The 1,125,344-nt window shown below is 38.9% G+C and overlaps 4 protein-coding genes across 11 annotated transcripts; 3 read left to right on the top strand and 1 right to left on the bottom strand.

Annotated features, from left to right (window-relative positions):
• Nucleotides 1-47,017: 47,017 nt before the first annotated feature.
• On the top strand, nucleotides 47,018-93,597 carry CMC1 (C-X9-C motif containing 1). Its single transcript, XM_056483158.1, has 4 exons — nucleotides 47,018-47,160; nucleotides 59,207-59,299; nucleotides 86,548-86,638; nucleotides 87,909-93,597. Exons 1-4 carry the CDS (start codon nucleotides 47,136-47,138, stop codon nucleotides 88,021-88,023), a joined length of 324 nt encoding a protein of 107 aa, XP_056339133.1. The 5' UTR covers nucleotides 47,018-47,135; the 3' UTR covers nucleotides 88,024-93,597.
• Nucleotides 93,598-94,372: 775 nt separating this feature from the next.
• Nucleotides 94,373-116,737, bottom strand: AZI2 (5-azacytidine induced 2). The gene is made up of 8 exons (XM_056483157.1): nucleotides 116,541-116,737; nucleotides 108,058-108,287; nucleotides 105,443-105,568; nucleotides 105,022-105,121; nucleotides 103,215-103,363; nucleotides 100,721-100,782; nucleotides 97,829-97,944; nucleotides 94,373-95,076 (listed from the first exon to the last, which is right to left on the bottom strand). The coding sequence occupies exons 2-8, from the start codon at nucleotides 108,280-108,282 to the stop codon at nucleotides 94,688-94,690; spliced, it is 1,167 nt and encodes a 388-aa protein (XP_056339132.1). The 5' UTR covers nucleotides 108,283-108,287; nucleotides 116,541-116,737; the 3' UTR covers nucleotides 94,373-94,687.
• Nucleotides 116,738-181,620: 64,883 nt separating this feature from the next.
• RBMS3 (RNA binding motif single stranded interacting protein 3) lies at nucleotides 181,621-872,673 on the top strand. Of its 7 annotated transcripts, none has more exons than XM_056483532.1 (17): nucleotides 181,621-181,712; nucleotides 182,371-182,561; nucleotides 286,165-286,233; nucleotides 392,763-392,936; nucleotides 532,408-532,577; nucleotides 559,145-559,203; nucleotides 618,804-618,895; nucleotides 721,608-721,765; nucleotides 731,866-731,945; nucleotides 785,126-785,232; nucleotides 796,067-796,113; nucleotides 802,978-803,074; nucleotides 805,678-805,728; nucleotides 835,873-835,983; nucleotides 861,651-861,731; nucleotides 864,272-864,399; nucleotides 866,496-867,511. In XM_056483532.1, the coding sequence occupies exons 2-17, from the start codon at nucleotides 182,382-182,384 to the stop codon at nucleotides 866,539-866,541; spliced, it is 1,650 nt and encodes a 549-aa protein (XP_056339507.1). In that variant the 5' UTR covers nucleotides 181,621-181,712; nucleotides 182,371-182,381; the 3' UTR covers nucleotides 866,542-867,511. The 7 variants fall into 7 exon arrangements, with proteins under 7 accessions (XP_056339507.1, XP_056339508.1, XP_056339513.1 ...); XM_056483533.1 differs by lacking the exons at nucleotides 181,621-181,712; nucleotides 866,496-867,511 and adding exons at nucleotides 181,737-181,963; nucleotides 868,239-872,673; XM_056483538.1 differs by lacking the exons at nucleotides 181,621-181,712; nucleotides 182,371-182,561; nucleotides 286,165-286,233; nucleotides 392,763-392,936; nucleotides 866,496-867,511 and adding exons at nucleotides 439,919-440,494; nucleotides 868,239-872,673 and having other exon boundaries at nucleotides 532,411-532,577.
• A 189,329-nt stretch (nucleotides 872,674-1,062,002) lies between these two features.
• On the top strand, nucleotides 1,062,003-1,121,672 carry TGFBR2 (transforming growth factor beta receptor 2). Of its 2 annotated transcripts, XM_056484354.1 has the most exons (8): nucleotides 1,062,003-1,062,087; nucleotides 1,062,260-1,062,548; nucleotides 1,089,104-1,089,275; nucleotides 1,090,934-1,091,124; nucleotides 1,103,530-1,104,329; nucleotides 1,107,199-1,107,340; nucleotides 1,114,998-1,115,125; nucleotides 1,119,298-1,121,672. In XM_056484354.1, the coding sequence occupies exons 2-8, from the start codon at nucleotides 1,062,461-1,062,463 to the stop codon at nucleotides 1,119,475-1,119,477; spliced, it is 1,701 nt and encodes a 566-aa protein (XP_056340329.1). In that variant the 5' UTR covers nucleotides 1,062,003-1,062,087; nucleotides 1,062,260-1,062,460; the 3' UTR covers nucleotides 1,119,478-1,121,672. The 2 variants fall into 2 exon arrangements, with proteins under 2 accessions (XP_056340329.1, XP_056340328.1); XM_056484353.1 differs by lacking the exon at nucleotides 1,062,003-1,062,087 and having other exon boundaries at nucleotides 1,062,167-1,062,548.
• Nucleotides 1,121,673-1,125,344: the final 3,672 nt, after the last annotated feature.

The raw sequence follows: 1,125,344 nt of genomic DNA, 5'->3' as shown, positions 1-1,125,344 counted from the left end.
TGGGATGGATCTGTGTGGACTCACACAGTTAGTGTAAATTACAGCTGATCTGACCTGCAGTCACTTTCATGCCTGTCTCTGCTTTGTGGTACTGATAAGGAGCTGCTCAACTGTTGTAAGCCCTTGACCTTTCACTTGTCTGAAGTGGTAAGTGTGAAATTTATGACCAGCTGTACTTTGGTGCAATTTCAGAGCACATCAAGATGATGGCAGGAGATGGATGAATTGAACTGGATAGCATAAGAGCCAATATTACAGACCAAAATTTTGATATAAGATCCTTAGAGAGAGGTCCATCTTTATTTTAAGCAGCATCAATATTGTTCAATGCTTGTTATTGTAATAAAATTTTATCAATAATTAGGATTTCAATTTCAGATGTTTATATTTTACTCTAAAAGGAGACTTTAATATGAAGAAACTCACCAAATAAAACCAACTTATCTTTTCTATAACTTCCTCTGTGGTCAGCAAATTAAAGTGGGCAGGAACCTCTGAATGAGAGCTCAGCTCATATATTTGCAAAGGCGTAAATGTCTCTGACTTAAGGTCTCTCTATGACTTTACATTATGAAAACAAATTATCATCATCTCAAAGTAAGCCACTTCCTGTATAAATTCAAACCTCCATATCAATTTTCTGGTGGGATCACACTTGACTATTTTCCACTCCTTGCTACAGATGGATAGAAGGCCACAGGTCAAGAATATTTGAGGATGGTGCACCAGAGACTTTTCTTCTTTGATCTTGACTCATGGTGGAACCCAGCCATCACCTCTGTGCCTGCCCTGCTCTGCTGCCATGGGCAGTAGGACAGACCCTGCCTGACAAGGTCCTTGTTCTCCTGGCCCACAGTACCCTGGTCACTGCTGCACTCTGGAAGGTGGAATGTGGTGTCATTAAAATTTTAAGTCCATGATAAAATTAATGAATAATCAGTTAATAAGAAAATTTAATTTCTGATTCAGTGGACCAGTGGCAGTATTTATTGATAAATTATAAGAGAAAAAAGATCCAGTTCTGGGCTCTTCGGTACAAGAGGGACATGGAGTTCCTGGAATGAGTCTAGAGGAGGGTGACAAATTTGATTATGGGACTGGAACACCTCTCTTAGGAGGAAAGTCTGAGGGAGCTGGGCCTGTTCAGTCTCAAGAAGAGATGACAGAGAGGGGATCTCATCAATGTCTGCCAGTATCTAAAGGGAGAGTGCCAAGAGGATGGAGCCAGGCTTTTCTAGGTGGTGCCAAACAATAGCACCAGAAGTGATGAGCAGAAACTGATGCACAAGAAGCTCCTTCTGAACACGAGGAAGAACATCTTTACTATGCAAGTGACTGAGTACGGGAACAGATTACCCCGAGAGGGTGTGGAGTGTCCCTCCCTGGAGATATTCAAGAACCCTCTGGATACAGTCCTGTGCCATGTGCTCTGGGATGGCCCTGCTTGAGCAGAGAGTTTGGACCAGATGACCCACTATGGTCCCTTCCAACCCAACCCATTCCATGATTCTGTGAAAAAAGTAGCCACACAGCTAACAAAACAGCTTCTGTTCACACACTTTTAATTTGGAAAACAAAATTCATTAATGAGGCAATTCATGAGCTACCACAAAGAGGGATTTTATGCTGTAATATTAAACTACTCTTCTATACATTAGGCACTGAAAATTCACTACTTACATCCTTGCAAAAGATAGTAGGTTTGCTCATTCTAACTGGAGAGTGTACACAAATTCTGCTGTCATTGGTGGAAGTGTACCCAAGTCATACCCTTTTTCAGCAGTCTTTTGTTTCAAAGATGATAATTAGCACACTACTTATTGCTCCTAAAATCCTACTAATATGATATCTGAAAGATAATTAGAGGAAATCAGAAAACAAATTTTCAAATCAGTGCATAATATGCATACTGAAATTAGCCACACAAATAAAGGTCAAGTATGCCTCAAACTTAGCAATAGACATTGCTACTGTATTGATTTTATAATTGATTTTTTTATGGTTCTAAATGTGTATTTTTAATTCCAATATGAATACTGGAGTGACTGTCAGTCAGGAGGACATATATAGATCAGACTGACCCAAACAAACAGTCAGTGGCTTAGAATTGTGAATGTTCCTGAGTATCTTGGACTTATGCTATTGCTTGGACTAATTTACCCATTTATTCACTCTTATACATTATGTAAAAAGAATGCTTGGATATAAGCTCAGATAGAAGATGCTACTTGAAAATTCCCTTCCATATCAATGGAGTTTTTTATATACCAGAAAGACTGTAGAATATGAAAAGCTTTGTTTTGACAACCTGGAAAAAAACAAGGTTAAATGCAACCCCAAATATGGCTTAGCATGGAAGTTTACGACAATTGTAAAAAATATGCTTTTAAAAGGAAAAATACTGAATATTTAATACTGCAAGCCCATAGTATGTAGAATTATGCCTGAGGGCTTCTTTGCTATGTTGAGTGGATTTAATTTAATTTTAGAAGGGCTGAAAAAATAGTATACAGTACACACTTTTCCAATCTGCTAAGTTTTTGTTATTGTTGTAGAAAAGCAGAGAGGAGGTTGCAAAACTAATGAGAAAAAACTAAAAAATAATTTAAATAGGAGCACAGTAATACAATGTTCACTTTGCAAGCAGCATAGCAGAAAGAACTGCTACACTGACAATAGAAGGTATTTCATTCACACAAGTATTTTTACTTACACAAGAGAGAAAATCATTATCATCAAGCCTGTTCTTACTGAGGTACCTGTGAAACAAATATTAAATTAACTTTTAATTTAACAGTATAAATAAATTTTAAATACTTTGCTATATTGGAAATTGAAAAAAACCAACCCTCAAACCAAAAATACAAGAAAATCAACCAAAACAAAACCCCAAGACCCCTCAATGAAGAAGCTTTGCTTAAGTCCCATGCTTTGGTCAAAGTTTGTAATTTTTAATGGTCTAGTAATTCAACCTGCACCAATGACGTAATGTTATCTCCACGTGAGTTAAGTATTTAAAAAAATTTATAGCTATAGAAAGCTGGAAACAATTTAGTGAATACTTCCTGTAAGAATCAGCACCAAAAAAAAGTACCTTATTTATACTCTGTAGATTATTGCTTATACAATAATATCCTCTATAAGTATAAAATGTTATGCTTGTACAAACACAGGAGGTAGATCAAGTCACTTGTTTGGAATATTGAAAACGTAACACTTCTCAGAGTTATTGATTCTGTCATGCATGTCTGCAGCCAATCTTAGTAACCGAACTGCATTACCACTAATGCTTGGTTTCACTGATACTTACTCTAGGTAATTTATATGCTGCTGAATATGTTCAATAAGTATTGGCTAGTCACCCAGTTAAACTGCATTTTCTTTACTTGCTTTACTTTACTGGAATGACTGGACATACCCAAAATGATATTGTGCAGCATAAGATCTACAGTAGTTTGGAAATGCAGAAAACTTTGTACGTCCTCATAACAAAATTTGAGGGACTTCATAGAATACAAAGATTTACCAGTGTATTCAATCAACCTTTTGGAATATATGTAAATATTTACATATTATACTTGTTTCAACATGAAACCAGATAAAGAAGGATATTGCTTACCCTCTCTTTTTATCCTAGCATTCTTAACAAGTAATAGCACCATTTCACTTCAGCATGCTTCAAAATTCAATTATTTTGCCATTCAGAATTTTTAAATTTCCAGTTATGAAGGTATTAATTATTTCATTGCTTCATCAAATATAACTAGCTATTTGTACAAGCCTAGATAAACATCTAATTCTGTATTAATAAATAAAAGGATTATATATATGTCAGTGAAGTGCTGTATGTAACCCGCTATTGTGTCATGTAACCCTTGGGGCATTTTCCTTTACGTTCACAGTCAGATTTTGATGTAGAAGTGAACTGCATATATGATTCAAATGGGCTCCAGGCAGATGCTCAGATTTTTTCTGAAAACATATAAAGGCTTCAGGGAAACATCTTCCTTTGGTGATCATAAAAGCACTACTTGCATATTTCCATATGGAATATCCGTAGAACCTTGTTCACAAATATAGGGAGAACTGAGAAGCAAACCTGAGTGGTTCTGGAACCCTAAGGATTTTGGAGATAATAACTGTAAGGAGAAGGTTCTTGTGTACATAGCAATGTGCTACAAATAGTGGAAGATATCTTACTACTCTTAAATTTTTGGCAGTCCTCTGCTCAGGTGTGTTATAAAGCTAGATATTAATTTTGGACTTGATAGATCTTTCCATAATTGACAATCATCTGTAATTATAAGTTAGAAATACTTTGGTCTAAAGCATTTATTTAGATACAAAATAGTGCATATATATTTATAAAATAATAGTATTATAAGCAGTAAGGTAATGGATGATAACACTTATTAATTTGAAAGTTTTGGTGGTTTCATAGCTGCTTTATAAGAAAACTGCTGCCCTGTGCAAAATTATATTAGGAAGTTAATCTTATCATCACATCATAACCACCAAATAAAACCTAGTTATTTTCATCTAAATTTTCATTTCAGTGCTATAGGTGGGAGAAAGTCCTTTTAAGCCAGTTTCCAAAACCATTGGTAAACAGAGAATTCAAATATCTTTTTCCACCTGGATTCAGGGTCAGGAAAAATGTAAGTGTCACATTTCTTTGTTTGTATTGCTGAATTTATTTTTTTTTTTTTCAGTTTTCAGGGTCTCTGTCCTATATAATTTGTTATACACAGTTGTCTTTTTCTGTGCATCCCTGGCTTATTACTTCTGGGATTGTTCGCATTTCAGATTTTGTGATGGGATGTTGCTTTGTTTTCCTTCTGTTTCCTTTTTCTTCCTCCCTGCTATTCTCTTTAGAGACAGAGAATGCATCATACATTCATGTACTTCAGGTAAGGCATTTTCCTTGTCAGTAAATTTCATTTTAGTGGCCTAATTGAAGTCTTCCTTGGGCTTTGCATCATGTTGTACCCTATGCAGCAAGCAAGTTCAATGCATGTAAATACATTCTATTACCTGCATCACCACATGATGCTCAGGACAACCCTTCCCTTGGAACATTACTACTTTTAAAAACTGACTTTCTTTGTCAGACCTTTTATGTGTGATGTTGAATAATGACTTTTGTATGCCTCCTAACTGTATTGCAACACCAATTCTGTCTTCTGATCTTTTCTCTTAACCTTTTCTCTAGGTGTGCTACATATTTCAACCCTTAACATTATTTCCCCTTGTCTACCCATCTGCTTATTTTAGCTGCTTCTTCCTCTCTGCTGGATTCTGTACAGACTTCCCATCCCCCTTGTCCACTCCTTTAAACTCTCCCCCATAGCTCTGTCTATCCTCTCAGTTGGTGCATTTGTGACCCTTCTGTTCAGATGGAACCCATCCCACCTATATAGGCTCCATCTGTTCGAAAATGTCCCACAAACCTAAAAGGGGACAGAGGAAGTTCTCCTCTACAGAATTGACGTCACTAGGTGGAATTCTCCTGGGGTTCTGGCCCCTGAGCATCGGTAGCATCTACGAAAAATAAAAAGGCTTCTTGCTGAAAGGAATTCCTGGGAACAATGTTACATTAACCTACCTATTGCACATATACTTCTCAGGACCTGATCCAAAGTCTAAGTCACTGGGGATTTTCCACTGATCTCAGTAGATTTTGGATCAAGTCTTCGTTCCAGAAATACATGTGTTCAAAGGACGGGTTTAAAAAATAGCAACTTCTGCCAAGACAAGGGTGTTTAGCAACTCCAAAGCATTTCTCTTTACTCAAAAAAACTATGGCAACCAAAAAAATAAAGTATTAGAGTTCTTTTGGAAACCATTCTTACCAATATTTCTGTGTATATTGAGGTTTAGTGAAATTAAATCTAATAGACATTATGCAACCTTTAGTTGGTGAAGTGATTCTTTTGGTCATTCTCCAAATGTTGCTCAATATCTGCAGTATGTAAAGTATTAAAATCTCCTCGTGATCTGCTTCAAGGGACAAGAAAAACTGGAAACAGATAAAAGCATAAAACTCCCTAAAATGGAACCTGCTTTCAGCACTGATAAAATCTGTGATGATTGTTTTTCTTTATAGCCTAAGGAGAAAAGTTGTATAAGTCTATTGTGTGAAGCAAATATTTTGCTCTTCAAAATAAATAAAAACTGAAATCTGAAAGTTTAAACATGCCAATGAATAAAAGTAAAAACATGGAGGGAAGACTAAAATTAATTCTTGGCAATTATTACTCTACTCAGTTGCCGAGATGCATTTAAAAATGGTTAAAAGACAAGAGCCAGAACTGCTCTATACTTTATTTTTGAATAAGGTTCCTTGCAATGATGGTCTGTCTCAGCTTTTTGCAAGGTACAGTAGCTGCAGCTTTGTTTATCTGGCCCCTACACAATATTGTCAGGATGCATTTCCATTTTCCAAGTGACTGCTGCCACTGTGCCACAATCTGTGCTCATTTCTCGAGCAGCTAAACCCTTTGACACTGTGGTTTTTAATTAAAATTACATTAAACTTAATCAGCCAGAAAGAGGCTGCTGTAGAAGGCAGGTTTGATTGCAACCTGCAAAGGGCGCTGGGGCTGCCAACTCGCTAAAGATGTGCCGGCAGATGCCAAGCTGCTCGTGTGAGCCCCATGGTCACAAAAATGCTATGAGAGGTCAGTTTTGTCTTCACTTTTTTCTAGCACTGTCACCAAACTATAATGCGTGACAAGTCTTGATAAAGCTCAAGGAAGAGAAAGAAATACTTTGCTAATACAGAAAATGTACTCTATTCTTTTCTCAAAGAATTGAGGGTCACAGAAAAGACATATCTGAAAAATGTTATTTGGTAAATCCTGCAAATGATAGCCCTGTAGGTCTACTTGCACTTTTAAGAATCACAATATATGCAAGGGATTATAAGATTGGGCCTTGTGATATAAATAGTCCCTTATTCCCTTAAGATTTTTCTTAGAGTTTTTTTATTTTTTTTGTTCTTGTTTGGCTTTGAAGGGAGTAATACATGAAGGCCTAAGAGTGCTAAATGACAATTGATTTCTTTGTAGAACTAAGACCAATATCACTGCATAAATTAATAGTTTTTATCTGAAAATAAATTAAAGGTTAAGGTAGAGTTTTGGAATAGCATTCATAACAGTTTTGGATGTTGTTCAACAGCAGCCCAGAGCAACTGTAGAATTTCTTTTGTTGATCACTGAATGAGAGTTACATATAAAGATATTATTATTTATATTATTTCAATACATAACAATACAATACAATATAAAACTTAGAGCAGCTGTCTCTGTTGTCCCCTCCTCCCCTCTGCTTCTCCCTCCACATTGCTTACATCTGAACAAATGTACAATAGACAGGAAAAGTCCCAGTGACAGGATTAAAACTCTGAAACCAATTCCGATCTTCTTGAGTTATGGATTTTATACGCATAACCTAGAGGGTCGTGGTGGTTATAACAACCATATTTCAATGTCTGAAATTGTCCAATCTTCAAAAATTCTATGGCTTTGAAATTTTGTACAGGAAGAGTTAAAAAATGACCAGGAGCCTTTTGGCTTCTATTATATGGTATTAGACCCACTAACAAGGTTTCTAAAAGCTTCTAGACAAGATCTTAGTGTTTAGCTCTATTTTGTATTTCCTTATGCAGACTATTTCATTCTTCTACCTACAACTAGTCATTCAGGAATCTATTGATTTTTGCTGAGAGAATTTGATTCATTTTATGTGTTCAAGGGAACACATAACTACTGCAATCTCTATACAAACTAACCAGAATGTCATGTTTCACACAGTTTTCAACTGTGTTCGCCTAGAAATGTGTTTACAGAAACCTGGAAAATCAGGAGCAAACTGGTCAAATTAATGGGAGAAACAGGGAACAGCCAGATGAGAGACGTGATGAAATCTGAGTCTAACAGATTTAAAATTAGCAAGGGGAGACATCTGAAAAGAGAAAGAGAGAACAGGAAGAAAGGAAAAATTAAAAATTAGAGCAAAATTATTTTCTTAATTCATAATCAGACATGTTAAATACAGTGAATGGCAGTTACTGTGTTAAGATCCATAATAAATACCAGAAAGTAAATACATTAACACCCTTACAAATTAGGAATAACACTAATTAAGGCAACAAAATCAGACTATTCTAGGAGAAACAGGAATGTTTTTTTCCCAACTGTTCACTCAATGAGAAATAAAAAGAACCAAGCACTTAATACTTGCTAATTATAGTTGGTAGAGGTAGCAACAAAATATATCAGAAAAATTAAACAAACTCATCTTCTGTGACACAAAAGCATAAAACAGAAATTATGGAAGTAAGAAACAATTTTGAAAGTCTGGACATCTTTTTTTTATGGGTATAGGGATTTGTGGACAAGCAAAAAAATAAACTGTGCTGATTCTATCATATTATGTCTCAAGCAACTGGGAAACATTTTCTTCCCCCTTACTCTTGCAATCTCCACTGTAATTTCCTCAGGTTTTTTGCCACATTATGTATACAGTCTTTATAATTCTGAGTGTTGGTTTTGTGCCTTGGAACTATTCCTGTAACTGCAGCTTTTCTAATCATTTCCCATGACTAAGCTTTAGTCCCGAAATGAAGAAATGAAACATGGAAAGAAAACAGCAAACATCCCTCTTAATTGTTTGGGTTAAATAGGCATTAGCAGCAAACATGAACCAGTTTTACACCTTACTAAAAGGTGTTTATTTCATTGTCTTGGTAATGCATCAAGTGTGTCCAGTTTAGAGCAAGATGCATGGCAAGGAACACTGCTATCCTGCATGTGGAGCTTGGCCAGTTACTTAAAAGGATTACACAGTGGGATCTCCACTGTTAGCAGGGACTGGACCCAGTAGTCAAATATTTCCTCCTAGTACAATGTTCTTAACAAGCAAGGATTAAAAGGCAGATAAAATACTCTTTCACATTTTAAGTCATCTTTTAAGCTACTTTCTATGTAATGAAATCTGCAGTAAAGCTGAGGATAATACTCTTTACTGATCACTCACACAACTTTATTTGGAATAGTAAGATATATTATTTATAAAAAAAGAAGAAAGGGTAATTCCAGAAAAAGTAGAACCGATGCCTCCTGATTTGTCTTTGTATATTATCAGTAATTAAAGCTTCTTTTGTGACAGATCTTACTATATAATAATTTTTGTGAATTCTCTGGGATCTAATCTTAGTTGAATTTACACTGCAGTCTTTGTCTTGCAGATCATAGTCTATCACACCACACAGATGCCTTGTTTCAGGCAACTTGCTGAATTTATAGATTGTCTACCCACTTCTTGATGTGAGTTTCTGTTAATGAATTGCAAAGTAGTGCTGGATAAAGAGCTTTACAGTTAGTTCATAAGGCATAAATGCACATAAATTCTACAGGCCCATGGAATGGCACAAGCCACACTACCTCCAGGAGAAACGAGGGAGTCCAGAATGATATGTACTACATGATGGGATAAAGATGGCATACACAGCAAAGGGCAACTTGATATGGGGAATTTCTACCTCTTGTATAATTGGGGAAACCTTAGAGGTGTGATTGAATGAAGGCAAGGGTGATGGATACAAAAAATGATGGCTTCTTAAACTAATGTGTAGAGAACCCTGCCAGGAATGGTTCATGTCTAGACCTAGTTAACCAGTTATCAGGCAGTAGGAGCAAATTAGAATTGAGCCCCTGAGGGTCAAGTGACTACAATCTAATTAAATTTATTATAATGCAGAAACCAAACCAAATTAATAGAAATATAAAAAGTATGACTTCCGACTGGCCTGCTCTGATGCCTCACGAAGAGGATCTTGGTAGCACTTGTACACTGGAGAAGGCAGCTCTTGTGCAGCTCTGGAGCTCAGGTCATGGAAGACAAATTGGTTCTGTCTAAAGCTTGACATTCCAAAAGGAAAATAACCTTTTCCTCCTAGAAAATGCCCACCTACCAGTTGTACTAGTTACATTTGAAGTGATGATTCCTCCCTAATCAGAAAAAGTACATTAAAGACAGGATTAACATGAATATTATTAGCACTCCAGAGACAAGAAACACCTTTTTAAGAGGTTGCACTTTAAAGGGACATCACACATGGATATTAATATTACACCATCATTCATTGTGCATTATGAGCATGTCTACAATCCAGCCACTGCAAACAGCTGGATAGCAGGGAGCCACGTATCTCATGGACCTACACTTGTTAAGCAGGCTCTTCTAAGCAAAACAGACAGTGAAACACATGCACAATTATTTTCTTGAGGTGGGAGACCCAGTTTTTATTTGATACCAGAACAGCATTTTGTAAGGGATGGGCACACATCTATACAATGTGGCAACAGACCGGAAGCTGAAGTGGGGATTCCCAGCTGCCTCAGTTGTTACAGGCAGTATAAAACATCTTATGAGCATGTATATAAAGTTGCAACACACCAGAAAAGATCACAGGCAGAAAACTCGGCAGTGTAGCTCCCCCAAGCCCCCATGTCCAAACTTGTCCACTGTCCACACAGAAGAAAAATTCAGGCTCATGCTGTCTTTTAGCTTGAGTCCAACACATATAAGTCTGACATATATGCAGGTAACACATGTTCTCTCCTAGAACATCACCTGCCAGATGGGCAACTAGTCTTTGTAGGAAGGCTCAGCTCAGATTGCAGTCAGAGTGTGGATGCTGGAAGCAATGTGTGTGCACAGAGTCAGCCTGACAAACTGCCTCGTCCAAGCTCAGTTAATGTAGTGCCATATGATCAATAAAGGAATGACTGGTGCTTTGAAAGAAAGATTTTTAAAATGAAAGGTTAAAAAGCCTCCCATACTATAGAACTGCTGATGTGCACTGCTGTGTAATTCATAGCATGATATGTCTTACTCCACCCTACAATTTGCCTCTTTTAAAGGCAATGCCATATCCATTAATGTACCAGCTCATGATCAAAAGCAACACTCAAAACCTACAATGTCTCATAGTCATATCAAATGAGGACTTTTGCCTTCTAGCTCTGTTCTCTGGCCTGAAAAATCAGCACTTGGCTCTTTTAATAGTTCCAATGGGAAGTGTTACTTTTGATTAAGCCTGAGTAACACATTTAACATCCAAGAGTCAACAATACAGCTTATGAGTTACTGATTTCTGAGTTTATCAGACTTGATGCTAAACCGTGAAAAAAAAGGACACAAATTATGAAATGGCAAATGTAATTTTTCATTCATTAATGCAACAATGTGAGGTGCCTCAAGGCAATGGAGATGGTTTCTGGTGGCCAAATATACATAATTTGTAAGATACCCACAATAAACTAAAGAATTAGTCATCACATTGAAAAACATAGATAAATACCTCTGTGCCAGTAAAGACAAAACCTTTGTTAAATAACTACAACTTCCACATGGCTAAGTCTGTCATTGATATATCTTCTGACTCGTACCATATTACATGAGTAACCCCACTAATTTCAGTGAAATCAGGCAAGAGGTGAAGTCCTGCATAATCTAAGCACAAAGAAGATTTGAGTATTTAGTATATACTAAACTTCCATAATGGACATTTTCACTTTAAACATCTTTGAAGACAACAGAAGTGAAGTCCCACCTGTCGTTTTCTGTACACATAAATTGATACAGAACTTATTATCTTTTTGCTACAGAAAAACACTGATTTAGAAGACACTATCTTAACAACAGTATTCTGCCTGGAAATTAAATGAAAGATGCCACAGAAAAAGAAAATATAGAAAACATATCCTACAGAACTGGATATATAACACATCTTAGAACTGCCTTCTTTTATGAAGTATAACTTACTGTTCATAAATTCACTTGACATAATAGCTTTGATATTTCTCAGTGAAATTTATGTTCATGACCTGAGAATAAGTGCAAGAAGGAATTAAGCTGAAGATAACTAAGCACATTGACTCTTCAGAAACTATCTAGAGAAAGCAGTAAAAATACAATAAAACAAATTTTTAAAACCCAACCCAATTCCAAAGCAAAAAAATTACTTAGATTATGTGTTTCACTTTATATTGTTCAATTTTCATTCCTGACTGCTCTTTTGCTTTACAATTTTCATGTGTTTTTAAGCCACTGTAGCTGTGCACTTTAAATTTTGTGTTTAACCTTTTGCAAGTCTAGAGACATCTTTTCATCCAACAAAGGAACGCACATAAGACCCATCAGGACCTATGGCTCTACTTGATACATCACCACTGATTAGGACATCTAAGGGTCTATCACACCAGGAGCGTCCCTGGAAGCACTGGGTCATTGCACTCAAGGGGTTAACTGATGGCATTTAATATACTTATCTGGGGGCAGAGGTTCAAGGCTGGAAAATACTTCCCCTCGTATTACCATTTGGTCAATTAGCAACCTTTAGGCCAGAGCTATGTGTTCATATTCTCTTGTAATCCTGTCAGGACTCCTTATGCATTCACCAATAATGGAGTCCTGTGACTGAAACCTTTCCTGGCCAGGGTAGCTGAAAGACCAGCTTCTGATTCCTCACAGAAACTCTCCTATAGGCAATAAAACAGCAGTTATATCACAACTGCTCAAATGGCAAATGTGAAGTGACTGCTCCAGTATAAGATGCTGCCTGAAAAAAAGGAGATGGGGTAGCTCATTTGACAGAGCTGTTCACACTTTTTCTGCACAGCTGAGAGACATTAGCTTGATTTCCCAAGATCAGTGTGTTTTCCAGCGCGGCGAGTTAGAAAACCCAGCAGCCTCACAGACAAACTGGGTCTGATCATACATGTTTCAAAGCTCAGGCACCAAAACCCATCTCAACAAAAAAACAAAAAAACAAAAAAACAAAAAAAAACAAAAAAACAAAAAAACAAAAAAACAAAAAAACAAAAAAACAAAAAAACAAAAAAAAAACAAAAAAAACCAAAAAAAACACAAAACAAAACAAAACAAAAAAAAAACCACCAAAAAACAAAACCAAAAAGAAAGCCAAACCAAAAACCAAAAACAAAACTCACAGAAAGCTGAATGTTTTCACAAGGTCAATAGTTCAAATGAAGGAAAAAGAAAAAGAAAAAGAAAAAGAAAGAAAAAGAAAAAGAAAGAAAAAGAAAAAGAAAAAGAAAAAGAAAAAGAAAAAGAAAAAGAAAAAGAAAAAGAAAAAGAAAAAGAAAAAGAAAAAGAAAGAGAAAGAGAAAGAGAAAGAGAAAGAGAAAGAGAAAAAGAAAAAGAAAAAGAAAAAGAAAAAGAAAAAGAAAAAGAAAAAGAAAAAGAAAAAGAAAAAAGGCTTTAGTGACTTGTCTCTAGACCACCTTTCCCACAATGATACCCCATGTAGATCACAATTCCATAGGGGCTTTTTGTAGATCTTTGGGCAAATTTCACTTGTTTTAGCCAAAAAGAATAAATTGTCTATATTCACACAGACTGAAGATGACTGGTAACAACTACCCAGTTTGTTTTTTTTTTCAAGTTTTGATTGCTGTCTGAAGCTAAACACCTACATTTTATACTGAAAGACTCAGTCAGGAAGATTCATAATCAGCACTGCTGGTTACTCATTTACCTTGCCCAGAGCAATTATTACTTCTAAATTATCAAATAAACTTTTCAATGCCTAAGTAGAGATTCAAATTTTTATTCTGGGTAGCCATTTCCTTAAAGTTGAAGAAAAATATATTTTACCAACCTCATTCTATCACAGTCAATGATAATCAGCATTCCTGTAGAAAAAGATATAATAACATTATATGTTTTGGTAGTATCAGAAATATTTTAAAATGTGTGCTGTAATACAGTTACTCAGTGTATTTTATGGAATTAATAATAGCTCCCACCTCTGTCAAAGAGAGTAAAAGCAGCAGAGACTATTTGTCTAGAAAATACAGAAATCTGTTGAAATCAACAGATTTGGAATGTGAAAATTTGCAAACCTAATCTTTTGACTTAAGCAGTGAAAAGCCAATCTAAGTTATGCTTGTGTTGCCACTAAAATAAATGATAGTGGGACACTGCCATCATTAGAGCTTAATTATTGTATGGGTAAAAAATAGAGCAAAAACATAATAAATATAGTATTTTTACCCTCCCTAGGTAGCTTTGATATCAGTATATCCCAGTTACTGGATTTTTTTTTCAAACTAATATAAATAATTTCAATTCTGTTGATTACAGGGGATCTTGTAATCTCATCTCACAGCAGAAAAAGACTGGATAAAAGAGAAATGAAAGGAAACAGAATAAATTGGCAGCACCTTCTTATTGTGAACACCCCCCTTTAGCTCCATCAATGCCTCCAGTTTTATGTTGCTTTAACTACAGTAAGTGCCATCTAATTTTCTAATATTTAAACTTTACAGTAATATAAAGGTGTATTTGTTTTAAACTACTAGGAATACTTCTCATGTTAGTTATAATGACAAAACAGAAATTTTACAAGAAAATATCAATCAAGTTAATCCATGAGAGAGGTAGATCATAGCCATATAGATTTAGGTTTTAGCATGCTCAATAAAATGAAAGAGACTGTGCAGGTATAACATTCCTCTTTACTATAAGATAAAAGACAAAACAACCAGCAGAAAAGCTTTCTCCTATCTCCTAAAGTTGCAGACAATGTATTTTTCTGAAAAGCATTTCCCTTTTTTCTGCTGAGATACACTTGATTCCAAACCCTCAGTATATTTATAAAGTGATACTTTGCTGCCATCGAAATGCCAAGATCAGTCCATTCTAATTCAGGATGTCCCACTGTTTTACTCATATTTGTTTCAATCTCCATTAAACACAACTGATAATAATTGATCTCTGATTATTTCAATTCAGACTTTGAAAACCTGACTTTCTACTTAATTTGAAATACATTACCCATTATGTTCTATATTAGTTTACAAGCAAGATGTATTTTTGAGGTAAACTTTCCTCAGAAGTCCTCACCAAGTCTTCCAAACTTTTTCAAAGGAAAACAGAAGGTAATTAGATGCAAAAATTGGATTTCTTACTGGAGTGTTCTAAAAGATGGGTATGCAAGATGTGCAACAAACCTCCATAAAGACTCAATATAAGACTCATACTTTGATACATTTCAGGTGCCTGTTTAAAATTAGTGTTTGTCACAGTGAGAAATTCTGTGGTGAATGTTGAGACAAAAATCAGAATAACAGCGGTGATCACAGCTGGGAGTAAGTTTGAAAAAGAAGGAAAAATGAACAATCCACTCTCTAAATCGATACCACTGATAATGTAGACCTATACTTTTTTCATATTGACTGAAAGCTGGGAGTATGTTGACCTAGGTCTGAACCCACTGCCATGCCATCTATATGTATCATGTGCTCTGAAAACTAATTGGTTGATGGACTTGCGCATGGAGGCGTGAAAAACTTTATAATGCTCAGTCACAGCAGGATAAGACCAGAAGAAGACATTAACAGGGACTGAGGAGGATGACATGGTAACAAGAGTGAAGAAATGCATGTCCTTGTAGACAAAAAAGACTAGGGAGTTTAAGTTAGCAAGAACCATTTTTCCTTTTTCACTGTTAAGAAACAATCCTCACAGACATTTTGCTAACTTTTGTCAAAGCCAGGCTTTATTTTTTAAATTTATTACATATAATAGAGAACACAGTAATAGCTCCATATGATAGAGATTAATGCAATATAAATGCCTAAAATATAGTCACTTTCCCCCTCATACTGTGTTCAAATTTTCTTTTAAAACAGTAAAGGATCAAAGAGAGATTTTTGCTGTTTTTTCCAAGAACCAAGAGCATTTTTTAACAACTTTCACTTTTAACAGCAATAACTTTACTAAATTCCATTTGCTGTCAATTAGTTTCAGCACGTGCCCAAAGTCTCTCAAAAATATCTTTTTGTTAAGACTTTATAGCTATTGCACAGTTTGTTGCTCTTACTGCTACTTCTTCCATTACTAGAATTCCTCTCATTCAGTTGGGGCATTCAGTTAAAGACAAAGTGGAACACTTCTGTAGTTAATCCATTAAAGAATGAGAAGCATTTTATAAACATTTCTATCATAAGGAAACCACTCTCTGTACAACCACATAATTCATGACTTGCATTCTACAATTGACAGGCTTGGTATGTATCTTAGCAAGCTAATGCTAACTTTTTGCCTACCAGTCCTTTAAACATTATCTTCAGCTGGGTAGGTGACTTCTCCATCCTGCTGAAGCTCCTCAAAGCTGCATTAACCATGTAGTTGTTAGACTGTTCTAGCAATATTATAAACCATGTATGACATCAACAATACAAAATACTGCAGCATCTCTTCCCAGATACTATATACCAGGCACATAAACCTATTCTCCACTTCTTCTTCTGGTTTGCCACTGAATATCAAAAATGAGGGCATTCATTTGACCACACAAGGATTATTGATATGAAAGATGACCTAATGCCCATGCATGAAGATGACAATTGACAACAATTTTCTGCTTGGCTCAGTGGACCTTTTAACTATCAGGATTATTTTATCTGCACAGAAGATTATGAAGTGCTTCTTGATTTCACCACTTCTTAGGGAACTACAGACCATCACAAACCTCATGTCTGTCTATTCAAGCTAGAATAGATATTTCTGAGCTTCCTAATATAACCTTCTCAAAATAAATACCCTTTACTGAACACAATGCTGATTCTCGGGAGTCCAAGAACAAACACAACAGACAGTAGTCAGTTTAACATACTGATGGAAGGCACAGGGATAAAATGGTAAAACCTAAGGAGATGAGAAGAGAATACTTCATCACAGATATAAATGATTGGAAGAACATTAGCATAGCAAAATGTAAGAAGAGAAGAACTTCTGTTAAGTATGAAGTCCTACCTGTCATTGAAATTAAAAGCACTCATATCTGAATATTGAACCATGACTAATACACCAGTACAATATACTCTACTTCTGCAAAACAAAAGTGAAGTATTTTGGAAACAGGTAAAATGCTTAAAATTATTAAAAATTAATTTTTATTAAAAAACAAACGAGAACCATGAGCTAGAAGATGCTACAAAAATCTAAAAAATAGATCGATAAGAATGACATTTATTAGTGTTTTCTGATTAATTCTGAAGTGTCTTATAAGAATATGGATATGAAGCTATTGCAGTACTGAATATGGGCAGCACAAACCAGAGAACTCCAAACAGGGAAGCAGTCAAAAGAAAACACTAAGGCACACAGATGTTCAAGCCAATGCTTTCACATATTGTAGGAACTGCTATTCCCACCTTAAATTTTTGCTTGCTAAGATAAATGCCATTGCTTTTACATTTTGATAAACTGGAATATTGAGTCCATCAGATAATCATATGTACCTAACTGATTTAACCTTGATGTGGGTTGCAGGACTGCAAATCCTTAACTACAACGTGTACCAGCACAGATGAGAATGCTTACTCAGCCTTAGGATGGATCATCTGGCACTGTGCAGCAGTGGGTCCTGAGACTGAGAAATTCCCATCCAGATTCCCCTACAATGGCCAATGGTGATCACAGCAATACAATAAAGGATGTGTTCTTTTTATGTCCTTAAAAAATCAGACGTGCTAGGAAAAAATTTTCCTCAGATACTATTGGTAAATTTGCTGGTTAATACTCATGAACATCATATTTGAGGAGACAGCACCCAGGTGGGTAGGACAAGAGGAATGTCAAAAGATTTGTGACTGGTTCAACCATTTCCAGTTTGTAAAGTATTTTTTGGTTGGTTTTGTTGGTTTTCTTTTAACACCAGAATTCTGCTGGCAGCCATTTCAACAGCTTGTCTTCGGCTGTGAGACGGTTCCTCTTTCCATGGGATCAAAAGATATAAAAATAACAACCAAACATACTGTAAAAACACAGATAATACATTGTGTAACATCCAACATACTGTAAAATACAACATTATTAAATTAAAAAAACCAAACTAAACTGATCCCCAGAATGCTGGGGATCCTTCTCCTATGTGAAGGAGGAGTTCCTTTTGAATTTTTGAAGCTAAGATCACTACTAGAGAAAGACATCCTCCCAAAGAAGTGGAAAAACAAAGAAAATATTTACACACATCATATAATCCTCAATAAGTTTTTCCCTTATTTTCTTGAATGAGAAAGACATTGCTGAGCATTTTTTTTTTTTTTTTTTTTTGGGAGGGGGGCGGCTGAAATTCATTTCAGTACTTCTAATCATCTTTTTTATTAGCTCCAGAATAAGTTGCAAGAAGATATTTTATTTATTGTTTCTCTTTGCAGTGTTGCCACAAGATAGGAATTACATTTATTTCCACCCAACTACTGCAGTATTGTTGTTTTAAAAGAAATGTGGTACTGCCATCCAAACCCAGTGCACAGTACCTTAATTTCACAACATCAAACATAACTTTCCAAACTAGCAAATACCAATATCTGTGTAATTTGGTATGCTGACACCTTTTTCTGTCTCATTTAAGTAACTCATTGCATTAGGCTACAAACAACTCTCATTCCCTGAAATGTCATACATAATTAACACATGGTAAATTTCAAAAGAGGAAGTTCTTCAGACCCCTTTTACAGGGCATTTATTTCACTTTCTGCTCTACCATACCGGCTAATGTTGATGTAAATTATATTTTCAAAGTAACCATATTTGGATGGTCAGTGAAACTCTCTTACATCACAATATTCTCAAACCTTTGATTGAATACACATAAGCATAGATGCTTAGCTAAATGTGCTAGCCTGCCTAAGCTGTGATTCACTGACTGCAAGTGCAGCTTACATAGTATATAAATGCTTTTGGCCCTATAGTGCTTGTAAGCTTGTGCATAAACAAAAATTCTACTCCATATATTTTGTATACATATTTTGAGTACCTGTAGAGAAATACAGTACTTTGAAGATATATTTTCATTATTAAGTGCTGTACCTAAGAGTTGTGACTCCTGGAGTCTTCAAGCCAAATGCCATCCAGGAAACAGTTTCTGTCCCCCTGGTTCCTGGTTTCAGTTACTACAAGAGCTGTGTAATTATCCATATGATACCTCTGCTAGAACAGCATGCATACAGACACCTTTTGCTTCCACAAAATATGTTTGCTCACATAACTATTTGCAGATTTAGCTGCACAATCAATTAAAAAGAGTAAACCAGCCCTAGATCTGAATACCTCATCACAATCAACTTCTTTGAGATGCAGAGACTCAACCCCAACAACGACTGAAGCCTTGCAGTACAGATGGAAAGCCTTCCTCTTTGTTTCACTTTGCCACTTAGTCTTAGCCTTGTTCCCTCATTTTTGCTTTCCTATTGCTATTTTATCCATCAATCTTCATGCAGGTAGTATTTATTGCAGTCCTTTAACAGCAACTAAAATGTGAAACTTAGACCTAAAAATTCTATTTACATTATATTGTGCAATAAACCTGCAAGTCTCTTACCAGATAGATGCTAATAATATTATATAGGCCATACAATTCAGATCCTTTTAGTAAAAAAAACTAGAATGCAGCAGACTGATTTTTAAATGCAACTTTATGATTGTAACGCACAGTATACTTATATTTTCTTTATGCCTGGAGACAGTGAATCTGTTCCAGTGTAAATCTGTTGCACCACCAAGAAAGAGGTGGCTAATAATCTCACATCTTTTTGGAGCATTTTATGGGTGTGTCTATGTGCTCTTGGCTGCCAGGTTTCAGGTCCCAAAGACAGATGGGCTAAAGCCATTTGTGTCCCCACTGTCATCCCACATTCACTCACAATTGACACCCATTGCATTCAACTTACTTTAAGAGGTTTGTTGGGCTCATTTGCTTTTGCACTCAGCAATGAGATGCCTTTGGAGGATTAAACATGAAGCGATTCTTGTGCATTTCACACATCTTATCATCTCCCAGCACACTCTGAGAGAATCGCACTGGCTCAGTCAGGACAGAACTCCCTGCACAAGCAAACTGCATAAGCATTTTTGAGCTGATAAAGACTGAGATGCAAGTGGCTCCCCTGCCTTGAGGCCAAACCCCTGAAGTTAAAAGACACGGAATTTCTTTGCTCTTCACTCTCATCTTGATAGGCCTAAGTACAGTCCCAGCCAGTAGACTTCTATTTTTGTTTAGATCTAGACACACTCCTGAGACTTACATGATAGTCTTCAGAGTGCCTTTGACAGATTTACTGACCTGTCCTTTCAAGCCTTAAGAGAACCACAAAGGTCTGGGCAATTCTTCCATATTTTCTGCATTTCCAGCTGAAGCTTTCTTGTTGGGAACCAGTTCTTTTGCACCAAAGAGATTGAGAGCTAACAACGGGTACTTAGGGGCTCTGAAATGAAATATGTGAGCTTGCTATCTGAGTTACCATAAAGGCACAAAGTGCAGTCAGTACTAACCACAGTCTAGGCTTTTATTCTCAGAGAACTTCTGTTTGTTTCCACAACTATGTTCCATTAACCAGGCAGCCTACAGCTAAGAACTGAATCAAGCTTCCAGCAAGGCTACTTTTGTCACTCATTCATTTAACCCCATCACAGAATCACAGAACAGTCTGAGTTGGAAGGGACCCAGAAGGATCATTTTAATATCATATATCCTGCACATTTTCCACGTATTTTTTCAGAAGTGAAATATTTTGAAAAATTATTAATTTTCTGTGATCAATTTTTGCTCTGCAGATACATATCTGACGTTTTATTATGTTGTTAGAAGCTTGTTTCCAGTTACAGAACACCTTCACTGGCATTTTCATTAAACAGGAAAAGGTATTTTTCTGCATTGAACTTGCTAAACTTGCTCTGGTTTTGACCTGGGTAAGGACGACAATTTATAGACCAGCTCACTTATATAAAATATTAATACAAAGAGAATTTTTCCCTTCCTATAACAAAATGTTTACTAATAATTTATCTTCTGTCTAGATTGTCTAAAAACAGTTGGCATTTAGATACAGGGGAGAAGGGAGAACTCTATCACAAGTTTGAAATTTCTCAGTGTGAGAAGCATACAAATATATTATTCACTGACACCAATCCCATCAATGTATTTATTATTACATCTAGCCAGATAGTTGTTTCAAGATACTCAGTGTATCAAAGACACTATTTTAAATAGTTTATGAAGTCTGCAGTTTGTGGAAATTGTGGTTATTTAGCTAATTGAACTCAAAGACATGTGAGAAAACTGTGCAAAATGTCAAGAAGAGAGCATGTATATAAATTTTCTCTGCTACGATCAGTAATTATTTTTCTTAAAATGTGATAAAGAAAATTCAAGTGTCCTCTGAAGAGTTACAGCATTATTCAGAAACTGAACTCAGTCTTCAATGTGTGAAACAGAAGGATTATAATTTTGCTTTTAAAGCAAGTATAAATAGAATTTAATTATGGAATTATGTCTGATGCTTCCCTGATACTGAGTGTGCCTTGTAAAGCAAAATAAAAGACTGTCTCACAAGAAAACTACATTATTATCTCTCTAGCACAAAAAACCCTCTTACCATCTCCTCTGCAGCTGTAGCTGGTTTATTAACCATTATGCAGAAAATATCATAATATCTAGACTATAAAAAAATTGTAAAACATCAGTTTTTTGAGTGATGGTTCAGGAAAATCCCTGACCAAAAAAGAAAATCATTGATATAAGGAAAGCCACCCAACACATTAGTTCAGCTTCACTACTCAGTTAGTCAAATTGTGAACCATAATAAATAAAACTGGATAATTGCAGGACATTTACCAAACCATTTGGAAGTATCCTGCTATATTTGTCCATCATTCACACAGAATCTAGGGAAGGCTGCAGCAAGTGACCAATGCAAAAAGTGACCAATGGCTACCGGCCACACAGGTATCCTGCTGTGAAAAGTTACTGCCAAAAAATTACTCTCCTGTGTGTAGGACACCTGTGGGTGAATCCTCTATCACACCAAAAGCTGCTAGCTGGCAATCAAGTTCAAACACCTGATCACTAGATACATGTGTATTTACTTGGTCCATCTGTGGCACACTCTATGTGCCAGAAGTGTAAAAAAGGACCAGTATAGTGTACCACATGTTTAAGAAACACTTAATAAATCTGCACTAAATATTTTATTACTTTTAAAATTCACTCAAAATGCTCCAAAGAAAGTGTGAACATCAGATTTTTGGCCATGGGATTTATACAACAACAGGTTGTTGTTGTTGTTGTTGTTATATTTTGGGGACTACTACTGTTGTACTGTAAGGGCTTTTTTTGAAAGCCCTTAAAATTTCATATTAAGAGAAAGTTCTGAAAAAACATAGTTAAATAAAATAATTTCCCAACTGATTCCATTAGTTTGTCAGAACATATTCAAAATCAGATCACTGATACTAAATGCAAACTTTCTGGGGCATATGGGTGAAAGGAGGTCTGATGCATGATGGGATAAAGAACTGCCAGTCTTGTTAAAAACTGAGATTAATCTAAACCTCACTGAAGCTAATGGGACTTTCCATTAACTTCTACAGTCTTTGGATCAGGTCCTATAGTTTATTTTTCTCTGTCCTTTTATCTTCTCTCCCTTTCAGATTTGTTTTTCTCCTTTATGTGTTACAAGAGCAGCACTGAGAGCTGAAATGGACAATGCTTAGCTGGTAGTCATTCTCTGGTAATTAGAGCGAGCCTCAAACACCTGACCTGCACATCTACGGATATCAAGCACGTCTGAGTGCCCAATTACCCAGGAGTATTAAGAAATAGGTTTGGAGGATGGGCAAATGATTTGATTCTTAAACTCTTCTGTAGATGATGCTGTGCATGCTTCTTCTTCAGCACAGACTAGAAGACCCAATGAGAGACTGGAGGTCAAACCCTGTCTGAACCATGATATGCTGTGAACAATTTCTTCGTACCGTTTAGGATCTTTGACCTTTAGAAAATCTACAGCATTCATAATTATATCTAAAGCAGCTTTGATGGTGTCTTCCCCTATAATGGATTCACAGACTTGAATAATACTCCTTAATTTTCAAGTATATCTTTTTCAAATTAATATTTCAAAGAGAAAAACCCTTATCTTGTTAAGAAGAAGAGTTTTAGGGTAGTAGCTCTTGCATAGGATGATACAGTTTGGTGGCCTCTCTTGTTAAAAATGTTCTAGTACCCATCTAATGCCCACTTATTTATGGATTTTAGACTAAAAGCCCTTTTTTGCCAGTTTTCTTCACAAGCACTTATCTCAGCATCCTCATTAGATGGTTTTTCTCTTTTCTTTTTTTTCAAGGCCTATCCATGCCCTTGGTACTTTCTTTTGTTCCATTCTGCAAAAGGAATGGCTTTAAAGGATCTCTCTCTACCAGTTTCAACTTTTTTTCCTTTGTAATTAGCCTTATTTGAGGAGCAGAAAAGTAGAAGACCAGAGAGAAATAATAATAATAAAACCCCCTGGTGAACAAAGCAGATGATGTTCTTTACTTCAATCATATGCTGTATAGCCTGAGTCAAAGAACTTGCACATTTTTTTTTTTTTTTTTAAATCTGACTCATACAGTACATGCAAGCCAGCTGAGAGACAGTTTTGAAGCGAAAGAACAGGAATGCTTTATTTAGCTGGTTATTGTTACTACCAAGAGCTCATTTGAATGTTATAATTAAAGAAACCTTTTGCAGATAGAAATTTGAAAAGGAATGATATGTTTGCCATCATCTGCTGAGAAGGAATACATTGATAGTGTTAATACACAAGAATGTGAATAAGAAAGAATATATTTATTATATTAATTGGCAAGTATATGAATCTTTGAAAAACAAGCAGTGAAATAATATATTGGAACAAAAATGGAATCTGAATATGAACTAATGTATAATTAAATATAGAACTACTCATATCACAGCTAAATCTGGTGTCAGCATTTATTCAAATAATCAGGGAGGTAAATTTCTTTGCTAATTCTTTTCAAACTGAAAAATATACCGAATACATATTGGCAGTCCTGACAAATCTTTAAACTCTAGAAGGTATTTCAGCATACACATCTCTGTACCTACTCAGATATTTTCCTGGGGTCCCTGCTCATTTACAAGATTGTCTCAGATAATGCAAATACATTATGCAATCCACATTCACAACAGAACTATCAAATTTAGTTTATGGCCTGCATTGTTTAAAGAATTACATGTGTTTCTGTTAGTATGCTTAAGATACTCAGATATAGTCTATTTTATCAGATAAAGGACTTTCTTTTTTTGGAAAGGGAAGTTTACATCCTCTTTACATTTCATATTTTGTATACTTTCTTTTATATTTGAAGTTACAAGCTGATTTTTTAAATTGATCCCCTAGCAGAACCCAGCTATGGCCTCAATATGCACAGGAAAGGCAGATGAGCATCATAGACTTGGAAAAATCTATAAATGGGCAAACACCTGTGGTGTTTCACCTGCATGAAGTTTGGCACAGAAAACATCTGTGGGAAAATTAGAAACTGACTCTTGCTCAGGAATAGGGAAGGTGAAGAGATTTATAGAAAGGATTTGTATTTCCTTTTCTCCTTAATAATCCCAACCTAACATATTGAGAAAAATATAGAATGAATGAAGTCATTTTTACTGTATCATACTAGAATAAGCATAATTGTATGCAATAAATCTTTTCAAAATCTTTTTAGTTACATTGTACAATTAAATTCCATTTAGCAGGATGTTACATAGATTCATTACCTTGAATATGAAGGGTTTTTTTTTTTCCTTTTCATTTGTAGGAAACTTACCTACTTTTTAGTGGTAATTTACTTTATCTGGCAGTAGGCATTTTAAGAGAATACTTCATATAGGAAATTACTCCTCCCTATGTTTTAAAGAAATCAAACAGAAATGAAATGACTGTTTTCTCAATTTAAACTTGTACCTGTGCTCTCAATCTATTATTTGGCCAGCTTGTATTTGTGCTCAGGATTGCCCTGACCCAGGTGCAGGCCCTTGCACCAGACCTTGTTGAACTTCATGAGATCAGCAGAGGCCCACTTCTCAAGCCTGACAAAGTCCCTCAGTGTAGCATTCCTCCCCTCCAGTGTGTTGACTGCATCAACAGCTTGGTGTTGTCAGCAAACTTGCTGAGAGTGCACTCAATGCCACTGACAATGGTGCCAAAAAAGATGTTAGACAGTGCTGGTCCCAGTACAGACCCCTGAGGAACACCACTCATCCCTAGGCTCCACTTCAAGCCATAGCACTTCAAATATGACCATTCCACTAATTTCTTTATGGATGGACTGCATGGTGCATCCATCAAAACCATGTCTCTCCAGTTTAGTGACAAAGGATGTCACACAGGAAAGTATCAAACACTGGTCAAATGCATCCCACTTTGAGCAAGAGGCTGAAATAATTGACCTCAATAGGCTCCTTCCAAACAACTTTTCTACCATCCTGTGACTAAACTGAATGAATCAATGCTTTAATTAGACACAATCAACTTTTGACTTCATTACTCATTCACAAAAAGAGAGATGTTACTTAAACCTCCTATTTTTCATAGAATCATTCTTCAAATACTGAAAGCAGAAGCATCATTTGGTTCTGAATGCCTTTTATACAGAATGACTATCTTTGGTTTCATGGCCAAATACTCTTACAGACCCCCTTGATTGTGGATTTTCATACTCAGCAAAGAAAGAATTCTGCTCTATGCTAACAGTCGTGAGGACCATAGAATTAGTCCAATCCTTCTGTGCAGAACTTGTTCCTCTGTGAAAATGCATTTATATTCAGATCACAAATGTTGTGAGTTTATCATGTTGTCAGCTCAGTTAAAATGGTATCCTAAAGCAAAAGATTAGGAAGAAAACAGATGAGGAAGAATCAGAACTATAATGACATACAGATCTCAAAAGTATCTTTCTATGTTACTCATGACTGATGTCAGACTCCTGCTGCTAAAGGTAGCTGGGCCCTCTAATCCTGTTCATGAACAGATGAAATGTCCTCTTTAAATAAACCCCATTTGCTCTCTCTCCATCACTATTTTACACATTAGGGCTCATTCCTCTTAAACTTAAAAATGTTTTAATTTCCAATGAAATGCATGCTCAGATTAAATCTTGTTTCTTGTGCCAACTCAGATCATTTGCCATAAAGAGATCTACCTGCTACCAAGGGCTGAGCACTGGTAAGAAAATGATTGAAAATGAGAGCAAATTTACTTTTGTTTGCAAATAAACAAGAAGTGCTTTGCCACAAGTTCCAAAAGTCAAAACCAAATTCTTTGTGCTTTGTCCAGCACATCTTTTTCTTTAGATTTAGTAAGTAAAAAAAAACTCTGCAGAACCAGAGAGCAGCATGAAAGAAAGACAGAAACCTACTTCTGAGTTTTGGGTGGTTCAGCCTCAACAGGACTTGGCCTCAGCCATGCATATGAGCTCCCATATCCTCAACACTAATGCTGCAATGGCACTCTTAATGCCCCAAGTATTGCCAGTAGCCTGAAACCATACACAGCAAACCTTTCTCAGTACAGTCTCAGCTGAAGGCATCCACATCCAATCTGTTCTCAGCAGACTTTACAAATCTTGCAGGCACCTAAAAGGGTTATCTCAAGTCCTCCTCACAGTAAATAAAATATTCTTTAAAAGGCTTTTGGGGATCCTCAGGGCATTCCAGTATTGCCAGGAAGATGCTTTACCCTACCTAGTAGAGAAATACATAAAAATGTGCTTTAAAAATTAAAAATTTAAAAGAATCTGAATAATTGTTTCCTGTCAATTTTCTAGGTTGGCATCATGTAATTCAAGAGTGAACCATCTCAACAAATTCATTTGGAAATGTCTGTCTAGCCTGTGGAAAAGCTATGTAAAACAGTGTACAGAGCACAATACATAATGAAGTTTACACTTGCTCTGGGTTTGTCCTGAGGAATGTACAACAATTCTGACACAGTTTCTGTCCGTGTTACCAGCTACAACATGCAGCTCAGTAGCCAAGGAGTCTATTTCCTGTTCAAAGGGGAAAAACAAGGACTTAAATATTTACATGTTAATTGTCAAAATATTATCAGTTGGTTCTCCTTAAAAATGACTAAGTGCCTGTATTACCAGAATTAATGAAAAAGAATATTATTAAGAAGATGTTAAAACTGCAGGGCAAGACAAAAAAGTCCTAATGAAACCAGTGTTTTTCTATCTGCCTCTTTAGGTTTGCATAAGCTATAGTGTCAGACCAATCCCTTTTGACCTGACCATAAGAATGAATGAAAATTAAATTGATCAGGGTCTTGTACTCTTATTTGCTCAAATAATTGAATTTTTTTTCCCGATATGAACCAAAGGGAGCTGAGTGCACAATGGGGGGAGGACATATCCTACCAGCAGAAATACTATGGTTTATTTCAGTATTTTTCTGAATCTTGAAAATAGAAAAAGCGAAATGGTAAGACATATTTGATTACAGTACACATAAACCAACTAAAAGGCCATCAAACTTGAACAGATTTGTACATAGAAAAACCTCTGAAAATTGCAAGGAGCTGCTTGAAAACATTAAAGCAACAGAATTTCTCAGGAAAGCAGTAGTCAAGCAAACAAATACACAGTGAAAAAACCAAGTTTTTCAGTAGGATTCTGGGGGAGGTTTTTTCTCTTTGTTTGAGTCGGTTGGGGTTTGTTGTTGTTGTTATTAGTTTTGTAGTTATTTTTACTTTGGTTTTGTTTGTTTGTGCATTGGTGTTTCTATTTGCTTGTTTGTTTTTGTTTTCTTTCCCCAGAAAATGGATTGGTTTGCTTGTTTTGATTTGATTATTTTGCTGCTTTTAAAAATAATAAGTTAGACTAAAGCAGATTCCAACCATGAAGAATTTCAAACTGTATGGCTTCCTTTATCTCAAAGCTGAAGGCATATTCACACTGTAACCAGATCAGTGCACACAGAACAATGAAACTTCTGCTATGACTGTAAGATAAATAACTTTCATATTAAATTGGATGTATGTTAAAGACTAAAGAAATAATATTGTTCTTAAATGCAAGGTATAAAAGTAAAAAATTACAGATTTGAGGTAGGAGTAAAACCAGATATTCTCAGTAGTTAAGCCTTCTTGCAGATTTACTACTGCTGCCACCAGTGTTGCCAAGGTGTCTTGATTACCCTGGGCAATGAATCTATTACAGACTATACACCTATTCCACTACTTTCATGTATTTATATAAATACTTTGAAGGAATCATTCTGACTACTGTGGCTGACTTCCTGAGCAAAGAAGACTTCAGTTCAAAAAGATGACTAAAGTTCCCAATTGAGCTGCAGAACTACACAGAAAAAAAAACCACAATACACACACAAAAAAAACCCCAAACAAACAAACAAAAAATCCCAAAACAAAACAAAAACCCCACAAAAAAACAACTAACCAAAAACATTTTGGTTGGAAAAGTAGCTGATACTGAATCTGTTCTCTCACTTGTTAAAAATTGGACCATGCTGCTCATTTACATTTGTCTTGCTTTCATTTCTAGACTCAGAATTTCCCCACAGATATCTGTGCACAATCTGGCTATATTATTGTATGCCTCACACCAAAAGTAAAGCTCTTAGGCTGCAGTCTGCTTCTTAATATGCTTTGACCTGAAAATGCAGAAACAACACTTGTAAATCAGTATGAGTATTATGAAGAGTTTAAAATGTATTATAAAAATTCTTAAAATTGTAAGGGTAAAAAGTTTTGAATAAGTTGCATTTTTAAAGCAATATTCAATTCTTAACTTCGTTATTTTGGATACCATTATTTACATGATATGGATCAACCTCAGGAAAGAAAAATTCAAATGAAAAAGAAGAAAACAAAGAGGAAGAGAGAACTACACTTCACTGACCAAACTGACTGTCAGTAGCCCTCTTAGTTATCTCGAAAGCTGTTTGGTACCTGGTGAACTTAGAAGTCATTTATTGCTCTTCATTCCTTGAAGGACCAGCTTCCTCTGTTCTTCTCTTGTCCTCTAAACACACACTGACCAAACAATTTTCTCTTAATCTGCAGGAAAAGGGTAGTGAAGATTTGCCTTTAGGGGATCACAGAGGCAAAACATTGTTTTCACCTTTCCCCATTGCTCTCTCAGGGCATAACACTCCTGACTTCAAGGCAACATCAGCAGTATTCATTCACAAGCCTAGCAAGAACACCCATTAGTTATACTCAAGACAGTATTATTGAGCCCTTTCTCTAAGTTTTATGTACTAACTGAATATAAAGTCACAGTTCTGATTATTGATCAAAGAAAAAAATTCCACTTGAGCTGTCCTGACAAAAAGCCAGGAGATTTGCTGCAAAGCAGCACAGTTCTTCCATACATGTAGCCCATATACTGAGGTTTCCTCTGAAGTTTTATATACTGACAGCTCTGCCCCTGGAGTGCCTTGGGATATGCCTGAAATACTTCTTCACCCTCTCTCTGATCTTTATTGGCTCTCCACCCCAACAGGAGACATCAGCCTCACACTGATCCTGTTCAGCTTGCCAAAGAGCATTCCCCAGCTGCAAGGTGCCACAAACATGGCTTGGGATAATGGCCCCCATTTGCAGAAAATGCTTCAAAGGAATCATGGGTCCTAAATATATGATTTCCCCCTAATCTACATGAACCCAAACTTTAGCCAAGTTTAATGACAAGAATTCTCCCCCCAGAGTTATTAAGCAATATTAAACTTAGACTTAGTTCAATAACAGAAACCCTGAACTCTCACTTACACCCCAAACCTGGTTGCTCAGTCAGTAAGACTCTAAGCTTTATATCTGCAATGTCTATTTTTTTGTTATATTTTGCTGTTAGTTTTAGGACACAAAAGCCAATATCTGAAGTTCTCCAGCACAGTAAAGATAATTGTAAAAGTGGGAGTTACAAGCATACTTATTTAGTGAAGCCCATCTCTTACAAGGAGTGTTTTTTAAACTGGAGACTACATCCACCACCAACAATGCCAAAACCTGATGAACTGAAATAAAGGGGTAAATTTACACAAAATTTACTTTTGTGGAAATACAAAATGAAATAGGCTTAAGCATCCTCTTTGAATCACCTGAGACACACTTCTTTAATTTACTTGACATTTGGAAATGCATACAGAAAAGAAAAGGAATGAGGTTGTTCTTCTTCCCGAGTTAATATAACATAAAGTTGTTAATGTCTAATTTTGAACTCTACCTTTGTGCTTTAGCAGACCAGAAGACAGAGCTTGACAAACTGGAGTATTTATCCAGACAAAAATAGCCACTCAGCTGTGCTTTAGTGCCATTTTCTGTCACACCAGCATGACAGCACTAAGTGTTTAGTTCAAATAAGTGGTTCCACGTCCTCTGATAATACAACATGGTTCCAGCATTCTGTTCACTACAATTTCAGCTCCATCAGGGGTGGCACAAGACAGCTCAGTATTCCCAGAGATTTTCAAACTGTGGTGCATGTGTTCTATTATGCACTCAACCCGTCTGGTCCATTTGGACTGGATTCACCAGGGAATACAATTAGCTGGCCATTTTATTTACACAGCCCAGCCTGCCAATTTGTCTGGAGCTTCAGTTATTTTTAATTTTTCTATTTCTTGTAGTTTTGAATTATTTCTGGTGTGGCAACTATCTGTAGCACAGATTCTTCTTCCACTGGGCATTAGTGTGTAAGGCAACTAAGAGTTGGGGGACTCATATTGAAGCAGTCAGGATCCTCATATTTGAAGCAGTAGTTGTTTCCTCTACAAACTCAAGTACATTGTTCTTTCAAATGAGCCACTAAGTAAGATTTGTTTCTAATGTGCAGCCAAACAAATCATGGAGAATATGAAGGAACAGCAATGGCACACAAACAATGAATTAATTCTTGTCCCTATTGCACAACTAATCAGTGTTCCTGAAGCAGGAGACTATTGCTGCCCTGAAGACCAGAATTTGACACAGGCTTCTTAGTGTTTCAGGACAACATACAAATATTCAAAACAATGAGCCATGAAATTATCATATCCAAAGGACAGAGAACTTAAAGTATCTCGTCAAGCCTCACAGAACCACCATCATTGCTGTATTTGAGATATACTTTCCAAAGTTCAGTTAGCACATACAACAGAAATATTTAATGTCAAAAAATAAGACCAGACATAAAAAGAAACATAAAAAATCACACTCATTCACATGCAGACATTTGAAATGGTAAATATATGAAAATATTGCATGTTTTTTCAAACAAGAAGGTTCATATATTACTGATTTTATGATGCCAAATATTTTCTGCCAAAGTCTTTGCTTTTCTTTTCTTCCTTTGTCTCTGTCTCTCTCCTCCTGCATCAAAGAAAAATCTCTCAGCCTATATTTTTATCTCAAGGCAACACAGTCCCAAAATGTTTCATACAATTAAAAGGAAAACTTAGTAAAATTGAACCACCTTTTGTTAGATACAGATTTTTTTTTTCTCTGCTGCTACTCAAAACAAATTGCTTGTCTTTCAATTTGCCTAATAACTTTAATTATCTTTTTCCAAAAACATGCTACCTCTGGACTAGCCAATAAAGTATGTCCTAAGGTATTCTCTTGCCAAAAGCTTTTTCCATAAGCTTTTCCAGCCAGTTTCAAGAAATTTACTGGGGTTTTGTAATGATTTATAATTAAAATTTGATATGAAACTTTTGGCAATGATTCTATAAAGAATTCAAATTATTAAAAAATAAAGTTATAGTATACATTGCAAACACAAAATTACTGATGAGATTACATAACATCTCTCATAACTGTAAAAGTTTCCATTACTGTAAGTCTTTTTGTGAGCAATAATGAGTCAAACTGAAACTATCACCAAAAAAGGATTAAATGAGAAAACATTATCCATGCATTTATGGTGACAGCCACAAACTCGCTAGAGTGCATTAAATGTTCCCTCTGCTTACCAACACCACCAAGCACATTTGTATTTACATTAAGAGGCTTCAAAGCAAAATCCAGAACCTTTATGGGAGTACTTAGCTAGAGAGTCCCTTATTTCTCAGGCCAGTCCACTGTCTCCTGGAATGTTTTCCCAAAGCATTGTGTTACTAGCTCCCCTCTCAGGGAAGTAGAAAGTCCTAAAATCCCATCTCTCCATTCTGTAACTTCATATTGCATATTTGTTTGGTGGGCTGACATAGCAGTTAGAACAAATACTCCTGCTGGGTTGAGAGCATCTATGAAGCTACAGGAGGACAGGGGGACATTGTCAGGAAAAATGAAGCGGTTGCCTGGTCACTGTGGCATCACTGAGGTGCTGACCTGTGAAGGAAAGGTCTTAAAAGTACTGACAACATACCATAGTCAAGCAATGCATCACTTCATATCTAATTTTTGCACATTCATCAATACCATGGCAAAGACATGTTCTAGAGTTTTGATTAACTGCTGATGAATTTTACAGATTTAGGAAGACTAGATTTTGGAGTTCATAAGGTTTTTTGCAGGGCACACTAAACATATCATTGCTTTCATAAATTAGGATACCTCAGCAATAAATAGGAGTACTTCCAGAACACATTTACCTGGGTATGAAAACATCTGATTGCTAGTTTATGGATCAGGGCCATAATTGTCTTTGTTTTCCCCTCCAACTGAGAAAAAGTTCTAATACATAGCCTTGCTGGAGTAGGATTGGTGAAAGAATTTGTTCTCCCACACCAAAAGTCAGAGCTGTCTGGCCCCTGTAATTACTGCTGGTATATGAGATTAAGAGCTGTATGATATCTTGGTGGACTTGTAAGTCATTTAATGCTATTTGTTCCTTGCTTAACCTGCCTCCTTTGTTTCTCTCTTGTCTTCTACATACACAATATTAAGATTAGAGAATCCATATTCGTAGGGCCATTTTTATTTCCTGCTGAAGAAGGACAATCCCTTGGCAAATATGGAACAGTTACATCAGAAAGATGACATTAAAAAAGCCAGCTATTGTTAAAAGGTAATATAGTAAAAAAGCCAACCATGTTAAAAAGTGCCCAGAATGTTCAAATTCAGATTTTCAGAAAACTCTGAAATAATTATATCTGCCTTTAAGCCATTTGCCTGAGTAGTACTTCACACACTGAGTGTGTAAGGACACTTTTCAAAGCCTGTGACTGCTGGTCACAGCAAGGAGACAAACAAAGTTGACTTAAGAGGGAATGAAAGAACATAAAGACAGCTGCTAAAGGTAGGCAGAGTTTACCCTGTTGCTGGACTTTCTAAAGCAGTGATGCTGTCAGAGCTCCTTCCCAAGCAGTCCAGAAAGGTGCCTTAACACAATGAAAGAATCAATCCAACCACATAAAGATGGCTTAGGGAGTACCTGAATGGTAACTTTATCCCATTTCTATTGGAGAAAGTGAACTCTGGACCAAGGTAAACTGATAAGGAGCAATGCTCCTATAGTACAAAACAAGCCAAGTCAAAGCCAAGCTCAGAAAGTAAAAAAGAATGTGTCCATTTCTATCTCCATACCTGAATAGAATTGTTGAAGTCGTTTCTCTTCTGCATGAACTTCAGACTAGAAGTTCAACACACTGCACTTCATCTGCAAGCTTCATTCATTGACAGCTGAATGACCATTTCCTAGATTGCTTACAAGGATTTATTTTTAATTTATAAATACATGTTTGCTTTTCACTTTTGTAGTATACTATTTTATGCTTAGAGGAAATGGTACATATCTATGCCACCAAATCCATGTGCCCAATATTTGGGCTTGCTTAGTTTTGTATCTGTTTTTGAGAACAGCAGGTTAATTTAAGAACTTATTTGAAAGGCATCTGTCTGGTCATGTGGTTTCTGCTGCAGTCTCCAGACAGGAAAAGTGAGGAGAGGAAATAAAAAACAACAGTTGTCATTTATAAAGACACCCAATTTACTTAATGGTTTGTATTTCTGTGTTCTAGGTTTGAGCATGTACAAGAGATTTGAATCTTCTGAGAATTTCTCCTCAAAGAGATTGCCGTTTGTCTGCACTTCTGGATGTTGTAAAATATTCAGTGGTGCTTGAAAGGGAAAAGATAGTTTTCCCATTCAAAACAGAAATAGTTTTATAAGCTTTATCAAGAAATTTTCCAGGTAATATTAAAATAACAAACATTTTAGCATTTTAATGTGAAAAATACAGGAACTTTCCTTTCAAGTGAGGGTCAAAATTACTTTTAACATTTACAATAGGAGCCAGAGATTAAATTATAAATTTCTAGATAAACATTTAGCAATATTCTTTAAAGTGTTATGCATTTCAGGCAGATTATACAAATCTTAAACACCATTTAATTCTTACATACCTCAGTAGTTTTACATATTTCCCATAGACACTTTTGTCATCATTCATCCTTCATTACTCAATTGCATCATAACTCACTCCCTCTCAATCGAAAACTTTTTTCTGTAAAACCCATATTAACATTCTGGGAATGAGCCTAGTTCTTATGAAATAGTAATAGGATGAAAAAAATTAGTTTGTTAAGTTTTTGCTGGAAATACAAAAGGAAAAAACACACACAAAAACTCAGCACACAAAGAAATTCTACAAATCACCTTTCTAAATGTATTTGAACAATCTGGAGATTTGTTAGTTGAAAACAAGAGAGTATTTTTGGTCCCCTGGTAATTTTAATGACCTAGGTGTGCTCCAGTAAAACCCAAATACTGAATTCTTCATCACCATTGCCAACACAAGAGGAGACCTAAAACTTGACATTGACACATACAATATCTGGTAGTCCAGAAATCAATAAGAGCAGTGACCTGCTTTCAAATGAAAAGCAGGAAAAATCTCTCCCAAAGGCCCTAATGTCTATATGTCCTTCCAGCTAACCACCAATATACAAGAAAAATGTAGAAGCCTCAAACATGATGAAAAAATGGACAGAAGTGAAAAAACCACTTGTTTTAAACAAGTGTGATTCAGACTTATTTACACTACTAGTTGGGTTTTTTCATACTGCAGAAGTCAGAAGTGGTCTGGGGTAAATGACAGAGGAGAGAGAAACTGAATGAAAAGGTGTTAAGAAGAGGTTATGGCAAAACCACCTAGCCAGAACAGCACAGTACTTACAGCATTACAGTAGCTTTCTGACTAGAAGTGTGTGAAAAGCTAGGAGGGTATTTCTGACATACATCAAACATAGAAAAGCTGAAGTGAGACCTCAGAGCTCTCTTCATTTTCTGAAACAGGTTATGAATTTAATTATGCAGAAACAGAACTGGTATGTGCACATCTTCTTCTGAAGGTCTTGTAGATCCTTCCCAAAAAAATGATTCCTTTAGAGTAGCAAAGCCTCTAACTCCAAAGAGTTTTAAGTATGCTAGCCTAGTGCTTGCTGCTCTCCTTTCACTGCAGACTCCATGTCCTCCCTGAGTCAGAGTGAATGCACTTCTTCAAAAAAAAAACAACTATTCTGACAATATGTTCATCCCTTCCCAGGGTTTATTGCCAATTTCAAAAGCCTAAGTGCTGTTGTGAACTGTGAGGATATCCAAATTGAGTGGAATGAAAAATTACCTTTTTCTCTCCTCTATTCTCTCCCAAATTCAGATTTTCTCCCTTGCTAATGCAAGTATCTGTTGCAGAGGATTTTTCCTTTACAATAAAACCAAAAGTATCTCTTGATTTCCAACATGGTTGCTACAGATCAACACCAATTTTGACTTTGTATTTGACATTAGCATTGCTTTTTAAAACAAATTTGGTAGTTTCTCAGCAGTAACATCACGTTCCTTTAATGCTTATTGACAGGCAGGTCAGTAGCCAGTGACTTTTTTTTTTAATGACTGTATTCTTTTGTTCTCTCTGCAGTACCCACAAGGACTTGAATGACAGAAAGTTCATTTTTCTCCGAATGAACATCTGATTAGAGTAGCCCATGCTTTACCCCCCTTTGGGAGACATGCTGTCAGCCAGCAGAGCCATGGTGGTCGTGGTAGCTGTCACTGCATATCCAGCAGCTGCTCCGTTACACATTCCCTAACCTGGCAAGAGCCGCACCACGGAGATTCTGCTGCTTTTCCCCAGCCTGGCTCTGTGCTGCCCTGGCCCCATCCCTCCAGCAGGCAGGCTGGCCAGCAGCTCTGCCTGCAGCTGCTTCCCACCCTCCTAGTGCTGGTTCACCCCAGCAGGAGCTCTCCCAAAGGTGCTTTCTATGGCGTTGGCCCTGGAGAGTGAATGTCACCCTGCCAAGGAACCAGAACTCCTCGGCTGTAAGCTTGCAGCTCCCTAAGCTGCTTGGTACTCACAATGTGCAGATAGTGGCACACTTTGGGGTCTTTGCTGCACCAATGGAAGGAAATTGTGGAGGAAAAACTATTCTGAAGTGGACATTTTGAATTATTTATGTTCAAGGCATAACATGGCTAGATGAATAGAATGTCAATCAAATGGACTCTGTATGTTGCCCCAATATCAAAAGAATTGTGTCTGCGTTGTGTCAGTAGCCATGCTCTAGCTAAGTGTTAGCTCAGATCACGGGCTAAGACAGAGTTCAATGCAAATGGCATTCAATAGATGGATATCCTAAACATCACCAGCAAAGTCATTTCAGCTTAATGCTAAACAGTTCAAAATGTTATTTTAATTACACAAAACTAGGTATCATAATATTTTCTTTGGAACCATCTTTTACATTTCGATCTTTGTTGAAGATGTGATTAGAACATGAATAGAGCTTAAACCACCACCACAGCTGGTTACACCTTCCTAGAGGGACTTTGCACTAATGCCAGGTGTCCTGGTTAGGATTGTATTCTACATCTCTCACAATAAGTATCTCTGTGGTCCACAAAGAAATCCAGAACTGAAATCAATGTGAGACATTTTTAAACATCATACTGTTCTAGAAGCCTGAAGGTATAGCAAACTGCTTTAACTTTTTAAAAATTAACATATATTCCTGCTTGTGTAAACTATACAGAGGTTAAAAAAATTATATGCAAAATTTTCCCTAATTTTTTGGCTAACAAAATTTTGAGTCAATTCAAACAATATGAGAACTGAATTACAGTGGTACTTATTTCCATTAACATTAATATCTGCAATCCTCTTTGTTAAAGTACAAATATATTTGAATATTTCTAAAAAGCATCATCAATGCATGTACGGTATTTTTAATGACATTCCAGGTTCTGGATTCCTTTTTGTGACAAATTAGCATGTGAATGGCTAAGCAGTGAATATGAAGTGATTGTAAAAGCTGTATCTGCAGAAACTGGAGCTCAGCCACACACCTGATTAATATTGCACATCTGTCAAAGCTGGTACAAGATCAGATGTCACTCACCAACCAAACCTTTTTATATCAGAAAGTAAATCAAAACTTTCATGGGCAACAAAGGATAGGAAGAAAGGCAACTAGTAAGACAAATTTGGAGATGAATTGTGATGAAAACTAAATTATGTTAATGAACTGGAAGACAGTGGATGACAGTATAACCATGGCATACCAATGGGTTTGAAATTGAAACCCTAGCAAGAACAGCATTTGCCAGAGATGACAGGTAAAGTTTTCTACATACTGCTTCTTCTCCTGCTAAATTTGACCAAAAGTGATCCTTATGCATTGCAAAAGGCCAAGGCTATCATATTATAATAGAGAGCAAAAGAATAAAAAAAGTTTTTCTATGCATGATGTATCGATGGAAGAAAAGATGAAACATTAAGATACTGTACTTACAGTATATATTTCTCAAATGAAAACTCAAGAAGTATAATGAAAAGGTGGAAGAATAACATGTTAAGTACCCAATAAAAACATACTGAAAAAACCCTGTTATTCTCTAAAGGTGCTATGATTTTTCCATCTAACTTGGCTGTCTCCATTTTGTTAGGATTTCCTCCCTGAGGAAATCAATACCAAGCTATGCAAACTTCCACATCTTGAAACTTTCTTTTATAAGCAGTAAGAAATGACCCTCAAAACAAATAGAGCTTTGATTTCTATAGATGCCAGCACAGAATATATATAGTCAAGTGAAAAAGAGTTATTGTGACATTCCAAATGCAGTGTTTCTTTAGATCTCAGGGGTTAAAATCTTGCTGTTACTCCTAATCTGCTGTTCTGCACCAGAAAATCATGAAATTCAAACTTCAACTTCCCTTTCTACAGCTTATCCCAGCATGGGAATTGATTCATCACACACTGCAATCAACTTTTTGGTACTTAACTGAATACAAATTACAATACTGAGGGAGATTTACGTGTTTGTGTCATAGAACATAGTGCTCATGAAAAAAAAGTTGGTTATCCACTGCAGGGGTTCAGTTACATTTCCAAATACTCATTCAAAATACAGCACAGAAAGATTGAGGGGATGGGTGCTTCAATTGTTTTCTCTGCCTTTCCATTTCTCTATGTTTACTTATGTAACTGGTCATTTTTAAAAGGATTGTTTTCCATTTATCTCAATCCTTTGACTTACCAGAAATACCAAATGTGCTCTCCCATAATTTTGTTGTAGAAGTTCTGGGAAATCTCAGAGATGTTATGAATATTACTGAAAGTTTAGAGCACTGAATATTCTTTTCTCTAAAATGTGAATTAGTCACTGAAATTAAATAAAAGGTGTTATATAAAGTTGGGGGGGGGGGGGAATCCTCCAAGAAAGAATGAATTTCAAAAATACCTGACCAAAAATCCCTGCTTTTCTGAGTTAACACTTAGTCCCAGTTATGTAAAAACATGACAGAAAGCTAAATATTAAAGTTACACTTTCTTTTGACACATCCCCATCCAGTCATGTCTGATGCTATGCTTCTTTCTAATTCTGTACTATAAATCAGAAAGAGAATTAAATATCTGTATATGAAACTTTTACTACATTTCACATATATTACCAATGTATAATGGTAACAGATATGCAGTAGATGTCTTCCTGCTAAATATGACATTGATAATGTCTTCTTGCTCTCTTTGCCCTTACACAATTCTGCTTGTTAGGCCATTTGTTTATACCAGAAGATTTTTGGAACAGATATGGTAACAACCCCTGAAAAAACAGACTCAAATGCCTCATACTGATGTTAATAACACACAATGATCAGACTAAAGCTGAATTAATAGTAAATAATACAAATAGTAAATCCATAATCCAACATGGCATCTTATTAGGAAAAGTTGAGAAATATAGGATACACCTTAACTACCTATTTAATTGGAGGGCAAAGAGAGAACTGAAATCCTAAACCATAGTATCTGTATTCAGTTTCAGTTTGCCCTAAATTAATACTGTTACCATTGTCACTGAAGTTTCAGAACTGTCTTGCACTTCCTAGATCTTAAAAGATTTGTTCTACTAATTTTGCCAAGGGTTTCTATTGACTATCCATTTCTGTATCAAGCTTACATACACGTCCTCATATTTTTAGTTGTGAGTAAAGGATGAACATTGATGGTAAAGCAAAGGACATGGTTAATCAAATGCTTTGCAGCAAAGAACTTGAATGTAGAAGTTGTCAGGCTCTTATGGCCTCCTAAAAGCAACTGGAATCAATGGGATAAATCCCTCGAGTTTTCACTTGGATTCCTTGTATTACAACATGTCCCATTAACCAGTCCAAAACATATATCAAGATTCTTTAGATACACTGTGTGGTTTGACACATCATCAGCGATCAACCCTTGCTGCACCTCCACCAACTAGCCATCAGAACTGGTGTCACCCAAAGCCTGTATTACTATATTACCTGGGATGCAAATATCCCAGATAGGGAATTAGGTACACACCAGAATCAGATTGCAGGGAAATACACGTTGAGAGCTGAGTTTTCAAATGAGATCTCCCCTGCACTCAGCGCTCACGTAACACTGAACTGAATGTCAGTAGATGAAAGTACAGCAGCTATAAAACCACACTCAGCAACACAAAAAATGAGATGAGAAAGGGAGATGAGGGTAGAAATAACATTTGTTTGCAGGTACAATGAGAAATTTATCTCTGAGCTCGAAAATATGGGACATTATAATTTCACTGCCTTCACCAATAAGTCTCCTGTACTCACAGAGAGGCAAACACTTAACTGCAAGACATAGATAAGTTGATTTTCAAAGCAATGGATGAACACAAAGAAGCATGTAAGGCTTTTTTCCCCTTACTGAATTTCAGGTTACGGAGTTTTATGACTGCCAATTCTTCCTCTTGACAACATCCATACCGCAGTAACTAAAACCTCAGAATCAGTGCTGGTCAGTTGAGGTTCCTTAGCAGAGTAGTGTTAAGCTTAAAGTCACATTGAATTTTCCAGACTGGTGAATATAGAGAAGCTAAGTGTTCAGTGTTATTATTGTTGTGTCACTCTTATATACCTAAAAACAAAAGAGGAGGGAAAAGATTTTACAAGAACACATATTCTGACCCTATATGTCATGGTAGACAAGAATCTTCCTCTACTCACATTCTGTTTATCAGACTTTAAGTGACAAGTTTGAATTAGAAACAAATGCAGTACAGATATTTAATTGTAAATGTTAAGGAAAAAAATCCCCATATCTCCGACTGTATTTTTTATTCCATGGAGAAAAAGACAACCAACCAAAGACTTCTCAACAATATAAACTAAGTAGGTATGCAAATATAGCGTAATCAACAATTATGTAACACTATCCTGCTGTAAATCTGGTTGGATAGGTGTGACGATTTACTGTGAGTTAAATGCTGAGAGCTTGGTGCATGCAAAAAGAAGCCATCTGCAGACAGATTTTTTGAGATAGCATCAGGATCACATTCAGCAATGACATTCTTTCTCATTTCAGCATCCTTCTCTACACACATTAATAAGTAGCTTCTGTTTCATCATCTTTTTCTTCCGTCCCAATGACTCAGATCTTATAATTTCCAATTATGAAAAACCAAATGTAGAAGTATGGATAGTACATAGCCTTAATTTCCTGAATTATGAGTAGCATTACGATCTCAAGTAGTCTGAATGGACTATAAATTGAAGGGCTTGATCTTCGGATGTCTACTCTATCACTAGCATTCCTCCACAGTGCCAGGCAAACTGCTTAAGCTCTTTGTGATGGCTTTTTCCTATCTCTAAGGTTCTTTGTGGTTTAGAGATGAAAGAAGCAACTACTGCAGTTGAACTTCAAGGCATAATGGTGATCCTACATTACAGGGTGATGTGCCCTATGAGAAGCAAACATTTCCAGACCTAAAGAAACAGACAATGATTCTTTAGAGGCTCAACCAGCAGTTAAGAAAATTTGTATGTCTAAGCAGAGATTTACTAAACAAAATGAGTATGTATGAACAAGACTAACACTCAAACAGGACTGACTGTGTAGTGCATTTCAGTTATTAAAGGCTTACTCTTTCTTTTTCTGTTTGTAATAAAACTCCTGACACCAAGGGTGGAGCTGTAACCTCTGTCTGCATTAAAGAAAGGATTGGAAAGTACCTTAGAATTTCAGAGCTTGCCTCCACAGAGATGTTCTCTGTGGCACAAAAAAACCCCAAACAAATTAAAACCATATCAAGGAGTAATTAGGAAATATCCAGGCTAGTACTGTTGGAAAGACAGAAAGAGGGCTCTTGTGCCAGCTCACATATGTAGAGGACTGCACCACATAGTGGTTACTGTGGCCTAGAAGCCACATTGAACACTGAACCATTTATTTTAGAACATTTATCATCCAGGACTAGCCCTTCTCTCTGTGGCACATAAAAAAATGGGAAAGGATAAAGCAAGAGAATGGCTAAGTAGCTTTTCAAAGAATATCACAAAGAGAAATAAAACTTGAGACAGGATGCAGAGCTACAAGGAGGGAAAATGAAAATCCAAAGCTCCAGTAATGACTCAAACAGGTTTCTAAGCAAAACTTGCAATACAATTAAGAGTCACCCCATAGTTGTTGTGAATGTATTCCGACAGAAAAGCATTCTGACCACAGCCTGGAAAGCAACTGTTCTTGTAAGCAAAGTAAATCAAACTATAAAATCTTACAGTTTGCTTTGTTTTGGTTTCCCTTCCCTTTATACTACTTAACTAATAATACCTAAAAATCTTAATGATATTCAAGTGACCTACAGCTGCTACAGAGTTTGTAAATTTGGGATACATCTGAATCTATTGATATAAAAGAGGAATTTTTAGGAAACAAAAGCCAGTGAAAGAGTATGCTCTTGCATGCAGACTTCAGAAAAAGAACAGAACTGTTTTTCACTTTGCCAATCAGATCTAGTAGTGACTGGCAAAAAGAATTATTTGATGCAATTTTTCTACTTGAGCAGATGGTCTGCTCCCTATATACAATTTCAGTGACATCTTGCTAGAGACAGCAAGTTTTGGTAGATTAGATGGTCCCAACTGCCCTGAAACTTGAGTGGAAAGGTCAGGGCCACGAAGAGAAAGTTTCATTCTTGGTGAAGTGGTAAAAAACAGTCCACAGGACTCAAGATAGGCACTGCCATCACAGAGCTTGCTACCTAGCAACATGCCAGCTGTTCTTTGAGAGCAAGAGAGAGGCCAAGGCAATGCAGTGCCAGTGCCTGCACTGTGAAAATACTGCAGAAGTTTCATGTCACTTACATGAGGCTTGACAGGCTGCAGGTTCAGACGTCTGCAACATACTAGCATCCACTAATATCCAGAACAGGCAGAATAAGAGCTCATAAGACAGGGTAGAAATAGTTCAATATGCCTAATGTTTCTTCCTGCAGTAACAGATTCTGCTGTAAAGACCTCCTATCCTTAAACAGACATATGGATGGGTTTAATTCTGTGGGGGAATAAATACAAAATGCTGCAACTTGTATAACAGAAAGACACTAAAACTCCTCCTTCATGTTTTTCCCTCTTCTGGAAGATGCCTCAAGTCAGCAAAAATCTCAGCTGGCAATTGCAAATAAGACCCTCAACAACTTTGCAGCGACTTAAGTAAGATCACGTTCCCTCCAGAAAAGAAGAAAATGTTTCTTTGATTCTAAATATTCTCATTTAAAGTTCCTGCACATCTCACACCTATGAATGAATGTATTTCACATGGGTAAGCTTAGCAAAGAATCACAACCCTTTACTGGAAGCTACATTTCATGAAACAAGATCAAACACATCAACAGCGAACAAACATGTCAAAGAGGTGTCATTTGAAAATAAGCCTTTGAACTCATTTGACCAAGGCTATTGTTAAAAAAAAAAAAAAATCACACCTGTGTGCAGACAGATAGGCTCTCTTTATCTGGTAACAACAAGGTGTGGAGACGCACAGGATAGATAATTAATCTCTATTGCTATCTATAGTTTCTTTGTTAACACTGTCTTGGTCGAAGTGTGAAAATATGTTCACACTTTGAAAAATGGGCGATTAGCTAATCAAATGGCAATATGATTCTTAGAAACACAGAAATTACTGTAACCCAACACTACTTCTGACTACATAGGGATTTTTAAAATTTTATAAGAAAAACATTCTCTCAAGCATCCTTCAAGACTATAAAGGAAATGATCATATCTTCCCCACTGTAACAATCAGTGCAGGAATTGTGACTACCGTCACCAGTCTATTTCCACTTCTGCATCCAGTATTTTACCCCCAGGGAATTAATTGTAGGGAGTATTTTCCTTGTATAGACAAGTTACAAGAAACTGTGACAGAGAGATGACTTAAGCAGCACCGAATAACCAGGGGCACTAAGCAGCAGCCACTGTTCTGTTAGGGCGCTGTTAAGCAGCAGTTGTGTGTATTAAGTAGTTCTGGTCTTACACCAGTGCCCCAGGAGATGTCCCAATTAAGCAAGTTTACCGTATAAGTGTCTCAGTTAAATGAAGCATACGGTACAAACTTGTATCAAAGTGCTACATGGCAAATGCCCCACACATTTCAGCACAACTTCACAGGGCTGCCCAAGTTGTGCAAGATTCATACTAAAGAAGATCTGACTAAACACAAATTGCATACTCCAGATGTCATTTCAAAATTCTCTCTTGGGATAAGATACAAGTTAGACTTCATGTTTATAACCTTGGATGCTCCTTCAGGATGGAGTTCATTTTCACAGGCACTTCCACACTAATGAAGGAAGAAAATTTATCTTTTCTCCATAGTTGATGATCTTATTAACATCAAGACTGCATACAAAAGCACGAAGAACATGTATTTACAAAGTGTTTTGCTTTTTTATCTGTGCTACTAAAATTCTTGATATGGCACTTAACACTTCACATCTCTCACATAGTAACTTCCTCTTTTCTGGTTATGAAAACTGTTCTGCCTCTATTCATTCAAGCTGTTGTAAGAAAATAATTTTCCTGTGTCATTGAGTCAGCCATTGTGCCACTTCCACTGGCTCCCAAGTCAGACACAAGATATTTATCCTAATTTAAAGCTCTTTGTAGACAGTTTCTACCTTACTGTCTTTTGCAATTCCTGCTCTGCATGATGTCAGCCTCATTTGCTTATCTGTCAAGATAACACTTTCTCTGATACTTTCTCATTTCTGATAATTTCAACTAGCCCCAAACAGCATGAGACTATTATCAGACTCATAGCTACATATGCCCCACCTTAAAAACTATTTCTGACTCTCAAATTTCCAGAACAAAGTTGTTCTATCAACTTTTTTTCCTCTGTATTTGCTCTTATTTCTTCAAGCTGCATCCTACTCCCTTTTTGCACTTCCCCAAATTCATCATTCTTGTCTGCCAGACTTGGAAATAAAACTCCCAGAAAGTCCTCTTTCTGCTTTCCAGATCTGCTACTGGAACAAGCAGCAGCAGATGACAATTTCTCTAAGCTACAAAGCTATTGAACATTTATTTTTGCATGTACTGTTTCTGTGAAAGAAGCAGCAAAGTTCTGCCTGAAATTGATCAAATTAACACAACACACAGAGCTGACACGTAAGTTCAAAGCTCTTCATCAGTAAAAAACATCTTCAGGGTTCTAATTTTGCAGGACACATATAAACATCAGTAGCCAAGAGTTTAAGAGCACCAAAAATTACTAACTTTAATAATGCCTTTAAAAAAAACACCTCAACTTTGAAAGCATACATTCCCCTTCTTTGGCTCTCATGATGAAAGCTCCTCTTTGTATCATGTGTTTTCTTGTATTTTCTCTTTGCAGATTATATAAGAACTCTTTGTAGATTGGCTGGTATTTTTTTTTAAATCTCTCTTAAATTCATTGCAGAAGTGGCATAGCCAAAATCCCTTAATAAAACAAATACAAATAAATTGACGTGTTGCATTTGCAACAAGGCTTTGTTCAATTAAAATTCTCAAAACAGCTTATAAACATTAACTGAAGTGGTATAGTTTGATGTTACAGAAAACAATTGTAATATTCACATTTTACTCTAAGGAATGAGACCAAACTTGTGGTTAGAAAAAAAAAGCATAAAGGCACTTAATGGTATAAAGCAGAAATGCTCTAGATCAGTAAGGCCAAAAGCATTCGTGTGGAAGATTTTTCCTACATCACGCTCTACTAATTTCTGTGAATGTATCAACAGGAAGAACTTGGCTCTTATTGTGGCCTTAAGTTGAAACAATGTACTTCTGAATAAAGAGACTAAATTTTCATATGGGGAAAATAATGTTTATCTGGGGAAAAAACTGCACTTGAAAGTTTGATGGAAAACAACTTTAATAATAAATTACACGGCAATATCCACATTCCTCATACTGAATTTTCTAGACTGCTTATTATCTTTCAGAGGCATACAAGGCCTATCTGGTGTCTGGGGAAGGCTCCTGGGCTTCTCATTTCCCTGAGAATGTAATATTTAAAACTCACCTTTCCACTGAACAGAAAGTAACAATAACAGGTAACAGAGAAAATACTACATTTGGAAGAATTTTTGCAGCCTCCTGTAAGAAGCTACTGCATAAAATTATGGATTTTTCATATCACTTGTCAGTCTGAAATGTCAAAAATAGGAAAAGAGGGTAGGCTTTCTGAAAATTCTGGCTTGTATTTGTTAAAACAAGTCCTGAGTTTGATATGTCTCCTTGCTTCTCAGTTCTCTTGATTTCTAGGGAATCGTGTTCTTGAGTTTTAAAATGTATGACAATTTCTGGCAATTTATCACGTTTTAAATTTATTTTTTTACTTCATGCTTTGTGTCTCAAAGTGGTTATTCTTGCCTCATGCAAGTAATAACTAAGGGTTGGTCATTTAAATATACTGCAGACTCCTAAATAGGAGTTGCAGGTAGGACACTAGATTTCTTGATTCCTCTGTCAACTGCACTGCTGCCACAGGAACACGGTCCCAGTGACACTGAGGTATGAAAAAGGACCTCTTGCCTGCTGATTGGGGAGCCCTTTTTATGGTCAGAAACCAACTCATTGATAGAAACAGCACCAATGAAATTCTCATTTGCCATTTCAAGCCCTTGCTGTGGAAGCCTCAGGCACGCCAAGGGCTGGAGGATGTGACACCAGTCCCTGTCAAAGGCTGCACACACACAGACACACACAAACTTCCCGAGGCTCCCCAGGAACCTGGTGCACAGCACCCAGGCCTGTCAGGAGCTCAATTCTGGGCTCCTCAGACAAAGAGACATGGAGCTCCTGGGGTGGATCCAGAGAGGGCAATGAGGGTGAGTGAGGGACTGGAGCATCTCTTCTGAGAAAAGGCTGAAGGAGCTGGGCCTGTTCAGTCTCGAGAAGAAACATCTGACAGGGGACCGGATCAATGCATGTAAATACCGAAAGTGGGGGTGCAAAGAGGATGGAGCCAGGCTCTGCTCGGCGGTGCCAAAGAACTGGACAGGAGGCAACAGCCAGAAACTGATGCACAGAAGTTCCACCTGAACATGAGGTGCGGGTGACCACGCACTGGAAAGGACTGCCCAGAGAGGGCGTGGAGTGTCCCTCACTAGAGATACTCCAGAACGATCTGCACACAATCCTCTAGGATGACCTTGTTTGCGTAGGTAGGTTGAACCAGGCGACCCACTGCGGTCCCTTTTCACCGTTCTGAAGTCACCGTAATACCTCGGTGACTCACGGAGCATGAGCCCACCCACGGTCCCTCGGCGCGGTGGCGGCTCAGTCACGGCGCCTCAGGGCCGCCCCCGTCCCACACGCCCACACCGGCGGCACCTTCGCCCTCAGCGCTCCCGCCGCGGTCTCCGCCCGGTGCGGGGAGGAGCGCGAGCAGCGGCCGGGCCGTGCCGCGCCTGCGCCGCCGGGCCGGGCCCGTGACCCCGCGCCGTGTGCGCAGCTGCCGCCGCTGCGTGGGGCCGCAGATGGAGCCTCCCCCCGGCGCCGCAGGTAGGGGCTGCTGGCGGGCGGGCGAGCGAGCGAGCGGGAGCGGGGGAAAGGGGGAGGGAAGAAGGGAGGACGGCGGGGCGGCGGCGGAGCGTCCCCCGTACATACTCACTTCACCCCCGCCTTCCTCTCCCCCACCGCCGCCCGCCTCGCCGAGGTTTCCTGTGGGAAACCCCCGTCGCTTTCCGCTGGCCCCTCATACTCGCCGGAGAGGGCGGTGGCCTGGGCTGCGGCGCACCGCCGGTGGGTGCTGGCGAGGGCCACCCTGGACGGCTGCGGCCCGGCCTCCGCGAGGTTCCCGGCGGACTGGGACGTCCCCACCGCCCTCAGCGGGCTCCCGCCTTCCCTCCTTCCCTCCTTGCCACCGCCGTGAGCTCCAGCGGCAGGACGCGGGGCGAAGGCAGCTCCGGGGCGTCCAGGCACCCGCGGGTGCCTGCTGTAGCCTCTGGTTGTGTAACAAACGCAAAGGTGAAGCACCGAGGTTGTGTGGTCCTCGGCTTCGTACTACCGAGATCTTGCCCTAATGGTTATAAACACGTGTCCACAGGAGTGAATGGCCTTTATACCCGTGTAGTGTTCGCTCATTGTGCCCAGAGTTCCCGACTCGGGTACCTTCGGCTTGGTGTCTTAAAAGGCCATTACCTTCAGCTAATGCAAGGTGTTGAGTCTCCCGTAGGTGGTGGTGACCTGCAGTGGTCGTGGCTGTGCACCTCGGTCCCTGCCGCCTGTGGCTGCCTCACCAAAAGCCAAAGGACGCTATCCAACCCCAGGCTCTTGGTTTTTGATGGAAACCTGTTCTGGACCTGGGCCTCCAGGCCTTGCAGTCAAGGTGTTCATAGAGTAGTGAGGTTCTGGGGTTATTGATTGTATCCTCTAAGCATTGATCTTAATTAAAAAAATGTTATAAAACTTACCGTAGCATTTCAAGTGGTGGATGTTCATCTGCAGTGTAATTTCGCTTCTCAGTTGTCCTTTGGAAAAGGCCTAGTTATTACATTAGTTAATTCACAGATTCACAGAATATCTCAGTTGTAAGGGACCCACAAGGATCATTGAGTTTAACTCTTAAAGAAATGGTCCATTATGGGATCAAACTCACAACCTTGGTGTTATTAGCAGCATATTCTAACTGAGCTTATCCCAGCGGTTCAACCTGTTGTGATTTCAGTGCAAAACAAAAAGCATGGCACCAAACACTAAAGCCATCAGCATTCTGCTTTCCTGTTTATGTATATAATGACATTATCTGTCCTTCCCAAACCATACTGTGGTTGTATGTTAGCTGTGGTAGGACTGCTGAGGTTGTGCTTTGGGTACCTGCTATGTGACACCAATACTGAGATTCATCTCCTGAGCAGTGGCATTGCTTACTGACACCTCTCTAAATCTGCTACTTGTTATCCACTATCTTTTGCTTCCCTCCCCCCCCACCCCCCATCAGTTTCTGGTTTATACAGCTCTGTTGAAAACCAAAATGGACTAAAAGTGGAGATGTCTACGTGAGGAAGTAGAGAAACTGGAACAGTAGCTGCAAGAGGTGTGAGCTGCCCTGTTCATATTGCTAACAGGTAGCAGTAAGGTGTTAACCCAAATATCCTGGTGTGGTAGGTTTTAATGTCATCATTGTTAACTGCTTCTTGGCTCATATACAAGAAAAAACAGGAGGGATCACAGTTCTGTAAATTGTTACCGTGACCGATACTTTGTTTTATGGTCATAAAAGACACGACTATTCTCATGGCTTTGAAAAGCAGTAGGGAGTGAATATCAAGGAGTCCTCTGAAGCTCAGATTGTAGAACCTCTGCGTATGTCGGGATTTGTATGGGAGGAGTTTCTTGATAGCCATAGTTTGGGAAGAAACTGCAGTTGTATCATTAGGTGATTATATCCAATAAATAAATTGGTAGTAAACATTGTTCACAAGTTTTTATGTTCATAATATCACAGATTATCCTGAGTTATAATAGACCTACAAGGATCCTCAAGTCCAGTTCTTGGCCCTGCGCACGACTTCCCCAAGAATCACGCCATGTGCCTAAGTGTGTTGTCCAAATGCTTCTTGAACTCTGTCAGGCTTAGTGTTGTGAGAACTTCCCTGGAGAGCCTGTTCCAGTGCCCAGCCACCATCTGGGTGAAAAACCTTTCCTAATATTCTATTTTAAAAACCTCCCCTAACTCAGCTTAAAGCTTCTGCTTTTCCCCTTGTGAGAAAGCTGTAGACTGCAGTGAGGTCTCCCTTCAGTTTCCAGGCCAAACAAAAAAGTTACCTCAGCTTCTCCTTGAGTGGCTGTAAGCCCTTCCTCTCCTCTAGGCTGCTCACCAACTTTGTAGCTCTCCTTTTAATGCTTTCCTAAAGTTTTATATCCTTCTTGTATTGTGGTGCCCAAGATACCACTCAAGGTGAGGCTGCTCCAGTGCAGAGCAGGACAATCCCCTCCCTTGCCCAGCTCTGATGCTCTCCCTGATGCCCCCCAGGACAGGGCTGGCCCTCCTGGCTGCCAGGGCACTGCTGATTCACACTCAACTTGCCATCAACCAGGACCTCCAGGTCCCTTTCTGCAGCTTTACTCTCCAGCCTCTCGTTCCCCAGTCTGTCTGTACATCCAGAATTGCTCCATCCCAGGTGCTAAACTGTGTTAAACTTCACGTGGTTGGTGATTGTCCAGCCCTTAATTTGTCTAGGTCTTCCTGGAGGGTCTCTCTGCCATTGAGGGAGTCAACAGCTCTTCCCAGTTTAGGAAAATTTTACACTATTTTGTTTTATCCTTCTCCAAAATGGATGTGCTGCAGCCCAGCATTGAATTAGATTTTTGTATGCAGCACTTCCAAAGCTATGTAGGGTGCTGTTTTCAGTTGTAGAGGCCATGGGTTATGAGAAAGCTCATTTTCTTTTTAATGTGCACTTGGTTATAGCTGTCATTTTCAGGTGGTGATATTTGGATCCCTAGTTGAAGATTCACAGATGTGTAAAGTGGGATCATGGACAATGGCTGAGATAGACAATACAGGTTTTGGTACCTATTCTTGACACGGAGCTTAAAAGCAGAGGGTTTGTAGATTGATTTGATATTTTTCCTAAGCTACTTACCATGTCTATTTCTTCATGTCAGGTGGAAGTCTAGGTTATTAAATACAGTAGCAGTTTTATTAGTGGATGGAGAAAATCAGGCTTGCAGAATGGATGTGACTTATTTCAAGGTGGCAGGGGCAGTAAGACTAGAGCTAGAAGAATACACTGAAAAGAATGAAATTATAGCTTCAAAAGATAGAAAGGATAAAATAATGGAGGATAAAGCAATGTTGTATTTAAAGGGGAAAATATTATAGTAAAAGGAAAAGTTCCTTTTCAGCTGTTCTTTTTCAACTTTTAATTAAACTGCTTTTAGGTAATTTTTGTGATTAATAACATAAGTTGCCAGAATAACATCTGCAATCCTTGTGTTAATGTAACTGAAAGGCTTTTAGCCTTGTCATCTCATGCTCTGAAACTTAAGAGAACACTGGTGTGTTTTGATCATATCCCTGATGTTAGTTTCCAAGATGTTCATTCATTTATATTGTATGTACTGGTTGTTCATTTACTACACAGGCACAGAAGTCAAAAGGTAGGCATTGTTTTTTATTTGTCTCTTAATCCTTACTTCCAGTTAAAGAAATTTTTTTTAAAAATGTAGAAAGAATGGTATTGAGCCCTGTTATTCATTAGCCTTGCTCTTCATTTGTGTGATGTTCTTTCTTTGGAATGAAAGGTGTAAATTTTATCTTGAAAGGAGTGGCTAAAGAGCTAAATATTCAAGTTCTCAAGGAGTTTGGGCAGATTTGTTTCTATAATGAAACAAATCTGTAATTTATGTTGTTTTTCATTACCTTGTCACACGCTTCTGAAAATTAGTAAGAAGGGCTACGTAGTGCTGGAGCAGCTGATTAATGGTATTGGGCATGGTGGCAAATCTTAGGTGGTTAACATCTCTTCTTGTAGTAACTGGGGGATTTGTTGGTTGTTAGATTTTCCTGCGTCTCTTCCTCATCCCTGTTGGGTACTTTGCTTTTTCTGTGTTGGATTTACCTCTTACTCACCTCTTGTTTCTGGTGCAAATTATTACACAGTTTCTTATGCCACTGCTCTATTTTATGTGATCTGTTTGGTTTATACAATTCAGATAATTTGTGTTTTTTCAGGACCTTTCTCTGTTTCTTACTCCAAGGGAAGTAAGCATTAACCATTCACTGTTAGTATAGAAGGGGCACAGAAGAAATAGGGATTATACACTTGGGACTGATTTCAGACAAGGGGCGCTCAAATGTGTGGGCTTGACTTTTTCAAAAGCGTGCAGCCCTATCCTGTGTGTAGGAACTGAATTGTGTCTGTGCTGTTAGTATATTTTGGTGTCTCAGAAAAAGCCCTAGACTGTGTATTTGGTTGCTGAAATCCTGCTGCACGGTGTTTTGTTTAAGTGACAGAAAGTTGTGTTGAAGATTTTTGTATCAGTTACCAAGTGAAGAATACTCAGAAGCTTTACAGTGGTGGAATTAAGGCTGGCTCTGCTAGTTTAATCCTTGGTCAGTCCACAGCTCTAGTTACTCTGTGTTTTCTGCATTTTGCAGGAATTCTCATATGTTGGATGGGATTTGAGGTGGGCTGAGGTGTTCCCTTTATAGGTAGCTCACAACCTAAGTTTTTGTAACTGGCAGGTCTTTCATGCTTGAACAATGGTACAGGCTATGTACTTACGAAGCTGCATTATTTCCAGTAGTAAATATTAAGTCCTAATCTGTAATTAATTTTCAGGCCCTGTAACTGGATTTGCTGTGTGATCAGCAGTGTAAAAATATCTCCTTATGTCGGCTTGGCTTTAGTTATTACTCACTAGATGTATGAGCATTTTCAATCTGCATGTAATTAACAAGAAAGTGTGCTTTGTCAGGTCTGGTTTTCCTTTTCTTTCTAGGTATTACAGACTTGCTGTAATACAGCCATTGTTCACTTCTAGCCAACAGCATTCCCGTAATCCAGTACTGCTGTATTGCAGGAACATGAGCCCGAAAGCAAAATGTAAGATAACAAATTCAGCCAGTGAAAAAGGTGAAAATTGACTTTGAGGTGATGATAGAATGGTGAGAAGTTAAAGCTTTGGAAATTTTCCCTGGTGTTGTCATCCCTGTACTCCATCTTAATTTAAAATGATGTAAGTATTAGGAAGTTCTCAAAATCTGGAACTTTTTAAAATGCAAATAAATTTATTCATATACATTTAAAGAAAAAAGGATACTGCATAGAAAAGCAGCACTGATAAGTTTCTTTTGATTTTAAATCAGGATTTCAGGGTATCACAAATCTAGTTTCACTTGGATTATAAATGACTTCTGTCATTTCATATTGTCCTTCTATACTTTAAAACCTCAGTAGAAACTCACTACTTAAGGCTCTACTTTCTATGCAAACACCAGTGTGCAAATGAAATTACCAAAACTCAGTACCATTTCACATGTGTATAAGGGTGTTTGTTTGGTCCTGGTCCATCATCTATCAGTTCACACTGGATGTCTTTGACTGATAAAGTTCTTTACCTTTAACAAGATTCTGCACAGTTTTTTAGCACTGAAGTTTACAAAGTGGGATGCTGAATAATTGTGTAGCTTTGACCCCTTGTCAGTAAAGGCACAGAGACTCTCCCAAAGGCTACAGGAGTGAATACTTAAAGTACTAATTGAGACATCAAAGTATAGTTGTAGGAAAAGACCCAAAGATTTTAGAAAAATAAGTTTGTTTTTCTTTTTTTCTCCATGACTTTAATGGGTCTATCTCTAAATGAATTTGTTCCTATGTGTGACTTAGTCTTTTCAAATAGAGGTTGTGAGTATTTGATAATATATTCAATGATAGAGACTTTTTGGATAAGTTTTTATCGTGCGCATGTGCATAAACGATTCATATGAATTAACCTAAGAATGGTAATTTTTTTTTTTTTTTTTTTAATTAATACAAGGGAAATAAGCTAGGCAGAATAAAGGAGATGAAAATTTTGAGTTGAATGCATTCTTTTCCGAGAGGAGTAGGAAGCTCTAATTATATTTGCTTATTCAAAACACTGTTACAGGTACACTAAAATAGATCTTATTTCTTTGTTAAAAGAATTAATGTCTAGAGCCAATAATCTGGTTTGATTGATCTGGTAATGAAAGGAATGTTTGCCAATAAGCAGGCAGTGGACACTGCTGCACCTTCTGTTATTAAGAAAAGTTTACTTTTCCAGTGTATTTTTATAATTAGCTCACAGGCAAGTGTTTTAAAGCAAAACTTTGTAATGAAATGGAGTATTTACCTCACAGAAACAATTTTTACTATGTGACATGAAGAATAATTTAGTCCTCTAAATTAATGCGATTTTGCAACTCAGTTATAAACTTGTTATTCATTCTCCAAACCATCTCAAGTGTTGTGTATACTATAGGTCTGTATATGGAAAAAGTGACAGAATGGCTGTTAAATTCCAAGTTTTAGTAGTCTTGTCATAGATGAAAACATTTCCCTTCCAGGAACATAGCTTCTTTGCAATGGAGATTTTCTTTAAATGTGATGTAGGTTAAAGCATGGTAATTCTGCATGCATCTCCTTGGTTGTCTTCCCTTTTCACATTAGTAACTGCTATTTCGAGTGCTGGAGTTCTCATTGATACTTTTTCAAGTTTTATTTCTTAGCTTGAAAAAGAAAGGTATCTTCAAAATCTGTCTACTCACAACTACATCAAAACTTATGTTTGATGGCAACTGGTAGGAAAAAGATATTAACATGTAATAAAAAAGAAGGTCCCCTTTATGGCTTCACATTTCTCAACCAATCTCCCAAAATAATGAAAGTGATTGCTTTTAAAATTTATGTATTTTGTGGAGTGTTGTATTTTAGCTTGGATTCATGAACCTTGACTTTCTACAGCATTTTTGCTAGTAAGGAATGTAACTGATGTTTAAAAGTTCACAGAACTGGGATTTCAAGAAAAACATGAGGTAGTACAGTTGCTAATTAAAATGACATAAGGTTACTAAAACATTCTCTCTTCTTAATATATGCTGTGATTGTTTATGAAAAAGCAATAGTATTTGAGCATTTTTTAACGTGGATAAATAAAATCAAGAAAATCCAAATTATAGGTTGTATAACTAGAAATGCACATTTCAAAGACTGTTACTGGAATTGCTTGACTCAGTTCCCCTTGGATAGAGAAGTGTGAGGCTTCTTAAAGTATCTGGGTAGAGCAGATTTCAACCTTTCTGAGTAATCTGTGTACATGCTACCTGAAGTCATGAAAGAGGTGAGAGCAGAGCTGTTAACTTCCAGCAGGACCAGTAAAGGGTAAGCAAGTCAGTTACCATCTGTGTTAAATGAAGTGGGGAGATGATATGACTTCTCTCAGGACACTCTTCTAGGAAAGCTTTTGTCTTGGTATCCTCTTCTTGTAATAGTGCTCTAATTGATATGAGAAGCTGCTACAGTCCCTTTCGTTGTTAGGACTGTAAAGCAGCTTTGTATTTCATTCTCCTCCTCCCCTTAAAGGGCTGCTGCCTGCAGCACAGCTCTGCACTCTGCTCCTGTTGTTCTCAAGGTCATCCTGGATCCTTTTACAGAGGCTAGAAAGTCAGCAAAGTATTTGTCATCTGTTTTCCCACCTCTGTTACATAGTGAATTTGATGTGTTCTAGTGGTAGGGATGTTCTTGTTCCAATTAATGTATATTAGTTCGTTGAGAGTTTGGTAATTTTTACAAAAATAACAAAAATTGTTAAACTGACCAGCTGTGGTCCTTGGCCTTCCATGGCAATAAAGAGCTTTTCCACCTGAGGGTTTTGATCAACCACAGTCTATTATTACAACTGTAGTCTTGTGCCCTACATATTGTATGCAGCAAGAGAACCACAAGCACTGAGATTTGCCACAGATTTTGTTTGTTAAAAGAAACAAATCATACATTTTTCTTAGTGATTTGGTGAATAGGAATATCCCCCAGTTTAGTAATCTCTCTCTTTAATTCTTTATACTCAGCTGAGGTTTTATGGAAAATAATTTCTCTTTCACAAAAGTATTCCCTTTTTTTTTTTTTTCCTGCAAGCTTGTAACATCTCTAACTGTTCTTTATCTTCTCATCTGTTCCTTGTCCCCAAGAGGAGCATTTTGGAATCTACTGATCAGTCTTTAGGAAACGTTCAGTAGTTCTATCACACAGATTTCTTGCCTGTAGACTTCTATTTTCAAGGAGATAGTGATTTAGCTATAGCCCTGGAACCCTGTATTTGGTTTTAATTCTGGCTAACTTCTGTGTATGTTTTTACAAAATACTTAATTTTTAGTATTAATAGTATTTAGTGTGAACTTTCAAAAGGGGGAAAAAGGTTTTTATTCTGGGACCTGTAATATAGTTGAAAAAAACACAAAAGGAATTGATGGTTTTACATCATGGTGTTGTCATGTTTTTTGGTGAAGTTTGCTTCTGAGGTGGTGTTCTTTGAAAGTTCTTGCCATATATGTTACTGCAGAGATGAATAGCTTGATGATGATCTTGCAAGTGCTTGTACATCAGTATCAGAAATACAGGTACTTTGCATGTGAACAGATTTGCTTTAGCTGGTTGTCTGCTATTTTTAATATTTGCACCTTATTTTTCTTAAATATTTTTTATGAATGCTAGGGATACTGACTTCAGTAAAGTGTTTTAAGATTGTTGAAGGAAAATCACTGTAAGTGTAATGCAATGGATAGTTTAGAATCAATGAAGAATATTCAAATACTTAAAATGTTCCAGTTGAAACTCACGAGTAAATACAGTACTGCCCAAACTGAACATCTGCATTTGAGCTGTTTGGAGAAGTAGTTGCACCCAGAGCCTTAAACTTAGACAGTATAAGACAATTAAAATTGCTTGGGCTTTTCATAGTCTCACTTAGGCTAGATTTAACTCCATTGAGTCCAACCATTATTAAGCACTAAATATTTTCTACGTAAAAATACAAAAGCAAAATACGGTAAATACAAACGTTTGTAAAATTTAAAACAATTCTAAAACTGATACTTCACAAAAGAGATCCTTCTAAAAACTGTAGATGAGTTTATAAATAGTCTTTACTGTCATTTCCTGTATAATGTTGTATAATTACCTTTGAATTGCTGTTGTAGCTCTCTCCTCATTTTTCCTACTGGATGCTGCCCAGTGTCCTGGTGTGCCCTCTCCTTCCTGCATTTTCAGCATTTGTAGACTTGGCAACATGGAACTAAATAGAAGGAATTTGCCTGGAGCACAGTTCTGTCATGGTTCTGGTTGTGCTGGTGTTAACACCAGCAGAGCTACTCCTTGCTATCAGTCTTACGCCTCTTTTCTTTTGAATAATCAAACAGTAGATTGGGTGTTTAACCTAAGACAGAGCCCAACGGTCATTTTTGATTGTTCTGGGCTATCATGGAGGTCTTTTCTTTTTGGCTTTCTTTTTGTTTGCTTGCTTGCTTACTTGCTTGCTTGTTTTTTTCCCAGATGTCCCTGTGTCCTGTTTCCTTTCTAGCCTTTAGTTGCATTCCTACCCTCTTCTCCTCTTTGTCAGTAGTGGGATAGCTGATCCTTGCATTGGAGCCCTGTGCTTTGTGATTGTGAAAATCCTGCGTGATTCTGGCCAGCTTTGCCAGCAGGGGAAATCCAGCAGTTCTTCCCAGATCCTAAAGACTTCTCTCTGCTACATTTCTATGTATGCTGTGGTATAATAGTTGAACGTGTGCAGAGCCAAGGGTTGGACTTGATGATCCTTCTGGGTCCCTTCCAAATCAGGATATTCTGTAATGCTAATTATGGGAAGTAGATCTAATTACTCCAAAGTGTAAGTCAGCTGAGAAGCACTTTTTTACATGTATTTGAGTTAGTTTTCTGATTTGACCTGCTCGCTCACTGCGTGGTTAGGTGCATAATAGTGATGATGTGATGGGAATGAGTGAGGGCAATGCAGGACTGGTAAAACTTCCCTTTTGGTGACAAGTGTCAACCCACTTGCTTAACTGAACCTGCAATTGCACTCTATGTACTCCAAGCACCAGTATAGCCAAGTTGAGTTTAGAAAAAGAAAGTGTGGGGAGCAGAAATTTAGGCTATAATTTGAACCAGTGGTACTCATAATATTTCAGTCTTTCTTCTTGCCCTAGTCTCACTGAATTCCCTCATATGGGCAGCTTTGGAGTTATACAGTGAACTGGATCAGGGAATTTACCTCAATGAAAAATTGCCTAACAGGAAATTTTTTTACCTTTAAAGGAAATTAACTTTCCTTTTTATTCAGCACAGGGCTGCTGAGCCTGTCTGTGTGGGCAGAGAGAAAAGAACATCAGAGGATGTGGAGAGGGCAGGAAGGCTGCATTGCCAGCTTGCTTTGACTGGAATGAGTGGAGCTGAGAAACATAGCATGATGGTGCCAGTTCTTCGTATCATTCAGCTGAACTGATTTGTCCTGTTTACAAAATATGCTTGGAAGTTTTCTGACAGCTTTGTCTTGTCTGTAGCCTGTGTATTGTACCAAGTGTTTGGTACAGTAATCACATTGATACTCTGCAGAAAGTTAAAATGAAGGATATTTGCAATATTTTATATGTAAAATAATGCATTTGTAGAAATCTGGTATTTGAAATATTTTAATATGAAAATCAGAGCACAGAAGCAAATCAAAGTCGTGAGCTATTTGTTTTAGTGTTTTTGTTGTATGTACAGGACAGAGTTTTTTTCCCTGCTGTAGAAATGCTGAGAAGGATATGTCTGATGAGAAATGTCTTTAGTTCAGATTCTGTATATTGCTCATCATAATCTTCTGTTGTTGCCAGATGCCACTAGTAATATCGCATATGCAATACTGTGTAATCTCATAATGTAATCTCTTAGCATTAGTAAACTTTAAAAGATGACTACTTAAGAGTGACAAGTGTTGGTTTCAATTGGTTTTTTATGGAGAAGTAACCAAAAATGCTCTGAAAAATAGTATTTGGTCGTAGGTAACTTGAAATCTGCTTCTTTCATTAGTTCAATACATTGCACTTTTTTCTTCATTTCATCTCCTTTGCTTTTTAATAAGCAATTTTAAATTAAAATTATTGTCAATTATATTCTGATAGTAGAATATTCATAGTGTGAACATCCCAACTCATGGTATTCTGAAATGTGATATCAACTCCAAAGGATGAATAAATAGTGTGTTTGAAGATGAAAACTAGGTAAATTTGGTATAACTGCTTTGGATTATATGGAGTTCTGAGCGAATGTCCTTTAAAGGGTTTTAACTCAGAAACAGAAGTAAAAAACTGTTCTTGATAAATTCTCATCCCTTTGTTTTGAAGAAAGTGGATTTGGAAAAGCACTGTGTTTTTTTGTTAATGGTCTGTGTTGTTTATTCTAAATCACTAGCTGTACTCAAGAGAATTCTGGAGACAACTGAAAGCAAACTACAACTTTGCTTTTAAGTATAGAAATTAGGCCAGCAGCATTTCTTCTTTTTAAGTTGATTTCTCAGTGAAAAACTCCTAGATCCTCCATTGAAGAGATTTTGTTTTATTCTGAAGAACTGAAGTCTTTCACATAGCCATACAAATTCTAGGTTGTGTTCTAGTATGTGCCATTTTTCTCAGCTTTATGTCAGTGAATGAAAGAGTACATACAGATCATGTACATAGAAAAATATTAGTATCCAGAAATAAAAATATTTAACTGCTGTAGTGTCTTTATGCAGATTTTTTTATCTAGTAAGAAGAAATTCAAATGGGCTGCCAGAATTTGCTCCTTTATTTTTGTTTTATAGTGCACATTAAACAGAGTATAAATATTCAGGATAATGCTCATATTTGTATCTGAGCAAATTTTGGACCTTCCATCATTTTGATCTATGTGGTCCTTTCATGATACTTTATACTGCTGTTTGTTTTAGTGTACTGCTGTATGCAATATAAGCAATGCTGTGTTATTTCTTTAGATTTACTTTTTCTGATGTACAGATAACATTTTTTTTTTTCAAAATTATCTTTTTTTCACTCTTGCAGAAAATTCTAAGCTGAGACATGTAGAAAAAGACGTTTTGATTCCACAAATAATGAGGGATCGAGCCAAGGAGCTGTGTTCAGATAAGGTGCAAGGTAAGAGTCAAATATTCATTAGGAGATCAGATGTACTCACTTTTGTGCGCTGAGTATAATCCTTGTTTTTGAAATCATGTAGTCAGAGAATTAATATGTGTGATCCCCATCTTATCAGTTCACTGTGAAATAAATATTAAAGCATATAAATCTGCTGTGTTGGCTTTGAGTTCTTGGTGACATGGGCTATTTTCCAAAATGACTTGTTCTCAAGGGCTGTAGAATTTAGTAGGATTATTAGAAAACTTTTCACATCTCTCTCTGATGGCAGAACAGTGCAAGAGTTACTGTGTTTCTATATGAAGTATTTAATACTTATATAAATTAAATTGTCTCATGCAAACTTTCAGTTAAGGCATCTCTCATTATAATAAATTTGTTTAAATATTCCCAAATTACTGCATCCTTTCCTTGCTCAAGCATTGGAATGGTCCATGCATGTAAACACACGTTACTAGACAGATGTTGAAGTAGGGTGATGCAGTGCATTTCTGTTTTCATTTTCTTTTGAAGAGTACAGGACAATAACTCTTTAAAGTGGAGTCACCACCTCTGCTGAGAGCTACTTACACACAGGTTAGCCAAGAATGCTGCTAACAAGAGGGATGTAAGAATGGATGAAAAGCCATGGAGTTACTCTGTACAAGTGTTGGCTTTCAGTGGAGAGCATTTGCATCTGGTCATCCAGATCTGTACTCTTTAAACTTCTTTTGTTCATGCATCCCATCAGTAAAAATATTCTGATTGCACAATCCAAATATAGATATATTCATTTATATTCTATAAATTAAGAAAATGTATCACTGCACTTGTATGTTACGTACATAATAAAACATAAAAATGAAAGTTAAGAATGAGAAATAAGATGAAATAAAGAGTTCTTTAAAATATTTTTAAGCTATTTATCAGTCTAAAAAGATTACTCTTAATAACAGTACCTTTTATTGAGATCTCTACCACTAAACATGCATCATAGTTTTTAAAATGTTTAACACTGTGATATAGGAATTTGAGTATCTGGTTCTAAGTTTAGTTTATTTCAGCACTTGATCTTAATAGGCATCATTCCTGGAAAAGATACCTTACAGAGATGCATAGATCCTCATGGAAGAAGTACATAGTTGCTTGCACTTACTAAATTTTACTTAATTATACTATTTTTTCAGTTCTATCCACAAGCTTTGCAAATGTTTTGCTTGAAATTGGGTAATAAATGATCTTGTCTCCTGATGTCAATCAGTTTTTCTTCCAAACGAATGAGAAGTTGTTGCATGTCAGTGTTTTCAACCCCCTAAAACTCTCCTTGGAAGATTTTTAAGAGGTTAGAAAGTTCTGTTTATATCCTTTTAAAGTGTACAGATATGGGAGGTTTTTGTAGGTGACACATATTTACTTCATCAACAAAACCAAACCGAAAATTCCATAATTAGGTGAACACATCCAAACACCTATTTCAAAATGCTTCCTCCGAAATTTTCTTTTGCAAAGGAGCTGTTTCTTACTCATTGTTAAAATAACACCTTCACCTTGAAGGGACACTTGAGTGTTTAGTTTTTGGAAATTCCTGCTGGGTAGCAAACTACTCATAGCCACTTGCCACCACTGAAAAGGTCAGTGGATTTGGAGCACTTGTCAAACCTGACACATTTTTTTTTTAGAAAAGACAACTCTTTTAAGCACTTTGCCACAAGTTATCCAGAGAATCACTGTGTGGTGCCTGGGATTTTCGTGGCCCCTAGCCTTAGTCTGGAGTCCTGTTTTTATTCCAGTCAAAGCAGTCACTCCATCAGTGGCTACATTTGCACAGTTTTTCCATAATACATTGTTTTTTATTCATGAAGTTGCTTCCTGTTGAGAATAGATCTCCAATAGATCTTTCCTTCAGTAGCTCATTAAAAAAAAAAGATTTTTGTGCATTTCATTGTTGAGATGCAAAGATGCAAATACCACAAGGTGCAAGAAGTTCTTCTGTACTTTCACTCAACTATATAGCAAACCTCCCACACTGTGTAACTTGTTTTAACACTTGTTTCTTCAAATCTTTATCAGTGTCTTCTGTGCATCTTCCAACAGTATTTACTGACAAAGCAATGCATTTTAGTTTGTTGCCATATTGTTTTCCCTGAACTATTTCAGTGACTTTTACCACAGCAGGAAGAACAATTGTTTTCCCAATGGCATGTGGCTTTTTGTGTTTTGCTGTTATTTAAGAAGCTTCAAAGGAAGTTTCTGGAGTTTTATCGCTAGGGCAGTCTATGACTAGAGTCAAGTCTAGTCTAGATAAAGTGGACCAGTGTATTTTTAAGCAGCTGCTTTTAGAGGTTCTCCAAAAAATGTTAAAAAGTAGTGTTACAGTAATAGCTGCCAAAGGAGAGTGGCATCATGTAACAGGTGCCTTCCAGTCCTGCCAGAAGGACTTAACAGACCTTTTTTTTCATTTGAACAATAGTTGAATCATTTTTACTCTGAACTCTACCTGTTGGGGAAAAAAAGATGAAAAGCAGTAGCAGTAGTGTGGGTCATTTGAAAGATGTCGGGTAAAAGTATTTTGTGAACTTGCTATTTGTGTAATATTGTTTGAGGTAAACCAAAGGGACAGTATGTGTATGTTTTTCTCCTCTGAACTTTGTGTAACATGAGGACTTTGGTTTCTACATCTTCATTTTCTGTGGCAGCAACCAATATTGGAGGTTCTTGAGCTGTGAGCTGTGGGCCATTAACTTGCAGCTTCTCCATCTTTTTCCCTCCATAAATTTTAAAGCCAAATGATATAGTATTTCTCTTTCTGTGATGTTAGGCGAAGTTATAATTTCTTCCTTCTTTCTCCTGTTCACAGTTTAGTTTTGTATCTTTAGGAAAATAAGGTTTTTGGATGCATCCTCTCCCTCATTCCTCTGTCACCTGTAAGCCAGCTTTGATCAAATTGTGAAAGTTAGAAGTGGAAACTGAGTATTTCTGAAACATTTTTTTAATGAAAAAGGCAAGCAAAACTCCATATTAATACCTCTATTAAAATAAAAAGCTGGTAGCAAAGCATCAGTTATTTTTTGTGCACCTTTTCATCTGGGTGGAGGGGAGAGACCAAAACATGGGAAATGAAGCTTAAGCAGTTTTGTGATCAGTAGATTTACCATCTCATAAATCCATTGTGAGATTATTCCTGGAATAAATTTGTCTTGTTAGTACACAGGGGTAGGTGTTAATCAGAGTAAATAGGCTATGCTTTTTATGCTGTAAACAATTATAAGCTATGAACATAAGCTGTGTAATTAAGTAATCAAAGCTTTTGTGACTTGGTTTGTGTGCTGTGGAGTGTACACACATGCATGAAATGGAGTTGTTTACACTGAGGGCAGAGATACTCATTTAACTTGCTCTCTACGTAGGATTTTTCTGCTTTATGTTAAGTTAATGTTTCAGAAACTCCTTTTAGTAGACCTCTGTTTCTTTTTGTCTTTAGGAAATTGTGATAAATGCATCGGTAGTGTAGAAAATAAGGCTATTCCACAAGTATAGGCCCTTACAATTGGCTTGGTCAGGCTGGGTTCACATGTGTCCCTATGGGGAGCCCCTATACATTCAATAGTGCTCTGCATGAGCACAGGGGTCCATCTGTACCCAGCCCGGTACCTTAGCCTGCAGCTATACCACCTAGAGCTGTGTGCTTATCAGAGCTAATAATGCAAGTAATGACAGCCTGTCCAGCACGTGTTCCAGGGCCATCCAGGGAAAAGAAACCCCAAGGGTTACAAAAATAAATAAATAAAGGTTTTGTTAACTTGAGAAGTGATCCTGCTACTCTAGTGCACAGTTAAATGGGTGGCTCATTGCTGTGCTTAGTTGTCAGCCTACCAAAGTGGCTTAGGGAAGAATTAACTATGGAACGTATGTCTATGTGATAATTTTAAAGAACAATTAAATATTGTGTCTAGTCATATTTCATTTTACTTAGATTATTTAAATTTGCTTAGAACTTTTTTTTCAGATTGTTCCAGTGTAAGTTCTTCTGGGCTCTGCATGTTTCTTAAGAATTTTGTAGCTCTCAGTTTCAGAATGATTTTTGTGTGATTTAATATTTTCAAGCACTTTTCTCAGTGAAAATGGATATATTAGTAATTTTTTTAGCTTGGGCAGTAATTCTGTTAACATGCCTTCTGGGAAACACTAGTCAATTTTCTGTGACCATTATGTAAATATGCTTTATTGTTTTCATATCTATGCACTGTATATATGTATGCTGTGTGTCCATTTCACTGTACATGAAATGGTGGGCAAAAGTGTCATTAAACAACAAAAAAAAGCCCCAAAAACATTGTCATACAGCAACGTTCTACTGTATTTTTACAAACCGTAGCATAAGTTTGCCTGAAATAATATTAAATTACATATTTCTGTATCAGCATGTCCTTGCATTTCAAACCTAAGTAACTAAAAGGATCATTTATAAGCCATTGCCTCGCTTATTGCTTTTATGAAATAATTTCTTAAGCAAGCTGTTTTCCTGTTTTGCTTTAATTTTCAGTTATACAATTTAAATATGAATAGGCTTCTTCAAAGCAAAATCATAGCAAGTTTCAGGAACCCTGAGTTAGCATTTTTCATCAGGATGGTGACTTTTAGTACATCAAAAGTTAGGTAATTTCATCCAGCTGTGCTTTGCTTTCCATGACTCCGTGTTCTAAAACTAGGGACAGTCATGGAAAAAACTGCGAGAGCTGTGGTTGATTCTTGATCATTTCTACAGGAAAGTTTGTCTAATTTCTTGAGAACACTTACTCTGCTGTCCAAAGTTACAGATTCTGAAACTGAACTTAGAGGGGTTTTTTGATAACAGAAATATACAAACTTGGACTGTCAGCTTAATTTGGTTTAATTTTGGGTTAGTTTCTATTTTTGGATTGGAAAATAGAAACAGCTGACTGACTTTGAGATGTTGTGGGTTTAAACACTGAAGAAGTCTTGAATTGAGATCACAAAAAGAAATTACTGGGTCACAGAGTCAGTCATGAAATTAATTCTGTACTATATTTATTGTAGATGTTTTGTGTATTTGTTGTATTGTAAAGCATTTCTGCCCACCTTCCAAAACCTCACAACCTTTTCATCTTCTGGGAGAAGAACAACTCGCTCCAGAGACAAGAGGTTTAAGTTCTGAACTTCTTTCCTCTGAATTCTGTTGTCACATAGTCTGGATTTGGGCCTTTAAGGTCATGAAGAGGGACTTGCAGACATTTTCTGTAGCAGAGACTCCTTTGTAAGGTTGAAGGATTCATGCAGGAAATAGACCTACATGTTTTTCAGGGTGACTTCAGGGACAGATAGCTCAACTCAGCCTGGTTCTGCCATTAGAAAGTTGGTGAAGTAAATGCAGCTATCTCTTATTTTAAGCATATTGTGGGAGACATCTCTTTGATCAAGATGATAAGTTGTTCTGTCCTTTCAAAAAAATTATTAATATATTTAAAATTTTTAAAAGAGGGACACGAGGAAGATCTTTCTACTTGTGCCGAATTGAGGACCTTCACTGGAGAGCACTGTTGTGTTGGCTCTTTTTTCTGTAGGAGCTGTGTAATTAAAGCAACTGGAGTTACATTGCTGAAAAAAAATCTCATGATACTTGGCAGGGCTTTAAAAATGGTTTGGAAAGTGTGGCTGGAAAAGGACATTTCCAAGCAACCACCCTCCTCCCATTCTCCAGATTTCCCATTAGCCCTCTCCTCCTCAGGGCTCATGTTGATACTTAGTGAAGGTGATGGGATGCAACACTACTGCAGGCTTCTCCACAGTTGAGCATGACCAGTGTCATCCAGAGTTTTGATAATGTGCAGTTACTCAACAGTCCTGTCACTGACATTATCTCTGTCCCCGTAGGGGCCACCTGCTCTAGACCATGACCCTTACACCTGACATAGCAAGGTCCATAAATCCAAAGAAATTTCTGATTGAACTGCATGTGGTGCTGTACATTTAAATGCCCAAGCGCACTTTTAGATATTCCTTCTTAAAAAAAAAAATCTTTTTATATATACTTTGCTATCAGAAATGCAGATAATGAAATGTGTGAAATCCTTTGCAAATTTTGCTTGATATTGCTTACTTTCCTTGGTATTGCAGACTGAATTCTGTTAATTGTTGCCAACCCTTGTTGAATACTGCGGGAGGATTAACCTGTTGGTACCTACAGTTCTGACATCAGAAGATGCTAAGACTGAAAGTAGAGGGAAATTACGTGACAGCTCTACTTAAAAAATTTTGATGAGTGTTCTTGTCTTATAGCAAATTAAAACTAAAATCACTGTTTACAGCTGAACTTCACTCATCCACTTTGCATCATTGTGAAAATATAGTCCTTACAATTTTTTTTCAAGTTCACATCTCCTAGGAGTATCTGGGAACACAATGATCTTCTAATTGACTAAAGCAAAAAGATCAAGTGACTGATAAAAATCAATGAGTTAACATGACAGCTGTTGATACCTTTTTTTGAAATGACCTGCTGTGATCAGAAATTGCTTACATGTGCTTATGTCCATATTATTCAGAGTTTGGTGGAAAGTCTGAGAGGTTACAGTGGGAGAATTACAGTTTTTTTGTGACCACAATAGCCTTCTCTTAGGAGGATGGGAGAAAAAAAGCTGCATTATTATCTGCAATTCCATTTTTATGAGAGGAGGGTTAGTATAATTTGAGAACATAGTTTCAATTCAGCAACAAAACTGCAGGTGGAGACTGGAGGAAAACTGTTGTCCTCTGATGCTGTATTTATTGTCTGAATATTGAAGTATATTATAGTCATGTTGTGTGTGACCACATGACCCTATATGAAACTGTTGATAATACATTATGTTATATGTGTTGTCAGTTATTTAAATTATTTTAGATGTTTTGATAGTATACAGTTATATTTAGTACTGATAGTAAATTGCTGTGAGCTTTTTTTCTGGCTGCCATTCCTCGAGAGTAAGATGCTGAATTTTTATATGATGTTCTTGTTTGCACACAATAGCTTTTATTTTGGACAAAAATATTCAGTGCTATATATTTCCAATGAACATTTACTCTCATCACATTTAACTGTGTGAATTAATATAATCTCTAGAGGGATTATGGTATATTGAGCTTTGCTCCAACAAACTGGGCAGAGAGAACAGCTATATGTAAATTAGAATTTGAATAAATGAGATTCCAGATTTGCGTGGATTGGTTTGTTTGTTTGCTTGTTTGAGTGATAACAGCATTAGCTACCCTAAGTTTATTTATAGAAAAGAAATATAAAGGCATATTTTCTTGCTTGGTGATATAAATTTCAGTGTTCTAACTAGTTTTTAGGACTTCAAAGAAAATATTCAGGGAGGGAACTTGCCTGGTTTGATTATTTTTGTTCTTCCCCCCATCCATGTCATTTCAACCCAGCTGATGACAAGAAATGGGTCAGACTGCTAGCTTTACCACTGCAACTTAGTTGTGTGGGGTTTTTTTTATTATTTTTTTTTATTTATTAGGGAATGGAACAGCTTTTACAGGGACAAAGAGAAATGAAATCACTTTCAGTGAAAGAAAGAGGCCTCATTATAGCCACCAACAGCAGTTATTGACAGCTACACTTCCTATTAACAAGGAGCATTTAAGAGTTTGGCTGTTGGATCTTTGGACTTGATCTAATTTGCTAGCATTAATTAGTTTCTTTTGAGCACAGACACTTGGTGCTCACAGCTATAGATTTAGAGGACTAATTAGGACAGAAAATTGAACAGAATGGGGTAAGGCATTAACCTTCAACCATTACCAGCTGGGGCTCTGATAAAGACCACAGAGTCCAAATGCTCCTATTCATGCAAAGAGTACTCTAATGAATATCAATTTCAGCCAGGTTGCCATATCTTACAAGCCCTGTCTTGATTTCGATTCTCTTACCTGGTAGAGATTTTTATGTATAGATATTAAAGTGATATTGGTAGTTCAGAGCTCATAGATGAGAACCTCAGGCAGTTACCTGTGTTTTGTCCAGTCCTTCAATTTGCTTTTCTTAAATTACAGATTTTATTGGTTTCCAGCTAAGATCCTGAATTTCAAATTGATTTCCCTGTCTAGCTTAAATATATTAACATAGCCCAGATTAATTGCATGTTCTTAACAAATGCTGATTTAAGTATAGGATTTTTTTATAGATGAGTGTGGTTTTTTTGGATTATTGTAGTACATGGTAGTAATAGCCGTAACAAGAGCACTCACCAAGCTAACTGCTGAAAGTTGAACAGCAGGATTGCTTCTTTAGCAGCTCTTACAGTGAGATACAGTTATTGTATTATGGTGTTCAGTTGCTAATCCAGTTTTAGGAGGAAAATTATTTTTCCAGACTGGATTAATGTGTTTTAACATATGCAGAATGGGAATACCTTAACTGCATATAAGGAAAGAAAAAACTGGTTGCCTTTGTCCTTTTGTGTAATTTCTTGGATTGTTGGAAGAGTTGAACTTGAAATTAAGCATCAGGATCATCGGTTGTTTCTACCCTTTAGTCATATTACTATTCCCTGACAAACTCCCCATTAAAGCTGAATCATTGTAGCTGTCTTCATTTGACTTCTGTACGTGGAAGTTCTTTGCCCACTGATATGAGAAGCTTAAAAGTTGTTTTTCTATCCTAATTTCTCAAACTTGTTCTTTCAGGAGTGATGCTAGCATTGATGTATATGGCTTTTATGTGCTCTAATTATTTCCAGTTCTCTACTAGTACACTCAAAAGTGCTAGGTTGGATAGCTGGTTTCATGTCTTAGGGTCCTGGTAAGGTAGGATTGGCACAAACTGTAAAAATAGAGAAATACAATCTTGCCTATATGTACTGGTCTTGGGGTATGTCATGGTATTTAGATCAGTCTTTAGAGAACTGTGTGAGGTGAGTAGAGGAGACATGGTCAAGTTCTTCTCCCAATAAAAGGGTGGGGGTACTCTTCCAGCCACTGACTAATACCCTTTCCCAGATGTTATATACCATGTTTGCTGATCTCGGTTTTCTTTCCCAGTTGACGCATTTTGATTCTTCTGTGTCTGTCAATACCAGCAAGTGAGCACAAACTTGGGATTCTGTAAGCGGTTTTTTGCATCCATTGGATTGATGGTGGGGGTAACCTATGGGGGCAGTGTTAAGAGTGTTACAGTGAGGTGTTACTGTGGCATAGGTGGACAGAGCAAAGGCAGTTCATGTGACTCACAGTAGCTGTTATTTTAGCTGCCTCTCCTTAACAATGTATGAAGTAGTTGCTCTGCAGTTTTACATTATAAATCCCTCTTAGATACTGCATTCAACAGTTACACAGTTAGCACTTAGTGTAAATAAATCTTAATACTTTTAAGAGGTCATGCTATATTCCCATTGCCTGTGTATAAATATGTTGTATATGAATTATTAATATTACCCTGGGGTTAGTTTCACACAGAAAATTTTTCAACTATTGAAGTCAGAATGTGTTGTATAGGTGTGTTGAACCAATTAGGTTCAGCAATGGAAAAAAAAGTTGCTACTGTGTATTCGGAAATGCAATAAATAGTGGGCATTCAGGCAGCCTAAAAGCTGGCTGACCTTGTATTCAGCATAAGGTGGTAGGGGAAAGGTTCTGTCCATTCTTTAGAAAAATACGTGAAGTTGACAAGTGTATTTGCCAAAGAAAATTGCTTATCCAAATATCAGAAATTGAAATGAAGCTCAACAAGAATTAAAACTAAATGGAAGTCAGAATAGGATCTGTGGTTTTACTTAATGTGCTTTGGTTTAATGGGACGGTAGATTATGAGAGTTGTAATTTTGATTTCCTCCATGCTGGAGACCTATACCTGTTGTACACATCTTTGTGTGCAATGTTAAGACTCAGCAGGACCAGTCTGAAAAAAGGGGGAGGAATCACAGGTCTTATCAGGCAATAAGGGAAGACAGAGTTGAAATATAGTTTGGCAAATACACAGACATTCAACAAGATGTGGTGTTCTAAGTGTTCTTCATGCATTTTGGTCTAAGTGTTCTTCATTGTTTTCTGAAAACAATGAAATCTCAAATTTTCATCCTGTTTTGGGATGAAAACATTTTAAGCTTCTTTTTCCATGTAGAGCAGTAGTTCTAAAGATTGTTTAGCTCAAACTGAGTTGTCCCTCTAGCACTTATTCTTTGATGTAGTAGGTAATGGGTCCCATGGTGACAACACTGACAATGCAAAAGTGGTTTTTTTTATGGTAAAGACAATGTTGTCTGTTGCTGAGTAAAACTCTGTTCTTGTACATTATTTTTCAGGTCCTTTTAATAACAACCACAAAAAATAATCCCCTTCCTTCACACCCCCAAACTTAGTTTTGTCGCTGTTTTAATTGCTTTCCAGTAGTTGTCTCAGTGGTGCTGCATAGAAAAAGAGTAGGGAGATTTGTTCTCTGAGGAGTTTTTCTTAGAGGTCTGGTGCCTGAGAAGGGAATAAAGGCTACAGCATTGAAAGGTCATAAAGCACTTATGCTGTATTGTCATCCCTCTGAATTTTATTTTTAACAGTCCTGCAGAAAAGAGCACCTGGAACATTTGCTGCCTCGAATCAGGATGGATACCTCTACAGGAAGTGTAATCATGTAACAGAAGGCAAGAGGTGTTTTGGATAAGGAATCAAGAGCTGCAGAGCTGGTCAGAGGATAGGAAAGGTGATGATCAAGGAATACTAGAGCTTTGGAGGTATGGATGAGGCTTTACATTCATCATCAGGGAACAAGAAAAGCAGTTTAGCTGCTGTATCCTAGATTTGAGAGGGATGCTAGCAAAGGATTTGAAAGGAATCATGGAAAGGAGGGAAGGTAATCATTCTGATGGGAGAATGAATAGGAAAGGAACTTTTATGAGGAATTTTGAAGAATATAATGTGGAAGATCTGTGCATGAAGTTTTCCCTTGGATGGAATGAACAGATTATTCTCTTACTATTTATCCATTGTATTGGAAAGGAATTGAAATGATTGTAGGGAATTTGAGACTTGAATTATGGTATTAAAAGATCTGCCTTCTTACCCTTTTCCTAAAATGAGTTTAAAGAAACTTTAAGGAGAGAGTTGAAAGTAGGGCTTCTTGATGCAATCTAGACTGGTCTAACTATGCTTCAAAAGCATGAACTTCTGTTCTGTGAAATGCTTATCAAAGCTGAGTGCTCTTGGAGGGTACATTTCTCAGGCATGAAGGGGATGCAGGTCTGTAAAGGACTTAGGGAAGACATTTTGGGCCACCATCATCTTCTCTTGGGGCCATATCTAGTATTCCTGTGTTTGTCCTGTAATCTGGGTAATGTTTCAGCTACTACAGATGGCCGGTTTCAGTGCTTAATTTTATTTTACCATTCAAATAATGATTTTTGCTTTCTAAGTTTTTTTTTTTTATTTAATTCCTAAACTAACTTTCCTTTGTATATCAAGCAATTTATGGTCACTGGGCAGATTCCTCGCAGATTCCAGATCACTATCTGAATAAAAGCAGGACTTTAAACAGAAGCAGTAGTATGATCTGATTTATATTAGACAGGTAAAAGGGAAAAAGAAAAATAAAATACTTACTCAGTAACCATACAGGAAAATTATTTCTGTCAGTGTCCCCAAAATGGCTTAGGGAAGGTGTTTAATCCTGAGATTTCAGAGTTGTTTTCTGGAGCATGAAGAATTTTAAACAGAAGTCCCCAAAATCTTTAATGCTGTGATGTTAAAAATGACATTTAAATTCACAGGGAGAATTCGTGCTTTCAAGTTGAAGAAAATTATATTCAGTAAACAAGAGTGACCACAGTCTGCAGCTTCAAACTTTGTTGCTCATTACTTTTTTTCCTGCCTTTGGGGTGATAATTTTCTACAGTGACTCTGACAGCCCAGTCAAAATGATTCATAAGGCCAATGGTGAAAAGAACTCTTTAATTTTTCTCTGGTGTAAATAATCTTTGTCATTTTTGATCTGTCCTGATTTCCTCCTTGTACTTCTTTGCATGTCTTTTCTGAGTGGTTTGAGGGTTTTTTTTATGTTAAGTGTAGGCTTCAGGATATACCTAGTTAATGAACAGAAACTTACCATTGCTTTCCACAGAGTATGGCAAAGAGGAATATAAAACAATGTGTAGCATTTGGGGTTATATAACTTGAGATTTAATTAGTAATTAACTGATCTTTAACAGGGTGCTAGAAGAGCTCACAGCTTCTCTGGTGTCTTCAATGACTTACATAAGAAGTCCTATGTTTAAAATATTTTATATTACCTATGTGTAAAAATGCTTCATGACAGTTGAGTAATAAATAGTATTAATGGTTCTTTGGCCTTTTCTTTGTAATAAAGGTGTCCCCATACTTTCGAAAACTATTCCAAATTTAAGGAAATTAAAAATTATATTCATGTATGTATGAGTAATTTTTTTAATATTTCATTTTATACATTCCAAACAGCTTGAGGAGGTTTTGAGTCCTTTGTGGGGAGTGAGAATGGCATGGAAAAGATGCTTTTGCTACAGTGAGACTGTTGTGCAACTTCATTTTGATATGCTCCATCTGTTGAGTAACTAAAACTTCAGCAGTTTTAAACCAAAATACAGTTGAGGGAATCTGTCCTCTTCACTCTGCTGTCTAATTCATGTAAATGCTACTTACTGGCTGTGCACAAACCATTGAGAAGCAGTCATTATTGGGTAGAGAATACTTAGTAAATTACAACCCCAAAAATAATTTTTGCGCTTCTGTAGAAGGAAGATACTTAACAGAGTTGCAAACTTTTGCTTTGGCTACTTTCTCCCACCAGTAATTCAGATGAACAGTTCTGGTCTCATGGTTTTCTTTTCTGTGGTAGTTTCAGTGCTGTTTGTTCCAGACCTGACGTTACAGATCTCTGTGGCCCTAATGTTTGACTTGCAATGACTTTGACTTGCCTAAAAGCTAATTCAGCCACTCTAATAAAGAGAAATAATCGCCTCTGTGAAAGTGTTAAAAGTACTTAAAGGTAACAATGTTTGGGTTGTGGTGTTGTGGTATCAAGTTCAGCCAGATATGTTTCACATAAGAAGTAATTTGTAACAGTGATTATAATTATTTTCTGTGAAGTAGGTAGAATCCCCTTGTTTCTAATGCAATGTAGTCACTGTCTTAAGTTTGATTGTAAGGTTGATACACTGATGTCTGAGTTCTACTGTGTTGTGAAGAGATCCGGTACTTACAATCCTTTGTGTGTAGAGACCTGAACTGATTGGACAATAACATTTTATTTGGGAATTTTTGTCCTAATAGTTGTCAAGTCCTCAGGTCTTTAAGCCTTGGCTGAACTTGTGACAAAAAAGTCAGAACCTAAAGCTTGTTGTATTTCAAGCAATCAAAGGGGATGAATCTGAGTAAGAAAGAGTCTAGCCTTCCTCTTCTCCCTTTTGCAGTCTTTCAAAGCACAAGGGGGATAGAAGTTATTTCATCCTGTTCTGCAGTGTTCAGAAAGGACACTAAGTGGAACACCCTTGGAGACATATGTCAGCTCCTCAAACTCCTCCTTTGATTTTTGGTTAAGTCATGTAAGATGGGAGACATCTCATCTCAGTTGTAGTCTTCTCTTTCTCTCTTTTCCCCGTCCCCTTATCCCTCCATTGTCAAAGCTCAAGGCAGCAAGGACAAGAAGGTACTTCCAGAATCAGCTTTGGGTGGGACATGGAAATTTTGGGTGGCTAAAATAAGGTAAAGTGTATTCTACTTGTAGTCCTTCTTAGTCTCTGTTCAGACTTGTAAATGGAGATAAAACCATAAATGAAGAAGAGCTGTCATGATCAAAGCATACAGGACATTGCATTGATAAGCATAAAGCAAAGATGGCAGTGCTATCAATTTTTGTTTGGGTATTTGATCTCCTGCAAAAGCCATGTAGAAACCCCTGGACATTGAAAGCATTTCCTAAGGATTCCTTTGAGCTGTTTTTTTCCTGTCTGTCTCTGGTTGCTTCCATATCTTGGGAATCCCATTGGTTTGTTAGTGCCTTCTCTAACATTAGGCATCAATCAGGTGTGGACTGGCAGGATAGTGTCTTTCAGCTCACAACAAGATCTGGTGGGAGTAGGGGAAAAGCAGTTGGTGCCTGCTGGTTCATTGCAAACAAGGCTTAGCTGAACACTGGTTACCAATTTCAGAATTTGGGAAAGCACTTATAATTGAATGTAGGCTTTTTACTTTTATGGCTCTAATTACTTTCCTTTTTTTTTTTTTTTAATACTTTCACCACTGGCAGCAGTCCTGGACTCTAACTAAAGACCAAAATCTAAATGAAGCTAATAACTAATTTGACATCTTGCTTCCTATTTCATAATTTTTTTTTTTGTCACAAAATACATAAGGCTGAAATCTTGTTTGTAGAGGAAAACAGGCAAATAATCTCAACAGTGTAAACTTCGATTCATAAATTTGAGACTTGCAACCAGACTGCTGTACAAGAAAACAGATGCCATGCAATAAATTAATACTAAGCTGAATAATAAACAAGATGTATTGTTAAAGGTCTTTAATGCAAAGAAAGTGATTTCAGACTTTCATATGCTTGTTTTCTTTCTTTGTTTAAATGAAGCCTTTGCATGTGTTTTCTTTATTGTTCTCTTTTGCGCACATTTGAGCTTTGTTGGGTTGAGGACTCAGTCTCTGGTTGGGCAGTGGTGATTAACTTACACTAAATAGGCAGCAATAATGTGATTTGAGAATGAAAAGGATTCATTTCTTTTAAACGAGGAGGGAAAAAAAGACAAGGTTGAAGGAAATAGTTTACATAATCTGTAAACTAGTTAAGGAGCTGAATATTTATGCAGGTTGAAATTGAAGCTTAGTTGCCCTCTAGGGGTTTTACATTAATACAGCATATGCTAGCTTTTGGGTGGTTTTTTCTTCTTCCAGAATAAAGGTGAGACAAGTCTTTGGAAAAAACTTGCATGCTGACAAATCTGTGGTGATAGAGGCATGTGTACATCTGCATTCAGTAAGTAAAACTCATTTAGTTCAAAACCCAGAAAATGAAGGAGAGATTTTTAGCCACATTAGGTTCTTTTAAATTTCATTGTACCAGTGGAGAATGCACTCACAACCAACCAGTCATAGCATTGAAGTCTCAACCAGGAAAGGTCCTTACTTTCAGTTCTAAGTAAACAGAAGACAAAAAGTCACAGGAGGTTGTAATGGCAGCACCAGGACCCTCTGTCAGTTTCTGCTCATGTCCCAGCTGCTGAATGCTGCTTCAAAGTCTTGTCTCCTCAGTGGCCACTGACTAATGCGCAGGGGTCTTCTGTCACTTCTGGTATTACAGCAAGTTGAGCCCTGGATATTGGTCTGTGATTGAATGTGTTAGAAATAAACTTTGTCTCCTCCTTTAGAAAGCAATTGACAAAACCAGTAGTTCTTGATTGCTTGGATAGGTGTGTGATATTTCATTGGAAATATCCTCATGCCATAGGCAGAAGTGTGACAAATGGCTTCTAAACTGGAGCTACATATACATATCCCCTTGTGTTAACTTTTAGTATCTCTTTTGCCAATGGTTTTGTAGCAGAGGCATTGTTAACATACTTATTTGAACAACTGCTAAATAAATTCATAAGAGTTTGGTTGTTTTTCTAAAAGTGGAAACCACATTATGTGATTATTTTTGCTATTTCTTTCATAACACTGTTGATGCTGTGTTACTCTAAAATGTTTTTGCATCAGAAACAACATAATTGGAGCAGGCAGAAGAGATGCACTTAAACAACCCCTTCCTGCCATACTTGAGTCCCTCTGCATACAGCATGAGAAGCACAGTGTAATCAACTTCCAGAAGGTAGAGCAGTGTCCCTGAGGCTTCAGTGTACCAAACTACACCTGGATTTGTGCCAGTAAAGTGAATGGTTTTATACAGATCTTTATGCCATTTGCCTATTAAGCTCTATGCTGCAAAACAGTTTCTCTCTTTTGAGGGGTTTTCATACCTAGTTGCTGGTGCATTTTGTTTTGCTTTGTAGATTTATCAAAGACTTGTTTGTAAATCCCCTGCCTGCCAGAATTTTATTTTATTATCTTCAAAATTACAACTTTTGCTCTGAAGAAATGTACCTGGTTTTTTTATTTAAGATATTTTACAGAAGATGAAAGATAAAATCTTATATATTTACTACCATATTTCCAGATATTGCTGAATTTTGGTACTGTGCTTTCCTGCCACATGGTTTAAAGTCATCTCTTCAGAATCATGAAATGAATAGGGTAGTCTGAAATTCTAAATGTCTCCACAGTCAATTATGCAATTTTATTTGAAAAATTGAGTTTACATACTTTATCACACTGTGGCTAACAATTGCAAAGTGTTGAGTTACTCTTCACTGTTCACTTTAGAATATGGACACAGCAGATATTTTTTTTTCCTGGAAAATTTGCAGTTTGGTTTTGTCATCATTACTAGCACTGAGTAGTACCTCATTCAGCAGGAATTCTTCCGTGGTGAAGAATTCCTGCCTCCACACCAGCCTATGGCTAGTCACTTTTGAAAAAAAAAAGACTAAACATATACTGCAAAGTAGGTAAGAGCATGATAACTGTTTTGGAGATGTTGGAACAGTGGTTGGGGATGAATTGTGGCCTGTGAACGAAAGTAACTTTCTTTTTTAATAACTGTATATATCTTTTATATTCTGTATAATGGGAATATTCTATATTCTCAAAAGACCTGAGATTTTGATCCTATTCTGTGTGGCCCATCTCACCCTCACCCTTCAGCTAGAATCCTGGAACCAGTTTCACTTTTGCTTAGAAGATATTTTGTTTCATTCAGAGGAGTGAGAACTACTATTACTGCTACCACCAGCAACCTTCGGTATTGGAGCTCTGCGTTAAATAGCTGGTTTTGGAAGTCCATTAAATTGAACTGGGGCGGGGGGAAAGGAAGAATCCCTGACACAACACTGTGTTACTGAGAGGTGGTGTCATGGTGCAATAACTGAGCAAATGCCTCCTCAGGAGTTATATAAATGCCCTGCTCTACCCCCACCCTGTGGTAGAAGGACATTACTGTTACTTCTTCCACTCCGTGAAGCTGTTTTTGAGAAAGAGGTATCTTTTGCCTTTGGAGTTCAGCTAAAGAGTCAGTCTCTGTGGGACAGAGGGAGGGGATGTTGTTTCTTTAAATCATCTGTTTTGCGAACTTCTCAGCTGTCCCTGAGTGGCTCGGCAGCTCCCGAAGGAGGCGGGAGGGTAAGCAGTGCTGAGGCTGCGCTGCACAGCTCAAGTTGGATGCACTTGTTTATGTAAAAGCAGGCAGTGACAGACAGTAGCCATGGGGGAACTTGCATTTGTTCCAGTTCTGCCTCTTCCAGCGCCTGCTATGGTAACACTTGATGTCAGGGATACTTACTGCAGGGTGGGAGGAAAATTAGATCAAGTCAGTCTTAAAGGAAGCAATTGTTTAAAAGCAGTGCAGTTTAACCAGGTGGCTGTGCTTGCTGGCATGCTTTACCTGAAGCCTTATACAGAAGATAGTGCTTGTACTTGACAAGAGCATTCCTAAAACAGGTTTCTTTAGCGGACAAACCATGTTTCACCCCAATAAATTGCTTCACAGCGATTTGCTTACTTAGCTTAAAAGGGGATAGTTTTGTAATTTCACTAGGAAGAGAAGGAGGTCTGCTTCTCTGTAAAAATTTGCCTGCATAGCCCAGCAGATTGTCTTCTTTGAGCACTTAAATCTGCCTTGACTGACAAAGTAGTTGCTGTAAAGTAAATACTTAATAGTTATGCCCTTGCTATTTCTCCTGTGTCTTCTGAGGACATAACCCTCTTGTAGACTGCTGTGCTCTGCCTGTCTTGCTTAGTCAGAAGCAGGAGGACTTGGCTTGTAGCTCTTACAGAGCTGGGTTGCTGGAATTTACTTTAAAAATATGACAGTGTACATACATAATCTGTATGACAGATTTGTGTGTGTTTGGGGTAAAATGCACACACACATATGTATGTGTGTGTCTATGCATACGTATTTCATGCATACAGAAAATGCTGACAATTCTGTATATCCAGGATGGGAGATCAGATCCATGGCACCAAAACTAACAAGTAGACATTTCTCTGTATCATCTCTGCCAAAGCTCCTTTTGCTGTTGAAGTCCAAGTTCTGTTAAAATTCTGGTGACATATATTGCTAATAAATTCTGTCTTCTACAGTATTTAATCATTTAGCAATAGTCAGGAAAGCACTGCCTGACATTTTAAGGTGTATGTTCTTTTCTGACTCTGTGGCTCTTAGGAAAACACTTTTCCTAGCCAAGCTTCATGTGTGCATTCATATCAAACTGAAAACTAACTTTAGTCTTTCCAGTCCTTGTCCCCGAAATGGCATATGGTCAGATCTCATGTGTGCAGGGCATAGAATGAGCAGAGCTTACCTGTCCTTGTCCTAATGGCAGAACTAAATGCTCCTGAAAATATCTTGAGATTGCATGTGTATATTATTTTCAGAACTCTTTTTTTTAACTCTTAATTACTTTAATCTGGCATATTTTTGTTAACACTTTTAAGTGTTTGTCTGGGTTTTGTTAGTTGAACTGATTGGGTTGGCTTGAATTACTATGTTTGGCTGTGTTCCTCAGCTTGTTTTATGTGTTTTTCTTAAACAAAACAATTCTTCTCTTTCTTAAACTTTGCTTTTCAGTTCCATTCTCTTGTTTCTTGGTGCTTATTATAAAATAAATTATTGGAAAGAAAAGATCCAGCGATCTGCTGTGGATAGGGGTAGTTTATTTGGGGCAGATGGAAGCGCTTCTCTGCTGTTGCTTGAGGTTTCTGGTTATGCCTTTTAGAAACAACCACAATTCTTAGTCTGGATGGTAGCAAATTTTGAATTTCAGACCATGTGTAGTGAGTCTGGTGAGAGAGGTTGCCCCAGCACAAGCCTCCATATCGCATGGGAATGGGACTGTATCTTCATTGTTTGTGGCTTTCGTGATGTGCTCGTCATTTCTTAATGGTAGTTTCCTGAGATCCTCATTTTTTCCCCACAAATTCTGTCTTTAATGATTGTTGGGTTTTAAAACAAGAGAAACCCTGCCAATATTTCTGCAATAAAAAGATCAGCAGCTGAGCAATGACTCCTGATTTGAATTAACTGATGTTGGAGGATCCCTATGTGCCTTACATGAGTTTTCAGAACTACTGTGGTATTATGGTTTTAAAAAAATCCTATATATTTCTTTTATAATTTTTGAAACAGAATGTTTAAATAAGCCATTGGTTTTAAAATATTGATTTTAAAAGCCCACTGTAATCAGTTGACCTAACCTAGATCCTTGTAATATCAATGTATGTAGGACATGAAAACTTTGGAGACTCTTGTTCCTAAGGGTAGGTGGCATTTACAGAGTGAGTAACTGGATGTTCTGAAAAAAACTCCAACCAACTCTCAAACATTTTTGATCTGTGTGGAGTGTCGCTGCTGCCTACTGCTCTGACCTGTTTCTGTATCCAGCCGAGAGATACTTTGAGGCCAGTTAATTTTTGTGGCAGGATTTTGAAAACCTGCTAATGAAAAAAGCACGCATGGTATGAAACAAATAACTACAATTGCAGTAGTTGGGAGTTTAGCAGGACTTGAGTGGGCCAGGGCAGAATAATGTCCAAGGAATACCTGGCATATACCTTTCTGGTTTCAAGAGGTTTTTCCCCTCTTTCTTCCTCTTCTTTTGGATGCTTGTCCATTTAGACCCACCATGTAAGGCATCCTAAGGGTTTTGAAAGAGAGCTGAGAGAACTTCATGCACCAAGGTATAAGCCAAGTTTACAGGTTGGGATTAGGAAGAAGCTTCACTTGAGAAGATGTTTTTCCGTAATGTAGACTTTGACGCATCTTCTTAAAGCAGCTGTTACTGACTTCTGAGAAAGATGGTATGCAGGACAAATAGGCCCTTTGATTCAGTATTTTATTTTCTCATCTCTTAATGTCCCCTAAAGCAAAGTCTTCAGATTTGTTTTTAGGATATTGATGTGTTCTTATTCCCAAAGCATTGTGTTTAGACAAACAGATTCTAGGGTTTTTTTGGGAAGCATTCTTCCTCTGCAGATCACAGTTGTGTTGTTTGCCTTCCTGATGATTCTCTCCTGCTGTATGTTCACCTCAGTCACGAGATGAGGGAGGCTTCTGTATTTTATTCTGGAGTGCCAGAGATGCTGTGGTCTGCTGGGGGATCCTCTGTTTGCACTCTGTACTTTAAGATAAATCTGCTTTTCTGTGCTGAGAAAAGATTGGCCAGGAGGATGAATATCCCTTCCTTAAAATTGCTGATTTCTTAGGATTCACTGCTCCCCTGTCCTGTATTGTGTGCTAGTATGTATTGATCATCTCTCCTAGGACAGATGTCTCCAGCTACAAAAGCTGAAATGGAGCAGATTCTGGGGGGCTGGTGATGAGCAGGAAAATGGAAAGTATATGATTTTTATGTTATAGTAAATGAATGTTTGTGGAGACAAAGTATTTGATCTGATAACAGATGATCACTTGAAAGAATCAAGGTTATTTTATGTCAATTTTCTGTTTGCCCTATATAAGATGCATTTAATTATTTCATGCTATCTCCTTCTATTCAAATTAATCTGTCTTATATATATTGTTGCTCAAATTAGAATAATTCTTTAATCAGCTGTGTTATGCATGCCATAGTAGGCCAGAATAGGAAAGCTACTCCTAGCATACTGAGGATGCATGTATTTTATTTGTTGTTGTAATTTAAAAGTAAAATCAGAAATATTGATTTCTACTTGACTGGAGAGATGATTTAGTTTGAATATCAGACTGATCTTAATCAGGTGAGAATTAATTGAGTTGGAGGTATTAGATATTCAGTGATGTTAACTGAACCATGATCAATCTACAGAGAAGCTTTCTTTTGTACTGTGTTGGAAATATCAAATAGCTCGTACTCTACAATGTAAAACAATCTCTTCATGTTCATGCTGCTACTTCCTCTGACTCATTAAATGCACCAGTAATCTGTGCATACTGAGTAATCTTCAAAGTAACAAGGTAATGAATCATAATTTAATACAAAATTAAAAGCATAATAGCTACCCTTAAAAATGTTGCTGGTAATGTTTGGATAATTTAATGTTTTTAATACACATTTTACAAATGTAGGTTTTAAAATTTTGCCATTGTTTGCATTTTAAAGAGACCTGTTTCCTCCTCCTATCACCCCCAAATCCCCATTGTCATTTGGGCATCTTTTCTCCACTCAGTGGTACAGCCCAAAGAATGATCTCAAACAGTGGACAAAACGATATATTTTTAAATTTTTTAAAAATTTTTTTTTCTTTTTTGGTAGAGGGAGAAAACCTACCCCAGAATAAGCCTGGTCTGGATCATGATGCAAGCTGATTTGTTTTTTGGGTTTTTTTTTATTTTAAGAGTGTGATAGCAGTATCATAAGTGTTGAGAAAATATAAATGGTGAGATAACACCTCTGTAGGACTTTCTCTTAAGTAGTAAAATTGTAAAGCCTTTAAAAAAACGAGAGTCAGACCTGAGAGGATCAATTTATCTTGATAATGGGGAATATTTCATTTATTTTGTGTACAAGCACATCTGCAAAATGGATGCACACTTATAATTGATAAAACTACAATTCCAGTATTATGTGAAATGCACAACACTTCACAATATGAGGCAATACAAAAGTGCCAAGTATTTTTATAATCTGAATGTGCAAAAAATGAACTTTCAGAAATAGCCTTCACGCTACAAACAATTCATACATTGAAAATAATAAGGATGAATCTTTGGTGTTATATCAACACAGCTTCCATGCAGTTGCTTGTCTGGAGATACGTCCTGCTTTTTATTCTTCTCTTACTTTACACATGGAAAGACTTTGATATTTGCAGGAAGAAATAATTAACTATCTAATATTATTATATTTTTTAAAAAGTCCTTTAGAAGTCTGCTACAAATATAATCTGATGCTGGTTATTCATCTTTATTAAATTGCAAAATAACGCCCACAACTTTCAGTTTGTTTTTAAGCTTGGGGCAGGACATAACAGGTTTTTTTTCATGAAGTCTGTCCTTCACATACACATAACTGAAACTTCAGCAGTCCAGCACACCTATTTCACCATTTTATTTTGAATGCAGCACAGTGTTGGGTGTGGGATGGTATTGTAGGGTACATAAAGAACCCTTCCATCATAACTGTGATGCCTTGTTTTTGTTGTCCACTGGTTGTGGTCCTGCAGACATTGAGACTAACAGTGTTGAATTTAACCTTCTCTGTTTTAATGATATGGAAGAAAATTATCCTCTTTATTCTGCAGAGCTCTGCTTGTGTCTTATGCTAGATGTTGATTTGTCCCTTTGACTCAAAATCCTACAAGTTTTTTATTTTTGTTGTATGGAGCAAATATTTCTTGAACCTATGAATATGTTCTAAAGTTAAAATGGGCAGGACCTTGGCTTTTTATCTACTTTTTTAAATGTCCCAGGACATCTGTTGGTGGACCCCCACCAACTTTGTTGTAGCTTTCTGGTAATGTATCTGATCTTTTAAAATTAATACTTTAGTGTGTATTGTATAGGCCTGTCTGACTGCTTGAATAGACAGGGAAATAATATGTCCAGTCTTTATTCTGTGATAAGTGAACTGTTAACCAGTTTCACTTCAGTTTCCATCTGCTTCTCATATTATCTTGTCATAAAGTCATAAAACAGAGTTAGGGAAAAAGCAATTAGAAACACTAAGGAAAAACATTCTTCTTAGATACTGTTTCTTTTAAGCAAAGACTAGTGTTGACTGTAAAGATCTTTGTAAACAAAGTGATATTTACTGTGACAACCTTTCAGCTAATTATCAAAGAAACCTTAAAAAGAGTGCTCTGTAACTTAAAGAAGTTTTTAATCAACCATCAAATATTCTAAGTTGGGCATTGAAAACTAATTCTTCATACCTCCAACATAATTTGTATAATTCTCTATCTGAAGGAAATTACAGAAAGACTTGTAATATGATTTTTATTAAAAAAATGCATGTCTGCACAGCTTTATAGATAAATTAAGGCAGCTTTCAAAAGCTTTTTTTACTGTTCTGTGACTTTACATACATCAGAATCTAATTTCTCCTCATTCTTTGGGTTGTGCTTTCTCAGGTGGGTAACTTGGGATAGGAAGACCCAGTGAAATCCAGCTCTTGGATCCAGGGCAGATCTGGAGGTGCCAGAGACCAAACTCAGCAGCTTTCCTGAGCTGCTCAGGGCCAGAGATGCTCCCTGCTGAAGAGTCAGTCCTTGGAAGGACTCATTCTTCTCTGGCCTCAGCCAAAAAGCCCTCCTGTCTGTCCCTAAAAATGTGGTCTTCCCATCATAGGCAGATCCTCTGCACATGCCAGCATGCTGTAGTGAGCAGGTGAGAACTGGCAAAACTGAACTGCTCTGTATTCAGACATGGCTTTTCGGCTTTTGTTCAGTTGACAGCCAACCTCTTTCTTGGCAAGGATACATTTTGGCCTTGCATATTTGGTTGATTTAGAAAAGGTTCTAAAATGCAGGCTTGCTTTAGCAGTTAAAATCCCTTTATGTGTGGCTGTAATGGACAAAATGTAATGAGACTTAAATTCTCCAAACTGTGACCAAAACTCATTTTGGATTTGCCGTGCAACAAAAATGCAAAGCTTTCTTCACAAGAGATAAAGAAGAAATCCGGCCTCAGAAAGAAATCAGTGATGAGCTGTTCAGTGAAGTCTTCCTGAGCTGTAGCCTCAAGAAGAGATCTTTGCTCTGTGTGCATCCCCTTAGACAGAGCCTGTGGCACAGAGAGGAGCCTGTGGGGTAACCTATGTCAGATATGATGTCATGAACCATGACTGCTGCAGGTGAAAGGGGTCTGTAGCCAGTTTCCGTGGTAACTGGTAGGCACCTGCAGCTTGTTGACGCAGTAGTGGATCTGTCCTTGTCTGTGCACAGAGCATTCAGTGATGGACATATGTAGCTGTCCTAGAAAAGCCTTGGCAAAGGCTTGATTTGATGGAGGGCAAGCCTCCTTGCCCTTTCTACAAAGCATTTTTGCATCTGTTGTGTTGAGCTCTGATCCTCAGTTTGTTTGGCTTGTATTTGGAAATATTTGGGATAACTTCTATTGTTTGAAACATGACTTTCTTTTATGTTACAGTTCACAATGAATTTGCAGACTGGCCCAAAGTTACCTCTTGTATTGCTGCTGCTTAAGGTTTTGTTTTGGTAGCTTGCTGCTTGCAGCAAGAAAGAAGACATATCAGCCCATGAACTTCAAAAGTCATGGAAAGCCATTTCCTGAAGTTGTAAAGATAGTATCATACACAAGATTATGAAAAGCACAATTCTGTTTTTTCTATAATGTGCAGTTCATCAGGAAGAAGATTTGTTTGGATTCTTTAGTGTTCTGATTACCCCTCATAGCTGCTAAAATGTTAAATTACAATAAGTTTGTAATCATCTGCTCCTGTGGTGTCTTATGATGCATCCTGAAAATTCGGTCAACAATGCAGGTACTGCCCGAGTGAAGAATGAGTAAGGCTCGTCAGAATTAATTCTCCATGTCTGACATTAATTTAAGATATCTGGAACTACTGAGCACTATTTCTGACATTATTCTCCAAACCAGTAGTTTAAACACTGTTTGTGCTGCTCAACATTGACACATTTCATTTCACACAAGAGTCACAGAATCATAGAATAAACTAAGTTGGACCCATCAGGATCATCAAGTCCAACTCCTGGCCTATGCAGAACATGCCAGTCATACCATGTGCCAGAGACCATTGTTGAAATGTTTCCTGAACTCAGGCAGGTTTGGTGCTATGACCACTTCCCTGGGGAGCCTGTTCCAGTGTCCAGCCACCCTCTGGGTGGGTATCTTTTCCTGATCTGATAGGCAGCCTAAACCACCCCTGACCTAGCTTCATGCCGTTTCCTTGAGTCCTGTCACTGGTTAGGAGAGTGAAGAGATTGGTACTTGCGCCTCTGTGAGCAAGACAGAGCACAATTAAAAATAAAAAAAATATTCTCCAGACTCCTGGAAGGTTTCTGGTAAGTGTCTATAACTAAACCTGTCTTGCAGTCCTTACATCACTGCCCAACAGAAGAGATGGAAAATCAAGTTTTGTGTGTTTGTATAATGATGCCTAATAAACTTTAACCTTCTTTCTTCCTTTTTGTTGTTAAGCATCAGTAATGTTAAAGCTAAACAGCTGGAAGCAGTTTTATCACTTTGCAACAGTGCCTGGCCATGTACCACAGGCAGGGCTTTCTGAAGCCAGGGAATGCTGGCAATTGCAGTTCAGGCTTTTTTTGTTCACTGGGACATCACGCCTTTAACCAATCAAGACTGGTGAGCTAACAAGTGAGAGGGACCTCCTGTTGTCTTCAGTGGTTTTTTACTTCACAGCTTCCAGAAGAAATGATTACTGCTACAAAAAAAACGCCAACCCAAAACCTCAACACAGCACTTAAAGAAGTGCCTGTAGAGACTATAAATCAAACTGGTCACTAGGCAGACCATAAGCTTTCAAAAGCTTTGGATATTTTTCCCAGAAATAAACAAAGGTCATTTTCTCAGGAAAAAAAAAAAAAGTACTAATAGGTATGATTTTTCTGAGATGCTGATGTAGGAACAGTCAGTATAGGAAAGAACAGTCCAGGAAAGAACAGAAGAAATGTCAGATTCACCTTTGAAAACCATAGAAATATTCTGATAACCTAGTAATACATTTGCCTTGTTCTGAGTTTAAACTGCTTAGTAAACTTGAGCTGTCTAGGTTTTCCTCAAAGCTATGCTTGTGCATTTGGATGATTTTAAGTCTAAAGCACATAGATCTTAGAAACTGGGTGTGGTTGTTAATAGGTACAGTATCTTCCCAGCTGGTAATTAACTGGTTAATTTAAACCCATTTTCTGTAGACTTTCATCTGGTTTTCATGTCGGCTGGGGTGGAGTTGCCAGTGTGTAAGGCTGGGTGCTGTGTTGGAGGAGGTTTTTAGGTTCATCGATAAACAGTATGTTTGAAGTAGGTAAGAAGTCAGTTCTTCATAAAGTTTGGCAGTATAAGGACACTTAAATCTGTCATCAATACTTTCAGCAAACACTACCTTGTCTTGTAAATTATTTTAGTGAAAGCCTAATTAATAATATCTGTGGACAAGCAGATTAATCTCACCTAGGGATTGCTTGCAGCTGTTGGACCACTTTCTCAAAATCTTACTAGTAGTGTCCACTAGAAGGTGGATTTTGTTCCACTGAGGCCGACAATTGCTTAATGCCCATTTCAGCGGGCATCTGGGACAGGAGTGCTGCCTTTATAGGTGCAAATCTCTGCTTTCTTGTTTATTTAAGTCTTGATGTAACTATAAACTGAGCATAGGTGATTTACCTGTTGTATGCTGTAGTACCATTAAGTTTGGATGTTACTAGATCAGCTGCAAATTTTGCTAAGTATGTGCGAGAAAATAACAAGTTCTGTATGCCCTAAATTTGCTGGATATTAAATCACTATTAGGAAAACCTTAGAGGAGGAGAAATAGATGGAATTCTGGAAGGGGATGCAGTAGGGGGGAACTTTGTTCTTGTTCTGGCTCCTGGTTGATCTTGGACACATGGCTTTCTCTCTCTCTGTCTCTTTCTCTCTTTTCCATCTATCTACTAAATGTAGCCTACTACATCTTAGAACAGGACAGCCAATTCTTATCTAGAGTTATTATTCAGTGAAACATCTGTACAGGGTGCTGGTAACAATGAGGCACAATTTTAGTTACTCCCAGATAAATCCCATGTCCTTAGCCATGATTTTGCTATTCTGTTTAGTATCTCACTGGCTTGTTTTTAAGTCTTAAGGTCCTTAAAACAGACCAGGTACTTTAACTTCGTTGAGCAACTTCATTGTTCTTAACTGCCAGAGATGTAGGTGATAGTCCTGAGTAGAGCATGTGAAAAGCAGGCACATGAATCATGGATTGGCTGCAAGAATAACTTCAGAAATGGTATTAGCAACAGCACTATGTGTGTAAATGTGCTACATGATGAGGGGAGAATCCCAGTTAAAGTGTTGTTGCAGAACAAGTGACAAAGACCTTGCAAACAGTATATGAGAATCTAGGCCAACTATGGTTATATTAATAATAAATCAGATCTGGTCTGCTACCTTCTCCATATAGGGTTTTTTCACCTATTGTCATTTCTCTAACTTCAGTTTTGTTTGTCTTGGTTTTTCCCCCCAGCATTTACCAAATGCTGTCAAGAAACTGGTATTCTGATGGTGGTGAAGTGTCGGCAGGAGAACACAGCACTGAAGGACTGTCTGGTTGGCTAGTAAGTCCCTCATGAGTTCTAGCTGGGCTTTTGTGCATGGCCTGGACTAATCTAGAAATGTGAACTATTCTGGAAAGGGCTGTGCAGGGTTAGGGACTTGGATGTATTTTCTGAAAATGGTATCTTTGATTTATTAAAACCATGCTGGTCAGGGCTCTAACTGACAAGATTTTATTTACCATATGAATATATGGCTACAGAGATTCTCTTCTTGATTCATCTGCGGACAGATTTCAGCCCAGAGGATCTGCAGCCCTTTATTTGTTCTGGTGCATCACAGATGTGGGGATAGGGGCACACAGTGAAGCTTCTGTTAGACAGGATAAGTTGGTTTTCATTTTGCTTCTGTTTTTTAAGATTTAGTCTGTCTTGAAAGTGTCCTGCTATTGTGAACAGCAGGAGCAGTGGGAAATTGTTATATATGAGAGGTCAACTCAATGCCATGGTGGATTGAAACATCTTTTTTGGAAGTCCTAATTTAACCCCAGTGCCATTAGGCTGAAGTGTTAGATTCTTGAATTTCCCAGGGTGAGGGCTGCAAATTTTTTGAGTTTGACTGGGAGGAAAAAGGAGGTTGGTTTGATTTTTATTGTGTCCTGCTCTCTTAAACCAGCGATTTAGATTAAAAATAAATGCCTTTGAACTAGTGACAGTTATTCTCAACTATTTAGGAATTGATGAAAAAAACATGTGCAGCCAGGCAAGAATTTAGACCTAACTGCAGTTAACCCTCTGGAGTTACTCAGTTTTGTCTGTTCCTTCACCTTTAATTTTTTCTTAAACTAATTGCTTCTGACAAAAAAAAGGTTTATAGTGTTAATAGTTATACATCAAAAACTATGAGAGAAAGGAATTTAATGTAATGATCAAGGACCTCTGTATCTACTGTTAAACACATACACTTGAACCTATTCAATAGTTACTTGGATGCATTAAAAAAATAAGACAACTCCAGGAGCTTCCCATGCTGAGGAGGGTAACTGCAAATTAATTCTTACTCTGAACATAAATACCAAATGTCTTTCCCTTTCTCTGCCTTTACTCTTGGTGCCTTCACTGCAGAGGCTCGAAAAGGACTGTGCTTTAAAAGAGAACAGTATCATGACAGATACCTCTTTTCATAAAGTACCTAAGTGTTAAAGTTATTTTACTGTTACAGGCAGACAAGTTTTCTTTGGGCATGAAAGGAAGATGAGTTATGCGTAGTACTCGTGCAATATCTGTTCAGTATTCCAAGATGAATAACAATATGTATCTTTCTGTCTTGTAGCTATTCTGATCCATCATTCTATGAAGAATGCAAAGCAGAATATTTGAAGCAAAGAGAAGAATACAGAGCAACTGGAATTAAGAAAAAAAGACAGAAGTTTACTCCTCATGTGTGATTAAAACTTAAAATGAACTTTTTTTATATGCAATTTGGAATTAACTTGATTTAAACAGACTTAAATTGTCTGTTCCACTCTGTGTGGAGTTTAACTGAAATACACAAAATGAGATGAATGGAGAATAAAATAATGTCTGAAATAAAGAGTCAATTTTAAAATTTTTCATAATTAAAGATCTAGAGCATGCTGTCAGGGTTTGCAAGAGAGGCTGCAAAGGTATGTTCCTGTACCTGGACTTGAGATTTTGATACCAGTGTACAATTTGGAGTTTGCAATTCCAGAATGTCCATTTGGAATTTAAAGCCTGTATCTAGCTACATGAGCCAGGCTAGATAAAAACTTAAGTGTGAATAATTTAAATTGTATTAATTGATCACAGATTGGGTATACACTGAAGTTGGCCTATTAGTCATCACCTGAAGCTGACTGTGTATGGAGATGCACTTAACTTGAAGAAAAGGGTGGCAAATGCAGAAGAGCTACACAGACCAATGTGAATTACCCTTTTCATCAAAATGTTGTCAGATGAGAGCCTGGTAGTACTTGTGCCTGCACTGTAACTCATTTTTACATCTACAATGTGATCACTTTAAAGCCTATACTGTTGGAAGGGATGGATGACTTGTGCTTGTGCATGGCCCAGACTGGCCATTTAAACTCTAGAGGAGAAAGTAATCTCATCCAGCCCTTCCTTGAGAACAGGGAAGAAGCTGCCATGCTTTAGGACTGAATGAATGACCACACTTGCAAAATTATTTCAAGAAGGGGTGAGTAAACAACTAAACCACGCATGGAAGATGCAGATCCCCTGTTGCAGGAACTAAGCACATTCCTAATTTAAAAAGCACACAAATGATCTTTTGTGTATTGGTACTTAAAGCTGCTTAACTGTAGAATTCTCAAATGCTTAAATTGCTTCACTAAAGATACTAAAGTATATAAAGTATCATCCAAGCATTCTGAAATAAAACTAAATTCTTTAAAAGCAAGAAAAAGCTGTACTTAAACTTGGTAACCTTAATGCCCTGATTAAAGAAGAAAAAAAAATAATTTTCTGAGTAAGGAGTAGGATTTGATCCTTTCCATTAAAAGAGGCAACGTTTTAGTTGTTTATTTTAATACTGTTTCACCACAAACAGCATTCCACTATTCAAGGAGGAAACTGACGCGTGTATATGAAGGACTTAATGCTGCAGGTTAGTAATTGCCCTTTATTCTGTGCATTTTACTGGAATAATCATTAATAACGTTGCTTCAGCAGATTGGGTGGAGGACTGTACTTGTGAGTGACAAACTGAAAATATGTGTAGCATTCTGCCTTGTTAGGCAAACTTAAGCAGCACTCAGCTCTAAAGCTAACCATTTTGAAATAGCTTATGTGGAACAGGGTCCTACACATCGTCTCAGCTTCTTAGCATTTTGGAAAACAAAAATATTCCTTATTAACTGTTTTGCTGTATGTATTTTAAAAGGGAGGAAATTTAAGGTAGATAGTGACACGTTTTTAATGACAGTTATGGTTCTTTTGTCCCACTATGAAAATCTGCTATATTTTCAACCTCTAGAAAGCCAGCCTAGGTGTTTGAAAGTGTTGGCAAAAGCCCTTCCCCAGAGGTTTGGGGTGGGAGTGAGCATTCTCTTAGGGGCAGTGCTGGGTACTGCTGGTGGTGTGTGTCTGCCCTGAGGGCTCACCTAGGTCATACTCAGCTATGACTCAGACCTGAGTCAGACAACAGCACCAGCAATGGAGGTCTCCTTTCCTGGCTCAGCAGAAATTGTGTGCAGCAGGTGAGGGGAGCCCCCAGTGCAGTGACAAGGACTGCAGGGGGGGAATGGATGTGTGAAATGGAACAAGCTCAGGTGAACCTGCAGGTATCACTCCCCACCCTTTGATAGAGGCTGTATGTGAACAGCAGCCACAACTCACATCTGCACTGATGTCACACCTGAAATTCATGTACTGAATGGTGCTGTCAGCCATTTGTTTCTCTTCCTTCATCTAGATTGTTTGGGCTCCTCTGTTTACTCTGGTATGCACTTAGAGCAGGGATTGACCTTTGGATCATGCATCAGCTTCCTCTGTAATACAACTCTGTGTATTAATGTCATGTTCCCTAGCTTTGAATTCTTGGTTTCACACCTTTCATTTTCCTGTATCTTGTGCATATCCTATACTTGAATTGCATTTACATCTTTTATTTAAAGTTTAAATGAAAGATTGAGTACCATGACATGACAAACTCATACCACTGCATTACTTTCAGTTTTGGTTTTGTCTCAGCTATAAACTCTCCTTCCTACTCAGGTTACCTGGAGACAGCCCTGGATTCTAATCAGTGTAAGGCAACACAGCACAAGGGCCTATCTGTCCTCTTCAGAGTACTTGGCAGGCACCCAAGACACTCCCATTTTTCACTGGAAGCACTTTCTGGATGTATTAAAGGTCTCTTCAAACTCCTGAGGGGGGGCCCCTACAAATGGAACATCTGAGAGGAAAGAGGGAGAAGGTGTCATATACTTATTTAAAACTTTGCCTTCAGAGAGTAAAACTGAAACTTGGTGGGAAGATGAAGGGCAGTGTGTAATGCACAGGGTTTTCAAAGGGCAGTAGAACAGCCACTGCAGTCTGAGATATCACCTAGAAATAAGGCTGCAAGCCAGAAACCCATTCAGCTCTCCACATTTAGTACAGCCATACTCCACCTCAGATAATTTCTGCAAGTAATTCCGACATCCTTTTTACTCTGCTGATAAAAAAATGGTCAGATAAACTTGCAATGAAGGTTTCCACCTAGTTAAAAATTGGTTCAGTAACAGTAAGTACCTGGGTGCTTCTGGCATGCTTCCTCCCTTGATCAAACAGCCATACTCAAATATGATCATCTTACCACTTTAATTACTGTATCTTAATGTTTGACTTGCTCTCTTCTATCTTAAAATACAATTAAATTAATTGTGTTGGACAGTTACTGCATAGGATGAGGTTTTTTTAATGGTTCAACTGCAACTCAGTTAAAATTAGTATTTCTGCTTTACTGCTAGTCATAAAAAAAAAATCCTTTCATCAGCTGCCCTATGTTCATACAATTGCAACTAGTAACACTATTCTCCCTAAAGAAAGGATCAAAAAGCCTGACTACTCAAAATCTCAAAAAATAATTAAAAAAAATAAAATCAAGCCCTCATATGGCCTTTTTTATACTCAAACACAAAGTACATAGAGAACCTGTCTGGAGATCAGAACACAACAGGTGTCAATCAGGTACCAGAGCTCTTCACTCTTTACAGCATCATTGAAGCTACAGGTGTCTCAGCACAGGTATGTCAAAGTCTGAATTTTCTTCTAAAATGAACTTGCAGCAATCTGCTTTATCCCACCAGTATAGATCATGTGGTACTTACACGGGCCTGTGTTTCATTACTTGGAATGAGTATTGTTTTACTGTAAATCCACCATATGTCTTGTGCTGCTCTTGTCTTTTTCCAGCTGTAAAAATTGGACAGAGCATCACAGCTAATTTGGGGGTTTTCTTTCTTCAACATGGCTAGTTCACATGTGAGAAAAACTGATCAGCTGTACACTACAAAACTGACAGAGAAACTTAAAGCCATCAGATTTTAAAAATACTTAAAATTAACCAAACAGTGCAAAGTAGAAAGTTCATCCAACTCACCAAATACCCAAATGCATATTCATCAGGTTGCCATTTGCTCATTTAAATGTGCAAAGCAACAACCTCCTCCTGCCCCAAAAGCTGGCTTTCATTTCTGTTAAATTGAGTTAATACTTTCTTAAATTAAAAATTGTCAAATTGGTGGAGGTTTTTAAAATGTTCAAAGTTTACATTCAAGTTAAAATTTTCTTGGGGTCATTCAACAAAATTGTTTGAGATCTTTGGTCCTTACTATATGTAATTTTACAGTTTTATGTAATACATGCACACTAACACCAGGACCCCGTTACTACAACTACTTCTCCATGTAATTTGCTGTCACTGATGAAAAGATTTCACTTCTGAAAATGGAAAAAGCACTGTAAGCCACTAGTGGCATGGATTTAAAAGACTTTTCCATCTCCAGTCAAAATCTGATTGTTAGCTTTGGACCAACAGATGCTTCACAAGCCAGCGAGCTCCCAAGTGACTCCAAATCTGGGGACTTCCTTTTCAAATGTTACAGCTTGGACATGGCAATGAGTGATTGGATTGGAAATGCTGCCTGCAGCAAGGTCTCTGGCATCAGTCCCTCTTCTCCCCAGTCAGCAGCAGTGCTCCTGAAGTCCCTCTCAGCAAACATTGCTGCTCCCTTCTCCAGCAGGGGAAGGAGCACAGAATATAAACCAAGAGTCAAATGCAAAACGTGGAAATTCTCAGGCTCTGCACAGAAAATCTTAATTTCACGCAGGACAGAACAGGCTGACTGGGAACCTGTAGTCAAAGCACCATAGCTTTAAGGCAACTAAATCCTTCAGGTTTCAACTGAGGAGGATGCTTCTCCCAGAATATGCTACAGCAGATGGCTGGTGTTTTACCTTGAGTCAAAGTGATGAACCTCAAATCTAATTGTTTGTATTTGGAATAACATTTATACACAATAAAGGAATTAAAATGTCAGTAAAAAATTTTGTGCCAAATAAGAAAATGAGATTTGTTAGTGAAACAAATTTCAAACAAAAATAAATTTATTTAGTATCTTACACAGTCGAATTCCTTCATTGCACAAATCATGTAATGCCTGTTGAATGTTACATTCCTTAATAAAAAACCTCTGTAATGTTGAGGTGAGGTGCCCCAAAAGTAAGCTACATTAGAACTAGGTACCATATAGCTTATGCAGCCACATGAGAAATGTTTTCTTTGTTATTACATAGGTAGTTGGTTCTATCAGCTAAAGCCTAGTGACTTGGATTTGTTTTATGCATATTGGATTTTGTTCTATTACTTTCCAAGAGATTGTACTCCCCTGAGTAAGCTGTGTTCATTGGTCAGAATAAATTCCAGCATCTGACACCATTTCCATTAATCACAGACAAGCCAGTATACGTGAGCAAGATAATAGAAAGGTAAAAACAATATCTGGTGAATGGGAAACACTGTTTATGTATGCTGTTTGAACTACAGGAGAAGCTATCTGGAAGGCATTTTTTTGCCTTTGATAGACAAAGTGAAAGATGGGCTCTGTCTGAAGTACTTACTGTGCAGGGGAGAGTGTCTGGAGCCACACAGGTCACGTAGCACCCTCACAACATTTCTATAGCCCATCATTACTGTGGCTGTGCTACAGCCAGAGCTTCCCCATGTATTTGCAAGCAATCTAAAGATAATTTGCTACTAAACAGCTGTGAAATTAATTTTTATTAATTTGATGGATCTGTGAAGCTGAATACTTCATCCACCCACACATCTGTAAATAGCATATTCAATATTAAATATCTTTCTGCCCATTATAAATTAGGCATCATGACTCTAAAATACAATGCATTTTTCTTCAACTTTTTGAGCAGTCAAGACATTTCACTTAACCCTGTTGTATTAAGCCAGATATGACGCAGAGAAGTTTACAAACAAACAAACAAACGGCATAAATTATATTTGTCTAGAAACAGTTCGTGGCCTTAAGAGGGGAAAAAAAAAACCAAAAAAAAGAAAAAGTAGTGCCTAGACACCCATAATCTATAAAGCAGGTAGTTGGAATTCCAGTAGCTCTGGTTCTCAGTGGCATACTAAAGATACCACAAAAATACTTAGTTTTGTATATCAACAGTGCCACACCACTAAGTCTGATTAAATTAAGGCTTTGCTTCTTTAACAAAAGAAAAGTTAGTAGCCTTATTCACAGGAATAAAGAGTCAGAGTTGTGGTGCTGTGCAAAGGAGGCACAATATGGAAAACTGCACTGTGAGCATGCTGGGTCTGTAGCTGTGCAGTTACAGCAGCTTCCTTCAGCAGGAACTGAGGGAAACAGGCTGAACCTCCAGGATTCACAGTGGTCAGCAGCATTACTTACAGTCCTTCACAATTCACAATCCAGCCCTAAATGGGGCAATCAAAACTGGATAGCCTAGGGATGGTTTTTCGCTTGCCACTTTCTCATATAAATCAAGGTTGAAAAACACTTTTTTAAAAAATTTCACTTTTCTTGGTTAAAAATTACAGAAAAATACATTTACAAACCAGAGGAATCAAAGCTAATTGAAAGAAGGAAGGAAGAGACAATCTAATTCTTCGTGTGATGTCTTGTTCTGAAAAAGAACACTGTCAAATATAAGCTCAGAGCTGGTAAAAGTTCTAACACTGGATACCAAGTATTTTCTTGATAACATACAAATAGCAAACAAATACAGAACTGGATTATTTTGTTTTATTCCACAAACTCACTTTTCAGTGCAACCTTTAGCAAATGTATGTCATTTGCAGTACAAGACTATCTAGGCCCCATGCTAGATTTCTTTGTATTTACATTATACCAGCACAGCTTTAACATCAAGGAACTCACTCCTGATTTACAGCAGAGGAAGACTAGGCTTTCTGATTTGGAACTAGAATTAAAAATAAAGAAAGAACATTTCAAGCAATTTGTTTTCTCTCCTTAGAATTTCAAGCCTATTAAGGTGCCTATTCAGAATCACTCCAAAAATGCCTCAGTTCATTCTACAAATTGTTTAACTCTTGTGCAGACAGTTTTGATTACACTGATCTAGGTAATCTGCTGGACAGTTTAACAAAGTTGGATTATTTTTCATTTCCCAAAACATATTCTCACTGGGCTTTGGAGGACTTGGGAATACCCAGGAATTATCTTCCAGAGAGCTCTTTCCATAAGAATGGTGTTCCTGAAACGTTTTGCCATCAGCTGGAATTGGTCTCTCATCTGTCCAAGCTTGTAGGATCACCCTTTCTGATGGGACATGGGCATCTCTCAGCAGAGGGGGAGACACAGTGTTGCCGAGGGCTTTATTGTTTTGTGAGAGGTTTTTATAGGCTACCCCAGATGTCAAATTCAGCTTTGAAATGTTCAAGTCAACACACTGCACTGGTGCAGTACAGGCAGCTGAAGGAAGAAGATGAAAAAGATTTTAAAATTATCTAATGCATTTTTCACGTACTCCAAATGCACTACAGTCTAGCAGAGATGTTAAACAGAGTTTCTTCAAGCCACAAGTTTTCGGACCATATTCAGTGAAAAGCTACCATATTCACTTAAAAGTTACAAACAACATACTACCCTCACCAGTCTCAAGATGAACCCAAAATCCTGAAATCACAGTGTCTAAAACATATCCAAGGATATCTCCCAACTCCCATTTCAACACAGATAAACTGATAGATCTTTCTGACTAGACTGAAATGAATGCTGTAACAGAGACCATTTTCACATCCTTGGAGAAATCAGCCAGATGCAGAAGACTGAATGCTGCTTCCTATGGTGCTGATTCTTTTAATAAGTTGTATTCTCGTGCAGCCTGGAACCTGAATTCTCACTGCCCATGAAGCAGTAAGAGGGAAACACAGGTTCTCTTGTCTGACTTCCAAAAGTAAACTGACAGACTGCAATGTCCAGCCATGTGAAATTCCAGAGGAGTTTTAAACTGTTAGGAAGGGGAGGGGGGTTTGAATCAGAACAGCATCTACCTGAAATGGAAGAGCTGTATCTTCAACACACATCTGAACATATGACCAAATATAAGCACGTAATTTTGTTTTGTAATAATAATGTACATAACTGTGTAATCAGAGTAGATTAATGCTTCCTGCAGTTTAACTCACATCTTACATAGAGTTTTCCAGACTAGCTGTTAATCTTGAGCATGAATTGCAATTTTTAATTTTAGCTCTTAAGTGAAAGAAAAAGAAGCTGGTGTCTTGGAATTCAACTTCTGTTTGTCACAATAAATTAAAATTTGTGAATGTCAGCCCAAACCACATTCCAATAGCATGGGCATCATGTCTGAAAGACATGCTAAGGCACTGGATTTGGTACCTTTGTGCTGGCAGGTGTAAAACCCAATTTGAGGCCTATAGATCTTCACAAGTTCAAGAAAAATTGAATCCACTGAAAATGGATTGAAAATGTACAAAAAAAAAAAAAAAAGAAAAAAGAAAAGCACACCCAAAAAAACAGACTAAAAAACTAACCAGAAGAAATCAACAAGAAAAAAATTAAACAAAAAACCCCACAAACACATTTGTTGAAAATGTCTCCATACACAGCATCTAAGTAGAATCCACATATTAAGTGACATTGTGTATGTCCCAGTAAGAGTAATGAACCTGTATTCTGCAGAATTAATGCACCTCTGACAATGGCAGCTGGTTTGTAGATGCTAAAAGTACTGGAGGTACAGGAAGTGGAAGGCTTCCGTCAATTGTACTCATATTTTGCATAAGCCAAGATTTGTCTATAAATATAATCAAAGATATATCTGTATTGCATTCCTAAGTGTGGCTGATGACCAAGGTCAGACCCGTCCACTCTCAGATACTTCTGAAAAATTACTGAAAAAAGTCTACAGATGAAAAGGCAACAGTCCACTGTTTCCTGATCAATCAAGAATGCCTTCTATGGCTGTGGATGAACAACTGCATAAGAACTGCAGAAAATGAGACTCCTCACCTAGGGGAAGAGAAAAATCAGTAGTTGTGTAGTGGCAAGACAGGCAACTCCAAATTATAAATAAGGATATAAAGACAGTATATGATCACATCAAACCTTGAGAGATCTAAGATTAGACTCATTCAGTTCCATTTTCTCTGTTGGAACTTACTTGACAAACCTGTTTCAGAACTGTAGGAACACAGACTCACCTGGTAATAATATGGCCAAGTGTACAAAATGGGTTGACAGTTTGTATCAGCCAAGTACCAGAGACAAAGTGATCATTAGTCACTGCTGACCACAAAGGCAGGGACTGCTTGGAGGTGAATCCTGTCATTACCTCACTGAGCTGTTTAGAAACAAAATGTCTTGATCTGGTAATGGATAGGGACATCAGAGACTGTCACTAATACACTTAACTGTGGACACTTAATCACTGTCCTCCACCAGTATTCTGAGCACAGTAGAGACCACAATTGAAGTGAGCAGAAGACAAAGGAAATTAACTCTTTACCACGGTTTGTTTGACTGATACTCTAGCATTGGGCTTGAAAGAAATATATGGATGGAACAGAACTGTCCAATGAAGTGCTCACAGAAATTTTAAATACTTTATGTGAAAAATATTTAATCCTTAAAATTACTTAAAGCAGTTTTGCTTCTCCAGTCCCCTGACATTCAGAAAATGCCACACTGTGTAGCCTTTTGTTAGAAAAGACAAGTTTTCTGAATACACTGTAAATAAATATGGAACCAGAAGGGAATTTCAGTCTTTTAAAGTCTGATTTTCAAATACTGCCAATTTAATACTTCATATATTCTGTACTGGGAAAATAAGACTGCATTTGCAAAAATATTTTTTTCCCCCTAATATGAAGGGGTTGTGGTAAAAGGTCAAATACAAGTAAACTTAACACCTCAGCCTTGTGCACATAAGCAACACTTGACTGAGAAAAAAGCCACAAGGGGAACAGAATACAGTACTGAAGAAAAAACACATCAGCAACACCTTTATGTGTGAAGTTGACCAGTATGAGACAGAAGCAAAAGCAGAAAATGGGTAAGCTGGAACCATAAAACAATCTAGCTTATCAACTTCAATTGATAAGATTCTGATAAGATATGATAGCTAGTTTATTTTTAAAAAGCTACAGCTTGAATCAATAGTTAGTGTTTGTAAGGTCTGTTACTGCAAACACTGACTTGCCTTTCTTGGCTCCTGGTGGGCTCCTTTTCAGTTTTCGTAGGACCTCAGCTTGCTTGACAGTCACTACATACAAATTAGACATTTCTCTCTTCAGGTCCCAATATGCTTGTTGGAAACTTTCAAAATAAAAATTTATTACAAGTTAAATACTGCTGCCTCTAAAGCAGCCTATCAACAAGCCTGTCAAGTATTAACTGCTAATAAATTGCCCTTGCCTGACATACACTACAAATTTTATTAGAGTACCATAACTGTATAACTGGACTGAATAGTACTGAGAATTACCTTAAACAGATGGACCTTTTTATATTTTATTTGATTCTTGACTATTACAATATACAATGCATTATATATTGACATACTAGCTAATAATAGTTTCAACTCCCCAACAGAAAGAAATATGAAGCATACTTTTCAATTCAGTATCTGAAAGTAACCATCTTCTAATAAAATTGGTCATCTCAAAGGAATACTTTATTTAAAGTGACACCAGGTTATAAAAAAGGCAGAGTGTTAACTCTGAATGCCTTTCAATAAATGACCACATATCCCAGCACATATGATGAGGCTAGTAATATTGATTGATTGTCATTTCAAATAATCACAAACCAGTATTTGGGTCTTGCACTATGCACATTGCTACACTGAATTCAGACTAAATATTCAAGACCCAAACTGAGCATACACACAGAGTCCAAACTAAAACATAAACCATACTCTTTCACATTTAAGGCCTCCAATTCATCTGTCTTATCAGACAGTGTAAAAAATAGCATTCCTATTCATTCTCTAAGACAGCATAATACAAGAAACATATTTAGCAACAACAGCCCTGTTTCAACACTGGTATTATTAACTGGTAAGAAAATTAAGAACAGGGAAAAACAAAAAAAGGTAAGAAGTCAGCATTACCATATGTTTCTTGGTAAAGTTTCTAGCAAAGGCTCCTCACTGAATATCACATTTATGTTGATTAATAATTAACTCAGTGTTCAAAGACATAAGGATGTAGTTACTTGAACTTGAACATTAAATCAATGATTTAATGCTTTTTTAATGCTTAACATTCTACCAAAACACATTTATTGAAGACAAATATAATGGATGAGAGTTTCCAGCATTTTTTCTTCTTCAGTACATTCACCTAAAAAGCTTTTATTTGAAAACAGCTCAATATCTCAAGCTATTGAGATGAGTAAGAATTAATAAGCTTTATAACTGTATATAATGCTATCCTTCAAAAACAGCAATATAGGATCACTCCTGCATAAAATATCAAGCACGAATGTGCTCAAAATCACTCTGAGAAGTAGCCATTATGGATGTAAAAACTAAGAGAGCTCCCTTAAAACAAAAAAATATAACTTCTATCCACAGAAATACTTTCCCAGAATACAAATCCATGATCCAGATCCATGAAGTTCTGTTAAAGGACACAGAAAGCTGATATTTTAATAAATAATGTATTAAGCATGAGCCATTCTGACAGATAAAAGGTTGTATTTTCAGAATTGATATTTCAAGAAGTTCAGCTAAACATGTGGCCTTTCTACTGCAGATTCCTTTTGGCTCTTTGAACTCTTAAGATATGACAATTTTAAAGATGATGTAGCAACCACACTTCCTTAATTCTTGTGTTTTGGTCTAAAAAATAAGATCAAAAACTTCATTTATGTCAAACCAGAATTGTCCAGTATTTAACACAGAAGGACAACTCAGTGTCTACCACCAACCAGAAGGGAAGTGCTTGGATGGACTTTTTAAAGTGCATTTAGCACTTTTACAAACATCTTGCAAAGGGCTGCAGGTACCAGAATTCCACTTAAATCACATGCAACAGGTTTTAATTGCTTTTGTAGATTTTGACCTAGAATCCCATTGCAAAGCCTAATTTTCAAGGAATTTGTAACTGAAAACCAAGGATTCCTTGTGCCTGGAGGTTTATCCTATACTGTCTTCTAATATGTGATACAAACCTTCACTATGACAGCCTGTTTAAATCTACAGCTAATTAGATTTGCACATTGAGAATTTAAAGTCAGATTTGCAGGCTGCTCACAAATATGAAATAACTACTTTCCAAAAAGTTAACTAAGTGCAAATGCCTCCATTTCCTATAAAAAGCAGGATTGCTTGCTGCAACAAATATTTCTCATAGGAGGTTTTTCAAGTTTTCTCCACAGATTTTTGGATGGGCTTACATATTTATTAAACATTCACTATTTATATTACAATAATCACTATACTGTCCATGTGCTATTTTAGATGGCTGCCACCTGAGCACCACTTGGTGGAATAAATCTGCTCTGGTCAATAATTATTTGATCAAATGGTCAGTTTGATCAGAACAGTGATCAAAGACATAACTGCTGTGTCTTGAGAGAACATCTTTTATCAGGTGTGTGAGGCTGACTGCAAAGCTCCAGGAGGAACCACAGGAGTAAGCACCCAGTGAAGGTGAAAGGACAGAGTGTGATTTGTGTGTAGTGTGTGCATTATTATCATCACTGCACCAGAGAACATAAGATGGGAAGTGTCTGTATGCTCTCCTCCAGCAGCTGATCTCCCTTCCCATCTCTTCAACACCCAAGGAAGCACCAAGGCTCATTGCACTAGAGCCTGGCATTGTGAAGGGCTGCTCTTCCCTCTGGTGGAAAATGGTGTAAGTGCACCAACAGGCTTAACTATATAAATGTTCATCATCATCATCCCCAATTACAAACATAACAAAGAAAAAAAATATACAATAATCTTGCTAAATAACTACCTAGACTTTCAATTATGTAATTTGAAATTATGTAACTTGAAATAACACACCTAAAGAGTGTGCAAGAATCATTTTCTTGTTCAACTAGTTGTCCCTCAGTAAACTGAAAATAAAATATTTCATACCTCTGGATGTCTTGCCTTTGAAGGTGGTCTCCATGTAATGGATTTTTGTCTTGAGTCTGGTCCTGCATAACAGAGTGAAGGGAAGATAGAGAATGAATAACATGATTTCAGATCTTCTCTCTCAAAAAACAGTAGTGAAACTCCAAGTTCCCTAATACTGAAATTCACAAGTAAAGTAGTCTTCATTTGTGTTAGCTGCAGTGAGTTTCAAAAGGGAAATAAAGACTTCTACTAAGAATTTCCATAAAAAATTACTAAACTACCTAATTACACAAAGGCATGGCTCAGCCATCTCCATACTTTTTTTTTCAAAAAACAGCTGAACTCTCAGAATTGAGATTGATTACTTTTTTTAAATGGGTATCAAAAGTCTTTCTCAATTTTTGCTTTTTAGACAGTCTTTTTTTTTTGTTCTTTTCCCATCACAGTATATAAAGATCTTTAAATTAAAGCAAACTGTTTCAGTATAAATTTATTTCCACAAGTTACTCTTTTGACAGAACATAACTGATCCCTTTAGTCTGAAAGACTACTTCAAAATTGCACATATAGGCAGTCTCACTGAATTTACCAGGACTGTTTAACAAATCTAACATTGGGCTCACTTTGTTAGCTGTGTTTCTATTAGACCCTCACTTATGATGAGCTCCCTCCCTTTCATATCCCTTCTTTCCATGTTCCCTTCCTATCATTCCCTCTAGCCAAAGCTGTTATGGATTTGATACCTTTACAGTGGCTTTAAGACAGCCTGAACACATTTCAAACAATTTGTAAGTACAATGTACACACTACATAACTACAATGTAAAACTAGAGTAAGAATATCTAAACGTACAGAAGAATATCTAAAAGTTTCAGAAAAACAGAAAGTACACTTGCCTAAGGCAGAAAACATTTGAAAACATGTTTTCCTATTTTCACTTTCATTATTACTTACTTTCATTATATGTTAAACTAACTAATGTAATGAAACTAAGTAATAATGAAAATGCCAGATGAGTTGAAATAATACTGATTTGTCATTAACCATTGATCACACTTGACTGTATTTCACCTGACAGATTTTCTCCTCCTGAACATCTCCCAAAGATTCAAATTCATAGCTTAAAAAAAGTTGCACTGTATTTCCCCACATTTGAAAATGTGCACTTTTTTATTTCCAATATTAAGCAGTTACCAGAATAAAAAAAAAAAAAAGACAAATAAAAAAACAAGCACAAAAACAACCCCATAACAAAACCCCCCAAAACAAAACAAAAAGCTGTTCCCTATATTTGTTCTGTGCAACAAAAGCTGCTGGCATAAGCATCATTTGAACAGTGTCACATGTACTATTCCTTACAACTGCTATTCTAGTGTCTCTCTGACATCATTCACTCTCACAACACAATCTGCAGTTTTTTATGCAGCTGTTACTCTGTTGAAGACACCAGAACTGCATAGGAATTACAGCAAGCCTTCAGATTTTACGAGTTATTGAAAGCACCTGAAAGAGCTCCAGACACAAGTGAAACAATCAACAGTAAGGGAAGTTAACAAAACACCTCACGTGCTTTATCCCCACCTAGCGGAAAAAATGCAGACTCACTCAAGTGCTGTGTGATTCAAGATTACATAATCATCATTATTAATAACCATAAGCAATCTAAAACAGTCTGCCTCCTCAAACAATCATTTAAATGTTTTACATTCACTGTATAACTTCAATGTGACTGCAGAGTCCTAGAGACTGGCACTGTACCTGTCATCAAGGGTAAAATGGAAAGCAGAAAGAATGCACTAGACAGTAACTTACTGCTTTTTGCTACTGTTATTTTATTTTAGAGATCCTAACAACATCTAGGTTACAAAATGTGTCCCTCAAAACAGGTACTTGCCCAGAAATGGCAGGGATGGGTGCCAAAAGAGGCACTTTCCTGACAGTCTTCATGCCAACTACTCCAAAGAAAAGCACCAGACCTCCTTAGACAAAGTTCATGACATCTTTTAACATTAGCATCCCGTTTTCATTAAAAAAAAAAAAAAATAGAGACCAGCTTTTGCCCAAACTTTCTTAGTAGCCCAGCTTACACAGAACTTCAGTGGCTACTTTTAAAAAAATCATATAGCTTTATTTCCTGTTGTTACATGGGCAATGGCTGCGAAATCTCACCTGTATAGAACCACAGAATATCTCCAGTTAGAGGTGACCCCTAAGGATTTAGTTCAACTCCCTGCTCATTGCAGGACTACCTAAAACTAAACTTTATAATTAAGAGCATTATCCAGACACTTCTTAAATTTGAATAGGCTTGATACCAAGAACACTTCCCTGAGGAGCCTGTCCCTATTTCCAAGAAAAATGACAGTCTATGAAAATATGTAAGGTCAATTTTACCAAGATATTAATCTCTCCCTCAACTGTATACTTCATATTTTTGTTAACCCTTGATTTTTATTTACCATGAGATTTAAAATTAACTATTAATACAAAAATTCCTTAAAAATTAAGGTACCTTCTGTTTGGAATTTTGCAACTCCTTCCTGAGACTGTTGCACTCTTCCTTGAGTTTTTCTAGATCCTGTTCCAGACTATGCACTTTCAGGTCACTGTTCAGCTTCTCTAATTCCCAGTTAGCCTGAGTACAATTCAGACTTTTTATCACTGTAAAGAAACAAGCAAGACAATCAGATTCCAATCTCAGTCCAAGGAATGTAACACAACAGATGCTCCTCAACCAGCCCATGCCCTACAAAAACATCATATTCTGAGGAAACTGGAGTCTATGGCAACAGGGAAATATAACACTGGTAATGTTGTAGGCAGAGGTGGTCTATTTTCTGGGCTTAAAGCATGGAGCCCTACTTTCTAGGAATGCACTGGAGATTTGACACAAAGGAAGTACCAGCATAAAAAGGCACTGGAAATAGAAAAACTAATTTATGGCAAACACACATCATATATGCCAACTTGCATACTTCTTACATGAAATCTTTGAAAACTTTTCACCCTCAGATTTGTACTGTTATGTCACATACCATTAAGTTTTCTCCAAATTTAATATCAAGAAGTTCCAAACAAAACAACAAAAGATACAATCAAAACAAAAGGGGAAAGTATAAAAGTTACACAAATCTTGTTAGACTGAAGCAATTCACATGGTAAGAAGCAGCCTAAGCTGATGCTATCATCAGATCAGTAGCAGGGCATTAGTGAGACAGCAAGAACAGGAGGAACATGACACGAAGAAAACCCACAAGTCTTCAACTGCATGGTACATTTATTTCCACATTTAATAGTTTAAACAACCTTTAGTTACACTGTTTGGTTTTTTTTAACAATGTACTCAGAGTCCACTTAAAAGTAAAACTGAGTTACAAGTAAGGAATGAAATTATCATATTTTCAGAGCTCTCCTTACAAATTCTGCAAACTCAGCAACTCTTACCTCCTGAAACTATGATGTCTTCAATAGTGATACTATCACTACCAGCAGTTTGCTTTTCCAGGTTTAAACACTTGTGCAATTGAAATAGTGCATTACATGCTTAAGGGCCTCTTGGAGAGTAATCCAGTTCAAGCACAGCCATACTCTAAAGTGGTAGTACTCACCTTTCAAATGACTGCATTTGCACAGACTCTGAAGTCAGTCCACATCTCTAGCTTTATACAGATGGCATTTTCTTGTAACTAAATTAATCAAGGGGATTTTTTTTTTTCTTCCATGGTGTTTTGTTTTATGCATTTATCACATACAGAGTACTCTTTACAACTGCAGTAAGAGAAGCTGGATTTGGGTTTTTGGAATTGCCAGGATATACTGGTACCATGCTCTGTACAACCAACATCTTTCTATCTTCTCATTTCCCAGCCGTCTAAGTAACAGCTGGCGACTGCAGCTATTGCTATATAACACCTTCTTGTATTTGTTGTATTCCAACAGCAAGACAAAGCAATATATGGACCCTCTGCAGGTGCCAGAGGAAGTGGGATTGACTGAATGATCTTTATACTTGAACAGGCCTCTGCCCTGTTCTGAGGAAAAGGTGGTGGGGTCCAGGGCTGTACGTGACACAGTCTATAACCTGTCAGGTGGTGTCCATTTCCCAAATTTGTAAGTCATCCATGGCAGAAGAACATAACAGCCTCAGAATATATATGTCACCATTCACAAGAATGAAGACGAATTCAAAGTACCTCACTGCTGTTCATGCTTCTCTTACCTTGCCCCTACACAGGGTTAAACCTTTTCATGCCCAGAGATCACAATATAACCACTATGGCTCCCCAACCTACCTTAAGATGAAGTAAGCAAATGCATACCTTGCTGAGTTTCCACTTCAGTTCTTAGTTGTAACAGCTCTACTTCTTTAGATTGCAACTGTTCGTTCAAGTTTTTCAAGGATTCCGCACTTTCTTTCACCTATTTTCAGAGGGGGGGAAAAACCCCAACCCAAAATAATTTGTGAAGCAATTTTCTATCATGTCTGACAATTCAGTATTTTAGAACAAATACAACAACAAAAAATATTGCTTGGATTTTTTTAGCATTATTCTAGCCCAATAATAAAACTAAGGCACATTAAATCGTTATTCCTACAGAAACTATTGTCATCTACTTTAAAAGACTGATAAAACCAACACCACAGCTCTTAAGTACATGAAGTTCATTCTACAGTAAACATGCACTAACTATGCAGCAGTGATAAAGCATGCACTGAAGTAATTACTTAGAAAGGCACACCATTTTTTCCAGCTTGCTTTTCAAATGATCGCGCTCGATGCAGGCCTCTCGATAGGCTTGGTACGCCTTATTGACTTGTTCCCGCCCAACTGAGCTGCTCTCCTCTTCCAGCCGGGAGCCCAGCACCTGAACGTTTAACACACAGGACAAGTCAGGAGTTTTGTATGCTACGCTGAGAACTGCAAAACTTTTAAAAGACAATATTAATCTAACAGCTTTTCCTTTTTTTTCGGTTTAGATAATAAATTAATCAAACTGATACAGGCCAAAGTTTTTTACAGAAGTGCAATAAAGGCTGTCTACAGATTCTGAAATTGCTAACAATAGTTAATGCTCACTAATTTATAGAATCATAGAGTAGTTTGAGTTGGAAGAGAACATTTAAAAGCTCATCTAGTCCAATCCCCCTGCCATGGACAAGGACATTTTCCAGCAGACACCTACAAGTTCCCTCCTATGAGTACTTAAAAACCATTCGTAAGTCATGATTATTCACACTAACATTCCCTTGATCATATTTTTCCCAGGCTCTGAAAAAACCTAAATTGCTTTTTGGAAAAGGAGTTTTAAGCATATAAATACACAACACACAGAAAGTTCAAAGGAAATCAAAAGTAATTTCTTAAATGCCCCATAAGGTAAAGATTTTTTTTCAGTGTATTTATGTAAGAAAAGCCAAAGCAGAATTATTTTACAAATAACTATGAACTTTCAGATGATCACCATATCACTGCTACTATGGCAAAAGACAAGCAAGGCAGAATAAGCAATATCAACTGGATTGCTAGAAAAAAGGGAACAGAATTAAAGTATCTTCAATATATTTAATAAGACAGAAAGAAAAGAAGTCTTACATCAAATTACAACCATTCATACAAAAAGTTCTTGCTTTAATTAAGCACTGCATTTTCCTTTTTATTCCTTCTGTCCTGCACTTACTTTAAACACAGTGTTCCTCTTACAGATATTCACAACAGATTTGCACGTATTATCTTAAAAATTAAGAGTCACACACAAAAAGATTACTAAAACAAAGCAATGACACCCATGTATCTACCTTAAATATCTCCTCTTTTAAGTGTTTGCCGGAAACAAAGTATGCGAAAACAAGCCAAAAAGATAGGAAGCTCCTGGCCTTTGCCTCTTTTTTTTTTTTTTTTCTGGATGTGTATGACTCCTTTAAAGTTTTGTCCTTTTTTTCTCCCCCTGATAAAGCCACTCAAATAGAACACAAGCCTTAAAACGCTTTCTGGAAGTTTCCAGGCATGTTGAAATTGAAAACTCCAAACGGTTAACTTCCCATATATTTTTTAAGCATACAGGTATATTAGCTGTTGACAAAGACTGAAAGTCACTAACATTCTTGGCCTTCTCAATACCCTTCCCTCACAAAAACATTTTTATGGCGTTCACATATGTCTTGGGGTGACTAAAAAGTTTTCTCTACAGAAACAAAGTGTCATTTTCAAGAGAATTAAGCTGACCAAGGCCAAACCGAAAGATGCGAGGCAAAAGAAAGGTCAAATCCTCTTTATTGTGATTTTGAGTAACCACATAAAAGATGTTACACTCAGCATGGTTCAGAGGATATTAGGTTTGAAGCTCTATTCCTCTTCCTAACATCCCCCCAGACCTTATATAAAGGAAGTCCTGGCATAGTTCTGCTTTTTGAGAAAAAGTCAATCCTGTCTTCACCAAGAATTCCTGAGTGTTTCAATGCTGTGCCAAGTGCAACTCAAGTTCTTCATTCCAATGCCACAAAATAATACACAATTGGAAAGCTTGTAAGAGCCAGCAGTACACAGTTAGGAGTAATTCCTAAAAAATGTCTCAGCTCTAACACTAGGATCTATCTTTACATCTTATATAAGAAGGCAATCTGTCAAAGTCAAGGACTTCTGCAGTACAAAGAAACTCAGTACTGAAAAATGGATATATGTTTAACAACAGCACTCATTACGTGGAGAGAAAATCCTGCACTCTGGTCAATTTTTAGCTTTAAAGAACTTTACTACTTTATGGCCATGAGAAAGTGCCCATAAAATAAATTCCAAGATTTATTTACATTTTAGAATTACTGCATCAAAAGCCAGCCAGCCAACATCTATGTTAAGCATTGCAACTTTGTATTTCACGCTTGAGGCTGTGATTAGCTAGACCTAGCTGGATATTCTTAGCAACCAATTTTTCCTTATCATTTTGGTATGTTGAGCCCAAGAAAGTCTTTTGATAGACAATTCCTGGATTCTCTCAATTTACAAGCTTTGCACCTCACTGTTCAACAATACTGTGTCACATGTGCCCGAGCTAATAAACACCATAAACAGGCACCCAAACTACAGTGATAAATTCTACACAACTACACATCTGAATTAAAACCACTGTCTTTGCATTGCATCGTATACGTGCCCAGTGAGAATCAAAAATGCCAGTATGACACAACTACACTACCCGAGGAACAAACTGCATTTCATTTAAATAAATAAAACCATTTATAAAAACTTTTAAACATGGAAATTCTTTCAAATGTGTATTTCAACTCCTTAACCTTCTTCTCCAGCCAGGAGCAAAATAGAAGCTGCTACCAGAATCTGGTACATCAACTATTTTCTTACCTTCTCTTCTAAAATTCTCACTTTTTTTTTTAAGAAGGAGTTCTCCTTCTCTGTCTCCTTCAGTCGTTTCTTGATATCTTCATATGCAGTGACAAGTGCAAAGTGTGAGGCAACAGACTCATCTCCAGTATAGGATGGAACAGGAATATCACTGTCTCTCTTGTGAGCATTGTCTGCTTTTTCATGGTTCAAAATACAGATGTCATCCTCTACCAACTCCTCCATGACAGCTGTTAAAAAGACAGATATAAGTGCTAAGTTTTCACAAAGATGAATTCATCAAGAGTCTGAAAACCTTTCAAAATAATACTGCAGGGTGTTTCTGTCTAAGTATGACAAGATTGAATAATCAGGAAGTATCTTAATACTGCAGAAAAATGTTGAAATCCATTTTACATTGAAAATCCACTGTTTAGAAAAAACTCATTTCACTGTTACTTGATAAAAATATTTTAAGTACCTATCAGGTCCATGAATCCTCAAAATCCCTTTTATTAAGTCTTAACAACAATGTAGAATTTGGCTGGAATCAACTATCTGAACTCCAAAGGAATATTATATCAGAGCTTTTGCAAGCCAGCACTGAGCAGTAAAAGAGAGCACAGCTTCAAGAAATCAACTAACTCCTGTGGTTCCTGAGCAGAAGTGCCAAAGTTTCTTTATTTTTGAATGCAAATCCTTGTATTTTCCCAAACTTTAAAATGTAATCTTAAAGTACACTTGTATTTGTCCTTAAAGAGACTGCATGGGTAGCTATTCTTTCCTTGGTCACAGTAGAAAACCTCCTTCTGAACAGCAATTACAACAATTTTTGACTTAAAATGCAATGAGAATCACAACACACACAGTAACACAACCTGCCTCAATATGTGTGAAAAAAAACTGACAATAATCTGAACATTAGTAAAGTGTCACTCTAAAATACCAGGCAGACCCACCTGAATGATAAATGCAGTGTAGATGTTACACCAAGTTTTTGTTACAACCCACATCATTTAGGCACAGCAAAACATTCAATAAGAAAATACCACCTTAAAGAAACTCTATATATTTTCTTCAGCAAGAGGTCTCAAGGGAAAACACCCCAAAGCATTTTCCTTAAGAGTTACAAGTTATCTGGGACAAGTTTTGGGATTTTATTTAAAAACAAGCCAACCTCCAAACAAAAAGAGACACATCTCATTCAGTTATGAACATCAGGATTACTTGTATTCCTTTGTAATATTAAGAAACGCTACAAAGTGCCTGGTAATACCACTCTCCCTTTAAACAAACTAGTGATTTGACTTCTATGAAGAAAAGACTTTTATTTTTTCCTCTTCAACAAATCCTTAGGTTCCTGATGATTAGCTAATGAATTAACAGAAATGCTGGAATGAAAGAACTGAGCATAATGAAGACAGTTTTTTGTACTGCAGGAAAAACTTACTTCAACAGAAAACTGACTTCATCAGCAGAACTTTGCAGAAAAGGCAGGCAATAGTGCAAAGAAAACCCCATGGCCACAATCGCTGCTTCTACTGTGTATTTGCCATTTGAATTCAAACTAGACTTGCATTTGTTTATAGATTACAAGAAGTAAAGGCCTGGAGCTTGTCTATATGGTCAAATTTCTCTCACCATGCTGGAATGTTTTCAGAGTGAAGAGCTGTAGTACAGCTACTGCTGAACAATGGTGCTGTTATCACATTTGTCTCAATTTGCTCCAGGCCAGTTAGACAACATGATAAAAAACTGTGACAGCTCATTTCTACTAAATAAGACAGCAGTGGAGCTTTTCAACAGTGAAAAAAAGACAAAAACACTACAAACCAAAGCTGAACTCCTTTTAATTGTTATGTTCAGGAGGTAAATAGATGTCTTTACATTGTTTGATGCATTCTGACAAAAAAAAATAGCCTAAGCTTTCCTTGCTTGATCTGCCTTGAATATTCAGTGATTTCTGTGATACTGAAGTAGAAAAAAACACTGCAAAAAGGTTTGCTTCCTTTTCATTGTAAGAATAGTATCACTCTATGCACAAGGTGACCTTGACCAAAAGCACCACATCATTCAAACTGTATTAACTGACTGAAGGAATTGCTCATTTTGTCTTCCAAGATGAGCATAACATACCAGCTTATCCTACCCCATTTCACCAAAGGCCCTGCAAGTGTTGTCACCCATCTCATCAAATTCCCAAGAGCTTCCCCTCTCAAGGCAGCACCTATCCTTTTCTCTAAACACTTGACTCACATGTTGTTAAAGAAGTGTCACAGCTTATCATTATCTCTCGAAGAAAGCAGCAGATTTGTGACCTTGTACATAAAATAGATCTTTGTCCCTGTGATTTCCTAGAGCTCCTAAACTTGAGCATCATACATTCCCTTTCTTGCACATATCAGTTCTACCAGGAGATGGCAATATGGGAAAACAGGACCATATTTATTCTGCATTTTGTTAACTAAAAGTGCCTTTATGAGCTTCCAAGAGAGAAACACCTTCCAAATAAGACTCAACACACACAAATACTATTTTATAAATTCAAGTACACACCTAACCTGCATCTACTAGGAAGACCAATCACTCTAACATTTTTTTACTTGAAAGATCTCATTTAGTTTATAGGATTATTCGACTTGAGTTTTCTGATGCCGCTCTCTAAGCCAGAACTGGAGATTATTTAGTATATAATTCCACATAATTCAAAGAGACTTTGTATGTATGCTTTTCTAAATTTCTACACTCAAGATAAGAGTTCAAAAAAATCCAACACAGACATTTTTGACTAACAGTATTGCATGCTAAGTGATGACAAGCTGCCATTAAACAGTTCAAGATCAGCAGTACTATGAAAGGCCATGGTGAAATGCACAGCTTACCCAGTTTTTTTTGCTATCAGGATAGACAGAAACCCTAACTATAGAAAAATGGGCTACGTCTTTAAGAAATCCCCAACTACAGCTGTAGTCCTCAATTTCCCTCAAGGACAGGAATCAAAATTTAGCTTCTCCAGCACTATATTACCCCATTTTAAAAATATTAACTGACAGCAACAATCCAAGTAGTGTTTTGATTATTCCACAGGTTACAACTCCTCAAATCTGGAAAAAAGATGCCAGAAGGGCTTTCAGGATGGTTCACCAAGTGCAGCCACAGACTTCTGCCCTGTTTTAATCTGTTTGACTTCTCCTAATTCAAAGTCACGTTTGTGTGCAGTGCTGAAAATGGCCCAGAGCTTACACTCTGAAAAACCTGAGTGAACTTTGACCTCTCTAGAGCTGCAATTCATGAGAGAATCTGTCCTACAGTAACCAGTTCAAGTGAAAGATTTCTCACTAAAATATACTGACAAGGCTTCCTTAAGGCAAACTTCACAATCTCGTTTACCATACATCCCATTCCAAGAAAGGCCTCTCTAATACTTTTTATTCCCTTTACTTCAGCACAGTAGCTAAATATTTTGCCTGTGATAAATATATTGCATTTACACTTTAGAATGATCTGCACACAAAACAACCTACTTAAAAGGACTTTAATCTTTATGTCCATAAATACCAGTACTTTTGTTTGTATTAAATAACTAATGTTTAAAAGCCAAAAAATAAAAAATACAACCTGAATACACTATTGACAGGAAAATTTCTAGCAGGACTAATTATGTTCCCTGTTTATAAGCAAATTAGTTTGAAGAAGTGGCACTACTTAAGCTTTCTTTCACAGAATGTGAATAAAAGAAGAATTAACAGGAACCACTTCAGTTGCTCAACATAGGTTAAAGAACAGCTTTGATTCAATACAATAAATATATTGAGCAAAAGAATGTTTTCCCATATCTTACTAATGCTTGGCAGAAACATAGCTTTTGTCTTTAAAGAGCTTTATGAACACTAGTCATTAACACCATGGGAGGCAGTTAAATACAAAACACATTCTACATACAAGGAACATGGGATGCAGAGGCTCTAATAGCAAACAGACCACAACAGCACAAACAGAGCTCTCTAGTTTGAAATGCTAATCTTATTCTCGGATCAGAAGGAGAGACAGTAAAAGCGGGATTACATTAATTTTTTCCCAGTATGAAGCAGATTCTAATTTTGGCCTAATCGTTGATTTGAAAGAGAATAAAAGTTTCCAAAATATTTCCAAATATCAAATGCAAATAATTTCAAGATGGTTATTTTCCTGCTTGCCTTCCAGACTTGAAGGGTTTGACTTCGTAATGGTAGTATGAACAGTTTCCAGCTGTTGATAACAACAGCATAATTTTTGTACTGATTTATTTTGCCTTACAGAGAAGAGTATACATATATGCATGTAAACATAAAAAAACCCTTCAAATTCAAGAAATGCCTTTGAACCAAAGGAATCTTGAGTAAGAATGTTACAACCCTCACCTTAATTTCAGAAAAGCTGTACTGATTATTTTTTTTTCTCTTTTTTTTTAAAAGACACTTGAGTACAGCAAGGAATAATACAGAATTCCTGCAGCCAGCACCAAAAACTCCACACAGTACTTGGAGCATACAACACAAGATTTTAAAACAAGCAAGACTTCCAGTCTGTTTAAGCATGCATCACTTTGCATCTCTCTGTTTCAGAAATCCTAGGCTCTCTTTGATTCCAGTTGTGAACAGACTGTTCTACAGAAAGAGGCATCACTTTTTACACACACTTGCGCTGCTCTTATAAAGTAAACAAAATTCTCTCTCTCACACACACACAAAGCTGCTGCTTTGGCCACTGTTCCCACTGTTCATTCTTCCGTGTGGCCAAAGTCCACAGGCCCAATGCCCTCCCAGAGAGTCCCTGAGCACAGGGGCACAGCCCAGCTGTCTCAGTGTGCTCAGTGCTCCTTCAGAAACACGTCAGCAGGTCAGCTACATCAGACCTCTAGAGCACTTTCGTTTTATTGCCTCCAGGAAATGGAAACTCACTGTCTCTAAGCTCACACACCGGATCATTCTAGCTCTTCTATCCTGAACATCTGGGTAAGCTAAAAAAGCCAAGCAAAATCTCCTTAGTTACAACAGGCAATTTTTTTCAATCTCAAGGTTTTTAGAACAAATAATCTACTCTCAAAAGAACCAGAAAAGCAATAAAAAGCCCATTTTATGACAATAACACTTGATAAATTTTAGTTTCTCTGAACAGTATCAGACTCCAGTACCTCCATAGCTAATTTGCAAACCTTATGCATTCTCAGTGTAACATATTCAACCTGCCTTTCTGTGGATGCTGTCACAATAACCACTTTCCCTGACAACTACCTGAAAAGGGAGAAAATAAAAACCCAGAAGTAGGAGTCAATAAAATATTATCATTTCAGCATCATATAATCTTGTTTATTAAACTATTACATTTAATGTTGAAACTAATTAGAAGCAGTACTGTCAAAGAAACTTAAGTGGGAGCAAGATGGCTTTTGGCTGTTAAACATTTCTAGCACCAAATATGAGTATCTTAACAGGTTACTGAAAACCTTCCTTTGCTGTTCATTCATTCCCCTTCAAAAGGTTTATAAGAAATAGCTATTTCCAAAAGTTTCCAAAAAGAGGATTTGTGTTGGATTTTTTTTTTCATATCTTCTTTTGTAAACCAAACAGTAGGTCCTACCTCCCAATCACAAGTTTCCTTCTATTCAATTAAACTGCCAGATTAATTACCACTCAGTAAGTTCACAAGTTCAGTGACAAGCCTTATGTAATTGCATTAACTTTTAATTCAACTGGAAATGTGCCTCACCTGTTACAGCCACTGAAAGGAAAGTGAGTTTCAGGGATGGCCCTCGGTCATCCTGCAATTCACCAATGTAACATCTGTAGCTTTCCAAGACACAACTGGGCAGGATTCCAACAAATCTGATTCTGGCTCCCTTTTACAGGGGGACGAGATGATCTTCCAGTTCCTTTTCAACTTGGGCTATCTTCTAAAATTCTATATTCAGATTTATGTGACAATATTTCAGACAAATCTGGTAATTTGAACCCAAGTTCCCCTTAGCAGCTTCTAGGTGGATAACTTGGAATATTCAAGCCATTTATGCTTCACTTATTCTCTCAAACTTAATTTCTTCTCCCCAAAGGTCCTGTAGTTGCATCTACAATTTCATACACTAAGAACTCCACATAAAAACACTGTATAATAATGTAAATTAATTAATGCAATTATGAATAAGTATTTAGCAAAAACATAAACTGATTCCAAAGTGAACCATGGATAATGCACACAGGTATGAAGTCTCCTTCAGCAGAATTCCCCACTGACCCCTACCAAGCTGGTTCCTATCCTGAACCCCTTTGTTAAGCCTATCACTGCCATCTTAGCAAACTGGATCTCATTATCAATATGGACTATCAGACTTCCTCTGTCTAGAAAATCCCTCTGAAAGAATGAAAACACATATCAAACGCTAAACCCACACTTCATTTTATCATTTTATTTATATATATTTATGTTTCCTTCTACATGCTCTCTTTTTTTCTTCAAACTCTGTTCTAAAGAAACCAGATATGGATAGCATGTTCAGGGACAGGGGAGTTTCCCCTTTCCTAAGTAGGCAACCCACATTTAACATTTTATAGTGTATAATTTCCATTTCAATGCATCTATTGAAATAATATAAACAAATGTTACTGCATTTGCAATTCCATGCAAACGCTACAGTTTTCCAATGCTGTGAGATGAAATTATTCTATTTCTCTGCCCTGAGTACAATAAGTAGTTATATATATATATGTATATATATTTGACCAATAATTTTCACACTTTCCCCACCTTTTGAGTGTCACATAGAAAATAGAGATATACTGAAAACTAAAGCAGAATACTCAGTGAAATTTAGGCAATCTTAAAACCATCTCTAATTTATTACCCATTTTTGCCACACAAAGATGTCACTTTACCCTCTTTGCTCTTTTGAAAAACTTTTTACTATTTAATTTTCATTGTAAAACATAACCTAGCTAGTGCTTGGGCAATGGCCACCTCACACTTTTCTAAACTGCAAATGCAGCAAACAAGATTATGAAAAATTATCAATTTTAGCCAAAAAATACAGTTTTTGGGAGGGAGAAGGTGGCTAAATGCTTCTTTAGTCCAATCTAGAGTTCAGTCAACCACTGTTTTCTGCCTTCTGACTTCACTGAGAGTTTAGGTGAAAAAATTCTGCTTAAAATTTGAGGCAATAGCAATGTACCTAAGTTATAAGGCAATTATCTGATAAACACTTCTCAAAAAAGTCCTGTTATAACAGCAATTATTCAAATGCAAAAGACAAAAAGTCATAATCTTAAATTTCTTTTAGTTTCTACAGCAATTCTAGTAGAATTACTAAAATTCTAAAATAGATATGGGACCAGATAACTTGAATCATTAGCAGCAGTAGCACGTGATCGTACATCACCACCCAGGAAATGACATGTTCCCCATAGCCCATAACAACATTTCCAGAAAACTGTCTCGGAAGAGAAACTGACCTTTGGAGTCCAGAGTAGACTTAACCTCCTGGCAATAATTCTCTCCTAACTCCACTTTTTCCAGAGTCAGCTTCCAGCACACTGATTTCATTGCATACATACAGTGAAAGGCAGTGGGGATACGAAATGATTCCTTAAGAAACAAAAAGCTCCTAAAAGCATTCACTGGAACAGCTGACACTCACTTCTAAGTTCCTAGGGGACCAATTTATTTAAGGAGATAAAGGTATTTTCCCTACCAGGTTAAACAACTGATTTAAAGAAGCAAGTTCTTAAAAGCTGAAAGCACTACTAGCTCACAGAACTACCTCAATGCTCATCTGTACTCCCTTCTTCCAAACTAACAGGGCCTGCAGCACCTGCGCTACTGTCAGTTCCAATATTCCATCACGTTTCTGTTTTCACACCCGTAACCATACTTTGCTGATTTCCTTTGCCAGACTCCCCCTGCAGCTCCAAGACCCCGCTCAGTTTTCCAGCTTGACCAGAGGCAGTTTTGTAAGCAGCCTGACTGCGGCCCCAGGCCCAGCCCCAGCCGGGCAGCGGTACCTGTAAGCCTTGCTCACCGTCCCACCACGGGATGACCCCTAATTCCGCCAAGTGTGACTGGGCAGGGACACGGCACAAGACCGACAGCCGGCTCCTCCTGAAACTCAGGAAGTTCCACTTCAACACGAGGAAGAACTTTATAAGAGGGAGAAGAGCACAGGAACAGCTGACCAGGGAAGGCGTGGAGTGTCCCTCTCTGGAGTCATTCAAAATCCACCTACACGCGTTCCTGTGTCACCCGCAACCTGCTCGGGGTGACCCTGCTTTGGCAGGGGGATTGCACTGCTTGATCCCCCTTCCAACCCTAACGATTCTGGGCTTCGACGAGGACGCCTTATTTTAAGGAGAGAACCGAAAGACCAGCCTCTTTTTCCAGGGGGAGTCGCTCCTCTTCCACGGAGGCACGAAGCTCCCCAGCATCCCGGCAGTGCCCCGGCCGGAGCCGCCCCGCGTTCCCCCCGCGCCGGGACCAACCTGTCCGGGCCCCGCTGCGCCGGGCGGGTCAGCGGCGGGCGCTCAGCTCGGCGGCGAGGCAGCGCCGCCCCTCGCGGTCTCCGCTCGGGCCCCCTCGGGCGCCCATCGCCCCCAGCCCGCCGGCCCGGCCGCGCCTTCGGCTTCGGCCTCCGCCACCGCGGGGAGTTCCCGGGGCTGGGCGCCGCCCCCGCCGCCTTCCAGGAAGTCAACAAACGCAGCTGCCGGGCCCCGCCAACCGGCGCTCGCCGCTCCCGGAAGGAGAGAGGCGGCCCCGGCCTGACCGGGGAGGGAGGAGGGCGGGCGGACTACAAATCCCGGCGTGCAATTCCCCGCCACCGCCCAGCGCGGCCGAGGGCTGGCTCCGCCCGGCCCCGAGCGGCGTGGAAACTGCTGCGGGTCGGCGTTCCCACCTGGAATGAGCTGGAATTGTTAGAGATCATCCAAGCCAAGGCAGGGTCACCATGAACAGGTGCTACATTAACGCGTCTAGGTGGGTTCCTAAAGAGAGGGAGATTCCACCACCTCCCTCGTCAGCCTGTTCCAGTGCTCTGCCCCTCAGAGTAAAGAAGTTCGTCCCCGTGTTGAGGTGAAACTTCTTGTGTTTTAGTTGGTTCTCTGGGCACCACCGGAAAGGCTCTGGCACCAGCCTTTTGGCATCCTCATTTGAGATATTTATGTACACTAATGAGATCTCCTCTGAGTTGTCTCTTCGCTAGTCTAAACAGACCCAGCTCCCACAGTCTCTCCTTAAAAGAGAGACCGCTGATCATCTTTGTGGCCTCCACTGTCCCTCTCCAGTAGCTCCTTGTCTTTCTTGTGCTAAGGAACCCAGAACCGGGCGCAGCACTCTGCTCGTCTGGCAAGGTACAGATGTGCTCCCTACCAGTGCCCACTCTTCCAGCGCCACTGGGCATCGCCACAAGCAGGCAGCCGCTCTAAACCCACTTTTCTCCCTTTTCTGAGGCTCCCTGCCATCATTCAAAATAAGGCTGTAGCAAAGCAGCAAAGATAAGTGACTTAGTGGGAGCTGCCCCCAGCTTGCTCCAAGTACTCCTCAGCAAAGGAGCCCATCCAATTCACATTCTTCAAGCTCTTTCCAGTTTCTTGAGAAGTTCCACCTGCACACAGCTGAAGAGCTAGTGAGACATGGTGTAGCATTTTACATTCATTCTCTTTTTAAATTTGTTTTTTCTCCCAACGAGCCAGAGGCAGAGATGAAAGGCAGTGGATGCTCTGTTGCTACAGTGGGGTGAAAGATCAACCCATGTAACCTCATCTGCCAAAACCACTGCTTTTGTTCCTCCACCAAGGTCAAAACGAAGCAAGAATAAATCTAAATTGCAGATTAGGACCTCTGTTTCAGGGAATAAAAGCAAGCTGATTCAACAAGTCTAATGTAGATCTACAGGGGAGAGCAGCTGTGCTGTTCGAGACTAATTTAAAACTAACAGGAGTTTCCTTTGCGGCTAAAAAAACAAAGCAGTTTGCTTTGATGTTGTGAGAGTTCTTCAGCCAGGTCCCAAAGGACTTTTGGTAACTGTGCCACAAAGTCAGCTGGAACAAGGGAAGTGTACTAACATGCCAAATTGATCTATATGTAGAAAAATATTACAATACTGTGTACTCCTTTAATACCTAAAGACCAAATGGAAACAGGACCCCTGCTGTGGGCCAGGAATTGTTATTTGGACAAGAATCTAATATAAAAACCAAAACCACGAGTTCTCCATTAATCATGCTCACAGACCTCAAAACAACTTTTTAAAAAGTTTGCAGCTAGAAGTTTACATTACATGTAAACTACTTTTTATTTTATGAGCCAAAGTAGTACAATGCTGTTTTCCACTGTATTTCAAGAGCAGTGGCCTTCAGTTGAAGGGCAAAAAATATTATTTCCAAGTTAACACCTTTTTGTAACAATTTATATGACATGGATACAAACATGTTTGCATGTCATTAAGTTACAGAACAGGGTACTTACTACATAAATTAACGTGGATTTGAAATAGTGCCATTATGAAATCCAGAAGGAAAGCACATAAGGATTTGGGCTATCAAATAAGCCCACTATTTTTGTGGATAACATTCACAGACTAATTATCACATTTATTTTTAATCATGTATTTAATTTGTAATCTTTTTCCCATTAAAATACACAGTTGGCATCCTATCCACAGAACAGTTAAGCAAAAAATAGCCCCAAACAATGGCTGGTATTGTAAAACCTGATGTTACTTGTTTAAAATCAGCTTAAAGATAGTTATATTAAAATTAATGTTAGAAATTTCCAATAGTAGAGAGTCAGGTTTTGTTTGTTGTTTTTCTTTGAAATGTTGAATATTTAGGTGGAAAACAGTTCATCATATAATTTATCTTTTCTGAAAGAAATACACTTTGATTTCTGAAGAGATAAAAATGAATTTATTATCACCCCATTTGCACAGAAAGTACTAGAACAAGGTATGGATTAAAAAGCTAATTAGAAAGTGTAAAAATGTACATGATTCAGCTGCATATGGACATGCATTGCTCTGTAGAATAACTGCAAAATGAAAAAAAAAAAAAAAAAAAAAAAAAGAAGAAGAAAGAAAATGAAACATACTGTTAGATTGACAGATTTTTACTGTAATACCATCATGTTGCTGTTTGTAAGCCGTCCAGTCCGATCTTGGAAGCTACCAAGAATTATCTTCTAATTAGCAAGGCATTTCCCTGTACTTCAGTCTGATATCCTAATCCTAGCACATGTTAAGCACATACAAAGGAAATACATTGCCAGGCACAGGCATAAGGGCTGCAGAACCAGAATTCTGGACTTTTAAGACACAGTGAGAAAACCCCTGCAAAAGAAAATCCCAGCTCCTTTTAGACTTTAGCAAATAATTCAGCATAACAGATGGCCACAAGGATGTGTGCCAGAACATCCAAAGTCAAAAGGTGTGTCTTTAACTGAGACAAGTAACTTTCCAATGCTAAGTACATTCCAGCTTCATGACCCATCAGAAAGGTGTGTTAACTAACTCAATTGCTTGTTTCTCAGATTTATGGGAAGACTATGTTTTGCTACAAAAGAGAAAAGCTAAAAATTCTATCGTGAAAAACGCCCACTGATCAGCAATCAAATATAGTTGTTTGGTATAAGTAATTTTAAATTACACCACATGTTGCCTATGGGGTAAAGGCAAGTGCGACCTGGCTCAGAGTGAGACCACGACGGACTCTCAACTACCGTCGGACACACACGCGTCACACCAATATGATGAACGGTGAAGTGCGTTTATTTCCCGTGAGCACCCGCTTATATATCCACGGTGTGCCCACGTCACTATCTTAGGGGTTGGCAACTTGGAACGTCATGGAGAAGGAGGGACCCTAACTCCTCGTAACAGCGCGAGATCTTCCGGGCGGTTTTCTAGCTAACCACATTTCCCCCCTCTCCATGAACAATTAAACTTTACAACTGTATTAATCTTGTGTTAGTATCAACTTGTAGAACGTGTTAGTAACAAGGCCTGAACTATTTTAAACATTTAGGTGCAACCACAACTTGCTTTTATAACTTGTGAACTAGTAAACTGAAGGAGTGACTGAACTTGCTTAGGATAACTGTCTTTGTTCTAACAGCAAAACATCTATTTTACTAAGACGGTTTTTAACGAACTGGGCTATCTTATTGAGCAAACAGTTACTGTAGAACTCCGTAACAACATCCTAACAAACAAGGAACAATTAACAGTGTAACAACAGTAATGACAATTACAAAACTAGTGATTTGAACCAAACTTGTGACAACAAGCAGTTTCAATACGAAGGCTCTCGTTTTGAATGAAGTCCCTTCAATTAGTCTTTTGTTCCTTCTTCTTGTAGTCTGTATTTTCTTGTTCTGCTCTGCTACATACTCAGGAGCAGTTTGTCAGGGAATTCAGACCAAGAAACTCAGCACATTTGGGAAATGTGGCTCTGTTCTAATCTGGCTTGAGTTGCTGTCCCGCTTGTCTTTGCTGCTTTTTCTCTGCAATACAAAACTCAGATGTCCGGTTAGATTGTTTTGGAACTCACAAAAGATGCTGTATGGATAAATGAAAGGGATACACACACAAGAAATTTATTTTGACATATGTGAAGAATAAAAGGTGTACATAGAAAAGCGAATTTAATGTAATGACTAACATAGCACATAACTAAAACCTTCTCACTTCTTTGCTTTCAATTTAATACCTTTAATTTTTAGTAGACCACTCCTTTTCCTTTTTTCTCACGCTCTGTTTCCCTTTTCTTTTTCCTTCTCTTTCCTTTCCTTCTTGAAGTCTTTGAAGTACTCTACTCTATCACCCCTTGTCTTACCATTAACCAGCTTACACATATCTTCTCTTCACTTGCTTTTTCATCTTCATTGCAACTTCTGGCACTTTTCTACTAACAAAAATTGTAGTTTAACTCATCAAGTTCTGAAGTAAAACATACCAAAGTAAAACTCATCATCTGTAAAGTGCTTTTTAAACCGTGAAATAATACTGATCTTTGAACAGAAAACATGGTAAGAAGTATTTAGTAACTTTTAAGACTTATTACTATTAATTTACTCTTGTTTATTAATGAAGACTGGGGGCTGTAAACATTGTTGATTAGTACACTTGGCAGTTCCTGCTAAGATGATTGTCTTACAGAAGGAGTAGAGGTGCCCCTTAGTACTTACTGAGGTAGATGTTGCCAGCAGAATTACTTCACCCAGTGGGGCTGATGACTGTTAGCAGAAGCAGCATTATTGGCTGAAAATTTTATACTGAGCTTAAAATCAATTTCAGTTACAATTCAGTCTTGAATATAACTGAGGGAACAATGGAAAGAACTAGAAGTTAGAATTACTAAAACTTAGAAGATATTATAAAGATTATCTTAGGAGAACTTAAAATTTATACTGTTAACTTAATTGCCTTTTAAACTAAAATACAGAATAAAAATAGAACTAAATTTGACATATGTAAAATAATTTAGCTTCTTAATTTAATGCACTCTAATTTGAGACAATGAAAGCAATAAACATACCTTTAAGCTACATAAACTTTACCTAAACTTAACATTATCTAAATATGACAGAAAACCTATTTGGATTAGCACAGGAAACTTGCACCGTTATGTTAATTTGTTGTTCAGAGCAGGCTTGGTAATAGTAATAACAGTTTTTTCCTTTTTCTTCTCCATTGTTGATGCTTGGGAGCCTTGGCTTTCAAGCCTTCTTGAACCCAGCTTGCTGTAACACGCTTTTGCTTTTGGTAAGAACAGTATCGGTTAAAGTTTTGCTGAAAGTCCCTGTGGTTACAGCTGTGGGCAATGATCACTGGATTTTTGGGATCTACCGGGGAGTATGTGGGTAAATTGTTGTCAAGTCTCCGCACCGGGAAAATTCGCGCTGCTGTTTCGGGTAAATCAGCGAGCGCTGATTGGACTTTCTTCCAATCTGTCAAAGGCATAAATTTTGTGGAGCCCTTTTTGGTTGCATGCCATGGGGTTTGTTTCACAGATTGAGTAAAATTTGCCGGTACAAAATTTGCATCCGAGTCGGAGCCCGAATCGGAATCCGAATCGGAGCTGGGCTTAGCACAGGAAGGGCATTGTTGTTTGTATATAGACTGCCTGTGCCACCTGTCCCGCTAGGCCTCAGGCCTGCCTCGACCTCACTGTCCGAGGGAGAGGAAGTGAAATGATCGGGGCCTTCCGGCAGACTGTGCCTTTTTCTTGGACTCCGCCCCCTGGATTTTTGGCGGGTGGTGACCGTGCCCGCCATGCTCCGCCCCTTTTCTAGGGGTTTCTTAGCCTTAAAAGGAAAGTTTTCAGGGCCCGCTATCTGATTGGGCTCTGGTCCCCCCTCCCAGTTAGAAGCCACACCCCCCTCTGGGCTGCGCATGTCTGTGGCGGGAATCGGCCGTTGTTCCCACCCCTCCCGCTCCCCTTCGGCGCCATTTTGTGGGGCATAGGGTGGTGGTCTTATTTTTATTTCATTAGCGCCATCATCGGGGAATGGGGATCTATCGCGCTGGGGAAGTGGGTCTGGGTTAGTACTCGGTGCGGGGGTCGAGGTTGGAGAGAGGGATCGCGACGGCGGAAGGTTGTTAGTGTCCGACCGCGAATCCGCGATTGCGAAACTGTCAGCCGCAGCGGTTTGAGTCGCGGCTCCCACACCCAGCTTCGGAACGGCTCTTAAACATTGCTGGGCTGCTTTCCAAGTTTCCTGCTCTTCTAGAGCTTTCTGCAGAGCAGTTTTAACTTTGCCCCAGCTTTTGAGGCACTTGCTCGAGCCGGACGCAATAACGTCCTCGGCGAGAGCAGCCGTGCACCTGTCCCAACACTCTGAATGCAGAATGTCGACAGGGCGATCAATAACTTTTAACATTAACAACCGCCTAATAGCAGTAGTAAAGTCACATACTTTACAGGGAATTCCCCACTGTGCATAAACTTCTGAAATTACCTTCCCGAGACTCTCCATCCCGGTGGTACGGGAGCGTCCTCCCCACCGAAGTCAGACCCGCTGCTCCGGTCGTCTCCTCGTCCCAGCGTGATACCCGTCGCCCGCCGCTCAGACCCGTGTGCCGGGGAGCAGACCGGGTTTCGGCGCCACTATGTTGCCTATGGGGTAAAGGCAAGTGCGACCTGGCTCAGAGTGAGACCACGACGGACTCTCAACTACCGTCGGACACACACGCGTCACACCAATATGATGAACGGTGAAGTGCGTTTATTTCCCGTGAGCACCCGCTTATATATCCACGGTGTGCCCACGTCACTATCTTAGGGGTTGGCAACTTGGAACGTCATGGAGAAGGAGGGACCCTAACTCCTCGTAACAGCGCGAGATCTTCCGGGCGGTTTTCTAGCTAACCACAACCACATCAGATTTTCACCTAGAAAACTGTAAATAGAAGATAAAATATTCAGAAATGTTGAGGTCCCAGATGACAGTGTGAACTCTGGTAGTGTTCAAAGACAGGTTGGATAAAGCCTTGAGCAAGCCGGTCTAGCAGGAGCTGTCCCTGCACAAGGCACGGTGAGGTTGGGACTAGAGGATCTTTAAGGTCCATTCCAACCCCTTAACATCCCATGGTGATTCTATGGCAGTTTAATTACTCTGATGCATTAGAAGTGTGTGCCTAGAACAGCTTACTCCCTGTACTTTGTGTAATTCACTTTACTACTATTATGTGTGATTTAAATAAGTACAATTACAGTGATACAAAATTCTTATTGCATATAATCAGAACAGAATGAACTTGATATAAAAATCAGCGTTCTATGAACCACATTACATTAGATTTCACTTTGGCAGATGCAAAGGCTGTGTTAAACACATCTATTTATGCAGTGCAAGTCCTTGCAAATACAAAAATAAGTCAGAGCTGCTTTCTTCTGATCCCTTTCTGTGCTTGACATTGTACAGAAGCAACACAAAGATCACAAAACCTGTCCTGCTCAAACATAATCACTTAACAATCTTTATACTCTTTGCAATCCTGCACCAGTCAAAGTAGGACACAAAGATGCATTACAGTAAAAATGTACCAAATAATAATACAGGCAATTAAAATACTTGTTGTGTGTTTCTCTAGACTGCTGATAAAGCATAAATAGTATTTAAAATAAGTCTGCCCCAGCACAAACCAGCACAGTCTGTTCAAGATCAGTACTTAGCAGTAGAGGTAGAAAAAAAGTGAAAAGAACCCACAAACAAACCAAGCCCAAAATACAGCACTCTGTGATTTCTGAAGTTCGTTGTTTATATATTTATTACATATCAAGCCCTTTATTAGACATGAAAACAAAACAATAAAAAAAAAGTCCATGCAGTAACATGTGCTATGCAAGATCATGGGAACAATGCTAGCCTTGTCAAAATTACTAAACTTTGTAAGATGACTAGACTGGTATTTTTTTATCTGTCTATCTTGACAGATGCAGGCTACAGTGGAAGGTAAATCTTCATGTTTTTGGTGACTCTGGCAGGCAGCTGGAACTTGGTCTGTCCTGGCCTCTTTAGGAAGGTCTTTGAAAGGAAGGATTTTGTCAGGAGAATCCACAAATGCCAGAGGTTATGTCCAAAAAGGAGATAGAGGAGTCCTTCAACTTTATTTGAATAAAAGGATAGCGTCCACTGGGGCACACACCCGGTGGGTTTTCTCTCCTCTCGAGGTTCCAGAGGGCGCAGCCTCCTTTTATCCTGAACTCCTGGCTGCATGTCACCCTCTTGCTTTCCCCACTGCTGAGGTACAGGGAAGGTACAGCCTTCCCGAACTGCCTACCACATATTACCCCTAGAACCTACTATTTTCCCCCGAAGTTCAGAAATTCAGGCTTGAGCATACCCACTTGTTTGTTCCAGGAACCAAGCTGTCTGGGCTTGTCTGGTTTTGTCTGCCCAAAGTTAGTTAGAGACATTAAGAACTATTTCAAAGACTTGACACCCATACCTTCACCCAATAAATTGCTTGTAAAGGCATTAGCTTTCCTCTCAATTTGATAACACAAAAAGAAAAAAAAATATAGGTCTCTCTGGGGAAAATTATTTAGGATATATTTGTGCTTTTTTAACTTTTTTACTTTATTGGGATTTTTAAAAATAATTAAAATGCAGAAGCATAACTGAATAATTTTATGACTGGCAAAGAGCAAGTGAAGACTAAGGACAAAAGAAAAACAAAGCCCACCTTTAACTTCTTAACAAAGTTGGTACATTTTCCCTAATTAATTCTGAGGTATTTACAGTCCCCTAAAGGAACTGTGACTAAAGACGCCCATATAGTCCTGTATGAGGGACAGGTGTGGGTGACAATTCCAGTGAGCCAAATGCTTTATGGACACTGCCACGGAAAAACATCTTTCTTGTCAACCTTACAGCATAGAAATTATCCCTATTGCAATAGCAAATGGCCTTGCAGAGTAATTTCTAAAGATTTTGTTAAAAAGGATTTGAGAAAGAGCTGTAAAGCTGGTTTTCACCAGGCAGGGCTTGCTGACTTGGGTCCTGTGCTGGAAAAAGTTGTGAAGACAAGTTTCTGACTAAGAACTCTTACCCAGCTGCCATCAAAGATGAAGCTCCAAGTTAAAAACCCGACAAGCTCCGAAACTGCTGTCCGGGTCCGGTGCCCTCACACCCGGCGCTCCCGCAGGTTTTCCCTCACACCGCTCCGTGTCCCGGCCGCCGGGCTCAGCGGGCCCGTGAACAGCTGGGAGATGCCCGCAGGGTGCGGGGCAGCGGCTGGGGCCCCGAGTGGCGGCGGAGGCGCGGGGGCACAGAGGCGCTGCCCAGCCCCGTTGTCCCGGCCGCGGCTCCTGGCGGGAGGCGCCTTCGGGCGGGCGGGCAGCGCCGCTGCTGCGCCCCTTCCCCACAGCCCGGGTTGAGCCCCTTCCCCACAGCCCGGGTTGAGCCCCTTTCCCCTCAGCGCGGGGTTGAGCCCCTTCCCCACAGCCCGGGTTAAGCCCTTTCCCCTCAGCGCGGGTTAAGCCCTTTCCCTCAGCGCGGGTTAAGCCCTTTCCCTCAGCGCGGGGTTGAGCCCCTTTCCCCTCAGCGCGGGGTTGAGCCCCTTTCCTCTCAGCGCGGGGTTGAGCCCCTTCCTCACAGCCCGGGTTGAGCCCCTTTCCCCTCAGCGCGGGGTTGAGCCCCTTTCCCCTCAGCGCGGGGTTGAGCCCCTTTTCCTCAGCGCGGGGTTGAGCCCCTTCCCCTCAGCGCGGGGTTGAGCCCTGTCCCCTCAGCCCGGGGTTGAGCCCCTTCCCTTCAGCCCGGGTTGAGCCCCTTTCCCCTCAGCGCGGGCTGCGCTCGGTGGCAGCGGGCCTGGCTTGGCCCCAGGCTCCCTGTCCGGCGGAGCGGTCAGCAGGGCCGGTGATGCCGCTCGGTGATGCCCGGTTCGCCTCTCAGCAGGGCGGCCCGAGGGCTCCGGCGGCCGACAGGGCGGCTCCGCCTCTCCCCTCGCTTCAGGTGCCGCGGATGCTCGGGCGCGGCTTTCCGTGAGGCGATGGGCGCTGTAGGAGCACCGCAGGTCCCGCGCCCGCTCCGCGTCGCTCGGAAAGCGGCAGCTCTGGAAGCACAGCCCCAGCCGGAGCTGCTTCTACCTTTCTGCCGGGTCTGCAGAAAGGGCCGTCCCGGGAGCCCTCCTCTCCCTGAGGGCTCGTCGCAAAAATCTCCCCTCACCCAGAACCGTAACAGGTTGCAGGAAGAAGTGGTTGGGCATAGGAGCTTATTGGCTGAGGGTTTTTTTTTTTTTTCTTTTTCTTTCTTTTTTGGCTAACCGTTAGCAGGCTTCTCAGTAGACCTGAAGAATATTTTTAAATCACAATAGATCTTTGTATGTTTATATATTCCTTGAGTGGCTGCTTAATGGTGCTGCCTTGGTGAATTAGCTAAAATGGTGAATCCTTGCAAAGACCAGATGCTTTGGCAGATGAAAAATATTAAGTTCCTAATAAGGAAGAAAGTACTTTAAAGAGACTAAAAATATAAAATACTGAAGATACAGCTTTCATAATCATCTATAGCTTAAGGAGTAGGGGTGGTTTTTGATTGACAAAATCAGTGTGAAACCTTTTACTGTATTCAGCTGAGCTAAATTTCTCCTACTGTCCCCTTAATGATGTCCCCAGAATTCCCCAGATTTTGAAATGGTAAATTATTTTGTGCATTAAAATCGAACATCTCCCGGTTTTGCTTAAGCAAATACTATTTCTAGTTATTCCTACTTTGTCCCTTCTCTACTTTGAAGTTTAAAAACAAAATATTAGGTCCTTATTGCGTTCAGTAAGCTTGACTAACTTTTTTTTCTTTGTAGCTCAGACACATCAATTGGGTTTGTTCTGTGTATCAAATGAAATAACTATCTGTTTGAAGCTTTGCACAATTTTACAAATGTCTGGAGAACTCTTGGAAGTTCTATTTTGACTTTTGTGTGATGCTGCCAGAAGGTATATTTGTGTGTGAATGAAAAGAAAAGGAAACAGAAAGGTCTGTCCAGAACTAATTTGTTGATAAACATCATGCTTTGGAGTGGTCACTAGAATTTTTTTAAGGAAACTCTGTTCTGAAAGAAAATCTTGTCAACAAAATGCATAAACTCTGGAGCACTGCCATTGTCATTCCAAATATGGCAATTTGTTCCCATAAACCTTTTTCACAGTTTTTACAGAAAAAGGTTTTGGATTGGAAAGGAATCAGGGATGAGGGGAGGAATCTTAGCGTATGACCAGAGTTTTGCTCCTGGCTTAGAATGGCATCAAGCTTATTAAGCATATCTTTTTAAAATTGACATTTAGTTATTTGTACTTTTTTCTTATCTATTTCGTGCATTTAGTTTTATTCTGCAGTGCAACTAGGATGTGGCACAAATGGGCTAGGATGAAGCACACTCAGATAATTCCAGTATGTTAAAGAAAACATAAAACTATCATTAGTATGAAATTCATAATAATAAATAATACTTTTATTACTAAGCTAGTGGGTAGCTCTGGGTTGATTTGTCTGTTGAATGTCTCCTAAATTAGAGCTATGTCTGTCTACTCTTTCTTTCATGGATTATGGCAGAAGAAAGTGGTAAGAGCTAACAATACCCTCAGAACATTCTAGCATGCTGAGACAGCTTCCTGTAGCAAATTGGTTTTTGTCTGATTCCACAGTCAGAATTCTAACGAATATTTTCTTTCCTTGTGAAATGCTTTTACTGTTTTGTATAACTCTTGGTTTTAATTACCTTTAGGTTGATGACTTAGGGTTAAGTTGTTAGCATCTTCTGTCATCTTATTCATAACCCTTATTACAATAAGCTTTTACATTGTATGAGTGCTGTTGTCATTTCCAGTAACAGACTGTTAAAATGTCAAAATACATGGTAGAGAAATGGTCAGGACTTCAGCTCTCTGAAGACATTAAATTATCTGAATTTAAAAACTACCAAGTCCTGCCCCATAAGCTTTGCTTTCCCTTGTGGAAGGCACTGCAGTAGCTGGTACCTAATGTTTGTTACTGTCTAGCAGTTGTAACAGGGGTACCTGAGCCAGAGACATCTGTTGACTGTCAGGGCAGTTTGTTCTGGAAGCATTTCAGCTGGGCAAATGGAGCTGGTCTTGAGCACACTCAACTTGTTCTTGTTAGTTATAATGAATTTGAATTTTCATGTACCCATATGATAAAACCAGTTAACATTCCATTACCCTTTCCTGACTAAGCTTTTGAAATTTGTTTCAGTGTTAATCCCAAACTGCTCATCTCTCAGTTATGAGTATTTAGAATTGGAAATTTAACTACTTTTTTTAGCTAAATGTCTTCAGAACTTGCTCAAATGCAGGCTTCCCCACTGTAGAGCTGTTTCTTTACGGATTTCTTGTGCAAATCTTAGTGAAACACATTAAGTAAGCAAAGGGAAAGGAGAAGAATTTGTAGGGTTTATTTTGTGGTTTTATTTGATTTTCTTTTTGTTTTCTTTTTTCTTTTTTTTCTTTTGTAGGGGAGGAAGAGATGCGTTGTAGGGAAGTAGGCTGTAGGAAGGAAATGTTTGTATTCCTTGTTCACGGAAGTTGTTAAGGGGTACTGTGATAAATAGATTATTTGGTACTATAAAAAGAACGAGTAATTTTCTGCTGAGATAGTTACATTGATTAGAGACTGGCTTATTAAGCCTCCAGTTCAGTAATACACAGTGTAAATGCTTTATATTCTCTAGTTTTCCCTGACCAGCTGTCTTTTTCAACAGTTTCAATATTTCAATATTTTTATCTTAGCTGAGTTCAAGAAAATTCTCACAAACTGAAACTTATGGGGTCTTTGGATGATAACAAAAACATTGTCCTACTACAGAGGTGTAGATCTCTGTCATGAATAGGAAGGTCCTTTGGCATAATTTTCCATCTCTGCTTTCTACCAATTAAATACTGATGAGCCAGTTGAGTTTTAAAACTGCAGTTTCAAATCCATTAACTGGTAAGCATGAGGTGAAAAGAAATGCAGAGAGATGTTCCAGTCCAGTCTGCTCCTTGATAGGTCTGCAGTATATTCTAGAAGGCCAAGAAAGAGAATTATTTTTGTTAATTTTGGAGGAATAATCACAATTCAGGATAGACTAATGTACTTCCCAGAAAAGCATTTTCCTGGGGGCTTTTCCATCTTTTTTGAACCATGAGAAGAAGGAGAGCTGTAGATAGGCATGCTGTTCTGAAGGTAGGCTCCTTGTTCTTCCTCTTTTTTTTTTTTCTACTGGCCTCTTGTTTGAGAACGCATTTATGGATGTCTTTCCTGATCATCTGGAATGTATATGACAGAAAAAGGAAAGAGTAATAAAGATATCAAAATATATTGTTGATTTTTAAGTTATTTTTTATTTCTTTTTCTTGCATACATGTACCAACAACGTCATATTCTGCAGTTAAACCAATCTTGGATTCAAGTTGTGCCTACCGTGCTCCTTGATGACTGCACTGACCTTGTAATGTAGGCAAGGGTCATTGCTGTCATACTTGATTTCATTATCAAAGTAATTGATTTTTAAGAAGACTCTCTTCCTCCCTTTGTGCAATTTTCTGATTTGACAAAATTAAAATTTAAAAATCTTTTCGGGTACAGTCATCATTCTATGATAAAAGAAAACAGACCTGGTTTTGTGAACTAAAAAATGAGTGAAAATAGGAGGACATTTAATGATTTTGTTGTTGAAATGTCTTTAATGTTCATATAATTAATTACGCATTTTAAATATGTGATACTTGTTTGGATGTAAGAACTATGGAGAAATGGAGATCTCAAGGAACTGCATTGACATATATATGTTTTACATAATCCTACTTTTTCTCCACAAGACTTTCTTGCCTTTTTTTCCTTCTACGTTCTTCACATGGTAATAGAGAAGTCAGTAACTGGAGTAATCTGTTGCATATGCACTGACTGACAGTTTCCTGGTATCCTTGTGGTCTGTAAATGTAAAATGTTTTTGTTACAAGATGTTAATTTTAGATCATAAAAAGAACTAAAAATAACTTTACTGGTAAGTAAATCTTGCTTGAAAAAAAATCTGTTTCATTAGTTGTTATAACTCAGGGATTTTTAAAAAATTTAGAATAGATAGAGTTTGGCACTTTGTGATGAAGGATTTGCAAAACCTTTACTTTCCTATGGCTGAAAAAAATATCTATATAAAATGTATATCCATAATGAAAATGGAAAGTGTTTAAAGCAGGGACTGATGGTGCAAGTTTACATAGCTGACCCATGATATTGCAATAGGGACATTCCTCCATATTTTAGGTGTTGGATTTTTGACAAGTATCTTCCTGAAGAGACTGAGCCCCTGAAGAGTGGAAGTAATTATATCTGTCTGGAGCTTCCTCTAGGAAGCAGTTCTGAGAAAAATATGCAGATAGTCAAGGTAAGATTACAAGGGCTATAATCCCAATTTTTTTGTTGTCTTCTTTTTTGTCAAGGCATGCTTATACTTATTTTGTATTATATGCAGAAATATTTTAGGTGTGCTCTTTTTCTCAGGAGTATGAAAAATTAAAACTAGTTGTAGAAAACCACATGATACTATTTCAATCACTGCTGAATCTGTGCTCCACTACTGGGGGCAGGATGATTTATATAAAAAGTTTCAGCACCAGTGTATTTTTTAATTAGATTGTTCTTCATGTTGCCTCCATTGATACCTATTTAACCTTACTGACTTATGTTTTTAAGAAGTCTTCATTGTGGTTTCAAGCTTCTAATACCAGTTGCCTTTTAACAAAGCTGACTTTTCTGATGATCTAAGGCTTGGGTTAAGGTGTACAGAAACAAGAGGAACATGCAAACCAATCTCATATTTTCTACAGAGCAAAATCTTTCCTGACCTCCCTACCCCACCCCTGTATTTTCCAAAGCTTTTTATTAGTCGGGGCTTTCTATTAGTTTTACTCTCTTGGAAACCATACCACAATCTTGTCCAAAAATGAATATGCTGAACTCTTGCAAGCCTCTGTCTGATGCTCTCCAGCAGACAGCTGTTCTCTGCTTCTCTGCCCATTTCTCTGGAGAACCTCAGCCCCAGCACTCACCTCTCTCACACAGTGCCCACAGCACAGCTTTTTATAGAGCTTGCAGACACTGCCATGCCCTGGCCTGTGGTTCCCAAGCCTGTTGGCATTGATTCCAAACAGCTGCAGCACTTCTGGAGCAAAGGTTACCTCTTGCTTGCCAGCTGCAGCATTGACAGAACGCCTGGCCCTTTGGGGTGGAAAGAAAAGCTTTCTAAGTCCTTCTGTGAATTTTGCTTTTATAACAAAGTTAAGAACATAGAAAATACAAAACATTCATCTTGCATGTTACTCCAGTAGAAGTTTTTTCAATGAATGTTTTACAATCATTATTTATTTTGGGGCAGGATGATCCCCAATTGAGAAAAAGTGCACAACTGTGGTGTTTGTATCATAGTGCTTTTAGATTTTAGCATCAACAGGTACTTCAAATTCATTAAAAAATTTCTGAATGTCTGTAAAGACAATCACATTTGGAAAATTGATCAGCAAAGGATCTTTGAAGCTTTATATCTGTATTTTCTGTGCTTTTAAATTATAATAAGCAAATCCACAAAGTAAAAAATGAACAGCTAGTGTGTCCTGCTACTGCAGGAATATCAATGAAATGGAAAAAGTAAATTGGGAAAAAATAAATTTGTTGAATGTATCAGATTGGACTTTCTCTCTCTTGGTACAGAGGTTTATCACAAAATTCAGATGAAGTCATGTGGATTATAATTGTTCACCTGTGAGAGCTTTCGAAGTAAGATAAGGATTTTATTTCTTCCTCCTAATTCATTCCCTGCAGTAATTGATGGCAGCAGAGATATGGATACATCTCCCAAATAGACTTCCTGTGAGGGCATTTTTTCTTTTAGTTACTTTTTAGGCCACTCTGACAAACTTTGTTCCAATCCAGTTAACAGACTGGATGGTGTACAATTTGATGTCTTTGTTAAAACTATCATGCTGAATTCTTGATTGCTCTTTGTTCCAGAGCTTGGGTTGCACCAAAACACATTAACAGTTATTCCAAACTCCTTTAAAGTTGGGAAAATATCACATTATGCACACATGACTAATAGAATATTTTCAGATATGAGTTACTGTATAAAGCTATGCTTAAAGGTAGTTGGAAGCTGATTTTTCATATTATATGAGAATGTATTTTCATATTATATAGGAATGATACACTAATTATTCTGGGAATTTTGAGATTTTTCAACTGACAAAAGTTGAAAAGTAAAACCATGTTTTAGAAGAGGCTTAAAAATTTATTCAGAAGTAAAATTTAAGTACAAAGGAGATTGAAAAATGAAAGTTGCACTTATAGTCTATCTGAAACTACACATACATACAGTAGTGTAACTGAAGCTTTGGCAAAAAAGAAGGTACAGAAATATGACTGAACTTCCTGTGATCATGAAGGAATGGATGAAGAAGTGTGGAACCGCTGCTTGCCAAATCTCACAGCATTAAAATTAGATGGTAGTTGGAGGTGAATTTAAAACAGACAAGTGAAGTCCTGCTTTATGCAGTAGGCATTGAACTCTTGGAATTTACTGGAGATTGTGTAGTCAGGTAGTACAAGTGGGTTCAAAAAGAAATTGTTATTATAAAGTAGTTACTTAGTAAGAACAAAAGTAGGCAAGTGTGTGTTTCTAACATTCCTAACCCAACACCTGTAGGTGCTGTGGGAGTGTGCTGGGAGAAACTGGCTGGATGCGTGTTTGTGTGTTCTCCCTACACAGCATTTCCTTTTGCTACTCAAAGTGCTGTGCTATGTGGATCTTTTGTCTGACTTAGCAATACTTACTTATAAAACCTTCATTTTTTCTCACCAAAATATTTTTTTCCTGGTGCTTGCTGGCAATCTCATAGGAGCTTAAAACTGATATGAAATATAAAGTAATTCCTGAATTGCTTGCAATTTTTTGGGGGCATGTATTAATTTTTGCTTTTTATAGGCATTTGGAACATCAATATACATTTCTTGCCAGTGTATACTAATGAAAATGTCAGCTATTTACCATAAAATAAAACTATCTCATAACTATTGCTTTGACTGCTTTTGAGTGCTTGCCAGAGATTAGACTGGATATAATTTTGTTTTAATAACTTCATGTTGGGTAGCCCTGCACTCTAGTTTACCCAGATTTGTGCCAGAACAAATCAAATATGAAATCTCTGTCTTATTTATTTTGGAATTCTGAATGTAATATGGCTTATGGATATTTTAAGAGAGTATGTTCTGTGTGCTGCCATCAACTACAATCTATTCTTCCTTCTGTTCAGTGTATCAGCACTTGTTCCTTGGTGACATGTTTTTTCTGGAAGATGTTACTCCTTGCATCCCACTTAGAGGAATACAAATCAGAGAGCTCTAAAGTACAATCTTTTTTTGTTCAATATTATTTTAACCGTTTTTCAGATGACCTTAATTTTAAATAAATCAGTAATGCCTTTCGAGATAGTTGCTATGTTACCCACAGCCAGTGCTTGCTTGGTTTATACTGATAGAAACAGCAGAATGCCAATATATTCATACAGGAGCCTGTAAGTCTCAATATTCACTTATTTGGGCCTGAAACTGTTGAAGCACTGTCATTTTTGAAAGTTCAGGCACAGCACAGCTTTCTATCTGTGGATATATACCTGTGCATACATGCATACTAATAAATTTGAATTCTGAATGTTGAAACTAGAAAGAAATTTGTTTTAAATAAAAACAGTCCAGAGGGATTTAATTTTTTGTGCAGAAGGGAGTCCCAGTTCATTTTTAAAAACATTTTGTAATATTACCATGAACTTTTTTTATATATAAATAAGTTTAGTGGTCCAAGTGTGAATGTCCTTTTTTTATTGTTTTTATTTAGTTTTCAGACTACCATTATAAGAGGAAAAATCTAAAAAGGTACACTGAGTTTGTGTACCAGGGTCTCGGTAATGGGGAGTATACAGGGCTGGGTTCTGTGAGAAGCTGCTGGAAGCTTCCCTCAATTCCAACAGTCTTAGTGTCAGCCTGGCTCCAGGACAGACTTGCCACTGCTCAAGGCTGAACCCATCAGTGCTGGTGGGATCACCAGCCCATCAGTGCTGCCTCTAGGATGACAGATTTAAAAAGGGAAAAAAAAACCAAAAAACAAACAGGATAACAGCTTTAAGAAGAGGAAAAACTGCTGTGAAAAGGTAGGAGAGAGTAATGAGAATAAGTGAGACAAGCAAGCACAGATAGCAGGTTCACAGGAGAAAGAGTGGGAAGAGGTGTTCCAGGCACCACCACAAATGCCCCTGCAGCCCATGGTGAGGCAGCTGTGCCCCTACAGCCTGGGGAGGTTAATGCTGGAGCAGAGATCCACCTGCAGCCTCTGGAGGACCCCAGAGCAGGTGGATACCCTAAGGAGGCTGTGACCCTGTGGAGGCCTGTATTGGAGCAGGCTCCTGGTAGGACCCATGGACCCATGGAGAGAGGAGTCCATGCTGGAGAAGGTTTGTTGGCACGACTTGTTAACCCAAGGGGGGGACCAATGCTAGAGCAGCCTGTGCCTGAAGGGTTGCACTCTGTGAAAGGGACTCATGATGGGGCAGTTTGTGAAAAATTGCAACCTTTGGGAAGGACTCATGTTGGAAAAGTTTGTGCAGGACTGTCTCTTATGGACCCCATGCTGGAGCAGGGAAAGAGGATGAGCAGTCCTCTCCCTGAGGAAGGAGCACTGACAGAAATAGTGTGCGATTAATTGACCATAACACCCACTCTGTCACCCTACTCTGCTGGGAGGAGATAAGGAAAAATAGTATTTAAGCCTGGAAAGAAAAGTGGAGTAGGGGGAAGGTGTTTTAAGGTTTGGGTTTATTTGTCATTACTTTGATCTGATTTGTAATGAATTAAACTAAGTTCGCTGAATCAACTCTGTTTTGCCTGTGACAGTAATTGCTGAGTGACCTCCCTTGTCCTTATCTTGACCACAAGCCTTTTGTCATGTTTTTCTCCCCTTGTCCATCAGAGGAGGGGTGTGACAGAGCAGCCCCATGGGTACCTGGAAGCCAGCCAGGGTCAACCCACCACAAAAGGCAATCTGTCTTTTTATGTCTCTGATAACTGTTGGAGTGGTTTCTTTAGGATAGATAGCATGTTGTCACTGATCTTTAGAGCCTCCAGATTATTAAATGTATAGGTGTAAAGTGTGGACAGATAGGCCCCTAATCAGAGCTGACAATTTAAATATTTTCCAGTGTGTCTTAGATTGGCTGAAATTATTTTTTATGTGCTTGGAGATAAACCGAACCTTTGGCCTTTATGATGGACCAGAAGTATTTGTCAGGTGCCTGATACAACTTGTGCTTAACTCGCCCAGCTCATTGTGTATTTCTTAATATACTAATTTCTGGGGTTCTTTTTCTCAATAAAGATGTGTCCATTTTTGTAGAAAGGAGCAAAATTCTTAAAGGAATTACTGTGTTCTTGCCTTTGGCTGAAGCATATGTCACAGCTAAGATTGTGAGGGAGCTTGCCATGCCATTCTACTAGACAACCAAGATTACACCTGAGATTAGTAGACCTCTTGACTTCTTTCATAGAATTTTTGCTAATACCTATCTGAAAAGGTGATTACCTCCAGCACTAATTGGCAGCAAAATTAACTCTAAATGGGTACTATACATGAGGTCTGTGGAGTATTCCTCCAAAAGACCTCAGAACCATCTGCTTGTGAGAACTCCAAGATAACATGCTTCAGGACTTTATTTCAATTTTCACATCCATCTGTTCTGATCATTAGACACATCTGATGTCCCTGTTGGAGAGGCTGTCCCTGACCAAGAGGGGCGGGGTGCAAGAAGCTGCTTTATGTAAGTGTTCCAGAACTCTGACCCCTCTCCGTCTGTCCTACCCTCAAATCTGAGCAAGAGGTGCATCTTTCAGCAGCAGGCACAAATAAGAGTGTTTTAATGAACATAAAGGAGTTTATCTATTTTCATTCTGGTAGCACTTTGGGACTGGTTTACCTTCTCAAATACACCTGATGCCAGCTTTGTCAAAGGTGTGTAAAACCCTACCAGCAGGTCTCAACTGCAAGTTTTTCAGGATTCATAAGTGCTACTTAGACTGTGGTATTGCACTGAGCTTGCTATTCAGGAGGGGCCTTGATCTACCTGTAGACAAAAGATGAGCTAGTGGATAGGAAGTATTTGCATTTCTACTGTCAAATATAAGTGGATGGAAACTTTGTCATGAATAGTTCTGTGTTGGATTTACTTTTGTGAGTTTCTGTCGATTTCAGTGTTACTCAGACAGATACAGGGTGAATCACAATGTATCAAAATGGCTTCTTCTATACGAATCTGACAGTGGCAGCATTGACATTTTCACACTTCTCAGCAGTATCTCCTTTCCATATGGAGAAAAGGCTCTCTGGTCCTTATCTTTACATGATGGCTTAGTTCATGCAAGACCAAGGATCAATGACTTCATAAGTCAAGATACTCTCTGGAAATGTGTGTGTTTTACAACTTCATGTGTGGGACAAAACACTTATTTGTAGCAGAGCAACGTAGTCCCTCTCCTTCTGCATGTATACAGTCACATTATTTATTGTGTAGATATCTTTAGTTTCTCTGGCCTCTTCTTGGGATACTTCTGTCTTCCCTCTGAACTTATGCCTTGACTAAGGGTTTTATGAAAGGTCATAGTACTGCAATCCTTTTCACAGAAGTAACTCTGTTGCATGACTTCATCCTGAGAACTAGATTTTTCCTTCTGAAATGCTCAGAATGGGCTTTGTTTATGTTGCTGAAGAATTCCTTTTCCTAACTTTAAAAAATAGATAGAAATGGGAGATTTTAGTCCTCTCTTTGTTGTATTCCATATGAATGTATTTCATTCTTGCCTAGGAAAAGCATACTTGCAACTTAATAACAAGGGAGCATTACTTATGCTCATTTTATTTTGTTAATATTATATTCTTGGCAAGATTTTAATTTGCTTAAAAAGTTGGTGAATATTATCTGCAACACTACCAAGCTCTTGTCATATATAAACCTCTTTTAGGCTGTTAAACCAAATACTAATTGAGATTTCCAGAGGAAAAAAAAACCAGTTATATAAGGTTGTTTGGGACTTTCTAAAAAAGTGAACACTTTTGTGGTTATTGTAAGCAGATAAAATAGGAGGAATTCAATAAATCTAAATGACAGTAAATAGATAAAATAGTGTGGATTTTTAAAAACACCTTCTGTTACTTTATTCATATTTTATTCAAGAAATACTGTTTTTCTGATTTGAAATTTCTGATGAATAGAGAAATTTAGTTTTTTTATATTATAAATTTCACTAGAATAGGTATCTCAGTGACCATGTTATCCAATATATTTACACTTTATTGAAGTTCAACACTAACTTTTATAGAGTTGGGCACTGGATCAGGCTCTCCAGGGAAGTGGTCACAGCACCAGACTGACAGAGTTCAATAAGCATTTGGATGCTGCTCTTAGACACACGGTGTGACTCTAGGGGATTGCCCTGTGCAGGGCCAGGAGCTGTACTCAATGATCCTTTTGGGTCCCTTCCAACTGAGCATATTCTGTGATTCTGTGATTATGATTCACCTTTAAAACTAAATATTCAATCGCTTCACAAACCTAAAAGTCGGTAGGTGAAAGTATCTGTAAGACTTGAAATTTTGTACTATGGTTGTGAGAAATTCAATATACCTCATTCTTTTAAGGGTCTCAAAATAAAATTTCAGTATTGCTCTTGCTATGAGCTGAATTGCTCTTAAAGAGCCCAGAGCCAAAACAAGGGATAGGAGGAAATCACATTCTAGTAGGGTTTTCAGATAAAGAGTTATATTTTGTTTCTGAGGCAAGAGTCTTTAAGATTCCATGTCCTTGTGTCTGCTAGAACCATACAGTTTGCGTGTCATGAAACCCAAATCCAATTCCATTCACAGCTGAGGGAGCATTATTCAGGTGGTCTGTGATTTTTTTGGATTCAGATTAGGCTTAATATTTAGTCTGTTTTCCTCAATAACTGAAGTCACATTTGACAGCGTTAATGAAAGCATGTCTGTTTTAAGGTAGAACAACATTTCAGTAAACTTTTTCTTTCGTATATCACTAATAACCTCACTTCTGAAATTTTAGAAAAATATCCATTTCTATGTAGACAGCCTATAAGTAGTTTACACTTCCGATTTCATTCCGCCTGCCTCCCATCACAAATCACATCATCAGGGTCTCTGTTTTTAATACCGAAAACAAAACAAATGGTGCTCTGCAGCGCGGTGTTCTGGGCTGCATTTAAACCGTGTGACCACGAGATGTCACAGCCCAGCTGCGAGTGCAGAGCTCGGCTTCACCCCACCGACTGCTTTCCCTGCCCCTGTTCGCGAGGAGCATCACACATCACCCCTCCCAGTATTGTCTTCGGAAAAGTATTCATTTCCTAATGGCAAGTATTTCTATCTTCAACTGCCTTTATCATTTGCTCTCCATTTCCTAACTCGGTAGTCAAAATACTTTGTCTGTTCTGTGAGAAACATTCATTGGACTTCCTTCACAGCTGTACTGTTCTGCTCTTCTCCTTCAAGCAACTGCTTCCCCTATTGTTGTAAATCTGTGTTTTTGTGAGAACATAGTAAAATAGGAAATAATAAAAAACCTCTTCACTTTCTCTATGCCAGTCAAGACTTAGTATATCTCCATTTTATGATATTGTCAGTCACTCCTTTTTTAAGGTAAATAATTTTTATGTCATGGTACTGAAAGGTATTCTCTACCTTGATTTCTTGTTACCTCTCTTTTTGGTTCTGTTTTGTTCTTGTAGAACTAAAAAGCATGAAGCCTGTAATATTTGGGAGCTTTGTGAAATCATGTAGTGGCATGGTGATGTGTTCCCCATTAGTAATTCCAGATACTTGATTTCCTTTTTTGATTGCTCCTGAACAATGTATTCATAGAGTTGCCATAACTTCAAGATCATGTTTAAATGTCAATTTTTCAGCTTGTCGTGTTTCTAAGATAATCCCCCCCCTCCCATATTCATCACTTTTAAGTTTTAATTTACCCTGTATTTAATTTGCCATTTTGTTGACCAGTCAGGACTAGAAAGGTGTGTAAGGTTTTTTGCAATTTTTTGGTTGGTTTGTTGGTGGTGTTTTTCAGTTCCTTATTCCCATGCCTTTCCTCTTTCTAGAACAAGTTAGTATCAATATTGGAGCATACTTAGAGACTCCCCTCAGTATTTACTCACTTTTCCAGATAATTTGCGAGTGTGTTGCACAAAAAAAGGCCAAGCAGAGGCCATTTTTGGATTCCGTTAGTAAAAATTATTTCTCGTTACTGAGAAATAGACCAAATATGCTTTTACCCATTTTTCCTTCTTGTATTTTGTCATTTGCTTAGTCATCTGAGAATCCACAAACCATGACATTCTTACTTGTCTTAAGAGTCTATAGTGAGGAGCTAAGTGCCTTTCAGAAATTCAAGGTTGTAGTAACCTGATTTCTTTGTCGAGATACTTGTGGACTTCTTCAGGGTGTTTGAGTGGAAGTAATAATCTTTACATCCATACTCATTCTCTATGATAAGATGTGATTCAGTATGTCCATCATCTGAAGGATCTTTGAAAAGCAGTGTTTTTTCAAAGCACTGCTTTGATTCAGCAGCATTGCATAGATACATTTTCTCCATACTAGTATACTAGTACCATCATCCCAGCACTGCATCCTAAAACTCATCTGGTACAGCCTTTACACTCTCATTGTGGATGTTTCTTCAGCCATGGCATTATCTATCCCAGTTACACAAATTCAACATTCAGAAAAAGCAATGAAATGGGAAGATTATTTTTTGGTGCAAGTTATTTTGGAAAGAAAAATGGCAGTACTTTTCTGTGTGGTTTTTTGTTTTTTGTTTTTTGGTTTTTTCTTTTGGTCTGGTTGGTTGGTTGGTTGGTTGGTTGGTTTGGTTTTTTCTTTGGAATTGTGTTTGATCCCTGTGCTCTGAAAGAGGGATTTTTTCCCTGGGTTTTGAGTGAATAGTTCAACTTCTGAAATCTTGAAGACTTATTTAGCATCAACCTGTGGTTATAATTTCATTTTCCCAATGCTTTAAAAATATAAAACTTTAAAAAAAAATTTGTTACCACTGACAGAATTCTATCTGGATGGGGTGCTTATAGAATTGAAATATCAGTTTGACTTTCCTTAAAGGGACATGCTGGGCTCTCATAGAGCACCATTCTATCCTATTTTTCTGAAAAACTTGGTGAGTTATCCAAATACCTAGCTGGTGCATCTTCTCTGGTAAGTCTGATTGAAGTTACTGTCCTGTATTTGAATTATTCTACATACTAAAACCTTAACTGCAGAAACACAAATCAAAATTTATTGAGTATCCATCAGAGAGTTAATGTCTCTTCTTCAGCAGCCAGCACCTTAATCAGAAATTCTGCTTAAATACTATGCTTTGTCTTTTGTTTAATACATTTTTTCTGTGTTTAACTGGAGAACAGTTTATACCACCTTATGTTCTGTACAGGTTTCTGACTGTTACCATAACATCTACTGAGGTCTTTGAAGGAATGTAGTTTCCTTGTTAATAATGGTGATTCCCTAAGAATTATCACCATAAATTTTCTACCACTTCATCTTCTGCATCAAAGTTTACTTTGCTCAAGGTAATATCACAGTCAGAGTTTTAACTCAGTGTGTAGTCACTTCACTCTCAGACATTTGCAAGTTATTGTTTATGAATGCTCTAAAGAGCAATGTCACTGGAGGAGGAATTCCTGTCCTTCCTTTTGTGTTCTTGCTCTAAAATAAAAAGAAGACTGAAATTAAGCTGGCAAAAAGTGAATTACTGGTTGACTATGACCATTTACAGTATACTCATACTTGGAAATAGGATTTAAGACAAACCTTTAACTTTCAAATGTTCATTTCAGTGACTCTGAGATTTGTTAAAGATTTTGTAAGCTTATAATCAGAGGATGCTAATTCCACAAGCAATATACAGAAGTAACCCTTAATGGTGAATTTTCTTTAATAACATATGCTCAAGAATTTAATTCTCCCATTGACTGAATCTCTCAAGTTTCAAAACTACCTTAAGATGTTGATTTATTTCTCATAATTTGCTGGCAAGCTGTAGTTCATGAGGAACTCCATCCTAAAGAGTGGTATGGAGCAGAAGACAGATTTTGTTCAGGATTTTGAGGGGAAAGATTTTGGTCAACAGCAAACCATCATGATATTGCTACTCTCAGAAGGCTTTAATGGAACTTGCATTAGTGTCCAGCAGCTGTGTGTCTGGTCTAGTGTAATTGAACTATGTCCCAGTCAAGGTGAATGTTGTGTTGAATAGGAACCATCAACTTATAAAGCCATCCAAAAAATACAAAGTACAAGGGTCCATATTTTTGTAGTGGTCTTTCCTCTTCATTTGAGCAGTGCTGGCTATCTTCAAATGCAAATCCTGGTACCTGGGTATGGCAAAATCCAAGAGTGCTATGAATATGTTGAAGATTATCTCTGTTTTCAGACTGAAGATTTGTTTAAGTTTAGAAGCCAAAAACTTACAGGCATTCACTTTCTTTTCTTGTCAAAAAGTGAAAAGCATGGTCCCAGAAATATCTGATCCTTCATGGTAGATTTTTCAATCAAGTTACTAAGTTTCAGTTCAGTGCTCTTTTACCAATACAGAGAATTTCAGTTAGGCTTCTTTAAAGCTGTGAAACCAGAAATCTCAAAAGAACATAAGATTTGAACAGAAACCATAAAGTAGATATTGAATCTAGGAGTCTTTTATTTTTGTATACCAGTTACAAGTATAGATTTTATTATTGTATTATTAAAGTAATGTCTAATATTGAAAACTTTAGTCCTAATACTTGTTAGTATTGGGACTTGTATCAAATTTAGAAATAGTTACTAAAAAGGTTAATATTAAATTACATTCTTTTTTATGCTTATTTTTATCAGAATCACTAGTTTTCATAAGTAACATCTTATTATTTTAGAAACTGTAGGAAAATTATCCACATTTTAGCTTAGGAAATGCCACAGCACAAAAGTCACTCTGATGAAACTCTATCATTAGTCAGAGGTCTGATGCTCCCTGAATGACACATTCTGAGAGTTGAACAGTGTTCATAGTAGAAGAGAGAGATCTACACTAGATTTCCTACAGATGCCCAGAGAATCTTCATGTTTCAGTAAATATATAGAAAATTACTGCAGTGTTCAATTTGTTTTGATGCTGCTTTCAAGCAACAGCTCTAAAGATGCTCAATAGTTGTGAAAGTTCCATTTCTTGATTCATACTGTCAGCTTCCACACAATATCAAACAACTGTAGGTAGGTACTATAAATAGGCAATGGGGCTCACTGATAAACTAGACTAAAGGCAAGAAAAACAAGGTGAGCCAAAGCAGCAGTAATTAGGAGTAGCACAGAACATCTTAAAAAAAAAACAAAAAAGAAAACCAAAAACAAAAGAAACAAAAAAAGCCAAAATAGCAAAAGCACACTCAGGAATTAGACTTGGAGTGAAAAAAGCCACAGAATCAAATTATATACTAAACAGAAGGTAAAGGTGAGAGTTTATTTCAAGAATCCGGCAGGCGGACTGGTCAGGATTTGGAAGCAGAATGAAGCAGGTATTGAGTGGGTCAAACAAGGAAGCCACAAGAATGTAATTGCAACCAGTCACAAGTAACTGAGAGCTTACCTGGATGGCATCTCAGAGTTTGATGTAGCCAACAGTCAGACACACAACCCTGTACTCATACAAACAGACAACTGTTCAAATTGTTCAGATTTATTAGAATTTATTAGAATTCTTCTCCCTTCAGCAGAAATCCAGATTAACAGGCGCCACCAGCAGCATGATATCTTTGCTGCTGTTGTTTATTCTCCATCTGATTGCATTGCTCATACTTGCATCAGTGGTAGATCTTCCAATGAGTCTCTTCAAGAAGGCAAAAACCCCAAAATAAAACTGCTGCCCTCATTAGGTCAGATGGTTACCTCAGGTATGGCACACAAGGTATCCTGAGGGAACACTGGGTGCTCCACAATGCAGGGGGATTGACAGTTGTGCCATCACTTAGTTGTTTTCAGTGTATTGTCTGAATTCCCATTTCCATGTGCCTGCTTAACGGGATTTACAGGTTGTATTACCTAATTTTGATTACATTAACCCTCACAAAATGGACAAGCATCTTAAAAAGATTCCTGCAAAGAAATTGTCATTGAAGATAATACTAAACACAAGCATGGAACAAGAAAATGGCAGAGCTGACACTTCTATGGCAAGTGTGAATTCTTTTTCAGCCACACATCATCAAAACCAATGGTTATCTGATTGTATCTGCCAATAAGTTGATCAAATACATTAAAAATTATCAAGACTGAAATATACTGTGAGGAAAGGCTGAGAGAATTTGGTTTGTTCAGGATGGAAAAGAGAAGGTTTGAGGACAACATAATTGTGGCCTTCTAGTACCTGAAGGGAACCTCCAAGAAAAATGGAGAGGGGCTTTTTTTACATTTTACAAGAGAAATGGAGAGGGGACAAAGGGGATAAAGGGAAACAGCTTAAAACTTGAAGAAGGTGGGTTTAGATTAGGTCTTAGGAAAATTTTTTTCACTGTGAGGGTGGAAAAGCACTGAAACAAGCTGCCCAGAGAAGCTGTAGATATGTCATCCCTGGGAAGAGTTCAAGGCTATGTTGGATGGAGCTTGGAGCACCCTGATCTAGTGAAGTTGTCCTTGCCTATGGCAGGAACATTGGAACTACCATTCTGACTCTATGATTCTATGAATTGACATTCACTGTTGTTAATGAAGTTCACCAAAAGTGTATATTGTGTCTTGAGATATCAGCTAAAGGTGATATGAAGCCACTATGGTTAGCAAGATGCTTAGAAAGCTACACAGTCAGAACATGAAGACAGACCTTCACAAATATTTTTCAGTGATATCTTCAGTCATACTGCTCAATCCAGCACTTTGCAAAACATAATAATAAAAATCCAGAGGTTTCATAGATAATATCAAAAGACCACATGCCATTTAGGAAACAATTGTTATTCCCACGACAATAAAAATCACTGAAATAACACAGGTAAAACAATATAGCAGCAACCTAAAATGCACACTTTTCTCAGTAAATACTGTTGAAAGAGTCACAAAAGACACTGCTGAAGTTTGAAGAAACAAGCATTAGGACAATTATTGTTCTAAATGTACTGGAGACCATTTATTCTCAACAGGAAATGGTTTCCTTAATGAAACTGATGTTTTATGGAAAATCTGCAGATGTAGCTACTTATGAAATAGCTGCTATGACTGGAAGAAAAAAGGGACTCCAGACCAAGGCTATAGAGAGAGCATTGCTTATGAAACTCCTTTACTGCCTGACTCAGGGGTGAGCTATTCAGCAAAGTAGCTGGAGTCGGGAGTGCACAGTGTGCTACGGGATGACATCAATGTTATAACCTGACAAAAACGATCCCTTCAAGCAGCAGCATCTTTACCAGCCTTTGTAAGGAGATAGGGAAGGGCCACAAAAATCCCTGGCGCCACACAGTTGTTCTCTGGATATCTTGTGGCAAACTGCTTAAAAACGTTGTCAAACTTGATGCATTTTTATTTTACAAGAGGAGAAGTGCTCCAAAACCACTGACCTTTTAGGTGATGACAAGTGGCTGTGAGTAGTTTGCTACATAGCAGGAATTTCCAAAAAATAAACAGACTTAATGTGTCCCTTTGAGGGGAAGGTGATGTTTTAACAATGAATGAGGCATAAAACCATTTTTATTATATGTTATTTATTAATGGTATGATGTTTGCTATTCTTTAAGTATAATAACACCATGAGACCACTAAGAGACCATGGATGTTCTTATACTGTTTTTTAGCATGTCATAATAAATCAATTACAACAGCTGTATTGTTATTTCAAAGGTAAGGAGTACATATATCTTATGAATAACCAATGTAGTATAATTTATTTTGTTTGTCAGATGTATTTGTCTTCTGCCTGTATTGGTTTTGAAATGTTTTTTGGCAGTACTGCAGGTGGTAATGATGCCCAAGTGAAGAGTAAGATCTCTTATAACATTTGCTGTAAAATATAAATTTCTAACCTTCTGATTAAAAGAGATGATAAGCAAGGTATTAGGTTCATAGTTTTTTGGATCTCTTAGCGGTGTTTCATTTTACCTTGCACCAATTTTAGACTTATATCTCTTAAATTACTTTGAAGAAACAACTGGAACCCCTCCATCACAACAATTCTGATGTTCTGTAGGACAGAAAAAAATATAAAAAAAATTAAGCATATCTAGAAGGTTGTAATAATGTGTTTTAAAGTATTATAAAAGGAACTGTAATTGTAAATACTATTTGAGTTTTGAATTTCTTTCTTATTGCTTTTTTTTTTTTTCATATTTTTCATTTTTACATGCCCTTTTGTGTGTATAATTCTGTATTTTAAAAGTAGATATTTGAAATGTACCAGTGCAGAACTGTGAGGCACAAAGGGGACATGTTTTGAGGGGCAAGAAAGCAGGATCAGGTGTAAAATCTGGAAACTTTTTAAGGGGTTTTGATGTGTTTGAACATAGTTCAGACTTACGTGGTCACATACATACGTCATTTAACAAGTGGCATGTAAAATATTTGTTTTGTGTGATTATGTTGAATAGTGTAATTCAGATAACCTTTGAAATATGTCTCAATTTAATTGTGTTAGAATTTTTAAAAAATTGTTTCAAGGCATGTTTCTGGTATCTAATAGTCAGTCTCTATTAAGCTGTTGGAAAACTGAATCCCAAAGTCACTCTTTCAACACAAAAAATGTGAAAACGAACAAGCAAAGAAGGGCACATTCATTGCTCCCAGCAGAGACTCCCAAAGGAGCTGCCACAGTACAACTCATTGGTATGAAAAGTAAGAGCTGCCATGTATGTTTAAATATAATCCAATTTCTGAGGTTGATGTGCTTCAAGACCCCATGTTTTTCAAGTTTCTCATACTAAATTATCAGCTCTGTGTGCAAAACTGGCATCAAAGATTTTGAAAGATACCTCCTTTTTTCCCCCTCTGAGGTTAACTCCTACTTAACATCCATGAAGACAGGTTACCTACATTTTGGAGCTTTTTTTGATGATTAAAAAATATTTTGACTACATATATATTTTTTTGCATACTTCACCTTTTTATGGACAAATAATGGCTTTAGACACATAAACAGGTGGACAAGTTTCAAAAAATGCAAAATACTAAGTCCCAAACTGTTAAAAATCAGATCACAATATTGCAATTGTTCTCAGGATGTACAAGGCACGTCTGAAAGTCTCACACCATATATGGGAGGCAATTCTGTGAGAAAAACTGTTGAAGTAATTTTTGAACTTTAGAGAAATGACATCCTTCCTGAAGTTTCTTTTACCTTGTTAGTAGCATTTTCTGATGTTACAGTTTGTCCAGATGTAGAAGTGGTACTACTTTTTTATTTATTAATTTACTAATCTCTGACTTTCTGGAAATTAATTTTTAAAAATACTACATTTCAACACAATTAAATGCATATTTATCATCAAAAATATTGAACAGTTGTTAATTATGTGATTGAAAAAAACTTCTAAAGTTCTAGCTGTACTTAAAGTACAGCTGTACTGTAAGAACAGGATATGCCTTTGTCCCTGTAACTAGAACTACAACTGTACTTTTGTGACACCTAAAATTTCTGATTTCCAGTTTTAAATGTTTGTAACAGATGTACAACCATTTTCTCCAAGCTCGTATTGTCCTTATGTTTAAACATCTATGTTCTTTCTTGGTGTTTCCTTTCAACTTGTGTTTATTAGCAAACAATGATCTGCACTTGCATCATAAGTTGGCATTGTTACTCTTAGCTTCAGGCCTTATTTTCTATGTGCCAACATAGACTTACATCAGGAAACTGATGGTTGAAAGATTTTCCTTGATTATGAATTCCTTGACCGAGTTCACTGCATAGATACAGGAGCGTTTGGGCTGGTAGAATGGTGCAGCTGAGGCAGAAGCCAAAACTATGGTGGAATTGAAGGTAAGGAAAAAAGGTAGTGTGCTGTCATTTTCTTTAACTTTGATCTTACAAAACATGGAAATTTCCATTCTCTGATCACCCTAGTAACAGTTCTCCACATGTGTCCCATTTTTCTTTAATGTAAGTTGCCAGAATTCTGCATAGCAGTATACACAGGGGCTCATTAGTGCAATGTAAAATAGCATAAAGACTTCTCTTACTCTACTGAAATGATCATTTCTGATTTAAGGTCATGTTTGCCTTGTAGGGTTGCATCACATTGGTGGCTCAGTTGTCTTGAGATTGACGAATATGTTATGATCTTCATTTCCCTAATAGGTTTTTCAGTGTATTAGTTTCTGAGGAACTGTCACAGAACTAGATTTAGGCATAAGTAGTTTGTATGATGACAGACTGATGTGTCTGCAGAATCATCATGGTACAGAATTGCTCCCATATTTCACTCTCTCTTAGCAGCTCAGGGTGCCAAGATCACATGAACATTAATTTCATGTGACTGCTGCTATGCTGGCTGTGTACTCATCCCCTCCTGCTCGCACCTCTTCCCCAACACTGTCAACTTGGTGGTGAGCACAGACCAAACTGGGATCCTGGCTATCTGATGGTGGAACTGGAAATTCTTTTCACCAGGTATGCTCATGTTTCACTTCTCTGCCTCTGCCGGTAGCTTTGGGTTGCTCTCCTTGGACAAGGTGCATGGCCCCAGCCCTGAGACAGAGAGAGGCTTGTGCAGAAGGCAGTGGGACAATGGCAGTTTGTTATTGGTGATAGGGATGTGGCTTAGCTTAGCAACACAAACTTCTCAGGGAAGATGTTCCTGTCTCAGTTCCTCTGTCATCACCACAAAATATAGTTCTGAAGCCTGTTCATGTTGAGAAAATAAGTAATTTTATCCTCTCCTTGAGGGCATCAAAATCCAATTTAGTATACACTGCTAAGAAGCCTTGAGCACTGAGCCTGTGCCCCAACCTCATACTTCGTATTATTAAATGTCATGACACTTCTATTACTCCAGTCCCTGAGTCACCCAGTTTTTCCTTTATCCTAGTTCACTTCTCTGTATTGACACATGGTTAGGAGGCATTGACATCACTCCTATTTTTTATGCCAGGCAGTTTTAAAAATATTTAATAAGATTGTTCTCAAAGATTATCTTTGAGGAAGTCCACTAGTAACCACTCTAGGGCAGAGGTCGAACTCATAGGACTTGACATCTCCACAGCCAGTTCCTTACTTATTACAATTGCAGCAATAAACCAAATTTTATGTAAAACTTTTAATGTAGAGTGTTACAGACATCTAGACAAATACTATTCTGATTTTTATTTGTTCATAAAATTTGCTTCTTTTTTAAAGATATCCAATAATTCTAGCAGGATTGTTTTCTGGTCATGTAATTTTATCCCATTTTCCGTTTGCTCTCATATATTTAATGGTTCATTTTCTTCAGAAGTTTAGATATTTTGTACTCTCACATCAGAGTAAAGTGTTCAGGTGTGTAGATCACCTTTTCTTCTGTACTGTTTGCTGATATAAAATAGATATATGAGTAGAGAAAATGGACAACATTAACAAATAGCATAAGTTAGATTATTGCTGTAATACTATTTTCAGTTATGATTGTTATATTTCAAAAAAAGGAAAATTATTGAAAAAATATTCAGAAACAGCTATAAGAATGTTTGTGTGTTACTTGTAATGTGGGTGATAATGAGAGGCTTAGAAAGCTCAATCTGTTCAATATGTTTGAGTGAGGATTCAGATATAATTTGATCAGAGTCCACAAATAGGTGCATGAAAATAAGATTTCTAGTATTTAATGGCCTCAAACAGTATAGAATGTAATAAGATCCAGAAGTTTGAAACCGAATGTAGACAAATCCAGCCTAACAAAAAAGGTGCATATCTTAACAATGAGGGTAACTAACCTTTGGAACACATGATTTAGATAGTCATTACTTGGAATCTTTACAAAGACATTTAGTTTTGATGGAATAGCAGGAGATTCTTTGGCCTGCAGAGGAAGTGTGTTCATGCTAATTTAGTTATAGTCCCTTTTGGCCTTGATATTTTTCTGCTTCTTTTTTAAAATTCTGATACATAAAACAAGTCTCTCAAACATAAAAAGGAATGGAAATAACATTAACCTCCCCTCTCAGCTTGCCATGTACAATGCACTTATCTTCATTTTCTATACTTAGGAGGAAAAGACCTTACAAAATGAAATCTGCTTGCCTCCTGCCTTGATAATCTGTAAATGATGGCATTCTATAGCCATAAAGTGTTGGGAATGCTGTCTTATTTTTATAATACAACAGAGTTTGTTATTTATTCAAGATTATTTCAGCTTGAATTAATTCCTAGTCAGTCTGTTTTCAAATGAGCATTGCTTTCTTTGCACTTCAAGAACTAAGAATAAAAAAGCCCCATATGCTGAATATTGGTAGCCACTTAAAAACACAGAATTCTATTGTATGTGGGAAACCTGTTGTAGACAGGGAAGTGTTGGGGTTTTTTTTTGATCCAAGTTTTATGGGAAGAGACAAAAATTAATTAAGAAAGATGGGCAGACATAGAGAATAGCAATGGTGCTGATTTTATTAGTTATACAAAGCATAGGAGTAGATGGGCCAGTGCTTGAAGTGACTCTGGGGTTTTTAAACAAAAATTGTTTAAGGAAGATATTTCTATTAAACAGAGGAAATAGGAAATTAAAATTAATCAGCTTAAAAATATTGCATCTTAAAATATTTCAGTGTATCACTTTCTTCTTTTTTCCCATGTCATTTCACTTGTTTCTATGTTATTTGAACAATTCAAAAGTTAGCATGACTTGAAGAAAATTAAGCATGAATGGAGGAGATAAACATAGGTGGGGGTCTTGTTTGTTTATTTTAGTTTAGGAATATTTTCACTTCACAAGCACAGAACTACTGATTACTGTGGCAACATTCCTTGACATTGCACAGCAAGTAAAATTCAGAAGACTGAATTAACTGTGACCTTTAAGAGAAATCTTAACCTAGATGATCAAAGTACAAATGAATAAGCAGTCTTTGACAGATGGATTAATAGATTGTCATATTGTACACTTTCAGTATAAAATTAGTTTAATTACTGCACTATTTTGAGAAAAATATATTGGTAGTTTCCAGAAGAAAGTTGAAACTGATGATTTGTCATGAAACTTGAGGATCTAAGGACAGGAAATCAATGGGGTTTTACTGAATTTTATGAAGAGAATACAGTATTTTTAGGTGTTCAATAAAAATACAAATTTTTACGCTTAGCACCTGATTCAAGAACATTACAATATGGTATAGAATCTTACTGCAAAAGCCTGCCTTTGCCTTTTAAGTAATGAAAGTGTAAATGGGCACTATGATACTTAATCCATGCCAGGAAGTCTGTAATTTTTTTATCTGGAGAATTTTGGTCGGGAATAATTATGATCATTTATTTAAACATACAAAAGGTTTAGGAAGTATTTACTTGTTTGAAAAATGATGAGGTGAAACATGATAGTATGTCATTACATAATTTCTTTCTGTAAGGGCAAATTTGAAGTAAAAGTACAAAGTTCATCTGGATTTGTCTGTTAGAGCAGATGTCCAGGATGAATACTGAATTACTTCAGTCTTTAAACAGAGGATTTAGAAAGATTCATGTTTGACTATAAAAAAGTTATTTCAATGCTGAAGATATTAGACTTTTTCTGTATAATGTACATTATATAACTTTAAAATTGTAGTACTGTTGTTTTTCCATTTTCAGCAGCTTTTATGTGTCATGTTAAATCATGCCAGATTGGTGGGTTTTGCAGTGATCTAGTAGAGGTTACAGGAATATTACCTACTCCATTTTTAAATGTTGAACTTGCTAAATACTAACATATTGCTTCAGCAGATTTTCAGTGCACAATTTTGCCCTATAGAAAATGTTTAGGGGAAATGCACAGCAGCCAGCACTAAAGCATATTCATTTATCTGAAGTACATTCTCAGAACAGATGTTTTAAAAATAATTGACAAAATGGTATTATCTTTCTTAGATAACTTCTCGTTAAAAAATACACAATTTATTAGAACAAGCCTCAAGTCAAATCTGGAATTTACTGTAGCAGTTTCTGCTGCTCTTAAACATGCTTTTTCTCATATAGAATCATTTGATAAAAATGGCTTATTAAATGAGTGCAGGACTTTACCTACTATTGTATGGGACTCCTTTTTCACTTGAACTTGCAAAGAGTTCAAATATATTGTGAAAACAATGTTAAAAAGGCATAAAATTAGTATCACCTTAAAATATGTTAAACTTACATGTTGAAAATATTTAAAATTCTATTTCTTAAATTACATGTGAACACAAGAGCTGTGGTTTTTGAATACAATATTACTGATAAGTAAAAGGTTTGCATATTGCCTGTACTCACAATAGAACTTAATAGAACAATATTGTAAGACTGAGAGCATCAGATAAGTTACAATGAATATAAAGCAGACTCTTCAAAGCATATAATTGTTAGTACTGTAAGAAGGGAAAGTAATAATTATTGTTATAACCAGTAATATTGGAGTGACTGAAGGCTTGCAATAAATAGACCTGTAGAACAGTAATGCATTTTCATTAGATAGAATTTCTAAGCATAAACCTCAGGACTTCTTGTCCTTCTAGGCATTTGATAAACAAGTATGGGTAACTACTGAATTTCTCTTGTGAGTGTCTGCAAATGCTCAAACACGCTTCTGACAGGGTGGATAATATCTGAAATTAATGAGATTTAGGGAATGAGAGAGAAAAGCTTGAGAAAAGAAAAGAAACCTGGCTGGTTTATGTATAAGACAAGGTATAAGACACAATTAAGTTTTATTAAAACAGAGCCTGTCTGAGAACTTCATATATTTATGTAGGTACAGCTAAAAGTGAGAGAACATAGGTTTTTCTTTGTCTGCAGGGCTAATATCAAGGTTCTTAGGAACAGTTACAAGAAGAAATCTTAGCTGTGCAAAGAGGCTCAATATTTGATGTGGGCAGCAACTCCTCAAGCTGACTTTAATGCACAGGCTGAAAAATCAAGAAGTTGCTTTAGATTTTAAGTGTAAGCACATTTATTGTTTGGTTGATTTGTGCGTCTGGACTGAATGTGACCTGTTAGTATTTTTTTAATGATTACTTATCTACCATTCAATGGAAATATCATAACAAATTTACCTGGTTTTCCTTAGTGTGTACCAATTAGAGAATCTTAATAGATAATAGTAAACTTTTATTAATGTATTATGTGCATCCAAAGCCTGCTGCATGGCACACTGTAGAAATGCACTGAAACCTAACCCCTTACATATAACCCAAATATTTCACAACATTGTTGAGAGGAAGAAGGTCATTGTGATTGCAAGATCTCTATAATAAAGAATTTTGAAGAAGAAGACACAGATAAGGTAATAGTTTAAAATTGCAAGGATCTTCAGAGTAAATATAAAATTATTTTATTCAGAACTTAGAAACATTCTTAAGTAAGAATTGTTTCTTTTTATCCCCAAAATCACATCTGCTCTTAATTAAGTGACTTATTGCTATTTGTAATTAGTTAGATTTTTCATTGTGATTTTTACCAGGTTTTAATTTTTGATCCAAGCTATGTTAATGAAAACAACAGTAGATGAAATTCTTATTGGGTAATAGCACAGGCCATTTATTCCTTCAGTGTCTCATTTATCAGTGAAAGTAATTACTTAAGGTTCTGCATAACTTAGAGTAGTTGGTGAACTATTTAGGCAACAGAGTTCCCTAAAATAGAAAAGCTGCTTTTCAGAGTGTGGAACTGTGGAATTATTTCCCTGTTAAAAAACATAAGCAGAGCAAGCTAAGTACTATAATTATTGCTAAATTGTGAAATTATTCTTTCCCACAGTCAATTTCCAGCCACCAACTCTTTCATGAAATGATATGTCTGGAAATAATATTTAATTTTTTTGAAATGGTGAGTCTTATGGGTATTTAATGACATTTCACAAAACTATAAAATCTTTTTAAAGGAAAAATGTGCTCTCTTGAAACAGTTCATGTGGGGAGGTAAGACACACAGAAGTCCTTACTTATGAGGGCTGTCTCATCAGAAATTACTTATATACAAGTCATATAATACATGTGAACTGTTTAATACTTTCTCTGTGAGGAGCAAAGTTTCTATATAGCAATGTTTTGGCAGTCAAGTCAGTTGTATACTTCAGGTCCAGCTTTTCTGGTAGTGCTTTTTTTCCTCCCAGCTGTATTATTTTGCCTAAAAAAAGATTTTCTTCTTACAGTATTTGATTTGTTTGGTTTTATTATTTTTAATATACTCAAATTATTACAATTGCAATGATACTACTATAGTTACAATAAGTGGTGTAAGAAAAAAACAATTTCCAGGACATTTGTTATTGCCGTACCACATTTTACTTCTAACAGTTTCAAGATAATTTAAATTACAAAAGCAAGTAAAACCCTAATTTTCAGCAGCCACTTCCTTAGTCTAATAGTAATAGTTTTCTTTTGTGCACTGAATGGTTTGCTATCCTACTGGCATACCTTATTGTTTTATTAAGTAATGTGCAAGGAAAGATTACAATATTTACTTTGCCTCACATTTTTTAGTTGAGATAGTTCTGTTGGACTAGGTTTAGTTTAAAGCCAGGAGAACCAACGTATAAGTAAATGGTGTCATTTGAATGTTTCAAAAGATCCAAAAGGTGTCATTAGTATCCAAAAGAAAGGTGCTACTAGCTTGTCTAATGTGGTATTCTCATTCCACACATTGTTCTGTGCAGCATCTCAGATGATCAGTTAATTTAGTTAATTATTTTATAAACTGTGTGGTGTGAAAAAACTCCACCTGGAAAGAGCTATGAAATTTAAGAGTTTTTAATCTAGATCTGTTGGAAAAAAATGAGGATAAAGAAGCCATGCTACAGTTCCCAGCCAAATTCATCTCCACATAAACTGCAGAGCACTTGGAAAGTACAGGATGGGAAAGGAGGAGCAGGGCTGAGGGAAGAGAATCTGGACTTGCTTTGCTCTTACCTTGGCTGGATATATATTTCTCTATGTTTCACAAAGAAGTGAAACTTAGGAAAGATGAACCTCATCTATACTGTTAATTATAAAAGCATTTTTGAAATAACCAGAAATCACAGAAATAATATCAGTACCAGTATGAGGATTTATTTTCCCCAGTTTTACAAGAATAAGTATTCACAAGTTGTTTTGTCTTGCAGATTCAAAGTGGAGTTCCAGTTGTTTCTGTCTAAATTTTCTCAACTTCTTCTATGATTTTCTTTAGCCACTCCTGGTTTTGCTGGATATCCCTGTGCTTTCCAGGGAAATAGTTAACAGGAAAAACTCAGGAAAATAAGCACATATTTGACCAAATTCCATTCTCAACTGCACTAAAAAAATCCTTAAAAACATTAGATTTCACAACCAGTTTTCAGGTATGTGGTTTCAATAGATAAATTATAAAGTGACTCTGAGTTGCAGTACCTAAAAGTGTAAGAAAATAAAACTAAATTAAATAATTCTTCAGTGTAATATCAAAATTATACTAGAGGCAAAATGGCAACTATTTGTTTTATTTCCCTGTTTTCTTGTTTGGCATTCCCAACAAGTTAGCTGTGAGTTGATGTAAAAGTCCTTAAAAATACTGTATGGAATTTTGTGTAAGCACTTATATAGGTGGTCTTGATGAAGATAAGTACTATCAATCAGACAAAAAGAAAATGAAGTCAGGCTCCCCCAAAAGAAAGCAAAACCAAAGATCCTGAAATAATTAAAATAGAATTTTAAAAATCTGCTTTTGCTGTTTGGATTTCTTGCTGAGCATTCTTAGCAATGACATTGAAAGTGATTAATAGCATTAACTTTTAGGATGTAGAGTTATTGAGTACAACTGTGTTTCCTTAGCTACAGCTTTGAGGGACACATTTTCACAAATATTTTTAATACTCTAAAATAGACTACAATATGCAAAGAAAGCATTGAACTTTTGACATTTCATGTATTTTTAAAATATTTCTCCCTGTTTCTTTGTATGTGTGTTTTCTTCTAAAAGAGGAATTTTTATCAATAAGGAAGAAATAAATCATACATAAAATAACCATTTGGTATTCTGGTAGCTGATTTTCACATAAACAGCAAGAAGCTGCTGTAAATTAAATGTTTCCTGCTGATCCACTTCCTTTTAAAACACAGTAGGAGGGGCATTAGTTAACATTGAGGCAAACACAATTATCTGCTGACTACATTGTATTAAAAATAGCTATCAGCAATAATTCTTTGGCTTCTTCCATCTTTGCAGGTATGTTATAAAATTAGTTCATGAGAATATGCTGGAAAGCAGTAAAACACATTTTAATGATTTCCTGTATGGGACTTTGAGCCTTGGCTAGAGAAGTAAATTTTAGTTGTAAAGAAACATATTAACCATGTAAAGCATGACCAGTTTAAAATTATTTTATATTCAGTAGAAACAATGGAAAAGTATTTGCGGTAAACATTAAATAAACCAAATTTTTTTAACATATATACCAATATATAAATAATTTATTTCCCTCTTATATTTGCCTTATACCCATGTATGGAAATATGGAAGATGGCTCTGTATAGCCCTATGTCCCACAATGTCCCACAATCTTCTTTTCTCCGAGGAGATCTCCCAGGCTGTCCTAATTCTGTACCTGAGAGTTAGATGAGCTAAAACCAACCAAACAAAAAAAAAACCATAGCCCTTTCCAGGGAGTTCAGCCTCAGGAACTTTATTTTCTCTTGTGGTGTTCTGTAACAATTTTTCCAGAATGTTCTGCCCAGAAAGGTGAAGGTATCTATTTTGATTGCTGTGTATAAATAATGTGTTATTCTTAAGTATTCACTTTCAATAAGGCTTCTACTATTCTCAGTTATAATATCTATTAATTTCACATTCAAATGCAATTATTTGAGTATTATTCACTTATGTCAAATAAATAAAAACTCTGGGATAAATTATGTCCTAACCTAAAACAGAGTTAACCTTGCTCACTTTAGTATCAATGAGAGCTGATCTTTTTTTGTTCGCCGGTTTTAGTTCTATATGCTGTGCTAATGTAAAACCTTTTTTAATAGTTAAAATAATATTTTTTTCTTACAAACAATGTGCTTCTGAGATACTATTTCAAATGATCAAATAATAGAAATAATATTGCATAAAATATCTGGAACTAATTCTAGGGCGTGTTTCAAATGTTTAAAACAGCTTGTGAGTCAAGTAGAAAGAAAAAGGAGAGATACAAGGAAAAAGGTATCAATTATACTTATTTTTCCTGGTAACTCATGGCTAGAGTAATTCTTGCATTTTGCAAGTATATTCATGATTATAAAATGAAATTTTAAAGTTCCTTTTGAATTAATAAAATTATTTCTAAAAACAAATAATGTTGAGATCTCCAAGTATTTCTTACATGGTGAATAATTCCTCCTATGAGGAACTCTATAATTTGAAAACTAAAATTTGAATCCCTCCTTGTTGGCCTACAGAAATCCTAGGTCTGTTAAGGGGTGCAGTACTATTAACTCTAAAGTAACTTACTTGACCCATCTGTAAAAACAAAGATCACTCTTAGCCCAATTTAGTCCTCTAAATATGTACTATATTAGTCAGAACTGCTACCCTGTCCACATCTCTAGTTAAATATTTATATTTAATTGTGATGCACTTGATTGATTTGATCACTTTGACATGGATCAAGTCCAGAGTGTTGCAATTCAAAGGGCTGCATCCTATCATCCTGTCTGTATTCTTCTCTAAGGCAGACTTTTTACTTTCTCATTTTGCATCCAGTTTATCACAAAGAATCAGATATGGAAAGTAATTTTCACATTGTACTGACATTTCTGCTGCCTTTCTCAGAAGAGGTCGGATGCATGAGTTGGAATGCTGGTGGTTTGTTTTCTGTAAGCTTTCAAGTGGGCCATCATAGTTTTCATAAAGGTCTTGAGTGTATTTCTAAGGTCAGACCTTTATGGAAAAAAATCAGAGCTATTCCTTTCTGCCTCATTGTGTGCTAAAATATTACACCTGAGATCTGCCTTTCTAAGTCTCAACTGGTTCAATACAAGTTCTGTCTTGTGAATAGGAAATTAATTTCTAGAACTGCAGAGAATAATGATAAATTACATAGTCTTACTATGTCTGCTGGCTTATGGAAATGGTAAAGTGTAAGAATCAAGTGAGAATAACAGTCTCACAGCAAACTTTTTGATTACACAGAGTTGGTGTTTAATGGTAGTTACAAATACAACATTAAGTAGCACACCCTGGAATCTGAATACAAATACAGCATTTTAGGTGGAAAAGATTATATCAGAATAGATCCCCACTTTAAGTCTTTCATTGCCATCAAAATTTGTTATTCAGTGTTGAGAATTTGTAGGGATGTATAATCATCTGCCCTTTTTGATGCATTTTATTTCTAATTAATTTTGAAGATAGAAACTTCCATACCTGATAAAGATGTCTCAGCATATTGCAGCCTATTTTAAAAGACAGCATTATTAACTCAGCATTTGCTATTATTTGTTGCTCTATGCACTTTCTTTTATTTGAAAAAAAAAATACTTTGGATAATTTTCAAATGACAATTTTTTTTATTTTCAGAGAAATGAGGCTTGTCACTTGGGACAGTTTTTTAGGCTCTGTTACACTCTGTTCTTTTCACAGCCCTTGAAAACATTAGTGGTCTTCATTGTCTTTGGACATGAGAATACACTTCTTTTGCTGTTCCCTCCTGGGAGCATTATCCCAGGAAAGCCTTATGCTAGGCTGTTTGGTTCCCATTATACTATTTATTACAGGAAAGCCCTTTAGGAGTAATGCTTTTGACATACTTGAGCTCTCTCAGCTCTCATCCGTTTCTTGTCTTTATTTTCTCTTCATGACCCTTTAGGTCAGACACAGCAAGGCTATGTTTAAATAATCTACATGTTATTAGTGTTGAAATGCACCCTCATACACACTGCTTCTAGAGCCTCTTGGGCATGGTTTGGAAGTTCTTTGTTTTACCTGTGTTATAGGGCCTCATTTTGAGTCAAACTTGTGTAAAGGATAGAAACTTACCTCCCTGTTGCCCTATCCCCCAGAGTGGGGTCATGAATTCATGTGTGGGGTTTTTTTTTTCCTACAGTAAGACAGAATTTACATCTACTTTAAAAAGTGACTGGGAAGGGCTATACAGCATTTAAGTATTCTGCATGATCTGAAAGTTTTCTCTATTTTTTTCACAAGGTAATTTTGTGTTTACATGCAGATTGGGGTCAGATGGAAATTAGGATTACTTGAAAGGCAATGGGTCATAACTTTTGCTTTAAGAGAAACTTTAGACTTGTGCATTGTCTGCAAGTACAGTGTGCTTTGAGGACTGCCATACTGGCCTAAGGCATTTCTCCAACTGTAATTTATTATAAATCTTTTCCAAAATTTGCAAAACCCAAAGTTCTCCTTTAAGATATCAAATAGCATGTTTAAGTAAGTTGAATGTATGAAGCGTGTTTCCATGTAGTTGAAGTCAATTGTTCTGAAGGCATTTGATCCAAGACATCATTCAAAGGGATGGAACTCAGAAATTAAAGTCTAGAAGGCTTTGCCTACTCAGATGTTGGGACAGAGCTTATCTTAAAATTCTGAGTTTTTGACAGAGGAAACTTGTAACAGTGATTGACTTCTAATAAACTAAATAATGGTAACAGCATATCCTATGTTGGTAAGGAAGAAATTTTCTTGTTCCTTCATTATTTCTGAGTATAAGTAAACAATTTTCAAATGTTAAAAGCAAAATTGGATAAAATACAAACTCTGTTATTTACTATTTAAATTTATCTCCTGTAAAAAATGTTTGCATCTTCCATCATTTCCAAAAGCCTTCTAGCAATTAGAATGTTTTCATCAAATTACCTTTGTCTTTTGAATGACTTCTGTGGTGTTGCATTCTTTAAAACATTATCTCCTGATTATTTCCTCTATTTAAAAAAAATATTATGGCAAGATTATTTGTACTGTAACTTCTTATTGAAAGATTCATATATCAGACTTTGATCACATTTCTTAAAAGTGATCATGTATGTGCAAAAAATTAGGGATAAATGATCTAGAATTTGTTTAGAAAATTGGCCTCTTCCCACAAATGCTTTTAAAGAAAATAGGAGGAGCAGCAGTACCAGAAGAGACTGTAATCCTGCTATCCACTTGAAAACGAAAAATGTAATTATTCAGTGTAGTTTAGTGACTGCATTCACAGGGCCTTACCTTTCATATTTCTATGCAGTAGAAGTAGTATTTTTCAATCTCCCAGGTAGTAATATTTTATTTCAACATATTCTTACTGCACTTCTGCAGCATCAGATCTACAAATATTGTGAAATGCAAGCAAATCTGGACAAAAAAAATTGTGGTTTTTTACTTTTGATTGTTTTGTCTTTCCTGATACAAAATTACTCCATCATGAAAGGATTATACAGAAATACAAAATGGTGGAGATTGCAATAACCTCCTGGTGTTGTCTGGTCCAACCACCCTGTTCTACCTCCACAGTGGTTTGCTCAGGACCACGTTCTGGTGGCTTTTAAGTATCTCCAAGGACAGACTCCATGGCATTCCTGGGCAGCCTGTGCCCTTTCTCAGTCACCACCAGGGTGAAAAGGTGTTTCCTGATTTTCAGGGGGAGAGTCCAGTATTTCAATTTGTGCCCATTGGCTCTGGTCCTGTTGCTGGTCACCACTGGGAAGAACTTTTATCCTATCTGAATTGTCCCTTCAGTTATTTGTATGCACTGTTAAGAACACACTGAGCTTTCTCTTCTTCAGGCTGAACTGAATAGTGTTTCCTACCACAGACCTCTACAGAAGCACCTGCTGCCTAAGCAGCCACGTTTTCTACTCTTTTTTGTTGGAACCATCTTCAGAACCATGACACCTCACCTTTGAAGACTTTTTTGAAATCTGGTATCAGGAGGAATACTGTAGAGCCACCCAGTCACATGAGATAGAGCCAGGCTTAAAAATACAGTAATATTTCACAATCCAGAACAATATTGTAGCTCTTAATGAGATAATTTTCACAGCATTCTCGGCAAATGCTGGGGGGTTTTTTGCATATAATTTTTTGTGAGCTTAGATGGTACAGAAATAAGGACAGCATCTGAGAAATCAAGTTTATTTTTTCAGAGAAACACAGAATGCTTTGGGTTGAAAGTAACCTCTAAATATCACTGAATCCAAGTCCCCAGTCATGGGCAGAGACATCTTTCCCTAGATCAGGGTGCTCAAAATCAGACCTTTTGCATTTACTTTATAACATGGGATTCAGCCATGGAGAATCACTTGTGACTTGTGTCACCACACTGTCACTACTGCCCTGCTGAACTGGATTCACATATTGCCCACTTTCTCACAAATTCACTGGTTCTTCATGAAGCAGAATAGTTTGAATTATTAAAAGGAATAATTATTTTAAGTGATCATTACAAGACATGATGCAATTTCTAAAAATCTTGCTGTATTTTCTAGTTTAAGGTTGATAAGTGAAGTAGTATTTTTTTGCCACATAGAATATTTATATTTAGATTTTACAAATCTGCAGATAACTGAACTATGACTGTTTAGAGAGCTACTAAAATAAAACCAGTCAAGTTTCTCTAATTCTAAATCAATTTTCAATGCGTTATAGGAAAATGCTGGATATTTGTATGTTTGGAACTGATTTGCACATATCTTTCAGTGGTGAGAAACTGCATTTCAACTGTATAGTCTTGACACTCCTTTTTTCTAATATTAAACAACAATGGAGTTTAATTGTTCTTTGATCCTCATATATAATCCCTTTCGGTTAACATTAAATTCAGTACTGAAAAATTTAACTCTGAGTAGTCTCTAAGAGTCTTTTCACTTCAAAAATAGTATGTTTGTCCAGAGGATTATTAGCTGCTACACAGTTTTTAGTTATGGTAGGAAACATCCAAGGCATGCTCATTTCACTGTCCTACAACTAAAATTATACTTAAAAAAGAAAAACCTACAAAATGTAATAAAGATCAAAGCAAACCACTTTCCTCCCACCCTTAGGAGTAGGGAAGGAAAAGAGAAACAGAACAAAGTGGATAAAAATGGAATTAGGAAAGAGGCAGAAAGAGACAGATAAAATATTAATTTTAAATACAAAGGCCTTCTCTTTGCTATTTTATGGGATAAATGGTCACTACCCTCACATTAATTTTTCAGTGAAAGTCCTTTAAAATTATTTTGTGCAATTTTTGCAATAATTTAATTCCTTTTGAGACTTTTTATAAAGAATAAATTACTGAAATTATTCTCAAAACAATTTTATTTCTGACAGCTTTTGTTATTGAGATTTCTTAAAGTGTCACATAATTACATATTAATGTTAAGAAATATTTTAAGTAATAAATAACCTTGTTTATGCCAGTCATCTTTTAGTATTTTGTGGCCTCAAGCAAACATAACTTATCTTTGAAAATGCTTCTTCTTTGCTACATATTGTTTGTGACTAAAAGACAAAAAAACTCAGAGTAAAAGAGAAACATAAAATCTGGAAGTGAAGCTCTAAAATCTGTATGTCACTTAAAGCAAAAAAATGTGATGTTTGAAAAATGTCTAACATTGTTCCCATCTTTAAAAGGAGTCAAGAATGACTCCAGGTATCACAGGCTTGCAAACTTTTCTTCAATATTTTAAGAACTGATGCAGTATAATTAAGGAGAAAATAATGAAACGCTTGGATAAATATATGCTGATATGATCAAACCAGCCTAGCTGCCTCAAGGGTAAATTACACATTTTTGACCAGCTAAATTCTTTGAGTCAACAGCACAGTGTATAAAGGGCATTTTGAGGAAGTAATCTACTTGGATTTTTCAAAAGGATTTCTGACAAAATCTTTCAGAAGGAATTAGGAAGAAAAATAAAGCAGCCAAGAGGTAAGGCCAAAATTCTGAAAAGGCTTAAAACTAAGCAAGCAAGCCAAAATAAGTGAAGTTTTAATAAATAGTTTCTTCACAGACTAGGGAGGAATTCTTATCAAGCAATATGAAACATTTAAGGAAAAAGGTTATATACTTTTACTAACTGGCTTATAAATTACTTTGTTTCAATAATTATGCTGCCCAGATTGGTGTTTTCCAGAAAGTCTCTCATGACTGCCTTTTCATCACAGTTCACTAGGGCCACTGATGTATTTTAGGTACCATTTGATTTTAATCACGCTTTTCTAGCATCATAGCTTCAAAGCATAGAATTGACATTGGTGCAGTATAGTCCTTCTGACTTTGGTGCTTTGTTTTTTTCAGTGTCCCTAGATGCAGTGAAGTATTTGTCTGAGTATTTAGTAAATTAGATCAGAAAACCAATCTAGATCAAAATAATCCCATATCCCCTCCAGCAAGGAGTTAGAGATTGTCCAGGTTACTTTGTTTATCCAGTTCACTGTGTAGTCACATAAGTACATCTGGTGCTGTAAGAGAGGGAATAGAGCAAGGGCAGGAATAGTGGCTGCAGGAGATTCCCTCTTTTGATGACAATACCTTTTTATTCTTCCTTCATATTATTTTTGAAGCTGTGTCTAACAACTTCAGGTAGTGAAACAGGTAGCTTCAGGCAGAACAGGTAGTGAAGTCAATGATATTCAGTTCAAACTTGAACTTCAGTAGTTGCTAGCTCAGACAGAGATGCAAATGGTGAGAGACTTCTGATAAATGCAATGATGAGAGGTACCCTAAAAGGTCTGTAATAAGGCATGATACATCTTTAGGCTATATATTGATTTTCATCAGAGAGCTATGCTGGGATCCATTTCACTTTACTGAACCAACAGTCATACTGGTAATTACTAAGAAAAGATATTAAAATTCTTTTGAGCTGGAAAAGTCCTGTCTGTATTGTTATGAGAAATGCTTAAAAATATCCATGAACCTCACAGGATGCTTGGAGATTTACAAAAAAAAATATAAGCATGCATGATGTACTGTATTAAATATGCTTACTAATACAGCATTTCACATATATTAAACAAATTGATTTTTTGTATTTTTTTCAGATGCTTAGTAGGAATAGAGTCTGAAAAAGCTGATTAATTAGGTTAAATTCTGGTCTGAGAGTTTCCTGCCATACAGAAATCTTAACAAAGTAGTAAAATTTAACCATTAAAAAAAGACTGAATAAATACCTTTAAGTTTTACCAAAATTAATGTAGAGGTGAGAAAGATATAACAGAAAATTCCCTGGTTCCTTGGTATCTTGATTACCTGGACATTTTGATCAAAGATTGTTGGTAATGGATATCGGAGAGGAGTTATCTCTGAGTTTTTCACTGTTCAGGTACTTGTAGCAGATGACTGACAGCCAAAATATTACGAGCAGTATGGGCACAGTACCATTTCTGGCTACCTTGCAGGAAGATAAACAGCACATCAACTTGTTTCAGCTGCTGTACTTGGACAAGAATGGCATGCAAAGCAGGATTTCTGCATGCATGGAAGGAGCTGAAGTTAGAGTTAATAGATTGACATAGCTGGGTAGGACAGTTTCTTCAGAGCAGTGGATTTATAAAAAAATCTCTAGCTACATCTACAATCTGTGAATCTTCTACTTAAATTTAGTAAAACTTGAGTATGTGAACCCTCTGAGTGTAAGGTAGGAGTGGTTTTTGTTTAAAGATCAGAGAGGTGCCAGTTCCTCAGAACACAATATGCTCCCCAGCCAATGAGTCCTACCATTTATTCACATTGATCTTTGGGGAAACAGATTTCTTCAGGTTGCATACTGCAAAGAGTCATTGGGAAGAAAAGAAGCAGCACAATATCTGAAATATGTCTTATTTAACAGTATTATTAATAATCTGAAAGAGAGAAGTGTTAAAAATAAGATAACAAGTTTCATAGATGATGCTAAATTAGAAGGTGTTGCAAATATTGGTGAAAACAGAGATAAAAAGAGCAAAAGGAGGTTGCAAATACAGGAAGGAAATAAGTAAACCAAGGAAAGTTTGCTTAGAAAATTCAAAGTTAATTATATGGGGGAAAACAAAATTTAAAAAGTTCAGCATTAGAAATACGGAAAGTAGTAAAAATAAAGAATTTACAAGGGCAATAACTGAACAACAAATAGTATATGATTGTGAATTGGAACATGGAATAAAACCAAGAAATTTTATTTTGGAAGCAAACTCCCTTCTAAAGCTCTCTGATCTGCAGAGCATGTAAATAAACTGTATCATCTTTCAGAACAGTGCATCTTGTTCTCTCAAGTTTATCTTGCCAATTTTGTGAGCTGGTTGCAAGAGAGGGTGTATCACCACAATGAAGCATTTTTTATAATGCACAAAGTTAATGGATGATATGAGCTACATTGCTATAAGCAGAAGAACTATAATCCCTCACTATCTTTGTAGCCAGAGGTAGGTGCAGTACAGCTGTTAATGGCAGAGGGAAAGCCTGTGTCCCATTTCCATAGTTTCAGGTCATTCTCTGCAGGCTGGGTCATACGGTGGGGCATTCTGCCAACCGAAGAGCTGCAAAGCATATTTTTTGAACTCACATTTTCAGGTTCTGCACAGCACTGCAGTTTCTCTCCATCACTGGAGGAGCTGGAAGGAAACTGCAGTGCTTCGCTCAAGTCAGGACTGAACAAGTGGGTTGTTGGTGCAATGGTAGAGAACGAGAGAGCTGGTGGAACACTGTAATAATAATGCTGTCAAGTAATTGTTATAATTATTTGCTCTAAGTATCTCAGAGCTTTCTTTTCTCTGTAAGGCAGCATCAAAATCAAAACACTTTTTGATATTGGAAAGGTTGGCTTGTGGAAGAGGGTGGTTCAGTCTGTCTCCTTAGGTGCTGGGTGTCGTTCATACCTACTTCAGAATTGCACTTTACATTTCAGTATCCCAAACTTAGTATATATGATATGTCAAGTTGATTTCCACACTTGAGTTAGGCATCAGGAAGAGTTCAATGTTCCTGCCCCAAAGAGTGAAAAATATTTCAAAGGATTGAGTCTTAAAAAAATATTGAAAGCAGGAGACATGAGACAAAAGAAATAATTTAAAAAACAGTGCAATATGAATATTTTGGAAGACATACACATATGCAGTGCATTATTATTAAGCTTGGAAAAAGACTGCAGTCCTATGATAAAAAAAAGGATTCTAAAAGAGCAGGAAAGTGTCAACAGCTGGGTAGCTGTTAGGGAAAAACCTTATCCTAGTTCTAAAGAGTAAACTGCAAAGAAGCAAAGATTATGAAGTATCTTCAGCTGGGACACTGAGTATGGAATCAGTGGCAGTGAAATGTTTTCTTAGGACTGGGTCTTGCTTTGTCTCTGAGTCTTAACCTGAACCTTTGTTAGTACAAATATGGCAAGTAGATGCATCTATTTTTGTCTGTCTTTCTCCACAAGGGCTAAGTTAAACCTGAGACTAATTCACTTACTCTGAGATTAAGTCTATCAGAAGTGGAAAGTACCAGATCTCAGACTATTTCCATTGGCACTTGCTTTGGTATTTCTTACCTAGTTTAAAAGTCTTAAATTGTATAGCATGGTCTCTAATGTCAGGATTCATCTTCCTATACAGCATTAATGCCTACTAACATTTATACTAATAGCTAATGCCTAGCCTTAAAAATTAAGGTAGATTAAATTCTGGTAGATTAAAATCTACCAAAATTATTACATCTCCCTCCAGTCTTTCTTTTTATTTTTGTTCTTTGGAGTAGGAGTAATCTTTGTTCTTTCTCTTCTCTCTTTCTTTTCTTTATTTTATACAGCTCCTAGCACAATGGGACCCTGATGTGAGACTGATTTTCTTAAAGTTCTAGAGGAGATGTATTGGAAGTAAAAGTTTCAAAATAGATCTATGCCATCTGAACTTCTGTGCTTCACTGCATGATGCCCATTTTAAAGACAGGGTCAGATTCAGGAGCAAAATAGTCGGAAAGATAAAGTTGGGGCTCTGTAAGACTTAAGCCAAAAATAAGATCCTCCATACATAGTCCTGCAGTCTCTGAGACTGATCTGTAATGTTGTGATATTATGAACCTCATGCCAGCCTTCATTTGTGTATTGAGCAAATACCAGGACAGAAGGTTACAACTGCTTACAAAAGAAAATAAAAATTTTAATACTAAAAATATGGAAGCATCATGTGAGGTTTGGTAATTGTTTTATTAATTATTTGATTAACTGAGATTCTGTATGTTATACTCAATACCATTTTAATCAAAAAGAGTAAATTCCAAAAAATGTGAATCTTGTATTATTCATTCAGATAATATAAACTGAAAGAGTGACTATGTGAGACTGAGAAATAATTAACAAGAAATAGAGTTTACCATTATTAGCATAGCTCTTAAATTTAATTCTTCTTGATTGTAGAGGGAATTTTAAAGAAACCTCTACTACAGAACAGGGAAGTATTATGGAGTCACATAAAGAGTACTTGCTGATAAGCAATCCTCTGAATCCTTGAAAATCTCTTCTCTTTAATAATTATACCAACTGCCACTTCCAACCACAAAGCAAAGCTTAACTGGCACAGTGACTTGAGAAAGGCAGCAGTTGTCGAGGGAGGCTAAACAACATATTATCCTGCACTTATTTTAATAAAAAATATACATCCATATACAATTTGAAAATGCCTGTACTTTCATAAATATAAGCAATAAGAACAAAAATACCTCAGCAAACAATACTGTTGATGATTTATGATTCCATAATCCCCTTTATAGCCCCCTAATAGGCATTACATGTAGCAAAAACAAAAAAGGAAATTTTCTGTTTTAACCAGGTCTCTTAATCCTGAGAAGTACTTAATCTTTTGGAAATGTCTCAATGGCACATTGCTGATGGCATGCAATAAAGGTAGTTGACCTGTCCCCTGTGGAGCAGACCCAAGACAATCTGCCTAATCTCATCCTGGGAAACACTCCCAGTATCTCTGCATCTGATGAAATCACATGGGTATTTTTTCAGATTCCTTGCAAATGTATATACAGAAATTATTAAAACAAGCTTTGTTAGTTCACAATTCAGCCTTTTTGAAGCATCACCCATGCCCTTGAAGAACAAAGCTGACAGCTGTAGTTAAATTTTGTTTTTAAGATTATCTGCAAAATTACTCTCATCCCCTTGAGAGGAAATAACTCAATCCCCACAACGCTGGGTACAGTTAAAATCTAAAATAAACACATGAGAAATCCCCTTATTTAAGACATTGTATTTTCCCATTATTAAGTGTCTTCAGATAAAATGTAATTTTGCTAAATTTTAAATACTCAACTCGAAGTTTTCCGTGGCAGGTGTCTGCCTCAGGCTGAAATGAATGTATTACTATACTTGTTCTGGAAAGCTTAAGCAAGCAGGTCCATGCCTCACAATAGATTTCATAGGAAAATATTTTTGGTCCTAAGAGAAATGTTTACAATTACCAAGGAAACTGTATTATCTTTATGTTCTGGAGCAGTGGCCTAAAGCTTGGCATGAGCTACCCTGTGAAAATCTGCCTACATTTGGCTTGCATTCCTCCTGGAAGAAAAAGAGAGGAGAGGAAAAGAAAAGAAAAGGCCTCCATGTTTTTAGCCACTAGGATTTGGCAGTTACTTTCTCCGAGCTTCATCTTCACTGGATCTGCTCCTTGCCTGGACTGAAGGGGCCAAGTGGGGCTTTGTGCAATTCCTCCTCTCTTTGACTAGTATTGTGGTTTGGAGGACAGAGCTTGTAGCAGGAGATTATCTCTCTTTTAGTGTCAAAGAACCCCTGCTGATGCCACAGCAATAAAAGCAAAACTGCCTAAGTGGAGCATTAGGAGCTGGGCCTGAGTGTTACAAGGATGGGGAAAAAGATGGAGCACAGGCCAAGAGATAGTAACTGAAGTTACTAGGGAAAACAAATGAAGGCAGAGAAAAGTGGAGTTAAAATGCAAAGTTAATAGAAAGGAGTGGGGGCAGTCTGGATCTCAAAAAGAAATCATTGGACTGGGAAGGTCACCAAGGAATCTATAACTGTGGTATAGAAGTACAGGAAATAGCACCTCTGGAGGATTTTGGTTTAGAAAATGATAGATAGGTATTACCTTTGTCTGCCCCTAGAACTAGTGTTTTGCTTCTGCAATTCTTGTCATTGCAATTCTGTAGTAATTCTGTAGGCCAGGTGACATGCAAGTCTCACCTGCCTCTTGTGGCTGATTCATAGAAGAGGGACAGCTTTTCACAACTCAGGCACTTTTCTAGGTTACTTATCAGAGGTCTGTGCTGTGCCCACCATAACAAACAGGTTGAGAGTGTGGACATATGATGTAATGTCTGTTTAGAATTTTTGCTTTTAAAAGCTAGGCAGTTGCACTGAGCTTCCAAACACAGTCCTGTTGTTTGGGCTTTTATGAATGACATATAGTTATTCCCTCAAAAAATTTATAGTGGCAAGTTTTGTACTGAAACCTGACATGAATCAGATATTCTTAGAATACCTTCAAGAGTCTACATTGTACTATGTGTTTCTGTCACCACATGCCTCTGAGGAGGAAAAGTCTAGATCAGAATATCCTATAATGAAAGTATCTGACATATCTAAGCTCATGAAGTTAAAAACAAGGGTGTATGTATAAGCTCAAAATGCAGCTGCCTGGACAAGTTCAGAGAAATTTTCAAGGTTGAAGGACAAAAATCCAGTAAATTACTTTCTGGTCACTTCAGCTACATTGCCCAGTTTACTAGAGCTCTGGAGACAGGAACTGATCCATTCCCACACACTGTGTGGTGCTCTGTATTTAAAAACTGATTGTATTAATAAGCATTTAGGAGTTTCCTTTGCCTCTGTACAGTAGAACTAACTAGGTTATTATGCAACCTTTGTACTTTTTTCTTGCTATTTACCATTTCTTCCCTGCTGTCACTTTTAATAGCACTGATATTTGCTTCTACATCAAATTACAAATGAAGTTTTGTTATGAAACAGAAAAGAGTGTTTTGACTCTAATTCTGCAAAGTATGCAGTGCTTTGTCATGGTAAATGCTGCCCACAGATATCATGTCTTATGATCACTCTTGCTTAGTTAAGAAAAAACCCAAAATACCCAAGAGATAAAGTGTATTACAAGATTGGTGGAAAATGCTGAAACTCCATTCTAGCTAGGAACACTGAGTAATTGCCACGACTAAGAGAAATGAGATGACTTACTCATAAATCCCTAGCAATCATCATCTCTCAAATACCACAGCTAATAAATAACTATTTGTTTACAAATAGGCTGTATCATCCTCTGGTGGCTGAGGCCCATGAAGCTGGATCATATTTACCTTTTTCTGAAGCCTTCTGTTATAGTTTCTAAAAGGTTTCCCTTTGATGATCTTATGTCTATAAAAACTGAATCCCCCTTAATCTCTTTGGATATTGTAATAAGTACAGCTTTTCTCAGCCCATGCAGAAATCTTGAAATATCACTGTGAGAATTTTTTAAAGATAGTTTAATTGGAAAACATTTTAAGTGTAGCTGCATTTCCTTTAGCCTTGAATTGTATTTAATGAATTAATTATCTTTTGCATTTACAATGAATTTTTTTCCCAAAACTTAGGCCTATCAGGCACCTGAAAAGTTTTAAAGATAATAAACAATGTTGAGTGCATCCTGGTTATTATGAATGTTAAGCAACAAGAAGCAAAACCAAAATTTGTTTGAGAAGCAAAACAAAAATTTGATCACCAATGAGCACCTAAATATTGTGACAAAGCTATTTTCTCTAAATTAAGTATTTCAAGAGAATTTTTAAAAATTTCTCTCACCTTTGAACTGTTTTGGTTTGAAGTCCCTATTTTTCAGCGCAGAGAAAATTGTATTGATGTAAAATTCCTTCTGAAGAAGAGCAGGGATTTTGCGCATCAAACCATCACCATCAGCTATAAAGGTTGTTCATACATCAGATTCCTTTCAGTTGCCTCCTGAAAACAAAACATATTTAGCCAAGTATTAGCGAGATAACATGGAGATGTATTTTTACCAGCAGAAATAACTTGGTTGCTATGCCAAAAAAGCCAAGTTTTCATTTTTATAAAAGAAATTACTCCAGAGAATTTTTTCCCACATCTTTTAAAATATACACCAGCACTAAATAAGCAATCATGGATTCACTTGAAGACTTGAGCTGTGAAATTGCATCCCAAGCAATTAAGAATTCTTTGTACTATGACAAGTAATACATACTAACCTTGTTACCCAGAACGGGCCAAATGAGATCTTCCAATGTAATAGTAACTTTTTTATCTTTTTAGTGAAATCAATACCCATAATTTTAACTTTCCAGATTATCTGAATTTCCACTTGAGAGCATGTAGAGCCAATATAGTCCTACATCCTTTCAATTTATATCTCTTCTTTCTGCTACTCTTGAATCATAAACTTGTTCTCCAGTCAGTCTTCTGCATCCATTTAATTTAAACTTAGTCTTAGCTTTCTGAATCAGGCTGGTATTCTTTTAACACTTGTACATAATCAGCTACACCATTTAGATAATTTCTGTTCAGATTAATTTCTTTTTCCAACACTTAAGAATTTTTTCATCAATCAAGATTTTATTCTGGGTTTTTCGGGTTTTGTTTTCCTCCCTGGGAGATTGTTTTCAATTGGCCTTTGTGTTTGAAGGGAACTTTTCAATTTTCATCAATAAACACCCTTGTTTGGCTTGTTTGTTTTTTTTTGTTCTGTTTTGTTTTGGTTTGGTTTTTTCAAATATTTTTTTTTCCCCAATACCTTAGCATTTATTGCTTGTAAATGCTTTTTTAGCTCATCCTGAAATGTGGCAAATGATAAGAAGGGATGTTATAGTTTATCATCTACCCACTATTCCATGTCACATATGGGGGAGTAAATATATCCATATGATATGGAAATACATGCTTTATGTATGTTTGTACTTTCTATAAAGATCGTACCCATATGTTTAAATATACAAATACAAAAATGGTTTGAGTTGATGTTTTAATGAAACATAGAGACTATTTTTAAAATTTCCTTGTCCTCTTTGTTTCTGTACATTGCAGTTATACTTGAACCATATTGTTTCCTAAACAGAGAATAAGAAAGTTCTCGTTCTAAATAGCATTTGTGAAGTTAGTTCCTTCAGATAGAATGGCCCAAAGGCAACATTATCTGCTTGTACCTATTTAATCCTCCCATCCCTCTGAATCATGTCCCAGAACACAGTGTTTTTTTAGGCAGATCTTAAATAAGAGCTCTTTAAATAGATTGTTATGTTGTTGTGACAGGTAGAAAAAGTAAATGAGCTATTAGATGTCACAAAACTGTAGAATCACCAGATTGTTTAGAGCTTCAATCTGACTGATAGCACTGCACTGCAAGATGCAGCTGTAGAAATCAAAATACACATCTGAACAACGCTGAGTCATTACTCATGTTTGAGAATGTAATGTCTGCTGATTTGCATTTGCTTTGCTGTACCTTATTTTTGAACTTTAAAATGGCTTTTAAATTCTTAGAGTATTAGACCTTTATATGGGTAAAAGAAAAGCAGTTACAGGAGTTACAGCAAAAAACATTTTAACACTGTAGATATAATTTATTATTTTTGGCATAAATTAATGATGATGTGGTGGTAATTAAGGAGAAATTCTAGTACCATCTATTTATTGCATATTTATTAGACACTTTTGTCTACTTATTTTCCTTTGAAGTGTATTTGACACTGGGCACTGTCAGGGTACTGGAGTAGGAGGCCTGTTAGTCTTAGATAAGATATCAACTCCTCGTTTTCATCTAATTTTCTGTAGAAAAGACAGAAGTGCCTAACACTGTAAACAAAATTATTCCAGAGCACTTAATGGAGGGTGAACAAAATAGATAACTTGACAACATTATAAAAGCCGTATAAATATAGAGAAGTATGGAAACGGCAATGTTTTTCATTAGAAAGTAATAGGATGCAAATTTATTTCATAGAAGGCACTGAAAATAGGGGTTTTTTCCCTGCAAAATTGTTTTCTTATTGTGAGACATCAGTGTAGTAATGCCCCAAGAAACAACAGGCATTTTGCCGTTGGCTTAGTTCTAAGAGAATAAGGATTTTCCTAGGACCAAATTAGCACAGGTTATTATACAGCTCTATTGTTTCTAGTAAAAGCTGTTCAGTACTTTGACTATCTTCCAAGCAAATTTCCATTATTAAACCAGAAAACATTTGCAGGATCTATTTCATATAGGCCTTCTCTTCACAGACACACCCTCTAGCTCTCAAACTTGAATTCTATTTCTAAGTATACTGCATGCTGCTACAGTGGAATACCATTTATCTTATCTGGAAGATGAGTTTCAATTGAGGTAGATACAGGTGGATCCAAGGAAAGTACCTATTGGAAGTCAAGAATAGATTAAGTGGCTGATGAAGAAGTAAAAACATAATATCTTGGATTGCTGTTGTATTCTGACTTCAACTCTTTTCTGCAGCTGTGAGTTCTTCTAGTGCTCCCATGAAATGAGATGAATAGCTTTATACATAAACTCCCAGCCTATGAGTGAATGTGGCTTATCGTTTGAGGGCTAACATTGTCTCTTAGAGACAAATGCAAGAACTAAACTGGACAGTGAGCAGCTTTATAGTCCCACTATTCTCCTTGGGCCTTGTGTTTCAGAATCTAAGCACTTACTCTAAATAAATTTTATCTAGATCTTCCTATAATACCCTGTCAAACATGAATAAATATAAAAATAATATATATTAGCAGCAAATACACAAAGGCCAATGGATCCCTGTGCACTGGGGACAGCTTGGACAGTGCTGTTATAGAATTTGGTGAAGGGCCCAGCTCAATGGCAAAGATGGCATAGAGAGAGGCTAGCTGACTAATTCAGCCTCACACCTCTCCTGATCCAGGAATTTTTGTTCTGTTTACATAATTGACACCATTGTAAAGAACAAACATGCCATGAGTCATCGTGGCAGGATCAAACGAGAGTATTGAAAATTGTGAATTGTGTCTATTTGTAGCAAAACATTAGAACCTTCTCTGAGGTAAAGTGACCCCTAATGACTGTCAAAATTATGAACTACCTCATTGTCAATTAAAGGGCACAAGAAACGAAACAAACAAAAACACTCTAGCATTTGCATGATGTCTAGCATCTTGTTTATTTGATCGTAAACTGTAGTATCTTATTTTGGTGTCATTGCTGGAAATAGATTAGATTCTATCTGAAACATTGTATTGGTACATTTTGCTTTATCTGAGTACTACTCAGAACCAGATTTTCGAAATATGACATCTATTTTTCAGGTACAATTTGAGCACTGCTTTTTCTGCAAGCCAACGATAAAATATACAGATATGCATACAAACCTCAGCTGTATGTGCTAACTGAATACCAAGTAAGCACAAACGGGCTTTTACAGATGTAAATTCTATCATTTGCTTGTACAAGTGACAGTGATAAACAACCACACACACCAGTGATTTGCATGCACAGAGCTGAAGTTTAGCTTTGAGTGCTTTTCGAGACCTTAAGTGTCATACCCTGTTGACAGCATATTTGACCTGAGAACTTTAGCTTTTAAATCAAAACATTTCCTTGCAACTTCAGTTTATTTTCTTTATATCCATTACCATGTCTATTTATTTTTAATCTGTCATCAAAACGTCTATATTTGAATGGTTAGGCTGGTGTCTTTTACTGAGCTATTGCTAATATGCTCGGAGGCATTACTGTTTAAGTACATTTGCTTAATTTTGCATCTAATTCTATTCATTTTGCAATGACTGGACGTTTTTCCATTGGCTCTTTTGATTGTACATTCCTTGGGGTAGGGATGTGTCTTCCATTGTTTTTTTGTGAGTGAACTACCAGTGATGGTGTCCAAGAAATACAAGTAGACAATAACCTATTCTTTCAAGGAACAAAAAGATGTTCTTTTTGATGCATTCATCTTTCATCTCTCTTGAGTTTGCCATTCAGAGTCAGAAAACTGTTTGCAGGGTTTTTAATTTTCATCAGTTTCCTACGTTTTTGCATCTTCTAGTTTTCTTATTTCCTCATTAATTTGCTTCACTATTGCATTTGTTAATACTCACTCCTTCAAATGTCAATTTTAAACTCTACAATTCTGAGTAGAAAAATTAAAAATAATTTTTTCAGGTTGCTTTTTTAAGATATATGATATCACACTCAGCAAAGGTTTCTTTCAGATTTTTACTCTGTGGGGTTTTTTTTCTCATAGCATCCAACAAAAATAGAAATAATGAAAATATGGCTTTTACAATTGAGGAGACATTTCTAGCTGCAAAGTATAGATATATTAAAACTATTTATGGAATTTAAAATTATTTTGGAAAGGTAAAGTTCTGGATTTTGTGTTTCCCCTTCAGAAACATGTCCTTTATTTCACCTTGCAAAACTGGCATCAAAACAGGTTTGTCATAGGTAGAGACAGTAAAGTCAGACTCTTTTCTAAATATTAATTAAAGGGCTGAAGACTATTCTGTTTATGTACTCTCCGTCTCACTGGATTGAACCAGTTGCAGGTTAAGACCTGAAAATAGTGGACAAAACTGGAAAATCCTGTCTTCAAGTCCAAGCAGTTGAATAGAAGAGCAATTGATAATGTATGCACTGATTATCAATTTGTAGCCTTAAGAAGATGTGAGGAATTATGTTCAGTCTTAAAACTTAAAAAAAAAAACTTAAAACTTAAAACTTAAAAACTTTGGGTTTTTATATTCTAAGAAATTTGATGAGTTTAAATGTATTTCCAATCTGCAGAAGGAATAAGAAGAAAATGGGATATATCTCAGCAGGGCCAGAGAGCCAGAAGAAGTTGAAAGAAGTAGTCAAATTGAGCAGTATGCATTAATTTAAGAATTAAAAGTAGAAATGTTTTAAGGAGTGCATATTGTTTACACAGATACTACCAAACGGATTACTCATCTATTTTCATCATCAAGAAAATTCTCCAGACTTCATTTTGACAGTTTTAAACAAAACCCATCATCACAGCTCAAAACTGTATTTCCATATGTATATGTGCAGTCTGCTATAAAAAAAATAAGATGTTATTAGCACATTGAGTCCTTATGCTTCACCCTACTACAAGAGACAGAAGCTATGAAAAGAGATTGGGAAAGGGAAAAAAAAAAGAACCAAGAAAAACAGGGATTGCTGAAGCTGAACATGCAATCATTCTGGGCTTCCTCCTTACCCCATGGCTTGCTCCTGTTTGGATGATGTTTCCCTAAGATTCCACTGGGAATATCAGATATAAAGGCACATAGGAACATTCCATAGCATGGAAGAGGATCGGTGCTCATAACACCTGCACCAGTTTCTCCACAAATCTCCTCTCCGCTTTACATAGCAGGACTGTGTGTGGCTTTCATATCCGCTGGTGAAGCAGAAATGCTGAAAGGCTTTAGCCCACAAGACATCTTGCCTCCATCTCTCCCTATTAGTGTGACTCCAAATTTCAGTTCTTGCACACCAACCCTTGGCTGCCACTGGAGATGTTGTATCCCTTGTAGAACATTCTCAAGCCTTTGTCTATTTCTGTAAATTTCTTCTCTAGCAATGAAGATTTAGCACCCATTAAGAAATTATCTAGACAAAATCTGTTTCTGTTGTTTTAAAGCATCTCCCTTTTGTTTGCTTCTAAAAATTATTATAGTTGCAAATTAATTTTTCTCCCAATTTCTAACTTAAGTGAACTCAGTGGAGATATTCCTTTCCCAAGTACTGAAAACTACCTCAAACTTTTCAATTCAACACAGATCCAGGCTTACCACAGGAACTGAGAAAACTGCAGCATTACCCAGTGAAATACAGATGTTTTCAGTATGTGAAACAAATGTGGCTTTGTTGCCCACCCATTTCCCTCAGAGTTTCATTTCTTTCCTTTGAGTCTCCCAGGTTAGCCCTTTCATCCCACCCAGTATTGTCCTCACTAGCCACAAGTGCAGGCCAACTCAGAAAAGTCAGCAGAAACAGGTGCTTCTTTTTCAACTTCATGCAACAATTTTGAGGTGAATAAAGCATTCCATACAAAAAGAACAGATGTGTGCTCAAGTCATGACGCTGCTATGAAAAGTGAGTGCATGGCCATTGCTCTCATTGGCAGAGTCCTGGGTGAGGAAGGATGAAGCTCTGGCTATGGCCAGAGAATAATTTTGTTTGTCGAGCATTGTTGCATTTTGACTATAGGAGCGGTGGAAAGGATAATGCAACATAGTTCCTCATGTAATGGAGAAGCAGAAGAGAGAGCTTTATTTAAAGAAACACTACACTTATATAGGGTAGTATGTGTAAAACAGAAAAGGCTCATTGGTCCAAGAAGGCAACACCTCTTTGAAAACATGTTTTCTGCAAAACACGTCTCCAGCAGGTGTTTAATCATTGTTATAATTTCTTGTCCTTGAGAAGTCAGAGAAATCCAAGGCTTCAAGGCTGCTTTTCCCCTGGTTCCCAGCAGTATCTACAAGGAGCTATGTTCATATTTAAATGTCATTAAGCCTATCAATTCTATTTTGATGATTTTCTAGAAAAGGAGATGTAGGAGTCCAGTAGATCTCCCAGAGGTTACAGGATTCTTTATTCCAAAAAATGAACAGAGATAAGTCATTAAAAGTATCAAAAAATATCACGCAAGGCTTGAGTTGTGCAGCCATTCTGTGTGGTTTTGGGATCTGTGAGCAAAAATATTAGAATGTAGGGAGGAACCGAATAAAAATGGTGGGCTGAAAGCTAGAAGATGAGATGCTTTTGAAAATGTAGCTTTTGTAATGTATCAATTTTCATGTGGACTGTGTAGACAATGGTGAAATTCAAATAGTATACTCGGCTTTTAGTCTCTATGAAAATCCACAGCATATCTTTATATTCCAATGCAATGTAACTGTTTTAGGATAACATTTATTATGCACATAAAATTAGAGACTGAGACAGAAAATACCTGCATAGATAGATCTCAAAAATTACAGAAGTCCCCAGGTTACCAAATGTTTGCTTACCTGCAGCAAAGTGCCTAAGAATGCAGAAGCAGAGATTGATAAGTGGGAAAATGACTCATTGGATATTTGTATTAGACACTCTAAAAGTTATGGTATGGAGGGAATTATCAATAAAGTCAGAGCCTTCATCAGAAAGCAACTCTGTTTGCAACTTATAAGTGAGAAATTAAATTGCCTAGAATGCAAGTTGGCTGATAAGACTGTTGAGTGAGGCCCCAAGGAGCTTGTGTTGACAACAGGAAACCTTTTATTTGAATTGTCTAAGGGTGGTAAAAGGTCAAAATTATTCAAATGCTGAATGCAGCAGATAGATGAATCCTGAACCAACAGATTTGTGAGGCAGCAGAAAGCAAAATGATCCTATAGCTGCATTTTTATAAAGATTGCATAAGTGCTCCTAACTTGTAATAACTACTTTTGTACATTTTGCATGCAACATCTTCAGTTCATCCACATTAATGTAAATGCAAATGTGCTTGAGAAAGACCTGAAGATATCTTTGAACATTAATTCTTATGTAAGTAAATATCAATAAATGTTTAAGTTAATTTCTCAGCAGTTATCCTAACTACTCATAAGAAGAAGTGACAAATTGTTAAGTGAAACAAATGACCAAAAGAAGAGATTGTGGAAAGGGCATAGATGTTCTTTTTCATCTGCTGTTGAACTACTTTTTGATCTTAGGCAACTCATTTAATTTGTGCATGTCTTCCCAGCATTTCTAGCCTTATTAATTGGGACTACATAGAATCTCCCTGCCATGTTGGTTGCACAGTGTGTTTTACTATCAAAACCAAGAGTAACAAGATAAATATTACACTGGATTCTAGAAGAATTCTTTGACCCTTTCAATCAAATTGTTCCAATTCTTGACCTGTAATTAACTTAATATTGTCATTGTTTCAAGTTTAAATTTTTGAGCTACGAAGAATGTACTCAGTCATGAAAGGTCTTCCTTTTGCATTTTAGAACATCAGTGTCTCTGTAGTCTATTTAGGCACCTACACCCATTTTACAACACACAACTGCAAAATATGCAAGAGGATGGAGTGTGTGTTAATGAGTCATAGTATTGATTGCACCAGCAGTATTTTAATGCTGTTTCTCTTGAAAAATGAACAATGGATATGGGCTCAGAAATCTTTAATATATGTTGTGCATGGTAAGAGATACTCCATATTTAGTAATGCACTTTATTGTTACATATAGGAGCTAAAATATGTGCTGTTTTACCAAAACCATGTAAGTGAAAGATCCATGCTAATTTTTTTCAGTCTGTCAGCACATCTGAAAAGCATTCAGAACAATGTTATTTTCTTAGGAACTCAGCCTTTTTGGTGTGGATTGGCTTGCCCTCTAGTGAGACTCCCTGCTTTCTGCTTCTCAAATGCTCTTCCAAGACTGTTGCCATGTGATAAAGCACTCTTCCACCTCAGCTCCAAATACAATCCTGTGTTTTTAGTTCAATGTATGTACCAAGTAAGTTGAAGGTTCCAGAACCTTTCCACTGGGCAATACTGATGATGTTCAGTTGTGTGGCTCATTGCATTACCATGGTCTGTAGCCCCATTCTCCAGAAGGACCACTGAAGAGACTGGAAGAAGGTCATGCTTCATATTTCCCCAGGCTGCTGGCTCAGGACATATTTTCCTGTCCAATATGTTAGTGTTTCTGGATTTGTAGCTACTATTTCTATCTCAAAGTATACTTGCCCTAGAGATCTTTATTTCTCTGACTGAGATTTGCAATGATTATTCAGAACTTTACCTTAGCCTGAACAAAGAAATTCTGTTTAGGGTTCTCTTGAAATACTTTGAATAAAAATAATCTGGTTAGTGCAGAGAAGACTGAGAGCACACTGTTATGGTGAATTGTTTTTAATAATTTTATTTTTGCAATTAATCTCTTGCAGTACAAAAAAGAAAGCTGGGGTAAAAAAAGAGAAAGGGAAGTTTGAAATTCTGCAGACAAATGCAAAACTTTGTACTGACTTTCATGTAGTCTAAGGCCTGCCCTTTTCTTCCTATGTATGATCATAATCTTAATGATTAAACTTACACTATCTCAGAAGTTTCTTTTGGTTTTGGTTTTGGGGCTTAAACTCTCTAGGATTAGGAGCAGAGCTTTCTGAGTTCAGGGCCCCCACCTTTGGAATTAGTTTTCCTTGGTTGTCTGCCAATGTCCAGCTCCAGTAATCTTCAGGGCACATGGACAAATATTTGTATTTGGGTAAGTTTTTCTGTATTTTTACGTGGTTTGGTTTTGCTCTGAATTTTGCTTTATAGTCCTCGAGATGGTAGATTGGGAATTGTTATTTTCTAACAGGATTATTTAGTATTACTCACCATGGGAAGTTTTCTATGTAATTTATTAGTTGTTTTTATAAATTTGCACTATAGTGCCTGAACGAACAACATTATTTTCACTTTTATTTTGCCATTTTCCAACCTGTGATACTGAAAATACTTTGACTAAAGAGCTCTAGAGGACAGAAGTTTATTCCCTGCATGTCTTCTCTGTGGAAGGAAGGGGTGACTGCGCAGGTGACAGACAGTGGGATGGCTTATCAGGCTCACTGCTTCGTTCTGGGTACTTCTGCCATCAAGTCCACCTTGGTACATGTTCCACAGCCACCATGGCTGTGCAACCCTCCCCTCCAAAGTGCCTGTCTTCAGTTAGTTAATACTGCTTTTTGCTTCTGAGACCAAAACTGCAAGAGTGTACAGAAGATTTCTACCCCAAAGTGTAGTCTTTCAATAGTCTGTTGCAATGATTACAAATGGATGATTGTGAGTGGCCTAAAGTATTTGATTAAAAAGTTAATATATACTGCTTGACTGTCTAATTATTTACCTCAATTTTAAACATTTATGCTGTTACTTCCAGTAGAAAGGCTCCTCATTTGAACCAGTCTGAGAAAACAGCAAATTTGTAACTAATTTGGGATTGTAAACGCTTTGAGAATAATACAAAAAGATCTTTAGAGATGTGAATTTTAAAAATACAGCTTTGGTGTGACAAGGGCATTTTTTTCTCTGTTGCAAGGTTAGCTCTTGCCCTTTGTCTGAATATATTTTAGCAGTAAGAACTGTTCAGGTTCCCACAGTAACAATATGGTTGGGAATAACACAAACCAAGGCCAGGAATAAAAGGATGACATAAAGTAGCTGATAGTCACCTGCTTCCCAAAATATCCTGGGACAGGTTCTGTCTTGTTGAAAGACCAGCTCCTGAGGATGTGGCCCGGTATCTCTGCAGAGCGGGTAGTCGCTACTGGAGAGGTTAGTACCAGCCAGATGATGTACAGGTCAGAACTTTGCATTGCACGCTCTTAGGAGATGGTCCCAGTTAACTTCCAGAGCAGCTGCTCCTCAGGACAATGTGATGTTATATTTAGAAGTCCAGACTGGTCACCTGATGGTGTCCTGATTTAAGAACTATCAGGTCGGTGCTCACCATTCATCTCTTTGAAATGAAAAGGGGAATAGCTGAAGAGTTGGCTTGGCCCTGGCACCACTAAGGAAATTCTTGTTTTGGTATAAACCAGTCTTAATGAGATTGCATTCTTCACTATCATGTCTAACTTCAGTCTGAGAAGGAAGATAACACAAAGAATAAAACAGTCGATAGCGCACTGTGGTCACAACTGATTTAGCAGCTTGCACACGATTTTTTCTCTTTTCTCTTCTTCTATCTGTGTTGATAAAATCGGAGAGCCGGTAGCTAGCACTGATTTAGATTTCCAGCCTGGATTTGTTCTTGTTTTTCTCCTTACTTCAGTTCTCCTTGTGCAGTGCTGCGTGGCGCTGGCAGCCTGAGAGAGAGGGAGCTCCAGTCACACGCATAGACTCAGACCGCTGAGAGGAGATTAACATCAAGGAGCCCACATTTGCAATAGCGGGTGGTGCTGGGGGAGAGGCGAGGGGAAAATAAAATAAAAGCAACAATCGGGTAAATGCTCGTCTCTTCTCGCCACCAGCACCTTGCACAGGTCTGAAATCGCTTGTTTTGCTTTGCTGTATTGCGCTTGCCTGGGCTGTGGAGAGGGGAGGGGGAGGGGAGGAAGGGGGAGGTTTAACTTTTACTTGACATTACCGGGTTATTGTCACTTCCCCCGTGTTAAACCCCGGTGGTTTCCCCTCGCCCCCACCCCCTCCCCGGGCTCGGCTCCCTCCAGTTAACTTTGTTCAAAGGGCTGCAGCCGGCAGGGCTTGTCCGGGCCTGGGACACAGATAGCGTAAAGTAAATAACCACCACAATTAGGCTGGGGCCGGGAGTTGATCTTCGTGGCGAGAGATCTGCTTAGTTAGCGTTTGCTGTTTCGGGGCGATTGAAGGCCGCCGTGCCAAGGACACGCACACACACACACACAGACACACAGAGTCACTCTTACACACACACGCTGGATACAAAAGTCTGGAGGATCTAGGGGAGAATTGCAGCCGCCGGATCGGTGCAGCAGCCGCGGCCAGAGCCATGCGTGTCACGGCCTCCTGAGGGGGGAAAAGGAAGGAAGGGAGGAAGGAGGAAAAAAAAAAAAGAGAGAGAGAAAGAAAGAAAGAAGGAAAAAAGAAAAGCGGGAGAAAGGAAAGCAGAAGAAAGACGCGGGGTGGTGGAAAGTGTTTGCCTGCTTTTGTCTCGCAATACAGTGAACTGGAAGATGGAGATGGATGTTAAGGGAGTTTCTCCGTGCCCGGAGCCCATCCCCCCGGCGGCGGGGTCTGGCGGCTGCCCGCACCAGCGCCCGCACCACCGCGATGGGCAGCCCGCGGAGCCGGCCCCCGCCGCCGACAGCGGCCACCCGGAGCGGAGGCACGGCAGTGAGAAAGAGGACAAAAAGGTAGGTCCGCTCCGCCGCCGGCCGGCCGGCGCCGCGCCCGCCGGAGGGGCCGGCTGCCCGGGGCCGCGCTCGGCGGGGCGGGCGGGGCGGCTCCCGCTCCGCTCCCGCTCCGCTCCCGCTCCGCTCCGCTCCTTTGTCAGCGCGGCGGCGGGAGGCGGGGGGCCGGCGGCCGAGGTTGTCTGAGGACACGGGGGCGGCGGGGCGGGGAGCGCGGGGCCGCCGCCGCCGGGCCCGGGGCGCCGGGCATTGTTCCCCCGCCCGCCCGGCGGGAGCGGCCCAGGTGCCGCCGCCAAAGTTTAACCTCACTTGGAGGGGCCGCGGCCGGCGGGGCCGCCGCTCCCCTTCCCTCCCCGCGCCTCGCCTCCACTTGCAGCCGGCGGCGAGGGGCGAGCCGCTTGGGGGAAGGAGCCCGGGCGCCGTGTCCCTCCAGCCCTGCTGTGTCATTGCGGACCGGGGGACGGCTGCTCGCTGCCGAGTGAGAACCTGAGGGTGACGGAGTTGAGCGAGAAATGGGTCAGATCGCACCCTTCGGTGCGGATGTGTCTGCTGCTGGGAGAATCGGAAAGTAGGGAGGATGGGATGGTAAAAGGTTGCCATTAAGATAATGTCAGCGGAGTGCATTGATCAGTGCTTTTGTCTGTGGGCACTGTCTTCATTTCCATTCATTTTTCTCGGCATGGGTTTGCTAAACGGAAGCCGATGAATTCTGCTGTGTCTGTAGGTCTGTGACAGGCAGAGACTGATAAATGTGTAAGTTTCATCGTAATTCGGTGATGGTCGCGAGGTGTGATCCGTGTGTGCTAGACTGTAAAACACATCCGTTTATATTTTATTGAAATCCGAGTAATTCTCTGAATGCACAGATGCCCCCAAACAGATTACTCAAAGTAGAGTAATGAAAAAAGAAATGTTGGCATGAACTGGATTTGAGCCGCGTTTCTTCAACTAGTTTTACTATAGTTTGGTTTTGTTACAAATGTGTAACAGTAACACAATGAAGGAATGTAAGCGAGCAATGCAATAAATCAATGCAACAACTATGTTACAACACATATTTGCATGACTAGAGCTCCAGTTGTCATGAGAAAGACAAGGCATTTAAAAAAATGTTGGTTTTAAATGTAGACGCCGAGTTTTCAGCATTAGCCTCCTACACTTTTAGGTTTGTTACTGTTTGGTAAAATCTGTGCTATTGTTTTAATTAAAAAAGAGTATCGATGCCAGATCATTTAAACAAGGCCTGTGCAGTTTAAGAAGGTGGATACAAGGGCTTTATTTTTAAAATGGTAACTGGTGGTTTGCATATTGTGATAGATGAGCACAGAATTTCGTCTCCTTTTAGTTTATGAATATTTAGTTCTGTCGTGACTGCATGTTACTGTGCCTAGCTGAAGGATTTGTGTGTGTGATTGTTTCTAGTATCCCTTTCCTTCCTAAGTACTAAACTTAAAATTATTTTATTTCAAAATAATTAAAATGTAGAGCCAAGGTTGCCATTTACACATGACTTCGTTTTGCCACTGCCTCGAGAATTTTAAAACCCTGCCATCAGCAGAAATCCATGCTCAATAATTACTTTCTGATGTGCCACACAGTCTGTCTAACGTTTTACCAATCATGGACATGAGGAAGGCAAAGAAGGTGTGACTCAAGGTAAATGAACACCAAAGAAGGCCTGATTTTCTGTGGTGTGGCTAATTAATGTCTTTAGATGACTCAGGATTGCACTATTCTGTATCTGCCAGCATTTTCTGGACATAGAGACAAAAGTACTACCTTTTTTTTTGTGTGTGTTTGTTTGTTTGTTTTTTTTAAATTTTTTTTTTTTCTATCTATAACCATCCTAAAGTACTGTAATATATTCCTCTTTTTTTAATTCCACTATTAGCTTTTCCAAGTTTGCCATTGCCAAGGTTGTTGCAATGACTAGCTTGTATTTTTGGGATGTGCTGTGATATTTCAAACCTCTCTAAATGTATGTATCTTTTCTGGATGCTGTCCCAGGACAACCAGTACTTCTTATTAGTGCAGAACTATTTCAGATATCTGGTAAAGTGCTGGCAACAGAAATATGATGAGAAGGAGAAAACCCATTAGAGTGATAGTAAAATTCAACACTATTGTGAAAAAAAACCCAAGTCAACTACAAAACCAAACCCAAGCATTTCTGGAAATGTTATTTAAGAACTTTCTAAATTGATTAAAATAACTGTACCATTGTTCTTTTGGCTCTTATACAAACTTCAGAGGCACACTGATACATCCTAGAAATGTAAGCACTCTATGTGGAAATTGTAAAGGATGTTAGAACCTGGATTCCTGACAATGTATAATTAAGACTAACTAAATATTAAGATCTTGCAATGTCTCATGATTTCACTGTCAGGTTTGCTTTTTGGTATCAATTATAAAATTATCAATTATATACTTCAATTATAAAAAAATCCTATATTTAGTCATTGAGCTCCATTTTCAGTGGACATAAAAAGAGTTTTACTTCCAGCTAAATGGAACTGGGTCAAACTTATGTTCTAATAAAAGTATTTTTGCCACTGCCTCCAACAGGAACATTGCTAAATTAACCAAAGCAAGTATTTTCCTAAGTTTGTGGAATTTTAGCAGAAGATAATACCACAGTCTCACTTATACAGATATTGAAGTTTTTTTTCCCAGCTGTATATTAGTTTTTCTTATTTGTTGTTGAGCTTCAATAAAATTTTGAAACGTGTGTAACTTGAAATATATCCCACTGTCTTCAGCTGGGATGCTGACATGCCAAAGTGTATGCTTAAGTGCTTTGTTGGAGGAAGACCTTGGTTACTTCCCATATATCTTTCTCTTGAAACCATCTCTGACTGATGTATGAGAATAGAAATTATGAAGATTGACTTTATAATTTATTAAGTATGCAGTACTGGGTGCTTTAAAGCCTAGTTGCCATTTGGGTAGGAGAAAATGAAGCACAAATAGTAGAGTGCAAGATTTAGAAAGCTAATAGGCCGACTCTATAAGGATACTATTTTTTCTCTTAAAGCAAAACACACCAAAAAATATTTTTCAACACTCCTACAATGTTTTCTGTTATTTTAGTTAAAAGCATATAGGTCTAAACCTATATACAGAAACATGTTGACATTCTCCAGTATGGCAAAGTGAGTGACTGGGGGAGAGAACAACCTGCAATCCTGGCTGTTCATTCCTGGCTGGAGGTGCAGCTGATGCCTGTGACAGGTTGTGTGGGTGGATTGTCACACCATCTTGCCACTCCATGTCTCGGTGCCAAGGGATCCAGGCCCCTAAATTGTACCAAGGATTCTTTCCAGCTTATCTTAGAGTGGTTGCATCTTTACAAGGATCAACAAACGGAGCACTTTGGGCGTAGAAGGCAGCTTTGCAATTCCTTTGCAGACTGGTGACTATGGGTGAGGTGAGGTTTATCACAGCTCACAGCTCAGAATGGGTAGAGTTTTCCCAGAGCTGGTACACTGAACCCTGAGTTAGGACTTTCAAGCCCGCAGCAATAGCCTGTCTATTACAGTGTTTCTATTTTACAAAGCCCAAAAGTTCTCCAAAAGTTGGCCTGAGGTATGGATTTGGTAATGTAACATTTCATACCGAGGGGGACTTCTGCATCCCTGTGGTACGCACAAATCATTTAGCACAAATGATCTACAAGCACACCCAGAGCTTTCTCGTTATACCTACATTTCAGATATAAAACCATCTGTGAAATAGCTCCAAAGTGAAGAACTTTGTATTTACATGGAAATGAGCACACCGAGCTTATAGCAAAACCGAGCTGGGTACATTGTATTCTGGTTAGAAACAGTTTGTCAGTATTTGATGCAAGAGTTCTGAGGTGTTTTGTGGTCTCTTTTTGTATATTATTTCCCATGACCTGTGATAGTGCTGTGTGATAATGGCACCCAGGTGTGAGTCTCTAGAGGGGAAAAGCTGAGTGCTTTGGGGAAAGGCACTTGGTATTAACTTGGGAATTCTGTTCTGCTGTACATATGATCTGATCATCAGTCTGAAAGCCTTCTACTAGCATGCTTACAATAATACCTCTATCAGCTTTTCAGTGCTTGTTCACTCATCCTCCACAAGCAGTAGGTCAGGAATAGTGGAAGATTCTTCTGGGGAATTTTTTAAAAATAGTTTCTTTTATGCATTTAGTTTTGTTTGATTTAGAAAGCAAAATGTTGCTATGCATTTACATATAGAGCGAGAAGGCTCAAGAAGTGCAGATTATGCTTGAAGCAAATGGTGGGGATTCTTTCAGGGGGTAGATCACTACAGTCTCAGATCAGATGTGCTTATCCTACCTTAGGCAGTTCCATTGTGAACAGAAGAGGAGTTGTCAACCACTGTCTTGTTTCCTGGAGATTTGATTGAGTTTTCTTTTGCCAATAATCTGGACTCATTCCATTGAGCAATCTGAAGTTAAGAACCAAAAGCTGAAACTGAAATCAGTAATGGACTTGAGGAACTGGTATGGGGTGTGTGGGATGAAGAAAGAAGAAATAGACAACACTACTGGTGGCTGATGGTAGCAGCTTCTCCTGACAATTGTGTAAAGTGCACCACCTTGTATTACTTGGAGCTTCCAAGTACTGAAGAATTTGTGCCAAGTGTATCATGGGCTATGGTTCTGCCAAGATGTAATGCAGGCATGAGTAGTCAAAGTCAGGCCATTGTCTGCATAGATGGACAAATTCTTCACCACACAGACATGGCAGAAAATTATACTCGTGGCTGTTGCTATTCTGAGAGTTTGATGTCAGACAGAAATTCAAGTGCATGCTTAAAGTGAGGACAGAGCTGGAGAATAATGTCTTTGTCTAAATCATTGCTAAGAAGATTTTAGAAATCATTCCCCCAGCCCAGCAACATCAACTCTGTCTTTTTCAGATCCACTCTTAAGCACCTGTTCTTCATTCTTAAGCTGTTCCTATCTATGCTGTGGGCCATCCTGATATTGGTTTATCTGCATAGTTCAGTTGCTTTCCGATGAAGTGGTCTGAAAAAAAGTCAGGACCCTGTTCTTCCAGAGTTCCCAGAGCCTGGTGGCTGCCTTGGTAGTGAGCCTGACCCAAAGCCACACACCCAGGACATTCTGAGTCTTTCAAATTCAGATATTTATCCTGCACATTCCCAGATCACAGCTCTGGGGCAGGCTAACCCGTGACAGTATGGGGAGACTCCTGGACACGTGTTCCTGGAATGGCTGCCCAAAGCCAGAGCGCCTGGCAAGTTCCTCTGGAAGGGAGGTTTTAGTCCTTTGTATTGCTGACGTGGGCAGCAAAGCTATTAACCCTGCCATTAACCTGTTCTGATGAGCAAGACCCAAGAGCCATCTGCACTGAGGAGACCAAGTAAAAAATTCAGATTAAAAAATTATCAAAAAGAGGAAATTCACTATGAACTGAAAGCCCCGCTTTGCAGGCAGGTCGACTTCTGCATTTTGATGCATATCATGTACTGTTCTCTTGCTTTCTAGTGAGAGAATGAGTCCTTAGATGAACCTAGGATTGTGCCTGTTACAAAATTAAGCAGATGTGAAGAAGAGAGAGAAAGAGAGGAACTGTTAGTATCTGAAGGCAAGAATGACAAACTCATGTTCTATTAGACATCAGAGAATGCAAAAGGAGACGAGATATTGGGAACTAGACCTCACCATTTTCATATCTTCAAAATTACCTTTTGTCTTGTGTTCTGGGTATTCCTTTTACTGCATGGCCAGCAGGTCAAAGGAGGTGATTCTCCCCCTCTGCACCACTCTTGTGCACCCCACCTGGACCACTGTATCCAGCTCTGGTACCCCAACATAAGGAGGGCATGGAGCTGCTGCAGAGAGTCCAGAGGAGGTCACAAAGATGATCAGAGGGCTGGAGCACCTCTCCGATGGAGGCAGGCTGAGGGAGCTGGGGCTGTTTAGCCTGGAGAAGAGAAAGCTCTGGAGACCCCACAGCAGCCTTCCAGTGTGTGAAGGGGGCCTACAGGAGTACTGGAGAGGGACTTTTTACAAGGGCATGGAATGGTAGGACAAAGGGAAAGGCTTTTAACTGGAAGAGATAATTCTTAATTAGACATTTGGAATAAATTCTTTACTGTGTGAGTGGAGAGGCAACTAGAAGAGGTTGCCCAGAGAAGTTGTGGTTGCCCCATGCCTGGTTGGATGGGGTTTTAAGCAACCCAGTATAATGGAAAGTGCCTACCCATGACGAGGGGCTTGGAACTAGATGGTTTTTAAGGTCTCTTCCAACACAAACCACTTTAATATTCTATGATTCTATGACATGGGAAAAAAATCCTACTTTAAGTAGATGTCAACAGTAGAACAAACTTTTCTTATACTAAATACAAAACATAGCACTGTACCAGCTACTGAGAAGAAAGTTAACTGTATCCCAGAATCTGGAATGTGGAGAATGTGGGTTTTATGTTAAAGCAGAAAGTTGGAGAGTGAGGAATTGACTTCTGTGATTTGCCTGTGTCTTTGGTAAAACCACACACATGATAGTGTATGTGAATGATTCTTTAAAATTTTGCCCAATACTGAGATTTCTGAAAGAAGAATATGCTATTTAAAATACTTGTCCTCCCAACATATGAGAAATGTTTTGGTGAAGTTTACCAGTCTTAGAGCTGTTTAAATTTTTCATTCAGCTGTGGATGAAGCTTAAAAAGGTGATTACGCTCTGACTGGTTCCTGGAGTAAACATAGAGATACTCATTGTAATAGAGAGTTTTCATGAAAAGTAAATACAGCTTAGAGTTAATATAAAGCAAAATTAAGTGCATATGTAGTTGATTAGATTACAAATCCAGGGACATAAACAATGAACATCATGGGTGGGAGCTGAACAATACTGTTGAATCATCAGCAACACAACCACAAGTTTTGTATGCTGAGGACACAGAACTGATTCTCTGGCTAAAGGCAATTTTGTCTTGGCTGCAGAAGGGTTGTGAGGATTCCTACTTGGAGGAAGACACAGCACTGAAAAGGGCTTTGTTATCTCCTCTTGAGCAGTTGGGACATTGCCTTTACTCAGATGTAGTGGTATGTGTTCATGCCTATGTGCCGAGACTGGAAAGCAGTCCTATTCAGGACTGCATATGACAGCTCAGAGCTTGGCCTGTGCATGGCATATCCTTCCCACTTAAGTAGAACTTGTTCTCAAAAGCCCAGTATTCACAGGGGTTCCTGGCCAAGAGTTGAGTGCCAGCTTGTAACAAATCTGAGGCTTCAAACAATGGATAATCAATGAAGCCAGAGATGAACAATACCCATGTTGTTGCATGCTATTCCCAGTGTTTTCCTAGATGCTCACAGTGTTTTTAGACCATCTCTATCTGTGGTAAAAACTTACTGTGTTATGCTGAATCCTTATGGTACAGCAATTTTTACTAGACTGAGGTTTCAGTTTACTTAGTTGCCTAAGCTAAGAGAGACATAATTTCTGATGTGTGAAGTGGTTCAGTTTTTGTTTGGTTCCATATTTGGTTGTTCTCTGCCTGGCTCTAGCCATGCTGCTCATATAGTGACTGAGATTATTTCCCAGCACCTTGTGCTAGGTGGATTTTTGTACTGACTAGCTGCCAGTAGAAATTGTCCAGCAACAGCATAAAAAGTTGCAGTCTCAGTAGAGTTATTGTTTTCTAGCATCTTGTCTCTGAAAATACCCAAATAGTAAAGAAAATGGGACTACAGCTGCAAATGAGAAAAGTAACAACAGGACCACTGATAATAATTTCCATAAAAGTAGGGATCAGATCAGGTTTTAGTGTGATGTGTAAATGTGTAGAAGAAAAAAAAAAATTCTGAAAGGCAATGTGGGTGTTAGTATTCTACAGTAGTTTCCTTCCTCACTGTCATCCTTTCTACAAGGTTCTGAAATTCTCCTCTGCCTATAGCAAAAAATTCTGGTTTTTTTCAATTGCCCATATTGCATTCTGAAATATAGGGGCAATATTAATTGTTTCAGGAACTCTGGTAACCAGTGCATCTTAACTGGGATAAAACAAGACATTTGGCTCATAGTATGGATAAGGACAGTCATGTATAAAATTTGTTAGACAGCCATGATTTACTAGAAAAAGAATAATTCTTCCATGCCTAATGGCTTCTGCCAGGTGTTTAAATACAACTGTTACTTTCGTTATATATTATATGAAGACCAATCTTGTTACAGAAGCCTAATAGGAATAGTTTCCTTGATTGGAAAGGAAGTGTTGCATGAATAAAAATTAGAGTCAAGCCACAAAGCCTGGTTAATGCACTTTGTGTTCCTGGGCTTCAAAGCTCATCCCATTGAACACCTTGTCCTATGATTACAGAGTTTATTGTCTCCAAAAGCTATTCAACACAAGTTATTCAAAGTGAAAATGTGATCAGCAAGTGCAGGAAGATAAAGGTAATATTCCCCCCTTTAGGTCTAGACCATCTGCAAAGGATTTTTATAATTGATTGGAGAATGAAATTAAAATACTGTGGAATCCATGCCTGTTCCATCAGCAGAGCCTGTGTTAATTGATTTCAACAGGTGCCTCAAGCACCACTGACATCTCATTTTTGCTATTACCTAGTGATGGTTTTCCAAGGTTATTACCGAGTCTGTGCTGATTTTTAGGAGGTCACAGCAGAAAATCTGATTTTGGATCCGAACTAACATATTCAAAGTCTTTGTAGAAAACAAGTTAAAGGGTTAGTATCTGCCAAAGATAATTTTAATGGTTATTATATTTCATAGCAATTTTGTGTTTGACATAGTATAAAAAAATAGGCATTGTACTCTTCTGTGGATTCAAAAAGAATACTTTATTGCCTTGAGGTCATTACTGTGTGAATCAGACATGACACCAGAAGGGTGACTGCAAGTCCTCAGAGACGGGCAGGTGAGCATGATGTGTGGGAGGAGGTTGTAAATAACTTCTGCTCTTCAGGTGAATTAAGAGTGAGAGGGAGTGGCATGGAGGGGCAGAGAGGGAGTAGCTGGAAAGCTAATTGAAAACAGCAACTTTTGAGTAGGGCTAGAAGAGAGGAGTTTGTAAGGTTTGTGTTCTGAGGCAAAAGAGCTTTATGAATTGTGCACTGGGTCCATGTGGAGTTAAGGAAGCACACAGCAGAATTCCACAGTGTTCACAAAACGCCTACTGAGGCTTCACAGACATTATACAGTGCCCTGGTTAGCCTTGTTAACTTTATTGAGTGTGCTTCGAGGACATGCAGACTTTCAAAGTATGTGAAAACCACTTTTAATAATTAATTGGCTTGCTCTCTTCCACCTATTGTTTCAAATCTAATAAAAGGCAGCAGCAAGTCATTGCCAAAGAAAACAGATACAATAATATTTAGGTTAGTTTGGTTTGAGATATGACAGGCTAAAGAGGATCTCCCCAAAGATCTTGGAACTTAAATAATCCCCATTTTTTTGTCCTGTCTTATTTCTCCCATGACTATCATAGGATGTGCCCTTAAACTAAATTTTTCCCAATCTAGTAAGTGATTTTGGGAAGATCAGTCCATTTTTAGAGTGCTTCTATATGAACTAATCTATAACTGGAAACATGTTTCAACTTTACTGTGTAAGGACATGCTGAAATTTCCTAGTGATAAAATGACTTCTTCTTTAAGCAGAGCAGCCATCATCCACATTATCATCTACATCCCTGCATGCATGGTGTGGCACAGGGAATGACACAACATTATCAGAGGGCTGTTAAGATGGATGCAGGGAAATGGCAAGGTTGCTGGCATGGCCTCAAAACCAGACATCCACAGATGTTCTCTAGTCACTTCTGTGCATGTAGTTAAAGGGTGCCTGTTGTGCTATTGGGGAAATTTTTGCTTAAACAGAGAACATTTAAGTTTGGAGGAGGTCATGAATATGTTTCCAAAGGGAGAAGGGAGGAGTAGCAAGCTTAGAGGAAAGGAAAGCTGTGCAGGTTTTCAAGAGGAGCAAGGCAGAGACAAAGACTTCATCTGCCTCCCACAGTAGGGAGGTGGCTAATGCAGTGTCATATGCTGTTGTGGTGTTATGTAAAGTATAGCCTTATTACACCTTAAAATGGGATCCAAAGGTGCCACTTCTTGAACTTGTCAAGAGGATACACTGTGCAGAAGATAAATAATTGATGGATCAATTCAGAGAGAGGCCATGTGGAAGGTAGAGCATCAGAGGTGATCAAGGTCAATGTGTCTCAGGGAATCTTTACAGGAAGGGTTACACCACAGAACTGTCATGAGATAATCAACATCAAAACTGGGATCATTGTGTGCTGGGAAACACTGCTCAGGGCAGGAAAAAGGCTCTGGGCTCTCTGGTCTGCTCTCTGCTCTGCATGTTTTGCCTGTTGATAAGATTCAACAACTTTCACTCTTTAGGCAGTGTTTCACAATCACATGCTTTTTCATGTTATGCACACGAAACAGTCACTGAGGTCTTCCTGTCAAGTGATGCAGTCACACTTGTACTTTGCTGCTGTTTTAGAGCCAGACTTAGCTCCTCACAGCAGGTTATCTGTCTGGTCACACTATCCTATTGACTGTGGCATTATTCCCAGTAGCCAGAACTATCCATACTGCCCATGCTTGTCTGCAGATTTAAGCAAAGCCCATGGAAAGGTGTCATTCTGCAACCTCAGTCTGTATTTCACAAGTGACTGTGCATGTTACCTGTGATCATATCGTGACACCTCTTAGTCATGTATCCACATCTGGTAGTAACTAGTGGGAGTAACTGGAAGAGACTAGAGACTGTAAAGTCAGAAAACCATAGGTAACAAGTGTTTATGTATGATAATGTTTGATATTAAGAACTAGGAGCAGGAAGACACAGTGACACAACAGTTAACAGGGGCCTTTTACTTGCTGATAGAGATGACTTGTTTCTCACCTACACAAAGGAAAATTATAGATTAATCTGTCATAGGTAGAACTTTTGCCATTTTTAAGATGCAGGTCAGAGTATTTACACCTGGTGACACACAGTTCTGTGGTATCAATAATCTCAGCGTGCAGTGTGGTCCTTGTTTTGTCATACATCTGTGGCAGAGACTGTCACAGCTACCCTGAACACTGTGAGAAGTAGAGAAGTTCAGAAGCCAGGGTCAGGACCTCTGAAAGGTGGTGTGGAGATCACTGCAGAGAATTTAAAAGGTGTTCTACCAAATGAAAAGTACAGAAATGCTCTGTGCACCAGGCTACTCTGTACACAAACAGAAGTTTATGTGTTGTGCAGAGTAAAGACAGAAAATGTTGAGTTCTTCCAACCGACACTTGTTATGTTATCGTGGTGCATGAAATAATGGGGGAGAAGAATATGTACAGCACTGAGGCAAAAATAATAAAACTCATATTTAAAAGCTGAACCAATGTAAAATGCATAAATGCAACAATGGGATCTAGTAATAAATTTTGAAGGCTAAGTTACAGAAAAGAAAAACAAGGCAGTTCATCCTTTTCCCTCAGTTAGCAAGGATGAGGGAATGGGACCTGCTTGTATGGCAGGCCACTGCTTGATCTGGAAGCACATTCACCACAGGTAAAATACTACTCCAATACTTGCAGATGGTACTGGATGACAATTGAAATACTGGCCACTGAGAGGGACAAAGTCTTACCTTACATCTGTGGTCTGTTACTATCCTCTCTTCTGATCTTCCAAATCGGTGCCAGGGTGTGCTGGCAGTGCTCCTGTGGACTTGGCAACTGAAAACAGAGACCACACCCTTGCCATGAGTGTTACTGTACCTCTCTGACAGCACTTGAGCATCAGCCCAGATGTGTAAGGATCAAAAGGATTAGTAAATTATTAAATTTAAGAAACATAGGGTTTGGAAAAATGCTTCTGATATTCTAACACCATCTTTAAAGCTGAGATGTACTATTTGACTTCATAGTAGGCTAAGGACAAATTTTGTGTCTTATAGCAAAGGATTTTCACCACATTTTTCCCAGGCATGTTGTATTTTGCTGACTTTAAATGATTTATGACCAAGTAAAACTTGTTACCAGTAGAAACTATGCAGGAGGGAGTGGAGAAGTACAGGTTGTTAAAAAATAATCCAGAGGAAGGAGTATTAGCAGGTTCAAATGGGGTCAGATGTGCATTGTCAGTGCTCTAACAGCTTACAGAATTCTCACATTTACACACTTAGGAGAATGACATTTTATAGTATCAATGGGAAATTGAAACTCACTTCCATTATTCAGAACTGTAAAGAGAATTGTTTTGAGCAGTATAATTTTGGGAGTAATTTCCACATTTGAAGAAAAAGGGAGGAACATGAACAGGTCTCATTTTGAAATAAATCTGAAGGTTTAAAGTTTACTAAAAGAACAATTTTACTGAACATGCATAGTTCAAATCTTATTATGTTCCGCACAAAACCTCTAGAAAGTCCCTTGATGAGATTTTGTTTGGGATTAGGAATTATCCTTCTATGGAGCAGGGGAATGCTGTAAATCTTCCATGTCGTTCCTGTATGATTCTATGCTGGAAAATTCTTTGATGCTTTTAAAAGTGAAATGGCATCTACAGAGAGTTTTCAGATGCACTCAAACTCCAAAAGTTGGTACGAATTACCTGACTTGTCTAAAATGAGTGCAATAAATAAAATTACTCAGTGCAGTCTTACATACCTGCATGATCAGATCTTGGAATTCTGAGGTTTTGAGTGAGTAGTACCATCTTCCTTTATGTAATTAAACAGTGCTTCTACAATGAAACCTGTACACTTAGGTGTTCATTAATCACTAAGTATAATATTTCAACAGTATAAAATTGCATACCCTACTGTATCAAAAGATAGAGCTCAGGATCACCAGTGTGCTGGGGATGTGATACCTAATCTGAACCTATTTTTGGTAATAGATAGTTGATATAAAGTGTCACTGTAATAACTGAACAGTGGCTTGAAGCACCTTAAAAAGGAAATATATTTTAAAGTGGAAAATGTTGGCTAACTGGCTTTTTCCAGGGTTGATATATTTAAAGAGGTATTTCATTATAATACAATATTTCAAATGCTAAGTAGTCTTTTTTTTTTTTTTAGAAGGCATGTGTAACAATATCAAATGTTGCAGTTGATAGCATAGCCTTAGCCTGCACAACAGATTTATAAGAGTGGAATTCTTTGTCCTCTTGCTCTTGCTGTAGCATCAGTTTGAAGAGTAACACATCTGTAATAGAGTCAGGTTGCTTTTTTTATCTGCAGCTGATGGTGACACTCTTAAGAAAAGGCCGAATTCATACCTACAAATAAATTTGTCAACAAAATATAAGCATGTGAGACAACAGTTCAGTCACATTTCACTTTCATTTTTTCTCTTTTGTGCTAGGGAGTAACTTTTGAGTGTCAGCTCTTTCAGCTGAGTGTCAGCCTTTTTATAATTTGCTGCAGCATGTCAACCCCTTTAGAATTACCATACGTTGGCTGTTTACCATGTTGACTGAAAGCATGCACATTGAGCTGCTCCCCTTTGCCCTACCTGTGTTGCTCCTGGTGACAGCCAAGGTGATTATTTTAGCTGATTCAGCCACAATCAGGTGTATTTGCTGTGGCTGTGCACAGTCTGGGAAAGTCAGTCAGTCACAGAGCCAGGCAGTAGGAAGAATGAGGCTGGGTGGTGGATGTGCTTGGCAGGCTGGCTAGTGAGCAGGGAGACTTACAGGCCTAATCCCTTCCTTCCTTGTCTGAATATTTAGGCAACCAGGAGACAATTACACTGTAGGTTGTGTGATCTCTGTGGGAATTTGCTTCTGAGAAGTCCTGGCTACGGAAGCAGGAGAATCTATTGATCTTAATGTCTGCCTGATTTTTTGACTAATGCTAATGCTATAGGATGTTATCATCCAGAAGATATTTCAAATACTGTAATAACCCTAATTTTCCCTGTCCTCACTGTCAAAAAGAAGAGGGTTTTACTCATGGCAAACCTTGTGTTACTAATGGTAATGTGCCAGTGTGTATCTAGTTTTGGACTGTATCCTGTGGCTGGTTCCTGACTGTGAACCGGAGCTTTTGCTGGCATTTTCCTGTGTCTGACATTCAATTTGGACCTGTACTGCAGAGGGAAACAGTAGTAAGCTGGTAACAGAGTGCCAGATAGTAAGAGGATGACAAGTCTTTTCCAGTCTTGTGTGAATGCTATTGAATGAGCAGTCAGTGTGCTAGAGGCCAGTGAGCCAACAAATATGTTCAGCGTTCCCAGAAAATAGTCTTCAGAATAGTAGGAGGTGTGATTATGAAGGGGAAGCATTTGAAAGCTATAGATAGTGGAGCTAGGCAGGAGAAGTGAGCTGGCAGGAAGGCACTTTGAAGCAAAATGGGGCTCTGTGCAAGCCTTTCCCACAGCAGCTCTGCCCATCCAGCCTGCACATCCCACTAGTGAGGAGCTGATGGGGGCAGGAGACTGCCAGCACATTTCCCTGTAGGAAAAGAGGAATGAAAGTTAAAGGGAAATGTCAAGGGGACACACACATGGTATGGACACAAAGAAGTCTTAACAAGGAGTACCTCTGCCAGGACTGCAGTGTAGCAGTGACCAGGACTGACTGTGTATTTCAGCTGCTTTCACCAATTCTCTGCATACGGTGAAAGTGAGTTCTCTAAAGCTGAATTGTCTGACAATCTCTCCTTTTATACTTAGCTGTATTATTTACCAATTCTGAAAATGGTTCAGTAGGGGATAACTAGTGTTCTGAGATCATGATGGGTCTAGTCATCTTTCCAGAGTACAGCAATTACTGGGTGAATAGAGGTGAATGTGACAGACAGGCCGGTGGCTGCTCTCTCTAACCTGAGCATGAATTTTCTCATGTTTATGTGCACACTTCTTCTCTGTGATTAGCCTCAATGGAAATGCCATTGCCAGGGTCCTGCTGGCAGCAGCAACTTAATAGGCAAAATGGAGGGGGTTAGGTGTTCTTCTGTCTTTCTCATTTTTCATTAAATAAGGCAAAATACACAATAAGTGAGGTCTGATTTGCATGGAAATTTGTATGCATGTATAATAGATCTGAATGTTAATGTGAGAAATTACTTTCTTGCAACTCCATGGCCTGTATGTTTGATTTTTTAGAATTATTTGCTTCTTTGTAACTTTCTGTAAGTTTCTGTTGCAAAATAGTGCATCTAAATTCCTTGAGAAATACTCAAGCACTTGTGGCCTAGTAGATAAGGATACTGTTGCCTTCTATTGCGAAGTATTTTTTATTAAAATCCATTGGCAGCTTTTCGATAAGTTCCTCTTTTTTTCCTCTGTCATATGTATTATTACAAGGATAACAATGAATGCTGTCGTTAAGAAATACCATGCATTTAATAGCCATAATTTAAAATTTTTATTCCATAGGCAAATGTCTTTGTGTGTCTGTTTGTGTAAAAGCCAGTTTTTATTGGATTTTGAATTCAGCTAAGTCTTGGAATGAACTAGCAAATATCCTTTGTTTAAACTTAACAATGATTGTATTTGATATTTTCCGAATTAATTTTTATAGCAGTTTTCATTATATTACTGTTGTGTTCTGGGTACAATAGGGCAGCTTACTTGCAGCTGAATTAAAATCTGTGGTTTAATAGCACTTTGACTTGCCTAGGCAATAAACTATCCCCCACAAATGGAGGCGCTATCAAGGTAAAACATGTTAAGTTAATTCTGTAACAAATCCCTGTGTTGCTGATGGAAAATATTTCAGAAGAATTACTCCCTGCTATGCGTGAAGGCTTCATGAATTTCAGGATAATGGAGATAACACTCTCTAAGGGGTCTGCTGAAATATACCCTTTCCCAAAGCACTGTCTTCTTGGAAGTATGTGTGGATCAGAACTAACTACACTTTCATTTGCTCTGCTTTAACAAAAGGTGTAATTTTAAACTGACTTTAGGAATTTGGGGAAAAATCCTCTGTGGATACACTTAATTCAGTTAAACCTAGCTAATACAAATTTAATATGCATGGCTAATTTATAGATACAAGCTAAGCTAACAGAGTAAGTTTTTAACTGTTTACATAAATCAGTTTTTAAACAGACAAGGAAAAACTTTCATATAGTATAAGATTGAGAAGATTGGGACTGTTTACCTTGGAGAGGAAATGAATCAGAAGTGAGATGATAAAAGGTTACAGGCAGCGAAGGTGTAGGCTTTGCAGAGCAAGAAATGCTATTTCTACCATCAGAGAAGAACAAGGAGCATTCTGTGAAGGTTAAAACAGACAAAGTCAAAAGTAAGTCAGAAGAAATGCTCTGCCATGCTGGAAACTCATTGCTGACAAAAGTTGAAGTCGCTGCATAACTCTGAGGGCAAGAGTTTAGCAGGGTAGGCTTAAGGACATGATTTAGGGGTGAATTTGGCAGTGTTAACTCTTGGACGTCGTGATCTTTTCCATGTCTTTTCCAACCTAAATGATTCTATCCAATTGCAATGATAGGGGTTAAAAAATAAAAAGAATGGTGGAAAAGGTAAATGCATGTTTGTTTGAAGCAGCTCTGTTATTGATGAGGTCAATTTTTCTCCATATTTAGCTGCTTGTGCAATCTCTTGGTTGCCATATGATGTCTGGCTAGACTTCCAGTACTAATATCTTGTTATTGTACAGATTACCAGAATTGTGCCCATTTCCTTCCAAAATCTCATCATGTCTGCTTATTCCCTGAAAGCCACAGCAGACTCTTTTGTGGTCTCATTAGGAATTTGAATCACTGCATTTCAGTGTTTCTAAAAAGCAGATGCCACAAATTTGTCTCTAAAGGTGACTGTCTCTCCTGCACATGTGGATAACAGCAAGTACCTTTGTCTAGTTAGCAGAATATGACCCAGGACAGGTTTGGAAAACTTTCAGTGTTGCATAGTGCTTGGTTCTTGAGAATGAGAGTGCATCACAGGACAATGGTTTCTTCATGATTGTAGCTGCTAATCAAATGAACTGGGATGACAGAACTCTCCAGAGGACTCCTGGCTAATATCATAGTCTAATGGAAGAGCCCTTGTAAATTGCCACGGAGAATCAATGCAGACAGAGCACAGATATCAAGATGACCTGTTCTCACCTGTCTCACACCCTGGTGACTCTAGTCTTCTAGACATATCCTGGCACCTCTTGAACAGACTTCCTAGAGCCTAAAGGGGACTGTACTGAGCAAATACAAGAGCCTATAACCAGGCTTTTGAGTTGGATTTGTGGGGACCATGGGAAAGACTGCAGTGCAGAGTTAACCATCATTTCTGGATTGGTCCCTTTCAGCCTGGTGAGCTGTGTGCTACATGGATAAGAGATCTGGAGAGTGACATCTTTTTCAAGTGGATTCCAGCCTTTTTGTTGCTTACTGCTCTGCAGCAGGCACTGAGAGTGTTTCTGCTGCATCTTGGCTCTCCTTAATCAGCAGCTGCTGCTTTTTATCTTTGGAAGCAGCCTAATCATTTCCCCTGGTACTTAGCAAGGTTGTTCTGGGACCCAGATGCTACCTGAGTCTTCTGTGTCGCTGGTGCAGGCTGAGCATCGTGGCAGCCCAAGAATGAGTGTGCTGTGCTATTTCTTTTGTCTCACATGCTCAGCTAACCTTGCCAAGTTTTTGATCCACACACGAGTTCTCTCACTTTTTGCTGTTTATGATAGAATGAGGTCACAAGTTAGGTCTGAGGCCATTTAATCATTCACTTTGTCTCTATCATTTACCCTCATATCCCCCCATCCTTAGTCATGCCTACATTATCAGTAGACTAATTGTACTATGGTGGAAAGACCTGACGTGCAAATCTGCCATTGTTCATATTGTGGCCTGCTTTGTGCACCAAGTCTTCTGTCTCTCAAACTATGTACTCCACAGAGTCACAGCCTGGTGACAATGACCCAGTTATACTCAAAGTCTGAAAAGTTTCCTCTATTTTTCTCTCCTCTCCCTGTTTTTTTTTTTTTCTTGGTTTTATTTGGGTTTTTTTTTTGTTTGTTTTTTATTCTATTTTTCTTCATTAATGTGAGGGCTACAAGAGAGAGTACAAGAGCGAGTCAAGATTAACTTTTGTTTACTACTTTCTTCTCCTCCTCTCCATTTCTTTTACTCCCTCTTTGTGGATCTCTGAGGATGCAGCTTCAACGGATCCAGCAGACTGGAGGGGGAGTTGAGTCAGTGGGGGAGGTAAACTGGTTAAAAGAATTTTTCAAAAATATTTCCTTAGAAAAATTTCAGATTTGATCTTATTTCAGTAACTCAGAGTCAACTTCTCACAGCCAGATATGGATTCATGGCAAGCTGAACAGGAGCCTGTTATGTGAAGATATTCCTTGCAGAAAAGTCTGATACCCTTGCACTTTGGCACTTGGTGTGGAGCCAAGACTTTCAGAACTGTGTAAGTCCCAGCAGTAAATGGTGCTTACCTCTTAGGTCCTCAGGAAAAAGCCTAGAGATTTCAAAAGGTCAGATAGCTCTGGAGAGGCAGCAGAGCCATAGGTGTGAAAGCTCTGTTTTCACAGTCCATGGCAGTGTGGCTGCCAGTAGTGTTCAACCCTCCTGGTGCCCTGGCCCTGGGAGGTGTGACAGCTGCTTGGAGTAAATGACAGGTTCCTCAGGCTCATGGCTACTGCTGACATCAATACTAGTTTCCCTCAGGCTCAGAGAAGTGGTGGGGATCACCTCCCTCCCAAAGCAGAAGCCTGCAGACTGTCCCAGCCATATGGTAGAGCCAGCTTTAAAAAATTTATTCCATTTGTCAAAATACTGCTTCAATCTAAAGGAAGATGAAAGCAAATAGAAAGTAATTCCTGGTGAACATGAACTGCTGTCTTCTGGCTGGCTCCAAAGGGGAGCCTGAGAACAGCTTGCCAGCTGCACTGGGGAGCAACTTCTCCTATTAAAGGGATACAGCAATGCATTTCTCTCCCCAGCTGGCATTCACTGCAGCTCATATTTATAGCACTTCCTGGTGGAAGCAGAGCTCTCCAGAGGACTCCTGGCTAATAACACAATCTAATGGAAGCGCCCCTGTGCTGAGTTATGCTGAGGATGGAAGCCTTACAGCTTGCACTGAAAAGTCAGGCCCTGTAAGTAAAAGCTGTAATGATTCATTTCTTTCGTGGATGGACTGCAGAGAGGCATGTGTAACATACAGTTAGAGCTAGGATGACAGTAAAACCAATATAAAACAAAACCGTGCCAGTAAAAGGAGCACTAAAAAAATGTCAGTGAAGAAATAAAGCAAAGGTGATACATGGTTCATTCTACAACCAGGAAGTGTTTGTCAGTCTTTCTCACGGGAAAATCAGGTTGTAATTCTGAGATAAATAACATTAATACTAAAATAGAGCTTCGTGCCTGTATACAAATACAGGATTTAGGAGGGTGGTAGTTTTAGAAAAGCTTTTTTCTGATGCTTACCTATGGCTCCCTTTGAAATATTGTTTGCACACTAAAATATACTGCAAGTATAAGTCCATGTCTTGTATTTAGATCTAATGTTACAATGACTGTAAAATAACCCATTTAGAATAACATGCAATCGAACTCCATTAATATTGTGTTGTAGCCTAAAATTTCTGCTGTTGTGAGGTTATTTTTATGTAAATAGAGAAGTTTGGATTGTAAAGTAAACAATTTCCATTCTGTATTCAGCAGCTGAACTATATTTCTTTTTGACACTTTTGCAAAATGTGTTACACAGGATTAGTAAAAAAATCACTCACTGGAGCTTTTATATTTAATTTCACATGGCTATGCTAACTGAAAGAGGCACTACTATGTTAGAAATACAATATTTTCTTTGTTTGGAGAGAGGGATGCTACTTATGATTTGCTTACTTGTAGTTATTGGATGTTACTGGGAAGGCCAATATTTTGGAGCTGAAATTAATAAAGTTGAGGTACAATATGCAGAAAAAAATATAAAAGAGAAAAACTTGTGTTCCTATGAAAATTCTGTTGTAGGTCACAGTATAGCTATGTGTCGTTCTTCAGCTACTGAAATGACACAAGTAGGTAATTGGAAAATGCCTAGGTTTTCTGACTCCCTGGGATACTAATAGTCATACTTTTGGTACAAACTCTGCATTTCATGGTCTTACCAGCTCAGCCTGCTGCTGATGTAATACTGGTACCATCAAATGTGAGGCCATACCAAATGTGGTTAGGTGCTGTCACAATAAATTTAACCCTCATCCATTAGGGAAATAGTCCAGGTGAAAGGTCACTTCCAACATCAAAGTGGCCATTTAATGCTTTTATTTCCTCTAATTGGAAATGATAATCAATGAGAACAATTTATAAAACTTGTCCAGAGTAGTGATGCTCTACTTAGGCATCTTCTGCCTAAGGCACCGTAATTGCAATCAGGCTGATGCCATATGATCATAATGGGATTCAGAACTTAATGATGTGTACTGTTAACCTGTTTGCAGTACTTGGCAAATAGACCTAAGCAGGTTTTTACTCTGATAGGAACTTCATTGTGTTTGGCCTTTTGTCATATAAGGATTTGCATAAAGTATTTCCTTCTCTGGAATTAGGTGCTTGAGTGAAACATTGCATGGGCCTGCTTAACTATTCATCTGTGCTGCAATAGCAATTAATGTCTGTGTAGGTAAACCTTCTTTTTTAAAGGTCACTAATTTTCTATACATGATGCTCAGAGATCCTGTTACTAAAGTAATTGGGAGCTAGACGTACTGATTTATGATGGGAGGATTAAAAATACTAAAAATTTAAAGACTAGCTAAGTGATGACAAGGAAAGGTTGTGATATAAGTCTTCCTCTTGGTGTTTTTGTTGGTACTGTATATTTGGCTGAAGGCTTTTGGCTTTTGTTTCAAGACAGTCAAACTAGATGTTCTGGTTGCCCATTCTGGTCTTAAAGTCCATACATCCTACTTGCCTACTACTTTAAAACCTGAGGAGAAATGTGGTTTTCCTTTCCGTGGAGACAGCTTCTCCTGCAGGCAAACCAACGGGGCCAATTGTGCTGTAAGACTTGAGGATGTAAAGGTCTTTTGGGTGGTGATGCAGCTCCAGGGTGGCAGCTCTGCCACATTGTTTTTCCGGGTCAGAGTGGAATCTGTGCCAGGCACTGTTTGTTCCACGCAGAGGCAATGGTGTCACATCACTGCTTTAACAGATCAATCTTTGTCCTGATGGAAAATATCCTTAGTCCTGGCTCTTCTTTACATCAGTTCCAACTTGCCTGTATGGGAGTTATTTTGGTTTTACAGCTGTAACAGAGGTAGGCTGCATTTCATTAACTTTATGAAGATTATGCTAAGGTGAAAAAAGGTTTGTGTGGCAGAAGCTTTTCTCACTGATGAGGTTGATTCAACAGTAATTCCTCATATGGATCTGTTTTGGATTTGGCTGCTTCTGTTGGCAGCACAATTAGTTCTGTAGCATCTGGAAAATAGCTGTGCATCATACATTACCATTATAAGAATACTTATTGCAGTATATTATTTATCTGTAACAGTGCCCACTTTTTACTAGGGCTTTCCAAAGTGTAAGAATATATTTACTCTGAAGTAATCACAACCTAAATAATCACTAACTTACCAAATTTTAGAAATTAACCAGTATTGCCAACTATATCCATAGAGAATATTTGATGGCATGGCTCAGAGTACATCAATTAAGAATTGCTGATGAGAATCCAACACAGTAAGTAACAAATTAATGGAAGGGCAAGCAGTGGAGCCTCTTGCAATATTTCAGTGTTATAAAGCTTCATTTCTAAATTAGGAGAGTGAGCATTACCAGACTTTCAACTTGTTACTGATCCAAAAATTAATGTTGTGCATTAAACACTATGGGACAGTGTCATCTTTGTGAGGAAATCACGTGAAGAACTGTGCAGGAGAAAGCAATGTTTTCTTTGGCAATTAAAAAATAGGTATCTGTTTGAACCTGTGGAGAAGCTGAAGTGTGAGGAAAGCAAAGGGAAACTGGTCAAAAGCAAAGGAGAATAAATGGAAGTGGGCCTCAATGCAAATGGGGTGGGGACTTCAGTGCCTGGCTTCTATGCCACAGTAGTTAACAATTTTGCATCACATTTTCATAAAAATTGATCAGCACTCTGAAGGACAATAAACAAATTCATAAATGGAAGTGAAGAATTCTGTTAAACAATATTCTGCAGTACACAGATTCCCTCTTGCTTTTTTAGCAAAGAGGAGTTTAAACTGTCACATGAAGCACATCTCCTGTTGGATTTATTTTAGTTTTCTGTTAGACATTTCCGTCAATGAGTGTAAGTTCTCTTCCCCTTAAGACTTCTGTTGACTGGCAGAAACCATCTGGTAAGATATTTTTATGCCTGTTTAATTGATAATCAAGACTGAATCCTATTGAGAAAATCTGACTTGCCTGTTAGTAAACTCTATTTCCTCATTAAACTCTGAAATCTAGAGTACAGAGAGAAACACATTCCTGACCTGTAATAAAACTGGCAACCTTTACCTTCTGCTGGTATCTGTTAGTACATCCTCTTTAATCATGGTCTAATTGAGGCTTTGGTATTAGAAGAGAAGAGGAGACTGTAAGAGCCTGAAGGGACAGTTTATCTTAAAATGCCAAGAAAAATTCTAGGGCTTCCTAGCACACAGAGCAAAATGAGTTATGTTCACCTGTTGAGAAGGGAAATTCAGTGGTTATGGTAGACTTTGCAGCTCAAGTCTTGAAACAGGATCCCAGTGATGAATATGGTTTTGGACTGATGAATGATTTATGAATGACTTTTGCTTTTTAGCTTCTGGAGGAATCTTCTTTTCAAGACTTTTGTTATGCTCTGTCCGCCACCTTTCTGTAAAGGGAAATTTGCAAGTATGACAAAATACCTTGGTTATTAGAACTGAAGGTTTAGAGGAAAAAAAAACCCTAAGTACTGTAAAAGTAGGAATTTAATCATGAGAGTTAGCAGGAATGTGCCTAAGGCTTTTCTTTTTCTCCCCCTCCTCACCCCTTCTGCATATCTCTAAAGGGTGTGTACAGTGGAAAACTTACTGCTCTCTCCTATGTGCCTCTGTTATTGTTGTCTTCCTAGCCTGCTCCAGGTCTAACTGACAATAGCAATAGTGCTTTCTACTGCATAAATACCACTGTCCAAATCTTGTTCATAGTATGTTGGGCAGTAATCAAGTTCAGAATGAAAAGTAGGGGAAGGGCAAGTTGTAGATTGGGAGTATCAGGGATTTGAACACAGCAGTCACAGCTGTCTATTGCTGCCATGCTAGTAAAGCAGTAACTTTTAGTTTGCAGACTCTCAGGTTTTTGTTAACAGCTTTTGCAGGTGGCCATTGCTTTCACTCTAACACAGTATGTAACTAAACCACAAAAAAGGCCATAAAGTTATCAAGGAGCCTGCATCTAACCTGGAAAAGTTGTAGGAATCTGAAAGAAGGGGAAGGATAGGTGGTGTGTGGCTATTGGTTGAATAAACTTGGCCCAGAAACCGCCAGGTAATTAAAAGAAGGGTCTCTGATCTAGTCCATGGTCAGTGCAATTGTCCTGGAGATGCATCTGTGCACAGAAATGTGCATGAGGAAATCCTTGCAACTTTAAGCAAAATCCAAATAATTCCCAGTGTTATTTTGTTTGAGACAAGGGGTTCCTTGTATGTGAGCTACGTGGCAGATTTCCCTCTCCCTGACTGGGAGCTGCAATAAGTAATCACACAGCTTCTGGTTGTTCTGCTGCAATCACCCAGGTTTAGATTGCAGGTAAGCATTATCCTCACAAGGCTTAATGTTGAAAGACAGGTATTTCCAACTGCTGCAGCATAAGCACCAACATTCCTGTTTGAAATGGATTATGTTTGTGCGTGTAAGAATTTTATTTATGGCTGCTGTCTGAAGTGTTGCATCTCCTGCTCTGTCTTCACAAACGTGGCATTTGTGTTTGTTTCAGGGCTGAGGGATATATTTGTAAGGATGAGAATGGCTTTGGTTGGCTTTGGTTGTGTGGAAGTTTTCATAAAGCACAACTAAGGTTTGAATTCAGAGTGTAGTAGCTCTGTGCCAAATGGGTGATTCTGCCCCCAGAGTGACTCTGTAGCTCAGATTAGGTGGAAAACAGGGTCTTAGAGCACAGTAAAAAAGCCCAGGTGAGAATTTATGTAGAATATCTATAACTTGCTCTTTTCCCAACTAGAAAAACCCTAGACAAAATTGCTCTTTAGCCATCAGGCAAACAGAGACTCTCTTTCCGTGGATTCCTCCTTATATTACAAACTCTTTGTAAATATTTCCTTTGGCTTTAAATGCAACATTTAATAGTCTTAGTATATATTTTTTAATGTAAATGGACACTTTCTTGTAGCTTAAATGGAACCAGTCATGATTCTGGCTTATTGCTTGCTTTGTATACAGAATTTGGTATGAGGCATTTTCCTCCTTGTGGTTTCTTTCTTTCTTTAGTATTGAAATTTATTTTATTTTATTTTGAAGTCAGTGAGCATGGAGCAGAATATGTTCTCTTGAAACCCTGCTGGACCTGATGAGCAGTTTTTCTAGTTAATCCTCAAAGCTTTAGTGCCACTTTTCCCCATGCCTTCATGATTTTGGTCCTAGTTTGGCCCACTGCAGAACAAAAACAAGCTCTAAGGATGTTGTAAATTATACTGGCATGTGTGGTCCCTTGAGAGATAATGTGCTGCTTCATCCAAGTCCCAGGGTACCCTGACACCCATCTGCCAGGGAACTCCTCATCCGCCTAATGTGGGATTAGATGCCGTATGAAGCACTTGCTTTTTTTTCCCTTTTAAACACATTTTCTGAATACTAAATATCCCTTTCTACACCCACATATCTTACCTCTTTCATGTTGTTTTATAATAAGTATCCGTTATTAGCATAATAACTGCTCAAAGTGACATCTTACATTGTATTGTCAAAGATCCATGTATTAATATTTCCATAGTTCTGATGCTATGATACACTGTAGTACTGTAATTTTACCAGAGATTATTATTTTTATGTCAAAGATGCCTATTCCATTTACATACCACGCAGTGACACCAAAGCTACTGATAGTGGGCTGTTGTGAAGGTTCTGTAAAGCAATGTGTCAAAAAATGTATGTAAAAGCATAGCAAAACTCAGAGTGCTTTGGCTGCTTCTTGAATTGCTTGAAAAAAGAGAATGAGGAAATTCATTCATGCAACATTCCCCTGTTGTGTATGTATTTGTTTATTTTAAAACTGTTTAGGCTTGTCTTATATCCTTTCTTCTAAGCAATGTGAGTTGGCAAAGGCCAGCACGCCTCTCTTAACTCTATTTTATTACTTATCAAAAAGCCTTTGTGCAAAGATTAACTGTGTTCGCTCTCTATTTGCTATTATTGCCCCCCCACTGCTCAGTAAGTACCCCAAGCAGTTTTTGATAAGATGACAGAAAGGTTGTCTGGTTTCATTGTTGCTCCTCTCAGAATCTCTTGTATCCTCTGGCGAAATGTTATCTTGTACTTTGTTACAGTAATAGTCCTCAGTGATTCAAAACAGGTATTCTTTTGTCTCCTGCCCTAACAATGCAAGTATGGGAGAGCGTTTGTTCTCTTTCACCAGCTCTGCTGCTGCTAACAAAAGCCACGCTGGATCAGAAGAGCAGCTGTCTTTACACCCAGTATCAATAGATCACCCTCCTCCTCCTGCATGATGATAAGAGGAGGGGGGGAGGCGAATGAGCAAAATCATTTTGACTCTTTCCTTGCTCTGCTGGCTACAGACTTCTCTGTCTGCTGCAAGGCATGTCTCAGTGACTGGTTAGAGATGATAACAGTGTGGTACTCAAACATCTGTGTGCTGTTGTGAGGTGTCCTTCTTGAGCTGCCCTAATTCTCAGGCAGGGTCTATAAAATAATAATGAGTAAAAAATACTCACTTGAGGTGAGGATTTCCTTTGACAATAGTATGCTTATAAGGAGGGTAGGACTGCTAAATTCATACTCTCTGTTTACACATAAAATTTTGAATCTAAGGGAAGTTCTTCATCAAGCTACTCCTTTTTTTGCCATTTACAGGATCTTAAAAATGATCTGAATATATTTCAACATAAAATGAAAGCTGTATCAGTGGATAATGCTGTTTTAGCCCTCTGCCTCTTTTGGGATAGCAGGAAAGGAGGTTTGGGAGAGGAGCTACTTCTGCATTTTTTTTTTCCTTTTCTTTTCTGGGAAACTTGGAAGAAAGCATTTTACAGATTTAATTTGTGGGTAACCGATGATCTCATCCCAAAGTAACCCCACTTCATCTTGTGGTTTTAAAAAAAACCCCAGAAGATGGGAAGGGAAGAGAAGAAAGAAGGAAACAGTGCTTGTTGAAACCCCACCAGTGGATATCTCAGAGACTTGATCTGGGTTGTGTTTGGCATTGACCCAAACCTTGACATCATGCAAAACCATCTCTCACCATACTTCGGGATGTCACTAAAGAGCTATAGGCTCTCCTGAGATGTTCTCTTATCTTGAAGCTCTCCTGTCATTAAAACAATAATGCTAATAGTCATAAAGCCAGAAAGACAGTGAAAGTGACTTGGGAGGGTTCTCATTTTGGCTCCCAAGGTTATTCTGTATAAAGTGATGCAAGCCCAGTTAGAAATGCTGAAGAAAATCCGCCTCACAATAGCTTTCAATTTAATGATTGCATCTGTCTCCTCAGAAATGAAAGTGCTGGGTTAGTATTACTTCCCTACCTAAGTGCTTAAAATAAGGACCCTGTCTCTGTTTGTTGTAAGCACTAGCACCCCATAAACTTGTGATTGCCACTGTAGATATAACTTGTGAAGAGTGTATTTCAAGGTCTTTTAATATTTGAGTGGGTGTTGGTTGTTTTACTGAGCCATAGTTATTTGCCAAATACTACTTGAATTTCTCATGAGCAATATTAAGATCACAGTGAGTACAAAAGGCATGCAGTAAAACCAATGTCCCCATCCTCTAAGCAGACTTTGACCCAGCTCTGATTGCAGTCTTTGCTAAAAGAGAAAAAAAATTAGAAATGGTATTTTGGTGCACTGCAGCACCTACACAAGAGTTTCTCTTTCCATACTCTGATCTGCCAGGGATGGCAAGTTCTTATTTTAAGGAGTGCACAATTCAAAGAAATGAAACACTAAATAAAAGAGAGGAACCAGTACATTCTGTAGTTATTGGAATGTATTTAGAGCTTGTTCAGTTAAATTATTTACACCTTTATATATTTGGGTGTGATTTCCATCTGTGTGGTGTTATTCATGTCAAAGGGTCAATGAAAAGTACAGTATTTTCTGCACTTATTTCCATTTGACTAATGAAACTTCTTGTGATATTTAGCTGTGCAACAATACATTGCAAGATAGGAGGAGACTGTGTGAGCCTTTGGAGGGACCTCCCAGACAGGCAGTTTCTCTAATATGCCTGTTGGTTCTTTCATTTCTCTGATGAGAACATAATGTGCATTTATGATGAAAATTACAACTTCTGTACATCTTCAGTAACTCTAGCAAACTGCCCTGTTGAGAGTGGCTTGTTCCACAGAATTAAAATGTAAATGAGACCATTTATTTCTAATAGAATAGGTGCTGTGCACCATAGTTCTCACAGTACCTGACTGAACTCTTTATTATACAGACACAACTTGTAACTGATTTCTGCAGAAAGTTTGCTGGAACCTCATGTAGGAGGACCAAGCATGGAAGTGTTCTTTTCCTGACTTACTTGTTAATGAATACTGACTCACCAATTAATTTCACAGACAAACAAACAAACAAACACCTTCATATTTTGTTTCCCTGTTCAATAATAAATTCAAAGGGGTAGGCTGGACCAGTTGCAGGTAGGCTTGGACTGTGATATTGATGCTGGTTTTTAAGATGATGACAATATAATATCATTTTATGTTTTGCCTTTAACATTCTAAAGTGGTTGGAAATAGTGGATTACTCTGTTCTGTTGATGTAAATCTGAGTGGCTTCGGGGAAAACTGCTTCCCTCTTTCTCATCTGTTTGGGTAACTGATTTATTTGTTTGGGATTCTGGACTTGGAATTGATTTTGTTTATGTGCTTTAAGCTCCTGTGAGGCAGTGACAAACATTGCTGATGTTTCAGTAACTCTGCAGATCTGATTACCTGAAGTAATTGCATTATGTGACCTCTCACTTTTCAAATCTTGACTGTTGTTACCTGTTTCAAGACAGTGTCTAAGAGCAGCTCTGAAAGGAGTCTGAATTGCCCCCAAAGTGAAGCACTGTAAGAATTTGACAAAGGGGTGAAATCCTACTTTTCTTTTCCACCAGATGTTTCTACGTCCATCTTCATTATACTACCTAAAATAAGAATGAGATAAAAAGGCTCTGCAAATTCTCTCCAACTGGCTTTGTGAAGCTCTGTACTTGGTGTGCTGCTTAAGACTCTACCAGAACAAGCTATAAAGCTGTGGAGATCAGCTAGTCCCAGGTTTACTGAAAAATACAGTTTAATGAGAATTTTTGCTTTAATAATAAATAAGGCTCTTCTCCTTGAGTCACAGACTAATCAAGTGGCATTTCCAATAGTACTGCTCCTTTGGGCTGCTGATGAGTGGGAGCTTCAGTTAATGTGAAAGGGTGTGCTGCATCCTCAGATACTCGACTGCTGTGAAGTACAGAAGTGGGATGTTTGACTTTTGGTGGTGTTAATCACCTTGCTTGAAGGCATTTGTGCATGGACTAATGAATTGAGAGCCAGAGCAGATTGGATCATGAAAATAGTTAGATCTAATTATCTATTTATTAATTTTTGCTTTCATTGACTATTACAAGACTTATGGACAGCAAGGATCAGAACCTAAACTTGCTGGGCGACTGCATTTGGGGGTGTGGGAGAGAGGAACAGTATGGAGGACTGGAAGTAAGTTTTCTTCTTGAGATTGTTGCTTAGAAAAAATGAGTAATGTTGAAAGCTACCTCTGGTGGCTTACCATTGTCTTCCCTCTCCTGCCCCCTTAGGAGCATCAGAATTGTCACAGCCAGTTCCCAGCTGACTCTTGGGTGCGACTCTGGAACTACATTGTTAGAGAGCTTTTTGCTAATATTTAACACACTGTTTTTTCAATTGCTTATTTTAGCTAATATTTAGTATTTTAATAAAACCAATTTAATTTTAAGAAAAAATGCTATGGCTGGAGGTAAAACTATCTTTTCAACTGTTCTTTCAGAGTTTTTCCTATGTCTTTAGTTCCTGATGATTCTTATGCAAAACTTGAAGGAAAAATAACCCCAGCTAAGTTAATTCACTGTCTTATCCCTTGTAGTTTAGCTTACATGGGGGATGATTTTTTGCCTCCTTCCCTCCCCCCTCCCCCTGCCTGCCACCCGCCAATATTTTACTCACAATCTGCTCAGAGTGATTGTGTCTGTGCCCTGCCAGAATTTGGGCTGAAGGAAGCCTGAACAGGATGACAGCAGCACTTTTCCAAATGCTTGCTCACACCTGAACACACTCTTTGCTCTTTGGGAAGGACTGAGATAAAATGGGAAAGCATTGGCCTTTGTCTAGTAAGTTCCCATGCTGCTCCCTGTGAAGCTGGGAGGACTAAGCCCAGCACAGGACTAAGCCCACACATTAGCTGTTTGCTTGGGAACATGGCTGTAATGGTTTTCAACAGTTTCAGATGCTGGCTCATGGCACTGGGCAGCTCTTTTCCATCCAGAATATAAGCCCCTTTTCCTTCCTGTCTGCTCCTATGTAGTCAGCACATCTACCATATGTGCCACACCTTGCAGGTGTTTTCAATTTTGCACAATCCTTTTGCTTGACCTGCTCTATATTCTGAACCTTTTCCCTCCTCTGGTAAATACTAGTTATATTGAATTTCGAGTAAACCCCTCTTCTCAACACTGTCTGTATCTCAGGCTGAAATCCTGAGCTTGCTGCTTTTAAAATAGAGCCTCTAACATGACTTGCTTAAGGTGAAGATGATTTCCTAGCTTGTTGTTTACATTTTTTCCCCTTTTTCTTTCTCGACAAGGTTGTTTTTTTTTTGTTTGTTTGTTTGTGTGTTTGTTTGTTTTCTCAGTTCCTCGAGGTGTTGGTGATCTTGAGTAACTTGTAGCTGCCTAGAACATGCTGCATTACAACATGGATAATTTATGGCACTAAACTTCAGCAGTTGGCTAATAGATGTGAAAGGGGTGGAAATCTTTGGAGTGGTCTGTGTAATCTCAGCAGACAGCAGCACAGAATCACTTCCAGCAGTCCTTTGCCAGAGCAGTGCTGTGTGTTTTAGAGGTGGGGTATCTGCAGCCTTACAAATCCTCGCAGCACCGGGCACTGCTGTGCAGCCTGGCCAGCATCACCTAAGCAATGCCCCCAGCCCCTGAGCCCTGAGTGAGCCAGAGGGTGGGGGGAATCTTGGTGAATCTCAGTGTGTCCTCAGCAGAAAGGAAGAGGAAATGGAAAGGCCTGGGACTGGAAGAGGTAATCCCAGCATGAGGGTTACAGCTGACAGTTTAGACAAGGAGCCTGATCTTTGTTGACCTGGACTTTTGTAATGCTCCATGAGAGCTATATGAGCCTGTTTTATGCCCATATTGCTGTAAAATAGCAGGATAAAAGGCACTCACCAGAAATTATCTCTCTTTCCATTGGCAGCGTTTTGTCTGTTTTATGGAGGTACATGACTGCAAAACAGTGGAAAAATTGACTTTACTACACGTAATTATAAATGTCTCCTGTCTCTGCCCAGGTCATAGAAGAGGCAAAATGATGAGGACTTTAAATTTGGACATTTATGCCCTTCAGAAAGCCTAAAAGATCAATATTTTTTACTGTTTATATCTGGCCCAAGAAAACTTCTCACATTCTTGTTGGTTATTTTAAAAACCTTTCTGATTTTCAGTACCAATCAGTAGAGAACTTGCAGCTATTTTTAATAGTTGTTTTACTGTAGTTTGTTCCTATGTGGGAACTGAAAGTCACGTTTCAAGATGATTTCTGTCTGAGCTTCTGCCTAGCATAAACATGGGTTCATTTGCTAAAACAGTATTCAGTATATTGAAGAATTCAGTTTGTACTCCTTTGCATATCTCTTAATTAATATTTAGCCAAAATTTTGTTACTTGCTACATGGAGATGTCAGGCAGTGAGTTTCAAGAAGGCAATAATAACTGGATTAATGTGTTTAAGACCTGATATGTTGGTGGCTTCTGTCTAGTGGTTTGGTAGTATTGAATTTTATTCTAGAGACTTTCTTTTTGCTGGTTCTGAACTTCCATTTCAAAGGTAGGAATCAGGAAATAATAGTGTCCTGTCTTCAGCAGAATTTTGCATGCTGGAACTGCCTTAGATATTGCTGGGGTTGAGCTGGGATTGCTGGGCCCTCCTGAGAGGTAGGCTGCTTCTCCTTCCTTAATTAAAAAAAAAAAAAACCCACGTTGTAGAAGAAAAAGTATGTATTATGATGATTTCAGGAAAAAATATATAATATCTCAACCTCACTGCTATTTATATTCCTCAAACCCTAGGTGTGAGCTAGCAGTGGGATGTGGGTGCTCCTTGGGTCTCCTCCTGCAGAGGGTTAAGTGTTGGCTGGCTGAACCTTTCTGCCCTGGCTTTCCAGTAATGCTCCTGGACATGAGTTTCATGCTCCATGTGCGTCAGAAACAATCCCAGGGAAACGTTGTGCAGAAAGCATTCTTGAGAGGCTCTTCACCACAGAGGCCCTCACACTTATGTTTTGACAGTATCTCTTCTCACACTGTCATGTTCTCAAAGTTTTTCTGGCTTGAAGACTCTTATGTAAGGAGTATGGAACTGAAATAAATGCAGAGGGCCAAACAGGTCCCGACTTGATCAGCACAAAACACACTGTCTTGCTTGTCTGACAGTGGCCTTTTCTGTGTCCCTGGCTAAATAAATGATGTGTCTTCCTCCAATGGGGATACAGGGTTGAGTATATCCACACCTTTTGTAAGCATACTGTCTGGCAGTGCTGGCTGGCAGAAGTGTCCTGGATACAGAGAAGCAGGAAGAGGGATTATTTTGCAAAGGTACAAGCTACTCTGATCCCCTTGGGCCTGGGTGACTTCCCACTGCATTTTCCTTGGGGATGTGGTGAAATGCCATAGTCTAGCCCACATGCTTCTGCTTGGAAATCTGAACCTCCAGGCATGAATAACTTACTGGAATTAATCTTCAACTGTTGTCATCCAGTATTCAAATATTAATGTGGCTGATCAGAGTGAGGCAGTGCAACCATGGTGGTCTTGCAAAATAGTGCATCACACAAGTGACATTTCCTAACATGAGTCAATGTTTGTTGTTCTGTAAAAGGCATTCTAGCATATTTCTTCAAACTGCCAGGCTAAATGGCTTGTGCTGGACCAACCCCTGACAGAAAACAGTGCATCTGTGCTGAACAGCAAATATCAAGAAACAGCATTTGAAGGGGGAAGGAGTAGTAATGGAAATGCAAGAAGATTCCCTGACGGTGATGAAACTTCTGAGATGCTGCACGTTTTGCAGCAGCTGTCCTTTCCTTTGTCAGCCATGCAACTAATGTAGCACTGGGGAAGAAATGGCAGCAGGATCTGAATGAAGTGATCCTTCCAGGGAACAAATGACCTGGTAGTTCTCAGAGTGGCAGGTGAGACAGGCCGTATGCCAGATTTATTGTGTGCTTTCAAGTGGAAAGTTTTGTGTAAGTTCATGAACTATGGCACTGATCAAGATTTTTTTCAACCTTTTTACTGAAAGGCAAGTGTCACTATGAGTTAAATAATCTTGGATCTGTTGGTTTTTTTTGGCTTGCTATAGAGGAGGCTTGTGCTGTAGGAGGTTATGTCTTCTCTTCCAAATCATCTGGGTTTCACAGAAAGTTGGGGCAAATACTCTTCTCTCATGGGGCTCTCTTTTTCCCATCTGTAGTGATGCTTACAGATTTTATTTAGCAGTTTCCCTAACAGAAACTAACAGAAAGTGGCATGTAAAACTTGAAATCATCATGTTTTAAATAAATTCATGAAAAAGTCCCAGAAAATACTGTCTGTGTTTGTTCATGAGAAGGAATGCTGTCCTAAGTCAATGAGGCTGCTTAGATCAGATTTTATGATAGTGCAAAAGTTATCCACTTGTGTGATATTAGGATTAAAATGCTCTTTGAGGGGAAGGAGGCTGTACTCTTCAATATGGCCATAACTGTTTCTCAAGCATGGAAAAGATCTTTTTTCTCGTCTCTTCCACATTATAAGGTCTTTATGCAAAGACAAGGTGCACATTTCAAAATACAATTTCCTAACTCTCATTGAGCTTCAGGAGATAGAGGTGTGGAGATAAGTACAGGCTGAGACACCACAGGAATGGATTCAGCTATAGGTAGCAGAATCAAGCCTTTTAAAATAAAACTACATGAACAAACCACGGAATATGAGAGGCACAGACAGAGGAGTTGCTCTCTGCCAACTCACTTTTTGCAAACCCCAAAGCAAGGTTAGGGTGGAAAATGTGTAACTCTGTGAATTGTTGGACAGACCAGAGATCTTCCTGTCCACCACATCAAGCAGGGCCACTAGTGGAATAACTGGTGGCCACCAAGCATCTTTCCCACAGACAGGCACGAAGCAGCACCAATCCCCTTTATGATTCAGTTAATAGATATTTGACAAAAATCTCAATTTTTGACTCAGGTGCAAAAATTACCCTGATCAAGGTTTTTTCTCTGGTCTGTCTCTGCTTGGACTTTGGTATTTTCTGTCATGTCAGTTTGTTACCACTGAACCTCAGGCCTGGACTTCTTTCCAAAGATATTTCAGCCTGTTGGTACCCCTTGGACATAGTCTCAGGATTTCTTCTGCATCCAAGATCATCAGAGCTGAGACTCACACCCACATTGCCACACCTATTTTGTCTTTTTTTTTAGCCAGATTTCAGTGCCAGACTTGTGAATGATCTCAGTTGCCATGACTTTCAGGTCCCATTTCTTATCTATTGTAACTTCAGCCTCTCCAGGCCAATAATTAAGAGTTTAAGGAGAGAAATTTCCCTACCTACATAATTTTCCCCCTTTCTAGTTCTCCCTAAATGTTGCAAGCCTGACACTTTTGTCCCTACAATGTTTGGTTCTGAGAACTTTCTCTTCTGTGTTCACTGGAGCAAGTGGGATTTTGGCTGGGGAGACACAGGTGGAGGAAGAGGCTATCCATGCTTTTATACAGAATGGCATTCAGCACTCTGGAATTGCAGTTTCAGGGAAAGTCCTGCTCAGCCCCAGCCTGGAGCAAACCTGCTGGCTTGGGAGCCTTGAGGGAATGGCTGAAATTGCCTAAGCAGCTTATCGGCTAAAGCAGCTAAAAATTGAATATAACTTTATTGACTGTTTTTTGACTGGTGTTTTTCTTTTCCATGCTGTTTGAAGACTTACACCTTGTTTGAATTCAGGCAGGTTTTTGTTTAGACACATGCCTGCCACAAACAGTAAATTTTTTATGTGCATACTTATTTTCAGACCCCAAGCAGGGCCATCATGACTAGTCTTTACTGCACATTTCTCTGTAACCTCTTTCTCAAGACTGCCTACAATATTATGTCAGGAAACCTTTCCCACCCCCCAAAATCAGGCTGCAGCACGTATTTAATGAATTTCAATTCCAGTTTCCCACTCAAGGGGGTCAAACTTTTGCAGATTTATCGGTGATTGAAAATGAAATCTTATGTGGGGAAGTACAAAGTAACCTTGGTAACAAGCAGAGCTGTGCCCCACAGCACTCTGAGCTGACACCCCCCCACCTCCCTCCTGTGCCTTTTCTTGCTGCTTTATTTAGCTCAAGGTTTCTTATGATTGAGCCGGTTCCTGTTCTTAGCTGAAGTCAGTGACAAACTTCTTGCTGGCTTTGGGGCTGGAGTGTTCATTGCTTGATAAAATGGGAACACACTCAAGGGATCAGTCTGAGGGTCACAGAGCCCAGCTGGCTGAGGCCACTGCAGGATATTGTGCTGCTGCAAAATACAGAGCAGAGTCGGGTGTGCTGTTCTGTTTTGACTTCATAAGCATCAATTCATTTTAAATAGTCTGCTTTTTTGCCTTTTTTCTTTCTTTCTTTTTTTGTTTTTTTTTAACTTTGAATACACTGCTATAGCTGGAGGTGGTGTAAGCAGGAAGAAGATAAGTTGTTTGATGCTGAATATGACACAAAGCTTGGGGTAATGAAGGAATGGGTATGTTTCAGGTCAGCATGAGTTCAGGCAGTGAGGTCTAAATAGCTGCTGGAATGGCACAATTTATCACTGTGTGAGAGAGAAGATTTTGGTTTCTAGACCCATTTATCTATGATCTATGTGCCTTCTGAAATCACAGGGCTTTATTTACCATAACAGAAGTTTAGATATAAAGTTAAATGTATTTTTTAACATAGTGAGAATTTGGTAGCATAGCAGATACTATGACAACATTATCTTAAAGGTGTGGAAACACTGTAAACTAAAGTAAAGTATCTGAGACAAAAGCAGCATTTTAATGTGTAAATCTTTTCTGTGGCAATTTCCTTGTGGTGTTGAAGTGGGATAGAACCATATGGTATTTTTTCTATGAGGCAAGACTTTTTTGAAGCTAATGTGAGTTATCCTGCGTTTGCCATAAGCCAGAGAAAAACATACATGGAACTGGTTGATGTGAACCAACAGATGTGCAGCAACTATTTGTAAGTCTAAGCCTTTACTAAAGTCACATGTCACATCACTGGCTACTGGCAATGGGCTGGCATAGAAAGTTTTGATGAATACATTCAAAGGCTATAATTCATTGAATGTACAACACTGTGGTGAGTTGGGGCACTTCAAAATACAGACTAGGTGAGTCTTTTGGCATATTTAATTATTGATGTAAGTCTACCTCTGCAAAGAAAAAGGGGGAAGTATATTTATAGAGCTAGGATTCTTTTTTGATGGTTTGTGCCATGTGAAGTCATCATAAGGTAAAATTGAAGCACTTCAACATCACATTGATTAGCAGAGGAATGAAAGACAGAGGTGATGGGGGCTGTTATTGATTAACATAGCAGAATAAAGGAGGATTTAAACATACAGAATAGTTAACAAAAGAAAATAATCTTGTATAAACAGTGATGAAAGAGGTGTGGTACAGGGCAGAAGGCAGGAATTGCATGGCTGCAGAGACAGCTGCTGATGAAGAAAAGCTGGAGGAGAATGCCATTGACATTCCTGAGTGGCTCTCAGGTTTGGTCTTGTTTTTAAAATGTGCTTTCAAAATAAGCTTGTAGCAGTGCCACAGGATTATTTTATTGCTGCCGTTTGTATGCACTGTTCAGCTGCAGCTTTCCATATGTGCTAGAACTCTGAGCTAGGTCTGGGACTGGCACATGGGAAATTCCTGCAGCATTCAAAAGGAGAGGAGACTGGAGGATTGAGTGACTACTGCTGCTGGGAAGAAGGAAAATGTGTCAGTACCTTTGGGAAGTATTCCAGAAGGGGGAAAAGATGTTTCCCTATGTATCAGTATCTGCCCTGGCTGGAAGAGGGGAGAGGGTACCCTGATATATAACTGCAGGTGGAAAGTTTAGGAGGTATGCCAGTTTTGTTTAGAAAAAAAGACATGAGTAATGTGGGAGGAGCGCTGCAAGACAAAAAAATTTTCCAAAAGTCCATAATTTTGATTATTGAAAGCCTGTAGTGAAATCCTACTAGGAGCAATATTTTGTATTGGATAAAGAAGTGTGTCAAAGTTTTTGGGGGGAGAAAAGATATTCTTACACCACTGTAAAGGTAAATCAGTAAAAATACACGACATAGCAGAATTTCTAAGTTAAATCAATAACTCTACACACTAAAGTAGTGCTTTGTAAGCTAAAACTGCTCCACACATCATACTAATCCATTGAGAGTGCTGAGAGTTTAGGAGATTGGTTATACCATCTGCAATATCAGTAAAATACAGTATTAGGTTACATATGCCTGCTAGGGCAGGCGTCAGTAAATAAGGATGAGATATTAAAAACTTGATCCTTCGAAGTCGTTCTTTGATAGCAGAATGTGTGTTTTGGCATGTTGCATTTACCTTTCTGTGAATGTGAGCCGAGTGAAAATCAGTCCTTTGGTAGAGTTAACAGGCTGCTTTAAGCATTTACCAGTGTGTGGATGAACCTGAAGATTAGTGCTGTAATAGGAACAGGAGTTGGAGGGCTGACATTAGTTTTCAGAGGTCTCTGGGGTGCTTTACCTGCAGCTAGAGAGGCTGCATTTGCCATTAATTTTTAAATGGTGAATGAGCTGGGCTGAATCCACTCCTTGCTCACTGCTGCACTGGGTCTTAAGGAAGCAACATGTGCTGCAGGAGGTGCATCCTGGCCAGGATGGCAGGGGCTGACTGCACTGTTCCCACAGTGTTTATGTCCTTGAAAAAGGTAGACTGGGCTTTCACTGGTTACCTTGGGGAAATCTAGAGGGTCTGTGTAATGAATAAGTGCATCCTTTAATTGCAGTGTTGACCAGTCTCTGGAGTAGTCTCCTCTGAGGAGGAAGTACCAGCTGCTTCTGTGCTTTGAGGCTGCAAGGAACAGGACTCTGCTGGAGAAGGCAGAATCAGAATAATACCAGTATCTATTTCCTTCAAGTTTTATTTATTTCAACTCTTCATTGCTTAGGAGCAATTATGTACTGCTTCTGGTGCAGAAAAGGGCCATGCAGAGCCTGAGCAGACACCTTTCCATCCACAGCACTGCTATGTGATGAGCCACTTCAGACCTGGTGTGTGCCAGGGGCCTGTACTTGCTATGGTGGAGATCCTGTTTCTAGAGAAGCTACATGTTGTAGCACAGCATTCACTTGATGTGTTATCCTAGCAGTCCTGGAGTTGTGCTTAGCTGAGGTTGGATTACTGTCTAAAAGTTACAGTTCTTTTGGTTTTGTACTTCACTGTAGCTGTTGTGCTTTGCTTGCTGATTCAGGGCAGCCAGCTTTATCCAAGTAATTGGAATTAAAATTCTCACACTGTGTTTTTATTCTTAAAGTGTATGCATGCAGTAAGAATTGCCTCTTTTATTATTCTCAATGGTACTCACCAGCTCAAGTCCCTGAAGGGTTATTGACATTATATTTGAGCCAATTATTTTTATTTAGAAAATTATACTTATTCATCTGGTGTAATATTAAGTTACCAGGCTTGATGTTTTTCTCTAGCCTATATTTGCTGAGCTAGAACTGGGAACATATGCATCACATTCCTTTTTATTTGGTGGGCCTCAGAGTCTAAATTGGGACTTCTGAACTGCTGTTGAACACTGGGAAACCATATGTGGCATTGTGTTGTTTGAATGACATTCAAAACCAGAGGGTTTGTGTGAGCATGGAACATTGTTCAACCTATGCATGTGTACAAGAAAGCTGAGAATAGGAGAGAAGAGCTACAGCTTTTCCAAAATACAAAAGAACAGGAAAAAATGTCTTTCCAGATGGACTATATGGGAAAAAAATCTCCAGAGCTGCTGTCTCCTACTACATACCTTGGGTTAATGGTCCTGGAAGCAACAGGGCATTTGCAGCCCATAACTGGGTCTGGAACTGGCCCTCCTGTTGGCAGTTCTCTGTGATTCAAGAGAGCACAGTGAGAAAAGCTCTCTTTGAGGCAAGTGACACATTCTCCACAGATGGGGTGACTCCTGTGGCTGGGGAGAAGGTGTTCCAGGGTGTAGGTGATGTATGCTGTCTGTTCAAGAAGAAGCTAAAAGCTTGGTGTGTGAAGGATAAGGGTTACTTTAAAGAAGGGTTGGACAGTAGATTTTGGACAGAAGATTTTTGAGCTTCAGGATGTTTGTACTTCTGTTGTAATCACATAAACAACTTTTCTAAGTTTTGTTTGTTTTATTATTTATACATCTTCAAAACCTTTCAAGCTGCCATGGGGTAAAGGTCAAAGCCCTTAATTATTAATAATTTCACTTTAGGAAAGGAAAGTGAGGGGAAATTGGTCAACTTTTAGACAAGGGGTGGAAAGACCAGTGAAGTCGTGCTGTTGAGTCTGGTGCTGTTCAGCATAGTCCTGAAAGAAGTGGAGAATGAGGAAAAAAGCCTCCTGATGATACCAGATCAGACAGGATAGTTGAGGTGAGGATGTGCTGTGGGACTGCAAAACAACCTCACCATAGAGACTGACTGAAGGATGGCCTGTCAGTTGAAATTCAATGTTTATGAACATAGAATAGTGCAGAGGAAGATAAACAATTCTGAACTGAAATACACAGTGATGGAATCTAAATTATCATTTGGCAAGAAACCTTGACTTATAATAATTGTATAAAAATCTCTGCTGAATGTGCAGTAGGAATGAGAAAAAGAAAAAAAAAACCTAAATACTGGGGCTGATTGGTAGAGAAATTGTGAACAAATAGAATAGTCTTTATGCTACAGCATAAATGCATGACACACCTCAATATTGCATCCTTGCTCCATCGTTTTATAAAGGATGCAGAAGAAGGGGAGATGACATGGGAAATACTGATAAAAATGTGAAGTGACTTCCATATGGAAAATAACACTTGGGCACCTATCTGAGCAGGAAGAAACAAAGCTCTGTGAACTCTCAAGTGGCATGGAGAAAGCAAATAGAAAATGCTCATTCACTCTTCTATGCCATGGGAGCCAAGCAGCCTCAAGAGAATGGTTAGGTGACAGTTTTAAAGCTAGCAAAAAGGACTTCCTGTAGCTGTGAAATTGCCCTGGGATATTATAGATGCCAAGAGTTCCCTTGCCAACAGGGATGTTTTGGACATACCCCTTAAAGAAAACTCTCCCAAAGGCTATTGTTCACAAAAATGCAGTTCTGGTTCAGGGAATCACCTTGCCAGAGACTGCTGGGAGCTGAGGAGTCCCAGAGATTGGGACAGTGGGATTGGGGAAGGGGCTGAGGCTGTTTCCACTTGCCTGAGGAGGGAAAAGTGAAAGTTGTGAGTGTGATAGGATGCTTGACTTCCTCAGTCTGAGCCGATGCCATCTGTCTCTTCCTGTGTAATTACACCCATCCTGTGCCATGGTATTGTTTCAATACATGACAAACAAGTTCTGCCCTTAAAAAGCAATTTGAGCTTTTGTTGAAGTATTTCAGTGAGTGTTCTAGCAGAAGAGAAAGGCAGAAGGATTTTAAAAAAGAGAAGTCTGAGATGGACAAAACCAGATTCAGGATGAAGTCCTAATCAGTAAAGATATTTTATTAATTTTGAAGGGTCGTTTTGTCTTATTACCTGTATCCATAGTATCTTATTGTGTCACCAGCAAGTGAATAACAGTGATGTTGATGTCTGGCAATAATCTCCAAATTGTGAGCATCTTTCTATCCAGGCACTTGCTGTAGCTTTTCAGAGAGACTGAAATGCAGCTGACCTGAATAAAACCTGTGTACTGAAACACCTGATTTTCTTTTCTTTGAGGGTATTGTAATGTGTGCAGTGTATGTGCTAAATACGTTGCTTTCTAGTTGGCTCTCCATGTTATGTTGGATTGCAACAGACTGCTCTCTGTCACACCTGATGACTAAACCTGTCTCACCCACGCCATGGGAAAGTACTGGTGCATTGAGCCTTCTTAGAATCAAGCTTTAGGTTGTCCTCAGATTTCAAATCTCCTGTGCACTTTTTTTAATATGGCCTCTAACTCAAGAGATACAAGCACAAATGGATTCCAGGCAACAATTAATCAGATAAGTATTTATTTATTTAACTCAACCTATAGAATTATGCTGGCTATAGTTTTCTTTTTTTTCTTTTTTTTTTTTTTTTTTTTCTTTTGAGTTAGACTTTCATTGAACAAAAGACTGTCTTTTAAACACTTTTCTCTCTTTTTCAGGCATCTACACTGAAGCATTCTGGATTTCATTTGGCATGGTAAGAAACTCCCACTTAATTACAGAAAAAAAGAATCAGTTAAGAGCTGTCTGCTTTGTTTACCTCCTGATATGTTCAAAGTGGAAATATGGCTGAGGAAACAAGATGCATTTGATTCATGTTGTGCATTTTAAAATAGGATGGAGACACAACTAAAGCAAACATACATTTCAACTCTGTGGTACGGTGTTTACTACCACAATACCAAGAAGTGGGTCAGAATTGGCTGTAAGCTGGAGTTGAGGGTTCATCAGAAATTGCAGAATGTCTGTCTGCATGATGGAGAGAAATTTTTTAAACAGTCAAAAATAAACTCCTTTTAAATGGCCCTAGGTGAGCCTGCAGTTCCATACTTGATGCTGTAAATGTTGTCTAGGAGACCCATGGTTACCAGAGTATGGGCAGGAAGCAATGCAAAGCCAGGTAATTGGGGAGGATGCACTGTACTGTGAGGGGAAAAGCTTATAATATAAATGTTGCTTAAATATTAAGTACTTCAACCTAATTGAGGAAGGTATTAGTCTTGCTGGCATAGCTGTGTCAGGTAGGGATTTTCTTATAGTTTTGTCATCCTTGCTATGCTAGCAAAAGCCTTAAAATGTATGAAGTTAGACCAGGGGGAAAATAGGATTTTTTTCTTGGACAACTTAATTTGTTCATGGAACCGGTGCTAAACTATACCTTCAAATGCCCTTTTTAAAAGTGTAGATTGTCTGTGCTTGTATAACTATACCAACACACCATTACAAGAATCTACAAGGACTTGTTGAAAAGAAATCATCTGTACAAAGCTAAAGACAACAAAATATCCTTAGTATAAATTGACTGATTCATACAACTGAACAGAAAGGGGAAACCCAGTGACACCTAAAGTTTTTTTTTATTGTTTTTTGATTGAATTTGGGGTTTTTTTAGCCATTCCTCTTGACATGCGGTCATTTTCCCCTAAAGTTCAAACTAAGGAAAATTCAAGACAGCATCATGCAGATGTTTTTACCTCCTTGGGCATTTATTGTCTCTGGGGGACTGGTGGGGCTCGAGCCAGCAAGTCCCAGGAAGCCTCGCTCGCGGACCGTGAGAAGCACGGCTTTCCTGGGCAGCGCTCAGGGAGCCTCTCTTTGAAGACTCCCTCCCACATATGTATACTGGGCTTGAAGCCAAGCCTCTCTTCTGTAAAGAAACCTTGCTAAAATTTCTCATTTCATGCCCCTTTATGGAGAGGGAGGGAGTGTGAGGGGGAGAGAGAAGGAGGTACGTGCCAAGAGTATTGAGAGAGCAGAGCAGAGTAGACTCTTCATTTTCTGTGTTTGGGGACAGTGGGGCAGCAAGGAAGGAGAAGGTTTTATATTAATTAGTACTATATTTGCCATCCCTCCCTCCCACCTCAAAAGTGATAAGTTGTCCTCCTTTTCCTCTCCAAACCACATCTGTGTTTTTTTCAGACAACAGTTTTTGTTTGAGTCCTTTGAACTAGCAGAGACACTTGAAATAAATGCACTTATAAATGTGCCTCCTGCCAGCCTCTGTCTAGTCTGCATAGGACACTTAAAAGAGTTGAAGAATATGTCTTATGTATCTTAGAAAAATGCTAAGTTCACAGTGGTGGCACCTGAAATGGCTTTATTCTTGCCTCCCTCTTACAGCACAGTGGAATTGCTAGTGTATTATTTGATAAACAATCACCAATTAGTTGTTCCAATCCTCACTAATTCAACAACTGCTCTCCAGGGCCTCCAGGCAGCTTGTATGCCAGTTCATGTGCTCGCCCCAGGTAGCTCTGAACTGAAGGAGTTTCCTTAATTGCTTTTGCTGTTATGTCTGTTTTAAAGGTTTTACTGCTCCTGTTGATGAGTTGGGTGGTGTATTACAAATGCATGTTTGCTGTCTTACCTTTCCCCAGCGTGCTGTTAACAACACAAGTGACATAAACTATAAGGCTGTGTGGTGGGTAAAAACACCCACTTTGTGCACCAAATGGAGGGTGGTCTTGCTGATTGGAGGCTGACAAGTGTCATGCTGCTTCACTTCCTCCATCTTTTATAGGTTTGGGTACTGCTGGGTGTCTCCATGGACAGCCCTGCTGCCCCTGCCCCTAGATCACAGATAAATCAGATATCAGTCATCTGCTGACCACAGAATGGCACAGACCAGGATACTGATTAGTCACCCTTGATCTTAAAGATTCTTGCAAATTCTAATGAGCTACAAGCTGTGGTTGGGAGAAGCATCTCTCTGTTAACATTTGTTTCTTATTGTTCTGTCTTACAGGTACCTGTGACTGATTACAAAAGCTGCTGCTGAAGCAACTTCTAGAGGTGGTGGAAGACCTACGGTTGTGGATCCTTTGCACATATAAATGTTATTGTGTGTGTCTGTTTGACCATGGTAGGATATTTAATGTATCATAGAAACAAGTTTTGTATCTCCAGTTTCAGTGTCCCTCTCATCATAGATCCTTCCTTTCAAACATATTTCCCCTTTTTTGAGCCTTTAAAAAAAGAAGGAAAAAACCCCCAAACCTTGAAAAATTGTAACACTCTATGAAAAGTATGCACTGTTGTCATCTTCTGGGGAAAAGGGGAACTTTACTGTGACTGCTGTTGTAAGTGAAATGTGGTGTACAGCATGCTAAGTAATTGCTCAGTCAAATGTCAGTGTGAATTCAGAAATCCTCAGTAGAGGAAAGAAATAAATATTTTTATTTTCTCTAAAAGCTTCCCTGTAAAATTCTTCCAAAGATTTTCTTCATGAGATAACACAAAAGAAGCATTTGAGTGCCCTCTCACTTCTCAGCCTGGCAGGCTTGTTGAGACTTTTGGCCAAGTGCTCTGAAGCTATTGTGAGCCTCCACAGAGATGAAGCCCATGTTGTTAACCAGGGATATGCCTCATCTGTGATGAGCAGGAGGCTTGAGTAATAGATGCTTCTGTTTTAAGTGACACTTACCCCCTTCTCAGTACCTTGAAAGAAACTACAGGCACCTGATGTGAAACACTGCTCACAATATCTGGGCAGAAAGTTGGGCAAAGCTGTTCCTTTAAAGTTGTTCAGCTAGTCTCCTTTCCCCTTCCCCTTCCCCTTCCCCTTCCCCTTCCCCTTCCCCTTCCCTTCCCTTCCCCTTTTTTTCCCACATTACGCTGTGTATAATTCAGCATTTTCATTCTGATTTGTACAATTTAAAGTCCAAATTTTTAAACATATTTGCTTTTTTTCAATGCTCCAAATGGGTTCTTTGGCCTCCACTTGTATAAACCTCCAGACTTGTGGTAAAGATGGTAAAGAAAAGCTGATACCACAGCATAGTATTTGCAGCATAGTGCATCTGCAGCCAGACTAAATAGCAAGGCATTATTCACAAGAAGGTGAGGTTATATTTGCTGCTGCTAAGCTCTTAGCTGTTCAGTTTTAACACTGGATGCCTGGGTTTCTTTTTCTGGAGTGCCTGTTTACTCTTGTATATTTTTATAGAGTGAAAGGGTGGTGGGGAGAACAAGGGTGTTATGTGCAGTAAAGTTATAAATAACGTTGGCTCAGGTTATTTGCATTATATCTACTTGCCTGAATGAGTAAAGTTAAACAAGAATGCCTTATAAAAAAAAACAAAAAAAGGGCAGAACAATGTCATGGATAAGAGGTCTAAAGGCAATGCTACAGAATGTGTTCATTGGGGAGTATTTCCTACCTAGCTAATAAGCCAGACAGAAAATTGCTTACTCCTCCCACAGCCTCAAACAGATCAAACAGAATATTAAAGCCTTAAAGATGCTGATGTAAGGAAGAAGGAGGGTTGCTCAGCACCCACTGCACTAAACTGACAGAAAAAGGGGAGCATGCTGGGAACAGAGCTATGTTCCCAACCCAGACACAGTGATCCTGGGGTGGATGACATGATGAAATGCAGCTGTTGTGGAGCAGGGAAAGCACACACATTTTGCTGCTGTGTTTTTACCCTATGTGCTGTTGACTTGGGGCAAAGAGACAAGAAGTGTTCACTTTTGGGCTGTATTTCTGTCACTGTGGTGGCATTTGATTCAATAATGGGACATTGATAATGTTTCAGACTCCTGAATAAACAGGTGTGGGACAGGGATCCAAGGGAGAGTGGTTGCAGTTTCTCCAATGACCTGTGGATGCTTACACAGAACAGATGCCAAGGTTTTGTCTTGCAGTGCTGAAACTGAAAAGGAGGCAGACTCTAATTCCAGGCAAGGCAGGGCTGAGCCCTGAGGAAGCAATGCTGTCATTGTGAGCGCTGTCTGAAAGATTTCAGAATATGTCTAAGCCTTTGAGTTTTTTGGTGCTGGAATTTAATTTCTAAAGTGTAATAACACCAGTGCATCCTTGTAATTTTATTGCATTTTTTATTATGGATATAATCTACAATAACCCTGCTGTCATATTGGCCTCTGCTGTGGTTTCAGCAGTTTCTGTCTCTCCATATAAGATGATGATAGTGAAGTTGGACCACATCATACACACTAGGTTTTCATTCTTCCTTTATTTCCTTTCTCCAAAATGCTGGTTGAGTCAGTGGAATTCTGGCTTGTTCTTTCCTAGCATTCATCCTCAAAAGTACACAGCATCCAGTTAAGCTTTTCTTGTAGCAGAAGGATTAAAAAAACATCCTTGATAGAGCTGCTTCCTTGATGCAGCAGAGATGATGGAAGATACTGTTTCCCACTCATTCTTCCTGTCCTTCCTGGATTGCTTATTTGTGTCCCATATCGGAGTTTTGAATTCTTGCATGGCAGATGAGCCTTTGGAGCTCAGAATTCAAATTCTGGAGTGTCTTGAGGCAAGAAGAACCCTTGACAGGCTTCTAGAATATCAGGGCATGTTCTGGTTTCCAAAAGTCATAGAGAAAATCCGTTGAATCTGCATGGGTGCCTGGCAAATCTGCAAAGGAGAGCAGTTCAATACTGAAGACAGCAAAATGCTGTGAGCAGAAATGGATGGCCAAGGGCTGGGATTCAAGCATGAACTGCTGAGTGCTCCAGCAGCAAACCTCTGCTAGACCAATTGGTCCCATATGCCAGAGGACTTTGATTTGTGGCTGGGTTTCACACTGATTTGAGGCTTGTGTCTCCTATAAATTCTACTGGAAACAGAGCTTCAGCTGTGAATCACTTACAGGCACAGTTAGTTAATTCAGTGATATATTTAAGTAACACTTTACATCTGGACTTGGCAACCAGCTTGAAATCCTCATTTAAAAACAATAGTAAAGTATCAGAGAGGCATGATGTAGTTCACCAGTTTATTTGTTTTTGGGGCTTTTTTTGTTTGGTTTTTTTGCCAGTATGACCCAATGTTTCGGGGATCTTCTAGCATGGAGAATATATTAGAAAAGTAATGAGTAATTGGAAACAAAATGCTGTGAGTGACAGAGCTCTGGACAAAAAAACCTACAAAAACTCCAATGTTGTGGAGTAACAGACAAAATACTATTATTAGACTGAAATCTGGGGAGGAGAGGAAAAGCAGAGGGCTAGGCTAATCTGTTGAGGTAGAAAGAGACCAAAGTTGAGCTTTGGACATCTGCAAATTAACAAAAATTTCTGTTGTTCACCAATTTATTGAGAGAGAGAGAGCTGGAGCTGCCATGTTGCAAAATCTGTGTGGAAATACTTACACAGTCTGTTCAGGAGGAGCAAGAAATATAAATTCTAAAGTTTTCCACCAAGTGGACAGAACAGTGCTGGATGAAAATCAGTGGTGAATAAGGAATGACTGAGTGTGAACAGTCAGTCCTGACAGATCCAGAAGAGATGAGCATGACAGATCAGTGGGGACACTTGATCAAATTACAACAGCCAAAACCCAACTGTGATATTAGTTTGCACATCATTCAAGACTGCTAAGGAGCTGAGTAACTGAGAGGATATTGTACAGCCTTTCATATAAAGCTATGCCTGTGGTCTCAGCTGGAACACAGTGCACAACTTTGGCCTCTCAAGTTCAAAAAGGATGTGACTGAAATAGGGCGATTGGAAAAAGGGTGACAAGAACATTAAAGAGCCCAAGAAAGCTCCTACCAGAAGAAGGACCAAAAATATAGCCTTAGGAGATAGAGAAGAGGGAGAAATAAGTATGGAGGATACTACTTAAGTTGGAGGTGAGAGGTCAGGAGCTTAGTGTCTTCTCATCCCATATCATAGACCCACAGGGATTCAGGAAGAAACCCCATAGTGGTTCAAAAAGATAGTAATTATGACTAATTTGGGAGGTGATATTAACAGTTCAGTCCTAATGTCATGACCTCAACTTTAAGATTTTAAGAGGGGTAAAAAGACAGGACTTTGCCTTTTAATGACATGAATAACTTTTACAAAGTCCTGACTTTGTCAGGACTACCTGATAGCTGTAGTCCTACAAAAGCCTAACTCCCAACCAATGTGCCTCCTCAGAGGGTTTGTTACTTAGTTTTGTAATGCTCCAGTTTTCAAAGTGCTATTTGAATTTTTCGTGATTAATTCCTCTTATGAAATCCTGTTTGCATTCTATAAGGGAAGTTAATAATACAGTGTACTGTGCTCACTTTAAAAAAAAAGCCTTTGATTGAGATGTCTAGTGCTTGTGCTGATACAGTGTAATTCAGCTACTGTGCAACTTTAAAAATCTCTTGTATAACATGTAGCATCTCATTAGTCTATTTGGCATGCTTTGGGAAAAAACAGTGGATAAAGCCACTTACTCAGGTGTACGAGAAACAAATGTGTGCGTCTGGGTGTGTGCAGGCACAAATGAATTTATAGTGAAGTGTGATAGGGGATCGCTCAATAGGATGCAAACAGGAATAACACCATGTGATTTTTTTTCTAGTGGCTTTCATGACATCCTTCTTTCAGGGCTGCACACAGATGGCTCTTTCTTAGTAGGTCCTAGTTTCTTTCACAGTGTCAGAAAGTTGCCTTTTGCTTTGAGAGATTTTTCCTTGAAGCAAATAGTAATTTTTTAAATTCCTTTCACCTTTCTTTTACTCTGTGCCATAGCATTGTACAACTTAAATTTTCCTGAAGGCATGGTGCAGCTCCTAAGTAGTGTCTCTTGATGATGAACTTGCTGGTAAGCATAGAATGCATGGCCTTAGATACTTTTGCACTTCTTGGAACACAGAAATTAATCTGAACATCCATGTGCCCCCTGTATTGATTTGAAGCATATGGAGACATTGAACAGCTGATCTCCAAAATGATCTGTTATATGAAGCCATCCTTTTGTTTGGCTTGCTTTGAACAACTCTCAAGAAATTCGGTATTTTTAAAAAAGAAGATGAACAAATATTCTGAAGCCTGTGTCTTCCCTCTGACAGAAAGAATTTTTTTTTATCCTTAAAGAAACATGAATAAATTTGTTAGATTTTTTAAATATAAATATTGTTAAGGACTCTCTTAGGCTTATAAAGACAGAAGTGTTTATTTCAGATTGGTATATTTTTCCAGATAGAGTTCATTACATTAGAAGTAATAAATTATTAATTTCCCCCCTTTCTCCATTTTATTACAGCTTTCATTTCTAGGTGGCTGGAATGATTAATGGAATGTGCTGGGCTAATGCCTTCTGTTTGGGTACACAGATGATAGAAGCAGCTTCCTGCAAAGCTTTTAGTGTTGGGTGCAAGATTGGAAGATATTTTGAAGGCAGTGGATTGGCCATGGCACTTCCACTTCCCTCAATTTAGCCATAAATCAATTGCGAATGATTCTCTGACAGTAATTTTTCATACAGTTTGAACCTGGGTAATGAACATCCCTGTCCTGGAGTGAAATTGTGATTTTTCTAGATCTTGTTGGAGACATGATCAAGATTTATGAAGAGTGACAATATAAAGCCATAACATTTGCCTCTCCTTCCTTCCTTCCTTCCTTCCTTCCTTCCTTCCTTCCTTCCTTCCTTCCTTCCTTCCTTCCTTCCTTCCTTCCTTCCTTCCTTCCTTCCTTCCTTCCTTCCTTCCTTCCTTCCTTCCTTCCTTCCTTCCTCCCTCCCTCCCTCCCTCCCTTCCCTTCCTTCCCTGCCTCTGCCAACCCAAGGAGCTTTGAAATGTCCATTAGAGCACATCTGTTGCATAGCAGTGGTGCTTACTGCATGAACAGTCATTTATCTGTGACAGATAGAGGAAACAGCAATAACCTAGATGGATATGAAATGGTTCAGATCAAGTAACAGGAGGATGTGAGCAACTTCCTCAGTTCTGAACTCTTTTTTCCCCTCTGTATCTATTGCATTCTCTTTTAATGTTGCTTGATATAAAAGTACAGTTTGCTTAAAAAGGAACCTTGCAAAAATTACACTCTCCCTCACTTTCTGTTTAAAATGCTCAAAAAATGTTTGAAAGCAAAAAGATTTTTTTGTTTGTTTTCCTGGCAGTCCCCAAATTTTCTCTGAACTCTGAAGCTCAAGGTACAGCAATTTTTTCCTTCTTTCCTCCTCCCTCTCCATCTTTGCCATTTGCTGATTTGAAGCTGCCAGCACTGAGTAGCCTCACTAATGCCTTGCTAATGGTGCCCTTTGCACCAGCGTGGCAAACCTATGTGACCATCATCTTGGAACACTGCATTTATGTACTCTGGAATAATCTGCAACATTATGCTTCTTTGTTGCTTGGTTGGTAGCTGTAATGTTGAGTTGCAGTTTATTAGCCCTGGAGTAGAGGTCCTTTCCTTGAGAAGGACCAGCTAGGTCCCTTGGAGGCATTTGGCAAGTCATATGTCAGTAAGCACTTTGGTTTTTCAGCCAATAATAAATACACGCACACGGAAACTCATTTGGCTGCAGACTGCCTGAAATTAAGTTGCAGATTGTATCTGGCCCTTGGGCCAGGAATTCCTTGTTCCTTTATTAGACAGTGTCTAATAGTAGTTGAAAGAGAGAATTTTTATAAATCATTTTGCAAGTGACTCTGGAGAGACAATGAATGTAAATCCTTGCAGGCTCACAAAGACTGCAGTCAGAATACTGAGTGAAACTCAAAGTGCAACACAGCGGTTCCTCCCTCACCACAGGCTTCAAAGATTTAGTATTCAAAAGAATGTGGGAAATTGGGTCATTTCTTACAGTTTAGAAGAGATCTGAGGTTACCAACTTTTTGCTTTAGTTGTGTAGAAACTCTGAGTCTGGATTAGCAGGAATCCTGAACAGGATTTTCCTCTGCATTTAACACGAAAATCTAATAAATGCCATTTAACTCAGTGAGTGAAATTCTGTCACCATTGATGGTGGATGTCAAAATTTCCATTGGCTTTTGTGGCAATAGAATATCATCCTATAAGCATAAAACCAAAGTAAAATCTCTAGGTTTTGGAGGCAGTTATTTCAGGACACACAAGTAAGACTTTTAGAATTTGTTGTTTAAGAAAAGCAATTTAGCTTTCTCACTGAGAAGTAATTTTTCTTCCTTTCAGAAATGGCTAAAAGTTACTTTTCATGAAGAGCATCATTTAGTGTGACACCTTAAAAGATCTGAAGGTGAAAAGGAGGTGGTGTTAATTACTGTAAAATAAAAATGTATTGATTATCCTTCCTTCAAGAAGTTTGAATTTCTATTACTTGTCCCCCCACCCTTGTTTTTAGTGAGAGTTTATATGATGATTTTGTAGTCCCATGAACAGTTTTCAGAGTTTATGGAGTGGTATTTTATAACTACATTCTACAAGCAGTGGTGTCTTTTGGAATGGCCATGAAATGTTATAGTAGAGATTTCAAAAGGACAGGGTCTTGGCCTAGGTTTCTTCAGGGAGGAAAAATCACTTTGGACTGGTTTAGAGTGTGTCTCATGGCAGGGATGTTCCCAGGGCTGCCTGGCTTTGTAGGATGATGGGTCTGTTTCATCAGGTGGGAATTAATAAACATAAGAAGTGCCAGAAACAGGCTCAGTGTGAAAGTCCAAGTAGTATCTCCAGCACTAGGAGCTAGCAGATGTCTCAGTGAACATATGGAGATACCACTTGGTTATAGTTTCCTAGATTTGGGAATTTACTAAGCCAAAAATTTCAATAATAGAGGGGGGCTGAGCAAGGGAAACAACATCTGGTTTCTCTTTCTCTGTGACAAGGCTCTGAAAGAAGGCTTGCTTTATCTTTTTTTCACACCACCTGTGTCTCAGTAATTGCTCTGCTAGAAACTAGAACAACCTGACACTATTTTTACACAAAACATGAAAGTACTTAATATGTATGTTATATGAAAGAAGATCTGACTGGGAGGAAGCTGAAGGAAAAGCAAAAAGTTAAAGAAGGTGTAAGATAAAAGGGATACATGGCTTTTTACTGTATTTTATTCTTAATTACTCTTTTAGATACTTCTTCCTTCCAGCATCTCAACATGCAAGCTAAATCTATTTCACCCTGTGTGAATGCCCACAAAGTTTGTATATTTAATTCCTATATACACCTGTTTCTCAAAAAAATCCCTGGCTAAAATTTTGTGTTAGTGTAGAATTTGCCCAAGAAAATAAAGTAAGCTTTGACAAGGAAAAAATAGGAATTTAATGGTATAATAGCAGTGTAAGTTTAAAGGTATAAATTGATGGTTCACATAATAAGACATTTTGGTTGCAGGCAGTTAACCATGCTACCAGTACATTAGAGAAGCCTAGCTTGCAGTTGTCAGCATTCCAGAGTTTCACCCACCAAGTCATTAATTTGTTCTCATGTCTGGAAGATTTAGCATGCCACTGTAGTTTCTTGCATAATCATTTTATTATGTTAAAATAAAAAATGGAGCTAAAATATGTTCTGATAATGGAAACCCCAAATACATGAGACTCTATTTCTTCAGTTGAATGCCAAAATCAGTTATAGTTGTGTTTGTATGTTCTGCTGTTTTAAAAGCAAAAATTACATGCAGATTTGAAAGCCCAATGAAAAATCAAAGTGAAAAATATCACACATTGAAAAATACAGGCACCTATTTTCCTATGCAAGTCTGAAACTGAACATAAAAGAAAGTATTGCTGGTTGTCACATGAAAAAATGGATCCTGCTGTATTAGCTCATAAAATGCATTTTTCCAGTTTCCAGGAGGAGCAGATTAAGACATTTGAGCACCTCAGCTAGACTTCTTAGAGATTGGCTTGAAGTTACTGAACATACGGTGTTTTGGGTAAATAGAGAGCCACTAAAAAGATATTTGAAATCTTTTAGAATATACACACCAATCAAGTTTCCCACTGGGATCTGACACTGTTGCATGGAGCTAGATCATGTAATCACTGCTAAACCAGATCTAAAATAGGAAGCAACTAGCCAGAGCTAATTCTCTGGGTTCCATCTGTGATCAAGGAGTTAAGGAGGTAAATTCATTGCACTTAATTTAGAAGCCTGTGTTGGAATTAAATGAATCTTCAGCTGCCTGAAGATTCTGATTATGATGGGAATTAGCTGGCTAGCCAAAGATATATGCTTGAACTCTGAAATAAAGTGACTTAGGTGAGATGAATCCTATCCCAAAGATATTACATTCCTGCAGTATGGTCTGGGTGGAATTGTAGTCAAAGCAGCATTTTTGATGATTGACAGCTGTGATCCAGAGTGAGCTGTGAAGAAAAATCTTCGGGACAAGTGGGAAAAATACAGGACAGGGAATGGATTCTGATAGTTTTCCAGGGAGCTGTGCTATTGAAGCATCTGAAAACTGCTGGAGAAGTTTGTGTGTTGGAACTGCCAGACAGCAATTAAGCCCAGCAGCACAGGCTGTTTGTTGTCAAGACTGAAGCATATGAGTTGAGTACACCCTGTTCTAGAGGGAGTTCATGGGCTGGCTGTTTTGCTTTTGTTGAAAAAAGTCCCAAGATGACAAAAATACCCAGAGTAGTGCTTTCCTTTCTCCTTTGTGATTGTCTCTAAGTGTTTGGTGGAACTGGGATTCCACTCAAAGGGAGTGGTTTAAGGGCATGCTGATCTCTGCTTTAAGGCTGTGCTGGCAGCAGTGGCTGACATTAGTCCTGTTAAAGACATGTTCTTACCAGCTGTAGTGGCAGCAGATTTAGGCCAATATTGAAGTTCAGTGTTGACAAAAATTAGTACAACAATAATGGATGTTCTGTTTGTCTGGAGTATTCAGGAAGATATGATTTGGGGAGGAGGTAGAAACCCAAAATATTATCAATATTGAGCATATTTTTCCCTTTACCCCTTTCAAACCTAGCTGTTTCTACCAGTGACCTACACATAGGAGTTCTTCAGATGGAGGGATGAATGCTTGCAGATTTTGAAACCTTCTCTTATCATCAGGCTTACAGAAAATAAATTCCCATATAAAAAAATACCTATGCTCTGCATCCATATAGGCACAGTGGCCTATATATATCAAATTAGATTATTTTTCTATGCCCTTCTCTTGCAAGTCTTCAGAATCTGATGCATATCAGCACTTTGGAGAGGATTTATGAGAGAGGAAGAACTTGAGGAAAAAATAGTTGATATGCCTCAGATTATGAAGATTATCTATATATATAATGTAAAATATTTTTTCTTTTTATTTATTATCTTCCTTGAAAACACAATAAGACAATCAGGACTAATAGGTGCGCTTTTTTTTTTTTTTATTGTCATTGGTTTGGCCAGCTAACACATTGCCTAATTCCTTGTTTCTTCCTGGGATGACTGAAAAAATGGCAAAAAGCCAAGCTCAGAAACAACCAATCTCAGCCAGTGTGTTGGACCTTCTCAATTGGACTTTGGACTCGAATACAGCAGAGATTACTTTTGTGCTGCTGATGGATTATTTCTTAGTAATAGCTCATAGACAGATTTATTTCTGGCCTGTCTAGAATATTTGACATTGTGAATAACTCATTGCAGCTGATACACATTGAAGATCTTGTGAAGATGTAAGCAAATCATATGGATTGTATCCAGCTGCAGTGACTGAACTGTAATGCATAACTACAACTCTTCTCCTGGTATGCTTTATACAAAGCTTGCAAAATGCTATCCTCAATCCTTGGTATGAGCACAAGGGGAAAATTAACTGTCCCTTAGCATGTATAAGCATCTGTCCTTTGCATTGAACTCGGAAAATATAAAACTCCTGACTGTTCCTGTAACTAAGTTAAAAATTAAAAAAAAGTCTTCACTGAAAAGTTTCAGGCTTAAACCGTACTCTGACAAAATAAAAGGAGAGAGGAAAAGCTAACAGTTTGAATACCAGATAATACATAACATCATCAGTTGCCCATGAAACTATTCCAAACACCATGCATTCTTCAAATGGTGTCTTCACTTTTTTTCCTTAGACCATGGATGATCAAGTAGTGGTGACTTCCAAAATGTTTCCTCCCTCCTCTTAGCAGATGTTCCACAGACAAGTAATAATTTGATAGTGTTCCAACACATCTTTATCTCAGGTTATATTCTGTTTTCAAATTGAGAATCTGGTCTCCAGAATGTCAAACTACCTTTTAAAGTTCCCTGGGTAAAGACTGGCCGTCTCTATTATGCTTTGCTCACCATCTTGGTTTCCCCTAAGTATGGGATTAGGTGGTAGGCCAAGCTTTATAAGGTTTAAGGAGAGGAATCTTTCATTCTTTTGTAACCAAAATCTACCATGACATCAAGCATTCATCCAATGAATTTGGAGACAAAATGTTCAGATATCCAACTCCTTGTTTCATAATTGTTTCTTAGAGATCAGGCATATTGTAAATCACGTTGAAACTGATTTGAATAATCCACCTATACTTAACAATAATTAGCCTAGGAAGTGGCCAAAGTTGTCCTTAGCCAAGGAATAGAGGAAGAGAGACTCATAAAACTGCAAATGTTGGCTGATAAGCAGATTCATGGTACGGATCATTAATGTTGTTTGGGCCAACATATTGCCCAGACTCTGGATGGCATCACTCAGTTATCCTGTGTGTGCTTGTAAGGCTTATTATCCTGTGCTCATCCTGTTCTTTCAGAACCAGGTGCTCAGCTGCATGCAGTTTATTGTCTTCAGAGAAAAAAACCCAGATAAGAATATCTAGATAGGTCATAACAATGTACATAACAGTATCTGGATAGAGTAAAATCCTCCAAATATCAACAAAATTCCTATTGACTTTATCAGAACTGAACATGAAATTACAGCTTTATCTGATGGCTCACTCTTTTTCCATTCCTTCATAACATTTCAAAAGATTATATACTCCAAGGAACTTTGTTTTACCTGTTGCCTAAATGCATTTTTCGCAGTAAAGATCAGAAGATCATGTATAGGTGTGATTATAGTTTAAAATGATAGTTTATCATAAGTGCTATCATTCATATTATATTTCCTTGCCATACCCTTATGACATGGAGTGATGATATCAAAGCATAACAGATTCAACTAAGCAAACATTTTGAATACATTTGGGTAATTTTAAAATCTAACTGTGTGGTTATACTGTGAATCCTATGTGAGTCTGAGATTGAAACCCTTGTCTGAGATTAATGAAAAGGGCCTGCCTTCCTCTCTCTCTCCTGCCCCAGTTTTGGCCTCTGAAGTTTAGTTTTCAGTCTTGTATAAAAAGACAAATGTTGAAGAGCATGAAAAACCAATAAACTAGGTTATGTTAATTCAAAACTGTAAAGGAAAGAAAGCAAACAAGGGATGGTTCAAAATTGTGTTGATTTTGTGAATGGGTTTAACTGGAAGGTAGCTTATTTTTTTGCCCTTCTGGCATGAATTCGCTGTAAAAAAAGAAGAGATTTACTGGGGGACTAAAATGAGATGTCCCTCATGTAGCAGTGTAGCAGCTATATTATTTTCACTCTTGCATGATCTTTGCCCTACATTGTTCCTCTTGTTGCAACACAGATTTCCCAGGAGCAATGTGAGAAGTTTCCCTCCTCTTGCACAAAACCTAAGCCTTTTTTCAATAATCTTGAGGTTTTATCCAGTGATATATAAGGAATTATTTCTATTACCACCAAATCCTCGAAGAGAACCATTGTGAAAAACTGTTCAAAGCACAGGGTGAGCTTTTCAAAGGTATGTACTTTTATAGGGAGTTGGATTCACATCATCTCGTGATGAGTCTTTGAATCTGTCCCCCATGTGACTAAGACCATGTGTGAGACTCTGTGCCTAATTTGTGAGCAGTCATAATGATGGTACAGTAATAGGCATGCAACTGAGCCTGCGTTTTGTTCATAACTCCAAGTGCCTTTAGCTGAATTTTCAAAGAGGCTGAATTCTCACATCTCCTACTACTTCAGTGGAGCTGTAGGTGCTCCAGGACTGAAAACCGAGCTACTGACATACTGAAAATTAAAGCTGAGTATGAATGAGTCAATCAAATATCTACTGCTCATTCGCAAGTCGGACTTAGGAACTGAGTTTTCAGAGTTTAATGGAGGCTGCTCCCTTCATCTTTCAGGAGACTGTCACTTCAAGAATTTCCTCTCTTTGCCACCTCACCACCCAAACTTTAGCCGTATATAAGTGGTATTTTCTATTCACAGGTCACTGCCTCATTTTATTTATTGGTTTTGGTATTTGGTAACTGCAGAGCTTGGTTGGTTTGCTATTTTTTCCCCTTCATACTGTATGTCTACATGCAACACTTTTGGTTTAGGGTCGTTTTTGGATGCTCTGTTGACTAAACCATGATCAATTACATCCTCAAGGCTGATATTCACTTTTAATATGTAGAAACAGAAATGAATAAAATTTGTATCACGTATTGTGAATATTAATACATATTCACACTTATGCACATGCGTAATTACATTAATTTATTGGGCATACTGATATGTGTATGGTTAAACAGGTATTTTCATGCTTGCAGGGGAAGGCAATTTTTTTGTTTATTTTTTTTCTCCAGTTCTAACCTTTATAAATCATGTTATACTTCAAAAACATCATGATGTTGGCTGAAAAAAAAAAAATGGGGCTTAAAAATAATGTACATTCCTTTTACTTGCCTTCTGGTTTTTGATCTTTTATCTTCAGTGTGGAGATGTTTTCAAAACTCCTCTCTTCAACAATGAAGGCTAAGAGCATCTAGGTTTTCATTTTAAAGGAAAAATGTAATCCTTACATAAACATATATTGAAGGAGCTGTGCTTTAAAAAAACCCACTAAATCAAAAGACATAAAATAAAATTATGAGTCAGGGGTAGAGGAGCCTTAGAGGGAGCAACCTATAAACATAAAAGAATATCTTTTTATCAGTTCAAAGCTTAAAGGCATTGAAGTAAAGACTCTTGAAAGATCTGAATTTTGAGACAATGGAGTTCCAGGAGTCTCTCTTTCTTGCAGTGCTTAATTTAGATTCACTATCAAAAAAGTGCAAACTTGGCCAAGAACTTAATGTCTGGATTCTTGCAGGCTCTAAAGGGTTATTGACGAGTAGGTGGAGGAATTTTGTGTTGCTTGGTTATGTATGTTGGAGTTTTTCACTGCAATAGCTATAGCTGTTTGCAACTCTGTCTGTAACCACCTCACTCGAGGGTGAATTTTCCTGCCCTGCCATTGCCTTTGATTGTTGTAAAGCACCCATTGACTGTGAAGAAAACAGCAGTGCTTAAGCGTAGTCTATTCAAGTATATTCAAAATACGTTATTTTTAGCATTATTGTTAATATGAAATGTTCCACCAACCAGCTGGAATTATGCAAATCCTAGCACATGCGTTCCTCACTAATCTGCACTCTTGGATGTACTCTTTACATTCATTTCATTTTATGAATGTCTTTCCAGCATACTTCCCTACAATAGGAGATTGAAAAGCCTGCAATTTTCTTCTTGCCTGATTCTCCCATTGGGTTTTGTTAGTATTCGAAAAAATAAATTGATGTCTTTATTTATTTTTTTTTTTAGTCCAGATTGAGGAAAAAAATCAACCTGCCAGAACAGATGAGTAAGGAGAAAAGGGAAGACTTACAAACTGCAAAATCTGAGTTCTTTAGGTGGTTCTTTGTTGACTCACTGTTTGCAGTGGAGACACAAATTAGGGCAGTTATGGAAGGAGCTCTGAAAGTCTGAGGAGGTCTTCAATAATTTGACTTTGAGCCAAAATTCTCACAATCTCTGTCACTTTCACTGGTATTACCACCAAAATATCATGTGTTTTGGGACAATTTCTAGATGGGGAGGAAAGGAAGAAGTGATGGGTCTGTGGTGTTGGCCTGTTTCACCTGTGTCATGTTTGTGGATCAGGAGGACATGACCATGGCCTTGGTCATCCTCATCATCCCAGCATCCCTGCCGTAGAGGTAATGCACAGCCTCTGTTAGTTACACATTTCTCCCTCTTGCCTGGGGAACTTGGCCTGTTTTGGGAAGCTTGTGTGTGTGTCCTGCTCCTCATGTGCCTTTGCATCCCTGTTGATTTATGGAACAGACCTTCACTGCCTTCTGGCATCGCCTTAAGCACAGCTGTGGGAAAAGTTTCCATGGGGTCCTGGTCCACCTGCTGCTGCAACAGTTATCAGTTTCTTGCACTCTAGCAGATTTCCTGGGGAACTGGAGGATTTGTCCCAGAGGTGAGCAGCCTTGTTCCCTGGTTTGAATTCCCATGGTTAAATGATATTCTGAATCTCTGTTATATCTTCACCTTGTAATTTGTCTGTTTTAAAGCTTTCTTAGAAAACCCATTCAATTTAAAAAAACTTATTTACACCTCTAGTTCACCTTGTCTTCCTGTAAAGGTATTTTCAAACCTGGTAACTTCAATAATTTGTTGTGTCTCTGTGTTTTTGCTGAACTTGTGATTTCCAAATTGAATTGGTACAAGGTTTATTTGCTGCTGCTGTTTTAGTTTTCTGCAATGGAAGATAAAACACACAGCAAGATAGGTTTTTTTCAGGCTTTTTTCTCACTAAAATAATAAACCTGCTCCAATTGCTCCTAATCAAAAGCTGGTGATACATTTCATATTAGCCCTTCTGGGGTAGAAGTGATCCACCCTTTGTGCTTGCACCTCGGGGTCCTACACATAAATTCTGATGGATACTGGGATTTTTCATTGCAAGATTCTTACCTTGCCTGAGGTAATCTCTTTTGTTAGGCAAGAAGGGGCATTTAGAGTTGTCAGTGTGCACAAGAGGTTTCTGACTTCTCTAACAAAAACTTACAGTTTTGGTGGCTTAGACACACGGTCTTGCCATGTTGACCTAGAGCTCCAAGTGATGGGGGTTTATTTCTTAATTGCTTCAGTCAGTCCTGCTTCCCAACTACTAGTTGTGCTACTTGTTTTTATCCATTTAGGACCTGATTCTGATCTGTGATTACCAACTGTTTTCTTAAAAAATGGAATCTTCATTGAGCTACTGTTCAAAGAAGGCAAAAAAGAAGGGAAGATCACTCTGTTAACTAATACCTTTATTTTTTGAGTTAAATATTTATCAGTCTTTTGTAAAAATACGTTTTGTGTGGGCAGCTCAGTCTTCCCTAAATCAAATGAGGTTGCTTGATTGGGACTTACTGATGAGATGACCAGACCACATCTGAATACTGATTTAAGTATTCTGGCACTGGAACTATTTCCTGTGGTGTAGTGGCAACCATAAGTGTTAACCCCATAGGCTAATAATATAATACCATAATTACTTTACAATCACAACTAATTTGTTTTTACTCATTCCTTCTACCCAGGACTTTGCATTGTAAAACAATCTGTCTTCTTAATTTGATATGGTTCCTGGTTTCCTAATGTTTTGAAAAACTTGCAAAACGTTCAGAATTATGGCTGTCCATGTGACCTGTTGCATACTGAATAGCTCTTGATTTAAGTGATGTTGCTTTGAATAGCTTTCAGACTTTCCTAGACCCAGAGTTTACCTAATTATGCCACAATTAGGAGTATAATATGAGCATGATTAAGTGTATCAAACTCCAAATGAGTTATGCGAAACAAAAAAGGTGTATCAGATGATTTCTGAACTTAAGAAATTCAAGCATTTCAAACATAGTAAAGTGAATGAAAGAATGGCAATTGACTTTACATAGATTTCTAAAACACTTCCATCTCCTTTAGGTCAATCTTCTGCTTTGGTTCCCTTCACCACCTTCAGTAGGAAAGAAGTAACTTTTTCCTGTATCCATTTAATGGCTGGCACGGAGGAGCCACATCATTGATTAGAGCTTCTGTGTGGTATTGTTGTGCAAATGAGAAATACCTCACACAAAGCATGGACAAGATTTTTTGGGAATAGTGTAAAACTGGCAGCTCTTTGCTGGCACTGATGTAGTATTATATATTGTTTTTCACAAAGACACCTTCTGATAGCTCTTTTAAATAATTTTCATAGACAACTCAAAAGTCTTCAAGATGAATACTTTAGCATTTACTTTCCACTCAACTGGAGTGGGATTTCTGTTTTTCCTGGGTGCATTCCAGTTGTAGTGATTTCCTCTGTGGGGTTTATATTGTCCTTGTAGTAAGGTAAATGCTGAGTGGCCAAAAGCATACTCTTTCCAGAACAGGAATACAGCCTGTCCAGCATAAGGCATGATTCAGCAAGATTCCTGCCTGGTATAACCTTTCTATATGGAGAAAATTCCTCCATGCAGGAAAAGCTTTTTTTGTAAGAATCTGTTCTACAAAGTATACTTGTTTTTTATTGAGTGGGTGAAATAGGGGCATGGCTCTTTCAGAGAACTTCCTAATTCAAGGACCTTCTCTTGAAGAGCTGGCCCATGCTCCAGGCCCAGGGCTTGTGCTGGTAGGGAGCTGGAGGGCACTGGGGGACTCAGGGCTCCAGGCTTCTCCACTGCCTGCAAACCTTTTAAGGACTTGCTCTTTTCCCACACCATTTTTGTTGCTGCTGTTGCACATAGCACGAGTATCAAAGGCTTTAGATGCCTTTAAAATGCAACTCAAATACTCTAAAAAAAGTCTGGTACAGTCGTGGATTAGAATTTAAATCCATTTCAATAGAGAAGACTCCGGGCAATTACCAATTCGGTTTCAATATGAAGCAAATGGATGCTGAGACATTTAGAAGCAGTCAAGGAAAGCAATACCACTTTGCCACAGGGTCAAGTAGAAATAAAACTGTTTGCTTCTGTCTTAAGAAATGTTGGCAGATTTCAACACCCCTAGGGAAGGAGTGGTAGACGATGGATGTATCAGAAAGAAACTTGTCTTAAGCAATAAGTTGGAGCCCACCAAAAAGTGGTTGCCTAGTGATGGGTTCTTTGTGATATCCAACCAAATTATGCTGGGAACTTTAGAACTGAATTGATGCAGTCTCCAAAGAGAAAGAGGTTTTCAGTTGCAGGCAGCTTTTTACAATGTGTCTGCCTGTGACTGGACTAATGTTTGGAGATGGACGGCCAACATCACAGCATCAGATACTCATCCAAATCCATGTAGCACCAGAAGACGTGAATAACTTTGTTTTTAAGTGGATCTGCTTTTCTACAGAAGGCTGTTTTGACACTCAGGTTTTTGATGGATCCCTGGTTCCTAGGATTTGTTATCATCCTTTACCTGTACAATTTATTCTTCCTTTTCATTGCCACAGCTGTGCTTGTTGGCACTGGGTTTTATTTAGAAAGTGGGAAAATGGCAGGGTCCATGGCTCAACCCGCTCCTTCTGTTCCTTTATTCCCCCACGTGGAAGCAGAGACAAAATTAAATTTCAGAGCATCAGAATTGCTGAAGAGCAAAGTGCTAAGGCAAGATTATAATTGATACAGAACAAAGTTACCGTATGGTGGAGTGATGTTATGCCAAATATTTTTGCAGCCTTTCTAAAAGTGGGAGCATAACTTTGCAAACAACTAGGAAATGCCTACAAATTGTCTGATGTGAATTGCTTTTCCTCATTTAGCAATTTTTTAGGAGAACAGAATGGTTTTGCTTGATTTTAGCAGTTAATTTGATATAATGCAATTGATGTAAATCATGCAGTTAGCTTGATTTATGTAATTTGTACCAGCAAAAATTTGTTTATAAACCAAGCCCAAGTGTCTTTCTTAACACGAAAAGTACTTTTCTGACAACTGCTGCTGTGAAGTAGAATACATATTGCCAGGCAAACAACATTTCAATTGTATTTTTGATTTCTTTATGGGTTGGGGTAGGGAAAAGACTTGAATTATTAATTACAGAACTGTGACATTTTGTGGTAATTTCTTGGCAGATTTGGGAATTTCATTTTCAGAAAAAAAAAAAAGCTATTATGTTCAAAAGACGTTTGGAGAAATAGAATGGTGTTTTCTCACTAATGTATTTCCAGTAAACATGGAGATTTAATGATTTTCAGAGATCTGTAATTGTATGCTGACAGTTCCTCTGCTGAGGGAAGACCACTCTACTGAGGAACAATTGTCCCACATGTGGAGGATTCAGAATTCCTTTTGCAAGAGATTTTGTGGCTTCTGTGGGCATTTATTACAGCATTTTAAAGTATCATGTACCAATCTTAAGGCAGTGACATTCACTGGATGGTTCTTCTCTCTCAGGATTCTCTTCCAGTGAATCTGTAGCAGTTTCTCTGGGATCAGTGACATTACACTGGTATAAAACTGCTGTAAGAGAAAACCAGGTTAGATGAATGCAGTTACTTTTACATTACACCTCTCTATTGTCATCAGCAAAGGCAGGCTATATATTTAAATGTTTTAAGTGTTTGAAAAAGAATGGCTGTTTTTTTTCATCTGGAATGCTTTGAATAACACATCTAATATGTGTTAGTTTAAGAATCTCTGAAAACCAGTGCATGAACGAACAGCTTAGGGTTCTTGCTCCCTACTGCACTTATATAGGTCTTCTGAGGGGCTCCAATTGCAGCAACATGCAGTATGCTCCCAGTCACACCTCTCCTTCCCATATGCACAAAGCTGCCATATGTTTCTTCAGTTTCTCTGTCAGCTTTGCTGTTCTTGTTCCTGTTAAATGCAGAGCCTGGAAGCTAGATGTGATTTGCCTCTGGAGCAGGACAGCAGTAGTAAATGTGACCCTCTGGGAGGGAAACTCATTATGAGAAAAGGCTGCCCAGTGGCATAAATCAGCCCCCGTAGAGTCTGGGAGGAGTGTTTCACACCCTTGAATCTTTGCCAGTGCTAGTTAAACTGAGAGTCAGTTACAAGCATGTTGCATACATGCTCTTCCTAAAGAAATGTTTTGGGATTTTTTTCCCCCAAGATTACTGTGTCCTTTCCCATTGAATAGACCAAATCCCATTCCACTATAAGGACAACTTGAGTAATTTGGTTTCTTATATTTTTGAGACACTGTCTTCTTTCTATGCTGCCTCAGTGCCTTTCTCTGGGGAGCTGTCACAAAACTCCAGCTAATGCAAGTTAGGAAAGCAAAGTTGCTGGCAGGGCTAGTTCCTAGGGTTGTTACTGTCCCCAGATTCTGACTCCATCCGAAATCCTGATGATGAAGTTCATTTGGCTCAGGGCAAACACACACTTTTTTATACATAACACAGACATGATTATATTTTCCATTTGGTAAAGTCATAGTGCAGCTCCAAGTCCGCTAAAAATAGAGACATGATTCAAGTTGCAAACAAGATGGAAGAATTTCAAATGGCTCCATTACACATAGAGCAGAATAGTGAAATTAATAGGAAAAATCTGGTTGGGGACAAGAGCTGCACTCCCTTTTTCTAAGCAAATGTGTAGTTGTGAAGATGTGCAAATCAAGAGTTCCACTGTTGCAAGTAGAAAGAGCCTTATTTACTTAAAATGCAGGCTGTTGCAGACTTTATCCTCCTGAAATGACAGAGCAAAAATACAATTTTTCTTAACTCACTGACCCATTTGTTTATCTGCTGAGTTGCCAAATATGCATTTACAACAGATGTTTGCATGCATAGTGTGTCTATCTACTGCATGCTTTTGCATCTTTTCTTAGGAGAGACTGAGGCTATTTTAATTGCTAGTTTTGTTCTCTCTGTCCCATTACCCATAGCAGCCTCACTGACCTCTGCAAAAGGCAATGTACAATTTAATTGCAGTTATTACTCTTTAGGCTAGGATCATGTGAATAGGATGTTCTTCTTGTCTCTTGGTGCAAGGGTCCAATATGCCAAATAGCATTTAATGGATAAATAGGAACTGCATCTGTCAGGCCAGGATATCAAAGCCTTTTAAAATTATGCCAACAATAATTTTACAGGACATAATACTGGGGGAGAGACATCACTCTTTGTTCAAAACTGCAAAACAAGGCCTGAAGAAAAATTGTGAGTGGCAAGTCCTAGGCTCATTAAAAAAGAAGAGATGCTCCTTGAAAGACACTCCTGGTTTGCATAATTCCATTTGAGAATCTGTCTGGGCTATTTGTATGGTCTCAGCTGAGTGAGTTGTTCTGGGTCTTACACCTCTAAAATGAGGATATTAGCCATGCCCCAGTCTGGAGGTCTGAGGAGGTTAAATTCAGGTAGGAAATGAAAAGGAGATGTCTGTCTGTTATGGATGTGAAGCTAGAATATAGGTTTGGTAGGCTGTTTGTACCAGAAAAACCAGAGAATCATAGAATTATTTGGGCCAGAAGGTACCTTAAAGATCAACTTGTTCCAACCCCTTTGCTGTGAGCAGGAATGTCTTGAGCTAAACCAGGTTTCTCAAAGCCCCATCAAACCTGACCTTGAACGCCTCCAGGGATGGAACATCCACAGCTTCTCTAGGCATGGTTTCAATGCATTTCTAGGCATTCTCTTTCATTGTTTCACCCTCATATTGAACAATTGCTTTCTAATCTAAATTTATGTTCAGTTTAAAGCCATTATCTCTTGTTTTACTGCAACATACCCTTGTAGATAGTCCCGTCTCCAGATCTCTTGTAGACCTCCTGTAGGCACTGGAAGGTGCTCTAAGGTCTCCCTTAGAGCATTCTCTTCTCCAGGCTGAAATGTAGTCTTTACTCTCTGCATAAGACTTTGGAAGTTTAAAAATGAACTGGACAGAGATCTGGAATTTTCAGGATGAGAGGACATAGCCTCAAGTTGTACCAGGGGAGATTCAGGTAGACATCAGAGGAATTTCTTCATGGAAAGAGTTGTTAAACAATAGCACAATGTGCTCAGGGGAGTGGTAGACAGTCGTCATCCCTGGAGGTGTTCAAGAAGCCACTGGATGAGGCACTTGGTCTAATTGTGTGCCATGATCTGGTGGACATGGTGGTGATCAGTCAAAGGTTGGACTAGATGATCTCAGAGGTCTGTTCCAAAGTTAATGATTTTGTAATTTTCCAAAGACTGAGAAGAAAATTTCCTCCTCCTCTCACTGTCTCCAGCTGTGTGTTGGTCTGCATTGCTGTTGTCATCTCCCATTAGGAATTTCCTGGTGAGAGAAATTATTCACTTAAAGTAAAATGCACCTTAGGTAAAGAGCAGCTTGTAAAATAGCATATTTATATAGATGTAATCATTGTATCCTATGATTAACAGCAAACATTATGCTTTCTGCATAATAATTGTTTTAAAATCGGGTATGTATTTCTATACTACCAAATATTTAAGTTTTCAGAAAGATAAAGTCCTGTGCTAAGATTTTGATACATCAAAATAATATTCATGGATGCTGCTGTTCATAGGCATTAAAGTATAATCAGTGTGCTTTTAGAGGTGTTATGTATGTTAATTTCTTCACTCACTTCACATCACAGTAGTTTTGGTGTTGAAAGAAAACAATAAGAAAAGCAAAAATGTAAATATTCCAATTTAGATATCTGTTATTTATTTCCTCACTGATGCACATGAATAAAAACTATATGAACAGAAAAAGGAAAAAAAAAGCCTGGAAATATAGAACAGTGTTCTGCAGCACTCACAAGGTTTCTTATTGGAACTTAAATGAGGTTTATTGGTTTGTGATTTGTGCCAAGGCTCAGGTTATGACCAAGCCTGACTCCTTGCTGTTCCTGTGGCCCAGCAGTGCCTCGCTCTGCCTGTGTAATTATCCTTTTTTTTCTATCCTACTCATGCTTGCAGCAACTTGACTCCTGAGAGCCTCTGATCTACCTGGAGTACAATGCCTTGTTCTTTCAGTCTCACCTGCTTGCACAGAGGGTCTCCTGAGCACTGCTGACACAGCAGACAACATCAGACACCCCAACACTGCTGTAAAACACAGACTGGTGTCAAACTAATCAATTTGCTCAGAGGATGGACCTAGGTGATAGTTGGTTGAGCACAAGGACACCAACTGGAGAGTGTTAGTGAGAGCAGTCACACCAGTTTGAAACTGGACTTGAACTGATGCCAAAAGTTTGGTGGTTTGCAGGGCTGCATTTCTTCATTCTCAAAGAACCTGCAGGAAAGCACAGTCTGTCTGCTCTGCTGCCACAGAGCCTTTGCCTTACTGGGTGCTACCTTTGGAGTTTGAATTGTTTGTTGACTTACAGGGACATTGCAAAATCCAGATTAAAATAAACACCAAGTGTTGCTCCATTTGATCTTGTCATTTCCTGTTGCTAGCAGTAGATAATGATGGAATAATTTGTTGCTGTGTTCGAACTCTGCAGTATTGTGAGTTCTCCTAATCTAGTTTAACCCATAGGTTTTTCATGGGAAAAGAACAAGAAATTTTCCAATAACTCTCTAGTTTCTCTTTTAAAGAATGTTGAACCTGGTTCTGTGCTTGAAAGCAATTAGTATTGAGACTGCTAAGAATAAATTGCTGATACCCTAGAATCCTCTTAATTGCTATGCTGATCAATGGCACGCCTGCTTAATTGGGATGATTGGCAGGCAACTAATCCTGTGCAATGCATTTCAATTACTCTAAACAATATATTAATGGCCTACCTCTGTTTAAATGACACATCTCCTGTTGTCTTCTGCTACTGTAAGCTTTTCATAAGAGCTAGAGAGAGAAAGATGGAAGCTTGAGAGGAGACATGTCCTACTTACACACCCCCTTACTTTCTTGCTGTTGTTGTCCCACTTCTATATCACTCAATTTTATCCCAAATATTTAATACAAAATTATTGTGTGTACTTTGAACACAATTCACAAACTACAGTGGAAAAAATTTCCCGTGTCTCTGATACCCAGAAGAACCACTTAATTGGTTGTTTTCTGTTTACACTGGGTTCTTTGTGCTAACCAGGGTGTGCTGTTACATGTAGCTTCTCACTTTGTTTTCTAATGGTATAAAAATGTGTAATTGGAAAGCCAAGGTCTTAACTATTAGAAAAGAATACTAATCAAGTATATTAATGTTCTCTTGTTATTAGGGGAGCTCATTTAAAAAATGTCAGTGTTTTAATGATGAAAGAGAAAGTTGTCTAAAAAAGAAACTAAAAATGCATTTCATTTTAATTAGCTCTAATTAGAAGATTAATAGATTTTAAGGACTGAAGGAGTCATTGTGATCTTTAGGGCTTGCTCCACAGGACACAGTGACATAAAAGAAACCAGATCCAGCCTCTGATAGTACACCAGTGTGCATGCAGCAGATATCTGCTGCTTTCTGGTCATCTAGACCCATTCTTCTGTCAAGAGGGAAGAGGTGATTTTCACCTCTTAAGTAAGATATCCAAACCAGATGAAATTGACTGCATCCTAAAGATACCTAGACTAAAAAGAGCCATAGGCTATAAAGGTGATTGAGAATGACTAGGTCAATATGGTGGACATCAAGCTGTAGATTAGATTAATCCCACTGTGTGTCATATATCTCACAAATAGTGAAATAAGGAGTGCTTCAACAGCCTCTGCCATAGCTTGAAGGTGTCTGAAGTTACTTACTGAGTATTTTGTCCCTGAGACTCCCCATGCTGCTGTTCTCTCTGGTGTAAGTGGCCAGGGCTGCTTTTGTCTGACCAAGCATTTTCATACTGAGACTGTGGAAAGCTTTCAGGGAAGGAAAGCCCCCTGACTGTGGAGGACCCATGCCTGCTGCTGCAGATCCTTTGATGGGAAGCTGAGTGACTTGGTGATGTGGGAGTACATGCTAGTAGCTCCTTTTCTTGGGTAAACAGGATCTGGGATGGATATGGCTCACATTTATTTAGGTAAGAGGCAGCTCCTTGGCTTTTACTTTACACCTAGCCATGTGTTCCTAAACCTCTTGTTTGTTACCACCCTGTAGGTGTGCTGACTTCCCCCTGACACAGGCTGATACAACCAGGTCCTTCACAGAATCATAGAATATTTTGGGTTAGAAGGGACCTTTCAAGGTCAACTCATCCAAATCACCTACAATGACCAGGGACATCTCCAACTACTTCAGTTTGCTCAGAGTCCTGCCCAACCTGACCTTGAATGTTTCCAGGGATGAGGCATCCACTATACCTCCAGGAAAATTCTGCCCTATATCTAGTTCACCAAGAGGCAGAAATGGCCATTATCTTTTTAACTCACTGGAGGAAGAAAGGGAGCTATTTTCCATACAAAAACATAATGATCAGGAACAATTTAATTTTTTTCAGTAGGAAAAATGAAGTCACTTGCTGTCCCAGTCTGGGTTCTTTCAAACCTCAGTGCCCTGCATCCAAAAAGACTTCCTTAACTTCAAGGCTGCTGTAACTGAAAATTCATCCCTGCTTTTCTGATTCACTAGTGTTACAAATCCTGAACTGCACAGTAGTTGTGTCTGTGTGAGAGAGGAAAGGTACCCTTCCTGTTTCTCCTGCCATCCCTCCAGCTCAGCAGGGAAACCTCTCTCTGCTTCTCACCCTTCTCATGAGTTCACAGGAAGGACAGTGTCAGTTGCATCCCTCTTCACTGTGTTGCCCACTTACTTGCTCTGGATGTATGATGGGGGTATGGATGGTTTTGGACTGCCTCTTTGAAGGGTTATCCTGATTCCAGCCAGGACAGGGTTGATTTTTGCAGTAGCCAGGAGGAGGCATGGCTAGACCTGGAGATTATTCTATATCTCCTCATGTCCCTGCTGGGGCTGGGAGAAGGGCCCTCTTCCTGCTCACTGTAGCATGGCAGAGGGAGCAGTTGGGTATTTTGTCTCTTTCTTTTACCCCCTGTCGTTAGTATTCTTGCTGCAACTGTTTGTTTTCTTATCTCACTGTAGTTTCCAGTAAATTGTTCCTATCTCAACCTGTGATCTCCAACTCTTGTGCCTCCAGTCCTCCTGTCTATCCTGCTGAGGGAGAGGGGAGGGAGTAAGCAGCAAATGGTTTGGAGACTCTCAGTGGGAACACTAAACTGGGCAGTACCATTCCTAAATCATGATGTGTGTCGTTACTTATTCACATGAACAGAGATCACATACATAAATCTGGTATTTGGATTCAGCCTGGCAGAAGGAAGGGACATCAAGTTTAGGATTAAAAAATCCTTGTAGGAAATCTTCATGTCTTCATGTTTTTTGTTCTAAACCTCAGTTCAATACTCCATCAAGATTCTTGATAAACTTATAGCTAAATTATCTGTGCCACACTTCCAGGTTTCCCTTACCTAACTCTGTCTTTTCTGTACAGCAAGGAATTTGACATAACCTAATTTGACTCAATTAAATTCAGCATTTAGAAATCTTTATCCTGCCTACTTACTGATGTATTATGTTAAGTACATAAAGAATGATCAAGTGACTATTTAGCTTTGCTGTGTTAAGTCACAGGTCACATAGCTTACATCTTCAGTTTTACTGTAACAGATAATAGCCCTTGCATATATCATTAATAACTACAATTTTAAAAATTTGCAAATAGAAAAAAATTGCATGTTTCTTTATTAGGGATGTTCATTTCTGTGCATCCCTTTCAGAAACATTTTATATGCCTATTTGTTTCTGTTTATTCTCTTACTGATGCATTTCTTGAGATGTGTTATAGTGTAATTTGCAATGAAAAGGCAAATGCATTGTTTTCACAGCACTTACACAGGTGTAAAATAAGATTTTTTTTTTGCTGTAGATTAAACCTCTGGAGAATTGTAGACAGACTTTATGATTTCTACCTTTGCTACACAGCTTTGCAGCCCCCAATCTTATTATTGTCTTTATATGTATAATCACTACTCCAGGGACAAGCTGCCTTCTGAGTAAAAGAGTGTAGTTGCTGAATCTGTATTTTAAAGAAATCTTTCTTTTCCTGATAGTTACTCCAGAGTAACTGGAGATAAAGGAAAAAGAAAGAGAAAAGGACAAGTGTTTTCTCAGATGTTGATTTGGTGACAAGGGCAGCAGACTGAGGAGGCTGGAGTATTAATGTGCTCTTTTAGGGGAACAAAGGAGAAAAGCGAATAGGTAAGATGAATGAAGGAAAAAAAAAACCCCAAAAAAACCAACCCAGAAGGATATTGTGTAGATGTGTAGAAGACAGGACAAAAGGAACGGGTGAAGATGAGTTTGCTGTGACACTGCAGGGAAGTTGACAGTGGGAGCCAGTGGTGGTTTGCTTGGGAGAAGCACTGGGGCATGATGAGGACTGGGATCCAGGAGCAGTCAGGACTTCTTGGGGTATTAGGGCAGGACATGACAGCCTGTCAGGAGCAGGGCAGCTGGGGGAGAGAGGCAGCAGTCCCAGCCCTGGTTATTGGGCTGCTGTATGGGGACAGGGAAGGCAAGAGGCTGAGACAGGATGGGCCATTCCCTGGGGTGTGCATGCCACACCCATAGGACAGCAGAGTGATCTGTGTGAAAATGAGCCTGTCTTTGCCTGCTCGTCCTGGTGAGCATGACAGCAGGAAAGGTGCAGCATGAACATTGGCCAGAAGCTGTGCTCCATTAGGGAATGCATGGGAACTGCAGAGCAGGGTGCTCCTGACAGGGGACATCGGCCACTGCTGGGACAGAAGGGCACTGAGACAAACTTCTATGCCATAGAGGAATATGGTGGGCACCTACCAAGATTTTTGATTCAGCTTTAGTTCTCTGTGATGTTGCAGTCACAAAAGCAGCCATTTCTTTTGCTTGAACTGCTTCTCTGTATGCACAGCACTAGGTTGTGTGGGCTGGGTATGAGTAGTGAGTGCAAGCCACCAGGATTGGAATTTATGTGCAACAGAAAATGGTCCTAGTAGGAAAGACAAGTGTGAAAGAGGGTGTGTGGGGAGAAGGAATGGGGGCTTGTGGACTCCTTGCATATGTGTGTATATGCATCATGTCTACCTAGTGCACAGGGAGGGCAATCTCCAGCCACATCTTTCAAAATTCTTCTCTCTGAGGAATGGCACAGCACTTCAAGCAGACTTTTGATGGCTGTCTTCATGAATAATGCTAATTGCGTCATAATACAAAAAGTTTAAAACTTTAGCTTTTGTACAGTGTGAAATGGATGAACAGTGCATCAGAAACATCTGTCAGGTTATAGAATAAAGGCTTAATTAGCATTTTTGTGTGGTGCAGAATAATTCATGCTGGGACATCAAAATTTGTCTTCTCAAATGTATGGGGAAAAACACATTTTTTGGTCTTTCTTGTTATTCTCAGGCTGGAGGGAGGGAGAAAACAGAGTTGTACCATGTTACTATCAGTGAAGTCTGCAGGGTGCAATGCAGTAGTATGTGCATCTTCAAACTGCTTTAGAAATAGGAATTAACACATTGATGTTGTACTCAGATTCTGTGGCAAGGATAATGCTGCAGTCCTATCCAGAGTTCAAGGGTGTGATTTACAAAAGCACTTGAATGACTTTGTAGCACAAATTCAATTTGGTGGCACTTAGGATTCTGTTGCCTAAACTCTGTGTTGAGTTGGCACTAAAATAAAGATAACAGCAAAAAAAGGAAGAGAGAAAGGCCTCTGAATGATCTGAATTCTGGAAAATCTGTCACACTGTCACATTGCAAATTCCATGTGGTTTAGTTATTACAGAATTGCATGGATGGCTATAGAGAGAGTAGCTGCCTATTCAGTCTGGCAAATGAAGTGTATTGCCAAAGACAATAGTTGGAAGGAGCAGCTATCAGTAGGAGGAGGATTTCAAGCAATTCAGAACAGAAGTCGGTGTAGGTATTTACTCTCCCAGTCTGCTTTTAGCTCTTTCAGCCATCTCTGACTCAGTGTGCTGAAGCTGACTGACTCCCTCCTTTCATTGACTAGGCAGGGAACTCCAGTCCTTCACTTTGATCTGTTGAATCATTCCTAAGCTAGGTACCTAACATGGGCATGCATATATGATGTGAAAACCTGCTAGAATGTATATTTTAATCATCAAGGCTATGTTACAGAATTGGAACAAATAGATGGAAATCCGTAAATGAGTGTTGGATACTTGGAAAAAATCCAACTCTTCCAGGAACCATTAGCTTTATGAAAGAATTCCTGAGTGAAATACTATGGCTCATGTCATGCAAATATTAGAGTCATATTAGAAGGACAGAATGGTCCCTTTGGCCTTGAAATTAATACAAAAATCATTTAAAGGTGCTCTCAGGTCTCTTATACTCCTTATGTTACATGCTGAGCTATAGAGTTTAAGGAGCAGAACGTAGCATATTCTTGCTGTGTCTTGTCTCCACTGTGGCAGAGAAGATTAAGGAAATATAAATAATCAAGGATTTATTAACCCCTTGGTCTCAGTTTTATTTTCCCTCCCCTTTATGTACTGTAGACACACACAACATTTTAATTGAATCAATTATAAGTATGATGGGCTAGTTAATAGGATTTATATGTTTTGTATATACTTCATAAATTCTGAAGCACTATAATGCATTAGGGTTATAGATAAACTATACGAAGAAGCTGGTGAATTAAATAATAAGAAGAATAATAGGAAAACTGTAATTGAAAAACCTATAAACTCCATTAATGTGTGCCCTTCCTTTATCAATTTGTAATAATAATGTAGTGGCTAAATCAATCAAGGATATTACAATAGCTGGCTTAAAATGCTCTCTTCTAAAAAGATTTTTTTGCAATTTTATTCTAATTCCACATACTGAGTGAATTAAGGATGGAGTCAGTCCGATATTGTTCTGTGTTACACCAAACTGATTTTGAGTAGGGCCATATTAGTGTAATTGATAGCAGAATTTGGCCCTAAACTCTCACTTCCCATGTGAGGAAGGAGAGGGGAGAGACACTCCCCAGATGTGCCCGTAATTTTTTAAATTTGAGACTTGTGCAGAATGAAAGCCTGAGCCCAAGTACCTCTGTACCCACAGCAGCATCCATAATGCATAAGCTATTAAGTGTTGTGTAGAGTGCTCTGCTTGCTGGATAGCTGCAGAATAACATGGCTAACAGATGTTGTGCTTCTAAAGCAGTTGAACTCCTGAGTGTGTTTTTATCTTCTGATCTGTAGCGTACTGTGGCTCCCTCGCTGGTGCGTGCACAAGGCAGACAGATTAGCGTTAATTAGAGATAGGCTTTGCTCATTTTTCCTTGCCAGTTTCAGTTTTTGGGAAAGAAAATGTTTCTCTCCTTTGCAATTTAAAGGAAAGGCATTTTAGAGTACACATGCTGGGGGAGGGGGATTAGGCATTAATCAGTGATGCTTATGCTTAAATTGGCTAGTCCATGTCTGGGAGTCAACTGTGGAAGTCCCAAAGTGGATGAAGGCTGGTGGGGAGGATGGGGTGGGGAGGGCAGGCCAGGATTGGTGCTGGCTTCAGTGCAGGAATCCCAAGAGGGAAGCCAGCAGAGCCAAGGAGATGTGCCATTTTGCAGCATGGCTTCATGAGGAGAAGCATTAGCTGATTATTCCTTCTAGGACATTGCTGAGCTTTATTAAAACATTTTGCATTGCTGCTTATAATGAGAAAGGAAAGGGAGCTCTCTCCACCTTCTGACCCCCCTCCCTCCAGCACCAATGCAAGGGAGGATTTATTGCTTCATTAGCAGCATGATCACGCTTCAAAATGAGTATTAAAGTGTTGGCTTACTGAGTTATTTAGGGAATGAGTCTTCCCCCAGCTATTCCTCTCTCCCACTGCCATTGCACCCCCACTTTATTTTATGTGCCTTTGCCATTTACCCATCATGATCAAAATACCGCTGTTTCCCTTTCAGTAGTGATAGGACACTGGCAACAGAACAAATATTTTTGGGTTGACAGTATGTTGCAGAACTGTAATGTGGGCTGGGTAAATTGAAATCAAAGCAAAACCAGATTCTACTCATTCTTCAGATTCCCAGGCAGACTGAGACATCTTTTGCAGTTCATTGATCTTTTAGCATGGACTTAGAGATCATTCCGAAACAAGGGGTGTAAGTTCCCAGATGGTGAAGGCTATGCTCTCTGCTCTATTTGTACTTGTTTCGTTTTTTAAATTTTTTTCTCATCTCCAAAACTCTGAATTTCCAGTAGTGAGAATATGGCAGGGTTCCACAGTGCCTGTATTTACCTATCCTCCTTTACAATGACTCCCTTACTGTGGTATTTTATCAAATGTCATAATTCACTCTATCTAATGTCTTCCTGAATATATCAGTGATAGAAAAGAACTTCTGCTTTTGCAAAACAGTTATTGTGGTAGGCCTGTGAGTGTTGCTTTCTTCTCTCATTAATTTCAATTTTGTTCTGTTAGAGTTCCACAACAGCTGTCCAGCAGTGAGGCCCTATAGGCCACCATGCCTTGGTGCTTCAAATTGTGCTTATGTTTAGAAAAGTGAATTCTTATTCAGCCTGTCTTTCACCTGTGTGGTTTGAGTCATATTTGCTTACTTTACTGACACAAACACATTTTTATTACCACTACCATCAGGGTGCCAATATACCTCCAAGCTTCAAGATGACCTGTAATCTGCTCTGTCTCATGTAGCTTCAACAACACTGTCAGCAATGCTTTAATTGTAGATGATATTTTGGCCCTGGTGCTTGGAACAGATGCAGCTTGGCCTCCATCCACAGAAAAAAGATTGTGACAGTGTATTTTTTTCTTTATCTGTTAGGAGGCAATTCACTGCTTGGTACTTGTTGGTTTTGTCACAAGTGTTTAGTCTTTGATACTACCAGAGCAGCAGTCAGAGAAGCGAGGGCTCAAGTCACTTCTTTGGTGAACCTCAGGGGTGTTCAGCAGATGCATATGCTCCCTCTCTGAAGTCTCTTCAGAGGCAATGTCCTTGTTGGACTTGCTGCATTTGTATGAACCGAATATTCTGAGCTGCCTACCTGTTTCCCTGTTTTTTTTTTTTTCCCTTGGACTTGTAAGACTGCTCTGCACGCAGAAATTTTGCTATCAAAGGATACGATGCTTGTTTTGGCTCTGTAGTTGATATTTCTTTTGGCTGTGTAGTAATGAATGGATTTATTTTTAACTTTCAGCCAGGCTAATTTGACAGTGCTATTGCAGTTTAACAAATTAACACTTTAATTTGTAATTCCTACTGTCTTTTAGGGAGGGGTTTTTCTGAAGGGTAATGTAGTTACAGTGGCAGCAGACACCACTGTCACTGGTAGCAACATTTCCTGACTCCTTGCAGTTTTGAAATGGTGAAAGCATCAGTACTGACATATTTTTCAGGGTATGGGGACACCTGCATTACAAGCACTCATGCCAGGAGACTTTCTTGCTATGGAGGAAGGAATAACCAGGGCAGTGCAGAACTTTGCTGCTGCTAATACTCATACTGAGGATGAGTACTGTTCTTGCCTCTATTTCAGTCTTTCACCACGGGTGACAGTGTGGCTGCCTCTTCCTTTGATTTTTAGGACTTCCTTTATTCACCCAAATCTCTGCACTTAGTGATGCCAAAGATCCTCTGATATCCCTGAAGAAAAGGGGTGTGGCACAATGTGTGTGCACACTGCTAAACTCTCTTGCCTCTCAAAACCTGGGGATGGAATTCAAGCATCCTGAGGGAAACATGGAGCTAGGCACTAACTATTATTCCACTTTACTATTTTAGCAGCACGGATGTGGTTCTTGAGCCCAAATAATATGCTTGTCTCTGTGTCTGGTATATATCAACATTAACATTCCCAACATTAAACAGAAAATTTAAGGGCCAACAGGGCTGATGCCAGTGATGCTTATTGTGTTTCTTCACTGAGTCTTGATGCAGTCTGTCTGACATGTGTCCCCATGTCTTGTCCATGGTGCTGTGTCTCTTGGCTCAGTGCTTTTTGGAAGGTCCACAAAGCCCTCTAAAACCTGTGTACACAAGTAGAAAATCCAAGAGTGAGTTTTTCCCTTCCTCTCCTCCTTTTCCCCACCAAAGCTGTCTTCAAGGGGAAGGTGTCCAAATCCCTCTACTCTCTTGAGAAATGGTGAAAGGATCTGAGGGACTTGTTGGAGAGTCCTGGTCTGGTGGCCATGGGACAGGGATGCCGAGGTCTGGTGTTCCACATGTGTTCCATGTAGATACACATGGTGATTGAGCTTGTAGGTGTTCACTGCTGCTTTGTCTGCTCCAGGGGGACAGATACAGGCAGGGCCCTGGCAAGATGGTGGTCCTTAGGCTACGTTTTCTCACCTCCTCATCACTTTTTTAATGTCAAAACTGTGAAAGTTGGTGGGTTTGGTGTCTGGCATGGTTTGCCATGGGACAGCAGATGAGCTCAGCCTGGGCTAAGGGCTGGGAGGTTCTGTGGGAGCCTGTAGGATGCATATAATCAAAACACATGTGATTATCATGCAATCCTATTCTTGTTGTTTCTGTGGTTGAGAACACTTGGCTTTGATTTAGCTAGGCCCCGAACACAAGCTTATCATTAATAATCAGGAAACTTTTCTACTCTTTGTGTTTAGTTAAAAGGAAATTTTTTCACTATTCACCACATAACCACATCCTTTAGCGTCACAGTTTTATTTTCTGGCTATCCAAAACTTTGAGAGGTTAATACCTCAGAGCTCAGGCATTGGATGGGATAAATACTCCATTTTTAGTGTCAATGGTTGTCATAGATACTCATAATTAATATTTAGTTTCTAGAACAGACCTCAAAATAACTTGAACATAAAAAGATGCTGTGAGATTTTAGCAAATCAGAAAGTAAGTACCTGTTGCAGGAATGAAAACAAATCAATTTCAACACATTGTCACTGACAATGTTTATTTTATTGTCTTTGTTCCATAACCTTGTTTCATGGATTTTCAGTTTCTGACATTTTTTCCTCACAGTGTAAATGGCATGTTGGGATTAAGGCATTAACTCTAAGACAAGGCTTTCCAGTTTCTACATTACCTCACTTGACAGTTACTATACATTAGGTTTCACATTACAGCTCTTTAATTTCCACAGTCTCCTAACTTGATCCTCTTACAGAAAAGGGTTTTCCAGGGTGTTACAGCTACATCCAGTTTCTGCCTTTAACAAACATTTGACAAACTAAGGCATAAATGGTACAGGAAGAGCCACTTGTTAAAGGCAATCACAACCATGTCCTTGGAACACATTAAATGCCAGTTTATTTTGTAGTTTGCTAGTTCTCAGGTTGAAAAATGTTTCAGAAGTGTGTTAGGGTACTAATCTGTCAACATGTGGTAGATTTTGCCTGACCTTTGACAAATTACAATTTTGGATATGTAAATTTCTATTTATTGGTACTCTATGGTAAGGATCATGATTTCTTAAATTTTTCTAGGAAGTATACCTGGGATACTTCTCACTGGATAAAGCAGGACTCCAGAGTTTTCATAGGGTCTTTAAGTGGTTTGTCAAGTTTTGTGTTGGCCAGAGAACAAGGCAAATCTCTGTTTTGGTATAAGGTGAACCTCAGCTGTTTCTCAGCAGTTGGGGTTTGTCTGCACAGCCCAATGCCTTTCTCCCAATATCTTTCCTCTCTTATGTCCAGGAGAGAAGATGACATAATTATCAGCATACCTCCTGGTGAGAGGCTCTTTAGGCAATATAAAACTTTATTATTCCTAAGAGCTCTGACAGGAAAAGCAAGAAACAGGAATGCTGTTCTCGGTGAAGGGTTTTGATTTTCCTTCCTAAATATTCAGCAGGAACTCTGACTCTGGATTTGATGCTTAGTTAACACTCATGTTAACCCCATTTGGAAAACTATTCTTGATTCTCCAGAAAGAAAACTATATCATCAGATCAGTTTTTTCATTAATATGAAACTATTCTCATTTTGTAAAATTCAACAAACTGCAATCCAGTAATGCACTTCTATAGACAGAAGAAATTATGTTCCCCCTTTTCTTTCTTCATTTTAAGTAGCCTTAAGAGTATAGATTAATTAATTTTTTAAATGTAGAAACAATCCACAGTAATCATTTGGTTCTTGCAATTTTTTTGCCCTTTCCTGAGTTGCTCCCTGATCACTACAAGGTAAGTTCATTTGCTTCTATCAATTACTTCTTTTTGCTTGTACAGTCAGAATAATTCTGAAATATTTCCATTGTAGGAGTTATTTAAATCTTCCTTCTTTAGATTCATACCAGATAATCAGGTCAATTTGATTAAAATGGGAGGTTGACTTTTGATTCATGTTTCTTCTTTTTATGATGAGGGAAGAAAGTTCATGTCATCTTTCAACTACACATGATGCTAGTCACAAAACAATTTGATAATTCTGACTTCAGTGGTTTTCATCTCAGCAGGAACTTAATTCCCTTTATCTATACCTAATTTCTATTTAAAATATGGATTAAAACAGTGCAATTAAAAAAAATTACAACAGTTCACAATTATGCTGAAGAATCTGTAGAGACATAAATCTTCTGCCAGTACAGCAGAAATAAAATGTGTCCATAGTTTCCATTAAGAAAAAAGAATTAAAAGTGAGACAGCAAAATGGGCAGAGGACATAGCACTATTTTGATGTGAGAATTTTAGAAGGTACTTAAAAATTCTAGTTGGGTGATCAGCATAGCAGCCAAGAACTTTTTGTCCTGAAAAATGTAGATTACAGCATGGTCAAAGGTAGATTGCTTCTTTCTAAGCACTTGGGAAGCAGAGCTGGGCAGCACTGAAGGGAATTCTGCATGCAGAAATGGTCAAAAGGCAAACAAAAGACTTGCTTCAGTAGCTTTCCTACTGTCCTTAAACTTGGATGTTTTTTCTCAAACTGGACTGAAGCTTTTGGGTTTTACATTTTCACAAAACTGAGGTTGTTTTAAAGGACAATCAGTTCCTGCAGGTAATAACTAGACTGATTCTTTTAATCTTCTTCCTTTATTTTCTTCAACACATTAAGAAAGCAACTAATAAATACCTGAAAATATGACTGACTTCTGCCTCTGAATTTCTTTGTGTTTCAAAAATAATTTCTTTTTCATTCATTTTAATTGTGCATGGTTCTATATAACCAAGACTCATGACAGTAATAAGAAATACAAGTCAGTTTTATCAGAATTATGTCTATATATTCATTTTAATTATAGTGGAATTCAGAAGAGGACTGCTGGGGTGATGCTCCCAGCATGAAAAGAATGTGGACCTGCTGGGACAAGCCCAGAGGAGGCCCACCAAGGTGATCTGAGAAAGATGGACTATTATAGCCCATCCTGGGAAGATGGACTGAGGGAGCTGGGATTGTCCAGCCTGGAGAAGAGAAGAGATTGGAGACACCTTAGAGAAACTTTTGGCACCTTGAGGGTCCTGGAGAGAGACTTTTTTACAAGGGCATGTGGTGATAAGTTTAGGGGAAATAGCTTTAAACTGAAAGAGAGTAGGTTTAGATTAGATATTAGGAAGAAATTCTTTACTGTGAAGGCTTGAAATGTTGCCCAGATAAGCTGTGGATGCCCCATCCATGGAAGTGTTCAAGGTCAAATTGGACAGGGCTTTGAGCAACCTGGGCTAGGTGTCCCTGCCCATGACAAGAGGGCTGGAATCAGGTGGTATTTCAGGTCCCTTCTAACTCAAACCATGCTATGAAGCTATGATTTTATGACACTGGATTAGTTACCTGTATTTAGTTTCTTGTATTTCCTATTTTCAGGATTTTTGGAGAATATTTCAGTGCTATAAGAGTGACTGACCCTACATTGCCAGTGTGGCATGGCAAGTGTTTGTGCCTGCCCATGCTCCACAAAGGAGTTAAGTGCATTCTTAGGTTAAAATACATGAGTAAAGTTAAGTAAGTGTGTCACTGCTTTATAAAAGTTATGGCTATCTCAATCTTGGCCAGTAAAGTCTAGTTTTCTGACATCTGGGCAAGCTGCAAAGGCCAGCCTGTCTAGGGATTTGCCATCCTCCTTTCTGCTGCTATTCAGAGGTGTCTGCAAGAGGTCAATGTGGCTGAGGGATTGCAGATTGCAGCTTTCCTAGCAATGCCTGCATTTTCTCCATTATACCTGGCACAAACAATCAAATAAATGCAAACCAGAGAAGCAAAATAAATCAGACAGAAGCCTCAGAGGTAAATGAAGAACCTTTGTTTTCCATTTAAAATGGCTGGAAGCAGTAGTCTGTATGCCAGACCTTGGATCTCTTGAAAATGACTTATTCCCAGCATAATTTGCCACCTACATTAGACTGAATGAAAATCCATCAGCAAAAAGCTTCCAGATAGAGACTCTGCAACACTTGGATTTAGTTCCAAATTTCAAAGGTCATTTAGAAAATCCAGGTCAGGATACAGAGTTGAATTTCAAATGTCCCTGAAGTTCATGTTTGTTCAGACCTAAGCCTGGAGATCTGAACCAACATGATAATGCAGATTTAAAACCTGAGCTTGTAGGTTTATGCAGAATCATTTATACAAACCCTTGGTTACTTTTTTTCTCTATGGTATTATTTACCACACACAAGGGCATGTAAAATAACTACTTAATAATTATGAACTGCTAAAACCCCTCATTATACACTGAAAATGTGTGAGTGCAAATTCTCTAAACGATGTGGAAGTTGGACTGTTGGGAACATTCAGCTTGTACATTACCAAAGTGTAGGCTACTCTCTAGTACATTTGTCTGATATATAAGACAATTTCATCTCGACTTGGATGAGATACAGAAGCGTGGGCTCTGTGGAATATGAAGTGGGCTTGGTGGAGCAGAGGGAAATTCATATTATGTTCAATGTGCCTAGTAAATAATGAGATATTAAATTATAATGTGTTCCAGGAGTTTTCAACTGTATTTTCCCTTTAATCATTTTGTTACTCAGAGTCCTTTGTTTCTGACTTGTGTCTTTCATTAGTTTTTTCGGGCTTGAGTATGTGTGTGGGGAGCTGTGGGTCCCTGTGGCACCTTTGCTGTATTGATCCCTCAAATAAGAAGGAGATTTGTCCATAGCAGAATCACTTTTTGTTTCCTGAGCTACAGATTTCTGCTATGGGAGTGGGCTCTTGGGCAAGCCCATGAAGACAGGCTTCACCCACAGCAGCCACCATGTGTAGCCGAAGCTCCCTTGGACCATATCCCACTTCCACAGCCCTGTACCCTGAGTGAGCAGATGTGAGGCCTTTTTCAGAGAGACTGGCAGCAGGAGTGACCTAATGTGACTGCAGGGGTGAGAGCTATGGAAAGGGCTCTTGCAGCCTTACGTGAGCAAGCAGTATCCTGCTCACTGTTGATGTCCCTTGGCATCGCTGCCTGAGCGCTGGACCAGCAAAGCAGGGTTGGTGCCTTCAAACAGATGGGCCTGAGCACAGTCTGAGCCAGGGGAAGCATGTATGTGAATCACTTGTGGGTGTTAAGGGCAGGATTCCCATTCCACAATCTCAGCATTGTAACAGGTATTAGGATCCAAATCTTTAAACAGTGGAAGTGACTTGAGCCTATTAAAAATGAATGCTGCAAAATGCAATTCCTCTAAGTGGGAAGGGGAAGGAAACTTCTGCAGGTAGGCTCACCAAGCAGCAGAGGATTTATAGATGTGCACTCTGTCCTGTACCACTGTGTCAAAGAAGCCCTGGCACGTGAGTTTGTGACCAAATTTGCCACAGGAAAGCAAATAGGCTTCTAATGCATGGCCTTAGTGAGATCCAGTTACAGATTTTTCAGGTATTTCCTTTTGATTACCAGGTGCTAAAGTGTCTATTGCAGGAAAGCAAAGAAAGTGCTTTAATTATGTTTCCATAAACAAGGTCCTGATTTCTTGGATTGAAGCCTCAGGGAACATTACAGTGTGGCAATCGGTGTGGGCTGCTGTACTGGTTGTTTTGTTTGGCCTTTTGTTGTTCAGAGGAGCCTAAAGGTGTTTGATCCCTGGTCACTCATAACTTTCTTATGTTTGTTTGAAAATCTCCTCTTTAATGTTTGCTGTAAAATAAAACCTGTTGACATTGGCTATGTTTATGGTACCAGTCTGCAAGAGCTCTCCTTTCTGTACTTCGCAGTGTGGGCACACAAATATGGTGCTTACTGAGTAACCTGCCAGATTATTTGTGAGAACACTTACTTGGGATCACAGTTATTTCACTTCCATCCATGTGCTGTTTTTATTTTTCTTAATGTGAGTGAATGGACCAGCATGCAGGTATAGTTTTCAAGGCCACAACTGAAACAATTTGATCAAGTGTAAATAAAAAGCCAGAAAATCTTTGCAGTCTTGTATTTTACTGTGGGTCCAGGGTTGCCTCCAAATAAACTTCTATAATGGCAGTGAGAATACTGTAAGTTTGCAGAGATCCCTCTTCAAAACTGGAAATTTTGGACCATGTGCTGGCTGAATGTTGTGATGCACAGTGGTGCTGCCTTTATCATTAATACATAGGCACACTTACACTGTCATTAGGAAAATGTGCCCATAGAAGGCACTCAGAGAAATGTAACTCTGCTTATGACTTATGTAGGATCAATAAAGTTCATTGTTGTGCAGTCCAAATGGCTCCCTTTGGTGCAGCTCTCTTTACAGCAGCTTTTAACAATAAAGATTGTGTTGGAGGTTTCTGAGAAATGATAATGAATTTTCAAAGATTTTTAATTATATATATATATATATATATATACACACACACTTATATATACTTATATATGTGTACTTATGTAACTGCAACTCTAACTATATATATATATGGGAACATCTAATAAATAATAGAAAGCTAGCACAGGAAATACTAAATGTGTTTTAATTTGGTTACTGTAATGCAGGGTGTTGTCAAATAAATATGCACATTTATTTCAGAATATTTATATTGCTTTGCTTTGGTAAAAAAATGTGCAGTACTCATCTGAAAAGTAACTTGACCCTTGAAAATACAACCTAGATTAGCAAAAATGAGTAAAAGAAAATGTGTTGACCTGCCAACCTCTTAGCTTAGCACCTGACTCAAAGATGTCCTACATTTAAAATATTTATTTTTTTAAATGCAGACACATGGATTTATTTATAACACGACTATCTCAATGTCTTCCTCCACATTTTGTTCCTTTTGTGAACAGCTCCTAATTGTGCTCTTGCATACTATAAGCAGGCTTGAATCTTTCATAAAAAGTGCACTCAAAAGCTATTTGTATGAAGTTATCTGGGAGCACTGATGCCTTCAGAGTGGCAGTGATATCAGTCTTTTAGGGGCAAAGACTCCTCTGTTTGGCAGAGGCTCTTTATGGCATTTGTTGTCCATTTTGCACCCCAAATCTGCAATCTGGTGTCACACAGTGTGTACCATGTTCATCCTGGGTAGATGGCCTGCATTATCCAGATTCATTGTCCTGTTTTCATGGCCCTGAGTCTTCTGCAGAGAACAGAAAGGTGGTTTCACAAAGAGTGCTGTTGATGGATGGGCTGGGCAAGTGTCAGTACCTTTTCCTTGGCACATCAAATACAGCATGTGCAGGGCTGTGAGTTCTATGAGGTGGTGTTACAGCCACCCTTGCCTGCAGTTCAGTTTGTTTGGATGACAAATTCTCTCTGAACCCTTCATGCTGTAATACTCCATCCTTTTTCAGTATGGCAGGAAGTCAAATCTGTATGTGCTTACATCTAAATACAAATGAATACAAATAATAGGTGAACATTTTCATTTGATATTCTGTTCAGTAAAAGAATCAGTCAATTGATTAACCTATTATTCAGTCCATTATTCAGGGTTGTATCACCATGAAGTCACAATTATTTAGGAAACTTTGATTAATTTTAAATTTGTTCTTGGCTTTAGGCCATCAATTATACTATATAAAAAGAAGCAATTAGTCACTTTACCTTTTAAGAATTGTTATTTAAGTCACACAAAGGTCTATTTCTGTTTTGAAAATACTATAGCCATGTGCCAGGCTGTGTTTGTCTCTCTTAGGTCTATTATTTCATGCACTGTTTTCATTTAATTCAATAAAATTGCTGAAAGCTGGGAGTACTCAGCACCTTCCCAAACTGGGCTACTTCAGTTTCATTGCCTAAGTCTGCATTCAGGCAGAAGTGTTTTGATATGCTGGGCAGTGGTTTCTGGCAGGAATGTTAATCTTTGCGAGTTCCACCACTGAGATTTCAGTCTTTGAGGGCTACCCCTTGTGGTAATGAAAGAGACTATGTTTCAATGATCCTATCATCTCTGCTGGCTGGAGTTTTAACTCCTGGTAGGGCCACTTAAGTCTAGTAGGTCAAAGAGGCCAGATGGAATGAATTTCACTGTTTTGCTAGACTGGCAAGTGATTGATAGTTCTATAACTTATTAGCAAAATAAAGTCAAGCATCAAAAGCACGCTAAGGTAGTCACACAAGCAAGGTAATGCACTCGGGAGTTTTTGCAGTCATTGGGAAAGCCAACAGACTTTTCTGAAGGTAAGCATGTATGAGAATTTCTAGAGCATTTAGAGCGATAGTTGCAATAATGAAAGTTGATAGCAGCAATGAGAGAAATGGACAAATGCAAGCCCTAAATCCTTGTAGCTCGCAAACATCACCACTGACTAAAAGCAGTTTAAAAATGAGGAAATCTGTAATATATCCAAGGCTGCAAGACAGTAACTATTCAGTGGGCTTAATGTTAATGCAGAAACAGCATCATCACTCGTAGGCTAAGAGCCAGTTGTGACTGTGGAGTTACTCTTCACCATGCTCCGACTGACAACACTGCTAGGCCAGGATCTCTGCAATAATGGCAATAACAAAAGTTGAGGCAGTCAAAATATGGAATGCAATGAGCAAGTGCCACCCCTGTATTTTAGATCAACATGAGGAAAAAATAATAATCAGTGCCCAGTGTCGGAGTTCAGAGTGGGTGGAAATAATTGTTAAATCTGGCCGTCTACAAGTCGTAGGAGTCATCCAAATAGATTCACCAGGGATTGCTTCAATTGCTTTAACTTCTACTAAAAGGAAACTTGTGTCAACTATTGAAGATGTGAGCTGGTGTAGATGAGCTGATGCTAGAAGTTTTTTGTTTGGTAAGAAGAAATGAATAAAAAAAGCACACCCTTTTATTATGATGATGCAAAAACATGAGAATGAGACTGTGGGATGTTTTAACTTTTTTCCTCAGTGACAGGAAACCTGCTCTGCTCCTCCTGAAACCAGTGTAACTGCAGTTGAAATATGGCTTTTGGTAGATGGGCTTAAGAGTAGACAGACTCAATAGACCCCAGAGGAGAGTAACAGGAAAAGAAGATTAGAAAACATGCTTATGGAAATCAGGTGAAGGAACTGATTTGTTCAATTTAGCAAAAAGAGGCCTGAGGGGAAACTTCATTTTCCAAAAAATATATGAATGATGGGAAAGAACAGTGAGCAATTGTTTTGGCACTAGGACACTCATTCAGGGCTCCTCATTAGAGGTTTTTAAAAAGTGGTTGAAGGAAGCTGCCAGGGATAGTCTAGAACTGCTTGATCCCAGATTATAATGCAAAGAATGGGGCCAAAATTCCCTTGCAATTCTTTTCCAAGTCTTCTTTTTTACAATCTTAAAAAGCATAAGGAAAAAGCTATTCAAGACAAAAATCCCACATTTCAGGTTGTACCAGTGAAAGGAGTCTGCATGTGTTGAGGTTCAGGCCCTGCACAAGTCAGCCCCGATGTGCCATTGTATTTTTTGAATGACCATATCATAGATGCTGCAACAGCTGTTACTGATTTTCAGAAAAGTGTCTCTGAAGTCTGTATAACTGAGGGACAGTAAAGAAACAAGACAAGGAAAGTATTAACTGCTCAGAAATACATTTGAAAAAAGGGACAACAAAAAATTTTAAGGACAGTGTAGTACAAGGCAATGTGAGTAGAAATGAAGAGAAAAAATATGGATAATTTAATCAAGAAGGTCAAACAGTTGGTTAAGCTGTAATAAAGAATTCTACCAGCTCAACTATTAATGTTTTAAGACTTTGACTGTTCAGAAATTGCTATATACTGCACTTGCTTTACAGGTACTGTAGAAAGATACGATAAACATTCAGAAACTTGACAAAACTTCAGATGAAACTCATATCACTAAGGAAATGCTTGTGAGAATGAGATGGCTGATAAATTACTGAACTCTTCTGCAAAGCAGGGAAATAGGAAAAAATCCCACAGAATAATGGGGAATGCAGCATTATAGACAAAATATCAAAGAACAGAGATGTGAAAAGTGATAGCAACTAACAAAGTAAGCAGCTGTGACTGTTATACTTTTTCTGTTGACAGAGAGACCCTTCCACATGGGTATATAAAGCAAAATGGAAGAAATAGCAGTGCTGCAGCCTGGACTTTGACATGGAAAATTAATCTGTCAACTCATTTTTCACACAAGGTTTAATCATTCAGGAGAACATCAAATGGCTTAAAAAAACCCCCCTTCATACTTTTTCTGAAATCACATGACAGATTTCTTTACAAATTACTCTGAAACATCTTGATGTGTCACAGTGTACCTGTAAAAATAGTTTTATTGAGGTGCAGCATGCACAGCTAGAACAATGTAATCTTGAGTGAATGATTAGATAATAGATATATGTCAAGCATCATTGCATTAACTCTCCTCTGGCATTTGTCTGGCCATTAAAAGAAAAATTAAGTGGATACAGCACAACCATAATATGTCTCAGATTTTGCAGGTTGCAGAAGTCCTTAAAATGGTAAAAAAAAAAAAAAAATTAAAAAAAGATCCTCCCACACATTCAAGACATCTTAGCATGGTAAATATGAGCTGGTTATCCATCAGGTGAGAGTGAACAACAGATATTGCAGCAAGAATCCCCCCAGGTCCCAGCTCATGTGTAGTTTTAGGAGGGAGACATACAAATGATAATGCATAACTTTTACAATAGATTATGGGTCAGTACAGATGTATAATAGGATATGCTGTCAAATAGCCAAAATGTGCCTCCACTTGAAAGACAATTGATTTTCAAGGGTCTACAACTGGAAAGCTAACTGACAAATCTTCAGCTCAGAAGTTACTTCTGATAGATAGAGTGCCTTAAAAATACGAGGCATTAAGTGGAATTAATTTATGACAAATACTAGAATTCATCACAGTTTCCAGATTATTATGCTTTATCATTAATGCTATTCAGCAAGGAAAATGGGAAATATTTGCTGGGAGTTGTGAATCAAAGCAGAGCATCAGCTGTGACAGCTCTGCCATAGGGCAGTTGGAGGAGCACAAGAAAAAGGCCCACAGAAGGAATGTTTCTAATTGAACTTCATGCAGTGTGGGAAATAGTGCAATATTTAACAATTCTGGGAATATGTAGAAAGCTGTCCAAATTAAAAAAAACCAAACCTGTCAAGGCCTCACTCTGGCCTGAAGCTACTTTGGATGGTACAGGAAAGAATCATGCAGGAGTTTTGGAATCTCTCATGTTTCTATAGTCCTCGCAGCTGTAAGATGTTTGTGCATGGAATGGAAGTATTTAATCACTGAGTAAGATATTACAGAGGGTAACTAGCTGTTACTAGTTCATTTAAGAAAATACTTTCAAAAGGCACTGTGTGCCAAAATTGCAAGAATAAATATATTGTATTATAAAAAAAGACATTAATAATTGCCTCCCAGAGATGAGCATTATAGGTTTCAATTTGTAGCTACAAAGCAATGGCATTTTCGGTGCACTCAGAAAATTGTACATTGTCTATTAAATGAATTGAAGACTTTGAAAATGGATATGGGTGTTCAATTTTTATCTCCACACAATGGTTGAAGAGTTAGGTAAAACCACTTTGCTTTGACATGACTATTGAAGGAAAATGCTGATCCAAAATGGTTACTTAGAAGCAAAACAAAAGTCACACACATTCCCCCAGATTGCTCAAATGCATTCAGCACAGTCTTTCTATAAGCTAGAAGAATAGCTCAAGTACTTGTAAAAAGGAGTAGAAAACTGAGCATAAGCTTTAAATCAGTACAGTCTGAGCAATCACAGACTCCCTTATCACTTCCAAAAATGACTTGCTTGGAGTAAATTGAAGAGCTTTGATAGTTCTGATAGCTGTACAATTCACATGTTCAGAGTGGTGATCACCTTCAAATTTAAGCACTTAATTTAAGAGCTTCAGTAATTTTAAATTGCTGTGTTTCACTGAGTGGCAGGCAGAGACTCAAGTGCTACAGTATTTTAAAAAACTTTGGGTGTTCTGCTTAATATTTTTCTTTCAGGGAATCCAGAGAGGATTTCTATAGTCAAGCGTGGAAAATGGAACAGATTTCATGATTACTGTAGAAAAAGCAAGAGACTTTATGCTTTTTAAAAATCAGAGTAGAGGAGGTCTTCTCTGGGGAATGTCCAACTCCTAAGCCTGCTCTTGCCCTTTTCTGTGAACTGTTTGACCAACGTCCTTGTGTGGGCTGAGGCAGAAGGTAGAAAGAGAGGTAATGACGTTTACATGGGCATCAAGAGACTTCTCTGTCTATTTGCTCTCCTGACAGAGCCTGCCCAGGTTAGGTTTGTTTCCATTAGGCATTTCTGCTTAACACTGCTTCCCCAGAAGCAGGTAGGAATGGGAGTTTGCTGCTATTTCAACGCTTTCCCATTTGTGGACTCAGATATTTTTACCTAGCTGCGGGTTCCTTCATTTGTTATTTTGGTTTTACTAGGCTTCAGTTTGATGTCACGATAAATCCTTCCTGTGTGCTTTTAACTAGCCTGGTACAACATTTACTGATTAAATGCTTGGCTGAAGACTGAGCTGAACATTGGAAGTGGTTGCCATGAACTTGGTTCAGCAGCTAGGAGAGGTGCAGATCATGCCACAAAAACCTCACAGCCCTATACCTCTATCAGGGTCCAGATGTGGGGAGCAGGATTTCTGAATGTTGTGGGAAAGTCAGACTTCAGAGATGGTTATTCAGGCCTGCCTGGGAGGAGATGCAGATTTTTGGAGCAGGAAGGTAGCACTGCTGCCTCACAACATGTACTACTCTTCAGGATGGAAGGGAACAGGGCAGGGAGCCACAAACTCCAGCCTCCAGAAAAATCACAAATGAAATGTCAAGAATTAAATATTACCCAAAGAGCCTAGGAGAGATTCATTGGAGCTGATACCTTGTGACCTCTCATTTAGCAGGACAAGACCAAAATTAGGCTCCTGTGAGGTAAAATGTAAAGAGTATATTTCACTTCCAGAAAATTAGAATCCAGCTCAAAGACATTTTATTATTCAGGGTGCCACTTTAAATGCTAATCATTATTTGTAGGCTCATTGCATCTTCAGGCTGGCTTCTTCAAAGGAATGAAGGGGTATTCCACACTCATCTGCCAATGAAATTTGAAAACCTATGCTCCAAAGTACCAGGGACACAGGCCAAATTGAGTGAATTTATCAGCTGTTTGGGACAGAGTGAGGTTGCTTTCTCGTTTTTATTTAAGGAAAATCAGTAATCTTTGCCTTGTCTCTGAGTTTACACTGGCTTCTTCTAATTTTTCAAAATTAATGTCTATCTCACTGCAAATTTTTATTTCTTGTGTCCTTTTTCTGTTAATAAAATTGCATAAATAAAATTTATTTACCTGTTCAAATTCTTTTTACTGAAAGTTGCTCTCTGTAGAAGAGTTCTTACTGCTCCAGTTATTTATTTTATGAGTCCTGCAAGGACTCAATGAGCTGTGATTACGGATTGTCACTGAATGAACTAGTTTGTATAAGAGTGTGATATTAACTTTCAAAAGTGGTATCAGACATTTCTGTCACAGTTCACTTTTGATGCCATCTCTGTAATACTGAAGGACAGTGGGCTTACCTGACTAGCTCTTACTAGCTGGGACCTGAAAGACTTGCACATGAGAAAAAACCCAGTATTTTTATATAAAGGAAGCTTATAATGCATTCCACAAAAATGATTTCTTAGATTGCTTTCAAGTCCATTAACCTTGCCTTTTACAATAAATATGCTGCAGCTATCTTGTCCAGCAGCCTTTTAATTTTAGGATCCTTGTTTGAGTTCTTGAATAAGTCATATCAGGTGCACAGCTGTCAGGTCAGAATTGTTCCTCTGTATACCCACAGCTGGAAGAAATACTTGGGGTTTTCCCAAGGATGTGATTTTGTCATGGAAACTGCACTCCTTATCAGTAAAATTGTGAACATTTTCATTTTTCTCATGGGAAAAAGTAGAATAAAATTAATTCCAAAGCTGAAAATGTTGAATGGCATTCCCAGACTCACCAGTGGCTTATATAACAGGATCTGTCACTTCAGAAAATTCATAACCCAATCTCTCTGCATAGTACAGGCAGCCTTATGATTTAACGGCCTAAGAAAATTCAAGAATGCCAATGTGGACACCCCTGTGTTTCACTGCAGGAAAGAATTACAGCACAGTTCTTAGGAATTCTATTGTGCAAGAACTAGCAATAGCATAAAAAATGCTGGTATTCAACTAATATGCCTTTCTTTTACACTATGTCTCAATTGAATGAAGGAAAAATACCCAAACAAAGCTGTACTGTATTTTGATTATTACAAAATCATGGTTATGTTTGCCATTGAAATAATTTCCATTGAGATAATTTTAGTAAGTATATACTACAAAATCACAGAAAATAATATTCCTATAAATAAAGATAGCAGCATGAGAGGTGGCTGAGTCAGTGTGAAGAATAACAGGGGTTTACTGGCAAAAGGGTGGTATTTTGAATACTCATAATTTATTTACTTAGTCTGTCTTAAAATTTCAGCCCATCAATTATACATGAAACTGAATACCATAGCATAGGAGGGGACTAAAAGGCAAGTATTCATTTCCAGCTCTAACATCTCAGTCTTTAAACAAGACCTACTCCTTAGCATACTCGTAAGACAGATGGATAAGTGTTGGTAGATAAGAGATTTATAGTTTGGCATTATTTAACTGCTCCATAATTTGCTTGTACTAGCACCCTGGAGACACATTTTTTCAGAAAGTCTGATTTTTCTGCATTTATTCTAGTAATGGTATACTGAGAGTTGTTAAGGAAATTAAAGTCCCATTTCAAGCCCCAGTTCAACAAAGCGTTTAAGTAATTCTTAACTTAAAGTACATCTTAAACTGAATCCTATTTAACAAAGGGTAAAAAAATTCCCACAAGTCTTCAGAGAAACTTCCTTGCATGGTTGAAGTTAAGAGCATGGAGTGTTTCTTAAAGTGAGCTTAGAAATGCTGTCTGTTTCAGAGACTGAAGAGACTGTCTGTGGAAAGGGACACAATGGATGAAATTACCTGCTGTCCAGAAAACCTGTATGATGTGGTGAAGGAGGAAGGAAACTTGACTCAAATTTTGGATCAGAATATAAAATGAATTGGACTTATCATGCTTTGAAACAAGATTAAAAAAAAGGAAAATATTTTGCAAGGAAAAGAGCAACCTTGCAGTCACAAACTTATTGGGCAGTTAAGCATGTTCTCCTGAGACATCATGACATTGGAGGCTTTGCTGAAAAGGTAGAAAAAAGACCATTTCCAATGAATGGAGAGACTTCTTTCAAACTGCCAGCTTTCTGTCTTTAGGAGTGTTTAGGAGAGTTCAATCTTTTAAGAGCATTGTCTCTGCTCTGGAGAATTTTAGGGGGCTTAATTGAGAGTTAATGACTGTTTTAGTACAGTTCTAGGTTCTGATAAAGGTCTTGAAAAATGTGGATATATAAAGATTAGGTTTAGTATGTGGAGCACAATATGTATTTCTAGATCTCCTCAGAAGATTCTATGATACAGCTTTCAGTATTCAAAGTAAAACACCAATAAAAAATATTTCTGTCCACCTCACCTCTCCAGTAAATTGGAAGCTGTTATTTACAGTCATTAACCCAAATACAGCTACTTACTTCATATAGGTGGTCTTCCTTATGAAAATTCTATGATATTCACCAGGGAAATACCAGTAGCTTTATGTTTTGCCACCTGGTGTGATGAAAGATAAAAATCCACCATTTCACCTGTGAAGACACTCAGATGACAAATAGTGAGGAAAAGAAAAAAATTACTTTTCTGTCTAAATAAGCTGTTTCTAGTTGTTCATGAATGAAATTAAGCCATCAAGTATAAAACACCAATCATGATGACAAAGACATTTTTCCACTCACTGGTTTGGATCATTAGGGAGATCAAAACCTATCTAAACCCCAAGTTTTGTTAGAGAAAAACAGGCAATTTTATCATCCTTAATGAAAATTCCCCTGTGACAAAAATTCAGTGCTGCAAAATGCGTTATTTTTCCATATGACAGCACAAAACATGACATAGGTAAAGTTCAGACTCAATAGATTTCTTAATTAATTATGTTTCTATATTCCAGCATATGACTTAAAGTTATAGCAGCCTTACAGAAACTGTATAAATGGGTCTGTTGTGAGTCTAAACAAACATACATTAATATGCAGCTAATGACAAAAAATTGCTTTTCTTTATGTGATAGCAAATTGTTATTAAGCAGAAGAAACTTAATTTGCTAAAAATGTGCTGTACAGTTAATTTCACCACATTCTTATTTTAACTTGAAGACACTCAGAACTTCTTCTGTGTACCTTTTATTAAGTTTGTCTGAAGAGGGCAGCCTTTCCTAATACACTTGGAATTTTCTTAATTTAACAAGGTTACTGTACACTGAACAAATTGACAAAGAACAAGCTTAAAATCTGAAGTTTGCCTCTTATTATTGCCTGTGTTTTCATTGAGGTTTCTCTCCATGTATATTTATCAACCAACTGCAAAGGATATTATTATTTTAAATATTTGACCCCTCTGGTAAAATACAGTCCAATTTCACTTACTCTCAATGCTAAATGAAGGAAGACTTTCTGTGATATTTCTAGAAAAAAAATTTAAAGAGAATGTTATTAGGAAATTTCTGGAAATATGGGTTGTTTATTCTTTCTGAAGTCTAGAAATAAGTGTTATTCACATGCATTTTTAAATGCTAAGACTGCATGTGAATAGAGCAGAAAAATATCTGTCCCTTTGTGCTGACAGTCCTCCTAATCTTTTATGATTTTCATACTGAACTCCTCTCCAGGCTTCTAAAAAAACATTAGCCTGAAAGTAGGCAGTGATGTTGCATTTTCCTTTATTTTATAGTTTAATCATAAGGAAACATTAGGAAAAAAAAAAATCTTTCAGCAAATTCATGCATTGCCATGTTACCAGGAAAGATGAATGGCTACTCTGCATTTAGCAATTAGTGTGATAGATTTAAGGGCTCTTAGAAGAATTTATTGCTCTGGTGTGCCTCGATCACGGAGCAGGGAGGGGCATTTGAAGAAGCTGGGATGATAAATTTTTGCAGTTATTGCTGCTCTAGCCACTATGTCGCTTCTCTCCTCTTGCAGTGGCAGCCAGATTTGAATGCCTGTCTCACCTTCTGTGGTGTTGGGGTTTAGCTTGCAGGATAGAAGAGAGGAAGGAGAGAAGGAGTGCTCCCTGAACACAGGGAGTGAGCACGGGGGTTTGGAACAAGGAGAACTTAAAAGCTGATGTTGTAGAAGAGGAAGGTAGGTGGAGACAGTAGGTGTAGATTTCACAGCATTTACATAAAGAAGCATCCTGTTTGCAAAAGAGTATCACCTGGATGACTAGAATCTCTATAAAAACAATGTTCAACACATTGCTTGGGCAGTAAGAGTGGTGGTGTGAGTCCTGTGCAGAACAGCCAGCTAAGTAGTTCTCTCTAGAAATGTCTACTACAAAATGAGATTATTTTATGTACCAGGAGCTCAGTAAGTTTGCTGTGGTGGTTGGCAGCTAGCAAACCTTGCACCACATCCTAGTCACAGCAGCTGTCACCCATGCCAGTTATACTGTGCTTGCACCAACTACAGTCAAACTGCAGTACAATGTCACCCCTTCCATTTGTCAGCTTTTCTCAGCTGATGATTAGGCAATACCAGTGCAATCTAGACAAGAGATCTCTTTTTTAATTTGGTGACTTTTTAGGGTCTTTTGTACAATGAAATTTTTCCTTCTGTCATTAGGTTCAGAGCAGCAAATAACTAAATTTATTCCTCCCACAAACTTCTACTATTATTTAAAGCCACCAGCTGTTTAGGCTACCAAACTCATTGCAACCTCATTGCCTGACAGAAAGCTTGCTCCAAATCTTATCATTACAAGGCTATTTACCTGGTTTTACAATTCTTGAATATCATTCATGTTCACTGATCCAAATCCACCATTTTTTCTGACCTTATCTTTCCTGCAGCAGCCACTTATTCAGAAGTCAAGGCAGATTGCTTCAGTGCCTTCCAAATAATGACTGGACTGATCTGAAAAGTGTGGGGCTTCTTCATCTTCCCACTTTAGCATTGGATTGCTATGAAACAGAGCAGAAATTTCATTGTCTCCCTACTTGAAAAGCATCCAATTTCCTACATAACGAACCGTTGCATACTTGTGCTGTGACATTCCAAGACGTCAAATACTCCCCTTACAGGCCAAGAACCCACTAGATTATTCCTAAATCCTCTAAGAAATTACACTTTAATTGTCTTTATATCAGCATTTTTCCTGGAGACAACACCTAACTAAAACTGATTGCTTGTTTTTATTTTTTGTGACCAATCTTGGGATGGAACTCTTTGCCAGACACCAATATTTGCCATCACTCACTGTTTCCTCTGTTTAAAGAGTGTGTGTCTGTAAAAGGTATGAAAGCCAGATTTCTGAGGTTGAAATGGGAAGAACAATTCCAATACATCCTTATTCTGAAATTGGAAGTATGACTTTCCCTTTCTGCTCTTAGAAAATATTACCAAAATTAGGTTGTAAAAAATTTGACTAAGCTTATTGCATCCAAGTCTTCATAATTTAGTAGGAATTGCCAGCATTTTTCCTGAATGTCTAATTGCCTTTTGAATACTTTAAAAACTTGATTCTTCTGAGAATTACTCCTTTATCTAGAAAATAACCATTTGTTGTTCACTTTTATCTCTTACCATTAAAGGGATCATTATAGTACCTCCTCCACCTTTTCATGATTGCATTGTTTGCAAATAAAGATTTTTATTTTTGTACTTTACTGAACCTTCATGATTCATGTCCTTGCCTCCTAGTATTGAAACACATGTAAAATGTTCTGATTATTACATCTACTGTATGCCATATTTTACTTTAATTTCTGCACTGTTGTCCTTTGCATTTTCTTATCAAGACTATTCTCTGTTCTGGCTTTATTATAATCTTCAACATAAGCATAAATCTGAATTCTTGTTTTCTTTGGTGAACACTAATAAAAAAAGGAAAGGTCCCCCCACGCCTTTATTAGAGCATCTGTTGTCTTTATATCTGCATTTGCTCTTCTCATGTTTTTTGATACTCTCTATAGTGCAAGTCTGATGGTTTCCTACTCAGTATCAGTTTTCACTGTAGTCACTTTGTTATCTTTTAATACCTCAGACCCAATATTACTCAAAGATTCTGGGTCACTTTTCATATTTCTGGTCTGCTATTATAATGGAACAGATAATCTTTCTCAGAATAGCTGCTCAAAGAGAACAGCTCTAATTACAATCAATTTATTTTACGTTCTTGGTGTTATTCCTTTATCTCAAATCAACACAGCCTCGTTAATTCCATTTTTGTAGGCCCATGCAAGCTTCTGAAGAAAGACTAAAAACTAATCCCATGTTGCTCTCTGTCATAGGCAAGACTGTCTGTGTCATAGACTCATGGAACCATAGAATACCCTGAGTTGGAAGGGACTCACAAGGATCATCAAGTCCAACTCCTGGCCCTGCACACCCTGTGCCTGAGAGCATTGTCCAAACACTTCTTGAACTCTGTTAGGCTGGTGCTGTGACCACTTCCCCTACATCTCCTCGAGCATTTCATTTACTCAGGAAAATGGTGAGAGTCTAAAGGACATAAAAGAGGTCATGTGTTCCAAGTCCTTCTTATAATGCATCTTATACTTCCTTGAGCATTCTTTCAATAGGAGTAGGTGTCCTGGTGTTAACCATACTGTGGTGTTCCCTGGCTCTTTGTTTAACTGATTGCTGATAATAGAACATTCCTCAGCATAATACTACACTTAGTTCTTAGCTCACAAAGTCTTTTTCCCCCAGAAACAGCTGCTTTATAAAGCCACTTTATGACTAAATTTTCTCTCACACGGCTGTGTTGTGCTCCCCTACTTTCTCTATAATGCTTAAGAGGGTTCTTGACATCAAAGCATTGAATGTCTCCATATTTTTCTTTTTTTTTTCCCCCAGCTAATTTCTCCTTCTTATCTAATTGCATGTTTCTATGTCTTGGGACTTTCTTACAATTTCTTACTTGTACATTTTGTGGGGTAAGAATGCCAAATTTATGTCAGCTTCATCTGGAAGACTTGAAGGTTGTTCCTCGATCTCTTTGCAGCTTATCTTCAAATTCTCTGGCTTTGGAAGAAAGTGCTGACTGCACAGAAAGTCATGGTGTCTATAGCATCCCCACAGAGAATTTCTTTCACCATATAAAATTCCTAAGAAATATGTTCTTGCTTCTCACCAACAGTAGCAGTTGTTCAGCTTGTTTGTGATTCCAAGGATTCTGCACTTCGCTTGATCAATACAAATCAGAATGGAGAAGGAATTAGTGGTTACAGTATTGCTGACTCGAGCTTGACCAGTCAGTTCTGCTAAGGTAGATGTGGTTTGAGATGGATAGCACAATTTCTAATATCAGTTCTTATTTGATTTGTGAAATATAAAAGGCCTTTGGACTTCATCACCATTGAAATCCATACTTTGAAACTTAAAATACATTAATTATTACTCTTAACAATCAAGCTGGATATGGGAGGTCATATAGGGAAGGTCTGGGTTTTTTTAAGCACAAAGCTCCAGATTGGTAAGTATAAAGAGAATTTATGAAGAGAAGATATTTTAATCTCTGGCTTTGTCCAGAAGTTTTCTTCTTTTCCTTTTTTTAATGTCTTTATTAAATAAGTGAACAGGAATGAACAAAGAGAAAGAAGAGAGGGAGTCACAGTGACATGACAACTGCTGCCCCATGGTTCAGAGCCCATGTCAAATTAGGTGTCAAGAATCCATAGATGGGGGCAAGTGATAGACATATACTACTTTTGGCAATTTCATCTCAAAAATTATGAGTCACTATGTTGATGGTCAGGACTAGACAGTGGATATGAAATGTGGGTACTTTGAGTGAGTGCCTGAGATCCTATAAAAGTATCCATTGAATGCATTTGCTTCATCAAAGCCCAAACCCACAGGTTCAGAGAGATGTACTCCTATGGCTGACAGCTCAGTCAATATCCCTCCTGCTCTGTCTCTTCCTGTCATAACATTGATTTCTGTAAGCTAGAGGAAGTAATCCCTAATGACATTGTGTAACAGCGTTAAGGAAGGGTTGTTTTCCCACTGTGCACTTTTTCATACACAACTTATAAATGTATTTCATTACTTGCAACCTTTACCTCTTGTAACTCTGTTCCATTTTATGTCCTGCCACTCTATCCAGATTGGCTGCCTTTTTAATGTTTTCTTCCTGATTTTCCTCTTGTATGGAGCAACATCCTTGGTGATTCCCCTGCATCATCTCATCACTGCAAAGCAATGATGTCACTCTGCCATATGCTGTTCTCTCAGCTGCCAAGCAAGCTGAGGGATGTGTCATGCACCCATTGCATGCAGGAGAAGACCATATTGTCACATCATGTCACGTCCCATCCTTCCACTGCTGTCAACATCACTGTGCTTTGCTTCGTGTCCTAACCCTGTGTTCAGCAATGTTCGCCATTGAGTGGTAAAAACTGCTGCATAGCTGTAATGAAATGACATTCCTGTCATTAATCTGATTATCTAACCTTTTGTCTTCCTCTTTTGCTTTAAAAAGAAAAAAAAAAAAATCCATTGCTCTGCAATTTTATAGAGCTAGCATCATTAGAAAGCAGGCAGTTTTCCAGGAAGTTTTGGAGGATTTTTAACTTGTATGGTTTTGAAGAAACTATGGAATTGAAAGTACTTGGAATCTGTTTAGTCTCATGTCTAGAGTGCAAGCTATCAATTTCCAGCATAGTATTGGTATTGTTGAGAAATGGGATGAGGTTTTCGAAGGTAGCAAGAAATTGTGTATATTTATTGCACAGAAGTGAAAATGGCTTCATGGGTGAGCAGCACATTTGTAATGAACAGGCTTTACTGGGGTTTGTCTCCCCATGGAGCCAGGTGTGATACCAGACTGGAAGCACAGAGATACCCTTTCCACTGAGCTGACTTCTCTGATCCCTTGAGATGATGTTTGTGAGGAAGAGGCTGTAAAGGATTTAGTATTATCAAGTGTGTGAGGTCTTACCTCACACAGAGAATCAGCATGGCTTAAGGGTGTCTGGAGCCAGAGCAGAGGCAGGTAGGGATTGATATGTAGGCATGAAGTCTGTGTTGTTTCATGAGATATCACCAGTTCAAATTTCAGACTCTGTAATTCCTCTAAGAACCATTTTTGATCAGATAATGTCAGATAAGTTGTCACCATTTCTATTTACCTTGTACATAGAAATTAATAACTTGTCATTTTCTGTACTGCATTGTTGTGGGATAAGCTCAATAAGTAAAAGGAAATAAAACTCAATACTTCAAAAACCAGCTCCCACTGCTCCAGTCTGCTGTGGTTAATGTCAAAAGGACTTTGCCCATTATTCGTTCCTGGAGAGTCATAAAGGATATTATAGCTCTTTATAGTTTGAGAAGTTAAAACTTTATTTTTCACTGGTGTTTTCTTCATAAATGCCTTCTTAAAAAAAAAAAAAAAAAAAAAAAAGAATAAACCCAAAGGCCTGTGTCCCACAAGAAGCATCTCCTGAATATAGTTTTTTTCCTTAACATAACATTGCTGGTTCCTCTTTGCAAAAGTCACAGATATACAAAACTCCATTAAAATAAAAAAGGAAGAAAACTTCAGAGAAAGAACTTCAGTGTCTTAACATCTTACAGAGTTGTCAGCTGTCTCTATTACTTTTTTCAGGAAATGATTTTTTTAATATAAGAGAAAATCAGGGGAATTCCATAGCAAATACTAGGAAAAAAGAAATCTGGATGTTGGACAGTGCAAAATATGTCCTTAATTTCATATCTACCTTAACAAAAACAACTGGACTCTGTAATCTTTAAACAAGAATCATCTCTCATAAACCTGATGACCAGCTGAATGCCAGCAAGTTTCAGGCCAGAAAGCCAAAGAGCTCAGGAATTGGTGTTATGAGTTTCATATAACTATAATTGTATTCTCAGAGTGCTACAGGTGTAAGTCTAAGCAGATTTTCTTCAATATGACTAAATATTTAGTACATGTTCAATTTCTTTTCATATTTTGTTTTCTCTATTTATAAAGAAAATTCTTTTCTCTCCTTCTTGCCCAGCCAAAAAGTCCTGCAAGTCAATAGAGTATTTCATGTCTTTACCAATGAGCTGCATTTTAAAGATTAACACAGGTTGTGGGAGTACACAAGGCAGTTCACAAGTACCCCAATTGTAACAAATTTGCTACCATAATAACCTTTTGAAACGTAGAAGAGGACAAATTGCTTAGGTCCCTTGGTAGCAAGGAGAACAGGGACTGTGGGTAGATTTAATTTCACTTAACATTAGCCATCCCCAGTTAGATGTCTCAATTAAACTGCCTGCTTAGCCTTTCTCTCCAGTGAGTGGATGGAAAGAGACAGGTACTTCCAGACAATAAATCATCCCATCTCAAGATACTTTTCTAGACTAATGGGATGAATTGCCATGCCCATCACAAGACTTTATAAGTTTGTTTGAGTGTAGAACAAGTTATAAACTTTGCCTTTGTTATCTGAATATATGCTCCTTCTTTTGCTTTTAGAAATATTGTTAAAGTAATGACACTTGTAATTCTGGACTCTGCTTTTCTTTCATGAATTTGAAGTGTGGCATTATCTTGAAGTTCTCCTTGACTGATTTCTTGGCTTGTGTTGCATATAGTCACTGGTAGCCTTATCCCAAGAATGAAATAGTAACACACATTTCCATGAACTCTCCTGTTGAGCCATGCTCCATTACTGATTTCCATGCATCCTTTTTTTCCTGGCTTCTTGCTATGTTATCTACTGTGTCCAGTAGTAGGAATCTTTTGAGAAAACAGTTCTCCTGTGAGCTGCACATAAAAAAAAGCATCTTTGCACATATACTGCATCATTTGCTCTTCTTTTATCTGTGCCACTTTACTGCTATGAGAAGTACTTTTTTTCTTGGTCTCACTGGGATTTGGAGGCAGTCTCATGTTTCATCAGCATTCCTCACATTCAGGCTCAAGTCTGGCTATGTGCTTGAAGCATTGCACCTGAATTTCCATCAGATTTTCTCTTCTCACACTGACTGCTGCCCGGGCAGCAGTGTGCCGGCCACCAGCTTCCCTCTCCATTTTTTCCACATCTTCCATCTCAGATAGAAAACTCACACATCCAGTTTTCAGTTTTATTGCCTTTGGAATTACAGTTTACTGTGATTCTTAAAGCTTTCTAAAATTTTCAGCAGAACTTTGTGGCCTTTTAAAACAATTGGTGATCACCTGTAGCTCAGTGAGTTTGACCTCTCTTCACAGGTAGGGGTAATGAGAGAAGGAGCCAGGACATAAGGAACAGCTTGGACAGAAGGTAATTAGGGCAGTCAGTCTTAATTAGTTTTTAATAGTTGGGGAGGAGCTTTTGTATCTGCATATGGCTGACAGGCAGCTAAGGGAGCAGAAATGAACTGGGAAAGCAGAATGGATATAAAGTTAGTTAAGAGAGGGACTTGCTAGAGGCCCTGGAGGTGTTGATGTCTGTTTGTTTAGGTGGTTTTAGTGGTGATGTTAGGGAGTTCTGCAAGACCAGGGAGGAAGTTTATGTCCAGAGCTTGTGCTAAAGTGCTAATTTTGCCACAGGGAGCATTCTTAAACGTTCTGTGTTTGTGCTCTTTCTTTCTCAAAGGGAGCATTGATGTGGGAGGTGATTTTAACTGAAGGAAAGGATGTGGCTTAAAGGGCTGAATGCAGCCTGCATTCACCCTGGGAAAATAGCTTGTGAAAATGCAACCCCTTGAGGTCTTTGAGGTGCAAGATGTATGCAAAAGCTACTCACCTAGCAGAGAATGTGGTCTGGCTTATGACCTTTGCTGCTAAGTATGAAGAGTTGTATTCCTAGAGGTAGGTGGTTGTCTAATTTCTACTGGTTGCAGCAATACAAGGGTGAGGTTGCGTGTGTTTGGAGTTTGCTTGTGCATAACTTTTTAAGTCACTTGCTTTGAATATTTTAACCATTGAGATGAGCAGGGCTTGTGGCCTGGCCTTCAGGTTTTTTCCTATTGCCTTTTAGAACCTGGACAGAAGCTTGGATGAAAGCATTTTCTAGATATTTCAGAATCTACTCTGAGTGGTCTGATGCAGAAGCTTCTCACTGTGTGAGCAATGCAAGTCTTTGCTCTATAACCTGGTAGTGTGGTTGCCTTGGAACATGCAAGTGAGTCTGCTTCCTGGTCTGTGAGTAGAGAAGGGAAAAAAAACCTGGAAGGATAGGGGAAATAAAAGTTAATCTTAGGTCTTTTATATTACTATTTGCAGTTTTTTTTTAAAGTGCCTTCTTAATCATACTGGAAGTTGGAAGTCATAAATACTTCTGAAGCTCTAGTCTTTTCTTTTTTGTAAGGTTGAAAAAAAAAAATCATCTTCTGCCTTTGTCTTGGGAAGTATTTGTTTGCTGGGTGTTAGTCCTAGAAAGGATTTGCCTGTTTCTCTGTAATGTTGCAGTACCTTTTCTCTGTGGGATATTTATCTTTCGGGTGTCCTTGAAACTGAGACAGAAAAGTTCAAAAGAGTGATTGCTGTGTAGGAAATTTAGACAGGAGGAAGATGCAGTTTTATTGGCTTATACTAAAGGCAGACATACATTACATATATATTAATTAAGAAAGGTATGTGGAGCTTGTGGAAAGGCATCTTGCTGGAAAACAGCCTCCAGTGCTTCTAGAAAAAACTCCAGCACTCTCATTATTCAATTAGTTGTTTCAGAGATTGGCTGGTCATTCTTCTGAAGCAGATGGAGATAGTTTTTCATAAAGCTGATACCAGCATTGTGTGCACTTTGTCTTTTCTGAAGTTTCTGTCAAAGGAAAGTGTTATTCTGTTACATGGTGTATCTGTATATTAAAAAAGCCTGTCTTTTTAAGGGTGTCTAGGAGAAGATAAATACACCATACAGTAATGCTAATAATTAAATTTGTAAAATAACTGCTTTTTGATAGACTAACACACAAATACAATTCCAGCAGTGGCTGTTTCTCATTAGCTGGAATGACATGCCAGCTTTAGAATATGTAATGATGTATAAGCCCTCGTGGTTATAATTGGCATAGAAATGTACTATATCCTTGGGTGTTAAAAGCCATAAGCTATTTATTTTCATACTTACAAAGAATGTACTACATTGTGGTATAAATCTCACATGGATTGTCATAATTGCATTTTTTTAGTAATTTATGTCCATATGGTTCAAATATGAATCTGTCCCCCTTATTAGCATCCTGCTGGTGACATAATGTACTGATAAATTAGTATCTCATGTCTGGAAAGCCTGTTTGAATTCAGATCTCTTGCAAAAGAAACTTAAACCTACCTGATCTTCCTGATACAAGTAGCCTTGTTATCATGAAGATTTTGTAAGAAATGAGCTTACACAGTACAGTAGTTATATGCTTGCAAGAAACTTAGTTATTGGCTGTGGTATCCAGTGGATTTGTTTGGTTGGGTTTTTTGTTTGTTTGTTTGGGTTTTTTGTTTGGTGTTTGATTTTTTTATTTTTATTTTTTAAATCAACAAGTTCACATAAGTAAGGGTTGGATTTGAAGATCTCTTACATCATGTTCTAGCTTAAACTGGGAGTAGATGGTGTTGAAGTTGATGGTATAAAATAGTTTTGAAACCAGAGATAATGTGTAATAAAATAATTGATGGAGTTCTGTAAGATGCCATATTGCATTGATTTTTCTGCAGTATCAAAGGCAAATTGATTGTACAGTGTCTATGTGACACATATGATATGGAAATATGCTATGGATGTGAAAGCACATGGCATGGTCTTTTTTTCTTAGGGCTTTGGGAAAAAAATAGAGAAATGGGTGAAAGAAATGTAGGGATAAATCTTAAAGGCTGTTTTTCTTGAAAAGAAAGTTGGTATATAAAAAATCCCCTACGTATTCCAAAAATATTCAAAAATAAAACTTAGGTAAGGTGAAGTGATCTGAAAGAACAATTCTGCTTCAAAATTTTGTTTTGACACCCTCCCTTCAATCCTTCCAACCCATGAGAAACATCATGTGTTACTGATCTTCACTTGAACAGTGTGCCATTGACCACAACTCTGAGTATGATCTTATTGCCAATTCTTTATCTGCTGGTTGATGTGTCTCCAGTTTAGAGACAAGGGTCTGGTGTGGGACAGTGTCAAAGGCATTTCACAGGTGCAGAGAGATGATGTCAGCTGCTCTTCCTTTACAGCATGTTTGCTTAATCTGAGTAAATTATCTGCCTGATGGGTAGTGCTTTGTCATCTCAATTTGGGTTGGGGTTTAGCATTTAAATATGCAGTCTAGGGGAAAAACTACAAATTGAAGTGAATATTGAGGTCTTGAGGTTTGAGGCTGAACAGAGCATTGGTTGAAAATTTAGCAAGCTTCCATCTATGTAATTTTAGTGCAAGTGCCTCATAGTTGTGGTTTCTGGAGGCTCTTGTTTAGGGTTTTGGGGTTTTTTCTTTTTTTACTATAGTTATTTACATGGTTGAGACTGGTAAAGTTTCCTGCATGATGGACATGTTGCTGAATATTTGACATGTCCTTCTTTTATTTTGCAGAGACCTACAGCCAACAAGACTTCTGGTGCTCCTTCCTACAGCAGATGGTCCAGTTCACAGCCCCATCAGGTAATATGCCCTTGTCAAAAAGGATATGAAACTCAGGTTGACACGTGCTTCCTTTCAAAATAAATCTGTGAGGGGATCTGAGAGTGTTACCTACCTACTCTAGCCCAGCTAGGTCACACTGGTCTCTGAGAATATCCTGTGGCAAACTCTTGGATGCAGTTGCTGCTCACAAAGGAGCTTGTGCAGCTGTGCCTCCTGTAATGCCATGGTGCCTCTGGTTTGTCAGGGATGGTTGTTGTGGCTGCATCCCCCTATCCTTTGCATCTTGTCACTTAAGCTCCAAGGGTGTGTGTTTGATGCCCTTTGGCAACATGTGAAGTCCTATTCTCCTATAATAGCTTCTCCTCCCACTGCCCCAGGGTTTTTTTTTCAAGTGGTTACAATGGTCAAAACTTCCAGGAAAATTTGTTGTTAATTGAAATTGAAACCAGAAACTCTTAAGTGATAGATAGGAAACAATATTATAGTTAGTGATTCTAAATAAAAACTTGAAATGTATCCAGGGTTTCTGTTACTTTATCAAAATCAAAAGACTTTTTTTGGCTGTAGACAAGGATATGGCTTGCTTTTCTTACTAAAGAATGATGTATTTCAACTAAAGCAACTTTGTCTTTAAAAACTTGTCAGCTGTCTTTTCAGTAATGATTGTATTGAAATTGCTTTTTTCCAGTCTCTGCTTTTGTTTTTCCTACTTCTTCCTACAGACACTTAAAAAAAAAACAAAAAAAAAAACCAGCAAAACAAACCAAAATCCCACTAACCCACAATAACCAAAACCACCACTGTCCCTTGACACTATGAAAAATTTAAATTGTCATGGTGAACAAACCCTTGATTTGGCATGCTGGATTTTCCTTTTGAAGGACATTTGTAAACTAAGAGAGGAAACCTCCACTAAGCTGTGATTTGGCCTCAAAAACTAAAGCAAAAGTAACAATGAATTTAATTTTTATTCAGATTAGGATGGGAAAAAAGTGCTTAAGTTTTTCATGGGCTGTTAGCTACCTTTTTCACTATCTTCCCAGTGTTAATAGATCTGTTTTCACAAAGTATTGTAAGAGTTTTGTGCCTTCTCTTCATATAAAAATATGGTTCTTTTACTTGCAAAGTTTTCCAAGTTTTCTGTCTTTCGCTTTTTCAACATTTTTGCTGTTGAGGGTAAAAGTGAAGAATGCATAGACAAAAGGTTATCTCTTGTCAGTGGTTATTGGGTGCTCCATCCTAGGGCATTAGACAGGGAGCAAGAATAAGTTCATGGAGTATAACTAATATGTATGAGCACTGTTTCCCTCTTCCTGTGTGTGTCTGCAGTTGTCTGTTAGTGGGAGACAAATTCTTAAGTCAGGAGGAGATCATCCTAACAAATCATATGAAATGCACCTTATGCTCTACACACTTGATTTCCTTTTTGAGAAGGGAGGGAAACACAAGTGCATAATAAAGATTGTTTGTAGTGTTACAACCCTGTCAAACCATTAGCAGGGTTGAGGGATTAACTACCAAGAATGTTGCTTGAAAGTATGTTTAGACTATCCAACATCTGCAGGAAAAAAAATTTCTAATGTATTAAAGCATGCCCGTGGTAATTTCCCTCCATGTGTATAGTACCCCTTATGTTTGACTCTCATTTTCCTTTGTCGTTTCCACTCTAATGTTTTCTTTTTATTCCTTGTTTATTGTCAGCTTTTGTCTTCTGTGTTTTGGGTTTAATAAGCTTATAAACTTGCCTCATGGATATTATAAATGCCAGTACCAACTGTGAGGATGTATAGGCTTGCTGTGGTTCTGTTTGGGAGACTGAAATACTGCTGTGCGCTCTCATGAGCTGAGTGGCAAAATATTTGTATTGGATAAGAGATTCATATTCAGCCTTGCAACTTGCAGCATCTATATATAGTTTATTTAAACTTTTTTTTTTTTTTTTTCAAGATGACTTTCCAGGAAGGAAAAAGATGAAAGTTCAAAATTCATAGTCTGCATTTTCTTTAGTCTCATGCAGTGAACCCACTGAAGGCTTTTCCACATGCATCTTATAAGAATCCACACACAAACCTAATAGAACTACATAGCTGAGACTTTTGATGCATCTAAGAAATGTTAAAAGTTAAATTGATTTCTTCTTTCCCCTGAGTTTTTCTTTTTTCATTTCCTCTATCTATGTGAAGTTGGAAGGTCCATTAGGTGAGAGATTTGAAAGGGTGAGGTTAATGAGTCACAGAAAATAACACATTTTTCCCTGACTTGTTTTGCTTTGTGCTACCCAGACATGCCTATATTTTGTATTGGATAAACTGAAGCATGTTTATCTATCTCAAATATGCTATCTGGGGAAGTTTTTTAATAAGTTTCTATCAACTCATCGCTCTCGTGGACACATGGAATTTGTATGCTCAGGTTTTTTTAATATATGGAGGTGTTCACAGAATAGTGTTGTTTGGGTGTTTGTTTTTTTTTTTCCTTTCCTACTGCCCCTTGAGCCTGGGAAAATGCTTTGTTGCAGGGGAGGCATTTTTGAAAGTTGATTTAGAGGTTCCTTCTGACTGCCCTGGGAAAGAGGCATTAGTACCCAGTTTCTTCAGGCATTCTTCTTTCTCGATGTCAGAAGAAGCAGCCATTAGTCTAAAAGGTTATTTTTTTTTTTTTTTTTTAATTCAAGGAATTAATCTAGTGAATTAAGGAATTTGAGGGGTGAACTGGAAAGCCAAAGCAGATCTCAGCTTCTGAACTGGTATCCATGGAGCTGTGTGGGATCTTACTGCCTTCAGATGCACTAAACTGGCTTGAGGGATGGAGTCAATGAGGAGATACAGGTGCTAAGGAACCAGAATTTCCTACACTATTTTCTTGGCCAGTGGCATTGCTTGATGTGTGAAGAAGCCTGCAGCAATTTTGTGAGAAGCTCTGAACTTAGTCTTTCTGTGGTACTCTGAAGGCTGCTTCCTGAAGTGCAAGTGGCTCTTACTACTGATGAAAATGAATGAGGAAGTGGCACTTTATCAGGGATGATGATATAGCTATTTCTAACACGATGCTGCTTTTGCTGAGTGGGATGACAGCCAAGGCAGAGCTCCTTATAGTGATGGCAAATCCTTGCGTGGGACAGTCCATCTGACATTAGGAATCATAAGAAACAGGCAGGCTGGGACACAAGGCACTCAGCTTTGCAGCTCGTTTGTCCCTGAAAGCAGTTTTAACATTAACGATTCAGTCATTACTGGTAATGACTTGGGAACTGTGTGCTAGTAAAAATGAAGAAAATTAAGAGGAAAGTCCTCTTTTTTTCCTTACAAAAAAAAGAGAAAACCATATATTTCAGATGCCAGCTTAAGGTTGAGGCATTGAAAGAAACCACAGATAAAGTGTCCTAAAAGAAAGAGCAATGGGACAACGATCCTCCTAATTTGCTATGTCCTAACTTAATGAGCAGCAAAAAGTCAGTAGCACCTAGTTAGATCTCACAAATAAATCCACCTTGTATGCAGCTAGAAGGTAGTGATAGGCTGACTTTTCTTGCTCATGAGCACACTAGGGAGCTGGTGAAATCTGACAATTCATTTGGTCTCCACTGTCAGCTGGCATCTTAGTGGCAATATTCCAGGTCTCTTGCACAAAGGTTGTTGGCAAGGCTATCTTTAGAAATGCCTGGATTATATTACTTTCTAGAAATATTCGAATGCCTCTTCAATATTAGCTGCTAAATGAGCCTGCAGAATAATTGGCGTGTATTAAATGCCATTAAAAATAATATAGAACATTTCAGCATCTTTCTCCTCCTCGTTTCTATTAGCAAGGCATTAGTTTATGAGCTAATGAAGTAAAAAATGCAGAAAGCGAAACTATGTCCAATGGGGCACAGGACAGGAGGGCTCTCAGCTGTGATTCCATAATGCTGCTCTGTCTGGCTCCACTGCTGCTTTGTCACAGAGTTATTGCTCTGACTTTCTGGTAGAGGCAAAACAAGCTCAATGCTTTCTTGCTGGTAGTCAGAGCTTTGTCCATTGCTGAACTTGGCATCAGTGCCCTAAGGCCAGAATGTTCTTTTTCTTCAATATCCTGCTCTTTAAACACGGGGATAAGTACTCTATTTCAGTACAAAGTGGTTAGCACTTTCTCAGAGGAATCTGGACAGATAATGGATGTTGATAAACATTTAGGGTAGTGTCTATATTTCAAAGAGCTGAAATATTTTAGTTTTCCATATGATGCTTTATAATACAGCTTCTTTGTGACAGAGATTATGGAAATACCAGTATACCAGTCAGGAAGGCAGAAACTAGGAAATATGACAGTCCAGCTACACTGTGGCAGCTGTGTATTCATTGGATTTCAGATCAGACATTTCAGTATACTTAATTTCTCTCTCTTGCTTTGTCCCTCTTGTGTGTGTCCCTGCTTTCCCCTTGACTTGTTTTTGCCCTTGTATTCTTCCTGTGTATGTGTTGAAGCAGTAATGTGTTGATAAGAAGATAATTAACAGGTGTCTGTTCAGTAGGCTTTTTCACAGCACACAAGGTCAAAATGAACCTTGTGATTAATTGTGCAGCATGACAGTAGAGAATTTATTTAGTTTTAGGACGGCAAACTAGGTATGGCTTCTGGTAGCAGTTGGGATTCTTGTAGCCTAAGACACCTCCAAATGGAATGTCATGGCAGCTTGGGGCAGGAAGGTGGGTAATAGTGAGTTTCCTTGATGGGTTCTGGCAGGCTACCTAAACATAAAGATAATTGGAGCAATGGCTCAGATCTATTCCTGTGAAGTGAGCTTTCTTTTAAACTGGTGGAGGATAGCTAGTTTTAAATAGTAAATAAAGAGTAATAAATTGTAATGTACTCAGCTGCCTTGAATCTTATTTGTTTTCCTTCGGTGCCTCAAGTCTAACTTGGAAAGAATCAGTATTGAGAAAGTCACTGTCTCCCTGATGACTCAGCTCTTTGCTTTTCTGCTGAGCAGTGCACACTGAGGCAGTAAACTTTAGGTTATGTGCCTGTCCACTCGAAAACTTACTGAGAACACCAACAATTTTCTCAGAAGCCCAAATGTTGAGTGGCAATAACATTCCTCCGCTGTCGATCTAGGTTTAAGCTGCACCAGTGTGCTCATCAAAATGGCAGTGACTTAGTCCAGCTACTAGGGTTAAACCTTATTTTCAAGAGTCAAATGAGATCTGGCAACTTTGCCAAGGCAAACCAGACAACCCAAAAAGACAACCAAGCCACAGAAATATGTTACTTCCTCCTGGCACTTGGTGTTTACCCAAAAAAAGTAGCAAAATTCAATGGGCTTAATAAGGGAGATTTGCCAGTTTTGCAATAAATGGAGTGAAAAATCACTGAATACCTCCTTTCCATAATATATCTTTTCAGAACTAGGCATTCCTCTTTACCATACATCAGAGCTTTGTAACATTGCTTTTTGACCCTAGTTACATTTGGATAAGCACATGGAAAAATCAAGTATGCAATGGTAGTAAATGAGGTTTCTGACATGTCAAAGGGACTCACTGATTTTTAACAAGTCTGTTAGGTTTACCTTAGATTACTCATGAAATTTGAATTTGCGTGGAGACAGTGCCTTGCAAAAGCAAATTTGACTAGTTAAACACCTAGAAGCATAATTATTCTTTAATGCATCCTGTTTTGCACTAAGTTCACTGAAAGTTTGGAAAATTCAAATATCTGTGATCAGCACTCCAGGTCTGCTGCTCTTATTGCCTCTACTCTATATGCTGTGTTATGCATATGAGAGCCTTGTGGGATTTTGTCTACTACTGATAAAGATCAGTCTTGTCTATTGATAAAGATTGACCCATGTATTAGGCCAGTCTTTATTAGTAGCAGACAAAATAATAGCCATTCTCTTTTTATTTCTTGTGTGTCTCACCACTCATACACTTGTCCATTGTTTTCTGATACAGCTTCTGCTAACTGGAAGCTTGATGTTAAAAGTTCTGCTTTCCTAAGTTTGATGCTTCCTCAGTGAAATCCGTGAGCTGCTTCTGGCATGGTGCTTTTTGTAGGACAGCATAAGGGAAGATTGAACCTGGCATATGTTTTGTAAAGCCACAGGAATCTGCACTGGCAACCCCAACTTCACCAAGGTCATGGGCAAGGGCAGAGTTAATCTCACTGACTGCTTTGCAAATAACAGGAGAGCAGGGCACACTGAGTTGGCTGCTCAGCTAAATGCATCAGTACACCAGGATGTGTAAGCTATTTTTATTGTGTGAAGATAACTCAGCCAAATGACACTCAGGAGCAGTTGAGTCTGTTGCCAACCAAAGTACAGCATAGACTTAGCTTTGAAAAGTTAAGGCTTTTGTAAATGAAATAAGAAGGGAACTAAAAAAGGGAACTTTTAATTTATTTTTTATGGTCAGGGGTAGAATGAGTAAATCTAAATGTATGTGCTGTTATCCAGAGGTTGGTCATCCAAGTATTCTACCTGTTGTCTGGGCATAATCACCAGGCAGCTGACTGAATTGAACATAAAACTGGTTTGTAAGCTCCAATAAGGTAAGAGCCTATGCCTGGAGGGAGGCAATGATGCTCATAAGATCCAGCCCCATGCTCTCTTAACTACTTGTGGATAAACACTTTGTGTCTGACACAACTACTAACACAGCAGGATGAAGACTGATTGTATCTTTAGAAAGAAACCAAAACTTACATTTAAAAGAAGGGCTTATGTTCTATACTCACTGAAAATAACAAAATGCAGGCTCTATTCTGCAATCTGTGCATCTGGTACTTCTAGTCCACTCTGTGGGTTAGATATATATATTCCTCACCAAGCATGGGATTTGGGAATTAGTTCCCAATACCTAAGTCTTGGTAAACCAATTATATTAAATTTCCCCTGATTATAGTGTAAATGTTAAACTTTAGGTGTCATGGTTATGAAAACATAGGAGGACTCTTCTGAGATACAATATTGTATGTTTCTCTTCTACAGGTGTGAGGAGGAAATAGCAGGTTTCCTATGTCAGGAAGGGAAAGTTATCATTGCTCTGTCAGATACCATTGGTATCGTGTTGCATTTTCAAGTTAAGGTTCAGAAGATTCCAGCTATAGCTTGGCTAATCTTAAAAATCAGCATGCAGGGGAGAAAAAAGATTTTGATCCAAATGATGTTTCTAAACAGGCTGGTTTTCTTTTTTTCCCCTTCATTTGTTGAGTAATTACTTTTGATGACAAACACCAAATGTATATATTGTGCTAAGTGTCTGCTCAGTGTGCTCAGGTTTGTTTAGAGAAATGTGTCTGCTGGGCATGAGGGAAACTAGCAGCATTTGTAATGACTTGTGTAGATGTAAAACATTTCCAAAAGCTATTGTCAGCTGCACTTATGTTGTCTCTCAAAACTATTTTCTTCTAGAAGAAGAATTTAATAAGATTTCTCAGTCTTTCCTCATAGGAGAAGTGCCCCATATCCATAATTTTGGCAGCAGTCCTCCTCTGGACCTGCTCCAACAGGTTGCTGTCCTTTCTGTGCTGGGGGACCCACAGCTGGATGCAGTGCTCCAGGTGGGGTTTCACCAGGTGGGAGAAGAGGGACAGAATCTTTTTCCATGCCCTGCTGGCCACGCTGCTTTGGATGCAGCCCAGGATTGGGCTGGATCAAGTGCACATTGGCTGCAAGGGCACATTGCCAGATAATGTCCAGCTTCTTACCTACCAGCATCCCCAAGTCCTCCTGAGCCAGGCTGCTCTTGATCTGTTCATTCCCAGTCTGTGTTGATACTGACCCAGGTGCAGCACCTTGCTCTTGGTCTTGTTAAACTGCATGAGATTCCCATGGGCCCATTTCCTGAGCTTGTCCAGGTCCCTCTGCACAGCATTCCATCTTTCAGATGTTTCATCTGCAAATTTGTTCAGGGTGCACCCTTTGTCTACATCAGTAATGAAGAGATTAAATAACACTGGTCTCAGTATGGACTTCCAAAGGACACTACTTGTCACTGATGTCCCCTTGAGCTCTGAGCCATTGACCACTACATTCTGGATGCAGGAGTCCAAGCAATTCCTTATCAGTCCAGCCATTGAATCCATCTCTGTCCTATTTCAAGCACTAATGTTGTAGGGGATCATAGATGACCTCTGTAGTCATTCCTTTGTTCGCTGAGGTAGTCACTCCATCATGGAAGGCCACTAGGTTAGTCAGGAAGGACTTGCCCTTGGTGAAGCTGTGCTGACTGTCCTCAATCACCTCTTTGTCCTCCCTGTGCCTAAGCATAGCTTCTAGGAGAATCTTTTCCATGATCTTGCCAGGCACAGAAGTGAGGCTGGCGTGGGTCCCAGGGTCCTCTTTTCTACCCTTTTTATAGATGGGTACAATATTTCCCTTTTGTCAGCCACCTGGGACTTCACCTGTCTGCCATGACTTTTTAAATATCATGGAGAGTGGCTTTGCAATCAGCAATTTCCCTCAGGACTTTGGGATGTGTTTCATTGAGCTCCATAGAGTGACTTACACTCAGGTTCCGCAGGTGGTTGTGAACCTGTTCTTTACTTGCAGTAGGAAATGTGGTCCCCAATGTGCTCTCCATCCACTTGAGAGGCCTAGGAAGAGAAGTTGTCGTGGAAGACAGAGGAGAAAAATTATTTAGTACTTTGATCTTCTCTTCATCTGTTATTGCCAGTTTTCCAGTATCTTTCATTGGGGAGAATACATCTTTTCTGATCTTCCTCTTCTGTTTAACATCCCTGTAGAAGCCCTTCTTGTTACTCTTAGCATTCCTTGCCAGGTTCAGTTCCAGCTTCAACTTGGCCTTCCTCACCCCACCCCTATATAACTGAAAGTCATCTCTGTATTCCTCCTGGATTACCTGTCCTTGTTTCCTCTGTGCATTTGCTTCTTCTCCTTTCTCCAGCAGCAGTTCCCTACACACTCATGTAGATCTTTTGTCTTCCTTGACCAATCTCTTGCTTGTGAGGATTGCTAGCTCTGGGACTCTATGGAAGACTTCCTGAAAGTCTACCAGCTCTGTTATACTCCCCTGTCCCTGAAGGCAGTCTTCCAGAGGTTCCTATTGATTATCTTTTTTAAGAGCTGGACATTTGCCTCCTGAAGTTCAGGGGCCTAACTTTACTCTTTGCCTGGCCCATATCTCTTGGGACTGCAAACTCCAGCAGTGCAGGGTCACTGCAGCTCGGTCTGCCTCCAATTTGGATGTCCACAATTAGCTCTCTTACATTGGCCATGTTAACAGATTTCCTTACTCTGGGGCAAAATCTCAGTTGTTGGTGTCTGTTTTTTCAAGAATGATGCTAAACTTTCTCTCCTGTGCAGATTTTCTGGTTAAGGGATGAGCTTACCCCAGAGCTCAAGGAATAATTCAGTTGAAGTCAATCAGCTGCAAGATGTGTGTACATTCAGTATCAGGCATAATTAGTTTTGTTGTTCACACAGCTACACAGTTGAATTCTAACAAAATTCTATAGTGGATTGATTGAATTCAGAACTCTTTAAATCTCTGAGCCTTTTAAGGAAACTATCTCCTTGCTGTGCCTGGCAACATTATTCTTGATTCTTCCCAAGGTTCAGATCTTGTCATATAAACTTCAGATAATATTGTTTGAAGCTGCACATAATCTTACAATAGGGTCTTTTCATTATGTTATCTGTAGTATCCCTGATGTGTCGACTAATGGCAAAGATTGACAAAGTGTGTTACACACAAACATCTTGCTTCATGTTCTATTAAATGTCATTTGATATCTTCTATGGTAGATGTCTTCGTTTTGACTTTGCTATGACATCTTAAAAGAAAAAGAAACTGCCAACAGATGATGTTTTAACACTTGTCAGCAATTCATCATGTTTCTTCTTACTTTAGATTTAATTGTTCTTGGAATGAACAGTTCAGAGGGATTTTTTTTATTTTTATTTTTAATTTTGCTTTCTGGTTAATGCAATCAATTTGATGCAGATGATAATTAGTATGATAATTGCAGCCTACACCCATACTACTGTATCGCCCCCTGCTTTCTTCAGAGTTCCAATCTTTTTAAAGATTGAAAGATAGGTGAGAGCAGAAGAGTTTAAGTTATTTTTAGGGGCCTTTTGCCCCCTTGTTCTAGTATTTAAAAGTAACAGATGGACTTTGCTCTTTGTGCCTCTCATCTTTCATGCTCCTGAAGCCTTACACCTGGAAAGGAAATGCAACCAAGAGACATGGCTGGATCCACCATCAGCTGCACTAACAAAGGCATTGATGGTTTTCCAGAGCAAACATTAGCTGAGGAGGAGGGCTAACCTTAGGAGGAGAAACAGCTGGCATTGAGCTTCGTCCAGGGGCTGATCTGGGACTGGGGCATGTCTAGGGGAGGCGGTCAAATCAGGGCTGGTGGCATGGAGCTGTTTCCCTACCTTACTAAATAAGGTCCAGACAAAAACTTGTTTAAGAGCCTTTCCCCTTCCCTGTCTTTTACATGAAAGAGAGCAAAGCTGGCTGATGGATTGTTTTAATAATCTAAGTGATGATCATTCTGTTTGATAATTAACCATGCAAATCTGAAAGAAACAACTGGTGGATCAACAAAAATAAATCTGCAGGCTACGTTTGGGGGAATAGCTGAAAAAGCTAATTTAGTTATAAAGATAGGTTATGCTTTGTAATGAGAAATGACAAGGCATTTTGCTCCAACTGTCATGGTAACTTTAGAGCTTCTTTATATAGTCTAATTTAAAATGTATTTACCCTGTAGCAATGAAATTGCAATCTATGTATGAATCATAAAAGCTGGAAATGGAAAATACCTCTTGAACATATGGACCAGTTCCTCAAAGGATACAATTCAGTTCAACTTGAAGTCAGAGAAACAAATATTCTGTCTTCAAAGTCAGTTTGTTTGTCCTGGGTTTTTTGTGCATGGGCTTTAGAAAGCATCTCTTTGTCAGTCTTGGTCGTGGCTAAGAAGCTTTTGTTAGCTAGAAATCTCAGTATTTAAGTTTTGCTTCAATAACTTGTTGAGCTCTACTGTCTACTACATGGTTCTGCATAAGCTTGAATAGTCATTGAACACTGATAAAATTCAGTTATATCAAGATGCTTGTTAGTCCTTATGTTTCAAGGCACAGATTAGTTGCCTACTGAGTTAAGATCTTAATTGTGTGAGTGCTCCATTTTTGTTCCATCAAGCTGTGTTGATATTTGAAATCAAACTGTAATCAGGAAATGAAAGCCTTTTTTCCCCTCCTGTTCTGTATTAACAGTGACTCAGTCACTTGTTAATGCTGAGCATTGGTGGCAGTTATCTGAAAGGCAAGAATATGGTGCTAGAAAGAAAATGAGACTTTTATATTGGTGATTTAAATCAATGTAAGGTTCAGGGTGCTGGTTCTCCTAGCTTGTTTAGAGATCTTGTTTCATTCTGATGGACTTAGAGGGAAATTCTATGAGAACTTAATGATGTCTTCCTAGCAGAAGCTAGTTAACTTCCCCAAAGGCACCAAAGCTTGCATTACTCAATCTTATCCATTGCTTGGTATCCTATCTAAAGGTTCTGTTTTCAATATCTTTATTACTCTGTAGATCTGCCAGTGTCTGAGAGCCTTCTGTAGAGTGACCATCAACCTTCTGTGAAGTGGGCTTTCAGATTTGACTGGGATTATTTTAAAAAGTACCAATGTTTCACACATTAGAGGGATCATATTGTTAAGAACACCAAGGGTCTACAAGTGACTTACAGTAATGCCTCAAAGTCTACTAATGTGGAAGGCCAGGACCTTAATTCCGTTCTAAATGAAATTCTAAATGAAATATTTAGGTTTTCTAAGAAGGGGATTGAAATAGGGATAATGTAGGCAAAGAACAAGAAAGAACAATTCTGTATAAACTGGACTTTCATATTGTCATAAAACCTCTGTATTTCTTGCTACAGATGTTCAAGACAATTAATATATCAGGGCAAAATTTGCATAGATGTAGAAATTTAAGTTAAAACTTCAAAACCAAAAGCCACTAAGAAGTTATTGAAAAGGCTGAAGTAGTGCAAGCAGAAATCCTACAGGCTTCAATAAAAAAAAAGCTGTGACCAACAATATAAGGAAAACATGACTCTGGCAAAATAAGATGTTTTGTTGATTTCTTTTTCTATTAAGTGTGAATGGTGCTCAAATGGGGAAAGCATCTGAACTCCCAAGAATGACAGTGCCTTGATGGATGTGATTGAGTTGAATCCCTCTTCATGAACAGGTTAAAATGCAAATGTCAGTTGCATAGTTGCAAAATTAAGCCAGGAAAACTAGAATACTGTTCAGGTTGCAAATGTAACCATCAAAAACTCGTGGAGGGAGATGATAATCTGGCAGAGTATGCTAATGAGCTTTAGATTTAAGGCACATAACGTTTTCTTCCATAGTTTTCATTTGTGGGCAGTGAAAGTGGTGAGTAAAATCGTGCTGTCTGTCTTCATAACCATGGCTGACTGTAAGGAGCAGGAGGGAAAATTGTTGTTAATCCTCCTAGTGACTCTTAGATGGATCTCCAAAGACTAGACAAAATTCTCAGCCACTTAGAACAGCTGAGCTCTTTTGTGTCCTGCAGTACAGAGCTTTGCTTATCCTGCTAAAGATTGAGCTCTGCTTGTACCCATCTAATAGGAATATATTGAATCTTGCATGGAGTGCAAGCAGGACTTTGATCAATATTGCACACATTTTATTTGAGGACCTACAGCAGAGGCCCTACACTTAGAAAAACAATTGTAGTAGGTCTTGGGAACACTTGACAGAATATATAAACAGATGATGTTATGGTCTCAGTGGAAATCTAGCTGTATTGAACTGAAAATAGACCATACAAGGAGAAAATTGTGGAATACTTAGTCCTTGTAGTAGGACACTATATGCAGTAGGCCAGCAAGCTGTCTTTGGAATTCCTTTGGAAAATAAAACTGCAATGAAATATCTCCCCCAAAGAACTTAGTGCATCTCTCCATACTACTCTGTGAACTTCTGAAGGAGGAGTTTCTCTGTCTTACTGAGTGAAATATATTACTATAGTATACTTCACTCAGTAAGTAATAGTAAAAATTAAAAGCATGAATTATCCAGAGGAGGACATCATAGGAGAAGTTAATGAGGTTCCACTTCTATAAGTGGAAGTGAGAATTCTACAGTCAATATACACTTGGGTAAAATCAATCTATTATACCTGAGCTTACATTGCTTGTGTTCCCTGTTCTCTGGGGCAATAGCACAATGCACATATCAAATGACTACATATTGACAAACTTCAATATATATGTTGTGAAGCATTATCTGAGCTGCTGTCATCTGTGTGTTCACATAACTTTCTCTTTGTTGATTTTTATCCAGGAATGTTGTACTAGCACTTAGTTTGAAAAGTAACTAGGAAACTAAATGAAAATAGGATTGAGTTCTGATTTCTGTGCCCTTTGGCTACTTGTTTTCAGCTCTAGTCATCAGGCCTAAGTCTTTTATTTTAGGGCATTAGTCTGGTATGCTTTCATTTCAGTCTGTTATTTAACAAACTAAATTGCATTGTGAAGTAGAAACTTCTTTATCTTAAGCTTTGCTGTTTTGTTTTTTTTTTCCTTAAGTCCAGTCTTCTAACTTCTTAATCTTGTTTCTTCTAGGATGTTATTTCCCAAATGCAGTATGTGGGAAGTATTATAGTTACTAAGCAATAGTGGCTGTACCAGTCTTTGCTGTACAAATATTAGTATGAAATCCTTCCTTTAACAATGGTTGTAAAAATGTTGATATATCTGCTTTAAGAAGTATGAGAGAAAGAAAACATAAAAGTCCATGTGTTTTGACTGATATGGGAAGTGACCGTGAACTAGAGTGTTTTTGTGTCACAATTAAGTGGCTACTCTTGTGCCAGAACAGTTTCAGAATTCCTCATGTTTAAGGTTGCAGCGATTGTTTTTTGTCTTCAGTGAAAAAGCTTTCATTTAGGGACTTAGTCTGTAGTATTTTTTAATTCCTTGTGTACTTTGTCCCATTACACTATAGAAGCATTTGCAGAGTCAATTTTGAGTATTTTAGTCATTCTCCCACATTGTCCTTAATATGATCTTTCTTAAAATCTACTCTATTTTGGTCCCTAAATGCAAAAACCTGTCACTGTTGAATGGACTTGTTGAAGAGCCACAAGTAAAGTATTAAAGCACCAAACTTTCAACTCTGACTAATACCTTGTCACTCTGAGTTGTGAAATTTGATGCCTATTTCCCAATGCTTGGGTCTTATATATATTTTTATGTATTATATAAATATATACATTTACTGATATATATTATATATATTGAACTTGCAACCTGCAAGGGTCTTGATTGAAACCTCTTCTGTAATTTGGAGGTGCCACGAGGAAGGAAATCTACCTGAAGTCTGTCAAGGAATTGGCAAACTCTTAGGTTAAAGCAGCATGGATTCTGCAACATACTTGGTTCCAAGGTTAAAAGTCTGACTAAAGTCCTTCACTGAAGGTGCCTGAAACAAACTGAAAAGCTCACTAACCCCTCAGGAAAAAAAGTCTATTGAGGTGTGCTTAGCATAATGATGCAAATCTAACCCTTGGCTCTGAATGCTTTCACTTTAGTAGGGTTCAGAACACAGGATTGCTCACTTTGGAGCAGTATAACTCCATGCTTAAATCTTATTTTTTTCCTTTTCCTGGAGCAGTTGCTAGTCTCAGGGTTGGAGGAGTACAGGACTCACTTGGATATTTACTCAGAATTTTTACAGCTGTTCTGTTGTTACTTGAACGTGTGTTATTGTGATCTAAAGGTGAAGACTATTCTTGGCTATAGAGAACATTTTTCATGTGTAGGGCAGGTCAGCTTTTCCAGCTTCTGCTGCAGTGGGATAGTAATCCATCACCATGGCATATTGTATTTGTGTCAGGGTACCAAAAAGACAAGTAAGCATTGCACAGACCAAGTCTCAAGCAACCTAATGCTTTCCACATCAAAGCCAGAGTCTCCTGTTGGCTCAGCTTGCTAAGGTCTCTAGATGGGTACCAGGACCCAGCCCAGCCTTGCTTTCCCCTGAGCTAGCTGGTGCCTGCAGGGATGTGCCAAACAGCCACCAACTCAGGAAGAGGCAGGAACACCAAAAACTTTCCAGTGTTTTTTTTCCCCTGTTTCTTTTTGTCTTGAAACTTCTTGTGGTTTCTCACTCAGTTAAAATATTAACTGCAATCTGCTTTTTGATGTTTTTATAGGAGAGCTAATGTTTCTGTGAGTTTCAGAGCTAACAGATGCGCTTGCAGCTGAACCAGCTCTGGAGGAAGGCTCATGCCAGCATCTGCCACAAGGAGGCAGAAGCATTAAATCGCAAAATACTTTTAAACCACGTCCTTGATATGTATATCAGTTGATTAAAACCATGCTTTGGAGTATCTATAGCTACCTCTGATGTATACAGATGTTTGGGGAGAGTGAAATTTTACAGGGGAGAATCCAAAACACCAAAGAATTTTGTGCGTGGTGGAGTTTTACTGCTTGTTTTGGTAAGGTGAAAAAAACTGTTATAGAAACATATAAGCAACAATTAAAGCAAAGACACCCCCCACACCTCTGGCAACAGTTACATGACATTTTCCCTCCCATTGCATTTCATAGTTATCACTCTTGGTCACTTTGCCTTTGTGAAGGCAATTCTAAAGTCCAGATCAGTGACAGTGACACATTAACATTGCAGTAATTGTATTTTCAAGCATGCCTGGTTTCCTGTTCAGCTAATAAGTTGCTTGCTCAGCTGCTTGCTGTAATTCAGAAACGCAGCATGGCATATTCGTGTTTCTGGTCTGCCTTTTTGGTGAGGATGTGGTCTGATTGCACTGTGATAATTCTCTTAGAGGTTAGCTATAGTGAATTCTAAAAAGTGTGAGTGGTTTAATTGAGTCTGATCCCTTCACAGTGCTACTGAATGTGAATGAAATCTCATTTGCATCCTGGTGAACAGACTATTGAAAGTTTGGTGGTGGTTTTCTGTGTTTGCTTTTTATACCTGGTAACACACATGAAAGAAATAGAGAAGGGGAAGCAAAATTCAAAGTGAAAGTTTGTATTTTGTCCTTAATTTGTCCTCCTTTACTTAAGTATCAAAGCACATGTGGAAGAAAGGTCATTCTGTTATCTGAAACTACTGCAGCTCAATACGTAGCTGGGCATAATGGAATTTCTTTAAGGACATGGTATCATCTGTAATGTCAGATGTCCTACCTGTTACCATCTGTGTCAGACTTCATCTGATTGACTGTAAATTCAGATCCTCTGCTGTGTGCCTTAGACTGCTGTCTTGGTTAATGTAAGTCAGTTTGTGTGTTGAAATCCACTTAAAAATGAAAATTCTTCCTAACTGAAAAACGTTTGTGTAAGGAACACCTCTTCTGCCTGTGATGAGATATTGCAGTCCATTGTGTTAAGATGTATTACAGGTTTAAACTACAGATTATGGCACTTCAGAGGTGCTTTCTGATACTCTTGCAGCCATCAGCCACACAGTCACAATGTTCCTGTGGCTTAGTGGCTCACAACTGAAAAGGAAGGAAAAAGGCATTTGATACCAGAGACACGTTTCTGAAGAGCAGCCTATTGTTTCACTCTCATCCTGTATGCAACCACAAATGCTCATTGCTGCAGGCAGGCGTGTGCTCCCCCACTTCTGCTAATGTGGGGCTTGCAACCTTCCTCTGCTCCCAGCACTGTCTTTGTATTTCAATAGCTTATTGAACGAATGTCTTTCCACAGCCCAGGGCTTGAATTCGGGATCACATCATCCAGCTTCCACTCTAATTAGTTATTAAATACACTGGACATTTTCATGTGTTAATTAATACCCAGTGAGACTGTATACAAGGTGATGAGTAAATAATGCATCAATAGATTTACATTCTTTCTAGGGTACTGTGTATATCAAGGAGTGGTTATGCCTAGTTTTAAATGGGGGGAATTTTGATTTTATTTCTAAGCCTGTGGAAGCTTTGGATTGTAATTAGTGACATTGCTCTTGTAAAACAGCCTTAGAAAGATCTAGTTTCTGATATAAAATTATTTTCCTCCTCTTACATTTTCAGGTTAAGTGTAGCTTTTGTAATTGTTATTTTCATTTTATTCATTATTAAAAGTTAAAAGGGAGATAGTCAAAGCAGTTTAACATCCAGATCCTCTCTTTGTTTTGCACTTTTTTGTGATTTCGTAATGTGCTTGCAGAAAAAAAAAAAAAAATCAGTGGTATGTGTTGTTCTGCCACAGGCCTTACATACTAGTAAACACTTCTCCTGCAAAAGATGTGTCAAAACCACTATGAGGAGCATAAAATAAATGTTTTATATAAGTAAGCTGTTTAATGTCCTGTTAGAAGCAGTAAGATCTATGTTGTCCTGCTAAGGCAAGTAATCACTTAACCTTTCTGGTAACTGACCTTTCTTCTGCTGTGTTTAGGAGGGTTGTTTTTGTGCATCTCAAGACTGCACAAACCACTGCATGTGACTGTCACATAGCAGTGTGCATGTCTTAATGTCACATAAGACTGCCTTAAACTCACTTCTGCTGTTTCAATATTTTATCAGTTTCTTCAGTTCAGAATGCCACACTTTTTTTCCTTTTTTTTGCCTCTTGGCTAACCATAACAATTGAGTTTTGCCATTTGATTGACTTCTCTGTTTTGGAAATGGTGTGTGACATGCCTGATTTCCTGTTTCCAGGTAAATCACACAAAGAAAAGGGAGCCCAGTTTACCATAATGATACTTCACATTTTCAGATATCATGGCTGAGCAAATGGTCCACTGCTTTGATTACAGTGGTCACTGAGACAATGTCTAACAGGTTCTTTTTAGTTCCCAGTTGTCTAGATAATAGTTTGTGATAATGATGTTATTGTGTGCTTTTTTTATTTATTTTTTTTTTTTTTTCTGGCGAAATTGGTGATTTCTGCTATGCTTGAAAATCTGTGCATTTCAGCACAACTGCAGCTTCTTGCTTAAACTGGATATCCACATGACAGCTCTGTGCTGGGAACAGTCATGGCCCTGGTGGGGAATGCACTCCTGAGAAATGGTTCTATTTCAGAGTGACTCCCACATAATTCTGAGAAACTTTTAAAAAGAATTTTATAGCACACAGCCAAAGTATTTTCTCTCACTCTGTGTAACACTGAAGTATTTTTCAAAACACCTTGACAGTTAAAATGTGCTTGAGTATCAAGTTTTTTTCCTGCAGTGTCTGATTATGCAGGTGCAGTTGATATAAATTTTTCTTTTTTAATTCCCTCTCCCCCATCCCCAGCTGTTACCTTGAAGAGGTCTGAAACAAGTTTGGTTTAACAGTTCATGTTCTTATTCAAATGCAATGCTTTTCTGCTGCAACTGTCTTACAGAAGTCACTGATATATCCTTTGCTCATTTTTTTAACTTGTAGTTGTACTAGCAGTGACTTTACTATAAAGTCTTCTCTGTCTGTTGGTATCCTACTCTTGGATATTATTGCAATGGTATGGTGTGAGTTTAACTATTTGTCAGACCTTAAAATTTTTTTTTCTACATTTAGGTGATAATTTGTTCCCTCAGCAGAAGTGAATATGGAACAAAAGTTCTGAATATTGGGAACTTTGGAATTGTGTGCTGAAAGGTCCCCTTTGCCTCACTGAATAATTTCAGGACTCTGCTTTGGTTTTTTTAAGCACAATTTCAGTGAGACCCAACTCTTTCTGACTACAGCATAACTTGAGTTGAAATCTTCAGCTGGTAAAGCTAAATAACCTTTGAGTTTACTTAATCCTTTAGAAAAGATTTGTGTTGTAATGCTCATACCTCTTCAGGTAACAGCATGATCTTTGGGTGGACAATGAGCACGTGCTCTGGACATAGCTCTACTCTTAGAGATTCATACTGATTTTCTTTTATCTTGTGTTTTACCTCCCTCTCTGTTTCTAGAAAAGATGTGAAGATATAATTCTGATCTTGGCTGCTGTCTCTGGAGCCATTTAGTTGTGTTTTGTGCCTGCTACACACAAATATGTCCTTGGTGTTGCTACTAGTCTGTGATTTAAAACTGCTCTCATTCTTTTTAGTTTTGTCATATGCATACAATATTTCATCTTTTGAGACTGCCTGCAGTCTTACTGCTGTGTGATTTCCCTTTGTTTGCAAGGATAGGTATAATCTTCTTGTCATAGTTATTAGCTCTGATTCTGTACACAAAGTCTTTCTTATCAACTTTGTCATGGCTTTTCTCTGCTGCACCTATATTTTGCTTTTCCATTTAACATTTTTACCTTGTGTCTTCTGCAAAATCATATATTTCCTTCTTTTTTGCACTTATCCAGTTCTACTGAGTGAATTATTTGTATGCTTGCTTTCCCAGCTTCTTCAGTCTGAACATTTCCCATGCCTTGGTGGAGTTACTGCATTCTCTCTGACTTTTGTCTTTGCATGTCTATCTCTTGTCCCTTTCCTGAAGAGTTTGCCATGATATGTTTTTATTGTGCCATGGCTTTGCAGGAGCCCTGAAAGCCAGAAGATGCTCCTGTTAGCCACTATGCACAGAACCCCCCTCCTACTTGTATTATAGGCTGTGCCTTCTCTTATCAGTTCCTCTCAGCCTGTGCTGTAAATAATTCAGCTGTGTTTCCTTTGTTTGACTCTGTGTCTTCTTGTAACTTTCTCTTTTTGCTTGTCTGAGAGATTCCCTCTTCAGAGTCCCCTCTTACCATTCCTGAAAGCAAAGATCAAAGTCTTTGCTTTCTAACCAGGCCATCATTTTATGGCTTTGGAATTCCAGGTGGGTCTCTGACTGGGTGTTATATGTTGCAGTTCCTTCCCAAATTCACATGTACACTCTTGTTGCCTCCTTTGCTTGTGGGGAGAGTGCAATTTCTCTTAGGCATTTAAATCTACACTGAATAAAGTTGGCAGCATTATTTCCAGGGTTATTTCAGCAAAATCTCTAAAATCATCTGCTAAAGTGTCTTTACCCCGAGGATGAGATGACAGCCACCTTCTATTTCCTGCTCACCATTTAGAGGTAACCAGCCTCATCATGACTTCAAGCAAGAGATGAGATCAGTGTGGTGCCAGTTTTGGTGCTAGTTGTAGCTCTGCTACTTGACCAAGATGATCAGCAAGCTAGTGAAATAATATTTTAAAGCTTTGTGGAAATTCCTGTTTCTTGCACTCTGCATAGGAGGAGGTGAACTCTCTAATGAGGCACTGTATAATTTTTTTCAGACCTTCTCCTTTTAGTCCCTAGAGGAAAACTAAGTTTAAAATGGAGGCCAGGAAATTAGAAGTGTTTTGACACTGATTTTGTCTCCTTTCCTGCCAGTCCCTTATTTCCTCCTTGAGACATGCTATAATGAAATCTCAGATTCTGACACTCAGCAACCCACTCACTCAGTCTAAATCATGAGATAGGGTAGCAAAAAGACAGCAGTTGTTTCTTTCTGGAGACATTTTTTTGTTTTTTGTCAAGTCTACTATATCCAAATGGAATTACATAAAGAATTTGTCTTAACAGTCTAATTTATTCTTTCTTCTTCTTTTTTTTTTTTCTTCTTTTCTCACACTCCCCCAGCAGCAGGCATGAAAGTTCCTGCCTGCCTTGCTGTCCTCATTGGGAATTACCCATTAATAATTTTTCAGCATGCACAAGGTTCTTATCCCTATAAAGCTTGTGTTTCTTTCTCATGTCTGGGTTCCCTGTTAGGCACCTGCTACTGGTGACCTTGCAAAAGGGCCTGAGGACTCTTTCCCTCCTCCTCTTTCATAATTTCTTTCTACTGGCAAGTCATGCTCAGGGTATAAGCTGAGCCTGGAGCATGCCAGGAACAAACTGTGCAGAGTCCTTTGTGACCTGAACAGAGGCTGAGACTTCAGTGGAGAAAGCAAGAGCTGATACCTGAGCTCAGACACACTTTGTAGAGCCTCAGCTTCATTAGGGCACTGCTGCTGAGCTGTGCTCCTGCCATTTGGTGGGATCTGGCTGCAGCAGCTCATCTGTGGGAAGCAATCAAGAAACATGAGATTCTTTGAGGTGGCACTATTTTTCCTTTGATCTATTGGGCTTTCATGATCTAATGGTAGTTTGAACTGCATAGTGGAGGAATCAGCCAAAAAAGTGCCTTTGCCAGGAAACTCTGAGCATCAGATACCTTCTGATGAGAAATTCAGCTCTTTTCTGCTCATACAACTTGAGAAATTGTGGGACCTCAAATAAGATTAGTCCCACAAATATGCCTCTCATTTGAGGAGGGAGAAGTTCCACTGCAATAAGCATCATTAACAGGTATCAGTCCTTTGCCTTTCCCAAGAAATTCTAGTACAAAATAAGAGATTCTTTGGGGAAGAAATATCTTCAGCATGGGTGCTGACAAAGTACTGGTGGGGAATACCTGGCAGAGCTTGTTCTGTTGCAAGTGAAGATGTATCTAGAGAGGAAAAGCAGCTCTTGGTCTTAATTCTCTCCAGATAAATATTGTTTTTCAGTTGGATTTTCAGAGATTTTTTTTTTTAAATTAGTTGCATATGATTCTGCCATCATGTGCACTGACTCACCTGAACATCTGAGAAGGGATATATGGTGAGTGATGTACTTGTGTAGGGTTTCCAGGAATTACTGGTACTTTTCTGTTACTGCTGAAATGTGCAGATGGTTTTGGCAAGTTCTGACAAACTCCTGTTATGACCAAGGGTAGGGCTACTCTTACAGTTCTTTTTATTCTTCTCTTTAACAATATAAGAGATTTGAAGGTTTTTTTTTTTTCTTTTTCTGATCAAAACTAGTCTGATGAAAGTATCTGCTTACTTCAGTCTGCCCTAGGTCAGATTTTGTGTGGCATCAGTTTTTGTCTTTTGTTGAAGGTTTGCAGCTTTTTCAGAAATCTAGATTACTGATTTTGAGCTCCTGTAGGAGCTGCCTTGGCTTTCCTTTCTGCTTTATGTTTAACATGCATTAAAGGCAAGAGAGATAAATATTCGTTTCTATGAATGTTCTGTAGTCCCTTTTAAAAATACTCTCTGAAAGTACAGTTCCTGGAAAACTGCAGTTTCCTCTGTTCAGAATCTATTATTTTCATTCATGTGATTCAGGTGATTGTAAACATAGGTCTTAGCTTTATTCATCTTTTTCCTCAGGTTTCATGCTGCATACATGAAAGAATGAATGTGTCTGTTCCGGGTTTTTTTTACTGATGTCTAATGCACAACTTGATTTGGTTTTGTATTTTTATAAGGAGATGTCAGCACAAAATCCCAACAATATGTGCATATGTGTTATATTGACCTCTCTATAGCTGTGCTATGAAAGTCTGATCTTGAAATTATTTATACACTTCACCTCAGTGTCCTGGGCAAACATACAGGCTTGATGGATATTACTGGCAAACATTAAAATCAGTGGTCTTCCCAACATATGTTCCATTGAACAAAACCTGGTTGTTGTTGGGGTTTTTTTCTCCCCATGCTGACTATTGCTATTTCTAAGAATATGCAGACCACTCACTAGTTAAACAGTCCAGCTTTGTAATGTAGACCAATTTCACCTGAGGACTGAAATCATGGCTCTTCCATATGATCTAATTAAGAGTTTGCTGACTTGGAAGACAATACTTGCCACATAATTTGTTATTTGTCATATGTTAACCTTGAAGTTAGAGGGGTTGTGTTGGTAGCTGTAGCATCAAGGAGCAAGCAGTTACAGTACCCTACACTGTTCTTTTGATATGATGATAAACTGCATTAGTCATAAATGCTGATACTTAGAAAACAGTACTTTTTCCCTAGCCCCTCAGTTGCTCTTAAGTATTTACTTTTTGGGAATTATTGGTTTCAAGGAGCATTAGCAAAATGATGATTATATGTTGGTTTAAAGGCTCTGAATGTTTATTACTTGAAGCAGAAAGACTTTGATTTATTCTTGAAATCACTGGTAGCCAATGGGAACACCACACTTAAACATATGCTCGAAATGATGCTTCCCTTGGTAGCTCAGTCAGAGGTGGAATTTTTCTGTAGTTCTGCATTTCTGGGGGTCTCGAGTGTGAACTACTTGCAAGGCTCCACCCATACCTTATGTGTGCACACAACAGGCAGATATAATCCTTCACCTTTTTTTCTTTATCTAAGATTGGTTGTAATATGAATTGGCAAAAGTGTTTTGAATTTGGACTATTATGCAAGGAACAGAGCAGTATGAATATCTTAAATAGTGCCTGGCTTCTGTTCTTAGCACCTGCTGGCCTCCTCCATTGGTCTACTATTGTGAGTGTTGAATAAAAGGAAAAATAAAGCTGTATGTTTTTAGATCTATTTTACACCTGAATGACACATTTCTGAACAGATTAAAAGAAAAAAGGATGAATGGGGAAACAGCATGGATTTACCAAGAGTAAAGCATCTGACCAATCTTTTGTTGTAAAAGGACTAGACCTGTGGACATGGGAGGAGTGGAGGGTATAATTTTTCTTGTCTTTAGCAACATTTCTGATGTTGTCTCCTGCAATGTTCGTGTGCCCATGCTCAGGGCAGGTGACAGAAAAAGATGAATAAATAAAATCTGATTAGATGATCAGGCCTAGGAGCAATGTCTAGGTAGGGCTGTACTCTGCCTAGGCTGACTCTGAGTGAAGTGGTATTCCTGGATCTTCCTATGATTCCTATGACTTTTTGCAATAAAATCAAGGTCTACATGAAATACAGCTTTCCTGTAAAATATTTTAGAAAACACTTTTGTTTGCTTAGGAGCTTGACATATTTTGTTTTAAGATTCAGGAAAAGTTATTTAATTTCTCTAAAGAAGTTAATAAATACACATTTCAAATTCAGGAAGACTGAAGCTTAGTATATTGATAGGTACAAACAACAGAAAAGTGAATTTAATAACTCAATAGTGATCTTGCCAGTAACACAGCAAGATGCACATTATAATTGAGTCAGGTTCTTCCACAATAGTCATCATCACACTGCAAACTGTACTCAAAGACATGAGCTCAGAAAGAATTTCCAAGGTTACCCAATTTCTCATGAGTTTAGAAGCTGACAAGTGCTTTTGTGAATTTTTAGATATCTATCCCATTTTGCAAAATATTCCTTGCTGTCAGGGTTAGATAGTTGATGGAGTGTCTCAACTGTTAACCAAGAGCATGCACTTGGTTAAAGCACTTACCCTGCCACAGATCTACTGGTCATGCTTTGCATCAATCCTCTTGCATATTACATAGAGAAAATTAGAGGCATATCAGTGAATTGGATGAGAAATAAGTCAGGAAGCTACCATTTTTCATAATATCCACCTTATTAGGTGGTAGCAGTCTCATTCTTAAAAAAATCTATGTTGAAGTATCATAGAATGGCCTGGGTTGGAAGGAACCTTAAAAATCATCTTGTTCCAACCTGCATTGGGCAGGGATACTTTTGACCAACCCAGTTACTTAGGGCCCCATCCAACCTGGCCTGGAACACTGCTAGGGATGGGGCATCCAGAACTTCTCTGGCTAACCTGTTCTAGTGCCTTACCACCCTCACAGTAAATAATTTCTTCCTGGTATCTAATCTAAACCTCCCCTCTTTCAGTTTGAAGCTGCTCCACCTTGCCCTATTGCTATATACCCTTGCAAAAAGTCTCCTCTTTTTGTAGCCTCCCTTCAGGTGCATGAATACCACAATATGGTCACCCCAAGCTTTCCTTTTCAGATGTCCAATGTGTTTTTAAAATTGCAAATTTAGTGACAATACAACAACAAAAGCTTTAACTCCAGTATCCTCTTGCAGCTTCCTCTGGAAACATCAACCTTTGCTGTCTTAGCAGTAGACTTGCTGCTAAATATCCCTGCCTGCAGTGGACTGGTCTATTAGCCTAGCTAAGGCTCTGATGGCTAAATCTGAGTTTACTTTTGATGATGAGCACATTTTCAGGACATGGGTAATTATCCAGTATGAGCTAATTTGATCTTAAGGGCATGAGAGCAGTATAGATGATATTCATCAGGCTGCTCATAGCTGCTTTCTGTCTCTATGGGTGATAATGCTGGTCTTATGTGGGAACATAATCTAGGAAATTTCCTATAAGCCTTAATCCTGTTCTGAATATATATACAAGGGTGTTCTGTCCCCAGCATTTCTGCATGTCTGTTCTGGGTTAGGAATTCTACCTCTTGCATGGGGAGATGCTTGCTTCTTACCCAATAACAGTTCAATTTTGGGTCCATCTTTTTTGGCTGCCCATGCAGCCCAGAAGGTGTTGGACAGCATAGGAATAGCAATGTCTTACTATAGCAAGCCCCTGAGTTGTTAGTGGAAATAACACTAAAATATCTTAGTATTGGAAGAGTTGATTGTCTTTCTTAGCCACTGCAATACCATTTCTGCAAAATATTGACAGTCTGTAGCAACAACTCATAAATTTAGAAGCAGCTATTTTTTTTTTTGTTTTGGTTTGCTCACTGCATAAATCAAACAGAGCCTTTAAGGAAGTATAACAAATAATGATGGTCCTATTGTTATAAATTTTCTGCTGCTGAATAAAAGGAGAGAAACTCAATATGAAACCTATGAAAACACAAAATGATAAAAGCAGGTATTTGACTCTGTAAATTGTTCCCAGTTATTCCCAGCACTGGGGGTTTATTCCTGGGTTGTATTTCACCTTTAAATGTGTGACTGCTGTTTTTCTTGAAACTGAGATCTGCCCACTGTCATCTGAGGACTGATCTGGTCCCTTTTGGATTTTAGTGAATTTATGATGCTCTGGTAGCTGAATTTTACACGGCTTCCTGTGATGAGCATTACAGGCTCCTGTGAGAAGAGACTTGAGCAGCTGAAGCTTGGCAAGCCCCAATGGATCCTGTTAGAGATCAGAGGACCCACAAGCAAGGACATGGAATAAACAGCGATACATCTGTCAGCAGGCAGCTGATCAAATCTGTACTCTCTGTACAGTTGGGCATGAAAGAAAATACTCAAATTGCTCTTTCACCTACCCTGTGCCTTGCAGCATATTGTAAAAGAATGGCCATGCTGCTGGATTTAGGCTGCCTTGTTAATGAGAAATCATGCTATGAGTGAATGGGTGCTATGGTTATTGGCACATTGGATTGCAGTGTGTCTTCTTTGGCAGTCTCTGGAAGAAATGAGACCAGTGCTCTCTTCACTCAGTTGGGTTTTCTGCGCTAGAATAAACCCAAAGTCAAGAAATAGAAATGTTCAATGTGTAGTACAGTAAAAAAGCTCAGTTTTCACTATTAGGACATTGAATTTTTATTTGTTTTTGAGGAGAAGTATATTGTTCTGAGAGGAATGAAAAATATCTGATTAATATTTATTTTCTGAACTAGTCTCACTGTTTCTTAAGATATTGGAATTATGTCTGCTTTTTAAATTCTGTGTGGTGAAAATAGGAGAAGAGACCTGAGAGGCTTTATGCTTATATAATTCCTCTGATTTTTTACAGTCATATTTAGTAAACAACCATATAGTAACTTAATAAAACTTGAGAACTGGCATTTCATTCTAGGCATTGCATTATTTGCAAAAATCATAGATTTTTATGACAATTTCTTTAGAGTCTAAACTAGAAGTGCTCCAAAGAGAACACAACAAAATGTGGAAAACAAGTAAAGGGTCCTGCTGGTCCTCATGCCATCTGGAGGAAGGGAGCAGAGATCCTGGCACACGAGTGCCCCTTGGTAGGCTACACTGCTGAAGGAGGGTAGGATGCTGCTCAGCTGCACTCCTGCAGCCAAAACCACTTTTTTTTCTGCTGAGCAGAGCAGACATCAAGTGCATGCTAATTTGGTTCTTGATACATAGGTTAATTGTTCCAGGGCTGGTTTTACCCTTTATGATTTGGAAGCTTGGAAGACTGGACTTAGAAGCATTTCTGGTGGAAGCTGCATTTCCTTCTGACATTAGTCTTAGGTCTGAACTGCTTGGCTATAAAAATTTGTTCCAACCTCTGCTCTGCTAAACCTGCCTTCTTGCAAGGCACTGGCTTGATCCACAGTGTGACTCTGGAGCACATGGATTACATCTCTGATGGACAGCAGGCTTGGAAGCCAAGCAAATGATGTTACAAAACTGGTATTGCCACACAGAGGATTGACAAAGCATGACCCCAGCACCAATTGTCTTCTGTGTGAATCCTGAAGTATAACTCAAGAGCTCCATGGCTGTGCCACTCAGGGATGAACATTCCTCTATAGCTTTACAACTCTTCAGTGGTGAAAGTGGGAATTGCTCATAAATGTGTATGCAAAACGTTCATCACAGAACAGATGGGTGAATGACCCTGTTTATGTTTTCCTGTTTAGTATCTGTGTATTTAGATTATCTTACAGATGATCTAGTCCTTTAGCAAGAATCCCTAAGGGTTTTGAAGGATCAGAAGGATGAGGGAGAGCTCTCAGCTGCTTTGAGAAGCTCAGAAGAGCCTTGCAGAGATGTGCAATGGGCTGTGGATAGAAATGGCACAAAGAATCAGTACAATCCTCCCCCTCCTGGCCCCAGCAGACTTTTTGCCATCTACTTTGGTGGATGTTCAAAAAATCCCTCTTTAGCTTGACTTTGCTTAGTGTAGCTGAGGTGGTTTAGTTTGTGCTTTTCATTGTCTGAAGAAACTTATTTACACTGGGATGGTGTTTGGGTTTGTGTGGTGCCACAGTTCAGCCATCAAGAAGTGGAAGTACAAACTAGTTCAACATAGGGAACTGCTTAAACCTGAGGTGTGGCTGATCTACAGCCTGGCTAACCTGTTATGGAGAGCAGGATTCATCAGAGTTAGGTTTTGATGTGCTCTTTGCTTGTGTCTTTCTGGATCTTCAGAACATGATGAATTTAGCTTAGCTCCTCTTGCTGGTGTAATGTGGCTGGGTTAGAAAAACCTCTTAAAAGAAAAAACATCATTGAAACATCAATCTGAGTGAAACTTGCCAAGCTAAGTAAGAAGTGTTGAAATTAGAGCTGTAAACAAGATTATATTGCTTATACCCCCAAATATTAATGCCTGACAAATTTCTGCAGAGAATAATGTTCTGCAGGATATTATACATGACAATGTATATGTAATGACAATGAAGAAACTAGTGAATTTTTACGTAATGGTAAAATGAGACTATAAAGATGTTTTTGAGTTACATTTGCACAGCTTCTACCCTTAAACAGAGGCAGCTTGTGTAAGAGCTTGAATGCAGAGTGTGATCTTGTAAGGGAGCGAGTGGACCTAACCACAGTCTGAATTTCTTGTGCGCTGGCAAATAAAATACTCACAGTAATTTTTTTTTTTTTTTACACATAAACCACATTTTGAGGTTTTGGGCTTGGCCTTCCTTGTTCATGATGATCTTTTGTCTGAGGTTTTGATCTTCTATGCTTGCTGCTTTTCTCAGTTTGATCAGGAACAGCAACAGATATGCACTACCTTGTTGAGATGCCATGAAATGAAGACTTTGATATTGGACAAGGAAATCTGAATTTCCTGGATGATGCTCTTCTGCAGCTTACATTTAAAAGACCTGGCCATGCAGTTCACTGTTTCATATGTTTGATGACGTCCAGGAAAGAAGGGTAGAGCCTGGAAGTTACCCTAGCAAGGCTTTCACCCATCAGCAGCCTGCTGGACCACAGCTCCACACAGCCATGGCCAGCACATCCAGCCTTCCACCTGCCAGCTGAGCAATGGATTCACTGTGGTGTGGGCTCTGAACAAGAAGCTGCTGCTGTCAGTCTAAGCCTTTTCAAAATGGATACCTGCCTCCTAGGAAAAAAATAACCACAGCTGGCATTAACTGGGATTCCAATTTGGAGGTTTCTATGGAGAAAGTGACAAATCGGCCCAGATACTGAAAAAGCCACAAGAGATGAAATGCTGGTGGATCAATGTGATGCAGTTAGTGGAGCTCCTGCCTATGGGGATATGCTTTACTCTCCAGCAGTGTGAATAAAGGTTTGCTGAGTTTTTGAAAGAGTTCTGCAAGAGTCTAATTAAAAAGCTTGTTGCTGATAATGTTGATGAGGATAAGGATTTGACTGACCAGGTCCACCTGACAATAAAAGACTACTGCCTCTAAGACTTTCTACACACCTGTAGGATAACTGCAGAGCAGGACTGAAGATTTTGTTTTCTATATTCCCACCTGAAACCTGAGAGTATCAGTGTGATGTTATTCAAATTGAACTTTTTAATTAATAAAAGAAACATGAAAAGCAATCTTTTGGCAGGCACATAAAAACTAGTTTGCAAAACTGTTGTAGTGAGTGCAGGAAGCTGCCAGACTGTCTGTACTGTTAAAGAACCTTAATATTTTGATGCAAGCTTAATGTGTCCAAACAGAGATCTGATAGACCAGCAGCCAGAATAAGTCTAGAGAAGAATTTGCTTACCATGAGTGCCCCTTCCCCAGAAAACTTTTAGGAAAAAGACAGTCTTTAAGTAACAAGAACTTCAAATTTCATGGGACTTTTGAGCTAAAGCCCATATGTTGACTTATGCTTGCAAACAAACTGATAGCTACTGCCTTTTAAGATTATGCTTTCTTTTCTGCAAAGGGCTGTGCAACACTGACATAGCACATCCTGAAACAATTAGCTGTAACTGTACTAATTGAGTTCTTGTACTGTGAGGGAACACAGTAAAGGAATATAATCCCATAAATTGTGCCCCACAATTAAAAAAGGATGTTAAAATATTTGAACAACTCTGGAGAAGGGCAGCAGTGTTGGTGAAGAAGCTGGAAGGAATGTCCTCTGAGGAGTAGGTTAGGACACTGGGTCTGTCTATTTTGGAGGGGAAAGGTTTAAGAAGCCACCTCATTTCTTTCTACAGCTTCCTGAGAAGAAATGGACTAGGGAATGTTAACTGCTCTCTTCTTCCTAGGATCCCATACCAGGATGTACAGGAATGGCTTGAAGCTGCATCTATCAGGGGAGGTTTGAACTTAACATGAGGAAACAATTCTTCACCAAGAGGGTGCTCAGATCCTGGAAAGGCTTTTTGGAGATGTGGTTGATGGTCCATGCCAGTCAGCATTTAAAAGGCATTTGGACAATACCATAAATACCATGATTTAAGTTGTGGTAGGCCCCAAAGCTGTCAGGCAGTTGGATTAGATGATCATTGTAGCTTCCTTCCAGAGGGATTGCTCCATTCTGTTCTTCTTCCCCTTTTCCTAGCAGTACACACAGAGGAAATATTTGATGACATTTGTTCACTGCCCTGAAATAACAGAAGACATTGTAGGGGTAATCAGGTCCCATTCTACAAATAGGTTCTGTCACTTTGTAGGGGAAAAGGAATATGCCTTCTGATAGGGGTGAGAGTTGTGGATTCTCTTTGGGTAATTTAACCACTTGAAATAATTTTTAAAAAAAAGCTGCGCAAAGTTCGGATTTTGTAGGTTTTCTGTGTTCATCCAGTTTAGCTGTGATTCCACAGGCTCAGGGCAAATGTCTCAGCTCAGCCTGGGGCCTTCAGAGCCAGCCTGGGCTACATTGTAGGTTTGCACATCTGTCTGATATCTCAGCCTGGGACCTACAAGGGTGAGCTGCTCTCCTGGGTAGACCCTAGGACACAGCTTGTCATGCCTTACTTCAGGGATAACATGGCATAACTATAGTACCTTATTCCATTCCCTGCCTTCCTTGTGAGTCAAATAATGATGAGACTCTTATTTGCCTGAAATGCCAAGAACCTTTCAGTTTCAAGTCCACTTTCAGGGGCACGTATCACAAAGATTGCAAGCAGCAATGGTATTTTATTTTCTTCTCAATCTGCTTCAGAGTCGATGTTCACAAATTAACAAAATGCTCAGAGGTAGCCAGGAGCAGGTGGATACATTCTTCAGTTTAGCTTGGAAAAATCTTTCTTTCTTTTCAAAAGTAAATGGAAAGTGCCCAGCTGTGGTTTCTGATGGTGACTCCCAGGATCATGCATGCACACACCCATACCTTCTAGGAGAGGCTATAAAAACATGGAATCTTGTAGGAGATGAGTTCTTCCAGTTGATACAAAGTTTTGGGAAAAATGAAAAATTCTTTTTTAAGCAAACTAACAACAAAACTTCAAAATCTTGTATGAAAGAGATACATCTTTTTCTTTCCCTTTAGGAAAAAAACATTTCCATTCTATTGTCTATTTTTAAACTTCATAAAAGATAAGACAAAATCTACAGATTGCATTCTAAAAAGGTCAAAGTTGTTCAGTTTTATAGGAATGTTTTGGTTTGATTTTTCATGTATGAAATCTTGTTTGCTGAAGTGCTATTTGCCATGGAAATGTTATTTTGGAAAATGCTTATGAACAGCTCTAATAGCTCTTGCCTTAAACAGTTGGACATCTCTCCCAAGTTGTATTATGAGTCTTGTATAATCCAGACATTTTACTCATTAGCAAGACAAAAATTAAATGCAAATCACAGGAGAAAGTTAATCCATTATCTTTATTTTGGCTAAAAAAAACCCTTTCAACTCAATCTAACAGGTTTGTTTTTGTTGTTGTGCTCTTGGGAGTGATCTTTCCTTGCTGTTGTTTAAGTGGTGGGCTTAGATAATATCAGGATAATGTACCATGCAAGTCAAGGAAATAATCTTAGTCTTCTGTCTGGAATATGACAAGTGTTTCTAATTGTAATTAATAACTCATATATTAAATATTCAAATTAGCTTTGGTTGTTTAAGGTAGGAACTGGTTTAATATCAATGACCTGAAATTATTATGCAGTATTTCTGAGGATTGGATCATCAGATCTGCCTTTAGGCTCTCATTTCTTTGGTCAGATTGTTTTCACAAAATTTCTCCCTGTATTCATGATTAAATCCCACTGAATTTCTTGTCATTTGAATTTGGTTTCTGAGATGACATTAGAATTTTATTAAGGTTTTGATGTTTAGCTAAAATGTTTTGAAGTAGTGTTTTAACCCATTTTTTCAAAATACTTCCTATTGCATAGCCTTAACTACATGCATTGCAGTTTCAAATATACGTGGCTGGCCCAGAATCCTGAAAGCCTTGGTTTTGCAAACACCTGAACTTTCTCAGCTAGCATAGAATTGCATCTTTGCTGACAAATTTTCTGGTTTAAGAACAAGCAAAGGCACTGCCTTGCCTCCTGCTCCTCCCTGAGGCTGTGTCACACAGTGGTGGTGCAGGCTGTGTCAGTAGTAACATGAGTCAAATGGAGCCCAGCAGAATCTCACCTTTCTGGTTTTTTGGGGTGGTTTGGCACAGTGCTTGCTCTTGAGCAGAAGTCTGTTTGTGTCTGAAAGGCTGAACTGATGTCCATGTTATTTATGTGGAAATACAGCTACTGTCTGGCACCAACCTTTCAGAGAGATGCTGTTTTGTTTAAAATATGGAACAGATTGGCCAGCCCCATCAATTTCTCATTTACTTTGTTTTGGTATAGGTGTCAGCAGTTCTTCTTGTAGAAATGTTTCTCTTTCTTTCTCTGATTAAAAGCCTTGATTTTGGTTTTTTTTTTTTTTTTTTTTTTTTTGCTCCCTGGAATCTATTTATATGAGTTTCTTTCTCTTCTGACCAGCTGTGAAGATGTTACCGGGAAATTTCTGAGGATCAGCTCAGTGCATTTCCAGTTGTATTCCACATAATGGGAGCACCTTTACTCCCAAACTGTGATACTGCAGTGATGCTGCTGTGGATAGTCTTGTTGGATTGCCCCAGAACTAAATTTATAAATGGAGATGCTTCTCTATATGCTATGCTGTGATAGATTCTGCTAATGAAGGGCTTGGGTGAGGTGCCTTCTCCTCCATGGCTTGAGGCAAGTTCTGCAGGAGAAAATGAGGAAAAGCGTGCCACAAATAATGTTTTGCTGTGAGCATGTTTGCAGTATTAAAGCAAATTCATTTTTATAGCCTTGTTAGTTTTAACTTTATGGCCTCCAATTCAATTCATAAACTTAGAATGTCTTATGTAAATGCAAATCTAAAAATGCCAGTAGTGAAGAATTGGCAAAACAGTGAGTTACCCGTGTAATTTATTGAAAGAATGTAAACAGAGATGAACGAATAGACAGACTGCTCTCGTGGGGACAAGGGGAAAGCAATGTCAAAAAATGTACACTGCATGAAGCCATGAAAAGTTAATACAGCATAATGCAACTAGGTCTGCAGAATATCAACTAAAGCCAATTACTGCTTTTAGCCCAACGTGCTTAATAGATTCAGTATTTTGTCCCTGTCCTCTCAACTAATTCCCCTGGGACAACACAGGCAGACTTAAAGAAGCTACAAGATGTGGCTTTTCTCAAACAATTTCTTCATGCTATTATCAGTTAAAATGTTTGCATTAAGATCTGTGAAACTTGGAACTAATGTTTAAAAAAATTCACAGAACAGATTTACTAGAGGTTGTAACTAGAGCAGAGAGAGCCCAATGTTTCAGTAGATGCCTTGGCTGAGTTTGTGTTTAACTTACACTTGTTTGATCCTTTGAAGTTGTGTCCACAAAAGCTGTGGGGTGAAGGGATGAGGTGGATTCATTCACTAATTTTTAATTTATTGCCTGGCACTTTCCCAACTTGTCTTGAACATGCTTTTCCCCCTTGATTTGCACAAAACTGAAGCATCACTGCAGTTACTTTTCTATATTTCCTTTGCTGTTAGTCCTAATGTGACTAATTATTGATGGAAAATCATGCTCAGGACTGAGCAGACATAGGCACAGAGTTGGTATTTAAAAAGTGCTAGCCAGTGTTGTTACAAGTTGACAAGGCTGATCTTGTTAAGTCACTCAGTAGCCACAGATAAGCCAGTTGTAGGGTGGAAGGGGTTTTACTGCACAAATGTGATGCTGTGCTATAAAATCTGCCTCTTGCTTCTATGAGAATTCTGCCAGGTGCTGCTGCTCTCCAGCTTTGAGTGGTGGCCATGGGGTATGAATAACAGGAAAGAAATTGCAGCTTTTATGCAAGTCTTTCAATGCCAAGCTTCTCATGAAGTCCATTTTGTGTGTTCTTTAATCCATTTTATGCATTTTGGCTGTAACTTTCATGGCCACCTAGATAAGGTATCATGGTGATAGTATGGGAGGAAGGAATAGTTCCCTCTTTTCTCAGGAAAATCATTAGAAGTCAGAGGAGATGAACTCAGTCCTGTAAGTTAGGGAAAAAATACAGCTAATTAGCAGCTGTGGTTTCAGTTTACAGGCCTTATCCACTGGCCTGATATAAAGACCATGTCCTTACCCTGCCTTGGTTCACTCTGTCTGTAACATTGGGTAAAGGACACAACTATACAGGGTTGTTCTGCTCTGAAAAGGAACTTGGAAATAGTCTGCATAGGGGTGGATACACCCTTCAGGTTGTGTGGGTTTAAAGTGTTTTGCTGGAACGAGTCAAGTGCTTAGTGGTTTGTAATGCTGGGGGCATTTATGGCTAAGTGCAGGACATCTCCAATATTCATGAGAGAACAGCAGCCCCATCATGGGACAGTGTAGCAATAAAATGGTTTTTATTACCACTTTATAGCTCTCTTGAGATAAAGCCCTGGTTACAGAATTTGTGATCGTACCCTCAAGCGTGTGCAGGAGGACATTTTGTTTCTGCTGTTTAATTTCAAGCACCTCTGTGAATCTTCAGTTTAGAGAATGTAAAGATTTTCAGAGACATGGGGAAATAAACAAACATCCCTTGCTTTCAGTAAAATGAGCAGGAAGCCCTACCCTTTCAACAGAGATGTATTAGAGCTTTCATGTCTGCTCTAACTTTGGTAAGAAGCCTGAGGATAAAATTCCCATCAGCTTCAGCATAAACTGGTTCCATAGGTGCTTTCCCTAAGAGAAAGCTCACCCTAGAAGGGAATCTTTTACTACTTGGGTAACCATAAAGCTAATAACTTTATGAAAGTTGACTCTTACCTTTTAAAATGTACTTTATTGATATCCAAATGAGCAATACAGCACAAGAGCTTTTGCCATACTGCAATAAAACTTCTAGCAAAAATAGAAAAAAATCAGAAGTCAAGAACAATTTTAAAACAATGAAGATTAAAAGAAAAACATGGGAGTGAGGGAGGGAAGGAACTTGAATTTCAAAAGTAGAGGTGGAAATACTTTTAAAGCATCAGTGGAATCCTGCCAAAGATACATATTGCACATTCTGATTGATATAGAAGTTGCCCACCAGCAAAATTTTGGGAGGTAGAAGCAGAGAGATGGACAAGAAAGACATGCATCTACATATGTAGTGTTACTTCCCACTTCTCTAAAAAGACCAAGAAAAATCCTGGAGCCACTGGCCTTGATGTGCTTTTACAGTTGAAGTTTTTTAGTCTGCACAAATGCTGTGCTGGGATTCTTGCAAGACAGTGTGTTCCGTATTATCCCCAGCAGTTACTTAGCATAAAATTAAAAGCATCTACTTATTCAGCAAAACTTGCACAGTGGTGCAAAATGAAAATCTTGGTCCTGATGTTTCTCTTGGAAGCAGAATCAAGTCCTTCAGCAGCCTGAAGGAGTGGTGCTTGTATTGTCACTGTAATAAGCATGAACATATGAGAAGGTTGTGTTCTGTGTAGCATGATCACATAGAAAGGATAATGTGGTAAGTAGCAGATGACTGATGATTTGACAATAAAAAACAATAAATAAATAAAAAGAAGATGCTGTATAGTTTATTGCAATTTTCTCAAACAAGAAAAGATATTGAATTTCTTTCAAGAAGGATCTCGAGAGCCTTCCTTAATGCACATCCAATGCCAAGCTCTTGAAAGCCCCATGTATTGTATAATATGGCTAACAAAGGAAAAACTGCAACAAAGCAGGGGAGGGACTCATATTGACTGAATGTGGACAGACTGTGATTGATAGTGTTGCCTTTTTTCCCCTTTGTGCTCTGTGCACAATAATTATTGTAGGCAGAACCTCATGTTTTAATATATTGTACAATGGCCTCTCTTTTGATTGAAATTCATGTTCATTTGATCTTGACAGCAATGCGAAGTTAGTTTTTTCCGGTAACATTTTTAATAATTAAACAAGCTATTTAAAGCTTGGCATTTTCATTATATTTGCACCAGTGCTATCCATTATTCTGATGATCCAGTGATTCTTTATTAAAACGAAAAATATTACATTCAAATATAAATGTCAGGCATAATTCATAAGTGTAATGAAAGTCATATCTGGCTTGGAGATGCAGTCCCTTCATGCATCTCAGTGGCCAGAGATTCAGCATCCTTTTATGCTGGGCCACCTGGGTGACAATGGATGTGCTCCTAAACCTGATGTCTGTTAACCCTGGCATTGTCCCTCTGGAGAATGTTCTCTATTGCTTTCAAAAGTATTATTTCTCTGGATGGAAACTAAAGAGCAATGCTGTCTCACAGTATTGTTAAAGGTGAAATACCTCAATTGTGATAGTCTGGGCCTGTTATCCTGGAGGGGCAAGAATGAAAACTGAAAAAACCCATTTAATCTCACTGCGATTTAGGTGAGGCTGTGATAAACCTCCTGTAAAATGCCATCATTGCAAGGGTTATATGATGTGGAAATATCACAGTTTAAATTCAGGGCTTAAGTGTAGATTAACTCTACCCACTTCATGTCTTTACCCTTAGAAAACACTTAGAAATATTTTCTATAATAAAGGTAAAGAGTCAGAGAGTATGAATTTCCTATTGAGCAAGGAATATTGGTAATAGAGGCCATTCTGGCTGATTCTTTTCTGAGCAGCACACGCTTTTTGTGAAAAATCTCCTGTCTGGACCCCTGGTGTAGTTCTGTTACACCACCCTGTGCATCTGTCCCTATGTGGCACGGTGTGACTGACATCCTGACAGCTCCTGAGCTAGCAACAGGGATGAGCCACGAGCCTCTGCACTGTCCTGATGTGTACATGTGGCCTGAAAGGGGTTTGTCCAGCTGATTCACTTCAGTGACACAATCCCAGTCTGGCTTGTCTGTGGCTGCTTTATCCCCTGTCATTAGGGGGGTGACAAACTCGTTGCAGTTGACTGGGTTGATGTCACTACTCCAGGTGAATCTCCTCCTGGGCTTTCTGATTATTTGTCCAGAGGGAGGAACTGGTTGAGGACAATATAGCATTTTTTCTTATTTGCTTTTCACAAACACACTGCTTTTGCCTGAATTGCACCAGTCAGAGAGAAAATGTCAAAGCTTGGCTTCTCCCTGGAGAAAACCATTAGAGATGGAAGCTCACCCACCTGGGAACAGGGCAAGAGATGACCTCATGGGAAAGCAATACTGGCTTTGCCAGCAGTGGAATGTCATTGCTCCACCCTTGCACTGTCTTTTTCCCAAGAGGAGGGAAGGATTGAAATTAATGTGGTTTTAACTTATATGGAGTCCCAAATGACTGGAATAAGAGTGATGGTATCACAGATATCTTTTATGAAGGGCAGCAGCTCTTGGGCTATTTCTTCATTTCTCCAAAATTATTTGACCTCTTCTGGTTTATTGAAATGACTTGAAATGGCAGCTGTGTAAAATTCTGGAGCCAAACTTAAAATAAAGAGTTGGTACTATTAGATACTATAACAGCCTGTCAGTATTTTTAGATTATTTAAATGATTTTTGATAACTTTTGGAGAGCTTTTTTTCAGACAGCAATTTGCAGACCTCTTTTACAGCCTGCTTTTGTGCAGACAGATGGATATAGCTGGAGAGAAATCTGGTGAGAATTGCGAGGGAGAATCTGGTGTTGAAATGTTCCCTCTGAGAAGTGGTTCTTCCTGGGATTTCCCAGCTCTGGTCTGGTTTTACACCCAACTGTTTGCTCAAAGCTCTGCCCACAATGAGAGCATTCCTCTTTAGTATCTGGCATGCCTGTTTGGAGCCTGTGTGAGGATGTTTGTGCTTGTGGATCAGAGAAACTCCTTCAGAATCACAGGAAAACTTAAACTCACCAGTATTTCCAGAGGGGGTTTAAAGAGTGGACAAGATTTTCTTTAGATACATGGTTTATTTTTTTGTTTTTTGTTATCATCCTGTTACTTCATTTAAAAGGACCCCCAAAGTTTTGTTATGTTTTTGTTTAATAAGACTATAGCCATTAAGACAGTATTCTGGGTTGTTTTTTGAGTATCAATGTTGTTGAAGCACATTTTTCAATTTACTCTGACTTTGAAGCCATGGGAGCAACTTTGCATTTGAATCCAATCAAGGAACTCTTGATGTAACAAATGAAACACTAGGGAAAAATCAAGGGTAACAATTGTATTTTCTCCCTTTGACTTTGGATTTTTAATGGGAAGAATAATTTCTGAACATTTTGAGAAATATTAAGTCTTTCCAGGCGAGCATGCTTTTGCCTATTTGTTTTTTATGTATTCTTGCCACATAACAGTGGGAGATTTTTAACATACAGATGAGACTGAAATATAAGCTCCCCTAATGAGTAAGATATATTGTCAGTGTCAAGTCAAATACAATAAAAAATGAGTGAATAATATGTGTACAAAAACATACCATATGCCATTTCGTGATGATTTTTATTATCATATTTATTCTTCAACTGCCACAGGCTGGCAAGCACTTTTTTACCTTGTGTGATTTTTCTTTGAAATCTGTGTGTTTGCTTTTATTTAGGTGATGCTAATCAGTTCCTAGTTGAATAATGTGTACATATGTGTGCATGTCTATAATGGTATCTACATGCCCCTGTGTGTTGTGAAATTCTTGTGACAGTACAATATTGCTTGGTGACAGTGTGTGTCTCTTCCTCTCCGTGTTTTTGCCTTCCTACCCACATGCTGGGGTTGAAATGCAGCCCACAACCCAGGCCAGAGGCTCAGTGCCTTACTGGGTAGCTATGCCAGGCTCCAGGCTTGGTTACTCACTATGGACACTCCATGCCCCTGTACTAAGAACTGAGAATTAATGAAAGCAGTCCTAAGCCTATATTTGGGTTTACTGGCAAAGCTTTTATTGTCATTGATGGGAGCAGTATCATGTGTTTAAAAAAGAAATAATTTCTGATTTTGGTCAATTTTTGCAATTATATTAAACTTTCTGGTGCTCAGAATCTCATTGCAATCATAGGCAGCTTTTACCTCGATGGTTTCTTCAGCTGAAATCTACTGATCTGTGCTGGTAGAGCAGGGCTGTGATTTATTATGCATTTTTCCCACCCCACCCACTTCTTTCCTCTGCTCTACTACCCTTCCCACATATGTTTCTTCTCTTCAGGCCTTTATTTATACTTCTCAGTTTGTTTATTTTCTTTTCAGTGTGCTTTCACACTATTGGCTGATTTAGAAGTTCAGAAATCTAACTGAGAAGCTTTGAGTGTCAGATGTGAGATGCTTTAAGGTGTTTCAGTTTTGAGAAGGTTATCTTGATCTTTGGAAATGAGTTTTGTAAAGACATGGTAAAAAGCATAGCCTGAGCTTCAAGTCATTTTAGCAACTCTTTTTCAATTTAGTCAGTATTTAATTAAGTTCATTGAGATACTAGGACCAAAATAATTTCAAGTGTTTTTTACTCATATTGAGTTCAAAATATTGATGAAACTAGCATTAATGCTTTCTGTATTTACAACCACTCAATGAGATTCAGATGGGGAAAGACTTTCCATCAATGAAAATGTAAGGTTCAAAAATGTATGAAAATCTGATGGGGGCAGCAAAGGAGAAAGCAAATTTACCAGATATTTCTGAAATGCTTTAAAATAACAAATGAGTGTAATGAGGCTTTTCTTTTTTTAACCTTGGTCTGTGTTATGTACATATACAAAACTTATATTGGTCTCCTCTCTTTGAACAGTGACCCTTCAAAAAATATCAAATGAGTCCTGAGTTGAAAAATGGTTACAGCATAGTAGAACTGGTTCCCTGTCCTTTTTTAGAATTATATCATAGCATATCGTGTTCTAGACTTCATCAAATTTATGTTATCAACCATGGATTTCTCCTTAAATAAAGGGATGCCTCTATTCTAATGATCCTGGATCCTAAGAAAACCCCATTTTCTAGTTCAGTTACCCAAATGACATATCATGGGTAGTATTTGGTAGATTTAACCAAACTTAAAGCACAGGGGATGTCAGAAAATTCTGTAATACAGACTTGAATTTAGCAGTAAAAATTCATATGACATGCATCTTTTTTCTACATATTAATAAATAATGGGTCCTGTTACCAGGCTGTGAGGCTTCATTGTCTGCAGTTACAGACTTTTCCTGGCCAGGGGGGAAATATAAAGGATGCAGCCATAGGAGAGAAAAAAAAATAGGAACATGTGTGAATTATGTATTGTGGTTTCTAAGAGTTCTGCACTGTCTTGGGTTGATGTAGCTCTTCCTTCCTTTCTTGTGGGGATGATGATTCATGCAGGCACTGCAGGATGAGAAACTAAATCATTTTAAGTATGTTAATGAAATATTTGTAAGAGTTATGAAGTATGGGAGGGTTGGTGCAAGAATGAAACAGCTAAAAAAATTATTAAATAAAAGTGTAAAAATATGTAATTATCTGCCACTTTTACAGTATTCCCAGGGATTCTGCTCATCACTTGCTATGAGAGAGCAACTGTTATGACCTTAGGGCCTGGTTCTGTAAATGTAATATTGCTGGCATAATCCTACTGACTGCACTGGCATAACTTTACAAAAATCTTTCCAACACCTGGTTCTCAATATTCCAATACTGAAATGTTAGAATAATACTAAAAAAATGACTGTACATGCTATTTAGAATGTGTTCATGTGCATATGCCTATATCTATGTGTGTATATCTATATATATATATCTATATCTATATATATCTATCTATATATCTATATATGACATAAGAGACATAGGGAGCAAGAATTATTTTCAGTCATAGGTGAGCAAGTACTTGGTCCACCAGCTCCCTCCATTGCTCTTTCAGTCATCCCAAAATCTTGTGCCATGCATCTGCAATTGTATAAAAATACCTCTATTGTACAAAACTTGTTAGTCTGCTTGCTGCCTCATTTCTTTGCTCAGTATTTTATTCATGTTCACATTCAGGAAAACACTTCCAACTCCCAAGAGATGAGATTGATTCAAAAGTCCTAGAAACTGTAAAGCATAAACTTTTCTGATTTATATTTACCATATGGATTTCAAACTTTCAGGTTTATGATTTTACATGATTCTTTAGAACCTTCAGGGCTAGAATCTTAAATATGCTTATATGGTGTTTATGTCAAATGCTGTGAAACTTGCTGGAGTTAAAACCCCAAACAAACTAACCAAAGAAAATACACAATCCACTATAGATTCACAAGTTCATAAGGTTAGAAAGGAAGTGGTTCAAGCACAGAAAATCCTTTCTGTAGAAATGTTAACATATGAACAATTTTTTCAAACTGGAAACACCTTGGGCTCTTGTGTTGTCAACTGCTGTACTGCAGTTTTGTTCCAGTACTTAATATGGTGCCTACTTGATCTTCTTAATGGAATTTCAGAGTGAGAGCATTTATGGAGAGAATCTGCATCTTTTTATTTATAGAAAACAGCATTTCTCAGAAGGAGAAAAGTTCAGTAAGATTACATAGAAATAAAATCACCTTGCTCTAGTGCTAGGACTAATCAACCAGCCAATTGACACATCTCAGGAAGGTGAAGCTTTGTGGATTTATTTTAGCAAATAAATCAAGATTCAGTAGCCTTCAAAAAACCAATGATCTAACCAGGGAAGGCTGAAAATGTGGGCTCAGAAAAATGACATAGCTGTGTTGGGATTTTGAATGATAAAGGTTGCATTAGAATTGAACTTGCTGTTGCAGTATGTCCCATATTCTATCAGCAACAATGAAAATTTCTCTATATGCTTCCTGTGATATGGAGGATAAACTGTCCTTTGTACCACAGATGAGGTCTGTGCGTACCTCTGACCTTTCAAGTCTTGCTAATCAATTCTCATCCATCAGGGTATCCACAAATTGCTGTATGAATAGCTAGAGAGGGGAAATTCTCCTCTCATTATACACAGTACAAAAGGTTTGTCTCCCCCTGAAGCAGGAGGTTCTGCTGGAGGCAGGTTACTGCACTGGCTGTACAAGTGGACTTGATGTGTTTTGGCACATCCTGTAGCGCTGGCACGAAGGCACCGAGAGAGTCCATGCTGGGCTCCAGCATCATGTCAGGGCACAAAAATGAGTGGTGCCACCCCAACCTGACAACTCTGTAACTCTTGCTGTCAGAGCAGCTCTCTGCTGGGAAAAAATTTGTGGAAGTCAGGGGAGCTATACCTGAGAAAAGCTAGGAGTAGCTCACAGTAAGTTATAGCCATTGAAGAGTATTTTATTTGGCAGGGGCTGAATGCCTGTCTCTAAGTGCAGGATATCTCTTGGCACCCATGGGAACGGTGCAAGTCCAGGAACTGCACTAATCTGGCTGTGGGAATCTGACTCTGCAAAGTGCTGTGTGTCCCTGTCAGGGTGAAAGGCACCTATGTAAGAGTAATGGGATGTGATGTTAGGATAAATTCAGGATAGTGGAATCTTTTAATATGACGCCCATTGTGTGATATTCAGGGCTTTGACTTCAATGGCTTGTGTTGCTCTAGCACTTGGGAGGATGCATTATATCTCATCCTTAAAACAAAATGACCCCCCAATTCTACAAGTTCTTAGCACATAATCAATCTGAATACAGCAGCTTTTTCCTCATGAAGAATTCCTAGATCTGTTTGTTCACAATTTTTGCAGATGTTTATTTGAGTGCAAGCAGCACAGTGTAATGAAACAAATGAGTTGGAAGTGTCAGAATGCCCAATTATCCAACTCACTGCCTGTCTATGGGGCTGAACAATGGGAACTACCAGGCATGCTTTACTCATTTAACTTCGTTTAAACTATTCTTGGCATCAAAGTTGCATTAATGTGATAACTTCTGTGTGGCAATTAGCAAACTGTAACAATTGCAGACATTCATTGGGCCTGCTGGGGAAGGGCTGCAGAGTGGGCAGTTTAGCTGTTCTGCTAATTTCCTGTTGAACCTGAAAGGAGGAAGGAAAAGATTCACTTTTTGCTTCCTCCTCACAAATCTGAAAAGGAAGAAAAAAAACTACAGGAAATCTGAATAGAAGCTGCTGTATCTTCTCCCAAAAGGACCTAAATTCTTCTCTTTGCCAGTTTGTCCCTTTAGCCACCATTGCAATTTCCTCTCATTACTTGTTCTCAACTCCTGTGCCATAAAAAAAAAAAACGATGGACAAGGGGAGAAGGATATCATTGTCAGGAAAAGGTAGAAGTGAACAGAAAGCAGGCGAAAATCAACTAGAAAAAGGCAGAAAAAACTCATTATATTCAGGAAAAGGACAGCTGGAGTAGTAACTGCAGGTGGATCATCAGGGGAATGGAGAACCTGAAGATAAAAGAGCTATTCCTGAGCCCTGCACACTAAGGAATTTTGGAAAGAATAAACTTGATCTTATGCTCTGAAAGCAGCCAGGCAGGCCCTGTTTTCACAGACATTGTTCTCATTGACTTATATTTAAGCTTGCTTTGAACAGAGACCAAAGATTTGAACTCACCTTGTTCAAATAGATGTATCTTTTATACATGCAAAATGTCACTTGACTGTAAATTATTTCAGTCTGTGCTTTCTGTGCTAAATGGTAGAATATAAAGTGGACTGAGACACACATTATGTGGAATTCTGTATGATTGTTAATAATAGCTGCCCAGCCATTCTCCTACAATTTTATGGCTTAAAAATAACACTCAGCTGTTCTGGAACAAGAGGCCATTGGAAAGGGGTGAGGGCAGAATCTTTCATAACCTCTGAGTGGAAACAGTAGCTGCTGGTCTGTTGGCACAGGAATTACCCAAGCCTATTATTAATCTATAAAAAGTAAATTGTTATTACCATACGTACAGACCTCCATTTGCTGGTGCACAATCAGAACAGCTATTTCCTGACAGCTCATGCTACTTAGAGCTGTGTTGCATGTGTCATACAAAGGAGTTTATTGGGGATGGATGGTAACAAAAATCACTCATGAGAGGATGACCACCTAATGTGCATAACTACAAGGGCTTTTCCAGGAGATGTGACCTCCAAAATTCCTGTCAGCACTAAAACAATACAGCATCTTTCTCACTTTTTTTGTCATGGAGAACAGCACATAACCACTCTTGGTGGAAGCACATTTTTAGTGGCCAAGCCCACAATCCTTGCTCCTGTATTTATGCAGGAAAAGAGCAAATAAAGGAGTAGGGAGCTGAGCTCTCTCTAGACAGTAAGGGCATTTAAATTTTCTAGATTCAGGAGAATTTTTAAATCTTTTCCATTATAAAGCTTTGTGTGGTTTTGGCTAACTTGAGGCTGAAAATCCAAACCCGAGCCTGTGCTAAAGCAACAGCAATTGTCTTCATGTGGAATGATAGAGTGACTTGGCAATTTTTGTGTCAGATCAGTGAAAGGTGTTTTTTTTTTTTTTTTTTTTTTTTTTTTTTGTCAAGCTGATTTTCAGAGAATGGCTTGCAGGAGTAAATACTAATAATAAGTAAGGCTTTAAAAATTGCGACCTGCCAAATTTTGACAGTTTCCTCTTTTAAAAGACTCAGATTTTCTAGAGATGTTCTTCTGAAAGATGCAAAGTGTAATGTGTGCATGGCAACCCAGGGGTAAAAGCAGGCAATGCAGTCTGCTCTTGGACAGTGTTGCAGGATTATCAGTTTGTGCAGGAGTGTCTTGGCTTTCCTTTAGAGTTTGTGTGTCACACAAGATCGTGGATGCAAAAGAGTAATTGTCTGATTCTGAAGCTTGTCCTTATACTGGCATGGAGTGGGTTCGCTTCACTGGGTTCTCAAATCAAATATATTTTAAGTGTGAGAAAATGGCTCTTTATGTTCACATACTGTATGAAGTGCTTAATCATTCATAGCTGAAAATTAGCTAAGTGTGATTATTCACCAAGGTACATTAACAGCAGCTGGTGCTTTTCTGCACTCCCACAAGAGAAAAAAATGTTCGTCCAAAATCCATGAAGAGCAGAGCTTTTAAAGTCATCTGGGTAAATATCTAGCAGTAAATGGACCAAGTCTTCCTGCCTGCACCTTTACTGACAGAGAAACTCTTGTTTTCAAATCTTCTGCAGTAAAATTGGAGGATGAAAATGTTTCTTGGGCAGTGTGGCATAGAGACCAGCTCCCATTCCTTCGGTGGTTGCTGTGGCTCTGTTTCTGGTCTGGATGGTGGAGAGCAAACACTGAACACCTGAGAGAGATTGAACTTGTGTCCTCTTTATTCCAGGACAGAAGCCAAACATTGTTGCAAGCCATTCTCAGGTCTGCCTGTGAATTCTGATGCACTCCCCTCTACTGCCTTTATCTGTGTACCAAAACTCATGGGAGATGCTGTGATGACACCAAGCACTGGTCTAGGGACTGCTCATACATTTTCAAAGAGAGAGATGCTCTGCTAGAAACAAATATGTGAATGCTCCCATCATATAGTTTTCATAGTTATGGTGGAAATTGAAAGCAAATGTTGTAGAGGTCAGTAAGTCCATCCACCTGCCCCGAGACAGTGCAGACACAACAAAAAGTTTCAGACAAGTATCTATATAGCTGTTCTTAAAAGGCTTAAATAACAGTGATCACAAGATTACTGTAGGCCAGCTCTTCCAGGACTTGGCTATTCTTACCACTAGAAGAAAGTGCTTCCTGAAGTCTAACCTAAATCTCCCTTGCTGCCTTTTCAGCCTATTTCTTTACATACAAACCTCAGCCCACATGGAAAAGGGCTTGTTTCCTTTCTCTTTCTACCAGCCCTTTTCTATGTTTGAAGATTGTTATCGCCTCTCCCTTCAGACATCTTTATTTTTAGACTAAACAACTCTGCTTTTCCCAGACTTCCCTCCAAGGATAGGTTTTGAGACCTCTGGTGATAATTCTTTTCATCTGAAATCCTTCAAGTTGGCCTGTGTTGCTCTGGCATTAGATACCACACCCAAATCTGCCTGCAGTGCTCCAGCTGTGGGAGCCTCACTGCCTCTGAGCAGAGCAGAAGCTTTACTTCAGCTGCCTTAGGAGCACTGCTCCCATTTATACATCCCACTTGGATATTTGCTTTCTCTCAAAAGCAAAATATTTTTGACTTGCATGCAGTTTAGGATCCATAATGAATCCCAAGTCCTGTTCTGAAGACCCACTGCCTCTCTAGTTGTGCCCTCTCTAATGTTTTTTGTCTGCTGCACAGGTATATAGATGTATATATAAGTATATATGCATATATGTGCATGCAGTCATCACATTTCATAGTCTGCAGCTCCACAATTGCTGAAGTGAATCTTCATTTGCTCAGACACTTTCTCTCTGTCTCAGGATTACTCTGACCCTAAATCTCTTCCTCTACAGGATCTGTTGTACTTTCTCACCTTGATACACTCTTCAGGCCTCGTGTTTTCTCCTTCATCATACCAAATTTTTAATGAAAATACTGAAAACTCACAGGATGAAAACATGTTCCTGCACTTAATTCAGCTTTCCTGTTTGGCAGTGCAGTGATGATTTTTCAAATAGTCATGTACCAAACTGTTATAGTTGATTTCACCTATCCCTTGGTTGATTGTCTTGTTTATGATAAATTTGTGAACAAGTGTCAGAATAGTTACTAAAGTCAAGACCTAGTACAGCCTCTGCTTTTTCATTCTCCATAAGAGCCATGATGCCATGAAATAAATTGTTTGTAGGATATGTTATGTATGTAATTTATGTTTGCTTATAACTTTCATTGTCTGCTTAATTGCTACTTGCAAATATTTTAATTTTGTTCAATATCTTTCTTGGATTTGAAGTTACTTATATTAATCTGAAAACTCAAGGTATTTGAAAAAATGAAACACATTTTGTCAAGATTTCCTGAATATGGTTATCTGGATAAAAATATGTATTTGTCTACCCATCTTGCATTTTGTTGTGGAGATGCATGTGGGCAGTAGGACCTTTGCTTAACATGCCCTTGATATCTAGTCCCAGATTTCAATGTACTTGTCAGCTAGCTAAAAAAATTGTGCAGACTGGCTGGCCTCCCTGTTTGGCAGCCTCTTGAACCTAGTTTATTCAGGCCACAGGGAATGTTTTTGTTTTTCAGTGCTTTGGGATAATAGGCTTCTCCTCCTCAATTAGGCAAGAGAACTTCTGTTCAACCTAACTAGGATGTAACTAGGATGAGAAATGGAATGTAGTTACAGCATGCAGGTTTATGCTTAGGTTTGTGAATCTATGACACATATTCTGCCTTGATTTTACACTTAGTACACAGTACAGGAGTGACTGAAACTTCAAAATCTGCTTCACTTTTGGAGCATGTATCAAACTACTGGTTTGGTTTAGGGGATTGTGCACATTTGTCACAGGTTTTTCCAAGGCTACTAAAGTGTCTTGCTATGGCAGAGTTTTGTTCCTGCAATTTTATTCTCATGGTGATATATCTGTCACTTCAACAATATTTTGACATCTGAAGCTTTCTCACTAGTGTCCTTAGTTTTACTAAGTGATTACATTCTATCTTCAGTGATGAGCAGAATTTAGATGTAATTCCTATTAAAACCCAGCCTCTGCCTCTCTGCCCCTCACACTTCTTCAAAATCACAACAAAACAACATCACAGTAGCAAACATGGCTTTCCAGTTCTAATCAGGAGCAGTGCCTGTGTGAAATCAATGGCTCTTAGTTTAAATAGATCAGTTTGGAAACTTTTCCTTTTCCTGTTGGGCTTGTATACTTTTTCCAGTTTAACTGACTTATCTTCCATGTCTAATGGAGGAGTTCACTAGCAGCTCCTACTTGTAAATTGCTTAAAACTTTCCATTACAAAAGTTGGTTGCAGCCTTTCCTTTGAGAAGTTCCTGTCTTGTTTGCAGTCCGTGATCATATATAGCATTAAGGATGCCCTTTGGTTAAGGAAATGCCTCTTTTCATTATTATTTTTTATCCTATTCCATAGAATGACATTCAACTTGTCCTACAATACCAAATATTAAAAAATGCCACCTCACTTTGCTGCTCTGTGTGCTCCAAGAAGTGCTGGCAGCCCACCAAAAGCAGTATAAGATCTAAAGCCAGGCTTTTGCTCGTGATACAGCAGCAAAGGTGGAGAAAGGACTGTGAGCCCCAGAAAGGCAATGTAGGGGTTGTAGTTAAGTGGTTAAAAATTACTTCTTGCTTTTCAGGGAGAAGAGAGAAACTCCCTCACCCAATACAGGTTTCAAGCAGCTGTTGCTCATCCTCCTCCATTGTACCCTTTAAGTCTGGAACTTCAGACATTTAGCTGGAGAGCCCTTCTCCTCCAACTGATCCTTATCTCAGGGAAAAGCCATGCCAAAGGAGAATGTCCAAAACTCCTCCCTCTTCCAGCCCACACACTCTGAAAGAGGAGGTCCTGTGGTGTAGAAGGCAGTGCTCTGTATAGTCACAGAGGTGTTGATTGCACCTGGCCACTGTAAAACCAAGCAGTGCAGGGCACCTTTACAAGCTGAGTAAGCATTTCCTGAATGAGGCAGAGGAAGGTGGCAGGGTGTCTGGAACCATGTCACCAAACAAAGATACCCTTGCTGCCCTCTCCAACAGGTTCTGGCTCTCTGCAATGGCTCAAAATTACCTTTTGGTGCTTCCCATGCCCCCAGAAACCAGCTTGCTCCATTTGTGCATCACCTGCCAAATCTAGTCTGGTGCTCCTACATGAGCAAAAGTTGCTGCTGATTTTGAGAGAGACCCTGACTAAAATTTAGTACTGCATGGCAATTGCAGAGGCAGGGGGGTCTGGTGATTACTCTTGCCCTTTGATACTGTCCTGTGTGCAAGGCAATATGCACTTCACTTCCAGTACATGTTCAGATGTGTAAACCTTGTGTGAGTCTTTGAGCAGTTCAACCAAATTTCAACCCCAAGTCCAACCAAGTAGTTCAACTGCAGAATCAACTACTGTGACAGGTGCAGCAAAAAAGTGTTTCAGTTTTTTATTCCAGTTGAGATGGGAACATACAATACAAGGTGAATTCTTCTCCTTCCACTCTCTGTCCATTCCCCAGGTATTTCCTGTTATTGTTGAAGGGAAGGGAAAAGAGCCCCAGAATACTGAAATTGCCACACTTCAAGGCAACATGTTTTGAGAAACTTCCAAAACAAAAAGCTACCACCAGTCTCCAAGCACTGTCTCACTGCACAGCTGGAGAGGACCATCAGGGCTTAAGGAGATGCCATCTGTGCAATTTCAGGGCCACAAAGGTCTTAGAAAGTGTTAATGACACTCCTTAAAATGTCTTTACTGTGGAAACCTTCAGAGCATCTGTCATTTGTAAATTTTAACAGTGGGAATATCCCGCAGAAGAAAAATTCGAATCTTAACCTGATGTATTGGTTAAATATGGATTCTCTGGCACAAGTGATTGTTTTTCAGTATTTGTGTGCCCTGCTAGGTTAAGAAATACAGCAGCAATTAAAGTAGATGCACTCTGATAACTTGCTTGTGCATCAATGCTATTAATATCCATCTATCTTTCTGGCTAGTTTCAAAAAGGAGACCAAAATAATACCCCACAAAATGCTGAGGCAATACCTTGCATCATAAACTGCTGTGACTCTAATGAAAACAGACTTACACCACTTTATTTCATGAAATGTATTTTGTCAAGCTCTTGACAACGTCCCCCTGTTATCAGGGGCTACCATGTGTCCTACAGTGTAAAGTAGCCATTGCCATTTGTGTCCCTACTTGTCCAGCACTCCCGTGTCTTTGAATTTCCTGGCACTTTAACTCACTCAATAAATGCAGCTCTCTTTTCTTCTTGAATCAGACACAGCTATTTCCCAGTGGTGATAAACCTGAAGAAACATCCTAAAAGCTAGATAGATACATCTCTTTCACATTTATTGTGGATGTAAAATACTCTGCAAAGAATGTAAGCTGCTGTCAGGCATGTAGCCACAAGATGGGTGTTTTTCTCACATATGTATCCATTTCTTTTAATAATGAATAATGGACTTTATATTTAAAAGTGAGGTTTCTATGAATGTGCTAGACTGTGCTATATTTCTTTCACATGAGTATATTCCCATCATGGCAAACTTCTCACAGAGCTTGCCTTGGGGGCTTTTGTTTAAAGTAATGCACTTTAATGAAAAAGAGCTGCTGAAATTTGTCAGCTTCTTCCAGCATGATTGCATTTTGGTGGTGGTTTAAAAAAATCTTTACCCACTTTATGATCTTCATGCTTGTTCCAAAATCCCCCTTCATTTTTTAAAGTAAAAAGATATATCTACACACATATTACCAAAAGCCCTAAAACTGCCTTGGACCTTTTGCATGAATAGTCTCATTGAAGCCTATGAATAATAGAGGTAGACTTCAGCTGTGTGCAATTTTCAAGCTCAGGCTGTAGGGTAGATTTCAAATATTACAAGCAATTTAGAGATATACACTTTGTGTGTAGTTTTCAAAGCCAGCAATATATTTTGAGGGCTTAATATCTAAAGAGAAACGGATGATATGGATGCCTCATTGCCAGATGATTTTGGAAATTATCATCCTTGACTCAGTGAAGTAGAGACATTGTTGGAAGAGTGAGGACAAGTGAGTGAAGTACCCTTGTGCTTGTAAAGGTAAGGGAGCATGCAAGTTCTTGTAAGTTTTTTGGTTTTTGCATTTTTCTTGGTAGAAGTTCAAGTCCTCTGGCACCAGGTAGATAGGAACAGGAAACTATAGCTGCAGTGATCTGTGACCCACAGGTTCCTGGTTATGTTTCCTCTTCTCCAGGGGGCTGTAGGGCAGTCTAGCTGAAAAATAGTGCTAATTCCTGTATGATTGGCTCTCCTTTAGCAGCAACAATAAGAGTCTGAGTGGCTGTAGTGCTGAAAAGTGAGGAAGCATTTAATGGGGACTGGCATGTCCTTCAAGACAGGCACTGTAAGCCCTGCTGGATGCAAGGTGGTCTCTGGGGTGCTGCTGAAGCACGTTGGAGCCTGGAGGAGATGTACCATCCTGAGGGGCAGCAGCTGTGCTCCTGCAGCCCAGGCTGCACAGGTGTGCACTGAAGGCAAAGGTGACCTGCAGCACAGCGTTCTGGGAGCACCTGGTGTGTAACTCACAGCAAAGAAAAACAGGGAGTGCCACACTTTTTTCTGGAAATGCTTCCTAACTGCAGGCTGTACTCTGGATTGACAGAAAATTGATTCCTGTGGTTCTGAGGAGCTACCTGGTATTCAGGTCCTTTCCAAATCCAACTAGCTGCTCTTGTCTGCTGAGTATCTTGATGGACTCTGACAGATACAGAGTCAATAAGTCATCAGGAATCATAATTTTTGGAAGTGTATGTTTATTTATGAATGCCGATGGAAACTAGAAAGAAATACACACACACATGCTCAGGAAATAGAAATGCAAAGTAAAAATGCTCCCTTAGAGACTTACTCTACAAATGTTTCAGGCTATGTCAGACTGGCCCATGCAAGAGGGTTATTACAGAGTCATGAATAGGCTGAGTTGGAATAGATCCATCAGGATCATGGAGTCCTGATCCTGGACAGGACACTCCAAGAATCACATCATGTGCCTGAGAGTGTTGTCCAAATGCTTCTTGAACTCTGTCAGCCTTGGTGCTGTGACCACTTCCTTGGGGAGGCTGTTCCAGTGCTCAACCACCCTCTGTGTTAAAAACCTTTTATATACCCAGCCTAGACCTTCCCTGACACAGCTTCATGTTTGCTGTGTGAGCCTTGCAGAATCAAATGGCCCTTCCTGGACAGAAGCAACAAAAATGAATAGCAAATGAAATTTACAGCCTGACCATCTGATCACACACGTCTCCATAACAAACATCAGTATCCATTTTCTAATGGCAGGCCTTGGATAATTGCTCAATTGTTCTCTTGATTACTTGGCAATGTTGTAAGGTGTCTCTGATGGTTGGCTGTAAACCTGACACCTGATCTCCCTTTCTTACTCCATACTGTTCTAGACAAGCATTTCCTCCAGAGCTTGGACTCATTGCTCTGTAGAGATGTCCAAGCAGCACTTATACAGTGTCAATCTAATTGTTCAGCAAAGAAACACATCTTAGAGTTTATCTGATAAAGATGAAGCCTGTAGGAACTCTGTAATCTATGTAAATTTTTCTTCAGTAGGAGGAAAATTCTTTTAATATGGGAATAGGATTTTTTCAAATCAATATTTCCTTTTCCCTGAATAAATCTTTAAGATTTAATAAAGAAATTAGCACCTCCAAAAAAAAAATAAAAATCAGCTCCTATCAGAATATGCCCTGAAAGAGTAAATGAAGCTAGAAAGGGCCAATGTTTTTGTTGTTTTTATTGATTTATATCAGATGTTCCAGTGATGGGCAGAAGTAAATTAAGTGGAGTCTGGTCTTCACTGGCATCTGTGCATATTTTTAAGTTGTATTATGTTGTTTGAACTTACTAGTAGCTCTTCAGAAACATTATCAGCTTGTTGGAAAGATACTTTGTCAAAGAGTAATTTCTGTTTTTTTCTTTTGCAGTGTGGTGTCCATGCTGTCTTATTCTGCTACCCATTTTGAAGTGTTACTCCATATGGGAGCCAGGCAGGCAAATGCTTCCTTCCCACACAATATGATTTCTAGATTAGCAGGTTTTGTAGCTCATCTATAAATGTCTAGTGGAGCTCTAAGGATTTTTTTGAATTGCAAGTAATATACAAACTGAGTTATTTGGCAGTTGAAGTGTGACTAATACTTGTTTTACATAGTTCAAGTTGGTGATTACAAAGTTTGAAGCTTGGTTGAATAGAATTTAGTACCTAATACTCTGCAGAGCTTGTTTTCATTTTACATTTAATCAATTGATTTTTCCTTTAATGGATTCTCTTTGAAATTTTATGTTTGTACCAACGCACAGACTTCACTATTGCTGTGTTACATTACCAAGGGCAATATCAGTTTAAATCACTTCATGATAAAACTTTGCATAATCTGCTCATCCAAACTAATTAAATGTCAGGTCACTGTAATACAGAGCTCATATTATCACTGTGGGTCACTAGAAACAGCAATTAGTAATTCATGTGTAATCCAGTTAAATTCAAATTAAGAAAAAGAATGTCAAGTCAGACTTTTGTTCCTAATTCCTAGTTTTTATAATTTTGTACAAGTTGATGGGGGCACTTAAACACACACTTCAGAATTGGTTTGTAATTTAATTTGATTTATACTGCTCAAGCATTGCTTTTAGGTTGTTCTAACCAGTGGTCATACAAGTGCTTGTGCTTGGAAATTAATTAACTCTAGTACATATACATATTTTGAATATGTTAATCCTTCACTAACTACACAGTTATTTTACTGATGGATATTTAATGGTTTGAAGGACCTCTGTGTTCAGCTTTCACAAGCAGAAATAAAAAGTGGCTGATTGTTAGGTGACCTATGCAACTCACAAATAAATGAAAGAGCACAATGGTAGAAAGTCACTGAGATTGTGCACCCTGCCATGTGCTAGGTAAAGACAAGTGAGAAGGCAGGAGAGTCCTTTCTTCCACAGCTGCCTGGTGGGGCAAGGGCTGGGCAGGCCAGCTGTCCAGCTCATCCTCTGGTTTGCACTGCCTGGTGCCTGCAGGAGGATGTTCTGCAGGATGCATTGTCTCAGCCTGCCACGTGGGATCCTGTCTCTGCAGCCAAGGTCTGGGCAGCTGCACTCAGGGTGTCCTTACTGCAGCACTCAGGCTTCTGTGAAGGTCCTGCAGCCAGAGCAAAATCTCCATTGCTACAGTCCTCCTGCTATGACTTTTTTTTTGTTTAGAGCTCCAGATAAAAGGGCATGCTCAGCATTAAGTACCATCAACTTTCTCTCTGTATAGTTTTTATTGGATTTTTCCTTTAATTTTTCTAGGTATATTTGGATTCGGGCTTCTTAGCATTTGCCTTTCTATGGTTAAAGCCTCATTAGGCTCCTATCATATTTCAAACTAAATAGAATATCCTGACTAAAATGTCAGTGACATTCTTATAATGGCTGTGTCTGAAAGAAGCTAAAATACTGGTTGTAATTTATTTATACAGCATGCAAAGGTCTTAGGTGATTTAGAGAGAAGTCTAAAGACAAACAATCATTCTGATCATGTAATGGCATATTCTCAGATTATTTTAGCTTCATCAGAAGACTTTTAGTTGGTGTGAACAGTGTTGGAGCTGGATTAAAAGTCACAGTGCAATGATACTCACTATTCCCAGCCCTGTTCTTCAGTGCTGCTCAGATCCATACAAAACCAGTTACTGGCTCCACTGGGTGATCTGCTGTGCATTGTTTTCTCACTATGAGACTATCAAAATCTCTTTAAAAAAGATAAAAGGAGCAGCATATTCCAGGGCACTTTTATTTTGATGAGTCTCGAATTTAAGTGTCTAACTTCAGTTTCCAGGTTTAAAAGATTTGGCCTTCTTTTTTTTTCCCCTTAGCAAAGTGAAAATTCAAATGCTAAATCACAATCAGCCAAGCCCATCACTGCCAAATGAGGGATGTCAAGTATACCCTGCTGTGTGTAGTTCTAGAGAGATGTTTTCAGATATGAATTTGGCTTTCCTGTCACATTCACTTTGTAATACAGTGATTACTGAGCATTCAAAAATAAGTGGTTACCCCAAAATATTTTTTGCACTCAGTTTATTGGTGTGTGCAGCACAGCTGGTGTGTTGGTAACCTGAAATAGTGCAAAATACTGAAAACTTCAACAGCAGAATCAGATACAACCAGATATTAATCAAATGCTGTGCTAATCAATTTTTTATATTTAATTAAAGTGTTTTGTTTTGGAAAGTTGCTGTGAGAGCTGCAGAATTTCCATTCCCATCCCAGGAGATACTAAACCCAGCCAACCCACTAGCCAATGGTACAGAGACAGGACTGGTGGGTGTCACGGGGAGCTGGAGCTGCCACAGCTCAGCATGGAGCAGGGAGATGGCTGGGATACACTTATGTCTCTTCTTTTCTGAACTGATGAATTTGTAAATATCAGAGGCTGCCCCATTCTATATCAGCTGAGATCCTGGCCTTGTATTTTGGAGGAAAAAGTGTTGTGAAAAGAGAGAGAGACAATGTAATGAAGAACCTGGAGATGGGAAGCTGGCACGCTACCAAGAGCAGCCCTTGCTTTAGTGGAGCTGTATTTAAGTACTGCTGTGCTCTTTGCCATTGTTTCACAAAGGCAATTATCCTGAGTTCATTAAGATGACATCAAAGGCAGAGAGCTCCCACCATCTATTATGCAAGCACTACAGCAAGTCTGCTGCTCATGTGTGTAGAGAAATGGTAGTGGGTATTTTGTTTTCCCACTTTAAAGAGTAAATTCAACATCATTTATAAACAATGAAGTCAATAAGAAATTTGAAGAATGTTTCTGACAATAAGCTTGCTTTAGAGTAAATATCTCTTGGTGTCTTTAAAGGTTATTTTAGACGGTACAGAGTTTACAGAATCCCAAATGGGAGAGTTTGTTATATTTATGTACATTAACAGACCATGGCATCAACTCCCTTCACAGTGATGTTGACAGAAAATTATCTGGTTTTGAATACTCTGATTTTTTATATATATTCTTAGATCAGGTCTGCCCTTCAGTGGAGTTCCCATTTACCTCACCTTGTGTTAGCCTTTTAAGATAGATATATTTTTTATTTTCTTGTGACTTTGAGTCATTTAATTTTCCAGTTATAATGGATAACATTTTAGCTTTTACTTAAAAAAAATTAAAAAAGGTGTTTTTTTCCCATGGAATTGCATGCTTTTGGAGTATGATGGCTTTTAAGAAAAGACAGTGAATATTAAAAAAAAGTAGGTAGAAGTGATCACCATCTCAAGTGGACATCTATGGAAGGGAAGAATGTTTTCTCATGGGGCATTTAAATGTTTGGAGATCTTTAGTTATGAAAGAAGTCCTGTCAAAGGAAACATATTGAAGTGGCTTGGTCTACGTGGAAATGTGAAAGTGAATGAGGAGAAATTTAAACTTCAATTAGCTATGAAGCTGGGATGCTTTCATCACTGGTAAAGGATGAGTCAAAATAAAGTGCAAGTATACTTAAGAACTGATAGGTTAAGTTTGTCTTGACCTGTAAGTGTCACAGCTCAGAAGCAGCCTGGTCTCACTTGTGTTGCACGAGCTAATGGAAATGCCAGGATTAATTGCCTGTGCACCCTTATGATGACATGAAGCTGCTTGTACACAGTCAGCAAACAAAAGCAACACAGATGTTTCTTCTGAAAAAGCAGCACATATCATTGTACCAACTTACACAATGAGAAGGACAAGGCTGCTGATCTTGGTTGCTGGAGAAGTTACAACAGCCACATCACCAGTAAGCTCCCTCTGTGTGCCCCCCAGGGCAATATTTGCAAAAGCTGTATGCCATATGTTGTGGTCTGTGTGGGTGCATTTAGAAAGCAAGCACCCACAGCCATGCAAAAATAAAGCACAAATTGGTGTTTTCTGACTGCGTGTCTCCATGAATTTAGCACTAGTGACAGAACAAATATGCTGCCATTTCACTTGGGTTTTTGGGGGAAGATCTGTGACTATGTATGGAGACACTAGTGAATACTAGTGAAATAATGCTAATTGATAAAAATATCCATTGCTTTCTGTGGACAGCCAGAGGAGTTTCCTTTGTGCAGGCCAGTACTAACTCTGTGCCCATGGAAACAGCATCCATTAAAAAAAACCCCAGAAAATTCTTATGCACGTTAGCAGGAGCATGGAGGGAATGAGATCGTGGTTGTAATAAATCCCTTACCTTTTTACATTCCTCCCTTTCACTTTGGTAACTGCAGCACTGAGAACTTTGCCTTCAACTTAATTCTACATCTGTTCACTTCTTTCTGCCTCTGTAGCTCTGAGGCATGGGGCTCAAATGTTTCCCAGGGCTCCTGCTAGGGAACTGCATTTCCAAATGTGCTTTACACAAGCTTTCTTTATAACCACAAAATCCTACATGTCAGCTGGTGGACTCTAGGAACACAGACTTCCACAGCATAGGAAACACCAGGTTGCTTAGGTCTGAGAGGCAAAGCCACATCACTTGCAAAAAAGATACTGAAAGTGCTTCTTTTCATGGCAAGCATCACTGCTTGTGTTTGCTCCTTGAAAAGCAGTTCATTTAAATTGCCCTGCTTTGTTTCCATAAATGTAATCTATAGAAGTAATGATAAGCCAAGCAAGCTCTAAGGGTCCTGGCACTGTCAGGCTCTTTAGGATTCATTGTAGCAGGGGAGAACATCTGCAGTCTGAAGCTTTGGGAGCTTGGAACGAAAGATCACCCTGTGAGTTTAAACAGCAATGAACTATTTTTAAATAAATGCCTCTCCTATTTGTTAACTCTGAGAAAGGACAATAAAAAGGAAAACGTGGTCTCACATAGCTTTAGGAGACCAGGCTATTACTCCAAAATTCTTATTTCTTCACCTATGGCTTTTCCCTCATTCCTAAGTGTGTCTTGTTGATGACTGTGACATTTCTAGCAGTCAGGATATATTTGTGCACTGAGGTCCACAGTCCTGAAAGTGAGCTGAAATTGTTTGAGATTCAGAGAAGCTCATCATCCTGCTGTCTGCCTTAAGTATGTGGTGGTGGGCAACCTTTCATTATATGCTCCACCAGGGAAAAATCACACATCCCCTCCCAATGACTGACAAGAGGCAGTGAAATCTCATCACTTTCTGCTCTCCATCACCCTGCCTCAGCCCATCAGCTAACTGACAGACAGGACATGGTCCTGATGTATAGGTTCTGGGAGATTAAAGCACAGCTCTACAGCAAAATAAACCCATAGGACACAAGTAGCTTTTAAAACTACCTCAGGAGACGTGTCAGTCAGCACACAGGATGGGATTTTCTCAGGTAGGAATTGCATTTGTGGATTGTGTGTGTTGTTTAAACTGTAAAATGCCCTACTGCCAACCATTTGCCAAGCTGTTTCTTCCTGAGATGAAGGAGAGAGCTGGATCTAGGGCTCCCTGTGTTCATAAATAGAGATTATAGATCTGTATCTACTGTTATCTATCCATTTACCTGTGTATGCTGAATGCCCCTTTTTAAAATGACACTGGCTAAGTTTTGTGTAAAGTGGAGCAGAATTCTCCTGTGATGTTGATTACAACACACACTGTGCACATTTCTTATTTCTGGAGGACAATGACTTAAAAAGTTGTTGAAGCAGAGACAAGCACATAGTTCTTGGTTTAGTTAAATGGCAAATCACATTTGTCAAAAGCACAGATAAGGGAGCCTCACCCCAAGAAATTTCTGTAACAAAAATTGGAAAAAAACTTGACCCTGGATTCTGTGAATTCTGATCTCAGTGTGGGAGTTGTGCTTGCAGGAGAGTGGTGGACTCAGTCCTTTAGTACAAAGGGCTTTGCCACGGTGTTTGCCTTTCACACCCTTCATCCCCACCTAAGGGGGAGAATTTTAGCCTAGGATTATGTTTTTTTTTTCCTGTGGAGATGAGCAGTTTGGGGTTTGTGAGCTGTTAAAACCCAGAAGCAGAGGCTCTCAGTTGCTCAGTAGTGACTTGTGCTGAGGTGAGGAACTGAGCTGGTTTATGTGCAACTGCTGGTGAGAAGGAAAGCAGCAAAGTGCTCCATGAAGGCAGCTTCCCCAGCTAGCATCACATAAAGTAACTCTTTTGTTTATCTGAGAATGGCTGATCTGTTGTGCCACTCAAGTTTGTAGATATTTGGGGGAATGAGTTTTTCATGGGTCAGTTGTTTCTTTGTCCCTTACATGCAAAATAATTTGTGAGACCATGGTTCCTTGAGCTACAAACTTCAAGTTGGAGTATTTGACTGCCTCCAGTGCAGGAGAGTGGGGAGAAACGAGTTAAAATTAATGTGCTCACAGGTGAACTCTCAGGTGTTCACAGGGTATTGCACAAAGCAGATCTGTATGGTTGGCTGAAAACCAAATAAACCTTTTGATTGCTCTGAAGTGATTTACTCTCAAGAAGAAAACTTGACGAATTTTTCAGCTGTCAAAGGTAGAAAAGACTCCTTCAGATATTTCCATTTAAAATTTTTATATTTTTTGGTCTCTTTAATTACCTATGTACTCATAGTCTGTGTAGCACAAGGCAGTTTTGAATGGTGAAAGAGGAAAAGAGCTTTTGCAGCAGCTGGAGCCACTGTAGAAGTAGAGACAGAATTTTCTTTGGCTGTGGCAACAAAAGCTGGAGGTCTACTGAGGAAATTAAGAACTGGCCAAGCCCAGTGTTTAGGTCTTTATCTTTTAGTCAAAGCAGCCAGTCTTCTGGTGTCAGATCTGTGAAGAACCACTGGAGCACCTTTTGGGGAATCCCATCTCTTCTGACAGCTAGGGGAGATAAGGGGCTGCCCTTCAGGTCACTTGCTGAGAGGGGACGTGCCTTGGCTGAGCAAAGATCACTTGCAGCCTCCCACCCCTTCTTGCTGCCCTGGGCTGGGCAGGACAGGAGGTGTCAGAACAGGGACACCCTTGTGCTGCAGCCAGGCTGAGATCTGCCTCTTCTGTGCAGCAACCAAGCCCTTGGCTTTGAGCTAAGCAACACTGGCAAATTTATAAGCAACTGAAAGCACTCTGGAAAGGAAATATATGTGATTTCATCTACCATGGCGTGCTGTAGAGGGTTGAATTATTAAAATGCATGAGAGTTTCTCTTTTGAGCCAAATCAGGAGCTGTGGCTCTTCTCTGATCTGAGGCCTGGCAGACAGTCAGTTTTTTGCTTTCAGTGTACAGTAAGTACAAATGTCGCTGCACCTACTTTCCCTTGGTTTTCTGAGATGAAGATTTGCCAGGTGCCTCCTCTTTGTGGCTGCCTCTAAGTGCTGTGGTCATGCAGAGTGGAGCCTGAGACGACTCTGCATGGCTCAGCAGGAGGGATGCCCAGTGGCCACTCATCCTGGGAAAGTGAGCTTGGGTGATTTTCATTGCAGGTCTTGGACACAGGAAAACAGACTGAAATGTCTGCTCTTGTGCTGGCTACTACTGAAGGACAAATAATGCAGATGATTATCAGTGAAGCTGCTGTGATAGGTAGCACAGAGTAGAAGGTACCTGTCAGACTTCACCACTGTGTAGAACTATAGTTGAGACTTCAGCTAAATCAAGACCAGATCTCCTGCCTCAGGAGAAGACTTGAGGAAGCTGTTCAGTCATGAAGTTGTATTTCTTGGGGTTTTCATCAGGTTCTTCTTACTAAGCAAATGCTCTCTTGCTGAGTGTGTGTGGGTGTTGGGTTCCAATGGAGTCATGAGGAAATGAGCAAAAAAAACCAGAAGGGCCAAGGCATGAAGGGCTTGAAGGTCTTGAGCTCATGGCAGGCTGAGAGATCTTTTTTCCTTTATGCAAACATTCTGTCCCCTTCTAGTACTCTTCATCCTGGTTTTCTGGCAGCAAAAGTCCATAAAATCATGCTGGTAAACAAGGCATCCCTGAGTACTGCCTTGGTGGCCATGTGTGACCATGAGGGACTCCATGTGTGGTCACCATGTGAAAACATATCCTTTCAAAGCACTGCAAGTAAAACACTTTCACTGTAGCTGGAGCTCTGACAGTTTACTGGGGAGCCTCACACGCAGCTCCTGTAGGCTTGTTTGAGAAACGCCGCCCCAGGCACCTCTCATCTGGCTCTTAATTTTCTCCCTGGGAGACAAGGTGTGCGTGTGTGTGAGGGAAGGTGTCAGGACAGCCTGGTTAGAACCCTGGCAGAATCGAGGGCTGGGTGGAGCTTTCAGCAGGCTGCTGCAGGGTAGGGGTAGGGAAGGAGTGTGAAAGGCACACAAGGACATACGTACCCTTGGTGGGCAGAGCAGCCCTGTCTTCTATCTTTGTTTCATTTCTGAGACATAGGAAAGTAATTTAAAAGAGGGTGTTTAAAAAATATTCTTTTTTCATTGAGGATTTTGGAATAAAACTGCAGCCTTTCCTGTGACATTGTTGTTTTCCCAGAAGTGTGATTAGCAGCCATGATAAGTAGCTAAGGTTTTTTTTGCAGAGATAGTGATAGTGTTTTGGATGCAAAGCACAGCAATTCCCACACCTGTGCTTCCTGCTCAGTCCCTGCTGCCCAGTGCTGGAGATGTGACACCATTTTCACTGCATCCTTCCTAGAACAACAGAAGTAGAAAGCTGGATGGCTTTATTCCATAACCTATTATAAGAAGTAACTTCTTCCTTCTGGCATTAAGGTATTTGCCTTTATTCTGCATAAAGCACTTCAGTGACTTGCTGAATTAATATTAGCTCCCAATGGAGAGTGAAGCAAAGTTGCAACACAGTGTAAGCTCCAAAGCACTGATGCAATATTTATGTTGTTCCATGTTCTACTGGCAGATTTAAGCATAATATTGTAGACTGGCAGGAGGCTGTTATGTTCTAAACTCTATGATTATGTCAGTGTTTAATTGTAAGTTCTGTTGCACACAGCATAGTATCCAGTTACATTTTTGTGTATGAGTCTCCTTCTGGAAGCAGAGCTATCAGTGGTAGTGACCTAGACTGAAAGACCTAGAGATTTCTTCCCACTCAGAGTAGACCATGCATGGTTTGGGCTCTATAATCTCAGTCATTTATCCAGAAGATATATTTTTGAGTGCAAAGGCAGATGAAATATCTCTTACTGGTCCTGTGTCATCTCTAAGTCCCACACTGAGGTCCCATTATCCCATTTCATCTGGAAACATGTGCAAGTACTGTAAGGAGGATCCAAATGTAGAAGTCTTTTCCTCAAAGTGCTTTCAGTTTTATGCAAGGCTCATTTTTCAATTGCATTATGCTGGCAGAGCAGATTAGCTGCTCCCCCTCCATTCCCTTTTCTTCCCCGTGAGAAAGGTCCATCAGAGCTAACGTGCACTGCCTGTGTCAGTACTCTCTCCTAATAATTAATTTGTTAATTTTTTGCATTTAGTGCACTTGACTTCCTCAGCCCACTGTCTTAAGAGAATGCCATAAGCTTTATGGATGATCAGCACCCATGAAACCATTAATTTTTGTGAAGGACTCAGCTCCCACTTAAGCAAGAAAGCATTTTTAATTTGAGAATTTGCATACCCAGCATGATTAGCAATTAGGAGGAGTTTCATGGATAGTTTTAATTTCAGAACTCTGTTTCTTGGAAATTGTGGGTCTTTAGATCTGAGTCTTTAGGTGCTACAGGTGTGAGCAGTTGCCCTTTCCTGTTTATGGTAGCTGCCAGACTGATGGCTGTTTTGCATGCCTGAAGGTTATTTGTCTGGTAACTAAAAATAGGTTGTCCCAAATAGTTGACCTCGTCCTATGAACTGATGAATTCCTGCAGAAGATACTTTATCTTGTTCCCATCAGTACAGATTGCAAGAGAAGTTGGGTTGTACGTCTTTTTCCAGCACATGTGATGCTCAAATAGGAGGTGCAGTCACAGCTTCAGTCAGAAAGTGAACTTTAGTTTTCAATTTTAAGGACAAATAGAAGTTTTTCCTTCAATCCTTTATGCTAAGAGCATCCTTGAAATCTTAATTATATTTGTGATAATGTAAGCCCACTCCATAAAAGGCATTTCATCATTTTAGTTCACTATAAACTCAAATTTGTTCTTGGCAGTTAAATATTGAGGCTGAAATTTATCATCTGACTAAGGAACTGTAGCTTCCCTGTGTGGCCAAGGAGGAGAGGTCAACCTAATTATGTCTTAAGTGGGGTGTAGCACCTTTGAAGGCATCTCTTTCTGAGTCCATCAGCTACTCTCCTGAGTACTTTGGTCCTTAAAGTTAAGAATGAATGTAGGCCTGAGGAAGACTCCAGTTTATGTTGAAGAACAGAGGTAAAATGCTTACAGTTCAGCCAAACATTTTTCATTCAGTTATTTGTTGCTGTGGCTGACTGAATGTCTCTCTTCCTTTCTATTAATGAATACAGATGTGCAGCTGCTTGCACCCATCTGGCTTTGTTCAATAAATGTGCAGGCACAGACGTTTAAATCAAATATTGATAAATACAGCTTTTAATATGTAAATTCTTGTGAACAAAACTATGTCTGCCTGTTTTTTCTCATGAAGAGTCATTTCAACTATGATGATACTTCTTTTGATTGCCATTGTATTCTGCCTACAGCAGCACATGCATTGATGCTTGAGAGTCAGAGGGATAGGGATAGTTCCTGAAATAGATTTCAGGAGTGAATAAAAGAAGGTAGAAGGAACTCTTTGAGTATAATAATTATGCAGTTGGACCTTTTCAGAGATCAGAGATGCAATGTGCACGAGCGAAGTCTTGAATGGTCCTGAATGACATCTGCAGGAGTGCCAGACAGGATAGTGTTAAAATGTGCACTGGTGTGTGTATACACAGAAAAAGTGAGTAATTATAACCCCTAGCTTTCAAAATTTGTGACCCTCCTGAAACTGGTGAACTAAGGCCCTGCTAATACATTTGACAGGTGCTTACTGAGGTTACAAAATACCCTAAGGTGAGTGACAGTAGTGAGAGCCTAGCCAAAGGTCAGCAGTCATTTCTCAGGGTAGTTTGAATTACTGATCAATTATCACACTTGCTGTTAATCCTAAAATCTTAAGGATCTGTGATTTCAAGGGATTTTTTTCTTCTTTCCTCTCTTTCTTTGTAACAAGAAGTTATTAATCAGAAACGTCTATTGGAAAAGCAGGGAGGAGGACTATCCAAAACATCAGCATTGATATTTTTGCAGAGGAAAGTTGCAATTAAGTGTGGCTTTGAAGGAGACAACACTGTTAGTGTTCAAGGAGCACATGGTGAACTCACAGCATGGCAAGTGAGCCTTTTTTCCCCCCTTTTGTTAAATTTTATTTTGGCCTTTCCATAAAATCAGGTATAAAATTAACTTACAGTGAATAAATGGGCTACTTACATATATATATGTATATACATAATTTTTTTCATAGGTTTCATAAATACACTTTTAATTGGACTTTTTGGTTTTCTTTGGTTTGGAAAAGTTTGTCTTGGTTTGGACTGCTCAGAATAGAAAGGACTCTTTGTTATCTTGAAATATGAGATATTTGCCTTCCCCCCTCCTCACTTTCCTTGGGATTATTTTTCTCCTTAGAAGTTGAATATAGTAAATTATCAGGTCTTCAACTTGCTTGCAGATTGTAAAATGCTCTTTGTTACATAGGAAAGACTTGTTCATCTTGTCTTCTTTACTGGACAAGCAGTTGAAATTGCAACTTTTGTGTGGTACATTGAGTTGAAGATTTAAGGTGCAGGATGAAAACAAGAAGTGAGACTGCTTTCTTTTTAATGTATGTTACAGTCTCAGCATAATTTATTTTGGAGCAAAAGGAGTTAGAAGTAGTTTCTGTGTCCTTCAGCATCTCCCACCCCATGACTGGCTCCCTGCTTTGCTGTCTAAGTGATGTCACGTGTGAAGTTACTTTCTGAAATGGAAGAGGTGCGTTCCCAGGAGCGGTGACTGATGGGTTTCTGTCAGCTTTCTCAGGACCAGCCCTGCCATAGCAGACATTTATTATGCTGCTAAGGAGACTTTTAAGAGGAATTAAGGTAGACATGTAAAATTGCTGGGTATATATCCTTACTCAGTGTCATAAAATGCAAACTTAAGCTATTCAGTCTGTTAAAATACTTCAGTTTCCTTGTCTGACCTCAGAACTTTCTGTGGAGAATACTTGCATATCACTTAAGGCTTTTTTAGTATCTCCAGAAATGTTGGATATTTTGTTAGTTTTTCCAGAGACACATATGCAGAAATAGATGGCATTATTTCAGTGGTTTGTAGACAGATTACCAGATTAAACAACCTTTTTCTGTCTAGACTAAACTACCTTTTTTTGCGTTGTGGTACAAAAAGTAAAATCAGAAATATATTTTTAAAATCAACATTTTATTTAAGGCTGTGAACTGCACTTCAAAACAATTCAGGTGACATTGCCATTATGTATGCAAATGCAAGGAGCAATGTCACTAAGTTGGAAGCTCTGTGGGTTCTATTTTATGCTTTGTACTGTGGCGAAGGAATGTATGAAAGAAACCTTTCACATATACACATATGTTGTAAAAAGTAACACTATAAAACATCAGGATTTGAAATGCTTGCAGTAAGTGCTCTGTGGGATTATGCTGCCTTCGTATAAAGGTTGTCAGCACAAAGAGACTAATTCCAGTCTTAAATTAACCAGCTCAGGGGAGCATGTTTTGGTACTGAGTAGCAGGGCTTGTGAATTACTCCTGGAGCATTTGCCCTGTGGATGGAGGGAGAACATGGTCCATAAAGTTCACAATTGGTCTGAAAAGCAGAAATGTGTGTTGGAATCCTGTTGCACTCATTGGCTAAACCCAGAGCCTGTGCTTCATCAGCTCTGCTTTCATCTAGGAAAAAAAAAAAAAAAAAAAGAAAAGAAAAAGCACAAAGAAAAAAAGCCCCCAGAAATCCCCATGCATGGGAAAGTTCCTCTTGTCCTGAGCCTTCTTTTTATTCTATTTTTGCACAGGTTTTATTGTTGTCCTAGGCAGAGTCTTAAGCTTTGAATTTTATGTAACTGTTTTCTAAAGAGCTGTGCCTGGACAGAACAGGATGGGGAACACATTTCAGCTCTCAGGTTCAAGGTGTTCTGGATGCCAGGGCCCTCACCCATACCTCTGCAGGCTCCCAGTATCTCCAGGCAGGAATGCAATCTCCTGCCTTCCTCCTCCTCCCCACCCTGTGCATGTTATGATTTGTTAATTTCTGAGTTCTTCTGGTCCTTCACTGAGAAAAGGTGGCTCTTGATGCTCCCACTGGCACTTCTTGAAGTGCACCAAAGTAACCAGAAATGTGAAACAACTGAGGTGTAATTATTCTATAAAAATGAGATTTTTTTTTTCTTAATTCCCTTGAAAGTTACATCATTCTTGCATGTAGGGAATCAGAAAACAGTATTTGATCAATGTTATTTTGCTTCAGTAAAGCCCCAAGACAAGACACTCTCCTGGAAAGCTATTGGCATTCTGTGCTTTGTCCTGGGAAATAAACACCTACCTTCACCGTGCTGTTTTAACACTGCTTTTAACAACCTTTGCACACACAAATACATCTTAAGCAATCTCATGTATGTTAACTAGGTGTTCATGAGCTGTGATAGATTATTTTTAATGGCTGGCATTTACCTACTCCATCAAACCTTCTTTGATAGGCTGCTGCTACAGGAGGATGGAGCTGAACTTTGTGGGCATGGAAAGTCCAGTGCCTGGACTGATGAATTTGAGACCACTGTGTCCCTGGTGTTTTCCATCTCTATCTCGCTGGTCTATTGCCATTTCATGCCAGTCTCCATGGTAACTTGTTCCAGGATAACATAACAGGAATGTGAGTTATCTCCCTGCCCACAGGAAAGCTGCCATGGTCCCGATGCCAGAGCCCCGGTGGGACACGGCCCCAGCAAGTGCATTCCAGTGGGGTTAGGCAGGTTACCACAACTGCTTCCAGCCAAAGGGGAAAGCTCTCCTTTCCTGCTTGCCCTGCCAGCCAAGGTCTCCCTCTCAATGTTTGGAAATGTCCCTGTGTAATTCTTCAGTGCATTACTTTTCCCCTCCTGTTTGCAGGTTTGCATGATTCATTTTACATTTTAAATGGCTTCGTCAATAAAAGCTTCAGTTTTCAAATGAAACATTAGCTGGTAACTGGGGAAATGTTACAGGAAAATGTTTACTAACAGTTGTTAGTAAATTAATGAGTTTGCTGTGCCACAGTGTACTTAGGAAATGGCGATATAAAAAATGATTTAGAGAGCCAGGCAGTTTATTAGGAATAAAGCACCTGAGTCCTGTCCTTCCCTTGGCTGTTCAAGTTGTTTGTTCTTGTGCAAACTCACTGTCAAGTCCTGTGCTTCTCCTTCTCTAAATATGAAAAAAGCCAATGGTTATACACATTCTTAATTGATTTTGAAGACTGCATGTGAACTACTACCTATGTGGGAGCACTTGGGGTCCTCAAAAACAGATGTTAATTTTTTGGTGGAACTTTAGGAAGTGACCTGTGACAGAGTCCCCAGATACCCTAGAAGTAGATGCTTTAGAAGTTTAAAATACTTTTCTTTCTTTTTAAATAAATCCTTGTAGACTTCTTGCATGTGTATTGCTTTGCATTACCCTTTCTTCACAAGAAGTGTCAACTGGAATCATAACTTTGTTGCTCCAAGCTCCCCACACAAACCTCAAGAGAGACTTCCATGAACCACTCTGTTCAATTAGACAAGACAGAGGAATGCTGGAAATGTTAACCCATTCTGAAACAGCCTGTATAAAATGTGATAAACCCAGAAGGTGAATTTTAGGGTCCTGAGATCTTTCAGCTGAAAAATAACCTCCTCTTTTGGGCTTGTGGGAGTTGAGGGAACTCTGGGGGACAGCAAAATTAGTAATATAATTTAGTTTCATATGAAATCTATGTCTTTAAAAGACCAGTTTTCCTATTTGCATTTAGGGCTGGAATTCTCAGATAGCTACTCCTCCCTGCTCACCAGTATGAGCTGAAGTTACACAGATCCTCCAGAAAAGTCAATGAATTAAGTAACTGGTTTGAAAACGTCAATCTTGAGAACTTTTTGTTCAGGGCACCTTTTGTTCTATGTTCTTGAAGTGTCAAGTGTGAAAGAAGGCAGAGTTTGAACTGTGTGTATCCCTGAACAGGCACTGTAACCCTTTGCACAGCCTGGGTGTGGAGCCTTGGAAAGCACCGCTTCTGGCATTGGATGAGAGGGCATGTAACAGGTTATCATAATTCCACTCCTCATCCCCAGTGCTCCTTATAGTAGCTATTGGTAAAATGAGGTAAAGAGGCAGTGAAGTGGTCCTTCACAGTCCCTTTTGTATGCCCTCTTTCCCACAAGGTAGGAAGCAAAGCCTTTGTAGTGACCCTGACAAATGGGAGCATGCACCAACTCCTGTAGAGAATTTAAGCAGCCTTTCTGCCAGCCACTGTCCTCTTTTTTTCATGGAATACCTTCTGCTAAGTCCCATTAGGATGGAAAAGTATTTCCAATAGGGATGGTGTAAAAATTCTGGTGGTTTAGCAGATACTGGCTTTACTCACTCTTTTCTCTTGTGCTGAGTGGAGGACATTTATTTAAAATGTTGTTGAGGCTCATGGTATTATTGCATCTCAGTGAAGTAATTCATAGTATCATTAATTGTGGGTTGTTGACAAGATTTTTGTGGAAGCAGTGAAGAGATACATTCCACTGTGTGGAAAAAATTAATGTATAAATAGAAAACAGAGAAAGTGGAATCTTTCATTTTGCGACTCATGCAAACAGGTGACAACAGATTTTGAATGCAAATATGTATAAAAATAAGGTGTTCTGAATGAATAATTTGGCTTCCTTTGGGAGTGCATGAAATTGACCATTTATTCAGCATCCCCAGTTTGGAAATTGAAGCTGTGTGTTGTATCAGCTTGACAACAACATTGCATGCTCCTCTTACATTGGCGTTAAGATGTGATTGTCGGTCAGAGATCATTAATATTTATGTTTGCAGACCAAAATATAGTATTTACTTTTTGAATTGACTTCTTCATGGTAACTCTGGCCAGATTACCTGCTTGCGGTGAGATATACAGAAGTAAATTGTGGCAGGGGAATCTTCCATTCTCCATGGTGCCCATTAGAGAAATCTGGTTCATTCAACAGTGAATGCTGGACCCACTCTCAAAGCTGTTGCTCACACAGAGGGGAGTCTCCTGCTGTCACTCTGATGCCCTGCTGTGATAATTTTTCTTCTGAAAGAGCCATTTCCTTGGAGCTGTACCGTGGAAATGTGGTGTGGCTCTATTCTGGCAGGTCTCTATGGCGTCCAAACAGATTAATGAAGTCTCTGGGCTTGGCCTTTCATGGCTCAGTTTTTGCTGTAACATGTCCAGACCACCAGACCACTAAGCCTTGAAGAGATCTGTTAGTTACTGACAGGGAAGTTCTAATGACATTGTTGTAAACACAGCTGTCTCCCACCCCGGGGTGGGAATCCCTTTCTTGCAGATTTCTGAAACAATGTGATTATTTGTTTATTTAAAAATATAAACAAAAGGGATACTGCTATCAACAAGGGTGATAAGAAATTAAATTAAAAATCCTGCAAAAGCTAAGCCTCGTGTTATTGTCCTCCATAATTAGGACAGTCGGCCTCTTGCAAACATAGAGAAGGGGGCTTATTGTTTCTTTGCTTGTTTCATAAATACATATATCAACATTTTTTACATCTGTGCTGAAAGAAGTAAAGACTTCTGTTTCTCAGGATATTTGCATTTGATCAAGTGTTCATGTTAGGCAGGCAAATTTATTGATGAGCTGACTGTTTGAGGCAATTATGTCTGAGCATTTTGTATCTCCCTCTTGTGCATCATCCTTCAGCCAGTGAGAAGGATTCTGGCTCTGTGGTGTTCTGCTTCTCCAGGTATCTGCCTCGGAGGTACTCTTGTTTCTCCTTGCCCATAATTAATGGCACACTGTACTGTTTGCAAAACAAAAGGACTCAGAGTTCACCTTAGCAGTAATTTACTGTCACCCAGTTGCTTTACTTCATTATCTGTTTTGCCAAGTAATGTCTGTGGGTGTGATCAAGTGGAAAAACCTACTTGCCACCTTTTTATGGTTGGTGTGGGAATCCTGTGCACAATGGTCACTTGTCCTTGTCCTTCAGCTTGTAAGTAGTTACTGGACACAGGAGCAAAAATGGATACGCCCTGGTGGGATGTTATCCCTGAGAAAATTACAGAATAATTTAGGTTGGAAAAGACCTCCCAAATCATGCAGTCCAACATTTGTCCAATCTCTATCTTGTCAACTAGACCATGGCACTGTGTCCAGTCATTTCTTCAGCCCCTCTAGGGATGGTTACTCTTCCATCTCCCTGGGCAGCCTGTTACAATGCTTGACAGTCTTTTCATTAAGAAATTCTTCCTGATGCCCAACCTGGAACAGCTTGAGATGGTGTCCTCTTGTCCTTGTCACTAGTAGCTGGGTAGAAGAAGTTGACCCCTACCTTGCTTCAAACTCCTTTCAGGAGTTGGTTGGTGACTGCTGCTCAAACTTTCTGCTAAACCCTGTTAATTCAGCTTCCATTCCTGCTTTCCTGCTGCTAATGCTTCTGCTGCTATGGGAGATGCTGCTGCTTTCTGCTTCTTTGTACTTCAGGGCCTTCTTTGCCATCTCAGGACCATTCAAGGGTCCTCAGCAGCCTCCCTGCAGGCAAACAAGCAAATAAAAACAAGAAAAGATTCCCTTCTTCAGTGATATAGAAATATTTGGTTAAAATAGCACCATGTGCTGTATTATGGAGAAGAAAAGTCATCAAGGGATCTGGTGAGAAGATGTAGAGCAGCACCTCCATTAACTTCTCACTGAAAGTGAGAGATGAGGAGGTTCAACAAAGGTCTTCAAAGACCTCAGAGATAAATGGTGATACCATGGCATCCTGTATTTAAGTGGCCAAAGGTTGTGTGGATTCTGTGTTTGTCTTCATGCCAAATGTATAAGTTGAAGAGTAAAGCACTGGGAAGCACCTTAGTCTTAGATTTAGGGCTTTGGCAGGTTGAAGATTATATTCTGTTCTAACTCAAGATCACACAGCTCCATAACAAATTGTTCTAACTTTCCCCACTCTTGTTTTCCCACTGAGGATGAGGATGGTTGGGGAAAATATGGCTCATGTTCCTCAGATATTCTAAAACTACAAAGCATCTTAGTTGAAAGTATTTGCTTTCATATTCACATTATTGATTTTCCTAATGCATATTTAGTACTTAATATTTTTTAAAAGTTTGAAATAGATATTTGACATGAAAAATAATTTTCATAAAACTCTCAAATCTCTGTTGCAAATGATAGAGTTTGAGATTTTAGAAATTAAAGGTAGTGGAGATTTCATTCCTGATTCAGTACAAGAACCTGGAAATAAGGAATACTTATGGTCCAGTTTGCAGAGGGTGATGTTGTTCCTCAACCATAGTCAGCCAGTTTGCCAACATTGTTTAATGATTCTGCATAATCTTGATTTTGATTTTAACCCAAATCAGTTTTGTTGGGGAGAGTCTGCAATGGTACTGCTCACAACCAACAGAACTTGGATAGTTTTTTAAGATTTGACAATGGCATTTGACAAATGTGGCACTGTAATTTATGTCTGCAGAGTTTCTGTCAGCCCATTTTGGAGGCGGGGGAAGAAGATCTGTTGAATGTAAGAGTAATTGTTATGTTTTCTTCCTCAGTGATACAGCTGCATTTAGTTGTCAGTTATTTTTCTTCACAATTTTAGTGTGATTTTCTTCCTATTTCCTGGCTATTCCCTGGTTTGTTTTATAAGGAAATTACTTTAGCCCTGAAAGTGTGTGTTTCATAAATATCATCTTATTAGTTTTAGTGTCTTTTGTTTTACTTTGTTCCGTTGACATATCCTCATGACTTTATAATAAGAGTAATCTTTGATGCATGCTCAAAACTTATTCCCTCCACTTGACTTATATTTAAGTAGATGTTTTAAAGGCTTTGCTGCAGCAAGATCTCAGTCACCAGTGTCTTGCAAGATTCATTAGTTAAGTTCTGTAAATACCATAAAATGCATGTCAGAAAGACTATCCATAATCTGTGGTTTGGCTAGGAGAAGGTTTCTGCTTTCAGTTTGAGGGGATTTTTAAATTTTCTTTTCTTCTTTTTACTGCTATGAAAATGTTTGGTATTTCTAAATGGAGCACAGTCCTAAAAATTCCACTGTCCTTGAAAGGAATTTTCTGGATTCCCCTGTGTTTCCAAAGCACAGACACCCCCTTTATTGCTGGTTAGGTGGCACTTCAAAGCTTTGGTTTGAGAAATTGCTGGTTGGAAGTCACACAAGAATTTTTGCTTTAAATTAATAGGAATCTGAATCAGATTTGGGTTTTGTCAGATTTTAAAACTGAAAAACCCCATACCAGCAGGACCACAAGCACTTCTTTCATGCCAGCCTGCTTTATGATGGTGTTTCATCTTTTACTTAGGAGTGGGGGTATGATCTAGCACCCTATAAGCAGCTATGCAGTAAAATCCAAGAAAGCAGTATTTCCTCTCTTCAGTGCTCTGCTCTTACTTCCCTCCCTGCTCCCAGCATTAACTTCAGTAGGAGTTTTATTGTGACAAAAGATTTGTGATTTGACTCACTGACTTGCAGTAGTATTGTTTGAAAGAGAACTATCACATTCCCTCCCAGTCAGTATCCTCCTGTACTTTTTATGATGAAGCATAAACTTTGGTGAACCCTTTATGTAAAATTCCTGCTGTGGTAGTTGTACTCATCTTAAGCAGATCTACCTTTCTCTGAAGACAACCGTGCACTTGGATGACTTCGTGGTCAACAGCATTAGAAAAACAGGTTGTCTTGGAAAAAAAAAATTGCCAGTGTCATGCATTGGAATGTGGGTTTTCCATCTTACTGCTCATATTCCAGTGCTGATGAAAATTACAGTTATTAAGTTAGTCTGCTTTGTTTCAGCCCAAGTAGCATTTTACTGCTCCTTTGTCACTGGCTCAGGATGAAAACTTCTTGCCTTTTTTTTTTTGTTACAAAATACAAGCAGAATCTATTGACATTTTGCAGTAACAAGAAACCAGGATGCTCTTCCTTTAAAAGTGATCTTTGCATGTTGCTATGCACTCAATCATAGTCTCCTAAAAAAATGAATATATTTTGGAAGATGGGTACAGGTTTTATTCTACCTCCTTGCACTGTCTGGAGAAATCCCCATTGTTGGGATTGGGACAGAGAAATCACTGCAGTCAGAAGCTGAACTGGTCTTTATTTGGAGGGGAGAGTGTTAAGAAATGCTGGATATCCCTGGTCTGCATAATGCAACCAAGACAAAGCATGTGAAAGCAAAAGAACTGTAAGAATGTTAGTATGACTCCAATTGCTGAAACATATGGAGCCAATCTCTGGCACTGCCTCAGCACAACTGGGAATGGAAATTAGCATTTTTCTCTGAAAAAAATATGGGATATTTCTCTTCCTGCAGTTTGTCTGATTTTTATGGCATTTCTCTTGTATAAAATCAGGGATATTTTCAAGATCAAGGTAAGCTATTTCGCTGTCAACATTAATTTCTGGTCTTGTTTTTAGTACATTAAAACAGGAAAATTATGTGCAAAGAAAGAAAAAATATGAAGAAGGCTTGGTATGCTTGGTTGAGCAAATTCTCTTAACTTTGACACTTTCTGGCTGATCTCACCATGGCACACACTGAGGAACTCCTAATAGTTTTGCAAAAAAATGTGCTCATATCTTGGAGGTGGTACACTGACAAACTGTAAGATTAAATTGTATTTGGGTTGTGATGTGTCTTCTTTGATCTTAGACACAGATCTGTATTTCAGCTCATTGATGTGGTGAGTCACTGTTAAAAATAAGATCTAAAAGCTTTTAAAATCTTAGATGTTGATCTTAAGAATCCCTTAATATTAAGAAAAACTATATGGTAACTTCAAAAATAACTGTGCTCCAAAGGAATGATTGCTTGATTTGTGCTCTCAGGTGAACTTTCCTCACTCTACTTCCTTCATTCCTTCTTTTCTGATTTTAGAATTGTTCCAAGTGGAGTCAGGAAGGCTTTTTAACACTGTGGTATCTGTAATTTTTAGAGGAGACTTTTTGTTGTTTTCTTTTCTTTTCATAAAGATTTTTTTTCCACAACTTTACTTTCTTTTTATCACTGCTGTTATTAGTTTATTTATTGCTATTATACCTTAGTTGCTCCAGCAAATATATATTCCATTTTATGCCTAGAGATTTAAGCATACATAGAGCTGTTTACTGGAATATCACCAGCTGTTTAAGGACAATATATATATACATGCACACACACATACATGAAATTAGTATTTCTTGAAACCTGTTCCTTAAATTGTCAAGTTCCCTCTGTTTCTAATAAAGCAGGTCAACTGCTGTTGTGGCTGACAACTGGACTGAAAAATAGTACTTAAGCTACTTTGTGTAAAACAATGAAAATTCTTGCACAGTATCTTTTCTTTCTCTTGTTGTGTTTGTTTTGCCACTGTGTCAGTGGGGAAAACTAAGACAGGGAAAGAGGGTGACTTTTGTTTTTACAGCAATTTAGATTAAAGTTCTTCCAAAAATCTATTTCAATATAAGCTGCATGTTCATCTCATTATTTAAAATTACCAAGCCAAGATGCAATGTATTTTGGTCAGCAGGAGACATAACTGAGTGCTCACCTTATTTATACATAGCTCCTGTGCACACAGTGACTCAGTGGGCAGCTTCTTTTATGAACTCTGCAGTATCTTCTTTGGTTTGACTGGAATGTTTCCAGGTTTGAAGTAGCTCAGGAGAAAATTGCCACTGGCTTCAGTTACATGGAGTGTAAGAACTGGTTGGATGTCATTTTTTTTTTTTTTTTCCCTAGGTGGAAAGAGTCAGTTTTGTCAAAACTAAAGTGTTTATAGGAACATAACCTTTTTTTGATGAACTCTTCCTGGGAAAGAACTAGGTAGAATTTCTTGTGAAAATTCCCTTTAAAAAACAGTTCTGTTTCATGTATAGACTTGAGCACATATTGAATATGAAAAGCACCAGTCTAGAGCAGTCCTGCTGTGCTGCTTATTTGCCCAGTTCCTGGCAATAAATGGCTCAGTGGCTCTGAGATCAGTGCTGCATCCAGGCTATTAACCTCCACAGTGATCACTGGATCCTTCCTCCCTGATCTATTTTGCAGCTGTTTGTAGTTCTGGCTACCAAAGTGTTGGGTGGTGTGAGCTGCACAGCTCAGCTGGGCTTTTCCAGAAAAAGCTCTTTCTTCTGCTGGCTTTAAGTCTGACAAGTAACTTCTCTGGGAAACCCATCCTTGTATTCCTTGCCACTTGTCCACATTCCTCGTGATTTCTTTAATACACTTTTATTGCCCAGGTTTTGTCTCTTTCCCAAAGTGGAGTTAATGTCACACCTCTGATTGTCCTTGTTATCTCCTCCTGTAGCTTCTCAATTTCCTGTATGTGGTTGTTGTGAGATGAGGTGCTCAGAGAGCCAAGCACTATTTCAGATGCAGTTGCAGCAGAGCATAACAGGGCTCCCTCTGTTTGGATTCTAAAATAAACGAGGTTTGTGAAGTCCTGTCTCTCTTTCTAGCCCAGGGCTCACCCCTCCACCCTGGGGCCCATGTGCCACTGGGCTTGGAAAGGAGGCTCCCAAGGCACTGCTGTTTGCTAGTGACAGAATTCTGGTTTGGCATGAAATAGCCACCCACTTTGCCCTGGTGGAGGTCATTAAAACTCATACATTTCCAATCTCATGTTCCTCACTTGTTATGTATTAAATCCTTCTGAAGAGTGAAGTGTTATTGTTACCAATTTCTTTATTTCTTCTCCAAAAACAGACACTTCTCAGCATTACCTGGTTTTTAATGACATTTAAGAAGGGAAACAATTTCACATAAAATGTCAGATTTTGGATAGTAAAAATGGGTTTTGGGTTGGGGTTTTTGGTATTTTTTTCATTTTGTTTTCTTTAAACATGAATGATTCTGACTACTGAGGTATGAGGAATGCAGCTGTGTCCTGCCTCCACTTCTACACTCTTCCTCTAGCTACAAAGTGCCTGATTTTCCTGTCAGGAGATAACAGCTCCACTTATACAAATTATTGTATCAGCCAGAGTGGAAATTAGAGTCAAATTTATTGGGTTCTTCAACATGTCTCTGCATTTTACAGCATGTTAACATAAATTAAAGCAATGTTTTTGTTACCTGAAGAGTCCTGTCATTGCTCTATGAGGTTTAGATTTGACTAATTACAATATCAGAGTATTTTTCTGCCTTTAATGAAAGTTTTCCCTTCAATCTGGTTTTACTGTTACATTTGGTATCCTGGAAAAGTACAATGCAGAAGAAGGGTTTTCATTTTATAAAAGGATTACTAAAAGTGAAACATTTACATCTCCCCAAAATTTTCAATAAGTATAGGCAATTTTATTGAAGGAAACTCTAGAAATTAAGTTGAAAATACAGCCCCTTAATATTAGTAGGCTGTTCCACAAATAATGTTGGGGAAATAAGTAGAGATTAAAAGAAATGAAATAACCTAACCTCCAAATTACTCTTTACATTCAAATTCTCAGCTTGAGTAAATCAAAACTGCTGTGCAAAGTGATATGATCTATTTTCACTTAAAACTATTTATCTAAGTCAGTGGAAATATGCTATTTGCACAAGCTGGCTACTGGGGTATTACAAAGATTGTCCTAAGAAAAACAGCTGCCTTTTTGATTCAACAATGGGGCTTAAATACTTAAAAGCTAAAATTAGGCAAATAGTTGATGTTATCATTGCCCAGTTTTTTCCTGCTTGCAATGAAGAATGGCACATCCAAGGACTGGCAAAGTCTGGATCCAGCCTTCTAAATTCTGGGATTTTGGATCCAGTACTCAGGGTTGTAATGATGAGGAGTTTTCTTTTTGTTTAAAGCATGTTGAAGCTATTTCCTGCAAAAGGAGGAGAAGGATGATGGAACCCTCTGAAGTTCTCCTGCAAGTGGCATCTGACCTTAACGTGGGAACTTCAGTGGGTTGGCTGTCAGTTCAAATGCAGAGGAGCTTTCCAATCTGCTGTAAAACAACAACAAAGCTTCAAAGGAGACAAGTTACAGCAATACAAACTGCATGCCCTATACCTCTTGTATTGATTAAATCGTTCTCTAAACCTGTGGACATTTGACACCTCAATCAGCTTTCCCAAGCTGTGCATCAATTTTAGTCTGGTGATAACAGCTCGACTTCTAGCATAGATATATTGCAAATATAGAAAGATGCTTCAGCAAAAATACTAGGAAGGCTTTACAATTTACTTTTGGGGCAAGGGTCACTAACTCCTTTGATATTTTCTTTTCCTCCTCCTGCATGGTTCATTAAATTCCCTGAAAGGATGGTGTATGTTGTGCACATAAATGAACTAGCAATAACAAGGTCCCATCACTGATGTCCAGTAACTAGTTTAAGAAAACCCAAACAACAAACCCCAAATCCCTGTTTTGTTGAATGGAGCTATCTTCACACAAGTCCTAGTACTTTGTAAGTCAAACTCTTAAAAATATATTGCACTCAGGAGTTTCAAGGACCTTTGTCAGTTAATTAGTGCATTTATTATGAATTACTGTAATAGTAATTGGTAGGTAATGTAGGTCATGTTGTTAGGTATTGATATCTCTGGTGTTTAGTCTCATCTTTTTTGTTCATCATACAAAGTGAACTGCAAGCCACTGCTTTTAAAGGACAGTTGCTACATCTGGCAGAAAGAGGTGTATAGGAGTAACCTTTTGAATTTAGCATCTGTGACCAAGAGATTTTACCAAGACTGTTAATTACTATACACATTTTGTGACAGAAATTATAAATCCACATTATCAGTGTCTACATCTTCATTCACATTATTTAATTCAAATTAATGTAAAAATGCCATATTGCAAAATGTTAAAATAATTTGTGATTTATAGGTTGCAACATGCTTTATTTCCTCCCCTCATCTGCAGAATTTTTCATGTTTTTTTACTTCAAGGACTCTCATTATAATGTTATTGTTACTTTAATTAGAAGTATTGGAAAAAATAATTTTATTATAAATACTTTAATAAGGAAGGTATTTTTTCCTTCTTTAACATTTGATTCAGCTGGTTTGTAAATAGTTTTTTCATGAGAATTTGTCCTGTGAGCTGTTACTGATGTAGTTGATGGTATACATTAGCTATCAAAATAGTTATGCTTTTTCAAAGTCAGATTGCATTTGCCTAAAACAAGTCTTGGTCACCTCTCCTTTTCTTGCTTCTCAGGCGTTGAAGGAAGTGGGACTAACCCAAGAACATTAGCAAGGTCACTAAATCTGAATTTAGGAAGGATCAGAGCCAATGCAGTCTGTACTTATCCCTTCCCTTGCACAGCTAGAGTTCATAGGATAGGGAAACTGATAAAGAAGGGAAAGACAACTGAGCAATTTTTGCTGCAGTGACATAATCCCTAGTAAAATCCTTAATGATATCAATGGGCTTTAAAACCAACTTGTTTTCTCTCTGCACGATGAGATCCTCCCATATTATCACACAGTGCTCCAGCTGCTCCCTGTCTAGAAATCACAGGATGAGTTGATGCAAGCAATCAGGAAAAGCCACTGAGTCTTGTTCTTCTCTCTGGTCTTATGTGATGATCTCTAAAATATGACCTTGGAATTTATTTACACTTGGGTGTAAATAAACTAAACAATAAATGAAAAGTAATAAATGAAACTGGACTAGTAATGCTAGAAATACAAGTCCATTTTAGCTCAATTTTCTGCAGTAAAAGAAGCTTTTGAGCTCTGCTGCCCTGAAAAACACTTCAAGGTGAACTGGATTATCTAGTGAAAATGCTTGACTCAAGGAAAAAGAAAGGGGAGGAACTAGCTAAATCAGAAGTGAAAGCATTTTTTCCATTCCTGCAGTCCAAACTTATTTTCATTTTGTACCTCTTGCTGTTTCTTCCAACTAAATTTTTTCTTTGACTTCTTTATTTTTAAAATTCTCTCCCTTCTTTATACTCATTGTGTTTTCTTGGTTTGATTACTGATGGCATCACTTCAACTGGACAAGGAATAAAAAATTAAGTGTGTGTAACAGGGCTGAAGGCCTTCAAGCAATTAGGCTAATAAATATTCATTTTTATTTGTATTGCATTCAGAATAAAGAGAAGGGAAGAAAGAAATAAAGAATTCTGCATTTGATGTTTGCCAAGACAAAAGTGTGCTCTGAGGCATCTCTTGCTGTTAATGAGTGCTTAAGTTTTGTCTGTCTTCTTGCATATTGATAGTACTTGTTAAAACAATGACCTTTTGCTCGTTGTCCCTCTGATCCAAATATATTTTGCCTGGATGGTTAGCATAGGTGTTGACCTGGTAGTTTTGGAAATCAGTGAAATAATCTGCTGGCTTATTTATTGTGATATTTCCATGTGAATCCCTTAGCTGACACAGATTTTGTTTCAGGGCTGATCAATGAGTCTGGTTTTCAGCTGTCTCGCTGGCTGCAGAGCCCTCTGTTGCCTTTGGGTTGGAGGTGAGCTCTCTGTGCACACAGATGTCTTCCATACCCAAAAGTGACCCCACAGCAGGGAGCTCGTACAAGGAACTTCCCTCAAGTGTTTCCTTTTCATGACTGCTTGGGATCTAATGAAATGTAGAATTAATAGCCAGAACTGAGCTACATAATGTTGGTTCTGTAACCCAAGCACAATCTAATGAGTTGACTAATTAGCACTTTTTGAGCATCTCCACTGCTGAGGTGAATTGAATGAAGTGGATTAGCACTCTGAAATATTTTCCTTCAGAGTCAAAAGAGGCACCCATCTTGCTCCCATAAAGTTTCCTTCAGAGAATTTTCACATTTGAATTTCAAGCAGTGTTTAACTTGCAACAAGCCCTTGCAAGCATCTGCATGTGAAAGAGACAGACACCAAGACATGACCTTACTCCATTAGATTGATTTATCCCATTAAATTTGTTTTACTCCATTAAATGTTCCCATTACCCATTTCTTCCTGAATCATGCAGCTTTGTTCTCCATGGCAAGTGGTTTCTGACAAACCTGATGGCAGCTGTCAAAGACTGGAAGTGGTAACATCCAAATAATGCAGCCAGAGCAGAGTTGGCAGAAGGATACTGAGGCCAGAGGTTTTAGCCTCTCTGCTAAACCATGATTTAGGGAAACCCCCTTTCAGCAGAGGTAGCTGGGATATCAGAGAGCTGTCATGAATAATTAAAGTACATGCTTTTTCTTGCTGCCTTGGGTACTAGTTTCTTGTTATGTTTTGTTTTGGTCTTGGGACTTGAGCAAGCAAAAATAAAAAAAAAAACTGCTCCAGTTATGGCTGTGCAAGAATTCTGCTTTGGATCATGCAGGTAAGAAGACCTGTGATTATATGCTGGAGAGGAGCCCTACAGAGAAAACCCTTGCACTTTTTATTCAGACTGTCCTAATATAAAGCTTAAGCAGCAGGGATAAACTAGTTATGTTGTTTAGGCTATTGGATAGGAAATGCAGCATGGAAAATCTGGCTGTTTATGGACAAGAACTCCCACTGGCCACATTTACCTGAAAATTGGGTACAAGGGACTCTGGAACTTTTTAAGGTGGTGAATGAAGGCTGCATTTGATTGTAATAAAAAAAGATGTTAATATGAAAGGATTTTTCTTTATATAAGCATGAATAGGGTGCTCTGAAATGCATGAATCAAAGGTACTTATTGAAAAAGGTCAAATTTGTAGAATGAACAGTTGAAGTGACCAGAGATATGCTTGCTCTACAATGGTTTTTTGTGGGGTAGGGTCTGTAATCAAGAGCTGTTTCAATTAAGGAAGGCATAGTGAAAATTGTGGACTTCCTTGACAGAAATTGAATTTTTCCTATGTTAAAAAAAAAAAACCAAAAAACAGAAAAGTGGAATACTTATGGGCCATTTTATCTATATATAATATCAAATAAAAATTATATTAGTAATTTTTAAAGCATGAATAATGTGTAGTGCTCAACCAATATTTGTACTTTTGTGTGCCTGTGGAATGTAGCCAGGTTAGCCCAAGTGATCTGGTGGCAGTGTAAGAGTGGAGTCAGTTTGCAAAACTTCTGCCAATATTTGATTATCTAGAATAATATTAGTCTGTATGATTGACTGACTTTTGAATTTTTTTTTCTTTCTCTGAAGTATATTTTTATTGTTTTTCAAAGAAATTAGGCAATATCTCCTATTTTAAACACTAATGGAGTGTATGAGTTGTTCAATATTCTGGTAGCCTTCAGAAGACTTGGCTAAAACTGCCTGATACAGAGCACATGCCCCTTGCACCTTACTAACAGCATTTTGATGCATTCATTTTGAATTGAAACTGTTTCAGTAATCTATAGATTATAAAAAATCTAAAACAGGGGGGTTTATTGTAATAGGAATCCCTGGGATTACTCTTTTTTTTACATGAGTTCAAGATTTATGTGCTTATCTGAACAGTAACACATCTTACATGATGCAAGACTCATCCAAAACAAATCTGGCCCTACTTGTGAATGCTCTTGATCAGCTTTTTCCAGGGTTTCCAAGCTCAGTCTTCAGATTTATTTTTTTTTCCTTTGCAACTCCAGTAAACTCCATTAATCTATTTGGGTTGTGAAGCTTACAGGTATTTTCTGCTCAGAAAACTCACCTTTAACAATGTTTCCTGGAACTTTCTCCATGTTTACTCTTTGCTCCATATTAGCTGGCAGAGAAATCAGAATCTTTTACAGTTGACCTCTTTAGTGTATTCATTATTCTAATTAGTTGAAACAATTCTATGTTAATTACTCTTGAGTTTATCATACAAATGCTTCCCAAAAGGGTACATGATACATAAAATGGCCTATGTCAGCAAATGGACATTCCCTGCACGGTGGGAAACAGTGGAACGTTTCACAAAGTCTTTAGCATGACTTCCTTCTCTACATTGCCCAGGGCAAGCCTGTGTCTGTTCCTTGGCTCTGGTGGGAGCACAGTCTCAGCAGATTAAACTCTGCTTTTGTAAATACCCTCTCAGCAGTACAGAGCACTTTCATTAAATCAATCAGAATCAGCCAGTTGTTCATTGACAAGGTTCTTAAACATTTGCAAGTCAGCTTTCTTCAGTGTCTCTCATGGGAGTCCTCACACTCCCATTTCAAGAAGAAATGTTTAGCCATCTCCTGTGAAGGATTGTGTCATTTTGGCACCTTGCAGCACTGCACAAAGTTTGTTCTTTAGGGGGCAGTTTGGGTATGAGGTGGGATATATCACTAGTGAAGGTGTCAGAGTTGAAGATATGAACCCATCATTGCTTTTATATATTCAGGCAGAATCCTGGTGCCTGAGAGCTAGGATTTAGGGAAAATAGCTAAAATGTGTGGTGCCTTGCCCAGCTATAGCTCTTTTAATTGAATCTTTTTCTTTTCTTTTTTTTTGTTTTTTTTTGTTTTTTTTTGTTTTTTTTTGTTTTCACATCTGAAGTTCTCTTATTAGAATCAATTGGCAGCTGTATTTCTCCTCCTCTCCCTGCTTCCCACTGCTTTGTGAAGAAAAATGTGGCTCTTAGGGATTGCAGGGAACAGCACAGTCAAGAAAATTCTTTGTACTTTTAAGAAGTAGGATGATGGCTCTTTTGCCCGAAGGTAAAACTCAGTTTCAGCAGTAGGGGGCATGGGGAGTGTTTGTAAGTGTAACTGCAGGCTGAAAAACTTATGTCTTGCTTCCTTCTACACCTTGTTCCAGAGGGCCAGAGGGGAGGTCGAAAGTCAGCTTCAAGTGTGCTGCATTGCTCTTTTCTAAATCTCCCAGCTGGTGGGGGTCTGACTTTTCAATGAGAAGTGGGCAGTGCCAGGAGGAAACACCTACCTTTTTGTGAGTTACAATGTCATGTGCTCTAAAAGAACGATTCCTGTAATTACAGCTACATCCAGATGTTATTCAGACATTTAAGCTTAGTAGCCTGGAGTTCTGCAGCTCAGCCTGTGGTCTCAGGGGAGGCCAGTGCTTTAGGAGGAGGACTTGCACCCTCTCTTACCCTCCAGTTCTCTTCTCCAGCATTCTTTTGTACTCCTAATATTTGAATTGCTATTACCCCCAAACAGAGGCTTGTAAGAAAGGATTTTGGCACAAGAGGCTTCTGGCATATTATTTCCTCCTTTGTACTCCCCAAAGGATGGGATCCCTTAATCTCCTGATTGATTTGGAGCCAGCCTCCCTGCTGCTGAGGGAGGGATGCAAAGCTTGTCTGCCATCATCCCTTTCAGATACACTGCTGGAATGTGCCACTAATCACGAGGAAGAATTTCCCCTTCCTGCTGGCTGTTGCTCAATGCTCTTTGGTTTGTGCTTCTGACTGGTATCATTGAGGGCTTCAAATTGGAGCTGTTCCTTCATTTCCTTGTGTCTGGAGACAGCTTGGGAAATAATCCTGTTCTGCCTTGCTTCCATTATCTTGGTAAGGCTGCTGGCATGGCCTGTAGTCTGTCGCCAATTTTCCTGCATCCAGAGCTCCTGATTCTTCCCTTGTTTCTAAAACCACCTGAAACTCATTGCAAAATGGGAGGGGGCCACTGGAAGGTTCTGTATGTTCCTTTGCTTTGCTGCTGGACCCTGATGTGGGCTGCTGATGATGAGGATTCCTGACCCTGCAACAGTACTTGCTGCATTTGTTTGCATTTCCTTTTTCTAGCTGAGAATCTGAGTTTCCAAGTTTGCCCTCTAGCCAGAGGAAGGCAGAAAAGTTGTTGTAGACATGCACCTTCAGTCACAAATATGCTGAGTGAAGTATGCTTCAGGTCATGAACTCAAGAGGAGAGATAACTCATAGTTTCTCATAGAGGGCTCATACACTGCAACCAGGTCCCTGACTTTTACCCATCTGTGCCTTTGTCCTTGGAAGAAGTGCCACCTTCTGCCCATGGCTGCTGGCCCCAGGAAGCCTAGGCTGGAACTGTAAGCAGTTATTTCAGATCAATAGGATGAGCACAACAAGGTGTCCAAATCAGTTTTGGAAGTTTTTTTTAAGATACAAATTAATCTGAAATGCTGACTCCAGGCCCTCCCAGTAACATCATGCAGGCATGAGTGTGGTCTGGGGAGCTGGCAGAGATGTGATTCCTCATTCTTTCTCCAGTAAACGTGGTCACCTGGCAGGAGAAACTCCATCAAAGCATCTGTCCAGTTTGTGGGGGTTTACCCAAAATGCTTCTAGGGAATATTACAAGTGTGTGCTGGTAATTTCACAATGGTTGGAGCAGTAAAACCAATTTTTGTCTAAATTAATGCTTCTGTGTGTAGTGTTGCATTTGAATGTCATTAGGTGAGCAGCTACATTAAAGTCAGTCAAGTTCAAATTTATCACTCTTCTTGAATAGACCATAAGTAGTATTCTGGTGAGGTGGAATGGGATGATTGGGTATTTAAATTGAACAGCAACAGCATAGCTGCTTACAATACCAAAGGATGATAATGAATTTTCAGTTATTCCTTGTTGCTCGTAATTGATGAAACAAAACAGTAATGTGAGGCTTTTCTTCTTTTGTCTCTGTTTTATTTCAAGGAATAGGATAATTTCAATTGTAATAGAATTTGTTTACTCTAATATTTAATGCAGCTAACTAATATCATCTACTCCATGCTATACAAACCTTTTGACAGGGTTTCATTACTGCCTCATAATCAGTAAGATTTACTATTTACTTGAGAGTGGGAACCAGAGTTTGCTTTTATTTGTCAGATTTTATTAAAATCTGAGGATTTTCAAGACCACAATAAATTAAGGGTGTATGTAGGGAATTTGCACAAAGATGCACAACCCTACATGTTATTAACCACTAATAAAACTTAATTAGTTACTTAATTACCTACTAATAAAACTTTTGGCTCTCCAAACTGTGATTTGTCAGTGGTGGTCAGTTTGCATGGAGGCTCAACAATAGCAAGGACTTTCAATGAGGAGTACAAAGTTAGGGCACATTATGGAAAACCTCATCTCCTGAGCTGACCTGGGGTTTTGTGGCAGCTTGTGAAGCACATGTTATTTCTTATGCAGCCTTTCTGAGAAGTGAAATTCATTGCTTCACATCTGCTTACAGCATTGTGTGAGATGAACTGACATTTCAAGTAAATATTTGCAATAATTCTGTGATGGTAAGTGGTCAATGGCAGAGACTTCCAGCAGACCATTGGCCCAGAGGTTTGGGACTCAGTGATCTGAGAGCCACTGTGCAGAACACAGCCTTGTTCTGAATAAATGTCAGGAGCACAGATTGTGATGAGGGAATGGAAGATATTACCTAGAATATAATGTAACTCTTCAGAGTTTTTCTTTACTTATTTTTCTTGTAAATGTACACTTTAATTCCTGTCCACTGTTGAGAATAAAAAAATTGCTTGAGGAAAATCTTGAGTGCAATTCTATTTCTCAGCTTTGGAATATGTGAAGCCTGTATATTTAAATAAGAAACTGTGTTTCATAAAGGTATATGGTTACTATACATCAGCAAATTATGTATGATTTCCTGTCCTGTGCCTGGCTTGATTTTTGTGTGTTAAACATGCTCTTATTTTATTAACCATTCAGAAGGAAAGCTCTCTGAATAGAGAATTTCCAGTCTTTCAGGGGAACCCAAGGGACTTATGTAAAATTGTTATCTTTGTTGATGATGTTGCTTTCTAGGATTTGCAGAGAGGAGCCTCTTGTTTATCCCAACTCAAATTTAAACAAGATCTTCCCAACAGATTTCTAGCAGGAGGTGTTGGACCACTATGTCACAACAGCTGTCAGATGCTCTGTAAAGAGAGTTATCTTCATATTCTTGTTGACCCTGTAAATAAAATTTGGATACACCTTTGAAGTAATTGGCCCCACTATAGTTAACCTTTTCTCCAGTAAAATGTAATGTTTTTGCCAGGTGCAGGGCAGGGGAGGGAGCAATAAGGGGGCATAATGGGGAGAATGGAATTGATTATAGGTGGTATAAATTTCAGATGATGTAAAGTATCAGCTCTTTGCAGAGGGAAACCAGTGATTAAAGACCTGGGTAGTTCTACACAATTGACTTATACTCTGGAGTAGTGTTCTCCAAATTACAAAACCAATCAAGCACCCTAATTGCCTTCATTCAAAACCAGTCACCAATTTGATTCTGTTACCAGCCAAATAAGACAGCATAAATGAGGCAGTGTGAGTGTCAGGCAAAGCACAACTGGGACCCAGCCAGATCTTATACAAACCTGACAATAGTGTGTTAAACCCACGGCCGGGGGAGACGTGCAATTCTCACTTTGGAGCAGCATCTCCTTTTGCTTTCCTGTGACGTGGCAAGTGTAGGACTGAAAAGCTGCAGCTCTGAATGCTGACCCCAGATATGATGGTGTGGCTTTACAATGGCTGTGGTGTAAGCGAGGCTTGAACGGGGCCTTTACTTTGTAGTGTCTCCTTTTATTAGGATTTTTTTATAAAAGGCTCTAATGGGATTTACTTTGCTCCCATTGAATCAAACTGTTACTGACATTAGTGAGAGCAAGTTCAGACCCCAGTTAGCTTTTCACTGTTGTTGTAAAAGCATTTATTGGTTTCTTTTAGCTGAGTGGAGTGAATTCTTTTTTCATCTTCAGCATGCATTCTCTTTGTCTGCTTTTGTGCACATATTCTATTTCTGGGGGCAAAAAAATTCCTTACTTGAAAATCTCACCCGATTCCAGCATGCCTGTAAATGGGAAATGAAGCTGTATAACAACTTTTGGATCTTGAACACACTGAATAACTATGGAAACAATTAAAGGTTGCACTGCCTGAAGGAGGCTTTCCTTGGAAGGAGGGATGAACTTCTAACTATCAGCAGGACAGAATACCCATTAAAAATTCTCCAAGCCCGATTTGACTGTTGGTTTAGGAGGTGCAGTCACAGATAGGCAGTGAAAGATCTTGTTGGTCAAACAATAGGAGTTAAAAGCAAATAGTTTAAATAGATGCTTGAAGCAGAAAAATAAATGTCTGCCACTGATGAGGCCATGTAAGAAGTCTTGTAACAAATTGTGACTGCTATACTCAGGAATCTAATATGAAATGTAAAGATTGAATTGTCCAATATGTAAAAAGGGTAAATTTAATAGAATTTAGAGAATTTCCAGGTCTTTCAAATGTGAACAAGAGGATGGTGCAGAAATCTGACAAAATGATACAATAAACTTAAAAAGGAGGTACAGAACATTTCACTGATACATGAAAAACTAGGAATGCCATGCTGAAGACTTGACCCGTCTCTCTAATTCTGCTAGTAATAAAAGAACATGGACATCTGATTTCTGACAAAACATAAAGGTATTCCATAAAAATAAAGTAATACTTTATGCAGAAAATATTGAACCTGTGATATTTTTATAGGAGAAAACACATTGTGGTTATTATGACCAATACTTACTGCCTTTACAAATATGTCAATAAAAAATAATTAATTCTTAGGTTTCAATATATAAATGTATCTTTAAAAAAATCCTGTGCTGATGAATGGCATTACTCAGCTTTACAGATGTGTAATACTGTTTGTTTTCCAAGTTCCCTAATAGATTACCTCTAAACTGGTGAACAGGATGCCAGATTCTAAAACAATGGCAAAGATTTACTGAAAGTGCCTGAAAAAATACATTTCCTGTTGCCTAATGTTTTCTGAAATAGCTGGAAGATGCACTCTTTGACTTCCTTTGGCTGTTAAGTAGAGGCAAAATACACTGTTCTAAAATAAAAAAGAATTGAAGATACAAGAGGTTTGCAACCAGTAAGTTGCAAAGTAAGCCATCATTGCCATAACCTGTGAATTCTGGTCAATTTTGTGAAATTACTGTATGCAATTCAGGACTTCATATCTGTAGGTATGTCATTTCTAAGCTTGGAAAGGGGAGACAAAAGGAGTGGCATGCCTGTGTTGGACACAACTGCATATGCAGGACTTGGTCCAGGAGGAAGGAAGCTGGCTGCAAAGAAGTTATGCATGACTTGGTAGAGAAGTCAAAGGAAGGCTAATAATACTTTTTTGGTAAGGTCTAAGCAAGGACAACACTTGAGACTGTTTGGAAAACTAGAACAATTTCTTGGCTGTCTGTACAGCTGTTTCTCAAGCTTGTGGGCCTGCCTGTTGGCCAACAGAGAGATGAACTGAGAAAAAATAATTAAAAGGAGATAGCCTCGTTCTCTTAGTGGATAAACAGGAGGGGAATAGACCCACTGGAATCTGGTGGTGATTGGAGAATGCACAGACAGTGAGGAGCTACTTCTGTAAAGAGACATAGAACTGCTGGGCTGAAAGTGAGCTGAGGAAGGCAAGGAGGGAAACTGGAGCCTCTTTTTCCAAGAATATGGCAAATGCCTGCTCAAAAACCCTAGGTTGGGGTTGGCTCTGCTCAAATTCAAGTATCTTATTCACTCCTGAAAGTTTCTCATCCAAAAGCCAAAATGTATGGATCTAATGGGAGAACCTGGAAAAGAGCAGTGGAGTCTGATGACCATGAAGAAATCCTTCCCCCTGCCAGCCCTCCCCCTTCATGTGCTGAGGGGAGTGTGGAGAATTTCTTCTGAAAAGTGGTATTGTAAGCTGGACAGAGGAAGGAATTGAGTGCATCTCTGCATGAAATCTAATTGCATAGTAAATACTTTTTCTTTCTCTTTTCAATTTTACCCTTTCTGCTATTTTCTCTTCTCATGTCCTGATTTTCATTCCTTCACAGTCTCTCACTTCTCTTCCATTCTAATTTCATGTAATTTTGTCATTACTATCTCCTTTTGCTCAGATTTTGGAAACATTTATGTCTTTTTGCTATATATACCAGTGCTGTAGTCCCTTTGCCTTTTTCCTCTGAATGACCACATTCTGGACCCTGTGTTCCACTCCCTGGCCTGAATTCTCCATCTACCCATGCTAAGGTGACTCCTTCCCTCACCTCATCCCCAGAGGTGTAGAGCACTCAATCTTACATGGGGTTTAAAGAAAAAAGCCATAGGTGCATATATCCATTTCCTTCTTGCAGCAGGCAGCCAGTTCTGTGGAGGCAACATTACCACAAATAAGACTGTGTCCTGCCTGAGATGGTCTCAAGCTACTCCCTTTATTTAGAGGAACAAACGTATGCAATGTATTGATCTTTCATACCCCTCAGAAAAATCTCTGTGTTTTTATGGTGAGTGGCCTGAAAGATCTGGTTTTGCAGGATGTGAACAAAGAATCCCAGATTTCAGTCTGCAGGCAGATGGACCTTTAAACAAAACTCCCTGCACAGCAGGGACATCTGTTACAATTTGTGATCCACAAACTTTAAGGATATTCAAAATTCAGCTATGGGGCTCAATCCTTAGCTAGACCCAGCAGGAGAAGTAAAAGGCAAAGTCTGTGTGCTGTGAGATTTGCTGAGAGCTGAAATAGTTCCTGCAGCAAACTGAACTGTGTGATTTTAACCTCATGTTGTCTGGATCACTGTTTGGATCTCTTTTCTTCCACTTCTCTGTCCTAGAAGACCTGACTATGGAGTTGGGGGCAGTGGCAAGCAACTTGGTGGAGTAATTAGAGGGGTACTGTACATTAGGATGATATTTTTAGAAATAAATCCTTCCTGAAACAGTGCCAATGGCAATTTTTCATTCACTCTGTGGAAGCAGGAGCCAGATCAGTTGTTTGCATTTACATTAAACATCTTCTGCATCTTCTGTTGGGAGTTAAAGGATGCCAAATAATTTTTGTTCCTGGTGTTGAGTGTTGGAGACTACAGAATTGTTTCTGCACTACTTTAAAAAAGGCTCATTAGCTTGCAAATTATCCGCATTTACAAAAAAATAATAATTTTGTGTTAAGTCCTGGGAGATTATTTATTTAATGCATTTTTTCTTGGCAATTTTCAGAGTTTTCTAGAAAAGTCATAGGACTCTTCATTGCAGTGGTCATTTCTGATGGCACTGCTAGCATTTGTGCAGACATTACATGAGGTTTTAAAATGTTAATTACTAGTTTGTATTTTTTTCTCCATGAATGGTTAATAATAAGGGTCATTTAAGACAGGACCTAAGTACTTTTCCTTTTTTGTCACTCATTAAATGTGTATGCTTTTTTTTTTCTTCAACTTAATTATTTCAGCAAATACTCCTTCAGCTGGATTCTTTGCAAACATTAAGTGAGGAATTCAAGGAGCTTTGATTGGATGCTCACAGTGTGTTTTACTTGGACAGATAGGACAAACATGCCACAAACACTGTGTGGCTGGCACACCACATGCTATATTTTAAGAGAATTCTATCTTTAGCCTCCCTGTTCCTGATACTTTTAGACATGAATTAGTATTATGTTTATAGAAGTTCTGAACTAGTATCTGTGAATATTTAAAAAAAAAATAAATCCAGAAGGTGCAAATTTATAGGCAAGCAGAGCCAAAGCAATTTCTGTTTCTTCTTTTGGCAAATATTTAGGAGAAATATTTAGATATTTTAAGTTCTGCTTGACAAGTTTCTCTTAATATCTCAGGTTCTTCTATCCCTAATTGCTGGTGTCACAGCTTTTCCACAGTTGTGCTCCTGCCAGCAATGGCTTGGAAAAGCCGTCTGTAATCTAAAACTTTGTTTTGAAATTCATTTCACAGGGTATACCTGGCAAGAAGTCAAAGTGCTTCATTGTGTGATCTTTCCACTTTCTGCACTACACAACATGCCTGTAGCTCTCCTAACTGTTCTTTCAGGGTTGGCTCTCCCTACCTCCCAGATCTGTCTCCACATGATCTGACCTTTCTCATTCTGGGGTAGAAATGTGGAAATACAGTGTGAATATTAATTTAGCAACTGAGCTGTGTTCTCCAGAAACAGCCATTTCTCTTAGACATCATAGGGGGAAAAAATTGATTTAGCATCAGACTGATGCTTCACTGCACCCCTTTGGAAGAAAAAGTAAAATAGTAGGTCTTATTATCACTTCCTCCTGTTTCTCCCTACTTTGGGTGGGGTAACATTAATTAAAAGGAAGAAACTTGTGTTTTGTTGATGACTCAGCCCTTTTCTGACTTTTAGAGAATATTCAAGAGAAGAAACTGTTTTTCACAGTGATCTATATTGGTTTTATCTATTGAATAGTTAATATTAGGTGGAGTGTCCCATGACTGTGCAGCTCTCATAATTACCTAATTTTATCTGTAGATCTCTTTAAGCAAGTAGAGTTTTCTCTCTTTGCATGGCCAGGTTGGTGTGGAAGTGTTCCCAGCTGGTTCTCTGCCATTTTCAAAATTTCACCCATGTTTAGTTGTCTGTAGATTTTTTTTTTAAGATTATCACCTTTTTCTTCATGGATACTTGAAATCAAACACATTGCTCTTTGTAGACTTTAAATTGTACTGGTAGGAGGGAAAAACATGGATTGTACATTCATTGGGAAAGTTTTCAATTACTGAGTGGAAACCCCTGGGGGTTTCCATTTGTCAAGTTGCCATAATATATTGTTTGCTTAGAAAATACTAAACTCATATAAAATGCTAATAGAATGTGTTTACAAGAACATGTGAGCATCTTTCTCTTTAAAAATTTCTCTTTAAAACCCTTTTTATGTTGCTGCTGCTCAGTTTGGGACTTTAGCATAAATTCTTATTTCCCAGCTAACATCAGTCCAACTGGAGCATGCTTATTATTGTTTTGCTTTATATTTATTAATATTTAATATTAATAAAAATAATTTATTATTATTAAAATTCAAAGTCTACCTTAGAGAAACTCCTCTTCAACCTATATTTTCAAGTTTTAGAAGTTAAGAAAAAGGTCCACTGTCTCTCTTAAAAATGTTATAAATTCATGGGTATCAATCTCAGCATAACTCAGTGAACTCTGAAGAAGAGAAAAGATAAGTAAAAACCAATAAAGTCTGTACCAACTCTTAAAATATGTGTTTCTTATCAAAAGCAATTAATAATAGTGGATTTTTCATGTCAGTCACTTAGTTACTGAGACTTTGTTGGCCATTATAGACCTCAAATTATTTTATTGCCCATTTAGTCTTGTATTTTAAATTGTTGTTTGTTACCTGAGAGTCAGATTATGAGGATACAAATTATCAGGTGAGGATTCTACATATGTTGACCTAACTATAAACTGCTAGCAATATCTAAAGAGAGAGAAGTGAAAAAAGTTTCACAAGAAGTGTGTGGAAATAAGAGAGGAATGGAAGGGTCATGAGGACAGTGAAATGAATACTGAGGAATAGTCTGAAGCTGGTGATAATTGAAAATCTAGATGCTAGTTGCTTGCTTACTTTGTCTGCAAATTCTTGAGCTTCTCTAGACAAATGTAAGTGTTTAAATGCAGATTACACAACCAAATCTCTCTGTTCTGTCCTCCTTTTTTCATGCAAAAATGTGTGGTTTTAAGAAAAGGTACAGTGGATGACTGACCTTTTGAAAAATTAGCCTTAAGAGAAAGTAAATAGAAGTAGGAAGAATACTGAAGGAAGAAGCAAGACAGTGAAATATTGCAGTCGTTTGTTCCTGTTGTTGTCTTCTGCTTCCAGACCTCAGCTGCACCAATATTTCCTCCAGGAAGTAAGAGACATAATGAATGTGTGTGTTTTTTCCAAAAATGAGTATATTAAAAGAAGAAGGTCAATAGGGCTCCTTGCAATTTGCCACAGGAGTAGTGTTCTGCCAAGAATCTACAAACACTATTGACTTCCCTTAAGTTCAGAAATTTTGCATCATAGCTGTATTGATTGATTTATTTATTTTCGAGCAAGGAAAAGCACAAGGGAGGGAACTGCATAATCTGATGCTATGTTTTAGAGATTAGCATAGTGGAATTCTCATGTAAAGATCAAATGGGGCCACATGCACCCTCTGGTTTGGATTGCTGTATTGCAGTGATCGATGCAGCAAGGCCGTATCAGACCATTAAACATCCCTTGTTCCATGAGCCATTGCTAAATGCTTCAGAACAAGGTGCAAGATATACTGTGCATAATAAGAGTAGAATATCCTGCCCAGAGAGTATTAATCTTTCTAGCTTTCCTGTATAGCCTGCATCATGAAGATTTATATCCTTTTAAAACAAACAACAAAGTCGCCCCTTTCCTATCTAAGCCTCCATCTTTTTGTTCTTGCAAAGAAATAAAGTTTTTATCTTCAGCACAGGATCGATTCCATTAGATATTTAAGTCTTTCAAATGAAAATCTTTTCTATGATTCTAGTACTGTAACAAATCCTCTGAGCTCCTGTAGACTTCTTCCTGTGCTTACAGCTGTGCATATGCTTACAGTTCTTGGTGCATTGGGACCTTGGAGTCCAGAACAAAACTGACATCTGACATCCAGGGCCTGAATGGCACTTCCTGAAGTTACCAAATTTTTGCAGATGAATAGTTATCAGAATCTTATCAAACTGTATGCCTCTGATTTTAAATAGGCAGATAAACTCTGTATCTTCTGCTTCATCTAAAACATTTGCTGTTCTTTGATCAGCTAGATGTGATCCATGAAATCAAATAATTTCTTAGAATTTATCTTACTAAATCTGAATTCTGTTGGTTTTTAGCATCTATATTCCTGCATAATTTTTCTTGAATTTGAGAATAGAAGAAGATATTTACTTTTTTTAGGGTAAAATTTTCTGCTTCTTAAAAATATATTTAAAAATGGTTTTTCATCAACTAATTAAATGGTTTTCCATTAGTTAATATTTTCTCTAGAGTTTTTTATGAATTACAATGTTTCCGACTCAAATCAGAATTTTAGGCAGCAGCAAAAAAAAACTCTCATGTATGTTCTGTCAATTTGATCTATCCATCTAAGTTAACAATTATTATTAGGAAAGTCAATGTAGAAAATATGCCTTTTTCTCTATCATGGTATAAGTAAAAGAGACCTGTAAAAAAAGTGGGTAACCTCAAATCATAGTGTGACAGCACCCATTTAATATTTTTTATTTTGTTAAAAGACTGACAATGCCATCAAATATTTGAACAGTTTAAGTCTGACTATTCCACTGTGCAGCAGTATCTGCAAACAATTTGGGTATAATGACAGTCTTCAGCAGATATTTCTAAAATTACCAGAGATAGAAACATAAATATATTTGTATTTTTTTCAATATTTAAGCTGTAGACTGTAATGTCTTTTTTTCCCTGTGTCTGTGTATTCACATTACATAAAATCTTAGGAGCAGACAGTTTTTAAAAAAAAGATAATTACCCTTTCCTCCTAAATAAGTGTTTCTAGATATTTCTTTTAAAACACATAATTTAAAAAGAATGTTCAAAATGTTGTAACAAGGTGTTTTTCATTTCAACATTTTCCCCTTATGTAATATAGACATAGATGTATACATGTAAATACACATAGCTGAATGAGATGAAGCAAAACTCTATTATTACGATTCAGCTCTTCAAATTTTCTTTCCTCATCTTTGCTTTTGTATGCCTTAGCTTTCTTAAATCCACCTAATTCATGGTCCTGCTTTCAGCTTCATTAAAAAATTAGTCTGACATCTGTTGTTCTGCCTGTGTTGTTATTTATTCCACTTAATTACACTTATGTGTATATATGTGAATTACTGGAGGACTTTCTGTGTCTTTTGTTGTGTTTTTTCCCAATCATACAAGCTTTCACACTCATTATATACCTAAAAATTGACATAAAACTTGATTCAGTGATTAGATGATTGGTAACTGACTGGGGACTTTGCTGTTAAAATTTGAATGGACAAAAGATGTCACACATTCTCCCAAAAGGTCCAAAAGAGAAAGCAGTAAAATCTGTTACAGAAGCCAGGAAAGAGCTGTGCAATGTTTAAGTCACATAAGATGCCTGATTCAGAGGTAGTGGTGATTTTTTAATCTCCCAAATAATAGTTTTCCTCCTTAGTTGCAAAAACACCTTTTTATTCCAGATACAGTAGGTGAGATTCCTTTCTTTTACATCTATACTCATAAACTTGCCCTCTTAGTATCTATGTAACCGTTCACTAGATACTGAAAGTTGCACTTAAATAATTGTGAAGCTACTTGTAGGTGATTGGAACTTTTAAAATATATGTTAAACTGAAAATAAATTTTAAACTGAACAAATGATGTGCCTCCAAAAATATCTCTTGGCAATCTTCAAAAGTGTTCTCACAAGTCATTCTGAACTGTTCAGGTAGAATAGGGTAACTAATGCCCCTATAAGGTTATGGCACCCATAAATGCCAGGAAACAAAAGATATGGCTGAATATACTGTATGAGAAATTTTCCTGGCATGTAAATTCCAAGCATAGAGCTGCAGAGAGCATCTACTGACACAGAAATATGAGATTCAAAATATGCCTTTTAAAGGAGATTCTAGGGTATTAATTTTTTGTTAGTTCTCTAGCATTTTTAGACCAGTGCCCTTGCAGAGTTGTAAGAAATTCTGCTCATGTTCAGGCTTTGGAAATACAGTCAACAGCTCTAGAAAGTCTTTGACTTGAGAAGCAGAGGTTTTAAACCAACTGGGAACAAAGTGACAGGACGATATCTGTTTAACCTCAGAGCCTTCTGCTGTGGTTTGTGGTCATCTCCTCTCTTCTGCTCAGTCTCTGCTCATTTCTCGTTTGATTCTTGCAGCCTGGACATGACTGCTGTACTTATATTTTAAAATCTGGATTTTAACATTTTAACAAACATTTGGGAATATGAAAGGGGGCTCTGGTTACATCAGGGAGAAACACAAAAGTAGAGGTTTCCATCCCCCTGTTTGCCTGTCAAGTTTATGATGTTGAAGTTCAATAGGAAGGATCTAAATCTTCTTCATCCCATTGGGCACTAGGGGAAAAAAGTCCTTCAGGCTGAGTTGCACTGAGTTATTCCCCTAGCTGTCAGTGTTTCCTAAGTGGAGAAATACAGCTCCACATGCCAGGCCCTAAGGAGCTTCAGCTGGATTTCCTCTCTTGAGGCTCAATGACTTCTCATATTTGAGCATCCTCCAACAAGATTCAAAAGATCTCTGCTTTCCACTTAGAGCTCCTCATTGTGGAGTGTGTTGGGCTTATTTTTTCTCAGCAGTGTAATTTCATGAAAACTGAAGCAATTTTCAAACCTGCCTGTGTTTTTCTTACTGCAGTAACCTTTCTAAAATGTAAGTAATTGGCGTTTTGTTGTGGTTATTTTTGGTTTATCAATTCATAGAATATAAAATCCCAGCCTGAAACCCTTGTGGCTTGGTCAAAAGCAAGTCAGCCCTGTATCTTTAGCTGGTAAGAATAAAAAGGAGTGGTTTATAGTTTGAAGGAAAAGTACTGTTATGGGGAGGTTGCTTCACATAGCTTGCATTCACATTGATACTTTATAGTAAAAGTGTTTTAATATATTTAGAAGCATTTGACTGATATTATATTTACATATAATAGACAGGGATTTGTTTGCTTATACTCATGGTTTACTTTGAGGCCATGACTAGTCCCATTGTTCCAAATGCTGTGCAGACCAAAGCCAGAGAAGCTTTGCATGGTCAGGTGCTCAGCATGAGTGCCTTGTGTGCACCTCATGCTGCTCCATTCCTTCAGATTCACTGTTTCATTAACTTAACAGTATTTTTGTTTGTTTGTTGATGCCTGTGTCTCCTTCATACTGGTTTAGACTACAGGATTGTCAAAGATCTGCAGAATTAGTTGAATTTACATAGCCTTTCATTGCCATTTTTTTTTTTCCAGGTCAAAACTAAGCAAATCTCATAAGCTCTGGTGCCTTAGGATACTATCTCAGGCATTTCAGTTGTCTTTTACTTTGGGAATTTTAATGTCATTTTTCATTGAGATTTGCTTATTTTTAATGAAATCTGTAACCATGTATTGATGTATCCTGGAAAACCAGTCTTTGCCACACTGAATTCATCCCAGGAAGTTTATAGTCTCCTGGTTATAACTTGCTCATCCCTTTAAATAAGTTAATCATCTTTCTCTTCTCCAGTATGAGTGCCCAAAGCTTAAGGGAAGAAAAAGCAGCCTTTCTAGACAACTCTGTAGTTTTGTGTGCCTGTTCCTTTGTTCTGTATTTGATACTCAACAGATATCTGAGGCAGTTGAAATTGATTTGGAATACCCTGAGAGATGGTCTTGAAAATGTCTTCTTGTTTCTTTTTCTCTTTGTAGCTCATTCTATTTTCTCTTTTATTTTTTGTCTCTCCTACTGAAGTCATGGAATTGTTAGACTGACTATTACATTTCTAATGGATCAGTTGAGTACTGGAAAAGACAGAGGATATCAGCCTTTTCACATTCAAATGTGTCATATACAATATATGTGGTTCTATGAATAATTAATTTGAGTGAAAGACCTGTCTGAGTATGATTTCACTGAGTGAGAAATAGCTTTTCATTTCTGGATTTCCAGGCTATCCAGTTTGCTCCTTTTTAAAAAAAATGTTCATTGAGTGTTTTCAGCCCAGCAGAAACCTTTGGCAAATTCTATTCAAGTAGCAAAATTCATATTAGTTTTCATTTAAATTTAAAAAGATGATTTTGTCTGTTCTATTTATTTGCCTTTTGTGTCATCCTCCTGTGTTCCCTTGGTTGGATCTTTAGGGCTGTGTTGTCTTTAGTGCCCCTCAAGTGATCAAATGTGTTGGTGCTTAACAGATAATGAGAGCTCAGATGTGATATTGAAAAATGAGCTATAATTTTCTCTATATTACTTAATTCCATAAGAAATGGTGCTGAGCTTCAGATTGTTGTGCTGGAAATTATAACTCCATGGTCAGAGAAAGCAAGGTGTTTTATTGTCAAGGGAGCAGGAGCCTGTTCACCAATCAGCAGTAAAACAATTTATGGGAGGAGTATTTGTTTCTCCAGCAGAAAATAAAAACTGTTTGCAGGGTATTGTAGCTAATGACAGGGTGGATAAATCATGCACCTGCAGAACTCCTGGTATACAATAGATATAACATTATGGGAAGGAAATCATAGCTTTGATAAATGTCCTAATCCCAGAGTGAGGTTTACAAAAGCATGCAAGCCCTTCCACACGAGCTAGCTGGAGAGTGGTACATTGGTTAGTTTTGTAGGATTTATAGAATTCTTCCCAGTGGCCAAATGTGTTTCATAACTGCACTGCATTCAGTAAAATAAGCATTTTGTGTACATGAAGGCTTGTAGTATGCATGTGATGTTGGAATCAACACTTGCCCTACTGCAGCCAAGGAAAGAAATTTGTCTTTTTATCATTTGGTCAAATTGTAGAAGTGATGTTGTGCCACAGACATTTTTCAGTTGTTCATAAGCATCCCTCTTCTCCAGTACCTCAGCCTGGATTGCATTCACTGGTTAATGTTTCAGATTTGCTTAAATTGTCAGGCAGTTGTTACTCTTGGGATTGTCTAAAAAAAGCAATGTATTGCAGATCTAGTGTGAGGAAAATGCATTTTATATCCAAGACAGTGGTTTATTTATTGTTCATGGAGTAATTCAATATACATGAAATAAAGAGATACATCAGAAAAAATGTTAAGATGCTGCAGAACATAGTGAAAAATACCTTTGGGTACTGTAAAAGGGAAGGAATTCAAGTGTTAATGAAATAATTATTTTTCTCCCTAAACTATCAAAAAATAATGAGTTTTACAATAGATGCTAGCAGTCTGTAAAAAGTCCCAGCTTGGCACAAAGGTAAATGCTAAAATCAGTCATTAATCAGTAAAGCTCCTGAAATTGTGTTGCAGTTAGTGTTACACAGAAAAATAAGATGTAGGTATAAGTGGTTTGATGACTTACAGCAAAATTGATAGAAGAGCACTGTGTACTTGGAAATGTGATCCTAAGGAAATACATCTATAACAATATATTTTTTTTTTTTTTTTCAATTTTTGCAGCACCCTGTTTTTTTCTCTGGTTTACCAAGGGAGTGCTATAAGTCCCAAACACTGCTGTGTACTTTGCAGAACATTCCTTTAAGAGTGGCAACAGACACATATGAAACAGGAATTCTTAGACCTTATAAAAATATTACTTTAGAGATATGTCTGATATGTTTTGTATGCAATCAACAAATATCCTTAGTAATTGTGTTGACCAATAGACTTTCTGATCTAGAACAAATTCTTTGCCTCTGTGACTTATGTACTTTAAAGCTGCTGGTGGAGGAACATTGTTTTCTCCAGTAATTTTTTTACAAATGTGCAGTATATGGATTTACTGGATATTGCATGGAGTGGTTTATTTTATCTGGGTGATTTCTTTAGAAATCAGAAGTATTCAGGTCATCTGTGAAAGGATCTAAGCCAGTGCTATCTTGCCAGAGTTTACTAGAAATACTCAGTTCATGCTCACCTTGGGTTAACACAAAGCTTCTCACTGCTTTAAACTGTAACTGTGATGTTTTAAAGAAGGCTAGAGTAAATTTAACAAATGCCAATGTGGTTTATTTTCAGAAAATAATTCCTTAATGACCTACCATCACAAGGTCATATTCAATGTCCTTCTGAGGTTGTTATGATTTAAGTTTGTCACAGTACATTGACTAAATAATATTCTGAACAGAAGAAACTTTGGCATGGCCTTTCCTGTAGTCAAGATATTCACTGTGTTGAAAAGTAAATCAGAGGTTTAAACTAGACAAAAAAAAAATCCCATCTAACAGAAATATATTTTAATCCCAGTTTAAATTTAACAAAGAAGGTAGCAAAGATAAACAAAAAACATACATTTTGGAAAGTCACCTTTCATTTTCCTTTCTGTGGAAGGAAGACCAACAAAAGAATGGTCCAGAAGCATGAATGTCCCCATTCCCTATGGCTTGGTACTACATCAGCAATAAAACCATTAGAGGCATCTCTTTTGCATGCAAAATTCCTTTTCTTATTCTGGATAAATTAGTTTGAAGTACAAGAGAATTTTTCAAGACTCTTGGCCTTTGCACTGATTTTGCCAGCTGAGAATTGGTGGTGGTAGTGCTTTTGGAGAGGGTGTGTGTGCAGAAGTTGGCTGAAACCCAGTGGTCTCTTGCTTAGAGAACCACCAGGTAGCAGCAGCTTTTTTGTGTGTCCCACCCAAGCTTTAATCTGGATTACCACAGGCCTGTCTCCTATTATTAATTCTTTGCCTCTGGTGTGGATGCTAAAATGGCAGAAAACCAGCCTCTTCATGGCCTCTTCCTCAAGCTGTGAAGGCCTTCATTTTTTCCAGCTCCTCTGCTCACTCTCTTGTAACTACAAGAGCAATGTTTCATACTTTGCCCAGGAAAAAAATGCTCTTGGGATTCAAGTAACAGTTAAAAGTACAGCATGAATTACAGTGTTGTCACTGGAAATGACAGCAATTCTAACCAGAAAGTGTGAAAGCCATATATATTTTGTTTTCAAGGCATAATAACTCTGGGGGAAAATAATGAATGGCAAACTCTTTTTCTGGAATACATTCCTTGAGTTATTTGAGACCTATCCTAAAAAGTCTCTCCACTTAGCATTTGTACAGGGCCCCAGCTGTAAGTATTCCAGCTGTGCAGACCTGGGTCCCCTTCACCTGGCTGGCACATCCTGCCTGCCAAGCAAGGCTGTCCCATGGAGAGCATTCCTCTCTCACTTACTGGGCAGATGGGCTGCACATCCTGACTTTTGGCATGATGTGGGCAAGCTCTCAGTGCTCTTGGATTCACTGGGTTCACTGAAACCTTATGTGTATGCTGAGGTATGAAATACAGCCTCATCATTTCTCTGTGGTTTCAGTGGAATGCTATTTCTCCCAATTGATCCTGTTTTTCCAGGTAGAGCATATTGAGTTTCAATCCCATGTCTGGAAAAACAATGTTTCTCTCAAATTTGGTCATGTCTCTGAAGCTTTTTTTTTTTAAAAGGCTACGAGGCAAACTTGATAAACTTGAAATCTGCAACGGCCAAATATTAAAAACTCATTTCTTACTTAAACAGATGGAATCTGGTCCTAGACTGTAAAAGATTTGCAAGCTATAGTGAATGATTACATTGGGAAAAGTAGCAGCACAAAATTCCTCTTTTCTGCCATTAAGAAAACCCCAAAACCAATCTGCAATATCTTCCATGTTTAGTTTTTGTGACAATCCCGAAAGAAAAAAAAAAAACCAAACCAACCTTCACTCTTCAACTTCCCAAATCTTTAAGGTCTCTCAGGATTTTGTGATGAACTAACTACAGATTTGGTTTGCCAGTTTCTCTGAGCATAAAAAGCCCTGCAACAGTTTAGCTCATGCAATAATGTTCCAAGGAAGCTATTTTCATTTCTTACTTTTACAGGTTATAGGAAACCTTTGATTTCTATGGGAACAGTAGTGTTTTGTAAAGCATCCAAACTTTTAAGAGCATAGGACTGTGCTTTGCATCATGGCCTGATCCAAATACAGGCATATAGAGTTCCTGGAAGCAGTATCTCCAGAATGGCAGTTTCTCTCCTTGGCTTCTCCCACCTTCTATAATCATTTTGGCATCAAAAATAAGGGATGTCAAATCTCTTGGAGGGATATGGGAATACGGTGGATACCCTTTCAATCAAAATTCCTTTCAGAAAAAAAAACTCAGAAGATGTAGCTGAAGACAGAACCATTCTATGATCAAAATCCAGAGGACTGAAAACAGCTCAAAGTGTGTGGGCTAAGAAAATGACATCATAGCTCTGTAAATGTGCTTCTAAAAGATGAGGGAGGCTGAATTCTGATGTTTACACCTCTTCATCCCACTTGTTTGTTGGTCTTGGTTTTGTTTTTTTGAAAGTCAATGTTAGTCAAGAGGTAGAGTGATGGAGAACATTTGAGCCTGTCCTTCTTTTGGAGTGCCAAAGCCAACAACAATCATAGCATCTTGGTGTGTTTGGCAGGGAGGTGTCTCATGTAGTAAAACATACATTTGATGTAGAAATTCAGAAGTTAGCACATAATTTTGCTGCTAGTTTACTGCATGGTAACACTGCAAAATGCAATGGAAAAGAGTGGAGAGCGTGGGTGTGATGACATGAAGACTAAGGCTGTGTCAGAACTATCAGTTTTGTTTAATGTCCTAGTCAAAGGGTGTGCTTTATCCACATATGAATAGAAAGGGGTGGCTGCTAGTTCTTACTATAAACTTCCACTATAAACTTCATTAAAAGTTGAAAGTGTTGCACTAGTCAAAAATATTGCCACCACTTAAAATGTGCACAGTGCTTTGATGATAAAAAAGTATTTATGTTCCATAAATACTGTGTTCTATTTTTTCCACTGTTAGACTTCACACATCAGCTGTTACAAGAACTAAGAATCTAAAGCAGTTAAACTAAAGAAGTACTAATAATACTAATAACACTTTCCACTTCACTCATGCTTATGTCCAAAAATATTAAAATCTTTTACAAACACAAGGAAAAGGTTACTCTAAAAGTTTTAAAGTAAGATTATCCAAACTTATAAACCTGAGAAATTAAGGCACAGGGAGGGGAAAAAAAAAAAAGGTCACACTTTAAAATATGCTTAGACACTTAAACTTTACTGATCTCAGTTTTATATTGCATTAGGCCTTTGGGATATAAAGGTACTAGACTGACTTAGACAAGGAATAGAAAATTCTCCCCTTGCTTGATAAAATTTCTTGTTTCTGCCAAGACATATAGCAAGGAGGGCAAAAGTTTTTGTGAGTTTTTTTTGCTTGGTTTTGCGTTTGGTGACAGGTTTTGTTTGTTTTAATCTGATCATTTTCTGCAGAAGTTTTCTGAGAAAAGGGTCATCTGGGTTGTCCCAGAAGTGACAGTGGTGGTCTGTTATTGACAACCTAAGAGCTTTAAATAAGACGTTAGGATTATAGGGAGAGGTGATTCTTTTCGTTGGTGGAATCAGTAGTCAAGAGGAAAGAGACACATTTATAAATCCTGATTAAAAGCTCAAGTGCCACAAGACCTGCCAGTTTGTGGTGAATTTACCTTTGCTGGCCACCAGATGCCCATTCAGACGTTCTTTTACTCCCCCACCTAAACAAAACAGGGGTGGAAAATAAGGTGGAAAAGCTCATGGGTCGAGATAAAGAGAGAGTGATCATTTAGCAATTACCTTCCCAGGCAAAACCAGACTCCACTTGGGAAAAATAACTTACTGCCAGTTAAAATAAGTTGGCATAGTGAGAAGGAAAGGGAAATTATGACAATACCCATCCCTTCTTCTCCCTGCCTTTTTCCCAGGCTCACTTTCACTCTACTGTTCCTGAGCCTGAGCTGCTTCCCATCCCTGATGGCACGGGGAGGTTGGATGTTCTCCCTCTCCTGCTCTTTATGCTCCTCCTCTGCTGTAGTGTAGGCAGCAGTTCCTTCAGGACATCTCCCACTCCTCCAGCATGGGTTTCTCCATAGATCCTGTCTCACCCTTGCTCCAGGTGGGCTCTCCAGGGGCTAAGGGGAGCCTTCTCAGCCTCATTCCGCTCTCCCCCAAGTGCTCACATGTTATGGGTTACTCTAACTCCATCACTCAAATTTGGAAGCCTTCTCCAAGGCCTCAAGTCAAAAGCAGTCTTCTCCTGGGATTCAGTGTCAGAATCTCCTAGGCTTCTGGGTTCCAAGATCCACAGGCATGTTTCTCACTTTTCCCCTCACTCCCAGGCAGTGTTTTGTTCTTTTCAAACCCCATTTTTGCAGAGGCAGCAGTGCCTTGGCTGCAGGGCTCAGCTGTGCCCTGAGGTGTGGCCAGGACTGGCTGTGCATGGCAGGGTATGGCCCCAGGCTCCCCTGGCAGGGGCTGCCCTGCCCTGCCAACACTGGGCACCACTGTCCCCTTCCAGCTCTCCCAGCTGGTCTGGTGTCCATCCCACAGCTGCCTCTTCACTGTGCTGAGAAGGCTGCAGAGATATGCAGTGTTTTGTTCAGCAGAGGACACCTTGAAATCGAATCATAAACTTTTGGAGTCTCACATCCTTGCTCCCACACCACCTGAGGGGACCAGACTGTCCTGGGACTTTGTGGCTGGTGGTGCAGAGATCTTTATTTTCTGGCAGACAACCTGTATTTCTTCACAATTTCAAAGACAATTATCCTATGAGTGTTTCCACTGACTTTTGTTTTGTTTTGCTATGTGTTTTGAGTTTTTTCTGGAGGATCATCCAGCATCTTTTATGGGTTCAGACATGGTGGTCCCTGACCAAAGCCATTCAGGGCAGAGGGGTCTCCTCTCAGGGACATTTCTCCCATGGCTCCTGGCCACCCTGATGGGGAGTGGGGTCAGTGGGACCTCTCTTTGTGCCTCTGCATCCTGAGAGATCTGCACAGGGACATCCTGTGCATCCTTGGGCTCTGAATGCCTCACTGTTCCTAATGCACCCTGTGTGGCATAGGAGCTGGATGGAGGGATAGAAACAGGGCAGAGGTGCTCAACTCTGTGCCTGGATTTAACACTGTGACTGAACTGTGCCTCCAGCATGGGGACAGATCTGGGAGGGCATTTTGTGTGCCACACAAACAAAAAACCAGGCAGCAGTCAGAAGGCTGTCCAGCAACTCAGGCAGCTGTGCAAAAAACAGGCTCATTTTTGCTCCTGTTCTCTCATAAGAGAACAGGTATTTTGTGCATCTGTGTAGTGCCAGTAGCACACCCCTCCTTACTGTACTGGAGTTCACTGCTATTGTGAAAATAATCAGTTAACAATTATCACAGCTGTCAATGCATCTTTACATCTCATCAGCCACAGATACTTTCCACTGGTCCATACAATGAAAACCCGTCAGAAATAATAGGAAAAAGCAAAGTTATTATTGGGATAGAATAGCTCAATGTTAGCAGAATATTCAATGGGGGATCAGCTTCTCAAGAGCAGTTAATAAGCAGCCACACTTGAATATCTGATGTTTATAAAGGGGAGAAATGCACACAGAAAAGTACATTAGGGCTAAAACCTACTTGATCTGGCCGAGACAAAACCTAGCCTTCATCTCTTATGTAGAAGCAAGTCTACCAGGGTCCAGAAAGAAAGGTTTGTCTTTGAGGAGTGATCTGAAAGATAAGTAATACGTCAAAGGAAAGCAAATGCAGTTTCTGCTCCTTGGGGAAAGAGGGTAAAAGGGGAAAGAAAAAAAAAAAAGAAAAACCCCACATTGAAACTCCTTGGGTTTTTTGTTTTGTTTTTGTTTTATTATTCTTCCTTAGCTGTAGCTATAGCCTCTTTCCTTTGATTTGTCATGATTTAAATTCATACCAAAAGATTTATTTCAAATAAGCCCCTTTAACTGTAGGGGCAGATATTTTTTTTTTCCCCCCTAAAGCCTTTTGTAAGAACAAAGTAACCACTTGTCACACACAGTGACTAATGAGAGTTTAGTGTGGGTTTTAGTGTTCATTCATACTCTTTGTGTTCAGCTAGTCGTAAGTTAAATCTTTAGAAACCACTCTGCAGGAATCCTTCTCTTAGGGGTGGGGGCGGGAGGCGAATCTGTCGAGACACGGAGAGCTGTGGAGAGGAAACTGCTCTTTTCAGGCTTCCTAATCGGCGGCACAGGAAATAAACACATGCAGGAAGTCGTTTGGCCTTTTCTTGAACTTCAAGTTTATACAGCAATTGATAACTGAGGCAAACTTTGTGTCCTTAAACTTATGAAAATTAAATTAAATGAAGAGGGCATGTTCGGCCCGTGCCAGCATGGTTTGTAGTTTCTGCAACCAGCTCGTCTAAATACAGTATTAAAAATTGGAAAGACTACAGCATATATATTTTTACAGCTAGAATGTGTCCTTGAAACATTTTTGTATGTCTTCTCTCTGTCCTCTTTTCCTTCCATGTCTCTAGTCCTCTCCCAATGAAACTGAGCTAAAGCATTGAAATTAAACTGAAAGTTGTGTTTATGAAGCTGTTTTCCATGCTTCTCCACCAGACTCTGCTCTTTCATTCTTTCCTTGACCTTCCCATTTATCTTGTAAGCACTTCAGGGTCAGGATGGTTTTGGATCATGTGAAACACCTTGTTTGATGGTGGCCCATATTGATATTTGGTTAATGCTACACATATGATGTATAAAAGTTGTCTTTGAAAGGAGGGTAAAAATAAATGAAGTGTCATTCTTGAGTATAGCTTTTGAAATTGATAGTATCAATTTGCTAACAGGGGCATTTATAAGCATTTCTAAGAAATATTATTTGTATTCATATTTCTTGAGCTCTCACTGTGTAAACAAGGTTACTGTAAATGTAATGCTCTAAAAAGAATTAGTTCATTTTTATAATAACTACAATTAGTTGGGGTAAATTTGCATGGGAAATTTAGAACACCTTTGCCAATAAAAAGAAAGCAAGCAAAACCCAAATGAAGAGCAGAATATGGAATAAAAAGTACATTTGCATGTCTTTGAAGACCAACCTAAATACCTGCTAAACATGCATCCACTCCTTTGCATCTTCTACTCTTTTGAAAATTGATTCATTTTTGCTGCCCTAATAAACCACCCCTAACAGTGCAGATGTTTATTAGAGATATTTTTTATAAAACAAGTACTAGAAGCAGAAAGCTGCAATTAAAGTAAAATGAGAGAAGGACAGAAAGAATGCATGTGACTTTCAGATTAAATTATTGAATTTTTTTAAAAAAGCAATTCAAGATTTTGGATTTTTTTTTTTCCTAAGTAATTAGAATGTCATGAAATTTTATAGTCTGCTTAGAAGGTTGCATATTTGATATGTAGCTTTGTGATGGCTCGGCCTTAGCTAGCTACTAGATGGGATTTCAAGTCTCCAAGAAATAGATCTAAACATTGGCCCCAAACTGCCATTTACTGTAAAATGGCCATAGCTGATCAGTTGTTCAATAAATGTCAATATAATAAAAAGATAAAATTTCTACAATTAATCTTGGAATTGTACTTTCTACACATTTTCAGAACATCCTCTTACTTCTATCACTTATCGATTGTCCATTTGATTTATATCCCAGTCTGAAGTCTAACAGCAATCAGTCTTCCTTTTGACCATTACAGTGACATAGCTCTTTCACTGATATCTTTGATGGAATCCATTTTTTGCTTTTCCCAGCTCCTTACAGGAAACATTCAAGTTAGTTCCAGACCATGTGGCAATATATGTATGCACAATGATGATTTATAGCTGCATTATTTGTATTCTACCCTAAAAGCTATTTTTACGTTGCATTTCTTTCTTTTTTGATAGTCCAGCTCCACAGTGAGAACGTACCAAAACAGTAAATCGAGAGTGACCATGAGCCCTGGCTTTAGCTCCCAGTGGAATAGCAGCCAACCTGCTTGGAATACATACACCTTTCCAAGAGCCAGCTTGCACTACCAGTCTCATGCTAGCTACACCTACTGTGCTGGACATCCTGCTGTAAGTAATGAAAACCTTTTCTGCAGTTACCTGAATGAGCTCTGTGGTTCCCTGGGAGGTGGAGGCACTCAAGAGCTGATGGTTCAGCACCCTTTTCCACCAATCTTTATGTCCTACACCAGTCAGAACAGCTCACATGTGCTGACCCTAACTCTAAAAATATATATTAGAATGAGTCTTAGACATAAGCAAATGTGAAGGTTTTATGCCTCAGTACAAATTCATATATTTTTGTACATTTAGCATTCTTTTTCTTTGCATGAAATTATTGTTGTATGCTTGGATTTTGGTGTCAGAAACATAGTCTGGAAAGCAGCATTACAGATGGCCTCATTTCTGTTTCTGGTGAGCCTGGAAGATGAATGAATTATTCTTTCTATTTCAGACATTTTAAATTGCGTGGATTAGTCAGAGAAGGAGAGCATCTCTTCTCATCATTAGATTTGTTTAGACTCACTGCTTTATCAATAATGTGATCAGTGGTGAACATGAAGTCTTGTTGCTAAGCAAAGACTACTGGTCTGTAATTGCATGAACTGGTGGCCAAAAAGAGTGGGGAAGGGTGACTCAGTATTGTGTGTTTTAATTTGACAGTCATGAAAAGGTCACAACTATAGGCTGATGGTGAGTTTTGTCATATTGGTATTGTTGACTGCCTATAGCAGAGCCTTTTCATTCATGTAGTTTCTGGTTTTGAAAGACCCCAGGAGAGTTAATGGGGGGAAATCTCATTAGTGTAAGCAATCTTCCTTTCTTCCCCATTCCACACTTTGTTGTTTCAATGTTTGGATTTGAACTTGGCTTTGGACATTTGGTTATAGAACTTCTTAAAGGACATAGCATCTCAACTTCCTGGTGTGTGTATATGATGATGTTTTGCTATCCTATAGTAAATTCCAGTAGGGAAATGGGAAAGTGCAGTTTTTGGTACAGAATGGAAATTGTGCTATGCAGTCTTATTGCAAGATCTTTGTAATTTGATTTAGATTTGCTATCTTACCTTCCAACAGACTTCTGGCCAGAAGCTTGGGTAAGGAATTGTCTCAAACATTAACGTGGTAACTGAAATAAAGGAAAGGAATAAATTTGTAAAATCTTACTTTTTTTTTTTTTTTTTTTCTGAGATGATGAGTTCTCTGAATAAATTAAACATCTCTATGGATTCTTCTGTTTGCTCACTTCCATTATGGTGTCATTGAAAATTATAAAATCTGTTGTGAAGAAATAAAAAGTATTTGACATCAGAAGGGCACAGATATTTTCCTTGTTTAGAATGATGGCTCAAAAAGAGTCCCATGGCAGCTTAATTTATCTTAAACTGTGGGTATTCAAATAATTAACTGCTCCTTAACTTTGATCATTTAGAATAAACACTATCCCCTCTGTGACTCAAGCTTTGACTCTGCTTAGCAAAAGAGCATACAAGAAGAATGCTGTACTTCCTGGAAGAGAGCCTAAAATTTGAATTGAAATTTCAGTCTTTTCAAGCTACTTCCACAGTTCCTCTTTCCATTTTTTAGACTAAAGTTGAGGGTAGCTCCACTAGAATTATAGTACAATATCTGTATGTTGTACATATATAATCTGTACAATGTTTGTTTTCATTAGCATCCTAATATGCAGTTACTGGAAATGATACATCAGTCTGGAAGCTGATTTATCTGATTGCTGGAAAGCAGAGATTTTAGAATGTGCAGGATTGCATAAACCTTTTTGCAGACTGGTCAATTAGTTCTGCCCTCAGTGTCCCTGGGTTCAAACATTTACAAAACGTGGCACATTTCTTGGTTCCAGCTCATCTGAGGAGCTCTGTTGCAGTGCTACTCAGCAGAGGTGGGGCAGATTCCTTAAGCTGGTGGTAAGAAGTTAGTGCCTACTACTGTGATCACACACTTTTTCTGTACCTTCCCTACTTCTGTATTCTCTGAGGGTGAGTCCATAAGCAGGGCCTGGGCAAGGCACTCCAGGAAATTCAGCTCCTCCCATCTGCAGCATCAAAGGAAGTTCAAGTTTCCAAGGAAAAAAAAAGCGCCCCATAATATTTGGCTAGATATCTGTTTTATTGTATATGATAAAGTTAGAATTAGTCTGGTTCCTGTTTCTAATTTGGATTTGTTTAATCTGGGCTCAAGCCAACCTTTTTATGGTAAATAACAATAAAATCTGGATACCGGGGAGCTCCTTTTTTCCTGAATCTTCCCAGTATTACATGCTCAACTGGATTTCTACTTTACTTCAGAGGATTTTATTTGCCCTCATCTGACACAGGTTCACCAGAACAAGTTGTAGATTGCAGAGCTGTATGAAGCTGTTTCTGCAAAACCTCCCACATGGAGTATGTCTAGAGATCATTGCAGTTCCTTGACACATTGGAGGCTAACAAACTTACAAGCACTTTGCAAGTTCAAGGCAGACAAATGTCAGGGAGTTGGATCTGCCCTTGAAGTACTTAAAGATATTAGTCCCTGAAGACAGCACCAAGAGAAAAGCTTCAGATTTCTCTACTGTTTGGAGAAAAGCTGGAGGAGACAAAAAAAAGATTCATTTTAATTGGGCCAAATGTAACTAAAAAAAAAATTCAATTCTCTAATTCTTTTTTTAATCTAAATGAAAGAAAAAATATCTTAAAAAGTGCAGTGTTAAGAGACCCTTATGACTCTGGCTGGTCCTGAGTATGTCAGAGCCAAAGGTGGGGTTTTTATTTTGTTTTATCAGAGAGCACTCTTGGCATCTCTCTTCCACAGTGCTGCAATCATTGATTAAAAGCAGGCTTTCCACCCTAGGAAAGAAAAGAACAGGAAGTTTGTTTAAACAGGGTAATTTTTCAGCTCTTGAGTTATCTAAGGGAAAAACAGACTGCTTATCATCCCAGTCAACAGTGCAATGCAGTTTTTGAACAAGCAAGAAGGTGCCAATTTCTAGCTATACTGGGAAGCAGGATACCCTGCAGGATCTGTGTATACTAATATAAATGATAATGTGTAGATGATCGTTACATAGTAAATGATTTTTGATCTTAGGGGTTTGAAATTCTCCTGGCATTCACATTCAGAGGCTTGCAGCCAGAAAAATACAGCATGTAGTGCTCAGAATAGGAGAAGACACCTAGTCATCTAACATGCTTTTCTCTTGAACTTTCTTCACACAGGAAGATAAAAAATAGACAAAGTAATTCTGATTTTCCCCACTGAGCAAGATAGGAACCTTTGAGTGATAGTGTCCTTTGAGCACTTTTCACATCTTCATGGGTAGGTTTCCTACCCATGCTTTTTCAAAAGTCTCAAACACTCACTTCATTTCCCTTTCTCCACATTATGTGGGAAGGATGATAGAATTTCACAGACTTTCAGAAATCCTGTCCTAACAAATGAACTACTTAGACTGTACTGTTGTTTTAAAGAAATACATCTGTAAAGTGAGCAAACAAACACAGATCTCATCAGCTTTGAGTATTCCAGCTGAACTTGTAAGGGAGTCTTTTATACCTTTCTCTGATATTCATGTAGCAGTCTCAGGTACCTTCCATGCTCACCTTTGTAAAAGTCAGTCCTTACTTAGGAAGGAATTTGGCCATGTGATACTCTCTGATGAAGCAGACAGAACTGCTACAGAAAGTGTTCTCAAACCTGCAGGGTTTGAAACCTTTGTTGTATGTCCATGGGATGATGAATTTAGCCACATGTATTAATTTCTCCATATGCATACATCTCTTTAGCAACTGAAATGTCTTTGAAATCCTCATCCAGATACCCAACCCAGCCCAGTGTATGTAAGACTTTCAGCTAGAATCTATTCTGCACTCTAACAGGATTTGGTCATGCTCCACTAGATCAGTGACAGCCTTCAAAGCATGATTGGTTAAATCTGTAGAGTTATTATTTGGAGCTCTACACATAATGTTTACAAGCTGTTACATCTGAGATGTCATATATGGATCAGACAATCAGTTTGCTTAGCAGTCCCCATTCCAACAGCCTGTCCCCAGACTTCTTCCTACGGCTTCTTTAAATGCGTGATTGCTTCTGAAATTATGCTGTTAGTTGGAATGTGAAAAGCAGAATTAAATAAAAAAAGTGATGCAGAGTGCTATGAGGCACTGCTGGCATCCTTCCACTCACTTCTCCAAGCCATTGTAGGATCTCAAATCTTTAATCTTAGAAATCTTAAGACCCAGTAGAAGGAGCTGTAGCTCCTTTTACACATTTCCACTGACAATCCTTGGATAGAGAAGCAGAGAGGGAGCAAGGCTGTCACTGTGGACAAGGCTAATGGAAGGGCTTACTCACTGTCAGCATGACTATGCAGAGTCCATCGGAAAAATTTCCAGTTCCAGGTAGGTAAACCTCATTGCTGATGACAGAACTGCCGGTCTGCAGCATGGCACAGCTGTAATGCTTTATGTAAGCTGACTGCTCTGATCATTACCACACAAATTGGATTACCATCTGTAGTGAGCTCTCAGTGATTGACTGCCTTAACAACTTATTTTGTATACATTTATAAAATCAGAAAACCTGCCATTTTTATGGGATTCGATAATGCAATGCTTAGAGACCACCTGGGGGTGTGAGATACAATTATCAAATTGTAGATATACCTAGATATAATGGCTAAATTATTAGTTTTAAGTGTATATAAATATATAATTAAAATTTTTTAATATATGTGTATAACACAGATCAAGCTTTTGGCTAAAATCTTTGCATAATGATGTAGGAAGGTTTTCAGTGCAAGGGTGGAGTTGGTTATCAATCTCTAGTTTTCTGATATGATCCTGTTCTCTGAAATGTAAACCTAATTAGGGAACACATTTTCTTAAGTTAAATATTCTACTCAAAGTTGGTTCTGTAACACTAAAATAAGACTGACAGAAGCAATTTACTGATGCATACCAAATTCAAAAGACAGACCATAAATGATGTGACCATACATAAACATGCAGAAATAATATTTTAAGAAGCATCTTTCTTTAAATTCAGGAAGTATGCAATACATAGCATGGGTGTCCTATTCAGAACAGACCTTTATTTCTCTAGAAATATAAGTAGAACAGATTGGCAATCAAGTTTGGTTGGTGGGTTTTTTTAATACTAAGATCTTTCCAATGAGTAATTCTGTTGCACCTCTCCTTAGAGAAAGAGACAATGCTGAGAGTGAAATGTTTATGCAGTATGATCCTGTCATCACTAATTTCCAAGATATCTGTTTAAACAGAAGCTGTCACTTTCTGATCTGACTTGAGCCTCCTGCCTGATTCATTTTGTAATGTCACGAACAGTGGATTGTGGATTTGTGGAGCAGAGCTGGTCTGATTAAAGAGGGAGAAACTTCTTTATACACATGCACATCCTTATAATCAGCAATGATGGGAAAGGAAATAAATGGTACAGTAGGCATGAATTGGAAGTGTCTCTCTAAGAACCTCTCAATTATACTTGAAGTTCTGAAGTCTTGGCTTTCTCTGTCCTTAGTGTTAACCCTTTCTTACTCTCAAGGGTCTTTCATGTGATATTGCTCCCTAGAATTCTCTAGCCAACATTTCTTTTGTACTACTAGCCCTTGTCATTGTAATAGCCACAAATGAAAAAAAAAGTGGAAGTGGGTCTAAGAAATTATACACTGTTGAAGGACCATTGAGCAAAATATCTGCCAGATGTCACTTTGGTCACAGTCTTGCAGTATATAAAGTGTAAAGGATGTGTTTTGATCTTCTGAAGTTGGTGACAGCTCCAGCTTTCCCCCAGTCGTTAATCTGGGGAAAGATCAAGCTCTGGCTGGAAAGAAGTAGGAAAGAAAGTTCCCAACCAGAAGTAAAAGGGAAGTGTATCACCAGAAGCTATTTTATGTTGTTGCTGACTTGTTCCTTTTCAAATTCTGCAAGAACAAGTGAGAGTGTAAAATGAAGAGGCAGTCATTAAAGTGGGAATTAAAAGGATGACATCTTCATTGCTAGGTATCAGTTGTTCCATAAGAGAGAAGCTGTGCCAGTTAGGAAAAAAGTGATGAAGGATTGTGGAGAAAGAAATATTTTAAACTAAAGAGATGTTGTAGCTATCAGGTGCAATGGGTAGCTTAGTGATCAGCTGCAAATCCATATGCTAACTGCTGACATAAATTATTTATTCTGTTTATCCATTACCTCCATCTACAGGAACAGAGCCTCAAAAACATGAACTTATTAGGCCACAAATGTAAAACACATTTTCACTGTGGCTTGGCTTCTTTGGAGAAGAGAGGGTGGAAATTTCAAACCCCCAAACAAATATGTCTCTTAATTAACTTTTCTCACCATCTGTGCTTACTTATAGCTGAGGCAAGCAGTACCAGTGACTTGTGAGATTGCTTTCAGTGCTGCCTCTTTAGGCCAGCTTTTCAAAGCAGCAATCACATGCAGTTAATTCTGATCAGATCAGCTTATCAGCTCAGTTCATTGTAGTGCTTTCATAATAATTCGTGTGTGACAGCCCATTAAAACTTGGCCAAGTCTTTTTTTAAAAAAAAATAAATCACAAAATCCACCAATGTGTTTTACATTCAGCCTTTGAGTTATCCAGCATATTTGTTTTGTGTATTAAGCTTTGAAATGGAGCTTTAGTGAAGGGTGTAGGGAAAAGTCACCAGCAATATAGAACTCTAGCCAAAATAGTTTACTGTATTTTACCTCAAAGAATAGTTTTATTCCAAAATGTGTACATGATGCTGTAATAATTGTGTTCCATGCTGCCTGTGGCTCTGCTTGGCTCCTGCAAAGGGACAGTGCTGTGGATGTGCAAAGGGACAGTGCTGGGGAGAGTGTGAAAAGCCACTGCCCACGGGTGGTTCAGGTTGGCCAAGTGAGTTTTTCCTTTCTGGAATACTTTTCATGGATGGCAATTGCAATTTGAAGTCGAATGCCCTGCTCTAAAAGGGCAGTGCCTCTCAGAGGGGAGGGAGAGCACTGCTAACACAAAACCCTTCACCTGACTCACAAGTATTTTTCAGAAAGTCTGGAGAAATGGAGAAGTTCCAAGTAAGTGAGGTTAGAGATTTTTGGTTTCAGAATTCTGACTTTTATGTGTAAATGTTGTTTTAATGTTATTTTTTCCAGTATCCTCTACTCATTTGCACATCACACATATTATGTTTTGTCATTGTTTCTCTTAATCTTAACAGATTAAATTAAGAATTTTGTAGATTGATGTTTGTTGATGCTTTTTATTGATTTGTTTCCTGCATGTTATTTAACAGAAAAAAGGATCAAATTTTCTGAAAAAAAACACAATACAAAATATTTTTTTTTTTCTCAACAATTAATGCTACCAAGATTGGAAAAAAAATCCCCTGTATATAACTAGTGCCCGATTTTTTCATGGGACGTATAATTGAGATCTTTGAATTTACTAAAATTATCTATACAGATATATCCACAGCAGTTATTTATTGGTAAAATAACTGCTTCTGGAAAGTTTCTCATCACCTTCAAATGCTAATAAATTCCACCACTTTGGAGATAGGAACTCTTTGTTTATTCACACACTCTGTGGGAATTTTCTTGCTGATTCTACGTTTTTTATTCTTGCATACTGAAGTGGAAGAAGACACAGAAAGATGGTATTTTTAATTGACTTTAAAACCCAAACCAGATGCTGCTTTTCCTTTTTTTTGTTTTTTGTTTTTTTTAAGAGAAGAAAATTCCCTATATTTAGACTGTAAAACAGGCTTGTAGGAGGCAGTAAATACAGATCTTAGTAAATGTCTATAATTTACAGCTACAGATATATATCTACCTATACATATCTCTATATGCATTTCTGTCTGTATTCATGAATGTGTGTCTATATATATGTATATACATGCCCCAGTGTTTGTTTTGGTTTTCTGCTTTAATTTAGCAAATAGGAGGTGTATGGTTCTAATTTAGCTTCTCCATCTCATTTTCAGTAAGCCAGACAGGTTGTCTTTAGGATTTGTTAGTTAAGGTGATGAGTTCCTTCAGGCTCCAGAGAAAATCCTGGTATTAGAGCTTGACAGTAGATGCTACAAACTGCCAACCTGTCACATGTTTTGGAGACACCTGACACTTTTTGAAAGATTGATTATTGCAAAAGGCCAGCAACTGTGTTGCTTTCATTTTAAATAATTAACACGCTCAGGCAACTTCTTGTATTGCAGCCTCCAAGGGTGAAGAGTTTTGGACTAGTCTGAGCAAATACTACTTCAAATAATTTTGCTGATGGACTCTTTCTCTTCTCTCTTAATTTTAATTGGGGTTATTGATTTAATATAAACCCACCCAATTCAGTAAAGGCATAAGGAATGAAATTTTCCTTTTGCACTTAGACCTATCTTCTTGCCTTGAGGATTTATTTACACCAGGGATGCTATTCAACAGCACTGTCAACAGTGACTTCTGTTTACAAAGGGACATGGAAGAAATGCATGTCTGTGGGAAATATTGATTTGTCAAAATTGAAATGTTCCTTTGGTGACATTTCAGGTTTTTTTACCCTTGACAAATTTCAAGTGTTGCTTTACTGTAAACCCAAATGCTGACCAAAAGTCATTTGTCCCTTGCTGATTTCTGACATATGTTCCACCAGTGATTTAAACACTATGTTGAGAGCACGTGATCTAAAAAAGATGAAAATCCTAGAATTCCTTGCATGACCATACTTAATTTGGTAAGCAATCTAAATCTTCCTTTTTATCACATTTGTTAAAGTGTTTGCTCTTGCTTTTATTAGCTAGGGTTCTTCTAAAAGACACACCTGAGAGACATTGTGATCTGTGCATGTGCCTTGGGCAAATTTTTCATTAATTTCTCTACTTTTGTCCAGTTTTAAGTTTTCTGTGGGAGAACTTTATTTTGAGGAGACTGAAGGTGTTGTGTGGAAGGTATCACTCCTGAAGGAGGGAGATGGAGTTTTTGAGAGGAAAAACAGAGATCCACAAAATAAATGACTTTATTCATTCCTGAAATCCAAGGAACAACTCATCATAGTGCTATGTTGACTTTTTCCATGATAAGAACTCTATTGAGCTCAGATTTGTATCAAAAATACTGTAAAAGAAAGTTCCTATCCCAAGGCACGTAATTAGATGGGACAGAAAATAGGAAGGAAAGCAGTGACACTGACAGGGATCCTACCCAAGGTCCTGCAGCTGCTGGAGGAAAAAAATGGCAGTGAGCTTTGGTTTTCATTCATTCCAAGTTGGTACCTTATCTGTCAAACCAGGCTCTTCTCTGTATTTTTTCCAAGTATGTAACTAGGCAGTGTTTGCTTTTATTCTAAAACCTGTGACTATAAGGAGATGGAGGTGTTTTAGTGAAACCCAAAATTTCCAGCTGAAAGCAGGTATAGTTATGTTGTTTGCTTTCCACCAGTGTCTCTCTTCTATGCTGTATCAGGTTCTCATTAAAGATGTCAAATATTTGTGTCAGATATTTGTGCTTTTGGGAAAAGAGACTTTCTTTCTGCAAGGTCAGTCCTTTGCTCCATTTTTTTCTGCTTTTATTTTATTTGGAGGCTGTCAATATTTTAATATAGTTTTCCATGACATTTATCTTGTTAGCTGTAAAATGACTGCCTGGATTTTGCCAAATAGACTGATTACCTTTAGGTTTCACAAGGAGCAGAATATTTTTTCATTTATGTATAAATACCTGTTTTCCTTGGGCATACAGACAGCTTCCATGCAAGAGGAAAAAATATTGTATGGTTCTGGAAATATTAAAAAAGGTCTTTGCAGAGATTCTCTACAGTATTTTTACCTTTCATGCTCTTTTCTCCTCTTTTTGAGCATTAGCCCTCTGGCATGGTCAGGTGCTAGGAATTTCCTGGCACCAAAGGCAAATGCTCTGTTGAAGTTCTGTCCTTCTGCCCTGGTGACCTGTCCCTGGATGCCTGCCAGCATGGCTTGCTCTGCTGAAACCAGAGCTGCTGCAAATCTCTCTGCCAGCTGCTTGCAGTCAGGGAGAGCAAAACTCAGCCTTCATGTTCAGCATGGTCACAAAATCTTTATGGTTGGACTCTGTCTTAAAGGTCTTCCCCAACCTAAATGATACCACAAATCTGTGACACAGTGTCAAGGTTGTCAGGAATTCCAGCATCTTCACTTCTGCTCTGTGCTAGGTTCTCCTACTGCATCTCTGTGTGGTCTTGGAAAAGCCATGTGGTTTTATTTGTTCCCCCATCCTACTTTATTTCTTTGTTTGTATCCTGTAAATGAGAACATTTGCTCACAAACACTTAGATGTGTTGTTGAGCTTTTTTCTTTTTTCTTTTTTCTTTTTGTATTGTCAGTGATTTATTTAAAAAGTAGGATCTTCTAAACTTCTAGAAAGCACCTCAATTTTTGCTTTGTTATCAGGGCAGTGTCTCTTTGAAGGCTTCATTTTCTTCAGAAGCTGCTCTTGTAGAAATCCTCGTATTGTATACAGCTGGGTGAAAGGTTGGATTGAGTTGTTTTCCTGCCAAACTATAAAGTGATTTTCTTTTTAAATCTTTCTTTCCATTTGGCTGCTACTTAATGCCTTTTGTCTGCTTAAGGAGGACAGGTGCAATTATTCACCTCTGAGTCCTGGGAAAGAAATAGTAATTCAGCATGGTCTCTTAGAAAGGAATGTAATTCACTGCCCCACATACGGTACATTATGCAAGACAAACACAACTGTGAAGGCTGTAGCATTGTAAAGGAGAGCATATGATGAACAATGGCTGATACCAAGTCAAGCTGTTTATCTTAATATTTTGTTTGGGAGTTGGAAAGGAAAATAATTAATTGTATATTGAAGCTTGATAGAATTGCCTTTTCAGTCTTTTAAAAATCCCGTGGCATTGCTGTGTGAAGAAAAGGATGTGTTAGCATTCTCCAACTAGTTCATTGGGATGTAGATTTTAAAGCAGTGGTAGTAGATACATCATTACTTAGATAATTTAATATTTTTTTCTCTCATCATGATGAAAATGGGGACCAAGATTTCAGAAGTGTAGCTCAGAATCTGTTTCTGAAGATTGAAGTTCTTGCCCTTTCCTTAAAGAGCAAACTTGTCTGCCACCGAGTTAAGATATTCAGGCTACATAGGGGTTTCAGCCCAAAGTGAATATATTCAATAGATAATTTTAACTTCATGATAGAAAAGATCTGCTTACAGAACAAAATTTTGCATTGGTAAACAAACAGTTTCTAGCTGTGATCACACAGAACTGCAGAGCAGCTTTGTCCCATCCTACTTGTTACATGAGACTTACACAAAATGAACAGATTTATTTTAAAGATATTTAATTCAAATAAAAAAAAAAAATCCCACAGGTGGGGCAAATAAGTCAGGTTACTCCTTGTGTGTATCATGGTAAAGTTTTTTTTTTAATTTCAGTCCCTATTTTTACTTGCTGATAAGTTTATGACACTTGTACCTTTCCAGAGAAATCTACGAGGTCTGGTGTGATGCTAAAGAGATGTTGCTGTGTAATTCTGGACAGAGTCCTTTTTGCTCCTCATCATCAAAAAAGTCAGATGCACTTATTCATCAAATCTTTTCCTCTTGTGAAATTCAAGACAATGATCTGTGAAATAGATACCAGTCTCTTCTGGCAGCTAAATGTTCATGCTTCCCCACTTCCTCCTGCATGCTCAGTCACATCAGGAGCAGAGATATAAACTTGATGCTTTCCAGTAGAGGGTGTCTGAAGCAGAAGTTTGGTCACTTTGACTTTTCTGAAATGTCAAATGGAGTAATTCTGTGATTCTCTGCCACAACTTTATTTGGTACCCCTCCAACCCCCCATATCTCTCCCCCTGCCTTTTTAAATATTTTTTTAATTTAATTTTTTTTTTTATTTTTTACTAGAGGAGTTAATTCAAGGTAAAAGGGGCAATAGAAAGAGGATGAGCATTCAATTTGTTTTTCTTAAAGCCAAGTATCATATAATAGGCAAACTGACTATGGAAACAGTCTCTGCTTACAGGAAAGATGTACAATTCCCTTCAGAGAAAATACAGGTTGCTGTGTAGATGTAAAAAAAACTCTCAGAATTTGGGAATAAAAGGCTGTGCTGCTGTTCCAGGTCTAAGTGTACCACATAGCAACTACTTAGTTTTTCTTGAAATGTTAGTGAAGCAGAAAATGAACAAAAAAAAAAATCACATAACATTAATAAGAGAAAGCTAAGCATGTTAATGCTTTTGTGATGGCTTCAAGTTATATGGCTTCATGAATAACTGCTTTTTAAAGGGCAACCAGCATTGAAATCTTGTTAACTGACTAAAAATAAATTAAATTATTTTAATGACTACATCCAATTTTGATATTTTATGGCAAGATGTTCCATGTGAATAAACACCTTTTTCTTGTCTTGTTAACCTCATAAGGGGTGTCTGTGTAGGTGGCAGTCTCTCTGGATAGAGTAACTAGCATGGTTGAAAATATTTTACCTTATTTAAGACCAAAAAAAGGGCGGGGGGGGGGGAAGTATAAAGATACTTTTCCTCTATAAAAGGAAGAATAAACCCATGCAGAAAGAAAAATGCCAGTCAAATTATGTTTTGGGGAAAACAGCTAAACTGTCTGTAAACAACATGTCAAAAACAAAAAGGAGGGAAAAAACCTAAATATAACCTCTTTCAGCAAAAGTGAACTCACATTGTTAGCTATAACATTCTTAAAGACTTTTCCATATTTAAATTTGTCCTAAAAATCCCTGCACCTCGTTTGCCAAAACTGTCCAAGAAAACCCAAGACCCAACAAAATGCCATTCCCACTCAATGAATGCTCTTTAAACCAACCCTATATATTTTTAGCATATGTCTGGAAGAATAAAACCATCTAATTTTACTACATACAAAATGAAAATACTTCATTTAGTTTTAAATGACAGTGAATAAAATGGAATTGAAAAGCAGATGTAAACAAGCCTAGTCATCACAAAGTATTAGTTGCTGGTCCAAACAGGGAACTGGAGGAGAAACATGAGAGTAAATCTGTGCAAATTACCTATTGTAAGGAGCTTTTTTCTTGCTTTATACAATTCTTAAATTTCATGTGGTTTCTTCATTTCTTCATTCTTCATTAAATTTCATGAAGGTTTCTTCAATGAAGTCTCAAACTACAGTGATGTTCAGTGTTGGTGTTGGTATCAGCAGATCTGCAGCTGAGTGTGAGACTCCTTGCTGATATATTGGACATTTATAATGCACGTTCCAGTCTCTGTTGCTGTGCAGAATGTCTCCCACAGATATTTCCCTTTTGCTTTTCCCTCTCTAAAAGCCCCAAAATATACACTTTCAGTTTCTGTCTGGAGAATAAAATCTGCCAAGATCTCACATGATCAGAGGGGATGAAGTCCCACTGGCCACAACCATGGCATTCCTGTTTTTATTCACTGATGATCAAAAGTAGATGGAAGGTGTTTCATGCCAACATGGACTTCTTTGTCTTTGTGTCTTTATTATCTATGGTATCAATACACTGAAACAAACCTGGTTCAGGTGGTTCTAAAGAGGCCAAATGGCTCTGAGGTTTGCCCTGACCTTGTTGCTTTAACCACATGTATATAGATAGTTCTTTTCTGTCCTCATCTGGCTTTTCTTGAGATTATAGGAGAGAGGAAAATACCTTTTCCACATGAGGCAAAGATATTTTTTTGTTTTGTTTCCCACTATTTTCTTTGCTATGTTTTGCCCTCTTATATGTGAAAGAATCCCCTTCCTACCTGTGGGGATTTTAAGAAAATAATCTTTAGAAATAGAAGTGTTTATGTTCTCATTAAGGGGTGAACATAACATTGATTTCCTGTACCCTCACCCAAAATCTAATTGCAAACTGTAGTGACTGGAGATAAGTCTGCCCACCAGGTTTGGTGCTGTTTTACTGGCTTAATTAGGCTCTGGGTTTAAGGTGTTTCATGAGAAGAAAAGGGCTTCTCAGTAGTTGGGTTGAAAAGGCAGAGAGAAACAACAGCTGTAAGGGCACTTTCCCATGTACTTGAGCATGATTAAATGTAGCAGGGGTTCTTCCTTCACTGAGTAAATTACCTTTGTCCCACGTGTATATTGATATAAACTTTAAACATTTGCCTTTGCAATATATCTCAGGCTGCTTCTCTTGCTGCTCAGGGTCAAGAGAGAAATTCATGAATGCTGACAGGAAATCTCTGTCTAAGTATAAGTGTACAGTTTCTCAGATAAACAGAAGATTCAGATTGTCATATTCTTTGTGTGTTTACTTTTAAAAAATACACACAGCAAATAAAGCAACCTTTTCACCAGATTTATATTAGTAATTTAGATTCCACATCATTTCTCTAGTGTCATACATAAAAAAATTTCTTGAAAAATCCACTTCCCTGTACAGATTGTTTAATCCTCCTCTGGTGATTCAGGAAAAAAAGACTGGTTTGGGTTATTTGTTACTATTTTAGAAGCCAAAAGATCTGAGTCTTCAGGAAACTCTACCTGACACTGCCAGATGCTACTCAAGTGATAGTTGCATCAAGGTGCCACAGAATTTTAACAAGAGGTGTGTATTTTTTTCTTTCAGTGTAGGAGTATGAGATCAGTTCATAAACTTTTCATTTTTTCTCCTAACTGTCCCATCTCTATCCATCTTAAAATATTTTTCTTCTCTGTAGCATTATGACAGATTTAAGACCCCAGCTGAAGCATAAGACATAACTAAATTAATACATAATCTACTTAATCCAAATGTAATTTGTTAAAATTTGTTCAAAAATCTTGTCCAACAGGCTAACCTATATTTTAAAATTCCCCAGATCTTATCCCTTCTGTCTGGAATTACTTTAAACTCTTTGGGACTGCTAAACATTGGATATTTATAAAATAGTATATTTCTATACTTTATAATTTTCTAACGTTGAAACAAATAGAAAGTTTCCTTGGTTTAATATTAAGACAACATAAATTTCTGATGTGCTTTTCAGTTGAGCTGAAGATATTTTCTTGGACCCTGTTTTCATAAAAACATAGCTAACAGTTATAAAGAAAATATAATGGTTCAAACATTTGGACAATAAAGATTTCAGACAGTAAAATGAGACCAAACCAACTCTGACACAACACCTCTGGGTGTATCCATTCAGCCTGTGCCTTAGTAGCTGTGCCTCCCAGACTTCACAGATTATAGGATGGGTTGGGTTGGAAGGGACCACAGTGGGTGGTCCAACCTCCCTGCTCAAGCAGAGCCATCCCAGAGCACATGGCACAGGATTGTGTGGTTCTTGAATATCCTCAGTGAGGGACACTCCACAGCCTCTGGGCTTCTCTATGGAAGCAGGAGCAAGGTGGCATTTAGGCCTGTGAGGCTGTGCCAGATGGTGACAATTCACCCCACAGAAATCACCAACTACCAGGAACTCCTGGCATGGCTCTCATGCCACCACCAATCTTAAAATATCTTAAATGATCTTTACTCAAAAGCAAGTCTTTATCTCCATTTCTGACTGAAAAGTATTTCATTGAATATCCTTGTTCATTAACTACACACCAGTTCTAAACATTTGTTCCATTTAGCCACTCTTTAAGCATGCTATTTCTGACTCGTGCTCTGAATGCACTATTTGATAATGATGGTGAGCAAATAACTTCAGTCATTTCACTAATAATTGTCTTAACCAATCTATTGTGCAGCTGAACAGATCGAGTTAATGCAGAAAGCAGAGGGGTTTAGAAGCTGTTTCCCTATCTAAGACCAACGTACATTGATTCAGATTTAAAAAAAAAAAAAAGCAAATTGCTGATCTGAACAGAAATATATGCCAGTCAGAATCAATACTGGCCTCAATGAGATTTATTTTGTTGGAGAAAAGGATCTAATATTCAGGAGACACTTGAGCTGTGGTAGTTGTTGAGTATTGTTTATTCAGGCAGTTGAATTACTGGGCTGAAGCAAGGAAGGTTTATTAGCCCTGCCTTGGGCATCAAACTATTAGATTTCATGTAATTTCAGCAGGCTTCTCAGAAATATTTTACATCTTCATGAGTAAATTTGAAATTTTGGGCACTGGGAAACTACATGAGCATTGTATTTTTCATACAATTTTCCAAATAGTGCTTAGTTCCTTGAGACCATAATGTTTTTATTATGATAAGTATTATTTGTCCCTCTGTACTGTTGGTGCTCATTTTCTTTTTAAGGAGAATATAAGAATGAGTGCTGATATGAGGTACTGTATAACTATGTTAAAAATGAAAAGGGGAGGGAAGGCAAAGAGCTGCCTCAGACAGATGAAAAATGCCCAGTATGTCAAGGAAAATATATTCCCCAGTGTCATTTCATGCTCTGCAGGGGTCTGTTTTCTTGAGTCCAGTGCAAATGCATAATCTCAAGAAAGCCATTTTCTGCTTAATGTGGAAAAGAAGAATAAAGCAATTTTTTATTCTACTTTTATACAATCTTGTCAGAAGAGAGAGGTGGATGAATTACAATCTTTAGAAATGCTATCAGGACTCCCTAAACACAAACCTTATCAGCCCCAGTCTGAAATCATGTCAAATTTCACAAATTAAGCAAGACTGGATTCTGCTTTGGACACCTCCAAGGAAAACCCATGACACAATAGGAGCTAACGTGAACAATTCCTTAAGGAGAGCTCTTTTTTTCCTCTGAGTGAACGGTGATGAGGTGAATATGGAGAAAATATTCAAGCCCTCCCTTTGATTCCCTGGAAGAGGTTCTCTACTAACCCTTTCACCCCACCAAAATTAACGCTTGCCCTGACCTATTTTCATATTTTTATTCCTTGTGCTCTGTGCCAGAGAGCAGGCACAGAGCAACACTGAGAGTTCATGCACCCGCCTGCAAAGAGATGGAACGTGATGCAAGAACAAGCTAAGACAGGAGAATTGATCTCTTCAATATCCCAGTGGCAAGCACATAGTGTTCAGTTCCTAAATGAGTCTAAAGAAAAGGTGCTGTGCCCTTTGAAATGTCGTGGGGTTATCCTTCCTTGCCCACAGCTCCCGCTCTGGAGGACCACAGGTCTCCTGAAGGTTTTGTGTGATACCTGCCAAGTCTCTGTGGTGGCTGGGGGTACTCCAGGGCATCTCAAATGGCACTAGGCAGCTATAATTAGGCAACTTGATCAAGCCCTTAGTTCCTAGGACTGCTTTGCCAAATATCTAATTTTAGCTGTCAGTGATGCCGTGAGTGGACATTTCAGATGCTGCAGAAAATGAGAATTGTCACCATATGACTCACCGAATCTGCCAACTCAAATGAAGTGCTCAGCAAAGCATGAAAAATCCAAAGACCAGAACCTGCAAATGGGAATGTACCCCTGCAAATGAACTTATTTTTGGCTAGTCACTTTGCTTGCCTTGGGTTTTGTGTATCAAAGGGGAGAGTGATGTGCAGTAGTAAAAGCAAATGAACCCAAGGAGACAAAAAAAAAATCCCAAATCCCAAGAACAACAAAGAGCCTTCCTGAGATTAATTACTGTAGACATTAACATCACTGAATATTATGATAAATCCTAAAAGGACTCCAAATCTCACTAAATGAAACCTTACAAATTATTTACTTTTATTATAGGTCAATATAAATCTAAAAGTTGGGAGAAAAAAAATCTTCAGCTTGGTAGTATTTTATTAAATAAAGTCTATATAAAATTGTAACATAACAATAATTTTCCTCCAGTACTGCATGATAGTAAACTAACTTTTCAGGATGGGTGGGGATTGAGGTAGTCACACTATTCATTTTAAGAGGCTGCCTTGATACTACTCTGCTACATCACTGCCAGAATGCACAGTAGTAATGCTTGGAATACTTCTCAATGAGGTTAGAAAATTCACCTTTCACACCTGTATCTGCTCTTAAATTACATGAATGTAAAAATAACAGTATTCCTGCAACTGGTAAAGAAGACAAATGCATAGTCTCTAAGAAATGGCATCTAAGAAAAATCCTCACTCTTTCCTATTGATGCAACAGTTAAAATATTTTCATCCTATACTCCATCCCCATATGGTTTTCCTCTGTGTTGTTTTCTCAGTTGATGGAGGGAAATTCCCTAGACCCATTTTACATAATTGCTTGTATGGTTGCTGTTGCTTACATTTGTTCTGTCAATTGTGGATAGTTCTTATTTCCAACTATTTTGTTAAAGTGTTCAGAATGCTTAAAAATGCTGGAATAAAGCATATTTAATACAACCACCCACTTACAGAGCTGTGCAAAGTGGAATTCATCCCTCAGCTCTTCTCTCAGCACCTAGCTCTGTCTCATGGAAATACCTTTGCTGTTTTCTTTTACTTACTTTAACAGTTTTTGGGTTTGTTGGGGGTTTTTTTGGTAATTTTTAGAAATTATTTTGATAGTTGCTGCTACATGTTCACCACTGCTTTTGTGTGAAAATTGCTTTTGTCCCCTTTGAGGCAACACAGCCTGTTGAGAGAAGCCCAGGCTCTAGACCCAGGAAATGTAATGCTCCCCTGCACTTTGGCTGACAATATTTTTCAGATTAGTTAATAAAAGGATTCTGTAGCATCCTTACAAGTGTTAGCAGTTAACCTCAGTATTTCAACAGGGGAACATTTCCTTTACAGTTTGGGAGAACAAAGGTGGAATGAAATTAGATGGAGGAGCATTACTTGGATTAGCACTCATATTTCTTCTTAGCTACCACCTTGCTAGATGGACCAGAAGATATTACCCATAATTTTTTTTTTTTTTTTCTGTAGCATCTTACACCCTGAGCAGAACGATGCAGGAATACTTGCCATTGGCCTTCCTGATGTTTTGAAACTTTTGTCAGTTCTAAGACAGCATTAAATCCATGTGCACAAAGACAGTTGCCTGAGGTAGAGATGAGGGTGGCTCCCCACATGGATCACCCTGCAGCTTCTGGGATATTTTCCTCCCAACATCTTTGATCTCTCCCTTCAAAAGTCAAAGCACAAAGTCCAAAATCAAATGAAATCTAACCTGATCAGTGAAGTATTTTTTCCATAGACCTGTGGAAGTCTCCACAAGTTTGATTTATGACTAAAAGAAGTTACAAAGGGTTTTTGTTTTATTTGTTTGTTTGTTTGTTTTTTAACTCCAAAAGACTGATGTTGGACATATTAGAGGTGACACAAGGGTGAGTACTTCTTAAGCATATGCTCTGCAAAGATCTATTCAAAACATTAATCTTTTAAAAACCCAAGTATCCTGTCTTGTAATAAAATAAGATGCCAAATCTCATCAGGAAAGTTCTTTTATTTATACTTTCTTCATTTGCTGAAAAATTACTTGGGGAAAACTTCCTGAAAGTCAAACCAAAAGCAATAGATTGTGCCTGTAAGAAATCATAAAGTTCATTATGTACACAACGATGTGGCAGAGGAGGAGAGCTGAATTTTTAGTAGCACTGGATGAAAATTAAAGTAATCCTGGGTAAGTAATATGTTGCAAAGTGATGGTTCAGTATGCTTGAAACTCATTTGAATTCAGCACTGATGGTGAGATCTTAACAGAACATTTTAGAGTGTCTTTTCAAGTCTGTAGTCTATAGGAGAGAAAGATTTTTATTTTATACCTGCATAAAACAAACAAAAAAGGGTTTTTTCCTTTTTTTTTTTCCTAGGATGAATTTAGAATACCTGTCCAGTTTTATGTCCCATAATAACCCTTTGCTGGGGAAATAGTCTGTCAATTATTCCTGTTTTTCAATTCAGACTTCTAGATTCTGCTTTTAACACAAAGAAGGTGAGAAGTAAAACTAATTTCCCAAGTGATTTTGTTTTTCCTCATAATGAGAAATGCAATTTGTAATGTTTCAGATGATGTAGAAATCAGCTGCAGATTTAAACATCAAATTTCCATTTTCCATTAATATGACAGTTCATTTTAGTGAAGAGACAGCTTTCCCTGCATGTGTGGACATCCTGCCATGCAAGAAGGAGATGCTGTACTTCTGAGGGTGGTGGGGTTTTTTGTTTGATTTTGCTTTTTAATCTACTTATAAGGAGTTGTAGTCATCTATCAGGGTTAATTTCAGGGTACAGACAGAGAAGGACTTTCTATTTGAGCTCCATTTGCTGTAAATAAGCAGCAAACTTAGAGAGCAACATAAGCCACCCACAAGCCCAATTATAGTTTCAAATCTAAGCAAACATGTAAAGGAAATAGCCCCAAGAATTTGATGCCATGGGAAATGTAAGGCATTTCTAAATATTTCTGACAGTGGTTTACCATCCTACAACCAGCAAATTATCTTCCTGAATTTCTAATAGACATAGGAAAAAAAATTGAAGAATTTTTATTTTGTGAAGGAGAATCCAAAAAAGTAACCTTAGTTTTGCTTTTGCCTGCTGTTCACTAGTAATGCCATGGCAGAGTAACAATTTTAACCAGCTTTTAAAATAATGGTCTCTAATATAATTCCCCAATTATGTACATTAGCATTTTATCTACTCTTCACTTTCATGCAAGTAGTATGGATGTGCCTGTTTATGCTTAAGACTTTTTCTTTCCATTTTGAGCCAATTTCCCACAATGTTCTTCAAAGTGCAGAGCTGAAGGAGTGTAGATTTGGGTAATCTGGACAGGATTGGAAGTTTCTGCCAGTGAAGGGACAGGAACAGCTCCTTAGCTGATGTGGTGGCTTTGTCTGTCATTCCCTGTGCTTGGACTCCCCAGTTCTCTCCAAAACTTTGAGGTTTCTAAAGAAGATTTGGGCTGTATCTCAAAATATCTCCTCAAAGATAGCCTGCATATCTGGTGAGAAATTACCCTGAGGCTGCTGTTGTAGTTTGTTTTTATAAATTCAGAGCCAGGGACCCCAGTGCCCTTGCCAGGCTGAAGTAGAAAAGAGAAAAAAAGTGATGCAGGCACAAGGAAATGCTGGGCTGGCAGCACAGGCAGCATGCAGGCAGCATGAGAGCAGTACCACAAAGAAGCCATGCAAGGTGTTTCTTGAGGTTACAGGCAACCTGTGACACAGGAATGTAAAAGGAGCAAAATTAAGATCTGTCTTACCCACTTATCTCTTCTCACCAGTGGCAATACAGACACAGTATGGAGCAAGGCAAACTTGCAGGGCTGGACACTGCTGCTCTCCCAGCCTCCAAGAACTTGTAGCTGACGTGTTTTCTGAGACAGAAATGTTCTTCCTTTTTAAAGTATAAGTGTTTCTGGAGGAATCACAGCAGTTTTAAAGAAAAATAGGAAAAAAAAAACAATTGTTCTCAGTGGCTTTTATGGAGAACTCCTCCCTTAGGCAGTTCCTGGGAGGGACACTGAGAAAAAATTATTTTTGACAATTTAATACACAATTAGTGGGGACCAAGATTAGAATTCCAAGTAGGAGTTGACTTACTGGTGCAAAATGAGAAAGAATACTTAATTGTTGCATGTGAGAGTGAGGATATCCTTAGAAAGAGAGATTATTGTTGTTTCTGGTGGAAATGACATTATTCCCTTGCCTGTGTTCAGATGCCTTTTTTTCCTGTAGAGTTTGAAGTGGAAGAGACTGCCCCAAGGACTAAAACTGTAATACCCATTAGTTGCACTGAAACTGAAGTCAAGATACTTGTGGGCTGAAGGGTTAAGAATTGAGTTGCTAAGATGGTAGAAGGGCTCAAGTGCTTTCTGAGGTTTTACTGAAGTGCTGCCAACTGACTTGAAACCTCTCATCTGAACAAACACTTGAACTGAAAATATTTCTGTATTTTCCCAGAGAAGTATTTCATTAGTCATCAATAACTCTTGGTGCTATGTACAACCACCTTCACTAATAGTTAACAAATAGCTTGAAATACGAGAAGACATTATTTAAAAAAAAAAAATATAGTATTTGATATATATATTAAAAAAAAAAAAAAAAAAAAGAAGAAAAAAAAAAAGAAAAGAAAAATCCTGCTTATTCTCTTGTTATTTTCTGAATAAAATTGAAATGTACCAAAGTCCTTGGGTTTTGAACAAAGAGTTAGGTGTAATTTTGGTTGTCATCAGAAATTCTGGCTGAGTTGTCAAATTATGAAAGCTCTGTCACATTAAGTAAACATTTCCCAGTATATCTGTTATCTTCCTTTTCTTTCTTTTTGGGGCAATGTAATATTTTGTGAGATGGTGGACATGTAAGGGAAAACTATCTATAAAATTTAAATTGTAGGAAAAATATTTCATAAATTTCAAAATTGGAATTATCTATAAAATAAATAACACTCAATTTTTCCATTAATTATAGATTATAGATATGGTCCAGGTGCTGTGCACAGAAGTGCTCAGCCCTGCCTGTGGATGGGCAGGAGCACCTGGACAGGCTCAGGCCAGCCCAGAGGCAAAGGACAGGCTGTTCACAGGACCTGGGGAGTGACATTTCCAGAAAAATAGTTTTCAACCTAGTTTCAGCAGTGTCTGACTTCCCAATCCCAATTAAGTGTAAATCATAGTATTTGGTAACTGTTAACAGCCTGAAGATTTTTCCCAATTTCCCATGTTTCTGGTCTATTTGCTGTCTTCTAGCAATGCTTATTTATTCTTGCTGAGAAAAAACAATATTTTGGTAGGTTTAAGCCTGCTGCCTGAATTGGAAGTTAGGTATTTTTGATGTCTTGCAGTGGTCTGAGTGCTGTTTAAATGTGTAGAGGATGTGTTTTCACACAGCACAGAGAACTATTTTGTCCTTTTTCACAAGTGAAATGTAGGATTTCTTCTGGTAACTGTGTAATTGTGAGCTGTCTCTGCTCTCTCTAACCAGCTTTACTGGGTGGGGGGTGAATCCCAGAGCCTTGGATTGCACTTTAGGAGATTTAAAAAAATATTTCACTAGAATAATAGCAGGATCATTTATTTTTAGCACAGTGTAGCTAGTGCATTTTATTTTGAGATACTATTTATAGACTGTTTAATTTTTTTTTTCTGTGAGGCACAGCTTGAATTTATACTCATTGCTCTTTAGCAATTATTAAAGTTTGTTTTGTATAATCTTAGCTATAAGCTTATAATCAGCTAAAAGAAACAATGAATTTCTCTAGCTTCTGAAGTTTCAAATGATTTTTTTTTTGCTAGTGGCTGCTGTTAAATCACTTCAAGGTTTGGTATGATTCTTAGGTATGGCAAATACAGGAATTTTATTTGAAAAGAGATTGTTTGGAAAGTGGTTAGAAGGTTGACTACACAGAAATATAGCTTGCATGAAATTTGTGATTAAATAAAATCAATTAATGTCTTCAGGAAAGATGAAAACTGCATTACTCTTGGTGGTCCATTTAAATGACCATTTCTGAGGAAAGCCTTCTTTATGAAATTTCTTAGGTAGAAGAGCAATGGGAGTAGTTGAGGAACATGAAATACTCCCTCTGAGAAGAACTGGTTACTTTAGCAGCAAGTAGGAAAGCGGAAGGAGGAAAGATGGAAATGATATGTTCATTGGTGATCAGGTTTCTGTGAATTTATTGGTGGAAGGGGGAGATGGGGATTTATGTCATTCAACTTCTCCAAAATTGAAGCTAAAGGTTTTAAATACAAATCAAAAGGACACACAAGTTCTCAATTCTGCCATATTACTAAGTGTTAAAGAGAATCCTTTTTCCAAGGAAACCTTTCTACAATACAGATATACTGCCCTTAAATTTGAGCAGCCTGTGCATGAGGCAGGAGCCAGTCACTGTCAATCAGCTGGTTTGTACTTTACTGCTGCTGTGCAAGGCAGCCAGCAGGAATCTAGCAAGATCTGGCTGCTCAGCATCTGACCTTGCCTTGCATGAGCCAGGCTTGTAGGATTCAGTTTCAGACTCCAGCTCCTTCTATCTCAGTGCTTATAAGTGGGTTGGGAGGGAGAGGGTTTGAAGACCAATGATCATGAGTAGGGAAACCAGGCAAGGATCTGATAGCAGAACAGAGGAGGATGTAGGAAGGCCAAGTTTCTCTTTTATGAGATCTAAGGATGTTGATGTCTCCTTAAATTTAAGGTCATACTTGGCCTCTTAAATAGTTGTGTACACGTGCAAAAACTAAAATAATCGTCCCCTTATATCAAGGTGGAGTTTGGAATTTCTCTTTTACTTAATAATTTGAAACAGCTCTTCTGTTTTTGATGGAGTAGCTCTGTACTAATACATCTGAGTTCAGAATTTGACCCCAGCAGGATAATGAAATGTTCTTCCTGTCGAAGCATGGCATCACCACCTGGTGATTTCTGGCTTTTGGTGAGAAGGAAATTGGGCCAACACTGTGTCTGCAGTGAGAGGGATGTCAGTCTGACTGACCCAATATTGATGCAGTCTTTTCAAGTTTAGCTTCTGTGTTACCTTGAAACCTTTGGAGAGTTTTCAGCCTTTGTTTCCTGTTAGAAATCCTTGGGGTAGCTGTTATGTGCCATCCTAAGGGATAAGAAAACAAATCCAACTTCCAGTCTTACCTTTGCCTGTGTTTCACAAAGGCTGTGGCCTTCATCCCACAGAAAGGCACACATGCAGAGTCATTATTTCCTCACTTGAAAGATGAACTGCATATTACTGCCTGATGGAACTTCTTTTTTTCCTTCTTAATTTTTCAGTTCACATGCACATCTTCTGTTTTGATCAGTCTGACAAGTTGAAACTCAACCTGAATGGTGGTGTTTACTTCAGACTTGAATAGAACAGATTACTTATGTAAATATTCCTGTATTACACACATATTCAAACCTTTTACCTGACTCAGGTGCTTATTGCTTTTATAACCTTTCTGGCTTGCCATTACAAGGACCTGGTAATTTCATATATTCCTTTTCTACATGATTCAGATAATCCTCCATGGCTGCAAAAATGTCAACATTTATCAATGAGAGAGACTGGGGGAAAAGTAACTTAAAATGAAATCAGAAGGGGGCTTTCTGTGGAAACAGTTATGGTTGTAGCATTATACCTGCCCTGTGGTCCAATTACCTCATCAATGAGTGAAATACACCCTGAGAAAAATAGTGGACATTAATATACACAGCTAGTGTCTGAAGATCAATATAGTCTTGGATCCATCTCAGATTTATTAGAAGTGTGGATGGTTCTATGGATGTAAAAAGAATTTGAGAGAGAGAGAGAAATGTATCTATAGTTTTAAAACTGATAAGCAAATTTGATCCTCAAGAGACAATTCAAAATGGGTTAATTTTCTAAAAGTGCCAAGGTGCCAAATGTTAAAGATTTGATGTCTTTGGGGGATTTCTAATTGAACATTTCTTCATAATGGAAGAAGAACCAAAAATAGTCAATTTTTATGTCCTAGTAAAGTTCTTAGTCCCAGGAGCTTCCACATTAGCTATACTATGATGTCAAGAAATAAATGAGAACTATCAGCTGAGGGTAAAGTAAAACAGACCACAAAATCTCACAATAGGGCTGTGTATTTTTGCTGCACATGTAACAGTGATATGGAAAAGAGAATCTAGTAACAGTTGCCACCCTGACTAAGGTATTCTATCCATATTCTGAGATAAACAGACATGAAAATGCTTCAGAGGCTGAGGCTAATAATACAGTACTATTATGCTCTGCCTTTAACGCTGTGCATTGGTTTTTACTTAGTTCAGCATAATGAAAGCACCAGCAAACAGTATGTGCTTGCTGTCCAGTGTGAAAACACAGCTGACACTTTAGTCAGACACCTTACAAAGGAAAAACAGCCCCAAAGGTTTAGCAAAAATCTCAGAAGATGTTACTGCTAATTTACACAAAGCAAAACAGCAACAAAATGTCTTCCTCAGGGAAGATGTCCCAGCATTGTCCCAGGACAGCAGCAGAGAATCTGTTGTCTTTGAAAAGCAGATGCTATGCAGGGAAGATGAAAGACAACTGGGAAGGCTGACCAGACTGAAATATTATGCAACCCTACATTGCTGCAATATGGAAGTCAAATGCATTTACATTTTCTGGCTAATAAGGGAAGCTTTACAGTAAACAGGAAAGTCGTGGAAAGGGATAAGAAGCACCCTTTTCTTCCTTGGTAATTCTGTGCATTAGGCAGAGCAGACTATTCCACTGTTTGCACTGAGAAAAGGACAGCAAGGGCAGTCCAGTCACAGAAGATTGCTGATTTCTGCAAAAATAATGGCAAGTCTGAAATTGAGCTGGAATTTGTGTGGCTTGAATTCATCTCTAGTTTCAGCCAACAGGGACTGTGCCCTTCTCAGCATCATTCAGCAGCTAAGCCTGCAATGATTCCAAGTTGGTGTTTTCTCTCTCCCTGTCATTTCAGGATTTTGCAACCATGGTTTTGTTTTGTGCTAATGTTCATTAACCCCCCTCTTGGATAATATGAGTTCTCAAAAGGTGAAGCTTGTTACACATTTAGACAGATCCTAACTATTGATTAACACACTTGTGTACTCGAGGAAGTCTGTCACACTGCAAGCATACTGCAGGCTGCATTATCTACTTTCTGACTGAGTGACCCCTTCATCCTCTGCTTTTGTTATTTACCAGACATCTTAATTTTCTGTTAAGGTAAGACTGATGATTGCCTTTAAACCTGAAAGAGCCTAGGACCCTGCAATAAAGCTAGCATGAAGAAACAGGAAAATCTGGTACCTTTTCCCTTTCCAGCACTTAGGGTTTTCAGTTAGACTTAGATTATTATTGAGTCAAAACCTCTGCAGATCTGTCTCTTTCCAAGCCAGATCCTTGCCAGCATCTCCATTTGAACCATTAAACATTGGCTCTATATTTCTTCTTGATCACTATCGTGTTAGCTAGGAGAATTAAACATCCTTCTCCATTCAGTTAGAAAAATGGTTTCTTCAAAACTGCCCCTGGAAAATTTTGCCTAAGACTGTCTTTCCTTTCTTTTTTAAGTAGGAAAATGTCCATCTTATCTGGCACAAAATACACACAAGTTCTTTTATCTGGATTAAAGTGAAGTTAGTTTACAGATGAAGTAACATCTTTCCATTCAGGTGAACTATAAATTTTGCCAAGTTTACAAAAGTTAAGTTACCAAAGTAACTGAGAGTAGTTACCAGTTTTAACCTGTAGTCCCTCTAATTTCTTGATCTCAAGGCTGTTTTGGAGATCTGGTCTTGCTGGAGACTATGATGCATTTGCAGGGAATCCTATTTAATGTGAAGCCAAAGGACTCTGGAAGCTGTAACTGCATAGACAAAGCCCTGCCCAGTCCAAGACAAATGGCACCACTGTTCAGGCTGGTGTTGACTGTTGTGGTGTGTGTTCAAGCAGTTAGACCACAGCTGATCTCACTGAAATGTTAAGCTCAGTTTTCTCTAATTGGAGCACAGGAAAGAGATGAACTAAATCAAAAGCAAATTTTAGCCAGTTTTATCTGGTCAGTGTCCAGAGCTGTGACAAGCACAAAGAATGTACAATGCATATTCCCTGAGACAGGCAGAATTTCTGGAGCTCTTTGCTGGCCAGCCTAGATACCTTTCTGGCATAATGTGACCTCAAAGTGCAAGGCAAATAGTGGGCCTTGGGCTTCTGATGTCTGAATACAAGTGTTTCTCCTTAACATCATACAATACATGAAAGGAAGCATCAGGAAGGAAATATACCCTGTAGCATCATTCTCAAGGGAAGCTATACTTCCACAAAATGAAAATAAATGAGTTGGTATTATGATAGTCTAATACTGTGATGTTATGTACAACAGATGCATTTTTCTGCTAAGGGTTTAATCCCTTCAGGCCCATTAAGCAAGGGGAAAAGTTTAGAAGGGATGCTGTTAAAAGAAGACATTAATGCACCTTTAAAAGAAAGTAGTTGGAGCACAAATCCCAGGAGAAATGCAGTACAAAATAGTGAATGAAATATTTATACTTTCCACTGAAGTTGAGTTTATGCACTTGAGGGAGAAGCCATGATGAGATGGTCTTCCCCTTTGTTCTGTATCTATTTTTCCAATTGCTCAGACACAGCTGTTGGTTTCACAGTCACTCTGAGGTTGATTAGATTAGAAATCATAGGCCTGTCTGCTCAGCATGGCCAATGACACACAGGAAGTTTGGAATGCATTCTAAGCATGTAGTTTGGGTTAAGGAGATTTCTTTTTGTGTGCTTCCAGACATAAATTGGTTCTTCAGGATTTAGTATGATTGGATCAACTTTCCTGTCTTATTCTGAACAAAGCAATTTAATACATGATCTACAGCTTGAATATGTTCATGTGAAATCTCACTTAAGGGCTAAATATGCTGCAAGGTTCACTGACTTATCCAAAGGCCTGTGACTCTCACGTTATATACCCTTGCTTTCAATTGTATTTGTTCACCATGAAGCAAAACTGCATAATAAAAAAGCTGTGAAAGTTTTAAGGGGAGATTCTTCAAAACAGATGGAGGAGGAAAGTGACTGGCTGGCTAGTGAATTGGACTCTGTGCTTTCCAGAACCCTTTCATTCTCCTTGGACCTTGACACTGGGATTTCTTGTACAGGATCATTGTCCTTTTAAAGAAATTATTTATGTTTACTCAAAGAACATTTTTTATTTTCAAATAGCTTCTGAAAGAAGAACAAATGCAATTTAATGCCTTGTATTCTGCAGAAGGGTTCTCATGTTTTGTCTCCATGGCTCATTTCTTTCAAGAAGGTCTTTTCCAAATGCTGCCCTCCTATTCAGTCTCATTTATATTTCCTACTGCCATTCATCTACCTACAACCCTCAATGTTGTTTGATTTTGGTGTTGGTTTATTTTTGGGTTGGTTGGCTGGTTGGGGGTTTTGTTTATGTGGGTTTTTTTCTTTCCATTAATTTTCTTTCTGGTTTTGTTTTCTATTTGTTAGCTGAGTTTTTTAAACTTAATGTACTGCAATTTGTAAATATGTCATTTGATATAAAGGGCAAAATGACCTCGCCATTGTCTCTCTTGTGTTTCTGCTTCCTGAACTTATTTTAAGCTCACAGTTCTATGATCTGATATAATACCTTCATCTGCATTTTCCATAGCTTTTCATTCAAATACACAGATCTCTTGGGCATTCACATTAGCTTTTGCATACAGAATATTTATTACTCTTGGGATTTTTTTGGTTTTTATTTTTGTTTGTTTGTTTTTTGTTTTTTGGTTTTTTTTTTGGTTTTTTTTTTGTTTGTTTGTTTTTTTTTGTTTTTTTGGTTTTTTTTGTTTGGGGTTTTCTTTTGGTTTTGGTTTTTTTTTTTTTTTGCTTAGAAATACCCTTTCCCCAGGTTTTTATATTTATTTCAATAAATATGAATATATTTTTTAGAAGTTAAGATAAATCTGAAGGTGCAGTGCATATTTCAAAATCTCTGAAATTAATACACATCTAAACTAATTGTCCTCAAATAGTTTTTCAAGAAGCAGCAGTAGCAAGCTTTGTGCATGCTATTTCTCAAGTACAGGTAAGTACGTAAGAATAAGCTGGAATGGACATTAGAGAAGATAATTTGCACAGAAAGTCCTAAAATTGTGGCCCTCAGGAGTAGTTTTGGAAGATGATTGAAATCTACTGAATAACATTTGTATTTGTAGTGTCAAATCAGAAGCACATGTAAGAGTGAAAACCATTCCTTGAGAACCATCAAATCTGATCTTTCTCGGTTTTTCTGCATTAATGAGTAATCGATACATAAGGAAAGGAAATGCAGTAATTTCCCCTTGCAAAGATCTTCTACTCAGTATTTCAATAATATTTAATTCTTATGGAGCCTTTTGCTTCCTCAGAATATGTTAAAGATGTGAACTTATTCAATTCATCCCTGCTAATTTTCCCAGCACTTCACTGAGAGTGGCAGTTCTACACTCCTATTTCTGTCCAGGAGGGAGGAGAGGGCGGGTTGCTTAGGCTGCTTCATTAACTTTTTTGTGGACAGGAAAAAGGGGCACAGTTGGATCCCATTTTAGAACTAAGGATTTCCTGATTTTCAGTCTTCTGTTTACACAACTGCATTGTGCTGCTCTGACTTGAACTAAGTATTCCTTGGCTTAAGGGACTGAGGTGTGGTAGATGTAATCAAGATATCCCAGCTTGACTGTCTCCAGAAGGCACACTGGAGCTTTGCTAGCTGTTACCTTATGCTTCTTGCAAATCATTTGGTCTTGTCCAAATGGATCTACCTAGGCACAGGATTTTCCCCATAATTTTATATCCAAATGCCATGAAACTGAGCTTTGGTATTTCTTTTACTGTATTGAACTAAAAGGTGCTTTGAGACATTTGCCAGTGATGTATTGTAAGGATAAGGTAGCAATTTTTTTTTTTGTTTACTTCTTAGAACTTTTTCTTTTCTGGTATTAAGGATGCTTTTTCAGGGTGGAACACAGGGAATTTATTGTGTAACACCTGCTAACAAAAGAGGAACTTGATTAATTTCCCACTCATGGTGCTGAGACTGTTCCCCTTTGTTGTCATTTTCTCAGGGTTATTACTCATTACCCTTATTCATTCTGCTTTGATAGAGGTAAATAGCTTTTAATTCCCCCTGCCCCCAAACCTTCTTAAAGTTTCCTTTGACAGCTTGTTGTAATTATGCCCCTCATTGAAGACACACTCATTATTCTCTGTTGCCCTGAACAAGATTATTTAAGGCTCATTTTGGATTTACTCTGTGCATGTGTCTTGAATGTATTTCCCTGAAAAATAGAAAATAGCAATATAAGGGCAGTGTGAGATGCTGGTAAATGTATTACTGATCACAGCTTGTATAGTTGGAGGTATTTCAGTGAACATGAGCAATGTCCTTGTCATTACATGACAAAAAAGAAAAAAAAAAAAAGATAAAAAAAAGCCAAAAGCATACAAGCAAGAAACTACTGAAGCCTTCTATACAACCTGTTATTGAGTAATTGTTACATGCAGTTTACTGTTGAGCTGTCACTGTACCCTCAACTTTAATAAAATATGAGCCAATATTAGGGGCAATTTTTTCACCGTATCAGAAATCTTCTTTTGGAAGACATCCAATGGCATTGTGAATGTTATTCATAATGTTATGATACAGCAATGTGACAATTAGTACATCCTCACTTTATTCACTTCATCTCCCCAGACAAACTTGCCAGAATTCACAAGTTCTTGGGAGCGTCAAGATTCTTGATTTGCCACAGCCTTACTGTTACTGGGACATCTCAGTGCTGAGGCATTTAACAAATAGCTCAGGCCATTCCTGAGAGGCACTGGTTCTTAATTTCATGTCTTCTTTCCTTTCCCTTAGAAAAGGATCCTGCTTGGTAAGGCTTCTGTTCCTAACTGCTAAGGCTGTTAATTCTTTGACATATCAGGCAGCAGGAGTAGTTCCAGAAACATATCTTTGCCCTTAAATGAACTTAGGTAGCTGTAATACATGATGACTCCCATCCAGGAAAAAACTATTAAAATTCCTCTGTAACTATCAAACTATCACAGTAGTTATGCACTTGCTTTTATAGATTATATGTAAGTGATCACATTTGAATTATCAGCTCTTGTAGAAATTGCAGTCACAGGTTTTTTAGCTGCATTGCACCTCGATGCTTTTTATTTGGAGACAGCAGGTCTCTTGCTTGTGTCCTTGATTTTGTCTTAATGCCCACTCCCTTTTACATTAGGAACTGCAATTTTTTGGTATTCTAACAATCTTAGACTATTTTGTAGTAGTCTGATTCATTAAGGTATTGGCATTTCTAATTATTTGAAAACAGTAACATGATGCAAGGAATGCTAAAGAGATTTAAGGGCAACAGTAATTACTTTACAGATTACTAGTTCCTGGCTTATCATTAGTAGTATCTTCCTTATACTTTTATAATATTATACTTTCATAATGCACTCTTTGATTTATGGCAAACATATTCCTGATGGGATGAATTTTCAAACTTGGACTCTGTTTTGCCAGTAAATTGTCCATAGAGAAATGACTGCATATGCATATCTTTTTAACTGGATATATTAAGTTTAAAAAAAAAAAAAAAAAAAAGAAAAAAGTTTTCTCTAATGACCCATCCCAAGTAAGGCATGTCTACCTTGGAAAGCAGGAAGCTGTATTTTTACAAAGTCATAGGCAGTTAAGTGCAGATGATAGATATAGACTTAAAAACTTTACTATCATAATTTACTTTTTCCTTATACCCTATGCTTCATCTAAGTTTCATCTAGCAACTGCAGAGACACATGTTGGAGGAGTTAATTCTTGTTGAAAGGGAAGTGGGTGAATAAGGATCCACAAACAGCGCTGGGAGCACTATGGTGGTCTAACCTTGACACAGTTTGTGTTTGCTGGCTAGTTCCAGGGTCCATGGTGTATTGCATTTGCTGCCCACCTGATACAGACCTGCTGTAAGCAGCAGTTTTTTACCTGGCCTTTCTGGAAATCTGTAACAGAGGCTTCCAGAGCACAAAGAAAACTCCCCTGCAACAGTAAAGACGTACCCTGCACGACAAATGGTGAAATATCACACTGATTAGCAGATTTGGCAGATCTGCCTTTGCTCTAGGACCACCCTTCCTGTAGAAATTTACTTGTGAATTGTGTAGCTATGTGTATTGTGTGTGGGGAGATGTGTAACTTCCAGATGTACAAATGAATCTGTGATTTACAGTGTGGTCTATGTGAATGATCACAACTGTTGTCCATGCACACAGATTTTCAGAGGATGTTTCCAAGAATTTTGAACAAAAACTACACGGAGCCAGTACATATTTCAAAGATATCATCATGTACATGTGTCTCTCCTTGCTTCCTACAGTCTGAGTTCCTATAAATAGGAACAATCCCAGTCTGAGAAAGAAAATGAGAAATAGTGCAAATAATACAGACTTTTTTTTAATCATAATTGTCTGCATGTGCCAAATCTAATCGTGCACACAGATGCCACTGAAATAGAGATGGCTCCAAATGAGTCTCATGCCTTTAGCCTAGAAAATACTTTTCCATTTCCCAAGAGAATATGAAATCCCTCACTGAGTATGAGAGATTGTACCTTAAAAATTATTTCAAGTGATTATATTTATAGCCTGTTTATGAGGCTCATTACTATGTACATGAACACATAAATGAAATTAGCCTCACAAGAGGCATTTATCCAAGGATACACAGGATGTCTGCAGCAAAGCCAGGAACCAGAAGATATCTTCCAAGTTTAGTCCAGTATCTTAACCACACTGCTATTTTTGCCTGCTTGTGTCCTACCATACTCCATTAGTGACCAGAAATCTTCTCGAGGAGATCTCTGCTCTTTCATTCCAAAAGAAGATCATGTGTGGCTTGTGTGCTTCTCCCCATTATATTAAGATATCTCCACAAGAATATGCACTTGTGTGATCAGTCAAGATCACTACTTCTAAATGACTGAAGTAGCAAAAGAAAACACAAGGCATATGCAAAGTAAGATATTACAGATCTTTTTTAAAAGAATATCTCATGCTTCTGCTATAAAGAAATATCCTATTCAGAGAAATCCATTACCCAATTTAGTATGGAGGGGATAATCTACTGTGGATGTTAATCCTTTGGAGTCTATTTTAGCTCTCTATTTCATAAAATTATTGCTTCATTCTCTGATAATTTTACAATTCAGTATCATTAATTTTATATATAGAAAAGGATTGATGGAACTACTTATTGTTAAGACTTCCCATCCTTTCCCATTAGGAATCTTTCTTTTCAGTTGCTGTAAGAGTAGGATTAAGTTTACTGAGCAAGAAGATTGAGATTAGCATGCAGGTCTGGGGCTTGGAGCAGCACCTGCCTGCCAAGGTCTCTCTGCTGCCAGGGTATACATGAGGCTTGCTGATGCAGTTTGTGGGCTGATCCCATAGCAGAGGACAGGAAGGTTTTGTTGCCACTGGTCACTCTGTGTTTGTGGCTATGACTGGCAGAAGCTTGAGTTTTGAGCAGAACTGGGCCATATGATACACAGTATTCTGAAAATGGAGGCCCTTCCTTAAAATGTGCACTAAAATCCAGCACTGACTTTTTTGGTTAATTTTGTATGTGCCTCTGCTGCCTACCTGTTAACTGGGGATGAACATAGTTCTCCATCTCCTCAGGCATTAGGAAGATAAATTTACATGTGTTACAAAGCACACTGTCACCATAGTGAAAAAAAACCTGCTTGAGAGTCTATGCAAACATTAATAATTCTGTCTTCAGAGCAGAATTTGAATGCTGTAAAGGAAATATGGTATGGCATTAAAAAGTGATGAGAAAATAAAATATGAAATATTTTGTCATATGGCTAGCAGTGCCCATTCAACACTGAGAACAAGGCAAGGGCCTCCCATTAGAATTTGATGCAATTCTGCAGATTTTTTTCTAATGAGAAGATTCAAGGATGTAGTTAAGGTGGAATAAGCAGCCTTAATTCCAGTGCTCCAGGAATTCTAACTGCTCACTTTGCAACTTGTCTTTTAATATACTTCCAGTTGTGTTATATAAAGTGACTAAGGTGGAAATTTAGAAGCTCCATCAGGCTAATGTAGAAACCCTTGTATCATATTCCAGAAATCCCAGGCTTGGTATGACACCTCCTCCCCAGCCAAAAGGTGCTGGTATTCGTGCTGGCAGACATGCAGCAACCACCAGCTCTAAGGAGGAGGCCAGAGCTGGGGACTGAGCACTGAAGGTATTCCAGAGCCACATACAAGCAGAGCCACAGGCACTGTAGGGCTCCTGGGGGAGCTGGAGTGAGTGGCAGGGTGTAGGTTGCAAACCCCACTGCTGGAAGTGGGTTTCAATAGCTGGTTCAGGAAATGACTGTGATGTTTAAGAGAGAGTTCTGCTGAACCAGGTCCAACTGCTTCCAGACAGTCCTGTGGTATCAAGTGTGCCATGGCACCCTGGCATTTGCCAGCCTACTTGGATGATGGGTTACATGTGTGTGTAAGTCTTTGCATATAGGAACATCCACCACTTCAGTTCAGAGATGGTCCTTTTCAATGCAACATGTTGGAAATTAAAGGATCTGTTTTCATTCATCTTTGTAGGAGTTATATAACTAAGTATCCATATACCACCTGATTGGTTTTTTTTCTTTTTTTTTGTCTTGCTAGTTAGTGTTTTTACATGACTAGTTCTTGAATTAGGTGTTACTGTGCTTCCTACATGCAAGGAGGCAGCAACTAAGCTATTGCATAAAATAGATATATAAATGTGGTGAATTTCATATACTGCTCTTTGTGATGCTTAAGAACAAGAGAATGACTTGCTGTGAGAGTGAGAACATAGGATCCATAACCTTTCTCTTATAGCCAAGAACTTAATAATAGAAAAGACGAATTCAGAGAAGCATGCAGAGAGGGACTTTCATTTGCCCTATCATTCTCCACTACTGTTACTTCCTACTTGATCTCTCACTTTACACCTAAGACATGTTTCTCTTGCTGTTTGAAAAGTGCTGACTAGAGATTGACTCTTATCTAATATTATTTAGTGTTAACTCCCCTTTTCCACTCAGACTGCAGTGATTGCTTCAGGGTCATGGGGCTGGAAATGAGAATGTGTGCTCCACAGGTAGTCAGCTCACAAGCTGGCCCCCCAAAGTGCCTGCTCTTTACTACAAACAGGTTTTTTTTTTTTTCTTTTATTGCAAACAGAAATCTCAGCTGCCAAGAGAACCACCTGCATATAAGCATGCAGGTAGTGTAGCAGTGGTTGCTATACGGTACACATTAGGATTCTAGTCTGAATAATGCAGATGTTCAGGGACTTGCAGTGGCTTTAAGGTGACCCAGAGTTGCATGAGTGACAAGGATTTGGGACAGTCCTATGGGGCATTTATTTTTATTATTATTATTATTATTATTATTATTATTATTATTATTATTATTATTATTACAATACTTTGGAAAGGAGAGCTAGGAGCTTGCTAAAAGCTGACATTTGCAGCTAAAATATGTGAAGCCTGGAGAAATGCAAAACAGCCCTTATTAATATTGGCTTTTCCTAGCAGTAAACTTGAACTATGATGATAGTCTGTAAGCATGCAATGCCTCTTTCCAGTTAAAAAATGTGCCTAAAACCATGTCTAAGCAGGAGTCCAGCAGTGAAGGACAGCACATAAAACTAAGGTAAATCGGTGCAGCGTCATGGAAAGGAATGAAGGAAATGTTTGATGCCTTGCTTTCAGCCAAACCCTAACTGAATAAAGTATTTAATTATGTCCCGAAACCTTGTTAACTTGGCTTCCACTGTTAGAAAAATGGGAGAAGCAAACTGCAGAATCAGAATTTTTTACAAAACTGTCATAAAAACAGAGTCTTTAAAAAAGATGAACCAAGCCCAAGAGTTTGTAGCATGCTCCCAGCTGAGATAGGAATTATGAATGTACAGAGAGGCAACAAACAAATGCACCCCTTGCTATCTACTGGCTGTTCCTCAGTGAGATAATCACTTGCTTCTTCTATACTCAGTATAAAAATTTGTTTGAAAGGTATCAAGGAAATATGAAGACTGCAGATGGTGTTCTGGAGATTGTTATATATCATTACACAGGCAAAAACAATGTTTAAAAAGCATTAAGGTTGCAAAGTCAAGTGCTCAAAAGGTATAAAATTACTCAGTAATGGTTGTCTGTGCAGTTATAATGGGCTTCTCTGTGAACGCTCGTTATCATTCTATTATTCGTTATAATTCTCCCATTACTTATTAGCCTTAAATGTGGGATCATCTGGAATTTTCCCACTTGTTCTTTTAATTTAATTTACATGTGAAAAAGGTTTTAGCTTTAAAAAATAAAGGAACCTGAAAATGCCATCCCATGGCATATTGACAAATGGATTGTCAGCAAGGTTGAAATTTTTCTATTCATCACAGAGACATGGAGAGTCTGGCAGCATTAGATTTTAATAGTCTGTGTGGACCAGTGGTAGAAGGGGCTGGATCACTTTGCAGCTGGGTGTAGATGATTTTTGTTGACAATGGAGGAGTGGTCAATGCCAGGAATTTGGGGGTTAGAGCCAGGATGCAGAGGGAAAAGAGCTGTCCTCTTTTTTTCCTTGTATGTCTCTGTGCCCTTCTGTTCTCACCCATTTTGGCTCTTCTCATATGTCCTGCCTAGCTCTCCTAATCAATTTGGACTGTCTTAACTACCTCGTTGCCATAACTACTGCTTTTTCTTTCTCAATTTTAGTTGATTCTTAATCTGAGGTCCCATTTTCCACAGGTATTTCGAGTTCCCTATTTCATTCTTCTCCATCTCAGACTATAATGCTTACTCACCCTGGGGTCCTTTTATAACACCAGTGCTTTGATGTATTGTCTTCACTGCCCCTGTAACATCCCTCTTTTACTCCCAGTCTCCTCTTGTGCTCCCTCCTCCACACCTCCTCATCTCAGTGACTGATGGGCAGCACCCCAACAGCCCAGCAGAGATAGGGCAGTATCTCACAGTACTCCTAGAGCTGTGTGCCAGCATCTCCTGCCATGCCTGCCATCCCTGCCTCCTGCTCTGTACAGCTCCTGCTCCTGGAAGGAAGGTGCCAATTCTGTGTCTGTCTGCAGAGGTCTAGGGAAGCTGGAAGAGAAGCAGATATAGGGATTAGGGAGATATATGCTGAGGATACAGGGACTGTGCCTTTTCAAGGGTTTCTCATGTGGCCAGACCTGGAAAGTTTTCACAAGAAAGTAGAAGGTGCATTTCTGACAGAGTCACCCATTTGGGAAAATTTCTGGTCCCTCTTCCACGTGTTCTAAGGAACCTTGCCTTCCTTCAGCCTCCTTCCAGCCAATCTAGCTCCTCCGTCCAAGGAGAAGAGGCTGGATGAGCTTGGCTATTTTTTTCTTCATTTGGCACCACCTTATTCCAACACAGGTAAAAAAAATTGTATCTTTCTTGAGAAACAGGAAAAGGACAAATGGCTTGACTGAAATTTCTCACCATGAACTCGAAGGGAGGATGTGATCTTCAGGAGGGAAATATCTGACTGCAGTGATAGAGATCTGACAAACCAGTGTTTCATTCCAATGAATGTCTGAGACCATGGGAAATGTCAAGCTCCCATAGTGACAGAACACCCCTGGCCCTTCTGATAAAACATTCAAGTCATTGACTAGCACAAAGCATCTGTTGCTAAAATACAATTTCCCAATTAAATGAAATACAGTTATTATTTGGGTTTTGTTCTCCTACAAGCTCTTCACAGTAGAGAAACATCTACCTTTGCTTGGTGGGAATGTACCAAATGGCCAAAGTGCAAATTATCTGCAAGCTGAATTTGTGTCAGTATTTCATCTGAAAAACTATGTCAAAAGATTAATATTTAACTCCTACTCACTTCCAGTGGTTTCTGCTTGTAATTTTTACCCTGCTGTATGAGGTGAGAATTCTTTGGCAAAGATTGCTATTAAGGTTTTAAGCTGATATATGTTTTGCTGCAATAGGATCCTGAAAAGACAAGCATGGTGATATCGGGGGTGTACAACTTGCAGTTGTGAGAAGAGAACCTGTGTACATCTGTACTTAGCAGAAATGTCTTTAAAGCCCTTTATTGAAAAGAAGTCAGTAAGAGGTGAGATTAATTGGATCCTCAGTTTGTGAGACCTAATTCTTCCTCTGTTAATGAACTTAATATTCTCACCTTCTACTTTATTTTAACTCTGTCCACAACTCTGCCAAAGCACCTGGGCTGACATGAATATTGATGTTTATGGCATACTGTGCTCTCTCTTCCCATCTAGTAGGAGGGATTTGCAAGTTAAAAAAATAGTACAGTGATATCTTTTTCCCCACGTGAATATTTTTGTTCTACATTCAAAGAACTGCAACATAAGTAAGAAAGTGGAGCCTAAAGCATCTGTGGCTGAGGAATGGGGGCAACAGAAAAAAATAATGGAGAGAAAATTCGAGAAAAATAAAGTGCTTGTGCTGGCAAGACAGGCAGTTAGGCAGGGACAGAAATAAAGAGGAAACAAAACAGATGAAGGATTACAGAGTAAAAACTGTTTGGGAATAGGATGTTGGGAGCGGTAAATAGGCTAGAACAATAGGGATGAACATTTGCTGAATGTGAATAGAAATCACTATAAAGTTTCCACCATCTCCTAATAAAAATACAGTAGCCTTGAGTCCTTGTGCTTTATTAAAAACTCCAGCTGGAATACATAAAAGAAGGCAGGAAAATTATTCTCAAGCCAGATAACTTTCAGATGAAGGAGAATGTAGAGATTTGATGAGATTTTTTTGAAGGCAAAAAATATTTGATGAACAAGACTGAAGAAAAGATGCACAAAGGAGGGGAGGAAGCAAAAGAAAAAAGAAATTGTAAAGGGAAAAGAGAGAAGATTTGAGCTATAATTAGCATTTATCTGCTCGCAGGAAATAAATGATCTCTTACCCAAAGAATTTTTCTGGTACAGGAAAATGTCAGTCCTAACCCTGTTTTTGTTAGATGTCAGGTATTACCCTCCCTTTTGCTCTGGCAAGCGTACAAGTGGAGGATTAGGAGGTTAAACATTTCTACAGTGCGCTCTGTTCAGAATGGGCTTGGTACTGTTTAGTGGACAATGAGCTATACTGCAGCTGACAAAATACAGGTTTCCTGAACCAAATATATTCAGTTCAATACATTTTCTTTGGTTATGATGGACAGTAATCTAGTGTGACATAAGGTTTCATTTTGCACGGCAGGCTGCATTGGTTCTGTGGAAAATGGAAGCTGTCCATTACAAAAAAATGCCATTATTCCTATAAAAGACTAAACTGATCTGAAAAACATAGAATTGGTTCAAGTCTGCAGCTTACCTTCACATGGAACTTTTTACCCAACTCCCAGTCCTGTACTTCTCCATTTGCTATTCATTCTCTTCCTATCTTGGTGAGACAGAATTTGAGAGCCAGAAATTCCCCCTCTGTTGGGAATCGTTACACACAATCTTTTGATTCCATATTTAGTGGACACTTATAATTTTTCTTGTAATGCTTTCAGGGAAGCTTTACATGTTGATAAGAAGGCACTAGCAGTCTAGTACGTGTTTTTATGTGCTTTCCACTTCAGTTCCCGGTTGTGTTTAGGTGAGAAGGAAAAGAATAGCATTTTGTTATGGCTGAAGATTACAGTTCCTCTCAACCTGTGATTTTTCTTTATTTATAAAATACTTTGGACTGAATAGACTCAGAATTACTGTAGAGCTTACTGGCACAAGCTAAAGTGCAGATTGCTTTTCCCAGTCATGAATTTCAGTTAAAAACAAACAACTGATGAACACATTCCCCTAGAGACTGATTTAAATAGGGGTATTTCATTTGTATATTTCCCAAATAATATTTTCCAGCATGTGTAGAGATAAAAGAGAGATTTTGCTTAAGATATTTTTGAAAATATCTTAAGAGATTTGTTTTTAGACTTTGATTTTTCCTTTTTCAAGGGGACTAAGTAGGAAAATATTTATTGCAGTTGGGTCAAGCAGAATTTTAGTGGAAAAATTAAAATAAAAAATCAAATTTGAACCAAACTGAAAGAAATGAGGTTTGAGATTTTATCAAAACCATAAAAATTCCAGTAGTTGTAATAAAAAAAAATATTTTTACAAACACTTTTGAATGAAGTTTTGGACAAATTTGCAAGGGTAGTGCCGTAATTGTACCATGTTTTAAAAGAGGGTCTATTAGGAGATGAAATAGAAATTATTAGCAAAAGTTCCTTCAGGCCTTATTTACAGCCAGCATTAGATGAAGTGTTACTTAGTGGGCAAATAAGCCTGCCAGATATGAAAGAGACAAAAAGAAATGTGTCTTGGCATGCTGGGGAGGATATAAGTATGGAGCAAGCAGAATCTATTATATTTGATAGTGATGGAATGTTGCCTGAAATGACCCTCCATTCTTGCCTATTGTTAACTTTTTCTCATGGAAAAAAAAAAAAAAAAAAGCCACAGCCAGTGAATTCTCTAATAGTAGCTGTCTGGATGGTAGAACAACAAACTGTTTACATACATTATTACAGATTTCTGCTGCGTTGTTTTGGTGCCCAACCAAAATTGAGGTTCCCCTGTGGTACTGTATAAACACAGAGATTTTTCTCACCATAAAGAGCTCCAGTTGACACTCATGAGACAGAGACAGACAGCAGGGAGCAGCAGAAGTGGTTTGTCCAAGGTCATGTTGTAGGTCAGTGGCAGCACCAGCAGGAAAACAGGACCCAGAAGTCTGGGTTTGTGCAAATAGGGGCATTTACCAGCATAGTCACTCCCAGGGAAGAATGCCCATATGAGGGTATAACTCTATGGATATAACTCTAGCTGTCGAGGATGCTGGTGCAATTACATCAGCAAACTTTCCCAGGCAGATGAACCCCTGCTCATGGGCTCTTTAAGCACAAAACCCTGCTGCAAGGAGACCTTCTGCCAAAGAGTGTTGTTGGAAATCTAGCAAGAGGAAGGAAAGAAAAAAACAAAACAAAATAGTCCTCACTTCAATTAGAGGAAAAGATAATTCCTTTCAAGTCGAGAGGCTCAACTCCTGCTGGCCTTTGTTCTTAAGATTACCCTTGCTGTAATTTCACAGAGTAACTTGAATAATGCCAGTTTGTTCTGTGATTACCCTCAGCTGGAGCACAAAATTAATATCTCACTAAGTAATTCAGTACATGATGGGTGAACATTTAGTCAAACATGCCCTAAAAAGCTAGGATTTTCAATGTTTGCTGGAACTCCTTCAGTGACAATTAATTGCCTGTGTTCGTATATGTTTATGAGCCTCAGTAAACAGGCAGCATATTTACGTCTCCCCATTACCTTCAGAAATAAACTTCCTGAAGAGAAAAAACCTCATGTTCCCTGATTACAATCTAATTTTAAGTAAACAAGGGGCGGGGAAAGTGACTAGTAAGCAGGACTTTGGAGGGAGGAAGGTGGGAGGTGAAGAATTTTCTCCCTCTGGAACCATACCACATCTAATGCTGTTAGTGTTAAATTAATATGCTGCAAGAAAGAATGGCTGTGGCTAGTCCTCTTAGTGTTTGGGGTTTTGTTTGCTTTTTTTATCCTAAGAGTTTGGACTCAAGACCAGATGCAACATTTACTAACTTGTGATGTGGAGTTGCTATAGAAAATTCTACCTTTGAAAGGCATGTCCTCTAACCGGTGCACAATTCTGGTATTTTTTGAAAGCCCTAAACCATTGATGTGTGATAATATGATATGCTACAGCCAATGTCTCTCTCCCACCTCTTCACATTGCACCCATTGCCATTGCACTGCTTTCTTTCCACAAGAATCCCTTCCAGAATTGAAAGTATCAATCTTTTGCCCCATTGGTCTTATTTGCTGTGGCTTTTACCATGCAACGAAGGTTTGTGGGGCGAGAGGAATCCCCCATTTTTTGTCACAACTGGGACATTGCCATTGACTAGTTATGTTACTTTATCTTCTGCATTGCAGGATGAATTAACTCTTGCAAAGTGTTCAGAGATGTGTAGGAAACAGACTGTAGACAAAAGACTAAGTATTTTTTACTTTGGTTGTATCCATTAACATCTGCAGAAAGAAGACATTAGTGCATAATTTCAGTCTGTCTGTACAACTGACTGCTAGTTTCACTGGCTTGTGCTGGTAAGGGAGTATATCAGGTGGAAAACACAAACAATTTAGTCAATGTTCATTGTTGTTCACTTTTCATCTAAAATTTTTCACTCTGCTGCTGTCCAAAGATTTCCTTTAGGACTGGACATTTAGGTAAAAGTAGACTAATGGAAAACCCTGAGCCATAATGTAAAGACAGAAGATGATAAAGTGAAAAATAATGAAGTATGATGATAGATGGCAATTCTTTGCTGTTGCCCAAAATCTTAACCATTAACTCTTTCAAATTTACTCTAGGCCACTCTGCCTTATTCTAGACTTTGTGCTGTTGTGATGGTTAGTGCTGAAGGTTGGAGAGCAAACCTGCTGGGTTTCTTCATGCAGACAGGGAAGGGGTGGGTGTGTGTGAAGATAAAGCCACCTCTGGTGGTCTCTTATGAAAGGAAAGCACCTGAAAACCATGGCATCCCCCAAATCAGAGAGGTTCTGTCAATCCCAGACACTTAATGCTGTCATTGTTAAGCTAAGTGTTTTGATCCTGTGTGTCTTTTCACCTTCTCCGTGGCTATCACATGCTCTACTGATGGTTGCACCAGGATATGCCCCTCCTTAGAAACTTGGTTAGCTCTCCTTAGGGAAATCAGCTTGATAAATGATCCATTAAATAATAAAATTTTGTGTTCATCAATATAGTTTTAAGGTAGCTGGATTGAAGGAGCTGACAGATCTAAAAATAAAATCAGTGCTCTTCTTGTAATCCACTGTAAACAAGCTGTCAAGCATCACTGTGGTCTCCTTTGTAATAGCTTTAATAAGTAAATAGAATAAAAGTAGAGAGATGGTAAAAAATGTAAATCAAATATAATTGTTCTTTTTTTTTTTTCTTTAACCTATTATATTGCTTGAGGTGGTGGTATCTCTATTTCTCTACTCCTGATGTAGAAAATTGTGACATAATTTTGCTGAAGTTAAATCTTCTAGAATATATATTGCTGCTTTTAAAGAGCAAGAAGCTAGGAAATGTTTTAATTGCTCCCTGACTCTGATACCTATGACGTTAGAAGATTTAATAGGCTAGGTAAGCTTATTAAAAAAAAAAAAAAAGCCTATGTAGAAATGTATTTTATCAAATAAAACCCCCTGAATTTTCTATCAGGTATCTGCTTTTTTCTTTTAACTCAGTTTTTTTGAATGAAGAAATCTGCATTCTATGACACGTAAAAATACATCCAAACATATGTAGATTTTCTGTACTTCAGGCTGCCAGGAAAATGAGTCTCTGGGTGTTTTTTTTTTTTCTTTTTTTTTCCTTCTGTTTTTTTCTTTTTTTTTTTTTCTGTTGGTTAACTTCAGGTTTTTTATCCACATCTTTGGTTGTTGCTGGGTTAATATCCTTTAGTGCCTGTCTTTGAATGTACTTGGCTGTCAAGTTTACAGAGGATGTGTTCCCATTTATTTATTTCATTTCCTTTCTAAATTTCCCATAGAAGAGATCCTTTCTGCTCACCTGGCTCTTGAATCTGCCCTCGGGTCAGTGACACCAGTGGCAGCAGTGCCTTTGCAGTTGCACTGGGATCTGGCTCCCTGCCTGGGTTCCTGAAGCTGGGACTGGCTGGGGCTTGATAATGAGCCCTCCCATAGGAAGAAAAAAAAGTTGTGAAGTTTGCTCACTGTTGCTCACTGGGATCGAACAGCTTGTCTTTTCTTTTGAGGAACATTTATACTTAACACTCAGTAGGCAAACTGCTATTTCAGTTTGCAAGTGGATTCAGTTATTCAAATGCACAGGCCAGAAAATGAAGGGGATTCTATTTAAACAGTGTGCTCCCAAGTCACAGATGATCTTTTTGATGTCTGTATTTTGCAAATGGAAATTTTCCATTTTCCAGCTCTAGCATTTGTTCAGAGGCTGTATGCTATCTAAATCTGCTTTTGTGGCTGCTCATTTGCATTTTTGCTATGCTATATTGCCTCCTGTCTTCTCCCCTTGGCCCCCCACTCTTTTATATTGAATTCCTATTTTTGCTGCCTCCACTCCGTCTTGCATCTCTGAAGACTCAATCATGCGAGATGCTGAGCACTCAGAGCAAACAGCAGAGGCTGCTCAGCACCTGCTCAGGATTGCAGGTGAAACGGGAAATCCAAACCATCTGCATATTGAAGACTTTTGCTGAGAGAGAGCAGATGAAAGGTGGAGCTGTTCCCCACACAGATAATAGTCCCATTTCTCCTGCAGCTTCCCACCTTTTCTCAGTTGCTAGAACTGCTGGAGCTACTAGCCAGAGCATCTGATGGGGAAGTGTCTGGAAATCTTCGGATGAAATCCCATGGCGTGATTTGAAATACTCACAGTAGTAAGATGATGTAGTCAAAACAGCTCTTCTGGATTTAAAATAATGGCCATGGAAAACAGTGAATGTTCATGTAGCTTTCTTGGTCAGAATGCACAGTTTTCTACATCCTTTAGTATTTATCTTTTATTTCACCATGTACACATAGGTTCTTTCTTCTCCCAAATCTGGTTACATCCACGTCTACAAGCAAACCGCTTAGCAAGAAAAACTGCGTTAATATCCTGAGGGAAAATTGAGAAGGTGAGGAGAGAAGCACAACAACTTAATTCTGGCAGTTGAAAGAACAATCTGAAAGTTGTCTCGGCTCAAAGTATCACGTACCGTCAAGTAATCACTATTCACTTCTGCAGATCCCAACCCTCAAATAGTCTATTTCACCCTCAGGGAAAGCCGGGCGGGGGGAGAAAAAAGTGTAAGCAAGAGTAACATGCACTACAATGAGAGGCAGCATATTTAAAGCTGAGCAGTGATACAAACCGTGGGGTGGGAGGCGGGGATTGCAGGTTTCTCCTCCCATTCTTATCTTTTTCCTAAATTCACTTCTCAGAAGGGAAGATGTATGAAAAAGAGGAACCCTCAGAAGAGGGACCGCATGGTCCTGGCTGGCCAGCTTGGAATGATAATAGTAACGATAGGGAATGAAAATACTCCAGTTTACCCAACCAAGCTTTTCTTCTGACTCCCTTGGAAACTGGGGCACTGGTAATGCTCCACAGGGCTCATCCAGGTGTGCAAGAACCTGCAGAATGCCTGTAGAGTTCTGTGGGAGCAGAGCACTCATTTTACAAAAGTTTTTCTCCTGCCACAGGAGGCAAACACCTGCGCGAGCATGGCATGGTGTTCCCACTGTCTGGCAGAGGGCTGGTACCTAATCACCAACGATGAAGAATGCTGGTGATGAAAACACAGTGTATAGGCAGTATTTTGAGCGTGTGTACGGCTTCCCACACTGCCCTTTTGGACTGGCCATGGGGCAGTTATGGGAATCCTTAATAAAACCCTCTGCTTATGAGAACAGAAAACTGCCAGAGTAAAGCGTGATATTTCCATGTTCCTGTCATGTGCAAGCACGTGCCCACAAACCAAAACACAGCTGGCAAGTCTAATTTTAGCTCTACCAGCCTTGAGAAGTGTCCCTTTAAAGAAATTCTTTTTATAATTCCTTTTTTTTTTTTTTTTTTTTTGAAGCAATTTGGTTGATAATACAGCAGCTGACAATCCCGCTGCCATACTATGGATGATTTAAATAAAAACAAAAAAGAAATTGCTGCCGCACATTTTTTTTCCCCCAAAAAATTTATAAATAGGCAAAACCACTATAGAAAGGCCCAGGAATCTGATGACATGTTAAAGAAATAAGTTATTGTAAAAAAAGGAGAAACGCTAGGATTTGCGTACAAGAGGAAACATTTTGTTATTCACGCACTTTTTTTTTTTTTTTTTTTTTTTTTTTTGTCCTGGTGATTTATAGCCCCGCTCTCCGTTGGTGTCTTTGGGAGGATAAATATTTGGGATGGCGGTGCTGACACAGGTCCTGGCGGCCTGGGATCTGCGGCAGGTGTGGGGCCCTGGGGGCACACCTGGGCACACCTGGGCCGGGCGGCGGCAGCTGCGAGCGGGGCAAACGCAGCCGCGGCCACTTTTGTGGCACCGAGGCTTTTTCACACGTCTGGGGGAAAGCACCCGCACGCCAGGCCGGCCGAATTTCCTCTTTACTCTCTTCCTCCATTTTGTTCCAACTTTAAACAAACCAAGTCTTATATAAGCGGTCTAACAAAGTATGTATTTAATATGTCTGGCCCGGGGTCGCCTCTCCGCGAAGTGCCGGATGACGGTGCGGAGTTTTCTGAAGGGGGAGGACGACGACGACTTCCCTGCTCGGCGGCCGGGCTCCGTGACCTTCCCCTCCCGTTCGTTAACGCACATATACGTGTATTTTTAAACTAAAACGATAGCCGCGGAGCCGCGCTGCGGGGCGCGGGGGCGGCCGCGGCCTGCCCGACCTCCCGGGGGAGCGGCGCGCCGAGGTCCCTCCCACCGGCGGCGCGGCGCGGAGGGGGTTTGAATGAAAGACAGGACGAGCCCTGAGCACCATGTCACTCCGTGAGGGAGGCTGCGGCAACTAGGCTGGGGAAGGCTCTTCCCTCCCCCCCCTTTTTTTTTTATTTTCTTTTTTTTTCTTTATTTTTATTTTCTTTTTTTTTTTTTTTCTTTTTTTTTTTTTCTTTCCTTTTTTTTTTTTTTTTTTTTTTTTTATTTGGTTGGAAGGGGGGTGGGTGGGGAAGCGAGAGGGGAGGGCTCGAGAGCGGGGCGAGCCGAGGAGAGGACGAGGAGAGCGAGCGAGCGGCTGTGCGGAGATTTGGAGTTGCACTGTGTTCCCGGCTCCTGTGGCAGGACGCTTCCCTCCCGAGCCGGGCAGCGGGCACCGCCGGAGGCACGCTGCTCCAGCGGGGAGGCGGGCTGCTCCGCCGCGGGCACCGGGCACAGGCTGCCAGCCACGCACGCACCCACACCCGCACGCACCCCGCGGCGCGCACACACACAGACACACGGACACAGACACACAGACACACGCGTTTATGTCCGTGCGGGCGCGTTTTTGGCTGCGCTGGAAGTAGCGCGCGGTAGACGGCGAGGAAGTCTCGGCAGCCTCCTCTGTCGCCCGCGCTGTCAGGAATAGCGGCGTGAGAGGAAGAAAGGCCCTGGGGCACTACAGCCTGCCAACGAGTTCCCCGCACCAGCCAGAAGGACTCCAGCTACATGGGCAAACGCCTGGACCAGCAGCCAATGTACCCCCAGTACACCTACTACTACCCCCACTATCTCCAAACCAAGGTAAGGGCTGGCGGGGCCGGGCGCTGGCGGGGGATGGAGAGCGGAGCCGCGCGAATTGCGGGCTCGCCTCTCCTCGTTGGCGATTTTTCTGTCTCTTTCTCGGGTTCGGTGTCACACAGAGCCGAGCTGGTAGGCAGAAAGCAGGCGTGAGAGAGGCAGGAAGGTTACTGTCTGCCCTCCCATTTATTTCTTTATTTCTTTTAATTTATTTTTTTTTTCCCAAGGGCTGCTGGCGTCGGCTAATTCCTTTTATTGTTTGGGGAGAACAGTGCGGTTAACGCTATCGTAACAGCGGGCAGGTAGTGTGTTTGTTATGGCATGGGATAAAGATTGCTCTGGACAGCATCGGACATAAACCACTTTTGGTGGGTCTTCAGTGATCTCTGCAGTTTACTCACAGCTTAAAAGGATTTTGCTGTTAGAAAAGCTGTCTGTGGCAACTCAAACTTTTAATCAGCTGAGGAGGAGATGCTGTGGAGCTCGGAGGAGAGCTCGGAGCTAACTGTCTGTAAATCTGGTGGAGTTTGTTTCAGGGCATTGCACTGGTTTTAATATTTCATTAAATATTGAGGATGATATGGCTGTACTCTGTTGCATTTTCAGAGGTCTAAAAAGAAAGGGTAACTAGTTTTGGAGAGTGTATCCAAGCGCGGACGCTTCCATTTTCTTTCTTCTTTTCTTAATAATTTTTAAAATACCAGCAGACTGGAAAGCAGGCCGGCCTCTCCTAGAGAGGCTGAGTGAAGTCTGTGCTACCTGGCCATGAGCTAGTTAATTAAAGCCTTATTTTTATAATGCTATTGTATAATAGTCTGCTCTCTGAAAAGATTTCCTGTGTGACCAAAGGACAGTAACAAAAGAAAGCCAGCCCTAAACCGAAAGTTTGCAAACCCTGTCAGGACGCTGTATTTGGAGGGAAGAAAAAGGAAAAAATACACACTTCACAAGGTGAAGTGTGACCTCACAGTCACAGATTAACAGTTTCAGTAAATAAACGAGCATCCTTTAGGAGGGAAAAGCCAAGGCAGGGCGCACGCACGTGCATATGGTACTGCGTGCACACATACACATTGCGCTCCTGTGGCAAATTTAACACATGGGACATTTGATGTGTGCAACTGTGTGTGGTGAAGTGCCACAAGGGAGGCTGACTTCTCCAGACTTTTGGTTTGAAGCATGTTAGTCTGGCTGTGGTCGTGAAAGGATAAGTTATATTCCTTGTTAATAAAAATTACTTTCCCGTTAACGTTTATAGCCTGACTACTGCATTATATAAATTAACTAATTGTAAAAACTGCAATTCTGGCTGGTTGGAGTTGTGATGACACCAGAAGCACTCAGTATGGTTACAGCCTTGTAATTCATGGCACGGTTACCTCTCACTTCTCTGCTCTGCTATTTCTTTCGCTGCACCATGCAGATATTTTTTGGTATAAAATTCATCCTTTTCTACATTTTGTATTTTGGCGTGGAATTTATCATTTCTCCCCCACTTCCTTTCAAGGTCAATCCAAACAGCATTTTACCTTTGTGACCATTTAGTGTGTAATGTTGCTGTTGCAGCAGCAGCAGCCCGTCACTAGCTTGACTGCAATATCGCCTATAGCTTTAACTGTTTGGGGGATTTGGGGACGCAGGCTGATGCTATTCCTCAAAACCTGGCAAGCCAAGGACATGAAACAATTGATGGTGTTTTTTTGAAAGAACAATAGCCTCGAGTATTGGAGGAGAAATATTGGACATTCCATCCCTTTTACTCACGTAGCTTACATTTTGCCAGTTGTCCTTTTTCTTTCCTTTTTTCTTCTTTTTTTTTTAACTTTGTAAAATAAACTTTTTGAGAAAATTAACCTTATATTTGATCTTAAAGTAGAAAAATAGCTTTTCTGTGCCATGACTTTTTTTAACCCCTTGCTTTAAAAAATAACTTGAATGCATTTTTATAGCTGGTATAAAAAATTATCAACCCTGTGAAAAGTCATGTGCATCAGTGTTGGCACACTTGCACTTTTACAGTAAAAACAGGTAAAATTTCAAATCGGTGATACATTTTATATGCCTTTATTTTTTCTTATTTTCCTTGGTCCACAGTTAAGGATGTACATAAACTCTAAATAATAAACATACATACACGTGCACATATATTTATATATATACATACGGATGCAAGTATTTCTCTTCTATAGACCATGAGACTTTAAAGTAGTGCAGACAGGCAGCATCTGGATTTTGTTACCTTAAAGCTAGCCATCAGCTTCTGGGACATTTTAAAGCAGTTAGACCCATTGTATGTCTAAAGCTAATAGTTGGGTAATCAAATAGTCTTGTGGTGGAGAGCTGTATCTTTTATCATCCCTATTGGAGCAACACATATAAATAAACCTTTGTATCATTCCACCCGGCCTGAGAACTTCAGCTTATTATTTTCCAAAAACTGCTCTTTCTACCAAGCATGGTAGGATTCAGCTCCATAGAAAGAATGTGTTTTTATGCTCACAGTCATGCATGCTTGGGGTGTGTGTGTATGCACATTCATTTGTAATTAAGAAAGAAATTCTAGGCTTTCTTATGGCATTTCTGTACAGCTTCTGAAATTCGGAGTGGCAGCGTGTTCAACAGGCAGAGTTTGGAAATTCACGTTCCCCAGCGTGTTTGGGTGAAGTGCTGCTCTTTCTTTGCTTGTTTGGTGAAGTTGCCTTGGCTCTCCTTTGAGAAGTGCTGCATTTCTGTACCTCACGTCCCGCTCAGGGGGAGCGCGGAGCCGCGCAGGATTCCAGCCTATGGGCTCTGTGTGTCTGTGTCTGCTAACGTGGCTAGCATGTTGTTGTGCAGAAAGGGTGTAAATGAATAGCTATATGGGTAATGGGATTATAAATAGAAAAAATGGATTCCATATGTTTGTCTGATTGCTTCAACTTTTTAGTGTTTTGTGGCGTTTTGTGGAACACAAAGCATGCACTCGTTCCATTTACTTCATTATCAAATGCCACCACTGAAGCTAAAGCTTTAATTTCAGGTTTAGGAAAAGCCATTGCCATCCAAAAAAGAGAAGAAGGGGAGGGTGTCAATCCTTATGAGATAATTGCAAGGAATTTAATATATCTTTTAAGGGCAAACACTGAGTTTGAGGCAAGACAACCTTATTTCTGTTTTGGTGTGACACTGTCTGACAAATTCAGTTTGAATGTACAGTTTTGAAACTTCTTTAGACAGATGCTGAGAGTAGGGAGAGAATCCAGTTGTCCTAGGAGTTTATTTCAGGGTAAATATTTCTGGTTACTGTTGCAAGTGAAGCATAGTCTTGCGTTCTTTCTAATATTGCAGGGAGTTCAGCAGTATTAGCTGAACTAATATGGTGGTTCAGCACATTTATATCTGATGAGAATATGTAGTACTTTTTTATTTTATTTTGAGATGTTAAGAGAATTTCCTTAGTTGCATCCTTGCTAATGCAACTGGTTTACAGGAGTACATTGCAAATTGTCACGTAGAATGTTAATGATGCCAGATCTTGCATTATGATCTTATGAATTTCTTTCTTTTGTTTCTTGCTTGCCAAAGCATATTATTTTCTCTTTGCCATTTAGCACAGAAGTAAACAAAAATAAGCACTATAAAATATCATGCAATGATGTGAAAAAGGGGTGAAAAATGTTAACTCTGAATATACTTGAAAGAGTCTCCTTGATTTAGTAGGTGATGTGTTTTATTTTTGTCCTCTGCAGCTTATGATTAGACCTCTTGCTGGGGTCAGCTTCCTTTGCAAACAGTCTACTGAAAAAAACCCGAATCACTTGGATAGAGAGGATGAGGTGCCACAGTTACCTGTCGACAGGAATTGTTTGGTTTAGGGTCTCTATACCTGCACTCGGGGTAAAAATATCCAGTTAAGCAGCTATTTCCGTGCGGTTTGCTTTCATGCATTCTCCAGATATTTCCTACTTATTAGTCATGGTTTGGGTCTTGTAGTTTAACTCTCATGGTGTTGACTCTGTAACCCAGTCAGATGGCAGGAACACCCCAAAACGAGAGGCAGTGTTTGCAGTACCCACAGTACCTCTTCATGTCTCTATGCTTGATGCTTGTGTGAGCACGTGCAAAAGTGAAAAACCCCATCTCTGTGGCTGTGAAAGGGATGCAGACTGACCTGCAAGCAAGAGGGCTTAATGAGCCTGATCCTGAAATGACAGATACATGCCCCAGCTGAGTGAAAAACAGGTAGGGAGTTCAAACAGGTGTACCCAGAAGAGTTTAAATTTGATATAGTGATTTTATGGCAACACATTTGGGTGTGTGTTATGTCTCCCTTTTAACATGTTTTAGGGCATCTTTTGGCATGAGGGAACTGGGGACTTCCTTCAGTTGTGTGGCATGAGCATACCTTCCTCCTTGCTCCATCCCTCTCTTTTAGAAAGTGTGCATTTGGATTTGGTGCAAAGCTCTTGCCTCTCTTCACCTTTTACCAGCCAATCCCGTGCTCTTTAGTCACTCACGTTTCTGTTTAGTGGGTTTATGGCATTCCCCACTTTTGGCCATCTGGCCATACAGAAGGCCTTGAAGAAAGCGTTCCAGATACGGAGATGCCTGACAGGGCTTCTCTGGCTGGTAGTGTTCAGATTGTGTTTGGTGCCTGGTGTGAAGCAGGGGTCAGGTGTAAGGAGTAATTCATCAACCACACACTGATTTCAGGCTGCATTTCCAACCATCTGCAGCTTGGATGGCTGCCAGAGCTCAAAAGTCTAGCTGGAGCCCATGTGATCGTGCCAAAGTAAAGGCAAACACTTGCAAATAGAGAAATGCATTTCTAGGAATGAAGTTTGTTCGCACTTAGCCCCTGTTTGATTCAGTATGTCACAGCATGTTTTAAATGCCTCAGAGCGCTGCCCAAAAGGAATACGAATTCATTTAAATGCCATTTAAAAGTATTTCAGCCCGGCTATGATTTTGATGGTAATATTAATCTATCTCTGGTATTTGCCAATTGGCTTAAACAATAAGGAAGATGAAAGTTGTGTTCCTCTGAAAAATGCGGGAATATATGAGCTCATTTGCTTTCCATTTATCCTTCCATGCCTGGGTAAAAATACTTCTGTTGTTTTAAGGGACAAGATGATATGTATTAAAATGGTCTTAAATTTCTTGATTAATCTTTCTTTCATATGTTGCCTCAATGCAAGTCTGTTTAAATTAAAAATGAACCCACCCACAAATACCTACAAATGAAAGCACCAAACAAAAAAAATCCCTGAAACAAGCAAACAAAAAAAAAAAAGCCCAGACCAAACCTGTGGAAAAGGAACGTTCAAATTTTTACTACTTCTAATACTTACATATTATAGTAGTCTATGGCTATTTATTTTGAAAGCAGTTATTTTATTTCTGTAATAAAAGATTGAAGTTGCATGCATTTGCCAGATGAGGCTACAAAGATCTTGCTGTGGTGAGTGTGTTAATAGTTATAATTTAGAATGCCTTATATGTGATGCCCTTTCAAAATAATGTGCAGTGGTTCAGAAATGAACTGGTTTGGCTTTTAATGCATGAAGTCTTTTCAAAGAAAGCATGATAGTATGCTTGCACTTTAATTCAAGTATCTTGGTAAAAATCATCAGACTGCCAGTTCTTAAATTTCCATGAATTAAAAAACAGATAAGAAAAGGATGCATTTCAAGTAGGATGTGTGAGTTCATTTCAGGTCTTGCTGTGAGTAGCCTGTATAGTATTCCCTTTGTATGTAATTGCAAGGAGAGTTTTCTAATTTAATTTTTTTTTCCCTTTTTTTTAAGGACTGGGAAGTGAATTTTCCGCTATCTATACTCCAGGCAGGGACTGAGTTTGTTTGCAAACAACCCCATTCTGGACTGTCCAGGAAAAAAAGCAGACTTCTTAAAAAAAAAACAAAAAAAAACAACCAAACAAATACTCTGGTTGTATTTTTTTTCTTGAAGAAAATAATTTTAGTGCTAGAAATTTTATGTAGAGGAAAATAGTTAATATGTCTCAAAAATTTGCTTCCAGTGCTGTATTAAAATTCTGTTTTGTAACAGTCTCATCAGCTACAGCTGTATGTGATTAAATAGTGTAATATCAAAAGCATGTGTGAATAAGAGCTTTTATGATATAGTTGTTCCATACCAGACTGCAGATGGGCAGAAAAGGGAGAGAGAGAGCAGTGGTTTACTCAGATATTGTCAAAGCCTATACTCCAAGTAGTCCTGTAGTGGTGTTTTGAAATTGTTTTCCTACTCATATGGGAAGATTGAGTAACAAAGGGAAGGTTAGAAGTAAACAATTTTACAAAGACAGCTATTCCAAATAAGCAGGTATCAGCCCAAGAATGGTGTCTACTGATGCAGAATGATGTACCAATATTTTAAGTAGAGGATAAACAATAATATTATTGAATAGAAGTTAGAGGGATCTGTTCTGCTTCCTTTGAAAAATCGATGAAACAGATTCAGTTGTCTTCAGCAAGACAGAATCAGGCCCACAAAGCACATACTGATCACCATGGCAAAACCAGGACAGCTGAACAATATACAGGTTTTTTAAAAAAACAACAATCACAAAAGAAATAAAATCAGTAAATCAAGATGATTCTACATTGTGCAAGGGGCCGAGGACATGGCTCATCTGATACTTAACAGCATTTTCTGTTTGCTATAATTTTGTGTGGCTATAATTTCTATTTGACATTATTTATCATGATTTATAATTTTAGAGAATTAGCAGCATAAACCAGATGCTTTGTCTTTCTGTCTGTTTCTCTCTCTGCCAGTTGAGATACAATTTATACAGAGGGGAAGTCTAATTGCCATAGGAGATGTCTCGCATGGAGCCCAGAGCCTTTAATGAAGATTAACAATTCCTGTAAGAGACCAAGTACGCTTAATCCACAAAAAAAGTACCGGAGAGCTGGTTTTGCTTTTAGTTATGTAATTCTTAAGGTAAAAATTCTGTGTAGCCTCGTCGAAATTTGAAACAAGTCAGTTTTCTGTGTCTTTCCTGAGGATACAGTGTTTCTAAATGGAGAACTTAAGCAAAGGTTGCTTGCGCTATCTGTAGCTGGAGAGTGGAAGCTCCTGTTGAATTCCTCAGTCATACTGCTTTTTATATTTTGTTGGTTTACAGCAAAGTCTAATCTCTTCTCCTTGAAATTTTTTATAAGCTGAAAGACTTCAGGTCTGACATTATCGAATAGGAGAAAAAGATTGTTTTTCCTGCTTTTTGGATGAAAAGACTTTTTTTTTTTTTTTTTCTTTTTTCCCTCCATCTTTCTGTCCTTCCTTCTATATTTTTTATTCATCTTGTTTGGTTTTGGTCTTGCTTGCAACCATGGTGGAAATAAATTCCCTCTTTGCTTATTTGTTGTAAAGTTAACTTCAGTATCAAATGTGATAGTTCATTAAAAAGTAAATATTTATATTTTTAAGTGCTTCATTTGATGTATATTTATGCAGATGAAATTGTTTGGACAGATTTTCTATGAGGGTTCCTCTGTTAATTGTATTGACTTCATTCAGATGCAAATGAATGAAATAAACCATCTGACATATATAGATCATAGTAGAAGCCAGAAGACGCATAAGATTGCATGTTTACAATGTAAAGCACTCTGATATTTTGTTCCTTGTTGGTGTCTTCCTGACACATGTTTTATGGTTAGTACCATGTGGTTGATGATGATTTATGTGCTGTCATGTTGTGGAAGTGATGTCACTCCCATGTGATTCAAATTTATTCAAGAAGATAAGTTGTTGAACAGATTTGTGTTCCCCCTTCCCAAGTATAAATCAACCAGCAGTTTGTTTTTATTCTGTGAGTTTGCATTCACAGACTTAGTCCTGAAGCTGTGCTTAAATACTCTGTTGCAGAAAGTGGCAGAGTACAGAGGGAAGGTCTTACTGGTGGACCAACATGATTTTGTTGTATTTGACTGACTGCTCATTTGGCTGCTGTTCCACTCCCTTCCCCACCCACTTTCACAGCCCTTCCTCTGCCCAGCTATATTTAGAGACCAGCCAGGCTGAGCCTCTCAGAGCTCAGTGTTGAGGCTGCACAGGAGCCTGACCTTTCTGCCTTTGGCCAGTGGGAGATGGCAGGACTGGATCAGCCACCAAGGCTCGTGTGTCTCGCCTGTGAGACGCTCTGGTTCTTTGGGACAGTGTGTGATGCAGTCTAGTTGCCTTGAGAAGGTGGAGATGTTTGTGCCAGGGTCATGGCAGGGTGAAAGTCAGACTGAGGTTGCAGTGGGTAGGGCAGAGGGCTGTTTTGGATTTTGCAGCTGGCAAAACCTTGAGGTGGTGCATTGGTGACTTGTGAGATAAAGGGACATTGGGGAACTTGAGGTGGCGGCGTTTCACCAGAGGATGAGATAAGGGAGCCTGGTGTACTGCTACATCACAAAAGGTTTTTAAAGCTAGGTATCCATAGTTACAACAGGAGAGTAAAAATCTAGATTTCAGGGACTCACCTGGTGTAATGTCCTCCTTCCCTTTAAAGAAGAAAGTGTTTGGCAGTTCTTAAAGCTGGAATGATATGCCTGTGTGAATTCCCTGGTGCTCAGAGAGCTGCCTGTTTAAAGTTTGCTCTATTTTCCCCTCTTGCTCTAATTTTTCTGGCTGCGGAAAAAAAATGGTATTGCAATTCTTAGCCATATAAGGGACTTGTTAGTTTCTTTATGTGGTTGGGAATTGTTTCTCCTTTTGGTCTTCAAAGGCTGTTGCTGCTGAGTATGCTTTAAAGGGAAGGAACTACTTGCTTAGACAAAGGCTGCAATCCTTATTTCTTCTCTTTCTCACTTCTCTCTGACCTTTTATTGGGGGACATGCATATAAATAAATTCTACTTTTGGTGTCATGCAAGTTGATGGATACTCTTACAAAGAGAGAAGCATAATGGGAAATGCAGTCTTCATTTCTGTTCTCTCATTTTGTAGTGATGAATTTGGTTTGGTGCCAGTTAGTAAGTACATGACCTTTTCCCTACATCTTTTGATTCATGACAAGGAGTGTCAGAGCTGTGTTAGTGATCTCTCGTTACAGCTTTTAACAAACTATGAAATATTAAAAATGAATTAGGTCACTTGGAGCTCGACTAATATGTCAGTGATGCAGGATGGTAATTTCAAAGCATAAAACACAGCTTAAAATACAAAATTCGGATTTTTGTGAAGATGGACAGTAGGGACGTAGCGCTTTTAAGTCAGGACCTTTTATCTTGAAAATGTAATTTTTTTAAAGACAAACCAAACAAGATATTTTGCAAAGATGGTGTTATCAGCCCCGTTCATTTAGTGTTCATTCCAGAAAATCGTATCAGCCCCAGCCTAATTGGAGCTAAGTTTTTCAGTGTATTTACTTTGAGATCAGAACTGCCGACAAGACTTCTTTTAGTATCAGCTGAGATGTGTCTGCACAGCTGTCGATGTTCTGCTGAGCTGCTGTACACATTCTCATCTACCACATGTAACTGAATGGTACAATATGCACTCGTTTGGTGTGCAAATGACGCTTCTGGAATTGCTCAGTGGAAGGGAGACCGGCCATAAAAATGTGCTGTGAACGGCACAATGAATAAGGTAAAAAATAGGACTGATAGCTCTTAGACAAGCCTGTGCCTGGTTTTGCAGTCATGAAAACTACCTTTAATATGGCTCTATACCTGCAAGACATCAGAAAAAAGTCAGAGGCACTGCAGTCCTTCAGATGTTTGACAAAGCGTGCAGCAGGACTTGGTAAGCTGAAAGCTTTGCCTAGCCTGTATTAAGACAACGTTTACTGTGTCAATGTAGAGCTGCACTAAGTGTACTGTTAAACAATCCTTCATGAAAACAGGCATAAAGCAGACATATTGCTGTGGCCTTTAGCAAAGCAGCTGGGAACTTTCTGCCTGGGGGAGCATCACACTCGTTGCGTTTCATGTTTGTGCTCTTTGTGTCTCTTTAGAGCTTTTACATTCTAAAGAAACACATGGGTTGGTCCAAATATTTCCACGTCCTTTTTAATGTTGCTTTTATTGTGAGTGTCAGCTAGTGGTGCAAGATGGAATAATAATTAAACTGGCTGATGTATGGTGACTCCACAATGACAGTAATAGTACACGATGATCAATTGCCTCACAGATACAGGTGTGCAATGCTCTGAGTTGTCTTGAATTTGGAGATTATGGACATAATTCCTGTCTCTAGGAACAGCTGTGAGAAAGATGTAGACTCCTGGACCACCAGGACATACTTGTTATCTGTGTGATTTAGAAGCCTTGCCGGCCACTCAGTTTCTGCTTTATATCTCTGCCATTTTATGAAATCACTGTAATTGTATACAGTTGTCCCTGTGCAACATGCAATTTCCTGTAGTTTGAAAAGCTTTCAGCTTAAGATTGTCTAAACTTAATAGCATAAACATTAATTTACTGTGTTAGATGGGTTATTGGGTGTTTTTAGCATGCATAAGCCTGGCAATAATTGTGCTGGACAGAAAAAATAAGTTTTGTTTCCTTCACTGTCTGCCCTGCTTTGACTTAAATGGATCCCTGGTGATGGTAATACTTAGCATGTAGAAGTCATTTCAATTTTCAGTGGGTTGTATAAACATTAACTAATCTTCAGAGCTCATTCTGAGAGGTGCCTTAAACACGTTATTTGCTCATGCAGTGGCTGCATGCAAATAATGACCTCAGCTTTAGAAGCCTGTACTGGATTATCAAGAGTTGGGGGATAGACTTGTGCACATCCACATCTCTCTCTTTGGGCAGAATCTGGAGGTGGGGAATTCTGTTTCTGCTTTATGAGCAAATGTGGTGCATGAGTATTCTAAGAGTGGAGAAAAAGCTGGAAAAAATAAGGGGAAAGCATTTTCAGAAGGTGACATGGTCTTCTCTGGCTATCCAGAAGTGCTGAGTGCCCAGAGCTTTAGCAGATGGAGTTCTCAAAGACATTTGACACTAAACCAAATGTGACTTAGGGAATTACAGAGCACTTTGCAAGACCACTTACCTGAGGCAAGTGCCTGAACCTGCCTTGCTGGTTCAATATTACATCTTCCTCTTGAGCCTTTCTGCCAGGGAGAGGATGAATGGAGCAGGGCAAGAGGAGGGGAATTTCTGGAGGAGGGGAATTCCCTGTTTTGTCCCCAGTGCCAGGGAAGGAGATTGACTGAAGGAGGGGTCCTGCTAAGGTGGCTGGAAAAGGTTTTTGTGATGTTTGACCAGTGCTATGAGTGCAGAGCAGGGCCCAGCTTGCAGTGTTTTAGAGATTCAAACAGTGCTTGGCACAAGTGTTTCCAGGAGACAAAAAATTTAAGAGATGTGGACAAGGATGCAAAGGACTTCTTCATTCTTCCAAAGAGAGAAAAATGCTTTCAAAAAGTGCATGTGCACAGCCCCCAGTCCCACTGGCCCTTGCCAGCTTTGTCAGGCACTGATGGGAAGGTTACAGAAAAACAACTGCCACAATTCCACCAACACTGTGTAAGGAAACTGGGCTGTGTTCAAGTCCTTCAGGTTAATATTTCAAATCTACAGCACCCTGTTAATCACCAAGGCAGTAGCAAAGAAGTTATTTATGGGTGGGTGTTAGCTAAGTAGTAGTTGATAGATACAGAACTGTCACAGGCATTGGTTTTCTCATGCCTGACTTTGTGTGCCTTGCCAGTACTTATTTTAGATTTTCTGTTGTCATTACTCTTTTTATTCCTCTCACCTTGGCTTGTAACAGTATCACGTATGCTTCCCTCTCTTTTGTGTTGGAAATAGTTGCATTTTTAAAAATCACAGCTTGTTTGGCTCAAAGGTACTTCATGGATGGGAGAGGAATGATGATATTCTTGCTGCTGATAACTTCTTGTGTCCCAAGGGTTTTGTTATAAACATGTGAAAACACTGCAAACAAGGGTTGATTATTGGTGTTTTAAAACTGAGCAAGGAACTGTGCCAATGGCCACAAAGATGTAGATTGTGATTTTACAATGTGTGTTGAGGAATGAAGTAGGACTGCCATGCTCCAGCAACAGCAGATGAAGTAGGTGTTTATGCTTCATCTCTCCTGGTCTTTTAGCAAGGGAGTAAATTATTAGTTGTTTATTATTTCTTAACCTTCAGTGGGTGACTTCCTTTCTGCACTAGTCAGCTATTTTGAGGTAGAGATAGGTGGATTTTATTTCCTTCCTCCTGTTTCCCACATTCTCATTTGCTCTCAGGATAGATTGTCAGGTAAGTTCATGCCTTCTTTTTTACCAGCCTGGGGGTCAAAGAGGTGATCTGAAGCTTAGGTGACAAGGACAGACCTTGAAAAAGCTGAGGCATAAGGGCATAATTACCATGAAATGAATGTAAGGAAAGCCAGAAGCCTTATTTCCATTCTATAATTTGTTCATTGTTTGTGATTTAGCAAATCTACTTCTTTACCAATGTCTTTGTTTTGATTCCCTCCTTTGTTTTGATTTTCTTCTTAGCCTTTTAAGAACTCTCCTGGTTCTCTTTTTATTCACCTAATTCTCATGTGCATGCCATGGCGTTTGTTCTATCATTTGACCATCAAAACTTTTTTGTTATATATAGATATTGCTGTTGTATTTCCTAAGCCAGTCATATTCTTCCCCCTCCCCCTTTTTCTTTTTTTTAAATGGTATTTTACTGTTTACAGACTGCCTCTGTGCAGTTTGTGCTGAGCTGTGTACAAAGCCAGGGTAAGAGATAGTCCCTGCCTGCAAGAGTTTATGAGCAATGTAAATAAGGCAGCCTCACAAAGGTGGGTAGGAAGAACAGAGGAGAGAAGTGAGGTGCCTGGTAGGAGGTTGTGTTGCAAAGCAGTGCCAGGACCTGGATGGTAGATGGCAAATAGTGTTTATTGTTTACCCATATACTGTGTGCTACTCCATCACCTTGGGAATGAGTCACTCTGCTTTCCCAGTTCAGGCATTGCTGATTTTTTTGTTTTCCATTTTCTTCCCTAATACTTAGAGTTTCAGTTACACAGAATAATTTCTTCCTTTCTACCTTTGTGCTTACCTGGGCTTTAATTTCTCCATCTTTGCTGTTTGATGGCCAGTCTCCCATGCATTGTCTGCTAGATTTTGGGTGTTGCAAAGTGAAGGAAGCCATGGAGTGGATTTCTGGAGTTCCCTGTGTCTGTAAACTGGCACAGAACAAGTACAGTCTTAGCTGATGTTGGTGGCTGACTTCACGGAGAATGTAGTGGAACTGGACAAAAGAGCAAAGCAGTTGAGGTCAGTGTGAGACAAGAAGTCTATTCCCAGCAGATGAGAGCTCTGGAAATATCCTGGTGTGCAATGGCTGGGGGCTCGTGCTCAGTGGGGATTAGAGCTGGTATTTTCTCATGCTTGCTTCCTGTTTCAGCAGGGCTGTACTGTGGCAGGAGAGCCATGCTGCCCACAACTGTTCAGTGCTTCTGGAAAGTAAATACTGTGGGGGAAAGGGGTGCATGTGGCTTGCACTTCAGCAAGTTGGCTGCTGGTAAATGCTGAAATTTCAAAGACACAGTGCTCTGTACAGTAGCTTGGGGCCTCAGAGCCAGAAGTGCTGGTCACCTGCAGCTCCTTTTAATTTCAACTAGAACCGTATGTACTTTGCACTTTTGAAGACCAAGAGCTCCTTAGGGCTTAAATGTTACCATGTTTTTTTTTTTCTTTTTTTTTTCCCAAATAGCACTTGCAAGCTGACTGTGCTTTTGTAGGGGAAGGAAAGAGGGTTGGGAGACAAAGGGAAGAAGTTTGTGTCTTTTGGGGTGATTTTGTTTGTGTTCTTTTTTTACAGCTGTAAATAGAATGTATATCCAAAAGAAAATGTCTCTTTTAACAGTTAACTCTTCATTTTGTTAGTGGTGTGATATTAATGATTTTAATAACTTTACTGTTTATTTAGCTTCCAAAACTTAGATTGAATAATGAAGAGGATGATTTCTTTTTCCTTATTTAATTTTAATTTTAAAAAATGTTGTAGAGTTTGGGATGCATGGACTGCCACAAAATGGTTATTTGTTTAGATAGAAAAAATGCAGCAGAAGCTTCTCTAGCAGTTATGTGAAGTTTCTTTTTATTAAACACGCATTTTGAGAAATTCTTACTGCTTTGGTCTGTTACCAGTTCTTCCAGTTATACTAGGTGGCAGAAATTTATTTTTTCTAAGGTACTTTAGTTCAAAAGGATCTAAATTATCAAAATATGTGTTTGCATATGTACCAATTCTAATCTCCCTCTAGATTGCAGAGAGAGGCTTGAATGTCTAATCCAGATATACCTAGAAGGCTCAAAAGTCACACAATGAAAAGCAGAATGCAGTCTTCTAGAAAGCTTGGGATGTAACATCCAGCCTTACCAGGGCTCATTATGCTTAGGTGTAGGTTGCAGTGCTCAGTATTTCTTGAGTTTATAAACAGTAGTTTTAACACTCAGCTGATGACTGACTTTTTTTAATTAGACATGCATTTTGAAATTCTGGGTTTGTGTTTCATATTGATGCCAAGTGCTGCTCTATCTGTTGCTTACTCAGCATTTACAGTGGCAATATCCAAAGCAGACAACTAAAGGGGAAACAAATCCCATGCCTGATTGTTTAATTGTATTAATTTTCTTCCCACTGAGGTTGGTAGAAGTGATTTATTGGGACAGATGGAGTGCTGGTGTTGGGAGACTGGTAAGCTGTGAGGTGTTTTCCCTGTGGGCCCCATCCTGTGGTCCAGGTGTGCTCACAGCTGAACACTGCCTTGTAAGCAACTCTGCTGAAACTGCAGCGCTGCATACGGGATGAGGAATTATTCAGTTGGAAGAGAACTGTCAGAATTTGGCCTTTAGGATAGAAATTTCATTTTGTGAGTGTATTACAAACAAGAGAGAGTTAAAAGATGAAAAACTGCTTCTACATAGAAAAATAATACTGTTTCAATTTAAGCCTTGGTTTAGTAAGCTTTCTTGGAAAGAAACTTGCTCCTGAGGGCATTTTATCTATTTTTCTCTCTCTCTTTGGGTTTTATACTGCTGCCCATCATGGCAGTATCTGAATGCTTTCTATGTAGAGATTGATAGCAACTTTGAAGTCCCCAGTGAACTGTGCAATTTTTGACACATCTTTCTTTAGGGGGTGAGAAAATACATCAGGTGGGATTTTATTTGATATTTTTTAAATACTTGTATTATGTAATTTTATATTCTAATAGTATTTTTTATATTGTTTGGAAGATGTTAAGTGTTTTTTAAATTTTATTTCTTTTCTTATCCTTTTCATGATTTGACTGAGGTTATGGGGTGCAAGAAGTGTCAGTCTTACATTCAGAATACATTACTGACTTTTTAAAAATGTGTTTTCCGAAATGTCACATCAAGCAGATAAGGGATAAGTTATCAAATATCCAGTGTTACAGAGGTTTTCTTTTTTGTTCAGTGTTATCTAAATTGTTTGAAAAACATTCAAATAATATTTGCACTTTTACAGGTGATGCATACCAGATTTATATCAGCTAATGTAAATTGTTAGATGCAATCTTTTGACTTTTAAAATTATTCTAGTAAGAGCAAATATTTAGGGCCATAAGTTCTTAAAGCTAGAAAGATTACAGTGAGAGGATTTACTAACTGGTTTAGATACTCAGTTCTGAACCATTTCAATGTTAGTATTATGTGGTTAATCTATCTAACTAGCTATGTAGTCTGTTTAAACAAGGTACTTGGCTCTTCCCAAATAATTTCAAAAAGAAATAAAAATAACATCATTGTTTTCTCTCTTTCTTTTTAGTCTGTCAAAGAAACACCTTGATTAGCTTATATTTAGTTTATATGCGTGGGTGTCTTCCTTGGATGTGAACAGTAAGAAATTTTTGAAGAAACTCAAATTGTAATAACGAGTCCTGTGGTTAATTCAGAAGATGACTGATGCTGTCGTCATTGCTTAGTTGCTGTTTTTCTAGAGCAAGCAAACCTGTCCTACTGCCAACATTGATGAGTGCTTCCAGGGCTGTCCTAGTGAGGATGGAAGTCTGTGGTAACTTTTGACTGAAAAATTACTGGTGGTCACTTCATAGCTGGAGAAAATTGAAGGTAAACCACTCATCGTTAATAGATTTGAACTAGGCTGTGAATTTAGTAGGTAGTTTTTGGTGGAGTTCAGGAGAAGTGGGGAGAGCAGGGAGGATAATCTTGCAGTGTGAAATTTCATTTCCTCAATATGCTGATAGTATTTTGTTAGAATGTGTGCAGTATTAGAAGAGACCTCGTCCAGAGCATGCTCCCTTTCTCAGAAGTGAAATTAAATGGATTTACAGTGCCTCTACCAGACATTTCTCAGTGGCTTGTATTATAAGGAGGTGTAAGGAATTCCTGCCTCGTGGTGACAGATGTGGCTGAGGAAGCTGCTGAGTCCCTCACCCTTGGTTAGAGAGACTTTGCTACCTACCTGTGTAGGTGTGTTAGTAATTGTGTGGTGAAGTGGAAAAAAGAAAGGCAAATTTGTCTGGTTTAATTTTTTCCTTCAAGGAGGGCCTGCTTTTGCTCCCCTGTAAGACACTTAGTTTTAAACATGTGAAGGTGAAGCAGCATGGTTAATTCAGGTGTGACAGGTCCATCTGAAATACCTTAATTTTATTTTTTTTTGTGTGTTTTTTTTTTTTTCTACAGCTGCTATTTTAACTTCAAAGGTGTTAAACATGCCTTATCACATGAGTTAAGTCAGTTTTTACCCATGGGTACAAGAAGTCAGCCTGTATATTCTTGTTTGAAAAGCTGTGTAGCCTTATTTTTCTCTGTTGAGTATCCAATAGGTTTGGTGGGAGCTACTGGGTGCATAATATTTTTGGAAATCAGGCCATGGAGGTATACTTTGGTTATAAATGTATGCTAATTAGGCTTCAAAATGCTAAGGATTCTCAAATGGAACACATCTTCCCTCCTTTCACTAGTGACTGGGTCAGCTTGGATGAGCTCCTCGCCGGCACGGACGGCGTGCCCACGTCTCAGTGCGCCCTGTGAGCAAGTTTCCTTTTCGAGGCCAGTGAGTCAGCAGGGTTTTGAAGTGGATGAGTCACAGGCAAACTAGCTGAATGATGGTTACCAAGTGGGTGGGGGAAGCAAGGGTTTTATTCTGGGAAGGTGTAAATGCAGGCAGAGGCCAAGTCTGGAGGTGAGGGAGGCCGCAGGATGAAAGGCGTTAGCCGATGGGAAGCGCCGAATGTTTGATGCTGGCTGCTCTTTGCGGTTCCCTGCAGCCATGTGCTTCCTCCTGGCTCTGTTTGATGCTCCTGTGCAAAGTCTGTCCCCCTCTTGAGGAGCAGATGTTCCAAATGAAGAGCAGATAATCCTGACAGATAACAAAGCAACGTTAGCTCTGCTGAGAGCCAGCTAGTTTCTATGCAAGAGTTAGGTTCTGACCAGAAGAGAAATCGACCTAGTCTGTGCTTCATCCCTTTCAGCCATACAGACCATAGACCTTTAGCATCTCTCAGACTGGGACAGATAACATCAACCATGCCTGAGCAGAGCAGATTACTGTGCCAGCCTCTGAAATCAGAAACAACAGTGGCATTTTTTGTACTCTCTGACAAATCTTCTTGGAGGGCTTAGAAACAAAAATGCCAGCAACATGAAAACATCCTTTTTCTGGACAATCCCATCTACTGGTTGATGGAAAACCTGAATGCCACTCCAGAGCATCCCTTTTTGTGTTTCTCATATGTTCCTGCAACTCCTTATGTTGTAATGTAATTTGTAATGAGGTTTCCCTTAAGGTGTGAGGATTTTTTTGTTACACAGTATTTTGTAGTTCAACAGGAAACTAGAAAGTATGACCATGTATCATTGCCACAAGAGCTACTGCTGACCACATGCCTCTGTATATTAGCAGATGGTGATAAAATGGGAATTTTTTTGTGTGATGGAGTGTTCACTTAGAGTGGGATAGGAGAATAGCTGTCAGTCAGAGTGCTGTGGAAGGAACTGAAGAGCAGGGGTTTAACAGTCAAGCCTCTTGCAACCCTGGCTCTCTTTCCCTTCTTCCCAATATCTTCAGAAAGAGTAGAGAGAGTAAATACTTCAATTGATGGTATCCTGGAATACTCAGATACTGAAGGAAGACTGTGGTCACCAGATTCCATCTGTCCTGTTTCCTCTCCCAAATGAAAAAGGAGAGCATATATAAATACTTTTCATTGCAAGCTCAACTAATTCTAGAACTATTTTGAGTAAGAAGCTTTTGTTCTCTTGAGTCCGGATGTAGAAAATGTGAGACAGTGAGCTGAAGGGTGAGAGGCAATTGAATATATAGCCTATAAAAAATACATAGAGAAATTTAGTAGAACAAAGAAATGGCTGAAAATTGAAGCCAGTAAAATTCAGGAGGTGACACAGTGCATGTTTTGAAAGGCAGTGGTAATTTACCACTGGAGCATATTGCTGAGGGATGCAGCAGATTTCCCTATCACTTGAAGCCTTTAAACTGACATTTTAAACTCACCCTTGCTGTGTTCAGTCCAGGGGTTTCTGGCTTATATCTGATGGCTTTGTTGTGCAGAAGGTCGAACTGGACCATTGTAATGTTTCTCCTGGCCCTAAATTGAGGGTCTGTGAGCTGTGACTGCTTGTACAGTTTGAGTAACAAATTCAATTGCCAGTGGTAATGGAGGATATGCAGAGCCAAATCTCAAATTGAATCCAAGCCCTGGGAAGAGTTGATGTGCATGTGAGACACACCTGGCTTCCCTAACTTCTGCATTACATCTATTTAGATTTCCTTCCAGTCATGCTCATTTACCTACACTCTGCCTCTCACTTGGCCCATTGCATATCAGGGATTCTTGATGGCATAAATCACAGGCTGAAACAGTAAAGGGAAGGAGGATTCAGGACAGATCAATGAAGAGAACAATATGTAGGAGAGCATGACTTTAAATGCCCCAGACTTAGGGGCCTTATAGCATTTCTGACACTTTGATATATAAAGTACATAAATTTAGATTCCCTCATGCACCAATAGAGTGGGTAGAACAAGTTCTAAGGGAATCTGGGTGAGCATAAGTGGGTATAAATTACATTATCTTACAGATTGCCTCTGAATTTGGCCCAAGTTCTTTCCTTTATTTTCATTATGTCAACTTTGTGCATTGGCATTATAGTCTTTTCAGCAACTGGCCTGACAGCTAATGAGTTCTTTCTACCAACAATAAATCAACCAAGACAGACAATGCTGCTCTGTGTAAATACTTCTCTTTATGTTCAGAGTATTCAGGATCCCATTAAACCTGGAACAGTGTACTAGTAGATATGCATGTGAAAAAATACTATAAAAAGTGCTAATTATTCATAAGCCACCTGGTTTCCTCTTTGCTCCCCAGCTAACCATGTTCTGAGGCTGGGGGAAAATTAGAAGAGGACTAGACAGCACGATAATGCTGAAATATAAACTGCTGTGATGAAAACAATTAAGTCCAAGTGGTTTTAGGAATTTTCTCAATTTATGGTTGTTTGTACTCGAAATTTCTGCAACAAACAAGGTTAAAAGAAAAAGTCAAGAAAGGAACTAGTAACATTTCCACTCTTGGAGAGCTGAAACAAAGAAAATTTTAACTGTAGTTCATTAGGGAATAGAATGGATTTTTACTTCTATTATTGAATAGAAGAAAAATTGTATTTCTATGTTAATTAAGTTACAGTAGAATTTGCTTTAGGAATAAGTTACATGCTATGCAACTTATTTCATCTCTCAGTTCAGAGTATATTGCTAAAAGGCTGAACTCTATTCCAGATTGCAGCATTGATAAATGTTTCTGTGCCACTTCATTATGTTTTAGAGAATTTTTTTCTTTTTCTGATGTCAGCACTTAAGCATTTAGGAAGCCATGGGGTAGGTAGAGCAAAGAATTCCTGACTGGCTTCTTCTTCTGCCTTTACCCTGATGTATGAACTGAAGAAAACCTCACTGTTTTGTCTTCCTTTTCTCATCTGAGGTTGGCAAGAAGACCTATAGAATCTTATGAAAGATGTTCAGAGATACAGTTGATATTTTTTTTTTCTTTTTTTTTTTTTCTTTTTTCTTTTTTTAATATTCTCAGGTGATGGGAGCTATATAAATGCAAACTACCCATATTATTTCCTATCATATAAGATTTTGAATCAGGCTTCTCCTCCAGAATCCCTGTGTTCTCTTGAATGATGAAATTGCAAATGTTCCATGAATGTCAGTGCAATTTATTATCATCTTTCATTCAGAGCATTACAAAATGATTTGCAGATGCAGGTGTTGCTAATGATTTTCAGCCACCCTCCTTAAAGATTGGAGAATATAATTGTCCCTGTTACTATAACAAGGATGAAACTCCCTAACTGAAATGAAAAGGCCAGTTTGGAGGGTGAGTTTGTGTTGCCTACTACATGTTCTTGGGGCTCTGTAGTGCTTTCTTCTACTTTTTCTGTTATTTTTGCTTAATGGAATCCATTGGCCACATGGGACGTAGGATTTATTTATTTTTTTTTATGTACAGAAGGATGCTTTAGGTGAAAAGGAGGGGGTAAGGGGAAAAAATAAATGCTGCTTGATAGGCCTAAATAACTATCTTGCAATATTTAACTGTGAACATCATGGATCTTTCCTTGTTATCTAAAGACTCTTAAACCTCTGTTTTATTCCTAAAATGTACTTCCACAGCTTCATTTGCAGTATCTCACAGTATGTTTCTGATTTTAGTTCCAGAAAGTTCTTTGTTAAGGAGGCATAGTATATGACTTTTATCATGGAAGTTTTGAAGGGAGTGTGTGGGAAACATTTCTGGCTGTATCTCATACAGTCCTTTGTTAAGCTTCCTAGTGAGGAAATCATGAGAAATCAAAGGCATAAATGGAGGCATACTGGAAGCAGTAAATGTTTAAGAATGCACAAGTCTGTAGAGTTGACCTCTTGTTGATGAGGACATTGGATCCAAGATCCTGGTTATTAGAATGACTCTATCAGTAGAAAAAGGATCAGATTCCTTCTCTCTGAAGGACTGAGCAGGTGTAGTTGGTCCAGATTGCACAGAGATGCAGAGATGCAGCCTACTTTCCCTGCAGCCTCAAATGGAGAAAGTACTGTAAAACATTAGCTGCAAATTAAAGCTTTTTTTTTTTTTTTTTTTTCCCATAAGGAAGAATCCTTGGGTGAAGGTTCATGCAGTCATGACAGCTCTCTCTTGAGGCAAATTGTCTTAGGCATTTCTGGATGAAGGGATGCAATTTGAAGCCACATGCCAGGGGGAATAAGTCAACTGGGATGGCTCATGTGGCCCATGTCAAAGGTATTTTAGCACAGATGTGGCTATGATATTTTTGTTGTTATTGTCTTTTAAAGTGAAGCTGTACATACTTTGCTTGTGGCAGCTCTCTGAAGGTTTAGTGGCTCACTTTTTATTTGATTTTGATTAAAATCGATGTTTCTGCCAGCCTTAGTGATCTCATGAGTGAGATGCCTGAGTTTGATTCCTGGATTTGATTTTTCATTGTTGTACGGTGATGGGAATCCCTGCCTCCCTCTAGAAGGAAGGCAGAGCTTCAGATCTCTGTGCAGAAACCCTCTTAGGGGTGGGATGGATTTAATGGACTCCACAGGAGAGGTCTTTACCACTAATTAGCTGTGGATACACACCATGTAGGCATTCCCAGCAACCTAAGCTTCCCAAATACAGAACAGGTAGGGTCGGTGCAAGTCCCCCATCCCTCCCTGATAATCCTATTTAATGTCAATAGGGAAAAATCACATTTTGTGGAGAATAGAGCACTCTCTCTTAGGTCTTACCTTTGTGTTTCTGCAAGGGCTGAGAACAAAGGGTAGTCCTTTTTTGTCTCAGCAGACATGAAGATGGCAGGTCGTAAAGTTCTTGTGAAATTAGGCTCGGCTCTGTACAGCACTTTGTTGCTAAAGTGTGCTCTGTATTAAGAAAGCTGAGCCAGGCTTACTGGCTTAGATAAACTATCCAAGAGTTGCTGAAGTAATTAGTAAATGTGCACTGTCAGACCATCTAATTTGTTTAATTTTGAACAGGCAGTGTTTATAGATATTTAAATCATCTTAAGAAGTGGCTGTCCAGAGTCATGGCAGGATCATGATCTATGCAGTGCTGCAGACAAGCAGACCTGTTCTCTCCCTTTGCTGCAACACCACTGAGCTCTGTAGAGGACAAGTGCAGCCCTACCACACTGCTGTTTCATGGTTATTTAATTCAGTCTTAGTGGTAGGAGGTAGTTCTATCCTTGCTGGAAGCTGTTCCTTCCCTCGTGTAGACATTTGTGTTTGTGTGGCTACCAGGTCAATCAGGCTAGGGAGCAGATATGGCTGAAAGCTAAGGCATTCTGGTTCCTGTCACTTTTTTTTCTTTTTGTTCCCCCCTTTGTCCTTGGGCTCTCTGAGCCAGCTCAGCACATGGCTGAACAAGCCCTAGAACTGGCATCCAAAAGGGAGTACAAATACCCAGCCAAGGGAGGTAGCAAGGGCAGAGACAACTTGCATTTTGGACATCTTAATTGGTAACAAAACTGCAACCTGAGTTTACATGCCTGTTTGTGTAAATTGAATAGTTTACTGACTTCTGGCTCGAGTTGTGTTTGGGTTCTCCAGAGCCCGGGCAAAAAAATGTCAAAAACTTCACTACAGTGACTGAGTCTTTCAGCTTCCTGTGAGGTTCTTTGCCAAATTAAACAGAGCCAGAAATCTCAGAACCAGCAGCTGTAGGGAGTTAATCCCACCCAGATCCAGATTAGCCATGGCACATTCTTGTAACCATAGGCACGACAGTTTAGTGTAGACAGCTGTCCTGATAAACCGATCTGGGAATCCTGCCCTCATAGGAATGTTTGATGTGTACTGGTCACAGGAGTTGTTTCAAAGTTATGGTAAGACTAACTGGTAGCCTGGATAACAGTTGCATGTTTTTGTCAGTGTTTTGGTGGCAGTATTACATAGGTATCAAAAATGACATGAATGGTTTTGCCTTAGAAGTAGAATGAATTTATCTCTCTACCTGAAATTATATAGGTACAATGCCAGTACTCATCTCCTGTGTTGTGAGGATGATGCCTATTTCCTTATCCAAGAGAGACTTGCTACAGAGACAAGAAGTGTAGAGATGGACAGCCTGCTTCCCACCCTGAGCAATATCCTATTTTCAAAGAGGATTTTCTTCCCTGCTGGTTTTGCTCTTGTGGTCTGTGTTGGCATCATTGTTGATGGTACTGGCAGAACATTTTGTGGAACGGAAGGACAGGGATACTTGAAAAATAGGGTAATGTAGTGATTATAGGCAAGGAGACCTTTGATTGGGTGAATGGGGGTAAAAATTTTAAAATTGTTTGGAGCCATAATGATGGGTCACCTTGGGTAGCTGCATGGCTTGAGCACCAGACTTTGAATCTCAGAATTGGAGATTTGATCACAGTTTAAGGGAAAAAAACCCCATGTTCTGCCATAGAGTAATGGCATGCTAAAAATTCACCTGAGTTCCAAATGAGAATTGATAATTTCATTGTATAGAAATCACTGAGGAATTAATTGCCTTCAAAAGACTGCGCATGCAGTGCCAAACATCCAAATTGTTAAAGGCTGGGAGTATGGTCAAGGGTAGTTATCTGTAGGTTTTCTCTGCTCCTGTCCTCTCCTTTTGCCATCTACTTCTGGTTGTTGTTGAAGACAAGATTTGGGGATAGATGGAAAAGTGCTGTGAACTGACATAGCCATTTTTGAGACTTGAAGGGAGAGTATTTTGAGAAGTAGCAGAGTCCGGTAAGTAGAATACTTTAACCATAGGCACAAGAATTTAATTCAGACAGCTGTTCTGATAACCCAGTCTGGGACCCTGCCCTCAGAGGGGTGTTTGTGTACTGCTCACAGAAGCTCACAAGGTCATGGTGGGCAGGTTTGATAGCTACCCTGATAGGGTTGGTAGTCTGGAAGGGAGCCCATTATCTTCTTGGCTGTGCCATTAGTGTGCTGTTCAGCTCAGGACAACTATTTTATCTGTTTGACTTCACTCTCCTCCTAACACACATCCTGTTTCTGTGTTGCCATTTCTGTTGTCATCTCTGTCAGATGAGGACTTTCTTAGCCCATGCTTGCAGAGTCACAAGTGAGGCAAAGCATTTCAAAGACTTGGCTCTGCACTGCTGGAAGTTCTGCCTCTCAGCAGAATTTCGTTGTGGCTGCACATTAAAGCAGGTTAAATTAAACTATCCTGAAGCATTGCCATTAAAATAGACTACACTAACTTTGAAACTGTAAGGGTTGAAGAGTACACATGTGTCAAGTAACATGAGGTAGTGTCCTGAGGTTCAAGGAATATCACCAGCTTCCCCTTGTGCCAGTGGGGTCCCCACATTCTGTCTGGTGCTTTGTCCAAAGGAACTCTCAGTCCATTTTTTTGTTGCTCTCACTACTGTGGTAATAATAATGATAAATCTGAACATCTGAGCAGAATCATTTTGCCATTCAACCTCTGCTGCTCTTTTGATTAAGAAAAGATTTAATGCTTTAATTTGAGACACGTTTTGTTAAAGAATAGAGGGCTTTGATTCGCATGTTTATAAAGGGGTGCACTTCCTCAGCAGGATGGAAAACATTCTTTGGTAGTAAAGGATGTTGAAAGTACAGGCACTCCCTGCAGCTGATGGATTTGTTCTGGGCTCCTATTTATCAGTACATGTTAACAGAAGAGAAAAATGTTGAGGTATTGTTCCACAAACAAAGCAAATTATATTCTTTCCCACATTTTTTGCTGAGATTGATGCAAAACCTTAAGCTCCATCTGAGTAAATTCCTGATGTTAGGACACCTTAGTGTCAGGATTTCTTTCTTTCTTTTTTGTTTGTTTGTCTTTTGAATTTTTGTTACTTTATGTTCATTGCTGTCCTTCTCAAGTAATTTTATTTAACGTCAGCAGTTGTTTTAGAATGACGTTTGCAAATGATATGCAACTTACATAAAATTAAATTTTACTGTATTGATAATTTGAATTGCAAATATAAAACTCCCAAAACAAACACCAGCAAACTCTCTTGATGATTTGACTTCCTGGTCTTTTTGTAAAGGACTGGTGATTGATTCTGATAGCAAAGATAGATATTTTTCTCCATTTTTTCTTTTCTGAGGCAATAAAAGTTAAGTGCCTATTCTAGAGTAGAGAAAGGACATTTATTACGTAAACTATTGGTCTTCTAGCTACATTTTGGCATTATGATTTTATCAGCACTGCACAGTGTCACTAATATGACCCAGAGCTTAAACTTGCTACTGTCACTGTAACATGTGTTTCTTCTAAAACTATTATTGTCAGCAGCTCCTGCAAGTCCAATACCACATTCTAGCATCCTCTCTGAGAGCAGCTAGGCTTAGCTTATCATCCTCCTGGCACAGAAAGGGATGTGGTTTTGAGCTCTGTAGGGTGCAATCAGAGCTGAGAAGTGCTGTTCTCCAGGAGCAGCACATAATAAGTACTGAATTTTAATCTGCTTTCTCTTCAAAACCTACATGAGCATGTCTGGCTTGGCCAGAACTCAAAGATAAGAATTTTCCGGGTTCTTAAAAGTAAGGGTGAGATGAGTACAGTTTGAAAGACCTGAAGACCATTATGGTTTGAGCAGAAGGAAAACTTGCAGCTGTTCTCTAAAAGCCTCTCTGTTATTGCCCCTTTTGAGAAGGTGCACCATGTCTGTCCTTTTCTCTTGTGCAAGACAAGTCAATTGCTGCAGGCAGAACCCTTCTCGAGTGCTTTTGAAGAGTCTAGCACTGGCCTCTGCTCCATAAATTAGAAGGCTGTGAATCCTGGCTTGCCCTGCAGAAAATATATTGTGTATTGTAGGCTCTTTGTGATCTTTCCCCCTTTGCACATCTTCACAGAGCCAGGCACAATCCAGCCCATTATCTGTATGTGAGAGTTTTCCACTATTACAGACTTGTAAAAGTTTCTATTAGCAATTCTGATTTGGAAAGGACAATTGGAGGCTGAAAGAATGGCAAATTCAACCTGGATATAACTTTTTGATCCCACAACCCAATTAAACTTGTGGTTTTAAAGTGCATGTGACTCCTGAGTTCAGCTGTAATACTAGATTTATATTATTTCCTGGAATGAAAGTCACTGCAGACAATATCCAGAAGAGCATAATAATGATCCAATGAAAAATGAATCCAGCTTTCTTGACTTTTTTCCCCCCCAACAGAAATAAGATAGGGAACCAATTTAGTTTTATATAGGCTATTCTTTTAATGCTCAGTAACTTTCCTACCATCAGTGACTTTTTTCCCAATGATATCTACTTCATTAGTGCTGCTGTTTCTACACAGTGCTAGTGTGCATTTGTCTTGACATGGCTAGTGCTGTAGTGCTACCACATATTTGGGAATAAAACCCACAGAATATTGGGTGAAATATGTTATCTAATATCCTATTCATAAGCTCACTTATAACACATAATTAGCATTCTGTGAGCCATGTGTTTCTTTTTTACATCCTGTCAAGGTCCTCTGCCTAAAATGATGCTTCAGCCTGATCAGTTTAGGTAAGTGGGAACTTTAGACAGCAGCAATCATGAATGCTCTGTACTTAGCTTCTGTCTGGCTCAAAACAGCCTTTGTGCCTCTGAATTATTATTAGAGACCCTTAAGTTTTGGATTAGCAGTACCCTGTCTGTGTCTCATTCTTAGTTATATCACAGGACAACTTTTGTCTCACAAGGAGACTGTTATCTTAACTCTGCTGATTCTTGGAGTTTGTGTCCCCTTTTGCTCTTACAGATCTCTAGGAAAGAGACCTGAGTTATGTCAAAGATGAAAGCAAGTGTCCTTGCCCTCCTCTTCACTCTCTTTTCTGATTTCTCTTCTATGGAGATTGGCAGGTTCTGCATGTAGCATGAGGTTTTCTGTTCTGAAAAGTGAGAGCTTTGGGGCAAACCGTAAATTATTTTTAGGGAGAAAGAGGCTACAAATTCTCTTTTCCATGGAAGTAAATGAAGGTGTTTGAGAAGTTTTCCATGGAGTTTAGCTTTTAATTTTTCCTACTTTTGCTGGCTGGCTGGTAATTTTGGGGGTACTAGCTAGATTTGTCATAATGACATTTTTGTCCAGCAAGGCTGTGCTCTGAAAATAAGCAAGTATCAGAAGTGAAAATGTGCTTTCTTGCTGTTACCAATGGGCTTAAATAGACATGAATGAAGCTGGTTTTTTCAGCTTCCTGAGGTGGGAACACTGCAACCAATTTGACATCCTCCTCTGACTTCAAGTGACCAGAGAATGAATTGAATAAAGCTCTGTCTGGTGTGTATCTAGGTGGATTCCAAAAATAGGTGCATCCTCATATTCATTTTAGTTTGAACATGAATGGTAGTTTTTGTTTTCAGCCTTTGGTTGCTACTGTTAGGATGCTTTTCCAGATAAGGCCAGCCTATCTGTGAAGCAGAAGCATGTTCATTTTTACTTCTCAGAATTTTTCTTCTACCTGATCTGAGTTCTGTCCAGAGACAGAGCAAAGGGAAACATACATGGTAATTTAGTTCCTGGATTACCCTGGATTTGCTGTAACCACAAACACAAGGGGATAAATGCTGTCAAGAACGAGTTTCAGCTCAGATGAATGTTAACTGAAGATGAAAATCACTATGGAAAAATAGAGCTGTTGCTGCTAAATCAAAACAATACATCCTTTTTGAACCCTCTGGGAAAGCCCTTCTTGCACAAAAGATCTTCTGTGAATCAAAAAGATATCCATTAATTCCTGTTATCTCTTCCCTGTTTCACATTAGAAGATACCTTGGCTAGGATGATCATCATCTTTTATTCTTTCTCTGCTGTCTTGACTGAATACAGAATATGACTCTGTGGTCAGTTTAATCCTCATTTCAGATGCTGAGAGAAGAGGTGCTTATTTATGTCCAAAATGAAAAAGCAAAAACATCCATCCAGATGAACTTGGTGATTCACTAAGATCTTGGAGTAATGCTTTTTCTGTGAGCAGCTAACTTACTCAAACTGATGCTGATTTACTGAGTAAACCCCTCTTGGATGATACAGAGCTTATTGTATCTCTCAGCCTTGCCTAATAGAGGGAAAATTGAACACAATGAAGACTTGACCCCTATACTATCTTTATTTTTTATGTTTTCTCTTTTCCCTGATTTTCTCTCCAAGACAGTTTGGTAGTTGACCACTTTGCATCTTGAAAGACAAGTACTCTACCTTAAGCCATCTCCATTTGGTGCAGCATGATTCATGAAATTGGGCTGTGTCTCTTAATCTATTTTTTTTTCAGACTCTGGAGAACAACATTGTGCTGTTGGTACTGGTTTTGAGCTGAAGTTCCTATCTGGAAAATGTATCCCTGCATGTGGCATACTGAGCTTGCAGAGCTGGTCTGCAACGCAGTCTGGGACCAGATGAGGAAATGGATACTTGAATGAAATCATTATTACTCTCACAGATGCAGAAAAGTAGACATACAGTAATGGCTTAGACAAAATGTATTGTTTAAAGACCATGCTAAATGGATTCCTTCAGGAGGGCTTGTGTTTTTATGGAGAATGCTGTCCAAGCAAGAAGGATCTGTTCTTCCTTAGTCCAACAGAGTAATTGAAAATGACTTGGAAACTTCAGTCTGCTTCCTATATTTCTCTTCAGGCCAAATACCTGCAAAAATAAACATTATACTACTTTTTCCATCAAGATAGACATGTTTAGAGGCCCTGTTTCTAATCAGACAATTTTTGGAAGCCTAATATTGTACTTTGAAATCAGAGCAGTAGTCTTCTCAACTGTTTCACATATTTTTCCAAAGTAAATGTAAGAGATTTTCTTTCTTCTGTTAAACTTCAAAATGTAGTCCTGTGGAACTTTTAGGATTTCAAGGCAGGGAAGTCACTTTGCCTGGAGTGACACAGGCCAAATGGCCTCAGGGTTAGTGATAGAGAAATTCACCCATTGTGCTTCTTTGCCTCCAGTCCTTTGAGTGTGTGTCCCCAGGTCTTTTCTGCACACTGGTGTGCATTGAGAGAAAACCTTATGCAGCTTGTCTCATTCTCTGTATTTATATTCTAAGAACCACATCTGGGAGGAAGAGGTGGAAATTCTTTTTAGAAAAAAATCTTTGATCCCTAGGATCATGATTGATAGGAAGAAATATGTCTGTATTTACTTTAAAATCCTTTCTGTGTACAAGACCCACAAGCACAACTTTGCTAGAGGGGAGAGAGTCAGAAAGTGACTTGGTTGCTGTTACTGGGACCATGCTATGTAGTTCATATCTTTAGAATATATATTATTATAATTTTGGAAATTGCTTATTAGCTTCTCCCTAGATTGTACTTGGGAACCAGTGTGCATTTCTTTGTACAGGAAATGACCAAGAAATAAAGAATCATGTCTAAATTTTAGTAAGCAAACAATTAACATTGTTTAATTCTGGTTTCATACAAGGTGCTGAATATTTCACTCATTTGTGTGCACTGGCAGGCACACAGATACGCATTTCTTGTCAGGTTTTCCATTTGTAGAGATGAAAGCTGTGGTTGCAGTCTGTGATGTGCCTTTAACCTCTTTATTACCAAGATGTAGTTATAAATAAAGTACCAGATTCCCTCTTATCCATATTATTTCTCAATATGTGAGTTCTCAAGTCTATGCACCAGTTCTGATTTGTAGGTTTCCTTACAAGTAGAAGTGATTTTTGGCATGAGTGTTCCTCTGAAGGAGTCTAATGTAATAATAGACTGTTCTGCGTTATTCAGGAGTGTTTATTTTCAATGTCTGCCTTTGCTGCTCACAAAGGGAAGGGGTAGGTATTTGGGGCACTGTGTTTGTGTGAGAAGAGTGGGCTCAATGCACTATTTAAAGGCTCAGTGACATCTGAGAGATTGTGTGATACTGAAGAAGTGCCGGTGTAAACTTCAGTTTTCCTCTCGAGTGTGTGATGCTGTTGCGTAAGCAGAGTAGCACAAAAGCACAACTGCCTCTTGCTATGCTACAGTAGTAGTCCAATTTTAGCTTAGCCTGAACTGATCTGAAACTTTTATCCTGTCTTTGGGGCAAAGTTCTGTGTCAATAGGCATGGCTGAGCAGTGAGGGGAGGCTTGTGTTGCTGTCCCGCATCTCAGCATGGTTGAATTTCATTATGATGTATAAGAATTGTCATGAGAGTAAAAGCTTGAGGTTCAGAAGGCAATGTTTGTAGGCTTGCTAAAAAATGATGAGTTATCACTGACCTGGCATCTTGTTTGCAAACATCTCATCGTGCTGGTGAGGAAAGCCTTCGTTATATCAGCCATCTCCTGAACCATTTTCTCTTCTTTCCCCTCACCCATTGGCTGTGATCCTTATGAAATGGTACAAGGCTGGACTGTGGGGTTTTTCTTTTCTTCTTTTCCCCATGGGATCCTAAAAGAGTATGGTATCCCACTCATGATATGAGCCTCAGTGGAGACTGGCTGTTTGATTTTCATTCCAACACAATATATCATGAATTTTAAAACTCCTAAAATATGCAGCTGTGCGTGCATTTCTGCAGGTACTACAACCATTGCAAAAGCAAAGCAGAAATTCTCTGAGCTCTAAGCAAGATGCTTTCTTCCTTAGGAGAGGTTTCACAGTACAGGTATCAGGAGCAGGTGGGGACAAGGGTTCACCAGCTTGACACTGCTAATGGTGATGCTGGGTTGTGATGCTGGCATTGGGAGCAGCATTCAGCCTTGCACAAGAGGAGATATTTGGGCAGGAGTTTCATACTGTGCTGCAGAACGTGCTCAACAGTTAGCAAAAGTCTTGATTCCTTTTTGAGCAAAGTTGCAGTGGTTACAAATATCCAGGCATTTGCTGAGGGCCTGTGTGCTCGGTTTGGGTGGTAAATTGCATTTGAGCCAAACATAGAAACCCAGCAGTTTCTGTACAGCTGCCTGTGGAGTGGGATGCCACACAAGTAGCCTCAGCAAGTTCTGGTCTTGTTGCTAAGAATGGAACCAGGAACAAATGTTCAATTTTTAGTTTTCTACATGCATCTTCTTCTATTAGTAAACACAAGCGTAGTCATGGAAATCTGTATGTCTTCCATTCACAATCTCTGCTTTTATAACTGTTTCCTCAGAATGCAGAGCAAAGCTAACAAAAAAAGAAGTAGTTTTATGATGCAAACAATGTTTTTCCTATTTAGCTTTCCGAGAGCAAACCTGAAATAAATAGTTGTGCAGCCAGAGTACAGTTTGCAAGCAGTATTTGAAGAAAGATAATAAAGAAGAATTGCAGTTCACTGTAAGGACTCAGTTTAGTTGCATCAGTCTTAATGCAGTCTTACCTATTCTGCATTTATAAAAGTAGAAGAAATAAAATGATCGTGGCCTTAAAACCTCAATACTGCAATGTAGACAGCTGCCAGTAGAATCCAGTCTTCATTAAGAAAGCAACTTTTAGTATTGCAATAGATTTTTTAAAAAAATTAAGATGTCTCTCTATCCTTCTTGGTCCCAAGGACTTGCTGTTAGTTAGGTTCTGAAATTCAGGGCATATGAATGATACAGCTTTTCAAATGAGGTATACATACAAGAAAAATCATTCTACTGTCTTTTGTTAATTTATCCAGGTGGACACTGTTCTATCCATTTGTTTCGCATTCGTAGTGTTTTAGTTTGTAAACCTTTTGGAGCAGAAACATCTGACTTTAGGTTGTGCAGGGAGCAGGGTTTTGGCTTGGACTTGTCAGTGCTGCTCAGAAAAAAAAAACAAACTTAAAAATATGTTTCTGGAGGGAGGGAGAATATCTAAATGTGTGGAAAGTAATGCAAAGTAGAAGTGTAAACTTGCACATACCACATTTCAGTTCTCTTTGGGCTTTGTTGTATACCTATAAAATGGTAGGTGGAAACTCCAGTGAATAACAGCAAAGAAGAGCTTTTATGTACTTTTCCTAAGTGCATTATAAACACACAAATACATATATAGCAAAATAAGAGAACATGATTTCACATACATTTATAAGAAATAATCAAATGGGATTACTCCACGGCTGTTGTTACACAACTGTTGGTATCATTCTTAACTGCCTATCAGCGTGATTTGATTGAGAGTTTCTTGGTGAATGTGCTGCTTTGATTATTAAAGTTGTATATAATATCAAAGTTCTTGTAATTTAAGCTGAGAGTTGTTATTTTTATTGGGAAAAAAAATATAAAATCGTATTGATTTGTTAAAGTAAGCTTTGATGTTCAGTAATGTGTTGTTTCTCATGTTTTAAGCCCAGGTTTTCCTTTCCTGAGACTTCCTTGTAGAAATAAAATAATTAACAGAGGATGGCATGTCTTCTGTGCTTTCTCACAGCAGGAACAGAATTCCTGCCTTACCCTGTTGTGGTCTTTACACTGCCCTCAAAGGGATTTAGAGCAGACCCATAAATCTCAGCTCAAGTCCGTAGGCTATTTGAAGGCATTTCTATAGAGTCAGGTTTCTTCCATTCCTATTCTATTCACGTGATTCACGGTGTTTGACTGAGGAAAATGTTCAGGGATACCTTCTGGCAAAATCACTCATCAGGGAGTTGGGTTCTACTTCTCATAATTAGAGAGAGCAGGGGAGGGGAAGCTGTGAGCCTCAGTGTGGTACCCAGAGCGAGTCTGTTTACCTTTTCTGTGGCTGTGGGGGTGGTGTGGATTCCAGACACCCTGTCCCAAAGCAGGATCCTTCAGGCCTGTAAAAGGCAGGAATGTTTCTCTCCATCCCTGCTGCATCCTTGAAGCTTTGTTTCTGCAAAAGCTCCCAGCTCCATATTAGGCATGACTAACTCATCTGGTCAGAGGGCACGATTGCCAAGCATGTTAGTAGAGGTTCTTTTTATGTATTTTAGAAGTTCTTTCCTTAACAGCACCTTGTTTTTCCTTCATGTGTTTCCTTGGTAATAGGGAAGTCATGGTCTGAAAATGAAGGGTTCTGACTATTCATGCCAGGTATTTTGTTCTGTCTTTTTGCTGATACATCCTTTTTCAAGGCAAGTGAGACAGAAGGATGACATTGCCATCATATGTGTAATTTTGGAATGATTCAATAAAAATGTTTCTCAGTTCTAAAAGTATATTGCTTACTCCATGTAATATACTTTCTTTAATGAAGAGCTAGATTTCCAAAACTGGAGGTGCCTGACTGTGCTGCTCCTCACACTGGCCAGTGCCTGATCACAAGTGATACCCTGAGCAACAGGTGTGTTGGTACAGCTGCCCAGAGATACCAAGGACATTGGAGGTGTATAAATACAGGATTTAAGAAATATATTGGTTTGTTCTCCAGTTATCAGCATCTGGCTTTAATTCTCCTATAGGAACTGTTCTGCTGTCATTGTAAAGGGGGGCTAAGGAGAGAATAGTGGTAGTATTTAAAAAATAACTCAAAGTTGGCTGCTGAGTGAAAGAAATAGCCATGTGTTTTTTAAGGGGAATATTATCAAAGATTTTAAAGATGATTGCTTATCTTCCTCCTCTCTAGCCCTATCAAACAGTAGTTTGGAGTGAATGGGGGATTCTCCATGAGAACTGGTGGGATGGAGAGGTACTTTTGTCTCCTGTAATACTTCTGCTATTGTTACCATCAGTTATTTTTTTTTTTTTTATCTCTACAGCAGAGGAAAATATTTTCCTAACATTAAAGTAGGGCTTTCTATCTAACTCTGCACTTCCATGACACTTCATCACTGATACTTTTGTTTCTAACCATCACTGATGATGTCTCAAAGCATTGATGATTTGGGAGCATTTTGTGAGGGCTGCCTTAAAACTGTGGACACATGTGGTTTGGGTTATACATAACACAAATGAAGTTATAATGAGGTTTGACCATGGATTAGTGGAAGCTTCTGTGGTCTCTTGTAATCTGTGAATTTATCTAAACAGTGTTGCAAACATCTTACTTTTGATGAGTCTGCAGCACAAATTAATGAAATATTAATAGCTCTAGAAAAACATTCATCATCTCTTCTTCCAAATATCTATCAATTAGCATGTCTCCTGATCAGGGTATTCATTTCTAGTTTGTTTTGTGTGGCTTTTTTTTTTTTTTTTTTTAAACTGTGTGACTCCAAAGTGCAGGAAACTCTGTTCTCAGCCTTACTGTAAAAGCATTTTTATTGGATAGGAACATTAAATTTGCCACTGTAGTCAGTTTGGGGAAAAGTTTCAAGATAGCATATGGATGGTGAGTGTGCAAATCCTGTTTGCAGGATTATAGAAGTTGAATGAGAAACTAATTCAGTATGGCATGTTGCTTTTCATTTTTGAGATTTGAAAAGTCAGACAGCACCAATATCAGCATTCTTAAACTAATTCTGAAATTCTTTAGATTTGCAGTGAAATGGGCATGGAAAATGTACGTGTAGTGGCCCACTGGAAGGGGTAGGAGTCTTTGTGCTCTAAATTTAAATTTGTTTTGCAGTTGTGGGTAATATGAAAGGTGGAGAGACTGAAAGCCTTTTTTCTTTTTTCTTTTTTTTTTTTCCTTTGACACCTTTTGATTGGAAAAGTGAAGTGCCACAATATCTGTTACTTTCCTATAATTGCTCCTTTTGCACATTTATCAGGTATGTCCCATTAGATTTGATTTTTCTTTTACGTGCTGTATCATCTCTTGTAAAATTCCTTTGAATTTAGGTGTGTTACTAGGACTGCACCAGCGTAGAGGGGAGGAGAACAAAGCCAAAATTAGCTGGGTCCTCCCTGCTAGTGAGTGTGAGAGATGCACTTGGAATTCTACAGTAACACAGGGATGTCTTTAAATAGTACCACAGAGCCTTGTAAATTTAGGATTTGTTTAGTCTTTCATTGTTCTAAGGAATCTTCAATTATCACATTGGTTTGTGCATGAATGTATATTATTAAACCAGTTTTTAAAATGCATAATGCTGGGAGCAGTATTTTGCAAAGCTGAAACTTGGCATTTTAAATTCATTCTTTTGCACTTGAGTGAAATATGAGGAAAGAATGCAAGTCCATCAGAAATTAACTCCTTGTGGTCCTTGTTTTGGCTAAGCAGTGGGGTACCCTTCTTTTTTTTTCCTCTGATAACTTAAAGTATTTTCTTGCCTTAAAGAATTTTGCTAAAATCCTTAGGACATCCCTTCCAACCAATCAGTCCATCCCCAATTCCCTGTGCAGGTTCAAGTATTCAGGCACTTCATAAATGCTAAGCCAGAGCCAATATTTAGTCCTCCATCTCTTGGGATTAATGAGCAGCCATCAAGACCAGGGGAAGGGGTGGGAAGAGAAGGAGAAGAAAAAAGCCCAAACTACTCTTTGTTCAGACTTGTTTAGTACACCTGTGCCTTTTAAACAGTTCTTATTATAAGCAAATTTTTCATTGAAATTCAAGGTAAATTTTCTAGCTAGTCACATTGGTTTTAGGAGATAAAAATTCTAATCTAAGTGGAAAGGAGACTGATACCCTTAAATGATGATATGTAACTACACATTGTGTTCTTTAATTTTGCTTTGAATTTTTGAGACATCAAGGTACATTTGGTTCCTGTTCCCAGGCTTTTATGTACAACATGAGGCCTGAAAGTATGCTCTGGGAAGTGAAAGCTGACATTCCTAGAGGATCATTTGTTTGGAGCAGCTAGGGTGTTAAATAAAACATCAAATATGAGGAAATCAGAAGAGCTGTCAATGCTGTCGTTCCCCGAATGCAGCTCAGATCAGCAGTGCTGAAAAGTTGTCATCTGATGGTTACAAGATGGCCTGTGACACAGAGCAGTTTTCTCAGAGACAGGTGTGCATTAGGTTGATGTCACAAAATTGCTGCCTGCAGAAAGATAGGCAGAGCTGACTTCCCTTCCTCACATTAACTTCATCTGCAGTGAGGGCTGGGAGACTGGGAGGACAAGAAATACTGAGGATTTACTCTGGGAGAGAAGAGTCTGCATGAACTGAGAACAAACCAAGTTCATTGTCCTGGGTTCTAGCATTGTTATAAATGAAAAACACATTTAAGTATGGTTTTGCTAGAGTTTCCTTCTGAGAATTCTTTCCCCTTTCAGTCTGTTACATCAGAAAATGTAATTCCAGCTTTTTCTTTATTTTTTAGTGTGTGTGCCTTGATTGTAAAACACAAATTTGACCTGCCAGTGTGAGTGCAAAGGAGTTTGAATGTATGGTTAGGGAGAAGGATGCCTAGCACTTGCCTGAGAGTGACTTCTAATTCTTCTGTAAGTATAGGGAGACCTGGCACCAGCTTCTGAGGGCAGCTGGGGTCAGTGTTACCACACACATGCTCTCACAGATTGTTCCTTCCCTTGTAGCACAAGAATATTTGCAATCTGTTCAAAACTCACTGATTTCTGGTTTTAATTGCAGAATGTGCACAGGGATGCATGTGCTTCTAAACCCCACTCCTTTGTAGGTGAAGGCTTCATAGAAGTGTAAATCATACAAATAATCCCCTTTGGAAATGACAGGCAAAGAGGGTGAAATGTCTCAAATCTCACAGCCAGCCTGGCAGAATCTTGAATCTTGAATTTTAACTCAAAACTCATGAGATGCAGTCCAGAGCTTCTATCAGAGAATGGACCTTTTTGTCTCTTGCAGTCATTTGTTTTCAAAGATGTTCCTGTTTAAATGTCTTGACTGTGTACAGATGATCTGTAAGGAGCAGTCAATAATCAGAAAGCCTTGTGATGCTCAGTTATGATTTTTTTCAAAGCCCTGATTTGTGCAGGGTTCCTTCTGAATGTGTCTGATTTCTAACTCCCATGAGTTAGAGCAGAGAGGCCATTGGCAAATGTAATGCCCTTTCAATATCTGCTTGAAAACATCTAAAGAAAATCAGGGAAACAATGTTTACGTAGCATGGTCATGAAATCATTAGCAAGCTGGCTGGCAAATTAGAATTTTTTTGAAAAGGAAAATTTAATTAAGTAATGACATAGTTGTAGTGCAGTTTCATGCCCTCCTCCTAGACAAGCATTCATTATGAGCTTGAGTAAATATTAGATATTTATCACATAAGATGTTAAATATTGAAATTTTCCTGCAACAGATATATATTCCTATCTGGTAGGCTGCTCTTCAATATTGAATTAGAAGGACAAGTTTGTTTTAAGTTGTTTTCTTTTTAGGTGCCAGCTCGTAATGTACAAGCATTGAACTGGATGAAAGTAAGATTTTTTTTATAGTGAGTTTGTGGTTAAGTGACTACTCCAGGCATTAAGGCTTTTATTTCCAAAGAACGTCATTGCAGCCTGGTCCAGAAGAGTCTTATTAGTGGCAACCAGCAACCTATGGAGTAATGTTTGCTTTCATGGGATATCTCCTGTACTGGCATTTCTCAAAATAGTTTTGGGTTTTTTTTTTTTGTTTTTTTGTTTTGTTTTGTTTTGTTTTGTTTTTTTGTTTTTGTTTTTTAGCAGGAAATTAATCAAGCATGCTGTGAGCTCTCTTTGGCCAAGCCTACCATGGTTTTTTCCATAACTTTTGCTTGGATGAGACTTCTAAGGTTCCAGTGTGTTGTTTTGTCCTCTGTTTATATTCCATTATTCTTCTGATCATTTTCTGGTCTCTGAGAAAGAAGAAGCTGCAAGTATTTCTTATAGTTTAGCCCTGAAGAAGTTGGTGCAGGGAAGCTGGAGTCTTTGCATTTCTCCTTGATCAGCAGATCTTCATAGAAACTTAGATCTAGATCTGGAGTTTTGTGACAAGTATGCTTGAAACTGCAAAATATTGCAAAGGATTTGCACTATTATATTTATTATATCCATTATTATGAATAAAATGAAATGCATTATTATACCTTGTGTGCCACCTGCTGAAAGGGAGTTTGAGGTATGTAGTATAAGGAACAGCTTGTGCTGAAACCAGACTGGCAAACTGGAATCTGTTGTGTTGCATGTGATGCTTTCAGCAAAGGTTATTGCCTTGTTATCTTTATTTATTTATTTTTTTTTCAGAAAAGATACATCAGCTATTTGTAATTTTGAATGCATTGGGAAGCAGTCAAAACAGTGACAGCTAGGTCAGAAAAACAGATGCATTCCTTCATGGTAATTGCCTATGATAATCCTATTCATTGTTGGTATTTTAAAGGAAATTATACTGATTTTAAATTAGTCTTTGATTTGAGTTCAGTGCAAGACCCACAGCAGAGTTACCTTTGCTTTGGAATTGACAAAACTGCACTGTTTGCCATTTGGTCATTTAGTAGCAGCCCAGCAAACTCAGAGCTGCATAACTATAAATCAAAAACGAATGTTTGCTGCCGCCTTTGAAAAAAGTTGCTGACATATTAGAGAGATGCTAAATGAGCCTTATTGATGTTTCATTCTAATTAAATACAAGGTAAATGTTCAGTAATTGCACCTTTCATTAAAATGTGAATGTGTGATTTGCAAGCTTCCCAGCACTGCCCTTTAAAAACCATCAGAAAATATTTTGGCCTGGTGACATTAAGTCACTATAGCTTAGCAATGTATCGGTAATTTAATAAGCTGTTGGCATTTTTTTTTTGGAGAAATTGTCCTTCATAGGCAAAGTTGTCAGACTGCTTGGCTATACAATCTTTCTTCATGTGAAATAATATAATAAAGTTCTTGGTATTGAATTGAATGCTTTACTGTGACCTGTGCTTGGGATCTTTGTGCATGGACTAAAATTGCTTGACAGCAGCAGGATCATTTGGTGACAAGCATGCCCATTCCATTACATCCATCTCTCTCATTTACATGGTAGATCACCTAGTGCTGCTGGTTGCTTAGGTCTGAGCATCTCCATGCTACAAAATGCTCATTATTTTTTATGTTGTTGGAATTAATAAATGTTGGACTTTGCTATCAGTACTGCAGGTGAGTTCATGCCTCCCATGAAAGCCTGGCATATGTCATTCTGTGAAGAAGATAGGGAAAATTTACATTTTTGCCTGCTTTAAATTAGGATCTGTACTAATGATTTAGGCTATCGTGTTTTGGGAGCATCGATTTCATCTTTTCCAATGATTCCTTTTAATGAAATTGTTCAAGGCTCAGTTCACTAGCAGAGGAGAGGCTGCTCTCTGGATTATTGGAGCCAAGTTTAGGTCACAGATCTTGGCTCTTCTATCATGAGAATCGTTCAATAGAAAACACGGACAGGCCAGAGAACAATTTTCAGCTAATTCCCTGATTGCTTTGAAAGCAGTGGTGAAAAGCACAGGAGTTAATGAGTCCCTCCATTACTTACCCATTCCAACTAACTCAGAAAGCCAAATAGAAAAAGCCCCGGATTTTCAATTGAAACTATTTTTTTAACTGTCCCCAAAATAGACCTGTTTCAGCTGAGGAGGCCTCTCTCTAGTAAAAGATCAAATGTTTGAAAGGCTGATTCTGCTTCTTTCTGTTCTCCTGTCTGTCAGTGGCCTTGGAAAAGTCACTTCATCTCTATTTCTGTCTTCACATTTGAAAAGATAATATTTTCCTGTTTCATTCGGATTGTGGCTTTGCAGTGTTTGAGCTGCTTGAGAAAACACAAGTGCAATTAACTACAAAGTATCCCTGAGTACAATTAAAATACAGTGTTTTCTTTTTCTTACTGTATGTTTAAAAATACCAACAAACCCCCATAGAACCAACCAAAAAAAGAGCCAGTTGAGATCTTCTCTGTTTCTTTATGTAATGTGTCAGGCATAGTGTCCTTTAAAAAGAAAAGCAGGCAGTCAGAGAAGAGTACCACAAGTGCAGGAATTATATTGATAAACCATCATCTAAATTCTCAAGGAGATAATTTTCATCACATTATGCATATGTGGGTATTGAATTGGAAATGTGTTTCTACATAAAATATAATTATACATGTAACTTATACAAATATTAATATTTAAAAAATAAATATAATTAGTACTTATAACAACTATAATATTATGTAATCATGTGTGCTTGAGTACTAATGTTAGATAAAATTTAGTAGATAGACTAATAATTGGATTGGTACAATAATATATTTTATGTTCAGGATGCCCTTGAGTGTCAGTTTGCACTTCAAAGGTGTTGTCATAGGTTCCTGCCCTGAAGTATCTTTACTGTGGCAAACTCTGAAAGCCTCCCTTCTAGGGCATCCTTTTTGAATTCCCTAGATAGCACTGATAGAAAGCTGCTTTCCTTGTTTTCATGTAAACAAGGAAAGCTGCAATTCAGAATGTTTTGTCTGACACAGAAGAGATAAATGATAGTAATAATACCTATCTCTTATATAGCACATCTCAGAGCATTTGGTCTAACTAGGAGTCAGGTGCTATCAGGGAATACCAATTCCTGGTGTGCAATCTGTGGATTGAGTCCTGAATGTTCCCTAAATCCCGTGTTGAAAACGGAGACACCCAAAATTTGGATTTTCATAAAGAGGAAAAGACAAGAGAATAATCCAGGATTACAGGTTTTGAGAAATGTGCTTTCAGCAGATGCAGTGCATTTTGGAATGCAGCTGACTTGATACTACAGACCTGGGCAGAGTTTAAAGATCCCATTTTGCAGAGCACAGTGAGGCTGTTATCCAGACTTACATTTGCAGCCACAGTGCTGGCAGGAAAAGGGACAGCAGTAGCTGCTTCAGCTCTTCAGGTCATGGCTGAGGCTTGGGAGCTCAGGGGCTCATCCAGTGCCCCTGACTTCCCTTCACTGAGTGTTTTTGCAATAGCTTAGTGCTTCCTTGTGATTTGTCTGTCTCTTGATCTGTTCTGGTGAAAAAGGAATCTTTCAAAAAATTCTTCTGGGAAATGCACCAAAATGCTGGGAAACACCCCAAAAGAAGCGTGCTTCATTTTCAGGAATGTGACTCGACTTTTACACTTGAGTAGGAATGACTGGAGGGAAAAAAATACCAGGAAGGAGGGAGAGAACTCCTGGACTTGATTTTGTATTGTAACTGCAGCATCACTGATATGAATGTGATTTCCAGTCTGTCTGGTGTTCGTAAGTGATGTATGACTCCTGCTGAAGCTGCTCTGCATCTTTTCTCCTGATGCTTCCAGGCTCCTACTTGCAAAGAGGTCAGCTCTGCAAGGAGAAGCTGACATGATGAGATGCAGCTCTTGAAAAGCCTTTTTTGTGACAGTAGGTAGGGAAAAAAAACCCCTTTAGTCAGGGTTGAGGTAAAATGCTTGGGCTACAGTATATGGGGGTTCATGACTGCTAAGAGCCTCTCAGAAATAACTTAGTGTTGCAGAGAAAAAAAGCTTTTGCTGATCTGAATCACCATCCACCTCTCTACCTTAAACTTGGCTTATTGAAATAGGGGAAAAAGACTTCCTACACTTTGTGGCTGAACATACAGTGCCTGGTTATGTAGTCTGGATTTTGAGTCAGCCTAAAATGATAGTGAATGAGCCAGGCAAATATCAAGTATTTTGCAGAATTCGCAGGCAGGTCTTCAGTACTTGAGGCTTAAAGAGGAGTTGAATGTCATGTACTTGTTTTAATCAGACCTGCTGAACTGTAAGAAGTGTTTTACTGCTCTTCAGTTTTTGGAAAAATTTATTCTAGGTAATAGTGGTTTTCCTTAATACAATGCATGTCAACCAAGACTACACACATCAAAATATTCTCAAGGTAGCAGTGGACATAGAATAGAGATAACAATAGAAGTCTGTGTCTGCATAGGTATTTCTGTATTAAATACATAAGGAACAGTTTGCTTAAGATGGCTGAAAATTGGGATAGATACAACCACAGGATTCATACTTATCCTCCCTGTTGGTAATTTAATAGTGGTAATGTGACTGGCTCCTAACAGTGTATACCATAAATAAATTGAATACCCTAGATATGCACTTCAGGGATTGCTGCATATCTGTATGCATATAAATAAACATATATATAAATTTTAATTTGTAACATGTATGGCATAAATCCAAAAGTTTCATAATGCTAAACTATCTGAGAAAAAAAAAAAATCTTTAAGGACAAAGTAACTGGAAATTGGGAGGTAAGGGAAACCTTACAGTGGAATTTAAGAAGCAAGCACAGTGTGTTTGATAACTGGGATGTAATCTCTCAGCAAAAGTTTGCTCTATGGAAATAGAGTTGCCTTGTTAAAAGCCAGTAACTGTAACTCATTCAATTAAACTCTTACCTGTACACAGGTATGAAGTGCATGAAGAGCAGGAGTCTACAGTGTGAACTGCACATGTGCAGGCTCAGGACAGGACAAGCCCTGCTGGGCAGAAACCAATTTCATAAACTTTTTTTTGAGTGAACTGAGCAATTTTTTGGGATCTGCTTTCTCAGGTCCAACTTTTAGCTAAAAGCTACTTCCAGGTGATAGTATGAGGCTGCTTGGGTTTTGCATGTGTTTTTGTTTTGTTTTGTTTTTTGTTTGTTTGTTTTTGTGTTTTTTGTTGTGTAGGTTTTTTTAGTATTTACATAAAGATTGTGGCATGCAGAGAGACCTGGAGAAAGGTTTTTGAGGTGAAAATGCATTTCTAATAGAATTTGTTCTATTTTAATTTTTTTGCTTAGAAATCCAGATTTTTGAATTTGTTCTCTGTATCTGGTGCTGCTTGGGTTGGAAGGAAAATACATTTATTTAAGTGTGTAGAATTTTGTTATCATACATTACATTACTGAGATCTGAATTTTAATTAATTTTTTTTCTATTATTACTGCACTGTAAAACAGCCTAATATTTCAGTTTTCTTTCAGTGGACATATATTTAATTCTACCTAAGAGCATGAAGAGGTAATATATGGGGGAATGAAATTATATCAACATGACATACATCATTATCAAAGACAAACTTTTTTTTTTTTGTTCAAATCCTGATTTATTAAAACTACCTTGCACTGAGCAAACTGTTTAATACATACATTTAGTTCCATTTTTCAATCTCTTATTTATTGGCTTTCCTTTGCTAGCTTGTGTTATGTTCTCAGCAGACCTGCTTGCTTGTTGTAATTTTTTGATGTTCTTCCACCAGCTCTAAAATCATATAGTTCATCCAAAACAGTAATTAGGAAAGAAAAGTCTGTGATCAGCATTACTTGAACATGAAATGTTAAAATTAGAAACAGCATGAAAGTCTTCCAATTCATCATAGCAGGTAGCTTTTTTCTTTCCCCCTGTTGTTAAGAGGGGAGAGGTGCCCAGCCTGGCTAACTCCAGCATTTGCATGTGAAAGACATTTTAAAGAAGAAAGCAATCCTGGCAATTACTGTAAGGGAAAAGAAGGAGGTAATAGAGGCTAGTGAAACCTTGATATGTCAAAATTGAAATAGAAGAGATATGTAAGCTGTTGCTGTAATTCACCTTCCATAAAAGAGAGATGCAATGGGAATTCATGGTGGGAAAAGTGGTTTGATGACCAGTAAAAAGTAGGAGTTGTTTTCTTTGAGGGGGATCATCAGTTGAGCAAAATAGATTTACTCAGAGCTGCCTGATTTAAACCAGGACAGGACCTGTCCTTTGAGCTTGTACCTCTGATATTAAGGGAAAAATTATTTTGCACCACTGAAAAACCCCAAAAGAGAAATTTAACTACATTAAGGGGAAAATGAAAATACTTCAATATTTTGCTGGCAAATATTTTAGCAATGTTTGTAAACTATATTTAGATTCTTGAGTCATATTTCTTAAATAATTGCTAGGCACAATTTCAGTCTACAAGAATTTATTAAAGATATTATGAAATTGGAGTAGGGATGAATTCTGTCCGCATCAAGTTGCCAAAATAATACTTAGATCATTTTATGGTATGCATTTAAATGAAAGTTTACCTCAGAACCTTGCCATAAAGCACAACATACCATCCTTCATAAAATGTTTGTTTGATAATAAGCTTTTAAGAATACATCTTATAAATCTGTTGGATTACACCAGTAATGTTTTATGTAGAAAATATGTTCCAATACAGCTCAGCGAGATAGAATTTGTCTGCGTGTTGCTTTGCTCTGGTAATGTTTTGATTTCATTATTAGCTGGCTGATGATACTGCTGCTCTTAAACTGCTTAAGCTTAAATAGATTCAGTGCATTGTAAAATGCCTTCCTGTGGCATATTTAAAAAACTTAGATCTAGCCTTGATAATTGTTTCCATTGTTTGCTCTATGAATGAATATAGTTATTGCAAATCTGTGTAAAAGTTGCAGAAATCCCTAGCATTTGATGTTATGTATGTTTTCCCCCTTTTAGTTGCCCAATGCCATTCAGGTGCTGTCTTATTTTACATATCAGCACTATCAAGCATCAGATATAGCTGTGTAGACACAGCAGGAATGACACTGAGGGATGCTGTGCCAGGGGGGTATTGTACAATGGGGCTAGGATATTGGTTAAGACATTTGGGAAGCAACATTTTTGTAACACAACTTCCTTATGATCCAGCATAGATCATAAACAACACTGCCATAGCCCTAATTTGTGTCTTCCTGTAAGATAAATACATGTTTTTTCATTTCCATGTAGCTAATTCATGATGGTTCTACTTGCTTCCCTTTTCTTTATTGCTGGCACCTGCCATGCAGCAGCCATAGCAGTTCTGCATTCACCTCTTCCACTGCCCATACAGTTTTTGTAAACTTTGCTCTTACTACTCCCCATCCCCCTCTCCATATTCAAGTGTGTCAGCCTTTTTAGCCTCTCATGGTAAGGGACAGGCTGCTTGGTCAAAGTTTAGGCAAAAAGCCTGGCTCAAGGCTGTTTTGTTTAAGAATGGCTGTGTAAAATTAGGCATCCCAAGCTCTGGTCCTAAGGGACTCAAATAAGTGGCCTGTTTTTCAAACTGCTAACACCCCATTAGTTCCCATGCAATGATTAGAAACTGCTGAATCTTCAGCAATTTTGAAAATTAGGCCAAGGATTTAGTTGCCCGAGGGTGGTATTTTCAAAAGAGTGTGGGTTAGGCCAATACAAAGTGCTTATAAGCACCTGGCTTCAGTGGCAGCTTTAAGCTTGTGACTTCACAAAAGCTAATACTTTTCTTAAAAGGATGGTTATTCAGCCTCCTAGAGGGGCAGATGGGATTTATGGAAGCTGTAGCCAGGAAAGAAAATGCGAGGTATGCATACTTTCAGGTGCTGTGCTGTTAGAAATATTAGCTTTTGAGAAATATTCTGAGAAGACGTGGAGAGTGGCCAGTCTGCCAGTTTAATAACATGTTTTTGATCTGTAAATGCTACTGTGCCATGGTTAAAAGGTAACTATATTTTTCTTGTCCAGTAATCACTACTGGTTTAACTGCAGTGTACTTCCTTTCAGAACTGTGTGGTTATAGCAGAAATGAGCTATTGACTGGAATCTTATCATTTATCTAGACTTCTTTTGGTTATTTGAAATGTGCCTGAGAGGTAATAGGTGGCAATTTGCATTCTTTTGTTCTGTGAATTTTACCTGACAGTCCTGTCTACAGGCTCTTTTGTAAGGTTTAAAGGAATACCAGGGAGGGGAGGAAAAAAGCTGAGCAAAATCCCGACCTTGCCAGTACATATTTTTGTTGCATTAAAATTCTGCCAATTTAGGAGGGCTTCACTGAAGCAAATGCAGAAACAGGAAGGATCACAGCTCATCACAAAGCAAAAAGGAAAGCATTATTATCTTCCTTCTCTGCTACACTTCCATTTAAGCCGATTTTCCCCCTGTTACTTTTATGAGAATTCAAATGAAAGACAAAAATTCCTGTGCTCCTGAGACAGGACTTCCAGGAGGTTGAGGTTTTTTTTCTATGTGCATGTGAAAATTCAGAGTGTGTTCTTTAAATTATTTAAAGTGATTGTCTTTATGAAGACCTGCCTATAATGGAATGTCCTAACATGTAGTTTAGCAATTTAAAAGAGTATTGGGTAAAAAGTGTATGGCAACAGGATCTCATTAACGAAACAGATTTGATTTGAAGCCCTGATGCAGCTGTTGACAGCATAATTAAAATGATTAATTTGGAGTAGAAGAAGTACTTTGAACGAATTTGAAAAAATGGTTATGATCTTGACCATACATCTGACCAGTGTTAGGCAGGTACATAGAAATGCTCAAAGGAAAAACAAAAAAGAACAACTTGAAGTGTTTTAGCTGAAGGAAACAAGGCTTTGTCTCAGATCCCTGTTTTTTCAGACTTCAAATATTTCCTAACAAAAAATGAAGGTAAAAAAGTGAAACAAAACCTGACCTAAACACATGAAGAAAAGCACAAATAAAATTTATTTAAAAATAAGCATATAATTTTTTCCTAATTATCTTGGAATTTCTGCATGTGCCATTTTGCATAGAGAATCATATTTAGCATCATGATTAAGAGTATCAATATTCCTAATGACTAATTCCATCTATTTCCTTATCTGAAATGAATACATATTGTTTGCACATATACAAAACTTTACTTATATATATATATGTGTATATATATTCGTGTATGTATACATATATATTAAAAAAATATGTTGTTTCTTTTCCTCGTTCTCTGTCTTGATCCTGGTGGGAATTTCAGTTAATGCCTGGGGCAAAGTGCCCTGCAAGGATGTTTGGAATTCCTTTGCTTCCCATAAAGCAGATCTTTGGAATCTGTAAGAGAGTTAGAAAATCCACGGTTGTTCTGTAAAATTGGCTTAACTTCTGCAAGTTTCTTTTGTTTTCTTGATATAATAAATAAATATGTTTGATATGCTTCAGTCATATCCTAAAAGAAGAGCTAGGCTGTGTTTTCTAGTTGTTAAACAGGCTGAATTAGAATGTCAGCTATATCACATGCTGTATTTCCATGGATGTTGTAATATATGTGCATTTAACCTTATATCTGTAAGCTTTCCTTTTGATTGGACATCTTATATCTCAGTGTTTAATAACTCAAATCTTTAACATGGGTGATATGAATTGTTCCCCCAGTCTGGAGTTTGCAGTTTGTGTGATATTAACTTCTTCAAGCATCTCTTTTTATACTACTTCACTCATTTGTGTAGATGGGGCTTCGGGGCTGTGAGGTGCAGAGAGAACATGAAAACTGGGCTGAAGTTTTAGTGACAGAAAGTGTTCAATTCCACAGTCTCTTAATGTTCATTTATTAAAAGTGCATGTATGTTAAGAGTAGATGTTTAATGCTAGAATGACAGCTTTGTCTGAAATGTGGAGCTTAAGATCTATTTTATTTCTCTCCTCTGGGCTTCTAGATTCATAATTGCTTTTCTTCTTATTATAGTAAAGATGAAACATTTTTATTGTAGGGGAACCAAATGGTTTGCTTTGTAAACACAAAGCCACACACACACTCTTCCTGCAAAAGTATTTTTGTTACTGGTGCTATCCCCTTCTGCCTGGGTGTCAGGGCAGGTCTGGATCATTTATGTAACATCCTTTTCTCTGAAAACGTGCAAAGGAGTTGCCAAAGTGAGTGTATGATGCTGTGGTGCATGCTCCCAGTTTTCTCAAGTTCTTCTGCCTGAAATTGAGGCCTGATTTACCACACATGCAAGCAGTTTTCTTGGCTAAAGATTCTGTATTCTAAATCTACAGTGATGCTTCCCTAGTGATGGTAACATCACTTTCTGAAAGGCTGAATGCCTGCTGAAGGCATGTAAGGCTTTTTTCTTTACACATCTAATAAATGCCCCCCCCTCCAAAACCAAAACCCCAATCAAAATTTAAAAAATCAAGAAACAACCAGCAACCCCAAACCACCCAGATTTCTTGAATAAATGGTCTGCTTTTTTTTTTTTTAATCTTGGACTGACCTTTGGAGTTAAGCCTCTCTGTGGTGTATAAATAAGTGGTGACCAATTACTCCTGGGAAGAAGGAAGTTTGATGAATCACAGGAAATAGTAAATTATGTGGATTCCACATGATTCCCAAGGTTGAAACTTTTTTTTTTTTTTCCTTCCCCCCTTGCAGAGGGACCTTAAAATGTCACTGATTTGATGGGATGGTAGGCTCAGGTTACTTCTGCAGGGCACTGTGGGGGGAGTGAGGAGCGGAAAGCAGAAGATTTCACAGTTGTTATCACACCGAGTAGGTTAAATTTGCTCTCCTTTGTTTCCTCCCTGGAGGGTGGAGGAAAATAATCGTGGTGTGCTAAAACTGTTCAAAAGCATACCAGGTATTTGGGGACAGCAAGTGATGAAAGTAGGGCTTTTAAAGAAAAAAAAAAAAAAGGTGTCAGGCATGGCTGTGGTGCTGATAACCTATTAAGTTTTACTCTGCTGGTCTCCCATGATTTAAAGTTTCAACATATTCCAGAAGTAGTAGTAATATAAATAGTTAGGGTGGAGAAGGCTGTGAGTACTAATAGAAAATAGACTGCAGGATGTGAGAGCAAGTGGAGAAACAGAGCCTTTCCTGGTCTACTCACTCTGTCTCTTCCCTGCTATTCTCTTGGCTTCCTTGTCAATTAAACTAATTGGTGCTGAAGATATTTCCCTAAAGGAGATCTCATACTAGGGCTTTTCAGGCAAAATCATTTGCAAGACTTTTAATCTAGTCAGGATATATTAAGAGTGTGCAGGGTTTTTTATGTGTGAAGGGAATGTTTTGAAATTGTTACGTCGTTCATGATCCCATATAGCTAGACAAAACACTCTGTGCTTACTGTCTCCACAAAAGAAAAGTTAATTTATATAGTGTAGCAACATAGTATGTTGTGGAGCCACATTAATATAATACAGTTTGAGTAATGAGATTTTTTACTATTTGATATAGTCTTTTTCATTAAAAAGTAACTTTTCAATGCAAAAGGAGGATTTTTCCTTCCCATTTCTTTCCCATTTTTCTCAATTTGCTGTCTGCACATTTACATCAGGAGGTCTGAGACCTGTATTTTGCCTGAATATCTGCATTGTGCCACTAAATGTTTTCATTCTCTCTACAATTCTCTCTTTCATTCACTCTACAATAGAATTTATTTGTAGTGTGCATTAATAAAATGCTTTCGAAAGAGCATGCTAGAATGGTACTGAAAAGTGGTATCTACCTGGAATTTAGCAACAACTTTGAGAGAATTAATTAAAAATAAAACTACCAAAACTCAAACCTTTAAATTACATGATTAGATGATTTTTAGATGAACTTTTCTGAGGTCTGATTTGGTCACAGAACCTCATTGTTTGTGTATCCTCAAAGGTATAAATTGGTATTTTCCAATAAGAGCATTAGCATGTGCTTGCCAGAGGTAAGCTCTGCTCTGAAAGTCCCTGTGCCTAGGAGAGTGCCTCACAGTGATCAGGAAGCTGTAGGATGAATACTGTTTCTTTGTTTTAAGTCCTTCTTGCTATTAGTGTGCACTGCTCAGTCCCAAGGATGTGTGTGGTGCTTTGTAGGGCAGCGAGATGGAGTCCCTGTTCTGTGGAGCATAGGGTGGCTGTGCTCATGCAAAGCTGTCATGGGTCTGCTGTCAGGTTTACCCATGTGAAGAGCTCCAGTAAAGGCTTTTAGCATTGACCACGTCCTTGGAACCTGGGTAAGTGGTCACTGCATGAGTGGTGTTGTGAGAGCACTGCAGCTTTCCACAGGTGAATGCCAGGGACAAGTGTGGTACTTACAGTAGCCTCAAAGCTGTTCTCAGTTCAGGCACCTCTGGTGCATCTGCCATGGGTCAGCTGCAAGGCTTTCCTGCTGCCACACCTCTGGGATGTGGCAGAAAGGAGCTGATGTGGAGATTGGTGTCTTGGTCTAAAATGTAGAAAACATCACAGCTGTGACTTGATCACAGTGCCTTGATTTCAGACTGGATGTGGCTCTTGGGGGAAGACTGCAATTCCCACCTGGATGACTTCCCAAGATCACTGGAGTGGTGACCTGACAAAACAGTACTTTTATTTTTAGATGTGGTACTTGGGTTCCTCCTGGTTGGGGCACACTGAAACTGCTCTGTCCTGGGCACTGACCTGTTGTAAGTTGCCTTCCAGAAACTTCAGCAGTTGAATTCCAAGAAGTAAGAGATGTGTAGGATTGCCATAATTACCCACTGGCTTTTCAGCAACTCATTTGTACTTGAGTGTTACCACTTTTTGGGAACATCCATCTCCAGCCATGTAGGAAGTGACCAAAAAGAGAGCAAGAGGACTGGAGCAAGTGGGAGGTAACTTGTGGAACTGGAACTATACAGGGCTTTCAAGTCTGACAATAAATTGGAAAGTTGATTTGCATTGAACAAAATAAATCTAAAATTTTCCATCTTATTTAATGATACTTTGTCCTTTAAGATGAGGTGTTTTGATCTAAACACTCTATCTTTTTCTGCTTGGAACATCCTGTGAGTTGCTCACTTCTAGGTTTGTTTGGGGTTTTAATATTTAAACAATGACAGCTTCAAGTGATTTAGGGGAAAATGTGAAGAAAAACCTTACTATTTTTATAGATCAAATTTCTCAGTTAATATAGCAGCTGAAACCTTCCTTTCACTGAAACTATTATCTGAGTTTGAACCATGGATAGGCTTTGTTCATATTTCAAAACACAAAATAAAATTTGCAGTGTATTTAGTATTGATTTCCTACCCTTTCCCTGATCTAGCTGATGAAAGTGTTATGTGCTTATTTTTATTTGGACTTGCAGGTACATGATTAGCTTTCTACAAACTGTGACTCAGTCCAAGGTCAGGTCAGTTCTCAGGCTTGCTGGGGCTCTCAGTGAACATTTAAACCAATTTTCACTGTGGCTGACCACTTGGAGAGATTTGCAGGCAAAGCTGGGCATGAAGTTACAGGATACCTCTTCTCATAGACTTAGTTACCACTCAAGTACCTACAAACTTCAACAAGACTCTATGTAAGTATTTCTGATGTGTATGGTGACTTTTCAGTTGAGAGGGACGAAGGGTATCCAGTGTAGTCGCTAATGCATTTTTTTGGGATAGTCCCATGCAAAGAACATGGTCACAGTGCAGTTTCCAGTTGCTTTCCAAGTTGGGTGTGAGCCCTGGTTTCTGGGTTTCCCATACCCAAAACAACATGTTTCCCTTCTCTTAGATTGGTTCAGTTTTGTAGAATTAAATATAAATTCATTCAAGAAGGGCTGGCTCTCTAGCTGCATGGATCAGGCACTGACTATGGCACACACATCAGAATGACTTCTTTTGGATCCTTCTATCTGTTTGAAGTGTGTAGGAAAGAACTTTATTCCAGGGTGGAATGTCTAGTTGGTAACTGAGGGAGAAAGGCATGAGTTGTATTTTCATACTGAACCCCCCCCAAAAAAACCACAGCAATGTCTCTTCAAATGTGAATAGAAGAAAATCTGTAAAATGATGGGAGAAGAGAGAAGAGCTGGAGACAGAGAAGCTGACAGCTGAGCACAGATTCCTCCAACCACTGCCCTGTGATGGGTCAGTAATCGAGGTGCAGAGCTGGCAGAGCATGCAGAGAACTCTGAACTGGGCTGGGCTTCAGTTTTTAATGCTGTTGGGTACAAGCAGCTCTCAGATGCTCTCCATACAGTAATCTCTGCTCCTTGTGAAGATCAGTTTTGATGGCAGGAAAAAGCAGCACCCATTGGTAATATTGATGAACTTTCAGGCCAGGCAACATAGTTGTAGAGTATTCTTAATAGTCTGGGTTGTTTTTGAAATGCAAGATTTTTATCCTATAAAGAAATAAGATCAATTGTAGGAAGGGAAGTGCATGCATATCAAAGTAAGGAAACTCTTCTTTTTGTTCCCCAGAAAAGCACTAGCTGAAAACACTTTCCTCTGTTTCTTCAACTCTAGAGGCTGTTGTCTCATGAATTTTGAGGTTTCAGAAACCTCCCAGTAGAATGAGAGTTGGCAAAGAAATTCCCTTTTATTGTATCATCTTCTTGTAATGGGAAAAAGTGTGGTTGCCAGCAGACAATTTCTTGGTGTCATTTATTCTAATCAAAATGTTCTATCATTGGGCTGCTTTCACAAGTAGTCTCATTTGGCTCTCTTTCTCCTCTTGGAGTAATGACAGCATCCTTTCATTCCCAAATGACACCCAGAAGTCCCCTGCTATTGAGAGTCAGACAGCAGTGTGATGCCTGTGACTTTCACACAATCTGATAAGTATTCATAACTCTCAGGTTGTTTCTGCTTAGCTGGCGCGTATGAAAAGTGGCCACTTACAGCAGTGAGCTGACAAAATGTCTTTGTAACTAGAGCCTCACAGTCAGTTCCTGGGAGTGGGGGGAGGAAATAGTGAATGTTCTTGTCAAATGGTTGAACATGATCTCTACTTCTGGGCATGCCTCGTAAAACAGAAGTCATGCGGTGAAGGGGAAGAGAGCACTTTTGATGTGTGTGTTATCTGCTCTTCTGCCAGGGGGGGAGAAACGCTTGAGCCAGCCTGTTTAGCCAGCTAAAAAGCAAATCAAGGTTACCCATAATTAGAGATGGTTGAAGAAGAGGGTGCTCAGATCTGAGTCTGGGTTACAGGCAGGCTGCAGTTTGTGTTTGAGGCAGAATGATCTTGTCTGGCTTCAAGGGCACTGACACTGGCAATAGGCAATTTTCAGGAGTATCCTGACCTCGAACAGCAGAAACACACCGAGTGTTGTTTATAACTTCCTTATGATGAGAAGAGAAACTTCTGGCTTAGAGTTAAGCCCTGGTAGAAACCCTAGGGAATTCCATGCTCTTGCCCTCCCTGTGAAGCTTGTATTTAATATTCAGTGCCATGATACGTGAATTCCAAGAAGGCAATGAAGTGCCCTTTATGGAAAGGAGCTGTGGCACCAACCCTGATGTTTTGTTACCTGTGGGAAGACCTGTGGAAAAAAAATTATGTGCCTTAATTGGAACTCTGTTTTGTGTCATTGGCTCTCTTCATTCTCTGCTACTGGAAGATTTATGGGAAGTGTGAGAATGTTTCTTCTCAGTTTTCGCATCCCCAAAGAACTAGGATTTCATCAGTAAGGAAAGTAGACATAACAATCTTCTTTTTTTTTTTTTTTTTTTTTTTTTTTTTTTTTTTAAATACATGTATGTATCAGATCTCTACTAGGTTTCCAAAAACCTGATGCTGGGATCATTAGTTATGTTTGTGAGCTACCAACATCATAGTAATAGGACAGCATATTTGTCATGAACGTGCTGTTTAGGTCTCAAGAGAAAAGGAGAAGAAAATGAAGACTTCCTGCCTCACCCTCCCTTCCCTGCCCCCCTGCTGCAGTTATTTGAATGATTACATCTTCACATCTAAATATGTGAGCATGGTCTTGGAATGCTAAAAGTGGATTCTTTTCAGGTTTATAGATTAATCTAACAAAGAGGGGTTAACAGTCAAATAGATTTGATGGTATCTATCTAATTGCCTTTTTACATAATTTATACTTTGCCAGCTATAAAAAGATGCTTTGGAAATGATTCGGAAAGTCCTTCAGGAATAGTCCCAATCTCTGCAGCCTTATTAAATGCATACAGGCATGTCTCCCAGTGAGAATCTCAAGCTGTGAAAGTCATTAGAATAATAAATTAAACTTCTATGTATACAGGCATTTTAAACTTCAGGTGAAAACTCCTTATATGCCATGTTCTAATTCTCAACTCAAGGGCTAAAGAAACAGGACTTTGGAAAGGATTGGTGTGTAACAAGTCACTGGTCTGTGCTGGCTCCTGAAACATGCTGCAGAACTTCAGCTGTTAATGCTTTGAAAAGTTATTTTCCTTTCTTAACTTCCAGAGCTGCTAAAATCTAATTAAGCTTTTTTAGACTATTTTTAATGGTGGAAACTACACTGCTAATAACAGAGTGCATGTTGCTAATTTGGATTGGTTCCTGTCAACACTTCCTATTAATATTTTAGTCAATATTATATTGTAAAAGGGACTCATTGAATGCATTGTGTAATCAGGATGACAAATGAACTTCATCAGGTTTTGCAACTGGAGTAACATGGCTTAGAAGAATAACTCTTAAGAATCCAAAAGTCAAGGGGCCAATGGAAACAATTCTTTTATGGAAAAGTCTGTAAGAGTAGTGCCTGTACAAATCTGCAGAGTCAACTCTATAAGAAAGGCTAACACTGCCTTTTGATATCAATTCTTTGTTTCCTAAAACCGTCTTGCTTGTGTTAAATTGCTTCATCTGATGAGTGTGTTTGCTTGGACGTTTCAAGGTACTTATCAGCCAGTTAGTGAAATGGGCCAGAACCAAAGAATATACTTCATGTTCTGTCAAAAACTGTCTCTTGAACCACTAGAATTACCTACTTGACCTGGAACATTTTACCTTTAGCTGTTCTGCAGTACTTAATGCATGACAGAGTACTCACTGATGCCATGCATGGGAGTAAGGGGGAGGAGCACAATATGTGTGGAGGAAGACAAATGCATGAATAAAAGACTAGAAGAATTGGAGAGAGATTTGAAAGGGGACTGTAATCTTTATCTTCCAATTAAGAATTTGATATATACCTTGATGATATATATCAATTGATGTGGAATGCTTCTTCATAAATTTCACTAAAATTACTTTGATCTCACTAGAGAGAAAAAAACCACACGTATTTAGGCAAAAGTTGCAATTTCTTCAATTTCCAAAATTCTGAATTTTTTCAGAGTGGGAGAATTCAATTAATGAAATGTATTGTAGTGAGTTGAAAGCTGTTTCCTAAAGGCTAGGGAGTAGAAACACCAGAGTCTTGCTTGATTGTGTGGGATTTTTTCTTAAATATCTGGAGGTTAGGATCATGGAGGATGCTGGATCCTCTAATTATAATTTTAGTTCTCATTTGATACCTTAGGCTGTGATTGCCTAATAAAGTAGTTTATTCAGAAAGTATAAGAAACAAAAATTAGGAAGGCATGCATTTTAAACAGGAATTAAATTTGTCTTATTGGCTTCAACCATAGCCAGAATTGTGTTTTTACATTTTAAGTGTGGCCTCTCACTATGCTTGGGTTGGGGAATTTAATCAAGAACATTTTCTTTTCTCTTATAGAAACTGCAAAAACCATTAGAAACAAATCTATATGCAGGGCAGTTTTAAGAGGAAAGAAAATTCAAATACTTTCCAAATAATAACACTGAATCCAACTATTTCTCATGCTACCACAAAGTAGTCTGTGGCAACAGCTGCTGCTCAAACAGCTAAAAACACTGAAGCATCTATTTCAATACAAATAAAAATAGACCTAAAAATGCTTAGTCTGAACCTAGTTCAGAAACTAATCCGAAATAAGTGTATTCTGGGAATTGGCTGTATTCAACAACTGGTCATTTTTAGCATTTCATCAGGCAATAGTGTGAAAGAAATATCTACTATAAAAGCACTGAAAAACCTAGTCAATCACAGGCCAGAAGTGGACAAAACAAATGCTAACATGTGATTGTGTTTCCATCCACTTTGATGGACTCTCAGTTCATCATATGGTGACTATTTACCCAAATTTCTGGGCTAATTTTGGCCTGGGTGAGCAATAGCAATAATGTCCTTATCCTGCATTTGTTTTCCCTGACATAGATCTTTCAGGATTTATATATGCAGCCTTTTGTCACATCTTCCTCAAATCTGGATGAAAACCAGCCTCTATGGCACTCTGTTTTTCTCCCACAAGAAACATCCCTCTTTTAGGATGCCTTCTAAGAACTACAGAGGCCACTTGTACATTACCTGAATTCCAGATGTGTGCAAGTCCAGCTCCTCAGGCTTTAGAAGGTGTAGGGGAAAATTCTTTCTCCTTTTTTCCCGTGCTCCTGTGAAGTGTACATGACATCATTTCTGAAAGAAATGTTTATTGAGTCTCCAATTAAGAATATACTCAAACGTTTCCCATAATGGAAGTAATGCCTGTAATTGTTATGGCAGAAGAGAAACATCATCTCATCTCACATTGCTGCCCTGATTGTATCATGGTGGCCTGATACAGAGGCAAAGGAAATATTTTTCATTTCTTGAAAGACCTGCTTTTGTTATCCTCCTCTGAGCCAGCAGACATATGTGGAGTGCTGGTCTTGAGACTGGCCCATCCAGCCTGAAATTCAAACTCAAACAGACTGCTGTAAAGCCAAGGGATGGTGCCCATGTTGGTTTCTGGGCCAAACCAAGCCCTGGTCAGGAGGAAGGTGTCAGAAGCACTACAGTGCCTTTAAGAGCTGCACAGATGCTGTGCTAAGTGCCACTCCTCTCTGAGTGAAGGTCTTCACTCCCTGCTTGTCAGCTCCTCTGTTTGCAAGACAGACAGAGAAGATTTTCCTAAAGCTGTTGAACAGGATGAAATAATGTTTTTCAAAATGACTGGAACCACTCCTTAAGCAAGAGAGAACCTGCAGGCGGAGGAAGTGCCCCTGCATTCCTTCTGTATTTGAACAAGAGGACAGAGACAGGCTTTTGACAGGTAGTAAGCAAAGTTTGATTAATTGACTTATCTATGGGAGATAGAAAGAATTGTAGCAGTCAGCATTCTGCTGGCTTACACCTCCCTAATACAGTTCTTTGCAGAACAGAGCAGTCAAATAATGACCACAATTCCCCCCTGCACACACACACTTTCTAATGAGTTTTTGCTGAGCTTGTAGTTCTACTGGGGACATACTCCTGATTTGATAATTGATGCAAAGAGCCTAACCTTCCCTGGGACAGATTTGCAAAAAAGAAAAGAAAAAAAAAAAAAAGAGAAAAAAGAAAAATAGTTTATGAGCAGGCTTAGTGTTTTTCACCATATGTAGCATCCCTTCTGAATTGTAGACTCTTTATTGCTACTATTATGGTTGGGACCTCTTCCCATATTTCTGTGTTTTGCTTGCCTTTAGTGCACAAAATGTGAATTTTAGAATCCAAGTTTTGCATCTGAGTGGCCTGAAAACTTAACTACTGTTTTATTTAGCTCCTCTTCTCGTGTGACTAACAGATGGATGCATCCACCATGTCACGTTAAAAGAATAATTAAAAGCTTCATTTATGTGTAACATGAAATATCCAGAAATGACTGCACTCTGCTCTGAGATGTGCTGTGATATGTACTGTAACTTTGGATTGTTTTGGTTTTCTAAAAATAATAAATGACCCTCCAAATAGCGGTTGGCCGGAGGCATGCAAGAAGCAATCCATAGCGTATGGATTTGCTCAATGGCATTTAAAGGACCCTGATTAAAATTCAGCCTGGGCTGGAGTGATGAGAAGATGTTTACTGAGGGCTGTTTGAAGCCGTGCATTGCACTGCAGACAGACCAGAGGGATGCACAGATTGAAACGTTTTACCTTGCCTGTCTGCATCCGGCTGTCAGGAGCTCTGAGAGAGAGGTATCAACATTCTTGAGAGCTCTCACTGCTGCTGCTTATGAGTCTTAATTTTCATTCTTTTCAAGGCAGCACAAGCAAAAAATCAGGGATTAGGGCAATAGCAACAACCTTGTTAGCTGGATCTGTGGTTTTTTGTTGACTGCTACAGATGCTGCGTTTAGATACTTGATTTTAATGTAGTATGCATTTGGAAGTTTGCACTGTAAAAAAGACACCACTTCTATTCATTTTTTTCCCTTGGCCTCATTCAAGTACATCTTCATGTGACTCTGAAGAAAGAGGAATGAATATATTATATTCTCCTACTTCTCTGTTTCCTGCTTTGACTAGAGTATATAAGTACCATAGGAAAAAAAAAAAAAACCACCAAAAACCCACCAGACATTGTGTCTAACCTCTGTATTGTTTTATATTGTGGGTTGTTCTGTTTGTTTGTTTTTTCTTTTTCTTTTCAAATAGAAGACTTGTTTTAAAAAGAAAAAGAAAAACAATAAAAAGCCACAAAAGAATGAGTTTAACATGCAATTAAAAGTATAGATTATTTAATTTTATTTTTTCTTGGGTCTGGCATTTGACTAGGTTTCAGGGTATTAACTGTGAAAGGACTTTTCTTACTCTACTTCCATATGTATTCTTTGCCACAAGCTGTGTAACCTTGTGAAGGAGAGATGCAGGTGGTACAAAAGGGTTTGAAAAAAAGTCAGTTTAAAAAGTTTGAAGAGTAGGGTTTTCCTTCTAGAATGAATCCTAAATAAAAGGAATATAAACAGGGTACATTATTCATTATTAACACATGGAATGTTTGCACTATCTTTAAATTACTCCCTATCCACTACTTTCTTTAAATCCATGGAAATATCTACTTGGTAAATAGAACTAGTTAGCAGAAATTATGAGAGTCAAACCATCATTAATTAATTAATAAAGTAGAATGGAAAGTGCCGTGCTCTTCAGGGTAGAAGGATAGAGGAAAAAAAATCTAGATAGCAAAGGAAGTATTTTGAAAGGGTGTTGATAAAGACTTTGAAACATCTGACATTGTATTTTATCACTCAGGGAAATTCTGCTGGTCTCTGGTGCTGGGAGCTCTGTGGCTTCTGTTCGCTCTTGCTGTGGTGTGAAATGACATTGTGGCTGCCTGATCAGCTCAGATGCCTCTGCTGGAAGTTTTCTGAGTTTTCTTTTTTGCAGACTGTCAGACATTTGGATGTTTTGTCAACATCCAGAGTGTGTTATCAGGTTCTGGTTTGGCTAATCAGTTTCTGAGTGTGCTGGGACAGGTCCTGTTTCATTTGGAGTGTTTTGTGCTGTTTCCAGTCTCAGATGGGTGTATGTGCAGCTAATAGCTGAGTGTAGGAGCAGGGAAGCTCCACAAGTGTGGTCACAGGAATGTGCAATATACAGTTAATTAACACATGATAAATTATTATGTGATACTGATTTCTTCCAATATCTCCTAGAATTATGCTGGCATGCTAAGCTCAGTTATATTGAAGGGGTAGAAGTTGGTTTCAGAAATTGTGGGGCTCTGAGAGCTTATTCAACTGGTTTGTCTGCTGTACTTGAATATAAGCAGATATTCTGAATTAACATGGTCCTATCCAAAGTAAATCACCATTCTTGGATCTATGCCATAGAGAAAAATTCATGTCATGTATCAATAATTTCAGCTTCCCTGTTACAGGCCAGGGATTTTCAATAAACATCTAGGTGTATGTTGTGAAGAATAGTGATTCAATAAAGGATGTGGGAAATAGATAACACTGAGATAATTATCTAGGAATTGGAGAAATAAGTAAAGCTTGGTCCCAGTTTTGAGAGAAGTCACTGGTATCAGTTTAAAACTCTTAATTGCTGCTTGTAAATGGTTATCAGTAGTTATTACCCATTTAGGAGAGTAGGGCTGCTAACATCTGAAATGGAGCAAAAAGTGGCAAGTAATTGAGCCTTGAGGGACTCCCTGTCACTTAGGGAAGCACAGTTGATGCTCATATTGCAGTTTATGGGTGTGTGCTTGTAATGAATACACTTATGGTTAATTACTTTTTGTCTAACATTGGCTGAGCTGTAATCAAAACTCATCCAGAGGTATAAATGATCACAAAATGCAAGGGAGGAGCTGAAAGGGTTCATGATGCTGCTCAGCTAGTGGGGAGTTTGTGAGTTGCAGTCTTGTTTGAGGTATTCCTTTACTGTGTAGTGCAGAAAGCTCCTAGACAGAGGCTTATTTTTCAGTGACCTACTGGTGCAACTAAGTGTTAATAAATTTAGTCCAAGAAATTGGCACAAATGTGAGCAGAACACGTTTAATGCTTTTCAAAGAAGTTGAAGCATCAGTTTCAAACAATAGCCTAGAACTAAGTAAAGTAACCAAAAAAAGACATGGGTATTACCCTGATATCTGGAGGGAAGGAGAAACACACTTTTTTTTTTTTTTTTTATTCCCTTCAAGGAAACAAAATTTGATGTGATTCTAGTAGTTTCTTAGATGTCCTGCCTAACATTTGAAGTATGTGCTGATAAAAAATTTTCCTGTGTCAGTGGCACGCTTTAAAATTCTAATGAATTCAGTGGAACATCTGCAAAATGACAGTGGAGAACTATTGTACAAACTGTTGAACAAATGCTTTGCCCAATGTAGATTGAGTTAAAACAAAATCAATGTTATTTGTGCTGGGGGTAAAGTGGAGAACAGACCAAGAAGTGAGATGTGGAAGAAATTATGGGTAGCTGGCAAACAACAGCAGAATAAGTAGTCTGGGTGAAAACTAAGTCACCTTCACATCCCATGGTAGTAACTGTGCATTTAGCTTTGCATGGATTGTGTGACCTAATGTGCTGAGGAACCATTTCCCAAAATGCTGTTGCAGACAATAAGGAGAACTGTGTCACTTGACAGCTAATTAGGAAGCAGAAAAATCTCTACAAAGTCCTCAGCTGTACAATAGAAACACTTATGAATGGTACAGGTTCACCATACCTTTGCATTGCAGTGTTCATGCTAGTGTCAGCTGCTTGATGCTAATAAAATAAATACAGATAGAATGTCTTCAGACCATCTTACCAAATGTGAATTAGCTTTCTCTAAGGTCTTTGTTAGTTTTCAGCAAGGTGTGATTTGTAAGGTCTTTGCTAATATCTTATGTCACTGAAACCTTTTAAGAGCTCTGTGCTTCATTTTTAAACATGTGCTGTCTAAACTTCTTTTTTTTTTCCTACACTAAAAGAATAAAACAAAAAAAAAATTTAAAAAACCTTGAAATGTCATATTAGCATATTTGTGTTCTTAATTTTGAGTGCCTCAAGAGCAAAGGCCAGTGAAGATTCTTTCATTCTTCCTTGCCCAGTGTGTTTCATAGTCCAGATCCCCAACAGCTTTTTTGGTGGAATATCTTCCCCTTTTTGTTCCCTTGGCTTTCCATCCCCATCTCTTACATGAGAACCAATTGCAATGTCTTTTTGCAGGTAGTGAACGCAGCAGTGCCTTTGGACAGGTATCTTCCCTGTTGTTGTGATTAATCCTTGCTCAAGGTCATGATGTAGTTTTGGCTGATCCCAGGAGTGCATACTGGGTGCACAACAGTGCATAGCTCCCAGAGGGGGTGCTTGCAGGGCACCTGCTGCTCCCTGTGAGCTGGGACTGCCTTTCCTTTCTGTGGACCAGTCTACCCGCCAACGGGAATCAAACAGCACCTAAAAAATCTGTTTGAAATGCAGCTTAAAAATATTTTCAGGGACAGTCTGAGTAGAGGACATGTACAAGTATGCTGGTCGCATTCCCCTGGAAGGCTGGTAGTTAATCATGCATGCAACATCTGGCCTGCTAGGACACAATCTGTGTGTTGGATGTGGGCTGCAATTTCACTTCATAGGGGCTAATGCAACATGACTTACATCTCTGTGTGGGTGCTGCTGAGGTCTAGCTTAGTGTGTGGCTTTCAGTGGTGTTTGGAAATCATATTTGGCTTGAAGCAAGCAAACAAATGAAATAGCCCTTTGCTAGACTAAGGTATGCTAATTCTGTAAAAATTGTCCTGTACTGGAGCAAGTAATTAATCCAGGCATAATATAAGAATTCCCTTAGAATGTGCAGTTTTGGGCACAGACATACATTATCTTCTACTCTAGTTTTCATACCCATATAGATGTTCGTTTTTGTCTCTGAGATCTTATAAACTTTATAGGGATTGTAGAAGTAGTTGTGTGAAGAATGATTTGGTGTTGAAATTTTGCTTGGTGAGTACATGATCTGGGATGCTAGACAGCAGCTGGATGAAGCTGATTGGTACTGCTTGACCTAAATTGTCATCCACAGTATGGCTCACCCTTAACAAGGATACATTTAAGTTTTTTAAAAAAAAAAGTTGTCTAAGAAATGGGAGACATAAATAATAAACCTTTGTATGTTCATCTGTTCTGTGTGTGATTTTGAACTGTAGTTTTTGAGTCTCAGATCATCCAAAGAAGTATTTCCAATGACAAAGCTGATTTCACTGGAAGAGCTCCTTCAGGTCCTACAGGATAACTAAGTGGTAGAAAATTATTCTGTGTCTGTGACCTTAGTGCCCTAATGGTCATGTAAATTTATCTGCAGATGAGGACTCCTCTTTCTCTGTGGGCAGATCTCAAAAATCAATGCAAGTTAGGAGTTAAATGCTCTCTGGTTCAGCACTTCAAATACAATGCTGTGTTGGGACAGAGACTAACAGAGGCACAAATGGGTAACAGCTTTTACAAAATGTCATATGGTCCTTCGTGAAACTACTGCATCTAAGTTGTATTGAAAATGTGGGGGCAGAAAATAGCAGCTCTGCTTACTCTTCAGAGAAACCATCAGCTTTTTCACAGCACTAGGATTTACAAATTGAGTTTGTTCAGGCATGGTTTGATCTGGAACAATTTGGGGCATGGGGCAAAGCCCTTCAGTTGCTATCTTGTCTTGCCCAGAATTATTCAGCAGCCAGTTGCTGTTTGTTTTTATTGTGAAGCTGTATTCCATTGCAAGTTATGATGGTGTTGGTGCTGTGGCTGAGACTCTGGGTTGGTCACTGGAAGGATGATGTGTGAAGGGCTGCTCCTGCCCCAGCCACACTAAGCTCTCAAACAGGTACCAAGCATTTCTTGCTGCTCCCAAGGCTTGTGCTCACATGTGTTTTCAGGAGTCTTCAGCACTTACTAGCAAGAAAATAAAAGAATGACTTTCTAGTTAGATCAAATTACCTTGTTCAGAGTAAATGAAGTTTGAAAAAAAAAAAAAAATGAAAAGAAAAGAAAAAAATCTGTTTCGTCCTTGTTATGGCAGGTCTGGCTGTCAAAGCCTGTACCTTTGCAGTGCTGCCCTGCAAGGCAGTAGCAAAGTCACCCGAGCTGTTTGGCTGCTTTGCTGACAAAGTAAGTGTGGCAGGAGTGTTGCAACACTTGCTCAGGTAAGTAATGTTTCAAACACTCAGGTAAGTAATGTTTCAAACACTCCCCCAGCCAGAGAAAGCACAGCAGCCCCAGACACTACACTAAAAAAACTCCGCTCCTTTCATTCTGTTTTTCAGCAGTAGAGCTGGAGAGGTGCTGGCAAGGGTGAGGGAACATAGCCCTAGACAGCAGCATATGTAATGAATGCCAGTTGCACTTGTCCTTACATCTGGGGGTGTTGTGGGGGCGACAGGCAGGGCAGGATTTGCTCCCAGGTGTGGCCCCGTGTGTTCTGGCCATGAGAGCTGTGTCAGCATCTCAGTGCTGGGTGGCAAGGGCAGGGGATGGGGTGTGTGTGCCTGTGGGAAGGGAGAGGGTCACTGAGGGGAAGCACATGGTGTGGCTGGCATTGCTGCTCCCTGTGTTTGCAGTGGGATAGAGTTTCTAAAGGATTAGATAACACTCCTGAGCTCCATGGCGTGCAGCTTTTAAACTGTGTTTACAGTTCAGGAGCTACTCTGAGTAGAGATGATTATGTCCTTTAAGTGCTGTTTTTGTTGCAGCTTCTGTGATAAAAGGAGGCTCTGGTGAAGGCATTTTTGCTGGCAGATATGTATTCTCAGAGTTGTTGCTGTGCAAACTTTTGGGGGATGGGAGCAACCTACAGAGATACCTCAGCACTTCCCTTTAATAGAGGCACATCATTAAGCCATTTCCTGCACATCTGAGAGGCTGTTGGAAGAACAAGATGCTGTTGAAATGAAATTAAAGAACTGCTTGATTTTATTTTTTTAATTTTTTTAGAGTATTATTTAATTTAATCTTTTTGGAGTATTATGGTTTCTGGGGAAAAAATAATGTAATGAAGACAGCAGAATTACATTGATTCTGTGGTCTAAGTAACTAGAGGGAGAAATTCCAGTCTCTTCTTTCCTTTCCTCTTCAGAAAATATAAAATATGAGAGAGAGAGTACAAATGGTAAGATTGTTTTACCCTGTCAATTATTAGTGTGACCAATGCAATCCCTGCAATACAAGGGGCTTTTTGCTGATGTATGTATAATGTGTATGTGTATATGTTGCATTCATTATGTAGGCACAAATATACATGATCTATATAATGTATACATTATATTCATATATAAAGTAGCATAAGATAAACTAATGGAAACATAACAGAGTAGAGTGAGACCTCCTTGAGTCCCAGGCTTGTGATGGATGTTGGGTACTGGGCAGCAGCACATGGGCCAGGCAGGTGCTGGGTGGCTGTCAGGACCTGTCAGATGGGCAGGATTCTTTCTGTCCATCTGTCCTTGCAGGGCTCTTTCCATCCATCTGGGCCACAGCCACCAACTGTGGTGGGGATGGGTGGGTAGAGATGTTTCTGGTAACTAGCACACTCCCTGGAGAAGTGTAGTATCCTCTCATTTCAGGGCAAGAATGACACCTCTGCCTCTCCACTGTGTGGTAGGGATCATGAAAAGCTCTCCAAGCTTTATGAGCCAAACAGTTCATATTGTTTCTGTGGTAAAAAATTAAACAAAGAATTTAGGTTTTTGGTGATGTTTAGAATTGGAAGATCTTACTCACCAACACAGAATTTCTGTCAGTATGTGAAGAGCCCAAAATTCATGGTGGAAAGATGCATAAAAATTACAAATTGGAAGATGCAGACATAGCAATACAGCTCAGAGTATTCAACAGAGTCCTTGCACGACCTTTATTCAGCAAGGAGGTGGTCTTGCAGCACTTCACTGCAATAGCTCTTTGCAGCATATTGCTCAATATCATAATGGCTGCAGAGGAGCCAAAGCATCATGCTCTTTCTGTCGTCTTTAATATTTTTCCAGAGTTGTGAGCCAGCTGCATCTAGCTGATTTTTTTTTTTTTTTTTTTTTTTTTTTTTGTGAAGAAGCTGACAATCCCACTGACTTCCGTAACAATGAGTGTCCTCTGTTTGTTTGTATATAAAAACTACAGAGAAAAGGCAAGTCATGTCTTTGTAAGTAAATGTTGAGACATGGATGAAATGATTATTTAGCATTTTTAGGGTATGAGAAGGATTTTTTTAATTGGTGGCCTTTGAATTGAAAGGTTGAAAATATATTTTTATATGAGAATGTGGACATGGTATGTGCTGGATTTTTATCTGTCACACTGCATTTTGATACTTTCCTCAGAAAAGATGAACCTTTAAACATGTTTCAGCTAACAAAAGATATTATTTTTTTCACATAAAAGCCTTAAATTTTGAATAAATATTAATGCTTCATGTTCAAAACTGTATTAAGTCTATGCTGTGCTCTGTTTACAATTTATATATGTTTAACCTTCAAAAGGATATTTTTGAGGCTAATCGGTAAAATGCATGGCTAAGGCATATTTCTGGAAGTATAAAGTCAGATGTAATGACTTTGGGCTCAATCCTCCAGTTCTTTGTCTCCCATATACTTGTTTGGATTACAAATCAGAGCAAACAGCTTTTTAAGGTATTGATCCCAAAGCAGCTCTTTGCTTTCACTGGTATTGAGCTGAAAGGATGGGTCAGATTTAGCCTGACACCAATGACAGCTTTCCATCAGAGCACTGGTTTTGTTCCAGGTGCCAGATGGAGCAGCCTAGAAGTTGCTGCAGTTTATACCTCACTGGTGTCAGCCTGCTGCTGATGCTCAGGGTTTGCTGTGAGGCTCCTGTACTGTCTGGCTGTGGGGAACACAACCAAGAGGATGGCAAGGTGTCTTACCAATAAATGCTGCTTGGGAAAAGTGAGGATGAAACAGTTTTCAAAAATAAAATAAGGAACTACCAGAGTGAGAGGGTTTGTCTTAGCTTTCTTACATTACCAATGTGTCAATGAAGTCTGCATGAGAAAAACAGCCCAACCCATGATCATGTTAAATTGTGTCTGCACCTATGGAGGGAAGACTATTGTTCCAGCACCCCATCCCATAAGAAATGTAAAGAATTCAGCTAAACTAAATCAGTCTTCTTTACTGGTGTACTGAATCATGTGAATTAATCTCTAGAATTTCAAGTAGCACATATTTTAATTGAAAACAAATTCCTTGGTAAACACCAACTTGTTAGTAGATATCTTCTAAAGGAGGTTTTCAGCATTCAGTGTGTTTTCCCACAGTATAATGATTTAGTTTGTCAGGACCACCATTCAGTAAAAGGGTGAAGCAAATTTTGAGAAGATTCTTGTATATGTAATCTTTCTTGATCAGAAAAAGCTTTATTTTTATTGCTCTCCAGTTTAAATAATAGCAGCCAGATTTGACAAGTGGCACTAGTAAAACTCTGTGCTGAAAAACAAACATCAAAGATATTATGGAAATCTTGTTTATAGTTGTTCAATGGTTTGTAATTATTGCTGATTTTTTAATAGATTTATTGATGGGCTGTCCTATAACTTCACCATTAAAAGTCATGGCAAACTTTTACTTTGCCTTTAGTCACAGAAGTAATATTGCTGATGATGACATACATGGTGAAAAAAGCCTTGCTGTTTTTCTGTTTTCTGAAATGGAAGAAAACAATGTTTTCTTTACTTGGAGGGAAACATTAGTTTCATTAGTATCCCCTACTATATGATCCCTTTTTGAAAAAAATTTTGTAGTAATTTTCTTTCTACTGGAATTAGATATAAAAAGAAACAAACAAACAAAAAAAGAAGACAAGACAGTGAAGATATATTCAGTGGTTCAGATATGTCATAAGAAAGGACTGATTTTGTTCTTTCTGTCAGTTGCCTATTGCTGTTGATGAATTCTGATAAAACAAATGTGATGGGACCGAAAATGGATTTTAGTATTTTTAAAAGTAGTGATTTTTATTGCCTCTGCCTCAAAGAAAACTCCAACACCTGAACTCTCTTCCCCTCCTTGCTAAAAGTACATTCTCTTCCTTTTTCCCCTTCTCCTTTTCTTTGCTTAGGGCTATGGTTACAGTAGTTAATTTTTAAAACAGGAAAATAGAGATTTAAATAGAATTAGAGAAAGACGCCTTTGTACTAGGTACTGTACAGTATAGTGTTTAAAAAGTCAAAAAATATGTTAGCAGAAAATGCCTAGACTGTAATTTAGATAACAACCCAGACAATGAGCTAGCTTGTTAATTGTAAAGGCTGGTGGAGACCTGCCAGTTAGAGAACTTGTCTTTTTGTATCCCACTGCTCCTCACAGCTCTCCTAGATGATGAATGACAGGACATGAACTTTTCTAGTTTAGGCTTTACTTTTTCTAACATTATTATTTTTTCCCTTTTATTTCTAAAAAAGAAAAAGAGAAAAAAAAAGCAAAACCAAAACCAACAAAAAATCCAAACCCTCCCAAAAAACCCCTCAAAACTAAATGAAACCCAAAAATGTCCTTGTATCAGAAGAGCCATTAGCTGAAGTTTTACAAGAGTAAGTAATAATCAACACTGTGAGGAAGAAGGCAGATTGGGTGGTCTGAAAAGCAGGGTAAACAGAGATCTGTGGCCTGAACATCAGTGCTGTAGACATCACTGTAAGTGCTCTTTAGAGCAAGTATGCAGTTTGCAAACAGTGAATCTCGCCAAATTACTCATCTGAAAACTGTTTCTGAAATAGCGGCCGTGAGGTATGCAGAATTGCATGCTAACAGCCTTCAGACACTTCTAATTTTTTATTTTTTTTTTTTTTTTAACTGCCTTAGAGTAACTGCAGTGATGGAGAGGCAGTCTGTGGTCAGGCTTTTCAGTAGCTCTTGGGGCAGTTTTCTAGGGGGAGATGAGCCAGGCAGCACTCCAGCCCTCCCCATTGCAGCTGTTAGAGGGCACTGGATGATGGAGAAGATACCAGGCTGGCCCCCAACCCACCAGTCCTCACTAAACCCAAGTGCTCTTTGATGGCAGATTTTGAGCAGCAGAGATGCTGTACCTGATACAGAGATAACCAAAGTAGTAATTCCTGAGGTCCCAGCAAAGAATTGAGCACAACTTGTCCATAAACACCTAACTCTTCCACTCCTCTGCAAAATACCAAGCGTGTGGTTAAAGTATTCTGTTATGCAAGGGGTGGTAAGAAAACAGCAATAGCTCTGGTAGAGATGTGAGCTGCCCACTTCATCTCTGAAGGGTTTTGGTATGATTGCTTCCTGCTCACAGTTTAGGCTAGGATTTCCTGAGGAATTTTAGGGAATTAAGTACAAGAATGTCACAGCATAGCAATGAAGTTTAGGTGTCTGATGCTTGTGCAGAATGGCACTAGTTCATTATGGTGTAATTTCAAACTGATGTACTTAAACTGATGCAGAAGACTATATGCATAAGCCTAAGTCCACATTCTGTTGGCTTTACAACAGTTTGGTTTAAATTAATTAGGACAAAGATTTAAACTAAGGTAAAGTAAGTCACTCTTAAACTGAACTGTGAAATATATTTGATAAAATACCTATGCAGATGTACAGATATGGATATGAATTTTCTGGTCAAACTAACCTAAACTGCCTAATCTTTCTTTGCCAGAACACCAGAAAATTCTTCTCTTTGGGTGTTTGCACAAGCTGTTAAATTATTTTGTAATTACCTTTAAAGATTGATAGGAGTAAATTTTCTCTTTCATCTACTCTTCAGCTTATGATGTCCAAGTACTGTGCCTCTACAGACTGGGAGATAATAGGACAGCCACTCCTGTCTTTAGAGAAAACTCAACCATCAGAAGGACTGGAGCTTTGTGTGGTTATATTTTATTCTCTTCTCGACTCTTTCATTTAGCTCATCCTAAAGTTTGGTAACACTAAGATTTATGCTTGTGGTTTTGGAAGGTAAGTGGAAAAGTCGGGATGAGTATGGCCCCACTGCATCAGATATTTTGGTGGAGAGTGGGGGAAGGTGCCTGAGAGAGCCAGTGCCAGGCTGCCTACTTGTGGAATGAATTTATTTGAGAAGGGATTTCTTCAGCAGCTGGTGGTTTCCTCTTTTGACCTATGCCACTTCCAGAGAGGGCTCAAGATGGTTTAGTGGTGATGAATTGGCAGACTTGTCACTAAGCTGTAAATCTTGAATCTGCCTTGCTGGGTTGAGGTGTGAACCCAAGATCTAGAGGAGGTCAGCATTTCAGACTGCTGCTGTTTATAGAAAACTCTTAAACCTTCTTTAGTGATGGAAGTACTGTTAATAATATTTTTTTTCACTTTTACAGTCTCTGCTATTCCAAAATTATTTGATGGTTATCTGTCTTATCAATTAAATGCAATTGATATAAAAATGAACAAAAAACCCCCAAAACCAAACTACCCAGTCCCCTCCCCCCCAACCTGAAACCAAGAAAAGGCCATCAAAGTTGAGCCCTGAATAATTTTTTCTGATATGACTTTTTTCCTAGTTTCAGGACAGGTATAGAAGAAACAAAAATTCTCCCTTGTTTAAATGTCCCTTATGATACTGATATTTTTGAGTGTTATTCTGTTGTTTCCATTAGGAAGATAGGTTTCTACATAAGCTCTAGATTTTTAGACATTGGGTATTGTGGGGCTGCATATTGTTGCTGCATATTTGGTTTTTTAACACTGTTCTTTTTCAAATTGTGTAAGGAACTGTCTACCTTGCATAATGCAACCTTGAATTAATTCAGCTCACTCTGAATGAGCTGCTGTGTCTGTGCTTGCTACTGCAGAGCATCCAACTCAGGTGCAAAAAGCAGGCTTAGCCCTACTTTAACTAAGCCTTAGCCTTACTAAGGCTTAGTTCTGTTGAACTGGCCTTTTTGCTGCTGTTCATCCAGTCTCTGTCTATAAAAGGTGAAATGACAAAGGGATGAAATGCTGTGTTGTGTTGGTTAACATGTTAAAAAATGAACTTATTTATTTTAAATGACTGCATTTTCACCTAATTTGTAGAAATAAAATTATTTACAGCTTCAGTAGTTAACATATTTCTAATAACATTGAAAGTCTTAAAATCAAGTGGTGTGAGAGTATTTACAACTCCCTATCATTTGCTAGTGGGTAGATACATGCATGCTCCTATGTAATTGAACTGAATGAGGAGCTTAAATTGAAATGCTTATTTGTCACACCAAGAGTGAATCCTCTCTTCACAATAAAAGTCCAGCAGTGAAAAAGGGTTGGTGTCTGCAAGAGGGAAGATTTGAGGGAGTATCAACAGAATTTCACCACAGAAGGCTTTGCTCACATGCAATCCCGTTACTTCAAGTACAATCTACTCCATCTAAAATTTGCATATATAATTGAATAGTGCCAAAGGCTGAAATAATTTACACTTAAGCTCATAGCACTTTTTGTAATGCTAAACAAACAGGGGTATACACATTACCCAAGCAGAAGCACCCTCTGGGCTTTATCCCTCTCCATCCCCTCTAATTAAATGGACTTGAGAACTGGGCTTGAGATATTATGATGATTGAAGATGCTTATCTGGAAATCCTGCAGCTTTTTAACACATAAAGTGGTGACCTATGTCATCACCTAGATTTGCAGATAGCTGTTAGATAGCTCTTTTGTGCACAACTGTTGGTTTTGATTTTGAATAGCCATGGAAGTGGTAGAACAGTATTGCTGACAGTAATAATGTTCATTTATAGAGCTTTTCTTTCCAAAGACCTCAGAAGTGCCTAAAACAAAGTTAGTGTTCTCATTTTGCTTAGAAGAAATGGGAGTCCCTAGTAACAGCTTAGTCAAAATCATGCAGCCAGCTAATGACAAAATAAAAAATAGCACTGAGGTAGCTGCACTCAAAACCAGGACCTACCTTCATGGTCCCTCCTGTGTTCTCAGGATAGGTAATCATTCACCATGAGCAGGAAGATCATAAACAGATCTCAAATCTACACTCACTTCTTTGCTGAAGATCTCTGTGTTTTTGTAGCATCACATATTGGTTTATTCACTCAGTGTTGAAGTATTATGGCTCAACTGGGTTAAATCCTAAGCCTTTTTGGTATGGGTTTTATTTCTGTCAAAAACACTGTTTGACACTTTCTGTGATATATTTTATGATATGTGCAGAGTTTAGTTGCCAGTGCTGAATCTTTCCTCAGGGAAGCCTCTGTTTGCATGCTTAATTTTTAATCTGATCTCTACTAAATGATAAAGAATTAGTTTAAGCACTGGCAGAGACCCTCTGTTGAGCATTAGATCAAGCTGAAAGGAACAAGTGTGAAGAAGAAGGCAAGGCAACAAAATTCAGTGATTCTCTGCAGGGGCTCTTTTTGCACAAGTTGCAGTTCAGCCCCACTTTTCAATCCCAGCTTATTGTCTGGTAGCTGAGTTATTCTAATGTGGCTGAGAGCAGAATTTAGCCAGGAGGTTATGGTGATTGCCAAGCAAATATGAAGTACATGTGCTTTTCCCTGGAGTGCATGAAGGTTGCAGCAACTCAGCAGTAATTCAGCCACCCTCAGGGCTTCACCTTATATTTCATATCAAGCTATAAATTTTTTGTTGTGAGTCCAATTTGAATTTTTTCATTCTTCTTCCTAATTTGTTAAGAAGCAGCCATGTGTGAGGTACTTGGAGATAGGAAAGAAAATCTGGACTTAGGCCTGAGAAAACTTGGCCTTAGCTTTAGCTCTTGTGCAGAGCTGCAGCAGCTGGGCTCTTGTACCTGCATGGGGCTCTGGAGGTGATATTTTGGACTTTGGTTTCAGGTGCAGGAGTCAGCTTCACATGCTTTTCTTTGAGGGTTTGGGATCAAAATAATTGATCACTAGTATAGACAGGCTTTGGGAGACTCCTGCAATGTTTAGCTTTAAAAAAAGGAAAGAAACTAGTAATTGTCTGTACAGTGCTTTTGTTCTTCCATTTTGCAAGAAAAGTGTCTTGTTGCTTCAGCCCATTCCCCAAAGCAGGAACTCGCTGCCTCAGAACTGGCTTTCAGCAAGGCTTCTTTTCACTTCTTTTCTTTTTTAACTCCCCCTGGGGCTTAAAAATAGCAAGCAGTAAGAAGTGATATTGTATACAAGGCTATTACACTTTTGTCTTGGCCTGCTTAATGTCCTTGACACGTACCCATTTCACCCAGGGACAGCCACTATGCAAATTGGCTAAAAGCTCCATTAGGTTGTTCAAGGCTGGGGAAACCCATCTGTCAGTGTCTGTGACACAGCCGGGCTGGAGTCTCACGTGGGAATCTGTCCTTGAGATACCCAGGCAGCTGAGTTTCTTTTAGCCTCCAGTGTTCCCAGAATCAAAGGAAATTGTTGTACACTCTTCTTCTTGCCGCTGTTTGTGTTTTCATCCTTCCTTTCCTACCTTGATCCTCTTTTCAGAAAAGTGCAGGCACAGACTGAGAATTAACAGGGAAAGTTGTACTTTACTTTTTTTTTTTTTCCTGTTGCTTTGCCACAATTGAACAATCCTGCATATTACTTGTGGAAAAAATAGAACAGTAGCTATTTGTTGTCCTGAAAGAAGAACAGCTTTATAACCCTTTCCCATATTTTCCTGTGTGATCTGTGGATGACACACATGAGGTGGATATTTAAAATAGTATTTCTGGAGCTCAGCTGCAGTTGATATGTTATCTGTGAGTTGACCAGAAGTGCATGATAATCTAACAAAATACCAAAGAATGTGAAAAGCTTTCATTGAGAGGATTTAAATGTGGAGCCTGGGTCTGGGAGCTGCCTCTGCAGGGACAGAGATGCCCAGCTCCTGCATGCAGGTTTTGGAGCAGGCTTGAGTCTTCTCTGCTTGGCATCCCCAGGGAAAAGTTCCTGCATCAGCATTTACTGTGCATCTGTTGAGGGAAACCACTGCTTTTTCTGCTAGGTGGAGGTAAGGTGGCAGAGTGGCAATTTTGCTGTTTTCTGCTTTCTTTCTGCCAAGGACTCCATTAAAATGCCTAACCAGTGATGCACACCAGGATGGATGGCACAGAAGTAGTTGTTACCCTGAGAGTGTTACACTAAGCAATGTTACAGTGTTTTGTAATATGAGACAGTGGCAGCAAAATAGTTCCAATTTTCATCCCATTAGAGCAAGGAGACTCGGCATAGGACATCAAAAGTAGTGCCCTTCAAAGTGTATAAGGTCTATATTGACAGGCCTCTCAAGCTCTTGCTTATTTCCAGCTGGTGTCAAGTAGGAGCCCTGAACACAGAGTATCTGGCAAAATAGCTCTAGTAACTTCAATGCCCAGTGGTGTTCAGATGTAGGAGATAATTATTGCCTTCTCTATAACAGATGCCCTGTTCTTCAGTTTGGCACTTTCTTTCTTCAGCATGCAAAGAATTTTCTCTACCTAAGTTGATGGCCATTTTGATGATACAGATAGTTTTTTCCAGCAAAAAGTAAGCAGTATGGTTTTCATGGAAAGACTTATATAGCTACAAGAGTGGGATTTCCCTTTGTGTTGAGGAAGAAAAAAAGCACTTTTGATGGTATTGTGTGGAGACTGATGACATGAAGAGTTAATGTGTTGGTATAGCCAGAATCAGTATAAACTTCATCTTTCCAGAAATAGAAGTCAGTGATTCAGCAGTTCTTCATACTGCCAAGTGCAACTTATTCAAATCATGTCATATTCTGCTTTTTGTGTTCCAAACCCAGTCACGTAGTAAGGAGGCTTTTAGATTAGCATATTACTTTAAATTTCAGACATACCATTTTGGTTCTCTCTCTTAGGTTCCTAGTGCTTCTTTTTTTTCTCTTTTTGTCTCTGGAGGTAACATAGACCTTGCATGTAACTAGCACTAAATTAAAAAGAAAAAAAACAAACCAACAAAAAACCAAAACTATCATGGTAAGAAAGATGGTATATGCATTTTTCTGGAAGTTAGTAGTGGCTGGCTTTACACAACCTTTGTTCTCACAGTTGAGCATATTTTCATACTGCCCCAATTCTTTCAGTGCCTGTGTGAGTGGCTCAGATTTGCCAAGGGGAGCAGAGGGCTTGCAATCTTGCTCAAAGCCATTTCTGCATTTATGTTTTTCTGGCTGTCTGGTCAGACTGCCATATCCTAATGGGTGCCAAAATGCAATTAAATGTTGGTGAGTTGTGAAAAGGCATAAATGTTTGGCCTTGCCTGTGCAAGGGACTCCTGTCCTTCTGCAAAGCAGAAGATAAAGCAGAATTTTTACAGATTTTAAGAAATTGGATGTCCAAAGCTGTTGGGAACAAAGAGGCTGCTTTGTCCTCACAAAAATTTTGGATTTAATACTGTAGTCCTGTTTGAGAAATGAATATTCCTTAGGGCAAACTCTTGCTGCAACTGGCCCTATGTGCAAGAGGGAGGAGGGTGTGCCATAAGGAATATCTTCTTTGGCAGAGGAGGATGGAATTGCAGAGCCTTTCTCACAGCAGGCCCAGGGCACAAGGGCCATAGCAAAGCATAAGCTGAAACACTTTCTAAATGAATGTAGAAAATTTTGGGACTACATAAAAACCACAACAAAACCTGAGACATGTTAAGTTTTTGTGGCCTATTTACGAGTGCCTGAGAAACAGATTTTAATTTTAGTCAATACTCACAAGCCCATCAGTGGAGCAGCACAGGGGGACACCGTTCCAAAATAGCTCTAGCAGATGCCACAATAATACGAGTTTTCCCTGCATCTCTCATTTATTTCTTGCTGTGTGTAGTTTCTTGCTAAATCTGCTCCCTTGATAAATGCAAAGATGTTCTTGCCATTGAATAGAATGGCTAAGTGCAATTGTCACAAACACTAACTGGCTTAACCTTCTTGTTGCATAGCTACTGCTGCTGTGAAGTATTTCCTGGGCTAACAGAGATCTTTGAAATGAGTTTTAATGGGTTTTCTTTTCATATACACAGACCATGGCTGTTAAACAATGGCAGTTTGAATAAAAGCTATTCTAATGATAACAGCAATAGTGTCAGTTATTTGGATAAACTGTCAGAGGGAGGCTGGCCAGCAGTGGATCACTGCAAGGGAGCTTAGAAAATTGAGAAAATTACCCTGCTAATAAAACCAATACTCCAGATCTTCAGAAAGGGTAATTATCCTACTATCTCACTTAGTGTGCAAGTGTTAATATTGGTACTAGATGTCAAGACACCTTCTATCCTGCCAATTTTACCTTCTCTAAAAACAGGCTTTCCTTTCATAACCTTGATTGCTTTAAATTCAAGATATGGCAGGTTGATACTGATTTATGAGGCATCTTGGTAATCACTTCCCAGCCTTGTCACATAATTGGTATTACTTATTTTAAAATTTATTAATTGATACAAATTGCCAACAGCAGTGTCCACATTCATTTCTGAGAGCTTCCACTCCATCTCAGAGTGATGAATGTGAAGAAGGGGTCAAGGGCTGTTTCAAGGCAGCAGCTGAGTGATGCTGCCCTAAGATCCTGAGGGTTTGCAACCCCTTCTTTGTGGGACTTCCATGCTCTTCTGCTCAGCATCTCCTCCCTGCTTGAGAAGCTTGTCTGCCCTGGGGGACTGTGGTAGTCCTTGTGTGTTATTGCTGTCTCTCCTTGGCTGACAAGAGCACAACCAAACCCTTGGACCATAACCTTGTGGGAGAGATGTGTGTCTCTCAGCCTACCTGGGATGGGAAAGGGAGCTGACCTTCTGATGCCACCCCATAGCTAAAAAATGCAGCTAAGGCACTTTTAAGCCCATGATTGTAGAATTCAAGAATTTCAGGCTTATGTTGGACAAAGTGTTGAGAATTCTTTCTAGGTGACGTTTTTTCTTTTTGGTAGGATTTTGTTTTTCTTTTGTTTTTCAAAAAAGCTAAGCTAATCTTAAAAATCTGTAAATGTGAATGATAGTCTGGGAACTCAGGCAGCACAAGTAAGCTAATTTGGTTGTGTGTTTGAGTAAGACCAGCTACTGCTTATGAAGATGAAAGTGATTTGTCTTGTCCTGATTTCATTAAGGAATGTTGTATGTATATTTTAAAAAGCTCTGATCAATAATGAAATATTTCAAGAACCAATTGAAATTCAAAGTCATGAAACATAACCAGAAACAGCTGAATAATTTTGTTTGTACTTTTGTTAGTAATTCTTAAATGTAGTGAAAAATCTTGGTGCCTGGACTACTGACAAAAATATAGTAAAAAAAATTCTTAAACTCATCTATTGTCTGTGTGCATTTCTTCCTTTATACTCAACCTTCTTTTTGTTTAGTGTTCTGTTTGTAATGAAGCTGGGCCTTATTTTTTCTTGCCAGTAGTTTGATAAATGGCTTGATAGGAATCGATGGTGATGGCCTTGTTTGCTCCTTAACAATTGTGTTGGGGGAGGGAATTTTGTTTGTTTGTTTTTAATTCCCTTTTATTGGCATAAATGATTTTATTAAACATTGAGGTCAGTTCACAAACTTGGCATGTTGGGTGAGAATGCTAATCAAGAGGTCTGTGTTTTTAAAGATGTCTTTAAATTTGAACTCAAGTGTAAACTGACAGAAATATTGTGATCAAGTGAGTAGCTGATAAATGCTATTTTAGCAATTAGGCTGCTAGCCTGTGAAACTTCCCTCTGCCAGGGCATCTTCAAGTAAAATGCTGTGGCTAATTTTTAAAAGCTTAGAACATTTTAGGACCAAAATAAGCGTGTTTGTAATTAGAGATACTAAAATAGAAGCAGTCAGATCTCTGAAGATTTAAAACATTTAAAAAAAAAAAAAAAATCTCAGCCTCTCCCTACCTCAGGTCTGCTGACATGGCTGTGGCTCCAGCAATCCTGGGTGCTGCCTTGGGAATTTGTGGCCAAGCCAAAGCCTTGCTTCAGGGAGAAGCCACTTTTCCCAGCCACAGGCACACTGCACAGGAAGAGGAGTACATGAGGTAGCTGGCTGAGCTGTGCTAGAACTGGGCCAGGGAGATGATGATAAGCTTTAGGAGCAGGTTGTCAGAGCTCTGTGGAAGCTGAATCACATTAGCTCTGTTCCCTCCTGTTGTATGCTGTGTCACGTTATGTAACACTGTGATATATGTCTGGGTTTCCTATGTGCAAATGACTATTTGTGCTTCCCTCATGCACAACAAATAAAGGTTCTTAAGGAGTTAATAATTTAGCTACACTTTCTTTTTGTGTGCAGGCTGTGATGCAACCTCAGCAGATTTAATTCTGCCCTTTGTTACATTTGAATCTTCAAATTGACTTTAATATACCAACTTTTTTGTGAGTCTTCTGGACAAGGTTTTGAAAAAGAAGAGCTGTAGCTGATTTGCATGGCTGTTAAGACCTGTATGGCACTGTTTAGGAAAAGGGAAAAAAAAAAGAAAAATTTGACCTAGTCCTTTATCTTTCAAGTCTGTTATGCAGCCTTCAATTAGCTGCTCCTCAGTAGTGCAGGAGGGAGGGATTTGGCCTGCAGAGGAGTTTGGGATAGTCCAGGGTGAAACGTACAACAGCTGCCAATGAGATGAATCCACTGGAAGGTTGGTGTTTATCCATGGAGAAGAATAAATAGGCACTTGATAACACTGTGATGCTTAAAACAATTTGTCTGTAGCATAGACATTAAGCAGTTTGATTCAGCCCAGAAGTGGTTCTGAAGGAGCACATTTAGAGGTGGTTGTCTTTAGCACTATGCAGAAAGCAAATGACAGTGCAAGTAACAGATGACAAATTATTATGAGGAGCTGCTTGTATAAGTGTCCTTTACTAAACTGCTACGGAATGAAACTATTCCGACTCCACCTTTAGGAACATATTGTATTTCCCTATTTATGTTTGTCTGCTATCATGTGATGAGGTGCAAGGGAAGGTGCTGCTTGCTAATTTTAGCAGGCTGTCACTGCAGAAACCTGGCAGTGAACGCTTTGGGAGGGTGGCAGTGCTTTGAGGAAACTGGGATAGGCTGTGCCATCGCTCTCGATGGCACTCCTAGCAGAGAGCAACGGGGGGAGTACTTCAGAGGCTTGTTTCCTGGCCAGTGTTAATGTACTAATGGCTTCCTGCAGAAGAATTACTGCAAAAAGCATTAATGAGAAAAGAAAAGCTGCTACTTTGGTGAATAAATGTAAGATATGGGCGCTGAGAAATGCAGTGAATGCACATATGCAATTTCACAGCCATTGCTGTATTTTTTCAGAGCTATGGTACTGAATTGCAGGAACCACTCTGCAGATCGACTCTCACCTACACTCACCCATTTTGCTGTCAGAGACTGAACAAAGCCCAAGGAGCCCTGTCTTTCCAGATGTTCTGGTCATCTTTATACAGCTGCTGATGTTTAGAAGGGGGAAGGAAAAGAAAGGGTAGAAGATGTCAGGAGACCACTTGTGGCTCAGAAGCCCTCAGTATACAGCCTGCAAAGGAGCTTTTGAATTGTGTCCTCCTTGCCAGACCAGTGGATCATTGAAGGTCTCCTGGCTACAGAGGCTGTTCCAGATGTATTCAGAGCAGGGTAAGGCCTCAAGATCTGAGATGGCAGCAGGGAAATCTGGGCTATGTTTGGCAGCCAAAAGCTGTGGCATGGTCTTTCCCAGAGGTGCCATGATGCTGTATCTATTTCTTCCTCTGCAGCAGCATTTCATCTCTTGGGGTGGTAGGATGAGGGAATTGTAATGGTAAATGGACCTCAGTAAAATATACAATTGCCTGATAACGGGTTGTTTCTATCATTGAAAGACTTCTTGCCTGGCAAGAACTCATTAGCCCAGGGTTCACAAAAAGAAATTTAGTGGCAAACCACTGCAAACAAAATACTAGTCATATGAGGGATAACACATATTTAACACCAGCAGAGTTAAGAGTATCAATATACTTTTTGTCTAGGATTCCCTGGTTTGTTTTGTTTTTTTTTTTTTTAATTTTAAGAGAAATCCTTGTAAAAAAGCATTTTTAAATATAGGCATTTGTTTTAAAAAGCATGTTAAAAACATCCAGTGCTTTTAATAGTCTGTCTCTGTATTTTGTCAAATGCATCACCATGTTAACAGTGTTTCTATTTACTTGCAAAAGATGTGATAGCAATCCCCCTGATTGCAGGGCTGCCACCTCCTCGTGTTTTTGAGGATTGCCCACATAAGCCATGGGATAAAATGTTTCACATAAAATGTTCTGAATGGTAGGAAGAAGGGCGAAAAAGAACCACTGCAAAATTTTTTCTTGCAAAACATCTGTGGGGACAAGCAGCATCAATTTTACTTTTTGGTGGCACATTTAAAACACACAGACTCCTTTTTTCTTTAATGTAATCTAATTCTAAAACTGATTCCCACTAGGAGATTTTTAGAGGACTAAAGTCTAATGGGTCAAATCACAGAAGATGTAGGATGATTATCTGCACACAACATCTGGTTAGGAAGTCGTGAAGTGAAAAGTGTTCTGGGGATGTTTACTCTCTGCTTGCATTTCTCATGGCATTTCCTAAGATGTTCCCACCTGTTATTAGTAATACCCAAATGTAAGCCTTTTTGCTAGGTAGGCCTTTTGTTTTCCCAGATGGGTTGTTTCTTACAGAAAGTAAGCCTCAGCTCCTTTTATCATGCTCTGCTAATTCTGTCAGGGGAAGTTTATATAGTCAAAGAGTCAGAATTTAGGAAATAGTGGAATTCTTCATGAGCCTGAATTTGGATGCTGTGTGAGTAGTCACTGGCACGTGGTCATTTAAACACTTGATTGGATATGTTGTGCTTTCCACAAGACCCCAGACTTTGCTGTATTTAGTGATAGTTTGGTTCACTGTAACTATGACTCAATGTGCAGTTGTCCTCAGATTCCACCTGTAAGACCTGAAGTATTTGTGATGCTGTCTTTCAGTGTCCCACTGCAGATGTTTTTCAAGTTTTCTTGGACCAAATTCCCCAAACCTAAGGCTTAAGCTGAAGTTAGCCCTTTGGATCTATTGCATGTGACACTTTGAGCCTATTACTCTGAGTACCTGGACTGAGTATGCTGTCCCTTGGGACCTATGCCTTGATATCAATGAGGGAGTCAGATTCCCTTCACCATGTTAAGAAGATGATTTAAAAAAAAAAATCAATTTGTTATAACTATGGATAGACGTAATTTAAAATCTTACCCAGACTGAACTTTGGTTAACTGATGGTAACTGGTAGTGCCATTAATTGTGCTACTTTTACTCTCAGAGATTTTTAAAGGCTTTTCAGTTTATTTAATTTCATATTATTGAAAATCAGACTGCCCTTAAATTAGTGCTGCTTTTTCTTAGAAAGTGTTTCTTTAGTCTACTCTGTAGATCTTCAAAGAAGCTGAGGAATAGGATAGTCACTATTTCTAATTCCTTTAATCCAGGGATATTGCATTAATGTAAATACTACTGCTGTTGAAATCTGTGTGGAACATTGTTGTTTAATAATGACTTTAGCAAATGAACTAAACTTGAGGTCAAAGCATAGCAAAGGAATAAGGTTCAGATGTCTCAGTTTTACTAAATCCTTTCTGTGCAGTTGAATTTGATTATAGGATGTACCTGCACAAATCACTTAGTAGTCATTTGTTCTGTAAGTAAACTTGGAGAGCTTTTAGCATACAAAATGTGTGAGGTGAAGGAGTTTTGTGCTGAGTAGTTCTTTCTCATAGCATTGGATAATATTTGCAGACAGCCCTTATCTCCAGTTGGCCAACCACTCGCCCCACCTTGGTGTTACTTGCAGTTTTGGTGAGGGTGCACTGCCTCCTGTCAACCAGCCTGCTGTGACACTGTAAGCCTTGCTAAAGTCAAGGCAACATCCACTTCTCTCCCCTGATCTGTGGAGCTGTTGTCTCAATGCAGAGCAAGGTGGCCAAGGGTTGTTTGCCCTTGCTCATCCCTGCTGAATACTCTTGTACCTCACATGCTTGGACATAGCACCTATGAGGCTTTTCTCTTTAGTTATCCTGATGACCCTCAAATCCTCATTCTTCTGAAGGCAGATGTAATTTTTGCCTTTTTTTTTTTTTTTTTTTTTTTTGTTTTGTTTTTTTTTTTTTTTCCCGCAGACATCAGGAACATCCTGATGGCCTCCAGTTGCTATGGCCTTTCACAAATAAGAGAGAGCAGCCTCTGGGTGACACCAGCCAGCTCCCTTGCAGTTTGTGTTCTCACTGGCTTCCTGGAGTAGTTTCTAACTTAATGCTCCTCTTCCTCAGCAGCACTTGTCACCCCAGGCCTTACTATTAGGGGAAGACAGCCAAGAGCCCTGGCAGCAGACCTTGCCAGTGGAGACTGAGGCAAAGAAAGCACCAAGTGCTTTCCTCTGTCCTTTGTCACTTGTCCCCTGTCCTATTGAGCAGTGGGCAAATCTTTTCTTTAGTTTTCCTTTTGCTGCCAACACGCCTGTAGACAAGCTGGTATTCCTAACCAATTTATCTTTCTGCTCCAGCTGGTAATACTGTGGGTTATTATTACAAAAGTTCTTATACTTGCTAGAAGTATTGTAGTTGCCACTCTTCCCCATTTTGGTTTGGTTTTTCTAATGTAAATTATTTTTCATTTTAGACTTCAATCCTTTTTTTTTTTTTTTTTTAAACAACATCTTGTGCATATGAGCCTATGACGGAGGCATTAAGTAGTATTAAGACTCTTAGAATATTTATATATATCTGATTTGAAATATAAACCTTATTGTTACATGCCATAATTCTTCAAGCTTCTATTCTAAATCATGGTGCAACATTTATTAAGAAAATGTATTAAGGAGATTTTCTTTCTTCCTTTGCTTATCCTGATTTAACATTTAAAATTACTTCAAATACATATTCTTTCCAGAGGAAAAAAAATGCCGACTTAAAAAATAAATCATGCGTGAAGGAAGAATATTAGAAGGTCAAAAAGCCAGAAAGCTAACAGAAGAGATTGGAGGCAATGTTGCAGTGCAGAAGGAAATTTAAGCTTTTGTTTATCAGGAAATACATCATTTGGATGAAAAACAGTAAATAGAGATGGTGGTTTGCTTCAAGAATTTAGCATATGTACCCTGTAACTCTGCATTGCTATACTTGCAAGAGGAGCACCTCGTTATCCCAATTAGTGGCGTGTGGGATTTTACACAGATGCAAAAGGAAGCAGCTGCGTCCCCACGGTGCAGAGCTCCTCACCTCTGAGCACAGAAATTCAGGTTCTTCTTATTGCTCCTTCCCACAGCACGGAACAAGCACGTGGCACAGAGCCCAAAGTGGTTCGGGCAGAGCATCTTCAGCCGAGTCTGCGTCTGTTAGCAAGACACTCAGCTCACCGTGCCACGACATTTAGCAGAAAATAGTGATGATTTTAGGGAACTGAGAAAAAGCAAGTTGTCGCGTTGAAATCAAAATTTCTGCACTATGAGGCATCCTATCTGTCAGGGAAAAGAGTGGGTTGCCTTTACCAAACTGAAAGTTGGTTTTGTTTGGATATTTTAATTGAGTCAACGTTTCTGAGTGCATGAGTCAAATGACATTTGAGCCTTCGGACAAGCACAGTGAGTGCCACAATCTGTTGTTGAAGGAATGGGAAGAGACTGAGAACTTTTACCATAATAAATGTAGATCTTTTAATTTTTTTTCTCCCCCTGCTCTGAGAACTGCTTAAAATCAGAGGTAGGGGAAACATTGAAGAAAGAAGTAGGAATTAGATAGGAAAGGACTTACTGAATAATACTGGATTGCAGTTTTGAAAATGATGGGTCTTTTGCTTATCTAAGCAGCAGGTCAGATTTATCTATACTCAGATTCACTTTTTTTGAAGCCAATGGGCATTCTGGAGTTATTTTTTACCTTTCAAAAAAAAGCTTCATAGTTTTAATTTTCCTTATAGGAAAAACATGCCAGATTCTCACTAGCTGCAAAAAAATAGTTGTCATCTTTCAGTGGCTCAGAGTATTACAAAATTTCCATCAGTCCTGTGGTTCTAGGACCTCAAGTCATGGCAACCAAGGGCATGCTGGGCATCAACTGCTGTGGCATTTGCTTAGACAGGTGGCCAAACACCCCTGTGAGTGGGCTGATCAATTAGGACCTTTGCCTCAGTCTGCACAGGGTGTGAATATAGGGTGTGTCTTGAGAGTTTAGTGCTCAGGTTTCAATTCAGCCTAAGGTACTTATTACTCCCTGTAAGAGCATGGATAGAAAAAAAATATGGCGATATTTTGTTTCATAGATCCAAGAAGACAGTAGTGTTGGGGTTTTGTACTCACTCTCAGCATGCTTAAGTTAATTCTCAAAACCAATGAAATTTAAAGAAAATTGAATTTAAAGGGAAAAAAAGTCTGTGAATAAATTGGGTGTAATTCTGAAAATTCCAAAATAGAATAAAGAATTTTTGCATTAAATATTCAGTTTATTTAGTAAATTTTGCCTCAAGTGGATTTGATTGATGTCTGGAAGATATTTTAATTGTAAGTGATATTAGATGCTTGTTAAATTAAATAAAATTGAACAGCTTTTCCCATACTACCCCCCAAGTCTGAAATCTAAAGAAAAGGGAGATTTGATAAGGTATCTGAATCTGCAGTGACAAAGTGGAGAGTGCTTATTCTTCTTCCTTAGCATATGATTTAAAGCCCATAGCTGACATCCCAGAATGTTCCTGGCATATGTTTCTCACCTTCCCATGTTCAGAATGTTTTGTGTGCTCCTGGGATGCCAGTAATGTGGTGCTCAAAGCTCCTTTTGACCTGAAGAAGGTCTGGAATTCACCTCCTCACCAAGCTAAGATTTGCAGAGTCCCATTCCTTCAGTCTTTCCATGGGCCCAAACAGTTTCTCAGGTTGTGTATAATGGTGACTTCATTAAGAAGCTCTCTCTCTTATGCAGTCAACTGGTTTTAAGAATGTAGAGGAGTATCTAGAATGGGACAGAGAGGTTCTTAACTTGGGGTTTCACACCCAGCTGCCTGCAGTGAGCCCTGCCCCAGCTTCCCTGTCTCCCTTTTTTTGGTACAGTATTCAGGACTGTCAGGAGCATGAAGGTGACTGGCACCATTTTGGCCAGCTATATTCATAGGCTGACCTTAATTTTAACCTAGACTTAAATTCTTATCCCCATATCAGCTTACTCTTGGGAGGGCTTTCCAGCTCTCCTATAAATGAAATTACATACATTGGTCTCACAAGGTTGGTTGTGTCCTCTTCTTCCTAAGTGAGGAATTATGTATGAACTGTAGTGACTTGTGTGGGCAATTTTTTTTAAAAAGCTGTTTTCTGTGAGGTTTGTGACAGCTCATATCTTCTGTGGGCATCCTCTGGCATCCTGCCTGGGACCAGTGTGCTACTGTAGCTCGAGGGGTCTCAAAGAAAACATGAACTCTGGCTATTGTGAAATGCCCCAAATTCTGTGGTGATGATGCCACGCTGTTGTGGAAAGGAAAAGCCTTTCCCAAACTTTGCATTCCTTGGATTCTTTCAGCCACAGGACAGGAGGCACAACTCATCTTTATAAATACTGGGTAGAGGAGGCAGAGCTTCCCCATGCACATCTACAAAAGATCATTGTGGTAACATGGGGAGGTGATGAGCAACATTCCTGGGGAGCTCTGCCATCCCTGAATCCTCCATCCCAACAGTGCTTATGTCAACAGTGGCAGATTTCCTGCTTAATTCTTCTATAAGAAAGATAAACTGAGGAAACTTGGGCTGGATCTTGAAAAACATTTTTGGTTGGGCTTTCTTTCTACAGAATGAAAACACATCTGCTTCTGATCTCTGCTCGCCAAATTCTCAAGTGGAGAGGAAAGAGAGGATATCGACGTTTAGTTTTGTTCTGTGCTGTAAATCCAGGTTCATGGGGGGCTTTTATTGTAGCCAGGTTCTCACAGCAGTGCTGGTGCTGGGGTGTGTGTGGACTGTGTGCACAAAAGCAATGCAGTGCAGCAAGTGCCTGCTGCATCTCATTTCCAAGATGCTTTCAGTCTGCCACATGTAAACAAATACCCAGAGAGTAAATTTAGTTTCTCAGAACCAAATTTGTGTTTGTTCTTGCAAACATTTGGAAAGTTAAGTATCAGGCTCTTGGTCTGCGTTTTTATTTTTAACCTTCAAGTGGACCAACAGCTCATTGTAGCCCCAAAACTGGCTATGTAAAAATATAAGCAGAAACAATAGCTTCTTCTCAAATTTATTTTTCCCTTCTGTTACAAACAGTAATTGCTGTCATATTTTGATCTGTGCTCCAAAATATTCTTATTAGAGGAATTGCAGTGTTTTATCGTCCAGATCGCCCAGATTCAGTAATTTTAAGATCTAGAGTCTGTTCACATTTAGTCTCAGTACATCAATAAAATATGAATGGATTGGGTAATGAAGCAATAACACTAATTTATGTCAAAGGATACAGGCTATTGTTTACGAGTTTGCCAAAGTGCCAAAATACTTTATCTATAGAAAGAATTCTTCTTCTCCCTTGTGGAGAAATAAATAATGCCTCAGGAATATTCTGTCATGGGAGCCTCCTGCCATGAAATAAATGGGAGGAGACAAGGCTGTGAAGGTTATTTTCCACTCTGAAAAATATTTATTTGATGACACAGCTCTTACTGCTAGTTTTTGTTTTTTAACGCTAGGGACTAAATTTTGCCCTCCTGGCTGTATGTAAGAAGCCCTAAATTCAGAGAAGTTACCATATTTTAGACCTGAACCACAGGTAGTCTATGGTTAAAGAGAAGATTGCTTATGAGGGATGAGCAGGTCCATCTGTGCTATAACAATATGTAGGCAGGAGAGGGTGAAGAGCTGAAGCTGGTAGCTCAGCAGCATCTATTACATCTATTCAGAGACCAAAACCCAGGCAGGCAGCAATGGCCAGGGTGTTCTCCATCTGCAAACAATGCTTCTAATTTCTGTGCCATTCCCCTCTCTTGGACTGGCTTTTGCTGGGGCCATTCATCATCAGGTGAGATGATCTTCAGGCTTTCCTAGTGATATGTTCTCTAATCCACTTCATTATTTCGACTTCATCACACCTCAAAATAAGCTACTTTACACCTGACCAATTTGCTTTTGAAATTTCCTGTTCATAATGGTGGTAATGCAGACTATTTCAGTCTGTCTTACTGGAAATAGGAGATGCTATGATTAGTGAGAAGATTTTCAGGCTTCTAGTATATGTCACCCTGGCTAATGACTGCTAAACTCTCAGTGCTCTTGAAGACAGCCAGAACAGTGAATTGCTGGAGCTTTTTCTTTGCTTCATTGGTTGGTTTTAATTCAGAAAACTATATAAAATGAGACCTACTTTGTAGATAATGTCCAATAAAGAACTTCTTCCTCTTCCTGCGGATGCTTTGATTTCTCTGTATTGTCTACCTGTAAATATTTATAAAATGTTAAAATCTGCACAGTCATGATTTGGAAGAGAATTGGAATAGAGGAAATTGAGCCAAATTTTGCCTGTGCTTTCATTCTATAGTTCTTCAATGCTGAGTGCCAGGTTCAAGGGAATTGTAAGCCTCAGGAGTATTTAGCCTACTGATTTCAACAGCTTTGTCTGTGAAGCAAAGATCTCAAAATATTTTATGGATCCATCAAATCCCAATTTCAGTCTGACTGTTGAATGACTGCTGTGTCTGTTGGAGGACTAGGTTGGAACTTTTTTCATAATTTCCATTATTCCCAAGTGATCTTTCTATTTTTTCCTGTTTGAAATGAAAGAGTATGCAAAACACAATTACACCTTTTCCCTTGTAATAAAGATATAATTTGGAATAAATTAAATTCAATGCATACATTACAGTTACAATAGCCCTGTGAACACATAATTCTAAGTTTGTTTTTAAATTAAAAAAATTACTAATGACAAGACTAATTTGATTGGTATTTTATTTCATTCATTTAGGTACAGAATAGCAAAATCATTGCATGCAGAAATAATTTTTTATCTGCAAAGAATTAGGTTTAGCCCTAGTTATTAAGTTAGACTTTAATAATACATTCACCATCTTTAAGCAATATTGCAATTCTTAGTAGTGTCTTTCATCCAGTAATCACAGAGCATTATACATGCCTTAAGAAGGTAAGGAAGAATCATTAGAGATTAGTAAACTGAGATGTAAGGAACTGAAATGACTTGCTTGGAGTAGTGCAGTGATTTTGTGGTGCAGAGAGTGTAACCCGGCAGCTCTGACTCACTGGGCTTCTTGTATCCAGCAAATCACTTTTAAAGGCCTTGGAAGGAATTCAGAGAAATCAAAATCCTCCTGAGGTGTGTTCTGGTTTTCTTGATTGAAAGAACTGTGAGGGAATAGACTTTGAACCTTATTGTCTGTGTTCATCTTCTGAGTTTACTCACGTTTTCACATGCCATTCCTTTACAAATTGAAAATGTTGCCAAGAGGTGAGTTGGTGCTTCTACAGAAACAGTCTAAGAAGCTCTGTTACTGTGCAGAGGGGTTAGAAAACTCAGACTCTTTTACATCTGTTTATTTTCTCTTATATGTCTAGGGAAAGACCTGCCTATCTAGAGAAGCATCCAAAAGCAGCTGTCTTGCAGGTCTTCACTGGCCAGATGGGAGATAGGCAATAGACATGGCTGGATTCTGCAAAAGCAGTGAATGCCCTACAGACTTGGGAAGAAAATTATGACTTGAGTTCCCTTGACTGCAGCCTTTCTAAAATACATGAGGTGTCTGTTTTGCCCACTTCAATATTCATCTTTTATTCACTTTTCTGTTCGACCTGTCTATGGATGAGAAATACAGTTTACCTTCTGGTGCTGTTCCTCACTGAGGAAGCAAACCAGAGGCAGGAGAGTTGCTGCTACTTTGATCTAATTTTTTTTTTCCCCCAATATTTCCCTTACTGCTCTGCTTTCTCTTCCTCTATGATGATCATCTTTTGTTTAATAGATTTTCTGTTCACTCAGCTCCAAAATCCCATCAACAGATGAAAGTTTGGTGGTGTTCTCTCATCCTCTCTATAATTGGCTAGTAAGAACTCTCCAGCTCTCAAAAATTACTTCTTCATACAGTAGGATGTAGAGAGAACAGTGTTCTCCTAATGTGAGCTGTAAAGGGGTATTTGAACAATTTATTTGTATTTACTTTGTCCTATTTTATTTTTCTCAATTGGGAGTGAAGGGAATTGTGTTGTAATTGGGCACTTAGATGAATCTAGCAGCTGGAAAACACTCCATTCAGAGGGAAATGGATAGTGTGTGTTCACAATTGCTTAAATAATGCACGTTTTAATGTAGGACTGTGTGTTGTACTCATTTTTTCATATAAAATATGAACTATGATAGGAAAAGTCAACATATCAGTGTTAATAGGGAATCTTTCCAAGACCTCCCTTTCAAGTGGATAAAAGAGTACAAATCTGGGATAGCCAAAGGTGACTACAAACAAATTGGCTAGTCCATTAGCATAGCTGTCCAGCTGCATCCCATGCTCTGAGGCCACTCCAAAACCACAAGCCCGACCGCCTCAGAAGCCTGCCAAGGAGCCAGCTGCTGCTAATAAAGCAGACTCTACAACTTGGCATCTGGGGCCTGTGATTCCCATCCAAAAGAAATTGTATGTGAAAAATATTTGAGATTTGTCTTTTTAAGTAGTGTTTTGCTTTGGGAGGAAAATACTTTAGTCTAAGCTTGCAACTAGTGAAAAAACTACCTAAGAGTACTTGGTTGCCATGGAAAGATAAATACTGCCCTTATGTAAGGAGGTTGGATGTTGGAAGGAGGAGCGTTGTTCATTTAGTATCTGAGAGGCTTCTGGTTCAGCATTTCTGGGTTATTTGCTTAGAAAAACCAAGGTGTATCTCATTATTCATGCTTAGCTGTGTGCAGTTTCACGGGACACTTTGTTTCAGAGAACTGAACTGTAAGGTTTAAGCAGAATTCCTGAGAATGGATAAGAATTAGCGCATAATTTTTTTCATTTTTAAATAATGAAAAAGGAGAAATTTCATTCATTTTTCAAAGATGAAAACAAATCCTATTAGCCATCCATGCTAAATTAATAAGCTGCTTGGAATGATCTACAAACCAGTTCATTCCCCACACACTCTCCACTGAATAATGAAGCATGAGAATTGAAAAATGAATTGGTTGCATTGGTTATGTGAAAAATTAATGGCAAAACCAGCTCTGAATTCCAGCTCTCTTTTGAAGTGAAGCATTTTGCTTTTGTCTTTTTTTTTTTCCCTAGAGGTGTAGGTCCAGTACTTGGTTGTGGTGGCAAAACCTCTTTTCCAGATTTCCACTGCTGTCTGGGTGTTTCGAACCAGTCTTGACAGTGGTGCTCCTTCTGGCTCTCGAGGCAGAGAAGTGCTTTGCCCCCAGCCATGGAGGGGTCCAACATCAGAACAAGGCACAAATTTCCTGCTACCCAGTGTGCAGGTGGTCCTCCAGACAGTGCCCCACTTTGGCATTGTCCAGGATCCTGTACCAAGTGGCGCATATCTGGGATCACCATTATCTTTCCTGTCATTTCTTTCACTCTTGGCGATTACCAAACCAGATCCTTTGCTCATTTAGAGGCAAAGTACATACTTTTGCCATCAGTCATACACTCAGCAGCTCAGGAAACAAGAATTGGAAGCTTTCTTCTGACCTGAAGCTTTTAATCTGGCAACCAGCCAGAAGATGTCATCAGTCTCAGTACAGGCAATTTGGTAATCTTTCTGCAGATGGTATTCTGGGGTACTGGATATGCATGGAAATTACTGTGGGCTGCTGTGGCTGAGATTTATTAGTGAAGAGGGTTTGGAGTGTAGCAGTGTTTGCTGGGCTGAGATCAGCATGCCCCAAAGTGGAGTGTGGCTGCCTCTCTGCCCACCCTTAAAGCATCTCCAAGGATACTGCTGTGAACCCAGGCACCCATGCGTGCCTGTTGTCTGAGCAGCTCTTACTTGAGGGACATCCTGTCATATTTTCTGTATATTATATATATCTCTATATATGTATATTCTCTGTGGCCTCATTCTCTGTATACTGAGAACTTTTTTTTTTTTTTCTTTTTTTTCTTTTTTCTTTTTTTTTAATAGCTGTGGCCTCAAAATAGGTGTAAATGTGATTTGTGTTCACTTCTACATCCCCTTTCAGCTGGCTGAGAGGGATAAAATGTTTTAAGCTTAAATTAGCATTAGGCCCCCAGTGTTTTTCTCTCTGTGAGGATAAAGATCTTATAATAGAATGAAAATTGCTCTTTGTATTTCAAAAGTAAATTTCCACTTATTTTTTTTCTTTTTCTTGCTTATTAGGTTGGTGTGAGAATAGGACATTTATTCATTATCCCCTGCTAAGACATATATAATAATAACAATTAATAATTAAAGTACATAGCTTTTCATTGCCTTATGGAAAGATCTTTCACTGCTTTACATCATTTATGTGCATTCAGTGTACATGGTAATATGGGAGGTGCAGTGTAAAGCAGTAACAATGTAACCTTGACCTCTGTTTGTCTTTTTACTTAACCTTAGAAATGCTTAAAATGTGCTAGATTACCATGGGATATTTCCTGAGCTCTTGATATATCAAAGCCCAACATGTTATACACAGTCATACCTGATTCTTGCATGGCCCTGCAGTGCACAGAGATTCAAATATGCTTTCAAACAGGATGTTATAATATGTAGATGCCTACATATTTAATACAGGTTAGTGTTGTCTGCAGTGTTATCCAGCTGGGCTGTGGCCATGGCATGGAGCTGATTTCCAAGATGTGTCCCCAGTGTTTGGGCTCATTTGAGGTTGCCTGTGCTGGTACTCAAGGTTGCTGCTTCAGCTCTCTTATTTCTGGGAATGACATTGAAGCTTGAGTGGGTGGGGATTACCCAGTGATAAAATGTGTGTGCAGAGAAATATGATCCGTATGGATTAAGTGCTTTTGATTGTCAGCAAAAGTATCTGTGCAGAGACTTGGGGAAGAGAGCTTATTGCCCTTTCTCTTTTACTGGAGATGAGAGTGAATGTCATTACTTGCTAGCATGGTGATCACACTAAAAAGCCAGTATTTTTTTCTTTTAATGGCTCCTGCTTGCTCAAATTACAACCAGGTGAGATTGCAGATGAATTCTGATGTCTTGACACTTGGTGCTGTGTTCCCTCTCTCCTGCTTTAAATGGGAGTACTGGGGAGAAGGAAGGAGGAAAGGCACCAGTGCAAGTGTGGCATTTTATTTCATTGAAATGTCTGATCATCACCTGTCATTGATGATCCCCTTATATTCTCCAACTTTTCTTTTTTGCCTTCATCTAAATAAGGGACTAAACAAAGGGACTTGTTTGAAAGAGTTTAGAGCTACTAATTTAGAAACATCCATCTACCAAGACTGTGATTTAGTGTTTGCATAATTATAAGCACTAAAGTAGAGCCACTGACATTAAAGGGGCAGTTGATTAGCATGATCAGAATTACTCACAGACTTAAATATTTTCTCTGTTCAAGGCCTAAATGCAGAACAAGCATATTAGAAGTCACTAAAGTGTCATTGCTGCTATAATGAAAATTGCAGATGTGTCGCTTTTATTAGTCCATTAGCATAGCATGGTTAACTTAGCATTGGTCCAACATTTACCTGCTGTTGTCACTACACATAAAGCTAGCAGTGTGTGCTGATCAGGTTGTGGAAATGGGATTTTCTCCCTCTCAGCAGGCAGTTACATTCCTGGAGCTCTGACTCCAGTTCCCCTGGCTGCCCATCTGGAACTTGGTCCTCAGGATCTTCCAGTTCCTGCAAGTTCTTCCCTAGGTTTCAGCTTTTCTGCATAGGTCACAGTGGTGACAGGATGGCCTCCTCCTTCCAATCTCTCCTTTGTTCTCCTGGCAAGCACCCTGTGCTGTGGGTAAATACTCCAGTGGTCAGAGAGCCAGGGATGGTTGCAGCAACTGAAATTCCCTGCTGTTGCTTCAGATCAGAGATATTTAGGTAATTTTTCTAGCCTGTGGGTGTCTTTTTTTCACAGCATGTATTTACCAGTGAGTTAGGGGAGAATGCTTTTTTTCCCTGTGAGAATGCCTCCCTTCTTAAGCAATATCTCTCAGTTGCTGTGTGTGGTTTGTGGTTGTTCAGAAGTGGGTATGATTTTGAGAGCAGAAGGTCTTGGCCTGATCATCTTTTCCAAAGCCTGTTTCTCTATTGCGAAAGACATCCGTAACAACAGAGTGTTTTCAGGCTGCTTTGGAATTTTTTTTTCCTCTCTCAGACTAGCAAACCCTCTGCCACCTGACTGTGTGTGTGCTGGGTGCTCCTCATGTTTAGAAAAGACTAACTTGGCTTCTGGTACCTTTGGCTAGGTATTTTTATTTGTGTTTTAGCATGCTCGTAGAGCAGACTGTGTTTAATTTCTTTCTTTAATGCTAGTTACTCCTTGAGTATATTTAATTTCAGGGCTTTGTTTTGTGATCTGGCTAATTAATTCCAAATCAAAAAGTATAGCAGAATAATATATGTAAAAGCTGTGGCTGAACCCAAAATGTTGGTTGGTTTTTCCAAGGCACTGCTGGCTGGGAGAGGGTGCAGGTGCCATAGGAGCGGGCAGGGAGGGCAGGACAAGCGTAGCGTCGTTCTGGATTTACCTAGGTAAGGCACACGCTGCTTTGCCTTCTCCAGTAACAGCCTTTTTGTTTTGCTCTGTCTCCAGCAGTCCTATGCACCAGCTCCCCACCCCATGGCTCCTCCCAGCCCCAGCACAAACAGCAGCAACAACAGCAGCAACAACAGCGGCGGAGAGCAGCTGAGTAAAACCAACCTGTACATCCGCGGCCTTCCTCCCGGCACCACCGACCAGGACCTGATCAAGCTGTGCCAGCCGTAAGTGCCTCAAAACTAATCCTCTGTGTCTGCATTTGAAGTTTGACTGGTTTTCCTTTAGTTTGAATGGTTAATTAATGCTGAAAACCTTTGGATAATGAGTTTTGGGGAAGAGATGTGAGGGCCGTCACATTGACTTCTGTTTGCTCTAATCTGGTTGATTTCTTATGTTAAAAGGAGAATTTGTATGGCAGGAAAACTTCCCTAATGGCAGATTTTATAGTTATAATGATCTGTGAATCACAACCCAGTGCAAAACACAACATGGGTGTTCCTCCCTCAATCATTTATCACATTTTATGATTGCTGTGTCACATTGCTGGACTCAAAGATTGAGAAGTATGAAACCCACTGAAGGTGGCCTTGTAGCTATATAATTAACATCTAATTAACTACAGTGGCACTGAAAAATGATGCTGTAGAAAGTGGCACCTTCTATCTCCCTGTTCATCTTGAGAGTCATATTTGCAGACTTTTTATTGTGTTTTATTTGTGTTGAAACCAAAGAGGTGGCATAAAGGAGTTCTTTGCTCTTTGTGCATCATCAAAAGAACTACTTCCTAAAACAATGCACTCTTCTGCCCTTCTACTCTTGAATAAATGTAGTGGGCAATATGAAATGAAAACCTGATTGGAATTCCCAAGGCTTGGTTATTATTGATGATGTGTGGGAGGGGAATAATCCAGTTTGAGATTCCAGCCAGAGCTCACCATGGTGGAATTTTGCATAATGATGCAGAACTGCAGTGCTTTTGCCATAGAGTCATCTATTCCAAAAGACATCATCATCTCTGTATATTGTCATCAAAAATCAGCCTCTCAAATAGGTATCAACAAATGAAATTTGTTAAAGTAAGGTACAATCTAGGGCTGATCTACAGACCTGAATCCAAATTACTGTTGTTTTGATGCTTGCAATAGGAATAACAATTTATGAGTTTTTACAATTTTATGACATTATGCCTTTCCTCCTTTTGATCAAAAATCCTGAAAGGCTTCTCTGAGTACACTTTATGTGGGCATGACTGGCCAGGACAGGAGCTAGCAGTCTTACTGAAGTGATACCTGGACTTGAGTGATCTTGGAACTCTTCCCTGTGACTTTTTAAAGTTTCTGTGGGTAGAACTGACTCACTGTTCACAGGAGAATAGTGTGCTGGTGACGTTTCCAAGCTGAAATGTGAGTGTACCTTTCTGACATTTGTACAAACTACATTCATTGACACTTTCCACGTGTGACAGTCACAGATAATCCCAATTCAAGGGCCAGATCCTCAGTAGGTATAAATTGACTGTGTCTGCTGGCATTCAAAAAGTTGGTTTGTGATACATCTTCTTGCAGTCTGACCCTTCTCCAGTTCACATAAATGCTTTCAGCTGATCAGGACTGAACTAACTATTCCTAAAGGAGCTTCACAGCTTTGGTACTTAAGTGCTGCCATCATGGTGTGAGGCTGTGGTGTGAGCAGTGATACTTGAATCATGAAGTTCAGAGACTGTGTCCCTACCCCTTGTCTGTGTATGGGAAGTGCACATCAAGAATCTGAGAGCTTCCTCTTAGCACTGTGGTAAAATTTTTAATGTGCTCCACTAAACTTAATCTGATACAAGATTAGAGGGCTTTGTCTTGCTGTCATGGGGTTCCTGTGTGAACAGATGCTCTTTAAGAGAAATGCTGACATTCATTTTGCTGATTTTTCTATCCTTTGGCTGAATGTCAGTAAGGAGAAGATAATTCTGATTTTTTTTTTCAGAAATTAAAAGAATTTATCAAAGCAGAAGAGAAAGACAATGCAGGGAAACTCAAACATTTGAAAATACAAGAATTTGTACAGGCAGCTGTGGTGGTGCATTCCCCCCCTCCTCCTTTCCAGGCTACAGTGTGATCTGAGAAATGCTTAAATCTCACTTTTGCTCATACTCTTGTCAGTGAGTTTTTAAAGCAATCTCAGACACTCTCACTCATGACAGCAGTGTGTAAATTTTAAGTAATATATTGCAAGATATTTTCTTTACCTTTTCAGGTGTTTCCACAGTAGGGGTAGATAAAGGTCCAAAGCCCTTCCCTCTACACCTGTCCCCACTCCCAAAACACCCTTCAAACCCAACCCTTCTCCCCACTAAAACCAAACCCAGCTGTCTGCTGCTATATGAACTAAAGGATTTTTCTGCTCATAAATGTCCTCTGTAGAGCTCTCTTGTAGCTTACATGGCTGGGCTTCACCAGACATTAAAGCCTTCATGTGAACAGATATTTACAAGTGAGCAGAAGGTGCTGGCTCCTAGGCTTCCTGCAGAGCCTAATATTAGCATCCTTTGCTGAAAGATGTGAAGTGAAAACCTTAATTCCAATCCATAAACCATATTATTATTTTGTAGTACAATATTTTTGGAGAGCTGTATTCAAGGGAAGTATTCACCAAAGCTGGCTGATGTCCAGCACACTGGTTCCCATAGGCTAGCTGCCAGTGCCTAAAATGAGCCCTTCTGAAGCCATTTCCTCTGCTCTAGCATGGGACAAGGCTGCTAGCAGTACAACTATCACTTCTAATGTCTTACATTTGGCAGGCTGAGGAATAATGTTCTAAACCCACATTATTTCTCTTTCAGAAGTACAGGAAATGCTGGAAACACTTATGTTTATGCACATTATCATATCCCGTTCCATTTTCAGGTTCTGTCCCAAGGGAGGCCACCCTTCAAGTCACGTGTAAAATTTTTCATTTAATTGCATTTTGTGACATGGGTTAAGGAAGCAAAACCCTAATCAGAACTGTTTGATAAAGTATGGGGCTGTTGTGATGAATTCTGCCTGCTTTTCTGTCCTTCTGCTGTGGGTTTTTGTTGGTGTGCATTGCACACTAACTAGAAAACAGCAGACTGGAGTACCATTGATGCTTGAAGTGCAGAGTCCATTACACGTGATGTGAGACATTCCTGACAAATGCTCCGACACTATCAAACCTTTTATCAATTTGAGAGTAACCTTGTCACAGTAATCTGTCAAACTGTTCATGTAACTAAAGGAAAACAAGTCATCATAGGCTGTACAGTAGCTGAGTAAATGAAAAAAAAAATTGCTACTGGAAGGTTTTTCTTTTTGTGTGGTTCTGATCCTCAGTAGTTGGTTTAACATGTGTCCAGCAGAATTTCATCAAATTCGCTTTTGCAGCAGGGAGCTGTTAGGTTGCACTGTATCTTTTGGGACTCTATACAATAACTCTTTCAAAAGTTACATCTAAAAAGAGTAAAAGTGTTAAAGCAAGCAAGAATCTGTTGTTCTTTTCTGTATGCATCATCTTCTGGATTTTCATAAACGGAGTAAAGGGACTTCCAAAAATGGCCTCTCTTAAACTTTTCTGAGGTTCTTAAAAAAAGAGGCTTTTTACCTATCTATGGTTATATTCATCATCAAAACTTATTAGTCTAAAATTTAAATACTTACGAAGCAAATTTAGGCCCAAATTTTTTTTTAAATAGGAAATAAGCTTTGCAGAAGAGAAAGAAAATTTGGCAAAAGAGTTATTTTATATCTCTTACTCCCCTCCTCCCCCAAGTAATTTTGAGAATTTGGCTTAAAACTCCAGCATTTGGCTAAAACCTAAGCCTTCTGAATTGCACAGTTAAGACACTGACATGTATTCATAAGAGAATCTCTGTCCATCTTGATTCAGTCATCTTGACTTCTTTGTATTCCAGGGTAAAATTAAAGGGCCTATTTAATTAATTAAAGCAACAACAATAAAAATATCTAAACCTAAAGAGAGTAAGTCTGTATGCTGCTCAGGCTAACTCTTGTGGAAGATGGGACAGAATTCTCCAAGGTTTTCCAGGTATGGGAAATCCCTTTTGCATAATGATTCCTATGAGTGTTGCTTTCTTTAAATAACTTCTAGATTGATACTTTTAGCAGATTATTCCAGATTATTCAGTATTTTGGGGTTGTTTTGGGTTAGTGGGGTTGGTTGTTTTATTTTGTTTTTTTAATTTTTTTTTTTTATTTTTAATTTCTCTTTTGTCTGAAGGTATCCTGATTCACTCCTTGACAATTTATCAAGTATGAGATTTTAGCCTCTTGTTTAATTTTGAATGTCCTTGCTTTTGTCTTGTGGAATGTCTGAATAAATATTCAGGCTGTCACTGTTTAGGTTCTACTCAAGGGTTAGTTCCAAGGCTAATGTAACTGAGGTTATCAATTGAAAAGTCACACATTAATTTACTTAAATTCTAGACTATTTTTGAAATGAACTGTGTGCATTCCTTTTGCCCTCACAGAAAAAGGCCGAGTTCATTGAGGTTTCAGAGGGGTTCAAGGTGCCTTTCAGGATAGGTTGTCTCATTAAAAGCTGCATTAAGTACAACATTTCCATTAGACCAAGCCTTGTAGCAAGTCATTCCTGCCATGTGTTAAGGCAGCAAGTTACACATTCCTGACTATTTTTATTTCCCTTTTATTTTGTTTAAATAACAAGACTATATTATATTATATTATATTATATTATATTATATTATATTATATTATATTATATTATATTATATTGTATTATATTATACTATATTATCTGATGAAGTGGAGGTGTGGGGAAAGTAAATTCCTTTCCTTTCCCGTTTCTTACTGCCTTAAAATGTTAATTAAAAATAATTACTGTGAACTATAGATAAAATAAAGGTTAACCAAAATACAATTACCATAGTGAGCTCAGGATCAAAAAGACCAAAACAATCTCTGCAGTAAATCTGTTCCACAATGAAGTCAGACAAAATCTGTACCCAGTGTAAACTGATGTTCCCATCCTGGCCCTGGTGGAAACAAAACCAAAACTATCTGAGATTTACAGAGTTTAAGGCTGTATCTGCTCCTCAGTTTTTAAGAACTGTCTTTGGAGTGGTAAATGAATTTACTGCATTCTGTAACATTCTGTATTTTAAAGCAATGTGCACCCTGTCTTCCATATTAATTCAAACAGAACCACAACCTCCATCTCTCCTGTAATTAATATCAGCTGACACCATTGCTCTGTGATACAGCAGAGACTGAGAGGGCAGCAAGGTGAGAGCACTCATTCACTGGGATTAGCTCATATAGGAACCATGTGGCATCACAGGGAATAGTTCCTGCCTAAAATCTTGGTGGATATTTTGGTTCAGTGTATCCTGGTAATATGAGAACTGGGAATGCTATGAAATCTGCTGAAGAGATCAGTCTTCATGGAAGCTTAAGAAATGCCTACACTTGAGGGAAAAAAAAGGAAAAAACCAAAACTCCCCCCTCTTCTCTCCCCTGGATTTTCTTTGTTATTCCAAGTAAAATCAGGAAAGCAAAGTTCCAAGAAGGATGTACTGATGGACCAAGCACCCCGATGGATTGGTGTTCTGATAGAAAGCAAGGAGGGAACTACTACTATATTCCTCTAATTTGCTAATGTTTGTGTCTCCAGACCAGAGAAAAACACACTGATGGGTTAGATTAGAGAAATTTGTATTCTTCTCAAGTTCTTTATATCACTGACTTTTCCAGTATTTATTGAGAAGGGCAGGATGGGGAAAGAAGGTTAATTTTTGTAAGTCAAAATGCTTTTGATCAGAGGCCAAATGGTGAAAGCTAAAGATGCATAAAGTAGGCAGAAAAGCAGAGAAACCTGATGCTGTGGACATGATTTGTTAATTTTTGCATTGAAGTAGTCTTTATAGTGATGATGCTTATCAGTGCTATGAGAAAAATTGTGGGATTATTCTCTAGATCTGGAATGATGTAAGGCAGTGACCTTATATTTCCTTTGAACACCATCTTCATTTCTGAAATGAGTTTTGAAGTCAGTTCTATGAATATTATATTTTTGCAGTGTGTAAATAGGGACATGGATGTGTACAGGTTTTTTCTCCTTTACCTGATATAGTCGAAAAATTATCTGTACATTCATTCCCATTCAAATAATCCCCAAATGTCTTCCATTGTTAGAAACAAACATTAAAGCTGCCTCAGTAGGCAATGAACCAATCCTCCTCTTACCTTGCCTCCTTCATCAGGGAAAACAAAACTTTAGGTCAGCAAATGCCCACAGCACTACAGAGAGCTCCATCTGGGATGTGAACGTTCCCATTGTCAGGAAGAAAGGCAGAAAAATAATCTGCGTAAAGTAATAAATGAGCACCTGCACTCTCTTCTGTTTTGAATGTGCCTGTCTTTTCACTGGAGTGTGACAGAGTGTCAGTGAGAGTTTCTCATCTCCTTTCAAGTTGGATGAACCTGATTTAATGGAAGATATGGGAGGAGGTAGCATTTTCAGACACTGCTGCTGAAAATATTTCTTCTGATGAATTTTAATTAAAGTCCTTGTGGAATAAAAAAGAAAGGAAAAAAAAAAAACCTCAACTAAAAAGAGAACTCAGAAGTATTGAGTTTTCTGTAGCAGTGTGAAGGGCATGACCATAGCAGCCCTTTGTTTTGCTTACTGTGCAGGAAGGGTGTTGAGATAGGAGGGCAACACAGTTAATGAGCTTCTTCTAACCTGTTCTGTATTCTTCCAGTCTTTCCTTGTTCTCTTTCTTTCTCCACTTCTCCAGGATTATTTTTTTTTTCTGCAGCTGGTTGCATCACCATCCATTCATGAGGCTACTGATGTAGCCATTTAAAAGTGCTCATGGTCAGAAACTGTCCAGAGGACAGACAGGCTCTCCACCATAAAAGTCTGTGGGACATGTCTGTATTTGTAATGTGAATGTTCTCTGTGAAAGGGCTTTCATTACCATGGATCTTTAGATAGTTTTCAGCCCCTTAAGGTGTCTTGTAAAACTCTGATGCTTGGTTTCTGTTTTCCAGTGAGGGGACTGGCTGAAATGCTGTTGGTTTGATAAAGGTTGCTTCCCTGCTGTCCTTTAAATCATAGTGGTGTTTTGTTAGGTTTTTCTTTTTTTTTAGTGGCGATGGAAGTTCTGGTTATCTTTATTTCTTCTGTTTTGAAGCTTATGCATGTGTTTTAGATTTGTCTGCATTTTTGGTGTTTGTTGTCCTAAATTCCACAGTGTCAGGTTCAGTGTGTCTTTCTGATCTCATATCCTTTGAGAGTTGATGGCAGCAGTGGGAAAGCAGAGCCAGTTGCTGTCTTACATATGCAGAGAGTGGAGACGGAAGTTCTGTGACTGGCATGTGGTTTGCACTCCTTAGGAGCCACCAGCTTTGGAGAGGAGATGGAGACATGCTGTTCACATTCTGACATTTGTGTAGCAGAAATGTTTCTGTAACCTTTTCCTCGAAGGTATGACGCAGATAATGTTCTGCTCTGTTTGAGAACTACATTGTCCTAAAGCTTTGCTGAGAGAAAACAATACCAGCTATGCTTAACCACCCCCCTCCCCAAACCAAGAATAACCTGGGCACTGCTTCCAGCTCATGGCAAAAACCTTAGTGCATGCCTGCAATTTCTATGCAAGGGGAAGTGGCAGGCCAGCTTTGGTGGTAAAGCTATTGAATATTATCAGCACGAAAACAAAAATGTCATTGTGTTCAGCCACTAGACTTTCTCATACCATTCCAAACAAGCATCGACAAGAGCTCTGTGCTATGTAGCATGCAATGTCCTTCATTCCAACTATTTGGTAACTTCCCAGAATTATTTGTGTGACAAGTGTTGCTACTAGATTTGTGTCAAAAACTGCAAAGGCTTTAATTTTTTTTAAAGATGTTCACTATAGAAGGAATTTCTTAGAATTGTTGCAACTACGTCAGAGGTTTTTCTGTTCGCCTCGTTATGAATAGAGAAGGGAACGATGGAAAGTTTTAAGCCTAATTTTTAAAAGATGTTGGAGTTACAGAGATCTAAAAAGGTCTTGGGCATGTATCTTCTGTGTCCCCATCATGAGCTTCAGGGAATGTGGAGACCTCTACATTCTGGTTCTCTTGGAACACATGCCCACAGCTCTGGGGGAAAACCAAAATTAAACAATGAAGGTAATAGCTTTGTGGAATTATAGGACCTAGTCTGAAATAAGATTTCTGCCAACAGATGCCCAAGTCCATGGAAGCTTCATGGAAGCACAGCAGTCTGTTCAAATAGCAGTTATTGCAGGATCACAGGCATGTTATTGTTTCAGTGTAATACAGGTAATAAGTGAAGCATTTATGGCTATTACTGCCTGGTGATCACATAAAAAAAAGAAAACAGACATGCTTCCTTTACTTCAGCTTCACAGTTCAGCATTTCCATATTCTCCTGGGGTTATAATCCAATTATGAAACTTCAATTATTTTCTGTAATTCATTGATTCAAGAAGAACATTAACTTTTTAGCTTCTTTATAGTAGGGAACTAATAATTAAAAGGGATAAAATTATTCACAAAGTCATAGAATTTAAGATCCAGAAGAGACCAAGGGACAGTCTACCATAATTTTCTGGTTGATTCATATCTTTAAATTTCCCTTCTTTGTTCCTGGACCAAACATAGAAATTTATTTTGATGTAAGGAACATGTTCCAGAAAAGCACCCACTCTTGAACTGATGATAAGAAAACAACAACAAACCTATCACTGTTGCTAAGAGTTTGTTCCTGTTAACCACATTCCCTGGTCAGAATTTCTAACCCACTTACAAATCAAGTTTCTGGTCTTAATTTTTTGTTGTTTGTTCTTGGTGTAATGAGATTAAGGATCTTTCTGATTCTCTTGCTTCAGTCTTCTCCCAGATGCACATATGCAGTCATTTCTCAGTTTTTTTTTCTTTAAGAAGCCAAATAGATGGAGCAGTTTAAGTATCTGATTGTAAGTCAGTTTTCTCCAGCCTTCAGATAATTTCATCAAGGACTGCAGGCATCATTTAAATGTTTTTAAAACTAATTATTTCATGTTTATGGACATTTCTTATTATATTTAGTTTATGTATGTTTATATGTGTCTTTAAGTGGATGAAATGTATTACTGGAACATCTGTGTTCCTAAGCATGAGAAATGATACTCAAAAGATGCTGTAGTGTCTTAGTAGGAGTGTCAGGAAGTGCTACATGTGCTCTGTGAAATCACAGAACACTGGTACTGGCATTATGTCAGAAGCTCATCCCTAAATCTCTGAGGTTTTGATTATCTTTAATTTTAAGTCATATGTCTGTCTGTCCATCCTTGGCTGTGAGCAACGAAACCCCATAAAATGACAAAACTGCAGCACCCTTAAAGCTTTATTTTTAAAAATAAGGAATTTTGATCTAAGCCATACCAAACAGTTTCTCTACTCACCTTCAATGTATCTCCTCTGCTTTACTTAAATCAACACCAAATTTAGAATTGACAATTAAATGGACTATGGCTAGGAAGTTTTTTAAATTATAATAATTTAGCACAAATATTTCAATATAAAGTTTATTAAGTGCCTTAGGAACAAATGAAGTGCCTTATAACAAGTTAATTCCTATCATATATATGAACATACAGCCCGCCAGTTAAAGGACCTGAAGGATTCATGCAGGACAATCTCTTGACTCAGAATAAAATGAAGTCAAGGCAAGTGTTTCTAGATGGAAAGGAAAAATTATGTCTATAGTGGAAAAAGTGGAAAATGACCAAGTCCATGGTGGGGTTTAAATGAAAGCAGGACACTGTACTCATGCCATGATTTTGGTCATTACCTAACATTAGAATTGGGCTACAGACATAACTGTTAGCAGGTTTTATAGATGTGGGAGGCAGGTTGTAATGATACAGCTGTTAAATGCTATCAGCACTTTCAGGAATTGTAGTTGTTCCATCTCTATTTTCATGGAGTGGCAAGAAAAGACATTGGATTTGGAAGTGTTAGTTCTCATTAGATTCCTGTGTTTGTTTGTTGGTTCTTCCTGAACTTAGATATAGAGAAACAAGAATTTCTCTCAATCACAAGACCACATTTCTTGTCCTTCCTGTGTTCCCATGGTCCATGAACTGTTAGTTCAGTGCTAGCAGCTGAATCTCCCACTGCTTCTGGTCAAGTATAGCTCTGTAGGCTATGCTTGCATACAGGCATTTTATGGTGGGGAAGAGGTGGATTAGAGAGTCAGGAAGTGTGACTACAGCTCATTGCAACTTGGATGATGCTGTCTGTCAGTGTGTAGTGAACCAGCTATGTGGAACAGATGTAAACTCCTCATTCTCCCTCATTCTTTCTTTCCATTGCTCCTCATCTGCCCCTTTCTTCTCTAACACAATCCTCCTCTAAAGAGAGATGTGTCTGTAGAGTAGTCAGGCTCACAATTTGCTTGGTGGGTGCTGGTTAGCAGTGCAAGGGTATTGATGAGAAACTCACATTAAATCTCCCTTTGGAGTTTTTACAATTCACGTACGTGTGGCACTTTAATCTCTCCACAAAGACTTCGGAAAGGGATTTTTAAAGCACTGTGCCACTAGTTAGTGGCTGTCACCAGTGTGTGAGGCATGCTCTCAGTGGACAGTTTAGCAGCCCTCTGCTGCACCTGGAGCCAAAAGGTTGCCAAGTAAATGCATCTCGATCCTTTCAGGCTGCCAAGTCACGGCAGCATCGTGCAGGACTTGGGATGTTGAGCCTGTGAGAGAAATCTCTGCATCCCAGCAGACTTACAGGCCTGGGGACTTTTTTTTGGCTGAGGGATCTGCTGTGGCAGGCTGCCTGGTGGGGACACGAAGGCAAATTGGACGTGCTGAGGGCTCTTGGGATTCAGGCTGAGTGCCAGCAGTAAAGTGCTTGTCCCCTCCTAACAAGGTAGCCCTCCAGTCCTGCTATCAGGAAGGCTGCAGCTGCTCTGCTTAATGGTATTTAGTAACAGTTTGAGCAGTAAAGTGTGCTCTCATGTTACACAGAAATCCACTAATGCTGGCATCAGGAGTGGCGGGTAATTCAATCACACCCGCAGAAATGATATTAATGTAACATTAAAGGGCGGCGTAGACCAGCAAAAGACAGGAAATTATGGAGTTCAGGCTTGAAACTTTATCCTTAACTCACCCATATTGTGTTGAGGTATTTGGAAATTTCCACAGAGCGTGTGATTTTATGGGACCTACAGTGGGGTGGATTGTCCTGTTTGTGTGCAGAGGATTTCCTTGGTTAGTATCAGCTAGAATTATTGAGAGTTATATAAAGAAATCATGGCACAATATACAAAGTGTAGCTGGACAATGTGAGATTTAAATATGAGTGTCTTGGTTTGGGCAATTCCCCACCCCAGCTTTTCTGAAGTGCTGCATCAGGCAAACATTGTGTTGACATTTTTCAGATCAAGTTGCAGTTCAGTAGCTAAGGCCCTCTTCCAGTTTCAGAACTATTTTTTAGAGTTGGTTTTTTTTCCTGATCACAGTCACTAGAAAGGTTTTCTTTTGTTTAAAATTTATCTTTTGATTTAAAGACACTGCTCCTTTTTATTTAATGTAAATTCACTGGAACCAAGCTGAATACTAAACAGAGCCCACAAAAGCCAGCTCTATATCCATTTTTAGGCTTTATGAATATTTTTCCTTATTTTTGGTTCTGCTGAAACTAGTAATGTAGCTTATGACTTCCAGTCCTCTAGTACACCTGTCTGTAGCATCAGGGACAAAGGGAAGTTCTTGCAATAACCCCTTGGGTCGAGGAGGAGATGGGGAGTCAGTTTAGAGTCTGTCCACAAGATGTTTATAGAGAAGGCTGAAGCAGTTTTGTGAGTAGTCATTTTGTGTTACCCATTGGCAAGAGTTAAGGGGAGAATCTCCAAGGATGGGATGTCACAGCACTCAGATGTGAGGTGGCAGATCTCCCAGGAATGCTGAAGCCAGCAAGTACATTACCTGCAAAGCAGCTAAAATGGCAAGAAGTGCAGCACCCAGGCATTCTCTCACATCTTCAGCCAGGTTGTGCAATCTGTGCTGAAATGCATTCTGCCCTGGGATAGCCTGATGCCAGTCCCCAAGTAAAACCTGTATGAGTCCAAGACACATCTGATTAGGGTTTGTTCCCATGTGGGGGAAGAAGGGAACTACCTCCTCTGGGAGAGAGGAAACTACATAATGGTTGTTACCTGAGAGAGATTAAAAAAAATTCAGTCTAAAGCAGTGGAAGTAAAGAGTGACAGAAACCAGCAAGAATCATTTTATTCTTGTAATAGCTCATTTGGGGATTTTGTATGGTGTTTTCTGGGGATGATGAACTCTTGGTATGGTTGAGCTCTGAGGCTGTTACAATTTTTCCCTGTGTGCTTTCTGTGCTAAGGAGCTGGGGAGGAGTGCCACTGTGTCTGTCTGTCTCTGTGGTGAACAGGATGGTCATTAATGACCATGCATAGAACAGTAGGATGGCTGTATCCTAGGGGAAATCAATTTTCTGCAGAGAGCCAGGCTTGTAAAGAGTAGAAAATTTCCACCGAAGGGGAGGAGGGGAAAGGGAGACAAAATTGGCAGAACAGGGATTAAAAAATACAAAGGCTTCAAAAGTAAGGGAAGACTCAAAAGGCTTTCTGTTCAAGGTGGCTTTTTTTTTTTTCACTTGTCAAAATTGAGCAGGTCTTGAACATACTAATCTTAGAGGTGGATAAGAAATTAGCCTTTAGGAGAAGGTCAGGATGGGGGACATAGGGAGGTTGGGGAGAACACTGCAAATGATGATACTTTTTTTTTTTTTAGTTTTTAAAGGGCATTTTTCTTTTAGATGGAGAACAAACATGCAGGGCTGAGTCAGTAGTGTGCATTTCACATTCACAGTGTGCAGTTCCTGCAGGAGCCTCTGCTGGAGATTATCTGGGTTTTAGAGCCATGTGCGAAACCTGGGACCAGGTCAAAGCCAGCTGAGGTAGCTCCATGTTCTGCAAAACTGGCATGACTGTGGTGTGGACAGGTTCTTGTGCTCCTCACCATGTGCAGATACAGTTTGGAATTCAGACAAGGGCCTGAATTTTTCTGCCATTCTCCAATCTTATGCTTTTGTGTCTCTTCTCTGAACCAGTTTCACTGTGACATCAAGTGTCTCTCTTAACTTTGGGTGGCCCTGAGGTACGAAAATTCTCCTCCCCACACACCCTGTAATAGTTTTCTTCACTCTAACTTCTGTGAATTTCCTTCTAATCCAACCTTGCTGTTCCCTTTGCAGAGCTGGAGAAAGTTTTTTCAAGCTCTGATATGAGAGTGGAATGGCAGCATCCTAGAGAAAGAAAAAAAGCTATTTCACAGGGAGATAAGGGAACTAAACTGCAACTGGTGTTAAATATCATCATTTAGATAACAGCTTTAATAAGAGTATATTTTCTTAGACTTTTAAAAGTATGTTTGTGTATCTTAAAAATGTAAGCAGACATAAACCTTTGCATCTCAAACAAGAGGATGATTCTTTCCTGACTCTGCTCAATATTAAAGGCTAAACCAGAGATAAGATAACTTACCATAAACATGGGAGCTTGAACAAAGAAATTGTTGTCCTAAGAATGTGGGAATCAAAAAGAAACTGAAGTCTGAACATAGGAAATTGTCTTGCAAAATGGAATGTTGCATGTAGAGTAACATTTAAGGGCTCTCAGAAATTGCAGAACAGGGCAAATCCACAGGTTTTTCTCTTAATCTCTGTGGTCTCTGGAGCAAGCCCAAGCAAAGCGAAGGGCACAGCCATATGGGAAATGAGCAACTAGAGCAGACCTTTTCTTTTGCCTTGGCTTCTTAGTCAAGATGTTGGTCTTTTGAGAACTGCCTTCCTTGAACAGCAGAAAGGGAAAGGGTCAGAAACTCCCAAGGTCTGAGTAAGTGGGAGGAAAGAGTGCAAATTCTGTTCATGAATAAGATGTTTCAGGAATGTGTAAATACACGGTCTGATACTGCAAGTGCTAGGTTGATGAAAGTTGGCCATTGAGTGCATTCAAGACTGTCCAGGACATGAATTCAGTCATTCACAGCTGTAAATATTTTCAGAATATTTGCCTGTTTCTTGTAGGATGTGTTTTTGACACCATGAAGAATGACTGTGACCTTCGTACATAGGTTTTGTGCTTTCACTGCTTCCAATGGGATGTTGAAAAAGCAGGCAGCTTGCTGCTATAGGTGATCATTGTAAATTTTGTATTACTAATTTTTATACCCAGCACCTTTGGGAGATTATATTTGGCAAAATAGATATGCTGGAATATAATTTATCTGTAGAGATATCTATATAAACTTATATATGTATATATCGATATATACATAATATTTATGTGTGTGATAGCAGTAAGTGAGGGGTGTCAGCACTGGGGTTTTGATCTATCTTTAAATCCAGCTCTTTTTATAAAGTGAGGAATGCATCACAGGCTGGATTTTTTCTTTGCTATATTTTTTTTTCCTTGAGATTGTTTTCTGGGACCCAAACCCTGCAACTATCAAGCAGTGTTCTTACCCTAGCTGAGGTTGTTCACTAATATTTGATGAAGATGTAGCCCTTGGTGTTGCCATGCCTCAAAATTTTATTGCTAGGTTCACAGTATTTGTTTCTTAAACCCTTAGTTCCTTAGGCATGTGATGAGGTAGAGAACTCAGCTTTCAATTCTTATAAAAATGTAGGTTTCTTTCCCTCATGGCACTAAAGAGAAGCATGAAAATACAGCCTGAGTCTTTAACAAAGGTTTGAAATATATAGGCAAAAGAAAAGGATGTCTCATATTTATTTGCAATTTTTTAATATCAAAATTAACTTCATAACCTTTCCTTGTGCATTAAAGAGCAATTGACAGTACTATGCTCCTTGACCAGTTTCAGGAAGATGAAGATTTATCCCAGTGAATCACAGTTCTCTCTCTCTCAAAGTATGCCCAATACTCAGAATGAGGTCTCAGATTTTCCATGTGTATCTTTATACGGTTTGAGGATTGTATCTTACTTAATTAGTTTATTTGAAGATGCCTGAAGCCAGTAATATAAAAGTCTTTTCTTGAGGGTTCCCAAGCAACTAAAGTTAAATTGCTTCCAAATTCAGAATTACTGGTCAGATTTCAAAATGGGCTCCCTGTGTTTTTTCAGTCTTTTGTTCCTGGGGTAAAAATTTTCATCAGAAACAAAAAACATTTAAATTCTTGTGCCTTTCTGTAGATCTGCCCATGGATATTTCAGAAAGGATAGGCTACAATGCATCTCTTTATTGCTTTCCATCTAGGGATCTGCCCAGCAGGACCAACCAAGTGTCCTTTTAAGGACAGAAGACTCTATGGAAATAAAGAGTTTATTTCTTCAGTGAATCTTGTGGCTTGTCTCATCCCTTCTTGGTCCTTGTTGGCTGCTTTTGGGCACAAACTGAACCACAGCAGAGCACATCAATTGCCAGTGTTGGCTTTTCTTCTGTACAATACTCATGGCCGAGGTGTCCAGTGGGAGCAGCTGGCACAAAGCTTGAGCTTTTGGTTAAATAAAATTTTGTTTTTCTTAGGCTCAGAAGTGTTGACTGATAAGCAGAGAGCTACAGGACATGCTGGTTATGCTGCCCAACCTGCCCCTTAATGTCTTCTCAAAGTAGAACTTCAGTATTTAAAGACATGAGGCAATTGCTTTATCTGTGTAAATTAGGACAGCCCTTGGAGCCAGCAGAAGGGTACCACATTTCTGGAAAACAAGAGTCTCATCCAAAGTAAAATTTTTAACAAGCTTTCTCCCTCCAAAGATATTTATCCACCTGACACAGTAAGCCTAATATGTTCAAATATGTCCATCTGTCTTTGGATAATAGAGAGTGAAGAATTATTTATACTATAGACAAAGACTCTAAACTAAATATCTTTTTAAACCTGTAAATGTATTTTTCTATCAAGTGACTCTTCATTTAATGCTTCATTCACTTGCAAGTTTTTAGTGGATTTGAAAACATAAACAATATTATTACTTGATTCATAAATTGTGTATCTATATTGCATGTGGGGCAGCTTCGCCTAGTTTGAATTTCATTGTTGACATAACTATCACTCAGAAGAAGGTTTTGGTGAATACCTGGGAGTTGTGGTGAGTTACCAGCCAGAGCAGATTTGTCTTCTTCAGCCTAATTACTGTGGTGGTTGTATGCCTTGCAGTGAGGAAGGTAAAGCCCTGTCTGACCGGGAGCATGCACTGTGTGTCCCGTGTACATCACTGGCTGTGGCGAGGCTGTAGGGAGGACTCTCCACACCAAACAAACACATCAATTTATGAGCCTGCAAAGATAATTTAACCTTGAGAAATGTCACTCGTCCTGTTTAAGCTCAACATGCCTGAAATTGTACATGTGCAAGAGCATTTAAAAATATCACAAACAAATAGCTTATCGAATCTGTTTTCACACACTCTCCCGAGCCTGCCGCTGTGTGAGAGCTGTACAAATAAATGGACTGAAAAATCTTTGCTTTTATAAATATACTAGATGGAATTAAAATTCAAAGGAACTCAAACCCAGAGGTATTCTGTCCCAGTTCTGGGTAAGCAGTGTGAACTTTTGCCCGCATAATTGTAAAACTCCAAATGCAAGCTCTTGTTGTTTCTTGAAAATTTCAGGCAGAAAAAAAATATGCATCTCTGTGCCACTTTTTTCAAAGTTCAGCCTTTGGAAAATGAATACAACAGTGACATTCCAGCCCTGGAAATAAAAGGATTAAAATAAATATATTGAAGAAAAAGAATATTTTCTGTGATGTAGATCCTGAATGATGTATTTTGCAATGTAAAATACTGAAGAAACATTTCCTCTCAAAACTGTGTTGTTTCTAAAGACAGCCCAAGTACCTGGATTTTTTCTAACTTGCAAATAATGAAATGGGAGCTGTGTGAACTCAAGTCTCACTCACACCTTTGACTCAAGTGGCCTCTGTGTGAACCCTATAAAATGCTTTAGCTTTAAATTATCAGTTTGAGTTCACAGTCCCTGATGGTAGCTGGAGTTCTTGCTTTTATCTGTAATTCCTTTTCTTTTCAATTCCTCTTCTTTTCCTTGTCTATTATTATTAGAGAGGAACCATCTGATTGAGGCATGTGTGTATATATATATATATATATATATATATATATGTGTGTGTGTGTGTGTGTGTGACAATATGTTGCAGTCATTGAATTCTTTTAAGAGTAAATTGTTTTCATGAAATGTCAGAAAAATCTTCACAAACTGAATGCTTAGAGTTCCCTTGAATAATGAGGCTATTGTTACATGATTGAACACTTCAGAGATTAATATCATGGTATGCTAGCATGCTGGTTCATACCAACTGTAATTTAACAATGAATCTTCCAAAAGTAAGCAAGCCTGTGAATGAGAAATCGGATTCAAGACATCACAGCATGCTAGAAAGCAAATAAATTCTACACTTTGGAATGATGTGCTGGGGAGAAGGGGGGTATTTCCACAATATCTAAAATAATCGAATTGTTAGGGGAAATTCTTCAAGTTTGAAAACTGCTTCTTTTTTTTTTTTTATTTTCAGTGCCAATGAGCAGTGTCTTTATAGTAGAAAAGATTTGGACTTTTTATAATTCCACTGCCCTTTGAAAATTAGTGTATGCCTGGCATTATCATTTGTGACAGCCTACAGTAAACCATATTGCATTCAGTGAAGGCTTTCAGATCTCTAAACTGTCTTCCTAATAGTGCCTCCTATCACACAGAAAATTTAGAGGCACTGATAAATGTCTGCAAACAAAAGTTGCATTTTATTTTTTAAGACATCTGAATTCTTGAAAATGTGGAATAATTAGTAATTGAAGATTTAATGATGGCCCAGAAAAAGAACTGAACTGTACTGCATGAAATCATAGTTATTAATTTGTGCATGAATTTCGTTTTCCATACTTAATTTAGCAACTGTAGAATATTTTGCTAATTAATTATTAACACTGGTTATTTGTCATGGCAGAACTGTGAGGGAAAAACATAGCTTTCTATCAAAGTAAAAACATAAATGTCATAATTTTAATATGATATACAATAATGTAATCAATTTTTAAATAGTCTTAAATAGCTTCAATATTTAAATATACAGATTTAATATGAATATAATACATAGCACTAATTAAGAATAAACAGCATTTAGAATAGAAACTGCAGCTAATAGCCAAGTGTCTTCCTTGCAACAAGCTGTGGAAAAACCCTGTAAAATGTCAGGCTATTGTGGGGAGTGCCACATTAGTAAATGGCATTTTATTCTGTCTTGGGCAAGGGTGTGATAGCCTTATTACAAACTCTGTCAATAGTATTTGAGGTTGTACATACTGAGGGCAACAAAAAACCACTATCTTTGATTTCTGCAAGCGTTGGATTAAACCACTTACTTCATTTGCATGCTGAAAAAAATTCTTATTCTGATTTTGGCAAAGGAAGGGGCAAGGCTGCAGGAAAAATTACCTATGAGCTACTAAAATGATATACATCTTGCAGTCTAAAAGCTCAAGGTCTTACTATTTCAACAAATGTGTCTGTTTAAATTTAATTTACTTTAACTTCTGTTTTACCCTTTTTTATTTCCCAAGTATTTAAAACAATTTCAATAAGCCTTCAAGCTTATACACTCTCATATGAAACTGTTTTTCCAGAGGTGTAGGTTCATATAGAAATATATAAATACAGATTAGTGTGAATATGAAGTATGACTTGGTAAAAATGTGTTGTCTTGTAAATAAATTTCTAATTTTAGTGTGAGATATGTCTTTCATTTTAGTGAGGGTGAAGACAAGACACATTCCTGGGCTTTAAGAGCAGTAGATTTTCCTTTGGAAAGGAAAGCTAGAATTTTAACAGCAGGGGAATTTTTTAGTTATAGGTGTTTCTTTACATGCCTGTTTATTTACAGGATTATCTTTCTAAAATTATTGAAATATTACAAGAAACAGACTTCACTAAAACTACTAAGTTTTCCCTATTCTTCAATAAAAGAGCACCAAAGGTCCTAACAAAGCCTTTCAGGGCTGTAGTAGAGCCCTGTGATTTGAGATAGATGGTGCTTGCATCTTCTGAGAATTGGGATTTCTGAATATGATCTGTAAATGCAGTGTTAAAATAAATGGCATGATCTACAATCTGAAATAGTTTTTTAGGTCCTTTCTTCCTAACATGGAACTGCTCTTCAATAGGATGGTAAGAGCTTGGATTTTATTTGTCTAAAGCAATAACAGTGTTTATGGACATGCTATAAAAATAGTTATTTTATGGATTTTTATAGCTTTTCCTCTCTCCTAGTTCTGAAAAATATATTTTCAGTGGCTGGGGGTAGTGGTGACTAATAGGCCCATGTATGAGTGAAATCACTACACTCTTAGTAGTAAATATCTGTACCAGAAGATACTATTGAATATGTACATGTTTTAGTGATTCATCAGCTTGCATTCTCTTGAAAATTTTCTCTTCTCACATGCTACAATGTTCATTACTGTCTGCTTAAAATTAGGCTTCTAATTGTGCTGCTAGGAGCAGAAATAGAAGATCTCAGTTTCAAAATTGCTGATCTGCCCTTTCAGAATTTGGTGCTGATGATTCAGAATCCCTTCTGAAAGTCCAGGGCTGGTTTAGATGTAGAAACAAAATATTTAAGAGGCCACTCTCCCTTTTTTGGTGATGCTTCTGAAACTCTTGGACAAGTCGTTAGTCTAAATTGCTTACTAACTTCACAGAGACTAACTAGGACCATCACAGTCCTTTGGGTGAAGAACTTTTTCTTAAACCTCCTCTGACACAACTTCAGGCTATTCCCTCAGGTCCTGTCACTGGTCACCACAGGGAAGAGATCAGTGCCTGCCCCTCCTCTTCCTCACGAGAAAGTTGTAACTGCAATGAGGTCTCTCCTCATTCTCCTCCAGGCTGAAGAAGCCAAGTAACCTCAGCTGTTCCTAATGTGTTCCCTTCTAGACCCTTCACCATCTATTTTGCCCCCCTTTGGATGCTCTCTGTTAGCTTTATACCTCTCTTAGATTGTGGTACCCAAACCTGCCCCCAGCACTGGAGGTGAGGCTGCCCCAGCTCAGAGCAGAGCAGGACAATCCCCTCCCTTGCCCAGCTCTGATGCTCTCCCTGATGCCCCCCAGGACAGGGCTGGCCCTCCTGGCTGCCAGGGCACTGCTGGCTCACACTCAACTTGCCATCAACCAGGACCCCCAGGTCCCTTTCTGCAGCTTTACTCTCCAGCCTCTCATTCCCCACTCCGTCCATACATCAGGGCTGCCCTGTCCCAAGCACAGAATCTCTCTTTCCCTTGCTAGACTTCATACTGTTGGTGACTGCACAGTCCTGTGATTCGTGGAGGTCTCTCTGCCCCTGAGAGACACAACAGCTCCTCCCAATTTTGTATCCTCTGCAAACTTAGACTGTATTTCTTGCAGTCCTATGTCCAAGCCATTTAGGAAGATTTTGAGCACTGGGCTGAGCATGGAGCCATGTGGAACTTCACTAGTAGCCATGCCCAGCCAGCTGTCCCCTCTTTCACTGTAACCCTTTGTGCCCAAGCCATGAGCCAGTTGCTCACCCATTGCATGATGTGTTTACCCAGGTGTGTGCTGGACTTTTTGTCCAGCAGGATGCTGTGTGAGACAGTGTCAAAAGCTTGTGTTTTACTGAGTGAAGGAATGGTTTTTGTAAACATGGCAGCCAGACCAATGTATTTAGAGAAGACAGAGCATCCAAGTGTTAAACTCTTACAGAAGCATAGTCTTGTCAGTCCAGTACACCATTGGTTCTCTGCAAGTAACTCCTTCTGTTTGTTCCCCAAGCCACACACTGGTCTGTGTGAGATGCTCTGAATGGCATATATTTTGTATTTTTGGGTGAATATGAGAACTTTGTCTTAAATTTTCAGGTTCTTGTTTCGTTTCATTTTAATTAAACGTAATATACAGAGAAAGGCCAACAAAGCAACTCAGTCTTTGTTAAGAGACAGAATATTAATGTCTTATATTTTGGGGGAAAAATGCAAGCATTTAAAATGCCATGCAGTGGATGAAATGCCCAGAAATTATCATGCAAATATATATATAAAAAAAATTGGAGTGAATTTCCCCTTTGTGTGTATTTGGATGTTGTAAGTTAATGTCACAGTGTATTATAGGAAGAATGTCTCTCCAAGAAATTCAACAGCAGTTCTTTCCATACTTTAGGTCTTCATAATATGGGCTTTATTTTCTCCCAAAATCCATGATTTGCCTAATGGAGTCTGCTTTAAACAAAATAAACCTGGTCATGCTATTTAGATATGAATTCACAAGAACGAAAGGGCCTCAGAGTTGCTTATCTAAATCCAATTACTGCTGGTCAAATTCATCCCAGTGCAAAAGTTCCCAAGATAAAAGCATACATTACCTAAATGCCCAGAAATGCAGACTGCTTTCAGTTGAGTGAATTGTGCTTGGAGCAATGCTTGAGGCCCTGAGTGAACTCAAATGCTGGGGATATAATTATTAAGCTCTGAACTTGGAAATTTCATGATAACTCCACTGGTTTTAAGCAAGGAAGAGTTCTGTAGACTGGCTGCTTGAGTTTCAATTCCAAGCTTCACTTTTTTTCTGAAGCATACAAGCAGTGGTTGGAATTGGGTAAAAGCTGTATTTTATGCATGCCTGTGCACCCAGTGTAGAAGAGGATGGCAGCACATGTGCAGCACAGAGTCAGGTGAGTGGTGAGAGATTTATCCTGTCTGGTGCCACAGACATCTTGTGTTACAGGACTAGCTGTGCCAGCCTGAAAGTTGGCTTGAAAGACAGAATATGCTGAGCCCATCCCAGAGGTTTTGTTTCTCAAAATGACACGGAAAAGTTGAAAAGTTTGAGTGGCCCCCACCAGCCTGGCCTCCTAGGAAATCCATTCTTTGATGCAGCAATACATGGTCACAGCTGTAGCTCAGCCAGCTTCCTCTCTTGGCATATTGGCTGCCAGCAGTGGGGTGAGTGCACCTGGCTCCTCTGCCTTGAGCTAGTCCTTAGCTGAGTCTCACTTGTCTCCTAACCCTAGCTTACACTTACCTACCCTGCACCCACAGGAGCAGCAGAAATGGCTCACATTCTTGGTGTGCTTTGAGACAGCAAATTCTCCTCTGTTTGGGCTTAGCTGTGGTTAAGGTTCGTGCATCTTACAAGGGGTATCACTCACAGCTGAATGCTTTCCTTCAGGAACTATCTCCATTTTAACAGCAGTTATCAAATAACTTCCTGGAGATGGTTGTGTTGAGCTTTGTCTGCAGTGTGAGTGCTGATCGACCTCCTGCCTGAAAGCTCTTAAAGTGATCTGCTTTGATGTGCATACATTAAGGGCTGATTTTGCATTGCTTGCATTTTCCTGAGTCTGCTGAGTAGTCTGAAAACGTGGGGTGCAATGGGATGGGGCTCTCCAGAGGGATTTTTGACATAGCTCTATAGCCAGGACTGAGCAGGGAGATGGTTTCTCTGTGCACAGCTCTGTGGGGTCTTCCCTTTGTTCTGTTTTTTTTGTGTCATGGTGTCAGTTACTGCTGCTGGCAAGTGAAGAGTTTTTAAGTGACCTTTGTAATTTTGATAGTGTATATCAGATGACTTCAACAGTTTCACTGATATATACAAGATAAAGTAAAAATGGTTATGTTTTTAAGAAGGTATTTCCACCCCCAACTGAATGTTTCCTTGGAATGTAAGAGTGGCTGGGCTGGGCCAGATAGGAATTTGTTTCAGCAGCTGTGGAGGTGCCTTATGTTAAAACAGGGACAACATGTGATGATGCTTCTCTGGTATCCTCTCACAGTTTCTGGTGGCATGTGACTTCCAGGGCACAAATATGTCTTTGCTTTTAATTTCATGATTTTTCCTCACAGAAGCTGTCCAATAGGTTTTTGTAGTGATGTCTCTGTTGGGGCATCAGTGTGGGCTGTGGCAATGAGTTCTCCAAGTAGCTCTCTATTCTGGAACCTGCAGATTTTAAACTTTATAATTTTCTAGGCAGTCCTTATATGTTATGAGAAACAATGAGGACAACTAGTCACTATTTCAGTGCATGGGTTCTTCATTAATGTGCTAAAGTCCTAATCTGTGCAGTTGCTCCTAACATGAAAGCTCTTTCAAAATCTGACCACCTGGTTTTCCATGAAAATTATTACATAAAAAAAGAATTAAAAGCATAATTGAATATAAACAGTTACAAGGATTTTTAAAAGCACTTGAACAAATTTTGTTAGTAGTTACAATGCATTTCCATAACACTTCAGGGTGAGTGTCTGGAAATGTTCAGCAATTTCAGTTCAGATGCTCAATAGACACATTCTTGAGGTAACCATCTTGGAGCCATTATGTCTCTTTCCTTGGCTAGCATGATGCACTAGGTTATCACTAATGATACAGCCATTATTTTGAAGGGTTGGTAATATGGCATTGAGGTGAACTCAATTCTATAGTCATCCTTTTATGACCAGAATTTTTGATTCAATATCTTTGAAAGACTACTTCCATGAATTGTACTCAAGAGAAAATTAAATAGTGCTTACATTTTCTCACAACAAGGAGATCATACCTGCTATTTCTTTACTTTAATGATGTCAGTAGTTTGTAGAACACAGGTGTGCAGGTTGTCGAGTTTTGTAATAATTTCTATTTAAATATAAGAAAACAAGAGATAAACTCTTGTGATGTATTTTATCCTTATTTTTGTGAACATTCCCATTGAATACATTTTTTTTTTTGTACTTCTGGGTGAATCAAATCATGATTAAAGGTAAAACAAGCAGAAAGCCAAACAACTTTGGAGATGAGCTATAGCTTAATACCACACTTCACACATGAGAGAAAGAAATATGACTGCATTCGTAGGAACAAAATACCTTCCTGATTTCATGCAGCACACAAACTAACATTCTTCATCAGAACTGATGTTCTGATTACTGTAGAATAATTACTTCAAATATTTAGCAAAACAGTGTCCAAATTAATTCCAATTACTTTCTTGTGGTAGCACTCAGGGTTTATAGCAGCAGATTAAATCGCCGACATATGGCTAATTGCCTATAACAGGGTTTGTTATTGTGGTGCCTCTTACCACTCTGATGTCTGTTTCTGCAAATGTAAAGGTGTGCACATAACTTTGAGTGTGGGGAGAAGCATTTCCTGAACGGAACAGAATTCTGTGAGCAAAATCTCTAGTGTAACTAAGGGTTTGCAGGATTGCAGTACATAGCAAATAACTCTATGAAATCTCTAATAAAAGCAGTGGAACCACAAATGCCTGTCTCTGCTGGTAAGAAATGTAAACTTCTAGCTCTCACATGACTTGGATGAAGCAACATATAAATTCATTAGGAGTGGCTGGGCTGAAATGCAGGCTAGGTGTTGGTTTTTGTTGGCAGAAATTTAGGTAGGGGTCATGTTTTATTTGAGGTTGTTGTGGGTTAGCTGCTGATTTTTGTTGAATTCTTTTTCCATGTATCTGTCAGAGATGCATTACTGTACAAGATAGGTGTGCTTTTGCTTTTTTTTTTTCATGTATTTAATATTAAATGAAGATGCACCATGCAGGTCAAATTTCCTGCTGGGTAGAGTGACCCACTGAACAGCCATAAATCACTGAATTGAATTTTTCTTTGCCTTCTTAAGACGTGTGCTCTAATATCTTAGAGGCCAAAGTCAACTTCAGGTACTACCACGAAGAATTATAGAATTAAGTGGAACGTGAGTGAGTACAAAGGCCCCAGTTCTGGAAACACCTGAGGTTAGAAAAGCATGTGATCTCATGGTTAACATTAAATCTGTTATGTATTTGGTTGGAGTGGAGCCAGCAATGGCAAAATAGATTCTCAACTACCTGCCTGTGTACCCATCATAGTGCACTGAACAGAGGATTGTGTCTGCCTTCAGAACCCAAAATCCTTCTGGTCTACAGTCAGCAAAAAAAAAAGGGGGTGGAGAGAATTGAAGGGGAGGAAGGCTTGCATGACATTTTTGGCTCCTAAACGATAGCTGAGTTGGGGCTTGTTTTAGTTTACACAAATTGTGAATACTCTCAGGTCAGTTTTCCCTCCTCCTCCTGACTGGTTTCAGACTGAAACAAAATGAAGCAAAATATGCTTTTCCTCCTCAAGTGAAAGTCAAATGGAAACAAATGCTTTTGTGAGTTCTTGGAGAAAGATAAAACAGTGAAATGGAAAGTCTCACTTTGCATCACTCAGGAGAGCAAAGAGAGAGAGAAAGATAGTGAGTGGCTACATGTCACTTACAGTATGAAAACTTCAGCTGAGAACTTTGTCTCAAACTTTGCTTGTATCAAAGAATACCTTTGGTTAGGCCATTCCCAGTCTTCCCATAGGTGCTACTTGATCCCAGGCTGAAACCCAAAGGGTTTTTTTATGCTCTGAGAGTTGTGGTACCATTTCCTCTTTCTCTCTCTTTTTTAAATTTTTTTTTTTGTTTTTTTTTTGGTTTTTTGTTTGTTTTTTTGGTGAGGGCGTAACAAAAGAAGAGTGTGTCCATGAATATGTGGCACAGTGCTCTAACTGCCCTTAGAGTTCTTGAGTTCTTTTCTGTGTAGTGGGAGTCATGGATTTCTTCCTGAGGCAGAGAAAGGAACAGCAGCAAGGTTTTTCACATTTTGGCTTCTGGATTTCAAGTAGAAGTCACTAACACCAAATTTATATTGCTGTTAATTAAGATTAACCAAATAAGCATTTGTCTACCATGTGCTTCAATGGTTTGTAACTTATGTTGGTTATTTTCCATGGGTGTTTCTTTGCCATTAGAAGATATTATAACTCTTAAATCTTTTTTAGTAATATGTCCTTTGTGGATGTAGAAACTCGTGTTTCATGGAAAAGTCCTCCAAATGAAAGCCCAATATATCAGAGTATCAGTAATGCTTTTTAAAAAATGTGGGAAAGGGCATTTTAAGGGAAGTTCTCTTCAATGAAGACCAAGATGTCTCAGTGATTTGAGAAATAAAATTATTTTACTTATTCTTCTGGTGTCTTATGTTCATCCACAAATATCATCTTCTGTGATCTTTTACCAGGATTTTGTGATACTTGCTATTAAGTCTGCATTTTTAGTCTTAATCTCTGTGAGGTAAACAGAGATACCTATTTTATGGTCTGGTTGCTTTATATAACAAGTTGTAGCTGCCCGAATTCCCTCTTCACCATGATAAGTCTATCAAATTGCAGTGCAGTGCCATGCTATCTATGGGAGGTGATATAAATTCAAATGAGTGTTAACATTCATCTTGGAAAGAGCTGGGAGATGCACATAAACCTCAAAGGTTCTGTTTATCTAAACTCAATAGAGTGTATATACATAGACATGGATGCACACATGAGCACAGCTGTGTGTGCCTGTGTATAAAAAGTGACCATAATTTTTGTTAATCCTGAAAGAATGTGGTCCATCTGTATTTAAACTAAACAAACTTGAAATAATTTAGTCAAAGAAGCCTCTTTACTAGTGCCAGTGTTCTAAAATCCTTACTGTGATTGGCATTTATGCTGGCAGTGCATGGATCAGAGATGGATGGGTTGTGGCATGTGCTCTTCAGGGGGACTCTAAAAGTGTTTGAGCTAGTGGCATAAGGGATCTCTCCAGGATTATCAGATGAACATTTTTCAAGAGCTCTAGACCTCTTCTTAGGCTATGTGTTATATATGCACGCAAAAATCACTATGTACTTTACTAAAATATAGTAACTTGCACCTCTGGTTTTTGTTTTCTCCATAGGTATGGGAAAATTGTATCCACAAAGGCAATTCTTGACAAAAACACGAATCAGTGCAAAGGTAGGTGCAGTGTGTCCACCCTGTGAGTTCATTATCAGTTTGAATGATTGACTGGTGGCTTGACTGCCAAAGCTCTGGCTCCAACTGTGCAATCAACATAATGCACAGTATATTACAAACATATTTAATAATGCCAAAGCTTTGAGTTGTGCTTCCAGTAACATTGCTCATTAATTTTTTTCATTAACAAACAAAATGAAAATCACAAATCAGAACAAGTATCAAATTGCTTCTGCAGAAGAGTAAATTACCTTCTAACCACATAGTGCTGTCTGATTTGAATGATATCATCAGTGATGCAAATTGATTTCCTATATAAAGATGAGAAACCTTTGGGAAAAGTTTCCCAAGGAAAACTTGGTCTAATTTTTATATTTTTGTGAAGTCTTGGCATATGCTAATGGAAGGAGAAAATATTCTTTATGACACAAATAGATCTACAAGTTGCAGTACCAAGATATGGAAATAATTCCTCTTCCAGTTTTATGTTCCTAATTTTTCTGCTAATGTATGAAAATAATTTTAAATTAAATATAGCATGTTGTGTGTGTTTGTGTGTAGCTGTATCTGCTGAGGAAAATATTGGCTAATGTTGTAGTAGTATCTCAGGACTAGAATTGTTACTCATTTATGAGTCTGCAGTGTCACTGAGCCTATGGGGGAGAAACTGTGCCTTAAAATGATTCTGTAGATTTCCACTAGTGGTGTACAGAATACTTTTGGAATAATAAAATCTGCTAGAGTGGGTTCTCCTGAAAACAAGCACATCCTGGATAGTATTTCTATATGTGTTAGGAAAAAGGAAAAGCATTGCAGTTCAGGACTGTCTTGTGAGTGGCCAGATACCGGGTGAAGAGAAGCAGAAGAGAAACATTCTCAGGAAATTATGAGACAGGAGAAAAATCCTGCTACCTGTACCAAAGATGTTTTTGAGATTTATAGAAGTCTGTGACTTTATCTATTGCCTGCCAGAAACAGTGTTCATTAGTTACTGAGGAGAAAAGCAAATTGGAAGACTGCAGTTCTAGTCTTAGAAAACTCCACCAACCAATTTGTCATGGGCCATTGTCATGAGTTGCACTGCTGTGCTTTTGCTTCTGCCTGAACGTGTGTTTGATTTCCTTGGGGCACTCTTCTGGCAGAATTCTGATAACATCACTCTGTATTTCTTTGAATATCATACCAGGAACAGGACCTCATTGTGTTTGGGGTTTGGTGGTTTCTTTGCTCTTTTTTGGATTGGGTTATAAAGGGATATCCTTGTGAGCAGAACTTCCTTTGCTCCCATTGCCGGTGGTAAACAAGGAAAGAAGTGGATCTGCTTGTGAAACACAAAATGTGAAGTGAAAATATTGTAAAGAATATGAATTGTACAATTTTGAGAAAGAAAAATGTCTGGTTTTAGTGTTCTTTATATTGCAGTTAGCTTTAAGATTATTTTAATAGGAGCCATATATCAATGAGTTGGTATTTTCTTTTAGTTTGCTTTCATGCTGTTGTATTACACTGTAGGGCAGAGATATCTATTTGTATTTTCAAAGATGGATCTTTATGACATAAGTAGTGCCATTAAAAGATCATAAACATAATTGGATTTATTAACAGTATGCTTTATGATATAAAAAGAATAGATATTTTACTGCTTTAAATGCTGGATACAATTTCCTTTCCCTTCAGTAAGGCCGCAAGAAAAATAAAAGGGAAAAAAAAAAAAAAGAAAAAAAAAAAAAAAAAAAAGGAAAAAAAAAAACAGCTTCCCAGGAATCAGAAGTGGACGGGACCTGAAGAGATCAGGACCTGCCTTGGGGCAGGATCAGCTCTAACCCACTGCTGAGGGGTATTTCTGTAACCTTCACTCAAAGGCCTCCAGTGGTGGAGATTCCTTGAGCTCCTCAGGCAATCTCTGATAACACTCCCTCTCCTCACATAATGAAGCATTTCCTAATGTCTAACCCAAATCTCTCTTGATGCAATTTAAGTCTATTGCTTCTTTTCTTATCCCCAGTGGACACATAGAGCAGTTTATTCCACTCCTTTTTGCAGCAAACAAATATATTTTTGAAGACTGATCTGCATTTTCCTTGGACAAAGCACTAGTTGTTTCACTTTTTTCTTAAAGGCTGTTTTAAATTTCTCAATATGTTGCACTTTGCTGGTCTCTCTAATCAGCTCACTCCTTACCTGAAGAACTTGGAGCTGGGCATAGGTTTTTGGATGGCCTAAACTGGATCATTTTAAGTTGTACAGAGGAGTTTGATTTGTCTTCTCTGTGATCACAGAGCTCTCCTCCATGTTCATGTATACATATAAATAATTTTATATGTATTTAAAATATAGATGCATCTCTGAGGGAAAAATGAGAAAAATGGTGCTGGTTTATGCTGGGAGATTCTGTGCAGCCCCTGGTTTTGTTACTCTTCCACTGCTGCTGCCAGCCAGGCATTCCTTATTGTGTACTCTGCTCTGGGTTGTTGATTATTCCCTCCTAGAGCTAGAAATTTTCATTTGTCTCTATTGAATTTTTATCCTATTTTTTCCTGTGGCCTCCTTAATTTACTAAGATTTGAGTATAATCTTAAGCCTCCAGAGTGCTTGCAGCACTTACCTCTTTAGTATCCTCTTCACAGTTAATAAATGGTTTCTCTAATCCACTGGACAAGATAAAGTGGAAGAGAGTGAATAATAACAGACCTGAGGAAGACATTTGAGGAAACTCTCTCAGACACCAGGTAGTGCAATACTGAACCATTGAGAATTTATTTTTTAAACTGGATCTGCTAATCAGTTTGACACCTACTTCACAGCATTATCAGCTAGACCTTTTTTCTCCTATCTGCTCAAGTTATGAAAGAGAAGCAAAGTTTAACTAAAATATATAATACTGAGCTATTCAAAGGCTGGTTACATACTTTTAGACAAAATTGCAATATGACATTTTTTACTCTTTCTGAATCTGTGTTGCATAGGACTAATCACCACCTTTGAGGGTCTGTGAATGGATTCATGCATCGGTTTGCTCCAAGATTTTTCCAGAAGTTGAAACTGTCTCTAAAACAGTGGAGTCTACAACTATTTCCTAGAAAAACCCAGCAAAAAACAACAACCACCACCAACCCTCCCCACAACACAATCCCCTTCCCCCCCAAACCCAAAAAATGCTCAAACAAAACCTAGTATTCAAACAACAAGAAAGGAAGAAAAAAACACATTATTTGTTTGCTCCTTTCCAGTCTTTTGGGTGTCACTCACTTTCTGCCTTTCTTGGGTCTCACTTTCTACAAGACTATCTTGTTAAATGAGCACATCATCCTGTGATGTGTATGCAGTTGAGTGGATTAAATTCAAGGAAATGATAGAAATTATCACATGATTAGTGATTTCAGAATTTATTTCAGTGTCATTTGTGTGTTGATCAAGGTATAGAGTAAAGCTGAAAGTAGAAATATTTAATTTAGCAAGGAAATGATTTCAAAACTTCCATGTAACAACAGATCTTTTAACAGGTTGCTGCTTAGCAAGAAGTGTTTGCTTTCCTTCTGGAGAAATGAGGAAAACATTCAGTGATGTACTTTAAGTCATTCTCCATTATTCCTCAGATTTTAAAAAGATACCCACAGCATTCCTGTCATGATAAGGAGCACAGTTATCTAAGGAGTTCTCTCCCTGTTCTGAATTAAGCAGTCAGGTCTAAAATAATCATAGAGGCTGCCAGAGAATTTGCTAGGGACAACTTTTGACATAACCTCTCATTTTCAGATTGCTCTTTGTTGGTGGTGTAACTGTTAAGTGAGGCAGAGGAGAAGTAACAATCACCCTGTAACAGAACAATATATAAAACAAAATAAGCACAGTCATGACAACATGGCCAGAAATCTCTGAACAAAGCAAAGAACAAATACATATGGAGGATAATTAAAACCAGACACATGATTCATTCAGATGTTCGAACACAAAACCCCTAATGAACAAGTTGGAGAGTTTTGGCTGCTTTTGCTTTTTCCCTTTCCCTCCCCTTTCTCCCTCTTCCCCTTGCACATTTCCCCTTCTGGGCCTACTGTATTTGCTAATTTACAAAGCTGGGGAAATGAAATAAAAGCAACCATTCGAGAGAAATGTTGATCTGAAACGTGCAGACTCTTCTCTCTGCAGCCCCCACCCTCTCCAGCCTGGCTTGCCTTTGCTAGACCTACGTGCTCAGAGCTGAGGGAATGAGTAATGGTTGTTTCACAGTACAGTTTCCATACCTCATAGCAATGGAATACAGAACAGTTAATCTGCCAAATGCACAAGCCCATTTCTTAGAGTATGAATTACTGTCATCTGTGTCTGCCCTTGCAGACACTGTAATTGCATGCATGCATATTTGCTTCCTGGTTTAATCAGGGGCTTGCATGATTTTGAGTATTTTGCTAGTACCTTAGAAGATGGGCACAGAAGAATGACTAAAAGTCTGAAATTCCACCTGTGGGAATTATTTTTTTTTTAATAAATAAATCCTATGAATCACAGTAATTTGTAGGAGACTGGTATATTCTTCATTTTATGTATATTTTTTCAAACCCTGAGTGACTTGATATGTTGAAAGCATTGTTTGTCTTAGGAGAGAAATGTGCCTGACATGATGAGGGGAAATGCAGTGACTCTGTTTATAATTTTAGTATTTCATGATGACATTTTTCTAGTTGAGAAATGTAATCAATGATCTATTTCTTTTTAATATATGAAAACTGGATGGATGCAGATATGCATTCATTAGGATTGTGGTAGGTTTACTGCAAAGAAAAAAAAAAAAAAGCCATGAGGTCATCTGTGTTAACCCACCATATATCACATACAATTTTATTTCTCCACTTGCCTTGCTGTTTTTAGACCAGGACATAAAATTTACCATGACCTATTTTATAAATTGAGAGTTTATTTGTGTAACAGAAATGGAATAACTGGAGGCTTACTATAAGTGCTGGAGATAATTGGAATGGCATGATAAAGTGATGTTTCATATCTCCCAGAAGGAATCTGTCCTGCCTTGTGTCTGTTGCTACTCATATTCTTAAACTCACCAACATCCCTAAATACTCTAATGCATTGGAGCTTAATGAACTGGAGGCTTCTGCTCTGGTGTTTTGATAAATAAATCTTGTATTCATATAGTAGGTATACCTTAGTATGTGTGTTAGATAAAATACTTTCAAAACTTCAAATTTTAAAAAGTATTCTCTGATCATATTCTATGAAGAGTGAAGTTTGTGATTATATGAAATTATGCATTTTTACTTTATATTTTTAAATTCATATTCTTATACTTAAGATGGCAAAATTTGGTTGTAACTAGCAATGTAAAGCAAGTCCATGTGAAATAATAAGCTGGTGGGAAAGAGCTAAGCTACATAGAAAAAAAGCTATTTAGTTAATAAATTTTATTTATTGGGAATAAGCTCGAATTACAATAACTGTGCTGTGTAATTTATGATTCTCAGAATTGCCATTTTGGAAGGGAAAAAATTCCAGACAAGTAGGTCTGTGCCTGATCACAGACTGTAAACTGTTCACACTAGGAGGGCATGCACAGTGTGCTTCAAGGGGAAATGGATCTTGTAGAAAGTAAATAATTTGTAAAACAGACTTATTTAATTTTGAAACTCTAGACTTGTGTACCTAATAAATCAGCCCTGTTTTTCGATGTCAGAGTAGCAATAGATGTGCTGGGTTTTTGTGCATTAATTTTGTTTGTTTGCATTTCTATTTTTTTTTTCCTTTTTGATCCGCTCCAAAGCATTATGTAATGATTGGCATAATAGTTCTCAAGTTATTAAAGTGTAGCAGTATGGAATATTTTAATTCAGCAGGTTTTCTGACAGGAGTTTGAAAGCTGGACACGTGTCTGTGGCTCTGCTGATCCATCTCACCACGGACCTGCAGCAGCCACAACTGATCTGATTCTTCTGTCCCTGGGCCTCCTGAACAGAGGGCACAGACTGTGCTGAGTTCTGCCACTTCTGCTTAGCAGGCCAGCTGATAAAACCAAATCTCCAGAGAAAGAAGGACATCTTCAACAGTGTCACTGAGCCCCCATTCTGAAAGAGTTTAAAGGGAAAAAGCAAACTTGCAATGCTCTGTGTTTTGATAAATACATTAAACAACATGAGGGTAATTGTTTAAAAATTGTAAATATTTGGAGATTTTTTAGTCTCTTTTCTGGGAGTTTTTTTAAACTTCAGTGTTTTTTTACTTTCACTCATGTGATTTTTATAAGTAAAGGTTGAGATGATACTTTTTCTGGTTAAATTAAAGAGTGATATTACTATGGAACCACATGAGACCAAGAGTCAAGTCTTAAAAAAAAAATACCTAAAGGAGGCATCTAAACACCATGACAGCAGGCATACATCAAAATTAAGTGAAAGGAGTTGCCAGTAAAAAAACATGAGGTTGTTCCCTCACAAAAAAAGTGCAAATTCACACTCTAGCTTAGCAAATAAAAGCTCATTTGATTTCTGGGCTCATGAGCTATGATGCTCTGTAAATCTGACCACTTTAAGAAGTTACCAGAAACTATATGGGAGGGTGGGAATGCTGCATATGTACATATAAAATAACTAAATAGTTGTCTCCTTGACTTTACAGATGATGTGTTCATGGGTGTTTAGGTATCACAACAAAGCAATTTTCCTAGCACCTGTTGTGTTGGCCAGCAGGCATTATTATGTCTTGGCAAATGTGCAAGTGTTTTGCAAAATCTCATTTTAGCTTGGGGGTATGAGATTCTCCTGTTTGTATATGTTTGAATGCTTTTTATGTCTGCTCAAGTGAAATAGGAAAAGATTCAATGAGTTGTGCCCAGCAAGTCATGATAGCTGGAGCACACCAGCCCTGGCCAGCGTGTCACTGAGGTGAGGGCTCAGAGACATACTCACCCCTATGCCTGCAAAATGCAGCTGCACCTCAGCAAACATTCTTGACTGCCTCTAAACAGTGCTCTGTCTCAAGCAAGACCTCTAAAAGTTGTTTATTGAGTTTAAAGCCAGGTCCTCTACAGAGGAAACTCCTTCCTAATTAGTTCCCCAGACACTTTCTTAAATGGCTTCTTTGCAATTAAGGAAAAAAATTTCCTGGGTCATTATCTTTTCATAAATGAACTCATGGCCTAGCAAATATTTTCTGTAAGGAGACTCAAGATGCTCAAGTATTCTGTGACATATCTAATCTGTGATTATTCTTAATTTACTGCTTCCAAAATCTGCAGACCCATATCGCTGACAAATAATTGGTTTAATTTTGTTTCCTTCCAGAGAAATAAAAAAGTAAAATTTCCATTTGTACACAGTGATTAATGTTTTGATTCATTGGTCTGTATAAAACTTTGCCAATAGCTTGGCATGCACTTGAAGTGCATTTTGGGACTGGGTAATGCCAGTAGGCTCTTAGTGGTCTCAGCAGACATGGAAATATCTATTTCATATAAAAAAAATGAACAGATGAGAATTTTTTTTATCTGAACAGTGGCTCATAATCAGCTTTGTTGAAAGCTTCCTTACAATGCCTTGGTTTTGTTCAAATGTCTTGAAGAATTACTTTGCTTAAGCTTTTTTTTTTTTCTGATGCCATGGTACAGCATCCTATACAGCATTGAATCTGTTTGCCCTCTGGCTGCTTGAAGGCAAGTCATCTCTTCTAAAAGTGATGGTACTTTGTTCAGGAGTTACTTTCTCAAAAGTCTCAAGATCTTTGACACAGCAGCCAACCTATAGAAACTCAGGGCAGAGGCAGGAGGAGAACAGTGCTCAGGTCCTGAGTTTTGCTAGAGCCCTTCTTTAGGCTGTCTCAGAGTGTACAGCATATGCCAAACATGTGCTGCCTTGATACAGTGACAGTTTGATAATGAATCCAATTGACAGGCTCTTATTGAACGTGGGTACTCAACAGGAACCATTCTGAATCAGATCTGTGAGTTACAACACGACTTCACTTCTGTGGTTTGCCAGCAGAGAATTTGTCACTGCTTGCTCTTCCCCTGTTACTGCACACCCCCTGCTTTTGTTTTGAAGAGTAGAATTCACTTGCCCAAGTGAACTGAGTAAATGTTCCCTTTCTTGGTAGAGGGTATACTGTGAAACACTAAGAGGCTGTGCCATCACTTTTATTACATCTGTCTTTCTGGGTGTCTGAGGGCTGCCTGTCTGGAGATGGTGTAGGATTGCTTGAACAGGAATAGATGTGCAACACAGGAGAAAAATCATAACTGCTGGCAATAAAGGTGTAGTTTGCTCACTGCTGATCGAAAAACCCACCCACACCACTTCTGGGAAAGCAACTGCTGGGCATTATTAATACTGCTCCCTCTATTTAGGCTGTGGTTGCCATATACAGCTATGTGAGCACTAAAGCTCTAGGTGCTAATCAACAGTACAGACAATAATTGTATCCACCAAAAAATAACTAAAAGGCAACCTTCTCCAATGGACTTTGCAGCCCAGGTCTTTGTAAAAGAGCAGGGTTCACAATCAATTTAGGTACTGTAAGTAAGGTTATGATTTTGAATGGAGGTAAATGACATCTCTTTAAATTACTGAATTCGCCACAAAAAAAAAAACCAAAAAACCAACCAAACAAAAAAACCCCGCCAAAAAACCCAAACCAAACCAGTCTTTCAGCTCTCCTGAGAATAAATGTACATTTGGATAACATTTAGTGAGTTTTTTTCAACCCAGAATGTTTTGAGGAGAGCTAAATTATAGATGAGGAAAGGAGGAGGCCATGTTAGGGGTGCTAGAAATGACTCTCCTACTTGATGAAATAGTTTTTGTCTGACTGGGTCTTGCTCAGGACCAATAATTGGCTGATGTTTTCTTCCATTAGATGGCAGTGGTGTGATACGTGGTTTCTCTTGACCCCCCAAACTACAAATTTTATTAAAAAATTACAAATGGTTAAATTTTCCCAGTTTGGCTTCCAATTTCAGAGTCTCCAAGCCGTTATTTATTTTTTTTTATTCACATTGAAGTTTACAACTTATTGTCCAGTTTAAAGCAAAAGAGGGCTGGGACTTTTAAATAGAACCAAGTTAAATATTTTCAGAAAATGGGCAGTTATGTAGAATGGACACTCAGTTGTCCTGCAATGAGAAACATGGGATGGATTTAGTTTTGGTCCCTCTGAAGTAACTACAGTAATTCATTAGTTGCCCCTCTATGGTGGAACCAGAGCTTGTGCTGGTTTTGCCCAACAAGGAGTTTGGGAGGGAGGTACAGGTATGAGAGTAGAGGGTGGAAACAGTAGGGAATGCTTGAAGAGAGGGATGGGAGTCACTGCAGCAAGTTGTAGCATCACACTTGGGATAGGACATGGGCAGAAGCAAGAAAGAAGGGGCTCAAATGTATAAAACAACAGGATTTCTTTATGTCATTGCATACATAATGTTCTGTTTTATTCTAAACAAAGGAGAAAAAGAGTTAGGTATTTTTATATCATCTTTATAAAGATCTTTCAGCCACATTCCTTTGCTGCTTGTGATATTAGTTGTGCTGTTGTTTTTTATTAACTTGTTAAATATGGAGCAGTAAACACTATTTATTTTTAAATTAATTGAAATGGAGTTGTTGCCCTTCATGGCTTTTTATTAATTGAATATTTTTGCTAAGCTGTCTGCTTCAGAGCAAAGGTTGCAGTCAAGAGATGGGGGTCAATGGGACCTCCATTTAAATGCATGTTATCTCTATGTTAATTGCCTGCATATTTAACCAACCAAGCATGTCATTCTGCAGAATGTAAAGGTTTTTGTGGTCAGCCTTTAATCACAAAACAGCAAGAAAAAGTCTGAGTGACCTGGTTTGCCTGAGGTATCTTGGTAGCTCTTGTCAGTCACTTCAGCTCACAGTAAATTGCAGGGTAAATTCCACATAATTGATGGAAGGTATCTTTAGAAAAAGCCCCAAAGCTAAGGGGAAAAAAAAAAATCTGTGCTCAATATTTTAATGTCTAATTTTTCTTTATTTGTTGCACATTGCTTTTAGTAATTTCCTTTTTAAATAGAAACATGTTTTATTGCTATTATGGGCAGTTATTAGAGAAGAAAATCATGGAACAGACATTAAATATGCTTCTAGTTTTGGAGACGCATACATATTTATCAAGTTGGTGAATTTGAATTCTTACATCAGAAAGAATTGCATAGCTCTGCCTGCCATGCTCTATTTTCTTGGGTTTTTACTGCAGAAGTGGTAAAATTGTTACACTTAAAGGAGGGGGATGTATGCTGTGCAACAAATCCTTCTGAGGATGCTGGGATTAACAAACTTCTGCTGTGTTTTCACCAATGTCTAGCAATGAGATTGAGCTTTTGGAACTTAAAGGTGTTTAACATTGCTACCTCTGTCAAATTTGCTTGAATGGGGTCAGTCAGTTCAAAAGTTAGGGGAAAAGAGAGTCTGAAAGTGAAATATATGTGGATATTTCTGCTGGATATTCTTTCCATGCTTTCTGCTTCTTTTGTAATAATTCCTGGAATTCAATTTGTCTTTCTGAGCAAACAGGAAGCTGACACTTTAATAGACTTTTAAAAGGGCATCATAATGCAAAGCCAGAATTTTCTCCCATATGCACCACTACATTTATCTCCATTTAAATTCTTCTTCTGGTTTGTTGCCCAGTTGCTTACTTTAATAAGGTTCTTCTGCAGCTCTTCACAGCTCTCCTGTTTTGTCTCCTAAATAATCTTGTCACCTCAGTGTTTAGCCTCTTCTTGTCATTTAGAAGTGAGTTCTGCAGTATGGGTCTTGACAAAGTTCCTTCTGGAAGACCACTGGTCCTGCTTCCCCCTTGTAAGGAGAAGGATGCCCTCTATCCTCTGTTTTTATATCTTAACCAATTGTTTACCCAAGAACTTTCCCTCTTAAGCCATGGCTGCTTAGTTTCCAAAGAAGTCTTTTGTGAGGGCCTTGTCAAATATCTTTTGGAGATTTGAGCAGACTATATTAGCCAGATCACCCTTATCCACAGGCTTGTTGACCTTTTCAAAGTACTCCAATAGGTCTGTGAGACAAACCTACAAAAGCCAAGTTAACTCTTTCAATGTATTTTATTTCCATTGATTTTACTCTGTTTCTGTAATTTCTGGTGATATGACATCAAGTTTATAGATCTTTATGTTCCTGGATCTTACCTGGGGTGTTTTCAGAACGTTGGGACCATGTGTGCCACCTCCCAGTCCTCAGGTACAAAGTCAGTTTTAGGAAAAAAAACCACTGCACACTACTTCTTAGTGTGTGTAGTCAGTTATTGCATCCTGGAGCTCTTTTCAAACTGGGAGGGTGAGTACCATCTGTTGTTGCAATTTGTTAGTGTTCACTGTTGTCAATTTGTCCTATAACCTTCTCTGTGGTCATTTAAAATTAAGAGTTGCATCTGTTCTGGGCTTCCTAAGCAGCTGCTCTGTGAAACAGCACCTAAAAATGTGATCTTTGCATTGCATCCCATTTTTGCCCAATCTGTGTAGGAATGATAAAAGTCGTCTATGAGCACTCCACTTACTGCATTTCAGCTTTGCAGGTTATGTGTTACTCTCTGCCATGCTTTGTCTGATCATTTCTACCCCACCAGCAAAGCTTGCTCTGTCTTTGCCACGTGTGTTAGATCTTGGTGTTCAGATGACCTGCTCATTGCCTTGCTTTCACAGCTTTTCTGTGACTGTAGTATATGTTTAAGTTCATCCATCTTATTTCTTAAGGCTTAAAACACTTAGGGAGCCACTGGTGTTTCAGTTGTGTTGTCAGCACTGCATTTGAGTGGCTCCATGGTTACTTTGCATTACTGTATGTCCACTTAGCTTCTCCAGCCTGATGGTTTATTTGCAGGAGGGATAGATCTAGAGATCATCTTCTGATTTTCTCAAAGGTTACCAATTTCCCCATCTGCTTGCCTGGAGAGTTTGTCATCACTCCAACCTGCTTCTTCTTTCTGGTTAGCTCCAAGTTTTAGAGGGACACTTTCAATTGCAAAAGATGCAATGTCAGCAGCTCTCAGTGGGAAAGATCCAGCACTGGATTACATCCTACTTTACCACCTGAGTGCTGCCTTGAACTGGCAGCTGCCCTGATAGATTTGGACCTGCCCTTGTGTGCAGCTCTCCTACAGGCAAAACATGGAAATAATAGTTAGCATATTAAATTGGTTAATTCCCACTTTCTTCTCCCAAACTATTTGATAGGGTAGTTCCTACCACTTATTTCTATCCAGGTAACCTGTTTGACCTCCCCTCATCTTGCTGCCCTAAAGACAAAAGCTAGAGTTTTCTCCTTTCATGCAGTCAAACTCATGCTCCTATGGTCTCAGTTTAGTTCTTGGAAATGCTGAGGCTCCACTTACTCAAAAGCATATAGAGAAGGATTGGTGAGGAATGGGAGACATAGCATTTAAAAGAGCATTCACAAAACCAGAACAAAATAGAGCTATGAAGAAATCAGTGTCTGGTATTAGGCAAGGGAAAAAAATGTGTGCACAATGCTGGCAGCAAGGATAAGTGAGAGTAAACAGGCTGTGATTAAATATGGGTGAGAGTTTCTGACCACCAGGGCAGCCAAGTTTTGGAAGGGAGGGTGGAGCAAACTCAGTTTTTATGACAGCAGGAGTTGTGGCTTGAGAGTGGGATCAGGATTCTTGCCCCAGTGCATGCAGTTATTTTGAACAGTTCCCCCAATATTCTGAGTCTGGAGTCAGGCTAATATTGTAAGATGTATTTTCATACAACTGCTTTAATAAGTCTCAGTAGCTGGACTCCAGAAGGAACAGTGGGGAGAGAGCTGGGAGACATTCCCTTTAGGGAAACTCTCCTTGGGGGCACTGTGGCTGGGTGCTGGCTCAGGGTTCTTGGGTCTGTGGCACTCCACCACACTATCTGCAGCCCTTCTGAGCAAATCTTTATCTGCAAGACAGCTTCTAGGGCAGCTCTTTGAAGAAAGAGCCTGTCTCTTGAGTTAAAATAGAGGGTAAGTGTCTCACTCATCCTGACTGGCTGTACTGGGGTGCCTGGAGGGCCTGGGGGAAGCTGTGATGGTTGGCTGAAATGCTTGGGAGCAGGAGCTGGAGGAGTGAAGTGTGGCTCTGTTACAGTTCATCTCCTTGCAAATTACCTGTGTGCTTGCCAGTGTGAGCCCTAGGAAATGTCTGCAGGTTTGCACATTAAAGAATTAAAAAAAAAAAAAAAAACTCCAAAATGGGTTTTGTCAAATTAACCTTCAAAAGCTCAGCAAGGTGAGTTTCAGTGTTTTGGAAGTGAGGCTAAGGCTATGAAATGTTCTTCTACTATTTTAAATGGAAGTTCTGACTGTCACTGAGTCATTTCATATTAATAAGGCTTGTAAGAAAATAGGATTTTCAGATTGCACTTTTAAAGCCCAGCATTCCCACTGTGTTTTAGGGAAGAGTAGAAGCACATGTTACCCATAGGACTAAGTGAAACCAGAAATTTTGTTTTAATTTGAGCAGTCTTTACTGACACTCAGCTCCTGTGTTTGGCATTCCTGAAAGAGAAGAAGAGTGGAATGTAAAAGGGGAAAAAAATTCCAGTCAACATTTGGTTTGAATTTACATACAGCTTTTGAAAAGAATGGGAAAAAGGAAAAAGGTACCATTACAATTACAGTGTAGGTCCACTTTATCCTCAGAAAAATCTGTTCTGTAAATCTCCCTTATGCCTTTCTTTCTATATGCTTCATCAGTATCTCTGCACTATTATTATATCGTGGTAAATAATGATTCAAATAGAGGGAACTTTGCAATGCAGAAATGTTTGGATTGGCACATAGAAAATTGTGCTTCATTATTTATTTTACTTTTAAAATTTATTTAATAACCCACCCCTCCCATCCCCCCAGATCCCCCATTCCTTCAGGAAACAGAAATAAGATTTAATATTATAGGTTATCTGTTCTCTGGTAGAGATCCACAGATTGAAGATCTACTCTGTGCTATTCAGGACATTGTAAGAAAATATTTGAGTTATCTTCAGCTCTAAGGCCTTAAATTACCCTTTGCAGAGCAGTGCTATCAAGGAGCTTGTGATATACATGGAAATACATGTAACTATGAGTGTATGTGTGTTGAACTACTTTATGAGGAGTTGATGTCTCTGTCCATCTCATATAACACCTTGAGTCATTGTAATGCAGGGAGAAACAATTCTGAGCTTTTAAGTGTAAGTTTACAAGGCTCAATTAATAAAATAACTAAAACTGTAATTTTGATCTGGTGGTGAACTTTCCTAGAAAGAGTAGTTTAATTATCAAGATTGGCACTGACATTTGAAGTTGACAGTAGGGTTCAACTCATTAATGTTTCCATTTTGCATGTGTCATTTACTCTGCTTTCTGAATTTTCTGAACAGAAGGTGGGGCCACCTCAGGATGTGTATGTTTAATATTAGATGCATGCTGAAGCACAGTACTGAAGAAGGCTTTGAGTTTCACTAAAATCAATCTTCTTGATGAACCATGTGTCAGCTCCTGGGCATCCTGGTTCTTCAAAGTTCATTTCAGGACAAAGGATTCACAAGCTCACTATTACAGAGCCCACAAATTCTGCCATTTAGACTGACCCCTGCACCTCAGTGTTTTGTTTTGTAGGACTCCTAGAAATATCACAGGCCTGAGGATATATTTGAAAAGCTTCCTCTCCCTTTCATGATGATGTAAAGGTAGTTTTCACGGGTCTGATGTTCTTGGAATGAATTTGATCACTACAGGTAGATTGTGTGTCAAAATGTTATCTCCATTATTCCAGTGAAACCCTGACTACATGCTTAGGATGGTGCAGCCTCAAGGAGTATGTACCCCACTCACTTGGAGAGGACATTGTACTCCTGGTATTTATGTTGGCTGGCCTGCATGCTTGTTTTAAACATATCCTGTTTGGATCTTTTGGATCACTTTTCAGATTCGGGGTTGAATCTTCAAATATTTGTCAGCTACTCTCAAAAGCAAGATACTGAGGCTTACAATGCCTCAAAGTCTGTTATACTTTTGGGAAATGCATTGCTGCACTTGGTAAGTGCTTGCTTGTTCTGCTTGCACTACTACTTCTGAAGCTGCACGTACATCAATGCCTATGATTAAAATATAACTAGTGGATTATTTTGATGTACAGTTCTGTAAACCCAGACATCTCTGTGTATGAGTGTGAATATCTCCTTTAATTATTAAATGGGGGCTGCTAGATGACTAAAAACATTTGGAAAGCTCAGAGTTAATGTAGAAGGGAAGAGGACATTTTTCTCTGCAAACTTCTGTGAGCAAGGAAGGTATTTTACACCAACTGGCAAAGAGCTTACAGGGCACACTTCCAAACCTTCAGAAAAAGTTTCCCACAAAGACTTTTTTTTTTCTTTTTTTTTTTTAAGTCATGCTGCAGGAATTAAGTTGGAGATATCACTGACCGAAAGGACATTTTTTCTGAATGAGCCGAGAACCAAAGGAAATGACTCCGGGGTTTGAAATCCTTTTATTTCCTCTGTGGAAGATATCTGTGCAGCTGAAACGAACCATTCTGACTGGCTCCAAGCCAAACTTTATGGGAACTGAGATTAGGAAGTTCCATGGTCAAAATAGCCATTGAACAAATTGCTTCCAGTGTAAAGCCTCAAATTTCCTGATAAAGCTAGTGTTTAACCCTTCTTTTTCACTTGGGTGAGCAGCCTGCCTGTTATTAGACACAAACTGTTTATCCAGTTGTGGTCCCAGCAGTGCTCTCAGAATTGCCTGCAAGGGTTTTGCTGTTTTTTACTTTTATGTGAGGTAGGCAAAGCAAACCCCAGGAAAAAAAAAAGAAAATGTTAGAACAGTTTTGGGTGGTGTTTCCCACTTAAGGTAGCAGGGAAAATGCTATAAACAAGGCATCAGATTGCCAACTGCAGTGTATGGCGTTTTTGTCTTGCAGCCCTTTCTGAAGGGATGCTTTATTTTGTTTTATGATGGTGTTAGCTGGCTTGCTTGGCCTTCATGAACTAAGTGAAGAGGCAGGAGCAATAGCAGCTTTTCCTCTGAACTGCACTATTGACTCCAGAAAGTGCTCAAAAGCAGAGTGCTGTGACTGGAGCACCAAGCCTGGCCTCTGAATGATGCCATGGGCTCACTAATCTCCAAACAGAACTACCTGATTCAGAGCAACAAAATGCTACAATTTTGGTTGTGGATTTCATTTGCTGTTACCATCAGACTGGAAGGTCTGGAAGGGTGGCAAAGAGAGCTGATGCTGGAACTGGGAGCAAAGACCAGCTCCTTGTGCACATGCCCATCTCTTTTCCACATGGGCAGTGCTGGGGCAGCTCTTGAAGAGGATGTTGGTAATTGTGCTGTAGCCATGGAGCTGAGGCAGGATGTGTGGCATAACCAGCCCTGTTTTGTTCCCCAAAGCACGTGTGCCTTTGTGCACACTTAGTGCTTTGTGTATTGATGCCTTTGCACAACCTAAATTTAAAAGTCTTAAATCTTAGACAGGTGTTTCCATCATTTCACCTGAGAGAATAATTCCCGAAATAATAAAACTCATTATTAGTAAGTTTTTTTTTCTTTATACTCAGCCTAAATTTTGCTTTTCCTAATTTAATCCCACTACTCTTCATTATCCTTCCTCCCCTACCTCTGGGCACCACACTAATTAATTCATCTCCCTCTTTGGTTTTCACTTCTTACCCTTCAATATTATAGTTCAATGTTAAAATGCACTCCTCTTTTCTTGTATTTACTCAGCTCAACAGATAAATTTGAGCTCCAGCAGTCTTTCCTTGTAAAACTTTCTGCTGACCTCTATTCAACGTTATTGTTCATCAGTGAACAAACCCTCTGGTTTGTTTACAAATTGCTGGTATGAAACTGATCAGAACAAGATGCATTACCCCAGGTAAGTGTGTGAATGACATTGTAAACTGGAATTTTATATATCAGTGCCTTTAAACCATTGTTGTCTTCCTTTTTCTTGGGTTTTTTTTGTTGTTGTTGCTGGGTTTTTTTCTCTTTTTTTATTTAAGGTTAGGTTGATTGTAGTTTTTATGATCTGATATGAAATCAAACCAGTCTGACACATCTTAGATGTACTTAGGAAGTCCTATTTAATAAGTATCTAATAAGTGTTAATAAGTATAGGGCATAGGGGATTTTAATAATTTGATGGTTTTTGCCATTTGATATATATGTGGATATCCTGGAATGAACCTCTCAAAAGTCTCAGCTTGCATGTCTCTCCTTTTCCATCAGTGCTATTTCTGGAATGATTTCTTAACATTTTGAGGCCCCTTCTTTACTATTCTACCTTTTGTTGGTTAAATAAGTAATTAGGCTCACTGTTCCTTGATGACATTCTATCTTATATTTCTACACTGCTATCACATCTGCCTTCCCTCTTTATTTTCTTTTTTCTCTTTTTATTATCATCTGTGTTCTAGATATCACATGTCAGTTGCAGGTAAACTTTAACAACTCAGTAATTAAACAAATGCTTAATCTGTCATTAGTCATGTGAACCTTGATGAAACCATCATTTCTTCACTTCCTTCTGTATTAATAGACAGGCTTGGACCCTACAAGTGAATCTTTTGGTCTTAAAAATAGGACTTTGCATCCTAAAAATACATCTTTGGATGCTCCAACTGAGGTGTTAAAAATGAAGAACATAAGGCTTTGAATTTTAAGTGGAGATTTTACCCTGAAATGAGGCTTTGTCTGTACACAGGAGACCTTCAAGGTGAGAAGCAAACCTTTGGGCTCTAAAAATTAGGATCTTGTCTGTAACACAGAACCTTTGAGGCTCAGAGGTGAACCTTATAACTCTGAAAAACTACCTGGAAGAAGGTTGCAGCAAGGTGGAGTCAAGTGTTTCCTCCCAAGTAACAAGCAACAGGATGAAAGGAAACTGCTTCAATTTGTGACAGGGGAGGTATAGGTTGAATGTTTGGAAAAAAATTCTTCACTGAAGGAGTGTTCAGGTATTGGAACAGGCTGCCCAGGGCAGTGGTTGAATCACCATCTCTCAAGTTGTTAAAAAAACTGAGAGGATGTGGTGCCTGGGGACATGATCTAGCAGTGAACATTATGGTGCTGGCTTAATGATGATCTCAGAGGACTTTTTCAACCTTAATAGTCCTATGAAAAAGGGCACTTGGGATAATTTTTACATTTAGTAGTCTGCACTCCTGTTTCAAAGGAAGCACAGTACCATCACATATTACCAATCGCCTTAAAAATAAGAAAAAATTACTCAACCAATCCCAACTAGGAAAAACAAACAAACAAAACCATGTCCCAGCTGATGAGCAAATAAAGGCTGGAAGGACAAATAAAGCATGTCCTTGTCAGCTGGTAAACATGGTACATTCTGCTACAAAAAGAAGGAATGATATGAGCTTTTCCTGAAAAGAATAAATCCTTTATTAGAGATGATGTCTGCTAGGATATGTTGGCCAACTCCTTCTGCAAAAAGTCCTGGAAATTATCATCTGAAAGTCATCCAGGACCTGATATTTTGATAGAATGAATAACAGAAAAAGAATCTGGTTTTCTGTCACCTGACAAAGAGGAGATCCTCTCTGGACCATGTTTCCATGATTGATTAGGAAGAAAGGCCAAGCTGTGTAAAAGCACTGATGATAGTACTTGGCCTGAGGAAAATTGTTGTAGGCCACTAATAAATGCTAGGCAGGAAAAGGAATACTAAGGAAGACTCTGGAAGAATGCTCTGAATTAATGCATTTTAAGTCTTTACCTTATAGATTATGGAAGAGTCCTAATGGATGTAACAGGAAGATTGAGTAAGCTCAAACTGGAGAACCATCACAAATAATGGGCTACTGGTCACTTCAGAGTTAATAGACATATGAAGTGGTTTTGCAGTGTTTCTATTTAAATGGATCAGCTATAGGAATAAATTATTAATAGTGTGAAATTTCATTCCTCATAAGAGTTAAAGGAATTTAAGATCTCCTCATGGTGGTCTATTAGTCTATTTTGAGATCGTTTCAAAGCAACCAAAGCTACTGGAGGAGGGAGGGTGAGGATGTCTTTTATCCAGTCTCAGGGGGAAGTGTTGGCAAAGCTAGGATTAAACCTTCTGAGTTGTCTTTGCTGTCTCATGTGCATCTCACAAAACTCTTTACTACTGTCTCCAGGAGGTAAAGAATTTGTAAAACCCATTTAAACCAGAAAAAGTCAGCATTAATTGGTGTAGTTAAGAAAACTAAAACAGGGAGCCCTGGCAAGCGAGATAAAATTATTGAATAATAAAAATGAAGCCTGCATTTTAAAATGCTGTGTAGTAAACTTGAGTTTCAAAAAGGAAATTCCCTCTTTTTAATGTTGCACAGTTGTAGGGAAACATAATGATTTCTGGCCATGTAAACTACTAGAAGTGCTATGAAAATGCCAAATTTATCCACTAAAAATGGGTAGCAGTACACCTCATGCAAGTTACAGTGACTCGTGAAAATAAAAATACAGCATTAGTGGTGGATAAGCAGTTGCAGATATGTTCCCACACATATGCTCTTGAATTGATAATGAGTTTATTGTGGCCATACATCCTTGTGGTCCTTCTCCATTACTATTTGAATGCAGTGAGCTTCACACTTGTCATTGTTTATGGGAAGTACTATTTAGATGAGTGTGACACACATTGTAGTCTTGGAGGTAGGACAGTATTCCATCAGCATTTCCCATCAGAGAGCAGGAGTGTGTCATGGTTCTTTGCTGTTTAAGTTTGAACTTGACAAGCTCAGCACATTTTTTTTTCTAGAGATAATCAAGATAACTGCTGAATGTACTGCTACACAATGAAAAGCTTTTGATAACTAAATAAAAATACACCTGTATTTCCTTTTAAATGATTGACTGGAATGATGATGTTGTTCGTAGAAAAGCTTAAATATGCATGTGATATAAGGACAGACATAAAATTTCATATATAGCAAGCTGCTTTTTTGTATAATTGTATCACTGAATTTTGAAATAATGTTGCCATAGTAAATTGCTATACATTCTTTGCTAATATTATAACTATATTTTTTATAGTTCCAATCATTCTAAAAACATGTGTTGTTTTAAACTGGACATTTCTGGAGGGCTGGCTGAGCTTGACAAAATTTGTATTAAAATATCTGTGAAAATATTGGTGCTTATTCTTTTAAAGACATGGCAGTACATTTTTCTGGCTTGTAAACACTTTTGAAAAGCATTGAGTTTTCATTTGAACATTTGTTGGTAAAATTCTTTATAATTCTTTAAAGTGTTGATTTCATGGGTAGTTTAAATTATTACATATGACTGTTTTGCACATGGAAAGTACAGTAGGTGTGTAACTGTTTTGAATCAACACATGGGAAGTATAAACTCTCTGGGCCCTGAATATCTTCTTACTAGACCTATATTTCAAAGCTGCAAGGTTTGCAGTAATTCTTATCAGTCCATCTTTACTTTCTTGCCCCCTTTTTTTTTTTTTTTTTTGGTAACTCTCAGTCTGATTTTCTAATCTATTGTTGCAAGCAAAGCTAACACACAAATCCCATGGGCATCTCTGTCCCCACATTTGTGGCTTCTAAATTGCTGTTCCTTAACTGATAACTCTTTTCTTTAAACCACCCAGGCAGAGGTATTGCCAGTGGAAATCAAGAGTCATTCTTCCATTGTCATTAGTTAATACATTGCCATGAAACTTGTTTGGTAGTAGAAAGCCCTCGATGCTCAGAGGTGTAAGATCCTGAAGAAGGATTGAGGCAGAGCTGGTGCTGCCACCTTTCAAACAAAAGGATTAGAAGTGACAGCCAGCTCTTCTCTTGACTGACTTAAACAATAGCTATCAAAATGATTATAGTCATGCTGCATTCAGTCATTTTGTGCTCTATATGCTAATGCCAGTGATGGGATAGAGGAGAGGGCATTTTATATGCCTGGGCTGTGTAGCTGGCAGCCTGCTAGTCACTTGTCTCCTGTGCTGTTATTTCCAGTAATATTCTTCATCTTGAAGTACTGAAGTACTGGGGAGAGGGGATGAAATTCTCCTCGTGGCACTCACCACGTGTATTTTTTGAGAGACAGGTTGCTTAACTTTTCTCTGCTTCAGTGTTTCCCCATATGGTATAAATGAGGATTATCTGTCTGTCTTGGATTCTTCCATAGCTTGCATCACTGAAGTATCTGAGTGCCTCCCAGTCTTGGATGCATTTGATCTTGCAGCACCCCAGGGTGTGGGAGATGTACTGTTAATATCCTTTTACAGAGTTTTAAAGAAAGTGTGTGGTAGAGCAGATTTTGCAGGTCAGTGGTTGTTCTGAGATCTTTTTCCCTCTAACCATATATAATACTCAGAGAAGGTGGAGGATCCTGAGAGTAACATTTACTTTTTATATTATCCTCCTGGGTGAAGGTGTCGATTGGATAGTTGAGTTAACTAAATAACTGTTGCCTCTATTAGCCAAAGTAGGTGCTGCTTACCTTATAACCAGAACAGTCTGTCAGGAAATATGCTGTGACACTGACTATGCCACTGGTATTTCTCAGTAAAATTTAGATATTCCTAATTGGATTAGAGCTGGGTGGCCAAAACTGCCATTCACAGAATCATGAGATGGGTCAAGTTGGAAGGGACCACAGTGGGTCACCTGGTCCAACCTCCCTGCTTGAGCAGGGCCATCCCAGAGCACATGGCACAGGATTGTGTCCAGGGGCTTCTTGAATATCTCCAGTGGGAGAGATTCCACAGCCTCTCTGGACAATCTGTTCTTTTCTTGCACGGTAGAAAAGTTCTTCCTTATGTTCAGGTGGAACTTCCTGTGCATCAGTTTCTGCTCATTGCCTCTTGTCCTATTGCTTGGTGCCCCTGAGGAGAGCCTGGCTCCAACCTCTTGGCACATACCCTTTAGATATTTATGTGCATTGGTGAGGTCCTCTCTCAGTTGTCTGTTCTCAAAATTGAGCAGGCCCAGCTCCCTCAGACCATTTTCATCAGACAGATGCTGCAGTCCCAAGTAGCTCCAGTAAAGTAGCCCCAGTATTTCCTGGGCTAAAGTAGACCAAGACCAGGATATGAACATAACCTTTCAGTCTGGGAAATAGTGCCTAGTGTAAGGATGGGAATGTGACTAGGCTTTTGGTAAAATTTAAAACATATTCAATCTTGTGTTCAACATGAATTTAATAATAACATATACCACAAATAGAATAAAGTTAAGTGTCTTAAATTTCTTATGCAATACTGACATGTTCTGCTGCACCAGAGGGTGTTACAAACTTACAGGAAAGATTGCTGTCTTTGTGGTTGAAGCTGATGCTTTTCTTTCCCAAACAAATTATCTTGGGTATGTTTACATGGGAATGAGCTTGCCCTGATTCTCATAGCAAGCTGTGAAGCAGCTGGGGGGAAGAAGCCCCAAGGAAAGCAAGAACTGTCCTGAGAATTGTTGGAGATGGTCCCAGTTTTGTGGGGAAACAGGATCCAACTCGAGCTCAGCCTTGCAGCCTTATTTTTTTCCTTTGATCAGCAGATTACCAGGGTAAACACATTTGTTTCAGGGATACTGCAAGACAGGACAAAAATCCAGTGCTAGCTGTGATCAAATGGCTTCCCAAACACTGTGTACAAAGCTGTCACTGGGAAGCAAAGATCTGTATTCGGTATCACCAATGCCTTTTATTTCCCTAAGTCCTGGGAATATTTGAGAACAACATCCCTCCACATTTGTTCCTGTTCTCTCCAGCTCTCTCCTCTGCCAGCTGTCTCACCAGGCAGCAGGTACTACCACTTGCTGTTTGTAGGACACGTGTGCTGTTTGAAGATACCTGTACTTTCTTTCCATGGTTCAGATTTACCCACAAGGTTAATACTGGACACACTATTTGGCTGCTTAGTATGCTTAGTATTTGGCTGCATTTGGTATGCTTAAATTTGCAGGGGCTATTTGCTTTGTGTTAGTGCAGAACATTCTGGTATATGTGTTTGTATAAACATACTTCTTCTGTGGTTTTTTTGTTTTTTTCTTTTGAAGCCTAGGGGAGATTCAGAATTGCCCAGTATGTAGTACCTGAGGCTTATGTGTGTTGCTGTTGCATTGCCCAAAGTGCATCCAAAAAAAAGTTCAGGGGTTGCTATTTTTGTCCTTGCTCAGGGTGACACGCACACACATCTGCAGCTCCTGTGTGGGGTGATCCCAGGGCACGGCAGGATGAGTTTTTTCAAGGCTCCAGTTTAGTCCAGAGGCTTTTCAGTATGTGTGCTGTGAGCTGGTGCTCAGCCATCATTTCCTCCCTCCTGCTAGAGCCAAGGACAAACTCCTATCTCTCAATACATTAAACCTGTCAATGTTTGACATAAGCAGCCAAAAGATTGATGAATGGAATGTGAAGCAGCTGGTTTTGAGGGTGTGTTATTTTGTTATTGATAGGCCAACACTTTTTTAACAACAAAACCTGTTTCAAAGGTGCCTGTTCCGTGGTTGTTTAAGGTGTTTCAAAAAAGAAAAACAAGTTCTGTCATGAACAGCCATAGTGACTTGTCCTGCAAGTGACTACTTCTGTGCAAACCCATGAATTCCCATCATTAATTACTTCTGACGGAGGCATTAGAAGGAGATTTGATACATGCATTTCCAGTAGGTTTATAAAAACATTTTTTGGGCAGCACTAGAGCATTTGAAGGTCAGGTATCCAGTGCTCTGCTCTGAAGCATGACAGCACACTTGTCAGTATTTACCTGGGATTATAGCCAGAGTTCTGGGCATGGAAGGATCATTCTTAGATACCCTAGAGTCTCTCTGTTGATCTGGATTCTACTCCTTACTCTGCAGAAATAAATACTTGGACAATTCCTAGGTGTCTGCAACTGGTTCCCCTCTTTCTAATACCTGCCCTCATGAAATTCTGCAAAATCTCCTTTCCTTTAGAAAAGACCTTCTTAAATCACAGCCTAGGGGTTTTTTTTTTTGTTGGTTTTTTTTTTTTCCTGAAATGATCTTTTCAGCCATCTTCCTCTGTATAAGCCTTTTATTTTCTAATAATTTTGTGTTCTGTTTTTATCTGAAATAGTGCAAAAGGCTGAAATTGTGGGACTACTGATGAATATATCAGAGGAGGCTGTTTTTGACTATGGAGTCTCTTTAAATATCTTCTCTTACAAGCAGCAATAATTAATAATTAGGAAGGGGAAAATCTATTTTCTAATTATTTATTTGGCAGGAAGCTTTTTCTAGGAAGATAAGTAAATACCAAAGGAACAGTGGGTTGAAAAATATTGTGCAAAGTTTATGTAAACAAATTATGTTAAGATAAACAAAAAAATCCAGAATGTGGGCTTTTGGCTCTTGATTAATGTGCTTTTCCGGTGTTTTGCTGGACAGGATCACTCAGTTACACCATGCTGAGTATAAAACTCTTCTAAGGCTTTGTGCATCTGTTTCTGGAACTCTCTCACCCAAGATATGTTTTTATTTAAAAATCCTGATGTGTATCAGTAAGTGCAATGGGCAAGTAGGTCTTGATGTAACCTTGAGGTCATTGGAAATATACCAGAGAAGACTTTGGTCCCAGCATCTCTTCTCTTGCCATGGCCACCCAAGTGCAGTAGCAGTGTATTCATGAGCATGGATGTTTGTTTTTGTCTGTTTTTTAGGGTAAGCTTAACACTTGTTGAACTCATACATCTATTGTGTGACAGGCAGGACAAAAGCTCTGTGTTCAAAGGTTGTGTAGGAAATGAAGAAGGATCACATCCTGGTTCATAGAATAGGGCAAACCAATTCCTGCTTTCTTTAACAGTTAAAGAGAAAGGGAGTTGTTTTTTTAAAGCTTCAGGACTATTATTTGGAATTTACACATTGCTGTGGCCATTAGAATCATCAGACATGGAGCTCATATGGAAGGATTTCCGTATAATTTTGTTTTAATCCACAGACTTAGTTTTTTGTCTCTAGATTCTGGAGTGCAACAAGAACCCACATTGTGTCAAAAATAAACAGGATTAAACCTCAGGGAAGGAAGAGACTCCAGTGGCTAAATCAGGATGCCATAATTACATGTGGCAAATACATATGTTTAGAAGGTTTTTGGTTTTGGGTCCAGAATCTGGTGGCAAGGATAACATAGTGGTTATTTATCAGCTCTAGCCCCAAATACTCTATTAGACTGACATCCCACATTAAAGTAACTTGTGGATTTGCATTTTCAGCATGTTTTGAGTGTTTGTTTCAGTTCTTTAACAGTGCAGTGTTTCAGCTATCCTGAAATAACACATGGATAACAGCTGTAGGAAATCATGCAAAAATTTTATTAAGCACTAGACTCTGAAATTGCCTTTTTCCACTACAAATGCACTGACATCTGGGTCATATCTTCTGGTTAATTCCAATGTTCCTGACAGTGTAACACACGAAAAAATGAGGAAAACAACACAGAATGCACAAAAGAAGGAAATGGCAAATCAGTGTTTCTTGTGTTTCAGATACTGTACTCCAGAACATCTTTCAGATTTTCCTAATAAATCAATCTGAAGTTCTGAATTCTAGAGGGGACGACTATGGAAAATCACTATGATAGAGCTGGCTACCACTATAATGAAGTTTTGAGGTTTATTATTTTCTACCAGTTAAGACTGCAGAACGTTATGTCCAGAAGGTAGAAGCAGGTGTCCTCCACAGGTCTTGTTACTGAGCAGTGAAAATAAAAAAGGGATCAGAAACCATTGTCAAGTTTTCTTCTGGCAAGCTTTTACAGAGAGAGACAGTCATAATTTCAAACAGACTGTAACAGACAGCAACAGAAGTGCCAGCTGTATAGTAACTGACTGTCTGGATAGCCTAAAATTTATATCTATGCAATTTTTTTTCTTTCTAAAATTGAGATTTGTATATCCACATCGTACATAAGCTTTTGAACACTAGTCTGTCTTCTAACTCACAGAGGTTAACATAAAAAAATGTTGGTATCCTTAGAAGTGAAAAAAGACTGGCATGAAATATGCAGTCTTTCCTCAGACAGTAGTTTAATATGTATAACTTTTCATTAGTTACAAAACATATTATTTACAGGCTTCAAATTATCAATGACTGCTTGGTAGTATAAACCTGTTTTGAGACATATCCCATGTAGGGTTAGCATAAATCCTGCAGTTCCAAGTGAGATTAATGTGAGGTTAGATAAAAATAATACTTACAGAAGATGGGGCTGCTAAGGATTTATCTAGTCCATCCACCTGATGTTAAGGCAGGCTGATTTGTTTTCTGCAGTTATATCCTGTCCCTAGAAAGTTCCATGATTGGGATTCCTACATGCAATGGGATTCCTAGGCAGTGCATACTATGTTTGCCCACAGGGGTGGGGTGTGGGGGTGACACCCAGTCTATTTTCCTTTCTGTGTTTTGGGCTACTGTTCCCAATGAACAAGGAAAAATGGCTTCACCTTTATACATTGCAGCAACTGTTAATTTGCCAAATTACTGTCGTCCTGTCTCTGCTCTGCCTTATCCAGCAACTGGACCCTCAGTTTTTCAGTCTTTCCTCTTAGCTCATACTATCTAGACTTGTAATTATTTTTTTGTTCTGCTCTGCACTCTACCAGTTGGTCATGAAATGTGGCTTTAAGAAAAGGGCACAAACCTCCAAACTAAGCAGTGGAAAGGTTGTTGTAGTTGGTGTTTGCACCACCTTCCTGTTCACTGATTGCAGTAACATCTGCTCTTCAGTGCTCTGATGGCATTGGCCACTTTGCTAGCACTGTTAACTCCAGCATATATTGTTCAAAGCTGTTGCCAGGCAGTCATTCCCCTGCTTAGTTAAAAGTATGTCCCTAGTATGACCTAAGCTTTGTATTGGATTACTTTTGTTGCAAAATCTCTTCTTACCACTTCTTTTTTTTTGTTCTTGCTATTTATATGGTGAAGTCAACAAAGGAAGGAGTGACTGAAGACTCATGTGCAGGTTACTGTGAAGAACAAGTTCTTACATGCTCCTCAGGGACTGTTCAGGTCCACACACATCTCAAGACATTGGGGTAAAAGCACATTATTTACCAGGGAGATTACTTTCAGCAAAGGAGCAACAAGCTGCTTTGCATTTTTTCTGGAGTGTGAACTTGTAAAGGGGGTAGGAAAACAGATGATGGATAGTAATTTGTCCCTGTTTGCTACTTTAGTTTCATCCTGAACTATATGAAAAAAAAAATTAAATACATTTTAAATATGAAGGCCTTTATAAGCATATCTTATAATGTAGTGGGAAAATCTCTTAATTGAAACTAGAAATTGTATTGCTGAATTTAAAATTGTGAATTATTTTTATTCTTTCTATTTATTAGTGATACTTTCTGAGCCAACTGACTTCAGAGCACTCAGAAATTTTCTGGCAGCAAGGAAATAGAATCTTTCTATTTTTAATAATTCAGTTGAAATTTTTAGTCATCTTGTTAAAATTACTTGGAGAGGAATACATAGCCTTGTTCTAGAAAGTAATATTTGAGCTAAATCTCATTTTAAGGATATTTTTTCCTTATGTGCAAAAGAAATTCATAACCTTTTTTAAAATGGATGAGATGGGAGAGGAAGAAAGACATCCATTTGACTCCCCCAAAGCTGCATACAGTAAAATTGCAGGGATGGCTACAGACAGATCTTCCCAGAAAAGACACATTTACATGTTCTTTGTATGCACAAAGTCTATTTCAAGTGGGGAAAGGGATTTGGTTTTGAGTGCTCGTAATGATCTCTAAAGAGCCTTTGTATCTCTGCTCAAAGTCCCACTTTGGAAATTTTTCAGTGGAAAACATCTTCTGGTTCTTGCTATGCCACCAGGTTCAGCTGCCTGCAAGCTTCTCCTCACAACAGCCAGCTCAGAAGTGCTCATGGAACTCATCAGTTCTACTCAGTATTTCATGGTGTCAGTGCACATACACAGACATTCTGGAAATGCCATTATTTTCTGTCCATGTGTGGGTTTAATGGGATTTCTGAATAGCTCAAGAGCTCATTTTTCCAGGATGCTGAGAGGAACATGAACTCGTTCACACAGTAGCTCTGGATTGCTCTACCTGAGCTTTTTGTGTTGGTTCATCATCTACTGATGAGCAGCATGAAGCACTGGACAGCATCTAAGGAGAGAATAAGAATATCCTTTAAAACAATAAAAAGTCAATAAAACACATTTTTAAAATGAGCCTGAAGGCACGAGCTATTTTTCATAAGCCGAGCTCTTTCTTTTTCAGTCCTCTTTTCTCTCCAGTCAGGTTTTGTTATTAAGCACTGTGGCTTTTTAATCAAAGCCCACAGTTACCCAGAGTGCATTTTTGTGCTGGCTCTGCCCCAAGTGCAGGCTGCACATCGACAGAGAGCCCAGAGAAGCGTTCCTCAACTTGGACCTTTTGTCCCTGCTCACTTCCTGTTGACCGGCGAGTGGCCCTTTGCCTGGCTCCTTGTCAGGTTGTTCACACAGAAGAGAGTTCAGTGTTTCTAAGGGCAGCAGAATCTTGAAGCAGATTAAAACTCGTGTGTGATGCTCTTGGGGCAGGAATACCAGCTCTTCCCTTGGTGGGTTTGCTAAAGGACAAAGGTCGCAGGGACGAGATGGAGCGGTTTGGTGGGATGTAATTACACTCCTGCTAGGGAAGAGCAGCACAAGATATTTACTGGCTGACTGTTCTCCTTAATGGCACTGTTGAATCTCTGACCATGTGTAAAGCCTGGTGAAAATGTGCTATTAGTTGTCAGAAGACAATTTTAATACAGTTGCTGCAGCTCTGTTGCAATATGTCCAGCCTAAGCCTGACCTTCAGGAGCTGGAGGGAAGAACTGTATTTGGACATGTAGTAGGATGTGTTTGTCATATTACCTGTGATAACTCATTGTCTAGCTCCTTTCTACTACATGCATGTGTCAATATATGCTTATGTGCACACATAAATACGTATAATAACTTTAGTGTTTGTCACAGGGATAAAATATATAGCAGCAGTGCAATGATCAAACAGGGAGCTCTGAAAAAGTCATTGGTGCCCCAGAGCTTTTCAGCTATCTGAGCTGGACTACAGCAAGTCACTGATACTGCCTGTGAGCATTATAGAATTTGTCTTGCTTTCTTAGTGCTTGTGGCAGGGAGGAAAACTATTGGAAGCCCCTCTGCTCAGGTAATCCTCCTGGCACACCAGCATTTTGCTGCTGTCCTGAGCTACAAGGGATTGATATAAAGAGGAGATTCCTTAACTACCTGGCCTGGAGGATGATTCAAGAGGGTAAGATGAAGGCTAACAGAATTAAAGAAAGAAAGGAAGGATGAGGCTGAGCATGCAAACCCCAGTTTTGGGGTTTGGGAGCAGGCTTGTGTCACAGGCTGCTGATGGCAGTGGCTGGGCATTGCTGTGAGTGACCTCACTGGACATGACAGGGCAGGGGACACAAATGCCTGCTTATACAGGCAGGGGTGGGAAGAATTAAGCCTGCATTTTCCATGCCAAGCGCTCAGTGTACTGAATAAAGATCAATCTAAGTCCAAACAATGTTGAAGAGCTTTTTGTGTATCTGTGCATGTGGTTTTGAAGATTGAAACTTAGCTTTTTCAGTGATTTTTCAGGATATATCCAGGTTAAATTTGGTAGGAAGGAGCTTGCTTGCATGAAGTTTTAATAGGAAGCTGGCTCAGAGCAATACAGAAGTAGGTTATGAGTCCTAGTGTGTGTCTCTCTCTCATTCCTCATTTCTGTGTCTGCATTCCTGAGGGACTCCTTCGTATCATGAAGCCCGTTTGACTTATGACCTAAGACAGATTTCTTTTCCCAGCTCAACAGAGGTGAAAGGCTAGGGCAGTGTCCCACAGCCAACCTAGCTTCCACATTGTTTTCCAATCTGAAACATTTCAGTACTTGCAGACAATTTTTGAGTGTAAACACGCTGCTTCCAATGGCTGGAAGATAAGGGGAAATTGTGAGGTTAATTAAACATTTCCAAAAAATTGCAAAAAAAAATTCATAAATAATTACTATTACTAAACATTTTAGAAAATTAAGGGGGAAAAAATCTGGTCATATTTCTAATTGTAGAATGCCATTTTTTGTACCTATCATTTATCAATACAATTTAATTTATTGCTGGCATTTTTCCCTCATATACATTTCTGGTATTATTGTACACTTAGTAGCATAGCTTTTAAATTATCATAAAGGAAGAGAAGTAATGCTTTATACTTATGGGAACAAACATTGTTAAATATGGAAAATTAAAATTTCTTAATTTTTTTTCTTTTGCTCTTTTCCTTTTGTTCGGTGTGGTTGTTCCAAAATGCTTTTATGTTAATAAATAGCTGAGCTTATTACACGTGGAAAATGATCCCACTCCCATATGTTAGGACTAAAGAACCATCTTTTTTTGGAGCCAGACCACCTATCCATACATTTATGTGTCTGATTTTCATGTCATTTTTATGGTTTTGGCATGGGAAGCCAGACAAATTAGCCTCCTTTAATCCGTTTTTTCCCTTAGCTTCCAAGGTTTTAGGTGCCTGTAAAGTTATGCAGCTAATGGATCACATATAGTAAAAAGGACCAATCTTCCCTAGAAATGCACAGAGGTTAAAAAAGAAGAGGGGACTGGATTGTGAAATGGAAGACAAAAGGAGGCAATGTATGTATTCACTGGGGACTTTTTGTGTCTTTGGGCAAGACCAGTGGGCACCAAGCTGTGGTGGCTGCAGACTGAGAACATGGAGGGACTGCTCAGAGTTTGATTATTAGAGGGCTTCTTTGACATTTGTCCTTTTCTGAAGGACTGCAAAGGAAACACAGTGATACCATAAGTGCATGCAGCTAAGAGGAGCCTTTAGTTCAGCCCCAGTGCCACAGCATTGAAAAGGCTGGTAGGAAATGGATGAGCAAAGCATACTCAGGCTGCTGGCACGAGGGGCACCAGAAGCTCCCAAGTGCCTGAAAGGGTAAACACTCAATTTGCACACACAAAGAGAACGTTTCCTTGACAAGGCAAGCTGAATTGCACACAGGGAAAATTCCACATGCCCCTAGAAAGGAAATAAAAATCAATATACTGTTTCAAAATACATTTTTATTCCCTGCTTTCAGTGACTTCTGTAAGCTGTGTGTTCTGCTGCCTGGCTTCCAAGTCTGAGAAGCAATGATACATTAAATAGCTGTGTTTTTTAAAAAGCAATTTGTTTTCTTTTTGACTTCAGTGAAATATTGAAGAATCCACTGGCAATTGTGTTAGATTAGTTGTTTTTCATTGGATGTCATTGGTGAAAGAAGAAATATGCAGTGCAGATGTGTACTTGAATGCTCAGGGAGACAACTTTAGGTGCTAGGATGTTGATCACATTGCTTGGCCTTTTGGGCCAGTTCAAAACATCTGTGCAGCTCAGATGAGTTGTGTTTTTTAGTGTTTGGATAACAAAGCCCATGTGTCAATACAGAGCTTGAACTAATGAAAGGACTATTTTCTTGGCTATGGTGAAAAAGCCAAGAATGTGGACCATTCCCAAGCATAAATGTTCTTGTCTGTAAATATTTTAGTTACAAATAGGTGCAGTTACAGATAGCCATCACAAAGATAAGACCCTCAGACTCAAGACCCCAGATCACTGCAATTTTTTTTTCAAATCTAAAAAATCACTTTTTTGCCAGTTACTATATTAGCAGTGTTAGCTGGAACAACATTTCATGATTTTTTTTAAAGTTAGAAATAAGCTTTTTGCCCAGTACTTTCCTATGTCCTCTTGGAGTGCTGTTTCAGTAGGCTTTTTTTCCTTCAAGATCCAACTTTTCTGTCAGCTGCAGTCAGCAGTGAATTAATACTCTTGGATGAAACAGGGGTTTCCCATCTGTTCAGTCTTTTTGAGGATTTCTTCACCTACTCCGGATTGGGGTAAACTCAAGATTTTAAAGAAATGGAGGCAGGGGAGAAGAGAGTGGGGGAAGAAACAGAAGCTTCTTCAAATCTGAAGGAAAGCTTATATGTTATATGCAAAAGTATGCTTTCCAGCTGTCTGTTGGTCTAGTAAAATGTGTTTTGTCTGTACCTGCATTTCTCCTGTTCTTGGCTTGGCACTGTTGATAGTAACCACGGAGAGAAACACCCCATGCAGACAGCTGAGGGGTGAAAGCTCAGGCTGGAGCTCTGGGTCTGAATCAGCACCCAGCCTGACCACTGAGGGTGTCCTGACCCTCAGGCTGCTCTGCCTCCCTTAGCCCTGTCACAGCTTTTAGCAGAAATTACCATGTGGAGGTGAAAGGTCTATGGAAACCACAATATTGTTAATTTGTGTTAATTTACCTAGATTGGGGTATTTTTCAGAGGAGAACTATTTGTTTGGCAACTTCCCAGCCCTTTCTGCTGTTGAGCCTGCAGTATTTGTATCTGCTTTAGGAGCAAGTTGCAGAGAAAAGTATGAATGACTTGGAAAGTCAAAATGTTGGGTTGTGTACCCTAGGAGAGTGAGCACCCCCGTGCCTAGGGCTGCTTGCAGACTGCACTTGGTCAGGGGAAAGCCTGAAGCACTCTGGCATAGCTTGTACTGGCACTAAGGCTGTAAGACTAGAAATAATCAGAGCAGTGAGGAGTTCACTAGTCTGGCCTAGAAGCCTAGAAGTTAAATTTAATAAAAAGAAATAAACATGAATTGACCACCAGTACACAGCAGTGACTGTGTGGGGCATTACAAGGTATTGACTTGTATGTGGGAAGAAGAAGTGAAAATCTTGCTGGCGGGAGCATGTAGGAAGACATCATAGTAAGATGTGGGAAAGCCTTTGATTTAGAAATTAAATGTCTACAGTAAGCAGTATAAACACTGTAAGACATAAGGTTTATGACTGATAAGAGGATTAAAACATTACTCTGACATTAGATGTTATGCATCTCCCATCCTCCTCTCTCAGATGAAAGTCCCTCTTTAAGCTGAGACATTTTGGTGGTTACCAGATGAACATTAAGAGGAACATGCTGCCAAATGTTAACTCTAAATTAAGATGTTTGTATATTAAGTGATTATCTCTTTAGGCATTTGCCCCCAAATGAATATCTATAGAGAATCTTTTATAAATAATTCTTTCAGGAAATTACAATGATAAAGTGACTTGTAAGGAAGAGAGGATAAGGACTCATTCCCTGTTGTGATGCTTTATTTATTCTGAAGTGATACAACATACAGATTTGACCAAGATTTTCTTTCTTTCTATTTTTGCTAAGCCTATATAAAAAAGCCTGCTAATTCTTCCTGCATATCTAGAAAAGTCATCACAGGATCATAGTTAAAATTGTACGTAACTGGATTGTTAACTGGGGTTTCTAGAGACTGGGTTTTTAAATGTTTATTCTAAGTAGCCTTTCACATCCTTCTGTGCAAAGCAGAATGCCATGTTGTGATTGATCTGTCTCTATAAACCACTGCATATTGTGCAATATTTCTGCTTTCTTTGGTTCTAAGTCACTAGGCTTTCTGAGAATACCTTGGATGAAATGTTGAAGTGAAACATGAACACAGCCTGTATGAGTGGTACATGTTTTCCTGGGATGAGGGTATGTTAGGGTAGCAGTTGTTATCTTTTCCATCAGTCCTCTCAAAGCTGATTCAGTTCTTATGCAGTACCTCATGTCAATGCTGTCAGAGACAAAAGAACTATTAAAGGTCTCCTGTCTGACTTCTAGCCTGGCAGGACAGAGCCACAATGTGCCATTGCTCCATTTAAATTTTCTGTAAATAAGTGGGAACATAAAGATATTCTTAAAATTGAGATAAAGCTAATTTTTCTAACAATATCTTCGATTTTTAATTTTTAAAGCCCTGATTTCTAGAGCTGAAGACACAAACCCTCAGAATCCAATTTTGGCCGCATCACTCTAAATTAGAATAATCTTTCATACCCTCAGTGTTCTCCAGGTATATATTAAGACCAGAATCTGGTCAGTAGATTTCAATTTGAAATCTTTAGCCTGGTGACAATTTAATTGCAAGTAGATAAGCCCTTATTACCCATCAAGCTTCATGCAGAGATCCACAGTTTTCATCACTTTTGCTAAGATATCTGCTGACACTCCATTGTCATTGTCTAGACTCTGTGAACACTTATAATACAAATAACATGTTAATTAATATTGTTAAAAAAAAGAAGGGATGACAAATTTGCTGCCTCAAATGAAAATAATTTAAAGGGCATAAGAGGACAAAACTGTCATCAAACCTAAATGCATAGATAACTCTAATGGTGGTATTTAGATAACCATACGAGTTACGAAATTTCAAAGCTAAACGTAGCAGGTTAATGCAGTCTACTTCAATGGTAAAATAACATCTTATTTTACATGCATGGATTTTTGGCAATTTCCAGAATGCTTTTTATGATCAGAAAATGTGTTTTGCCTGTCTTACTAGTTGCACAAGATGACTTTAAAGCGTTTCTAGTCTGGTGCAATAACATTAGTCCTTTGTGTAGCACAACGTCCTACAGTGAGCATAATGACAGTGTAGTTATCATGGCTGTTAACAAATGGGCCTTAATGGTTGCTTCAGTCTTTATGGCTCAGGCGAGACCCTTTAAAAATTGCACTGTAAACTCATTAGATGTAATTTGAATTTGGAAGTTCCAGAAATAGATGCTAGTGGATAGACTTTGTTGATGGTCATAGAGCAAAGCAATTAATCCCTAGTTTATACATCCCAGTGGGTTGGGGTTTTGTTTGTTGATACCTAGCTTGTTCAAATCTCTTTCTCTCTAGACTGGTTATGGTGTTGTTGGTTTGTTTTGTTCTTTTGTTTGTTTGGCTTTTCTTTTAAGGAGGCACTAAAAAAAATTACTTTTTTTGTATCAGTTCAGGTTTGGCGAGTTTAAAACCTGGTTTTCAGTGCTGCTCCCTACATGCCTCAGCTGCCCTGATGAGTTGTGCTCTTTCACAGATGTGAGGCAGACTGGTATAAACAGCTGTCCTCCTAGTGAAAAATCGAAGCATTAGATCAGTGCTGATGTCATTTTTATTTATTTTTTTCTCTTGAATGCTAGTAAATAGTGGTTGAAGTTCATGTGAACAAGGATGTTTAGAACAGTATGTCTTAACTGCCTGACTCTCAACATGAGGCAGTGTGTAATTCACATAAACCTTCTGCAGAAGTTTCTGGATCACATACCAGATGAAGTGCTGGCCTTGTAGCACAGAAACCCTGACTGAAGTCCAGCTTGCAGTTCCACACAGACTCCTTTTTTTCCTAGGGTAGAGCTCTTTCCAAAATCACAAGTGAGTAGTTAGATGATGTTTGGCTCATCAGCTGTTCAGTCTTATGGCAGAAAAAGTTCCTTCCCAGCATTCACTGTTCTTCTGGATGGAGTGGCTCAGCAGAGTCACCCAGCTTTGATGGCAACCAAAAGCATCCCTTGGTCAAGGCCATTAAAGTGTTTTCTTGTGTTGCTTGCTGGGTATCGCTGGGATGAGCTGGGTACAGGCACGTGAGCCAAGGGATGGGCATGAGCTACTAATAGGCAAAACAAAACCCAGTGCAGATTTGGAGCACTGTATGGGTGAAAGCCAGCAATGTCTCCTGCTCCAGCAGTGATTTGTGACACTTCCTCAAATATGAAACATCTGGGAAGCGAGGTCGATAAGTCCCTTTGAGAAAGCGCATACAACAGGATGGCAGAGAAAAGCAGTACGTATGAAAACTGCCAAAATCTTATATGAGTTCATTTCAGCTCTGAAAAGGCAAACAAATAAATAGATGTTGCTTCCTCTCTCCTTAGCCAAGCATAGGGTAATGCTTCTGATGGATAAGTTCATTATTTTATTTTTCCTAGATAATGAGTCTCATTTTGGTTAATCCTATGGCAAAGCAACGTGTCAAATTAAAGCCCCAGCTCCTGCCTATTCTGTTATGTCATTATTTCTGCACACCCATTGTTTTACCACACAGTACATTTTATTTGGTGTAGGGAGCCTTTCTGTTATGATACGTGCTGATATGGAACATATGATATTGTGACTAGTCCACGTTTTCTGTCATATTTTGCTAGCGTAACCTTGCAAGCGGTATGAAAGGCTTTTACACCTGTCAGAAAGGCTTACTTAACTCATATGTTAGAGCTACTGCAAAACCATCTTGCAGAAATGAGCTGCAAATTCAAAGCAGCATATTGAATTTTTAAATTTATTTATTCACAGCACAGGTCAATTAATTTATTTCACAGTGATGTAATATTTAGTGTTTGAAAAAAATAGATAAAGGATGGGTGAGAAGCTGTTCTCTGTTCAGCTGAGCAAAACAGCCAATGTTTTTCCTGTTTGCAGCAAATACAATGCATGTCATATGCATAATACTATCCAGTGAATAATAGGCATTCTTGCTGAAATGGTTTGGACTGTATTGTTTTTCCTGTCAACAGAAGATTCCTTAACATTCCTTATTAAAAGGCCCAGTACAATTAAACAAACAAATAACTCTTTCCCAGACAGGAAAAATAAATAACGTTTCTGGGCCTCCCAAGCTGAAATTGTCATGCATATTTTATCCATAGTTGATTGAGACATGAAATATAGCTCCTGTTTGCTCAACAAAGCTTTGCAATGTGGGCCCCAAGCATCGTGCAAGCCTTTCTTCTACAATATAATCCAAATAATCAATGATTATCAAAGGGTTTTTTTTATCATCTTTTAAAATAGCCTACAAAGCGGTACCATTATGTGCTTAGTCAGGTTTGTTTATTCCTGTTCCTCAAGCCTCATCTGTTGCCAAACCCAAACACTAAAAAAGAAAACCACCAACAAATCAAAAATTATTAGGAAAATAAACTCTTGAGTTTGACTTTGAGATGAGTCACCAATACCAAGAAATCTCGGATGAAAGAACTACCAACACTGGAAACCCAGGGTTTGTTTTTGTAGCAAGAAAACCCTAGAAATGCTTGTAGGTCCAGTGATATATCCTGTGGAGTATAGACAATAATGGAGTAAGGGCAATAAATGTATGTAGATATCTACTTTAACTGGAATACATCCTGTGATCTCAAATAGTAACTCACTCTTGGACACTCCTGATCTGGAATTTCTTCTGTCAGGACCCATAGATTATCTCTTCCTGAACAAAAGAAGTGCCAAAGGAGAGATACCCTTATGTGTTCCCCAGCTGCCTGGTGGTTGATGGTAAAGCTTTGTTCTTAGCAAATGAACTAGGTATTTCCATCCTGTTTTTAAGATAAATTACAGGGACTATTACCACAAATCTGTATTTCAAGGGTATTGGTCTATGCCAATTTGTTAAGGGGAAGAGGACCTATGTTGCAGTCTTAAGTGTTGGATTTGACAGCCAGATTTTGAGTTTGTTAGAGTTTGTTTGTTTGTTTGTTTCAGTTTGTTTTTAAGTGCTTAACACCTTGCTGATAGGTCTTTGTGAATACCCCTCTCAATGTACATGCCAGTGCCAATATGAATTCTGCTGTGTTTTCTGCTTTACAAGTTCATTTGTGATCTGTGGTTTTTGTTAACTTATCATTTGCAGCATCTTGTTTGTGTTACCATTACTGGTTATGAAGTTTTGAGGCATCTATGTGATAGTTGAACTGTGACTTTGCTATTTTGGCATTGAATACCAAACTTTGGCCTCATGCTGAAAGGGTATGCTGATTTTAGACAGTATCCATTTATCCATTCCTCTTGTCAAAAGCTGTGGCAGTGTCCTGCAGAAGACAAACAACATATTTTGCTCCCGTGCCTTTATTATTCCACTCTGATAGCTCATGTTATGGCTTGTCATTTTTAAAGGAACCCATGGCATGTAAAGATGCAGAGGTGCTATAAATAAGCAAATTTAACATCAACCTGGATGATAATAGTGGTGGCCCCAATGTCTGTGTCACTCATGGCAGAGTCCTGGGAACCTACATTTCTTGGTGCTAGGATGGGCTGGAAGGTGGCTACTACTGGGTTAGGGCAAAATATAAGGGGATTCTTTTCACATTGTCTTTCAAGACTTGAAAAACAAGTTGTTTATGCTGTTCTTCTCTGGTGAAAAGAACAATCCAGCCACGGCCCCCTGTGTCTGCCACAACAAAGGTCTGTTTTGCTTCTGATCAACCTTCAGATGCCTCTGTTAGTGTTTAAGTGAGCAGTGATGGGGGCTGTCAGATGCCATCAAAAACTGATTAAGTTAATGAGCTTGTTTTGCCACTTGATGTGCTTCTCAGTAACTGTTTTGAAGGTGAAAATGTGGTAGGCACATGATCTTGTGGACTCTGAAATCCAGCCTGCTCTTCTCTTGGATAGGCTAATATGGGTCATCTATTTTCCCTGTCACCGTTAATCAGACTCATTTAGATCACCTTTTATTTACACCCTGTGTTTTCCTGCCTTTTTCTTTGAGGACATATTTTGGAGAAATTAACATTTGGTTTGACTTGTTTTCTCTCTGGTGCTGGTATCCCTGCTTGTGCAGGCTTTCAGATGAGCCTCCCTGGAGCTGTTTGCAGCTGTAGCTGCTGCACAGCCTTCCACTTGTCATATAGACAAAACTGAGGTGTGTCAGTTCCTGAGGTCTGGTCTAAGAGCACTGTTCTTCTGGTCAGCTGAGATTTCTCTGGTGATATCAAATCTTCTGTTGGACCCTCCAGCCACCTATTGCTTTCCCTGAAAAAGTGAGAGCATCAGGTTTTTCTAAGCTAGATTTTTAGTTTTAGCTGTCAAGAATTACACTGCTCATGATTTTAGTTTCTGTAACATCCTGGTGAGATGGTCTAACTCATGGATACATTTTAGGACATAGGGTGGCACAGATTTGGGGCAACAGCTCTCTGGTGATCAACTTGGTTTTCTGCTGAGTAGGCAATAGTTACCAGTGTGTGCCTTGCCTGTAGTTTTCTTCATTCAGTTGTCATTATGTCATTAAGTCTCATTATGCTGAAGTTTCCCATTTTCCCATTCTCTTTTGTTGGAATTTGCCAATAAAATATCAGAAGACTTAATCTTTGATCTCATCGTCTCAGTCATCTTCTACCTAGTAACATTCTATAATTGTTATTTTCACATGTTTTGAAACCTACCTTGGAGCAATCAGTTGCTAATAAGTTCCTTCAAGATGAGAAATCTTCTTTTAGAAGTCCTAATTAATGATGCTTCCTGTGTGTGGTAACCATCTTCTCTCTTGAACTAAATTGTGTTTTTATTTTCATTTTTCACTGGCTTTCTGCTTCTCATTATTAACTATTGCTTATTCCAGGAAGAGTAATTACTTCAGGAGGAGATTCTGTTTTTTGACTCTTCTCATAATCCTTATTTTTTTTACCTTTTTGCTGATGCAGCCATGCTCCAAATGATCCAAACTTTTTTTTTTTTTTTTTTCTTCAAAATCCTGAGAGGTTTTGCTTCCAACAAGGTTAGCTTTCAACAGGAGTCCATGCTTGCCAGTCTAGAGTCTGTTGCCTTGGTTTGTTCTGTGCCACATATCCATCTTCCTGTGTCCCTGACCACATAACTTTTCTAAAACAGCCAGAAAGGCCCTTTTAAATTGGAATATATCCCTTAGACCTGGGTAATTCAGATATCTTGAATAGGAGTGAAAGCCTGGTAGAGTCTTACAATCTTTCTGCAACACAAGAGCCAAACCCCAAGGAAAATTAAATTAAATATGTGTGATGTGTGTTATATATGTTTGTATGTATGTATATGCATATCCTTAGCTGAAGCAAACTCTATGGAAATGCAAGGTTTGGAGATGAATTTTATTAAGAGAAATTTTGGCCATGGATACTCTAATATGGGTGTAATTTTTTTGAGAAAAAAATCTTATTTTCTTATGTTGAGCAGGCTTTTTATTGTCTTATTAACCAGAGCACCTAAATGCTGGTTTTGCACTAAGCATGTGCTTAAGGACTTCTGCTTTTGGGAATCCTGGATCTATGAAAAGAAGCTGATCAGGGAGTATTTTGAGCCACAAGGAGCTTTCTGTGAAATAAGCTGACAACAGCTCCTTAACCAGTTGACGACTGGAAGTACAAGTTTGCATAATCAGCAATGGTCCTGCTGCCAGTAAGTGAGACTGGATATTCAATCTGCCAGCTGGCATCTTCCCATTTTGATTTTTTTTTTTTACAACAATAACAATAAAACTTTGTGTTACTGTAATGCTTAGCTTCTGAGGAACCTAAAGTTCTTTACAAATGCGTGATAACTGGTTAATTGGATTAGTTAATCTAGTTGCCAAAAGGTGAATATAAATCTATTACTCCTATATTACAGAAGAAGAAATTGAGGCAACAAGAAGTTAAATTACAGGAAGGTCTGCAGGCCTTAGCATTGGTGTAGTAAAGGGAATAAGAAGGATAAGTTCAACTGATAAGCAGAAAGGGAGATAAAGTAAGTAACATTCCCTCTTTGGTGATCTAGGACAGTCAGTGAGAACTCTGTCCTTCATTTCACCCTTTCAGTTGCATCTCTGTGAGCTGGACCAACTCATCCTTCCTTTCTGAGAGGAGAGAATAACCCCTGGAAAGACGAAACTGAGATAGAATCATAGAATCATTTAGTTTGGAAAAGTCCTTTAAGATCATTGAATCCAACTGCTAACCCAGCACTTAGCTGTATCCCCAAGTGTCACATCTATGCATCTTTTAAATACCTCCAGGGGTGGAGACTCAACCACTTCCCTGGGAAGCCTGTTCCAATGCCTTTCCGAGAAGAAAATTTTCCTAATATCCAATCTAAACTTCCTCTGGCATAACTTGAGGCCATTTCCTCTTGTCCAATTTCTTGTTATTTGGGCAAAGAAACCAACATTCAGCTCCCTGTAACTTCCCTTCAGTTAGTTTTAGGGAGTGTAAGATCCTCCCTGAGCCTCCCTCTTTTCTCCAGGCTAAACAACCCCAAATTCCTCAGCTGCTCCTCATAAGACTTGTGCTTTAGAATTTTTTTTAGCATTATTATTTTTGTTGGGGAGATGGATGTAGCCAGCAGTGAGGCCCAAAGAGTTAAAAATAGTCCTACTTAAGCAGTGGAAGAAGTGAGGATGTCAGCAAGGCACTTGCTGTGCTAACCTGGGTCTGCAGCTCTGTTGGTTCCAGCAGCCAGCTGGTTTGTCTGGAGCTGTTTTAGGGATCCCTGCACCTCTCTACCTGGGCTTGTACCTCATCAGGCTCAGGTGCACCGAGGGCAGCTGTGACCTCCAGCAGCAAAACATCAAAGCTGCTCTTCTTTCTGTGAGCCTAATGCAGCCAGCTGTTATTGATCCCCCGCTAGGAAACAGCCTCTGCACACCTGAAGTCACTGTCCTCGTCCTTTTCTCAATTTGCTGCCCTTGCCTGTCACGGGGAGATTTGGAAATTTATGTCTGTTGTGTATGAAGCAGGTTATTGTATTTTAGATTAAAAACAGCGGAACTGTCCTTGAAAGGTGCAGCCTGGGGAAGTAACAATGAAAATGGGTTTAAATTGTTTTAGTTAAGAAGAGATTAAGAAAAATGCTTTGATCTCCCATGGTAATCATGAACTTCAGCAGATGTACCTGAAGTCTGTAATGCCTTTTTCCACTTTCAGTTAAGCAAAAAAACCCACAACAATCTTGATTATTTTCATTTTTCTTTCAAAGAGAACGTTAGTGAGGGTGAATTAAATGCTCATTAAATTGAGCCAGCTTGGTAGATAGTTGTCTCCATTAGCTGGCTAATCTTTTGGGCATCAGCCATAATCAGAGAATTATTATTATTGTAGTCTGTGCCTATGCAGTGAGTTGGTTTTTCCTTGAGATGTCTGTATCAATCCACATTTGGATTTGAGTGTAGTGCATACTTATTATGCAAATTCAAGGGAGCACTTCAGGATTTATTAGGGTGCTACATACCTGATGGAGGTATGTTGTCAGTGTAGTAAATCACACCAAATTTGACCTGACCTCTTATTTTTATTTAAAATTTATCCATAAATATAATAATATGGATGCTTGTAAGCTCTGCCTACTTTGTAAGGAAAAAATAATTCAAGAAGAAAGGATTCGTTGGTTCAATTTATTCAGCTCCTTAAAAATACACATAGTAGCACATTGCTTCAAAATTACATGAGAGCAGAACAATTCGAGGCAAAGAAAAAAATAAAATGTTTCCAGTTAAAACTTGCTTTTCATTGTATCAGCTCGCTGTGGTTTGTCTGCATGACCCAGCTGCAATGAATGGAATCAAGCAAGAGCCTTTTGCCTGAGTCTTTCCTCTGTGCTAACAGGAAGAAGTAGTGGTGACAGTCCTACCCTTCATCATCACTGGGAGAGAACAGAGAGGGGAGGGAAAGAGAGACCAAGAGCTAATGAGAACAATATTTGGCCCAAATTACTTTTCCTGACCAAACACTTGGTATTTTTGTTCCAAAGGCCTCTGGCTCACAATGAAAATGAGCTAATCCCTATTAGGAAGTCTTTCTGGATTTTGACTGGGAAGTGTTTGGTGCTGAATGAAAAAGCTTTGAGAGAAGCTTTTGTCCATGTTGTGTTCTCATTAGCAGTGTTCTCATTAGTGAAGCCTTGTGATAAAAATGGGTGCATTGCCCTAGTTTTTATTTATTACAACTAGAATCCAATGTGCATGTATCCCTGATTTTTTTTTGTTTGTTTCCTTATCCAGCTATGCTGTGCCTTGCATGAGTGCCTCACTACCCTGTCCCTTCCTCTGTGTGCAATCCCAGCATGAGAGTCACCCTCCTTTTCCCTTCCTTCCTTCTCCCTTGGCACATGCCATGAGCTGGCAAGACCTTACCCCACACTGTAAGCTTGATAAAGGCTGAATAGTGACATATGCAGAGGGAAATGTCTGCTCTGCCCAGTTTTAGATACACTCACAAAACTCTCAGTTTAAAAACTGTTTTTCCTGTATGAATCCTGCAGAGAGAAGCTCCTTTGGAGGTGGTTTGGAAGATTAATCTCCCTTTGGGGCTCTGAAGTGCCCTACAAAGGAGCTGCTCTCCATTTCCTCTGACACATGGTGCTCCTGTCTCCTGTATTAGTCACCATTACCTGAAGCTGGGCAAAACTGATGTTCAGAAGCTGTCTTCTGAGTTGTCCTTCAGTGAACAAGTTTTCTCCTGCAGCAGCCATACTTTGAGAAGCAAAATAATCTTCTAATACCTGTTCCTTTGATTAAAAAAAAAGTGTATTCAGAAACTTTCTAAGGCCTCAAATTCATCTTGAATATTTTCTAGCTGCGTTTATAAGACAGAAGCAATATTGCAGAAGGGAATCCCTGCTGCAGCAGGCAAGCAAAAGCTGTGGCAGCAGCAGAGCACTGGCTTTCTCAAGCTGCTCTAGAAATGTGCTGCAACCCCAAACTGCAGCATGATCAAGAGAAGGTTTTGGGTTCTCTGTTCTGTGCCCTTTGCCCTTCAGCTAGGACCAAGCTGTCCTGTGTATTACAGGGTCTGGATAACAAAGTCCCTCCAGAGGCAGCCAGACTGAATCTTCAAAAATTGATTAACATGGCAGACTATTAAAAATACAAGTATGGTTTTGCTTGAGATACAGGGCTGCACTCCTTCATGAGAAAAAATTTCCATTCAAATAATTAGTACTCTCTGTTTCTGATTTATCTAGAAACTCTGGCATTTTCTCTGTCTAAAAGTCTCATTACTAGTAAGACTCTCATGATATTTTGGCAAGTCTGCTCCCCATTATGGATAAAATCAGTGAGTACAGAAACATATTGGACAAGAATTTTATTTTTTAACTGAAAGAAAGTTTGAATTCCCAGCGAAAACTTGGATTAGTTTTTCACTTTACTTTTTTCCCTAATTGCTTCCTTTGTTGCTCTATCATTTTAAAACAGGCCTTTTGTGCTCACTTTTCACCTTTTTTCAAAGTCCAGTTTGCTTGTTTCAACTGTAAAAGCTGAGGTGTTTTTTTTGTTTTGTTTTGTGTTGTTTTGTTTTGGTTTTTTTGAGAGCTACTGTTTCCCTCTTAATTGCTGAAATTAGCAGACAAAGGAAATTGGAGTCTGGAGAAGCTAGAAAAACAGGCTAGGAAAGAGGAGATGATGGAAGAAAATGACAGAAATCCATGAAACACAGTAAAGGAAAGATAAAAACATGGGAAGTATGGGAAAAACCAGAAAGTGTAGGGAGAAAAAGCAAGCAGAAAAGGAAAATAATGGCATTTCTAGAGAATGAGGTCTTCACTCTCTCCTTGCCTGCATTGGAATGCTTATGTGTTTGCAGGAAGCATACTGGGGTTTATGGAAACATCTTCCCTGTTGTCATCCCTGGACAGAATTATTCCTTTGAAATTACTTGCAGGAATGGAAAAGCCATTAATCAAGCCTTCTTCCTAGCCTATGCTTTGTCTTTTTAAGTACCTTAGAGGAGCAGGGAGAGGAGGAAAATGAAGAATAGGAGTGATCATCTCAGGATTGGAAAGAAATGGACAAGGCTGTCTGGAAAAAAAGAAACAAAAAGAGAGTCTACAGCAGAGCTTCCTACTACCAGTGCATCTCTAAAAAAAGGGGAGAAAGCGGTTGTGTGTGATTTGCTAGAGGAAATAGAGGAAGGTCAATAAAAAAAAAAAAAGCTAGCAACTTTTAAAAATATTATTTTCTACTTTACAAACCACCACACTACTTTATATATTTAAAAATAAAGGGAAAGCTTAAATGAAACACCTAATTTTATTTGTGCTTCTTTGGATGGTATGATGGCCAGGCGTTGTTTGTTCCAAGAGGGTCTGCTTCACCTCTTTGTTCCACTATGGGAACAAGTCTCTCCCACTGTTTATGTCTCAAGACCCCTGCCAGAAGTCTGCAGTTCTTGTCTTCCTGTGCAGAACCGTTTTGCTTGGCTGTGAGCATAAAAGCTCTGGGGAGGCACTGTCTATTAAGGCTAATTCTGTTTCAGCCTTATCCAATACTTTTGTCTCTTGTGTGGCTCTCTCACACTGTGTAGTTTGGCTGTAGCTATAATCTGTGTGCCTGTGAAATGTTGTGCTGGTTCAGTCGCTTTCCAGTGGCCATGTTCCACACACTCTTCTCAGATGCTTGCAGAGCTTAAGTGTATCCACTCATCAGTCTGACCTTCTGCACAGAACCAGCTACAGAACTTTGTGCAGCAGTCCCAGTAAATCCAGGCTGCATCTCAGCACTGCTGGTATGGGAAGAGGAGACCTGTGGAGGTCTCAGGCTGTTCAGGAGCTGGGGTTTTCAAAAGCACAGTGCTGTGCTGAGTAAACCTGTCCAAGCTAGTACTGAAAGCAGTGCCACAGTGGTGCTCTGCTAGTTTCTTTTTACACTTGATGAGAAACAGTCCTAAATATTCTGGGAGAACCACACTGTTCAGGCACTGCTCTTTGCCATGTGGGCAGTGCTGCCTTGTTCAGGGATGGTGGGAATGTCTCTGGTGAGATGCAGTGTGGATGTGCCTGTTGCACTTCAGGAGCAAAAACTGGATCTCCAATGCCAGTTCTAGAAACACTGCTGATTTGTTAGTGTCTCTGATATCCCTGTCTAACTGGCTTTTTTTGTGGTGCACTTGGGTGGTTGCTGTTGCTACTGCTGCAGATAGGTGATTAGTATTATGTGATGTCCTGGAGAACCCAAAGGAAGCTGAAGTGCTGTGGCTCTGTATGATCTCCACACACACAGAAAAGAGATCTTATTGCAACAGGCATGCTTTTGTGATGTTCTGCAGAGAACCAACATATACTGGGGGAATGATCTTACTCAAATTCTTGAGAGGATACTGTGATGAAGAGCTTCAGTGCTACACGCAGCATCTGGGACAATATCCAAAAAGCCCAGATGTTTTGTCTTCAGTGGCTTCATTTTTAGCTATTAAATGTGGAGTTTATTTTTTGGTTGGAAGATTACTTTTTTCTTACTTTTCCTAGTGTACACTAAAATGTTGACTTTCCTGAGGGAAGCTTGATTCTGTTGGTTGCCCATTAAACAAGTGCAATGCACTTGTGCCACGTCTGTGAGTTAGGATAGAAACCATGTCACTTGCTGGACTTTTTTTTCCTTTTTTTCTTTTTTTTTTTTATTTTTTCTTTTTTTTTCTCTTTTTTTCTTTTTTTTTTTTTTTTTTTTTTTTTTTTCTTTCTTTTTTCTTTTTTCTCTTTTTCTTTTTTTCATTTTTTTTCTTTTTTCTTTTTTTCCAAAGATCTTGCATTTTGTTATCCAGGACAACAATGCCTTGGTGCAATAAATGCAGACTTCCTACGTGGCAAAATCCTTGATAGGAAGGTGAAATGGGCATCTTAATTAGATATGGTGTATACTAAGGGAGGGAAAGGCTGTCTAATACTATAATCTGTCTCACATCATGCTTTGCATGAGATCCTTCATCTTTTCCATCTGCTTGTTCCTAGATACAGGCAAGGAAAGGCTACTTATTTTTCATGTGCAGTGTTTGTCCCAACCATCTAGGAAGCAGAAATGAAATGACAGAATTATATGATTTCTGGAAGACTAGGGAGGTTTTGTCTTTCCAAATGTCTCCCCTGTCTGTTGCTGAAACCTCATATTGTCTTCTAATGCAGGAGAGAGCACTAGGGAGGGTGAAGCTGTTGCACCCCATGAATAGACGAGAGTGGAAATCCCCATTTCTGTCAAAGGTTGCAAGCCTGGCATGTGAGGGAATTTATACCTCAGCTCCCTACTCTTGCCCTTAAGTAGTGAAAATTAAATCTGCTCTCAGGGTCATATAACACAATATCACTCAATGTATTAGAATTGCCCATTATATAGGGATTGCATTATATACAGAAATACATGGACATTCTGATTGATGCACCTGCCTGTGCCACCTCTGGAAGAGTCCCAGGTCTGCCCCAGAAATATGAAGTGGTGCCTAGGGAGGTGTAGGGGTAGGGCAGCAAGTTGTTGCCAAGGCTGCCATCTTTGTGTAATGGAAATGAGACGGGTTTCCTTTTGTGGCACTCTTTTGGCTGTGGGCCCTGAATACCTCATGAGCTAGTACCTCATCATCTTCCTCCATACACAGCCCTCCCTGCTCTCAGGGTGTGCTGGTGATGTGGGAAGGTGCTTCCCTTTGCATTTGGTCCCAAAAAGCGCCTTTGAGAGCTACAGGCCAACAAGAAAACAAGCAGCAAATTTTGCAGTACAACATTTCTACTCTTTAGGAAGCACAGCCGTGCCTGCTGGATATTTGTCTGGCTAATCCTTGCTGTTGACAGGAAGCAGACATGCAGGCTCAAAACATTTCCATCTCTGCACTGACAGCACCAACACGCGTTTGGCGACTGCGTGGGAGCCGCGCTGCGGTGCCCGTGCCTGTTCTGTGTCCTGCCACAGCAAGGTGGGCTGAGAGACTGACCCACACACAGCTCTGGGGAGATTTCACACTCTTGAAAGACCAGAAAATAATTTTCTTTATTTCCTTGATGTGGTGTGTGAGGATCCTGCTGGGCATTTCAAATGTCTTTTTCTCTTTTTGTGCGTTTTGGCTTCTTAGGCAAAATATATTTGCTGGGTTTGTGTGTTCCAGCAAAACTTCTTGCTGCTTCCTCTTTCATTTTTGTTTATTTGTTGGACTACACTGATGCACAACTGCTCTCTGCAAACTATTACAGACCTGGGCATCTCAGCAATTCTCTGTATAATTTATAAAAGCAGTGATATTTTTAATAATAAAATATCCCTCATTAATAACAGACTAATATCTGACTTGTCCTCATATTCATTTTTAAAAAGAATATTTTAGCATATCTCCCTTCTTCACATTTACCTTTTATTTTTAAACCTTGAAATTCATACCTTAATCTGGCTTCATGTGGTGGAAGTTGTTTTCCATTGTGTATTTGGCCTTTTACTGGCAGTATATATCAATGAGTTTGCTTCTTAATTAAATCCTTAAGGGTCTCTGGAGACCCTAAACTGAACAGCTTTATGTTCAGAGGATGCCTGAGCATTTAGGAAAAGCTACTGAACACAGTCCTTGCTGATATTCTTATGATCTGAATTCAGGATAGGACACAGCAATCATCACCATCAGCAATGCCTGCCCAGCCCCTCTTTCTAAGGCATGTATCAGATTTCTCATTTATTCTTCAATGATATTGCTGCCAGAGCTCCCTCAGTACCTGCTTGTTGGGAAACATTAGGCAATTACATGGAAAGGTAATTAGATGATCCTGAGGACTGGATTTTGAGAAACAGAAAAAAATTCAATAGTAAAGTCATTTACTTAGCAAGTAATAGAAGGAATTCTGAATGGAAAGTTGGAAGATAATTTCTATGGAAAGTGTTGGATGCCCCAAGCCAAAAATGAGCACAGTTGTGAAGGCAATATGTGTGTTACAAGGTGAGATCCTTCCAGTAAATAAAGGGTAGTATTAAATGAATTATATAAATCACTGATGCAACCCATGTGGTCATCTAATGTGGGGTTTTCATCATCCACATTCCAGAAAGACCCAGGATGTCTCTTCCAGTCCCATTTTTGTGCCTTTTTTCTCTACAAGCTCTGTGATGGTTAGTTGTGGCCATGAATTTCAGTATGCAGAAGCTTCCTACGTATTGGCATTTGTACACAGGGGATTGTCCTGCTGGTTTGGCCTCCTGATGCCTCACAGTCACCATCCATGTGGCTTCATCATGGGCTTCAGTGAGCACTTTCATCAGACCTTTGTGTGTGTGAATCCCATGTTCTGTACCAGCAGGGAATGTTACCTTCAAGCTGACACTGAAGAGCTGCCTTAATTCAAGAGAGGAAGGAAGGTGTTTGCTTCAGATTCAAATCTTATATTATTCACTTCATTCTTTTTCATGTATTAGAGATAGGTGATTTATAGTGATAGGAAACTTCTACTAGTTCAAAATTCAGATTTCATTAAAAGCCTGCACTTTACCTGCTTTATCTGTGTCTTCCACTTACCTACATTGCAGAACTATCTCAAATCTGAAGAAAATGGATTAGAGATCTTGAAAAGAGATTTTCTGATGTGATTTCTTCTCCATTATTTTTTTATTTTTTTGTTGACTTTTTTTTATTATTTTTTATTTTTTATTTTGTCTCAGCCTGGAAAACTAATAGGCATTTCTGGCTACCATAATAATTGCATTTTTGAACTTCAGGCTACAGATAAATGTAGAAGATACATGAAAAAAGGTTCAGAAGGTGCAACTGATATTTAACTACAAAAGAAAAAGGGCACCCTGGGCAATATAGCTATAAAACTATAAGGATACTGAAATTCTGATTGTCTGAAATACTGTCTAAGTCCAAAATCATTGGGCAATAAATGTACACTGTCTTTAACATGGATTTTGTTCTCACCTGTGTGTTGTAACTTATCCTGCCCTTCTCTGCTGTGTTTCTCCTCCACAGCACAGGCAGAATGTTGGTTATTACCACCAGTCATTTTTGAAAGCACATTGACCTCTTGCTCAAAGGTCACTGGTATTTTAGCCTGATGGTGGTGGTGGTATCAGGATCATTTCCTTAGAAATATGAAATACTCAGAAGATATTGCTCATCTCTGCCTAAAGTTCCAAGACATCATGGGTGTTGATGGGTTGGAATAGGAGCTCTTTGCATGTTATCCAAAATGTTTATCACAGCAAAGGTTGGCATGCCAGAATTGGCCAACTGGCATGAAAAAAACATTTCACTTTCTTGGGAAAGTGTTATCACTTTGCTGCCTTTTAGAAACTGTAGTTGTTTTCTGAATTACAAGTGGTTTGCATAAAGAACATAAATTGCTGTGCTCTTTATCACTGCTTACTGTATGACAAATATACAGTCCAATTTTTCAAGTGCAGTGTCTTGAAAATGAATGTGTATTTGAAATGAAAACTATTTCAGTACTTGAGCACCCTCCCTCTGGAACAGACTAGATAATAACATGTTCATCACCTTGGGTTATTTTAATATTTCCTGAAGCCTGCACAAGATGCTTTCTATTTTCTTGTCAAAACATACTGAAAAGAAAATTATTTTTAATAAAGTACAGTAATCACAGTGTGATCACCAAGTGCATCTTCTCTTGTCAGATTGTTTCTTCCTACTTGCAAGGATTTGCAGTTACTTAATGTTAAGATTGCTGAGCAATCCAATGTTGGGAGAAAGAGAATGGAATATTTCATTTCTGACTAAGAGCCGTGGGGGATGCACAGCATCCTCCTTTGCCTCCTAGAATAGTATCACTGTTTAAAATGAGTGCTGGAAGAGCTGGCTGCTGTGAGATTTGATTTCTCTCCTCCCAGTATTTCACTGCTGTCTTCCATAGGTGTGGTGCACTGGAAGTAAAGCACCCAGAGATTTTGTTTTGTCTGTCCATGGAATGCCATGCCAGATAGCAGCCCTGAGAGGTGCAGGACAATATTAATGCTCATTTCTAACTAGTCCACAGGAGCTGGAATTAGTCTCATAGTTTCTTAGGTTATGTGTCTTTTTGGTGAACAGAAGGTGGATAACTTGCATAACTTTGGGTAAACTGAGGTCCACTATTTAGAAGAGAAAATCAGTTGTCTTCCACAGGCACTGGGAGCTTTCAAAGTAATGGCTGAATCATTGAATCTTTTTTTTTTTTTTTTTCTAAACTGTTTCTCTACACCAGGTTTTTTACTCAAGTCGCTCAGGTCTAAAATAAGTGATGGACAAATCTCAAGAGGTTTGGTTTCATATCTTACCCAAACATTATCCAAGCTAAGTAAAGCTCTGGAGTCTGCATAGCTGAGCATGAAACCTCAGAAGAACAGACTTTCTCATGAGAGTGTCAGTGTTTCCTGCTGTCTGGAAATACTGAGAAAATAGTCTTTCTTGTGGTATTTTGAAACTTCAGCATCTGGACGTTGCTGTAATCAGAGGAAAGTGAATATGAGAAATAGTGGTTTAAAAGCAAACCCTTTTTCAGTCTTGGGTGTAAGTGTTCCTTTCAAGTTTTCCAGGGAAGCTATTAATTGATACTGTAACTCTGGGTCTCAAAGCAGGTGATCTAAATCTGAAACTGCAAATTTTGGTTATTTTGCTCTGGGTATTGCAAAATATTATCACTTGTGAGGCACTGAGTGTTTCTCCAGTCCAGGAAAGAAATGGCTATTGTATCCTTCCCTCCCTTTTTTGCAAATATGTAACTAAGCACTCCTCTTGCAGTACTTGTGTTTGGGAGAACATTCTGCTTTCTTCAATCACTGCTTCAAGTGAAATTTAGCTCAGCTGCAGAGCCACAATGACTGTCTCATGCTACAGAAATCTAGTGAAAATAATCTTAATGACTATATTATACAACTAATATATTGACAAAAATGTTATGCTAGTAAATAACTGCAGTGTTGAATCATAAATAGGTTTATATGACAGTTGTAGATGTGAACTATCCCTGTATTTAAAAATAGAGTTAATCTTCATTTTGGATTTTGACAGTAAATCAATGAGACTTGCAGAGAGATTTGCTTCAAAAGTTGAAGATGGAAAAGTGTGTTTATCTCTTGTCCTTCTGCCACTGCAAGATTTACAATATGTTTTTTTTATTATTATTCAGTCCGTATTTAGTAACTTGAGCAATGAATTTTCCATCATTGGTTTTGTGTGATTAATCCAAGTTTGTGCCGTTAGCAAATACCAGGAAATATTTCTCAACTTCCCTCTCAGTTTATTTTCACCAAGATTTTCATTCTTTGGCAGGTCCTCACAAAGTTTTAGGTCTCTCTGTGCTGGTGATGTGCTGCAATTAGGGTTACCCATAAGTATTCACTCACATGTAAGTTCACTTTTAAGGCACCAAACATCTGTCGTATCTTAGGGATAAACAAAATCTGCAAAATCTGGATTTTTATGGCTATGTTTGTGTTCTTTCCAGAATTTTCTTTCTCAGTCTTTGGGGTTCTGAATTGCCAGGAATGCTGTGTAAATTGAGAGAGGGTACTCCAGTGCAGTGCTGTTTTCTTGATACGTATATTTGCTAAATTCATTACTTCTTATGCCTCTCCCCCTCACAGTTGTGATTGCAGTCACCTTTCACAAAGAGCTTCTGTCAGTTTTGAGATCTCCTTCTGTTTCTTCAAAGACTAAGGTTTTGGAAGCATGAAGTTCCAGAAAAATAGACATGAATATGCATATATATATAGTTACTTACTTATTGAATAAGTACTTCTTTCTCACATAGCAAAGTTTTGTAGGTTTCCTTGTATTGTTTCCTTTACTTATCAGAGATTGGCAAAAATAATTTAGAATCAGTTTAAAATACATTAAAATATTATCATGAGTTCCATACTTCAGTTTTGCATTAAAATATTATCATTAATTACTCAATGCAGTTAATAATAACCTGTATTCCTATGCATTCTGCTTAAATCAAAGTAATTGAATGTTCAAATTAAGAATGTGTTTGCAAAAAGATCTCTAAAAATTCTGTTAGTTAATGCTGGTTTTCTCCAGTTCTCTTGTTACAAAGGGGATTCAAATAATGCAAGAGGCAAAAGAAATCACTGTAGAAACATAATCAAAGTGACAGTTTTGTGCTGTATTTCCATATCAAGCTAAAGCAAACAAAAAAAAAAAAAATCAACTATATATGCATACTTAACAATGTAGGTGCATCTCTGGGGAATGAACTGAAATGAAGGGACTATTTCTTTTTCTTGCATTTAAGAGTCTCCACTTCCAATTATTTGTCTGACTATATATTAGGTATTTTAATTAAAAGGTGATGATTCACCACTTTCTAGCCACTGAGAACATTTTTATAAAGTAGAGATTTAAAAAGAGTAATAATGTAGACTATTTTACTATTACTCTGAGCATTTGGAGCTTTAGGAATATTTTAGCACAATTTGAACAATGAAAGAAAAAGCTGTTTTTGGTAATTTTGTGTTCAAGGGTGATTCAGCTTCTTTGCTTGCTAACTCTAATTTTCCAAGGCTTATAAAACTTTAATTTGATTCTTTATCTGAGCATAAAACAATGTCTGAAAATTGCATAGTAAATTACTAGATAATCACCTTTTTTGCAGACTACCTGATTGTCAGAATGAATACTGCCTTTTAAGAGACACTCTAAATAAGCGCTGGGCAAAAGTGGACTTTACAACTCAATTTAGTTTTTTTTTAAAAAAATCCTAGTAATTTCTTCTAAATGTGAAGGAGAAACATCTCTTTGATTATTATGTATTTTCTTAGCTGTATATTTATACTAGTGTATGTGTTAAAACTTCATGCTTATGTTTTCAAATGTGTGCATATATATGTAAAGATATTTGGAGGTGATATCAAAAAGTTAAAATAAGGTATTTGTGATAAATATATTCTATTTCATGGTTTCTTAATTCATCAAGAAATATGAGCTTTCTGCCTCTTCCCTAGGCTAGTATTCCTCTCCCTCATCACATCTCCTTTTGTGGGTGGTTTTTAATTTCCAGTCTCTGAGTAATGTTAGCAGAAACATTGATGCAAAAACCAAGCACTCTCTTAAAATTACTTTATCCTTCTTTTTGTCCAAACAACCTCTACACCCCTTGAATACCCAGCCTGTATGATATGCTCAGTCTTCTCTATTCTGGATTTCAGATCTAATATATTGAATTCTAGATGGTCAGAAACAAGAACTGGGAGCTTTTTTCCATTATAGAAGCATTGTATGCTGGTGGGAAGCCCAGTTCCAAATGGTACATCAGACCTAGAAAAAAACTTTATGTATAATGGAATTGTAATTACACATAAACAAATCTGTGTTCATCTTTTAGAAGTTCCTCCACTATTATGTAATATTATGCAAAGTTTACATATCTTGTGCTGCCAAAAGGAGTCATTGTGACCCAGTCAAGCTCTCCAAGGTGGGAAAATGTCAGAGCTGGAATTCCTGCATTGCCACAGCTTCCCTTAAATGCCCATACAGCCCCTACAGAGGGCTTGGCAGGAGTGGGGCTGCCTGGGACAGTCAGCCTTTCCCTCTGGCAGGAAGGGAGCAAAGATGTCAACCTACAGAAACCAAGCATTAACTCTTGATGAAGTGGGTTTGTTGGCACCAGTGGAACCAGAAGAGCTCCTCAGTATCTGTGAGCTCCCCATGAGTGTATTTAGGTGATTTCAAGAGTAGTGCCCCAGGAGCAGAGGCTGAATTGGTGCCCAGACTCCATGCCAGTCTCCTGGCTGGATGGGTCAGGTCTCCTGTCCCATCTGTGTTTGTGTGGATGTGTGGGAGCCAGCAAACAGAGAGTACTGGTTGACTTGAACTCAAGTGATTTAAAGCAGCACCTGGCCAGAGGTCAGATGTGGTGTTTGGCCTTATGTCAGGGTCAGGCTCAGAGCTCACCATCCCCAACTTATCTTCCCTCGTTTGTCATGGCTTCTCCTTTCTCAGTCCCTGCCAGAGGTTCCTGTCTCTGCAGAGCTCCAGCTCAGCAGAGTGCCAGGGCACTCCACTCCTCACTTCTAGAAAACCACACTTTTCCTGCTCTTTGGCATTTTATTCCATTTTATTGTGGCCCTAGGTGATCAGGTGGCTAAGTGTAAGTGCTAATGGGGGACCAAGCTGCTAGGGCACCTGGAACCTCTGTCCCCATGCTCTTTGAGTAACTAATGCTGCTTTCAGCAGTGACTGAGGAGCTGCCTCAGTGCTCCAAAAAGGCTCTCACTCCTGTCAGTACACCAGCAGAGCTCCCCAGAGAGGTGGAAAGCCCACATGCACCAGAGGAAGCTCACCTTTGCTCTGTGCCACCATCCAGCACTTCACAAGAATTACAGGAACCTCAAGTGGCAGGCAGTCCCTTAAATTATTTGGAATTACCCCCAAGTACCCGATCCATCAGGGCAATTCAGTTTGATGTCTAAGAGCTCTACACACCTGCAATTACTTAAATCCACAGAATTGCACCCACAGGTATTTGCAGGCACAAAAATGTTGGCATAAAATTAGAAGCCATTTCCTAAAACCTGTGCCGAAATTTTGATGATATACTATATGAGGGGTTGTTATTTTGAAGTGGATTTGTGGAAAGCAATTGAAAATCTCCAGGCATCCCATCTGTGTTTAAAGTAACAACAATAACAAAACTTTAAATTAGCATAGGAGATTTAAGACATTTCAGGAAAACATTGATTAAATCTGCCAATGAAATGAACGTGTTTGGCGAGTGACCTAATTAGTGTATACTTGGTTCTTTTTCACTGCACTGCTTACCACTAATTGCTGTTCTGCTGGTCTTCTCCTGACAAGTAAGAAAAAAACAAGGATGAGGGATTTGTTGAGGAAATAGTGACATTCAGTTTTAATTCATTTGAACCTGCTGCCAAGCTTAATTATGGAACTGAGAAACTGAGACCAGGAGGCCCCCAGCCATTTAGGTTATAGGAGATGTTTAGTGTCTGCCAGTGTATTTGGGTAGCACTGATTGCAGCTAGCTATAAACTTGAGTTTGCTGATGCTTAGCTATTTTCTTTCCCCCACAGGTGAAAAAAAACCCACAAACCCACACTGGTTTTATTTTTAAAATTTAATTATTTAGCCCTAATGGCATCAGACCAACACAAAATTACAGGAATTGTCTTTCTAAAAGGAAAGGTTTAGCAATTATTCCAAATGGTCTTGTCCTGAGTTTTTTTGTGTGTGTGCTTGCATGTAGGAGCTTGCAATATGTCATTCTACCAAAAAACCTCTTGGGATCCTGGAGGACTTGTAGCATTGGAGTACCAAAATCACCCTCAGTGTAAGTACAGTTGAGGTGAGGGGCTCATGTTAGTGATAAGTTAAATTCCCATCTCTCAAAGCAGCAGGGGACAACACAGCTTTCCTGATTTGTGTTTGGAGTTCTTAAAGGAAAATGTTAGGATGCTTCAGGAGAAAAGGGGAAATAGTTTTGGTTTTGGTTTCCTGTGGTGGCGGTGGATTCTTGTGAGCACAGTCTGAAGGTCCTGGTTTAGAATCTGAGTTCATTTTTCATTATGTTCTGCATAAAAACTGGGGGGAAAAATGTATAATCCATTGACCAGAATGTTTACAAGACAGTGAACACACAATAAAAAAGCAGGGGAAAGAAAGGAAAAAAAAAAGCTGTGGAATTCGAGTCTAGCAGAGGGACAGTCTGGTGGGGCTTGCACTTGTTTTTAAAGGAGGAAAAAGAAATGTAGATGTTTTCTTAGAGCAGCAGGGTCTGATTGGCAGACCCTGATCTGAATTTCATCCCGGGGGAGATTCCAACCATTTTCCTACCTTTTCCCAGGAGGAGCCAGGGAACAGAGCAGGGATGGATGCTGGGGCAGCCAAACCCAGCCACAGTGCACCTGCCAGGGGCAGCCACAGCAGCCCAGTGCTGCTGGCAGGGAGCACAACCCACTTCAGCCACAGCCTGGACAAGAGGCAAGGACTCTCAGGGAGTCTGGGGCTTCGTTTACACTTTGGAGAACACTGGAGAGGATGTTCCAAGAGCCAGGTTTAGCTTTTGTGGGGGCTAAAACTTCATCCACCCAGACAAGCAAATAAAAAATCCAGCAAAAAAATCCCTAGTGCAGAAAAACCCAAAACCCAAACAGAAAAACCAACACTGTGTAGTTGGTGCCCGAGACACAAAAATGAAGTGAGATGATAAACAAATGAAATATGTTAGTGTGGGTCACTAACAAAGACTATAAACATCTACGTGGAGGAACAGAAACTCACAAAAAGGCAACGTGCCTGGTTTTCTGTTATATAGCATTGCAGGGTTCTTGTAAGGATACTTGAGTGCTGAAACAGCCTGGGAACTTGGCTTCCCCTGCAGCAGATTGATGTTCTTTGGACGGGTTTTCAGCCATGGAGTGATTTTGTCCTGATGTTCTGTGTGTGGTGGAGAGATGTGTCAGGAGGGGGGAGGGCTACAAAAAGATACTTGGAATGGAAATGAGCTTGAGGGGAGGAAAAAGAACAGCTTTGCAGTGAGACTGGGAGTAGTAGTACTAGAATGTATAATGGGCAGCTAAAGATGTGGGGTATTTGTCTCAAGACTCCACTGGATCTGTGATATGGTCATATCGACCCTTGTGCACACTGAAAAAATGCTTAGAAGATATTAATGGTTTTAGATATTACGGACTGATGTTACTCTTCAATAATTTATTATGCTAGATGTACCTGACATCTGTGATACAACACTGGAATATTCTTACACAGTCTGATTTTTATTTACAAGCAAAACTAACTTAGATGTGAATAATTATTGTGCTGTCTAGAAATTCATACTAAAAATAATTTCCTTTCTATTTCTTCATACAAGAAGTCTGTACTCTACACTGATGCTAAATATAAAAATCTAACTCTGTTATCTGTTTTTAATGGCAAGATTAAAATTACTTTTGCACTTTTACCTCCTAATTGTTGGGCATGGAAATGGTAAGAAATAAAAAACAATTTAGTTTTCTGAGAAGACCACCTCACTGTCCTAAAAAGTAATTTTCTTAGTGTTTGATTTAAGCCATCCCATCACTTCCCAAGACATTTCAGATTTCCCATTTGACAGCTCTGGCTTCTTGTCTGGATCTGTCATATAGGAAAATGGAAGTTGCATCTAATTGTATCTCTCTTCTCCCTCCCAGAAGTTTCTCTCCCAGAGGGCAAAGTCATTGCAGAAATCCAGGGAGGACTCTTGCTCCCTGGTAGCATGTTTTTCAGTTCAAAGCAGCATCAGCTTTACTGCTGCTCTGCAGTGAGAAGAGAGCTTGGATAGCACTGCAAAGGAAAATGCGATGTAGGACAGGCTGATTTAAAAGTGGCTTGCAGTGAAAAAGGAAAATCAAATGAGGGAATCAGAGAAGGTCAAACACTCTTCACATCCCCAGGTTGATCAAACTCTAGTGTTTACTAGATTTGTTAACACAGTGTCCCTCAGTCTGTAGTATTGCCCTATCGAAAAAAAACTCCCCAATCCTTCCCATGACAAGAAACCCTCCACCAAACAAACCAAAACAGAAAACTGAGCAAAGAGAAGAAAGGTTCAGATCTTGACTTCGCTACAGAATAGTACATTTCATGCTCCTTAAGTCACCAGTTTCTTTAATAATTTTGTGTTTCTTTTTTCTTATTTATTTTAATATTCTTAAAACTTTCTGAATGAGATTTAAACCAAGAAAGAAAAACATCCATTGTACACAAAATTCTTTCATGATTGGACTACCCCCTGCATTGAGCAATGTATGCATACCAAAATATTAATAGAGACATTTGTAATTTGAGGGGCAAGGTGATCACAAAGCACACACTCCTATACCTAGAATTTGTGCAGAGAGGATGGCAATGAAGTCTCCCAGGAGTAGAAAGAAAGGCTGGGAAAAGAAATACAAATGGATACAGCAGGAAATCATATCTGTGGTTGCCTCCTGTAGGATGTGGATTGACCTGGTAAATGGAGATGTCTGCAAAGAAGCTATAAATATGCTTGTGCTAATATTATTAAAGCTTTCAGGCAGTTCAGTTTCATCCATATGGCTTTCCAGGGAGATGCCAAAGATGTGGCCCCTGGCCACAGCTTGTCTGAGCAGCACATGCCTACCTGTGCTGTAATTGCTTAATAAGATGTAGGGGTTTTCCCTGGATGGATTGTGAAATATATGCAGATGCCTAAATAGGTGCTTGGTGAGATTTTTAGATCTTCCTAATTCAGTTGAAATCTTTATGAGCAAGACATTTGAAGGCTGTTGAAGATCAGAGAGAGCTCAGTGCCTTAAAAGTTATGAAAAGCGATTCCTTGCCCTCTTGCCCCTCCTTCATATCTTTAGGAAAATAAAATACTTTCAGAGTTGTTGCTTTCCAGTACTGGCTTAACAGCACTGGGCTTGCTGTGACATACCAATGTTGCTGGCTAAAGGAAGGAAAAAATGGAGAGGGAGGAAGAGAAGATAGGAAGTGACTGGCTGATTAATATACTAACTAATGCAAATAGTGGGAGTAAGAAAGCCACTTAAAAGCAGATGATTATCCCTTGCCAATCCCTAAGATCTAACCTCTAAGCTGTTGTTCAGATGATACCCCAAAGCAATTCCTGGCAGAGATCTGTCCGTTGTTCCAGCAGAGAGAGCAGTGAGATGAAAGGGATGTGGTTTAACCAAAGCTGAGGCTTTGCTATCTCACCATCTTCTAGGGTTATCTGGCAGTTGCCTGTAGAGCACACTTTGGGATTTCTCCCTGAATTGGTCCCACCTGCTGGAAGGCTGCTTTCCCTGCCCCTGCACACATGGCCCCAGCCTGCCACAAAGACCTGTTGCCCTCCTCTTCTGAAGCTTAATCCTTGTGTGGGATTAAAGGACAAGAGAAGAGGTGTTTTCCCATGAAACCAGCCATTGCAAGTTCCAGCTTTGTATCCCAGGAAGGTCCATAATGTTCCCTCCTCTTATGGAAGAGATGGGGCAGGACTCCAGAGCATGGAGTCCCATGAGTGTGTGTGCCCTTCTGTTGCCAGGGACCTTTAATCTCTTGGGACAAAGACCTGCCTACACTCCCCCTTCTGCTGCATCTCTTCTAGCACTTTGAGGCTTCAAGCCACTGCATTCCATTAAACACCACTAGGTTCAGGAAAAAAGATGTGACAAGTAGAGGTGTGGTGGCAGTGCTACTGGAAGATTTTAAGGCAGTGCGAGAAATGGAAAGATGTTCCTTCTTTTTGAAAATAAAATCCTTATCTGTGCTCATACACATGGATAATACTGAAAATCTGTATTTATCTGTTTATCTTTCAGGTTATGGTTTTGTAGATTTTGACAGTCCTGCAGCAGCACAGAAAGCAGTAGCATCTCTCAAAGCAAATGGGGTGCAGGCGCAGATGGCAAAGGTAAGAACTGTGTCATTGCAGATTTATTTCAGCTGTTGGGTTAAATTTCCAAGGGTTTGTTTTGCTCCTGTTTTTCTTAAGGTTTTGGATTGCTAATTCTAAAGATTCTTTCATCCTTTGGCTCCAGAGCCTTGTTCATTCCATGGTTTGTCTGTGTTCCTGAGAGCTTCTCATGCAATGGGTTCTGCTCTGACTCTCTCTCTCTGCCCCTCTGTCTGGAGAGGGTTGTAAGACAGAGCACTGAAGTGGAAGAGCATTGGAAATGCCTTTTGCTAAGTACAGGGTGAAAGAGTTGCCTTTTCTTCTCCTTGAAGTTGTCTTCATTTGGTTCCTTTGCTTTGGAAAAGTTACTCTTTTCTGGCATGGCTGGTGGGCTTCTCTGAAAGAGTGATTGGCTGAGCATAAGGAAAATCTGATTGATCCTCCTAGGTTTGGCTTCTCCCACTTGTTTTTTTTTATTTATTTTGAGGACATGCATGAAAGTGTAGAAGGTAGCTGAAAGAATAGTTGCTAAAGGTTGTCTGGAGGTGGCTGGCATCTGTTCACAAAGGCTGCAGGAGCCACAGCAAGCAGTGAGCTCAATCACTCTGGTCTTGGAACTGTCCTTCGTCCCCAGGCAGAGGGGCTGATGGTGAGACAGAGGTTATAGCAATGACCCTCCAGCTGTTGCCTTTCTGGAGGTAGATTGATGTGTCTTCGGGTCTAGACTGTGCCAGCCAGCAAAAATAGCTGTTGCTTTCTACTTTAAAAATGCCTTGCCTGAGAATCACAAAAGGCACTTAATATTGCCTGATTTAGTCTGTGTAGATATGATGCTGTCCTAGAATCTAAAACAGTGAAAGCAAACAGGTAATTACAAAAAAAAGGAGGGAAATCAACTAATAAATAACCATCAGATTTGAAGATTTCCACTTAAAGGAATGTTGCTGGTTTAAGCCTTTGTTTTTCAGTGATGTCTTAGTAAAAACATAGTTTTGTTTTGGTTTGTGATTTTTTAAATTATTATTTTATTTTACGGAGAAAAGTAACTGCTGGTAAATGAGGTTCTTTTGCCTTCTACTGAACTGTGCCTGAAAGAAACTGGATGTCATCGATGTATTTCTGTTTAACAGAGTGTACAATGCAAGCTAGGCTGTTTTATTGGCCCTTAGTTTTTATTGACACATGGTGATAAAACATATTTGCTTCAAATGGGTAAAAGATGGCAAGCTGAAGAATGTGAACTTCTGCTAAGGACTGTGCTATTTTATTTCTCAGATATACAGCATGTCCTTGTTAAAATATAGGCAATTTGATGCATTAGTCTAGCTGCAGAAAAGAAACCAAAGACAGGAGATATGTTTTGTCCTAATGATTGATATCAAATAGCCATTTCTAGCAAGGAGTAAATCTATATAAATGTGTAAAATATCTAAATCCATATAAAACTGTGCAGTTTCAGATTTAAAGTTATAGATTTAAAGATAGGATTGAAAGATAAATCTATGCTTGGGGTTGTCAAAATTCAGAACAATGAACAATTGCAGTACTTATATTCATGGAAACACCAGAAAAGAGGGTGACTTAAAACATTGTGGTTTGGATTGTCCAATATTTAGGTACTAAAATCAAAGCCTGATGTTTTCAGAGAGGGAAGGGCTGCCCCAACCCTTGGTTGGTTTGTTTTTTGGGGAACTTGCTGCAGGAATATTTTGTCCTGTGAGATTTTGAGGCGGCTGATGTGTACACATTTGTTTGCATAAGACTGACTGTATTTTTATTATTTAGCCATGGTGCCTGGAATCTCAGATAGATTCTTTTTAGTGTGTTTGATAGCTCAAGATAAATATACAACTGACTTTTCTTATCTCTATAAAAATCTAACTATTTAGAAAAATGGGGTTTCAAAGGAAATTGAGATTACTCCACACAAAGTACCTCACATTGCTGAGAAGGCAGGAGCCTGGGAAAGCAAATCTATCTGGAGAAACATGTTAGTTCTTGCACATGTTGGAAGCCAAGTTGCATAACAGGACTGAAAGACAGCAGTACCTGCCAGTGTCTGAATTAACAGTGAGGGCTCAGAAAGGGTTTGAGGAAAGGGGCAGAACAATAATTTAACCTGCATTTCTGGAAGTTTATCCAGAACAGTTTTATTTCAAGAGCTACTTTAATTTGTGGTAAATGGTGGCTCTCAAATGAAATCAAAATAAGAAGAGTTAAGTCTGAAGAAATTCCCTAAAGCTTTTGTGTGCCATGCTTTCATAGTATCACTGTCCTTTATCTTTTACTCTGCATTACAGAGCAGTGAAACTGCCCCAGGTAGAGGCCAGAGAGGAGACAGACTGAAACCTGTGTTCAGCAAATATCAAAAATCTCAGTCCAGCTGTGGGTGCTTTTGAGTAAAGGTGCAAGAGGCATTGGCCAGGTTTTTCTATGTGCTGGCCTTCTTCAGCAGTGAGAGAAAGTATGCTGAAGTGTTGATATTGTCTGTGATGTTTTCCTGGAGAGAACTCTTGCTCGGAAAGAGTGGTTCTTTCTCAGTTTTAACACAATATAATTTTTCTCATAGAAATCCAGGAATCTTCTTTGAAAAACAAAAAGCAGAACTGAACCCCCGCCCATGTTGGCTAGCAGAAGTGTCTTGTGGATACTTGAGTAGAATATACTCATTTTATTGATGCTAGAATACAGCTGCCTCCCTCTTTTTTTATAGCATTTGGACACTATTTTGGCTGATTTTGTTGCAGAGTGCTGCCTCTGGAAGAAGGTTAAACTCTGGTGGATTGATGCTCCAAGTCCCATCAGTGCTGGAAAACTTGTTCTGTTGAGGCTAATACACCCCATAAACCCACAAAGAGAAAAAAAACCAACTGTTAAACATGTCTGAATTTCTCTTTTTGTTCTGGCTTGAAGCAGGCAGGCAAGGATTTGGCTGAGGGAGAGGAGCAGCAGTAGTGTGCTGGTGGTGGCAGCTGAGGAGATGAGGTCTCATGGGGCCCACTTGGTGGGACAGGGAGCCACACAACCCCCCAGCCACAGGAGAGCTGTGTCTGGCTCTTGCACTCACATCTCACCTGGCTTCTTTAGCTTTTCTCTCTCAGAGGTACATGAACCAGGAGTTCTGACCACTGCTGCTGTCCTGTGTTCATCTAAGTTCCATTTAATTTCATTTTCATTTCATTTATTGAGAAGAATTAATGCAGTGGAGCTGCTGAGGGATGTTTTCCTACCTGGCCTGGCTTATTTTGCTGTGTGCTTCCTGTGTGCCATTGGATGTGCAGATTCATTTGCTTGCTCAGGCTCGTAGAGTCCAGGTGTTTTTTTGGGTTTCTCTTCCTACTAAAAGTAGCATGACTGATATGCCTCTGGATAACCTCACAGGAATTATTGATTTGGTTGTCTCTTTATGCTAGGGACTACAGACACATGACAGGAAAAACATTGCTTATGTGCATGATTTATATATCAGTTGGGTTTTTTTTTTTTTTTCAGATGCTCCTCTCCTGCATTTCCTAGAAAAAATATTATAGACAGAATATGGAAAATTAATAAGGAGAATCTTAGTAATATGGGAGTTGGCTCAGACAAGTAGGCAAGGAAGTCTAGTACACATGAAAAATGTATCAGTGTTCTAATAAAATCTGGAGCCACATCTATTCTTGGGATTTGCAATAGTCCTTCACCCAGAATTACACATTCATGAGGACACTTCTTAATCTACTTTATATGTAAGTTTTAATGATGCCAAGGAGTCTAAATCACCTGAAAAATCAATAGAAGTCTGCTATCTAAATAAATTTGAGCATCTGAGCTTGTGTCAGCCTGCAGATGAACTGTGCAATCAGTTTATCCCTTCACAGACATTTGGCGTCCTCTCTACCATTTTTTATTTCCAGTTCTAGTCTGCTGTAAGATTGCATAATGTGGCAGATCAGGCAAAGGTAGGTTCTTGCAGAGTATTAAATAACTTCTTTAATACCTAGCAGCCCATCAAGGATGTTGAAACAAATACATTCACAAAGGAAGTGTTTTCAGTCCTGCTTTTATAGGGATTAAAAATGTATTTGATGTTGTGTATCTTCTCTGGGTTTTCCTTTTGTACATATAATGCATTTAGACATCCTCAAGTCCTGCATGAAAAATGCAGATATTGAAGGAATATTTAATTAGTGCTGGCAGTTGTCTAAGTCCAAGGAATCATTTCTTGACTACTCTGCTGCAGTAATTGCCATCCAGAGAGTACACTGCAGGAACTGGTTCTGAAAAGAGGGCTGTGCCAGTAGGCTCTGATGTGTTTTCCTCCACAAGGGAATTGGACAAAGTGATTTTGCTTCTTGTGTGATATTTTTCTCATCTTTCCATCATGCAGAAGCTTAAATACAGGGAGTAAATCACCATCTAGGTGAAAGATAAAAGGGAGCTGCTTTCCCACTGAACAGAGCCAAGCACAAGAGCTTCTGAAGAGGAACAGAGAGATGGTTGCTGTATAGTTAAATAGGCAGATTTTCTCCAAGGACCAAGGAAAAAGAAATCCCACAGAAAAATCCTATTTATTTTCCAGACTTTTGCGTAGGTTTTAAGCATTGCTCTGGTATGAATCAGCTGACCAAATAAGTTTGTTCTGTCTGCTTATTTTTCAGCTTCATATTCTCTTCTTTTAAATTACTTCCTTTTTTTTTTTTTTTTTCTCTGTCAGGCACCAGTACTCTGAAGGGCTGATCCTTAAAATTGAAAAATTCTGGAGAAAATCCATCTTTCCAATATTTTTTAACCTAGATCTTAATGAAATGTTTTGTTTGTTTTTTGCAGTTTAAAAATTCATGAAAATAATAAGAATGCTGTCCCTACAGAATATGAAATATGGCCTGTACACATGACATACTGGGTGCCTAACTCAGTGATTGAAGTGTCTGCACATTTTAGCTAGTGAAACTTCAGGATACTGATTGGCTGGGTTTTTTGATAATATTTTTGGTTAACAGCCTTACTGACTTAGCTAACCTTCCTTTTGAAACCAAAGTGGGATTCTAGGAGTCTTAGAGCTCAATATTGGAATTGTCAGGCTTTGTTTTACTCCAGTGCTTTAATTATCAGATACCCCATCCCCAGCGACCCATGAAGTCTAATATTTGTGTTGATGATTTCTGAGCACTGTTTTTCTTTGCTGCTAGAGCAGGAGCTGGTGGAAACCTCACCATGCTCAGCAGTGTAGGAGAAGCTGTGCTGGCCACCTTCCACATCATTTCTGAATGAATTGCACAGCCAGGCATAGGCTGCTGCTGCATCATTGTCAGAGACATTTGGCACAACTCTTGTATGTGTGTGGAGCACTCCTCTCATCTTCCTAAAGTGTGCACCCTCTATCCCTGAGCTTTTGCTGACCTGAATACTGACCTCAAGTGATAACAGTCCTGGGTTCAATGAAAGTGAAAAGTTGTAGCTGGAAAGAAATGAGAAGTAGTTCAGTTTAGATTTGGAAATTACATATGCAAGTGTCTCTGTCCTTTGATTTGTTTTCCCAAGTTAACCATACCAAAGGTGTCCTGCAGAAGCACTACTGAAAGTTCCAAGTTTCATGTAGTGCTACGTACCAAAGTCATGCTGTCCTCATCCTCTCTTGCCTGCTTACCTTTGTGTTTCATAAAGTGTTTTTTACTCTTGGAATGGGGAATCATTTTTTTCCCAGATGGAGCTGGCCTTTAAGTGCAGCTTTTGTAAATATAGAATACTTTTCCATTTCTTAAAGAGTAATAATTGACAAAGCAAGATGCTAAATTATTTGTTTGTATTAGGTTTTATCTCAAAATTTCTGAGGAAGATATGCCTTCCAAAACCTGTATGGGTTTTTTTTTTTGTTTGTTTGTTTGTTTTTTTTTTTTGTTTTTGTTTTTGTTTTTTTTTTGTTTCCCAGATGAAACACTATCTAAATTCAGGATTCAAATCACAGAAATGCTAGCAAAGGGCTAACTTTAAATTTCAGAAAATCTGCAGTAGCAGACACCAGTGTCCTATGAGTGTCCTAGACAATCGAGTCTAAAGCAATGAGCAGCTTTTCACAAGCAATGATAGACTGGGGTAATAGCAAATATATGACATTAATGGAAGGAGTTCCTAGTCTTGTTCTACCTTGAAAATTTCATGCTTCTGTACATGACAACTGTATGGTATGTGAAATGATCTTAGGATCCTTTTCCTTCTTTAGATGTGCATTCACAAGCCAATAGAGAATGCATTAGCTTGAGCCATTCTTGAAAGAACATCAGGTTATCCTGAGGGTGCTAAAATCCAGCAGTCCTTTCACACTTGCATGTGTTGCTTCTAAAAACATAGATCAGCATGAAGGAGAGTATGCACATCGACAGCATTCGAACCACACCTGCCAAATTTATAAACAAAAATTTCTTTGGGGGTTTTCAGAAGTGCTTAACTTGACATAATTCTACTCTCTGAAAGTACTTGGAACTTTACTGGTGGATAATTGAGAGGAATTAGGTCAGTACTATGTTCCTTTGTTCCCAAAAATTGTAGCTCAGCATCTTTGTTAACCGCTAAGTTAGCTTAGAAAAATCTTACAGCACATACAATCATGTTTATTCTCCAGCTATCACCTCAGCTAGACCTGGCCATGGTATTTTTCTTCCCTTTTCAAGTGCTGCTTTAGTTTCTAGATTTACTTGATTTTTTTTTTTTATGCTGTAACTTCATCTAACATTAAAACATTCCTCTGCCTTTGAAAATTAAAATACAAACAATCAGTAAATATATCCACCTCCACGCTATTAATGCCTTGCACCACAGAACAGATGCTGAAAGGGAAAAATGTAGCCAACTTTTAGGCTGAAGAATAGTGGAATTACTGGGTTCTTTTCGGGTTATGAACTTCAGCCAAACAAGAGTTGGCCTTTTTTCATAAATACACATTGTTCTTGACTTTCCTCTGACTTGGAACACATTTGAATTGGTAATAATACAGCTGAAATCCACAGAGCTTTGGCAATCGAAGCTGGGGAGAAGAATGGGGCTCCCTATCTTTAGCACTCACATAGCTATACATCTTGGAAGCTTTTACACACTCCTTGCAAACCCTTTATTTTTGCAGAACAGGAAATCTGAGTCCTGCAAATGAGTTAAACACTGGAGTCAGGTTAATTCTTTTTTGCCTCCACACTCAGGAAACTCCAAACGCCCCACGGAGGAGTTATCCGACCGCAACTATGCAGCCTGGGAATCTGCAGCTCAGACTGAGCAAAACTATGTTCTAAATTCAGTAAGCACAGCTTTACTCACCAGGAAAAACCCAGCACACTCTGAAATGATCAAAAAACTGTGGTTTTAGAAAATATTGCAGTGGTAGAAAATGGACACAGCCCTTCTTTCAGTGACGTATCATTTAATTATGTTCTTCTGTAGATCAGCCTGAGGACAATGCTTTTGTAAGGTGAGCAGCAAAAATTCATTGTGTCTAGCATGATGATTCATGTGACCACCAGCAGGAGGATATGTGCATGCTTTTTTTGGGGCACCACTTAGTCTGGACTGAGGCACAGCTTCAACAAATCAATGCAATTTGTGTGAAAACCAGGCCACTTTCAGATTATTTGGTTGGATTTGGAAAGCAGGTGTGCAAACTTCAGTGGAATTTCTTCTGAGTTGATGTGAGTGCCTCTGTAACAGCTCATCAGCCCAGAAATACACAGGTGCACACTCTACCAGTAAACACAAATCTACCAGTAATATGCATAGATATTCCCTGTGCACCTATGCATCCCCCTCTGAATATCTAAATGTTACTGTATTAGTGAATACTCTGTTTGTTATTTCTTTATTAATGACTGTCTCCCATTCAGTCAACATGTCTGAGTGGTTTGGCTGTAATCTAAATAAATTTAGGTTTAGATGAGGTTTGTTCACTGATAAAGGATAATTTTTGTCACTATAAAGGAACCTCTATTTTTCCTCTGTATAAAAATATGAAATTAGGCTGTGGTCATGCTACATACTAAGTCATAATGGCAGCTCACTGAATTTTTTAGTCCTTTCCCTTTACACATTTGTGCTCAGGAAGGGAGATAACGATGACATGAACAGTTGAATTCTATTTGCAGTTGTGATAAATTAGCTTCAATGTGGTCAAAATAAATGCAAGATATATAAGAATGTAAAACTGGCCATATCAGACCAAAATAAAGTTCCTTCTGATATCAGATTCTCTTTCTGATAATGCACTGTAGCACGTGCCAAGAGGAGTACAAGAACCAGACAAGTATCCGAGGATACTTCCCCAGAGCAGTCTCTTAGCCTCTAGCAATTTGCAATTTGGGATTTCTTCAGCTTGTATTGAATAGTCATTTGTAGAACTGTCTCCCCATCCCCAAATAAACAATTTATGCTGCCTGTTTTGCATTTAAAATTTTGGCAGCACAACATCCAGCCATAAAAAATTCTTCAGTTTAACTTCATTTTTTTCAAAAATCATCTCCTTTGCTTGCTCTAGACCTGCAATGTTGATTTCATTGATTTCTTGCTAATTCTTGTATGAGAAGAGACAGAAAGCTCCTGTTCCCTATGAATCCTTTTCATGGCACTTACAATTTTATAAAATGCAGTCATAACTTCCTTTAATCCCTGTTCTGTTTCCCGTTTTCAGAAAGATGTGCCAGGATGTGTGTGCGTCAGTAAGGATGTGGTTCTTAGAAGCAAGGAGCAGTTGCTAAGTAATGAACGTGAAGCATGCTAAAGTGGCTTTGTAATATGAGAGCAGAGCTGACAGGAAGCTTAGAGGGTCATTTTATATCAATATGCTGGACATGAGGCAAGTGTTGCTAATGCTGTGTAGTGCTGCTTCCTGGGAAATGGGAAAATGGACACACAGAGGAAAGGTGCATTTGGCTGGTATCAGGTGCTAAGTAAGGCAGTCCTCATTTTACACAAGGATAAATGCACATACTTGATTAAACCTAGGAGGATCAATTTTTAAAATAAGAACTCTCAGCTTTAGAAATTATAAATGCCTGCATTTATATAAATGGCAGCATTATATATGCCTGCCTTAAAGTCTGGGATTGTTGGTCACAGCTTTCCTTAATTATCAAATTAGATCCTTAATAAGATCAAATTAGTATCTGTCATATTGATGGACAATACCTGAAACTGATGCCACCACTCAATCAATACCTGCCCAATTCTCTCAGCAGGCTTGAGGGCTTCATCTTTGCCAGGGGCTACTGAAGCACCCCTGTGCATTTTGTCTTGCACCCCCTGCTTGGGCATGATGTGACCAGCAATGCTGCAGCATGAGCCTTCATATCTAAACCAAGGAAAGGACTGCAGCAGGTGTCATGCTGTGCAATGAATCCTTATTTTGGAGAGACTTATATTCATATTCTGCTTTATCTAGAGCTCAAGGAAGAAAATTACCCTTTTATTAGTCATAGTTCAAAATGGGGGACATGTAGAAGAACCTAGGGGCCCTAAATTGCCAGTTTCTCCACTGTGGAGGCAGATGGAGTCTTTCTGTGATTCCCAAAGGTTTGTACTGAGTATGTCTGGGAGGTTTACACCTACCAAAGACACCCCTTGCACTGCATTAATGCAGGTGCAATGGTTATTTCCTCTGCTGCACCTCACAACTTTGCACTCTCAAAAACCACAGAGAATACAAACTTTGATGAAAGCAGCTGTAAAGGCATTTTTGTAGTTGGAAAAATTGGACCTTCCCACATGTGAACACACAGTTAGAATATGGATATGGTATTTGGTAGGAGGTATATTTTTTCCTTTGCTAAAATGGATACATCTTTGTTTATCTGGGTGCCAGTAACAAAGTGGGGTGTGTTTGATGATTACCAGTCATCCTCTATCCTGATATTCTTACCATGATTCAAAGGAAAAGAGACAGTGAAAAAGATGTTAGTTTCTAGTCAAAAAACTTTGGAGTTGGGATAATTAAGGCTCAGTGCCAGAGAGCTTGGCTTTGAATTCCTCAAAACAAGTGAACATACCTTTCTAGTGGTTGAGACTGAAGTCTGAGTCTCAGACGTCACTTCTTCATGCAATTGAATCATTTTTGGTCCTTAAATTCAGTTGGTAGACAGGTAAAGAAAGAGAAGACAAGCTGAAGAAAGGCTTCCCCCACCTTCAAAGGTATCTCTGGCACTTCACTACCCCACTTAGTTGATGCTGTTCCAGTGCTGCATCACAGCTCTGTCTCACTGTGTATGGACATGGGGTTTTACTCTGTGCATGCCTAGTTGATGAGTATTCAAGAAACTATATCTATATCAATGTATGCCCACATTTACAGATGGTAATTTAGAAATATTCTTGAGAAAATTTTATAATATAATGAGATTCTCATGAGAAGCAAAAAGTATTACAGGGGTATTTTCATAATACGAGCTGCCAGAGTATGACTGTTTGCTAGTAATACCTCTAAACCCTGAGATTAAAATAGTATGTGTTTTTTTAGGAATGTGCTGTAGAAATAGGAAGGAAATTGGAGGTAAATTAAATCTTGGTCATAATCAGCCAGTATTTTTCTATCTGTCAGCAAAAACTGGTAAAAAACTCCAAAACAACAACAAAATTGCAAACTCTGAGATGAGGTTTATGTGATTTACTTTCTGCTTTAACTGTGCCTATGGCTTGTGGTAGAGCTACACAGCCTCAGGGTTTCCCAGAAATTTTCATAACTTATTTGTCCATTTTGCATAAAAGGTTATGATCCCACCATTTATCTAAACATTTTCCTAGTCACCTATTCCAATTATAGCTTGTTATAGAAAGCCAGGACTATAATTTATATGTCTGTGTTGCTTTATTATAGGGATGCAGCATAAAGCAGCATGTGGAGTCAGTGAAGTGAGAGTTTTCACAATGTCTTAGCTTCCAAAAAACCTTTTCCCTTGCTTAAAAACTGTTCATCAGAGAAAGGTCCCCACTCCTAATAGCATGACCTGATTCACTTCAGCCTGCCTTCCTGCTGCATGGCACATTGCACATGGTGAAATCATGGGTTTGGTAAAGGAGCCAGACCTGATCCAAGGCAGGCTGGAGTCTGGCTGCAATGGGGTTACAGTGGTCTCACTGCCTTGCTCTCTCTCCTGGGGCTGCTGAGCCTAGAGTAATGGAAATGCTTCCCTTTCAGAATAAAATGTAATTAGCTGAAATACATAATGGCTCTCTTTTGCATGATCAATCTTCTGAGTCTGCTTGAACTCAGGCTTTCTATGTTAAAAAGGAGTGTTGGATGTGGACTCTGCTTTGTTTTGCTTTGCTTGAAGTTCAAATAAATATTTTAATTCTGCATGATTACACTGTTGCATGCTATTTACTTCTCTCAAGTATATAAGTAATTTCCAGATTGGCTTGCAGGGGTACCTTGAAGAGGCTCAACATTTTATGTCATGAGCAATTAGATTAGTTATAGGGGCACCTCTCTGCACTCCTCTAACTATTGTGACTATTGTGCTGGCTCTCTTTGATCCCAGGACATCTGGGAAGCCTGGTGCAGACTTATCTAAAGGATATGGTCTGAAAAAGTAACAACCTGGGAGCAACATCTAGTACTTTATCCTTTATACTGGGTTTTACTAAAGGTTTCTCCATGTCTTTGTTGGGAGGTCCTTTGAATGTGTAGTAGCTGAGACCTGAAACACTTTTTACTGTGATGGAAACCTCTCTCAAAACAGCCCTCTCAAGTAACCAGGTCTTAAGGGTCCATAGAACAGATTAGGCATTGAATAATAGCTGTAAATACTATTTATTGCCTGTTTGCTGGCATTTATTCGTTAAGCCATTGTCTTGGTCTTTAATTTAATATTTTAGAAGTTTTTAATAGTGGTATTTGACTTCACAAATGATTTTTCATCTGTAATGTCCCCCTTTGTTCCCATGCAAGTGGAATGCTTTCACTTTAGTCTTTTCCACTCCAGTCAATCCACACAAAGCATTGGGAAAGCAGTATGATACCACATTTGCATCCTTCATTTTCCTATTGTGAATATATCACATTGTTTTTGGGGTGTCCCTACACACAGCACAGTCTTGTTGCAGTTTTGGATCTGAGCTGGGTGGATGTTGCAATAGGCAGACAAAGTCTCTCTTCCAGGATATCCACAGTTCTTCTTGTGATATCCCAGTGACTGATAGCATTTTTCTATACCTTTTCTATTTACAATCCATCTTTCTTAATCTGGTTGAGTGTAGATGTATGCTATTTTTTAGAGAGTCTGCAGTGCTGTAATATGTTTATTTTACTGCCTTTTAGTCAATTGATGAGCACTGTAGGGTTTGCATTAGAGATTCTTTTTTTTTAGCAGGTGTATAAACTACATTATTCTGCATGTTCTATTGTTAAATTTCATTTGCTCAATTAAATCTCTGAATGCCTTAACAGGTCTAGATTCAAATGCAGATATTACGTTTTTTAAGAGCAAGTTTTAAAATTATGCCACACGTGTTTGCAAATGTTCACATCTAAAGATCTGTTCTTCAGCTTGTTTTTAGTGAGTACATCAACTGGTTGGCTGTTTAACACCATAAATATGACACCTCAGATATCTTGAATTGTGCTAGGAGAGACTTAGTGTCCCAGAGCTTAATTTCTAGCCATATATAACTCCAAAAATACACAAAGATAGGAGATATAGAAAGTAAGTTATATTTATGTGTTTCTAAACTTTAAATGCTTTCTGAAATGCTGCATTTCACAAACAAAAGTGGATATGAGAGAGTAGCAATAGGGGATAGATGGGTTTCTAACATATTAAATCTTTAAATTTTTGCCCCTTGGGTACATTTTAAGAAATGAGGCTTAGGTTCCATGAAGTTGTCAGGTTTTAATTACCTCCAAGAATATTTAAAAATAAAAAAAAAAAAAAAAAAAAAGCCACCATAAACTGTATTACCTATGCAGATACCTCACTGCTAAAAGGTTTAACATGAAGATAGAATGGTGAGAAAAATAGGCCTCAGTTAGAGAGCTATAAGAAGCAAATGAGTGTTTTGTTAGCTCTCCTTTCATGTTTTTGGTTGGTTGTTTTGTGGTTTTTTTTTGGTTTTTTTTTTTTTTTTTTTCCAGGATTACTGTTCAAATAAATATTATGTAGAGGAAAACCTTGAGGTGTGCAAAATGTTTGCTAAGAGAATGATCTACTCTGTTCAAATTGGTACTCTTGAAAGATGCACTCTTGAGATGAATGTCTCTAATATTTGTTTTAGATAACTTTGAAATCTTGTTGTCCCAATATAAATATCCAGATGACAATGTACAAATATTTTTCAGGGAATTAAGTTTGGTTGTTTTAAGGCAGAGCTTGATTTTTGTGAGTAAGAGCTCAGACCTGGAACTTTGGATGACTCAGATGACCCTCAGCCTTGTTGTACTGCCACTTCTAATCATGTTTAAAAACAAGATTGCTCAGAGTCATGTAGCAGTCATTTGTGGCTCTGAAGTTCGTTGGTTTAAAATATAAACCTATATTTTGGACCCAAAGTTAACATGTATATTCAGCTGGCAATTATGAGTGTTAAGTCTTTTGTTAGAAAGATTTGCTGGATTTTTTCAAAATTTTGGGTGCCTAGGTAATATTCCACCTATGTAAAATACTTTGCTGTGTTGTCTCTGCTTATTACTTTATCTTGCAGCAGAAATTGAATATATTGAAGGGTTTTGTTCAACAAATGATCTCTGTTGATCTTTTAATTTTAATTCCATTTGCACCTTTTCTTAGTTTTTGTTTTAGAAAAAATAATTCAAGGTAGTATGTATTTGGCAAAAAAAAAAAAACCCTCAAATATTTGATATTGTTCTTCTTGGTCATCAATAATGTAACTGCCCTTCCTTAGCATATTAGTAAGAACAAAAATAACCAAAAACATTTTTGTTTGAAAATAAACAACAAACTTTGGTTGTTACCCTTAGTGGTGTGGTGCAAGATTTTTATTCTGGAAGAATTTTGGAATGGGGTCAAGTTTGCCTTTAAAACTCGAGTCTCAAATAGAGGAAAATATTAATATTAAATGATTCCACAAAACTCTCATGTCCCTCAGTGTGGGCCCTGCTGTGGATACTTTAAAGCCTGAAGCCAAAGCTGAGATAACTGAATTTTTCCCAGAGATCAGCTTGGTCCACCAAGCTGAAACCAAAATCTAAGCATCTGGCCTTCTGGGCAACTCTCTTTATCAGCCACAGTCAGTGATGTGCACTTTGACCTGCTGAATCCATGAACCATCTCCTCCCTCACAAACCTGAAGAGCTGAAAGGAGATGCAACCGAGGCATGTTGGGACCTAAATCATAGGTGAGGTTGCAGCAGTTTCTTCAAAAACCCCTTCCAAAAGAGGACCACAACTGATTTGTATAAGCAGTGCACATTAAGGGAAATATTTTAGCTCTTTTAAGACAGCTTATAATTTTCAAAATCAGTCACAACAAAGTAAAAAGCCACAATTAATGTGCTTGCCTAAAATTAGAAGTCAACAGCTTCTCACATTATGCAGGATGCATAAAAGAAGCCTTTGTATCTGAGGCTTTCCATCCAGTGTCCTGTTGTACCATTACAGTTTGCCCTGTTATACCAATACAGTTTGCTATGTCCTGTGCTTGTTAAGATGAAACTGTAGCATCAAAAGTGTTATTAACTTCTGCTGTTCACTGTATTTGTAAAGATTTTATTTCTAGGTGCCAAATGACAGATTGGATCAAGGTCCAACCGTGTAAAATTTGTAAGGTTCTGACACATAAAGAAATTACATCATAGTAATTCATTGCTGATTTATCCTTCCTTTACTGAAGGGTAAACTAACCTGAAATTGTTACATGTATTTTCAGAGGAAAATATTCATGTGGATGGATTCTGAAAAGTGGTTGATGTTTAATAACCTGTTTTTGGATCAAAGTCCTGCAATATGCACAGGTCTGTGATGAGTAGGTCATGAACCTGGCTGAATACCATGAATTAGTAAATAAGTAATTTACTAAATATGTGGTTTCAGTTAAAGGTAATGCACTTATTTAACAAATGCGAGTTTTTTATTTATTGCCTTCTAATTCCATTCAATGCTCATTACTTAAGCACCAACACTCTGTAGATGTTACAAATTAAAATCCAGCGCTTGAAGTGAATAAGATACCAGAAGAAACCACCAGGATGCCTTGGGCAGAAGCTGATTTCAGGCATTGTCTCTGGTTTCTGCTGGCGTGCATGTGCCTGCCTGCCTCACGTGTGCAGTCAGGGAGAGAGCGATGAAAAGGTCAGATGCAGGCTGTGGGTATGATCTCTGCTCATCTCGCTGTGCTGATGAAGTTTTGTTGATTGAATGTAAATATGCCTTAACCCTTCCACAGCATGTGCATTAAAGAGAGCATTATTAGAGTGAAGACAGGCATTTGTTGGTGCAATGGAAGCAATACTGTCTGTGCAATAGTGTTTAGAGGTGGTGTGCAGTGGCATCTGGATATATTTGCATCTAAATGAGGCGAGAGTTTCTTTTTGTTTGGCTTTGATTTACCTTGATCACTACTGGTCCTTATTCCTTCTGGGCTTTGGGGAACCTATTCCCATTATGCACTCATCTTCCCTTCACATACTGCCTGCCACCTTCAGTCAGTGCTGCCAGATAAGTATATATAATAAAGATCTTTTACAACAGATCTGGTTACCATGCTGTCAGGCCAGTTACTGTAGTCTAGGACTCAGGAAGAGCACTGAGTGATGACTACAGCATTTATTTGTACAGCTTTTTTTTTTTTTTTTTTTCTTCCCTCCCCCCCTTGTTTTTATGTTTAGTATTGACTGTATCTCAACCTGCTTCAGAATTATTAATGTTTCTGAGAATAATTGGATGATATCACATAGTTTCAATTTTTTTGTTTTAAAATTGTTTTAAAATCATTGATTTTTTCTTTTTATTTTTTTCTTTTTTTTTTTGCCTCTGAAGAGCCTCAGTAGCTCATTAACCAGCATCCTAAAGGTCTGTGTCTGACTCCCTCACTCAGTGAGTTTGTAGATTGCTGTTGGATATGTCAAGATGCTGTATTTGTTCTGTGTGTCACTTAGTGTGGGTTAGCTTAGCAAAAGCATTTCTTGGCCCAGCTCTTCTCTTGGTTGCACCAAGTTCCATTTTAAATCAAAGTCATAGTAAATCAATTTAAATCTTGGTATAGTGCTGGTGTGTCTTACAGGGTAGCCAGAGCTATGGCACTTAAGGATAATAATGTAGAAAAACACTTGGGAAGTAAAATTTGTAAATCAACTTACATGGGTGAGCCTCTTGTGTTGCACATTATAAACTTTTGCTTTGAATTAATGCAAGTCTTCAAATCCTCCTTTGCACGATATAATCATTTCACTAAAGTTCTCTTTCCTGTATTCTGCAAAATCTAAAAAGATTTCAGAACTATTCTAGCATTGGAAAAGGGGAAACTATCCTTTGTTTGTTGTTGTTTGGATTGCAGCACATTCCAAGGAGCACTGGACACTTACCAAAGGCAGAGGAAGGTCCATCCCATGGCCCAAGGATTGTGTGATTTAAAAAGGCAAAGCAAATTACACAAAGTAGTGACAGAGTAGTGTGTGTGCTCTTCTAATGACAGAATTATCCCCTCATTAACAAGACTTATCCTCAGTCTTCACTTTTTCTGTCTGTTTTTTCATTTCAGTGGGGGATTTCTGATTTCTTACCTACGATTACCACGTTTTGTATGTTTGTGTCTTTTGATGTTAAGTACACTTCCCTTCAGTGGAGCATCTCCAGTATTTCCCTTTTCATTCCCTCTCCGAGTCACTGGGGCAGTCCTGTCCTTCTGACATACTTAATGGGATTTGTCAAGTCCTTGGTGTAACCATGTTTTATTTCCATGAGTAATGAGATACTGTGATAGGGCATCTTGTCCTGCCCTAAACGAGACATGCCAAGCCAAACATGAAATGGAATGCCAAACGCTGTGTCCTATATGTTTGTCAAGTGTGTGATCTATTTTTTAGAAACCCAACTCAGTACACTGAAATATTTTACTACTTGTGAACTTTAGCTTCTGTTAATATGATTGAAGCAAGTGGAAATGGAAATTGTCAGGGCAATTTAACAAAGCGAGTCTGTAAAACTCATTACATCCCAGGTAGTAAAATCACTTTAGAAGGCACATTCTTCAAACTTGAGCTTTATTCAGTAAACTGCATTGGTGCCTGACCTTTTAAGAGCTTTCCCTTGCTTGGGAGGGGAGGAGGGGGAAAGGCCCTGTTGTTCAGAGCTACCTATCTTAAATTACAAACAGCAGCCAGACTTGACTCTGTGCTTAGATCACACAGGATGACAAAGTGTGAGACTGCTCCAAACAGGCAGTTAAATGGCCAGCTATTTAGATGAGTTTGATGTGTATTTCGTGTAATTGTATACTCCATAAAGCAGTAAAAAACCAATGTTGTGTGCTGGCTGTATTTTAGCACAAAGTAAATCAAAGTACCAATCTCATATTTGTAATTCAGCCTAATCTTATTAAGACCTGATGCTTCAAAGAAGCTTTAGATTGATACCAGGTAGTGGGTGTGAGAGGGTTAAAGATGCTTTGGAGAAAATAATTCCTGTTAGGTCCATATCTAATTTGCATAGCAAGATAAATTAGCTTGTTGAGAACTCTCTGAGACCATGGCTGGGTTTCTCCTGCACTGCAGTGTAAACATGCCCCTAAGTGTGCCTCTCTCTGCACTGTCTCCATGCATGTCACCAAATAGATGACTTCCTGCCAAAGTTATGAATGAGCTGTCAATCCACCCCAGATAACAAATTTAGGCTCTATTTCTTCTATATATTTTTTTAATACTTTATTTTTCCAACCATACGCCACAAATTTTGATTAGTGGCATACATGAAAAGCAAATGTGTCATGGGCTGCGTCTCTAACAGTTCATTATTTTCATTTTCCAGTGTCTAAACAATTATGAGCTGTAGAGATTGCATTTTCTTGGAGCTATCCTTTGCCAGGCTCATGAGCACAAGTCAGGTTGCTCATTAGTGAGCCCACACAGGGTTTAGTCCAGTAACCTTTGAAGTAAATGGAAAGCCTCCCACATATTTATTGGGTGTCAGATAGACATTTGGTGCACATTGTGGCATTAAAAGATTTTGTCTAATTACATAATGAGGCTTTTGCCTTATCTATGTAGTTTGTAAAGTTATAGGAAGTATGTTAGAGCTGATTGTGGAAAATTTTGAAAAGAGCAAGTTATCCTGTTTTGCAATTTTCATGTTTTATCACATTTTGTGTTTTTTGTTTGGTTGGTTTTTCTTCCATTGAAGTTATGCAATTTTTTCCCCCTCCTGGGTCTGCTACCATCTTATCTAGAGGTTTCCTGAGCATCATTTAAGATAGTTGGTAAAAAACATAAGTGAACATAAAAGATGATTAAGGATAGATTGGGACTGAGGAATTGAAACCTTAGAAAGGGAAGTCCTTGTTTGTCACAATTTCCCCCCAAAAATGTATGTAGGCAGTAAGCATGATCTCCTGTTAAACCACTGGGGTTTTTCTCATATTTTTGTTAGTCACTGCAATTATTTATTTTGTCCTAGTGTTTATTCTTCTAAGTCATAGAGTAATTCCAGGATACAATTAATTTCCAGCAATTCTCACCAATTTTAGTGGGATTTGCAAGCCATCAGTTCTTCTCCAGATGTGCAGAGTGAAAATATCTATACTCTGTATATATTTGTGTATATGGGAGGCTGGAGCTGTCTGTATTAGATAGTAAATGTTATTGAGTATATTATGTACAATCTATTGAATATAAATTTGCAGCACCATTCCTATTTTGAATAGCTCTTCTTTTTCTCACTATTGCTCATATTTTTTTCCTGCAATTAAGTGAAAAGGCAAGCAGAAGGAAAGGCACATTAAGAAAATATAATAGCTAGGTGCATTTTTGTAGGCCTCTGTCTTTTTTTTCATGCAGTGGTATATAAATTATTTGTTTAAATGTTAAGCTACACAAAGATAAAAAACTCAGCACAGAGAAAGGACATTTAGGAGTCCTCATAGCAAACACAGTGATGGCTAGAAAAAATACTAGTGCTTTCAAGGGACTTGGAAAAAATAAAATGTATTTCAAATTGTAATAGCAAGCTTGATCCCCTTCTCCTTTCCTAGAAAAGAATGCCAAAATTTTTAAAAAAATATTATCAGTGACAGAGAAAGGTATGCAAAAAGTTATCTTTGCTAGATTTTACAATTAAATGATCCAGTAACAATTTCTGAAGTAGCAGTATTTTGAAAAAATTAAGTATTAAGGCAGCTTAACTGGCTACATGGTGTGTCTGCATTGTGGTTGGTATTTTCTCGTGGAGGTTTCTCTCCCTACAGCATTGATGTGGAAAGGTTTGAGTAAGCTAGAGGAATTTCTGCCTGGTAGGATATACTTGATACAAACAGACACTGTGCAAAGCAGGTCTTACAGTAGTGCTGGCTTAAAATATTCAACCTGTAGTATTCTGGGGAAAATTTCCAGTCTGGTAACTGTGTCATATTTTCTCTCAAAACACTATTTGTTTTCTATAGACAAAGAGCAGCTTTTGTATAGGTAGTTGAAAGTACAAAGAGGTCTCTTGGCAAATCATTAATCTTGCTTATAATTGCTAGTCAGCACTGTAGCTCTTTTCCATAAATTAAGAGGAGGGCTAGCCAAACATCTTGTGTTTCCTGAGGCAGGGAGCAAGAAGAGCTGATTGTCAGGGGCAAGGACCCCATTTGAAACTTGTATTTATGTATAATACCATTCAGTATGGGAGAAGGGAGGGAAGAAAAAGGGAAAAGAAGAATTAGTTGAGAAAGCTGGAAGACAGACTTAACTCATCCTTGGCTTCCATTGTTTAAATGGCTTTTATTGTGCTCAAATGACATAACTGTCCATGTTCCCCTCATGTTTTGTTTCTTGTGAACATGTTTACACACGTGTGAGAGTTGAAAAGTGAGTGGCCCTGGTCCCACACTCCACACTGGACACTCACACTGGGGGCTGGCAGGACAAGGATCATGAGGAGCAATGATTTGGCCAGATCCAGAGGATATCTTCTAAAAACATCCCCACTGAAAAAGGCAGCTGAACTGCTCTTCCTCCTTGATGATGTGCATCTAATTATTATTTTCTCAGGGGTGTAGTTGCACTGCCTGCAGTTTATGGTGTGGGGTGAAAGCTGAGGGACCTTCTGAGAGAGAATTACTCTCATTGCTCCCTATGCCTGCTATTTTATTCATTCAGGGGAATGTCTGAGTTTTCCCAGTGTGACAGTCTAGACACTGTGTTCTGAGGGGCAGGCTGCTTGCTCATGGGATCAGAGCAGGTACAGAGAGACTCTGGGGTCCCCACACCTTGCTGTCCTACAAACATCTGGGCTTTTCACGTCCTTCTAACCTCCCCTCTTGTACTTCTGTAATTTCCTCCTAACTTTTCACAACAGAGAGCTCTTAATTAGCCTTTTCTAGGTTGGACTCTGAGTCTGACTTGGCTGCTTGTGAAGAGCTCTTTAGGTAAGTCAAGTGTGGGGTGCTCTTCTGTTCTGTGTTATAGCACAGCTTGTCAGCTCAGGGATTGCACACACTGGTATGGAAAACACTTTTCTTTGTATCTATCTCAGGACTATTACTCTTACAAAGTACTTTAAATGTAATAAAAAACAAAAAGCCCACACAAGGCAAAATGCTTGGGCTTGCACAGTGCTGGTGTTTGTGGATTAAATGTGTACAGCATGCAGCTCTGCTGCACTAGCAGCTTTTAGTACTGAGCCATTCAGCCTCCTCTGATAAAGGCTGGCATAATGCCCACTTCCTTATAAGTTTCTGGATATAGCAGAATGATATTGAGGATGTGACCAAGGAAGCATGCAGCTCCAAACAATCATGCTGGTGCTTTGCATGCCAGGCAATATGGTGCTCTTGACATGGGGTCTTTCCCTTTCCCAGCATTTATCTGCCTTGTTTAGATTGAAACCTGTTCTGGGAGTTTCCTTAAGTTTTATTTTTAAACTGTCTGTCAAATCCCAATGCTTAACTACCATAATAGAAAAAAAAAAAAAAAAACCCAACCCATTGATTACTCTCAAAAAATAATGGATGTTATGCTGAAAGCTTCACGTGCAAATTTATAGTTTACTCAAACTTTTTAAAACATTATAAAAAATTCCTCTTTAGCAAAAAGAGGCAAAAAGAAATGCTGCCTTCTGGGCAGTAGCACTATGGCATTCCTGTACAGTAGATTTTCCCAACCTCCCAACTCTGTTTAAATGCCTGTACAAAGGGGACTGCAAAACCGTATCACAAAATACCTAAAAGCAAGAATGCTCATCATCTTGTCCCCTTGATAACCTCTCAAAGGCCACTAAAATTGTAATGCTCTACCTCTAGTTTGAAAACTGCTGCTCTGCAGGTGAGGGATTAACTCAAGCTTCCTAGTACACAAAGTAAAGGTACCATTCATATTGACTTCTTAGGCAATGTAGAAACCTGATTGCATGAAGATAAGTGCAAAGACAATGTTTGTTGGCAGAGAAGTTAGTTCTCTGCCAACAAACAATAAATGAGGTAATTAGAAACACAAAATGCAGAAGAGCATGAACATGGAATGGAGGAGAAGTCAGAGCTTGAAGAACAGTATTTGCATACTGCTCAGATTACTGGTGTTTTTCCAGTTCATGGAAATTCTCTTTTCTGTTTTATACTGTTTCATTCTGAAGTTGGTTTTCTGTTTAAATTTCAATTTGAATTATGTGAAGAAGGACCAGATGGTTTTACAGTTGGGATTGTGGCAGAGAGGTAGCAAATGATTTTATAATATGAACAAACCAGGTTCTAGCTGTTTGATCTCAGCAATTTCTTCCTAGTTTGGAAAGCCATCTATTAAATTTCTGTTTCCCATATGGTCACTCATAGGTGGAGATCAAGTCACCTCTAAACCATCTCTTTGATGAGTTAAATAAATTGATCATCTTGCCTCTCACACTGTGAAGCAAATGCTTTGATCCTTTCATCATTCTTCTGCCTTTTTGCCCTGCAACTGCTCTAGTTTTTCCAAGTCTTTACTGTGAAAGTGAGAACTTAGACCTCACAGTTCCTGGATTGCAAGCACCAGAACCAAGGTGTTGTACTTACTCATCCTGTATCCTCTTTTCATCACATCTCAGCCTCCTGAAGCAGTGCTACTCTAAGAATTCATGTTCATCTCATTTAGCCTGACCTCAAGACTTTTTCAGAGGTACAGCTCAGAGCTGAGCTCACACCTAGAAAAATGCTATTTCTTATTCCTAGATGAAAGCCTGTATGCTTTTTGACAGTGCATTGTTTGGTTATGTTGATGCATGAGAGGGCACGCTGATGTCAACTTTTGAATCAGTGTGATCTGGAGCTCTAGTGAGAATAAATAGTTTTGCTATTTTCATTGAAAATAGCATGATTGTAAAATGAATGGTTGTATATCTGGACAAAAAATACTTCAATATGCAGGCAAAATGGGGAAAAGATCATGCATAAGATTGGTTTGGTTTTGTGTGGGGTTTTTTAAACCAATCCAGTAATTTTATTAGCCTAATTTGACATCTTAGTTTCAAAAGTCAGAATTTAGGCATTATTTAAGATGGTTGTTTTGCATTCCCATGTTTATATAAAAGACCTCATGTAACTGAGTATAGAGGGGGGGGAAGAAAATCCTTTGATCCCTCAGCAAAATGTTTTTATGTAAGTAGCCTTCTCGTGGTGAGCTCTGGAAGTCTGGACAGATCATTGTCCATCTGTTTTTACAACTTTGTGTGATCACCATCCAGCAGTTGCTGTTTAATCTACAGAGAATAAACACTTCCAGAGCTGACAATGTGCTTCCCAGGTGCTGAGGGGGAGGGTCACACAGCCAGGCCATTTGCTGAAATGTAGGAAAACAGTCATCCAGAGAAAACAAATATCCATGGAGACTTCAGGGAAGGAATCACATCTCTCTCATTTTCCTTTTCTTTTAGAAACCAGAGACTCTTTTGGAAAGAAATATAAAGGTACTGGTAACTTGTCTTGTGCTGGGTGGGTTAGTGCACAAGAAGGAAGAGATGCCAAGATCTTTAGAATCAGTAGCTCTTTTTTAAAGATTAAAGGACTGTGAAGGAAGCATGTAATGTTTGTGCAGAAGGCTAATGCAACAAATTTCCATAACTGTGTTTCCATTTGGACCACTGTTGATTGCTGGAAGAGGGACTGGGGGCCCAGAACAGCCTCTGTGTCTGGATCATGTCATGGCAAGGAGGTTTAGTAGCTCTGAGGCACTTCCCTCATCTGTGCTGGAGCTTGACATCCCCTCCAAAATGTTGTGCAGCAGGCAGACAACCAGCCCTCATTGCTGCTCGTCCCAAGGACTGTGCCTGTCCAGGCTTCATTCAGATCAGAAATTCTGTGCTGGTTTTCTCACCCCAAGAGAAGGGCTTAGGCTCCCTGGCACAGGATATGAGTATTGTCCATATTGCTTTCATGTTATGGTAACAAAAAGGCATATGCCACTGTCATTGGTGCTGCTCTAACTACAGCACTGCTAGCTTATTTTTATCTTGATCTCAGCTTTGTGTTTCTAGTCACAGGATATTCCTTCATGGAAATCCAAAGAGCATTACAGAACCAATCCACCAATGCACCAACTTCCTGGCTTCAAGTACCCTGTGCTTCTGAAATTCAGAATATTCAGGGTTCTTTCCTTATCTTTCTTAAACAGTTCTTCACTCTAAAGTGTACAAAACCCTGTAGTCCTGGATAGTTTATTCCCCAAAATGCTCAGGGTGTCTCAGCTCCAGCCTCTTTTGTGACTTTGTTTGTTTGGGTCTCTCTCTTTTAGTAGGTGGTTGGTCAGAAAGATGAATATGAACCTAATTTGGGGGCCCAACTAACTTTCCTGGCATCCTTCCATCAGGTGCATCACCCATGTGTGGCAGGGTTTCAGAAGGGGGCACAGGAGAGGGAATGAAGCAGTTTGGAAGAGCTGTGATGGGGCTTTATTTTTGATTGGTCCCTGAGTACATAAAAATAAATCTTTTCCAAACCCATGCCTTCCTCTAGCTGCAGTGGTTTTAAAAGCAAGTTGCCCTCTGAGCTGGGATTCCTTCTGTGTTTTCTCATCCCAAATTTAAGGCTTGGTGGTTTTCAAATGTAAGTAAGTGTTTCCCATCTTTGCCTCTAATCCATTAATATCACATATCATCTAAGCTGCTGAAATTAATAAGTGTAGTGAAGAAACCACATCCACACCCCAACTGGCCTTCTTGTGTGTCTGGACTAGGCTGACAGCCCTGCCTGCCAGCAGTATCCATCACTGCCAAATGTGAGTCTACTGGATTGCAGCAGTAGGTTCATGAAGTATTTTGCCACTACAGGTCAAGCAATTGAATATGAAAATTGGCAGGATCACATTGAGAGTGTTATTTATTAGAGCTGTTCCTTCTTAGAAAATGGGTTTTTAAATGGACTGTGGAGCTAGCTCAGGACTGGAAGGTTTTGTGTCCAACTGAAAGGCTGTATAACTAAGAGCAGCCAACACAAGGTGTAAAAGCTGGGAAAACTCCATGCCCTGAATGTGACTGAGTCAAGTTCAGGGTCAGCGCATTTCTATTCTGAACAAAAAAAGGCACACCCATTCCTTGCCAGCCAGAAACACCAGACAACTGAGATTACTGGGAGTTTGTTTGCTAACCAAAGTGGGACCTTTTTGTTTGTCATGGCTTAGGCTACTTCAAATAGCATCAACTGTTTCCATCTTGCTAATTATCTGTAGTAAGGAAGGCTAATGAAAATTTAAGAATAATTTTTGTTCTCATTTTGTGTATCCTGTCACGATTTTCTGTTAATCTATTCACCACTATGCAGTTTAAAAACAGTAATGAAGAAAAATAATTTGTGGATTACATCATTTCAGAACAGACCTTTGAGGTTTAACTGCAAGGTCAAAGTCACAAGGCAGGCACTGGTTTTGACACAAGGTGCTTTATCATCTGCAGAGTTTAAGTTCAGTGGTTCTTTGAAAGCTGGGAGATGCCTGCTGAGAACTGCTTTGTGTCAGGTTGACCTTACAGACAGCAGACACTGTGAGCAAAGACCTTAAAAAGGGGTGTGGGTGACACATTTATTTATTTACCTATCTGTCACTGATGGTACTTTGAGACATAACAGCCTTGCAGAGCCTCTTTAGGTTCATGTAAAGGAAAGTATAGGGGAAAACTACTTTGTCTTGTCAGTACATTACATATGTGTGTATATATACCCACCCAGAGCTCTAAAGAGAGAGAGAACTATTTAACCATTTTTTTGTTAGATAATTTAAAATGGCAAAATACTTGCTAGGATTTGGCACATGATATGTTGTTCCCAAAGTACTCTAAGCATGGCACATAGTACTGATGATAAAAAAAAAAAAATCTGCATCTGCTACTTCAGATTTTGATCCTTCATTTGGGCTGCCAGAGCATGGATGACTCAGTAAACAGTACCAACCCTCAAGATTAAGAGGCAACAAATTCAGGGTAGTGTGGATACTCTTCCATGCTCTGTTGGTGGTTTACTGTGTGGCACTGGTCAATTCATTTTTTTTCTCACCATCTTTGTACTCCCTCTAGCTTTTTCTTTTTGATGCCTGTTGCTCTTGGACACTTTCTTACTTTCTATCTGTGCAGAACATAGCACAGAGCAGTCCTGTTCCTGTCACTGTAGCATAAATATTAGAGAAAAGAAGGAGAGAAGCATTTTTCTCTGGTTGTTGTTCAGTGTTTCTATTGCACTCTAGGGAATACTGTGGCCAGGTTGACATGAAATTTGGAAATGCATAGTAGGAAAAAGGATTTTTTCAAAGTGATCCCCCCCACTCCGTCAGGATGGTGTGGATCCTGTTGATGTGAAACTGGATGTTTGCTTCCTGTGTGTGATGGAGCTGGTGGCTCTGCTGCTAATACACCTGCTTAAGTGTTTTTGCTGGATCTCAGCCCAAACAAATTGAGAATTCCTTATCCCCTCGTATCTCCATGACTGCTGCAGAGCTGTAGCGAGGCATTTTAGTGTCCAGGGTAACTAACAGCTCTCCCAGGTGTCAGCACCTGGGCTGGGGGAGGCTCAGGAAGAGTCCCAGGCACAAGGCAGGGGCTGCAGCCCACCTGCAAGGCCAGCCCTGCTGCCATCTCTCGGCTCTGCTGTCCCTTCCATCTTCATTTGGAGACAAGGCTGAGTGAAGGACACTGCTTTTCACCTTAACAGGACACTGCTCTTGCTCCATATGTAAAAAGGGTCAGAGGCAGGCTGCTGGGTTATTCCCACCATCCAGTTTGCATGCTTCTTCTGCCCCTGGCCTTATCTTCTCCCTGAAGGTTTCCCTGCCCTTCCCCAAGCTGTGCTTCTGTCAGCATCAAAAACTCTCAATCTGCTTGTATGCAGTCCCTGCTTCTGTAGTTTTACATGGCATGATCTTATTTATTTAGACTGGTCCCTAATCCACCATTACAGCTGATCCATTTATGCAGCAGCCCCATAACTCCCATAGTTTTGACAGTAAGCCCTTGTAGGTAGGTCTACCTCCAGGAAAGCCTTTGAGATGACTGAAATGTAATTAAAAAGTGAAAACCAGATGTTTCTTCCCAGATTATGTTTTCAAGATCACAACAGCCCTTTCAAAAGGGAGGGGAGAAAAGGGAAACAAGAGAAAACCTCTATTGCTCTGCTTTAGCAAGGGAATTTCCTGAAGTATATACAAGAAAAATCTGGATTTTGTTAATTTTTTTTTTTTTTTGTTCCATACTGAAGTCTGTAAGCAGCTTGAAATGGTAATAAAACAAAGTGGACTTTCCATTCCATTGTGCAAAGCCAGCAGATTTGTTTTTCCCTAGTGCACCTGCTTTGTTGCTCAACCTTTCCAGAGGAAAAAAAAAAAAAAAAAAGCCTACTCTTTTTTTCTGGAACAGTGGTTTACTAGTATTTTCTTTTTCTGTAATTTGCCTCAATAAAAATGTTTGAAAAATCCTTCATTCCATTCTGCGAGGGCAAATAAAGATGTGGAGGAGTTGGGGGAGAAAATCCACATTCATCAAAAGCAAAAGAGAATGTTTGAATAGGTACAAATCTTTATAATAAAACTGCCAGGAGACACACAACATTAATGTAATTATGGCATTGAACTGGGAAATTAGTGGAGATATATTCCTGACATTTTTAAACCAGACACTTATACAGACAGAATGATTATTTGATAGGCTGAGGTTACTTCTAAGTATTTAATTTTATTCTGGGGTCTGTGCATTGTGTTGTCTTTGTGCTGTCCTTGACAAGAAAAAATCCTGTCAAAAAAAGAGAGTTTTTCCCAGGAGAGTATGATGATGCTTTTTTGTCTTGTAGACAGCAAATATGAGATATTTGCTTATTATCTTTATAAACAGTTAAATATGGATATGTTATTTAACTCACCAATTTAAACTGACTTTTAAAATTCAAATACTAGTAAATGTCCTACAAACCTCTTTAGGATATAATAATCTATTTTATGTCCAGGGAATATGTTTTTCCTTGTCCTAGGCAGCATACACATTTACCATGACCATGAAGAGATCTCGTTTGATGGTCACTAGGACTAGATTGTTGTAAGTTCTGTTTCAAAGTGGGACTTTTTTTTTTTTTTTTTTTTTTATCACTTGCTTTGGTGCTTTTGAGCACATGGTCGTTGTAAAAATTATGTCCTCATTAATAAAACCAAATTAGGTCATTCCATATATATATATATATATGTATATATGTATATATATGTATATATATATGTGTGTGTGTGTGTATATATATATGTATGTATATATATGTGTATATATATGTATATATATATGTATGTATGTGTGTGTATATATATATATATATATATATATATATATATATATATATATATATATATATGTGAATAACCATTTCAGTTTCACACTACCAGAAGAATAGCCCTGTGCTCCACAATGGCTCTGTGATATGAACTAGCACATGTGAAGTGGGAGTAATTAGAAAATTTGCATAAAAGATACATTCCTGATTCACACTGAAATGCCAGTGTAGATGCAACCTCAGTGAGCTTCGTACCTGTTCATATTCAAGCTACTTTGTACCTCTGGGAAAATGTGAAGGAAACAAGTGAGAGCAGATTAGGATATGGGAGTAATTGTAGACTGGGTAAGTGGGAATCAAGGCTAGTAATTGCCTTAATTTATGTTGTAAATAACTTCATACAGCCATTATTGGAAAAAGAGCCTAATAGAGCAAGTAGGTTGCTTTATAAGGTTAAAAAGATATACTGGATTGTCTTTTGCCCATATTGCTACCTGTTCATAACAGTGCAGACTCTGTTTTTCAGTTACAAGTTTAGTCCCTTAAGCCTCTGTAACAAAATTTCTGCTCCATGTAGAATATTGCAACATGTACTGTCAAGAGTAACAGTTATCTAAAGGCATGGAGAAGAAAAAATGCAATGCCTGCTATCCTGTTTCTTCAAACAGAGTCTGTGCTGAGGAGCCAGAGTTCAAGATCATATTGTGGTCCAGCCTGAGCTAGGGCACTGAGTGCTCACATGGAAGAGGATTGCAGGCTCGGGGATTCAGGCGTGCAGGGGATTTAATATACTTCTACCAGAGGATTGCTGTAAGGGTTTTGTACCTTAGATTTTAAGGATCTGGGGAGTTTTGTAAAGATGGGTGTGTCCAGGAACTCAAAGGTTAGATCATGAAGTGCAGTGATGTGCAGTGATGCTACCTGTGCAGTGGTAGAGAAGTAGGGAAAGTTAAGGTGCCCTTTTCCTCTGGCCTCTTTTTTAAAGTAGACTAAGTTCTTTTCTCAAATTGTAGCTATTTATAAAAGATTTTCATCAGAACTCTCTCTCCTTAGATTTTTATCATGGCAGTCCCCTGGCTCCTAAAAACTTTGCTCTAATCAACCTCATTGACACCTCTATAATTAAATGGAGAGACAGGAGGCTGAAGAAGTGGAAAAGAGATGATAAAATAAAAAGGAAGCCCTCAAAACTGTGCTCAGAAGTCCCTGGAGCCACTCCTGACAGAAAAGACTGGCAATTCTTGAATTTTCAGGATTTAAAAATGAGGAAGAAAGAAAAAGACTGGCTATTTGGTTTTTTTTTTTAATAATGTTTGTCTGTTATATGTGTTCTTCCCCTGGTATTTTATATCAGTGCTGCAGATTACTGTAGGGGAGAATATCTGTAGACCTCCGTGTCATCTGGAGCTTCACAGTCCTATCTTTAAATGTAAAATATTTTGAAATGTGCAAAACCAATCTGAACCTCCTCCCTCTCAACTCCAGTATTTTCTGCTCTCCCTCCTTATCTCTCTCAGCTTGTTCCTTCCTCCGCAGCTTCTTTGAATTCCAGATGCTAAAATACCTGCTGAATAAATTTTGATTATGGTTTGGAAAAAGAAGTGTTTTGCAAAGAGTTGAAGGAGGGGAGAAAGGGTGCCCTTTGTTAATTTTTTGGATGTTTTGAGAAACAACCAGTCCCAAATGCTTAATCAAAAAAATGCTGAGAGATTTGGAATGTCCTCAGAGACACTGGTTTCACTGTACACGACAGTGCTGGTGTATTTTCAGTCCTCTACATGTCTTAACCCTACACTACAGCAAGAAACCTAGAAGCAATCAGAGTTGTAAGAAGATCCCTATCTGCCTTAAGAGTTATACCTTATTTATTTGTAGTAGATCCCTCAGAGGCAGGCTTTACCTTCTTCTTTGTACAGAACATGTTGGGAGGTAAGGGACAGAGGGTGCTGCTGCTGAAATCCATGGTGTTGCTGTGGCTTCTTGGCTCTTGCTTCGCCTGGGACTGGGACAGCTGAATCTCCTTTTCCTGCATCACTGCACAGGAAATGTCTCCAGTGCCCCTGCCCATAGGCCAGCAGCTCTGCTTCATGGCAGCTTCAAAATACTTCACTGGTACCATATGGAAAAACAGGATTGTGTCTGACTTTCTGGTCTGATTTACTTGTTGGACTTTTTTTCTTTAATGCCTTTTCTGCAAATTGGGGAAGTCTTCAGCAGCTCTCCTATGAGAGCTTACCAGAAAAGGCACAGGTGCACAGATGTGGAAGATGCTGCAGAGATCTCCTGGCTTTCCTGCTCTGCTCCTGAGGGATTTTTAGGTGCAACTCCAGCTATTTTTAACTATGTAGCTGCATAGCCTATCCTCCTGGGATGGAATACTGACTTCAGCTTGCCCAGACTGGGCCATGTTTGTCCCTCTCACCAAAAGCTTGCTGAAAATTCATTTTCATGGATATAAAGGCACTATCTTACTATTGGTACATGAAAGTTGATAGAGGTTATTTAGGACAAGAGTATTTGTTCCCTAAATTTAAAATCAGGATTTTAATAGTCTGTGCTACAGGTTGACTTTTGTTTTTTCCTGATTTTTCCCCGAGTCCTTCCCAGCCTTCAGCACCCTGGTTACTGCAAGTCTTGGGACAGGATTGTGCAATTTTTCTTTATTCTGTTTGAATACCCTGAGCAGGAACACGTGTTGGTGATGGTCTCAGCAGGTCTAGTTTTAACTCAGCCCATGCAGCAGCTCCCTGCTCTCTGTGAGCTCCATCAATACTGACCATCACAAAGAGCAAACCCCCTGCTTACACCCAAGTAGTATTGCCTGGCTCCCAAAACACTGGAGAAAGTACAGATCTAACCAAAAAGTGCATGAACATGTCTTCACCTTTATGTTTTAGGAGAAGACCAGATTCCTTCAGATTTTCTGTTGTCTCTGCCATGCACAGTCCTGAACCTGAAAATGGCTTCCTGCTTCCTCTCCCCATTCTACCAAGACTTTTTAAATGCTGTTCTCCCTCTTGGTCTCTAAACTTTCAGTACTTCTGTGAACTTGTGCTTGCCCTGGAGATGGGATACAGTCCCACAGAGCTGGTCATGCTCCACCATGTTTCTCAAGATGTCTGGTTTGAGCCCTGCCTTGTGTTAATCAAGGCAATTAGGAGGTAATTCTCAATCATTTACTCTGATTTTATGGTTGTCAGTGCCCATGTTATGTGTGCTGTTCTCAGCCTTATTCCCCCATGTCTCTGTGCCCATCACGGACCCAAATTTTGCCTCCCAGAGCTGTGCACTAATTAGCAGACTTTTTTTTTTATGATGAACCCACATTTAGCCTGCTGTTTTGGGCTAAACCAGTGATGAGGTTGATGACTGCCATCCTGAGAGCTGATAAAGGAGGTTTTTAAAATGAGCATGACCTAATGAATGCACAGCTCTTCTGCGTGGTCGGATTTTCAGTGTGCTCAAACACAGAGCATTTGTTGTTTTTCTTCATATGCTGTGTTCATTACCTGTGTAATATTGATCACAAAGCACTTCCCAGAGCTTTCAGAGAAGTATATTTTGCCAGAACAATGACTCAAAGCTTTAGTCTGCTAAGAAACTTTAATGAGTGGATATTTGTTTACTGTGTTAAATTATTATTCAGTAATGGAAGAAAATAGGAAATGACTCAGACTGTAATAAAAAGTATTTTTTTTTCCAATCACAGCAAATGCATTGCATAGCAGTTTGTGGTTTATAGTAAATAAATAATGAAAAATGCTATTCCAAACAGACCTGCTTTATTTCATGTTGTTTTCAAAATGTCAGTGGTTATGCATTAATAGGCAGAAGTACATGCAGAGACCTTACAGAGGTGAAACAGAGGCAATTTTTGATAGCCTCAAATTTTGTTTCTGATTTTTTTCTTTCTATGTTTTGCAGTTTTCCCTTTTCAGAGTTCTTATCCAATCTACTTGTTTAAGAGGGGATTTTTTTTTTGTTTGATTCACTTGTGTTTGCCTGCAAAACATTACCAGTAAGCAGAAACTAATTGTCTGCACTGTACAGCTCTCCAGGGATTTTGAGCTCCATGAGTTCACTTGGTTACATTTCTGGGTTTCTTTCCATTTTCAGAAAATTTGACTGTGATTGCAAAGGATTTGTGTAGTAGCCATAATGCATTTTGTATGACAATGAGAATACTGAGGTCTCAAAGCAATGGAAAAGACTAAATGGTTACAAAGGACAATGAGTGGCTATTTTCTGAGGTGAAAGATGTGAGTGTTATGATGAATAGCATGTGCTGGTGTGTTAGCAATTATGTCTGATTTCAGTATAGCTGAAGATAATCAGCCTGCTTGATTTATTTTGCAGAGTGTTGTGTGAACAAATTATCTTTATCCTGATTGTATATATGAAATATCTATGGTACCACCTGACTAGTTGCTGTAGTCTTTGTTGAACTATGTCAAGTGGCTTTATTTTTCATGAAGAAATTCTATTTATCATGACCACAAAGATTCTAATTCTTTGATGCACTCCTAAAGTCTTTCCAAATGCAATTTTTTTGAATGCAGGGTCAATGAAACTTCAATTTACATAGGTTGTTTATGAATTTCTACCTTTCAATATTTCTGCCTTCTTCCTTCTGGACTTAAATACTTGTACATCTCTCTTATTTGCCTGTAGGACCTTTCATCATGAGTCTCAGTGGACCACTTGACCTCACTTTGCTTTGCCTCTTGCAGCAGTAGAAAATACTTTGGTGAAAAAGGCCTTTTTTGACATTACCCCCCAAAAGACGAAAAAGAAAAGAGCTGCAGAAGTTTAATGGTGAAAGAATCTCTTTGCTTCGGAGCAGTTAATAATTCAGAGCTCAGGGAGCTCACTTAGGTTCTGGTGGCTTAGCTCAGTCCTGAGTCAGTCTGATTTGCAGCAGGGGCTCTGGGGTGGGTCTCTTCTGGCTCTGGGGAGGGTCTCTTCTGGCTCTGGGGAGGATCTTTTACCCACCAGGGGATTCTGCCTCCATCAGATTATTGGCTGTCTCGAAAGGAGACATTCTGATTCTCTCTCACCCAGACCTTTCTCACCTTGCATGAATAATTGAATAAGCAGTGGGGCAGGGCAAGAGACAAAAGCTACAGCCTGCTAGGTATCAGGGATGTAGGGCTTGCATGCAGGGCTCTCACACCCTGCTGGAGAGGCGTGGGATCCCTGGGGGCCCTTGTGCTGTCAGACTGTGCAGCACTTTAATGTTCCTTTCTGATTTGGGCAAAGGCAGGATAATCTGCCAGCAATTCTTCCTGACCTGCATTCTCCTCAGTCCCTCAAAGCCCAGCAATGGGCTGCATGGCCATGTATAGGTTTTCCTGCTAATATTTTGTAGAAGATATACGTCTTACTCCATGGAGATACCCTGTTGCTCTCTCAGCTCTCAGGTTTCCTTCTTCTGAACAAAGCAAAAAATAATGTATTCCCATGGTAAACCATGCTTGTTGTTTATCAATAGCTTTGATTGTCTAAGACTTGTGCAAAAGCCTGCCATCAAGCCCATTTTGTTTGCAATTAAACCTAATCTCGTTTGTTGGCCAGGGAGTCTGAGGTTTTGGTTTTTTTCCTTTCTTTGTGCTAACTTAGTGATAATGATAATAACAGTAATAATGAGAATTAATCTGTGCTGTCCTCCCTGAAATTCACTTAACCAGTGTAGAGTGCAGATATGGAGGCTTCAGTGATAAAAAGCAGAAATGCTAGAAGGGGGAAATCTGTGTTCCCATAATGAAAGGCAGGTGTCAGAGGCCCAGTGCAGACTTCTTGCTATTCCCCTCACCACATCAACTGTGGACCTTCTGGATTAGGTAGTATCTTCACTAAGGGTAATGGCAAAAGTCTCCTGAGTTTTGTTGCTATTTTCAGAAAAACTGTCTCTTCACTAGCTTGTGTCATTTGATCCTGATCATAATATGGACAGCATGGAGCCTTTGTGTTAGAGTCGTAATGGATCAGGGCCATGACTCTGCTAGGTCCTGAATTAATCAATAGAGGAGAGCAGTCCTTGACCCATAGAGGAGGAAATTCAGGTGGTGGACAGCAGGTGATGAAAGATGCAGGATAATACAGTGCATTAGAGGGTGGCCATGTACCTGCATGTCGTGGCATCTCTGTATCTACAGAGAGATAGGGTTACACAAATCTGAGTCCATGCAAGATTTAGGCAGGATTTTTTTTCCCCACCACATGAAGAAATGTTTTTTTTCCTGGAGGTAGTTGCATTCTGAGAAATGAAGCTACTGGAATAGTTTAGTAGGAAGAGAAAATCCTGGGTTTTAGGCTTTGTTGACTAGTGCTTTCACATGGCTGTGGCAAATTACTCAGCACAAAGGCGCAGAGGGAAAATGTCAGTAGTTTGATGCTTGTTTACACAGCATGTCCCTGCCAACTCTATTCCTTCCTATACATCCATTAATAAATAAATGCCTCTCAAAGCTGAGGACATAATAGAGATCAAACCTGTAAGGCAAAACCTGCTGTTCTCAGCCTGTTTTGATTCCACTCTGACATCTCTGTCCCGTAGCTGGCAAGTGCAGTTACAACCCAAAATGTAAAATGCAAAAGTAAAGGGGGCTGTAAAAGAGGCACTGTGAGATCATACCTACTGCCCCACTCTAGCTTGGACAGGCACTTAAATTCTTTGTATGGCAAGACTGAAGTTCCACTTGGAGGTGGGTCTGAGTGTGGGTGGCTCAGGCTGCCCTACAGCACTTCCCTGAGCCCAGCCCAGCCTGGCCCTCCTGTTTTCACATCAGGACAGCCTCACTGCACTCATTTGTTCTTACATTATGGAAAGGGCTATTTATTACCATCAGCTCAGGAAATGACCTAATGTGGCCTTGTAAGGCAGAATTAATTTGCAATGACTCCAGCTGAAAGTTGGCCATCTTTTAACTTAATAACTGCAGAACTGTCAGCTTCCCTTGAAGTTAATAGCAGTTGTGATGTTGAAATAGGAATTTTCATACAGGAAAGCAAACTTGACTTGATTTGAATTGCAGTATGTAGTGTTTTCCTCAGTGGAATAAAGGGAGAGGAGCATTTAGCTGTAAAACAAAAAGCATTCCTTCTGTGTCTAAAAAGAACTCTTACTATGCAGTGTCTTTTGAATACCAACTTAGTGATGATGTTTTTGCAGTGAATATTCAAGCTGGAAATATTTAAAATGTGAGTGATTATTGTAAGTTGTGTGTTTTTTCACAGCAGGGACCACACACTGCAAATAAATGTGAGCCTACTTTGACTCTACCACATTTCACCCTGGGATGCAATTTCTGCAAAGGTGCATAACCCCTGTTTTAATTTGTTTTTCCTTAATGATCAGAGAAGCAGCTCAGCTGTAGGATGAATAAAGGATTTATTACTCTAAATGCAGAGGTTGCTGATTGTTATTTTTCATCTCTAAGTTATTTAAACTTCAATACCTTGGTCATTTTGGATTATCAACAAACATCATGTATACGCATGTGAATGTGCAAAATGTAGCTGTTTCTAATTTTAACTAGAGTTTATTACTGCCACTGGATCTGCTTCATTGCTGCTAATGAGATTTTAGGGGTTCTCATAATGGAACAGCATGAATAACCTTTTGTTAAGAAAGGCCACCCAAAGTATGTGAAGTGGTGAATACTATTCATGTTATTGGTTTACAGCATTTAGTTCTCAAAAGGGACTGGATGATAGACTTTCAAAATGGAGAGCACTCCCTCCCCAGTGCATGTGAGAATGTGATTAAAACCCTCCTACACCTATGATGCTGGCTTTAATCATAGTCCCACTCGTTAATAACCAAAATGTATTAACATATGATAGTTGTTAGACACTGTGGAGGGTGGCAGGGGTTTCCCTTCAGCTCAGGTTGGACAGGTGTCCAGGGAAAACCTCCATCATAGTGAGCATAAACACACCTGCTCCTGAGCCATGAGGATGGAAACCCAGGAAAATGGAGTTCCTTTGTTGCAACTGTATGGGAGGGCTTCCTTCAACAGCGCTATCAAAGCAGCCTCAAAGCATGAAGAGCTGGAGTTAATACAAATATATATAATGAAGCAAAAGTGAAGTATTTCAAATATTAGGCAAGGTTTGATGAGTGCATGGCTGCATGGACATGTATCTGTCCATCTCATAAACAGCAGACAGGTGAATAATGTATTTGTACTTACAGCAGGATTGCCTTTATATTAATCCATCTCTCACAGGTCATTTTCAGCCATTCCAAGTCCCCTGAGCAACCTTAAACAAGTGCCATTTTACTTCTGTCAAGTAGTCAAAGGCATTTTTCTTTCCCTTACTCAGACAAAGAATTCTTTATTAAAAAAAAAAAAGTCTCCAAACTCTTTTCTGTATTGATTTTAATCCCAGACCCCTGAGTGATCAGAACACGTTTATATCCAGTAAGACAAAATTATCAGCCCAAGGCTCTGACTCATCAGCAATTTTCTTATGCATAGTTTTTAAAGAAATGTCATAGATCTAGGTTGAAAATGGGTGAGGTTATGTGATAAATGATGGATAAAAAGCAGCCTGGCTCCATTGAAGTTTTACACCAATTCTCTGTTAGGCACACAAAGGCCCTAATTGTTGGGAACATCAGTTTTCTGTGGGAACTTAGTTTTTTAAAGTGTTCAAAAGACATGCAAATATCAAGATTTCTTCAAGGCACTGTGTTGCTAATCTCATTTCTCAAGATAACAATTTAGCATCTATTCACAAATAGAGTTCATTAATACAAATATTCAAGCAGTCCCTTTTTATTCTACTTTGGTGGAGAGGATCTCACAATATTTACTGTTCATCTCAATCTGTGAGAGTGGAAAGAGTTAATTTGAACGTTTTTGTCAAATTCTAGTTCAAGAAATTCACTGTAATCCCTTTTCTGTTTTTCTTAGGTAGAGTGTCAGTCACTTCTAATCCAAACTTGCTATTTGATGTTGCTGGGCACTGTAGATCAGCCAGTTCATTTTCCCTCCAAGGTGGCTCTGTTTCAGCCATAAGTGAAAAAGACAAATGATTCTAATCTGGTTTTATAAAAAACAGAACCTGTGGGTGGAAAAAAAAAAGGTTCTCTAGATAAGTATCTCCATATAGTTAACGTGATTAGTTTTGTTATTCTAACTCTTGTTGTGAGTCCTTGGAACTATTATTCATATCAAATATGATAAACATATATTAGTGCTGTAAATGCAAGCCATATAACAGTGGTATAATTTTTAATGCTATCTTATGCTCTTTATATTTATAGTTGCCTGTTTTAGCTGTTTATCTACCCTCTACTTTATTACCATTGTTGTTTAAAACTCTGCCCCTTCCCCATTTCATTGCAGATAATCTCATACAAAAGTGTAAACAACTTTTGCAGTTTGAAATAAACAAAAAAACCCAAAAGTCTTTGGAAGGCAGGGAAATAAGAAGTGCAGGTATAGATGTACACTTTCTAATGTTTTTGATATTCTGGTGTACATCATCAGAGATGTTTCACCTTTTCTTTGGCTCCAATCTCCTCTTTCTTGTGCCAACTTCAAAAGGTACATTTTTCATCACATTGCATAAATTTGCCAGTGCGACCAGGCGGAGAGAAAACTTTGCCTTTATTAATTAGGTGTGGCAATACTTCAGATAAGGCACTATTATGTAATTTAAAACAAGAATTAAAAATACTAGAATATCAAGCTTTGTGCCTTGTTCCAAATAGAAACCTTCTTGAAATCTGCAGGAAAAGGCAGCATGGTGCTGTGGTAGCTCGTGGGCACCTCGGTGGGGAGTTGATTTGGTTTTGGGGTGGAGTTACAGTGGAGCAGCAAAGCTCCCTGTGTTAGGAACCCCTCTTTCCAAAGGCTGTTGCTCTTCAGGACAATGGGAATCTCAGCACTGTTTTCAGATGAGTTAAGATGCTGGCTCAGGTTTGGCATGTGGCTGTTCTTGTCTTTCAGAAGACTTTCCCCACCCACTGATTACTTCAGGAAGAAACTCTGCATTCTGACCAAATCACAAAGTTCATATCAAGCTCTGTCAAGGTCTTCACGGAAGGAAGAGGGGAGCCAAATATCAAAAAAATATACTGATTATTGTTTTAACAGGATGTGGTGCAGTACCAGTTGCAGGAATTGAGGAATTCAAAAACCTTTCACTTCCCACATTAAGCAGATGTGGAGGATCCAAACATACCTGCTGGCTCCTTTCTTGGACTGAACAAATCCCCATTAGGAGCATGTGAACGAGAGACTTGTTTCTCTGTAAGCAGAACTTTGAAATGTTCCTTCTTCATCCCTATTAAAGCATAATTTGATTTTGCCCTTCCATTAAGTAATCTGCCAGATGAGTATTCAAAGCCCTGTGATTCCCATTTATCAAGTCAAATTAAATGTTTCTGACCAGGTTCATCAACTAGGTATGTTTTAATCAAATTTAATGACATTTTCAATGAAATAGTAAATGCATTGAGCATTTTTCTGTTTGGATGTGTGGGGGTAGAAGAGGCATTTGCTTCCTTTGAACATGAAGAGACTTGGTGTCAGTCCCTGTTTATTATTGTGAAACATGACAGTTATCTGAAGAAAACCAGCAGGATTTAATCTGACAGCCCAGTAAGAGAAGAGTGCCACCAATCTAATTATCCAGTAATCTAGTCAGAATGGGAGTAATTCTGGGCCTTTCTCAAGTCAGTTAATCACATTTCCCATGCATTAGCAGCTGCACATGCAGAGCTTTTAGGGATGAGCTCTTAGCCCAGTGTAGCCCATGGAAGACACAAGAGAGGCATCATGTCATTGTCTTTGTTTGTTGTCAGGTTGTTTTTTCTAAATTATGATAAAGCATTCCTGCTCAGACTTGCTTTCACTCTTTGAGAAAACCTCTTTTGATACTTTCTCAGTTCACCATCAATCATTAACTATGAAAAATACATATTAATTCTGGATGTCCCATGATGTAGAAAAAGGGGTGTCACCCAAAGGGTAACATTGATAACATTGTCAAAAATCATTGTTCCTCTTTCCTTTTTTCCTTTTTTTCTAATGTCCTACGGCAAACTGAGGAACATAACAACAGACTAAAACCAAACAAATCCTTAATGTGTTGTCAATGATTGTTAAGTTATCTTCAGGGCAGGTGTCAAACAGCATGACCTATCTATGGTATAGAAGGTGGGTTGGGGGGGATTTTTCACAGAGAAAAATTATTTCAGTTTGTGGCAAAAGTTCAGATGCTTGAGTTTTCTGCTTTTGTTGTTCTTTTTTTATTTAAGAGTGCTTAAGGCTTGATTCTCCTATTCGCTAGTTGTGTGACAGGCACATTTATCCTGCCTGTCATTTCTTCCCCCCCATTTTATTGTCAAGCCAGGGGAGAAATTATTTCATAACTCTGTCCTCAGAGGTATAACTTGCCAGCCTGATATATCTACTTTGGATTGTAAGTAGTTGGGGCGAAAAATGCTGATCCCTGAATGTTTCATCATTTTTTGCAAGGGCAGCAGACCTCGTGCTGTCATATATTTATTTCTGCAGTCCAACCCACTGTTCTTGTAAGTGGGCAAGATATGTCTTGCTCTTACTTCAGGAAAAAAGAAAGATATGTTCTAAACATGGGCCTTTCCTACACTTGCACTTAAAAGAGAATTCTTGTGGGCTGCCAGAAGATATTTAAATGCTTGCTTCTTCTTTTTCAAATGCTTGCTTGCTCTGCTTCCCATGAAAGCAGAGGTCTGGAACTCGCTGAAGGTTTAGATGTCATCAGGTACCTTTTGTCTTGGTTAACTCCCTGCAATGGGACTGCAGTGTTGTCTCTGGACAGCATCACTGTACATGAAAAAGTTACCCCTACATAAAGCAGAAATAAATTTAAAATGGAATAATTAAAAAAGAGAAGAAAAAAGCCCATTCAGTTCTCCTTTCTTAGCCTTGCCAAATTGAAAGAGCACTAAAGCAGCTGGCCTGCCTGAAAAACTGCTTGTTCTTACATCAGGTCACAACAACAACTCTGCCTGGAAAGACAGGTATGGTGTTTTCTCCTATCTCTGTAAAACAACTGATCAATAAAATATTTGCTATTTGGTGTTGTTCTTGTTCAGTGTGCTTCAAATTGCATCTTTGCTCCATCCTGAAATTCCTTGTCTCTCCATCCTACAGTCACATAGGAGTAACACTTTGGATCCAGATGTTGCAGTTTAATTTAGTTTTTGCTATGCCTAAATTCCTTTCATCTTTCTCACCTAGCTCAGATTAAGGGAGTGAAGACAGCTTGTGCACAAGAGATTGGCTGTGCATTTTTTCAGCTTTAACTGTACTTGTGTAACTCTGGGTGTTGTCACTGACAGCAGGAGCTGATTTAAATGGAAGAGCTGGTTGTTTTCCATTCCAGTTTGACAGGGAGGTGGTGGAGGTCAGAAACAGAAGAGCTGCCATCAGTGCTGTGGATTTCTCAGAAGGGCAAATGGCTCCAATTAAAAATAACAATAATTCCTTAAGAAGATATACCAATGTCTCCTGTGAGACCCTGGTGACTAAATAGAACTCAACAAGGAGGCATTACACACCAAAAGGGAGAATGGGAAGAAGTGACCCTGTGAGATGAATTGAGCTAAACTTCATGCCAAGTTCAGCATTTCACTTGCAAATGAGTACCAGATCTGAGCTGATCTTCAAAAATGCATTTGTAAAGTTTGACAGAAAAAGTCTGCAGGAAGCAGCTTTGCAAAAGCATGGTTCATTTTTTAATTTTGACTTAGTGGAAACAGCAGTTCCAGAGCACTTCTAAGAACTGAAGCTGCTGCCATTCCACACCAGGGTCTATAGAGTCATGTAAGCAATTGCTAGTATTCCCAATGTAGGTACATTTTTATATCAAGTAGCAATGAACAGCAATGCATTTAATATGTAAATATAATTCTTCTAAACACTGTTTTATGTTCAGGAGCTTCATATCCCCTCTTTCTAGGTTTTTTTTTTTTTTTTTTGTTTGTTTGTTTGTTTTTTCTTGGCCAGTAGTCATCTGTAACTTTTGGAAATATTAATGAGATTCTCCTGAAGGTCTTCAGGAATCCTCTTTCATTGTTATTTCTTAACAAAGTACAAATAAATAAAATTTCTATTCTTGGATGTGATACCTATGTGCACAATTTACTTATGTGATTGACTTTTTGAGACCATGAAACCAGTGTCCTGAAACAAGCAGGACTTGTTATTGTGTTTAGAGATTTGTGCTTTGAGTGCTCCTTATGTGGCTTATGCTTTGGCAGGCTTTTTTCTTAAAATAACTTTTTAAGTAAAATTACCTCAGTCTACAGAGAGGGGCCAACTTCATTAAGCAGAAAAAGCCATCATCAAACTTCTGCTCCAAAAGACATAGGATAGCTGAAAAGCTTCCTTGTCTTTTGAGGTCCATTTTAATTCATTATTTAAATTGTGATTAATGAGTGAGATGTTGAGACTCCGAGCATCAGTTTTAGAACTCCTGCTGAGCAGGGCAGCAGCAATGCATAGGTATGTACAAATCTGAAGGCCCTTTCACAGCTTTACCTCGTGGTTCTTGCATTTCTCCAGTGATGTTGAGCTGTTTGTCAGCAGACACTTTGACTTCAGCGCCCAAATTAATATCTGCTGAATGAGCAGTGCTTTGCAGAAGTTGAGCTTTGTGTCTTGTTCATTCTTAACAAGAGAGCCTGCTGCTGTCTAAGGAATTTCCCAGTGACAAGAAGGGCTTTGTGTAAGGAGTGAGGGGGGAAAAAGACCTTCACTGACGTAAGGGAATTATCAGTCTGCCTTTCTGTACAAGGAAATAACTCTGGACTTTGAACTCTGGATAATGATGACGGAGTTATCATTTCTAATCTTGATGTAATATACAGGGCCTTCAGTTTTTTATCCAATTTTTCCCTTGTTTGTTTCATTTCGCTTTTTTCGTATTAATAAACTGTGGTCAGGTTCCTGGCTGATTTGATCAATGTACTTGCTATAGTCTTTCAATCTCTTTACACCATCAAATGAAATGCTCTGGACTGGGAGTACAGCATTTGTATTTAACCAGACTGTGAATTCCAGCCCCATTTGAGTTTAGGTTTTGTCAGTCTTGCTTAATCCTACTGCCAGACCAGAAATACCATTGCTGATATGTGACAAATGGTATCATGCTACTGATACCATTGCTGTGTGTGAAAAATTTACTTTCCCTTCTTCAACACCAGCACTGCACCACTATTTGGCAGCCTGTGTTTCCCTAAAGTGGAACAGTGTGAGCAGGCAATGTTGAGAGACAAAAGTCTTTGTGGTCTGTGTAGTATTTATAAGACTGTAGGAGGAGAAAGGGGCCTGAAGAGCTTAAATCACTTGGTTGAGGCCATTATGTCAGAGCTTGGCATTATAACCCATCGTTTTGCTCCCAGAGCAATACTCAGGTGCCACATCAGTCACAGGCTCACACTTTGCTGCATCAATCCTTAAGCTTTTAGTGTCCTAAGAGACGCTGCACACAGAAGTGTTTGTGCCACACTGCTTTCCACACAGCACTGAAGCAGCCCCAGTACAGGTTGGCCCTGAGAAGGAGATCTGACTCCCATATCCAGAGCCAAAGCTGTAAATATTCTGGAGGGCTGTTTTTCATGGGATTTCTTTTTGTTCTGTGTGTAGGGGTTTATTTTTACTAGTGCTCTACCTAATAAGACATTAAATCATTGATTCAAAACATTTAAAGAAAAAATATTGAAGCAAAAGAAAATACTACAGTAGACAAACCTTAAAGGTCAGCACCTACCACAGAAAATGCTGTGAGTATTGGAAATGTGTGACAAAGTCAAACTTATGCAATGAAGAGAAAGAATTACCTTTTAAGGGTACCTTTCCTCTGTGCTCCATGTTCTTCAGTTTGATGTCTTCTCATCTTCAGGCTGTCCCCTGTCTATGTTATCCTCTGCTATTTGTATAATGTTTCATTCTTTTAAAAGTACATTAACTTTCCTTCTGTCCTGTTTAATATGGAAGTTTTAATCAGTGCTCCATTTATTCTGGGGTTTTCTCCCTTTTTCTTTTCCAATTTTTAATAAATAGTTTTCTCCCTGACGTTGCTAAGTTTCCAAATCTGTAATCAACTTTTATCCTTTCCTTCATTTCACTCTACTTCTACCATCTATAAGAAAGCCTTTTTCTTTTGTTCTTCTCCTATCTTAACTCATTCTGAATCTAGAATGAAGGTCGTGCTTGAATTAAAATGCAAATAATGAAAATTTATGAAGTTGAGAGATTGAGAAAATGAATTGGCGTCTAAACCTTCCAAGAGTGAATGAATAAAGACCTAAGAATTTAGAAATTCGATACTCATAGGCTGGTGGAAAATGACTTTGCTAAATGTACCCATCTGTGCAGTCCTCCTTTATAAGCCCACATATTTTAGTTTGTCAGGTTTCCTTTGGTTGTCTACCATTACATTATTTTAAACGTGACAAATATGTGGAGTGCAGAGCTGTCACATTGTGTTTGTGAGGGAAAATATTTTATCCTGGTCAAAAACTCTGTAGAAGAAGTTGGAAAGTCAGTCTAAAGAAATTGGATCTCTCAGTGATGTGATATCCATGACTTCAAAAAGAACTTTACAAATGAACAGACCACAGTAAGAATGCAGTGATGTAAAAATACATGGTTTTCTGTGAGTGATAAATAGAATAACTTATTTCTAAAGGAGAAATATGTATGTATTTTTCTTAAATGTATTATATTCATTATTATCCTAATGTGAATCACTCAAATATGTTAAAAATTAATTTGAACACAATTGATAACCCCAGTGATTATCACCCCAGGTTAGCTATATTATGTAAATACTATTTTACAAATCAAGGTGGAGGAACACCCACAGACTGTATTTTGGGGCAAATGCTGTTGATATCAGCCAAGCTTTGCTGGAAACTTTGCTGGATCCTGTGATCACTTAACCAAAGCTCATGTAATATGTGGATATGCTTCTTGGGGGGCAAAAAGTTCTGCCCTCACTTTCCTCTCAGTGAGCTTCTTCAGAAAATTGCAAGAAACTGATGTGATGAGCTGAAGCCTGATTTTCCCATGGGACAGTAATAATAATGTAGCTTGGGAAGAAGAAAGATGGAAACTGTGTTGACCCTTGAGACTGTCCTGAATACATCAGTGGTCAAAATAAATGGAGCATTTCCTATTAAGGATTAAGTGTTGTAAATGTGATGAAAGACTAGATGTGGGTCATAAAGGCAAACAATGACTCTGATCTGACTTAATCATCCTTATTTTACTAGACAGTCAGTCGCCCGTGCTGCTCTTCGAGCTCCTGGGGCGTATGAAACCCCTGGCATTGCTCTGTGAATCCAGGCAAGAGGGGAGGGTGTGGGCTGATATTGTGGCTTTTCAGCCATTTATTCATCTGGCAATCCCCAGCAGATTGCAGAAATATCAGAGATCTCTGAATTATGGGGGGGAAATAAAAGGAAGGAAGAAAGAAATGTCATGGGTTTGGAAGTCTGTAAGAGACTTACTTGGCATCTTGCACATGGCAGCCTCAGGGATCAGCTTTGATCCCTTATTGCTCATCACAAGAGAGCTGGTGCACTGCAGCCCTACATATATTTATGGCAAGCAGTTCTCTTCATCTCTGTTGAGAGGCCTGCCAAATGGGGAGACATCCAGTTTGCATAGTAATGCTCCCTCAAACCATCTCCTTAACCTTGCTTTCTCCTCCAGCTCATCCATGTTGCTTATCCAGCACTTGAAATCAATCTTGTGCCCTGTAAAGGGCAGTGAGTAAATGTCCCAAGCCTTGTGTTGGGTTGGTAGCTGGGAGATCTCTCAAAGACATTGCTGTACCTCTTTTAGCCTTCCTGCCACTGTGTTCACATGCTGGCTCATTACTGGGCATCTCTGTGCCAGCTACAGGGTAAAGGGGTAAAATCTGTCTTTCCACAGCATTCTTTAGTTATAGTACTTGACAAAAAAATACAAATATTATTATCAAGCTGGTTTTAATTCAATATATGCATGAAATATTGAACTGAATATACTGGACCTCTCCAGATCCTTGTTTAAAACAGAAAAGAGGAATCTTGATTTCTGTTTGAAAATGTTTATTACTGCATCAAAGAAAGTGTTATCAATCTGTCAAACTCACTCAGTAACAAATTATTTGGACCAACTACAAATGTTTCTTTTGCCACAGATTTATATCCAAAGTCAGAATAGGAAAAGAGAGAGACTTTTAAAATTTTTTTCTGCCATCATTAGCACAGCCTCCTTCAGGACAAATTGATTTAATGTGTGGAGCAGTGGGGCTGTTCTCATTTTGGAGCTATTTGTCTGCCTTCAGAGAGAACCCAGAAACAGGCAGGATGGATCAGCAGCTACACACATCCTGTGCCCCCCTCATGCAAGGCAAGCCATGCCTTCCACAGGCAGATTTTGTCATTGCTTGCATGGGTGCTGGCTTTGCCTAGGGAGGCACCTCTTGGAACACATTAGTGCAGTGTGTTAGACTACACCATAAATAGTTATAGCACACAATCACATCCATTTAATAGTTTTCTTAGGACTGAAGAGAGAGATCTATATTTTCAGGCAGAGAGCATGAAAATATTCTTATTCCGAACCTTGTCAACTCTCCCATCTAATAAAAAACCTACCTCTCTAGGTATAGGAATTTAAATGTCTTTAGTTCTTTCTCTTTTTTTTTCAGTGCCATCAGTATTCAAATAGTAATTTACAGCCCAGTTCTTCCAGCAGATGTCTTTTTCCTGCAGATCTCATTTAAGAAGATGTTCTTCTGGAGTAGATCTAATGGGACCCAGTTCTAATACAAGGATTTAATTACTCTTGCTTTCAAAGTGATGAGTTGGCTGATTAAGTTATGGAGGCTAGATGGGAGAAAATGGGAAGCTATTGACCAGAATTTTAAATTTATTTTAGATATCTAAAGATGCACTTATGCTAGAAGGCAGATTTTTAAAAAGCAGATAGATACTTAACTCCTAAACAAGGAAATTCCATAAAAAAAACCCAACTAACCCAGAGTGCTTTTTTGGAAAGTCTTAGGCTAATGGTATGCTTTGAATACCTTTCTCAGACAATTCAGCCTCTCATGGGAGGAAAAGGTGTCCAAAACTACAAGTTTTAGTTGTCTTTCTTGGCTCTGTTCATGAGAGCTGTGGGTGTTTTGTTAGGCTCTTAACACCCTTAAGAGCAGTATCTAATCTAGTGTAAGATTTATAATGTACATATGTACACTTTCAGGGTCTGTCCAGGCTATCTTTACTGTTGTGGCTTTACAGAGGAATTACTACCCTGTAATCCAGCCCCAAACTATTGAAAACCAGTTTTTATCTAAGCCTACTGTATCTGCACCTGTGTTTAAAATACTTTTCCCAAGAGAAGTCTAAAAGCAAAATTGAAATCCACAGGAGGTATTTTTATACCAAGAGTTTAATATTCATTTGTATGTGTGTTTCAGACACTTTGTCTCAAGGTAGTTGTTTATTTAAGAGGTAGGCAGGTTAAATCAAAAAAATTGTTTTAAATCATTTTTGTTAATATTTTAATTAAAAAAGTTAAAATAGGAGTTTAATTTTTTCAAAGCTAGGTTTGCAAGAAAGCTCGGAGACATGATGGCAGAGTGTTGTTTTTGGGTTTTGTTCTTTTTGGAGCCTTTGGGTGCTGTTTTTTCATCAGTAGTACCTTGGTGGCACTGAGTTTTGAAAGAGGAATATCAGAATAACAGTTTTCAAAGCTTTCCTAACATCTCTGGGGGCATTTCACTTTATAACTTCTGGCACAGATGAGATTTGGGCTGTAAGATGCTAAAACCCCCATCTGATGGATTTAACAAAATTGCCTAGTGATTCAGAGGAAGAAGGGTAACCTATGATTTACAATTTTATTTTATTATTAATTTGATTTAGTTTTATTTTATGCTTCAGTCATGCAGAAAGAGTACTGTAAGGCTCTGAAGGCAGCACTTGGAAAGGGTCTGGGATGTCCAACCTCAGAGTAAAGCTGTGGAGTGCAAAACTGAAGGCTTATTGTTTGCATTTCCTCCCTTTCAGCCCCAGTGGGCTTCCACACTTGGCACAATCTAAGCATTGCATTATTTTTCCTGACATGAAGGCACATTGCTCAGCCTCTTTGCCTTTGGTCAGATATCAGCAATACAAAATGATGCCTTTGTGTAGCAGCTTTGTGAGGAGTAGCAGCTCTGGTCAGTATTTCATAGATTCATTTTATTAGTCAAGATCTAAAACCTTCACTTTTCTCTCCCCATATGAGGGAGGGACACTTGTTCCACAAAAGACTGGTTCTCACAAGACAGTGGGACATTTATTTTAAAGCCAGATTTGAATCTCTGAGAACTTTTCTTCTTTCCTTGTTTTGTCTGGGACTGGAAACAAAAGGAGTAAAATTCCACCACCAACATCCCCCCACCCCCCACCAAAAAAAAAGAAAAAAAAGTATAGAGACTTGGTGACTTGATACCTCTCTCAAAAGCTTTCTACTTCAAACTGCATCTTGGATTTTCTTTACATCCTTGGAAACCTTGCTGTCTTTCCATGGGTATAAATGAATGTCATTCAGAAAGAATTGGCTCAGTGTTGATGCCTACAGAGCCCTTGCACTGGCACAGTGACTTCTCCAGCACTTCATCTTTTTGGTGAGATTGTTTCACATGTTTTGTATGATCTTCCCATCTGAAACACTTCAGAATTACCCCTGGGCTGGCTGCTGACCCACCCAATCCAAAGCAGAGTGTCAGAAAACTTCAGCAAAGTTCTTCTCAATGCTCTTCTCAGCATTTCTCCAACCTGTTTCCAAAAAGTGTGGAATTGTTGTTGGATTTAAAATTCTCTTTTCAGGTGTGTGTATGTAAATAAATTCCCACCTGGGCAGATTGGTTTTAAAATATTTGTCTAAACCAGATGTGGCTGTAGTAGATAGCATTGGAATAGTTACTAAAATAATGCTGTGTAAACATTTGAGGGTCTCTCTTAAAATTTGGAGAGAGTAGCAGTTGGTCATCAGCAGGCCTTTCTCTGGAGTTTTGTTTTCATATCCCAAGTTAAAATAAATGTATTTTCTGAGCTTATCATAGCAGATTTGTAGGAATTCTGCAAGCTTTGGCCCAAATTCTTGTAAGATTTTTTCAGAGGTAAACCTCAGGCTCTTAGAGGATTAGTTTCTATCACACTGAAGCCAAGGGAAGTTTCACCACTGGTGTCAAATATGCTTAGGCCAGTGGTCTTTATGGATTCATGTAGTGGAATCTATTCTGCTAGCACAGTCTTTACAGAGCAAAAGAGAAGAGAGAAGAGTTGAAGGGTGTTACCAGCCATCAGCAATGAAATGACACCAGGAAGAAAGCTGGAGTTTTTTTCTTGCCTTTGGGGTTTATTTGCAGCATACCTAAAAATCCACCTGTGCATGTGGCTGAGAGAATTGCTGCCCATCTGTGCTCTGGCTGCCAGCCTCTGTAAAACCCTGGGGCTCCAAAGGAGATCCACATGGTAGCCAGCTTTCTGTGCAATCTCTCTTGTGCTCATGCAATCAGAGTCCTGCTGAGGTAATTACATGATTGACCATTGATTTCTGTTGCCAACATTTTGACCCTTTAGAGACATGGTGGGATTAATAATCAGATGATCTGACTTCATGTGTATTTATTTTAAGGGAGATGAGAGAGATTCTGATCAACACAAGAACTGGTGAAGGAATGTATGTTAGGAAACTAAAAGTGGGCACGCTGCTTAAGTGGAAGAAAAGGGTCAATAATTTGGTAAAGCTCTGGAAGTATACTTTTTACAAGCTTCCTTTAATGCTTCAGACCTGAGATCACTGTTTGTCTGGTTTGACATGGATCTCTGCACGGGTGACATGCATCTGTCTTTGTGCAGGTGCACCACCCTGTTTTCATGGCACAGCAGTACCACTCAGTGCTTTCAGCAGGCTGGAAAACAGTGCTCAAATGTGAGGTGTGCAGGGATCCAAACCATGAAAACTGACATCTAGCCACGAGATCAGACTAGGTAGATGTCTGCTTCTCAGAAAATTATCTTTGGAGTATCAGTGGCACAGTATAAACTTGGCTCTACGAGTCTCAATGTTGCACTTGAATCTCCCCGATGCAGGGAAAGATAAGACAGAATTCCAGCCTGGGGCACTCAGAGCTGTGTAGATGGGGTTTTATCCAAGGCAGACAAGGAACTCAACCTCCCAAGCAACAATAGGGTAGTGATTACAGGAAACAAACCCCAAAAAGAGTAAGGCAGTGTGAGCAGAGAAGAGGAGCAGTGCTGAGAGTGTGCTGGCAGCAGGCTTGGTGTGCTGGGGCTGTGCTTAATGCCAGTTGCCTTCCTGGTGGGAATGGTGTGCAGGGACAATGGGAGCATGGGTTAGTAGAGCAGAGATGGAAATGAGGAGGAAATTCCTTTTTAGCACATTTTGCATGCTCAGCTGCCTTGCAAGGTAGGACTGCTGGAGACAGTAGCTGGATATTAATAGGTGACATTAAATAATTGCGAAATGTAAATGCAATTGAATGCTTCTCTCTGCAGCTATCTAAGTGCTCATTATGCCATAAAAAGTAGTTGGTTTTCCACCCCTGTGTGTACAGAAAGAACTCACAGTAGCAAAAATTCAATTTACATGAAAGATGAGAAAAGATGAAATAATCTTTAAGTCATTTTTATTCAGTGTAATTTTATTGTGAACAGATAAACTGTGTATATCTCATTGGTTTTGTCCAAGTTTACACTAGATGTTACATTATTTCAGAAGATGAAAGAGTCAAGGGTAATAATGCAAGTCCCTGTTTATAAATCTGTTTTGTTGAAGCTTCTGACATAAATACATGAAAGTGAAAAATCAGAAAATGAAGAAAACAGCACAGACATTCTCATAATAATTGTGGTTCACATAAAAATTAATCACTGAAGCTTGGTCACTGGCTGCATCCAAAGTTAAGCATAGCCTGTAGCTTGTCTATAAAAATCAAATACTCTTTTTCAGAGTGTTAATGGAAATCTGTTATTCATGGCTCCGAGTGCACAAGTGATGCTTGTAAATAAGCTTCAGGTTTTCTTCTTTGAGTTGTTTGGGATTTTGAGAAAGCAAAGCACTCGTTCCTGTTTGATAATATTCTGCCTTGGTGAGAGGCATCCTTGGGGCCTCAGCAGCAAATTTATTCTGAAAAGCAAAGTTAGTGCATAAATTATCCTGTACCTAAAAACGTTTTGATTTTCTGACTCCTGTAGGAGATGTGATTTCTGGCTTTACCCAATTCTTCCTGCACGGCAGGCTTTTTTTTCTCCCCAGCAGCCTATGTCATTAGCTTATCAAAAAAACTGAAGAGAGGTTAGGGGTATTAGCAAAGAATAATGGATACCTTTTGAAGTAACTTTTTATTTCTCTAATGTAGTTTGGTGTGTCCATACTTAATGTTGACAGCTTTTGGGTTCCCAGTGGAATAGTTAATTTGGGTCACTGCGTTGCAGCATTTTGCTTCTCCTGTCTCCTAATGCCTGGAAATTTCTGGAGTCTTTGGCATATATTGTTTCATGTATGCTTGTAGTTTAAATCAGATGTCAAGGTTTTAATAGATCCTGAACTTAATTGTCCATCCTTGTCTAAAGTAAATTTAATGTATGTTCTGTCTGAAACAGGAGAAGTGGTTTCAGGTGCTTATGTCTACAGGTTGATATATGGAGAAAGATTCAGTGTTAATGGCTGGGTTTGCTTATTTTCCAACAACATAGTAGCTCTGACTACTTTCACTTGGTGCAAATTGTATTAAGGCTCCATTCATTCTTGCTTCTTTATTAATTTATTAAATTGAGTCAAACTTGTAGAAATTTAGTGGGTTCCTCTGGGGGAAGTAAAGGCAAACCAAGAGACAGCTGCACAAAATGGAAGGAAGTACTCAGAGTTGATAATCTCTGATCAGCAATTTAATGAGACTGGGTGCATTTGAGAGTAGAATAGGCAGAGAACAAGCTGAATATCTCTGCTGTTTGGTACATTGGCTGTGTGCATCTCCATTTGCCAGCGTGAATTGTTTTGCTCTGTGCTGGTGTGGAGCTGAGGACCACTAGAAGGAAGCTGTTAGTGGAGTAGGTGGGCTTGGCATGTGGGGGATAATATCTGCTGAGAGCAGAGGTGGCTGTGCCTCCCCAGCAGCCCTCCTTCCTGCACCAGGGTCTCCCTGCAGAATAGGACTTAAAGAACTGTTAGAAGAATCTCTTCTAGGGCAAGGAAGAAGCAGGAAATGGCCACAAAGAGAGATGCCTGAGAGGGGTCAAAGGTGGCAGGCATCCTCCCACCACCCTTGCAAGCAAAGCTGGAGCACATGGCTCAGGTTTGCAGCCTTTGGGTGCTTTGAGTCAGCAGCAGTGGGTTTGATGTGAGCTGCTCTCTGTGGAGCACTACTCCTCAGAGTAGTGGGTGTGTAAACTTTCTCATAGATGGGGTCTGGGGGAGGGTAAAGGGGCTCAGAACTGGAGGCTCATTCCCTGCTTGGGTCTGAGCTACACTCGAGAACTTGCTGCAGTTTCTGCAGACAAATATTAATATAGCCAAGGTGGAGAGTCCAAAAATAGAATTTACATTTGACACATGTTTATTTTGTTGGGTGAGATGATTATCAGGGAAAAATTCCATAAACATATTTAAATTATTTAATATCTTAACCTCTGAAAGAAAGCTTCTCAAGGTTTCTCAGAAATTGCTGTGTGGCTCTCGAGGCACTGGCATCTGACTGTATTTCTATCATTTTGGCCTAGTTTTAGAGATGGTAAAGGGCACATAGCACTCAAGTGGCCTATACATTTCCATCACATTGGCAGTATTCTTGTTGATAAGTGGAATCCAAAAATAAAAGATTGAGGCAAGTCAGATCCTTCCCAGGAAGGCATTTTTCAAGGTCAATTTTGAAGGGCAGTATAGAACTGGTGGGTGATTTTGATCCATCTCTATTTGTATTACAGATGTTCTACAGTGAGATTAGGTTTGTTCTGTAAGCCTTTACCTGAGCTGCTGGCCTTGTCTCACCCATCTCCATGGGTGCCATGGACAGGCCAGGTCTTCTGGGGGAAATTTGCTACCCCATCTCTGCTATCCACTGAGGTTCTGTGCTGCTTTGGGGAAAAGCCTAAACTTGATCAGCAGGTTAAATTTTAAACTCTTGGTGGAGGTGCCATAAGAGATGTCACAGCAGGTCTGATCTGTAAATGAGGGCATGGGGACCAGTGTATCTTCAAAGGGAGACAGAATTGACATGACAGGCAGAAGATCCTCACTAAATTCTCTGTCCAGTGGCCTCACAATATGATTCTGGATCCAAAATATGAACTGCTGATTTCACAAGCCTTTAGGCTTGTCAGTCAATGCAAGATCCTGGGAGAAGCTCCCCATGCTCCTGCTCTGTGAGGTGGGTGAGGAGGAGGAGGAGAGCTGTTTCACTCCCTCCTTGGTTTCTGGCAGAGGGACACAGCAGAGCTGCAGTCCATGCTGTGCCTTCTATCACTAGCAGCAAGTCTTTCCTGGGCTGTGCTGTCCCCTCTGCCCCATGCAGAGGAGCAGTGCCTGCTGCAGAGGCTCCCCTGCTGCCCTGTGTTCCCTGTGCCTCAGCACTGCCTCTTTATGATCCCCTTTTCCTTTTATTATCCGGCTTTCTCTTATTTATGTCCCTTGTTAAAAGTCGATTTATTCGTTTTAGAGTCCCTGTCTTTTCTTTGTCCTGGCGTTCATTTATTAGTGATCCTCTTCCATCCTTTTCCTGCCTGACATGAAGTATTTGTAAAAGCCTCTCTTACTCCCCTTAATCCCTTTGGCTAGTGTGAGCTCCCCTTGCTTTTCTGTTACTCTTATTTTCCCTGCAAGTCTTTACTGATCCTCTGTGGTCTGGTGTGGATCCTCTCTATTTCCAGTGTGCCTGCTTTTTTCCTTTAAACCCTCAGAGTAGTCCCTTGTGAAGCCCCACTGGCTGTTCCTTCCTTTCCTTTGAATTTTCCTCTATCACAGGGACTACAACAGGCTGTGTTTTCATTAGAGTGCCTGTCAGGATTTTTTTTGCTGCCTTTTGCAGCTCAGAAAAGAGCTTGGATTTTAAGCACCCCTTTGGGAGGAACAAGCTACATCCCTCCTGCCCACAGCTCCCCCTTTCAATTTGCAAATGAAAACTAAGTAATAAGGGACAGATTAAACAGCATCATGCCTGGATGCACTGCTGAGAGAGGCTTTCAGTGTGCTTGTGTTCTGCTTCTGAGGCATGTAGGGGTATGGTATGCAAATACAGACATATTTAGGTTGGATGTCCATGGCATCCCTGGTTGGATTGCTTCACACAGATGGGGTCTTTCTTCCACACTTACCACTTTGTGAATGCATGCACATCTAAAACATCCTGGGCCAGCAAGTTCTACAGTTTTATTAATTGTTTTAGACCTCTGACAGTTTCATATGATGTTCTCTACTTCTTTAGGAAGAAACAGAGCACTGCCCTTCTGTAATCTCTCCGTGCTGTTTAAGATTGAATTGAATTTTATCCTAGAGGCCATTTGGTCTGACTACTTTAAACAAACAATAGCTTTAAAAAACCCAGCATGGGGTAGTTTGGTGTACACACATTTTACCTAAGCATTTTTTAATGTGGGCTAGCAACATTCCTGTCTTTAATTGATTTCATAAAGATGTGTGTGGCGTATATGGAAAGATGTACAGTCATTTTTTCCTTCTGATAGCAACAGGTATCTTAGAAAAAAAAGACATCATCTGTCTAAGGCTGCAAGTGAAGAACATACTCAGTATTGACTTGGCTAGCATCCACACGAATATCTACTGCAAATGAAGTAATAGGTGAATATTTCAGTGACCCTTGGTGATGACTAATTCAGTATCCACCCAGTAATGTAGCAATATAGAGGTATGTGAATAAGGCATGAGGCTGTGGCTGTCACTAGTGTCTGTAAGCCCTAGAGCAATGCAGAACAACAGTTGGGAAACCAGAAACACCTTCCAAAAAGAACATGTGTCAGGCCCAGGGTCCCAGCCCCAGAGAATGATTCCAGATGACTTTCAGCAACGAGGTTATTGCATAAGTGCATGAAATGAGATGCCTGTGAATGCATGTGATCACCAGAGCTGTGTGACCAGTCGTTTTGAATCCATCTCCTGCTAGAGGCAGAGCAGGGCTCCTGAAATCCTTTTACCTCCCTGTCACTTTAAGCGGTAGGTAGGCAGAGTCAAGTCACGATCTGGCTTCCAGTAATAAGGAAGCAAAGTGTCATAACCCGTGTTCCCTTTTTATCCCCTCTTGTTCTGAAAGCCCCGAGAGTTTATGAGTGGTGCTGAAGTGAGCGCCGGGATCACGACTGCCTTGTCGTGTCCTTGTACGTGGTGGGAGCAGAGCTGTGCTGTGGGCTTGGCAGAGAGACCTGCTGAGCTGCACTGCTGCCTCTCAGGCTGCTTGTGTGTTAGGAAATCGCTGGCATCAAGTGGCTTGTTGAAATTCATCCTTTGCTCCACATGAGGTGCTCTCATAGCACATGAAGGAATAATTCATGCCCAGGACTTTTTTGGCGTAGGTATTGCTGTCAGGATGTTAAGTAAGAGTGAACATCTAGGTGGAGGTATTGGGGTAATAAAATAAAATTAGGAGAAACAGGAATACTTGCATGGATGTAATTTGTTAAAAGCCCAGAAATACTGTATGTGAGAGAGCAATATTAATGGCATGCAGGGGAGCTTGCTCAAGTGCAAGCAGGGCACTACAGTCCTGGTACTATCTGGAAAGGAGGAGAACATTCCTGTTGAAAATGAAGTGGCTGAATAAGGATCCACAAACAAAACTGGGAGTACTATGGTGGTCTAACCTTGTGAAAGCACTTCTGGCTGCAAACAGAGTTGAAAATGCTTAGTGGGTAAGAATTTTAAGCATAAATAAAAATAGGCTTACGTTTGGACTTTTAGTAATAATTATATTAAAATGACACAATTCATTAAATAATGCAATACATTCACATCTCTAAATACACAGCAGCTGTTCTCTTCTGTCAAACATGATTCCTTTAGGGACTGAATAGAGAAGAGTAACATGCTGGCTTGCATGGTAATGTCCTGATGAGCGCTGGGCTGCAGCCTGCCCCCAACACTGATTAACAAAGGGTGTCCCTCTGCCAGAGCCAGATCCTGAAGGTGCCCCTTGGGCTGGGCAGGAGGTGCCAGCTGGGCAGAGTGGGGTAGGGAAGGAGTGGATACAACTCAGGCCTTGGAATTGTCCTTCTCAGTTTGTAGAAACTGAGCATTAAAAGATGTTTCAGCCTAGGGCTATAAGCAGATGAATTTGGCAGGCTGTGATGTGCTGGAGTTGAAGCTCATGAAAAGGTTTTATTTTAAAATTAAAAAAGAAAGAAAAAATAAGTAGAGCTGTGAAAAAAGCCTGATGCTTGATGGATGGCTAGTTGGGAGAGGGAATTGTCTGAACATAGTGTCATTCTTGCCAGACCTTTGCTTATGGAAGTCCTTGGTCAAGCCTCTAATACATAACAATTGATATAAAAGTGCCTTGATGCACCAGTTAATCAGCCAGTGGTTATATTTTCATTGCTTTCAAAGCAGAGGGCGTTATCCTTCACACCAAAACTGAAGTAAAGTTCAGAAGGTGTAGAAAATCAGAAAGTCTTACCAGCAGACAAGAGGCACCTGTGAAGAGCCCAGCTTATAGCAGGACTTGTCATTGTTGAAATCATATTGTCCTCATCAAAGGTAGTGAGCTGTATGTCTCCCTTACACTCCCAGGATTCATTTAGAGAATTCCCTGGATATCCAGAAGTATAATTTGGACCTTAATTTCTAATCACAGTGAGGAAGTCTTTGCATCTTCTACCAGTCTTTACTAAATTAAGGGATTATATAGAAAAACATCCATTTGCCACAGAATGCTTATCCTGAAGTTATTATCTGTGACTTCTATGTTTTACCCTTTCAACAGATTTATACATAACATTTTACTTTTTTTTCTGCCAAATTTAATTTTTATGTTATATCGAATCCAGTATCAGACGGCTTGTAGTCCCTCATTTATGCAAGAAGAGAATTCAGGGTTAAAGTTGTCTCTCTGTGCCAACATCTGCAGAGAAAATGACAATAATCTACAAAATTAGAAGCTCAGAGCTTGTAATTTCCTCCTGAATTATTCTTTCCTTGTTCCTTTCATATCACCATACTTGTATAAATAGATCATAGTTTATTTTTCTTTCCTGGTGGTGGATTTGGAGTGTTTGTCACCTGTGCTGTAATATGATTGTTGTGATATATTGAAGGTTTTTATCTTGCTAAGGATTTTTCTCTCTTGTGCTTTGTTTGGGATTTTTTTCCCCCTTTTCACTGTAGTATTTTTCAGGCACTAGGTTTTTATTCAAGATCATAACAGAAGTTTGATAAGAACACTCCAGAGAATGAAATTCTGTCACGAAAAGAGGCTTTAAAAAGAAACCCTGATTTTATTAACTGGTACACTAAATTGTGTGGCCCAACATTTGAAGTTTAAAAAGGCTTTATGTGCTACTGGTGAAACTGAGCATAAGCATACTGATATGGCATTGACAGACTAATTCTTTGGGCACTATATCTATATCCACTGCTGCTTTATACCACAGAGATGAGCTCACCCACTCTGTATCCCCTATGTGCTAGCCAAGGTGTATGCAAAACCTTCACCTTTCAACTTAAATCCCCAAGAGTTCAGTCCCTTGACTTTGGGATAAGAAGAAGCTGATACAACATTAATACAGCTTGCCAAGGGTTAGCCTCTCCCCTCTTTTAATTCTTAATATAATCTAGGTGTTCTTTGTTGGTCTTCTATTTATTTGTTTTATTTGTGCCTTTACCTCACACTGAACCCACAATGTAATGTGATGGTGAAATTGCAGTTAAGTGCACCTAAATCAATGTACAGCTTTTAAATTCTTCTCCTTTATGAACTGCATAAAGTCAGGCCTCTGGAATGCAGTGGGAAAAAACAGCAAATTCTATCTACAGGTGATTTCTGGCTTAAAGGAAAGGGGAAAAAACAGGGCATGTGCATTCCCTTTGTTTATCCTCTCAGGATCACAGAGGTTATCTTTTCTGTTTTGGTGAGATTAAGCACTTGCAGAGGTTACAGGAATAGGGATACTCTGGGTTAGATATTAGCATATTTCCTGTCCAACAGAGAGTTGGCCTTGCAGTAAGACTTTAACTCTTTCTATTCTAGGGCCACTGATAAACACTGGATAAATTTTGAACTTCTGTATTTATCAATATTTTCTATGCATTTTAGCAGCAGGAAACGAGTAGTACAGTAATTAAAAATAAATGGTTAACATTTTATTATTTCCACCCAGTTTTGTTTTTCCTTTTGTTTTTGTTTTTGTAGGTTTTTTTTTTAATTTCTGTTTTCTCCTGACTCTTTGTGCTCATCAGTTGTGCCATTGCTTTTCCTCACACTGGTTTAGCACAGAAAATGGCACAGTGCTGCTCTATGCTCAGACAGCTCCTCTCTGACTAAGGAGGTACTTTACCTCCTGCTGTCTCATGTCTGTCTTCACAGATAAAAAAAATCCACCCAAAACCTCCAGAGAAGAGCTCAAGTTCTGTGATACTTTTCCAATAGGAAATACAATCCTGTGCATTAAAGGCTAAGCAGCTAAATTCAAGTACCTTTGCTGAAAATGTCCATCTAGCATCTTTCCTGCTACAAGAGTGACAGCCCTTCACATTTTCCTCTTAATTTGTACCCTTTGGTGGACTACAGTATTGATTTGTGCATTAAGGATGATTTAATCTTTCTTCCACCCTCTTATTAAGAGGGTTTGAAACCCTACCTGGAGTCTTTATTAGCTTTTGACATCACAAAGGGAAATGTCAACACATAATGAGATAAATTTCAACATCACAGAAGACTGGAATACAACTTTCATGAAAGATGGATACAGGCAACACTTACCAAGATAAAAAAAAAAAGCCCAAAAAACAGAACCCTTCCTTTTAAGCATCCATCCATCTTTCTGTTTGTCTGTTGCTGCATTATAGTATTTATTAGAGTTTGTCTTGCTATACAATGGATTGCCAGAATCATGATTAAGAAGCTTATTCAAATGAATTAAAAATGTTTAAATGAAAAAGACCCGGAGAAGTAATTGCCAAAATTTAATCAAGGATTTAATTTGTAGCACAGACCAGCCAAATGGATTTTGCCGTTTTTTACTGCACTGTTTGTACAAGGAAATTAAAAAGTATAAAGAGTCAAAGACTCAGCAGTGTAACCCTTTAAGAATATTGCAGTATGCTCACTTATTCTCATTAGCTGCATTATATCAAACTTGCTCCTGAGGGCTTGTAGTTTGCAAAGCCAGACCACAGACGAGGGAAAAAAGATGATAGCGTTTTTTCCAATGTCATAAATTACTGCCAGCACACATTAGATGATTTCTCCATGCATTGCTGTAAGCAATGGTAGGTTAAATATCCCCCTTCTTAATGCCACTTAGTAATAAATGCCCTCATTTTAGCATGTCATCTTTAGCTGAACTGAAATAACTGAGACTAAAGAGCTGTCGGGGTTTGAAACAGAAACATTTACTGCTGAGAAATACATACATGGCACCATTATGCTGTCTCTGTTTCATTGATGATAATAAGGTATCATCAAGCCTGGCATATCTGTTTGAACATGTTTTGCAGAAGTCTAATCATTAAGTAATGTGTATCCCATTTCATCCATCATTTCCACACAAAGAGCCATACAGTGCAATTGAGAGAACAATACTTCATGAGCCATGAATAGCTGGAGCAATGATAACTTCCAAGTAGCATATAACAGACCCAGAACTGTGCTCTGAATTACAGCACTGAAGAGGTAGGAGGGGAGATAAGAAGCCCCTGCTTGTGAGCAGGAGGCTGAGATCAAGTGTGTGTTTCTTTCCCATTTGTTGTGGTTGAGATAAACATTCAGCAGAGTGCTAAATGCTCAGACTCTTTCACAGGCAGAGAGGGAAGCTGGTGCTGCAGTGCTGCACTGCCTTGCAGAGCCTGAGGCAGCTGGCAGGATGGGGTGAAAGGGTTCTGGGTCATTCAGGAGCTCCAAAGTCCTTTTCTTCCAAAACTGATGACAAGGATGTCAGAAGAAGCCAAATGAAAAAAAAACATGCAAACCACAAGTGGTGAATGGCTTCTAGGTAGCCTAGAAGAGTTTACAGACTCTCTCCTAAGCCTAAAATATATTAATTATTTAAAAAATGAGAAGAAATGAAAAAGCTTCACTTTTAGTGCCTACCTGAGGTGAATCACACTGCCTGTAGCAGCACAGGATGGCAGATCAGAGTGTAGCACTGGGGCAGGGTGCAGTGCAGTGAGGCTGCTCCCTTACTGCAGGAGGAAGGGTTTTGGTGCTTGCAAGTTTAAAGGAAATGGTGTAAAATCGGTGACTCCCACCCCTCTCTGCCAGAGAGACAAAGATGATGTTTACCATTTCTTCTTTATGTTACTGCTGTAGCACCTGGTGAGTACTAGTTTTATAGCAGAGAGGCAGGCTTAGTGTGTCCCAGCAAGGGGCAGTGCCAGGCACAATAAGGTATTTCTAAAGGTAAGGAGCCTTTCTGTGAGCACACACAAGAACCAGCTGTGGCTTCCCCTGTTTCTCTGCCCCTGCAATCCCTCAGAAGTTCTGCTCCCTTCACATTTCTCCTGTCCTGTACGTTGGAAAAGGAGGGAGGTAGAACTTTTGGAAAATGAAAGCTTTCTCTTCTTGAGCTCATGAACTTGCTTAGCTTGCTTCTGCTCTTAGTCATTTTTGGTTTACATGATGCTTTTGCACAGTTGCTCTCTTCACAGAGCATTTTTAATTTAAGGCATCTCTTGCTTGCTCAGTTGTTATAATTTTATTTGCACAGCAGAAGAGTTGCTGATAAACAAAGTTAAGACATTGGAAAAGGAAGGAGTCCAAAATTCAGTGGTTGAGTTCCAAATATTTGAATTTTGTTCCTTATCCAGCCTTCTGAGCATTCTAAAGATTGTGGCAGAGTAAATTATGCAGCTGCTCCTCAGCAGAACTTTAAAAGGTCATTTCATTACATGAGAGCAGAGTTAAAGTCATGCATGTTTTTACTTCTTGTCTCCCTTTTAGAGACTTACATTTTTATAAACCCTGGTTGCTACACCATGTAAAGTTCTCGCCTTTAAAACAACAACTAAATACTTCTGAAAAAAACCAGCAAGAGCATTATAATACAAGATATCAGTGGCTATTATCATTCCACATGTGCAACATTATTTTCATAATTTATTCCAAACCCAGTTTTATTTGCCATTGAATTTCACCTATCACAGATCTTACCATTTGCATTGCAGAATTGGCTGTATGTTCATACTGTTTCCAGTTGATGGGGCCCAACTCAATTTAGGTGCTTTCCTTGGTCATAAAGAAAAGCAACTTAAGTCAGTTTTTGATTGTGACTAAACCTGTACCTTTTAAATTGTATGCAAACCCATATTTTCCTTTGATATTTTTCCTTTTTATTTTTTTTCCTTTTTGCTTTTTTTCTTTTTTGGTTGTAAAACTAGCAGTTAAAACTATTTTTTTTTTCCTGGTGGTGGCTTCTTTGAAGTCTCTCTTTTACTGGGATCTTTAAGGAATGCAGTTATTTGTCTAGGATTATTCTGAGTGTCTGTATTTGAAAATATCCCATACTACATCACAGGATTTCCTGAGCAGAAATAACTATGTGTGAGCTATTTAGCTGATGTGTTGCAGGTCTGAGACATCAAGGAAAATCTTGGAAAAAGGGTCTTCTTTTTTTTCTTTTTTTTCCTGGAAAAACATTTCACTGAACAAAACAAGCAAGTCCTGAGAAAGAGGAATCCATGATAGTTGGTAGTCCTTGTCATTCTGCTCTTAACATGACAGTCTTTCAAGAAAAGAATATGGTGACTTCTTTGTGAATTTTGTATCCTCCAAAATATGTTTACTTTAGCTGGTTATTGTAGAGGTAAAAAAGAATATCTATAGCTTTGAAAAAAAGAGTTGTGGTTGTTTGCTTTGGGGGTTTTATCACTGAAATTTGAGTTTGTTTCATTTTGTTTGGTTTGTTTTTTGTTTTTTAGTTTTTTGGGGTTTTTTGGGGGGTTTTTTGTTAGTGTTTTTTTTTTGTTTGTTTGTTTTGTTTTGTTTTGTTTTGTTTTGTTTTTTTGTTTTTTGTTTGTTTGCTTTTTTCTGGTGACACTGTGACAGAATAGCATTGTACAAAACATTCTTATCTATAGCATGGTTTTAGCTTCTCCAGGGACCCTGCTCAGATTGCTGTTGATTTCCCATCCTTGCCAGTTCCTCAGCAGGAAATAAAAAAGGGAGTCGCTGCCTTGATCCAAATAGGCTCACACAGCATTTCAACAGGGAAACAGAGCTGAAGAGGAATGTTTAGACTGATAAGCTTTTAGAAAATATTTCTGGGAGTGCACTTCTTGAACTGGTGAGCAGAGACAGTCTGTCTGTGTCGGGCGTTTCTCCTCCTCCTTATCGTGGAATTTACTATTAAAAAAATGCTACTGCCACCTCCTTGAGCACAGAAGGAACCTTTCAAAATGCTGTTTCTCAGCAGCTGATACTCTGGAGTCATGCTGGAGGTAGTAAATGAATAAAGCAGTTAAAAAAAAAAAAAAAAGAATAAAGCTATATCATCTCAACTATGTTGGAGAATCAATCATAGGCTTGAGCTCATTTGTTCCACTAGAATGTACTCTTATAAGAAGAGAACGGCTTATTCCAGAAAAAAGTGTGAATAATGTGATAAAACAAAATGAACTGCAGAATATATTCTAGCCAGCAGCCAAGAAATTATTCACACTGACAGATATTACAGGTAGAGTACATTTTCTGTCTAGAATACCACCTTCTACTTTCTCTTAGCATATGCATTATGGTTGCTGTTTTCCTACCTGCTCTGTAGAAGTGCACCCAACTGTATACATGTGATTGTGATGCACTTTTTTCTTGTATATCATGCAAAGAAATCATTATCTGGTTAGAGCAACTGCCCTTGCTTGTACAATTATTCAAAAATTTTTAGCTGTTTCGAAAATTTAAATATTTGGTGTTGAAATAGGAGGATTGTTTCTCTTGTTTTTACCTTGAACAGGTGGACATTTATGCATGCACATTTATATCTAAAGAAAGATGAGAAGATCCTTGGACCAAAATAATAGATTTGCTGTAGTCTGAAGTGATAAATGTATGGGCCACAGTTTTGCTTTTGCTCATGGATTTTAGCCCCATTACTTGAGGTGGTTTCCACTGTATCCCTGTATATAGCAGACATTATAAAATAGATCTAGATAAATAAATCCCTGTATTTCTTTATTCCAATCTTGCATTTCCTAAACTTGTCCTCACAGATCTATATAAAGTAGTCACAAGGATGCAAAATGATCTTTGTCAGGTATTGCAGCCTTTACTACAAACTAGTGATTATTGCTATGTGCAAGACTTGCCTAGATTAGGTTGCATTAAATATTAGCAGTGCAGCCCACAAAAATAGGCCCAAAAATTACTTGGAAGGTGGGGGGAGAAGAAGGATTTTGAAAGGAAAAATAGCCTTGAAATGGACAGACCTAGGGGAAGAAGTTAAAGCCAAGGGGAGAAAGATAAACAGTGGTAACACACATCTAACCATTCTTCAGCTTATGAATGCCGTGTTTGAAAAATGTCATTTTCTTCCTACTTCCTTTTCTTATTGTATTTACAACCTGGAGCTTCATCCATATGATTATTTGACATGTGGTAGGTATTTTACTGTTGACAGAGATACCTTCAGGCTTTTTTCCTAGTGAGATCTTTTGTTGAACCTGTGGAACATATGTATTACACATGAACAGCTGCTAATCTTTTATGAAAATACATTTGAAGCCATATATGAAAACTAGGGAGTGTGTCTAAACTTACATGAATTGAACTGATTACAAGAGTCTGTTAGGGAGAACATTAGAGAAAACATTGCAAATAGATTTTTTTTTTTTTTTTTTTTTTTTTTTTTTGGCTCATGGACAAGAGTAGTACTAGCACCGCCAGCCAGTGATCAGGTTTGAATGAGTACACATTTATAGGTCAATTCTTTGCTTTTGACCTAAGTGTACCATGGTGGCAAAATCTTTCAGGATGCTGAGAAAATGGATTTATACCTGCAGTAAGTGGAAAAAAGCACTGTTACATTGATTACACATCTGCAATTTGCCTTTCACTCTTGGAAGTGAGCTAGCAGACACTGGTTTCATGTTTCACTCCACAAAATGTTTTGTTTGGGTCTGTTTTCCTTTGAGAGCCTGACTGGGGAAGAATGAGGTCATGCATTTTGAAAGTACATCACTGTGTGAGGATTTTCTTTATGCATAGCTTCTTTCTGAGTCAGAAGCTTATTCTGGCATGAGTAGCTGCTTATGCCATGTCCTATAAACTGTGTCAACTGAGGACATACCTATGAGTAGTGGAAAACAGAGAGAGTGTAGTAACAAAGGACTGCAGCAGGTTGAGCTCAGGGTACGGATAAATCTCTGCTTAACCTCTGACGCCTACCAAAGCCAAGCTAGTGCTTTAACTCATCAATGCTCTGTGTGAAATGAGGATTTCTGTGAAAATCAGGTTCTTCAAGGTAACCAACAGACAGCCAGTGTGTGCCACTGTTACACCAGCAGTGCCATCAGCAGGGCTCCTGTGCCCACCCCGTGCTCCCCACCGCACGGAGCTGCGTGGGAGTTCACTTCCAAATGGCAAGGTAGCTGACATATTGTGTCTCAATTTAAACCCCATTACCATTCATTAGACATGCTCCCAGTTAATTATTTTAAAAAATAAATGTAAATAACAAGTTTTAATTATACCCTGGAGGCCATTGATGTGTACAATGTTGGCATTTCATGTTAGAGAGGCTGCCTGAAAATGGAATAAGGAGCAGAATAATGCAAGGAAGAGGTTTTGGGAAATATTATTGCTAACATGATATTTTATAATAGTAATTTCATCAATTATAGGTCTTAATATTTAAATAATGTTCTACTGAGAATCTGTTCTGAAAAGCATTTAGGTAATTTCTTGGCTGTTATATTTCCCTGTGCATTTGAAAGGTTTATTCCATTAAAAATGGTTTTCAACCAGCTATAACATCACACAATGTTTTTGGGCTGGTCTTTGTACATGCTCACTTTTGGGCTTGTGCCCTGTCAGTTTTGAACACTGAAAACTTTCTAGAGAAATGTTATAATGATCTGCACCTTGCTGGTGTCATTTCTTCTAGCTGTCTGGTCTGTGATTCCTCAATTAAGTTTTGGGGTTTTTTAACTCTTAAAAGAAAATTTCTTTTTGCCTCATTGCGTTGTCAAATAAAGTAGGTTTTCTATGGCAAATCAGTTTGGATTCTTATACAGATGCCTTATTTTCTGGCATGAAATGTCTGAACAAAAAAAAAAATTCTCAAAAGAAAGCAATATTAGATGTGCATTTTGGGTCATGTTTTCTCTCTTAAGATCCTGTGCTGTGTGATCTGCATTGGATCTCATTCCTTTTCCCTACAAAAGTGATCTCTGTAGGGATGATGAGCTTATACTTTCAGATTCTTCTCAATAATAATTTTCTGTAAAATTACATTTAGGCCTGTTCTGAATAATAGACAAGGCTGGCTTCTCTTGGATGCAAAATTTTGTGCCATGGAAGGACAAATCTCAACAGGTAGATCTAACTCAAGACTAAAGGAGTGGTTTGGGGTTTGCTCCAAAATTTCTGCTGGTGGTAACTGCTGGAATCAAGCCCCCAGACTGTAGTTCCTTCCCAATATCCTTAGGCCAGGGCTGCCTAAACAGCAAGATTCCAGCCAGGCAGTCCCCTGCTCTAGGCAGTGTCCAGCCAGTTTGCACTGTATCAACAGTTTTCATTCATTCAGGAGACAGATGTTCACCACTGACTTCTTCATACAGAGAATCCCTGACAGCACTGAGCAGTTGTACTGCCTGTACCTAGGAGTCACTGGCATTGGAACCTTCTGTTTGTGGAAGTTTCTGCTCCTGCCTTCAACAAGAAGTTAAAGTAAAAACTAACATCTGTTCCTAGGGGACACATTGGTGAGAGGGACCGGCAGAGAGGAGTGTGGGGAGAGAGGGACAAGGGGAGAAGAAAAAGGTGAAAGATGGAAAGAAAGAGAAGGAAAGGAAAGAAAAGAAAGCTTTTGATTTGTGCTTGAGGTGGCTGTTCATAGAGACTTTTCTTGCAGCTTCTGCATCCTGTCCTGGTGGAACAGACCTGCAGCAATGCCTCATCAGAAGGCTCTGGCACTGGCCTTTCCACCTTCTAGCTCATGATAACCCTAAGTTGGGCACAGTTCAGTTCAAATCAGAGTGCATTTTGTGGAGCTGCCTGGTTTGTGCTGGATATCGTCCCTGATGCTTCCAAGCTCTTTGGGATAAATATGAGGTGTCACATCCCCTGCTGATCCTGCTAGCAGCAGCTTCTCTTTTCCCATTGCTGCTAGGCTCCCTGCACAACCTGCCAGCTCTTCTTCAGCCTAGTTTTTACATTCAGACCTGCCAAAAAAAAACTTGTGAGGAGTTGCAAGTTTGTCCTCTGGGATTTAGAAGGAGTATAGCATCTTTGGATTCTTGGGGTGAACATGAGGGCACCATTCTGCCAATTACTGCAGATAATGCATCCATTATCTCCTGAAGTTATTTGTGTCATATCACAGGCTGCCTTGGCTTCCTTGAGAAGGAAAAAAAATTAGAAAAAAAAAAAAAAAAAAAAAAAAAAAAAAAACACACCAAACCAAAAAGTCCCCAAAACAAACAAACAAAAAAACCCAACCAAACAAAAAAAACCCCTTCCCATTCAAATCCCACTGTGACTTTCCTGTACATAGGGCTGCAGTGATGCCCTACATCTGCAAGAAAGTAGACATGAACTTTTCCTCTTGCATTCTGTGATCAGGGTAATAGCATAATAAATTGTAGGCTAGATGTATGTGTCTAAACTACATGGAAGCCCATTTTTCTATTAGACTGCTTGGATTTTATATTGTCCTGTGATCTTTCCATGAAAAATAATCACAGGTCACCATGTCTGACTCTTGCCTGTGTTATTGTTTGTCCTATATTCAGTAATAATATAAGGAAATTCCAAGTAATTTTATCTTGTATTTGTAAGGAAGGGAATGTAGGGGCTGCTCTGGAAATTTGAAGCATTATATAAACTGCTTCAGGCTTTTAAATACATTCCTTTTCCTGTCCTAAAACTCCCTAAAATTAAAGGTTTGAGGAGGGGCCTGTTAAGATCTGCCCCCATCACTGTTTCTGCTGGTTGTGTCTGCATTAAGATTGAGATTAAAATTATTTAGTTTTTAAATCTATTTTAAAACATGCACAAATGAACTTATGAGAAAACGTTGCCCTAAGCATAATTTTATGACCCATACATTTTGAATATTTAAAGCAGTACTAATAAAAATAAAGCAGTGAATATTCTCAGGGGTTTAATTTTGCTGGTGTGTGTTGATCTGATGGTTTGTGAGTTTTACTACATTTCATTAGGGAAATTTTACCAGAGAAATGGAGTTGAATATACAAAATAGTTTATCCTAAAGTGGCAGCATGAATCCTCAGTAGAGCTTGTTTACATGTGCTGATTCACTTGAACACTTGCTTTATGAAGAAACGTTTTGGAAATAATTTTATTTTGTGCAGCACTTAAGCAAGAAAGGTGGAAAAAGGCTTGCTGAAACAATCTGCTTTTGGATGGGAGTCTTTCAGTTCCTTAGAAATCTTTTATACATTTGTGTTGAACATTATTTTCCTATCCATCAGCAGAGCTTGAGATAAGTTCAATAAGCCCATTTTCAGATAGCTGCACTAAATTTTTATTGATATTGAAGTTTGAAATTAAATAAATTCCATGAAGTCAACAGCACTAAAATTTTACTAGATCTCAACCTCAAAGGAGAAAATTCTTCCAAGATTAAAATGTTGGAGGCAAGCAGTCTTTCTTGCAAAGCTTGAAAGTTTGACTAGACACACCTCTCTGAAACTAAACACCCTCAATATCATCTAAATTTCTGTTTATAATGCTCTAATAGTAATTAGCTAGAGGAACAGCTCACACATAGATGCTCAGCATGCTTAAAGACAAGTAACAAATGAAGTGATTTTAAAAGAAAATTGTCATAGTACTGAAAACAGTAAGGAGAAAAGTGCTTTTCCTTTCAAAATCAAGTTGTGTTGTCCCTGGATTTGTAATTTGTGCTTTCCTTTTTTTCTAAAAAAAAAGTGTTTTCATTTTATTTGGAGCTGCTTTTAATGTTTAGTGAATGCTCTGTCCCCCAGCCCTCACTCTTAAAATTCAGCAGCAAGTTAGATTAGTGTTTACTCTTCCCTGGAGAATGCTTGCTTCATATTTCCTTTTTAAGATAATGGAGGAACTCTTTGAAGTGAAGCATTTCATTGGAATTAAGTATTCTGTGGGGTGAAAGAATGATTTCAGCCAGTGAGAGGTGAAAAGGGAAAAAATGCTTCTTTTTATTCAACAATACATTTTTTTCCTAGTATTTTTTCCTAGTATTTTTTTTTCTTTGTATTTGAAGCCTGACTGCAAACAGGTATTGGAGAAAAAAACATTTCTATGTTCACACAAGACTTCTCTTCTTGATTCCAAGTCCAAAGAGACTTGGAGAGACGTTTAAACTCCAGACATTTCAGGGCTGACTTAGCTTTAATACTTCTGTCATGTTTCTCTACCTCTTCTGCAGTGTTGACTGGTATTTAAATGGTGCTATTAGAGGGTGTTATGCACTGCACTCCTGCAGTCATGTTTTACAGGTTTAATGAGGACCAGGCAGGATGGATTTCTTACATGGCCTGCTGTATTGAATGGAAGCTTCAATTTCTCTCTTAGTCCCAACATGAGATAACTTTACAATGTGCTGAAACTAAGTAGTGCTTGGTGAGGTTGGATCCCCTCCTCACAATGCTCAAGTGAGCTACAAAGCAATCCCAGTTTGTCATCTATTACAGTTTTTTTTTTAATTCTTTTTCCTAGAGCTTATTTTCATTGCTTTTATAGTATTATGGAGCTAGTAAAGGAAGATATTTCCTGTTTATTGTTTGATAAAGGAATTTGACAAGTAAGAATAAAACAGCATTTAGGTAAAAAATTGAATTCAAGAAAACAGAAGAACAGAGACCAGAATTATTTAAAGAGGTATAATTTGTACAAGTATACCTTAGAGTATAATACCAGTTACCAGTGAAAGGAATATTATTTATACATGTATCTCTATACATATGATGGCTGAATATGACAGCAAATTCTGAAGTTGCATTTATAAGGTAAATAAATGTAACAAAAAAAAGAAATATTGAGTGTACCACCTTGTGTACAAGATGAAATCTGGACATTTCGACCTGCATACTCCTCTAGTTCATCTGTCTTGAAATTTATTTTTCAAATTTGAAAGTTTTAAACAACATAAAGCACACATCACTGATGATCTGAAAAGGAGAGGGTAATCCTTCTGCTGTGAGGTCATTTTCCCTTTCAAAAGTGTGAAAGCTGAGGGTTTGGACAGGGCCAGGTAAAAGTGGCTGTGCTGAATCTGGCCAAATCCAGTGTGGCTCCCAGCAGAAGCAACAGGCTGAAGCACTGTGAAAGTATAGTAGCATATTTCTCCAAACAGTACAATAATACATTTTTTTGGTAGTTAGGAGGGGAACTCACTTCCGTAAAATGAAACCAGAAACACCCAGTATCTCAGTGATCTAATATTTGTTTTTATCCCTGAATGACTTTAAACTTTTAAATCCTAATATTATTGCCAGGGAAAAAACAATTTTCTGTAAGACTTGAAAACATCTTCAACTGTTCTTATTCTCTGCACTTCTTTTACTGGACACTATTTAACAAGGAAAGTTTATCCACACAGGAAAACAGTGAGCAATAACAAAGACATATGATATGGTTGTTGGAAATGCTAACACATTCCTAAAAGAGTCACCTCCTACTTATGATCTAAAGTCTACATCCTTGTGTTTGCTCCAGATGTGAGGGGAGCACCAAAGAAGAAGGAACCTATTAATAAGTACAAAGGCTGTGTGGAAAGATGTCTGTGTCTGTGAGCAGCTGCCTCTCTTCACAGCTGGTCTTTCTGAAAGCACCAGGCATTCATACCATCCATAGATACTGGTGCAACAGAGGATTCTCTGCACAAAACTGACCTTAGATCCACAGCTAAACAGTCTACTTTAACCCTGAAACAGCTGGCTGGGTGTAGGCTTTGACTCACCTCATGGCAAGTGATGGAAGCAGGGAGAGAGTGCATCGCCAGTGTGCAAAGAGCTGCTGATGCAGCAAGTGCAGTCTGGAGCCCAGCAGTCTGTTCCAAAGTGTGCATAAAGGCAGAGGGTGCATTTTGAATGCACTTACAGTGAGAAAAAAATTTGTATTTCAAGTTTTGATACTGAGCTCAAAGCTGTGATCATTGATGAAGCATCCACAGTGCATCAGGCATTTTCAGATGCACTGCCCTGAAGTTTTCATGTGGGCATCACCCTTATGAAGTCCAGCTCTATCAGCATTGCCATTGAAACAATGCTACTTTATAAACAACAGCTATGGCAATTTAAGTGAAGCAGTAATGTTTCCTTAGGTTTTGAGCTGTGGAAATAGTGACTGTCAATATTCTTTGCTGCTAACAACAGTGGGAGCTGAGTAAAGGGTTCATTGGACTTCCCAGGCCTTGGCACTCTTAAAAATCACATCTTGCTCAGCTGTGATGTTGCTCATCTTTCAGCTTCATCTTTGGGGGAGTGTTACAAATAAATCATCCAGTCTTTTGATGACCTGTATGTACCTTCTTAAGAATGGGCAAATTTAAGGCAGGTCCCTTTTCTTCCTTGGTAGTACATTAAAAGCAGAGGTGTTAAAGCTCTGAATTCAAGAAGTTTCTGTGGTTTATCAGAAGACAGTGGGAGCAGCCTGGTGCTATTCTCACTCAGCTGTTGGCTTTGTGGAAACTTTAGGGCTTTATTCTACTTTAAGGGAGAGAGTGCTGAAAAAGAAAAATGCAGCATGTTGTCCTGCTTTCAGCTACTTGCATTATTCTATTTAGTTTTTGAGGGGAAAATCCTCATATAAACCACTTTTATAGAGGAGATGACCAAACTGCACTTTTTCTCTTTTTAAACTTTGTAGCAAATCTCTGAAAAAAAAAGTGGTATAATACTGGTAAACAAGTAGTCACTAGTCTTCTTAAAAAGATGGATGAAGATGACTCTAGTACTTGAGATAAAAAGAATATGGTTAGAAAAATAAACATTCTTTTTTAGATGGTTGGTTGTATTTATTTTGCTGGAGTTTTGGTCTATCCTTTTTATATCTATTTAGTACAAGACACTATTTAAAGTAAGAATTGCTCTTTTTTGTTTTCCTTAGCTAAATAATGTGCTCCATTTGGCTGGATCTTCTTCATAGGAAGTAGAGCTGCATTGCCCATTTCAGATATTAGAAATGTTCTGAACCCTCATTTTGGAACCCAACCAGTCACAGACATACTAGAAATTTTTATGGTAACCATTCTAATTTCATCTTCAATTTTGTACTTTGCTTTATATTCTTGGGTGACAGCAGGGCCTTTGCTTTCTTTCTGAGCAAACCTCCTGATGGGGCATCACGTCTGCTGCTCCATCAGGAGGTTTATAGAAAGCCACTCTAAGTGCCAGAAGTAATAAGAGTGGGGGGTGGAGAACACAGTTGTGGTGATGATGATGACTTGAATGTCATCTTCCATCTGAGAACCAGGGATTTTGGCTGCATCAAAAACCAGAGTGTAAGTTTAGTGAACAATGGCTGCAGAACCAAAACAGACAGATCTATTGTAAAATATTCAGAGGTTTGTGTAAACACTTCACGTTTTCTACATGTAAAATGTATTTTATGGCCAAAAGCACTAAGCAAGAGGGACCATTTTTTCCTAAATAAAAATGAAACACCAGGTCAATTTAGAGCACAAAACCATTGCACACTGCAGCAAATACAATGATGTTCTCAGTGATGTTATTTACTGTGTACATCATTCAGGTTGCTAGACATGAACAACTTCTATTTTCTTGTTTAGAATAATATTCTTAATTCTAATTTTGCTATTCTCTGTTTTGCACTTCTAATTAATGTAGCCATTGTCATAAAAGAAAGATCAAAATTTATTTTTCTGTTCAATAATGAACTTACTGATTGCTGTAATGCATATGTTTGTGTACAAGAGTATAGCCTTCCTCTGTTGTGTCTTTCTGAGTTTGTTGTAAACACACTCAAGAAAATAAGAGGGACCTGAGAGAGGTTTTGGTGGAACATTCAGCAGCAGAAGTATCCAATGAATTTGACCAGCATGATGCTATAGAATTTAACAGAAATTCCTTGTCATTATAACTAGCTGATGTCCTGAATTCACAGAATGAATAGGAATGCACATTTTGGTTCCTTCAACACTACCTTTTACTACTGTTCATTAAGGTCTCAGCCTGCAGGAGAGGCTTTTTCTCCCTCTTTTCTCTCTGCTTTACACAAAGGAGATGCTGGTAAATACAAGAAAGGAATCTCTCAAAGACTTTCCTGCTGCCATTTAGCACCTCACTTTTCAGAAAGTGCATAGAGAACTGCACAGGGAAGTGAGTGTTTTGGTTTGGTTTTTCTGTTGTTTTTTTTATTCTTTAGCCTATCCTTTAAGGCTGCCCTTAAAAAGAAGCTGATGGCAATGGCAGCTTTCCTGATGAAGTCTTCATTAGGGAATGGGTTGAGGCCATCCATCATTTCACAGGAATAACTGAAATGGTGTCTGGCAGCAGCAGCTCTGGCACTCTGGAGCTGGACTGAAACTGCAGCCTCAGGGAAAAATGTGCTCTCATCCTTTTTACCCAACAGCTCCCCCAGCCCCCAGTTTCCACACAGCACCATCAAGCAGCCAATTCACACAGAGGGGAGGCTTTGTATGTGGCTGCACATCAACTCTCCCAGGGCTCTTAAGCATTTAACTCATTTTTTTCTTTGGGAAGAAAGAAAAGAAAAGCTCCAGATGTTTTGAGGGTTTGTTTTTTGGTTTTTTTTTTCTGAAATGGGTGCATTGCAGACAGCTCCTGTACCTTCCTGGGAAATAAGTAACCACCCAAGCAGTTCTACTGCTCGTGCAATGGTCATCTCTTGATAACCAAGGTACAGAGGGGAGATTCATAAAAGGATCATCAACCACTTTTTTTCCATTAATGTCTTTGTTTTACAAACAGAATTACTGGGGGGGAGTTCAAGGCTTTTTATTTGGGCAGCATGTGAGATCTTTGTTAGACTCAGCTCCACTTTCCCTGCCAGCTGTCTCAGGGATCCCTGGGGCAGCTGGGTGCTCTGTGGCCATGCCCACAGCCTGCAGATGCTGTGCAGTGGGGCTGCAGTCACTGCTCATGCATGCCCTGCTGTGTGGCACTGCACAGCAGATCCGAGCAGCGAGCCATGAACGTGTCACCCGGGTGATTTGTGAGAAACAATAATTCCAGCATTTGTTCCCTTGGGATTTGCATGTGGACATCTTGACTGCTTTTAAAGAATGTATAGAGTATGACACTGAGTTTACCAAATATGTGCAATAGTTATAGGCAGAGATTTCTCTCTAAATTTCTGGATAAAAGTTTTTGGAATTCACCCAGGAGAACAGTTTCATGTGTGGATGTTCATATTGTATACTGGGTTTTTCTAAAAAGAAAAAAAAAGTTTAATTTGTTTTCTTAATCTTTTCATCAATAACTCAAAAAATGGTTTCTTTCAGGACTAAATACTTGCTCCAGCACCAGAAATTTTCTGTAGGTAAAACTGTGCCTCATGAAAAGCATATTCATTGGAAGTAAACTTTTTTTTTTTTTTTTTCTGAGAAAGAAGTCACTCGCTGTCATGCATTCTTATACATTTTCTAAAATTGCTTTTGGTTGCAGATAGCACATTTTCCACAGCTTAACATATTTGATCAAACTTGTGGAAACATTTCGGGTGTTTTCCTCAAAATTAATAACAATTAAAAATGACAGAATAAACTGGAATTTGTTGTGTAGCCCTCAGGAAGAGAAGACACACTCTGGCTTTGCCTGAATCGCTATGAAATTAAACCTCTTTCATTGGACATAGCAATTACTTTAATTATAGCACTGGGGATTTTGATAGAGGCTGGTCTGCAGGGCTCTGCCTCACACCCAGCAGTGTGCTAACTTCAGCTGAGGTACAGGCAGAGAGAAACTCAGCAGCTATAAAGTGACCTTCCTGATGATAATTCTTGTCTGGGAGAAAAGAACTGGGTGGAGGAAGGAGGGAAAGCAAGGAAGACTGGGAAATGTTACTCCATGTCTAGCTCAGATGTAAGGAGGAGGACTGTGCTTGGTGCTGAGCCATCCCTGCACTTTTCCTTGCTCAGTGGTCAGGCAGCTTTGCTTCTCCTCCAGCTTGCCTTGCTGCGTGCTGGCAGGGTGGAAAGGAGGACTGCAAAGAGAGGAATGAAAGATGGCAAAATGGTAATGGTGCCATTGGCATTGCATTCAGCTGTCCCCTGTAAGTTTGTCTTTCTTCTTCATTTTCACTGGTAAAGAGGAAAGTGAAGTCTGACTGGTCACTGTCCATGTCTGCCACTCATCTCTACCTTTCTCAAGCATGAAAATAGAAAGTGAGGGTGTCAGCACTAGTTAACCAGGAGGCCAGACAGTCCAAACTGTATACCATGTAGTCATCAGAAATGTTTGTGACTGGTATTCATAATTAAATTTTAAGGTAAATTGACTTCTTTTATTTTCCTTTTTTTTTTTTTTTTTTTTTTTTTTAAATTGTTGAAAGACAGGTCTAAAAGCTTTGCTTTTTCTATGTGTTCAAACCTAAAGGGGGACTTTTTTTTATTTTAATTTTTTTGAACTGTACTTGAAGTCTCTGGGATTTTATGTGGTGTTCCTGTGTTATAAGGAATCCAGAAAACAGGATATTTGAGGGTGAATTGCTGTTGTTGCTGCTGTTGGCATCCCAGAGTAGCAGCAGCCATATTAGTGTGGACTCTGCCTTCTTCCCCATCATCTGCTGTCCTCTTTATCTGGCTGGTCAGTGGTAGTGAGCTATGGATGTGCCCAGCATCTGGTAGCATGGGTGCCAGGCTGCCAGGTTGTTGTGACAGTGTGATTATGAGCATGTGCCACTGTGGCAAGTGTCATCAATTCTTCAGTTTCTGCCACTCAATGTCAGGAACAAAACTGCATGAAGACCATAGTATGATTGAAATTGTCAGGAACACTTAAATTACAGAATCACTGTGCTCCCAGGCTGTAAAATTAAATGTTACTGCTCACTGAAGTAATTGAGTTGAAATGGCTTGCAAGAAAGCACTCCAGTAATTGTCATTCTGATAAAGTGTTGTCTGTGCTCAAGCTTCCCACTCTGTGAATGGGGAAGCCAGCCAAGTGCTTCAGGATGTCCAGCAGGAGTGATGCAGCAGCCAGGCTGCAGTGCTGGGCCCAGCCTCACCTAGGACATGCCACAGCCAGTGGGAGGGAGGGAGGGAGGGATGTAAGGATGAACAGTTTCACATGCTGGAGCCCTGTGTGCAAATGAAGTTAAGCGTTTGGCTGCATGGGTGCAGATCAATGGTGATGCAAATACAGAGGTGGCTCAAGCAAACTCAAGTTCCTGCAATGCAGCCACCCACAGTGCAGGCATATCACAGATGGAGCCAAGAGAGGATGCTGCAGTTATCTGCAACAGCATTCTTCACACATCATTCCCTTTTACACATTCTTAACACATATCTTTTTTTCTTACAGCTAAGGGAACTTTCTTGATCTCTTATCTTCCTTTATGACAATGGCATGTAGAACTGTAGTTTGTCTTTGAAAACCTTATCTTTCTATTGGGTTTAGCAGCTATTAGGCTAAAAAATTATGAAAGCAAACAGCATGTTTGGTCATGGCACCAAGACTACCAGAGTTTGGGTGTTTGGACAATGCTCTCAGACAAGTGGTGTGGTTTTTGGGGTTGTCCTGTGCAGGGCCAGGAGCTGGACTTCATGGTTCTTGTGGGTCCCTTCCAAATTGGGATATTCTATGATCCTATGTTTGCCTCACTTCCCTAAGAACTTGGTTAAAAACAGCCACTGTTTAGTGATGGGGAATGGGAATGAAGTCTACTTTTGTTTTTCTAGTAATTTTTCAGACATGGCAAGGTAAAAGAAGACAATTGAAAGTGAACAAACATGTGTGTGTGTGCACAGGTTGACAGGGATGCCATTCCCATAGCATTATTCCCCCATCCTCTATGGCATATAGGTAGGAAAAAATGCTTGCTCTGAACTGCAGGTTGCCTAAAAATATATGGAAAATTAGTAGATGTGGTTGTTAAGAGCGTAGCCAAACAGGAGCAATTGCTCCATCCACTTGAGAAATGAAGCAATAGTCAGGTGAAAAAAGAACAATGCAGGGCATAATTAATTGCTCAGCTAATCAGGCTGCAGTGCAGCTCAGGAACAGAGGAAGACTTGAACTGACATGAGACTGAAAGCAGGTGAAAGAAGCATTGCAGTCACCTTTGTGGATACCACTCTTCCACTTACCTTGCATTAGGTGAGCAGGATGGGTTTGAGAGTGGTATTTTTGTTCTTATTTCATATCAGCCCAAAGTGCTTATCTGTCTTTATCTTGGAGCATTCATTTCCCTGTGCTCCAAGCCCTAAGTAACAGTGAATCTGTCCTTCTAACTTTGTTGAAGCATTATATTGCAACCTGTCTAAAATCAGGTTTGAAAACGAGGCATACTGTTTCAAACAGTTTTCTTCAACCAGTTACACTGAGGAGACTTAAATGTTCTTGCTAGCCAAAGGAGAGTAAAGTGTATGAATTCTGCCTCAAAATTGTTTGCAGAGATTTTCTCTGGTACCTTTTATTCCTCTTAACTAGATGGCTCTGTGCTCTCAGTTAAGCAGCAATCATTGATGGAGAGAAAAACCTTTTTTTCTTGTTTTGTAAAGTGCCTTGAAAGATTATGGGTTAGACTGAAATGCTTGCTGCTTTGTGCTGCTCCAGTGATGTAAAGCATCTGCTAACTCACTGCAACCCTTTGCCTGAACTGGATTTACAATACCTTGCATTGCTGTGGTGATGCAATGCAGCTGGAAAAGACACTGGTCTTTTCTAGTTGAAAAGAGTTGAATCTGTTCCTTTAAAAGACATAAAATACTTTGATAATTAAAAGTACAATGCTACTTTTATCTCTTTGATGTCTGTTTTTTCTTCAACTCCCTGTTTATAAAGACCAGATTGTGCTCGTGATTGCCATAATCTGAAATTTAAAGGAATGTTTATGGAAAAAAGTTCTCACACTGAGGAAGGGCAACAGAATTAAGGCCTGGTAGACATGTGAGGAATAGAAACCTTAAAGTGACAAACATGTTTGAATTAGGAGGATAACCTATTTAACTCTTGCCACAAGCCAGGCACACCCATATTAAGCAGGTATACTGTTCATACTCCCTCTTGGCCAGCAGTTGATTGATACCATTTGCTATTATTAAAATCCTTTTTTTTTTTTTTTCACCAAATCTGTGCAACTCTGTCAGCAGCCAGGATGATAATCAAGGGCCTAATCCTGCTGAATTTGTTTGGAGCTCATTGCATCTCCTGCATTCCCTTTGAGCCTTCTTGCAGGATGCATCCTCACAGGACAGCAGGGCCTGTCTGCATTGAACCATGGCTGTCTAAGTCAGCATATGTATTTCTGTGCATAGATGTCATAGTGAGAAAGTTAATTTTTTTTTTTTTTTTTTTTTTAACTGCTCGTTCTTCTTTGTGAGATGAACATGCTGTGTTTGAGGAGGTTTGGCGTTTGAGGAAGAGGGGAATAAATTTCTCTCCCTTTACTTATGCAGCCTGTTTGTTTACTGTAAGAGAGGAGCAGACAAGGTAAGGCAGGCCATCATATGATTTCATATGGCCACAAATGAGTGAAAATATAAACATTTTCTCCCTGATTTTAAAAACATCCCAAATAATCCGGTTTGCTAGTGAGGCGTGGTGATGGTGGAACACGCACTGAGAACGTACAAGGAAAGACAGACCAAAGTGAGCTGCTGTTTAACAGAAAAGCCTAAAAATATGCCAAAAAGGGGAGGCAGTCATGTTGTATAGCTGCACAAAGGGGTTTGTGTGGTGTTGTTTTGTTTTCTGCTGGCGTGGTTTTGCCCCTGGTCTGCCTGGAAGGGGAGTTGGAATGCGCTGTGATGGGCTGCCCTCCGTGCTGGCGGCGCAGGAGCGCCCAGCAGCAGGTCTGGCTGGGGTGATTGATCCCTCCATTTAGGAGGCATAATGCCTTCTGAAGCAACAAGCAGATCAAAGACTTTAATGATTGACAGCGATTTATGCTGCTTTTGTTTTTAATTCCTTGACTCCTGACACTTTAAGATGGGACTTTATAAAAGAAGGATGCCGTATCCTAGGGTTACGCCTCCTTTCATAACAGGGAAAGCTGAAGGAGCTGTGGAGGCTGATATCCAGATTTCAGATATATTAGTTTTTATTTAAATCTGAGGTTCAGAGGTTTGTGGGCATGCTGTTTCTGTTATTAAATCATTATGCACCTACCTGGGGGGAAAAAAGCCAACAATCTTACCAGGAGCGCCTCTATAAACATTTCTTACTCTCCATAGTGTAAGGCTTGTATATTAAAAATTCTTTGAATAGCTGACCTCAACAGGTGTTTTATTTGAGCAAACAAAACAATAAATAGTAATATAATCCCTGTGGAGCTGGCATTAGGCTTTGTGGGAAATGCATAATTTCCTTTACTAAGTGTAGGAAGCTGCACAAATTTAATTTCTTCATTTTTTTGTCATTAATACCAAACTATCCCGGAGCTCTTTTCTCCTTGAGGCAGAGGTCCCAAGCCTGTTGCACAGAGCTAGCTGAGGGGTTTTCTGTGCTTTGTGTTAGGTTTTGCACTCCTCTGTCAGTGCAGGTGCCCTTGGGGTATGTGCCAGCACCATGAGAGCATCCCCAGCCCTTTCCCCCTGGGGTGGTGTCACATCATCCTGCTCATGGGAAACAGGGAGTGCTCTCTCCTCTGAGTGACACTGGATGTGCTGCTCTGCTGGCAGTCCCTGCAGTGCTCTATAAAGCAATTACTGTACTTTTGGCTCCTTGCTTCTGGAAGGCCTCATAATTTAAGGGCTGGTTTGTTTGTTTGTTAGTTTTAATCTAAACCATATGTAGGTTGCAGTTTTAGTGGCTGTATTTGACATGTTCTGGAAGGATGATGTCAACTTTAAAGATGTGCTTTGCTGGAAACATTTTGTCATTTCTCCACGCAGCAGAAACTGTGGTGCTGTCCTGGGGTTTCCAAAAGACAGGGACAGTGGATTTCCTAAACCATTGCTACTGCCATGACAGGGAATAGAAAGTTCAGGCAGGACTCAGTGTCTTCTAACCCAGCCTTTCATTTTAACTGCAAATAGTGACAAGTCATGAAGAAACTTTACATCTGAAATGTGTCTTAATTTAGGCTATTTTCTATGTACTGCATAAAGCAGTGATGACTTGTATTTTTATTTTCCCACATATAGGTATAAACTTTACTGTTATATTAGAAAAAGCTGCTGTTAGTCTTGCATTGTGATGACAAAACTGGTGTAAAGGGATGTAATCTCCAGGCTAGGTAGGCCAGCAGCCTCACCCAGGATGGCAAATGTTGCCTTTTTATGCTTACCATAAAGCCTGAGGTCCCACCCATTAGGAGAGGGTGGCTGAACTGTGGAAGCCATTAGAAAAGCCCATCGCTATATTTTATCATTCCCATAACGTTCATGAATTAAAGTCCACATTTTAAGCATCATTAACTGTTAACTCCTCTATTAACTATTTAGGTATTTTCAGAAAGGAAGTGATATTGCAGTTGTTCTCAGGAGATTTGAACTATGCTTAACTTTTAACCTGCAAACTCTGTTCAGCTTGCTAGGTACACAAATCTGTTCCTAGCTTTGAACACGTTTCCATAAGAATATTTTTTTACTCATTTTGGTCCTCTTTGTTTTGGCAAACTAAAGAATTTGTTTAAAACCCTGTGAACATGGAAGTTTAGTAGTCCTAGTATAGCTACAAGTTTGACATGTTAAAAATGAAAATAAATAAATAAATTAGCATTTATTTTTAATAGAGTGGGCAGAAGAGTCAAAATGCAAGCCTAAATCCAAGCAATTTCATTTTCAAAAGTAATTCCAAAGGACATTTAATATATGCTGATGTTGGTTAACAACCTTACATTTAGGTATTCTTTTTATTCTTATTTCTTTTTATTCTTATGTGTTCAATGATATGCACTCTTTCATTGTTTCTCTAGACCTTGATTTTGGGATTTGCAAAGTATTGTGCTTTAGCTTGTGCACAACACATCCCATTCAGCATAATTTGGTGTTGAACCTGCTTGGCCAAAGTAACATTTACTCTCTGTGGTTTTCGTTTTTTGTTTCTTACTTGGGTAATTGCTCAACTGTCCCAATGAATTTGGACCAAAGCTACTTTGTCTCAAAAGTGTAGGAAGTCTTTCACTTCCAGATTTACTTATGCATAGGTCATTTAGAGCAAAAGATAAGGAAAGTTATTCCCTGATAACCTAATTTTTTTCCTGTGGTTCTGTTACAGCTAAAGGTTTTCTAATAACTAGTGTAAGTTAGATCAGCAAAATGCTTGGCTGAATAAGGCATCATTGACTTATGTACTTAAAACAGGTGAAAGATAAATCCTTTTCTGTTTATTGTTTTGTTTCACTTCTTTGGTGAGGATTTTTGTTGTTGATTTGATTTTGGTTGGGGGTTGTTTGTTTTATGTGGTTTGATGGTTGTGGGTTTTTTTCTGCTTAGTGTAGTTTGTTTTAGAAATACAGGTTCTGGTGTTCCAAGTCTCTTCAGGCCATATTTGCACATCATTAGGTGCTGCTCATGAAAATGAGCTGTTCATTCACCTCACTCTGAGCATGACACTCATCCTCTTAATGTCATCTGGCAAGGAAAGGCCAGATGCTCCAAACCACAGGGGATTGCAGGGGAGAGCACTGAGATCTGTATGAGGATGACATCTCAAGGGATGGTGCCATTTTCTGGTGGCTTCTAGGATCAATCTGGAGCTCACTTAGGAATAAAAGCAAACACAACCCAAATTGAACCAAAAATTCTTGGTCTGAACTTAGATACCAAAGTTAAGTTCAGTCTAGTCATTTAGAATGGCTTCTTCCTCTCATTTCCTTCTCTAAAAGGGTAATCATAGGCAGTGCAGAGGAAAAGCTTTTAAAATGAGACACAGTCCTTGGGCTGGGGTCTGCAATCCACACAGTCTTTGCCTGGATGTGAATCCTGGCACCAGGTACTAAAGCAGGGCAGTTTTGGATTACTGCAGTTGAGATCCCTTATGACAACAGCTCAAACTAAGACATCTCTTAAATGTCTCTCACTTATGTTGGAGGGAAACTCTATGTGATGAGGCATCTACTCCCAACTCCACAGCCAGATCCTCTAAATACTGCACATAAATATTAATATCTCATATGAAAGCCTAAAACTTTAGCAAATGCTTTTCTTTACACAGTGTGCAGTGTGGACAATGCCTGGAAACTATTCAAGTTTTTTTTTTTCCTGGAAAGAACTTCCCATGTTAAAGGTCAAAGTGTAATTAATGAAGAAAGCAAATAATTCGAACTAATTGCAAAAGTTTGTTTGAAAAACAGAAAATATTTCATGCTTGAAGGCACTGTGTTTCAAATCAAGCAAGTGTGTTTCCCAGAGCCAGAGTAGGATATAAAAAGCCAGGTGCATAATGCACATCCAAACCTCCATGCTGGGGGCTTGCAGACATTTGAGCTCATACCTCTGCCTTTGTCTGCAGTTCAGTCACTATTAGCAAGTAGCTTTAAGTGCAACCATGTGCTTTCAGCTCCAAGTGTCCAGTCTTAATCAAGTAAAATGATTTGGGATGCAGAATAGAAAGTTTGGATTTGTAGTTTTAAAATAATTCTGACCAAGATCTTCCCTCCAGATGGGAACTTACTGTATAAAAATGCTGGCCCATTACTCTAAAACAAATAAGATTACCATAGCTCTTAAGGTATACTTGGTCACACTGCAGAAGGAGAGACAGTTAATTGTACTGCTTGGATGTAGGCATAGTTCTGTTATTTTCCAAGAGAACAAAAGCTTAGGCTAAATAAATTAGGGTAGTTGATAAGACTGTGATGGAAGGTTGGCATTCTATTTTAAGTTTGCAAAATACAAGATGGTGAAGTTCTATTACTCTGAATTAAAGGGCAAGGAAAGCCCCGAGTTGTCATCATAAGACAACTTCTACAGTGTGATTTCAGAAGCTTGAGTTCTGTCTGTCTCAGCAGGGGGAATGGATTCCACAGTGACCCCTTCCCTTTTGCTGTAATGAAATGATCCAGTAGAAAGAGTAAGATGGATTCAGGAGGGAAAGCCCAAACACTTCAAGGATAAAAAAACTGTCGAAAATGCTTCTTTTTTTGGGCACTGTTTTCCTGTTCAGATGGAAAAACTGGCTATCAGTTATGTTTGGAAAAGCTTAGAGGATTCCTTTTGTTCTTCTTACTGTCTCCATGCAAGTATCAATCAGTTCCCCAGACAACTGGCCACATGAGACTGGTACAGCCCTTCTCTTGCTGGGTTTGTTTTCAGGAAATGTTGGGATTTGCCACTGCTGTGTGTCTTGTAGCATTTGAGATGGAGGCAGATACCTTTGCACCAGCAGTGCCTGGTCCCAAGTCTCTGTGGCCGGGCAGCAGTTGAGGAATGTGGTCCTGGAGGGGATGTGGAGGGGGCACACACACCTGTGTGCGCCCCTGGGGCACTCAGCAGGCAAGTTTTCTTGCTCTCCTCACTTGGCACGTGTTAGGTATCCCCAGCTGAACATATGGAGCCAGAAACACGTGCCAGTGGTGGTGTGTTTCGTCAAGGACTGTAGGGCTGGGGTAGTTCTCTCCAGCTGAGCCTTGAAAGCTACACTTTTTTGTTGCTGGCAACAAAACCATCTCAGCTTGTACACTATCAAAGCATCTTTTGCTTTAACCACATGCCTTTTTTTTTTGTCATACTGTAATCTCCCCTCATAATGTTGCTTTCTTTGAGTTTGTTTGATGTAGACAGGAACTCCCATGCAGAACCCCACCCCCTCTTTCCCTGTAATTAATTCTCTGATCTTTATTGTGAATATCTCTTGTTGAATCTTTTAAACCCACTTCTGAAACAGATAATCTTTTCACCAGTTTGGCATTATATTTTCCTCCATTCCTTTCAAAAATATTTAGAGAAAAGGGAACAATTTCCCCCTCTCAGGGACACAATCCATTTGCTGCTTGGAGGAACAGTTTGAAATAAACTGATAGAGTTTGCACATAGAATTTAATGAGCTAAATAATAGTCCCAAGACTGTTTCTTTCAGTTTTGTCCAGCACCAAGATTATGATGAATCTTATGAAATGTCTAGAGTAGTCACTATTTCCATAGTTCTTACTCACACTTAATTTTTGGTTGGTTGCTGACTTCTTTCTTCTGTTTTTCAAATACCAAAGGAAGCGTGGTAGGTGGCCCAATGGAAATTTCCTTAGAAGCAAATCCTTCAGCTGAAAAAATCAGACTGATGCACACTAGTGTTGACAAGACTTGGGTTTCTTTGCCCTGGGGTTGGTGAGACCTGTAGACTTGAGAGGTGCAGCTGTGACCCTCCTGACTGAGGAGGAGGAGAACATACCATTCCCAGATCAAAGAGAGAGATTGGTTTTAAGTGCTGTTTGCAGTCACTTGGTGTGCAAAGCGGCTGGCTGCTGGCTGGGAAGGGTTGGGCACTGGTTACCTCGCTGCCCTTGGAGAAAGATGGAGTTTTGTTGAGTCCAAGAAAGGCGCTGTCTTCTGATCATCAGGGCCAGCACCATGCATCTGCTGGAGAATGTGTCAGAAACATTCAGGGGGTGTCCACAAGTTTCCTGAGGACTTGGGCTGCTTGTTCTGGTACCACTTTGGAGGCACAAAATCCAGCTCTTCGCTGATCAAGGCAGCAGGACATTTTGGCATGCAGAGAGACCTTATCCAGCTGGTGTTAGTGAAAACACCCACCCAAATGCTAAGTCCTGTTCTTTGGGTTCAGAAAAGTGACATCCAAGCAAAGAAAGTCTACTTGGCATGGTTTGGTGGGTGGCTTGAGAGAAAAAACATGGATTGTTTTCTGCCTCTGAAGATGGTTTGTTTCTTGTTGACGGAGAAAATTGAATTACATTCTAACAAAGACAACAGCCATAGCTGAGGTTTTTGTGCTGGGGGAGGGTTGGTACAGTATGCTTGTACATTTTTCCTTTCTGTTGAGAATATTAGTGTTATTGTGGCTTTTTGTTTCTTGCTTTCAATGGAAGAGGTTGACGGGGAGGTTAGATACCAGTTCTGCCTCAGTGATTCATTAAAGCTGAGCTGGAGGAACGGAAGTTGCCCTGTTCAAAGGTGTGGGGAGTGTTTTATTGTTCTGCACGGTGCTGTGAATGCCAACGATTTTGCAGCTGTGAAAAGGGCTCTTAATGAGTTTCAGCATTTTAATGTACTTCAAGTTCCCAATTGTACAAATTTAAGAAGCTTAGCAATTCAGTATCTCCTGAATAATAGCATTTATTTTATACTCTAAATACACTTGGGGAAGTCTCAACAATATTGCAGGAAGTCTTGGTAATATTGTGGCTCCTTCCCGATGTAATAGCTTTAGAGGACCTAATTGACTTGAACAGTGGAATTGGTCCTTTAAAAAACATGCACACACAATTTTTGATTAATGAGCCCCATAATAAATCATTAATCTTTTTTGGCTCAGAAATTGTCTGAATAGTTTTCAAAGTAGAAGTTGTGTATATGTTCCTAAAGTGTCTTTGTGATACAGTGCTTGCATTTCAAATCTATCATCTTCAATTAACAAAAAAAATAATCTACCATAATTTAATTTTAGAAAAACAAGTCTAAACTCTGAAATTCTTGCTTACTAAGAGGCCTGTGAAGAAATATCTAGATAGGAGTACTTCCTCTTAGAATAATAAAAGCACTGTAAAGTGACCATTTAATAAGTGTCCTTCTTCCTGAAGGATCCTAAAGTGCTTTTACACATTTTCTATGGTCAATGTGGGTTATTCACCCATCACTTGAATGAAACCACTCTTTACTGACTGTGCTAAACAACACTTTTTATAGGAAGGAAATCACAAATAACTCTCTCATTTGAAACTCTGGGGAGAATTTGAGGTAGGCAGATTGTAATTGCCCAATTTGGAAATGGGCCAGAAGGCTGTGATTAATATACCCAGGCTGCACTTTAATTGTCCCAGTGTACTCAGGGCCTTGGTTTCAAGTGGGCTTTGTCTCTGAATAGTATTTCTTTTTCTTCATGTTAATTTTGGAGCTTACAGAATGGATAGAGCAGGTTTAGCAGAACTGAAAAGTGGAGAAATTAGTTACTTGCATGGGGATTAGCAACACTGGGACAGTACAACACAATTTCCTAGGTGTATCAAAAGGCAGAAGCTGGTTGTGTATTTTGTTGTTTCTTCTTGTTTCACTACATGACCTGTGACTTGGTTGACTACCTCAAAATATTTTTTCTCATACTTTACTATGTTGAACTCTTGAAATAATGTTATTTATGGTCTTAACTTTAATAGCACAGTAAATGCAAATAGCTCTACTTCTTAACTGTTCACTTTCTCAGGGAATTGCTTGATCTTTTGAAGCAATGTAATATCTCAAGAACCTGTGAAAGGCAGCCTAGCAGGTTAAGCTGATTGATCTTTCAAAATAGGGTCATGTAACTCGAAACTATTTCCCATAAAAAAACAAACAAGCTGCAGAGGTTGCTGATGCTTTTCCCAGCAGAGCCAGCCTCATCCGCTCCCTGGCGTGGAAAGGCTGGGAAACCTCGGAGTGTCAGATCCCATCCTGGGGCTGCTGGGTGTGCAGTCTGTCTGTGGCACTCCAATCTGCAGGTCCACAACTGAGTCAGCATCAGGCTGAGACATTACTCACTGGGATCCAGTGGGTATTTATTTTTCTCTTGGAGAACCTGAGCATTTTTAAGGGTTTTTAAGGGTTTTTTTGGTAGATTCAGGGGTTTGTGGTCAGCTCCATATTTAGCACACAGATGTGGAGGGGTTTAGTGATTTGGGTTTTTTTTTTCTTTTTAAGTGGTCCACAGAATACATATAACAATAGCTTGATCTGTTGACAAAGTTGAGCTGAACACAGATTTCTCAGGACTGCATAATATCAGGTTTGGTCCCTTAGGTTTCTTAAAGTGTTTACACAGCTAGTAAAGAAAGCTCACACATCCACAGCAGTATGTTTTATCATGTGCCACCAGGAATTGCTACAGTCATGATGGGAACCTCACAAAAAAAAAAAAAACCCTGGAATTTCACAGGTATCTTTTCCATCTCACCTCCTTGAAAAACAACTGCATTTTACCTCCACAAAAAATGGTTAAGGTTGTTTTTTTAGGGTTTTTTTTTGTTTTTTTGTTTTGGTTTTTTTTTTTTTTTTTAATTCATGTCATCAACTGATGATATCAGTATCAGCAAGGATAAGTACTGGCATAACAAGCACACCTCAGATAAAGCACTCCTAATTTGCATGATAAAATTTCTCTCTCTCATTCTACTTTTTTGCACTAGTGGTGTGATATTAGAGAACTGAGAGTTTAAGATGTTCCACTTTTAAATCTTCAGATTTTCTTTTCACTAAAACTGTTCTGAAAACAAGTTATGAATACAGCACCTGAGGAATGTAATCCAGAAGCCTAAAGTGTTCAGTAGTTCAAGTTCTCTTCTTTGGTGCTGACTTTTTCATTATATAAGAAAAGGTTTCTGAATCTGGAATAAAGTCATAGAATCATAGAATGGTTTGGGTTGGAAGGGACCTTAAAAATCATCTAGTTCCCACTACACCAGGTTGCTCAGGACTGCTCCTCAGGACATTGAACACAGCCAGGGATGGGGTATCCACAACTTCTCTGGGCAACCTGTTCCAGTGCCTCACCACCCTCAGAGTAAAGAATTTCTTCCTGATTTCTAATCTAAACCTCTTTCAGTTTGAAGCCATTCCCCCTTGTCCTGATGGCCCAGATCATTTAAGGACCAGCACAAGAACCAGGTCCTGCTTTCAGCACAGTGGGAGGAGACCACACCACTCCCTCTATACTCTGCAGCAGATTCCCCTTTGCTTCAATTCCCAGCCATCCACTACCTCCAAAATGCCCAGCTGTAATTCCTTTCCAGTCTGGAATGCAAGGAATGCCTGTACATCTTGTCTTACAGCTTTATTACTGCAGAAATTCTTAGAGCTGTTTATGATTTATAAGTGAAAAAGAGAATAGTAACATCTTTCATTTGTTGTATTGATGCAGCCATCACTATTTAGATGAACAGTTTACACACAAATACAAGTAAATGTAAAATATGATTACATGCATATATATTTAATCACACACAAACAGACCACCAGCTAAGCACATTAAGTGACTGTGTATGGGAATATGTACTTTTTGTACACAGACACTTACACATATGATGCATAATTGCAAATGTGCATCCTTTTTCTGCAAGTCTGGATGAAGTCTTAAATGTTTTTACACACAGGCATCTGTTTAACCAGATCTTAAAAACTGAAAGCATATGTAAACTGGAATGCACTTTTATGTGTATGTTTTGTTGCTATGTAAATAATATAGCACTATACTTATGTACTCAAACACATTACTCCATCTTTGATGGAGAGGCTATTTACAAGAGCATGAAATGACAGGACAAAGGGAACTGGCTTAAATCTGAGAGAAAGTAGTAGATTTAGATTAGATATTAGAAAGCAATTTTTCACCATGAGGGTGGCAAGGCACAGGAACAGGTTGCCCAGAGAAGTTGTGGATACCCCATCCCTGGAAGTGTTCAAGGCCAGGCTGGATGGAGCTCTGAGGAACCTGATCTAGTGGAGGGCATCCCAGCCAACAGGCAGGGGGTTGGAACTAGAAGACTTCTGAGATCCCTTCCAGCCCAGGCCATTCTGTGATTCTGTGATTCCCACGCATGCACACACACATAGGCTCACACATACACCCCTTACCCACACCTGAAATACTGTATAGACATAAGAACAGATATGCATGAACCTCAGAGAGCTTAATACTGGAATGCTAGTGCTTTTTCTTACAGGCCACTTTAGTACAATATAGCAAATCATTGACATGTGAGCAGTCACAGCAGCCAAGTCTAGATTTCTGGAAACAAAAGGAAAAATGGAGTTACAGGGCTTGGACCATTTCCTTCTTCCATTTCTCCTTCTTGCTGGGTCTGGTCATGTGTACTCAGGCTCAAGTAATGTGCTCTGTTTGATTTCTACTTGCAGTATCTTTCAATCTCTTCTGCAGTGTTCTCTTGTATCATCTTGTGCCATCCTTGTCCAGTTTGCCTCCTGGTCTCTGGGTTACAAAGGCAATGAACTGCATGAGCTTCATGCAGCAGCACCTCTGAGCTTGTCCTTGCCACCCTGCACAGCCCTGTCCAGCCACCCCAGTCATGGTGCATCTCACCAGCTGACAACTGAATCCCTTGTTTCGTGTTGGTTGTCAGATAACTTTGCTTAATGGCTTTCTCAAAACTGTTTCTGCCATAAGAACAGCCCTTTCACACCAGTCTCTTGAGCAAAGGGAAATTCTTTTTCCTCTCCACAGTAGGTAGGACCAGGTTATGGCTTCTCATGGCTGAACAAAATTTGCTGTATAATTCTGTCTTTACCTTTCATAGGTGGATAGAACTGGCCACATTATTCTCCTTGCTATACCTGTTCTTGTTTCAGAGTGGTTTTCTGCTTCCTTCTGCAGATAATTGTTGACTTTGTCTTTTTCTCTGTGATTATGCAACTGAAAACATTTATTGGCTTGGAAAACTTGGGTCAGTTGCTGAATATCAGCTAGAGGAAAATGCTGAGAAAACAGCATTCTTCTAGCTGATATGAAATGTGGAAGGAACTAATGAAAGGTTAGTAGAAAAACTCATTAAGAACTTGTGCTTACCTTGTTTTTTGGATGTAAGAGAGCTCATAGACTACTTTTTGGTTCACTGCTTCCCCCACCACCATCTTGCACTGTGTTTTTTGTAGATGGGAAAGTACAATAAAATCCCCTTTACTCTCTGCTTTCATCAAATGGCAAGAGGAGAACTATGTTTCTCATACTGCTCTCTTTATCCTTCTTTTCTCTCCCAGTATTGTAGGTATATAAGAGTGCTTACTGCTCTCTCCCAGCTTTCCCCAAACCTCTAGGTAATGTACTGAGCCCCTCAGATCCCTATTTTCTGCCTCCACAAAGCATAAATAATATGCTTAAATGATGCTTCCTTCAGCAGAGGTACTTGGTTCCTGTGTCAGGGAAGGTAGTTTTGACACTTAGCTCATTCTCCCAAGCAGGCAGTGAGGAACTACAGACACCTGGCCCCTCTTCCTGGCCACCATGGGTTATTGATTTATTTCCTGTCATTGCTGTGCTTTCCCTGTTCATTAGCTGTAGCCTCTGCAGCTGCCCTGGAGCTGCTCACAGCCCCAGGTTAGCTGAGGGCAGAGCAGGAGGGAAGCTCAGCCCCCCTTCAGCTACCTGCTGTCTGGGCTCTGCTTTCTGACACTGACTGCAGCTGTGGAGCAGTGCACTTCCCTGGCAGGAAAATCTAGACAGACAGTGCCAGCACCACTGAGACTCCATCCTGGACACCATGGGACCATGCATGCCTGCTCAGTTTGGCAAAGAGGCAGGATTATAACCCCATCATTAACCCTTGCCTGTTTCCTTCCTGATGTTGGCCCCTAATCTCAACTTCATTTTGCAGGGCAATCTCATCACATAGAGCAAGACCTGCTCTGATGGGTGCTGAGGAAAGCACAGACAGCTCAGCAGTTCAGGACTGTGTCATGCAGTGGGATTCAGCAGTGTTAATCACAGCAATTCAACCCTGCCTTTTTGTTCTATTTTAGTATGTTATGCTTTAAATAAATGAAAGTTTCATTTTCCTCCTTTACTCATAATATTTCCTAATTTTCATCTGTGGGAGTGGAAGCTGATTATTTCAAGGCCATCTTGCTAATCCTCTGCTGGGACCTGCTGACTCAGCTTTGGAAATTCCACAAACAGGGAAAACGTGTTGTGTCTGTAGTGCTTCTGAGTGATAACCATCCCTTGTCACATTTGAAACATGACTTGGTTGCCTTTTTATATCTGATGCATTTAGATATAGTACAAGTATTTCTGCAGTGTATATTTTGTGAGCGGAGCCTGATCTTAAATGGAAATGGTATTTTTGTCTGTGTTAAATACAGATTTCTCAAAATAAAGCTGTCAAGGCAGTGTTTTACGATGGATTTTGGTTTCCTTAAGCAGTGTGTATGTAGATTTTTTTCTTTTCCTTAGGTTTCTGTAGTAGTCAAAGTATCCAGACTCCCTGAAAATTGATGCATCCTCAAGGACTAGTAGGTTTCTATTTCTGGCATGTGCACCAAGATGAATAACTGTTCTCTAGCAGTTTGTATGAACTCAGGCTAAGTCAGCCTCAACCTTTATCCCAACAGGAATTCCCAGACTAGAAAATTCTGACTTCATTTATGGTTTATAGGAGGTAACACAAAACATGACAAAAGAAAGCCTTCCGTTTTCTTCGCAGGCAATCACACGGGACCTGTGCACTGCTTGAATTCGCCTTTGGGTCAGCAGGTCAAATATTAAAAAGCCTTTTACTGTCCCAAAAAGTCCTCTTAAAGCTTTTAATGCTGTCCCAGTGCTGATAATTTACTACTGTTAATAGCTATGGTCTTTTTCCAGTCCAAGTGTAGACAGTTCAATGTTAAGTCTTTTCAAATGAAGAAATCTGAGTATCCTTAGATTCCCCAGACTTAGCCCCAAATCTAGAGAAGCTTCTCAAGAGACACACATGAGCTCTACTGATCTACAGGTGAATGCAACATTGGTAATAATTTAACCCCATGTGCAAATCTGTTTTGTCTTTATATTTCTGGCAGCTTTGAAATGAAATAATAAAGGAAAACAATAAATGCATGATAATCATCAGAAGAAATGCATCCACTGGGCTATTTGCATCTTTATTAAACTGAATGCAGTTCTGAATATATTTTCTGAGCACAGATCCTGATGCAGCCAACTAAACCAAAGAGAATTTTCCAGTAGCATTCAGATAGAGAAGGATCAGGCTGTGACAGAGCAAATGCTCTGTCCTTGGAAAGAATAGCTGGACAGAAAGTCCTAAAGCCACCGTGGCCAAGTACAGGTTATGTGTGCATGAACACATCTGTAACTTGTGGCTCCTCTGCTCCATTATGCCATCCTGTAGCCACTGGAAGACCAGACAGCAAAGCCCTCACCTTTGCCATGCTCCTATTGTTTAAGAAGTCTCATGGCTTTCTTTGCCAAACTCTGCTTCAACTCCTGCTAAATTCTCCACAAGTTACACAGGAGGGGCTAATGCCCAGGTTGATCTAAACACTTTTTATCTATAGCTTGAGGAACCCAGTTTTGTCCTCTACAATGACACTGCACTCTGACCTCTGCACTGAGCAAGTGGTATTGTATCCTGAGAGAGATTAGGGAGAGAACCACTCGTTTCCACTGCCATTTGCAATCCTTTTGGTCTAATGTTGCTGTCATGAGAACAAAAACTTTCTGATTTAGACTTTGAGGTAAGGAAGTAGAACAGCCCCATCAGCTCCAGGACTCACCACTCTTGAGAGTTGCCATCTTGACAAATGTAGACTAAAAAAAGCAAGGTCAAGAAATTCTGTAATAATTTAGAATCTGTGTTGCTGTGTGCACAAATCCAGCTTTTGAGTATCAGTTATCATAACTCTTGATATTTCAGCTTATGCAAAGAAGAGCTGTAGAATTCTTGTAGGAGTTATATTGTCTCAACATAGCTAGAGTTTTGTCTTGAAATGCTTGGTGTTTATGTCAGGTGTTAGGAAGTATGATTTTAAGTAGAACAAATATAATTGTGAATGTCCTTCTCATATGTTATTGCAATCAGATTTTTTTTCCATTGAGCATTTTACAAACATTAAAAAAAGCATTTCAACTAATTAGTGTCATTGGAACTGCAGGTATTTTTTTTAAGAACTGAAGTAAGCAGTGCTACTAAATACTTATTATTTGCTGTGTCATGTTTTTCAAAATTACAAATAATAATCACAAGAATCCATTAAAATGAGATGTTTCAGTGCATGCTTCTAAGTTCTTTTTTTAAAGAGTACTTTAAATTAAGCTGTTAATTTAATGTTATTGATTTAGTACATATAGAAATTTAGGTCTAATGAGTTTTCTTTCCACTCTTATTTGATAATGGAAAGTTTATTCTGTGGCCTGATTTCATGCTATGTCCTCTGCAAAGCAAGTAATCTCTTCTGTGACCTCCTTGCTCTCTGTTGCACATCACAAACACACCCCTTCTGCTGGACAGCATCATGTAAAACACAGTTCTGGGAGAAAGCAAATAACAGAGTTAAATTGCAAGATTTGTTAACTCTCTGCAGAGAAAAAGGACTTGAAGCTTGTGTACATATCAGTAAGAGAATCCTGCAAAATATACATCAATCAGCATGTCATTAGCCCAGAATAGCATAAAGGAAACAAACATACTTGAGGCAATTTTGTCCAATGGGCAATGGGAAACTGCTGTAAGTTGACCAGCACACCATCAATGATAAATCAAAATAAATAGATAAAGTATTCAGCTTAGATTGCAGCTCATCTGGCAGATTAGCCTTTTGCTTCCAGAGGTTATAAGTGAGTTTCTGATTTCAGGTTCATTCTGATTTCAGGGTAGGGGTTAGTGTAGCATTTTCAGAAATTGCTATAGACAGCCATCAGATCATCTGAGGTAATTAATTGACTCTTTCTTAACAGCAATAAAAATAGCAAACCAGTCACTAAAACTGTGTGAAAGAGAATATGGAGACAGCTGAACGTATTCAAAGCTAGAGTGACACAATGATTTTTCCTGAGTTGATCTGCATCTGCCTTTTTGACTGCACTGTACTGTGCAAGTTGAAGCTGAAAATTTGTTTCTAGGAAGGCTAAGAAGAAAGTAATTTTAAAAATCTCACCTTGTGATAGCAAAAGTATGAATAAGAGGTTTTTATATCAGTCTTTGATAGTTATGGCTACAACAGTATTGTGTGGAAATGAAAGGAGGTAGCATGTATCTTATAGAATCTGAAGGCAGCAGCCCCAGTGACTCAAGCCCATATTTCCACAGAAGACAAGGGGCAAATCAAATCACCATTGGCAGGTGAATTGCATGATGGAAGGTTCTGCAGCAGCTCTGTGCTGGACAGACCAATAACAATTCAGTTCCAGCAATATTTAGCTTTAGCAAATGCTGTGCTGTCCATGAACAAACTTAATTAAAAGAAAGCTGAGTCCAGCTTACACAGCAGACACAGCACTCTGATAGTTTGCACAGAGAGAAGAAATCCTGGGCATATATAAACTGTGAACTCTTTTAAAGTTCATGGTTTTAATTAAAACAGTACTTGTAAATAATACTCCACTGTGGAGCTGATACAGGTGTTTGTGACAAATAATTTCCTACAATATTTTCTGTTTTTTCTCTTCATAGGTCGTGGGATTTATGAATTTGCTTGTTTGCAATTTTTGGACAAAATTTGGTAGAGTAATTTTTAGCCTATGCTTTGTTTAAGGACTAACAGCAAAGAGTGATAGCACAGATAGATACAGTGATAGCACAGTAATGCTGGGTGCCCAAGTCACATCTGTTCTGATCAGATGGCTCCAGGAAAAGGATTTCAAATGGCAGGAATTCTTTTCTTGGGTCATTATAATGTTTAGAAGTGCTTAAATTTAATTATGTGAGCAACAATAAAATTCTTTTGAAAATCATTGGGAAAATGCTTTTCTTCAGAATAAGACTTAGGAATGTTTTCTGTGTTCATGTGCAGAACCACTGTGTCTTTTTCAGAAAGTGACTTCACTAACAGACTTTTGACATGCCTTAGTGACAATCAAGCTTATACAGAAAATGGATGCTGCAGGTTTAGTTATAGCTGTATTTATAATGTTTGATGGATTTGGCTTAATTATTGCTGTATAGTGGTTGCATAATTATGCTGGGGCCAAATCTCCTGTGACTCTTTGGAAATACCACAATTAATGATTTTGAACCATCGTAGTGTAAACATCAGGTAAGGCTGGGCACACAAGAAAAATAATTTATGTAACATGTCAGCACTAAGTCTAAAAAGGTGCAGTGACTACTGTGAAGTCAATCTGTCAGGGTGTGAGATTTAACATCTCAGGATGTTAAACCTTTGTGTATTGGAGCCTTTGGAAGACCATCAAACAACACAGAGATTCTTTTGAAGGTACCTTAGACAAAATAAGCTGCTTTGAGTAACCAAATGTCCTCAGTTCTTCAGTATTTTCCCTGTGAAACCATCCATGTTTAGACAGTCTTGGTTGAGGAGATAACTCGTGTTTCTGACAATGCCTAATGCAAAAAAATTTCAAGTGGAAAAGGGATAAGGCCAGGCTCTGTAGAGATAAAGCCTGGGGGCATCATGCCAATGTTTGAGGGACAGTGTGCTAGTGAGATCTGTCTCAGTGGAGATAGGGGATGGAGATCCATGCAGGAGGAAGAACACTGGGGTTATTGATGTATTAGAAACTTCAGAAGCACCTGAGAATGGTCATGTAATAACTAGGGATTCTTCCCAAAAAAACATGGGGATTGACAACCCAACAAGAAGGTGATCTGGCTACTGCATGAAAGAGTGTAAAAACTGCTCCTATAAAAAGACCAGCAATAAAAGGAGAGCTAAGGAAAATTTTCATATATTTTTGGATGTAGAGGGAAACAGTGACTAAGACTGAGGAAAAGCCTGATGTAGTGAATGCCTTCTTTGTCTCAGTCTTTAGTAGTGAGACCAGCAGTTGTTGAGGTGAGCTGAAAGATGGGGATGGGATCAGAATGAAGCCCATGTGTTCCCAGGAGAAATGGTTAGTGTTCTCTTATACAAGTTCATGGGGCAGACAGGATCCACCCAAGGATACTGAGGGAGCTTACACAGTGCTCAGTGAGCCACTTCCAATCATTTCCCAGCAGGAAGGTTGTGGCTGACTGAAAGTTAGCAAATGTGACACCCATCTATAGGGAGGGGAATATCTGGGGAACTCCAGGCCTGTCAACCTCACCTTGGTGCCAAGGAAGGTTATGGAGCAGATCATCTTGAGCACAATCACACAGCACATACAGGACAACCAGGGCATCAGGCCCAGTCAGGATGGTTTAAGAGGGGCAGGTACCTCTTGACCAACCTGATCTCCTCCCATGACAACATGACACACTTAGTGGATGAAGGAAGACTGTGAATGTTGTTTATCTAGGCTTTAATGCAGCCTTTCACATCATTTCCCACAACATTCTCTGAAACTGACTGCTCATGGTTTGATATCATGTGTTTTCACTCTATAAAAACTGTATGGAAGGCCAGGACCAGGGAGAGGTAGTGGATGGAGTTGCATCCAGTTGGCAGCTGGTGAAGAGTGGTGCTCCCCAGGGATCAGTGTTGGGAGCAGGACAGTTTAATTCCTTTATCAATGATTTGGATAAGGCATCAAGTGCACCCTCAGTGAGTTTGCAGATGACACTAAGTTGGGCAGGAGTGTTCAACTGCTGGAGGGTAGGCAGGCTCTAGAGAGGGATCTGGACAGGCTGGAATGATGGGAAAAGGCCAGTTGTGTGAGGTCCAACAGGGTGAAGTTCCTGGTCCTGCAATTGGGTCACAACAACCCCACTGAACACTGCAGACTTGGGGAAGATCAGCTGGAAATCTGCCTGGTGGAAAAGGACCTGGGAGTGCTGCTTGACATCCAGTTAAACATGAGCCAGCTGTGCCCAGGTGGCCAAGCAGGCCCATGGCACCCTGGCCTGGATCAGCAATGGTGTGGCCAGCAGGAGCAGGGCAGTGACTGTCCCCCTGTCTCAGCACTGATGAGGGCACAGCTCCAATCCTGTGCTCAGTTCTGGGGCCCTCACTGCAGGAAAGACATGGAGGGGCTGGAGCAGGTCCAGAGAAGGGCCATGGAGCTGGTGAAGTGTCTGATGAAGTGTCTGATGCACAAGTCCTGTGAGGATCAGCTGAAGGAGATAGGGTTATTCAGCCTGGAGAAAGGAGGCTCAATGGAGATCTTACTCTGTACAACTGCCTGAAAGGAGGGTGTAGCCAGGTGGGGGTCAGTCTCCCAGGAAACAAATAATAGGACAAGAGAAAGTTTCCTCCAGTTACACCAGGGGAGGTTCAGATTGAATATTAGGAAAAAAATGTTCACCCTAAGGATTGTCAAGCATTGGAACAGAGGAGTGGTGGAGTCATCATCTCTGGAGGGATTTAAAAGACAAGTACATGTGGCAGGTAGGGACATGGTTTAATGGCAGACTTAGCAGTGCTGGGTTAAGGGATGGACTTAGTGATCATAAGGGTCTTTTCCAACTTAAACCATTCCAAGATTCTATGAAAGAGCTTCAGAAATACTCTTGACAAGGAGGCCTGCATTACTTTTAGCAGTTTCCTTCAACTGTATCTGTTACATTATCAGTACATTGTGCACTAATAAAATCCATGTGAAGGTCAGGCTTTCTATACAGCATTGTAAGCCTTTTGGTGTGATGGCCAACAAGAGAGTGAAACTAGCCAGGGATCAATAGTTGATTTAGCTGTTGATTTAGCTGTCTACAGTGTTAAAAATGTGCCCTTACAAAGAAAAGCAAATAAGCAAGGAAAAAGTCAAAGGGAACCCTGGCAGCTGCACCTCATCTGTTTTGTTCACCTCGTGTTGCTGCAATGATGGCATAAAATATGTCATTGACAAATCTGCAAGGCTGGAGCATCTGGACCATTGCTATGGCACAGGTTTCATGGGAATTTTTTAGTTTTTTCCTTCTTTTCATTATAAAAATATGCAATGTAAAAAATCTTTGAAAGCAGGACTACTGTAATTTAATTTGTGTCAGTGTATCATCATTGATTGGAAAGGCACCACAGGCAAGATCTCCATCCCCATCCACTGCACCATACCCTTCCTTCCCAACCTGGCTGAGAAAGAGGAAAAAAATTTCCTGCTGTCACTTCTCTGATACAAGGAGGTGATGGAGTTTAGGGTGACTTTCTTTTAACTTTCTTGTTACTAGCCTATATTCATCCCATCTAACAGTGATTAAGTAAGTTAGGAGCATCCTGCCATGCCTGAATAGGTCAGTGAAGAGAGAACAATTCTAAATGTTCCTTGAAGACATTAGGTATTAGAGCTGAAATTAAACACCAGAACTATAAATTCAGTACCTTACTCTGTAACCAGGCATCTTTTGCCTATGCGAAAAAAATATGCTATATTAATGTGAAAAAGTAGCAGGACTAAATGGAGTAACAATAGAAAACTGGGGGTAAATTATTTTCTTTCCAAATTTTGGTCTGAATCCAACCAAATGCACATAAAATCTGCTTTTAAATGAATGTCTGCTTCAGATGTCTTGAAAAGTTCTCATGATCTGCAGTACTGAAAATGTGAATATTACAAAATAAAACAACAAGAAGAATTATTGAATATGCATCTACTGAGGGAAAGTATTACATGCTTCCTCTAAATTTCATTTAAGCTTAGTGGCTATAAAGACACCATTTTAGAAATAATTTAATAAACTGAAGATGAGACTCATGCTACCATACAATTGCAGTTTTCAAAACAGTGAGCAAACACTGGAAAACTATGAAATGTCATATAAATGTTTCCATATAAGTGGTCTGGTTTCATATATATGGCTCCACATAAATGGCTTTTTCTGTAAAAAATATGACTATTTTTATGTTGAGACGAGACAGAAGTTCAACCTAGATCTTTAAAGGAGACAAAGAGTTCAATGCATAGGTTGAAGGTCTGGGCAGTAGCCACAAGGCACAGATGAACTAATTTGGGGAAAGTACTGCTTGAGGGTGTTTTAAACCTTCATCTAAAAAGACAGAACTGTGTTTCTAAAGGTGAGCTGTAATATTGACCTGTGTCAAAATTAATATTATGAAGTCTCAATTTATTAAAGACAAGAAAAGCATATGATCCATTAGCATAAATATTGATTATATATGTTAAAAGAGGAGTTGAGAATCTCATATTGATCCACGTACAAAGTTAAATTCCCAGAATAAGTTTGGAAGATGGAAAAAGAAATCATTTGAACCCATAATCAGTGCTAAGTTTCCTAGAGCAAGCTGCTCCAAGGAGGAATAAATTAGGTTAACAAAAGGAATTGGTACATAAGGTTTCCAGATAAACCAAACACACTCTGTTTCTAGTCCAACTGAGATCACAGATTAGAAGAGTTTTGAGTTCCTTTTGAGAAAAAATAGCGTTGCCAAAAGCTGTCTGCCCCTCCCTACACGTGTCCTTAAAGAATGCATTACTAAATGTACTGTGTAAAGAGGCTCAGCCTCAGCTCCCACAAGAAGGAATTGTTCTTTCTGCTTTTCACGCCTTGCTTCCAAAGATTATCTCAAGATGGGAGGGAAAATCCCATCTGAACATTGTCCTTCCTTTCAAAAGTGTCTGGGAGAGCCCAGCAAAGCAAACAGCAAACTTGGAGTTGCAGCACACCCTCCACTACGGTTTGAGCTTGTTTGTTGGGTTTTTTTTCTGTTTGAAATGCTGTTGGTGTAGTGTATTTCAAATTCTCTGCATTATCAACTTCTTTCCCTTCTTTGGCACAGGCCTTGGGAGCTGAGTGACTGGCCCAGTTCTTGCTAAAAGGCAGTAACAGAATTTCTGGCTGTTTCCCCAGTTCAGCTACTCCTGAGTACACCTTGCAGCAGGGTGCCTGCTCTGCTGACCACTGGAGCTGGTCTGAGCTAATCGAAAACGTGGGCTTGACCTACTGCTAGTTTACAGTATCCACAATTTTAAACCTTCCAGTCTTAAAATTGGATTTTATTTTTCCAAACTGGAATTAAAAAGAAATTTAACCTTCACAATTTTAAGGTGTGGTTTTGATCACTTTGGTAGTTTCTATCCAGCCAGAATGGCCCAACTGCAGCATATGCATGCAGCTCAAGCTCCTGGGGAGCAAGGGCCAGAGGAGCTGAGGTATTGTGCTCATACAATGATGGTGAAACAGGCTGCAGTGGGAGCAAAGGGAGTTGCAAAAAGCCATGCACTTCTCTGGAGAGGAGCTTAAATTGACTTAATTTCTTTGTTGCTGTTGTTGTTGGCTCATTCTTGGCTCTCAGTGTACCCACACAGACTGGCACATGCCAGGATCCCAGAATGAGCTTAGCTGAAGGTGTGAGGCTGTGCCAGGATTTCGTGGGGGTGGGATTGACTGGATAAGTTGTCCCTGCTTCTTTGGGGCTGCAGTGCAAGGAGATCTTGGCTAAGATGAGCATCTGTGGTCCAGAGGGGTACATTGCTTCACTGAAAGGGTGGTCAAGGATTGGGACAGGCTGCCCAGGGAGGTGGTAGAATCACTGGAAGTTTTTAAGAAACATGCAGATGTGGTGCTTAGAGACATAGTTCAATGGTGGACCTGGCAGTGTAAGGTTGATGGCTGGACTTGATCTTGGAGGTCTCTTCCAGCCTTAGTGATTCTAGGGTTCTCTGAAATGGCTAGCAAAGCCCAGGGTGTGCTTGGCTGGTGGCCCCACCACACTTGTTCCAGGTCTCCAGCTGTGGGGCATCCAAGTCATGGTGCTGTTGGAGTTGTTTGTGGTGACCATGTGGCTTTCTGCCACACACCCTTTTGGTTCCTGCCCAGACTGTTGCGGGCAGAGAAGGAAGATGCAGTTCTGAAGTGACCTTCAGTGTCAAACAAAAGACTCAGCTGTCTTACTGATGACTGGTCAGTCAGTGCATTTTGGGACTGGAGACAGTAATAAATGGGATTTTTGTGACCCAAGATGGGGTAGCATTTTTCTTAATGTCTAGTGAAAAGTCTTAGAGAGAATTAAATGAACCACAGGGAGCTTGATCCAGACACTAGCATTGCCATCAGTCCTGCAATCCTGGGAGCTGTTCCTTCACTGAAGGCAGAAACTGAGCTGTCAGCTGTTAGGATTATGAAAGGCAAGTAGTTCATGGGGTACTCGGACTTGTGGTTCTGGTTAGGCTTATCTTGTCAACAAACAGGAACATTTTGAACAGCAGGACACTTACCTTTGACAGTGAAAAGCTCAGCAGTGGCACTGGGATGGGGGAGAGAATATCTCACACAGGAGCTTGGCCAATCTGGGATGAAAAGGCTTGGGCAAAATGAGAGGCGTGTGTCAGCACCTCCACGCTGAGCCTGAGAGATCTCTGCACAACTGGAAAAGACCACAAGCAGCCTCAGTGCCAGAGGCTGGGAGTGGGACAAGCCTGAGAAGCAGGGATTCATGAGGCTGGGTGGCAGTGGGGTCTGGCTGCACTGGGATAGGGCAGCTGGGCTCCACACCACCCCTGTAAAGCCTGCTCAGCTCCCAGCTGCTTCACTGAGAAGGCATTTCATCTTGCTTCAGTCAGTGTGATACATGGCTTCTGTAGGGTGATATTTCTCTGTAAGGGAAAGGGGTATTTCTCTAAATGCTGTATTTGTATAGTAAGGAAAAATAATGTGAATTTTTTCCTTTCTTAGAAAACACTGTTGTATTATGGAGGTAGCATGAGTGGCCTCATCTGTCTCTCTCTGTTTGCAGCATTTATTTATCACATTGATAAAAGATAGGCTTTGGCAAATCCCTGTGAAGGAGTGACTATGGTCTGCTAGTCTTTCATTCATCCTCAGAGTGCAGCAACTTTCCACAGATATTTAAAACAACGACATTTAATCTCTAGCACAGTTAAAAGGCTTATGTGTTCCTGGTTCAGAAGTGAGACACATTGGCAACGGTTCTTATTTATTTTATTTGTTTGTCCCAGCTTGAAAACTGAGTAGTCAAAGGAGGAGTTCTCATTTTAATGTGCTGCGGGACTGAGTTGCTCCAGTGAAAGCAGAAGCTGTCGTGAAGTTACTGATGCATAACTCCACTTTTCCACATTAGCCTGGTCTTTGACTACAGGGATTTCATCAGCATATTTTTTTTTTCTAAATATTAGCAAGAAATGTTAGTCCTTGAGCATTGATTGGTGGATTAATCAAAGCCCTTAACCAATCAATAGGTAGAGGTTTGCATAATAATGGAACTATTTCTGAAGAACTGTGCCAATTGGAATTGCAAAACTTTCTGCTTCAATGTGCTTTTAAATGCCTCTGCTTTACCTGCCTCTTTTGCTCTCCCTTTCAAAGTACTTAGTAACAATGAAGATGCTTCCAAATTCCTACATCTTTCAATTTTTTTGTGTGGCTTCAGGGTATGGAGGGTGGATAAGGAGGGAAGTACCAATCAGTAAAACTTAAATAGTTTGCATTCAGAAAAGGTGAAAAATGTGAAGAAAAAAAAGAGAGAGAGAGAAAAAAAAATGCTCTGCATTCTTGTCTTCTTGCTTTTCCCAAAGCTAAAAGTGTTATCTGAAGCTCATCTTCCTTTTCTTTTCTTTTCTTGTCTACCCTCCTTCCAGAACTGTTTGCATGATTTTCCTTCCATTGTCGGTACTGTAGCAGTTCCTACCCCTCACTGGCATCCTTTGTTTACTGGAGAGGAACTAGCTTTTGGATGTGTATAAATTTAAATTGATGTGAAAGGAAGGAAGATGACTGCAGGGAAAGATAACTGGAAAGGGAGAGAAGGTTTTTCTAGATTTGAGGTTTGTAACGTCAGTTGAATTTGCAGTAAGTTCAGTGTTCATGTGTGTGGTGTTCCTCTCCTCTCTTCTGCCCCTTACTGTAAGACATGGTAATAACTGGGTATATTTTTTAGGGACAGCAGCTTGAAAACATGCCTAGTTTGCTATTTTATTTATGTTTTGTAAAACAATGAAGAATTCATCATGTAGGTTAATGTGTTGTTTTGTGGGGTAGTGAGTCTGGAGATGCAAAGCTAGAACAGAGTGGTCCCAGCCAGTACTCCCTAAGAAAAGCATCCATAGCCCTGAGATCAGAATCCACATTAAACAGTGCAGCAGTATTACATGTCTCCTGAGTCTGGACCATTTACAGTTTTTGTCTTATCCAAAAGGAAAAAAATTCCCTTGAGCCTGGGGTAAAAGAAATTAAAAACTTTCTTCAGCTTCTGATTCTGGTATTTAGTTACATTAGATTTGCCTCAGTCATTCTTGTCCCTGCAAAGATGGTGTATGAATTACAGCTTGAAGCAATTTCTCTTTCCAGTACTGGGGCCTTGAATGTACAAGGCAGTGATGGTGCAGGCATCTTGGTTCTGTCCTGTCTTCATACATCTTCTCAAAACAGAATGCATGATTGTGTTTGACAAGGCACATCCTCACTGATTTTAATGGAGTGTAATTTGAAACTAGTTTAGTTGAACCAGGGCAGATGGCTCAGAACTGTGTATAATTTTATAGCAGTGCAAGGTTGCAGTGCTGCTGCAAGGCTATTAATGTGATTTTAGGACAACTCAGCAAAAACACGGTATTGCTGTTGTCAAATCAATGTTGAATAAGTATAAATTAATTCTGCCCATTAAAATGTTTTATTAAAAAGAATTTAAAAACTCTGTCTCAGAGAACTTTCTCAGAGAAGGTGTTGTCTGGATTTCCAGAGAGTATAGTGATTGCATATTATATGTTATTTAACATTAGCTGAAATTATGTAGCAATGCCTGATCACAGTTAGACTTGAACTGGCAGGTGATCAGATATTATGTAAAGCTTGTATCAATAAAAATGGACAGAGCCATGAAAATTTGCAAGGACATAACAAAATTGATTTAATGCAATAGAACATGGTTGTCTGTAGACGAGGGGGTTTTTACTGCTTTAATACACTTATTTTACATATGGCATCTGTATCTCTTTCACGTTTCTTTGCAGTAGTTCAGCAAGCAAGAATAGGAGTTGGAGTGGTTACCCAAGTTTAGCCTAAAGATCTGAAATAGAACAAGAAAGCTGTTTTCAAATTTGTTCTTTCAATTATTCATGCTACAGGCTTTATTTTATAAGATTTTTTGATTTAGTCTCAGAATAAACATGTGACCTATCTCACCAGGACCATGGGTTGAACTGCAGAGCTCCCCCTCCTGCTCCCAGCCCAGTTAGATCTTGTTTATTATTAAGAAAGACATTTTTAATGGGGGGAAAAAAGGGAAACGATACTATGAAAAGTGTTCTGTGTTTTCAACCAACCTTTTTCATGATGAACAGGCTGAATGGGAAATGTTCAGGCTGGAAAGCACATCTGCTTAAAATATATGTTGAATTTTTGTTCTTTATTTATGTTAACATTAGCACATTTGTGAAAATCGTGTTTTCTTCACAATGTATTTGCTAAATTAAGACACAAATCCAAGAACATTTGTGCATGAGTGTGATTTTCTGTAAATGAGTAGTGTCACTGAGTTCAGTAAGAGAAATCATGCACAGAATTAAGCACATGCATGAGAGTTTGAAGAAATTTGGCAAACATGTTGCTGTCCTGACAAGATTACCCAGCTTATCTTCTAATGCAGATATCAATTCTTGGCTTGGTCCTATTTTAAGTACAAGCCACAATCTATTCTATTGTATTAAGCCTTACTGAGGATATTTCTCTCATTTTGTCATAGCAACAAGAGCAAGATCCCACAAATCTATACATCTCAAATTTGCCCGTGTCCATGGATGAGCAGGAGCTGGAGAATATGCTGAAACCCTTTGGACATGTCATTTCCACCAGGATATTAAGAGATGCAAATGGAGTCAGCAGAGGAGTCGGCTTTGCCAGGTGAAACCTTTGCTCTTACTTTGATTCATGCACATTTTTATGCCTTTGGTCCTTTGCAAATGCTGTCTGTTCTGTATCTCTGAAGTCTTACAGCTATGGAAGATGCAGAGTGGTACCTTTATCAGATTGTATCTGCTCTTTCCACCAAGAAATGCCAGTGCAGAAGGATGTTCATTTAATTGCTCTGAAAACTGGTTTATTCCATGTAGCTATATATAAATAAAAATGGCTAGGAATAGTGAGCTATCCATTCAGGATCAAGCTCAGGTAATAAATGTCCTACAGCAAAAAGCACACACTTGGTAAAGAAACCAAGGTCTTTGCTTAAGAGGTCCTGGGTTGAACTTATTGCAGTTTTCCTGTACCTGTAGGAGTCCTGTAAGAAATCTGGACAGAGACTAAATAGTCCTTAAGGTCCCTTTGAACCCAAACCATTCTATGAAACTTTAAATATTTGACAAAGATTTTGCAACAGGAGAAAGTAAACTTAGAAGCCTGGAAGAGCAAAGGGTAGGAACTGTAACTGAAGAAATGTCTCTTCCTTGAGAGCTGCAGCTTCCTTGATCTGCAGCTATGAAACAAGCTTAAGAAGAAATGTTTGCATAGAACAAGCCCTGATGGAGTAGTCAGACATTTTGGATAGAATGGGCAACATATTATTATCATGTACTTCGTTGTTAGTACAGATAGACAAGGCTCCATGTTTACTCTCAGGGAATATTTACATAGATTCTCTTCAGCTTGAAACATTCTCAAATCAAATAGTTTTCTCTTCAAAAGCCAAGAAATAGAGTGCTATATATAGAAAGGTATTGAAAAAACAAATAAAAAGAGAAATTTGCAATTCTGCTGCGAATCAGTCTTCTGCTTCAAAAGAAATGGGGAAAAAAATCCCAGATCATTGTTTCTACAGAATATTCATAACACTGTGCTTTGTAGAGGAGGCAAAATGACTTCCTTGTCTTGCAAATTTCTATGAAATCCAGCATATCTTAGTATATCATGGCACTTCTGTTAGTGTCATAATACCACTGAGTGAAAGGAGGTACTGTGTGATAAAAAGTTAATTTTCAAGAAAAGTGACGTAGTGTTACCTCTGCCATTGATGTGAAAGGTGATCATGCACAAAAAATTTTAAGATAATGTTGTCTGAATTCAAATGGAAAAAGGCAAAACATTTATCCTGAAAGATGGCACACTGTTCCTTGTGCATTCTTACAGATAATAACATGAATTTTTCTAGCTCACTAAATATGGATTAGTCTAAGTCATGGATAAACTCGCATTTTTGAAAATTTACTTTGAGAAAATGTATTTAATTATGGAGCATACTTCAGGAACCCTGTAATGATCTAACTTGTAGGTTGTGTAATTCACTGTGCAAACTACAGTGGGGTAAAACCTTCACTCCACAAAGTCTACAGCAGATCTCCCATTGACTTGAGTGAGGCTAAAGTTAATCCAGAAATTAAGAACCGTAGTTGAATGCTGATTCCTGTCTTTACAGAATTATCAATACAATATTTAACTACATGATCTACTGACTTTCTTTTTGTAAAGAAATGCTGTCTGGTATCTTTTTCCTGTATGTCAAACCAAAGAGGTTTAGCTTTGTAGTCATGAAGGTTTCATTCTAGTGTACTTATGGCATGAGCACATGTTGAGTGGGTACTACCAATGCAGTGTAGGTAGGGGATGGAAGCTGGATTTCCAGCCCAAATAAGATTTTAGAAGTTTAAATCAGCACCCCAGTTGAGGATCCTGACTATTCTGATCTGGGACTTTTTATGGCAGTATATCTTGCCTACCTGTTAAATGTACCATGATGCTTAGCATAGCTCTAAACAGAGCCACAGAAGCACCAGAGAAAAGCTAAATTTGCATATGCTGAAATGATGCAGCATCCAACAATTTTGAAATGTGATGTCTCAAAGTTATTAATTATGTTTTATGATGATTAAAAGTCACTTTATGAGTCTGCCCAATCATGGAAATAGTCAATCTCAAAATAAGTCTATTCATTCAAAAAGCAATCAGAAGTACAGGCTGAAGGTAGGCAGCTATTGTCAGATATTTCTTCTAAATGGGTATGATTAGCAGTTTTATAGGACTGCAGGTGCCTACTTAATCATTTACAACCTGGAGAACTTCAAATGTTCTTGGATCAAAATTATCTTAGTTATGTCTGGTGACATTAACAGCCTCCCTTAGAGTATGTGCATTCAAAACTAGCTCAGAGTGAAAGTTAAACCATGAAACAATTTCCTCTCTTTTGCATCCTTCAAAAGTAACTGAACAGATTTTCCTCAATCTTTCCAGAGCATTTCACTGTGGCCTGAGCCAACTGTGCCTGGGTACACCCCAGGGGAGATGTTGGGGAGGAGAGTTATGAGCAAGGGGCCAGAGAAGGGAAACTTTAGACTTTGACTGTGGCTTCATAAAAGCCAATCCATGCTATAAACTCTGCACATCTGCCTCTGGCCCATGCCTTTTACTTCAAGGCCACATTACCTGCCTTCAGACTCGCTGTGGAATTCCACAAGGCTCGCACTGCCACGGTCTTTTGGCAGGGATGTTTCTGTTGACACCAGCCAGCAGAATCTGAGACTAAACACAGCCTATCCTAGAGCAGAGAGAGAAATGAGAAGAAATAGGAGGGGGGAGAAATGTTTACTAGAAGTAGGATGTTGGAAAAAAGGAGGCACTTCTTTGGATGTGAAGCTTTGAGTTCAGTCTGTTGTAAGATTGTCTGTTAAAAGAGGGAATGACATCGTGATGCCCTTGCACAGAATTTCATCACAACACTTAAATTTGTAGATGTTTCTCATTCTTCAGAGCGTAGAACAAAATCATAGTCTTTCACCCTTAAAAAAAATCAGTAAGGTGAAAGAGAACAAAGTAACCAAAAAAAATGAAAAGAAATCCACAGAAACTGGATTTGAAAACTTATTTCAAGATATAATTTTAAAGTTGATATCTTAGGAGTTTGGCAAACAACATTAGTAGTGTTGTTGATGGTATGAGTGAAAAGCAGATCAGAGATAGTAAGAAGGTCTTTCAGGCAGGCTGGAATTACTGGATAGGGGAAGGTATTGAGAGCATGGGGGGAAGTATTTATCTTTGTCCTGGAGAACTGTTGCCACTTATAAAGAGGTAACTGTATGTGCTGGAAGACCTGGCTTTCACAGGCCCACAAAGGATGAGTTCCAGATGTTAAGGTGAGAGAAGATAAAGAATTGACAAAATCACAGTGATGGCAAAGCAGTGGTGCAGTTTTGCTAAATAAAAGGAAGAATATTTAGAGAGGGATTTTGGAGGATCAGTGATGTTGCTGCTTTGGAGACAGAAGTGCCAGTAGCACCAGGGGATAAAAAAACATTCAGACAGTTTAGAAATGCATTTGTGAAGAGGAAAAGTGCTTTGTTTTTCCTTAATCAAGGGCTTAATTGAAGGTGGTTGAAAAGGGGCTGTAATTTAGCTTGAATAAATCCATCATCTGGAATGGTAGTAGAGGCTTAGATATTATAAGGATCATTCCTGCTTTCAGTCAGAAGAATGATTTGTCACATCCTTCATCTTACCCAGGAAAAGGCTTTGTAATTGAATATCTCAGGTGAAACTGCAAATCCCAAACATGCTCCAAAGACTTTGTGTGATATCTGTAAAATATTCCAGCGCCTGTGGTGATACATTTCCATTGAAAGAAAGACTCAGAACAATGCTGCAGGGTGGTGCAGATATCTGTGTGGGGATGCATCTCTGAGACCCTCACATTTCCATCTGCTGTTGCAACTGGAAAAAATTTGATGGGCTTTGTATATCCCTAAGAAAATTGACAGGCATGAAGCCACGCTTTCAGAGAGGAGCAAACTCCAGGGAAGGACAGATGGATCAGGATCCCTAGACAAATATCAGCAGGACTCCATAAGATGAAAATGAATATGCAGCTCTGAAAGGTGATGAGGGAGGAAGCTAGAAAGTTGGGAGCCATCAGATAATTTGGCTGAGCAATTTGCATAATCCAAGCCTGAGGTACAACAAGTTTAATTGAAGAACTCCTTGGGCTTTGGAAAAGGGAGCAAGGACATATTGGTATATACCTTGGGGAGGGACTTAACTGGTAGCAGTGAATCAATGAAATAAAAATTGCTTTTTACAACCCCACAATAAAATACCATTCAAGTATTATTTAAGTATCTTCCCTAAAGAGATAGTAGTATTAATAATACCATACACAGGTTTGTCACACTCAGCTGAACAGCAGAACAAGCATTTTATAGGTCCTTTTAAATGATAAAGTGCAAAGAAAGAGTTAGAAACCACTAACTTTTTTATTTTGTTTGCTGTCTTGTAACTTAAAACGACCTTGCAAGATTCCTCCCACAAGCGACATTTTACAACAAAGTCATCAGCTTCTGAAAACAGAAATTTATGATGGAAATGCTGACAGTCAGACAGTCAAGTATTGCACTGCTGGCAGGCACCAGTATAATACTTAACCTGAGACTGTGAAGACAGTAGCATAAATCAGCCTAGGTCTAGGTGGAAATGACTGTGTGCTCATACTATTCTTTTCCAGTAACATGAGAAAATTTGTACAACACAAATGGCCATAAAAGAGTGTTATGATGCTGCTCCCAGCAAATGACCAAAGCCAAGAGATTCTCAATTAGCTGTCACCTCAGAGCAAAGGTACACATCAGGGACATGCTTCCATCTCTTGTGACCTAGCTGGGGGGTGTGTAGTGAGGCATTTAAACACCCTGCTGTTGGAACTTTGAGCTTCATCCTCATCCTTTCACTGCCTTATTCTGCTGGAAAACCTCTAGTGGATTGCTTTTCTTCACCTGCCTGTATTCTTTACTAAAATTATCTCCTGCTTGTCTGCATTTTACATATCTTAAATTTAGTCTTTGGAAGCATTATTCTACTAGGCAACTGAAAGGGAGCAACAAAAAGTAGGAAACGAGATTTTGGGCCATCACAGGATCATTATTCTATTTATAGAAGCTTTGCATGGATTTCACTATAAGTGGTTATGCTCCAGTTTCTACTGAAGTAAAACGAGAGAGATGACCTTTTAATTTCTATGTGGTTTTTTGTTTTATTTTTCCTTAAAGGAAGCTATGCATCTTTCCGAAGTTTTCAGGATAATGTTGGTTAATGAAGTTATTTCTTCTGATCCAAAGGGGTTTCTCCATGGAGAACACTGTAAATACAGATACTGTAATGCAGATACTTGGTCAGCTCACCTTGGCATAATGCTGCAAAATATAGAATGAGCCACATCTTGAGAGAAAGAGTGGTTTCTGTAGATTTTTTTTTTTATTTATTTATCTGAGAAAGTAAACAACCTCCTGTTGTTCAAGCAGACAGCTGAAGAATATACAGGCAAGACATGTTGGGAAAAGATATAATTTGTGAGCAATGAGGAGAACTTGTCAAAATAAATGTCTTTGTAGGCTGTGAGTGGCAAAGGGAATAGCTTTTTTCCCAACATAAAATGGATTCAAACCAAAAAGCACAAACATCTTGAAGCAATTTCTTACCAGCTGAAAAGCTGGGGAGATAAGACACCTAAATCTGTTACTGGGAGGAAAAAATCACAGGTTGCAGCCACATCAGTCTTAGAATGCCTGGAATTAAATTAGCAAAATAAATAAAAAAACCTAATGAATGTGTTTCCATGGAAGAATGAAAAACATAGGAAACTTCATGCTAATGAAAACCATCTTGTAGCTTCAGAGTATTTGAGACCTGAAGATCATTTTGCCTCACATCTTTTATATCATGGACAGTTGAAATACTACCCATTACCTAATATTGAGATGATGCCTGTGTCTGACTAAAATAAGACTTTCAGAAATTATTTGAAGACATCAACCAGAAAAAGAGGCCCACCTCTTTTCTATCTTGTGTTTGGAAGTGGATTGTCTTCCTTGCAGTTAAATGTATCTTCCCAATTTCTCTTTTGAATTTATCTAGTTCTTGTCACAACTTTCTCAGGAAGAGTAAAGAAGTCCTTTCTCCATAAATTATTCTCCCCACAAAGTTATTTATCAGTGCTATCAGACTGCCCCTCTAGTCATCTTCTTGATATGCTAAAGAAATTCAGTTCTCTGGTGTGTATTATGACTATGGTGTCCATTCTTTGGGTTCCCCTGACTATGTAATAGTGTTTCTACCTACCTGCTTCCATCTTTGCAAAATGCCTTAAATAGTAAGGAAACATTGTTCTCAAAGATTTATTATTCCTGCTCTTGTAAATGTAAACAATATGTTGATCATAACATAAATGTGGTAGCAACCATTTCATCTTTAAGTATTTACTCTGGATATATAAAAAAATTTAGTCCTGATTCTCATTTACATTACTGTTATTAAACAAATTGACTATAGGATATATGTAAACCAAACCCACACTTTTCCACTAAGTGGTAATTACATGGTACTGAATATCTCTCAGGCAATAATTATGTAATCACCATGGTACTCCTTATATAAAAATTGTATTAAGCTGTTTCTTGACACTTCATCATTCTTTATAATAAGCATGTATAAGAGCTTTAGGTAGAGGATTAAATAATCCTTCTCTTCTCTTTTCTCTTCTCTTTCTCTTTCTCTTTCTCTTTCTCTTTCTCTTTCTCTTTCTCTTTCTCTTTCTCTTTCTCTTTCTCTTTCTCTTTCTTTCTCTTTCTCTTTCTCTTTCTCTTTCTCTTTCTCTTTCTCTTTCTCTTTCTCTTTCTCTTTCTCTTTCTCTTTCTCTTTCTCTTTCTCTTTCTCTTTCTCTTTCTCTTTCTCTTTCTCTTTCTCTTTCTCTTTCTCTTTCTCTTCTCTTCTCTTCCACAGTAAATGTTCCCTATTGCTTCTAACACATAATGACTATCTTGGTGCCATTGTGGTCTGTAGATAGATATATAATATAAAATAAATTATGTTACTATTATTTTATAATAGAATATTATAAAGTTTTTTAATTATATAAAGTAAATCTCTAGTTTAAAAAATATAGCTAGAAAAAGTCATAAAAGCATTCTTCATATTTAAACAAAATTACTCCTTTTCAAACTGGGTAGAATATAGACAGTCTCATTACTTATTTTGTATTTGGGAACCCTACAGCTTGGTTTCCAGAACTGGGAGATATATAGACACAGGTAAAAATAAATTATCATGGCTTTATTAATTCCTTTGGGTTTATGTCAGTATCTGTACCTTATAAAAATTATAAAAGCCTATGACGTTTTTCCTGCAGTACATTTTCTGGTTCAAAATAATATTCAGATACATTATAGTTACCTCCAAATTTCATTTAAACATGAATTATTATCTTAGATTCTCTTAGGATCAACACTAAAAATATACAGTTGAAAGGAATTTGAAAGTGATACTTCACACATGATCTAATCAGAACCAAATTTCTATTACCATGGGAAGCTGTTTGCCTTCCCTTTCCAGCAAGAGTGGTGAATATCTATATCTCTCAGTAGAAGATTTTGAAGCATCTAGGATCTTTATCTTTTATTCAGAATATTATATTTTGTCATATTTTTCTTCTATCAGTTATGAAAGGAAAGCCAATATTAAAAAATGTATTTAAGTGTGTTCTTCTCCCAAGTTTACCTGTGCTCAGCTGACATTCTTTTAAAGAAAACCTTTTAACATGTAACAATTCCATTAGGGATATTTTTATTAAATACCAGTCTCAAGCAACATTTTGAAACATTGTGAGCTCATATTAGAAGAATAATTCAAAGCACAGTAAAGAAGTGCTGCAGCTTTCTGAAGGAAAAGTAGGAGGAATTTATTAATGTGGACCTAAAGAAAGTGTATTTTTGGGGCCTCTGCCCAGATACTGCTTGTCTTTATGGATAAAACAAGAAGAGGAGTAATGTGTGAATCCATGTGTGGATTCAACTCATGTGTAGGTGCCTGCCATAGGCATTGACACCTAAGTGGTTGATGTTGGTCAGAATTTTGACCAAACTAAAACCAGAATATTGTCATGGCAAGAATCAGACAATTTTGCTAATATATCTGGTGGCTCTGTACCACCAATTTTTCCCAGTCAGTCAGTGAGCTAACAATGCTGAAGAATTCAATTTGAAAGGGTTATTTCTAAGAAAAGGGGTATTGTGGGCAATTATAAGTCATGTTTTGGTGGCTTTCCTGACCAGTGGGTGCCCGGCTGGGGACAAAGGCCAGCTCCAGAGGCAGAAGCTGCAGAAAGCACAGAGGGCTCAGGTGGGCACAGGATGGATGCAGTTGTTACTCAGCAGCACATCTGAGGGGAACATGTGTAGAGGGCTTTGTCTATTGTGCAGCCTTTTCAGGCTGAGTCGATAATGCCAGTGTTGGTTTCAAGCGAAGCGTGTGCCAGATTACAGATAGCCAGCAATGGCATTTGAGAGCCATTAATTGTGAAACTTGAGAGGGAAATGTGCACATTCTTTTCCAGAGTGCTATTCGAATTATGGGCTTTTTATCCCCGAACACTGTGGGTTTCACTTTTATTCTCTTCCCACATAAAACGCATGAAGTGCACTGAGTCGCTTTCATTTGGCAGCTTATATATTGCATTCTTTGCAGGGATTGCTTTGGCTTGTTAAAATGTACCCCATGTATTAAAATGAAATTGTCACTGCTGTGTGGTGCAACATAACATGGTTTGACACCAAGTGCCTGCAGCTACAGAAAACAGACTTTTATTGCATTTATTCTTTCAGAGACAAGAGTCTCTAAAGGCTCAGCGCAGACATTCTCTTAGTTAAATCTGAATGAAGCCAAAGTGAACAATCTGAGTCGCTGTCTTTGTGCTCAGAGAAAGAGCCCAGCCCACATGATACACAGTGAAACAACCTGTAAAGGGAAAGTTTTAATAACTTCACCTGAAACAATTGGACAATAGACTGTCTTCCTCAAATAATTAAATGGGCAAGCAGGATTTTTTAGGGTTTGTTTGTTTGTTTTTTGGTGTTGTGGTGTGGTCCTTTGGACTCCTACAAAATTGTATCCTGGGAGACAAACTGCTGCTGTATGTGAACCACTCCTTGCCCAAACTGTGTGACAGGAAGGGTAGTGGATAAATTCATTTTAAAACGATCTAGACTGGTGAGAAGTAAGCAATATATATGTCAGCAGAGTTATTTTGTGGAGAATACCTGGAGGTACGTACTGGTGTATTGAAGGAGCATTGAACATGAGTTTTGAACACAACTTTTCTAGGAAATTACTAGCTTTCCATTTCTCTCTTTCCTCTTTTCAAAGTTTTTAAACTCCCTCTGTTAGCAAAGTTAACTTTTTTCCTGGACTTATGTGCAGTTATTTAGAAGACCTGAAACAATGGTGAGTTCCCAGATGTGGTATAGCCATGGTTTGGGATTTGACTAGTAACTTTGTCTTCCTAACAATTCTTCAAAAATATATGTACCAATTCACTATTATTCCTTAATGTCTCAACACTGAAAGTTATCCTGAACTCATAGAAGATGAACAGTAAGGCATTTTCCCTGCCAGTGTTACACATAAATTACTATCTTCACCCAGAATTCAGCTCTATGTTGCAGTAGTCATATATGCATTGTCTTTGGTTTTACTATAAGGTCTGTCTTTGCAGGTTGTTTCCTTAACATTGTAATCCTTAATAATTGTTGCTTAATCCTCCGTGTTCTTCTCCAAATCCTGCAATTCATTTCTTTAAGCCATTTGAAGTAATTTTGGATGCAGAAGGAGTCTAGCAACGTGTCCATTGCTTTTCCAAGCAGCACGTGAGAGCATAAAGAGTGTCCTTGTTCAGGGTGATGCCCTGGAGCCAGGAGGGGACTGTTCACTGACAGGGCTGTGGCTCAAACACAGCTGGGAGTGCAGCTGCAGGCAGGGAGGGTGGCAGGTCCTCCTTGGGAGCCACACTCTCTCCTAATGGGCTCAGCCAGTTTCTCTGCAGAAATCAGCAGCAGCAGCTTTGAAGATTTCTCTTAGCATCTGTGCTTGTCCTTTTTTTCTCCTTCTGCTTTTTGTTTTTTTTGCTGACTGAGTGCTTCCATAACAGCCTAGTAACACATATTGCCTCTACCCATATCCCACTCTCTTCTCTTTTCCAGAATGGAGTCTACAGAAAAATGTGAAGTAGTAATTCAACATTTTAATGGCAAATATCTGAAAACCCCACCCGGTCTACCAGGTAAGTCTAGCCATCATTGTGAAATTTAAAATTCACTGAAGAGTTTAGAATACAGAAATACTGGAATTTATCTGGAGAGTAGCTTAAGTTACTGCCTAGGAGGGTATAACTTCACTGGCTGAAGCCTATCCTTTATGACCCATAGCAACTTTTTCTTACTCAGGTTTGTATGTTTTAAGCATTTATGCCTGACAAATTTAAGCATCAGCTTTAAGAACACATAAAATTCAGGGTGTCTCACTGGTTTTTTTTTCCTTTTGAATGTTGATGGTGTCTTTTGGGGGTTTTTTCCTGGTTTTTTTCCCAGTTAGTATAGAGGCCATAACTAAATGCAAATGATTTTCTGACAGGCTAGAAATATCTTATATAAGAATATAAGAGTAGCAGCTTCCCTATCAATTATAAAATATCCAGGTTGTAGAAGCTTTATATTCATCACAGTTACCACTTAGTGTTGCTAGCTACTGTTACCAGTGTTAGCAGCAGTAGCTGTCAATACTGAGGATATTTCAAATATTGAATTATTTTTTATTATTTTTTCTTGTCATAACTTAATGAAGTCCTGATACTTTCTCACAATACACTTAGAACACATTCACTGGTGTCTGTGCCTCATTGAAAGCCAAGTTCCAGCTATTATTTTGCTTTTCAAATCTTCAGCTATTATCTATGCATTCATTAGCTGTGTAAAGTTTAGTGATCAGTTGCTTGGTACTTACTGCTTGGCAAAACCTCTCCAAGGCCACAGATTTGCAAGGATTTCTCCTCTGGGTTTTCTGAAGGTCTGCATTAAATGAGCAGGAAATACTTGCAAAAATTGTGTCCTAAGTTGTTATTTCCCCTTTTTTCCCCCCCCGCCCAGGTTCCTTTAAGCTATTTCCTTTTTTGGTTACTTTCATTAAATTTCTTCTTATTCATTGCCTGGTTCTTTATGCAGAAGATGTACTAAATACTCTAATTAAAAGAAAGCCATCTGCACAGCTACAGTGTACAGTAATTGAATGCTGCAATGTACATTTAAATTTTAGTCAGATCACCTTCATGAAAGAATATGCATCTTTTAATACAAGCTGCAACACTCCATTTTAAGACTGTTTTTTCAAAAGTAGTCACTGACAATTTTTCTCAGCACCAGCTAATGAATTACACTACCAACTTTGTCAACTACAACAAACTTGGGCTTTGTGGAACGAAGGGATGAGCAACATAGGCAGAGAACTTTAACCTTTGGCTTTCCTTTCTGTATGCTCACTTTGAGTCCCAGCAGTAATCTGTTTAATATCATAGCAGCACCCAATGGAAAGAGTGTGAATAGCAAGGAGACAGTAAGACTGGCTTTGTCAGGATAAGTCTGTGTGCTCCATGGTCACATTCCCAGTTGCCTCAGAGAGGACACATCAGCAGATCCAGTATTAAAGTAGAATATTCTTACAGAGCCTGCTTGAGACAGAAAGCTGAGTGGTAAAGAATGAAAGCTATAAAATGAAAATAATTTCCTTTTCCTCTTGTTTTTAAAAATTTTAAATAGGAAATATTTAAATATCAGGAGTATGCTGGGTATTCAATATGAACAATGTCAGACATCAAAACATGGATAGCATAATTAATTACTACTTGTTATCTCTTTTGTCAAGAGATACACTGAAATTGGATTTTAATGGCTATAACTTTTGATGTTTTTTTTAAAGGACATAAATCAGCTCTTAGATTCTTGAAGAATAAAAGATGTCCACATGGAAAGATTGCTATGTTTCTCTCATGATTGTTGTTGTCAGATGGCATTTAGTTGCAAGGATTATTTGGGAAGTGTCTATATTAAGGATTTTAATTTACCTGAGTACTGTTCAGATGCAGATATAACATAATGCAGCTTGGGAGAAAGTCACTGAACATTAACTGAACTCACTCAACTATGCATGAGGTATCTGTAAGATCCCATTTTGTCCTCGAGTTTTGGGAGGCAGATTTTATATCTCCAAACACAGGTAATTAGAACTTTTCATAAGATATTTGGTGAACATAAAAGAGGCTGTTTGTGCCCTGTTATTAGAGTAGGGCACTCTTTAAATCCATAATTAAAAGATTTGTTGTATTCATTCCTCTTCTTCTTAAGAAGCCAGGACATAAACATGATCACCTTAGCAGTGGTGTTGATTCAAGGGATAATTTACATTTTATCCAGTTCAAAAAATTATTCATTCCTAGTTTCTTCTTCAGATTCCTGTTAAGCCTTGTACTCAGTTTCTACATCTGTGCTATGAACTTGTATTAAAGCCTCTCAGCAAAGATAGAAATGTTGTGCATGAAGAAGGAAGAAAAATCAGGTCTCTTAATGTACTTGGAAAACCAAAATTATAGTCTGAAAAAGATCCTCCCAGCATCTCAATAATTGGCATAGAAGGAGAATCATCTCTAGTTTATTGCTGTGACCTCTCTATGGATATCTGTTAAAAAATGAAGAACCAGAGAATATTAGCAGAAATATGCAACACTATCTGTTATTGACCTCTGCTGCTCAAAGGCATGATCTTACTGAGAGGGAAAATGGATCAATCCTTTTAGGGTTAAATTACATAGATTTTGGATTTTCAGATGGATTTGTTTCAGGTGTAGCAGTGAACTGAAAGGGGTCTTTGCATTTTTGTCCACATCTCTCATCTGAGCTCTAATGTTCTGGTTCAGGTTTGCCAGCTAATGGGAGGTTGCATGAGGCCCATCAGGAAAGAAATCAGCCTGGCTGTTGGCCATGTGCTGCTGGCCTGAGCAGTGGGATTATGGACCAGACAAATCATTCTGGCAGCTCTCCACCATCCATGCTGTCTTCCCCTGCTGGGTTCCCTGAGATGTGATCCTGGTGATGTGTCACCATGCATTCTGTGGGATGTATGTTCATGAGATCAGCATGTTTAGAGGCTCTGGCTTTCATGCCAGAATGAAGCATGGGCTATGACTTAGTTATACCTTCCCAAAGAGTTATCTCAAACATTAATTTTGAATACAGAGCTCTTTTTCCACTAGTTTTTTCTTGGCAAATGAGGGGTAAATGAAGTTGGATTTTTAAAATTTGTTTTTTGTTGTTGTCAGGTTTGAGGTTCTTTTATTGTTGTTGTCAATTAGAAAGAAGTTACAAGAGAATAACTGCTGTGTACCTGCATACTTGAATCACACATCTAAGTTGGCCCAGGCCAACAATGCAGCAGGAAGGAGGGTGCACAGGGCACTTTGGAGGCTCTCTACCTTCTGAAAGCAACTTCAATTCACTGTCTGTTGTTTCTTAAAAATTGTAGAACCGAGCACTTGGAGCTCCAGACCCCTCTGCTTCAACCCAATCTCAATGTAAAGGTTATTTTCTGCCTCTTGAAACATTTTGATGGTCAGTATAGTGCCTAGGTAAATTGAGCATCACTGTGTCTGTGTTAGTGAATCATTCTCATTAAGGAGTCTTTTCCATTCAACTAATGGCTTCATCCATTCCAAAAGGAATTGCTCCACTCTCTTGCTTGCTCAAGTAATAAGCATTTCATGATGTTCAGTCTCAGATTTACAGTAGAAAATAATTGGTTGTTCCATAAATAATTAGTTAATGCCCTTGCATTTCTTTCAGACTGAGAAAGCACAGTCATCTCCAGAAATCTGCAAAATCTCAATGCTTGGCAGATTCCATGTCAACTTCATAAATATTCTGAGTAGCTTTGAGTGATTATTATTTTAGTGGGTTTTATTTGTGAGAGGTTTTTTTGCTTTCCTTTTATTAGCACTGCTTTTCTGAGATAAATAGACCTACACAGCCTAGTGGGTGTATTTTCATCCTATAGAGAATTCAGCCCCATGTGAAACTAATGGTATAGCCACACAGAATGTCAGCAAATGAATTCTGTATTCCTCTACATCTCCATTGAGATGTGAAGAGCACAACTAATAATGAAGGTAGCTCTCTCTCAGTCTTTCTGTACTGCATCTATTTTTGTCGGTGAATTGGAGACTTCATATGAAATCCTGCTAATTTATGACATTTTGCAATTACTGAATTAAATTAAAATTTCCTGCCTTGTCTCTCAGTAACAAGTTGGCTTCTGTTTGGGTGGGCAAGTTTAGGGTATGATATTTACACAGTTTTTGTTCATGTCCTGGATCCTTGGATGTTTTTAGATAACTTTTCTCTTTCTGAATAAATGCAAAAACGCAACAAGTTCTTACTTTTCCCTCTGCATTTTTACAGGAACATGCCTCAATTGTGGTAATTATCTTCTGCTGATATGTCCATTTTACTCCCTCACAGCATTTTCTAGTCGTTATAGTATTTCCTAAATTTCATTTGCTTTGTTGGTACTTTGGGTTGTCAGAGGACATTGGGCCAGTTACTGTCTCAGAGAAAATGTAAAGCAAGTGAGACACATGGATGCTATATTAGATGGTCAAGAATCTTCCTTTTCTTATTGCTAATTGAATTGCAGATACCTGACAAAAGAAAGAAGAGGGAATATTTATCCTTGTGTACATTAAGAACCCCACAAGTAACAAGTGACTGTGTCATTTTGATACTGGCTTTTACTAGAGTAAAAACTCTTAAATAGAAATAAATTATCTGCAGCAATACAGATGTATTTGCAAATACCTCATATCTTGCTTTAATCATTATTGGCCATGCTTCTTTTTTTTTCTTCTTGAAAGTGTTCCAAGCACTGCATTTTTATGGACTCATTTCACCAAAATCAATTGGTATTTTCTGCCTCTGTGCTTAGTTTAAATATTTCTCTTAGGACGTCTCTCAGGTTTTTCCACCACGGAGAGTAAATTCAAATAGTTAACCATTCCTTCAGAGAAGCAGACTTAGAACTTGGAATACTCTATTTAGAGCAAAATGTTTTCTAGGATATTCTGCCTTAAATGGTGATGAGGGAGCAGTATTGCAGCTGAGGGTGAACTGTGTACTGGATATTAACAACATTTTCCACTGTTTTTCTCTTAGTATATGAACAAATGCTGTCTTGTCATTAGTGATGCTGTAAATTGTTTTTCTGAGTGAATGAACTTAAAATGTTTTGTTCGATAGCTTTTTAGACCCTGTCTCTTGGTGCTTTATCTTTTTTTATTTAATTCTGTGTTAATTTATATAGACAACACACTGAAAAACTCTTCCAAATATTTCTTCTTGGGGCATTTGTGTCGCCATCTGTATATATGTATATGTTTTTGACATTTTAAATTAAACAGCAGCCAAAACAATAAACCAGGTATTGGTTTGTAGATGTCTTAAGACATTTGTTGAATGATAAAGAAAACTCAGAATAAAGCAGATTCTGACAGATTTTCTACTGGTAATACTCAGTGAAGCTAGTTCAAAAAAGTATTGTTATCCTCAAAAATTTTCTTTACTAAAAATCCCCAAATTTTCTCACTTGTATTCTCAGTTGCTTTTACATATATGATATTAATGTTATGTGAATCTTTTATTTATATTGTCTACCTGAATTCTAAGAAAATTCTAAGAATTCAGTTTTCTAACTACTTTCATTGTTATCTGCTGACTGCACTATGTAAATACTTCCTCATTTTATCAGAAAATGTGCTCCTTGTAAAGACCTTCGTAAAAAAACCCAGCTTAACAAATTCCCTATTTATTTTTCTCATTTCCAAATTCTGGCTGTCATTTTTTATGGAATTGCTGTTATTTTTCACTTTCTGTGCTCCATAAATACACAAAATCAGCCCATTTGTAGCAGAAATTCCTTTTACATCGTGAACCCTCTGAATATTCTTTTAACTTCTGTTGGTTTTGCTTTCTTCCAAAGCCTTCATCTTTGACAAACAGTTCAATTCTTTAAGTCCTGCTTGGGTCTTGGTGATGACCATGAGGTGTCTGTAACACCTGTTCTGCTCTGGACCGCCTGTGCTTCCCAAGCTCAGCAATGTGCAGGTGCTGTCCCAAGCTCAGGTCTCTCTGACAAACAGTTCCATGCAGAATGGGCTCTGTGGAACTATTGCCAGGGTCGTGTTGGATGTTTGGAGGTGCCTGAGTGTTGTGTACAGCTCTCAGAAGAGTGTCCCCAGGGAAGTAGTTTCATTTTTCAGACATCACATAATGTTTAGGATCACACAGACTTTGCAGAAGATGGTCATAAAGATGGAATTTCTAACAAGAATGGGTACTGAGTTATTGGAAAATATAAAACCTTTTGCTTTGGAAGCAGTTGCCTGTTTAGACCTCAGTGACTTTGGTTTGTGGCTCGTGCAGGCTTCTGTGATGTGGTTAAAACCCCATCACTGCTCCATGTCCTCCCCTCCCTTTTAGACTCACAGCTCTCCAACACCACCAGCACAAGCTCCTGGCTTTACCTCCTTCCAGTACTTGGCCAAAAATCTTTTTTTTTTGTTAATTCAATGTGTACCAGCTCTTCAGTAATAGATTTCCAATAGCTTTTGATTTCACCTGAAATCAAGTGTTTCTTGGACTTTCAAAGTTTCCTTCCTTTCAAAGACAGCCCTTTTTGTTTTGCTTCATTAAATTCTTAAGAATTTCAAATGTGTGTAATTTTGTACCACTGAACAAGATGGAGTTCTCTGTGTTTAGCTCCCTTTCTTTTTGTTTCTTCATGTTTATTTAACCTTCAGTTGTCCTTACTGTGCTGACATTGCTGTAGGTGCTTCTTGGTTTCATAGCACATATTTCCATGTCATGACATAAAGATCCATTCCAGTTTCCTTGGTTTCTTGGATATTAAAGACTGTATATACTTTAGATACTTTAAAGGCAAGGGTTGTTTTTCTAAAAAGCAAAAAGGAAGAATTCCTATCTATTAAAGATTTTATCTCATTTCCATTTAGTTCAAAGAAGGCTCCCTTTGGTTAGGGGGATACAGAATTATTTGTTTACTCAGTAAACCCCAATAGTTGGCACACACTAATTCCTTGGAGGAATGAGGGCTGAGACAATTGGTATGTAAGATATTAAGAGGTGTGTGTCAGTGCTAAGCCTTATAATTTAAGCTCATGAGGAAAGCTGTATGAGAGAAGACAGAATGCTGACATCATCTAAAGCCTTCTTTTCCAGAAAGACATTAAGTTGTTGATGATAGGAACAGTCTCAAAGGTCTGAAGTGCTGCATATTTGTGTTTCATTTGATGTTGTACTGGTCTATAAGTTCCTAGGAAAAGAACTGCATCTCTTTGTATTTCAAAAAGCTGTGTGATCAAATACTGAGTTTTGTAATCTAGCTGTATAATTAAGAAAATCTTTTACAGAGTTGGGGTTTCTGTATTTGTAACTAGAGGTAACAAAAAATGCATAAGATCAGTTTTTTTGTAATATCACAGTAATTCAGCTCATGATGTATAAAATAGAATTACTGCAGTTTGGATTGAAATCTTCCATTTGATTTATAAGAATGGAAGTTTGAGAACAATATGGCATATAAATGAGAAAAGATTATTCCTTTTTTTTTCTTCCTGCCACAGTTGTACCTGCCATATATTTCCTAAGATTTCTAAAAGTCCACAGTATAAACAGAACTGCATTCCTTTCTTGTTTGTTAATATCTAGTGGCAATGAACTGTGCCACAGTTTAGCTATAATAATTTCAATATATACCTTTTTCTTTTAACTCATGGGCATTTTTTGCTGTTAAGAGTGACTATGTAAATCTTCTCATTCAGAAAATCCAATCCCTTTATGGGAAATGGTGGCTATATTTCCTTAAGAACAAAAAAGTCCCTTTTGTCTGCTACTGCTGCATAAGCAGCAGAGCTGAGAGTGTGTGCCCTGAATTCTGTCTTGCCTCATACATCAGCAGGAGAAGTGTGGACAAGTTTCTGGTCCAGGGACAGTGCTGTTCCTTGGATGCACTTGTAAAACCCAAGACAAGACAGACGAGCTGCGCAGGTGTTATGGCAGGCAAAATTTATGAGCCATAAAGATTCACAGCTTGAATTTCAGATTGTTTAGGTCTAAAGGGCTGGCAATTTAAAACAAAGCAATGCAAATAAATACAAACATGCAGATCAGAGCATGAAACAATGTGGAACATTGTAAAGTTATTTGTACACGATTCAGATTTCAGGGAGGAATTCTGCTTTTGCATCAGCTGTGACCAGCAGTGGCACAACCCCTCCTGTTTCTTCCTCTCCTGCATTACTTTATTAGTCCCTTCAGGACACTTTAAATGATGGAGTACATCTGCTTTGCAGACCCTACTGCTGCAGTATAGTGTTGTCACACCTGAGCCAACTAGTTTAAAAGTCATTTAAAAAGCCAGCTTGAGCAAGGCTGAGCACAGACTAACCACTTGAGCTCACAAAATCTTATGCTCAATAATAATAACACCCAGCAAGTGGTTTGCATGATCTTATATTTTTTAACTGAGGAAAGTTTTTTTCATTTTCAGGCCTTTCATAGAAAAATTTCTCCTCCCTCCCTCACACTTTCCCACTTGCTTACACATTGAACAATTTTAAATTCAAAGTGTAGAGAAATTTATGCCAGAAGTTTCAATCATCTTTACCTTTACCCTGTAAATTCCAACTAAGCTGAACAAAGAAGTTTTATTGAAACTTAACAGTGCACAAATAGATATTTTTTGACACACTCCTTTGGGCATCTATATTTCAACCAGAAGTGGAAGCCTCTGGGAATGGACTCCCCAGATGTCCCAATAAAATTGGAGTATTGAATTTTCACATGTTTTGGAACACCACTGTAAATCAACAAACATCCAGGAGAGGTGCCTTGAAGTGCCCTTGGGTGGCAGACAGCCTCATGGAGGCTCTCAGCTGGGTTTGTCCCATCAGGGCTGGTACAGAGAGTTTTCTACAAAGACATTGTCACCAGCAGAGCATGTGAAAAATTTGGTAGCTTGAAAGAGAGGATATGTATCCAAACTTCTGAGTACTTGTCTGAACAGAAGTCATCCTGCAGGTGCTTGGTGTGTCCTTAAGCATTTTGGGAAAAATTTGGCACTGATGATTTAGGATGGACTTTGTAGTGAGAAAGGGATGTCACAGGAAAGGGAAGACACATATTAGGAGGAAAATTGCACAGGGCCTGTCCTCCCTTTGTAGTCTTGTCTTTCTGCCATAGTACCTCCTTCCTTCCTTCCTTCCCTCCAAAAGTAAACCTGTCCCTGGCACCAGAGGAGCATTGAGAACTCTTCTGCAGCCTTTCCCCTGAGCCTGAAGTGTCTGAAGTAGTAGTGTGAAGATGTTTCCCTTTGAGATTCATCCTGACAAAGTAAGATGAGTGGTGCCACAACAGCAGTTTCCATATGTTTTGTATACCAGAAGCCTCTTGCATACTTGAAGTCTCTCTCCCACCCTTCTCCTCGGATGATGCTGCAAATCAGAGCAAAGCAATTCAGTCTTGAAAGCCCTGGGAAAGCAGGAGGCTAAGACTCTATTTGATTTTGTTATTTGTTTGTCACAGCAACAATGTCATTATGCTGGTCAGCAGTTGTAGAAGCCCCATTTCTCAGCCATTTCTCTGAGCCTTTTTTGTTTGAATGGCAGCATTTGATCACAAGATCATAGAAAGGTCTTTCCCAGGTTCAATCACAGGAACTTGAAAGAAGGGCAAAGCAGCCTACATTTTACTTGGGCTGCCTCAGTGTCTATGATGTGTCTGCAATTTATCTTCTACATTGTAAGAGACATCAAGAGGGAGGGGAAAGGTGATGGATATCTGATTTTACATTTGTCCTTTTTGTTAAAGCTCATTAAAGCAGCATTTTATATGTAGCCTTTACCCTACCACCCAGTATATAATCTTTCAGTATATAGTATTTTTGGAATTGCTGCTGTTCAGCAAAGAAAAAGAAACCAAAAAAATGAGAGGAAAAAGGGCAAAGGAGTAATTTAACTTTTAGATTGCACAGATACTGTAGGAAGAAATAACTGTCAAACACCAAGTTTAACAATCCCTACTTCACATAAGATTTTAATGTTTGAAAAATTGCAAATTTTAATAACATAAGAAATATCCCCCAAAACAACTACAAAGATATATATCCCAGTTGTCATGTCTTCAGTTACAGTGTTGTATTACTGAATACTATTAGCATCCTTCTTAATTAGGTTACTGATTACACAATGAGCTCACTGATTCTGAGCCTTTTTTTTCCTTTTCCCTTCCTTTTCCCTTTTCCTCTTCATTTTCTTTCTTGCTTTTTTACCTCCTCTTCTCTTTCTCCCCTCTTCCCTTCCTTCTCCCTCTTTCCCCCTTTCAATAAATACTTTAACTTTGTGACCACATGCAAAGCTTTTCAGTTCAGAGCTTATACTATAAAAATTTGAAATATGTATTCAAATTAGAGAAAATATGATCCATCAGCTTCCTAACTGTATTCTTGTCTGGATTTCCCCTTCCAACTTCACCCATAGTAACAGCACCATGAATGAGCACCTGCCCTTCAAAGAAATTCCTCATCAGCTGAATTTTACATTACAGTGTAATGAAAACTTCAGCATCTGGAATTTTCAAAAGAAGCCTGGTAGCATAGGAGTAAATATATTGCAAGAGCCTGCATTTCACTGATGTAGGAGTTGATGTCATTGGTTATTTTAATCTCTATTTATCTTATTTCAGACTAGCCTCAAGGATGGCTCTAATAGAAACCAGGGAAAAGTGATCTGGATTCTTTGAAAGGATTCTTCTTGAATGTGATCAGTAGCACCAAGAAATTTGTCTTTGCCTTAGGAGGCTTTGATTCCAACGGGTGTGTGGTGGATACTAGTTTAGGTTGAGCAGTTCCTTTTCCATATTATTATCTTTACATCAGCATTCTGCATATAATGTAAGAAGAAATAGTCATTAAAGAGCTTAAATTTTTTTTTTTTTGGTGATTTAAGTGTTGGTAGGAAGTCTTTCATTTATATATGTTTTGTCTGCCTGTAATTTCAACCAAATACACTGCTTTTGTGTATCTCATGGCCCAGGCTGCTGGTATAGCCTTGTATAATAGGAGCTGCATCCAAAGTGGGATGTCATTTCAGTGCTAAGAAAATAAGAGATGTAGATGGGAAATAATAGTTGAAGGTGGAAAATATTGAAAATATTGGGATTTGGATGTGCCTTGAATTTAATTCTAAAGTTTTTGTTTCCCAAGACGTTGCTTGCTCGTAGACTTTGGAAGAATAAAAAATATTCAGCACCCTAAAAATGAACATAAGGGGTGGTCTAAATCAGGATTCTGCTGTTCTGATCATTTTGTGTGATCCTTGATTCCAGAAGGTTTTTCTGAATGCCAAAGTAGTGGCATTAAGGAGGCTTATTCTGTAAGTGGGTTGCATATTACTCCTCCAGTATCTGTTACTAATTTAACATTTTGGGCATTTTTTGAATTTGAGTGAGAGGTATGTCAGTCCCATTAATTTTCAGGGGTCCTTAGATTATTTTAGTATTGAAGTATTTTAGGCTTAATTGAAACTATTGACCATTAATCAACATTAATGTAACCAAGTGTATGAAAACTGATAGAGCCAGACTGCCAGACCTGGGAAATAAAACTCTTTCTTCATCCAACAAAAACAACTTGGAATCTGAAAGCTTCTATTTGTCACACAAGAAAGATCAACTCAGGATCAGGAAAAAGATCCACCCTTCCTTTAACTCAAGAGTTTCAAAAATATGCTAATTATATTGATTTTGATAATGGCTTTTGTTCAACAGATGTTCTTCTCCTAGGAAATACATGAGGACCACCAACATACTTCAAACAGACCCCCAGAAAAGAGCAGTCACCACAAAATGGCTTTCAGTCATCACTGATGTGTCTGAATCAATGGCTAATTTGTTATTTCATTACCATTTCTCATGCATCAGATCCTGTACCTAGCAGTGAACATGAAAACATTTCTGCCTGATTGCTGCATATCTTCTAATAACAAACACGGACTTAATTCTATTTATTTTCATGCTTCTAACTTTTTGCAGGGGAAAAACAATATAGGCAGAGGCTAGTGTTAACTGCTGTACAAGAGTGCCATTGTAATTAGCCCATTTTCCAGGAACACAATTATTCCCAAGCAGTCCAGTCTCAATCTGAAACCTGTAATAGTGCCCTGAGGAGGTATCAGGAAAGGCTTTAGCCAGCACAAGTACATTTAATAAAACTAACTGTGGCTGTCAGAACTTACAAACACTAGTTAAGAAATCAAAGTAACTCAGTTATCTAACACAGCTGATGGATTCCAGGCTGGGGTCCATCAATGGTTTATGTACAACCTCTGAGAGGGATGTGGCAGGGAAAGATTAGGCAGGGGAAGACACAAAGACAATCACTGGGATGTCAGTCCTACTAGACCTGTGAGCAGAGACCTTTGGAAACTCCAGACATGCTTTCTGTGAGGGAGTTCAGCTGTTAGGAATATGGCATGATTGGTCTTTGGTTTAATCCACATTTTGTAATTTATTTTTTTTTTTTTTAGTGTTTCTTAAACTGCTGCTTTGTTGGTAAGAACCAGCTTAACCTGTACAAGCAACTACTCAGGAAACAGCTGACTGCATCTGACTTTCCTTGCACATTGCAGAGAAAATCTGGATTAATAAAATGGTTGTCCATCACTCTTTCCTGTTCCCAGCAGGCTCAGTGCAGTGTGTCTTCCCTGCAGCTAGCATTGCCTTGCTGTCACCATCTCTTTAGTGCCAGCATTTCAAAAATTTCCTCCATGGGTTTTGAGCAGCCTCAGCTGCACTGCACTCCTTGTAAATACAATCCTGGCATCTCCATGTGCTGTGCCTGCAGCACTAGATCAGACACCGTCTGCATCCTGTCACTTATCCTCTCCTGGAGAAAGGGATTTGCTGCATGATGACACAGCACAGCTCCCTCCACTCTTGGTAGGCAGAGTGAGCACCAGTGACTTTGACCTAGAGCCTGTCTGCTGTGTCCTTTTCTCAAAGCAGAGTCAAAATTGCTTAATGTTTTAGCCTGAGACAGGTCAAACAGCAGAAACCTTCTGTTTTCTGATAACCTCTTTTGATAAAAGTTTGTGCCATGGGAGCTAAATCCGTGTGACAGTTACTTGTGTTGCTATATCCCTTTTGCTTGGGCTTTTCAAGCTCTAAAACATGTGAAATATGCTGACTTGTATATGCCTTGCATTGTTGCCTTTTGAAGCTGAAGTACAGTCCAACAGCCTAGGAAAATTTGAGTTGTGCTCCCACCTGCCATGCCAGAATTGTTGTCAAACCCTTTTTCCATTAAAGCTGATTCTCTCAGGATTGTGTGTATGTATACAAAAAAAAAAATGTATATTTTGGGTTTATTTCCCCCTGAAATCTCATTGATGACCTTGATTGAGAAAGGCTTCTTAGCACATACTTAAATAACCCCTACTCAAATTTTAAATAAATGCTTGATTTTTTTACGTGAATAGCAGTTGTCTCCTGAGTCTGAACCTTTTGTATGAAGATTAGAAGAGTATCTGGGTGAGAGAGCAAAGTTCATTCTCTAACATCTGCTAAGGTTTTGAATTTTTGTTTTTATTTTTCTCTTAAATGAAAGTTAAAAAATTTGGATAGATCAAAATCAATTTACCTGAATTGGTTGAGCAAGCCAAGAACTTTTCTGAATCACCAAATCTTTAGATGCATATTGACAACTCAGAGTAAAAGAAGTTCTGTTATTTTTATACTCAGATTGCTTTGGACGTATTTGGTTGTTCAATATGCACATCTATTTCCATCCCATTCAATGTTGCTAATATTTTACCATCTTACAAATGAATTAGCTCAAAGAAAAATATATAGAAAAATCTTTGGCCATTCTTTGGCAGCAAAGGTGAGACTGAAAAGGAGAAAATATCATGCAGGAAGTTTGGAGTGCTGAGAATAATAAGAATAATTATTGCATAGCTTTTTCATATACTTTTTCACTAATGGAGCTCAAAAGAAATCTGATTTTTAAGCCTGCATCTTAGTTCAAGCTCATTAACTGTCCTTGAGTCAGATTGTGTTCATTTTGATGGTTTTGATGAATTTTATTTTGGTTTTAGTGATTATAAATCTGTTTTCCTAGGTAATCCACTTTAAGGAATTAAGTTTCCTGATATTTTACTATTGTTTGCCAATTTTTGAGACCACTGCTGCCTGCATCTTCCTTCTGCATACTGCTTTTAATTTGTTGGCATATGCTTTTCTGCTGAAATACCTGTCTTTTGGAATTAGATCTCAGCTGAGCTGGATGGGGAATTGAGCCATGAATGTTAACATTCACTTGCCTTAGTTCATTTTTACGAGCTTCTGCAATTGAGCTTAGCTTTAGAAAAGGACTTGTGTTCCTTTCAAGAGGATATCCTTTTGCACTTGTGGCACTTTAAAGGTCTGTCCCTAGTATCTGCCAAAACCAAAATAACAATTCCTTAGGTATTTCCTGTTTTCTCGTGTTAGGAACTCAAAAGCATCTATCAACTTAAAACAGTTCCTCCTCCTCCTCTGTACTAGCTTTTAAAAGTTGCAATAGTCTTAGAAACATCCAGTTTTCAGAAAGTCCCCTTGACTTTGACATCCTGATGGATTTTTCTTTTAATATTTGGTCTTTAGTTCCATTCTTTTTGCTGTGCATTGAAATTTTTTCCCTGCTTGTTGCCTGTTTGGAAATATCAAAGCTCCATTCCGGACAAAAACACAGCCTTGAAGATACCAAATCTCCTCCTTTGTCAAAATTAGAAACATGCTTAAGGCTTTTTCCAGATCCTGGATTTAATTTCCTGGTTAAAGGACTTCACCTTCTTTTTTTCCTATTTTTTTTTTTAACCTTATTTGCCTTTAAATAGTTTGTTTGTTTCCCTGTGCAGTGAGATGACAGTTCTGAGAATGTCTTTGGGCTCGTGAGCTCACAGGAAGAGGATGCTGGGGAACAAGCACCTAGTGGCATCATCATTGCTTTCCCATGGCTCTTACTGCTTGGTTGAGAGAAAAGATTCTTATCTGCTCTATTTATATTCTTCATTACAATTACTGGTTTTTTCACTGTACAAAAATAAAAAGGGGAATGCTTGGAATCTCTGACCGCTCAATTCTAAGTAGTATCATTTTAACAGTCCACAAAAAAACATTATTCCTCCTGAGACTCTGCTTGTCAGAGTCCAATGCTCTCTGATCTGGTTCCTTCAGACATTTCACATGAGAAGGGTTCCAGATTTGTTTAAAGATACATGACATTATGTGGAGTTGTGATTTAGAAGAGCATTGCACTGAAACTACAACACAAGCATGATGTGCCAGTCGTTTTACACAACAGAATCAGAGTAAAAACATGATTCCCAGGGCCAGTCTTATGTTGCACTATTGTGATGCTGGACATTCCCAGTCACTGCACAGGAACATGTGGCTCAAAGCCAGCTCAAACCTATTGCTTTTTTTTTTTTTTTTCCAAATTTCTTTTATTAGCTGTTATATTTACATGGGCCTGAAATTTGTAGACATTTCCTCCATGGTTCAGAAGGGAATTCCCACACTTTGGATTGAGCCAGGGAACTCCATTTACACAAACAGGTGATCCATTTGACTGATAGTGCCCTTTATCTAAAGCAAAGGGCTCTTTACCTTCTGGGTGTCATTTGTGTGGGGTTCAGTTCAGCTTTCTTAACAAGGCTGTGGTTGCCTGTGTATTCTTCACTGAGCTTCCTGAGCACACACCTCACCTGTGCCCATCTCCTAGTCCAAGGAGGATGAGCTGCTGGTCCATGATTTTCTGCTCTGATCTCAGGCCAGCACCAGTGATCATTGATGTTGCACAGTGAAAATAATCTGTCCATCACATGTAAGACCAGCCCTCTTGCCTGGTCACAGGGAGGGTGGGAACATATGCCTGTGGGAAATGCTGATGAGCTCAGAAGCCTCCCTGGGCTCATTTGCTTTGCTTTGTGGGGTTCACTCCATCGTTTACACAAGTGCTGGTGATAACTTCTGTACAAAGATGTAGCCTCTGGTGTCCCTTTTCTTAATTTATCACCTTTCCTAGCCAAGGAAAGTGATCCAGTCCATGGCTCAGTGGAGTGCCTCTGGCATGCCACCCGAAGCAGCAGCCTCTGCTTTCCTTGATCCTGCTTGTTCCAGGTATCCTTGCAGACATGGAGCATCAAAGACTACTCTGATGGTGATTGAGGTGGTTGCCCCTGCATCAAGCAACCTCTTGACATCATGAATTGCCACACTACCTTACTTCCTGAGCCCCATAGAGCCACAGACACCTCTTGCTGGCAGAGAACTCACCAAGCTCCTAATCCTTGTAGTGCTAAGAAAACTTGGTGACTGCCAGTCCTGGCCTATAAACTGGGTCTCTTCAGATCTGAGGCAGCAGGACTGTTCAATGTTCTAGTGCCAAACATAGGTTTCTGAAGATATTTGATGTTACACTGGATTTTGATTTGTAAGATTCATGTAGCAATATGTGGAAATCACAACCTGAGCATGATAGAGCAATTGTAACACACGATATTGAATCACAATTCAAACCTGATTCCAAATGTTCATGGTTTTTTGCTCCACCATGACAAAAAGGGACGTTTTATCTTCATTAGAGAAGTCCCAAACACTGAATAAAAAGCAGCCTGGAAATCTTTAGATGGCCTGCATATTGAGGCAGTCTTACTATTTGTTTCCTAACAGTTCCCATTCTTCTGCTTTGCTGTAAGAATCAATGTTGTCATTTTTTTTTTCCTATACAAAGTCATAGGTCTCATTTTAGCCATTACTTCTGAAAGAAAAATCTTTATATTTCACTAAAATCAAGCCCTGAAGTTGTTGGGAGGAGAGCCTGCATAATGCCCAGAGTTATTTGGAGATTCAGAGTCAAAGACTCTAGGGTAATTGTGCGTGACATTTCAGATCTGAGATCTGTCTGCTTCAGGAAGGGGGACAGCTCACTTGAAACATTTCCCAGGACCAAGGCTTTTTCTGGCTCCTGAATCAGGAGATTCAGGTTTAAATGGCAATTCAGTCAGATGTATTTTGTGCCATCAGCATGTGGATGCCAGCTCAGCCGTGCAGGGACAGGGTGGCTTTGTGTGTACTGGTGGGAAGTTACAACAAGATGTAAAGCTGCATGTGGTTAATAGAGTATAAAATATTATATATACTCTTGATTTTTTTAGGCATCATGATTGAAGTGAGGCAAAAGCAAAGCCATGAAAGTTAATTTTTAATTTTCCATGCTAAAAAAAGGGAGAGGGGAAGTAGCCTGGATAATACAAACCATATATGTATGAAGCTAAACTACCCTTTGCTGTACTTGTGAAAAGTTTCTGTAGAGAGCATGGTCAGCTTTTAAGCTGCAGCCAAAATGTGGAGAGCAGTGGACATTGTGCATTCCATTTTCTGTGACATGGTGCTGGAGCCAGGGGTGTCTGATGAAATCTCAAAATGAAACCTGTGAATGCCTTGAGCAGTTGAACACAGTTCAGCAAAGCAGGGCTGAACTAATGTGGACTGCCTTTAAACAGATAATTGCACTCTCTTCTTTAATTGAATTTTCCTAGAAGTAAAATAGATTTTGGTAAAGTCCACCATGAAAATGTGTTCTACATGTTGATCCTGTATATAGGGGATCAAGATACATGGCAGAGGGAGGGTGTCTGTCAGATACACAGATAAGGCTTGAGGTTAAACTGTTACAAAAATAAAATTTCCACATCTTATGCAATTTATGCATTTACCCAGGAGGTTTCCCATTGCTGCTGGTGCTGTTATCAGTAGCAATCTCTTCATAGATGGATTAGAGTCAGGGAACATTATTAGGCCACAAAAAGTTCTTTTGTTTTTTCAGAACAGCGTTGACACGTATCATTCATACATGGTTAGTTTGCATTTCTTGGCTACCAGCCATTCTAAATGGTAAAGAGCACACTGCTGGACAATGTTAGGTTTTAGGGTCTTATTTTAAATGGGAAAAATCAAAGAATCTTTTTGATTCATGTTATTTCTCATGAGGCTATCATTTCAAAGGCTTGGCATGCAAGTTATGTCATCATAACCTCCTCTGTTCTCCATTATTTGCCTCAAGAACAATTTTCTCATGGAGGAGAGGCTGGACATTCTCAAGAATATGCTTTCTCTTTGAAAAAACTAAAAATTTTCTGATTCCCTGAGGTGCTGTTGGCAAAATTAACAATTCCAGTTTGTTGCTTTATTCACAGTCACTTTCCATTGGGCATTACAGCTTAACTCTTATTTAAAGTTCTAGAATTTGACTTTGGACTCAGAAACCCAAAACTTGGTACTTGTATTTTCTCTATATGCTGTACAGAGTGCTTGAGGATCAGGCAGATATATGTGACCCCTCATAGCTGTTGCCAGTGAAAGCTGAAGAGCCTAGGCAGAGAACTAGTTGTCTGCGTTTTGGATGTCCTTTTGGTGTAGATACCTACATTTAAATACCTGAACATGGTTTTCAAACCTAAAGACCACTGAAAGTTTTACTGCTTTACATAAACTTCAGAAAGTCCTGCTCTAGACAAGAAAACAGACACTGTTAATAAAAAAATACAGGATGGAGGGAGTCCTCATCATTTTCTAATTCACTCAATGTAAAGTACATGGAAAGAAGACAATTAAATGTTAATGAAGTTTCAGAATTATTACTGTCACTATTTGGTACAGGCAAAAGCAGTGGTCCAGAATTTTTTTGGACCAGTGGACAGCCTTGGTCTTTTATCAGCCTGTAAAAGTTTTTAAAGGTTATCATATCACCACCTTTTAAATTGGAAACATTAAGTTTGCTGTGAAGACTTTGTTCTCTGGTCTCATGGTTCATAAGAGATGTTTTACCATGGTTTGAAAACACTGTCTGAAAGGCTTTCCTAAAATACCTGGTTTATTTTCATGGTTGTTCATAGAGTCCTGATTCGAATGCTAACAGCATATTTTCCTTAATAAAACCCTGTCCTTGCAAGGAGGTAATCCATCCCCCAAGTTAATTTTAAAGTTTCTTGTTCACTTTAAATATTTCATTACATTAATTTTTCAAAGCAACAAAACAAACATTCATCAAGTGAAACTAAGCATGTCACCCTTGAATCTGTACATCTGTTGCTCTCCTACTGCTTTTGTGCATAATTCATTTTAATACATTTAAAGTGTACATCTCATTAAAATTCCTTACACACATTTATGTACACAATTCATATTTAAAAAGGATAAAAGGTGGGAAAGAGTTTCATGGCAAGGAGGTTCATCAGCATGACTCTTCCTCAGTTTTTTGTCTGTTGAGTGTATTCCAATGGACTGCCTTTAACCACCTATCTCAGCAGACACTGACATTTGCCTCTCTGAGTCTCTCTGACTCAACTCTTTAGTGCCTTTAGAAATTTCCTACAGGATATTTTCACTTACTCCTGATATCTTTGTTCCTCTTTAAGTGCATATATCCCCTTCTCTTCATCCCCTTTTCATCACTCTGTGTAATTTATGTCCACAATGTATTCTGCATCAGTCCTGCAATTGGCCAAGGAAATACCCATCAGATGCCCTAAGGAGTTATTACGTGTTGGCTGGCTGGAGTGCTGAAAATGATTTTTGTTTTTATTCCATTTGTCATTTCTTTTCAGTTTATAATTTCTTTGTCAGTATTTTCAACTACTGCACTATTTGATTTGGTTTCATTTATTTTAGCATTGCAGAGTTATTGTAACTTTTAAACCAGATGTAGGAAACAAGTCAGTCTGGTAGCTTGAGGTGGTGACCTTTTGAAGTTGGTGACTTCTTATTTCAGTGGCTGGTGAAATTTGTTCTCTGAAATCCCTCATAGGTGTTTAGGATTATGTGTGATTGTTAAAAGCAATCATAAAATGTTATCATAACACTTGAAAAAACCTTAAGAAAAGCTTATAACTCCATAAGAGGACTCAAAATGCTTTGTCAGGGAAAGAAGGACCATATTTGAAAAGAAGAAAATATAAAATGGCCATTTAAGGATTTAGCTTCCAGAATCATTCTTTGGCAATAAATGACATTTTAGGTAGTTTCTTTGGAATTTCACATTTAGCTTTTGACATGTATCACTTAGAAACCTCACGAGAGGTAAATGCTAAATGAAATTTAGAAGTAGCAATTGTCTACTTGCATAACCTTTGTCCTTCTTAGAGATTAGAGTTGAAACACACTGACGGGAAAAGTTTATTCTGATTTTACAAGGGAATCATCTCTCTGTTTCCTTGATGTGATACAATACAAGGAAGAGACTGAAAGCCATATTTGAGCTCTTTAAAAAGATTAAGTCAGGTGCATTCAGTCACTTTGGTTTCCTTGACATTGAGTAACAGAAAGTGCAGCTGTGAAGGGAAAATTGAGAGGGTTCCCTTCTGAGGAGAAATTATTTCATTTAATCCCGATTACCTAGTTCCAAATAAGCAGCACAGGTTTAGCTTCAGCAGTGTCTAATATAGGTTGTGAACCATGGGAGGTGAGCTCAGCCCAGCAAGGTGGTGGCTCTGGAAGGCACCTGAGTGAGTGTTGGGTCTCTTCAGAAACAGGCAACCACAATTTTAAGGCTCTGACTGTTGTGAGGTTAATTCATCCGTGTTCAACATCAACAGGAAAAGAGTTTCACTGGTCTCTAGGTCTGTTGTCTGGGTTGCCCCTGTAGGGGTATATGTTCCTGACTTTAGACTACTGCACTTGTTTTATTTCAGGATTTTATCTGGTCAATTACCTACTCCAAGCTTTATCATAGATACCACAAACATTGCATGCTACAGCAACAGAAAAGGTGGAGATTTGGAACAGACAGTGGGCTACAATAATTTACCTTCAAAAGATCTTAGTGTAAGGAATGACTGATGGAAATTCCTTGTTTGTGCTTTTCCTTGGCAGTTGTGTGTGCAGCAGGGTTTTGCATTAAGGGTGGGGACCATACCATTTGTTTCAAGGTGCTTCAGCTACTGCAAGCATGTGAAATTTAAAAGAACAGAGTTAAGTTCACAGGTTTCTTTTTCCCAAGTAGTGCTCTAATTTCATATGTATCCCAGTGAGATTAATGAGTGAGAATCATGCAATATATTTTAAGAGACTCAGGATGACAGGGCAAATAATATTTTTTACCATCCATTTGTTCCACAGATGTTTGCAGTTCGTTTCCTGGAATTTTCCTTATATGTATTTGATATGGGGCACTGTCTGTGGCAGATGGGGCATTGGTCTGATCAGGATATTTCTGGTTTGCCCCAACAAGAACTCTCTTCTGCCTGGCAGCTGTGTTCATTTTGCTGTTCATTTTTGGCTTGCATAGCACTGAATACAATGAAAGTAGGACAAAAGCTGCCAAAACTCTTTCTTATTATTTTTATGAGCTAGAAAACTAAACCAAAAGTGTTTCTTATTCTTAACTCCTAATTGAAGTCCTAATTAGTCTATGAACCCAAGTGATTTTGTGCTTTTTGCCCTCTCACTACTTATACTTCTATTTGTTCTGTTGCACCAGCTTTATTTAATTTCATCTTAAACTATCTAATACTTTAATCTCTTGATGTCAGAGACTGGATTTTTCTATGTCTTGGAAAGCTCCCAGAAAAATGAGTCTGGGAATCATCAAGTGCTACTGCAGTGCAAGAAATGGTTGATTAGGCTACGGTCAGGTCAGGGGCTTCCTCCTGATCAAGAGAGAATTTCATGTCCCCTTTTATTAAACTTCAATGATGTGTAGCATACTTTAGTCAATAAATAGCATTTTGCTGTTCATGCCCGCTGGAAATAATACATGATGCTGCAAGTATTGATCAAAGAGCTCTACTCTGTTAATCCCTCTGCTTGTAGCAACGTTAAATATTTACAGATTCTCCCTTAGTCCTCTGGAAAGTGTTTCAGCCCTGCAGAGAATGCTCAGCCTTTCTGCTTTATACATGTTTTACATGTTACTCTTTTTATTTTTCTTCTTTCCAAGAACATGTGCATGACAAAGCATTATATGATCCTTGCACCAGTTTAAAGCTTTATTGCATAAGCATGTTGTGAATGTATACATTGATTGGATGGTGTACTATTTCAGAATCCAGAAAGGAGAATGCCTCAGAGAGAAATTCCATCAGTGCCTCATCTCCAAGTGGCTGAGTTACATTAAGGACAATGAGAGGCTAACACTGTACAGCACATTGCTGTATTGTGAAAGGACAGATAACAAAGAAGACATATTCATATCAGGTTTATTTATCCAAATTATCTGAAAATTATCAGAGTACTAAAAAAAATGAGTTTTTCTTCCACTAAGTGCTTACTTATTGTATCTGTATTCTCATCAAAAAGGCTCAGAGTTTTGTAGCAGAAGATACAATGAATCATGTAGGCTTCCTGTACTTGCTCATTGACCTCATGTAATCATTTATCCTCGATTTTTATACTAATATGTGGAAGACAGACTTGATATTGTCAGGCATGCAATGGAATACGCGCCAGGAAACCTTCCTTCCAGTGGTGAGGTGACAAATGAAAGAGAAAATAAAAATGGATTTTGCAATTTAAAACGTAGTGTGCTTCAGGAAGAATGCATAGCAAGCTATAATGTGATATGATTCATTTCTATATATGCAGGGAAGGATTTTACACAAAAGCTTTATAGGAATTGTGCAGGATATTTAAAGTAACATGAAGCCTATTCTACATAATGGTGGTTGCTTTATCTGTCACAAGCTAGAAGAAAAGTTTAAATACTTGTGTTTGCCCTCTTATCTTTCAGAAAGATGTTGCATTATGCCTCATCCCATTATGTATTTAATCATCCTTTGGACCAGGTTATGTGTTTGGAGGGGAAGGGTTGCAAAGAAAGTACAACCAAATTGCACACATGCTTCTCTCACTATATTGCTGAAGATCTTGTTCATACAATGTAAAGAAATTCCATTTTAGTTATCCTCAAAGCTGGTGCAAAAGAAGTCAATGCTTTATACTGAAATTTTTACATGACTTTGAAGGATATTCTGTTCTTCTAGGTGATCAATGGTGAGTGAATTTTAATGGCTTGAGCTTCTGTGATGCTCGTTAAAGATAAAATAGCCAGTGTTTCAGATCCTTAAAGTGTTCAGTCTTAAATGCCAAAATGGGTGTTAGAAGGGGCAGGGTACTTTTAAAAAGCTAATCTTCATTTAAGTGGCTTTGCAGGGTGAAACTGTGAAAATCTGTCCATTATTGGTGATAGATTCACTGGCTGATGGTGACACCACACAATGGTAAAGAATGACTACACCTGCCTCTTTCTTTCATTGTGCCTCAGGATACAAAATTGTTCATATTTAGGGCCAGCACAGGGATGCTGTCTTCTTTCTTCTGTCAGATCTTCTCAACAGATTAAGAAATCTGGTTTCTGTCAGCAGTATTCAAAATAATGTTTTCCAAATACCTGTTATTTTAGCTTAATTCCATTCCTATATATGAGGAAAACATCCCAGTTTCCCCAGTAAAGATACAGTGAGATGATCTTTTGGAGTGCTTGGTATCTTTTTTAATGAAAATCATCCTGCTCAGGACTTCACCTTCCACAGACTCCTGCTTTTCCCATGCAGTTCATGAGATCTCCTGCTTTCTATACCTGGGTCTTAATTTTGAGACCAGAACATATGTTTGTAATCCTCCTAATCTCTACTGACTGGCCCTCAAAACAGAGTATAGATCTTGGGATTAGTGAGAAGTGATTTTAGTGTTAATGGTTGGACCCTATGTTTTTTGGAGCATTTCTGCTGAAAATACATTTCAGTGATTTCTATTGGCGTGTTTTCATTTGCTGCAGACAGGTATATCTGAATACATGATTTATTGTTTTGCATTACATTTTTGAGCTGATTTTCTCTCATCTGTATGTAAATAAATTATGCTGCCAAAGTCAGGAATTGAACAAAGTTTGCATAGCAGTTATAACCAGAGGTGTCCTCAGATGAATCATTGAATGTTCAAGGCCAGGTTGGATGGGGCTTTGAGCAGCCTGATCTACTGAAAGTTTCCACTTTTCACACGTTGTGGTCAAATGATGAAGCTCTGGCTGCTGTGCTACTAACCTGGATAAGATAGAAATACAGCACAAGCCAATGCATTTATTTGCACTGATTGGTTGGTGTTTGTTCTAAGTTTCAGCAGTTTGTCAGTAACATGTGATTACTCTTGGAATTTAGTGGACTGGAAGAGCTGCAGACTGGTTTCACTATGATGAAACTGAACTAGTAACAGAGGAGGCCCTGTTGTGGATAGCAGCTTGTGTGCTTCATCATGCACAGAGCAGGCAATGATTCCTCATTCTGGAGGGAGACCACTTATAAACTTTTTTTTTTTTTTTTTTTTTTTTAATAAAGAAGTTTATAAAAATGTAAGGAATATGCTAAATCATAAAATCAAGGGAAAAAATAGAGCTGAGTGGATGTACACTGTGGTGAAAAGGACTAATAATTTATGGAAATGTGCTGCAGAGATTAGAATACAAGGAATACTCAAGGAATATTTATATGATCAGAACTGTATGATGAAGGGTTTTAACTTTTGCAGGTAGATGTTTAGCAGAGTGTGTTTGCTGAAATCTCTGTCCTTCACAGCCAAAAGCTCTTTTGTGCCTTGTAAGCCCATGTGGCCTGACAGAGGTGTTTTTGTGTTGATGCTGAGTGACTGCATGCTTTCTGGGTCATCCATGTTAACATTTTGATTACAGTGATGAGTTACAAGGCATGAGCTGCAGAGACTGTGATGTTGCATTGGAATGTACTAAGTCAGATGAAGAAAAAAGGCATTTATCTAACTTCAAAACTTTGAGACAAACTGAATCATATAAACAGATGATCTTTAAAGCAAACTTTCTGCTCTGTGTTGTCCTAAAATCTTGGTGTTCTTCAGAGTTTGCTGTGCTTTACAGCAGCTCTGATCCCAGGATGTCTGTATGAAATACTGGGATGGGCTCACTGATGGTAAGGTATGAATCCTCATGAGATTCTGTCCCATAATGAGATTCCCCCATAATTCTGTCTTGTGTTGGGAAAATACACATGATCCTGGGAAGCACAAAAATGGAAATTGTGAGGAAGAGAGAGGGGCATAATCCTGCATGGATGAAAGCACTCTGCATTATAACCAGCTCTGTTCTGCCACTTAACAACCACCAGGAGACAAAAGACAAGAGTAAGTGCTTTGCTGTTAAGCCTAAGTGCTATATCTTGATTCTTTTCTGCCCAAAGCACTTCAGACTAAGTGAACAGCTATACATTAGGCTCAAGAATCCCACTTGATTTGGAATTTTTACACCTCACTGCATCTATACACTGACTTTGTGTCTGTGCTGGATGTCATATTCACTTTTCTTTGTTGGTCAGTGTACAGACCTGCATGATCTGCCTCTAAATAAAATTAATTCAGTGTTCCTTTAAAAGCAATGACAGTTAAAACCCCAGACCTATCTTTGGCTTTCAGTGAATTGTATAAAACCTGAAATAAATCTGCTACCAGTAACAGAGGGCAAATTCACCTTCCATGAACTTGATTTTAAAGACTTATCTGCCTCAGGGATCTCTGTTGCTCATTGCCTGCCCCTTCTATGCATAGAAGTTTCATTGATCTCAACAGGATTTCTGTGCACTGGGCACTGTCAGGATATGCAGCAGAGACCTGTGGTGCAGATAAGAGATGCACAATACTGATAGGAAAGAAAATATGCATCAGAACCTTGCACACCCAGAACATGTAGTTAGCTTTTTACTTGGAGAGTGCCACTGAGCTGAATTTATGTGCAGTATAATTTATGTTTCACACCATTTTCAAGCTTCATTCATTTAATATTTCTGTGAATGCTCCAGGTTCCTCTCTGATGCCTTCAGGTGGAGGCTCCCTGTTTGGACAGTTGCTAAAATGGGTATCCTGTGGCTATGAAGCATACATGTATACAGTACAGTCTGAAATCTTGTGTGGGAGAGGAAAGGGATATTCTCTGTGTGTTTTGATAGTTATGAGAAGTATTTCTTTGAGGTAGAACTGTGTTCTGAAGGTATTATCAGGTGCTGGATTGACCCACAAGCTACTGTGTACTCTTGCTTTGTGGAATCTTGGAGGTTTAGCTCTGCCACAGGGCTGTGATTTTGTCTCCCATAGGAAATAAGAAAGCATAAAAAATAAAAATAAGGCTGTCTAGTTTGCAAACCAGCAAATTTCAGCCAAATGTGTCCTTTCATACTGTGCAAGGCCTCAAGTGTTTTGACCTGATTATTTTATCTCAGCAGGTCAAGTTTAGGGGAGAAACCATTCTTCTTCCATTGCCTTTGTCCATGCACCAGAAATTTTAATAAATCAAGGTTAGAGAAGTTCTTACAAATATTTTCCTTGTTTTAGTGTTAGTCTCTCACTCTTCTCTTATATAGGCTTTAGCTCTCATTAAGTTCTTTTTTTTTTTTTTTAATTTAAATTGTTTTTATCTCATGTTGCCAACAAATCAATCAGAGGAGCCATCACTATGAATACAGAGCATCCATGGAGGCCAACATTGATTTCTCCTCAGCTGCTTCTTATTATAAAGTTCCCTGGTGTGAGGAAGATGCTAAATAGAAGCTAATAGACATTACATCTCACATACATTTTCACATTCTGAAAAATACAGTTTGGGGGTGTTGCTTTTTTTAATTGAGAATTTAGCTTTTCTTTCTTGAGAAGGGTAAAAAACCATTTCTCCAATTATTTTCTTTTTTTTTTTTTTTCTTTCAGAGAGTAGAAACTTGCTTAGGTATTGGGAGTTATTCATCCTGGCCAACAGAGTGTGATCGCCTTGGAATAATCACTTTTGTGGTAGAAATGTTTATATTTCCTGCTGTGTTAATTGGTGTTACTAGTAAAGCCTGCAAGATAGGAATTTCTCAGCTACTAAGAAGTCACTTGCTAGCCAGTCTGATTAGTAAAGAAAGTGGGAGACAGCCAAGTTATTTTAATACAATTTTTAGCATTTCCAGAAAAAAATATAATTGCAGAAACAAAAATAAATCTCTTAGAAACCTGCCACTTTTTCTAACTTGCTCTATCCTGTTGTGCATATATTTGTGAACTGCCTTGACAGGAAAGGCCAGTGTTGTGAAAGGCAGCTGCATGAAGATAAGAAAACCAGGATAAGTAGACCTGACATTCCCTTGTTGACAGAGAAGGTGGACAACTCTTCTAATGTCATTGTAAAAAAGTCAAACCTCAAAAAGCCCAGCTTACCCCTTTCCCCAAGGAGTGTTCCTGGGTGGGTGGTGATTGTTCTGCATGTGATGATTGTTTCTGGGGGCTGTAAGGGTTAAGTGTCTCCATCCACTCTCACAGTTGCACTTTCCCATTGCCTCCTCTGAGCTGGAGGCCAGAGACCCCCTAGATGGCAGAAGAGTCCCAGTGGGCACAGCTGTCTCTCCTAGTTCAGATTTCATGAAAATAGGGAAAAAACCTGTCCTCCATGGAGCAGAGCTGTTCACTCACAAGCTTTGCCCACCACAGCTGGAATGCTTGCTGCAGATTCCCCTCCAGCATCTTGAATTCAAAGAGGAGTCAGAGTAGGCTTGTGAAAGTGAAGACAGCTTTTACAGGCTCACAGAATCACAGAATGGGTCGGGTTGGAAGTGACCCCAGTGCGGTCACCTGGTCCATCCTCCCTGCTGGGCCAGAGCAGGGCCATGCCAGAGCTCATGGCACAGGATTGTTGTGTCCAGAGAGTTCTTGAGTATCTCCCGTGAGGGAGACTCCACAACTTCTCTGGGCAACCTGTTCCAGTGCTTGGTTATCTGCACAGTAAAGAAGTTCTTCCTCACATTCCAGTGCAGCTTCCTGTGCATCAGTTTCTGGCTGTTGCCTCTTGCCCCGTTGCTGGGCACCACCAAGAAGAGCCTGGCTCTGTTGGCATCTCCCCTTTAGATACTGGCAGACATTGATGAGCTCCCCTCTCTCTCATCTCTCCTCAAGGCTGAACAGGCCCAGCTCCCTCAGCCTTCCATTTAAGAGATGCTTCCATCCCTTAATCATCTTTGTTCTCCTTCATGGGACCTGATCCAGGAGTTATGTGTCTCTCCTGTCCTGAGGAGCCCAGAAGTGGTTGTGTGACTTCAGATGCTGCCTGAAAGAGATCTCTTCACTTTTTTTCCTCTCTCAATTCTTATACTGAAGGTAATTAGTTGTGTTGGTTAAACACCAGAATCAAGCCTGCTGGGTCTAAAAATCTATTTGGATGTTTTAAAAGAGATTTTTTTTTTGTTTTCTTTTTTAATCCCACCTTAATGCTATCAAGTGGCTACTTCTCTAAATAGATTTTCTATAGGCTGTTGGGTTCTTTTAATACCTGTATATGGTTTTTTACCATGATTAGGAGAACTTAAGCATTCTTCAGATGTCCACAGCTTTGGAATTTAAATTTAAATTACTTCTAGGAGAAACAAATCAAACTTGCATTGCAGACCTACCAAAAATACATTAATATATATTAACCTGAAAGTTCTTGGTGGAATATCTTGAGATATTCAGCAGTACTTCTTTCAGCAGTGTCATATCCAGAGACATTTAAATTCATTTTTATTTTAAATTGAGTTTCTTTCTGATTTCCAGGCCAGACCAGCATTTCTCAGCATACTTAATGAAAGCATCTGCTGTGCTGGACTGGTGTGATATGCAAGTAAATTAATGGCTAAGAGAAGTAAGGGACTGAAGACAATAACTGAGCCATGGATTTGGATCAAATATGAGTGTCTTCTGTAGGTAGAGAAAATGGGGTGATGGTAATTCTGTCATTATTTTTGTCTTTCACCTATCCATATGCTGAGGACAGTTGTCATAGACAAGGCAAAAATAGAGGGAGACTGGAGTCTTATCCAAATTCTTCATAATTAGTTTCCCTTTTTTGTTTTACACAGCAGAGAAGGCTGAAAGGAATCCTTCTCCCTGACCTCTCATTCACATTTGTTCATCACTGTGTCAGAAATTAGACCTGTTAAGCTAAGGGATAAATTAATCTAATAGTAACATAACACAAACAAAGAAGAGAATGTCCTTGTGCATAAGCAGCTTTAGTTGATATTATAGAGAGCTGATCCAAATACAGACCCTCACCAACACATATGCACACTTATATTTAATGTATAAGATCAAGGTTCATTTTTCTTTTGGCTTTGGAGAAGGAATTCTGTTTACAGCAGGGCAGTGACATAATACTGCAGCATAAGTTGTCCTTTGCATTGATATAAATCAATGACTTCAACTTTTGCCATGTCACCAACAAGCAGCCAAGGAATACTGCTTTTTTTAAACAGAATCACAAACTTCCATATGTAAAGTACTATTCCCTGCTTTCTTACCTGATTTTGTTATTTAACTGTCCTTTTTTTTTAAATCTTTCTGCATATTTTTACTATGATCAGCACATTAGTATATTATTGTTTTTATAGTATTACTAGTCAGAAAAGATCAAATCTCACTCCATTTTGATAAGCACTTCTATGAGTAGGAATTCTAATCTTCAGGCTCAAGAGCCTAAATTTAGCCTCTACAAGCTGGATGTAGATGCTTGCACCTCACTGCATCACTTGGTCTCCTCTCACAGTTAACAGAAGGAAATAGACATTTTCAATTCATGTTTCATCTTTTGAAATTGGCTATATGTCCCAAGTCCCAAGTCTGCTCTTTTATCTCTTAATTGATTGTAGAGGAATCTCAGGAGGAGCAACTCACATGTAGAGATGTTTAGTGCCCCTGTTTTGAGGATAAACAATTCCTTCAGAAAAGCAGAAGTTCAATAACATGAGGGGATCTTGCCTAGAATCCATAGAGCTGATGTCCAAGTGTTTCTTCATTTGTGGTATGGTCCCACCATTTGCTCTGTGTGTGCTCAGTTCCTTGTGCTGTGTTTTCCCTGCCTCTGGTGAGAGGACACATACCCTAAGCAAGGTTTTTACCTAACCAGTGTGTTTATAAACTTCACAGGAATTGTGGCATTACTAGAAGAAAAATATAACAGTTGTCCCTAGTAAAAGCTGCTGAGTTTGTTTTATTCAGGCAGGCTCCAGCAGAAGCAGATAGCCACCATTTCTGTTGTGTTAGGTGATGCTTTGGGATGTCATCCTGAGAAGCCACCCCCATGAATTCTCCTTCATAAAAAATGAACTCTGATTCTGCCTACAAGTGAGTATTGGGCTGGAGGTTTAACTGTTCTCTTCAACAAAGCAAGAGGAAGAGGAGTGCAAGTTTTGCCAGGTCTCTTAAAAAGAGATTTGTAAAGGTCTTAACCTGTCAGTGAGAGAGAAAAGTAACTTGTTCAAAGTGAAAGCTAAATTCTGAATGCAGTAAAATATAAAAAAATTATGTGAACTGTGCATGGCACTGCACAATCTTTTATTATGGACTTGGATGTAATGACTCTGTCTTACAGTTCATTTTGGCAGAGAGATGAGACTCCCCCACCTCCTCCCTCAGAAAGCCAGTTTGCAGATGAGCACACTGAGCATAGTCTGCTATCACAACTTACAATAAAACATGTGATAAAACAGCATACTTGGCTTGAAGCTGGTAGTTCATCTGTAATAAACCTTCTTTACTTTGTGCTGTGAACACAAAAACCCTGGACTGGGTTGTAATGTTTCACTGTGGTGATAGTGATTGATTGACCAGATGCTGTGCTCTAGGTAGTGCCAGTTGCCAGTGTCAAATAAATACACACTGGGTTACCCCTCTTACAGAAGGTGAAGTAAAGGAATATTCAGAGTTATTATAACATATGCAAATTTTCATCATTTAAGTAAAAAACCAAAATAGTATTTAGTAGCTTGGCTTAAAATGGAAAGGACAATAGCAGATCTCAGCCTCATTTTTAAACAGAATTTTTAATACTAACGTTGAATGTATAGGCTTCAAAGAATTTTGGATTGAGCCTCATTGTTCTTTTGCAGTTCTTAAATGCATGCTAAAGCAGAAATAAGCACCTACATAGACTTTTTTGGTGTTAATATCTTTGCAAACATAGCAGCCATGCTATAGTGTGGTAAGATGTGTCAATTTAAAGGAGTGAAAAAAAGGAAGACCAAGTGTTTATATGGAATATGTGTTATTTTCAGTTCATTTATGTGTGAATGTGCTATTCAAAGGCTCTATGCATTTCTCATTATATTTCCTCCCTAACCTAGAGTGTACTCTGTGTGGCATGGATATTATATTGGTATTTTCCAAGACAGTATGCACACTTCTACCACCACTTTTAGTGATAATTGAATAATCACCTACTGAGTCTTTTCTTATTTCTGTGATTCTTTCTATCCAGAAGTGACAGAAGTAGTAACTGGCTACTGAATCACTCTGAATTTTGGTATAAATGTGTGTATTTAATTATGTGCAATGAATGTGTGTACTAACTTTGCTTTTGTTGTCTCCGGAGGGAATAGCAAATAGTTCTTTGTTCGACTTTAAAATTAAAGTTAGTCTCAAAGTGTCAAAATAATGGGAAAAAAAAAATTTTGTAAATGTTTCATAACTCTTTTTTTTTTTTCATTTCATATGGTCAGTTAAAACACAGATTCAGTGTTTTCATATCCAAAAGCTGTACAGCACAATGTATTGCAGATACATAAAAGAGAAATGTTTTGACGAAAAAAATGTGAACAAGTAAAAGAGCTATCTTGAGTGAAAATGGGAAGAGAAAGAATTCACTTAGAAAGTGTCAACAACACTATTCTGAACTCCAGCTACTTTGATCTAATTTTTATTTTGTCACTCAAAGCAGGAGAAGTTGAAGTCAAAGTTAAATATCTCTAGACAAGGGCACAAGTTGCAGAACTCAGGAAGAGTTGCCAGCCTCTAAAAGTAGTGCTGTTTTTTTCCCCTTTAAAAATGAGAAGGAAACTTTTAAGTTGAAATAACAAAGAGAACATAGAACAAGGGCAGAAAACAAGAAAACAAACAGAAAACTTGGAATCAGACAAAAGTACAGTATTTTATTTTATTCCAAAATATTTGTTTTTCTGTCCAAAGGGATGTGATTTTGTAGCATTTCTCTCTTGAATGAAAATAACAAAAATTTCCTTCCTTGTGATCAAGCAATGAAACATCATATATTTCACTGGTCCTGAATGTCAATTTGAACTAACTTTCATTTAGATTTTAACACCTTTTCCTTGGTCCCTCTTTCCTGTAAAACGTGCAGTTTTTATTTTTCTTTTAGTTTGTGTTGTATACATCTAGAATGTAGAAGCATCTGAAAGTCTCTATCACGGTTCTTCACATGGTGATCCATCCTAAAAATCTGTTTGTGAAGTCTCTATCTACCACCAGAAAACTGATGAGTTACATTATTTGTGCATAAAGAGCAATGCCAAATATTGTCTTATGTGTCCTCTGTTCCTAGTTTTGTACTCCAGCAAAAAATACTTTGTTTGTTCCTTGTAGGGAAGCTAATACCATGAACTACCTTGTGTTACAGTAATTCAAGCCCATAATAATGGTGAGGGTGATGACAGGATGTTCAGCCCACTATGCCATAGAATTATAGGAATAAAATGGTCCTTTTAGGCCTTTAGGGTGGTTTTCTTCTTTTCCTTATTTTCCCTTTGCATTATTTTAGAACTGTAATTGAAGTTATTGAAATAGAAAGAAAGTTTTAGTCAAGTTTTTACTTTTGATTTGTTGAGTGTTGTAATACTCAAGTCAACCAATTAGGCAGTCAAGAAATGTAATGGAACATACAGTGTCACCAAATATGGAGTCATTCAGTGCAATACAGAAGGACTGGTAAGGAAATTGAACAGAAGAATACACAGTGAGAACTGATAGGAAATGCAGTAGAGCAGGGTTGTAAGGACAAAGGATCATTTTCTTAATTTGCTATGTGAAGAGCCCAGAATCTTCAAATATTAAACTCAGAGAAATGGAGGAGGGAGTCAGAAGAGAGCATTGAGATGAATATCTCAATTTTTGGTTTTATGGTTTGAGTTTTGTAAAATATATGAATTTTCATGGTACACCAAAAATGGGAATTTTTATTATATCTAGATCTGCATTTATGTTCTGGCTACGACTAAAATGAAGTATGCATATGTCAGAGAGCCTGTACTTTGGAAATGAGACCAGTACTGGCAAATAACCTAAGCTGTATTCTTGATTCCTTCCTTATTCTCAGTCCTATGTTTGCAACCTTTCTAAACAAATAGAAATGGAAATAATTGGAGGTGAGGAACAGTGGAACTGTTGTACAAGTTGCCTTACACACACATTATTTTTGAAATACAAATTGTAAATTAAATAGCAGATGACATTATGTAAATTCATTCCTCTATCAGCAATTTTTGCCAAGTAATGAAAATATAGTCAGAATGGTGCTTGGTGGATTTGCATAATTGCACATCTAAAAGACTTAAGTGGTAATAACCATTGTTAAATTACTTACTAATATAATTTTTTCCAATTCAAACTAAAGTTTTAACAACTACTAATTGAAGGGAATTAACTAGGCATGACTATTATAAACTAACACAACCCATTGTCAATTTTATCTTAAAACTTAAATCCTATGATTTTTCCTATTTTAATTTTGCTGGCTTCATGCCTGTGGAGTTTGTGGGGCCAAAGTCCTCATGTTCATGTTGATCATCAGGAAAGCCATATTAACTCTTATGAGAAGATCTGATGAGATCCAGCTTTTTCCAGAAAACCATTTTTATCCATGTGTTTTGCTGGAATTGGAAAAGAAGATTGCATTGTAGTGATATTGCAGCAAGATTGTTATTAGCAGGCTGAATGTACCCCTGGGATTCTCCCATATGGACTGTGTGGGAACACTTTACATCAGGAGGTAGTCCTGTACCTCTGAACATATATTTTATTCAGGATGCCTCCTTAGTTTTGAAGTAACTGGGAAGACTGTAGAAGAAAAAAGGAGGTAGGCTTAGAGGAAGGAGCCATGCATGGAGTCACCATGCCTGAGTCATGTGTCAGACACCTGGCACAGTAAATTGAAGCACCCTCCCTTGGAGTGGACCCTATGTCATTTTCCTCCTTTTCTTTAATAAAACAATGCAAGAAAGGCTAATACTGAGAATGTTGCTACTGGTGGATCATTGAGATCCAAGTCATGGAAGTTCATTCATATAAATGAATGCAGTCCACTTCAAATGCTAGAGTTCAGGTAGGTCAGAAGCCATAGAAATTGCATTTTGTATGGAGAGGTCTTACAGACAAATAAATCTCCTGCATGTTGTATGCTAACAAAAAGAGAAGATGTTGCATTTGGGAAGGAGAGAACCAAGAAGCAGAAGATTGATAATGGGAAAGAGCAGCTGGATAAATTGTAAGCTGCTTGAAAAGCGCATTGCTTTCTCAAAACTTTTTCATTCAAAATCTGAAGTTTTCTTTCTGACAAGACTTTGCAGATTCTGAGTATAACTTGCATATATTCTGTAGAATGGTCCATATAGTCAGTAGATAAGAACTGTAGCCATTCCATCATGTGGAAAAAAAAAGTTTTTTGAAATCTGGATTCCTTCAGAACCTCAGAACCGCAAAGCAGGAGCTGTGTGAGTGTACCATTGTCCTGGTTTGAAGGACAGGTGTCTGCCAATAAAGGCAGAAGCTTCTCTTTTAAATGGATAATGTAAACCCTCTCCCTCCAAATTATTATCATTTTGAAATTAAGGGGCTCTCAGGCAAAGATATGGGAATTAGGAATAACAGTTCTTTACTAGGAAAATGAAAATAGAAATACAGTATTACAAAAAGCAATCTCAAAACACTGACAGAGTCAGAATACAACCTGACACCCTGTCAGTCAGAGTGTTGGTAGCAGTCCCATTACATGGTGGCTACAGTCCTCCTGCAGTGGCAGATGTGGCTCAGCTGAAGCAGTGGCCCTGTAGAAGGGTGCAGTTTTCCTCTGAAGGTCCAGGGATGATGTGGAAAGGTCCAGTTTTCCTCTGGAATCCAGTGGAAAGAAGGCTGTCTTGGTATTCAAAATCTCAGTTTTTATCTAGGTAGGAAAGGCTTGGCTGCTCCCCCTGGCTGGCGCATCTCCCAGTGGGATGATGTAATTTTATCAGTCATACAGTGGGACTTAATGACCCAGCAGCAGATGATATCTTCAGGAGGGAGGATGAGTTGTGGAAAAGATAAAGATGATTGCTTCCCCTTGTCTTAAAGATGGCCCATTAGCAGATAGTATGTGCCATGGAGATAAGGATCACTGCCCCACCTGGCTTCAACAGATGGTGATAGAATGCACATTTCTGGTCACATCCTGTATTGCAACTCAAGACAACCATGAATGCATGCAGAGGAGGAGAAATCACTCCATGCCCTCTTACCAGCATTTATTATTTTAAGAAGATGAGCTAAAGCAGAAGATAGCAAAAGTTTAAGAGCTGCGTTGAGATGTGTGCTCTGTGTGACTCCAGTTAATTATTCCGATCACATAGCACAGGTTATGTATTTATGGAATATCCCGGCAGACACGGCAACTGAGTTAAACCTATTAACAGTGAATCTTGCAAGAATCCCATCACTCAGTATCAGGCATTAAGATTGAATATAGGCATCAACATAGAAGATTGCAGTCTCTGCAGAACCAGCCCCAGAGAATGGAGACAGGCAAGTCATCATCAGCTGCAGAATTCCTCTGCTCAGAATAATTGCCTATTTGCTCGGCATTTGAGCTCTATTCCTTGAGCTTAGATCTCCTGCACGTCTAGTTAGAACTTGCAGAATTAATATCAGGTTTCCTGTCACCTCACTCATTACTTTTGTCAGTGGAATTCAAGGAGAAGAGTCAAAAACATGTTTTTTTAGTGGCTATTTCTTAAGGACTTCTGGTTTTTCTTTTTTGTTTAAATAGAAACCTGTCTGTTAGCATGTCAGGTTATTTCTTTTGGTTACACTGGAAAGGACATCAGAATAAATTGCAATTTTACAATACAAGTATTGTTGCTTGGAGATCATTATTGTGTTATCCTTTCTAGCCAGAGCCACACCTTGGGGGAAAAAAAAAAAAAAAAAGTAAGTCTTTAGAATGGGAAAAATAGGTTAAATAGCAGATTGGATGTGTTCTCTTTAGACTTCTCTTTCAGAAGGCTTCTTCTATTCTGAGTCCTAGAGCAGGGGAGAAATCTTTTGAATAGTATAGCAATACAAAAATGTATTTAATTTGTTTAATGCAGTGCTAGGAAATCTGGGTAGGTCTTTGTAAAGAATAGTGATATACAGATAGCATATTGAGAACCTGCACTGGAAAAAAAAGTTATGTTTCCCTCCTAATCACGTAGGATTCCAGCAAAGAACACAAAAGGCTATTGTCCTTTAAACTTTTAAGCAGTTTTCTTTAGAAAGACAACCTGCATTTTCATGCATTTATGAATGGAGTGGTGGGTGGACCTGCAGTGCTGTAAGACCAATAATCACAAGGTCCCACTGACTTCAAAAGATTTGTACTGGCTGAGGAAAGCTAAAAAAAAGCAGTGTAATTCTTCATACAGATAAATTTGAGTAAATTAGTACAATCCCAAAGAACAATTGCTACTACAACCTCCTTTGTTCCAAAGAGTGTAAATGCTGTTATAGCAAATAAATTACTGGACTTTTTTAGTCACTGCCACTGCAATTAGCAAGTGTACTGGAATTCTTACCTAGTACTTCTCTTCCCTTAACACTGAGATTTTTTCACTGTTTTGTGCACACTCATATATATCCCTGAAGTTTAAGCTGTTATTTCCTCTTCTGTGTTATAAAAATGTAAAAGATATAATTTTAATTTCTTAATAATTATCTCTGTGATCTCCCTAATCAAAAATTAGCTAATGTATCCTTGCAATGCAGTAACAATGCCAGCTAGTTGTTTGAGAGAAAAACATCTGTTCTTATGCTGAACTATCTTGTTTTGTCCTCACTTAACTGCTCTTATGTAGCTTATTTTTTTTTAAAGTTAGCATACAGAAAATTATTATTAATTTCCATCATAATTTTGAAACCTTCTTGGAGAGAATGCATGTGAAGGAGTTCAACATGACAAAGAAAAGTTACAAATAGGGATTGATTTTTCTTCTCTGCTATCACTGATCTTAGCTTTGTTGTTTCAAAATAACATTCTGTATATTATTAAAGTGAGGAAACTTCAGATCACGCAAAAAATCTTCTGGAAAACAGATTTTATATCTGAATTGGAATTAAAATGAAAAGTAATGAGAAAAGAAATTAGGTTAGAAGGCCAGAAAACCCATTAGAAACTGTATGTTTGTGTATTATCTAGCAAATCAAATGTCAGGGGAAGACATTTGTGAAATAATTATCAATCATTTAAAACAAAAAGGAAGCAAACAACAGAAGCCTTCATTTTTATGGGATTTTTTTTTTTTTTTTAGAGGGAGAGTAAATCCAGGCTGCTAAATCCATCAATGAAGAAATTCTATGGCATTATTCTGATTTTAAAAGACAGTTGCACTGTGAGAAGGTTTGCTGGGAAACTTCCCCACCCAGACATAGTTTTGTGTTCAGAGGCAGAGCATTGTTGCCAGAGTGAGGGGTTTGGTTTCACACAGAGACCACCGAAATGGTGCCCACCAGAGCTCTGGTTTGCAAGTTGAACACTGTTGAGAGTCAATGTGGAGTGAGACCTGGGGACAGATGTAGGTCTTCCCAACAGGAATCTTGGCTCTGCAGAAAGTCTGTTGTGAAGTTGTGAAGCAGCAAGACAGAAAATTCAGGGAAGAAAATGAATGCTTTGTTTTTCCTTCAAGTGCCTCTTGTGATTTGGTTTTCTGCATGCTGGTCTCTAAGACCCTAGTGAATTTTGTCTTTGCTTATGCTTTACACTGTTTGACATTTGTGACATAGCAGGAAAATCCCAGAGATTTGTGAAGGTAGGCGAATTTGGGATAATCAGCTGTAACTTTCTGTTCTTTAAATCAGGCTTCAAGACTTCTTGAGTATAAACAGGGACAAGTCTAATTACAGAAAATTTTATTAAGTACAGCCTTACTTCTTGGCAATAGGATCATCTTTGACTTCACATAAAGGTGACAGGGACATGAGCACCACCTCTTAGGTGACATTGGCCTCTAGGGATATAGAAAGGAGTGTGAGACTGGAATAGCTAAATATTGCATGAATAAACAGGTTTGTTTGAAGTTTTAGATATGTTCTGATGTTCTGTATTTTATAGGTTTCTACAGATAGCAGGTAATACAGGTCTGTATGTGCACATATGTTATGTACAAACATGTATAGAGAAATGTGTGTGTCTATAATTGCATCCAGTCCTTAATTTGAAGCTCAATTGGAAGGAGAACTGTAGATCAGGGCACCTTCTGATAGAGCACTTCAATGAGCTGATGGTGGCATTACAGACTTGGATCAGTGAATGAGATTCCTCCTGACATAGGCTGAAGTGGAAAATGAGGCTGAGAAAATGGTGCAGCTAGGCAGAACTCTTTGAGAAGGGTTAACTTGTGAATTAATACTGCACAGCAACTCAGGAGATCTGTACTCAGTGACTGTGTGACACTGGACAACTTGCATTTTCCTCATGCTGCATCACATCCCTTTGTGAAACAAGGGAAATACTTCACTGCCTACTGGGAGAATGAAATCATTAGTGCTTGTAAGGTGTTTGCAAACAAACTCAGTGAGTGATAAGCACCATAAAAACACCACCCTATTTAATATGCAAAAAGTGGCAGCAGAAGTTACCTGGAAGGAGCATGGCATGACACAGCTTGAGAACTAGGCATGCTCATACCCTAATCCTGCAGCACTAGAACATGGGGCATAATGTAAATATGAATAGTCCAGTTTGTATGAGAAGACTCTCCTACAAGGGTATTACAGAGCAGGAATCAGAGATACAGGATTAAACCTGGAATATTTCTGTGCTCATTTTATATACTATGTAAACACAGTGAAAACTGACAATAAAAGTAAGCTAGTTTGGTCTAAGTTGACAATTTCAAATAAGTACATTTTTCTTCTGGTACTGTAAAGCAAGTCTTCCTGTAGCAAACATGCAATATTATTCTGGTTTGGCACATAGGCAGCCTTAAAGCAAAAGCTTTTGCTTTAATGGGCTTTCATCTTTGCTTATCCCCTAGCCAAAACAGTGTGTTGCAAACAGGCTCTGCTGGGTCCTGGGTCACTGTGATTTCATCTGATGTCACATGAGCTTGTATTTCATTCCAAGTAGTACATTCTGTCCAGGCTAGTTAAAAACCCCATACCAACCAGTAACCAACCAGTAACCAACCAGGAAATATCATATGACTCTGTCCCTCTGAATGCACAGATTATAGATCCACATTAATCCCATGGCACATGTCCCAGTAGTCCAGTTCTTAGGGCACCTCAGGCAGAGGTGGAGACAAAGAAATCTTGCTTCCTCCACCCTTGCCATAGAGTCTGAGTCACTGGTCATCAGCATGAGAAGCATGTCCTTCTCAATTTGGAGCTGAGCTTTAGACCTGAGACTTTGTTCTCCCCACTGGTAACAACCCAAGAAACAGAACTGCATTGCATAGAAATAACAAATGTGGCTTAATGGTAGCTCTTTGAACCATGGGTTGTCACTCCTTTTAGGATCAACAATCTAACAGAAGCCCAGTGCTGAATAAAATCTAGGGTTCCATTTCTCCCCTCCTCAACACTACTATTAAGGGTATACAAGCACTTTCTACCATGGTTTATTGTTACAAGTGATTCACTTAAAGCAGTACAGTATTCTACTGTTGTGTTAATTTAGTAGCATTAATACTGACATCAGCCTGTTGTGGTTCATTAGCTGGAAACTTTATTTGTGTGCAGATCCTAGCTGAAGTATTTGGAGAATATTTAATAATTTGGGTAATATCTGTATTTTCACTGCTCAGTCTTTGCCTCACCCTTCATTTAAAACTCCTTGTTCTTCTCAGCATTCTCAGGACTGGGATTTTTCCTCTGGTTCTGTATCAGAAAGCATTCTCAAAAAGGTTTTTTCCTCTCACTTCAGTTTGCTTGTCTCTCACCAGGTTGCAAGGTTCAGTACTCACCTGCCTTTTCATGACAGGAGAAAGCCATGAGGTCTCTGCTAGGCCTGCCACATTCCTTGAAGAAGAAAAGTTGTTGCCCTTTAATTCTTATTCTGCTGTGTTGTCTTCAAGTTTTATTAGCAACCTCTTCTAGACTTTGTTTTCTGTCTCCAGGGAAATACTACATTGTAAGCAATAAAGCTGGTGAAAAAGAAAAAAGAAAATAAAAGAAAATAAAAGAAAAAAGAAGAAAGGAAATCAAGAGCCAGATTAGCATCTCTCTTAACAGCAGAGTGAAAAATACACTCATGTTTGCAATGAACTCTTCTTAAGCTGGTGGAAATTACAACCCAGAGGTCATACACTTAGTCACTGGTAGCAGAATGTTGTCACTCCCTGCTGGCTGATTCATGAAATAATTTGCTGTGAAGAAAATTGCTGTTTCACATCAGCTGGAAACAGCTTTTGCCAGACCAGGCTTTGATGCTGCTGTTGAGTTACAATCGTGCTTTGAATAGAGTTTCACACAGGCTCATCATGCCAGCATGGCTGCATCCATGTGCCTCTAAACCAAAGAAGGATCCCACTTAGATGGGGGAAAAAAATTAAAAATTATGCATTTCAGTGCAAGCAACTATACTATTTCTCATAATGTAATTTATCTGGAAGAGAGGTCCTTGCTTTTTCATCATTCATGTAGTCATCTCTAATTTTATCTTCTGTGGCATCTAGGTGTTGGCTCATCTGTAGAGTTTTGAGATAAGCTGTTGAATTGACTTTAAAACAGAGCCTTGGTATTTTTGTGTAGAGGAGACTCAATAATCTCCCCCAGTTTCTTTAGTGATTTGATGCCATACAATTGCCCTGAGACCATCCACAGCCTTAGTTCTTCACAATACAACAGAATAGGTCTTCCTTTTCTGTTTTCAGATAAAACCTCATCTTTTATAAACTTCTGTCATTCTGTTGTCTACAAACAGAGATATTTAAGCAGCCATTCCTGCTAGAATTTTCTTTTTGCTGCAGTCTCTGAGAAGTGTTTGTGAAGGCCCCTGCTGTCATCCAAAAACGGTGGGCATGAGTTGGCATTTGCTTTTCTGTAATGCTAGCACATTTTCAAGGGCAATTTGAAAACATTGCTGTTCCTTATTATCCTAGTTTTCCATTCATTCTGTTAAAGTGAGGTTTTTTGCATATTTCTATACCTTTCTTCCCTTTTCATGAATTCTTCCTTGTTATGCTTGGCTGTCTCATGTTCTGATTATTCCAGTATTTTTGAAGGAGAAGAGGGCTGATTTTTTACTTTTCCAACCTTAGCATTGAAATCCTACTCTTTTTGTAATTTTTGGGTGCATGGCAAAATAGGATCTAGCATGACCTTCATAAAATCTCTGAGCAATGTATTACACCATTAAAGATTAGTCTATCACCCAGTCCCTAATATGTAAGTTTGCTTCGTTGTCTATCCTCAGCTGAGAGCTCTGCAATTGAAAATTTCAGAAGGGTTTAGTGTTATCTGTTTAATATTCTAGGATATTGTCTCAGATGATAATAAAAGATTTTTAAGCTGCAAGGGATAGAATTTTCCTTATGTCATAGCACATTAGATTTAGTGTTGGTATCATCAACACATTTTGAAAAGAGCTAAGAAGTATGAGTAAGATCTTTCATTGTCTTGGGAAAAAATTATGACTTCACTTTTTTGTCTTTCCCTTGGCTAAAGTGTCATCATAAATAGATGACTTAGTGGAAAATTCCCAGTGAATCCACTGTGCAGTTGTCTATCATGGAAACCACAGGTACAGTTTGCCTTGAAGGCAGAGGCCAACTTCAAGCTGGTGCAAACCTCTGTGTCCTGACAGGAGCTCCAGGTGTTCGTGTGCTACAGGGCCTTTCTGCCTTCTTGCCCTTCAAGGAAATGGGACTTCCTGAGCATTTTTTATTCCAAGGTCTTATCTTTGTTTTTCTAGCACATGAGTGCCTGTGCCACATCTGCTCCCTACCATCAGGTACCCGGTGGTGGGGGCAGCAGCCATTCAGCACAGGTACTACCCAAAAAAGTCTCTTTCAGACTCAGGGCTTGGAAGTTGCTGGAGGAGCAGCCAGTGCATCAGACTGGAGCTGCAAGGGGTATTGATGTATAGTTTGTATAGTTTGCTGTTCTTGTTCTGAGCTGCTGCCCTCCCCTTCTTCTGGGGAGAAGAAGGTAGGGGGAATCAGCATCCTTACTTATGTATTGTTTCCACAGTATTCCTTTCCTCTCTTTGGGCCCATCTACAGAAGAAGATGGTGAGAGCACAGAGTTTTGTGGTACACAAATTATTCTGTCCAAGGTGTTTAGAGTGACTTGGTTACTCTCCACCACAGTGAAATGAACTCCTGCCTTTAAGAATCAGTCAGTCACTGCTTTTTTCTTAATGCTTTCTGCTTTGGAACCTATATTCAGCCCTGGTTTTGTCACAGTCAGGGTCAAATTCACTTTTTAAAGTTATTCCTGCATTGAAGTGAGAAAGCTGGTAATGTTATCTGTTAGCTCCTAGTAAACTCCTTCATTTTGGGGCATATGTATTGTAACTTTCAGTGAATGCATAAGAATAAAATGAAAGAAGGACAATAATAAAAAAAAAAATCCATTTAGATTTTCCTTCTTTCTCAGACTAATGGCAAATTGATATGGCTGAGCTATGTTTTAGATTATCAGTGGTTGGAGTTTTTACTGCTGCACCCAGCAGTTGTTATTAGAATGTGTGTTAGTTAGAACTGATTTAAATAAAAGGATTTTCACTAGGCAATCTGAGAAAAAAGGTCTGAATATTTCTGAATATTTTAAAACTTCATAACAGATTGATAGCTTGTTAAAAAATTAGCTGTATTTTTACATTTACACTGGAATATTTCATTCATCTGCAGTAATCAGTGCTTTTAGAAATAGATTGTTTCAACTTGGATATCAAGAAGGTCACACTACTACTTTGAAAACACACAGGGCATCTTTACCCAAACCAAATATTTTTTGATTGATATATTGATATATTTTCTACTGCCACTCTTTAACATGTTGTGATTAGAGCTACAAATAGTGTTATCATTATATATATAGTCACTGGTTTTTTTTTAATTACAGTGGCCATTCAAAAAGATAGAACAAATCTGTCTTTCCCTAACTGGGAAAAAGAAAAAAGTATTATTAGAACACATACATGTGAATTAAATAAGCTAATGGTCATAACTGAACCTTTTATTCCCTCATGCACTATAACCCTGGGTTGCATAAACTCTTCTGGCCTTGAATAGTGTTCATATGTTGGAGTGTAAGCAGGGAATCCCAAAATTCAACTTCAATTATTAAAAAATAAATATATACATGCAGGAATTACCATTATGCTGGTGGAAAGAAATCATTGCATTGACATGAGAAATTTGTCCTGGTTTCCTTGTTTATACTGAAAACATGTTTGAAGAGGGTTTTTTTGTCTCTCTAGTGTTGGTTCTAGCAGTGTCATACAGAGGAATATGTGATGGTAATGTTCTGGTTTATCTAAATAAATACAAAGTAAAAACTAATAAAGAACATAATAAAATTATATTTAAAATAGATTCCATGCTAGATATTAGAGTAATGGTTAAACAGCTACATGAAATAACCTTTTTTGAAAAGAACCAGAATAAATTATTTGTACAGCATAAATTCTAATAATTTTATCTCTGAACTGTCAGTGCAAGCAAGTTTTTCTCAGTGGGAATAGCAAAGTCTCTGTGATCAATAATATTTGTTTCTGAGAATAGTAAAAATAGATTTTATAGCAGAAGCATAGGGCTATTGTTTTGTGAAGCAGCTTTGGATAAAAGCTTTGCATTTGTTCTTTTCTCCTGAGACTACTAAAGAGAACACTGAAAAAGTAAAAGGGGTGACCACAGAAGCAAGTAGGGTCACCCATTACCAGGGATTCATTTTATTTCCATTAGAGAGGAACTAGAAAGCATCTCACACTATTTGTACCTGATTTTCCATTATAAATTACGGTACATGAGATCATTTAAAAATCGCTCAGCCTTTCAGATGAAGCCAACTCTGGTGCTGTTCCTTAATAATTGAACAGTAAGAAATACAAGATCTCCATTTCCATCCAACTAAAGTAACTTATGAGATGGGAGAGGAGAAAAAGGGACATGAAGTACAACCTTCCTAGAAGCTCACAGGGCAGTCTCAGAAGGGAATTTAAAGAGTGCTTTTGGATTCACATTTAGAGGTTTCCTCAGTGAGTTTCTCCCTGCAGATTGGATCCTGGCACCTCACACAGCTGTGCACCAAGCACAGTCGGTTCAGGAGCACTGGTGTGGAGTACATGCACAGACATCAGGGTGTTACTGGTTTAAAATGTGATACAGCTCAGACCTCTCCTCTAGTTCACTGCCTCAGTGTATGCATTTTCAGCTTTAATGCTGAAGGATGATGAGCATCACAGTAAGACAGCAAATCCTCACTGTGTAACTTCTTTTTCCACTGAAAACTAGCTCTGATGACAGGCTAGCCATTGTCTTCATTCTCTTTGCATGTTGCCAATGGGAAGGGCTTGCAGCTTTAAACTTAAAAACCAAACAAAAACAAAGTTTGTAATATATATTCCAGCTTAACTGCTGTCATAGTTACTTCCAGTTCAAGTCATAGGCTAGGAGCCAATTTATTGAAGGTACTAAAAGTATTCTCAACTTCAGTGGATCTTGGGTTGGACATTGCTTGATCTCTATTTACTTGTCACTCAGCAGAAGTGTGTGTCTGTGTGGAAAATCATGCATGGTCTAGAAATCTAAAATGAAAGACACAAAAATGTTTTAAAAGGATTTTTTATTATAGGAATATGCTTTAAATTTGGCTCTTTTTTTTCATTTTATTTGGAGGAATCAGCTCCTGCCCATCAATGAGCATCTGATGTAGTCAATAACATAAAACTGGTACAAACAACCTTTCTGGTTTTTTCCCTTTTTTTTTCCCTTTTAACTATATAAGTCAGAATCCCATAATTAGTATTTGCAAAATATATACAAAAACATAAAAAAAAAATAATTTTTTTTGTTTTGTTTGGTTTGTTTTGAAAAACATTTCACAGTTGCCTGCTCTTGTCAATGGAAAGAAACTCTGGATAGGGGACCATTGTATTATCATAAATCTTTATTCTACTGCTTATTTGCATTGTTTCCAGAAGAACTACATATACTCTTCCTTCAGTGTCTTACTTAGTTACTCTTGCAAGATAGAAAAACAGGGAAGTTAAGGCACATAAGTTCCACAGATAAATTCTTCAGACAGTGGAAGGTGGGTGGGTTTTCTTAAGCATTTACCATTTAACAGTGATGATTGAGCAAGTCAGGGGCTTTCCTTATTTAACCTAAATAAACAGTTCAATACTTATTTTTTATCTCACAGATAATATGTGAAGTGGTTACAATGACTTGTAACAAATGTTCCTCTTCAAACATGACACTGTCTCACTTCTTTTATACATGGCTTTTCCAAGGAGGCACGGATCCAAGGGAGTCTATCAAAGTGTTTAACAGAGGAGATATTAACCCAGCTGAATTCCATGTTTTGCAATTAGAACTGCACATTGAAAGAATGTGCCCTAAATTTCAGTTTGTAACAGATCCTATTTGAAAGTCATAGAAAAAAACCCACTGGGTTTGAGCACAGGTGTGTGAAATGATTTCTGCAAACTGATGCACGTGTTTAGCTGCTTTGGTTGCACAGTCATTCTATAAAAGGATCAACTCTTTTGCTGGAAAGGCTCTTGGAGAAGTTTTAAAACTGCAAAATTAATCACTCCTTCCACTTCCTTTTCCATCCAGTGGTTAAAGGTTGTGAAGAGCTGTGACAGCACTGGGTACAAAGGATGAACTACAGCTGGAATTTTTCAGTATTATGCTGGGGATCTCCAATAGGGCAGAACTTTGCTGTATCATCAAGTTTGAGGAGCTGATTTCTCTGGCAAAACTCATGAGACTGAGTCTGCACTTGCTTATCCTTACCTCAAATTTAAATTTGGGTTCAGTAGAGAGGCTTTGGGTTCAGTGAGAATGTCTAATTTCTGTGAGCTCTGATTCAGGCCTTTTGTTTAAAATAAAGGCAGAATCCAATGTTAAAGTGCAATGTATTTTATAATTATTTAATAGTTAATAAAATGAAGTAGAATGGATAGAATTTCAAATTCTGTTTTGGATTTTCTCGCCATGCATTCATTCTCTCCAAAGGAGACCAGCACTAGAAATGCTGCTGCTGTTTGAGAAATGGAGTTTGGCAAAATAAAAATGGACCATCATATTACAACATTTCAGCATGATTTTAATACTGTATCTCAGTTTTGCTATTTTGATTGGTTTAACTTTCCATACCATATTGGAGCATCTGTTTCTATAACCTTTACCACAGTTCCTCCTTATCAGCAGATTGGAATGGAGCACTTTAATAGGCCTGAATCAGGCACTACCAGTCCACCTTTCCATTGAAAATTTTAAAAGGAAAATAGTTACAAAAAACACCCCAAAAAAAGCCCAGACTAAAATGAATGTGGCAGTTTCTTATAGAAAGGCAACTCCAGTTTCTGCTCTGCTGTAACAAATATTTATGGACATTTCAGCAACAATATGATAAAGCAGAAGTTTTCCATGTAGTAGCTTGAGTGTTTAGATTGATTGCAACAAGATCTGCTTCACACTTCCAAGCTGGCACACTGTTTCTCCAACATACACACACATATGGTTACCTGTTCCACCAGCTCTAAGAAATTTCTGTTTCACAGGATGGAAGTCCTAACTTTGTGCTTGACACATTATTTCTCTCTGAGATCTATTTTTCTTTTCTAACATGTTCTTGCTCTCTAGAAATAATTGTTATACAAAAAGATGAAAGGATTGCTTCCCATTTCTTAAGACAAAGACCTGAACAAGAGATAATTACTTAAGCTGTGATACAATTTATCAAAAGTAAATTAGTTTCTTTTTCTTGTTTACCCAAATAGATATTTGCTCTGTATTTTTTCACTTTGGTGTCCCAATTTCTACAATTATGTTGTATAAGTGATGTGTTATTACAGAAACTGAAATGCAATGGTAACTCATTGTTTTGCTTTGATAATCATCTGTACAAATCCAATTAATATCACGTAGTTAAGTTTAGCTAAAATACTGGATAAATCTGTTGGTCTGTTCAGCCTGGAGAGGATGAGACTGAGGAGAGGTCTCATCACAGCCCACAACTTCCCTGTGATGGAATGTGGAGGGGCAGACCCTGAGCTCTCCTCTGTGGTGACCAGTGACAGGACCCGAGGGAAGAGCCTGAGGCTGAGTCAGGGGAGGTTTAGGCTGGTGCTAGGAAAAGTTTTTCACCCCAAGGGTGGCTGGGCACTGGAACAGGCTCCCCAGGGAAGTGGCCACAGCACCAAACCTGACAGAGCCCAAGAAGCATTTGAACAACACTCTCAGGGTCATGGTGGGACTGTTGAGGCTGTTCTGTGCAGGACCAGGAGCTGGACTTTGATGATCCTGGTGGGGACCTTCCAAATCAGGATATTCTATGATTCTGTGACAGATGCTGTATATGGCTCCACCTCTGTTCAAAGCCGACTCTTATAAACATTAGAGTCTTTCCTGTGACATCACATCCTGTATCATGGACTTCTAAGACAAAATCTGTTACTCTGTCCTTTAACAACTCCATGAAGGGTAGGTTGAAGTGGTTTTTAGCCATGTTATTTATGGTTTCCTTACTCAGCTAATGCTTTGTCCTTATATGTCCTTTTCTGTCACTTACCATCTTTTGTAATTCTTCATCTTCATTTCCCAAGAGCAGAATAGCTATGGTTTTGTTTTATAATCTTCTTTGAAGTTCAAGTTTTGTTTATTTATGATTTGGGATGAAAAAGTATTTCATGGCAGGACTTTCCTAGAAGTCAGTGGACTCACTAGAGCAGAGTGACTCTATTGATGGGGTCCTGGAACTTCTACATTTTCAAAGCTTACAACAGCAAAATTAATTCTGTAAATAAGCTCTGCAGGCTCTGTAAATACCATAGTCCTGCTAGGTACATCCATCTGAGCCCAGATATTAAATCAAAACTTAAACTTGCTCTGTCCTGCCTTGCTCTACAACTTCTGTGTCTCTCATGTCTCCCTGGGAAATATTGCCTCCTTACAAAATGGCTTTGATTTTACTATAAGATTAAGTTTTTCTTAAAGACTACAGATGTTTGTAACAGACAAAGAGGTTGGTGTTTCAATCAGATTCTGTGTGATTTGCACATGAAAATGTTACCAAAATACTTAGAATTTGGAAGGCAGTTAGGAATTAAGATAGTTACCAAAGCTTGGTCAGTATGAATGCTTGTTCTAAATGTGAACCCAATTATTACTGTGCACAGTTTTTTATTGTGGAGGAAGAGGAGGATTTGCCAAGGCTGCAAAAGAAATTAATCCAACTTTCTCATTAAAATGTACTTTGAGAAAGATCATTAATTGTGCACTGACCATTCATTGTCATACCAATGACTTTCTAATTATTTTTCTTCCCATTTACAAAAAAATAGAGGTGGCTAAAGATCCACATGAATGTTCACAATGCTCATGGCTGTTTTCACTGAAAATGTTACTTTCATTGTTGCAAAAAATCAGAAGAGATTAAACTCTTCCTGGCATGCTGAAAAATACTCTGTCTTCAAAAATATTCATAGTAAAAGCAGCTAAAATGCATTGAAATGTCCTGTTAGTGCTTTTTGTATATGTAATTCTTGCTGCTGCTGGACAGATGATGCCATATGACAGTGGGGAACAAGCTTTTCTCAGTAACTCTTAAGACTTAACTCTTAAGTAAAAGTTTCAGAGCACCTGAAATGATGGAAAAGACTCACCAAATGCAAATGACAGCTTTCATCTTCCTTTATGAAGCACATGCTCATGAATATATACATTTTTGCACATGAAGAGCTCAAGTGTATCTGCCTTCCGACAAATGAAAGAATACGGAAATTATGCATTCAGAATTAGTTAGAAGTTTGTTTTATTTTCTTGAATTCTCCAATTTAATTGAAATTCCCTTCCTGAGCTGGAACATTTCTTAGAGACTGCCAGATTCGAGGAGGGGGCACTGTTACCCCTTCTCCTTCCTTGGGAAGTTTTTGTGCTGTTTAAGTCCCAGTGTTGCTTTTGGTGGTACTAACAGCCTTTTGGCAGTTCTGTGCTGTTTGTCTGCACAATCTGTCCATCTAAAGTAGCAGAGCATGAGAAGCTGATCTCCTGAGGGAGCTCCAACAATATCGACAGGCTTGATTGACATAAAACCAGCCTCTCTCTTTCACCTCCACTGAACTCTAGAGTAAATTCAGGGCCTGACTGAAGTGAGATAGGGTTTTAGCCATTGACTTCCATGGGAACAGAATCTGAACACTAGCAGCTACTGCCCTCTCCTAAGGCAGCCCTGAATATCTTGGCAAATGCTGTTTAGAAGCATTATCAATTTGATCCCACTTCCTTCTCAAGACTCAATGCCAAGTTCAGGGCTATTTATGTCTTATTAACTAGAGAAGGCTTTGGATGGGAACTGCAGCAAGCATTTAAATCTCTGCCTTGAAAAATGGGTTATGGTTTAATGAACCTTGCTCAGGTTAAAGCAGTTATTTATTCTTTGTGTTTGTTGCTGTCAGGTAGAAGTCAATGAAAGAGCAGTGCCTTCTATCTTGAAGAGTTTATCAGGATGGAATAGCCTGAAATTTTTTTCAAGTGAATCAATTCCCACTTTTTTTTACAAGAAAATAGCAACAGTAGATTTTCCAGATATGCTTCCAAAATACCACATATGCACAAAACTTAGAGGATGTCAAGAACCATACAAAAAGATCTGCTTATCACTTCAAAATGTGAACATCTACAGATATCCAAATTATATTTTCTATTAAGTCAGCAGCACAAAAGGTGAGAGAAGAGGCAGAGACACGAGCATTTATTTTCAGTCCATGTGTTCATACAGAGGAAAAAGAGAAAAGTAAAAATTCAGTCCATAAATTGAAGACTGTCTACATGGAATGGAAAATAAGAGAAACAGAAAAGTTTAAAATATTCCTTTTTTTCTTTCCTCCCCTTCTGAAGTATTTGGGGTGAAATATACCACTTCTACTGCAACCATAAATATTATTGGTCTAATGTTGATATTGTTTGACTAGTTCCTAAATACTTTCTTTTTTGAATTGATAACTATGGTACCTAATTGTAATCCTTTTTTTGGCTGAAGTAAATTTATTATTTTTAAAGCACATTGTAAATTTAATGAAACCATTAAAAAAGAATTCTATTTAGAAATAATTATGCTCATGTTGTGGAATGGGATGTGGCTTTTCTAGTATTTTCTGTTGCTCTGTATTTGACCAGTAAGAGTATGGTACTAATATTTGGGTGCATCTGATCTTGGAAAGCCTAGAGGACCTTTCTTAAGAAGCATTTCTAGAGGAATGGTGTAAACCAAGATTTGTGTTCTTCTGTGTACTTAGAGCAACATCTTTGAACTCCCAAGACTGTTACATTCTACTTTCTGTCCTGAAAGAAGAGAGATTATTGATTTGGTTATTTATATATATATACACAGAGAGAGAGAGAGAGAGAGAGAGAGAGAGAGAGAGAGAGAGGTTGGTTACCATAATTGTTGTAAACCATAAAAAAGGTGTAAACCATTAGGACCTACAACACTTCAGATTTATTAAAATAATTTTCTGACTTGTTTGATGCTACATACCTGTATTTAGGGGGGAAAAAACAAAACAAAACAAAACAAACAAACAAAAAAAAAATCAAAACAAACAAACAAAAAAAAACAACAAAAACCTTGAAAATCCTCAATCCAAAACCGTCCTATATGGGCTCTGTCTTTCTGTCAGAACATTTTGTTTTGAAATTTTTACTTCTTTTTATGTTGGCCAACACAGACTGATTTTATCCACAGAATTACCCTCAGTTTATCATAGAGGAATTTAATCTCCCATGCAGAAGCTTGCCTGTGTAGAGCATTATCCTTTTCCACCTTCTTTCCAACCTCCTGAAAAGTCTATACAATATTTTTTCACATTTTTTTCTGGATGGGGTCAGTAAAGTTATTTGGTAGTTCTGTTCTATCTCGATCAACTTTAGGAAGCCACTAATTAACAAATATGAGGTTGTCAGATGGTAATGCTGGGGAGGGTAATTCTGGAAATGGTAACAGCTTCCTATTTGTGGTTGGCTAATGCAGAGAGGATGTGTGGATTTCCTAGCTTGTTAAACCACATCACAGTGCATGGGCTGATACCACATGTGTTCATTAGCAGATGATCAGGGCATGTGCAAATATCCACTGTGCAGATGGTTTTTGCCTGGTCCTCCTGACAGTATCATATGTTGCTTGGTAGCTGTTCAGTGCTTAAAATAAAAAAAGCTTTTGAAGCTTCAGATGTGATGTTTAATAGGTCTTTCTCTAATGCTGGCTTAGCACCTGCTCCTCCCTCACAATCACATTGAAGTGAACTCTAAGTAACCACTCTGAAATCATGCAGCATCAGGCCATGGAGTAAAACCAATGAAAGAGCAGGGCAATCAGCCCTGTAAAATCTCTCCATCTGCAGAAAGAATCTCCATAGCCACCTGGATGCTTTTAAACCTTCATTATTCTAAATTTAAAATGGTTGGCTGAGCATTGCTTCTAGAAAAATCTGATACAATAATCAAAGTTGGAGGTGGGGAAAGACCTCTGGGGTCACACAGTCAAGCTTTCTGCCAATAATGCATTGTTTCCTGCAGTTCAGTTTCTAGTGACCTTGGAAATTACTAGCCTGGTAAAATGGCAATGAAAAAAACAAAGCTGTTATAGCTTCAGAAGTAGCCACAGTGATGCTGTCCCAATGCAAATTTGTTTTTTTGATGTGAGATTCTCTCTGTGCATTGTTTCTTGGTTGCAGTTTTTAAGTGATCACAGTTTTAATCTACTTTCTCACCCATTTTGAATTGACTATGATCATGAGTTTGGTAGAGTTTAGCTTGTTTTAATACTACATGAACTTGTCCCTTAACCAAATCATAATTTTTATTGCAAATAAATAAGTCAACAACTTGATTAGTCCCCCCCAGTCAAAAATTTTCCTTATGTCTCTGCACTTGTATTCTTTCAAACTTTCTAGCCTCTCAGGAACAGGAAATGGGAAGAAAAAAAAAACAAACAACCAGATTTCTTAGCTTTTCCATGAAAACCTTTGGTTAATTAATTACAGACATACCATGGCTGGGAACTCAAAGATTCCTGAGAAGACTGAGATGTGACGCATGATTTTTAGATTTCTTTCAAACAGGCAGATATTGGTTTACTTCTCTGCTGATGTAGGCAGCAAAGCACAACCCTAACATACACCTAAGTGGGTAGAATTTGCTCCCCCTTTTAAGGATGAAGCAGGAGACACAAACTCCCACCAGCAGAGTAATTAAAGTTTTGGTTAAAAAAAAATATTTTAGGAGGCTGGCAAAAGCTGAATAGATGGGAAAGAGATCCCAAGACACCAAGTTCCCTTCCTGTTGTGCTCGTTTGATGGGTGTTAATTTCTTCTCTAGGGGCCCTATTGTGGGTGTGCAGGGCTGTGATTATCCTTTCTTCCTGGGACTCTGCCCCCCCTGACTATTGTATTCACACACTCCAGATCTCACTTGGAGAGGAACAGGGTTCTCCCAGCTGCCAACTTGCTTAAAAGAGGAGTTAAGAGGAAAAGAAAGCTGATTGGCCTGGGCTTGGCAAAAGTCTCCATTTTATTCTGCTTATTGGGATTTTTAAAGGACTGGATGTTGAGAAACACCAAAATAGTGAGAACACTTATTGCTTAAACAGGTTCTTGCAAAGTTTTTTACAATTAAAAACAGAAAGCTGCTTTAGTAAAGCAGTGTTTATCCTTGCACTAATGCTGGTCATGAATACGTGTCTAACTTAGCTGGAACTAATGCCTGACTACACTGTTCCACTACAGCAACTTCACATTCTGCGTAGGCTGATTATTTTTTCAACAATATTTGCTAAATTCTTTTAAGGGCTGCCAGTATATATTTTTTGAAGCTTAGTTAATAAGAACAGCTGCCAGTGGAGTCAAGGCTAAAAGAGGCAAAAAATATCTGCAGAAGGCAAGATTTTACTTCAAAAGATCAGTATTACAAAGCACTACTGTTGCTGGTATAATCACTTTCTTTGGGGGGGATGCTAATACAGACTGGGTTTCTTGTCTTCACAGCCCCCACTGAGCCTTTGCTGTGCAAATTTGCTGATGGAGGGCAAAAGAAGCGCCAGAATCAAAGCAAATACACACAGAATGGAAGGCCGTGGCCCAGAGAAGGAGAGGTAAGTGCCACGTAGCAATTATTTTCCTGGGGTTTGGCAGAAGTCAGAGACAGACCTGGAGGTCTACCTTTCAGGCTGTGAAGAAATCAGATTGCACACAAAATGCAGTAGTTTCACAGAGAAAAAGCTATGTAAGCAGTGGGGAGATGGAGGTTTATGATAATGTGCAGGGTGTAAAGTCACAGGAAAGGAGAATTTCTGAGCTTGGTGTGGAACTGTGCACAGCCTGATCCCACTGTGAGTGCTCTGCAGGCAGACCTGAGCTAGGATTCTCCTACTGGTGAGCCATCAGCACCCAAGGTGTGCCTTTTACAAATAAATTTACACTGAAGAAACTGAACAGTGTTCTTTCCTCCATCTAGTGCCTGGTGGGAAAATATCCTTAGGGAATATGAGAGCTGTTCCAAAAGACAGAGATGTGCATCCAGATGTAGGGTCCATGTAAAAGTTTTCCAAAAGCTTATCTGAGCTGAGCTCTTCATTCTGTTCAAGACAAAGCAATTTACAGTAGCCTCAGCTGCATCATGTGTACAATATTTTAAAATAAAGTAATCTGATGGTTGCCCTCTGCCCTGCTGCAAGTAGTCTGTTACTGGAGTTTCGTTTCTGTGGTTTTTTTTAATGTGAAATGACTCCAAATGAAGGTGAAATAAGAAAGGCTTTTTTTTTTTTTTTTTTAATACTTCAAGTGTTTGTTTACTGTTTTTGAATTTTATTATCGAAAAAAAGAGTTGAATAAATAAGGTAGATCTGACCACAGTGCCTTCTTATACATTGTGTTAGGTATGAAGGCTGAAGGACTTGCAAGTATTTCTGTCCTAAACAGAAATGATTGAGCCTTCCAGGAAAAAAGTGTTGGTCACAATTGTACTCCTCTAGAATACAAGCTGGGTGGGAAGGTGTCTCTTTTTTTTTTTGGGAGGGGGAGGGGAATGAGGAGGTATTGCTATGTTTACTTCAACTTTACAAGGCAAACAAAAAAAATAAAATTATTTTCTGTTTATGAGTTACATGTTTCTAGAGTATTTCTGCATTTTTGTAACTACTTGATTTTTCTGGCTGATACTTTTCAGACCATTAGTTTATGACATATGTACTCTAGCACTATTGGTGAGCTTCTAAAGCAAACAGAAAGGCCTTTTGAAAGTGTAGAAATTTCTCCCACCATCCCATGGTTGTCCCAACAGCAAAGGGTCCATTTTTAGCTCTGTGAGCTGAAAATCCCAGAGTGGCAGACACGTTTGCTGCAGGACATTGCAGAAGGCTCAAAAGGCTCATTTCTGTATCCTACACTGTAAGTCTCAAAATATGAGTTATCTTCTCAGGAGCCAGTCTGGTTTGTCATATTAGGGATCTACTGAGGAACAAGTGCCCAAGAAGTGCTTCAAGCAGTAGGCTCAGGTCAGAGCTTGAAAAACAAACATCTGTATATAGGAGACAATAATAAACCCTAAATAAGGTCAACAATCCATATTTTAAAGACCTCTAAATCCCTGTTTAAAAAGTAAATACCATCATAGCTATTATCTCCACTGTTTAATACTTCCTTCAACTCAAATCAATAACAAAAGAGAATATAAAGTTAAAGCCAGCAAGTCACCATTATGCCTGGGGCCTCAGGGCATCAGCTTATTGCATCTTGTGTTGTTCATTTGCTGCTAGTGGAGTGGTGCCTATTAAGCCCAGTGATGTCCTGGTGGCCTAGAGGCAGGGTGTGGCTGGTGTGTTTGTAGTACCAACACTTAAAAACTGATTTTCAGTGCTGGAAGACGTCATTCCTTGTTGTTGATTGCAGTCAGCTACAGAGCTGTTGTCATGGTATAATGTACAAACATGAAAATATTGTAAAGATACAAACTCAGAAGTATTTCAGGCTAGATTTTCTCTGATTTTCTCTGTTAACTTACATCTGGTTAATACCTTTTTGAACAATGGATATTTAATACCCAGAGCATCAAAGACAAGAATGCATGTTCTCTTTTAGAGTCCCTCATTTATTGAATTTCTTCCCCACTGTGAATTTTCTTATTTCCAACATAAAATCTTTCTGTATAATTGCTCATGTATTTCACACACAATAAGTCTTTTCAAACTCTCTGTCCTTTAACAATCTTATTCTAAAAATGATCTACCATTCAGTTGTTCTATAGGTAGCAGCACTTGAGTAACCTTCCTACAGTTATTTCTGTAAGTTTTATTTTTTTGAAATTTCTTTTTGAAAGAACTGGCAGTGAGTAGTGAAAAATAACTGATCTGTGACAAGTGTCATAGTTCTGATGACAAATGGGATCTGGAAATATTCCCTACACCTCTGCTTTCTCTTGGTTTCTTCCCCAAAGAACAGTATTGAAACAGCATCCAAGAGATTACTCGCTTAGTGTTTCCACCCTGGCCAAATCCTGTGGTATCTAGACCAAGATGTGTTTTGGCTATTGTTCAGATAAACCTTTGCATTCTTGGACACTTTTGTGAAGGGCATTTCTAAAACATCTGAGGTTTAACCAGCATTAGCATGCATAAGGATTATTTCTTGGAAGGGCAGATCCCAGGGAAATGATGGCAACTGTTCTGTCACTGACCTCGAGCATGCAAAGCAGAGACAGGCAGCTGTGCCCAGCACTCTGCTGTAGGGAGGGAATGGCAGGAGATGTAGTGGGGAGGAGCAGGTTTGCTGTAGTGTGATGCTCTCTTTTATGAAGAGCTTCTATGGAATTTTTCCTTTTTTTTTCTTTGTTAAGTTGTCAGGTCATACTGCCGAACACAAGCAAAAATTTTATTCCTATCTTACATCTTTGTAGATTGCTTCATAACTTCATAACTTTTCATAGAGAAATACTTTGATTGGCTGTTAAATTGCCTGTCCTTTTAAAGTCAAATATTTAGGAATACACTGAATTTCTCTGGGAGGTCTGGGGAGTTGGGTTTGGTGCTTGGTTACTTGGGCTGTTGTAACCAGGGAAGAATACCAGATCTTGCATGGTGCTCTCTAATCTTTACCCTTACACTCTTGTTTGGAGTCTCAGGAAATGTTCAGCAGATTTACTGAGACATTTAACTGAGTGTTTGTGATGGTTGACCAGTTCTGGATTACAGAGCTGAGAGCTTATAGTAGAGATGGCTTTATATAAGGCTGTCAAATTAGACATCGAATAGACAGGTGCAATAAATGTGCAGTGAAAGCTCCAAGTGCTGGAAATATTTGCAGTGAAATTCTGACCCAGCAACTGACATCATTTCTGCACAAAGTTCAGTAATTTCTTTTTTGGGCTAGTTTCTCCTCACACTGGTTTAATTAAGCACTCTGTTTTGAAACTTAACCTGACAAGATTGTATTGAGATGGTGATAGAGGATAATCGTATTCAAATTCTGTCTGTAAAATATTTGATTCAATTTACCTCTAAATTACAACTGACAAGTCTAGAGGTGGGTGACATAAATCCCCAAAAATGTTTTAGTCAAAAAGTCACCCAGGGAATCAAGTGTAGTCACAAAATGAGATCAGATTGGATTAAAAACTGCAAGATAAATTTTGCAACATAATTTTCTATTGCAGATTTAATGAAACCTTGTTTTGATTATTTAAAAATAAAGTCTTTTGATACATGTATTTAAGAGCAGGTTTATTTGAAAATTACCTGGTAAACAGGGGGAAATCTGACTAAAGTCTATTACTATTTTCTAGAAATTGTAGCTTTTCTACATCTGGTCAGCCCAAAGTGATTAAGAGTTTTTAAATGGTCACAGTATTTTCAGCTCTGATATTTCGTTTGCAAGTTTCTGTGAAATTTGGGCTATTTAAATAGTTGTAATAGTTTAAATAGTTTAAATAGTCTTGTAAGAAAGTACCACCCTCACAGTATTGTTGCATGTATCACAACAGTGAGATGCACCATTGAATGCAGTCCCCTTGTCATTGAACTTGGTCTGATGTCTATAATGATATTCAATAACTGTCACTAATAATTCATTCACTGGTTGCTTTTTTTGCTTCCATAATCTAAGTTACTTTTTTTTTTTGTTTCTAAAGAGCCAATAGGTTACCTTCCTTTCCTTCCCTTTCTTCTCTTCCTCCTTAGTCTTTTCTCCTTTGTTTTCTTCCAAGATCAGTTCATGGAATATCCAAAGAATGAAGCATGTTTTTAATTCTTTCTTAAAAAAAAATAAAATGACCTGGTAGTTTGGGAATGTTGCTTTTGTAACAGTTTCTCTTTTTTTTTTCCACTATTCATTACAACTTTGCCTAATGCAAACAGCCATTTAGAGAGAAAAACATGCAATAGATAATTTGAGACACCCTAAAGTCAGGACCAGCAAAGGGCTGGAGCAGTTGATCCTGGTGCCAATGGTCCCTTCTTTTACCAGATGCATTAAGAAATGATTAGTAGTTCTGTGCCAGGCCCATTTATAACTCTGGCATGGATGGTTTTTATGCTTCCAAGGATGTAGGCACTACTTAGTTGGGTTCCATAATCCTGAGTGTCTAGGGCACATGTGTTTTATACCTAGACAAGTAACTTTTCTTTGCTGTGAGAGGCAATTCCCAGTTCTGTCAAGATATGCACTAGTACCTTCAGATGTAAACCATCCACAAAGACATTTTACTTTATATATTTATATTTATATATATTTATATATATTAACTTACATGCCTGTAAGTTAAACATTGGCACTTTGCATGCTTATTTTCAACAACAGCTTAGTTTAACAAGAAGAGACATTGAACCTGAAGTCTTCTCTCCAGAGGCAGAAAGAAAAGGCCAAAAGATAACTGACCAGTAGGTGAAAAGATCTAGGATAATGACACAAGGTGCTGCTGCTGTGGGCAACATTTTGAAAAGATGCTTCAGTGGCACAAACACCAAAGACCAGTTTGGATTTTAAGCTTATAAAATATATAGAAATATTTTAAACAATAGCTTACGTGAAATCACTGTCACTGCAATCAGAATTTTAAAAGGGCCATGGTTTGGTTAAAATAGAATCAGTGTACCTGTTCTTATAGATCAGTTTTCTTTGTTTTCATTTTAGCTTTGAATTTCCTTCTGTGGTGAAAAATGTCATGCCATTTGCCCTGGAGATTTTCCTGCAGTTGGGTTTTCCTCCAAATTGTGCTGCTACAGCAGTGTTTTCTTAGGCAGAATAAACAAATGTTGGAGACAGGGAAAGGACATGCCTTTTTCTGCTGTATCCCCAACAGATATCAGGAGTGCTGCCAGCCACCCCCAGGAGTCTTCCCAGCTCACTGCAGCACACACATCTAGTGTGCAGATGTGAATAAGACACAGCTGATTTAGCACTGGGTCCCACTGATGGCAAAAGATGGTTCATAGACCTGAATATGACATGGTTAAATGTATAGATTGGCTGTGGAAATAGAATAGTTGTCTTATGTAATAAATGTTCTCTTTTGGTTTTGTTGGGTTTTTTTTTCTATTCAATTTTTGTAGACTTCAGCACTTGTATTTTAACTAATAAGATTAGTTGAAGTGGGAAGAAAGTGACTCAATCCCAAGAACAGAAGCTGTGTATGTCAGACTTCCATTCCAATTCTGTGGGACATAAGGGTTTCTTGTCATTCATTTGGGTATCTGGACTTGTTATTGTGTTTATCAGTGCAGTCTCTGATGTTTTGAGGTTCATGAATCACTTCCCAAGTTTGACATCAATGGTATTTAATTTTCTCTCCACAACCACTTTTCCCCTCAGAATCTGCAGCTGCTTAAGGAGAACATATCACTGGGAAATGCTCCATTCCTTTTATATGCCTCTAAATATCTAAGAGATGCCACATTTATATTCTAGATCTCTCCTTCTCTAAAAATGAAATGTTGGGGGATTATCCACAGTTAAACTCAGAAGTCTTTCTAATAATGTTGAATATTTCTGTCAGAACAATTTAAATAATCAAAGAAAGGAATTCTGCCAAGTTAACTTTACTGGTGACTGAGCTTATTTTATTAAATCTGTATTTTGCATGAATCTCATCTGGGTTGATGATTTCTCTCCTTTCTTCAAAGTGTTTCAGTAGGATTATCTTCTGTCAGGGCACAAGAGATCCTTGTGTTGTGGTGCCTGGCAGATACTAGTGATGGAAACAAAACAAGTACAGGAATCTGAATGCTGTAATTTTAACTGATTCCCCTGTAGTAGCCAAGAACACACCCTAGAATGGCAGTCCTCCAGTGGGAAAGGGTGAAGGCATGAGTCAGTGGAGAATGGGAAGGGAGACTTATCTTTTAGTCTAACTCCCACATCAGTTCACCACAGAAATCCCTTAAGTGCAAGTGTACTTTCCAAATCTCACCTTAAGGAGGAGAAATCCAGGAAGCCTTCTGCTTGGAAAACCCACCCACATCCATGGATTTTGCCCTTTTTTCATTTTCAGGCCTCTTAATTTTTTTTCCAATGGACTTCTGCACAGCCTGAGATCCTGCAGAGGGAGCATCCTCCCCTTGCAGAGGTGCTCCAGCACTGGGCAGAGGCTGGCCAGGACAGGTTTGAGGAGATGATGTGGAAGTCCCAGCTCTGAGGAGCAGGCATGGCACATCTTGTAGAAGGTCAATATTGTGTTGAATTTTTTTCACAGTGTTGGAAGAACATGTGCTCTGAGAGTAGACAGTGATATGATGGTGAAGTTGTTCATGAAAATAACTTCCCAGCAGCACAGAAGATGCTGGGCTGCACAGAAGAAATTGGTCATTTATAGGTATTTATGTTTGCTGGAAGACAGATGCTGCACTGATAAGTTTTGGGGTTTTTTTGTAAGACATCACAGGGGTTGGGTAGTGAAATAATAGACCCATTTTATTTCACATATTGAAGATCTGATCATCTATGTTCAAATCATAACAAAGAGGGGAAAAAAATCAAACCAGAAACAGAACATCTTTGCTCATGGAAAAATTTTCACAGTAAAGTGTTTGAACAAAAGGCCTTGAAACTTCCTGGGGAAACCCTTGTTTTCCAGAGGCTTTTTGATATTTCCTGCTCTTTATTGAATGAAAGAGCCTAAATTTAAAGACAGGTGCAGACTGAATCTCTTGTTCTTAGAATCTCTTTCACTGATGTCAATAGTTAGAAAACTGCAGCAAAAAATAACAAAAACTTTAATTCTTCATGTCCTTTGAGTTCAGACACTTTTGTAAAAATAAGAGACAAGTAAACTCATATGGTTTAAGCAATCTTTTTTAAAAATCAATATTTTTAACAAGCTGAGTTAATTTATGTTTCCCCTGACTGTCTGAACAGACCAGTGGTCATTAAGAATGACCTTTATTTCTATCAGTGTGTTTTCATTCAATAGCTGAGTCTAGGGCCATTATCTGGCTGAGTGGCATGAAAATTACGTGGTTCAGTTGTTATTTAAAAGAAGATTTATCTGACAAATACTTTCCTAAAGTAGCATTGCATCATCAGTGCCACTCCATAAGGTGCCATTTTATCAGGAAATGTCACTGTGAGAAGAAGGAATAAGATCCTCTCCTTGTACTGAGACACAACCAGCCAGTGGGTGAAAAGGCCCAGAAGGCATCAGCCAGTGCTTGCTGTAGTTCAGCCTGTATTAGCTATATTCACTTCTGATTTTAGCAGAATGAGCTAGACCTCTCTCACATGGAAGTCTGAGGCCAACCCTAATATTCTGCATTTGGTATTTTTGGAATTCCTGTTTGTCTGCCATGGAGGAAAGTTCAGACAATTTTCCAGTAAGTTATTATTGCTCATCAGTTTTTATTCCTGATGAATGAGGATGCTTCAGACCATAAATCTTTCACTGGTCCAGGCTAAGTGTTGCCACTCCTGGGCTTCCAGCCAGCGTAATTTTGCAGGGAGAAATTATAGAACTTGATGAGAAAGAAGTAAATAGTCCTGTGTTAGCAGCTATTTGAAATAGCAGCTGTTTAAGGCTATGCAGCAACAGGGGATATTAGCAATATTACTGGGCCAACCGTAGGTGGTTACCATATGCACATATTGCCACATGCTGTGTCCTATTTGTCTAATGTGGAACTTTTCATTTACTGGTAAATGTGATGGTGATATTTATAGTGGTCACTGCTGAAGTGCTTGAACAGATTCTGGTGATCTGTCTCCATGCAGTATGGATATGGGACGTGGATAAGGAGGAGATGAGTGTCTAGCTTTTCATATTTTGTACTCTTGAGGATCACAGATGTCCCCCCTGCTCTTAATAACATTGTAGAGAACGGAGTTTGTGCTGTTTGTCTGCATGGACCCACACATGGGTCTGGGTGTGGTGGGGTTGGAGGGTGAGCTGAGTGTCCATGCCATGACCATGTGCTCAAATACCTATGAGAAAACCAAATTCAAGCAGCAGAAATAGATTTGCAGGTCTCACATGGACAGCAAGTGAAGGAGCTGCTGCAGGTTTTCATTCCTGCACCTTTGTTCCTATTTATGTCAAAGAAACTAAAATAAGATCAGTTGTTTATTTTCTCTTTTCCTCCCAGACCCACCTGCCTTGCTGCCATTTTATTCCCCAGTCACTAAAGCAAGCTGCAGGATATAGTGAGCCCTGATCTAGCAACTGTAAGGACACCTAGATGTACAAACTCCTTACTTTAGAAAGCTTGGATCTGTCCTTTCCCAAGAAATTATAATGGTTTTTTCCCTAAGTCTGAGTAGATGTGTGATGAGAGGTAAAATGTAAGCACCTCAACTTAAAGGGAATATCTTAAGTTTTTAAAGAGTATTTTTAAAAGGAATTGTTATACATAACATTTAAGCTGTCTTCACCAGTGTAGAAATAGAAAGAGAGCAATAACAAATTTTATACGTGTTGAAAAGAGAAAGGAAAACAAGACAGTATGTTTCCTCAAAAATAAATTGCAGCCAAAAAGCTTTCTTTTCTCTTTTGTTTGGAAATTTATACATTTCCATTAGTAATTAATGCAACCTTACTAAACAATATAATGTACTGAGCATGCATAAGACATAAGAATATAAAACCAAGTTGCATAAGGGATTATGATTTTCTAAGCTAATTTTTCTTTTAAATCAGAATCAGTGGTTGTGTAAGTCTCTCTAAATTCAGTTCTCTGACTTGCAGAAATAGCCATTTTATTTTTCTTTGTATGAAATCAATATTTCTTTCAAAAATAGCCACGTGCACTTGGACTCAGTCTCCTGAATTATCCTTTGCTTGGGAGAGACTACATATTTTATTAAAACAGTGGCATTTTCATAAAGCAAAACATTTGCCCTAGCATCTGCTTAAAAGAATAATGAGAGAAATATACAAATTTAATAAGGACACGAACCTTTTTTTTTTTGGCTGCAGAGGATAGCATGAAACCTGGCCTTTCAGATCAGAGATTATTTTTGGCCTCTGGAAATTTGGACCACCTCTTAGAGTGGTGTGCAGGTGCTGGGCTAACCCAGCTCCTGCAGGAGCTCTGCCTGCTCATCACCAATGCTTTTACCCTGCTGCTCACCTGCCTGCCTGGGAGCCAGCCAAGCCCAAACCCTCCTGACCTGTCTGCACAGCCATCTGGAAGGGGGCAGATGCCATTATTCAAAAGGACTTTGGAAGATGGCTTTAGGGGCATGGAAAGCTCCCAGCAGGACCACACAGACCGTGCCACGTGGTTGGTAAAGCATCTGTCCTTGAAGAAAATGCTGCCTGTCTCAACAAGCACAGGATATGTATGAAAAACAAAGAGCAATATGGTGTCTAGGGGTAGGATGGTGCCATGGCATTTTTTCAGCTGCTCCCACAGGGAGTGCAACACCTTGAGCAATAGAGTTTCCTCTGTGCTACTTACCCTGCACAAAGGACAACTTCTTCCCATCTCTTGGTAGTCCTACATTGGAAAGCATTTCACAAAGGGAGGGATAAAAAAATCGATAAGAAAGGCAAAAAGTCAAAGCAAATGCAGTATGTGGGAGGAGAGATTGTCAGTTCCATGCCTTTAAGTAAATGCTGGGGGGACAAAAGGTCTTTCCTGCATGACCCTGACTGCTGTCTTGGAGCACAAGGTGGAGTGCTTAGTTCTGTCTGCAGCCCTGCTGTCTCACTGCCTTTCCTGAGGTACCTGTGGCTGTGTCTGCTGATGGTGGCAGTGATGACAGCTGTTAACTGGACAATGTTTTGACACTGCCAAATCCTCTCGCACAGGTCACGGTCTGCCTGGTGCTAAATGGCAGTGGAAAAGCTCTGTGGAACACATTAACAAATTCTTTTGCTGTCCAGATCTCTGAAGCATTTTAAAAGCCTTGTTTGAGAGCTCAAGCTTTTCTGCTTCACAGTCCATTTTTTGTTTCTTGTCTCATGGTAATGAATTAACTCTAAGTACGAGTTACATCCCTGGGAAATGGCAGGCAGGGGTCATATGGGGTGGGACCTTTGTGGGAAAGATGAGACTCCTTCCTGTGAAGCTCTCAGGAAGTTGGCTTTGGAATATTTACCAACCACCCATCTCACAGGCAACAGCAGGATTTGGGCCTGTCTTCTTGTAGTGAGTAATCAGTTGTAAAGGCACTGATCTCCATGGAGTTATTAATTGATACTGGTGCAACAAAAACACCATTTGCCCTAAATGTTATGGAAAGATGACAAGCAATGGACTGAACAGATCTGTTTCTCAGTGATCTCTCAGGCTGGGAAAGCACCCAATCTGTCCATGCTGCTTTGGGCCATCTGAGCTTCCCTTGAGAATTTAGATTTCTATTTAAGTTGCATTCAGTTTTTATCCATATTGGCTTTGAATATGTTTCATGTCTTTTTTTCTTTTTTTTTTCCTTTTTTTTTTTTTTTTTTCACTCTTTTCCTGCAGTAATAGTAAAAATCTGTTTTTCTTCCCTAACTATGTGCAGGCTGGCATGGCTTTGACTTACGATCCAACAGCTGCTATACAGAATGGGTAAGAAATGCATGTTTTCTTATGTCTTTTTTTGAATTATTTTGAATGTCATCTTCTGTTTTCTCTTTCTGTAGTGAAACTTTTTGAAAAGCAAATCGACTCAGTCATATTTTGTCTGAAGCATATAATGCTATATTGTCAAGTTCTTCTTTAGTTTTCCTTTTCTTTTTATGCCTTCTTGTTTGCAATATGCATTTGAATGGGAAGTTGTTTTTCCTAATAGTTTCCATCTCTATTTGGCAAATGCTAATAGATGTCTTTTTAATCTCTCTCTGTCATGAAGTGGAAACCAGTAAAGTTTCCCTTTACTGACTTGGCTTTTGTTAAAATAATCATTGAAGATTCCAATGTATTTTGAATAATAGAGCTGTTACTTCATCTGGGGTTCTTTCTGCAGGCTGGCTGCCTTCCATGGCATTGTCTGAATAAAGATGCCAGATATGGAGAAAGCCTTAAATTAGTGTATAAGCAGATGGGATTTAAGGGTAAAATTCTGAACAACACTTCTTCATTTCACAGCTACCATTTGCTGACACAAGGAATTGCAATTTTTTCTCAAACTGAGCAGTGAAATTACATCATCATATTATTTACCTGCATGATTACATTTCCAATTATTTCATAGACTAGAAAAACTAATCCTTGAAATTCAGCTCTCTTTTCAGCTAGGTTCACAACAATTTGAAAAGAGGCAGGAAGTTCAGCCCTTTACTCTTGGCAGTCACTCTTTGATCAGAGGGATGTATGATATGATTATCAAATTCCATGCATACCTGTGTTCTCCAGCTGAAGGGGAGAATTTATTGGTATAGATAAGAATGAGTTTATTTGTTGAATATTTGTTAGGGCACTGCTAGTTGAAGCACTTAGGGAAAAAAATCTAATATTCCCAGAAGTTTTTAAAAAATCAATAGTAATAGTCTATTTTGCTTAATTTTCCTTTAAAAGCAGTAATTTTTTATGACTTGTGATATTCCTGTATTGCTGAGAAAGAGGCCAAACTCAGAAGAATAGACAGCTTGTTTGTAGTTTTGATTTCAGAATTGTCTGCTTCTGTTTTCTGACCTCCAAATGAGTCGTTCTTCTCTACTGCCATGCTTTTCAGCAGGTAAAACATCATAATCTATCAATAAAAACATCACTGGTTCATAATCCACCAGTGTTTTATGTGGAAATCTGGCGCTTTTTTTTTAAATTCCTGCATGTCAGGTGTTAGTGTTTTGGAAACCATAGTTTGAATGATCCATCGAGACTAATATAATTTTAATTCAAGAAGAATTCTCTGAAGTTATGAAATTTATCTCAGAATCAGACATTATTTATATCAAAGAACACCCATGGTGTTCAGGCTGCTCAGGTGGTTTGGCCACTCAGTTGTTTGAACATGCTGAACGTGATCATTGGGTAAAGAACTTGTACCCAATGCAGAATTCAGTTCTGCAGTTTCTTAAATATTCCTTTATTTTTAAGGCAAGAAATAAATTAAATTACAGTACCAGATATCTAAGAGTGACAATTAATTACTACTTTGACATATGTCATTTTTCTGAAGTGTCAAAATATTTTTAGCTTTATCAGGACTAAACCATCATTTAAAATGCTCTTGTGGTGAGATCTTGCTTGTGTGCAGTATCAACCTTCTGGTTCAACAGGATTTTTTTTTAATCTCTCCAGACATTCACACAGTAGTCTCTACATATCCTGTATTTTTATGTTCTTTTCTGTTTTACATAGGCCTCTTTACTTGCAAGTTCAGTGAAGTTCTAGCTCTAGCAGAGCACTTAGGCTGTAACTTGGACCAAGCCACTAAGGTTTGCATGGAGCAATGTCACCCTAAGATTGCAAAACCTTTTCCTTGTAGCACTCAGCTGGGGCCACCAGTGTGGAGCTTAGTGAACTGAGTCTGGGAATGAGAAATGTAAAGGTACCAAGTCAAGGTCATGATTCAGAAGAGCTGTGAACCACCAACAAAATTTAAAAATAAAGACTGACATGCTGACATTTACTGGAGTTCTTTATAGGGTTGAGAGATGCATTTGGATGCATCTAAGTTGCTAAGTCCACACAGGATTATGTGGAGGATGGAAGTGCAGCAGGTGTTATGGAATGGTATTTAAAATTCACAGATCCTTAAGAGACATGGATTATATTAGGTTTTGAGTTGGGCCATAACCAAACCTCAGGGAAGAATCTGGACTCTTGTTTCCAAAGGAAAAGATAGGTTCCTATTGTTCATGGTGTTGTGCTATCGCTTTTATTACCATGTAACTGCATATTTGCCTTGAAAATCTGTAGCAGGAATGAAACAAAAGAAAGTGTGAGAGAGGCTTTCACTAAAAATTACTATGATTTTTTTCCCCATTAAGGAATAGATGATTTTTTTCTGGGTCTATTACATTGTAAAGCTTGATTCTCCATTTCATTATATTGTTTTTATGCCTGTGTAGCTCTGTTTAAGCATCCAGTGGAGTTACATCAGCATAAAACTGGTATAATGGAGTGGAGAATCCAGCCCATAGTGTACCATAGCATTGCAGTATGAGGTACTGAAGATATGATAAATACACACTTCAGTAGATCTTTTCACTCAGCAACCACTCTGCCTTTTATTTTATTTTATTTTATTTTTTTTTGTTTTATAATCAGCCCTTTCTGAATTGTGTTTACAAAGGTGCTCAGATTTTATTTTGGGGAGTAGTGTGCCTGTTGTAATATGCTATTGATTTTTCAATTGTGGCATTAATGCTGTTTTAGTAGTTTTATGCACTCATAGAAGGAACAGGATGGAGCTCTTGTATTTGCACTGTAAGGAAGCTCATTTAAAATGTTCCTGAGGCTGGAGTCCTCCTGGCCATTTGACTAAGATTGCAATGCACTGTATCAGTTTAGTACCTCATATCTGGGGGACAATTTTCTGCATTTGCTGGCCAATGGGCTCAATATTCAGATAGGTCTTTTCCAACTCCAACATCTGACTGTGTGCCTCGTTGCAACAGAGAATTGCTGCCTTGATAATGCTTGGTAATACTCTTACATTATGTGAGCCCCAGGATACTATTTATGAATCTAACTTTTTCAGCACTGCCCGCAGGCACGAGGCAGGAGCAAATGGTGTTTATTGCAGCGCAAATAGGATCTCGCTCTTGTGCGGATTCTGTCTGGAAGCTTGCACGTTCCCCAGTAGAATGGGAACCATATGGAATTTTTTTCTGCTTTTTGGCAGGGATGTAGTGACCAGACACTGCAGATAATGCAGTCCCCAAATGCAAAGGGAGGGTTGGTGTGACAGGGGAGTATGTGCTTTGTCTGCTAAGCAGCAGAAGCGGTTGTAAAGCGCTGCCTCTGTGTGCCTGATGAGGTTCTGGAGATAGGTTTCTTTATAGCATCGCCAAAAATGTGTTCTTTTGAGCCCCTCATAAACCCCCCTTCAGGAACTTCCAGGAGCATCTTTTTGCCTGCTAGTGATGTTTCCCCTTTGCTTATCTAGGCATGCTGAAAAAGTCTATTTTTAATACAAGGGTGAGGTCCATTTTGCTTGCCCTTGCCACCTGCACACTTGTGCTCCTAGCATTGCAATTGCAGCTGAGGAGCAGGGACACTGTCTTACACCTGCATAAAAACTGCATGGACCAATGTAAGGATGCAGACTGCACTCACAGAAAATGCAGCTGAGCCTTCTGGAGAGCTCTCCTTAGAGCTCACAGGTCAAACACACCACAAAGCCTACAGCTCTCATAATGCCTAGTGCACCTTACTAGATACACAGTCATTTTAATGCCAGGAAACTTGGAGGCATAACTCAATATATCTAAAACAAGTCAAAGCCAGTATAATTCATATCTCTTTCCACTCCTCTTTCTGATGTAGATATTCTGATAACTGAGAGTCCTATATTCCCTTGAATGAACTTACAACTTGCATTTACCACCTCATTTCACCCCTCCCTAAGCCTAAAGAAAAAAAAGAAGGCAATATAGAATTATGAATATAGAAAGGTCCTCAGCTGCAAATCTTGTTGTTGTGCTGTAGGGTTTGTACCAGAACAGGCCACTCTTGTGGCTTTTTTCCCCTTGTCTCTTATTAGATCCCCAGCATGCCACTTACATATGAGGATATCAGCCTATTTGTATGGAAAGGGAATTTAGGGAGATGACTCAGTGTCCCATGGGGGAGGGAGTGTTGAGCCCTCTTTATGAATAAGCCCTGCCCTGGCATCAAATTACTCCAGCAGTGTGGTAGGTTGAGCATCCCATACCTGAGAGTGGCTCTGTTTGAGTCCATCCCCAGCGAGGACACCTCTATCCTCACCACACCACTGTGCTTCACATGTGGCAGACACATCCACATCCTTTATTATTAGAGTCTTTTGGCCACAAGAGGCACTGAGGAAAGAAAACAAGCCTTTGTGTCTTGATGTAAGAGATTCCTGACTGCAAAATTATTTCTTTACAGCCTGTCACAGTGACTGAGATTGTTATACTCGATTTTTAAATTTTTATTATTATTATTAAAATTGAAATATATGGACTGGATTTTCTTGCATTGTCATTTGCAGCATCAGAGTTTCTTCCTTTCTCTTCCTTGATGCCCTTGTGCACGAATTTTCCCAATACAGCTGAGTGTCCTAGCAGTATATTTTATTTGATGCTTATTTGAGAGCATTCCAAACAGTGACAGATAACTGGTATTGGCAGAGCTGTTGGAAGGGCTGCATTTTCCACGTTACCATAGCATATATTCTACAGGCTTGTGTACTATTCAGATAAATGCATCTCTAAGCTGAAACTGAAATGGCAAGCTGTCTGTCAAATTCTTGGCTTAGCATATATTTTTCTGTAAATTTTTTAGTATTTTCTGAGATTTATCGGAGAGTTTATTGCAAAGAGTCAGCACTTCTTCCAAATGGAAAGTTGTTCTTCCCTGTACTTTTCTTTGTCCAAGGGGTTCATGCATGGTTATGAGTACGAGCTCAGCACCAGTGCAAGGTTTATGAGCAGAATGAGAAAAGAATGAACAAAAATGTGGGTTTTTTTCAAAAGAGTTTTGGTTTTATATCATCTTTTAGTGTAAGAATTTTATATGTATTTATATACATTACACATTTTACCCATAGACTAAATTCTGTCAGTCTGCCATTGACTATTTTCATTTGCTGCACACAACAGTTTTTAGTTGATCCACTTAGGAAGTGGATTTCTGGTTAATAATGATCTGGGGGAAGACCCCTGTAAAAGGAGTTAGATAATATCCAACAAGCTAGTGCTATAGATTAACCTACCTAGTGGTGTAAAAATCCCTTCTCCCTTGATGTTGTGTGAACTTAATATTTGGTATAAGCATGGGGATACAAATGCCTCTAAGTTCTCATAATAGGATATATATAAAATTGGGCAAAGGCACAATTTTAAAATAGTCTCTGTGCGAGCATTGTGAGGGCAGATAAATGGTCCTAAAATAGCATTATATTTCTATTAAACAAAAAATCACTCAGATGCCACCTGCTGCTTTTGGCATTTTAAAACCTGATTTGGAATAGAAAGAACAAATGATTACTCCTCTGTCTCCCTCTCCCCTCCTAACTTTGGATGTTTCCTCCCAGCATTCAAAGAGAGCAGCCAGTTTTTCCAAGGCTATTGGTTGAAGTCAGTGGTTATTTGAGCCTGCATCCAGAATGAATGCATCCAGTCTGAACTAGACTGATTAGTACTAAATCTGTGATGCCAGGGTGATCAGGAAATAGAGCACTTGTATAAACACCAGTAATGATTTTTTTTGTTGTTGTTGCATAGCTCTCATGGAAAGCTACTGTTGATTGCCTCAGAGTAGGGAGGGGGAAAAATATAAAAAGAAAGGGAATGCAATCCACTTCACTGTGCAGAATCTTCTGGTACTTACTGGTGCATCATATATGAGAAAGAGCTACATGAATTTTAAATCGTGCAGAAGAACACTGCACATGAGTGTTTCTCCCTGAGTCCAAAATGCAGGCATTTAGACAACTGTAAAGCTACAAACACTCTTTTTTAAAGAATTTTATTGTTCTGGCTTACAACTTTGCAGTTAAAACTGCAAAAAGGGCAAATGCAAAAATCTTTACAAGCACACACTTATTAAGCACTAACACAATCCAGCAATAGTGATGATATTTTCCAAGTGATAATTTTATCAATAATCATTAACCCACAGGGAAAAAGAAAGAATATAACATTTATTACCATCAAGCAAGAGATGGTGCAGCTTCTGTTCATAGCATGCAACAGTGGAAATAAAAGCAACTAAATCTGAGATTTTCAGTGCTGCCTGGGGGTTTTAGCCCCATAATTCCTGATACATTTCACCAGAAAAAGGGGGTTTTACTCTCTTGCCTAGATGAATACAAAAATGTCAGCCAGAGTTTTTGTAGCTACCTCTTATTAAAATAATTCAGGCATGTATATAGGATGTGTTATTCTCAGCACTGAAGCATTAGGATATGAAAAGAAAACAGTACCCTGTGTAAAAATGAAATCAGTAATGTTGTCTTCGATATCGAGTAAGAAATTTCCTTTCACTAGCTAGCACCCTGGAAAATCAGCTGTCTTTGCATTTCAGATAATTGCTTCTTGTATTGTGAAGTTCTATATTTGTGCTAGTTGAAGTGAAAAAAAAATATGCTCTGTGTAAATATTCCTCCTCCTTTCCATTTTCAAGATCTGCTCAATGGAGCCATCACATCTTTTTTTATTGTGGTTTTGGAAAAAAAATGGACATAATTACCTGGGTAGACTCTTTTTGTCTTTGCCCAGGAGGCAGTGAATTATTTAGTCAGAGCCTAAGTAGTCCAAAAAGGTTGAAAAAAACCTCGCTCTTGTTCTTTGTTTGCAGGTTTTATTCCTCGCCGTACAGTATTCCAACAAACCGCATGATTCCACAGACATCAATCACGCCATTCATTGCTGCTTCCCCTGTCTCTACATATCAGGTACGTCAGATATGCTCTTGTCTGCTGTGTTTCCCAGCTAATTATGGTTTGGATGTGGATGAAGGCAGAGTGTATTCCACAGAAAATTGTGTGAGTGCTTGCGCTCTTGAGTCACGCTTAAAACAAAGGGCTCTCTAGTGATATTCAGGTATCATTGGGTAGAGTTTTAAGTGTTTCCTACATTCTTTAGAGCAGTAATGGAAGTCACTGTAATTCTTAATTTCAGTCAGTTTCTCTGGTAAACAGCATTTTCCTTAATTTCCAGTTGACAACGCCAGAAGCTTATCATTCTTATTAAACTGTTTCCTCATTTTGGCTCCTCTTCATTAGCCAAAAAGATTTTAAAGTTTTTTTTTTAAATAATTTATGCTAACTGCATTATACTTTGATCTTTTGACCCCAGCTGTATTTTTTCCAGTAATGGCATCCTTTAAAAGTATACACATTTTTATCCAATAATCCCTGACAAAGCAAATTACTTGAAGATGTGTCCTCAAATTGTTTTTTAGTCTGCTACATGCCACGTCATTCAGAATTTCTCTTTTCAGCATAACCCTCTCAGATCTCCATTTGGAAATTATTGTCTTGTTTTGGCTTTCTGAGATGGAAGTCAAAACCAGGGTATATTTTTATTATTAGCCATTGTCTGGGAACTTATCACTTCACAGAAGCTGGTCATTGACTATATATTTTCCAATTTTATTTTTTTCTCTCCTGTACTATCTGTGTTTTCCCAACCCTGAGTCTTACCTGAAATAAGCTACCCAAACTTTCAAAGCTCTGTGGGGGGTTGTTCTGATTGTTAGGGTTTGTTTATTGGGGCTGGGAGGTTGCAGATGGTATGCTACTGCTTACAGCTAATTCTGGCGAGTTACTCTACTTTAAACTTGATCTTCAAAGATCAATGATAAATAGATAAAGATAAATGATTCTTGTAATTCTCTTTGACTTTTGTGTTATTTTATTTTAGGTGGCTATGTAGCACTTGCCAAACAAAATTGTTTAGATCAGGTAGATTGAGTAAGTTTCAGTAATGGCAGCAGCAAAGATGAGTCAATGCCAGAGATATACGAGTGCAGCTCACGTGCAATTTTCTCAGTAGCAAAGCTGGCTTAAGAGCCATACTACTTCCCTCTTATTCAGGCCACTGAGTTCAGCCATTTACTTTTATCACTGCTCCACAGTTCACAGTTGCTCCCCTTTTCCCATTCTGGTTTGAACCATTGCATCAGTTTGTGGTATCAGGAGTTTACACCAAAACCATTTCATTTTCTTTTTTCTTTTTTTAAACCCATATAGTTTTCCTTAGATAGTTTGCAGTGTAAGCCCAAAGATGTTTGCCTTGGCATGATGAAGGACGAGCAGTGGTGCAAGAGTGGGAGCAATGAGCAGCAGAAAGCTGTGGCAGCCCTATTGTGCTTTAGTTCATGGGGATTCACAGCAGAAAATATTGTAGTAAAGGTGTGTTTGCATGTGGATGTGCTGGTTTTGGTTCTAAAGATGTTTTGCTGAACTTGCATTTCAACAAAAAATAGACTTTGATAAACACATACAAATGTTGGAGCACACTGTTATACAGTTAATTCTCTTTCTTCATGAACTGAATCACAGCACATCTGGAGAAGTGGGACCTTGCAACTTTCTCCTTGTTATTCCTGGTTATGCTTAGTCTGAGGTGCTACACCCATCTCTGTGTGACAGCAGTGAAGTGTCCTCTGATGGCTCTAGCACAGCTACATCTTTTGTGTACTTAATGTGTTGTGGTGCCCAGACTGATGCAAAAGGAAACTAAAATACACAATTCTTGGGGCTGAGCCTGAGTTATGATAGCATGTGGGCCATTCACACATAACACAAAAGGGAGTTATGGCTCAGAGATGCCACCACAAATATGCAAACACTCTATCATGTGTTTAATTGTTAGTAAAATTGTTATATCTTTGAAATATGTTACATGGCAGTCACAAGGCAGAACAACAAAGAAAGTCTTTGGTGAAGCATATGGAGTTCTGGTGGGAATAGACCCCAGGATGCTCAAGCTAAGAATGATCCTGGAGGGGCAGACTTCTTAAGCCAGCTTTGCCATGAAAGCTTTCAATTAGAATAGTTTTCAAGAACTCTGAATTAGATCTGCAGTTCTTACTGGAAACAGAATAAGGGATTCTGGGATCTCTTGAGAATGTTATACCTTTGAAAGTTCATACAGATACTTTTGAAAGCAAACTCTGAACATTTTATGTCTCCTGCACTGTCGGTTGGATGACATGTTCATGATTATATTGATGGATGAAAGCAAACAATGCAAATGAAAAAACAGGACAACATGGAATATTGAAGACTGCTTTACGAGATAAAATGTTGTGATTCATAGAAGTGGTGGAATCACTCAGACTTCTGACTTTGGTGGAAAACATTATCAAATGAAATTTGAATGCTTTTCCCTTTGTCAATAACTTTATGAAGAGTAAATTAATTTTCTGTTGAGTTATAAGACTTAAGTCTTTTGTCAAAATTAGCACCTTAGTTGTAACAGGGAGAATATTTTCAAGTAAATTGTTAAGTTTTAAACTTTTCTATGCTAATGAAAAGTATTTGATGTGCAGGTCCAGAGTACTTCATGGATGCCTCATCCGCCATATGTTATGCAACCAACAGTAAGTGGATGCTTGGTTATATCTGGCTAAAAGTGCTTCCATTGTAGCCTTGCTCTGCTTGTCCAGCCACATTTAAGTCCTGGTCATGTAAGAGCAGCCAACTGCTCCCTGTGACAAGAGCCCTCTGCAGTAAAGGTTTTGTTTCTTGATTTGATTTAGTGGAAAGGGGAGGATGGGTGATGTGTTGTCTAATTGCACTGATTGTAAGAGAGTGGCAAGTTCTGGAGTGCTGCTCCTGGAGCTCTGCTTCAGGGACTGCAAGATAACAGCATTCCTGTGTACTTTGCATTGCCAGATCAATATGTGGCCATTCCCTTATATGCTGAGCCCTCAAAAATGTCCTGTGCAGTTTTATATGAAGGACCCTCAGTGCCTCAGTAATGCATTTCAGCATGGTGGGAAAGGGTGAAGCACAACTGTCCTAGAGAATCTCTACCAAATCTGAATCTGATTTATGATTGTCCAGTCAACTCTTTTTTTTTTTCCCTGAGTCATCTTTGTCAATTTATAACTACCTAAAGCTGCATTATGTTTCTAACCCACATTCATTAGAAGTAGTGCAGCTGATTTTTTTGACGTCACAGAAGAGTTTTGATGTACTTTGCCTAAATATTAGCAATATACCAGGAGAAAACACCATACTGAATTCCACTATAGACAGATCACTTTAGTTACATTTCTGCCTTTGATGAGCTTCTCAGGTGTAAATCCACTTGACAGTGTCATTAATCAGAATTTAGATGTGTGCTCCACATAATCATCAATAAATTGATTTATAAAAGAGTAAAATTAAAATTAAGGTCTATGGCTTAGGATTGTTTGTTATTCATATTTTTATTCAAATATTTTGACTTCACAGTAGTGTAACTTCTGGTGAGATTTAGCTGTACAGCAACTTGGATATAATTCCACTACATATCTGTTCAGTTGCACAAGTCTCTCACCCCAATTTGCAGTCCCCTTTCCACACCCCTCAGCTCCATGTAGGCAAGTTCCTCAGTTCTCTCACAAGGCAGGGACCATAGTGTGGGACTGACTGAGCACCCAGTTCCTACTGCTGCTGTGCTGCACCTCCCTGCAGACCCTGGGGAACTTTCCATCTCAGTGGAGTAAAGCTGTTCCTGTATTCCTTTGTGGGGAGATGAAACGAATTGAACAAATTCATGGTTAACATCAGTCCTGTACACTAATATTTGGATTTAATAGCAGATCTCAAGCAGTCTTAGATGTGTGCATATGATGAGTTATGAGACTTGTGGAAGCCAAAAAATCTCCAATCCTTGCAGAAAGACTCCCTTTCTAAAAGAAAAACGTAAGCACTTTGCCAACCCAAGATTTTGTGCATATGTGTGTTTGAGTTTTATTTGACAATACATAGCAAAGCATTTTTCTGCAGTGCTAGGAGAGGTATTATGATGAGGTAATTGAATGTATTTACCCCTTAGTAAGGACATGAAGAGAAAACTGTCTTTTAGAGTGAGTGGCACCCTCAAAATGCTGAGTTAAATTGGTGTTCATTGTTAACCAGAGAGTATCAAAAAAAAGGAAGTGTGATTCTGGGTGGAAAGCAGAGGGATGGTAGATAAGTGGTGTGCCATTTCTGATCCAGTGTCATTGCTGTCCTGGATTACTTCCATGTCTTTTCTGTAGCAATCCTAGTCTCTTCACTGAAAGATTTTTTCCATATGTTTCCAAAGATTGTGTTCTTAAGAGGACATGAGGCATTTAGTCCCAAAAAAGCATAAAAGCAAAAAGGCAGAACTACCATTCCCCAGGTTTTATTCAGAGTTGAATTCTTTATTAGAAATGTCTGAAAACTTGTCAGAGTATTACCACACAGAGAATTCAGGAGACTTCAGAATTAATGGTCTGTTTTGAAAGAAAATAAAGAATCTGTGTTAGTTTTAAGTTTTCTATACTTTCATGCCTAACTGTAGACTCTATTCTAGGCACCTCCAAAGCTCAAAAAAAAGAAGAAAATATTACAATAAAGTTGGCAGAATTAAAGATGTGAGTCTTGGTAATCCTGTGAGCTGTGAAACTGTGAACTTTCTAATTTAGTTAGGTATTTATTTCTTCCTGTAAGCTAGTTTTCCATGTTATTATCTAAATTGCCACCACTTTACTTCATAATATTTTATGAGGTGATTGATTGAGGCGTGTGAAGTCCCCCTGGATGCTACTGCAGATAAATATTACATTCCCCTTGCCCCAGGAAGGAGAACATTTTGTTAAGCCTCTGTTATTCTTTGTCAGTAGAGATGAACTCATACAGAAAGCACAGTTTGAATTGCTCAAACAGTGGTGGTTAGTTCTTTGTTTTGATTATAAGTATCCACTAAATCATGTTACTGGATGATTAGCTTTTCATTTCCTACAGAAAGTCCTACTTGATATTTATGTATAATTTAACATCACATAATGTCCCTCATGACAAAAAGACAGGCAGAACCAGGCTGTAGAGGAGACAAAGGGGGTTTTTCACTCTGAGTGCTGTGCACAGGCAGGGCAGTGTTTCCCCAGACTGGCAGGCTTGCCAACAGGAGGGAAGAGCTGTGCTGCATGGCACCACCATCCTGTGTCTGCCTGTCCCTCCTCCGCCTGCCCAGCCCATCTCCCTTCCCACTTGCTTCCCTGTGCAGCAAATACAGAGCTCTCTCTTCAGTGATATTCCCTGCAGCAGGCGTTTATGTCCTTTATTTCCCTTTGCATATCGATTTCAGCCACATCTTCCTGATGTGTGCATGTGTGCATTCTGTGTCCATTTACTTGGTGGATTAAAAAGCCCACTATAGTAAAAGATTGTATCTCCAATTCCTTCTGTAGCTTTTTAACTACAACCAGATAAACTTCTGACCCTGACAAACAAAAATGACATATATATTAACTGGAAAATATTTGTGTACACTGGTATATTTCTCAGCTTTGTTTGTCTTCTTATTTCTGTGATGCCCTTAAAAACAGAAAACAACCAAAATTACATTTTCTAAGAAAATAATAGTCAGAGCATTTTTGTCCTAAAAGGAGAAATTCAGATGGACAGTCAAGAACTCTGCAGGTATAGAACTGATATTCTAGGGTGTTGCTAATAAACAGCTGCAGATACTATTTTTAAAGGGGTTTTATTTTTGGTTTTAAGTGATTTTTGGTGGTCTTACTCCAAGAGCCATGGAAAAATAATATCAAATAGGTTGAAGTAGCATTGGTATTTCTGAATAACTAGTATTGAAAATAAACTTGTACTGGCATAGTAGGGTCATACATGAAAACTTCTCACATCTTAATGCTTACACAACCTTCAGGGTTTTGGAAAACAGTGTTCCTGCATCATGTGGGCATGATGAAATATCTACCTGGAGGTTCATGTGTGATTCAGACACTTTTGAAAAATGCACCCTTTGTGAATTGAACCTTCACCACTTTTTCCCATATTGATTTAACTCTGTCAAGGTAAGAATACCTAAAGTTTGGCAGTTTCATTGCTTTGCCATGTGTGCCCTGGTCACTCTCCAGAGTTTTAATGGAAGACAAGCTACAAAAGAGTTATAGCAGTGTGAGTTTGGATAAAGATTGGCAGAACATTTAATGCACTGAAGGTAGTCCAGGCTCAGTTCAGTTAACTATATCTTTCAAAGTGTTCGAAACAAGTCTTGTATTTCATTACTGCCTCAGGAAAAGGATTGATGGATAGTGATGACAGAATCAAAACATTAATGGGATAAGAGTTATTCTGGAGACTTATAACATTTGCCATATTACTTTTATTTGCCCTATTACAGTGTTTTTCCTGTAGTCCCTGAAGGCTACAGGGTTTGAAAGGTTTGAAAGCTACGGGAAAACTTTGAAAAACATGTTTACATGTCAATTCATATGTAGACAATCTAATTTTTACTGATAAGGGCATTTGTTCAAAACATTTTGATTCAAATCTTTATTATGAAAAATACATGTAGTCTTCCTCTTTAAAGGTAACTTTTTTTAGTGAACATAAATATGCTATCAATGTGCACACTGGTTTTACACTTATCCTCTTTTATTTTCAAGTAAAACTGTGTGTGTAATCACTGGGTATGCACAGATAGAGGTTCTTGTCAGTCTGGAATAGTTTATGCTTAATAGCTGGAGAAGGATTATGCCAGTGGCAGCAGGAAGGGTGCAAGTGGAGCAGCATATGGAAAAATGTAACACTGATAATGATGAAGTATGTTGGGGACAGCTTCTGTTCTGGAAGTTTCTCAAGCCCTTGCAGTCTTTCTAGAAAGGTCAATGTCTTAACAAACACCCTTATTATTCTTTTTCTGTCGTCCTTCCTGTGGCCCATGGCTGAATGGAATCCGTCTGTCTTTAAAAGCATCAACAAACACGTCTTATTTCATAAGCAGTGTAAAACCCCTAGTTTGGTGAGAAGCAAGGCTGAGTAAAAACTCCAGATTCTTGCCTCTTGGTTGCTGTGCATGAATGCAGTAGCATAAAAGGTACAAATTGTTCAAGTGAAATGGATCAGTTTTCATTTTCTCACTAGCGACTCTGCTGTTTTGGATAATACCCAAAATACCAAAGCAGTTTCAGTGTTTTGATTCCTACACTCTGGAACAAAGAAGTTCCTTGTGCTCCAATCCACATCCCTCTCCCAAGACAGCTTTCTCTACCTCACGTTTATTGCTCTACCTTTTTAGTAAACAGAGCCAGGAGTCTATCCTGAGTTTGCCTGCTAGAGTGTAAGAAAACAAAGTATGTCCTCTGCAGACAGCTGAGTCCTGCCTCCAAGATGAAATGTGAGAATTCAGCTAGATGGTATGAAAAGTAAACAGGAAATAATCCTTAGAAATTGGAATCTTCAGCAAGTCTTTCAACTTTTAGCCGTGTATTTTTAAGAGATCCTTTGAACATGAACTTACTTGAACTCTTAAGGCTAAAGTGTTTAGAGGTTGAAATAACTAACCAAATACCAATGACTGAGTTCTGCTGAGCAATTTTAATTCCAGTGTTTCCCGAGGCAGAAAATCAAGGACTGCAAATTCTATAACTCTGATAATCAAGGCAGTAATTGACAATGTTCCTCTGGGGGAGGCAGGCTCACACGAGGTCACTTCTGCCTCCCTCTCACCCAGCACCCACTGTGTACAGATGTTGTGTACACTGTATGCAGATGTTGTCTCAGTGCTGCCTAAAGGGGTGTTTCAGATGCAGGTGAGCATCTGAAAAAATGCATCTGAGCATTTAGTGCCAGCTGTTGTGCTGGGGAGAGTACCCAGGGCAGGAAAGCAGTGCCCAAGCTCAGCTAACTTAGACCTCTAAAAGAAAACAGGTGTAAGCTATTCAGCCAAGTTACATCTCCTGCTCAAGTGTAGTGCTTTTTAAGGCTGATTATACAATGCTTCTGGAATCATATCAAAGTATTGCTCCAGTCCTTTGTTCTGCTGTCGTAGAAATTATTATGAATGCCAGAAAAAAAGATATATTTAAGTTAGATTGCCAACATTTTTTGACACTCTGTTACAGCCCCCTAGTGAAACTGAGCATTTTTTGTGATGGCAGCAAGACACACCACATATGGATTCACTTAGAAAACATGGACAGGAGAACCACAAATGTTTACAGTAGACAAGCCCTTGCATTTGAGGAACTTGTGGTGTGTTGTTTTGTCCTAAAAAGACTTCAGTAAAATTTCCTTTTCTTTCAAATATTCTACAGATAGCATGAACAGCAAATGGATAAACCATCAGTCTGTTTAAAGACATTTACATTAGTGGAAAAAAACATAATGTCTATGTTTCATATAAATCTATAAACATAAATGAAAAAGATATTTGGAAAAGAAGGCGTCTGACACTAAATTTGAAAGGTTCCCCAGAGTTTTTTGAAGCCAGGAAATTCTGGTTGAGCTTATGGAATATTGATTTCTTTTTAACAGAAAAGATGCAACCTTACCCGTTAACCTTCATTGTCAAGAAAAAACCTTAATACAACAGCTGTTTAAAAGCAGTTTTATCAAAGGGGACTATTTTTTTAAAAGATAGTTATTAATCAATAGACATTAGAGAACCTTCTGTGGAAGAATGTAGTGCATTTTTTAAAAAAATCAATGTCTAATTTTGCACAAAGCCTGCATTCTCCTTTCACTTTTCCCACTCCATGTACATCACCTAAGAATATCAGTAGTGCTTAATTTATCTCACATTAATATATGTAATATGTCTGTTTTCATGGCAATTTGCATTTTCATCAAGTTTTATATTTACACTATGTCAAAATCCTGAACACAAATCTGTAAGATTCATATGTTTTCTTTGCCATTTTGAGCAAAAATTCCTCATTTGGTGAGCACTTGGTAGATTAGTAAGTAGGCAGATTGTGGTAGGATCAGGAGAGAGTAGTGAACTGTGTAAACATATGCAATTAATGATAGGCCAAGAATTAGATTAATCAGTTTGCAGAAGGTAATAGGCTCAGCATAGGGCTGAATTTAGCTCACCATCAGGTATTTTGCCCCTTGTGATGCATTCTGGTTATGCATGCATATATGTGCTGTGAACAGGCTGAGGCATGTGACATGTTATAGTCCTCTCAAATCTCCCCTCCAGCATGAACCTTTCTCTTTTTTTGTGCCTAGCACTGGTTGCTGTCTTGCAGCTGATGCTGATGTTGCCCACCTTCCACAGAGTGCTCTGCTCTGCTGGCTTACAGCACGTCAGATGGTGTGCAGGTTGTAAGCAGCTCCCAGCCCATCAGTAACAACAGTGGCCATGTGGTGCCATTGCCAAACATGCAAGTTCTGTGCTGGTGGAAGGGAAAGGCAGCAATTTTCATCTGCCACAGACAGCAAAGAGCTTTGAATGAGTTCTGTGGTCTGAGAGCACAGAGGTTTCACACTGGCTGGTGACAAGGGTGGGAATGATCTCTGGGTGCCTTTCCCATGATGGAGATGTGGTTCTCATTTCCATAGCACAGTTAAGAATACAAGATGTTACCAGCAGAAGGGGACCTGGATCTCCTTTCTGCCTCCCAAACTCCATCCCTACAGCATTTCCTTTACAGAAGAAGCCTTGGGCAGCTTTGGAGAAGAAACAAGTTCTGAGGTTCTGCAAATCCAGAAGAGGATTCTTGAGGAAAGCCTGTGATCTACAGCTAGGGTAATGCCAGGGCAGCACATAACTGTGATAACTCCAAAATAGGATTTATAAAGACTGGCACAACCTCTCATAGCTGTAAAGGTTAGTGAAGGATCAAGTCAAGTTTTATGCTATTGACAAAATGTCCTTTTATAAACAACTGAGTAGGGAGAAAATAATACATGAATCAAGGCCTAATATTCAAAGTTAATTAATTTACTATTTTTTAAAATACAATGTTCATTTGGAGTTTTGCCCCAGAGGCTTCAACTTGTTTTGAAAGAAAATTCGAAATGGAAATCAATCACACATATTTGTTTAGCTACAAATGTATTTGTTAACTATATTTATCCTAGCTGCAGCTCCTTTTTGTCCCGAACCTGCCTTTCCTCATACTGTCTTCAAAGAATACATGTAGGCTTAGAGCACTTGGTGACAGGTACCTTTTCATCTGACACTGACCAGCTTTTTGACCTTGGAGAAAACATCTTTTTCTCAGGCTCAGTTTCAGATTTGTCTTTTTTAAAATCCCAATCTATTTAGATTATAAAACTGTCATACTGCTAAATAGTTTTTAGTAGAAATTTGTGAAAAGTCTGGTGGAACAAGGGCCTGTCTTGACTGATGTCTCTTAACACAGTGATACTATTAGGGTTTAGTGTTTTCATGTTAATAATTAAGATAAACCTGTCCCAGCTACAAAAGGAAATTTTGGATCTGATTTTTACAAGTATAAATCAAGAATTAACTTCACCTAAGAAAATTGAATTGCATAGGTGTGAAACAGCAAGAATTAGAAGAGAATCATGCCTGCAGCAATAAGCTGATGAAGGAGACTCTGTCACCTTCTTAATCCTTAGAACAAAAGCACTTCCATAAATTACCATTATGTTATGCCAAGTGTATTCAAGGACCAATTTGCATAAGTAGGGAAAACTAGCTAATCTGTGTATTACTTATGATTGCATCGTGATTTTTCTTGTGCAGGACTTGTGTAAAAATTTATAATAATGTACTCTGAGGACTTAGTGACCAGTTTATAAGGTTCAAAATTCCTGTCTCCAGGAACCCTACAGAATCACAGAATAATCTGAGTTGGAGGAGACCCACAAGGATGATCAAGTCCAGCTCTTCACTGAATGGCCCATACAGGGACTGAAACCACAACCTTGGCATTATTAACACCATGCTCTAACCAACTGAGCTAATCTCAGTGGCATGCTACAAAATCCCTTGCAAAACCTGATTAAATAGTTTGATTTTATGCCTCTTGATAATCCTATCAGGAGGTTTGTTTCAAAACACTTTTGCTCTGAGGCTTAGCATTCCATTTTTAATTTCCAGCCTAAAGGTGCTCCTATTCATTTTGCCTCCATCTGTTCTTGGTCAAACATTCTTCCTGTGTTCAGTAGCTGTTGTCTTTTCTCAATGTTCACCACATTAATTTATAGACAAAGATTTTACCTGTATTTCCATCTTTAGGCTGACTATGTTAGCATCACTTCATTTGCAGTAATGTAAGGATGCAACAATGACCCTTTTTTTGGATCTATTCCACTTTGAATTCATTTTTCTGGGGCAGCCAATGCTCACAGGATTCAAGCCTTTTGTGCAAATAGCATTTTGCTTCCTTCTCTTCTCTGGGACAACTCTGCTGCATTGTAAAATGTCTTTCTTCCTTGTGCTCATAACTGGTAATGCAGTCATCCTGAAATTCACTGATATACCTAGGTTTTCTCCTTCTTCCACATTTCCAGCAAATGCTCCTATGTGATAAAGGAAACCACGTGTTAGCCTGATTGACTTGATGAATTTGTAACTTGCTCTGTTTAATCCAGTCCTTCCTGTATGATAGTCTAATTTGCCACTTTTCTTAATATGCCTTCCAGCTTCACAATTTCCCCAAATATTATTCAAGGGAATTATTAAAAACACTGGATGAGAGCAATCCAGATGGAGATTTTAGTGACCCTCCCACTGAAGTAGCAAAGCTTGTCTTTTAGCACAACCTGTTATCATTTCTGCTTTAGTTAATCCTTTATCATCCCCAAAGTTTAGTAATTTCTGGCTGTAGCACTGCCTGAAATACTTTATTGACCTTCAGAGAGTTTAGATCTGCTGCATGTCCTTTGTCAAGAAAATAGGTCATTTTATTTTAAAAAATGAGGTTAGCTAGATCTATCTTTGATTTATCTATGTTCTATCTTCATTAATATCCTTTAGTCCTGGCCACTGGACCTGTGCTTATATGTTCCAGCTCTGCTATAGAGATGATCCAGTCCTGCTTCCTCGATTCACCTTGAGTTCTCTGGGTTTTTCATCTCCTTTGTCTGTATTCATTTTTCTGCCCAAACAGTCATTCTCTGAGTGCTGCCTCTGCTGTCTGCTGGCTCAAGTAGGAAATTGAGAGTGTCCTTAATCTGCTGGGGCTCCTTCTGAAACACCTTAATGTGTCCCCCATCCTCCCTGCATGGGGAGCCAAGCTCTGGGTTCTCTCCTTGGTTTTCACTTATCTAAGTAAGAAACCTTTTGTTGGGTTTTTGAATATCATTTGCAAAGTCTCAGGTAGACTTATAGTGGATCTTATTTCTGGCCTCCAAATGTAGCATTTTCTTGCCTTTTTTTCCCCTCCCTTCTGTGTTCCTTCCTGACATACTTATTGAGGTGGCTGAGTAAGTGGCTGATTAATTAACACCTCCTCAACTGTAACTGCTGAAGCATCTTAATAACATAATTATTTTAAATTTTTTTTTTTTTGCAGAGGCAGTGCTAACAATTTATTTTTTTATCTCAGTGATAAATGTACACTGTAGTCTAACACCCTGGAAGTTAGAAACATTCAAGATATCGTAAGTAGAAGCTTATTATTGAAACTATTGAATGTAGTCAGGTCTAACAGTATTTGACATTAATTTTTTACTCTCATAGGTAAAATGCTTTCTTTTCATTTCAAATGTCCTTAGAAAGAATATTCTATTGACCAAAACTTTGCAGTACAGAGGCAAATCATGTGTCTCTTTCCTAAACTGATTTTAGTCCCACTGAAGTGGAGTAATTGCTTAATTACAGTTTTCAGGTTGTAACTCTGTGGCCTTGTTTTCCTCCTAGAATTAGGATTAAGTCCACACATTCAGCAGTGTTTGCCTCTTGTTGTGAGTCAGTGGTGTCTGCAGTGCTGCTGAGAGCACAGTTTCAACCTCTTTCTTACATGATTGCAAAAACAAGTAGTGAAATGTAATAGCACAAACACTGAACATTCTTTGGCTGTTGCATAGTGGATTGATGAAGAATGAGTTGTGTAACACAGTGACAGATCAACAGAATCTGAAGAATTTTGAAGGAGTGCCAAGTTGTTATTTAGTGAAACCACTACCTTTGGACTACCTGCCAAAGAGATGCACTTCCAGCTGGGTAGATTCTCCTGTCAAATGGCCTATTGTTAACGAGAAATTGGAAATTAGGGGCTGAAATCTTACTTCTTTTTGCCACGGTTTAAATGCAATTTGTTATTTCTTGTTACTGACTAGAGTCTCTTGTTGAAGGACTTCTTCTGGACAGCCTTTCCCAATCTGTGCCTTTTAAATAAGCAACCTGGGATGTTTTGTAATGTCACTGCAGGTCTTGTTGCCAAGGAGAGACCTTGTCTCTTACATCCACCCCAAATCCAGGTGTAGCCTGTCACCACTGTGCTTTTCCAAGGGAGCATTTGAGTGGAAGTTATCTTTTCTCTGCATGGCAAACCTTACATGCACATCCCAAAGCAGGAAGACAATGGGGTTCCTCATTATCAGTTATCTACTTCTGCCTCCTAAAATGCTGTAAACTCACAGAGCGTGGAGTCCTCGTGAGGGGTTCAGTCTGGGATAACTTGGATGATTACTCCAGCTTCAAGCTGAGGATCACAGGATTGTCACCCTGCTACTGATCCCCGTGGTGGGACAAGAGGGCTGCCTATGATTCACACAGCACACAGCCTGCTTTCAAACAGCCTTTGTACTCCTGCACTACGGATATCTGCAAATCATTATGCACCCCCTCTTTGCCCAATCCACACAGGATGTGAGTCTGTGTCAGCTCCCAGCTTGATAGCCTTCCTCTTTAGCACTATCAATAAAAAACTCCTGCTTGCTGCTTTGGAAACTACTGGTCTACTGCCTGCCTCTAGCCAAGAGGGTGGGTGTCACATTCACAGATGTCCCACATCTGACAGGGTTGTGGATGGAAGTATATTTTCCATAGGCAGGTTGGGGAAGAGACCTACCATTGTGAATCTGGTTCATCTGCACTGCTCCCAGCTGACCCAGAGTTCAGTGGTCCAGGAGAACAAGCAGGGTTCCAGGAAAAGCATGGGTGTACGCATTCCACCACTGACATTTCTTCCTGCTGACAGGCCATGTCATTTTTGTGGAAAGGACAGGATTGCTCTAGATGCACTTTTTTTAAATGAGGATGAAGTGTTTGATGCAATGATCATTTCCTGGTGCTTGTCACAGGTCTTCAGGGAGAGAAAGTGGTGGATGTTTGTCAGGAGCAGTTTGAGTGTGTCTGATAGACAAGCAGATGCAGAACCCCATCCCACTGATTTGTGTCTGTGGAAGTACCAAAGCTATATTAGCTCCATCACTAACTCCACTCCAACAGAAGCAAGCAAAGACACTCATCATGACAGCTAAAGCTGTGACAGGCCACATCTTCCCTCAGGAACAACACAGGAATAAGAAAAATTTGAAGAGAAAGACCTGTGCAATTCCACTGGTTTCATGCTGCTTTCTGCAGACAGTAACACCCTGTTCACATCTTCAACTTTCACTTGATAGCCAATTTTATAATCTTTAAACAAAAGTCTTCACAGGTATTCAACACCTCGGGGATGTTGGCTCTGCCAGATGACTATAAAGTAAATTTTAGGCAGCTGGTTAGAGCATGGTAATGGGAGGGGGGAAGCGGGGGAAGAAGCTGCTCTTTGGAAAGGAGTCCTGGAACTACCACTGGTGCCCAGAGAAGAATTATGGCTGAGAGCTCAGATTTGGACTCACACAGCAAACACACCTTCAATCCATGCCAGTGTTCATGTTAAAAGCATGGACCTGGAGTAGGTCCTGGGAACTCCATACTAGTTTGGCTCTTTCCTTTGCTTTGCCTCCACTTTCCAGGGTAGAAAAGCAAGACTATTTATCCTAAGGTGACAAAGTTCAGGTTTGGCTATAACCCTGAAAAACATTTCACTTGGCCTGCACAGGTGATGTGCATGTCTTTGAGATTCTGAACTTCACTGGATAGTCACTATGGATGTTTTCACTGAGATAAAAAAAATGTACCAATCTGTGTAACTGCATCCATTCAAGAAAAAAAAAATAGTATTGGATATGTGTGTAAGCCAGGTGAACTCATTATAAACATCTTGTAATAGAGCTTGGAAAGTTTCAAATACCACAACTGAAGAGAACTTTCACACAATATTCAAAATGTGTACATTTGTTATTCTTCCTAGAGTTTTACATGCCATTCAAATCTGTCTTCCAGATAAAAATCAGTCATACAGGTCATGGCTCTGAGAGTGTGGGCTGTGCTGATTAGCACTGATCTGTTTGTGGTGATATTCGCTTGCTTCCACAATATGCAATGTATTTGAATCCTCTCTGAGCTTCTTTTTGTTATTTTGTTCAACAGACAAGTGAAGGAGTAAGTAGAAACATGCCACGAGTGCTGTTGTATCGAGTGAAGTATGAGACTGCTTTGCTGTTCCCTTTCATCTACTTGGCCAAGCTGGGACAATATGTAACCAGGCATTATGCAATATTTGTTCTGCTTCTCACAGCATAAAAAGCTATAACTCTTTTGTGCTGGTAAAATTCTTGTGGATAAATGCAAGGGACAGAACTCTTTGACGCTAACAATTCCAATATCCAGTATAAGTCACAGGAGCATCACAGGCATCACTTTTGTACGTTATATGGGCTAAAGGACAATAGTTTTACTCAAATGTGGTGGTTTCCCTCTGAGAAGTATTTTCTCTTTTTCAAAGAACGCTGTCTATCATTCTGAGACGCGCCAAAGTGGAAGCCCAAGCCAAACAAGCCAAGCAACAGCAAAATCAGCAGAAGGCTAGAATCTGTGACAGACAAAGACTTAAAATCCCAAAAGAATCTTCTGTCAGGCACCCATTTGTACCCTTGGTATCCCCATTCAATGAGTTACAGTGAAGTCAGTGAACACTAATGTGAAATTATTTAGCATCACTGTGAGCGAGTCCATTTTGCTGACCTCTGAGTTAGGAACTACAGCAAATGTCATGGGCTGCAGCCAGCTGTTCATGCCTTCTGCATGATCTGCTTAGACCTTGAAGCAGCTGGCCCCTAGATATATCCAAATAGCAGGTTTATAGCAAATACACCTCATCTGAAGTGAAAAGATGAATTACCATCTTTAAAATATAGGACAGTTGCCAGAAAGTTTTAAAATCTTCTCTGCAGAATACGGAGCTTGGAATGCAACTTCCTGAAACTGATTAATCAGTTCTGATGATTGATATAAGGCTCTGATTTTCCTGAAGGTTTTCAAAGGCTTCTGAAATGTTTCTGAAATATTCTAGTAATTGGTGTTGTACAATATTGAAAATCCTTCCAAGCTGTCTAATTAACTACAGCCATAGTTACTTCTCAAAACCAAAACTGACTACTTGGTTTGACGTATTGCAAGCCCTCTTACAGGTGGATAATTCTAGCTCCACAAGAGGTTTTGGTCACCTAGTTCCTCAGTTCAGTGCATCTGCAATTGAATCATTTCCTCTTAATGGGTGACTTGACTAAGTGGTTTGAAAATAATTAGCAAATGCAGTGGACCCAGTATTGAAGTGTACGATCAGCATCTTATCAGGAACTACCTATTTCCTGTGGAAAACTGCAGTTGACTTCTCAAGAAATTCAGAAAGCAACTTGTTTGCTCCTGCTTCTAAGGCAGCTAATCAAGGAATGGTTGCACCATCCCAGGCATGTTTTGACTTGTGATGAAGTGATCCCAACTGATTCTAAAGGCATTTTCAGAAAGTCTGCTCTTTATTGCTATTGGATGTTTCATCTGGTCATTTTTAAGAAAGCAGTAATTGTCTTCTTACAGACGCAGACTATTTTTTATCCACTAATACATTTTAATCTTGGTGCACAGCTGTTAATGGGATATGCTTCCACTCCAGAGCAATTCAGATTGATTTTGTTTCTACTTCAGAAATATATTACAGTAGAGCCACAGTATATAAAAGGGTTCAGTGTGTTGAGATGAAGTAGCCTCATGCTATTTGCAGCTTCTAATGGGAGCGCAGCACATTTAGAGCAGAAGTGGTGATTGATTGTCTGGTGCTCAGGCTAATTGATATGGCACTGAGTTAGTCAGAAGCTCTCAGCTCCATCAGAATCACACATGACATTGCTCCTGTGCCTCTTAATATTGTAGTTCATATGATAAAAGCAACATGTTTCTAAGGAGACTTCCAGAGCTGAGTGAATCTTCCTTCAGCATCAGTTGCATTCTTTCCAGAAAGGCTTCCTGCCTAGAGTAGCATAACTCCTCCACTGGAAAATTTTTAAAAGGATGTTCTCAGGTCTGTTTATTTTTAATGGTCTTGGATGCGGTCACTGAGATCCTGTGAGGTCAGAAGAATGGAATGAAAGTGGTCACAGATGACACTTGAGCTATTTCCACAGCTGGATGCACACCAGCCAGAGTAGGCGGTCCTCTGCAGATGAATTAGTTCATTGAAGTGCATGATACAAAACATCTGTTACAATGAGAACAAACAAAAACAATGTGCCTTTGAAGACTGGGATTTGTTGGGAGCTGCTTGCAAGGGTGCTGAATGAGGCAGTTGTCAGAAAATCAGAAACATTTTTATGCTTGCCCTTGTGTGAACTAAGGCAAAACTTCATAGTAAAAACACCTAAATTCAATTAAGCAAAAGAGCCGCTTTACCCAAATTTTGTTGCACTGATTCCTCATTCAGTAGTGGGGAGGGAGAGAACTCCTCTGTACCAAATGTTTTTTTATACCCTACACCACTTTTAATGCAATGGTATGACTCCAGCTGAGTGGCTGTAAAAACGTTGAAGCTACAGTGGTATAGTGAGTGTTATGCTGTCAGTCGTTCCCCGTGCTGCTTTATTGCCAGCTGTCTTGAAGTGCAATAGACATTTTTCATTGTCACTGCCACCTGATGACAAATAAAACCTTCAAAATGCTTTTGCTTGAAGGAATAGCTCACAGCTCCTAGCCAGAAGTAGACCTTTCACTTCACCTTAATGAGCTGGAGTGATCCAAACATTCCCACCCCATTTTACTCTTACAAGGCACTTACTTTTGGCTGCCTTTGATTTTTTTCTCATAGTTGAGCTGGTGAGGAAGTAGGAATACTAAGATATTTATGGAGTAAACAAACATTCTGTGTGTATTAAGACTGAAGACAAATCAATCAAAGCCGAGTGTTTATCAGTTATTATAGGGCAGCATTGTTCTCATGGATAGTTTAAAGAGAACCCAGCACTCCCAACACATTATTTCAACCATGGTAATGATGAATTAGATGCAGGTATACATCAAAGCATTGGTTCCCCTCTTTTTTCCCTTTTTTCCTAAATTGAGCACGCTAACTGTCACACAGATTTGATGGATGAGAATCATGTCCTAGATACATAATAGGAAAAGGTTGCACTACTGCAAAATGCTCCCAAAGAGGTTTGGGTGCTCAGTCTGTGCAAGCAGGTTAGGGAGACAGTAGTAGTAAAAAATAGAAAACCTCAATAGAAAATAATCCTTTAGATCAAGCATGTGGCAGGGATATGTGATTTTGGACCTGGAAGTCCTTTGGTTCATCCCCTGCTGGTGGCCTGCCATGTCTGCACAAGGCTGCTATGGTTTTTTTTAAGGCTCAACAACTGAAACAGGATCTTCTGTGGATCTCATGGGTGTCAGACAGGCCCCAGGCAGACTGGGAGAGAGGCTCTGTTGTGGCTTTCCATCTGGGACCCAGTGGTGGGTGTGAAGGAGAGGTGAGAAGCTGCAGAGGAAACAGAGTTAAACAAGGTTCTTGTATAGTTCAATCGATTCCAGTTTATGTCTTCCTGATGAGCGGGGTGTCTGATTCTATATGTAGTCATAATTTATTATAGCTGTACAAGACAATTATGTTAATCTTACTTTTATTTCCTAATATTCTTTGATCTCATACACATCAAAGATGTAAAATTTCAGTCTTGTTGGTAATTAGCTAGAAAGCAAATATGTTGTCTGTCAGTACAGAGGATACAAAGCACAAGAAATTGTCCTGGGGGAGTCTAGATTCTAGACTAATTTTTTTTTCTCCTCATCAGATTTTTATTTCCCTTTCATCAGTTCCCTCAGCCATTAAATAAATGTACTGGAAGTAAACTTTGCCATTGTGAAATTCATTCAGCTTATTAAACCACCTAGTCAGTCAGTATGAATCCTCAGTTGAGGAAAAGCAGTTTGGTACATCAAACAAAAATGAACATCACTGTTTCCCAAAGTTGCAACAACCCCTTGTGGTCTGTACTGACGAAGGTTTCACGCTTGCTTGCTGTTAGTTTTAAGCAGGCACAGGCTAATGCTGTGCACAGTTTTCATTTGATTCACCCATTATAGTCCAAAGGCTTTGATTTCTAACTTTTGATTACTGCTCTGGTCAAGAACAGCAAATGAGGATATGCTAAATTATTTGGCTCTGCAGTTGCTCTTCAAAGCTGTCTTTCTGGAAGGAGAAAACACACAGGGATTATTTTACAATTTCTGCAGTGAATCTCTGCATCAGTACTTTATGCCTCCAGCTGGTGGATTTATACATCGCAGTTTATTCTGGGGATTGACCCCTCCCTCCACTTTTGTTCATGAATTGCAAAGAGATCATTATCTTCATAAATTTGTTTACAGTCCAAAACTTCCATATGAATAATTTATGGCAACATTTCAGCCCAAGGATCCTTCTCAGTGTGCATAACAAGTATTTATTAGATGGTTTCTTACTGGAAGTTGTTATTAGACTTGATTCTTTCCTATTCCGAGGTTGGTTGCCCTTATTTATATTAATTACTTCAGCTTCTAGACAAGATGGTTGTCTTGCCAGATAATAATTTTTCTTTTTTTTGATTAAAAAAGTCTGCAGACTGGGCCACAAAATTTACAATTGGATTACTGAAAAAAACCCAAAATCACTGAATTGCAATCTGAGTCTGAAAACAGGCGCAGAATCTTCTCTGCTAGAGATAATTAATTAATGAAAATCTGTCTGTGATATAAAAATCTTTTGGATGCCTGCATAGTAATGTACAGCTTGGCATTCGTCTCAGAGGATTAAAACAATGTGAAATACTTTTATCATTCAAGTTGATGACAAAACTGTAAATAATTTCAGCAGGGCCAGGATTTCAAGCCAAATTTTTCAAATTCACTAAGATCTGTATGTTACCATGATTGTTGAATTATGGAAGTTCGAACCATTGCAAACAGCTCCTGCTAAAATTTTTGCCTCATCTGGTTCCCTCTTCAATGCAGAAGTGCATTACTTCCCCAAATTCATAATCATTTGCAGTGACACCTAACTCAAACACCAAAGACAGTCCTTCATGATGCTGCAGTTCCTTGATAGTAACATAAAATACCAGAGGAAATACTGCCAGAAAACCATTTCACGTCATTTTCAGTCCCACAAATGGATTTTATGTGTGCCTGGAGAAGTCATTGCAGAACAGAAATGTGGCTGCCAAGAGGTTGGTCTCTACTGGAGTTTATCAGAACATCTGCTGTTAGTTATGATGCATCTTTTGATGTCAAAGACAAAACAAGGGTTTGTTTGGTTTTTGGAGGAAGGGGTTTCACATATAATGAAAATTCACAAGCATGCAGTGCACAGAACTCAGCCCTAGAGTCCCTGTCACTCTGGAATTAATTAGAGCACTATTTTTCTGTCCACACAGCTCTCCACAAAAGATGGGAGTATTAGCCATTTGCCTATCATCTCATTTCTATTTATCTTCCTTTGGACGTTTCTTGTTTCCTTTACCTCTGAGGCTGCCCTTTGCCTCTGGCTAGGACTGACAAGACTATTACATATATAATACTCTGTGGATAGTAAAATTTGGCTTTGTGGGCAGAATCAAATAATAGCTCTAAAACTTGTCTTCAAGTGAAAATGTGCGGAGAGAGAGGGTAGTGACATGGAAAAAGTTGTGAAAATGTTGTTTTGACTCCACTCCCAGAGAGAACTTAGGGAGTGGGGAAAGGGTGAGAAGAAGAACAAAGACAAAATATCTATAATCTCCCTGTTTTCATTTCTGGGTTATTGAACTAATCTTAAGCTTTTTTTTTTTTTTTTTTTCTTTTCAAATTTAGATAAATTCTGAAATGACATGTCATTTTGAAATATGGTGGAAACATTGCTTTTTGACAGCTCCAATTTTTTTCATTCTTTGGTCACAATTATGTGCCAAGCATGACCTGGATTCACAGGATGTTTTATTCTCCCTAAGAGTTTGTTTTTTTTTTTTCCAAATAATTTACTGTTCATCTCAGCAATATGTGTATACTATCCAGCTGATCTTCTTTTCTCTAGTTTGCTCTATGATTTGTTCCTCCAAAGCATTTTCTTACCCTCGTGTAAGAGACATCTGGCTGAACTCTTGGCAGACTCAGCTGCCGGATCAATGCTTCATAGAAGGCTGATCATCCAGTTTGGGTCAGACTCACTCTGGTACATTTACCACAGTACTGACTCACTTATCCCTCTCTGGTTCCAGAGCAAGGTGCTCTCTGTTGTCTGAGACATCTTCAGAGCAGTATTTGGTAGTAGGCAGCTCCCACCAGCTGCTTTGTAGCCTGAAGAATTTACTTCAGGTAGGGTTTAGAAAATTAATTTGAAAAAAGCTCTAACTGCTCTTTCTTGGCTCATTCGTGCAACCTCTGAAATTACTGTTGACCACAATGGTAGTCAATTTTTAGATGCCAGCAAAAATAAAGTTTTTTTTCCAGAGAAAACTGAACACCTCTACAATTCTCAAATAGCTGAAAGAAAATCAGGAAAGCTGCCCCAAAAACTTTTTGATTTCAACCTAAACTTCTGTGTGTGGAAACCACAAAGCTGCAAAGAAGATAAGAACATCTTTGTCATATGTCAGGATCTGACTGCTTGCTGTGCATTCACATGGACTAGTACACAGTGGCTGGTAGGAAATGGTGGAGTACAAAAAAAAAGCTGTAATAAATCAAAGTTTTTTGTAGAGATTACTGCAGCATGTATGGATAAATCTAACCTGGAGCAATTTACCTGATTTACTGCAGTAAATTCATTCAGAGAAAACTGAAGCAGCAGACTTTGACTTCATTTGCCCACATTGCTTTGGCAATTCTCTGAAACTGGTGGTGTGATGGCATGAGGGTGGTCCATTCATTAGTGTGGAGAAAGGAACAGTCTTTGGTGGTTCCTGATAAAATTAAGTGCCCTGAGAAGACCCAGTGGCCATAGGCTGGTGGCAAACACCCTCTGTAGATGCAGCAGAATGCAGGACAAGGACCACCAAATCTCACCCCTCTGTGCCATCAGCACTCCCCACCTCAGAGCTCACGTGTGGAGATGCAGCCCCCACCTTCCCCAGCCCTTGGGAGGGCTGTTGGACATCCCCAGTCACAGTGAGGTGTGTCTGTGGTGAGAGTTTCTCTGTGGGTGGCTGATACCTGAACATACTGAGCAGCTGTTGCTTGATACCAGCTTTCAGCCCCAGCAATGCCCAGAGCTGGTGACCCAGCACTGAGACTCCCTATTCTATTTCCAGGCCCCTGAGCCACTCTGTTTGCCCCATGTACTTTCCACATATTTAACATGTTACAGCTGTGCTCACTGCTATACAATAGTTCAGAGGGCTGCCAGCATTTCCAGTGTGAACTCGTATTCTAAGGATAATAACTCAGCTGTAAAAATGTGCTCTAGGCTGAAACTTTATAAGGAATATTTCTGCCCAAGAGTGACTTTATCTGGATGGAAAACAAAAGGGAAAATATATCAATTTAGTCATTCTTCATCAGTAAAGATATATTAAAAAGAAAGTAGAGTAATCCTTGCTGGATCCCTTACTGTCTTCTTTCTAGTTTAATAATCTGCATTTTTCTGAACTCTTCATGCATACTTTTTAGACTAGTTGAACCATTTTCACACTGAATATTTACTCACACATGTTGCTTTTAAATTGCTTTTCCTCAGTATTTTCATTTGCTTTTGAAAGACAGTGGAGTGTGGAGCAAAGTAGACTCAAGTTAGCCATTTTCTCTTATTTATTTCAAATCTGCTCAGCATGAATCAAGAGTTTAAAAGTATTCTTTTCTTGATCAATTTGGACTTGTGTGTGTCATTGCAACCACCTGCTCTCTTTGGGCCTGCAGTAGTGGTACTCAAGGTGTACCCCTCAGTCTGAGCACTCATGGACTTGGGAAAGTTCAGATGTAGATCCAGACTCATCCTAGAACCCTGATAGCAGACCAGCTCCTGAGTTCTCTATGTATCACACAGGATCTAAAACACTTTGTAGTCTTTGGCAGAAGGGAAATTTTTAAATGTTAAGTGTTTAACACAGAGTCTGGTTTCCCTGTAAGTACCTTAAAGTAAAAGAGAACTTAAAATATCCAATTTTTAGTTTAAAAATCTGTTTACCCTCTCTAGACTCCATTTTTTTCTGACTAGTCATACATATCCAAGGGCTTGAATTTTATTTCATCTATATGACTTGTACCTTCACAGATTTAAATGTGGTTACTGTTGAAGGACATGCTCTGTGTGCTTGCTGCCATCAGCTTTACTGGCCTCTTGAGGTCTTGTGCATCTGGGAGAGAAGTTTTGGGTGGTGACACTTCTGCAGCCAGTTTGTCCAGACTGTGCCTTTAGTCTCAGTTGTTCAAAACAGTGTGCAAAGTGCACTGCTGTCATTGGGAGCATCATCCAAAGCAGGGTGGATTGTCCAGGAGCAGCAAAACCAGGTGTTGGTGGCTTTTTGCTTGTAGAGAGTCCAAGGAGAAATTGGTCTGGAGTTCTTAGTCAATAAAATCACACTTAAAATTTATAAAGACATGAGTGAGGCATAGTCTTGTGTTACTTTTAATGATGGAATGTCAGGTAAGAAAGCACTATTGGAAACATGTGCCTCAGTTTTGGCTTTGAGGTCTGTCACAAAGCTGGCACTGCCAGGTAGCCAGTTTGAACCAAAGGACAAATCCCAATACAGAATGGAGTGAATTTCATCCATAGCCTCCCCTAGGGAGTTACAAGTCCAGAAAATGAAATGCAATTTGGGAGGTGGGCCAGGGCACGCAGGCTGTGAAAATGTTGCAGTTTAAATGAGAGGAAAGGCAGGTTGGAATAGTTTTCTTTCCATTACTGTGTAAAAAAGGGCTTTGTTTAACATTAGGGCTTACAAATCTAACAGAACATGACAGAGAGAAAGATTTCTGTGTTTGTCCTCTCTAATAAGGGCACATTTTTAGTTTTAAAGATTGGTATGAATCACTGTGATCTAGAACTGAATTGATACATAACATGAACAGTGGCTCAGTACAAGATTTCCCAGTCTATCATCTTCAAGTCTAAAATCTATTATTGAACAGAAGCATATCGTTAGAAAAGCATCCTTACTCACCCAGGGTTTCATTTATAGCATCTTCTGCTATCTGTCTTTCCTAATAGGTAGGATAAGAAGGATTCCTGTGAAGATTATGTGCATATTACTGGTCCTCATCAGCTTTCCAGAACTTTTAAATTTGAAAAATGGCATGAGGAGGGAAAGGACATGTAATTTTCAGACTCTGCATACCTTTAATCTTCCTTTGTGCAGGAGCTGCCAACAAGGAGCTGAGACATAGGCAGCAGATGGCAGTGCACCATAGTGCATCCTCGTGGAGGATGGACATTGTGTTTGGAGCTGATACTAACCATTCCTTGACCACTGTTCCCATGGTCCTCTCAAGTATTTGGGATCTCACAGAGGAGCACTCTGCTGTCTGGCACCCTAGCCCCTCAGTATGTTTCCTTGGAACTTCATTCAGTGATACCACCTCACTTTTCTGAAAGCTGAAAGTATTTCAGATATTCCCATCTAAGTCTGGTTGTGTTAAGTACTTTTAGTGTTGTGGAGGTAACACCACACATAGTCATACATACACTTTTTTTCATTGTGTAGAGTGTCATTTTTGTCATCTTACCTCTAATATGACCTTAATACACAGGATTATATTACCAGCCTGCTTTTCTATTTGGTTTGTGTTTTTTTTCTCTTGTTGATAGCCAGTTCCTCATAATTTCTGATGTCTCCCAGTGTCAGCGTTTGTCCTTTTAATGAGTGAATCTTTTCATCCAGCCCAGCTGTTAGATTCCAGCTCACACAGTGCAATCCCTCCAGGTTTTGGGCAGGAAACAGAGCCCAGCACATCTGTGACAGATCACATCTGCTGCCCTGTCACTGGCCATTGCAGTGCTGAGGCCAGAAATGCACACAGAAGAAATGTCACTGGCTTTTCCTCCCCAAGCCCAGTGAATCACTCTCTGTGCCTGGCAATGACCTGTGCACTGAATCTTGCCAGAAAAGCAGAGAACACAGCCTGGTGTGTCAGACACTGGGCCACATCTGTTGTCATGCCTTTATGGAGCTCACAGGCAGCTGGGACTGCCTCACCTTGCTTGGAAAACTTGAGGCTCAGAGAGAGACAAGGTCCCCCTACATTAAACACATCTTACATGCTCTCATGTCACCAATCTTCTCTGGACCTCTGCATAAAAGCACAAGCCTCTGGAGGCAATATTTCCTGTCAAGCTTTTTTTTTTTTTTTTTTTTTTCCTTTTAGAAGCATGTTTGTCTGGGGAAAATAAAATTGGTAAGCATTTTCAGCCAATAACAGAGGTTTGTACTCATTGCTCATTAAATGTTGGTCATGAACAAGTTTAAAAACCAAGTCACTGTTGCTCTTTGTTACCTTTGCCATAATAAATCCTGGACTGAGAGTTTCAAACATTAAAGAAAACCTATCCACATACTGAAAAAACATGTTGGCCAGAAGGGGTGTAATAGAATCGGCAATAAAATTTGTCTTCCCATGTGTAGTTTTGTTGTTTATATATGTAGATGTAAAATCAAACTATTGAGGATACAAATATTACATCCCTTTTGAAAGTTTCATTTAAACACACTAAGACAAGGAAGTGAAAAATTAGGCTAAAGACTGGTGCTGGCTTGTATTTTAATCATAGTTTGATAATATCCATTTATCCCCTTGTTAGAACTAGGATGTGTCCTTAAATAAATTTTCACACCTGGCTATAGGCAAGAAGGGAGGGAATACAACAGAACTGTTTGAGGGGAAGTATTATTTGGATTTAACTTTAACAGATGAAATTCCATTCTGATTTTAAGAAAAACTAGTCCGCAGAAAAGATTCCTGATTCCCATTTACTAGGATGGCACATCAGCTGCTGGGAAAACAGTGGAGGAAGGAAGGATTTAATTCACATCAGAATATATATATAAGAATATAAACAGAATGGAATTGCTTGTTTTGACATGGATTGAAACCTTTCTTTTGTGAAATCTGATAGTGGGAAGGGCAGGAGAAGATTTTATCTGTGTATTACAGTAGTTATGTCCCAGGCAAATTGCCACCTTTCTGTTTCTTTTTTGTCTTCCAGGGATGCTAAACCCTATTTGAGAGTTGTGAGGATTCTTTTGTTCGTGGTGGCTGTTCTTGACATAAAAAAGCACTGATAGGTGGAGTGGCTACATAAAGCCATCATACAGCCAAGTGCATACTCTAAGCTGAAGAGTAGGGGAAAAAAGCAAATGAGATTTCTCATTCCCTGCTAGAATATGTCAGATGAGGGAGCAAGAGCTGCTTATGGCCTCTCTGCCTTCTCCAGCAATCTCTGGAATGAATACCCCACTGCAACAGGTTAATTGCTGTGGGCTCCTTCCTGATAGCAGACCCCAGCAAAAATACTCCCATTTATTCCTGCATATAATGCCAGTAATTTTATTTTATTCCTGGGGCATGTTGAAAAACAGTATGAAAACTTCAGATTTTCAGTCTGCAGAGAAGCAGCTGGGCTCGTGGTCCAACCTGCATGGGCAGACAGTAAGGGCAAAGGTATAACACAGGGCTCACAAAATCTCCTTCAGAGTCCTTGTAGGAACTCAGGTAGATTTTCCATTAATAAATGTTTGTAAATATTGTCACTTTCTTGAATGGTCTTTCTTTAGAGGCCTTATTTTGGGTGGAAAGATTCGAGGCACCATGCAAAGGTCACCTTAGGCACTGAGTGGCACAGGCAGCTTATTGTTTGCAGAATAAATGCTATTTGATTTGTTAGGTCCCTTTAGATTAACAGACAGGGGTATGCTATGATATTTACTGGTTTTTTCAACTCTGGTAGAAGCATAAACTACTGACATATGGTACTGCCTGATATAATACATTTATTACTGGTACAATATCATTTCAGGTATTGCTTTATTTGTGCACACAGTTACCAATATAAAGCTCTTCCTAGTGCATCAACTGTCTTTTCCTTATATCTGGATGCTCCCATTTCTACATCCTTTTAATCTGCTTTTGTATATGTAGGCTAGTATCTGTACATTATCAAAAGCTGTATTTCAAACAGGGAGAGAGGAAATACAAGGCAAGGACAGTGTGAAAGAAACAATCAAAAAGCCTTGGCAATTGCTGTGAGAAAGGTGAAGCTTACACAAGGGTCACCTTTGTTCTTTATTTACCACACTATATTTGGATTCTTAATCCTTTAAAACCAGTTACTTTTGGGCAGTAACTCTTTTAGACCTATGATGTATACTTTCAGCCAAGGAAAGAAGTTCACAAACACACAGCAAAAACATGAGGAAGAGAAAACAAACATTCATGTTGCTCCTAGGAGGTTCAACTAAGTTATGAAGGTGATGTCAGATAAAAATTTGAATTTATGCCCAAGATTCAAAATATTACCATATGAACTTGTGGTTTAGTATTCAGTACAGAAGCAGGGTTCAGCATTGATGATCTGTGTCAGGTTTTCCTATTCCAAAGTTAAAGCTGCTCTAATTTAGTGGAGGGTTTGGGCTTTTTGCTCATTTTACCACATTTTTAGCAAACTTTTGAAATCAACAATATAATTAATTGAAATAAAATCCTAAGATTTGCAGAATATACATTTTTACCTGATGTTTGCTGGTCTTCACTGTTTTTAAAACATTATTTAATCTCTGATAAACTGGCAAATGCCATGGCATTTGCTACCTTTTCACTGGGAAAGGGAAAATAAGTTTTGGATTATCAACAAGTATTCCCAGCAGAGTTGATGACAGAGGACAGAGAAGATTTCAAAGCTACCTTTAATCTGCAACAGCCATAGGAGTTTGGCCCTTACCAACCAGTTTGGAATAGTTCAGTAGATTGAGTTCCAACAAAGGGACATGGTTTTTCTGCTGCCTGCAAGAGGAGATCAGACAAGTCAGACTAGAAGAACAGTAAATCTATCAAAATGTGGCCATCATGTTTTCAGTGTACAGAGAGAGTGCATTTATCTGCAAAAAAGCATGCATGTTGATTTTTTTCATTTTAATTCTGGATAGATGTATCTGTCTGATAAGTATAAGGAAAGCCATCCTTTCACTCAGTTTAATAAAACCACAAGAAACAACATGTTCTCAATAACATAAAGACATTCACTTGGTAGTAGGGTAATAAATTTTCAGATGGAATGGCCTGGTGCTTATATGTCTGCACAAGATATCTGTAAACAAATTTGAAAAGCAAGTTTTCTGCTGAAAAGTTTATTGGCTTTACATTGGCCGCTGTTTATGAAGCTGAATTTCTAAGTATGGTTATCTTGTTAAAACTTCCTAAATAAAGGAAAAGCAAACTCTAAACTAAACAGATGCTTGCTGTAAGCTTTAAAAACTATTTATTCAGCTGGTATTTCCCCTTAAGTCCAATATCAGTATTAGAATACTGGAATTAAATAGAAGCCTTTAATGCAGCTCATTATTGTAGAAAGCTGTGACTAACAAATCCATCCTCCCACTGGCCCCTAAGTGCATCTCTCAACTAGTGAACTCTCCATTCCTAAAACCTCCTAATACACTTTTTATTTCTGATGTCACTTTCCCACCCTTCAACAGGAAAAAGGTGGAGTGTGTCTTTGCACCAACATAGACTTGTTCTGCTGATGCCTTTTGGTATTGGCAAATACTTAAGGATATTTTACCTCATATAATAAATTGTATTTGGTGCCCTTTCTATAAATTGAGTTTGTTGCCATAGAGGGGCTAAGCAGTGTCCATAGCTAATAAAATCTGACTTCTCTCTTTTTAAGTGATTTGCTATATTCTGAAATATAAACGTTCACTTTCTTATAGGAAAAGTATGTCCATAAAGCTTAAAGCATTCTAAAACAGCAAGGTCTTTCAAATAAGGTGAAGAGGAAGTCAAATCTGTATGTCACCTTATCTTAACTTTATCAAAATATTGCAAAAAAACATGCACATCTGTATCATTATTCCTTACCCTTTGCCCTGTTAATTTCTTTTAAAACCACTTTTTAAAACCACATCAACACAGTTGTATGACAAATCATATGCTGAGAATATCTTGCCAAATTTAAAAGCCAATGTAATAACCAGTTTCTTGTGGGATTTAAAAAAAAAAAATGTAGTCAGGACAGATCTAAATAATTGAGAGGCCTGCTACTTTTTTTGGCAAAGACAGTGGCAAAAACCTCATGACAATTTCTTCTGCAGGTTTTTTGCAATTAAACTGGGCCTTAAGTAATAGTTTGCAATGCTAAGATGCCTTTAATTTACAAACTCAGTAAAATCAGACATCCAAAGATGAAGATGGAACAATATGTTTGATATAACCTTTGCCAGCAGCCAACTGGATGTTTATCAGCAATTACATATTATAGGCTAAAAAGAATCAAATTACTTTTAATATGATGGCAACATCTGATGCAAGACATTTTTGTCTTCTACAGCTAAATAAATTGAATATGAATGGACTTGACAGCATGTATTATGAAACTCATTATGGTCTGTAGACTGGGTGTCGCCCTAACAACCAGATGATATTTCCTTAATTAAGTATAATTTCTTTCCTACGTGATCACAAGAAGATTCTGAACTGGTGAATTAATGATCTGGGAAATGCATGTAATTCTCTGCTCTAGGTAACTGTCAGCTTAAAACATGTTAAGCTGTCTTAGGAAAGCTGCAAATACTTGATTTGTTTTCCCAGCTTCTTTTTCTAGCATATTAAATGATGCATATTTAGGGACAGGAATATATATTTTTTCAATTTGAAAATGATATGTTTTCTGTCTCTGAGCAAATTTTTTGTCCTTGATGTATTTTCTCTCCAGTCCATATTTTTAAACAGTTTGTTTGTAATACCTGTCATGCTTACTTATTTGCTGAAGGACATTTGCTCTCAGATTTTTCCATTCTGTGTCTGGCAGCTAAGAATTCCTTCACCACTGCCCCTTCTTCATTTCCAGGTTCCTGAATTTATACCCAGGAATAGTTCTCAGTCTGTCACATACATAATCACAGCAAGTTCCTCTAACCATACTTTTGCAATGAGCATCTTTGCACAGGATTGCATCCAGAGGGTTCTTGAGTATCTCCAGTGATGGAGACTCCACAGCCTCTCTGGGCAACCTGTTCCAGTACAGGATCACCAGCACAGTGAAGAAGTTCTTCCTCAGGAGCTTCCTATCAGTCTCTGCCTGCTGCCTCTTGCCTGATTGCCTGACTGCCCTGAGAAGAGCCTGGTTCCATGCCCTTAACACCTTCCCTTCAGATGCTTACACACACTGGTGCCCTCTGATCATCTTCATGGCCCCCTCTGGACCTCTCAAACAGGTCCACATTCTCTTTATACTGGACATGTCTCAAAGTGGGATCTCATGAATATGGGCAGGAGAAGGAGATGTCACTTTCCTTGACATCACCAGTGGGAGCTCAGCTTGTCTGCCATAAAAAGCCCTGAAGCAATTCTCCACCTTTTAGCCAAAGGAGAGCAGTGCTTCTAGAGGGAACTGAGAACTGTTTATCAGTTGACAAATTTGATTTGATCATGTATGGTTTGATAGAGTAAAAATGCTGATCTCTCTGAGCGTAGAGCTTACAATTTCCTATCATAACCAAGAAGTGCACTTGAGGTCCAAACCCCAGGGCCTCATCTGGCTGCATGGTATCTGAGGCTACCAATTTAAGAACATTATTTTCATTGCACATGGTTCTTCTTCAGACTCTTAGACTGAACCTGCTGTGCAGGAACTGCTGGATGGGCTGAATGGGTGTGTGCCCCACAGATTTCCTTTTAGACTCTTTCATCCAAAGAGAAGATTTCACTGTGGTAGTTCTAAATTCATTAAATGACTTAATCAATAAATTAATCCATGTAAACCACTGCGAATTAATATAGCAAATAAAGTGGCAAATGTGGCAAGTGTTGAGGGTTTGATCCATGCACACTGATCAGCTTGATTCCAAGGCTTTATTTGGAATCCTGACAGATACTCCATGGAGGCTTCTGTAATTTGTCAGATTTCTTTAGGGACTCTTGTCAATGCAAGAAATGTAGTCCACTCTGTGACATAAAACAAGTGTGTATGTATTTCATATGCTGAGGGTATTACAAAAAGGACTGACGAAAATGAGCCTACCTTCCTCTTACCCCACTGCATGCAAGGAAAGAGTTTGCAGGGACTGCAGACTCTACACTTCTCAGATAGGATGTGCATAGAAAAAATATTGCTGGAAGGTGAGGCCAAATTGAATTAGTATTTCCCCATAATTTTGTATTTTTATTTATTTTTATTTGCAACTGAAAATTTGAAATCCTTAGCTTCTAATCAGACCCTTGGCAAAAATAGTTCTATGTAAACGTGAGATAGACGTGTAAGAACAGGTATGCTATGAGTTTTGAAACTTGTTTTACAAGTTGGTTAAACAAGTTTGTTTATAAGTGATTTTTTCCAGTATTCTCAAAGGGAAAGAAAAAAGTCAATTTTTTTGAACAAATACATTCATCTATATGAAGAAATGACTGGAAATGCTGCCTTATGCCACTATCTGCAGGAAAAACAACAGACCACACTTTCTGACTGACTTTCTCTAACTAACACAGAAAATAGCATTTTACAGCATAGAACTGAAGAGAATCAACACTTCACTAAGTCATGATGATGCCAGCATGGGACCTTGGGGAGTGGGAGAGCAAAAACCAGGGAATGTGAATGGCAAAGAAGCTCTCTCTCCAAAGCTCCTCTGGCATGTCTTTTGTTTCATTTTTTGGTCAAAGGCTCAGCCTTGCTTTAGTACATATGCTCTTTGTTATTAATGTCTTTGTTTTTCATGCAGAGAAGAAAAATGCTTTTAAACACTGTGTATGTGTTTTAAATGGGTGTCACTACCAAACTCACTGTCAATAGCTAGTCTTACTTAATCAGTTATAAAATATCATGAGTTAGGGTTCTTAATTGAGACTGGGAAAATCCAAGATAATTACCATAATAGGCTGAAGATCTCTGAGACTGAAGGCTTTAGAAGTCAGAGAAAATTGGGAACATATGTGTTCTGTCTGTAAGATTGTCCTATATAGGATATGGGAAAATGGAAATGACAGGCATTTTGCAATGTACAGTAGCATTTATCATAGGAAGAACATATGCATTTGTTTGTCAGAAGCAATGAAGTAAAAAATGACACTTAATTGGAGCTGACATAAAGTGGCCTCATTAGCAGTACAAATAATATATGTGTGTAGCTTGGTTGTCAATAGGAACAAAACATATTTATTCTGACAGATGTATTAGTATCTTTTAAGATGCATGTCAAGTTTTCAGTCAGGTTCACTCATTTAAAGAATGCCTTTTTTTTTTCCTTCTTTTTCTTATTTTTTTTAATATGAAAGTGGTTGAACTGTAAATAATGTATGTTTCTAGGGTGCTGTGATAACACCAACAATGGACCACACTATGTCAATGCAGCCAGCAAGCATGATGGGCCCTCTGACCCAACAGATGAACCACCTTTCCTTGGGCACAACAGGAACGGTAAGATCACTGGTTTTTTTCTCCATTGCAAAGCAATTAAAAGTTTTTAATTTATTACTCTTTTCAGTGCTTTTCAGGGCTTCGTCATCATACAGTCAGCATTAGTTATTACAGAACTGAAATGACAAAGTAGTATGAGTAGTAAAATGGGAGGCCAACAAAACCTGATCTGTGTTTTAGAGGAATTATCTGTACTGGTTCTCTTGTAATTATGGAAGTACTGCTCTATCAATTTGTTTTTAAATTATTTGTTTGTCAGTCTAGAAAGTTTTATACCACTGGGATCCAGAGTTCTGGCTTTATGGTAGAATCCACTACTCAATTCAAACTATAGCAGCCAGCCATATGTATTTTGTTCCAGGCTTGGAAAAGTAATTTTTGGTGAAGGCCAGCTGTGTTTCCAGTATATTGTATTTAAACATGCATATTTCAGCAAATATTTTTGAATTTTCTTTTTAAGCTGTGTAGCTTAACTCCCCCAGTCAGAGAAAGGAAAACCCTCTCTTAATTAAAATTATTTAAGCTCTCTGAAAAGTTTCTAAAATACAGCAAGTGCAGAGTATAGATGGTGGTTTGATATGTGCATGTGTGCACATTGCATGTAATGTAAATTTTTGCAAAAATACAGGCATACATATTACACTTCTGTATCCTTAGCACACATGCTATTTATGTAATAATTACATTAAATAATTACTTAACATTCTCAGTTATGCACTTACCCTTTTTTTCACCACTGTTCTACTTGATTCTAATCTATAGGAGCACAGTTTTCAAACTTTTTTTTTTAATTGAATAAGGTACTTTATACAGTTGAATGTGTACAAAGTTATTTAACCCACTGTGTTGGTTCTCCTGATCTATTCTCTTCACCTCCTTCTTCCTTATATGTTGAATTTAATTCTAACTCCAGTGTCCCTTCCCACTTCTTTAAAAGTCTTCATTAAGGTCTAAGACTTCTTTATTTTTTTCTGAAGAAACTTAAATATGATGATTTATTGTTTATTCCTGATATTTTAAACATTGCATTCAATAATCAAAATAAGTAGGAATTCCATCACAATAATCTCAGCATCGTCCCCTTCATGAAACTGAAGGAAATACTTGGTCTAGAGAGAATTTCTGCATGTGTTAATTATTGTGATTCCAAAGCATGTTTAAAAGTCAAGGCAAGGAAATGGAAAATGAATTCTGGTTGTGCTCTTGGGCAGCTCCTATGAATTTTTTCCTCTGCCTGTCATTCTCAATTCCATAACTCTTAACAGACATTGTCTTCTGCAGTCATTGTCCCACAATCTTAATGCAAACTAGAAAATTCCCAGTTGATGTTCTCTTCTTACTTGAGACCACTGTAACAGTGCTTACAGTAACAAATCCATCTGGGGAGTCAGGCAAAGCACTCTGAGTGGCAGTGGGTCATCTAGTGGGTGACAATGAGATCCAGAGCTCATGCTGCTACAACTGAATGAAAATCTTTCTTTTCCTACCTCTTTACACAGTTTTATCTTTCAAGGTCACAGCATTCCCTGTGATAATTTCTTGAAATACATTCAGAGCTATGCCATACATGTTTATGTTTTCTATCTGTAAAACTCCTAAGTCATCTGCAGAAAACTTAAAGAGCAAGAAAGAGTAAATGATTGATGAGTGCTACAATATTCAAGCATCTCAAAGGACACCCTGTTTTATCAGATATGGGATTTCTCTTAGTTAAAAACAGCATCACACCATATTCAGGTTAAGTACTCATGCAAGCAGTATAATCATAGATGTCATTGAGAATTGCTCTTGTTAGGAATTCCTCTGATCAGTAATTATGATTTGGGCTGCCAGCAACAGTTTTGTCACATGTATCCATCCAGATGTAAAATTCATTCTTCAGTGTGTATTCTGTTACAGAAAAAAAAACCCAAAAACAAAACAACCAAAAAACAACAAAACAACATGGGGAACACAAGCTATTTAGAGATAAGATTTATTTAGAGATATTTTTACTTCATTGATTTGGAATTCTGAGTTTTGGTCCAGAGAGAGGAGCATTGAGAGCATAAAGCATGAAGAATTGTGCCAAGTCCAAGCCATACTACTGTGAGTACCTCAGCAGGACTAGGTTTTATGGGAAATAAAAGATAAAAATGATGCATTTCTGTTATGAATATATTTTTCCATTTTTTTCCTTAAAACTGTGCAACAGAGTGCCATAAAGAGCCACCAGCCACCTTTCAAGAAACCAGCCAAAATTTTTTAGGCAAACAAGACAAAAAGTCACAAATAATTCTGCTCAAATAATTCTAGTCACTGTTGGCAGTAACTCTGTCCCAATTTAATTTAAAAGCTTGCAGTATGCAAAGCAGTTTTTATTGGAAGGCTTTCATATGTTCACTTCCTTAGACAAAGCATTTTGCTAATTAACATAACATATTTTTCAACTGAAACAGACCCCTGTGGTCACTTAAGTTAAAGTTGACTTCAAAACCACCTCCACACTTGCCTGATTCTGGATGAACACTGGGTTTCTAAAACATTGCTTCAACAGAAAATCTATTCTCTAATGAGTGAGCTAGAGAAATAGCAGAAGGGCCTATGCATCTTTGTGTCTTGTGGGAATTACTAGGCCTTTTGATTAAAGATTAAAATGCTCTGTCCAGGCTGGAGCCATTCCATCTCCCTTCACAGAGGAGCACTCTTTAGCTCTTTGGTGGGGGAGTAACAGCAGCCTCTGCCATTTCCTGCCTTGACTCCAAAAACTGAGTTTGAGTTTTGATCTCTCAGCCCTGAAGCACACATTAAAACCCTTGGGAATCCAGGGGGCAGCTGCCTCTATCCACTTGAAGATTTGGTCACCAGCCCAGGCTGGGCTTAATGCTGGTAGGGCTGTTCACTTCCATCTGGGAGCATCCAATACAGCAGTCAAAACAAAGGAGTTTTCCTATAGACTCATCACAGTCAGCAACATTTCCCTTGTGGTAGGTAAAGCCTTCCCCCTCAAAACACTAATAATTTACTTTAGGAAACCATTTGCCATGAATAGGGACGAGAAGTTTTCTTTCTATCCAAACTCCCAAAGGATATGTCTTTAATTTTATTTTATTGTATTTTTAACTTTCTTCTTATCTGTTATTGAGTTGTCCACCTAAAATTAGACATATCTGCTATACCAAGCACTCCCTAATCAGGAGCATGCCTATCAGGCTATCAAGATTCCAGGCCAAAGGAAAAGCTGCAAATCCATATTTCCTTGATTTCCCATGCCAAAGGATGTTATAGGGCAATGGAGGGAGAGAGGAGGTAAAGATGTGCCATTTATGGCACCTCAACCCTGTGTTCCTGTGTTCTGAGAGAAATTGGTACAGCATTTGCATGTCCCAGTTACTGTGCTTTGTGCTTTATCCACCAAGAACATAATTCTTTTTTGCCTTTATGAAAATCAAATTGATTTCTGCTGGTGAAAATACAGTTTTTGTTGCTGATGAATTGAGAGGCACGTGTGCTGCTCTGATCACTTCCCCATTCTGCTTGAAATCTGGAGTTAAGCAGACAATCTGCCAGAGGGGTGATTTCTGCCATATTTATATGTATTTTTCATAGATACCTCTTCACTCAAAAAGAGCAAAAAGCATTTACTTGGGTGTGCTAGCTGTGGGCAAATACATAAAGAAAACCTAAGCTTAAATTATGTCAAGATTACAGCAAGGAAGCAATAGCTCTGAATATTCTGATTAAGGCTGACAACCCAGTCTCAGCTCCTACAATTGTATTAAAATTAAATTTTAATGCCAGAAGGCATAATATGAAGATAGACAAGGGGTTTAAAGCTTGATTTTTTTTTTACTAGTTTATTATTATTTATTATAGTAAGTCTTGTTTTTCCTGTGTAATATCCATCTACAATTAGGTCTGCTATTAAAAAAGATACTGTAGAGGGAGAATAGAGTGTGTGAGTCTGTAAGGGTAGCACTGAGAGAGCAGCATTAGTGTGTGTTTAATAATGTATGGAGGCTGGAATTGTTCCATCATCAGCCTGTCATTCAAAATGTTTCCCATACAGCCATTGATCTGACATCTCTCTCGTAGTTTAATAATGTTGTGATTGATGCCTGAGTGGATATAATACAAAAATCCTTTAGAAATGTAAAAACTGAGCAGTTTGATCACTGCTTTTAGTCATTGCTGCTCAGCACTTCCACGTTTGGCCATCAGCAGCAATAATCTGCCTCTTTGCTGGGAAGATTTGCTTTATTCTTTCTCCTCTGCTTGGCACTCCTGAAGGAAGTTCTGCACTTTCTTGGTTGGGGTTTCCCTCCCCTCCCTGGTGTTAGCATCCATTTCAGATCCTGCTTGGGTTCCAGCATCCCTCAATAGTCTGAGGCAGCCTGTGTTAGTCCTCATAGGCAGAGGGGTAACTCCAGCTTTTTCTCCCTCTCCTTTGGAAATGCCTTGCTGTAGCCTGTTACATCTTAAATCTCTGAGGCCCACAGCAATGGAGAGTGAGTAGAAATCAGGTTTTTTACTAAAACTTGTAGTTGAACTGGGCTGCTTAATTACTCTTCACACTTGAAGTTCACTCTGCTTTAGTTTCTAATCTAGAAACTTGATAGGCAACTTACAAAATAAAACCTCCTTTGTACTTTTTAAACAACAACAACAACAAACTGTTTAGTTGTTCCAGCTACTCTGTATTAAAAATGCAGCCAGGTGAAAGAATTGCAATGGCATACTGTGAGATCCTGTTGGAACTGCAAACTACCTTAGCTCAGCTTTCCTGGCTCATACTATCACCGAATTTTCTCAGTGGAATAGCAGGCTTGTTATGCAGGTACATCAGTCTTATCTTTCACTTTGTAAGTTCTTTTTGTTGCCAGCAAAGCTTGATGATATCTCCAGAACCCTTCAATGGAACAACAAGCTTGTTATAGGTTTTTTATCTTTTATTTCCTTTGGATACTCCATGGTCACCAGTGGTTTAAAATGTCACCTGAAGGCCTCAGCAGAATAAGTGCTTTGTTAGATAGAGTTGTTTTTTTCCCTGTTTAATCTTCCATTCTATTTGCAGATACTACAGCTACATGGAGCTGAAACATCATCACATTCCCCTCATGTTTAGATTCTTGTTCAAAAAGTACTCTCTGTTGTTCTAATTGTATGTCACAAGGTCCTTGGAGAGCAGCAGGAGCAAAGTTTCCTTGCAGCCTTGTGCCTTTCACATTATCAGGTGTTAATCTTAGAGCTCTTTTATTTTATTTATTGACTGACAGTTTCAGTTACTGTTTGTGTGGAAAATATAGAACTGAACCCATTTCAAAAGAAATAGCCTAGTTCAGGCTGAAACTAAGTTCTTCCTTATCCTTTTACTCAGCCAAAGTCCAGGGCAAATGTAAGTGATTAATAGCATGGAGCTGTCTGGGGCAGGGGATCCATTTAAGGAGAATTGATTCTGGTTAGAAGGGAGAAGATCAGCATAAATTCCTGTGAGATTTATAAAAAACAAGTAACTCCTCCTGTACCTTTCTTCCACTCTATTGAAAGGCAGTTCCAATTTACCTCATGTGTAATTTGAGATAAAAGGGGGCACTCAGTGCAACTGAAAAGCACCAGATTCTAAGCAGTCAACAGGAGACCAAAAACTTTTATCAAGAAGGATTAAATCAATTTGCCTGTTGAATGCCACTAAATATTATTGAGACAGATAGGTTAACAATCTTAAAAATCGATTCAGCATTTCTATAAGGAAACATTTGTGGATGCAGTGCTTTTTTTGTGGAAAAATTGACAGCATAGGCCAAATACCTGCTCAGGTGAGCAAGGAAGGATGTGATCTTTTCCCTTTCTGTAATCTTGTAATTCCACAGACTTGTGTAAGAGCTGGGCAGATCAGCTCTTGTGTAGATGACACTCTGCTCATCTGTTTCAACATGGGTTCCACCAGAGCTGTAGTTAGATGGTATTTTTTAATTAATAGAGTTTATAAAATCATATCTCTGTAGTGTCCCCCTTCTCTTCTGAACTCAGCTCTACTTCTCTTCCATTTGTGTTTACCATCTGTAAGCTACCAGTGGCTTACTCTTTGCCTTTATGTGCAAGTGTGCTGATCTTCAAAGCCACTGCCTGTCATAGGCAGGAAGGGAAAATGTAAAAGGTGACATTTACAGATGTAGGGAATGGAGGGAATTCCATTTTTGGTCCAAGCAGCACTTCATCTGAGCCCAGCAGGTCAGTAGTTTTTTGTCTGTGTTAAATTTTACTTTCATACAACACTTCCACAAATGAACAAAGTGCTTTTGTTGAGGACTCCTTACCTCTTTGAGGTATCAGCTACTGACTCAAAGTGACATTAGCCTAGATTCCCTTTCAGAGAAGGAATCAACTCCCTGATTGTGGTGATAAAAATCCACATCAACACAAAGCAACAGTGATGGATCAGCAAAGCAAGAAGTGTAAGCCCTAACTAATATAACTTCATTTTCATCATCAAACTAACCTCATTCATATAATTGATTTGCAGATGACTTCACATAACTGTAAACTAAAACATTAAGAGACTTGTTTCTCATATATTTTCTTAAATATGACTGCTGCAGTTACTTTTTGTGATTTCTAGAAGTGCCACCTGGTAAATGTGAATGCAGTTCAAAGCCACCTCTTCTAAGCATATTGTTTTTTAATTTAGTGATAGCCATGCACTGCATATAAAATGAACTTTTTTTTTTATTTTGCAATAATGAATAGAAACAGAAATCCACAAAACTGGTAGTATCTGGCATAAATATAGTGGTCTGTGGAATATCCCCTGAAAAAGGGCTCATCTGTTCTCATAGTCACAGAAATTTTTGTTGATACCTCTCCTACAGATGAACCAAGATGGTGAACTCATTTTGCTAACTACTAGTAGGTCATTTACCTAAATACTTTGAATTTGTTCACACATTTTCTTGTGAAATTGTGCTGATGCTATAAATGACAGGGCAAATTTTGAGGAGAGAAAGAATCTCTTTATTTAGCAGACAGGAAAGTAAAAGAGAGGAACAAATAATAGGTTAAAAAAAACAACCTGAAAATAATTCTAGGTTTGAAACATCCTGCCACACCTACAATTGACAAACTCAATTAGAGGTGGAAAACAAAAGCACTCTAAATGTCAGATCTGTCATCTGTATTTTCTTCATGTGTTTCTCTTTTGTAAATGTGTTTTTCATTTTTCTATGAAGAAGAGAAGTCTTTGCCTTATTAGAATGAAACTTTTTTTATTTTCCTGCCTGTGTTTAAACAAGGCTCAGGTAATTCTGACTGAAATGAGGATTATGGCTTTCCAGAGAGGTAGTAAATCCAATTACAGGTGGTGAAGACAAGCTCTGTGGGGGCTCTTTAATACAAGGCAAGTTTGAGGATCTTAGAGAGGTGAAGGGTGTTTTTCAAAACTGTGGCTGTGTAAAAAGCAACAAGTGTCTGCCAGAGGTGCTGCTTCCACAGCTCCTCTCTGCCAAGAGCTGGGAAACACGTCTCTGGTCATTTCTCTTCAAGCACACACAAGCACAGCAAGAAGTCTTGAAATCCTTGAAGAAGCTGTATTGTCAGTGGAAAAGAACAACATGATAGATTATATGGAAAACCAGCTGGTTTATCCAAAGTACTGTTGTAGTCTTTCACACAATATCATTTAGGTCCAAGGTGAAGAACTTGGACTGTGTGAACTTCAGAGAGAGATGCAAACTTTAGCTGAAAGAAAAGGGCATGAAGGTGGTTTACAGCACTATGTAGGTGCATGAAGAGTATCCATGGAAAGGCAAAGAAATTGTAGTGGTGCTAACAATAAGTAGAATAGGGAAAGCATAACTTCAATCTGTTGCAGAAGATGTCAAGAACTAGACTAGTGTTTGAAATGAAGCATTGAAAGTTCATTGTTTGGGACATCTAGAACTCAACTGGACCAAACACTTTGAAATCCACAGGAAGGATTTTCAGGTGTTGACACAAATCCAGAGCAGTGGCTAAAAGCCTTTTTTCATCTCCAAACTCTGGTTTTTATCACAAAGAAACATCGTTAGTTCAAAATGAGCAATATTCATTTAAGTACTGAGACTTCAGGATATTATAAAAACTTATAAAAATGTTCACTGAGCATGGTGTACCAAGACTCAGAAAAGAGCTGTGCATCAAAATAACATTTTATTTACAATGTCTGAGGTTTACAGTCAAAGAGTAAACATATGTTGCAGCTGACCATTCACACTATCCTCTTACTAAAAAAAAATTTGGAACCAAGAGGTAAGATTGATTCATTTCAACATATGTTGTGTGATTAGTAAGTATACTGCACTCTTTGGATTTTTTTTTTTTTTCCTTTCCAATAAGATGGGTACATTTTTTTAAGCAAAATGTTTCTGCTCTGAGCAGCAACCTTTGAATTACATTTCCCATGTTCTTTCATAAGGGAAATTTTTTCATTCCAGATGCACTGGGACTTCACAGAAACACTAGATTGCAGGGGTTGCAGTGTTTTGGAAGGACCTGTTGCCATGTTACTGAAAACACATACAATGGAGTTGAAAGTGAATTTCATCTGAAAGGTGTTCAGTATTTTATGTATTTTAATCACAGTGGAAGAGATAACATAGCCTGTGCATTGGACAAAGTCCTGGACATGCAGTGCTCACAAAAATAATATTCCATTAAATTTCACTGCCTTTTCCCATATCATATCCCGCTGAATTTCAGCTCACAGTACATTTCACACTTAATCCACATGGTTTATCAAATGGCAAACTGGTACCCCAAAGGTGTAAACTTCCTGTATAACAAATTACCAGTGCTTTTACCAGATACAAGAGGTATCTTTCTGGTTTCCTTCTGGAAAGAGCAGCCTGTTCAGGGTTCACTCATTTGTGCAGCAAGGTTAAATAAAGGAGCTAAAGGTACAGTGTTCATACATTGTGTAAGACACTGGGATCCTGTACATACAGTGATTTCAGCCTGAAGTTCTCAGAAAAGGATAAGATTTGTTCAAATGATTTACAGTTCTGCAGATGGCAATAACCTCTGTGCCCTCTGATGGCATTTTATATCTGTGAGTTATGGGTGATTCTGTGTCAGAGCTGCAAGGCTGGAGAATCCCCTTGCTCCTAAAAGACTCAGTTTGGGAGGAGAGTTCTGCTGTACCTAAGACTATGGAACAGCTCAGCACTTTTCACTGAGCTGTAGCTAGAGCTGCTGTGCTGAGTGAATTTGGGAGCTTGTAGAATTGGATTGTTTTTCTAGCAAGGTGATGAACTGTTGAACACAGCAGGTTTCTGCTGTGGGGCAGAGGTGAGCCACACCTCATTGGGGTGGGTTCAGGGAGGAGCACTGGTATCACAGAAGCACATCCTTTTCTGCTCCATCCTTCGTGACATTTTATGACTTTTGAATGTGATAGACTCACCTGTAAGCTTCTAATTTTCCCTTTCTAATATTAGTAGTTGTAATACAGCAACAGAAACTTTGCTAAGGCTTTAGTATCTAAATGTCCAAATTATTGTGCATTTGCCAGTCTCAATTCCCAGTTTTCCTTTGCTGTGTTTCCCTTGGGGGTTTCTCTTAAATCAATATAATATTTATATGACACAAACTGATTTCACCAATGCAAGAACTTAGTGCTGTTTGTGTTCTCTGGCTGTGAACCACAGCTGTGTGCAGTGTTTGCAGTATAGGCCAAAGGTGCTTTGATTTCCAAAGTGATTTTTTTTTCAACTGCTCAGGCACCTGACTGCTCCCTTCCTCCTATTTACTGTAATTTTGCTCTGCTGCCAGCCTTTTCCACCTAAAACACCTGGACTTGACTAAAAATGAGTTGTATCTGTTCTTTCCTCTGAAGACAATGGACTTACCTCAGAATCTTTAGTTCTCTGGAAATAAATGGCTGTTCCAACAAAGTGGCCATAATTTGATTGATTGGTATTATATTCCTATACACATTCTATAAGATTATTGTATTGCATGAAGTTTATCCATAACTAAAAAATGCACGTAGCAACAATTTCAGATTTCCTTGATGTGTTAGGAGACATAAGGAAATAGTTAGTAGCAAAAAATTCCACTCAGTGTGTGGCCATTGGTTGAATAAGGAGGTTTCCTTATTTCATCTGTACCTAAACTATATTGAGAGCAGCACTGACCTTGCTGAAATCTTTATTCTTTGTTTAAAACTGAATGCAACAGAGTTGGAAATCAGAAAATGATTGATGGAAACATTTAAAGTAATTAATCTGCAGCAGAAGGCAAAGAAAATAATACATTTCAAGGCTTATAAATCCACTTTTCTCTTTCATTAATTTTCATACAAATGCCATGAGCAGTGTTATATTTTCTTGTGTTTCAAAACAGGAAAATATGACTTAAGCACCATGACATCTTCTTGAGCTTATTTTTAATATTAGGACTTTTACTTCATTGCATGCACTATTGGATGTGTCTTCCAAGGACTTTTAATTATATGATTGCAATTACAAGTCTGGCACAGAAGTATAAAGTATTAGTGTCTCTTGTCTATAATTGTTCAACAGAGATATTTTCAGGCAGAGCTGATCCTATTGTAACTAAAAAATTTCAGTACTTACTAATAGTTTGGAGCTTTTTTTTTTAAGCAGTGCAGTTAGTTCAGTTTATGAAGCTGTGGCATCTCTATGGAAGTATTTTAACTCCATCTGTACATATACTGCAGATTTATACCCAAAATTTCTTCCTTTTTTTTTCCCCCTAAGGTACAAATTATACAGGAGGGAATCTGTAACATTTGCTGTTCCTCCCAAACACAACAGGATTCCAGTCTTTTCAGAGACTGGGGCAGAGAACAACAGCACCTATATTGCATTTTATATTGTCAAGATTTTTAAAAAATGTTAATTAAACCTTATAGCATCACTTAAATAAATAATCAAATTATTGCAATTTCTTCAATTCCCTTTGAGGTAAATGACCTCCATACAGTGTAGTCTTTCTTACAGTGGGGACAGCAGCTCCTGTTCCAAGCCCAGGGATGCTCAGCTGGACATTTGAGGCAAAGCCCAGAGTCCCAGTGTTATGACTTGCCATAAACTGTTCTGGTCAAGGCAGCTGAACTAATTGGCCCATTCTTCTCAGTAAGAAAAGAGAAGATTTTACCACTTAGATATGGCTTTACTGTGTAGCAGTGAATCTTAATTGCTTCTCACTGAATAATCTGTAATAATCTGTCCTCTATATTAACAATAATGAAAATATTTTAAAGCAGAACTCTGCAGTTAACTCAGTGTTCTAAATTCCCATACCAAATTACATCACTAATGTCAAATACATTTGGCATTTATATTTCCCTGAGTTCACTAGCAGTGTGGGCAGCTGTGTCTTGGTGGTTGTATTTAATGTTTTTAATTTTGCTCTGCTTTCATCTTCACACTCCATGTAGTGTTTCTCATGATCTTCACAACAAGCAAAAAAGTTCCATCCTGAGGCAAGGATGAGCGTTAAACAGATGCTGTTTGAGTTCACAATTACCATTCCTTCAAGGCTGTTAGGGGATATTACAGCTGGGCAGGCTGGCAAACCATCCCCCACACAGCCTCCCATCCTAAGATTAAATTTGTTGTCCCTGCCATCAGCCACAAAGTGCAAGGAATCTGCAAGTGCCCTTATTCAGCTTCAGCAGTAGCCAGTTTCATACTTTCTAAGTGTTAACTCTGCTAATTTGTATTTTGGCAGTGTGGCCTATGAGTTCTGCATAACACTCATATGTCAGCAGTGATCCTTCTTTGTAAGGTGAATCATGCAAAGTCCTATGGCTTTAAAGTGTTGATATAAATTTATGTGACAGAAAAATGGCCACTTTGTCATCTCTGTCATATTCTTGGACAAGGAAATCTGTGGTGCAGCTAGGACTTTGTCCATTGCAAATATTTGCACAGCACTTAATCTTTTTTTTTTTTTTTTTTTTTTTTTTTTTTTTTTTTTTTTTTTAATAATGTGTATAAAAGGAAAGGAGAAAGGGAACATTATGCTGATCAGTGAGTGCCAGTGCAAAATGAAGATGTCTGAGCTTTCCAGTCAGTCTATGTGCCAGAGCCAGAAATGCATCAAAGAGCCAGAATGGACAGCCTAGCCTAGAAACAGATAATCTGCAGAAAGAACAATAAATAAAGAACAATTCCCTGATTGGGCTGTGGCATTTAGAAGAGGCAAGAATTGCTTGTCTGTACAGGCTGGAGTGTATTTGTGCAGTGTTTGTTCCTTTTTGCATGACTGGAGCAGAGGGATCAGAAAAGCTCACTGAGAACTCCTGTTAGGGCTTGTGTGTAATATTTTACATATAAGCCTTTAAGGAAAGCTGAAGATGATTGAATTTCAGTTTGATAGCTGTAGATGGGCTTTCTCAGCTGTGGTTCTTATTTTTTTCCTGTATTTTTTTGCTGTATGTTGCATCCATGCCTTGTCTCCAATATTAAAGAGAAATACATCTTTTACCTTTGCCTCCTGATCTCATGAGGAAGGGAAGGGTTGAAAATGTTCCTTTAAAGCACATGGGAAAAAGTGTTGCAGCCTTTCTTTCTATTCCCATGTGGAAGTATCTGAAGCATCCCCAAGTATCTGTAAAGAATCAGTGGTGCCCTAAACAGGAAAGCTAAATGCCATAATACAGATTTGGGAGAGTACAGGAGACTATCTCTCCTGCTGACCTTATCAGTTATTATAGTTTTGCTGTCATCAATAGTAATGTTCCATTCATCTGGAATTCCATTTGAGAGGGTATAGTGTGGTAGATTTTTTTATCAGGTTTAATGTTCCAGAGTGATTAATAATGTGAAATTAATATATTATTTAAAGTATACTTACACCTCTTACTATGCATTGTGACATAGTCAAGGAATCTTATTCTCTCTTAGAACACCCATCTCCAAACTATTAATTTTATTTGCCATTTGGAGCATCTATCTTGTACCATTTTCAAGCTGTTACTATGCAGCTAAAAAAGGGATGAAAAATTGTCTCTAAACTTTGTGTTTCATTCAGGTATAAATTTGAAAAATTTTAGGACAACAAGAAATATGTAGGAATTGCATATTGAAATATCCTAGAGATTCTTCTGTAAACTGATCACTGCACCTCTTGTTACATTTTTTTGTTTCCTCTCCTTTATGACAAGTAGCTCTTTGGTCTGCAGCATTTCCTTTCTCTCTGTCCTGAAATGGTTTTTAAGTGTGCACTGCTGCAAAACCTTCCTTCAAACCAGTCATGACTGGGAATTTTCTCTTTTCTATTTTCCCCTTTGCCCAGCCTTATCTTTCTATATCTTGAATTTGCCTTGGGGCCAGATTTACCTACGTTTCTGAGCTGGATGCAAACTTTCCCAACCCCTCACTTCCTAGATCTGCTCCCACCCCAGGGAAGCACAGCCCCATAGTGCTTGTGAGTGACACAGTAATACATTGCCTGGATGAGAGCTGACAGTGCTCTGAGAAATATGACAGTACCTCTGCCCTTGATCAGGCTTCCCATTTGAAAGTTTTCATTTTGGTAATTACATCCTTCCCAGATAGCAGCCCTAGTCATTGATCATACTAATATCATTATAGCTGATTCCTGTAAGTCACCTTTTAAAGACACTTTCTATGGTTTCTTTTCCCCCTATATCTTCTTCCTCTGCAGTCACAGGATAAGACTTTTTCTGTCTACCCTTCATCTGATTGATTGGAAATGCCAAATACTTCCTTTCTGTATGGCCTGGTAATATACACATCACATTTCTTCCCTTGGGATCTTAATCAGAACAAGTAATGGCCTTTAGCTTTTCTCATTAGCAAAATGGAAAAGCACCATACCCAATCCATTAGAAATACAGCTTTGTAATATGAATTTATAGGAAAATGGCTGCGTGCCAACAGACATGGAGTAAGTTTACCTTAAAGAATTTTCAGGGGGGTAAAAAAAAGGAAAGAAAAAGTCACCCTTTCTGTCTGGCTTGCAAACATTTTGAGCTGTTACTTATCATGCCTGTCTGTCAGGCATTTTGCAGTTGCTCCTTAAGTGCTGTTTGGACATCTCTGTCATATAAAGGGCATTCATAAGGAGGAAATATGAGTGTTTGTATTTTCCCCTATGTTGGTTCTCTTCCTGGATTATTCTCCTCGTAACCTCCATCAGAATTAGAGAGAGGGGAGGAAACCAGGAAGATTTTGTTATTTTGCTATTTTGCTTTACTTCTAATTTTTCACAGAATGTGCTAACTGAGAAAATGTATTAAGAGCAACCATTTCAGCATACTCATCTATCAGGCTGAGACTGCTGCTACACTTTTTTTAGCCCTGTCTGAAACTATTTACAATCAGTACAGTGAGAGCAAGGACAAGACTGATTAACAGATTTTTTTTCTCCAGTGATGGGAATTGCTTTTTACTTGGCCCAGTCTTCATTAGCACTAGAAATTATTAAAATTCATACACCAGCACTGAAAACTTTCAGTGCTTGTATTTTCCAGAACTGTAAGAAGGTGTTAAAGCACAAATCCATAACAAATGATAATTGTACATAATTTGAATGCATATGAGGTGATTCTGTCTCCTTTGGAAAACTAACAGTGAAAGAGCCCAAGGAGCAGCTTGGAATGCTGCTATTCTGCCAGCACTAAGACACATCTGTTTTACTGGTCCCTTCAAACATTGCTCATGTTATTACTGGTAAAATAACTACTAGGCATACCTGTAAAGCTCTATTTAATAGTGTCTTATGAAAAATGAGCGCTTGCACTTTTTATTTTTCAAACAAACCTCATGTTTCCCATGTGTTAAGCTGCTCACCTGTACAAAGTGGGAGTTAAAGATGAAGCATCAGGTTTGAGATCTTGGCTGCTTCACTTATGGTTTCATCAGCTGTGTTAATCACACTTCCCCAGCAAAACGATATCTGATAGGTTAAGAAAATATTTTAGTGAAATAGAATGGAAGACCTGCAGGAGTCAAAAATGGGAGGCATTCTAAAGGGACCTCTTTGTAGGAGTTGAATTAGTGGTTAGATGGTGACAGGAGGGCTTAAGGCAAGGAGGGATGGCTATTTTTGAGGTCTTGGCATTTTTTTTCCTTCTTGCATTTTCTGTTTTGTTCTGCTGGTTTTCATTAGTTTTGGTTTTGTATTTTTTATTTTTGATGTCTTTCCTTCTTCCTTACCTTGTCCCCTGATCTTTTGGATGAAGCAATGACAAATTAAGAGAGATTCTGTGTAATTTTTATTTTTTACAAGCTTAGAAGTTCAACATTGTGAGCAGATCATTACATGGTATATAAGCTGATGACAAGGCAGTATAGTTCAGTCCACTCTGATAAAAGTCAAGGTTTCTCCTTTGCTTTTGTAGCCCTATTGCTGATATGATATGATGTGTCTCAGAGATCCTCCCACAGCTGCTAATTATCATACCTAGGGGCAGACTGTAGTATTTATACAGTGACACTGCAGGGCATTGACTTTAATTTTAAGGTGATCCTTCTCCCACAAGAATTTCAAGAGTTTGTGGAAAGTGGGAGAAGGAAGTCTTCCCCAAAAATGCTTACTTTTACCACCTTCCACAGCCCTACCATGTAAGCAAAGCTAATGGTCATGTAAATACATTTAAAGATTTTGACACAACAATTTTTATGCCAATGAGAAGCAATATTTTGTACTGCATCACCTTAAAACACTTTACTCTAAATGTACTGAAGTAGGCACCAGCCTTTAAAGCTTAGTATTCTCTAGTATCCCCACCCTATCCAAATATGAATATGGCTGATACTTTTGCTGAAGTTGCATATAGAAGAAGAATTGGCCAAGCAACATTCATGGTTTCCAGTTTGAAATCAATCAATCTTATGGAATTTGGTCTCATTCTGATTCATCTTCCAAAAACTCAGAACAAACCAGAAAGATTCTCCCTTGAGCCAGAAATTCCAAACAAAATTTAATTTTCAGAAACAATGCCTCATGTTGTTCCCAGCACAAAATCTAGTCTGCAAGATCTTGGCAGCTGCCAACTGGCTTAAATGTCCATCTTGGTTTCTGTCAGTCTTCAGGCAGCAGCTGCAAAACACTCCCAGGATTTCGTGTTCCAGAGCAGCCTCACCATGTCTAATGCTTGGGGCAGGCTTCCAGACCTCCTCTTGGCTTGGCTTACAGGTCTGCTTACTGAGGGCCAGATTAGTCTGGCAGCCAAGTCAGAAAACCCCAGGAATGTTACTTTGGTGAGGCAACTTGGTGGGATTGTCCTGGAAAAAAAAGCAGGGCACTGGCTTGAAGACTGAAGAGGGACTGCCAGTTTCCAGGTGTGTAGGAGGAGGTAAGGACATCCCAGAGCTTCACATGAGTGCCTGTATGAAGCAGGGCTCTTGGGGATTGCAAACTCCCTGCTCAACCACACCATCTCTGTGCTGAGGAAAGGCTGGGTGCATGATTTGTGGCACCTGTATCCACACATGCCCAGCAGCAGGCTGATTTTCCTTGTATCCTTAGGCATAAGGGCCCAGCATTTCCCAGAGGGAATGTGTTTCCCCCTGCCTAAGCCTGGACTGGCATGTTCACCATCAGTTCAGGAAGGCCAGCTTGCAAGGCATCCCTAGCACCACTGTTTGCATCCAGGGTAAGCCCCAAAAGGTGATGTCTTCCCAAAAGATGTTTCAGGCTTACTGAACTGACAACTTCATCTCTGGATGCATGGTACTGGTGAAGAGCAGTCTTTTTTATGAGGTATTGAAATGGTTCCTGCACTGCCCTGCCTTCCCTTCCCTTCCCTTCCCTTCCCTTCCCTTCCCTTCCCTTCCCTTCCCTTCCCTTCCCTTCCCTTCCCTTCCCTTCCCTTCCCTTCCCTTCCCTTCCCTTCCCTTCCCTTCCCTTCCCTTCCCTTCCCTTCCCTTCCCTTCCCTTCCCTTCCCTTCCCTTCCCTTCCCTTCCCTTCCCTTCCCTTCCCTTCCCTTCCCTTCCCTTCCCTTCCCTTCCCACAGTGATATCTTCCATTATACTTAGCCAAGTATTTTGGATTTTAGGGATCTTTTAGAGGTAAAGAACTGAAGAATATAATGCTTTAACTGCTCTTAACAACATCCAATGTATACACTGGTGGTATAATTCTGTTATCTTACTACCTTTCCTCTATCTGGCATGACTGCCTTTTCATGCAGGAGGTGTTGAAATTCTTCCTGTTTCTAGGAAAACTGGAAATACAAATATTCATGTGCCCTTTTGTCTGTTTTTACTGCTCTTTTTGGTTTGGTTTAGCTTCCAACTAATTGTCCTGGCTTTCATCTGCTTCTTCTTGGACAGCTGACCCATGAGCTGTCCACTTTTATCTCTGGCCTGGAAGAGCAATGGAAAGTGCATGTGATGATTGATGAGCAACTGTTATTTAACAAGTCTAAGCAGTTCTCCTTTTGTTTTCATCCATACAGTAGTGACATTTTGCACCCAGCAGTCTGCTTCTCTTTAGAATCTTCAGATTCACAGAGGTTTAATAGCATCTAGAAGAGAGTTTACCTCTAGAAAACAATTATTTGTCCATACAAATGAATGTGTTATAATAATAGCTCAGTGTGCTCATATGTTGAAAGGTTCACTGACACTTTTTTCTAAATTATGTTGAAAATATGAAAATGTGCAGATGAGTTTTCCTTTATCTTACTAGCAGCCATTCATCAGGGACTAATTGGCAGAATAGCAGTTAAATGGAAATGTCTAAGAATTTCCAGCTAAAGGGGTGCATAGGGAATTTTTAAGTATCAGAAGCCACAGCTATAATTCTGCTGCATTACCCCTTCATTTTTCAGTATACAGGCTCTGGAAGAAGAATATAAATGAGACAGAATCCCAGTGATTTCCAGCCCTGGTTGACCAAGACTGATGCAGTATACTCTTATGTTATGATACAGTCACTATACCCTGGTTTTATATAGGGTGCTGCACACAGGACTGTAATAAATCAGGCACTAACCCAAGCTCAGAAACTTGCCCCAGAGAGCTCATAATGTGCATTCACATTAGAACAGGTACATAGAGGTATTAGAAAAAAAGAAAAATCCTCTCTTGTAGAGAAACATGTAAAAACTGAAGAATTAAGAAAATACAACAAATTGCCAGAGTCTTGTTCTTTGTTTTAAGCACAGAAATCTTCCTCCCTTGCAAATGTACCAATCAGTCACATGACATTATTAAAATTATGCAAAAAAAAACCAGTTTTCACATCTTGGGGCTGTTGGTATGTGCAGTCATACATGAGGGATCAGTTTTCATTTCTGTAGTCTCCGTGGGTCCCCACCTACAATGTCACAAGGAAGAGTAAAAATGTCATGAGCCTCAGTGCACACATGGACTGCAAGGACCTTTGGCACCCTCAGGTCAAGCTCCTAAAGGAAGTTTCCAGTTAATGAAAGATGCAATCAGAACAGGAACTTATTTTCACATCCTGATGAGTTTTCCTCCGTTTTCACCCTTTTCACACATTGATGGAATATCTGGAAGTGGTTGGAGATTTTTACTGAGTTCATTGGTAGTGCCAGGCTTTTACTAGTTTTAACCAGTTTTTACTTATCTGCTTATACTGCTTGCATTTACTACAGTTTTTACAAAGTGTATGCTAGTGAGAGCATGGTGCACAGCTCTGTGTGGGGATCTGACTGCTCTCCTATTTGTTTACTCTAAATAGTCCTTATCTGATTAGTCCTGATCACTCTGCTTTAGCAGCAGGACTGAATTTCAGAAAGAAGAAAAGACCTGTTAGCTATGGGGGGGTTAGCTCATCCACACTTTTTCTTCTGTACCTTTGTATTACTCTGATTTCCAAAGATAGGGATTTGTGAAGGATGTTTAGAACTCCTGAAGAGAAAAGGAGATTAGTTTGCAAATATAGTTCTTGAAGTTATTATTCTCTCTACCTTCATTTAACTTGCTCAGAGAATTAGGTAACATCTCATTAGGAAGGTTGAAAGGGAATTGATAGCCAGCATTCCTAAATACATTTGTATTACTGAGCAGCAGGGAAGGGATGTTAAATCCGGTAAAGATTTCTATTCTCTGCCTGAACAATGAGTGCAGTGGCCCAGCAATGGGATTCTGTTGAATGACAGAGCTGTTCTTGATAGGGCTATGCTAATTGTGTGGTAAAATGGAATTATATTATTATATTTTAGGCCTGGCTGATAATTATTAGCAAAATTATTGTAATATATGCAAAAACTTCGTATCATTTATTCTCCCATTCTTTAATTGGGAGAAAGTGAAATTAATAACAGCCATTGAATAAGTACAGGACTGAGCTGGAAAATGAGAATGCTTCTGGGTAGCAAAAGATATTTTAAGTTTAAAGTGAAAACTGTGGCAGCTGGATATTGTATTTCACTGAACTGCCACTGGCACTGATGAACTAGATGGTCCTTTTCTCTTCCTGAGTTCCCATGTCTCCATGCCAGACTATGGGATAAGAGGACACAGCAAGACAATGTTCTTTTCTATTGGAGAGCAGGGTATTTTCAAATGAGAAGGTGGAACCAGAGAGAAAAAAGCTGGGGTTTTATTCTATATTTCATTAAAGTTATAACTGCTTGACAATGGTCAAAGAGAGATGCAGTTTTTGTTCTGTGCAGGGAAAGAGATTTGAAAGTGGAAGGGCAGGTTTCCTTCATGGGGTAAAAAATAAAAAAGGTAAAAAATAAATTCAGCCAACAGACTCATTTCCTTCAAGTTTTCCAGCAATGCAAATGTTTTCACATAATTCTGTTAGTGATGCAGTGTCTAGACTTCTCAGATGGTATAAAAGATTAAAAAAAAAAAAAAAAAAAAAAAAAAAGATAGAAACAAACCCTGGCCTTAATTCTAGGAATCCTGAAAAGCTTAGTCATTATCACTGTACTATAGCTCAGTGGTGATATGAAACCACAAATAGTCATTGAAGACCAGATTCTGGAATCCTTGCTTATTTCAGATACATGGTTTAGCATTTGCTCACTTTAGACACCCCATTTAATCTCCCTTTTGCAGGCTGTGGTGGTTGGTGTAAATGCTCACCAGCATTTACAAGGCTGCTGCATTTTGGCTCTCACCTTGATTGAAAAGGCTCTGTGTCTTCTCAGGAACATGAAGGCTGATGATACAAGGAAAGAGATCTTTGATTCTTGCCACAGATGTACATTGATATAACACCAAAGCAACACCCCAGAAAAGACCATTTGCACAAAGAATGTATAAAAGGCTTCTTTAACATTTTTTCCTTGCTCATTGCTGTTTGTCCTTAGTAAGTCTACTGATTCTGAATGTTGTTTGAGGTTTCCAGATTTACTGTAACCTGTTACTATCTCATTTTGTAAATTTTTTGTCTTCTTTATACCAGGAAGCCTATTCAACATTGATGAGATTATTAACTGTTGTCACTCTAAAATCTCACAGTACTCACAGTGACTGAGAGAGTTAATGTATCTGCAGCAGCCTCTGTCTAATCACAGCTGTGTTATTTTATAGGCAACTAGGCCTATAAATAAAACTGAACTTTAGGGTGGTTTCTTATACATTCTGTTAATGATGGCCTTCAGAATTTAAACAGGGTGTGCAGCCAAACTCTTCTGGTGATGTAGATGAAATAGTTTGGTGGTGCAAGGGGCACTCTTCCAGGCAGCGTCTCAGCTGAGCTTCAGGGACTAATGGCTGCTGTGAGGGGTGTTTGCTGTGTGCCTCAGCTCTTAGGCAGATGCCTGAGTCTGCATTAACCTGGGCCTGAGCTTCTTAGGGCAGATGAGTAAATGGGCATTGCCTGTGCCACCGTGGCCATGTAGCAGCTCCTGCCCATTCCCTGCAGGTGGCTGAGCTCCACCTTGGATGGGTGAGCCATATTATCCTGCTGCAGCATCCTCCCTCTCTCTGCTGGGTACAGGCAGCTGCCTTCCCCTGTTTTGTATTTCCCAGTGCCTGTCACCTTTATGGGTTTGGTGTTTGCTGCAGGCTTAACACAATCCTTGCTGGAGCCAGGCTGGGACCTGGTGCTGTTTGCAGGTCTCGAAGAAGTGATGTTGCTCTCTGAATTAAACATGATTCTTCTTGAGGGATCTCATTTTGTCCCTTCAACCCACCTCCTCATTTGTTCCCTCATTGCATTTAACTCTTTTCTGTCACAGAGGGCGGTATCTGAAAGGAGAACAGAGGTGTAAGTGTACATTAACACTCTTGTTTTCTAGCTACATATTTTTTCACACATTTAAGTCGTTTCAAAAGTGGAAGAAAGAAAAACCCCATTGGAAAAGGCATGAGTAGAATTATTAATGTAGCATATAGACTAAATTGGTACCTGATAAGTGCACTCTGAATTAAGCAGCTGGGCATCATAAAGCATGAATTGTATTATAATACTGCATGTCTTCAGTGCTGAGAGCATTCATTCTCTGTACTCTATGAAGAAAACAATAGTTTACAAGCAAATTAAGAGTCTGTTGCCACCAGCAATGTAGTAGTTTTGTGTAGCAATTGCTGGCTTTTAAAGGATCATACTGCTGACAAAAGCTCCCTTATAACCTCCAGATCCATCATCTCTGCCTGTAGAGTCACTATTCATTTTACTGTCAGAAATGAGCAGCTTCTACTGTTAGACCCACAAAGCCTCTACAGCTGTGGAAGAATGAACAGTGGTTTCCTCTGCCTTGCACATACCTTGCTGAATGACTGATCCAGTCACAGCTCAAGAATCTTTTAATCCTGATGGAAACACATGACAAAGAAAGGATGCATTTGGGTTTTTCAGATTCTCCTATTTCAGTGCTCATAATATTAATATTTAGTGGATTTAGCTAGGTGCTGCTGAGCTGAGTCATGTGTCTGTTTCACACATAGTGTGGATAAAGAACTGTAGTGAGTGGGGTTCATGGAGAAAATAAATGTCTGTGATGGCCTTCTGACATAGATGTCTTCTTTGTTTGCCCTCTGCCTACTTACAAGTTACATGAGGTTCTTGAGGTAGATGGGAAGTCATGTGCAGAGTATGCACATTTACAGGAACTGTAATCCAAATTGAGCTGCATTACAACAGTCTCTCAGCTCAAGGATGTCCTTAGGCTAGAATTTTCATCCTGGGTGGTCATAAACTGTATATTTTACATTTTTTTTTAAATAGCAGAATAATTTCTGAACTTTTTTTCCACCTCCTAGCATGGACTCTACTCACTTTAACAGATACAGAGCACATTTTTTAATAGAATATCTAGGTAAAGTGTCTGGGGGACCCAGGGAGAGACACAGATTCCAGAGTGGGCTCACTGTGTGCTGGATATGGAAGTTACTGAACACCAGTGTTTAGGAAGCTTTTTGCTAAACAACCAACCATGAATATTCATGACAAGGAATTCAACTCTTGCATTATCCAAACCCATTGATGTAAGTATCAACACTGACATTGTGCCTTAGCACTGTGTAATCTTTATTTATCCCGTGAGATCAGAGAATTAGGATTATGTAGTTCAAAAAGGAAAAAAATACACGTAAACTTCCTTGAGCTAGTGTCAGTTATAATAAAAATTAATCTGTCTCCTTTTTCATTACACTGTTAGTAAACAAACCAAGCTAAAGCAGCTTCTCAGCACTAGGCTTCCCTGGCAGAAACTGATCCAGCAGGGCAGACACTCCCAAATCCATGTGGCCTCAGCTGGAATTCCCTGTGCTGCATGTGAGGGGACTTCAGATACTAGACACCAATTATGTGTCTCTGAGAACTAAGTTGTAGTTGTCCTTTATGGGTTGGTAAAGATTTTTACAGAAGCCCCAGTGAACCCTTCAGTGAGACCCTGGAGACAGAGAATCAGTTCCAACCCCTGCAATGTGTTTAATTGTCAACCCAATAACTCTTGCCTGAAATGGTGAGGGTATCTTTACATTTGTAAAGAGGAGGACATGAAATATGTTTGAGCATTCCACTGAAGGGCACAATCCCTGAGTACCTGTGATACAGACCTCTGCTGCTGTGTCATCCAGGGCCATTTATTAAGCACCAGTATTCTGTAGCACTGAGCCGTGGCTAAATTTTCCTAGGATCAAATTCTTTGCCACAAGTACTATGTCTTCAGTTGTGCCATTGGTGGAACTAATTTGGCTAACAACGTTTTTCTTTTTAATTGTACAACTCTAAAGGATTTATCAAAAAAATTGAACCACCATTAGTACAGACATTTAGACATGCATAATGTTATATACAGGGGAGAATTCACTCTCCTACAGTTCTCCAGGGAGTCTGGCAAGTAACTGGATAGCTTTGGTCTCCAGTGTTTTAAATCATTGCTGTTTGGCTGAATTCAGTTAAAACTTCTGGGAAAAAAAAAAAAAAATCAAACCAGGAGGTGTGAGTATCTGAAACAATCAGGGCAAGTGGGTTTTGGCCAGGGCTGCCAGTGACACTCAAGTCAACAGTATCAACAGTACAGTTTTCCCTGGAGATTGTCTGGCAGTGAAAGAAGCAACATGAAGGAGGCTGGGAAGTAAGATCAGGATCTGCCTCAAGAGATAAAAAATAATAGAGTAAGAAACTGCACAACTACTGAGAGCAGAGCTTTTAGAGTCAGAGAAGACATCAGTTAATTCCCAGACAGTTTCCATTGTTGTGCTACAGAACACAGTGCCAAAGGATTTTGCAAAAATGGAGTGATCTGAATTAAAAGGCAGTTCAATAATTTAATATTTATGTATTAAGACACATGGGTTTGTGTGTAAGGTCAACTGCATCTTATAAGAGTCTGAATGTTGATCTTCTGCCAGGTTCAAGGAAGAAAACAGAGGAAGTTCGAGTTGAATGACATCACTTTATTATTTAAATTAACACTTTCAAATAAACTCAATATGTATTTTCACAAGTGAAGCTGGACTGCATGGATGTTTAGAACCCTTGCAGGTCTTTGCAGAACTCTAAGAATGCGTGCTGCAGGTTAATGCTAAATATTGGCAAATTTAGAACAATGCCTCAGAGCAGATGTCTTCCCAACATGTGAGGGCAGCGTTACAAGGCAGAATGAAGGGAGTGGAAGCATTCTGCAGCACCCTGCTGCAGCATTCTCATTAGCTCGATCTGTGAGGCAGGAGAGCAGCCCAACTGCACTGAGTACAATAGGGAGAGCTGGCCTAATGCTTTGGGGGGTTAGCCTCCATGGAAAACACTACTGAATTCAATGCTCTTCCTGAAGAACAAGGAAAAAAAGCTGCAGAAAAGCATGGCTGGATATAGGCACAGATGCTGAGGGCACTCCTGTCTCTTTGCTCAAGTTAAGGAAAACACTGTGAATTTGGGGAAAAATACTGTGATGAGTCTCAACACCATATGCTGCTCATATTGCAAGTATGGATTCTATGTCACATAAGATCCTCACTTATTTTTTTTAAATAGGAAACAATTTCACTTAAATACTTTTTATTTTCTTCTACATGAAAGAATACTTCAGAATTTAGCTGTGAGATTCTTACATATGCTGTTGTCATTCCCTTAGGCATTTCTCCAGCATTGCTGCAGTCTGCACCCCACTTTGCAATTTCATAATGCATGTTTGTGACAGGCATATCAAACCATCCAGTTAGCTTAGAATTGAGGTGGGAGAGTGCTTGAAATGTAAATTTTACTATAAACAGCGGAATAAAATCTTGCAAGCACTTCCTAGCTCTGCCAGGAAGCAGAGCTATATTTAACTCATTTTAAAATTCATCAAATACATTGTGGGCTGATTCAGATCTTTGGTGTGTCTTTGAAGATAACATGTAGTGGAAGTGTCATACAGTCAGTTGGGAGATTGGGCACATTCTGAGATTCTTGTCAGTGAAGACATGTAGTTAGGACTGGATTGTAGGAAGAAAAGTACATATAGATCTAAGGACTTAATATCAATACTTTATTTGAAAATTTGAACTATGACTGTTGCATTCAGTTCAAGAGATATTTGAGGAGTGTCATATATAAAGAAATCAGTGCCATAACAATGACAAAATTCATATGCACACATGAATTTTAAAAAAAGATTGTCTTGTAGTACTTGGGAGAGACAGTGTTTCAGAGAAGCTAATACAAAATGTTGCTATAATAGTTTGCACAAGTTTCAAAATGCATAGGAGAGATCCCTGGATAGTAAGAATAAGCCATAAGAATTTAGCTAAGGTACCTTTGTACAAAAGGAGAAACTCCTGATGGATCTTACTCTTGCTTTATTTCTCCTGTCTCAGATTGCACCTATCTGCAGCTTTGTATCCCTGTAAACTCAGCTGCTGCTGCTGTTGATGGGGTTAAATACAGATCGGAATAAACCTCTCAAATTTAATGCTTCATATTTTGTAGGTGTCATTAGATAAGGTCAATAAGACTCCAAAAGATGTTTAGACTGTTTTTATCTGTAAACACATGCTGCTATCATGTCTCCACTGAGGTTTTTGTAAGTACAAATAGGAGTCTCTCTGTTTTAGAGAACAATCTACTTCTGTCAGTGAGATGTTTAATATTGCCTATATTCAGTTATGACTCGAGTTTGAAGTTCAAGATTACAGTGTTTTATAGCTGGGTAAGCTGTACCATTACCTAAAGTCCTTACTTAAAAGAAATAATATGCTATACTCTAAATGGGAAATTGAACTAGTATAATTATTCTAACGTGGTTTTATGCATCTTAATTGTGGTTTTCTACTGTTCATTTGCTTTTGGTTTGTTCTAGTACATGACTGCTGCTGCACCTATGCAAGGGACCTACATTCCCCAGTACACTCCTGTGCCTCCAACAGCTGTCCCTATTGAAGTAAGTTTATCTCCATCCATGAAAATAGAGTGAAGGGGGAGTAGAACTCTTATTTATTATGCCTTCTAGCACCTGTTGTTTGAAAGGGGCCTAAAGGTTCTTTATGGAGTGGTGGCTGGAAGCTTCCAGCTTTTTAAATGAGGACTGCACATTTCTTTCTCTTTTTGTTTTCTTTCTTTCTTTCCTTTTCCTTCTTTTTTCTAACCCCTCTTTTTTATTTTTTTAATTATTTGGAAGGGCTCTTGTTTTGCATTTGTTTTTTTGTACAGCAGGACATGGAATAAAAACATCAGTGATTATGACTATTTTTTCCCCATGTACTTGGGAGGGAGATGGGAAGAGACAGGAAAACAAACCCAGCAGGCAGACCACGAAACCAAAAGAGATTTCAAGAAGAGAAGATTGCAAGAGGGTTTGATGCGGTCCTTAGCAAGCATAGGTAATTGCTGAAACATTTAGCCACCAGAAAAAGTGATTGAGCAATGGAAACCTTCCTCTTGTATATACAGACGTGGAGGATGCTGCACTGACTGAGTGCTTTTCATCCTTGAGGAAGGATTCGCTCCCTCCCTCCTTGGGGCTGAGTCATGCTGATGACAGTCTAATGAGTAAGTATTTACTCAACCCTGTAGACCACAGGCTGCTGGGAGAGCGTCAGCTTGGCCTCCACTTCTGTGAAGCTTCATAAGGGCAGCTGAGCACAGCGAGAGGAGGGAGCCTTGGCATCCTCTTCCCTGTGTGTTTCTCTTTGGCACTACCCTCTTTTATTAACAACTTCTGCCCTGCTCTGGGGTAAGGCAAGGAGTGCCAGGGTCTCTGTACTTCTGTCTTCATCTGTGTGGACTTTGGATTTTGTGCTATTACTACTCTGTGCTTTGAGGATGTGAGTTAGTGGTACTGCTGGCATGGCTTCACCAGCAGTCAAGTGTGTTTATCCTGTTTTCTCCTAGTTCTTTGCAATTATTCCCAGATAAGGTCCCACAGGAAAGGCTACTACCATTCTGTCATACTGAACTGGTTGTGTTTCAGTCTTTTTTCAGCCTCGGTATAATTTTGCCCTAAACCTCATTTGTTTGCAAATGCACTGTGAGTTCCTCTTTTCAATTGACATTTTTAAGTCTAAATCAGGCAGATACAAATCTGAATTAAAATGAGATGGTGGGATAGAGAGTGGCTCATACCACGGGATTGGCTGCACACCATGCTGACCTGTCCAAATGAGAATTAAGGTTAATTTAAATTACTTGTCGAGCCATCCTCCCCATCACTCACTAGTATATTCATGCCTTCTAAAGTAACTCAATGTCATAATTATCTGCTATAATAATCAAAATATTATCTGAATCTATAGCCTGTTTTGATCTTATCCAGTGATGATGATTATTGTTAATGTTTATCTGTATTCATGTAGCATCATGAACCAGGACCCTACCATGCTGGATGCTCCACAAGCAGAGACCAAAAAATACAGTCTCTGCCCCAGAGAGCTTACAATCTCAAGATGAGATGGACAAAAGGAGAAGGATAAAGACAAGGAAGTAGACAGAAAAAGGAAATACTGGCAGTCTGCTAAGCAATAGAAACAAAGAATTTCTCAAAAATAAAACTGATATTTTAACAGATGCTTTAAAATAAACTACCTGTTGTTTACACAGGATTCAAATAAAAACAAAGCAAGTGCTTTGTGCTCCCTCTTCTGGCTCTGTTGTGTGCAATAGAGTAATAAAGCATGCTCCCTGAAGAGACTTGCTATTCATGTGATCAACACACCAAGCCTGAGAGTAGAGGAAGGAAAATATATCTTGCTTTGAAAGCATACAAAAAACTTTAACCAAGTGTTATTCAGACTGTCTAAATAGGATAAGAAATTGTGCATAATGTTACATTCATGAATATAAACTTTTATGTGTTTGCTTATCTACTTTTTGCAAACATATAAATAAAACAAAACAAAACTTCATTGGAGCTTTGGCTTAACAGATTTAAGTATAAAGCAAATTTATTTTTGAAGGGAACATGCATAGAAACAGTGTGTAGAAGAGAGCAGCATTCTTCTAAGGTGACTAAAATTCTGTTGGATGTGTAGTAAGGTGGAGAGCAGTGGGGCTATATTCTGCTTTTGTTGCATTTTAAATAAAACAAAATAAATGTGAACTCACTGTGAAGTTGGGGTAGGTAAGCAAAAATTAGAAGAGGCATATATATGTTGTGGAAAAACCAAGTAAAACCCAGAACCCACCAAAATCAGAAGATTTGCCTCTGGCTTTGAATGCGCAGCGAACTGCCCTCAAAGGGGAAGGTATTTTTCACTGCAACCTGTGAGAGCAAAATACTACTGGTAGGCTGAGAAAGCTTCTTGTTGCTGAATTAGCTTTCTAAAACTGATGGAGTTTGTTGTGTTAGCATGTGGTTCTGCTACCTCAAACTCTCTCGATCTCTAGGGAAATGCGTGAACGGTGAGCTGGTGCTGAGCTCTTGTACGTAATTCACTGCCATGAGCAAAATCAGTAAGTTTTTCATGTTCTCATTTGATTCCCTAGGGTGTTGTTGCTGATACTTCTCCACAGACAGTAGCATCTTCATCACAGGAAGCCAGTGGTCAACAGCAACAGATGACAGTGGAAACATCCAGTGAACACGCGCCTGCATATTCTTACCAACAGTCTAAGTAAGTAGGCATAGGCTTTGTCACAAGGGTTTGCTTCTTGGTTAGAGCAGGCCAAATTTGACTCCCCCTTTCAGAAATATAAAATCTGAATAGCTTCGTTAAGTTCAGATGAATTCTGGATGTATAGAAGTGTAATTAGCAAAAGGTTTTGGCTTGTGGCCTCAATTTGGCAAAATGTCCTTGAGCTCCTGCCCGCAGTGCTATGCTCTCTAACTGTCTGCTGCTTTTCTGGACTCAGAAGGATGTCAACAACTGTGTTAACAATCATCATGCTGGGCTAAAGCAGCATCTGGCATCAGAGGTTAAAAAGGGCTTAAATTTTGCAGCGGTGAAAATACTGGCACAGTGCGCATTGGCACGTGCAAAGGTTTCTTTCTGAAAGTGTAATGAGGCAGTATAAATTACCCCAAGTGGGTATTTGTGATAGTGCAAAACTGCCCTGCAGACACGAATAGGCAGGACCTGGAAATGGAAGAAGAAGGGATTAGAAAGAGATGGGTAGAGGCACTGTTCAATCTGTCTCCATTCTTCTGCTCCCTTTGTTTACTTACCGTGGAATACCTTGGAAAGTTTAAAATTTGTAAACTGACAGCCGTATTTAGAACTTCTAAAGAGTCCCTTCATCTTCAGAATAATCCCTTCAAACACAACTTCTCTTTGCTGCAGTAAAAATCTTCACAAAGGGAAGGTTACATAGTGACAGAGTGCTCACTGGGACTGATAAATGTTGGACAGATTCTAGGAAGGAGCACAAATCCAGTCTTTCATTAATACATGTATATTGAACACCAGCATCACATTGAAAATAGAATTATACATGTTTTATCGTGGGGAAGAAAGCAGAGAAATAGCCAGACAAGAAATATGATAGATATGTCAGTCAATGCATCATGACTGTACTTACAGAGGCATCAGATATGAGCTGGTATAGGAAAGATTAGAATTATACCAATTTGTCAATTGCTTTACTTCATTTTTTGACCTCTGGAAGTGGAAGATGCATGTTTGTCTACCATATGAGTATCAAGTGTTTTCAGACTTATGTGTTTTTGACCATCATAAAACAGAAGACTTATTTTTTTTTTTGTCATATCTGTTTGTATGTACATATTGCAAAAACAACCAATCACAAGCCACTCAATTGGAGATACAGACTATGTATGCTTATCCTTTCTGGCTGCCAGTCTCTATAGCACCTCTAAATAAATGATTGCAAAATACTTACAGAATATAAAAGGCAAAGGCAAAAATATGTGTCTGTACCATCCTGTTGGCTTGTTTTAATGTGTTCTGTAGCATTTGGGTCTGATGATTTCTGTGTCTCAGTTCCCTTTCTCTTGCATCTTAAAGAAAAAGGACTCAGGTCTAGAAGCCCTCATCAGGTAGCTGTGAGCTGTAGATTCTGGCATTTTTTTAACACAGGAGAAAACTACATTGAAATTCTTTATTCAAATGGGTGCTGTGTTTCTTGCTCATGTGGTGAATTGCCTGAAAATGAGATCCCTCATCTTTCCTTGTCAGCTACAGCCTTTTTGCAGTGATGGATATACTTGTAATGGAACTGGCATTTATATTCAGAGGACTTTCTTTCTTTTTTAATCAGACAGGCAGATCCACTACAGATTTTTTTATTATGCTTATTTCAGTATTTTTTTTTTATCTGAAATAGCCCTCTATTTATATCTACCAGTTGCAGGCAGAAATGCAGTGTGGGAAGCTGTAGAAACAAACCAAACTATACACAATCTCTGTCTTTAAAAAATAACTTCTGGCAAAATATTCCAGTAACCATTAATGTAAAACCAAGTGAATTTGTTTTATAATTAAAATATTATTTTATTGCTCTGCTTTTCAAAGGGCACATTTAGTAATAACAATATATATAAGATATAAGGTATATAAGATATAAAATGGTGATTGTCAGTGTGAGGTATGAGAAAGTAATTAACATGACTGGACAATGATTTTGTCAGATATAGGCAAAGGAAGAGGCAGACTATATAAAATTATTTCATGGGAGATGATCAGTCAGGAGAAAAGTTACAATGGTATATTTCCTTATATTTAATTTCTTTGCAACAATCACCAACTTGCAGGCAACGAAGAAGAGACAATGTACTAAGAATGAACTGGGTGGTATAAGGACTCTGTACTCCCTTTGTAAGTAAAAGTAAACCATGAAACTTGGAATTAAGGTTCCACTTTCTAATCAGCATACGTGTTCTTTTATTTAATATGCTGGATGCTGTCCTTGAGGATCCCACCCACAGAGTTCAGAAGTGCTAACTTCATGGCAAAAACCTGGCTACATATTGTGTAGATAAAAACAGCCCTTGATTCTGAGCAGAGGAGTCTACTTTATGAGGAAATCGCCTTAATTCTTTTAGACCCTACTCCCCTTTTTCCTAGTAAATATTTAATTTTGCACATAAAAGCATGAAGACTATGAAGTGGAGATCAAGGGATATCCTTGCCCCCAAAAAGTATACTCTCTTACCTCCAAGCAAAACTCAGCTGGACAACATACTCTGATTTTAAAAGTGGAAAACATTATGTTTTTCTGGAGCCTTTTGCAGGCAGTCTTAGTGCTAGGCTAGGTTAGAGGGTGTGTGCTGTGACCTGTTGGAGATATTAGACTTTCACACACGTGGCAGCTACTCGACCCATAGGGGCAGTAAAATCTCAGGAGGTGAGCTTCCAGCTTGAGTAGTCCTACGAGAAATTATGCATAGAAAATCTGAAGAAAATAGTTAATTGTTGCATTCCACATAAATCTGTTCTTAACTTTCAAAATGTTAATTTTCAGGTGTGATGCAATGAAAAAACCCTTTGGCAAATTTAATATTTAAAATTGTAGCTCTGTGTTTATACTCCCAGGCAAAAAGTTCTGTGGCAAATGTGAGGTCATCAACATTCTTCACAATTTAACTCGTAATTTTAAAATTTATTTTGAACTAGTCAAAGCAAATGCATTAATGTTTGCAAAAGGGAAGGTGCTGGATTTTCTTGAGTTGAACTTTGGTCAGGAAAGGATTTTTTCCATGTAATCTTTAAAGACTGTGGGAGAAGCAACAGCTGACCCTTACAGGTAGCCCTAGACACAGAATGGAATTTTTATGTAGATTCTGGGTCTCTCTTAAATATCTCATACAGTCTTATTAAAATAAGCTAGATGTGACATGTCTTTAAGTGACATGAAACATCAAAAACACAAAATGAGAGGTATCTTCTTTAGGAAAAAGGTTGATAATTTTGCTTTTCCTCTGTGCTAAATTTAGAAAGATATGGCACAATATGATAAAAAAATTATTTTTCTAATTAATATTGCCTTGACAGTTTCTGCTAAGTTAGCTTTAACTGGCTCATTAAGCAGACTGCTCCACAGTCTAATTGTTCTTGCCATCAGAAAATGTGTTCTTCCTAGGAAATTGGCTGTATCCTTTTATTGTAATTTTATCTTTCATTTTATTATTAATACCCAAAATAAATAGTGGCACTTATTATTATGAAAATATTCACTCTCTTATTGAATTACCTGTGAAAGATTTACACAGTGTTAAACCATGTGTTCATCTCCTTCCAGTGTAGTTAGACTGCCTATTAATGCCTAGCATTCAAGGAGTAAATTCATCTGCTTAGGATGGGTTAATGTCCCCAAAGCAGGAGTTCCCTATTTTTGCCTGACTATTTTCAGCTTAGTGGTGGTATCATATTTAAACAGCTGCAAAGTTAGTTTAGCTTGGATAACTTTTAAAGGGAATTAGGTGGAAAAAAAATAGAGGAGGCTGTTTCAAAGTTGTTTTGACTTAATGACCACTTTAATTCAATTGTTTTTACAGACAATAAACAGGACTGAAGAATGTCGGTCTGAAATCTTTGCCTTGAATGGAGAAACTTCACTGAACAAGAAGTTGGCTTCCAGTTTGCACAGGCGTCAAATGAATGCTTTTTTTTTTCTACCTTTCCCAACAAAAACAAAACAGTGTTTTTATGTGCTGTGCAAATGGTTCCGTCATGTAGTCTGACAGTTTTATTTTTGCTATTTTTTTTTTTTCAACTAAAGGAAAAACCCAGAAGAAAAATGCTGGGTTGACATTTCATCTGGACGAACATTTGAATTCAGAATTTACCTGGTGGTGTAGCTAGATTTTTTTTTTTTTTTTTAAACAGAAAAACTGATGATGTCAAGAGGGAGCAAGTTGCGATGAAAACCAATTGTCTTCCTCAAAAATTAAGCTACTCTTTTTCTCTCATTTTCTTTTTCTTCTTTTTTTAAATCTAGAGTATTTTTTTGGTTTTTTGGTTTTTTTGGGTTTTTTTTTTAAAAAGAAATGTTTAGGTAAGGTTTATCTTGAATCTTAATTGCCTTAATTTTAAGGACGTCAAAGGCTCTCAAGGCAAGCTGTCAACGTCTTGTTAGAAAACCCGAGAATGAATTGAAACTGCTCACACCGGTGCTGGTGCAGAAGTTTGATAGACTGAGTTTTTGGGGTGAACAAAAAATAAACTGTACAGTTTAAAAGAAAATGATTTTCTTCTTTTGAAGAAAAGTTGATGCTAAAGGAACTAAAGGAACTGTGGCAACTGAAAGGATTGGAAAAACGCTGGGACTTTTATGAACTTTGTCTTAAGTGTTGACAGAAAAAAAAAAATCTAGAAGGCTAAAGCATTTTACAGTAAAATTATTGAATTGAGAAAAAAACTTGCTGCATTATAGAGAATGCAGGGTTTTTTTCTTGCAGAATGCAGATTTTTTTATTTACAAAGCGTGATCGCTAGCAAAAGCATTAGTGCTTTTTATCTGCAGTCTTTTTTATGAGCTTTAAGAAGTTTTTAGTCCGCTTTGCTTGTCACATTGCAAAAACCTAGCTTAAGAGCATTAAAAAAAAAAAAAAACTTAAGTAGATAGGAGCTTATGGTCAAAAAAAAGTGCAAAAAAAGCAATAGATAGAAGAAATTGTTGACAATTTCTGTAGTCTTTCCTAGTTGTGAACAAATGCAGCCTATGGATGGCCTATTTTATACCAAAGATGAAGTGACACCCTAACGCAGTCCAGAAGATAGAGGGTTCTTTTCTTTTTTTTTTTTAATCTTTATTTGACCTACATGGCCGGACCAGTTCTTACTTTCTTTGTTTAAACTATCTTCCACTGGTGTTTTACATACTGCATATGTTTATAGTGGAAATTTCAGAATAGTTGGTATCAGAAGCTGTCCAAGTTTTGATGGTGTGCTTTGGAGAGCATCCCAAAGCAAGGGGGATTGAGTTACCAACTAATCTGTCCAGGCAGGCTTTAATTTTGGTGAGTTTTTCTCTTTAATTACCTGATCTTTGGTATTTCTACTGAAACAACAGTCTTCCTTCTGAAGTCCAACATACCAATTCATTTCTTCACCTCAGTCTTTGTCATCGTCCAGCATGCATAGCCACCTTAATTCTGCTTTTATTTCTCAGTGTTGCATTTGAGTTGCCAGGTAGATAGAAGAGAAAGCAAACTTGATCTTTGTTCTAATTTTAGCTTTCCCATACAAGCAGAAGTGTTGAAAATTATGTCGTATTGTCATGCAGGCAGGAAGTTAAAAATTATTCTTCTCTGCTATGATTTCTGTTGTCTTAATATGTTGGCTGACAATCACTAATTAGTATGATTAGGCAAAAAAAAAAAAAAAAAAAAAAGTCACTAAATTTAAACCACCAAAACCTGTATTAAGAATGACAGTTATTTTCCATAGAGAAATCTTGATTATGGCCCTTACTTCTTCCAAACAGACAAATGAAAAAGGTGAGAAGGAAGTCAAAAGATGATTTTTTTCCTTAAGGAGGCAGAAGTGAAGCAGCATTTCCATATATGCATACACACACATAACTATGTGTAAAAATTAAACCAAACATTTTTAAACTTTCCTCCATCCAGAAGAGAGGGGAAGGCTCATCACATTTACTGTGGTGAATTAGAGACAGGGTATCCATTAAAAATAAGGAAAATAAAAACATGTGTATTGGATCAATCTGATTCAGCTGCCCAATCTTAAAAAGAGGTCTGTGTTTCCCTACCTGACTTTTTTGGGGGGAAAAAGAACACAATTATTTTTTTAAATCGATAAAACAAGATCATATTTTTTAACATAGTGGGAGGGGGAGGGGATTTCCCAAGTAAATGCTGCTAGGTATGCAACATAGAAAAGAGAGAAATGGGAGTTCACATGGTTCTTCATCACAGGAAGAGGGCCTGATTTTCAGAAGTGAAAAAACTTCTGCTTTCCCCAGAGTAGTTGTTGATATTCAACACTTCTGAAAACCAGATGATGCCAAAGTAAAAGAACAGCATTATCCACATGTTTTCAATTCAGAAAAAAAACCCCAAACCTCTCTTTCTGTTTCAATGTGCTGTCTCATTACTTGTTGCTCTTTGAGAGGGGCACTTGAATTTTGTCCTTGGATAAAGGTTCCCTCTTTCTTTAGAGGGGATATGATGGAAAAAAATCGATCTAGCCTTATTTTCTTCCTTTCTACACATACTCTCTTTCTGTCTCTCTCTGAATTATTTGTACAAGTGGAGATAACCCCAGGCACAAGTCAGTTACATATGAAATAAAGACATTTGTTTCTGTGTTAGTTCTAATGTGACACACAAAAAGTCTCATTTACTATCAACAATGAGGCTACAAGGTAGCTACCATGTGGCTGATGAATATGCTGAGGTACCTTCTTGTTTCTATTCAGAACTCTGCTGCTTTATTTATACATTCAGAAACATTTTTCTTATTTTTTTCAGCAAAGTTAAACAATCTCAGTGTTTTTTATTACCCCAGGCAGGCAACACGATATCACAGTGCCTGTCACTTTAAAGTGTTTCAAGTGCATTCTGTATTAGAATTGTTCCCTTTCTTTTCCATGCTATAATGTTCAGTAGTGTTTGAAATCAAAAGAAACAAAGCAAAGAAGTAGAGGAAGAAGAAGAGGAAAGAAAATGGACCCCTTAGATACAATTCACCATCTTACTGATCCCAAAAAAAACAGTGAGCTGGTACTTGAAATCTATGAATTGTAAACACTGTGAGCCTTGAGTATAAACAGTCATAGATCATAAGGTAAGAAAAAAGCTTATTTGGGACTTACAAAATGCTCAGAAAGTGGTAACTCATTTCGAAAAGTTAAAAATGAGATAAAAGTGAACAGCGAAATAGCAACACGCTGCATGGGTGTTGTCGCTTGGTGGCCTCTGAAATCTTAAACTGGTTTTCTTTATGTTTGTTCTGGCTAATATGGGTTTTTTGAAGGTTTATTATTATGCTCTGTTTAGTTTCTGTTTTCCTCGTTTTTTTTTGTTTTTTTGTTTTTTTGTTTTTTTTTGTTGAAGACCTGAATTTGTAAAGTCAATATCTTTGTCTGTCTTGCCAATTTAGCTTTAAATATCAGGAGAGTTCCTGAAATATTGCAGAAGCAACTCTAGATATCTAAGGCAATGGTGCCTGGCCCAGAGGTCTGGAAGTAACATCAGATCCATAAACAGAACTGCGTATGTACTTTCCATCACACCTGAATTCTTGTAAATAATCAAATCTGGATGTTCAGGTTTGGTAATTTTTTTTTTTTTTTTTACCTTAAAAGATAAACACAAAAGGGGTGTCAGAAAACTATGAATTATGGCTAGAAAATTCTGAATACCTGGGCTTGTCACTTAACATTGAAGAAAAAAAAAAAAGATACAGTGGAACTGAAGAGAGTGTTATACCTGCAGGTGCTGACCCGAGTGTAGTTCAGGGCACTGAAAAAAAATCTCACTCTTCCTGCTGAGATTGCAGAGGGACTCTTCTTCCTATCTGGCTCTACTGCTGGTTTTGTAAGCACTTTTCACCTGTGACAGTCAGGCCTCAAATTGTGAATGTCCTCTTATTGCCTTCCAGTGAAACAGACTCTTGAAATGTCCTTAGCCTGTGCTTACTTGTATAGTTCTGTTTGCCAAGAGACTGCCTTGGTTGTGTTGGTCAAGAAATCCATAATGCAGAATGAGGCATATCTGAGAGCAATTGCATCACACTCTATCATCTCCTGCTATGGATGCATGCCCAAAACATGGAAGATAAAGGCTGGTCATTAGAGAAGTGAGGGCTTAAACTTTCAATGGGCAACTGGGCTGTAGCATTCGAATGGATTTTTACTCGAGTAAAAATCAGATGAAGGGTATTATTTATGTATGTGTGTGTACCAAAACTCAGCAAATTTGAGGAAGCCTGCATTGTAATAAAGTTTATTTTTAATATGTCATAGTATTTGGATCTATATTATGTTGTTTATGGTACTGAAGATTGAGACTGATCCTAAGTGTTTAAAAAATTGCCGTGCTTCATGGTTTTAAGATTGATGGTGCTTCTCATGCCACTTCATTTTAATGCTGAGGTTGACATGAGCAAAACAGGTTTAGGCAGACTCACTTAACTCCACCTATAGCAAGAGTCATGCTAAAGAGTGATAATGTGCTTAAAGTAATGAATCAATCCATTTTTAGTGATGAGACCAAATGTGGTAGTTGAAGATAGTAATATTTGACACACACATGGTCAACACTTCCTTTCAAAACTTTATTTAACGTGAAATTGGCCCGGATGTAAAAGAAGTGCCCTAGGGTAAGGGATTTTCCTGGTCTTTCTCCAAGAAAAACAAGAACCAAGAAAACAGTCACGGTGTGATGGAAATGCAAAACAGAAAACAACCCAACTGCTGACATTTGGTGCATTAGTCTTTTCTGTTTGATGACAATTGACTCCAGTGAGGAGGATTCCTTTCATTTCTAATGCACACACACAGTCATGCACGCACACCTTCTCAGAAGGAGGGCTGAGAGAGCAGCAGACTTCTCCTCCCCTTCAGTGGAGCAGATTTCTAGAATCTCAGCAAGCAGCAAAGATGCAGTGTAAGGAGAGTTATTTTCCTCTCAAAAAGAGCACCAACTTTTTCTATCTTGCTCCTGTCCCCAAAATAGGCTAGAGCTCTGTATGTACCCCAGAGATTTATTCACCTTTGTGCCTCAAAGCAGGCAGAAGAGACCCTTTCTTCTCCCCTTTATTAACATGCTCTTTGTTAAAATTGAACAGAAAATTATGAGAGTAAAGCTGTAAAAGAAATGAATGCCAGTGCTGGTTCAGATTTCCATGATAAAAAAAAAAAGTTATTGTGTTTATTGAAGTTGTTCAGTTCAACTGTTAATTCCCCAACAGGAACAGCTGATTTCTTTCACCTTAATAAAAATGTGTAATGAAGTGGAAAATGTCAGCCCTTGAGAGGTTCACAAATCCATTTTTCCTTGTAGGTCCAAAGCCTGCAAGGTGTAAGCACCTTCCAAGATCTGGATCTGTTGTCCTTAAAAGAGTATCTGCCCAACATTAGTTTTCTGCCTTTAAGTGTCTTTCTCTTGGATAATAATTTTATGAATTTGGTGAAATTTACAGTCAGTTATATTTTTAAAAGCCCAAAAATACAGCCTAAAGAAGATAACATGATGTTTATGTAATTGAAGTATTATTAAATATGATGTATTTCAGAGTGGAAGAAAATTCTACTATCTTTTTGAGGCAAAACAATTTTATGTAAAACCAGGAAGTGTACAGAATTCATTTAGGAATTTTTAATTATTTTCCTTTTTAAAGGAGAATGAATAGATTCTATCTGTAAGAAAAATCAAAGCAGCTTTGAAAGCAGATGAACTTCCAATCAAGAAAAGATGCATCACAAAAATGGGTCAGAGGTTCTTTACAGCCCTTACAGACTTCACTGCAGCCAAAATGTAGAATACAGAACCTCCATGATACATTAAATTATGAATCTTATTTATATGGGCATCTGTGTGCTGATGTCTCAGAATGTCTCTGAAAGATCTGTACTGCTATGATTTTTTTTTTTTTTTATGTTTTCCATTTGTAACACAGTCCTAAATAGCTGCCATTTTCCCACTCCTGGGGCTTTCTGTAGATCAGTGGATGTTAGGTTTAAACTTCTGTTTTCTTTGATGAAGCTTTCAATAAAAAAATAAAGAAAGAAAAGAGCTGGGTGACTGTGTTCTTGTGGCACCTTTGGGTGAGGCTTCCCAAGGCTGTGACTGTAGGGCTGAGCACAGAGGGAGCAGAAAGGCTTTGCAGCAAAGCCTGCCTCCTCCACATCTTCACCAAAAGAAAGCAGGAATCAGAGAGACAGGACAGCTCTGCTGCCCTGCCAGCAGCACAGCCAGCCATGTGCTGGGAGGTGAAATACTGAGGAAGTGTTTCTCTCACCCAGACTGAAGGTGTAGCACTGATGGGTGTCTGCTGCCCGGGCTCTCAGCTGTGAATCCTCAGCACCTACAAGAACATTGCCTCTGTTTCTGGGGTTTATTTTAAGGAGTGACTTCAGGGCAAAAGTTGCCACATGAAAGACAGAAAATCTTTATTTGTGGAATAAGTACAGCCTAAGCAGTCGTAGAGTGAGCCATACTTCATCTTGAAAGGAAGCTGGAAAGTAAATTGCCTCCTCAGCTATATCTCACAGGGAACAAGAAAGGTGTTTGGTGTATCCCCCATGGCTGCTTCACTCAGCACCTCTTGTTCCATGTGCATTTCTTCCCACTAGGCAGTTTCTGTGGCAAAGGTGAGGATGGGGTGGAAGGTCCAGCTCCAGTCTCCTCCCCAGCCAAGTGGCTTTGTTCACAGGTTAAGAATCACTCAGCATTCCTTTTTACCTACCAGGAATGTGCCTCTACATGTTTTGTGGGATTGCCTGCACACTTTCTTTTCATTTTGTTTTGCCCAATGAAATACTCATCAATGAGCTTCTAACTCCCTTCAGCTTAATCAGGAAAGACCAAAGAAATCCTTAGAAGACAGAGGAATGAGGTGAGGAAGCAGGTGAGAGGGGTTTTTTCAAGTGCACCTGTGCTGAAATGTGCATTGCTGCTGGCCATGATGATGGTGAGAAAAGGAGGAAGGCAGGAGGGAGAGCTGCCTGGAACTCCTGAGTGGTGGCTGAGGAGGCTGGGGAGATCAGCAGAAAGTGGGACACTGTTCACACAGATGGTGCAAAGGTGGTTTATGTCTGATGTTCTGGTGCCAGGTTCATTTTTGTCTCTTTCAAGATTGCTCCATTTCCAAGATCATTCCACTTCAAGCTCTACTAACAAGGAAATTGCTTACAACTGTGGCATTAGTGGGTTTGGTTTTATTGTCTGTCAGTTGGGTCTCTGTGTGTGTATGGAACCAGTCTAAAGAGGGTTTGCATCAGCTTCCACAGAAGTTCAGGTAAGAAAGCTGTATCTTCTTGGTCCCATTGTCTGTGTCCAAAACAAAACAAAACAAAAGTTAATTGGGAAATTATATGATTGTATCTGTCTTAGTCTTAGAATTAAAATAACAAGGACAAATGGGGCTTTGTAATGTGTGATGTGTTTCTTCCAGAAGGTGAAGGCCTTTTTTATCAGTAGTCTGCATCTGGAATGGATGTCCATGACTTCCATGTGGAGAAAGCCGTGTCCTTTGATTGTCACTCCTTGAAATTTCTAGTAGAGGGGAAGAGAGAAAACAAATCAATAGCTGGTGTAGCATAAATTTAGGAAAGTTATATAATTAGCAGGTTTATATAAATTTTAATTTCATTATTTCACATGAGTAGATATTGCACATTAAGAGCAAGGTCTCAGTGTGCCAATAATGATCAGCATGCACAGAATCAAAGGGCCAAGAGCAGACAGGACTGCAGCAGAAGCTACTGAAAGTACCAAGTGAGCCATGATTCACACCCAAGTGTCCAGTGAGTGCTGGTGAGCTTGCTGTAGCCTTTGTGGCTCAGTTCCTTGCCCCATTCCTGTCCATCTGACCTCCAGCAGAGCCCTGTGCACTGGGCAGGAGCCTCTGCTGGGCTTAGGTGAGCAGGAGCCTTGGTGCTGACAGGCAGGAGACAGCACATCCTTCCACTTAAACCCTCCCAGAGCCTGTCAGCTTGGGGAAACATGTATGATCATCAAGATTTGTTTAACAATGTCACAATGTTCCTGGAAAAAATCCACTTTTTTCAAAATACTGTGACCAAACCACTTCCTTCCTTTTCAAAATTAATGTGCATAGACCTCTGCCAAAGGTGTGCTCACTTTTAGCTTTGCACTGCTACCTCACTGAACTTGCTTGAAGGAGCATAAGTTACAGCTAAATAATCTACTAGATATTTGCACTGATTTAACTGGAGGAGTTGAAAATTGATGCAGTTAAAATGATGCAGCTATTTTTAAAAGTTGAATGGGCTTATGTTTATAGTGTGACTAGCTGAGGCCCTAGGTTCTGCTGCATGGAAATGCTGGTGAAAAATAGAACTGTGTGAGAAAAAGATAGAAACCATCATTTACACCTATTATTTGATTTATTTCATCATTTTTTTACCAGTCAGTATGTTCTCTGTCTTTTGTGGAATTCAGCCATTGACATGCAGCCAGCTGAAAATTGTGTAAGCTCCTTGGACATAATTCCTGTGAGACCAAGTTCCATGTTTTTGACTCAGAAATCATTTCCTCCTTATTAACAGTTGTGCTAAATCACACAGCAGCTGGCTAGGATGCTCTCTTCCTCGGGTAGAGAAACTTCTGCCTGGTGTTAATTTTGTATGAAGATTAGTAGAGTACAGGCTCCTCTGAGCTTTCCACACACCACCTTGGTTTTTTTCTAGTTAGTTTTGGCGACATGTGAAGTTGCCCTGCCACCACTGAGTCACTTTTTAGAACAGAGGAAGGGGCAGAAGCAGGGAGATGGACACATCTCCTGTGCTAATACCAAGGTACAGCAATCCTTGGCTGAGCAAAAGAACAAACACTGGACAGCAAACTGAGTAAACCCCCAGGAGAAGTGGAGAGCTGACCCTGTGCTTCCTTTCTCCATTTTTGCTGCAAGTTCCAGCTTCTCTTCTTAGCAAGCACTCTGACAGCCTGGCTGTCTTGCTCTAGAGGTGAGTCTTTGAGAAGCCCAGAAAGTTACCTCTTTAAAAATAAAAAAATAACTCCGTTTTCAATGTTCTTCCCTATTTCTCAGTTGTGACCCTTCAGTATTATGTCCTGTGCATGCTTCCAAATGAGCAAGTAAATATTTATTTCAGTGACACACAGTTGCCTCAGTCTCTACCATGTGCCATGCAAACACAGAAAAAGAATCATGTTCTGCAAGGCTTATGAGGGAAGGAAAAATTATCTGCCTTATTTATTCAGAGATTCAGATTTCTGCTAGACCCTCTGACACACCTGAGCTCAGTGGAATTTGGTGTTTCTGGTTACTTTTCATAGCAATAGCTGGCTGTAACACAGAGTTCAAGGACTGCTTTCCAAAATCTGTTTCCCTTTTCACATACTGATTGTGCTGTCAGGGCTGTGGGATGCAAACAGCTGTTTCCAGATGCTGATTTCTGGAGAATACCCAATTCTTTTTTTTCCAAGAAGAAAAAAATGTTCAAAAGAAACATCCACTGCTGCTTAGAAAAACAGAGTTACCCAGCAGTTTCAGTGCCACCAAAATCATCTTGAGATGTATGATTCACCCTGCAGACCTGTATGGCAAGGATGAAATATTTCTTCAATCCAAAAAGACTTACACTGGGGGCCAGACTGACCTTTACAAGGTGCTGAAGCTTTGGGTGTGCTCTGAGTAGTGATGAGTGCTGTCTGCAGCAATGACTGAGACAGGATGCTCACAGCAGGGCTGTTTCTACTGCACAAGGACCTGAATTGTCTTTGTAGAAGAGCACCTCACCTGAACATAACTTTAATGTCTTGTGCAGTGAGCTGGCCATAAAATCAGCCCTTCTGTTGTCTTTTGCACTGGGCACAGGGCTTGTGTTAGCAGTGCTTTCTGCAAATGACACTTTCTCCTTTCTTTCCCTTCAAAAATGACCCTTTCCATGCTCACTGTGTGCTGGAAACTGTGTCTGTACTTCTAGTGAGGACTCTGCCCCTGCACAGAAGGTTTTCTTCCACATCAAGGGCTTCCCTGGACTGCAGCAATAGTCCTTCCATTTGCAGTCCTGCCTGTGTGAAATATGTTTATTACTGTAATATGTTCCAGCTCTTGCAGCCAGCTCCTCTTGACAGGAAGTATTGAGAACAAGGCCTTCGTGACTCCTATCCACCAAAAAAAAAAAGAAAAAAAAGGTGTCAGAAACTTCCTCCAGCTGTGGATCAGGGAATTACAACAGCAAAAATCTCTGCTCTTTGGCTAAATTACAGTTGATTTTGTTAGAACTTCCTGCCCCTCCAAATCCACTTCAAGCTCATTTATTTCTCCCTTCCCTATTACACACCCTGTCTGACATGCAGAGTGCAACTTTCTGAGGTGATCTCTATTACTTGCCTACACAGCACCAAAGAGAAACCTTCAAAAAGTATAGCTTCAAAAAGCTATAACCACACTGGATTCTCTGCTGGGAATTCTTCAGTTATTTTTTCCCAAAGCATATAATTTTTTATTAAGCTTGGAAAGAATTCTCATTAAAAAGTAGGGACTCGAGCATCAAAGCTCACTGTGGTAATGTGGACTGTTTACCTAAGAGAAGCAGCTTGTCTGTTGTGTAGGAGTATTAAATGCTCTAGATAATTGGACAAAAATGGGCAAAACTAAACAAACTTCCCAAAGAGAAGAGGAAGGAAAGGGTCTTCCCTAGGCTTGGCAGGCTAGTAAGGTTCTATCCTCTTTTGCCTCTCCTTTAGAGGCTGCTACAAAGGTTTCAATAAGTGACCATGAGCTGCCCTGGTGAGTGAATTAACAAATAATTCTGATTAATTCTGTGCACAGATTAAAGAGAAAGAACTGAAGCAGCATGGATGCCTGAGGTGCATGCAGGGTGTGAGAGAACGAGGAAACTTGAATGTTAAATAGCAAAACATCAGCATCTGGCCCAGAAAATTGTCACCTCACTGTGGCACAAGCAAGCTTTCACTTTTTTGGTAAAATGGGCTCAGAAGCACAGGATGAAAAATTTTGTTGCGGGATTACTATTTGAAGTAGTGATATCTACAATAAAGCCTTTTTTAGGGCAGAGATGCCACCAATGTTGCCTGCCCCCAGCCCCAGCACCCCAGCCAGACATTTAATCAGCACCTGCCAACAGACCTTAGCAAAAGTGCAGTGAGAGACACTGAGTATTTCAGACTTGCTTCAAAAAGAGTTACAGAAGATTCACACTTGTGAGATAAGTTTGTTTGCAGACTAAGGTGCTGACCAGAGTCAAGAAAGATGTCTGCTTTCCATCCTTTGCAAAGTTCTGCATTCCTCTGCTCCTTTATAAAATGCCATTTAGGAAAGGCATTGTGCTGTCAGTATCAATGTATGTACATGTGTACAAACAGATCCAGGATAATTTTACACTGTAAGGACTCCATGGTGCATTATACTCAGTCTTTAACCCCAAACCCATCCTCAGAACTCAAATGGAAGAGCAAGCTACAGAGCTTGCTGTTCCTTTCTTCCTACAACAATTTCAGTAATAAAACCTGCTTGGTTGCAAGGCACATGTGCAAAACATGCCTGCCCATTTGACCCACACCTCTGCATGCCAGTGCCAGCTTGGCTTCTGCCACCCTCACTTTTAGTGGCTGCAGATGTCATTAGGTGCAACAGACACAGCAGAGATGCAGTCTATGGAGAATAAAAAGCATGGAAAAATGAAGTCTGTGCAGAGGTCAGGGGGATCTTTTCACCATAATGAGCAACAGAACCCCCTCTCAGTCCTCTCCCATAGCTTTAGTTCAGAAGCCTCCAATCCCCATTTTCTTGCAGTAGAATTCATCACTGCTTCTATCCGCACAGTAGCTCCCTGCAGCACTGTCTCCGCTTCCCACCCAGTGCAGATCTATTCAAAATATTTGGGGCTCCTGTAAGCATTGAGCACTCAGAATGCAGAATGGCAGTGAGAGCTGAGTGTGTGCTGGTGGAGCTTGGTCCAGCATGGCATGATTCCACCATGGCAGCTGGCTGCTCCAGCAGGACTCTCAGGGGCCTCGTGAAGTTACTGACAGGAAAGCGGAGTTTGGAGCGAGACACGGAACCCATTTTTCAATAGACATTACAGAGGAAATCATTTTAGTGTCAGTTGATACTGCCCAGACACATTTTCAGTAATTAAGGCTCAGAAAAAGCAGTGGAAATACCTAAGAGGTGTTCTCAGAATGAAGCCAGAAGCAGCATGTGAGAGGTGCCAGCTGAAGGAGTCCCTGCTGTGAACATGACATGAAATGGGAAACCCTATGGAATCCAACCATGGAGAGAACAGGAATGCAGCGTGGAAGGAGCCTAAAGTGTGCTTTTGAGTACAGGATGAGTACACAGGAAAGACAGGTCATTTCAGAGCTGTGATGCACGTGGTCATGTAAGGTATTCCTACAAGACTGAGGTAAGGAGGAAAAACCAATCCTGTGTATGCCCTCTTACCTCAGCTTTGGAACACGTGTGAACCCCTTCCCTCCCTGCATGTTGCCAATACAACATCCATATGACACTTGGTTTCTCATTTTTGTACTCTTTCATGATACTAGATCTCACTTCTACATCCAAATACAAACTTTGGAGACTTTTTTCGACTTCAAAGATACATTCCATTATGCACAAAAATAGGTGATATCCCTACCCATTTTAATACCAAAAACCACTGAAAGTAAACTTGACCCACAGTATGAGAATGATTTCTTTTAATATGGAGCCCACAATTCCCTGATGGATTTTTCTGCTGTGTCTCTCTGATAATTCTTGAGACCCAGGTGAAATTACATTGGCTTCCCTTTGTTGGCCCCAGGCAGAGGTGGCTGTCTAAACAAGGCAGATCCCACCAAATCCCAGGGTGGATATTTCTGGCTGTTGATTCCTAAATAATTTGCAGATTACCAGACACTATCAGCCCTTGCTTTCCATACTCCAAGTTTGTGCCACTACCTAATCACAGAGTTTATTGTTGGGTGAGGATGTGCAGCAGCACCCCAGAAAAGAGAGCACCTTATCCACAGGGGGAAATGCCATTTTAAACCTGCAAAGAAATCACTGGGGCTGAAAATGGGGACTCTTTCGTGACAAAATCTTGTCACCATCCCATTTACAAACAGTTCCTTCAATCAGACATCAATTTGGGTGTGTGTTTGCAAACAAATTGTCTTCAAATGACTTTTTCAAGGTTTTATGAGGAAATTAATCAGCTCCCTCGTAAAATTCAAATTATTTTTTTTGTGTCCACTAAGAGCCCATTCTGCCTCCCATCTCAGAGAAAAGACAACATTCCAAGAACTACAAATGGTGCATATCATGTTCACAGTTTGGTTATATGTTTGTTTATCTGTTAAGGTTGCTTTTTATGAATCTCAGCTATTTTCCTGCTGTAACTCTTTATAGCAGAACACATTGCTCTCTTACTTATTCCTGACAGATCCTGTATAAATTTATGGTTCTGCATCAATAATAAGAGTCATTAATCATAGTAACAATGCACATCACAGGTCTTCCAGGCATTCACCATGGAACTTGCTGAACTGTCCTACAAATGAAACCTTCTCCTTCTCAGTAATTATTTCTGAGCTTACACAGAAACCAATGATTTTTTTTTTATCTTTTTTTTTTTTTTTTAGAAAACTGGGAGGAAAAAAGATAATTTTCTGCCAATAGATTTGTTGAATGATGGGGATGGATAAAAATCTCAGCCACAGGAAAGAAGAGAGGGAGTTACTGAGAAATGTTCTCATTTCTGTAGTAAGTGGAAGTTTGGTTTTTAACAACTCATAATCAAAACTTATGGACAAATATTTTGTTAAAAAATGGTGTGAAAACTGTTCCACAAAGTAGTAATTTCTTTTGTTTAGTTTCCATTCTTCCAACAACTACATTATCCAAAAAGTACAACTTCTTTATATTCGTTATTTATTTACATATAGGAAAGAAATAGCAGGAGAAAAGTAATCTAACAGATTAGAGCAATGGACAGTAAATCCAATTCTATATCAAATAAAGTCAATACAAATTATTCTGCTGAGTTCACTGGATACAAGAAGCAGCTTGTGATTCAGACATCATAATATAAGCAGTGAGAAACAAAAGAAAACAAGAATAAAGAGCAAGAATTGCAGAAATAAGGCAACAGCTGAAACAGGAGCCATAGGTTTTAATTCTTTTTTTTTTTTTTGAGTGAGATTTAAGGACACATTTTGACAATGCTGAATTTTGAAGGTCAAGGAATATATTTAATATGGCAGCTATAAAGGTGGTTCAACCACAACTCAAGTTCTGAAATCTTATCCAAGATTTTTCTCCCTCTTTATCAAGAAAGACTGCCAGTGGATTAGGATGTTATCTCAGCAGGGATGGGATTTTTATTTAGTCATGTCACCTCTTTGCCCCACTGCATTTCCATCTGGTTTTTTGAGAGGGTTTGATGGCTGTCAGAGGTGGATGGAGTCTTAAGAGAGTCTGAGAACTAAGTGGAGAAGTTGTATTCAGCCACTGAATGGCAAAGGATAAAGGGAGCCTGGGGAAAGAAAATGTAGGGAGAAGTGTAGGGGGAACATTTGCTTTAGCTATAGAAATTAATTACAGCTGGATACAGATATGTAGATATGTATTTGTAGTTGCTCAGCTATGTATCTAAAGTCCCTGATTTCCAGAGTATTTTCTTTGTGAGACACACTGACAAACATTTGACAAACTTTCCAGCCTCTGAAGAAACAACCCTGATCATTATTTAATTAACTGATTCATTACAGGATCTTAATCTGAAAAAAGAAAAGCTGATATTTGTCAGCTATGTTTTATTATTTAAAGCTATTTTGTAAGAATATGAACATGATATAATGTCACCATCCTTACTTTTTTTTTTCTCTATGAAACTGTTTTTGCTGTATGTATTTCTGCCATGGAAGACTTAACAATATAATGCCTGTCCATAGTCCTCAGTGTAAATGTGAGTACACAGTTAGAGGTATATCATATATCCTGTATAAAAGAACATTCCCAAATGACCAAATTTTGCATAACCTAGTGAAGAATTAGACCTTAGCCATCTTGGGCAGGCTCCCTCAGGCCTTGATCTGTTCTGATGTGAGTGCTGTCCTTGAAGATAAAATATTTCTCTAAAAAAATAATCAGTCTATTTCTTTTTTCTTTAAAACAAAGAAAGAATTTTGAGAAAACCACCCCAGATCCTTCATATAAAATATTATTGACTTCCTCTGCCTATATGGCAAACATTAGTCCAAGAAATCCTTAAAACAAATGATTGCTTTTATTGTCCAGAAGTTGAAGTATGAAGTTTTATACCAAGAGCTGCATCTACTGAGAGAAATGGAGACAGCTGAAGCCAGATGAAGTTTTCAGGGGGAAAAGAAAAAAAAAAAAAATTAAAAAAAACAAAATAACCCTTGCATTCATGTAAATATTTGCTCACTGTTAAAGGTTCTCTATGAGATGCAGATGTTGAAGGCATTGAAGATGTTTGCTGTCCCATTAAGTCTGCAAGACTCCAATCCCCCTAACTCAGAAATAATCAGGAAAGGAGACAGTTAGAAATGTCAGGGAGTATTTCTATTTCTCCATTAGCCATTCAGGCTTTTTGTGGTTTTAGATGCTCATCAATGACTGCTGATCCACATCGATGAGTGTGACAGTCTGAGACAGTCGGGGCAAGAAACTTTATGTGTTGGGACAGACTGGGACTGATTGTTTTGGTGAACACTCCGACTTCCATTAATCATTCCTTCTCTGGGGTTTCATTTCTTCCTGCCTTATCCAAAAGCAGCTAGTATGTTTATTTTTTTGGCTGCTGAGGTTTTTCCACCAGATGGCACCACAGACTGTGAGCCATGGCCACGATCTATACGTGCGTGTGTACATATTTGTATAAATGGATGTGCATACCAACCCAGCCACAGACATGCACTTGTTGTTGGAAACACGTGAGTGCCAGACACCCACTAACCTCACTTTCCTTGCCTCTTATCCTATCACACAAGGCAGAAGGAGAAGCAGGACCAACCAACATCGGGCATTGAGACCACTCTAGAAATAATGCTTCTGAACTTGACACTTTCAGGGTACAGGCACTCCCTACTACTAAAAATAAACTATTATTATGAAGGCAGTGCATTTCAAGAATTTTACTTTCTAGCAAAATTTAAAGTGGCCACTTTCTTCTAAACTGGAAGACCTACTCTGTGGCCATCCTCATATACAGTTCAGTTGTTGAAGGATTATTTTATGGAATCCAAATTTGCAATCTTTTCAATCTCCGACTGTTACACATCCCAATTCGGGCCACCTACCCAATGTTTCTGTAGGAAATGGGAAGGGAACACTTTTCTATCTTAAATGGTTACCTGCCTTATCTTAGTTTGACTCTTCAGTACTTCCATCTAAAACATTCAGTGTGAGCATACTGTAGGGATCTGAAAGATGAGCAGAATTTGATAATGGACACAGAACTGTTTTAGAAGAAACTGGCAAATAATACACATAAAATGTTCCTTATCCAGCAGGTTAGTATTTAAAACACAGTTGGAAAATTTGGTTGTTAATTAGTATTCCCATTACTTTCTTAATTAATTCTCAGTTGTTTCAGTTTATGTTAGAGACAAAACCTCTCCTTGATCTGAGAAGTCTTCAATGGGGATTTTCTGCTGACTGCTTAATGTCTGAGGTCTTGCCTTTGTAGAGATGAGAAATAATAGTAATTGTTTTGAGGACGAGGATATTTATATTTTACTGTAAAGTCCTTGCTGAAAAGGAGGTGTTTCATGCTGCAATGTAGACTAAAGACATATGACCATTGCTTACAACCAGTTTATCAGATGCAAAAAGGTTTTTGGTTTGTGATTCATTTCCAGGTTCTTTTAATTTCTGACATTTTCATAATCCTGATGGCTTTCTCTCTATGCTTTTAAAGAGCTATCTTGGCTTGTGCTGTTATCTTTACTTTGTGGCAATTCTCATAATCAATGACAACAGTAAAAGACACAACAGAAATGATAGAATCTTAATGTATATGGAATAAAAAAAGTTTGTTGCATTTTTTTCTCCATCTGTCCATGTCCACCTGTTCCTTCCCTCCCTCCTGATTAGGTGTCACAAAGGTGAAACTGTCCTCTTCTCACCCTATGCCTTTAAGACATTAATTTCCAGCCCTTTCTACCAGGGCTGGCACCTGCTGCCTCCCATTCCTGCAGAAGACATCTTCAGCCTGTCTTAGCCTCCAGTCTTAGCTAGGAGCCTAAGCAATCCTGAACATATTGAAAACTGGGAACCACCAGGGGAAAAAATGCATCACTGACTTATGATGGGTGCCCAGGAACCAGCAGCCAAGGAAAGGAATAGTGACTGACTGGCAAACTCATAGCACCAAAAAGCAAGTTGAGATTCTCCACTTAGGTGCTCTCTGATAGTCCAGAGAGAAGGAGTATGGAAATTCCTAGGATCATTAAACCTGGATGAGGCTTTCATGTGACAGGAAAGCTGCTCTGCATTCAGAAGGCTGCAACTGTGTCTCATAGCATACCAGTGCCTTTGCCCCACGTGATATCCTGCAAAACAGGTTCTGTGTGTGAGACCTGAGCTTTTTATCCACACTGCAGATGTTAAGCTCCAGGCTGAGCCTGCCTCCCATGACAGGAGTGCTACATAAGCTTCAACATGTGTGGGAGACCATAAATCATGCTCTTTGGAAATCCTGCAATAATCAATGACCAGGGAAGATAGATAGCTGGCCAGGGAAGACAGACAGTAGACTAGAGAGACATGTAGAAGTAGGTCTTAGCTTCACACGATGAATAGAAAGAGACTGGGATGCCTCTTAATTGTTTTCTTCAGTCATGAATGTCATTTCTAAAAAGCATACTTTAAAGTACATTTTAATGCCTCATCCTTTAAATCTCTTCTGTTTCCCCTTCTTCACTCCTCATAAATGCATTGGCTTGTGGGCTTGATGGTACTTAATTTATACATTTCTGCTTAATTTGATGAACTGTAAGTGCTCTTTTAGCCTACTGTGAGTATTCAATAATCCAAAGTGGCTGTGAAGTATATAAGCCCTGTTGCTGCTTTATAGTGCCTGATTAAAACAGAAATAATGGATTATAAAATCCTACTCAAACATCTTTATCCATCATAGCTCAGGGGTGAAAAACTGCTTTGGCTTGCTGATCTATTTCTTCTCCCTCATTATCAGTCTACATTAGTCAGAATGAAGTTAAAGCAGCAGCCTCCTCATGGTTCTCTGGATGTTTTCTATTAACAAGCAATTTTACATTTCATTTTAATGGCAATGTTCCCATCCCTTCACCTGTGTCTGGCCAGTCCAGAGCTGTCTTTTGGGAAAGTTTTCTCAGCTTCCCCATGCAGAAAAATGGGAATAAAAGTCTTTGCTCAGCATTTCAGCACCTGTTTGAAAGCAAAAAAAAAAAAAAGAATACAGCACAGATTCTTTTCTAGATTTGTCTGTATGAACTGTGACAATATTTTTTCTACCTTCCTCTCTTTATCTTCTCTCCCACCAAGTCCAGATGCAGAAGCAAGCATGGTAAGACTTGTGACAGCTCAGACCTGACTCTGGCAATAAAAAGTCACACCTGCAAACTCTTGAGCCAAGCATAATAATCCCATCCTTTATACTATACATCAGGAAGGAATTCTGTGCATTACCTGCAAGGACATTTTTCCTATACAAATACTCCCTTCTCCTTCCCCTCTCCACCTTTTTTGTTGGTTTTTTTTTTCTATTTTCCCCTTTCACATGGCCCTTAATATCAGGATGCTCTAACCTACTTTTATTGAGAGGCTAAATGGAGCCAGAAAGCCCCAGAAAACTGTTGTGTCTCACGTCCCTCCCCCCAGGCTGCGCTCCGTAATTTCTCCCGCTGTGCTGGATTGCTGCTCCTGTCTGTGAGTGAAATAAGCAGAGCCTTCCTGAGAAGGAGCCACGCTGCCTTCTGAAGTGCCCATTCAGCACTGCAGAGCACAAACTGTCTGGCAACAGGGGTGTGACTCAAGGGCTGCAATACACAGAAAAGAGCAAGAGGAAGGAGGTGCTGGAAAAGAGGGTGAGGAGGTAACCAGAAGAAAGGTGGGAGAGCCCTAGGTTAGGGAACAAAGGCTAAAGACCCATGAATATTAAAATTGCTGCTATAATGGTGAAGCACCCAAAAAAAAAGCAGGTTTTTTCAGACAGATAGAGCACGCCATGCTGGCTCACTCATGGCAGGTAGCACTCTGCTGTGAAAATAGCTCCCCTGAAAACAGTAATACATGGCACTGGCACATATATTTTAAGTGAAGATTGATTCTATTGCATGATGCAAACCTGAAATAAAAAGACAGAAAAACAGGAAGTTTGCCTTCCCTCCTCCCTGCTCCCAACAACGTATTGCAAATCTGAAGCTTTTCCCCAATAAATTCTATTGATTTAGTTTCATTTAATATAATAATAAATCATATTAAGACTCACTCCTATTTTAAAATATAAATTCCTAGTTTTCCTGGCCATTAAGATTAATGTCTAATACCTCTTTGCTGACTCATCTCTCTGACTCCACTCAGTCCCATCAGGAGAATATTTTTGAGAGTCAAATTGTATTGAACCTGCAGCTGGGCATGTACAAGGAGACTGTGGTGAGGCAGGCCATGGGAGTGTTGCATAGAACATGGGGCAGAAAGTCTGGGGAGGCTGGAGGAAAGGTTTGATGCTGTCACAAAGCATCCTTTTCACACCAGGGTCACTGAAGAGCTCGTGTCTGAGTGCACAGGCAGCCCACATCAGCCCTGAGCTGTGTGTGAATGTCTGGTCAGGTGCTGCAGTTGGGAGTGGCAGATGGGACTTTTTTTTATTTAGTGGTGAAAAAAACTCCAAGGCCTTGCCTGCTCTGCATCTTTTGAAACTGTGTCATTTCCAATAATCTGAGTAAAGGAAAGATCTGTGGTTAGGAAGCAAGGTTAGTCTCTGAAAAAAAAGCCACCTAAAAATTATGAAAAAATGCCCAGTGAAATACCAGAGGCAAATTATCATTTTCCTGGCTTTGGGATTTACTACCAAAACTAACACCTGAATGCCCTGCCAACTGGGCTATGGTGTGGGCAGGGAGGTGAGAAAGGGCACACAGCTCCACCCTTAGGGTCCATGCAGAAAGGGGCAACCATCCCATGCTGTTCCTTCTGATAACCTCCCACTGGAAGCAGATAATTGAGCTAGGCTGAGCTTCACCTGGGGTTTGAGGATTAGTGCCTGAGCCAGGAAAATTGAATTAATCCTAGCTGCATCCACTTTTTCAAGGGAATCACAGAATCATTGGAAAGACCTATAGGATTGACCCTGCCAACTCTGCTACAGTGTCCTAAGTGACACATCTTTAAAATCCTTAAAATGCCTCCAGGGATGGTGACTCAACCACTTCCTTCAACAGCCTGTTCCAATGCTTGACAAGCCTTCCAATAAAGAAATTTTTCCTCATACCTGATCTAAAAGTCTCCTGATGCAACTTGAAGCCATATCCTCATCCTATCAGTTGTTATTTGGGAGAAGGGATGGCCTCACATCTGGCTACAACCCCCTTTCACATATTCTCCTAATTAGCTCTTCCAGAGAGCTAAATAGAAGTGCTTGCAGCTGATCAGGCATATGAAACCATATGTGATTCCCTTTACCTAGCCCTTGGTGCTGACCCAGCAGAGCCTGACTGGATGGAGCTCCATCCCATGATTATTGTTGGAGTCCAAGGAGGGCAGCAAGGCAGCTGAGAAAGGGAACTGTGAGTGATAATTAAGTTGCTTTGAGGACTAATGTGTGATCCAACTCTCTTGGCAAGGTGGAATAAGGTGATTTTTTTCCAAGGTAGTTCATTATCATAGTCAGCAGTTTCTTTGGTTTTCTTGACATGTGGTCTCATTTTGCTGTTGCTGCAATTTTGCTGGTGGTTTAAGGCCCTGCATGTGCCCTTTACTTAGTTATGAAATTCTTACTTTTAGCTCCTTTAATTTAAACTTTGTTAGCACAGGGCTCTTGGGTTGCAATGTGCAATAGAGCTCTGACTGCAGCCCACAGACACACACAGCTGATTGAGTGTGACATTTTCCCTTTATCTCCCAAAAGCTGTGGAGTAGTTTTGCTGTTCATCTTGCCCTTTCTCATTGCTCCTGAGCTCTGGAGTGTCTCTGTAAGGAGCACATTTACTGACGATTTGTATGGATTTCAGTGGAAACTGAAATCAAGGGGAAAATGATCAAGAGACATCTGGGAAATTATTGCCCATCATCTTTTTATGCTAGGCTGCTTTGTGAGTGCTAATACCTGCAAGCAAGCCAGCCCAATAGCTAGGTAATTTCTGTTAATCTCCATTAAAATTCAGGATTCTTCTGTGCAAGGGTAGGAAACTTAGATCAGGAAGGGCATGTTCTGTCTTTGTTGTTAACTCTTTGAGGATATTTTTTTTTATGTTTTGGTGCATTTATGTGGCTTAGATTCCCCATTTCTAAAGTGCCTTGCATCTGTTGGTCTCCCCAGAATGTATGCCCTGGCTGAATTCCACAAAAAACCATTATCACTGTATGTGCATTAAGAGGTTCCTCAGCAAGCCAGATGATCTGTGCCATTTGCACTGTGTATTTCTTTGATGTGACCATCACCCTGGCTTTTTGTGTGCCATTTGCTCACACTGTGTGGGTACTCACCAGGCATGAGATTTCAGACCCTCTTGCACAGCCCCTTTGAAACTGCAGCCCACTGTGTTTGCCTAGAGCACTTCAAGACTCTTTTGGAGTCATTTCCTAAATGATTTGATGCTGCTCAGCCATTTGAAGTGGAGAGTGCTTTCAAGCACGAAAGACTTTATGTTGATTTTTCTTTTGTTTTAACTAAATCCTTTGAGAAGAACAGGAAGGAGGCAGCTTTGCAAGGTGAGTAAATGATAGCTAGCCCAGTTGTGGGTACTAGAAACAAGGCTGTATGCACAAACACATGCAGGGTAATAGTCTACTTCAACAGTAGGTTCCTTTACTAATTTGGAAAGTCGTTCCAGCTCTGGCTTGATTCCATTTCAACCTCAAGCTGTGAATAAGGAGGGCTTTTAAGCTGTCATTTTGTTAAAGACAGCTTTAAAACACAAGAGGAAGAGACATCAATTACAAAAGCAAACAAACCTATGGAAATAAAACTCTTTTCCTTCATCTGTAATTCAATACCAACAGGGAATGCTACAAGATTTTGCCTTTTTGGTTGGTTGTTTTTTTCATTTGCTTTGTTTTGTTTTCCTGGAGTTTTTTTAATTATTTATAGGTTGTTCTGTTTTTTGTTTTGAGGGAAGGACTTAATGACCAGAAAGCTCGTTTTGGCAGGTGAACATGTTAACACATGAGTATGCAGCACAGAATGTGATTTCAGGTAAAGTCAAAATGAAGGTAGTGGGTTAACTAACCATAAAATATATTCTTATTCTTACTGGAATTGTATTTACATTTTTCAGTACCTGAGAGAAGCATTTCTGAAGCTAAAATAAGGTGTGATTTTGTCCTTTTCTTTCATGGTATTTTCTCCAGTCATAGAACAAAATCATATTAAAACAGTGTATTTCAACTTTGTGTATGATTCCCTGATGAATTAAGAAGACTGGCAGAAAGACAAATGCCATTTTTAACCTAACCATAAAATCAAATGAAACCACTCTTTTTTTTTTCTTTTTTTTTTGTAACAGATTCTAAAGAATTTTCTCTTGAGAACTAGAAGTTACAACCTGAAATGTAACTTTCTCAGAAATAACTAATTAATTAATAAGTTAATGACAAATAAACAATAATAATTTATTTTATATAACGATATAATAATTATTAATTATTATATAATTATTTTTATATAATTTTTATATATAATTATAATAATAATAAAATAGACTGTATTTAATTACAGAGCCACAGAACAGTAAGGTCAGAAGGGTCTTCTAATCCAGTCTCCCTACTCAAGATGGGTATCCTGGACCACATGGCACAGGATTGTGTCCAGACAATCTTGAATATCTCCAGTGAGGTAGACTCCATACCCTCCTCTAGGCAACCTGTTCCAGTGCATGGCCACCTGCACAGTAAAAAAGAATGCATTCAGTATCTCTGCCTTCTTATTCCACATTCCTTCTTCTTCCAGTTATTTCTCCATGAGAACAGAAACCACGTGTTCAGCTGGTATAGACTACTATTGCCTCATTAACAATAGCAGAAGTGTGCCAGATCATCCACTAAGATTCTTGGCCTATAATTAACTAAACTAGTGGTTGCATGGTTATATTTTAGTATCTCTTAATGAGTGAACTGAAATCTAAGCACATACAGTGAAATTATAGCCTATCTTTTTATTTCAGGCAGAGTAGCATTATTTCTTCTCTGCTTTACTGCTTGCAGACTTTCAATTTTTCACTTGAATTTAAACTGGAAACAGAGGTCCAGGCCTTCCTTGTGTAGTTCCTGAAGTGAGTGGAAGCTGTACACCCATGTCAGAGGAGAAATAATTACCTGTGCTTACTTAATATGTGTATACTGCATTGTGATGTTATTTCTAGGATTTGTTTCCTGGACACAAAACACATGGTAAAACAGTATGTATTGTAAGATGAAATTATGATATATGACTGCCTTTGAATCCTGAGGGTGCTGCAATATTTTTTTATAGGGCTGTAATTTTAATATGAAATCAATTTTATCCAAAATAGATGCAGCACAATTGCCTGCCTACTTTAGAGCTATTAAGGAAGATGTACATATTAAGAAATATGCCCTTTTAATGAAAATCCAGTGTCTCTGCTGCTAAGATTAATTTTCAGCCATCTTTTATTTTTCTTATGAGAGCACCCATACCAGGCTGTTGTATAAAAATTTGGAAGCATATGCACACACAGACCAGTGCAAGATGATAAGTTTTAGCACTCTTCTCAACCCTTCTTCAGTTGTGTATTTCTGAGGGTGTGGGAAAAGATGAAAGAAGGATGTTGGGTTTGTGTGAGTGCAGTTGTGAAAAGCTTAATTTGTTGTTGCTGTACTTACTTTTGTTGGACTCTTTCCTGTAGAAATAGTGAGCAAAGCATGAAGAATAAATGAAGCTGTCTTTTGTGATTCCAAACAGGAACACTGAGAAAAATAAATTGGCTGCAGTAAAGTTAATGAATCCTGAATTGCTACAAATTTAGATATTGCAGCCTCTTCATTTCACTACCTCCCCATGAGTTTCCTGTTGCACATCATCTTGTTTTCCCCATTGTGCTCTTATTCTCTCATGGTAAAACCTTTAATCTACCCCCTGTCAAGCCTTCTGGATCTGGAAGTCCATCATACCATTACTGGGTCACAGCTAAAGGTGGCCTGATTGGCTGCCTGGTTCCTGCGTGTCAAAAGGCAAGCCTGACTAGGCTAACTAGATTTCCAGTGCTCCATCTGTTCTCTGTTTGAACCTTCCTTCTGCCCCTCTTATGGAAAAACCATGTACTAAAAAAAATACTCTGTTGCTTTGAGATTTGTCCCACACTCAGGTTTGGTGAATTTAACAAATAGGTTCAGAAATTTAGAGATACTCTCAATTAAACCACAGGAACATCTTGTTTCCCTAAAAAAAAAAAAAAAAAAAAAAAAAAAAAACTCAGGCAGAAAACAATAGAAAAATATAAAAAATCTCCATAGTTAAAACAAACAATCCTCCTCCAAAAAATCCCCACACCAAACCACACAGATTATTTATGTTCACTCACCCATGTGGCTTGAGGCACGGAGTGGTGGATTAGTTGCTCATTGGATTTTGTTTTCTTTGGTATTTTATGTTTGTAAGGGTTGGTTGGCATTATTGTTGTTGAGTTAGGTTTGTTTGGGAGTTTTTCACAAACTGAAAATGTTTATCTACAGCAGACACTAAGGAAGAAGCTCATGTGAGTGCATGGTGTATTCTCAGTGTCATAGTAAAAAAGTGAGATCTTTTCAGCAGGGTGATATGAGAAAGCTGCTGAGGGCAGCAGACAAGGTATAACTCTGAGACAGAGGAGCTCATACTGTGCTCAGTGATATTGACACTGCAGCAGGATTGTAGGAAGATAGGGCATCAAGGAACCAGCTGTGGAACCATCAGTTGTGGCTCTGCTCTCTGGTTAAGGGAGGAAGCAGGACTCTGCACCTTTGAAATTTAAACTTAAAGCTACTGCCTTTGTTTCAGCAATAAAATTATACCAGAGAAGGAATACCTGCCACATCCTTTTAGTTTTAGGTAACAGAGATGCTGTTTGTAGTGCAAGAAAGAGAAGCATGTCCTGGGCATCCTTGAGTGCACACATTATTGAATAGATGCCCCTTTGCTCCCTCCAAAGGTTCCTGTTGAGCACCCACAATATACTTTGGCCACAACTTAGGCATGACCTGTGCATACTGGAACTTCTGCTTGGGGAGGAAGGAGACCAGGAGGGAACTATTGGGATTTGAAGTGACCTTGAAGTGTTTCAGAGGTCCTGAAAGCAAACCTTGAGAAATACTTCAGTGCTGTACAAGTATGAAGTGTGAACACTGATACAAGCTGAAAAGCATCAGCATCAGTCAGACTGAAGTGTGAGAAATGAGTGATGCTCCTTAAAAAGCCATGTTGCAGTGTTGATTACAACACCCCACTAACTCTGTTTGGCTTATGATTAAAAAAAATAAAAAATCCCCACCCACAAGCAAACAACAAGGCCTTCCATCAGTTCAGTGTCTATTATGACCCTAAGCCAGGCTTAGGAGCAGCTTGTAGATGAGAGCTGGTCATGTTCTGTGCACTGCATAGCTGCAGGCTCCCCTCCTCCTTTCAACTGTCAGTCTGCCTCCTGAGATTTATCTGGAAATTACAACTGGCATTGTGCTAGGCAGGAGTTGAAGATAAATAGTCCTACAGGTAAAAAATGACTCATTCAGACTACCCCAGTAGCAACAAAAAATGTGGTGTGGTGGAGGCCATCTATCTGGACTGCATTAAGACACTTAAAATGTGTCTAATTTAAAGTCATTTGTATAGTTAGGCAGTCTGAAATGGATTTGTGAGATTATATCTAAATGAAAGTATGGTTTAGTTTGATTGTACCCAAACTGAAACTTAGGGGCCTTACCCCTAAGTGCCAGACTAAATCAGACTTCTTTGGAGATTCAGAGAGCTGAAATACAGAGTGTGGGGTTTAAAAAACAGGTTTTTATGCAACAATTTTTTATCTAAAATTCCTACTTTTACAAACCTTTCCTTCTTTGCAGAAGCTCTGCTTTGAAATCTCTGTTTCATCTGCTGGATTTCCTTCTAGTAAGTGGTGGAGTATAAGCTTAATGTGATATTGTTTTAATTGTCTACTTAAGCAGAGAGTTGAAGTAAAGCATTGTGCAATGAAATTGCACTGCACTAGAAATACAGGGTGTGTGGTGATGAGGAATCAGCCTCTGAAAGTCTCAATCACTACAATGTGAAATTGCAGAGTGATATAGCTTAGGACAGAGTGGGCAGGGGCAGAGCCAGTGAGAATCAGGCTTTGTGCTGGTGAGCATTTTCTCCCCTTTCTTCTCCCTCACCACCCAAGTAATTCACTAATTTTAGCCAGGGATTTTTTTTACTTATTTCTCATTTCTGCTTGCATTTTTACCTGCAATTACCTTTTAAAGAGAGGTCACTGGCAGCTTCATTATTTCAGTCCCCTGAGCACTGTAGAAGAGAACAGGAAAAAAATCTTCAGGTACATTCTGACTGTTAATGACCTTTGCCAGGTCTGAAGAACAAGTGGTGCAAATAGCTGTCATTTATACCACCAACATATTGTCTTTCCTAGTGGAAATGTGGTACACAAATGCATGATTGCCTTTGACTGGCTGCAGCATATAACTTGTGTATCTAAGCAATATGAAGCAAAAGGAAACAAAATGCCTTTCCCCCTTAATTAACTCAGATTTTATTAATAACATCTTCAAAAAATAAAGGCAAAATCCTTTAATGCTTGCAACAGTAACAATCATTTTTACTGAGCTGTAAGATTTGTACTGCCCTCACATCTCACCTTTGGGATGGCAGTAATTCTTGCTTGGCTGGTGAACCAATATCATCTAAAAATAGCCTGTGTCTGAGTGGGAAATGCAAACAGCTCTGCTCTTACAGTCTGTCTGTGGGACTTCTGTCAACCTGTGTCAGCTTCCAAATATTTGGGTAATTTCTTAGCTGAAAATGTGAATGTCCTTGCTTATATTTGGGGTGTCTTTTTCTGGGGGCAGAAGTAGTTTAACACTTAATAAAGTAGATTTCATCCAAAGCACACGTTTTCTGAGTGATGGTAAAAAAAAATCCATTTTGTGCTCAAATAATGCCATTAAAACAATTCAGAAAGCTCACAGTGCACAGGTATTTCTAGACTCTGTTTGAAATGCAATTGCAAATTCTTCCTGAAAGGCTATGAATTTCTTGAAAGAGTTATCCTATTCTATCTCTCAGTACTATTGATCTGTGTCTCCATGCCTTTGGTCAGATAGAGGGAACTTAAATTGGAGACTGCTAGTAAGGGATTTAACAAAGGAGCTGCTTCAAGATTTCCACCATGGGTCTTCATAGCATAGAAAAGGAGATTTAGCAATGTCAGCTATTATACATCATTGGGTTGTTGTTATCCTTCACTGAAAAGGGGGATGCTAAGATAGACTGTGGAGAGAAAAGCAGAGTGAGTAGCAATTTCATCATGTTAGCATGGTACAGTAATCTTGCCACACTGTAGAAAAATACTGTCAGTAAAGCAGTGCTGATATAATAACATAACCTATTTTGGCTGAAGAGGGTGTTGTGACCCTCTACTGGTTTGTGAAAACATGCAGAATATGCATGCAGATATATGAATGCCCCTTCAATCTGGCACAGAAAAATATACTGAAATAAATTTAAAAGATGGTGGATGAATCATGCAGTAGTTATCTCTAAGTAAGAAGCTTGCTCAGAGATGGAGAATAAAAGGTGTAGAAGTTGTGGGCTTTTTAACCTGTCACTACTGTATCATACACTACTATAGTGATATACAATATGAACTACCATAATTAATTAGAAAAAGAGAAAACTCAATTAATTTAAAATTAGGTTCTAAGATGCTGGGTGTTGGTTCTTCCTAAATTACTTTAAACTTGCAATGTTTCATAGCCATGCAAGTATCAGTTCAATACTTTTCACTGCTTCAAGAGAAGAGTGAAAATAGGTCAGTAATATTCTTCTTACAATATATTGTTCAGGAAGTGCCTTCCTTTGGGAAATCTGGTATTGTAACTCTGAAAGGACATTCAGGGTTATTAAAACTATTTCAAATTAATCTTAGATAAGTGACAATCTTTCCCTAAGTATGGCATAGTCCAGCTTGTCATTCTGATGGCCCATTGATGAAGATAGTGGTATATAAAATGAATATTCTGAGTGCAAATATTACAACAATTCCCTAGTAAATATAAAAAATCTTTTCCCCACCACCTCCTACAGTGTTAGTAACCATAGAAATAAGGCATGTTTTTCCCCATGTGTTGGGGATGTGAGGGGTTGTTGTTGGGGTTTCTGTAGGTTTAGGTTAGTTTTTTTGTTTGTTTGTTTGTTTTTTGCACCTTTTCTTTGTAATTTTCCTGTGATGTTGAAAACCCTGAAATCAAAACCATTTTCTTAGGTCCTGTTTATGACTGTCAGTGATATAAGAAGATCTGCAAAAACACTTAAATACAGGTTTAAATCAATGCCTAATAATGAAATCAATGTCTAAGAAAGCTCTTAAGCCTATGCTTAAATGAAGAGGCAAAAAGAAAAAAATCATTTAACTCAAACCACCCCTGTGTCTTCTCCAAAACCAGGGGTTTAGTAATTGCAATTGTTTTACAAAGTTCATTCTGCTTGGAGAATTTGACTCTACCTTGGTTCTCTTCTTTGTAGACACAAGCACATTGAATTCCTTAGGTTTTTAGAATATGTGCAAACATATACTTTTGGATGGGCCTGGATGTATTGGACATCAAGAATGTAGTTTTTTCTATTGTTTCTCATTACCAGAAAGTTCATTGAGATGCTTTTTTCTGAACCATGCCTCTTATGACACAGTGGGCAAGGGGTTTGTCATCTCCAAACAAATCTGTGTAAGTCAATAAGGAGTGGTGGCTGCTGAGCCAGATTATTTCTGCAATATCTCAGTTCACTGAACTGGGCCTTTAGAAAGTGGTAAAACCTGCCTCAGCATTTTCTCTGTTTCTTGCTTCTTAATTTTGTGAAACCTAGAACCAGTTAGCTTATGTAATTAGCTGATGGGGGGAGTAAATATGAACAGAAAAAATTCTTCTGTCTCCATCCTGTTTTGAAATTGTAAAAAATATGCTGACAGGAAATTCTGGTCTTTAAAACAAAGTGCTCACTGGGAGCCTTAATCACTCAGAGAGGCCAGTGCCTCTTCAGGTTGAAAAGTAAAGCATGTGACTTAAAAATTCCCATCCTACTATGCTAGGTACCAATCCTCTACTCTACTCTAGCACCTCCTATTAGAAATTATCTGGTTCTGAGATAATTTTCCCAGATCTCTTGTAAAGAGATGAACATTGCAGGAGCCAGTGCAGCTCCTACTGAGCCAAGCTCTGGGAAAGAGCAGAAAACTCTCTCAGGAAGCTCCTGCTTATCTCCCTTGATTGTGAAGAAAGCCCTGGGAAACTGCACTGCATGCAGAAGTCTAGCTCAAGGTACCCAGGCTTGAGTGAGATCTTGCTGTAAAGTCATCAGAGAAAAAACTGTTCTCTCTTTTTAGCCTGCTCTATTTATGGCAGTCAGGAGAACTAGCCTACAGTGAGCTTAGAAGCACAAATTTAAGAAAAATTGTTCCTTTGCATTTCTTTCTGCCATGTTGCTCATCATCTGGACAGCTCTGGGTATCACAATAGTGATCTTCTCTGTTTGCACTGTGTCTCTTCCATGGAAAAAACCAGGAGATTTGAACCTCCAGGGATCTTATTCTAACATTGAGGGAAAAATCCATGTACTTTGATTTGCCTGAAAAGGCAAAATCCCTTTTATTGAGGATGAGAGAAGAGTAAAATTAAACCATTAAGTATTAGTAAATTAGAGGATTTATCTTTTCTCCTTTTTATTGTTATTTTATTTTTTATTTTGCCCTTTTTCCTTAGGGTGCTAGTATTGTACAGGATATTGGCATTGTATTTTAGCCACTAGGTGGAGAAAGCAAGCCTTCTGTAATTTAATAGCATTTGTTGTATTATGCTATTCTGACCTAAATTCCATAGATATTTTGAAGCAGAAAGGTCTCTTCCTTCCTGCAGTACTTCAGAAGGTAGAATAGCAATGAAGAGTGGAGGGTGCCTACCTGAAACCTTGCTGGAATAGATTTTAATAAAATATGGTGGAAAATCAGTCTTAAATATAAAAGCAAGTATATCACAGGCAGCCTTGTATAGTCTTTTGAAATGGAATTTTGATCATCATTCCTTCTGATTCCTGTGTTACTGGGAGCAAGGAGTTGTGCTGTCACTGCAAAGATATTGTACAGAGAGGGTGGGCATGTCCTCTTGGAGCTAAATTGCCTGTCACATCTTTATTAGGATAGACAGAAAAACAGTGGTTGTATACAGACAGCTTGTGAAGGCACCTTCCCAGTTTAGAGGGAGATGGGAGCCGTTGTTTCAACACATCTGAACACACAGGTGAAACTTAAGTTTAAATTCTTGACTGGGAATACTGAAAGACATCTATTTTGGGAGACTGAAAGACATTCATTTTGGCACAGTTCAGTCAGAAGAGACATCTCAGTGAGGCCCTACCCCAAGCTGGTATGGGTGGAAGCTGACCCTCAATCTCTTATCTTTTGAAACAGTGTTTTAGTAGGAATACATGCATTGGAAGGGAGGTAGTAGCACTGCATCCTACTGCAAATGATTTCTGAAAAAATAATAATGGGTTTGTGTTTGTCAAAAGAGATCACTGCAGCATTCTTTCCTTCAAGTATGTGCTGAATTTTATCCCAATATGCTAATAATTCCCCCAACCTGCCCCATTGTCCTGATCCTGCTAAAACTATTTCTTCTGTGCTATGGAGACCTCCCTTGGTCTAATTATGAAGGAATTTCAAATGTCTGTGGGACAGCATGTGCCCATTTTTAGGCAGCATATGCTCCCACTAAAAACAGCTTCTAACTCTAAACTTCGAGGAAAACATCTCTGGGCAGCAGTTTCTGTCTTGAGGATTGACAGAATTCTTCATCATTCAAAGCCAATGTGAAAATGTGATGAATGTGTCCCTTCTCTGTCCATCCTAATTCTACCCTGGCCATGCTGCCCAGTCTGGGGAATGAGTTTCTTGCCAGCACCTTGTGCTTCAGAGGAAGGAGTGGTTTAAGTGTTCTGTATGCTTGTAACTCCTGCTTTTCATGCCCATTCAGTTATAGAAACCTAATATTGCAGTTTGTGATGACTTCTGCAGGAAATCACTTTGGTGAATTGTCTTCTTAAACTGTTTTGAGGACTGCAGCACCTTCCACCATGAATCATGAAGGTACATTTAAGTTTGATCTTGGACTACACTCACTGTTGGCTAGAATTAGTTTCTAACAAATTGTCCTGTCCCTTGTAGCAAGAGGCTGCATAGAAGCAGAACAAAAGAGAATGCATAGATGATGGATCTCGACCAGTGAAGTCAGAACTATTTTTCCAAGTAATTTAAACACTTTTCACCTATTTTGATCTGTCTCTCCAGCTGAAATGAGCTAATTTTCCTGTCTAAGGTGCAGTATGGGTAACTCATTTTGCGTGATGAATTCTGCAGGTGAAAAACAACATTAAGGTACAAAGATACATAGAGAAAGTACATAATAAATGAACAGGCAACATGTTTATAAACACCCTTCAAGTTAAGAAAAAGGCCTCTTTAGACTTTGTTTTCTTCATTGATTTTTGCAGTTATTTGTTGGTTTCTGTTTCCATTAAATTCTTCCACTACAGATTTGGATAAAATCATATAAAGCCATGAGGATGATTTTACACCTAAGATTGTTCATTCATGTAGCTCATCAAATGGTGTCTGGAAATAGTTTAGCTTTAGTGTTCATTTGTGGTCACTACCCAACAATTTTTTCCATTTAGTTTGGTATTTTAGGATTTCATGGTACTGTTTGTTTTATTTTATTTTTATTTAATCTCTGTACAGGTAAAGGGATGAGTTCAATTTTTATGTATATTATCAAAGTTAAAGCTTATAGCTCTGTTCCACTTTTTCTTTTTTTTTTTCCTGCTGTCCTGCCCATTTCCAATCTTTGCTTTTCTTTCTGGCTTTCACATATTTTTTTATGAAGAAAGTGGGGGGAAAAACCTGATATTTTGATTAGTTCAAAGTCTTTAAAGTGAGTTGACTTTTTCTTAAATTATTTTTAATTTTCAACTCTAAATATACTATACTGACAGACTTTAAGCCTAATCAGTAGACTACGATTATAATAAGTAATTTTTTTGACTTCATGGATTTTGTAAACTAGGCTTTTGACCAACTAAAGAATTCATATATATATATATATATATACTGGTGGAGTAACTGCAAATCAGATTTCCAAACAAGTTTGATTTGTGATTTGATGACTGTTCTGAGCCTCATTGATAGAGGTAACAGCACTTGTGAAACGCTGCTCAGAAAGAAAAGGAACATTGAAGTGTGACACAAAGAGCAAAGCCAAGATTACTGCTTTGTTCTCACATGGGTTGTCTCAGCTCTAAAGGGAATTACAGAATATGTGTGATTCTTTCTTGGAAAAGAACCTTGGCTTTCTCATGTCTTTCAGAGTACCTGTAGTAATCAAGCTGAATGCATGAGCTGCTGTGAATGAGATATGACATTGCCCTCATTGAAGGCAATGTGAGGAGTCCCAAAAACTTCAAAACAAGACAAATAGGGACCTAAATGCCTGTCAGACCGAGGTGAATGCATGTCAAGTTCCCCACAGCAGCTGTGTTACAGAGGCAAACACACATTGCAAAGGGATGTGGAGAAGCCATCAGTCTTGGGGAAGGGATTGGACACCTGGGAAACGTGATCAAGGAAGATTTTCCATCAAAGAGTGGGAGGATGCAATGTAGCAGCCTTCAAAAATATAAAATGGTGTGAAGGAAGGAAGGAGTCTTCTTTGCTTCCCTTGTCAGGGATAGTGATAGATGAGACAAGAAGTGGGCTTAGATTTCTGTGAGATTTCTTTTCCAACTGAGGAGAATGATGGCTTCAACAGTTGGTGAGTACCAGTCAGGCTAAGGAAAGTATGTTTCTGAGTACAGGTTAAAGAAGTTTTGTGGGAATGATTCTGACTAAATATTAGGTTTTGTGTTGACTTAGTAGTCTGTGATCGCTGCAACTGCAGAAATTTTAAATAAATATCTAAGGAAGAATCTTAAGATCTATTAAGTCGAATTTGGTTGATAACAGCATAAATCTTTTATCTCTCAGAAAACTTCTGCAAAACAAAAATTCAGACTCATGCCACTCACAATTCAGATTCTAGAGAATAAAAAATAAAAAAATAAATAAATATATATATATATATATATATGGATATAAATGTTTATAAAAATACATATGGACAAAAGGGAGAAGGAGAAATTCAGAAGGCCCACATTTTCTGGGTGCTTCTTCTAAAGAAAACAAAGAACAATTGAAATTCACTTTTATACCACCACTCCCCTCAGTTACAAAGGAAGAATCTTAGCTGAAAAGTGTCACCCTTCAAAGGTTTACATAGTTAGAGAATATGATGGCAGTCCTTTAAGTTGAAGGTGAGAATTCAGTCTGATGTAATTAATAACTGATATATATTGCTTTCAGACACGTGTTTTTTTGACCAGAGCAGTGATAAAATGGCAAACTTTTCCAGGGAAATGTTGTTGCCAGGCTTGTTGGGCTCCATTGATAATGACTACAGACACACCAACAGTGAGAGGAACAGGAATGGTTGAAAATTAAGTATATTATTGAGTTTAGTAAACTCAATCTTAATTATTTAGTAGCTAAAAAATTAATCCCAGTGGTCAGAATATTGAAAATATCTAGAGTGTTAGACTAGTGCTTTTTCCTATAATTTATGTCTGCGTGGTATCTGAGAATTTTTGTTATGCAACAAAAATTTCATACTTAGAGATGCAAAAAGCTGACTTCTGCACCCATCTTAGAAAACCAGTTTCAAATGCAAATTAAGGCAAGGATGGCAGGTGTGGATGGTGAGGTGTAAGTCAGCTTTCCCATTGTGAGTAACAGGTGCCTTGAAGTTAGGTTGTGGTCTGTGTAAAAAGTAAAGAGAAGCAGCTTGGCTTAGATTCAGCAGAATCGGAGAATCAGGGAGGGAAATAAAAAAGATACGGACCATGACTTGTACTGGAAGGTGAGATAAGAAATGATCTTTGAATGGCTGAGTGTAGGGCAAGGTTGTATTTGTCTAGGTTGAAGGAAAACCTGTTGCAGAGCGCGTGCAGAGGAGAAACTTGGCTAGCATTTTAAATAGGTGACCAAAGCAGGGGCTACCACATCCTAGGCTCTGCAGAGAGAAGACCTAATTATTGGTCACCCTTTTAAAATGAGGTTCAAACAGATGTACTTTGAATATTAATAGGCATATGTCCCATTTTAAATGTCTACACTTTAAGTTTAGCCTTTGGTACTTGCCCATTTAAAGAAGAAAGGACAAAACCCAGGCTGTTGGTTGATACTGTTAAGGGATTCTACCTCAGTGTTTGCAGTGGGGAGAGTTCCAGTTAAATCTGTATCACTGTGAAGGGAGCAGCAGCCAATTTGCTTGTCTAGATTACAAGTGTAGCTTTGTACTCTCACATGATTGCAGGCTAGCCTGGACAATTGGGCAGTGTTTCAGACTGCCTGGCAGCAGGCAGGCAGAGTTCAGATTCTGAAGCCTGCTTGCTTTCTTTATCCAGACCAGCTACTTTTTCCAGCCCTTCTGGGGGCTCTTTCCCAACAGGGCAATGTTAGGTGAGATTGCAGAGAAATAAACTTTGATGCTGGCAATACTGTCATCACCTGGATTCAGCAGAGTCTCAGGAGAACTGTGTGGTAATGGAAGTCTGTGCATTGAAATCAGTTTCAATTAAAAAGAAAGAGAGTCATACTTCTCATTTATTCCAAGACATGGCACAGCACCCAGGATTGTCAGGAGAGCCTTACACAGGCCAGATAAACTAAATTACCCTTGTGAGGGTTTCCTATTCTGCATGCATGGTCAGGGTGAGCTAGAGCAGAGGTCTGTATATTTTGTACCACTACAGGAACTGAGGCAGTGCCAGGGCAGAGCTAGACAGACTTTGTTCCCAACAGGTGGGTGTAAAATTATAGCTATGGTGATATATATATATTATTTTTTCAGCTTTTGCCTCTATTTCCACTGAGATTAAAGTTTACCTTTAAGGCAAGATTCATTTCTTAGATTAAATATCTCCTTACAACAGACAGCTGCCACAGGTCTTGACATACAGCAGTCAACAATAGTTTATTGTTCTGCATGATCTTTCAAGATATTTGATTCTTAGGCCTTTTTTTTTTTTAAAGTATTTATCTACTTTGGGCCCCATAAATTTATTTTATTGTGATATTGAAAGTAGCATTCATGATGAAATTGTTTAATTTAAGGAAGGGAGGTAAAATAATTTAAAACCTTATGCCAGAAAGTTTACCCTGCCTTTGCCTTCTATAACCAGCCAAACTTTTTGGGCCATGGGAAGAAGATATTCCTCATTCCTTCAACTGCCTGGTCAAAAACCAGCCATTTATGACAGGGTGACAGAGAGAAAGTCAGTGCAGATCATGCAAATTTAGTTTAGTCTTAGGTGAAAGGGGGACCTGTAACTGAGCTTTACAAAGTTACATACTGAAGATTATTTCCTAGGAGATCCTATTTGTGGTAAGCAGTTCATACAATACACCAAAGAATTGCTTAATGTCTGTGAAGTTCAAGGCATCACAAATAACATTTTTCATGCCTCCTTTTGGCTAAATTTCAGTATTCAATGGGAGATTTCCTAGAATTAGAGCAAGTACTGAACTGACCATTCACACTTCAGGTTTGTGCATGGGCCTCATGACACACAGAGATGTCAGTAGCAGGTTTTCTTTTTTTAGGAGTATCTGTAATGTGTAGGAATTATTTTTTAATGACTTCCACTACCTTTTTTCTATTTTTTTTTTTTTTAATTAAACATAAGGCATTTCTTTCTTAAACAATATATTTTATTAAACCAGTTTTTGACCTTTGCTGGAGGGTCAAAGCACTTGTTAGTGCACTGAGCTCCCACCACCTGCCCAAAGTGTAAACCTGTACCTTATGTCCTGTTACCAAGAGAAGCAAAACAGAAATGGAGACCAGAGACACAATTTTTTTAAACACTATAGTTAGAGATTTCCAGTTTCTGGTAAACATCATTTGAAGCACAGAAGTGTTTGTCTGCTTAAACTCCTGTGGAGTCCTAGCACAAACATCTGAAAGGCACAGAAGAGAGTCACTGTGGGGTTTTTCAGCTCTGAGCATATTTATATAAAAGCACTGTACCAAAACTTGTCATTATACATATAAATTTTGGTGTAATTTTAGGAGTATGTGGGCAGGAGGGACTTCAGAAGCTGGATGAGAACTTCCCCTACTGTGATGGAGGACTAAAATGCTAGCAGCCCCTCTTGGAGCTAATAAATACTCATGGAAAATATTTCTATATCATTCTTTTTTTTCTAGTTAATATGTTGCAATTCTTGATTACACTCAGAAGCTCAGCATTTTTCTTAGGCTTCTCATAGTAGCTTTTAATTTTTCTCCCTTGTGTATACTGGAAAAGTGTTGCAATGAGTATTTTCAACTCTACTTTTATTTATTCTCCTCTTCTCAGAGACTACTTCACCAAATCAATCTGCTTTTCTTAGTTGATTAGCATGTTAGCCCTCATACCATTCTTGTTGATATTTTCTTCCCCTCTTCAATTTTTCACGTCCCAAACTGAAGGGCCCACCAGAAAAATTTCACCACCACTAAATACAGTACACAGAGGAAAAGTGATGCCATGTTCTGGCCTCAAAATTTATTTATTACTTTCTTCAATTCCCTACCTTCCCTTTTGCTGTAAAACAGCTTACATATTTTATCCCATGGCTTATATTTGACCTGTCCTTCCAGATGTATTACTTTATATTTGTTTCGAGGTCTTGGACTTTTGTTATTTCAACCATATTCAGTTTTCAACACTATGATGAACCCCACCCTTTGCAGCCCCAATTATTATCATTACTGAATATATAAACATATTCTCTCATACCTCATCCTGGGCATTAATAATGCATTGAGTGGAATCAGGCCTGGTGTACGTCCCTTTAAAACCAATTTGGAAGCCAAAGCAAATTGGTTTTTTCACCCACTGTATTGTAATGGAGTCATTACTTCATTTCATAGGCTGCTGATGGAAATTCTATGTCAAAATCAAGATATACTGTGTCTAGTGGGTTTTGAACCCTCACTCCCCATTCCAGCCACAAGGCAGTTACTGTAGCATAGAAGGAAATTTAGGTTACAGGACATATTTTAACTGGACAATTTTAGGGCCTCTAAATAGTTACATATAATTTAAGGGCATGTTTTTATAATAATGTTAATTCTACAATCTCAAAACAAGCAATTGCTATTTTTTTGACTACTTGCTATGATTCAGATTGTCTTCAGAGGAGGTGTTAGGAGACAAAAGATTCATGCTGCTATTTATGAAGGAGCATAATCCACAAGCTGTTGTTTACTGTGCCACTCTGTAGAGTAGAGAAAGGGACATGTTGCTTTGGGGAATGGAGCAAAATACTGGTCATGAAACACTTTCAGCTATTACCAAAACCCTCTGCTACCTCTCAAATAGCAGACATGTCCACCATACCTTCTTGTCACAGCTGTTTCTGCTGCTGGTTTTAGTATTTTAGTATTTTAGCTCAAGAATATGCTCCCTCAAATGAAGTGCAAGAAGGAGATCAAGTTTTTAGACTGTGTCAATGTAGCTTTTTCTGCCTTCACCTGGGAACCAAAGGGGGCTAGCTGAGTTTATTGCAATCTTATTTCTACTACCTCTGCATTCTTTCTGCTCTGTTCCTCTGAAACAGGAGTCTGTGAATGCAGAGGAGAAAGCCACTGATCTGCACTGAGAGGTTAGGAGGGATGTTGTAAATTGGTGCTGAATTTTGATTTCTATCCTGCTATCCATGCAGAATGCTTTTCCATTTCCTTTTCCTTTGTTATCTTTATTAGCACAGTTTCTTTTTATTGCAAATAATAAAGTCACAAGCCAGTAATGGAATTTTTCATACTCATTGCACAATCTTTGATAATAATTAGGGGGAGGCAAAGGTGACTTCTCTCATTTTCAGTTGTTGTATTGTACAAACTCAATGCATTTGTCAAACAAATACAAGGAGATCTGTCCCAATGCAATGGTGGATGCATTTCCTTTTTCTGCAAAGTTCTGTTTGTTTTGTTGGGCTTTTTTTTCTCTCAGGTTATTTTCCTCACCATCAAATGTGTTTTCTTTTAGTAATTGGGGAGGTGACAGGGAGAAAGGAAGAGGCTATAAATATCTCTAGGACAGTTCTGTTAGCACTAAGCACACTGCTAGGATGGAAATGAAATTAACTTTACCAGGCTTTTCAATTGAAGGCTGTTTTATTTTCACATCTAAGAAATACATACTGAGTAGTGCCAAAATTCACATGTTCTGTCCATCATCACCCCAGGGGTACATAAATGGCTTCTAAATGTAATTATGTCTTTTTTTTTGAAACCAGATGAGTTTGTAAACATCATGGTAAATGTCCATGCTTCAAGAAAAGGAGACCAGACAACACTCATGCCCTGGGTCCTGGATTGTCAGTATTAGTGCCCACCCTGCTCTTCTCCTCACCCCAACTCTGTTTTGGGTCACACAGCCTGGCTCTCTAAGCCATCATGTGGGTACAACTCTGTGAAAGAGCACACTCAACAGGCTTCCCCCAGAAAGATGAGTGGGCAAGGCTGCCATGTGTCTGTCTGGTGGTGTTTTCTCTTATGATTTGTCAACATATTGCCAGCAGAATTTACCCCTCAAGCATCCTCAAAGTGTGCTCATGCAACACCCAACTTCAGCTTAAAGCTGCAAACTCTGATAGATTACAGTAGTCAGTAATCACATTGGTCAGTCTTAAACAAGAGACTCAAATAAAACCACTAACTGGTAATTTTGTCCTGGTGTAGGGACTACAGGGCACTTGGAAGGAAATTATTTGTAGTTTTCACATAAGCAGTTTACCTCAGAGGAGGACTACCTGTGATCAGAGAGGCTGTGCCTCACTTATCAGGTGTAAGGAATGGTCACTTGGCTCTTTTTGATTTCCTTTTTTAAATTATTGTTCCAGTGCTGTTTTTGTTTAACAACCTAGGCACTGCTGTAGGTGTCTTCTGCTAGTTATGATTTTGCCAGGCACTAACAGAAGCTACCTTTCACTTACTGGCACATGACTGAAACATGCTCATTTCTGGTGAGGGGAAACAAGGCTTGTACATTAATTCCTAGGCACAGGACTGAGATGCAGGAGCATCTGAATGAGCCCTGGGCTCTGCCACATGCTTTCTGTGTGATTCTGAACTCATTTGTAATCAACACTCAGTTATCTGTGGATGCTTTAACCAGTCTGAGGTTAATCATAGATGGAAGCAGAAGTACTTGAGCTCTCCTTACCCAGCATTGGGCTGCCTGCACTGAACAGATTAGGACCACTGCCAGACAGAGGCAGCTGTGCTGCCTTCCCAGCCAGCCTGGGTCTGTGAGCATTCAGCCACACTGAGTCCCAGAACACAAACTAATAGCCCTAAAGACCCACTCTCATTTTGTGGAGTCATCAGGAAGGCTTCAGTGCTGTGCTCCTATTTCCCACAAGGAATGGGACTGCACAGAGGCAGCTCAAAGCCAGCCAGGCTTATTGAGTGCCACCTGAACATCTCTATACAACTCAGGAGGTTCCAAAAAGATTTATTTGCTCAGGTTCAATGCCAGTCTAATAAATTCACTTGTCAACTTGTCAGCATGCCTGTTGTACTGTGGCTAGAGCTAGCACCATATTCAGCAAGAACCTTTTGAACTCACCATTAAGTTTCTGGTGAAAGGTATTTCAGTTTAGCCTACAGTGTCTCTGTGCTTCAGATCCCAGCTTTTCTTATGCCTTGTGCATGCACTGCAATGGGACACAGTGGCTTTTTTAAAGGGATTTATCCTGCCAAGTTATTTATACGAAGTGAGAAATCACCTGAGTTGTAGGATGAGGTAGAAGGAATATCCAAGTGGCTGCATTACCTCTTGCTTTTTTGGTGTGAGCTCAGGGGATTCACACAGCATTATCTGATCTGTGACAGCTGCTGTAGAGGCTCTACCCTCTGAGAGCTTTCTGCTGCTCTGTTAAAGGATAAGCCACCACAGAAAACACAGAGGGCACTTTTGTGGAGTGGCTCATAAACCGTAAACTCATATCCTGCATCCTTAAGTTAAGGCTAAAAACTTAAATATACATTTATTTTCTATGAAATGAGGGGCAACCAACCCTTCTTTTGTATGGCTGTTGACCAAAAGTCTTAGGAATTTTGTAAGGAAATGGTCATTACAGCTATCTGGTTTTTTAACCAGTGCAAAGAGAAAGGGCAATTTTCTTGTCTGTTTTTCCAATGCTTCCTTATTATATTTAAGTCAGTGATATTCTGCAGAAAATGTCTCAGAAGAACCTAAGTGGAAGGTCTATAGTGGAGGTTAATAAAATGATGCTGAAACTTTCCCATATTTGACACAAACCCATCAAATAATATTCCCCTTTGCATTTTCAGGAATTAGTTTAAATAATCAGATACGATACCCTACCCTAAAACCTTTATATTTTTATATTTATAGGAGAAAAAACCCCATACTCTCCAACTACTATCAAGTGTCAGTCACAACCTATGCAGCTGATCCAAAACCTAGCAGAAAGCTGTGAAACTCAGAAATTTGGCTCAGATCCCATGAGCCTGAAAGCTTCATTCATTGACTCAGGAGCATAACCAAGTAGAACTCTACACATTAGGACACAGATTGTCATATTGACACATACATAGATTGTCATGCCTCATTCAGCCAGACACAAGCATGTGACAATAAACAAACATACTTAAGGTGGCATGAATGTATCATGAAGACAAAGTAGCTCATTCAGGTCTTTAGGCAGGTCATTTATTTGTAGAAATTTGATTTACTCCTGTGTGGGTCTGTAGCAAGAATCTATGATGGAAGGCATGTTCCTGAAAGCATTATAAAGATACTGGTACAGCTCTGGATCCACAGTAATTATCTCTATCTTCCAGCAAGCTGCACTGGTGTCATGAGTCTGCTTCCAGTTCCTGAGTGCATTTACCAATGCAGAATGTCCTAAGAGGCCAACATGCTGTGCTCTCTTTGGTGCTTGTTTGGGGTCTGCAGTAGGAGTACACAGCCAAATTAGTCACGACCTTAAATCTACACTTATAGCTCAGAATCAATTTTTTTGGTTTTGTTTCAGTTTCTAAATATAGTTTGAGTGTTTCTAGTGGGATCTGTGCTACCAGCTGAGGCAGGTCCTTTTGAAAATTCACTCCTAGAAAATTAATTGTATGCACTGAAATGTTGGATGCTGAGTAAAATGGGACCTGTTAAGACAGTGTCTGGGCTTTTTTTTCCCAGGAAGAAAACAAAAAAGAGAAACTTGTCTATATCTTAGATTGTTGGATTTAATCTAGGAAGAAATATTTGCTTGAGTTCAACATTGAGAAATCCAAAGTCATCAATCTTGTTCATCCAATAAACGCATATAAATAAGAACTATATAGACTGCTATAGGAATTAAATTCTTCCTGGTTTACTCAGGTTAAACAAGTTTTGATTTCATTTGTCTGTGCTTAATAAACTGAAAACAATGAAACTGAATATCAGCTGCAGATTTCTGGGAGGGGAAAGAAAACAACACAAGGGTGGGAAGGCAAGGGTTGACTCCAGAAGAGAGGAAGGCAAGAGAAAGGAAATACAGTCAAGAAATCTGAGATATACAACAGGGGAATGTGTGGAGGGAATGCAGGATTATGGGGTGCTGAGCCAGAGCCTCCTCTCATCTATGGAAGTCTTTCCATTGACTTATGCAGATACTGAACAAGGTCCTACCAGAATGAGTTTGTGCCTCTGTAGAAATATCTGGAGCCAAAACAAAAATAATTACAGGACTGAATGGATTGCATTGGCTGACTTCTTTAGTGTCTAATGTTCTTTGGCAATGCTTCATCCCGATTATTCCATCTGGAGATAATTGTGTGATATCATCCATAAAATTAAAACATAAATCAATCCAACTAGTGATCAGCCTGATGAGCTGCTGTTTAGAAACACACATGGAAATCTAGCGCTCCCTGCCTTTTTAGCAGAATGTGCAAAAAATCAGTGAAATGTCAGGCCAAAATAAAATCAGAAAACTTACAAATCTTTCATGAGTAACTGCACAGTGTTGTCAACACAATATATGGGAAATGATACAGGAACTGTTTTTCCTTATATTTAATTTAAACTATTACAATAGGCAATATTTAGACTTAAAAAAATTTCATATTCATTTGTTGGAATAATGTCTTCAACTTTGTACAGTTGCAGTGCAGCAATAAATTGCTGACTTAAAGCAAGAAGTCAATTATCAGCAAATAAGAAAAGATATTCCTTATGGAAGAATAATTTTCTTCTGTAGGGCTGGTAAAGTAATGCCCTTATACCAATAGTGTCCTTATGCCCCCTTTCTGCCACGGAAGGCCATTATATCACTTTATGTGGTATTAACTTCTATCAGGTAGTCTTTGAACCATGAAGAACTAATTCAACTTTTGTCTTGCATAGTCTTGAGAAAAGACTATTAGCAACAAAGATTAACAGCTATTCATTTTGTCTGTTAGCAATTGACTTTTGTTAAGAGAAATATTAGGGGTTAACCTAGGTCACTTTGGAAAGGGCCATTTAGGAGATTAATTTATGTCTTATTTCTCTTTACTCATTTTGGAAGCTTTAGGAAGTACTATAAATGGAATCACTTCAAGAGTGATAGTTTAAATGCAATGTAACAATGCAAATTTTAGTATCTCATATATGTATATATAAATAACTATCTATATAAATACATATATATATAAATATATATATATAAACATACATATGTAGTGCACACAAGTGCTTATGGAAAGCACCCTTAGCTGTCTTTTGAGGAACATTTTATTTGTTATCCCTGTGGTAACAGCTCTCAATTATACAAAACTTTGCAGAAAGCAGATAGAAGGATACTGTGAAGGAAGTAGTTATTCATAAATGTTCAGCAAGATGTAAAGGACTCAATCAGATATGTTTACTACAATCCAAATCCTTACAAATTGATTCCTTCTAAATAGAAATGTATTGTGAGGGCAAAAAATTTACTCAAAATTTCTTTAAAGGTAGCTAACAGTTAAGATATTACTACCCATTAATAAGGATTGTACACTTCTACATCTTATCCATAACAACCATGAATTATAAATGAAAAAAAAAAATTAAAATCAACTATATATTATTCTGTATTTAATTTTTAATACTCTATATCTTGTTTTATCTAATATTAGTTTCAGTCAAATTCACACTAATGCTTTGTCAGTAGATACCAGTGTACAGGGCTTCTAGGAAAGCTAGAATAAATTGAATTATAGTGCTTCATCAGAAAATATATTTGCCATATCTGGGATGTGGTGAGATGTTTTGACTTCTTCCCTAAAAAGAAATTGAATTAGGAATTACATTTAACACTTCTAATATCACACATATTTGATATACATATCTATGTTGATACATACTTCAGATCTGTGTATTTATGTGTATTCAGTGTATTGATATATTACCTTTATACTTTTTATATATATACCCACTTTATTTGATTAATAATTCAATAAGATGATAATTTAAAGAGCAATTGCAGATGATAAGATGATCTCATCTGGAAAAGAGAAGAAAGAATAAACTTGTCCTGAAGGTCCTGCTAGATATCCTATTAATGTGGTAGAGGAAAAAATAGAAGAATTATGTCTTACTGCTTTTAATTAAAGGTTTAGATGCTTCTTTACTAATCTTCTCTGACTACCTTATGATTGGGATTGGAAGATTGATCTTTCCTTTCAAAGAAAGTGAAAAGATGGGCAAGAGATTGTCTGTCAATCCCAGAATAAATTTCCATAAAAACAGATAAGAGGCCAGAAGAATTGTTACCTGGAGAAACAGCGACATCAGCTCAAATGTGTTTGAAATTCATTTGATGTTTGCAATTTTGCTTAGAAGTCAGTATCTAATTGCCAATATTTCAACCATATCCATCACTCTGGCAGCCTGTTGTCTGTATTGGGAGTTTGTTAACACAAAAAAGAGAATAGGCACAGCATTCACCTCACTGGGTAAGTGCAGAAGAAAAGCTTTTGTTCTCCTAATACTCAAATAGTGTCTTGAGATTAGAAGACATAATATTTTTGAAATTAGAACTGGCAAATTTCATTATTGCAGCAAGAGAGAAAGAAGAATAGTTGACATGAGATGACATCTGCTTTTTAGAGTTATTAGACTATACCCTGAGGAAAGAAAACAAAATAGAAGGGACAATATCTCATCATTTTGCAATGTGGCTTCATCATATGGCTTATTTTTAATTTAAAACTTGGCTCAGGTAGATCCTGAGATATGGAAGCAAGTCCAACTGCTACACGCAATGCTGCAGTTAAAATCCCCAGGGGCTCCAGTGCTGCCTGTGTGACCAACCAGCTGTACTGCACAGGCATCAAGCTTCACCTCTGAGGCTTGGGAGAAGGTGCCTGATGTACATGACTTCACTTCATCACCTGCCCCAGCTGATGACTCATTTAAAAACAGGAAAATTAAGGAAAAGCAGTTCTGTGCCATCCACTTCATTCTCTTATGAATGCTAGCTTCCCCTTAATAGAAGATTACTTGGAGTTTTGTGACTTGTGTTAGAGTTGCTGAAAGCCATTAAAGTGTGAGGCATTCAATCTGGGGCTGTATGAGCATCTCAGCAGAGCTTGTGCTTGCCCCAAACAGTCTGACATAAATACATAGGTGAAAAAGGAGTGGATAGAGAAAAGGGAAACAGAAAACTGTGAAGAAGCAAGACTTGACTGATGTGCATGGGATGCTTAGTTAAAATATATTTTGCCAAGCGTGCATGTATCTTTTACTGAAGCCATGCATGAAATTTTTATGCAAGGAGAAAATTAGTTTTGTAGTAAATGCAAAAAACCCCAACAAACCACAAACCAAGACACAAAGAGAATATTAAGTTCCTAGTGAATCTCACTGTGCTACATAATTGGATGAACTCTATCCATGGATAAACCCTGTCATGGAGTGAGTAGAGCCAATTTCTCCTCAGTGTTGTCTCTGCCAGACTCTTGAAACTGAGCCTCCTTTGGGGGAGCAGAGAGAGCAGAAGTGCTGACACCACAGCTTCCTCCTCGCCCTCTCTACGTTCAGATGGAAATTACATTCTGTTCTCTTAATAGCCCTGTTTCTTACTATGCAGTGTAACCAAGTAAGCTGGGCAATTTGTATACTGAATTTCAGTGTGTATGTTTGTAAAAGTTTGAATAATCAGTGGGAGCCTAGCCTAAAAACATCTGATTTTCTCAGTGGTCCAACACTGCCTGTCCTTTTCACAAATATGCTTTAATTGAAACAGGCCACACCAGGGTGTGCATTAATGGGCTGCAGTTGTAGTGCTTGGGTGGTAGAAGGTAATTGGTCTCTGGTCCAGTGCTTCACAATGCTCCAAAGGCATGTGCCAATGCTCTGTTAATGCACACCCTGTTGTGACACTGCTTAATTAAAATCTGAGGGTATCAAAAGCAGAAAGTGCTAATGAAGAAGTTTCTTCCAAGCTGGTGAATCCAGCGGTATGACACATTACCCAGTGTGCTGTCTGCTGGCTGATCTGCCCTGCAGAAGGCTCAGCTCAGTCTGGGCTGTATCCACCTTGCTGAGCTGCACAGGGCTCTAACCAGGCTTCTGATGGTGGGCCCAAATCATTTTGTGCTTTGTTCCATGGATCTCCTCCTTGCCTGATGAATCTGAGTTTAATGCTATCAACTGATAATCAACTGTGTTACGAGGCATTTTCTAATTTTAGACAGATTTTAAATAAAAAGATTCTTTCAAATTTGCTTATGTAAAGATATCTTTTTCTCCCCCATTTTCATTAGGTTAAATGAGATAACGTATTTATAAATATATTATTTTTTTTTATACTGTTCTTGCCACTATGCCTGTTATACTGCCAGTTTATGATCACAGCCATGCCATCTACAAAATTAAAATCAAAGGCCATTCCTTTATGCATTTTCAAAAGGAGACATAAACAATTTGATGGGTTTTGTTTTGTTTTAGAAAAGACTCAAGTGCAGTGTGCTTAAGGTTTTAATGTGAATATAAAATGAGATATATATTTGAGGAGCTGGCCTGCCAAATGCGAGTGTGTTTTCTCTAGGTATAAAAAGTATGGAATAAACTAGTAACCTGCTTCTGATGGCAGGGCAGAGGATAGAGAGAGGTGTTTTGGAACCTCTGATCTGCCTGTTTAATGTGAGATTCAGAGATACCTACCTGCTGCCCTAAACCAGTCTGTGGAACACTTGAACATTGCAACAATCAAGGGGTGTGTGGCAGTGCTGTGTGTCCTTCAGCTGCCTGTGCAGGTACAACTGTGCCATCAAGAATGTGTGTACTGGACTCAGACACATCGTTGGAAGAATTAGTCTTGTTTATTTCTCTAATTCTTCAGAAAGTCTTTAAGATTCACTGTCAAGGTACCTGTTCATCTTCTCCTTTGTACATTCAATTACACAGTCTAGTTGTCTTAAGTCCAGGGCAGTCCTAAATTCTGTAGGGACAGCCTTCAGAAATGGAAGCTGAAATAGGACATACAGAACAACACTAGAGCCCTAGACATAGGCTTTAAATTCTATTGAATATTAAATTATGTGAATTATGTGCAATTATCTGTTCCCTTCTCTAAAGCAGCCAAAGAGTTACAGTGTCTTCACAAAACTTTTCCAGGAAAACTGTGTTTGAACATTCTGCAGCTATAATAGGTCTGTATAGATGTTCTGCTGTAGGGTAAGCCAGGCTGTACAGTTGGTTCAGTTAAATTTTGTCTGGTATTGAGTAAGTCAGTTTAAATCAAGAAGAAATTTCATTAGCTTACGGTTTTCTTCGGCTCAGATCTAGCTAAAGGAGCTCTTCAGGGAAAAAAATATGTCTCAGATGGTTGTTTATAATGTTTATAAAACAGATAATCATGTCAGTTTTGCTGTTAGTTTTTTTTTATGGAGAACTAATCTGTTTGGCCTTAAAGAGCTTAAAATTGTTAAAACCATAAGGATACCCAAGAAGATCCAGGGGAGAATGAAATGGAGGCTTCATTTCAATTAGAGAATAGGGACTCTCAGAATTTGCTGTCTGCTTTATTACTTGGGAGCATCATCTCTGTCCTCTGCAGATATCTGCTTTCTTCCCGGTGTAATTCAGTAACGTGCAAGGTGGCTTTAATCTGCTCTGTGCTGTCTGTGTGCTGGGAGACAAGAGAGACAGATGAGTTGGGAAGTCAGGGGGCAGTGGAGCTGCAGCACACAGCTGTGTGCCTGTCAGGTCTCTTCAGCCATCCATTTGATCATGCAGCTTTCCAGGGCTGTGGGGATCAGAAACAGCCCCGTGCACGCCACTGTCCCCAGGGAGAGAGCAGCTCCACCAGAGAGACAGGCAGCAGGAGAGAGAAAGTCTTCTGAGAAAAACAATTTTGTTTCCTCAAAAGAATTTGCTGATCCATATAGGTGTTCTAGCACATGAATTTAGCTTTAATGAGTAGGGAAATGAATGTGCTATCTGTAAATGCAGAATTTTCCAGGCAGAATGCTTCTTCCTGTTGCCTTTTGTAGGGCTAGGCAGCATGAGACATTGGACAGTATACAGACTCAGGAAGGAAGGGGAAGTTTTAGAGCTTTGTGCCATGGCCAGCTGAAGTGTAAGGATTGCCCTTTCCAGTCATGGTCATACTCTGCAGCTAGGTTGTCACCTAAACATGCATTTTCCCCATCCTGTTTTCTTCATAGCAGCAGAGTAAAGGCACATTTTATGCCTTCAGGAAAAGGTGTACTCTGCAGGATGTTATATAAAGTGTGTGCCAGATCTCATGGTGCCATTTGAAACTTGCTGACATGAAGATGTGCCACATCACAGCCCAGCCTGGGCTTTTTGCACCTTCCCTTTTCTCCCCAAGGAATTTCATTCTTTAAAGTTATATTATGCATGGAGACACAGCACAGTTCTTTTCTACTTTTAGTATTGTAAGATGATTTCTGTTAAATTTTAGTGTTGGTTTTGATGGTCCAACATTTCTTTTGTTACCCTTGATGCTGTCCTGACCTTCCTTGAGCCCTTATCCTCATTTTTAAACCATATCCCAACAAAAGACCTCTGAGACAAGATCCAGCTTCTATAAATTCAGGGCTTGTGAATGCTTGCATGTGTACATAGATACAGGCTGAGACATAAAACTGAAATAACTGTCTCTTCATTCTTTATAGCATTTCTATCAAAACTGTCTCTCAGCACTGCAGCTGGTACATATGGTCTTGTAAAGTTTCATGTTAGTCTTCACAAGCTGACAAGAAGTATGATTCTTCAACTGGAGAATCCTTAAAGCAACACAGAGTCCTTCTCCTCTGGCAATTCCAGAAGCTCATTGTTCAGTTAGGAGCTCTAAAAGGAGCTGGTTGCAGCATGACATACTAAACTGATCCCAAAGGAATAGTCAGCATTAGTACTTGGACAGGGGACATTTAAAAATGATGTTGCGATTACCCCCCAAAAGTGGTGCTGAATCAATAAGTAATTCTTCTAGAGAGATCTCTACTTTTTTAACTGTTTCTGCTGAGGAAATTAGTATAGCTAATATTGCTACTAATGTCTACTGAAGATCCACATCAAACATAGTTATCTGTCCAAATTCCTGACTTTATTCTGATTACTTACAGTCCTCCTACAATTTCAGCATCATTCAGCAGATTCTGTTGTGATTCTTCACAACTAATTTGTGTATTCCAGATGTGAGTGATTCAGGAATAGCATATGGAATGTCATCTCAACCTCGCTGAGTTGATGCAAAGCAAAAACATGTTTGCACAGTACTTGAGGCCTCCCAATAGGAAGGGCTGTTGAACAAAAGTTCTTCAAAACATGTCCATTGTATGATTTGTCATGTTGCTTTTGTTACTCAGAGATCTGCTTTGCTAAATTCAGTAGTAACTTCAATTTTATCCACACTGGGAAGTTGCAGCAGGATAAATTTTTTGCTGGTCATCAAGCCATCAGAAGCAGACCCAGAACAAATCTGGGGGCCCATCAGCTTTATTTTGTTAATGGAGAAAACTTTGGCAATGGTTGCAATGTTCTGCTTTCCTTTAAGTGGTGGATTATCTTTGTAGCTATGTTTTGGAATGACAAAGTAGGAGCTCCCTGTTGTTTAAGGCACACTGCTTTTGACACAGTGACTTAGTTAGGAGTAGAGGCATTTTTAGGGGTCTGCAGCCAGAGAAGATTCATTTAAAACTGCATTCTTTTGTGTATCTGAATATTGCTAAGTTAATGTGTTGTTGTTGCTTCAGTGTGGCTACAGAGCCTGCTCCCCTTCTGTAAATGAGAAGGGCAAAGTCATTTTGCCTGAGTGACAGTAACTTCATGTTGCTGGGACTAGAATGAACCTGTTGTTATTGCTTCCTCACAGCTCTCTTTGTATCTGTTCTACGTTGCCTGGTGTTGGTGAACTCATAGACAGCCTCCAGGGCTCTGGAGAAGCCTGAAAACCCTGCTGAGTAGGCAGGATATTTTTGCCTGGAGCACCCTCTCTAGAGCAGTTGGAAGAGTGATCAAGTAAAACAATACAAGGTAAAAATTCTAAATGGGAATCTGAAGGTTAAGTCAAGAAACTTAGCAAGAAAATTAGAAAGCACATGGGCCTTGGAGTAGACCAAGTGAGCTATGCTTCTCTGTGTGCATGCAAGAGTAATTTCTTTAGTGGTTTTGTTATGGTATCAGAAATTTTGACCAGTACATTTGTACTTGTTTTCTCCCAGCCTCCCCTGTTCTATGTTCCTTTCCCCAACATCTGAATGTCACTGTCTCTTAACAATGGGGTTTCTTTTGATAGTAGCTTTCCCTTGTTACTGGAGCACAAATAGCCATCTAGATACTGAAGGAACATAGTGGGGTACAGTTTCAGCATGGGCAATTAGAGATGCAATTCTCATTAAGAATAACAGGACTTGCAGTGAAAATTTTCCTCTATAAATCTACCAGCACAAAGCCTTTCCCCTTATGAGCAACAGATGGGTTTTCCATAATGGCTCATTACCTCCTTGCTTTTTCATGCTGCCAGAAATGAAATATAAAGTTATTTATGTATTGAGAAAGATGACAAGTCACTGTAGATCATCCCTTGCCATATTTTATAGTTTATTTGGTTAGTTCTCAAAGTCTCTCAGGACTAGGAAGTTTCAGAAGATGACAGAGCATTACCTGAAAATTAAGATGAGTGTCCTTCTGTCTGGTTATTTATCCTGATGGTCTTCCATCTCCAGGGTGATGCTGTGGTCTCCACTGGGACTGGTAATTTGGGTTCTTCAGTAGAAGGGAGGCCATTTCTCAAAAGAAATATTGTCAGCTGTGACAACCCATTTCTGTGAAATTTTACTGTTAGGGGCAGAAGGCAGCACTGTTTTACCATGCATCATAAATTTGAAAAGTTAGACAAGTTTCTTGATAACATTCCTTATTTGAAATTGGCATGGGGGGATGGGATCATTGCTTGACACATCAGTGAGAAATGTTATTCCTTTGATGGTGGAGGCCAAGAAGAGAGGCAATTCTGATATGGGCAGTTCTTTTACTTATAGGCATTTCACATTATTAAACTCTTTATTTGGAATGGATGTATCACAGATTCACTATTATTTCCACAAATCCTTGATGAAGAACAGTTTCTACTGCAAATGTGTTAATCTGTCACCTTTCATAAGTAATATCTTTATTGTGACTTACATGGCATCAAGGTTAAGAAGCTGAAGGCAAAATTTAAAATATAGTTTTAACACTACTTAAAGCAAGAGTTTTTTTCAACAGGATCAGCGAGTTAATCCCAGTACAACTGCAAATCCTCTCAGAAATGCAGAGGTCTCCCACCAGTTTGAGAGATGTGCTTACCAGGAGTTCTTCATGTTGCATTCAGGAGGACATTTTAAATTTTTCTATCTGATTGAGGTTGGTCTGACCTCAGTAAATGTTTAAGTATGAACCTGAATTTGGGTGTTGCAACCATGTGCTTCTGAACTGAAGCTTTAAACAAGCCAAATATTTTGCTTTTCTTTGAGCTCAGGTTTTGTTCTTAGTAAGTAATTATGCAGTTTGAGGAAGTTCACTGATTGAATCCCAGTGGCAGGAAGAGGAAAGCAGGATCTTTTGTGCACAAGAGTGAAGAAAAATTATAGTGGAATGGGCTGATGTGTGTGTGGCCTAGAAAGACTATGGATCCCAAATGTTTCAGCTTTTGAAGCCTGTTTCATAGCTTGGCAAATTCAGTGAGCTGTTCATAGATGCAGAAAGAGATCTTCCTCCTTTTGTAATCAGCCATGCTTTCTGCATGTGCTCCTTTGGAATGCTGCAGTGCTGTTGGGTGCCAGTCTGTGGGAAATGCCTCTGTGCAGTTCATTCAAGGTATAACACAGAGATGGTCACAGGGCAGCCTTTGCATCTTCTCCCAGTGATGTTCAGCAAAGAACACTAAACATGGGTTGGTAATGGAAATACATGAACACATGCTCTCTCTTTCTGTTATTTACACAAATGATCTCTCAAGGTCACATTCTGCCAAAGGTTCTGGCCCATGGGCAAAGAGAGGGCTGTAAAACTGGATGCCAGCTAAAGAGGGTGCTGTCTGCTCTCAAATGGCTCACCAAGAGCTGATCCATGCCAGCCTGTTTACCAGCTAATATCTAGGGGCAAGGCAAAGTACTACTAGAACAAGAAAGGAATGCTTGTAAAAACAAATACTCTTCTTCTTTTATTGAATGTATGTAATCAGTTAAATTTCTGGAATCAAAATCTGCATCAGTTTTCAATGTATATTTTTTGTCTTTTTTTTCAGTATGTTCTCTTTATTGCATTTTTTAAAAATTTATTTTATAATTCCTATAATCAATATAGTTTTTAGATCAAGACTTTTTTTTCTCCTCAAGCTGATGAAAACCACAAACAAAAGGTTTGCAGGATTTCATGTTTTATTGTTCTAGAAAAAAAAATTAAGTTCTGTACAAAATTTTTTTTGAACATCAAAATTTAAATAATTGAGATTCACCTTTATCTTGCCAAACTATTAAGGCTACTCTATGTAACATTTTTATATTTGCAAGATACATAACTTTTTTTGAAATTACCATTTTCTTATTGTTGAAATATCTATTTTGGTCACCCCAGAGAATATTTTCTTATTTTCACTCCTACCCCATGGTTTGGAACACCTTCTTGTTCCACAGTTTAGCAAAGAAAAAGAAAAAAAAAAAAAAAAAAAAAAAAAAAAGGCTTTTTTTTTAACTTCTCAGGGTGTTTTGTCTGCAACATTCCTCAGCCTCAGCTACCTTTTGTCACCACAGATTGGGAAGAACATTGACATGTGATCAAAGTCCTCTTCAGTTTTTGGATTATAGTTGTATTTCATTATGAAAGACCATGTCACTATGAGATTTAATGCTGTTCCACAGAGAAGGGAGACTATTTCTACAATCATATATTCCCCCTTATACTGACTTAGAAAAAGTATGTCTGTTTAACATTCAAGGAGCATGTCAAACTGTTTGAAAGAATAATAATATTAAAAAAAAAGAAGCGTGCCTTCCCCAGTGCATATTTAAAATGTTTGAAACTATCCCAAGAAAAGGCCACTGATATTTCTTCCTCCCACCTTAATTTTATTTCACAAAGCCTGTTTATTAGCCACCTGGTGAGCATTTCTGCACCTACAGCTTGTCTTAATAAATCACTGACCATTCTGTGCTGCTGAGGCTACTCAACCCCAGGTTTCCAAGATCTGCTTGCCTGAGCAAAATAAAGGAAGGAAATTTCCAGGGGAGGCAGTTAATAATTGTGCATGGTATTTTAAATCCAGATGCAGTAAAGTAGAAGCTTGAAATGCTTCCCCCATTCTTGCTGCTGCAGTTATAGAAGAAGCAGATGTTGACTTTTGATGTGCTGAGTATAAGGCAAAAAATAAATGCCTAGGGAGGATTTTCTTCTAGAAAGTGGCCTGATGCCACAGTTTAGGACAAGAACATTAATGGCAGACCTGTTAAAATGGTGAGTTTTTCTAAGCACTTAGAGCTATCATGATCACTCTGGGGAAACTGCTTAATCCTGACTTTCAGAACTGATCACACAGGAAGGGTGGGTTCAAATAAAAGGCCTGTTTATTAAGTAAAGAACAAGGATACCAAGCAGTTAAGATGGATTCACTTTGTCACACTGGACATGAATGCTGTTAAGAGTTGACTGTAGGACTGCACCCAACACACACTCCTGTTTTAGCTTGAGTGGTAGCAAGGGGTTCAGTGAAGCCTTCTCCTGCACCAAAATCTCTGCAGAAAGAGGCAAAGCATCATTGACCTCATCACATTCACATCTTTTCCCCCTCAATCTCTTGCTTGATCTTGCCTAGATGAATCTAGATAATTTACTTACAGGGAACACTGGCAACAATTTTAGGGAAGCTTAAACCACTGCCCTGCCTTCCTCCCTCCCCCTGTTATTTTATTTGAGCAATGAAGTCAGCTAGAACTGAATTATCTTACTGGGTAAGGTAAGCAAGGCTGATTATTCTGGAAACCCTTAGGATAAACTCCAAGGGGATTGCACTTGAGAGCTAAATGCCTGGCCACAGCTCATCTGCTTTCATGTAAATGTGAATGAGACAGACTGTTATGATGCTGTGCTTTCTAATATTGACAGCAGCTGTCTTGTGGAAGGGAGAAGTGAGTGAACAAAGCTTGATTTCAGAGGAAATCTCCAGTGCTACAGGTGGATATTGCCAGGAGTCTTTCTGACCAGTTATATTTGAGCTTTAAATCTGACAATAATTCATCTTTGGATTTGGTATGCCTAATGTATCAGTTCTAAGTCTTTTTTTTTTTTTTTTGCAACCAAGACATCTTGGCTATAAAAAAACCCAACAAACCAAAACAAAATCTTTTTGACTGTGTGTCAGCTAGTGCTTGCTTTAGTAGCTGTGTAATACATACTCCTTGGGAGCTGTAACAAAGCAAACCCTAACATGGTTTATAGAAGAAAAAGTTTGTTTGAGCTCTCTCTGCAGATGCTCTGGGCTCTTCATTTCTCTGCCCACTGCTCTGATCTTGCTGTTTGTCTCATTCAACCCTCTTGTTGCTCAACCCTGCAAGCTCCACACTCCTTACAAATTAAGCCAAGTCACAAGAGATGACTGCAATGTGAGTTGTAGGTAACCAGCACTTCCTAAAATTTGACAGTTGGGTAACACATGCAATGCCTCAGGTCATAACACAGTGGTGTACCAGATTATTCTCTTCTCCCTTACTTCTACTGGGCACAACTCTGTCAAACTGCAATAGGTTCATAATAATAGCAACAATAATGATGATGTCACTGGCATAGCTATTGGTTCTTGCTTCAAGTATCTCAGAGGGCTTTATAAATTTGTCATGAGTTTCCTGACTGGGTGCAGCCATGCATTTAAAGATCCAGGATGCTAAAGATGCTTGGGCTCATGTAACTGATACAAAACTCTGTGGATTTGTGCTCATTCCAGTCCAATGGGAAATGGTACAGGTGTGTAATGACTTTTGGTCAAGATCAGAAGAACCACAGGCTGAGCATCCTCAGTCCTCCTAACTTAGCCATGTTACTGATGTTACTGTTCAGCTGTGAAGCCCATCCAGCAGAATGAATTTAAAGCACAGGGTGAATTGATCTGAGGGAGAGGGTGGGGATAAAGGCTTTTAAAATATTTCTTGAGTATTTTTTTTTTTTTTTTTGGGATAAGATGGCCAAACAGCTGGAGGAAAACAGAATAAATGAGCCAAACTCACTTTCACTAGCTACTGAAGGAAGAAGATGGAGAGTTCAGCTTTTATACTCAATGTTCTGATTTACCTTCAATAGGAGATTATGGTTAATAGTATGGACCTATTTCAGTCATATACCCCTGTGTCCAAAAAGGAGGAAGTCTGTGCTAATTTATGAGCAGGGCTGGTTATAATGATGAAGCTGGAAGAAGAAAACAGTGCAGGAACAGGTTTATTTTCTGTTTATTTTTCTATCTTTTCTTAAACACAGTTATTTGCCACAAACTTCAAGCCACACCCAGCAATAGTAACTAGAAAAGTGAGAGCAGAGGCTAAAGTTCCCCTTTACTTCTCTGGAAAATCAGTGCATGCTTGTGGACATAGTCTAGGCCCTATTTAATGCATTTATTTTATATTTTGAAACATTAAAAATCTATATTTGGTTTTGGTTCAAAAAGCAATTCAAGGGTGGTTGTTTACCTTGTTTACAAAGCACAAAATAATCTCTCAAACAGCCTTTGGTATACATGTATACAACTATAAAACCCTCTGAGGTCTTCCAAATGTGCCAGGAATATATGTATATAAATATATATAATTGGATACCCATGTGCATGCATGAATTAAATCCAGAATTAAATTTTCTACATTTTGTAGGGAAGATATCTTTGCAATTCTTTTATATGTCATAGTCACCAGGCCTCCCTTCACTCTTGGTTCCATTACTTTTTTGCCAGCTCATCTGGTTTGCTTTAGAATGACTGAACTCTAGTACCCTCTTAGCATTCTACACTGGAAGGAGATGAAAAACTCTCTGTGCCTTGACTTAGATCAAAAATTTGAAAGGGGATGGACACTGAGCTGTCTTCTCATAAGTGCTGATGGTCCACCCAGATGAGGGTTGGATTGCTTGAAATTTGTGGAGAAAAACGAAAAGAAAAAGGAAGAAAACTCTGCTTTTCCTTGCTTTCAAACTGTTCTCTAGTGAAAGGAGGTCAGCTGCCAGGACAGCCCCCCTGACTCTTTGCAGGTGTGCTAAATATGCTTGAATGAAAGTTAAAGGGAAAAGAAAAAAAAATGCACTTTTAAAAGCGTCGCATTTTAAAGAGTGTAGACTATATTTAATTTCCTTAGTTGCAGTCAGACTTTACACCACAACTTGCCTCCAGAGGTCTCAAAGCTGGGTTAATCATTTTTCTAACACTTTTTTTCTCTTCTGTTTGGAAAAAGCAACTTTGTTGAATCAGAACCTTCTGTCAAAGTTTTCACCGACACTTCATTTTGGAAAAATTTCTGCCTCTCACTTTCAATGGTTCTGACATTGCTGGGAGTGAAATAATTTAATATTTCATTTCAAATCAGTATTTCAATTTTTAATATAAATATTTCAAAGGTTATGCAAAATGAAACTTTTTTTAATAGGAAAGCCATGTTAGATCAGCACCTAATTTTCTCAAGGAAATTTTATCCTGGTTGGAGAAATCCTCTGGTTTTGTGTTGGCTAGGTTTTTTTGTTTGTATGTTTCTTATTCCAATGGAAAAATTAGCAAATATTTAACTACCAAAATTGTTTCCATAATAGAAATTCTGGGAGTACTTATAGCTGTAGTGTAAAGCTGGATGTTTATCCCATTGGGGTGGACTCACCACAGGGTCAGGTGTGCATGGGGGTGATACTCAGTTAACACAGTGTTATTCCAATCACAGTGAGCAGGAACACTCATTTTAGTCTCCTAAGGGTGGGTGTGCAGCAGGTGTGCACTGTGCATATCCCCCAGCAGCCTGCTTTTCTTATGGCAGTATAAACAGGTTTCCAAGGTGTAAAGTGAGCAGTGCATCCATTTGCACATCCCAAGGCAGCTCAGCTCAATGTTTTCCTCCATCACAAACCTTCTGGAGGAGCAGGAGCATGTAACTTAAACCACTTCTCAACTTCATTTAAAGATGTCAGATGATGGAAAAGTCACCTCATTGTTAAATAAGGATTTGATTGTTATTTTCAACACAAAATGTTTAGCTTCAGTTTTCACTCATTGTATTTCGTGAGTCTTTATCATGAGAAATATTTTGTCTGTGTATTATAAACCCTTCCTCTGAAAAACTGAGTTTCATTCTTTCATTCCATAGTTTATTTTCTATTCTGTGGTGCTGTTTTCTGGACCATTGTAAATTTTTTAATATGCATTAACAAGTAGCAGGAAAATGTGGTACTCAGCATATGTTTGCTTATTGCTATAGCAATACAGCACTACAGTAACAACAGGATGTCAGTGAGTCTCTGGTTACAGCTGAGCTGTGATGTAAGGGATTTGGCCTTTCCCTCTTTCCTACTTTTGTACCTAGCTCCTTTCCTTGCAAGGTGTTTGTAGGCATTTTGGGCAGACAAAAAGATGCATTTCAGAAGTATTCAGCACAGCTGTTAAGTCTAAGTCCTTAGCTAACCAGGTGTTTAACAGAATAGCTCTTCTGCTATTACATAGAAAATTAATAATAATAATAATAATAATAATAATAATAATAATAATAATCCACTTCTTCCATAACAAACCAGGTCAGAGAAAATAGGACTTCCCCTAACTTTGAGTAGCTCTCTGAGCTGCTTCTGCAGGTCTTTTCATGGCCAGCTGTGAATTGTTTGGGCAGAAATTGGACAGGAACAGCTGCTTAAACACCTGCTACAAGGCCTTTGATCTCTCCTATTACAATAATAACTTTGAGCCTTTGAAAGTTTGCTCATCTGGAGAAGAAGATACAGTTGAAATTTCACTGCTATCAGAGCTGCTGCAAGGGTGTATGTGCTAGAGTGGTGATACATTTTCCAGGTGATTCTTTTATGTAGGTGCATAAATTGACTTTCAAACTGTTTATGATTATGTGGAAGTAAATATCCCTTAATGTTTTCCTGCAGTGAAATATGGAGTGGAATGTAATTGTCATATTCTGGGTATTATACACTCTTCCAGCCTGGCCATGCACACACTTGCAGGCTGCTTTGCTCTGAGCACACCATTGGATAGCTGCTTTGCTCTTCCCCATAGTCAAGCTGTGCTTAACACAGGGAAGCAATTTGGACAAACAGAGGGTTCCTGCTCTCTGTGATCCACTGCTCAGGAGAGATTGGGTTGTAAATTCTGATTTTGACATGGTATGGTGCTGTTTAAGTGATGCTGTGTGCTCTCTGAGCTTGCATTTATTTTCACTTAAACAACCACTTCCATGGAAGTATGACAAGGAGAGGTATGATCCCCAGCACAGAAGTTTAATAGCTGCCTTAATTTTCTCAAGCCTCATGAGGTGAATAGCTGGTTCAATTACCCTGATATAAATGGAAGAGTTGTAGTGGGACACTAGATCCTGTGTGCAATTAATATTTCTATCATGTATGGCAGTAATTTCCTGCTTGATTTTTCCTAATCTGGAACTAATGAAATATTGATGACAGCATTTGGCATATGCTGTTCTCAGTTACACAAGTTGCTGTAACACTGATACCTTCAAACCTCTAACTTACTTTATTATGAGGCAATGGATAAAATTTTCATTTTTGTTATAGCTTCTAAAGGTAGGAAAAAAAATTAAAAAGGGAGTAATACTTCCAGGTCAATAAACAAAACCTGGAAACAGTGGAACTTCTCACTTCAAGCTATATGCTCCTGGATAGCTTGGTGTCTCAGACCAAGATAAAGATTGACTGTGTAGTTTCTGAAGCTGAAATCCCCTATGGCTTTCCCATCTTTGACTATAAATAAATACATTATCAGCTGTTAATAAATCATCCCAACAGTAAATAACCTTTTAACAGAGCAGTTAATTCATATGAATAATTGAGGTTTCACTTATGTGAGTTCTACATTGGTTTTATAACACCCAGTTGGGAGAAAGCAGTTTTGGGGAGGCTATTAAAATGTCTCTATTACAAACTTTTGGAATTTCAAGAATTCTGGAGGGTTTTCTTCACCATTCTTAGTCATTCAATGAAATTCAGGTCTACTTTGGATTAGAAACATGCTTCCATGGAGAAGCATATTAATCTTTGAAACCTTCATGATAAAACTTGTCGACATCTCCAGCAATCAAAACTAAATGGCTTGCTTAGATAGATATTTCTAAATAATTACATAATTTTTAATTTTTTGAGATCAGAGTCAGAAACTTAGCTGCTTTTGAAGAGTGGTGTTATTGCAGGTTGTCTTTAAGTTTGTCTAAATTTATAGAAAATTGAAATTGGCTAATTTTATTTATCCTGACATTGTTTCCCCTTCACTCCCAAAGCAAATCTTTCTCAGAGACACTTGGTGATACAGGCAAAACTGAATTTTATTGTTCTAAAGATGACAGGCAAACTTTCTAGTCATAGCCAAGAACATGTGATAAGGTGAACTGGAGATACAGATAGGAAAATAAGTTTCTTTTTTCCAGCTCTTGATACAGAAAAAGTGTAATAGATGCACAAGGGACTGTTTCTGCTGCTAGTGTGGGATATTAACTCCCTGCAGTACTTACATCACTAATTCTAAATTCCTTTACAGAAGGAACAGTCTTAGTTCTGCTTTTTGTGATCCTGTTTGGGCGAGGCAGAGGACAAAGCTTTTCCTGTGGTGCTGCTCCTGTGCCCAAGCCATCCTTTCAACCCTTCTCTAGCTGTCTACAGTAGGCTGCCTTCCCTATTGCTTAGATAGTTTTGCCTGGAGCTATCTTTGCCAAGAGAAGGCAAAGTGAGGCTTTCATCAAGGGAAAAACAGCAGTCCTATCAACGGGTCCTAACAACTTGGTTAAGGCAAGAGAACTCACCAAATGTCAGCTGTAGCAGAAAATGTGATGTGCTTATCACACCAAAGTGTTCTGTAAATATAATTTACCAGGAGGAAGACTGATCCTAGCAACAACAACAAAAAAAAATAATAATCTACTTGTCCTAGTTAATTTTATAAATTATGCTCAAACCATGCACTGTCCTAGCAGCTCTTGTGACTCTAGACCCTTCCAGGCTGTGCAGTTTGAGTGTAGATTCAGAAGACATCTGCAATGAATTTTCAGCATCCAGTTCTACCTAGAGTATCACAAGAGTCTGAGTTTTTGGTGCTCAGTCCATACAAAGTTTTTCTTACCATTTTGGCAATATATTTCCTGTCTGATGTTTTCATTGTAAGCTGAACCGTGTCCACATAGCACAGTCACAAATCCTGATAATCACAGGAAGGTTTTTTTTTCTTGTGGTCTAACACTGAACCCCACTCATGTCATACTAACCTCCCACTGCAGTTTTCTACTAATCTTTTAATTGAGGGAAATACTAATTTAAAAACTTAGAGTCATTTTCATGAAAGCAATTAACTACTTTTGAAAATGTTAAAAAATATTATAATTTTGCAACTGTGTAACATATTTTAAACTTGATCTTCCATTACAAAACTGACTTTCCCATGACTTGTTTAGTATTTTTTCAGTATCTCCTAATTAAAAAAAATAAAAAATAAAAAATCACATAATATTCCCAACCTAGTCTAACAGTGATATGAATTTCTGAAAGAGTGTGTGCTAGTATCTGGCAATGCTTAACACCCAAGAAAAAGGTTGTCAAGGAAGATCCATGTGCAGTTGAATAGGGGGAAAGGAGGATGAAATAACTGAGTCAGATTGGTCTATGGCAAAATATTACCTGAGGGTTTCTTAAATGGCTATTCAGCTTATCTATGAGAAGTCAGGATACTGTGAATGCCAGAAACTCTTTGTGGCATTTATACCTTGCACTGGCATCTTCTTGAGGCACTGGGGAAGGGAAGAACCTTTCCTTGTAAATCAAGCACAATTTTTTCAGCCTGTGTTGCCATGGAATATGATGCCCTGTTATGCTGATTTTTGTTTCTTACACACACCAGTCTGGACGTAGAAACAAAACGTTCCTTGCCAGACTCAAACACACTGAGCTGTCTTTTCCCAGATGCTCAACTATTGGTACCTATAAGAAAATATTAATGAGTGATAACCATAAGCAGCCTGACATTTTTGACAATGTGCAATGTAAGCAAGTTTTTTTTTATAGCACGAAGACCATGCTAAAGTTTTACTGTACCTATAATCCAAACACCCCCAGCAATTTGAGTAGATGGTAATCTGGGTGCCTGTAAAAATTCATTAGTCCTGTGAACAAAAAATTTTGGAGGAAACCACACTTAAACCCCTTATTGCTGGGTCATACTTTAGGCACTTGTTATGTGATAAGGTAAATTAGGTATGTTCATAATTATGTGAGTTACTATTATACTTTCAGAGAAGGTAACCTTTCTACTCTTCTTACCCACAGAATTTAGGCAAAACAATTCAATTCTTTATTCATAAACAGTAGAATCCCTGGTTATTAGATGGAACTTGAAGTAAACACTGCTCTTTGTTTTGAAAGTAGTAGGTCAATTTCTGGATAAACCTTTGAGTCTTAGAACTGACTGAGATTAACCATATCATGTTAACAAACACCTCAAGGATGCTGTAAACAACAGCTGTCATAAAAATGCCCATAAGGATTGGAATCTATTTTGGTGTTGCAGACAGTGAACATGAATGAGGCTGCACAGGTACTTTTACTTAGTTGGTTCTATTTGCAGTAGAAAAAAAAAGCTTTTCTAAAGTCAATGGAACAATTCTGTGGCTCAGCCAGGAGTGGCCAGGTCTTGATAGCCCTATAACCCCTTGGCCAGGTATCTCTATAAAGAAACCTGACTTTTATTACTTTGTCAAGTTCCTTATTAAAACTTTATTATAAAGCTCACTCAGCTACAAGACAACTGTGCTGGAGGTCCATTTTTTTCTAGTTTGTTTGAGTTCTGATATTAAAAGATTAAAGATATACAGGAAGATTTGTGTATCCTCTATGTCTTTTCAAACTATAAATTCCATGTAAACAACAAAACTTCCCCAGCATAATGATGGGATAAAATGTGAACTTTAGCTTTTTTTGTTCTCAAAGACTATTTTAAAACAGGCACACATAAATGAACTAATCAAATTTTTAATCTCATCTGACTCCCACTTCACTTAGCAAATGCAAGATCCTTGAAATGCCTCACTTGTTGCATAGTAACCAGCCCACTTTGAGAAATGCAGCTATGCAAGCTGAGAATTAGGACTCATTATGCCTTTGCTGAGGGCTCATTAGGATTGCATGCTGAGGGTGCCATCTTAATTAGGAATGAACCTGACCACCTGAAAGTAATTCACACTGGCAGCCAACTGTAGTATTTTCCAATTTTGGATTTGTCTGGCTTCCATCTGCCAGCTTTGTCTTAGCACTGACTTTCTGTTGACATCAACAGTGATGTTTCTAACACCATGAATTGCATCCTGTCTCTTGGGTGCAATCAAGTTGGACAGTTCCCTCCACAGCATGGCTCTGGGAGGAGGGGGACTTCTAGCCATAGAAGAGTTGTAGTCCAGAAGATTAAATGGAAAATATCAGGTAGGAGGCTAGACATGAGGTATATGACCTTGAAAAGTAAGAACTCAGAGCAAAATCTCCTGCTTCTAGAAAAATTGAGCTAACAAAGCATGGCCTTGCAAGCTCTGCCATCACTGAAATGAATGGTGCACAATGTTGTAGTTCACTATGTTTCCTAGGACCTATTTGCACCTATTTCAAAGATATCTTAAAGAGTCTGTGTTAATGCAACCTACCAAACAAGCAGCTGGAGCTTTTTTTTTATGCCATATTTTTATGTCATATCCTAGTGCAGCCTCTGGACAAAACAAGGTGAATGAATGCAGATGTTATGTCAATTGTGTTTTGGTGACAGGGCAGTGACATGAGCAAGTGTACATAAGAAAACCTGCAGACTCTCAGGAGCATGAACAAGAGTAATTGACTCACATTCTGTGTGAGATGCAAAAAGCTAAAAGGGTTGTAAATTGCCTCCTTTATTTCAAATACAGCAGGGAACATAGGCACGCTGTTAGTCTCTTAAATTTAGGGGGAAAAAAAAAGGAGTTAATTTAAGCCATAGCAACAATGGCTTAAATTAACTCCTTTTTTTCTTTTCTAAATTTGTGATTGTCACACTGCACTGCAGGCAGGCACATACCCCTCACCAGCCAGGCTAATAGGAAGTGGATTGCAACATATTCAGCTCCACTGAGGTTTGTTTAGTTCTAGCTCTGACACAAACATTTGCTGCTATCATGGAGCCACATTTCCTGAAAGTTAGGGATTAAAAATCAAGACAGGTTGTGCCATGTTATGTGAGGTTAATGGAATGGTTTCCCCAGGAGATTACTTTTCCAATTGCTTCTGTAGCTCAGACTAATAGGAGAATTCAGTATGCGGTACTTCTTGATATCTTGATTTTTCCTCTTGAATAATAGCACTTAATAATGTATTTAACATCTTACCTTTCACCCAGGGACTTCCAGCATGGTTTGCCTTCTTTCTATGTTCAGGGTGAAGCAGAGTGATGTTTTAAAAATATGTCCTGCAAGTGAAAGAATGGATGGATGTTAAGTGGACAAATGGCTCTAAAAATATTGGTTGGATTTCAGATCTGCAGAGAGGTTTTACAGTATTTCCACCTGCACAAAATTTTTTGAGAACTTAAACCTAATTCTCAGGGGAAAAAAAAAATAAAAATTGGGATATTTAACTGCCCCAAGAAATACAGACTCTACTAATGTTCTGAGATTGAAGCCAGAAAAAGAAACCTAAAATATCACATCTTTGTGCATTAAGTCCCTCTCCAGCTCACACTCAAGCACTCAGTGCCCAGCTCATTTTGCACTGTATTTATGGGGACAACTCATGGAAAGTAGTGGCCCCATTGAGTAACCCTCTAATGATGAAGTACACTTGCAGATCCTGTACTCCAGAAAGTTTCCAGGTGACATCCACATCTCCACAGAAATCAACAGCCTTGACACCACAGACCTGAACAGGTATCTTTAGACTCACATTCTCCTCTCTATTGGCTCCATACCATGCCTTACTCTGGCAAAACAAATGTTTTTTACCCAAGCCTCCAGACTTGTGAGCTGTTTCAGGCAGAGATATCACACTTACAAAATTCTGGATTTCAATAGTTTTGTGAATGCTTACAGAAGTTGACACAAAGCCATTTTCTTTACAATTCTCACATCTAGTGTTGGTGCCCTGTAGGAAAGTCAAATAATTCAGGGGCATTGAATTCCCCAGAACATGTATTTCATATGGGTAAAAAAAGCTAATACCAAGGCTTAGGAATTTAAGGCAGAGTACAGTGGTTAAAGGCTGACCACATCTGTAGTTAGTGTTGTTTATTTTCTGGATTTGTTCTGAATTTGGATGCAGTTGAATTCCTAATGCTGAATTTGTGTACACCTATAGATTCACTGGGTTTTAAATTGCTGTTTTAGTTAAAACAGCAGCACCTGTGTCATTTGCTAGTCTAAGCTATTTGCCTTGGATAGGTTTTTCAGTATCTCTAGGAGAAATGTTCACTTGAACATCATCTTTCACTTGAACATGATCCTCTCTAACACACTCCTGTCTATTTTGATTAATTAATTTATATGCAATGGTCTGTTTTCACTCCCTCACCAGTTGCACCTCATCTCTCTTTGAGTGGGATAAACAACAGAACAGTGCAGACAAATGTTTATATAGAGATTGAGTTTGGCTGGAATTCCAGACTCTTAAAAAGAAAAATTCTTATACATTATGTACTAGTGGAACAGAGCACACAAATACTCCATTTTGTTGAAAGAAAGCCAGTTATGAATAAGTGTGAACAGTAATAATATAAAAGATCACCTCACTTAAGCTTAAAAATGAATACCATCTGCAAAACTGTTCACAAGCTGGAATAGAAAACCACGAGTGACAAAAAAGAATCTCAAAAGAGTATTCAATATTTAAACGTGACTGTTTATGGTAAAAAGAATTAGAAAATGGCAGAGAATCTTTAACATTTAAAAAAGAACTGAAATATGTAAAACACTGAAAGAGTTTCTGTGAATTTCCAGTTAAGTAGAGCATTTGGGGATTAATATAAATAAAGAAGTACCAAGATGCAAGGCATGAGGCAATTCTACTTTAGTAAGTTTTTTTAGAAGTTTGCTATTGGGAAAAACAGATAATCCTTAAAAATGCAACACTTAATAAGAACCACAGGCAAATTTTAAGACAATTCTCTGTAGTGGATCATTGCTTCTTCTTGCCCAGAATAAAATCAGCCAACAGGTAATTATAAAGTTAATCCTAATAAACAGATTTTGTTGTTATTTGTTGCCCAGTAAGAGCCTCTAGGACAAGTTTTGAAGAGCACAGATTGAGAAGTCAAACCCTCTTTGTAATCAAGGATGTATCTGAGGGTGTTGAGCCAAAATCACTTTGATCTGTTGGGTATCTGGTGACTAATGGAACTAATGCATCTCTTTTTCCATGCATGCAAAATTTCTGAGGAAGAGAAATCTGAAGAAGGTGTAGACTGAGAAAGCAAGAGATGATCATGCCCAAAGTGTTTAGCACTAGAACAGCTGCACTATTGACCATGAGGGTGTGTGCTGCAATTCCATGACTGCCTTTCTGCTGCTAATAATTTTGTTCCTTCTGCTTTAATTCTTTCATCTGCTGGCGGCTATGTAATTTTTACAACTCAAGGGGTTGCACAAGAATTTTCTTTTGAAATATTTTGTCATATAAATATAGTCTTGTGTGGAAAAGAGGTTTATTCTCTATTGGGATTGGGAGGGATTATGGGAAGTAAAATTTCTAAAGATATTTTCATCCTTGTTTTGCAAAGCAGTTGTTGGGACTTAGTTTTGCTTTGTTATTTTGCTGCTTTGTGTTCTAGGATTGTGCTGAGCCACTGGCAGTTTGTCAGGAAGAACTGTTGCAGCAATTTAGCCTGCTTAATATACAAAGCTAATGAAATTTGCTAAATTTAAATATCTTGGATTTGATACTTTACTACCAAAGTCGTCATCTCTGTTGATGCAGTTCTCTCCAGATCAAAATGTTGGGTTGATCATCATATCCCTTTTTGGTCATGTTCTTCAAGGAACTCTCCTTAACTTCAGATTGTCTTCAGTACATATTTTATAGATAGAAATAGATATAGGTATATAGATATGCTTTAGATATAAATATAAACATAGATATAGATATATGTGTAATTTATATCTTAGATTGAGCATTTTTGACTGTTGGTAATGTATACAAGGGATTCCTCAAACATATTGATGGGCTCCCTTGACCAGGTACTCTCTTTTGCATGTTTTAATTGTCTTTGAATCTCTGCAGTGCACAGTCTCACAAGCCTCTGCATATTCTTGCAGTGCTGTTGATTGTTTTGGGTTTTTATGAGCTGATCTTCATCCATCTTCAGTCTCCTTATGCATTATAGCTCCCAAAATGGCAGCACTGATATGACACAGCAGCCACAGCAAGCAGCACCCTGGGTGGGTGGTTGTTTAAATCATGTTTAGAATGACACCACTTCTTTCAGTGTTCCTTGATTAAATGCTCACCTTGAAAATAGTCTAGCTTATAATCACAATTTACTTAAAGAAATCTTCAGAGTTCTTCATTCATTCTTCACCAGTAAAAATAATTTTTTTGACTTACACTAAAGCACTTCAGTTCATTCTGGGTAAGGTTAGTCAAAAGTTGCCCTTTGTTTCACCAAGATCACCTAAATGTGCCTGCTGAAAAGCTTGTAAAGAGTCATACTCTTAGGATTGCACAGCTTATTGGGGTTAAATTTTGGAAATCTCCAACTGTCAGTCAACACTTTGTCACAATAACCTCAGGTGGGAAGTGGAGAAGACAATGCTTACATAGAAGTTATAATAATAATAATAGCTATAGTGATGGAAAAATAAATATGCACCAAAGTGGATAAGCTTAGAGAACAGTGTGGAATGTCTTTCTGTTTCTTCAGCTTTTCTTTTTATGAGACTCCAGTGAGGTGTACACAATGCAGTGGTTTTGCTAGGCAGTATAGAAACCTTCTAAAAGCAAGATTAAGTGTTTGATGTTGTTTCCATTTGGAAGAATTCAAGCCATAATTACTCAGTATTACAAAACCAGAAGCCAAGAGTATTTGGTAGTGTCTGCTTTAGACTCTGGACTAGAACACAGTCTTTCACTGGTTTGTACTTTTCTAGTGTCCTTCAAACTTTTAAGCCCTCTTTTTCATACTAAACCAAAAAAATTACTTAAGCATCCTGTAAATGCTGCTTTTCTGAGAGCTGCAAAAAGACAGTTTGGTAATACCAAAATGGATTAATTATTAGCAGCTGTTTTCTACAGAGAATGCAACAAACAGTGCAAAGGAGATTTGTGACAGGCTGTCTTTGACATTTGGCTTTTAGATCTGAGAATGAGACTCCTGTAAAGAATCAAATGTGATTTTCTTGTGTGATTGTACCTGTTGTTCAAAAGGCATAAAAATAAAAATGGACCATTCCCCATGCAATTCTGCCTGTGAGTGTATGGCACAGCTTGTATTTAAGGTGAAGTGAGCTATTTAAATCCGTGCCTAAAAGCAAACTGTGCCTTCTATGACAACATTTATGTAACTGATTCACACACACAGGCTTTTAAATTCAGGAAAATATTGATTGCTTAATTTTTCTACCCAAAAAACTTAGGATGAACATAGATTATTTCATCAAGCTCTCTTTGAAACTATATTCTTAGAGGGCTTTTAAGTATTTTAAAGTGGATTCTCCCTATGTCATTTCTGAATCAGCATTAGGTAAAGTATAGAATTGTATTTGCTGAATATGAAGTGGCATGGAGATGAGTAAACCCAAAAAGCTAAAGCATCTGTAAACTAATGAAATCTTGTAAATCATATTTTTTTCATTTTTATAAGCCTCATGCTTCTTTAAGCTAGAATTGTAAAAAAAAAAATCTTATGAATGGTAGATTGTACTATGATTCATATACTTTATAAACATAATGCATCAAACTCATTCAAATCCTATTGACTTCACTGGAGTTATAGAAGGCTTTGGAAATGAATTTCAGTTATAGAACCACACCTCAAAGTGCCACAGTCATTTTAAACAGCCATAACTTTCAATTTTTTTGTTAGTGGTTCTAAAAATTATAACACTTGACAACTGCTTCAGTTTTCTATTCTATTCCTTTGCTTTCTTAAAATTACTTAATTTATTTTTGCTTTGATAATATCAAAAAATTGGGAGTGTTAAGGGAGAGGTGATTATTTGTAGTTTTGTGAGTAGGGGGAAAGAGGAGTTTGGCAGCTCTCTTAGACCTCCCTGTCAGAGCCCATATTGCAAAAGTAGTCTGAAACTTATCCAAAAAAGACAAACATAGGAACTGAAATTTTAACTCTTATTGGCAGTGACATTAGTAGACTCAACACAGACTCTGGGGTTTGGATATATTTTTCTTGTTTTTAACTACAGGGATAACACAACTAATACAGCTTCAATTCCTTCATCCTTTGTGGTATTTTGCTTTCATGGTAGAATATTTTGCTCTTGCCATCAGACCTCTCTGATGTAAACTGGAGCTTGTATTTATTTTAAAAGAGCAGAGTAAGTCCACAACACTGCACACACAAGAATTTATGTCCATATTCCAGAGTGCACTCTTTACATTCAATTATTAGGAACTTGAGAAACCTCTATGTGTTTATACTGTACCACCTTCAGCAGGGTGCCTAAGTAAAGCAATGTAATTTTTTCTTCAAAAAGAAGCTCAAGAGCTCTTAAAACTGTTTACTTTGATTGGCCTTTTGGATGGAATTGGAATATTCTATGCAGTGAATTTGTAAACAAGCCAGGAAAAAACAAGTAGTAAAATCTGTAAAAGCTATAATTATGCTACATATCATTGTGGTCTGTGGCTTTCTCTCTAATTCTGCCATATAATGCCTGAAAAGTCAAATCTGCCCTTCTAATTTCTCCCCTAAACCTGTTGAGCTGGTGATTGGCATGTTTTCCTTCTGGGCAGTGTGAAGAAAGGCCAGAAAAAGGAAGGGACAGAGTCACATTAGTGAGTGGCCAACAGGAGATGGCCCAACAGCTGTGGTGGGTGGAATGGTGGCAGCACTTAATGAAAGCAGAAAGAAAAGGAAAGGCCAAGCTGCCAGGAAGGTTTCAGGATGGCAGAAGGGATTTGCATAGACCACTGGTTCCTGTCTTTTCTGTGGCTTAGACGTACTTAGAGAAATTTGCCATTGTGTTTTGTTTGACTGAGCTCAGCTCCTCCTCTCTCCTTTGTGTGGAAATTCCTGCTGTCTCTGTGTCCCCAGCCCACCCTGCGGCTGCCATTTCTACCCTCAAAAAGGCCAGGAGACACTGGCTGCACATCAAGACAGCGTAGTTGTGGCAAACTATTCCCTTGAGCTCTGTTGCTTGTCAATTCTGTGTTCTAGCCTCACCAAGGAGAACTACATATCTCATTGGGAGCTGCTAGGAGAGACCATACTTTGTGCCTTTATCTTTTCTATTAATAGATTCTTCTGAGTGGATGAAGACGGTGCTGTCTTGCTTTACTGAGGGCATGTCCTGTTCAGAAGCCAAATTGTTTCTTTTTGTCTCAGACACCAGAATCACTCGTGGAGAATGCACTCCTACAAACACTAGGTGTCTTGCCACAGGCAGGGAATGACAAAAATGGAATATATCACAGCAGCCAGTGCTGGTAAATTGAGAAACATGTTCATAAACTATGGATGTCAATGACAACCAGAAGAGATAATGCTACCACTGCTGCTCCTAATAACAGAGACACTGGCAACAAAACTAGAATTAGGCTGCCTCTCCTTTTCAACATCTGTACTTCCCTGCAATTTCACCATATCAGCTTTTTTGTTTCTCTCTCAAGAAATGTAAATAGCTTCAGTGTGTGAGCTAAAACCCTGGGTCTCACAATAATGGTATTTCCCTTGATCTACAGATCTACTCAGAGGGCTTTAGTTACCACTAGATTCGGCGAGAGGATCTGCAGCTTCTTAGAGCTTGATTTGATTGATTTTTATGTGTCACAGCTCCCCCTGTCTAGTCCACCTTTGTTGTCTTCATCCTAAATTCCACACTACTATTTAATATGGATGGTGTACAGTGTATTATCATTGTTCACTCATTGCTTACTCCTTCAATATGCAGCAATGTACACCTTGGAACTGGGCATACCCTAGAGAAGCACATCTGCCTTCCATAGCTTCAGGTCAAACTCAGTCAGTAATAAATCTGTACTGATTTTTCCTGGTCTCATAGAAATACTATAATTTATCTCTGTCTCTTTTGATCTGACATATACAAGAATACTATTTCTTGGGAAATGTCATGCTTTTTGTTGTCTGGATTTTTACCCAGGTTGCAGTTCTCCCTTGTAAAACATGGTCCAGTCTCTATCAGTCAGTCCCAACTATCCAAATTAAACTAGGCAAAATGATGGACAGATTCTCTTCTTTGAAATCTGACATTCGACCTTCTTTTATATTCATTTGAAAAAGCATGAGAACCTACTGACAGAGGGGGAGGGAGGGAAAGAAAACTTGTTTGGCTCAATTTTTCTCTTTCTCAGTCAAGCATTGAAAACTGTTGTTCAAAGTACGCTGAGAATTAGGGAACAGCAAATTTGTGCAATTGAAAACAGTTATGTAAATTGAAATGCCAAATTTCCTGTGCCAGATGCAATATGAATTCACTGTAGGGCAAGAACTATCATTAGAGCTCCCTAGGAAAGGAACTAGAATAGCAAAGTAATGATTTTAGGGTAATATGCTGATGTTATTTGAAAGCTGGGATTGGGATGCAAACATTTGTGCAGCATTTTGTTTCATGCAGTCCCTTGTTAATGCATCTGGTATTCATTTTAACTCTGCTAATCCTAATGGATTCATTGAGTACTTGTGGATCTCACAGGCACTTCCTGAAGGTGTTGTTCTATGATGAAGTACTCCATACTGGACACTTAAGGTGTTAGCACATTTCTTTTGATAATGTAATTTTTGTCACAATGAAATTCCTGCTGGTGTGTGTCAGCAGAAGCAGCTGTTTGCAGATACCATTGTATCAGCAGTATTTGAATAATGTCATGGCCATGGGGATTCAAGCCTAACAGGTAAAACATTCAGTGATCCTGGCAGTAAGGGGAATTGGAAAGTGTTTCAGAAAAGCATATAGAGACAGAGCAAATGGGCAGGTTTTGCCAAGGTGACAAGTTTAATAAAAAAATCCAAAACAACCCAACCCACAGTCAGTCAGCATTCACTTTATGCAGATGAAATTTGTTTTCTGGCTTTTCTGTGGAGAAAAAGGATATGAGTGGGGCAAGGGGGCACAGTGGTTTGTTCAGCTGGATGCTTGCTCATTCTCTTTCCAGAAATTGGTCAGCCTATCCTATGTGCTAGCAGTTTGTAGTGGCATTTATTCAAGAATTAGCATTGTCTTGAAAGCTTTCCAAAAGCTTGGCTTTACAGCAAAATAAAAAAGGATTGCAAAGTGATTGCCTTCAGGTTTCTGCCTTCAGGTTTCTTGGTGGGGTTTTTTGAATTTTGTTTTGTGGTTTTTGTTGTCTTGGGTGGGATTTACAGCATGGCTTAGGAATGTGTGATGGAACTAGATCAAAATGGACTGGAACATTTGGTTATATGGTTTGAATTATTACTAGACTTTGAAAAAGTACTTTTATGGTAGAATTGTAGCTTTTAATATGTGGGTTTGTCTCACTGTATATGATCCATAGCATAGTACCTTCAAATTAATTCTATAAAAAAATCTGCTACTTCTTTTCTCCACTGCAATAAAATAAATGCAAAAGAATGTTTCACAGCTCTGTCCTTGTCTAATATGACAGTATTGTAATATCCAGCTCAATAAAATGTCTCACCAACATTAAATGTGAAAAGTAAGGCTTCAGATCAATATTGGGATAACACAGACTCAGAATACTGCAGGTGAAGCTGCATCTTAAAACATTTTATTCCAATTCAGCTGCATCCAATTTTTCAGAATTAGTGTTTGCATTCATCTCTTCGTGTCAGAAAAGTGAGGGAGTTTCTTTGTAAGTACTTGTCATGTATAAAAGCCTATTGAATGTTCACAGCACAACCAAGTCCTGCAAAAGGGTCAGAGAAGATAGAAGTCTGTTTCCACAGCTCTCTACCCTCCAACAGTTGCACCAGCTTGTGGAGAATACAGGAACATTTTTCACCAGGGTGAACATAAAGGAAAGTTATTCTGACATTGTGTCCTTAGCCAGGACTGGGGGAAAATCCAGTATCTCCAGGAAAAATCATTGCTGCAGATGAGGTGTTCTTGGTGGCTTAGCTTGTCCTTAGGAGGTGGGTGGCAAAACTCTTTGTCAGCAGCTCCTATGAGTCCAGCAGGAGTGTCTGGGAGCTGCAAGGAGCAGCCTGCAGCTTCTCCAGGCACCCTGCTAGCCAAGCAGATCAAATCACCGTGAAGGAGGCTCATTCTCTTTAAACGTCCATGATATTGCTTATATAAAATAACCCTAAATGTGAATTCTACTGCCTTTGTCACCGTGACTGCTGAGAGCTGAACTAATTTATCATCCCTGCAGTCACTCACTTGTCTGTTCAGAAAGGGGAGCTAAGTGGACCCTTGCAGGACTGCAATGAGTAGTTTATGCTCTCTCTGGTTCATGTTAGTGTTCTGAGTTTGTTTTTCCAGAAGCTCATAAAAGGTCCCTTGAAATTTAGGTCTCACTGTTTTACTTCCAAAATAATAAAACTCCAATTGCCTTCACTCATGTCTTTTTGCTAAACTCATACTGTGAAAAAAGATCTATAATCATGCAAATACAGCAGCTGATGACCAATCCATCCATATAATCCACAGCTAATTGATTCCTGTTGATATGAAATAATGGCTTTTCTGAATGTTATGCCTTTCATACAGAATTCTTGTTCAGGATAAAGGATTTCATTCATTTTCTATCTGTCTTTACCTTCCCTCTCCAACTCCAGTCTTTCTTATAGTCCATGTTCAAATATCAGAAAGCAAATCCAACTTAAACAAATATCTATTGGAACATCTGTGGCTTTGTATAACTGTTTTATGACTGTGACTCCCACCACCTGCCTTTCCCCAACTCCTTGATCAAAGACTACAGAATATGGTTGCATTTTCACTTGAAGGAGTATTATTTCCCATGACACTGTATATTATTGTAGCATTAAGATAATGAGATGCTACTGCCTGCTAAAAATCACTTTTTACCTCTAGACTACTTTGTACCCGCTTGGTTCCCTGGAAAATAGCTGAGGTAGTAGAAACAAATTTTGTGTATCTCACGTGGCTTACATTGACAGAGAGGAAACATTGGAATTTTTTTACTTATTTTCTTTTTTATTTTATTTTCTTTTGCTGAGTTACAACTCAAGTCACCTAGTAATGGGCTGTTGCCAATGTTAGCTCTGACTTAAAATACGTGAAGTAATTAATTTCTTACCACTGCATTTTGTCAAAATGATTTGGAGAGAAGGAACCTCTTTGTGCCTCTTACATTTTCCTTTCTGCTCCAATCTTTCTGTTAAAGTGAGACCAAATAAAGGATCTTCCCCACCTTCATTTAATTGAGAAACCCTGCACAATACATGATTTCCATAGAGTAATTTCAACAACCCAGCATGGATTGGTTTCCATGTATAAAGTCTCGTGGACATTTTTGCCACCTTTAGGGCCTGCCTTGTCATGAGAATGTTTGGCCTAGGCTTGTAGGTTTTCCTTGCAGGGTTATTTTTCAGCATTGTGTCCCAATACATGCAGATAGAAGTAAAACTGATGTTGTCAATGAGCTCTTTCCTTTATAAAGTACTGCTTCTCTATTGAGGTATATTGCTCTTTCTTGGAAAACACATTACCATAGAGCCAAATAAAGACATTTTATATGTTATATATTAAAAATGGTTATTAGCCAAATATGTTTCAGACACTCACAGTATCATTCTTTTTATAGCATTTCTAATGCTAACAATAAATTTCCACCATTTGGGCAGTTAAAAATACATGACTTTTCTCATAGTATGTATTCTACTTAATTTTTTGCATTGCCAACTTTTCTTACTCAGACTTCCAAAAGATCTCTCTGGATGATCAGTTCAAAGGTAAATGTCCTTGCTTCCACCACAAAGTTAACTGAGTAGAATGGACCCAAGAACATTATTAACTACATGTAAGACAGATTGATTACATGCTGTGATCTGGGCCTGCAGTGTGGATCAAGCCTGATAGTTTTTTACTGCATAACCCTTTTCTGGGTATGTTTTTCTCTTCTTGGCTTTCATATCATTAAACACCATGGCAAGTGATTGACAGTTATCCAGAGTTTGTCAGACGAGAGATGCTCAAAGGAATTCTGGCTGCTTCAAAGGAACAACATTTACAGCTTGCTGTAAAATGATTCATGGAGTTCCTTTAAATGAGCTGCTACGGAGTTCTTTAGGAAATACAATTTGTCCATGGTCATCAAAAGCCACAAGCAAAAGCTCAGGCAAAGGCTGGACAACTCCTTTGTGTTCTTGCTTTTCCATGAAGGTTATAGCACATAAGTGAGTTTTTGACTGATGCACCATTGACTGATGTTCCTTTTTAGTGCTTCAAACACAATGTAGTATCTGTGTATCTATTTCATAAACTCAGCTGTCTGTTTAAGCTGTTGGAATCTGTGGCATATACTATATAGACCCTAGAAAAGCTTTATTTTAATCACAGGTAAAGCATTGACATTTTTCAGAAAATACTGTGTTGCTATTGTTGCTTCATCTAATCAGATGAGTCTTTGGCTTTATCTGTTAAATACAGCAGAAGTAGCTTCACTTTTCTAGGTAGAAAAACCTGTCAGAGTAATGATCTGAAGCTGAAAACTGCTGCTCATGCATCAGCTGTCTGTAATAAACCAACTGAGAAAGGCAGAAATTAGATTAACCTTGTGTATTCCTCTTCTCAGATACTCAGATTTTCAGTTCTCCTGATAACTATCATGGTCCAAGGAAGATATAAATAGGTATGATGTCAAATAGCATGAAATATTATGAAATGTCTGAGCATTTTTTCTTCCAAACAACAAAATAATCCTGCTGTTACCTATTCTGGTGGCATCAGGAACTTCCTGATTGTCCTCACTAGGATATAAATTGAAAACTTTTTGTGAAGTATAATTAATGTTACTTTCAGAAATTTTAAATTCCTAGGACCTTAATTATTTCTAGAATATGTTGTGGACAGCACAATATGTTCATCATGCCGTTGATTTGACTTCTGTGTGACCAAAGCAGGACCTCACTCTTAGAGATGGTTTGTCATACAATTGTCAGGTGTTTGCCATCAATGTCATTCTGCATTTCTTCTTTGTGCAAAGAATACATGGCATGTGTGTCCCTGCACACAAGCATTTCCAGTTTCACCTTCACAAAAAACACTTACTGCAGAGGTAGCCCCACAAACATGGATTAAGAAAGGATATTAACAACTGTACTTTAAAGCTGGCTGCTCTCTTTCATTATGGGTCAATTGGGAAATTATAAGAATTGATTCATTGCAAACAGCTGTGTTTGTGAAGGAAAAAACAAAACAAAACTAGCTGTGCTGGCATATATCCACTGTGTGCCAGCAAAAGCATAAACATGTGCTAGTCACCAGATCTTAATTAGCTTTATGCTCCTAGTTTGAGCATGTTAGCATTTTCTGCAGCTTAGATTATTTTTCTTCACAATTTTGAAATTAGATCTCAGCCCAATAAATCAATACAGAATGTGGAAATAAATATTAATCTTATCAAGTAAATCAATAATAGTTGTTGTTAATGTAGTTGGTAGTGATAAATTGTTGAAAGAACCAAAATGCTTGCATTTGTCATTTTTCAGTCCTTAGCTGAGAAGATACAGATAATTAATATTTCACAAACCAAGCTTTTCTTTGCAGTCTTGCTAGCAATTTGAATTAAATAGGTGTTAATTTAAAATGTAAAAGTAAGGCAGGAAAGAAAACAAGGATATGACCCCAGCATGAGATGCAGCATCACATGGAGGTTATTGCAGTTGTACTGACACTGGGAGTGAGCAGATGTTTCAACCTTACTCTGAACCTGGCTGGATGTTTTTAAACAATTAATTTAGATAGAGGATTAAACAGAAATAGCCATGCTATTTAGAATCATATGGATTGCAAGTGTCTTCTGAAAAGCAGAGAGCACAAAACCTTGTTCAAAAAAGGTCAAAATTCAGGTTGCTCACAGACCTCTTCAGTCAAGTTTTTTAAGAGTCATAAAATTAATTCAGAAAGAAAATATAAGTATTTTAAAATATGCAACTTTATCAGGTAAAGTTTGTTATTTCTTCTGATATTGTCTGGTTTCTTTAATAATAAAAAGAGCAAATTAGAAGCATTAGCTCATTAGATTTTATTTATATTTTTATTTAAAAATTGAATAATAAATACCTCAGCAAAACTCTGATATTTTGTATAAAAATAGCTTACATTTTGCCATATTAATTTAAATAGAAACACATTTCTTGTCTTCCAGTTAGTTTTTCTGCCATCTTGAGAATTGCCAAATAAAACCACTAGTAAAGAACAAACTCATATTTCAAAAGCAGCAGTAAACACTGTACTTTATATATCATAAGGAAGAAGCAGACAACTACACGTGCTTTCTTTGCTTCCATTTGTAAAGAATGGTAAATTAAATATAATGAAAGGTGGATAGTTTTCAGTAGAACAAGTATGGTTTTTGAACATAGATTCATAACTCTCACTTTGAGTAATCCTATCCAGCACAGTCTGTGCTTTGAAGTGTTGGTTTTTATTTTAGAACAGAAAACAATCTGCACACTGGAAAATTATCCTGACTGATGTTAATCACAGGAGCTGGATATGGTGAAAGGGAAACAAACCCTTGGAAGCATTTTTATGAGCTTGCTATTCTCTGCTGCTTGAAGATGTGGGAGTGGTGGATTGGTGTAATGCATTCTTGTTAAAGGAAGCATGGAAAATAAAATAACCTCCATTTTCCATAACAAATAGCAGGCCAGCAGGTATTTGTTATTGCTAATTCACAGCACCAGAAACAGAATTAGGAACCTGAAAAACCTCCAAAGCCAACTTCCAGGTCAGAACCCCTTCCTGGCACTCGGGGAGTCTCAAACTGGAATTGCTTTTGATGATTCCCTGGGATGGGATAGGGGTGGAAAGCATGCTCTACTCAACCTCTACTGAGTCCACTCGTGCAAGTGAAGAGCAGATTTTGTTCTGCCTGGTTTCAAAGCACTCAAGAGCTATTTTAAATTTCTGTGTTTGGGCATGTGGTCTCTGCACAATGGTATGCGTGTCGAGCTCGCTGCTCGGTATTCCTGACACGTTCAGCTGCATCCTGTACTGCCAGAGCACAGGCCACTGGAGTCTGCCAATTAAAACACATCACTTGTGTTTACACACTGCACTGAAACCTTCTGGGATGAGACTCTGAAGTTTCCTCAGTCCTGAACTGTAAACTGTAAGGAATTAGCATGCAGGGAAGCAGGTGGAGTGCATTCCTGAATGCTCAGGTATGCAAAGTTTTTTCCTAAGACACAGCACTATTGCAGTTCCCTGTCACAGCTTTCTTAAAGCACAGGGCCACCTACTGAACTATGAAGGCAGACATTTTCTACAATAGTTTCCCTACAGTTGCCACTTTTTTTTTTTTTTCTTTTTTTTTTTTTTTGCTTATTCTTGCTTCTTTTCCATATTGTACAAACACGTCTTGAACACACAAGCTCTCACTGCAGAAAGACTTTAGAAAGTCAGCCACAGCTTCTTCTGGTTTTGAGGAAACTGTTCTTCTCCTTTGAGTTTTATGACCTGGTATTCAAGGTTCAGGAATTTGCTTATTTTTCCTTGTTGTTTGACGTAAGTTAGTAGAATATTACTTTTTCCTAGGAAAAGTGCTTTGCCTTGGATAGGTTCCCCTGGAAAATAAACTTATGCTAGTATTTGGCAAAGTTGGAAATAAAATGGCTTTGTTCTAAGAACTTTTCATCCTCTAATATGAATAGAGATTTCTTTGTTGGTTGTTATTTGTCTGAAACCAGGGGTCTGTCTTTCAGGAATACAGTCATTTTTCTTAGAAACTTAAAAGCTGTTGAAAAAGTTATTTGAAGTTTGGTTTGGGGTTTCCTTTTTCTGGTTGGAGAGACTTTTTTTTTTTTCCTACATTGTTGTGAAAATAGTTGGCCAGATTTATCTCTGGCGTTTCTCCAGAGACCAAACTCTCTTTCCTCCCTCCAGCCCTTCTAGCAGGTTGTACAGAATTTTATCTGACTGTAAGTGTATGGCCCTGTTTTCCCAGTTCAGGACATTTAGAGCATATTTAAAATATTCTTTTTCCCTGTTTAGCCAGCCAGCACAAGGAAAGATAATGTGCTAGTTAGTAGAGCACCTGCTTCCTCACAGATTTTATGACAGGATGATGGAGTTGAGAAGTGCTCCTTTCTGGGAATTTATTGCTATTTAGATGTGTCTCCTACTGATGAGAACTTTAACTTTCTACTTTCTAAATCACAGTAAACAGTAAGGACAAAATAGTGGGGAGGAAAGTTAAATAGTTGTATGGCTTTTTTTTTACATCAAATACTGTTGCATTTGTAACATTTCAATTCATAACAACAGCACATTTTGGTTGTCATTTGTAGTAAGCTTAAGAAACATAGTGACAATTTTGACCCCTTTTAAAATAAATTGGAGATTTTGGGCTTCTGCATTCTTCATTATTTAGTGCTACTGGATGGATTTGTAAATTTGTCTGATTTGAAGAAATGAAAATCCTCTGATTTCATTGTATTTGGAAGGAGCATGATTAGATGATAAACCATTAGCAAAGCAATTGCTATGCCCACAGTGTTGTTTTTTTTAATTCCTCCTATTCAAATTCCATGTGAGTCTATTCCATGCTAATGTTTTGCATTAAAAAACACACAGGAGAAAGGAGTGAGGGAAGCCAGCCAAGAAATATTGGGCCTGAATATTGTCCTTTGAATCTAAATATTATTCAAGAGTGGCATAAAGTATGATTGCATGACTTAACATGTTAGGTCTAATGTTTTATCCTAGCTGGTAGGATGTGAAAGTTCAAATTTTTCTTTACCTCAAGGAGGGAGGACATCAGTTTCTTTTTCAGACATAGTCACATATGTCAGCAGCCATGACATCTCACCTGCAAAACTGTTTCCTTTCCACAGAGATGGTCTGGTCCCCATCCACAGAAAGTATAACTGGCTCATCAACCACAAACACTAAAATCATTGCTGCAAGGCACAGCTAATCATCACCTTTCTTCTCCACTGATGCTACAGAAACAAGAGTGGGGAGCATAGTTGGAGAAAATTTTGGCCATTTAGTAACAACAGAGAAAAAAAAACACTTGGTAGTAAGCCCAAGAATATTTTATAACATTTGATCAAAAATAATCAACTTTATGGAGTTCAAGGAACTGTAGGCTTCTGCACATAAACAGGACAGCCATGCAGTTTTGTTTACCTGATGAAAATTTTAAATCTTTTGACTAAGAAAGAGTGATAACTGGCTTTCAAAAAAATGTTTCCTAAAGGTTTGCAAAGTTTTCCTTATGTCATGTGGATCAGTTATCAAATCCCCCTTTAAAACTTGTGTGAGTCAACTCTATGCCCTCGAAGTGTTCAATTTATAGAGTAAAAGTTCATTTGTTTGTTCACTCTCTCCTAGTACTTGGCTTCTAGTCATCTGAGAGATTTCCTTGATCACTGTTTGCTCATAATGCTTTGCCCTTTTATAATTTTAGAGATTACATTGATGTGTTTTTCTCTCTACTTAGATTTCCCTTCCTGAACTGTAGCTTTTGCTTGTTAGCCAACCACTCCTGTTCCAAACAAGACTGATTATCTTGCCTCTAATGACCATTTTCAAGACACTGAATAATAGTTTTCTTTGATTCTTTTAATACTATTATTTGATTACGAGGAAATTTGATTATTCCCAAAGCCTGAGAAAACAATCAGCTTTAAAAAAATTGTTACTAATTTTTCCTCAGCTTTCTTCAAAGCTGTTGTATTGCAAAGCAACAATTACTGTTCCATAATTGGACCAAAAAGTACCTTTGGAGAGAATACAAGACAAAATATCTGAACTGCTGTATCTCATATTCTCCATTATAAGAATAGGAAGGGTACAACTAAAGCTGTACCTGAGTGGAAAGAGTGGGATTTAATCACAGATAAAAAACTTGAACTGTGGTATTTCATGCATCTCTTCCTTTCAAAAAATCAGAAGATCAGACCCTCTATACTCTCTTCATAGCCCTCCTCATATGGCTGAGTCAGGATATACACAGCTAAATAAAAAGATTTGTCTGAATAAGTATGCATAAAGCTAAGCAAAAAAATCTGACTTCCTTTAATGAAGTGTTATAAAATCAAACATAAATTAGCAAGAAAATAAAAATCTCCCTCCAGCACAATCCAAAGCTGACATGAGATTATAAAAATACTTATGCACTTAGTCCAAGACTTTGACTCTGGTAATAAAGTAGCTTACTTAGTCCATGTCAAAAGTTGAGTTTGAAATGTTATTTACTTGTACCCATAGTTTGAGTTGAATGGGCAAAAATAAATTGAAATAAATAGAAGCCCAAAGAAACACATTCTGCCTGTTTTTTGCTTTGGTTTGGGTTTTGTTTGGTTTGTTTTGGGGTTTTTTTATGTTTGAATAAAAAAATACTGGTATAGGGAATTCTTTTACAGATGTTGGCAATACTGTAATAGGTGTTAAAACTAAATGTGGAAAATTGCTGCATATACAAAAAAACATAAAATTGGAAATTGTTTCTGTGGCATTATGCTTCCAGTAGAGTAATATTCCATATGAGGACATTTGAAAGCTTTATTCTCATACCACAGCTTTTTAAAATGAATTACATGCACACACTCTCAAAAAAAAATTGTCTAGGTGTTTGTTATTGTGAACAAACAAATGTCATGCACAGAGTAAAGGGTATTGTGCAACTACACATACCAAGTGGAACCCCACTGGGAATCACCAAGAAAAAACCATTGGCAACATTGTTGTGGAATCTAGCATGATTGTTGGCTACGACTAAATATGAAACCTTTGAAAAAATAGGCTGGTATTACAGAAATTTTGAGACTATATGGGAATTATAAATAACAGAGGTTTCTTTAATAAGCAGAACAAAGTATCTCAGCTTCCTTAATCAAAGATTCCTGTTAGAATCTCAGCAGTCTGTGAAATTTGTAAGTCTAGTTTGATAGAATTGGCATAGATTAATCAACGTTGGCTGTTTTTTTAAACATATTTTTAATATTGAAATAGTTTTGTTTATTATTTTCCAAAATCTCTTCTTCATGAGGCAACTGGAAGAAATATAAATGGCAAAGTAAAAATAAATTAGAGGATAATTTTCATACCAAGCTGGATCTGTCCTGGGTAAAAGTTGAGAAGTGAGAGTGCAAGTTCTTGAAATGAGGGCAGCGGATGCTGGAATGATGAAGGTGGGTTTGAAGAGGCAGTTCAGAAGTGTGTGTATGAAACTGTAAGTTTTGCAAAGAAATATAGTATGCCTTTCATTTTTCACTGGATACTTCATCATTGCATGAATTCCTGAGGGTGGAAGAGTGTAAGGAAGCAGTGATGGTTGTTAGGGTTTTTTTAAATATCAACCTTCCTTGTCTTTCAGCCAGTCAAATCTTTTCAGTGTAGTTTAGTTTCACTATCCATTAACAATGTCCCACTCACAGCTTGTCTTTTTTCTGATGTTTCAGAGAATCAAAGAGTGGTTTGTTGTGGCAGTGTGAGCAAAATTAAATAGACATTATGCAACCCAAGCAGGGAATGAGTGCTGCTATAGTGGGCACAAATAATAACACTAGGACACCTCTAGTCATCATTTTGTGGTCAAAATCACACTAATTTATCAGAAAAAGTGCTCCAAAAATGGAAACCACCACCACTGGCTCTATGAGAGACTCCATCATCACTGTTGAAGTAGCAGTACTTTTCTGAAAGACTTTGTAGTCCATCAGTTAGAGTACTATTGAATCTATAAGAAGTAGCCTTTGTCTTGAGGGAGAGATTTTGTCTGTCTTTATAGCTGAACAATGATTACTTTGGGGTATTTTTTTTTCACAATTACTGTGAATAGCAGAATTGGTGTCTTATATGTATTTGAATTAAACAACCTGGTGAGACTATAGGCAGACCATCTGCCTAATGTAGCTATTGAATTGTTTCTCCTTGACTGTGGAAAGTGTCTGCCTCTCAGGAGGCCTGAATCATTAACCATCCTCATAACAACAAACTTTGGTTTAAATCTCTAGTAGGCATTGGTTGTAGAAATATGGTATGGGTTTAGAAGTGTAATGAAGAGCAGTGGTGGTATTTATAGAATGGTTTGGGTTGGAAAGGACTTCAGAGATCATTTAATTGCAACTCCCCACATTGCCCAGAGTCCCATCCAACCTGGACTTCCACTCTTCCAAGAATTGGACAGCCACAGCTTTTCTGGTAAACCTGTGCCATTGTTTCACCACCTTCACAGTAAACAATTTCTTCCAAATTTCTAGTCTAAATTTGCCCTCTTTCAGTTTGAAGCCATTCCCATGTGTCCTGTCACTACAGGCCATTGTAAAATCCCTCTCCAGCTCTCTTGTAGGTCCCCTTTGGGTACTGGAGGGATAAGTAATGGGTAAAAGAAAAGTGTTTCTAATACTTTATTTGAAAACCTTCTGGAGACTTTGAGAGATCATTCTAGAAACAACAGAGTCATTGCAAAGACCACAGCAGGACTGCTATAACTTCAGCCAGTTTGTACCTGTTGGATTTGTCCTTCTTAAACTATGGTGATGGTGGTGGACTGAAGACTACAAAGGTTAAAACTTTGCCACAGAGCACCAAGAATGGGGTAAACGTCAGTTGCCTCCCAGTTCTCCAGCAGTATAAATCAGCTCCATTTTGTGATTTTCTAATCCCATTCAGGATTCAAACATCTCTATGGAGAATGCTTCCAGTTGGCAGCAGTGTCTACCAATGCTGATATTGTTAATAATTCTGTTGATAGCTGAAAAGATATGTGTGTGCTAAAAAAAGCTGAAAAATTTCAGAAAATGTATATTTGAGTGCACTTTTTTTGTCAATCAAGAACATGTGCCTTTCAAACCCTCACGTGCTGGGTGTTCTGAACGTTCAAATCTGATAAATTTTATTATCTTTTGAGGAATTCCATTTAGAGAATGTACTGCAGGAAAACAAGTAGAAAGCATGGATTACAGCTACTTCCAGCTCTGCTGGTCCTTGTTTTAATAAATATTAAGTCCTATGAACACTTACAAATATGGTAAGAAATTAATTGATGCACTGAGGAAACAGTTAAAAAACTTTTAAATAGAATGTTTTTCTTTGTAAGAATGTGGTGTTCTTTTGTTCCACTACATAAAATAGAACCTGGACAGCATTGACTATGTACTGACAGCCATCTTCAATCTTGTCTAAGATGCAGTTCAAGTGCTAGAAAAAAGTAAAATACCCTTCTTCTCTTTTTTTCTTTTTTTTTCCCCTCTCAAATCTGCACTGTCACTCTGATCCCCAGGTTACTATTCTCACTAATATGGTGTTGTAAGAACAAACTTGGTAACATACCAAGGATGGAGAAGTTAATAGTCTGTCCTGGAAAAAGGGAGAGAAATAACTCTGGCTTTGAATCATCCATTCCCCTAGAGGAACAATCTTTTCTATGGCTCATAAAAAGAGAGAAGTACCATCCAAAAAGTGCCATTGGTCTTATGGAGTTTTAAGGGGTTTCTAAAGCACAGACAGAAAAACAGGGAGAATTCAAAAAGGGCAATTTTGAAGCAGCAACTCTTGATATAAACAATTTGGAGGGGAAAGCTTGGGCTGAACTTGATCTTACTATAAATATCTTAGGTCATGCACTCAAACCTCAGGAAAGAACTGGGGCCTGACTTAGCTTAGCATGTTGACAAGGTTTTAGAAAGGAAGTGAAAAAACTGCTCACAGATGCCACAGTGATCTGTGATAAATGGAATTGTAGTACCTTCTTCAGGGGAAAAAAAAAAAAATCTCAAATCTTTTTTCTGATAGTTCACAGGGAACTAAATGCTTTCCAGAAACAAACTACAGATTTTTTAGTCTTGAATTCAAGTTAAATTCCATACTTCTAATCACACTTCATGGGATTGTTGACTTGTGTTAAGTGTTTTAATTAAGCCCTTGAAAACAATCTCAGATAATACCACATACTAATGCAACTCCAAGATCACTGTTGTAGCTCACTTAAAGGTGGAGGGGAAAGAAGGTATGGGGAGACCCTGGGAATGAGGCTTTTTTTATGCTTTTTCCTGAAGAGGAATACTGCTGTTTTTAACCTAGAAAGTCAAAATGTCCTATTTGCATGGCATAATGTACATGGCTGGGGGTGGTCAGGCCTTGGAGGGCTGCTTTGAGTAGTGGAGATGGTGATGGCACATGGTCGGGAAAGGAAACATTCAGGGCTACAACTCCTCAGCACTTTTGCCTTTTTGCCTCTTTGGCCAGCAGCCCCACAGTTCTGGACCATGGCATCCAACTCTGCTGCCTCTCAGAGCAACAGATCCTGCACAAAGTGTAGGTGATGCTGCATGGCTGTCCTGTGACGTATGAAGGGAGAGAATTCACATAAAGTTGCTACAGGACTAGTGATTTATAGCTGGAAGCACTTAATAATGCCCAAAGCATTTTGTGAATTGGGTGGAAAGAATAAACCAACAACCTGCATTTTGCAGAGAGAGCAAAACTGCTTCAACAAAAAATGGCTTCAGGGCTTATTAAAAGAGAAAACTGCAACTTAAAGGGACAGGCAAGTGGAGGCAAGAGTGAGTGGGAAATAATGTCTCTGTCTATCGTAAAACAAACTGTTAGTGTAAGAATTGAATAAATAAATAAAATGCCATGAGAAGGGCCAGACTTCTCATAAGTAACACCCACAAATCATGTTAGACCTCTTCTGCACATCTGAATTCATGAATGAAATGTTGCAGTTCAAAAGTACTAAGATAAAAAAAAAGAACTATTAAAATGTAGTTTAAATCCCACAGTTTAAAACTCTGGACTGGAGGGAAACAAATTTATCCTTCCAAATTTTAATATGCTTCCTCCTCCATCATTTCCTTCTCAACATATGATGGCTAATGCCAAATTAATACATTCAGCTTTTAAAAACAAGCTCAATCAGTTCTGTGCAGAAACACCTACTGCTGGGTGTTAACAGGAAAATGTCTTCTATTAGGCATTTTGGAAATTGTCCTGAAAGAGAACCTACACAAAATCTAAATATTTCATCTGATTTCTGACTGATGGGCAATACCTCACCCAGACCTCTTTTTATCTGTTTTGATTCTCTTTCCTCTAGATTATTTTTTCAGACTAGCATGTCCTTGATGGTTGTTGGTCTGTCAGCATGGACCTTATTATTTTTTTTTTAGGGCTTTGTTGCTCATTTGTGTGAAAACTTGTATCAGCCCAAAATGTGGCTCAGTATTGCTGAGCCTTAGGCTTTGCACTGCCCTGCTGCTGATCTCAACATTTATTCTTGGAGCCTCCTGGGTTCAGTTGGCATCAGGGAGTTCAGGTCTACACTCAGCCTGGGTAGAAAAAGAAAATTTTTTCAAAAATAGGTATTTGTTTTAATAAGCTGCTTTAATGCTTTACTAGATGCATGCACTTTTAAAATTAGTGAATTAGCATGAATTTTCATTCTGAGTTCATTTTATTTAGGGCTTTCTTATTTCTCTGAAGTGTTGAAATCTGTCTGCTTTTCTGAAAAGAAAACTAGAATAATTTACTGTGAATAATATGCATATTTGTAGTTTACAGTAACTTTTATTATCTGCATAAATGGATGAAGTCATTAAGGATTGAGGATATAATTGAGGAATCTCTCATGAATTTCACACATTTAGAATTAAATCATAGCTGCTGTTTTTTCAGTTCCTAATTTAGTGCATGTTCCAGCTTTTTAATAGCACCTAGTATTTCTGCCAGGAACTGAACAAAAATTTAAGGGGATTCAGAAAGAAATTTCTGTCTTGGCAATGTTGCTTCTTTTATTTTCTATCCTGCTGCTGGGGTGGGGGAAAGAGGAATTATCTGGTTTTATAGTAAGGCAGCTTTAACAAGCCATTTCTAGTTCAATGCATAGGCCACTGTTGAAATCAGAGCCCTAAAGATTCTTTATATACAAAAGCTTTGGATACCATGGCTTATGTTCTGGAGTGCAAGGTGATGCCCAGGGCCTCCTACTAACCACTGCTAATTTGGTCAGTGTACAAGCAGAAGAGACTTTATTTTAAAAGAGGATGTGACAGACAAGTCAGGAAGAGAGGAGACTGATAGATGAACAATCTTCCTCCCTTTTTAAAAGAGCAGGCATTTGATTGCTCCAAAATGTGGTGCAACTTTTCTCTTTCACCCCCTAGTATTCCTAGGCTTGCTTCTCCTTTGTCTGCCTGTGCCAGTGAATTCAGCAGGGTGGTGCACCTGATTAAAAACCACCTCCAAGACATGGAGGCAATTCCTGACTCGGGGTAGTGAATGCACAACTCTCTAACCAGGGGCTACAAGACAGGAAAGAGCTTTAATGTAAAGTACTTACAACACAATAAACCAAAAGGCAGCACTGCTCAGTGCTATTTCTCACCATCTCTTACTGGCATTCTATTATCTGGAACCTCCTTCTGCTGTCACTGACAAGAAGGAATTTTGCCACTGGCGTTGATAGGAGACAGTTTGCTTTCTTTCTGGTGTGGAAATCAATCCAACAGTATTTTGTGTTTTGTGTAGTGCTTTGTCCTGAAAGTGCCCTTGAGCATTTCACAAGCTATGAATGCAGTCACAGTTTTGCCACAGTCCTTGGGCAAAGCACAGCCCATTGTGTTTGTTAACTCTAGCACAAGTCAAGCTGAGAGTTACAAACTGGTGCTTAGGCTCTTTCTTGCACTCAATAAACACTGCCTGGGAAAGACTTGAGAGATTAAGGAACCAGAAAGGTCGACAGAGAGTGACCAAATAGGACTATGCATATCACTGCTGTGTTACAACTTAAAACCTAGCCCCTGCATCCATCCATCTCCACAAAGACAAACGATTCACTCCTGGGAATTTCAGCCCACAATATCTTCTTTCCAAGGCAGCTTGCCTGCAGCCTGTCAGCCAATGAAGAGAGTGTCAGTGTTTTCTCTCAAGTGTGGGTTGGTATCTTCTGCAGAAGGGTAATGACAGTGGCCAGAGCACTGATCCAAGACAGAGGAGACAGCAGCTGATTCCTGTCTTCGCCTGCCTAGTGAAGACACCCACGTCTTGCAAAAGTGAGCATTCCATATGGCTGCTCCATAGTGAGAACTCCATATGGCTGGGGCTCTCTTTTTCCTGAAGCTGCTCCACTTAAGGGGAATATGTTGCAAATTCACTGGCCCAGTGAGGAGAAACATGATACTCGGCATGATTTTTGGATGCTTACAAGGGAAAAGGAAAGGACTGGGTTTAAGTTAGTGCTTTGCAGAGGGTTTGCATTTGACATAAACCAGCTATGAAGTACCTGTGCTGATTCTGGAGCAAGACCTGGAACTTGGAACATGGTCTTGCCTAATTTATTGTAGTCATTACCTACAGAAACAAAATCCTAGTTTTTCTCCACAGGCAGCATTAAAATTGGTGCTCTCTGCAGTGTGTTATATATTGAAGGTCTTCTGAGAATCAGCCTTTTCAGGCAGATGGGCCTGGTGGAGATCATGGATTTAAGGCTAACACTTTTGACACAATCAATGTTTAGGCATGAAGCATCTCATTTGAATGTGTGTCTAAGTGAAAGAAGTTTGATCTCACATCAGAACTCAAGCCTAGGTGTTTCAAGCCTCTGACCAATACTGAAGCATGAGGTCACCCTTCCTCTCCTGCTGCTCCTATCCACTGTTGAAATGCTACTTCCCCAGTAGGATTTAGAGATTTTTTACCTATTAAGGGAACATTAAGCAGGAGGCATTAAGCAGGATATTGTATCTGTATGCTTTAGGGGTGCAAATATCACAGATATTTTAGTTGTGTGAAAACCATAGTGGGTTGTCCAATCTTTAAAATTGTTGTGGTCCTAATTTATGCTTATATTCAAAAGACACCACAAGAAAACAACATAAGAAAAACTGCAGGTGGACTCCAACCCCCTCACATTGTGTTGGGCAGTGATTCAACACTGACTCAGACCTTTCTTCTGAGACACTCAGACTATTTCCTGCTGCAGGAAAGAACCTCAGGAAATGGGAACCCTACAATTCCAGGCACAGAGCAGTGGCCTTGGTTTCCCTTTGTGCTTTTGCAGAAGGTCCCATTAACTTTAATCAGGGCCAGGGACAAAGCAGCTATGAAACAGTTCAGCAAAATGCTACTCTTTGTTTTTGATGCCTGCTTGAGGTTGGGTTTGTTTTGCTTTGTTTTGGTTGTGTTTTTTTGGTGGGTTTTTTGATGATCATAGGGTTTTTCTGTAGCAAAGGAAACATAAGTTATTCCCAAAGGGAAAGGATGATAGTGCTTGTAGATCAATTTGAAATCTGAATATCTGCAAAGCAGTCACTGAACTGCACAAAGAGGGGGTGAGCTTATGCATCCATGGCTAAGGGATTTGGCTGATTGTGGGAAATCTTCTTCCAGGACTGCCTTTCCCCCGTAGTTTTAACATACTTGGGAGGCAGGAGAGCAGCTTAACAGACCCCTGTGCTTCTCTCCAGGCCCAGAGATCATTATTAAACTCTGCACAGGGCCATGAAAGGGGGAAGTATGCATTTTTATCTCACCCACACTTTGTCAGGCTAGGTGCTTTTCTAGGAGCCTAGAAAGTTTTTTTTTTTTTCAGTTCTCTAATTTCTATATAAGGCTACTATTTAAAATCTGACAGCTCATACTATTTATTTCCTTCAGAAGCTGAATCTTCAAAAGTGAATCTAGCTCACCTGCTTGAGAAAAACACAGATTTGTAAGCATCTGCTCACAGGAGATTTAATCCTGAGGAAATGCAGGCATCTGCCCAAGCTCCAGCTCAAGCCTTAAAGCTCCTACGAGATGCAGGATTTAAGACAGATCCTGGGCTTGGTGTTTTTTGCTGACTCTGTCTAGAAAGCTCCACCTGCATCTTGATGCCAGGGTATTATCATTCTGACTGCACATCATTTATAAGGGTCCCAGTACTCAAGCAGGAGCTTGGTATATATATTTTTGTAGACATCTAAGCATGAGATGTTTTACTTACATGCTACTATGTCCCTCTGTCCCTTACTTCATCTACCCTCTAACTTGAAATATGTGTTTAGAGGAGGTAAATAGGAGACAGAACTTTTGCCAAATGATTTCACCTACAACTCTCACAATGTGAGGCATAAATCTTTTCAGTACCTCAGTCTGTCATCTGCTTTCTTGGATACCCTGCTGGTATCACACCTAGTTTCCATTTCAAATTTTTCAGTCTGAATTCAAAGTTTTTTTAGAAAGAGACCATATTTTCTGTGTTTTACACTTGATGCACAGTGAATGTCTCTCCTCAGATCTTAACTAGCAGAAGTGCTAATTGTCCACAGGTACATCCTGAGGTTCAGATCATTTGTCTTTGAAATTTTCTTAAACAGTAACAGAAAGCACTCTGCCTTTTGGAGGAACAAATTCACTTTCTAGGTTCACTGTTAAAAAATATGTGCTGGAGGATAAACAGTTGGAATTTCGTGTTGCCAAGAGTCACAGGACCAAAGCTGCTGGTCCCTGTTCTGGTTAGTACATGCAAATGCAGCAGAGCACACTGCAGTTCCAGTGCCTTTCCTTGATGGCTTGTCATTTTCTGTGGCAAGTCAGTCTGGTTACTGCATTTTCTCAGCAGTTTTAGCTTCAGGAGCTGTTGATGCATCACCAGTGTGACCTCGGCACCATTCCAGGGAAAAGCTGTCAAGATTTTGTTTTCACCTTCTTCTGACTAACTGCAACTTCAGGGCATTTCACAAAACTTTCATGTTTATTCTCCTGATTAGCATCAGGGTTCACAGTGAGTCATTCACCAGTGCAGCCACTTAATAAGATTTTCCTGGGTCTCCACATTAATGTTATTCAGAAAGCATGAGTACTGTGCAGCTAGTCACCTTATCTGAGAAATGATCACCTTATTCTTTGAGTAAAGGATTAGTTTTGATTTGTTTGTGCAAAATGAATGTCTGCAGTGCATAGTCAGTGGCATTTTGAAATGATAAAATTTTACTACTCTTCTTTTTTTTTTCTGGTCAGCTTGCATGGTTTCACCCTGTTTTACAAAAAGAAAAAAAAAATAGAATAGCAATCTGAAATTGAATAATATAAATGGTTTGCTGTGCTGTCTATATGGTAAAGATATTAACTGTTTAGTCTTCCCTATCCTCCAGTGCTTTCCAAACTTAACATCTTGCTGCAGCTTTGCTTTATTTTCCCACTGTGTTCCAAATACCTTTGTGAAGTGTGCTGGGGAATTAATTCTTCATGCTTTTCAAATTTGCCTTGAATACTCCCATGTTTTCAGGCTAATGAATCTCTTTTCCATTGATCTCTTTATTCTTTCTCTACTGTCAATGCTGTGTCAATTTCTACTGTCAATGCTATGAAAATGTGGTTTTCTCTGAATAGAATTTGAGTTAAAACAAAATGTGAGTGTAAATATTTTGTCAGTGCTTCTACTTCCTTGAACACAAATTTTTTTAGGTAAGGAATGATAGACTGAAACCCTACATTGTGCCTAAATTGCACCAGTGTCATGTAAACTGACCTGTAGCTGTCATGTAAGGTTTCAACATACTCTTGACTGGTTTACCTCACATTTATATAATAATAAAGTGCAATCAGCTACCAGTTATGGCAAAACTGAACACTTACACAGAAAACCAAAATAGTGTCATGTAGTGCAAGCAAACTTTAAAAGTATGAAAAATAGCATAAGAAGGACTACAAGGCTGTTCAGATATGAACAGGACAGATATTCAAAGACATGGAAGTCATGTATCTATTGTGCAAATTTTAGAGGCTAAAATATATCCTCATCCAAGACTGCCTGTTAGCAGACAATTATTTCTCATTACCCCTGTGTATTTTCTGAAGGCCATTAGAAAAAAAGTTACAAGGACTTATGAGCAAGATCATTTTGATAAAAATATTCAAATGGAAGCCTCAAATACAAAAGGAAAAATCTGCTCCTTTTGTCTTATAAAAAATGGTATCTTATGGTTGTACTGCCAAAGAATGAAGTGTTCTGCAGTTCAGCTGACACAAATTTATTTTGCAAACTTTAGTTCCTGCTTCAGATTTTTAAAAGGAAAACCTCAATTTAGCAATGATTAGTATGAAGTGTTAATGACAGAAGGTGAGCATGAAAGGGAACAAACAGCAGCTTACTCAAGCTTAAGCTGTCTTTAACAAGCAAATGAGAAAGATGGGGTATGTGCTTGGTGCAGCTGGGCTTAGCCTGTAATTTGTCTGCCTTTTTTCACTTAGGCTGAATATTAATAACATTAGATATGTAATTCACCATAAAATAACAAACTTGGAATCAGAGCCTGAGATATTATTAGCAATGCCTTACTTCTTTCTGTTAATGTTTCCCAGACTCTCCCCGACTACATCCTCATTAGTCACAACAGCAAGAAAATTAATGGCAACTTGTATTTTGTGAATTTGTAGTTCCACACACTTTCCTGCACAATCCTCTTTGCTTACTTCAGAACTCTCAAATTACTTCAGTACAAGTGAATCTGCCATTTCTTTATTTATTTAACATTGGTTTTGCTGAGTTGAGGGTGGAATGAATGGTATCAAAATGTTTAGCTTGTGGTGGTTGGAGGCATTTTCATCATATTTTCCTGGTTTTATGACACTTGCTTTCTTTGTTTTGTTTTGTTTTGCTTGAAGCAAATGTGAATAGTCCTAGACTTCTGAGTTATTTGTGGATTAAGCAGATGTTCCATTTTTAGTATTTTTAGGAATCATTTAGAGCTTTTTTATGTTCTGGAGTTATATACTTGGACAGAAATTAAGGATAGAGTGAGGAAACAACTGCTTTACAGTTTCTGTTAACATTTCTTAGTGAGTAGATTTTTCCTTTCCATAAGGGCCATAACAGCCAGTGTAGAATGCAAACTACAAAAATACAAGACTAATTACCTACATGCTGTGCCACAGTGAATTTCTAACCTAGGGATTCTTCATGGGGAATAGCTAACAGAGTTGCCAGTCCTGAATGAATGGCAATGCTGCTTGGGAATTCCCTCCTGAGGCAGCAGCAGTTCCCCACACAGCATTTTGAAGCAAACCAGTGTACAAGTTTCTGCTTTGACTCAGCAGCCCAAGCAGGGTGTGGGAGCCTCAGCAGCTGCCTCCAACTGAAACGATGCTGTTCATGAATCAGAGCTGTGGGAAGCACTGTTGTTCTGGTCATGTATCAGAGAAACAAGGGATTAAATGACTGGGACAGATCTTTTTGTACAGCATTCCTGTTGGTGATTAGGCCTTCTTGGAAAATCTTCTGACCAGCTCTACTGATCAGGAGGCAAAGAGTAGAAAAGGAAAAGTGTTGAAGAAGACAAATGGGATATATATGAATACCATCCTAATAATTTCTTTTCTATATGATGTGCACTGAGGCAATACATCAAGGGTTCAGACAGGGAGGAAAAGGCCCTGAAGACATGTAGACAGAACATTCTGATTTTATTTTTCTTTTTGGTCCAAAACACAGGTATTTATTTAGGTAGTTCTGCCTAGTTGCCAGGTCACCAGAGAAGAAGAGTGAGGAAATGGAGCAGGAGTAGAAGAATGGCTGTGGAATCTCAAGAGGAAAGAAAAGGAAGAACCTACTCTTAGACATCAATAGAAGTGAGCTGTTCAGCAGCAGGGATTGAGAGGACAAGCAGCTTTTAGTAATGCAAATAATGAGGTAGGAGGGCTGTGCTGCAAGCCAGATAGATTTGAGAAAGAGCCCTGTTTAGAGGAATGTGTGTTGGTGCTCAGTTAAGAGCTCTTGGATTATTAAAAATGGTGCAGACCATGTCTGGAGTTTTCACTTCTAGCTTCAAAGGACATTCTTCTTGGCACAGAGGAAAAAGAGGTCTATCTTCAAATCAAACCAAAACAGACTTTGTAGTAAAAGAAACCACAATTTGCTTATTTACTAAGAAGGCATACATAAATCTATTCAATTTGAAAATGGAGATAGCCTCCTGACAATACTTACAGGCAACCTATCCCTCCCTTAATTGCTGCTACCATTCAGCTTAATTGGGAAATAAACTGTTGATTTACACAGCTGATATTCCTAATATACTTGCATAAATAAACACACACCCTTGAGTGATGTTTTTTTAAAAAAAAGATGTCAGAAAAGTATCTAGCCATTTTGTCTGGTGGTTTTGATTACCTCTGCAAAAAGAAAATTACTCTCTCAAAACAAAAAGTGAAGTTGGACTAACTCATTAAAGGAAATTTCTTCAGGGTGTAGGATTGACAGTCACAGGAAGAACTTACATTTTCATAGTTCACCTAAACTGTCTTTTCACTGACTACTTGTTATTGTTTTTAGGCTTGTACATTTTCTCTGTGGCCCTCACCTGCTTCTTCCAGGAGTTTTATGGCTACTTCCAGTAGCTCCAGGCTACTCAGATAAAGCCACCCACCCAGCTGAGCAATCTGACCATGTGTTCCCTTCCAGAGGTTGTTCTTACTACCATTTGTCTATCAACAGAGTTGCTTTAATAAAAGGAGGTTATCTCATACCACTTATTTCTAAATTGTTGGAGTATGGCTTGGAGGAAGGTGGGCAGCACTTTTTTTAGACCCAGGAGAGTACAAATACAGAGCATCATTCCTATTCCCATGTGTAAAAATAGTGTGTGCACAGGGAAAAGAAAAAGACTGGTAAGAATGAAGCTTAAATGTTTCTAGAGCCTGGATTTGAACTAGCTGTAGGTCTTGTGCATTTCTGAGACAGTGTAAATCAAAGTGCTGGACTGGGGACACAAGACATGCTTCAGGATTTCTTTGTCTGTAGAGGATTAGACAGATTCAAAAGAATAAAATCTTGGTCAGAGAGGCTCAAGAAGAGGATTTACATGCTGATACTAAAGGGACAGTGTTGCTTGCTGTAGTCCAAGGACTGAAAAAACAAACTGGTCACTGAATTCACTGAATTTTATGGGGATGTGTGAACATGGTAGTAACATGGGAGAATTTGGGGAATTGCAGACTTATTTGAAATGGGTGTTGAAAGGAAAACACTGCCCTCAGATTTCATCTACTTCATTTTAATTGCACACAATTATATCACTTTCATGGAGGGTTTGATGGTAGTTCAAAAAACACTAGATTACTACACAAGAAATCTGGATTACAAGTTTCCACAGTAGGAATTCTGCTGCTGATGTTGGTATTTGTTCAAGTCCATCATTATTCAATTGAAGGGCTTGATGCTCCTGAAGAGAGATGAATTACTGCTTTGAAGAGCAGGGCTGGCAATGAAGAAAATATCAATGCTGCTGCTGGCTAATTATTTTCAAGTCATTGGTAGGGCTGTGTTATTACTGCAGAGAGTGAAACACAGTGTTGAAGATGTTGCATTTACTGATGAGAAGCTCTTCATTCTGACAAAGACCTGGCTTGCTGGCAGGCAAACTTGTCCTGCTGCTAAAAGAAAATTGGTAGTGCAGAGAGATTGTTTTTGAGACCTTCAAGAAGTTTAGAAACCATTTAAGAGATTTTCTCTAAGGCAAACTTGAAAACTAAAACCACAATAAAGAAGCCTGTTCCAATAAATAAAACAATAAACATCCCTATTAAAGCCTATTCTTGCAGGAGTTTTTTGGAAGGTGGAGACCCCTGAACACCAGTGGAAATTTTGGATGGTTTTAGGGTTTATTCTTCAACCTTAAATTTGAGTTTGATTTATTTTCAGGAATGTTCATTCTGTGAGGACTGCAATGTAATATTTTTGTCATATTGTGAGAGGGGAGGACAAAAAAAAAGGAAAATGAGAATACAAAAAAATAATAATATTGCAGGTAATGTTTTAAGGGAGGCATTGACAAAGGAGAAATAGAGCACACAACAAAAAATGACAATAAGGATTAAAATGTTACATAATAAATGGTTTGCAGGTTGAGAAACTTTGAGTTAAAAGGAGGGGCAGTAACAGCAATTCAGAACAGCAGTGATAAGCTGGAGAACAGTCACCCTTGTAGAGGATTTGTTGTCATGTTGTGGAGTGGAATTTAACAGATTCTTTTTCTCCTAACACATATTGAAACTATTTGTGCATTCTGGTTTTAAACACGTGGCTGTGGCTGCCTGTGGGGTTTTTTTGCTGAGCTTTCTGTGTACTGAAGCACACAGTAAAGAAACTTTAAAGGAAGCCCACACATGGAACAGTATTTATTGTTATAACTCAGGAAAACTGAAGCACATGAAGAAAGGAGGCATTTTGCAAAACACCTTGTAAAAGAGATCATTCTGCCTTACATATTATTTGCTGACTATCCCCCTTCAACAAGAATTTGCAGAGTGGCACACTTTGACTAAACCACTATGCATTTTTTAGAAGAGTTCAATTTGTGATAATTCAAGCACCTCCAAGTATATCCAGAGGAATACCTTACCAGTACAAAACCCCAGGATTGCCCTTTGTTGAATTTCCATTACTTTCCCCATTCTTCACGCTTCACAGCATTTGATCTGGCTTTAATGTCTAAACATATCTTAAAACATAATCAAACTTATCCTGGTATACAGGAACTGCCAGAGAACGATAAATAACTGTGGTTTCCTTGGCTAATTCAGTGCAGTACCCACTTTTGCTTTGAATGTGAGCATGGAAAGGGATTGTAGACCTCCTTTAGGTAGGAGAGGAAAAACATGGTTTGCCCAAGATGGCATGGGCAGGTTGAGTATCTTTTGCTATTTTCTTCAGACCTGTATATTCAGTAAGTAATTCATTGCTGAACCAGATTACATTTATTATACTAACCCACACAACCAGGATGTCTTCTAGCAAGCCAAAATGTCTCTGTGAAGTGGCTTGTTGCCCTTATTTAACTTACTATTTAAAACAGAAATGAAAAATATATTTCTGTGTATTTAGTATATTTTTTATTGTCTTAAGTGGTTGAAATTTAAAACTTAACTTATGCTTTTCTCCTTCACACTTCACTGCTTAAAATTTGAACTCATTTTACCAAGCTATGTTGGGTTTAATATTTACATGCATTGTAATCTATGATTCTCTGTTGCCAAAGGCTTCTAGATTAATTGAGAAATTGATAAATAAATAAACAGTGCATTTCTAGAATAAGGTGTTAGTCTGTGGCTCAGTTACATCAGTGTTCAAAATCTGAATCAATTGAAAGAGCATAAATTTTACAATCCATTTTCCAGCTTGTGGTAAAATGGAAACTTTGCCTACCATTACTGATACATTGCTTTTCTACCATTATTTTCTTAAATAGAGTAATAAAAGTATCAGAAATTGCTTCATGAATAATGCAATAAGCTGTTTATAGATTATCATTATTTTTTATTTCTTATGTGTCTTTGACCTAAGATTGACAAAGTAATAAATGTCTGTGGTTCCCTGTCATCACAGCATCTTTCTTCTCTACACCAGGTGGATGGTTTCTATCCTCCAGCTTGCAGGCATGTTGTTTGTGAGATGTTCCAGTGCTGGTCACAGCAACAGGAAAATGCTTCAAGACATCCACATCCACTTTATTGCTATTACTGGGTCCATCAAATACTCATGATTCCTGTACTGAGCTGTAAATTTACTGTGAGTTTCAGTCACCAGAGGGCACTTGAATGGTTTTCACACAGACCATCTAGCAAATTACAAAAATACAGACCAAGCTCTCTGTGGAGAGTGCAGACTGGGCATGTATCTGTAACCTGTGATGCATCAAGCTTTACATAAAAATGAGAAAAGGAAGACACTAGTGAAGAAAAGTTAGTAGAAAGCAAAATCTTTAAGAATGTATCAGGAAGGCACTGATTTCACTGATTTCCTAGCTAAAAATGATGGAGAGACACTAATTTTTTTTTTATTAAAAATATAAGTCAGATTTATCTGCTACAAGAAGTAGAGTTAGGTTTTGTAATATCTCCACCTGAGGATTTTCAGTTTACCTGTAAAGTTCATACTGTGTTTCCTCTCTGAAATGCCTTAAGTAGTACAAGGTTCTGTGTTACAGAAGCCTTCTTAAGTTGATTGAAGATTTTTTTTCTTTTTGAGCTAATTCCTGCTGAGAAATTTAATTAAGATCTTGAAGGTGATGTATACTTTGGTTTAAGTTAAAAGGCATGTTTACTTCTTTTTCCCTATTAATTACTAGTCCCTTTCAGAGTGATTTCAGTCACATACCTTTATGCCAAAAGACCCAGCCAAAGTCATGGTTCACTCACCTCTAATATTATTTTCTTTATTAGATTTATTGATTTCTGATTTATTTTGGTTTGCCAGAATACAGGAAAATAAATGTAACATCTGTGAGTTTATGGATTTCTTTAACAAACTGAAAAACAAGATCAGATTGTGACCTTTGAGGTCAGTTCTGAGCAGAAGGGGATCTGAAGTGAGAAATACCCACTCCTGCCCACGTTTCTTGATCCAGGTGTGTTCCAGAGGGGTCTGGAAGAGCAGTTAAGCATAATGAGGGCTCCAGAACACTGTCACAAATGTGACAGTCAGCTAGAGGGGCTTCTGCCTCTCTTGCTGAAGAGTACAAGAGAGAAACACAACCACAACTGCATGGCACAAAAACTGAGGAAGAAATCCTACACCAGCCTGCTTGCAACCAGTCAAACTCATCATCCAATGATCCACCAACCATGGAACCATTCAGGCTGGAATAGACCTTAAAGATCATCAAGTTCCCCCATAAATCTTCCTAGACCCTAAAAATATTTGGAGGTGCTACCTTCTTGCAACTCATGGAAATCTGGAGCTCCTCTACCAAGCTGAAAACTAGTATTCTTTTTGGCTAGGATTGATATAGGCAGACTTTTCAGCTTAGCTAAAAAGAGGCCTTGGGTTTCTTGAGTTCCCTTTCTAAAATGATTTTTTCTGTATTGATTCACTCTTAGAATAGTCACAGACAGTGCAATGCAAACAAGTAAGGGAAGTTAGAAATGTGTAGAGTTTTCCAAGAGCTTTATGTTTAACAAAAAATGGTGGCAAAACAATTTTCAAAACCAGAATATCTAGATAAGGGTCTCCCCACTTGTGTCACTATTTGAAAGATCCCTGGGAAAGTGACCAACACTTTCTTTTTGAAGACCCTAGAAAGGAAATAACAGGTGCACATACTTGAAGTTATGCTGCCTTATTTATGCTGTAACCCCAGGATATAAAGGATAAGACATGGAGCTGATAGCACGGAGATGAGTTGGAGAAACTCCACCAAACTTAGAGAGAACTCTTCTCAGGTATCTAAATGGACAATTTGTCCTTGACTGAAAAAACCTCAGGATGCTACCCAGTGAATTTATTTGGGCTGCCAGCAGCGTAAATGAAATTAAAACGTGGCTAGTGTTAGACTGTGGGATAATAAAGAATGCACTGGAGTCACTAGTTTTACAAATTTTATAAGGTAGATTGTGCAGGCAGTTAAACCATATGAGCTGTAAGACAACATGACAGCTTAGGGCCTCAGACTTCCCAAGTAATACTTGGATTGCCTTACTTTTCTTTGGAAAACATGTCTTTCTCTAGTGGCAACTGGATTCTTAGTGATGCTTCCCAAATGAACCAATTAGTTGCATTAGTATGTGTTCAACAAATTAAAAAAAAAAAAAAATCTATTTAAGGTAGTACCAAGGCTGGACTTGTTGATTTCTGTGTTTGCAAGTTACTGTTTCCAGAATACTGCTAAGTTATATTGGAGATGCTTTACCTGATTAAAATCCCTCTCTTTATTGATTTTCTTCAGCCATGGGATTACCTCCAAGTCTTGACTTCCAGTCACAGTTTGTGAATTTCTGTGTTGTGAGTCTTACTTGTTTAATTCATTTAGGCTTTACCATTGGAAGAGCATCATATCCCAAGTGAAATGCAGTGAGAGACCTCAGGTTACATTTCTGGTCTGTGAATCTGAAATCTGTCTACAAAATTTGCTAAAGCACTTAAAACTTCGACAAAAAAGTATGTTTTATATTTTTACCTCACGCCTCCATTTAATTTGGCTTGCTCATTATGGAGAAAGATTTTAATCAGAGAAGTTAGTGAACTGGCTAATCTGTCATTATTTTGCTTTTCATTACCCTCCAAGATAATTCCTGTGCAGCTCCAGTATATTTAACTAAAATGAGGATTTAGCATTCTAAGGCATCAGCTTGTAATGATTCATTATTTCTAATGTATTCAGTTCATACCAGATAATTTAAAAATAAATCCTTTTAACTAGTTCCCTCCAGTGGTCCTTATGTGAGCATTGTGCTCAGAAGGACTTCTGGAATCACAATCCATTACAATGTCTTGTGGAACTGGGATTTTGCCTTAAAAAGAAAAAGCAAATTAGTGCTGTTTAATGAGGTCTGCTCTAAGTTCACTGACACTGAGTTCCCAACAATATATAACATCACTGTCAGTACCTGTATTAACTGCATATTATGCCATTAAATATCCTGCTGTTTTTTATGTAATGGGAATTTGTGCCTCTGGATTGCCTTTATTCAAATATTACAATCATCTGACAGAAAATAGATGATGAATGTTTGATTCTCAAAAAGAAATTTAAAAAATAAGTTATAAATGTGGGACTCAACAGCAGGTTCCCAATATTTCCAAAATATTAATATATCTCTGGATTTGTGCTGTTTGGGATGCAAGGGGATTTATGTGGCAAAACTCTAGAATGATAAAATAATAGGTCATCCCAAGGTCACACCTGTGCAATCTGAATAAATTTAAGGAGAATGTGTGGCTCTAGTTTTCCTTGCTTGGGCTGCAGCAGGAAAGCTGGACATTTCCAAGATATTCAGAGATTAAATTTATTCTCAAAAGAAAAAAAAAAAAATACAAGTCTCTGGGATTTTTTTTCTCTTTAAGATAGCATCATGGGAATTTGTTTTGATGTATTAAATTTTCTGAATATTGAACAAAGGAATCATTGAGAGAAAAAATTCATATCCTCAGTGTGCAAAGGACTAGCATTTAAACAATTGGCATTATATAAATTTTATGATTTTCTTTCCCTCATCCATATTATGGGGCATTTTACTAAAGCTGACCTGGAAACAAAAGTACAATATGAGTATTTCTCTGTAAATCAGCAAGGTTTGGGTTTTTTCCCCATGAAAAATGCCAGTATCTAGATGGCTCTGGCAGCTAGGTGGGATATGGGAGCTGCCCATTCGAGTCTCTATATGGGAGAGGAGCAGCCACTTACACTTTCTGTGTGCCAGCTGTGGGACTCTTGTGGTTTAACCCCAGCCAGCCCCACACAGCTGCTCCACCTCTCCCCCAACAGTGAGATTACAGTGAGAACTGGAGGTGGAAAAGTTTATAAACTTCTGGGATGAGACAAAGGCAGCTTAACAGGGAAAGCAAAAGCCGTGTGTGGAAGCAAAGGGAAAAAAAATAAATAAATTAATTCACTACTTCCCCATGGTCAGGCAGGTTTTAGCCATCTCCAGGAGAGCAGGGCCCTGTTGTTACTCAAGAAGACAAATGCCATCACTCCAAATGTTCCACACTTCCACCTTCTTCCCCCCATTTTATGCACTGATGTTGATGCCATAAGGTCTGGAACATCCCTTTGGTCAGTCTGTGTCACCCGTCCCAGCTTTGTCTCCTCCCAGTTTCCCATGCATCCCCAACCTCCTTGCCAGTGTGGCAGTACAAAAAGAAGAAAAGGCTTTGGCTCTGCATGAGCCCTGCCCAGGAATAACAAAAACATCCCTGAATTGCCATCTCTGTGTTCAGCACAAATCCAGAACGTGGACCTGTACTAGATACTGGGAAGAAAACGAACTCTACTCCAGCCAAAATTTTATCTCTAGTGTTCAGCCTCTTTTAAACCTCTCTTGTGGATGACACTCTTCATCTGAGTAAATCTAAGGAGTCATTGGGTAAAATTACAGAGTTCTCTTCAGCCCACATAATAGACCATTCACTTGGAAGACAGCACTTGTCTTTAAAACATGGATCTTGAATGACATCTCATCCATGTACCAGACAATTAATTACACCAATCTGCACTTCATCTTGAAATTTGTTTCTGATTTCTGCTGCTACCAGCAGAGCTTCACTAGAACCATTGCATTCTACTGGTCAGGGGTTTGCTTTACTGACATTTTCCAAAATAGAAGTCTTTTGCTGAAAATAACTTTTGAACAGCATTACTTATAGAATGGAAGTGTAAGCCAGCTACAAAAACACTTCCTTTAGCTCCTCAAAACATTTTAGAATCAAATGTAAAACTTGATTATGAACCACAGATTGTAATACATGGTGTAAATATTAATTAGAGGAAAGATAATATCTTTGAATTAACTGTAATTTAAAATGTTGAAAGCGAAAAACATTTTATAAGTGAAGCTTTTCTGTTGTTATTTATTAATTGTTACCTCTGGCCCGCTAAACTTCTCAGTAATCCAAATTAAATCATTCCCAAAAGACCTAATTAGGTCTTTACCAATAAAACACAGCACAAAAATGTCATTAATAACTTCTGCAATATGTTGGGTAAAGGGCAAACACCCTTGTCAAAACAGGATACCTGGTCACAGCCACAGATCACTCATCACTGTCCTTTCACACACATTGCTGCCCAGATTAGAGATGGCCAGGAAGTGTGTGTTGTTTACTTGGAAGCTGGCATGAGAATTGCACTGATGTTCCAGCTCGCCAGGATGGAGAGGGGACGTAATAAAGAATGCAGCAATCATCCACAACTTCCCTCCCTCATCCTCCTCGACTTTTTTTTGCCATTAACTTAGTTTACATTTAACAATGGGGGGAAAAAATAGTCATGTCATCCTAATCTTTTCTTTGTAATGGGCTTCAGCTTTGCTATGCTTGCTTGGGTGGATTTTTTGTTTTTTTTATTTTTTTTTTTTCTCAAGTTAAATTCTGTTTCTTTAAACTACTTTCATAAAATGTTTTTCATTGGTGCTGCATTGTCAAAGGATCAGCATCCTGTGTTTGGAATTAGGTACAATGGCAGTGACAATGTGTGTCCTCTGTGAAATTATGACAAAATTCTATATGAATTGTTTAATATATTTTCATATGTGGCTTATGGATTTACTCTGTAGAAAATGCTGCAGGCAGAGAAAAACCAGCCCTATAATGGCCATGAAAATAACCTAGTCTGTAGGGCTGGAAATCAAAGACTTTGAAAGGCAAAGCTGCCCTGGATGGTCACTGCTGTGTGGTCTGTTTCTGTTCTGGGCTCTTGAAGCTCAGGGGGAACACAACGCCCTGGGCAAGCAGCCTTCACAAACATTTTCCAACACCACAGACCTGGACCTAAAAATAGTGTGCTTTTATCTCCTTGTGCTTCTGGGTTCTGTCTTTTTGATATATCAACAAAATCACCCAGCTGGGAATAAAAAAGTGTCAGAAACGTTTTCTTAGTTGTTACATTCACATGGAATAGCCCCACAAGTTTCATGGTAGATCTATATAAATACTTAAAGAGCTCATAATTTTTATACAGTGGTCACTTTAAATGAACTTTGAGGGAAAAACCTGCCTCATGTCAAAATGCCAGTAACAACAGCTCTGTGGACACCAATCCACAGAGCATGACTTTGTGCTTTGAATGACTAAAATTACTGAATCTTCTAGAAGCTGCCACAGAATGATGCAAATAACCTGATCACAAATTTTCAGCTTTGAGAACTATGACTGGAGCAGGGAAATATAAGCTTTTGATCCAGTGTTTTACTGGCTGGACTACAGCAAGACTCATGACCCCAAGTCATGACTTTCAAGAGAATTTTAGCCCAATGTCTTGTGAAGGCAAAAGAAAAAAGTCTGCTTTTGAAATCACATCATTCTTCTATTTTGATCAGAGTTAAATAACAGAGAGAGCTAGTGCAATGCCACTTACTTAATTTGTAAGGTTTTGACTCTAGAGTTGAAGAACTCTAGTAAAGTACAGAACCAGGGATTCAGTATGTCTAATATGTCATATAAAGCTTCAGCAGGAGAGAACATATTGAACCCAGAACGTTCAAAACTTGTTTTTTCTTCCATTTTCAACCCAGAATTTTCAAGAATTAACTCTTTCTTTCACTGAGGAAACTCAAGGAAAATATTAAATATATATACATGTGTGTATATATATATATATATATATATATATATATAAAAGGATCAAAATGTCAGTATAGAATTTGGTTTTCTTTGGATGGAAAAATACTAACCCAAAACCCATTAAATCTATTAAAAATATTTATAGCAAAATGTTGCCTTTATACCCTAAAACACTACTCATGATGAAATATATTCAAATCACCATGACACAATGAGTTCTGAGTTCAAATCATCTTTTGTGAAAATAAAAAGCTTCAAATACACAAGATACCCTGTGCATTTCAGGTAGTGTGGTGCACATTCTTGGTTAGTGCCCTGACATCTTAATGTTCATTAATGTGGATATACTGGAGAAGAGAATCTCAAAATTGAGTTTTAGCCCCATCCAAAGTGAGGCATTGATGGGATTTCCCTGCTTTGAACTTGTACATCAAGGGACATAAAGGTAAATAAAGAAATTTACATGTATTAACTATTCTCTGTGCAGTTTCAGCAAAACTGAAGATAGAATTTCAAAGCCAGTTCAAGTCTGTGTGAGAGATTATTGTGCCTTGAAAAGGAATTCAGATTAACTTTGAGAACAGAATCTAAATCCTGAACTGGTGATCTAAGTACTTACTCTTTGTGCAGGAAACATGTAGTTACTTCCCTTAGTCATGATTAAGGGGATTCAGTCAACCTGACATAATAAAAATTGTTTTTATAAAGGCTGACTTCTTTTAACAGCCAACTTGAAGACACATTTCTGAAAGTTTCTTTAGAATGTTTTACTTTTGAAGAGTTTAAAGTAAGGGAGATGTTTCATGTCCCCCATTATTTGAAATGTACATGTTCATTTCTATATTACCAAGTATATCCTAGTCAGGTTCATCTTTCTACTTGAAAAGCTGCAAGGCATCTTAATGGGTGGACGAAATTTGGGGCTGCAGGACTGAAGTTAGAAAACATTAGTTCTCTGCTTTCTGTTTTTTTTTTTTTTTTTTTTTTTTTTTTTTTTTTTTTTTTTTTTATGAGATGATGGGAAAACAGGCACTTGGGTAGCATCAGGATCAGAAAATTACAAAGCCATCCTCAAGCCACATTTACTCACCAAGTAGAGAACATTTTGAATTATTTCCACTGAAATTCTGAAGTACTGTCAAGACAATAAATCAACTCTTTTTTCATATCACTGCAGAATTTTCTCCCTTAGTAAGGATACTAATGCCTGCCTTGGTTTTTGATGGGTTTGGATTTCTTTGGTTTTATCTTCAAAACAGAATGGAGTACCATAATGATTTTCACACAAGTACTACTTTCAGTTTTGTTTTATTCTGATCACAAAGATTTATTTTTCTGTTAGAGCATTTTATAGCTCCTTTTCAAAAAGCACAAATAGTATTTCCCTCCAAACCAGTTGTGTAAATTAACTTGAATAATGTGTAGGAAGGGAGCTGTTTTTGATAAATAAACTAAATAATTCTTCTCACAAAAAAAAGTCTACACTATCAATATATCCTACCTAATACCAAATAACAATTCCTGGAACAAGGAACACTGATTCTCTTATTTAATTAGAAGACTTGTTTCTCATGGGCACTTGTGCTGATTTATGAATGCCTATTGTTCTTAATTTAACTACACATTCAGTTTTGCACAATGGAAGACATATATGCTCTGGCCTTGGTTCATTCAGCAGACACACAAAACCTGAGCTTCTTTTTGTTTTACTGTTAAGCACCTACCAGGTTCTTAGTTCTAGAAACCCTTGAGCTGCAATAAATATCATTTTATCCAGTAATTTACTCAGGAATTCTGTGAAGAATGGAGGGGGAAGCATTCTGTTCTTTAATTTGCTGAATGCCATAAAGTCTAACGAAGAGAAGAGTTTGTTTCAGGTGTTTCAGTCAGAGAAAACTTAAATAAGCATCTAAAACTCAGAGGCCAAGATCTCCCATTAGTAGCCACTATATAAACTTACTGAATGGGAAAGTACCAGCATTTTTTCAGCCTTATTTAAATTTTCTATAACTTTTAGGTCTATGACACAGTCTTGCAAAAATAAAGATGAGGTACTGGGCTTAGGATTGTTCTTTACCCTCTGCCCCTCTCTTCTTGCTCTCCCCTGATCTCTTCTTCCCCCTCTTCCTCTCCTCATCTTCCTTCACTGTTATTCTCTCTCTTCATACAGGTGAAGGTTTACAAAAATAGAAAGACACTCTGAATTAATAAATACAATTTGATTCTTAAAAATAAAGGTGGATTTTGGCAGTTGAAGATGTATTTGCAGTAAGCTATTATAATTCTAGATAATGAACCTAAGGATCAACAACCATATGCCTATTTCTTTAAGACAAGTATATATATTATTAAGCTTTGAAGAGGGGGAATAATTATTGTAAGATTATTTAAATATCTCAACCTAGTTTAAACTTTGGGGGTAAAACATTATTCAGGTAAAGTTGTAAGAAACAGCAAAGCAAAAATAATTTTGAAGCAGTATAGGCTTGGGTGCACTAATCAAAGTGTTTCTGATGCCTCATATGCATGGTCAAAGCCAGGCATGATTTATCTGTTAAAACACTCTTTAACTGCATTTTAGTGTTTTTGTCAACACAATGCTTACAATGTTTGCTCTTCTTTGTGCATGAGGTGGCTCTAGATCATTCTTTTTACCACCCTAGTTAGCTTTGAGCAAAAATAAGTGTCAAACTTGATCAAGTGCAAACTCATTCTCAATGGTTTTGATTTTAACATCCACAACTGAAACTTCTGACAGTAGTGCCTGCTCCAGATTCTCCATTTGCCTATTGGCACTGTGTTAATTGAGAAGTGATTTGTGGACTTGGGCACCTGATAGTTAGAGCCATTTGGTCCTCTTAGATCCTCTCCATCTTTGAGTGGAAGCTTAGATCAAGTGATGAAATCAAGCATGCTATATCAGAAAAATTATTGGTGCTGATACATCTGTGAAATGTTACAGAAATGTAACTTAGAAGAATAGAACCAGTCATCTACACATCTTGTGTCAATGTCATTCCTGATAGTTACATATCTCACCACTGGTGGGAAGACTGTAGAGCTTCCTGCAATTTACTGCAGGTTTTCCTTTCCTGCTGTTAAAAAGCTCCTCCCAATGTCCATCCTGAATCCTTCTTATGAAACTTTAGGCTGTATTAGGCACAGGGAATGGATTGTCATTCTTTTGTAGCAGCCTTCTGTATTTTTGACTGATTATCAGCTCTGCCCTCTTCCCCACTCCACCTCTCCTTCACTATTTATTGATTCTTTCCTTCAAGGCTGTGTTTTGAGAATCTCTTTTCCTTTTTCCCTCTCTTACTTTTCATGGCTCCTGAGTTGAAATTTGGGCACAGGTTGTCATTTTACTCAGCTCTCACATACCAGCAGCTGACAGAAAACTGGGGGATGGCTTCCTACATCTTGAAAACTGCTTTATATATGCCCCCCAGTATCATATTTATCTTTTTTTTCTAAATAACATGACACTGTTAACATGGCTTTTAAGGCACTATAAACCCCAAACCCTAAAGAAGCCCCATCCAATGAGCTACTCTTCCTAGTACTATTATATAATAATGCAGTTAATTAGACTTACTTAACTGTATATCCTCTTAGACTTACATCTTGTTTTTTTTAGGTAGTTTCTCCAACTGGCAGGATCACTTTGGATCCTAATTCTGTCCTCCAAGGTACTCACAATTTGTCCTAGTTCCCCACCACTTGGAAATTTAAGCATATTCCTGTAATATATATTGGCTATAAAAGAAAAAATTATTTTCTGTAGTTGTAAATTATTGATGATCTACCTATTCATAAGAATATTGCTTGTTTTTTCTATAATTGCTGGAATTTCACTAATTAAAGAAATGCTACTAAACAGGGTTTCTTGTGGGTGGCATATTGGTTTAGAATTCCAGAAGTCCTGAAATACAAATTCAGATTTTATATCAAGTTTTTTGTGAAAAGTACTGTATAACAGATTCTTAAATGGAGTAGCATTTTAGTTCCATTTCCCTTCAACTGTCATTACCTGAGGTATTCAAAATTTAAATTGGTTTTAGCTGGATCTTCTTCTTTTCAGTTTCCATATGGACATCAGTTTCTTTGCATGGAAACTAAATGTAATAATTCCTATCCTCCATAAAGAACTGTTTTAGGCATTTGCAGTATTGCAGTTTCAGCAGGGACTTTGCTATTAAATGTAATATGGTGCAGGAGTAATAACTGTAACTAGAAAACACAGTACAAATTCTTCCTGCATTTTGCTGATTATTCTTTCCAAAACAACAGCCTATCCATGAGTTATGATCCACTTCTCTGAGTGAATGCTGCTATTTGTTTTAGAAATCTACATCTATTTAAAACAAGCCTGAGCTCAGTTTGATTTACTGAGCATTTAAGCCCCAGAGGATGCACAGTCAATGCATTCCATTAAAGTACAGATACACAAATCTACTGACAATGGCCAGAATTTGTTTATTGCTTGTTACATTTACAGCCCAGGTCTGGGCATTTGGGTCTTTGGTTTTTGCTACTGGCTGTGTGTGACTGTCAGTAAATTATTTAACCTTTCTGCACTCAAGTTCCCTTAGCTGGGCATTTTACCAGCCTCAAAGGGGTATTACAAAACTGAACTAAGAACTGGCCTTTTGAGCTCCTCAGATAAAAAGTGTTGTCTAAGTGCCAAGCAGAACAGAAAATCTGGAGGGACCGTGCTGACATTTAGGATGTGGTTCTCATTTTTCCTTACTGTTGAGCTTCACTAACTTCAGCACTTATTTCTGCTATTCATTTGCAGGCAAGAATCACATCCTTTGTATTTTAAGCTGCTCTTCCAAGAGGCCCATTCTGTCAGTGGGTAAAAAATGGGCAAGCCTTTTCTATTTGGTTTTCCAGTGAGGAAGAAACAGTTGTAACAAAGTATACACACATTCCAAACCTATTCCTGTTTAATTTAAAAATTCACATACTTCTTGAAGCAGAGATGGATCAGCAAGGGCAGGCCCTTCATTTTGAATACCAATATCTTTACTCCTCTGCATTTCCTTGAGATAGGAATGATCTGCTAGAAGCAGCTGCTGAGGGCAAATTTAGGTATGCATTCATTTGATTCCTGTTGCTTCCTTCAGGGCAGCAGAAGTGAAGGGCATGGCAGGCTGCTCTCCTTCACAGCTCCATGCTCTCATGGAGAACTCTTTAGGAACTGAATTCATTCAGCAACACTTGCAGCATTATCACTTATTTGAAATAAACTTGCAGTATTTTTTTCCCAAGATCATATTTTTATTAACTTCAGTCTCCTAGTAAGGTTTCCCTTCTCATCTTCCACACCAGGCTAAAGGTACTTTTTCTTTTAAGCCCCTTGTGATTCTCCTTCTGTACTTTCTCCCCTCTTCTTTTACTTGTGTGCAAACACCTAGTAACTTTCTCCTGTAGTATTGTCCAACCACATTCTAGGAGATCTAGTCACACGTTTACAGCAATAAGATTTGCTGAAAGATTGCAAGGGTGTTTGGTTTTGTTGGGTTTTTTTTTTAACAAAATTTGGGAAACAGTGTGTCACCTTCATTCCTCAGAAATTTCTGGATAAATTTGTATAATTTTTTGTTTTATATTATTGTATTGTTCTTGTGGTTCCATGACATCTTTTAGACTTAGGGGGGGAAAACCCATAAACATGAAACCTGAGATTTTATTCAGCAGATCAGGAAATACTTAAAAGTTAACATTATAATCACTGAATTTGACAAGGGTTTATTCTTCTCAAAGACTTCTCCAGTCAGCTCAGCATATGAAGCCTTTCACTCTTTACTGTACACCAAATCAATGAACATTTATTAGCATTTTTTCAGTCATACCACTCTAAGCTATAGTGTTTCTGCCTCACACATCATCACAAAAATATTGTTGTCTATATCCATCTAGATCATAGGTTACTTAATGCTTTATAAATGTATGTGATCCTGAACATGTTATTGGAATTCAGAACCAAGAATAGCAGCGACATGTCTTCTTGTGTACCAGCTATGAGGGCAGGAAAGTAGGCAAATGTTTCCACCAATTAGACAGGAATTTTTCAATAACTTACATTCTGTTTAATTGTAATGATTTGTGTGTATTATTTGATCCATGTTGGTGCCATTTCCTGTAGCAACTGAGATGCAAGATTGGTTGGATCAAGGCTAATAACATGCTCATTTATGTAAACATGTACTCAGTGTCATTTTTAAATGGTTCTTAGTCAAACCAGGAGTTTTTAGAGGCAACAAAATACATGGCTTGCCTAAATAATGCAGTCCTTTCAAAAGAGTTGACCAAAATGAATTAATTTTGTTTACAGTGGGTTTTAAATAAAGATATGAAACCAGTATTTCTGGCAGCTGACATTCAGATACTCAGAGACATTAGCATTGACAAAGAGCTAAAATTTAGTTTAAGTATCAGTTTACATTATAAAGTAGTGAAGATTTTCTTTTCTTCTAGAGCTCCAAATAGAGCAATCAGTTTTTTTCACCATGATGTCATGTACTATTGAACAATTTATGAAATAACTGCAGTATCTTTGAGGAATGGCAATATACACAACAGAGGATATTCATGAATGTCACCACTTACAGGGTTCTCTACGTACATTCTTTATTACTGGGATAGAATCTGTGCATTTTTTTAATATTGAGTATTTTTTCCTACCTGCTTACCATTTATTTTTATGTTGTTCTATGTTAAATTGCCCTAACACCGGATTTTTTTGAATACAGTACTTGCCACAAAAAAAAATCAAAGTATTCTTACTACATGTGGAAAATCTTCTTAGTTCACATGAATACACACCAGTAAATTGAACTATAGAAATAATCTCTGTGTCCCTGCAGATTGTAAGATTATCAGACAGAGAAAAAAAAAAAAAAAAAAAAAAAAAGAGTATTAACTAATTTCAGCTTCATTTTTTTAACCTCAACCCTCAGAAGTATTTCTCACCTCAAAAACTGCTAATAAATGCAGGTAATGACCTTGCTTCAAATTAACTTACAGGGAGTCCTTGTTGAAAACTCTGGCTCAGTTTTATCACATGGAGTATCAGTGACTTGATTAGTCTCTGATAAAGCTTTTAAGGAGTTAGAAAAGATGAGCTGGGTGATAGGAAGGAAAAGCAGCTGAGTTAAACATCAGCTCAGGTGGGAGGACTGTAACAGCCAGGATTAGAGGAGACTGACTGTGCAGGCTGGGAAAAAAGCTTATGGAACTGCATCCACTGTGCTGATTCTCCCATCCACTGAGCTGTGATTAACACAGTTCCATATGAAGCTGGGGAAAAAACACAGGGTTTAGTAGTATCTGCAAAACATATTGTTCTGAAGGAAAAATAATCTGTCTTGGCTGGTGGGTCTAGGGTAGGTGCCAATTCAGCTAAATCATCAGCTCTCAGGCACCCCTGGGAAAGAGTGTGGAAAGTCCCCTGATTTTATACAGTGTGTTAAAATAGTTCTTTTGTTTGCATCACTAAGGTTGAATAAGATACCATCTGTGCTGAGTTTTACATCTTATGACAGGAATAATGACCATAATTGGTCTGTTATCAGCTACTTCTACTCATGAAAGAGATATAAAGAAGGGTACCACAGCTAAGTAAGCCTGGATAGATGCCCAGTTTTGGGTCTTGTCTGCAAAGATTCAAAAAATGCAGCAGGACTCTGCAGATTGGAGGCAAGAAGCAATTGTCTTTAATAATTAGTTCAAACCTTTCTAATTTAGAAAGACTAGAATACTAACACTTATTTCTAATGGTAAGAAGGCACCAATAACACAGATAATGTATCTGTGAGTAAATTAAATGTCCCAAGGATTTGCTTTGAGACCAAATAACATGGCAGAACCTGTCCATATTTTTAAATTCTCTGGTTCTCCAAATCAGGTGTCTGTATCCAAACTGCCATTGGGAATTTTCCCTGGCCAGTGCCAACTTCTGAACGGGGCCCAGGACTTTTTCAGGATGGGCTATCAGCCTTGGGCCAAAACTGTGCCTGGAAATATTACAAGTTAGCAGTGTGGATGACTGGGACAGGGTGTCCTGGACTGCTCCTGCATTTATTGCTGTATTTATATTTTATTTGTCTCTGTGCTTAGGTGTTGCTCTGCTTATGTGTCCTCCATGTGTGACATATGAACCCCATAAATTTTAAAATTTGATACAGAAATAGGAGGATTGATCACACAAGGTGCCACAAGGATGACAATGAAAACAGGTAAAATAAGGAATTTTTAAGAGACAAAACCCATAGTGTGAGTTACACCTCATATACACTTTAATACTCTCTCCCTTTCTAGTTTGGATTTTTTCATTATTATTGGCTGTACTGCTAAGAGTGTTCATGAGCATATATTTTTCATCCAGAAGGTTCTTTCACTAATGCCAGAAATGCTCTTAGTGCATGTCTTCACCCCCTCAAAAATTTGTTACTACAAACATCTCACCTTGTTCCTGCTTTTGAGTTCCTTGAGTACTTAGAAACTGAGCTCACCAAGATGTAGCTTAGTCCACATAACCCCCAATGTTTCTTTTGCAGTTGTTTGCTTGGATTTTGTGTTAGTTTAAGTAGCTTAATTTCAGCAAATATCATGACATGGCTGAAAAGAGTAGGGTCACTTTAGTCAGAGCCTGCTGAGGACTCTGAATGGAAAGCTACATTCACATGGCAATGCTATAGGGAGGAAAGAGGCAAAACTGTGGGAGGGGATCAGGTTATTTGGTGGTAGGATATTACTGCCTTGTGTAAAGCAATAGGCTTTTATTGGTACTGGTCAGTTCTGCTTAAAATGAGATTGTCCTTGAAGAGTTACCCCACTTTACCTTGTGTTTGAAAGCTGAATGAAGGCAGTGGCTGGGAGTTGTACCAGGGAACACATTTCCAAATAACCTTTGTGCTGGCAGGTGGATGGTGCTGGAGCTCCAAGTATTGCAGAGAAGTGGAGGCTGCCCAGGAACTATGTCCTGCTTCCTCTGAGCATGTGAGCAACCTGAACAGCAAAAGTGAAGTGCATTGTTCAAGAGACAAAGAAGAGTTCCATGCCAATGCAGGCAGGAATCCTTCTGTAGTAGGTAATTCCGTGTCACCCCCAGGCTACAGCAGTATCTGTTCCATCTCAGTTCTGAGCCCTTATACTTCTACTGGCACTCTTTTCCAAGTGGGGGACAGAGGAACAGGAAGCCCACGATTTGTCTGAGTAGTATGGACCCTCTGTACCAAAACAGGAAATGAATTGGGTCTCCAGAGCTCCAGAACAAGGCTGTCATCATGGGGTCATCTATTTTCCCTGTGCCACTATGCTGCCTGTGAAATAAAATGCCTTTCTCTGCTCCCCTGGGAATCTGATTCTGTGTACTGAATAAATAAAACAGTGAAAGCAGGAACAGGAATAATTTCTTTCCTTTTTAAGAGTTTGCAGGCTAATTTATTCTGTGGTCGTATTTCACTTTTCTCCATCGACCTTGCACATTTTCTGTATTTTCGTCCATGTTTAAAGCACACTGTCTGTTTCACATGTCATTCTTTCTTAACAACATAATACTGGACATAATCTGCCCTCTGGATCCTTTCTGTGGTGTAATTATATTATCTTTGTTGTTATTGATTTCTGTTGCTAGGGGATGAGGTCGTGCCACTTCTGGACAGTACTTTACAGTTCAGCTGTATACTTTTAACTCTTAAAGATTTTCCTCCTGAGAACACTAAGTGCCAAATTTTTGAAGTCCTAAAAAATGCCAGCAATCCCAGAGGATGATTTTGTCTGAGGAAAGATTGCAAGATTTAATTATAAAACAGGAAAACAGATAGCAATTGGGAGAGATTCTGATCTTAGCTGTTCTTTTCTGAGAGCAGAATTTGGCCAATGAACTTTGATTCATTTCTTCAGCCTTGCAATGTTATTTTTCAACAGTTTGAATGCTTCCAAGTTAAAGTACTATAGGATTTCTTTATCAGTTGCACACTTCCAATTGAGTTTTTTTTTAAGGGGCATGTCCTTTTGGAATACTTAAACTACTTTTGCTCTTCACTGAGTTTCTGCTTTTTTTTTTCTGCCTATATTCCCCTTTTCTCGCAGAACAGAAATTTGGTTCCACAAGATTAAAAAACTGATGCAGAATTTTAAAGATTTAAATAATAGTTGAAGCCAAAGGGAAGGGTGAAATAGCTGAAGAAGGAAAATTGCTACTTTCAATATAAACTGGGATTTGGTTAGTTGGTTTCTTAAGACAACTTCAGACCATGCTGCGCTCTGCTCTTGGGTGAGACTTTTATATGGTCTTGGGATAAAATCTTGGGCTTCAGACTTCCCAATTAATCTCACTGCAGCAATTCCCTATGTACTTTGACTTCTGCCTGCCTCTCCCAGAGCAGTACCATCCAAGATTTTGGAAGTTGGCAGCTCAGCTACTGTAGCCTACAAATCTGATGTTACAGGTAGGTGAAGACAGGCTGTGCCAGACCCTTGTCCCTGGTCTACCTCAGCCTGCTCTGGGCTTTGCAGCTGGGTGAGATGCTGAGCCCCAGCTGATAAATTTTGTGATTGGACAGATCTGCCATACTATCATGGCAGATTCTGCAGATATTTAATTTTGTTTTATCTGACAGCTTCATAAAATACTGACTTATAATAGCAGACTATTTTAGAGGGATTTTAACACACTATTTGACTGCATTCTGTCTATTGTTTACTTTCATTGCATGAGCCTGCCAGATTCCACCCAGCATGCATAATTTTAACACTTGAGATTCTGTAATTAAAAACAACTAATTTGATAACTAACAGAAGGTGGAAGATCCTATTTTTAACCTTTTATTTCTGTTTGCCCTTAAAAATTGGATTTTACAGAGCTGTCTCTTGAAGAGGTTCTCAGAATTATGTTCTCTTGTAAAAAAATAAATGTCCAGCTGGTTATGAATCTGGTGTCAGGATCTGCAGTTACATGGAGTTACATTCCCTTGTGCTTTCGTTGTTAGTATGCTTTTCAGACTGCTCTTTTCACTTTGATAATGAACATGTACGTGAAAACAGCAAATGTGTCTGCCATTAAATTGCGCACTGCAAGGGGGAGTGATCTCAGAAAGTGACTTTCGAACATTTTAACCCAAAGTGCTTACACCAGATGTTTTTTCTTATTCTAAGGTAGCCTGAAATATGTCCTAAGCTGAATGCAAAGGCAAAATGCACTCCTTGCAGCTTGTGTGGTTATTGAAGGCATCATGGGCACTGTGTCCTTAGGTGCAATTTTTTTTGCCCCCCTGAGTTTTGCTGTTCCCAAATCCTTTCTGTCTGTCTGACGTATGAGGTGTTTAATCATGTTTAATCAGACAGCCAACAAGGGAGATCATATATTCTAGGTGCTTGTCCTCTTTTCTTTTATACATATACATGTATAACATGAGGTAGAAGCAAACTATTACTGAGAAAATTTATGATTTATGATGACATCTGAAAGCATGGCACAAAAGAATTGGTGGGCAATTTTTTTTGTGAGCAAAAATAGGTGAAATGCTTGTGAGAGGAACAGGAGAAAGCATTAATGTGTGCAGAGGGCTCTTTTTCTGATGCAAAGAGTTGTATAGTAAATAGCACTTCTTTTAAACCTCATAAAGCTGAAGTCTTACTTTCTCTCAGAAGATCCCTGTGGTAATGCCAGCATTCCCCAGACTCAGCACACAAAGTCTCTGAGCAGCAGGGAGTGTGAGACCCCCCTTCACACGTGCTGAACCCCACACAGCTCCTGACACCATCTGCAGTGAGGATGCCCTCCAGCTGCCTCCCCAGTGCTGGAGCCAGCCAAACCATTCAGCACTTACCTCAGCAATTTCTGCTCCTGGTGAGCTTAATCCTAAGCAACTGAACATTTTTGTTTTTCCTACATGTAATGTAATAAATGCAAATAAGGGATGTGCATGGGAGGAAATGGGGTGAAGCAGAACTGTGTGTGTGTTTGTATGATGCTTATTTAATCTGTTTAAGTTCTCTCCTATTTAGAATGATCTTGTTTGTTTCAGATCAACAGTATACATAGAAATCCTCCTTGCTGATGCTGTGATCTGAGTCTTCAAGTCCTTTGAAGAATTTATACCCTGAGCACTCTTGGTTGTCTATCCGTTACCTCTTACACCCTAATTTACACCCACAGTTTATACAGCAATAAGAATGTTTTATGATATGAAATTTACATCCTTGGGTAATCCACTAAAAACCCTTATTTACAGTGAGAGCAATACAGAAGGGGATTACTAATAGCTTTCCTTCCCCTACTACTGCTGCAGGCTGCAAAACAATGGAATTAAATTTAGCTTCATGTGCTGTCTAATCAGATGATTCCAGGATTACTGACTCTCTCTGGCTGCCATGGCCATGAATACATAAAACTGGTCAGTTCTGCAGTATTGCATTAGTACTCCTGCCATTGAATTGGCTCAAGGCAAGCTTTGTGAGGTGGGAAGAACTGGACTGCAAAGGGTTAGGAGTCAAGGGAAGGATGTTGGACAGGATGTTGGGGTTGATTTGGATTGGTACAATTCCACTGGAGTCAATAAGACAGTCTGAGTAAGGACAATACAAAATTTGGCTGTAACATTTAGATCCAAGAAAAAACAGTGTCCACAGGTCTGTGGAGACTGAGCAGGGTCGTATTATGGTTGCTTTTTGGAACATTATCATTCTCTTTCTGGGAGAACTTTTGGCATGATGTTATGTGTTAGTAGATGCTGCTTTGTACAGGTCTTAAACCTGTAGGTAACAGCAGTCATCTCTTTTATTGCAATTGCACAGTGCACAATAGTTTCAATGTAAGTTTTACCAACCCAGTCCTTGGATTTAATGAATCAGGCATTGAATTCACTGCGGTAGGTGATATAGGCATTTGGATTACATCCTTGGACAATTGCTTTGCAGAATGCATTTCCAATCTGATTTGGAATCCTGTGGTGTGCTCAGCATGGTAGAGGAGATGTATGCATACAGCCTTGTGGTTCACTGTGATTTTGAAGAGAGAAATCTGTCAAAATTGTAAATGGCACTATTTTAACTTTGCAGCCACCTGGCTGCAACTGCCCAGCCCCAGTGTTTTCCTCATTTCCATGGCATTTTAACAGTTCTGTTGTAGAATCTTCATTCTATGAGCACTGAAGTCCTCCTGACTGAGCTGGTAATGGGAAGTGCTAAAGGGTTGATTTCTTTTTTTTCTCTCTGTGCTCTTTTGCTCATTTGGGATTACACGGAAGGCATTGACCTAATCATCAAAGGCCCAGTCTTCAAGCCCTTCCTTAATTTCTGCACATTACTTACTCAGGCAAGGATCCAGTTGACTTCCTTGAGTTCAGCCTCAGCAAAAAAACAAATTAAGGACTTGGCCTCAGGTCTGATGTCATTCTCCATTTCCTTTCACTTTAACTCTTCCTTTTACCAGGTAGAGAGACTGAACTAGAAAAGGCAGAGAGGGATTGTTCTGATCTCAGATTCTTCAGATTGTCAAGCATTCCTGCTGTGTTTTTTTTCCAAAACCCAAGGTTTCTTTCAGGTCTTGAGGTATCTCTGAGAAAATGCCAGTGGTGTCACTGGCATGTAAGAAACAAGTGGGGAAATTAGTACTGGTTTCTCTGAATACACAGAATGTAATCACTTATTTGAGCAACTGTTTTCTCATAAAGGCTCTGATTACTCATAAAGACTCTGCAGCCCTCTTCAGAGTTCTTTATCTTATCTGCTGCAGGTCATGATGGCATTTCCTGGCTCAAAGAGGACCCCAAAATGTCACAGGATAAGATAAGTGCTGTTTCCTGCCCTGGCACACCCAATGCTGCCTGCCATGCCCCCAAAGGCAAGCAGAGATTGTCTCTCCATTCCATGGAGATATATATTAGATATAGATATATATACATTTAAACACAAACACACATATACATACATATACATTTTTTGTAGGAGTCAAGAGATCACTTCTTTACCACTGTTTTTTGATTCAGTTTAATCCCCAATCAAGAATGAAATTGTAATGCAAATAAATTAATAATGTGGAGTTCCAATTTCATTTTCACCCCTGTTTGTTGTCAGGGAGACTTAGCTGACTCCAAGTTTTCCATTTTGAGGTCAGGGGCTTAGGCATGAGCAAAGCCTCCCTCAGGGCTTTGCTCTGTTCTTGCATTTTTAGGCTCCAAAGAACAAGATAGAAAAAAAACTTAAGTCTTCTAGATCTCCTGCTCCTGACTGCTTCATGAGTGCTCTGAAAGGGCCTTGCCCTTTCCAACTCAAGTTAGCATTTCAGACTCAAAAGACCAGACAAATGCAGGATTGTTCCATAGATATGTCTGCCTCAGTTGAGTGTCATTGCTGGAATGCTGTCAGAGTAGATATCCTGTAGTTTCTTTGAGCCAGATGCATTCTGTCTGTGCCAAATATATTGGCAAACACACACACAAGTACACACTCACACCAATACATTTGTGGAGGGTTCCCAAGCTGCACAGCTGCCTGCAAATATGAAAGATAGCTAGGGAAACAGGGCACTCAATAATGCTGGGCAAGGCCAACAGATGGTGTTATGTAGGTCCTGACAAAGAGTGGACAGCAGTGAAATTCTCTGGGTCCCTCCTCAGAAGTGGCACTGGCCTCTGTGAGAAAAGAGCTCACAGTAGTTGAGCTCAGCAATGTGAAACTTGCACCTTCCCTTCAGCTAATGGGTGTCAGAGGGTTTTCAAGCTGAGTAAAATACTCACAGTCACAGACCTCTCAAGTTTCTTTTGTGCATAAAAGTATTTTGGTAGTTTCCAGTAGTAAACAAAAATTTATGAAGAACAACCATGTGCTCTTAAATGAGTTGCTGCAGCTCTCTTTCATGTGTTTGAATTTTGATAGGAAGTGCTCTAAATGGCCTCATTTACCTCATTGGTATTTGCCACATTTATTTTGCATCCTTTCACATTTTTCAACTATTAATTAACTTTACTGAGGGACCAAACATCATTGGCTTCCTCCCACCCCAACTGCTCCATATTCATTATAACTCAATTTTTCACAGCTCTTTCTTCCTTCAGCACCATCATGCATTTGGCTATTGGCTTCTCTTCTCTTTTCACTCTTTCCCCTGAGTACCTGCACGTTCCCTGGGTACCAAGAAAAAGCAGCTCAAAGATTCTGAGCCTGCTCTGTGATACATGGGCCCTGCCTTTCCTTCCAGCTTACAAGAAATGGCTCAGCAGAAGAGCTGCAGCTGGTCTGAGCTGTTGAAACTCCTTCAGTGGAGCTGCAATGGTGTATACCAGCAGATGTGGTGGCCTTTAGCTTCTGCTTGTTTCTTCAGCTACTAAATGAACAGGAGACTTGTACTAGGACACAGATGGAACAAGGAGCACTATCTCTATAGCAAAAATGTCAGGATCCATTTTAATGAAGCAGACTGGAACACCACTGTGCTGTTATTATTAATCACACTGTCAATTTGGAAGTCTGTCCCACCCTTCCCCAGGTCAATCAGAGAAGTCTCCTGTAAACCAGCCTCAGACCCTTCCTGAGAATGGGAATAATTACCAATCTAATTCTTTAGTAATTCTTCAGCTCATGAATTCTAAGTAGTGATTGTATAGTCAAGAGCTCCATCTGCAATGAACACAGCTCCCACTAACTATGGGGGTTCACTGAAAAGCAATTAATCTTACTCACCAGAATTTTGCCTTTAAGTAGATGACTCAGCTTTTTAACAGAATTTAAGAACCAATGCTGTGCAAATAATAACTTTCATTTGTATTCAAAGGAAAACCCAAACCTACTTAATCCAGGGCTGTTTTATAACCTACTTGTTCCTTAGCAAACCCTAACAAGGAAACAAATAGGCTACTAAATCATTTTTATGCTACTTATGTCCCTAACTGGGGATAGGTCTATTTATACATATATATATTTGTGTTTGTGTATATATATATAGTTATATTTATCTATTTATGTTTATGGATTGTGCACATGCACCAGCCCACAGAGAAAGGAAATGGATGGTTCACAGAAAAGGGAGGTGTCATTTCCTCAGCAATATAATGTAGATGTAAAATCTGTGGACTTTGGAGTATTTCTGGAAAAAAAGGACAGGCCAGAACTTTTTGAACATGTGTGTTTGGAGAAAGCTTAAAATTGTTATTTATTGCAAATACTTATCAGCCAATGAGGAAATAGTGTGTATTCCTACTTTAGCTCCAACAAAGGCAAAAATGGTATAACCTAACACCAGAGAAAAGGAGCAATTTATTGAAACAGCATCTTTTTCTAAAGTGGCCATAACTTACTTTGAATGGTACTTACAGATTGGCTCTTTCTTGCTGCTACCTTTATGTAATACTTTGTTGATTCTGACCATGCTGGGGCATAGATATTAGGAGGATATGGCTGTGGATGAGCTGGTTCTGTGCTGCATGCTGGTCACCACCTCCTCTTTAGCAAAGTGACTGACACAAGTGGCTGTAGCACCAAGTTAGTCAAAAATCACAAGTTCTGTTGCCTTACCACAGGCAGTGACAGACAGGAGCAGCTGCATTCTAAAATAACCTCAGGAAAGCACAGCTTTGTCATTTTGTTTTCTTTTCTATGCAAAAGAATATTTTTTTTCTTAATTACTTGGCCCCATTTGAAACTCAGCTACTCTGTTAAGCTTTTTGCAAAGGATGTCTCATGAATAGTGCAGCATATAGGCAGGATCAGGGGATCTGATCTTTATCTCTGGGAATACTTTTAGAAACACAAAAAAAAAGCACAGAAGTTTTGTGGGTTCTTCAATTTGCAAGCAGCATCCTGTAGAGCTATATTGCTCTACCTTGCTTGCAGCAAACAATAGAACATTAGAAACACTCTGAGAGGGAAAGAGTTTTTAACTCAAACATCAGCATTGCTTTGGCTAAGTGGAATCACAGCTCCTTTCAGTGGTTCTGTGCTGGAGTTCATATTTTATGGATTTCCATTTAACACAAGCATTCTAGCCATGTTACAAAGGGAATTTTATACCACACATAGGTAGTTTAGTTTCTTTAAGAAGTGTTTGCTTACTTAAAGAATACCATGTCCAGTGCCTACCTGCCACTCCACATTCCTGGCTCTTACTCTTACAAGCTCCATAGCTGAGCATCCCTTATCTTCTAGAGGCCTTTTTCAGTGGAAAGACTAACCAGAGAGGCTGTGTTCTTGTCTGAGGGAGAACACTCAGGTTCTTCTTAGCTTTCACTTGCTCTCTGCCTTACAGTCAACACTTGGAAAAGTACAAGTGTTTCACAATGTTGTTTAACTTCAACATAATTGAGAAAAAAATATTTTGATATCTGAGAGTCTGGAGATTGCAGAGACCAGCAGCTAAGAGTTGCCAGTAGCCCAGACCACTTAGAATGTGTGATTTAGACCAAAAAAAGGTGAAACTCCAGTCAGGAAAACAAGGCTGAAATTTCCAAGTTAGTCTAAACAACTGTAAGAACTAGAATGCTCAGCCTTAGTGAATATAGCAAATCAATTTCCACAAACCTCTGCTTTTACAGGCAGTCCTGGTAACTACATCCAAACTCACAAGCCCTTTGTTATTTAAACCATAACTATCAAATTATATTTCACTTTTTATAAAACCACAATAAAATACATGATCCTAACAAACGGAAAAGCAGGTGGAGAATGAAGACAGAGCTAATTTTTACCACCTGGAATCACAAAACTCTTTCCTTATGAGACTTTTATGTAAGTCAGGGCCACTGAAGAAATAACAGTTCATAAAATTGAATCAACACTCATTAAATCCAGAAAGTGAAGTTAGTTTACATGTAAGATAATCTACAAAATCAATGACCTACACAGTTTTCTATGGCTGTTTATGTTAACTGCATTCATGGTTAGAGGAAAACTTATCTCTGGGTAGGTCAGTATAATTTCCTAGAAGTTAACTGAGCTACCCACACACTGAAATTGGTTCTTTATGTTTTGAATGTTAGTGTGGAAAGTATTGGTAGCTACAACAAAGCTTTTCCAATTGCATATTGCTGCTGTATCTCCTGGCTTACACAATTGATAAGAGTAGCATCTGATAGGACCCATCTGTGGCTCTGAGGTCTGAGCTTGCAGGAAAAGCCCCGAGAGAGTTCTGTGTTTCCTGACTCAGGAAATCAGCAGTGTGCTGGATGTTAGCTCTGCATCCAGCACGTGCACTGTGGACACCAGACATCTGCCCTGCCAGCCAGGAGCCTACACCCACTGTACTGCAAGGTAGGGAAATCCTAAAGCTGTCCTCAGCTCACAGAGAAAACCCTCACAAGCTGGCAGAGCCAGCAGTTCAGCCTTAAACTTTCACAGGGAAAGTACCTGTAAAATCAGTGGATGAAATGGACTGTTTGATAGCATGCCATGTCTTGAGTTGCAATAGAGGATGTGACCAAAAAGGACACCATACCAATATTTTTTAGAATGTCATGGATTTATACTTCCATTTTCCAGATGTGGACTGCAGAAGAAAAAAAAAATAAACTGATGATATGAAAGCATCTTCATTGACATATCTCTACATTTCCATTGTCACCACTGTGTAAACTTGTGAGCTTCTAAATGCTTTCATTGCCCTCTTTTCTTTTATCACTTCTTAGGTGATCCAGAAAGTGTCTGGGTAATAGTCTGTAGTGACCTGTGGCCATAGGGAGATAGGGCATCTGTAACTTCATGATCTCTTCCTAAAGCAGAAATTACTACTAACCACTCCACACCAATGGATTAGGTGTCAGTATGGAACAGAAAGACGTGAGTCAAATTTTTCTTCCCTTGTTAGTATGAGGATTGTCTATAAAGAAGAAAGCTCTTTGAAGGAAATGAACATAGAGTGCACAAGCACATGCAGTCATGAAAATTTATTTTTGAAGATGAAATGCCCAACATTCATCAAAGCTGATGTCAATTAATCTAATCACAGCATACAAAATATTTCAGTTATTAACTGCATTGGCACATATGTGTGATTATTTTCTGCTGCCTCAGCAGTGTGGTACAGTTTTTATGCATCCTTCCCCAACTTGCTTCTCTTCTCCTTGCTACATACAAATTGTTTTACACTAACATTTCATCAGGCACCTCTCCTCCAAAGGAATTAATGTGCAGTTGGAGCAGTTGAGGCAATAGGATGAGAAGTAGGGTTCAACAAAGAGAACACATTGCAACCAACAAGAAGCCTGCATTGACAGGTTGCTCAGGGCTTTGACCTACCAGATGTGCTCCATGTGGCCCAGAGATGAACCCAGTACCCCAAAGATAGCCAAACAGATGCCTAGCAAAAAGGAATTACTGCTTCCTCCATTTTCTGGCTGTGTTCCTGCTGACACAGCCCAGGGCACTCAGCCTTCACCCCTGCCAGGATCCTGCTGGCTCAGGTTCAGCCAGGTGTGCCCCAGGACCTGTCCCTGCTGCACAGAGCTGCTCCCCAGCCAGGCAGTCCCAGCCTGTTTCCTGTTGGGTGTTGGTCTGTCCCAGACAGAGCAGGGCAGGTGTCCTGACTGGATTTCATGACCTTTACTGTCAGCTCATTTCTCCTCTTGGCTCTCTCTGGATGCATCCCTGCCCTTGAGCATATCAGCTGCTTCCCCCCCCCGTGCCTTTCCTCTACAGGTGCTTGCAAACTTGATGAGGACAATTCTGTCTCCTTCTCCAGACCCAGGCCAGGGCCCTGAGCAAGGCACCTTGAAACCATTTACAAACACTTGCATGTAACTTTTTTCCATCCACTCTTAATTACGAGCCAAAATTGTAGCAAGTATTGCACAAAAAAACTCTTGGACAGTAAATCTGTCCAAACATGGTGTTTCCAGCAAACTTATTGCAAGATGGTCTAAAGAAAATAAAATTAGCCTGCCAAGATATTTTGTAAGGCAACAGGAATTGAGGGAGTAATTTTACACATTATTTTGGCATTTTCCTATCTAACAAATTTATGGGGCTGGTGAGAAGTGACTTAGATTTAGACTTCACTTATGGCTTAGCTCTAAAGTTCCTCCAGAAACAAATATGGAGAAGTGTCAGCCCAAAACTGAAGACAAAAACAGTAACATGCCAAGAAGCAGGACACTGTTTGGGGAGGAAAAAAATCACTCTGGTCTAATTGTATTTTTGTTTTTCTTTGAGCCCAATTCTCTGATGCTCATGTTGCCCTCACTTCAGAGATTGTTAGCAGGGTATTTACTTGGAAAAAAGCAGAATAAGAGGTCCTTTAAAATTAGGATCTCTTTACTCTACTAAAACACACACACATACAAAGAGGCAAAATGCCAAAAATGTCATATTTAAAGCACAAAAGATGCAGAGCCAGAAATTCCCTGGCTTCGTTAGAGGTGTGAATATTGCTATGTAGTTTTTACTCTGAGTTTTGGCTTGGTTCTCAGTTGTCATCTTTATTCATAAGCTCAGAAATTCTGCTGAGTGTGTCAACTGCCTGTTTGCTGTTGTGGCCAAATGTGTTTTCTTGTGGTATAGAGTATTTCTTGCAGATCCCCTCTCTGGCAATACATCCTGTTTCATTTGTTGGCTTGATTTTTGCTAAAAGGATGGGACAGTAGGCTTGAGAAAGTAAAAAATCCTTCCTCTTAACCCTTCCTTTTGAATTTACCATCTTGCATGCATGATTAACATGTTAGTTGATATGGGACTTTTCCTGTTTTTTAACAGATCCAGTGAGAATTTTGTCTATCTATTCCTACTTGAGTGTCTGTCATCCTCAGTGCAGCTCCCTGGGTTTGCATTACATAAGATAAAGTGCTATGTTAGAGATACCTGGCTATCCTCAGTGACTTGATTTGTACACATCATACAGCTCAAATTCCAGCAGACAGGTCCCAAGAAGTCTTGAGATTTTTTTGGAGACAAAGACATGCCAGTGTAGATTCATATTGTTCACTTAAATCAGTGCAGCTAATGTGATGCTTGCTTGCTCAGGATCAAGCCTCCAGACTCAGTGGAGGATTTTACTAGAATTAGAAAGACCAGGTGTGCCACTGATGTGTCTCCAGGTTGCTTGTAAATAGGTGGCAGAAGTTAAAACATTCATGATTGGCAGTCTCTGAGCTTCAGGTCCAGATACCCACCATGATGTCAGAAGTGGGATAGGAGTTGGGCAAAACTGGGGCACCCAGTGTGCTTATTGAAAAAGAAAATATTGCCAGGAAAGGGTTCAGGGAAGTGTGCAAAAGTGGAATGTAGAAATGCCACAGGAGTTTTGTGACCTTTGATGTGAGAGAGACTTATCTTTGAAACAAGGCATTTAGCTCTCTTAGCAAGTACAGTGCTGCAGTGGCAGAAGCAGCCTCCAGTTTTAACTGATTGTCACCTCTTTAAAAATGTTTAGGATGAGCAGACACAGTACTTTCTTAAATACTGCATAAGACACCATTTATCAAAAAGAAATAGGTGCCATTTGGCACCTGCTGTAATTGCTGTGATGGAAATAGTAATACATAAGAATGGGTGCCACATTTTTTAACAGCTCACAGCTATTTTATGTATTTCTAATGGCCAATGAATAAATGATGCAACATACATTTTACATATCTGTGAAGTAATGAATCTGAGATTAAATCATACATAATGATTTTTAGGTGCCAGATACATTTAATATACTGAAGGAAAAATTTATTCGATGTGAAGCATGAATATAATTACAAGTATGCTGGAGAGTTTGTGGGAGTAGTTTCTATACCAGTAGAAAATTATTTGGCTCTAGCAGTAGACCCACCTGCTTAGGTCATCTTCCACCCTCCAGCCCTTAAAACCAAGTGCTAAATGTTCTTGTTTTACAGATCCTGCCCCTCCTTGCTACTATAGTCTTCAACATGAGCCACTAAAACACATATGAACACAGCTGAGCATAAATGAGTGGTGAGGAATTTTTAAATTATTAATAATGAAAAAATTGCATGGTCTTCTTCCTGCAAAAGAACCCACCCTTCTTAATCAGTTACAAGTGTTGTTCAAATAGTAAGAAAAAAAATTTGTTTTTTCTTCCAAACAAAATGTCTGATTTTTTTTTTTTTTAACTCACTGGAAGGAAATGAGATAATCTTTAAATAATGGAATTTTTTAGTCATTTTTTGACTCTTAAGGAGAAAGTACATTGTCTGCCAGGCAGACGAATCTTTCATCAAAGAATTTCAGATGAGATTTTTTTTTTCTTAATGTAATAAGACACTATGCATTTTGTCCTCAGTTCTCTGGAAGAGATCTCAAAGAAGCAATTAATATCAAACTGAATGACTGACCAACCATCTGCCAATTCCAGCACATTCAATACAACTGATGCTTTATTCAAATACAGAGATACAGAGTCAGACTCTGCCACCAGAAGAATTGATTTAGGTCAGATGGGAAAGGAAGAATAATATGTAATTATACATACAGTGAGACCTGCTCATATAAGACTTTGATGCAATAAAAGTGTTTTTCTGCTACAATAAAGGAAAAAAGATACCAGGAAATTTTCAGTATATTGCAATATGTAAGATTCAAGGCAAGTCATACTGAATCTTTACTTGTCATGAAGTTGTCTGGTGAAGGGGAGGAGTTGCCTCATTACAGAAGGTTTTGCTGTTTAAACCCACATATTCAGAGATGTTAAAAGGATTAAACACTCAAATCTGATTTATTTTGGTGGACTTGAGCAACATAATCCTCAGGCAACACTTAAGTCTGATGTTTTGACATCACAGAAGGCAGCTGCAGGGACAGGAAGCCATCCAACAAAGGGAGAGGAAATCCTGGGTTGTTTGGTTCAATAGAATATAAATGAAGAAGACATCCTGAATAAGGAATCAAAGCTTGCAGAAGACATTTTGTGTCAGCTTCTTACCACTGATTTGGTGACAGCCTATAAATCAGCTCCAAAGTCAGCTGCAAAGCCATGTGAGGTTTTCTACAACCTTGGGATCTATGGGTCTGCACTCTGTTTTTCCTCAGTTGATTTGTTTAGCTGCAGAGGGATGTGTTAGAATCTTTTCTGGAAACAGGGAGACAAAACCCTTACATGTGTTAGCATTTCTGTATTTACACAAAATATCCTCAAGTCACTCTGCAGGATGTGGGGGGAAGTTAGAGGAAATGTGATTTCTCAAAGTAGGATTTTCGTGGTTGGTTGTACAGATCCTAAGTTTTGGTAGAGAAAAAAAAATTATAATAGTGATCAAAATTAAAACAGATTGTTCATACCTATCTTAAGCTTTTCTTTTAAATTTTTTTTCTCTGTTGAAATAATGCAACTCTGCTACATGACATGGACAGAAATCAGGATGGATCATTTCCACCAAGGTAATCTATACATCATGGAATTCTGAAAACAGGCAAAAAGCACTCAAACTTTCACAGAAGAGCCAGCTTATTTATTCTTGAGACTCTTAGAACCTCTGCTTTGATATAGCACAGAGTCAGTCATTCAGAAGTGGACTGTGAGTCACCAATAGCTCTGTGAAATCAGTAAGTTGCAGCTCAGGACATTTACAGTTAAACTTTGAAAACTGAACTTGCTTCTTGAGTCAAACACTTTGATCTTAGGATTAGCTAAGTGCTTTAATTGTTCACCTAGTGATTCCTACATGAAGCACCTATAGAAAACACTATCTGCACACTTCAGATGTCAGAGTCAGTGTTTTCTCCTGAAAAATACTTCTGAACTCAGCTATTTACACAATGCATCCTTTGCCTTCAATAAAAATTTGAGCTAATTAGCAGCATGTGAAAACAATTGCTTACAATTAAATCCCTGTCCATATAGCCAGGCCCATTGTAGAGACAGTATAGTAGGTTTCCTGTGGTTGCCCATAGAATATGTCTGCATTCATTTTTAATTGCCTAGTAGTGCTTAAATCAGACCTTTGCCTGTTATGCTTTGTATTTCAAAGGTCAGTGAGGATTTATTTGTTTGTTTAAAATAAAGAAAATTAATTTACTTTAATTTTCAGCCTCCTTGAGTTAATTTGGTGTGAAGGAAGGAAACTTTCTGCTTCTAAGGAAACATTAACTGCTTTTATGTAATCTGACACTCTTGCTCTATCTGCCATCTCTTAAAATATTGCTGCTGACATTTGTCATCCTAGTGAGTGCATGGAAGTGAAATTTAGTGAACTTAAAATATTTCAGATTCCTTAGCAAAAAATTATGCCTGCTGCTTTCTTCTGCCACTACTGGGGAAAAGGGTAGAAGACCTCTAGCCTAGAGTCGAGCTTGTCTGCAGCCAAACTTTCTCCTTGTTAGAGATTTTCCTCTGTGCATTCCATCACACTGCACCCCAAACTGGCCTGCAGATAATGTCACCGTGGGAAAGCTGGCTGGGGCTCCTGACACCAAACTTTGCTAAGCCTGGTGTGCAGCTGCTGCAGGGAGCAGCTCTGCTTTGGCTTCCTCAGCACCTTAGTGACCTTGCAGGGACAGCTCTGGTGGCAGCTTACAGCTGGTGAGGCTGTTCTGCTTCCCTCTATTTCTGTAGCCACTGTTTCCTTCTTCCTGTTGTTGCACATTTTATCTCAACTACCCAGAGCATCAAAAAGGCCAGGCTTTAGCCCAGTGTGCAGCTCTTTAGGCTGCCTTGATCAGCTCTGCTCTGCTCTGAGACCTGTCCTGACTGAAGGACAAGCAAATCTACAGCACTTTCATCCCAGGATTTGCTGTTTTGGAGGGAAACAAGGGCACAAGCACCTCTTCTGGCTGTTTTCACTTATATTAACAAGTGAGCTGAAATGCAGACAGATTTCTCTGCACCAGTTTCTTTCCAGCAGCAGAGAGTTCTGTGAAGACTTACTGATTTGGCTGGCATAACACATGCAACCATCTCCCAATAGACTTCTGCCCTAAAAAGTACCTTTTCCATTTCATTCTTCTCATTGTTATGCCACCTAACTTGAAAGTAGAGAGGACAAAAGTAATTCTTTCTAAAGACATTTCTCACTGCAAATATGAAACTCTTAGTGGCCCCTGTAAGTTAATACACATTAAAATACATGATCAGACTGTTAGACCCTGAGTATCCCAGGAACAGATGGTCTATTGATTGCCAAGGGCTAATCTTCATTTAAGGTACTCTGATTGCAACTGAATTTAATGAAAAGGTATGATTCTCAAACCCCTTGCTGCTTAAAATGCTCTGTTTTATTCCTGCTACTATACTTCTTTTTCTTTTTTTTTCAAGATTGGGCAGATTAAAAGATGAATGAGATCTCAAAATTGAAAGACAACATGTAGCCTCATGAAAATTAGATTTTTATTTCTTCCTGATAGCACTAAAGTTAAAAATTATTAACCTTGTATTCCAGTTCCCTTCTCTGAGTTTCCAAATCTGTGTTATTTCTTATGAATCTTTGTTTAATAAAGTATGAAAATCCTGTAACTCCTTCATCTACAGAGCTGCTTAGTATTTTCTAATAATAAAATTAGAAATCGTTTATACATGATAAATAACTAAATACCTCTGCATTAATGCAAACTAAATTGCATTATATATTTCTTAGAGCTGTGAGCTGTAAGGTATAATAAGTTTTTACTTTAAAATATACACTTTATTGTTAAAAAAATGTCCTTAACAATGGTATTTATTTTATGCTTAACAAATGTTTTTAAGTAATACTCTGCCTTCTACTTCCTTTTATGGACTTTTCCTCAGGATGCATTCTTATATTAGTATTTCCCATGCTTATAGGGTAGGTCTGTAAATATTTTTAATGTTTCTTTAATCCCTTTTTATTCCTTCTACTTTGATTTGTTCTCTTTGTAATTTTTAACTAAGTATTTTCAATGGAACTTTTAAATATTTTTGATGCTTCTGCAAGGATCTGATCAAAAGGTTTGCCAAACCTTGTGACTAGTAGAAGAGTCACAAAGTAGTAGTGTCATTGCATTTTTATTTTTTTATATAAATTAACTATTTACAAGAAATAAAAATTTTGTAATTCTTGGGGCAGTCCTGTGCAGAGACAGAAGCTGGACTTTAATGATCCTAGCATGTCCCTTCCAACTCAAGATATTCTATGACTCTATGATAAAAAAGATGTTTCTTAGTTCTTCACAAAGACTTCTTTGTATTTAATACAACAATAATGCAGAGAATTACTTGGGTGAACTCAGTGATCCTGAATGTTCACTAACAAGGGAACACAAAAACCAGAATTGTTTCCATGGTTTATATGTAAAATGGATCTCTAGGTTACAGTGAGACAATAATAGCAATATTATTTCATCACAAAAGGAAATACCACTGTACGAAATGAGAAACCATGCAGATAATTGATAAAGTCAGTGCAGTTTTGCTGTAATGGAATTTTGAGGCTGAATACATTTTAAAGTATTACTTTTTTATTTAATTGAATGTTTTGGTTACAGTTTCACTGTCAATATCACAGAAATTACTGTGCAGGCTGTATCTGTATATGATTTGAAAATGAAAACATACACCACTTTTCAGGCTTGAAAAAACTATGAAAAAAAAATTCAGGTGCCTTCTGGAGAAATATGTAGATGTAAAAAATATAATACAACCTCTTTGTTGTTCAGACTCACTGTAAATTTATGAAAAAAAAAAAATTATGGATGCACCTTCTGGTGAAGTAGAGCTGTGTGTTCAGTCTCTTATGTATTTAGATCAATAGCTTCTGAGAAATGGGGAGAGAAGAAAAGGCAAGTAATTGCCTTTCAGTCTAGCCCCTGTCTGAAACACGGTCTGCTGCTCTAGTGGTGTTCTCAGGACTCCATGCAGTACCTGGCACGAGAGGAGCTGAGTTTGGATTGAGTTTCCAGGAGTTTGTTGTAACAGTTGTGAAAAGTAATGCTTGGACTGGTCTCTCTTAGAGGTCTTTTCCAACCATAATGGTTCTAGGAGTGTGTGAAAGGTCCCAGTTGGCAGCTCTGTACTGTTAATTGCTCACAGAAAATGTGCAGCAGCTGATACGAGTTCTCTGCACTTCAGAACCACCAACCTGCCTGGGGGAGCAGGAGGAAGAATCTCATTTCTCTTCCTGTACCACCGCTGGGATTAAAGGCATGGACAGTCACCCTTGTGTAAGAGCCTTCTGTGTGCATAAAAGGAGAGCAAAGTGCTGAAGCAGAGGTACTAGAAATGATATATATGCCTTAGCAAAGGTGCTTTTTTAGTGAAAGCAATTTGGCTTCAGTGTGAACTGTAGTAAATTACAGCACAACACCCTGCAAGAATGTTATAGTTAGCAGAAAGGTATTTATACATGGATTTTTTAAAGTCTAGGGAATTCATAGTAAAGATTAAATTCACCAGCCATCAAACACCTGAAAGTTTGAAAATTCATAGTTAGGGTCCACAATTTTACTTTACTTGGCTTGCTCCCATGGATGATAGCTGTCTTCCCAAATTCCCTTTTATCTCTTTTGTAGTAAATAATATATTTTGATCAAGGACTTAAAAATACCTTAAGAGGTCAGCAGATTTGAAAATACTGTACTTTACTTGCATAGAAAATTTGAGATCAAAGTGTGTGTATGGTTTTGATTTTGGCTGTCCCTTCTCTGTCCCTGAGTTGCTGATGAGCTAATATTGGAACATCAGGATGGATTGGTAAGAAATCACTAATCAACTCTGGATGTGTGACTTTAATATATCCATTGAATCATAATGTATCTTGCTTTTTTGTCATGATTTTGCCATGATAGGGCAAAAACTGAGGAAGTGATGGATTTTGGTTTTGTTTCATAAATGGTGAAAAATCTGCAAAAAAATCTAAATCTAAAAAACCTCTGAATTCCTGGAAGGTTCAGAATATTGTAATGATTATTACTTTCTATTTTCTACAAAACAAAAAGCTGAGGGAGAATTGTATCTTAGGCCTTGCTTTGAAACTTAACTTGGATGTGAGGGAATTGGAGGGGGCGCATTTTAGAATTAGGGTAAAATTACTGATAAGTGTGAAATCTGTAGATGAGGCATCATTAATGGATGGTGTTGAGGAATATGTAGGAATGAGGAATCTCATGTGTGTTGAAAGCACAACTGTTATCCTTGCATAAATATTTCATGCAGTTTAGTGGTGAGTTTTCAGTTCCAGTGCCTGTGTGTTGTTTGAGGGTTGCTAAGCCTGTACCTATTGTACAAATCCCAAAGTAGCAGAGGCACTCCAGAGTTCAGAGCAGAGCTTCCAGAAGCTTAACCAGTGTCAGACCTCACTGATGCCCTTTCCAGTCATATGCATCCTGCTAGCTTTGCTTCTGAATACAAGTCAAATATAGCTGTCTGTAGAAGTTATGCAGAAATACATTACCAGTGTTTGTTTTTAATTCTCCTTGTGACCTGGACAGCTTATGAACAAATTTGGAAGCCTAATTAAAATAATGCATTGAAAGCTGTCACTGGATTTGAACAAAGTGAAGAAGTGGTGACACATTTTTGATTTACAAACAAAGCAGATTGGGAATCAGAAATATAAAACCCTCTTTATTTGATGGCTCTCAGGAATTAAAATGAGCAAACAGTGGAGATGTTTGGAGAAGTCTCAGTTTTTCCATTCCTCCTCCTTGTGTACTGCAAATACTGTTACAAGAGAACCACAGGTAATATTGGCTCTGTGAAACAAATAGCTGGCAGTTTTTCAGGCTAGCAGCAGAGAATCCCTTGCACTGCTCTTGGATGGTGAAGAAAATCAAAGTGTTTTCAGTAGCTCACAGAGATAGCACTGTTTTGATTTAGCATCAGCACAGAGTATGCCATTCCCTGCTTATCTACAACAAGCATCTGTTTAAAGATTGCACTACTTTCTATAGAGCTGCAAAAATGTGTTGACATGTTGTAAGTTAAAGGGAGATGGAGCTCAGCATAATCACACTGGATACTGCTCCCACTGGAGCCAGAAGCAAAGCTTGCTGTGATTTCATGCAGTTCAAGCATTCAGTCCCAGCCTCTGAAACAAGCACAGTGAAAAGACAAGGCAGAGAATAAAGGGGCTGTGTAGTAGCTGAGTCAAGTACTTAAGAACAGTCAGTCAACCTCTGACCCTGGCCAGACAGCAGCTCTTAAGTGGGTAAAGGCCAACAGGTTTCCATCTCTTCTGAGGAAAAGGAAATATGAATGCCAGAGTTTGGCTCTGTAGTGACCACAGTGATGTGAAAGCAGGTACATCATGATGCAGTTTGTTTGGCTGTGAGAGAACCTCTACAAACTATAATATCCCACAACCACCAGCCTCTTGTCATTTTCTCACAGATGTGTCTGCCTATTCATACCTCATTTATTCTGAAACAAGGATATCTAATTTAGCATCATCAAAATAATGTGCAGAAACATGCATACACATAAATATGCCAAGGAAGGAAATGTTCAGTGTGTGTTCTGTAAAATCCAAGATTATCTATTGTCTTCTACTGGAGTTATAAACACCAATTAAGGTTTCCCATTGTCTGATAGTAGGACCTCCCATGCTTATATTTCCACAGACATATTGCAATGTAGTTTGTGCTTCTCTTGTGATACTTTAGCAGAATTAAGGCTTTGAATTGATTAAAACTAATTTTGAGGAAAAATTTAATAGCCTTTTTTTTTTTCTTAAAGCACCAGGTTACATTTAATGGCAGTAAAGATCTTGGTATTTTGTGTGTGTTATTCCTTTAGAAATATCCATTATCTTATATTTCCCTATTTCATCAGCTTTATATTTTACATTTCTTTTGTTCTTGTAAACTCACTTACCAAGAAGATAACTGGGAATGCAGGGAAAGTTTCTCAGCAAAATTGTGTTCACATATTTTGGTTGTAGGAATGTTGGACAGATTTAGTAGTGCCTTTCAATCAATGCAGACATAATCTTCTTAGTGTGATCCAATTTGATTATGTGAATTTGCATTCTTGTGTGCTTTGAGAATACCTGTAGAGGTGCTTCTGCAGGAGGTAAAGGTAAGCAGCAACGAGCCCTTTGTGAAAAGCCCATGTAATTTCCATGGATTAGTTTAAAGAGGGAACTCCTACCAGATACTACATGCCAGTTGTAGCTTGTTACATAAATATTCATAGGACACAGATAATAGAAAGGAAATCTCCCTTATTTTTCTTTCTTTAGTCTTTATGCCTAAAGGCATTAAAAGTAAAATCTGTAAAAAATTGCACTGTACTCTTTTTCCAATTCATAACTGAATAATTTGTTTTCCTTCCAGCCAGGCCTAGACAGGCTCCCTAGTCATGTGCTGTCTCTTGAATTGAATTCCATGTGAGCAGTAAGACTCTCTTGTCATTTTGCTCTTGTGTCTGAGGGTCTGTGGAGGCTGCTGCAGCTTAAGAAGGAGAGCTGACAAGGCAGTATCTGCTGGCAGCTTTTAGGGTGCTGCTGAGCACCTCCCTGCCTCAGGCATCAGTGTCCCGCCCAGGAATTCCCTTCACTTGTGATTCCCCTCTTCTTGAGAGAGATTTGGGGGAGGGTGGAATGTTGTGAATAACAGTCAATTATTATTTTCTTGATGTAAGAATACATCTTGACTTTGTTAGGGCTTGTAAAATAGCAGGTGCTCTTACTGAGGCTGACACAAAAGTTTTGTGAGACTTGCTCTTTCTGATCAAGCAGTACAGGCGTGAGGAAAGCAGACCATGTCCATCAGAAAGACAAAAGAAAAAGAAGAGGACCTTCCCACTACTTAGTTCTCTGTATTTGGTTCCTTGAGGCTTGTTTCATATCAGTTTAGGGGTTCCACTCCTAATGTGTCTGTCATGACTAATCATATAATTTAAAGTTTTAAACCAAAGGATGACCAGCAATATATTAAACCCATCTTAATTACATTGTTTGAATCAAAACCACTTGCATGTAAGCATTAGATGGATAACACAGCAAATTGCTGCTCTCTGTAAGTGTTAAACCAACCCTAGGAAATCTTGCACTGTTATGAAATTTTGTGATTTATATCAACTATTAAGCAATATTAAAAGTCTTCAGCTATGCAGAAGTGCACTATAGCTCGAGGGGATCTGGAGATGCTTGTATTGTGAAGTGATCCCTTATGAGAAAAGCTCTTCTTTGCTTGACAGCTGCATTGTTCACCCCATGATATGCTTCCAAAATATTTCAAGTTGTGGATTAGCTGCACTGTTTTAATTACTAAATACAGGCTTTTTTAATCAACCATGCTTCTAATGCCTGAGGAATTTGCCCAATCCTCTGGTAAATGTTAAGTCTTTGTTAGCAAGAGGCATTTGAAGAATAGCTCAGTAGTCTGAAGGCTAAAGAAAATCCATATAAAACAAAGATATATTTTCATTTTTCTAGTTCTGTATATGAAAAAAAATGCTGATATGCTATAAACTATGTAGCTTTCTGCTATTTTTCTAACCACTGGGGAATGCAGTGCAGAATGGACACTTGTTCACTTACTAAAATTTCTTCTCAGCCTCACAAAGACTTGGCTTCCCAGCTTGATGAAAACATTCTTTGGAGTTTATATATAGCGCTGACTCTTTGAGCAGTATTGTTTAGTGACAATAATAACATTATTGTTTTAGTTTCTCAAAAGCTCCCTTCAGAGCAGCAGTTGAATAGCAGTAGACTAAATACCACAGTATGCTCCTATGGGTTATACCATTTTCTCCTGTACCCACAATCAGAGAAGATGCAGGTGTTTGCTTCTCTCAAATATTCACTTCAAATATTTTATATTGTTTTGTAATGTCTATGGGCAGAAAAGTATTACTGCATGAACCACAGCTTCACAAAATGTGAATATAGCTTCATGATTTGTAAAATAGAATGAAAACAGTGATTTTTGGAGCAAGTCCCAGCTGGTATCAATTAAATCAGATTTGTTGAAGGTTTTTTTTTTTTTTTCTTTTCCCAAATGCCCCTATATAGTTTAAGGGAAATATTTTGGCACAGTCATTTTATCCTGGCTTGGGATTTGTCTGCCTAGACAATTTGACAGCCTTTCCAGTGATTTGAGGTCAATATAGAGGTTGAGCACCTTTTTCTCCACCCTGTCAGGATGATTTCACTTAGAAGTAGACCTTTTTTCACTGTAGTTTGCACAACAGAATATTTGAAGTGCTTTTAAAGACTTTTTTTTTTCCAGCTTCAAACATTAAGCATAAGCTTCCAGAGCACCTCTAGATAGATAAAAGAGTCCTTGACTCACTCAAGCAGTTTAACTCCATATTTGTTTGGTATATATTTGTAGTAACATAACTCATTTGTGTATAAATAATTTATAAATCAGGGGATCTCTAAGTTTCTAATTTACTGTTCAGCACCCATTCTTGTAAAACTGGCATTTTGCTTAGCCAGAGCTGTGAGAAAACACCATTATCCCAACACAGTTTCACATTATGCTCACAGATGCAGCATAACCTCATGAAATTGAGACAATCCCTTGTGACATGCTATAATATAATATAATAGGCCAGCTGGTAAAAGTGGAATAATGAAGAAACATAAGTAACTGTTGATGTCAAGATAGGGCTGATGTGAGTGTTGTGCTCTGGCCAAATCCCAAATTAGAGTAGAAAACAGTCAGCTGAGATAGGTATGGTTTGAAGCAACATTCAAAATGTTAGAGCACTGTAGCAACGTTCAAAACTCACTCACTTTCAGAGGAACTGAGATTATCAGCACCTCTGAAAGAGGCCCCTTCCTAAAGAGTATTTCAAGGTGAGGTCAGAATGCATGAGAAAAAGGACTTTGCAGAAATCCCTCAGCAAGAACAGTCATAGCCATACTTCTACCAAATATTTGATAAAACTCAGGCTGTTGAGGGTGCAGGCACATTCTTACAGCATTGATCCAGAAACATTCATATCAATAAAAATGAGCTGTACTTGTTTTATTGTGCTCAAAGACACAGGATGTGCATTGGCTAAAAAATCCATGTGAGATGCTTATCACATTTGACTTCTTGGGAACAGAGATACTTATGTGTACAGACAGTCAAAATTCCATTTTTTATAAATGTTTACTTGAGCACAGAGTTTCTTGTCCAGACTATTCCTGAAAGAAGAAAGGGAGAGTTATTTATCTAAAAAACAAATGTTTTAAGGAAACTTTAAAAGAAAGAACCATGTTCCACAAAATGCAGATTTTTTTTCTGATTCTTCTCCTCCAGCCCCTAACTGCAAATATTTCTGGCTAATTAAAAATTTACTTCTTGATTTTTCTTTTGCATTTTTTGATGTTGAAACACACCAAGTCCTTTGCCTGCTGTGCTGATAATATTGTCAACACTGGAAGTTAGAGCAGCCCCTGGGGACAGTAATTTCTGCTGGTTTTCACTCAGTGTTTAGAAACAACCCTGACACCCAAAATGTTTGAAGTTTTGCAGCTTCTTTGGACTCACTCCTGTGCTAATCTTCCAAGGGAGTGGATTGAGTTTCCACATTCAAGATTAGCATCAAACCTGCAATATGAAAAATTCTGTAAGAGGCTAGTAAGCTTCTCTCACATTGTTGAACAAGTTCAAAATCTGACCCATAATGTTTGATGGCATTTTGAGTATGAATGAGGTCAGGAATGTTGCTCAGGGTTTAGAATTTTTCGCTTTATGTTCAACAAATACGAGCCCTATCTCTTCAACGCTCATTTTTTTCAAACTACTGAAGGTTAGATGGTTTCTAATTTGGTACCAAATTGATCTTGTCAGTGGAAATAACCAAGTGCTTAACATGTTCAAATATGCTCTAGCTGCAAGAGATAAGGCTTTGCAAGCCTTGAAAAATTGAAACTCTTATTCAGCTATCCAAAGCACAATTTACTGAGATAAATTTGCCACATCCCTCTGTTTCCAAGTGGAATGAGATGGCCAGCAAAGGACAGAAATACCTCTAAAAGCAGTGTCCAATTATTATAATGCTGAACCTGAGTTCAGCCTCTGCTCATGTCAGTCTTAACCAAGCAAGTTGTTCTTGGTCAGCTCTGTAGAGCACACAAGGAGAAAGTGGAAGGAAATATTGTCAAAGTACAAAAGTTTGAAGATGACTGTGTGTTCTTTTTCTTAACTGTCACATAAAATCAAAAATTTCTGGAAGTCCAGGAACAGACTGAGATGGGAAGGGGAAGGAAGAACACAAGAGCACATGTATTTTAAAGAAAATTGAGACATTGAAGACAAGGTAATTTGATAAAATTCAATTGCAATTGATGGCAAAATCTTAATTTGCATCTTTTCATGACCATCAAGTAATTGCTTGGTCTTCCTTATTTGAGAGTTATAAACACCACTCAAGTTTAGGAGTTGAGACAGAAAAGAATCAAGAAGGAAAATAAAAAACTTGTCCCTCAAATTTTCATATTGTCCACATGTGACCTAATGTAAATCCTCAATGAACACTGATTTGAAGTACAATGTGGCAGAGAAATGAACAAAACTAAATACAAGAATTCTCTAGTTCTAAATACATGCCTTTAAGGGAAAATCACTCAGCTTAAACAACTCATTACTTTTTCTGTGTAATTGAAGAAATATTTACCTACCTCAAAGGAATTTATGGATTGGATCCTGACTCCAATTTTATAGTCACATAAATGGAAATTTAGCAATGAACATTTTGTCTGGTAAAAAGATTAAAAAAGTCTTTTTTCAAAAGAGCCTTTTGCAGGTGCAAAGCAGTAAGCACTAGTATTTCCTTAATAGAATTGACACCACAAAAAATTGTAAATAATTGCCCATCTCTTCAGATTCCAAAGCCACTGTTAACAATGATGATACAAATAAAAGCTGGTTTATTTTGTGTCATGTTTAGATTGTTAGCTCCATATGGAAATTTTGAAAAAGTATAACCTAAGTTATACTGTAGCTGTATTTTCACTACCTTGACAACAGTGTCTGGATTTGTAAAGAAATGCATTGTAAAGATATCAAAACAAAAGTTTGCTTTCAAATCAGAGTTAATGTGATGAGGTTCTGAGTTCCTTATCTCCTGAAATTTGATGTCAGGAGTACTGCTTGCTTGAAGGTGCTTCAAACATTCACCATGCCTGGTGAATTAGAACAAAATCATAATTCATCACATCCTCAAGCTTTAGGAGTCTAAACTATCACCTTCTTGTGTGTTTGCTGCTTGCTCTCTTTCCTGCAAACCTTTACCCTTCTGGCTCTTTGTCCCAGGCCATGCTTGCTTTGCTGTACTTTCAGATCATTAGGACGGGATAAACAGAGGCAGCTGCTCTGTGCTTGTAGTGCATAGTTGTGTCCCTTGAAATTGTTGGCTTCAGCTATATGGAATCATGGAATCCAAGAATGGTTTGGGTTGGAAAGGACTTTAAGCATCATCTAGCACTAAGCTCTAAACTCCCTAGCTCAGGCTGCTCAAATCTCCATCCAGCCTGGCCTTGAATACCTCCAGGAATGGAATAATAGTCACTGCTCTGCCTCAAAGATTACTTTTTGCTGTTTCATTAATTGCTTTCTTTCTGATGTCTTGGTGTATTCCCTTTTCATGAGAAAGTTAAAAATTGAAATTTTAAATGCTTCCATGCCCCAGATTTTATGCTACTGGCAAAAGAGGGAAGACTGTGTCAGTAACCTTGATGATGTTTTCAGTCAGACTTTTGAGCAAATCCAAACAAAATCACATAGGTCTCAACATGAAAAGCTTTACAATATTGCCAATTCCCTCACAGGCCATGTGCTAAAGTAAATTATTTGATTGCTTTGCATGTTATAAATTATTGGGAAGGATATTTGCAAAAGTTCCTAACTTCTGATGTATTTAGTAGTACCAATCATGACCATGGCTCCCTTCCCTAGATGTAACCTAGTGCTACCAGACTGTTCTGTTCCAGCAGTTCTGTTGCCATAGTGGGACAAGAAGCTGAGCTGTAGCTTCAAGGAATCCCAGAATCTGCTCTAAAAATTTTCTTAGTTAAGAAGTCCAAAATGCAGATGAACATAGCAGAATCCCTTGTTCATATAAGCAGTGCAAATGCAGCTGATGGTTGCTTCACTTTCTTTTACACCAGCACACTTGGTTGGAGATGTGAAACTTCAGCACCTTTGAAACAGCTGTAGTTTGTCCTTACATCAGCAGATAAAAATATTCTAAATGTCTAATTCTGTTCAGTTACAGTAAAACTGGTGTTGAATTTAGAGATTCTAGCTTTCAGGTTGCTTAAAATTTAAAAAAAAAAAAAAATCTGATAAAGTTATATCAACTATAACTTTTCTAGAGTCAAAATAAACATATTTGAATGGCAGAAAATGACACATTTTCATTTAAAAGGGTTTTCTGGAATTCACCTTCTGTTCACACAGTCTGCCACACAGCATATATATCTCTTCCTGTTCATGATTTCTGCGGTTTACATGTGCATTGGTTGAAGTAGTATCTTAAATAGCTTTTTATTTGTGTACTGTACTCCATGTGGGACCATATATAGCAAATTGTAAATGAAGTAATGGCAAAGTTTGTATGCATTTTCCTCCTGCCTTTCTGTCTCTGTTATAAAACAGCTCATTTTTGCTCAGGTGTACATGGCTACCATTAAAATCAACATGTAAAAATCAATTTTCTGAGAATTTACAAAATACTAACCATTTGTAAAGGCACACACTGAGGATTCACTAATTATACGTCTAATTAAAAAGAAATCTCTCTTATGGAGCTGTAAATAATTCATTTTATGTAATATACCTGGGAAGAGCAGACTCTCCCTTTTAGGAGAAAGGAGTCAGAATTTTCTCTAAATGTTACCAAGTCAAGGATGAGAAATACAATTAAAAATGGCATTTTGATCATAATCCTTCTTTCTGATATGGTATGTAAAAGAAAAGATATATTTAGTAATGGATCATTTCACAAAAAGGCTTAAAATGTCAATGCTGCTCTTATTTTCTCCCTTTGCTCTGTGTGTGTCGATAAGCACTTGTTCCATTTGCCTCCTACAAATTGATAAAGCTCTAAGTCCCCTTCTCTGGGTGAAAGGATAATCCATTGGTTTGACTGAAATTTGAATTTGATGAGCAGCTTTGCCACGAACCTATATCTGGTCACCTGCCACAAATCCCTTATTGCCATATGCAAACAAAAGGCAGTAAATGGTGCAAGTTCAGTTTTTTTCTGCCAGTGTCTGGTTTGTGCAGACTTACCAGACCTGGTTGGGTTGGTGAGACACCTTGCCTGGAGAGAGCCACCCTGAAAAGTGGGCACACTCAGTCTGGGGCACCAGGCTGACTCAAGTATGAAGTAAACACATAAAATGAATTGCACAGGATCTTCTTGATCTTCTCTCATTCCACTGTGCTTACTGGTGGGACTGACTCCTGAATGTTTCAGCATCTCATGTTCTTGACTGTACACAGCACTGTTTGCTTGCTAGACCAGTCCTGAGATTTTAGCTGGAATGGGATAACTGGGTCTCTGTCTGGATAAAATTAGCAGCTATGTAGGGTTTGAACAAAGATCATCCCACTGAGCAGGAGGGTCTTCTGGTGCTGCTCCTCCAGCCAGCCTGGTCAGTCACCCACTGCCATTCCAAAAAGCTACAGATGGGCACATGACCCCCTGCAACAGCATGCAGAGACTCACACTTAGGGAAGCTTTAAAATGTATTTAAGATGTCTCAGCCCAAAAGAGGGGCCCCAAGGGACCTAGAGGAGAGATGGGATATTTATACCACTATTGCTAAAGCTATGTCCCACAAGTCAGGAGAATTCAGGACTATGATATTGGTCACCTCTGGGGATGTGGAGTGGCTTCATCTCAAAGGGTTTAAAAACAGCTTTGAAACTGTGATCTGTGGAAACTGTGAACTGAGGTTCAAGGCAGAAAACTGACATACTGAGCACAGGACAGGCACATACTCTGCACAGAATGAGCCATGGGCTAGAAGTGCCTTTGACAGGGGAAAAGTGGAGGTGTGTGGGACAGCTGTGGAGCCAGGATCTGCAGCAAGGGGTGTGGGTGTGTATTGTGGAATTGACTGGGTGATGCTGGGTGTGGATAGGCAAAGCAGTGACAACATGGGCTATTCTGCAATCTTGACTAAGGCAAAGCACCCACCCATGGGTGGAAACTGCAAAATTAGAAACTTACACACTTTAGTTCCCCAGTGTCTGAATGCATATTTCACTAACATGTGTGTTGTGAATTAATATTTCAGAGACACTTGGACACTATTAATGAGATTTGTGTAAGCAAGAACTAGATATACAGTGGATAATTTTTGGCCCTTGAGCTAACAACATTTATACATTCTGCTAGACCAGGAAGGGTTTAAACAACAGCACAAGGTCAGGGTCCCCATTTTGCTACTTTTTTCTGTTTACTTTAGACCTAACAGCATCTGCTGCACTGCATCATCGTGCTAAACACATCAAAATAGTCAAGACAACACTTCTGAAAAAGCTGGTTGTCATTTCATACTAATTTCCTGACAGGAATTAAGTTAAATTGGTTAGAACATTATTTTTTAAGGAGTATCAGCATTTGGCAAATAAGGATGCATAAAACTAATTAAATACACTATACATTTCAGTAGAACAGGCTTGAATAGTTCCTGCACTAAATTGCATATGTGGATCCCACTGTTTCATCTGAGATCATCTCAGCAGGGATGACTATGGAAATGCAAATTTACACTGCTGCTGAGTCCTTGCAGCTTTTACACTGTGTGTCAATGATTCACTTAAGGGTCTTGTCACGGTTTGTATTCTTTCTTAACGGTTAGCAACTCAAACATTCTCTTCTCCAAGTCAAATAAAATTATTTAAATAATAATAGTATTTTCAATATATGATCTTGGTCTCTTTTTGCTTGATGCAAGAGGTTCCACATTTCCCTGCCTCTCCTTTGTGCAAGGTATGGGTATGTCCACCACTTAATCTAAAATATGGAGGGGACTTTATGGCAATGATCTCTCATCAAATGACAAAATGTTCAATTTTTCTTGTAATTTTCTAGTTTCCCAAAACCAGAGTCAATATGGTTGACAACTTTGCTGTTCACAAAAAATCCTACAGTTATTCTGCCATCTATTGTTTTTGCAGAGCTTCCTTCAAACTTGCTGGAATCTATGCCAAGGTAATGACTGATGAAGCAGTCCCTTTATGGAGGTGTTAGATATCTTGTTAGACTGACTGATAGAATTGTTAAAAGATAGTCAAGTTCTTGCTTGTGCAGGCTGTTTTCACACAGTGTCACACAGACTGTCACAGCCACTCTGACTCCAAGACTGTAACTATCCAAAAATGACAAACTCCTAATTGCATTAACCCTTGTGCTAAAGAAGAAGCAGTAAGTGGCCAAGACTGGCTTGCTAAAATTAGGAAAGAAAGTACACCTCCTAATAACATTATCTTGCTCTCCTCCATTAGAAAATATCAGCTGTACAGTAAGAATCAAAAGGAAGAAAACTTCCTTTCCTATGAATTTCTTTGGTCCTTGACTTCGCAGCCTAAGCTGGGAGGTTTTGCTTAAGCCTTACCAACAGTGGAGTCATTAAGAGGGGTTTTTGATATGGCAGACTTGCTGGTATCATATAAACACTGCATTTTATCCCTCGTGGGAGGCACTGATAGCCTGGCTCTGCCCAGCCTTCGCGGGGCTGGTGGGAACTGGAGCCGCCGTCGCTCCGCCGCGCTCGCTCGAGCCTGTTATTGGGAACTGGATGGGAGATAACCACAGCACTTAACAAGGCACAGGAGGGCAGGTACCTTACTAACAAGTGCAGAAAACTGTGTGGAAAACTTGTAGCTAGGCTGGTCAAACCCACGTTTTGGGATGTACCTGATTGTCGGGGGATTAACTTTCGATTTTCAGTAAGACACCGACATGTGCTTCTCCATCTGCTTAAATTCAGTTGTGGGACAAATTTAGGGATGTTTAAAATAAAGAAAACCCCAGTCATTCTGAAAAGTAAACTGCATTTGGAAGAATTCTCAGTATGAACTGATCTTTCTGTTACCTGTGCTTTGGTGCTGTTTCTGAGAGCAAAGATTTTTGGCAGGCACAGTGAAAGGGATAGCACACTTGTGTGGCAGTGCTGAAGGTGCTTTTAGCTTGAAGCTACTGGTATTCCTTGAAATGAGAGATTTGTGGGAAATGTGCTTGCAGGCCTAACTGACTGGAGCATGCTGTCCTTAGCTAAGAGCTGTGTTTTCTTGTAGGTCAAAGAACAGGAGGAAGTCTAGTATGAGAGAATTTCTAGCCATCCCAAGAATAGAATGGGTTGGATATTCTCCAGTCAAACCCTACTTTTTCCTCTTTTTTTCTTTGGTCAGAAAATGGTGACTCATCACATCTGGAATGATTTGTGGAACTCTGTCAGTTTAGCAAAGGAGGTTTTCATCCCTGCACGCTGTTTCCTGGCAGGAGGCTGTAGAGCCCCAGCAACAGGCACTTCTTCAGCACCACAGGGCATATCTGGGTTTTTATGGCTGTCAGGATCTCTCACAGGCATTTGGAGGCCAGAAGCCCAAGAAACCTATGGTCCACTTGGAGTTTGGTCCACTGTTGTGCAGCAGCTGGGAGATCGTGCTGGGAGCCCCTCTCAGGACTTTCGTGCAGACACTGCTGAAATTTTCCAGACATAAACTGCCTTTTATTCTTTATCAATGAAAAAATAGCTGTGTATGGCCATACAAGAAACTTACAGATAATTTGGATGAAAAAGAGAGTAAAAACATTTCTTTCTTAAAATGACCTAAAATTAAATTTTAAAGAGACCAAAACCCACCACAAATCCTTGAACTACAGCATTTAATTCTGCCCAGAACAATTTTGCTTTCGTATTTGGAAGAAAGAGAGGCTGAGACAGTTTTTTTTTAGTTTTTGATGGTGGTTTGTGTAGAAAGCAGGACTTGAATATCCAACTTAAAATCCTGCTCTATGTGAAAGCCTTGCTCTGGACACCTTAGCCAATGAGCTGGAATTCTGATTCCCATATTCCTCATCTGCTGCCTCACTGGTGGAATATTGGGGCCTTGACTCCCTGTTGCTACATGAGGAACTGGGCATTAAGCAAGAGTCTGTCACAGTCTCCACTTTCAGTGTCATTTTAGCTATTTTGAAACAAAATATTTGGGAATTTCTCACTTCCATAGGAAACTCTTGAAATGTCTGTATTTTTGTTCCAAAGAGGGAAAAAAGAAGATTAGAATTTCGTACAGAGAAGCAAATGCCAGCTCTTAATGTGTTCTCCTCAGGAATATCCTTGCTGGAGGCCACAGCATTGCAGCTTTAGGAGCAATAGAAGCCGGGTAAAATAGCTGGAGGCAAGTGCCCGTTTTGTGTGATGTCATTTTATTTATACCCAGAAACAGCAGAGTGCTAATAATGCTTTGACAGCCAAAATCACAAAAAGCTCCAGCTCTAATGAGTGTAGGGATGCAGGCTTTGCCTGCAAGTCATAAGAGGTGTGAGTTTTGGATGCAGTCATCTGTACTGCCAACCTTATCCACTTGTTCTGTTCTCTCACTGGGAGTTTTCTCCTGTTACTTCTATTGAGAAATAGCATTGCCCTCAGAAATTGCAGAAAGTGACCCCTGCCACCCCCTCCCTACCATCCTATTGTCACCTTTTCCTTCCATAAATGGCTTGGAATAGTTAGAGCTTTTTAACAAATCTGTTTATCAGTGAGTGACACTAGAGCCCTTCAACAGCAATTATTAGCAGGGGGACCTTGATTAGTCAATCACCCACAGATTCTTTCCTTTCTCAAGCTTGGAAAATGATTGTGGTGAGATTAAAATTACCTTGAATACCCTGTTTGCTACAGAATAGCCTTTTGACTCCATGGAATAAGAGTTGGCCTTTCACTGTGCTGTCAAAGCTTGTCCTCTACACTCCCAAATTAGCATGAGTCATTTCTGAGAGCACTGAGTGTTTGCTAGTGAGGCTGCAGGTGTTGGGTGTTATTCCCAAAGTCCTCTTCACATTCCATTCCTGCTGTTGTGCTCCCCAGCACTGCCCTTCACTCTTTGCTTGTTTGACTGAAACATGCATTCAGTTCCTCTGGCCTGAAGGAAAAGCATCAGGCACACTCAAGCTAAGTAGTATTGCTCATAGCAAAAAAAAGCCACTGTTATCATATTGTAATGCTGTTTGTAAAGACACCAGAGAAACAGAAAATTGAAAGCTGGGGAGGGGTACTTTAAATTGTTAGTGTTCTGCATGGGAAACAATTCCCCAAACTGAAATAATTTTGTTTGGCATTTTTCCTAGATTTGTACTTGCACAAATCTCGTTCTAGAGTGAATATAATCGCTTAACAGAGTCACAAAAATATTTATCAGCTGGCATCTTCAAGATTGTCTTCCTCTCTTTTGCTTTCTTTCAGTCATCAGGACACCCCCTCAGCCCTGCAGTGCTTCATTTTCCTTCCAGCCTGAAGGATGGTTCTCAGGTGTTTATTCACATGCATAATAATGTCTCATCTCTCAAAATATCAGGACCAAGCATGAGACTTTTCAGTTTGTAAATAAGAGCAAAATCTATCAGGTATGCAAGGCAGCAAGAATTCATGATTTAAATAATGGATTAGAAACAGTGGGTACAAAAAGCTGCTTGAAACTGTATCCTGGATTAAAAGGAAAACAGACCATGTCATTTACTCCCCAGAATTTACTCTTTTTTTTTTCACTCTCATGCAAGGAGTGGGCTTCAGCACAAGGATCATGCTAATTGCATTTTAAACTCATCTGTCTTAAATATCACCCTTGAATCTACATTAATTATCCTTTTTCTCTGTGGAGATGGAGGAACAGAGACAGGCAGCTCCTGAGACTCATTCAACCCAACTCCTATTTCCCAAAATGAAACCCTAGATTTTTCTCCATCCCCTCATCCTATTAATTGATATGTTTTTCTCAGAAGCACTAAAGGAAAAAAGAGTAGATATCAAGTCAGTTGGCAGGACCCCCACAGGATGATGCTTTGCTTCTAATCATATATATATATATTAAAAAAAAAAAAAAAAAAAAAAAAAAAGGGTTCAGTTAATATTGTGCAATCTATAAAGAGTTCCCTACATTTGGCAGAAATGAAATGTAAAACATTTATCCCTATATTGAAAAGGCCCCTGGAGCTGCAGCAATCACCACTTTTAACAGCTGAAGTGGTGGTGTAGGGGATGTGCTCTAAAGCAGAGCCAGACTCTGTGGCTATGCAATCCCATGTCTGTGGGGACTCTGATAAAGAAGGAAAAGTGGAGATCATTGTTCCACAAGGAGGTTTGGATAGCTTAATCCTGGGAATCCTAGTGGTAAATGCAATGTGGTTTGAGACATTTATAGCAGTATTAAAGCCTAGAGAGCATTCTCCATGCTGATGGAACTCGTGGGACACAAGGAGGCTTATATTTTTCAGAATCAATCACTTATTTATTATTCTTTTTAAAGAAAATGTTGTGAGAGAAAATTTGTTTTCAATACCAGTGAAAATGACCAGAACAGTTCACTTGGAGGGTCTTTAAGCTCTCAAAAGCATTTGCCACAGCAAGGATGGCTGCAAAGTGAGCTGGGGAGCAGTGGCCCTTCAAGCTGAGTGGAGATCCCCCATGCAGAGCTCCTGTGTGATCTCTCCAAAGTGGATCTCATGGCCACCTATCCATGGGACTCTGCAAAAATGTTTCCAGTCAATACACACTTTATTGGAGAGAGGTGCAGATTTCCAGATTCCATCAGAAGACTCTTCAGCCTTAATCAGAACTGGGGACTCAATTTCAGTACCTGAGTAAAGCCTACTCTGCCATCTCACAGGTATTTAACCACTTTCCAGGAGCCTAAAAATGCACAAAAGTGATTTTGGGTAAACCTTAATCTAGATGTTTTGAAGCAGATGAGACTTTTGTTGAAAAAAAAAGAAAAAATTGGTTATTCTACTTTGCCTTTGCATTTCTCTTTTCCTTAGAAAAGTCTGTAACTTCAACAATTAAACTGAGGCTTTTAAGGATAAATTTACTTAAAGCCACTTCTACAAATAGGAAGTAACTAGACTGTGGCCTTTGCTTCAGACTTTGCCAGGAAGTCTCTTCTTACAGTCATGTCCATGCAGGCAAACTGAAAACTGTCATATAGACATGTTCTGCAGCTGGATGGAGGGCTTGAACTGTTTGTGAGTTTTGGGCCAGCTCTCATATTCAGTGCTTATCCCATGTCCCTCCATTCACTCTAATGAATTTGATGTGGAAAGAAATGGAATTGATGGAAGCTCAACCCGTGATTTCCAGCCAAGACTGCAGGCAATAAATCCAAAGCACATTGATTTAATGTGTACTGATAAAGCAAATGTCTTGGTCCCAAAAATAAGTGGTGTGCTTAAATGAGCAAGACTAACAGGCTAAAATCTGTATGGTTCATTTACAAACAATTGCACCTTATACTACCAAAGCATGACTTGCAGGAACAAGAAATCCAAATTCTGGTAAATAGGCGCCAATTTTATACTTGGTAATTATGCAGCAACAGAAAAGGAAGAATGCTATACCCTGAGATGTTCAGCACTAGTCCTGCTAAATTTCAAGCACTCTGATCCCACTAAACAGATAAACTTAGCTGCAAGCCTGTGAGTAGTCACATTGAATTGATTACCTCCTTTACATTTCTTTCAAATGGGTAATCCAGCCTAAACTTGCAGCTTCTTTTCTGGTTGACACATTGCACCTAAGTGAGGATCTCTGGAGGTGCTTAAGGTCTTCCAAAAGGCAAATCACCAAGCACAGGTAGTGAATATGCTTCTAGTTCTGGCTTCTCACTTAAATGCCTGGATTTGGGTGGAAATAATACAAACTATAGCCTTTTCAGGAGGATATCAAAAGTCAACTGCATGTATTCAAGAGGCAAATCTCATGGTGTCCAAAGTAGGTGTGGAAAGCACAGTGACAGATCATGAGTGTATGTGACATGCCCTTGAAATTTCTCATCCAGAAACACCATCTGTTTCTGAAGAGGGAATGGTGCTGGGCAGCAGGGCTGCAAACAGTTCAGCTGCTGTGTTGACTGAAAGGCATTTGGGAAAGAATGAAATGGGGATGCCTGAGTGCTAAGTGTGAAGTTTTACAATTGCAAGAGGAAGGAAAATAGACTCTGTAAATCTCTCCACTATGATGCAAACACATGTAAGAGGAGGTCAGTTATCTGGAAGATGCTCATCTGAAACTCATTCTCTTCTCATTTGAACTTCACTTCCCCTTTGCTTCCTGAAATGAGTGAAGTTAGTTTCCAAAATGGAAGATGAGGGAAAAAAGTTCTGAAAATCTTATGCCACTTGAGTCTTTTCACTGTAGATCTATTGTTACATAATCAGTATAGGAACAGAGGAAAAAATCAAATGGGGAAGAAACCCTTGGAAGTATTCTGATTAATCCATTGCTCATAAAAGGCTAGCAAAAAAATTCAGAATTTTTAACTTCAAAATCTTTGTTGGTAGTACCAAAAACTGTGTTCTTTTGATTTCAGTCACTTTGGTTAGTATAGAAACTGAAGAAAGAGATTTTTTTTAAAACTCTCTTTTCCTGTATTTTTGTGCTCTTAAGTCTGACTGGCTCCCATTGTAAACCGAGATCTCTCTAAAGTGTATTTTGTTAATGGGCCATGAGGATGAAAATACAGATTTAGCACTCCCTCCTCTGCCTGTGTCTTTTGTTCCCATTTCAGGGGGAGCTGAGAGAAGAGCTGTAATAGGGTCATTCCCACAACCTGTGCTGATGGGGGAGGCTCCTTTTCCTAGTCCCACAGTACCTTTCATGCTGAAAGATAAAATGTAAACCCTTTTTACATCTTTTGCTGTACTCCATGAGACAGTACAAAGATCCCATGCATTTAGGTTTCAAATAACTTTGTTTGCTAATACACAGGGCCCAGCTGCATACAAACCTCTGATGTTTGGGTAGAGTTGGAATACACTGACTTCTGCTGAATTTCAAACTTGCACTTCATGTATCTCTCAGAAAAGCGAGAAGAGGAACAATGAAGAAATGAGCTATATGTTCCAGATCAGAATTTCCCTGTAATTAGGAATATTTCAAATCTTCGTTTTCTGTATCAGTTATATAAAGTGGAAAAACTCATCATAAGCAAAAGGCAAGAGATTTGCTATCTGCACATGAGGCCTCATTTTTCATTAGGAGCTATGAGAGCATGACCATTAAGTTTTTCTCAAGTCTTTCATATCTTGTGATTTCTAACTCGCTTTTGTATTCTATTTTTTGAAGTGTTCAATTCACTACTTAGGGATTGTTCTCAAACTCTTTAATATAATCCACATCCATACAATATTGAAGGATCTGACTTAAATTAAATCTGTGGAAGAGGGGATATTCAAAGTTCTCTATTTTTGGGTGTATCATTCATCTTCCTCTATCACATCAGTGTTGCTCTGTACTGTAAGACTGTGCACTTGTCCTGTCCATTCTAAGTTGCTCACATATGCTTGAAAAGCCAGAGAAAAAGAGCAGAAGCAGTGGGGATTTTGTCATCAACTTCATGGGACGTGGAATTCAGCTTTTAAAAAAAGGAGTCCTACTTTAGGGAAGTCTTTGCTCAGTCACCACAGAAAATTAAGTATCACTTGTGAGAGGCTATGGAAATGATGCTTTCATTAGTTACACAAATGTTGATCAAACTGGTTTGATTTAATGGATGTCTTAACTCCATGGATTTAAATGGAGGTGCAGCAAGGCCAACCAGCTGCCAGACAAGAACCAGGTTCATTAAGTCTTTAAGTTGTCACTTCCACCAAATTTCCAGAGGATCATTGCCCTGTATCGCAGCAGGGTGAATTAAAAGCTATAAGCAGCAGTAAATAATAGAAGAGAACACAACAGAGTGGAGGGAGGTTTAAGGCTAACTTTGCTGTGAGTTGTTCTGCTGATATGCAGTGCTTTACACTGCAGCTGGCTTGCCAGCCCACAGAATGTCAAGCTGTTTCAGGCACATCTCAGTTCCCCAACCAGCTTTTGCTCAATGCACTGTAGATGGCCAGCCTGGCTCCCACGTGCTGTCTAAGAAGGCACAACTGCACATGAACCTGAAATGCTGTACAAAGAGATCTTCAGTGGTCTGGCACCTCTGGGAACACAGTAAATCATCTCATACCCATGCACCACTTGTGGAGGAATTTTCTCCTGAGAAAACTTTTAGTACTAGAGTTTCAGTTCTAAAATTCAGCCCCAATCAGATGGAAGTTGTGCAGTGTCTGCTACTTAGAGCAGTTGTGCACCATGTACCACCTTCTGCAAATGCAAAAGAACATTTGCATGCATTTGGTGTAGTTTAAAAACTGATTTGCAGAACAAAATGCAATCCACTATAACTCAGCAGTAGCAGCCTAGTTAATTTTTAGAGCTTAAATACTTATTCCATTTCTTAAAGTGAAAAGGCTTGACTCGTTTCACTACACTTCCTCTCGTGGAGAAATGCTATCATGCATAGGTGATGATGTCTCTTAAGAGCTCTTTTAAATTAATTTATTACTATTTATTGTAGGCACTGTAATTATTAGAGCATTTTATTGAGCTTTTTTGACTTTTTATTAACTTAAATAAGAAGAATTTTCTTCTTGTTTGTGCTGCTGTAGTTCCATTGTTTTTTAGTGTTTCAGGTTTTCAGAGGATAATTTAACTTTTATTATATATATAAGTTCATAATGAAGCTAATGTAAAATTTCATTTCCATTTCCCTTATTCCCAAATAAGCTGTCATAAGAAAATGCACTTCAGAGGAGTACCATTTGGTCATGGCATATTTTAGTAATTCAAAATCTTGGATTTAAAGTGAAAAATGGTAACTGGAGGTGAGGGGTTTTTTTTACTATTCCCCAGTATGTCACAGTTCTGCCCTGGACACATGTGGGTTTTTAACATTCTAGTCTGGACACCTGCAGCTATTTCCTCAGTGAACAACTTTCGAGGCTCCAAACCCTGAGCAGGCAGAAATGCCTGAGTGCAGAGCTGTGTCCTGGCTGCCCAGCTGGGAGAAGCTCTGCTTGGCTTCACCATCTGCCTCCCTCCAGCCCTTCTGAGAGCACCGTGCATGGGGTGGAGCGCTCTTCTGGGAAGAGTTAGTGCCAAATACAAGGAACCTGAAAAGAATGAACTCACTGTGTGGCTGGGGGGAGTGTGTGTGCATGAAATTCAAACCAAATGTCTTACAGCAGTCAGGCTTGCAGAGAGACCTCCTGTGTTAATATTGTAAGCTGAGCGTGTTCTGCCAACAGAAAGGGATGAAAAATTAATGTCATGGACCCTGCAGATTTGAAGTCACCTGGGAACTTGGGCATGTGTGACACATAAGCAGCCACATTGAAATCGGTGCCCACAATTAAACTTCTTCCTCAACTGGGACCTGGTTATGAATTATTGAGTTAGCTCTAATTCTTGCCACACAGGGCTGCTTTTAATTCCAAATTCATTCATTAATGTTTATAAGGTGCACTGAGATCTTCCAACGTGCTTGGCACTATTGAAATGTTAAGTGTTGTTACAACTCATGCTTGCAAAAGCAGCTGAAGATGAATTTCCTTTACGTGGCAGTCGGTAATGGCTCACTTGGAACAGTTACACATTCTATTGGGTAAATAACAGGACTGCTATAAATTGTAGCAGTGTTATGTTTACATAATAGACAGTAACCACTCCAGAGGTACCATAACAGCTGGATAATAGGCATTTTGAAAATTATGTAAATACATCTATATGTGAGGAAGCTGTAGGAGATAGAAAGCTGACAGTTACTAGTAAATACTGCCTGCTTTCAATGTTTTCAGCATTTTAATCTCTTTATGCAAACACGTCCATCCATTAAGCTAACATGATGGCAGAGCAGAAAAGGGTTGAGTTCCCCAGGCTGCCACTAATGCATACACCAGTGCCATTAGATGGGCTAAACAGTGCACTGCTGAGTTTGCAAGTCAGGCAGCACTGCTAAAACTTTTCAGGCATCTTTGTTCCCCAGGATAGCTTCCTCCATCTTCTCATCCCCCTTTTGGCTGTGTACCTTCACCTAAGCTTCCTCCCACTCTTTAAAAAATGCAGCCACTCCATTTCTGCCAGGCACGTTGCCTGTCCTCCAACTGCTCTGTGCATCAGGGGGAAAGGTGCTCCCAGCTTTGTTCTGTGTCTCTGCAGCAGTTCCCTGGTACCTTCTCCCTTGTCTTGCCTTAATCTCTAATATTCTGGGTAGTAAAGGTCTGGTAAGGAATGCTTTTTTATGAAACAGTCTGAAACCATGCCTGTTGTTAGTGGTTGTACTCACTATATGAGGGGAAATAACATCGTAGTATCAACTGTAAGAATGAAACCCTGCTCTTGATTGGAACTGTTCTGTGGGTGTTTGCAAAACCCTTTTTCAAGAAATGCATTGGAAAGGCATATTGTGATAAAAATCATTTATTTCAGAAATGGAAGAGGGACCATATGAAAAAAGCATAATTTTGATTTAAAAAAAAAATAGGAAAATCATTATGCAACTTTTTTTTTTCACTAAAATATCCTGTCCAAAATGGTCAAATCTATCTGTGTTATTCCATAGCCTTACTGATACACTTACCATTATGTATTTCATGTCAGATATTTCCCCATAATTCTTCCACAATTTTAAGAAAAATCACTCTGTATCACTCTCTTTGGTTTCCCTGTCTGTTAAAATAATTCTCTAATAAATTTTCAATGATTAAGTATTAAGGATAAGGTAAAAACATTTTTAAACTTTTTTTTTTTATCATAACTATTTTTAGCACCTAAAAATAACAAGCCTAATTGCAGGAAAGAATTGTCAGCAGGGAGTTCTGTTAATCCTGTGCTGCAATAGCTGTATGAAGTGCAGGCAAACTGTATTCTTAGTAATAATCATACTGGTCTTTCCATATTTATCTGGCTTCTGTTTCCTCATAAGTCTGTGCAATTTGGACCCTCATGACAGGTTTCCAGTGGGGCAAGCCACAAGAGGTGCATCAGAGGATGAACCTGGACTGCAATTTTAATACACTTGCAGCTCAGTCTCAGGGTACTCTCCTTGCTCCCTCCTCTCTGCCATGAAGCTCTCAAGACTCTTCCACTGCACCCAGAAGCCAGAAAAGCTCTGGAACTAAAAGGTCTGGGTGTGAGCCCAGTGTCAAAGCTGAGCAAGTGGAGCAGCTTTGAAAATGATACGGCTTTCCATGTTCCTAATAAGGATTATTCAGATTTAGACTAAAACTTACTGTAGGGATTTGATTTGCTTTTTAACTCATTGTCCTTCAATAGTGTCTATGAGCTAAAAAAATTCTCTACCATTACCTAACTCAACTGACTGCTTTAAAATTTGAGATAATACTTTGATCCAGATTTATTCATGACTTTCATAAATATTTTACTTCCTTGAGAATTCTGTTACCAATTTACAAGCAATATCCCAGCGTTAGAGTATGTGGCAGATCTAGAGGTTTACAGTCAATAAGATGAAGCCCAGCAGAGGTGGGGAGTATGGATTTCATTCTTATCTGTGCCTACAGAAACTGGGTTAAGATGAGGACATGCTCATAAGATTGATATTCTCTTCCTGTAAATACAATGGAGGGATGAGTCTTTACAACTACAGAGAAACACACCCTGCCATAACAGGATCCCCACCCTGTCTCTGCTCAGTCCTTTTGATAAAAGCCCCATGCTGTGGGCAACACAGATTAGTTTTAGATGAAATAAATTGGAAAGGTTTAGGGGGGTGGGGAATGTGTGTGTCCTCTGATTTACAATGCTGTCCATTCTGGTTTTCTAGGAAAATGCCTAAGACCCACATCTCATCTTATCCCAGCAATTGCTAAAATCTCTGTGTCTCATTCAGTCCAGCTGTGGGACTGGGACAGTTTCACTTTTCATTTTGAATGGTCCTATCTCTTCTCAGAAACATGATTTTAACTGAAATATGGTGTTTACGGTATATCCTTCTCTCATTTATTTTGCAGCGTCAACTGTCATTAAAAAAAGGCATTTACAGGAAATATTAGGGGAAAAGGCAAAAGTACAAGAATTTCCATCAGCAAGATACTCTCTGGGAAAGTGAGAGACACAAAGGCTAAAAAGGAAAAGAGATATTACCAAGAAAACCTAGATGACAGGGACTGACATCATTCTTTTTAAAGTCAAAATGTCATGGCAGTTGAAAAGAATGATATGTATAGCATGATATTTTAACTGGGCTGATTTATGGTTGACTCACAAGAGTTGCACAGAAACAACCCCAGTGACAGATAAATTCTAACCAAGATATAGGTCGTTTTCTTTCCCTCTTTATTCTAAAGAGTGAATTTTGCTTTCTTTTTCCCATTCAAGTGGTAAGAGCAACTGGATAGGAGAAAAAAAGAATCTAATCTATAGAACAGGCTAAGTTCTTAAAATTTAGATTTTGGACAACATATTTGGGAGTGCTAATTGAGGGACAAACTGTTAGAGTTTTTTCTTGCTAGTCCTTTAAGGTCCAATCCAGCAGCTCCCAACAGGTTGTTCTGAGGAGTGATTTCTCATAACCAGAGTCTCAGTAAACAGTGAGCAGTGGGATTGGCTCATGCACATTGCTTAAATGCTTCATCTGAATAATAATTCAAAAAAATATTTCTCTTTGCTCTTTTCCTAGCATCCTTTGTGTGATGATGACCTGATTGCAGCCCAAATTTGGCTTGTAGCATTTTTAGTTGGGAGTTTCAAACTGCCTAGGCAAGTCTGATATTTCTTGCTACTGCAGTGCAGGGTTAACTGGGAATCATAACTATTTTTATTAGCTTCAAAAATCTGGTCTTTTATTTTTCCATCTGTTATTAATTTCTTTTAAGAGATTTCATTTTTTGAGTTGTGAAAAAGGCAAACAGATTTTATTGGCTTTTTTTTTCCCCCTTGCAAAACCTGATTAAAAAATATATTTCTGCCTAGAATACACTCAGCCTTTGACACTGTGGGTGTGGAAATCTTCTGAATCATGATGTGACAGGAGATAGATTTAGTCCATAATTCACATTTATTTTCTTTCCAAACTGTAGCTTCTTCTTATAATTTTGGTGACAGCATTTGTCATAAAAAAAAATTTATTCATATATGTATGTAATTCTGCTGTGCTAGGGAACGTGGTGCTTTATTCTATCTAAAGGTACTGATGTCAAAAAATCTAAAAAGAAAGTAAGTTAGCCCTTGTGACACAGAGGGGGGAGCAGAAAAACTAAGTATTTTTTCTCTGCCAACCTGTACAAAGGCAGCAGGGCTGGTTTGCTGTGAGACTGGATAGGACCCTGTGGTGGTGCTGCTTAGTTCCTCAGGTACCACCATCTCTCATTCCCTTTGCTTAGTTCTGTGTTGAGTACATCAGTTTCAAGTTTGGATATTTTGTCATCTTCCTTTGAATTTTTAGAGGCATTTAAGTAAGTGCCTTTTGAAGAAGATCTTTGGCCTGGCTGCAGGAATTGTTCCTTAGAGGAAGACAGCCAGTAAAATACTCTAGAAACAAAAGAAGAAAATGAGAAAACCAGCCCTGATGGGAATGATTTACAGGCAATCTCGGTGAGATTAGCAAAAGGAATAAAAGCCAAGTTCACAAAAGGAGAAATGAGATACTGATCTCTCTGCAAGAGACACTGTCCCAGAATTTAGGTCAGTTCAATTGAGCAGCAATAAACAAACAAAAGCCAACAGAGCTTACAATATTTGGGATCACAAAAAGCTTAAAACTATTCTGAAAGTCATATTAATGCTAAAAGAACTGGAAAAACAGCATAACCTTTGAGTAAGCTACAGCACACCTCTTAAAAATTGCCTTGAATCCCTCTGAAGATCCAACATGAGTATACATTATGAGATTTCCTTAGCACTAGCTGACCATATCTTGGTATTTTGCAAAGTACTTTACATGCTGTGCTTTGTTTCTGTTGGATTAATTCTAATAGTCAATGCCTGTATCTGCTCACCATTCTCATCCCTTCCTGAGAAATTTGTCCTCCAAATCCACACATTCAGGTCTGTTCTTGCAAGGTGGTTTGGAATCTTCCATCAGTATTTTTTTTTTTTATTCCTTTTTTTTTTTTTTCAAAATTAAAATTTCTAAGGATAATGTGTCACCTATGACAAAATTTGAATTGGAAAATGTTTTTCAGTTCCAGGAACTTGTGGTCCAAGTGTTAGAATAACATTGTTTCAGGCTAGGTTTCAGTATCCCCTTCTAGAAAGAGATCTCTGGTTTTCCATGTTTAAGGCATGGCATTAATTTTGTTGTCCTGATCTGTTAAAAAAATCTGACAATGGCATAGGAATAACAGGGAACTCACTTTAGGCCTCTGGGTAAACTGTGAGCATGAATGAATTATATATTAACAAAATGCAGTCAAGTCATCCTGAGCAGTGTTAGGTGCAGCACCATGATGGATATTACTGAACAACCTTGTTCTGTTCCAGACCTGGTCCCTCTTTGCTGCTGTTATTGTTATATGGCAAATTCAGGTTTTGTAGGTTTTGCCAAGGTCCACGTCTATTATGATCCAGATCAGATTTCAGCCCACACTCCTAGTCAGTGCCCACTGATCACTGCTGCAGCCAGCTCTTGAAGAGTTCTAGCAGTTTGCCCAGTCCCTGTTCATAATCATGTAGGCAAAAGCTCCTTGGTTCTGTAAAAATAAAACAGATCCCCACTTTACAATCACCACACCCATTTTGTGCTCTAAGAACAGATTGTTCAGTGCAGCAAAGTGCCATTCATCATGGAGACATTTCCCACACTGCAAGCCAGGATCTTTTAATTAGACTCCAGGGATTGCTGCTCCCTGGGCTGCATTTCTAGCTCAAGGGTACGGTGGAGAGAAGAGAGAAGAGAGAGGAGAAACCTGTGGCACCTCATGTTCACTGGCAGATCTGAAAGCCTCACCTTCAGGGCCAAAATCTGCACTGTCTTTGAGTCTGCATGCTTGTGTTAGCTCAAAGGGAGTTACAACATAAGGCATAAAGGGACTCCAAATCCAGCTTTTTCTGGATGAGCTGGAAAGGACTTTAGAGAACATCTGGTTCCAAGCCGCCTGCCATGGGTAGGGAAAGCTCTTCCATGTAGTGGGGGAGAAAAAAATAGAAATGCTTAAAGGTAAATGAAACATTATTTGCTATATGAAAAATATAATATGGATAAGAAATCATAACATGGAGCTCTTATGTTCAGGATGAAGCTCTTACTGCTATCCAGTAGCTGGAATTGCTGTGAATCCATGCTGGAAGTGGGTTGAGATAATTTAAAAATGACAGGAAAAAGATAAAAATCAATGAAATACAAGGTTTGGAAAGATTTTTCCTGAAGGAGAAATATACCTTTTAGGGTATTCATGACCCAGTGTTAATTGTACTGCTCTGATAAATGACCTTTTTTTGCTGCTTCAGAATCAAAGAGAGAGCCACTTTCCAGAGTGAATGGAGCTGGGTGAATCACATGGTCCATGGCAAGCTCTGGAGTGCTTAGCAAATGAAGTCATCCAGACAGGATTAAACACAGTTATGTCTCTGCAGCAGAGCCTTGTTTATGGAAAATGAGTTTGGGCCATTGGCTTAGCCTAAGCACATACTGTTCTTTTTTACCTAGGCACATAAGATTTTCTTATGTCCCAGGCAGAAAATGTTCCTGAGTTGAGTTCACAGAGATGGAGTTTGGAGGAAGGAGGCTGGCCTATCTGCTCCTCTGATTTCCCACAGGCTTGGCAAGCTCCTCAATATATACAGCAGCCTGTGTTGCCTTTTTTTTCCTAATGAAATCCTACACTTTTTGAGGTGCCTGTGTCTTTTCCACATGAAGCATATATCAGCTGCAATTAGAAAATGGGGGTTTAAAATTACATTGGTATTTTAAAGCATAAATATTCCTATTCATATGCATCTAAAATGCAAAAATGCACCAGCTGTGAGGTTTTTCCTTTACTTCAGCTTATGAAAAACTCCAGGGGTTCAGGAAATTTAGAGCACAAGAATGGTTTATTTTTATACCTATTTCCCTTGTCATTTCCTTTTCCCATTCCAGTCCCTCTGAGAGGAACCAATTAACTTGAGACATTTTCCACATTCATTAGTATCTTCATTAAAAAAAAAAAAAAAAGGGCAGAATTGTTTCAAGACTGGTATGTTGTGCCTAGTAAACTGTGATAACATTGCCTGTCAGAGTGCAGTGAATAGCAAAACTGTTAGAGATATAAAATCTGTGAATTAATAAAGTTACGTTTTGCATCTGCACCTGTATCAAAATGGAACAGACACCACCACAAAACAGCAGGTTAATGAATAAAATCTACTTTAAGAAAGCAGGGTAGTGGCCATAAATTAAAAGGTGATTGTCAATGCTGTTGGATTTAGTTGTGGTAAAAGAACCTGATTAGCATTTTCAGTACAAGAACAAGGTGTTGTGATTCCAGCAAAAAGTTTTGACACTATCCAGCAAATAAAGAGTCACCAAAATGTCACCTGAGCTACATGCCACACTCAGAGAGATGGGGCTGCCCCATCTGGATGCTTGCTGGGGAGTCCTGGACCCACAGAGCCCCTGCTGCTGGTCCTGGTGCATGTTTACTCTTCTCCCTGTCTCTCCTCTCTTTTCTCCTGGCTTTTAGTGATGCCACAGCCACCCAGCCATGATCACAACCAGAAGAACAGGCAGGTGATGCGGAGAAGAGCAATGCATGGAGGGGCAGGGAGAGCTGCTCCCTTAATATGTGAAGACTTCTCACCTGATCTGGCTAGTTGGGGATATTGCTCTTGTCCCAGAAGGCTTCTTATGTGTCTGCTTTGATTTGGGCCTGATGCTTTGTTCCCTTGCTTCTTGGCCTCAACAGAAAAGCAAGAGGTCAGTAATAGTGTAGGAGAGAATTACTTTTGCTGGTACATATCATTCCCTGCTGTTTATCACTGTATTTCCATGGCCATACCATTCCTTTTTGCATACCACCACATCATTGCATACCACTTTTTTATTATTGTTATATCTAGGGGATACACTAGCAGGTTCTTTTCCGCTGCTCTTTTTTATTTTTTACTACTGAGGGAGCTGGAATTGGCTCAAGATGTCCAGCCAAAATTGCATGTAATATCCAGAAGTCCTCAGATTTCATAAGACCAAGGTAGATGGTTCTTACAACCACTTTGCTTCTTTGCATGAAATCCAGGGCAGATTTTTCCCATCCTTCAAAAATCAACTGTTGTAGGGTCAACCTTAGGCACTGAACTATAGTACACCTTGGAGCAACTCCAACAAATTTTCATTTTAGGATTAGGAATTCCTGTGTATCAGCAACACTTCACACTGCTCTCCATACTTTTTGCTTTTTGCCATGCTGAGCAAGTTGTCATGAAGTTATCAGTTCTCACTAGCAGCCCTTCTCTGACCCATTTACCACAGAGAACTCTACAGTCTCTTGCAGTGAGAGTTGCCCAGCACAAACACGTCTGACACTATTTTTTGGTGAAATTCCAGCAACTTGCTCTGTAATTCCTAGCTGAATCTTTTTTCCTATTATTAGGGTTTTAGAGTTGCCAAGCACAGCCAGCATTTCAGACCTAGGTTTTGTGGCTAAAGTAAAATACAGTCAATTCTGAAAGCTACTAGGGTCTAGTTGCTGCTTGAATGAAATGACTGGATCTTTGTAGCTCCATCCCAATCATTAAAATGAGAGAGAGAAAAAGATGGAAGGAAAATCTAAGCATATCTGATGAAGCAAAATTGTCAACCCCTAAATAAAATGAAGGAACTTTTCATAATTTTCAATCTGATCTCCCCAAACCTGTGGTAAGATTAGAGAGGATTTTTGGTTAGAAATCCTTAGCTCCTCCACTAACCAAAACCACTCCAAAAATTCACTCCAAAACCAGACCACTCCAAAAATTCAGTGTGCTGCTATGTGAAGGATTAAAGTTTTCCTGACTAAATTATCAAGATTACAGCTGCATTCAGCAACTACTTGCAACATATTGTTTCTCTGGGGAATAAAAGACCCTCAGCTTTAGGGAAAGAGCTTGCATATGCATGGTAGTCTGTAGGTTCAGATATAGAAAATAGATTTTTAGATGCAAAATTTAATATGGGAAATATAATAACTCTGTTCTTGATAAACACAATATGGCATCACAAACAGCCCTGAATATAATCTCCACCTCTTGCTGATATTTGCTGCTGTAATTTAATATCTGTTATCATGTTGCTTTACAGGCTTCATTACACATGGAAGATAAACCTGAGCCAAGTATCTCAAGCATCTTTCAGAGTGTGCAAGCACAATACCTTATAATAGAAAGTATTTCAGTTTCAGAGTACTGAAAAATTCTCATGTTTAAGAATGATATGTATAGGACAGTTCACCTCAGAAGTTATGTTTAGCTCTTTAAAACAACACTTTTCTGATTTTAATCAGCTTAATCCTTCAGTCTCCTGTACTTAAAATACAGGAAACAAGAATTAGACAATGGATAAAAGGGCTCATAATAACTAAAAAAAAATTTCCTCCCATGAAGCTGGAGATCTGAACCTTGCAGGAATATTAAATGCTGCATATATTTTCTGTGCAGTAAATATTTTTTAAATACCATAAAGGCTTTAAAAATAAAAACCTTATTGCACTATTCCTCCTGAAAATATTTTTAACAGACACAATTTTGGTTTTGATTTCCATATTGTTGAAAAGAATAAAAGAAATTCTGATGTAGGGAAAATCAAATAACAAAGCAAATGCTGTAGCATTCCTGTAGAAAAATAAATAAACAAACAAAAACCACTGTAGTCAAAGATGTACTGAGCTATCAGATTGTAATGGCAGTGAAGGGAATCACAGACACCACACTAGAAAATGGAAACTATATGTAAAGCCAAGTCAATCTCACTACAGAAAATTAAAATATAACAAAAGCATGTGCATGCATTCTGTTGTCTTTACTTGTCCCTGCCACACATCTATGGATTTCAGTTGTTGATTAAGGATATGGGAGGTTTTTACATTTTCATGTGTCTGCTACTGGCTTGAGGATATGAACTGTCTCCTTGACAGCATACTGCAGATGAGAGATGGAAGCTTGCAGAAACAAATGAGAGTCCTCAAGCCAAGCTTGGAGCTGTGTATTTCAGTGTTTTCTGGGGTGCTGGTTGTGAACTTCTCAGCCTGCTCTAGTCATTAGGGGTACATCTGCCTTTTCCACAGGTTAAGATGGGGTGATAGAGCCAGAGCACTTTACATGATGAAAAGTTGTATAATAATAATATTTGTAAATGTTTCCTAAACTGTTGAATAACAGCTGGGACTGTTCTGATGGCACAGGTGCCTTTGCAGTGGAAAGGTCAGCAAAAAGTTTTATCCACTGATTAGTGAGAGAGTAGCTGCAGCTAAGTTTTGTGCTTTTGTGTAATGAATTATGACTTCAGTGATATGATCATTGATCCAGTTCCTACTGAAGTCAACAAGAATTGTTCCATTGATATTCAAGTGAAGTTGGATATAAATAGACCTACAAAGTCTTTGGGAAACACTTATTTGGCTTCAGATGGAGAAAAATGCAGCCCAATAAGGCTGTAAATATTTCAGGATGGAGTTATATACTTCTGCTGGCACAGCAGACAGTTTCTTTTTATCTGGACATAAAGAGCACTTCAGACAGCTTCTTGATTTTAGCTGGTTACAACAGTTTTAAAGTTCACAAAATACTGCATTACAAGTGGCAGATGTATTCCTCACTGCTGTGGGTCAACAGTGGGAAAGTTTTGAGAGAGCTTGAAAGAACTTGCTGTTTGCCACTTTGATGGATATTCATTGATTTGCTGCATATTCTTGGGGGTTAGTTGCAACTTTAGATGTAAGCATTTTGACACATCCATGGCTCAGCAAAAACTCTGATGCAGCCTTTTCTTGGAGTTACTGCAGGACTGAACTTGCATGGTGTGGATGATTGAGTCAGAGAGGCGGAGCCTCCTCCTTGTGCCTAAGATGATCCTTTAGAGAGCCATTTTCCATGTTTGCTGAAGTTCCCTGAAGAGATCAAATTTATGGGCTAAAGCTGTTACTAGAACTAGTGAAAGGGGGGTGGAAGAACCTCACAGACCTTCACAGAGAGAAAATTCCTATGGGATTCAAGCTCTCCAGCACAAGAGCATGTTAGGAATGGGCCAAGAACAAAGACGTGAACAGATCTCTGAAATCCTCAAAGAGACCAGAGGGAATTTAAGCAAATGGACACTGAGCTACTTACATCTGAAAATAAACACACTGTATGGGGAAATGGAAGTATGTGCATAGTGGGGATGGAAGGAAATTCAGTTTCCCCATTAGAAGATCTGGCAATACATCATACACTGGCCAATGTTAATGAAGCAGACTGTATTTTCATCACTGCCTGATAATACTGGCAGTGCCAGTGTGTATATGTGAATGCTAAGTCTGTCTGTGTGTGAAAAAGGACATTTTTTCTGTCTCTGCACCTTCTTTTCCCTTCAGTGGACAAATCTGGCAAGATGCTACTGTCTTTACCTCTGCTTCTGCATGACTCCTCCTGAGAACACTGTACATGAAAGCTTTGCCCTGAAAATTTTTATAGCTCCACTAAAAATATTGTACACACACTTGAAAAGATGTCTAATCAGAAAACAATTATGTGGAAGCCCTTTTAGAGTAAATTACTGTAGGAAAAACATATCCTTCCTCTCCTCACACAACATCAACACATACCATTATTACGTATGTGTTCCTGTCAGGAGTCCAACCATGTATACTGCTACATATTGAAATGTCTGTACATTAGACAGTCCCATACTTTGAGCAGCTTCAGAAACTGCAGGCAGATTTTAAGCACATTCTGTGCTTCATCCTTATGGCCCAGTTCCTGTTATCCATCAAGCCTGATTTAAAATAGGACTCGTTTTTGGTGCTGCAAAGTCAACAGTGCTGGAAAGTTGGCAGGTAGGCTTGTTTAAACAACATTCCCAAGTAGTCTCCTGGCAGGTGTTTCCAGAGTACTCTGAGCACAATTCTTTGGATGGGAGATCTGCCAAAATACATAGCAACAGGGAAAGAAGTGTTTTCCTTTTGCCACAGTTGGGACAGTGCAGTGTTTTAGATGCTGCTCTGTGCATCCATTTTGGGAGCTTATTTTGGCACCGAGTCAGAACCTATACAATGGCAAAATACACAGCATCTTCCTGCCTGTTCAATGCAAGTGGGCTCCAGAACACTGACTGGTAGGTTATCTTCCTGGCAATGGGCCAGGCTCTGACATGCCTCCTGCACCAATCTAGTCTGTCAGCTACACAGAAACCTTTCACCTCGGAGCTGCTTTCCACAGACTGCCACACTGCAAGGGCTTGTGCAAGTTCAGAGCAAATATTCATCTCATAGCTGGCAAAAGTACAAAATGGGAAGGGTGGATGGGGCAGGAGAGGGATCAGAGAAGCCTTTTCTACCTGGCACTGATTTCTGTTATAGCCAAACCTAGCTTTGCTTAATTGAAACCTGTCCTTTGGATTTGGAAAACACACGACTGGTTTTATAACCCTTCTGGCAGCCTGTCCACATCTCAGTATGTATCCTGGACCTAAAATTACCCTCTACAATATCCCTGCAGAAATAGTCTCATAGATATGTATACTCTTACCTGCATACAAATATCCTCTGACCTAAAATAGAAACAGGTATGTGGAAGAGTAAACAGACATCAAAAGCTAAAGGAAACATTAACTGAGGGATATGCTGGTTTGAAATTTAACCTTTAATTACTGAAATAAACCCTGTTCAAAGACATGGTCACAGCATGTTTGGTTATTAAGTAAGTTCTTAGTAATCTAATATCAGAGCTGCAGCTACAGATGACCTGCACTCATGCAGCCTTGGCTATGGAATGTGCTCTATAGCACAAAACTTTCCCAAAGTGAGGGATTAAATCTAAAATCCAATTCTAGTTCTTTGTTGTAAAGGGAAAAAAAAAAAAAAACTGTGTCAAATCAAAACACTTGTACTTTCCTGGATATGTAGGCAGCCTTATGATAAAAATTCCTGTGTGAGCTATTCCAATCACTTGGGAACCTTTCACCATTGGGTCAGCATCCATGCTGACAGTTGTTTCACTTGAGCTGCTGCTGGACATGTGACAGCACTCCATACTCTGTACCCACACCCTTACTCTTCCTCACACTCACCCACCCCACTGGCTATACAGAGCTAACAACACCTTCCCCAGGACAGAAACCTGTAGCACTCTGCAAGCTGCAAATGACAATACTGTGAGGTAAATTCTGCAGGAGGACAAGTAGAGTGGGTGGTAACTTTTTTTCTGTTTCATTTTGTAAAAATCTTCATTTCCCTATTGAAATTGTCTGGCACAGAATTTTCAGGTTGTTGGAGCAGTCTGCCATCAAATCCAGCTGGCCTGACTACAAAGGATGTGGACTGGCAAGGACCCTCCTTTGTCCTCTGTAACTGGCAACCTTCCTGTTTCACTAAACCTGTCCTATTTCCCACCCAAAATCCACCTTGGCCTGAGCTAGAGGCAGGCTCTTCTCTAGGGGCTTGGCTTCTCCAGTGAGCTATGACTCCTCCTGTCTTCAAAGTTAGCTTCAAAGTCACCTCCTAATATTTTATATGTGACTGTTTCCATTACTTTTTTTTGTCTTTTATGTGTAAGTAAAAGAGGGATCTTGTTTTTTATATTGTATCTTGTATAAATTAGAGAGCTTATGCACCCTCCTTGTGTGGTGTAGAGGGTGGATGAGCAGGAGAGCACAAGGACACATCTAAATATTGCATGGCCACATGGCAGATCTAAACAGCCCTGCCCTCATTGCACTGTGACATTATGAGCATTGCAGGAAATGGAAGTTTTCAGCAGAATTTATGATAAAAACTGTACAGAGCAAAGGGATCACTTCAAGGAATCCCAAAAATATAATCAAATACTATATTGTAGGGGAGAGTCTGCAGTATCTTCTTTCTAACAAGTTCTTAATAAAGTGTTTTCCATTGCTTTGTGTAATAACTGTTTTAATTAATGAAACAAAGAAACATGTGGCGAAGAAAATGTGCAATGGATCCAGGGGAATCAGTTATTCTATGCCTGGATTTGGTGTCTGACTTAAAAAAATACTTCTCAGTGTTACAGATTAATACTAGAGTAATACTGAGGCATGTCCTTTTCTCTTGTTTTTTAGAATAACCTAGTTATCAAACATTTAAAATTCTCAGATGGTGACATTTACTCTGATGTTGGCTCTGTCCCCAGGGACAGATAGTAATCCAAGAAAATAAATACCAACACTTTAAATCTGGGTAAAGCAAAATTTGAGTGACTATTTCCAGAAATGTTTATAGTACTTGCCATTCTACGTTGCTCAAATAAAAAATAGTAAGGTTTGTAAAAGAAAAGGAAAAAAAAGAAAGAAAAAGAAAAAAAAAAGCTATATTCCGAGATGTTATTGGAATCCTAAGCATTTCCAGGTGTTGTACATAGCTTACAATAGAAAGGGTAGAAATTTTCCCAGCCTTTTTTTCCTTTTTGTTTTGTCTTTTTCTAATGCTGTGAAGGATACTAGAATAACAAGCCTGCAGAATATTCATTTGTCCTGATACAGATTATGTATGCTCCTGATGATTGGGCTTTTCCATTCTGATCTGTGATCACATTTCTTTTTTGACTTCATTTCTTTATGTTGTAGCTGTCTACCTTCTCCAGATAATGAAGCAAGACCATCAACATTTTCTAAAAAAAAAATCAACAAAAAACCTTGGTCCATTCAAGTTGCATAAACCACCACAGATTTGTGCATAAACCTCATAAATTTGAGCACAACCACTTGCAGTGATGATGTAGTGATGACAAGTAGAACAAATGTAGGCTAGTGACCTAAAAACCTCAGATTTACTTTATAAATCTCTGGATTCCTCAACCAGAAGTTGGATCTGTTGCATCTAACTGATTGTCAGGCTGATGGACATACCTGTTCAAGAGAATAAGGAAATTTTAGTTCCCTAACAATTGTGACTGGGCATATATTTTCAAACAGCTTGCCTTTAATTTCTGGAGTTTTCTGATAATTATTACTTTTAGTTAGGAAATTCTCATGTTGGGGAAGGTGTACACTTTTTAAAGGAAAATATTAAAACCTATGTGATCTCAGAGATCTGCATCAGTCAAACAGGCTGGTGGAAATGGAGCTTTGGAAACAAAACCAGAAATTTTCAGAGCTTTTCTAAAACTTAGGTAACTTTTGAAAGAGGAATCCTGGATGTTCTGGATGTTCCTGGATGTTTTACTTCCCTTACAGCTCAGGATATCATTTTACTCCAATTCTGGCACAGATTTCTCTAGTGTGGGCAAAGGTCTTGCAACCAAAATGGAATTTCTGTGAGTGTGGTTGCAAAATGCTCTCTCTACAGAACCTGACAAAGGACACACAGCAGAATGTGCTGAGTTATCAGTGTGGGGGTTTTTTTGTAAAGCACATTAATGCCTGTCACCCTCTTTGAACAGTCACTTCTGAAATTTGTGGGAGTTTATCTGTACCAATGCCAAATTACCAGCTAGGATTCAGTATTAGATCAACTTTACAGAATGCAAAGAAATCACATATTTTCCTCTGTTGGGTGAAAGGTGCATAACAGTAATTCAGTGGAGATTTTCCTGTAGAAAATAGAAAGCACTTAAAGCCTGGGAACAAAATGTTTTCTTAGACCAGCTGAATGGTTACCAGGCTGTTGATTTGGAGCCAGCTTTCAGATCCTTGTTTGTTGGGACCTGTATCTAGGCACAGCTGCTGAACCAGCTTACCAGCACACCTCTGTGGAGCAGATCCTCCATCTCAGCAGCATGTGCTAAATAGCATTCAGCTGCCAGAGACCAAAGTATCTCTTCTGAGGCATCCCATTTCCTTTACTCATCTCAATAACTGAAATATGCCCAATGCTCTACCCTTTGGATCTTGTGACCAATTAATAAAGGGGATAGAGAATGTTAGCTGGCTAATTAGTTTGTTCCATTGCATGGAAGTCAGTTTAGGAAATCCCAGCCCACGCAGGAGAGGAATATGGAATAAAAAAATTTAAATATAGGAAGAACAAGAAAGAAGTAGCACATTAGAATTGCCTATTGGAAGGCAACTCACTTTCTAGCATGACATGAGGAAAAGGATAGGAAGGCAAAAAAGATGCCAGATTCTTTTGAAGGATGCTGCTGCCAGGACTCTTGGGGAAGGAATCTCAGGGGAGGCACTCAGAGAAGACCATGGGTGTAACATAGGCTCTTTTCTTACAGGATATTTTCCCCTGAGCTTTGTCAATATGACATCTGATTTTAACAGCAATTGTGTATGTGTTCTGTTCTCTGACACCACCCAGTTCTAACTATTCCAGGCCTGTTTTGAAAATAACTGGCAGAACTCAAGGATTTGTTTTCTGATTAAAAATCTGAGGTTATCTTCAGATTTAAATATGCAAGTAGGAATAGTTATAATTTAAATGACCATTCCCTCATAACATTTTATATACCAGAGACAACCAAATAATTTTCAACATTTTATTTAAGAATTATAATAGAAATAGCAATTCAACTTTCCTTTTTTTTTTTTTTTTTTAACCTGGTGTTAGTTCTGTGTTAATGCTTATCTTCTAACTTGCTGAACAAAAGTAGAGACTGTATTTCCAATACATCATTCTGTTCTACATATTTTTCTCAGGAATATTGTAGCAAATAAATTCACTAATAGTATTCTTAGAAACTATGAATTTTAAATGCACATTAGGGTTCATCTGCAGAAAATAAATTTTCAACTCATAAAACTTAATTTTTAGACAAGATGATCTCCATCATATTTCAGCATCTTAAATAATTCCATCTCAGCTCAAAATGAATGCCAACTGAGTCATTGTAACAGACCACCACCATGCTTTTAAATCACTACCAAGCAGTCAAATTGGTTATTGCAAATAACCTCAAGTTGTTATTCTGCCACAGAACAGGACAAATACTCTGTGGTGAATGAACAAACCAGACTAACCCTCAGCCTTAAAATTTTAATTATTGAATATTCTTACCCATCTATAAAAGATGCAGTCACCAAACTTTGAAAACCATGCATTGAAAGAAAACTGGGAGGTGCTCACTATTTATTTCCAAAATTTTCATTTCATTGAAGTACATTATTTGTTGCAAAATATTTACCAGTTCCATTAATGACAGAAAGAGAGAGGAAAGAAAGTCATATACCAACTACAAAATAGAAAAAGGAGGTAGTGTTGACTGTCTTAGACTGAGGGATAAAGAAGACATTTCTCCTTCAGAGCAGGCTTCAACTGGTGCAGGAAACCATGTACAGTGGAATTCATGTCACAACACTTCAGTCATCTGGAAAGTAGTGTTTAATTTAGTAGCTGCCTCAGTATGCTCTGTAGCCAGGGGCAAGCAGGCACCTCCTGGAATTCCTCATCCACCTCAGATGGGTTGAATACTCCTCCCCACTGGTTACAGAGGAAGCACCAGAAACCAGCCCAGTAGCTCAGACAGCTGCCTCCAGCAGGTTAATGCCAACTGAGATGAACCCTCCTTAGGGAAAGGCTAAAACTACAGGTCAAAGTTTATTGTGTGCACGTTTGCATTTTGTCCCAAGGGCCTCTGGCTGGTGAGGGACAAAGGTGGTTGATGTGGTTGTCCTGCTCCTGGGGTGGTTCTTGCTCTGTGGAACACAGCAGCCCTGGGCTGGCAGCACTGGGAAAGAGCAGCTCAGGGAACAATGGGTTCACAGCTGAGCTGTGCACAAATGAGGAGAGGAAGCCATTTGTCAGCTCTAGGCATTAATGGAGAGCCACTTCCTATTAATTAGAGAAACACAGAAATTGAAAAAAAAAAAAAAAAAAAAAAAAAAGGAAAACAAGAAACTTACGTAATATGATCTCAGAGCTGGCTGATTTGCTAATGTAAAACACAGCGTGGAAAAAAAAAAAAAAAAGGGCTGATAATGTGGAACAGTAGGGCATGACTGCTGATCTCATAGAAAAAACATGCGGAAAATACTATTCAAAACACTGGCAGAATGACTTCATGTGAAAGGCAGATCTCTTCCAGTGGGCAGAATGTTCCAAAGGAACCTGCATGTGTCTGCATGTGTGCTTTTTCCATTAGCAGAGGGCTTGGGCATGGCAGAGTCAAAGGGGCAGAGCTTGGTTCACACCCTGTGTGCCTCTTTGTCCTGGATTAGGGCTCTAGATTGTATCTGAGACTTTTCCTGCCTCAGCCCCCCTTGTAGGGCCAGGAGAATTTTCTGGGGTTTCAACAGTTTGGGGAGCAAAAGAAAGTTCCTTGCCAGATGCAGTCATTCACCTCTTGCTCTCCAGACTCAAATGGTTGGAAAAGCAGAATTAACAGCAGGGTATGCCCAGTCCCTGCAAAAGAAAGTTCCTTACCAGATGCAGTCATTCACCTCTGGCTCTCCAGACTCATATGGTGGGAAAATCAGAATTAGCAGCAGGATGTGCCCAGCCCCTGCTTTTTAAAACTGGAGTTTGGAGCACGAACAAATGACCCAAGACACTACCTACTACTCTCATTTAGACATGTAACACGTACACTTTTTATTATTTTGTCAGTTGTGGATGACTGAAGAAATAGGCATTTGTTCACACAGAACAAAAAAAAAAAAAAAAAAAAAAAAAAAAAAAAAATACCCTCTCTTCATGACATTATAAGAAAAAATAAAATCTACCAGGCAAAACTTCCCTTCTCTTTCACATACTGCAAAAAGGGTTTAATAGTGACTACTTTAGGAAGAGATAGCTTGCTGTGCAAAAAAATAGAAGATGCCCAGTATTTTGCATGAAATTTGGTGTTCAAAATCGTTAGTATTTACTAAAATTTGAGGAGGGATTTCTCTAAGTGCTGATGAATTCCAACTCCCACTATTAAACACTCAAGCACTGCACTCTTTGCTTTTATTGGCAGGAAAAGGAGTTTGACAGGGGCTGATCAGAGACTTGAGAAACAAAGTTGTTGGCCTTTGCTTCTCATGCTGTTTTTCCTTCCATCACAAAATCTATGATAAGCCTGGACATTGAATGAAATTCCACACATGCTGAAAAATGTGCCCAGATGTCCCTTGGGAGATGAGCATGGTCCTCTCCTGAACAGGCATCTCTCCATCACTTCCCTGGAGGTAAATGTGCCATATCAGCACTGCTTGTGTGAGCACAGTCTCTGTCACCCCCTTCCTTCCAAGCAAACCAATGTTTCTTATCCGTGTATTTTTGGAAACATCTGAGTGAAAACAAAACTGAAGTTTTAACTCATACCAAATACTAATTTTAAAAAGCTGTCAAGTCCTTTACCCTGGATACTAGGTGCTTGTTTGTGCCCTGGTGTATCATTTTGTCCTTAGTTACCAGCTTCTCTGGCACCTGGTGTTATGACCCCTCCTAATTCTTTGACAAATGCAGAGGCAAAATGAATTATTTTATTGCTCATAACTGTTGCATGCACTGTCTTGCCTTAATAGTGCTACTGTCTGGATTAAACAAGTCTGCTTCAGGTAAAATCTACTCAGAGTGCCCAGTTTTAGGCAACAGTATTTTTGTTAGGTCAGGCACTGAGCTGACTCAGATGTCACTGGCTTTGGGTTCTTTTTAAAGAGCTGAGCAGATGCCATGGCAACTGACCCAGGCTAAGAGAGGCAGGCAGGGCACTGCTAAATGAGATTTCCAGTGCAGTTCACTGGAGAATAACCTGACATCCACATATATATATATGTATATGTGTGTGTGTGAGATTTTGAAGTATTTTTTTCTTTAATAAAACTTTTTCCATAATTTCTGACCTTAGGCAAAACAGCCTTTGCATTTGCAAAAGCTCTAAAGATTGGTAATACTTGACTAGTCCCTATAATTTCAGCAAATCAAGCATCAAGAGCCATAAGGGATATGGAGTGTAACAGGAGTTTGTCTTTTTGTTATTCATGTAGGAAACATACATTGTTCTGAGTAATTTCATTTACCAAGAATAGATCTAAGAACTGCAATAGTCCACAGCAGAGATCAGCAAGGAAGGTAGGAAAACCAAAGATGGCACACAGGCATTCTTTCATGCTATGTGGTCTAGAGATAGGAGCAGCATCATAGAAGTGGGAGCTGTAAAAGGAAACATCTCCCTGCTTCTGCTTAAATTTAAACTGCACTGGAAACCATTGTCTCATAAAGAATTGAAATAACCATCAGTAAAACTGTCTTGGAGGTGCAACATGTCCTGGATTTCTGGTGATCTTTTACTAGGCAGGTTTTAATATCTATTTCAGGGGAAGCAAATTACATCCTGATGCAGCTCTTTCAGATAGGCTGCTGCCACCTACATAGAGCACTGGGCTAAAGACTATATTGCCTAGATAAGGGCAGTTTTGTAATGTAAATTGTGCCCCACATTTTCTTCTAATAGAATTTTCTTCACTCTCTCTCTCTCTCTCTTCCATTTTTAAAACAGCTGAAAATTTGTCATGTGCCTTAATGTAGGGCTGAAATCTTAATCCCAGTTTTATGAGGTCTATTAAATTGGTATGTATTGTGCTATGTGGGAATTAATCCCAGGTGGCTTCCAGGAAAGCCTGGTGTCCCTAGTTCTCAAGTGATTGTCTCCTGTGCATGTGATCTGTGTTTTTCAGTGTGTGTTGTGTATTACAATTTAATGAGATAAAGACAAGTGGAATGTGCACACTTAATCAGTCCAAATGATAGTATTTCCTAACCCATATCACCAAGAAAGGCTTACAGCTGTTCAGGCTCATTCCAGTGAGTAATAGCTTTCAAAGAAAAATGAACCATAAAAAATAGTAGAAATCAAAATGTAATTAGAGTTAACTAGTAATCTTTTCTGTCTTAATTACAGAATTGCAATTGTCCTTACTTCAGAGAGGGAACTCCTGAGAGAATTTTGTCCACTGGATTGTTTAGAGGAAAAAATCAAAACCCTGTAATATTTTTCTCTCTTGTCTGGTTTCTTCCTTTATCCTATCAACTCTCAGGTTCATGTATTTTTAATTTCATTGTCTGGGAACATGTTAGCTGTGTTGTAGAAGTGACAAAGAGAAACTGAGTTTTTCTGAAAGCTTATGGAAAACTGGGCAAAGTTTCAAGAGATCACCCACCCCATCGCTGCAGAAATTAGTGATTTATCTTTTTCAAGGAAAACTGCTCAAAAAATTACTGGAAACTACTTTCATGAAGCAGGGTGTGTTACTTCATGTATTTTGAACTTGGTGGATTGTAAATGTTCCTCCAAATTAGATCTACCTCCCTCTTTGCTCCTCACCCTTCATATCCCCTTTCTAGGATGTTTCTTTAGTGTCTGTTCTTGCCTCTTGTTAGACTGTTCATATTCTGAACAAAGTTCTTCCTTTTTTTCCCCTTTTCATCTTCTCCCCTCTTATCTTGTCTTTCCTATAATGAGCTGTTTAATCCCATAGGTTTTGTAGAAGAAAATGTTGTGGGTATATACTGACTGTCTTCTCAAGTCCTTGTCCTTCCACTTCTGATGTCTCTCTGCTCACCAGAACCCTTCTGCTGCTGCATGTGATTGTCAGGGTGGGATTCACTCATGTAAACATAGGTGTCCAGAGATCTTTGAATGCCTAGGGTATTCCTTAAGGCTTTCAGTTGTCAGTCTTGAAATCTTTTATAGGGCCCCCATCATGTGAGGCTGTCATGACTATGTTTAGGTAACTGAATTGTTTTCTCTTAAATCCTCTTCTCTGGCAAAGCAACTTGCTCTCTGTGACAAATACACAGTCTGTAGGCACAAGACAGCCTGCCAAATGTCTCCTCTCTGGAATATCTATTTCCTGGGAAGCTCCAGCTCTTGTTCCCCTTGAAAATTTTTTGCACAGTATCAACTTCCAATACTGAAAGAGTTCTAGAAAAATGAGTAAGTCACTCAGTCACATCAAGGGTTTAGCCCTTGATAAACTACATTTACCAACAGGATATTGAAGAAAGACAGACAAATTATCACCCATACTTGAATCTACATCCTGATTTATCTCACTATGTACTGTAGGAGGCCTGACAAAAGGGAATGCATTCAGGATTTTATCCTGCTTGTAGCACTAAATCCTTATTTCTCAGATTGTGATTTTTTCCCTTGCTACTCTCTGATAACCCTTCTTTTTATGTTTCCCACGTGAGTTCCTCTGAAAATGCAGCTCAGTCAGGTGTTTTGGGTGCAAATCTGAAAGACTGAACACTTGCAACATGGGCTTAGAGTCTGATACCCTTTTATTTTCCCAAAGCATTCCTCCATACAGAGCCTGAAGAGTACCTCTGAAGCTCAGCAGTACTTCAGACAAATAGGACCTTGAAAATGGTGGCAATAGCTTCATTTTCACCCACTAATATCTTGGAAAATTCCACTTAACATAATTCTTTCACAAATTTGGCTAAATAGTTGACCTTGTGTGTCAGATTATGAAACAAATTACAGAAAATGCAATGTTTTTCTAAGAAATTAATCCAATGTAACCATAGAATGTCTGGTCAGTCTAGAATCCATCATCCTGGGATTTTATTACATGTGCAAGTATTACTGGAAGGAGTCTAAAGAACTGACCCCTGGGAACCCTTTTTTATGGGAAAATAAAGCCAGAAAACATGAGTTTGCTGAAAAGGTTGAATGATTTTTCTTAAAGACATTCTTCAGTGAGGTGGGAAAGCATCTATCTGAGAATCATTTCTTTTGCGAAATTTTGAATCTCCTCCTCAACATCTTTATAATGACAGGTTGGGAAATCTGTGGGCAGTTGTTACCAGCAGTAGTTTTGCCCAATTTCTTCTCAAAAAAAGAAAAAAATATAAAAAAAAACCAAACAAACAAACAAACAAAAACCCCCACTGTCCATTTTAGCCTACTTTCCTGCTTTCAGACACAGTCAACAAGTTAAGAAAATGAGCACTCTCAGGTATTTAATGTTGTTAGCCAGGTGTGTAACATTGTTCTTGCACTTGCATGTGACAGGATTCCCTCTTGATCTCCCCTGAAGGCTGCAGAGAAGTAACATCTGGAGATCATAGTCTGATCTCAAGGGGCAGTATCACAAGATGGTAGAAAACATTTGGCTGTGTTTTCTCAGCTTTCTGATATGAGTACAGGCTGGGGGTGAACAGATGGAGAGCAGCCCTGGAGAGAAGGATTTAGGGGTGCTGGAGGATGAGAGAACATGACCCAGCCATGGGCTCTCCCAGCCCAGAAAGCCAAACATGTCCTGGGCTGCACCCAAAGCAGCGTGGCCAGCAGGGGAGAGAGGGGATTCTGCCCCTCTGCTTCCCTCTGGTGAGACCCCACCTGGAGTGCCACATCCAGCAATGGGGCCCCAGCACAGGAAGGACATGGACTGTTGGAGTGAGTCCAGAGCAAGACCAACAAGATGATCAGAGGGATGGAGCAGCTCTCCCATGAGGAAAGGCTGAGAGAATTGGGTTTGTTCAGCCTGGAGAAGAGAAAGTTTCAGGGGGACCTAACTGAGATCTTTTAGTACCTGAAGGGAGCTTACAAGAAAGGCTGAAGGGAGAGTATCTACAAGGGTGTATAGTAATAGAACAAGGAGGAATGGCTTCAAATTGAAAGACAGTAGGCTTAGATTAGACATTAGAAAGAAATTCTTTACTGTGAGGTTGGTGAGCCTCCCTCTATCCTTCACCCTCCTGCAGATCACTGGTTTGACTTGGCAGCTCAGTGACACTATTGTGGAGCACCTCCCTGGTTTGTTAGGTGTCCAGCAGCCAGGCAGCCCTGTCTGATACGTGGCAGAATTGTGTTGCTGTGGGGTTTGATAACTGAGACATTCTGCAGAAGAACCCAGAACCATCAGGGGAAGTATTTATAAAGCAATTGGAATAACTTCTCTGTAGTGCTTTTCCAGCCTCAAGCTCTCTTAGATAACTTTTCCCTCTCATCCATTTTCATTTTCTCGGGTACTTGGGTAGCCACTTCTAAAATCTATTGCTCAAAAAAATTCCTTCTGATTTGCAGAGGGTTTATCCCTGCACATAGTTCAGAGTCAGAAATCAGTCTCCTTGCCTTAACTTGGGCTTAAGTGTGTAGAGGAGACATGAAGAACCAAGCTGTAAACTCTTAAAAGAGTAAGGAATGCAACTTTGCTGGGAAAATACATTCTAAACACCTCCACTCTAAATACGATGATTAAGAACCAACAGAATGTTTTCATCTGCTCTAACACAGAGTTAGGTAATACCATTTAGTAAAAACTTCTATGTTATTGATTGTTGAGTCAAAATATTTTCTGTGACAGGTCACAAAATGGTTTTGCAGCATTTCGACACAGCTGGGGAAATAATCATACAAGCAAAAGGGCAGCAGCTGTGACATTTCAAAGTCTTACCAGGAATGGAATTCTGCAAATGTAGCAGATGTTTAAAAGCCCCTATCGTCTGTCCAGTCCCCCCCACTTCTTTCGCTTTCTTGCCTACATATGTATTAAATAACAAGTAAAAGAAATTACTGATACAGTATAGTTCTGGTTTCCAATTTATATTATCTGATATTTGAAAGAGAATCTATCCATATTAAAAAAAGAGTAGATGTATTTGTCCTAGGGGTTGGATGTCTCAGCTTTAAGTGTTAAACTGTGCTTTAAGAATGAATAAACTGTAGACATCCATTTGAATCTGGTAATTCAAGGCTGTGCTGAAAAAAGGACTGAAAGGAAACCTGCAAAACTGCAAGTTCACAGCAGCAATTGACTGATTTTCAGCCCATCAGACAACTGAATGAACAGCTTGCTTTTTTCAGCGTTTACCTGAGTCTCACAGACCATACTGTTTGCATGCACTGTGAAAATTATTATCCTGAGATTGCAAGTTGGAAGACTATGGATGAATTGCAGGAAGAGAAAATGACATAGCAGGCAACTGCAATCAGCATAGTGATTTTTAGAGCAAATTTTTTAGTGACTTGCTCTCTGTCTTTGGGGACAGTTTGAGTTTGCACAGCTTTTCTTGAACAATTCTATTTCAGAGCATTTTTCCTCACGCAAAAGGGACGATATTTTCAGTATTGTCTTCAGCTAAAGAAATAGATCGATTTATTTAGCACTCTTAAATGTTGTTATATGTATTTCACATAACAGCATTCATATTTCACCTGTATTTCATCCTCTCACTATAATGAAGAGGAATAAAGACCAGCATATGTTTTGCTGTTTTTAAAGCTTGATTTTCTTCTTTGATTCATGATGAAGCATCTTTGTACTATGGGTAGTACTCAATCTACCAACTTCTGTAGGCAGTTTCTCCACAGCCACCTCTAACAATAAACTGTTATTGACTCCAATGGCATCAAGAATGTGTGTTAGGCAGAATCAAAAAAGAGCACACAAGCACTCAGAAAGCAGGAACATTGAGCAGATGGCAGTTTCAGATTTGCAGTCTGAGAATCCACTGGTTTCATTAAGACCATCCAAAAATAAAAAAGCATCTATTGGTATTTTTTCTGTACCAGAGTATGAGGCTGCAGCAATGAAGGATGTAATCTGGAGGACTCAGCAGCCCTGTGCAGAGCTCCTGTTCTTGGAGCTCAGATCCTTTGGGCCATCTCAATCACAGACTGTCCAATGTTGCTATTGCTCTCATTGGCATCATTGGAGTGGGTTTTGGTTTATTCAGTTTGGAAAACTTCTTTCTGGTTCCTGCATGAGTGCTGGGGCTTTTGAAAATCTATTTTCAGACCTCCTGAATGGCAAGTTTGTACTTGCATGCAGTGATTTGCATGCATGTTTATAAGGGGACAGAAGTGTGTTGGGGGGGAATCTTTCTTGGCCAGCACAGCCAGTTTATGACCTACTGACAACACAGGGCTATGCTGAAGTAAAGGGAGCCTTCTGATGTATCTTGTGTCTCAAGGCCTTATCCAGAAGGGCTCCAGTAGGAGGCTCTGCCAGCTGATCCCCATTAGCACAACTCAGCTCAGTCTGGACAAGAGAGCTCCTGCCAGGAGACACAGGCTGGCACCTTTTCCTAAGTGCTCAGCGTGCATTGTGAGGCTGTTGACGTTGCTAAGGTGTTTGTGAAATACCTAGAAGGAAATTCTGCCTTAGTACAAGTTGTCTCACAGTAACCATGTCCACCCAAACTCAAATAGTCTTCTCTGACCTCCTGTGCACCCCCAGTTGAATGATGCAACCACCAGCACTGGTACCATGTCAAAATGCCTTCAGGGAAGTGTGTAGATGAAGCACAGTCAGCTCAGGCTGAACCCAGGCAAGACTGAAGTGTGTCTGGCTGAAAGGAGAAACACTCTGAAGAGCTGGCCAAAACATTGTCACCACCTTTCCTCAAAGATATATAGCCTTTATTCATCAAAGTTATGGCTGACTCCTCCTTAGACGTGGATGATCAAATTTGTGCCAATTCCCAGAAATACTTTCTCTCACTTTCAGCTCACTAGGAAACTGTCATTTCCTTGTGCATGGACATGTTGTCCCAGTGATTCATGCAGTTGTCACCTCCATCCTGAACTCTTGTAGCAGAAGTGGAATCCAAAACCTGTGAATAGATCCAGAAAGTAACTGCTGAGTTTTTCCATAGTGTGAGGTGCTTTTAGCACTGAATGTCTGAACTCAAGTCCCTCAGCAGGCCTCCACTTTCTCTCAGTACCTGTTTACAGCCTTGGCCATAATTTTCAAAGGAATTGAAGAAATGTCAGACTAAAGTGGGTACTTCTGATGTGCTTTAGATCACAGGGTTCAGGAAAAAGTGTGGGAGAGCTAATTGCAAAATCAATCAAGTTTTGCTTTGTGATGCCTGTACTTCTTGCCAAGGTAATGCTGCTGTGGAATGCTCTTCTGGATTCTGATCATCTTGATGAAATATTGGTGTTTTCCCTATGTGATGGGGTGGGTGAGGAAAGGAGCCTATTACCAGATATTACACAATTCAACAGCTGTTTGTATTCTATAATCCCCTCTTCCTTTCACCCCCAAAAAACAAAACAAAACCTCCCAAAACTTAGTACATCTTGATCCCACAGGACCACAAGCAGAAGTAACCAAGGACTACTATTGCTTTTGATGTTCTGTGGAAGACATTCAGAAAGTGCCTTGTTCTGTTTAGGATTTAAGGCTTAGTAGCTCATTTTTTTTTTACCTTCAGGCTCTTTCCAGCTTCAGTTACATTTATTTCAAGGGAGGCCATAAAGGTTTTCAAGTACTCTGGGGTTTAGAAAAATTTGAATTCTAGAGTTCCATGAGTGAGACCTTCTGAGTGCAAAGGTCAGTTCATGTGATTTATTCACGATACAGAATTTGTTTCTGCCTAAATACTGAGAAGTTCTCTGTTGCTTCATACTCAATTTGAGGTTGTTAAGACAGTGTATTTCTTATCCAATAACAAAAATGTTGGAATTAGTCAAGTAAATCAACAGTTTCATTCAGAATGAAAACACAGGAGGGTGGAAGAAGGTTGTATTTAGAAACTGCTTTTAAAACACTGAAACAGTTTAATATTTAGGTTTGTTTTGACAAGTAACTAAATACAAGGGGATACAGGTTAAACCACTGTAGAAAGGGTGGTTTTCATATGATAGTAAAGAATGTGAATAAAAGTAAATTAAACTGAAAGGAATACTCCATCAAAATGCATGTTTTTCTTTGGAAAAGCAGGATAGTAAAGGCTGACACAGAAAGTTTAGGTGAAAGTGAGGATACACAGACTGTTACTGCAGAGGCCAAAAGACTTGCAAGAATAAGTAAATTGCATAGGAAAAATGCTTTTGGTCTTCAAAACATAAATCACCCTTGAGTCAGTATACCTGTCACAAGGAGAATTCATGGGCAAGCTGGCTTGCCTACAACCTTTTTCATTTTAGAATATTTCACAGAGCTAAGAGCCAATGGCCACATGTTTTACCTAGCTCTATGGACCAGACTCAGGTCTCAGAGATGTGCATGGTCCTCAGTTGTGAAACACCAGCTGGGAAATGGGCTGCTGCTTTGAATTAAACAGAGCAGCAGACCTGACTGGAATTCTAGACAGAAAGCCAGCTGTAAATCTATGGCTAACACACATTTCTATGGAGAAGAAGATTAAAAGTTCATTTGCACCAGTCACAGTTGTTGTCTTGGTTGTTCACATGGCTAGAGAGCAGTTGTGTGTACAAAGTTCTTCCCCAATTTCCTTTTCCACCACCATTGTGTCTGTTTTCATTGCTGGCTAAGAGACATACATTGGCCAAACAAATCCTTGCTGTGCTTTGGGACAACCTTGCAGCCTAAACTGCACATCTGATGAATGCACCTAGTTCACAGAGGAGAAGAAAAAAGGCTGGTAAAAACCACACATTTATGTATGATTGTCAGTGTTTTGGGAACAGAACCTGACTTTTGGCTCTGTGCATTCAGCAGGCTGGGCTAGATGATCTTATGAGGTCCCTTCCAGCCCAGGATGTTCTGTGATTCTATAATGAAATTAATTATTTACTCTATCTCCTGCATATAATAACTGCAAAAAAAGGGAAAAATAATAATTTGAAATTGCCATTCTTGTAGCAAAACTGGGTAGGCAGGCAGAAACTTCTAACACAGATATTACTGGTGGGAGCCACTCATGGGAAGAGCCATTTTTCCATTCATAGTGATTATTTCTGGGGAAAATGGGCACCCCAGAGTGTATAGGCAAGGCATTTGATGTGCATCTAATAAAATTCACACAAATACTTCAGCATAAATTTCCACCTTCCTGTCAGACTGAAGGCAGGGAAGTTTGCCCCAAGCAGACCCCATGAAGCTGAAACCATGGCTCTTCCTTTCTGCCATATATGGATGAACTTCTACAAGAAATCCAAGTTTATCCATGTAAAAAGAGCCTGGTAGAAATTACAAAGAAGCTCAGAGAGAAAGAGAAACTAGCTCAAAACAAAAAAAGCTAAAGCATCTCACTTTCTTAGCTGCCATGGATTAGAGAAATGTTCTGCCCTGAGCCCATAGCCAGTGAGAAGAAGCAGATGGAGCTGGACAAAAAGAGCTGCTGCCCACACTTTTCCTATGATTTTCATACTTTTTTGGAGATTCCTGTAATTTATGTTCAGAAAAGATTATTATTTAACTTTTTCTGACCCACGTTTTCTTTAATTCTGACTTAGTCCAGTAACTTGTCTTTAGTTGCAACACATTTCCTCAATCTGAAGAAGTCAAGAAGTGCAGAATCTACCACCGTCTGAACCAAGGCTTTTTCCCCAATGATCAGTCATCCTTCCAGTTTTTGAAAGAATGAATGTAATTTCACAAGCATTTCCCTTAAGCTTCTGGTCATTTATTACATATGATTTTTTTTTTTCCTGGTATTTTCTCTAGATGAACATAATTAATGCAGACATCTCAGTCTTATTCTTCCCAGCTGAATTAATCTCTGGCAACACAAACCAGGAGTAAAGCTGTCTAACAGTGTCCATGGAGAAACAGAATTGGTTTAACTCAAATAATTCATTTTAGTGTTGCATTTTACTTAGCACAGAATACTCTCTACCACCACCACCACCCTTCTTTAGGGACCTGAGGCAGTCAATTTTTGCCAGTGCTCCTAAGACCCAAAAAGGTAATAAAAAATAGATTGCATTTTTCCTTTAATGATAAATTTGCATTATTTTGAATGCTATATTTTATTATTATTGTTAAAATCTGGAGAATATTCATCAGAGTAGTCTAAAATTAAAAACTAGTGTTTTTCTAATTATTCCTTCATTTGATCATTTTAGTGTCAAAGTGGAGTATACAGGGGGAAGAGGAGTGACAGTAAAATCAGCAAGATAAACTTGTGAAAATTCTAAATATTTTTGAAATATTTTAACAGGATGGGCTTAGGGAATGAAATGCCATTCCCTTTCAAAGCTTAGAAAACATGTATTTCTTTAGATTTTCTGAGAAGACTTCACCAAATCTTAGCCCTTTCTAATGTCATGAACAAGGAGAGCTCCTGGGGAATATGGAACTAAGCTGGTTTATCCAACAGATCCTCTTAGGGATATCATAAAGAATGTTTCTTGTGCAACTTCCTCAGATCAGGGAAAGCTGCTATATTTGCTGCTTCCCTCTTTTCCTTCCTTTGTGGAGCAGTAAGGCAGTGGAGTCATTTCTCAGGGGTGTCACAAAAAATGAATACATGGATCTAATGCCTATAGTTCACACTTAAGAAAAACAACATTCCTGATCAGCTGAGCAATAAGAATTGTTTAAACTTCCAGCATGAGAAGAGTAGTTTAGGAACAGCTACATTAGAAATTAGAAAAGCACTCAGAGTAAATAGCAGTAAAATACTTATAGCCCCTGGGGAAGGGTTTAGAATTTTGCTTTAATATTAAAAGCAAGACCTTGTTAGGTAAACAGAAATAGAAATGTCTTCATCCTTTCCAGATGATTCACACTGAATCCTGATTGTCCAATGTTGTTTGACATTAATGGAGGTAAATAAATCCACAGATATCTCTCTCACTGATTTCATCTAATTGGTTCTGATTACAAATCAAGAACCTCTGAGAATGTCATACTTATTCAAGGAAGAAGGTTGGACACCTTTGAATCTGACTGCCTATATTTTATTCTTGGCCAGAGGTAGACCCAGTTACCTGTGCTAACTATTTTGCAAAAGTGTTTGAACTTGAACATTGACCCCATTACAAATATCAATCAGCCTCGAACAAGGCATTTGTGCTGTGCTCCACCTGAACGAGGGGTGTGTGCTGCACTCCTCTCCTCCAGAGGAAGGCCAGGTGGCACTGTTGCAAAAACACTGGCTGACTCTGTCAAACTATGTGCAAACGGGCATGCCATGAAGAGCTGCTTCTTGTCACTTGTGAGGCATTGTTTTATAAATCTCTCCAGTAAAAATTGCATTCCTTGCTTTAATCTCTCTGTGAAACCTCTGTAGGTAGGTTTGCTGTCACAGCAATCACACAAAATACTGTACAATGCCAAGATACTATGCTACACATGAGTTCTTACCACATTACTCTCCTTCCACCCAGTTAAAAAGGGGTGGCATTTTTTTCTCTCATTTCCCTTGGCAGTTTCTTCAACAACTATTTAAATAATTCCATTGTGGATTATTTTGCCTGAAATTACTTTATGGAAAATCTTAAATGTCATGCCTGTACTCATATGGTAAGAGCAGTAACAGAGCTGAGATGGGGCCATAAGCAACCACAGGAATTTATACCCCTTTCCTTCCTTACATGGCCTAACCTACATGAATAATAGCTGTGACATGACAGGTGCTGCTGCAACTGCAGATTTTCCCAGGGCTCTGTTCTGACCTCTAACATCTGATAGAATCTTTTTGCTCTTGCTGGTTTCCTAAGCACTTAAAAGACAGCTGTCATTATCAGCTGGAACAAAATTCAGATGGACCACGATTTCCTTCATCCAACACAACGGAGTTTCACACAGAGACTGAACAGAACCTGCTGGTGTTTCAGAGTAATGTAGTGCTAGGTCAGTAATCTAAGGTCACTGAGACTGCTTAGCTGTGACCACAGCCACCCCCTGCTGCTGACAGTGTTTCTTTGCACACTGCTGGAGAAGCAACTGTTTATACAAATAAACTTTATCACACTTTTATGAGGAAATTGCCCATCGTATCAGAAGATGAGGGTTTTCAACTCAAGCTCATTTCGTTTCAAGCCAACTGCTGTTTCTGTGCTGCTCAGTGAGCACAACCCATTCAATTTGAATTTTGTTGCAAACAAACAAACAAAGATAACTAATAACACATGCCTTAGAAAGACTCTTTTTCCTAGAGCGAGATGTTTGCCAAAACCCTTTGCAACAAAAAGCCAAGAGCAAAAACTGTTTTAAAAACTCATGAGTGACCCTGGGGGAGTGCTGTGCTCTGCTCATAGCTCTTTCCTTTGGGCTACAGGTGTTCTGAGCCACTCTGCACCATCAGCTCTAACCTACCCAGCTCCTGCCTGGATGCTTTTATACAATAGCAGGAATCTAGTAGTCATTTCCTTGGAATGGCTTGATAGTCCACTCTAGCCTGTTATCCTATCCTATCCTATCCTATCCTATCCTATCCTATCCTATCCTATCCTATCCTATCCTATCCTATCCTATCCTCACTAAACCTCTTAGAGGAAACAATTCACCCCTTCAGAAGCAATGACTGGAAGGTATAAGGTCAAACTAAACAAGGACTGTCTTTTGGACATGTTTCTTGAGTTAATATTAAATAGTGATGTCTATGCATGTAATGTAATATAATGAGATCACAAAATGGAGAATTCTAAAGACCTAGGGAGGCTGATTTGCAACCAAATGTTAGGTCTGTAGGGAAAATTTCTGAATATTCTAGTTAGCATTCATCTTACCTATATGACCTAAGTGCCCTTTTTTAATCAGTGCCAAGAAAGCAAGACCCTACTGACTGCAAAGAGACAAACATCTGGCCTTAAATTTTCTACATATTGAGTTTTCTAAATTAGCTAGAAATGGAGCTAAACCAGAGCTACAACCCCAGACCCCAAAACTTGGAGGAAGTTTTGGTTGGAATACAAGTTTTGCAGCTGGTCTTTGATTTGAAAAACCTAGGATAAGATCTCCTGTGAATGCTGAAGAAAATAGTGTTTGGATCCAGACTCAGACTTTACAAGGTGGGGCCCATCTCCCCGTGGTGCAGGTGAAAGCCAGGAATGGCTGGCTGCTGCAGAAGGAGGCAGAAAGCCCCCAGCATCTGCACACTCTGAACAGCATAGCAGCCTGTGTACAAGAGCACCAGCACAGCAGGGGTGAGCCCACAAAGAAGTGCCCATGGTAAACTGCTTTGCAGGAGCTGGAAGTAGTGTGCACCCTTTGCAGAGCAATAGCAGAAGGTTCTGTGGGTGCTGCAAACAACCTCTAATTCCTGTCAAGGGCTGCAAGTGCTGCCTTTGCAGAATGTGTCTCAGTCTGTGAAACCAAAGTTCTCATTGTCTTCTGCTTATCACTGCACACCCTGTCAGCATCTGCAGTTCTCACTTGTCACCACTTCTTTCACACCTGGAAGCTCACATTGCTAGTCTGTGACTGGTACTCAGCTACAAGCAGTAAGGGTGAGGTTAGCAAGCCTTAGATGGATCCCTTTTCATACAACAGATGTCTTAAGAGTCATCAGCATGAACACTGGAAAGAGATGGATGTTGGCACCTGAAAGGTCGTGTAGAAGAAAACATATTAGAGTTATGAAGTACATATATCATTTATGGTGTTTTACACCTGTGAAGTGAATTCTGCCTTATAAATCCTAATAGATAAATCCTATTCACACTGTGGGGTAATATTATTACTTGCATGTTGCACAGAAAAAAACATGTCCACAGAGTTACAAGTTATCCCCAGTTTGTCTGTTCATGTCCTATACACAAAAGTAAACAACTGAAATAAATATACTTCTTTGTTTAAAAACCCATTCAGTGCTGTAGGCAAAGCAATTATTTTTTTAGGCCATAATGTTTGCTCATGAGAAAACAAATTTGCCAGTTCTTCCCAGAAGCCTCTTTCTCCACGTATTCCAGCTGAGAATCTTTGAGCACTTTGTCAGAAGCAGTGTATCTGTGTATAAGAATTATTGGGTTTCTTCTGATTCTTAGAAAACTTTTATGGTTCCCTGAAGAGAGGAAGAGTCTGTGGTCATGACTGGTGCAACTGTGATAATTTGCACCTTGAGTGGTGCAAAAACAAAAACAAAAAAAGCAAAGCTTTTTACAAAAATTAGCAATGAAAAAAAAAAAAGACTCGGATTCCTCTAGTGAGAGGTTAAGTTATGCTTACTTTTGCTTCACTAGCATTTGAGGGAGGTTTACATTTCCATGTAGAAAAGGCAAAATGGTACCTTGCTCCCTTCATCACCTCCATGACCTGCCTGCCTTCTGGCTGCCAGCAAAACCCCTTCAAGGGGGTGGCTTCCTTTGCCTTGACCTAGGTGTCCAAGGAGCAGAAAATAGGAAGGCAATGGAGCTTGGCTCTAGGCTCCAAGCATCATGCAATGCCACCACAGCTGGCACCATTTGTCATGGCACATGGAAGAAATTGTGACTTTCAGGGGATGTTCTGTAGGACTGGAGACTTGGATCCTGCATTCTAAATGATTGGGCTGACAGCCATGTCTGGCTTAGAGTGGGCAAGGATAGGAACCCTACTTGAACTGTCTGTGTAAATTTGTTCCTTGGCAGATTCGTATTGTTCTCACCAACACCCAAGAGGATGAGCAACATCAAACCTAATCAATAAGCAACAGCTAGATATCCAGGTTCTCAAAGACTATAAGACAGCACTTACTCCACATTTTTATGGGTAGAAACTCAGAGATCAAAACCTCCTTGTCAATCATTATTGACTATATGACTGTGACACCAGCAAACTTTAATCACACCACTGAAGTGTTAAAGATCCTGTTTGCCTTTTAAATTCTCTTGCCTACTGCACCTAAGTAAGGAAAGAAATTAAACAGTGACCTAGTAGGTGTTTCAGATTGCATTTTACCTTGAATCTTTACTAGGTTTAAGAAACTTTACAGGAAATACCACGTAAAATCTCTCACAAGAGCCATGGAGTGTGACCCACACAGGACAGACAAAGGCATGTACCCCAGCATTTCTTTGAAGGGCACAACAGCCCAAAGGAACTGTGCCAAGCCATGCCAGCCCTGGGGGCTGCTGCCATGCAGTGTGCTGAGTGGGATGGGCAGGCAGTGGCTGCTGGCAGGAACTCAGAGGGGCAAGAAATAGCTGCAGGGAGAGTGTGAGAGAGGACTCAGGAACTGGAAGGAGCAGGTGAGAGAATGTATTGATGGCAGAAGGGAAGGCAGGACAGAGAGGAGATGCTCTGAGACTGAAATATGCTGCTGTGGCTCTGGGTTACAGTAAAAGTCTGCTGGTGTTTTAACTTCCCATTTAGTTACACAGAAGATAGGTGTTCACTGCAGTCAGCATGGGCTCTGGTAATGTGAATCTGGGTGTCTGAGTTAGCCTGCTCTGCCTCTGTCCCCACTGTATGGTTAAGGAGTGAGTGTCAAACAAGTCTGGGAGTGGATCACAGTGCATCACTCACAGTACAAATGATCCAGTCTCTGGAGAAGGTGGGTGAGCTCACAGACAGACAGACAGACTGTGGGACAGCACCAGCAGACAGTCAGCACTCTCATGGGCCAGTTCACATTATTGCTGCAAATCAGACACCTTTTCACAGTGACAATAGGAACTGTACTCCCCAACATGCCACTAACATCCATAAGCAGATGAGACAGGAGTGGAAACAGGCTCTGCACAGGAGGCCAAGCTAGTTCTGCTACACCACCCCCAGTTCAGCTGCCAGCATCACACACACTTACACAGTTGCACTGCTAGAAAAGGTAGGACCTCATGCCATGTTTTTTTTTACAGAACTTTGCATATCAGCTTATCAGCACATCTGAAAATACCTAGACATTTTTGAGGGCGTTAATGAAATGGAGACCAGCCTGGGCTGGGATTCTTTATTGTGGTTAAGAGGGCAAACAAATGAGCTGTGAAGTATGTTATGCCACTCTCATTTCCCTGTGCCCTTTATTCAGAGCTTTGACTAAAAAACACTATGAGAGGCCCAGAGGTTTTACCACTGTTTAATTAAGTGAGTGTGGTAGTTGCTTAACTGCGAAACTAATAGTTATGATTTTTTTTTATGAAATGTGCACACACAAGCAAAGACACTTTTGAAAAATCAGATTGTAAGTGTAACATTACATAGTTTGACATAGTAGTAATGGCAAAGACTTTTAAAATATTAAATTTTAAAGCAGTAATCTGTGGTTGACACCCAAGGAAACATCAACAGGGATGGATTATAATACTCCGAACAAATTAGCTGAAAGAAACAAAGGAAAGACTTAACAGAGTATAGGAGAAATAGGAGAAAGGAACCCAAAGAATGGAGGGGAAAAAAAATCAACAAAATGGAGAAAAGAAAGACATGCTAATTCAAAACAGCATGCCCTTTAAAGGAAAAACATTGAAAGAGTAATGTCATGCAGACAGCTGTAAATTATTTTTCATTTATGATGGAGATTATTGAAGTTGATTTTTCAATCTTTTCTTATTTCTGAATCACACTAAAAAATCATCAAGGCTGATCAAAGGCTAGTATTTATGGCAAGCAAATGCATGCATCAAATAGCAAGGACTATGAAAGCTCTTCAGAAAATTCAGTCTGACTTCAAGAGGATATTCTCACTCCCTAAGGGGCATCACTTCACTTCTCTGTGCAACATCCACTCTGCTGCCTAGCTGTCTTGTTTTACTCACCATAACACCTACAAATTCCTCCATTTCTGAGCATTTTCAATAAAATATTGGCAGAGGTCCCTCAGGACAGGAAGGCTCCAACTGCTGCATGATTCAGAGATCAAACTATGGTAGCACTGGACAAGATATCTCCTTATCTATACTTCAAAACATGTGAAGAGGCATCAAATATTCATTCACAGTCTCGTCCTTCATTGTTGTCAATTGCACCTCCATTTGTAGTAGGCAGAAAAATTACCAAACCACTTTCTCCAAAGACAGAAATATTCTTACAGACAGGCCAAAGATGAGCAAGAAATGTACACATTTTTATGGAAGGGAAAACTGACTTTGAACCAGCAATATCACTGAAGTCAATATCAGGGCATAGAACTTGGGAAACTGAAACTCCTGAATTGCCAGACTGACAGAAAATACAGCATTATTTCTCCACAGTGGAATCAATAATGAATCTTTTATTAGCAAAAAAAAGCACTTCAAAGCATTTAATTCTCAGTTAAGGACTATGTAGAACAGTTTAATGTTGAAAAGGGTAACAAAATGAGAGCAAATTGCATTAAAGCTTTCTCTCATAGCCCCTGTGCTGTTCTAGTGATGCAGAGAATGTTGAGTATCACTGCAGCTGTGGTTTAACAATCTTTGCCTCATCCTTGCAGAGGTCTTTAATGCCCCAATGTTTGTCCCAAATTACCAGACAGAGTCAGTATCCTTCACATCTGAGAGTCTGAGGTGAGCACTGCTCAGTATTAGACTGCTACAGCCAGGAATTGAAACCACTGATGGTAGCCTGGCCACTGGCCTGAGACGTGACTGGAAATGCTTGCCTGGCATTCAAGGCTGGTAGGATTCCATGGAGAGCATCTTCCAACTGGGCAGATATCACACCAGTTGGAATATGTGGGGGACTGAAAATGGGGCTTGCAGGCTAGTTTAATGAAGATCTTAGTCACAGAAGAGGAAAATAGCAAAAGTGAGTTTTATTAGCTAGGTTATTTGCAAGCCACAGATAGCTCATTTGTTATGGGGTCAGCTCTGTTGGAAAAATACCCAACTCCCAAGGCATTCTGGATCCTCTTGAACTGCTTGCTTTTGACCTCTAAAGCACAGTAGCCACCTCCTGTGACCGCAGATCATAAAGTTGCCTTGCAGATAAAAATTATGGAACCGTGCATTTCCTTCCTGAGAGGAACAGCTGCGCCATCGCAAATAAATTTGTTTAAAGATCGCGGTCAAACGAGCCAGCTCAACATCATCAGTGTGCTGCATTCCTCAGCAACACAGACATGTGGGGTGGGAGGATGCTTTCCTCAGTTCTGGGGCTTTGTGGTTGAAGTATTGAGATTCTTTCAGATTAGATTTAGGGATATATTTTATGATAGATTCACAACTCCCCTTTGTTCCTGTGGGAAAAATGAAACAGAAGGGCCTCTGTGTTATACTACTGAGGTTCTTTGATAGTCTCAGATATTTTCTGAGGTTTGGCATCCAATGTTCAAATTCTTTCTAATGAAGAGTCTATAAAAACAAGCTTTGATGATAGTAAATACTACAAATTATGTGGTAATGAAGACAGGTTCCATGGGTAACCATGTTTTAGAGCAACTTAAATTATATGCAGAGTACATGTGTAATAATTTGTTTCCATGTCTTTTAAGAATGCCACATCATCTATACTTAATTTTACGAGTTTTTTATACATGTAAAAGATTCCACACAAAAAAACAACACACTTATGGAAGTGTGCAAGTTTCCCTTCTGCTCAGATACTCATTGTAGAAGCAGAAGAAAACAGTATAAACTCTCCAAATGCCCTTTGCTTTTGGAAAAATAGGATGGAAGTCTTCATTTTAAAGGTTGTGTGGTGAGATTAAATGGTGTTTCCTGCCAGAAGCACTGCAGGAAGATATCTCTTCTGACACTGATGTAGTTCTGCTTTCACTGTTGCAGGGTGTTTACACATTCACAGTAAACACAGAGCAAACCAATTCAGTGAATCTTAGACATGGCTGATTGGCATTATAGCTAAAAGTCAGAGATCATGTGAACAGCAGTGCCCTGAGAATCAAGTGCTAATCTGAATAATATTTCAAAACTTTATTTTGCTAAGTGTCATTCAGGAGATTTGTGCAGAAAGCTTTACCAAGATAAATCTTGAAGATAACATTATTCTTGCTGCCTCTGATGTATGCAGGAGTTGATAACAAGCTGATTTCCTTTTTCTGACGGATGATTACATACAACAGATGTTTTAATTTGATTATATCTATGAGATAAGCATAATGCTGTGTTAAGTCCAAACACATTTTATAAGTTTTTCAAAACATTTTACAATGAATGTAACCTTTTGCAAATGTCCTTGCTTGAGGCTGTGTGTGTTCTCCAAAAATGGTGCAAATTATCAATAACAAGTTGGAACAAGTGATTGCACAAAAGAGGAAAACTCCATTTGATAGTAGCTGCAATTCTGTGCTTCATGATAATCAAATTAAGAGAGAAATATGATTCAAATGATGATACAGGGCACAATAGTTTCACACTGCTCCAGAGGACAATGTGTTCTTCAGCCAGTGATACATGAGACAGGCAGAGCTTTTATCAAGGATGCTGAAAGGCTAATACTCCATGCCAAGCACCCTCAATTTGAAAATTAGCAGGAAAATGTCAGTTTTGTGAACAGAGCACTGCAGGGAACAGAGATTTTGAGCTTCAAATAATACAGGCTTACAAAATTTGACTTTGATTTGAACTGAAATGCCAAAATTTCTCTGAAAAATAAACCTCTTGCCTAACTGTAGTGAAATCAAAGTGTTGTGTGTTGTTTCCATGTCCTTTTTTTATACATATAACATGGTGAGAACAAAAAAAAAAATAAATTCAAAACTAACAGTCTGCTTAAAAAAATAAAACAATCTGTATCACAACAAAAACATCAAAATGGGACATGTCAGTTTTTCAGACAGATTTCCTATTTTTATTTTATAAGTAGTTATGACAAAACTTGTCCAGAGTCACCAGTGTTTTTTGTTTGGGTCAAGCTACTTATTCCAGTTACTTCATTATTAGATTCAGTAAGGCAATATCAGCATACTATGTACCTGGTTGCCTTGTGTCATTCTAAACAAAAATCCCAGGCATTAACTCCAATGACTGCCAGTAGGTAAACCTTCTTGCAGCTTACTTTATGTGATGCATACAATTCAAAGAGCATTTCCTTTAGGATTCATGTAATCTAACATCAGATACCTTAAAAGTAGATGCCTGTGTTAATCATGCTCCCTTGTGTTTACAAGGTTTTTAAAATATCTAGACTCCTTTCCCTCCTTGGATGACCAAGGGAATGTGGGTGACCTAAAAACCTGCTGCCACCATAAAGGCAGTTCTGTCCATCCAGCATTCCTCCATCCTCTTATTCTTGAATCTGATCTGGGACTATCCCATCACAGTCAAACAAACAGGACTGCTCTATTAGATGGTGAGAAAGGTGACAGGTTTTCTCAGCCAACTCCTGGAACTTCAGTCCAAGGCTAACTGTAAGGCAGCTAAATTGAGATGTCTCACCTTACACCACACATACCAGCTCTACACAGGCATGAATATTATGTTGTGTTAGTGCACCTGTATAGGCCTTACTTAATTCTGCATCTGGGAACTATCTTGTTCTGGGATTCTTAAATAAAGCAACACTGGAGTTAATAAACTAATCAAAATAATTGCTTTATTGTGCACATCAGCAGTTTGTGTCTGTGAGCAGAATGGTTTTGAGTGCATGTTAAGTACAGTGAAACAACAGTTTTAGTAACAATGCATGTTTTGTAGAAGCTTGAAAGTGCTTTTCTATGAGAATAATCCTGTAGTTCACATGGGATTTTGACAGAAATATGATACTGAAAGCTAGAAAATAGTTAGAATAAGAAAGAGAGATCATTTATACTTGGTAGTTTTATGGACTGTTTTAAAAGCTGTACTTAAAACCTGCAGCAAGGACCAGTTAGTGTGTTTTCACTAGGAGGCCCTGAGAAACAAGAGCTACTAAATTGTTTGTGTTCTGGGTATATATGTCAAAGGCTTAGAGAGAAAACACAGTTTTCAGTGCTTTTATACTTTGCCCTTCTAAGTGAGGAACAGAAAGTGGCAGTCTAACCTTACCCTGTCAGGCTGGAGATTATTATTTACACCTTTAATCTTCTGCTCTTTGAAGAGGACTCTACCTCAGTCCTGGTTAAATACTAACCTCAGGCTGAGGTTAAATACTCACAGTTTAAATCTGCTATCTGAAAACAGGGAACTCGTGCTGTGAACAATGAAATGGAAAGAAATTACCAGCTTAGTCTTGTTTCATGTATTTTGTCACACCTGGATAGTGACTGGTTTGAATAGTAATATTAACCAGTAATTATTTGCTTTTAAGCTTCTTTTTCATGTTGGAAGGTAGTCACCAAAAACTAACAGGAGAATTCAGCACACACAGCCAACTTTCTAAGCAAACAGCAACTACTCTTTGGCACCTGCAACTTGACAGCTCCAAGGAGAGCAGTGTACAGCACACAGTATGTACTTGTGGGGGTTGAAAAATGCTTTTGTTTAAGTGGATACCGAAAACACAGTCACCTTCTAGCACAGAGCTGCTGCACAGGAACTGGTAGGTAAGAACACTCCAGTCAAAGGGGAGTCTGCAACTTTTCTTACCTCTGGAGGGTGGTGACTGCCACCTGTGTGAGTGAATCTTGACTGTATTAAAGGGGGTGAGGGAGAGGAAAATGCTCTTGGAGAGCTTTATGAGACTTTGTACCATAAACTGAGACTTCATGGTGAAAATATGCATTTAGGGAGTGTTTAAAATGAAATTTACATAAAAACACAATGATTGTTTTTTAATTGTCTGCTATAGGCCAATTAATTTTTTTATGCAAACATTTCCAAATTCAAACAGAGGTGATCTGGGACATTCAGAGCACATTCCCCCTGAGGGCTTAGTCCTTTTTCTGAAGTACCCAGATCTGTATCTCTAACTAGTGCCTTAACCGAGACAAAAACAAATCAACAGCGTTCGAACAAACGCCCTCGAATTATCCCTATGTGCATCAGTTTAGCCTTCAGTCAATGCCCAGCCATTTAACCCAGAGAGGAAGGAAGACTGAGAGCTGAAAATGGGTCTCAATACAACTTCTGGTTATGCAGTGGCCGGATTTAAACTGGCAGAGAGCTCAAGCCTTAGGCTCTAAACGGAGTAGTTCTCGCTGTCTCTGACTGGGCCATGAAAAGCTGATATCACCAGTTCTTGCAGAGAAGGCAAAATCTCTCGTGGAAGTTCCTTTGGAGAGGGATGGAGACAAACTTAATTTGTGTCACATACACAGCATTTGAGATAAAGTAGAGCACAACCAGCCTATTTGGGAGCAAAATAAGCAGCAGGTGACAAGTTGTTCCAGTTGTTCAGCTTCAACATCTGCAAGCTGAGTGCCCACCTAGTCTGTGGGAACATTTCCTGCTCTTACCCTGACATCAACCTCCCTTGCTCCCTGCTTTAGCTCATCTGGGGGTTGCGTCCTTCATCGGATACCGGCTCTGCAGAGGAGGAAACAGGCTGCTGCAGCAGCACCGTTAAGGTCAGGGATACGGATACGAGGACTAGCTCTGCAAAGTCCCCACGTCCCAGATGACACGAGTGGGTCCTTTTCAGCTCGCAGGGAGCAGGAGCCCTCCGAGCCGGCAGTTCGGCGCGGACCCCGAGCCGCCCTCCCCGCCGGGCACGGCGCAGCTCCGGGCGGGCGGCTGTGCAGGGAGGCAGGCGCACGATCCGGGCTGCACGTCGGGGCTGGCCCCGGCGCGCTTTGGGGGGAGAGCCAGACCTGAGAGGGGCTGGCCTCTGGCAGATGATTGACACCAAACTGGGTGAGGTTTCGTGTTAAAAGGGAAAAAAAAAAAAAGAAAAAGGAAAGGCAAGAAAAAGGGCGAGAGCAGGGGAGGGGGTGACTGTGGGAAGGGGGGAGAAGGAACTACTGTAAGAGTAAGAAAGTCCTGCCCAGCTGTTTGCGAAGTTTAAGATTTCCTGTTTCCCCTGCAGCGCCGAAGTGAAGTTTCAGTGAGTCACCCGCGGTCCCGAGCAGCGGAGCGGAGCGGAGCGGCGCAGCCCCGCTCCTGCAGCCCCGCCACCGCCACCGCCGCCACAGCCACCGCGGCCTCCCCGCCGCCGCCGCGCCCCGCCCGGCCCCGCTGGGCTCTTCTCGGCCCCGCTGGGCTCCGCTGGGCTCCGCTGGGCTCCGCGATGCCCGCCCGGCCGCACGGCAGCCCGCGGCCGCTGCCGCTGCTGCGCCTCGCCCTCTGCGCGCTCATGGGCAGCGCGCTGCTCCGCGGTAAGTGCCGCCGCCGCTTGACAGCTGCCGGCCCGCAGGGCAGCGCCCGGGGAGGCGGGGGACGCGGCCGCTGAGAAAGTTCGGAGGCTGGAAACGCTTCGGGAGAGGGCGAGCGTGGTTGATGGCTCTGCGGGGAAGAAAGGGCTTGGGGGATGTCGGGGTTCCGCGGCCAAATCCGAGGTCCGAGCGCGGAGGGAATAGCGGGGAGAACGCAGCGGATTTGGCAGGAAATCTGCCGGGGCCGGAGGAGCCCGGAGAGGGCAGCGGGGCTGCCTGCTGGCCGGGGAAGGAGGGAAGGGCTGCCGGGCCGGGGAGCAGGCACGGGCCGGGCCGGGGAGCGCGGCCCCTCCGCCCTCAGGAGCCGCGGCCCCTCCGCCCTCAGGAGCCGCTGCACGGCCCGGCCGCGGCCTGAGGGTGCTCCCGGAGCAGGGCCTGTGCCCGCCGCGCTCCGCTGTGCCCGGGCTGCCTGCCGGCCGAGCGCGGTCTGTGGGCTTGGAGAGCGGGGTTTAGCCGTGACTGCCCGCAGCTGGGCTGAAAGGCGCTCATCCTCTAGCGCTGACTGAGCGTGTTGTTTGACTCTCTTCAAAAGTGACACAAGACGTCCTTAGATCGGTTTTTTGGGGTCTGTGGCTTGCAGTATTCTTCATATCATAATTTATAATATATTATGAGATAAAGTTCCACTGCAAAAACAAAGACTTCTGCCTGAGGAGCTTTCTGGCTCTGCCCTACCAGTAGTCACCCACATCTGTGAATTAACATCTGTAATGTCCAGGATAGGCCCTAAATCATGTTGCAGTACAAGTGGTGGACCTAAAAAGAGAACAGATTGCAGCAAACTGCATCTGAAATATTTGTGAAGAATTAAGTAGATTTCTAAGATGTCTTGTGATACCACATCTGGTTTTAGTCTTCAGGTAAGGTGTGCAGTCACTTGGACTTCTACAAACTTTGCTCTGGGCCCTCTGATTCTCCTCTTTGGTCCATTCATGGTCAGTAGAGATCCCAAATTTAGGCTGAAACATAATTACATAAAGAAGATAACTCTTGAATAGCTACTGCCTTTAGCTATATGCAGTTTTGAATAACTTCATGCTTCATTAACAGCCCTGTCAAAGTCAATAGGTCTTGCATACCTGCAAAGTTACTCATGAAAGCTTGGTGCAAAAGAAAAGAATAATATAAGAATAAGACACTAAGGTGTCCCACAACTCAAAATTGTATTAAATTTGCAGTGTGCGAATTCTTGTCAATTTTTTATATTTTTTAAATATTTTTTCATTAATATAAACCATATTCCACTAGTGAGGGCTTTTATTTTGACCCCAACCCCAAACTTTTGCAGATTCCCATTGCAAAAAGCTTTAAATGAAGAAGCTCAGCTTTTGTTGATCTCATTTTATTTCTTATTTGACTTCTTTTTTCCCCACTCAGTCAGTTACAGACACTCTCAACCTATGGGCATGGCTCAAGCATTTGTTCTTTCTTGTCACAGGTCCAGTGAGGAAAAACAACATAAGCTGGTTACAATTCCAGCATTTTTCATCTCATCTTCATCTACACCCTACAATAACCAAAACTGATTAGACCTGTTGTCAGATAATCTATCCCATAGCTCGAAAAGCTGTTTTGATAATCACTGTAGGATTCCATTGTGCCATAGAATTCTATTATGACAAGAAGAGTTGATCAAAAAGCAACAGTTCTGTGGAGCAGAAAGTGTGAGGTTTGGATGTTGGTAGTTATTTGGCACAAGAAGGAAGATTAGAGCTGCCAAATGCTTGGGGAAAAACAAAAGAGAATTAAAAAAAAAAATTTAAAAAAGGCCACTTATTTTGTAATAATTCAGCAGTATAGTGAGGCTGAAAAAAGAAGATATATCAGTCTCAGAAGAGCTCAGTTCCCAGGTATACCAACTAATTAACTAGATGGCTAGCTAACAAAGCAGCAGCTAAAGTTTCATTTTAACATTCTTCACAGCAAAATATTAGACAAGAATGACACATTCCCATAAAGATTTTAATGAAACCCACAAATTCATTAACAGGTTCAATAGAAATTATCTCCTTTGAAAAAGATACTCTCATGTCCTTTACTACACACAAGTAATTGACCTTTTTTGCATGGAGTGAAGGGGCAAGTTGCAATTTTTTGGAATGATTTTGAATGATTTCCTGAACATTTAATCAATTAACATCAGTGCAAACCAGCAGTTGCCCACGTAAGAAATTGGTGTTAGTGCTCAAATGAATATGAATTTGTAGTTTATCTTTGGGTTATCATAACTAGAAGTTTGTTCCTTGGAATCATCTGTGGAGTAATTGTTCATATGAACATCAGGAACTTAATTTCGCCATTGAGCCAAACTCTATTTGCATTATTGTCTGGTTTTTTTGAAAGCCATATCAGAGTTAGTTAATTTTATAGTAGGAAAATCAAATTTAGAGCTTCAGATATTTGCAAAAGGGAAGTAGGAGAGCAAACATTTTATAACGGGATGGAACATATTTGTAACAGAATTGAGTCTAAAATGCATTCCTGCCTGCCATTAAAACTGGCATTCTTCCAGGTATTTCAGGAGGGAAGTAGGGATACATCAGAGATGATATTGCATTTTCTTCTATTTATGGGGTATCCTTGAATTGTGAGGCTTTAATGCCTCAGACTTTGAAAAACACTTTTGTTTACATGCTATTTTTAGTTCCTTTAACATGCTTCTCTAATACTCAGGTGGTGAATTCCATATTGGAATGGTTTCTATTAAAAAATTATGAGCCAGCTCTTAAGCTGCTGCAAATGAATATAGTTCCATTAGCATTAGTAGAGTTACACAGAGTTATAGCAGGTTTCCTGAAACAGTTTCAAAAGTAATTTCAAAAATGGGCTATGGAGTAATTCACAGTTTTTCATTTTCATAGTAGTTTTTCACTCATATTTTAAAAAAAACTATTATATGACCTATATTTAGTCAAACATTGTTTCAAAATGAAATACTGCTTTCTGGGATGAATTGTTACAGTTTCAAAGATGCAGCATCCTGTAATGGTGCCAGATAAAAGTTGTCATTGTGACAAGGTTAACTCTGCGCATAGGAGGAAATATGGTGTCAGGCTCTTACCAGAAGGAAAATTCCTCGTGGTTTGGTTTGCAGGGGTTTTTGCAAGTTTGTTTTTTTCAAAGACTTTTAGAAAGCATTTGCTCTTTTGAGGTGAGGAAAAAAAAAAAAGAACATAGTATCACTGTAGCACCAGTTGTTGGAGTTTCCGATGCTTGTATTTCCTCTGCAAGATATTTGAAAGTGATATTTTGTTGTTTTTTGCATTTGTGGTGTAGGAACTCTTTTCTCAATAATGTACATATGTGCTATATGCACTTTGCTAGCATTCACTGCCACTTCTCTGAGCTCAGAGAGCTGTGCCTTACTTTCTGTACTGCCAAAATGAGCCAAACCAACTGGTTGTGCCCAGTGTGTTACTCCTGGATTTGCATCAGCTAGGTATGAAGCATGCTCACTAGTGCAGTGACAGATGCTATGGAAAGTGGTCCATGCAATCTCCACACTGGCTGGCATGGCTACAGACCAGCATTGGTGGCACAGTGAAAGGCAGGGCTTCCAGCCACCTCTGTGGTTCTGGGATCATCAGCAGGAGGGATGTGTGCTGCTAAAGTCTTGATTTGCCCATGGTTCCCATAGCCCTTCTGGCACCTGACGAATGGAGGAATGAAAGGATGCCCTGAGGAAGGTGGGAGGCAACAGCATCATTTCCTTTGCCACAGAGGAGCCTTTTGACTCAGGGGAAATACCCAAATAGGCAAGGTGGTTTGTATTGCCAGAGCTTTGCAAACTCGGTAAAATTGACTGAGATACCAACCAGTCTCTAAAGATATTGGAGAGTACAAGGGGTTCCCAGCATAAAGGCTTGGAGAGCCAGTCCTGATACAAAAGAAAAAGTTGGCTGAATCCTAGTCTAAGAGGGTTAGTGCTGAGATTTGGGTTGCTTAATAGGTCTTTAGCCTTAAATTTTGTTAGTGTTAGAGGGGTTTTTGTTTCTTTTTTTTTTTTTTTTTTTTTTTTTTTTTTGTCCTACAGGATAATGGGAAGTGTTTTTTAAACCCATATAAAATGGTTTCAAGAACAAAATAAAAGGTGATGCAAAAATACTTGTGCTCTGGAAGGTTAAATAGACTAAAATAAATCAGAAAGAATATGTCTTGGGCTTGATAGCCAAAGTCCTTTTGAAGTTTAACTTTACTGGCAGGTGTTGTATTAAGAATCAGAGGAGAAGCTTCTTACTACAGGGGATGGATTGCTTTTACAGCAAGGAGTGGGCACACACATTGGGACAGGGCAAATGCCACTGCAAGCAATGGGCTGACACTAAACATTTGCAGAATTGGGTTCTCAGTGGCCCCTATAAGTCTTCAACAGTTCTTTTTCATATTATGTCTGCTCTCTGGTATAGCAACAGAGCAGCAGCACTGGCATTTGTTGAGTACAACATTTTATATCCTACTGCCTGAAAGAACAGTTTTAGTTTTGTACAGTTTTACAGTTTAGGGTAAGATATGTAAAGAGAGCAAATTGCTTCAAATGCCATCCACTGATGGAATCTCATCCAGAGGAGTAGATAGAACTGACAGATCTCACCAGAAACTGCCTAATTCTGTTTTTCCTAAAAGATGACAGCATGCTCCATTTGTATGTCCGTTGGCTTCCAGGGATTTAAGCAGAATTTAAATTGAAGCAGGTATTAAGAACTCTGCCCAGAAGTTCACATGGACAAATGTCAGCTTGTTGGCATTGCTGTAAAGCTTTAGCAACTATTCTAGATTTTAAGAAACAATAACATTAGCAGTGTGAGGGGAAACACTAGTTGCTGATTTGTCCATGTTTGTGCATATTTTTTTGAATATGCCATTTCCTTGCTCTTTCTCTTGCTGAGAATGCCATTGTAGTTGTTACAGCTGGAACTACCTGTCCTTTTTTTTATATGGGTTTTAAAGCCTTTTCACCTCTGGGAAGATCATCTCAGGAAGAAGTTGTTTTCCTTTGCTCAAACAACTGGTATTGAGCAAGAACTTCCTGCTGGCATTCATCCCTGAGTTAATCTGGTTAGAATTAGAGCTAGTTGAGAGTTTTTGACACTGTTTTTCATGGGAAAATGCTGATTTGTCAAAACTGAAACAATTTGTGGAAATGTACCAGTTTCCATTAAACTTTCATCAGGAAGCATTTCCTTTTTTTTTTTTTTTTTCTTTTTTTTTACTTCCATAGTCCACAGTGGAATGATTTGAAACTGGAGCTCCCCCTATCCATTCTCCCCAGGGTTTTGGAGGGCTGTCACTCTCTCACTAAGCATACATGTATAAACATCCCCATACCTGCCACCTCAAATGATTTTGGTTTCACTCTGTTGTGAATATGAAAATGTATGAAATGTTGAAGCTCTTTGTGGGGCTGGAAAAACATTTTCCTGACAGTGTTTTTAAGGTTGATTTGTAGCCATGTGTTCATTGGCTCCTTGTTGGGTGGGGATTGTTTCACATCATAATGACAAGCTGTATTCAGAAATTACTGTCAGGCAAAGAAACCACAATTTTGATTATTAACAGTCCTGTTAGTCTGATTCCAGGATTCCAGTTCTCTGCTCACCCAGAATAGTATTTTGGCAAACCTTTGACTGAAATTAATAGATTTCAGGAACAGATAGAGGAGTCTGCTTTCTCACACTTAAAGTATCCTTCAGCTGACAACCCAGCAGTTACATCCCTAAAGTGACACCTGGGATTAACACTGTGCCTTTCCAATGGCAGTCTGAAACTAGAGGTATTAGAAAGCTGTCTTCTGTTTCCTATCTTCTGTTTGTACCCAAGCACTTCAGCCCACACCCTCAAATGAGCTGTTTCCCTGTTCTGTAAGTAGATACCTGAGGTTTTAAGGTAAAGAGGAAAGATTTATCAAGCAGCCAAAGCTGCACGCTCAGCCAGTGATTTGCAAGTCACACCACATTCTTTATAGTGTGTTTATAGTTACCAGTAACACAAATTTTGAAAGATCAGTTCTGTGCTCTGTGCAGCTGATCAGTTCCTCCAAAACATTGCATTGGTATTCCCGTGGGCTTCATTTAATGCAGCATTAAAGCTCAGTTTAAAAAAACTGGTCTATGCAGGGGGCGTTAGAAAATGCGTATTTGTTCCCAAGGTCATGGTGGCTCTGTCAGGGCTTAGAGACTTTCTTCTGTTAGAAAAGCAAGTGAATTTGAACAGTACACCCAGAGAGCAGCGGGAAGGTCTCACAGCTCTATTCCTCAGAGCAACGTTTTCCAAGTAAAGACCCGAGCGTGGTTCTTACGTGCCTGGGGCACTTTAACAGGTCTCTGTAAAAACTAGCATTGTGCAAGTGGAGCGCGTGCAGCCAGACTGTCAGCTGGCATAAATCAGCTTCCTCTCTTGAAGGAGAGGAACCTGCCCTGATTTATACCAGCTGGCAGGATCTGGCCACAGAATAAATAATAGGCAACTGTATGTTATGAGGCTGTAATTCCCTCGAGGGGGCTTTTGTGGTATCAGTCTTACAGGAGCCAGAGCGATCTGGTTCTCTTTCTTGGAGCTAGAGAGTAATTTGACTGCAGCTTTTTTTGAAGTCCTCAGAACATTAAGAATGGGAGATTTCAGGCAGTCACGGGAAAGAGAATACTTCCAAACTTCTTGTAAGGTATCTTTAAGGATTTTTGCCCAGGAAGAGTCGTGGTAGAGGAATTTGGGAGGATGCAGGTGAATTGATGTGGGATAAGTAGTCCCAAAAAAAGATAAATATCTAAGAAGGATGATTTTTCATCAAGACAAGGCCTTTCCTTTGAAAACACTTACATGCATTTCCTAAGATATATGAAAACTGAAGCTCCCTCATCACTGATAAGCTTCTAGTGGTGGTGTAGTTAATAAGGAAGAAAAGTAGAGAATGGGAAATGAGGACTAAAAGACAAATGCCTCCTCAGAGTGTGGATGTGGTTTTAAATTTTGTTTAACATTTTACCCAGGAGGATCATAAATGAGCTGGTACTCAATTCATTGACTTAGAAAAAAAAGGGAGTTCAATTAGATTTATCAAGTGTTGACCTGTAATTCTTCTGGATCTAAACATTTTAGATGTGAAGTGCAGGTGAGCTATCTCCCTCCAGTTTTTAATCCTGCTGTGGTTTCTGCAGCCCAGGATGGGATTAAGTTCATCATGCCTGTACATCATCTGTTGGCATGGTTTGATGGTGCCTGGGGCTTTTGGATGGTAATGTGGCAATTTTGTAGATTTCATCTCACTAACTAATATAAGCTTGTCTTTAATGTTGCTGTACAAGGGGCCGAACTTTGAAGCAGACCACAGATGATTAGTAATGGGTTATCTCTTTTGGTTAATTTCTGGGAAGAAACCAGGAGCAGCTATCCAGGATTCTTGTGTATCTCGAGATACTGATCTGATCCCTGAGCCTAATTAGCAGCTTAGATACTGCTGAAAACTTGTTATATAAAGTTGCAGTACATCAGTGGTTTGCATAGCCCAGCTTCAGGAACAATTTAAGAAAGGTCTTAGTGTTTAAAGGAAGATTAGAATTCATACCATTTGGGCTGCCCTCCTGATTTTAGCATTACCAGGCTGTCCTGACCAACTTCCATATGCTTTGGGAGCTCTGTGGCTGGAGCAAATGTGAAGTCATAGTTACATCAGGAGTCAGCACACCTTCAAGTACTGCAGCCAGCAGTGTACGTGAATAACTTCTGGCCACTGAAGTGTGTGCTTGGGAAAAAAGGATAGATGTAACTATGTCTTTTTTCTTTCCCAGCTTCTTTCTTCCACCTGTCTAGTCTTTTAAAATATTCCTTCTTTTTGCAGTTAGTATCCACTGTGCAAATTCAGGCTCCACTTGGGATGCTTTGCTCTCAGCTCTGGAGTGATCTTAAGCTTCCTTTAATGTGGCTGGGTAGTGATTTCAGAGTGTTCCATTCTTCTTGAGAAACTTACAGAAAAGGTTCAGGAAGTAAGGAGTAAACCTTTGTGTGTTTCACTAATGGGAAGCCTTTGATGAGATTTTGAAAAATTTTGAACACGTTTGTCAATCTGCAGTCAGGAGCCAATGAAGAGCTGTCATTTGCAGGTGGTGGTTGATGTTTTATTCCCTTTGACCGGTTCTGCCCACCAGCATGCAGCAATTACCCTTCTCATTTGTCTCTGGCATACAGGGAGATCTGTGATTCTGCAGTGACCGTGCTGTGGCAGTAGGCCAGCTGCCCTGCAGTGTACCTTCTACCTCGCCACAGCTCCTATTACCAATTTTCACGGTTGCCTTGCCTCCTTTTCCTACAGTGGTTAGAGCTTTTGCCCTGAAAGTGGGAGACCCATGGTCATGTCACTCCTCAGCATGAGAGTATCTAAACTCCATCAATGAAGGGCTCTAGGATGAAGGATCCTTGTTGGCTGAGGCAGGGGAAGGCTTTAGAGGCAGCACTTTGCAGAAAAAGGGTTGACATGTGTGTGGGTGGTCCCCCAAAGCATGTCACGGGAGAAGAAAGCCTGTTCCCTGATGGATTCATTCATTATTCCAGCCCCTGCAGGGTGACTGATATTCTCTCCAGGGAGTTCACAGCACAATAAAGAGACACTTTACATACAGAATCTTTTTTCCTTTCTAAACTGAAAACAACCGTTTCTCATCCTCATGAAAAGATCAGAGGGGACCATGTAATAGTCATGACTTCGTAAGCTTCTTTATTTAAGCCTTCACAAAGTAACTAGGTCAGCAATACATGCTTCTGGGCTATTGAATTTCCCTTCTTCCCCTAAGTCTATTCTTCCATTTCCTCACCCAGCTTTACCACAAGGGAATGCCTTAAGTCAAAAATCTGGGAAGCTGATCCTTTTATTCATTTGTAGTGCTCTCATCTAGTGAGTACAGTGCCAGGCCATGAGGCTTTCAGCTCTGAAAGCCGTAACCCAAGTTTGCATGTAAACAGGAATACCACACTGTCTGGTTGTAACTAAAGCCATATCTGCTCTCTTTTTGCTCTGGATAATAGATACAGGAAGACATTCAGCAGGAAGGGATTGGTAAACTATTCTGAAAAAGAAAATACAACCAAAACGTGTTTCCTTTTTTTTTTTTTTAATTTTTTTTTATTATTTTCTTTCTCCATCAGCTTCTTGCTCACACACTCCTTACTTCTCACATTTCATACTTTTGCCTTAAGGTTTCTAGCTGGCTGAGGGTTTTTCTGTTCTCACTTTTCCCTGAGGCCACACCTGTATGATGAATATTTATTGTGGCAGGAGCATCCTAGAGATTTTTATACATATATGTCCCCTGATTTTAATGTTTATGAAGGCAAATAAAAATGTGATTCCAGCTAAATTACCGATATTCAGGAACTCGGGTTCAGAATTAAGAACCAGATATATCCTGTTATTTTAAATATATGGACTTGACCCTAAAAAGGTTTCAAAGTATCTGTATTAGACATGAAAGTTCCTCATATACAGATTGGAAGGGATTAGAGGTTCCTTATTTTGTATGAGAGAAGGAGACAAGATTTGTTGGTGACTTATAACTAAAAAAATTTTTGCATCTTGGCCTATGGTTAAAGCAGTGAACTAGGAAATGAGAAGCCTCTTAGTCTTTGGAGACTCAAACACAGATTTCCAGCTTCCCATGATTTCATCCATTGTATTTTTGATGCCACCATTAAACTTCAGTACAGTCATTTATAATAATATTTCCACAGTTTCAACTTGTGTTGCTTAACATGTGGCAAAAAAAATAATGCAATCGTGTGTTAATTACAGTTTCTATAGACAATTCTAGAACTTGTGGGAAATCAACACAGATTGTTTCAACACTTGTCTATTGTGATTGGGAAACTGAGGTTCAAAGGGAGTCATAACCCCTGTTCATTCTCTACAGAAATTCTGGATTAAAGCCTTCAGAGCATCCAGAAATTCTCAACAGTCTCAAACACCATGTCAAGTTCAATAATGTATTAGCACTTTTTTTCTCCCCTGTTTTTCTCAATTTAAGAGGCTCCTGTGTGCCAGGAGCTTGGTGAGGCACATGCAGGCATTGGTAACTTGCTTCTATTTGACAAATGAAGGCCTAACTTCTCCCTCAGTTGTCCATATACATATTACTCATGGTTCAGCCAATTTGCACATTCCCATACTAGGCTTTTCTCTTCTGGCAGCTTATAGTGTGATTATCAGGCATGTACCTACTGGTGGTTTGAAGGCAGAAGTTCACTGGCCTTCTCCTGGGTGAAGGTGGGTAGCAAATGCTAGAAGCAAACCACTAATTATTTGAAGTATCTTACCCTTGAAAGCTAATGACAAGGCACATTTACCACTATCATAACCACATACCTAGAAATAGAAAGCACTGACACCTGCTTTTCCAAGCTGTTGCTTAGCATGAGTACTTAGACTACTCATACAATCATCACTTTTCCCTTTAAAAGGTGGATTTTGATTTAAGTTTCCACTGTGCTTTTGAAAATGAGATATATGGTCTTACCAGGGCATCAGTTTCTACTCTGTTGTCCTTAGCCTGCAGTGGGCAAGGAAGGAGGAGCTACTGTTTGTTTAGGGAACCATGCTATCTTTTTTTTATTTTCAGGTGAGAGTTTAATGTTAACAATTTCTTGCTTTTTCAACATGATGGACTGTTGTGGTTTTGGGCATAGGAAGAGCTAAAGAATTAGGAATAGTACCTACAGCTGCTGTTCTCTGGCTGGATATGAGATACAGTTGGTCAGATTGGTCAGATACGCAGACACTTTTCCATGCCTTGTTAAGATACCATACATAACATAAACACCACTTAACTGAGATAATTTGCCTTAAGGCACAGTTAAGGTAGTGCAGCCTAGCTAAATCTGCTCTTCCAGAATGCTTAACTGTAGGTAGCAGGGCTCACATGGAAGTTTGCCACAGTTAGTTGCTGGAAAATAAGGTTTTAAGCTGTGCTAACGTGATATTTTAGACTCTGTGGGGGAGGATACTATGAAAGGTGAAAAAGCATCCATTCTGACAAATGGAAGCTCTAGGTGAGTGAAACCACTCCAGACACAAGGTGTGCATTTTTAGCAAACAGGATACTTTCATTATTAGAGTACAGCCAAGGGATGTGATGGACTTTTCAGTCCATCTGTGAATCTCTAAGACAGGGTTTGGCTTGTTAAACACATACCCAGGCAAGTCAGGGCTTTGCAAAACTAGCTGAGTGGAATGGCTTCACTTTCAGAAGGGAACACCATCCATAGAGTCACAGAGCTCTTTGAATCTGTTATGCAGCAGGTTTCCAGCACCAGGCTGGTATCACTCACATCCCTCTCAGAATTAAGACTAGCATCTCCAGAAGTAACAAAACAGTTAAACTGCTCTGCTAACTAAGGCTGTACAAGAATATTTCAAACATGCATGAGTTATAAAATTTTACATCTAAGGAATTTTAAAAATGTCTCTATTGCTATAGAACACTTTACTCTGGCATAGTCTAAGCTATTACTGTGTTGGGAAAGCTTGGAATTGTTTTGCCTTATGAGAACACTTTTAAAAACAAACTGTGTTCTACATGAGTGCAGTATTTGTGAGAAATGCCAAAGTGACAGCTTTAGAGAATGAGCTGCCCATGTCACCGAGCACTTTCACCAGAAACCATAACAAAGCATGTAACTGGCTCTTGGTGTTTAAAGGGATGCTGAGTGGTTCAGCTGCTGTGACCATGTTGTGCACAGACTCCTCAATGACAGTTGTTGAAACAGTATTTTCAGTACATAATTATTAATCCATTTGGCATTTGATTGAAAAGATCAAGGCATTTCATGGAAGTCCTTAGACATCCTGCAGACTTACTGATTTCTGCAGTTGAGTAAGTGCCCTCCAGATGAAGGATGATGATGACCAATATCCAGAAGCATTTGACGACTCTAAAATATTAAACATCAATGAGTATAATTTGGCATAGCAACACTCAGGAATCACAGCATCTGCTGAAGATCTTATCCTGTTAAATTTAACTCATATATATGGCAATAAACATCTTCTGTCCTGCAGTAGCAGGAGCGTTATGTAGCAGCAGAGGAACATAGAGCCGTGCCAGAAATGAACAGCACCTTTTAAAAATTTATAAAGTGTCATCATATTTTGCTTTTCACAGTTCTCAGTTGTTAGGAAAAAAATGGTTGAAGTAATTGGATGAAGTTTGAGGTATTCAGATGAAAATTGAGAGGCAGTGGTAGGTTCTGAACTGGTGCTTGGTACACTTGCTCTTGTGATTCTCTCTTATCTCTTCCCAGCTTTCTCTTGAATAGAAGAAATTGTTTTGTATTTAAATTAGTATTAATTATTAAATTGTAATTTAAATTAGTAGTTTCGTTGCAATGTTTCTTTTAAACAAGCTTGCAAGTGTATATGCTGTCTTGGGGTCCTGGTGAAAGATTATGGTCTTAAGAATGGCTGAAGAGATAGCTGGAAGACTGAAATAGTGGATTTAGAGTAACAGCTATTATGTAAAACAGCTGGAAGGGGAAAACCATGGAAATCCAACTTGATGTGTACATTTCAAATTTTCAATTATATTCTGCCATCATCAATTAAGTGTAAGAGCCTGCAGTCCCTCACACAGGCAGGTTGACTAAACATTTTATATTGGCAAATCCCTTCCTGCTGAGCAGCACCTTATGTGAGAATGTCCTCCCCTTAGACTATAATGCAATTCCTGCTGGGGGCTGGGTGCTACAAGCAGTGTTTGTTGTACATAATGAGAAATGTTCTATTCCTACATGCAGGTCTTTAAGTGTCCATGGTTAATTCTTTTTAATGTGAGTGGATCATGCACTCACATAGATGCAAGTGTCCCTAAAATATTCAGTTTTATGATATGGTGAAATAATTCTCTTTGGATGGGATTGAGAAATAATGGCAAATATAAGGACCTTTCAGTGAAGTTTCAAGAAAGGTAGTTAAGGGTGAAACACCTATTTTTTTCAGAATGGGCAGGTTTCACTTGTGGCTTTTATTTTATTTTAAGCCCAGTAAAATTTCGACCTCCAGTAGAAAATAAGCTGATCATTCGTACCCTTATTTCAGCAGGGTGGTATTGCCAGCTAGGGATTCACAGTCTCAAAGGTAACTGGAGGGAGTAATTTGCAAATGCATGAAAAGGAACAGCTAATACCCGGGGGATATGTTAGCAAATTTACTGTTGGCAGACAAAGGAGATGCTGCTTTGTTGAAAGAGATACTTCTTTACCAAGAAATCTGATAACTCACTAACAGTATGCCACAGCAGTAGGATCTTTGCAACAGGAGTCTGAAAAAGAGTTTTCCCAAGGTTGAATGTCATTAAAAGTGTGTAGTTTTATGCGTATGCCCTTTTCTCAATACTCAGTATATAATTCCCATTAATAGTTGTGGCAGTTAGATGCATCTATCAAGATACCATATCCCCAGGGTATTGAATTCCATTATTCTGCTTCTTTGCATGTAACTTGACAGAGACAAATATAACCATCCAAGCTACAGAATTTGAGAAGGATATGTATTTTTCTTCAAATCTATTCAAAGCGATTCTACTCCTAGGGGATTACATTTGTGTCTAACTTTCCTCTGATTTACTATTTTAGCTGAGCTGATGGATTATGAAAGAGAGTAATTTCTTTTTAATACTGTTTTCCTGAATCTGTCATTCAAATCTTGCTGTGTGGGGGCAGAATGGCTCATAAACACCATTTTCCTGGAGGAAAATGGCTTCTCACAGTAAAAAGGAGCTCTGAGCAGAGCTTCCGCATAAACATATTTGCCCATCAGTAGCTGACAGAGGAGCCTCTGTGTGTGTGTTAAGGATGTGGACTTGTTAAATGAGTCTTCTTATTTGGAAACAGTTTTTCAAATAGACTAGGAAGGATTATATTCAGGTCTAGAGAAAGAAAATGCAGAGGATTCTGTCTTATCATAGCATCCTCTAGTCATGGAATGTGCCTTGACTTAAATTCCAGATCTCTCAAATATTCCTTGAGTTCAGAGGTCTTCAAAAACCTAAATAAAATCAGGTCTTTCATGCTGCTTACATTATTAACTTGTCTTTTTATGTTAAGCTTGAATCAAAATTCCCAAGTCTAAAATTGTTACTACAATTTTTGCATGCATAACTTCCTTGTTTTTGTTTTTGTTTCCTTGTTTGTTTGTTAATGGCTGGGAGGAACAGATAGGGGCAGTGAATGTACTTTAAAAAACCCCACTAATATCCTCCTTTTATCTGGAAAAACAAATATTTATAAATCCCTCTGATTTATGTAGCTGTGTAACGATAGCGAGTTGGAAAGAACAGTTGTCTGGTTAATCCATTTAAATACTTATTTTGATTGGGCAGCTGTGAGTCTTTATGTGCACACAGCTTCTCCCCACACTTACTGGAGTGTTACAAAATACCATGGAAATTCTGGTTTGGTTCAGCAGCAACCAGTGTACACACAAGCAGTTTTCTGTTGCACAGATAGAGATCTTGCCATGCAGACCTCATCCTTGATTAAGATGGCCTCAGGAACTAAAGTTTGCTCCAATCCTGGCTGTATAGGTTGCTAAAATCATGCCTAAGGAATGTGGGTTCTGGCTGGAGGCACAAAGCACCCCCTAGCTCACAGCTGGAACTCGCTTCTGCAGCAAACACAAGGGGTGAGCTTGTGAAGGGCCAGTGCAGACTCACTACAGAGCTGTGCATGGAAAAAGAGCAAGAGGCTTCTGCCCAAATATCTCTGCCTAGGTGAAGTTAAAGCACTGAATGGCAGGCCTGCAATTTATGTGCTCCAAAACATGCCATTGGGCATAAAATCTTTTTATGTCTTATGTTATTTCTGCCCCTCGTGCTTCATAATTCTGAAGTATTCTTACTTGTAAATGTGATGCTTAAACTGATATTTGAACAGATGCAGCCCATTCCAATTACAGTGTTATATTTTAGAATTGCTTTTGATTTCCTTTATTTTTTTTAAATCCCAAATCCATTATTTGGGTTTGGCTTTGTTTGACTAAGGTTTTTTTCTTTGGTCCACAGGACCTTGATTCCAGTTTAGAGAAAGGAATTATAGTCAGAATCAGGATCTTTAAAATCAGAGATACAAGCTGCAGTTCAGCAGAAGTTTCAGAACAAAAGGTAAAACTTTTGTCTGGGTTTTCAGAGTGTTTTCCCAGACTAGTGGCAGTTTCAGGTAAATATTCATCACACTTTACCAGTGAAACAAAGCAGAATTGGGGTGACTGGTTGAATTTTATTTTTTTGTGTTTGCGTTACAGAACTGCAGCAAAATCAAATGTTTCATGTCAGACAGATATATATGGTTCACATACTCTCTGTACCTTTCATATTCTTCCTCTTGAAAAAAATTGTATTCTAAAAAAAGACTTCTAGCATCCTGTGGAGAGGAAGCATCTGATAGGTCTCTGTACTGCTGAAGAAACAGTCACAGAGAGTAGTACCTGTCCTCTCAGATGTCTCACATGAGTGTTAACTTGAGACACCAAAGGCCCTTTTTCTGTACTTCAAAATCAAAATAACCTCCAATCTACTTTTACAGTGGATTTAATCAAGTATGAGGCCTGAGGTGTTTCTGCAGATATGTCTGGAAAGAAACATCGATCCTTGGAGTGCTCCCCAAAGCATCATAACCCGTGCTGATGAGTCCTAAGCAAATCCCATCTGCCCTGGCAGTGAGGATGCCTGGCAGAAAGGACTAACTGCAGAGCCCTGTTTCCTCTCCTGGAAGGGCTGTGACACCTCCTGTCTCAGGGCAAGTAACATTTGAAAGCAGACTGTGGGCTGGAGACAGCAGCAGACAGCAGGTCCCCATGTCCCTGCCATGCTGGGCAGCCTGACCTTTCCCCAGCAGTAGCTCCAGCCACAGACCCACAGAGACTTTTCTCTGCCCTCAGCAGCCCTACTGCAGCTGAAATGTGCAGTTTTGCCTTACCCCAGCTGTGGGTTGCTGCTCCTCAAACCACATTCTTCATTGTGTTTGTGTTGTCAGATAGATGTCCAGACTGGAGAACTCTTCTGGGTCAGGCTGCCCTTTGGAGGGGAGGGAGGTGTGGTAAGGTGTGGTCTGATTCCTCCGGGAGGGAGGAGAAAGTGCAACGAGGGATGTGGACTAATAATGAGCAGGGGAGCATGAGTGATGTTGTTTGCAAAATTCTTTGTGCAGATATTCCCCTATGGCCTCACTAGAGAGAAAGGGAAGAAAGGGAAAAAGCGAGGATCTGTTGTGTTCACAATGCTTTAGAAACAGATTTGTCATTTTTCTGAAAATGGTCTGATGATTTCTCCATGAGTCAGACAATTGTTGTTCTCAAAATACATCATTTCTTTGCGTAAGAAAGAAACATTAAAATAAGATGTCAGAAGAGATGTGTATGTAAGGGCACCTTTGCACTGGGATCCCCAAAGGAGGGATCTGATGAGGTCTCTGTAAAGCTACATGTGGCCAGAAGGAAAATGGGTATGGCTTTCAAAAGGGAAGATGGGTATGGCTTTCTGACTTCCAAACCTGTCAGGAAAGTGTGTGTCAGCAGTTTTTATGGCACACTAGCAAAGCAAATAAAAATGAGAATTAAAAGTGTAAAATGGCAAATGCAGGAGTGATGCTTTTTCTGATTCACCAGGCAACCTGGCTGTATCAAAGGGAACCTGTGGGAGTCAGACACAACTTTGACTTTCCTGTTTTGTGTGATTTGTCGCAGTGTTTATGTCTGTGCTTCATTTCCACTACTCTAAAAAGCAAGCAAAAGTCTTCCCCCAAAGTAACATATTCTCATAACCTTTCCTGGAGGTAAGTCTCTGAGACCAGAGAGGGTTTGGAAGTGTCTGCCAGTCTCCTGAGTGAATAAAGAGTATTAATAAATATCTGCTCACCTGTATTAACTCCTGGCAAGCCACAGCAACTTCTAGTTATTATTTCATTTCCTCTTTGTTTTACTTATCTTAGTATATATATCTTTTGAATGCAATAGAGGGTATACATTTGGCAAGAGTTTAGCTATAGCAAGGGTTAACTAGGGAGAGTTAACTGTAGTTTCAGCAGAAAGATTTGGCTTTTTGCCACTTGAGTTTCTGAGTATGCTGCCAGTGTAGAGAACAGTCTTCAAATAATTTCCATTTTGCATTTGGAAGAGATTATTTTCTGCTGTCTATCCAGCCTTCCTTATTACTGCTGAAAATGCTGCAGGTAGATAATCAGGTAACAAACAAAAGTTTTTTTCACATACAGAATTCAGACCTCTTGAACTTATAGCTGATTTTAAAGTAATTGAATAAACCACAACAACTTTATTTGTGGTAAGTCTTATTTTGAGTCTGACTTGACTTGTTCCTAATACAACCTGTACTGAGGTAACTTAACAGGATCCAGCTTAAACAGGATTTGATGATCCACATGAAAACTTTTAAAACTCCACCCCTTTAATTAAATACAATAAACTCATCTGATGGTGTGTGTGTGCCAGGCCAGCACTTAGTTTCTTGCAGCCTTTCAGAAAGTTAAGCAGGATGAAGTCTTATACTAAACAAGAGTGAAGTCCTGTAGGAATGTAATTTGTGAGTGTTTGGCCAAGCGAGAATGTTACTATTTCAGGTTTCTCTGTGTCTTTGGTGGTGCAGTGGTCTGTAGGAGTTGAGGGCAGGGCTCCCCCTGCACACCCTGCTCTGCTGTCACAGTGAAGAACCAGCACAATAATTGTCATTTTAAGGGAAAAATGGGAACTGTACCCATGTGCCCACCGACTCTGTCCATCACAAGTACCACAACTACAGTTCCCCATGGAAAGGGTGGCAGAGTTTGGCAACGTATTACAGCAGGAAGATCCTAACACTTTTGAAAGTTGCCTCTTTGCCTGCACCGTGGATCCTAATGTGTTCTGTTGCCCAGAAGTTAAACAGAAGATGCAATCCCTCAACCTGAGACAGGCTACAAAACTTCTCTGCTTTCCTCCCAACTGTAGCCTGTCCAGTGAGGATGCACCTACAAAGGCAGACAAGATTGCCTTTGCATTAAGCAGATATCCCAAGACAGGCCGTTAGGACTGCTTGTAAGTAAGAAAGTGATGCCTCCCAATAAGCAGCCCTGTTACCTTAAGAAAATCATCACTTTCTTTTATGATCTCAAGGGCTTTTCAGTTTGCACGTGACACTGAGAACATTCAGTAGCCTTGCAGATAAGCTGAAGTGCCAGGGTGTGTCTGTGGAATGCTTCATGGCTAATAGGAATAGCTTAGTCATAACATTTTTAGCAAATAAGTTATGTTCCACCTGTACTGGGTGGGCTTCTGAATTTCCCTGTTGGAAGCTGGGAGTTTAATAAATAAGCCCTTGAAAACAGGGTAGATGGCTCTTTAAGATGGATGTTCCTCATTACTTTTGTTGTAAGACACATAAGGGGAAAAAATATAAACTAAGCTTTTGGAGGGAATATGGGCCTCCATCAGGACAAATGATTCACCTTCCCCATTGCTATTATGAGGAATTAAGAGTTCTCTCATATTTTGAAACAGGCAGGTGGTAGTGTGATTACTCAGGGAACAGGAGAGAAGCAGGTTACTATAAACAGGCTTTCTTAGCTGTCTGAAGGAAGAGATGCAGTGGGTTCAGAAACCATTCAAGCTATGAATAAGGTACAATTGCACGAGTTTGTACTGGCAAGGTTCTGTAGCAGAGAGCAGAGGCATATTTGTGTACTTCTGAGTCAGAATTGTTCCTAATTATATATGTTCTAAATGTTAGGGGGTCTTCACAGAGACTCATCTGTCATGAAAAACTATCACAGAAATAACTGTATTATGCTTGAATGGCTGCTGTCTATTTTCAGACCATATAAGTTGGAAAAATAATATTTGTACAAAGCTGAAGTGTTTATACTATTTCAGCTCTGTTTCAAGTGAAGTGATGGCAGCTTTCACTGAGCAGGGGAGAACAAAAAAGGAGGTTTAGATGTGGGATATGCTTCTTAGTGCACAGGTCAGAGTTAGTTATGCAAATGTCAGTTCTGAACCGTGAATCATTATTCCAACAAAGCAGGAAAGCTGTTTTTGCTAATCTTGAGAAGCAGATGAGCATTGCTGTGTTCAATGTCCATTGTATATGTGAAGTCCCAGGAGGGCTTAACCACCAAAGACAACTTCAAGTAAATTCCAAATTCAATGCATTATGCAGAAAAAAACCTGGACCCTGTAGTCACAACTGAATAAATTGAGCTTGGTGTTATATCGCATATGGTTCTCCAGTGCTGTGTGCTGTTTACCAGCTTTGTTAGGGAGGCTGTGGGTTAAAGTCATGAGAAGATGAAATGTCCATGAAAAGTCCATTTAAGCCTATGGGAAGCCATCATTTAGATTTTTTTTACCCTCTCTGCTTGGAGACAATATTCTTTTGTTCCACCTACCATGGAGTGCGTAATAGTGGCCAGAAAATGTGCTGCAAGTTAACAATCCACAGTTGAAAATCCATCTCATTACTTGAGGCATCACAATAATGTTTTCAGAATGCTTTCACCCTCCTATTGTAAGTGCTGAGCTGGAGTCTCCACTCACCTGCTCTGCTGTCAGTCAGGAGTCACGACAGTGAGATCTGTTCTTAGGCACGTTTAATAGCGTAGCCCATGATTAAAACTGCTAATGATCCCTCATTTTGGAAATAGTGGATAAAAATAGTGGTATATTAATGCTTTAAATGCAAAAATTATTTTCATCTTCAGGATCTCCAGCTTAGTGTGCTGTTCCCTCTCTTATTTTCTCTGGTTGTCTCCCTTCCCCCAGCTCCTGCCAGATTAGATTCTGTGCCTGTGTCAATGCCTGCAGCAATCCCTAAAGCAAAGTTTTGCCACTTCCACTTGCTGTTAAAAGCCAGGCACTTCTACTGCAGAGGCGAGTTAAATGAAGTTTTCCAACTCCTGCTCCTTTTGTCTTTTCCCTCTGCATGGACCTTACCCTATGCCTTGCCTGCTGGTAGGTGAGAAATGGTGGTGTCCCAAATCCAGTGCAGTTCATCGGTGGCTTTCTGGCTTTCCTTTCTTCTCCTTTGACCTTCCTTCAGCTGTGGGTGGCCAAACTACTCCTGGCTAGGTCAGACTCTCAACATGGCTTACCTAGTCTGCACTCTTCTTTCCTACCAGACTTCTCAGTCACGGCTGAAGAGCAAGTCACACAGGACTCAAAAAAGCCTGTGGACCACACCAAGTCATTTTTGGTGTGATAGGTGTGAATTGCACTTTTTCATATGATGGGCAAAAGCTTTTACATGGCAGGGGGAAGGCATGACATGCATTTCCTCCAAGTAGTTCACAAAGTACTGTGTTCAAACAGGAAGCTATTTTGGCTTTTGTCCATTGCTGAGCCCCTGAAGTTTGCAAAAGTGCAATCAGTACACTTAAAGGCACAACTTTAAGTACTGACTAAGGCAGCTGTTGTGCTCTGTGGTAGTCAGTGATCTGTGACTATGTATGATAAAGATCGAGGCTGAGAGATTCTGCAAACCAGTCCAGAGGAATGTGGTTCCTGGAGTCCTGCCACAGGGATAGTTAAACATTCATGGAACCTGTTTTCCTCTGACATATTTTAGTCACACGTAAAAGATAGCGCATATTTAGCTTTACAGAGGCTGTCCCAGCACTCCTGATAATCATTGTTGTTAATCTTAATAGAAACAGTCACAAAATCACAAAAGTCCTGTACACATGGCAATCCTGCTGGGGTAACTCATAATTGAGATAAAGGACTGTACCAAAAGTAGTGTCCAAGATAGTGTGAGCACTGTGAGCTCAATACTCACATGGTGAAAATAGGAGTGTGTACCAGAGTGACTCTCTTTCAGCTCAGATGACATTGAGCTTAGAAATGGCAGCTGCAACTGAAAAACTGAAAATACATATTTCATAGGGTTACCCCAAAGGTGCTATGGTGGGAGTTACCAGGTGATATGCTGTTCTTGGCTAAAGTTTCAAAAAATGTCTCAAAAATCACTCTTAAGAGTATAGCCAGCAATGGCAAGGGAGAACCCAGAAGTTGTTTTTTTGGTTGCTTGGCATTTGGGTTTTTTTTCAGTTGTGTTTTTTCCCTTCCTTTATTTCCATGATCTGTCTGGCTAGTCTTGTGATTTTGTAACTCATGATTTTTTTTTTTAATCTTTAGGATTGATTAAGTTTCCATCTTCACTTCCTTATATTACCACACTGGGCATAATTAGTATAATTAAGAATAGCCATCAAGATATACATCCAGGTCTTGAAAGCAAAGCTCAGATCACATATTTTCCTTGGCTCTCTCACTTCTGCCAGTAATTCATCAATATGTGTAAGGCAAATTTAATGAAGGTGGCAGTGCCTCCATAACTGTCAAAGTTCCACTGGGGCTGTAAATCATGTCCTGGGGATAGTAGTCAAAGCAGAAGTCACACTGTGTTTACTACAGTTCCTTTCTGTTGGATGAGAAGGCAATACAGTTTGGATGCTCTTCATAGCTGCTGCTGTGCTTTCCAAACATGGATAGATGATGTCATGGAGCTGTGCTCTTTGGGAGAACAAGGACAATCAGCTTCAAGGCTCTCTGATAAAGGCATTGAAGGCATTGTCCTCCTGGCACATTTCCATGATGTCGTGGAGAGAAATCCTAAAATCTCTCCCGTCAGGTGGAATTATCTCACAGCAGCTGAGTAGCTGAGTTCCCATCCCAAGATCTCCCTCAGCAGTTTTTTTTCTGGGGGGAGGGGTGGGATCTGCCTGCTGTTTTATAAGTATGCATGTGCCAGAGACTGCAGAGAATAGAAGTGCTGTGACAGGATTTTACAAGATAGTAAGAGAAATTGGCTGTTGTTTCTGAAGTGCATCCTAAGACATAAAAAGTTTTTCAGCATAGATATTTCCAGAAAGACAGCATGTTGGTTTGGGCTTTATTTAATGTTGTTAATCTTGTGAGAATTCTGTAAAGATATTAAAAATAAGAGAAAAGTAAACTACAACATTAGACCTCAATAGAAGTTACATGTCTACAGGCAACACATGCAAAGCAAACCACTTCAAGCCAAGTCATTAGACTTTGGGTGAGGTATCCTGCTTATGATGTCCCAAGAAATCATAAATAAAGATGTGAACCATAGAAGAGAAATCATGTTCTGCAAGCCTGGCTCCACCAGAATCCATGTGACTGCTAATTCTAATTGAGTGCTCTAGTGTCTTTTCCACTATGTCCAGCCCATAGGTTGTTCCATGCATTTCAGCCACAGTGGCTGATCTCTGCTGACCTGGTTGGCTGAAAGTTTCATAGCAAAGAAACCACAGTCTTTTATATGGAACCCTCTTTATGGACAACAAAGCAAGGAAAGCTAGAATTAGGCTTCCTGTAAAAGTCAAAATAAGAAAACTAACATTAGACAGTGGATGGCAAATTCAAATTTTAGGAGACAAGTACACATTTTAGGATGGCTTTATTCACGGGTGCAAATCTGTGATTTCTCCAGTGATTTTTTTATTATATCCACTTTTTTTTTTTTCCCCATGCAAAATCAAAGGTTCCTTCTGTTCACAGCGTTCAAGTGACTTTGGTTGTCTTAACAGGAGAAAATCTTGAGGATTTGGCTCGTGTGGCATGAAGTGTGCAGCAGGATAGTCAAATATTTTTAGAGATGAACATTTAAGTGATTAGAAGAAGAGGAGCAATCTGCTGGTCCTGAACCAGTCCTTGCTTATGAGTCCCTCAGGGAATAAGTGAATATACTTTCCTAGGAAGGAATCCCACTAATTAGTCAGTCTCCAGGCAGGATTTTGTTGATTTAAGATAGGTATGAGTTCATGTGACTTGGAAGAAGACCCATCTTCTCAGGATTTCTAAGTCCTCAGAGTAGCAGGGTGTGATCAAGGAGTGATGTCAGAGTTCCTATCTAACTCCAGATTTCCTCTCAGGCCATCTGCAGGGTGTGGTTCCAGCATCAGATAGAAAAAGTCAAACTTGGCTTTAGTTTGGAGCTAGATGGGTTATCACAGTAGACAAGGCCAAGGAGTAACAACAAACAACACAACAACACCTGCTAGAACATTATGGCAGTCTTAGGGAAAGTAAAAGTCTCACTTTAAACCAAATGTTAAAGCATGGAATAAAATTTGTCCACCTGTGCAGTTTAGACAGTTCTTTGAACTGCCAGAGGCATGAATAAAAAGTCACTGATCTGTCAGCCTCTGTTGAAAGAATTTCAGGGAGAAAATACAAATGTAGTCAGTTCTGGAAGTCCCTAAACCCCATTAGCTTTTGACAGTAATTAAACCTGATCAGAAATTACCTGGGCCTAACTGCCCAACCTTTTGCTACTGTTGCTAGTGATTAAACTAATGCCTACCTTAGAAACTTAAAGTTTGTGACCTTACAGGGGATTGCTGCTTTATGGCTCTTTTTTTTTTTTTTTTTTTTTTTTTAATGAAGTATTTTGGTTCAGATATCCTTCCTTGGAAGAGGTCCAAATGTATTTATTTTCATCCATTTGTTCCATTGGGTGAGCCTTGGCAGAACCTGGCACAGCCAGGGACAGCATAGCAACCGAACCCTTTCTCTCAACAAATACAATGTGCTTGAAATAGTTTACCTAAGGACCCACCTTCCTGTGGCTCTTGGCTCCAGTGCTTGGACACTGGAGGGGACTGAGTCATGTGTATGGCAGAGGCATCCATCCTGCCAGAGCCACCATGTGGGCTCAGAGCTGAAAGCAGCAGAGATGCAGCTGAAGTTTTTGCAGTTTGAGCAGCAGATGCCTTCCCCTCTGCTCAGTTCTGAGATGCTTGGCACCCTGCCACAGGTTTCCTGTGTACATTTGGGTGAGTCACTTCACCTCACCATCAGTATTTGTCTGTATTCCAAGCTTTTGGGACCATGGATCATTTTTTTTCTGGGTAGAGGGACAGTCCCTCACTATCAGGTTGTTTCAATCATTACTGCAACCTAGATAAGTTGATAGCTGTTAGTTTCTCTTCAGCCTGTGGTAAGTAAGAGGCACCATCCAGAAGAGATTTGCCATAGTGAGGATTACATTGACATGTATTTCACAGAACACTGCATTCAAGACCTTCTGACTTCCTACCACACCTACTTCAATGAGGCTCTGTTCCTCTATGACTACTGGGAGTTGTTGCAACACTTATAATTAAGAACAAGAAATATTTACCTGGGGCTTAAAATTCTGCCAGGCCGTAATATACTGCTAGCATTCTCCACCCATGTAAGTGCTCCCAGTGTTGCAAATGGGGTGACACACTTCCTTTGGAAGAGAAAAGTAGTAATGTTTATTTTTAATAAGTTTGATAGTACACGTGACAATGCTATAGCAAGCTTTGATGACAATGTACTCTTGATTATTTGCTGCATAGAGGACAAGGTGGGACAAAACTGTCAGAGACACCCTCATGTTGAGTTATGAGGTTCAGAAAGGACCCCCTCATCCCTTTCTCAGGGGATTTCCAGGTGTGGCTGGAAAAATATCCAGATCCAGATCCAGACCTAGTTCCAGGCTAGGAGCTCGTCTAAAGGATTGTATGTGCACAAGCAGTCCTTTATTTCACTTAGGCAAAATTTCGAAGTTTCAGCATGCTTATTCCCCTTTCACTTACTATTTGATGCAATAAGGATTCTCTCAGCCTCAAGGAGCAGCCTCAAGAGGCATTTCTGTTCAAGGGGAGATGCTGGCATGCAGCCCACTGCTGTGCAGGAGAGCTCAGCAGACCCTGGGCTGTTCCCTATTTATGGAGTTAGATGATTGGCTTATAGCAGTATTTGCATCCAGCTGTGTTTTGTTTGGCGCATGCTCAGCCAGCCCTCAGCTGCTGAGTAAGTTTTATGGCCCTCAGCTATTGTGTTGTTATCTGTCTTCCCAGAGTCCAGCTTTGAGCCAGGTGCAGCCCACACCAGTGAGCTCTCCCTTGAGCCAAAAGCAGGGGGGAGTGCACTGCCACACCCAGTGAGCTCATCCTAACCATCCCCTCTGTGTAGCATCTTCTTCTATACCATAAAACAACTGGAAGTTTTGCCACTGATTATAGTGGCATCAGAAACTGAGATCAGTACCAGAGCATGCTAGTGATGAGAAGGATGTGATTTAGATAAAGAGAGAAGACTCTTCTCTCAGTCCCTCACAATGGTTCAGAAATCCATTGAAAATGTTAGCAAGAGGCCCTTTTATTTCCTCCTGGAAAAATCATGTATATTTATTTCCTGTAATAAAATAGTCTAATGGTAGTAAAGAGTGAAGTTCTACAAGGAAAAAATTGATTTCTCAGCTAATTGAGTAGAGAGGGGGAAATTATAAATCCCTGGTTGCCTGTTATGGGTTGACTAGCAACATTTGGCCACAGAAAGCAATACAAACAGAGTTTTAACATGCAGGTGGCTACAGGAGAGGGGCTGTGCTGCATGTAAGGCCAGTATCTCCTCAAAGTGGTTCACCCTACTTTTCCAATTACATTGCAGAGTGAGTCAGACTGAAACTGTTGTTGTCTGCTCCACTTCAGATAGTTGCATGTTTGTTTCAGCTTTAGAAAGAAGTTTGTGTCAGCGTTTTCTGTTCCTTGTACTTACACTGTCCTTTCAAAATAGTTTTTGAGCTAAAAGTATGTTTCCCGAAGTTTAAACACTGGCACAAAAAAAAAATCACTTTCCTTACTGCTGCCACACTGAAGCAGATGTGAGTACTAAGGCTTGGAACCAGTAAGCATGTAATTATTCAGTTTCTGGGTGCAGAAAAGTAGGTGTTGGGTCAAAGCAGGCATCTACAAGACAGGCTATCATTCCAAGTTAGTTTGAGCTCAAGTCCCCTGCAGTTACCCAGTTAGACTCCTGCAGTAGCTCCCATGAGCTGCACAGGTGCCCTATTGCATCTCTAGCTCAAGTTTCACCCACAACCTCTGGCAGACCACCTACCTTAAGATCCAAGTCTGTTCCATCTCTGTGGTTTTTATGTGTGAACAGTAATCAGATTAGGGATGACCCTAGGTTATGCCTTAGGTTAGTAAAGACAAAACTGCAAAATTCATCCTGGTCCATGTTCTAATGATGCTAATGTGCATGTGTTATAATGAGCTAATGTGCATTCTCACCATGGAACCCACAGTTCCTGTGGCACACAGACCATGATGTAGTGTTGTACATGGGGGACAGAAATGCTGCCTGTGAGCAATGCAAATGGGTGAGTGCAGAGGAGCTGTTTCAGTGCAAACTGGTTTTGGAAAATGCCTGATTCTGCAAACTACAAAGCAACTTTTGCTCCCTCTGAAGTCAGTAGAAGTTCATTTCGCCTTTCAAGTTCACTTTGATTAACCTGGTCCTGACATCGTGGCACTTACCTTGTTGTCAAGAAAATTGGTAGCTGTGAAAGATCAAAGATTTTCTAATTTAAGTTGGGAGGAAATATTTTCTGCTGATGAAAACCTTATCTTCATAATAAGCAATAATGCAGTCTGATCATCTACCATTATTGAGTTTACTTTTTTTTTTTTTCCTTAAGCTGAATTTACATCACCTGTAGACAGAAATAAGGAAGGTGGACTGAAAATGCCAAACCTATGCAAATTTTGTGATATTAAAGTAACAACGTGCTCAAACCAACATCAGTGCAGGAGCAACTGCAACATCACTTCTATCTGTGAGAGGAGTAGTGAAGTCTGTGTTGCTATATGGTAAGTTATTTCTTCTTACAGGTGGGAGCAGGAGCAAACCCTCATTCATCATTGCTTATTGCTTTCCTCAATTGCTCTGATATTCAGAATGTCCCTGCTACCTCAGCAGGCTTTGTTCTCCTGCTTCCAACTCATATCTCTGCACAGCATACCGAGAGTTGCTTGAGGTTAACAATTCTGATATGAAATGTTCTGGGGAATTTTTTTCTTCTAAAACAGTTCTGTTCCACCTTAAGCTGTTATTGGAAAAAAGGCATGGCTTTGTGCAAGCCATTAAGCTGTATCCACCCATAGAACTCAAGAGTAGAAACAGATTTGAGGCTCAAGAGAGGATTTTAGTGACAGTTGCTGAACAAAGACAATTCTCTCTCAGGTTTCAAGGAAGCTAGATTATTTAGATTTATCACAAGAGGCTTATTGCCATGATTGCCATGAGTAGAAATACTTCCTCCTAATGAGAAAAAACTTTTGTGTGTGTAGAGACTTTGATGAAGGCATGGTGCTATGTCTACATTCAAAGAAATCAAGAGTTTATGAAAATGAGCTGTAATACTTTTTTAAGGATTTATTTGCTTTAATGTGTTCCAGTCTAAAAACTGAGGCTTCTCTTGCCCTTCCAGGAATGGGAATCCAGTCCTACCAAAGAAAGCCAGAAGCACTCTTAGCAAGTTAATAACTGGACTAAAGGAACATAACTGAGTGTTTGCAGCATTGCTGCTGATTTAGTAAAATAATTAGAACCACTTACAGAGGGATGTAACGAATTCATGTGCTGGGGGATTAGTTGTTTCCATTGACTTGAGATGTTCAGCATAATTGGGAGTAGGCATTTCAGTTCAGGATCAGTCCAGATCAGTGGTTTTTTCTGTATTTGTCCTGTGCTTCTTTAGTGTGTCATAGTATCTATTATTGCCATAAAAAGGAGCTGTTGTACAATTTAAGATGCATTTTGGATTTTTCATGACCATTTATCCAAAAGGCAAGTAAGTTGAGAGCTCTAAAGTGCTCTGTGCACTTTCAAGTCTTTTGTCAATGAAATTAAATCTGTGGACCAGGACAAAACATATAAATATGGTCCAGATTATCAGCTGTAAATATTTCCCTGACTGTGAGGCAACTCTAAGTTGCATCAATTTTTATGATTGGTACTGTGCTGGGGTTTTTTTGGATGGTTGAGGGGTTTTTTTTGTATATAACTCCTTCAGTGCACAAACTGTGTTGATTATAGGCTTCAAAAGCAAAATGAAAAGACCGACTTACTAGAAATTCCTCAGATTTTGAGGAAATAATTCCATTTTTATCGTAATTTCCCACAGATTTTTACTGTCTGCTGAATGACCACAAAAACCAAAAGTATGTTCTGAAGTTCACAGCAGTTCATTGAGCATCAGCTTGAATAATTCCAAGTGAGATTTTCAGAGGCGCTCTTGTGAGCTTAGCGGGAATATGATACAGGAATAGCTGTGCCATTGCACAAATGTGAGGAGCCCAGACACTGCCAAATTTACCCCATTCAGGAAAGACAGAGAAGGTCATATGATGCTCTTTAAATGCCATTTATATTCTCAAAAGAGATTAATATTGGGCAGTCACAGTCCTGTCTGACTCCTTTACAAAATATTCCTTTTTTATTTCAGTTTTCTCCTTTTCCTTTTCAGGAGACAGAATGATGAAAATGTGACATTAGAAACAATATGCCATGATCCCCAGGAAACACTGTATGGTCACTTTTTGGATGACTATCATTCAGAGCAGTGTTTGATGAGGGAAAAGAAGGACGATGGGGGATTGATGTTCATGTGCTCCTGCACAGGTGAAGAATGCAATGATATGCTCATTTTTACACCAGGTAGGTTTTATCATTTACCTTGCATTCCTACATTCCTTGCAAGTAATATTAACTGTGTTATACTGATGTCCTTTGGAACTGCATTTTGTGGGGGAGAACTTCTAATGGCAGGAGCTATTTTGGTCTTTTTTGAATCTTGAAAAATCACAGCCTTTCTTTTCTGTGTTTTGAGGGTACTTCTTCCTGCCAGGCTGTCCTCATTTTGAAGTAAGCTCAAGATATTGCACTTAAAGGCTAATAGAAGATGAAAGCAAGATGTTTATAGTTGTTCTGTTGGCAGATCAAAATTCAACACATGCTATTTACATTATAAAATCTAAACTAAAAGCAAATGCTGTTTTTAAGGTCCTGCCTCTTCTAAAAAGCTGAATTGCCACAGTGTGTTATCTGCATAGAGAGATGTTGTTGGTAACCTGACAAGATGTGAATTTTAAGTCAGCTTCTCTGGTGTAACTGACCATCTGCACCTCTCCTGTGGTCATTCAAGAAGCTAGGCTCCTTCTCTGGGGAATATGTTCCCTCACACCTACCAGGGCACAAGGAAGTGTACATGAGTTCAGTTAAACCAGGGAACTGTGAGTACAGACCAAACCACACGTGCATAACCCATCCCATTCTACTCCCTGAGCTCTGATAGAGGCCACTGCAGGCACAGTGAGGGCAGTGCAGGTGTGTGCAGTGCTGCTGGACCTCATGCTGCACACACAGATGTGCACAGGTGCACACACCCCTTGTGCTTTATTTTGTCCTACCTGCTGTGATTCTTTTACTGAGACAAAGACAGGTTTCTCACAGGCAAGAGCGAGGTCTCCTATGGAGAAACTTGTGTGCACACACTTCTACACCCATCCTCATCACCTGTAAGTTCCTCAGAGAAGGGTGTAATTAGGTCCTTGTTACCTGAGATAAAGAAGGGTTGGGATGCTGTTTCCACTCCTGGGAAACATGGTGTGTGACTGCACTGAGGTGAATGACTGTGTGAGCAATTGTAGCTCTCACTTCCCAGCCTCCAACAAGGCCAACTAGTTTAGGTCATAAAACCACACCAAATCAGCCAAGAGCAAGCTAGCAAGTCTTTGCTTCCCTTGGCCCAGGCTATCCATATCTGGTGCCACCCCTCGTCCCCATCTTCTTCATCCCCTCCCCAAGCTTGATTTGAAACCAGACAGCCTGACTGCTGATCTGTGCTTGTATGACCAACCCTTACTTGGGTGATCTTTAAAGGATTTGGAGTATATACTGGTATTGATATGAGCACAAGTGGTACACCCAGGACCTAATTCTAAAAGATTGCCTTGCTTTTATTGAAGAGAATGTGTTCCCAGAGCAGAGATTTTACTCTGTGTCAGCTGTCTAGTGTTTTTGTGCAACATGAACCACACCCTTGTGGATTTTGGCTAAATTGTTATAAGTTAGCCACGTTTTAGCTGTTTTTCCTGGAGCTATGTAGCTGAATGCAATCACTGATAAATGTGTGTCTTTGGTGTGTATGGTTATGAAAACTGTTTGAGAAATTCAGCACCAAGTGCCTTTATTCCTGCCAGCTCTGCAGCTCACTCACACTTCCAGATCAAACCTAAAAGGAGTAGTAGAAATTTAAACCCAGCCTTTTTACCTAAATTCCTTTCACTCTTCCAAGTGGAGCCTTTCCTTCTAGGTCACGTGCTGTAAGCACTTCAGGTGACTCATGAAAACCATGTGCTGCATTCATATGTATTAAGTGAATAACTACAGATAAAAATTAAAGTAATGTAAAACTTCACTTTGTAACATTTCCAGTTCATTCACAAACACAGGCATTAACTCCAGTCAGGAGGGGGGAGAATTGAGGCTTTGTCATTCCTTTTTTTATTGTTGTGGATTAGTGTTTCTTTTAAATGAAAACAGCCCCTTTGGGTTGCTTGCCTGGTTAGCCATGGCAGGAAGACAAACGATTTTTACAGTATCAGACATGCGGTTTCCTGTCTGTGTTTAACTTTGAGCAGAACATCACAGCCAGCTGGTCCATGGCTCCTCCAGACAACTAGATAATGGCCTGTAATAATTTTGCCTTTGGAATGACTGTCATCCAGATCTATTCTGTACATTGTTCTTGTGGGATTTTTTTTCTCTACATTTCTTGTAGACCAGAACAAGAATTTTTTTGCAGTGGTTTTGCACATTCTGTAATTTTAGAGAGCAAGACAAGAGCTACTCTAAAACAGCCTGATGAAACGGTGATTTTAATAATTTATCCACGGAAACTGAGATAAAAAGATTGCAATTTTTCACCTGTTAATCATAGCATTTCCTTTTAAGCTGTTACTTTAAATTACTAGTGTTTTACCTGTTCTTCCTTAACTTCCTTCCTGCACACTTAGGACAAACCATATTTAGTTTGTTTCTGGTATTTTTGAGGTAAGGAAAAAACCCTGGATAAGGCAACAAGTTCTAATTTCCACCAAAGGTTAGTCACTGAATTCCAGTGATTCACAGCTGAGCTGTTATTGCTTGTGGAAGAAATGGTTTATAGCACTATTGGCTTGCATGAGTCTTGACAGTGAAGGGCAAAGCTCCTGACTCCATTTTTAGACAAGCATATAAAGGTTTTGGGTTTTGGAGGTGTTGTGACTTACTCAAGAGTGACTGTAGAAATGTTTGAAGTAGTTACATCAAAATCAAATACCTGTTTATTTAAATTACCAATCTGCAAGATAAGCAAGACACAGTCAAACATGTGCCTAAACATGCCTGTAGTTCTGCTGTGTCAGGGGTCTGACCCTGATTCAGATCCCTGGCATTCCAGGCCACAGGCAGCTGGTGGAAAATACTGAGTGCAGAATCACTCCAAATAATGTTCTGTAGTTCTTGGAGAAATAACATGCAGGAGACAGGTAACAATTGTAGATCTGACTACTCCGTTTATTTTTTTAAATCCCTCTCTTTTTTGCCAAACAAAATTGTGGGTGACTGGCAAGCAGCTTACACCCCTGTGGTGGAAAAATGCTTGTCACAGCAAATCTCAATGCCAGTGTGTTGTAATTATTATTTATTCAAAAGTCTAATGTTAGTGTTACCAGAAGGCAAAGCCAGGGAGCAAAACCACTGGAAAAGATTAACCAGAATAAGGGGTAAAAGGCCTTGGGTGGCTGGAAGCTGGCTAGGTGGCAGACAGAGGCTTGGTCCTTCTGTCATGGAAAAAATGAGAGCAGGATTAGAGTATGAGGGATTTTTTGTCCCTGATGTCTGGTTGTGTCGGGCGGATCTTCTGCATCTTGCTTTACCTTCTTGTACTTGATCTGCTGTGATGAATCAGGTCTGTGTCTAGTTGTTTGCACAGTCCCAATCCTGCCCTAATGTTTGGGCAGCTTTGTTCCTCAGCTTTCCCTTCACCACCTCTCCCAGCCATTAGCCAGGGCAAGCATGACAACTGCCTAACAAAGCTGGGTTTTATTAACAATCCCAAGTTCTTTGGCTGAAGTCAAGCCTTGTTTACTCTAAGGGACCAAGAAGGACTGTGCCCTTCCCAGCCTCACATCTGACCCATTCTCCATGGCCAGAGATGCCCAGGTATTCATTGTAGACAAGAAAACGGGATTCCTGCATGGTACTTAGTGCATGACCTACCTACCTGCTGTGCCATGCAACTCCTTCCTCTTGTGCAGTTCATTTCGACATTCACAGTCATTCAGCAATATGCAAACCAGCAGTGGAGACTGCAAACAAGAAAACAAATCCTTTAAATACTGTTGTCAATACATATGCAGTTGTTATCCTGGGCATCAAATTCAAATCCAAGCAACAGTGCAGAGAACTCAAAAGTTGGAACCAAGATTTCAATACAGCTCTGTTTGGTTTATAGTTGTTTCATTCTGATCACTTACATGATGACAGTTTTTTATCCTCACCTGTCTCTTGCCATGCTATGCAGACCTCCATGCAGCTTGCAACCAAGGTGTCTGTGGGATTGTTCAGGTAGACTGTGTTTAGTGCTCACCTACTGCAAGATGAAGTCATTGTTTTGGGCATTCCCACCACACCCAAATATGAGAGAAACCTTTAGCAGCAACTCTGAACCATCCAGACAGTTGCCTTGAAATAAAAAAACCTCAGTGATGGAGATGACTGATAGGTCATCAAGAGTTTATGAGAATAATGAAGCCAATTGGGGAAGCATGTCAAGGGAGGAAGGGTGTTGTGCTGCTAAAAATCTTCACATTGATCATGGTTTTACAGAGTTGGCTAACTGAGAGTATAAGAGAGATGCCTATTTGATTAATCAATTGTGGCTGAGTCATTTGCCTGAACAAATTACAGCCTGTGGATTTGCAGGGCGTCAAGTGCTGTGATTGCTCACTGTGTACAGTTGTTACCTGGGAGAGCTGGTGTTGCTCTGCTGCCTGCACCCCCACAAGCATGCCTGTGTGATGCCTTGTCCTGTGCCCAGGCTGCAGGAGATAATGTTTCAAAGCGTCCTTACTTCGTATCTCTCATTTGTCTCTAACATGTTGTCCCTGTCTTTTCCTTTCTTTTTCTCCTCTTCCTCTCCTTACTAGAGTCAAAGTTTTAGTGATTTTACTTGACTACATAGGAGGATCTCAGCCTTAAGAACAGACTTAAGATCTGTGCACAAACAGTCACCAGTCCATAAATACTTATGTGATGAGTTGTCCGGTGCTCAAGGAACATCAGAAGGGAGATGATTACAGCTGGACTGCTTCCAAGTGAATTTTAACAAAGGCTTTCATTTATCTCTTTTTCTGTTATCCAACTAACATGTTCAGAAGGTAACTGTCTTCCAGCTGCCCCATAAAAGAGGTCAGTAACATTGCATAACATTGCACAGAGCCTCTCACTGCTTGTATGTTGGCTTTGTTCTCTCTGTTTCCTCTTAGGTATTTGCAGGCACTGGAGTCCCACCCAGTGCCTGCAGCTGTGTGTAACCAAAGGAGAGGCTGCCTAATGCTGAACATCTGATTCACTTAATGGCATAGAAAGGAAATAGACTGAAAAGAGGCTAAAGAAGCCAAAATTCTGTTTTGCTCTGTATTATTTATATTGTTTGCTTCTTAGGAAAATAACCGTGCTCAGTTACAGATTTGTGTAAAAACAAACTAAGCAGTGCTCTTCCAGTCTGGTTGGCATATTTGTTACAATTTGCATCACTTGAGAGCTTAATAAGTATGGGAATGTGGCCAACCTTTTATCAGGTTGTCATAGAAGAGATTTTAATAATTACAGACAGAAACAAACTATAACTAACACTGGCAACATAATATTTTGGGAAAGGTTGGAGGGGTGAAACTCAGGCTGAGAATAAAAATAGTGGTTAATGTGTGGCATCTGTTGAAACATATTGAAACTGGAGAGATTGATTTGTTCCAGAAATCTACCAGCAAACAGCAGCAGACACCCAAGCTCTATAACTGAGCTATGTATCACAGAAACACAGTCACATCATGCAAAGCTAAAATATGTTGGCTTTCATATTGCTGAGTAGGAAAGCTCAGCTACAAAAGTCAAAGTGTGTGAGAGATGCTATGTACACACAGTGAAGGGACCTATGAGAATGGGAGAGATAAGAAGGGAATGCATTAGGGGGATGAAGGATTTTAAGCAAATGGATGCTGTGCCAGCAAACCAAGGAATTACACTTTCTAGCCAGCAGTGAGGGAATAAAAGCAGCAACAAATTATTTGTTCTGTCTTAGAGCTTAAGAGTTTCTTAGACCTCCTGGGTGCTGAATAGCATACTTGGCAATCAGTTGAAAAATGAAATTCTGCTTACAATAGATGAAATATCCATTAGGTCACTGCTGCCCAGCCTTTTTGCTGAAGTAAGCCACCCAGAGGCAATCAAGTTGCCTGCCTCCCACCCCTGTGACTAAGATGCAGTCATTCCCATCAGGTGACAGATGCATATGCATGACTCTTCCAACATATAACACATGTACCTTTGGATTTTCCCTGAGCATTACACAGATGTCTGAGTCCTGATCCCCTAGGAGTTGTGTGCCAAGGCTGAAGCTGCAGGTCTGCAGGGGAGAGCAGCAATGGGTGTGCCATTGGTCTTCAAAATAGCTCATACTTGCTGCCTTTCAGGAAAAGAGCTGGGTCTGGTTTGCCAGCCATTTGTTGACTGCAGAGCACCATTTAGGCAGCCAAATTCCCAAAAGAATAGGTGAATGAGTTCCCATACCTTTAAGTAAAGCCTCAAGGCACAAAGTGCTGGAACCTGCACTTGGGTCTCAGCAACCCCATGCAATGCTGCAGGATGAAGGAAGAGTGGCAGGAAAGCTGCCTGGAGGAAAAGGACCTGGAGGTGCTGGTCAACAGTGGCTGAACATGAGCCAGCAGTGAGAGCATGTGGCCAAGAGGGCCCCTGGCATCCTGGCCTGTTTCAGAAAGAGTGGAGCCAGCACAACCAGTGCAGTGATTATCCCCCTGAACTCAGCACTGGCGAGGACACATCATATCCTGTGGGCCCCTCACTACAAGGACATTGAGGTGCTGGAGTGTGTTTAGAAGGGCAGCAAAGCTGGGGAAGAATCAGGTTCTGGGAATAGTGTCTGAGGGATTTGGGGTTGTCTAACCAAGAGAACATGAGGTTAAGGGGGAACCTTTCTTTGCTTTCTACTACTATCTGAAAGGAGGTTGTAGCAAGGTGAGAGTCAACCTCTTCCCCCAAGTAAGAAGTGATGGAACAAGAGGAAATGGCCTCAAGTTGTACAAGGGAGGTTTAAATGGGATAGCTGGGAAAATTTCTTTACCAAGAGGGTTTTAAGCACTGGAACAGGTTCCCCAAGGAGGTGGTTGAATGACCACCCTGGAGGTATTTAAAAGACCTGTAGATGTGGCACTTGGAGACATGGTTTAGTGGTGGACTTGGCAGTGCTGGGTTCACAGCTGGACTTGATCTTAGAGATCTTTTCCAACCTAAACAATTCCATGATTCTATAGCAGGCCAGGCAGACCTGCCAACTACTGGAGGTAGTGCCTCTCCAGGAGAGAGATACTCTATTGGATACCCTGGGAATATTCTTTTCAGACTAAAAGATGAAGACATACAGCTCAAGCACTGCTTACTGGCCTTGACAGTTTACCTTGTCCAAAAAAAGCTCCTGTCAAACACAGGAACTTGTTGAAGGAATTCAACCTTCAGCAAAGTCTGCAAGAAATGCCAGGGTTTATTTTCCACTGGATAGTAAGATAGAGCCCACTCTGGTTTTAAAGTCTAGTAATCTCTCTCTTCTGCCATGAGCTGGTTCAGTGTAGAGCTGAGGGAGTGGTGGAACTGATTTCCTGCACAACAAAATTATTAAATTGAAAAAAATTCATCTTCAGCAAATGTGAAAAATAAAATGTTTCCAAGAAGCTATCATGATGAAAAAAATGCAGGTTAATTTGAGGTGCAGCATTTGAATCTGATTATTATCAAATATTTTGTGTCAGGATCAATCATTTTCCTAAGGAAACACCCTCCAGCCTGAGTAAAAAAAGCTGACCACCCCCATCTGCAAACCCCCAAAACAATGCCTGTAAAAATAACAGAAGTTTTTAAAAGTTGGATCAACTTTCAGACTATTTTTGTCCTCAAGGTAGGGGTTTCAGGGAAAAGCATAGGAGAGTCAGAAGCAGAGTTTCTGTTTTGAGAATCAGTATTTCCCACCAAAAAAATGTTTTGTTGAAGATTTCCAAGCCATTTTAATTCTAAAAAGGCCACAGTCAGAAAGGTACGTGAGACACTGAGCTACAGAATTTCATTTCCACTTTAGGATTTTTCAGTAGAGATAAACGAAATTACTCCAAACAGCTGCTCAGAGTAAATTTCATTTCACTGAAAGTGAAGCATTTTATGGAGCTAGTTTTCATCCAGAAAGTACTAAAAAGATGGGCAGGCTTTTCCATATTTTGTTGCCTAGTGCCTTGCTCAGAAATCACTACACATGCAAGGTTCAAACTCCCATTTTGTGAAAAGCTCTCCCTTGATTCAAACAGAGCAGGTCTTGAACTTGAAGCTCCTGTACCCCACCCATAGCAGTCTACTCACTGCTGGGGATTCAGCACTCATATACATCTCTTGCCAAACTGCAACATTTGAACAGAAATTCTGTTCAAGCAAAAGCATGCAAAAAGTGTTAGTTTTCATTCCAGCGTGGAATTCAAATCAAACTTTGAAACCTCAGAATTTCTGCAAAATGGAGTTTTCCTCCAGTCAGCTCAAAGGGCTGCTTTGTGTCTTGGGATCTTGCAAAATAACTGGATCACAGTTCTGTGTCTGGGACCATGTTCTGTGGCTTTGTGTTTCTGGGAGTTTTTAAGACACTGTGCAAGCTTGCAATACATCAGTGTCCATATGCTTGAGTTCTCCAATATCAAATATATTCTTTCTCTGCTGTGTGGCTTTGGCTAGCAGATGAATGGGCAGCAGCTTTAGAGCTCACAGGAGCAGCAGACAGCAAGGAAGTAGTTCTGTCAGTACTGGCTGGGCATTCTGCTGCCCTGCCATTCAAGTGTGTGTCCTCATTTCATTGCCATTGTTTCACTCATTCCTTCCAAAGTTCAGTGACACTGAACTTGTATCAAAGGCATGAAAACCAACCTAAAGAATTTGCAAGCTCTTGTGCTTTGAAGCTCCCTGACTGAACTGGGGCTGCACAGTGTTTCCATTTTCCTTGGCACCTGAGCTCTATTCCCTCAAGGCTTAGGTAGTGTTAAGGGTTATGCAGATGGTTTGTGCTTAGTTTAAACCACACACAGGAAGCTTTATTTTAGCTCAACTTCTCCATTGTTATGCTATATTAATAGGCTCTTTTGAAGCTTAAGAAAGGACTGATCCACCCAAATAATAGTTCTGGGTGGGGAAAGTTATTTAGGAGCACGTTTGCAAAACATGAAAGGCTGTTTCATTTAACCATTTCCTTGCCTGCCTGTGCAGCCAGGTTTTGCTCATTCCAGTGCTCAGAAAGAGGAAGCTGCACTCCCTTTTTTTAAATTATAAGGTTCCAATCATAGGTATTTATTTATAAGTGAACATATTTATTCTTAGATTCCTGTAGTCAAGCCATAAAATGTTGGCTAGCCACTATGCAAACATACAGTTATGCTCTGAATTTCGGTCCTGTCCTGATTTTGTACACAGTTTTTACAGGGAAGTACCCCATCCTTAGTTTGTGCTCTAATGGCTGATTTTATTTTGCTGATATCATCAGGCAAAATCGAAGGCAGTTCCAGAAATGTCTTGCTCAGGACACACCTCAGTGCCACCAGCTCTTTGCTCTTGCTATCCCCTTTAATTCTCCTGTCAGGCAGCTTGGTCCCCTCCTAAGTTTAGAGCTCAGCCTTGTCAGTCCTGACACTCAGCTCTCCCTGATGTGTGCTCATTCTTGCACTTCCCAAACGTTGAGTGGGATTTGCCTAGTGTCTTAAATACTGAAAATTAGCAGAGTCCCTTTGTCCCTGCTGCTTTAGGTGGGGCTGTGCAGCTGTGTGCTTTTCACCCCCTGCTTCTCTGCTTCCTCCAAGCCACTGTGCCAAAGCGGATGTGTCACTTTGCAGCAGGGCTGCAGCATGATACACTGCTCAGGGGGAAGTGGCCAAACCACTCAGCTTCTGCTTTGATTAATTTTTTTTTTTTTTAACATTCTTTTTCAAGTAACATTTGCAATATCGACAGTTTTTCCCTTCTTACCCAGAAATCCCCCTGCACCACAAGAAGAGCTTTCTCTTGTGCAAAAAGAGGAAGAGCTGAAGGAGCTGTGAACTCTGCTGGAGAGTTCTCAGCTGCAGAGGAAAATAATACAGCCTGCTCTAGGATATTGTAGGAATGATTTGAGATCCTCACACAGGTAGCCATAACAGAAAAGGAGCAGGGAATTTGGGTGAGTTTCTCCTCAGTTAGAGCTGAACATGCACTTAGCTACCTCCAGCTGCTTGGACTGAGGGAGAGCAATTTGAAAGACAACTAGTACATCTTAGAGCTTTTGTCACTCATTTTGAAAGATATTTGTATTTCAAATATCTGGTCTACATACTGCAGCTCTGTGGCAAAGAAAAAGGACTTTAAAGGCCCTAAAAAACCATTTTCATCTTTGTGAAAGAGGTTACCCTATGATATAGATAGCATATTATTCATTTCCAAGAGCAGAGACCAGCATGCTTTTTCTGTGATCAAGAAAAAAACAAAAACAAACCAAAACCATCATAACAGAACCCCAAATGTTCAATATAATTACTTTCTCTGATTGTTACAGATCATAGTTTTGTCATGTAGTTGTGACAAAAGTCACCTGCTTGCAGCCAAAACTCCAAAACAGCCATCCCACAATGCAATCAGTTCTCCTCCACCAGGGTGTTTCCCAAGTTCTTAATAAAGCAGATTTTCTAGAAACAAAGAATGCACAAGGGAATAAGCAATGCAAATCTATTTACTGACAGTGACATTTGACTTTCTAAATATATTCTTCCCGTAAAAGCCATACAAACACAGTGTTTTTTTTTCCCCTCTTCAATATGTTTAAAAGCAGAAGAGTTGCTTTTAATCCATAATGCACTTTTAGGTATTGTTTTGATTTAAAAGTTAATAATTTTAACATTTACTAACATTTTGTTGTCAAGAGAAACTTCTGGAGAATAAGGATTTGTGGTTTGCATAGGTCTGGAAGGATGGGTTTGCATAATGGAAGGAAATACATTCTTTGTAGGTATTGCTAGTGCATGTCATTGACCTGTGCTAGGCTGGGAATGACTGCTAGAAAGGTATTTCTTCTTCCTTGAAACACTATGAGAGAGGCTAGGATTTAATTACTCACTTGCATCTGGTTGATGAACCTTTCAAAGACAGGAAGCACATTCTGGTTCAGGATTCAAGCCTTTTCCCAAATAAAAATAATATACTTCTCAGAGTCCTATCACCTGCCTTTGAATAGCTGGTGGCTTCTGCTACTTGCCAACTGAGCTTACAGTGGAAAAGTGATTACCAGTGAAATTGGAGGGTCAGAGATACTGCTTGTGTTCTAATTGTAAACTTTTTACCCTCATCTGTTTTAGCATTGCTCACCTTTGTTTTGAAAGGCACAGAGCAGGGGAACAGAAGCTTGTGGCTAATGTAGTTAGTGGCCGCTTCCCTTCAGAGCTTATTGAACTTTTCCTGTTCATATTGGCTTATTTGGCCTGATGCACAGAGCCTGAGTTAATGACATGGCTGTAAGCATCTGCCAGAGCATCGTGCTGCCACCACAAGCCACTTGCTTAACTGTAGTTGCAGCTTCATTTGTTTTAGTCCAGTCTGGTTAGGCTCCCAGGACTTCTTCCAAACAATCCCCTCGCTCATTCAAAGATGATACAGTACATTTTATCTGACTCAAAGGGAGAAAGAGACTGAGAGAGTAAATTTCCATGTGTTCTATCAAATTAGGTTCAGATATAAACTCTGGCCCTCCTTTAATCTCTTCTTGGAGCAAAACTGTTCCCTTTTAAACTGTTATCTTCCCTAAGAAATACTGAACTAGAAGGTAGTTTTTAGAGGTGACAGGTCAGCTCTCACCTGTAGGATTATAATCTGTATCTTCCTAGAACACATCCCTATTCTAGAATAGGTCCCTGTTGTTCTGCTATTCCCTATATGTTCCACCTAGGAATATGTTGGTGTGTTCAGTGCACCAGGTATGGAGTTTGAAGTGAACATCTTTGCAGCAGAAAACCAGTGTACAGCCAGCAAGGAACTCGCAGAGGAAGTTTTCTGATACATAAATCCATGCAGAAGTAGCTGGAGGGTGGTGGTGGTGATCACTGAGTCTGTTTACATGCAGATGTTTGAATTTGTTCTAGCAGCACTCATATACAAAAAAGCATGAGAATGAGTTCTCCTTTTGAGGTCTGTATGCAAGCATATATATTTGTGCCTAAATATTTTCATACAGTGTGTGAACAGACTTCCTGAAGATGACTTTGCAGGGATCCTACTAAAATATACTGTATTTGGAGTAATAACTGGGCAAGTGGGAGTTCACAGGCTTCATTGTCTGTTTATTTATAGAAAAAATAATGTGTTCTAGTAATTAGTGGTTAAAGGTGAAGTTCTGTCAGGAATACATTGACAGAGTAAGTACAGGAGACTTTGGCTGTTGTGTTCAGGAAAGTGAAGGTTTCATCTATTATGTATTAAAAGCCTGAGAGAAGAACATTAGGTTCTTACTTGTTCAGTTCTGGCTTTTTATAAAGTAAGCAGACAGGGAGGTCCTGGTAAGCAGTAGGCCTACATACAAAACATTTTGAAGCAAGAAAGCTGTGACAGTTTTTTATTGTTTGCTGTTAGTGGAGAAGATAATGTATTGCATTCTGGATAAAAATTATAAGTAGTGACAGCCTTCTGTACATATCAAACTATGATATAACTCTATGCATGCTTTCCTCCTGTTCTTTACAGATGACCCTCATAAGCCAGAGGAGAAGGATGAAATTTCCAAAGTTACAATCATAAGCCTTGTCCCATTGCTGGTGATTTCTGTGGCTGTGATTGTTATCTTCTATGCCTACCGCACTCATAAGAAGAGGAAACTCAACAAGGCATGGGAGAAGAATGTTAAGCCCAAGAAGCATAAGGACTGCAGTGATGTCTGTGCCATTATGTTAGATGATGACCGCTCAGACATCAGCTCCACGTGTGCCAACAACATCAACCACAACACAGAGCTGCTCCCCATTGAGCTGGACGTTGTTGTTGGCAAAGGGAGGTTTGCTGAAGTGTATAAAGCCAAATTGAAGCAAAACACATCTGAACAGTATGAAACTGTGGCAGTCAAGATTTTCTCCTATGAAGAATATGCTTCCTGGAAAACTGAGAAAGACATTTTTTCAGATGTAAACCTCAAGCACGAAAACATCCTCCAGTTCTTGACAGCAGAGGAGCGTAAGACAGATCTTGGCAAACAGTATTGGTTGATCACTGCCTTCCATGCTAAAGGAAACTTGCAGGAATATCTCACACGGCACATCATCAGCTGGGAGGACCTCTGGAAACTTGGTGGGTCCTTGGCCCGAGGGATTGCCCATCTGCACAGTGACCACACGCCCTGTGGTCGTCCCAAAACACCTATTGTACACAGAGACCTAAAGAGTTCCAACATCCTGGTGAAAAATGATTTAACCTGCTGTCTCTGTGACTTTGGGTTATCCCTGAGGCTGGACCCTTCCCTGTCTGTGGATGACTTGGCTAACAGTGGGCAGGTAAGTGAGAAGGTTGAAGGGGGAGGGCGGGTAATGTACAGATTGGTCTGTCCATTCCTGGGCTGAAAAGATGAAAAAACCTCAAGTTCCTATGGCAGCTTTGACTTAAAACCATTTAAAATTAATGTGAATGTGTTTATAAACAAAGAGGCTGTAAACATTAAAGCAACAATGATCTATGTGTGTGTATGATGCAACCATCCTCTCACTTATATTAAGCATGTTTGAGCTTGTTAGCAGCTATTTGTGGTGCTGCTGCAATGCACACACACACACACACAAACACAATGAGGATCTGCTCCATTTTTTGAAGTTTTGACACAGTTTTCATGCCTGATGGCATTACACTTCTGCATGACTCAACCCACTTCTGATCTACCCCAGCATATGTGAAGTTAGTCTTGTCCTCAGTCAGTCAGTCCTCAAAAGCTGCAAGCACATAACTACTGATAGATAACAATTTTAAAATTCTAAAGAAGACACCTCTTTAATGAATGGTATATTCTCCACATGCAAGCAAATACAAGGATGTCAAATAAAAATAATTATTGACTACAAAAACAGGCTGGAAAGCACCTTTTTCCCCATTAGAACCATTGCAGTCTTTTGAGTTTGGTCATCCATGATGGTTAATATTTGCAGACATTACTTAATGTGACTGTGTAAATCTGGACCTTCTTCCCACTGTGTTCTGACAACTGGTAGGTGCAGGCAAGGCCAGCAGTTCTGTGCCTCAGCAGCATCAGCACCCTTGTAATAGAGGGTTTACCATATCAGATAAAGAGAAATATTTACTGCCTCTGACTGATACACATCAGGGCATGAAACATTTCTCAACAGCTTGAAAGAAATGTAAGTTAAAAAAAAAAGATTCAAATGTCACAAAAAATGATGATGCAGTGCAGGAAGAGAGACGGTCCTTCACTAGAAGTTTTGGAAAATCAAGAACTGAAAGCAGATTGGTATTTGTAAAGAAGCCTGTCCAGATCTTAGAGGGGCAACCAGCTTGGAATTGCCAGAGTTTAGGTACCTAAAAATGCCTTTGAGATTCAGGAGTCATTTGTTTGCAAGATACAGAGAAAGTGTCTTTGACTGAAAGACCTGATAATCTAAATGTAGATAAAAGACCATAAGCAGAATGGGATACATAATAGATTCAAAACAGGATGGGTGTAAATTGGCTTGATAGCATTCATCAAGTAAATTTTTCTCTGCACTTTCTTCTGTGCATTTTAGTTATAGGGCTTCATCCTCCACTGTCCTGCAAAGGTGCAGAATCATTTTCATTGCTGTGAAGAGCATATGAAATGCCAGACCAGAACAGAACTTTGTGGCAGTGTGAGGGGTCTGTGTTTAGGCATCATTAACTCTTGTTAAAATCAGCAAGGTTTGCACATGGGCCATGTGCACAGGTAACTTTCTTAAGCTTTGGATGAGGATCTGCTTGGGGAAGAACACGTGTTGGGGAGTTAATGGTGGGTGGCAACAACCTCTGCTTCAGTGTTTCCATATTTAATGTAGGGGAGGGGGTTGGTGCTCACCTCAGTGGTGCTGGGATGTGACTGTCCCTAGAACCTCTTCAGTGTATAGCTGCTACTCATGTGCTTGGCCTTAAATTCATCAGTGTCAGTGCAGCAGGGAACTTAACCTTGAGGCTGCTCATACTGAGTTTTTTTCCTGTCTTCTGTTTATAAAGGGTTTGATCCTACAACCATTCAGATATTTTTGACACAGAGATTTTCTGCTGTTGCAAGGTCCATGTGACAAAGCTATGTTCTTGATCTTTCCTTCTTCTTATGATACTTTCCACTTTTTGTGGAACATCTTCCCATTTGCCCTGAGCCTGAGGTCACAAGACATGTTTACAGAAGCTTATAAAATAGGTGTCATAGGGCTCTCTCAAGACTGTACATTTACTATGTGGCTGTCTGCAGTTGCAGACCCAGTAACTGAAATGATCTTTCACAGCCCTGCTTGCCTCTGGGCTCTGGAGTGATTGCTGTGGTGCAAACAGCTCGTTTCAGTCATATGTCCTACTGCATCACCCACTTGTGTCTGTTCATCTCTGCCATTAACCAGTCTGCAACTTGAAGCTGTCTTTGCCTGATGAAAGACTTCTGTCTGCAGTTTTTCAAGGGGGATATGTTATTTATACCCTGTGAAGAGTTTGTCATTTGAGAGCAACTGTTGAGTGATCCAAGAATTCATCCTTAAATCCTTTCTTGTGATAAAAACAGACTTTTAAACTTCACCTTGTGTAAAGCAAAATCATATATAGATCCCAGCAAAGCTGCTAAAGTCATTGCTGAAAATTGCTCAGTCTGAATAAAGTTTATGAGAATGTTTTTTCAAAGGGGCAGATTTTTGGTTTCGATTCAAATGTGTGGTTCTGCATTCAGTATTTTTGTGTTTGCTTTCTTCTCCCAAGCCTGCCTTTACTCTCTTTTAAGGCCTACCATGGAAAGAAACAGCTAACACTTTAATATTCTGTGCAATATAATACAGTGTGTTTCTTGCTCATCTGAAAGACACTTGGTCAGCAGCAATTGCTTCAGGTCCAAAGGTCAGGGTTTATCTGTGAATAGCCAAAGAGAAAGAAAACTTGTCAGTGTCAAAATTATTTGCTTAAGGATCTAAAAAAGACTATTTTTTTTTTTCTCACCAAGAGAGTTGCAAGTAAGTTGGTAGTCAGGACAATGCCAGATTCTCCTGGCAGCAAGAAACACAGCCTGTGCCAAGTATAGCCTGAATTTTTGGATGCATGTCAAATGGCACTGTTTCTGTGAAAGCTGAAGTTAAATCACAGTGGAATCCAAAACATGAATTGCTATTTCAGCTCGTGAGCTCTCCCCAATCTCTTCTCCTGTAGGTTGGCACAGCAAGGTATATGGCCCCTGAGGTTTTGGAGTCCAGGATGAACCTGGAGAACATGGAGTCCTTCAAACAAACAGATGTGTACTCCATGGCTTTGGTCCTCTGGGAAATGACATCTCGCTGTAACGCTGTCGGAGGTAAGTGCCATCTGTTCTCTTCTCTCTAAAAGTATGTTGAGACAGACATGCTCTCATGGTTGTCTGGGGAGAGGGTGATTCTTTTTGACTATCACCAGGTTTTCTAGTGTATCTGGATGCTGTAAATTAACAGTCCTTCAGCAGTGTGAGATGCACATGTGCATGAGCAGGCTTGAACACCATGCGTCTGAGCACAAGAGTAAATTGATGCTCAGTTGGTGTAAGGATAAATTTGCTGTTAGGTAGGTCACTTCTAAAGATGATTGAAGTCTGGTTTCCCTGTGACATCTTGGGTAGCCATGGACTGACTCAGTCTGGTTGATCTCACTCAAAATAATTGGAAACATAAGTCAATTTGAAATATTAAACCAAAGAAGTGATAACTGCTTCCCATTTACTTTCATGGAATGTTAATTCTCAAACCTAGTAAGTGCCTAATTTACTAATTGATAATTTCAATAAGAGACATCATAGTGGTATGGAAAGTTTCCTGTTTTCCCAAAAATCACCAGCTGCTACACATCATGCTTTGTGATTTTGCAAGAGATCATCCATATGAGAAATCAAGGGATGTTTGCTGTATAAAGTGTAGTAACAAAATAGAAATTATTGGAACTGACTATAAGAAGAGCTCCAAGAAAAGCTGCTATGCTTGTTCATATTCAGAGTTTCTTCTGAAACAGAAATCTCCATTTCTGCTTTGCCTGAAGGTGACCTGGAATTTCTAGTGTGCAATGCTGGTGTGTGCTAGAAATCAGAAAAGTTGCTTTTGGGACATCTGCAATGCATATTGCCATGTTTGAAGTTTTTTCACCTTACTTGAGCAACTAAAATAAGACCAAGTTGCATGTAAAATACTTCAGCCTCCTAGAATCATCTAAGAGTCATTCTAAAAAATATTGCTGCACAGTTCAGGGCTCACACAGGCAGTCTAAGGAGTGGGCTGTAAAAGGTAACACTAATGTGGATATTACAGTAGATATGCAACTGTGATTTGATTTGTTATCCTTCTTCCAAAACCACAGAGGCTCCCTTTTCATCGGGCTTGGCACAGTTCCACCTTGAAGGGCTGCCATGGATGCAGAGACAGGACAGTCTTGCTGGCTAGAGCACTGTGCTATGAGGAACATAGTGTACAGGAGGGAAACCAGTGTCCCAGGGGAAGATGTGCATAGCTGCTCCTTGTTTCTCTACCAGCATCTGTGGGATACCACAAGGGAGGTCTCTGAAGCCACTGTGCACAGTGGCTGTGTGGCTGCCCCACGATGTCCATGTGCAGGAGGGAGGAACTGAAATTCCACTAGGAATTCCACACTAGGAATCCCATCTCAGTCTCCTGCTATGTCTGAGCAGCATTTGCTCTTGCTGGGTGGGCTGTACTGTGGGCAACAGATTTGCCCCTGTTTGCACCCTGCCAGGAAAGCCACAAAGCGAGTATGTGTGCTGAACATGCTAGCATAAAAGCATGAAAGGAACAGCAAATTCTTTTCTAGTCAAACATTTAAGGGTAAAACATTTGGTGCTTCAGGAACTGGACCTTCTGACATATTCCAAGGCAATCCTATCCATACTTAATGGATCATGGTTATGCCTGTTTCTAAGAGCATTGGCACAACTTCAGCCTTTCATTAGCACTTTTGTAAATGTGGCAGGGGAGATTTAAAACCTGAAAAAAAAAAAGGAACTGTGCCTTGTCTCGTGATCTGCCTTTGTTTCTTGCATTTAGGAGCCCACCTGATTAGTATAAATATGAGCTATTCACTATGGAGTCTTTTATCTTTGATGATGCCTGAGTCCCTCATTGTTCAGATTTGCTGAGTAGGGCAAAATGAAGATTGTAGCAAAAGCAAATCTTATTGCTGCTGTTCTCAGAAGACAACTGCTAAAAGAGGATATAAAGGGAGTTTCATAAGGAAGGAAAATCACCAGCATGTTTATCTAGAAGAGATTGACCCATTATTACTTTGAGAAGAACTGAAGTCATTTCAATAAAGGGAAATATTTCTCAGCATCCCCTTTCAATTGATGATTAACCCCCATCCACATCCTGATTTTCCCTATTCATTTCACCCCTCAGTCATTCTCATCTCCAAAAACACATTTCTTGCATTTTATTTCCCTACTTCAGTCACCTTTCCTGAGGTGAGGCCCCCAGCAAAACCCCAGGAGCACTAGGGCAGATCTGTAGAGGTTGGAACTTGTGCTTGGCATCTCTGGCTAAAGCAGTTAAACACAACTCCCAGGATGCAGATCCCTTAACTTGTTATTGGTACTGTGTTGCAACAGCATTGCACCATTACTCTCATTTCCTTCTCAGATCTTCCCCTGGTTCCTGCAGTCTGGTTATCTTTGCAGGCAGCTGGTGAAATACCCTTACAGTGATTCACGACTGCAGCTCCCCCTCTGCTTTCTTTCTCCATCTGTCACTTGTGAGACTCCCTCCTCTCCTCACAGCCTTCCTGAGGAGCTGCCTCTGCTCAGGCAAACCTCTCTTTTACTCGTAGACTGTTTGGCAGTGAGAGAAATGTTTTTGCAAGTAAGGCAGAGTAGGCTGACCTGATTGCAGACAGCCTTTTCAAAGGAGCCCAAAAGATCTGGGCTCTGTCTCTGCAGGGCAGCCTTGGCTGTGGTGTCAGCTTGGGGCAGTTCTGAGGACAAGAGTGGGAGTCAGCCCAGGCAACAGCATTAACAACTTTATTTAGGGAGGGAAGCATGCAAGGAGGGGGTGCTAACTGCCATTCAGCCATGTAGAGGTGCAGGGACTTATTTCTTTTTCAGAGGGAGCTCTTGGGATTCATTTGTCAGCGTGCAGGTGTTGGCGAGTGTGGGAGGTGATGCAGGCAGGTCCTTTCACTACAGACACTTTGTCAAACACAGCCTGCACACTATGCCAGGCCTCTTCAGGCCTCAGCAGACATTTGAACAAAAATACCCAGCAGCACAACCCATAGTGTGAAGCTGCTGCAGTAAATAAGCAGGTGGGATTGGCTTTTGAGAAAGGCCACGCTGTTCGTTGTTACTTCGTTGTGCTAAATATGGAGAAGCAGGAATGGGGCACAAGGGAAAGGGAGACAGAGGCAAAGATCGAGGTTGACTGATTTTTCACCAGAGTATAATTTAAGAGGCATATTTAGAAACTCAGCAATACTACTTTGGGGAGAACTTCAACTGTTCCATGCTGCTGTTAACTTGGTATTTCATTCAGCACAACAGCTGTGCACCAGATGCTGCACATTGCAAGAAATATAATTTTCATCCCAACCACTTGCTTTCAGAGTGACACAGCTTTGGTGACTGAGACAAGTGTAATTTCTCTGACAGCCTCCTAGAAAGAAAAGAAAACCATCTGGTTTGAATCACAACTGCTATGGGTGAGGGACTGTTGGGGGTGGCAGGGGAAAAGCAGAGGAAAGGGAACTTCTGGATACACAGGTTTGGGGAAGAGGGAGAAGATAAACCCCTCCAAAAATGGTGATGTTGCACTGCCTGGAGTGGTGGCTGACTTCAGAAGAGTAGCAGGGCTTTGTTTAAAATGGCAGCCTTGCTTACCAGAGCCATGTCATGTGAATAAAATCAGGATTAATCTTATGCTTACTTGGAAAGAGTCAGCCAAGAGCCACAGTTTGGCAACTAAGCATTTGTGCATGCTGTACCTCAGGAAGTGCTTAGCTTTCATCACACTGACGTGGAGCAGTGACATTTCTGGCAGCAGGGAGATGTCCTGTACAGCAGGGCTGTGCCTGTGCAGTGGCCCTGAGGTGATCTGAATTTCTCCTTCTGTGAAGCAGAGCCCACTTAGGGCATGTCTGCACTGCAGTGCCTTGTCGTGGCACACAGCCCTGGCTGGTAGATCCAGTGCAGCATCACCCTGTGACAGCCACCCATGCCCTGGGAATTCTCCAAGTGTCTCCCCAGTGCTATCTGTAAGGTGGCAGGTGCTGTCCTTCAGCAAGCCCACGTGGCAGTGGGTAATGTCACTGCACCACAGCCCATGCTGAGCACTGATGTGCCCTGGGTTTGGTACTTTCCCACCTCAGGAGTCACTGCACGCTGACTGAGCAGCCCCTAAGCTACACTGATGGCAGGGCTTGTGCACTCCCAAACCTTTAGAAGGGTGACTGTGTCTTTGATCATCAGATGTGAAGTCATCTAAGAGATATGTGCACACAATGAGTTCACCCATCTCAATGCATCCTTCCTTCAACAGGGAAACCTAGGGAAATTTATGACCTAAGCATTTGGCAGCATCTTAAACCTGGCCATGGAACAGCTTTTGGGCCTCTGCTTTGGGCATTATTTTCCCATTGTGCCACTAGTGCAGGCTAGCAGATTCACTCCCCAAATTCCTCCAGCATGAAGAAAGACACTGTCTGAAGGACTCTACCTGTGTCTGCATGAGCTGTCACAGTAGCTCCACCATCGACTGATTTATCCCTTCTTCCTCATAAACTCTAAATAAAGGGGCATTTCAAAGGGACCTACAAGTTCCCAAACACAAGTGGATTGTGCCTCACAGTTGAGTTCTGCTGGCCTTCAGGCTTACTCCTGCCTTGATTCTGCCAATAAAACTTCATCATCCAGCATGAGAGGTTGTCCCACAGAAAGATCAGTAAGACAGATCACACATAAAGGAATGTAAACAAGGTTTGTGGGTATGCTTTTCTGACCCAAAGAAATGTTCAGGGCAAAAAACTTAGAGTAGAAAAAGACCACAGGTGAGCCAAATTTTCCAAGTTTTCATCACACCCAACAAATAGATTTTCAATAATGTCTCTGTTTGGGGCTAAATATCCTATCCTAGCCTGTCTGAAAAATTTAGCTAGGCCAATGTCAAAAAAAAACTAGAGGTACAGCAATTAGTAGTGCAAGTCAGGTCTCAATCATAAAGATTAAATGCTGAAGGAAGTCTGCCATTTTTAAATGCAAAAGGTTCTGTTGTTCATGGTTCCTGACATATTTATGGCACTTCATTAGTTGTCATTTTTAGTGCCCAACCAGTCTAAAACCAATCAAAAGAAACATAGAAGGCATGAAAAATAGAATCAACATCTGTATGCATCCACACACAGGCATCTAGGCACAACCTACCTCAAACTGATATTTCTTACATCTACTGTAGCATGTAAACATGATCCATGGGTAACACCAGCTATTCCTGCTAAATGTGGCTGACACTTGAGATTCCACAGCATTAGGATGGCTTAATGCATGAGGATTTAGAGGGCTTTTTTTTTACTTTCCAAGGGAAAGAGAAGCATGATAATAAATAGCAAGAAGATGGCACATGCTTTTCAAGCTGAGGGAAGGCATGACTGTATTGGTAGAAAGTCATTACAGTGAACTGGCATCTGACCTCAGTTTCTCTTTCTTTATCATAAACAAAAACAAAGCAACAACAAAAAATCCAAACCTGAAAAACCTATTCCATCTTTATATTTGGAAGAGGAATGCTCATAACTTACAATTTCTCAAACAGAAGAAATGTACTGTGAACCTACCAATTCCCAGGAAAGGCTTTCCCTTCTCCTGCTTGAACCATCTCATTAATCTGAACAACCCTGAGATTAAATCAGTGGGAGGGAACAAGTCAGCACCACAGCACCAGCTTCCCTCTGTTGGACATTGAAACTCCTCTGACTCCTCACCCTGCAAGATCTCAGAACCTTGGCTGGTGTCCATGACCACCAGAACTGAACCATGGCTGATGGAGATGGTGCAGGAAATGGCCATCTAGGTCATGCAATTTAAATTCACCTGGTGAACTCTTAATATTTTTGTTAGCTTTGAAGTATAGGTATGTGCAATATTATCATTGTGCATCTGCTGTATGCTAACCCAGGTCTGACTAGCAAGGTGGCAGCTTCCCAATTCATTTATAGGGCTAGAGTCTTGTAAATTTACTTTGGCTGAGTAATATCAGACGCAGATTAATGTGGGTGAAACTGGTTTGCCTTCTTGTACAGGAAGGAAAGCGAAGCAGACTTTGGCACTTGGGTCTTAGAAGATGGGAGTTTTGTTTCTAGACTATAGCCACTCTCCAGAGCATTTTGTGGAAAGTGGCCAGCAGCAGTTGGCTAGGAAAAAGGAAGGAGAGCTCTGTAGGAGGCATCTATGGGGTGATCTGCTGCACTGCACACAGTTGTTTGCAGCTGAATCTCTAAATGCTGAGCATTTGAAGCACAAGATCTAATATCCCCTCCAAAATGTTTGTTACTGTAACTTGACGATTCTTTTTATGCATTAGCCTGATAAAGTCTTCATCTCATGGCCTTCACATACAAGTGAGATCTACAGCCTGACTTCAAGGCTCTGGAGAATAGTCCAAAGCTAGTTGTCTTCAATACTACCTTGCTTTTATCATGAGACATGTCAGAAGGACCTGACCTGTGTTATCTTGATCATTAGTTATTTTCGGTAGCATATCCTATGATCCCATCCTTACTTTTCTCTCCCAAAGTAAACAAACCCAAGTGTTAAAGGTTCTTCCCATTTCTTCTGGACCTTTAATCCTTATTCACATTTCTTGGCACTTGTTTATCCCTTTAGAGGGGTGAGCAACACTGGGCACTGCAGTTGAACTTGGTTGTAGCATCATGAAACTGTGGTTTGTCTCTCTGCTCGTTCATCTCTGTTCACACATCATCTGGGCATTCACATGCATTCTTCAGACTGCTTTGTGGATTACACTTCAGTTTTTCTTGCCCTCAATTAATTCCTAGAAAGAAGTAAGAGGCAGCAGAACAGGCCAACTTCATAAATCTTTATCTGATAGCAGCAAGTCATTAGGCCTGTGAGTAAAGTCTCCATCTGTTCCCAAAGAAACCACAGCATTTTCTACACTGTGTCAGCATTTACTATAATATTTCCGCTCCCAGAGATTTCTTGAGTTTTCTCCAAAGGTCCCATATGTCTGCTTCTTCCTTTCTCTCTCCAAAGAAAAGCAAAGGAAATATGCAACATGCAAACAAAAACTAGAGTGGCAGCAGCCCCTTCAGAAAACTGTGCCCCTGTATCATAGGCCAAAACTGATCCATTTTGGGAAGGAAACCTAAAATAAGAGCAGACTACTACTTTCTACAAAAGAATGCAGCTTAGGAGTAAACAAGGGCAGTATGGCAGCTTCCAGCATAGCTCCTTAACTATATCTTTGTCCTTTCCAAGCAACTGCTTCATCCTAACAATCTGCACATCCACATCTACCATGACCTAGATAGATTTCAGTTTGTATTTCACCTGGTAAGTGTGTGGACTCCAGAAGAGCTAAGGGTGACCAACTCTTCAAAAGCTTGGCTCATGCAAAATTCACCTTAAAGGTCCTGTGCATTTTACCTCAAAAGAGGTTGAAAGGCTCACAAGCCATTATAGACTACTCTGCTTCTTGGACTGTTGCTAATATTATTATGTACTAAAGGGTTTAAATGAGAACTGTTTTATTGGCTAGGAAACTAAAGGGGAAGGGAGGGAGGGTGTGGGAGAAGCACATTTGAAACATTTTTGAAAATGCCAACTGGCTTTGCTTTGTTTGGAGCTGGTCAAGCAGAACAGTGGCAGTGAGCAGCTAATCAGTGGCTCCTGCTCCTCAGAGGACAGCCAGCTCCCTTCACTCTGTACACCAGCACCCAGCTAAATACCCTGTGTTTGCTTCTTCTCCTGTCAGAAGTGAAAGAGTACGAGCCCCCCTTCGGCTCCAAAGTGCGAGAGCACCCTTGTGTGGAAAGCATGAAGGACAATGTCCTGAGAGACAGAGGGCGGCCCGAGATCCCCAGCTCCTGGCTTAACCACCAGGTAAGAGCACCACACACGAGCAGAGGGAGCTGCACTGTACATTTGGCTGCTGCCTGAAGCCTGAGCCTCCCCTCAGTGCCCTGCCCAGCAGCTGGACTTGTCTTTGTGTGGAGAGGTCTGTCACACATGGAGAAGCTCTATCACAGAGTGGCACTGGTGCTGACGTAGCTCAGACACCACAGTTCTCTGCCCCTGCCTGCCCCAATGCCCTGGTATTCCTGCTGCACACCAGTAATCTAAAACCAATCAGAACAGAAGCATTGGAAGCCTGAGATCCAGCAATCATCTGGAGAGCCATGGAATAATTAGGCCCTTAAAGCACCCTGTGTGTAGGCTCTGAAAGGGCAAAGAAAACAGCTTCACACATGGGCCTCTGTTGCAAGCAGAATGGGAGCTTCAGACAAAATTTATTAGAGAAGCCCTCCTGTTGAGTTGTGAGGTACAGAAGGGATCCCCTTACTTTCTAAACTCCTTCTCAGGCAGGTGGTTGGATCAGTCTTAGCCCCAGATTTTGTCAACAGTTAAGGATTATATAGGTGCAGTTGGACCATTATACAACTAGGGATAAATCCCACACGATTAAGGATGGCAAACCAGATATAAAAATATAAACTATTTATTATGATAATGACTAGACAAAAACATCTTAATCAGAGTTATGTACTACACAGTATAGAAGCTATAAACACTCATATACTGTGCACTGTGTAGCAATATTGAAGCAATTATATTAAAGCAACTGTACTAAAGGTAGAAAAAACAGTTTTAACTAAAGATTGATGTCAGCCACCCATGCCAACAACCGTAGACAAATCTTTTCCACTCAGCCTCGAGGAGTAACCTTGAGGGCATGGGAGTAACCTTGAGGCATTGGACTCCTCAAGGGGAGGAATCTCTACACTCACTCCAAGAAGGGTTATGTTAGAAGATGCTGTTGTTAAAAGTGGGACTGGGCTTTCATAGTATAAAATGATTGGCTGTCAGTCAGATGTCTCCAGGGCCAGCTCAGTCAGCTCAGCAGCTTTAGATAAGTTATTAATAGTATCACTTGTTTGTTCCTTTGTTGGGCAGTTTACCAGGTCTACCTCATCTTCATCTCACTGTCAGGATATTTCACTTTGAGTCAGGCTGGTTTCAGCATTATTCAACACCAAAAGCATCATGAACCCCTTCTCATTTCACCATGGTAGCTTTGGAAACAGGGCACTGTTCAATTTGTTGTACCCCATTTCCAGGGAAACCATCCTACTACAAAGGATCTTCAGCAGAGAAAGCAAATCTCAGTACTTTACCAGGGAAACCAATCATAGTTGTATCACAGTTGTTGACAGGTTTAAGGAAATATGAAATTAGTGTTCAACAAGCCAGTCTGGTTTTATTCAGCTGTGCATTAGCAGTCCCTTTCCCTTGCATATCACAAAGACCTTTGTCAGCTTCTTCCATTCGTGAGCGCCATGGTTTCACTTCCTAGGCAGTAGTAGATTTTTCAGTATATGAAACTGAATGGAAACAAGCCAAACACATGTATTTCTTCACCTTTCCTCTCATTAGTTTTATCAGTAGAGATAAAATGTGAATCATATCATAGAAGCGAGGCTTGGTTATTCCATTTCTCAATGAAATATGCTGAGTGGTCTTTAGCAATAAAGGAAAGTATCACAAACATTTATAAAAGCCCGGGCAACCAATAATATAATCTACTATTTCCATCAGGAGCAATGTAACACTCCCTTTTAAATTCCATCTGGGAAGTTAAAATCAGTCGGACAGCTACTTAAAAAAGACCAATTGAGTGACTAAAATCAATCATCTTCCCAACCAAGAACATCTGCCACCTGATGGCAGTGGAAGAGTGCAGCCCCTTCCTGGTCTGCAGGGATTTGCTTCTTATGTACTCAGTGTGAAGAGTAGGGTTATTGAGGAGAAGCTTTTAATTCAAAGTTGAATTTTGAGGGACACCTGGATATCTAATACTACCAGCACTAAAAGCCCTTGACAGCCAGGCTGAGTGTGCAGAGAGTTGCAGCTTGAGATACTGGGGTAGAACTGTAGAATACACTGCAGATTTCTTCACCTCTGGGTTTATAAAGCAAGTAAAATGATCATGGATTTAGACCTAGGTGTCCTGAATTTGACTTCAGAGATGTCTTCCCTGTATAAAACCCACACCTCAATCTGCCCAGCACAGAGCACCCCACAAACTGGGAGGGCCATGCACCTGTGCTTGTGCATCACCAGAATGGGCACAGCTGGCTCCAACAGAGTTCAGCTAAGAGTCTAAGGAAGGGAATGGATGCCTGATAACACCCTCAGAGGACATTTAATGAAGGTGTATTTAATTCCCTTCGCCTGAATCCCTTCAGTGTTTCACACTGTGCTATCTAAGATGCAGTGATGCATCAGTTTCTGCAGGGCTGTGAGAGTTTGCAGCAGCTGAGGATCTGCTTTGAACTCCATAGAAGTTGTTCTTACTGTAATGGCTCTTCCATATTCATTTCCTTCCTCTGCAGTCGTGTTTTTGTAATGAACTCATTATTCATCATGATAAAATTCTGGAATGGATTTACATATTAAAATTAGCCCCACACCCCCCTTAATGAGATTTGTTGCACTATTGATTTCAAGTTAATGTTTAATATTTAATTTAATTTACTGCTTGTAATTTCAATGCCAGCAGAAAACTAATGTTATTTGTACACAGACAGTAACATTCTGCTATTAGCATTGACATCAGTCAACATCACCAATTAGGTAAATTATACAATTAATGCAGTGTTGTGAAATGTTATTTTTTTAAATAAGTTTAAGATAAATCCTAGTTAATGGGCTTTTAGTGTCATAAAGCAAAAACAGTTTCCTGGCAAATACCTCATGTTTATATAATTCATCACGGAGATGCAACTGGTTTTTTGCTCCTGTAAACATTTGCATGAGAATTGAAATGAAGGTTAAACAGTTACAACTGTGAGTGATGTGTTTAAGAGTTTGTGGGACCATGGCCCCTATTTGCACATAGATTTAGGCAGTCTACAAGGAATTCATAAAGAGCTGAGGTACAGCCCAATATTGCTGGCAATCAGAATTTTGTCTTAAAAACCCAAGCAGAATTCAGGCATGGAAAGGCATGGGTGTCCTGGTTTGAGGACAGGTGTCTGCCAATAAAGGCAGAAGCTTCTCTTTGAAATGGAGAATGTAAACCTCCTTCCTCCAAATTATTATAATTTTGGAATTAAGGGGCTTTTAGGCAAAGATATGGGAATTAGGAATAACAGTTCTTTACTAGGAAAATGAAAATAGAAATACAGTATTACAAAGAACAATCCCAAAAACACTGACAGAGTCAGAATACAGCCTGACACCCTGTCAGTCAGGATGTTGGTCGCAGTCCCATTAAATGGTGGCTACAGTCCTCCTGCAGTGGCAGATGTGGCTCAGCTGAAGCAGTGCACCTGTAGAAGGGTGCAGTTTTCCTCTGACGATCCAAGGATGATGTGGAAAGGTCCAGTTTTCCTCTGGAATCCAGTGGAAAGATGGTAACTTGCTGTTCAAATCTCAGTTTTTATCTAGGTAGGAAAGGCTTGGCTCCTCCCCCTGGCTGGAGCATCTCCCAGTGGGATGATGTAATTTTATCAGTCATACAGTGGGACTTAATGGCCTGTTAACAGCAGGTGATATCTTCCTGGAGGGAGGATGGGTTGTGGAAAAGACAAAGATGATTGCCCCAGCTGGTTTTAAAGATGGCCCATTAGCAGATAATATGTGCCACAGAGATAAGGATCACTGCCCCACCCGGCTTCAACAGATGGAGATAGAATAGACATTTCTGGTCACATCCTGTATGGCAACCCAAGACAGTGGGTTAAGCAGGAGGTCATGTTATCCAAGAATTTTAATCATATTTATTTTAAAAAAAACCCTGCTTGATTCTATAGCATTAGTCTGAAGCATCATTGTTCTTGTTAGAGCATATCAGACCACATGTCCAGAGATGACAGCTGGCTAAAGTGTTGAAAATACTGCAGTAGGGTTTCTTTTAAAAAAAAAAAAAAAAGAAAGCGTTGCCCCCATGACAGAAGCAGCAGACCCCATAAAGGGATATATAATAAAATAACCCCGAGCTTGTGAGGCGCTGAAGCAGTGTCTGAGAGAGGCTCCCGGTGTGCTCCCTGCAGGGCATCCAGATGGTGTGCGAGACCCTGACCGAGTGCTGGGACCACGACCCCGAGGCGCGGCTGACGGCGCAGTGCGTGGCCGAGCGCTTCAGCCAGCTCAAGCACCTCGACAGGCTCTCGGGAAGGAGCTGCTCCGAGGAGAAGATTCCCGAGGACGGCTCCGTGACCACCGCCAAGTAGCGCCCGCCGAGAGCTCCAGACGGAGGGAGCCGCTCCTGGACGTGTTCACCTTGGCAAAGGAAGGAGTCTTGGTCTGTGCCTTGACTTGCTTCCTGGAGGATGAGGCTGCCGCTACTCCCTTTATGCTCCAGCTCTGGGCAGGGAGATGTGTTGTGGGAGTTAAAAGCTGGGGGAGTAGCAGTCATACCCTAGCACTGGCGGCCGGCATCATGTCGTAGGAGGAGCTATGTGTGGTAGCACTTCCTCAGGAAGAGGATTTGAAAATAGCCAATAACATTATGCACTTTATTAATGCCTGTATATAACTTTGAAATTGCTATTTTTATTTATATATATATATACATATATATAAAAAGTATGTATATATATATATATATATATATATATATATATATATGTATCTATAAGCAACCATGTCCTGGGAAAAAAAAAGTTATTAAAAAAAAGTGCTTTCCAGGAAATTACCAGTGCATTAGAAATCCCACCCCTTAGGGAATGAACCTGGGGAGACTGGTATAGCACCACACCAGCAATTGTGCACTAAGCGTTCTGCCAAAAAATAGGAATAATATGCAATAAGAAGATGACTCTTAAAGGATGTGCTGTGACCACCTGGCTGTGGTCCTGCTGTTCACAGTTGCAGGAGCAGTCTCACAGCAGACAGGCCAAGTTGCATGGTCCTGTCCACAGCACATTGGGGAAGGTTCAGGAATGCCTTTTCCCCTCTCATCAGAGCCCCAGAGTCCTCAAAGTGTTCCAGAACAGGCATGTGAGGAGGTTTGGCCCTTCCCACATGTGTGTTTTGTTATTGAGTTCATTAATGTTGTATGTTTATTGCTTTGAATTCGTGCTGCTTGCAAACAGGTTGCAAAATATCAGCAGGATGAGTTTTCCCCTCCTCCCATCCCCACCCCCAACCATACAGAACAGGACAGGGCCAGTGCAAATCCAAGCAGATGTTTTATATTTGCAGTGCATTCTGAGTATGGGCAATCCTATATTTTTTCCCCCCTGTCTTTTACCTTGATTTTTTTTGCTTTAAAAACAATGTTTTTTTTCCCTCTACAGTGTGTCTTATTTCTAGACAAACCACAGCCTGACTCTGTTCCATGGTTTCTAAAGTAAGAGGCAACAGCTGGTGCCTTTACTTTTGCAAAAAGGCCTTGGAGGTGAGGGAAAGCTCCATAGCAATAGGTTAATGGCATATCCTGCCCTCAGCATTGCTTGCATTTAGGGCTGCCTCAGCAAGTCAGCAATTCACAGAATAAAAAAAAACAGAAACAAAGAAAGGCTTTTTCAACAGGATCTTTCAGACTTTGCTTACATTCTTTCAGTTCCCCAAAATGCTTGAGACAGTTGACATCACATCAGGCCTATATACATGACAGCAATGTGTGTTTAAGAAGTGCTAAAAATTTTGTCTTTAGGTGTTTTACAGTGATTTATCCCCTTTTCTCTTCCTTTTGGCATGTCAGCAGGCCTTGCAAGTTAGAAATTCAACAGCACAAACCAATGCTGGACAGATGTATCTGGTGTGATTTAGTAAACACCTTTGACAGATAAACATCAGTATTTCTCTTGAAAATGTTGCCATACAAGTCAATAGGAATCATGCTTATTCGAATAAGAGTTAAAATTTATGATGGCAAATACTTTATTTGAAATGGTTTTGTAACTGGTTTTTTTTTGTTTTGTTTTTTTTTGTTTGTTTGTTTTTTAATTTTAACCAAACTGCTCAGAAATGTTAGAGCAACGGGGACAAAACAGGGCAAAACCTCCACACCTACAGTGGAACTTAGAGGTTCATTTTTGTAGGGATGGAATGCTGTAAATTCACAGGTCCTTAGGCAGAGGTAGGAGATGTGGGTGGGGAGTGCATCCAGGCAGGTAAATGTCTCAGCCCATTTCTCTTCCTCCATCCACACAGAAGGTCAAGCAATGGCAACCAGTAGTTCCTTACAGTACTGACATTTTTATGGGGTTTTTTAACACTACATGTAAAGGGAAATTTTTATTCTTTTAAGGAATATTTCACCTGTACATCATGTATGAAATAGGAATGTGAGCAATATATACTCTTGTATATCAAAAGTTTCAAACACTTACCTTGCTTTTTAAGCTGTTTTGAGGGGGTTTTCATCTTGTTTTGTATAAATCAAATGTTTATTGGAGCAAATAAAATAACACCAACTCAAGTTCGACTCTGGAGCATCCAGAACAGGGAGAGGGCTCTCCCTAAAATGAGCCCTAAGATGATTCAAGTCCATTCCTTTCCACTAGGGGAATGAGTGTCACTCTGTGTGCATGTGTGTCCTGCTCTGCTGAGGACTCCTTCCCCTAGTCTCCAGCCTGCCCTTCAGCAGAACAGCACTAGCAGATGGCCAGACTTGCTGCCCCTTAGCCCCTGCACGTTACACCTTCAAAGTCTCAAAGGAAGGGAGGGAGAAAGGGCTTACAGATGATGCTTTCCTACTTCTGGATAGCTCAGGTCTCAGTGTGGATGTGACTTACAGACATGGTTTAGTCATGGACGTGGCAGTTTTGGGTTAGTGGTTGAACTCCGTGATCTTAAAGGTCTTTCCAACCTAATGGATTCTGTGGTTCTATAATAAGGCCATAGTTGGACCTCAGTCATTTTGGTGCTGATATTTAAGTGAGCCAGACAGCCCACTAAATCTGTGTCACTGAGAAGTGCATGATGAATGTGCTTGTGCCTTACAGCTACTGCTCTCCACAAAGAGCTTTCACCTTTTTAAGCTGATACCCCTCCCATGGAAGATATGTGGAACTCAGGCACCACATAAACAAAGAGCAAGATACCTCCCTCTGCCCTCTTCAAATTGCCTTAAATGTTACTTGGGTTGAATCTAAGCCTTTGCACAGGGTGCTGTGCCTGATACTGGCATCCAAGATGCTCCAGACATCACCTTTTTTTTCATGGATTGTATTTTCATGCCAAAACCTCCACTGGCCCTCATACTTGGCTGCACTGAGTTTCTCCTTTTGAACCTTCAAGTGTGGATACCTCAAAGAGGCACCCACCTGTCTTTGTTCATGAGTCAAGCAAAATCACAGAATAACTGAGGCTGGCAAGGGTTTGGGGTTTTTTTACATCTGGGCCAGAATCATGTTCAAAACAGGCACCTTGAATCAGGTTGCTCAAGGCCTTTTGAACATGGAGTTTTTTTGTGTGGAATTTTGAGCATGTCAGTGATTTCACAATCACTGGGCACCCGGTGCTCTGGACAGAGACACACACACAGGCAGTGCCAGGTATGCAGTGGCCACATCTAGTCTAAAGCTGGCAAAATGAGGGCTTTGTGAAGGAGGCCTTGCAGACAGCCACAGGTGAGCAGCTCTTCCAGCCAGCTCCCCTCTGCCAAGCACAAGAGCAGCTCCCAGCCTCCTGAGTGCCCTGCTGAGCCTTGGCAAGCCAAGAACTCCTGTGGCTGGCCCTAGCGTGTGCCAGTGCACTGGTGGCAGTGCCACCCCTCTGCAGTCCCCACCACTGGCCACATATTGGCAAAGATCTTCAGGCCCAGACATCCTGTTTATGCTGGCTCAAATCTGAGTCCTTTTGGCACAACACAGCAAGCAAGTGTTGCAAATGCCTTTTAAAAACGTAGCAGGCAAATTCCACAGATCTTTTAGTCTTGAAGTACATGATATCCTTGAAATAAGTACCCTATATACTTCTAATATATTTTTTTTAGTTAAGGTTTTGCCCACCTTTCTTATCCTAAATCTTGTGTTCTGCATCCTGCTGTGAGCAGCTCTTAATTAGTGTGTTGGTCAGCATTTTATCACCAGGGTGCATAGCAAGGAGGCTCCAGCTGTGCAGAGCAGAAAGCAGTCCTTGGGTTTGCTGCTGAACCTTGCAGAGGTCTGTACTGGATAAGGAAGTTTCCCAGTGCAGCCTGCCTCTGTGTCACCAGTTCACATAATTTCCAGCACAGTGGGGATTCCACCCCCTTCTAGGATAGTCCAAATTGCTACTGGAATAGACATGGATGATAAAAGAAGGAAAAATCATGACCCAGCTCCTGAGGAGAAAAAAAAAGAAATAGAAAATCACTAAGACATCGTTACTCCAAATGCACCTGGGCCACATGTAGAGCACCTGCAATGTTGTCCTGTTGTCAAGCCAGCTGTACTGGGGCCCAAGGGCTTCCTTTGCTTCCAGAGGAGCATTGATTAATTTCTTTCTCAATCCTTAATTCTTTCCCTTTCTCCTGCTTGGTTGGTTGTTTGGTTTTCCCTTTTACTATTTCTTTTTTTTTTTTTTTTTTTGGCATTATGTTTTAATAAAACGCTGCCTGTGGCAATTTCTCCCTCTGGCCACAAAGAAGATGGAGTGAATTCTGTTCCAGACTGTCTGCATGTTCCTGAATGCAGTTTGGCTGCCTTCATGCTGCTTATTACTTGGCAAACAGTCCTGAAGTCGGTGCACACCATGTGCCTGTTGAGAAGGCTCTTGCTGGGGGGGATGGCAAAAATCTGAGTTTCAGCCTGGGTCAATATAAGTGATGCAGGAGTTTGCTCTCCTACTCATTGCAAGATTTTGGTGCTTGGTTATTTTTTTTTCTTTCAGGCACCTGTGTCCTACTGGGTTGCATTTCCCAGCACAACCCACAAGACTCAGTTGGCCAGAGCCCATGGTGCCCCAGCCTGCTTGTCTGGACCCCATTTCCTCTCCATGCCTTGACCTGCTGGCCACTCTCACCTATTTTTGACCTCTGGATTCAGAATGACTCATGGGCAGAAATCTGGAGACAGTCAGTGGTTTATTGAAATACAGCCAAACTGTGAGGCTCCTGAGAGGACCAAGCCCAGGAAATAGATTTAAAATTCTTGACTAATGAATGCTTTGAGCACCATCTAATCACTTCATGAAGAGGCAAAGGCAAAAGGTAGCTCATAAATTATCTATTGTGAATTATTTGCTCAGCTATAATGGTGATAAAACAATCTCTTCAGACAGTTTCATTTAGGTAGCTAAATTCTTAAAAAGATTAGACAGTCACCTGATCGAGTTTGGCATGATTAAACCCTCGCTGAAATGTCTCCTTCTCAAAGAGACGTGTCAAACCAGGGAGGGCAAAGATCCCTGGTATTTCTGCCCAGGCTGACCCTCTCCTGTGTCCCAGGAGGGAGCACTCACACTGAGAACACTTCTCTTTCTCCTCTGCTGCAGCAAGGGTTTTCTGTGGAAGAAACAGGAGCGATTCACCTTGCTCTTTGTTCACTCATGCAGGGCTTTAAGCCCAGGCTGCAGGCAGCCCCTCCCAGGCACTCCTGCTCCCCAGCACCTTCAGAGCCCAGCAGGGGCTGCACTGTGACCTCCCTCTGCCTCTGGTTTTTGATCAGGGTGCTGGTCTGCCTCCCACAAAAACTCTCCTCTGTGTCTGTGGCTCAGAACAAGACCTGCACCAGATATTGCACGACCTCCCAAAGGGCACCTCACCATTGCTTCTGATCAGTCTGGAGCTGTGCCCTTCCTCCTGCACCACTCTACCCCTCAGCCTCATCTTTACCCCAGAGGGACTGCCCTGACCACCAGGGTGTGTCCTGCAGAAGCAGCACCTGGGAGCAAACCCATTGCAAACCCCTGTTTAACACACTGTCCCTTGGGGCAGAAGTGATGCAGAGGAAGCAAAGCCCAAGAGAACCACACACCAGAGGTGTGTCTAACAGGCTTGCATAGACATGGTCAGGTTTCTAGCCAGGTTTGCTGTCTTTCTGCTCCCATGAGTGGTTTGCATGAGGCTCCCTGGACCACAGTTGTTTTCTTCTCTTTCTTTAGGAGAGGACAACCATGTAATCTGCTCCTGGTACCCCTGGGGTGAAGCTTCCATCAGTTTGAAACA

The sequence above is a fragment of the Oenanthe melanoleuca genome, chromosome 2 (genome assembly GCF_029582105.1).
Source record: "Oenanthe melanoleuca isolate GR-GAL-2019-014 chromosome 2, OMel1.0, whole genome shotgun sequence".
Lineage (NCBI taxonomy): Eukaryota > Metazoa > Chordata > Aves > Passeriformes > Muscicapidae > Oenanthe > Oenanthe melanoleuca.
The sequence above is the reverse complement of the archived record's forward strand: the minus strand, read 5'-3'. Positions and strand labels throughout refer to the sequence as shown.

Coding starts and splice junctions, on each gene's coding strand:
- TGFBR2 (XM_056484354.1), top strand. CDS start 1,062,461: ATGCCCGCCCGGCCGCACGGCAGCCCGCGGCCGCTGCCGCTGCTGCGC. Junction 1,062,549..1,089,103: donor GGGCAGCGCGCTGCTCCGCG/GTAAGTGCCGCC, acceptor TTTTTCCTTAAG/CTGAATTTACATCACCTGTA. Junction 1,115,126..1,119,297: donor GCTCCTGGCTTAACCACCAG/GTAAGAGCACCA, acceptor TGCTCCCTGCAG/GGCATCCAGATGGTGTGCGA.
- CMC1 (XM_056483158.1), top strand. CDS start 47,136: ATGGAGCCTCCCCCCGGCGCCGCAG. Junction 59,300..86,547: donor GTGTTCAGATAAGGTGCAAG/GTAAGAGTCAAA, acceptor TTTTCCCCCCAG/CATTTACCAAATGCTGTCAA. Junction 86,639..87,908: donor AAGGACTGTCTGGTTGGCTA/GTAAGTCCCTCA, acceptor TCTGTCTTGTAG/CTATTCTGATCCATCATTCT.
- AZI2 (XM_056483157.1), bottom strand. CDS start 108,282: ATGGAGGAGTTGGTAGAGGATGACATCTGTATTTTGAACCATGAAAAA. Junction 105,569..108,057: donor TGAGAATTTTAGAAGAGAAG/GTAAGAAAATAG, acceptor TTAAACGTTCAG/GTGCTGGGCTCCCGGCTGGA. Junction 103,364..105,021: donor TGAAGTGGAAACTCAGCAAG/GTATGCATTTGC, acceptor GTTTCTTTACAG/TGATAAAAAGTCTGAATTGT.
- RBMS3 (XM_056483532.1), top strand. CDS start 182,382: ATGGAGATGGATGTTAAGGGAGTTTCTCCGTGCCCGGAGCCCATCCCC. Junction 286,234..392,762: donor CCAGTTCACAGCCCCATCAG/GTAATATGCCCT, acceptor CTTTTTTGATAG/TCCAGCTCCACAGTGAGAAC. Junction 861,732..864,271: donor CAACAGCTGTCCCTATTGAA/GTAAGTTTATCT, acceptor TTGATTCCCTAG/GGTGTTGTTGCTGATACTTC.